Source organism: Schistocerca nitens, chromosome 4 (assembly GCF_023898315.1).
Source record: "Schistocerca nitens isolate TAMUIC-IGC-003100 chromosome 4, iqSchNite1.1, whole genome shotgun sequence".
Lineage (NCBI taxonomy): Eukaryota > Metazoa > Arthropoda > Insecta > Orthoptera > Acrididae > Schistocerca > Schistocerca nitens.
This window is the reverse complement of record NC_064617.1, coordinates 316,338,209-317,437,027: the sequence shown is the minus strand read 5'-3', so window position 1 is coordinate 317,437,027 and position 1,098,819 is coordinate 316,338,209. Positions and strand designations below refer to the sequence as shown.

General features: G+C 42.9%; 2 protein-coding genes, 1 long non-coding RNA gene and 3 pseudogenes across 6 annotated transcripts; 3 read left to right on the top strand and 3 right to left on the bottom strand.

The window, feature by feature from the left end:
* Positions 1-50,795: 50,795 nt before the first annotated feature.
* LOC126253698 (uncharacterized) lies at positions 50,796-51,504 on the bottom strand. The gene is made up of 3 exons (XR_007546015.1): positions 51,429-51,504; positions 51,160-51,270; positions 50,796-50,981 (listed from the first exon to the last, which is right to left on the bottom strand). It is a non-coding gene; the product is annotated as an uncharacterized LOC126253698 (long non-coding RNA).
* A 34,413-nt stretch (positions 51,505-85,917) lies between these two features.
* On the top strand, positions 85,918-118,799 carry LOC126251754 (tRNA methyltransferase 10 homolog A). 3 transcript variants are annotated; one of them, XM_049952369.1, is made up of 7 exons: positions 85,918-86,515; positions 86,863-87,028; positions 104,869-105,012; positions 113,400-113,546; positions 116,728-116,833; positions 116,917-117,093; positions 117,241-118,799. In XM_049952369.1, exons 1-7 carry the CDS (start codon positions 86,211-86,213, stop codon positions 117,606-117,608), a joined length of 1,413 nt encoding a protein of 470 aa, XP_049808326.1. In that variant the 5' UTR covers positions 85,918-86,210; the 3' UTR covers positions 117,609-118,799. The 3 variants fall into 3 exon arrangements, with proteins under 3 accessions (XP_049808326.1, XP_049808325.1, XP_049808324.1); XM_049952368.1 differs by having other exon boundaries at positions 116,917-117,159; positions 117,307-118,799; XM_049952367.1 differs by having other exon boundaries at positions 85,919-86,515; positions 116,917-118,799.
* Positions 118,800-244,046: 125,247 nt separating this feature from the next.
* LOC126251737 (integrin alpha-PS2-like) lies at positions 244,047-1,080,651 on the top strand. 2 transcript variants are annotated; one of them, XM_049952345.1, is made up of 21 exons: positions 244,047-244,440; positions 562,754-562,881; positions 700,653-700,747; positions 818,883-819,009; positions 905,170-905,231; positions 991,460-991,508; positions 1,003,421-1,003,495; positions 1,005,903-1,006,078; positions 1,012,133-1,012,345; positions 1,012,523-1,012,625; positions 1,024,666-1,024,900; positions 1,028,820-1,028,986; positions 1,029,531-1,029,679; positions 1,029,770-1,029,969; positions 1,035,974-1,036,220; positions 1,045,302-1,045,471; positions 1,058,318-1,058,493; positions 1,058,663-1,058,754; positions 1,072,392-1,073,870; positions 1,074,020-1,074,250; positions 1,078,240-1,080,651. In XM_049952345.1, exons 1-21 carry the CDS (start codon positions 244,265-244,267, stop codon positions 1,078,333-1,078,335), a joined length of 4,446 nt encoding a protein of 1,481 aa, XP_049808302.1. In that variant the 5' UTR covers positions 244,047-244,264; the 3' UTR covers positions 1,078,336-1,080,651. The 2 variants fall into 2 exon arrangements, with proteins under 2 accessions (XP_049808302.1, XP_049808303.1); XM_049952346.1 differs by lacking the exon at positions 1,003,421-1,003,495.
* LOC126253945 (5S ribosomal RNA) lies at positions 686,096-686,213 on the top strand (annotated as a pseudogene).
* On the bottom strand, positions 774,086-774,203 carry LOC126254359 (5S ribosomal RNA; annotated as a pseudogene).
* Positions 965,066-965,183, bottom strand: LOC126254079 (5S ribosomal RNA; annotated as a pseudogene).
* Positions 1,080,652-1,098,819: the final 18,168 nt, after the last annotated feature.

Genomic DNA, 1,098,819 nt, shown 5'->3' with positions numbered 1-1,098,819 from the left:
TGAAATAGCAACAGATACTGTTTTGTGTTTATATCACACAGGCAACTAGTAACAATGGGCGAACTGTCTTGATTTGTAACTAATCTTGTCTTATTTTGAGTGTGCTTACATTTAGCATCATAGGTCCTCTTGCTAGAAAGACAGTCAGGTCTCTCCTTCGTTACCAGATACATATAGTTGTTCTTTGCAGTCTCAGGTTTGCTGTCATGAGACAATGACTTATAGTTCTCACAAAACTCTGCTGGGTAATTTTTGGGGAATGTACATTTCACGTGGGTTGCACAATAATTATAGACCACACCATGGTATACCCCTCATGTATTAATTCTACTTGGTACGGATCGCAGGCTGACAGGTGATTACCATAACTTGGTGTATTTTTGGGTAATACACCACAAGAAACACACTTTATAAACCGAATCATTAGCCTTAAATGTGTTAAGCAAGTAATAAATAATTATAGATTAGATCGATCAAGAGAGATAATTTACAACAGCATACTGACATTAGCACAGCTTTGTGGAACTGTAACACATTTTCACTTCTACTGTTATTTGTTGTAGCATTAGAGAAGTAGGACAGGAGGACTTAACACACAACAAAAATATCACTAGCAACCAATCACATAACGCGCTATTTATCAGCAGTGTTAACATGTATTATAATATTAGCGCCAGTAACTAGAAGTGACTTCATAATCACGTGACCAATTTATAAGTCCTTATTTCTTCCCAGAAGACAAAATTGTAGACTGCGAGCTATGTTCAATACTGTATAACACTCAAACTATTTCATATGGAATGGCTTATGTCTGCTCGACACATTGGTCCCTTTAGGTACTACCCAACCTCATACAGAATTTTTCAATGTGTGGTATATCACTTTAACAGGTGCATTTTTCTCAACACCTATAGAATAACAAGACAAATATTTAGATTCAATGAAACTATCCTCTTTATGCAGATTGAAGTAAGTGCTTCCTAATATTGTCGAAAGAAATATCTATACCATGTAGACTTTGCCCTCTTTACCAACTGCCAAATTGTAAGGTAAAATTTATAGAAATAGAACTGCTGATGATAATATGCAAAGTAAGTAAGTTCAGTTAGTTAAGTCTACAAGTTTCTTCTGAAATGCTAATTCCTCATCACAAAACACCTGTTAACAAATAGTGCAGAAATGCATGCAGTATTAACATTCAAACACCATGACTGTCATTACACAAAAGATGTTGGGCAACTCTATGTTACATCTTCTTTGCAGTTATACAAACTGAATTGACACATGACTGTTAACTGATACCAGTCACGCCAGTACAAACAACTTTGATAGCTATGGACCAGAAGGTGTTGATTTCGATCCCTCATCTGTCAGTCTTCGTATTTGCATCTTTCACTTCTGTAAACTCTATTAATGTTTTCTTTTTGTGCAGGGTTAAATACTACCATTATAAATTAAAGCTTAATACTTTCCTCTCTCTACCATTTGTCCATCCATACTCCCAAACTTGGCAATATGATCAGAATTCCAGCAAATGCTATTTGTTCTATTGAAAATCTAGTCTTCTGTAGCAAATTGGACTCCCTCCTGATTTTGAAATATAATTTGCTTTTGAATAATATAGAGGACTGTATAATTCTGTGTGTTGTACTCCCTCCTGCCATTAACAAATATGCGTTAAAACTATAAGCTTCTACAGAATATACTCATACATGCTTATACATCCCATACTGAGTTTGAAATATAATTTGCTTCTGACATTCCCACCCCCCACCCCCCATTATCAAATATTCTGTTAAAAGTGCAGTCTTATATGGTATATACAGTCTCTCCAGAATTTGAAATGCGATTTACTTATGAAGGATACCCAGTATTCGAGCAGAGAAATGGAACTGTATGTATAACGTAGATTACTACATACTTTACATACAAATAACTAAAAACTGTACACAGACAGAATACAATTTATGTCCTAGGTCTTGATTGTCTGGAAGGTGTGTGCTTCTACACAGCTAACTTTTGTGTGTTCATATTATTGAATAGCAATAGCGCTACATATATGTTTCATACTAGGAAGGATAACTATATCCCCTTTGTTAACAATATCCTCCTCCTAGTTTATAGGTATAACATTAAAAAAAGCCCTAGCCAGACAGAGAGTTCCCCCAGGAGACAAAAACTACAGAATGACAGAAGTGTCACATATGCACCATATGGACTAAAGACGTGGCAGCATTTCTGGTCATGTGTGTTTTTTGTATGTGTAGTGTTACTCACCACATCAGAAATGAATACAAAAGAAGGGAATTTAATGGCATATATTTATTTAAGTATCAGCTCACATGTCTTATAAATGTGAGGTGTCACTCCCAAGTGAACATTACACACAAATCTAGCAAGTCTATGGAAGAATGTATGGATGCCTTTGATATCGTTTTAAGTGGAACTAATAACAGTATATTGACAAAATAATATTGACAATCTAGTCTTTGGTACAAACAAACACAAAATTGTGTATTAAGATCAGCTATATTCTGCAAGAAATGATACCACCACCACTGACACTGCAGCATCTCGATTTCCACATTAAATAATTAAAACAATACAGAGCAAGATAATAGTTTGCACTAGATCTCCACCTGTCAAACGCAACTTGGTCATAAGCAGTAATTGCTTTACAAACTGTGGTGCAGTATAGACAGAGCTAACATATGTTTCTCGTGCTCATTAACAATAATTTGGGGCTTATGAACAACATACATAACATCTGTTCTAAGCTGTTAAAATATTCCAATAGGACACTCATTTCAATGTCGATCCATTCCACTTTGTAGCAAGAGTGTATTCATTTATTTGAAAAATTAATAATTCATTATTATGAACCATAAAACACAGACAATCACTCACTGGCCGTCAGAAAGATATCACTGCTGAGTGAAGGTATCTCATGTCTAGCATACAATGATTCAATATGGGTGGTATCGGTGTGAAGGACAGGTTTAGATATCTCCAACCAAGTGCAAATGTGCGTGTCTACATAGAATATCAAAAGAAAAAAAAACTCATCTTCTATGGCCTCCACATCCAAAGCAACATGTAAATTATTGTACATGCAGTAAAACCGAAAAATGGCTAAAATTATATTAACAGGCCTAAAAATAGACTAAACACTGAACAACAAAGATAGCCACACATCTATATCAAGTCGCTACTAAGCACTAACCTCTGATTTGCTACACACACACACACACACACACACACACACACACACACACACATGAAGTACTTCTTATTAGAACCTGTTTTTAACCAATAGCACCGTGCAAGGAATAAAATGATGCCTTTATAACAATGCAGAGTAACATCCAAGTCAACAAACGTTGCCATAAATGGTTTCCAGTACTTCAACGCAAATTTCTTCCAATTTGCCTATTCCTGATGCAGTACGATTCACTTGTAGGAGAATATAGCAGTTTGTCTTGACAACATGTATCTCTATAATGTATCGTCTTTTCACTATTAAACCCCATACACAGAATGTCCCACAATGGAGTTTACACTTTTTTAACTTTCCACTATTGAAACGCATATACAATGGTTCCACAAAGGGATTTACACTGTTTTAACATTCACAAGTCGAACAAAAAAAAAGGCTATGAATGTTTGGGTCACATTGATGATCATAACGTTACTGATGATGTTTTACTGTTGAAGCTGTTCGAAATGTCCTCCATCAGCGATTACACAGTATCTGCTGTGCCTTGGAACAGATCAACACAAATGTGTTATAATTGCCACCGTAATGGACTCACAGGCACTTACAGCTGCCTTTCACATGTCATCCAGTATAAGTAGCTTTGTGACATACATGGTGTCCTGCAGAGTTCCCCACAGAAAGACGTCTAACGGTGCTAGATTGGAAGATGTGGCTGGAAACTCAACACTTCTTTGTCGGTATATCTGCCTCTCAACAAATGTTTCATCCAGAAATTACTACACGACACTATGGTAACGTGACAGTACACTGTCTTGTAGGAAAGAAACAATATTCATCTCTGTATTTGGTGAACAGCTGGTACAAATCGTCCCTACAACATGGTAAGATTCTTTACACCTGTTACTGCCCTTAAAAAAAGAATGGCCCTACAAGTCCTCTGACTGAGACACCACATAGCACCACACTAATTACCCACGAATATTAACAGCTCATTTCTCGAAAACATGGGAATTATTTCTCGCCCAGTACACACAGTTATGACGACTGGTGGTTCAACTCAATTTAAATATCACCTCATGAGAACAAACAATGACATCATAATGATGTTACTTGTAAAGCAAAATAGTTAGTAACAATGTAATCATAAAAATGACAATGAAGTGATATGCATTTGGAACAAAGCGCTGAACTAAATTATCCACAACTGTTGACATTAAGCTGACAGAAAAATTTAAAATCCATTTAGCAAAAAATAAGTTGTCTTTTAGTTGAGATATAAAATACCTGTGGAACAATGTCATGTAATGGGATGCGAAAATGTTTGACAACAGGCAAAGTCAAATGCAGCACACTTTGTTTTTATAAGAACACAGTATTTGCTTCACAAATTCACGGTCACAGAGGAGGATGAGTAGTTACAGATCAAAGGGCGGACTCAGGGAGTAAGTAAAGTGAATACTTTCTCTACCGACAACCCAAACATATGACAAAAATCAGTAGTGCAAATGAGAGCAGACTAAGAGAGTTGAATTGGTTCCTCCACTGACAAACCAGTAATTGTCAGAATAACAGTAATAGGGGCTCTTCCATCATTTTCTGTCAGCTGTGTCGCATGTAGTCCATATTTGATAAAAAGCCAGGCAGTAAGACAAAGCAGAGAATTTACATTGTTGTTGTATTTCCATAGCGGTAGACTTGTCTTGGTGCCTAGGCAAACATCTGTTCATCCAGTGAATCAAAAGGGAACTTCCAATCTTAATTCCACCCATGTAAGAGTGCCTTTCAATGTAATCTGTGCACACATTTCATACTTTTAGAACTAATTGCCTCCCATACTTGTTCATGATACATGTAACATAAGTAAACAATAGTTAGATTTTATGTTAAGTAAATTTACATTCCATACTGGAATATGTGATTAACTGGATATATATGCATATTTAGTTAAGTATACTGAGAATCAGCTGTCTCATAAAACAGAGTTTGCTTATAATACCTTGTGTTTTGTGCATAAGGCATAAGTATGGAAATAGTTTATATGTGTAATGAAATACAGAAAAATCTGCAACTTGTGTTAATGTTATTTCATAGCTATACAACGCAATATGAACCTTGTGTACCTACAAGTTGGTATCTATACATATATTATATAGAGACTTCAGTTGGTACACAATTATACAAGAGGAAAGGTACCCTTTAATGCATCTACTTACAAACTGATTCTAAACTATGCCTTCAAACTACAACAAGTATTAAGCACAGTTTTGGAAAAGAAAGGGTGATCACTATGACTTTGGTAACTACTATGTGCACAGTTGTGCACAGTTGCAAAAAAGTCAGTCAGTTGTCAGTCATTATTCTTATTTCTGAATTGATACTATCTTACTGCCCAAGCATAGTATCATTTTATCATGTCATAAGAAAACCTGTAAACTATAAGTGTTCTATTTGTGTGATAGTGGAATGGCCGTTTGCACTATGGCAATTTGTCTCTTACATTTGAAAATTTACTATGAAATTCAGACCTCTTTGATTTGTTTAGTTATACGCGCTGAATCTCTCTCTCTGACTTTCGACATACCTAGTGCTCTGTATTCTTTCTTGTCTCAAGCACTACTGCTACCTTATTCTTCTTAACATATACACTCTAAGACAAAAAATAACTCTCTGTGAGGGAATTGTCCAAATGACACTGTAATTGGTAGATCTGATGTACAAGTACAGACAAACGAAAGATTAAAATTGTAAATTAGATGATTTATTCAAAAGAAAAACTTCAAAACTGAGCAAGTCAATATGTGTCGGTCTACCTCTGGCCATTACGCAAGCAGTTATTCAGCTTGCATTGACAGAGTTGTTGGATGTCATCCTGAGGGATATCACGCCAAACTGGCGAGTTAGATAGACAAAATCCCAAGATGGTTGGAGGACCCTACCTATAATGCTCCCACTACGGTCACAGGTTAGAATCCTGCCTCGGGCATGGATGTGTGTGATGTCCTTAGATTAGTTAGGTTTAAGTAGTTCTAAGTTCTAGGGGACAGATGACCTCAGCAGTTAAGTCCCATAGTGCACAGAGCCATATAATGCTCCAAACGTTCTCGACTGAGGAGAGATCCAGCGACCTTGCAGGCCCAGATGGTGTGTGGGAGGATATTATCTTGTCAAAATGTAAGCCCAGGATACTTGCGATGAAGGGTAATAAAATGGGACACAGAATATCATCAATGTGCCATTGTGTTGTAAGGGTGCCATGGATGACAACCAAAGGCATCCTACAATGAAAAGCCATGACAACCCAGACCAAAACTCCCATTTGTCAGTTTGTACGGCAATCTAAAATCACACTGATATCCCACCACTGTCCATGGTATATCCAGACACGTATTTAGTGGTCATCGGGACTGTTCGAAACAGGGCTCATCAATGAAGTCAATTCTATTGCAGTCAATGTGATTCTTATTCTTTTTCACACCTATCACCAAGCTGTATTGTCTTTCTCTCCTCTTAATCAGTTTTAATTTCATAATCATCTGAATATAACAAAAACTTATGTTCTAGTATCCTTAACATTATGACAATAAATTCTCCTATCGAACAAATATGTAGCTAATTGCAATGCATGTACTGTGTAGACTCTTTCATTTTTCTAAAACAGTAAACATAATTAGCAAATATTCCAAACACAAATATCATCCATTAGAAATCAAGAAATTTTATGTCATGTACTATCACACAAGAAAAGTGCTGGAGGATAAACATATGAAACTAACATTAGCAGAAGAAAATTCAAACGTCATTAAGAGTTTCATATTACTCACTGATTCTAATCCCATTTTTTAATTTATTTACACTTATTTACAATTACTATTTAAGTTATTTGGTAAACAGCTTTATGTTAGACACATGGTGTAGAATCGCATTTTCTTTAGAATTTCCGCCTCTTCTGCATTCATATGTGCAATTCATCAAATGTATACTGGACCATTATACACTAAGAGAATTTTGTATCTAGCAGTTTCCCTATATGGGATAATTAGTCAGATTTACCTCATTCGTAAATCGTTCACATTTATTGTACTTTTTGACAATCTGTTTCTTTTCTCTTAATATGGTTAAGCTCATTGTCAATTACATCACAATGGAATAGTCATCACTGTGGTGGCAAAGGCAATGTTTCCTTTGTATGATCTGGTGGCTGCTCATTTTTCAGTACTAGAAGTGTGTGGTAAAGAATAGACTCATTGGGTAGTTCGTTTATTATGTTCTGGAATAAACTTAAATATATGTCCCAAGTTCTGTGTTGGCATTAGCAGTACACTCTGCTCAGCTTTCCTAGTTCTTTCTTAATAAATTCGGAGGTATCTGGACTGGGATGATAGTATGAGATACAAACTGGTTTAATCTTTCTCTGATGAAATGTATGTGATCAGTAACATGACACGAAAATTGAGATCCATTGTCTGAGATTACTTCGTCAACATGACGAACTTTCTTTAAAAAATGTTAACCGAATGCTTCCGACACCGAATTTGCAGTTGCTTTCTGCAAAGGAGTAAATGAAACGAATTTTAAGGTAAGTTCTACTGCTACAAACATGAAAGAAAAATCTTGGTTTGTTGTGGGCAGAGGCTCGAGAATAACAGTGGCGGCTAGTTCTTTTAATTTGCCTGGAATAATCGAAAATAATAGAGCACAGTGTGAAAAAATGGGTGGCTTCGCTTTGGGGCAAAGTTTGCACTTCGTTAGAACACTACGAATACTTTCCTCCATGTTACTGAAATATCATATATCACATGTGATTCTTGAGTTTCACCAGGCGTATTTGATAATCAAAATATCCACGGGTGTGCTGCCGGTCTATAGTGTCCAATGGGCACAATATTGTGCCCATTGGACACTATAGACCGGCAGCACACATATGGATATTTTGATTATCATATATCACATAATTTATTAAAGCCTTTTTTGGGTACATAATAAGAGCAGCTAAGGCGTACACACCAAATACGTTTGTTCTTTATCTCATAAGGTATGCACTCTGTCCAAATAGAACTGGCAGGATTTCTAAAACAGAAAAGAATGTTATTTCATGTTGTATTTGTCTTGTCATGCACTTCTCTTTCACTTCTTTCCAAATGAGCTCCTTATCTCGTTCTTTTTCAATGTCACAGTGTGATAATAACATGTAATTTTCAAATGATACTTTCTGAATGTACCTTAAGCTAAAGTTGTTCTAACGAAAGCAATAGGAGCATTTGACAGAGTGTCAGCAACATTGTTTTGAGACCCATGAATCTAAACTACAGTAAAATTGAATTCATGTAAATGCAAAGCACATTTTGCCAATCGTTATGAGTTAGCTTGATCGTAATTAAAAATACCATTCCTCAGTGGCCTGCGTATACTCAAATATGTTTTCTTCAGAATAGTAACCGAATTTAGTGAAAGCCTAGACAGTGGCCAGTGATTCTAGCTTCGTAACAGAATACTTTCTTTGAGGCTTGGGTAGTTTATGGCTAGCAAACGCTATGCTTATTTGGGTAATAGTGCCTTCTTCCTCCGTTTCTTGCAATCGGTCTGTGTGAGCAGTCAGTGATTGACCTAACTGATATAAAATGTCTACAGCAACTCAAACTCTGAAATTCAGCCTGAGTTGTATCATCCTGGCACCAAGCTGTGTTTTTTCCTGTACATTCACACAATGTAGGTGTGGCTAAGGCCTTCAGATTCATTGAACAACTATAAAAGTTTGGTTGGATACCTCCTCCTGAAACAATATGATCAAGGAGCCTAATTTTGAATCTACCAAATTTCGGTTTCTCAATTACAATGCCAAAATGTGAAAAAAACTCTAACAATAAATTTAATACACGACTGTGCTCTTCTGCAATTGGCATGTAATCAACATAAGGTGTAATTTGTTCATTCAAACTATTTGGTAGAAAAGTGTTTAGCCCTCGGATAAAAGCAGCAGACGAAATATTGAGTCCAAAAGTTAAAACTGGAAACACATTCCAGAACACAGAAAAGCAGTCACGATGAAAGTTAATTTGGCAATAACTAGATCGTAAATGTGTAATAACTGTTCTAATGCTTGTGGTCGACATGTTTCTCACACGATGATAGTACCGATTTGTCTCAAATAAAGTTCCAATCTTATAGCTCCATCTTTCCTGTTCACAATATGGAATGGATTATTGTATGAGCTTACTGCTGGTTCAATAATTCATTGATCTAGCATCAACTGCATTTTTCTTGTGTTATCTTTTTCCTATGCACAAGAGGAATAACATACCGTGGTATGAAAAGCTTTGTGTGTTCCTTCACTTTGAATTCGTACAGGAAATTTTTTATCATTCCTATTCTATTAGTGAAAACATCAGAGTAAGAATGTAGAAATTCAGTAAGATCTCGTTGGTCTGCCTCAGAAGAACGCTGAAATTTATTTACTTTATTTTGTATCATTTCCTGAGAGTCTAGTTATGGCTCACATAACATAAAATTGCAGCGCATGTTACTACAAACGGATTTAGCCGAACTTTTCGACTTAAGTGGAGAAAGAAACCATGAGCAATTCATATCCTCCTCTTCCCTTGTAATCCAATCTTCAAACTTCAGATCCAGTGTAGTCTGATCCACAAACGATGGCGGTTCGCGCATGTCGAGGGACAGACGGGGATTGCATTGTTCACTATCCCAAACGACAGTTGCAGTACGAGCATGTGCGTGCTTTCCGCTTGAAGAAAGCTTGCTTCTGCAGAATCACTTTACGACCACCGTCACTGATGACAACTTGCAACAAGTGGAATAGAAATTCATTAAACATCTTGTTACGATCACGTTTAATGTTCACATTAGCTACGGCATCAACAGCAAAGCTCTCACAATGCTACTGAACGTTCATTAGCTTTTGGAGAACGCGTGACATAGGTGTGCAGAACAAGCTTAAACTCGACTGCGATTATTTATGACTGCAACTATAATAGACTACTAACGTTTACTTATGCCTAAGCGCCTTTAAAATTTAAAATTGGTTTGTACTCATTCAGGAAATCAATACCCAAAATTATCTCTGTAATAAGTAGAGATATTGTTTAAAAAATTGGCCAAAAATTCATGGCCTTGACATACGAAATCTAAACGAGTTTGGTATCTCATGTCACGCTCTTGCCTGTGATAGCTCCTTTTCTCTTTGCCTGTTATGTCGGACAAACTGCTTCTTTCTCACTCTTACTAAATTCTGTGTCGCTAATAACCGTAATCGGACTCCCGGAATCAAAATGGCCGATAACGAGATGTTTGCAACAGATATCGTGAAGATTTAGTGAGCTAATGTATTTTGTGTATTGTCGTTCTATTCTAACCGAGTATCTCTAATGTCTTCCATGACCCTATACTTATTCTGAAGTTGAAATGTTGTATGTGTTGGCAAACGTATTTTTTGTGGGCTCCGGCGCCAGCCATTGTCCTGATGTCTCACAATGTTCATGTCATCTTGATTGTAATAATTATAATAAAATCTCTGTCTCGAATGCCATTGTAGAGGCTGGTCTCACTGTGGTCGGTAATTTGTTCTGCAATTATCATTATAGCGACTGTTACTCGGGGGCATTTCCTCATTATGCTGTAATTGTTGTAATGGTTACTATTCGACTGTCGTTCCTTGTTATCAAATTCAGTTTCAATTCTGGACAACGACTAATACTGTGTGTCTTAGTACGAATAAATAACTTTGTCAAAAAAATCATATTAGTTCTTAGGGACTGTAGGATTTGTCAACCGCGATTTCGAACAAGCGTGCAGGACTTCCAAAACCAGAATAGTCATTGTTTTCGACCATAGTAGCGCTGTGCTTAATATGGTCCTGTGTTGTCTCTGGTCAATATGAAGACAAGAATGTTTGATAGAATTCGTCGTTTGACATTACGTATTTCTAAAAGCATTCTTGTAGATAGTTTATTCTCTAGGAAACTGCAACAAATTGTTTAGAACTGGCAAAGTGGGTAGGCTGAGTGTCATCAGACTGTTTATCTACATTTGTCAACAAACATGCCATTCTTATATTGAGTTTCTCAAATTGCTTTGTGACGATACTCAAATGCAGGTTAATACACACATCAAAAACTTTTGCATCACCCCAGATCCCAGAACTCCTGAAGACAGACGTTGACTGTGGATACTGTATCACAGACACAGTCCCTTCACCTCTGAAGGTCTCACTGTGTGGTGGTACAATATGCAATGTGTGGTTATCATGAACAATAAAAAAGGGCAGAGATGATGTTTAGGTTGATCTCTACTCGGAACTAAGGTGATGCAAAACTCTATTTCTAATTGTTGTGTGCACATGCGATGCTGGATCTCTCGTTCTTACAGTTAAGCAGTTTTGACAGTATCTAACGATTCAAGTCTGGACTCTATTTCATTTATCACAGACATGACATCTTCAGTCACTTCTTTCCTAATCTGCTTTGATAATTCATTAAAGTGAACTACCAGTTTCTCTCTGAATTGTTTGTTATTCTCTTCTAGTCTATTACCAATGTTAATGTCTTGTTTTTTGATACACCCTTCTAACATCTAACCAATATTCTCTTCCTGTGCTTTGAAGTTCCCTTTGTGCTTTCTATGATTCTCTCCCTACACTGCCATTTTCTGCCACTAGTTTCCCAAGCTCTTTATTACTCTCCTCCTGTGCTTTACTACTTTTTGTGATCTGTCTCAGCATGTCACATATACTTTGCAAAATATTCCCATGACCAAGTGTAGAATTACTATTTACTGAGAAGAGATTAGATCCACTTGTGTAAATTGCAGGGGGTCATTCCTACCAAGTTCCATGTTATTACTGGAAGACAGTAAATCTGCATCAGTGTGCATTTGTGTTACAGTGTCAAAAGCTAGGTCTCCGATGGTGAGGTAACAAGGGATACTGTAATAGTATAACTAATTTGCTGGATGTGGTAATGTTTACTGTGGAAGAACAGTTGGGGTGTAGCAAGCACAAGTCAATACACTTATGGAGTCACCTTCTTGATAAAGAGAGGAGGCAGCATATAACAGTTTCACATTGAATTACTTAGTTACATAGTTGCCTATGTCTCAGTGCATAACTTGATACATATGTTAATAATGTAAGGTGTGCTTGTCTTGTTAATCATTGGATTTGCTGGGTATCTGATCACTGAAATAGGAGTACTCCATAAACATAAGAGCTCTTCAAAATAGGACAAAACTCAAATTTAAAGCATAGTAGCAGGGATAATATTTTGGACATTAAAGAACATGTTTTATATAAAAATTAAGTTGTAAGAATGTTTGAGAACCTCTGTATAATAAGTTATTGTCTTTTATTGTGAAGGTACTGTTCAGTTTTCGATCTATGTAGAGCAAAAAGTGTATTTCGTATGCCACACCTTTTAGGCAAAGACGTGATTAAACAAAAGAAGAGGGGTGAAACTGCCAAAAAATGGAGTGCCCTTAAATATGTAAATAATCTGATGATTGTCTATAAAATAATATAAGGTACTTAGTTTTACATAGTTTAATGTTGTAACATTGTAAATGGATGATAACCATGTTTAGAAATAATATATTTGACTAACATAGTGTCACGTGACCGGACACAGGACAGAGGATAGGGGACAAAGGTCGCGGGCTTTTGATCGTGGTCCGTCGGTGCGGTAAGGTCGGTGTGGCTAAGAGCCGCCGACATAGTATCACGCGGCCATCAGTTTGTTTTGTGGATGTGATTTAGTAAAATAAAAACGTTTTCATTCTAAACTGTTGTCGGTGTAAATCATTCACTGCTGTACTTAGGCTGGCTATTTACTCAATATAGGGCGCGAATGCAACTGTGCACAACCGAACCCCTTTTGCAGACGAGTCATGATAAAAGGTTGTGTGCAATCCTGAGTGAAGTTGCAATTGGGGGCTCGTCCGGGATAGGACTGTTCTGTTCCATATTATTTTGTGATCGAGTGTTCCAGCGAGATTTAAGGCCTATTTATTGTCAGTGTGGGGGCTCAGACCCACAGGCAGTGCAATAGTAGTACACCGCTGCTCGCCTTTGTTTAATATTTTTATCGCAGTGCCACGGAATTGACATGCTACACCGCTGTTTGTTTGCTGTGTCACTGTTTCCACGTGCCACGTCCCGACAGCAGTAGCGAGTCGCTGTTAACTACACCGCTGCCCGCCTGTGTGGCTGTTTTCATTGCGGTGCCACGGCATTCACGTGCTACACCGCTGTCCGAGTGTCGCTCTTTGTTTCCTGTGTCGCTGGCTTCACGTGTTGCGGCCCAACCGTCTCTGTCGCGTCACAAACAACCGCATCGTCGTCACCTTCGCGTGTCGCGTAAAAACCACGCTGCCGCGTCCCAGCCGCCTCCGTCTCGACGCAGCCGTCGCATCATCGTTGTAGCGTCGCCACGGCATCTCCTCACCGCAGCCGGCGATTACTGACGTCGGATCTGGAGTGCATCGTGCAGCAGCATCAAGCGAGATAAGTAAAGTAACAGCAGCAGTTGCGTAATTTTATTAGTGTTTCAAATCATCAGCCATGGCTAAGGAAACTGAAAAGGCGCAGAGCGAATGTGAGTGAGAAGTAGGGAGTGATATTAGTAATCGTGGAATACAGGAAGGAATCGGTTGGGTGCCAGGAAGTCAACTTTCTGAATTTTTTGATAAATTGAATAAAAAATTAGAAAATATGGATTCCAAGATAGTGAGCATCGATTCAGAAATCGACAGTATGAAGTCTGCATTAGTTGAGGAGTTGGAATCCAAGCTTACCAATAAATCTGAAAGTAGTATGAACACAGAATTTCAGGAATTAAAAACCGTGCTTGGGAATGAAATAAAAACTGTATCTGACAAAGTTGATCAATTGCAGGCCAAATTTCTAGATATTGAGAGTAGACTTGACAGTAATGCTAAATTAGTAGTGGGAGTTAGTGACAAGGTTAAGGAAGTAAAAAAGGGGCTAACTGACAAAATTGAAGCTGTACAGAGTGATCTGGTAAGGCGGGTTCAGGTATAGGAACAAGGGTCTCGTTTATATGAAAAGCAAACAGATACAGAATTCAAGTTAATTAAAACTGATATATATGAGTGCAATAAATGGATTAGAGATAACAATAAAAAATTCGAAGGGGAGGTGAATAATTTAAAAGAAACCATAAACATTGTAGCTGCTGGACAAGGAAGTGTATAATTAGGGTCACCTATGGGCCAAGGATTCCCTACTAAACCCTTTAGTGGAGAGGGCAGATATCATGCAGTGGATTTCATGGCTGCCTGCAAAGACTGTTTTATACCTGGTATGACTGAGTGTGTTAAAATAACATACATAAAAAGGCAGTTAGAAGGAGCAGCTCAAACCTGGGCTAATCAACATACTGAACAATTTGAAGATTTTAAGACATTTGAGACAATGTTTTTGAATAAGTTTTGGGGACAAACGAAGCAGTTGAGGCTACAAAATGATTTTTTGAATGGGCCAGTGTACAAATTTGGGAAGGAAAGCATGAGGGAGTTTTGTGTGAAAGAATTAAACAAATTCATTCATTTGGACTGGCCATTAGGTGTGTTGACTGAGATTTCAACTATGATGAGAAGGTTGCCTCAGTCTTTACAGTGGGAGCTGATTCATAGCCCAAACGATTCTATGGAAGAATTTCTCAATTTCATTGAAAATATGGATAGAGCTCTCTGTTACAGGCCCTTGTATGTTGCACAGAATGATAGAAATCAGGATAAGGGAAACTCTAATAGTTTTAAAGGAAGCAGTGGTAATCGATTGAGGAATGACAGAAATCGTCACAGTAATCATGACAGAAATTGGAGGAATAGACAGCCTGGAGGGAATATGAATTTTGTAGGAAGGAGGGATAGCCTTGAGCAGAGAAGGAGTAATGATGAACAGGGGGAAAGGCATGAGGGACCACCAAACGCTAATTTCGAGAAAAAAACAGTTGGAAAACTAACTGAAGCCTCACTCAAGGTCTGCAGGGGGGCTGGCTACAGTGCAGGGAAAAAGACCAGGCAGGGATGCAATAAAGCAAAGAATCAGTATCATAGGGAAAGTGTAGAATTGGGTATATGTCACATGGATACTATTATAGGAAGTGAAAGGTTTTGGGGGGGGGATACAATAAACACAGAAATTTGCATAGAAGAGAACAAGATAGGCAATGGAATAAAAGCAGATTTTATGATCAATCCAATTTACACATCAAGGAAATGTTTGATAGATATGAAGGGGATCAGCCAATAAATGTTGAAGATAATGTAGGTTTATGCTCACAAAATCTGTTAAAACGATGGAAGAAAATACAGTAATGGTTGTGGGTGCAAATAACAAATATATAAACAGCAATGAAGACAGTTGCAAGGAGGTAGTAGACATGGGTCTAAGTGCATTATTTAATGATGAGAAAATTCATGCAACAAATGAGAAAAGGGGGACTAGAAAGAAAGAGAAGGCATAATGGAAGATATAAAGTAACAAAGTTCAAACCTGGAGACAAAGCATTGGTCAAAACCAAAGAAAAATCAAGTACTCCAGATGGAGAAATTAATATATCACTGATCATTTGTGGTGTCTGAATGTTCTCACCCAAATGCATATAGACTCGTATATCCTGCATCAAGGAAACCATTTGGCTTAAGAAATGTAACCGAATTAAAATTGTATGTTGAAAAATAAAAAAAAATTTCAGATGTATAAAGTACATAATGATTCGCCATGTTTTGTGTGATTGTTATTATTGTGGGGCTATTATGTCAAATTTATATTTATAATTGAGGGACTGTTTGATTAATATGCCTAAGAGAGTTGCACTCTGAGCTTGAGACGGGTGCTGGGGGTGGTGCAGGTTATGAGATGCCCAAATTTAAAGTACTGTTACAATTAGTCTTACAGTTTTCTTAAAATTTATGGCTGCACCAGTGGCACCTGGAGTTGAAACTGGTGCGTGGGGGTAGGATTGTTGCTGCTACAGTCATGTGGTACATTTATTGTAAGAAGACTAGTAGGTCTAAACAGATGTTTGTATTCATATATAATGTATTTTGTGACTGTTATCTGGAGGCTCCACTCGACCAATGCACAGCAGACATATGCTGACCATGGGAAGGTTTACTTTGACTGATCGCTAGGGAAGTTGTGGATCTTTTGTTTGAGCGATGACTCTTTGTGGTAACTGTTTGAATTTTGATAGAATGGCTTGGCTGACGAGAGGAGACACAGCACTGCTGGCTGACATGCTTGAGAGCTGCATTCCAATTAATACGGTTATGGACACAAGGAACTAGCTGAATCACACTGGTAAACTACAGAAACCACTGTGCAGAAGTGGACATGTTACTGTGTGAAACGTGTGCACCCTACAAAGACTAACATGGGCATTTATTTGATATAAATTTGTGTGAATTTTCCGGCCCACTAAGACTCGATATGAAACTATCAAATTGCATGTTAATTTTAAACTGTATGTTTATGCTAGAAACAGTGTTCGGTAATATGTTCGTGTGTTTCTGATAACAGTACCCACACTGATTATAGTAAAATGGGATGGGAGTGTTTGGTGCTACTTCATGTAGCCATTACTAAGGAAATGTCTCCGTGAATTGGGGGTATGTGAGGTTACAAGGGATACTGTAATAGTATAACTAATTTGCTGGATGTGGTAATGTTTACTGTGGAAGAACAGTTGGGGTGTAGCAAGCACAAGTCAATACATTTATGGAGTCACCTTCTTGATAAAGAGAGGAGGCAGCATATAACAGTTTCACATTGAATTACTAAGTTACATAATTGCCTATATCTCAGTGCATAACTTGGTACATATGTTAATAATGTAAGGTGTGCTTGTCTGGCTAATCATTGGATTTGCTGGGTATCTGATCACTGAAATAGGAGTACTCCATAAACATAAGAGCTCTTCAAAATAGTTCAAAACTCAAATTTAAAGCATAGTAGCAGGGATAATATTTTGGACGTTAAACAACATGTTTTATATAAAAATTAAGTTTTAAGGATGTTTGAGAACCTCTGCATAATAAGTTATTGTCTTTTAGGTCGTGGTCTTTGATCATGGTCCATTGGTGCGGTAATGTCGTTGTGGCTAAGGGCCGCCGACATAGTATCACGTGGCCATCAGTTTTTTTGTGGATGTGATTTGGTAAAATAAAAACGTTTTCATTCTGAACTGTTGTCGGTGTAAATCATTTGTGAACGATCGTGATTTAGACAAATACTTGAATTCATTCACTGCTGTACTTAGGCTGGCTGTGCAGAGTTACTATTTACCGAGAAGAGATTAGATCCACCTTTGTAAATTGCAGGGGTTCATTCCTGCCAAGCTCCATGTTATTAGTGGAAGACAGTAAATCTGCGTCAGTGTGTATTTGTGTTACAGTGGCACAAGCTATACTGTCACAAAAAAGCTATACTGTCACAAATCACGCTCTAGAAACATACTTTTGAGTATGAAATCTCTGATCATATTCTCATGATCATCTATAATTACTGATGTGTTACTACTCCAATCCTGTATGCCTGTCATTATCACACCTACCTCATTTGCACTGATAATCTGAGCAGGCCTCTGTCTCATCAGAAGCAGCTTCTTCCAGACCTTTAGCATTTCATTTGGATCTGGTAGTCATCAATAGAGTAACACAATTGTAGAAGACAACACATAAAAATCTCAAAATATTCCAACACAACCAATGGGTAATTACAAGGCACAGATAATTATTTGACTGCAGAAATGCTTTGTAGTGCACAGGCATGTTATTAGTGGTGCATGAAATAGATCCAAACTGGTCAGTTAATTTAAATTGTGAATACAGTTGCAGAGTAGAGTGCCTTCATCTAACCACAAAGCCAAAAAAGTGCGAAGGAATGTATCCTGAGCAGAAAGGCTAAAGGTGAAAGTTGTCTGTAGTTTGTGAGTTGTATACTGAAACTGTGTGTACTGAATTTCTCGTTAACGATCTGAAAACTATTTGACTTCTAAAATTCTGATTACAGATTCACATCTAGAACTGGCAAAGCGTCCACACATTTGAACATGAACTGATTTAAGCAAATTACTTTTTTAGGAATGTGATTTTAATTAATCTGAAATGTACATAACTCTCTGTAAATTAAACTGCATAAAGGAATGATTTACAAGAATACTCACAATGACTAACTGTTATGTAATTTAAATGTGCCCTACTACAAAAACGTATATGACGAATTTACTAAAATTTCATTAATAGGAAACTGTTACTAATATTCTGTCAAAGATGTTCGCTAAGGCCATACAACAAATTCTTATCTTCCAACAGATATTTTGACTCTCCTCTGGCTGCACTGCAATTGATGATCTCAAATCAATCATTGCACAGGAGTTTACCTCCTTATTCTTATTTTATTTAAATTGCTGTTTTAGCAAATAAGTTTCTATTTTTTTCCAGAATTATCAATTATTGTCACTCAAAAGTGCTAGGCATGGCAACACAAATTTTACCAAGCATGTTTCTTTGAACAATGGGGATACACTTTGTGTGAGATTTGTAAATGACAAAGAAAGTGATTTGAAATTCAATCCTTTGCATGACATAAAAGTGAATTCCAACTAATACGAATGACCAGCATGCTCTGCCTCTATATTGTCATGCCAGATAATGTTGTGTCTACAAAATATTTCTGTTACAAACATTTCCTTTCTTGGCTTTGTAATACAACATTATTTATCTAATGTTAACTGGGGAGGGCTAATTAGAATACTGAAACATGATTGGCAGTTCTTCCAGGTTGTCACCAAGTGCTGTTATTGGACGCAATGAAATCCTTGCAGAGCAATAATTATTGAACTTGCACTTGCAGCTAACTGTGCTGTCTCTTAATACAATGATCTTAAAAATTGTTCCTCTTCCTCAGATTACATATCATGGAGTATCTTAAATAGAAATCTCTGTGTGCCACCTCCACTGTTCAAACTGCTTATTCCCCCCTGATTCAGCACCCTCTCTCCAAGACTCCACAACTGCTACTGTGAAGGGCTGCAACTCGATTTGCCTATTACCCACTAGCTTGCTCATACTTTTCTCAATAATGCAACCTCCGTAAACCATAGGCTGTGTACTGCTCATGTATTCAGCATCCAACAGTATTTAAAGTATCAATATTATGAATAAACAGATTATTTTTATTATATTTGCATTAAAAGATGCACCAAGTGGTAATACACCATACGAACTGTTATTTACTTCTATTTCATTTAGTGAATAAGCCTTACAACATGGAGGAAGATGTACCTCCATATTTCGATGTGTGATGCACCTTAACACAAGAGCGTGCAGCAAACTAATGCCTCAGAATGTTTTATGTGAACTCTCTTAAAGTTTTTAAAGAAAACAAACGCTATTAACATTACATATGCGCAGCACTCTGCCACTAGACTGCTCTGAACTTTAGTATATAAGAATAAAAGTAGAGGTGAGATTGTGCCTCCATCAACAGTCAATCATTCTACAGTAATTATATCAACAAAGTGGTCTCTCATTGGGAGAAATATGTTCATTACCATTTGACTGTTTTGAAAAATAAATATGTAGATATGAAGAATAAAGATGTGGAATGTTAATAGTGTTTGTTTTTTAAAAGCTTTAGAGTTTTCACATTACAAATTTGGAGGCATTACTTTTCGGTAGACCCTCATTTGCATCAGTTTATAAGATTCAGGCATAGAACTGCTATTTTATTTGAATGTGTATATATACCCAGCTACCTGTAGAAATAAATGAAGCATGTCTATGATACCAGTGTTCTTTTTTTCCTTACAAATCCTCCTGTATGCTAGTGTAGTCTTATAGTATTCATGATGATTGGATTAACAAAATAACCTCTTCACTAGGACTTGGTAGTAATTGAATAGTGGTGGTGGTGGTTAGTGTTTAACGTCCCGTCGACAACGAGGTCATTAGAGACGGAGCGCAAGCTCAGGTTAGGGAAGGATTGGGAAGGAAATCGGCCGTGCCCTTTCAAAGGAACCATCTCGGCATTTGCCTGAAACGATTTAGGGAAATCACGGAAAACCTAAATCAGGATGGCCAGAGACGGGATTGAACCGTCGTCCTCCCGAATGCGAGTCCAGTGTGCTAACCACTGCGCCACCTCGCTCGGTAATTGAATAGTCTGAGGATACTTTGGAAAAGCAGAATAACAGGAATGGGTCACTACTGCGAAGCAGTTACAGTTTGATTGTCGTTGGTTCACGACTACAGGAAGAATAACATTCTCACGTCCCTGCTAGTGCTTCCAGATCGTCTTCAATTAGAGAATGTATACATATATTTTCAAAAACAACGTTCCAGCCCAAGTACCACTTACTCAATGAAATACTTTCAAGTGTTGATGGTATTACTTATAAGACTTTCATCCAAAGTCATGGTGTCCCAGTTCAAAAAATGGCTCTGAGCACTATGGGACTCAACTTCTGAGGTCATCAGTCCCCTAGAACTTAGAACTACTTAAACTTAATTAACCTAAGGACATCACACACATCCATGCACGACACAGGATTCGAACCTGTGACCGTAATGGTCGCGCGGTTCCAGACTGAAGCGCCTAGAACTGCTCGGCCACTCTGGCGGCATGGTGTCCCAGTACCTCAAAGATTAAAACCTAATCCAGTGTTCATATTCGACGATGTCATAGTGAAAAACGACCACCATATACATAAATATTTCTGCTCCAGCCATGAAAGAGATCTTTTTTTTTTTAATCTATGCCAGAATATTCAAGGATCCCAAAGTAACCGGTAGAAGGTTATCTGAACCTCAATATTGTCTTAAACAATTTAATACCAATTTAAAACATATTTACCATTCACATATAAGATCTGACATTACATCTGATGAATTTACAACTTTATGTAGAGATCTGTAGGATCGCTCATACTATAGTTTTTTAGTTATTGATAAAATGATGCAGATTAATGTAGGTCCACAGCGTTGGAGCCTTCAGGATGTTTTTAAAAGATAATTGTGTGTTTGTGTGTGCATAGATACACTGAAACGCCAAAGAAATTGTATAGTCATACATATTCAAGTACAGAGATACGTAAACAGACAGAATGCGGCGCTGCGGTCGGCAACGCCTATATAAGACAACACGTGCCTGGCGCAATTGTTAGATCAGTTACTGCTGCTACAGTGGCAGGTTATCAAGATTTAAGTGAGTTTGGGCGTGGTGTTATAGCCGGTGCATGAGCGATGGGACACAGCATCTCTGAGGTAGCGATGTAGTGGGGATTTTCCTGTATGACCATTTCATGAGTGAACCGTGAATATCAGGAATCTGGTAAAACATCAAATCTCTGACATCGCTGTGGCCAGAAAAAGGTCCTGCAAGAAAGGGACCAGCAACGACTAAAGAGAATCGTTCAACGTGACAAAAGTGCAATCCCTCCGCAAATTGCTGCAGATTTCAATGCTGTGTGATCAACAAGTGTCAGCGTGTGAACCATTCAGCAAAACATCATCTATATGGGCTTTCGGGGCTGAAGGCCCACTCATGTACCCTTCATGACTACATGACTCAAAGCTTTACACCTCGTCTGGGCATGTCAACACGGACTATGAACTCTTGATGACTGGATACATGTTGTGTGGTCAGATGAGTCTCATTTCAAATTGTATAGAGTAGATAGACATGTATGGGTATGGAGACAACATCATAAATCCATGGGCCCTGCATGTCACCAGGGGACTGTTCAAGCTGGTGGAAGCTTTGTAATGGTGTGGGGTGTGTGCAATAGGAGTGCTATGAGAACCCTGATATGTCTACATACGACTCTGACAGGTGAAACATACGTAAGCATCCTGTCTGATTTCCTACATCCATCATGTCCATTGTGCACTTCGACAATTCCAGCAGGACAATGCGACACCCCAAACGTCCAGAATTGCTACAGAGTGGCTCCAAAAACACACTTCTGAGCTTTTAAACACTTCCGCTGACCACCAGACTCCCTAGACATGAACATTATTGAGTATATCTAGAATGCCTTGCAACATGCTGTTCAAAAGAGATCTCTGCCCACTCGTACTCTTATGGATTTATGGACAGCCCTCAGTATTTATTGTGTCAGTTCCCTCCAGCACTACTTCAGACATTAGTTGAGTCCATGTCACATCGTGTTGTGGCACTTCTGCATGCTCGTCCTGGACAGTATTAGGCAGGTGTACCAGTTTCATTGTGTTTTCAGTGTATGTATACAGAAATGACAGACTAATTATGTCATTATACTTTATGTTATGAAGAATTTTGTAAGATCGTCCTCCTACAGTGCATCTAAGAGGGAAACTCAGAATATTCGTCTATACCATCACGTGAAAATAAGAACACTCAGTGACAGTATTAAACGTCATACTCTTAGATCTGAAGCACTAAAAAAAGTATCATGCAGCTAAATACCTATTCACAGGCCATTGTGAAACTAATCAACGAATTAACTGCAAGGTTTGATGCAACTGAAAAGAAGACAAGGAAGTTAACTACACAGATTAAAGTAATTGAAAAGAAGGCAAACAGGAATGTGTATGAGTTGTATACTGTTCCAAAGTCTTCTTAGTCTCAAACAACTTGTCAATAAAACATAAAGTCGATGAACCACATATGGCTACCCGAGAGAAACTGTGAATGTTGAAATTGGGTATTTCAGAAAGAGACGAATCGCTCAGAGACATATTTAGTTTTGAAACTTCCTGGCAGATTAAAACTGTGTGCCAGACCGAGAATTGAACTCGGTCCCGAGTTTTAATCTACCAGGAAGTTTCATATCAGTGCACACTCCGCTGCAAAGTGTAAATCTCATTCTGGAAACATTTAGTTTTGTCACAAAACCTGTTGAATGACTATTGGCGGTTAAAAAAGAGGTGGAAGAATATGCCAATGGTGATTTCATTAACCATTACAGTGATAGTCAGAAAGATAGAACTTACAAAATAAGGAAAAACCATATATGCTGGACACTCATCGTTGAACCGAGAGTGCAATACAGATTGGTGACTGAGAATTTATAAGAATGCCTGGGCTACTGAATCTAATATTCTTAAAAACTAGAAACTAGACAGCTATTCTCCAAAATTTATTCAAAATTATGGTCAGAAATTATATAGGATGGAGGGATTTAAGGGGGCCAATGGAGTACCAGCAAAATTCATTAAGAGTTGAAAATAGAAAAAACGTTATTAAAAGTATGTAAGCAGACGTACTTGGCAGTGATATTAACGACTTTCAGAATAAGAAAATTAACCACAGATCCCAACAAATACACTTATTACGACGAGCCCAACAAAATAGTTGAAAGATTGCAGCTGCTCAAGCATCATCTGCAACTGAGAATATAGCACATCTGAATGAAAACATTTCTGTAATTTCTGCACTTCAGAGCACAGAGAAAGACATATCATCGAATAATTATGGAGACAATTGTTCAAGAACTCTATAAACCAGCATGCAAGGAGTTCTCACTTAGGCAGGATACAATTTGAGTTTAGGATGACTTATGGCAAGGGGATCTTGTAGATCATGGGGAATAAAGATTTAAAATACATTTTGGTGGTCATTGATGTGTACTCGAATTTTGCCTAGGCTCTACACGTCAAAACAAAGACAGATAAGCCATTTGCACAGGTGTCTGAGAAATTGCTGCAGACAGGAAGCAGCCACATCCCTTATAATCTACGTGCAGATAATGGTGGCGAGGTCTATAATAGATATTTCAAGACAGAAATGGAACAGTATGGAATATGTCACTACTCAACATTCTCTTAGTTGGAAGTATGTATAATGGAGAATTTGAACCAAATGATAAAAGGGCAAAAATGTGGATGTGTTTTAAGTAGTAGGGCAATTGGGTTTCTGAGACAGTTTGTTATTGCAGGTTGCATACATTCAGGGGCAAGAATGCATTCAGGACTAAGCACACATTCAGGGGCAAATTTTATTGTTTTATTAAGTTGAGCAATTACTCAGCTACGTCGTTTATGGTCCCCTGGTGGTTGATTTATGGCCTCCTAGGGATAACCTGTCCTTCTGAGAACCCATTCCCCACACCTTTCTGCCTCCCACTTCTTCTCTCCTACTCCTCTCCCCCCTCGTCAATACAAACACACCTTTGATATAAAATTAACTGACTAATTAATTAATTTGTCAATTAAATAATTAGTCACTTAATTCGATACCAAAAGTGTAGTTGTAAAGGTCAGAGGGTGGGGAGAGGGGTGGTAGAGGGGGAGGGGTGTGGGTTCTCAGAAAGACAGCTTATCCCCGGGGGCCATGAATCAATCCCCAGGGGGTCATAAACTACTTAGCTGAACAATAGCTTAAGGTCATAAATCTATAAAGTTTGCTTCTGCATGTGTGCTTCTCCCTGAATTTATGGAACCTACACTAACCAGTTGTCTCAGAAACTCTGTTGCCCTACTACTATGATGACCTGGTGGTGGCAGCAGTGCAACTTGCTACATGGAATTGGGTGGTCTCCACCACATTCCAGCCAACAGTTTACAATTAGTTTATTCGATAAGTTCAATTCATGTTGGCAGTGAAATAACTATATGGTGCAGTGTAAAACGATAGTGTGAAGTGTTATGTGTGCTTAATAAACAGTTGTGGGTATTTTATATTACATTATAAAGAATTTGAACTACAACTACCTATTGTTTCTGACGAAATTTTTGAAAGGAGGCTGCATCTTTATGTGAATGTTTTTGATATAAAAATAGACGGTTTGAACTCATAGTTAAATAGTTCATAAGTTGCGAATACAAAAGCGGAATTGAATCTACAGATTGATAATCTCCATGCAATAGTATAAAGTGTTCATGCTAGAACTGAGAATGCGCATTCGCAATTAGAAATTCATATTCGCTTAACATCAGTACACACACACACACACACACACACACACACACACATATATATATATATATATATATATATATATATATATATATATATATATATATATATGTACTGATGTTAAGCGAACACTTAGAGTTTTAAAATACAAATGAAAGACGAAACTGACAAAAAACAATAAAATAATAAGAATAGAGTTTTTTGACCAAACTGACATAGTTCATGAAGGGTTTTTGGAGCCTATCAACGAAGTATTATCAGATGCTGAAGAGGAATAGGAAAAACAGAAAATGGGTTTAAAACTATATTTAATGATACTGAAGAATGACACAAAGAATTTAAAATCCAAGTTACAAGAAAATTCTAGAATTACTAGATCTAGGGCCTTTCGCTGAAATATGGGGAGCGTTTAGGAAATATATAGAGTGACACTTCAACTGAAGAAAGTATGTTGACGAACATATTAGCGAAAGTCACCTCATCATGGTACTTATTAGTAGAATACCCTTGTATGGTAGGTAAAAAATGATGGAAAGAGAATGATCAAGGGCTAGTGCTATACCTGGAGCAATTAAATATATTTGATAACACTAGGGAAGATGACAGGTTAGGAGTAACAGAGAAGGGTACCATTAGGAAAGTAACTCAGAGCAAAGAAGGAGAAATAATTGTCAGATCAATAGACAAAACCCTGATGCCTGGGCAAGAGGATATAATGCACATGGTTCAGAAATGCTTAGGGCACAGGAGAATCAGTTTGTAAGGGAAAACCCACATCCCACAGGGGAAGTGATTATTCAAAAATTCGGGAAACTAATGTTGACCCGAGGTAAGGGCCGATATGTGGGACATGAAACAATGAATAATAGTTAGCCTGTAGTTATAAACTTAATTTAATATGATGAAATAAGGAGTTCACAGCATAATTTGGTTTTGGAAAACATTAAGGTTGGAAATACCATCCATAGGGAATCCATAACCAAGGGCATGATTTAGGAGCCGTCAGTGAACGTTATTCTAGATTCTGGGAGTGATGTTAGATAATTGCCAAAGAACTTTACAGGTCTAAACGTAAATAATGGGACTGTCCCATCAAAATGGTTAAAGGACTCAAAGTTGTAGGTATCACAGTGTGTAAAGCATTTTACTATTATTATATATCGACCAGCTTCGAACATATAATGCACAAAAGATTTAAAAAGCTCTCTTTAGCCTACAAAGCTATGATAAAGGCATGGTTGTTCCATTTGTGAATTCAGAAAAAAAAGAACTGGTTATGCTAAATGCCCATGTTTAGGTAGTTGTTTCAGAAAACTTACTGTTGAAAACGGAACATAGTGATCACTTCACACAGAGGAGGGAATAGTAAACAAATAGAACAAGTGTAATTCACGAAACAGGGATGAAAGATACGAATTAAAAGAACTGTTCTTAGAATTTAGCACAATGTTCTTGGTGAACCTGAGGTTATCAGGGAATACAAGTGTAAATTAAAAATCATGAACCCAGATTTGTTCTTTAAATGTGTATCCCCTATACCATTAACTTGAAGAAAGCAGCTGTGAGTGAAATCACGAAAATGATAGCTCATGAAATTGTTGGAAGGTCATAAAATATTTTTCATATTCCATTATTAGCAGTAAAGAAACCAGGAGGGGGGTGTACATTTGGTTGATGCTATGGCATTAAACAAAATTATCGAAATGCAAGAGTTCGCTATATCTGGAAGATATTTCAGTTGAACTTGAATCGTCAAAGTATATTAGTGCACGGATCCTAACGCCAGATATGGATAAGTGCGTTTGCAACAGGATTAAAGAGAGTATGCAGCATTCCTTTTTGAAGACAGGTCCCTCCAATTCACGGTGCTGCCCTTGGGTTTAAGTATTCTGGCTGCTGTTTTTATTTGAGCATTAGACTTAGCTCATAGGGAACCTATTACAAAAATTGGTTGCTGATGATTAATAATAAATCAGACTTCAAATGAATATATGGTAGTATTAAAGGAAGTATTTGTGAAGATGAAAGAGAAAGAATCAAAATTAAGCAGTCCAAATCATTTTTGAAAACGCATCAAGTGAGATTTCTAGGTTATATTATACACAGTAGAGGGCCAAAGGCTGACCCATCTGGGTGTGGTTGCAATTTTCCAATGCACTAGTACAAGAAACAGAAACAGAAACAGGTAAAGTGATTTTTGGGAATCGTAGAACTTTTTAAGTGATTTTTACAGGGAACTTACTTGACCAGTCCTATCACTAGACTTGCAATGTGGCACTGAGGGGGGGGGGGGGACACAAGAAGAAAACATTTATAATAGTATAAAGTGAGAACTAATAAATGCACTAATTTTGATCCATCCCAGTTCTGAGTAAGTGTTAAAGTTGACAACAGATAGTGCAGATTGTGGAACACCATGTGAAATTTTCCATTGGGAATTATGTGATGAGCAATATTTACACCATACAATTGTTTTTGCAACCTGTGTTTTTAATAAACATTAGAGGATCCATTACCCAACAGCAAAGTACTTCAAAGATTATGGTGTGTACTAACAGATAGGAAACAATAGTTTACACAGATCATGAAGCATTAACATTTCTGATGGGCTGTCACTTTCTGCACCATACATTGATGTGATGGAAGCTGTCTTCAAGAATTTGAATATGAAGTGCATTACATGAAAGCTTCACAGAATGTTGGTCTTCATACCACATCTCAGGTTCCTATGGGCATAAGCGATACAAAAACCACCAAAGGACTGGGAACCATATAGGAACTATATTTATAAATACTGGAAATCACTTCCAGTGGGTCACATAGCTTCCTGCTGCCATAAAATCTGAGCAAATGAATGATTCACAGTTAGAAAAAATAATTCAGGCAATAATGGAAGGGAAAGACAAGAACAATCCACTTAGGCAATAATGGAAGGGAAAGACAAGAACAATCCACTTAAACTATGGATGATATATAAAGATGTGCTTTACTGAAAAGTTTCCCATCTAGAATTGTCTTATAAAATCTGTATATCTTATTCAGCAGTTCAAGAATTAATTATATAAAAAATACATGAATGCAGGCTATGACCATTTTGGAGTGAGGAAATATGTTAAACATTTGATGAAATATTATTATTTTAACAACATAACAAGAATCGTGAGATCAGTATTAAACATGTCAAAAGGTGCAGTGTTAGCTATAATCTATCATTCCAAAATTATTGTGAGATTTAGTAGCAGTGGATTATTTTGGACCACTTCCCAGAAGTCTGAGAGGTGTTACATACACACTTTTTACTAGAGAATCATGGTCGAAGCATGTGGAGTTGTGTAAATTAAAAAAGACCATTGTGCAGGGAGCTGTTTGAAGTTTAACTCATGACTACTTTATACATTGGCAAGTTCCTAAAAGATTACTATGTGGTAACATCAGTGTATTTTTAAGCAAACCAGTTCAAAGAGATGTTATGTCATATGATATTAAACATGTACTAATATCCAAAATCCACAAGCAAATCCTGTAGTACATACAACAAAAGAATTGGGTCATCTCTGTAGAATATACCATTGCTCAAAATATTCTAGGTGGATCAGCTGATTGTCAAATTTGGGAAAACTTTGAATGAGCTGCCTCACTTGAATGTAGGATTGGCCCTCTTTAAGATAGTAGGTGAAAAGGTAATAAGGGAATCATTACTTTTATTAATAGCCTGGTTGCCTAATGAAGGTAATCAGATGATCATACAAAGTAATCTAGTGCATGTCTTTGGTTCAAAAAGCTGTACAAAGACTGTCTAAACACAACCAGCATGCTACAGAACCAACATTTCAGACAGGCGATTTAGTAATGGTCAAAATTCACTCTGAAAGTTCAACATAGAGTAAAAAACAAAGCCTAGTATTACAAGCTATTTATTCTGTGTTAGAAATAACACTCACTTACGATTGTGGAAATCTGTTAAGAATTTAATTAATATAATGTGTTTGAGTTCTATACTATGGCTAAACGAATTTATGTATTAATACTACGAAAGGTGGTTACTTAAATTTTACTCAAAATGCTGTCATTTCAAAAGAAAGTATATAGTGACAGTTTTGTGACCTGTAACGCTAGGATTGCCAGTCGGAAATGTGATGTAAACAGACTATCCAAAGCTGCCACACTGCTGTTCTTACTGCCTCAGAAAATATAGGTAAGAAGACGGCAAAATTAAATTGAAAGCATATAAGGTAATTCAAACCAAGTAAAGGAATTCAATGCCATGAGCAAGTATCTGTCATACATTACATTCAAGCAGAAGAGCTATGACAACACCATCATCAATGTCCATCTCCTACTGAAGACACCACAGATGACAAAAAAGATGAGTTTTAGGAAGTGCTAAATAGCATTATGAAGAAGTCCAAATAAGAAACATACAGGAACTTCTAACTGATTTTTGTCATCGAAGCAGGAAAAGAAAATATTTATTCTCTGACCACAGTACAGCTTGTACAAACTAACCAATAATAACAGCTTCAGGATGATTAAATTTTCCGCTACAACGAATATGGTTATCAGCTCAACATCATTCCCACACAAGAAAATTCATCTAAGAAATGGTGCTCACTGTATGGTAAAATAGTATGTCAGATATATCATGTAATGGTAGACATGTAGAGCAACCAAATAGTGAGAGATATTAGAGTGCCAAGAGGCTGGAGTGTAGAACTGACGATTTCTCGATGCAAGCAATACTAGGCTAGAAATAAGATGCTGCTCTGCCTGTGTTGTTCAGAAGTATGATACACTGTGTCTTTGGACATGCATGGATGTCTGAAGAAGCATTGTATCATTCTCCTTACCAACACAGGGATTGCAATATCGTATTTATCCGCCAATGTAATGTGTCATGCATGCATGTCCAAAGGATCATTTGCAACATGCTTCTTAACAAAACAGGCACTGCAATATCGTATTTATCTGCCGATATCAGCAGCGACTCTCAACTAAAATGTCCTCCCCTGTACTAAGTCGTGCACAGATAGCCAAAGTTGTTAAGAGGACTGCTCACGTAAAGCAGGAAATCTGGGCTCGAGTCCTTGTCTGGCTCAAATTTAATTGTCGTCATTCCCTTATACAGCCGATGGTTTTCATATTAGTAACTATGAGTGCATTTCACATAGACTTAGAAAAGTTCTGTTTTGCTAAAAGGAAACCCAGAGTCTCATGTAGCAAAACTAAAAAGTGAGAAAAATGTAAAGAATTTTAATTAGAAGTAAACAACCGTTTAGATGTGCTACATAATGAAGAAGATGTGGAGAAAGTGTGGCACAGTGTGAAGACAGGAATGGCAGAAAATGTTAATTAAATGCTGGTTAGGAAGAAAACAATAAAGGGGAAAAGATGATGGTTTAATGAGCAAAGTGGAGACACAGTTAAGAGGAGCAAGAAAGCGTGTGAGCTATGGCTACAGGATGCAGGTAATAGGACACTGATTGTAACGTATCTAGGTGTGAGCAGAGTGCTGTGAAGAGTACTGAGAAGTGAAAAGAGAAAATACCTAAAACATGTTCTTGAAAATGTGGAACTGCATAACGGAAAAACAAATTGTAGAACATTTTTTCTACATGTGAAAACAGCAAGAAAAAGGTTCGACATAAGAAATCAGTACATCAGTCACAAAAATGGAAATGTGATCATGGATACTGAAAATGTGGAACTGCATAACCGAAAAACAAATTGTAGAACATTTTTTCTACATGTGAAAACAGCAAGAAGAAGGTTCGACGTAAGACATCAGTACATCAGTCACAAAAATGGAAATGTGATCATGGATACTGAATTGGTCTTATAGCGATGGAAAGAATATTTTTACGAACTATTCAACTACACTAACTGAGAGTTACAGTTTAGTGAAGATAAAAAGAATCTAATTAGACAGAGATTGACATTAGATGTATGACATAGTGAAAGCTATAAAGAAGATGAAAAGCAAAATAAAGCGCCTGATGAGGATAAGGTATATGCAGAAACGTTGAAGTACAATATGAAGGAAGAAGACTAGAGGCTGAGCTGTGCCAACTCATCCACTTCATTTGGAAGATTGAAACGCTGCCCAACAGATGATAGATAGCTGTCATTTGTCCAATACACAAGAAAGGAAGCAAGATGAATTACTCTAACTACCAAGGAATGAGGTTACTTAACGTCGTGTTAAAGATCGTTTCTGCAATTATTTTAAAATACTATAACAATTCGCAGAAAACGTCATGGCAGAATAACAGACTAGATTCCGCCCAAACCGTGTTTTTGTTCTCAGGTAAGTTCTTGTGACATACTGGGAAAAGAAAAACCCAGGTACTGTTCATAGATTCTGAAAGACCTTACAGCAGTTTTCATTGAGATTGCCTCTATAAAAATTTGAAGGGGTTCCGAATACCAAATAAACAATTGAAATGATTAGAGCAGAGTGAATCAAGAGAAACATTAAGAACTGGAAGACCAGGCTCAGAACATTTTCACATTTGAACGGGATTAAGACAGGGACATTTACTGTCATACATAATGTTTAATCTCATCCTGGAGAAAGTCGTAGTGGGAGCAAAGTTGAAGGGTATAATGGGTTGTGAATGGAAGGCGGCACGTTTCAGTAGCTTACGTGGGCGATATTGCGTTAATCAGCGGGAGTGAACACGATCTTCAGGAGATGTAAAAAATGTCGCCATATCAGCAAGTAAAGCAGGACTACTCAAAAAAAGAACACATGCTAGTAGGCAGAACTAAATATGAACAAGAGCACCTCACAGTTGATGGAGACAAGCTCAGGTCTGTTGATCAGTTCAAGTAGCTAGGAAGTTGGTAAATTGTTATAATCAAATACTGACAGATGTAAATAAAAGAATTTCTGCTAGCTCCAGATGTCTGTATGCTCTCAGAGATATGTTCAAGTCTAAAGCCATATCACATGCCGTGAAAATGAACTACAGTGCCGTTATTCACCCCATTGTGTTCTACATATCAGAAAGCTGAAGATGCAAAAGCTTCTAACATTTGATAGAACGTGGAAGAGAAGTATCTGGTGCCCAGTGAGAGACGGAGATACTTGGAGAGCAAGAAAGAATCATGAAATTTATGAGATCATGTACCAGGCCAAAGTTTTGCAATATCAAATAGAGTAAATGATTCCAACTCCGTATTACAGTGACCTACTTCTTCAACAAGCTTTCATTGCCCACATTACAACAAAAATACTTAGGCCAAGAAACAGATCGGAATGCGATGTAAAGAAAAATGTGGAGACTCTGAATGTAGGTAATTGGTGGGAAACAGCAACAGACAGAATGCAGTGGACACTGATTGTTGACGCAGAGCATGAACAACAGGGTGGGTGTTTATTGGATATGTAATTGAGTAAAGGCAACTAGTTTAAATTTATGTATTATTAATGCTGAAATATATGACAGTGGTGTAATATTCTACAATATTTATTATCTTACAAACCATTTCTCGGTTGTTATGCCTTCTTTAGGTACAACTCTCCTAGAAAATGGACTCGAAGGAAAAATGAAAAATGTCTCTGTTTCTTGACCTCATATCTGCCTTTCAGTCCATTTCAGAAAAGGGTCTCCTACAAAACTCAGCAAACTACATCATGTTACAAACACACTCTGACAAAAACGTCTGCTTAACAATAGTCCTTCTAAATACAGCATTAAAATTCCATAAACTTCACACTCACTTGTCACAGGGTATTGCCCTATATCAAAGTCTTTTCAACTAGTACATTTTGGACCTTCCAAAAATCATAGCTCATGAACTGATATACACTAACGAAATAGTCATTCTGATCCTGGGGCGTCCGCAGCTTGTGGTCTAGTGACGAGCTTCGCTGCCTCTGGATCATGGGATCCTGGGTTCGATTCTCGGCCTGTTTGGGGATTTTCTCTGCCTGGGGACTGGGTGTTTGTGTTGTCCTCATCATTTCATAATCGTCATCATCATTCGTGATAGTGGCTAGATTGGACTGTGTAAGAACTAGGACTTCATACATGTGCTGAAGACTGCGCAGTTGAGCATCACTCAAACCAAACATCATCATCATCATCATCATCTGATCCTGGGGTAATGCCTTAGTCTTCGATCAAACATAGCCACTGGTTAAATTTTGTATAAAAGCGTCAGATTGGTGTCCAAAAACTTCCAGTCAAAGAAGTCACACCCCATCTGCCAATAGCCTTGTCAAAGAGGGAGCAGGAGTGAATAGTGGCTCAGGACATTCTCTTACCCTTGGCATGGGCCAATCCTCCTAAAAGAAAGAAAAATCAGCAGTGATCAATGGCATCAATATCCAGAAGACAATGGAAACCACAGCATTACAGACATGTAACTTGTATCATCAGGATATATGACTTGTATTTGAAAAAGTGTCATGATGCCCTCTTCATTACCAATACATTCTGGATTTGTCCCCCATTCATGTGTCCAAGGAGAATGTGACAAAAAAAAAGATTAAATAATCAACGAAACCATAACACTGTACGAGTTGTAGTGTGGTATGTCAGGAGTCTGAATGTGCTAAGGAAGCTAGAAAACTGAAAAGGAAAATCCAGGCGTCAGTGAAGTGAAATGGAAAAAAGATAATGATTTCTGGTCAGAAAAATATGGGGTAATATCAACAGTAGCAGAAAATGGTGTGATGGAAGTAGGACTTGTGATGAATATAAAGGTAGGGCAAAAAGTGAGGATAGGATTATTGTCATCATAATCGATAGCAAAGCGACACCAACAACAGTAGTTCAGGCATACAAGTTGTTGTCACCAGCAAAAAACTGACAGAAAAACTAACTGAGTGCTTTAACAAATTTCAGCAAGTAATAACAAACACATTGTTCAAAAACCACAAACGGAGGAGATACACTTGAAGACGGTCAGGAGATACAGGAAGATTTTAGCTAAATTGAATGATGGTCAGACAGAGATTCCAAATCAGGTATTGGATTGAAAGGCATACCCAGGAGAGATATACACTATGATCACAATTTAGTCATGGTTAAGAGTAATCTGAAGATTAAGAAACTCGTCTGTAGGAATCAGTGTGTAAAGAACTGGGATAGAGAAGTATGGAGCAATGAAGAGATGCAGCTGAAGTTCTCCAAGTCTGTAGATACTGTGATACTGAATACCATAGCAAGTAATTCAGTTGAAGACAAATGAACACCTCTATATGGGGCAGTTGCATAAGTTGGACAGACAGAGATAGGTACAAGGAAGATAACTGCAAAGAAACTTTGGGTAGCCGGAGAAACATTTCAATTCATAGACAAAAGAAGGAAATATAAAAATGTTCTGGAAAACACATAATTATAGCAATATGTTACTTAGGAATGAAATCAATAAGAAGTGACAATAAGAAGACAAGAGAAATGGCTACAGGAAAAGTGCAAAGAAATCGGAAAAGAAATGGTCAACACAAGGACTGATTCAGTATATAGAAAATTCAAAACAACCATAGGTAAAATTAAAAGCAAACGTCTCTAATTTAAGTGTGCAAGAGGGATTTCACTGTTAAGTACGCAGAAGAGAGCAGATAGGTGGACGGAGAATGCAGAAAGCTTCTATAAGAGGGAAGAACTGTGTGATGTCGTGATTGATGGAGAAATAGAAGTCGATACATAAGACATAAGGGATCCAATGTTTGAAGAGCTTTGGAACACTTACAACCAAATAAGGCGAAATTAACAGGTAACATAACTTCAGAATTTCTGTAATGATTTGGAGAAGTGGTAACCAAATGATTATTCAAACTGATTTGTAAAATTTGTGTTTCTGCAAAAACACCATATATACATCAGATTTTCAGAAAAATATCATCCACACAATTTCGATAAGGGGAAAGAATTGCGAGAATTATCGCACCTAACAGCTCATCCATCCAAGCTGCCGACGAGACCAGTATACAGAAGAATGTAAAAGAAAATTGAGGATATGTGATGGTCAGTTTGGCCTTAAGAAAGGTAAGGGCACAAGAGAGGCAGTTCTGATGTTACACTTGGTAATGGAAGCAAGAATTAAGAAACAATAAAGCATATTCATAAGATCTGTCACTCTAGAAAAAACGTTCGTGATTATAAGATGATACAAGGTGTTCGAAATTCTCTGGAATATAGGTGTAAGCTGAAGGGAAAGACAGGTAAAACGCAATATGTACAGCACCTTATCCGGCTAAATATGAATGGAAGACCAGAAGAAAACAAGTATGTTTTGTCCACAACTGAGAAGAACTGATTTGGTAGAAATTCAGCTGTGTGTGACTTAGACAGCATGAACATTTTCATGGGTGGAGGTACATCAGTATTAGAAATGTGACTCATTTGAAGAGTTTCGAATGACATAGACAAATTAAATCATCCAACCCCTTCTGAAGTAATATGGGTCAAATCAACCAAAAATTGAGTGTTTTAGGAAACTGCTCAAAGATATGAACTGGAAAGATGTTTTTAGTGCTCTTGACATCAATGAAAAACATAACACATTCATGAACAATGTCAGTACCATGTTTGAAATCTGTTTTCCTCTAAAAGTTACTCAAATTAAACAGAAGTCTATAATAAAACCATGGATCACACAAGGAATAAAGATTTCCTGTAAGACAAAAAGGAAAATGTATCTGTCGACGAAGAATTCAAGGAATACTGTAAAATATTAAAAAAATTAATTCAGACATCTAAACAAATGCACTACGAGAAGAAGATAGCAATGTCAGGGAACAAAATAAAAACAATATGGGATATAGTGAAAGAGGAGACTGGTAGAACCAGAAAGGAACAGGAGCAAATAGCACTAAGGGTAGATGTCACATTAGTAACAGATGGGCATAGTGTGGCAAATCTATTTAACAAGTACTTTATATCCGTTACTGATAGAATCAGTAAATAATGCCCTTGAATATCTGAAACTAGCCTTTACAAATAGCTTCAGGTACATGAATATGTCACTCACTTCACCAAAAGAAATAACTTCCATAATAAAATCTTTAAAAACAAAGCATTCTAGTGGTTACGATGAAATATCAACAAAGTTAATTAAGGCATGTTCTTGTGAGTTTAGTACAATTCTAAGTTACTTGTGTAACCAGTCAATTATAACTGGGACATTTCCTGACTGGCTGAAATATGCAGATGTTAAGCCACTATTGAAGAAAGGGGATAAAGAGATGCCATCAAACTACAGACCGATTTCACTTTTGCCTGCATTCTCAAAAATTTTAGAAAAAGTAAGGTACAGGCAGCTTCTCAACCATCTGACCACAAATAACATACACTCCTGGAAATGGAAAAAAGAACACATTGACACCGGTGTGTCAGACCCACCATACTTGCTCCGGACACTGCGAGAGGGCTGTACAAGCAATGATCACACGCACGGCACAGCGGACACACCAGGAACCGCGGTGTTGGCCGTCGAATGGCGCTAGCTGCGCAGCATTTGTGCACCGCCGCCGTCAGTGTCAGCCAGTTTGCCGTGGCATACGGAGCTCCACCGCAGTCTTTAACACTGGTAGCATGCCGCGACAGCGTGGACGTGAACCGTATGTGCAGTTGACGGACTTTGAGCGAGGGCGTATAGTGGGCATGCGGGAGGACGGGTGGACGTACCGCCGAATTGCTCAACACGTGGGGCGTGAGGTCTCCACAGTACATCGATGTTGTCGCCAGTGGTCGGCGGAAGGTGCACGTGCCCGTCGACCTGGGACCGGACCACAGCGACGCACGGATGCACGCCAAGACCGTAGGATCCTATGCAGTGCCGTAGGGGACCGCACCGCCACTTCCCAGCAAATTAGGGACACTGTTGCTCCTGGGGTATCGGCGAGGACCATTCGCAACCGTCTCCATGAAGCTGGGCTACGGTCCCGCACACCGTTAGGCCGTCTTCCGCTCACGCCCCAACATCGTGCAGCCCGCCTCCAGTGGTGTCGCGACAGGCGTGAATGGAGGGACGAATGGAGACGTGTCGTCTTCAGCGGTGAGAGTCGCTTCTGCCTTGGCGCCGTGCAGGTGAGCGCCACAATCAGGACTGCATACGACCGAGGCACACAGGGCCAACACCCGGCATCATGGTGTGGGGAGCGATCTCCTACACTGGCCGTACACCACTGGTGATCGTCGAGGGGACACTGAATAGTGCACGGTACATCCAAACCGTCATCGAACCCATCGTTCTACCATTCCTAGACCGGCAAGGGAACTTGCTGTTCCAACAGGACAATGCACGTCCGCATGTATCCCGTGCCACCCAACGTGCTCTAGAAGGTGTAAGTCAACTACCCTGGCCAGCAAGATCTCCGGATCTGTCCCCCATTGAGCATGTTTGGGACTGGATGAAGCGTCGTCTCACGCGGTCTGCACGTCCAGCACGAACGCTGGTCCAACTGAGGCGCCAGGTGGAAATGGCATGGCAAGCCGTTCCACAGGACTACATCCAGCATCTCTACGATCGTCTCCATGGGAGAATAGCAGCCTGCATTGCTGTGAAAGGTGGATATACACTGTACTAGTGCCGACATTGTGCATGCTCTGTTGCCTGTGTCTATGTGCCTGTGGTTCTGTTAGTGTGATCACGTGATGTATCTGACCCCAGGAATGTGTCAATAAAGTTTCCCCTTCCTGGGACAATGAATTCACGGTGTTCTTATTTCAATTTCCAGGAGTGTATTATCAAGAACACAGTTTGGTTTTCTGAAGGGTTCTGATATCGAAAAGACTATTTACACCTACAGTGAAAATGTACTTAATTCATTAAATAACAAGTTACAAGCAGCAGGTATTTTCTGTGATTTGTCAAAGGCATTCGATTGTGTAAACCACAAAATCCTTTTAAATAAATTAGAATTCTATGGTGTCACGGGCAGTGCTGCAAAATGGTTCAAGTCATACCTCGCTAACAGGAAACAAAGGGTGTCAGTGCAAGGGACTAGTGAATTAAGTCATCAGTCATCATCAGAATGGGACGAAATTACATGTGGTGTCTCACAAGGATCCATCTTAGGGCCATTGCTTTTTCTTGTGTACATTAATGATCTCTCATCAGTTACACTGCCAGAAGCAGAGTTCGTTTTATTTGCAGATGACACAAGTATTGCAAAAAATTGTATGTTGAGTGTAGTTCTAGAAAGATCTGCTAATGATATTTTCATGGATATAAATAAATGGTTTAAAGCCAACTCACTGACATTAAACTTCGAAAAGACTCACTATATGCAATTCAGAACCTGTAAGAGGTTTCCACCCAGCATATGCATAAAGTATGAAGAAGAGCAGATAGAAGAGGTTGACAGTCTTAAATTCCTGGGATTACAACTTGATAATAAATTCAGTTGGGAGGAGCACACCACAGAACTGCAGAAATGCCTTAACAAATCTGTATTTGCAATTCGAGTGTTAGCAGACATAGGCGACATAAAAGTGAAAAAGCTTGCATACTTTGCCTACTTTCATTCCATAATGTCATATGGTATAATATTTTGGGGTAACTCTTCAAGTCAAACAAAAGTTTTCAGAGTCCAAAAGCTTATAATACGTATTATTTGTGGAGTAAACTCACGGACGTCTTGTAGAAACCTCTTCAAAGAACTGGGTATACTAACTACTGCCTCTCAGTATATTTACTCCTTAATGAAATTTGTCCTAAATACCCTCCTGGAAATTGAAATAAGAACACCGTGAATTCATTGTCCCAGGAAGGGGAAACTTTATTGACACATTCCGGGGGTCAGATACATCACATGATCACACTGACAGAACCACAGGCACATAGACACAGGCAACAGAGCATGCACAATGTCGGCACTAGTACAGTGTATATCCACCTTTCGCAGCAATGCAGGCTGCTATTCTCCCATGGAGACGATCATAGAGATGCTGGATGTAGTCCTGTGGAACGGCTTGCCATACCATTTCCACCTGGCGCCTTAGTTGGACCAGCGTTCGTGCTGGACATGCAGACCGCGTGAGACGACGCTTCATCCAGTCCCAAACATGCTCAATGGGGGACAGATCCGGAGATCTTGCTGGCCAGGGTAGTTGACTTACACCTTCTAGAGCACGTTGGGTGGCACGGGATACATGCGGACGTGCATTGTCCTGTTGGAACAGCAAGTTCCCTTGCCGGTCTAGGAATGGTAGAACGATGGGTTCGATGACAGTTTGGATGTACCGTGCACTATTCAGTGTCCCCTCGACGATCACCAGTGGTGTACGGCCAGTGTAGGAGATCGCTCCCCACACCATGATGCCGGGTGTTGGCCCTGTGTGCCTCGGTCGTGTGCAGTCCTGATTGTGGCGCTCACCTGCACGGCGCCAAACACGCATACGACCATCATTGGCACCAAGGCAGAAGCGACTCTCATCGCTGAAGACGACACGTCTCCATTCGTCCCTCCATTCACGCCTGTCGGGACACCACTGGAGGCGGGCTGCACGATGTTGGGGCGTGAGCGGAAGACGGCCTAACGGTGTGCGGGACCGTAGCCCAGCTTCATGGAGACGGTTGCGAATGGTCCTCGCCGATACCCCAGGAGCAACAGTGTCCCTAATTTGCTGGGAAGTGGCGGTGCGGTCCCCTACGGCACTGCGTAGGATCCTACGGTCTTGGCGTGCATCCGTGCGTCGCTGCGGTCCAGTCCCAGGTCGACGGGCACGTGCACCTTCCGCCGACCACTGGCGACAACATCGATGTACTGTGGAGACCTCACGCCCCACGTGTTGAGCAATTCGGCGGTACGTCCACCCGTCCTCCCGCATGCCCACTATACGCCCTCGCTCAAAGTCCGTCAACTGCACATACGGTTCACGTCCACGCTGTCGCGGCATGCTACCAGTGTTAAAGACTGCGATGGAGCTCCGTATGCCACGGCAAACTGGCTGACACTGACGGCGGCGGTGCACAAATGCTGCGCAGCTAGCGCCATTCGACGGCCAACACCGCGGTTCCTGGTGTGTCCGCTGTGCCGTGCGTGTGATCATTGCTTGTACAGCCCTCTCGCAGTGTCCGGAGCAAGTATGGTGGGTCTGACACACCGGTGTCAATGTGTTCTTTTTTCCATTTCCAGGAGTGTAATATATCTCAGCTCAGTTCATACACACAATACCAGGAACAAAAATGATCTGCACAAGGACTTAAAAGCACTTACTTTAGTTCAAAAAGGGGTCCACTACTCAGAAACACTCATCTTCAATAATTTGCCAGCAAACATAAAAAATTTAGTTACAAATAAAGATCAGTTTAAAAGGAGCCTGAAAGACTTACTAGTGGCCAACTCCTTCTACTCCATCGACGAATTTTTTAATAGAAACAAATGATGTGTTGTATATATTCATACTATTAGTATTGTTATTTCAGCTTAAAAAAAAGTGACCAGTTCCACATCCACGAGGATCTCCTCAACACGGATCTATGGAACGAAAAACTAATCTAATCTAATCTAATCTCAAAGAAAGAATAACAGAAATAAAATGAAATATCGTTAGTGAGAAAAAATTCAGAGTGAAAGGATGTCAGTGGTAAGATTTGCTGATCACATTCTGTCCTTACAAGAAAATGAGGAAGAACTGCAAGATCTGTTTAGTGGGATACATGACCGCAGACTGTGGAATTAGAGTAAACTGAAAAAAAGGCGAAAGTAATGACAAGAAGCAGATATGAGGTTAAAGACAAATTTAATATCACATAGTATATGAAATGCAGAGATTCTGTTGCATTCTAAGAGAAATAACGCAAGATGAACAAAGCAAAGAAAACACAAAAGAAAAAAATAGCACAGGCAAAGAAAGACTTCCTGGTCATTAGAAGTCTACTAGTAGCAAACATCGGCATTGAATTGAAGAAGAAATTTCTGAGAGTGTCCATTTAGTGTACAGTTTGCATGGGAATGAATCATGGGTAGTGAGAAAACTAGAAAAGAAGAGAATCGAAGCCGTGGAGATGATGCTGTAGCAGGATGGCGAAAATCAGATGGACTGAAAAGATAAGAAGTGAAGAGGTTCTCCTCAGAGTCGACGACGAGATAATCATCTGAAAAAATTGACAAGAAGGGGGGAAGAATGATGGGCATTTGTTAGCCATTACGTGACCAATGGGACATATATTTTCTATATTGCGATTTCCTGTGTTCACAGGGATGTGAAAGTCTCACCTCTGTGTGGTGTTGGAAACTAGTGTTAAATATATCAACCATGTGGAGTTTACAGGCTCGTTGTTTGGCTCCTAATGTGCGAGGTATCGCTTGATGTGTTGTGCATTTTCAACTTTTCGCGGCATAATGATTGTCTCGTCTTGCGACTCACTCTGAGGGTGGCCAGACGATACTTGGCCGAAATATCAGTGGAAGAAATTTTATTTGCATGGCTACAAGCCCGAAAGTTAACGGAATATGGCTTAATTGTTTCAGTTGTATATTATGTGCCTTGGGTTTTGGCTGTTTGATGTAATATTTTTCCTGTCTGTAATGGATAAGCTCGGTAATGTATTTATTGTGTTTTTTACACTGTCAGGAATATTTAAATTTGTGTATATATTTAATGATGAAATACTTTTAAATTGCCTTCACCTTATGGCCAGTCTGTGTAGCGAACGTCTCCCTGTGGCTTTTGTACAAATTTGAGTTTAAATTTTTACATTTATGTAGTTTATTCGGTGCTGTAATCTTATTTTATTTTTCTTCGTTTGATGTGAAATGGAAAACTCCACGAACTTGTTGTTAGTTTTTTGAGTGATGAATGCTTATATTCCTATTTTCTTTACATTTCTATCTTACAAAATCAATGTGAAAAGAAAGTTCCGCACATTTTCCTCCATGATTACAGATCCACATAATGAATCTGTTTACTATTGCAACGTCCAAAAGAAGAAAAGAAAAACGATGCCACCATTTGAGTGACCTACTGTCAACAGCATATGTTTCTCTGCACTGGCCAAACCGGTCTACAGCTCTCATTACAGCTGTGTCCTCTACTATGGATGCAGAGCAGGATAAAGTCGATGGTGAACCATTTCTATTTATCTTGTGACGAATATTATATTTTTCAGGTAGTGAGCAGTTGACAAAACTAACTGGTTTATTATCTTGGAAATTGTTTGATGAAATCAAAATACTTACGTTCTTCCTTTTGTAGAGCTTAATCTCTAGTAAAAAAAAATATTTTAAATGGGGACATACATGGCTCACTGGACTTGATGAGGAATAAATTTAGGGAACCATTAATTCCTCCTCGAGTCAAACGAGACCTACACATCTCACTTAAATAATTGTAAAACTATATACAACAATCGAAATTTAGAAACATGACCTCACTTTCCATCTACTCCAAATGCAGGAAAACAATTTAGAGAGCAATTTTACACGAAATCTTAACTAATTTGCTCATGGAAGTATTAAACAACAAGCAATGCCTTCCATGGTACTTGAGGAAGCTGTGGAGGCTAGAACTGTAGGGAAAGACAGAAAACGGAGTATATCCAACAAATTATGACAAAGGGTGCAAGTGCTGCTCTAAAATAAATCGGATGACAAAGGAAATGAATACATGGTTGGCCCCATCAAATCAGTCAGAAGACTGATAGTACAAAAAAATCAATTTCACAATAATAAGAAGATGTTTCACTTAGTTGGAGGACACACTGAAGGACTTCAGATGATGGTTGACTACACCATGAAATACAGTCTTCAGTTTAGTTCGCTAATGAAAGAAACAACCACATTCCACATCAGAAACAGGAAGACAAAGAATCACACAATATAATGCAATCCTGCCCAAACACCTGGATGTACCTCTTATACAGATCCTTACTTATCAGTAGCATCTTCAGAAACCATCTGCTTAGTTTAAGAGCTGTAACAACTTCCTAACTGGAAATTTATGGAGTACAGATGCAAGGATGATACAAACAACTGCCTTACCATTGACATATTCACAAGCTCAATATCGTTCTGTTGTATGGCTGGATAGCTTCCACACTTGACTGTTTGATATCCATTTGAGCCACCTGATGAGAATCGTATCTCTAATCCATTGCTTACCCGTACTGATGAACATGTATGCTGTCAGATTACGATCTGGGATTCTGAAGAATTGCTCACTGCCATCCGTCGGGAAACAAGAGTGCTGCAATGAGACTAAAAGATCGTAATCCTGCATGGATGATGACTGAAGAATTAGCTGACATGTCATTTACACCTGATCAATTGTGTGGACGAGAATGGGCTTAATTAAATCTTCACACCATCAACATCTATAATCCTTGTGCAAAACTATCAGAATTCTACTTCATTCATTCTAGCTAGACCAAACTTAACAGGGTGTACTCTGTTGTTAGAAGAAGTACTTCTGCTGAAGACTGAAACAAAATATTCACCTATTTCAGTAGAATTTCACACATCCAGTCTTTGTTTGGAGACACTTTCCATACCCATCAGCTTCAAATAAAAAGCAGCTACATCATCTGGGAATTAACAATTGGATTAAAGTAATTTATTTTTGCACTATAAATAGTTATAGAAAAAATAGGATAATATTCCAAATTAAGGAGATTAAACGATTTTGAAGTGGCAGGTAGGTGTCATATAATGTATAATGCATTTCTCTTCTGGTTGAAAGCCTTCTATTAAATGAAATCTTGAGTGATAGTAAGGATTTTACTCATAATACATGATACAATAGTCCCTAAAAACAATAGCCCGATTATATGAATTATTTTCAAACGCTAGAAATCATGAAATTTTACTAGGATGTTGTCAGCCTATATTGTGGGTTCATGCTATTGTAGTGTTATGCAAAATTTTAACAATTAAATTTCACTGGCAATGATGTCTTTGTTTAATGGCTGTGCTCACTCTCTGCTATATTCATTCCAACTGTTTAACTTAAGTTGCGGACCATAAATTTATGAAGGCCCATTTCTAATTGTAGTTATAGCTATTCCTAAATATCTTTGTACGACTATAGTCAGTAATCTGCACTAAACGTTTATCAGTACTCCAATAATCAACAAGTTCATTTGTTCTGCTGTTGCAGAGGTCTTAGATTTGATCTCATGTTTTTGACAGGATTCTTCCAGTACTTGATGTCTCATGCTTGTCATAGGATTGTTCTGATACTTGATAGGAGTTCAAGTCCTACAGTACTTTGTATTCGCACAAAATGTGCTGTTACACAAGGGTTTAGACTGTACATTTAACTTAAGACCTGTCATCAATATCTAGGTGCTACTAAGTCAGAGGAAGGCAAGTGCAGACCACATCCATTGGTACTATTTAACTTCTCATATAAATGAGTCCATTCGTCTTCCTTTCATCGCTTTTTTGTACAGTTAATAATATTGTCCTGTACAGACAATACTGCAATACTAGTGGGCCATTCTTCTGTACAGTCCTGCTCTTGTCTGAATTCCTCTTCTCTCTCTGTCATGTTTTTAGGAGTAATTGGTACTGGTAATTATTAACTATGACGAACAGGCCTGAGAGAGGATGTCATATTGGTATACTGCATAACTTTTGTTTTGTCTATGAGTGATTCTAACCGTTTTTGACAGATGAATATAACAATACGTTTTGTTATCCACTGGTTCTGTCCAAGTAATGGAAACAACAAAATAATCAGGTGACATGATCTTCTTAATCAGCCTGTCAGTAGCGTGACACATGTGAAACAGCACACATTTGGTGTCCATTTTATAGAGAAGGTTACTTGTTTGGTGAAAAGAATATAAATCGTTTTATTACTATTGTTTATTGTTTATTCTTTCAATAGGCTTTTTAAAATTATTAGTCCAGTTTTAATTATTAGGTTGAGAGTGCTCCACCTTAGTTCAGCATCGTGATTTGCGACATACTGCAACTGTATTCTTCTACACATATTTTCACACTATCACATTCATACATATCATAAACTTACAATTATATTTACTTGCGGTGCGGTCCTTTCTTATATTTATATGGTATCTAACATTCGACAAGCACCTATCTTTTTTCACTTTAAGACATGTCAATGCATCATTCCCTGGAAGAAAAAACTGAATACTAACTTAAAACTAAATCTGCATAGATTAGTATACAGTGGTTCGATGGCCACAAATACCTCTTTCATACATTCGACCATGTATTTACTTACTTCAGTGTGCAGTCAAGCTATCACAAACTCATTTAATGTCATGTGTGCAACTCTACCTACCTTATAAATCTGAAAGATAAAGTGTATTATAGGCATGATGAGACCTCTTATTCAGTTTGCCACTCATATTGTACTCGCTTGTTTACCTGCATCAAGGGTTTTCTGATCCCTTAATTATATTTAGTATGTTACTTTCAACACTTAAATTTGTAAATACATAGATATAATGTACATAGTAACATAACTTTGCCTTCTGAAGAGATTATGTGTCCTAAAAATTTTACCTTTTCTTGTCCAAAATTAGATTTCTTGAGATTTGCTGTTATTCCATATTCGGAAAAACGGCTCCATACTTGTTCAATTAATCTTAAATGTTCTACCCATGTGAGTGTAGCGACTAAAAGGTCGTTCACGTATGCTGTTACCTTAGTCAAAAGTTCAGGCCCTAGCACTCTGTCAAGTGCAGAGATAAATACACCTGCACTTATGCTCAATAAAAACGGTAATACTTGAAACTCGAAGCTCCTGCCCCCACATATGAAGGCAGTGTACTTCCGACTTTCTTCATGTAGTTTTATTTGCCAATATGAAGCCCATGGTCGATTGTAGTAAGAAATTTAGCATTGTGGAATTTCATAAGCTGTTCCTCTAAATTTTCTGGACGTGTTCAGACTGGTACAATAATCTTATTAATGTTATGTACGTCGAGGACCAAGCACACTTTGCCATCTGGCTTACTCACAGCCAAGATAGGACTACAATAAGGGGAAAATGATAGCTGTATTACGTCCCATTCAAGCATCCTGTTAATCTCTTTTCTTACTGCTTCCCTCTTTGTCCATGGTATAGGGTATGAGGTAGAACAAAAAGTTTCGTGAGGATACACTTCCATTTTGTACACGAAATCCTTAATAATACCTGCTCTTTTTTCAATTACATGTACATAAGCAAGTATTAGTTCCCTAAGTTCTGCTTGCTGTTCTTTAGACAAGTACTTTGATTCACTTACCTTTGTGCTTATTGTGTAGAAAGTTTATTTCTTCTGCTGACGATTGTGCCGTTATTTTATGTGTTGACAAACGTAACTATGGGATTTACCACTTGAACTTCAAAGTCGTGGGAAACTTCAGTTTTACATCTATTAGTACTTCCCCAGATTAGGTCTATTACAAATAATTGGTTATTAACAGTGAAATGTCATTGGCCTTTTCCTATATCAATTTGTACTTGGTATGTCTTAAATGTATCCATACCAATTAAGCAATCAACTATTAATTTACCTACTGTCAAAAAACTGCATCGTACAGAAAACGATCCTATTGTATGGGAATTAATGCTTTAGATTTCTGACCAGAGGCAGTTTGTACTTTGCAATTTTGCGCTGGCAGTGTGACGTTTCTTCAGTTCTTGAAAGAATCCCTGTGACATCAAATTAGTCGTAGCACCTGTGTCAAACACAATGGGTACATCAAGGTCAAATATTTTGGCTTTAATAGTAGCTTGTACCTTGCTCTCTCCCAAGTTTTTCTGTGTACCCTCATTACCTTGGTACAGTTCATCTCTCACACCATTACCATGATCCTATCTGATAAAGCAAGTCTCGATCAAGCTCGTTCCCCCACTCACCTCCAAGGTCACAGAACGAGGGCCTACCGTGATAGGTTCAAGTTTCCCGGCGTCGCAGTGGCATCGATCTCTAGGTTAGGCGTAACTTCCACTATGTTGACCATTGGTGTTTGATTACGCCAATTAGTGCCCTGAGAGGCTCCCGACTGAAAAATTCTCTGGCTTCTGCGTGTTATTCGGCATATGTGTGTAACTTTGCTGGCCGAATTCCGCTGTCTGTGAGTTATTCGGTTGTCTGTTATTGTTTCGCGTTTGCCAAGCGATCGGCTGATTCTTGCCGGTAGCTTGTATCTGCACATGTTATACAAGCTGCCATACCGCTACTCGCCCATCGTAATTCTTTTTGCTAAAGTTTTGCCCATTTCTTTTATATCCACCTTTGTATTTACGGCTTTCTCCACTGCAGTTGTAATTCCGTTACCATTACCATAGGTCTGTATGGGGTAAGGTTTCCATCCGTGTTGTACTACGAATCGGTTGTTTACTTGTTGGTCCGTAAATCTCTGTGTAGCTATCGGCATATTAACAGGCTTCTGTCGTACTGGTCTCTCTTCGTATATTAAATCTTTTGAGTCCAGTACAGATAGAAAGTATTCGGTGTCGTGTTCCGAGATGTAATGAGTTTTTCTAATGTGGGCAGCACGGCTGCTTGAGATACCGGGCTCGTCCAGTATCTGGTTTTATTCAAATATTTTTCGAAGTAGCCCCTTAAGCTTCCATACTTGCTATTGAACGGAGCTGGGTTGAATACTTCACGTCTGAGCCTCTCTTGTACGGCCTCAGACCAATACCTATCCAGAAATGTTCTCTCAAACTGTTCATAATAGTGGCAACGCTCCGCCAAGTCCGTAGCCCATAGCAGGACGTCACCCTGTGGCAAGGTACAAGGTAAAACATTTCGAAATGCTCTGATGAAGACCACAGGATGTATTCTTTTCCCTTCAGAAGTAAATATCGGAAATTGTCGATACCTGAGTAATCCCTCATCTGCAAGTAATGTTGACAAACACGCCGCGCTGTCAGTGACAGGCGTGTCTATGAGCGCTTGTGGGGTAGCGCATGGCAATTGCACTTGCTCGACAGGTCCAACTACCGGCAAGTGTTGTTGCATTGTGCAACCTTCGCTATTTTCCTTCGACGGGCTAACCCCGTATTGTGGGAAACCAGTGAAGGCATCTAACTTCTCTAAAAGCATAGCTTTGCTTTCTGTCATATGTTGTTTTGGAATGTCAGTAGTTTTAGCAACACTGCCTCGTAATCTTTCCTCTGCTTTCTTTAAACCCGAGTTTATTTTATCTAGCAGTTGACTTTCTTTCTCTTTTAGAGCTTCTTCTTCTGTATCTACATAAATTTTGCATTATGACACTACCTTTGCTGCAAGGGTGCTGTCCTTATCCAGCATCCCGACTTCGGCTTTTTCAGTTACTTCCTTTACATCTGCACATAACTTATCTCTCTGGTTTTTGGCAAATTCTGACTCTAAACTTAACTGATCTACTCTTAGACTCAACTTGTGTACTTATGTAGGTAGGTTTCAGCATACGTCTTGTAGCTCGCTGACTGCGGTCTTCACATTTCTTACCGACGTATCCACGTGGGATTGCGTCTCCTGAATTTGAGAATATGCTGCGCTAAGGTTTTGCAACTCACCTGCAAGTTGTTCCTGTTTACAATATACGGATGTTACCTTTTGCGTTAACGTATTTATATTGCGGGACATGTCAGCAATTATTTCTTGTTTTAGTTGTTTACCGAGCTTTGTGGACTTCCCAGACACTTCGTCGGATAACTCAGTGCGTATAGGTTGGCTCACCTCACTGAACAGTTGACTAATACTATTCTTGAAATCGTTGAAAGCCTGATTTTGCTGTGTATGCGGTTGCCCTATATTTACCTTATTTTTGTGAACTGCTGTGTAAACTGTTATCCTATATTTTCCTGATGTCTTGTGAACTGCTGTGTTACACTCTTAAGCTGTTGTGTTACACTTTCTTGAAATTCCTGTTGTCTTGTAAGCTGTTGTGTTATTAGTTGAATGAGTTGTGTCAAATTGTGGGTGTCACTAGTATTTACATTGCTTTTTCGAACTGTTTCCTGCTCTTGCATTCGCGACATAGTGAGCAAATAGAGGAAGTTTCGCAGCCGCGCGCTTCAGTTTCACTATTTGGAAAAATGTTTCCCGGTGAGAACTGAGAAACTGCCTGATCGATCGTCATAAAAGTGACATCATGATTAGTTATATTTCCAGTGTCATCAGTTTTTAATAGCGCGACGCTAACCTGGTTGTTTTTGTAGCCACCGGGCAGTTACTTTCAACTGTTACCAAGCTCGGATTTCCAACATCTTGGCATATTGCATTTTGTAATGAGTAGTGGTGGGCAGGAAATCGCGTATCTGTTAGAAATCACAGTGACTGAGAAGTCACAGATATCACAGTAGCAACTTTACAGAATCTAACTGCGATTTCAGTCACAGTTAGCAGTCGCAAGTAGTACTTCACATTCAAAGACGTGAGCCATCTATTGATCGAATTTAGCACTGCTTTCTGCGATTTCAGTTCAAGTCGCAACTAAGAGTCGCAAGTAGCAACTAAAAAGCGCGGTTAACAGTGGCATCTGTTGGTCAAAGTTCGTACTACGTCCATCTCTGCGGTACGCTATGGAGTCCAACTGTTATTTCCGTGACAAGTCGCAACTAAGAGTCGCAAGTAGCAACTAGAAAGCGCGGTTAACAGTGCCATCTGTAGGTCAAAGTTCGTACTACGCCCATCTCTGCGATACACTATTGAGTCCAACTGCAATTTCCGTGACAAGTCGCAACTAAGAGTCGCAAGTAGCAACTAAAAAGCGCAGTTAACATACTTTTCCTAGTGTCATCTGTTGACCGACGTACGTACTTCGTTATGAGAGCCTTGTGCCTCACGAGATCGATGTGCTGTGTGTGCATATGAAGGGCTTATTTCAATAGTGGTACAAGTCCATTTTTGTTCATTTTGAGATACAGAGTCGTAAAGTTAAATGAGCGCTGAAAAGTCTGCAGTTGAGATACCAGAAATATTCAAGCATATGGCTTCTTGCTAGAGATGAACCTTTATTTATGTTTGTTTGGATCACTAATTTCAGAAGCATTATAGACAGAAAAGTGGAGGTAATGGACTTGTACCACTATTGAAATAAGCCCTTCATATTATATGACGACATGCACATTCAGCATCAGTTATGGTTGGTCAAATACTGCTGTGACTCAATGTATTATATTAATAAGAAGCAACATTGCCTTTTTCTCCTGAAAATATCAAGTAACGTAACAAATGTGTTTGATTCTGCTTCCAATATGACAGTTTTGGTCAATACTCCACATGCCTACAGGACTTTGCAATGTTAACACAGAGGAACTCAGACATCTGTATAAGTGTAGTGAAATGAAAACAGTATTATTGGGTCATATGAATGCCTCACTTTTGTTCAGACACAGTTCAATACTCGGGATAAAAGTTTTACACCTGTGTTCTACATGGCAACTTCACACACAAGAACTTTTTGCCGACACTACTACCTCCTACATAAGTAAGCTTTTCCTGTGTTACTTTCAAGTAATGCACTTAACCTATTCCTGATTTAAATGGAAGATCTGTACTTCCCACTTTCATATCAACAGCCTCAAAATGCATATTGTAGACTTTGGGATATGTTACAGGTCAGTGTCACACCCAAGATTGTGGACACGGGGAGGGGGGGGGGGGGCAGCATGTCACTTTCCAACTAGTGTTTACCAGTAAATAAGTGGCGGAAAATTACGGGTGGGACGGCTTAAACATGTGGAAAATGAGATTTTCATTATTCACTCACTGTATTTAACATTTATTATTCCTTTAAAATCGCACAACAACTTCAATAAAACACAGTTTAATCACTCATCTGCACACTTATTTCACAATTATGTCACTTTTAAACTGCAAAATCTTCTAAGAGCTGTCTTGAATCTTCACGAGTCTCTCTCAACAGCCTTGATGTGGATAGATACGTACAGCAACCAGTAATCAGAGTCAGAACTGTGTCTGCAAAATCACAAGGAATATTAAACAATTTTTGCTGTCACTAATTACAAGTAATATAATTGTCAGAGTAGATTGCTAAAATTTGCTCTAATGAAAGCCACTCAATGGGGTATATTTCACATTTGCCAGAACGATCTCACTGAAGTAATTAAGTCCATCGAAACACTTAGAAACTAACCTCTCATCTGACGAAAACGGTCTAAAGATGCAGTGGCAATTTCTCCAGATCTGTTGACAATGATATTTTGAGTTATCACTTTACTGAGTGACTAAAATGTAGTTCGCGTACCTGTGAACATAACAATTTGGTAGAATTCATTTTATAAACACGAACTATTACGCTACTGTATGGCTACTTACATATTAATTACACTATTAATATTTTCACAGTTGTTTCTTCAATACAAGATTAAAGCCAACGGAAGAACAAACGTAAAACATACTTACCAATGACAGGTTTGTTGAGATGCAATTTTCTGTGTGGACAGATGTAACTTTTTCATACGGTGGTAAGTCGCAGAAATCGCAGGAGTCACAGAAATCGCAGAAGTAGCAGAAGTCGCAGAAATCGCAGAAGTCGCAGAAATCACAGATGTCGCAGAAGTAGCAGAAGTCGCAGAAATCGCAGAAGTAGCAGAAATCACAGAAGTCACAGATGTAGCAGAAGTCGCAGAAATAGCAGTGGCGGAGGGACACACGACCTAGGTTCCTTAACTGCGACTCTGAACTGCGACAAATCACAGTTAAGAATAACAGATACTGAAAAGTAGCATTCACAGAAATCACTGATATCGGAAAATCGCAGTTTAGCCCATCACTAGTAATGAGTTTCAACGATGGACATTTCATTTGACTCCACTGTGAACAGTGTTTAATGAAATTATGAAAAGAAAAAAAAAATGAATTTGCTGGTATCGGTACTTTTCAATTAAGGAAATTTTAAACGCGTAGTCATTAGTGACTCTGATTATTCTCTGACACGGCTCTACAAAATCTGAATGTGTTATTTTCCGGCAAGCGCGGCCATATAAGTATACACCGTAGCAGCTTGCTACCTTAACCGCTGAAATCCGCATTCCTGGCGCGTCTCGTTAGTAGGCAGTATTTAACTTTTAGTTTCCTCCTTCAAGTTGTTAATAGTTCCAATCCCACGGACATGTAAAATAGGCCTCATTAGTTTCTTGTAACTATAAAATGGATCATTTATCCCCCCCCCCAGAAAAAAATTATCTCAACAATTGAAAAGTCTGTTCATATTCCGTTCGTCGCCATCCTTTGAACGGTCGCCATTGAATAGTGGCGGGGGCAATAAAATGTAATATACATTGGAATCTGATAAATAATTGCTGTTTAAATAATTAACAAAAAAAAAGGAATTTTGAAAGAATAACCGAAAAAAGAATTGGACGGTACACATATCCGGAGTGAATTTTAACTGACATTAATATCAACAGACCCTGAATATTCAATACATATATTCAGCATTTAACTTTACGTACTTCTTTTTCTTGTCACCGCCATTGTGCATAGAGCTTGGTATGATAATACTGGATCCGGATCGCCCATCTTCCGCTCACACAAGTTATTCTTGTCTGTTTCGATCCTCTTGATGCAGGATTCTCGCCGCGTCGCGGAATGATGAACAGTCGGGTATGGTCGTAGTGAGTGTACGAATAAAATTTTCTATCTCAATCCGTTTCTATTACACCTTTTAATGTACAATTGGAATACATATTTTTTTAACAATATTAACTCGGTGGGACTCGTCATACGTCCACCCGCTACCACTTGTAGAAACAGACAGATGAATATAAAGAAACTTATATATATATATATATAGGGTGTTACAAAAAGGTATGGCCAAACTTTCAGGAAACATTCCTCACACACAAAGAAAGAAAATATGTTATGTGGACATGTGTCCGGAATCGCTTACTTTCCATGTTAGAGCTCATTTTATTACTTCTCTTCAAATCACATTAATCATGGAATAGAAACGCACAGCAATAGAATGTACCAGCGTGACTTCAAACACTTTGTTACAGGAAATGTTCAAAATGTCCTCCGTTAGCGAGGTTACATGCATCCACCCTCCGTCGCATGGAATCCCTGATGCGCTGATGCAGCCCTGGAGAATGGCGTATTGTATCACAGCCGTCCACAATACGAGCACGAAGAGTCTCTACGTTTGGTACCGGGGTTGCGTAGACAAGAGCTTCCTATGTCCCCATAAATGAAAGTCAAGAGGGTTGAGGTCAGGAGAGCGCGGGGGACATGGAATTGGTCCGCCTCTACCAATCCATCAGTCACCGAATCTGTTGTTGAGAAGCGTACGAAAACTTCATGTGCAGGAGCTCCATCGTGCATGAACCACATGTTGTGTCGTACTTGTAAAGGCACATGCTCTAGCAGCACAGGTAGAGTATCCCATACGAAATCATGATAACGTGCTCCAATGAGCGTAGGTGGAAGAACATGGGGCCCAATCAAGACATCACCAACAATACCTGCCCAAACGTTCAAAGAAAATCTGTGTTGATGACGTGATTGCACAATTGCGTGCGGATTCTCATCAGCCCACACATGTTGATTGTGAAAATTTACAATTTGATCACGTTGGAATGAAGCCTCATCCGTAAAGAGAACATTTGCACTGAAATGAGGATTGACACATTGTTGGATGAACCATTCGCAGAAGTGTACCCGTGGAGGCCAATCAGCTGCTGATAGTGCCTGCACACGCTGTACATGGTACGGAAACAACTGGTTCTCCCGTAGCATTATCCATACAGTGACGAGGTCAACGTTACCTTGTACAGCAGCAACTTCTCTGACGCTGACATTAGGGTTATCGTCAACTGCACGAAGAATTGCCTCGTGCATTCCAGATGTCCTTGTCGTTCTAGGTCTTCCCCAGTCGCGAGTCGTAGGCTGGAATGTTCCGTGCTCCCTAAGACGTCGATCAATTGCTTCGAACGTCTTCCTGTCGGGACACCTTCGTTCTGGAAATCTGTCTCGATACGAACGTACCGCACCACGGCTGTTGCCCCGTGCTAATCCATACATCAAATGGCCATCTGCCAACTCCGCATTTGTAAACATTGCACTGACTGCAAAACCACGTTCATGATGATCACTAACCTGTTGATGCTACGTACTGATGTGCTTGATGCTAGTACTGTAGAGCAATGAGTCACATGTCAACAAAAGCACCGAAGTCAACATTACCTTCCTTCAACTGGGCCAACTGGCGGTGAATCGAGGCAGTACAGTACATACTGACGAAACTAAAATGAGCGCTAACATGGAAATTAAGCGTTTCCGGACACATGTCCACATAACATCTTTTCTTTATTTGTGTGTGAGGAATGTTTCCTGAAAGTTTGGCCATACCTTTTTGTAACACCCTGTATATATATATATATATATATATATATATATATATATATATATATATATATGTGTGTGTGTGTGTGTGTGTGTGTGTGTGTGTGTGTGTGTCTTATACGTATAAAAAGAAAAAAAAGGATAATAGTGTTACATTATAAGGATTATTAGCGCCAAAACTGGGACATCGTTGGTTCGCAGAAAATTGTTGAAACTCCCAAGAAAATGAAAATGGGCCGAAACGATCTAATGGTTAGACTGGACGCAGTGTCACTTTTTATGAGGATGCCAGAACAAGACACACTGGTCTTTAGGCATAAAAGTTCCCACCTGTAATTGTCAAGTTATTTCCTCGTGTTCTAGCAACAATGTACTTCTTGTACTACAACGAATATTATGAAACTGTGGGTGGTACAGCAATGGCCACACCACTGTCTCCTGCAGTCGCGAATTTCTTCATGGAGCACTTTGAGGAGCAGGCTCTGAACTATGACGTGTTACGTCCGTCTTGCTTCCTAAGGTATGTCGATGACACCTTCCCGATATGTCCTCACAGTGAAAATACACTACAGTGGTTCGTAGATCACAGGACCATTAAATTTACCATCGAGATGGAGAAGGATGGCAAGCTACCGTTCTTGGATTTTTTAGTTGAGCGGAAGGCAGGAGGCCGCCTTGGTCATTCAGTGTACAGGAAATCGTGTCCCACACTGGTCGATATTTGAACGCCTATAGTTATCACCACCCTGTACACAAGAAAACGGTCCTGAATACGTCAATACACAGAGCCAAAGTTATTTCTGATGACGACCACCTACGTTTTTAATTGCAGCACTTGAGACAAGTGTTCAGAGAGAATGGTTATAGCAAAAGAGACACTGCAGACGCTTTCAGGTGCCACGGAAGGAGGACGCCTCGTGAATCAACAGAAGAAGCCGAGCCGGCGGGTTTCCTACCATACTGTGGGACAACGAGCAGCATGTCAGGACGTGTACTGCAGAGACGTGGATTGACACCAGTGTTTCGGCCCGCCACCAAGATAAGAGAAATGTTGCACTCTATTAAAGACGACATAGCTCTCCGTGTCCCTGGTGTGTATGGTGTCCCTTGCGAGTGCGGCAGCACCTATATAGACCAGGCGATTCGCACAGTTGCATAGCGCCATAATGAGCACAAGATACATATAAAATAAAGGGAGCCCAACAAGTCGGCCATAGCTGAGCATTACTTGGAAAACGGACACAAAATACAGTTTGAGAACACGAAACTCTTGGCTCGTGTGTCAACATACTGGGATTCCGTTATAAAAGAGGCGGCTGAGATTAGAATGAACAGCAACAATTTTAACAGAGACCAGGGGTTCACTCTGAGTACGGCCTGGGGGCGGACTTTTGATGTCGAAAGGAAGCGACGACGGCGGGAGCGGCAGTTTGAAACGTGGCTCCGGCTCCTTGCGCCACCTGACGTCACTCGGTCCTGTGGCGGGCTGGAGCTGCTAACGATCTGCCCAGCTGACCTTATGCACACCCATGGTATGGCCCTCTCCGATTGGTGCCAGCGGCCGTAATCCTGGGTACGTAAGGGGAAAATCGTGCCAGCCCAGACAGTCAATAGTTTTACTACTGTGATGTTTAAAGCTTTCCGGCGTACTGATTGTTCCGTGAAAACACGGGAGAACTGCCGGATATCAGTAACGTCCTGCCACGATATTTCGGCGCAGAGTCTTCTGGCCATCTTCAGGCGAGAGCCACTGTAGTAGTACTGGCGAGTAAGCGCTGAGCTGAGCTCCGCTATTTAAAGCCATTCTGAGGTGACATTGCACATGCGCTGCTCAGCGTGCGTGTTCATAACAGGCCCGTGCGCTGCGCCTCGCGCCCTCCACGGTGAAAGTTTCGCGTATCGATATCAGGTCGATTTTCTTCTTTATGCAGAAAACTACGTTGACTACGAAGTTCCTCTATAACAGGATTCCAAAGAGGGTTTAGCTGATAACCGCTATCTCGATTGATGAGAGTCTCGTTGTCAGACAATCTTATTTCCACAGATTCATTGATAATCGAGATCCAAAAGTTTGATGTATGGGCCAAATTTTTTGTGTCGTTGTAATTCATGGAATGGTCTGTGGAAATACAATGTTCGGCGATTGCGGACTTGGTGGATTGGAGAGAGCGAGTGTGCTGTTGGTGTTCCACAATGCGTCCCTGCACAGTTCGTGTTGTTTGCTCTATATATGATTTGCCGCATTCACACGGAATTTTGTAAACACCTGATTTACGAGGCCCAGGTCGTCTTTAACGGATCCCACCAGTGATGAAATTTTGGAAGGAGGGCGAAAGATGACTCTCACTTGATACTTTCTCAATATTCTGCCTATCTGTGAAGAAATATTCCCAATAAATAGTAGATAAGCAGTCGATCTGAAGGCCTCTTCCTCTTCCTTGTTCCGTCGTTTGAAGGTCTTCATCACTCTGTTCACTTGCCTAGGTGAAAAGCCATTCTTCAGAAATACTTTTTGCAGGATTTCCAGTTCTGCTTGAAGACAGTCGGCGTCAGAGATAGTATGGGCATGGTGAATCAAGGTTTTGAGAACGCCCATTGTTTGTGCTGGATGGTGGCAACTAGTAGCTTGTAGATACAGGTCTGTGTGAGTGGGCTTTCTGTACACCAAGTGACCAAGTGTGCCATCACTCTTCCGTCACACAAAGACATCTAAAAATGGCAGACAACCAATGTTCTCTATCTCGATGGCATGTTAAAGAAATACTTTTGTTCTTTGGTGTATTAATAAGACAAATATATTACTTTTTCAGTGAAAATGTAATGTGCTATTGAACCTATGTAAATATTACAAACTTTAATGGAATTTAAATGCTAATGTATAAAGTGTGCAGTTTTCATATTGACTTCACATTTACCTAATTAGAATTTAACAGTTCAATTGCATTATTAAAAGCAAAACATCTCTCTTTGGTTTCAGTTAGTATAGAATAAGAGAATAGTTTATCAAACTTCCAGCTCGAAACTGACTACAATAATAAATGTCTTATTCAATTTAAGATTGACTGATTAATGGAAATACTTTTTTAATGTGGTTCAAATGTTATAGTTAAGTTTTTTTGGATCATCAGTCTTCTGAATTATTTCCTGCAACCTGCCACGGATTCATCTCTTGTGTCAATCTTTTCATCTCAGAGTAAGATTTGCAACCTAAGTCATCAATTATTTGCTGGATGTATTCATATCTCTGCATTCCCCTACAGCTTTCGCCCCCTAAAGCTCTCTCCACTACCATGGAAGTTATTCCCTGAGGTCTTAACAGAGGCCCTCTCATCCTGTGCCTTTTCTTGTCAGTGTTTCCCATAATATATTCCATTTCTTCCTGATTATTTGGAGGACCTCCTCACTCCTTACTTTATCCATCCACCTAAATTTCAACATTTTCTGTAACACCACGTTTTAAATGCTCCAATTTTGTTCTGTTCTGGTTTCCCAAAGTCCATATCTCACTACCACACAATGCTATGCCCCACACCATACATTCTCAGAAATTTCTTCCTCAAATTAAGGTCCATGTTTGATAATGAAAACTTTTCTTCACCAGGAATGCCCTTTTTGCTAGTGCCAGTCTGCTTTTTACGAGCTTCTTGCTCTGTTGCTCTGTCTGTCACAGTTTATTTTGCTATCTAGGTAGAAAAACTCCTTAACTTCAATTACTCTGTCACCGCCAATTACGATATTACGTTTCTCACTTCTCTCGTTTCTGCTACTACTCATTGCCTTCGTCTTTTTCCGATTTATTCTCAAATCCTTAGATATTAGTTAGACTGTCATTTCAGCCAGCAGATTCTTTAATTCTTCTTCACTTTCACTGAGGATAGCAATTTCATCAGCTAATATTATCACTAATATCCTTGCACGTTCAGTTTTAATTCCTCTATTGAACCTTTCTTTTATTTCCGTCATTGCTTCTTTGATGTATAGATTGAACTGTAGGGGTGACAGGCTATATCACTGTCATACACCCTTTGTAATCAGAGCATTTCGTTCTTGCTCTTCCATGCTTATTGTTACCCCTTGGTTCTTTTACATATTCTATATTACCTATCTTTCCCAATAACTTACCCCTATTTTTCTCAGAATTTCGAACAACTTGCACCATTTTACATTGTCGAATAGTTTTTCCAGGTTGACAACTCCTATGAATGTGTCTTTATTTTTCTTATGTCTTGCTTCCATTATCAAGTGCAATGTCAGAACTGCCTCTCTGGTGCCTTAACATCCTCTAAAAACAGATCCTCAGTTTTCTTTTTCATTCTTCTGTATATTATTCTTGTCAGCAATTTGGATCCTTGAGCTATTAAGCTGATTGTGCAATGATTCATACACTTTTCGGCTCTTACATTATTCAGAATTGTGTTAGTGATATTATCCTGAAAATCTAATGGTATATTACCAGTCTCATTCATTCTACACACCAACATGAATAGTCATTTAGTTGCCACTTCCCCCAATGATTTTAGAAATTCCAATGGAATTTTACCTATCCCTTCTACCTTATTTTGTAGTACACCATCAACAGCTCTTTCATGTCATGATTCTAATACTGGATCCCCTACCCCTTCTTGTCGGCCCCTGTTGCTTCTTTTTGTCACACCATCAGACAAGCCCATTCATACAGGCCCTCAATGTACTCCTTCCACCTATCAGCTCTCTTTTCTACATTTGAAATTGAATTTCCATTGATTCTTAAAGTTACCGTTCTTAATTTTAGTTTCACTGAAAGTTGTTTTGACTTTCCTATATGCTGAGTCACTCGTTTTGACATTCATTTCTTTTTCGATTTCCTCATATTTTTCATGCTGCCATTTCACCTTAGCTTCCTTGCCCTTCCTAATTATTTCATTCCTAAATGAACTGGATTTCTGCACTCCTGAATTTACCTGAGCATTTATTAACTTACTTCTTTCATCATCATGAAAGTATTCCTTCTGTTGTTGCCTATGTCTTCTTCACAGTTACCTTCCTTGTACCTAGGTTTTTCTTCCCAACTTTTATGAATGCCCTTTTTATAGACGTCCATTCCACTTTAACTGAACTGCCAACTAGCATGTTCAGTATAGCAGTATCTACAGCATCAGAAAACTTCAAGCATATCTCTTCATTCCTTAGTATTTTCGTATCCCACTGCTTTGGGTTTTGATTCTTTCTGACTAGTCTCTTAAGCTTGAGCCTACTCTTCATCATTACTAAATTGTGATCTGAGTCTGTATCTGCTTCTGGGTATGCCTTAGAATCCAATATCTAATTTCGTAATCTCTGCCTGACCATGATGTAATCTAACTGAAATATTCCCCAATCTCCTGGTCTTTTCCAAGTTAACTAGAACACATTGTTCTGTTCATTGAGGAGCTGGTAGTAGATTGTGTTCCAAAAATAAACAGCATAGAGACACTTTCTGCATGACCTGAGCATTATTTTGCAGGACAATGCTCAAGCACGTACACTGCAAGCTGTTACTGATTTGTTTCACTGATGGGGCTCCTAAGTGCTGTACTACCTACTGCACACCCCTGACTTAAGCCTTCGTGAGTTCAATTCGATTTCTAAACTGTGAGCTCTATCTGCAACAGCATTGAAGCACTATGCCTCGTCGACGTGTGTATCGTCATCGTCGCCACCGCATGCCAGTTTATAAACACATAATCAGCCTGGAAAATAAACTTGGAGCAAATGGCACTGCACAATCTGGTATTCTTAATGGACCTATATTTGTCCGTGGATGTCGAGTTAATTTTTCACTCTATGACACAACTGGAGCAATTGGCAGTGGGTGGTTTACACTCGCAATTGTCCGCTGTGAGAACGCCTCGCTACCTGGACTAGAATCTTTTGCCGACCAAGGTGTCATCGCCTACAAGACTTGGCACTGTGGAATCGACCTGAAGACGCAAAGTAGACCTAGTTTTGTTTATAGTAATATGCCTTTTACGTTGTATACCTGTTCATGTCGTAAAGTTTCCAAGCATTCACTTCAGATCTGCTACAAATTCGTCAGGCAAGTGGCACTGCTAAGAGTATCCTACGACTTCCACATCGCTGGCAACGGGTTATACACAATGCTGGTGACTACTTTGATGGTCAGTAAAACTTTGAAACATGTATCTATTTTGTACAAACTGTAAATAAATAGTGGCCGCTATTAAAGTTCCAACCTTCGTATCTACTTCCTTGGTAAATTGAAGTATGTAGTAATAATAAATACACATTTACAAAGTGTTAGTGTCATACAAAGATTCAAATCTAAAGTTGTATCTTTGAAAGGATTGATTTACTGAATGCTGAAATAAATATGTTCATAGGAAGATTGTTCCAACAATAAGGTGAAGACCCTGAAACCCCACTGAAAAACGATGTCATTCCATCAGCTGCACCAGCAATGGTGAACGCTTCTCAATAGTTATATGCCTGAAGTATAGTGAAAGATCGTCCTGGTAATACTTTGAAAAATAGACCTTGCAAAGCTTGTGTATTTTTAGATTCGATAATTATATGATGTGCTTCTCTTACAGTTGCTCTTGATGCAAGGATAGCTTTATTATATCATTATTGTGATTTTGAATTTCTGTTGGTGGTCATAGTATTTCTAATTCAGTAGTTGGTGCTAATATACTTCTGAAGAAATATCAAAAGTATGATACAAAGAATTAAATTTCAGATGCAATAAACAGAATTATTACTCATTATAATTCAGGTGAAGCAAATCTTGTACATAAATCCTTGATTTGTACCTTTATCAGATGCAGTTCTTCATGAAAGAACTGTTGTAAATAATGCAGTTCCAAATCCAGTTATAAAAATATTAATATTGAATGAATGAAATCATTTAGCTGGTCACAATACTAAAACTATTGCGACATTTGCTCCTGTCAATGGCCAGTGTCTATAATCTACTATGTTATAGGGGTGATGTGAGCGAGCTGTTAACATATGTTTAATATACTTCTTTTGAATACAGAGCACATAAAACAGAGAATATGTAAGCTTAAATTATTGCAACTGCTGATTCTAGGATTAACAATAATATTTGATCAATATTTAATAGTGAGATTAAATTTATTGCTGTAGATTGCTGAATGGATAACATTTCTAATTGTTTCAATTAGAACTGTAAATGATGTTAATGCAGGAGGTATACCTTGAATACTAAGTGTGCAAATATATGACTGGTGCGATTAATTCACGAAAATGATGTAAATCTTAGTCGTGTAGGTAAAGCAATTGCGAATGTTTGTGCTAGGTCAAAAGTTCTTGTAAAAATATAAGGGAATAATCCTATGAAACTGTCATATAATATTATAATAAAAACTGAAACGAAGGTAAATGGTGCACCATTAAAAGATTTTTATCCTAACAGGGTTTTTGATTAATTATGTGAAGTTAAATTTAATTTGTTTCAGATAATATTTATCTGTGATAGTGGTAATCAGAATAATGAAGGAATTGATAATAAATTTTTGGAGATTTGTGGTAGGTCTTATGGGACCAAACTGCTGACGTTATCGGTCCCTAAGTTTACACACTACTTAATTTAACTTAAACTAACTTACACTAAGGACGACACAAACGCCCATGCGAAAGGGGGGGCTCGAACCTCCGACGGGGGGAACCGTGTGGACCATGACAAGACGTCTCAGACCGAATGGCTACCCCATGTGACGAAATGATAATAGTCTTAAGAATGTTGTAGTTCAAATTATGTTAATTGATGGCTTCAATCACAGTCTAATACATACAGTCACAAAACTCTCTGGTGGGAAAGTTGTTACTGTTTGACAACTGGAGCGACACTAGCGCTCCAAGTGGTGTGAAAGTGAAATGCATCATAAGGATAATGTTCGTTTTTAATTATTTTTTACTTATTTTTGTGTTCTATGCGTTAGTAAGTAACCAAGATACATGAATTATCACGAGATATCGTAAAAACAGCCAAATCACACTGATTCCGTGATATGAGCTACAGCTTATACATAAATAAATTGTTTCGAATATGCATATATTTGCACCTTATCCCACTGAAAACAAAAGAATATAAACAAACATTTCATGCTAAGAAGCGTATAGTTCCGTTTTTGTCTGCTGTTACTGTCGCAGACACTTCTCTTACACTTCAGACTACTTTATAATACACACATATTTTTGTGAATGTAATTAATTTTGCTTCAAAAGTGAATATGTTGAAGATTCTTACCATTTATGGCTCAGATTTAGCAACAATTGTAGAATTGGCATCTTGCCTGTTAGGATATAGTTGTGTTTCTTTAGATGATTTATTATCACATCTGTGTAGCTTTCCCTTAAGATACAGTTGCGATGGCCTATTTGGTACGTTAAATAATGTATGTATTACATTCTGTATAAGTTTTCTACATTCCTCATTCATTAATTTGGCAGAAAGAGTACTGGCCAAAACTCTGCTTGTTGGGTAGATATATGACGTCTTCCTATCAAACGCCAGGTCTTCTGTTGTTAACTAACATTTTTTTGTTATTAAAGGAATACGACATTTTTCAGTAAACTTCCACATATCACAGAGAATCATAAAGTGACTGTCCTGCAAAGTAGCATATTGTACTTCCCATGGCACTTAGGAAACTAAATAGTAACAAATGTGATATCATTTTTTTAGTTATTGTCGATTTTAATGATATTAAATACAATCCCTACTGTAACAATTGTATTACAGATCAAAATAAGCGTTAGTATTCGCACTCATCTGGTATTGTATTCAGAAGTAGCGCTTGCTGGCCTCTTGGGGCGCTAACAAGATGGAGTGTCACAACTGTTATGCTAAGCCGCATTTCCATTTCTTACCCTCAACACCACTCGCACTAGTCGACTTACGTGTGGAAATGCCCAACTTGCACACAGTCATGCCATCTTACATATATGTCACAACAGCTGAAAGCTGTTCTACTTTCTTGCACAATGTTGTATTCCCTCAGCAGTGCGTACAAGGTACAGCAACTGCCGATAGGTGGATCTGCCCTCATTCTACTCCAGTTTGTTGGATGGCACAGATCTAGAATCATGTGAGTATTTACACGAAAAATTAGCATCATGCCAAAATAATAGGTATAGTCCTCAACTAAGTAAATAAATATTTTCTTAAGTGGAAAATTTTTATTAATCAATGTAACAGGAACAACTTTTTAGCTTGCAGCAACTCTTTATAATCACTTATTTGTAATACAGTAACACAAGATCGTTTGAAGTTACGAAATGGATTAAAAAGTATTGTAACTGAGAGTGTGACCGTGTTGAAGTTAATATTACTGAAGAGCAGTCAATATTGTGAAAGCATTTATTCTTTCAGTAGAACGATGACAATTTTTTACTTGTCCTTGAGTGTAGATGTCAAGGTGAAATGGAAATTTATTTCTGACTTCAGAGATTTAAAATTATTCTTGACCCTCATCAATCCTACAGTAGTCGCACATGGACTGACAGTCGGCATGGATTAATTTTTTTCTTTCCTTTTAATCTTGTTGGACCTTAGAATCACAGGACTCATGTACTTTCCTACAATCCTCAGTACTACATTACTCCATTGTTTCATTTGAACTGGAGCAGCAGTGGTGGAATAGTCAACAATTGCATACTCACAGTCCTGTGCAAGCAACAGTGTTCCGTGTAATTTACAGTGTTGGTTTTAGCAGTAATAGTAAAAGGTAAGCAATTATTGCCATATTATTGCTAATATTGAAGGGGGTTCTTCTTATTGTAGTGTTATCTTCTATTAGTTATATTGTTTTGTAAGGTTCAGGTTAGGTAATTATTTTACTTATATATTTTTTGCAGAGTGGATGCATATAAAAAAGAGTCTGAAAGAATTGGAATGCTCCTCGCTCAGGTTTTTGCAAAGAGTGATGATGAAGGTGACTGCGATGATGAATGTGGAAAAAGTGCAGATAACATAGAAGAGTAAACTGAAAATACTGACACAGCACAAGAGGTGTCTGATGGTGAAGAAACTGTTCACAATATCACAAACGATCCAATGTATATTGGAAAAGATCAGGTTACAAAATGGAATAAACATGTAACTCTGTTAGAACCAGGTCTGAAAATTTAATAACCCATCTTCCTGGTGTAAAAACTACTGTAAAACATCCGATAACGCCAAATGAAATTTGGAAGCACTTATCTACTGATGATATTATGAGTACAATAGTAGAAAACGCGAACCTGCTTATCGACTTCCAAAGAGGTAAATTTTCCAGAGGCAGGGACTGCAACACTACGATTACAAGTGAAATTCAAGTTCTAATAGGTTTACTATATTTGGCTAGAGTGATGAAGGCCAACTATCTAAATGCAGATGATCTATGGAAGACTAATGGCACAGGGGTACAAATTTCAGGCTCACCATGTCACTGAACAGATTATGTTTCCTTTTCAGATATCTGCATTTTGATAACAAGTCAACAAGAGAAGAAAGACTGAAATATGACACGTTATCTCCAGTAAGAAATATTTTTGACATGTTTGTCTAGAATTGTAAAACATTATATACTCCCTTCGAATACTCCACCACTGATAACAAGTTAGAAGCATTTCGAGGCAGTTGTCGATTTGTATAGTATATATCCAGCAAGCCAAACAAATATGGAATAAAAAAAGTTGCCGTCTGTGAAACTAGGATGCATTACACTGTGGATATGGAAGTGTATTTCATAATACAACCAAAGGAACCATATTAAGCAACTAATACTCCAGCTGCTGTAGTTCAGAGGCTGTGTACCTCCATCAAAGGAACTGGCATGAATATCACAGTTGATAACTGGTTTACCAGTCTTCAGTTGTTGAACCATTGAAAACTTATTTTTAGGTAACTTTATTACAAACCATGCGAAAAAACAAAAAAGGAATTACCAACTGAATTCATGAAGCCAAGTAAGTGTCAACTGGGTTCAAAAATGTTTGCCTTCAGAAAATCTTGCACTCTTGCATCATGTTCCAGAGAATGGAAAAAAATGTTGTACTGGTATCCAGTCTTCACTGTGATGACAGTGTTAACAAAGAGATGGGCAAAGCAGAAATGATAATCATCTATACCACGACAATAGGAGGCATGGACATGTGTGACAAGTCGTGTACCATCTACACACACTCGCCGATGGCCAATGATCACATTTTATTCCTTACTCTGTGCTGGAGGTATCAATTCTTTAGTGATTCATGCTGCTAACAACCCATACAGCTGCATTCCACGAAGAAATTTTCTGCACCATTTGTCTTATGAGCTTGTTACAGAAGATGTGAGAATCTGAGCTGCCTTGAGTAACATATATAACTAATATTCCTTCAAGGATTTGCGAAGTTTTCCAAATTTGAAGCGAAAGCAAGGCCCACCAAACATCCTAATAAACAAAGAGGATTTTGTGCATTCTGTGACAGGAGAAAGAACAGACCTATCAGGTACAGCTGTTGCAAATGTAGAAAATTTCTCTGTCCAAAACATGCAAGTGTTATTTGTTCAGAATGTTTAAAACTGGAAGACTGTGACTGAATTGTATAAACTGAAGAGCTTTCGTAACCAGTGTGTACCTTTTGTCCTATTTACGATATTATCATACATCTGCTTCATATCCACAAATAATATTGTGACATATTCAGAAACTTTCAATTTCAGTGGAACTGGACAAAATTTGTAGTTTTATAAAAGGTATGTACTTAGCACATTAAAATTAAACATAGTAAACTGCATATTCTCTATTAGTTTGTTGATTTTTATTTATCAATCTGTATTTATCGCCATGTGGACTGATAGTCTGTAGGGATTACTAATAATACGAAACTTGATGTTACTACTCCTGGGTTAAAACTCTATGCAAATATAACGGGTTTCATATTGGCGCTATTATTGAGTAATGACTGTTCTGCACAGTAATACAAAGTTTGGTTACAAAATTAAGTACTGCACCAGGAAAGAAAAGTACGTTTACAACACCAGTGACCTATCAGAACCTTTACTAACCCTGAAAATAAAAAGAAAGCTGAACTGTTGAGACAAAAACCTTACATTCCTATGTTCCTTCAGTGTATCATAGACAACATAAATATTTAAAAACAATGTCTTCAGAGTGCAATGCTTATATTGCAGTGACTACAGTAGCCAGACATTTTAATGTTACTTGTAATTTAATGCGAGCTGGAATGACGTCTTACATACCTGTATCAGACCTTTGTATGGAACCAGAAGTATGGCTAAAAAAGATTTCAAAATTGATTTTCGTCATTCGAAAATGATTTTCGAACGAAATGTTATTCCTGGCAGATAGCTCTCTTATTAGCATTTTGGATGTTCCCAAAAGATCCCTACGAGATGACGGTTTCCATACTCAACATTTGCATATACAATTTTTGTTCATTAACGTGACCATAAGTTCCTTGGCTAAAAGCTGCTAAACTCCTGTATGAATAGTTTCATTTACAGCCCTCTTTAAAATCGCATAAGGCCAGATGCATGCATTGTAGCCAATGTTAGCACCAACAATGTTGACTGAATCTGTGTATCTGTGAAACAGCATTGGAACCAGTTTTGGCTCCAGTGTGATACGAGCCCATTGCTTGTCGATATTTAGACCAAACATTAAAGAACATCAGGCCAATAGCGATACACCATCCACACATTGGCGCGAACTGTGTTTACTTCCTCCCATTGTAGCTTCGGAATAGAGGTTTTTTGATCGCTCGTTCGTTTCCGCATTATTTATTTCCACATGGTAATTTCGAAATGACACAGGAACAGTGGATAAATAATCAAGTGCGAGAGGTTTGGAGCTATAACAGCAAGCAAGTACTCTGTGGAATCCAGCAAGAAGTAGTCACAAAACCGCAATGCAAATGCAGGTGCTTAGCATAGGATAAAACGGAAATTTAGTCTGATTCTGAACTGTACTGAACGAACTTAAGAAGGAAAAAGAATCTTTAATCTTCACATATCGACTGTATGAAAAGAAAACTAAGGAATCGCTCACTTCACAGACATTAACTGATGAAATATACAGATTCACATGGTTTGCTTACAACTTACTGGATGGTTTTCTTGTCAGGTTTACAGAGATGAGTACTAATTCAATAAAAATAGATGTAAGTGAACTGAAACAAAGCTGTTTTTGTATGATACCGTTTTCATTATCATGTAAGCTATTGTATATATTTTCATATTTAAGATCTAGCTGAACAAAATTCATCTGAGAATTCTTCAAGTATTTCTCTCGCACTATGTGTTGTCTGCCTTGGTGCATTAATTAGTGGCAATGGTGAAGGTTGTTTTCCCTGTCAGATGCGTTGTTTTGCACCTTCAAGCATTTACATGCTATGTGAACTTCTACTTTTATTCAATAAGTTGTGCAATATTACACATGTGAGGGTTGCAAGTGTTTTTTTGGTGCCAAAAATTTTGGTTTCTGAAAAAGTCTGAAAACAGGTGTCATTATACCAAATGTACATTCAGTTACAAATTTGACAACTGAATATTCTCTGTTGACTCCAGGATAAGGCTTCATAATTCTGTCTCTTAATCCAAAGGCACAACCTGCTGCAAAAACGTAGGAACTGGCGGATTTCGACCAGGAAGAGAAGCTGGTTGGAGAAATATATCAGTGTCCTGAAGTTCACAGTAAAGCAAGCTTCTTCTTCTTCTTCTTCTTTGGTAATGCTACAGCCCATGATGAGCCTTGGCTTCTTCAATGATTTTCCTCCACATCCCGGTTGCTTGCTGCTCTTTTCCAACTCCTGATTCCCATTATGCTGAGATCCACTATTACTTCATCAATACATCTTCTTCTAGGTCTCCCTTTTCGCCTAGCTAAATGGATCAAACTTACATCATATTCTTTGGAATTCTATCCTCTGCCATTCTCTCCACATGTCCTAGCTATTGTATTCGCTGTTATTTCACAAATTTTATTATATATCTACCTTGTATTAGTCCTTGTAATTCAGCATTGTAGCATATTCTCCAGTCTTTTTTCTCCTTTATTGGACCATAGTTTTTGCATAGTATTTTCCACTCAAAGGTTCTTATCGTATTTTTGTCATGTTTTGTCAACGTCCATACCTCTGACCTGTATGTAATGACTGTGCAGACTTGGGAGTTATACATTAGTAATTTTGTTTTCTTGTAACAAGGTTCTTTCTGAGAAGTTGCATATTTGCAAAGTAAGCTCCGTATTCTTTCCCTCTTAGTCTTTTGAATACTGTTATCATTTGTTAAAAGAGGGCACTCCTTTGAAGTATTTCCCATTGATGTTTAGGTCTTTAGGGGTTATCTGGCCTCAGATTGTGGCTTTACAATACATTTTATTAAGTTTTCATTTATTATGAAGCCAATTTTTAATGTTTCTGTTCCCACTGCACGGTATGTTTCTCAGAGTGTAATGATAATTCTTCCTACTATAGCAATGTCATCAGTGTGTACACATATCTGGATAGTTTCCATGAATACGTTGATTTTATTTACTACACTATGCAGGGCTATTTTGAATAGGACAGTGGAAAGACTATCACCTCGCTTCACACCTTTATTAAAGTCAAAGCTTCAACTTGTTCTGCTAAAGACGTTTACTTTTACTCTTGTCTCTGTTATTGTCATTCCGATTAGTCTTATTAATTTAGCATGTATGCCAACTTCTTTCAGTACTCTGTATAGTTCTTGCTGGTTTACGCTGTCAAAGGCTTGCTTGAAGTCGATGTATAAGAATTGCAGATCTATATCATAGTCATAGAACTTTTTCCATCATTTATCTTACCACAAGTATTTGATCAGTTGTTCCTCTGTGTGTTGGAAAGCCACACTGATATTCCCCTTGTTTGTCTTCTGTGTTTTTCTGTATCCTTTCGTTTAATATACTTGGTAAGATCTATAAGCTGTGTTTAGGAGTATTATACCTCTATAGTTTTCACATGCTGTTCTATCCCCTTTCTTATAAATGGGAATTATTATTCCAGTTTTCCAACTATCTGGCACAGTTTCCGTTTTCGATGTATCTGATATTAATGCGTGTAGTCCCTTTATCACAGCCTTTCCACCAGTTTTCATTAATTCAGTGATTATGCCATCTTCCCCAGGGGCTCGACTGTTTTTCGTCTTGTGCACAGCTTGGGAGACCTCTTGTAGTGTTGGCTTTTTTGCCTCATTGGCACCATTGTCTAGTTTCAGCTCCACTCTTTCCTCCTATGCAGCTGTCGCTTCATCTTCTAGGCTGGTATTTAGACTATCTTTCAAATACTCTGCCCATCTTTCCACTATCTGTTCTTCCTCCCTTATTATTTTTCCATCTTTACTGGAGCATGCATTTATTTTCGGCTGGAATCTGCTCTTTATTTTCCCCACAGCATGACAGAACTTTCTTATTTCACTCTGTTCCTTTAACTCTTCTACTTCCTGAAATTTCTGTTTAGTCCACTCTCTTTTCTTTCTCTTGCACAGTCTATTAGCTCTTCTTCTTAATTTTCTGTATTGTTCGGCATTATTTCTGGTTTCTCTCTGTAGCACTTTTATTCTTGTCCTATTGTTTTCCTCTGTTGCTGACCAGCCATCTTCAGCAAACCATTCCTGGGTTCTTCTGCTCCTTCTTATGCCCATTATTTCTTCTGTAGCGTCTTTAATGGCTTTTTGAATCTTGCTCCACCTTTCGTCTACTACTGTTGCAGTCTCTTCATTGCTCAACTTCCTGCTTAGTGTTACTTGGTATTGTGCCAGCCGGTGTGGTTGAGCTGTTCTAGACTCTTCTACATCTACATCTACATCCATACTCCGCAAGCCACCTGACGGTGTGTGGCGGAGGGTACTTTGAGTACCTCTATCGGTTCTCCCTTCTATTCCAGTCTCGTATTGTTCGTGGAAAGAAAGATTGTCGGTATGCCTCTGTGTGGGCTCTAATCTCTCTGATTTTATCCTCATGGTCCCTTCGCGAGATATACGTAGGAGGGAGCAATATACTGCTTGACTCCTCGGTGAAGGTATGTTCTCGAAACTTTAACAAAAGCCCGTACCGAGCTACTGAGCATCTCTCCTGCAGAGTCTTCCACTGGAGTTTATCTATCATCTCCGTAACGCTTTTGCGATTACTAAATGATCCTGTAACGAAGCACGCTGCTCTCCATCGGATCTTCTCTATCTCTTCTATCAACACCATCTGGTACGAATCCCACACTGGTGAGCAATATTCAAGCAATGGGGGAAAAAGTGCACTGTAACCTACTTCCTTTGTTTTCAGATTGCATTTCCTTAAGATTCTTCCAAAGAATCTCTATCTGGCATCTGCTTTACTGACGATCAACTTTATATGATCATTCCATTTTAAATCACTCCTAATGCGTACTCCCAGATAATTTATGGAATTAACTTCTTCCAGTTGCTGACCTGCTATATTGTAGCTAAATGATAATGGATCTTTCTTTCTATGTATTCGCAGCACATTACACTTGTCTACATTGAGGTTCAATTGCCATTCCCTGCATCATGCTTCAATTCGTTGCAGATCCTCCTGCATTTCAGTACAATTTTCCATTGTTACAACCTCTCGATATACCACAGCATCATCCGCAAAAAGCCTCAGTGAACTTCCGATGTTATCCACAAGGTCATTTATGTATATTGTGAACAGCAACGGTCCCACGACACTCCCCTGCGGCACACCTGAAATCACTCTTACTTTGGCAGACTTCTCTCCATTGAGAATGATGTGCTGCATTCTGTTATCTAGGAACTCCTCAATGCAATGACACAATTGGTCTAATAGTCCGTATGCTCTTATTTTTTTCATTAAACGACTGTGGCGAACTGTATCGAACGCCTTGCAGAAGTCAAGAAACACGACATCTATCTTGTCTATGGCCCTCTGAGTCTCATGGACGAATAGCGCGAGCTGGGTTTCACACGATCGTCTTTTTCACTTCAGTCTGGAACTGCGCGACCGCTACGGTCGCAGGTTCGAATCCTACCTCGGGCAAGGATGTGTGTGATGTCCTTAGGTTAGTTAGGTTTAAGCATTCTAAGTTCTAGGGGACTGATAACCTCAAATGTTAAGTCCCATAGTGCTCAGAGCCAATTGAACCATTTTTGTTACTTGGTATTTTTTTACTTCATCACGGATTTTCAGTTTTTCAGTATCCCAGTTCATCTCCTTTTCTGTTCTGTTGCCATTCGTTAATGACAGTTCTGTCTCAATGATGATTTTATCACAAATAGTCTGGGGCTCTGCAGCTCTGTACATCTATAATTGATGTCGAATGGCGTGCAATCGCTAAAATATGGTCGATCGGATTGATTACTCCATTGACTGCAGACTTCCAAGTACTCAGATGGATACTTTTTTTTGGGAACCAGGTACTTTTAATAATCATATTATTGCTTACTTGGAATTGCCATGGTAAATATCCATTCTCATTGTTTTCTTGATCTAGTGAATATTTTCCAGAAACTCCATATTGATGTTCAATCTTCCCTATTTTTGCATTGAGATCCCTTATTACTAGCATCAGATTGTATATAGATACTGCGCAGCATACTTTTTCCAAGTCTTCAAATAACTTTTCTTTTATTGTATCCTCTTTTCATTTGTTGGTGCATGTACATTTACTATTGACATATTCGTAAATTTCGCTCTTAGTCTGACTCTGCAGAACCTTTCATTTGTGGGTTGAAATTCTAATAGGCGTTTCCTAAATTCCCTAGTTATTATAAACCCTGTTCCAAATTGGCCTGTTCTTTCTTCTGGTCCATTATATATCAATGAATACTCAGGTTTAGCTACCTCCTCATTTTCTTTCTATCTTATTTTTTGTAGCTCTGCTGCATCATACTTAAATTTTAAAATTTCATTAGTTATTTCTTTCATTTTTCCACGTTGAAGCATTGTCTTCACATTCTATGATGCTACTGTCAGATCCTTTATCCATTTCCTTTGCTGGTGTCATGATACATGTTTTCCGCCCACTTACTGAGGCTTCTGTTGAATTTCTGTAATATTCTTTTTTACAGTTTGGAGTTATTAGCCCCATGACCAGCCCCCAACCAGGAGGGTCAGGAGTTGTATTAGGTTCCTCAGCTGAGACCATTCTGGCTTTGGTGACCCTGCCAATAGCTATGCTACCACTGGCACAGCTTTCGAATTCGACGACAAATCACACAAATCCTCCTGCCTAGCACTGGAGGTGCCTATTGTAAGGTGGTGTCCCCTGAGAGGGCAGAATGGCAAGCCATCATAGAAAACTTCACCATCACTCATCTGGCCATAGGTACCAATATCCTCAAACAAAAAGTTGTCAGCTATACCTAATAATATTATACTGAAACTACTTTTGATATAAAAAACTCTGATCCACTATTGATAGGACCTTTTATTTTGACATGTTTGTCATCCAAAGGCCCCAGACAATGTGGGAATCGCCAAGTGCTTTCAAATCTTTGTACTACAAGAAGCCATTCTTCACAACTTGCAGGACAACTGAAACAGAAATAAACAAAAACAATTTAGTACTTTCTCTATAATAGTATAAAATGATTGTCGTTCACATTATTAATTATAGGAAACGTTCCCAATTACTAACATTGTGTGCTTCTTTCAGACTTTTTCCTGTAAAGCAGACTGGTTAACGAGTAATACGGATTCAGTGGCAAAAGAATAACAGAAACACTGGCTGATACCAAACGCCATAGACAGCCAGTAACAGAACGTGCCAAAAAACAAATGGACCAGTCTGCCTCAATTTCGAAATCATTATCAACAAATATAAAACAAGGGCATTGGAATGCAGTCGAATTAAATCGGCTATGCTAAGGGAATTAAATTAGGAACTGAGACACTTAAAGTAATAGATGAGTGTGGCTATAATGATGGGTGAAGTGGAGATATAAAATGAAGACTGGAAAAGGCAAGAAAGGCATTTCTGAAGAAGAGACATTTGTTAACACAGAATGTAGATTTAAATGTTAGGAAATCTTTTCTGAAGATATTTGTCTGGAGTGTAGCCATATATGGAAGTGAAACATGGATAATAAACACCTTAGACAAAAAGAGAATCGAAGCTTTCGAAATGTTGTGCTGCAGTAGAATGTTGAAGATTAAATTGCAGCAGTTACTCGGAGATAAAGGGGCTCACATAGGATAAAGGAGCAGGGAGAGCTGCATCAGACGAGTCTTCAGACTGAAGACCACAACAACAACATCAGAAAGAAAAGAACAAGAACCTGATGAGACAGACTTATACTGCCAACTTCTGGCAAAGAAAATTTAAAAAATTGATGAACGAGAAAGGGAGGAAACTATGCATGCAATAGACAACTTCTTGTACGGAAAAACAAGCAGTAAAAAATCAATACATAACAGTGCACCAACGTTCGAGCTACAACCAATATATGCAGTATGTGCAACAGCCATAGAGCTCTGGCCTGGGGAAGAAACAGTAGGTGAATGAGCCCAAAGATGTAACAGAAAGAGCTTTGTTAATGTGCAATGCTAGCGAATGATTTTTCTTTTTCTTTTTAATTATATTTCTAATAAAGTGTCCTTTTTCAATTAACAAACATTTTTCCACATACCTGCAGTCTGTACTTTACGTTCTCCTTAGATTGTGTGGTGGAATTTTATGGTGTTTGAAACACCGATTTTGCAAACTTAAGGCATTATCAATGAAATCATTGGCATGGGTATCTGAAAGAGATAGGTAGACCTTTCAAACTTAATAGTCACTTTGCCATACATTGATACTGAACACAATTTCAAAAGTATTCATTACCTTAACATTGTCTTTCAAGGCCTCACATATTGCTCTGTAAAAGCACCATCAGTGATATCACTTGAGTGGATATTTTAAGCAGGAAATGTAGGATTTTGGAACTGTCTCGTGTAGCAAGACATCGAAGAATCACTGCAAAACGAACTTTAGCAGATGTAACTTCCCTCCAAAACGTATCTTTCTAGTTTTTTTGAGTTCAATCGTTTGAAGACGCAGCTTTAAATCTGTCGTTGACATACGACAAATTTATCAAATTGCCCTGAAACTTCATGCAGCAAATGGTCTAACAATTGATGTCTGTCATACTGCAACAATAATTATAAATAAAACTAAGCGTTAGAATTTGTATTATGGTAACTGATAGCTTGTATCTCATTTAACAATTACTGATTTTTATATGTGTGGACTGATATAAGCCCATTATCTTCTTTCACATGGTCTCCTTTTTTTATTTTGAAGTGACAAAATGTAATTATTCGTGCTCAAAACTGCAAATGCTCTGGCTGTGATCTGTGTGTCAGCATAGGTGGTATGATTAAAATGGACAATACACTTTTACACTAGAAATTTCGGAGAACATTCTCAGGTTCGCATGAGTAAAGTGAGTCAGAGATTATGCGTCACCAAGGAGCTTTCTTAGCTTGAATAAGAGGATGGGGAAAATTGCTCAAAACAAAGAACATTCTCCGATTTTGTATGAATAAAACAAGAGAAGCTTCCCACAAGTGGAAAACATTCTTTTTTTTATTGAAGTGAGCTCTGTAGCATGCTCCAATCTGAGCATGTTGTGTTGAGACTACGTTTACCAACTTTTTGGTAGTAACTGCAGAATTTATGTTGCTTGGAAGGCAAAAAAAAAAAAAAAAATCCGTAGACCGAAGAAATTCTGAAGAGAGAAACTGAGGAAGTTTATAGGTGTATATTAATAAAAACATCATTTGTCTGAATAGCTTCCTAGATAAGACAAGAGGTTCTATTTTTCAAATGAAGTTAAAAGCAAAACATTTTTGTTGCTATTTAGAAGACCCAAATTTTCGTGTGATGTACGAGAAGACCAAACAAGTGAGTCACTGACTGTTCCAGATGTTCGTCATCATGTCTTGTTACAGCATAAATTATATATTTTGTTATGTTAGAAATAAGTAGGCGGATCAGAAAAATTAATAACTGGTACAAACATAGCGATCTGTTTATCTTAACGAATGGTACAGGCGACCGCTTACCTACTGCACACGCGAGAAGCCCTTTATGCATCGTATTTAACAAGTATAGTCTCATTTTAGAAAGTTCCGGGTTTGAATTGATGAGGATGTCATGTTGTGGCGAACGACAGTGATTTCGAGTGGTCGCGCTAAAAGCAGAGACTTTCCAACACAGCGAAGTGTTCTTAATTTTTGTTTTTGATTACTTCGTGTCGTTTTCTGAAATTATTTTGTGAGTTTTTGTGTGATTGCTAATTTGAATGTGTTTTGTGGATGCAGTCAAACAATAAAAGTCAAGTAACACTCTCAAGACGTTCTTCGTTATTTAGTCACTTCAGTGGTGACTCCGATATTACGAACTCGAAAATCAACTCACAAGAAAAAGTGACCACAAGAATGGAAGGGACTATCACGCACAGAAACTGGACGGCAGGAAGACGAAAGCAGGGAGTTCAAGCAACTACAATTGAAAATTCATCCGTGCCGTTTCGTAATAACGGCGAATCAGAAACTGGTTTAATCTCGCGGGTCGCTCTACGTTTACCGCCGTTTTGGCCACAGAAACCGAAAATTTGGTTTGCACAGGTAGAAGCAAATTTCCTGCATAGTGGAATAACAAACGAGAAAACATAGTTCGCCTATGTGGTAAGCCAGTTGGACCAAAACTACGCATCTATGGTGGAAGATATAATTGTCAGGCCACCATCTGAAAACTGTAACCAACACCTGAAGTCAGTGTTAATATAACGGGTTTCCAAGTCGGTTGAGCAACAAATACTACATTTATTGCATCATGAAGAGATGGGAGACGAGATGCTTTCGCAGTTTCTTCGACCCCTGAGAAGCCTCGCAGCAGACAGACTCAATGCTGCGAGTGCTGTGGACAAGTCGCCTACCTGTATCAGTGCAAACCATCGTACATTCACGCATGGAATCGAATTTAGATAAGCTTGCAGAGATGGCTGACCGAGAACAGGAAACAATTTCACTTCCGCTACCTCCAATCACAGAGCTTCCACGACATTATACAGCAACGTCAACAGATATGGCCGCAGCAACCATACAGTAAATATCTCTGGAGTGAGCATTCACATGCGCAGAACAGATTTTGTGTTGCAACACACATTGCTGGCCTGGTCACGTGTTCTCGGGACGTCGTGTGTTTGTCCGTATAGCGCCCTGTATATTTCGAATGTCACTACATCCCTAGTGCAGACGGATTCTTTTCGTACGTGTCGTGGATTATTTATATATGTTGTACAGACATTTTAATAGTATACATTTGATACCGGGAATAAACCAGCTACGTAACTTTTAAGGGCAAGTGATATTGCATTCTGCATCTTTGCGATAGGTGTCACAGTTCAGATGCACTCGATTTTCGGTAGTTTTCGGTATGATACGGCCCTTTATAGTATTACAGAGCCTGACGTACACTTCTGCAGTGATAGTCTTGCAAAACAACTTGACAGTACACTAGTACTTTTGCAAGTGTCCAAAAAACACCGAATTTACCAGACATTAGCGATTATACCCCTGCTAATTCGTCCTTTTTTCTGCTGTTTCTGCGTATTTATTTTCTCGTTTTTGCGACCTTAAGCACAATTTTTCTTACTGAAGTGTTTATTTAACGCATTTTACGTACTTACTCCCCGTTTATTAAATAAATAGTAGACTAAGAAGGGGGGAAAAAAAGCGATCGGAGAATAAATGTACTGTAAAGCAAATACAGTTGGTTATGTAACAGTCAACCCATATAACACCATTAAGGGAAGTGGAAAGCGACAAAATGAAAGAGTTTGGGGACATGATTACTAATATTTTACGCTTCTTAATCAAATGGTGAAGAAAATAAATTGAAGGCAAAATACACCAAAGAAGATGAATGTGTATTTTGATTAGCTACATTATTGTGTTTTTTATTTGATTTGTGCAGAAAATGTATTTAAGCTGAAGGCAGAAATTGGTAGGAGGTGCTGTGGAAAATTAAAAATAGTTGGTATAGCATCTACCTTCAGCCACACTCATCCAATTTTTTCTCTGTATAAACATTCCTCTTCAAAGTGTTTTGAACATACTTTGGAATATTTCGTGGGGACAAAATTACTTCTCCTTATTTTATTGAGCCACATCTTTACTCGTTGTTCATCCTCTGGGAGACTAAAATGTAAATCACACATAATCATTCTCTACAGAATCAAGCCTTAATTATAATGCGTCTCGAAATTTTTAAACATACCACCCATGAAAAGTTACTATCCCTCCTTTCACATATTTTTCTTTGCATCCGTAGCAACAACAGTAATTCACCATCGCTATTACACTATCAACAAAAGGTGAAAACACAACAAAAACTCTTGATATTATAAATTTCAAACTCTGCGGAAAGCACACACGCACAGCGAAGTCCCGAAAATACATGACAATCCTGGTTTAATGTTGACAACATGCGCAGAACGCAATGCTCACTCCAGAGATCTTTACTCTATGGCAGCAACACAGCGGACGTACCATACAGACACACAGGACGAGTTGCAACAGTTGTCAAAGGCAGTACAGCAACTGTCATGCCAAGTAGAGACGATAACAGTGCAGCATGAGCAAACGGAAGTTGACGATAAAGAGAAAAATAATCAGAGACGACGGAAAACATTTTCTCAATCTCCAGCTAGGAGCAACAGCCCGAGCCCACATTTTGTTTGTATCACGAGCGCTTTGGTGAACTTGCAACACGATGCTCACCAACGTGTAATCACCCAAACTTCTCGAGCAGCCGGCAATAGGCGAGACTGGCTGCAGGAGTTATGAGGGTGAGTCAAATGAAAACCTTAAATTTGTAATAACAAATCGAAATTTCGCGCTGTTATCCTGTAAGTTGGTAAGCGTGCTACAAACAACGTGCAGAATGGCCTGTAGGTGGCAGCATAGTGCAGATGCACACATACCGTCACAGTATCAGTATAAAGATGACCACCCCACTTGCGATTTGCACCAGGGAAGAACAGCGTTCTGTTATTCTGTTTTTGCGCTGTGAGGGTGTGAAACCTATTGAAATTCATCGACGAAGGAAGGTTCAGTATGGTGATGCATTTTTGTCGCAGCAGCAAGTCTACAAATGGAGTAGGAAGTTCGCAAATGGTGTGACTTCAGTGGAAGATGTTCCTCGTCCAGGTCAGGGATAACGAGTTGTGACTCCACAGAACATTGCAGCATTTAAAGCCATAGTGAAGGAAAATCGCCGAGTGACACTGCAGCATGTTTACAGATTAGTCATGGGTCAGCACACCACATTGAGCATGATGCGCTCCAGTTTCACAAAGTGTCTGCAACATGGGTGCCACGGCAGCTGACTCCTGAAATGAGAGAACGACGTGTTGATGCTTGTGAAGAACTTCTTTGGCGCTTTGAACGAGAAGGTGATGGCTTCCTTGCAAGAATCGTTACAGGGGACGCAACCTGGGTTCAGTTTCCCCAACCGGAAACGAACAGAGCGATCAAGGAATGGCGCCATTCCTCATCACCAAAACCAAAGAAGTTTCGAACAGAAGCATCAGCAGGGAAGGTTATGGTCGCTCTCTTTTGGGATGAAAAAGGCGTCATTTTGGAGCATTATATGCCTAGAGGGACCACTGTTGGGGTGCTTCATACACAGATCTCCTAAAAGATCATCTGCGGCCTGCAATCAAATCAAAGCGAGATGCAGGTGTCCTTTTGCAACATGACAATGCACAGCCCCACAGTGCCCGTACAACAGTTGCAACAATCACAGATATGCATTTTGAGTGTCTTCCTCATCCTCCGTACTCACCAGACCTTGCCCCAGGTGATTTCCATATGTTTGGACCACTCAAAGACGCAATGGGAGGAAAGAAGTTCCGTTCTGATGAAGAGGTACGCCATGCGGTGCAGGAATGGTTGTGCAGACTACCAAAAGAATTTTTTTCTAAAGAAATTTATGCTTTTTGTAAGCACTGGAGGACTTGCATTGAGTGTGGGGGAGATTATGTTGAAAAGTGATAGAGCTTTGTACCACTTCTACACAATAAATAATACGTTAAAAATATTTAAGGTTTTCATTTGACTCACCCTCGTATTTATAGTGCCAATGAAACAATTCATTCTCGTACAGACTCTCTGTGGCAGATAAACTTTCGTGGTGCAAGTTCCTCAAAGACACAGGGTCGAATGCTTCATTATACCCGCACAAGATGTTACGCGTTTGTGTGAAGCCCATGCCCTTACAGTTTTCTGCAGCAAACAACTCGGTAATTAAGACATTTGGTGAAATAACTCTGACGTTAGATTTCGGGCTGAGGAAGAGATATCAGTGGCAGTTTATTGTAGCTGATGGAGCAGCACCAATAATAAGAGCAAAGTTCCTCGCGAATTTCAGCTTTCTGCCTGATGTCAGAAATGGCTGTCTAATCGACAATTCTTCCGGTTGCAGTACAAGAGGCACCCAAGCACCTTATCCCATGAAACAGGTGCGAGTAGCATTCGTCACAAATGAGTTTACGCAACTGTTTCAACACTTTCTCGAGATCGCTACTCCACAATACGAGACGAAAGACGTGAAACATAATACGCAACATTCCATCAAAACCACACCAGGTCCACCAGTGTCTGCACGGCCACGGAAATTACCACCTGACCACCTAGTAATAGCAAGACAAGAATTTGAGAAATTGTTGAAGGAAAACATGATCTGTCCGTCTGACAACCCGTGGGCTTCGCCGTTGCATTTAGTTCCCTAGAAAGATAAAACATGGAGACATTGTAGCGATTTCCGGGTACTAAACGCAAGGACAATACCAGATAAGTATCCGGTTCCGAATTTACAGGAGTTTAACAATTTGCTAGCGGGATCATATGTGTTCAGTGTAGTGGATTGTGCGAGAGCTTGCTTATATGCAAATTCCAGTGGCGGCAAAGACGTCCAAAAGACAGCTATAACTACCCCGTTTGGCCTTTTTGAACACATTTATATGCCTTTTGTACTTAAAAATGCAGCCCAGATATGGCAAAGGTTTATCGACGAGGTTTTGCGTGGCTTGCATTTTTGTTTTACATTCTAGTATTTTCTGAAACTGCAACCGAGTATGAGGATCAACTGACACAGGTTTTTCATTGCCTCAATGATTATGGTGTGACCATTAATTGCAAGAAGTGTGTCCTAGGACAAAACCAAGTGACTTTTTTATGGTGTTTAGTTACCGCAGCAGGAATTACTCCAACGCCGGAGAGGTACAAGCGTTACAACAAGTATCACCCGCGACCACATACCAAGAATTACGAAGGTTTCTAGGAATGGTAAATTTCTACAGGCGGCACTTACCAGGGACGGCGGAGAAACAGGAGCCGTTGACAGCAGCACTCGCAGGTACGAACGTTAAAGGTAAGCGCAGAATTCAGTGGTCTATGGAAATGCAACGCTCATTCGAGACAATGAAACAAGTGTAGTTGACGCAACGCTTCTATCACACCCTGATCCGACTGCACCTTTGGCAATTGTTGTCGATGCAAGTCAGGCAGCCATAGGCGCAGTCCTGCAACAATAAGTTACTTTTTCTTGGCAGCCTTTGGCATTTTTGTCCAAAAAATTAAATGCACAACAAAGAAATTGGAGTGCATATGATCGTGAGTCGCTGGCGGTTTTTGAGGCAATCACATATTTCAGAACATCAGTAGATGCCAAAGACTTCACCATTTCCACGGACCATAAACCCTTAACGTTTATTTTCAAACAACGAAGCAAACACAGTTCTCTGAGACAACACAGGCAGATTGAATTTATAGCTCAATTCACAACCGACATAAGGCATATAGCAGGGGCAGACAATTTTGCAGCATATTATCTTTCCCAAATAAATGGCATATCCCGAACCATTGACTTTCACGAGTTGGCAGTGGCACAAGAGAAGGATGTAGAGTTGCAGCATTTCCTCTTGAACGAGAATACGGGTCTCCATGTAGTGTAAATTAGATTACCGAACTCGAGTCTCAAAGTTTGGTGCGATGTCTCTACAGGTAGAAAACATCCATTTGTGACAACAGACTACTGCAGACGAGCATATCATAGCGTTCACGATCTGGCCCATCCTGGCATCAGGAGCACTATCCGCCTGGTGACAGAACGTTTCGTATGGCCCCAGGTAAGGAAAGAATGCAAGCCTGGGCGCAAGAATGTTTGGCCTGCCAAAGAAGCAAAGTGGGTCATCACGCCTATCCCCCATTAGGGATTTTTCCTGACAGTTGCGAAAGATTCGCTCATGTCCATCTTGACTTGGTGGGACCATTACCTCCCTCAGATGGTTTCCGCTACCTTCTTACGGTAATTGATCGATATACCCGTTGGGCGGAAGCCGCTCCGATAGCGGACATTTCAGCAGAATCGACAGCAAAGACCTTCATGGGCGTGTGGATAGCGCGTTTTGGATGTCCTGTACATCTAACCACGGATAGAAGGGGACAGTTTGAGTCAACTTTATTTCAACAATTAGCCAAGCTGTGTGGAATGAACCACCACAAAACTACCAGTTGTCATCCCAAGAGTAATGATGATAAATGGACACAGGCTCTGCCTTTAGTATTACTTGGTTTGTGCACTGCTTACAAGCCTGAATTAGGCACGTCTACTGCATATATGGCGTATGGCCAGAATATCCACGTCCCAGCGGACTTCATTGAAGACAGGAGTCCTACAACAGGAGATTTGATACATCACCTACGTTCATAGCGCAGTTACGACCACAAGTGTGGCGACTGGGCACAATTCCAGGCACTATGCATGGACATCAAACAACTTTCATGCACAAAGACCTGAGTGGTTGTACCCACATTACGTTGAGATCAGACATCGTCAAACCACCATTTCAACAACCGTATTCGGGGCCTTACAATGTTTTGCGCCGAAACACGCATACGATGGAAATCTCCTACAGTGGGAAGTCAACAATGTTGCCAATATAAAGAGTGAAGCCAGGTTACATGCCTGTTGACGGTAACGAAGATCCTCACCAAGCAAACAAGCCAGCATCTACGTCTACAACTACGTCCATACTCCACAAGCCACCTGACGGTGTGTGGCGGAGGATACTTCGTGTACGTCTATCGGTTCTCCCTTCTATTCCAGTCTCGTATTGTTCGTGGAAAGAAAGATTGTCGGTATGCCCCTGTGTGGGCTCTAATCTCTCTGATTTTATCCTCATGGTCTCTTCGCGAGATATACGTAGGAGGGAGCAATATACTGCTTGACTCCTCGGTGAAGGTATGTTCTCGAAACTTCAACAAAAGCCCATACCGAGCTACTGAGCGTCTCTCCTGCAGAGTCTTCCACTGGAGTTTATCTATCATATCCGTAACGATTTCGCGATTACTAAATGATCCTGTAATGAAGCGCACTGCTCTCCATTGGATCTTCTCTATTTCTTCTATCAACCCTATCTGGTAAGGATCCCACACTGGTGAGAAATATTCAAGCAGTTGGCGAACAAGTGTACTGTAACCTACTTCCTTTGTTTTCGGATTGCATTTCCTTAAGATTCTTCCAATGAATCTCAGTCTGGCATCTGCTTTAATGACGATCAACTTTATATGATCATTCCATTTTAAATCACTCCTAATGCGTACTCCCAGATAATTTATGGAATTAACTTCTTCCAGTTGCTGACCTGCTATATTGTAGCTAAATGATAATGGATCTTTCTTTCTATGTATTCGCAGCACGTTACACTTGTCTACATTGAGATTCAATTGCCATTCCCTGCACCATGCATCAATTCGTTGCAGATCCTCCTGCATTTCAGTACAATTTTCCGTTGTTACAACCTCTCGATATACTACAGCATCATCCGCAAAAAGCCTCAGTGAACAAGGTCATTTGTGTATATTGTGAATAGCAACGGTCCTACGACACTTCCCTGCAGCACACCTGAAATCACTCTTACTTCGGAAGACTTCTCTCCAATGAGAATGACATGCTGCATTCTGTTATCTAGGAACTCCTCTATCCAAGCAAAGAATTGGTCTGATAGTCCACATGCTCTTACTTTGTTCATTAAACGACTGTGGGGAACTGTATCGAACGCCTTGCGGAAGTCAAGAAACACGGCATCTACCTGGGAAACCATGACTATGGCCCTCTGAGTCTCGTGGACGAATTGCGCGAGCTGGCTTTCACACGATAGTCTTTTTCGAAATCCATGCTGATTCCTACAGAGTAAATTTCTAGTCTCTAGAAAAGTCATTATACTCGAACATAATACATGTTCCAAAATTCTACAACTGATCGATGTTAGAGATATAGGTCTATAGTTCTGCACATCTGTTCGACGTCCCTTCTTGAAAACGGGGATGACCTGTGCCCTTTTCCAATCCTTTGGAACGCTACGCTCTTCGAGAGACCTACAGTATACCGCTGCAAGAAGGGAGGCAAGTTCCTTCGCGTACTCTGTGTAAAATCGAACTGGTATCCCATCAGGTCCAGCAGCCTTTCCTCTTTTGAGCGATTTTAATTGTTTTTCTATCCCTCTGTCATCTATTTCGATATCTACCATTTTGTCATCTGTGCGACAGTCTAGAGAAGGAACTACAGTGCAGTCTTCCTCTGTGAAACAGCTTTGGAAAAAGACATTTAGTATTTCAGCCTTTAGTTGTCATCCTCTGTTTCAGTACCATTTTGGTCACAGAGTGTCTGGACGTTTTGTTTTGATCCACCTACCGCTTTGACATAAGACCAAAATTTCTTAGGATTTTCTGCCAAGTCAGTACATAGAACTTTACTTTCGAATTCATTGAACGCCTCTCACATAGCCCTCCACACACTACATTTCGCTTCGCGTAATGTTTGCTTGTCTGCAAGGCTTTGGCTATGTTTATGTTTGCTGTGAAGTCCCCTTTGCTTCCGCAGCAGTTTTCTAACCCCGTTGTTGTACCACGGTTGCTCTTTTCCATCTCTTACGATCTTGCTTGGAACATACTCATCTAATGCATACTGTACGATGGTTTTGAACTTTGTCCACTGATCCTCAACGCTATCTGTACTTGAGACAAAACTTTTGTGTTGAGCCATCAAATACTCTGCAATCTGCTTTTTGTCACTTTTGCTAAACAGAAAAATCTTCCTACCTATTTTTAATATTTCTATTTACGGCTGAAATCATTGATGCAGTAACCGCTTTATGATCGCTGATTCCCTGTTCTGCGTTAACTGTTTCAAATACTTCAGGTCTGTTTGTCACCAGAAGGTCTAATATGTTATAGCCACGAGTCGATTCTCTGTTTAACTGCTCAAGGTAGTTTTCAGATAATGCACTTAAAAAAAATTCACTGGATTCTTTGTCCCTGCCACCCTTTACAAACGTCTGAGTCTCCTAGTCTATATCCGGCAAATTAAAATCTCCACCCAGAACTATAACATGTTGGGGAAATCTACTCTAAATATTTTCCAAACTTTCCTTCAGGTGCTCCGCCACAACAGCTGCAGAGCCAGGGGGCCTATAGAGACATCGAATAACCATGTTTGAGACTGCTTTAACCGTGACCTTCACCGAGGATATCGGAGGAAACAGTTTCTCTTGTGCCTCCACCGTCCAGTCAGCAGACATCACCAGAGCAAGTGCCGCATAGACACACACGAGCAGGTCGGCGGGTACGCTTCAAGTACCCATACGTCCCGGGAGCTCCGAACTTTCGGGAGGGTGGCTGTGTGGCGAACAACAGTGATTTCGAGTGGTTGCGCTAAAAGCAGAGACGTTCCAACGCAGCGGAGTATGACTGCGCACAGAACCCCTTTGGTTTCCTGATTATTCTTAGTTTTTTTATTTGACTACTTCGTGTTCTTTTCTGGAATTATTTTGTTAGTTTTTGTGTGATTGCTAATTTTATTGTGTTTTGTGGATGTAGTCAAACAATAAAAAATAAGTAACACTCCAAGAATTTCTGCGTTATTTCAGCAATGTATATTAGTAATTTCAATGTAATCTTAAAATTTAGTTCACATCATGTGTTTACCTAACTTCATTAACAAAAACGTTTCCTCACATGACGAAAACTCTGTAATATCGCAAGAAAATCCATCCGCAAACTGTCTGAAATCGTCTTAATATCTTGCTGCACATAAAAGTAAAATCGAAACATAGTGCAACTCTTGCAAAACATACTGATGCCAGTTCCATGTTTGTACACTGAATAGTTTGCCTGCTTGAGCGAGTTGAATGAAATGTAACATTGCGCGTGCGTTCTTGTGCCGGACACGGCAGATAACACACACTGAGAATTTTCTTAAAGAAGGAGAGGAGGTAGCGAGAAGAAACTCCCTTGTCAGAGAATACGCTTCAAATTTTTTATTCATACGAAACTGAGAACTTCTTCGGAGAATGTTCTTTCGCTCTGAGAATCTTCTCCGGAGGATGCTTCCTTTTTTATTCATACTACTCTATGTTGACAATGGATCTATACAAATTCACCTGATTGTTGGCTCCGATGTGTGTTTGCTGTCCTGTAAATATTGGCCAATGTTGGTGCTAGAGTTGGCACCAATGCATTGACGAAGAGTAAGCACTAAGCAGCATTTTGACATGTGGAAACGCTAACGCATGGGGGAGGTTGAGCACGTGTAAGAAATGCTTGTGGACACCTGCCTTTAGACTGTGGCTTAAATGTTGATCTCCTTCGATTTTAGCATGGATTTGAGTCTCTTTGCTATCTGTGGTCAATGGAATCGATCTTAACGTTTTCGATTAGCCTGAACAAATTCGCATCAATGAAAACATGATGTGATGTTAGTAAATAATTTGTGGTAGGTGGTGACAAAAAATAGTAATAACAAAATATGGAAGACAGTAAAAAATGCGCCGAAATTCAGGATTTCGAGTTCTCTGACCAAAAATTCTCCGAAGTGGAGAATAACCAAGGAAAACGTGAAGCCAATGAAATAGATAACCATGACATTAAGAGATTCAAAATCGAGCAAGACGTAAAAATAGGAGATTTAAAAGCCTATGCTCAATCTACAGCGTGTGGTAATGATTTTTCAGTGGATGAGAAAAAAAATATTTGGTCGGACGCCGTATCCAAAAAGAAAATGCGGAAACTTCTCAAGATACAGAAGTGGGAGGAAGTAAAAAAGGAGAGGAGGTAACGAAAATTAAAGAATAGAAACTTATTTATCTATAAATTTTTGTAGATTTGCTCCATTTTCTTAACATTACGTGCGGCACAATGAAAATCGCTGCGGATCTCAAGGACTTCATGAAAATTTGTTTTTGGTGTGTTTCCTGTCGAATGGTGTTAGAAACAAGCGATACATCAAGTATCTACTGTCGAAACTTGATTTACCGCACTGCAAGACGTGAAACAATCTAGTTTCGTGAATAATGATACAAATGCAGCAGGCCTAGAGATACTTCTCGTCGAACATTTTCTATTTTGTGTCAGTGATAGGCTATTTGATGTAGTGATGAATATTTACTTGTCATTCGCAGGGCACAAGAGAGAGAACGTGCGAAAAGGAAAAGAATGCTGGCAAGATTAAATAATATAAGTCTAGGACCATCACGGAGCTTTCTGAAGAAATGTACAATGGCAAATAGTAAATGCAAAGTTCGTGTTGTCATAGACCTGTCATTTGATGATCTGATGTCCGATTCGGTATGTACTGTGTCACATATTAGATTTAGTAACTAAGAAAAAATCTGTTACAAAATTTGTTGTTGCAGTTCAGAGGAAGTTCGGCAGTAATTACTGCTGTAGTCTCATGACATTGAATCGATTGGTGAATATTTTTTTGGTAATTGGGTTCAAGTGTGGCATCCCTCCCCTTTCCCCCCACCAAAATGTTAGTTGTAACAGACTGATCTGTAGCGCAGACCGAGGTCTAGGTTAAGTTGAAAGCTGGCAATTTGGTTGTGATTTAGCTAAGCCAGCAAATGTATAACTAAAAAAAATGTGTTGTAGCAAAGTAACCAGTAGTGAAGTCTAATGTTTATTCTGTGCCGTATTGAAAAGTTTGTAAAGTGGATCGAACATATGTATGTGGATCCGTGATGGGTAAGTGCTGTAGAGTTTAAAACAGATATTTCAATGCTCTGCAGTGTTATTCTAAGATAATTTACCTTCATGTATATTTTATGTTTTGTATTGCATCTGTTACAGGCTTAAATTTTTGTTATATCTGAAGTCTTCAGTGGGATACCAAACTATAAAATCCAATATTGTATATTTTATTGCAAATGGAACTGTTGGAGAACTTTCATATGTGCATAATAGTACTATTTAAAAAATGAAAAATCTCCACATATTCATGTGAGCAGAGTTGTATTGTGTTCTGTGATATGTTTGAAGGCATACTGTGTAGATTTTGTAAAGTATGACTGTCAAGTGAGGAATGCAAATGTGGAACAGAATATGAGAAAATAAGACTTTTCTGTCCAGTTTTGATCTGTTGATTGAGTAGTGGTCTACCTTCGAAAAGGCATTTGTGTGTCATTGACATACTTTGTTAGGATTACAAAGGGAATATTTGTGATGATAAATGTTATAGAGTGTATCTCTCTCTGTGAAGAAGGTATTTATCAGTACATAATGGGTTTATCTCAATTGCTATATACAACTTTACATTCAATGAATCACCTCCAATCTTCACATCCAGAAGCTGTGGGGATGTCCTGCTTTGTGCTGTTTTCATATTCACATGGTAGAAAGCAGAGCAGCATTCACAATGACTGGATTTGAAAATGATAATGATTTCTTAAAACTGGTAATCCGTTGTTATTTTCTTTAAAAAAAAAAAATTCTAAGCAACAAATGCAGGATACTTTTAATTCAAATTTCATCGTGCTAGATATTTTCTTCACAGGCAGTCTCATGCATTAGTGTTAAAACTTTTAGTCCTCACATTGTTGACGTGTACATGTACTTCATAAACTACTGTTTAGTGCATACCAGTCTTAGCGATTTTGTCTTATTCCATACACATATTGAGCAAGAGCAAATGATTGACTCTATGGCTCCGTATGTGCCCTATCCTTTGTTATGTTAGTTTCATGATCCCTATGTGAGATAAATGGTGGTGGCAGATGCAGAATGGTCCTTCACATGTTGTCAGGTTCATTAATAAGTGTGCTCACAGAGTATGTTGAAGAAATTAATAGTGCCATTTTCTGCTAGCAGGTGAAAATATGGTGCTGGAAGCCATCAGAATGTGAAATGTTTCCTGTTTTGATGTCAGTATACTGTTTTGTTGCTTGGCAACATGTGTTGATTTCCTTTGTGAGGTGACTTTTGGTGTACAGGGTTAATAATGTTGAAGTTTTCCATGAAAAAGTGGATTGCCTATTGAGAAGAAAGATTATGCACTGTTGCTAAAATTGTTCTATCTCAGTGGCAGCAACAGTAGCATTGCATTGCGGGAATATCGCTGACAGAAACAACTGTGAAGAGACCCATGTGTCAACAAATGGGCTAAAGAATATGATAAAGAAAGCTGAAAAACAGGTGAATTAGATGGTTCAGCAGGGAGAGGGAGGTGGCCCATTCCCGTGGCAGTTGCTGATGAAGTGGCTGTACCTATAATTGACTATATAACAGATGCCTCAAATTCTGCAGCCAGTGCTTGAGCTGTATCATGGGAATTGCCTCTCACCTGGTCAACAGTTCGAAAGATTTTGTGGTGCATTTTACTTTGGTATTTCTATACAGGACTCTGTATTTGCACCACTGAGCGAGGTGGTGCAGTGGTTAGCACGCTGGACTTGCATTCAGGAGGGCAATAGTTCAATCCCACGTCCGGCCATTCTGATTTAGGTTTTCTGTGATTTCCCTAAATCGCTCCAGGCAAATGCCATGATGGTTCCTTTGAAAGGGCACGGATGACTTCCCTCCCCATCTTTCCCTGATCTGATGAGACTAATGACCTCACTGTTTGGTCTCTTCCCCCAAACAACCCAACCATCGGAATGTGCACCAAATGAAGCCCCAAGATAGGCTACAACACTGTCACTTTACCCTTTGTTTTTTGACACCCATGGAAATGGGTGACATGGTTGGGGAATATTCTTCATATGGACGAGGCACATTTTACTCTGCATGGTGCCGTGACTGCACAGAACTGTCGCATATGGGATTCTATGCTGCCACATGATGTGCAAGAACACCCACTGCATGCAGCTTGTGTGTAATGAGGTTTCACAAGCTCCTCCATATTCAGTCTGTTTTTCTTCGAGGAGATGATACCTCTCGAGCCTGTTGGGTGTACAGTGACATCTGCCCATTATAAGGACCTCCTTGTATAACATGTGATTCCAGCTTTGCAAGAAATCAATTGTGACCACACCGCTATTTTCAAGTTAGGATGGGGTGACAGCACATGTCACTTGTGAGGTGAAAGATTTACTTCAAGAAAGTTTGGTAATGACAGCATCATCTCTATGCAGTTTCAAGATGTGTGGCCCTCAGGGGCTCAGCCTTCATTTGCTGCGTATAGGCTTGGCGACCCCTGGGTTCTGAACTGGGTACTGGTAAGTACTGTCCTTGATCTTAAAGTGTGCTGTGCGTCAATGGGATGCATGGCTGTTGATGTGGAACAGTTGTTAGCAAGCATTCTGTGGGGAAAATGCTGCACCTTAGTGTTATAAGGCTTACCTAGGCCTACGAGGCTCTTTCTAGGTATACCCTTATTTCGCTAGTTGCTCGTGGGACGGAGATGGATCCTGCAAAATCCAACAACCAATCATTCAAGAGCCCTCATTTGACAAGCACTCCAGATTCTGGAGTTGTTAAGAGTAGTTCAATAATTAACAACAGAATGCATGCTGCAGGTTATAATGCATTTTTGATAGTTAGAAGAGAGGGAACCTTTGAGCAAGTTTCCCTTTTTACATTAAAAAGGGTTTAGAGGGCACCATGGAGACATTAACATTAGTCAAGTGGTTGCACAATGGGACACAGTTGGTTGAAACTTCCAGTTCCCAACAGGCAACGAACCTGCAGAAAGCGAAAAGCCTTTTGGGAATACGCCATTGAAACTGAGCTCCACACAGCGATTAATTACAGCAAAGGCGTTGTGACATGCAGAAATCTGGTGGACATTGCCAAAGAAGATAGCACACTGGACTCACATTCGGGAGGACGACGGTTCAAACCTTATAGAACAACTCCCCTGCCCATTTCTCCTACTAGGGGACTTCATTCCCCATAATGTATTATGGGGCTCGAACTATACTGCCCTAGGGATTGAGTCTTTGAGAACATCTTGATGTCTCAGGAGCTGTGCATCCTCACCACAGGTGGTTCTGCTCATTTCTTGGCTGCTACTGGGTCATCCTTGCCATCAACGTCTCTTTCTGTTCTTCAGCCCTTGCAGACTCTGCTCAGTGGGAAGCAACTGATGACCTTCATTCCAGTGACCATTTCCCACTGTGGATCCACCTACTGGATGGAGCATTACTTGAACAGAAGCACTGAAATCGATGGTCAGCAGGGCTAACTGGATGCTGTTCTGCCAGGTAGCTGGCTGTGTTTGAACACCGTGACACCGTCCAAGAATGGGTGGACCACTTCACACAAACAATCCATCATGCTGCTGACTTATCCATCCCAAAATCATTCGGTCACCTTAGGAGGCAACTTGTACCGTGGTGGACTGATGAGTGCCACTCAGCAATTTGGGTCAGGCATTTGGCTCTTAGAATTTTTAAAAACCACACAGCAGCAGAGAACTTTAGAGTCATGAGAGCCAAGGCTCGACGCATAATTAAGGTGAGTAAGAAAAGGTCATGGCAGGTGTTCTTGGACTCCCTCAACCATTCCACTTGCTCTACAAAAGTATGGGAAACCACTAGGATGATTTCCAGTAAGTACAGTTGTTTACCAGCAGCAGCAGTGCTGAAGCAAAGGTTTCTTCAGGCAATGCCCAGAGACATCGCTCAGATGATGGCAGAGCATTTTGCAATGACTCCTGACGAAGCCAGCCAGGATCTGACATTCCACCGCTAACATATGACTTTTGAGAGGGGCAAGTTGGACTTCAGATTCAACTATTTTGAATCTTACAACCGCCCTCTCTGTATACGGGAGCTGGATTTGGCACTGTCTGAGACTCGTGATGCTGCACCTGGTCATGACCAAATCTGGTACTGCATGCTTCTACATTTGCTAACAGCATAATAGGAAATCCTCTTCAGCTGATTTAATTTGATAGGCAGACAGGCTAGTCCCCCAATTCAGGGAGAGAGGCAGTTCGATCTCTCTCTTCAAACCAGGAAAGGACCGCACATGTCGCCTTAACGAGCTGTGTATGAAAGACCCAGCAGTGAACAGTTAAATGTTGTCTGGTCTGGTCTGGTGTGGTTGTCAGAGATCGGGCAACTCCTTAGCCATTCTCAGTGTGGATTCCGGAGATTTTGGTCCACTGTTGACAACGTGACCCTGCTAGAGGCAGCTATTCAGCAGGCATTTCTACATAAACATCACTGTCTTGGTATATTATTTGAATCAGTACTGCATACGACACTACTTTTAGACGCAGTATACTTGTGCAACTCCATCAATGAGGCTTTTGCGACCACCTCCGCATGTTCATATGGTATTTGCTGTCTAAATGGTTGTTTTGGTCATTAGTTTCTGACACACTGTTGGATCGTTTTGAGCATGAGAATGGTGTCTCTCAGGGCAGTATTTTAGTGTTACCCTCTCTGCCATAGCCATAAACAGTATCATGTGTACGTTAAGGAGTCCTGTACAATGTTCCTTATTTGTGAACATTTTGTAATTTTCTGTTCCTCCTCTAGTGTTGCAACAGCGACTCGTTAGTTGCAGATTCAGATTCTTTATTAGTCATTGGCCACATGTAGTGGAATGGGCTTTACATTGATGTACAATAGCATTTGTTATATTAATTATTGTTCACTTTGGATGTACAAATAATTTATCCTATATTAATCTGTGTTACAGAATTGTAATTCTAAGCTCAATTTCAACAATGCAAGTATCCAAGAATCCTCTTAAACTGTAGAATGAATTGTTTACCATCTTACTTTTAAAATTATTGAAAGGTGAATTCATTGCAGAATGTGGCAATTTATTAAAAATTTCAAACAGCTCACTTTGTGAGAGTTACCAGTTTTGTCAGCCTACGTCTAGGAATGTCAATACTTGTTTTATTTTTGATGTGTTATGTTGTTTTTTTTTTTTTATCAGTGATGCATAGCTGTAAGGATTTACCAGTCTCATTATTTTGGTCTTAGTGAATAAATGGTGTTAGTGTTCCCTTGGACCAACCTTAGACATTATTCTTAGTACGTTTTTGTGAATCAGTAATGTATCACTAACATGAGTGACCCATACAACAGCCCGTAGGGTATGAAAGTTGGAAAAAATCCGAAGTGAGCTATCCTAAGATATTCATTTCTGACTATATCAGATAATTTCCACGTGAGATAGGATACCCTTGAAATCTTTCCGCAGACATGATTAATATGGAGTTGCCAGTTTAATTTGGAATCCGTATATATTCCAGCCAGTTTTATGGATTTTGCTTCCATGTCTTTAGCAGCAGGCTTTGAGTTGCCTCTGGATTGCACAGTCATTTCTTAGATGTGAACCAGTTTAGTGTTAAGAAGAGTGAGTCCTGTTATTTCTGGCGTAACCTTAGCTTAACTCAATCTGTGGTGATTAGTGTCGCCCTCATAGCAGAAAACTGACTGAAGCCCAACATAAAGTTGTAGATGTTAATTGCAGAGAGATCATATTCTTATTTTCAAATGCAATCAATATCTGATTAACAATTTCAGCGACTGCAGAAAACCATGGTGAAATCCATGCTGTCTACAACCAAGAAGGTTATGATTTTCAAAATAGATTCTAAGCTGTATGTGAAAAAGTGCTTCAAATATTTTGGAAAATATTGTAACAATAGACACTGGCCTGTAGTTCTGAGAGAGATGCTTTTCCTCCTTTTTGTATATAGGTATAGCATTTGAAATTTTGAGCTGTTCTGAGAAAACTCCAAATTCAAGGCACTTACAATAAAAGCAAGTGGTTTGCAAATAAGGTGTATTGTTCTTTTTATTGTGTTGTTAGATAGTAGCAGTCCATGCTTTTTGTGTCTAAATTTTATATTAGTAGTTACTATATCTATGGGTGTGACAACATCCCAATGGAATTCATATACTGTAGGAAGCTGATCAGCAAGTATATCAGTTGCCGTTGTCTTTGACTGTATAATTTTAGATCTTAATTCATTTTCTGCAGTAGTAAAGTATTTATTGAGCTCTTCTGGCTCAAGCAAAACACCTTTAGTTTGGGTTGAAGTGGATTCTTGTTTTGTAATATCCCAGGCATTTAGTTGGAGCTCATTTTATGTAATTTTCATGGGCAACTTGTTGGGCAGGTTTAAGTTTGGCTTTATAATGTTTTTCACATTTCAGGTAAGCTTTATAAAAAAATATCATACTGTTCTGTGCAACATTTGCAATTATCTTTATACATTTTGTACAGTGAAAGTATTTTTTCCCTGATACTAGCAAGATCATAAGTGTACTATTTAAGCTTTTTACCTTTTTTGTTTGGTTTGGAACTGTTTCTTTTCAGTGGTGATCAAGAGTTCCATAAATCAATATGTGTCTTCAAGAAATTATTAAAGTGAGTTACAACAGTTGATTTATCCACATCATAGTCATAAACAAAGTCCCAGTTTGTGTTTCCAAGGCAGTCTGGGAAGAATTAAATACATTCCTCTTTCTGACCTCTAACCCATGTCATGCTTGGCTTCTTATTTGTTGTCATGTATTCATTATCTGGCCGTGCATAGTGGTATGTGAGGAGTAGTGGATCGTGATCTACAAAGCATTCATCTGCTATGCTAACAGAGTATAGATCTTATGAGAAATTATCTGTAATATTGTCCAAACAGCCATTCTCAACTGCTGGGCTTTTGTTAGTACAATATAAATTTAAAGATCTGAGTAAGTTTAAAAATGTTTATGAGTTGGGCTCATCTAAGCCAGATAACTCTATGTTGAAGTAACCACATACTGCAACATTTGTTTTGAGTTTTAAGATTTTTCTTATTTGTTCAAATTTCTCAAAAAATAAATTAACGTCACCATTTAGAGATCTAAGCAAACTGACAATTATGATATTCTGTTTGATGAGTCTACTAAATTCTCCGCTTAATTCAGAGAAGTAGGAGCTTACATCTATTTTAGAAAATTGTATGTATTGCCTGATAAATATTGCACCTCACCCCCCCCCCCCCCCCCCAATTTTTCTCCCATTTGTGCACAGTATAGCTGCCAGAATGTACTCATTTGGTATGAAAAATCTGCTTTATTTTCTGTAAGCCAATGTTCTGAGATGCACAATATATCACATGTTTTTACCTTACAAAAATGTTCCAACTCTAATAATTTATTCCTAATACTGTGAATGTTGAGTTGCATGAGGGTAAGTAATTTGTATTTTCTTTGCTTTCTCTGTAAATGATTAGGAACATGATTTTTACATGAAGTAGTTTTACTCTGTGATGATTCTGGAACTAAACTTTTACAATGTTGTCCAAAAAAGAGACTGGATCTTCCTTGACTGTACACTTTGTTGAACCCATTCTTTTGTTTCGAGTCTTTTCTCAATTATTCTGTAAACTTGTTTGCACAAAAAAATGTTTCACTTTGTAATTTAAATGTGGCCCATGTTTGGAATGCAAAGGTCAATCAATATCATCTACATCACAATTATCATTCTGTGAACAAAGCTGTATGATCTGAGTGCTTGTTTTGTATACTTCTCTGTTGATACCTGAACTTTTGGTTAAATAGTGTCTGTGGGGTATTGTAGCAACAATTGAATTTTTTGATTGGTTATGTTCTAAGAACTTCTTTATATCTGTAATACAGGCATCCACTTAAACACTTAGCATTATTTGCTTTTGGCCGATATCTTCTGGGACAGTGCTCGTTTTTGCTCCTGGTTTCACGATTCCAGTAGCTGCACTTATCACTATTTATGTCCTTAAATACACTGGTTAATTTCATGCCGTGACTATCAGCCAAAAGCAGCATATTGTGTTTATTACCTCACGGATTTTTGTTTGAAGAGCCACTGTTATTAGCTGTCATTTTAGTTTTCCGTTGTTTTGAAAAGTGTTCATTACCATCATTATTAATACTGCAGTCAGTACCTGTGCTGCTTTTGTGACTATGCTTGCCCTGGCTTTTTGTCACTGGTGATACACACATTATTCTTGTAGGTCTTATTTGAAGCACTAGAATTCTTGTTCAGAATAACAAGCTTGTTATTATTGGCATTTTTGTCACATGTGAGTCACTTGAACACAGTACACCAGTTGTGTGTTGATCACTTTGTGTTGTTAGTTTTTTCTTTACTTCTTCGAATTTCTTTGTGTGGTCTTCATATTTGGAATGTGCTGTAGCCATTTCTCCTTTCAGTGCGTTAATTTCTCCTTCCCGTATGATGCCAAAAGAACTTTGAGATTGCTTACAACTAAGCACTATGTAGATAGTTTTTCTGTTACTGTTTTGTGTTTCTTTAAGAGTTCATGTTCAGAGTGTATTACTGCGAGATCTTCTTTTACTGTGTTTATTTCCTTTGAATTTGAGATTTATTTTCACCCAATAACATGATACCAACACTTGCATTTTGTGCATAAAATACCTCTTACTACCTTTTTGGAGCTCATATTACATATGGAATGACTACATAATAACAAAACTGAGAGATGATCTTTGTCACTATCTTTACTCGGAGCCATGTTTTTTTATGCAACTTGCAGTGCAGAGATTAGAGGAGTGGGCTGCAAAGACAGGTTTTCAGTTTCCTGCAGGTAAGTCAGGTAAGTGTGGTGTGGTGTCTCTCTCTCTCTCTCTGTGTCTGTGTGTGTGTGTGTGTTCATTTTAATCATTCTTGTTATATTTTTAATTTACTGACTTGTATATTAGGGACACAGTTCTACATTTTAAAGACTCAGTGAGTTTTCTGGGCCTCAGTTTTGATTCCAAGCAGTCGTTGTTGCCACACCTCAGAGACGTGAAAGCCAGAATCCAGAAGGCTATGACAGGGTGTGTCTACTCCAGTTGTGTAGGGGTTTCGTGCATTCACATCTAGACTATGAGTGCACTGTGTGTGGGTCAGCGAGGCTTTTTTACCTGCAGATCATTGACCACGAGGGGAATGGGCTGGCCATGGGTGCTTATAGACCCAGTCCCATCGCCAGCCTTTGTGCTGAGGCTGTGGGGAACCACCACTCACGATCAGGCGACAGCTGCTTATGTTGCGTCAGCCATGTAAGTTCCTCGTAGCTCTGGAACATCTTTCCTCCAGTCATCCATGAGCAACAATGCTCTTTTGGATCTGCATGTAGCATGCGCTGGAGTCACTTTGTGTGGAGCAAGTACAACCCAAAATCCAGGCTTTTAATTGCCTGCCACTCTGGTTACTGCAGATGCCCAGAGTAATTTTAGATTTGGGGCAGCACAGGAGAGGTTTCACTCCTGCATATGTTTTCAATACATTATTTTATGACATTTCAACTGAGCATCACAACTCTACAGCTGTCTTTATGGATGGATCCAAACAGGGGTACTTTATTGGTTTCTCTGTTGTTTCCCTTGCCATGTCCTTAAGGTCCGACTGCCTCGAGGCTTTTCTGTCTTTGACACAGAATTGTGTGATCCTGTGGGCACTGGAATAGCTGAGACGTGTTTAGAGTGCTAAATTCCTTGTGTTACGATTCTCTTGAGTGTTCCTCACTCTCTACAATGCTTGTACCCAGCAGATACAGTCCAGAATATCCAGGATGCCCTTGTCCAACTATAACAGGAGATGCCTTTCTGTTAGAAACCATGGCACATGAGTATTGTTGGGAATGAAAGGGCGGATGTAGCAGCTAAGGAGGCATGTCCTGATCCTCAGTTATTTCAGCGTGCCCTCCCCCTGCATCCTATCACCTTACTGTTGAGGTACAGAGTCATGTGTTGGTGGGAAGACGAGTGGCTGAAAGTCACAGATAACCAGCAACGTCTGGTAAAGCCCACAAAGTGGCTGTGAAGAAGGGATGAGATCCTCCTTATTCATCTTCGCATTGGCCACAGCCCTCTGACACATGGCTTCTTGTTTCAGTGATAGGACCTTACAGTGTGTGGTGCTTGTGGCGTGCAGACCACCATGCAACACATTTTACTGGCCTGTGTTTTATTTTCAGACTAGAGGGCAGCAGCAGATTTTTCTTGGTAAAGTAAGATCAGTCTAGCTCTTGCTCCATGTCATGGACAGAGTTGTTTGTGCAGTAATTATCAGTGTTATTTTTGATGTGTACAACTGACTGTAAATATACTCACATGGTGTAGTTAAAATCCTCATTGTTTGGATCAGCTGTTTACAGTCAGCTCAGCTACTATTTTTGGTTATTATTCTTATGACTCTTTTCTGTAGTTGTGTATTTGTTCCCCAGAAAGCAATTGAGTGTACATATGAATAGCATGCAACTAAAAGACACTGGCTGTTACACACTGATGACATTCTGTTTGCAAGTGTATTTGCATGTTCACAGCACCTCCCCTGAGAATCAGTCTTCTTTCCTAGAAATTTTCTGTTACATATTCTGTAGTGGTGCTATTTCCATTCAATTCGAGAGTGTTATTTTTCCTCTGCAAACTGAAATTCATGGCATTTGTTTGCTTTATGTTCAGTGTCACTTTACCACATATTAACCAATTGTAAATTTCCTTGAGGGTTTCATTTGCTTTCTCTGCAGGGTTTTCTCTTGTTTTCTCAGTGACTGCATAGTCTAGAAGTGAATCTTTCTTACTGACAGCTCACTAGCATTGTACCGTTGCCTATTGACAGCAGATAGCCAGCCAACGAGGGCCTGCACTTGAGCAGGAAGCTCAAGTCACGTTGCAACTCTGTCTATTGTTCTCATAGCATAGGCGATAGTGTACGAGACTGCTGAACCGTTAGCTTGGGTTCAACCTTTGACTTTAGGAATCCAAATGGAGAACACATTCGGTGACACTGTCTCTGGCAGGTTGCTTGAATTTGTGTGTGCAACAGCCTGATTGGCTAATTTCAGTGCTAATTAACTCGGTCATGGCGCAATGCATTGAATTATTTTCTTAACAATTATTCTAAGCACAGCCTACGCTGCAACACCCTACAAGCTTTTCACACTGTTTCTGACTACCATATATATAGCTATCTTAAGAGAGTGGAACATCCTACTCTTTCTAAATTACTTGTGTCACTTCAAAAGATGATCTTTCATTGCATACAGTGCTGAAAGACATAGGTTTCATCTGCTATTCATTGTTCAACGGTCGCAAAATATTAATGGTAAGATGTAGTTGCTGGGTGGTGCAGATTTCTGCATCATGAGTGTGAGATTTGACAATATTGTGTGGATAGATGAAACTTAGATTAATGCCAGCCATTCATTACATGGAGGCTGGAGTGATGGAACTCCTGAGGAGACCTTGGCAGTACGTGTTGGAAAAGGTGGGCGAATTATTATTATACATGCAGGTGCATCAGACAGTTTTATGCCAAACTGTTTGTTAATATTTCATTCAAAAAAGACAGGTGATTACCATGAAGCATACTTTTTTAAAAGTGGTTTGAGACATCGCTTGTGATGAATCTAATAAGTCCATCAGTAATTGTTATGGATAATGCCACAAATCATTGTTCACGATAAAGACACCGACTTTGGCAACAAAAGAGGATGTTATCACTCAGTAGCTGAAACAACACAACGAGGGTTGTAGAGAAGATATGAAGAAGGCTGAACCACAATTTACAACATACAACATTGACAAGATTGCTAAAAGGCACGGGTATGAAATCGGTCTGCTTCCTCCATGCCATTGTCATGTCAGTGCCATTGAAGGGATATGGATGCAAATAAAAAATTATGTTGCTGCAAACAATAAAATATTCCCTATCTCTGAAGTTGAAATATCTCTTTGTAGCAGTTGTCAATCAAGTGATGAGCTACATGTGTACGAAAATTGTGAACACCACTGCAGATATCATCAGAGAGGCAGTCAGAATGAACGTGTTGTTGAAGAAAGCTTTAAAAAATTAATTATACAGCTGGGAGTGAGCAGTGATAGTTTTGCAGTGTAGAAGAAGACTATAATCAGATTCTGACAGTAATGTGGGTTGTGTTTCCCATTGGTGTAACTACAAAACATTCAGGAATGTAAGTAGTGAGCATGCCATCGACCACCAGGATCATCACATTGTGATGACCTTCTTCAGAGTATAACTAATAATACACTGATAAATTATTCTGTCACTCATTGTAGAACTAATTAATAATGATAATATTTATCAATGGAAACAAAAACTGTGAATATTCAGTGACTTGCAAAAGTAGTTTTCATTTCTGTGGTGAAGTTTACAAATAACTTTATGATATTCCAGCATTTTGGGTACTAAATAGCTCCTTTCAATTATTTGGGTTTATATAATACAAGTAGCAACTGATAAATAAATTCATGCATGCAAATACAACCTGCATGATGTTGATGCTTATGTTTCTGCTGCTAGATAATGTGCATAATAGCGACCATGTGCAGAGTGCCGCAAGCCATGTTTGGCAGCATTGCCAGTACCTGCCTGAAATGCCAAAACCAATCACTTGTCTCATGGACTGTTATATTGCAGTTATCAATAAAGATAATTTTTTTTCTCCATGTCTAACACTATCGGGAATGTCATTGAAGTATACAAGGAACAGTATTGGCCCTAATATGCTACCCTGAGGAAGTCTTGGTTCTGGTAAGTGTTTTACTAAAAGTTTAGGCTCTACCCTATCTGCTAGGTATGATCAGCTACACTTCTTATTCCTAATGTTTCTAGCGTATTTAGAATAATCTTATGCTCAGCAGCATCAAAAGGTGTGGAAACATCTTAAAATATGCCTGTGACACAATCATCTTTGTCAAGAGCATGAAGTACTAATTTTTTGAATTTTTTTTTTTAGCTGATTCTGTACTACTGCCACTTCAGAAACCAAACTGTGATTAACTTGAAAGGTTGTATTTATTCAAGTAATTCATTAATCTGCCTTTCATAATTGATCCTGTTATTGTTGAGAATGAGGCAACAGGGAAATGCGCAGGTAGTTTCAGTGTCTTCTGCATTACCTTTCCTTAGTGGAGGTGCAACTCATGCCTGTTTTAAATACTCTGAAAATTTTCCTGATGTTCTTGTTACAGTTATTATGTCTGTTAAGGGAGTGTGTATACAATGTATGCATTGTTTCAGTGCTCACATTGGTACTACATTCAAAACTACTGACTTTTTATTTATTAGGTTTTGTGCAATTTTACTGACTTCATTCTCTGTGGTTGATAGTAATGTCATTGTACTTGGTGCATAAATACATAGAGGTGACACATTGGGTTTTGCGGACTTTTGTTGTAATTTCTTTGTCGTAATTTGCTAAGTGATGTGGATAATTTATCACTTTTTCTTGTCAGTATGATATTACGCCTCTCCTTGTTTCCTTTTTAATGACTTCCCACACTGCATTGCCATTCTACCCTGCATTGTATAATTGTGCCATTAGTTGACTTTTTTTGCAGCAGTCAGCACTATCTTTTTGTGACTGTGACATGAATTTAAGAGTGATGGCTCATCACGTCTCTTTTCATGGAACTAAAGTAGGCCCAGTCAAGGGTTTGGGTGGACTTCTTAATACCTGCTTCTTAATACCTGCTGGACTTCTTAATACCTGCTGCTTGTTTTTGTGAGACATTAATACTAATGTGGATGAATACTTTTGAAAATGTCTTTTTGAAGTTCAGTTTAAATAAAGTTCAGAACTTAGAGAACTTCACATTGACATTTGTCTCTCTATACAATTCACCTCAACTAATGATTGTTAGTTTTCCTGAAAAATTTTGTGTTTTGATTTATAATAAAGTCTATAGTAGACCTGCAGTTCAGGGAATTTTTCCATACCCGGTTTCACTGTTATTATTTGGCAGAAATGGTCTGATAATTCCAGATTTTATTACAGCTACTCCACCTTTCTTCCTGTTCATGTTTGTGGTCAGATGGTCAATTAATTATGTAAATGTAGCAGCAACCCATGTTGCACTGTGAGCCAACAGGGGCATGTCATAACTTAAAGGCTTTTTATAAGGGTGCTAGTAGTATCATTTATGATATTTGTGTTTAATGTTTGTGTTTCCATACAAAATTATGTTGACTTTTGTAACTAAGGGTTAATCTGGAACTTTGTTAATTTATTGATAAAAGTGTCCACATTATCACTGGGTGACCGAAACACACACAGAATGATTAATTTCTTGGCGAGGTCAAGCTCTGCTAATTCGATAGCTGATATTTCAAAGTATTTGTCTTCACGTTCTTTACCAGTGACATGTCATGATTTAAATTTTGTTCCTTTTCTGCTAGAATTGCATGATCCTCCATTCTTTGAACTAGTCATATAGGAGAAGAGTCTGCCATTGCATACAAAGGTAATACATGTTGGACAGCTGTGTCTCAATTTCAAATTGCTGCATTTTATCCTTTTTATTGATTGCTTGTTTTGATGAAGGATTATTGTCTGTGAAATGTCCCATTGTATTTATCGTATAGTTTAGTTTTCTTTATGATATATAGTATGTGTGTGACTTATTGTTTTAAAATCTACCGAGCGAGGTGGCGCAGTGGTTAGCACACTGGACTCGCATTCGGGAGGACGACGGTTCAATCCCACGTCCGGCCATCCTGATTTAGGTTTTCCGTGATTTCCCTAAATCGCTTCAGGCAAATGCCGGGATGGTTCCTTTGAAAGGGCACGGCCGATTTCCTTCCCCATCCTTCCCTCACCCGAGCTTGTGCTCCGTCTCTAATGACCTCGTTGTCGACGGGACGTTAAACACTAATCTACTCCTCCTCCTCCTTTAAAATCTATCTTGTGAGGGATTATTTCAGGATTTTTGAGACTGCTGGAGATACTCTTGGGCAGGGTAACATAATGTCTGGTTTTTTTCTAAAAAAGACCTACATCTCCTACCCATGACAACAGGTATTTGACCATGCGTGACCTTAGATCCACCCCTTTGCTTTCATGAATCAGTTATACCAATCTTTGTTTCGCAGTCCTGTTTAGGTGTAGACCGCACCTAGTGAAACTCCATCTATTGAGAGCCCCGACTGGTATCAGAGCAACATGCACAAAGTCATAAACCCACATTAATCCACCTCACAGCTCCATTAAGGCATGGCCAACCATGACGTTGGAACAGCTCAACAAAGTGTAAATTGGTGCTATGGTCGGGGAAGTTATTTTGGCCAGCTGCACATCTGTGTCACAAGCCTCATCCCTGTCCAAACCATTTGCCACACAACTCTCTATCACTACAGGGCCCTCTTTTGAAAAATCCATACGTAAAGCCCCTAAGTCCTCTATCACTTCACTTAGCCCTGCATTGAATTTGAAAATGTTGGTGGCCTGGGATGCTGCCTCTAAGCTTTCCTGCAACTGAGGGCCTACACTTCCAACAAACACTGCTGTAACCTCTGCATTCACAAGGGGTGTGCAGAGTTTTCTGTAAGGTTGAATGAACATAAACAAAACTTGTTTTGCTGTAAATCCTCTGCAGTTCAGCAGTGTAGCTCTACATACCTATTTTATGGTTTGTCACTTACATTTTTTTATTTTTTACCTACCGTCTCTCCCCCGAAGATTTATCAAAGGTACAGTAATTTGTTTCCTGTATGTTACCCTTGAGTGACTTATATTAGTTACGGTCTTTATGTTGGGTGGTTTTCACAATCCAGTGTTGCACCCCTTTCAAGTGTATTGTGGACAGGAAGGAAACCAGTGCTGCACACCTACACTCCCAGTTACAGACATTTTAATCAAACTGTACCTGTAATTGCATACTTTTGTGGCTGTTGTCACAGTCAATAAAATTCTTCTGACTGCACTATCAATATGTAAAATCCTCCAATATTTCGGCCATTGTTGCAAATGACATTCCTCAGAGAATTTTTGCTAACTACTGAATGAGAATCCACGAATATATAAGATCTAAAACTATTCTCACTCCGCAGTTAACAAACACATGTTGAGGAAGGCTATTTACAACAATGGTCAAAATGTTGGAGAATTTTACGTATTGACAGTGCACTCATATATCACGAAAAAATTTTTTGGCAGAAAATGTACCTGATTTGGCTCAGAGAAATGTAATATTTAATTATACAGGGTGTGATTCAAAAGTTTCAAGACTTAACTCAGAACTAGAAATTTGTTGGACGTTTAAGTACTGTGTACTAAAATTCTTCAAAATATGATCCTTCAGCATCAACATAGCGCTGCCAGTGCATCTTCCTTTGTTCGTAGCCCTTCTGGAAGGCCTCTTGCATCATGCTGTCAAGGGCTCTCATCGAAGCCTGTTGGATGGCATCGATGGAGACGAATCGCTTCCCTTTTAGGCCTGTCTTGATTCGGGGGAGAGGAAAAAGTCACTTGGAGCCAAGTTGGGGCTGTAGGGTGGCTGCGGCAGTGTTGTCACATTGGACTTGATCAAAACTTCGGCGCCAGCGCGCGACATGTGAGCGGGCGCATTGTCGTAGTGGAGAATCCAATCGCCCTTGATCGCCGGGCAGATGCAGTGAACTCGATCCCTCAAGCAGCAGAGCACTCCAGTGTAAAAGTCACCTGTGACAGTCCGTCCACGAGCAACAAACTCCTTGTGAATCACTCCTTTACCAAAAAAAGAAAACAATCCGCAGTCGTTGTCTTCAACATTCCCACAGCCATCTTTGAAACGTTTGTGCCACATGAAAACCATTGCACGGGACAGGGCTTCTTTCTTAAAGGCCTCTTGAATCATACCGAGAGCCTCCGTGCCGGTTTCGTTCAGTCGCATGCAAAACCTAATCGCATAACGCTGCTCCAAGTGCTGCTACATTTTCACCTCTCCCAATTTTTGACTGAGGTCAGTGACACGCACTCACGCTTCAACCAATGCGGACTCTCCAGGTCTGTGGAGGCAACTGCCACAGCATCAGTTCGTTCCCTGAGACCCCCCACTACTTCCCCCACCTGACGGAACCAGTCCGCATGCGCTCCCCTACTGAGAAATGAATGTCTTGAAACTTCTGAATCATACCTTGTATTGCCTGCTTTTGGATCTAGGTGATTTATGATGAAAAACCTTAGATAGTTCAGTTAAATATTTTGCAATTACTTTTTTAAGTCTCTGTTATAAGTCTGTCACAGTATTTTAAATGGATGGAAGAGAGAAGCAACACAGATTTAGTTGGTATTACTTGTTGCGCATGGAATGGTAAAGACTGTGTTATTTCAAATGAATCTGTCCTGTATTTGTGTAGGGTTTATACAGATCATTGTTGCTAAGGTTTAAATACAATTTTCATTCGTGTCAAACATAACTACCATTTCAGTGATTAAAAAAAATCTGTTGTTTATGTTTATTTTACAGGATATGAGCAAATGTGTTAAACAAATGCTGCATTGCTACAGTTTAAACAGGAGAGCAGAAAATCCTATGCAACTGTACTTCACAAATTTTAATGGAAAAGTGGCGCAGGAAATGGAAAAACACGATGGCTATAGAAACTGGGATGTATGTATTACCTTTTAACAACAAAGTTAAAGTAGAAAAGCAAAGTGTATATCATATGACTCCTTAAAATTAAATTTGTGGTTTTGAGCTCTCTTGGACCTGGAGGAAAAAGGAGAAAAAAGATGCATTATTGTAGTAAATGATAAAGTAAATTACCTGCTATTTGTGGCAAATTGAATTTGTTACTAACCCTAATCCTTGTAGCTGGTAGAGTCTGCTGGAGGAAATCACAGAGCCAAATATATTTTCAGTCCATTTCCTCATATGAAACGTGAGGTTCCTAGTGCTACAATGATGTTCGATAGGTAATTGTGCAGCGTACTGTCCCTATCTTTGGTTATGTAATTGCTAGAACACTGTATGTAATAATTGCCATCAGGCCATGGCGCACTACATTTTGAATAACCTGCCAATGACAACTGTGCGGGCCGGCCATCAGAGGCCGCCTGCAATGGGCCACATGACTTGTACACGTGGCGTGCCATCTGCCGCACTGTCAACTGGAGCCCTCCTCTTTATAAGTGCAATGCAGCAGGCAGTTGCTCTCACATTGTGTTCATACTTATTGTGAGCAACTGCTTGTATCAGTACCTGGATTGTTTCTGTGTGTGTGTGTGTGTGTGTGTGTGTTCTCAGCTGTTGTACGCTTGTGGAAGGAGAATAAATTTTGGTTCACTGTGGCAATGTTGTTGTTTGTGTCGTACAGTACAGTACAGTAATACTTCTACTGAAACATCCAGGTTGACGTTATTGGCATTTCAAGTTTTGTCATTGTATTTGCTATCACTTTCATTGTTAGGCATATAGTGCTTGAAGTGGGCTTGATTGTGACTGCATTGTTCCTTTAAATAAATAAAAATGTAACTCTGTTGTTAATGATGAATTATAGTCATAACCCAGATCTTGAGCACTTCTGAATGACACAGTTTGGGAGTTTATTTTTCTTTCAGTGCATTTGTTCATCATTGACTGTGTCAGGTGATGATATTCCATATATTTTTTGTGTTACTGGTGACTGTAGCCCATCAAATGCAAAAATCAACAGATTTCGTTAAACCATTTCATATTAAAAATTCATCAGTACTCATAATGTGCAGTCTTAACTGTCTGAAGAGCACTCAAATAACAACTGGCAGTGTATTCTGCTCTGTGAATATGAGATGTAGGTCACCTTTAGACCATATTAAATTCCAGTTGCTTTTGTCAAAATGTGAGGAAACATTTGTTCGCAAGTGGCTAAGTAATTAAAAGGTCTTCATGGAGCTGAAGAATGACTGTGGTTTAAAGTGATACAAAAGAGATTTTCCCCAATGAAGGGTTAAAGAATCAATGTTATCACAACTGAGGTGATACTGTCAGGATTTACAGAGGCACCAAACATTAATGGGGTACCAGAGATGCATAAATAAGGCTAACTCCATAGCTGGTGTGGTCAGATCAACTATGAGGGTTGGAACTTAAATAGTGGCAACTATTTATTCATGACCGGTACAAAAGAATTATTTGTTTGCACCTGTTACTGTCCTTCAAAGTAGTCACCAGCGTTGTGTAGAACCCGTTGCCAGTGATGTGGAAGGTGTAGTATACTGTCAGCAGAGCCTGTTCTGTTGATGGTGCGAATGGCGTGGTCTACCACCTGTAGAATCTCTGTAACAGTTCTGAAGCAAATGCCATGAAATGGTTCCTTCATCTTTGGAATCAAATCAAAGTCGCAAGGACTTAAGTCTGGGGTGTATGGTGGATGATACAGTACTTCCCATCGACCGAACAGAGCAGCTGCGGCTTGTGCTGTATGAACCCTTGCATTGTCGTGCAATATAATGGGTGGGTTGCGCAGAAAGTATAGCCGCTTCTTTCGCAAAGCAGGTGATGCTCCAAAAACAAACAGTAATATTGTGCATTGACAGTGTGCCGTAGAGGAACGTAATGCATTAGGATAACACCATCACAGTCATACACGAGAATCACCATAACTTTCATCATACTGGGGCTCTGACGCACTTTCGACTTTCGCGGCGACCCATAATGATGCTGTTTGTTGGATTGGAATTTCAGTTTTGGCTCGTACGATGTGGCACATGTCTCATCCAGTGTTACAATACGGTGTAAGAAAGCTTCTCCTTTGCGCTCATAGCCTTCCAACTGCATCTGAGCAGTGTCGTAACGCATCCATTTCTCCATTTCCGTCAAGTCATGTGGAACCCATCGTGATACAGTTTTTCGCATGTCCAGGGGTTCCTTCAGGATGTGAAGCACAGTTGTATGCGTTGATCCAGTTTCGTGGGCAAGCCCATGAATCGTGTGGTGTCAGTCACTGTCCACTATCATGGCAACAGCATGCTAGGACAAGCAGCCCGATGCATGTCTGCCACAATTTGCTGACCTTCGTTGAAGGCTTTTACCCAACGTGCCACTGTTCTATATGGCAATGCCGATTCTCCGCATGCCTCTTGAAGACCTTGATGACACTGTCGTGCTGTAAACCTCTGGCACGTTGAATCTTGATCCAACTCTGTTGTTTCTGTTTCAAAAACATAGTTACACCATTACGTCAGATCACTTGCTCACAAGTGACTGCTTTTCCCTCAATTGTGCGCACGTCGGTGATGTGGGGCAGGCGACTCCATTTGCTCGGTGGTAAGGTAGGTAAGTCAACAATGTGTGCTATCAGCGACAATAGTATATTCCATTGCATAGTGTCTCCACAGCAGTGTTGCCACTATTTAAGTTCCAACCTACGTACTTACAGTCTGAGGAGACAGGCATCAATCACACTGCGTATTTGGTTACACCTAAAGTCACATACTCAACATTTAGTGCACTTTGTTCATTGTATATGGGGACAACGTATTTTATGTTCAGGTCTGAGATTCAGCTTTATGTTACATTCTTACTAACCAGAGTACTAATAAGAGACTAAGAGTGTCTCAAGGACATTTCCCATTAAATAAATGTGATATAGCTTAGTTAAATCTGTTTTTGATGTATTTTAATATGTATTAGGATAATGGATTTTTTTGCATCAGTTGTAGCTGATACACTTGTGGAGAGCTTGGAGCAAACAGTATTAAGTTCTTTGCCACCATGTCTGTGCTATTGGAAGATTCATTGATGGTATGTTCACTAACTTGATGGAACACATCTACAGAGGCTTCACCAACCTATCATCAGCCTGCTTAAAATGTACAGTTCATGCTTGAAACAGAGAGGAAAAGTGTAATTATATTTTTTGGCCTTTAAAGATTTAACAACATTTTTGTTGGCTGGGTGAATATTCTTACCCATTTAATTGACACCACAATGAAAATATGAAGAGATCAGAATGATTCAAGCCTAAGCCTTACTGTATTACTTCCTCAGCATTTTCTGAAATTTGTTATTAAACAATGGTAGGTCTTTTCTGTCCTTAGTCCACTTACTCAACACATACTTCTCCAGAGCACCATTTTCAGTCAGTTTAAACTTTGCCCATTTTCCCCCCTTAGTTCCAGTATGATGGATGTAGAGGAATTGTGGGCAAAGTTTAAACTGACTGTAAATGACACTCTGGAGAGGTCTGTGTCGAGGAAGTAATGATGGAAACGAGTTATAATCTTGGACATCAGTAACATAGTTCAGTTGAGTTTCATAGCATTAGAATTTGTTATGTTGCATCCTATTTAGGAAAAAAGTAAAACAGGCAGAAAAGCTGTTGAATAACATGTTTTAATTAGTAGTTCAGGATGTCAACTGAAAGCTATAAAAGCTAAATATAGTGTTTAGAGGAGTACTTTAAGAACTTATTAATAATTGTGTTGATAAAATTAAAGTGAATCAATCAACAGCTTATTCTAGTGAAGTATTTCAGTTGAGTGGGGTTTTTACATACAACTGTGCTGTATTGGGAGTAAAACTGGTCAATACCAGTAAGCCAGGGAAATTACAGGAACAATAGCATTTACATGAAAAAGTTGTATGCCATCAGTGTATATATTATGTGTCAGAACTGAACTTATTGAAATAAAAAAGGAAGTTACAGAAATTACTTGATAAATTAGTGGTTGGAGAAGATTTATTTTGAATAGATGATGAAATGAATCATTAAAAAAACCCTCTGTATTTTTGGAAGCAGATTATAGCTTAAATTGAAAGATATACAGCACTCACTAATTTGGTTATAAAAATGTCTAGAGTATAATGTATGTAGTACATAGTTTATTAGAGGAAGCAAGTATGCTGAGGTGAATAAATAGTAACAAGACAGGATGTTTAAAATAGTGCTACCTCTCACCTATCGGTACACATGTGACAGCATGCACTATCTGATATGTTCCAAAATCATGCGCCTAAAAACGGGATTCTTCTGGGGTTCATACTTCAGGTTCAGTTGGTGATGGAAAGGTAAGATCAAGTGTTTTGTATAGCTCTAGGGTCTGGGAACATTTATATACCCAACAGAAGGTTTTCCTTAGTATCAGTATTACATTACAGGGTCAAAGTTTGAATATTATACACTTCCTCGTGCTTAGGCAAAGGGAGCAAAAAAAAACTTTTTTTCTTTTCATACAAAAAATGAGCCACAGAGCCCAAGATGGCTATGACAGTAAATACCTGAAAATTTTGTGATACATCCCAATCTCGAACAATCTTGAAAATTTTCTTGGTATTCTTATCCATTTTCGAGATACAGAAGTTCAAAGTTTCCCTACTTGTACATGTAAAATACGCATGTTAAATCCAGTGTGAGGCAAAAACATAGTTCATAAAGTGACCTAGCATGAAGAAATATGCTGTAAAGTGGCTCTGTTATCATAAGAAGGGTTCAGGAAATTCCATGTTGTAGTACTGAAGCACATGTAAAATTTTTGTGCGCGTAAAATCTGGTCCAAGGTGCAAAATTATACAGTTTTTTACTATTTCAGTTTCACATAAGTAAACTATCAAAATTTTATTGACTGATCATTGTTTTTTCATACGAGTGAGATGCCCTGCTTGTGGCACGGAAAGAATGGAATCGGCAGAAAAATACTCCTGTCGAATGCAAAACAGACGAATATGCTCCTGTTTAAAAGACTCTGACTGAAAAGTGGGGTACCAGCTGCCTCATTCTACCTTACTCTGTACTTTTTAAAACTGTCCCAAAAATTTTGGGATGTGGACATATTCATGCATTTTTATGCTGAGAAAGGAGGAGACAGTGGCAGTGGGAGAGAGACAGAAAAGTAATAAATATTGGAAGAGAGTAGACAGTGGTTGTGGTATAGAAAGAGCGAAGGAGACAATGGCAGTATGAGAGAAAGAGAAGAAGACAGTGGCAGTGGAAGATAGTTGACAGTGACAGAACAATGCTATGAAAAGAGTGAAGGAGACAGTATCAGTGAACATGAGTGATGTGGGAGTGAGTGAATGCTTGTCATTTTATAAGCTTACTCCTTACTGTGTGACAACAATTTTGGTTATTTTCTCCACATTCTTTTATTTTAATATGTGTAAGGATGCTGATAACCTCGATGCTGAGCACCTGTCAGCTAAAACACACACACACACACACACACACACACACACACACACACACACACACACACACAGTGCCAGAGGGAGAAGAATAAAGAGAAGAAAAAAATTGGAAGTGAATGAGAGCCAATGGTAATCAGAGACAGAGTCTACGACAGTGACAACAAGGAAGAGAGAGATAAGTGACAATGAGGAGAGACAGCAGCAGTGGGAAAAAATGAATGAGGAAGTTCAGTAAGACAAAGAGAAAGAGGGAAACAGCGACAATGAGAGGAAACTGTAGTAATGGAACGGAATGAAAGAGACTGTGGCTGTAAGACAGGAGACAGTGACAATTAGAGAGACGCAAAGAGATAGTGACAATGAGTTGGGCTGAATGAGTGAGTGAGAATGGGCAAGTGGGAGGCGGGTCTACTGTCAGTAGACAGTAGACAATAGATACTATTGAAAAATGAAAATCCTATTCTCAGCTTTTAAAACTGTTAGTTTTTCCCTCTTAGAGGAAAGAGAGATTTCTGGGAAAGGGGGGGGGGGGGGGGGGAGGTCAGGGCGGTTTACCGAGACCCTTGATTGAGAGAAGAATTCACAACAGATGAGTCCCTCTAAACCAATGACTGCCTAAGCATTGATTGTGAGCTACTAGCAGCTCCAAGGACATTTTCAGTAGCCTGTGGCAATGCCCAGGTTGGATAACATGAATTGCTTCACTGAGCTCAGACCATGCTCAGGACAACAGGTGCTTATTACTTCCCCACTACTGCCATTGTCAGTGAAGAGTACTACATTGTTGGCCTCATAGTTGATTGTATATGTGTGAGGTCATGCACCTTATGTTTTTCGTGTGTGTATCAGACATTCGCTAATGTGGATAGCTTGATTTGGCATAGATATTAAGGTACATTTGTTCTAATGATGGTATGTTCAAGGAAAAAACCATAAACCTTTTAACTCTCATTTGGAATGGGAAACTGTTTATTTTTTTTACCAAGTGATGGACAAATGTGTGTGTTTACTATGCTATGCAAGTGTATCAGTTGGGAAGAAAGGGAACATCAAATGTCACTTCAAAACCATTCACTCAAGGACTTAAAAGGGTTTTCTGCTGGCTTGTGCTCTAAGGAAAGAAAATGCAAGGCATCTAAAATGTAAATTTTATGCTAAACAATCAACTTCTGTAAAACCATTAGACAAGAATAAAGCAGCAACTGAGGCATCATTCTGAATTTCAAAAACTATTTCACTCTGTGTAATACACCAGCAGTCACTGTGTGGGAAGTGTTTAAGAATGAACAGTGTAATGAAAACAATCATAAAAGCTGTGAACAAAGTTAGAGCTCATGCAATTCAGAGATGTTTCATCATCGCACTGCCTGATGAACTAAATTGCCACTATTGTGATCAACTGCTTCATGTGAAAGTTTGTTGGCATAGTGGATGTAGAATTTTACAGCACTTAAAGAGTTGCTTTCTGCCTTAGGTAAATTTCTGAAAGACTGAGGCCAATTCTTCTGTGAACTAGAAAATCTGGTTTCAATTATTTATTACTCATTTCATAACAAAGCATTCCAGTTCTATCAGATTTGAAGCTTGTAATGTGTAATAATTGTGATTTATTATTTGATTGTTTTATACCATTTTTCACTGTAGGAAAAGCTAAGCTTGTAATTATTAGCGTATTTTATTCCCACACAGCACTAAAATTTATATCTATTAGCAACTATAAGTACTGCTCTTGTGTATAATTATGACTTGTTCCATGCCCATGCATTTCTCTTGCATACTGGATCAATGGAATATGAATAAATAAATAAAAATAAAAAAATAAAAAGATTTTGGTTTTCTCACAGACATCACGGAAAAGTTTAGTATCCTTAACTTGCAGCTTCGAGCTAAGGATAAAGATATTAGCAGAAAAGTTTCAGATGTCGCTTCATTCTCAAAAAAGCTGGAACTGTGGGAAAAAATCTCATCCAAAGTGAATACAAACACTTTACCTGTTTGAAACAAATGTTTGACAAGCAAGGTTCTTCAGTGCCTCCATCCTGCAGCAAACTATGAAAAGTCAATTCAACAAACACTTCTAAGATTTCAAAAGCATTTCGATTGTAGCACAGTCTGTCAAATTGCAGGAGAGTTCTTTACTTGGGTCGTAGAGCATTTTGATTTTCAAGGAGACATTGCTGCGGTTGAGTTGAGACCGATTGATTTTCAAAATGATTTATCTTTAAAATTACTTTATTCAAGCTCTGAAAATATTTGGCCTCTTGTTTTTAAAGAAAAATACCCAATTTTGATTCAGCTTGGTCTCAAAGTGAAGGAAATTTTCATTTTTACATATCTGTCTGAAGTTTCTTTTTCCATTATGAAAGTTATAAAAAACAGCTATGGAAACAGGCTGACTGATGAACACTTGGAGAACTGTATTCAAATGGCAGACACTATTTACTCTCCAAACATTAAAAAACTTCTCATTACAGTTAATAAGCTTCATGATAAAAAGACATTCTTTTTCTTGTAGTTTAGTTAAAATTAATTTCATGTTTTCTAGAAATGAAACATTATAGGCAATTGTCAGATTTTCCCAAACAAGTTATTATTTCTGTCCTAGTTTCTTTTGGTGGATCACAGTAAGACTTCAGACTGGTGCAGCAACTCACAAGCTACATAAGTCTGGCGACTACTGCCATATAAACTACAGGTCTAAGTAAACTGCCTTTCTGTCCCAGCAATCCTATCCCTCTTTCTTCCCTGAGGAAGCAGTTAACAGTGTGGAGTAGTTTTTTACTCATTACGTGTATTATTACGTATTAATAGATTTGTATGTGATAATTATTATCATAGGTTTGTTGTGTAGCTATTGATAATATCATGACTAAATTGATATCTCTGAACAGATCTATTTTCACAGTGACAGTTACACTGAAATCTTTAATAAGAGTGAACTAGTGTACCTTACAAGTGAATCTGATAACATAATTACTGAATTGGAGGATGATAAAGTGTACATAATTGGTGGATTGGTGGATCACAATGCTCACAAGGTATTTAAATTTCTATTTTACTAATAAAAAATACAATAACTTTTAGAATTTTATAAGAAATATGTAGATTGTCATTTTCTTCTAGAGATGCACTTTTTCTTTCTTTTTGACATAGGTTGTTGGCTACTGAAAATTAATAACTTTCGAAAATGTGTTTTTGGATTTATTTAATATTCTATTTGAACATTGTTTGAAATAATGTTTTGCTAATATTGTTTTCATTACAAACAGAATTCAGTACTTAAATCATTTTATTCATATCACACTTTTGCCAATATTCATGATTATTTTCTTATAATTTTTTTATAGATGTAGTTATTCATGTTTGTTTTACATTTCCTCCTAAACCACTGGATAGATTTCAACCTCTTTCATCTAGGTTACGTTGCATGACTGGCATATTGTGCAGGTAGTATTGGAATGGCATGGCTGAGTAGAGAGAGGGGAAAGAGGAATTGAAAGTCAGATAGGGGAGTAGGAGATGAACAGAGAAAGAGAGAGTAGGAGGATATGGATTAAGAGGGTGAGGAGGGTATGGACAGAAAGAGGGGAAGGAGAAGATGGACAGAGAGATGGGAGGGGAGGGGAGAGTTAGGCGGAGGGGAGAAAGTGATGGACAGAGGGGGAGAAAGTGATGGACAGAGAGAGGAAGGGGGAGGAGATGCTCAGGGGGAGGGAAAGAGGAAGTGGATAGAGGAAGGGAGGGGGGAGTGTAGGAGCCAGATGGGAGATGGAGAGGGGTAGTGGGCAGTTGGAAAAGGAAGAGGGGCATAGGAGATGGACAGAGATGCGGGGAGGAGACAGTATGTCCAATATGTGTGAGATACACATACTGGATTGATTTCAAGCATACTTGGTTCATGTATTATTTACTACCTGGAAAGAAATAGTGTGTTAGTAAGAACACTTACCTTCCATGGAGTAAGGGTGGGTATGAAAATGGGATAACATACAAGTATGAATCAGGAATGTGGAACAACGTCAGCCAAATTTTGTACATAGATGATTCATTATATGCATAAAAATACTTTGTAAGTAATAGACTGCTACTTACCGCACGTAGATGGATGAGGAGATATGACATGTAAAAATATTCGACAATGACCAACATTAGTGTGGAATCCATGGCCTTTGGGTTTGATGGAGGATCTTTGGTGACAGTGTTGACGACATTTCACTCCTTTGTGTGTGTGTGTGTGTGTGTGTGTGTGTGTGTGTGTGTGTGTGTGTGTGAGAGAGAGAGAGAGAGAGAGAGAGAGAGAGGAAGGGGGGGGGGGAGGTCGGGGAAGGGAGTACAAAGAGACATGTCAACCCACCTCTGTTATGCCTGAAGTAATTTCAACACAACTGGGCTTATGTATAGATATTTATTTATGAAAACAATGTAAATTTCCAGTTTTACACAATACTGTCTTTAAACATTCACTGTAGAGAAACTACTCTGCCAATTACTGAACTGCCGTCATTGTTTTAACACGCTGAAGTCACATCTCAATAGTGCCATCTAATTGCCATTTGTAAAAAACTTAAAAAGTTGATCCTTGTAACAGCTGAAATGTTATGTCTACTAACATCACTTTGTTTCCTTTATACCCTTGTTCAGTTATTCTCTTACGTAATGTTCATTGTATCTTTCACATCCTCTAGAAGACATTTCAAAACATTTTGTTTAACTTAACATTTTATATTTGGCTTGTTCCATGTGTGGTTTTCTTTTGATTTGTTATTGTCAAACAAGCAATGTCTTTTTTGTATGCATAAGTAATTTTGTTAAATATGTCTCCTTTTGCCTGTGTCTGTAAAATTTTAATTTTGTAAGATGCAGAACTTGTTGATTAGGATTTGTTTATTACTGTCTCTATCTTATGCTTATTCTGTTTTACAACTCATATCCTTTCATTTTTGGATCTGTTTCCCATGTCCATTTGTTTGTTTTCTGCTGGTGTTAGGAACATAAGGAACATAAGTTGTTTCTTTTGCCAAATTATATTTACATATGACCTTTTTGTAATTTTTGGTGTCTTGCTGAAGAACCGTTCTTTAATTTTGACTTACTTTTGCTACAGAATCTGACATTATCCTCTTGTAAAGTGTTTTGCTACTATTTAGTATTTTCTGTAACTCTACATGAATACCTTCTCATTAGAATGTGAGAACATTGCTGCCTAGATTGGAACATAGGCGTAAATTATTTCCACTGAGTATGGTTCCTTTGTTTTTGAATCAAGCCATACTATACTGTCTGAGGCTCCTTCCGTATCTGTAATATAGGTTTTGCTTTTCTTTTTTACAGTAAAGATTAAATCTAAATTTCCTCCTAAGTGTGTTGCAAAACATGTGCCCCAATTTTAATTCTATGTGGTCTTTGTTTTTCCAGTCCACTTCTGCTAGTGCTGCTGTACCTCATTTGATATTATTTCTCTCCTCTTCCAACTCCACTATGCTGTCTTCATATCCTAACATTCCACATTTTATTGATCCTAACCAAATAGTAGTAGAATCAGTTTAAAGCATAATCTCCCTGTTATTGTCTATTTAGTCAAACTTAATGCAGTAAGATGAAGTTTTTGATGTATTGGCTGTCCTCAGTAACTGAAGCCATTGTCATAGTTCTGTCTCTCCACTACACTCGATATTCATTCTCCTGGTATGAATTATTGCTGTCCCTGGAGCTCAGATTTGGCATTAGAGCCTCTAACAATTATCTTTCAGGGCCTGAAGAGTTCTGTGAGATATGTGAACAATTCTAAATCATAGCAAAGCTATACTCACAACATTCTCAGAGCAGGTCTCAGTGCATGGGATCAACTTGAGCAGTTTGTTTGCTGATCACATGCCCATGGTGATCTCAACTTAGTCTGATCTGCAATACATTTAATCAATATGATTGCCAAGTTTGGCTCACCATGCTACCTACAGTTTGGATTGGTGAGTAGCCATCCATGTTTGTTCACCATACGGCTTCCCAACAGGACTGCTATCTTATAGGTTCTAACTCCTACTGTATGAACATCTGGACTAGGTGGTTCCTTTTAGTCTTCACTAAGATATAAAGAAGGCATGTCCTCCCTGTTCTTAGTGGTTTCACCTTTTCTGCCATTTCTGATGATATATTTCTTTCTGTTTGATACATAACCATTCCCATTTTCCTTCTCAGCTATTCAGAAACTTCCTGTTTCAGGGTGTGTGTTACAGAGTGGCTGTGGACCAAAATATTAGCCATGGACAACTTCCTATTGAAGAGTTCTTGGAAATGAAGACAAGGAAAGTACTGACAGTCGATCACGGTGAGAATGTGTGAATTATCCTGTGAAATAAGAAGTATGTTACTGTGTGAATGAATGTAACAACAGCAATTCTTATTTTTCAGTTTTTGAGATCCTGCTAGGTGTTAGTAGTGGCATGAGTTGGAAAGAAGCATTTTTGAAAGTATTACCTCCAAGAAAAGGTGCTAAAGAGAAAGATATTAGTGAGATTAACGATATGCTCACAGAACCTGACAAAAATGTTAAAACTGAAGAAGAAAAACAAACTGATGTGAAAATACCTACGGCCACAGAACCTGACAAAAATATTAAAACTGAAGGAGAAAACCAAACTGATGTGAAAATACCTCATAAAACTGAAACTATGGTCACAGAAGCTGACAAAAATGTTAAAACTGAAGAAGAAAAACAAACTGATGTGAAAATACCTATGGCCACAGAACCTCACAAAAATATTAAAACTGAAGGAGAAAACCAAACTGATGTGAAAATACCTCATAAAACTGAAACTATGGTCACAGAAGCTGACAAGAATGTTAAAACTGAAGGAGAAAACCACACTGATGTGAAAATACCTCTTAAAATTGAAACTTATGGAGAAGACCAAGAAGATGTGAGAAAAACTGACACAAATTTTGAAATAGATGGAGAAAAACAAACAGATGTGAAAAGACCTTGTGAAAATGTTGAAATGTATGGAGAAGACAAACAGATGGGAAAAAAAACTGACAAAAATCTTGAAACAGATGGAGAAAAGCAAGCAAATGCAAAGTCTGACAGTGTTACTGTAGAATAAAATGTACGATCAGATAAAAATCAGTGCATCCATTTCCTTTATTGGAGAAGTAACTAAAATGTGAACTGCAGAAGAATTTATGTAAAATCATGACTACTTTGTTTACATTATGTTATTAGAAAATTTCACCTAGTTTGAGCATATTGGCTGTGGAATTTTGAAACAATCATAATCTCTTATAATTTAGTGTTGCAAACAAAAGTATTGGATCATAATGGATGAACTACTACAATGTATCAGAATGTAATGGATGAACCACTTGTTCACAGTGAGCAAAGAAACTAAGAAATGTGATGCTTTATAAGTGTGTGGAAAAATCTAGACTGTAATATGACTGTTGTAATAGAGATGGATCAATGCTAACCAATTAGGACAGACACTTACATGCAGTCATGCACACAGATGAAATCATAAACTGCTGTGTTTTTGGACAAAGTCCTTCCTCAAAGCTAAAAAAAAAAAAAAAAAAAACACACACACACACACACACACACACACACACACACACACACACACACACAGAGAGAGAGAGAGAGAGAGAGAGAGAGAGAGATATCTGTGGTGGGGATCTGAAAAGTGACATTTTCCAAATGTTTAGCATTTTAAAGTAATTTCTCTGCGCCTGACTGTTGCTTAGTCAGTTCCACTCTACTATGTAATGAGTATTGATCTATTCTCATACACGTACCCATCTGTTGCACATTGACCTCTTTTGTTTGCTAAGCAGTGATCTATTCTCATAAACAGAATGAGAAGGTGTTATTTTTTGAGTGCTTCAGAAGGTTTGGATGTGTAATATTACCCATTCATCTTGCTTTGTTCTGGGTTATACAATTTTTTTCTGTTACCAGTACTGTTGGAGTCCTTGCTACTCCTTACAATTTTCTAGGTTACAATCATGTACTGCAATGACTGTGACACTTACGGACAAGCAGTTTTAAAATGTCCAGCTGCAATCAATAATGTCAGCCTGTAACTATGTCTCAGTTTTATTATATATGACTGTGGATGGTATGATATATTACATCTGCACATTGTGTACATACATGAAATATTAAAAGCATTTCTTATGCATTGTATTGTGGCAGAATTTTTTTATGAGGTGAAAGATTACAAAGCTTGTGTATCCGAATTTTTAGTTGCAGCTAAGCATATTTAGCAATTAAATAAATGAAAGTATAATGACTGGTTTATGGACTATTTTTATCATTGCAAAATTCTGATAAACATTTCACATTTATCATATCCTTTCTGGATTACAGTTTTCAGTAAACTCAAAGAAGTTTCCGTACTAATTTGCTTATTGAAAATGACAAATTAAATTAGAGCTTAACTATTTGCAACTGCTTTTAAGTGATGAGATGTCTATGTGTGATCTTTTAGACAGGCTACATCTATACTTTGCAAACCATTGTGAAGTGCATGGTCTTTTCCCATTCGATTCACTTGGGGAGCATGGAATGAATGTCTGCATAAGCACCTCTGTGCATGCTTGTATTAGTTAAATCTTGTATTTCTCTAACATTTATTACACACAGGTATTTCTGCAACCTAACTGCTTGCAATTGACTCATTGATAAGTGAAGTCACGGATTATAAATTTTTGCGAAGATGCTGAGTCGCAGGTAGGCACAACAGAAAGATTGTCACAAAATGAGCCTTCGGCCAACAAGGCCTTTGTCAAAATAGGATAAAACACACACACACACACACACACACACACACACACACACACACACACACAACCATAGTCACTGGCAGCTGAAGCCAGACTACGAGCGAGCAACAGCACATGATGGGAGAGGCAAACAAGTGGGGGTAAGGAGGAGGCTGAGGCAGGGAGTGGGAGGGATAGCAGCGTAGGGGTGGGGTATGGTACAGAACTTCTAGTGGGAGCATGCAGGGAATAGGTAGAGAGGGCAGGGCAGCTAAATTTAGTTGAGCGGTTATACAGAGGGCAGGGGAGAGTGGCGAGTAGCGGAAAAGGAAAAAAGAAAAAAGACTGGGTGCATTGATGGAACAGAAGGCTGTGTAGTGCTGGAATAGGAAAAGGGAAGGGGCTAGATGGGTGAGGACAATGACTAACACAGGTTGAGGCCAGGAGGGTTACATGAATGTAGGATATATTGCAGGGAGAGTTCCCACCTGCACATTTCAGAAAAGCTCGTGTTGCATGGAAGGATTGAGATAGCACAGGCTGTGAAGTGGTCATTGAAATGAAGAACATCTTGGTGGGCAGCGTGCTCAGCAACAGGGTGGTTCAGTTGTTCTTAGCCACAGTTTGTCGGTGGCCATTCATGCGGACAGACAGCTTGTTGGTTGTCATGCCCACACAGAATGCTGCACAGTGGTTGCAGCTTAGCTTGTAAATCATGAATGATTTTACAGGTAGCCCTGCCTTTGATGGGAAAGGTGATGTTTATGACTGGACTGGAGTAGATGGTGGTAGAGGTTGTATGGGACAAGCCTTTCATCTACAGTATAAACCCGCTTTTATGTTCCTGGAATTAATTTTTTCCCATCGTTTGTGACATGTTTTAATTACTCCCATCAAATTTCCTATGTCCACAATGTTAATTCACACCCGATTTTGCATCAACATATTTATAATTTTCCCATGATTTATGCTTTATGAAAAAATGTTCCTGGAAAAAAAAACTGACGCAAAATGATGCTGGCATGATGTTGGCTGTCAAGTAGTGTTTACAAACATTATGTGGCTAAGTTTCTTGACACCAGGGAGCTCTACTTAGTGGATTTAAACTGGTAAACATGTAAATATTGGAACAGTTCATGCTGCTGCCAAGTTCTACTCTGCATGGTGGCTGATAGGAGTAACTAGATTTGTACCAATAAAGATTAAAGAAATCAGGACCAATCACTACCATTTCCAAACTGTCTATACAGTGCGTGCACGACATATTTAGTGTGTTTCGTCTTTTGGCTTCTTGTAGCACTAGTTGACACCTTCATTCAGTTTGCATTGCCCAAATGTTTTTCGTTTGAACACAGTGCGAATTACATATATTCTCATGCTGACCAAAACATGTTTTAAGGGTTTATTCTCATTGTTAGGTGCAATATTTACAAGTATTGTTTGTGATGTTACAAAAAAAAAAAAAAAAAAATGTGAGTAATAGTTTGTGTGTGTGTGTGTGTGTGTGTGTGTGCACAATAGGCATCAAAAACTTCTTAGGGACTTGTTTATTATCTAATAAAGGTTTATTATCTAATAAAAACTGCTGATATAATGGGAACTGATAATTGGGAACTGATAATTGGGAAGCAGAAATGTTTGACTGACTTTCATAAATCATTATTGATGTTTTTAAATGCCTGTAGTTGTCACTCATTATTTAAATAATGAAACACTGCGTCAGTTACATATTTTCTCATGTTTAGCACAGTGCGTTTCAAGAATTTGTTCTCGATATCAAGTGCAAATATTTACATAATTATTTTGTGTGGTGTTTGCATATGTGTCTCTTGAACTGTAGCCAACCATTACCATGAGAGAATGTATCATTAATGTCAATACTAAAATTAAGTCTACAACCACAGAAAACACAGAAAATGCAAGGGGGTATCCTGTACATAACTTTTACATCTTAAAATGTTACTTCCCACATTTTATATTTTCGCTCATTTTACACCATTTTTTTGAAGTCCCTTGAAAAGTATAAAAGTGGGGTTTCACTGTAGGGTTATTACAGGGATATGAACCATGAGGCAATGGGTTGCAAGTAGGGATTGTGTACATATATTGTTATCCCATCCTGGATTCTCCATTGTTTGATTATCACATTTTCGTGAATTGTAAAGTGCAGAGCTATATATCTTTGAACGTTTCAAGCAAGTGGCCAATATTTGCTCAACTTTCAAATATAACCAAGATGTAAATAGATATTTGTGCAGCTTTTTTCAGATAATACCTCATTATACATACTTGAATCATGTGCAAAACATCTGAGGTTACTGTTAATGTTGCCTGCCTGGTCATTTATATGCAACATGAACTACAAGTTTCCCAAGAAACACCTATCTAAGATAACATGCTTCATTCTCCACACTGAGAAAGCTTCATTTTAGCCACAGATTTTGTGTGGCATAAAATGTTATTGTTCTTGTATTAATAATTGTTTGCACATTACTGAGCCAATGGATCATATATTGTATCTACCTAATTGTCTTGCTCTACGGCATTCAGTATGTGATGTGAGAGAAAGGCAAATTGTGTTTTGCGTGACCAACATTTCCTTAATACATGCTGGTTGGCGTGGTGTGTGTGTGTGTGTGTGTGTGTGTGTGTGTGTGTGTGTGTGTGTGTGTGTGTCCTTTTCAAAACACCTCATTATGTTTGAGCTCACAATATGTTCTAAGACTTGCGACAGACGGATGTCAATGATATTGTCACATTCAAACCACAATCAAATCCAAATCCGAAGGCAGGGTCATCAGTGAGGTACAATACTTGGAACTGAAGGCATGTTTTTTTTACTTACATCAGTGTGCAGCTAGAACAGAACTGACTTCCAGTACAGAGTGCAGCTATTTATACAAAAATCAGATGTTCCAGAATGTTGGTATTTATGCAAACAGTGAATATTCCAGAATACACAAACATGACAAAACATAAGATATTTTAATAAACTCCCAGAAATGATAATACTGTATAGCAAATGATTACTGGTGATCGTGTTAGAGCTGGTGATGACAGCTAACCACTACACCAAACTACATGCGCAACAGCTCTTAGCATTGCTCCCTCTCCTGGAGTACCAGTGGCCTGATGTTTCAGAAGTCCTTATTGGAGCCAACTACAGCAACCTGGACCTAGATCTTGTCACTGGTCCTTTGTATGGTGTCACTGGAAGATCCATGCATTCATGTCATGTTGTTACATCCCCTTCACTATGATGAGCATTGAAGGCAGCCCCTCCCATTGAAGCTTCACAATCTTTGAGTGGGTCTTCAGTTTCCTTGAACATCCCATTGTCAGTCTTCATCTCAGGACTGTAGTATGGCTTCATATGGAGGGTGCTTTTTGTTTTCTTGATGAAGAGCCATAATCCTTGACTTCCTATATGACATCCCGCAAGCAATGAAGGACATAGTATGGTCCAAAGTAGTAACTTTTCCTAAAGTTCCATTTTCCACTCAGGTGTAAAAATAGATACCAAGTCTCCTGAGCTCTATTTCATTGGTCAGTGCTTGGCGTTATAGCACACTTGGTCTTTTTCTTGGGCATTCAGGGTCCACATGCAAGCCAGCTACCTAGCTTCTTCGCTCATGGTGATGAGGTGTTTAATTTTAGTTTCCCTTAGTATTGTCTGATTAATATGGGACAGTGCATCAATTATTATTTTTATCTTGTGACCGTGGAGCATAAAGAATGATAGTGTGAAGTATGTAGTCTCTTGCTTCACTGTGTTGTAAGCGAATTTCATGATGAGTAGTACTGTATCTACCAGAGTCTTATTAAAGCATTCTGTGAGACCATTCATCTGTAGACAGTAGACAGTTTTCACCCTGTAGGTGATCTCATAACATACAATTACTTCTTATACAAGTCTCATCTGGAAAACTTTATGATGATGAGAGATCATCACAAGGGGTGTACCATGCTTCAAAATGATTTCTTCTACAATGAGATTTGCAATTTCTGGAGCTTTTAGCAGTCAGCACAGATTTGGTGACAGCGTTGCATGTTCCAGATGAGGTAGTCAGTGCAGGTCGATAACCATTTGTCAACTTTGGGAACCTTCTGACACTGACGTTCTTTACAATAGCTCACATAGTGTCTATTGGATCAGAAGAGACCCCACCAGGGATACCTGTGTCTAATTCTATATAGAGTCTTCATGAAACCCAGGTGACCAGATGTAGGACTGTTGTCGAAATAAAGGTAGTTGGATGTAGATGTTGTATGACGAACTACCATTTCCATCCCACTGGTTCATAGTTCTTCGTATGAAATGTTCTATCTATTAATTAGTATTCTCCTTTACTCAATTCATCCTCCTTCAAGGTTTCTATGGTTTTCAGAACCTTCTCTTTGTTCAGCAGCAGTGTCATTTAGTGCAACAGGGACTGAGATCATCCAAGCAGCTGTGTTCCACCTGAAGATTTCTTGAAAGGCACTAAGTGTCCTTGTGTTAGATTCTGCATTTGTATACCACTGTGACATTGTACTCTTTAGGCCTCAGTTGTAGAATTCATCTCTGCCTTGGCGGTACTCTGAAAGCATAGGCTATTGCCTCTCAATTTTCTCTAGAACTGCATCTGTACAGTAACCCCTAGCATCAGCTTGAAGTTCTGACTCAACATTGTCATCATACAAAGCTAGGACTGAATATTTTAGTGCTTCCTTAAGCAGAACGAAAGATCTTTCGTGAACCTCATTCCAGGAATATTTGGTGTCTCCTTAAAGTACTTCTTGCGATGGATGTACCTTGGTACAGAAGTCCTTTACGAGTTGCCGATAGTACAAGTGCATTCCTAGAAACATCTGACATCACTATTCTGCAAGGAGTTGAGAAATCTGCGACATTTTATTTTCTCTGGATCGGGGTGGGCTCCATCACCATCCATTAGGTGCCTCAAGATTTTTATTTCTTAAGTGATGAAGAAACAGAATGTGATTTTCACTCTGCAGCAGAGTGTGCGCTGATATGAAACTTCCTGGCAGATTAAAACTGTGTGCCGGACCGAGACTCGAACTCGAGACCTTTTCCTTTTGCGGGCAAGCGCTCTACGCTGCCGACGAAGAAATACTTTTTTTGGATTCAGGCAGAGGTCTGCAGTCTGAGTACACTTAAAGACAGGTGTCAAGGGGCTTAGATGTTCTTCAAATGCCTTATAAAATAGTGACAGTATCATCCCAATAGCAAAGATCCATCATACATTTAAGGTGTCAAAGTAGGTTGTTCATTGTGTATTCGAAGATGGCTGGACCTTTTACGCAATCCAAACAGCATAACTTTGAACTTATACAGACCATCAGGTTTATGAATGCAGTATTTTCTACATCAGTCTCAGTAACCTAGATTTGCCAGTAGCTTGTCAGCATATCCATAGTTGATAAGTGATTTTCTCCTTTCAAGCAGTCGCTGGTAGTTGACACAAAAACACCATGTGTAACCCACTTCTTCTCAGGGACCACAGGGAAAGACCAAGGGCTCATTCAGCGAGCAATACCCTATACAAGGGCTGGCTAACTGGTGGACGATTCCCAGTGTCAATACAGTATTTTACCATGGGCCGCTTGGTCTGTTTTTTCTCTCCACTCTGGATTTGAAAGTATCTGAAAATAGGTGCAGGACAGCTAATGGTTGCCGACATTGTTCCTTAGTGAGGCCAGATCCTATAGACAGCTCAGTAGTATCTTCCTTCCCAGTGTTATTTGTAGGGGCAGTGAAGCATGATTCCTTTATTGATGGCAGTGTTTTGCCCATCCAGGACTGGTTCCTGGCCCCTCTGCACATACTGTTAAGGATGAGTTAATAGTTGCTTGTGACAGTTATCAGAAGTTCTCATTGATCACCTACAGTGCTTATGATTGTTGCTACCATGTAGATTTCTATTGTGATCCTGAGTAGGTTTTTGCAGTTGAGAGAAGCTTCACAGTTTAAGTGAGTGTCTCAATTGATGACTGGAACTCGTCTCATTGATGACAGTAGGATGATGTCGTCCCCAACAGCAAGCAACCACCCAGAGCAATCATTGTTATGTGTGCTTGTTGGAACAGCTTTTTCAGTCTGGAGTTCTGATCTTCTATGGTCTATGACTACTTTGATGCCTGCAAGAGGTCCCAACTGAGAATAACTTTATGACTAACAACTCTGTCAAAATGACAAATTCAAGGGATTGCTGAATTCTGTGATTGATAGATATTTTTCAGTACTTTTTCCTGTCAGCTGGAAGTGCTTCCTGTTTGCAACTTTCAGTGCAATTGCTTTTGTATTACGGAACATATTATTCTTTAGCTGATGACAATAAATATTTGTCATTACAGGAAATGAAGACCCTGAGTCAATTAGCGCCTGGACAGGTTGGCCATCAAAGATGATGTCAGTGAGATTTCCTGGCAACTTGGTGACTGTTGTCCATGGAGGACTTTCATCTGTGGCAGCCTCATTTACATCTACATACATTTTGTGCAAGCTGCCATATGCTGTATGGTGGAGGGTACTATGTACCACTGTATGTCATTCCCTTTCTTATTCCAGTTGCAAATGGAGTGGGGGGAAAAATGACTTTCTACAAGCCTTCAAACAAGTCTTATTTTCTCTTACTTTGTCTTCAGGGTCCTTAAGCAAAATATATGTTGGTGACTGTAAAATCATTCTGCAGTCAGCTGCAAATGCTTGTTCTCGAAATTTTCGCAATAGTGTTTCGTGAAAAGAACATCATCTTCCCTGCATGAATTCCCATTTTAGGTCACAAAGCATCTCCACAACACCTGCATATTGGTAGAATCTACTGGTAACAAATCTAGAAACATGCTTCTGAACTGCTTCGTTGTCATCCTTTCATCTGACATGGTGGGAATCCCAAACACTCAAGTAATACTTAAGAACGGGTCACCCAAGTGTTCCACACACAGTGTCCTTTGTGCATAAGCTACACTTTCCTAAAACTCTCCCAATAAACTGAAGACGGCCATTTGCCTTCCCTGCTACCATCCTAATTTACTTATTCCATTTCATATCACATTGCAGTGTTACACCTAGATATTTAGTTAGTGTGACTTCGTTAAGCTGCATGACACTAATACTGTATTTCAACATTACATGATTGTTTTTCCTACTCATCTACATTAACTTACATTTTTCTATGTTTAGAAAAGGGTACCATTCATCACACTGAATAGAAATTCTGTCCTGTATCCTTTTACAGTCAGTGAATGATGACACTGTTCTGTGTAGGATCTTACAGAATCACTGGCAAAGAGGTGCAGATTGGTGTTCACCCTATCCGTCAGATCATTTCTTTATATGGGATGAGTCACATAAGATGTGATGCCCCTGTTATTTTGTGAATGGTTCCAGGTATCAAAATGAGGTACTAAGGGGCATGTACTTAGATATGTGATAAAGCGCCTAAACTTTTATGGTGATTGAGATACCGAAGCAAATAAGATTTTTCTAAAAATAGAATGATATGCTTGTTTAATGGCATCTGAAAGTACTTGAAAAGATGAGTACAGTGATATAATGCTTGTTAACATTGAGGTTGAAATTCTTTGTAAAAGAACCCAAGAAATATTCTAAAACTGAAAGGCAAGTCGGCCAGACTCAACTGTTGCACTAACTTCTCTTCATTGGTGTACATGCCTGCATGCAATGAATGTTGAAGCAGAAATGACCTGGCAGTAGATGACATAGTTTCTGCTAGGCAGAAAAATAAATGATCAGAAAGCTTGATACAGTGAAGTAGCCTGGTGTTTTCAGTGCAATAGTTGAGTCTGGCCAACTTGCCTTTCAGTTTTAGAGTATTTCTTGGGTTCTTTCACAAAGAATTTCAACCTCAATGTTAACTAGCATTATATCATTGTACTCCTCTTTCCAACTGTTTTCAGATGCTGTTAAAACAAAGTATATCATTCTATTTGAAAAAATCACACTTGCTTTAATATGTAAATTAATACAAGAGTTAAGGCTATCACATTCCAAAGTATGTGCCCCATTGTGTGTTACCATGTGCCAAAAACATCATTTCGAAATCTGGAACCATTCATGAAATAAAAGGGGTGTTATGTCCTATGTGACTCACCCTGTATAGAGAATAAGAGTGGTTCTATCACACTTCTGGGGGTACTCCTGATGATACCTTTGTCTCAAACACTCATTGCTGGTGACAATGTTCTGGGTTCCATTACTCACGAAGTCTTTGAACCACTCACATATCTGGAAACTTATTCCATTTGCTTGGGCTTTTGTTAACAGTTTGTAGTGGCACACTGAGTCAAACACCTTCCTGAAATCTAGGAATTTGGAATCATCTCCATTGATGGTCATCTCATATGTGATCGGAGGCTTTCCTGGCATATGTGTTGTTCCCAGGGTTCTCTGGTGTCCAGTCGGATGCGATCATTGAAGTCCCATGGTCTGTCAGTTGGACTGTCGGCACAGGGAATTGAAGCTTGACTGACAGATATAAATAACAATGACAATGAGCACACAGACCATTCCATCTGAACCACCTGTGATGGCGGAAAGGTTATTTGCCGAAATATCATGGGTCTTCAACAATCGCGTCTGGCTGGACACCCGAGAGCCCTGGAAACAATGATGGGCATCTCGTTTGGTTTTCCTAAATTTGAGGGTTAGGTGAATGCCTGGTACCTTTGTTCAGTGACAGAGAATGGCTGCAATGTGTTGGAAAGCAATCTCGCCTGTGTTACAATGATTTACTTTGACCCACTACAATCATCTGCAAGTGACTGGCATGGACTGTTGTGATAGATGGCATCTTGCAGCATAATAATCACCAAACACTTTTCTTCTCTGTTTACGGTTTTGGGCAATATGTCCAGGACATCCAAAGTGAAGACATACCAACTTGTAGTCCATCCTCCAAATATTAGTTTTTTTTGTGGGATGATGTACTTAGTGGAGAAGTAGATTGTACCTTCATTGGTCAGATGATGGGCTGTCATTTGTTGGTTGTAGCATAAGTCCAAGCTTTGTGATATCTTTGAGTAGTGGTGGAATTTGGTGCTAAGATTTGATTTGACAGGAAAGCTAAAACAGCTTAGGTCTAAACCAGCACTGCCTGCACCGAAACAGAGTTCATTGTGCGGTATTGCTCCCTGTGTATCTAGTAAAGCCAACCAATACCCTTAAATAGTGCAAGGAGCCGCTTTACCAGTTTTTTGTTAGACGCAATTTCTTCAGGTCTAGTTGTCCCAAAGATTCTGTATCTTTTGCTCTCCAATGCCATGCATTCAAAGATTAGGTGTGATTCAGTTTCTTCACCCTCATCACAGATCCTACATTTAGGGTCTTTTTCTGTTATACCCATTGTGTGTAGGTGTCTTTTGAAATTCCCATGGCCGGTCATCAGTCCAGTCATGAGCATGATCTCTTTCCTGTTCAATCCCAGGATTACAGAGCTTCTTTTAAAAAATGGCTTGGGCATCATTACCTTACCATGTTTTTGTTTATGGACCTTGGTCCAACATTCTACATGCTGTTTCCTGAGCCAGTTCTGTAGTTCTAGTTTGATCATAGCCTTGGTGATTGTCAGGACAGGTTCCTTTCCAATAAATGGAGTGGTTGCCCCCGTCCTGGCCAATCTCTCGGCTTGTTCATTGCCACAGATCCCTGAGTGGCCAGGGACCGACTCTAGGTGTACCCTATTGCTTCCCACTATTCCACCAGAGCCCTGTGGCATTCTGCAACAATCTTAGATCTTGTTGCAGGAGCTGCCAGTGATTTGAGGGCTGCTTGGCTGTCTGAATAGATGTTGATGCTATGGTCATTGTAGCACCTACACATATTCTCCTCCACACATGCCCTGATTGCATTAATTTCAGCTTGGAATACAGAGGCCAGTTCTCCTAGAGAGGTGATGCCCTCCAGTCTTTGCTGAACCCCGCACACCCCTGCACCAACGCCTTGGCTGATTTCGACCCATTGGTGTCCCCCGTACAGTGTCGAACAGTTTTTTCCCACTGCTCCCTCCTCACAATTATTATATTGTAAGGCTTGTTGAAGCAGTTGGGAGTTGTTATATAGCCTACAGGCATTTCCCCAGCCATTCCTATGTTTACCTCACTCACTATATTAGTGTATGACTCTGGATATCCCGATGAGATCTAGTTCTTGCCAGTTTTAAGTCTGTATGCTCCAGCTGCTGCTTCCATCTTGACCCAAAGGTGTAGTGGAGGCATGTCTAGCATGGCTTCCATCCCAGAGGTTGGTGTGCTGCTAATTCTGCCTGTTATCACTAAGCAGGCCAATCTCTGCACCTTAGCAAGCTCCTTAGCTGCAACCCGCTGCTCTACCTTCTTCCACCACACTACGGCCCCGTAGGGAATCCTAGGTCTAACCACAGTGGTGTATATCCGGTGCATACCTCTGGGGCTTTGGCCCGAGTTTTTACCACAAGCCCTTCTGGTTCCCACTAGAGTACTTTTTTTTTTTTTGCCTTGGTGCAGATACTCTTAATGTGGGGGGGGGGGGGGGGTCTACGTTCGTTTCTCATCTAAGGTTACCCCTAGATATTTCACTAGCCCCTTCACAGGTAGAGTTTCATCGAAGAGCTTTAGATTCAAATTTGAGTGTTGGCTATGCCTCTTCATAAATGTCACCACAACAGTCTTCTTAGGATTAACCCTCAGATCCTGTTTAATGCACCAATTTTGCACAATGTCCAATCCTCCTTGTACCATATTTCTGACTGTGTCGGTAAATTTGCCAAGTATTACTGTGACAAGGTCATCTACGTATCCTTGGCAGAAGCATTGTATAGAATTTAGTTCCTCGATGAGTTCGTTCACCACCGGATTCCACAATAAAGGGGACAGAACTACTCCTTGTGGGCAGCCTCTAGTGGTGTTAATTACCATCTTTTCATTCATCATGGTAGCCTCTACCTTCCTTCCCTTAAGCATCGCCCTGATCTACCTACTTATAGCGGTCCCTGGATCATGCACACCTGCTGCCCTTACCATGGAATCAAAGGTCATGTTATTGAAGGCCCCGTCGATATCCAGGAAGTTGCAGAGGGCTATTTCTTTGAAGTGAAGTGCTTTCTCCACCCTCCCAATGAGTTGGTGGAGAGCTGTCTCATATAATTTACCTGGTTGATATGCATGTTTGTTTGAATGTAGGGGTGCCCTAATTAGCCTCCCCTCCCCAAAGTATACATTAACCAGTTTTTCCAATGTTTTGAAAATGAAGGGGAACAGACTGATTGGTCTCGTATCCTTGGCCTTGGTATGATCAATTCTCCCTGGCTTTGGAATGAAGACAGCCTTCACTGCCCTCCCAACATTGAGAATGATTCCTACTGCTAGGCTAACCCTGAATAACCTGCATAGGACTCTTATGAGTTTCTCTCCTGCCTGTTGCAGGAGAGCTGGAAAAATTCCATCTGGGCCAGGGGACTTGAATGGTTGGAATGTACCCACCACCCATTGGATTTTATTAAAGTCCACACACTCCTTGGCCGATTCCCTGTCATCTCTTAGAGTTCCTGGGAACCATTGTCTCTCCGGGATCACATTCTGGTCTGTGTTGTCCGGCAGAGAATATTGAGGAAAGTGAGATTTGAGGGGCAGTTCCAGCATCTCAAGTGCCGTCTTTGTATATTCCCCATCCTCCTTCCTCAACGTACTTCCTGGATTGATTTGTACTCTAGTGAGGATTCTGTGAAGTCTGGCTTGAGCAGCTGTGCACTCCACTTCCTCACAGAATGCCTTCCAGGATGTCTTCGTTGCTTGTCTGATTGCAAGGTTGTAGTTGACAGGGGTCTCACGATATTTAGCCTATTGTCCTTTACGTCTCACAATGTTAAACAGTCTTTGTACCTGTTTTCTTTGAATTTATAAGTTATTATTCCACCAAGGCACACTCCTATTTGTGCATTTCTTGGTGATTGTGCAATTGTCCTGATATGAGGTCACTATGGCAGAGGAAACAGCCTCTGCTACTTCCTCAAACCCTACTGTATTCCTTACTGAGGTTTTAATTTCCGATAATTCTAAGTCAAGGTCCCTCCTAAATGTCTCCCAGTCTGTTTTCCTGGGATTTCTATAGGTCATGGTCTGTCTGATTCCCATTCCAATCTTGAATTTAATGTACATGTGGTCAATGAGGATGGCTCTAACACTACATGCCATTGTTTGACATACCTACCCATCATCATGGAACCAAAAGTTATATCAATTACTTCTTCCCTTCTCCTACTCCTGAATATAGGTTCATTTCCCCTATTCAGGACCTCCACGTTGTTAGCTAAAAGAAATTCAAGAAGGTACTCACCTCTACTGTTGGTATCCTAGCTGCCCCACACCAGGTTGTGGCCACTGGCATCGCATCCCATCAGCAGTTGGTCACCTTGCCGATGGCAAGCCTCTACCAGTCTCCTCACCTGCAAAGGAGGAGGAGAGCTGTCTTTGTAAGGAAGGTTTGCTGAGGCCAAAATAATTTCCCTCGTGATACCCTCCGCACATTGCTGCATTTTAATGGTCACTAGGTCCCTGGAGTAGAAATCCATCATTGGCGTGAAAGAAATTCCATTTCTTACATAGATGCATGTCCTGGAGTTTCTTACATTTCTGGCATAAATCAGCTTATCTCCAGTGCCACTGAGGCCCAATATGCCCCCTTTATATAAGTAGGGTTCTTGTATCAGGGCCATGTTTACTTCCTGCCTCCCCAGGCAGCGTCTCAGGGCTGCAGAGGCCCCTTTACTGTGCTGCAGATTAATCTGCGGTACCTCCAGTCTCTGCCTTGCTGCCATTATTGCCTTTGAGGTCTTTGAGAACCCTGACGGTGACCTACGAGAAACCTAAAAACAATTTCAGGTTCTGCTCTTGCATCGCCTTCAGGGACTTCCGTCTGACCTCCACCACCGGGATCCGTCCTGGTACAACCTTCTGGTTGATCACTCTCCAGTCTTCTGTTGAGACTTTTGGGTTCTGAGCCCCTGTTTTCTCAAAGTCTTAGTAGAGACATTCTTAAGAATCTCTGCTACCCATAGTGACACCTTTGCGGTGTTAAGAAGTTCCGCTGCCGTCTTGACCAGCAGCTTCGTATCTTCTCTCGGGGATATCATGGGCACCTTGTCCTTAAGCCATTCCACCGTGTGCACCCCCTCACAAGAGACAAAAATGAGAGCACCACGATCTAGATAGATCCCCTTGAAGTTGGGTCCTGGACCTGCACCCCCCCCCCCCCCCCCCCCCCGCCCCCAAGCTTTTCAAAGAGGGCCATCTGTACAGATTCCTCCTGCTGTGAGGTGATGGCCACCAGTGGATAGCCTTTCTGGATAACTGCCATCTTAAAAACCGAGACTGCTGTACTATAGGTTTGTTTCACTATTTCTTGCCTCGGTTTCTTCTGGGCTCGCTTATCCAGGGAGGAGGGAGTCTTAGATTCCTCCCTTATCCTCTTGCTGCCTGTCCTCAATGTTGTGGGGGTCTGTGTATCCTCTTCAACCTGAGACAATTTTTTCTTGGGGTCTTAGATTCAAGTCCCTTTAACTCCCTCCATTTGTCTTTAGGAAGCCATTCTTTCCCTTCCTTTTTCCTTTGTCCCCTGAGTAGTTTCATCCTTTAGGCCCCAGACAAGGCTTTAATCTTGATTTGGTCCAACTTCTCGGTTACATTTCCCATTCCTGGCTCAGGTCTAGACCCTGATTCAGTAGTGGGAATGCCTTCCATCGGTCCTGACCCTGATGTTTGGGTGTCAGGTCTCAGTTTGCCACTCAGTTTGTTGTTCTTTATTTTCTTTAATCGTGTCCATTTTGGTCCCATGAGATTTGGGAATCTACACGGTCCACACCATGAATTCCCTGCATGGTGTAAGGCTACTTACTCAGGGAGGTCACCCAGTATCCCTGAGGCTCCGTTTGCGACACATCTTCCCATATGCCACGCACCCCTTGGCACAGATCGCATCACACTTTGGGTTGGGAAAGGGAATTGGGTAGGACTAGGAATGGATAGGGAAGGTATTGTGGGTCACACTTAATCTGATCCATCGGCTGAGGCCTTTCTGGCAGTAGGTCCTCTACCTTTGGTATAGCCCTCAGCTTGATGTGGATATGAAAGCCGCATGGACAGTGCTTCGTCAAAGTGGTGTCCCCAGAGGTCGTGCTAAGACTGATACACCCTTTCTTCAACGGTCTCTATCCATGCAGGATACGATAGCTGATGCACAGTGATCAGTTTTTGTCCAAAGCACTCAGTGAATTCCCTCATTTGTTCAGAAGGGGAGGCCAACAATATTTTCACCTTTCGGCCAGTTTACAGAATCGAGGTGCACGCCCTGCTATCTGTCTCAATGATTTGACAGAAACTATTGTGTTACTTATATCTATATGTTTGGCTCATGTTGATGAGCCCATCATTTCATTAATGGTTATAGTTATTGTGATACTTACAAGGAAGTAAGACACTGCGTGAAATTCAAAAGCACTTTGAAATAGAAATTGGTATTGCTATGATTTTGCCTTTGGTGTATGTTACATAATATGTTGCTGTGTATGAAATTTAACTAACATATCGAATTTTTCTTTGGTCTTTCTTGGAGGTCTCTGATTCTCACCAATCTCAAGAAAATTGATCTGGTGTAGCACACTCATTTGCAGTTGCACTGCTCAATTGTTATGCCAGAGTGAAACGTCCACAATATTCCTCATATGTCATAAATGGCTTCAGACACGGAAATGAGATTTTTGGTAAATGATAGCATGCAGAGAGGAGAGTATTTTGGCATATGGTTATTACGCAAAACTTCATTATCTGCTGTGTTGGCCCACTAAGTACAGACTTTTTTGATGAAGTAATGCAATTTTTAGGTGCCATTGATAGCTGGTCAAATGAGAAATACTATGGGTTTTGGTGCAACATAAGTAAAGACATGACATGTTTATTATATACCAAAGGTGCACTATTTCACAAGATATTGACCTTAGTTTTCCTCAGATCCTCACTTAATAATCTTTATAAACCAAAGTTTCAGAATTATCTTGCAACTGCATCGGCACAACATGTTAGTGAGGTGAGACGGTATAAACTCTGTTGAGTTTTGGCAAAATAAGGAAATTTTAAGATGTCGACAAGAGAAATATGTAAGTTTTACTCAAAATTCGCCTCTCATGATGCTTCTCTGAAAGTGAGAAATGGCTAATAAGCCAGGCGAACATAAATTGCTGCATTTTCAATGGAACTCCTTTTAGATAGTAACCAAAGCAGTGGTGGCAGCAGATAGTTTTCAATAGTCACCATCCAAGTGCGGGCATCTAGGGGTTGTGCTTAATATTAACAAAAATGGGAGTACAGGCTTCAGTTTAGAAAGGCACTTCCCTTCCAGCACTTGGCATTTCCCCTACAGTGCCTGCCCACAACCTCCACTGCTACCGCCCTCCCCAAGTGTGCCCTGCCTACTGCGCATCTACCAGCCATGGTATTCTGTGCGGACTGTACCTCCTGACTTATCAGATCAACATTTGTGGCTGGCATCTCTTTTGCACTTAGTCTGGCATTTCTGGCTGTTATTCACTGCTGCATCTTTACCCTTAGTAGCTGGTGCCTGAGAGTGAGCTGGTGGTGATCTGTCACAGTTGCCATAGGGACCACATTCAGGAATTGGTCATTCTTCATTCATCAGACTCTTTTCTGTTACATTTCGCTGGCACCACTGTATGAATTTCTCTATCATTAAGACATACTTTACCAGAAGAGCTCGGTACATGTCTTCTGCAACTCCTTTAATCTAGTGTGAGATTTCATTGGCTTCTGTCATATTCAGGTTCATTATATAGCACATGGCAAAACATTCTTTACATATGACTATGTTGTTTCCTGATGACATTGGATCCTGTTCTTCAATTGTTCTGTTGCAAAGCGGACACGATGCTGATCATCGCCAAACCTTTACTTCAGTTTGGCCAGAAAATTGTCCCACATATTGAGTTTCTCTTCATTGTTGAGTCATCCATGTAAAAGTACTATTTGCCAGACACATCATGTCATCTCATGTGTTGCACATGGCAACTTTGGTGAATCTTTTCAGCCATTTCGCTGGGTCCTAGTCAGTGCTCCAGAAAACAGTGATGGACTAGTCAGTGCTCCAGAAAACAGTGATGGATGCATGATGTGCAGCTGACTGATGCTGTTTTGGAATCCATCCATCCTTTGAATATATGGATCTTATGGACGGTATACTGCTCTTGTTCCATTTCCTGTCCATGTAGGTGCTGGCTTTTACATTTTGAAATGTAAACTTTTATAGCTGGCAGTGTCACAGTTAATAAAATGTACTGAGATATTATGCTATGGTCAAGTGGATGTCACATTTAAACCCACTGTTTTGTCCCCATCTGCAGAGGACTTTATTAAGGGGGATCATAGCTTCTTAGAGTGTCCTTTCATTAAGGATGTTACTGAGTGCATAGGGAAAAATCTTGGAGAAAAAAAAGCCCACATCGTGGTAATCCACAGACCCCCCAGCCCCGGAAGATGCGAGAGCCCCTAAACTTGGCTATGGATGCTTGCTAACTGCTGGAGAAAACAGAAATTTTCAGAATTCTGTGTAGTTGTATGGAGGGGCACATGGGTACTACAAAAAGAACAGTCAAAAGGTGACTAGAAAAGCACAAGGGCAATTGCATAAAGGGGGGGGGGAGGGGAAATTGACAGATCAGCTGTTGTGGAACATGCTTTGCAGGCAACGCAAGAGACCACCACATTCATTTTGATAGGATTCAAGTACTGGCAGCCGCAAGAGAATACCATGAAAGGCTATGTAGGGAGGCCATAGAGATTGTAAAACACCCAGGAATTTCAATAGAAAGGAGGGGGATGTGAAATTGAATGACATCTGGATTCCGGTGCTGAAGAAGTGTAACAGTCTTCCACCACAGGGTGATAGTAACAGCAGACAACGGTGGTTGACAACAGGTTTTCAAAACATGTTACTTCATATCACTTCACTGAAGCGTGTGTAAATGGAATTTTGCTGCAGTCAGTAGCAAGCCAGATGTGAATTGGACACTGAAGAAGCTACAATCCCCCTTGAAAATCTCCTCTGTAGGTGGGGACGAAACATTGGGTTTAAATGTGAAATCCATTCGACCACAGCATAACGGCCCAGAACATTTTATTAATTGTTGCTTTTACATTGCCTAATTGGAACCACAGTGATGTACAATCATGCTCATAAATTAAGGATAATGCTGATACGTGGTGAAACAATGCTCTGGTGGGTGATTTGCGGGTTTAAATCACCTTGGGGTATGACCATGCAGTGCATTTGACCTGCGGTTGTCGCACGGTGGTGCTGGCAGAAGTCCACATATGCAGAGTTGTGTTGGTGCATGTCAGAGTGTAAGTGTGCAGATGTTTTCAGACGAGGGGTACAATACTAGGGCGACTAGAGGCTGGTCAAACACAGCAGGTCGTAGCACGGGCCCTCCGTGTGCCACAGACTGTGATCTCACAATTATGGCAACGATTCCAGCAGACAGGAAACATGTCCAGGTGCTACATTACGGGAGGGCCACAGTGTACAACACCACAAGAAGACCGATATCTCACCATCAGTGCCCACAGACGGCCACGGAGTACTGCAGGTAGCCTTGCTCGGGACCTTACTGCAGCCTTGCTCGGGACCTTACCGCAGCCACTGGAACAGTTGTCTGCAGACACACAGTCTACAGACAACTGGACAGACATGGTTTATTTGCCCGGGGACCTGCAAGGTGCATTTCACTGATACCTGGTCACAGGAAAGCCCATAAATCCTGGTGTCAAGGACGCAGTACATGGTCATTGGAACAGTGGTCCCAGTTTACATTTACGGATGAGTCCAGGTATAGTCTGAACAGTGATTCTTGCCGGGTTTTCATCTGGAATGAACCAGGAACCAGATACCAACCCCTTAATGTCCTTGAAAGGGACCTGTATGGAGGTTGTAGTTTGATAGTGTGGGATGGGATTATGATTGGTGCGCGTACACCCCTGCATGTCTTTGACAGGGGAACTGTACCAGGTCAGGTGTGTCGGGACATCATTTTGCACCAGTATGTCCGCCTTTTCAGGTGTGCAATGGGTCCCACCTTCCTCCTGATGGATGGTAACGCACGGCCCCACCGAGCTGCAATCGTGGAGGAGTATCTTGAAACAGAAGATATCAGGTGAATGGAGTGGCCTGCCCGTTCTCCAAACCTAAACCCCATCGAGCATGTCTGGGATGCTCTCGGTCGACGTATCGCTGCATGTCTTCAAACCCCTACGACACTTCAGGAGCTCTGACAGGCACTGATGCAAGAATGGGAGGCCATATCCCAGCAGCTGCTCGACCACCTGATCCAGAGTATGCCAGCTCTTTGAGCGGCCTGTGTACGTGTGCGTGGTGATCATAACCCATATTGATGTCGGGATATGTGTGCAGGAAACAGTGGTGTTTTGTAGCATATGTGTTTAGGTACAGTTTTTTCAACTTATCACCAATACTGTGGGCTTACAGATCTGTGTCATGTGTGTTCCCTACGTGCGTATGCTATTAATGCCAGTTTTGTGTAGTGCCACATTGTGTGGCACCGCATTCTGCAATTATCCTTAATTTATGAGCATGAGCATGAGTGTAGATGTTTCGAAGTACTTGGCATCTCCAACCAACAGTGTCACTTTGTAACCATAATCAAGTCCAAATCTGAATGCAGGGTTCTCAGTGAAGTACAAGACTTAGAACTGAAAGTACTTTTATTACTGACACAATCGTACAGTCAGAATAGCATTCACCTCTGAATGGAGAGTGCAGCTGTTTATACAAGTATCAAATATTCCAGAATGTTGGTATTTATACTGAAATTGAATACTTCAGAATATAAAAGTGTAAGATATTAAGATACTTAAAGATTTTTCCAGAAATGATAAATGCTGAATAACAAATAATTGCTGGTAGTTGGGTCTGAGCTGGTGGTGTGCAGCACAACAACCAGTGACACTAATTGCTGTGTCACACTGCATGCATCACAGCTCGTGGCAATACTGGACAGCACTTTGCTGGCTCAGGTCAACAGCCTTCGTGTAGACCAGTGTGTTATGTGCATTCTTCCATCTACTATAGACAGTTTTTTGTTCAAAGGATCTGTGATATATTATGGTTGAAAGAGGGTCTAAGTCATCCACAAATTTTGTACAGATATTTCATTGGACCTTGGAGATTTGTTCAATGTTGGTAATTTCAGCTGTTTCCCAATACCACTGACACTAATGTCGCTCATCTTTGCAGTGTTGCTGGAATTAAATTAGTGCAGTAGTTCAAGATCCTGTTTGTAAATCAAGTTCAACATTGCTGATTTTGCTTTGCTGTCTTCAATCTATATCCCTGTGTCGTTCATGAGTGTGTGTGCACTAACCTGAAGTGCCACTGGTTGCCTTAACTTGGATTTTTTGAGATGTCTTTCGATAAGATTAGTGTGGTAGTTACTGAAGGTTTCACACATTGCTGTTTTGACAGCCAAATTAGATTCATTTAGCCTCTCTCTCAATGCTCCTGCACTTTGTTTTACGTCTATGGTGCAGTAGTTGCCGTTTGTTTAGGTATTTCTTTACCGTGGAGAAACTGTGTCATCAAGAACTACTTTAGCTGCTATATTTCTGTCCAGTGCTTGGGAAATTATACTTCTAAACTTGACCTACAGTTCATCTACATTCTCTTGCCAAGAATTAAATCTTTAAAGTTCTTCCTGAAGAAATGGCAGTAGCATCTCTTTAGCTACTTCAGGGAATTGCCAATCTTTCTATTTGCTTTATTTGACCTTTGTTCTTTGGTAGTCATCTAATATATTTTTGTCATGAGTTGGCTGCGGAATTATCTTTTATAAGTAGTTTTAAGAGAAGGCCATTTAATGTTGTTTGGATGTCTTGTCACCATTAACACTTACAAAAACTGTAACTATGACAATCAATTGTTTGATATTTGAAGTTTTTCCAGTTATGACAGTATGATTGGGGAACATACGTACTAGCACGCTGAATTTTTCTGTTGTATCTGAGGGTGAGTTTGAGTCTAATAGAAGGCCACAGTTGTGTTAATACTCACCATTGAGACTGATTCTTGCTGAAATGATTTTGTGCAGCTTCTGTTTCGGTCGTTGTGGACTTTATTTTTTTTATTTACTGTGACGAATATACCACCTCCATTTCTCATTAACTTGTCCTTTCTATATATACATAAATTAACCCTAATAATCTGACTGATGTAAGTTTCAGATTTTGGCTAGCTTTCTGTACTTAGTATTAGGTGAGTGGCACTGATTTTAAGGAGTGCTTCAAACTTTGGCACTCTATTTCAAATGATTCTGCAGGTGATCAATAGAATTTTAATAATTTCGTCTCTAAGGGGGGGCGGGGGCATTTCTTTGGATCTTACACAAGTACTTCAGTGTTTCCTGGTGCTGGGATGTAATTGGGCAGCCAGGGGTGTGTACGACATCTCTTTCTGTGATGCGTTGATCACCTTTGCCTGCGGCAGCAGACAGCTGTCATAGAGTGCACAGGAGATTATTAGGCACTGTTCCAATGTCCATTTTACTGTGGAGATGATGAGGTTTTGGGATGGTTTTCTGTTGTATGTGTCTTCCTGAGTAGCTCTTGTATGATGTGATCTCCCTGTAGTGCTGTGACTTTACGAATAAGCTCGGTCTCTAGTCTTTTGTAGGCATTCTCTGTGGGTGGAGCCATGGCTATATTCTGAGCTTCGGAAGCATAGTGTTGTTCGAGCTGATTCACTGTCAATGCAAATTTAATCGCATTTTGCTGTAATTCTGACATCGCAAAAGCTGGCCTTGACCTTGGTAAACCAAAGAACTGGATTATGCGGCCAAATTGGTGGGAGGTGAACGGCCAGTCATGATAATGCAGGCAGTTACGTTCTGTAATGAATGTTACTGCAGACCAGTCTTGTCAGTGATGATTATGTCGTGGTCACCACTAACAGGAATATTAGATTGTGTAATGCTACCCATCCTTAAGTGCTCAGACACATGCTGAAAATATGCTTGAATGATTTTATGAACTTGAAATAACAGAACAAAAAGAACCACTTGCTGTAGGCAATTTGTCAAAATATAACAAGAATAGCACAGAATAAAAATAAAATAAGAATTAAAACTCTGAGGAGTAAGTAATAAACATTAACACAGCGCTCCCAGTGGTGGACACAAACTTGGCGGTTGATTACATTCATTTGTCAGCGCACAGTTACTCAACTCGAGCCACAACTGCATCTCTGGATGGTGCAAAAAGAGCTAACACACATGACCACAGCAGTCAACATATGTAGAGGTCACTACAATATATTCAAATATAAAAAGGAACTCACTTATCAGGCAGGGAATAAAACATGCAATACAAGAATTTATTTATGAATAAGGAGACATGCTAGATTAAGTTAGGCAATCAGCCTAGTATTTAGGATAATGTAGGACATACAAACATTGATGGAAGTGGGAGTTATTATTTTAAAAGAAGTAATTAGGCAAATGGGAGAAGATGTTGCAGGTGTGAGGAAGAAATCAAAAGAAAATCTTAAATGGGTTCAGGCAGCTGTTAGATAGAAGGCAAACATTGTAAGCAAATGATGATAGTCTTATTTAAGAAGAGTCTAAATTAAACAAAATTGGTTGGAAGTGTCCTTGAGTGTATGTGAAGAAGGTGTAACAAAAATTTCATGTGAGAAACAAGTAAAGAGTATAAACAAGACAAAACGGGAACTACTGTGTAATAGACTTTATGCTACACTGGTTACAATAGCAAATGTGAGTTACTAACAATAGAGTGAAACTGTACCAGTATTCGACGATTTCTTCAAATGGTTGTATAATTAAATAAATTAATCAGAATGTTTGGATGGGAAAAGAGGCATCAGGATAGGTTGCAGAAAATAGAATGCAAAAGGTTTGCAGATGACTTGGTGATTCTTACAGAAAATAGAGAGACATTGATTAAAATGCTAAATGACTTGAATGAAGCCTATGTAGCATATTGTATGAAAATAAATAATAGAGTATATATGTCCTGGGGAATCCAGAAAAAATCATGGAATTTTTTCATTTGGGGAAAAAACCAAGAAGTACCCATGTATTTTTTAGGAGTCTGGGTATTTTCATTATTTTAGTTCTCAGTTAAATTTCTGAGATTTTGATTGATAAGATTCAATACTCTAACAAACAATTTCACTTTAGCCTGTTACTGCACAATAATACTGCAGTAAAAAAACTTAACTGAGAGAATAACACCGACATAAATCTTTGTTGCAAAGAAAACACACTATTTACAACAACAAAACACAGTGCACATACAAGGGTCTGCCAGCAGCAAAATGTATCAAATGCTTTAGGATGAAGATCATGCAATATTTCGTAACAACAAACTGCTTTTGACGAACGTGATGTCACAACTGTTTACATTTCTAACAGGTCATGGGAAAATATTGCAAATGGTGGTTTGAGAATTGTTATTTTCAATGTAAATTTCCTTTTATGCAAGACAAATTATGTTATGTGTGAGAATTTGTGATGAATTTCAGAAATCATGGAGTGTTTGTCAGACCGTAACACTTTGAGGACCAGTCACTTGGAAAAATTTCAGGCCCAGAAGACCAGCCATTTATGACACCATTTAAAATTTTACTGGCACATTCGTGTTCGAAATATGTTAAAGGATAACACACACTAAAAAAGAAAAAGTCTTCAAGGTTAATTTTTCATATTTATTTTAGTTCTTTCTGAGATTACAAATTATTACCCAGAAAAAAGTATATCTTTAAACTGGAAATTTGGGATTTTTCCCCCTAGGTCCTTTACACACCCTGAATGGAGAAAATGAAAAGCATTGTTATACCTGGAATGAAAGAATAGGAAGTTAGTGACAGAAACCATAGAACAGGTGAGAGCATTCAAGGATTTGGGAAGGTGGAGTAGGAAGGTATGCAGTGTGGATAGAAATCAAAGTGAAAGGGGCACTGGTAAAAGAGTCATTTCAAAAGTGGAAAATATCTTAGTTAGTGATCTGAAAATAGGATTATGAAATCGACTATTGAAATATGTGGTGTGAACTTTTATGGAGCAGAAACATTGACATTGAGAAAGTAGAATGAGAGGGGGATTGATGCTTGTGAAATGTGGATATGATGCAGAATGGAGATCAGCTGGACTGTTAAAGTCATGAAGAGTAAGAGAAGGTCGAAAGAAGTTGCTGACAATGAAGAATAGGAAGCTAAACTGAACAGGACATAATTTGAGGTGAGGTTGTCTTCTAGTAGATGCCTTTGAAGGTTTTGTTCTGGGGGAAGAGGGGGTAGGGCAGAAGGAGATATCAGATACAGGATGACATCAGTAGACTGCAAGAAAGATACCAAGGAATGAAGAGGGAAGCAGACGATAGAGAAACATGGAGGCCTATGAAGTCTAAACCGGCCACAAAGCAGAAATGATAATGAATCAGAATCATTGTTAATTAACAACATTCATTGTGTAATTCCAAATCATACGCATAAAATCAGAAATATTAATGAAAAAATGGCACCAGAAGATTGTAGTGTTCGAAAAGAAAAGATTAACTCTCAAGCAAAAGTAATACAAGAAGAGTGAGACATTTCCCAAAAGTAGGAACAGCGCCATAATTGTTCTCTTTCAGGAGACATGAGAGAAGCGAAATTGCAGACCTATCAGCCTTCTCTGCATGTTGTTCAAGATACACTTTAAAAATGTCACCAGCTGCACACAAATAAATATGTTAGATCAGGCAAATGGACAAGCCAGCTTTAGAAATTGGCTTAGCACAATGGAGCTTTTACAAATCATTTACAAAATTGTAGAACAGAGCAGTGAGTATGAAATAGCATTTTGTGTGATGATATACTGAAAAGTTCTAGGTGGTATACAAAACAAATAGGAAGGAATAGCCACTCACTTTATAGCTGAGGCATAAATGTGTTAACATACACGTAAACAAGATTGAAATCACCAGTATAATTTTGAACAGTATACTTCATTGGAACTAACAGATTAACAAAACCACACACTTGCAGGGCTTTGTTGTTTCAGTATTACAGCCTGACTGCAGTGAGGAGTTGTGTTGGGTGGAGTTAGTGACTGGAACAAGGAGTGTGGGAGATAAAATGTGACCAGGTTATATGGCTATGAATCTCTTCCTTAACTTCTTGATTGTAGTTGTTAAAATGAGTATCTCTTTGCTGCATTAATTTCCACATGTAATGAAAGCTTTGGGTCTTCATACACCAGGAGCTGCTTGTCAAGTTAATCAAATCAAATCAATTGAAGAAGCCAAAATGGTAAAATTCTTTAAAAATCCTGTCCGTTGTACCACAACTGACACAAGGTTAGTGTCTGGAAGATGGTGTAACACTGACCCTTCAACAATTGAGACAATACTAGCTCTTTATGGCTCTTGCTTCTGATATTTATGTACATTTTAACAATCTAGATGTTTTGCCATACGTAGTTTTAAAGAGACTTTTTAAATACATGAAATGTATTCGCAGTTGTGAATATGAATATGGACAACCATTACATTTATAATGAAATGATGACAATGATAATTTGTGCCAGACTAGAACATGAACCTAGATTTCCTGTTTATTTTGAGCAGTTGCCTTACCATTAAGCTATCCAAACATGTTTCACAGCCAGACCTAAACTTCCATATGTCGTCAACCAAGCGTTTACACCAAGTGAGGTGGCGCAGTGGTTAGCACACTGGACTCACATTCAGGAGGACGACGGTTCAATTGGTTCAATCCCACATCCGGACATCCTGATTTAAGTTTTCTGTGATTTCCCTAAATCGCTTCAGGATAATGCCGGGATGGTTTCTTTGAAAGCGGACAGCCGATTCCCTTCTCTAATCTTATGAGACCAATGACTTCGCTGTTTGGTCTCTTCCACCAAATCAACCAACCAACTATGTGTGTACAACCTGCACTCATATGTCCATTATGTATATTCCTGTGCAGGGGAGACATTTTAATTGAAAGTGACTTACACACTGTTAGCGGATAAGTATGATATTGCAGTGTCTGTGTTGTTCAGAAGTGCAATGCAATGTTCCTTCAGACATGAATGCATGCTGGTTATAGACCCGTGATTGACAATATATGGAAGTTTAGATCTGGCTGTAAGCATGCTTCTATAGCCTAATGGTAAGGCGACTGCTTGCGATAAGCGGGAAATTCGTTACACAACTGATGGTTGTCCATATTTGCAACCACGAATTCATTTCGTGTATCCCATAATGGCTGTAGTTGCTGCAGTGCCTGTTCGTTTGGACATCATTCATGTGCAAAGGATTTCATTGTTCTTCCGAACAACGCAGACACTGCAATATTGCAGACTTTTTAAAGTTTACAGTTAAAATTTAATTGATTTTACAAAATTCATTACACAATTTGTTTCTGTGTTTTGTTACAAAATTTATAAGTGAGTTAACATGTTGAACTATTTTGACCATTGTGGCCAAATTGCATGAAATGCCTATATACAGTAATGTTTGAACCACTTTTCTTAATAAATTTATAAGTACAGATTTGATTTTGATACTAACATGAATGCTGCATCTTTATGAATAGCTGCAGGGCAATTACTATCACTTTTTGTAGTACGAATTTTGTAAATCATAGTGTGGACTCTCGTTTCCAGTGGGTTTTACATATTTTCAGTTATTAATTAGATATTGTGACCTATTGATTATATTTCATCTTAGTTACATTTCAGGTACCTCAGTTTCATCAATACAGTGAATTAACAATATTACAATGCATGGTTATAGCTTTATGTAACTTCAAATAAGGTTCGTAATGTAGTATTGGGTATTTTGAGATGTTCTGAATTGCAGTTTTTGTTAAATGCCTTCCCATTCTGTCACTTTACACGCCCCCCCCCCCCTCTCTCTCTCTCTCTCTCTCAAGGTATCAAACATAAGAATTATGGGTGAGACTTTGTCCTAGCATGGATGTACCATAATAGGAGTATGCTCTATGATAATTTTAGTGTCAGTTTGGTTTATGTAGCAGAGTGATGATAAATACTATTAACTAATCATATTACAGACATATACTGAGTAAAGAACAGTTTTAACATAATACAGTAGCATTACACAGATTATTAAAGAATACTTGTTTCTTACAAATGGAAGTTCGTGTTTGAAGTATTACCACAAGGTGCCTCATTTGTTAATGATTCATGAAGGTGTTACCATGTGAGGCACCCATCACTATGTATTACTACAGCTCTTTACAGGAAGGAATGTTTGCAGTGCAAACACCAAGAGCTGCTCACATATGCTTCACTAATGAATGTTGATTTAGCTTTTGAAGTGACAGTAGATGTATTTTGATTTGACAAGAATTGGATCAGTAGTGTTGGGATACATGAAGGAATGACTAAAGACGAGGCATAGAGAGAGAGAGAGAGAGAGAGAGAGAGAGAGAGAGAGAGAGAAAAAGAGAGAGAGAGAGAGAGAGAGAGAGAGAGAGATATGTCTTCAACAAATTTTGACACACTGTCAGGTGTGGGTGCAGGAGGGAGGGGGGGGGCAGGCACTCACAGTTTTTTACTGCCCCTCCCCCCAAATGAAACGAGCCGTCAACCCAGATTCACATATGCCTCGGATTTTAATAACAATAAAATGTTAATATAACAAAATAATTTGTTAACAATAATAAAATATATGAATATAATAATTTATTTACACCATTATTTAGTATACGGCTACTGCATCCTGCCAAGAAACTGCAATTAAGAGAAATCCACAATTTGGAAGGCATTCATTCAAAAGTTCGAGAAGTAAATTTGTCATGGAATTGATTTAAGAACTGAAACAGTAAAAAATACTGTCAAACTTTGGTAGGGTAATAATTTACACAGTATAAAAGTACACAGTATGAAATTGGAGTGCCCAGTCACCAGTCTGTCATGATCTTATTATTGCTTGCTTAAAACTTCTACCTTCTACTTGATAGTTGTCTTAATTCCTCTGAGATCTTCATTTCTCATAGCCCTCCTCCCCTGCCATCTGTACGAATTCCTGCACATGACATGCAACTCTTTCAGTAGAATCAAAGTTTTGTTATTACAAAGTGACCAAACAGTTAGTGAAGAAACATTTTAAATTATTGGGGCTGAAGGCAGATGGAATTCTGTCTAGGAAGCATCACATTCAGGATCGTGTGCAGAAATTAATGTCGCTATTCTTCATATAAGATAAGTCTCCGTCTCCACTACCTTAGACACTACAACAGGGACGCTTATTCACTTAGCATACTCTCTTTCCATTATATTCTTTGTTCTATGGTATCAATATTTTCTGCAACTCTGTGCACCCACAGAATACACTGATAACCAAAACATTATGACCACCACCCACCATGAGACCGGACGCCGCCCGGTGGTGTTGTGGGTATGTGAGGCAGTAAGGAATGTATGCAAGTAGAATAGAGATTAACGGGGAAGCGTAAGGATGATATGGGCCGCAAATGAGAATATCCACTAACATAAGTGATTTTGATGAACTGTAGATTGTTGTGACACAGCACCTGGGAATGAGGAACTCACAAACATCGAAGCTGGTTGGCTGTTTCCATGCTGGCTTGAGCATTTATGGAAACTGGTTGATGGATGCGAGACCATGGTTATGTGACAGTGTGTTGGACATCCACATCTCATCACAAGACTTGGAGGTCGCAGGCTTGCCTGCTACCGAGCGAGGTGGCGCATTGGTTAGCAAACTGGACTTGTATTCAGGAGGATGACGGTTCAACCCCACATCTGGCCATCATGATTTAGGTTTTCTGTGATTTCCCTACATCACTTCGGGCAAATGCTGGGATGGTTCCCTAACATCAAACACCGGTGTGCATCCTGTGGGCATCACAGTGTTACTTGCCCTCTTGACTTGTCGTATTGACTCTGCATTTTTCAGCTATGTTCTAAGCAAGGATACATCGTTTCTAACATTCTTGCTTAATATATACCGTGACATCTATTCATATTTGGGTAAGCTGGATCATATTTGACATAACTTTTCGATTTATCATTACTTTGTGATTCCTCGCCCCCCCCCCCCCCCCCCCCCTTCTCTTCATAGAATGTAAGCTTTCATGGCCAGTACTACCACCACTTGAAACTTCCAGGGTATTCTCCTGTTAGCCCACTAGTCCGGAATTCTTAGGTGATGGTAACCATAGTGTTTCGGTTGCAGCCTTTCACAGCAGTGGAAGATAAAATGAATAGTCTAATAACGAACACGTTCAATTTATGTGAGAGAATCCTGAGAACTTGTAGCCCACTTCAAAATTTTCTTTATGTGTCAATCGTGCTATGAGTCCTCGAGCATTGCCTGCCTGGAATCTTTGCCGAGCACAAATGATTGGACAGATACATCAGCTCGAAAAATAACTGGAAGATTCACCGCGTAATTTATAGTTTCATTACCGATGTTGACCACCTCTGCGACGTGCTTAATCTGACATCGTCTGCTGCGGGAGACATTTTTCAAAAATATGAAAAAAAGATGCCGACACTTATTTCTTCAAATTGTGAATACTTTACTATTAGCAGACCAACTTACGTCAAATCCACGAAATCAGTGACGATCAGTGCAAAGCAGTCACATGAAATGATATCAATGAAAAACGTTGAGAAATATCGAACCTGCAGTATAATAAATATGTCGTGACAGACGAAAGTTTGTGTCAGATCAGGATTCTAAGCTGGAATTTCTGCTTATCGCGAATAGGTTGTCTTACCAACATCTGACAACAAGAAAAGGACCCAAAAGACTAAAAAAATAATACTGTTCTGCTCAATATAAAACAATTCGTACAAAATAGAACTTCAGAATTATGGGTGTAGACCTACTACCTCCAACAATGCAAAATTCTTTTTTTGACAGAGCTCACCAGAACCATGACTGTGTGGAGACAGAATCAAAATATCAAGTATGATGTTGCAAAGGTACCCGTCACGAAAATTGTCAACGGCTGGGAGAGCATTGTGCTAACCACATGACTTTCCGTATCCGCATCCGATGATGCCTTAGGACTGAGGATGACACGGCGGCCGGTCAGTATTGTTCAAGGCCTGTTCGGACGGTATTTTGTTCGTTTTTTGATGGAGAGCTAGATCCTGTGCATAACTGATCAAAATGTTTCTGTTCAAAGACATTGCTGCAGCGTATATGAAGTAGCGCTTCTCCCATGCGGGTATATAAGCACCGACATGTAAGCAAGTGACATTGTTACCAAACGTGTCCAAACAGGGGCAAGCTGCTGATATTCTTTTCTAGTCTGCCGAAGAACGAAAACCAGTAGACTTCCATCGGAGAATGAAGAATGCCTATGGGACAGCATTTGTATCGAAAACCACTGCTGTGGAATAGTGCATCAAAGGTTGCTGCTGATTCAGATAACGCACGACCCCATATAGCAAATGTCGTAACGCAGAAGTTACGCCAACTCAAGTGGCAGACATTCGAGCATCTCTCCAGAATGAGATGTTCACTCTGCAGTGGAGTGTGCGCTGATATGAAACTTCCTGGCAGATTAAAACAGTGTGCCGGACCGAGCTCAGATGGTAGAGCACTTGCCCGCGAAAGGCGAAGGTCCCGAGTTCGAGTCTCTGTCTGGCACACAGTTTGAATCTGCCAGGAAGTTTCAAAATCAGTGTACACTCCACTGCAGAGTGAAAAATCTCATTCTAGAAACATCCTCCAGGCTGTGGCTAGGCCATGTCTCCGCAATATCCTTTCTTCCAGGAGTGTTAGTTCTGCAAAGTTCACAGAAGAGCTTCTGTGAAGTTTGGAAGGTAGGAGACGAGGTACTGACAGAATTGAAGCTGCGAGGACGGGTCGTGAGTCGTGCTTGGGTAGCTCAGATGGTAGAGCACTTGCCCGCGAAAGGCATAGGTCCCAAGTTCGAGTCTCGGTCCTGCAAACAGTTTTAATCTGCCAGGAAGTTTCATTCGAGCATCTGCCCTATAGTCCTGGTCTCTCCCCATGTCATGGTAACGCCTTCGGTACCTCAAAAAAGGCCTTGGACAGTCGACGATTCGTGTTGGACGGGGATTCGCAGCAGGCAGCTACGAACTTCTTTACACAGCAGGGCACGGTGTTTTACCAATCGGATATCTTCAACCTAGTGCGTCTGTGGGATGATTGCCTCAATGCACACGGCGATTTTTCCTGATTGGCATGCCGATTCTGCACGCTCGGCCTTCGAACTGAAACTTTTTGATCACCCCTTATGATGTTTGAAGAAAGAGTTAAAGAAAGCGTTTCTGTGCTTTAAACATACGTATGATTCTGTAGACAGACGGTAGTCGCTAAACACTCTGCAAGAACTCGGAATAGCTAAGGAAATATAAGAACTGTTACAAGAGACTCTACCAAATTCAAAACTTCAAGTAGAATTCATGGAAGCAGTGTGAGCTAAGGACAACAAACGGGCAACAGTCTGGTTTAGCTTTGTACTACAGTAAATCCCCAGTGATTCGAGCTAATTGGGGCAGAGAGTTACCGCAAATTACAAAAAACTCTGGTAATATCGAAAATATCACTAAATCAATGGGTATATCATGAATAAATGTTTAATGAGCACAATAATGATTAAAAAATAAATAAAAAACAGAGAAACACATACCTGTGTTATATGTACATATATGGGCACACATTTCCAAGTTGCAAAAATATATATGTAAAGGTTTTTTTTTTTTTTTTTTTTAAATTACCGCTACCAGTCACAAACTTTGTCAACTATTGTATTACTTATTTATTTAGCGACATGTTTCGAGGGAATACCTCATCTTCAGGATAAATGGCATTACAAAAAACAACTTTACAATAAGGTCATACTGATGTTACATAGTCTTTTCGTAAATGCTGTGGAAGAAGAGAAAACTTAGTAAGAGACGATGTCACTTTGGAAGCTGGACTGATGTTTGCATGAAAATGTTTTGTAACGGTCACTCACTTCGTTCTTCTGGCGTGGCAGTCTCGTTGTGATGCGCTGAGGTATTTCCATTTCTGTGGCTCTCTTGGCTGTCTTGGTCACTGTTCACAAATTGTCACTAACATAGCAGTAACTTGAAAACACGATCACTAACAATTCTGTAGCGCAGTGGATCGCAATCTTGTCCACTTAGGCGTACTGTATTTTAACATATAATAGGGGTAACAATAAAGATAGTATGCACTTACATCCTTTTGTCAGGCGGACCCTATTAGTGAAGGGTCAACAAAGAAAGAGCAAGCGCACTCCTCGAAACCTAACGGTACCTGTCCATACGTAAAAGAAATGTATTAGCAGCCTGAGGCCAAGGTTATTTCTGTGGATTAAGAGCGAGAACCGTAAGTGGGACAGTTTTACCTGTACTGTAATTGGAAAATTGAAAGAAAGTTCAAAATATAACACATTCGAAATGCGTAAAGCGTACGTTTGGACAACGTAAGGAAACGGGTTTTTAAGTTGTTTGGGAAAAAACAGAGCTGCAACTCACAGTTAAACTACACTACCCAACTTAAGCACGAAACAAAGAAAATTCAGATGAACAAACGAATTTAACCACTTAGGTAAGGGGGAAAACTAGCAGAGAAAAATTACGGGAGGAGGACTTTACACTCCACTAAACAGAAGATGTTGACAGCAACTAAATAACTCCGTAGAAAAGCAAAAATTCAAGGTCAAAATATAATGGCCATAAAAAAGATATACGCCCCGGACCCTAGTTTAGAATCTGTAAGAAGAAACGGAAAAATCATTAAAAAACAATTCACACACGAGAATAAAAACATGGCGAAAACAATATTTAGAAATGCAAAACATAGTATTATTTTAGGAAAAGAAAGGGTCTTACAATGTCTATAGGACACTTTGTGGAGTCACTTCGAAAAACTGAAAGGTAAATCTAATCTGTAGGAAGGTGGTTTAAGCGAACAAGAGATGGGAAACAAAACAAAATAGAACTGAAGCGAGATCGTTTCGAAGATTAATACGAATCCAAGAACACAGAGAAGGAATCAATAGAGAGGAAAGCAAGAAGTGAATAAATGAAAGAGTATGGAGGAAATGTAAAGCAGGCTTATCTTTTTAAAAGCGTATCTTTCTCAATGACTAATAAAGTCATTTTACAGCCTGCCGGCGATCAAGTCGTCATTTTTTTAATACTTCGAGCACAACCTACACAATAAAATCGAAGAGCAGCATCCTTATTTACAGTTTCTTTGGTTTTTCTGGCTGTTGTTATCGCGGTTTTGCTGTTAAAAATTTGAACTTGGACAAAATACAGAGATCTGTTCGAGGTATTGCAACGATGCAACACTTCGCTCACTTTCGTTGCGCGGGTTGCAGGGCTTGCAGGCAACAGTAGCGGCGCAGTAGCCGTGGAACAGCTGAATCTTAGTCCGCCCCCTGTAGCTGAGTTGTCAGCGCAACAGAATGTGTATGCTAAAGGCTCGGGTTCGATTCCCGGCTGGGTCGGAGATTTTCTCCGCTCAGGGAGTGGGTGTCGTGTTGTCCTAATCATCATCATTTCAAACCCATCGACGCGCAAGTCGCCGAAGTGGTGTCACATCGAAAGACTTGCACCCGGCGAACGGTCTACCCGACGGAAGGCCCTAGTCACACGACATTACATTTAGCTGAATCGTAGAAATATCGGGATACGGAATTAGGGTTCTGGACATGCTAGCAGCTCAGATGACTGCTAGAGGAGCGTTACCAGGCTGGGGTAACCGGGGAAATGCCCTGGGAGCTCCTAGCGTAAGGGGTTTCACGGGAGTCTAAGAGATAAAAACGAGGAGTAATAATGAAAAATTTAAACCCTAAGGAAAAGTGAAAAAACTTAAAACACGATATGTATCAATGCATGTCCGAAAATGACCGTACTGTGCCGATGGTCAATAGCTGTATAGTGGAGCAAGAACCGTGAATGCGGGCTAAATGGATTTCGGCCCGTTTGGACTTTTCCAGTGCCTTGGCTCGCAGACAAATGACATTCAGACGACGGGCGCTGAAGTATGTCTCAGCACATCACCCAGGTGAGACCAAGCACTCCACTTGAGGAAAGAAACGCTAGACTATGGTTGTCTGCCCCAGAAGAAAGCTAGACCCAGTGCCACAAGGAATTTCTTTTGAAGTGGCTTATGCCGATGTTTTGACCACATCATGCTACGGTGGCAAGGTTTAAAAGCTTATTCCGTGAGTTCTTCCAGGTAACGTTGAAGTCCTAGAAGCATAAAGCGTTTTAATGGAACTTAACCACTTAGGACTCTTCTTTTTCTTCCATTTCATGAAGTGAGTGCTAGCCCGTTCTGAAACCAAAGGAGTTTAACAGATATTGTCTCCATCTTCTCAGTGACCGTCCTATATCCCATCCTCCCGTTTGATTAAATGTTATGCCATGGCAGGCGCACAGGTGACATCCTCTCGATGTCATACATTTTTTACAGTGCCTAATCCCTTCTGTTATGGTTGTTTTCTTGTCTAATCGCTATATCTTCACTTCGCAGTCTGTCTCTTAACGTTAATCCAAGAAGTGACCTCTGTTCAGCTGCTTCGATTCCTTTGTTGTCCTGCTTTTATTAGAATCCAGTCTTCAATACGAAATACACCGAAGCGCCAAAGAAACTGGTATAGGCGTGCGTATTCAAATACAGAGATACGTAAACAGGCAGAAAACGGCGCTGCGGTCGGCAACGCCTATGTAAGACAACAAGTGTCTCGCGCAGTTATTTGATCGGTTGCTTCTGCTACAATGGCAGGTTATCAAGATTTAATTGAGTCTGAACGTGGTGTTATAGTTGGTGCAGAAGAAATGGGACACAGCATCCCCGAGGTAGCGATGAAGTGGGGATTTTCCCGTACGACCATTTCACGAGTGTACCGTGAATATCAGGAATCTGGTAAAATATCAGATCTCCGACATGACTGCGGCCGGAAAAAGACCCTGCAAGAACGGGAACAACGATGACTGCAGAGAAGCGTTCAACGTGACAGAAGCCTTCCACAAATTGCTGCAGATTTCAATGCTGGGCCAACAACAAGTGTCATGGCACGAACCATTCAACGAAACATAATCGATATGGGCTTTCGGAGCCGAAGGCCCACTCGTGTATTCTTGATGACTACACGACGCAAAGCTTTACGCCTCGCCTGGGTCCGTTAAAACCGACATTGGACTGTTGATGAATGGAAACATCTTGCCTGGTCGGACGAGTATCGTTTCAAATTGTATCGAGCGGATGGACGTGTACAGGTATGGAGACAACCTCATAAATCCATGGACCCTGCATGTCAGCAGAGAAGTGTTCAAGCTGGTGGGGCTGTGTAATGGTGTGGGGCGTGTGCAATTGGAGGGATATGGGACTCCTGATACGTCTAGATACGACTCTGACAGATGACAAGTAAGCATCGTGTCTGGTCACTTGCATCCATTCATGTGCATTGTGCATTCCGACGGACTTGGGCAATTCCAACAGGATAATGCAACATCCCACAAGTCCAGAATTGCTACAGAGTGGCTCGAGGAACACACTTCGGAGTTTAAACACTTTCTGTAGCCATCAAACTCCCCAACATGAACATTATTGAGCGTGTTTGGGATGGCTTGCGACGTGCTGTTCAGAAGAGATCTCCAACTCCTGGTACTCTTACGGATTTATGGACAGCTCTGCAGGATTCATTGTGTCAGTTCCCTCCAGCGCTACTTCAGAGATTAGTCGAGTCTATGCCATGTCCTGTTGCGGCACTTCTGCGTGCTCGCGTGGACAAGAGCAGGCTAGCCACCACGCTGTGGACTCTTAGTGTTGTGTCTTTCCTCATAGTTCTGCCGAGCTATTTCCTTAAATCTCTGGCAAACATAATTCTTAAGAGTCAGAAGTGTAATGATCGAAATGTAGCAATTGATCTTAAAAGCAAAACTAAATGTTGTTGCTTAGTTACCCTAATAGGAATTCAGAGCAAAGAATTGGAATAGCTAAGGATTGGTAGTGTGACAGTATGGACGTTGCAGTTTCTTATGACCTGTTACGTATGGCACTATGAGAAATAGGATCATTCGACCTGCTGAAGATGTTTTCAAAATCTAGGAAGATCCCTAACAGAGAAATAAAAATATTGAAGTACTTTCATGAGCACTGCGATGACGAGAGGTTGACAGAGCCAGTAACTAGATTTAGAGTGACACTTTTTAATTAAATGGTTGTCTCTTTTTTATTCTCCAGTAAATACGAAGTTTCAAAGAAAGAAGGAATTTATAGACGTGTACAGAGCAACACAGCATTTGTTCATGTTTATCGCGTGTGACGAAGTTCTTAACGAAGCACTTAAGCTCACAGTATCACCTGATGACGTTTCTTCACTGCTTCCAGCCCAGCTGAAGTTGATGAGAACTTCAAGGAGGAATATCAAAACTGTCTGGTTCACAAGAATTAGCAGAGCCGTTATGAATCAAATATTTCACTGCTGTTAAGTTACCCACGTATTATATCTCTAACTGTACCTATGACTGTTTACCGAGCTGGAAATAAAGAGAAAAATTGCGTCCTGCAATAGGTTAAGATTGACGATACTGTCAACAGAAAACGAAACAGCACGAATAGTAATTTTTCAGACCGAGCGAGGTGGCGCAGTGGTTAGCACACTGATCTCGTATTCGGAGGACGACGCTTCAAAACCGCGTCCGGCTATCCTGATACAGGTTTTCCGTATTTTCCTTAAATCGCTTCAGGTAAATACCGGGATTGTTCTTTTGAAAGGACACGGCCGATTTCCTTCACTAATCCGAGCTTGTGCTCCCTCCCTAATGACCTCTTTGTCGGCGGGATGGCAAACACTAATCTCCTACTCCTCCTCCTCCAATAATTTTCAAAAACTTTACTGGTACAAAAAGAATGAGAATACATAAGTAAATCAAAAGTTTACGGCACTAAGCACATAGATTTATATTTTATCACGAATATTCATTTTTACGTAAGGCTTTCAGATTAACTCTCTGCTTCTATTACGATTTTAAGTAGGTTGCAGTACTAGTTAAATACAGAATTTGAATTTTTGTATTTTATTAAAATTTATATTGGGTAGTGTCCAGTATTTGTTATATCCAATGTGGTAGGGTCGAATAACTTAGGGGAGCCTGAACGATCCATCTCCTCCATGTTAATCGTAGCAAATAGAAGGAACATTTTTTCTAAAACCATTAAACATATTGCTCTGGAATTTGGCCTACATGTTGTGTGAGTATTTCCCTACAAAGTTGTAATGCTATGTTAATAAATATTGATTGGTTTTTGTTTTACAATTTTTTTAAACAGATGTTTATTTTTTTCTTTAAAATTTTACACTTCTATAACTCTTGCATAATATATTTTTTTTACAATTTATTATAAAAATGAAGGAAAAGAGGTAAACAATATTCTGTATAAATTTCATTGATATACTGTTAGCAGTTTTTGAGAAAATGTTCCTCAAAGATGAAAATTTTGAAGTTACGGGAGATGGCTTCCAAAGTTTTTTAATACATTCCTGCCCCATATGATGGATTATCAGCATCCTCTTCTCTTTCCAATGTTATTTTCCTTTTCACTGGTCTTTTCTTCCCTTTAGCTGCACGTTGTAGGCTTTTGTCTCTTCTTCCTGCACCTCTTAGTCTTTCTTCATCAATTAGGCACGTTGCGGAAATGGTGTTGTGTCCTGGTTGGAAACCTAAACGTTTCAGCACATCACATTTGATAATGTTTCATTCATTGTATGTTGCCACTGCTTCATACACACCAAAATGCAACGTTTTTATCTGTACAAACACTCTTTTGCGAATCCTAATCCAAATTAAATTATTTACAATTTCATTCGGATTTTGTGTTTCCCCATGTAAACACTTTTCCAACAAACTGGCTGTGATAAATCTCTGAATATGGGCTCAATTACATCAATTACAGCATTTGGCAAATTGTTTTTATGGGCATATTCCTTTCCTGATTGGTACTTACACCATGAGTCATCACCTATGGGGCACAATGCATGTTGTGGGTGCTCATTTGTTGATGCAGTATGAAAAAATAATGCCCATACTGCTCTCTTCATATGCTCAAAGCTTCTTGTATTTTGTCTAATTGCACACCTCTGCAATCTGTCAATTGCTTCATCTGTCAATCTTCCTCTTCCTCCAAGGATCGTACCATCACTAAGCTTCTGGGATCCTAATGTCTGCTTTAGTTTGCGCATGCAAGCCCCCATGGGCTTCTGCACATGTCCAATGCACACCTGTTTTTTAATGTGAATTTCATTGCCATAAGGTTTGAGTTCATCTACAGCTTTATATCCCTTAGAATCACTATCTCCTAGATAGTTAGTGTAACGTACATTATACCACTCCTGTGATCTGGAAAAAATTGCTTTCACTCCCTCTACTTCCATCACTCCACTCGTGCCGTGAAAATTTGCTTCACAACTTTCACTATGTTCGTCCTTGGTATTGCCCTTACTTCTACAATGTTTTGAGAGAATAGCAACATCAAATACTTTGCAACTGTCTCCACTGGTAGCTGTCATAACTCCATTTAGAGATTTATGACCTCTACATTGCCATGATCCGTCTAAAGCAACAGTTAAATCTCTACGATTCCCATTATCTGTCATAGCTTCTTCAACTGCTTTCTTCATTGTCACTTGAGCAATATCTTCAGCAGAAGATCCCACCAGTTCATTATAAAATCCAAACTTGGTTGGTGGTTTTGGCAAGTTCACAATTCTACATAACATTGTCCCTGCAGCACTGCCCTTGCCAATGCAACACAAGCCATACACTGGCATAACATTTATATCACACACCTTCTTTCCATTATTACCACTACGAGGAATACTGTTAGAATTAGAAAACGAAACTTCTGCAGCACATTTGTGACACTTCAGTAACATTTTACATGCCAAACCAATGTGTGAAGTTATTTCCAGTTCCAGCCCTCTTTCTTTGCAAACTTGGCGTAATATGTTATGTTTCAAAATATTAGAGAGAAAGGAAATGTTAATTATTTCATTCACATCATTACTGTTACTTTCATAGTTTTCAAATTTTTCTTTGCCGTCACAAAGTTTTATGCTCGAAGAAGTTCTATCATATTCATTCGGAGTAGTCGGTGAAGCGGTCTGAGCAGCATCTCCCTTCGAAACAACAAAAGATTTCTTCTTCCACTCATTGTGCCTTTTCTTAAACACTCGATTGCTGAAACGGGGCATATTGATATACACAAACCAAATACGTAAAACAGGCACGAGCAAAATTCGTAAAATACGCAAAATTGAACAGCTAAAGAACACAAAACAGACTCCACAAGTATAGCGTTTATGTTTACCGTAATAAACAGTCACTTGTCACAGAGATAAAGCCATACAACGTTAGAAAACAAAACACTGTCTAATTCCGCAAAGAAGGAGATACCTTAGGGGTTCCGAGGCAACTCAAATCGCTTGATACGGGCAAGTCTTCAGGTCCAGATTGTATACCGATAAGGTTCCTTTCAGATTACGCTGATACAATAGCTCCCTACTTAGCAATCAAATACAACCGCTCGCTCACCGATAGATCTGTACCTACAGATTGGAAAATTGCGCAGGTCGCACCAGTGTTTAAGAAGGGTAGTAGGAGTAATCCATCGAACTACAAACCTATATCATTGACGTCGGTTTGCAGTAGGGTTTTGGAGCATATACTGTATTCAAACATTATGAATCACCTCGAAGGGAACGATCTATTGATACGTAATCAGCATGGTTTCAGAAAACATCGTTCTTGTGCAACGCAGCTAGCTCTTTATTCGCACGAAGTAATGGCCGCTATTGACAGGGGAGCTCAAGTTGATTTCGTATTTCTAGATTTCCGGAAAGCTTTTGACACCGTTGCTCACAAGCGACTTCTAATCAAGCTGCGGGCCTATGGGGTATCGTCTCAGGTGTGCGACTGGATTCATGATTTCCTGTCACGAAGGTCGCAGTTCGTAGTAATAGACGGCAAATCATCGAGTAAAACTGAAGTGATATCAGGTGTTCCCCAGGGAAGCGTTCTGGAAGCTCTGCTGTTCCTGATCTATATAAATGACCTGGGTGGCAATCTGAGCAGTTCTTTCAAGTTGTTCGCAGATGATGCTGTAATTTACCGTCTAGTAAGGTCATCCGAAGACCAGTATCAGTTGCAAAGCGATATAGAAAAGATTGCTGTATAGTGTGGCAGGTGGCAGTTGACGCTAAATAACGAAAAGTGTGAGGTGATCCACATGAGTTCCAAAAGAAATCCGTTGGAATTCGATTACTCGATAAATAGTACAATTCTCAAGGCTGCCAATTCAACTAAGCACCTGGGTGTAGAAATTACGAGTTCAGTTGGAAAGACTACATACATAATATTGTGGGAAAGGCGAGCCAAAGGTTGCGTTTCATTGGCAGGACACTTAGAAGATGCAACAAGTCCACTAAAGAGACAGCTTACGCTACACTCGTTCGTCCTCTGTTAGAATATTGCTGCGCGGTGTGGGATCCTTACCAGGTGGGATTGACGGAGGACATCGAAAGGGTGCAAAAAAGGGCAGCTCGTTTTGTATTATCACGTAATAGGGGAGAGAGTGTGGCAGATATGATACCCGAGTTGGGATGGAAGTCATTAAAGCAAAGACGTTTTTCGTCGCGGCGAGATCTATTTACGAAATTTCAGTCACTAACTTTCTCTTTCGAATGCGAAAATATTTTGTTGAGCCCAACCTATATAGGTAGGAATGATCATCAAAATAAAATAAGAGAAATCAGAGCTCGAACAGAAAGGTTTAGGTGTTCGTTTTTCCCGCGCGCTGTTCGGGAGTGGAATGGTAGAGAGATAGTATGATTGTGGTTCGATGAACCCTCTGCCAAGCACTTAAATGTGAATTGCAGAGTAATCATGTAGATGTAGATACCCTGCTTGCAGCCAGCGAGCGGCGCTGTCAGAGGTGACACACCTCGTCGCTACAACCGTTTACGCGGCACGTCAACTTTGTAGTGATAAAAAACACACTTAGAATTCACTTATAAAGGTGAAACTTTGTTTTATTCAGAAAACTCCAAATAATTTTATAATGGAAAAAAACCAGAAAACGTTAATTTTGTCATTTTCATTGTTCCGGCTCCCTTTAATAAAAAATAAGATTATATTATGTTTTCACGAAGTATAAAAATAAAATATACATTTTAGTAAATTCTGTCCTTATTTATTCCAGCTTTTGATCAAAGTGCGAAATGTGTGGCCAGGGACAAGGTTGGATTGCCTGTGAGGATGAGACTCAGGCGACGCTTCAATGAGTGGGGAAATGGCTGAGAGAAGACGACGGAGCCACAACTCTGGTAGCTGGCTCGGGATACCTGTGACTATAGTTATGCCCTTGCTCTGCAGTTTCTGCTCTCTGTGTCTTCTGACTGATGAGAACTTATCATGTCCTGCCATACAGATCTGTGGGTTTCTTTTATTGTTATTGAGACATGCTGCAGAATTCTAGAACATATTTTGAATTCAAATATAATAAATGTCCTACAGACTGAAGAGCTTATACCCACGAATAACCACAGATTTAGGAAGCATCGCTCGTGTGAAACTCAACTTACCCTATTCTCACACGATATACTGCGTGCTATGGACGGCAGGCAGATTCTTGACACGGAGCCCCATTGCAGACTGTTAACGAAGGTACGAGCATCTACATCTACATGGTTACTCTGCAATTCACACTTAAGTGCCTGGCATAGGGTTCATCGAACCATTGTCATACTACTTCTCTACCATTCCACTCCCGAATGGCGCGTGGGAAAAAGGAACACCTAAATCTTTCCGTTCGAGCTCTGATTCCTCTTATTATATGATGATGATCATTTCTCCCTACGTAGGTGGCTGTCAACAAAATATTTTCTCATTCGGAAGAGAAAGTTGGTGATTTAAATTTCGTAAATAGATCTCGCCGCGAAGAAAACCGCCTTTGTTGCAGTGACTGCCACACCAACTCGCGTACCATATAAGTGATACACTCACCCCTATTGCGCAATAACACGAAACGAGCTGCCCTTCTTTGCGCTTTTTCGATGTCCTCCGTAAATCCTACCTGGTAAGTATCCCACACCGCGCAGCAATATTCCAGCAGAGGACGGACAAGTGTAATGTAGGCTGACTCTTTAATGGGTTTGTCGTATCTTCTAAGTGTTTTGCCAATTAAGCGCAGTCTTTGTTTCGCCTTCCCCACAATCTATGTGGTCTTTCCAGTTTAAGTTGCTCGTAATTGTAATTCCTAGGTATTTAGTCGAATTGACAGCCCTTAGATTTGTGCGATTTATCGTATACCCAAAATTTATCGGGTTTGTTTTAGTACAAATGTGGATGACCTCGCACTTTTCTTTGTTTAGTGCCAATTGCCACTTTTCGCACCATACAGAAATTCTCTCTAGATCGTTTTGTAATTGGAATTGATCGTCTGATGATTTTATTAGACGGCAAATTACAGCGTCATCTGCAAACAATCTAAGGGGGCTGCTCAGATTATCACCTAGATCATTTATGTAAATCAGGAACAGCAGAGGGCCTATGACACTACCTTGTGGAACGTCAGATATCACTTCTGTTCTACTCAATGATTTACCGTCTATCACTACGAACTGTGACTTCTCTGAGAAGAAATCACGAATCCAGTCACACGACTGAGATGATACTCCATATGCATTCAATCTGAATAATAGTCGCTTGTGAGGAATGGTATCAAAAGCCTTCTGGAAATCTAGGAATATGGAATCGATCTGAGATCCCTTGTCGACAGCACTCATTACTTCATGGGAATAAAGAGCTAGCTGTGTTGCACAAGGACGATATTTGCTGAATCCGTGTTGGTTACGTATCAATAAGTCATTTTCTTCAAGGTGATTCATTTAGAGAGTAGGTTCCCAGATATGTGAGTGGTTCGAAGACTTTTTAACAGAATCCAGTGTGTCGTCCTCGATGGTCAGTGTTCATCAGAGACAGGGGTCCCGACAGGAGTTCCCTGGGAAGTGTGACAGGACCGCTATTATTTTCTGTATACATAAATGGTCTGGTGGACAGGATGGGCAGCAGTTAGCGGTTGTTTGCTGATGATGCTATGGTGTACGGGAAGGTGTCAAAGTTGAGTGACTGTAGGAGGATACAAGATGATTATACAAAATTTGTAGTTAGTTGTGATGAATGTCTCTAAATGAGAAATGTAAGTTAATGCAGATAAGTATGAAAAACGAACTCGTAGTGTATGGATACAGCATTGGTAGTGTCCTGCTTGGCACGGTCATGTCGTTTAAACATCTGGGCATTTCGTTGCAAAACGATATGAAATGGAACGAGCATGTGAGGATTATGGTAGGGAAAGCGAATGTTGGATTTCGAAGGACTTTAGGACAGTGTAGACCATCTGTAAAGGGGATCGCATATAGGACGCTAGTGCTACCTATTCTTCAGTACTGCTCGAATGTTTGGGACCCACACCAGGTCGGATGAAACGAAGCCACCGAAGCAATTAAGAGGCGAGCTGCTAGATTCGTTTTCAGTAGGTACGAGTAATACGCAGATATTAGGGAGATGCTTCGGGAGCTCAAATGGAAATCTCTAAAGGGAAGGTGACGTTCTTTTCGAGGACCACTACTGAGAAAATTTAAAGAACCGGCATTTGAAACTGAGTGCAGAATGATGCTACTGCGCTGACACACATTTCGCTCCCAGTTAGAACTACAGCTGTGGTTATAATTAAACTGGAGCTAATCAGAGGTCCAGTGTAGGCTGTAACTGTGGAATGCCAGAGAAACTTGGTAGATATTCTAATGCGTTAGTGCGGAACCGATTTACGCTGCGAGAAAATTGAGTTCCAGTTCTGACCACCGGCTGCAAATCTGTCGCTGTACAGCATCTTGACGACGGTCTGTTGCTGATGAACAAACTGTGTAAGCGACGATTAATAGTATGAATATTATGCCTTTCTCACTTGTCTGATCTTTTCTGCCCACATCCCATTCCTAATCTATTACATATGGAAACATTTCAGTATGTTTATCTTGCATTGACGGTGAAAAATAGGCACCTGGTGGCCAAAATTGGAACTAATTTTTTCCCAGCGTAAATCGGTTCCGCATTTGAATATCTACGAAATTTCGCTGCAGTACATTAATTACAGCCCACACTGGAAGTCTGTGAACAGCTGCGCTTCAGTTACAACTACCAGATATTTGGAAAAATTCAGCCTTGCCGCCAGTAACTTACTAAGGCGACTGCAGTACTGAAATTGGATTAGGACGACTGGGCGGTGAGTTGTTAAAAAATTATGATTCCTCCTGATCCCCTGGTTGCTCCTCTCCTCTCCAACCGCCACGCTCTGCTGCGCCTTCACTGTTGTGTCCACCCTACCCTCCATCTCTAGACCCTTCATCTCCTTTCCCAAGGTGGCTTCCGTCAACTCCCCCTCCAAGATGATGCCCTCTCTCCCTCCATTTATTCCTCCTATCAACTCTGATCCTCACCTCCCCCTCCTTTCGTCCTTTTCCTGGGCTCCCTCTTCCCCCCCCCCCTTCCATCCTGTTTTTCCGTACCTACACTCTCTCTGCCTCCCTTCTCTCCCCCGAGTGTTTTTGCGTTTCCTTCCACCGCCTTTCCCCATTCCCTCTCGCGTCTGCCCTGCTTCCCCCTTCTGAGCCCTCTCCCTCCGTCGGTTCCCCCCCCCCCTTTCGTTTTTCCTCTACTCCGCCTTTTTTTTCCCTCTCATCTGTCCAGATCCCCCCCCCCCCCCCCCCCGCACACACATCTGGCCTTGCCTGTGGTGTGTCATCTTCATGCCGACCTTTTAGTGCAGTGCTTCCAGTGATTGTTAAGTGTTGTATGTCTTTTCTGAAGTGTTGCGAACGGACATCATACTGTCGCTGGGTGTGATTTTTATATATCTTCCGCACAGAAACCAGACCGACGCCGTGTTTTTTTTTGTTTTTTTAATTGTCTGTCTACTATTTTTCCCTGTCTGCTTCCTGTGTATTTTATTATCATCGCCCACAATTTGTTTTATGTTTTAACTTTCCACAATTTTCCGCCGTTTTACAATTTACGTCACCGCCTGCTTTTATTGTTTCTTATCTTATTAGGTTTAAAAATTCTGTAGGCTGAAGAGCAGCGTACTAAGCTGCTGCCAGCCCGCCCCCTTCGTGGGAAATCGAAATCCAATATAGGAAAAAAAAAGATCTGTTTTGAGCCTCAGATCGTCTGCTTTTATTACAAATTTGTTACAACAGGAAGCAGGAAGCACCTGCTTCCTTCCCCACTTCCCTTACTCGTTTCCGACAGTGACCATTTGCGACACGTTTATTAAAATTTATAGAAATGAAAAGAAAAAGAAATGAAATGAAAAAGAAGGTTGTACACATGGAAGAATCCTGTAAAAACCAGAAGGTATCAGATAGATTATATAATGGTAAGACAGAGATTTAGGAACCAGGTATTGAATTGTAAGACATTTCCAGGGGCAGATGTGGACTCTGACCACTATCTATTGGTTATGAACTGTAGATTAAAACTGAAGAAACTGCAAAAAGGTGGGAATTTAAGGATATGGGACCTGGACAAACTGATTAAACCAGAGGTTGTACAGAGTTTCAGGGAGAGCATAATGGAACAATTATCACAAATGGGGGAAAGAAATACAGTAGAAGAAGAATGGGTAGCTCTGAGGGATGAAGTAGTGAAGGCCGCAGAGGATCAAGTAGGTAAAAAGACGAGGGCTAGTAGAAATCCTTGGGTAACAGAAGAAATATTGAATTTAAGTGATGAAAAGAGAAAATATAAAAATGCAGTAAATGAAGCAGGCAAAAAGGAATACAAACGTCTCAAAAATGAAATCGACAGGAAGTGCAAAACGGCTGAGCAGGCATGGCTACAGGACAAATATAAGGATGTAGAGGCTTATCTCACTAGGGGTAAGATAGATACTGCCGACAGGAAAATTAAAGAGACCTTTGGAGAAAAGAGAACCACTTGTATGAATATCAAGAGCTCAGATGGAAACCCAGTTCTAAGCAAAGAAGGGAAAGCAGAAAGGTGGCAGGAGTATATAGTGGGTCTATACAAGGGCGACGTACTTGAGGACAATATTCTGGAAATAGAAGAGAATGTAGATGAAGACGAAATGGAAGATAGGATACTGCGTGAAGAGTTTGACAGAGCACTGAAAGACCTAAGTCGAAACAAGGCCCCGGGAGTAGACAACATTCCATTAGAACTACTGACAGCCTTGGGAGAGCCAGTCCTGACAAAACTCTACCATCTGGTGAGCAAGAAGTATGAGACAGGCGAAATACCCTCAGACTTCAAGAAGAATAGAATAATTCCAATCCCAAAGAAAGCAGGTGTTGACAGATGTGAAAATTACCGAACAATCAGTTTAATAAGTCACAGCTGCAAAATACTAACGCGGATTCTTTACAGACGAATGGAAAAACTAGTAGAAGTCGACCTTGGGGAAGATCTGTTTGGATTCCGCAGAAATATTGGAACACGTGAGGCAATACTGACCTTACGGCTTATCTTAGAAGAAAGATTAAGGAAAGGCAAACCTACGTTTCTAGCATTTGTAGATTTAGAGAAAGCTTTTGACAATGTTGACTGGAATACTCTCTTTCAAATTCTAAAGGTGGCAGGGGTAAAATACAGGGAGCGAAAGGCTATTTACAATTTGTATAGAAACCAGATGGCAGTTATAAGAGTTGAGGGATATGAAAGGGAAGCAGTGGTTGGGGAGGGAATGAGACAGGGTTGTAGCCTCTCCCCAATGTTATTCAGTCTGTATATTGAGCAAGCAGTGAAGGAAACAAAAGAAAAATTCGGAGTAGGTATTAAAATCCATGGAGAAGAAATAAAAACTTTGAGGTTCACCGATGACATTGTAATTCTGTCAGAGACAGCAAAGGACTTGGAAGAGCAGTTGAACGGAATGGACAGTGTCTTGAAAGGAGGATATAAGATGAACATCAACAAAAGCAAATCGAGGATAATGGAATGTAGCCGATTTAAGTCGGGTGATGCTGCGGGAATTAGATTAGGAAATGAGACACTTAAAGTAGTAAAGGAGTTTTGCTATTTGGGGAGCAAAATAACTGATGATGGTCGAAGTAGAGAGGATATAAAATGCCGACTGGCAATGGCAAGGAAATCGTTTCTGAAGAAGAGAAATTTGCTAACATCGAGTATAGATTTAAGTGTCAGCAAGTCGTTTCTGAAAGTATTTGTACGGAGTGTAGCCATGTATGGAAGTGAAACATGGACGGTAAATAGTTTGGACAAGAAGAGAATAGAAGCTTTCGAAATGTGGTGCTACAGAAGAATGCTGAAGATTATATGGGTAGATCACGTAACTAATGAGGAGGTATTGAATGGAATTGGGGAGAAGAGGAGTTTGTGGCACAACTTGACAAGAAGAAGGGACCGGTTGGTAGTACATGTTCTGAGGCATCAAGGGATCACAAATTTAGCATTGGAGGGCAGTGTGGAGGGTAAAAATCGTAGGGGGAGACCAAGAGATGAATACACTAAGCAGATTCAGAAGGATGTAGGTTGCAGTAAGTACTGGGAGATGTAGAAGCTTGCGCAGGATAGAGTATCATGGAGAGCTGCATCAAACCAGTCTCAGGACTGAAGACCACAACAACAACAGAAATGAAATGATCGTGTGACATTGTTGACCAGGAGGCCGCATCGGGGGAAATTCGGCCGCCGGGTTGCGAGTCACCTCGTTGGGCGACTTGCTTGTCCGTGATGATGATGAAGAAAGGATGATGACGACAACACAACACCCAGTCCACGAGCGGAGAAAATCTTCAACCTAGCTGGGAATCGACCATGGGCCCACTGCATGCTAGGCAAATACATTACCGCTCAGCTAAGCAGGCGGACAAAATTTATAGAAAACCATCGTAATATAGGATCACATTTATAGGAACCTTTTCTGTTGCTTCGTAGTAAGTGACTAGGCGAAATAAGTAACCAAACCAACTGTTAACTTCCTGTGAAGGGCAGATTTGCACAGATTGTGCCCTGTATGTCAGTAGTCATTCTGGTCTGACTCTTACTACTTACCTTCACCGAAATGCTCTATCATTTTCGTTCCTTTGCTGTTTCAGATGGCTTTACACCAGTGCCGGCCATGGGGTGCCAAACTATGTGCGAGGCAGATGTGTGGGTCATGTGCGAGCTCAGGCTCGGTCTGCCTCGAATTTGTTCGATCCTTCTCGGAAACACTCCGTACAGCGCGACATTTCATTTAGGATTGTGGTGTAGCATTTTTCGGTTGGCACAACTCTCTCGGCAGAACCGCGTATCAGCGCTGTTTACCCTTCGCTATTTGTTCGTAGTATGAAGTAAGTTCACAGTGGCTGTTTGCACAAAAAGAGGCACAAACCTTTAAAAATGAATGTGAATGACAGAAGTGAGGATGAGAACTCTAAATATCTATTACGCAATCAGATTATCATTGGGTACTGCAAATATGCTGCGAAACGACGTTACGATACTGCACAGAAATAATTTAAAGATTTAAATGATAATCAAAGAGGGAAAATTACAATAATCGTCAGATAGGATTCTTTGTTTTGTACATTAATAAGCGCTTTCTGCTAAATTTGCAGGTATGGAGCACGCAAAGAAATTGATGGTACGAGTAGTAAAATTTCAAGTCATACGCGCTATTCCACTGTCAGTTGCAACAGTTTCCGATCGAACTGAACGAAGAGTATGAAACGTCCCCTTTGAAAAATTAATGAATAAACATCTTACGTTATTTGCTTTTCAAACAGCTGAGCAAAACTGAACGTACTCAGACATTTCGCTCTTTGCCTATTCTGATCCTCACTAAACTGACACACAATACTTTTAGCGCAACGCAATCTGACTGAAAAATCCCTACAAAAGAATGGCCCTGACTAACGTTAACCTATACCTTTCATGAATCACTTACCTCACAAAAATCTTCGTTACTCAAACTACTGCAATACAGCGAGCGCCAATACTGCCAGCTAAATAAAATATTCTGGCTACTTAAGGCACTAACTACTGATAGGCATAGTTAGCAAATGAAAGATTTTGATAGAGAACAAACAATGTATTTACCTTAATAGTGTTCAAAAGTCATAATATATATATCATTTCATGACATCCAGTCTTACAAATTTACTCTCTCTGATGGACACACGTCCAGATCATCCGCTGTCAAAACTCCGCCATCTCTCTCCCCACATCCACCACTGCTGGCGGCTCACCTCCAACAGCGCAACACTACGCGCTGTTAACAGCCAAATGCCCAACACTACAATAGCCAAGAACAATGCAAACCAGCCACAGACTGCACACAGCACAGCCAGTGATTTTCATACAGGGCGCTACGTGGCGTTACCAATAAAAAACCCTGAACAGCCTACTTACAAGTATGGAGACTTTATATTTTACTGAAAATTGCGTTGAATGCGTCAACGGGCATGCCTGGAACGAGCTGTTGTTGAATTTATGAAGCAAAAAGGAGCGCAAGAACGAAAACTAGAACATCCGGAATGGACTGCAGACCTCGTATTTTAAATGGACTTTACTGCGCACTGCCCACAGTAAGAGGTTGCAAGGTGAGAAGTAATTTGTTTCTGATTTGATGGAGAAGCTTTTAAAAAGAATACCTTATTGTAGGATGGACACATCTGACAAATACAGTCCAATTCTCTAAGCTCACTGGCGTTAAAGCACGCGAGATTTGAAGAACTCATTGTGACCTTGAAAGACGTACAAATATTGTTACGTCTAGGTATTCTGCGTACTCCGTTCGGTAGACAAGCAATCAAACGACTAGTATTAATGAGTTTTATTACAAAAGACAATTGCAGTACTTAACTTTGGTAGACGTGTCGCGAGCAAATGGCGACATATAAAGTAGTCAGTCTTCTTCAGAACAGAGCAACAAGTCTGTGCTACGTAGAGCTAGCTAACGAAGTGGCCAACATTGAAACTGCTATCGAAGCGGCCTCCCACCAGTCGGGCGCGGCGCTTATGTCGTCTTCACATGGGGGTTGTTGCTGTCGCGTTGTCGTACTGGAAGGGAGGTCGGTCAGCGTGCGATTGGCTGACTTCTTCTCACAAACTTCTCTTCCCTATCGTTCCCGACTGGCGTGCCGACGCTGACTTTACGCTGTACCAAGTACAGTTATCTCAAAGTTTTGGGGACACTGCCGTTTTTACATCTGCTTTCGAGACTGGCTACCGTTTCAGTGGAAAGCGCTACTGCGCAGGTGCAGAGGTAGGTCATTCACCTGCTGTGTAATTCCTGTTTGAAAGACAAATCGTTTCACGTTAGAACTGTCCAGGACTTCTACATTGTTTTCCTCAGTTAGAGTTTCCATGTCTCCATAATGAGATACCAATAGCGCCACAATATTTCGATCAACATATGAACATATGAACCATGGACCTCGCCGTTGGTGCGGAGGCTTGCGAGCCTCAGCGATACAGATAGTAGTACCGTAGGTGTAACCACGACATAGGGGTTTCTGTTGAGAGGCCAGACAAACGTGTGGTTCCTGAAGAGGGGCAGCAGCCTTTTCAGTAGTTGCAAGGGCAACGGTCTGGATGATTGACTGATCTGGCCTTGTAACACTAACCAAAACGGCCTTGCTGTGCTGGTACTGCGAACGGCTGAAAGCAAGGGGAAACTACAGCCAAAATTTTTCCCGAGGGCATGCAGCTTTACTGTATGCTTAAATGATGATTGCGTCCTCTTAGGTAAAATATTCCGGAGGTAAAATAGTCCCCCATTCGGATCTCCGGGCGGGGACTACTCAGGAGGACATCGTTATCAGGAGAAAGAAAACTGGCGTTCTACGGATCGGAGCGTGGAATGTCAGATCCTTAATCGGACAGGTAGGTTAGAAAATTTGAAAAGGGTAATGGATAGGTTAAAGTTAGATATAGTGGGAATTAGTGAAGTTCTGTTGCAGGAGGAACGAGACTTCTGGCCAGGTGAATACGGAGTTATAAATAGAAAATCAAATAGGGGTAATGCAGGAGTAGGTTTAATAATGGATAAAAAATAAGAGCACAGGTAAGCTACTACGAACAGCATAGTGAACGCATTATTGTAGCCAAGATGGACATGAAGCCCACGCCTACCACAGTAGTACAATTTTATAAGCCAACTAGCTCTTCAGATGATGAAGAGATTGAAGAAATGTATGATGCGATAAAAGAAATTATTCAGATAGTGAAGGCAGACGAAAATTTAATAGTCATGGGTGACTGGAATTCGACAGTAGGAAAAGAAATAGACGGAAAAGTAGTAGTTGAATATGGAATGGGGGTAAGGAATGAAAGAGGAAGCCACCTGGTAGAATTTTGCACAGAGCATAACTTAATCATAGCTAACACTTGTTTTAAGAATCATGAAAGAAGGTTGTATACATGGAAGAGGCCTGGAGACGCTGGAAGGTTTCAGATAGATTATACAGGGTGTGCATAAAGTCTGGGGACATTTTCAATTATTTATTGCACAAGAACCAAACATTGAACAGATATCATACATATTCATTTTGAAGAGAAACCCTGAAAGTTTTTTTCATGCATACCGCCAAAGCGTAATTTGCTAATTTGCCAATACTCAGCGCTAGTCGCAAACATGGTGAGTTCAGGTGCAGAGCGAGCTTTCTGTGTGTTGGAGTTTGACAAAAACAAGTGTGACACAGATGTTTAACGGATGTTTAGAACCAAGTACGGTAAGAAGCCACCAACAAGCAAGGCCATTTACCACTGGCACAACAAGTTCGTTACGAGGTGTTGCTTGTGCCCGGCAAAGAGAAGCAGACATCCCAGTGTGAATGAAGTGAATGTGGACCGCTTATGAGAGATATTCATAAGGAGTCCAAAGAAATCGGTGCGTCGTGCATCCAATGACAGTGTGGAAAGTCCTGCGACACAAATTGTCTATGAAATCATTCAAATTGGAGCAGTGCAGAAGCTCACTGACGACGACAAAGACAAGCGTTTTGAGTTTTGTTCGCAGTTGCAACAATTGAATGAGGATGAGGATGGCATTGTTGATCATTTAATTTTTAGCGTTGACGCCACTTTTCATACTAATGGGAAAGTGAAGAGGCATAATTGTCGTGTCTGGTGTACAAAGCACCCACACGAATGCATTGAATTTGAGCGTGATTCCCCAAAGGCAAATGTTTTTTGTGCCTTGTCACATCGAAGACTGTACGGGCCATGTTGGACGAGGACGTGCTGACAGTGTTCGAAGAGGAGCCAGCCACGAGCACTCGTCTTGTGGCAGAGGCCCCGCACACAGGTAATAGCGCCGTGTAGCGTGTTGTCCATGAATATCCCCTCCATTCATACTATCTGCAGGAACTCCAGGCATTACGGGAGGACGAACACGACGGGTACAGTATGCGCAGTGGTATTTACAACAGTGCGTACTTCGGCCACAATTTCCGAGCTTGGTGCGATTTACGGATGAATGCACGTTTACTAGAGACGGCATATTAAAACTGCACAACCTGTACGTTTGGGCGGACGAAAACCCGCGTGCACATGTGATTCATAATCACAAACGCGGGGTTGATATCGACATCTGGGAACGTACCATTTACTGCCAAACAGACTAACAAGACCGATCTATCTCACATTTATTAGAGATGTTTTGTCTACCCTGTTGGACGCAGTGCCACTAAATGTTCAGATGGACATGTGGCAGCAACACAAAGGAGCTCCAGTACACTTTGATGTCGATGTGTCGAATCGCCTGAACATCGCATATCCCAATCGATGGATTGGTACAGGTGGACCAGTACCACGTCTAGCACGATCGCATCTGTCACCTCGCGACTATTTTCTGTGGGGTAGTATGAAGAGTAAAGTGTATAGCATACCAGTAACGTCAGAGAAGGACCCTATTGCTCGAATCCACGGAGCGATTGAAATAATTCAAAGATAACGGCACGAGTTAGCTCATTTGCGTGGGGCTGACCACCGCTGAGGTAGGCACTGCAATGATGTAGGAGGTGCGTGGTTCGAAATCCGTTGGTAATGTAGACAGCGCGATGTGCTGGTCACGTTGGCTTGCTGACGTAATATGGAACGCACAACCATCTCAGACTTCGAAGCGCTCCAGCGCCCAAGCCGCGCTAGTATTGGAACAACAGGGGTACTACCCCAGAGTACCGTTATCCAAGATGGCGGCCGTGACGTCACAGACACACCCCCAGCGACGTCATTCAAGATTGCGGCCGTGACGTTACAGACACATCCCCAGTGACACCAATCAAGATGGCGGATTTTGGTGGTAAGTTTGAATTTTGGTGGGAAGAAGGTCAATTGGGCTACCTCCACTAACCTAAAACCCCTCCCCCCCAGGTAATGGTGGGAAGATCAAATTCCAACATGATAATGCGTCACACCTAGGAAAATGGCGGGAAAATGGACTTGTCTTTATTATTTAACCAATTTCAAGCAGGTGTTCGCCACTGGGTCTGGACTCCAACTGGCTTAGTTCATATCGTCGCCACCAGAGAGCGCCACTATGACGTCAGATCATGATGCAAGTACCGTTATTCAAGATGGCTGCACCCAGTGTATCCACCACGTGGCTTAGTACACAGAGGACGCTGTCGTGACGTCAGCTTATCACGCGAGTACCGTTATTCAAGATTGCTCTGACATCCCGAACACGCCACGAAGTCCGACAATTCGAGAGCACGTTGGGGCTGTTGACAGCTGCCACGGCGTCTGACAGTTAGCGAGCACGTGGGACTGCCCGGTCGCGAACCCGGCGCATGGGCTCGCGCTAATAGCGCGCCGTTGGTCCTGCCTGCTGCGGCAGCGTAACTGTACATCACCGTTTGGCCCCACAGCCTCAAGCCCGCACCTTTATACTCTCGCCGTACATAGTCTTCAGTAAATATGCTAACTAAAGCAACACCCACATCGCGCATCTAACCTATCAATTACCTAAGTATTTAATTCCATGTCAATTTTAATTATATTCAATAATTCAATTTATAATTTCAATATTCAATGATCAAATGAGAAGTTCCACATTTTCCCACTATCAAGGCGGTGTTCATTCGTGACCTAGCACCCCCCCCCCCCCCCCCTTAGAATACTGCACTCCTATTTGCCACGTGATTTGACTTCTTACAGGTATGAAAAGATGTTCACTGTACTTTCAACTACCCAGTTTCAACTACTTTTCAAGGACCAGACCGCCACCTCTTCATAGGAACCGCCGCCGAGTTTGAATTCGTGCATTAAACAAAGGTCACTTGCGCTTTCGCACCGACTAAAACATTCTCAATGTTGAAGCCTCCTGGCAGATTAAAATTGTGTGCCGGCTGAGACTCGAACTCCAGACCTTTGCCTTTCGCGGGCAAGTGTTCTACCAACTGAGCTACCCAAGCACGACCCACGCCCCGTCCTCACAGCTTTACTTCTGCCAGTACCTCGTCTCCTACCTTCCAAACTTAACAGAAGCTCTTCTGCGAACCTTGCAGAACTAGCACTCCTGAAAGAAAGGATATTGCGGTGACATGGCTTAACCACAGCCTGGGGGATGTTTCCAGAATGAGATTTCCACTCTGTAGCGGAGTGCGCGCTGATATGAAACCTCCTAGCAGATTAAAACTGTGTTCCGGGCCGAGACTCGAACTCGGGACCTTTGCCTTTCACGGGCAAGTGCTCTACCAACTGAGCTACTCAAGCACGGCCCACGCTCCGTCCTCACAGCTTTACTTCTGCCAGTACCTCAATGTTATTTTTATGGCACATGGCTTTGTGAAAAAAAGTATCAGCCAAGTCCAGCCAGCTCTCCGTCATTTTATAGTGCCCCGAAAACAGTTAACGCTCGCTTTCTTGTTGTCTCAGCTTGTGTGCTTACCCCACAATGATTGAGTGATATTGTTTGTTCGAGTTGGGGAAGAAGTTTTGTGGATGGATGACAACTTCTGGGGGTTGCTAGCAGCTAAACAGTGATTGCGTACGTGAGTGCAAAATTAGGAATAACTCGAAATGGAACGCAGAGCCATAATCTATTCCGTCACCGTGACATATGAGTCATGAATCACTATCGGATGGTAGTTTGGAAACTCTCCGCAACGCTGCCAAACTCTTCTAGTTTCCTTATGTTGTAAGTGTGTTTCATTTAAAAATCTTCCAGTGTTGTGCTATCCGTCGTAAGAATATGATTTACACTGTGTGATGTCTAGTTTTCCGTGAGATGTTGTTGATCAGAGCGTCTTAATGTCAGTTTAGAATCTGACACAGACCTCGAAGTCGCGGCAGAAAACGAAATGTTTGACAATGTACAAAGGCGTGTTAGAAAACAGTGTCCGAAACAGGAGCAGAGGGAGCGTCTCATACAATAATTTGGTTAGAGTATAGGTGATTAAAGTTTAAAGTGGTCTATGCGGTGTTTGTAAATTTAATATTATCGTCTCCACATAGGCAGCTCCGGTTTGAGGTGTCGGACTTGGTGAACCATTAGGAATGCCTGGCTGGCTGCATGCTACGCTATTCTGGGGAAGTACTGTGAAACGTCTTTCTTCGCGCTGGAGGCCCACCATAGCTATACGTCATTGCGACTGCATCGATATCTAGGTGACTTGTGAAAAGGATGAGCTTTTATAGTTCGTAATTTTTTTATGTTGGGGTGAGTATAGAATAACGAAGATAGCATGTTGGGGATCTGCAGTACTTGTATCTAGGTATGCACCACAGTGCGCGCATTTCCACCGAATGCTAAAAATCGGTCCTGTTGCAGTAACTCAGCTCGATCTGTTTCTACACGGGTTGCAGAAGGTGTTGGATATGTCTTTGTCCGTCTTGACTTGGAACTACCACTTGTGGAAAACTGTAGAAATGGGTGCGACTGGAGGATGTGTAGGGTGTGATTAAAAGGAGGTTGTAATTTTACTGTAGCAGACAGATTCAAGGAAGGTGATTCGTTTAGAGATATGAGAGTGAATGAAATATGATTGACTTGTGGGTGGAGCCTATGCAAGTATGTGTTTGAATGGACGTAATTTCTAACATTTAGCATAAGGCTAGAGATCTGAGAAGTTAGTTTCTTCTCAGGACCTCAATCAGCACATGATCTACTACTACTGTCTGTCATCGCCTATAACTCAGCGGATATATCGTGGAATGTCTGATATGGTCTCGAGACAGAATGCGTTGCAGAAACTAATGAATTATGCAGTTGCATGCGGTGTGATGGAATTGCAAATAGTGCTTGCATACGACGTTCCTTAGCCAAATGACTTTCAAAGTTCACTGAGTTTATCGCTAGGTCGCATCGTTGGCTCTTAATACACACATTTCTACAATCACCGTCATGGTGTTTGTCCGGAAAACACCACCTCATTCAGAGGTAATGTCGTACCTCGATTCGTAAAGCGGTTGTAGGTTTTAACATGGATACTTGGATGCACCTGTAGAACGACGAGCGCTTGTGAGAGTAACATGCAGTAGTTGTTGGGATCGGGATTTTTTCATTAACATGTGCTCGATAACGTCTACGACACGTTGGTATGACTGGTAAGAAGAACGTAAGAGACATGCACACGCATCGTTGATTTTCGGTCAGTATTATTTGGTGTCGTATGCATCCAGTTATTGAGGAGGTAATATTATACTTAGTATTAGTGCTGGGTGTGTGATATGTTCGCATTTGAGTATCAGGTTTATAAAGAATATCTGTTTGTGTAAAGGAAATGTCTATGTGCTGTTGTAGGGAGGGTATGGATTTGACTTGGAGTACTGTGATAGCGAAGGGAAGAGTATGTCTAGTGGTAAGGAAGGCACAGGTATTTCCAGAGCCACAGCATTCAACAGAGTGTATTTCCGATACTTCGCTCATTGCCGAATACCGTTCAGTTGAGACCGCGATCGTAAGATTTAATTGTAAGTATGGTGATAGGAGATATATGTGAGGGGTTTTCTAGAATGTGTCCATATATGCAAAGTCTGTGGTGGTATTGATCAACGTTCCCATGTTAATGGTAGCAGTCTTCCAAATGCAGAGGCCCGTTGGAGTGTAGGAATGTATCAGAGTTAACTTTACCATCTTCTAGATGACCGAATAGCGAGCTAATACTTAGTATGAGAAGATGGTTCGTTGCGGTGGAGCGTTATTCCCTCCCATGTAAATTGTTTGGTCGACTGCTTCTGCACATTTGGTGCCTTTATTTAGTTGAGGGAAGATCGATTGTGGTGTGTTGGACACACGTTTGCCTGTCCTCTAGACGTGTTCGTTTGTAAAGAATATTGATCATCTGGAATCTGTTACATCACCGACTTCGGTATTCGAGGTTGCAAATGTAAGTTTACTCTATTTGTTTCTAGTTAGTCAGTGGTTTACAGCACGCTGCACCTCGCTAAAGTTTGGTGTTTGTGGAGAAATAATTTACAGTCTACATCTAGCGCATTCTGTCGTGTTGCGATCGGGAGGCTACTTCTGTGCGCTTGATGTCGAGGTGTATAGCGAAAAATGGCATAATATTATGGCGAAAATAGGTGTGTTCTTGTAATCGACGAGTATGGAGATGTGCATAGAAAAGCGATCAGGCAAGGAAACGAGCCTATCATTGCACATCAGTTCTGAGAGAGTGACTTCGGTATGCTGATGTAAAGGGGATGATTTGATATGGTGGTGAACATGAATTGCATGTTTACTAGATCGAGACAGTACTCGGTGATATATTCCCGGGATGGAGATCGGTTTGATGCTCCAATATCCTTGCAAGCATCATATGTATTTGATGACCTGTAGACAACTTTGCGCATGGAGAGCTGCATCAAACCAGTCTCAGGACTGAAGACCACAACAACAAACAGACAACTTTGCGATGTTTAGTTTTCGGTGCGAAATGGTGATCAGTGTAAAATAGTTTATTACCCCTGAGTGTAGCGTCTGCAGAAAGAAAGAACAGGTTGGGGGTGTATAGATTGAGTGCACTGTCAGTGCAATTTAGCAATCTTTGCAAAATAACGACAGAAAGCACCAGAAACAAAAATACTCGATTGATTGTGGTGGGATATAGGAGCAATGAGAACATATGCTTATGTTGAGAGCAGGAAGGCTGTCACGTTATGTCCAGGAGGAAGACTGGATTCGGCAATATTTTGGTAAACAGGTTCTGTTAGGGTAGGAATTATGGCACATACAACCTGTGACAACAAGAAAGCGAGCGTTAACTACTTCCTGGGCACTATAAAATTTCGGAGAAATAGACTTGGCTGACATTTTTTTTTCACGACACCCGCTCGGGGACTGTGACAGAGCATGCAGGACCCGAGCTGCGGCTGCCTCACTTCGCAGGTGTTGTGGCGCGCGGCCCTAAATGGAGGTCTGTGAGTGCTTTGACAGTTGACGGCCTCGTCGACCATAGGTGCGATTCCGTCATCATCGGTGTATAGCGGATAAGAATTTACGTATGAATGGGGGTGCCACCACTTCATGCATGCGGAAGCCGAGCAGGGGCTGTGTGCGGTTTGACATCTGACTGATGCGTCACTTGTCACTACCTCCCGTGTACTCTACTGGACAGGGGGCGGTGGACTGTGCTTGCACGCGTTGATTGCATTATTTCGCGAGCGGTTCTGTAGGCCCTGCTATGCGCTATTTGGACAGTTTACGAGTACTGAGCGTGTCTACACATCAATTTGAAGAATTATTTAGGAGCAGTTTGCTATTGTGTACTGAAATTACGAGCTGGTTGCGTGTCTGTGGGCTGTGCAACATGGCCCTAGGCACGTCAGTTTGGATTTTTTGTGTCAGTGTGATAGATACTCTATCGTTAAATAAGTTGTTTGAAAATAAATAGAGTGCACTCCATCCTTAATCCCACCAGTAGCCTAGAGCAGGCTGAGTCGTTTTCCCACCATTTTCGCTCACCATATTGGTTTACGTCACGAAAAGGACGACAGCGTCCTCCGCTGGTGGTACTGAGTATTAGACCTCATGGAGAACACACAGTTTGCCGCCATCATGGATAACTCTACTTGTGTCAACAGCTCGTGTCACGGAGGCGTCCTCTGGCGGCGACGAAATGTACTAAAGCAGTACGTGGTGAACACACTAGGTGGCGCCATTTTAGATTACAGTACTTGCGTCATCACGTGACGTCACTACAGCGTCCTCTAGTGGCATGGATTTGAACTAAGTCAGTTGGGCTATGGACTCAGTGGTGAATACGCTTGGTGGTGGTTGTTGTTGTTGTGGTCTTCAGTCCTGAGACTGGTTTGATGCAGCTCTCCATGCTACTCTATCCTGTGCAAGCTTCTTCATCTCCCAGTACCTACTGCAACCTACATCCTTCTGAATTTGCTTAGTGTATTCATCTCTTGGTCTCCCCCTACGATTTTTACGCTCCACGCTGCCCTCCAATACTAAATTGGTGATCCCTTGATGCCTCAGAACATGTCCTACCAACCGATCCCTTCTTCTGGTCAAGTTGTGCCACAAACTCCTCTTCTCCCCAATCCTATTCAGTACCTCCTCATTAGTTATGTGATCTACCCATCTAATCTTCAGCATTCTTCTGTAGCACCACATTTCGAAAGCTTCTATTCTCTTCTTGTCCAAACTATTTACCGTCCATGTTTCACTCCATACAAATACTTTCAGAAATGACTTCCTGACACTTAAATCTATACTCGATGTTAACCAATTTCTCTTCTTCAGAAACGCTTTCCTTGCCATTGCCAGTCTACATTTTGCATCCTCTCTACTTCGACCATCATCAGTTATTTTGCTCCCCAAATAGCAAAACTCCTTTACTACTTTAAGTGTCTCATTTCCTAATCTAATACCCTCAGCATCACCCGACTTAATTCGACTACATTCCATTATCCTCGTTTTGCTTTTGTTGATGTTCATCTTATATCCTCCCTTCAAGACACCATCCATTCCGTTCAACTGCTCTTCCAAGTCCTTTGCTGTCTCTGACAGAATTACAATGTCATCGGCGAACCTCAAGGTTTTTATTTCTTCTCCCTGGATTTTAATACCTATTCCGAATTTTTCTTTTGTTTCCTTTACTGCTTGCTCAATATACAGATTGAATAACATCGGGGAGAGGCTACAACCCTGTCTTACTCCCTTCCCAACCACTGCTTCCCTTTCATGTCCCTCGACTCTATAACTGCCATCTGGTTTCTGTACAAATTGTAAATAGCCTTTCGCTCCCTGTATTTTACCCCTGCCACCTTTAGAATTTGAAAGAGAGTATTCCAGTCAACATTGTCAAAAGCTTTCTCTAAATCTACAAATGCTAGAAACGTAGGTTTGCCTTTCCTTAATCTTTCTTCTAAGATAAGTCGTAAGGTCAGTTTTGCCTCACGTGTTCCAGTATTTCTACGGAATCCAAACTGATCTTCCCCGAGGTCGGCTTCTACTAGTTTTTCCATTCGTCTGTAAAGAATTCGTGTTAGTATTTTGCAGCTGTGGCTTATTAAACTGATTGTTCGGTACTTCTCACATCTGTCAACACCTGCTTTCTTTGGGATTGGAATTATTATATTCTTTTTGAAGTCTGAGGGTATTTCGCCTGTTTCATACATCTTGCTCACCAGATGGTAGAGTTTTGTCAGGACTGGCTCTCCCAAGGCCGTCAGTAGTTCGGATGGAATGTTGTCTACTCCGGGGGCCTTGTTTCGACTCAGGTCTTTCAGTGCTCTGTCAAACTCTTCACGCAGTATCGTATCTCCCATTTCATCTACATCCTCTTCCATTTCCATAATATTGTGCTAAAGTGCATCGCCCTTGTATAGACCCTCTGTATACTCCGTCCACCTTTCTGCTTTCTCTTCTTTGCTTAGAACTGGGTTTCCATCTGAGCTCTTGATGTTCATACAAGTGGTTCTCTTATCTCCAAAGGTCTCTTTAATTTTCCTGTAGGCAGTATCTATCTTACCCCTAGTGAGATAAGCCTGTACATTCTTACATTTGTCCTATAGCCATCCCTGCTTAGCCATTTTGCACTTCCTGTCGATCTCATTTTTGAGACGTTTGTATTCCTTTTTGCCTGCTTCATTTACTGCATTTTTATATTTTCTCCTTGCATCAATTAAATTCAATATTTCTTCTGTTACCCAAGGATTTCTACTAGCCCTCGTCTTTTTACCTACTTGATCCTCTGCTGCCTTCACTACTTCATCCCTCAAAGCTACCCATTCTTCTTGGTGGTGGTGCTGCATCTAATTCTTTAAATAAAGGCTGGTGTATGATTTCGACAGTTGACGAATAGCAAGCCGAGTCTTTTAGAGTTCTTTGGCTATCTGGACGTAAATGCTTTGCATTATTTACGAGTGGTTCGCATGTCTGTAGGTTGTGCAATATGTTATTTTTGACGGTTTACAATTAGCAAGCGTGTGTGTAGAGAGTTATAGATGAGTTATGTAGGAGTAGTTTGCAGGTCTGTATGATGTGGGGCATGTCTGAGCGTGTGTTCTGTGATACATATACTCCATCCTTAGATAAATTGCTCCCAAATAAATAAAGTACATTCCTTCCTGTCTCCATCAGCCTAGTGCGGGTGAGTCCTTTTACTAGGAACCCCTACGAAGAGGTTGCGCCCTGGAGGCTTAGGTTAGTGGTGGTGAGCTTCGTTTGCAGCAATTTTCTTAGGCTGGTGGCGAAAGCGCAAGTGACCTTTGTTTGCTGCCAGAATTCAAACTCGGCGGCGGTTCCTATGAAGAGGTGGCGGTCTGGTCCTTGAAAAGTAGTTGAAAATGGGTAGTTGAAAGTACAATGAACACCTTTTCATACCTATATGAAGTCAAATCACGTGGCAAATAGGAGTGCAGCATTCTAGGGGGGGGGGGGGGTGCTAGGTCACGAATGAACACCGCCTTGATTGTGGAAAAATGTGGAACTTCTCATTTGATCATTGAATATTGAAATTGTAAATTGAATTATTGAATATGATTGAAATTGAAATGGAATTAAATACTTAGGTAATTGATAGGTTAGATGCGCGATGTGGGTGTTGCTTTAGTTACCATATTTACAGAAGACAATGTACGGCGGGAGTATAAAGGTGCGGGCTTGAGGCTGTCGGGTCAAACGGTGATGTACAGTTACGGCTTCTACCAGTTTTTCCGTTCTTCTGTAAACGATTCGTGTTAGTAATTTGCAACCGTGATTCATGAAACTGATACTTCGTAGTTTTTACACCTGTTAGCACCTGCTTTCTTTGGAATTGGAATCACTATTTTTTTTTTTTAAGTCTGCTGTATTTCATGTGTCTAGTACATCTTGCTGACCTCGTGGAAGGTCAGTCTGTATTCCGGAGAAATGTAGGAACACATGAGGCAATACGGACCCTACGACTTCTCATAGAAGGTTGAGGAAAGATAAACTTACGTTTATAGCATTTGTAGAGTTGGATAAAGCTTGTGACAATGCTGACTGTAATACGCTCTTTCAACTTATAAAAGTGGCAGGGCTAAAATACAGGGAGCGAAAGGCTATTTACAATTTGTACAGAAACCAGATGGCTGTTATAAGAGTCGAGAGGCATGACTTGTAGCCGAACCCCGATATTATTAAATCTGTATATTGAGCAAGTGTAAAGGAAACAAAAGAAAAGTTCGGAGTGTGTATTAAAGTCCATGGAGAAGAAATAAAAACTTTGAGGTTTGCCGACGACATTGTAATTCTGTCAGAGACAGGAATGGACTTGCGAGAGCAGTTAACGGAATGGACAATGTCTTGAAAGGAGGATATAAGATGAACATCAACAACAGCAAAACTAGGATAATGGAATATTGGCGAATTAAATCAGGTGATGCTGAAGGAGTTAGGTTTGGAAAGAAATGAAAATCGGATGGGGCCCAGTCGGGGGACTGTATGAAGGCGTCGCATTGTTGCAGATGTTGCAGCGCTCATGTGTGGTCTGGCATTGTCATGTTAAAGAAGAGCGTTCTCCATGTGTGGACGAGTTCTTCGAATTCGAAACTCGATTACAGTGCGCTGTTTCTCGCGCACCGACATGCGTACGTTAGACACCGCCATATTAAACGCTGCAATTCGGACTCCTCTAGTGGCTGAGGGCTGCAAATATGTAGACATGAAGAATAAAGATGTCAAATGTTAATAAAGTTTGTTTTATTTAAAAAGCTTAATGAATTGTCACATAAAAAGTCGGAGGCATTACTTTTCTGGACGCCATCATATACTGGATGTAAACGATAACTGTTCACCATGTATCAAAGTGGTGTAGGAAGAGACTAACAGTCTGATATGAAACAATTACTGTCTACCACGTCAGGAAACAGCCTAAAACTGGTCTACAAAGGCCACCTAAGTTGCCGCGCATGCTCGCCTCATGAGACTGTATAATATTCTCTCGCTCTCTTATGCCAACAGTTTAGTTGTGCACTTACAAATTGTAAAACTGACATTCATGGATATGTTATCTTGCAACTTTGTGAATCTTAACAGCATAAAAATAACAATTAGATTGTTTTGTTTCTTTGCCCTTCTTAATTATGAGCCGACTGTGCTTTTAGGGTCAAAATTAGATCGAATTGGGAACGTAATTAGTTTTTGCGTAACATGTTCAAAAGTCTTTTCCTTTCACTATCCTCACAGGAAAGGTTAATAATGTTAATAAAAGCAGGTCTCAGAAAAGTGCGAGATGATATTAATGACATCTGGTGGCGTTCATGAGCTGTATCTTACGGGCTTTTATAGGCCAATCTGAAGCTGTTTCAAGGGTTGAGAGACCACACTTCGAGTTCTCCTACAACCCTGTTGTATTTTGTTATCAATTATCTCCATATAACGGTTATCTGTACATGCAGAATTATTTTTAAGTAACTCTTAGATTTCAGAAAACTATTGCAAAAAATACACGAAACACAGAAAACACACATTTCATTGGATAGAACTTCCCTCTAAGATAATAAGTGCGCAATACAAAGCGACAACATCAATAATTGTGTGCAGTACACTTAAGTAGCTGCCTACCGCTGCTGCTGCTGGGCAGGAGAGCGCAACAGCAGGCGTATTAAGCATCGAAAGCTGCATCGAGAGCTGCTCTATCCACTGATCTGTGCCATTTTTTTGTATGTCTTCTGAAACCCCAGAGGTGCTTGTGAGTAGGATGTTTTCAACATCTCAAGTGGGCTCCATTTATTTTCTGTCGAATAGTAAGTGAAAAGTTGCATGATAATGCAGACAGTTTAGGGATTGTGGTAACATAACATTGTAACAAAAAAATATATACCTTAATAACACACAGAGTTGTTCTTGCAGCGATCATCTGCAACTAATAAAAATTTCCTTATAGCACATTGCTTGTACTGAACGAAAACATTAGTCCTAAAATAAAACTATCGGTGTTTGGATTATACACACATCAAAAAAGTTTTGCATCACCCCAGTTCCCAGAACTCCTGAAGATAGACGTCGACTGTGGATATTGTATCACAGACGCAGTCCCTTCGATTGTTCAGAGATGTCACTAAACCCGCCAAAAGATGCCATGCATGAGCAGCGCTTATTAGACGGAGGGAGTCCCACAGCCGATCAGTTCCAGTGATTCCACCAGAATGGATGTATACGGCTCGTTTTGTCTGTAGTTTAACCATGACTAGGTGGTCAATACCGCGGTTAGATCGCGACCGCATTATTGCTTTGTGTCAGGAAGGGCTCTCAATAAGGGAACTGTAGATGCGTCTCGGAGTGAAGCAAAGCGATATGGAGGAGATACAGAGACACAGTAACTGTCGATGACACGCCTGGCTCAGGCCGCCCCAGAGCTAATACTGCACTGGATGACCGCTAGCTACGGATCGTGGCCTGGAGGAACCCTGACAGCAACGCCACCATGTTGAATAATGCTTTTCGTGCAGCCACAGGACGTCGTGTTACGACTCAAACTGTGCGCAATAGGCTGTATGCGCAACTTCACTCTCGACGTCCATGGCGATGTTCGTCGTTGCAACCACGACACCATGCAGCGCGCTACAGATTGGCCCACAAACATGCCGAAGGTTCGCTTACGATTGGCAACACGTTCTCTTCACCGATGAGTGTCGCATATGCCTTCAACCAGACAATCGTCGGAGACGTGTTTGGAGGCAACCCGGTCAAGCTGAACGCCTTGGACACACTGTCCAGCGAGTGCAGCAAGGTGCAGGTTCCATGCTGTTTTGGGTTTGCATGATGTTGGGCCGATGTACGCCGCTGGTGGTCATGGAAGGCGCCGTAGCGACTGTACCATACGTGAATGCTATCCTCCGACCGATAGAGCAACCATATCGGCAGCATATTGACGAGGCATTCGTCTTCATCGACGACAATTCGCGCCTCCATTATGCACATCTTGTGAATGACTTCCTTCAGGGTAACGACATCGCTCGATGAGAGTGGCCAGCATGTTCTCCAGACATTAACCCTTTCGAACATGTCTGGGATAGATTGAAAAAGGCTATTTATGGACGACGTGACTCACCAATCACTCTGAGGGAGCTACGCCGAATGGCCGTTGAGGAGTGGGACATTCTGGACCAACAGTGCCTTGATGAACTTGTGGACGAATACAGGCATGCATCAGTGCAAGAGAACGTGCTACTGGGTATTAGAGGTGCCAGTGTGTACAGAAATCTGGACCACCACCTCTGAAGGTCTCGCTGTATGGTGGTACAACACACAATGTGCGGTTTTCATGAGCAATGAAATGGGCGGAAATGATGTTTATGTTGATCTCTATTCCAATTTTCTGTACAAGTTGCGGAATTCTCTGAACCGAGGTGATGCAAAACTTTTTTTGATATGTGTATTATGTTTCTGCTATTATTGTTAGATTACTGTCTGCTGTATACCTTGCTACGTTAGTTACCAGCTTTTGTTTACTAGGTTCTATTTATTGTTTTCGAAAGCGTTTCTGCTTGTTGTTTGTGGGGACGTTTACTAGTAGTAGCGATGGGCTTTGTAATTGGTGAGTGCGTTTATAGGTGGTGGGGATCTCGTAATTTTTTTTTGTCATTTCCACATCGTCAGGACTCTACAAAACTATACTGGTAACGACAAACTTTCTCACTGTTTACGAAACATTGAACTGTCGTTCTATCTTGTCTCACATGACTTGCATGGGAGTTATGAACATCGTTTTCACAGCGGTCTTTGAACAATAGAACTTGGTATAAAAGAATATACGCTGAGGTGACATAAGTCATGGGATGCCTTCTAATATCGTGTAGGACCTCCTATTAACCGGCGTAGTGCAGAAACTCGTCGTCGCATGGACTCAACTAGTCGTTGGAAGTCCCCTGCAGAAACATTGAGCCATGCTGCCTATATATCCGTCCATAATTGCGAAAGTGTTGCCCCCGCAGGATTCCATGTACGAAGTGAACTCTTGATTATGTCCCATAAATGCTGGATAGGATTTATTTTGCGAGATCTGGGTGACCAAAATTTTCAGCATAAATCGCGAACAATTGTGGTCCGGTTACAACACGCACTGTCATCCGTAAAAATTCATCGCAAATGGCTGCAAATGATCTGCAAATAGCGGAACATAACCATTTCCAATCAATGAACGGTTCAGTCGGACCATAGGACCCAGTCACATCATGGAAACACTATTATGGAACCACCACCAGCTTGCACAGTGCCTTGTTGACAAGCTGGGTCCATGGGTCAGTGAGGTTTGCGCCACACTGGAACCCAACCATCAGCTCCTACCAACTGAGATCGGGACTCATCCGACCAGGCCACGGTTTACCAGTCAAATTGTGTGTGAATTCCTAAGGGACCAAACTGATGAGGTCATCGGTCCCTAGACTTACAGTTCCCGGGTTCGATTCCCGGGGGTGTCAGGGAATTTCTCTGCCTCGAGATGACTGGGTGTTGTGTGCTGTCCTTACGTTAGTTAGGTTTAAGTAGTTCTAAGTTCTGGGGGACTGATGACCATAGATGTTAAGTCCCATAGTGCTCAGAGCCAGAGCCTAGACTTACACAATACTTAAACTAACTGATATTAAGAACAACACACGCATCAATGTCAGAAGGAGGATTCGAATCTCCGGCGGGAGTTTACCAGTCGTCTAGGGTCCAGCCAACATCGTCACGAGTCGAGGAGAGGCACTGCAGGCGATGTACACTACTGGCCAATAAATTTGCTACACCAAGAAGAAATGCAGATGATAAACGGGTATTCATTAGACAAATATATTATATTAGAACTGACATGTGATTACATTTTCACGCAATTTGGGTGCATAGATCCTGAGAAATCAGTACCCAGAACAACCACCTCTGGCCGTAATAACGGCCTTGATACGCCTGGGCATTGAGTCAAACAGAGCTTGGATGGCGTGTACAGGTACAGCTGCCCATTCAGCTTCAACACGAGCCAGTTGCTCGGCCACCATTGATCAGACGTTTTCAGTTGACGAGAGATCTGGAGAATGTGCTGGCCAGGGCAGCAGTCAACATTTTCTGTATCCAGAAAGGCCCGTACAGGTCATGCAACATGCGGTCGTGCATTATGCTGCCGAAATGTAGGTTTTCGCAGGGACTGAATGAAGGGTAGAGCCACGGGTCGTAACACATCTGAAATCTAACGTCCACTCTTCAAAGTGCCGTCAATGCGAACAAGAGTTGACCAAGACTTGTAACCATTGGCACCCCATACCATCACGCCGGGTGATACGCCACTATGGCGATGACGAATACACGCTTCCAATGTGAGTTCACCGCGAAGACGCCAAACACGGATGCGACCATCATGATGCTGTAAACAGAACCTGGATTCATCCGAAAAAATTACGTTTTGCTATTCGTGCACCCAGGTTCGTCGTTGAGTACACCATCGCAGACGCTCCTGTCTGTAATGCAGCGTCAAGGATAACCGCAGACATGGTCTCCGAGCTGATAGTCCATGCTGCTGCAAACGTCGTCGAATTGTTCGTGCAGATGGTTGTTGTCTTGCAAACGTCCCCATCTGTTGTCTCAGGGATCGAGACGTGGCTGCACGATCCGTTACAGCCATGCGGATAGTATGCCTGTCATCTCGACAGTGATACGAGGCCGTTGGGATCCAGAACGGCGTTCAGTGTTACCCTCCTGAACCCACCGATTCCATATTCTGCTGTCATTGGATCTCGACCAACGCGAGCAGCAATGTCGCGATACGGTAAACCGCAATCGCGATAGGCTACAATCCGACCTTTGTCAAAGTCGGGAACGTGATGGTACGCATTTCTCCTCCTTACACGAGGCATCACAACAACGTTTCACCAGGCAACGCCGGTCAACTTCTGTTTGTGTATGAGAAATCGGTTGGGAACTTTCCTCATGTCAGCATATTGTAGGTGTCGCCACCGGTGCCAACCTTCTGTGAATCCTCTGAGAAGCTAATCATTTGCATATCACAGCATCTTTTTCCTGTCGGTTAAATTTCGCGTCTGTAGCACGTCGTCTTCGTGGTGTAGCAATTTTAATGGCCAGTGGTGTAGTACTGTTAGCAAAGCAGTCACGTCGGTAGCCTGCTGCCATAGCCCAATAACGCCAAATTTCGCCGAACTGTCCTAACAGATATGTTCGTCGTACTTCCCACGTTGACTTCTGCAGTTATTTCACGCAGTGAGACTTGTCTGTTAGCACTGACAACTCTACGCAAACGCCACTGCTCTCGATTGTTAAGTGCAGACAGTCGGCCACGTTGTCCGCGGTGTCTGAAATTTGGTTTCGTGTTCTCAACACACTCCTGACATTGTTGATCTCGGAATATTGAATTCCCTAACGGTTTACAAAATGGCATGTCCCACGCGTCTTGCTCCAACTACCATTCCGCGTTCAAAGTGTGTTAATTCTCGTCGTGCGGCCATGCCCACGTCGGAAACCTTTTCACATGAAGCAACTGAGTGTATCTGGCAACTCCTATAATGCACTGTCCTTTTGTGTGTTGTGTACCTCATACTACCGACATCTGTATAAGTGCACATCGCTATTCCATGACTTTCGTCACTTCAGTGAATTATGTTAAAATGTTACGAATGTTCTGAAACAAAAAAAGGCTGAATCAGGATGGAAGATAAATGCTTTGAGGGGTGACAGTATTAGTGATTCTGTACAAAAAGGCCTCATATGGACGTATGCCCTATTCCGAATGGCTTCCGCGATAGAACATATTTAATACCACTTTTGAACATTTTTCTTGAATAACTCGAGAACCGCACCCTCCAGCGAAAACGTGCGGCAGCACAAAATTAAACTATATTAAGTTTCCCATTAAAAAGGAGCTATTCATTTTTTTCTCTCGAACTAGTGGTTTGTGCGAAGAGAGTGCAAGAATGCTGAAAATCTCGCTCGACGCGCATGCGCTGTAGCCTACGTAGTTTTTGTCGGCCAATTTGAGGTAGCATATTGAGGTAGCACGTTGAGACGAGTAGTCTGATACGGGACACTTGTGGTCTATCAAATCGGGAAACTACATCAAATTGGCATAAAAATCTACGATATGGACGTCGAACGATTTTTTCAACGTTCTCGCGCTCTCTTCGCACAAAGCATTAGTTCTAGAGAGAGAAAAAATGAATAGGACCTTTTTTGTAGGAAATTTAATATAGTTTAATTTTGTGCTGCGACACATTTTCGTTGGAGGGTGCAGTTTTCGAGTTATTCAAGAAAAAGGTACAAAAGCGATATTAAATATGTTCTATCTTGGAAACCATTCGGAAGAGGGCATACGTCCATATGAAGTTTTTTGTTCAGAATCACTATCACCCCTCAAAGCATGTACCTTTCCTCCTGACTCACCCTGTATGTGTATCATACACCACTGGCCATTAAAATTGCTTTACCACGAAGATAACGTGCTACAGACGCGAAATTTACCCGATAGGAAGAAGATGCTGTGATATGCAAATGATTAGCTTTTCAGAGCATTCACACAAGGTTGGGCGCCAGTGGCGACACCTACAACGTGCTGACATGAGGAAAATTTCCAACCGGTTTCTCATACACAAACAGCAGTTGACCGGCGTTGCGTGGTGAAACGTTGTTGCGATGCCCCGTGTAAGGAGGAGAAATGCGTACCATCACGTTCCCGAAATTGCGGTTTATCGTATCGTGACATTGCTGCTCGCGTTGGTCGATATCCAATGGCTGTTAGCAGAATATTGTAACCTCCCCACAAAATAAAAATTAATAAATATAAATATGATTCTAATTTAGTGTAACTTCAAAACAGATAAATTCCTAAACCTCTCAACAGTAAAAATTATAATTATGTCGTTCACATTCAGTGTAACATCCCCATAAAAAAAAGTTCAGTAACATGGTAATAATACAATGTAACTAACCTCTCAATTAAATTATCGCTCACTTATGACTTTTCAATAATTCACTGCGAATTTAACCTGGTAAATTTTGGACGACAGCAGTGCTGCGTCATGGCCCTGAAAGATAATTCTGAATAAAAAAGGAAAAATTCTTACCTCAATTAAGTCGCCGGATATATCTGCTCTTACAATAAATTTTTCCGGCACAGCTCTGTGCAATGCTGGCCGACCTATCTGTCATTTATGAAAGGAAGCAACTGATTTTTCTTTTGCAATAATCGGGATGATCATGGATGGGAGAAATTAGTAAATTCTTTAAATTGAAATGAATGGTTGTTAAAAGTTAGTTTTTATGAGGAAGATTATTATTACGAGATTTTTAAAACATTTACATGGGACTTGAGATAACATTACTACATATGCGCGAGGCTGCAATAATACTCAGGCTCCAGCATCGCTGCACCGCGACCGGGCCAGCCAACACGATACACCATACCAGACCAGAGCAGACTCCAGACCAGCAATAACTTACTGCTACAGCTACACAGTTCCTACTGTAGTCAACACTGCTCTCTGGTCAGAGACCTTGCATATCGCAGGCAGCGCATGAGCAATACATCGAAATTACATCTGCTCGGACCTCTTACAATATGGAATCGGTGGGTTCAGGAGGGTAATACGGAACGCCGTGCTGGATCCCAACGGCCTCGTATCAGTAGCAATCGAGATGACAGGCATCTTATCCGCATGGCTGTAACGGATCGTTCAGCCACGTTTCGATCCCTGAGTCAACAGATGGGGACGTTTGCAAAACAACAGCCATCTGCACGAACAGTTCGACGACGTTTGCAGCAGCATGGACTATCAGCTGGGAGACCATGTCTGCGATTACCCTTGACGCTGCATTACAGACAGGAGCACCTGCGATGGTGTACTCAACGACGAACCTGGGTGCACGAATGGCTAAACGTAATTTTTTCGGATGAATCCAGGTTCTGTTTACAGCATCATGGTGGTCGCATCCGTGTTTGGCGACATCGCGGTGAACGCACATTGGAAGCGTGTATTCGTCATTGCCATACTGGCGTATCACCCAGCGTGATGGTATGGGGTGCCATTGGTTACACGTCTCGGTCATGTCTTGTTCGCATTGATGTCACTTTGAACAGTGGACGTTACATTTCAGATGTGTTACGACCAGTGGCTCCACCCTTCATTCGATCCCTACCAAACCCTACATTTCAGGAGGATAATGCACGACCGCATGTTGCAAGTGCTGTACGGGCCTTTCTGGATACAGAAAATGTTCGACTGCCGGCCTGGCCAGCACATTCTCCAGATATCTCACCAACTGAAAACGTCTGGTCAATGGTGGCCGAGCAACTGGCTCGTCACAATGCGCCAGGTACTACTCTTGATGAACCGTGGTATGGGCAGCTGTACCTGTACACGCCATCCAAGCTCTGTTTGAGTCAATGCCCAGGCATGAGGTGGTTGTTCTGGGAAATGATTTCTCAGGATCTATGCACCCAAATTGCGTGAAAATGTAATCACATGTCAGTTCTAGTATAATATATTTGTCCAATGAATACCCGTTTATCATCTGCATTTCTTCTTGGTGTAGCAATTTTAATGGCCAGTAGTGCATTAACTGATCCGAGAGAAAAGTTACGATGATGTAACTTCACTGAAACATTTTTGGGTGTAAAGAAAAAGAAAACCATCTCCTCAAGACAGACTCCTCTCGGAACGTTTTAGTTTGAAAGCAAAGGCGGACACAAAAAGTGACCTTTAACGTCACGACGAAGGGCCACCACAGTTTAACTATTCAAATTCGCTGCCTTGTTGCCTCACAGAGAGAAGATGTGCCGGTACTTACCGTGGTTTATTTTATACTATGGCTGCCACAGTTGCCGCGAGGTTAAGAAAGTGAGGTACAACTCACCGCCAGCAGATGGCAGATGGTCAGACGAGTGTAGCAAGAGCGGTGCTTTACATGTGGCCAGGGTTTATGAGCCAGCACAAACAAAGACACGCTGAACGTGTGAGCAAACAGCGCAGAACAAGGACGGCCTGCACGCGCCGCCCCAGTTGAGTCAGCGGGTGCACTGACTCCCACGCCGGATCACAGATGCACTTCACCGCTACCAGCATTTCACTGTCAAACCTGTTTACCGCGCACCAAAACACAGGGCCAGCCAAACCTTCAGGGGCTCAATTGTTGCCACGGCTGAGGTGGCTACATGCTTGAAGCTAAGGAACAAATGGTTGGAAATGAATATTGCTAGTCGCTATGACGTCTGACGTGTGAGGCACGTTTTCCTAAACTGTTCATGTTTCACATTAAACAATTACCAGCCACATCGACGTCGGTGGCGCAACCTAGAAAAGCAATACACAGTTGTCCGTCAGCGGTCTACGATGGAGTTTACCGTTGTTTACAGGCAACAGTTAGTTGTGTAGTGTCCGGAAAGCCGAACGAATGTACAGATAAACGTTTTGCAATTGTTAGGCATTTATCACCATGGATACAAGCTTATGAGTAAGTGGATCATTGAAGCCACAAAAGAGTTGGCCGAAGTTCTCGAAAACGAACTGTTCGAACAGTAGGAAGTGAGGATGTTATGTGATAGATTGAACAATAAGGACCGATGAATTTTGAGAAATGCACACTCCTAAGAGTACGGTGTATAGACTATTTGAGGAACAGCGGTTACACACCAGCCATAAAAAATATGTACAAACAATGGGGTCAAATGACTTTTTAATCCTGAATTTAGTTTTCTTAGCAGATTATGCAGCCCAGTATTTCGGTGCTGAACATCATAAGATTTGTTTTATAGACGGATGAAGTCTCTTACAATAGAGAATATCTGGAGTGATGAAAACCCGTACGCCATACACCCATTATATCACCAACAACGGTCCTCCAATAACTTTTGAGCTTGAAACGGGTAAGATAGATTAGTAGGCTCTTACTTATTGCCTTACTGTTTGAATATTACACGTTACCTTGTGTTCATTCGAGATGTGCTGCCCCAATTTTTGGAGGCTTTGGCTCTTCTTATCTGCTAGGGGATGTGGTTTCGAACCGACGATGCACCACCCCACTTCGATATTAATGATAGTAAGCATCTGAACAACAAACACCCTCATCCTCGGATTTGAAAAGAATGTGGTATCTTTTTTGTATGGTTGCAACGAGTCGACTCTTTTTAATTACTCTGTTCGCGAAGACTTGCGAAAATTAAGGAAATCACTGCACTAAGTTGTAATAAACTATTTCCGTGACGCTGTATGCAAATCGGCCTACTATGGACCAAACCACTGTTAGAATATCATCATTTGATAATTATTAATAAAAAAGTACGACGCTGGTCTAATATATTATTCTACTAAACGGTTTTCGTCTATGACGCCATCGTCGGGTACAAAGATAAATATGGATATACATTTCACAATCACGCATATTTATCTTGGTACCTAACGATGGTGTAACAGCCGAACACCCTTTTATAAAATAATAAATACTGTATAATATTACACAAGTGTCGTGCATTTTTTCAATTTTAACATATAAAATATTCCACCGAGAACCGACGGAAAAGTCAATTAATGCAATAATTTGCTAACTTCTGCAGTACAAGGATATTCACTTAATCAACCGCGCTCTGATGTACACCAAATACAACAGAGTAGGCTATCGAACTATGTAATGGGCTAGATGAACTGTCTAAATTTGGGAAAAGACAATTTCTCTTGATAATTTTGTAGTAACACTTCTAAATACAGACGAAATACATTGCTACACTTTGATTTTATCCATACTGGATGAGAGGTCGTGGTTGTGAATGTCAATGTTAAAAAATATATCGGCTCAACCACTTGTTTATAGTGTAAAACACTAAGATTGACGCGTTTCGGAAGTCAAGTTTCCATCATCAGAATAATAAAAAGTAAAAGAACCTGTTAAAACTCGCTAAAATGGAACATGCACCAGGCACAATAAAATTGATAATAAAATTAAAACATCGTGGCTACTTCCCTTGTTGCAGCCGTGTCTTCCAAGGTGCATCTCCACATAGTCGTCAAAATATAAAAAACTCTAAAATGGTGTCGCCTATGGTGTTCAACATCTAACCACATGGCTCTCTCCTCTATCGTCGTAAACCGCCCGTTCGTCTTCGTTGATACCACACACCACGCAGCCAAACACGACACTGAAACGCGAGTGAGCTCACGCGCCAGTAAACAAGGAAGTCACAGAGATGTCTATACAAACAGATAACGTATACATGTTCCAAGGGCCTCATGAAATGACGGTATCCTGCCAATTGCTAAAAATGTAGTTACTAACAGAAACCAATGAAATGTTTGAAAAAGTTCTTTGTATCACCAGTTAACTGTTCATTCAGTGCGTTCTGATTATCCACGCTATGTATCGTAATTTCCAGCTGTTCTAGTAGATCCAGCTTTTTGCCTTTGTCCTGTCTGTGTAAAATAACGAGATCCTGATCTATTCCCACCATGGGGTGTCCCGTTTCCCAAATATGCTACAGCTGACATTTCGAAATTATTAAGCCGGAAAGCATTGCTATGTTCTTTGTAACGTACTTTAAAGGACCTACCAGTTTGGCCTACATAGCTTGCCTTTCATGTGTTACACTGAATTTTATAGACCCCCAGCTCTCTCATTTTATCGCTTTCCTGCTGTAAATTATTTCTTAGTTTAAACCGCGGCGTATTATTGGTCTGAAAAGCGGTATCAACTTTAAAAGGTTTGAAAATGTTAGCCACTTTTTGCGAAATACCACCGAAGTATGGTATTGTGACTCTCGTAATATTATTTGCGGTATTCTTCCTTGCATTCGCGCTGTTTCTGTCGTATTAATTTATTGACAACGTTTTGGTGATATCCGTTAGCTCTGGCTAGTTGTTTCACGATGTTCAGCTCAGTCATTCTGTCTTCTTCATTCATAGGGACTCTAAAGGCTCTATCTATCAAAGATCTAAAAGCAGAAAGTTTCTGGCTATTAGGATGGCAGGAATTATTTTGTATCAACACATCAGTTGTGGTTGGTTTCCTTAATATGTTAAAAACATGCCTACCATTTTGTTTCTTAATACTTAGGTCGAGAAATTGCAGTTCACCATTTTTCTCTTCTTCCACAGTGAATTCAATTTTACCGTGTAACTCGTTAAAAAAATGGTTCAAATGGCTCTGAGCACTATGGGACTCAACTGCTGTGGTCATAAGTCCCCTAGAACTTAGAACTACTTAAACCTAACTAACCTAAGGACAGCACACAACACCCAGCCATCACGAGGCAGAGAAAATCCCTGACCCCGCCGGGAATCGAACCCGGGAACCCGGGCGTGGGAAGCGAGAACGCTACCGCACGACCACGAGATGCGGGCTAACTCGTTAAATTTATTTACTATTTCTGCAACTTCTTTTTCTTGTCCATCAATAAGAAGCAGCGTATCATCTACATAGCGTCTGTAATATACAACTTTATCCACGGGATGTTGCGGGTTAACGAGGAGTCTTTTTTCCAAATGATTTATAAAGATGTCTGCTATGGTTCCAGATATACTGGAACCCATAGCCAGTCCATCTTTTTGCATATAAAATTTATTGTTAAAAGAAAAATAATTATATTTCAGAACGAATTCTAACAGTTCGATGAATTCGACTATTTCTTGCTGAGACAGTGTTTTGAATTTAAGCAAATTTTCCTTGATGACCTTAACGGCCTAATTTACCTGCACATTCGCATAAAGGTTTTTAATCTCTAGAGATATCAGGCGGGCCGTGTCAGCGATAGGCTTATCCTTAATTTCATTTATCAAAGCTGAATTATTAGTGATTGAAAACTTCTTCTCGAACACGAAAGATTCTTTTAAAATTTTATCGTGCATTTTAGTAATTTTGCATAAAGGACTGTTTCTAGAATTCACAATTACTCTAGCAGGACAATTTTCCTTTTGTACCTTAAACTGGGATCTAAGTCGTGGAGCTTTCGGATTCATGACGGAGCAGCGTATTTTTTCTTTTTCTGTGAAGAGGAAGAAAGTCCTGCAACAAGGGAAGTAGCCACGATGTTTTAATTTTATTATCAATTTTATTGTGCCTGGTGCATGTTCCATTTTAGCGAGTTTTAACAGGTTCTTTTACTTTTTATTATTCTGATGATGGAAGCTTGACTTCCGAAACGCGTCAATCTTAGTGTTTTACACTATAAACAAGTGGTTGAGCCGATATATTTTTTAACATTTCTTTTGAGATAAAATGAGCATTCGAGGGCATTTCCGCAATCGTTTCCAGGAATTACTGTAAGACTTCTGACAACTGAGTAGGTGCGAGATAGGCGATTCAGGTAGGGTGATATTACTGCTTAACATTATAATCGGTTAAGAAGTTAAACAAGCACCTTTATTTCAGCATACAGCATAATCTCCGTAAGAATAATTTAGAATTGTGTTCTTCGGTTCACAAGCTTTAAGATGAATTAGTCTTATTGCCGCTTCTGTTAGCAACACACAACACAGAGGAAAAGGAATATAAATACGGGGCAACTTCGCAATGCAGGACATAGTTCTGCATTTAAAGTTGATTAAATCAATATTTTCTGTAACTTTATAGCAGCCATTTATGCCTCAGCTTGGCCTACAGAGAATGTTCATAACATTCCAGATTCGTAGCGTTCATGTAGCACCGGCTGATGTCTTGAAAATTCGTTTTTATACGTGCTTGAATGACGGCCTCGTCATACTGGATCTCTTGATAGACTGGCGAAGTAGTGAATTCGGCTAAACGGCTGGTAGCTAACGTCTCTTCTTAGCGCAGGAAGTCTCTCGTATGCCCATGCCGCTTATCTGCTGGCGAGAGAACCTCTTTACAAGCAATGCTCTCTGCACTCCACCTTAAACGACAACAAGCATTTCGTTTTGGCAATACTTGGTCACTCTATTCAAAATTTACAGCTTTTAAACTTACAGAACTTTTCAATACAATTACAAAAACTGCAAAAGCTGCCTTTGACTGCAATTTCGATACGCAAATTTATGTAGTTAAAGATAAAGTAGTATTAACCTTAAATACGCAAATATTGTGATTGCAAATGTTACTATTTTCGGATTAGGTACGGTCAAAGACTTTAGTGTGGATCTTGCTGGCCTACATCACGTGGACAGCTCACAGACACATGACCTCTGCGGACGAGCATTAGTGTACTGAAAAATGCCATTATCATAATGTCGTGTGAGAGGTAACCCATGAGGACTCAGGATGTCTGTGACACCTCGTTGTGCCGTCAGAGTTACCTCAGTCATTACCAGCCATGTCGTTAAATCATATGCGATGGCTCCTCACACCATGGTGCCAGCAGTGCAGCACTATGTCTACACGCAGCCGTTTATGTTGTGGTGTTAACAGGAGCCTAGCAGCCTAGCCCGACTGCTGTTAGTCTCTGACCAATGGTGAGTAATGACACAAAAAGTTTTAAGTAGTTCATTAATTGTTGTCGGATGGCAGCAAAAGGTGCGAAGGATTTACGATGTGTCTGATGCACAATGCGGCGATCCTCCCTCGTTGTGGCCAGACGTAGACTACTGAAACCTTGAAGAGAGTACGCTCGCGCTCACGTTCCCATGCAGTCCACAATCGGGCCACTGTCACATCCGAATACTCCACATATCTGGATGTGACCGATTCGACCAGTCGTCAAATGGAGACAAACAATGAGGCCCCTTTCAGACTCTACAACTCAGACCGAGAACGCTTTTGTAGTGATCACTCAATATCTGACGTTGTTCACAACCCTTACTTATCTTACCAAGCGCAGTAACAATACTAAATACACTACTGGCCATTAAAATTGCTACACCAAGAAGAAATGCAGATGATAAACGGGTATTCATTGGACAAATATTTTATACTAGAACTGACATGTGATTACATTTTCACGTAATTTGGGTGCATAGATCCTGAGGAATCAGTACCCAGAACAACCACCTCTGGCCGTAATAACGGCCTTGATATGCCTGGGCATGGAGTCAAACAGAGCCTGGATGGCGTGCACAGGTACAGCTGCCCATGCAGCTTCAACACGATACCACACTTCATCAAGAGTAGTGACTGGCGTATTGTGACGAGCCAGTTGCACAGCCACCATTGACCAGACATTTACAATTGGTGAGAGATCTGGAGAATGTGCTGGCCAGGGCAGCAGTCGAACATTTTCTGTATCCAGAAAGGCCCGAACAGGACCTGCAACATGCGGTCGTGCATTATCCTGCTGAAATGTAGGGTTTCGCAGGGATCGAGTGGAGGGTAGAGCCACGGGTCGTAACACATCTGAAATGTAACTTCCACTGCTCAAAGTGCCGTAATGCGAACAAGAGGTGACCGAGATGTGTAACCAATGGCACCCCATACCATGACGCCGGGTGATAAGCCTGTATGGCGATGACGAATACACGCTTCCAATGTGCATTCACCGCGAAGACGCCAAACACGGATGCGACCATCATGATGCTGTAAACAGAACCGGGATTCATCCAAAAAAATGACGTTTTGCCATTCGTGCACCCAGGTTCGTCGTTGAATACACCATCGCAGGCGCTCCTGTCTGTGATTCAGCGTCAAGGGTAACCGCAGCCATGGTCTCCGAGCTGATAGTCCATGCTGCTGCAAACGTCGTCGAACTGTTCGTACAGATGGTTGTTGTCTTGCAAACGTCCCCGTCTGTTGTCTCAGGGATCCGTTACAGCCATGCGGATAAGATGCCTGTCATCTCGACTGCTAGTGATACGAGGCCGTTGGGATCCAGAACGGCGTTCCGTATTACTCTGCTGAACCCACCTATTCCATATTCTGCTAACAGTCATTGGATCTCGACCAACGCGAGCAGCAATGTCGCGATACGATAAACCGCAATCGCGATAGGCTACAATCCGACCTTTATTAAAGTTGGAAACGTGATGGTACGCATATCTCCTCCTTACACGAGGCATCACAACAACGTTTCACCAGGCAACGCCGGTCAACTGCTGTTTGTGTATGAGAAATCGGTTGAAAACTTTCCTCATATCAGCACGTTGTAGGTGTCGCCACCAGCGCCAACATTGTGTAAATGCTCTGGAAAGCTAATCATTTGCATATCACAGCATCTTCTTCCTGTCGGTTAAATTTCGCGTCTGTAGGACGTCATCTTCGTAGTGTAGCAATTTTAATGGCCAATAGTGTTCAAAAAACACTAATGCACTGTCTATTTCTCACACAGTGTTATAACTCCAATCATTTACATACACATGGCTGGCGTGTACTTGTACGAGGTTACGTTGATATCCAAACATGTCTTCTGGGCGCTTCACTTTCTTTGTCCATACTTAAAGTTCCAGTTTCAATACTCAATACGAAGAGAACCACTGCTCAGAATGACATCAAATTTGAACAGCATATTACTGACGGAGGGGGAACGTCATGGAACAAAAAGAGGTCAAAGAAAATTTGGCCAATAAATGGCGCTGTAAGTGTCATAACATGCACACTGTAAGGGCACGAGTTTTTCCAGATTTTGTAGCCAAAGTGTGGAAATAAATAATTTCATTGAGTTGGAGTGAAATTTCGTACTAATTTTGAATATAAAACAAAAAGCTTTATTAGTAGAATTATGTGATTTTTGTTATCCAGGATAATCATTCAGAATATAAAGTCTTAATTATTATGTAAACAGATTTATTAGGTTCAAAAATGGTTCAAATGGCTCTGAGCACTATGGGACTTAACATCTGAGGTCATCAGTCCCCTAGAACTTAGAACTAATTAAACCAAACTAACCTAAGGATATCACACACATCCATGCCCGAGGCAGGATTCGAAACTGCGACCGTAGCAGTCCCGCGGTTCCGGACTGTAGCGCCTAGAACCGCTTGGCCACAACGGCTGGCATTTATTAGGTGACAAGTGCTATTTTGTGTATTTTACTATTTTTTGTATAAGGTGTTCTGCCTGGTCTCTGTGCCGTTACAAGAAAGGTGAAGACGTATTTGGAGTCTTGACGGGAAAAGTAGTCAAAGACGGCAAAGAGTCTTCTGCGCCAGCGACACTATCAAGGAATACCAATGACCATAAGTTTATACCAAGAATGTATACATTAATGTATTGAAAAATTTTTAATCGTTACACAGAAGGTCTCCTGTAACAAGATACTCACCATCTGACATGTGTTGTATTTAAAGGCGCGATAACAGCCTTAGAAGATCGGAATCGCCAAGTCCTGCTTTTTTGTAAAAAAAAAAAAAGTTATTCCACGGATAAGAAGAATATTTAACAAACTTCCTGGCAGATTAAAAGTGTGTGCCGGACCGAGATTCGAACTCGGGACCTTTGCCTTTCGCGGGCAATCTGCCAGGAAGTTTCATATCAGCGTACACTCCGCTGCAGAGTGAAAATATCATTCTTTAAACATCCCCCAGGCTGTGGCTACGCCATTCTCCGCAATATCCTTTCCTCCAGGAATGCTAGTTCTGCAAGGTTCGCAGGAGAGCTTCTGTGGAGTTTGGAAGGTATGAGACGAGGTACTGGCAGAATTGAAGCTGTGAGGGCGGGTCGTGAGTCGTGCTTGGGTAGCTCAGATGGTAGAGCACTTGCCCTCGAAAGGTAAAGGTCCCGAATTCGAGTCTCGGTCCGGCACACAGTTTAATCTGCCAGGAAGTTTCATATCAGCGCACACTCCGCTGCAGGGTGAAAATCTCATTCTGGAATACTTAACAAGTTGGAGGTTTGCAGACTACTCCGAGCTGAAGATCACAACTAGGTAACTTAAAATATAAACGAACTCTCGCATCACCAACAGACGTGCGGAGGGATCGTACACTGAACGGTGATTGAGCGCCAGTAGCCATGCATAATTTCCGCACACCCAAGGGTATGAAAAAGGCATTTGTCCGATGTCTGCTAAGGTATGGGGAAAATGATTACAAAATTCAAAAAGACAGGTTCTTTTGAAGTGCATTGTGGCTGAGGGAGGAAAGCAGTTGATCCGACGTCTGTCCAAGATGCGACGACAGCACGGCTGGAGGAGTCGAACGGTGGTATGTAAACACGCAGTGTGCGGAGAATTGCCCGAATTTTGGACGTGCTTGAGAGCAAGATGCATAAAATCTTCCAAAACATCCTGCACTACTATCCATACAAAATCACTCATGTTCAGGGGTTGCTTCCTGCTGACAAGCCAGAGAGGCAAACTTTCGCTCTGGAATTTCTTGTTCATATAGAGGTGGACAATGAATGCCCACGGAACATTCTCTGCACAGACGAAGCCCATTTTCATCTCCAAGAACACGTCCATACACACAAATGCAGAATATGGGCAACTGAAAATCAGCACGCACTTCAGAATGTACTACTTCATTCTGCAGTATGTATGGTGTAATGTGCAATTCATACCACAACCGTCGTATTGCGATTCATCTGTCATTTGTAGCCGACCCTGTTTACATTATATTTTTTCTAATTCCATGGCGTTTCCCCCTGCGTCAATGATATGCTGTTCAAATTTGACGGGATTCTAATTAGTGGTTCTCTTGCTACAGTGGTTTGAAACTGCAACTTTAAGTATGGACACCCTATGTATAGCACATTACATGTACTTATAAATAGGAGGAATGTCAGTCAAAGCTTGCAGTTTTTCTCCTCGTGAGTTTTTACACTTCTGGCCATTAAAATTGCTACACCACGAAGATGACGTGCTACAGACGCGAAATTTAACCGACAGGAAGAAGATGCTGTGATATGCAAAAGATTAGCTTTTCAGAGCATTCACACAAGGTTGGCGCCGGTGGTGACACCTACAACGTGCTGACATGAGGAAAGTTTTCAACCGATTTCTCATACACAAACAGCAGTTGATCGGCATTGCCTGGTGAAACGTTGTTGTGGTGCCTCGTGTAAGGAGGAGAAATGCGTACCATCACGTTTCAGACGGTCGGGTTGTGGCCTATCGCGATTGCGGTTTATCGTATCGCGACATTGCTGCTCGCGTTGGTCGAGATCCAATGACTGTTAGCAGAATATGTATTCGGTGGGTTCAGGAGGGTAATACGGAACGCCGTGCTGGATCCCAACGGCCTTGTATCACTAGCAGTCAAGATGACAGGCATCTTATCCGCATGGCTGTAACGGATCGTGCAGCCACGCCTCGATCCCTGTGTCAACAGATGGGGACGTTTGCAAGACAACAACCATCTGCACGAACAGTTCGACGACTTTTGCAGCAGCGTGGACTATCAGCTCGGAGATAATGGTTGCGGTTACCCTTGACGCTGCATCACAGACAGTAGCGCCTGCGATAGCGTACTCAACGATGAACCTGGGTGCACGAATGGCAAAACGTCAGTTTTTCGGATGAATCCAGGTTCTGTTTAATCATGATGGTCGCATCCGTGTTTGGTGACATCGCGGTGAACGCACATTGGAAGCGTGTATTCGTCATCGCCATACTGGCATATCACCCGGCGTGATGGTAGGGGGTGTCATTGGTTACACGTCTCGGTTACCTCTTGTTCGCATTGACGGCACTTTGAACAGTGGACGTTAGATTTCAGATGTGTTACGACCCGTGGTTCTACCCTTCATTCGATCCCTGCGAAACCCTACATTTCAGCAGGATAATGCCCGACCGCAAGTTGCAGGTCCTGTACGGGCCTTTCTGGATACAGAAAATGTTCGACTGCCGCCCTGGCCGGTATATTCTCCAGATCTCTCACGAACTGAAAACGTCTGGTCAATGGTGGCCGAGCAATGCCTCGTCACAATACGCCAGTCACTACTCTTGATGAACTGTGGTATCGTGTTGAAGCTGCATGGGCAGCTGTACCCGTACACGCCGTCCAAGCTCTGTTTGACTCAATGCCCAGGCGTATCAAGGCCGTTATTACGGCCAGAGATGGTTGTTCTGGGTACTGATTTCTCAGGATCTATGCACCCAAATTGCGTGAAAATGTGATCACATGTCAGTTCTAGTATAATAAGTTTGTCCAATGAATACCCGTTTATCATCTGCATTTCTTCTTGGTGTAGAAATTTTAATGCCCAATGGTGTATGTGTGCTCGATAATCATGCTTTAAGTGTGAAGGGTTAGTTATTCTTCACGACCCTGCCCTCGTAACTGACACTTGATTCTGCATTGTGCGTCACTAATTACGCGTGCTTGGCGCTTGTGGGGAGGCGGGAGGGTGGTTTCAAACGTGGCGCCGGCCTCTCGCGCCACCCGATGTCATTGGTTTTGTGACGGCTCCCTAACCCAAGGTCCTCGGCGGTACCTGTGGGGCAGCCACCACAAATTGTATAAAGCGTGGGTAGTGACCAGGATGTAGCTATGTCTGTTGGCCGAAAAATAATTAATGACAAGAATTGCGCCAGCTAGAATGAAGAGATAACTTATCTTTATTTCTGACGAAACGTGCACCAGCAAATCAAGTCCAAGTAATATCCAAGAGTAATCCGTGTACTGAGCCTAGTCGAATACAATAGCAAATGTCACATTGCAATGGCTCCGCTATAAACTCCACGAAAGGCTAGCAGTAGACAATCGACAAGAGACTATACGTCTCAGGGCCAGCGCTCCTCCTTATATGCAAAAGGCAGAGGGCGCTGCGGACCCGAGCTCAGCCATGGCGCGACCTCTTCCGTCGGCGGCAACGCCCTGAAACGCCGACGGCCGCCACTGGAACTGTGGCCAGCGATGGCACGGTCAGGGCGCGCGTGCGCGAGTTGGTTGGTTGGTTGGGTCCAAGGATACAACAACTGGAGCATAGGGTATGTATATCTACGGAGTGAGCATAGTCTACTGGGCATATTCTCAAGATCAAACCCGACCAGTCACGTGATTTTGTGAATGACGCTGCTTGACTACAGTTTGCGATAATAGAGGAACTTGAATAATACACGTGTTCACCTTGCTTGATATATGTTTCTGCACGTTTGAGTTTCAGTAACACATTGTGTACCGTGATTCGTCATTCCACGCAACGTTTTTTCACTGTTCAATCGTCCAATGTTTACGCTCCTTATACCAAGTGAGGCGTCGTTTGGCATTTACCAGCTTGATGTGTGGCTTATGCGCAGCCTTTCGACCATGAAATCCAAGTTATCTCAACTCTCGCCTAGCTGTCATAGTACTTGCAGTGGATCCTGATGCAGTTTGGAATTCCTGTGTCATTACGACCCTCTTCGACTGTCGGCGGTCTCTGCCAGTCAATAGTCGGCCTGTACGTTTTTGTGCTCTACGTGTCCCTTCACGTTTCTACTTCACTATCACATCGGAAACAGTGGACCCAGGGATGTTTAGGAGTCTGGAAATCACGCGTACAGACGTATGACACAAGTGACACCCAATCACCTGACCACATTGGAAGTCCGTGAGTTCCGTGGAGCGCCCCATTCTGCTCTCTAACGATGTCTAATGACTACTGATATGGAGTACCCGGCAGTAGGTGGCAGCACAATGCACCTAATATGAAAAACGTATGGTTTTGGGGGTGTCCGGATACTTTTGATCACATAGTGTACACCTGGAGCTACGGTCTGGGGTGCGATTTCGTATGACAGCAGTAGAACTCTCGTGGTTATCCCATCACCCTGACTGCAAATTTGTACGTCAGTCTGGTGATTCAGCCTGTTGTGTTGCCATTCATGAACAGTATTTTAGTGGGTGTTTTCAACAGGACAACCCTCGCCCGCATACCGCTGCTAAAACTCAACATGCCGTGCAGAGTGTCGACATGTTGCCTTGGCCTTCTCGCTCACCAGCTGTGTCTCCAATCGAGCACGTGTGGGACATCATCGGACGACAATTCCAGCGTGATCCACAACTAGCATTAACCGTTCCTGTACTGACCGACCAAATGCAACAGGCATGGAACGCAATCCCGAAAACTGATATCCGGAACTTGTGCGACACAACGCATGGACTTTTGTATGTTTTCAGTCAACATTCTGGCGGTTACACCAGCATTTCGCATTTGCGTTGGCTTTTCTCCTGCTTACATCAATCTGTGATCTTCAAAGTTAACCACTTAAATATACAGGGTGATTCAAAAAGAATACCACAACTTTAGGAATTTAAAACTCTGCAACGACAAAAGGCAGAGCTAAGCACTATCTGTCGGCGAATTAAGGGAGCTATAAAGTTTCATTTAGTTGTACATTTGTTCGCTTGAGGCGCTGTTGACTAGGCGTCAGCGTCAGTTGATGCTAAGATGGCGACTGCTCAACAGAAAGCTTTTTGTGTTATTGAGTGCGGCAGAAGTGAATCGACGACAGTTGTTCAGCGTGCATTTCGAACGAAGTATGGTGTTAAACCTCCTGATAGGTGGTGTATTAAACGTTGGTATAAACAGTTTACAGAGAATGGGTGTTTGTGCAAAGGGAAAAGTTCTGGACGGCCGAGAACGAGTGATGAAAATGTAGCACGCATCCAGCAAGCATTTGTTCGCAGCCCAGGAAAATCGACTCGCAGAGCTAGCAGAGAGCTGCAAATTCCACAATCAACTGTATGGAGAGTCCTACGAAAAAGGTTAGTTATGAAACCTGAACGTCAACTACCCGAGGCGATGGATCGGCCGCCAGGCAGCCCGTGACAGAGCACTTCATCACTGGCCTCCAAGAAGCCCTGATCTTACCCCCTGCGATTTTTTCTTATGGGGGTATGTTAAGGATATGGTGTTTCGGCCACCTCTCCCAGCCACCATTGATGATTTGAAACGAGAAATAACAGCAGCTATCCAAACTGTTACGCCTGATATGCTACAGAGAGTGTGGAACGAGTTGGAGTATCGGGTTGATATTGCTCGTGTGTCTGGAGGGGGCCATATTGAACATCTCTGAACTTGTTTTTGAGTGAAAAAAAAACCTTTTTAAATACTCTTTGTAATGATGTATAACAGAAGGTTATATTATGTTTCTTTCATTAAATACACATTTTTAAAGTTGTGGTATTCTTTTTGAATCACCCTGTATTACCTAGACGAATTTATTCCCAAAATGTCATTACACTACATTACTTATTTCTTGCTGCTGGGATTTTTTTTCAGTGTATGTCTTCCACATGAATGAAGATAGATATATAGGGTAGACTTTAACTTACTCATCCGGACTAAAAATTTTACCTTGTCGCCAGTTGTAAGTTGATGGTTCATATGGTTGCTGTCCGCCTCGATAGCTGAGTGGTCGGCGAGACGGAATGCCGTACTAAGGAGCCCCGGTTCGATTCTCGGCTGGGTCGCAGATTTTCTCTGCTCAGGGATTGGGTGTTGTGTCTTCATTATCATCATCATCATCTCATCCTCATCGACGCTCAAGTCGCCGAAGTGGCGTCAATTAAAAAGACTTGCACCAGACGACCGGTCTACCCGACAGGAGGCCCTAGCGACATGAGACTTCATTTCATTTCATATGGTTGCTTGTAGTCGTCGTCGTGGTGCAGTAGCGCACTCGCTCAATTGTTACAGAATCATGTATCCCGCTGTAGTGGGTATCTGAATTTTCCCACAACTGCGAGAACATGACGAAAATTGCATTTTGCTACAGTACTGAGCACTATCGCAGTGGCACCCGGATTTCTTAACAATGAACTGCCTCAGCGAATGTCAGTGGCCCACAGATTTCGCGTTGCGCCATCGGGCTCCTTTTTATGAGGCTTTGTGGAAGACTCGTCTGTGTGCGGCCAGTTCCAAAATCTTTGGGTGAGCAGTGGCGGTGCACAGCAACACCAGTGAATGCAGTAACTACAGACATGCTCGTGAAATTATTGGATGTTTGTCTTGCATCAGGTGAAGGGCATATTGAACATTTGTGGGTGGTAAATGAAATTACTGATCATATATGTAATTGTAAAAAATATCTGAACGTTGTATGTACACGCGTGTGAAATGTAACCTGTTGTAAAACCGGAAGTTTGTTTGAAAATAAAAAGACTGTAGTCCTATGCGTAACTTATGGTGTAACATATGTTTCTATCTGCATTCACGACACAGTCTCGTGAAATCAGATGAACATTTTTGAAACACACTGTATTTGGCTACATTTCTCGTACACCCTCTCTCCAGTCAACAATCCTGTGGTCATTCGCATCGCTCTTCTTTGTATATTATCCGCTGAATAGTATCCAGACACCTTTTAGTCAAAGTTTATATACGGTATGTCCACCCTTTCCCTTCGTGGCGGTTTCCATTCTGCTGAGGACAGGTCCGACGAGGTTTTAAATGTCTGTGGAGGAGTCGCAGCCTATTCTTCCTCAAGAGCCGAAACGAAAGAAGGTAATAATGATGGACGCTGGAGTCTGGGACGAAGTCGCCGTTCAAACTCATCCCAGAGGCGTTCCATTGGATTCAGCTCGCGACTCTGGCCGGATCAATACATTTCTAGAATGTTACTGTTAAAAAAAAACGTTAGCTCACAGATATTACTTTATTACAAAAACCATTCTCATACCGTAACACCTCCTACACGCTTCACTATTGGCACTATATATGATGGCAAGGAACATTTTCCAGGAATTCGCCAAACTCAAATCCATTTGTCGGATTGCCGATACAGCGTGATTCTTCTCTACAGATCCCTCGTTTCCAGTCATCCACTTTCCACTCTTTACACCACCTCAAACGTCGCTTAGCATTGACTGCAGAAATGTGTGGTTTGTGAGGAGCTGCTCGACCATTGTACCCCATTGTTTTTCATTCCTGACGCACGGTCACTCGACTGTTGGTAGCATTTTGGATATCATGAGTGATTCCTGCATGCGATATTTTTGCAGCCACCCTCGGCAATGCTCCAGGGTTCCTGTCCGTCAGGTGTTGGTTTGGCTGTGGCTTTTTCTTCGCGTTTCCACTACACAATCACATCGCCAACAGTCAACTTGGGCGGCTTTAGAAAGACTGAAATATCCCTGATGGATTTGTCACTCGGGTGACATGCAATGACTAGCCGACGTTCGATGTTACTGATCTCTCCTGGTCTACCAACTCTGATGTTACTGCTTCTCTACTGACAACACGACGCTCCCCGCCTTACGCAACATCCAGTGACCAATTCCGGATTACATAGGGGTGTCCTGATATTTTTGATCCGATAGTGTATTCGCTCGATGTCTCCTATTAGTCCGACCTGACATGTGTTCCATACACTTGGGCAGTACTGAAATGTGATCTGTACAACTGGTCTGTGTACACGCTATTTTGTACACGGACTGCAGTTTCCTAGTCCCTTACAAATAAATCATAGCCTGTCACTTGCTTTACTTGCAACTGAGACCAGGAGGTCGTTCATATCTACAAATCAAAAAAAGTTTTGCATCACCCCGGTTCCCAGAACTCCTGAAGATAGACGTTGACTGTGGATATTGTATCACAGACACAGTCCCTTTGACTGCTCAGAGATGTCACCAAACCCTCCCAAAGATGTAAACAACCATGCATGAGCTGCGCCTATTAGACGGACGGAGTCCGACAGCCTATCAGTTCCAGTCACTCCACCAGGAAGGAGGTACACGGCTCGTGTTGTCTGTAGTTCAACCATGCCTAGACGGTCGATACCGCGGTTCCATCTCGTACGCATTGTTACTTTGTGCCAGGAAGGACTGTCAACAAGGTAAGTGTCCAGGCGTCTTGGTGTGCACCAAACCGATGTTTTTCGGACATAGAGGAGATACAGAGAGACAGGAAGTGTCTATGAGATGCCTCGCTCAGGCCGCCCAAGGGCCACTACTGCAGTGGATAACAACTACCTACGGATTATGGCTCCGAGGAACCCTGACAGCAACGCCACCATGTTGAATAATGCTTTTCGTGCACCCACAGAACGTTGTGTTACGACTGAAACTGTGCGCAATAGGCTGCATGATGCGTAACTTCACTCTTGACGTCCATGGCGATCGTTTTTGCAACCGCGACACCACGCAGCGCGTTACAGATGGGTCCACCAACATGCCGAATGGACCTCTCAGGATTGGCATCACGTCTCTTCACCGATAAGTGTCGTATATGCCTTCAACCAGACAGCCATCGGAGACCTGTTTGGAGGCAACCCGGTTAGGTTGAACGCCTTAGACATACTGTCCAGCAAGAGCAGCAAGGTGGAGGTTCCCTGCTGTTTCGGGGTGGCATTATGTGGGGCCGACGTACACCGCTGGTGGTCATGGAAGGCGCCGTAACGGCTGTACGATACGTGAATGCCAATCTCCGACCGATATTGCAACCATATCTGCCCCATATTGGCGAGACATTCGTCTTCATGGACGACAATTTGCGCCCTCATCGTGCACATCTTGTGAATGACTTCCTTCAGGATAACGACATCGCTCGACTAGAGTGGCCAGCATGTTCTGCAGACATGAACCCTATCGAATATGCCTGGGATAGATTAAAAAGGGCTGTTTATGGACGACGTGACCCACCAACCACACTGAGAGATCTACGCCGAATCGCCGTTGAGGAGTGGGACAATCTGGACCAACAGTACCTTGATGAACTTGTGGATAGTATGCCACGACGAATACAGGTATGCATCAATGCAAGAGGACGTGTATAGCATCCGGGACCACCACCTCTGAAGGTCTCGCTGTATGGTGGTACAACACGCATTGTGTGGTTTTCATGAGCAATAGAAAGGGCGGAAATTATGTTTCTGTTGATCTCTATTCCAATTTTCTGTGCAGGTTCCGAAACTCTCGGAACCGAGGTGATGTAAAACTTTTTTTGATGTGTGTATTTCATGTTATTAATGTCCTACATTATCGCTTTTGATGAAAAGTTTTACTGCCCAATGACGCAACTGAGTGTCGAAAAAGAGCGTACAGTGTTATCCTATGACAAATCGTTACTTACTGAAATATTTGTTTTTAGTGTCCCACCGCTTGCACATATTTGTAAAAAATCAAGTTTCCTACCCTCAGCTGCTATAAAAATATTTATTATTGCTACCAGTTTCGATTTTTAGTAATCGTCATCAGGCACAAGACTTTTTTGAATACACATTACAGCATCTGAGTGAATATATAAATGACGTCCCCTCTCTCTCTGTATAACGCTAAAAACATCAGCTGTATCAATAGAACGCATTGTATTGACATCTGAGCATTATTCAGACGTTTTCATATGACGGTATGGTAGTACACTGCATCCAACATCCGGGAACTCGTAAATTGGTCGAATAACATCGCCCTTAGACGTTTGAACCACGAGAGAGCTACATGACTTTCGACAAGTTGCTTATTAATGCGCGCGGAATTTGTTTTTAAGAACTTGTAGACCACCGACACTGTGGCGCCTGAGAAGCCCGATGACTGCTTGACGGTTATAAAGTGCGCTACGCGATTGGCTTCCCGATGACGTGGTAGTGATGAAAAGCGCTGCGGTTCCTTTGCTTGCTCATCATGGTAACAATAGCACTGAGACGCCAATACCCTGTGAGAAGACACCACGATCGCGGAGCTCGCTGGAGTCAATTCGCTAAAGCTCGAAGAGAGTTGTCTTTAATTCATATGGTTTTCATTGTACTTGGTTTTGTGAGGGAAAGTCCTTTTGTTTATTGTTTTTCATTCCGCAGTCGGCGCGGGATAGCTAATCATTGCTGTTCAGGCATGTATATTTTACATATAAGAAACCTGGAAATGAAAAACTGATAGAATGGAAATATTATCAATTACATTCTCTCAAACTAATCCTGACGTGGCGATGAATGACTGCGACAGCGATGGAGTTGATGTTGTATAAGGCTGCAGACTCTTTCAACGAATTTCGCTGATGAAATCTCCGCCGGCCTAGGCGCTACAGTCCGGAAGCGCGTGACCGCTACGGTCGCAGGTTCGAATCCTGCTTCGGGCATGGATGTGTGTGATGTCCTTAGGTTAGTTAGGTTTAAGTAGTTCTAAGTTCTAGGGGACTGATGACATCAGAAGTTAAGTCCCACAGTGCTCAGAGCCATTTGAACCATTTTTGATGAAATCTTCTTGCTTTATTAACTGAATGACAGTGTAGTCCAGAAACATCGTTTCAACGAGCGTGTTGCTGGTCATCCTCAGATGAAGTATGGGCTCGCTGTGAGATTTTTTGGGAGGGTATCCTTGGCTCCAGTTCTTCTGAGCTGTTCTTTCAGACGTTCTCGTTGATTAAGTTGTAGTGGCTATTCGTCTGATGGACTTTTTGTTGTCGATCTGTAACACACGAGAAAAATTACGTTCGTAGGTCGGAAGAAACAACGTTATTGCACAAGGAGGTTGGGCACCTAGCGTCGCTGTACTTTCTTCGACACTGTGATGTAGCGTCTTTGACTTGTTACGAGCAACTAAAGCTGTTCATGTGTTTCCGCTCATGGTTCACACGTCCTATGCAGGAATGATATCGAATCTCAACATTTCGTGGAAACTCCCTTCTGGTTTATAGCCGCTTTCAAATGCTCTTGCGTGTTACAAATGGTTTCTTGCAGCCCAATTCGTTGCCATTGTTCCTTCATCTGCTTTTCTGCTTGTTTCGAGTTGATTGTAATCCTCCTGAAATTTCTATCGAGTTCGTCTCATAAATTCTCAATGGCATTAACGACTCATGACTGAGGATGGGTCTGAATAACTTACGAGAATTATAAAGAATCCATTATCTTAAAATTTATTACGTGTGTTGCGGTTCATTATGGCGAATAAATTTGAATATAGACCTGATTCCCAACTTTTCTGCACTCTTACGCCAACTTTGTTTCAGGATATTGTGAGACATTCCTTCTTGTTTAATGTGTTATCAATGAAAGTAATCTCTGCTACACCAGATGATGAAATTAGCCCCATAATCTGCCCACCCAATCCCACCCCCCGCCCTCCACCGCCACGTTTTATAGTAGCTTGCAAATGTTTTGCCTGAAGTTCATCATTTGGCTTTCTCCTCTTTCCTCTGTTGGAAACACGTAGAATTCGCTCTCATGAAGAAATATTACATTATTCCATCAATTTGAACATTTGTTGACGTGATCCCATGTGAAGAAAAGCTTCCTGCCTCGGCTCACTTCGCTCACGTACATTTTTCCTTAAAATCAAACAATGCAAACTGCATCTAGGAATATATTTTAACTGTGTCTGTCTGCAACTTAACTTGTCAAACTTTCCCTACAATTTCTCCTTGTTACTCTTCCATAGTACCCTCTCTCTCCGGTAATCTTCCAGACAGTTGATTCACTTACTTACTCACCACATTCTTCCGGCGGTTGGACTGCAGTTTTAGGTACACTTAATCGCTGTTTGTACTTTATCTGTTTTATACTGAGTGACTTTCGCTTTCATTTAGCGTCATCCTCTGCCGTTTTTGAAGGCCATTCTATGCAGCCGTGCCCCTCAGATCGTCTTATAATATCCCGAACTATACTTTATTCAGATTCACTGTCTCTGGGATTGCACATCGTCGCACAGGGAAAGAGTTTTTCAGTTGGCCTCCGGGAGCTAACGGGCAGTTTAGACAGGCAAAAAATACATAACTGACAAACACTGGAAATACACTCCTGGAAATTGAAATAAGAACACCGTGAATTCATTGTCCCAGGAAGGGGAAACTTTATTGACACATTCCTGGGGTCAGATACATCACATGATCACACTGACAGAACCACAGGCACATAGACACAGGCAACAGAGCATGCACAATGTCGGCACTAGTACAGTGTATATCCACCTTTCGCAGCAATGCAGGCTGCTATTCTCCCATGGAGACGATCGTAGAGATGCTGGATGTAGTCCTGTGGAACGGCTTGCCATGCCATTTCCACCTGGCGCCCCAGTTGGACCAGCGTTCGTGCTGGACGTGCAGACCGCGTGAGACGACGCTTCATCCAGTCCCAAACATGCTCAATGGGGGACAGATCCGGAGATCTTGCTGGCCAGGGTAGTTGACTTACACCTTCTAGAGCACGTTGGGTGGCACGGGATACATGCGGACGTGCATTGTCCTGTTGGAACAGCAAGTTCCCTTGCCGGTCTAGGAATGGTAGAACGATGGGTTCGATGACGGTTTGGATGTACCGTGCACTATTCAGTGTCCCCTCGACGATCACCAGTGGTGTACGGCCAGTGTAGGAGATCGCTCCCCACACCATGATGCCGGGTGTTGGCCCTGTGTGCCTCGGTCGTATGCAGTCCTGATTGTGGCGCTCACCTGCACGGCGCCAAACACGCATACGACCATCATTGGCACCAAGGCAGAAGCGACTCTCATCGCTGAAGACGACACGTCTCCATTCGTCCCTCCATTCACGCCTGTCGCGACACCACTGGAGGCGGGCTGCACGATGTTGGGGCGTGAGTGGAAGACGGCCTAACGGTGTGCGGGACCGTAGCCCAGCTTCATGGAGACGGTTGCGAATGGTCCTCGCCGATACCCCAGGAGCAACAGTGTCCCTAATTTGCTGGGAAGTGGCGGTGCGGTCCCCTAGGCACTGCGTAGGATCCTACGGTCTTGGCGTGCATCCGTGCGTCGCTGCGGTCCGGTCCCAGGTCGACGGGCACGTGCACCTTCCGCCGACCACTGGCGACAACATCGATGTACTGTGGAGACCTCACGCCCCACGTGTTGAGAAATTCGGCGGTACGTCCACCCGGCCTCACGCATGCCCACTATACGCCCTCGCTCAAAGTCCGTCAACTGCACATACGGTTCACGTCCACGCTGTCGCGGCATGCTACCAGTGTTAAAGACTGCGATGGAGCTCCGTATGCCACGGTAAACTGGCTGACACTGACGGCAGCGGTGCACAAATGCTGCGCAGCTAGCGCCATTCGACGGCCAACACCGCGGTTCCTGGTGTGTCCGCTGTGCCGTGCGTGTGATCATTGCTTGTACAGCCCTCTCGCAGTGTCCGGTGCAAGTATGGTGGGTCTGACACACCGGTGTCAATGTGTTCTTTTTTCCATTTCCAGGAGTGTAAATTGATGACACCATACGAGAGCATACAGGTACAAGTTTAGTAAAGGGTTTTGGAAGTCTGCTGTTGATTGACATGCACGTGAAATAGTGAACAGCAGGTTTTGGTAATTTAAAGGAAAAGATGGAAGAAATATTAAAGATAAACAAATGTAATTAAATATATTAGTACCGGTTTAATAAACTTGGTTGGCATGTCGTGTAAAATTTTAAGGACTAGTTTAACATAGCTAATTGTTCTGGTACAACAGTTTTAAGGAATGAAGCTAAATGAGTTACGTAAATAGAGCCATGCGTTAAGCGTTCATCAGATTCGAAAGTAAAATTCTACCTACTGACTTGACAGAGAATCCTAAGAACTTTTTGGTCTTACGTTAAATCAGTAAAAGGATCGAATCAGTCTTTCCAGAAATTCTTTTGACCATAATGGCAATGACAGGGAGGACGCTACAGAAAAGGCTGAAATACTAAACGTTTTTTTCCAAAATTGTTTCACAGAAGGCCTCACATAGTGTCTCTTTTAAATCGTTGCACGAACGAAAATGGCTGATATCGAAATTAGTGACCATGCGAAGGAAAATCAACTAAAATTGCTCAACGGAGCACTGGACCTGACAGAATACCAATACGATTTTACACGATGCGAAAGAACTTGCCCCTCCTGTAGCATCAGTGTACCGAAGGTCTCTGGAGGAGCGAAGTGTTTCTGATGATCGGAAAGAAGAACAGGACATTGCCGTCCTCAAGAAGGGTCGTCGAACAGTGACACAGATGTAGCAGAATTTTAGAAAATGTTTTCTGGAGACCGAAAATATGCCCTGTAGGAATCAACATGTGTTCCGAAAACAATGATCGTGTGAAACTCAAGTTCGCTCTGTTAGTCCACGAGACCCAGAAGATGGTAGGTACCGGCGTCTAGATAGATGCCATGTTCCTTGACTTCTGTTCAAGGCATTCGATATAGTTCCGCACTACCGCCTAATGAACAAAATACGGGCGTATGGTTGGTTTCACGTAAAGGGACCAAACTACAGGGTCATCAGTCCCTTTTTCCTAAGCAAACTAGGCTCAAGGTAAAGGAACACCCAAAGTACGTCTGGGAAAGTAAAAGGGGGAAAAAGAGGGAATGGGGTACCGCACCTAAAGAGAAAACGAAAGGAACGAACAAATAACGGGGAAAACTTACACCACGAGGAAAAGTAGACGGATATCAGCTCAACTTTATGATTGGACTGAAGGGTTTCTTGCAAACAAAACGCAGCATGTCATTCCCAGACGTAAAAGTGACTTCGGGCGGAGTTTTATAGGTCTATTACTTTTCACAATATATATAAATGAGATAGTAGGTAACATCGGAAATTCCATGGCCGTTCAGTCGCAAAGCTAGAAAAATGTGGTGGAATTCAGGAAGACCTTCAGAGGATCGACTCTTGGTGCAGGGATTGGTAATTGACCCTCAACATAAACAAATGTTCCGAGAGCGAAAGTTCCTAGAAGAGCCAACAAATATAATGCTTCCTCCTATGTATGAAGATAAAATTCGAGAGATTCGAGCCCACATGATGGCTTACTTCCAACAGTTCTTCCTGCGAATTATTCGCGACTGTAACAGGAAATGGGAAAAATTGACAGTGGTACACAAAGTACCCTCCGTCACACACCGCAAGGTGGCTCGCTGGGTATATACGAAAATGCAGATGTGAAAGAATAAGAATAATAGGCACAAATGTTCGGTATCTTAACTGAAATGACTACACAGATACACTGTGTTTCCGAACCAGCGTGCAAAAATGTAACCGGACATAGAGAGTGCTCCACTAAACAATTTAAGGTAGGGAACCTGGGGTCGGAGAAGCCAGTTTAAGAAGATATGGAAGTAAACTTGTCTACCGCTTTGTCTAGTATTACTGTTTTCCAGCTTATTTGCAACTAACATGCATACAAGTTTACACATAATGTGCTGTTTATTTACATGTACATTCTTCATTTCCTGCAACAAAACAAGAAAGACGAGCCTGATTACTAGGAAGTCATGATGCAGGTTTTGTTTACTTTATGTGTCATAAGGTAACTCTGTTGTATCGTATTTACATGGTCCCATGACAAAATGTGCTCTAAATCAACGACAGACCCATTCATTACTCAGTGCTATTCAGAGACGTACAGTGCAATACGATGGAACAGTACCGGTACAGTTTCGCAGCACTCACTGACATGCACCTTGTGTGTGGGGAAGTACTTGCAATGCTCTCGCAGCTGAAAGGCTGTATACGGAACGTTTTCGTAACAGGAATCGTCCGTCGCAACGAGTGTTCATTTCTCTCGATAGAGGAATGCGGGAGATGGGTTCACTAGAAAGAAGAAACGAGGTAACTGACAACATGGTGACCACTCGCTCACCCGATTTTGAAGACGAGATGCTGTAACGTGTTGAAGTACTCGTTGTATTGTAAGTGAAATGGGCGCTGCACATACTAGCGAGCGGCGAACACTTCACGAACAGCAATTACACCTACATCGCCCATTGCTCGTGACTGACTTTGCGCCAAGGGTTGCAATGTGTCAGTGGTTGCTCGAGCAATGGACTGATAGACCAGATACCCTCCAGATCGTGCTACTTACTGACGAGGCCTCGTTTGATCGTGATCGTATTTCGAATAGCAGGAACAGCCATGTATGGGAAGAGGAAAACCTCACGCTCTAGTAGAGTCACACCACAAAACACGTTTGGCACTGAATATCTGGTTCAAATGGTTCAAATGGCTCTGAGCACTATGGGACTCAACTGCTGTGGTCATAAGTCCCCTAGAACTTGGAACTATTTAAACCTAACTAGCCTAAGGACATCACACACATCCATGCCCGAGGCAGGATTCGAACCTGCGACCGTAGCGGTCGCGCGGTTCCAGACTGTAGCGCCTAGAACCGCTCGGCCACTTCGGCCGGCGTGAATATCTGGGCCTGCGTTGTAGGCGCTAACCTCATTGGGCCATATCTTCTACCTGGCCGTCTGAATGGCCACCTTTACTTGAGGTTCCAGCAAAGAGTTCTATTTGAGTTGTTGGAGAACGTACCCTTGGCTGTTCGTGAGAGAATGTGGATACAACATGACGGTGCACCGCCTCACTTCAGTGGGGATACCCGCAATCGCCTCAATGCCTTATTTCCTGGTCGCTGGATTGGAAGGGGGGGGGGGGGGTTTCTATTTCATGGCCTGCGAGGTTACATGTCCTGAATACCCTTGATTATTTCCTATGGGGATATCTAAAGTCACTTGTATACGAGACCTCGTTGGATATGGAGATGGAATTAGTTGCCAGAATTGTAGCTGCCTGTGATGTGATTCGAAACACACAAGGGATATTTGTAAGGCTGCGTCAGAATCTTATTCGCCTATGTCATGATTGCATTGATGTTGTTGGCCGTCAGTTTCAGCACATTTTGTAAGATACAGATCATTGCGTCACTGATAGTCTTTGTAGTTAACTGTAAGTAACGTAAATAAAAAACTACACAGTAAGGTGATTTTATTCCTATTACCTCCTCAAGCTGACTTCTCCGATCCCAAGTTCCCTACCTCAAATTGTTCAGTGGAGCACCCTCTAAGCCCTGTTAAATTTTTGCACCATCTTACGGAAACACCCTGTATATTAACATGAAACGAAAGTTGATATTGTTCCTAGTACTGCGTTATTACTGCTGAGATACCTTGGAGGCTATTAAAAATTTAAAAAGACTTTATTGTAGTTAGGATGACTCAGAGAAAGTAGAGCGGCAGTACTCTTGGGAAACTCTACTTTCAGACGACGTAATTGGCGCAAAAACGTTTGTCTGTGCCTCTCCCAGTTTGAAGGTGAAAGATGAGTAGTTGTTGCCGTTCGATGGTCGTTTTAGTTTTCCTGCAACCAACTGCGACGTTGTAGTCCACGTTGCAGGATGGAGCAATAACAGGCGAGAGGATACAAGAAACAGTCCGTATCAAACCACACACAATGCGCGTTTATAAAAGCTTGCTCAAGTCATGCGCTTATGTGACCGAGTACTTATAGGTTCATTCCTTCACGACCCTCCCAAATTAATTACATTCATAAATATGTTTATTACCATTTTGAAGTTATTCAGTGACGTTTTCTTATTTACCAGGTGTCTCTCTGGTGATTAGGAACAACTTCAATTGACATCGTAAATGATTATAATAATGTACATTAATGGTAAGCCTCTGTATATATCTACGTAAATACTGTGATTAATAAACTTCCTGTAAGTGCATTCCTCGATGTTATAAGACTGTACAACTTTTGTCGTTCAGGTCTTCAGCTTTATAACGGCTCCCCAGAAATTTTATTTGGGCGGTTTATCGTCTCTCTGTTTCCTCTTTATTTTTTTGAAAAAATACATTGAGACGTAAGGCTCTGAAACCATAAAATATGAAATTTTTTTTCAAGATTGTCTATTATTTGTTACATGACACGCTAAAATGATTGCCATATTGAGAGTACAAAAACAGATACAAGCTGACATGTTACGATAACATTATATAATGCCTTCGACATCTACCTCATACGCCGCAAGCCACCTAATGGTGAGTGACGGAGGGAGCTTCTTGTACCACTACCTGAGCCCTCCAACCCTGTTCCACTCGCGAATGGCGCGTGGGAAGAATGACTGTCGACAAGCCTCTGCATTGGCTCCAATTTTTCGAATTTTCTCCTCATGGTCATTATGTGAGTCGTATGTATGGGAAGTTATATGTTGTTCGACTCTTCCCGAAAAGTACTCTCTCGAAATTTCAATAGTAAATCTCTTCTTGATGCACAACGCCTCCCTTGTAACAACGGAGTTTGTTGAGCATCTCCGTAACACTCTCGTGCCGACTAAATAGTTTCAAAATAGTAAGCAGGACGTATCACAAGGAAATTGATTTTTTGATTCTTCGGGTAACGGAACATCCTTTCTTATGATATTCACATCAACAACAAACGACAAACATTTGATTTATTTCACCAAAAGAGTCATCGCCACAGTTGCTTTGGGGATTCGTTCATGAATAGGGTACTCACTTACCACCATTTTGAAAAACATCAAACCCCTCCTCGACTGTTAAAACAATTGATCCATAAAATCTACAGTTACAGTTTAGGCTGTTTAGCTATTTTCTGAAGTCCAGGCAAATTTCTTGCTTCGTAATTTCACCAAGGATCCACATCAAAATAGTTAACCGACGGAGAGTGTAATAACAGATTTTATGAATCAACAGCTTTAACAGTAGAAAGCGTCGATGATGTCTTTCAAGAATTTTTACGTAACTGTGAGCCCTAATCACAAAAAAATTAAATTATTATATTTATTTGTGATTCCATTTACCGTCTCGCTCTGACACATTAAATGACTGTACTTTTCTAGTGAAATGAAGTGTTAAATCAGTAAAAGTCCGCTTCCCCCCAAATGTTTTACGAGTTCTGCCAGTATGATGGTCACCATGTCACTGCTCACATTTCTTTTGTGAACACCTATATGCTTCTTGTGAGCAATGTCAAATTAATTAGCGTCCGAGTAACTTGCAAAACTCATTCCTAGGAAAATGTATGACGAGTTACACACCCTGCTTTCAGCTGTTGGCAGTGGAACCCGAGCAATGATGCAAATGCGTAGCGATTCCGAGAACTCTCTTGGATGAGAAACGGCGGGATCTTAAACTGCCTTCTGCATTGTAGCGTATGCTGCACGACCCCTCCCCCTAGTAAACCGTCGCCTGTTTATAAACAGCTACCTGCATAGAACGACGGCCTCAAAGGAAGGAATGTTAAAGTAAGCTTCTCGTCGACTTTCAGGTCAATGAACGCTACCTCAGTTGAAGATAGAAAATTCAAGGAATTCCTCTCGTCGACTTGTTGAAGATACTATTCTGGAATTCACTTCAAGTGATTAATATTGTATATATTGTATCTAATCATATTATATTTAACGATTTATATTATACAGGATGTGAAGAAACATGTCAGAAATCTCAGGGATTTATTCTTACATCAAAACATTACAAAAAGTTGACATGGACACGGGTTCGAAAATCGTTGAAAATGTATGAAAGCATTTATTATTCATGGCACAATAATGATGCACTTACCAAGCACATTTTCATTTAGAGAAGTTGCTAGAAGTGACCACCTCCTGGTTCAACACACCCTGAGCCTGCGTTCCATACTTTGTAGTACGTTGTGAAAAATTTCGGCGTTTGGTTAAATCCATTTAGGATGCTCTACCTCAGAACAATGACATTGGAAACGGGAGTTGAACAGAAGTAGTATCGTGCATAGACCACGTTCGCTGGATAACATCTAGACGTCATCATCAAGTAAGTGAAGTAACTCGTGTCTGACTAACTGCAGATACGTTCATTCAACAAGACGTGTGATAAGGAACATTCCGGCTGAAATGTGATGTCTGGTTTCTATACACGGAATTATTGCTTTCTGGTGTAGTATTACTGCTATGCTGTTGCGTGTTCACGAAAGTTTGCAGCGAACCATTGAAGTTGTTGCCAGGAAACTTTGTACATTTATGTAAAATAAGAGTTATATGAATCCCACCAACTGCAAAACTGATTTCTTTTGATGTCGAAAACATTTACAATTTAAACCAAGTTCGTGGCAAAATGAACATCATAAAAGAATATCTGGCAGGAAACCCAGAATTACGGAATGCCATCACAAAGGAACTGATACTACAAAAGAAGACATTCCAATGGCAAGCCCATTGTCATAAATACTAACGAGTATTTTAATGAATCACATTGAAAACAGATCGTTTTTAGAAATAATAGACACCAAAGCGAAGCCTTATACTAGTGTATGTGGACGATATCTTATGCCTGATAGATGAACCACAAGAAGTAGATGAAAGGGATACAAATGCTTAAAACGTGAGATGGACAGAAAGTACAAAATGGCTAAACCGGAATGATTGGAGGACAAATGTAAGTCTACAGAAGCTTGCATATAAAAGGGGAAGATAGGTACCGCACATAGAAAAATGAAAGAGGCCTTTGGGGAAAAGAGGAGCAGCTGTATGAATATCAGAATCTCACATGGAAAACCGATACTAAGCAAAGAAGAGAAAGCTGAAACGTGGGAGGAATATATGGCGAACAAACTGGCAACACCAAAAAGTAAATAATGTAGAGTAATGAAATTTCGGAAATACATCTGACTAGGTAAAATAATTAAGTGATTAACATTTCAAGATAACAGCTTAATGTAAATGCTGGTACATTAGTAAACTGTGTAACCGCCAGAATGTTGAATGCAAGCATGCAAATGTGCATGTATTGTGTTACACAAGTGCCGGCTGTCAGTTTATGGGATGCAGTTCCATACCTGTTGCACTTCGTCATTCAATACAGGGATGGTTAATGCTGGCTGTGGATAACATTGGACTTGTCACCCGATGATGTCCCACATGTGCTCCATTGGTGACAGATGTGATGATCGAGCAGGTCACGGCAACATATTAACACTGTTCAGAGCATGTTGGGTTAAAACAGCGGTATGTGTGCGAACGTTATCCTGTTGGAAAACACCCTCTGGAAAGCTGTTAATGAACGGCAGCACAACATATCGAAGCACCAGACTGATGTACAAATTTGCAGTCAGGGTTCGTGGGATGACCACGAGAGATCTCCTGCTGTGATACGAAATCGTACACAGACCAAATCTTCAGGTATAGGTCCAGTGTACCTAGCTCGCAGACAGGTTGGTTGCAGGTCCTCAACTACCCTCATTCTTAGTTGCACACGGCCATCACTGGTGCCGATGCAGAACCAGCTTTCATCAGATCTCCACTCTGCCCACCAATGAGCTTTCGCTTGAAATCACTGAAGTCGGAAACACCGGTGGTTTGGAATGCACGCTACTGGGTGTCTGGTTCGGAGCTGTCCTTGAAGTAACCAGTTTGTAACAGATCGTTGTGTCACTGCGGTGCTACCTGCTGCAGATGCAATGCGATGCGCCAGAGCCATACACAAAACATGATTGTCTTTCCTCCCTGTAGTACCACGTGGCGGTCTGGAGCCCATTCTTCTTGGGACCGTACATTCCCGTGACCACCGTTGCCACTAATCGTGTACGATGGCTACATTCCTGCCAAGCCTGTCTGCAGTATCACAGAGGGAACGTCCAGCTTCTCGTAGCCCTATTACAAGAACACTTTCAAACTGAGCGAGCTGATGGTAATGGCGTCTTCGTCGTCTGAAAGGTATTCTTGACTAATATCAACTCACTACGTCGAATCTCGAACGGAGCTGACGCTCAAGACCGTTACAGTGTGCATTTAAAGCAAACTTGATCTGCATGCTCATTTGCGCTACTAGCGCCGCTCATAGGCGACTGGCGCGAAATTTTAATAGACGTCATCTTTCAGATGTAGAAATACACCTACCGAGTTTATGTCGCACAGCTCCTTCCTAGTGTTGCGATTTTTTTTTCTGTCGGTGTAGATGGGCTGTACAAGGTACATGAATTTGAAGCAATATTATAGAAAGGGAAGAGGAAACATATGAAGATGAGATAGAAGATACGATACTGTGAGAAGAATTTGACAGAGCAATGAAAGACCTAAGTAGAAACAAGACCCCTGGAGTCGGCAACATTCCGTCAGAACTGCTGATAGCTTTGGGAGAGCCAGCCATTACAAATCTACTCCACCTGGCGCGCAAGATATACAAGACACGGCAATTTACTCCCATACTTCAAGAAGAATGTAATAACCAGAATTACAAAGAAAGCAGGTGCAGACATGTGTGAATATTGCCGCACTATCAGTTTAATAAATCACGGTTGCAAACCACTGACACGAATTATTTACAGAAGAATGGAGAAACTGGCAGAAGCCGACCTCATAGAAGATCAGTTTGGGTTCCGGAGAAATACTGGAACACGCAAGGCAATAACTACCCTATACCGTATCTTAGAAAAGAGATGAAACTAAGGAAAACGTAGTTTATAGCTTTTTTAGAATGAAAGAAAGCATCTGACAATGTTGACTGCCATACTCTCTTTGAAGTTCTGAAGACAGCAGGGGTAAAATACAGTGAGCGAAAAGCTATTTATAACTTGTACAGTAACCAGACGGCAGTTATAAAAGTTAGGTACATGAAAGGGAAGCAGTGGTAAAGAAGGGAGTGAGACAGGGTTCTGGCCTATCGCCAATGTTATTCAATCTGAACAATGAGCAAGCCGTAAAGAAAACAGAAGAAAAATTTGGAGTAGGAATTTAAGTCCAGGGAGAAGAAATAAAAACTTTGAGGTTTGCCGATGACATTGTAATACTGTCAGAAACAGCAAACAACTTGGAAGAGCACTTGAAAGGAATGGAGAGTTTCTTGAAAGAGCAAATAAGATGAACATTAGTACATCACGTAACTAATGAGGAGGTACTGAATAGAGTTTGGGAGAAAATAAATCTGTAGCATAACCTGAGTAGAAGAGGGGATCAGTTGATTAGACATATTCTGAGACATCAAGGGATCACCAGTTTACTGTTGGAGGGAAATATCGGGGTAAAAATCATTTAATGAGACCAAGAGGTGAATACAGTAAGCAGATGCAGAAGGGTTGCTTCGTTATTCGAATATGAAGAGGCTTGCACGGGATAGAGTATCATGGAGAGCTGCAGCAAACCGGCTTTCGAACTGAAGACCGCAACAATAACACGTAATACAGACTTTCAAATACAGCATTGCATTCAACAAACAAAATTAGGTTATTGATTTATATGTGGAAATGACTGTAACTTCAGATATTTCTTCTGGCAAAAGTTTGTAACGCCTACATTTATGTTGAGTAAATTACAGTATTTCAAAAGAAAAACGCCTTTCGCCTGCACTTTTGTTTATCTTGCCGGCCGGAGTGGCCGTGCAGTTCTAGGCGCTACAGTCTGGAACTGAGCAACCGCTACGCTCGCAGGTTCGAATCCTGCCTCGGGCATGGATGTGCGAGAAGTTAAGTCGCATAGTGCTCAGAACCATTTGAACCATTTGTTTATCTTGTACACACAGACACGCTTCGCCTTAGTTACGGGACCTCTCCATTGGTTGTCAGATCAGCGTTAAATAGATTATTTTTTAGCCAAACAGCTTTCTTCAGGTGGCAAATTGATTGAAAGTTTGCAGTTTGTTTTTGGTCCTAGTTTTCAACATACAACTCTTTAACTGACATTCACTATACATACAATGTCAGTTAAAGTGCTGTATGTTGAAAACAGTGACCAGAAAGAAACTGGAAACTTTCAACCAATTTGCCATCTGATAGAAAGCTGTTTGGCTGACTTATAATGAATTAGACGCTGCTCTAACACTGCCTTGTAACTAAAGTGAAACGCATCTGGGTCCAAAAGACAGGTTAAGAAACTTAATGTGCAGCATGCAAAAGACGTTTCTAAGTACTGTAATTTATGTGCAGCTACTACGAAAATGGCCAGTACAAGTAACTTGTTATTTATGTTGGGGCATATACCCTTCACTATAGTTACATTAAAAACAGCAAATCTAGAAAAATACACTCCTGGAAATGGAAAAAAGAACACATTGACACCGGTGTGTCAGACCCACCATACTTGCTCCGGACACTGCGAGAGGGCTGTACAAGCAATGATCACACGCACGGCACAGCGGACACACCAGGAACCGCGGTGTTGGCCGTCGAATGGCGCTAGCTGCGCAGCATTTGTGCACCGCCGCCGTCAGTGTCAGCCAGTTTGCCGTGGCATACGGAGCTCCATCGCAGTCTTTAACACTGGTAGCATGCCGCGACAGCGTGGACGTGAACCGTATGTGCAGTTGACGGACTTTGAGCGAGGGCGTATAGTGGGCATGCGGGAGGCCGGGTGGACGTACCGCCGAATTGCTCAACACGTGGGGCGTGAGGTCTCCACAGTACATCGATGTTGTCGCCAGTGGTCGGCGGAAGGTGCACGTGCCCGTCGACCTGGGACCGGACCGCAGCGACGCACGGATGCACGCCAAGACCGTAGGATCCTACGCAGTGCCGTAGGGGACCGCACCGCCACTTCCCAGCAAATTAGGGACACTGTTGCTCCTGGGGTATCGGCGAGGACCATTCGCAACCGTCTCCATGAAGCTGGGCTACGGTCCCGCACACCGTTAGGCCGTCTTCCGCTCACGCCCCAACATCGTGCAGCCCGCCTCCAGTGGTGTCGCGACAGGCGTGAATGGAGGGACGAATGGAGACGTGTCGTCTTCAGCGATGAGAGTCGCTTCTGCCTTGGTGCCAATGATGGTCGTATGCGTGTTTGGCGCCGTGCAGGTGAGCGCCACAATCAGGACTGCATACGACCGAGGACACAGGGCCAACACCCGGCATCATGGTGTGGGGAGCGATCTCCTACACTGGCCGTACACCACTGGTGATCGTCGAGGGGACACTGAATAGTGCACGGTACATCCAAACCGTCATCGAACCCATCGTTCTACCATTCCTAGACCGGCAAGGGAACTTGCTGTTCCAACAGGACAATGCACGTCCGCATGTATCCCGTGCCACCCAACGTGCTCTAGAAGGTGTAAGTCAACTACCCTGACCAGCAAGATCTCCGGATCTGTCCCCCATTGAGCATGTTTGGGACTGGATGAAGCGTCGTCTCACGCGGTCTGCACGTCCAGCACGAACGCTGGTCCAACTGAGGCGCCAGGTGGAAATGGCATGGCAAGCCGTTCCACAGGACTACATCCAGCATCTCTACGATCGTCTCCATGGGAGAATAGCAGCCTGCATTGCTGCGAAAGGTGGATATACACTGTACTAGTGCCGACATTGTGCATGCTCTGTTGCCTGTGTCTCTGTGCCTGTGGTTCTGTCAGTGTGATCATGTGATGTATCTGACCCCAGGAATGTGTCAATAAAGTTTCCCCTTCCTGGGACAATGAATTCACGGGGTTCTTATTTCAATTTCCAGGAGTGTAGAATAATAATATCATCCCAAACTGATCATGCTACAATCGAAACCAATAAAAGGGGAGGAACAACCCATATTTGCCAGAGAACAACAATAATTACAGTTTTCTGTTCAAAAGCGTATTGCATTATCATCTTCTCCCCTAAAATGGCGGTTGGCGAAGTGCAACATCACTGAAAAACTTCTAAAGTGTCGAGTAGTTACAGTTAGATTTTCGAACCATCAGTGGAACTAGGACTTAAACTGAAACTAATGAAAGTAGATTAAAAAGTTATGTTAGTCATACAACAATATTAGGAGTGTAGAACATGATGCATTGACATCTCATCTGAAACGGTGGTTGGTGAAGTGAACCACGACTGGAAAAATTCTAAAAACTTTCAATTTTCGTACCTACTATTCCTTGAACATTATTTTGAGCGCCCCACAAACCAAACATCATCATCATCATTATCATCAACTTGAACATTATTCGCAATAATAGATGCTGTTCCCACGCTGTAGACAGAACTATTATCAAAAAAGTTTTAAATTAATTTTCAAATGCGGCAACACTATCAACAAACAAGAAATAGGTAATTGAGGTAGCTGTGGAGATGACTATAACTTCAAATCTTTAATTTTCAGAAATGTCAAAATACGGAATAAAGTCAACTAGATCATTGCAATGAGGTGACAAAAGTCCTGGGATAGGGGTACGCACATATACAGATGGCGGTACTAATACGTACACAAGCTATAAAGGTCAGTGCTTTGGTGAAGCTGTCATTTGTACTGGGGTGCTCCATGTGGAAAGTTATGCGACGTGATTATAGCCGCAAGGCAAGATGGGAATTATCAGACTTTTAACGCGGAGCTAGACACTTGGGACATTCCATTTCACATATCGTTAGGGAATTCAGTATTCCGTGATCCAAAGTTCCTTGATTGTGCCTCGAATACAAAAATTCGGACATTACCTCTCGCCACGCACAGTGCAGTGGCCGAAAACCTTCTCTTAACGACCAAGAGCAGCGGCGTTTGTGTAGAGTTGTTAGTTCCAACAGCAAGAAACACTGCGTGAAATAACCGCAGAAATCAATGTGCGACGTACGATGAACGGATCCTTCACGACAGTAAGGCGAAATTTGACGTTAATGGGCTATGGCACCAGACGACGAAGCGAATGCCTTTGCTGACACCACGACGTCACCTCCAGCGCTTCTCCTGGGATCCTGAACGTGTCGGTTGGACCCTAGACGACTGGAAAACCGTGGCCTGGTCAGATGAGTCCGCTGTGTTTACATGAACTGGGGCTGGGTCCTGTGGTCCAGCTGGTCATTGACAGCAAATGGATATGTTCAGCTACCTGGAGACCATTTTCAGCGATTCCTGGACTTCATTTTCCCAAACGATGGACTTTTTGTGGATGACAATGCGCCATGTCACCAGGCCACAATTATTTGCGACTGGTTTGAAGTACATTGCTGACTTTCGAACAAATGATTTGGCCACCCAGACCGCCCAGTATGAATCCCATCGAACATTTATGGGATATAATCAAGAAGTCAGTTCGTGCACAAAATCCTGCACTGACAACACTTTGGCAATTATGGACGGCTACAGAGGCAGCACGGCTCACCACTTCTATATGGGTCTTCCAAAGACTTGTTGTGTCCAAGTCACGTCGAGTGGTTGCACTACGCCGGGCAAAAGGAGATCAGACATAATATTAGGACGTATGCCATGACTTTTGTCGCCTCTGTGTATGGTAGCATCTGTTTATGACCCCCACAAGGGCAACACACATGACAAACGTTTAGCCACGTACTGCTCACAATAGCTGTATCGAAAGCAGAAAATCTATTGAAATAGCCAATAATATCCTTTTAACTACTCATAGTATAATGTTTCACCGTTTTAGGCCCCTGGGTTACGGGAAAGAAACTAACATTGGCAACACCATGCATGTATTACGTAACGGCGAACACAACTGGATGAGAATGATGTTATGTCCCGCCCATTCTTGACGTGGGAAGCTCTCTGACTGACCTGTTTCTGAGACGTAAAGTAGAAAAGGGAGGAAGTGTCGTGGCTTAAGAATGGGTTAACGTGATTGATACGGCAGCAAAATGCTGAGATTTTTATTGAGAGAGCTAAATATTTGTAACACCCTCAGGTAAGGAGCTATCTGATTGGCTTATTTCCACGAAAGGTGTACGGTTTTGGAAACTAAGTGGTTTAGGGAGGGGGATGATGAGAAGAGGATGAAGGGGGAGGGGGACGAAGGGGGAGGGATGGGATGTAGTTAGAGGAGGATAGGCGTGGGAGACAGGGCAGGAGGAGGAGTATGAGGAGGAGGAGGAGGAGGAGGCGGAGGAGGGAGTGTAGTGGAAGGGGTATGGCTTAGGAATGGGGGTATGACTTAGGAGAGGGGTGGAGCATGGTGACATCGTGCATTTGGCCCTGCTTGTTGGCAACCCTATGGTCAAAGGTCAAATTTGATCCAAAGAGAACATTACATACCTCTTCTGCACCACCGATCAGCACATTCTCTGATGAAATGTGGATGTCCAAAACCTTGCCGCCTTCTCTTTGTTTCACCGTCTTGCAGCCACTTTCTACACACGCTCATAACAGCAGGGCGTGGACGGCAGATAAGCTTTGCCTTTTCTGAGTTGCCCATTGGCAGGTACTGGGCCATAACAATCTCCCCTTCGTCAAAGTTCGTTTTTTGTTAGTATTTCAGGTTGGTTAATGGTGCCTTCGTCTAACAAAATTTAAAAAAGTATGAAGTGCTGGGAAGAGAAAAGAAAAAGTGTATCTATTCTGTGCAGATTAGCTTGCAGTGGCAATGCAGTAATGAAAAATGATTACTGAATTGACGGGTAATGAAGCTACTGATAGTCGTCTACCATAATAATGGTGGACATCCACATACGTTGTGGTAGTAATAGCGGTATTGGTAATAATAACGGTAGTAATACTTGAAAAAGTAATATTCTGCTTTTGGTATAATCACGATATTGTCATTTAAACTAATGTGAGTGTAGAAATAGAATTGTTAGAGAAAAGACTGCCTGTTGGCAAACACTGTAACGTGCAACAAATAAATAAAATATAATGATAATAGCCCCTGATTTACCTGCAACTACATCTATATGATTGCAAATCATACTTAAGTAAATGGCAGAGGCTGCAAGACACAACTTTCAAAACATATTTTATGCGTTCCTCTCTGGAGCAGCGCACGTATTTCCGTGGGAGCTCTGATTTCTGTTATTTTATAGCGATGTTTCATTCTCCCTACGTAACTAGAAAGCGACGAAATATTTAAGCGTTTGGAGGAGAAAGATGTGTGAATATTTGCATCCCCGCAGTGAAAACGCCTTGTTTTAATAATTATTGCCATCCGCCCGCACTTAACATATTCCTGACACGCCCTCTGCTATATCGTGACAACATAAAATCGGCTGTCCTTATTTGGGCTATCTGGATCTCTTCTGTTAAGTCTGTCTGGTGAGGATTACAATGTTAAATGATGATAAGGTGCTACATTTCTCGGTGAACAAAGCGTTTCAATGTATAGTTATCAAGAAATGTTCAGAGATTGTCTGACTTTACACCGTTGATTATTTATGTTGTTTGAGGAGCGAAAGTTTCAAACGATGGAGTGTGCTAGATTGATCTTCATGTCACGTCGTGGTAATTGCATAGGTGACAGCTGCTAATGGAAACGAAACGGGAATGACTAAGAAGTAACACAGCTGCTGGTACGACGGAAACAGGATGTACGCGCAATAGTGCGGAAAGCCAGGAGGGAAGGCGTGTTGTGATCTTTAGCCCTTGCAGGAGTCAAGAAGACGTCTATCCTTTTTCAGGACAATGCATTCCAACCAGCATAGTGGTAATACATCCCGAACAGGTAACAAGAGAGACTAAAAATAATAATTACTATTACTGTCGAAGGCTGAAGTTCAAGACATTAGTCAGGAAGAATCAATACGCAAAGAAGTGGGATACGGAAGTACTAAGAAAGGACGAGATACGTTTGAAGTTCTCTAACGCTATAGATACAGCAATAAGGAATAGCGCAGTAGGCAGTACAGTTAAAGAGGAATGGACCTCTCTAAAAAGGGCCATCACAGAAGTTGGGAAGGAAAACATAGGTACAAAGAAGGTAGCTGCGAAGAAACAATGGGTAATAGAAGAAATACTTCAGTTGATTGATGAAAGGAGGAAGTACAAACATGTTCCGGGAAAATCAGGAATACAGAAATACAAGTCGCTGAGGAATGAAATAGATAGGAAGTGCAGGGAAGCTAAGACGAAATGGCTGCAGGAAAAATGTGAAGACATCGAAAAAGATATGATTGTCGGAAGGACAGACTCAGCATACAGGAAAGTCAAAACAACCTTTGGTGACATTAAAAGCAACGGTGGTAACATTAAGAGTGCAACGGGAATTCCACTGTTAAATGCAGAGGAGAGAGCAGATAGGTGGAAAGAATACATTGAAAGCCTTTATGAGAGTGAAGATTTGTCTGATGTGATAGAAGAAGAAACAGGAGTCGATTTAGAAGAGATAGGGGATCCAGTATTAGAATCGGAATTTAAAAGAGCTTTCGAAGACTTACGGTCAAATAAGGCAGAAGGGATAGATAACATTCCATCAGAATTTCTAAAATCATTGGGGGAAGTGGCAACAAAACGATTATTCACGTTGGTGTGTAGAATATATGAGTCTGGCGATATACCATCTGACTTTCGGAAAAGCATTATCCACACAATTCCGAAGACGGCAAGAGCTGACAAGTGCGAGAATTATCGCACAATCAGCTTAACAGCTCATGCATCGAAGCTGCTTACAAGAATAATATACAGAAGAATGGAAAAGAAAATTGAGAATGCGCTAGGTGACGATCAGTTTGGCTTTAGGAAAAGTAAAGGGACGAGAGAGGCAATTCTGACGTTACGGCTAATAATGGAAGCAAGGCTAAAGAAAAATCAAGAGACGTTCATTGGATTTGTCGACCTGGGAAAAGCCTTCGACAATGTAAAATAGTACAAGATGTTCGAAATTCTGAGAAAAATAGGGGTAAGCTATAGGGAGAGACGGGTAATATACAGGATGTACAAGAGCCAAGAGGGCATAATAAGAGTGGACGACCAAGAACGAAGTGCTCGGATTAAGAAGGGTGTAAGTCAAGGATGTAGCCTTTCACCCCTACTGTTCAATCTGTACATCGAAGTAACAATGATGGAAATAAAAGAAAGGTGCGGAGTGAAATTAAAGTTCAAGGTGAAAGGACATCAATGGTACGATTCGCTGATGACATTGCTACCCTGAGTGAAAGTGAAGAAGAATTAAATGATCTGCTGAACGGAGTGAACAATCTAATGAGTATAGAATATGGACTGAGAGTAAATCGGAGAAAGACGAAGGTAATGAGAAGTAGTAGAAATGAGAACAGCGAGAAACTTAACATCAGGATTGATGGTCAAGAAGTCAATGAAGTTAAGGAATTCTGCTACCTAGGCAGTAAAATAACCAATGACGGACGGAGCAAGGAGGACATCAAAAGCAGACTCGCTTTTCTCGCATTTCGCATTTCGCATTTCTGGCCAAGAGAAGTCTACTAATATGAAATACCGGGCTTAATTTGCGGAAGAAATTTCTGAGGATGTACGTCTGGAGTACAGCATTGTATGGTAGTGAAACATGGACTGTGGGAAAACCGGAACAGAAGAGAATCGAAGCATTTGAGATGTGGTGCTATAGACGAATGTTGAAAATTAGGTGGACTGATAGGGTAAGGAATGAGGAGGTTCTATGCAGAATCGGAGAGGAAAGGAGTATGTGGAAAACACTGATAAGGAGAAGGGACAGGATGATAGGACATCTGCTAAGACATGAGGGAATGACTTCCATGGTACTAGAAGGAGCTGTAGAGGGCAAAAACTGTAGAGGAAGACAGAGATTGGAATACGTCAAGCAAATAATTGAGGACGTAGGTTGCAAGTGCTACTCTGAGATGAAGAGGTTAGCACAGGAAAGGAATTCGTGGCGGGCCGCATCAAACCAGTCAGTAGACTGATGGGAAAAAAAAAAAGACTGTCGATTGTGCGTAAAAAAGCCGACGAAAATGGCGATACTGATGTTATCCCTTTGACTTTTAACAGCAAAGTGATTATGAGATTGTCTCGATGAATATTTGACTAATATAACCCAGCACGTTATACTAGACGACTAAGCTTCCAGAGAAACGAAAGTAACTTCGGCTGTGCTCCGTGGAATGTTTTCAGTATACAGACGCTTGACCAGTTCGCTTCCGTATCTGGTCAGCGAAGCAGACTGCCATGTGGGGTGGAGCCGGGTTAGATTCCCGGTACTGCCAAGGATTTTTCGTTTGTGGGAGGACTGGTACAGGGTACAGCCAGCCTCGTGAGGCCAACTGAGCAGCTACTCGACCGATTAGTAGCAGTTGCAAGGTCAAGAAACCCGATAGCGACCGGGAAGACGGAGTGCTGACCATTTGCCCCTCCATAATGCTTCCAAAGACGCCATTAGCAGAAGGTGACGCTGCGGTCGGTCGGGCGCGAGTGGTCCGTCTAGGACCAGAACGCGGCACAGGATCAGCAGCGCTATCACAATGTTCGCTGACGATGCTGTAGTGTTCAGGAAAGTATCGACACTGGACGAGACTGCAGACGATACAGTTATCTATAATGAAGTACTATCTGAGAGAAGCTGCATAAATATTCAGTCAGATCGTGATAAGATTTCAACATGGTGCAGAGATTGGCAACTTGCTCTAAATGTTCAGAAATGTAAAACTTCGCGCTTCACAAAACCAAAAAACGTAGTATCCTATGACTGTAATATCAGTGAGTTACCGTTGTAATCGGCCAACTCATACAAGTACCTGGGTGTAACTCTTGGCAGGGATATGAAATGGAATGATTACGTAGGTTCAGTCGTGGGTAAGGCAGGGGGCAGACTTCGGTTTATTGGTAGAGTACTGGGGAAGTGCAATCAGTCTACAAAGGAGATTGCTTAAAAATCACTCGTGCGACCCATCCTAGAATACTGCTCAAGTTTGTGGGACCCGTACCAGCTAGGACTAGTAGGGGATATTGAATGTATACAGAGAAGAGCAAGCACGAAGCCACAGGTTTGTTTAATCCGTGGTAGAGTGTCGCAGAGATACTGAAGGAACTGAACCGACTGACTCTTGAAAACAGACGTAAACTATACCGAGAAAGTCTATTAACAAAGTTCCAAGAACTGGCTTTAAATGGTTGCTCTAGAGATATACTACAACCCCTACGTATAGCACACATAGGAATAGTGAGGATAAGATTAGAATAATTACTGCACTCACAGAGGCATTCCGACAGTCGTTGTTCTCGCGCTCGATACATGAATGGAACGCGAAGAAATCCTAATAACTGCTACAATGGGACGTACCCTCTGCCATGCACCTCACGGAGGCTTACAGAGTATAGATGTAGATCGTGAGGAATTGCAGAAAGAGTTTGACATTATTTCCACTTGGTCTGATGAATAGAAATTGTCTTTAAATTTAGATAAATGTAACATAATACCTATAGCAAAGAGGAAAAATCCGAAAATAATGTGATTATAAGATTAGGGAGGAACCTATTGAGCACATTCTGTTGTATAAGTGTTTACTGGCAAAGCTAGAAAGCTATATGAACTGGATTGTTGGAAGGGTTCTGGGAAAGTCCGAAGCGTCGTTATAGGAAATCGCATACAAGAGGTCAGTGCGACCAATTCTAGGATACTGTTTCAGTGTTTGCAGTCCTTATTAAGTACCGGTACGCATGACAACGTACACTGAAGGAATTCAGAGATCTGCTGCTAGAATCGTAACAGGTCGGTGTAGGCCATAGTAACGTGTAACGGAAATGTACCGGGAACTTCCATGGGAATCTTCTATAGGGGGGGAAGGGAGAAGACTATGAGGTCATAAGAGACGGATCACGCTCTCGGAATGTTGCAAGGATGGGGAAGGAAATCGGTCGTGATCTTTCAAAGGAACCACACCGACAGCGATTTAGGGAAATTACGAAAAACCTAATTCTGGATGGCCGGATGCGGATGTGAACCGTCGTTCTCTCGAATGGAAATCCCATGTTCGATAAAATTAGAAAACTTATATTCGAGAAATGCTGTAGTACCATTATGATGCCACCGCGTCTCGCTTAGGGACAATGAGGATAAAATAGTACAGTGCAAGTCGAACTGAACACCAGACTGGATTTACATCAGAATGACAATCATTGAAAATATATTCATTTTGAAGATAGTAACAGATAAAAGATTAGCATTTAATAATGAGACACACATAGCTTTTATCGACTATGTCAAGGTGTTTGACATATTAAACGTGACAAAACTCTGGTCAGTATTACAAGAAAATAGAGCTCAGCAATACCCGATATGGCCCTAAAAAGCTTACGAAATGACACTAAATACTGTATATTAGGGGGTAACGTTGTCACAAAAAGTCTGAAAACTTGTTGATCTATTTGCTCCACATTTCTACACAAGGCTCTAATAAATATTTGGACGGACACAGGCTATATATCTTTAAACATGTAAAATATAACTTATCTATCTATCATCATCATCTTGGACAGTTTCCAGCCACTGGCTGGGTCTGTCGGGAACACAAGCCTCTCCATCGTGTTCTGTCTTTCCACCATTCCCCCTCTTCCACCTTCGTCCAGTTCTCTCCTCTTCTCGTCACACATTCCTTCACTCCCTTCACCCATCTATCTCTTGGTCTTCCTCTGAGCCTCTTCCCCTCCAGTTGCAGATCAAACATCCTCTTTGGAATTCTTCCCTCATCCATTCTCTTTATGTGTCCATACCACTGCAGTCTTGATTTTTCTATCCTGTCCTGTACTGGTTCCTCCTTCAGTCTGTCCCTCACATACGCATTTCGCAATCTGTCTCGTCTTGTTACACTCAACCTGCTCCTCTGGAACTTCATTTCACTAGCCTGTATTCTACTTTTGTCGCTTTTGTGCATTACCCATGTCTCACTTCCGTATGCCAATATGGGGACAAAGTAGGTTCGGTATATAATTCCCTTGGATTTCTGTGGCACCTCCTTGCTCCAAATAAGCCCCCTAATGCATTTGTAGAACTGCCCTGCTTTTCTGCACCTTTCATTTATTTCCATTGCGTTTCCCCCCTTACTTTCAATCATGCTTCCCAGGTACTTGAAGTTCTCTACCACTTGTAGTTTTCCCCTTCCACAAGTTATATCCACATTTGGCCTATTCTTCTTCCTTGTTGTGACAATTATTTCACTTTTCTTTGCAGAGAAATGCATTCCATATTGTGCTGCCGTTGCCTCCCATACATCTAACTGCTCTTGCACCTCCTTCTCGCAATTTCCCCATAACATCAGGTCATCGGCAAAAAGCACTGCTTTCATTTTATGATCTCCAATTGCATCTGATACTTGCTGTAGGATTTCATCCATAACAATAATAAACAATAAAGGCGAAAGTGCACTTCCCTGTCGCAGCCCATTTTCCAGCTTGAACCATGCAGTACGTTCCCTCCCCACTTTCACACAACTCTCACTTCCCTCATACATTTTTCTGACTTTTCGTGTTATCTCTTCATCTATCCCTTTTGCGTTCAGCACATCCCAGAGCTTGTCCCTACAGATACTGTCATATGCCTTCTCAATATCTAAAAAGGCCATGATTAAGTCCTTCCCGTACTCATAGTGCCTTTCCTGCAGTTGCCTTACCGCAAATATGAGGTCCGTTGTTGATCTTCCCGGTCTGAAACCATACTGCTCCTCTTGCAGTCTACTTTCAATACTGCTTCTTATTCTCTTCTCCAGGATCTTTTCATAGATTTTTCCACAGTGGCATAGCAGGGTGATTCCTCTGTAGTTCTCACATCTCCTTTTATCCCCTTTCTTGAAGATCGGGACTATAATTCCTTTCTTCCAATCCTCAGGAATTCTGTTCTCCTTCCACACCACGCTCAGCACTCTGTATAGCCACTGGGTTCCTACTTCTCCTGCTGCTCGTATCATATCCACTGTTACTTCGTCCCAACCTGGTGCCTTGCCCCCTTTCATCCTCTTTATGGCTTCTTCCACTTCATTCCAAGTTAGATCATCAATTTCCCCACTATTATAATCGTCTGCTGCCTTAGGCTCTCCATCGCTGTTAGTTACCCGCTTGGCGGCATTCAACAGATCTTCAAAGTACTCTTTCCAAATCTTTTTGAGCTCATGCATTTCCTCCACAACTCTTCCATTATTATCCATGATCCTCAGGCACTCGCTTCTGTCGTTCCTCTTATTTCTTACCATGGTGTAAAGTACTTTTTTGTTCCCTTCACTGTCCTCTTCTAACATTCTTGTCCATTTTTCCATCCACTTCTTCTTCTCCGCCCTTACTATGGCCTGTGCCGCTTTCTTGCTTTCCTTATAGTTTACCCTAGCTTCCTCTGTTCGGGTCTGGAACCATTCTCTGAAGGCTTTGTTCTTTCGAAGTACTGCCTCTTTACATATGTTGTTCCACCATGGGGTTTCCTTACTTCTCCTCTTTGCGCTAGTTCTTCCGCACACAGTCTCAGCTGCCTCAACTAGAGCCCTCTTAAAATCTCCCCATTCTTCTTCCACTGTTCTCTGATCTTCCTTTGGCAGCTTCTTCCTGATCAGTGTCTGGTACTGGGTCCTCCGTTCATCCTCTTTCAGCATCCATGTCTTCAACCTTTTCTCCTGTATATCAGTTGCCCTCCTATCTTTTTTCTCTCTCAGGGTGGCTACCAACAGCCGATGGTCACTGTCTAAGGCCTCAGATGGAATGACCTTAACATCTGTGAGGCTGCTCATCATCTGCCTATCCACTAGTACATAGTCTACTACTGAAGTTTGGGACCAGTCTCCACTGTACCAAGTTATTTTGTGGCTACTTCTCTTCTTGTACCAGGAATTTGCAATCGCCAGCCCATTCCTCTTGCAGAATTCCAGCAACAATTTTCCTTCTCTATTTCGGTTCCCCCAGCCCTCTGGTCCCATTATCTCCTCGAATCCTTTCCTGTCTGTGCCAACATGTGCATTGAGGTCCCCTATTATAATCTGGTTACCTCCATTTAGCTGCTTTTGCATGTCATCTTCAAATTCCTCCTTCTCCTTTTTTGTACACCCCACCTGTGGGGCATATGCTTGGATGATTTCAATGCTTTTTCCTTTCACTCGTACTCTGGCTTTTATCATTCGATCATTGATACCTTCCACCTCCTCCTGCAGACCCTCTCTGACCACTATTGCCACTCCATTTCTTCCCCTCTCATTCCCTATCCAGTACAGTTTACATCCTTTACTTAGCGGTTTTTCACCAACTCCTCTCCACCTAGTCTCAGCAAGTCCCAAGATGTCCAATTTCCTCCTTTCCATCATTTCTACAATTTCTTCTAACTTCCCATTTAGAGTCCTTACGTTTAAGGTGCCCAGTCGTAAACCATCTCGTAATCCTTTTCCATTGCTTGGCCGGTTTCCTTTAAATCCGTTCCGTGATCCGAGGCATGTTCCCTTTTTGAAAGCAGTTGATTTATCCACTACTGGCTTGCTAGGCCTATCGCAGCTTCACCAGAGCCCCGTTAGCCGTCACGTTTCAGGGTTCCCATAGGGCCTTCCCAGCTACCGTAGCGGTCCTGGGGCACACGAAGTCCCCGCTGTAGATCGCCCCTATAGGCAGTCCCCTACTTTGTAACGTTGCCCATCTCCCACGACTTGGACGAGGGGTTGGACTTATGGGAGACAACTTATCTATCTATACTTACTGTAAATAAAAACAAGTCGTTGGTTAATATTGTTACCAAAAATCTCGAAAAGTCTTTGACCGATTTACTTCAGACTATTAAACAACACGGTAATAAATGCTCTGCATATTTTTCAATATGTTTGGTATATAAATACATGTACATGAAACATAAAGAGGAAAGATTGTTAGGAAAAGTCTCGAAATGTTATTTACTGATTTAGTTCAGTTTTTTACATGATGCTCTAATATACGTTCGGATGAACATAGGCCACAAATTTGTAATGTAAGTGATATATAAATGCATATAGTACGTGAGGGGAAGCGTTGTTAGAAAAAAATCTCAAGAAGTTCTTGACCGATTTATTTCTTATTTTTACATGATATTCTCATAAAGTTTCAAACGCACATAAGATAAATATTTTAAAATATATGTATTTAATATGTGAAGGGGAAACGTTGTTAGCAAAAATTTCGTAAAAGTTCTTTGACCACTTTATTTCAAATTTTTACACGACGATCTAATAAACATTCGGACATATATTCGCTGATTACTCTTTAAGTATATTTAATATATGAATATGTATTTAACATATAAAGGGGAAACTTTGTTATAAAAATCTCGAAAAGTTCTTGACCTATTTCCTTCAAATTGTTACACGATAAAGGGGAACCTTTGTTAGAAAAATCTTGAAAAGTTCTTGACCTATTTGCTTCAAATTGTTACACAACACTCTACTGACATCAAGACGGACATGAGCTATGTATTTTTTGAGCAACGGTGTACAACTGCAAGAAAGAAAATACTGTTCTGTGAAAATGTATGATTTCATTTTCTTCGTTGCAGTCAGTTTTAATGTAGAAATCAGGGCATTTAAACAATCTGACAAATTGTTTCTTCCACAAATATTCTTTCTACTTGTACGTCATTTTAGACAGAAATTGTATACACAAGAGTGTGTTTTTTATTTTCTTCGTCGCAGTCAGTTGTAAGAGGACAGAAGAATGTTGGATTTGTGTCTTATAGGCTTATGATTAGAAGACTACTTTGGAATCTGAATTATTTGAAAGTTTGTGATCCTACCCGTTCATAAATTAAAACTGCGAGAAGTATTGCCATCAGAGCTTCTATCCTTACAGATCTAGCAGCTGGACAGGTCTCCCCTGTACCCGTTATATTAACTATCCTAGCCGCGTTACCCATTCATTACAAGTGACTTTATTTCTCAATCGAGGTATCGTTTGCAGCAGCAATAAAGAAGGCTTAATGTTAGAGAGAGAGCGGAGGAGGAGATGGACAGAGAGCTAAAGGGGGGAGAAATGGACAGATGGGGAAGGAGAAAATGGACAGAGAGAGGGGAAGGGAGAAGATGCACAGTGAGTGGTGTGAGGAGAAGAGCGAATAAGAGGGGAAGGAGAGTGAGAGGGGAGGCGGGAGATATGGACGAAGAGAGGGGGAAGAGGAGGAGAGGGACAGGGGAAGGGGGGGAGAAGGAGATTAAGACGGATGTACAATTCCAATACACATTAGGAATTGCAAAGCGTTGGCAGGTTCGCTAGTTTGTAATAAAAACAGGGCACAAAATATGAAAGAATGGCATTGTAACCAAGAATTAAAAAAGGGTTGCAGCTTTTCCCCAATTTATCCAGCATATATGTAAATAATATGATTAAAAACTAGGCTGAGAAAAAGAAAAACAACAAAGAATGAAACTAGTTTAGGACTATTGTATAAAAACATTAATGTGTGCTGACGACCAGATATAATACTCAGTTCAGAAGAATTACAAAGAAATTGGTCAAAATTATAATTTCAAAATATCCATAGAAAAGACAAAAGTAGTGCCATTCCGAGGAAACCAATAGGTGAGATCAAAAATAGGTAATAAGAAACAACGTAAACGAGCAAGTGACTAATTTTAAGCTGAACTAACTAGCTGCACTGCAACATTTCTTTTGATTACGATGAAGAAATAAAGAATAAGAGAGAAAAATTTCAGGATGTCCGTGGGACAATAAAAAGAACATAAAATGAGAAGACAACTACGGATCGGACGCTTGGATACCAAGAAAGACATAAATCGAATAGTGTCATCAGGAACGGAATACCTCAGATCAATTAAAGGATTTGAACTAGTAGACTGATTAAGGAAACAAGGTATTAGAAATGTACTCAAAATATTTGCAATAACTGAAAAATTCGACACACGTAAGCAGGAATATTACTGACACGTAGTCAGCACAGTCAAAAAACACAACTAGCTCTTCATTCACACGAAATAATGAGTGCTAACGACAGGGGATCTCAAACAGATTCTGTTTGTCTATATTTCCAGAAGGCTCTTCCTCACAAGCCATTACTAATCAGATTGTTTCTCTATGGAGTGTCGTCTAAGTTCTGCAACTGGATCCGTGATTCCCGTAGAAAGGTTACAGTTCATTGTAATCAATGTGTTATGGCGTAAAGTCAAGCGCCGGAACGCCAGTCGGGAACGATAGAGAAGAGATGGCTGTGAGGAGAGGTCAGGCAATCGCACTGACAGACCTCTCTCAGGACGACAACGCGACAGCACCCGCCCCTATGGGAAAAGGACATAAGCGCCGCGCCGGATTGGCCGCGGCCCAGTTGAAGAGTAGCTTTAAGGCTAGCGAGTCCTACAGCAGCATCGACACTAGTTCTTTACTTGTACAGTCTATGTAACTCGGACTAGGAATTGTTTATACTGAAGAATGATGCTTATTTTGCATGTCGCCCTTTGCTTCCGACACATCTGCGTAATTGACAAAGTTAAGTATTGTAATCCTTTCCTTTTCTAATAAAACTCATTAATGCGATTTGTTTGAATGTTGTCCAGCGATCCGAGAAAGCAGGTGTCCTAGACACTCCATATATGACGATTGGGCTGGATTTAACACAACGGAAAGGCATCTGTTAAAACAGACGTGATACCTAATGTTCCCCACGGCTGTGTTATAGGTCCTCTGCTGTTCCTAATTTGTGTAAACGATTTAGGAGACAATCTGAGCCGCTCTCTTAGATTGTTCGCTGATGATGCTGCCATTCATCGTCTCATAAAGTCATCAATGATCAAAAGCAATTGCAAAATGATTTACACGAGGTACCTGTACGGTGCGAAAAATGGCAATTGACTGTAAATAATGACAGGTGTGAACTCATCCATATGAATGCTAAAAGGAATTCATTAAATGTCGGTTACACGACAAATCACATAAATCTAAAGGCTGTCAGTTAGGTATTACAATTATGAACAACTTAAATTGGAACGATCACATAGAGAATCTTGTGCGGAAGGCGAACCAAAGACTGGATTTTATTGGCAGACTCCGTAGAAGATGCAACGGGCCTACTAAAGAGATTACCTACACTACGCTTGTGCGTCCTCTTTGGAATACTGCTGCGCAGTATGAGATCCGCATAAGATAGGATTGAAGGAGAACATTAAAGTTCAAAGAAGGGCAGCTCGTTTTGTGTCATCACGAAATAGGGGAGAGAATGTTATAGATATGGTATGCATGCTGGGATGATTATCATTAAAACAATGACTTTTTAGTTGCGGAGAGATCTTTGCACGAAATTTTAATCACCAACTTTCTCATCTGAAGGCGAAAATATTTTTCTAATGACAGCCTATATAGGGAGAAATGATCACAGTAATAAAATAAGAGAAATCAGAGCTCGCATGCAAAAGATTTAAGTGTTTGTTTTTCCCATGCGTTGTTAGAGAATGGAACGGTAGAGAAATAGTGTGAAAGTGGTTCGATGAACCCTTTGGCGGAGACTTAAGTGTCGATTGCTGAGTAGATGTAGAACGAAAGGAACATGTGAACAGAATGCAACAAGGCTGATATCGTAAAAAATGTTTTGTAATAATCATCTTGTGGTGCAGTTCTTCTTGTTGTCTCCGTGCTTGCTAAGAAAATGGGATGAGAAGTTCCGCCTTATGCAAGACACCTTTTTTTTTTCTTTTGTTTCACCCATACATGTTTCAGCACTTTTGTGCTATCATCAGTGGGTTCTATTTTTATTTTTTATTTTTAACTGTAAATTTGTTGTTAACATATTAACATTTTCGTCGTTTACAACATTATGTAAAAGTTGCATTTATAACTTAATTGCCGAAAAGGAACATACCTTACATTATATTATTGTCCTCTTGTTTTGGTAGCTCTTATGCTACACAATATACAACATGTCATCTGCAAACAGCAAAACGTAATTTATTTTCTATTTGTTATGTATAAGGCGGAACTTCTCATCCCATTTTCTTTCCGTTCGTAAATACATAACAAATAGAAAATAAATTACGTTTAGCTGTTTGCAGATGACATGTTGTATATTGTGTAGCACAACAGCTACCAAAACAAGAGGACAATAATATAATGTAAGGTATGTTCCTTTTCGGCAATTAAGTTATAAATGCAACTTTTACATAATGTTGTAAACGACGAAAATGTTAATATGTTAACAACAAATTTACAGTTAAAAATAAAAAATAAAAATAGAACCCACTGATGATAGCACAAAAGTGCTGAAACATGTATGGGTGAAACAAAAGAAAAAAAAGGTGTCTTGCATAAGGCGGAACTTCTCATCCCATGTTTTGTAATATATATCCAAATGGAAAAGGAACGTAGATCGGCCCAGGAAACGACGGGGCTAAGGAGCTGCAGCTCGAACTAGATTCCTCGAACCTAATCCAGGAATGTAAATGATGATGATGGTAACAGAGGCATTTAGACAGTCATATTCCGCATGCTCGGTACGCGAATGGAGGAGGACAGAAACTTGATAAAATTGATACGACGTACCCTCCGCCACATTGGCTTGTGGAGTAGATACGGAGTTACGTCAAAAATTATTTGCAATACAAATAGGAAATGTAGGTTAACATAATTTTAGAATATAGTCCCCTTGCTTTTCAACGCACTTCATCCAGCGTTGCACAAGCTTCCTGATGCCCTCAGAAAAGAAGGTTTTCGGCTGAGCAGCAAGGCACGCATGCACCGCGTCGTTCACCTCTCGGTCCGAGGTGAATCGACGGATGTTTAAAGCCACGTTAAATGTACCAAACAAGTGATAGTCGGAAGGGGAAAGATCAGGACTATACGGGGATCAGCAGTTACATTAAACTTGAGTTTCCGAAGCGTTTCAGCAGTGTGGGCAGCGGTATGTGGACGGACTCTGTCGTGCAACAATCAACATCATTCTACAGTGATCTTCAGCGTTTGCTTCGAACTGCAGCATTTAGCCTGTCAGTAAGCATCTAACTATAATGCGCACTGTTTATAGTTGTACCACTCTCCTGATAATGTTTCGGTTCTGGGACCTGTGCGTCCCACAAAGCGGCAACATTCAGTTTTTACGATTATAGCAGGGTCTTCAACTTTTTCCTGCTGGGCGATTGTGGCTGTTTCCATTCCATACTCCGCCATTTACTTTCCGGCTCTTAATGGTGGAGCCATGTTTCGTCACGGGAGATGATACTGTCTAAGAAGTCACGTTCCTTACCACAGCGATCCAAATGTTTTTAGCGAATGTCCAAGCACGTTTGTTTATTCAACACTGAACTGTTTCTGGACCTATCTTGCAGAAACTTTGTTGGTGATTTCGTAGGCAGAACGATGATTAATCTGCAGACGATTTGCTACTTTATGAATAGTCTCTCGGCCGTGCACCACAACCACGTCATGTGCACGCTCACTGTTGTCATAATTTGTAATGGTGCATAGTCGTCCAGCTCTGTCCTCATGGATAACACTCGAGTGACCATTAAAAATTTTTGCAATCCATTCGTAGACACTCCAATGCAGTAAGACGCTGTTCTCGTATTGAACCGAAAGTCTTTGATGGATTGCGGCCCTCGATACACCTCCTGACCACATAAACCGGATCACCGCTCGTTGTTCCTGTTTGGTGCTAACATCTAATGGAGATGCCATAGTCTACCTGCAATAAAAGGAAGAGAAATGTAGGACATAGGATCAAATTTTCATAGCAGAACCACAGCAGTATAACAAAAAATAAACGACAACAAAGGACAGTATGAACAATCTAAGGAGTGTTACATGAACATTGCGGACAATTTTTGACTTACCCTCGTACGTAAATGTAGACCTATACAGATATCCACATCGGCATCGGCGTTTACGCGAAACGTAATTACACTGAAGAACCAAAAACACTGGTACACCTGCGTAATATCGTGTAGGGCCCCCGTGCGTACGCATAAGTGCGCAACACGACGTGGCATGGACTCGACTAATGTCTCAGTAGTGCTGGAGGGAACTGATATCATGAATCCTGCAGGACTGTCCAGAAATCCGTAAGACTACGAAGGGAAGGAGATCCCTTCTGAACAGCACATTGCAAGGCAGCCCAGATGTGTTCAATAATGTTCATGTTTGGGGAGTTTGGTGGCCAGCGGAAGCGTTTAAACTCAGAAGAGTGTTCCTGGAGCCACTCTGTAGCAATTCTGGAGGTGTGGGATGTCGGATTGTACTGCTGGAATTGCCCAAGTCCGTCGGAATGCACAATGGACATGAATGGATGCAGGTGATCAGACCAAACGTGTCACCTGTCTGAGTCATATCTAGACGTACCAGGAGTCCAATATCACTCCAACCGCACACGGCCCACACCATTACAGAGCGTCCACCAGTTTCAACAGTCCCCTGCTGACACGCACGGTCCACGGATCATGAGGTTGTCTCCATACTGGTACATGTCCATCCGCTCGATAGAATTTGAAACGAGACTCTTCCAACCAACATGATTCCAGTCATCAACAGTCCAATGTCGGTGTTGACGGGCCAAGCGAGTCGTGAGGCTTTGTGTCGTGCTGTCATTAGAGTACACGAGTGAGTTTTCGGCTCCGAAAGCCCATATTGGTGATGTTTCGTTGAATGATTCGGTCGCTTACACTTGTTGACGACCCAGCATTGAAATCTGCAGCAATTTGCGGAATGGTTGCACTTCTGTCACGTTGAACGGTTCGCCTCAGTCGTCGTTGTTCCCGTTCTCGCAGGACCTCTTTCTGGCCGCATCGATGTCGGAAATTTGATGTTTTACCGGATTCCTGATATTCACGGCACATTCGTGAAATGGCCGTACGGGAAAATCCCCACTTCATCGCTACCTCGGAGATGCTGTGTCCCATCGCTCCTGCGCCGACTGTAACACCACGTTGAATCTTGATAACCTGCCACTGTAGCAGCAGTGACCGATCTAACAACTGCGGCAGACACTTGTCTGATAAGAGGCGTTGCCGAGCTCAGCGCTGTGTTGTACCTGTTTACATATCTCTGTATTTGAATACGCATGCGTATACCAGTGTCTTTGGCGCGTCAGTGTATTACTGTAGACATCCTCACGCGAGCAGACCTCTTACCACGGTAACGTAGCCTTCTACCGCGAAGCGACCGGAGACGTTATGGGCCTGTGGCCGCTGGCTGTGCTGGTTACGGAGTCGGCCGCAAGGCGGCGCGCGCGGCGGCGCTGGAACGACGCGGCGGCGGCGAAGGCGCTCAGTTTGACTGCGTCCTCAGCCGCTCCTGGAGGCGGCGGCGCGGCCTGCAGTGTACACCGCCTGTCACAGACACGCGTCTCTCGCTCGCTCGACTTGACGACCACCCGCATCCTAGACGGCGTCGCTCATCTCGTCACACAGATCCTCAGGCACCACCTTAGCCTGCTCGTCTTTTTAATCGAACGGACATAGCCGCGTTCTTTTTTTTCCTGACACCGTTACGTTTATTACGTACGACAATGACAGAGTGCGCTCGACACGGACGCTGGCTGACGGCCGTCGCGTGGCTGCTGACAGCGACGACCGGCGTCGCCGGCTTCAACGTGGACACGGAGCACATGGTGCGCTTCCGAGGTACCAGGGGCTCCATGTTCGGCTTCAGCGTCGCCGAGCACCGAGACCGCCAGGGAAACTGGTGAGTACTCCCTGCTTCAGGAACCCATCTCTAGCAAGCGAGTGCGTCATCTTCATATGACAACTCTGCACAGACTGTGAAATTGCGTGTTATTTTGTCGAACGTTTGGAATGAGGGGTTACCCATTCTGTGATGGGTGTACAGTGAAAAGGAGTAATGGAACTGAAACAGTACTATATTGAGCGTGGTACTTGGGGGAGTAGCATGCCGAATGGTCTCGTCGAAAGAGTTTTCGAAGCAGATGCGCTAAAAAAAGTGTTTACTTCTGTAAACCTCATTGTTTGATGCGAATTATGGTCGGGCAACAAATATCCTTGCCTGTCGGCATCAAGGAAGTTTCCAAAGTCGTGCAATTATTTGCGTTATAAAGCAGTGCGCTAACATATCCTGCAATGTATTGGTCAATTTTATTGTTTTTCTGATGTTAGTGACATATACTTCGGAATTTCGGTTGTGATCTGCAGTCACTTTTTATTCACTTGGCAGAAGATGAAAGACACTTTAAAACTGTCTTTACCGTGCCACTTTCAAATAACGCGCTGGAAATAAATACACTTAAGTGTTTCCATGAGCGTTTCTGTTTCTCCTGCTTTATAGCAATGCTCAATCATCTCTGTCATTGGAAGACAACAAAATATTTTGACAATGTGACAAGAATATTATTGACAATTTTTGGGAGAGGATTACGCCCTTGTTTTGACTATTGCCATCCCGGTTCGTTCGTGAAATCCATGACACATTCTCCATTATCGTATAATTTATTCGGAGCGATGCGTTTCTACAGCAGCCGAAATCTTCAGCAATACAAAATGGCGTTTATTGTATTTAGTCAGGGCAGGTATTTTATAATACTCATAGTACCTCTTCGGCTAATATACAGCGTAGTTTTATTGTCTTTCACTGGACGCATGTTTGTCCTAGTGTGTGAAGGCACTTGAGGATGCCGGCATGCTGCCGAAACGTAACTGTAAGCATTATTTCGCCAATAAATGTTAAATGAAACAATAAGTCTGTGTCATTTTGTTGAAAGTTACATGCGATTCTTGTGTTGGCTGTGTGATTTTCATGCAAGGCTTGAGGAACCTATGAGGTTATGAGTATGACTTGCAGATTTCCTGGAGAAGTTTGTTACATGATTTTTATGTTTGCTTCATATAATTAATGAGATGCGAAGATTACCTCTCGGCTCACTGACGATTTGTCTTTTATCCCGATTGTAGTGAGCCGAACAGAGCAGATGAAGTGTAGTGTTAGTCTAGTTTCCGCGTGGCTGCATCGTTACTAACAAGGGAACATCCCCATCGCACCCCCCTCAGATTTAGTTATAAGTTGGCACAGTGGATAGGCCTTGAAAAACTGAACACATATCAATTGAGAAAACAGGAAGAAGTTGTGTGGAACTATGAAAAAATAAACAAAATATACAAACTGAGTAGTCCATGCGTAAGATAAGCAATATTAAGGACATTCTGAGCTCTGGGGCGCCGTAGTCCCGTGGTTAGCGTGAGCAGGTGCGGAACGAGAGGCTTTGGTTCAAATCTTCCCTCGACTGAAAATTTTACTTTCTTTATTTTCGCAAAGTTATGATCTGTCCGTTCGTTCATTGACGTCTCTGTTCACTGTAATAAGTTTAGTGCCTGTGTTTTGCGACCACACCGCAAAACCGTGCGATTAGTTGACGAAAGGACGTGCCTCTCCAATGGGAACCGAAAACATTTGATCGCAAAGTCATAGGTCAACCGATTCCTCCACAGGAAAACACGTCTGATATATTCTATACGACACTGGTGACAGCATGTGCGGGACATGACAGGAATATGTTGTCGACCCACCTAACTTGTACACTTGGCGAATGGGTAAAAAGATTCTTCTACCTTGCCCGATTTAGGTTTTCTTGTGCATGTGATAATCAGTCCCAAAAAGGTGATGAAAACATAAGTTCGTCACATAAACTGAAAATAAAAAGTTAAACTTTTCACTCTAGGGAAGACTTGAACCGAGGACCTTTTGTTCTGCGGCTGGTCACGCTAACCACGGGACCACGACGCTCCTGAGCACACATTGTCCTTAATATTGCCTATCTTCGCATGGACTACTCAGTTTGTACATTCTGCTTATTTTTTCATAGTTCCACACAACTTCTTCCTGTTTTCTCGATCGATCTGTGTTCAGTTTTTCAAGGCCTATCCACTGTGCCAACTTATAACTACATCTGAGGGGGGTGCGATGGGGAGGTTCCCTTGTAAGATGTACTTAAAGAGCTAGGCAGCGTGTATCTTGTTAGTACGAGCATGACAAGCCACGCTTGCATCGTTAATGCGGCAGTCCGGCAAATAACAAACAGTGTACGGAGGCAACACTGACGAGTTGTACTTGCAGCGACCGTGGCTGTTGGCAACATGACTTGCACCGCTGCACGTGTAGTAAGCTCGTGTTTACACGCTGCTGCACGAGATAGCAGCGGGACGCGGGATCGCAAGCAGTCGACGAACGTCCTTGGTACAGCACCGTAGAAGCCGAGTACCGCTCGCCGCCGTCATCGTAATATTTAGCTGCGGCATCGGTCAGAGTTGTAGTAATACCTGGCATTGCCCTCTCCTCCGCGTAACCAGTTTCGCATAACCTCTGTGGTGTGTTTGCTTAGCTAAGTAGCATTGCATTGGGTTGTTGTACAGAGTGAACCCGAAAGCCACAGTAAAAATTCGGAGGTTGTTGAGGGATATTTCCTGATTATCTTTGTATAACAAACCCGTTCTCTCCGGTGGCTCGTTGGAGAATGAATGTAGTTGAGATTTATTTGGTTTGTTATTCCAGTTACCTTTGTTTCTCTGAAAATACTCTCAAAACAGAGAAATTGCCTGTAATATTTAGTCAATAAAACGTACACCGCAAACCTAGATAGAAATGTACCGTGACGTGGTTGCCGTCGGATAACGTCGTTGTACCGCTCGCCAATTGCGTTCAGCGAACCAGTAGACGAGGTGCATATCGGCCAACGCGTAATCAGTAGACCTATCGATACAGCTGTGTATCGCTGTGTACAACTAACACTGCAGGAAATACAACCCCAAGACAGATCAGACTTCAAGGCGAAGAGCTTTGACCAACGATGTATAAAAACAGTGTCATACAATTTTTCCTATAAAGTCGATTACAAGAGAAGTGTATTTTCTAAACTTTTGTGTTTACTAAAATGCTGTGTAGAAGATAGACTTGTATTATAGTTCTTGCACCTGTCAGTGGGTATTTAGTATTATACTGCTGAAGGCCAAATAAAATTTAAAAAAAAGGTGAAGAGTAAAATACGCATCGCTGTTTTCAACAGTAAGTACCGAGAGTGAATGGAAAAAGGTTGTTTCCGACCAAGGCACACACCGTACACCGTCGACTTTTGCACGCCGGCCGGATTGGCCGAGCGGTTCTAGACGCTTCAGTCTGGAACCGCGCGACCGCTATGGTCGCAGGTTCGAATCCTGCCTCGGGTATGGATGTGTGTGATGCCCTTAGGTTAGTTAGGTTTAAGTAGTTCTAAGTTCTAGGGGACTGATGACTTTAGATTTTAAGACCCATAGTGCTCAGAGCCATTTTTTTTTTACATTTGTGTTTCTGAAAAACCTCCTAAACTAGTTCGTGGGTCTGTATTGATTGTAAAAGAAAACCGAACCTCTGTCTTATAATACGTAAAGGATATCTTTTCAGGCAGACAAAAAAGGAAACCTTGCAAGAAGTCAGCGCTACCATCTGACTATGGGCTCAGGCCCGAGCCTAGTTCTGGTATAATAAAATAATTTCAAGAAAACTTGTGGCTGGTTGCAGTATTTCCTGCAGTGTAATCATAGACATAGTTTTGAAACATTTCTGTACACCTCAGTAATTCTGCTGGTTTGCACATAATGTAGAAAACATAGGTATGACGTTTGTCAAAGCCATCTTCACGAAAAAATTTGTGTGCGATATTTCATGTTTTTCGGTGAAGAGGAATTATTTTCAAAAATGTTCAAATGTGTGTGAAATTTTATGGGACTTAACTGATAAGGTCATCAGTACCCAAGCTTACACACTACTTAACCTAAATTGTCCTAAGGACAAACACACACACCCATGCCCGAGGGAGGACTCGAACCTCCGCCGGGATCAGCCGCACAGTCCATGACTGCAGCGCCATAGACCGCTCGGCTTATCCCGCGCGGCGGTGTCGGAACAATAAATATGTTTTGGTACTGATTTGTTGAACTTTTTTTCCGTACTGATTTTTATACTTCTTTCCGTAATTTCTATCCTGATAAAATCAGTCTAAGATTAAACATTTAACTTTCAAAAGCCTAGGTTCACTTGGAAACATAGATCTACTTAGGTACGTAGTGGGACACATGGGTCCCACTTCACCGACTTTCAAAATCGGGCCGCTTACTTTTTTTTGTATTGGAAGTGTATTATTTATCACAAAGGAAGACAGTATTTAGTCTTTTATTTTTCAAATATATGCTAAATAAATTTTAACCATGAAAGGATTAACGTAAGTAGATTCATGATCTCTTTTTAAATTACCATCACATTTCTTTATAGAAGCTGACCGCTTGCATTTTTAGGCTTTGAGTCATTAAAAGAAGGTGTAACTATTAGCTAAACATTTGTTAGCAAACATCGCAAAAGAGTTGTCAGTTTATGGGATATGTTGTTTCCGAAACAAAGGTCTTTATTCGCTCACCAGTCACCAGTGTTTCTAAATCTACAGGGTGCATCAAAAAAAATGTATACACACTTTGAAGCGTCATAGAAAATTTATTTCCCGTTCTACAATGTTAAATTTCTGGAAATGGAAAGCTTAAAGCCCAGTTGGAAAAATAAATGTACTTTGCAAATGTGATTAATGTTCAAACTGGAGTAATTCAGCATCAATACATTTCTGAGTACGAGTCACCACTGATTCCGTACATCGTACCAAAGTGTCCAATGAGATTCCTGCGCACACCGCCTGAATCTCATTCCAAAGTGTGTCCAGGTTACGTAGTTTACGTTTGTACAGCTCATCTTTTACTTTGCCCCATAAGAAGAAATCCAGCGGCGTGACGTCTGGAGAGCGTGCAGGAAACTCGATTGGTCTCCTGCGCCCTATCCACTGGCCTGGCACATTGTGATCCAGGTATGCTCGTACGATCCTATGATAGTGCGGCGGGGCGCCATCTTGTTGGAAATAAAACTCATCATTACCGTATAATGTACAAATGGCAGGGAATATGGAGTCAGCAAGCATTGTTAGGTACATTTCTCCAGCAACAGTACTTTCAAAGTGGAAAGGCCCAATGAGTCCCCTTGCAGACAAACCACGCCACACATTTACACCAGGCAAATTCACAGCCTTTTCAACTGTAATGTGAGGATTATCTTCAGCCCAGTACACACAATTGTGCCTATTGACAGTTCCATTGAGTTTGAATTGGGCTTCATCCGACCAAATTATGCTACCCATAAATCCCGGTTCACGTCTCACCATTTCCTGAACCCATTCACAAAATTCTAACCTTCGATCTGGATCGTCATCACTTAGCTGTTGCACCAGCATTGGAATGTACACACGAAACTTGCCTTTCTTCAGAATGCGTAGCACACTACTAGCACTTACATTACTCTCACGTGCCGCTTGCCTTGAAGATTTTGGAGGTGAACGCTGAAACAGTTCCAAGACCGCAGTTGTGGAATCATCACTTGTAGCTGTACGAGGTCGCCCTGATCGACCTTTATACACATCACACACTGTTCCATGAATTTCGAATTTGTCTCGTAGACGTGTAATTGTTAACCTTGAAGGTGGTTCTGTACCATACTCACTTCTCCACTGTCTTCGAACCGCAGCTACAATCTCAAACTTTCAGTACCACTTAATTATCTGCTTTCGCGCTTCAAAGTTCAAACGCACGTCCGCCATGTTGCAGTTACTTCCTTGCCACTGCTGCCACCTGTTGAAGAAACATAACATTACTTTCTCACAGATATTTAACCTTGTAGAACGGGAAACAAATTGTCTATGACAGTTCAAAGTGTGTATACATTTTTTGACGCACCCTGTATACTCCGCAAGCCATCTTATTGTATGTGACGGACGTTAATTCTTGTAGCAGTGTCACTTGCCCGCCCTGCTGTTTCAGTCGCGAATGGTCCGCAGGAAGAGCGATTGCTGTGAAAGCCTCCGTGTCAGCTCTCGATAATTTTATCTCGATGATCTTTTCTGGAGATATACGTAGGAGGACGCAATATACTGGTTGACTCTTCTAGGAATGTACACTTTCACAATTTTAACAGTAATACACACGGTGATACAAATCGCCTCTGTTGCAGCTTCTGCCACTGGAGACGGATGAGCACCTCCGTGATGCTTTCGCACTTTCTAAACGGACCCGTGACGAAATGCGCTGCTAGTCATTTGGATTTTCTCTATTTCATCTATCAATCTGGTACGGGTCCCTGATTGACGAGCAATATTCAAGTATCGGTCGAACAAGGTTTTTGTAAGCTGCCTCCTCCGTGAATGGACTACATTTCCTAAGGCTTCTTCCAATGACTTTCGGTGTGGCATGTTCCTTTCCTGCTATTACTCTGTCGTTCCACTTTAAAACGCTCCGTAAGCGCACTCCCAGCTATTTAACGGATGTGCCTGGTTCTACTGATTGTTCGGCAATCGTGTAATCACACAATAATGGGTATTTCCACCTGTATATTATATATTTTTTATTTTGAGGACCAAGTATCTATCCCTGTATCAAGCACCAACCCCTTGAAGATCTTTCTTCTTTTTGCTACAATTTTCTAGCATTGTCTCTTCGTCGTTTCCGGACAGCCTCTTGGAGCTTCCGATATAGAGTAGGTATAAATTTCTGGCAAATTAAAGCTGTGTGCCGGATTGGAACTCGAACCTGGGACCTTTACTTTAGTAGACAAGTACTGCTCAAACTGAGCTCTCCAAGAAAGGCATAGGATGCGCTCTCACATCTTTACGTCTGCCAATACTTCATCTCCTACCTTCCAAACTTACACAGAAGCTGTCCTGCATGCCTTGAGGGTCAGGATGACATGTTGTCGCTTGCAGAGCCAGGTGCTCAATCTTCAAGCAACCTACATGCAAGAAGTAATCAATGTAAATACGCAGTTCGTCTTCACTTCATCTCTACAGCGTGACAAAACTGTTTTTCATTTATAAATAAAAAAGCGAAGGCAACTATTACAACAACCTGTCTCTGTTCTTTTACCCAAAACCCCACCTCTGTTTCACCGACTGCCTAAGATGGCATAGAACGGTTCTACTGGAAAGGGTCTCTTATTATCAGAGCACCACTCTTCCGTCCGTTAATATCTGTAGCTAACACGAACTCCGCAACATTTATTTCCTTAAAACCTGAGCTCTGCAACGCGCCCAAAACTGATATCACGCAAGTATTTCAACACCGCAACGTGTGATTTTCTCTAGGTCACTCGCTGCAACATGTCAATGACACACATGGCAGGTGTGTCGCAATGTTAAATTAAAGAGTAATATTACATTTTAATAATGAAATTTGAAATAAGGTGAATTAGTAACCCAAGTACGCAGAAAGAAGGATGACGAAGAATTATTTAAAGAAAAGACAGTATATAATAGCAAGCATCAGTTGTCCGAACAAGACACAGCCAGGGCAAAGGCACCACAGGCGCAAAAATGCGATCTGGGGCCAGTGCCATAGAGACTCGCCAATTGCGGGAGTTCCCCCAGAGCCACGGGCGTCGCTGAGGATGAAGATATCGACTTCGCCTCGGCCAATTGCCGGCCGAGTACAATCCGCCAATGACCGGACAACAACGGACAAAAGCCTACTCGGAAGATAGAGCAGCTCTCGCCCACTTGGTTATAGATCATCTTCCAGGGCTGAATCAGACAGGGAACGTCGTTTAGTGAACTTTTAGAAGTGAACAGACAGTTGTTATACGTTACCTTTGCTATGTACTGTGAAGTTTATCTACGATTATTTGCACTTTGCCATTTCATTATATTACAAGCAGTGTTGCAGACTTCATTGTTCGACTAATCACAAAGATTAGTAAACGTTTTAAACTCATTTGAGTGACTTCGTTATTAAATTGTTGGAGTATGTAGACCCTTCGTTCTCCTACCCTGTTACCTGACCCTGGGGCAGACATTGTCTTAGCGGTGTACTGCACCAGAAGCCGTTTCACGAACTCACAAACTCGGCCTACCGTAACAACAGTGGCACCTCTGCCTCCACAGCAGTAGCGAGGAGGCGGTCACAAAACTGGCGACGAGAGTTTACAAAACAGAATATATTTTTAAGCTAACGGGAACATTTAAGGTTTGTGCCAAACACACTTCAAAATGAACAGTCCGTTCATTTCACCAATTTGCCATTGAACAATTTCGTTCTTGATTAATGTCTTTATTTCTTTGGGTTTTCTTGTCAGTTTTCGGCAAGAAACCAGAGCCGATTCTTTATCCGACTGTGAATTAGAATGAAAATGAAAACTGTCGCGCGCATTTGTTTTCTCCTAAGCGCAGGGGACTCGCCTGTCATGCACGCGCTCTTTTACCTGGAGGGCAAGTTGAGGAATTGAGGAGCTTGCCTTTGGCCAGTGCCTGTTCGTGAAACCAGAGCCTCTACTTCTGCTTCAAGTATATCCGCCGATGTTCGGTATTCGAGGGGAGACTTTCCAGTACTTCTACCAATTAAAGATCCTTGGCAGTGCGGGATATCGAACTCGATTCCTGCGTGAGGCAATCACATGCTGAATGGAACGTCGCCTACTTATTGTTAGCCATGACAGACATTGAGCAGGTCATCTAGCAACCAATCTACGTCACAATTCGTGGATCCTAGTCTTCATGTTACAAAATTTAAGCTTAACAGGAGGGAAGCAAGATGATGACCGTAGTTCTTGCGTTATTTCACTCATATGTGCTTACGTTAACCAATGTTTCATCTGATTTATATTATCGACAGTTTGACGTTACTGTAGAATGTTGTTCACTTCGCTCTGTCACTCGTTAAAATACGTAATGAAGTTTTGAATATCCTTTGGTTTTAGAGGTCCGAAAAAAAGATATAGCTGTGCCTGCAACGGGCATGTTCTGGTTCCTTCTGCAACATTTCTTAATTTTTATCCTAAACAGTCAAATTATATGTACCTTACACCTTTCTGCATTTTTTCCTTTTCCCGTACGTATTGGACGACTTTCGCTAATATTTCATATCGTACCATCCACACAGTTGTGGCATATCTTTTCGCGTATTTAAAGCCGGCAGGAGTGGCCGAGCGGTTCTAGGCGCTACAGTCTGGAGCCGCGCGACCACTACGGTCGCAGGTTCGAATCCTGCCTCGGGCATGGATGTGTGTGATCTCCTTAGGTTAGTTAGGTTTAACTAGTTCTAAGTTCTAGGGGACTGATGACCCCAGACGTTAAGTCCCATAGTACTCAGAGCCATTTGAACCATTTTGAACTGTATTCAAACCCTATTTTATAAAATCATTTACGAAGCTAGGGAAACGTAGCGGAAGCTGAAACAGTCCATATTAGCCAGGTAAATAAAAACATTAAAATTTGAATAAAGTAACTTACATTTAATGAATTTTCAGGCTGATTCAGGATTTGGACTAATTGACACCAGTTTTCCGTTTTATTTCGAATAATATATAAATCTATGTGAACGCCCAAGTTTTCTCTTATAATATGTGGAATAACGTCATCGTGTCGACCCAATGCTTAGGTGATTGTTCTGCTCGTCACTGCTCTGTTATTGTTAGACTTCGACAGAGTATGACTAATATGAAACTGTTCTATACGTTGCATCAGAATGATGCATATACAAGAAAGAAGAGATTTATACGTCCCGTCGACAGCGAGATTCTATAGAGACGGAGCACAAGCTCGGCTGGTGAAGGAAACTGTCCAAGTCCTTTTTCAAAGACACCATCTCGGCGTTTACCTTAAGCGATTCGAGGAAAATACTGAATGACTAAATCTACACAGACGAACGAGGAGTCAAACCTTGCTCCTCTGCAAAGCAAATCCAATGTCTTAATTATTGGAACACCGCGCTCTGTTTTGGCGGCAGGACTATATGTTACCAATAAATGAAGTGTGTAACAGAAATGTACGGCACAAATTGCAGGACACATTCCTCACACGCAGACGAAGAAATTATGTTATATGAACATGGGTCTGAAAACTCTTCGTTTTCGTGTTACTACACATTTTTCCAACTCATTAATCACGGGAAACACACACAAACAGAACGCATCAGCAAACCACATGCAACGCTCTCTCACAGAAAATGTTCAATAGGCCCTCCGCGAGGATTTGTACATGCATCAACCCGTCGTCGTAGTGAATCGGGGATGCACAAATGTATCCTTGGAATATTGGGTATGGTTTCGCAGCCTTCCATAATACGGGTATGGAAACTCTGAGCATCGTGTACTGGGTTCCATACACAAGAGCTTCCAAATGCCCCACACAAATAAAAGTCGAGTAGGTCCGTAGAGCGTGGAGGCCAGGCAGTTCGTCCATCTCTAAATCTATCCGTCACTGAATCTGTTATTTTGAAGTCGACGGACATTAACACTAAAATGAGGAGATGCTCCATCATGCATGAAGTACATGTTTTGTCGCATAGCAAAAGGCACATCTTCTAACAAATGGTTCAAATGGCTCTGAGCCCTATGGGACTTGTCCCCTAGAACTTAGAACGCGGTTCAGACTGAAGCGCCTAGAACCGCTCGGCCACACTGGCCGGCCATCTTCTAACAGCACAGATGGAAAATTATCTACGAAATTATGATAATTTTGTCTGTTGAGTCTGAGTGGAAGAATGTGAAGCCCTTCCTGACAGACACCAACAATGCCGGCACAAATCTTTGATGATGACTTGATTCAACAGTTGCGTGCTCATACATGCCGATAGTGAAAATTTACGATCTGATCTCGCTGAAACGATGCCTTATCTGTGAACAGCACCGTTGCACTGAATTACGGTTGACACTTTGTTGAATAAACCATTCGCAGAGGAGTACCCGTGCCGGAAAACCGGCTTCTGATAGTGCCTGTACACGCTGTAAATGGCATGTATACAGCTGGTCCTCCTGTTGCATCTACATGTCTTGTACTGACACTAGGGTCGTCGTCAGCTGCATGAAGAATCGCCGCCTCCCGTTGCAGTGGCCTCGTCATTCTAGGTCTTTCTAGGTCGCTAGTATCAGGCTTAAATGCCTCATGTTCCCCAAGTCGACGATCAGTGGCGTCAAACGTTTCCTGTCGGGGCACCTTCGTTCTGCAAATCTCTCCCCGTGCAACCGTTGCGCGCGAGCCCCGTTGCCGTCAGCTAATCCATACATCAAATGAGCATCTGTCTTCTCTGCATTTGTGTACACTACCATTGGACGAGCAAAGTCTGTGATTAGCTCTACGTAGTAATCCGTGTGCTTGCAGCCGTCATACTGATCACTGGGACAGTTGTTACCTGCAAACAAGCAATGACGTACGTTGCTTGACGAGAAGGCCAGGTAAAACAAAACATTGGCGGTGCACAACGTAATCAGACGTGACCAAGAGTGCGTGTTTTCCATAATTCTAACTTTCTATTCTTGTGTGTTTCCCACGATTAATGAGTTGCGTTTCCAGACTCATGTTCATACAACGTTCTTAGTCTACGTATGAGGAATGTGTTCTGCAGTTTGTGCCGCACATTTTTGCTACACCTTGTATACTCGTAATTCATCCATCAGATGTTCCGTGTAGATGGAAGACGTCAGAAATGATCTTAAATTCTCATACATCTTTTAGCTGGAAATCTTGGCTTCTGAAATAACGATTTTCCTTGACTGTGCTCCACCTAATGTCACGTTTCGACTAATCGTCCACGGATATGTATCGAGTGTTACCGTTCCACCTAAAACCCAGCGAGAGAGAACGTACTGAAGAAATGCTGCCAGCGAAAGGAAGAATGCGATGTTCAGGCGTCGTACGGACTATGTGTTTACTGCTTTGATGTGACAAAGCGAGCGACCATGGAGAGTCTTCATCCGCTGGCTCTGCTATCAGCTCTTCGCGAAACCGGTTACCTCCATAATAGCAGTCACTTCCCTTTGCCTGCAATTTACTTTAATCATCGCGTCGCCCAGCGGTAATCACCACGAATGCAAATGGACCATCTCGAACTGCTTCGCAGGGAGATATTAGCATTATAGCAAAAATTTCTAAGGGATTTTTTTTTCAGTCTAGTGCGAGGCAGGATGAAACGAAATTACCTCCGTCACTCTAAATACCCCCAACTGCACTGTCTTGGTTTTGCTTGAAATATAAAAAAATATGTTGTTGCTCTGCAGAGTGCTTATTAAGGACAAGAGTTTTTATTCCCTTCCTCTATGGAGTTGATGTTTGGTGATGAAGCTGTCAGTCAAAAGTGTACCTCCGTACGTTGCATTCCATCTGCGTACGTGGTTGACTGATGAGAATCTTAGAAACTCTGCCTGTAGGTCGGGCCTTGAAAACAACGGACATTTTGATAAGCCAGATTCGAGTTCTGAAACAGCCTAATCGTTCCAACTTTTCCGTTTCAATAGAACGAGATGGTGATATCCTTTATGGCGGAAAATTTGTCATTCGCTGTTGTTTTGTAGAACTAGTTTTCTATCGCTAATGACCACGACAAAGCCAGATAGCGCAGAGGTTTTTAGACAAAAAATGGTTCAAATGGCTCTGAGCACTATGGGACTCAACATCTTAGGTCATAAGTCCCCTAGAACTTAGAACCACTTAAACCTAACTAACCTAAGGACATCACACACACCCATGCCCGAGGCAGGATTCGAACCTGCGACCGTAGCAGTCCCGCGGTTCCGGACTGCAGCGTCAGAACCGCTAGACCACCGCGGCCGGCGAGGTTTAAGACACTGAATTCCTATTTAGGAAGAGCGTGGTTAAAATCCTACGTTTGCTGCCAATCTCATCAGATGAATTGTAGGAAACTTCCTCCAGCTATACTGCTGCCAATTTCTTACTAATTCAAACTTTCCTTCCTTATAATGGCGTCGTTATTTACTGAAAGTGGAAACCTTAAAAAATACAGAACGAAAGTAACTATGCGTATACCGTACACGTAATTAGTCTCATTCTTAGGGTATCGCTTAAAACTTAATTTGGAACAGTGACAGGCTTTTTTTTAAAAAAAAAAAGTTATTGTGAGTGTTTTAAAGGAAGTACGTACACTGTGCTTACACCCCACCTTATACTCTACCTTCTTTGGCTGAGGTCGCTAACACGCACTATGTAACATTCCAGGCTTATGGTTATCAACCCTGCATTATGTATTACTAGATCAATATTCTTATATCTCCAGCTATAATTAAATTCAATTACTTTTCGATAAGAGGGAAAAGGCTTTTAGAATAATAATAGCGATACCAAACAATACTAGTTACAATTCCCTTTGTACCATGAACAATCAAAATCAGCTTCAGGAAATTAATATATGGAAAATGTTTAGATAAAAGAATATATATTTCGTTCTCATCATCTGTAAATGGTAGGAATTAAATCTCGAGCATAGTTATCAAAATATAGATAATTGAGCTTTTAGCATTGTTAGAATGCTTATTTCTGCAATTTCAATATTAATGTGACTTATATATGTTTACAAAAATGTCTTTAACTCCCTCTAGCAAAGTAGGGAATATTATAGAGGGTTTGATAGTGTCGGTAAACTATTTCATATTATAAATTATGTTTTGCATTATAATAACCAGTAGTACATTGTAGGGAGAGTATAAATACTCGGCCTCGAGTATTGTTAGGGCAGATGAGTGTTGGACCCACTAGAGGACAGATCTGTGCGTACAGTTGAGGTAAGTTCTTGGTGCATGATTCAGGTTTGGATTTACAATAGAGCAACTCGTGTGTTGGACATTGTCTAAAATAGCGTATTAGAACAGTGCAGTAACGGATTATTTCGAAGTGTTAAACAGTTTGATTTAATATCGCAAAAGGCAAAATGATATGTGACTTTATATTCGTACTTTGTTGAGTATTAGTGTTGAACAATGCAATGGATCTCACACACGCATTTCTACCAAATTACTGCATCTGGACTATTTAATATCGCCATTGTAGTATGTGCTAGCATCGGTTAGCTGTAGTAGTAACAACGAGGCTTATTACACCGAAGATTGATCATCAGCTCAAAAGATACAGATTTTGAAAAGAATAAATCTACGTACTTACTTTACTTCAGTTGCGGCCTACATCATTGTAGTGAAATCCGTTATGGTATCCTGTATTTATTGAACAAGCATATTTTAGCTCATATATGCAGTCGTCGAGGGACACAGGTATTTAAACCATCTTTAACTAGTCACTAACCGGTGGGACGTTACAGCTAGTTCGGTGACATTCAATCGAAGGTAGGTGGTTCAAAAATCCCGGTAGATTAAGATTTTTCAGCGCCTGTATTTGGCTGGTAAACGGGGAAAGGTGCTGAGTCTGATGAACAGCCATTGCGATAACATTATGAGGTAACCGCGAAACCTCTCCGCGGTTTCACATGGGGTGTGACGGTTGTGGCGCTGTTGATGGTGATTCTTCAATCGGATGGCGGCTTTACGTTCGGTAGCCTCCATGGTGCTATTAGAATAGTAGGCTAGGTTTCACCCAATTCTTGCTATTTCATGGACATCAGCAAAACACTCACTCTACTCTTACACACAGTCATCACAGATACGTACACTAAACATAAAGCTCAAACTTCCCGAAGAGAAACTTACGCCCCGGAATCTACCCGTATGGATGCCACGACCGACTATGCGTCAGGTCTCTGCTTTACCTAGGCTTGGCAGATGCTTGGAAAAAACATTTGTAGTTGATTAATGTGAGAAATAATTAATATGGATACCAGAAGGCGCCATGTAGTGTATGCGCTCTGATTTCTTCTTCTGTTCATGTTTCAGTTTATGGACACTTCTCCAAGACCACAGTTTGCAAACCCTTTTCTTCATTTTCACCCGAATATTAGACTAAATGGCCTTATTATGACAAATATCGTATTCCACGGTTTTCACATCTTTCCTGCAGCTGATTTACATTTCCAGTGTTTTATGGGGACCTGGCTTAACGAATACTTGTTAGATCGTAGGTCCAGTGCTATTTATCATTTGATCCATTGCACTGTTTATATTTAATTCTTTTCTTATATTCTCGTACCTTACACTGTCCTCACTAGGACATTTCGTAACAATACCAAGGTATCTCTAACCAGGGGACGGCACTTACAAAGTAGCGCCTATTATGATAAAAATTGGTTGCGGAACAAGCAATGGATAGACTGTCGTAGCGCAAACTTGGGTACACTCACAGTTCCTTGAACATTGACAGCTGCATGTATTCAGAAAGAACAGTTCAGTTTTTAAACATGAGTTAATAAAAATCCTACGTCAAGATCGCAAATTTTCTTTATCGATAACCGGTTTCGGCTCATTACTGAGCCATCTTAGGATCAGTCGCCGGCCGCGGTGGTCTAGCGGTTCTGGCGCTGCAGTCCGGAACCGCGGGACTGCTACGGTCGCAGGTTCGAATCCTGCCTCGGGCATGGGTGTGTGTGATGTCCTTAGGTTAGTTAGGTTTAAGTAGTTCTAAGTTCTAGGGGACTTATGACCTAAGATGTTGAGTCCCATAGTGCTCAGACCCATTTGAACCATTTTTTTTTTAGGATCAGTCTAAAATGTTGCTCAGCGTGTGACATTCATTAGGCATCGTAGTATTCTTAGAGCTAAGTCCCCTAGTTAAATAAAAAATCCAAAAATGAAAATCATTGTTGGTTATGTAAATGGACAACGTTAATCACTAATCAAATTTTGTTACAGTGATGAGTGACTAACGTTGTCAATTTACATAACCAACTACGATTTTCGCTTTACAATCTTTTATTTGACTGGGACGACTTAGCTCTAAAAATACTTCGATGCGTAATGAATGTCACAAACTGAACAACATTTTAGACTGATACGAAGGTGGATCAGTGATGAGCCCAAACCGGTAATCAATAAAGAAAATTTTCGATCTTGAGGTAGGATTTTTATCCACACGCTTTAAATCAACAGATCGCGCATCTCCCCACTGACTATGTCAAAGAATAAGAATTCACGACCAACAGCTCGTCCGCATAGCGCAAATAATTTTAAGATCTTACATTTTTTGAACCATTTTTTTCGTTTTTTCGAGACGCGAAACGAAGGGAACACGTTGAAGTCAAACGCCCCGTACACATGTATCTTTCTGACAGAGTAAAACTGTGCGCCCCATTGGGACGCGAGCTCAGAACCTTGCCTTTGCTGGCAGTGCTCTTACCCACTGCGCTATTCAGACACGAGTCACGACCAGTCCTCACTGATACAAATCTGCAGGTACCTCTCTCCCACTTTCCAAACGTCACTGTAGCTCTTCTGTGTAGCCTGTTGGGCTTGCGCTCTTGGAGGGGTTAAGCCATTTACCAGCGATATCCTTTCCCTGAGAAGTTAGATGCAGCGGAGTACGCAGGAAAGCTTCTGTGAAGTTTGAAAAGTAGAGGTACCGTTTTAGTTCAATTGAAGCTATTAAGGCGTGTCGTAAGTCGTCTTTTGCTATCTCATCGGTACGACTGCCAGCGAGATGCAAGGGTCTGGTCCAGCAAACAGTTTTAATCTGTCAGTATGTTTCAGAACAGCGCACACGTCGCTGCAGAGTAAAAGCATCGTTCAATCCCGTAGACATCACCATCAGAGTCGGAGCAGTAGTGCAGATGGGCAAGGATATACACTATGTAATCAGAAGTATTGGGACACCTATTAATGTGGGGTGTATCCACCTTTCGCTTTCAAGACGAACTCTGCTGCATACACATTCAGTGAGGTGTCTGAATGTCTGTGGAGGAATGGCAGCCCACTCTTTGTCAAGAGCTGAAGCCAGAGAAAGTAGAAATGTTGGACGCAGGGTTTTGGAGCGAAGTCGACGTTTCAAGGCATCCGAAAGTTTCAGGCCGGGGCTCTCTTCAGGCCAGTACATTTCCGGAATGTCTCTGTTCTCAGAGTATTTCCTCACAGATGCTGCTTTATGGCAGTGTGCACTGAAAAGCTGATACGAGTAATCATCGCATCATGCCGCATTTAGCGTTTTCTTCAGCACAAAAAGGGAACCACAGCATAACTAAGAAGAACACTCACCTAACCCAATACCACCTCCTTCTTACTTCACTGTTGATGCTACACATCAAGAGAGGTAACGTTGTCCAGGTATGCCCCAAATCCAGACCCTTGTATCGGATTGTTTCCAAGTACAGCGTGATTACTTACTCCAAATCACTTTTCCAGTGTTCACCGGCTCTTAATTCACTGTTGGTACTTCACACGATGACAGGTAACTCTTCAGATATTCCCCAGATCCAAACGCTTGTATCGGAATGCCACCAAGGACAGCTTGATTGCTCACTCCAAATTATTCATCTCCAGCGTCCATTGGCGCCTCTTTTTACATCACCTGAGCGTCGCTTAGCACCGACTACAGAAACTTATGGATCATGAGGAACTTCTCGATCAACGTACCCATTCTTTTCTAACTTCCCACGCCCAGTCAGTGGCTAGTTGGACTGCTGATACCACTCTGGAACGCATGAGTGCATTCATCAGCTGATTTGATGAGATTTTTAACGACCGCCCTCCGTAATGCTCACGCTCCCTTTCCGCCAGCACACGATGTCGGCCTGGCCTTCGTTTAACTCTGGTTGTTCCTTCGCGTTTCAGCTTTACAGTCACATCACCAACAGCCGATTTGGACAGCTTTCTATGAATTGACATTTCCCTGATGGATTTATTAGGTGACGTCCAATGAATTAAAATGAAAAAGAAACAGTGCTGATTTCGACCTGAATAAAATTTTTTCTTTTGGTAAGTGAATATAAGTGAGGCGACTGATTATCGACGCGTTTCAATTGCAGTCATCATCAGAAAATAAGTGCAGCGAGAACAACCTCATATCTACGGTATGAGATCATGTGAATGTGACACATTCCAAACGTTACTCATCGTTTTGGAATGTCACATTCGCTTAATCTCATACTTCTCATACTGTAGGTATGAAGTTCTTCTCCATGCGTTGATTTTCTGGTGATGATTGTAATTGAAACACGTCAATGAACCAGTCGCCTCCATCCAGTCCCTTACAAAAACAAAAATTTTTATTCACCCTCGATATCAGCGCTGTTTCTCCATTTTAATTCATAAAATGGGAGTATACCTCTTACGATACTATGTGTCACACTTTGTATGGGCGTCTAATGACCAGTCCACGTTCGACGTAACGGAGCTCTCCTCACTGACCATTTCTGCTGGTGTGCTTCTTTACCAACAGCACAGCACTCCCCGTCTCCTTTTATACTAGCGGGCCCGCCACTCGTGACATTTATTTGTCCGTTCCGCGTGACTTTTGCTCGAACAAAGTCTAGGAGCAATACTGTAACGTTAGTTAAGAAACTCATACTCGGTGGTGTGAGCCGCGCGGGGTAGCTGCGCGGTCTGGGGAGCCTTGTCACGGTTAGTGCGGCTCCTCCCTCGGGCATGGGTGTGTGTTGTCGTTAGAGTAAGTTAGTTTAAGTTAGATTAAGTAGTGTGCAAGCTTATGGACCGATGACCTCAGCAGTTTGGTCCTTTAAGACATTACCACAAATTTACAAAATTTGCTCGGAGGTATGAGGGCGGATGCAGTAGCGGAAACAACCATCCACATTATTCTCGGCCATAATGGCTATGTTTGTGAACCGTGACTGTGTGGGATAATTATTTATTTCTAATTTCTGCTACCTGTCACTTTTTTATGTTTAATCTAACATAATACAACGCGTTTCGAACTCGTTCTGTTCATCTTCAGACGTTTATACATTCAGACATACTAAAAAATAAAAACCCGCCTCGATCGCGGGTTTTTAGTTTTTTAATATATTAACCAACGATTGCTGACGCGCTGCGATGTTGAAGGTTCTTAAATAAATACATACATAAATACATACAGAGAAATGCTACTTAAAAATAAAAAGTCTTAAACTAGATTAATCTAGACCTCTTTGTCCATTGTTTGTTACTGTAGCGGCTGGTGTGGCATTTGGAGAGGAGGAGGGGGGGGGGGGGCACTGGATGGCTGGAAATCGAAATCAGTGATGTCTTCTGCTGGTTTTCTTCCTTGTGGTTGATTATGATATCACAGCCTGTATAGGATGCAGATAAATTTGCATCAGTTATGTGTTACGAAAATAATGTGAGAGGCTTTTATATGAAGTTGATCACTTACGATTTCATCATCTTGCTGCTTCACTTGCCATTACAGCAGTGATGCAAGTGAAGCAGCAAGGTGGTGATATCTAAGTGATCAGCTGTCATATAAAAGCCTTTCACACTATTTTCGTAAACATAACTGATGCAAATCTATCTACATCCTATACAGGCTGTGATATCATACATAATCAACCACAAAGAAGAAAACCAGCAGAAGACATCACTGATTTCGATTTCTACCCATCCACTGCCCCACTACTCCCCCTCAAATGCCACACCAGCCGCTACAGTAACAAACAATGGACAAAGAGGTCTAGATTAATCTAGTTTAAGACTGTTTATTTTTAAGTAACTTTTCTCTGTATGTATGTATGTATGTATGTATGTATAAACGCCTGAAAATGAACAGAACATGTTCGAAACGCGTTGTATTATGTTTGATTAAACATAAAATAAAAAAGGGACTGGTAGGAGAAATTAGAAATAAATAGCCATCTACATTTAAATGCACCAAAATGAACGAACAAACAAATTCTGTAGTGTTTATAGTAGATTAGTTCCTGGGTAATTAGTTCTGGATTTTAATGCAGTTTTGTTGTAGTAGAAGTAGTTGTAGTTTTTCCTCTTTTTTCTTTTTTTAAGAAATTTAAGTGTCAGAAGTAAATAATTAGGACCTAACTTATATCTATCCAAAGAAATGTGATTTGTATGGGCTATTTTAACGTTTCGGATAATAACCTGTAATTATGAACAATAAATAAATAAACAAATAAATAAAAGAAACTAAATGGTGTGTCGGCACATGGCGGAATGGATTGTCACATTTGAAGATACGGTGATATATGAGACCCGAACGTTATGGCTACATGCGGCATATGGCGTGAGTCTAAACACTATGTCTGAGCTGTCTGTTACAGGCGGGTGTGTAGTCAATATGGCAGGGCGTCAGTAGTTGATGGACTTTGAACACCGCACGACAATCGGGGCAAGATGCATGCGTCATAGCACACCAGCGATCACACAATATTTTGGGATTTTCGAGGTCAACATTATCTAGGTTGAATCTTCAGTATCGCATAGACAATGCGTTCATACGTGTAAATCGCCGCGTTGGACGACCACAAGTATTTGACGAACGGCTCCAAAGAGCCATACAGGGCTTACTGTGGTTCAGCCCGCCGCCCATTTGACTACGGGACTTTAGGAACCCGTTGATACCAGGCCATGACCGACATAAATGCACCGTAGAGGCTTTAGCGACCGACGAACGACTTCACATCCCATGTCACCAGATGACGTTTGTCCATTCGTTAGAGTGATTTAGAGAAACCACGGTAAACCTTTCTCTAATTCTAAATTTTCCAAAGGGTATTTGGCGTACGTTCCGAGGACAGTTATCACAACTGCGTGCACCTCATACCTTGTTTCTTTCGGACGAGATTCTCTGATGAGAGATATTTGCTGATAATCTCAACGCACGCCTTTGGAACGGCCTGCATATAGGCTGCAGCTTTCAGCCGGAATGTCGGCAGTACGACCTTGGCACAGACGGGTCTTTGTTGGGCATTTCGCAACACCCATTTCTCCTGCGCCACTAAGTCAGTGCAGCGTGCGTCATGACTGGCGTGGCTTGCAAACTCCTACTTATCGACCACTTGGCAATTTCTGCCTATCCGTAAGGAACAATAACACCTACAGCCAGAATGATAAAAAAAATTGGCCTTGTGAAGTGGTCCCGGAGTCTTTGGCGGCGGTATGCCCAAATAAAATATTTTTAGTTTTCAAGTCGCGTATTTTCCAATAAAATCCTCGAGCTTTGTCAGCTGTATCCGCCATCTTCATCAGGACTGGCGACGTGTTTTGTGTAAATAGGTGAGGAAGCAGCTCAACGTCCAGAACCTTCCAGAGACGCGGGAATGATTGAGAGCACAGTGCCAACCTCGATAATCAGTATTTTTATTCTTGATGGCGATATTGGAGACAACTTTCGAAAGCTCGAGGATTTTATTCAAGACTAGCTGTAATCTGTGGCTGCGCTTGCATATCAGTAGTTGTGTTATGGTGAGTGATGTTGAGTGAGTGAGCGAGCTGCGATACCATCAATTGCTCTCATATGAGTGCCTGTTGGAGTAAGCATAGTTCGTTAAGTGCACCCTAACGTATGATTGCGCGGCACACACAGCGTCGCTTCCGAGCAGTGCGTGTAAAAGAACATAGTAGGAGCGCGCAACTGTACACTGTGCTCTTCAAGTAGCTATCGTTGTACAACCTGTAGCTTGTAATTTTTGTCGTGGTTTATGATCACTATTGTAAAGAAGCGATGTTCCATTCCCTAGTTTAACTTCTTCGGGGGTCGATGTTTTTTCTTTCCAAAGTAGCCTGACTTTTTCCTCAGCGTTCGAGCTATCTCCATACCAAATGTCATCAAAATCGGTTCAGCGCTTTAACTGTGAAAAGATGACAGACAGACATACTTTCCCATTTACGCTGAAGAGCCAAAGAAACTATTACACTTGTTTAATAACGTATACGGCCCCCCGAGCATGCAGAAGTGCTGCAACACGACGTGGTATGGACTCGACTAATGTCTCAAGTAGTGCTGGAGGTAACTGACGCCATGAATCCTGCAGGGCTGTCCATAAATCCGTAAGAGTACGAGGGGGTGGAGATCTCTTGTGAACAGCACGTTGCAAGGCATTCCAGATATGCTCTGTAATGTTCATGTTTGGGGAGTTTGGAGGCCAGCGGAAGTGTTTAAACTCAGAAGAGTATTTCTGGACGTATGGGTGTCGCATTGTCCTGCTGGAATTACCCAAGTCCGTCGGAATGCACAATAGTCATGAATGGCTGCAGTTCATCAGACAGGATGCTTGCGCACGTGTCACCTGTCAGAGTCATATCTAGACTTATCACTCGTCCCATATCACTCCCAATACACACGCCTCCACCAGCTTTAACAGTCACCTGTTGACATGTAGCGTCCACGGATTCATGAGGTTGTCTCCATATCTGTACACGTTCATCCGTTCGATAAAATCTGAAACGAGACTCGTCCGACCGGGCAACATGTTTCCAGTCATCAACAGTCCATTGTCTGTGTCGTACAGTCATCAAGGACACACGAGTAGGCCTTCGGCTCCGAAAGCTCATACCGATGGTGTTTCGCTGAATCATTTGCACGCTGACACTTGCTGTTGGCCCAGAATTGAAATATGCAGGAATTTGCGGAGGGTTGCACTTCTGTCACGTTGGACGATTCTCTTCAGTCGTCGTTGGTCCAGTTCTTGCAAGATATTTTTACGGCCGCAGCGATGTCGGAGATTTGATGTTTTACCGGATACCTGACATTCACGGTACACTCGTGAAATGGTCGTACGGGAAAATCCCCACTTCATTGCTACTTCGGAGATGCTGTGTCTCATCACTCGTGCGCCAACTATAACACCACGTTCAAACTTACTTAAATCTTGATAACTTGCCATTGTGGCAACAGTAACCGATTTAACAACTGCGCCAGACAACAAGTGTTATGTAGACGTTGCCGACCGCAGCGCCGTTTCCGCCTGTTCACATATCTCTGTATTTGAATATACAAGTCTATACCAGTTTCTTTGGCGCTTCAGCGTATAATATCATCATGGGTGACGTGGTTTGAGACCTATCAAGATTTCACTCGTTGGATGAGCTGTCACACCTTACCGCCTTTCTGTTCCGCTGAATACTGTGTGATTGAATTTTCCGTAATTTCCTTAATTCAAATTTTTCCCCTTATAAAATTTTTCTGTTAACAGTTCTGCCAACAGGTTCGTCCTCTTTTAGACGGTGTGGGATCCTTACCAGATAGGACTGACGGAGTACATCGAAAAAGTTCAAAAAAGGACAGCACGTTTTGTATCATCGCGAAATATGGGAGAGAGTGTCATTGAAATGATACAGGATTTGGGCTGCAAATTATTAAAAGAAAGGCGTTTTTCGTTGCGACGGGATCTTCTCACGAAATCCCAATCACCAACTTTCTCCTCCGAATGCGAAAATATTTTGTTGACACCGACCTACACAGGGAAAAACCTTAACCACTTTAAAGTAAGGGAAATAAGAGCTCGTACGGAAAGATATAGGTGTTCGTTCTTTCCGCGCGCTATATGACATTGGAATAATAGAGAATTGTGAAGGTGGTTCGATGAACCCTCTGTCAGGCACTTAAATGTGATTTGCAGAGTATCCATGTAGATGTAGATGTAGATGTCATCGTTACTCATGTGATGACGTGATGTGGGTTCCTTCCTGACTCTACTGTGTAATGATGATTCCCTGTAGCCCCAGCGACAGTATATCTAGTACGTTAGCTGCGATAAATGGCACATACGTCTCAAAACATATCCTTGGTAAGATTTACCGCATTTGGAAACTGACTTAACAAAGCACGACATGCTAAAATGTGCTCATTCCGGCCGATATAGTGTAACCCGTTTGCGAACGTCGTCGAAAAAGTTCTGACTTTAAGGTCTTTTTCCATGTTATCTTGCATTGTTGTCCTCTGTAAACCGAGTGCCGAAGCATGTTTACGTGTCGATTTTATAGGAGATTCCGACGCATGTTACTTCTCGTGTCTTCTTCCTCCCACTCCGCGGCCTACCTTTAAGACTGCCAAAAGCAAAAGCACTTCTTTCCCAATCCAGAAGTGTTGCCTTTCGCGGTGGAGCCTTATTAAATCTTTCGTGGAATGCTCCCATAATCTGTCTCATTTTCTGCCTTTTGTGTTGTCATTCGTGCATCCACACACTTGTCACTGAACGCTCCTCAGAAAAGTAATTATGACCGCTTCTACATCTACATCTACGTGATTACTCTGCTATTCACAATAAAGTGCCTGGCCACCTTCATGCTGTCTCTCTACCGTTCCACTCTCGAACGACACACGGCAAAAACGAGCAGTTAAATTTTTATTTGCGAGCCCTGATTTCTCTTATTTTATCGTGATGATCATTTCTTCCTAGGTGGGTGGGTGCCACAGAATGTTTTCGCAATCGAAGGAGAAAACTGGTGATTAAAATTTCGTGAGAAGATCCCGTAGCAACGAAAAGCGCCTTTGTTTTAACGATTGCCACTCCAATTCACGTATCATGTCTGTGACACTATCACCCCTATTTCGCGATAATACAAAACAAGCTGCTCTTCTTTGTACTTTTTCGATGTCATCCGTCAGTCCCACCTGATGCGGATCCCACATCGCACAGCAATACTCCAGAATAGGGCGGACAATCGTAGTGTAAGCAGTATCTTTGATAGACCTGTTGCACCTTCTAAGTGTTCTGCCAATGAATCGCAGTCTTTGGTTTGCTCTACCCACAATATTATCTATGTGATCGTTCCAATTTAGGTTATTTGTAATTGTAATCCCTAAGTATTACATCTATCATGACTAAAAATTAAAATTCGACCGCAACTGCGACTGCGAAAACACGTAAACGTGTATTCCAACCATTGATTTGAAGAAGTGATAAGAAGTAACATAGCCACCAACCTGTATGTTATTTGTTTTAAACGTGAGTTACTGGGTCACAGGGACTTCTCGTCCGTTACTGATCTTTTACCCAGCGGATGATCCAAAGTACAAGAATAGCCGTGCATGTTTATTCGCGGCGCCTCACCCGCTGTCGCTCAAAGCCGTTTGAGTCAGCCCGTGTGCGGGAGAGAATAAATAGCAGCTGATCTTTCCGGCGAGTGCCTTTTTGGCAAGTCAGTGGAGCGCGACGCTCAGGCTACAGGTGTCTGCCGCTGCGTTGTACGCATTGTTCGTGTGACACGCCTTCAGGCCGCTCGTCGCCTAGCAAGCGTGGCGCGCTGCCGCGAGGGAACACGTGCGGGGGCGTCGACGCGTGCTGGCATCCTGGCTTCCGCGCGCGGCGCCTGCCGTCACACAGCCCTCCCCCGCCTCCTCCGCCCCTCCCCTCCCCACCACCTTTCCAGTCACAAGCGCCTAAAACCACCGCAGCCTATGCTGCGGACAGTGGGAATGCCGTTCGGTATTCCCCGCGCCTTCCACACAAATCCTGCAGCGCACGTGCTGCCTCGACCCACGGGTCGTATACACATCCGCGCCGGCGTCCGGACACGCCGCCCTTTAGAGCGTTGTCACGCTCGTGTTTTGTTTGTGCGTGTGACCGCCGCTGGCGCCACGCAACTCTAAAAACACACTCCGTCCCGCCCGTCTCCGCCTCTAATTCTCTCTTCGCGGCGTTGAGGCGGGTCTGCGCAATTGAATAATAGCCGCCGGGATCCGTCCGTCGTTGTGACACCACCAAAGTGTACAGCCCGCCAACGGACCCTGGTCACGGCTACACACGCGCTGACAGACGGTAGAGGTTACCTATGACAGTTTGTCACACTGCTGTAGCTTCGGTCGCATGGCAGCTAACAAGAGCGAAGTTGTACTTGCTGAAGTACCTACCTCTTCTAAAGTGATGCTGTGTTCCTCGACAGTCGGAAAGGCATTCAGTACAGTCCCACACTCCCTTTTGTTAAAGAAAATATGAGCCTGCAGTATATCGGTCCACCTTTGTGACTGGATCCAGAATTCCTAGTACGTAGACGCCGCGCGGGATTAGCCGAGCGGTCTGTGGGCGCTGCAGTCATAGACTGTGCGGCTGGTCACGGTGGAGGTTCGAGTCCTCCCTCGGGCATGGGTGTGTGTGTTAGGATAATTTAGGTTAAGTAGTGTGTAAGCTTAGGGACTGACGACCTTAGCAGTTAAGTCCCATAAGATTTCACACACATTTGAACATTTGAGTAAGTAGACGTGGATCGAAATCCTTACCTGTAAAAGTCAGTAAGGGCAATGTAAAATGGTTCAAATGGCTCTGAGCACTATGGGACTTAACATCTGAGGCCATCAGTCCCCTAGAACTTGGAACTACTTAAACCAGACTGAAGCGCCTAGAACCGCTCGGCCACTCCGGCCAGCGGCAATGTAAAGCTTTTTATCTCTGTCACAAAGTATTTTTGAGCCGTGGCTGGCTCATGTTATGCGTTGGAGTTAACCCTGGTTGCTATTCTGTGGTTAATCTCCCGCGGTTACCGCGATTATGCTGTTATCCTCTCTCTCCGCGAGTCGCAGCAGCGGTGTGTACCGATATTCGCACCTGGTACTATTTTTGGCCTGGCGCTTATAGTTTCCGGCTGTGCTGTGCGCAGTGAGTTGGTCGGTTGGCGTGGAGCAGCGAGGAAATCTCCGCGGCGCGTAGTTTGGCAGGGGCCGCTGGGGCGTCTACGCGCGGTCGGAGTGTGTGGTGCTGTTCCCATTACTACGACGTCTGTGACTATCCAATCCTCGACATGAAAGTTGAGTTTTGACTTAATCTGCCAGCAAGTCACGACTGTTCACATCGTTGTCGGCCTTTGGGAGATCCCCGCGAGCGACAACGTGTGTTTTCAAGTAGGCAAATTTTAGCCACACTCCGGTGGAGTTTAACTGTGATTGGTTATTTTGAATTGAAGTGCACCAGCGGAATCTTCTGCCTTGTGGCCGTTATCGTTCCGGTTACCTGCCCTGGCGGTTGACGTAAATTCAGGCAGTGTATTTTCCTCAACGTGTTGTCGCTCTCCAGCACGGTGTGTAGTTTGACAGCTCAGTGTATGACTGGTTGTGGGCGCCAATACTTTCTACGTTGTTCCATTGAACTTCCTTTTGTGTACTGGTCGGGTGGAGCGAAGTATTTTGTCGGTGGGTCCGCTGACTGTCTGTCAGTTGGGTTTTCGTCGGATCGAGAATGGTTGGGACGACTACCTGTCTCACCTAAGCAAGCGTTGGTGTTTGAATTACAGGCCGACCCTCGGAAACTTCTGATCGCCGTTGGGTGTACTGCCTTTTCTTATTGGTTCTTGTTGTTTATATTTGTATGGTTCTAGCCGATTTTTAAATTAAGGTTGTTTTGCCCTTAAGGCGTAAGATTGATTTGGTCTTCAGCCTAATTAAAGAACTGCCTTAAGTAAGGCCTTTGGCCTTTTTAAAAATTTAATTTTGTTGAGTCTTAAGTGATGGACCTTCAGCCGAGTTTTAAATTAAAGTTGTTTTGCTCTTAAGGTGTCAGACTGTTTGGGCCTTCAGCCTAATTAAAGAACTGCTTTAAGATAACGCCTTTAGCCTTTTAGAAATTCTGATTTTGGTCTGAGTCTTAAGTTATTGTATTTTAAATTAAAGTGGTCTTCCCCTTAAGATATGAATTTTTATTAACATATGATCGGTTTCTATGCCATGTACACCGTCATCAGACAGAAACTGCACTATAAATGTCCTTTACTTCATGTCTATTGTCGCAAATTAGTCATCAGACTACTGGTTTCGGTCCATAAGAGAACCATCTTCAGATCTGTTTTATAAAAACATGTCCTAATATATCGGAGCCATAGTGTATTATAACATGTTTTTATAAAACAGATCTGAAGATGACCATTATAGACCGAAACTGGTAGTCGGATGACAAAAAAAATTGTGACAATAGACTTTAAGTAAAATAATTTTATTCGCTACCACGTCGCAGCCTGTGAAAATGCACTGTCATAAGCAGTCCTCCAACAGACCCTACACAAGGCTACGTATGTACATGCAGTAGAGGTTACCTATGACACTTTGTTATATTCCTGGAGTCTATTACATGGCAGTTAACAAGACATTTATTAATCAACTACGCTTTTCCCTGCAGCTTTGCTCACATACGAGTACATGCTAGACACATGTATTGCACACATCTTCTGCACCCTCCTCGCTGTGTCCATGTCCCTGTCTCCCTGTTCACCTCATCCTCCCACCTCTGTCTGTCCATCTTGTACTCCTCCCTCCCTCTGTCCACATCCTCCCCCCTCTCTCTATCTCCTCCTACTCCCTCTTTCTTTACATCTCCTCCTCCCCATCTCTCTTCCCATCTTCTTCACCTCTCTTCCTGTCCATCTGCTCCTCCCCCTCTCTCCCGTCCATCTCCTCCTTGACCTTTCTCCCTGTCCATATCCTCCTTCCCAAGACATCTCATCCTCCCCTCTTCTATCCACCTCAACCCTCCTCCAGGAATCAGGAATTCCCATCCACATGTATCGCTCCTGCAAAGAATATCTGGCTGATACTATTTCTACGCCATGTCTCCTGTACAGAATCCAGGGACTTGAAAGAGGTTTCTGTGCCCTGAAATGTATGCTGCCCTGCAATGCAGGTTGATTTTGCCGGCCACTACTGTTCAGACATGCTTCTGATGTGCATACCTGTCGTACAGGGAAGGCAAGTCCGCAGCTCGTGGTCGTGCGGTAGCGTTCTCGCTTCCCACGCCCGGGTTCCCGGGGTCGATTCCCGGCGGAGTCAGGCATTTTCTCTTCCTCGTGATGACTGGGTGTTGTGTGATGTCCTTAGGTTAGTTAGGTTTAAGTATTCTAAGTTCTAGGTGACTGATGACCGTAGATGTTAAGTCCCATAGCGCTCAGAGCCATTTGAACCATTTTTGAACAGGGAAGGCAATACGTCAGGGGCTGAAAAAAAAAACTTGTTTTTAACCACATATGCGCTCCCATTAGAGCTAGGGTGTTGAGACCCAACACTGCACAGTGCCTGCTGTTTCTGCACCAAATTTAGTTGGGATCTACCCAGGGGAATAGATAAGTCATTTTCAAATGGACCTGAAAATGAATTGAGTGCGACCCTGTTGCTGCATGATATCTGCCACAGGATCTGAAAATGGATGATACAAGGTTTTTGCGTCATACATCTAGAGCTGATAAATTATATCACGAGGAACAATTTTTGTTAGAGACACGATATTCATAGGCACTTCCTGGTGACGATAAGCGTCTTTTTATTGAATTTTACGGCCCTGGGATGATGGGAGTTCACGAATTTTACAGGATCTAATAATCAGCTGTGGTGAATCTGCGTATTACATACCCCACTAAATTGATGAACTGATTTTCAACAAGGAAATCTGAAGTGTAATAGTCTCTAAAGGGAGAAAGATATCTTAGAATGAATCATTTGCTCGGCGCTGTCTTTAACAGGGGGCAGATAATTAGGTTATAGGCAACACAATGGCGCAGACATGCTGCAGAGTGCCTACATCATTCCGCCTCTCAGGAGCATAATTAATAGTAAAAAGACATCTAACGTCGCCGAGAAGGTATGTCCTGACAACAGTTGTTCCCCGCGACACGATCTATCAGCCCTAGACCTTGGTGGGAGAGTCTAACCTCAAGACCCACAGAGTGATGCGGTACAAAAACTCTGGAATGGCATTTGGGAGGACAGTGGCTGTAATCCAGATGTAAGTTTTCTGTGTTTTCCCTCAATCGCATAATGCAAATATTGGGATGGTTCCACACAAAGGGCCCGGCCGATGTAGTTCTCGATCCTTTTCATCTTCTGTTGTTTCGGTGGTGAAATGTCGAGCCGCCATCTAGCTAGTCTTCAGCGCACAATCTCAAACTGAAACCTTACAAATTAACGGTAGTGCACAGACTTACCAATTCATAAACTAGAGTTAGAAGTCAATACTGTAAATGGCTACTGCAGTCTGTGTATGATGGTGGGGGTGATCCTGAAATGCTCTTCTTTCTCTGATGAAGCGTGGCTGCATTTATCAGGCCACTTGAATTCGTAGAACAATCAACTTTGAATTTGTGAAAATTCTCATCAGCTATATTAAGAGCCTATGCATGAAGTGAAAACAGGAGAACCAACACATCAACTAACAAAAGATCGATGGTTATTTCATGCAGAACAATGCAAAAGCACATTTGTGCCGCTAGGTGCCGTCGCTATTCAAACTGAATAACGAGCCATGGAGAGTAGCCTGGCATTGCACAGATAAATTATGGACATACGCATCAGAAGTGCAGATACTGCTTTTACAATAGTCGTTATATCAATAGGTGAAATAAATATTTAAATTAAACATTTTTGTAATGTTACGATAGTTGCAGACAAGCATTTGTAGATACTAAATTATAGGATCAATAAAGTAGAACGTATATTTTGTACGACGACACCTCATTAGCAGTTCACATTGTTACGACATATATCTTTTACTTCTCATGACGTGTCGTTGTAGAAGAACATGTATTTACCTTTACTGATACAGAATAAATCCATAACTCAACAAAAATCCTCAACTGAAAAACAAGGTATTATTACGTTTGATTAATAAGTTTTTGACTCAACATGCAGGAAGAGTAGGACTAATCATTGCACTTTTTGTTTTCTTTGATAAAAGTAATCATTAACATTTACCGATAGCCAAAACGCCTTCAAACACGGAAAACACTGGAGCGATATCTTCCACTACAAATTAGGCGAAATTATTCAATACGTTTAAATGTGAAAAATTGTAGATTATACTGGAGGGAAGGAGATTATTTTGTTAGCTACAAACAGATATACGATATACACTGAGGTGACAAAAATGATGGGATAGCGATATGCACATACATAAATGGCGGTAATATCGCATGTACAAGGTATGGGAGGACAGTACATTGGCGAAGCTGTCATTTGTACTCTGCTGACTCAGGCGAAAATATTATTTACGTGATTGTGGGGGAATTAACAGATTTTGAACGCGGAGTAGTACTTCGAGCTAGAAGCATGGGCATTCCATTTTGGAAACCGTTAGGGAATTCAATATTCACAGATCCACAGTGCCAAGAGAGTCCCGAGAATACCAGATTTCAGGCAATACCTCTCACCACGAACAACGCAATGGCCGACCTCCTTTCCTTAAAGACGAGAGCAGCAGCGTTTGCGTAGAGTTCTCAGTGCTAATAGATAAGCAGAAATGGAGGAAATAACCACAGAAATGAATTTGGGATGGACGGCGAACCTATCCATTAGGACCGTGCGGCGAAATTTGGCGTCAATGGGCTATGGCGGCAGACGACCGACGCGAATAGCACAACACTGCCTGCAGCGCCTCTTCTGGACGCTGACCACATCGTTTAGACGCTAGGCTATTGCGGAAACGTGGCCCGTTCATACGAGCCCAGATTTCTTTTGGTAGGGTACGACTTAGGCGCAGACCCCACGAAGCCATGGATCCAAGTTGTCAACAAGGGACTGTGCATGCTCGTGGTGGCTCCATAATGGTGTGGACAGTGTTTGCATGGTATGGATTGGGTCGTCTGGTCCAACTGAACCGAGCATTGACTGGAAATGGCTATGTTCGGCTACTTGGAGACCACTTACATGGACTTTACGTTGCCAAACAACGATGGAATTTGTTATGGACGACAATGCGCCATGCGATCGGGCCACAGTTTTTCGGATGAATCCAGGTTCTGTTTACAGCATCATGATGGTCGCATCCATGTTTGGCGACATCGCGCTGAACACACATTGGAAGCGTGCATTCGTCATCGCCATACTGGCATATCACCCGGCGTGATGGTATGGGGTGCCATTGGTTAGACGTCTCGGTCACCTCTTGTTCGCACTGACAGCACTTTGAACAGTGGACGTTACATTTCAGATGTGTTACGACCCGTGGCTCTACCCTTCATTCGATCCCTGCGAAACCCTACATTTCAACAGGATAATGCACGACTGCATGTTGCAAGTCCTGTACGGGCCTTTCTGGATACAGAAAATGTTCAACTGCTGCCCCGGCCAGCACATTCTCCAGATCTCTCACCAATTGAAAACGTCTGGTCAATGATGGCCGATTAACTGGCTCGTTACAATACGCCAGTCACTACACTTGATGAACTGTGGTATCGTGTTGAAGGTGCATGGGCAGCTGTACCTGCACACGCCATCCAAGCTCTGTTTGACTCAATGCCCAGGCGTATCAAGGCCGTTATTACGGCCAGAGGTGGTTGTTCTGGGTGCTGATTTCTCAGGATCTATGCACCCAAATTGCATGAAAATGTAATCACATGTCAGTTCTAGTATAATATATTTGTCCAATGAATACTCGTTTATCATCTGCATTTCTTCTTGGTGTAGCAATTTTAATGGCCAGTAGTGTATATTTGACGAAAAACCTGAGAAAATGAGCCTGATGGTTTTTGGGAGGTATGTACTGCGTATTTCAAAGTCTTTACGGCAGACCTACGGGCGACAGATAACGTCATGGGAAGAACTGTTGTTGCTGACGTTTCCCGACGAAGCTAGGTGAATTTTAAGACTGGTTATGCCCCTGAGAGGCGGCAGGATGTATTCACTCTTTGATGTTCGTAAGCATCGTGTGTCGCCTATCATCCTGTCATCTGCTCTGCGTGAAAGGCGACAGGCATAGCAAAATTGAAGTGTCTGATTCGCTTCTAAAATATACTTCTCTGCTTAGAGACACTCATTCTTGTGTTTTTTACTGGAAATCTGTCAACTTGCCGGGTCGGGTAGTTTGCTGCAGACCTGGTTAGTATATCCTGATAGTTCGGTAAAGACTCATCATCGCAGGCCCGGCTAATACTAAACGATGCCTAGCGTCACTGGGAAGCGTCTGCGAACATTGTCTGACACAAAAGTTGTTTTCCATGACGTGACGTATCACCCCAAAACGTTTATCGCCAATCCTTTGAGACTCCCTGTATATGAAAGTTGTTCAAAGCTACTGTCGTTTGTTGCTTCTCAACCTCCACAGTTTACAGTCTCTCTTGAAAATCTCTGGAGGCCATAGCTTCTTTGACTTCCGTCACCCATCTTCTAGGTGGCAGACCGCGTTTCCCTTTTCCGTCTGTCATCCACCTCCACTGCTTCCCTGCCCATCTGCTGTCATTCATTCGTTCTTAATGGCCATACCACAGTAGCTCCTCTCAGTAGCTTTCTTTATGTTCCTTACCCTTCCATAAGAATAATATTGATATTAATCTTTATTAATTATTAACTTTTAATTTGTATTGTATTGTATGTTAACCGGGGGCCTAGAAACGACGGAGAAACTCCGTCCCCACCGCAGCCGCAGCTGTCCACAACCCCACGACGACTACCGCAGTCCACTTCACCCCTCCGCCGCCCCACACCGTATCACTCTTGCAGGGTTATTGTGCGGTTCGGCCCCTGGTGGACCCCCAGGGAACGTCTCACACCAGACGAGTGTAACCCCTATGTTTGCGTAGTGGTGTACGCGAATGTGGAGAATTTGTTTGCGCAGTAATCGCCGACATAGTGTAGCTGAGGCAGAAGAAGGGGAACCAGCCCGCATTCGCCGAGGCAGATGGAAAACCGCCTAAAAACCATCCACAAACTGGCCGGCTCACCGGACGTCGACACAAGTCCGCTGGGCGGATTCGTGCCGGGGACCAGGTGCTCCTTCCCAATACGGAAAGCCGTGTGTTAGGCCGAACGGCTAACCGGGCGGACAACTTTTAAGTTACTGAAATTAACTTTTAAGTATGCGATGTGTTATTCTGATGGATAGAAATTTTTAAGAGCTATACACACACTTCTTTTGTAGATTAGATTTTTTCCAAAAAAATCTCACCTGTAACTGTTTCGATAACAATTACCGCAAAATTATTTATACAACTACAGTATTATATTTACAAGAGAAATAATTGTGACTATCATAATTTATACGCCTACATTTTCTGGGGCCACGACTACTACAAATACGATGATTTTTAAAATAACGTGCTCTCGCGGAACATTTGCTGATGATGTGGTTAAGGCCAGGTCCTCACTCAAAATGGTCGAAAATTCAATTTTTTGCATTTTTTGAAACGTATAGGTGTCTAGAATGTTGGGACGAAAAGGTATTTTAATCCGTGCGCTACAAAACTTTCCACAGCCCACTGTTCGAAGCTGTGACACGGGCGCCGTGAGACGATCTCAGCCGGAGACGCCCGGCTCAGGTAGAAAACTTGTCATGCCGTGACGCGCGTTCACAAAATGATTTCTATTGCAGTATGCATACAAACATATTCGCCGAAAATGCTGACGAACAACGTGTGCAGGCTGCCGAACGCAACAGATCCAGCTCAGCCACATCGGCTTTTCGCGCCAAGAAGAACAACGGAATTGCTCTCTAGGAACAATTCAAGTTAGGGGAAGGGTTCGTATAGGTCCTGGAATTGCAGACTAAAATACTTTTTTTTGGTCAAATTTTGGGCAAACATGGTCAAAATTTTATTTTTCGCCCAACATATTGCATTAGCCAATTTGAATTTTGAAAATGTAACTTCAGATTTGTGTTCAGCGACGCCAAAAATTTATAACAACATGTAGTTTTTATGCAAATTTTACTAATAATACTTATAAAAGTTTCCCCTAATCTTTAAGCAGTTTTTTCTCGAGAAACGATTTTTCAAAACTGCTTGCAGCATAAAATAAGAGCAGATCAACTTATTACCTTCTCTCTTTGATGACCGAAAAGTAAACTCTTTCCTTGGGAGCTTGTACCACAAATACATGAATTTTTTTAATATAAACTATTTTTCGTAAAGCCATAAAGAGTGAAACAAAAACAAAAATCTAACTCAAAGATCGAGTCATCACCATATAGTTAAATTTAAGGTTATTTCATTGCGATTAAGTATAAGCTCCCATAAATTTAATATTGTATCGACTGATGTTACCCATTTTTGATTTCAGATAACCTCTGAGGGGCCCCGCGTCCGGCCATCCTGAATTAGGTTTTCCATGATTTCCCTAAATCGCCTCAGGCAAATGCCGGGATGGTTCCTTTGAAAGGTCACGGCTGACTTCCTTCCCCATCCTTCCCTATCCGATGAGACTGATGACCTCGCAGTTTGGTCTCCTCCCCCCAAATCAATCCAACCAACCCTGAGGGGCTACACTACACGCAGTCTGCGTACTTCAAACTCGCGGGCCGTTGATCAAACCATAATTGCGGGCGCCATTTTGTTTTTTTGTATCGAAAATTATGATCAATCATAATTCCCAAACAGATGCTTTGTATGTCGTTTCATTGTCTTAAAAAAAATTCCAAACTTGGCCTATTTTTTGCTCATTTGAATGAGAACCTGTTCTTAATGCTAATGAGCTAAAGTGGTCTCATAAGCAAAGAGGGAAAGTGCGAATACATAGGCTAGCGACTTTGAACTACATCTCTTGTCCGTCACACACAGTAAACACCTGTTGCTTTCCTGCGCCCCGTCGGTCAAAGACACGTCACCGGCCTTTCGCCAAGCTACTGTACCTATAAAGGCAGCGCTTCTCCTCAAAAACTGAACCAGTTTTGCACTCGTTCCGTACGCCACTGCGGACAGAAGGGCATAATGTACAGTGGTTCCGAAAAGAAATTCAGTTGGTCCAGCGTGCCATTCGCCAAATTAATAGCCCGGCCGCGGCAGGAATGCGATCTGTTGGCAGGAGCGCGGCGGAGTACAAAGAGACGCGGCTATACGACTCCACGCTCGCACAATGGCCAATTATAGTCGCCACAAAACAGGCGGCCATGCGTCAGTATTGAAAGGTCGCCCTCGCAGACTCGAACGTCAGCGTCTGAGACTCTCAGGCCGAGTTGCAGATAGTGGATCAACAAGTGCAGTAACTGGCTCGCCACTTATCTTGCGGGATTTGAGGCATACTTTTCCTTCGTTTGTACCTTACTGCACTGTGAACCTATCATAGCCGGCCGGAGTGGCCGAGCGGTTCTAGGCGCTACAGCTTCGCCACGGCTTCGGTCGCAGGTTCGAATCCTGCCTCGGGCATGGATGTGTGTGATGTCCATAGGTTAGTTAGGTTTAAGTAGTTCTAAGTTCTAGGGGACTGATGACCTCAGGTGTTAAGTCTCATAGTGCTCAGAGCCATTTGAACCATTTGAACCTATCATAACACGTCTGTACCGTCAAATAGTTGTGGCATTTCGATCTATGCTGTTTTTGTTGTTGTGGTCTTCAGTCCAAAGACTGGTTTGATGCAGCTCTCCGTCCTACTCTATCCTGTGAAAGCCTCTTCATCTCCAAATAACTACTCCAACCTACATCCTTCTGGATCTGCTTACTGTGTTCCTCTCTTGGTCTTCCCCTACAACAGAGCGAGGTGCAAAGTGGTTAGCACACTGGGGTCACATTCGGGAGGACGACACCCCAAACCCGCGTCCGATCGTCCAGATTTAGGTTTTCCGTGATTTTCCTAAATCGCTTTAGGCAAATTCCAGGATGCTTTCTTCCCTAATCCGAGCTCGCGCTCCGATGACCTTGTTGTCAACCGGACGTTAAATGCGAATCTCCTCCTCCTCCTCCTCATTCCCTCTACAATTATTACCCCTAACACTTCCTGCCAATATTAAATTGATGATCCATTGATGTGTCAAAATGCATCCTATAAACAGATCGCTCCTTTTAGTGATGTTGTGCCACAAATTTGTTGTTTCCCCAATTCTATTCACTGCCTCCTCATTGTTGTTAGGAGACGGAATTTCGTACCAAGAACCAGACAATGTCCCGCATCACAGCGGGCACGCAGTTTCTTGCTCGCCACTACTTTTGTTCCACCCAGCTTAAGCCTGTTAAGCCTTTTTGTCCGAAATATATGCTCCTCATGTGAAAGCAACAGGAAGTGATTTTATATTCGTCGAAGTTGTGATCTGGGCTACCTAAAAACTGTACAAAGAAAAGATGCTAATCTGATGGTGAAATTTGCCAGATACTGGAGTTAAACATCTATACATATTCCAGAATGAGATTTTCACTCTGCAGCGGAGTGTGAGCTGATATGAAACTTCCTTGCAGATCAAAACTGTGTGCCGGACCGAGGCTCGAACTCGGGACCTTTGCCTTTCGCGGGCAAGCGCTCTACCAAGTGGTAGATTAAAACTGTGTGCCGGACCGAGGCTCGAACTCGGGACCTTTGCCTTTCGCGGGCAAGCGCTCTACACTTGGTAGAGCGCTTGCCCGCGAAAGGCAAAGGTCCCGAGTTCGAGCCTCGGTCCGGCACACAGTTTTAATCTACCACTTGGTAGAGCGCTTGCCCGCGAAAGGCAAAGGTCCCGAGTTCGAGCCTCGGTCCGGCACACAGTTTTAATCTACCACTTGGTAGAGCGCTTGCCCGCGAAAGGCAAAGGTCCCGAGTTCGAGCCTCGGTCCGGCACACAGTTTTAATCTGCACAGTTTTAATCGGCACAGACTCGAACTCGGGACCTTTGCCTTTCGCGGGCAAGTGCTCTACCACTTGGTAGAGCGCTTGCCCGCGAAAGGCAAAGGTCCCGAGTTCGAGCCTCGGTCCGGCACACAGTTTTAATCTGCCAGGAAGTTTCATCTATACATATTGTATTCTCCGTGAAGATATACGCCTAGGTACACAACCGTATCGGCTGTAAGAGAAATAAGACAGAGTTGTGCTGGAAAAGTGACGGTGAAGCTTAAGTCCAATAATCAAGGCGCATACATGAGACCATTGTGAATTCGTAAGTTAAGTAAAGGTTTGATTCTTTAAAGAGAATTAGATTTGGTAGTACTGAAAATATTCAAATGGTCACTCAACACTAAAATAACAAGAACAGGAAAGTTATGCGTGTGACATGTGAAAGCTACAAGAATAAGATGGAGTTTTGCGGGTGATGATGCAAGTGGTGCCGTTAGCTTTCCCAAGTAAGCCGCTGATAGGACGGCACCTGTAATGCCCAATGCTCGCACGATCTCTTACACAGATCAAATGGTTCAAATGGCTCTGAGCACTATGGGACTTAACTACTGAGATCATCAGTCTCCTAGAACTTAGAACTACTTAAACCTAACTAATCTAAGGACATCACACACATCCATGCCCGAGGCAGGATCCGAACCTGCGACCGTAGCGGTCGCTCGGTTCCAGAATGTACGCCTAGAACCGCTCGGACACCCCGGTCGGCATCGTACACAGAGAACCCTATTTTTTGTCTCATTAGTTTTCTGACTTTTTTGATGTGGTCCACCATGACTTCGTCTGCTATGATACCCTCTTCACCTCACAGTAATACTTAACGTTCTCAATTATATGTTGGTTGTATTCGAATCTCTTTATTGTCCCACAGTTTTTTGCCCTCTGCAGGTCTCTCATGCAGTATGGACATTATTCCTTGATTTCTTGACACATGTCCTATTATTCCACCCCTTCTTCTACTCTGTTTTACATACATCCCTTTTCTCGGAGATGCTACGGAGAACGCTCAGAACCGCATGAAAATGTGCTTAGGATCAAATCACTCATCCCAAAAACAGCGGTATGAACCATTCGCCGGCAAAACTGCCCGTCTTGGCACAAGAGACATTTCAATGATCACTTATTCAGGGTCTAAGATAGGAACTTTGCTTACCCGACGAAACAAAAATCGATATATTAGGCTCAAAAACACACACAATTGAATGTTGTGATATCAGTTTCCCTCTGCTTACAATAATTACGCTACCCGAACAACTTATTCTACTAATCTGTTAGCATTGAATAGCTATTCAGTCTTCAAAGTACATGGGTGGGATTTCAATGAAGGAAGCAAGCGCATCTGACTTCTAGCATTAAACATCTCTTCTGTGTCCAAGCAGTCCAGTATCAAACGCCACACTAACTACATCTTCAAACGATGATATTAGCATGTCAGGGTCATAACTTGCCAAACATACCGTTACATAGAGTTGTACTTCAGTGCAGCAAGTTGATTGTAGAGCACAGATGAAGTCTGATTTGTAATTTTACTTCTGGTTTTTCATACTGTAGTCCTAAAAAAACCATGTAAAGACTATATTGCCTGAAGAAGTACACGTCAAGAAGTTTGCAGTATTTAGTTGTCTTCGGCGTCTTTTTGGTCTTATTATATCGATATTTTGTTTATTCGCGTTACCAAAGTTCCTCTCTTAGACCTTGAGTCTTTCGTGGTAAGACACGGAGTTTGCCTGCGAATGGTTCATGTAACTGTTTCTGAGATGAGATATTTATATTCTGTGAGCATTTTCGTGACGTTCAGAGCTTTCGAAGTCACGAACTTCTCTTGTTAGTTCTCATCATTTGTCTATGAAGCCAAGTCTCTTTCCGATGCTCTTTTCTTGTGGTCTGATGAGTATTAGTGGCGTGTATATTAAGTTCCATATGGGTTTGTTTCCGGTCTCTTTTGCGTATGTGTGAATGTTTTCACTCTTGTGCGACAGAGCTCATGATGTAGATATTATGAAACGCATTATGGAGTTGAAGTACAATAAAGGTTGCTAACAGCACGGCAAGTGATTTACGAGGATTGGAACTTTAATAGTGGCAACTATTTATTTACAGCTCGTACAAAATAGATACGTGTTTCAAAGTTTTAATGACCTTCAAAGTAGTCACCAGCGTTGTGTATAACCCGTTGCCAGCGATGTGGAAGTCATAAGATACTCTTAGCACTGCCAGTTGTGTTGCCAGTTGGATCGGCGCGGTCTATTGCCCGACGAATTTGTAGCAGTTCTGAAGCGAAGGCCGCGAAGTGCTTGTTTCAGTTTAGAAATCGAGTTGAACTCACGAGGGCTTAAGTTAGGGGTGTGTAGTAGGTGGTATAGCACTGAAGAGCCCCATCAGTCAAACAAATCATTAACAGCTTGCACTTTACGTGCTTGAGCATTGTCCTACAAAATGATGGTCAGGTCCTGCAGAAATTGCCAGCACTCTTCTCTCTCTGTACTGTTCATTTTTGGAACACAACCTACGACCAGCTCGTATTTACCCCTCGTATTTAATGAATCTGATATCGGGTGGCCTTGCGGTTCTAGGCGCTACAGTCTGGAACCGCGTGACCGCTACCGTCGCAGGTTCGAATCCTGTCTCGGGCATGGATGTGTGTGATGTCCTTAGGTTAGTTAGGTTTAAGTAGTTTCTAAGTCTATGGGACTGATGACCTTAGTGCTCAGAGCCATTTGAATCTGATATCGTCACGCAACCCTGTGAGGCCAGTTGAGGAGCTACTTGACTGGGAAGTAGGGGCTCCGGCCACGAAAACTGACAGCGGCCAGGAGAGTGATGTGCTGACCGCATCCAGTGACACCTCTGCCCTGAGGATGACACGGCGGTCGGTCGGTTCCGTTGGGTCTTCTTGGCCTGTTTCGACAGAGTTTAGTTCTGATATTGTCACCAATGTGCGCTGAGGTAAAACTTCATGGCACACCGGGGCTCCAACTCGGAACCGTTGCCTTTGGCGAACAAGTGTTCTAGCAACTGAGCTACTCGAACACGACCCACAACCCGTTCTCACAGCTTTACTTCCGCCAATCCTTCATCTTTGCCTTCGACGCTTCACTGAAATTACCCTGCGTAACTTGTCACACCAGTACTCGTGGAAGAAAGGATTAGCCACAGCCTGGGGTACCATTTCCATAATGAATTAACGTTCTGCAAATTGGTGTGCGCTGATATGGAAGCTCTTATCTGCCAGGAAGTCTGATATCGTCACCTTCCATATGCTGCTTGCAAAAGTGTAGCGGGCACCACATCTCCACACACACAGCTCACCTAATTTCTGTAGATTCCGGGTAGAGGGGCGATGAGCTCTGACGCCAGGTTCAATCACATCTCAGATGCGTTCGCTGGAGTTCAGATCTGGCGACTTGGGAGGGGGGAGGGGGTCAGAACATCAACTGGAACTCACCACTGTGTGCCTCGAACCACTCCATCACATTCATGGTCTTGTGGCATGGCGCATTATCCTGTTGAAAAATACCACTCAGTCTGTAAACGTGATTATCATGAAGGGGTGTACGTGGTCTGCAAGTAGTGTACAATACACATTGGTCCTCATGGTGCTTTGCACAAGCTCCACTGGATACATGGATGCTCACGTGAATGTTCCCCAGAGCATAATGGAGCCGCTGCCAGCTTATCTCCGTCCCACAGTAAAGGTGTCAAGGAGCTGCTCCTCTTGAATATGACGGATTCGCGCACTCCCATCGGCATGATAAAGTAGGTATCGGGATTCATCAGATCACGTCCAGTGCCGATGGTCACGTGCTCATTTCAGTCGTAGATTCGTAGTTGCCGACGTCGTGGTGTTAACATTGGCACATGCAGGGGTCGTCGGCTGCAGAGGCCCATCGTTAGGAATGATCTGTGCACTGCGTGTTTAAGACATACTTGCACTCTGCCCAGCATTAAAGTCTCATGTTACTTCCGCCACAGTTTATCGCCTGTCCTGCTTTACCAGTCTGCCCCGCCTACGACGTCCGTCATCTGTAATGAGGAGTGGTCGTACAACCCCCTCGACGTCTGGACGTGGGTTCACCAATGTTTCGCCATGTGTTGAAGACTCTCATTACAGCACTCCTCGAATAACCGACTAGTCGTGCAGCTTCCGAAATGCTCGTGCCGAGCTTCCGGGTCATCACAATCTGTCCTTGGTCAAACTCAGACAGATCGCGCCTTCCCCATGCTACACACGTACAGCGCGCTCCTTGATACTTAATAAAAATGGTTCAAATGGCTCTGAGCACTATGGGACTCAACTGCCGAGGTCATCAGTCCCCTAGAACTTAGAACTAGTTAAACCTAACTAACCTGAGGACATCACACACATCCATGCCCGAGGCAGGATTCGAACCTGCGACCGTAGCGGTCTTGCGGTTCCAGACTGCAGCGCCTTTAACCGCACGGCCACTTCGGCCGACTGATACTTAATACACCGTGCGTGTAGCAGTCATTACTCGCCAGGAGACGCTACTACCGCCTGAACGGGTTTGTATTGATAGCAGGTCGGTGTTCATAATGTTCTGGCCAATGAGAGTGGAGAGTAATGTGTTGTCTGTCGAAATTCCTGGAAGCAAGTTCTCTCAGTAGTGCCACAGCTGTCATTCCTTTAGCCGTAAGTATTCTAGGTGCAGGTCAATGACATCCCATAGCTTTTGTCCCGTGAATATCGCGAGCATGGCGCTGACTGGAGGTCAGTTTCCATCATTTCTCTCCCCTTTGTATTCTCATCCTATGCAATTACGTTTGATTCAACAGGCATTCTGTTTGACTGTTCCACGTGTCTCTTACGTATTCCCACACACAATTTGATATGCCTGTGAAGCGCTAGGGGAGGAAGAGCGTGCGATCGGACAGCCAGATAGCCCTTTGCGTCGTTCTCGACCTTAGGACATTGTCATTCAGATATCGCGACGGCCATTGATCTCACATCTGGATTTCGTGCGTTTACGAATTCAGTATACAACATAACATAACGGATGTGTCAGCATCTCCGTGAATACAACAGAACTATTTATTTGATTTACAGAAAGATTCTGCCTACAGTAGCGGTTAATATTCGATGGTATATTATCAACAGACAGCGGATACTCGTTATAGACTTTCGCGAATTGTGGCAGTGTGCCAGGACTTTAGTAAAAAGTTTCTCAGTTCACATTTTCATGAGATTTATCTTCGCTATATTTTGTCAATTAGCATCTGTTCTGTCTGAATTGCGGGAGAAACAAGTATAGCATTCACCAGCTTCGACATTGTCGCGAATAAAACAGTGACCCGTAAATACAATAAGTTTCCTTTAATTTACGTCTATGGCCACAAACTTGTTGTTACCAGATTAACGGTTTCGGTCTATAATGACCATCATAAGATCTGCAGCAAAAAATGGGAAAAAATATAAATACACTCGCAGATTGTCTACAGCTTAAAAACAACACGGTACCTCCAGTGCGGTAACGGTGAACCTTTACCGCTGCGCTACGCCGACATGCTCAGAATATATGTAATGTTACGGGTATACAAAGCACGTAATAAACTACAAAATCGATTTTTTCAAAAACCAAGGCCCGTCGCTAAAAAACCGGATGGCCAGGCACTCAGGCTAAGTGCCTCTACAACATATTTGAAGCGCATCAAAATCCGTGATTTACAATATCGAGGGTCCCCTTGTCAGTGTAGTTCTGTGCTTGAGCGCGACCTTGATTGTGCGAGATGGTGCTGACGTATGCTACCAGACGTATGAGGAGGCAATGAAAGGTTGCCACCCTGTGACAGTAGGTTAGTGGCCCCCAGACTGCAGTTTCCGTGGATCCGGTTTATAGCCAGAGTCAGTGTGTATTGGGAGCGATGACGTCACGCTGGTGCAGAAGCTGCCCGCGAGAAGCGGTGCGCCGCGCCGGCCGCTCTGGCCCGGTATGTTTAGCCGCCGACACTTCCGCCCGTAAAGCACTCGCGTAGCCGCGCGGTCGCCGGTTCCGCATCTATTTCCAGCGCTCCCGCTCCGTCGTTTTGGCGTACTCTGGAGTTCACTGACTCACCCAGACCCGTCTCACGTTCTGGAACCGCCTCAGCTGCCACCTCACACCGCCGGTTTCCGAAAACGCGAGTCACCGCTGCAGTTTTAGCTCGCCGAAAATATTCTACTCCGGAATAAATAATAAAATTTCGCTTTCGCAAAAATTTCTGAACGGACTACCCCACAGCTCTTAAATGATTCACAGAAGGCGTCTCAAAATCACCAAAAGCTAACATTGTTTTCAAAGCTGTCATCAAATCGAAAGTTGGTTCGAACACCACAGTGCTTGTAAGTAGGCTGTTTAGGTTTTTATGTTGGTAACGCTCTGTATGAAAATCGCTGACTGTGCTGTGTGCAGTCTGTGGCTGGTTGGACTCATTGTTGGAATATTCGCTTGTGTAGTGTTGGGCAGTTCGATGTCAACAGCGCGTAGCGTTGGGCAGTTGGAGGTGAGCCGCTAGCAGTGGTGGATGTGGGGAGAGAGATGCCAGAGTTTTGAGCGGACGATCTGGACGTGTGTCTGTCAGAACAAGGAAATTTGTTTAGTTGGATGTCACTAAATTATATATTTATTATGACTTTTGAACGCTATTAAGGTAAATCCATTGTTTGTTCTGTATCAAAATCTTTCATTTGCTAACTATGCCTATCAGTAGTTAGTTTTTAGTGCCTTCAGTAGTTAGAATCTTTTATTTAGCTGGCAATATTAGCGCTCGCTGTGTTGCAGTAGTAACGAAGACTTTCGTGAAGTAAGTGATTCATGAAAGGTATAGGTTATTGTTAGCCAGGGCCATTCTTTTGTAGGGATTATTGAAAGTCAGACAGCGTTGCGCTAAAAATATTGTGTGTTAGTTTAGTGATGATTAGAATAAGTGAAGAGAAAACTGTTTGAGTACTGAGTTTTGCTCAGATGTTTGAAAATCAAATAACGTAGTTTACCAGCACAGTCATTTATAATTTTTAAAAGGGACAGTATACCGTTATCTTTCTCCGACCTCTTAATTGACTTACCCAGGAAGTTAAGCAAGTAATTAGTCTTGTTCAAATGTGTGTGAAATCTTATGGGACTTAACTGCTAAGGTCATCAGTCCCTAAGCTTACACACTACTTAACCTAAATGATCCTAAGGACAAACACACACACCCATGCCCGAGGGAGGACTCGAATCTCCGCCGGGACCAGCCGCACAGTCCACGACTGCAGCGCCTGAGACCGCTCGGCTAATCCCACGCGGCTAGTCTTGTTCTTCTGTACATCAAGCCTTTGGAAAAATGCCTGTTCCGAATTCGCACAATTAAGTCCATCTCTTTCTGCAGCCGTTCCATGTCTCTTCTTCCGAGGACTTGTAGTTGTTTACAAAGACTGGAATTTTGCCTTCATTCATCCGCTTGAGGAATTTGCACCATTTTTCCCTGTATTCTTCTGTCTTCTCATTTAAATTATAATTTTCAATTATGCCCGAAAGTCACCATTTTTTTAAGGGGACTTTCCTTGAACAACCTGTGACAATGTATTAAAAATCTCATTACTGCTGACACTGGGTTATTTTTCTCTCTTTTCCTCTTAATGCAGGGTTCTCTGCCTTAAAGTAGCACGGGCTGCCACTGTTTATATAGTTCTATTTTGTGGCTTTGTTAACTTTATTTTTAAAGTTTTAAAAATATAGTTCCACATATACACTCCTGGAAATGGAAAAAAGAACACATTGACACCGGTGTGTCAGACCCACCATACTTGCTCCGGACAGTGCGAGAGGGCTGTACAAGCAATGATCACACGCACGGCACAGCGGACACACCAGGAACCGCGGTGTTGGCCGTCGAATGGCGCTAGCTGCGCAGCATTTGTGCACCGCCGCCGTCAGTGTCAGCCAGTTTGCCGTGGCATACGGAGCTCCATCGCAGTCTTTAACACTGGTAGCATGCCGCGACAGCGTGGACGTGAACCGTATGTGCAGTTGACGGACTTTGAGCGAGGGCGTATAGTGGGCATGCGGGAGGCCGGGTGGACGTACCGCCGAATTGCTCAACACGTGGGGCGTGAGGTCTCCACAGTACATCGATGTTGTCGCCAGTGGTCGGCGGAAGGTGCACGTGCCCGTCGACCTGGGACCGGACCGCAGCGACGCACGGATGCACGCCAAGACCGTAGGATCCTACGCAGTGCCGTAGGGGACCGCACCGCCACTTCCCAGCAAATTAGGGACACTGTTGCTCCTGGGGTATCGGCGAGGACCATTCGCAACCGTCTCCATGAAGCTGGGCTACGGTCCCGCACACCGTTAGGCCGTCTTCCGCTCACGCCCCAACATCGTGCAGCCCGCCTCCAGTGGTGTCGCGACAGGCGTGAATGGAGGGACGAATGGAGACGTGTCGTCTTCAGCGATGAGAGTCGCTTCTGCCTTGATGCCAATGATGGTCGTATGCGTGTTTGGCACCGTGCAGGTGAGCGCCACAATCAGGACTGCATACGACCGAGGCACACAGGGCCAACACCCGGCATCATGGTGTGGGGAGCAATCTCCTACACTGGCCGTACACCACTGGTGATCGTCGAGGGGACACTGAATAGTGCACGGTACATCCAAACCGTCATCGAACCCATCGTTCTACTATTCCTAGATCGGCAAGGGAACTTGCTGTTCCAACAGGACAATGCACGTCCGCATGTATCCCGTGCCACCCAACGTGCTCTAGAAGGTGTAAGTCAACTACCCTGGCCAGCAAGATCTCCGGATCTGTCCCCCATTGAGCATGTTTGGGACTGGATGAAGCGTCGTCTCACGCGGTCTGCACGTCCAGCACGAACGCTGGTCCAACTGAGGCGCCAGGTGGAAATGGCATGGCAAGCCGTTCCACAGGACTACATCCAGCATCTCTACGATCGTCTCCATGGGAGAATAGCAGCCTGCATTGCTGCGAAAGGTGGATATACACTGTACTAGTGCCGACATTGTGCATGCTCTGTTGCCTGTGTCTATGTGCCTGTGGTTCTGTCAGTGTGATCATGTGATGTATCTGACCCCAGGAATGTGTCAATAAAGTTTCCCCTTCCTGGGACAATGAATTCACGGTGTTCTTATTTCAATTTCCAGGAGTGTATATTGAAATTAGTTAGTTTTATTTTTCATGTCTTTGTCTGTGTCCATGCTTACGTCAGTGCCTAAATAACTGAAACTGGGGACTTGGTCAAGTATCTTGTGTTTAATAACAATCTTTGATCGAACTGGAAATTTTGGTCGGCCGGTGTGGCCGAGGGGTTCTAGGCGCTTCAGTCTGGAACTGCGCGACCGCTACGGTCGCAGGTTCGAATCCTGCCTCGGGCATGGATGTGTGTGATGTCCTTAGGTTAGTTAGGTTTAAGTAGTTCTAAGTTCTAGGGGACTGATGTCCTCAGATGTTAAGTCCCATAGTACTCAGAGCAGTTTGAACCATTTTTTGGAAATTTTACATAGTGGGTTCAAAAAATGGTTCAAATGGCTCTGAGCACTGTGGGACTTAACTTCTTAGGTCATCAGTCCCCTAGAACTTAGAACTACTTAAACCTAACTAACCTAAGGACATCACACACATCCATGCCCGAGGCAGGATTCGAACTTGTGAGCGTAGCGATCGCGCGGTTGCAGACTGTAGTGCCTAGAACCGCTCGGCCACTTAGGCCGGCTTACATAGTGAGCCATTACTGTAGATCCAGTAACAGATATTTTTAGAGTGTAATGTTTTCTTGAGAACTCATAACTCATACACAGAGTGTTGTATGTTTACCTCAGTATTTTGTAAAACAATTACGTCATTTGCAAAAAGGCATAGCTTTTAGATCGTAGCTCCTTTTCAGCTTTACACCTTCATGAATTTCCTTCTTCCAGTTTCTTATGAGTTCTTCAGTACGGATGCCAAAGAGTCGGTGACATCCTATGTCCCTGTCTGACACCTTGATTATTACTATGTTCTTTATTTTAAAAATGCCTGTATTATGATTATTTTAATATCTTCATATATGCTTCTCATCACCTGCATTAGATGCAGGGGGTATCCTCCGCTTGTCGATTATTGCCCATAGTCTGTTTCTAATAACCGACTCAGAGGCTTCTTCGAAGTCAATGAAAGCAACGTGTGTTTCAAAACTAACTTCTCGTTGCTGTTCTAAAATTCTCTTGATGCTGAAAATATTATCGCTGCACGAGCGTCCTTTCCCAAACATGCATCTGTTACTATTTTCAAGCGATTATTTATTATTTTTAGTAAGCTTTATAAACTGTATTCGTGAGACTTATACGCCTGTAACTGTCACATACATTTCTTTGGGCTTTTTAAAAAACAGAAATTACATCGGCGGTTTTTCAAACATCAGTATCCATTAAGTAAATGTAACAGTCATAGTCCACACAGCGTCCCTCAATACTCTCATTTTATTACTCAACCACCGAAACGTCCTCAGCTGGACCTCATTGGTTCTCGCAAACTCTTTTGAGTTCCCACGCAGCTCATGTCTTTTTTAAAATTTTTTAGAAATTTCTTTTATTTCTATCTATGGCTACGAAGCTTCTTGGCCCTTACACAACCGATTTCGGTTAGCGACGTCCCAAAGGTGTTCCCATTGAGTCCAGGTCGGCACTCCTCAGGGATGTTATTCGCCATAAACCAATTCCGCAGACATGCTGCTTTGAGGCAGGATGCATTGACATGTTGATACAATCATCGCCTCTTAAGTGTTTGTCTACTATGTGTGCTACACAATGGTGTTCAGTGTGTTTATATCTTTCCAAATTCAGCGTTTACTCAAGCGCAGTAAGGGAGCCGCACCCTAAACACGAAAAATAACCTCACACGGTAATACCACTTCCTCCGTACTTCACTGTTTTCACTAAGGACGATGGCAGGTAATGTTCTCCATGTACTCGCCAAAGCCAACACTTCTCTCGGATTGCCGTAGGGTACAGCGTGAGTCATCGTTGCAAATTATTCCTTCCCAATCATCCACTGTCCAGTGGCGTCGTCCTTTACATCATCTTAAGCCTCGCTATTTGAATACAGAAATGTGTAGCTTATGAGGATCTGCTCCACCAATTTACCCCGTTCTTCTTAAGCCACTATACACATTGAGCTATCTGGACTGCTGGTAGCTCTTTGGAACTTGCAACTGATTCCTTTCACTGATTTCATGAAATTTTTTTACAACCACTCTCCGCAGTGCTGGACGGTCTTGTCCGTCAGTACATCAGGTCTTCATGGTCTTGGTTTCACAGTGGTCTTTCCTTTGCGTTTCTGCTTAACGATGAGATCACCAACAGTTGAAAAATGGTTCAAAGGGCTCTGAGCACTGTGGGACTTAACATATGAGGTCGTTATTTCCCTAGAACTTAGAAGTACTTAAACCTCACTAAACTAAGGACATCAAACACATCCATGCCTGAGGCAAGATTCGAACCTGTGACCGTACCGGTCGCGCGGTTTCAGACTGAAGCGCCTAGAACCGCTTGGTCACAGAGGCCGTCCCTAACAGTTGACTCGGACAGGCTTGGAGGGGTTTAAATGTCGTTGGCCGATTTATATAAGTAGCACATGTTGCTCGGCGCGATCTGATAGTTGGTGATAAACAAGAATTTTAGCAGCCAAGGTCACTTGTTCAGGTATTTTTATTTCCTCAGCCGGCCATTGCGAAAATAAAAATATTTCAACACGCGATCTAGCCTGGAAAAATTTTTTATTTATCGCTTTTATGGATTTGTTACACAGGTGACATCGAATGGTTAGTACTCGTTCGCAGACACTGAGATTTCCATCCGACACATTCTGCTGTTAATGACAACACAATACTCCCCATCTTCTTTCATCCTGGTGGATCCACCACTGGTGACATCTAGTTGTCGATTCCGCATTACATAGGGGATAATAAATGTAGGCCCTATGTAGATATTTTTTTTTTTTTTTTTTTTTTTTTTTTTTGAATCCGTGGTATAGTTTGCAGTCGTTCTATGCGTATTAAAATTTTGTGGCTGGGTAAGTCGTGTTGACAGGAGCCTGTGGATGACTGGATAAAACATTAACCTCCTTTTTCTAATATCTACCGCCAGATTCTTTAATTCTTCTGTCTTTTCCGAAATTTGACTTTGCAGCCGTGTTCCACTCTTGTTTTTGTCGTGAATCTTCCTCATATTTTAGCGTCGCTCTTTCAGAAGTTTTCCGTGTAGCCGTTTGTCTGCAGTATATTTTGTTGGCTTACTGTGCTTAATGTTGGTAGCCGACAACCTGGCAGTGGAAGGGAGGAAGGAGGGAATGTTTGACGTTCCGTCGACGACGGAGTCACTGGGGACGGAGCAGCCTGAGAGAAGATGGGGAAAGAACTCGGTCATTTCGAAAGATCCACCCCGACATTCGGCTTAAGTGATTTCGGAAAATCACAGAAAATCTTATTGTGGATGGTCAAATGAAGGTTTGACTCCGATTCTATCACATGTGATTTAGTGTCTTACAGTGGCGCCACTTCGTTCGGTCTTGACAGGACAAACAAACTTTCAGCACGGCCCGTCCGAGACAGCTCCGTGGTTAAGATACTGAACTCGCTTCCGGAAGGATAAGGGTACACAATCAAGATTTAGATCTGTCGCGGTGTCTCTACACGTCGCTAAAGGCAGGCGCCTTGACGGCACCGGCCGCCGCCTAGGCACCGTCCCGCGTCGCGCTGGGCCCTTCGTCCCTTCTGGAAGCCGCGCTCTGGCTTTGTTTTTGTTGGCTGCAGAGGCTCAGACACCGGATGCGGGAGCCCTGCCTTCGGCCTCCCCTACGCGTTCAGGTGCGTGCGCTCTACCGCCTCTAGGAGAAAACATGGCACTGCGAGCGACTTCTGGACCGTGAGGCTGGGATTACACGGGCGACTTTTTGGTCAAAACATATTGCTCGTGTTGAGTGTACTTAGCGAGCCAGTGCATGAATCAACCACGTCACGAGTGGATCGGTGACGGCAGTCATCAGTTGATTGTGCTGTAATTGGACTTCTAAAATCACGAGTGTGCTGAAGGCAGCGCATGTGTAGAAACAGGAAATGATGGTGGTGTCTGTTAACATACGAAGTTAACCTACTCTCGTCACACTCACTCATGTTATGGTAATGTACACTACTGGCCATTAAAACTGCTACACCAAGAAGAAATGCAGATGATAAACGGGTATTCATTGGACAAATATATTATACTAGAACTGGCATGTGATTACATGTTCACGCAATTTGGGTGCATAGATCCTACGAAATCAGTACCCAGAACAACCACCTCTGGCCGTAATAACGGCCTTGATACACCTGGGCATTGAGTTCAAAAATGGTTCAAATGGCTCTGAGCACTATGGGACTCAACATCTGTGGTCATAAGTCCCCTAGAACTTAGAACTACTTAAACCTAACTAACCTAAGGACATCACATACATCCATGCCCGAGGCAGGATTCGAACCTGCGACCTTAGCAGTCGCGCGGTTCCTGACTGAGCGTCTAGAACCGCTAGACCACCGCGGCCGGCGGGCATTGAGTCAAACAGAGTTTGGATGGCGTGTACAGGTACAGCTGCCCATGCAGCTTCAACACGATACCACTGAAACGTAGGGTTTCGCAGGGATCGAATGAAGGTAGAGTCACGGGTCGTACACGTCTGAAATGTAACGTCCACTGTTCAAAGTGCCGTCAATGCGAAGAAGATGTGACCGAGACATGTAACCAATGGCACCCCATACCATCACGCCGGGTGATACACCAGTATGGCGATGACGAATCCACGCTTCCAATGTGCGTTCACCGCGATGTCGCCAAACACGGATGCGACCATTATGATGCTGTAAACAGAACCTGAATTCATTAGAAAAAATGTCGTTTTGCCATTCGTGCACCCAGGTTCGTCGTTGAGTACACCATCGTAGGCGCTCCTGTCTGTGATGCAGCGTCAAGGGTAACCGCAGACATGGTCTCCGAGCTGATAGTCCATGCTGCTGCAAACGTCGTCGAACTGTTCGTGCAGATGGTTGTTGTCTTGCAGACGTCCCCATCTGTTGACTCAGGGATCGAGACGTGGCTGCACGATCCGTTACAGCCATACGGATAAGATGCCTGTCATCTTGACTGCTACGAGGCCGTTGGGAGCCAGCACGGCGTTCCGTATTACCCTCCTGAACGCACCTATTCCATATTCTGGTAACAGTCATTGGATCTCGACCAACGCGAGCAGCAATGTCGCGATCCGATAAACCGCAATCGCGATAGACTACAATCCGACCTTTATCAAAGTCGGAAACGTGATGGTACGCATTTCTCCTCCTTATACGAGGCATCACAGCAACATTTCACCAGGCAACGCCGGTCAACTGCTGTTTGTGTATGTGAAATCGGTTGGAAACTTTCCTCATGTCAGCACGTTGTAGGTGTCTCCACCGTCGCCAACCTTGTGTGAATGCTCTGAAAAAGCTAATCATTTGCATATCACATCATCTTCTTCCTGTCGGTTACATTTCGCACCTGTGGCGTGATCTTCGTGGTGTAGCAATTTTAATGGTCAGTAGTGTAGTTGGCAGCGCATGTGTAGAAATAGGAAACGGTGGTGGTGTCTGCCAACATACGAAGTTAACCTATTTTCCTCTCCCTCACTCGTGTTATTGTAATGTAGTTAGTGCTTTGGCGTCTTTGTAATACTTATTTTATTATCTGCCTTGTTATTCTGATGATGATGATGACGATGATGTTTGGTTTGTGGTGCTCGCAATTGGGCGGTCATCAGCGCCCGTACAAGGTCCCAATTTTTACACAGTCCAATATTTTCACAATCCAGCCATTGTCATAAATGATGATGATGAAAGGATGAGGACAACACAAACACCCAGTCGCCGGGCAGAGAAAATCTCCAACCTGGCCGGGAATCGAACCCGGGACCCCGTGATCCATAGGTAGCAACGCTAGCCACTAGACCACTTGTTATTGTGATACTTTACAATAGTTACTTGAGAAGTCATATTTTTGGTTCGAGTGTTTTCACAGAAATGATTCCAGATATCAGAAAACAAAAACTTATTTTAGTTTTACAACACCTGGACAGGGAAAAAGCCTACAATATACACAAATAAGAATGTAAATAGTTCAAAAATGCAAATTCAAATTACACTAATTTCGTCTGTTCTATTGAAGGAGACAAATAGTTTTGATTGTTATACGGCACTTATAAAAACCGCAAATGATACAGTAAAAAGGCGCTTTATTTTTTGAGTCATCAGTCTTCTGCCTGGTTTCACGCGGCCCACTACAAATTCCTCTCCTGCGCTAATCTCTTCATCTCAGAGTAGCACTTCAACCCTGCGTCCTCAATTGTTTGTTATGTTTGTTAGAAGTATTCAAATCCCCGGCTTCCCCTACAGCTTTTACCCTCTACAGTTCCCTCTAGTACCATGGAAGTTATTCAAATGGTTCAAATGGCTCTGACAAGGGAACCTCTCCATCGCAGCCCCCTCAGATTCAGTTACAAGTTGGCACAGTTGATAGGCCTTGAAAAACTGACCACAGATCAATCGAGAAAGCAGGAAGAAGTTGTGTGGAACTATGAAAAAAAAAAAAAGCAAAATATACAAACTGAGTAGTCCATGCGCAAGATAGGCAACAACAAGGATAATATAAGCTCAGGAGCGCCGTGGTCCCGTGGTTAGCGTGAGCAGCTGGGGAGTGAGAGATCCTTGGTTCAAATCTATCTCCAATGAAAAGCTTAATTTTTTATTTTCAGACAATTATTATTTGTCCGTCCGTTATGCTTTCATCACTTTTTTGGGAGTGATTATCACATGCACAAGAAAACCTAAATCGGGTAAGGTAGAAGAATCTTTTTACCTATTCGCCAAGTGTACAAGTTAGAGGAGGGAGGAGGAGATTAGTGTTCAACGTCCCGTCGACAACGAGGTCTTTAGAGACGGAGCGCAAGCTCGGGTTAGAGAAGGATGGGGAAGGAAATCGGCCGTGCCCTTTGAAAGGAACCATCCCGGCATTTGCCTGAAAGGATTTAGGGAAATCACGGAAAATCTAAATCAGGATGGCCGGAGACGGGATTGAACCGTCGTCCTCCCGAATGCGAGTCCAGTGTGCTAACCACTGCGCCACCTCGCTCGGTTGTACAAGTTAGGTGGGTCGACAACATATTCCTCTCATGCGACGCACATGCCGTCACCTGTGTCGTATAGAATATATCAGACGTGTTTTCCTGTGGAGGAATCGGTTGACCTATAACCTTGCGATCAAATGTTTTCGGTTCCCATTGGAGAGGCACGTCCTTTCGTCTACTAATTGCACGGTTTTGCGGTGCGGTCGCAAAACACAGACACTAAACTTATTACAGTGAACAGAGACGTCAGTGAACTAACGGACAGATCATAACTTTGCGAAAATAAAGAAAGTATACTTTTCACTCGACGGAAGACTTGAACCAAGGACCTCTCATTCCCCAGCTACTCGCGCTAACCACGGGACCACGGCGCTCCTGAGCTTATATTATCCTTGTTGTTGCCTATCTTGCGCATGGACTACTCAGTTTGTATATTTTGCTTCTTTTTTTCATAGTTCCACACAACTTCTTCCTGTTTTCTCGATTGATCTGTGTTCCGTTTTTCAAGGCCTATCCACTGTGCCAACTTATAAATAAAATTGAGGGCGGTGCGATGGGGAGGTTCCCTTGTGAGCACTATGGGACTCAACTTCCTTGGTCATCAGTCCCCTAGAACTTAGAACTACTTAAACCTAACTAACCTAAGGACATCACACACATCCATGCCCGAGGCAGGATTCGAACCAGCGACCGTAGCGGTCGCGCGGTTCCAGACTGTAGCGCCTAGAACCGCTCGGCCACTCCGGCCGGCGGAAGTTATTCCCAGATGTGTTAAGAGATGTCCTACCACCCTGATCCTTCTTCTTCTCAATGTTTTCCGTATAGTCCTTCCCTCACCGATTCTGCCGAGACCCCCCTCCCCCCTTTCATTCAGTCCAGCCAGCCGGGGTGACCCAGCTGTTCTAGGCGCTACAGTCTGGAACCGCGCGACCGCTACGGTCGCAGGTTTGAATCCTGCCTCGGGCATGGATGTTTGTGATGTCCTTAGGTTAGTTAGGTTTAAGTAGTTCTAAGTTCTAGGGGATTGATGACCTGAGAAGTTAAGTCCCATAGTGCTCAGAGCCATTTGAACCATTCAGTCCACCGGGTTTTCAACTTTCTTCTGTAGCTCCTCATATCTGTTCCGGTTCCCCGACTGTTCATGATTCTCTACCATACAGTGCTGTGTTGTAAGCAAACAGTCTCACAAATTTCTTAAATTAAGGCCCTTTTTTATGCCAGTAGACTTCTCGTGGCCAGGAATCGGCTCTTTGCATGGACTAGTCCGTTTTTTATGTTCTCCTTACTTCGTCCGTCATGGGTAATTTTCCATTCAAGTAAGCAGAACTCCTTAACTTCGTCTGCTCTGCTCTGTAATTTGATGTTCAGTTTCTCGCTATTCTCATTTCTGTCTTTTACCTGTTTACACTCAGTTGATATTCTGTACTCATCAGACTGTTCGTTCCATCCTGTAGTTCTTCACATTCGCTGAGGTCAGCAATGTCATCAGCAAACCATTGATATACTTTCATCCTGAATTTTAATCCCATCCTTGAAGATTCCTTTTATTTCCATAATTGCGCTATGTAGTGTCTTCTAAATATTGTTTCATGTATTTGTATGTATATATAGTTTCTCCAGATAATAAATAATAGCGTTTCCAAATTTTGGACGACACTTTTTCTATTATTTGCGTTCTCAGCAGGGTGGAATTTTGCTTGGACCATTATCAAATTCTGCAGGCTCCTAAATTCTGTTGTCGTGTTTCGACCTTTTGTATGGAGACTACCCCTCCCACAGCTTTACTTTCACTCTTCAGACAGCGCTGCTCGGCCCCATAAGTACGTAACTCGCTCGTAACTGCCCAATACCGCCAGTACCCGATCTCTGCAACTAGCTGCACGCCTGTGATATGCTCTTGGCCACTCCCCGCAACATGTCAGTCATGTTGCAGCAATGCGGCAATTTTCAGCTAAAGAGTATTTTTATTACAAAATATGAAAATGATGACCGAGCGCCGGCCGGAATGGGCGAGCGCTTCTAGGGGCTACAGTCTGGAACCGCGCGACCGCTACGGTCACAGGTTCGAATCCTGCCTCGGGGATGGATGTGTGTGATGTCCTTAGGTTAGTTAAGTTTAATTAGTTCTAAGTTCTAGGGGACTGATGACCTGAGATGTTAAGTCCCATAGTGCTCGGAGCCATTTGAACCATTTTTGATGACCGAGCGAGGTGGCGTAGTGGTTAGCACACTGGACTCGCATTCGGGAGAACGACATTTCACATCAGCGTCAGGCCATCCTGATTTAGGTTTTGTGTGATTTCCCTAAATCGCTTCAGGCAAATGCCGGGATGGTTCCTTTGAAAGGACACAGCCGATTTCCTTCCCCATTCTTCCCTCATCCGGTGGGACCGACTATGAAAAAGATAGTAATTACTATCTTCGACAGCCTAGCAGACTGCCTTCCATATACCCAGATTAGCCTTTACGGAAGGCTGAAGTGTACAAAATACCATACCTGTGTGGCAAAGTCTACATTGGCCAGGCCACACGCGTGAAAGATGCGTTGAACATGGTCGCCACTCTTGCCCAGTAAGCCATGCATCGCTGACCATTGTGTACCCCATGGATTATTCTGCGACATAAATGTTGGGCTGACGAAATCGTTTAGGAATTAAATGATTAAGAAAGCTGTGGGAATACATTTGCAGGAATATGTTATTAATCGTGATGACGGCTTTCAAATATATAAGGCGTTGCACCCGCTGATTTCGTTAATGTATTCGGAAAGAAACCATTTTACGCCTAATGGTATGGCTAGTAGAGATCAGAAATGACCTCCGTGTATTCACTTTAAGTTCACCAGCGAATCCTATGTCGTCCTCTTCGGACTAGTTGCCTCCGTGTACTGGCAGACTCGACTCGTGAGTTTCTGCCGCTGCCCACTCGTCAGTCGAGTCTACTGTCGGCTACAAGCGGACTCTACTCGCTCGGAAAGGAGAAGCGAGTACACTTCCGGCGTACCCCATGGAGGTGTGTTGGGTCCGTTTTTGTTCACATTGTTTATATTAATGATCTTGTAGCCATTATTGATGGCAACTTCATACTTTTCGCAAATGATATAGTCATCTGCAATGAAGTATAGTCTGATCATCGGGGCTCAGTTCGAAGCGGGACCCACCAATGAAGATAATTCTACTTCAGTCAATGAGGTTCCAGGTGGAGACGTACTAGACAGCGGTGAGATAGCCATGTGACTGTCGCGTTTCATATCGCCCGACAACCGGGAGTCATGGTCTGGGGTGCCTTTCTTTTCTTTCTTCGTAGGAGGACCCCTTTGGTTATCATCCGTGGCACCTTTAAAGCACAGCGGTACGTCAACGATACTCTACATCCCGTTTTGTCCGCAACTCGTCGTCTAATGGCTAGCTTTGCTGTTTGTGGATCACGTGGTCCCGGGTTCGATTCCCGGCCGGATTGGGGATTTTCTCTGCCCAGGGACTGAGTGTTTCTGTTGTCCTCATCATTTCATCCTCATCTCATCATTCGTGACATTGACTCGATTGGACTGTGTAAAAAATTGGACTGTGAAAAAACTGGGTCTTCTTACGGCCACTGATGAACGCGCCGTTGAGCGCCCCACAAATCAAACATCATTATCATTATCTCATCCAGTTTTGTTGCCATTCAATGCAAGCCATCCTGGGCTTACATTTTTAGGAAGATAATGCCACCCGCAAACGGTGAGAGTTTCTACTGCATGTTTTCATGCTTTCCAAATTCTCCCTTGGCCGGCAAAATCACCAGATCTCTCCCGAATCTAGAACATTTGTAGCATTAAGGATGGGCCCCTCCAAAAAGCTCGGGGTTATGACAATATAACGCGCCGACTGTATCAGTCATTACCAAGCTGAATAACTGCTTGCGCAGAAGCCACAAGCGGACCAACTCATTCAATTTGTGAAGCTCTTTCTCTTGAATGAATCATCCAATTCCTCTGAAATTGTCATCAATTGTTAGTCTGTACATGCACATCGCATCCACCGATTTCCATCCCATTCGGATAATTCCTTCGTGGAAAGTCTTCTTTTTTTATCTTAGAGTGAATGTCGTTGTGTGAGCTGTGTCTTTCATGGAAGTTCCTTCTTTATCTACCGGACTGTAACAGCATACACGCACTTCTTCAAGAGTCTTTTGCCTAAGTTAAACATTTAGTTATCCAGCATGACCACCTGCTACGCCTGGAACGCAGCAGTCTACAAAGAAATCGCAGCACCCTCTTACAAGACACTGAAGGCAGGGTAACCTTTCCATTACAGCATTACCGGCTTGTGGTATCGATGTCGACTCGGGTCACGTCCACGTAAATGGTCCGTCCGCCGAGGAGAGACAATGGCGGCCGACCAGGGCTCGGCTCGTTGCTGGCCACTTGTAGGCCACGTGCGCTTCCGCGGCGGTCTGTGCGCCTCAGCGGCAATACGAGGGGGAGGGGAGGGGACACACAGCGCCTATTTGTACCAGCTCGACCGCACATTCAAACGCGGCCTCATTTGAATCACAAGTAGTCGCCTCTGGCGGGGGAGATTTCCCAGATGTAAAGCCCTAATGGCGCAAGATAGTTCTGTTGTGTACTACTCTGCAACGGGGAATCTGATTCGGTGAATGTAACAGTTCATGAAAACGTCAATATAAATACCGTACTTGCCAGAGTATAAGCCACATCCTTTATTTCGTAAAGGGGAAGAAAGAAACGCACTGGAGAAAAATTTGTGTCATATTACTTATCTATGATAACTGTTCTAAGTACAGCCACTCTTAATAAATTTTTTTTAACATTGTAATGTAGATAAATTACACAGAAATACTATCCTCACAATCACTGCTAGCTTCACTACTCCACCACCTAGTATTTGCTTCATCACTGTCGGTATTTTTGTCGCTCTCCTCCCAAAAAATGGCTCTGAGCACTATGGGACTTAACTGCTGAGGTCATCAGTTCCCTACTTAAACCTAACTAACCTAAGGACATCACACACATCCATGCCCGAGGCAGGATTCGAACCTGCAACCGTAGCGGTCGCGTGGTTCCAGACTGAAGCGCCTAGAACCGCTCGGCCACACCGGCCGGCTCTCCTCCGAAAGCACGTTGTTTTTGCTGCCATCCAGGGCACTGGACCCACAGCACGTCTTGAGCCCTTTAATGTTAAAATCTGATGATTTTTGCGCCTTGAAGAGAGAATCCATTCACACACAACTCATCACTTTTTAATCTAGCCAGACTGAGTGACTACATAAGCCCTTCTAAAGGCCAACCGGAATAGTAATTGAATTTCTAATCACCAGACGAAACTACAATCGTCCGACCATAACTTTGGATTCTTTGCTTGCTCTGGGAGATGGCTCATTAGAACTATAACATAAGAAATATTAGGTCACTTCATTACATGAATGACAGAAAGATTTACTTACCTTGATACCATCCACTGTCATAGGAGTGCTTGAATATTTACAACTGTCATTGGCTTTTAATGCATCACTCTATGTACTAATTAATAATTTCTTCTCTTGAAGCACAATTGGTGGCCGATCGGTTCTAGGCGCTTCAGTCTGGAACCGCGCGACCGCTACGGTCGCAGGTTCGAATCCTGCCTCGGGCATGGATGTGTGTGATGTCCTTAGGTTAGTTAGGTTTAAGTAGTTCTAAGTTCTAGGGGACTGATGACCTCAGCTGTTAAGTCTCATAGTGCTCAGAGCCATCTGAACCATCTGAAGCACAATGCTCAACATTTACAAAAGTACGTTTTCATCTGAGACTTGAATAACTGTCCGCAGCTCGTGGTCGTGCAGTAGCGTTCTCGCTTCCCGTGGGTTCCCGGGTTCGATTCCCGGCGGGGTGTTGTGTGATGTCCTTAGGTTAGTTGGGTTTAAGTAGTTCTAAGTTCTAAGGGACTGATGACCATAGATGTTAAGTCCCATAGTGTTCAGAGCCATTTGAACCATTTGATTGTTAAGTCATGGGTGTATCTTGGGCGGGTCAGTTAATCACAAGGGCTCATTTAGTTCTGTGTCTGGCGGCGAGGCGGGTGCCATAAGCGCTGTAACGGCGCTCCCATGTGTCACATAGGCGTGAGTTTGATCCCCTGTGATTAATTAACCCTATCACCATATACCCATGACTTAACATTCATTGGGTGGCATCTGATGATGAAGCTATAAAGCCCCCGAAACTAGTCGTGCAATAAAAAGATTCATTAGCCATAAGTGAAGCGGATTTTTAGTTCAACTATCATGACCCTCCGTTACGGATATTCCCTCGCCGCGCTGGATTAGCCGAGCAGTCTAGGGCACTGCAGTCATGGACTGTGCGGCTGGTCCCGGCGGAGGTTCGAGTCCTCCCTCGAGCATGTGTGTGTGTTTGTCCTTAGGATAATTTAGGTTAAGTAGTGTGTAAGCTTAGGGACTGATGACCTTAGCAGTTAAGTCCCATAAGAATTCACACACATTTGAACATTTGATATTCCCCGAATCAGATTTTGCGTATCAGTCGGAGTATTTGAAAGTTGCTTCACAGCACCAAGAGTTACTAGTAAAAAAGTCTTAGTACACAACCAGTTTCTGTCCACAGACCAGCATCAAGCACCGTATCATGAAATATTTACAACAGCATACGAGGCGATGCAAAATCAATGGCGTAAAATAATTTAAAATCCATGATTCGTTACTGTTGTCAAATAGAAATCTAAATTACACCGTGAATAATAAAAATATATCATACACTGCTCTCCTGCATATTTTACTAACAGGCAGGTTACAACGCTACGAGAGGAGCCTCTGTACATACTGCTCCAATTTGCTATTCGACAACGACGAATCGTTGATTTTATGTTACAGGGCGGCGTAAAATAGATATTATATTCTTGTTATCATATTTACATAGGTTGTTCCAGGCAATTTTCAGCAGTCGACATATGTTTCAAAAAACGCATGACACTGAACTGCATTAACTGGATTTCATTAGTACTGCCGGTTTTGGCCGTAAGGCATCATCGGGTACTTAACGCAGTTCAGAGCTATGAGCTTTTTGAAACGTAACACATTTACGCTACAGTAGACGACCTGAAATTTACAATAAAACGTTTTCAAAGTGGTTTCCTTCTGCAGTGATGACTGCGTAGAGCCTTAAACTGAATTTCGTGATGACTTCTTGAAGAACATCATTATCGGCTGGACAAATCTCTCTGGAGATTGCAGTACGAAGGTCCTGGAGTGTTACGGGAACATAGTTGAAGACTCTGTCCTTTACATATCCGATTAAGAAATAATCATAAGGGTTGAGATCGTGAGTATAAGGCCGCCATTACACCCCGTGTCTAATGAATGCTAATGTGTCCAGGGCGACAATCTGACGTCTGAACGGCGCCTGCAGCAAATGGAAGACATCCGCGGTACTCTGTGAACGTGATCCATCCTCCATGAGACAGTAGTTTCAGAGCATCTGGCGTCGTGCACTTCGGTGCAAACTTGGCTTCCACTACTTGTCTGTGTTTGCCTTCTGTGACAGGTTGGTCAATAAAAATGGGCACAATAAGGCATTAAGCACCAATTGCTCACCAACCAGTGGCTTTTTCTGGATTACATGAAGCAGCAGCTTGAACATCTGGATTCACAGTACAGCTGTTCCAGTGTTATTGTATCCATTCCTAAATGTGAACTGAGACATCAGTGAGAGAGCTATAGAATTTTCAGAGCTACAACAATATCACAAGGAGAATCATTTACGATAAAGGATTAAACCATGCCGGCCGGTGTGGCTGAGCGGTTCTAGGCGCTTCAGTCTGGAACCGCGCGACCACTACGATCGCAGGTTCGAATCCTGCCTCGGGCATGTATGTGTGTGGTGTCCTTAGGTTAGTTAGGTTTAAGTAGTTCTAAGTTCAAGGGGACTGGTGACCTCAGAAGTTTAGTCCCATAGTGCTCAGAGCCATTTGAACCATTTGATTAAACCACAGTAGACAAACACTTTCCAATACGTATTTCGTGCCACCCCGTATTTGACACCACTGGCTTCACATTACCTTTTTTGCTGTTCTATATATTTTATGTCTGATGATGGTCTGTGTACTGGGACTCGTTACATAACGAATAAATTTTTATCAGCATCTCCTGGCGTTGTATTATGACGGTTTTCAAACATTTACGAGCTGTGTGGCACAACTTTCTTGAAACATAATCTGAATATCACAGCCGCGGCCAAATGTCAGTCGTGCTTACCGGAAAATTGAGCGACAGTAAAGGCCTTACTCTTCCCATGTATTGGAAATAAGAGAAAGGACACGTCCGAAGTTGGTATAAACTCTATGGTGGTAAGTCCCTATGGGACCAAACTGCTGAGGTCGTCGGTACCTAGGCTTACACGCTAGTTAATCTACCTTAAAGTAACTTACGCTGAGGACAACACACACACCCATGCCCGAGGGAGGACTCGAACCTCCGACGTGGGGAGCCGCGCGAACAGTGGAAAGACGCCTCAGACCACGCGGCTACCGGCTACTTTTTCTCAGTTTGATTGTTGAGAGAGTTATTATTCGCAAAAGGCAAGCTAGTGCTTAAATTAGTAATATAATATGTTGTTAGTAATTATCTACAGTTATCTGCAGTTAAAATTTGAGTATATACTACCGAGTAGAGACCTCAGTGCTGCGGGCCTTGTATATCCTTATACCGACCATCGCATAAAGTTGAATTTCTGTTTCTATGACTTAACGGTGAGGCATGTAATAAATAGGAAAGAATAAATACTGACGATGGCGAATTATATCAGAAGCAAGTATGGGGATAACAAAGTTATTGCAGCAAGGCCGATAACAAATCCAATACTGAAGAGTCGTACAGTATTTGCCAGAGGTAGAATCGATCCAAAATCGTTACTAACACATAGACCTTAATACCACTCGGTACGGGACACTATGCTCGTTTCCTGTGTCGTGTTCAGTGTGAAATAACAGTTCTGACAATTCGTAAGTCGTATCCTGTTTGCCTTTGAGATATTATCCAAGGTAAGAACTACTGTGCGCTGTCGATGATTTACGATGGTAACGCACGGCGCTTAACTACGTGGGTCATGATTTACCCGTGGGGATGTTAGGCAAACTGCATCTGGTCATGCATGAGACGGCGCCTGCTGTGCCCCTACTGAGGAAACGGACGGCGCGGACAACGTTCAGGTGTGCTGCAGCTGGTGGTCGCATTCCTTGCGACCCGCTGCGATGGTCAAGTACACTCCTGGAAATGGAAAAAAGAACACATTGACACCGGTGTGTCAGACCCACCACACTTGCTCCGGACACTGCGAGAGGGCTGTACAAGCAATGATCACACGCACGGCACAGCGGACACACCAGGAACCGCGGTGTTGGCCGTCGAATGGCGCTAGCTGCGCAGCATTTGTGCACCGCCGCCGTCAGTGTCAGCCAGTTTGCCGTGGCATACGGAGCTCCATCGCAGTCTTTAACACTGGTAGCATGCCGCGACAGCGTGGACGTGAACCGTATGTGCAGTTGACGGACTTTGAGCGAGGGCGTATAGTGGGCATGCGGGAGGCCGGGTGGACGTACCGCCGAATTGCTCAACACGTGGGGCGTGAGGTCTCCACAGTACATCGATGTTGTCGCCAGTGGTCGGCGGAAGGTACACGTGCCCGTCGACCTGGGACCGGACCGCAGCGACGCACGGATGCACGCCAAGACCGTAGGATCCTACGCAGTGCCGTAGGGGACCGCACCGCCACTTCCCAGCAAATTAGGGACACTGTTGCTCCTGGGGTATCGGCGACGACCATTCGCAACCGTCTCCATGAAGCTGGGCTACGGTCCCGCACACCGTTAGGCCGTCTTCCGCTCATGCCCCAACATCGTGCAGCCCGCCTCCAGTGGTGTCGCGACAGGCGTGAATGGAGGGACGAATGGAGACGTGTCGTCTTCAGCGATGAGAGTCGCTTCTGCCTTGGTGCCAATGATGGTCGTAAGCGTGTTTGGCGCCGTGCAGGTGAGCGCCACAATCAGGACTGCATACGACCGAGGCACACAGGGCCAACACCCGGCATCATGGTGTGGGGAGCAATCTCCTACACTGGCCGTACACCACTGGTGATCGTCGAGGGGACACTGAATAGTGCACGGTACATCCAAACCGTCATCGAACCCATCGTTCTACCATTCCTAGACCGGCAAGGGAACTTGGTGTTCCAACAGGACAATGCACGTCCGCATGTATCCCGTGCCACCCAACGTGCTCTAGAAGGTGTAAGTCAACTACCCTGGCCAGCAAGATCTCCGGATCTGTCCCCCATTGAGCATGTTTGGGACTGGATGAAGCGTCGTCTGACGCACGTCCAGCACGAACGCTGGTCCAACTGAGGCGCCAGGTGGAAATGGCATGGCAAGCCGTTCCACAGGACTACATCCAGCATCTCTACGATCGTCTCCATGGGAGAATAGCAGCCTGCATTGCTGCGAAAGGTGGATATACACTGTACTAGTGCCGACATTGTGCATGCTCTGTTGCCTGTGTCTATGTGCCTGTGGTTCTGTCAGTGTGATCATGTGATTTATCTGACCCCAGGAATGTGTCAATAAAGTTTCCCCTTCCTGGGACAATGAATTCACGGTGTTCTTATTTCAATTTCCAGGAGTGTATTTCCCCAGGGTGCGGCTGCCCCTTAAAAGATCAAGATCAGTCGCTTGTGGAGTTACCTGGGTGTCGTTTTATGAAGCCTCTCCAGTCCGTTGTACGCAGATGCTACTCTTACACCGACGCCTCCACGTAACGCACATTTGTGAAGCAATAAATACACAAAAGACTAACTGCGTAAGCACGGGACCACAGAAGATGACGAGTGGGAAACTCATGTAAGTGTCGCGTCAATACGAAGTTGTTACTTGACTTTTAAAGGCCGATTTATACTGAACGTTAACGGATCATCATCGGACGGAACAGAACGTCACTGCTACCCTCAGTGGTCAGAACTTCAACAAAGCCCTGTAGAGACCGGTGAAAGTAAAGAGTCACTGCCCTTCTTACAAAAAGTCGGACTGCAGTATCAGCTTTAAGGGACTAGTAATGAGAGCAGAGTTTATTAATGACTGAAGCAGAATTCACAACGAATGTTCTTGCCAAAATTGATAAGGTACGTTTTCCACACCATTGCGAACTGAAACAGTAGAGAATGTGACGCCCAGATTTCTACATCTACATATACATCTACGTGATTACTCTGCTATTCACAATAAAGTGCCTGGCAGAGGGTGCAATGAACCACCTTCAAGCTGTCTCTCTACCGTTCCACTCTCGAACGGCGCGCGGGAAAAACGAGCAATTAAATCTTTCTTTGCGAACCCCGATTTCTCTTATTTTATTGTGATGATCATTTCTCCCAACTTAGGTTTGTACCAACAGAATGTTTTCGCAATCTGAGGAGAAAACTGGTGATCGAAAATTTCGTGAGAAGATCCCGTCGGAACGAAAAACGCTTTGTTTTAATATGATTGCCTTTGTTTTAATGCAGCCTACACGGTCACAGAACCACATGAGCCTCTGACTCAGACCGTCAGCACGGCTCTGTACCAAAGGAAACTTCAACATTTATTCTATCGACAAAATCGGTACATACAAACACATGAAATAGTTGTGAAAGGTGTTTGAAATGCATCTTTGCAAAAACTAAAAAATTGTGTATTTATTTCACAATCACCGTTCCATTTTATTAATGTTATTATTTTAATTTTAAATATCTTCCGCAGTCCGGAATGAAACATATTTACAATTTTGGTTTGCTCGTTGGTCTAAAAATTGTTTATTACAAAAAAAAAAAACACATACCAGTGTGATTTTAACTTGCTGCAATTTTTCTGAATTCCGTTTACATCTGGTTAACTTCGTGTGCTTGCACATTTTTCAGTTTTGTCACTGACGTTTCTAGCCCAATGTTATGCTGGCTTGCAGCGCTACACATATTACAGACAAAAAAATGGTTCAAATGGTTCTGAGCACTATGGGACTCAACTGCTGAGGTCATTAGTCCCCTAGAACTTAGAACTAGTTAAACCTAACTAACCTAATGACATCACAAACATCCATGCCCGAGGCAGGATTCGAACCTGCGACCGTAGCGGTCTCGCGGTTCCAGGCTGCAGCGCCTTTAACCGCACGGCCACTTCGGCCGGCTATTACAGACAAGGACGAAGTTCTAAGAATCTAAATTAATGAAACCAGACACGTATCTATATCACTAAACGGCCATATCGGAATCCAGGACATGGCACCAAAACAATTTGCAAGTTGCCAACATTTTCAATGTTTCGCGTAATTACTGATAGAATTTAAAAAATTAAGATGTCATAATCTACTCATTAAGAAGTTTAATTTCACATTAAAAGTTTGACACAATAAGGCAAGTATTGGAGTTAGAAACTGTGTGTTTGTCTCGAGACAACGTAACTGATAGCTGGCTAATACCCGAATTTTTGTCATACAATATTTGAGAATGTGGGAACTTAGCGACTTCCAACGAACTTTCCACATAATTTCAAAGCTTTCTGACTGACAGCCCTGACATTCATACAGTGTTTCATAATGTGAGACCTTAGCCATTTCCAACAAACTTTAAGCATAATTTCAAATCTTTCCTAAATTTTTTCTCACTTACACGCAGAAAGGCAAACGTTTTATATATTAACTCTTTTGTAAAGTAATCGGACTTTTCAAACTAGTTTGAACACGGGAGTTTCATTCTTTAAAGTATCGGGTGTTTACTGGTAGTAAAAGACACATTTTTTAGTACAAAACAGATTTCATGTTCTTTTAATAATTGTGAATGATGTACAGACACACTGACCACACAAATGAAGAATCAGACAGTATTTGGAGGGTATTACATAGCGCATTTTTTACTTGTCTTGTATGTTCGTTTCTTTCTAATTGCCACATCTCTTCTTATTCCTTGCCTCTTCCCGTTTGTCTGCGGAGTCGGCGTTGTTGTATGAGTTTTGGCGATGTTAGTGACAGCTTGTGGCGGGGTGCCACCACTCCCCCGCAGAGAGGCGTTGCAGACGTTATCGTGCCGTTAGCAAGGGCACACGCCTTGGTCGCCTGCTGCCACAGCCTATTAACGCAACATTTCGGCGAACTCTCCTAACAGATACGTTCGTCGCACGTCCAACATTGATTTCTGTGTTATTTGACGCAGTTCAAATGGTTAAAATGGCTCTGAGCACTGTGGGACTTAACTGCTGAGGTCATCAGTCCCCTAGAACTACTTAAACCTAACTAACCTAAGGACATCACACACGTCCATGCCCGAGGCAGGATTCGAACCTGCGACCGTAGCGGTCGCGCGGTTCCAAACTGTTTCGCCTAGAAGCGCTCGGCCACACCGGCCGGCTTTGACGCAGTGTTGCTTGTCTGTTAGCACTGACAACTCTACGCAAACGCCGCTGCTCTCGGTCGTTAAGTGAAGGCCGTCGGCCACTGCGTTGTCCGTGGTGAGAGGTAAAGCCTGAAACTTGCTGTTCTCGGCACACTCTTGACGCTGTGAATCTCGGAATATTGAATTACCCAACGATTTACGAAATGGAATTTCCCATGCTTCTAGCTCCAACTGCCATTCCGCGTTGAGAGTCTGTCGATTCCCGTCGTGTGGCAATAATCGCTTCGAAAACCTTTGTCCTGATTCACCTGAGAACAAATGGCAGCTCAGCCAATGCACTGGCCTTGTATACCTTGTGTACACGATGCTATCGCTATATGTATACGTATGCAAATGGCTCTCCCATGTCTTTTTATGGCCTCAGTGTATATTAAGAGCCAACTTTTAATATATCAAATTCTTATCGGGTTTCCAGCCGGGTCTACTGTCATCAGAGCACAATATTTCAGCACAGGGGCGAGAGCAGCGTAGCTTTTGTCACCTGATGATGGCGGCCAGGTGGACCGCTGAAATACTGTGCTCAGATGACAGTTTGATCCGGCTGGAAACCCGACAAGAATTTGATATACTAATACGCCGGGAAAGTCTACATAGTCACAACTTATAACACATTTGTCGTAATGCATGTAATGCTACATTGTAGAATTTCTGGATAGTAGTAATACTATTAGATTAAATAAATCGAGAAATAAAAAAGCACTACTCCACCTCGATCGCTGATTGATCCCGAGTACGCTACATGTCAGGCGGACACGCTAACTAAAAATGGTTCAAATGGCTCTGAGCACTATGCGACTTCTGAGGTCATCAGTCGCCTAGAACTTAGAACTAATTAAACCTAACTAACCTAAGGACATCACACACATCCATGCCCGAGGGACACGCTAACTGCTGACCTCTCAGCTGTGGGGACGAACAAGCACGAGTCAGTATTTAAGAGAGTGTAACGAGACGTTAGCAGTACAGTAGTGGCAGGAGGAGAATCTCACCGGAGCGTGCAGCGGTACTCGGTGCCCTAGGCTCGGCGCCTTTCTGCGCTCCTGAAGTACGGCAGCTGCCGGCTCACTTATCTCGGAGTCGCTTTGTGCCGGTGTTAATAGCCGCTCCGCGAGCGAGGCCGCGCTGAGGAAGGTCGCCAGATAAAGCCCGACCCCGAGGAGGAAGCGGCAGACCTCCGCTGACCTGCGGGGGCCGCGGGTGATTGGCAGCCCTGTGGGCGATCGCCAAAATACTCCGACCCGACGCAACGACAAACCGCGCTGTCCCAGCCAACGACTCGCGTAATTCCCGGCACCGCTGTTTGCTCAGAAGACGTAATACTAGCAGCCAGCTCGTAATATAAACGGTTTTGCTGTTTTTGAAGTGCCCGGCGTTGGCACACAAAGCGAATGGCCCCTGTGCATTGGCGACACTGACAGCGAATTCAACCCGCAAGGGAAATTGCAGTCGCTTTAAATCGAGGGGCATACTTGAATCACTGGGGCCCGCATCTCGTGGTCGTGCGGTAGCGTTCTCGCTTCCTACGCCCGGGTTCCCGGGTTCGATTCCCGGCGGGGTCAGGGATTTTCTCTGCCTCGTGATGGCTGGGTGTTGTGTGCTGTCCTTAGGTTAGTTAGGTTTAAGTAGTTCTAAGTTCTATGGGACTGATGACCATAGATGTTAAGTCCTATAGTGCTCAGAGCCATTTTTTGAATCACTGGGTGTCGACGGAATGCGACAAAGGAATACGTCTTCACCTGAGGCAGTCATAAAAATCAGGTTCTGCCTTTTGGAAATACACACCAAATTCAAACCAAAAGTTTAGTAATAAGAATTACGTCAGAGATTATGCTTTCATTCTTGGTTAAATTACAAATTAATATATCTGTAATACATAACGTACTTTTCGAGATGTTTAACATTTCTTATATGCATTAAAATATATATCCTAATGGTTCATATGAGCAGTATGGGACTGAGGTCATCTGTTCCCTAGAACTTAGAACTACTTAAACCTAACTAACCTAAGGACATCGCACACATGCACACATTCATGCCCGAGGCAGGATTCGAACCTGCGACCGTAGCGGTCGCGCGGTTCCGGGCTGAAGCGCCTAGAACCGCTCGGCCGCATTTCCGGCAACAACCAAACAAATTAATTACTTAATTAAAATATTAATCAGTATTGATCGCAAGGCTTTTTAAAAATTAGTAATCCTGTTTCAAAATGGTAACCTGTTTCGATTTTTATCAAGAATCATTTTCAGACTGTGTCTCATAAGACAGTGAACGGAGACGACGGCTCGACGGCCTGGAGCATTGGTAAGTGTCGGAGGACACGCACAGTTACCAGTGGCTACGAGAACCGTTATTGACCTTCCTGTGATATCTTCTTTTCTGTTCTGGAAGTGTGCTTGAAAATGAAAGAGTTGTCGAAATTATTCAAGCATAGAAAAGTATATAAGAAATTAATACAGTAAACGTGGGATTATTATTTTTTTAAACAAAATATTTATTTGGTCACATTTGATATCTATTTATTTGGTCACATTTTGTCATCATCATCTTCAGATCTGATTGTTCACGAGTTGTGAAAAGTCAGGAACGAATAAGGCTACAGTACACTTGTGATACATCAGTGGCAGCCAGCATTAAAGGTGACCGAAACTAGTCATGAAATGTGAGTACTTGCAACTAAGGCTGTCACAATAAAGCTTAAAAAAAATCATGCAATTTCTCCACCTCTTACGGCAATATGTTATCCATTGTTGAAATTAATAACTTGTTTCGATGAACGACTACTCATCGTTAGAAGGAAGATTACGGTTTAACGCTCCATCGACAACGAGGTGAGTAGAGACGGAGCACAAGCTCCGATTGCGGAAATATGGGAAAGGAAAACGGTGTTGCCCGTTGTAAAGGAATGATCCCGGCATTTGCCGTGAACGATAAAGGAAAATCAAGGAAAACGTAAGTCTAGATAACTGAACAGGGAACTGAACACACTTCCTTAGGAATGCGAGTCCACTGTGCTAACTACTTCGCCACTTCCGGCGGTATTTCATCGCTGTTGGTTCCTCCCAGGAGCGGGACTGGCGTCGTAGAAAAAGACGTTCTTCGTTACACAGTGTGGCGTACTAGTTACATTCCACCGCTGTACGAAGAACACAAGGAAATATTGTTCTGACGTCAAGAGTATTCGTACATTTCGGCTGATAGCAACGGATACATTAATACGATGCCAATGCATAGTTAACTTGGTAAACCAGTAACAAGCTGTGTATTGTTGGCGAAAAAGGGCCTTCCGACAAAATCAGAAAATTACTCAACCAATATTCAGGGAGCAAGAAATTAAGACTGTCATAACATAGATGTCACAGAACTTACGAAAGTTTTTCTGTACAAGAGCGATTTAAGTTATAATTTATCGAATTAACATGTGGTGTTGTGTAATTCCTTACTGCCCATGACTTCTGTCCGCCATATTTACGTAGGACAAAGAAAGGGCCTACACGGTTTCTTGAAGAAACGACAGAGCACACAATATTTAAATGTCGTGTATGTTCGCAGGTGGCCTGCGTGGTACAAAGGAATTGATAAATAGGAACTTAAGTGAAACAGACATCTACAAAGACAAACTGAAATTACAGTATAGCAGACAGTGTCTAAGAAAGCTCAAGATTTTACAAGGCAATAATACTAAGTGCTGTATTACGAAAGGCAACTGCAGGAAGGTTTATGGTGGCTACCTGTCATCCAACAAAGGTATAAATTTAGTCTGGTGCTGCCAAATGTTGATTGATTCCCATCTGACTTCAGGCATCAAGCATGTCAATTTCGCTGATAGTGTAGTGATGACACCACTGGCTGATAAAGCAAGATATTGATTTAACAGTTTTTGTTTGCAGTATATTCAAATTGGTGATGGGTATTGTGCGAGGTACTATAGTAGAATTGGATGTAGGGTAGGACAGGTAACAGTGTAGGATCTCCATCGTAGGGCCCGAAATGTGCCTACGTTGGAGAAATGTAAACCTAGAAGTGAATTAATAGATGTAACAATGATAACCGTTCGAACGCATCAAAGACAGCATTATGAACAATTTAGCACTGTAGAACTGTAGCTTCGGCGCAGCCCTTTTCAGGAATTAGGTAACATGCTTCGTGTGAAAGGAAAATAAAAACGAAGAAAAGTTCTTGGTTATGGAATGGGACAGCAGATGCCGTTCCTTTCCAAGTGTTAACAAGGATTCAGGAAAAACCACTTGTGTGAAACGCAGGTTACTTTATTCACACACGACATCTTGCAAGTAACAGATGCAATAGAAGGGGTGGATTCCGGCTTTCTTGACTTCCGAAAGCAGCACGAAATCAAGTCGTTGGCTACTGACCAAGATACTGTAAGTAGGCTGTTTAGGTTTTTATATTGGTAACGCCATGTAGCGCTCTGTATGAAAATCACTGGCTGTGCTGTGTGCACTCCGTGGCTGGTTGGCATTGTTGGAATATTCGCCATTGTAGTGTTGGGCAGTTGGATGTGAACAGCGTGTAGCGTTGCGCAGTTGGAGGTGAGCCGCCAGCAGTGGTGGATGTGGGGAGTGAGATGGCGGAGTTCTGAGAGCGGATGATCTGGACGTGTGTCCATGAGAGAGAGTAAATTTGTAAGACTGGATGTCATGAACTGATGTATATATAATAACTTTTGAACACTATTAAGGTAAATGCATTGTTTGTTCTCTGTCAAAATCTTTCATTTGCTGACTATGCCTATCAGCAGTTAGTGCCTTCAGTAGTTGGAATCTTTTATTTAGCTGGCAGTATTGGCGCTCGCCGTATTGCAGTAGTTCGAGTAACGACGATTTTTGTGAGGTGAGTGATTCATGAAATGTATGGGTTATTGTCAGTCAGGGCCATTCTTTTGTAGGGATTATTGAAAGTCAGATTGCGTTGCGCTAAAAATATTATGTGTCAGTTTAGTGTTGATCAGAATAGGCAAAGAGCGAAATGTCCGAGTACGTTCAGTTCTGCTCAGCTGTTTGAAAATCAAATTACGTAAGTGTTTATCAGCACAATCATTCATAAATTTTTCTATGGGGAGGTTTCAATACGATCTTACGGAGTACCTTCGCAGATATGTGGCTGGCTCGATGAAAGAACCATATAATAAAGTTGCTTTGAATTTCGTGGACAAATGCTCTACAGAATATTACAGATCTTATGCGCGAATAGCAGAGGTCCCATTTTCGAGTCCCGGTCCGGTACACGGTTATAATCTGCCAGCAAGTTTCGTTGGTAACTCAAGTTTTTAAAGTTTCCTTGTGAATGTAGACGTAGATACTCCAGCTCGTAGCCCACGGAGACGTACATCGCCCCTTGCCCGGTGCGCTTCTTGTAACTGCTTCATACATATGGAGTACCCTGTCCGGACAGCGGGAATGCTGCTTGTTAGCGCACCGAGCTGCAACCACCAATAATATTAATCTTGGCCCGGTACCGTTACAAACTTTGCTCGGCCCGCTGTGAACGAGGTTTTGAGTCGGTGTCAAGTTTCCCGCCTGACCACGACTCCTGTTATGAGGCTTCGCTGGAAGCGTTGATGTCGCCGGACGCCTGGGACGCGGAGAGTCAGGAGGTAATGGCAGGGACCGCGCCGTCCGGAAGCGCTTCACGAGGCGGGGGAATGGAGCCCTGGTAGCCGCGGACAGCCCGGCTCAGCTCGTGATCGCACCGGCTGCCATAATTGGAGTCGGCCCGTAATGAGGGGTGCTGCTGGCAAACAAAGAGGCGGATAATGGGCGGCGGCTCCCACTGCACAGCACAACACTGCCTGCCGGCGGCTGCGGTTCGCCCCGGTAACGGCTTGCAGACACCGCCGGGTCAGTGACATGCGGGCCGCTCTGTAAACAGCACTCGCCGAGGCCCCTTGCCTCGCATCCCGCGCATACCGACCGCTGTAATCACGACGCGGCTCCCGTCTGATCCCCTCTAGCCTAGGAATCGCTTCAAAAACCAGCGCAGCGTTTGCTGTACTGGCGTAGGCTGTGTGGACTGACCACAGTCTTTCCGTTATCTTAGTTCCAACGGATTTAACGTACACTGTCGGAAAAAAATCGTGACACCAAAAAATAATTAACTTAGACTAATGAAATTTTGGGAACGCATTTGTCTACGTAATATACGCTACTGGCCATTAAAATACACCAAGAAGAAATGCAGATGATAAACGGGTATTCATTGGACAAATATATTATACTAGAACTGACATGTGATTACATTTTCACGCAATTTGGGTGCATAGATCCTGAGAAATCAGTACTCAGAACAACCACCTCTGGCGGTAATAACGGCCTTGATACGCCTGGGCATTGAGTCAAACAGAGCTTGGATGGCGTGTACAGGTACAGCTGCCCATGCAGCTTCAACACGACACCACAGTTCATCAAGAGCAGTGACTGGCGTATTGTGACGAGCCAGTTCCTCGGCCACCATTGGCCAGACGTTTTCAGTTGGTGAGAGATCTGGAGAATGGCCAGGGCAGCAATCGAACATTTTCTGTATCCAGAAAGGCCTGTACAGGACCTGCAAAATGCGGTCGTACATTATCCTCCTGAAATGTAGGGTTTCGTAGAGATCCAATGTAGGGTAGAGCTACTGGTCGTAACATATCTGAAATGTAACGTCCACTCTTCAAAGTAACGTCAATGCGAACAAGAGGTGACCGAGACCTGTAACCAATGGCACCCCATACCATCACGCTGTGTGATACGCCAGTAAGGCGATGACGAATACACGCTTCCAATGTGTGTTCACCGCGATGTCGCCAAACACGGATGCGACCATCATGATGCTGTAAACAGAACCTGGATTCATCCGAATAAATGACATTTTGCCATTCGTGCACCAGGTTCGTCGTTGAGTACACCATCGCAGGCGTTCCTGTCTGTGATGCAGCCAGCGTCAAGGGTAACCGCAGACATGGTCTCCGAGCTGATAATCCATGCTGCTGCAAACGTCGTCGAACTGTTCGTGCAGATGGTTGTTGTCTTGCAAACGTCCCCATCTGTTGACTCAGGGATCGAGACGTGGCTGCACGATCCGTTAGAGCCACGCGGATAAGATGCCTATCATCTAGACTCCTAGTGATACGAGGCCGTTGGGATCCAGCACGGCGTTCAGTATTACCCTCCTGAACCCACCGATTCCATATTCTGCTAACAGTCATTGGATCTCGACCAACGCGAGCAGCAATGTCGTGCTACGATAAACCGCAATCGCGATAGGCTACAATCCGACCTTTATCAAAGTCGGAAATGTGATGGTACGCATTTCTCTTCCTTACACGAGGCATCACAACAACGTTTCACCAGGCAACGCCTGTCAACTGCTGTTTGTGAATGAGAAATCGATTGGAACCTTTCCTCATGTCAGCACGTTGTAGGTGTCGCCACCGGCGCCAACATTGTGTGAATGCTCTGAAAAGCTAATCATTTGCATATCACAGCATCTTCTTGCTGTCGGTTAAATTTCGCTTCTGTAGAACGTCATCTTCGTGGTGTAGCAATTTAACGGCCAGTAGTGTATTTAAGTAACTGACATCCAAGATCACAGGCATTGCAAATGTGAAATTCTGGTACATTAATAGGTGAATGTTGAGTGCGAGCGTGCAAACGTACATGATTGTGTTGTGCGGGTGCCGGATGTCAGGTTGTGGGATGGTGTTCAGTGTCTGCTGCATCTGGGAGGTCAGTACAAGGACGGTTAATGTTGGTTGTGGATGACGCTGGAGTTGTCATTTGATGATATCCCAAATGTGGTCAATGGGAGACAGATTTCTGATCGAGTAGGCCAAGGCAACACGTTGACACTGTGTTACACCAGCGGTATGTGGGCGAGAGTTATCCGGTTGGAAAATATCCCTGAAGTTCTGTTCATGTATGGCAGCAGAAAAGGTCGAATCACCAGACTGACGTAGAAATTTGCAGTCAGGGTGCTTTCGATGGGCAAGAGAGTACTCCGGCTATTATACGAAATCCGGCCGAGGTGGCCGAGCGGTTCTAGGCGCTACAGTCTGGAACCGCGCGACCGCTACGGTCGCAGGTTCGAATCCAGCCTCGGGCATGGATGTGTGTGATGTCCTTCGGTTAGTTAGGTTTAAGTAGTTCTAAGTTCTGGGGGGCTGATGACATTAGAAGCTAAGTCCGATAGTGCTTATAACACTACAACAGCATTTACGTAGCTTTACCAAATTTGGTTTATTACTTATTATGCCACAACAGAACAAATAGTCCTGTCACGGAAAAGCCACCTATAACACTTCCGTCTGCCACTACTGTACCATAACCTTAAAGTAGGAGGCAGTTTGCAAAACAGAATTATTTTGTTATAGCAACTATGGTATAAAGTGACAGAGCAGTGTTACCCTCTGAGAGGAATTTTGTTATGTTGACCGTGTTGTACCTAACAGAGGTGGCTTATCGGAAATGAAAGTCAGAATTACGTAAATGTTTGAACAGTAACAAACAAAATTTTACCTATCTGCACTGTTTAACTGATAAATGAAAACGGTCGCCAGCCTAACTAGGCAAAAGAATGATTAACATTCTCGTTCAAGAAAATAGTTATTAGTAATTTTAACGGATAAACACAACCTATACTTGGCCACACGCGAGTGCAATGAACTCTGACACACTCATATGTTTACGGTAAGATTGAAACTAACAGTTGGAGCAGCACAAACTATTTGCAAAATTATAACAGCTACCGAAACACACTATTACTTTCAGGGCTTACACAAAGTGAATGATCTTTATAACATTACTATTAATATGCACTTCTGATATACAAGAGAGACAAACACTTAGCAAACAAGAGTAGGCCTATATAACGTTTCACAACTGCAGCTTTCTCACTTTTACTACCTCAAAACACAATGTTAACAAAATTGCAAGAAACTGACTCACCTTTTAGAATTTACTACAGACAACAATGTGGTCATTTGCGTTATAAGCCTCAGTCTTAAGGACTTTTAATTTTGAAGTTGGTAACAACACATTCATAAGCAGTTTTACTAGGAAAATTATTTCAGCAAGCATCATTAACTTTAACTCACTCTCTTGCCACATTAACTTTAACTTTCTCTTTACTATGTTCAAGAGGCATTAATTAGCAAACTGGGTTTTAATGTACTTTCAGTAAGGACACTCGGTAATCACTTTAGTTCAAACGGGGAGGAACCTGAGAGGTGTTATGATGAGAAAAAAAATCAAGGTAGGTACATAGATTCAGATAAAATTTACCTTATATTTGAGCACATTAGCACATCCATTAAGCTGATCCTTCACTGTACATCATTATAGTATTACGTTACAATGATTGCGCAATGTGTTGGCAACTGCATGTTGGTAGGTGGAATTGCAGGCAGAATTGCTGGACTCTGTCATTTCTTGGTGGCGATGATAGATACAAACTCCAGAATAGTTCCAGCTATTTATCCATCCATCCGAGGCCTTGGAAAGAAGCAGGAAAAGCCTCTCTCGGAATTAGCACAATATGCATCTTTTACATGGCAGTGCACGGACTCGTAGCTCGTCCCCGACTCGTAGCTCGTTTCCGACTCGTGGCTCGTCTCCGACTGACTATTGTTCCACCTTTTTCACCTAGGCCAACCACAATTTGCGCGCGCTACTCAGTTCCGTTCCCGAGGGGAACCACAACATCTTTTACATACTAATGAACTAAGAACCCTAAGTGAGGATCAGCAGTTTACATAACAGCAACCAAACACATTAAATAAAACAGAACATTTTCACATATTGACCTTTCTACCAAAAATTATTCACACAAAATTACAATCATATACAGTAAGTTTTGTTCCCTCCAAATGTGACAAAGGATTTAAATGACAGATACACTACTTTGCATTGAACCAAACCATGACATCAAAGTTTGTACAAAGAAAGGAGTATACAATTCTGTGTTATCTATTCAATCAAACACATTTACAGAAGCTCAATGATGTAACATTAAATGAAACAAAAGCAAAATAAATCCATACAGCATAAGAGCTATGGTGTTACATGCTCAGTGCCATTTTTATGAGCAGTCGACTGCGATTGTCTGCACACGTCATCACCAGAGTATGGTCCGAAGCTTATACACATCGGCTCGAATGCGGTCACCACTTATGCTTTTATGCGAACAAGACTGTTCTGCATAATATTTTAATACTAGTTCGTTATAGATCGCTGATATCCCAATATGCTTAAGAATACGTAAAAGTTTTTAAAATTGTTGGAATGGGAGGCTACACACTGAAGGGCTTAAGTAAAATATTGTTGTCTTTTTAAAATACAGTCTGTATAAAAACGAAGCCTTCTGTTTCACTGGAGTTACATGAAATGAGCTGGCGGTATTGTTGCTAGAAAAATTCCCCTGTCGTCGCTGCTCAGCTTATACGAAATGGGCTGAGGCGTGAATGAGAATCTGGATTAAGGAGGGAGGCGCACTAGGGTAGTCCGTGTGGTTGTGCAAAGTCGCTGTGCCATGGTGGGTAGTGTTTAGTTGCGCTGAACCGCCGATCCTGTCGCAGCGACTCAGCAACGATGTCTGCAGCAGGGGAAAGAAAGGCAATCCGCAAACAAACAGGCTTCACAACAGCCTAACCGTGTACCCAATATCGACGGTCTGCCGCAGATCAAATTATAAGTTCTTTTGCCAGTTACTTGAAAAATCCATAAAGAAAAATAAAAGCTGTAGCAGATTCAACCTAGAAGATAAGGATAGGCGCAGCAAAATTCACCAGTCCCTGTTGTAGAAAAGTTTTATCGTAAAAAAAAATTTTTGACAGTTCCACAAAGTCACCGAGTTTCTGTATGTTCGTTGTGCGGTCTGACACTCCTTGATATCTTTGCAGAATAAATTGAGATTCTCCTAATTTTTCCTTAAATAATTAATTAATGTCACTAAAGAATCAATCTTTTCTTATTTAACGAAATATTCAATTTTAAAACCGATATTCTTGACCACAATCGCCAATAAAGTTCTAAAACAGAATTTTAATATATTTCACAGTATCGATTATTTTCAAAATGTTAATACGTGTCTTCTCATTAATAAAACTTTAAACTAGTTAATTATTGAATATCGTTCACATTCCTGATAAAATTCTGCCAGAATCTCTTCAAGAAGTCTGAATTTTAATAAAATTTGCAAATTTCACACATAAGTAATATTTACGATGTATGTCGTAACAACAGAGTCAACTGACTGTTTTAACGTCCAACTCGAAGTTTATTTAACAGTTGATAACCAATTGACATGCAATTACAAACTTTATCATTGCACATTCAACATTGAACCCCTTTTCCTTTTATAAAAAAAACATAAAACATCCTTTAATAATGGTCAACATGATGTTTCAACGGTTCTTCCAGCCGTCGGCTACGATGCAATAGTCGTTAGCTCTCGGCGTCCGCCGCGTCTGGAGTCCCCACTGGATCATCTTGCTGCCACGCTCGACATGAAAGAAAAGAAACAAAAGCTTTTTAAATAACAAGTCTCCACTTAACATACTACAAATAAATAAATATATTAACATTTCTTACCTGGCGTCGCTCAAGCGGTAAAGAAACGCGATGTTTCCTGATTAGACTTTTGAAACACCACATCATCTGGCTATTGAGAGGAGACCTGGGTTCGAATCCTGGCCCTAGTGCTAATTTTCATTTCTCGCTTCAGTCTGCGTATTACGTCATAGATGTTTGAGACATGAACAGGTCTCAGGAACCATATTCTTTAATTTGATTATATGCCCCACCAGTTCCTGTTCTCAACTTTTCTTTCATTTTTTATATTGTCTCTACTAGATGCACAGCAGTGGTGATAAAGTTCAGTCCTATTTTACGCACTTCGTAGCGCGGTCTTGTCTTCTCGATTTCCCACTTTTCTTATGTTCTCACAGGAACGACACATTGGAACTTTCGAGGCGCAGTAAATTCTCTGCGGACGCGCTACATCGTATTCTGCCAAGCGCGCATAGGAGGACGAATAGTGACGGTAGCCAGCGGCATAAACAGGACGGGAGCGGCTCTCCTCTTACCATACAATAGAACGCAAACAGCCGTCGGCTCTAGCTCCTGGGCGATGCGGCCGCGCGCGACATGAGAATAGCAATTGCCTATCGTTAGGTCGTTGTGTAGAGCTGTGCACTGCAGATTGCTACATATAGATGTTGCCGTACCGTGCCGAGGGTGGGTGGGAGTAATGGTCGGTGGGAGGCGGGGGAAGGTGGAGAAAGGGAGAGAGAGAGAGAGAGAGAGAGAGACAGAGACAGAGAGAGAGAGAGAAATGGTTCAAATGGCTCTGAGCACTATGGGACTCAGCTTCTGAGGTCATTAGTCCCCTAGAACTTAGAACTAGTTAAACCTAACTAACCTAAGGACATCACATACATCCATGCCCGAGGCAGGATTCGAACCTGCGACCGTAGCAGTCGCGCGGAGAGAGGGAGAGAGAGAGCGGGAGCTAGGGAGTGAGTACACTGAATTACGGTTCACATTTTTTTGTGTTAGGGAAGTGTGCAACTTTTCGTTCGTAGCGAAATGGTGAACTTCTCTGAATGTGAACGAACTCGTTAACCAAGTGCGTCCGCGTAAATCCATCCCGGTGTTGGAGGGATGTAGGGGGGGAGGGGGCGAAGGACGCTACAATTGGCATGTGATGTCATATAGTACTGGTAAAGCTGTTGTACTGTCTCCCCACAGTCAGCCAAGTAATGCTACTGTTGACTAAATTATGTAATTCCCGTACAGGGGAGAACATTTCAATTGAAAGTCGCTGCCTGGTGTCGGCAAATAAATGCGGTATTAGTGCCTGTGTTGTTAATAAGATCGATACAATTTTGTTCCGAAGGAATAGGCACTGCTGCGGCTAAAACCGTCGTGGAATACATGAAACATATCGCAGTTGCGAATACGGAGAGCCATCAGTTGCTTAAAAGAATGACAGTAAAAATTTGTACCGGAGCGCGACTCGAAGCTGGATTTCCTGCGTTACGCGAGCGGTAGCTCAAATGGTTCAAATGGCGCTAAGCAGTATGGGACTTAATATCTGAGGTCATTAGTCCCCTAGACCCAAAACTACTTAAACCTAACTAACCTAAGGACATCACACACATCCATGCCCGAGGCAGGATGCGAACCTGCGACCGTAGCAGCAGCGCGGTTCCGGACTAATGCGCATAGAACCGCTCGGCCACAGCGGCCGGCCGAGAGGTAGCCTTAACCAATTGGCTATCCGTGTACGACTCACGGCCAGACCCAAAGCTCCATATGTCGTCGTTCCTACGTCACAACCTGTACTCGTACACACATTACGTAATTCCCGTACAGGGGGAGACATTTTAACTGAAAGTCGCTGCCTCCTTTCTACGGATAAATAAGATATTGCATTGCCTGTGTTGTTAAGAAGAACGTTGTAATGATCCTTTGCACACCCATGCATCACTCACTGTACGAATACAAGTTGTCACGGAAGAACGACAATTTGTGAAGTTTGTGTCTGGCCGTGTATCGCGCACGGATAGCCAAAATGGTTAAGGAGACCTCTCGCGTAAAGCGGCAAATCTGGATTCGAGTTCCTGTCCGCCACAAATTTTCATTCTCGTCATTCCCTTACGCGGCCGATGGTTGACGGTATTCGCAGCTGCGAATACATTTCATGTATTTCATAACGGCTGTAGTCGCCGCAGTGCCTGTTCCTTCGGACGTACATGCATTTCCGAAGAAATATTGCATCGTTCTTCTTAACAACACAGGGACTACACTGTCGCACTTCTGAGAGTGTACGAGACTTCTGTAATCAAAAGGAACTCCAGAACCGTGGATGGGGGGACGGGGGTAAGGAAATGCCCCCTCTTCACCTCCTTGCGGACGCCTGTATCTTTAACAAACATTTCTGTAGACGGGTTTTCGATTCTGACCTAGCCTACGATCATGACGACCCTTAGAGAGAAAAAAAAAATATAGGCTGGAAACAAGCCACAACGTAGAGTTCGGAACATTTTTCTGTGTGAGGAGAGAGAGAGAGAGAGAGAGAGAGAGAGAGAGAGAGAGAGAGGAGGCCTGATGTAGAATCCAAGGGCGGCGAAATTATCATAATCTGTTAAATGCATGGAATTTTGGAGGCTCTTGTGAAAGGTTGCTGCAGTATTTTGATAAGTGAGGGTGCAAATCGATTCCGAACGGTTCAAAATTGCTACACCACGAAGATGACTTGCTACAGACGCGAAATTTAACCGACAGCAAGAAGATGCTGTGATACGCAAATGATAAGCTTTTCTGAGCATTCACACAAGCTCGGCGCCGGTGGCGACACCTACAACGTGCTCACATGAGGAAAGTTTCCAACCGATTTCTCATACACAAACAGCAGTTGACCGGCGATGTCTGGTGAAACGTTGTTGTGATGCCTCGTGTATGGAGGAGAAATGCGTACCGTCACGTTTCCGACTTTGATAAAGTTCGGATTGTAGCCTATGGCGATTGCGGTTTATCATATCGCGACATTGCTGCTCGCGTTGGTCGCGATCCAATGACTGTTGGCAGAACATGGAATCGGTGGGTTAAGGAGGGTAATACGGAACGCAGTGCTGGATCTCAACGGACTCGTATCACTAGCAATCGAGATGACATGCATCTTATCCGCATGGCTGTAACGGATCGTGCAGCCACGTCTCGATCCCTGAATCAAGAGATGGGGACGTTTGCAAAGACAACAACCATCTGCTCGAACTGTTCGACGACGTTTGCAGCTCCATGGATTATCAGCTCGGAGACCATGGCTGCGGTTACCCTTGACGCTGCATCGCAGACACGAGCGCCTACGATGGTGTACTCAACGACGAACCTGGGTTTACGAATGGCAAAACGTCATTTTTTCGAATGAATCCAGGTTCTGTTTACAGCATCATGATGGTCACATCCGTCTTTACGACATCGCGGTGAACGCACACTGGGAGCGTGTATTCGTTATCGCCATACTGGCGTATCGTCCAGCGTGATGGTATGGGGTGCCATTGGTTTCACGTCTCGGTCGCCTCTTGTTCGCATGGACGGCACTTTGAACAGTGGACGTTAAATTTCAGATGTGTTATGACCCGAGGCTCTACCCTTCATTCGATCCCTGCGAAACCCTACATTTCAACAGGATAATGCACGACTGCACGTTGCAAGTCCTGTACGGGCCTTTCTGGATACAGAAAATGTTCGACTGCTGCCCTGGCCAGCACATTCTCCAGATCTCTCACCAACTGAAAACGTCTGGCCAATGGTGACCAGCAACTGGCTCGTCACAATACGCCAGTCACTACTCTTGATGAACTGTGGTATCGGGTTGAAGCTGCATGGGCAGCTGTACCTGTACACGCCATCCAAGCTCTATTTGACTCAATGCCTAGGCGTATCAAGGCCGTTATTACGGCCAGAGGTGGTTGTTATGGGTACTGATTTCTCTGGATCTATGCACCCAAATTGCGTGAAAATGTAATCACATGTCAGTTCTAGTATATTTGTCCAATGAATGCCTGTTTATCATCTGCATTTCTTCTTGGTGTAGCAATTTTAATGGCGAATAGTGTAGTTTCCAATATTTTCTCCCAGGTAACAACAGTAAGTGCATAAAGGATATACTGCCGCTTTTTTTACTCCTGCTCATGAAAATCATGTTTTTAAGATCGCAAGCGACTTCACTACGCAAATTGTCGAACTGTTCCGTGGACTAAGGACATGAGCATGTCTACCGCGTTCGCGACTATGTTGATTGAAACCTTTCAACACCTTGTTGTGTGACAGTTTGAATGCAGATATTTCGACTACTCTCATAATTAGCTTTGGTTTGTGCTAACTTTGGATGTTTCCAACTGAAACAGGATTACACTTGTCTTGCCTTGGTGAAAATTAGTGTATGTTTGATCGGCAATCAGTTTAAAAGGACTTCTGGAGATACACATTCCAATAAGGGGATTGAGATGCTGCTACCCAGCTATTACGAATATTGCGCACAATAATAAGTAAAGTAACTGTTTTCTACATCATGGATCATTAACTAATTATTATGAAGGGGAATTAATTATCATGACGATAGACTGTCATAGATTATACGCACCTATCCTGAAAATTAGATAGGTTGATTGAATAACTAGTGGGCAAGTGCTGAATTGAACTGGCGAGGAAATGTATGTGTAGCACAACTTGATGGAAATGAGTGATAGGTTGATAGTGCACTTAATAAGACATCAACGGATAGTCAGTTTGGTTATAAAGGAAAGCGTGGAAAAAAATGATAGAGGGAGATCAATGCTTAAATACAGCAGATTCAAATGGATGTAGCAGTAGAAATGCTCAGATGAATAAGCTTGTACAGGATGGAGTAGAGTAAAGAGTTGCATTCAAACCAGTCTTCGGATTGAAGACCACAACAATAACATCCATCTACAGGGTGTCTCAGGAGAAATGCTCAAGATTCAGGTATATGACAGGAATCATTATTCTAAGAAAAAATGTCTAGTAAACATTGGTTCTCAAATGCATAACTTATGAGTTATGAGCACTTGTTCAATAGAAGAAACGTTTTCAGCAGTAGAGAAAATGAAGAAGTGATATGGCTTTTACAGGATATCAGATCATTTGTTTGGCCAGTTTGACGCAAATCTTAGAGAGTCGAAGAATCTAGAAAATAGCGCAAGTCTATTACTCCTAACTCGCACTTTGCCTGAGATTCGCGGCAGCGTTCGCCAGACAACTACAACGAAAAATAAAAAAAAAATAAAAAACTTTTGCCGAAAGATTTTGACACTCAGATATTACTAGAACTTCAGTTTGTGAATATTGTTTTTTTTTTGTTTATCCACTTGAACAGGTATTTATTGTTATTTTATTTTGTAGGTCTGAATATCGCCATATATGATCGAGTCATCTATCTTTTATGTCATGCGACTGATACAGTGAAAATAAAATTTTCTCAAAATATGTGCAGTTATGGTATCTCTTTTGGCGAAATGTCGTCCATTTCCAAGAGAGTGGTAACATAGGAACCAATGACTGCGTGGGTCACATTCCACCTCTTCAAAATATGCACTATCAGTATATTTTTTGCTTACATCCGCCTTGCACAATAGCGTGGACTTGTTTTACTGCTACACTGAAAAATGTGTAGCAGCACTAGAAAACTACTGCATCCTGTAACAGAAAAGTACTGTGGATTTAGCCTCTGGAAACAGGACATGTTCAGTACAGATGTGCAGTTACCCCGAATTTTTCGATGTCGGACTAACGCTCTGCACGCTTCGTACACAGCCTGACAAAAAATGTGAAACACCCATGGGGTTGGAGGAAGTGAAATGAAACTTTGCGGGCTTGAGAGGGCATGCGATGTTACTGCAGTGATTACAATGCCGAGTCAAATTTACAAAGAAATTGGCAGTAAGAGCTTACAAATCAAAAGACATCGCATTTCCTCTGACCTGATGGGATCATGACGGGTGTCAGAAAACCGTTATAACCTCTCTGAAGACAAGACAACCACAACTGTTGATCTGGTCCTTGTTCTGAATACCGCCACTGTGACGGCGTTGTCATCCGAGTTGGTCTCACACATGTTCTATCGGGGATAGATCTGGGGATCTTGCTGCCTTCAGGAGTACTCAGCAGTTCACAGAGACATGTCATATGTCACCGAGCATTGTCCTGTTGAAAAATGACACTACGATAGTGTCACATGAGAGAATTGTTGACAGTAATCACTGAACGTCTAACGTTGTTCGTGCCCCTTAAATACGACGAGGCCTGGTAACAACAAAAACACTAGCCGACACTAATGTTCTCTGGTGTCCATTCTACCTGTCACAGAGAATTGCAGCTCGAAGCACTGACATACACGCCGATGGTGTATACGAATATGAAGTTCTTGGGCACCGAGTAAATTGGACTCGCATTCGAAGGACGACGCGTCAAGTCCCCGTTCGGCCGTCCTGAATTAGGTTTTCTGCGATTTCCCGAAATCGCTTCAGGCAAATGCCTGGATGGTTCCTTCGAGAAGGGCAGTGCCGATTTCCTTCCCCATCCTTTCGTAATCCAGGCTTGTGCTCCGTCTCTAATGACCTCACTGTCGACGCGACGTTAAACTCTAATCTTCCTTCCCTTCTCGAAGTTACTTTGACGTCGGAACACATCGTCTTAGTGTTAAGCTTTCTCGTCAGACAGTGTATCACGAAGATAGTATTCTAACGTTTCCCGCTCTGTCCGCTGTGACAGAGGAATTATCGGCTAATAGTGAGTGATCGCTGTAGATGCCGCATTAACAGCCATACAGGTTGCAGAAAAGAAATGGGAAATTGGGAAAGGTATCGTAATTACATTCATAGATATAGAAAACGGCTTATGACACTGCCAGAAGGGAAGAGATATTGTAAGTAGGCTGTTTAGGTTTTTTTATTTGTAACGCCACGTAGCGCTCTGTATGAAAATCACTGGCTGTGCTGTGTGCAGTCTGTGGCTGGTTTGCATTGTTGTTTGCTATTGTAGTGTTGGGCAGTTGGCTGTTAACAGCGCGTAGTGTTGCGCAGTTGGATGTGAGCCGCCAGCAGTGGTGGATGTGGGGAGAGAGATGGCGGAGTTTTGGGAGCGGATGATCTGGACGTGTGTCCATCAGAGACAGTAAATTTGTAAGACTGGATGTCATGAACTGATATATATGTATTATGACTTTTGAACACTGTTAAGGTAATTACATTGTTTGTTCTTTATCAAAATCTTTCATTTGCTAACTATGCCTAAGCCGGCCGTTGTGGCCGTGCGGTTCTAGGCGCTTCAGTATGGAACCGCGTGACCGCTCCGGTCGCAGGTTCGAATCCTGCCTCGGGCATGGATGTGTGTGATGTCCTTAGGTTAGTTAGGTTTAAGTAGTTCTAAGTTCTAGGAGACTAATGACCTCAGAAGTTGAGTCCCATAGTGCTCAGAGCCATTTGAACCATTTTTGAACTGTAGCGCCTAGAACCGCTCGGCCATCCCGGCCGGCGTCTGAAGTGGTGCCACAGCAAATGGCATGACCTCAGATGTTAAGTCGCATAGTGCTCAGAGCCATTTGAACCATTTGAACTATGCCTATCAGTAGTTAGTGACTTCAGTAGTTTGAATCTTTTATTTAGCTGGCAGTATTGGCGCTCGCTGTATTGCAGTAGTTTGAGTAACGAAGATTTTTGTGAGGTAAGTGATTCATGAAAGGTATAGGTTATTGTTAGTCAGGGCCATTCTTTTGTAGGGATTATTAAAAGTCAGATTGCGTTGCGCTAAAAATATTGTGTGTCAGTTTAGTGTTTATCAGAATAAGTAAAGGGAGTAATGTCTGAGTACGTTCAGTTTTGCTCAGCTGTTTGAAAAGCAAATAATGTAAGAGGTTTATCAGCACAGTCATTCATAAATTTTTCTAAGGGGACGTTTCAATATGACAAGGTCTGAATAGACTGGTACTGTCAAACGGAATGCAGCTGAGAAACAGAAACATTTGAATTGTGTTATAGAAGTCGGCAATAAATCAGAATGGTTTATAACAAGCCGAGGGGTTCAGCAAGGACGTGTGCTCTCACCACTGCTGTTTAACATATTCTTGGACAAAACCATAAGGAAAGTTCGCCAAGGGTCGACAGCAGATGATACGAAAATCGTAGCACATGCAGCTGATGTGATAATTCGGGAAGAAAGCGAACAGAAACTGGAAGAACGACTAAATACGTCGCAGAGAGTAATTGAAGAAACAGGCATGGAAATAAGCTTAACAAACAGCGAAGTGATGCAAATCAGCAAGAAATGCGATAAACTGAAGAGTGTATCTTGCAATGGAAAAATTATTAAAGATGTTGTTGCCTTCAAGTATCTAGGAAGTAAATTAACCAAGAAAGGAAACATTAAGGATGAAATTTCCGAGAGAGTAGAAAATTGTTCGAAATTTTATTATTGTGTATCGGACATAATTAGAAATTGGAAAATACCTGCCCAAGCAGAGATCATGATGTACGAGTCACAATATATGCCAATTTTGACCTATGGACGAGGATTTTGGACTTGGACGAAAAAGACAACGAAGACGCGCTTTGTTTGGGGGATCCCGTGTAAGACGAGAAAGGACAGGAGAAGGAATTAAACAATACGAAGCAAGCTGTAGACTAGGCCGCTAAAAGATACTGTGGAGAGTAATGGGCTTAAATGGTTTGGTCACGTTAAAAGAATGGGCCCGGAAAGACTTCCGAGAAGAGTCCTAGAATGAACAGAATCTGCTCGAAAACGGAGTGGAAGACCGCCAACAAGATTCAGAGACCAGGTGGAGGTTGATGTAAACCAATAGGACTGCAGTGGGAGAAGACGCTAAATTATAGACTGTCTGAGAAAAGAGAAGCTTGGGAGAGGCTCTGTGAACTACCTGTGTAAGTGGAAACGTTTCAGGAGGAAAAAGAAAAAGAAGAAGAAAAAGCAGCAGTGAGTGATCACACAGTGTCAGTTTAGCGCGGCGCCGCAGGCTGGCCTGCCCTGCTCACGGGCAACGGCTGTGCGCACGTCTGACGTTCACAGCTGATGGCGGCGATCGCTGGTGACCCTCGGGGCAGCACGACTGGCGGAAGGCCACATGAAAGGCGCGCGCTGTTTCGCTCACCAGGCTCGTGTTACCAATTTAGTTCTTACGCCACCGGATCTAATGACCCGCTTATCGTTCGGAAGCGCTCCGGCGGACGTGCTCTTCGGGATCGGTTCGTGCTCGCGTCTCATATAGCGATCTGTCGATGCGAGAGCTGATCGCCGTTGAAATCAGTTGGACGCTACTTCCCCACACCATTTCTGCTTCGTATTTAGACTGTTTCAACCCTAAACACTATCTCATCTTTAATCAATCCTCTCCGTTTTACTGTCCTTAACTCATACCCGTACGAGGTCGGCACTTCATTCTGCATTTGGCAATGTTAGTGATAGTGGTTGATCGGCTCGCCCCTCCACCCTTCGCCCCACCCCTTTCACTCCACCCACACCCGCCGCGGGGGCGAAATTTGTGTACCCCGTTTGTTTGCGTCTAGTGTTATCCCATGTGAAAGACTGACACTTTTCAAAATATTCGCGTATCGTGTAACTGAAGCGGGACCTGGGTGCCACCCGGTATTTACCTAGTCGGATGAGGAAAACCGTCTAAAAACCACATTCAGGCTTGCCGGCACACTAGCCCTCGTCGTTAATCTACCGGGCAGATTCGACTGGAATTTGGCGCGCCTCTCCGATTTCCGGTAGCGGCGTGCTTACGTGCGTGGCTGTCCTGGTGGATCTTGTCTTTAATTGATACCCATCTTGAAAAGAGACGAATTTGTCCAAGTAAAAGAGTATTAGTTAATATCAGTTTCGAGCAGCAATGTACTTTGTAACGGTAGACTGAAGCAAGTGATTAATTCTACCAGTCGATACCACCATGTACTTTACCTGAAAGAAAAATACACCTCGCCTCAATCTGATTGCAAAGCTGGTTTCAGTGCACAAATCTTTGAAAAATTTTCAGCCAGTGTAATTACTATTCCTACCATCCCTAACTGGATTAGCGTTTCACCAAATGATCTCTTATCTTTCTTATGCGATGCCCACGTGACTGTGCCCTCTTAAATAGAAATTATTCACAGTTCTCAGCAGCACTGCGATAAATGACAAATCCAGTCACTTCTCAGAACACTGTACATTAGATACAAATACTTGTAACACCCATTTTCCATATGTTGTTGTCATCGTCTTCAGTCCGACGACTGGTTTGATGCGCCTCCCCACGTTGGTCTATCCCGTGGAGGTCTCTGCATCTCTGAACAATTACTGCAACCTACATCCACTTCAGCGTGTTCACAGCCTATGCCGATACCTCCATCCACAATTTTAAACCCCCTCCCGTCCCCTCCCCTCCCGTACACACACTTCCTTCCATTGAAAAACTGACGATTCGTTGATGCCTCAGAATGTGCCCTATCAATCGATCCCTTCTTTTAGTAAAGTTGCGTCATAAACTTCTTTTTTCCCCATTTCGACTAGCCATTCCATCTACCCACCTAATCTACAGTATTGTTGTGTAGCACCACATTTCAAACCTTCTATCCTCTTCTTGTCTAAACTGCTTATCGTCGATATTTCACTTCGCACAAGGCTACACGCCAGACAAATACTTTCAGAAACGATCTCGTAACACTTGAATTTACATACAATGTTAACAGATTCCTCTTTTTCGAAATGCTTTTCTTGCTATAGCCAATTTGCATTTTATGTCGACTGTGCTTCGACCATCATCAGGTATTTTATTGCCCAAATACGAAAACTCATCTTTTAAGTTTGTTACTTTAATTTGCTATGTAAGCGTTACTGCTTGCCAATAAAAGCGGGTTAAAAGCTGTGAGCTGTCTGGGGAAGTTAATCTTGCATTACTAAGCAACTGTTTCATCAGGTATCTCGTCTAGGTTTACCAAATTCCCAAACAGACTAACATTAATTATAATCTTTTAATAGTCATACAACAACCGGTAATATATATATATATATATATATATATATATATATATATATATATATATATATATATATATATATATATATAAAAGAGAATTTAAATAAAAAGAAAGAAATCAGTTTATATTTGGAAATTTATTTTAAGATTGATCATTGAAATTTCAGCATATTACGCATGATTCCTAACTAAACTGGTGCCTTATTTAGGATTGTGAAAATGTGAGATTGCAATCTTACGGAACACATCAAATATGGAGCCAAGATTGGGAGACTGCATACAACACTGCATTCATAAAACAACACACAAAGAACGTTGAAACGCATGCAAGAGAAAGTTAACCGCTACAAACAGATTCAAATTTTCACCCAAAGAAATTACGTTCGTAGCACAATCCTGTCCGTCATGTAATTACCACACACTGGTATACTAAATTCATACTAACTCTCTGTGAAATCTTCCCAAAAAGAATAGCTGAGGGCTACTTTGATGATTACACCACATGCTTCACGTGGTCAACTTGGTTTACACAAAGCGTATAACTCCACAATAATTTTGATAATTAAAATAAATTAGATCAAAAGCAATTTCCAAAGAAAAACCTCGAACTGGTTATTAACGTCTTACTGTTAACCTGACGGGTCAAACAGTTATATAACCACGTGGTACTGGTCTCGCAAAGTACACCCCACGTGGGTTGAACATAAAGAAAAGTTGCTATATTGAAAATATTGTCAAGACGAGACGTTATAATCACACAAGCATCCGCATTTAAGATTGATCTTAGAGTTACTGATCAACACGTGGTTCCATCTTACTCATAAAGTAGTGACAAAGCAACTACCGGAAAATAATCTGAACTTCACACGAGAATTACACTGCGCTGCAATTTAAGATAACCTTAGATATTTTAGAGCTAAACCTGAAATAAAGGTGATTAAATTTTCAGTTAGGCTGAACTTAAGAAATCCATTGTCCTACGGACTTAGCAGACACGCGCTTAGCTGGAGATCTTACCACTTCAGACGCTCGCCACGGACCAACTGACCTGCGCTACTCCCGAGCGTGCTTCCTGAGGGTGGCTCACAAATACAAACGGAAGTGGCCAGAGGGGCAGCTTCCTATACTAACATGACAACGGACGGACAGGACCAAACTAAGGATAGAAACCTCTTTGCTTTTAGAAAGCGTAGCTACCTGTTCCGACGTTGGTCCTACTGTTCTCTAGCAGACAGCCTTGTCTGCTACCCTTAAGCATGCAACTAGAAATACATTTGCTCATTCATCCTCTCACACAGAAGGGAAGGGGGATGACAGTATCTTATCATATACAGTATATAAAAGAAAGCGGATGTAGGTTCCGTATGAGACTGTGTGACATGAATTACATATAAACTGTGTTTTAAAGTGTAGTAGTGTGACGGATCGTTCTTGTTCATGTGTAAAAGTAACACGTTCCAATACTCAGTCTCCTCCCAGATAGTCAGAAACGCCACAGTAAATTTAGAAGAGGAATTTATGCCGTAAATGACAACAGATTTAAGAAATTAAACATGAAAGGAATCCAACAGAGACCTTTCAATCCACTACTTTTAGTGTCTCATTTACCAGTTTAATTCCCTCAATGTCTCCTTGTTTAATTTGAGTACATTCCATTATCATCGTTTCACTTTTGTTGTTGTTCATCTTGCAACAGCTTTGAAAGACACTGTCCATTCCGTTCATCTGCTCTTCCAAATCATTTACGATCTCTGGCAGAATGACCATGTCACTAGCAAACTTTAAAGTTTTATTTCTTCTCCCTGAACTTCAGTACCCTTTCCCTTTAAAAGACATAATAAAATATTACAATGGAATCCTTGTGTTGGGTAAGTACACATTTAAATGTAAAATCACTTCTGTGTATTACGCTGGATGTATGGCAGGTAGCAATAAAAAATACGAAAATAAGTGGTTCAGTTTTTAGACAGTTCAATTAAATTAAGTATTTCAACAGTTCGATTTAACCAGTTTACAGTGTGGTTCAGCACATTTTTGTCTTAATCGAACCCACTCACTGAATTGACGTTAATATAAAACGCTACAGAAAAATCACCTTTATCAATTGTTCCCAAACTCTGCTGGTAGCCAAATTTTTTCAGTTTCATGACGAATACTGTTAACGTACTAGTACATTTTACTTACAGGACGTCTTCACTAACTCATGGCACACACACCGTCGCTGAAATACTCGAACTATGATGGAGCCTCTTAAATCGGAGTCAGGAAACGGCCTGAAATCTGGTTCCAGGTATTTCTATTCCCACTCAGAAAAAAATGATGGTGTGGTACTGTTGGGCGGGAGGCCCCGCCCGGAGAAGTTCGGCCACCGTGTGTAAGTCTTGTTTCAGGTGACGCCACATTGGGTGACTTGCGCGTCAGTGATGATGAGAATAACATAACACCCAGTCCACAGGAGGAGAAAATCTCCAATCCGGCCGGGAATCGAACCCGGGGCCACTTCACAGTAGGCAAGTACGTTACCACTCAGCTAAGCAGGCGGACCCCACTCACAAATAACAGAATAATCACCCTGAATCAGCCAAAGGAGAGTGTGCTACGTCTTTCGTCGGTGAATTATACTTCCTTACAATTCTCTTAATGAATCTCTGCAACTAGATCTTTTTTTAATCACTCCAGACGTATACCCTCAAAGACTTTGCAGATTTCACTGTTTCCAGTGATTACTGGCAGTCATATAATCGAACAATAATCAGCCGTTTCACTTTTATGTGCGCAGTGAGTTAATTTAATCACGTTCGTACACATACAGTATGTGCTCTGCCGATGTCACTGTTATATCCAAAAATTTCAAAGCGTTACGTCTACGTACACATATGCCTCGCAAAACATTACGGTGGGTGGTAGCAGATACCTTGTACTCTCTCATGAGAATATATTGTATTCTCTCTCACGTTACACTGACAAATGGAGCGATGGGAAGATGACTGTCTATATACCTCCGTAAGAGCCCTGGCTTCTCCTATCTTGTTTTCGCGGTCCTTCCTCGAAATGCGTGTTTGTGGCATTAGGATCGTTCTTCAGTCTTTAGCAAATGCCTGCCCTCCAGGTATTTCCATAACCTTCACGTGTTGATCGATCCTAACGGTAACAAATCTAGCAGCTCGCCTCCGGATTGCTTCGATGTTGCCGTTTAATCTGACCTGGTGAGGATCCCAAACAGTCGAGCAGTACTCAAGAATCGGTAGCAAAATTGTTCTGTACGCAGTCTCCGGTACCGGTGAGCTACACTTTTCAAGAAGTCTCCCAGTAAACCGTAGCCGATCATTCGCCTTCCCTACAAAAGCCCATACGTACGAGGTGTTGAATTCCATTTGCCAGCGGGTCTTGGATCCAAATACAAAGCTGGTTTGATAGTCTGTAAGCTCGTATTTCCTCATTAGTCGACAGTACGGAACTGTATCGAGCGCCTGCTGGAAGTGAAGGAACATAGCATCAAGCTGACTGCCGATGTCTGGATGTGATTGGTGAATGCAGGGAGCCGAGCTTCACAAGATAGCTTTCCATGGGGTCCAGGTTGACTCCCGTTTTAAATTACGTAATACGTTTATTTATAATGTGTTTAGTGATTCAATAACTTATTAAAGTCAGCGATGTAAGCCTGCAACTGTGTGCATCTGTCTGGTGACTTATTGATGACGAGAATGCTCTTTTGAGGGAGCCAAACAAGGCGCACACCTATTACGGCATGGCTACTGCAGCCTATGACGCAGGGCGCGACCGGCGGGTGACATTTGGCCGACATTTGGCTGCGGACGTCTGACCTAACCAGCTGTCTGGTGGCCGGTGGCCGCAGCTCTGAGCAGGGCGCCGACACTCTACAGTCTGCGACAAGCACGTCGGTTTCATAGCGTGGTGAGCTCTTTACTTAAAAATATGCTGCAACAAACATCTCGCATGTTAAAAGATGGGAAGTTCTCCATTCTTAGGCAATGTGGTATCAAAGTCATGGATAGAAACATTATATCTGGTGAGGTTGCAAATGAATCCAACTAGCCGGCCGCGGTGGTCTCGCGGTTCTAGGCGCGCAGTCCGGAACCACGAGACTGCTGCGGTCGCAGGTTCGAATCCTGCCTCGGGCATGGATGTGTGTGATGTCCTTAGGTTAGTTAGGTTTAAGTAGTTCTAAGTTCTAGGGGACTGATGACCACAGCTGTTAAGTCCGATAGTGCTCAGAGCCATTTTTGAATCCAACTGCGAACTGATACGGACAAGAATACCCGCGATCGGTGGAGGGATAAACAATATAACACTTCTGATAGCCGGCCGCTGGTGGCCGAGCGGTTCTGGCGCTACAGTCTGGAACCGCGCGACCGCTACGGTCGCAGGTTCGAATCCTGCCTCGGGCATGGATGTGTGTGTTGTCCTTAGGTTAGTTAGGTTTAAGTAGTTCTAAGTTCTAGGGGACTTATGACCTCAGCAGTTGAGTCCCATAGTGCTCAGAGCCATTTGAACATTTTTTGAACTTCTGATACTTGGAGTTTACGTGCAAACCGGTGACAAGTGATATAATAAGCACAGAGGACTTGCAAGATACAACTAATTTATTACTGATCAACAGTTTAACCCAAAGGGCACAGTATTTACCAAAAATTTTCTACAAAGGTCTCTTCTTCACAAGTCAGAAAAATACATTACACAATACCTTTCTACTTGAATTAGGTGCAAACAATAACTACTTCTAACTTCTATACTAACTGTAAGCACTTCAATAATAAAAGGTAAAATCAGTTTCATTAAACAAAGGGCACTTGAATATTAAAGGTGAAATAAGTTTCTTTTAAATAGGCTCTGAGCACTATGGGACTTAACATCTATGGTCATCAGTCCCCTAGAACTGAGAACTACTTAAACCTAACTAACCTAAGGACAGCACACAATACCCAGTCATCACGAGGCAGAGAAAATCCCTGACCCCGCCGGGAATCGAACCCGGGAACCCGGGCGCGGGAAGCGAGAACGCTACCGCACGACCTCTTTTAAATAGGTCACCTGAGCAAGCGCAATAGGACAATTCACATAATTTCCAATTTCCTCTACCCATCAACTATTCCTCTTTAACATGTACATAAGTTCAACTCCCTCTGCACATAAGATATAATTCATAACACTAGTCTCCTTCCTTTATGGTTTTGAAGGTAAATATAAGCAGTATAGCAAACGGAACAGCGCCTTGGCGTCACAATGCAGAGGAAACTTAACTTAATGCAAGATCCCCACTCACTGCAACCCGAAGAACTCTGTGTCCGCCGCATCGGTTGCCATTTTCCCCGCGGCCAAAAGAACCTCCCGTTCCCTCTGGTACTGGTTGGCTAAAGCGTCGTACTCCGGGCATTGATTTAGTCATGGACTAGGTGCCCGCTGCAGTGCTGCAACAGAAAAGCACAAACACAGAGCCACCGCCAAAAGAAACAATGTTAACAGACCCAGAATATAGTAAGATAAAATTCTGCAAAGATAGATCACATCAAGACAAAGGTAAATTAAAAATGGTTGAAAGAATTAACTGTAGACCTAAAATTTCAAAATATGTAAAATTGCCCCAGCTTTAAGAAACTAGTTTTAAAAGGGCAACGATAAGACAAAGCATAATATTATTACACCAGTACGTCGCAGTTCCAATACAATATTGGCTCTCATAAGAAAAGGTAGAAGCTAGTGATAACACGGGTAGGCCCGAGTGCAAAACTAGAAAGCTTGAATGTCTACTTCTTCAATAGACAGCTGCGTGGTACATAGTTCAACTCCACTAGCCAAAATGAATAACACATTGCTCAGCGTCCTGTGTAAAAGACCATGGCCCAGTCACGCCTCAAGAACTTGCAATAACAGGCCTGTTTCCGCACTCCGAGCCATATACACCAGTCAAATCCAGCTAACTCCACGCAAACACAAGTTTCACTCTGTGAGCAGCGACACGTACCGGCCGTTCCGAAGCCAAAACCCAGTCTGCCCGGCAGCCCACCAGCACCACCACCGGCCAACGAGGCAAAGATAAGCAACGCCAGAGCGAAACAATCGATCAGAGTGAATCGAAAGGAGAAAGCACTGGCGCTAGCGCCTCCCCACGTATCAACTTCTATCGACCACCATATTCATACACACTGGTTGTAGATTCATTCATAGGTGGTTGGTTGGTTGATATGGGGGAGTTCATCGGTCCCATCGGATTAGGGAAGGATGAGGAAGGAAGGAACCATCCCGGCATTTGCCTGAAGCTATTCGGGGAAATAACGGAAAACCTTAAGCAGTATTGCCAGACGCGGGTTTGAACCGTAGTCCTCCAGAATGTGAGTCCAGTGTCCTAACCTCATAGGTAGTCTAAACTCGATAACGCGGTATCACCGCAAGCATACGGTACCTGCCAAATATCGACTGGGAAAACTACATAACAAGAAAAAGTGTCGGGAAATAATATTCAATGCATTTGTCTCAGAACTGCCTAGAACTATTAGTCCGACGAAACATATGAAATAAAATTTGTCCTCTTCGCTACGAACAGACCTGATCGCTCCGAATATTCAATGAGAGAGGTATTAGTAAACCATGATGCTATTGCCTGAACGATGGTCACCAAAGATAGAGGCCGCCAGGAAAGCTAGTAGAGTAATGGTGTTTGCTCGAAGTGATAGGCAGTAACAAGCAACTTGTTTATAGGATGAACTGAGTATTCTTATTACAGATCAAGCAAACGCGGAACAATTGCGTTTAAAGCTGAAAGACTTTACAAACGGCTGACTCGAAGAATGCGTACCAGTTATTAAAAAGCGGCAAAAACCATTTAAAATACAGCAAAACCCACTTTAGTATAGCGGTACCATTCGGAGACTTGTGAAAATTCAAATAATTCGTTACAAAAGAGACTGCATGAAAACTTAGACAACTTAATAGTAACCTCCTTCATCTGTGTTATGGTGAAGCGTACAGTTTTCACGGACATATCCTGGTGAAATACCTGTCATACACTTACGATACCTGGTCATATGTGGTACATCCATCTGAAGGCAGCACACAGAATGCAGAAACATTAAATACTGCATTTAAAGCTTTATTTGCTCATCAGGATACTAACGTACTAATGTTTTACCGCCACACACACTCACAAATGAAATATATTTATGGAATCATTCCCAGTAATTAAAAAAAAGATTTAATATTACTTAAAACGAAGAAGGCAGCAGACCCTGACGAAACTCCAGTCACATTTTATACTGACTACACTGCGAAGTTTTTGAAGTCAAGGCCAATCAGTTGAATATTTCTGGAAGTAAATGCTGAGGCTTTCCGTGATCTCAAACATAGCAGCTGTAATGATTATCGAGATAACCCATCATGAGATAGGTTTCATACTTAAACTGTACGAAAATTCATATGTACGTGTGCCCCATTCCGAATGGTTTCCGAGACAGAATATATTTAATATCACCTTCGTGCGTTTCTCTAGAATAACTCGAAAACCGCACCCTCCAGCGAAAACATGCAATACAAAAGTAAACTACATTAAATTCCCCACAGAAAGGTCCTTATTGTCTTTATCTACAGGAGTAATATTTTACGCCAAGACAGCGCGAGAATATTGAAAACATTCTCGAATATAATACAGCTTAAGTAGTTTCTCGGCTTGAAACACTACTAGTGTCCTGTATCAAATTGTTCATCTTAGTTTTCTCTACACCACTGTGGTACGTTGTAAACAATGACTGTGTTTGAGTAACACAGGAAATAAATTACAATGTACATCAAATGCGTTTAATCTCGGAGACCATTCGGAATAGGGCCTATGTCCATATCAAGTTGTTGTTTGCCGTCACTAATACTATCACCCGTGAAACATGTACTTTTCCTTCTGACTCACCCAGTATACGCCACTACGACAATTATTATTATTATTATTATTGGCTTAACACCAACAGATCCGGGGGTCTACTTGAACAGAGAAAGCAGGGGCGGTTAAGAGCGCTGAGAGTGTGCTTGGTCATCTCTGTGGTTCTTTTAAACAATATGTTTGCAGGAAGCTTCCCGCTGTCGCTTCACATGTTTTATGGAGCATTCTAGCCATGCCATTCATAAATAACGAACAGAAACAGAACAATAAACGGTAGACAATACTGCAACAGCCAAGCAGGAGACAATGGCTCCGTTTGTAGTAACGCTATATTCGAGTCGACGAGCAGCTGCGCGCGCCGGACTTTGGGTGTCGCTTCACAAAAGTAAACACGAAGCAACCACTCCATATACGGACTGCCCACGGAGAGCAAGAGCCCGGTCAGTCGCACACATAATTTTGCCTTCTGGTTTACATTCTCTGTTACTGATTTATTTGTAGCTGTGTTACGTACTGTATCTATTTCTGTATTTCTCTGTGCTGACTCAATAGGTTTTTTCTGTGCTGACTCGGTAGGTTCGGATTCCCGTACTGTCACGCAGACGTAAATTTCCTGTTGTTTCCCTACGTCACTTCGGACGGAAAAAGGTTCCCTGGTACAGGTGCAGCAATCTCCAGGGTAAGTGGCGACCGACGGGTGAATTTTAAAATTTTATTTCATCTTATTTTACGCCACGACCGTCATCCAAACTGTGCCCATTATCAAGTAGCAGCCTATTATTACAAACACATACAGACAATGTAAGATTAACTACAAAAGCGAAGAATACTAAGCGTCCCAGAAAAATATCGATACCGAAGGTCATCAAGCGAGGGAAGTACTATGAGCTAATTTGGGAAAAAACTATGTCAGTATGTGTCTCACAGGAACTGACATATCGAGTATGTAGAATAAAGCAACGTACAAAACTGAACATGCAATACACGGTAACAATATCGCTTCCAAAATCAGGGAAAACGAGTAAAATAGAGTAAACTTAAAAAATCAGGCCACTGAGTGCACGAATTGAACAGGAAATAAAGAAACGTCAGTGGTTCCATTCGCCACACACAGTAAGATGAGTTGTAGATTATAGACGTACTGCCTTGTGCTAACCAAGTTGGCATTCGATGCGGCGGCTGAGAAGAGCGGCCGTAGAGGCATTTCCCATTTACAATCGCTCCCATCAACCGCTTACCGAGTGCCAATTTGTTTGCTCTCAGAACAGTTCCCAATGTTGGATCTGAACTGTAACAGCTGTTACACATTTTCGATATAACAATAATTATAATAAAGACAAAGAAAAAGAGAGTTTTAAGCAGAATTTTGTTAGACTAAGATACCTCATGCCAGTTTTGTGAGGATTTGGGTTGTTACTTCAGAAAGCAAATATGCGATCAGCGTTATTATTTAGGTTGCAAATAACCGAGAAAGCTAAGAATCCTGTTATGTTTTAATACATACCACAATTCGAAAATATTATTTTGTATTATGAAGAAATAGATGTTACAGTGACCTAGATTCCGGAAAGTTCAACTATGATTAAGAAAAGGAAACAAGCTTGGAGATTTACGAACATTCTGAAGTCTGAAATAAATATTTTGATCTAGCTTACAGGCTAGAGGTCGAATAGTTGCAATCAGGTCAAAGAACAAGCACTTAGGTGCATCATAAAACAGTGATAGCTTTTAATTCATCTTCTTGCAGCGTAGTTCTTACATTGGTTGCCATTAAAGTTGCAGCACCATGGAGGCGGCAAGCAACAAACGTCAAACTGGCATGAAATGTTTTACATGCTTGGATATGCAAATGATTAACAATTCAGTACAACCAGACAAAGTATGTGGAATTAATACAGTGTTCATTCTCTGTAGTAGGAAAAATTATGTAGCGGGTTTCTCATTCAGAAATATATCTTGAATGTTTGTTGTGAGGAGATCGCATAAGGCTTTGTGTAACAGGGAGAAACGCCTACTATCACGTGTCTGTCGGAAGCGGTAGGATCGTGGTCAGTCGAGACTGCGGTTTATTGTTCCACGCATTTGCTGCTCATGTTAGTCTGGATCTCACGACTGTGAGATTGTGGGTTGAGGAGGGCCGTACTGGACGCCATGCAGAATCTCACTGCTTCTACGCTACTAGCGCTCGAGAGGACAAACTCTCTTCACTTGGCCGCACAGGATCGTACAACCACGCCACTTACCTTGAGTCATGTGCAGCAAGATAAGGGCCCATAGGGACATTGCGAGACTGTACTGTGACCACGGCTACAATTGTTGCGGCTTTCCCTGACACAGTAGTGAGTCAGACAGCATTGGACACAGGAGCAATCCTAAATCTGGCTGCTTTTTAATGCCACTTAGCTGGTAAATGAGTGAGTGAAGTGGGGTCTGGAAGTATGGTTTTTTCAGAATCATTTGGCTTATTTTCTAGGTTTTTTTGTGACTCTACGAAAGCATTAAACATCATTTTGATTAAAGGAAAATTATTTGTACTGAGCAAAGATTTCAAAACACGTTTCAATATTCGATGAAAATGTAGTATTAGACTGAATGAAAGAACACTACAAAGCAAACCAAAGTTTTGTTGGTGTGTGTTCCAGGCAACTTAGCACACACATACACAAGACTAAAAAACTATGAAATACGAACAGTTGAGGGCTTTACTGGAAATGCTGTTGCAGCACAGCTGACATCAACAGAGTATCGCAACTTCACAATCATGAAGGAAGCTGTTATAAGGAAAGCAGACATTTACACAGGATGAATCAAACGTCTACGCTTCAGAGTTGCAATAAACAATGTGCCAGCGATTGAACTGAGGAGGGGAGCAGCGAACTTTTGTTCAATGTAGTAGTTTTTTAAGTGTAAGAAATAATGTATTACAGTGCAGATAGTTTGAAGTTTGTCCCGCAAGTACCTAGCACAAACATTTTTCCCACAATAAAAATCTAAACAAAGATATGCGAAAAAAACTGACGTAAAGATATTTATTGAAATACACGTTTGCATCGAAATATCGAGGATTTAAATATGGGCTGACATTTCGTGTGCGTGGCGTAGAAATATGATCTTAAACTGTTATATCTACAAGTCCAAGTGCATCCTGAAACCATTTCTCTAACGAGAAACGACTATACATTTTTAGTCTTTTTTTACTTTCTGGAAGCTTTACAGTTTTGAATGTCTACACATTTTCACTCCAGATGTGAAAGCCATTAAAATGAAACGTAATATCGCATTTAAGATATGATGCAGACTCTTGCTGAACCGTTACTTCCTGAAGTTCTTTCATACTAAATTATGTACTTGATATGAGCAAATCTGAGTAACTTATTTATCAAGAACTTGATAACAAAGTAAAACAATTCATTAAAAAAATCCATCAAAATAATATAAGGGTTGATTACATTATGGCTTGTTTGTTTATAAAATTTGATAAAATTGTTCTTGATACAATTGCAGTTATCTAACAATATTCACTTTTCTCCATTTTCATTGGACAATAATACACCTTGTTTTATTTTAGTTTTTTTCTGGCTTTCGTTTGTAGACAAATTTAGCTTATTTCTCTTTGGAGAGTTGCCACCTTTGCACAATATTATTGTCCAATATTATTGCAGTTATTTCTAGCCTGCTCAATAATATTGTGGTTCGGAATGCTGAAGATAAAGACGCTGCTTCTGTGGTAATTACTCTACTTCGTTGCAACCAGACAAAAAGGTGGATGAAAAATTGTGTCAAGGAGCTTCAAAGCTCGCTCACTAAAAGTTGCTGAGAGAATTGAAGCTGAACGAAAAAGAAAAGATTGTCATGACTTTTCTCTTTTTGTATGTTGATAATTCGAGAATTGATTCATTACTGGTAACGGTTGCCAATATACATAGGCGTCCACAAAGATACGGTATTTACCCCCCCCCCTCCCCCCCCCCCACTCTGCGTCTCCAACACCCTCATCCCACCCCCGCCCGCCCTTAGAATCTGAGTACGGTGCTTTTATTCATTACAGAATTCCTACACACATAAAGTGATTTACCGTGAGCCCGCTAAACCTGTCGTTTAGCCAAATGTACTCGTAGCACTACGTGACTGATTACAGGGAGACAATGCTATGGCTTCAGCAACTGCTCTATAACCGCTTCTTTGTTGGTTTAGGTATCGAAGTAACGTATTTGTAACAAATATTGAGTGGATAAGCATGGGCATAATTTTTATGTCATCTATAAAATTTCGTTTTCGTGGCATGATTCGTCTTAAAACTGACCAGTTCATTTACCTCAAAAACGACAATTTTAGAGTTTTAACACGCATCCTAAACAATATATTTCCCCCCTTTCCCATCACAAATGCTAAAATAATATCAGCAGTGGCATTAACTTACTAGTAATTGGTCAGTGTTAGTTATATGAGTGTCCAGTCATACTCCATTTGTAAAACAGATCGTTAATACGCTTCGTTATTACGTTATGGATATAAGGATTGCTTTATGGAATCACAAATTTCTCTATAAATTCAGTCGGATGAGAAAATATGGTCACTTCCTGTAATTTTTAACAAAACGAAGACAAAGCAAAAAGGTGCACGTTTAGCACCTTTCGTGGTGATTATATTGTTATCCTGCTATCTCATTTGCATCCCGCAGTTTAACGCTACGTTGGGTGCAGGTTGGCGAAGTTAATCTTCTCTCAGTTGATCGACTACCAATCTCAGCTTTCATGGCAGCGCCTACAGATATTAACTTATAGTTGATGAAAAAAGGTTTCGTAAACTACAACAGATGAATGTGTTTTACTACTTTCCTCTTCTTAGTTAATGTGAAACTGAATCTAAAACGTGATATAAATGCAACATTGCCACATGTCGAATGAGATCAAAATTTTCCACGAGAATCAGTTTAAACTCGATACGATCAATGAAGCTAAAGCCAAAAAGTATATAATATCTGTAAATATATATTGATGTAATGTGTCATTTATACGTGTGAGAACGCTCATGTTACTGTTTCAGTTTCGTGTATTTACCCGTTTTTCTCTAAAGCATAATGCAGAGGAGACACAGCTGCATGCATCTCATACAACTGTCGTAAGCTCTGTAGCAACGTATTGGCGTCTGCGAAACGAAAACGTGTGTAGAATATAATAGAAAATACATACTTTGGCCTGGCAAACTTGTATCGCAACTTCATTAAAGTTTGCAGAATATATCATGTTCGTTTCCTGTTAGCGCTGAGTTCCTCAGATCCGGTGATTACAGCTACTCATAACAACGTTGGCTATCTAACATAGCAACTTAGCCATAGACCGTAGATGCTCGTCGCTTTAAATCATTCGGTTCGATACTGCAATTATTCCTCTAATTTCTGTTCCGTTCGTGTGTGGAGCGCGGTATGAAAGTCTGTCGATCGGTCGCCGTAAGAACTCGAATCTCTTTGATTTTTCCACCATAGTCATTTCACGAATTTTATGTTAAAGTAACATGTTCTATGGGCTATCGGAAATTTAACAATAAACCTCGCCATTATGCACATCGCCTCTGTTGTTTCTGCCACTAGTGTCTCCTCATGGTGTTCTCCCGCTTATTAAACTTAGCGGTGACGAAATGTGCAGCACGTCATTGTATTTTCTGTATATGTTCTACTAATCTCACCTGATAACGCCCTGAGACTGACAAACGGTGCTAAATAATCGGTCGAATGGCTGTTTTGTGAGATACTTCTTTCGCGGATGAGTCACATTTCCTTAACATCCTGTCAGTGAATCTCTGTGTGGCAGCTACTTTCCCTACAACTGCTTTTGTGTGATCTTTCCACGTAATGTCTTCTTTGACATATTCTCAAAGATAATATTTTGCAGGCCTTAAATTGACATCGACGAATGTAGCTGATTTTCTCGTTTTGTAGTTCGGTAATCTCCACTGGTTCCAACAGTTACATTTCTTTCCGCAGAGACTGGTGTTTTTTCCACTGATAAATTACGCGAATCAAACTTTAATTAAATCTGAACACTATTTGCTAACATAACTCAACATTCCAAAGTACAAACGCTTCAAATAACATGTTTTTTTTCTTTTTTGCTAAGAATGTGTGCCGCAAATTAACTCTATAAAGGCGAAGCACTCCTTGCATCGTAACTGTTTCGTGACACTCACCAGAGGTTGCCAAAGGTAAGTTTAACATTCCGTTAACAAAACTGGAAATTTCCGTAAAAAATTCGTTAGAATATTTTTTCCGTCGACAAAATTCGCCAGAATAAAAATGCGGTAGGTTCTAATTTTTACAGTGATTTTATTTATTTTCAGTCACGTCTAATACTCAAATGTATTACAAAACTAAATCTAAATCAGCGCCATTTTCAATATTGAGCTTTTGGTTACGGTAGGAGCTGTAGAAGACGAACGCTTATCATTACTTTTTAATACTGCAACAATATTTATTACTGTATGAGGCAATTTGTATGAATAACAAGTTTTGCCGCTTCGTTCAAGCCCCAACATTACATTAAAAATGCATTTGTCATCTTTGCCTTCATTTTATTTCTTACCTTAGATTCCACTAGATTCATGGCAATAGCAATCGTTTAGACTTCAGCATGCGAGGCCAATACAATTTTTATGCTACAAACCAAATTCCTCTAGGGTTTCTTGAAATGCGCAGACGATACCATCTGCAGTATATTCAGTTAATGGTGCAAGCGTTGAAATGATGTGTTTATTTTCCTTAAACCTTGCTGCAATATATAGTCTCACTGCCTAGATATTTTGAAACACTAATGACGGTAGACTCGTCCAAAAGTAAGCTGAATTTTCCGTCTGCTACATCAAGCTTTAGATTGTCCTTAAAATGAGGACTGAGACTACTTTTAGGATTCCGTGCCTCAACCTGCAAAAACGGAACCCTTATAGAACAGCTTTGTTGTCCGCCCGTCTGCCTACCTGTCTTTCTGTACGTCAGACTGTTAAGAACCTTCTTTCTAAGAAATGGGTATACGTATCAGACTCAAATTATATCACATATTAATTTCCATGACCCCTTGGAGGTGTAAACATTTAAAGCTCCTAAGTCACTTCAGATAAAAGATACGGCCATTTATGTCACTTATTTCGACAGTCGATAACTCACTCGTCAGAACCTATAGCGTGCTTCCCGTTGACCTAAAATCATTAAATTCGGGAAGAAGGAAGTTTTCACAGTACAAGCTAAAAAAGGCAACCTTGCTAAATTTTAATACACTACTGGCCATTAAAATTGCTACACCAAGAAGAAATGCAGATGATAAACGGGTATTCATTGGACAAATGTACTATACTAGAACTGACATGTGATTACATTTCCTGAGAAATCAGTACCCAGAACAACCACCTTTGACCGTAATAACGGCCTTGATACGCCTGGGCACTGAGTGAAACAGAGCTTGGATGGCGTGTACAGGTACAGCTGTCCATACCACAGTTCATCAAGAGTAGTGACTGGCGTATTGTGACAAGCCAGTTCCTCGGCCACCAATGACTAGACGTTTTCGAATGAAGGGTAGAGCCAGGGGTCGTAACACTCCTGAAATGCAACGTCCACTGTTCAAAGTGCCGTTAATGCGAACAAGAGGTGACCGAGACGTGTAACCAATGGTACCCCATACCAACACGCCGGGTGATGACGAATACTTGCTTCCAATGTGCGTTCACCACGATGTCGCCAAACACGGATGCGACCATCATGATGCTGTAAAGAGAACCTGGATTCATCCGAAAAAACGACGTTTTGCGATTCGTGGACCCAGGTTCGTCGTTGAGTACACCATCGCGAGCGCCTCCTGTCTGTGGTGCAGCGTTACGGGTAACCGCAGCCATGGTCTCCGAGCTGATAGTCCAATCAGCTGCAAACGTCGTCGAACTGTTGGTGCAGATGGTTATTGTCTTGCAAACGTCCCCATCTGTTGACTCAGGGATCGAGACGTGACTGCACGATCCGTTACAACCATGTGGATAAGATGGCTGTCATCTCGATTGCTAGCGATATGAGGCCGTTGGCATAAAGCACTGCGTTCCGTATTACCCTCCTGAACTGCTGTTTGTGTATGAGAAGTCGGTTGGAGACTTTCCTGATGTGAATGCTCTGAAAAGCTAATCATTTGCATATGACAGAATCTTCTTCCTGTCCGTTAAATTTCGCATCTATAGCACGTCATCTTCGTGGTGTAGCAATTTTAATGGCCAGTAGTGTATCTGAGGAGTCTAGAAGGTAAGAAAGGTTGTGGTGCAGTTGCTTGTCTGAGAACGCGTCGTGAATCCCGCCTAGATAGTTCAGTCCCGTTTCGAAAGGCAGGTGTTTCCCGGGCAGCGACCGCACGGTTGTCGCTGCGAGCGCCGCTGCTGCGGGCGTCGTTGTCCGCACCTCGCGAGGCTGGAGAGCGGCTCAGGTGGAGGACGTCCGTGGGCAGCGGTGCGTCCTACGCGTCGTCAGCCGGCAGCGGGCGTCGGCGCGCCCACCTCGCCGTTCGCCCACCACGCACGACCTTGCCTCGTAGGCAAACACCGGCTCTTTCGGTACCGCTGTGTTGCCAGCCACGCCCCACCGTCCTTTTCACAAGTTTCTTCTTCCGCATTTGTGCTCAGCAGCATTCTTACAAAGCACAGCGAGGGATTTTTATTCGCACTTCAGTACCTCGTAGTAACTTAATATCACGATGACCAAACCAGCGAAGACCGACGTTTCCGCTCTTCACCTAGGCTACCAAGAAGCCAATAAATAGGGATAAGATGGTGTGGTAGTGAAGATGCTACATGGATATAATTGTCGGCGACGTCCTGTTTTTGTTCGCGTCCACATGACAGTCCTTCTATTTCATTAAGCGGCCGATTCATATGCTGCTCCCTTTGAACATGGACCAAAAGAAATCTAAGGTAATGGTGTGTGTTGCCCCTGGGTGCGCTGGATAGCAGAATGCTAAACTTGCACAATAAATCTTGAAGAAGTGAATGAATCTACACTACTGGCCATTAAAATTGCTACACCACGAAGATGACATGCTACAGACGCGCAATTTAACCGACAGGAAGAAGATGCTGTGTTATGCAAATGATTAGCTTTTCAGATCATTTACACAATGTTGGCGCCGGTGGCGACACCTACAACGTGCAGTTTCCAACTGATTTCTCATAGACAAACAGCAGTTGACGGGCGTTGCCTGGTGAAACGTTGTTGTGATGCCTCGTGTAAGGAGGAGAAAAGCGTACCAGCACGTTTCCGACTTTGATAAAGGTCGGATTGTAGCCTATCGCGATTGCGGTTTATCGTATCGCTACATTGCTGCTCGCGATGGTTGAGATCCAATGAGTGTTAGCAGAATATGGAATCGGTGCGTTCAGGAGGGTAATACGGAACGCCGTGCTGGATCCCAACGGCTTCGTATCACTAGCAGTCGAGATGACAGGCATCTTATCCGCATGGTTGTAACGGATCGTGCAGCCACGTCTCGATCCCTGTGTCAACAGATGGGGACGTTTGCAAGGCAACAACCATCTGCACGAACAGTTCGACGACGTTTGCAGCAGCATGGACTATCAGCTCGGAGACCATGGCTGTGGTTACCCTTGACGCTGCATCACAGACAGGAGCGCCTATGGTGTACTCACCGACGAACCTGAGTAACGAATGGCAAAACGTCATTTTTTCGGATGAATCCAGGTGTCGCATCCGTGTTTGGCGACATCGCGGTGAACGCACATTGGAAGCGTGTATTCGTCATCGCCATACTGGCGTATCACCCGGCGCGATGGTATGGGGTGCCATTGGTTACACGTCACGGTCACCTCTTGTTCGCATTGACGGCACTTTGAACAGTGCACGTTACATTTCAGGTGTGTTACGACCAGTGGCTCTACCCTTCATTCGATCCCTGTGAAGCCCTACAGTTCAGCAGGATAATGCACGACCGCATGTTGAAGGTCCTGTACGGGCCTTTCTGGATACAGAAAATGTTCGACTGCTGCCCTGGCCAGCACATTCTCCAGATTTCACACCAAATGAAAACGTCTGGTCAATGGTGGCTGAGGAACTGGCTCGTCACAATACGCCAGTCACTACTCTTGATGAACTGTGGTACCGTGTTGAAGCTGCATGGGCAGCTGTACCTGTACACGCAATCTAAGCTCTGTTTGACTCAATGCATGGCGTATCAAGGCCGTTATTATGGCCAGAGGTGGTTGTTCTGGGTACTGATTTCTCAGGATCTATGCACCCAAATTGCGTGAAAATGTAATCACATGTCAGTTCTAGTATAATATATTTGTCCAATGAATACCCGTTTATCATCTGTATTTCTTCTTGGTGTAGCAATTTTAATGGCCAGTAGTGTATATTACACTTGTAAGGTGGCTATAATTTCGCATCTTACAAGAACTCATCAACATACTTTGCTGTGATCTACAAACACAATTCGATATCATGTGATAGGTTGTACATAGTATATATGAATATATAAAGGATACTGACATTGTCACGTGTTGTTGTTGTTGTGGTCTTCAGTCCAGAGACTGCTTTGATGCATCTCTCCTTGCTACCCTATCCTGTGCAAGCTTCTTCATCTCCCAGTACTTACTGTAACCCACATCCTTGTGAATCTGCTTAGTGTATTCATCTCTTGGTCTCCCTCTACGATTTTTACCCTCCACGCTGCCCTCCAATGCTAAATTTGTGATCCCTTGATGCCTCAGAACATGTCCTACTAACCGGTCCCTTCTTTTTGTCAAGTTGTGCCACATACTTCTGTTCTCCCCAATTCTATTCAATACTTCATCATTAGTTATGTGATCTACCCATCTAATCTTCAGCATTCTTCTGTAGCACCACATTTCGAAAGCTTCTATTCTCTTCTTGTCCAAACTATTTATCGTCCATGTTTCACTTCCATACATGGCTACACTCCATACAAATACTTTCAGAAACGACTTCCTGACACTTAAATATATACTCGATGTTAACAAATTTCTCTTATTCAGAAACGCTTTCCGTGGCATTGCCAGTCTACATTTTATATCTTCTCTACTTCGACCATCATCAGTTATTTTGCTCCCCAACTAACAAGACTCCTTTACTACTTTAAATGTCTCATTTCCTAATCTAATTCTCTCAGCATCACCCGACTTAATTCGACTACATTCCATTATTCTCGTTTTGCTTTTGTTGGTGTTCATCTTATATCCTCCCTTCAAGACACTGTCCATTCCGTTCAACTGCTCTTCCAAGTCCTTTTCTGTCTCTGATAGAATTACAATGTCATCGGCGAACCTCAAAGTTTTTATTTCTTCTCCATGGATTTTAATACCTACTCCGAATTTTTCTTTTGTTTCCTTTACTGCTTGCTCAATATACAGATTGAATAACATCCGGGAGAGGCTACAACCCTGTCTCACTCCCTTCCCAACCACTGCTTTCCTTTCATGTCCCTCGACTCTTATAACTGCCATCTGGTTTCTGTACAAATTGTAAATAGCCTTTCGCTCCCTGTATTTTACCCCTGCCACCTTTAGAATTTGAAAGAGACCATTCCAGTCAACATTGTCAAAAGCTTTCTCTAAGTCTACAAATGCTAGAAACGTAGGTTTGCCTGTCTTTAATCTTTCTTCTAAGATAAGTCGTAAGGTCAGTGTTGCCTCACGTGTTCCAATATTTCTACGGAATCCAAACTGATCTTCCCCGAGGTCGGCTTCCACCAGTTTTTCCATTCGTCTGTAAAGAATTCGCGTCAGTATTTTGTAGCTGTGACTTATTAAACTGAGTTCGGTAATTTTCACATCTGTCAACACCTGCTTTCTTTGGGATTGGAATTATTCTATTCTTCTTGAAGTCTGTGGGTATTTCGCCTGTCTCATACATCTTGCTCACCAGATGGTAGAGTTTTTTCAGGACTGCCTCTCCCAAGGCCGTCAGTAGTTATAGTGGAATGTTGTCTACTCCCGGGGCCTTGTTTCGACTCAGGTCTGTCAGTGATGTGTCAAACTCTTCACGCAGTATCGTATCTCCCATTTCATCTTCATCTACATCCTCTTCCATTTCCATAATATTGTCCTCAAGTACATCGCGCCTGTATAGACCCTCTATATACTCCTTCCACCTTTCTGATTTCCCTTCTTTGCTTAGAACTGGATTTCTATGTGAGCTCTTGATATTCATACAAGTGGTTCTCTTTTCTCCAAAGGTCTCTTTAATTTTCCTGTAGGCAGTATCTATCTTACCGCTAGTGAGATAAGCCTCTACATCCTTACATTTGTCCTCTAGCCATCCCTGCTTAGCCATTTTGCACTTCCTGTCGATCTCATTTTTGAGACGTCTGTATTCCTTTTTGCCTGCTACATTTACTGCATTTTTATATTTTCTCCTTTCATCAATTAAGTTCAGTATTTCTTCTGTTACCCAATGAGTTCTACTAGCCCTCATCTTTTTACCTACTGGATCCTCTGCTGCCTTCACTACTTCATCCCTCAGAGCTACCCATTCTTCTTCTACTGTATTTCTTTCCCCCATTCCTGTCAATTGTTCCCTTATGCTCTCCCTGAAACTCTGGACAATTACCTACTTGATCCTCTGCTGCCTTCACTACTTCATCCCTCAGAGCTACCCATTCTTCTTCTACTGTATTTCTTTCTCCCATTCCTGTCAATTGTTCCCTTATGCTCTCCCTGAAACTCTAGACAACCTCTCGTACGCCTTGTAAATAATTGTCAACGCCTATTGCATGAAAGGTGACGGAGTGTCTTTATTATCAGAACGGCGTAAACAATGATTGCCTATTCTAGTAGGGGTTGGAACGCCAGTGGAAATGAAACAGAAGGCAGAACTCAAGCTCTGGTTGGAAGGCCCGCACTAGTATTGGTCCTGCTTAAACGCAGGAAGTAGCTAGACGGACGCCGTGGCACCTGAGCTCTGGAGCACAATAGGGTGACGGCCGACCGCTATTATAGTAGGGCCGAAAGGCTAACTTTGAAAATCTTGGACGCAGGTGAGAGGAACGAAGAAGCAGCACCTCGGAAACCACGCAGGCTGGCTTATTTCCAAGGATTTTTACTCAGAAGCGTACCATTGTATGAGTATAGGTATTTCCTCGCAAACTTTCCGCGCTGGGCGACAGAAGACTAAAATGTGGTTGGTCGGAGTTCGGAAGGATCTGTAGAGAGGGACAATATTCCGTGGTTTCGGGAATACGATTCATTTTCGGAATTACAATGATATGGAGCTGAGCCTTGCTGGGAGGCTGGCGGTGGAGAGACGTGGTCTTCCGTTGTGAGTGGCCGTGGGTGACGGTCGCTCGATATCAGCTTTTGTTGGTACAGACGGACTTGCTGTCTTTGCTCTCAGGAGAGTTTGTAGTTAGAACAGGAACTGTGCTGTTGCGAACCTATACGATTCTGGACTTCACCTCCGGGTTGGAAGTCGTCGTTGAGTACGCAGCGTTCAGTAATGGAGAGCACTTCCTATGCCTATACTTACATTGAGACGTTATCTGAACTCCGTCCTCGTGGTTGGGAGCCGCGCGGGATCAGCCGAGCGGTTTAAGGCGCTGCAGTCATGGGCTGTGCGGCTGATCCCGGCGGAGGTTCGAGTCCTCCCTCGGGCATGGGTGTGTGTGTTTGTCCTTAGGATAATTTAGGTTAAGTAGTGTGTAAGTTTAAAGACTGATGACCTTAGTATTTAAGTCCCATAAGATTTCACACACATTTGAACATTTTTTTGTTGTTGAGAGTTCGCGTTTCTCGTCTGTAGAACACAGAGATGAGAAGACAGTATTAGAGTATATTAGTCAAGAGGACCGCCTTCTGCCGTCCTAGTGTTTGAAAGGGTTTATTTGTGGCTGGAGTTCTCCCATCGTCGAAGACGAGTACGAGAACCATCACTTCGACGCACCGGACGCAGTAAATAAGGTATATCGCAAATTGCTTCAGCTTATTAGGGCTGTAAAAACATAAACAGCTGTGATCACGTTAGTTTATTTCCACTGAGGTTCATCATCACTGTAGATCATCTTTGAAAGTAGTGTCTTCTAGTGTTTGGTACGTAGATGGTATCAGTCATTCCGTGTTATTGGTATTAGACCGCGCAGTCATAATAAGGGGCAGACTTGGGCAACTGATCAGTAATTTTACTTAGGAAATGTAAACTTTGTAATATAAAGTTTTTTTTAAAATCTACAAGATATAAGCAAGAACAACGTTTATCATTTAATAGGATTAGTTGCCTTCATCATTCATTTATGTTTAGATTGTAATTTTGAAACGTCCCCTTAGCACAATTATACAGGACTGTGCTTAAACTGACACACAATATTTTTAGCGCAACGCAATCTGACTTTCAAAAATCCCTACAAAAGAATGGCCCTGACTAACATTAACCTATACCTTTCACAAATCACTTACCTCACCAAAAATCTTCGTTACTCGAACTACTGCAATACAGCGAGCGCCACTACTGCCAGCTAAATAAAAGATTCAAACTACTGAAGGCACTTACTACTGATAGGCATAGTTAGGAAATGAAAGATTTTGATAGAGAACAAACAATGTATTTACCTTAATAGTCATAATATATATAGCACTTCATGATATCCAGTATTACAAATTTCAAAACTCCGCCATCTCTCTCCCCAAATCCACCACTGCTGGCGGCTCACCTCCAACTGCGCAACGCTACGCGCTGTTAACGTCCAGCTGCCCAACACTACAATAGCCGACAACAATGCAAACCAGCCACAGACTGCACACAGCACAGCCAGTGATTTTCATACAGAGCGCTACGCAACGTTGCCAATAAGAAAACAAACAGCCTACTTACAATTTAAAGAATTAAGAGATCCTAAGATCTGCTTGAGGAGGTAGTCAGACAGGGCCAGATCTTCATTTTAGCGTTTATTGTTTTCCATTGCTCACATTCATTTTACACCCGCCTGGAGTAGCATCTCGGACACTGCCTGACAGTTGCTTAGGAACAATTGCCAACGTCTACGAAACAACTGACAATTGCTACGGAACATCCGACCACTGATAATAAAAGGAGGTGCAGGGGGATTGACTTGGTAACTGCAGCTCAGCCTTTGCACGAACATACTGTACGCATAGGACATTTCAGGCAGTACGATTTTTAAGGTTGTTGTGGATCCGATTAGTGAGACGCTCCGTGTTGTACGGAAACATGTCTGAGATATCATTTGAGTGCTTAAGATCGTGGACGAGCAGCTGCACAGGGAGAAGTCGGTCAAAGTGTCGTCACTGTGGACACAGGAAGTGTTGTGTCCAAAAGTGTCATAAAAAGATCGATGAAGGTGGAAATGCTGTCCGAATGGATAACGGTGGTCGTAGACGGACTACATCGCACGGCGATCGTTGCATAGCCGTAGCGGCGAAAAGGAACATCTTAGGCCTAGGCAGATTGCCTAGCGATACACGTGTCTCTGCCAGACCCACTTCGCCGCGGTTTAATCAGGCTGGTTTGTACGCTCGGAAGTCTGTCAAAGGCATCCCACTTCAACCAAGCTATAGTCGAGAAAAAGGTCGTTGATGTTGGTTGGGGTCAGCAGCAGTGAAGTCCTCCGACGAATCTCTCTTCTCTGTGGTAAGTGGACTGTCCTGCATACTCCCCGACCCCAAATCCTATATAATGTGCCTGGATTGCTCTTGTGGATGTATTTCTCAAAGAACACCCCATTCCCGAACCGCGCAAGAAATGAAACTCGCCTTCGGAGAGGAGTGAGACAATATCCCCCAAGGACTCAGCAGTTTAGTAGCTAGCATGTGCTAAAATGTGCGTTAGTGCCCATGGAAGCGACATTTATTATGAGAGTCAGATATCGACCGTTGTGTTGGGACTCTGGCCTGTGCCAAAGATAAACGTTATTTATCTCTGTTACCATGTTTTCCCATTTGGTGAAATCTGTACCATTTTTCGTTATAAATAGACCACTCAACCTCTATTACATGTGTACTCTGTTTTATGTCGTCCGTTATTGCCTGTTATTATTACTATCCACCAATATATCTGTTCTTTAGCAGTCGCCAGGCAGTGTACTAAACAGCTAAAATGGAGCACGGTGCACAGTCTCAGTTGTAGATTGCCTGTCTTCAGCTTCCAGGGACAATGAAAAGAATTGACTTCTAGTATTACATATAATTATTAACTGAATTTAAAAATTTAGAATGTAGACATAATCTACTCATACGTTGAAAGTTCAACATGGCAAAATAAGCGTTAAAGTCAGAAACTGTGTGCATATCTTGAGGCAGTGTAACTCGTGCCCTGAAAATTACCCAGTATTTGAGAAGGAGAGCAATTAACGGGTTTCAGAAAACGTTATCCATAATGTCAAACCTTCTCGAAACTTTATCTCGCTGACATTCCCACAAAATAATGAGAGCAAAAAAGTTTATCGCTTTCCACATTTTCGCTGTTCATGGAGTAAAACTACAGTATCTGGCACGACGTTTTAACTGATTACTTCTTTACTACCAACTCTATTCGCAACACATTTTGCGGGCAATAGTCATATATACCATCGAAAATACCTGCAAAATTATATTATTATATGACATATCATTCAAGAGATAAATCAATGGACACTGAGCTGCATGAAAAACGGAACACGAATTAACCAGAGTTGATTCATCCAGCGTTTGAAATATAATTTCTAACCTTTTACATTACTCTACGGGTGAATAATCCGAAACAAACAAAACTAACATAATTAGAATTTTGCTTCTTGAGCAATAGAGGTTTTATATCTTGAACATCAAATATTTGACACATTTAATCATTGATGTAGTATTCAGACTTTTGAGGCTATTTTATACATTTTGTACATGGTAGCTCGATTCTGTAAAGAATTTATGGTAGACAGGTTACTATTACCTAAAGAAGAAAGATGGAAGGGAGACATAGTACTAAGGACACAGAAGGAAAACTGGATTTCTATGAAATTACAGACCTTGAGAAAAGAAAAGGATTCAAGATGGTGGTGATGATGGCTCTGAGCACTATGGGACTTAACATCAATGGTCATCAGTCCCCTAGAACTTAGAACTACTTAAACCTAACTAACATAAGGACAGCACACAACACCCAGTCATCACGAGGCAGAGAAAATCCCTGACCCCGCCGGGAATCGAACTCGGGCGCGGGAAAGGATTCAAGAAAAGCTGTCTCCAGAGCACATTACTGTGTAGGCGCGAAATGTCGACAATAGGAGTGACAGAAGCGGAACTATTAGAAAACTTTGATGTGTGTGGTTAAAAGAACTCAAAATCAGATAAACTAGTCGAACAAGGAATAAAGACGACCTACAACGAGTCAACGATAAACACTGCTAAGAAAGAACGTAAGAAATAGAAGAGTGGAACTAACTGGGTAGATTTCTTACGATGGTCGTAGCTGAACACTATAGTTGGAGGGATTACGAAAGGCAATAGGCAGATCAAGCATTATGTTTATGCAGCTGAAATGAATAGTTTAGCCGACAATGCCGTCGCACGGATCCCAAACGTCACCACAGTGCGTACTGAAACGGAATGTGATACTCCTGATGGATCACCGTTTATCAGTGTACCGTCGTCAACATGGTACATCGAACTTTCGATCTTGATTGTTCCCAGAATATGGCTACATGGTAATCAAAGAAAAATGAAAGAATTCTCCTCTCTGTGAAGTAAGGTTACACAGACGGTCAAAGCAAGGAAGATATCACAATTAGATTGGCATAAGCAAAGAAAACTTTCTTCGATAAGACAGCGCCGCTGCCATCAAACATGTGCATGCAACGAAGTTGTTGAAAGTGTACATGCGGAACACAGTATTCTGTGGAATTAAAACGTGGGTCATTGGAAGTCTAGAGAAGATGGAACTGAAAACTAATCAAATATGGCGCCATTTAAGTAAGTTATAAGTTGGCAGATGAAGTATCAAATGAAAAAGTGCGTAAAGGGTTTATGAAGAAATAAGTGTATGAAATACCTTTACCAGGTGAACAGTTTAATGGGACATGCGCTACAGCTTCCATGAATAGTTACTTGGCCTTGAAAGGCGCAGTCGAGGGGGGGGGGGGGGGGGGGAAGAACGGCAGACAAAGATTAGAATGTACCGAACAGACCATACAGGAGGGTTGGATGCAGAAGTTCCTTAGAGATATAGAGCTTAGTTCAAGATAGGAGTAGATGGACAGCATCAAATCAGTCGAAAAATTAAAAAAACAACAAAGAATGATCTCGGGGGTTTCATTAGTCTCCTTGAAACAAACTCGTCATGATAAAAACCATAAATTACACAGTTTATAAGAAAAAGTGTATGTGGTCATGAAGCAAGAGAGGTTACTCGTTTTTAAACGGGATTAAATCCCTCGTTGACGCAAAATGTCAATGCACAGCCCGCAGCTGTACTGAACAACTGTGTCGCCTAACAACATGGGCGAGTGTGTACACCAGCAGCAAATTGCGACCCAGCGACCGTCACACATCTGGCAGCAGCTGCTGCAAGTCGCAAGACGAGGAGTGTCTGCCAGTAACGCACTCTGACCAGTTTTAAATGACAGCAGGAAGGGAGGAGGCGTCACGGTGGGTAGACACCCTCCGGCTGGCGCCACAGGGGTTCCTTCCTCAGGGAATCCTGGAGCGCAGCTCATCTGTCTCGCACTCGGTCGCAATTCCTCGCTTCGCTTGAATATATCTTCACTTAAACGAGTATACGGACATCTGTTTTGCTTTTAAGTACAACAAGGAAGCTCGTGATCACGATACTCACATTTTGAAAGATCATCACAAAGCGTAAAAACACGCCACAGATGAAAATAGATTAGTTGATGTTGGGCGTTCAAAGGCAATGCACCGTTATGAGAAAATAGCTAAATTACAAGAAACTACTGAAACTGACTTCCATTATGTGATTCGCATAACTGCAAACGATATTGCATGTTGTTAAAAACACGTTGTAGAGATTTTTGATGAATTGCACACCACATCGTAGAATTTTTTCTGTAATTCGATCCCCACAAGAAAGAGCTAAACAATAGTCCAACTACACGACTGTTGAAACCACCTACGACTATCGAAACCACCTACGACTGTCGAAACGACCTACGACTGTCGAAACCGCCTACGACTGTCGAAACGACCTACGACTGTCGAAACCGCCGACGACTGTCGAAACCGCCGACGACTATCGAAACCGCCTACGACTGTCGAAACCGCCTATGACTGTCGAAACCGCCTACGACTGTAAAAACCACCTACGACTGTAAAAACCGCCTACGACTGTCGAAACCACCTACGACCGTCGAAACCACCTACGACCGTCGAAACCACCTACGACCGTCGAAACCACCTACGACTGTCGAACCCACCGACGACTGTCGAACCCACCGACGACTGTCGAACCCACCGACGACTGTCGAACCCACCGACGACTGTCGAAACCACCGACGATTGTCGAAACCACCGACGATTGTCAAGACCAGTGACGATTACCACTGTCAAAGCCAGAGACGACTATCAAAGCCAGAGGTGACTGTCGACAGCACAGAAAGTTGTCAAAACCAGACGATGCTGATGCTGTTGTTCACTATGATGTTCATGATCAGGTATGACACTGAAAGTTCTTAAAAGATTACAACTGTGTGCCAGACCAGGATTCGAACCCAGTCCTCTTGCGTGCTTAAAAGCAAAGACGGCGTCGCGACGATGTGATCGAGAATGATATGCTACAAAACGACAGGTCTTGTTTTCGAATACGTTTCTCTAGTGTTCGAGGTCAGCAACCGAAAACGTGTTGGAATCAAGAACTTCTTAGTTGTCAGTACTCGTTCCGCCAGAATCAAAGGCTCCGTTGCAGGAATGAGTCACCTCCTTGGCGGAGAAGCTGGAGCGTTTCACAGAGCGCAGCCGCTCTCAGCATCCCGTCTTGGCGTCACCTCCTCCTGTTGGTAGCCCGCCACCACCTCTGCCTGGTAACCCGCTACCTCCTCTGGCCGGTAACTCTACCCGTCGTTCTCCAGCGTCGCACGCCGCCGCGCCCAGCACGCGCCGACCCGAACACGGGCTGTCAAAGCAGAGCAACTTTAAACGGCCGTCACCCAGCCCATCCGCCAAACACTGCTGCTTTTGTGTTTGCGCAACGTCGCTGTTTGAGGTCACGTCGATAGCGATGGCATCGACAGCGGTGTTCGGCGTTCTCTGATTTCACAAAGACTGGGAACGTTGCCGCATTTCAGCTTGTCGTTAGTGGCCGCACTTCCTAGGATGAAGGTGGTGACTCATTGAATCCGTGATGCGGAAGAGATGCATCACCTGGAATCTCGTTGACTGGATTAGGACTGTCCTTAATTATGAGTCCCGCTTCAAAATGACCCCCTATGACCAGCGTAGACACGTCTGCAGACGCTTCGGACGGCTGTGGGATATCAACTGGACTGTCGCCCTCCTTACGTCCCGACAACGAGGCATGATGGTCCGCGGCAGCATTTGTTTTCATAGCAGGATCCCTTTGGTTGTCATTCGCGACGCCTTTACAGCACAGCGGTACATCGACAATATTCTAGGCCCCGTTTTGTTGCCTTTCATGGCAAGCCATCCTCGGCTTACGTTTCAGCGAGACAAAGCCATCCCGCACCACACGAGACTTTCTACTGCTTATTTTAGTGCTCGCAAAACCCTACCTTGGCTAGCAAGGTCACCTTCCCCAAATGAGAAAGTTTGGAGCATAACGGACAGTGCCCACCAACCATCTGGGGATTTTGACAATCTAACGCGTCAGTTGGACAGAATTTGTCACTGGATCTCTCAGGAGGACAATCCAATAACTATATCAATCAACGCCAAGCCGAAAGGTAAGAGTTGGACTAACTCGTTATTGAGTTGATCAGTTGGGGAAGCTCTTTCTCTTGAGTAAATCATTCAATTTTTCTGAAATTGTAATCACTGTACAGACAGTACAGGTACATCGTATCTACCTTTGTCCAGTCGATTTGTATCATTCCTTCGTGGCGCGTAGTTTCTTTTTGTCTTAGAGTCTATTAACAGGGTCAAAAGAAAATGGTTCAAATGGCTCTGAGCACTGTGGGACTTAACTTCCGAGGTCATCAGTCCCGTAGGACTTAGAACTACTTAAACCTAACTAACCTAAGGACATCACACACATCCATGCCCGAGGCAGGATTCGAACCTGCGACCGTAGCGGTCGCGCGGTTCCAGACTGTAGCGCCTAGAACCTCTCGTCCACTAGTGCCGGCAGGGCCAAAAGAAACAATAACCATTGAGTGCAGCAGCGACTGGGTAGCACTGCTGCCTGATGGTAGCAGACAGACATCACGGCGCTGGCCGGCACTTGAAATGTACACAGATATGTTAAATGCTACAATACATATTATTAAACTGAATATTGCACTATAACCTGGGATTTCTCTATCGCATGAACACACGTAGACCTTCCATCGGCGATGGGCGTCGCACGAAACATTCGATGAACAATAGTTCATTGAACTGACTACCTAGACGCTGCAAAAACGAAATTTCTAATACCATACACGTACTTTATTCTGTTTCACATTTTGGACAATTTACCGATGCTCTGTTCGGTTTTCATTGATCTGTAGAAAGCCTATGATAGCTTTCCCCTTGTAAATTGTGGACTTCAATGTTACAGAAAGGTGTGAACTGTTTATACGCTTAAGCTGGTACAGCTTTATGTATTGCTACAATTTGCGGGTTAAAGTAGGTACAAAACCAATTGAACAGATTTCAGTGGCTAAAGGATTACGACAAGGATGCACAATAGCATCTACATTCACCAACTGCGACATAATCGCGTGTATTATTCCAGTCTCTGATCTATGTGACGATGCTGTACTGATTATATTTATATATTTTGACGATGCCATTATGGCCGTATCTTTTTAGGACATGGTGTAAAAAAGATTTGAAGATGGTCATTACAGACTGAAACCGGTCATCGTCTAAAGAATTCATTTGTGATCAGAGACTGGAATAAAAAAGCATTTTAGCATCTACATTATTTAAAATATAATTAAATGGTGCCGTAAGGTTATGGAAACGTTCCTGTCATAGTATGTGTGTGACTATAAATCACAAAAAGTTCTTCACTTTGCATTTTATGACGAAGTCGTTTCTACAGAGGATGAAGATGACATGAACTACATGGTTCTAAAGTTCTAAAGAGAATTTCAGAAATGGGGTTTAACCAGTAATTTTGGGAAAAAGAAGTATTTAGTCACAGGATAACTGAGTTAAGACCTGACATGAGATTCTGATGTAGTAAACTCTGAGGACTTTTATAAGTATTTGGGCGTCATTATTAACAAAGAGGGATCCAGTGAAAATTGTATTAAGAATCGCATTGGCCAACCAAACATTTAAGTGGAGTTTTGTTGAGTTCACATAGTAGGTCATAAACGAACACTAAGATGTTCCAAACTGTTATAGAAAGTACAGCAAATTATGGAGCAGAAACATGGAAAATAAATGAAAGAATTAAGAGGGAATTATTGTCAATGGAGATGGGATTTTGGAAGTGTTGGTGTAGGTTGACACTGCAGCATAAAGTAAAAATGACAACATAGGTAGGAGAATTAACCTGGTCCCCACTGTAATGGATACAATCAGAGCAAAACGACTGAGTCGGTATGAGAATGTATGCGTATTGGTGCGAACAGATGGGCTAAGAAGATGACGGAATGGATTCCAACTAATAATAGTAGTAGAAGAAGAAGAAGAAGAAGAAGAAGAAGAAGAAGCCCAAAAACAACATGAGGAGAGTGAGTCAGAAGAGCTAAGGAATTTGAAGATGGAAGATTAGCGAGATAGAACACTTTGGAAACTAAGATACGAGAAACAACTGTAATCTTGTATTAAATGCAGTAAAAAAGACCAAGACATATTTTACAAAAAAATTATGTAATTATTAGTCCATTTTAAATTTTCTACAGGAACCTGTGAAGCTGCTCTGCTTCCACAGGAAAGTCGGTCTTAGAGGTTACAAGAACACCATTGTACGTTAGACACAGTATCATTACGTAGCAGCTACTTGCGGACATAATACTTTTTACATCTACAATTATAATTCGGTCTGTTATCTAGAAACCAAGAACAGACCGACTACTTACTAGGCAATTCTACATTTTAATCTTTCTTTACAGTGAATTAGCCATATGTCAATGACTTTACATTTCTCAATTTGTGTGTTTACTATCAGCCAAACCATTGTTATATCTTTTTAATTATAATTGGTTTTCTCTTTAGACAACAAGTTAACTACAATTCTACTAACTACGCACTACTGGCAGCTACTTCTACTGCCAGGGGCCCTTTTACAACAAAATTTTCTACATAATGGAAGGTTTAGGAAGAGGCGAAACCTTGCAGCTAATGGTTCAAATGGCTCTGAGCACTATGGGACTTAACATCTATGGTCATCAGTCCCCCAGAACTTAGAACTACTTAAACCTAACTATCCTAAGGACATCACACAACACCCAGTCATCACGAGGCAGAGAAAATCCCTGACCCCGCCGGGAATCGAACCCGGGCGTGGGAAGCGAGAACGCTACCGCACGACCACGAGCTGCGGACGAAACCTTGCAGCTTTTTGCATACTCCACACACCTCGCCCAATCCTTGATTGCGCAAGTTTCTTGATACTTGTCATATTTAGTGTTTTGTCACGACAGAAATTGCTGCCAATGTATGCTATTCAGCACATGCGGCTTTTCTCTCCTAATTTTCGCGCTGCTGTATCTCATTCTTGTATATGTGCTGCGCGTTGCTTGATACCTTTTCGCATAATGCCGCAAAATCTGTGTATAAATCAGGATCACCCAGTGTGTTTCCAGAATGAGATTTTCACTCTGCAGCGGAGTGTGCGCTGATATGATGGCAGTTTGGAAGGTAGGAGACGAGATACTGGCAGAAGTAAAGCTGTGAGTACCGGGCGTGAGTCGTGCTTCGGTAGCTCAGATGGTAGAGCACTTGCCCGCGAAAGGCAAAGGTCCCGAGTTCGAGTCTCGGTCGGGCACACAGTTTTAAACAACCCAGTATGTTGTTTACATTCTGTCTCTAATGGCTTGCCTGTCAGCTGGAACAACCGGTGCAGATCTTGGACACTCCCAAACGACGTATTCAGAGGGGCCCACCTCCTCTCCACATTCGCAGGCCGGTGACAGCCTTTTCACTATCCTGTGCAGATTCGCAGGATATGGCCATGCCCCGTTAAGAAATGTATTATCTCTTTATTGGACTCCATGTACTTTATTTTAACTCTTTCTATAACTGATGGTATAAATTCAAACACCGTTCGGGCTGTATTAGATCTTCTGTCTTTGGCATATATTGATAACGTGGTCTTTATCTCTCTGATGTTTTGACATGCCCTGCCCATAATTCTTTCTACAGTCGTACATTCATTTCTTTTAATCCAATATATGGCAGCGCGCCGCCTTATCATTAAATCATTGAGGCATTATTATTCCTAGCCCAGCTGACAGTGTTACTCCAAAGGCACCCACCGATCTTGTTATAATATTGCGCTGTACTCTACGAAGGACAGCGGTCGGCCTCAAAGCACAGACACTTGTTTCGTAGCCAAGAATCGAAGCAAGCAAACTGTTGTTATCTGTCATTATTACGTTAGACGGTAAGCGAAACCGTTTTTGTCCAATTGTGATAATTTTATTGTACAATGCAAGAGTTTTATTGCATATCTGCTCGACATGTGGCTCGAAGTTTATCATCTGGTCGAGATGAAATCCCAAATACCTAGCCACGTTTTGACGTCTGATCGGTTCTCCGTTTATCTTGATGCTATGATCGTGCTATATCCTCCCTTTAAACATGATATAATTTGATTTTGCAGGTGCAACACCCACTTGCGGACAGTATGAATTCTTACGATCAGACAGATTTGTGGCACTTTTTCGTCGGTAATAAATATGAGAAAAGCCAGTTAGCACGAGATCACTGTTGTTCGAAGAGTACTACTATGTGATTAAGGTAGGATGCTCAGCGGAGAATGTTTCGCACTTGTCAAGTGAAGTTACACCTTGGACACAGTCACTTAAACTCTTTTGACATCGGACTAGCGATTATCCTGGTTTGTACAGGATATCGCGCACGCTTCTGGGTACGACGAACCAACATGTGGACCACACGCCCAACCTACTTCACCTGGTGTTGGGCTCCACACACACACGATCGAACAATGGGAGTTTTTCAGGACTGCTGTCTCTTCGGCATTCCTTCGCTGACACAGGACTGCGGCGCTCGAGTTTGTTTTGTTTTCCGATGTCGTTGCGGATTTCATGGCGCAACAGCGCACTACGTCCGTGTTACATAGGAGACCAGGCCGAGAACGTCTTTTACTTCGACACTAAGAATTTATTCGGTATGTATCCAGGTTTTCTCGCAGTCGAGAGAGGTTTGCTTAAATCCAACTGTCTACTCTTTATTGCTGACGCTTCTCCGGCTTGCTGAGTGTAGCAATTGTCTGCGCTCTGGCTAGACGTACATGCTGCAAATGGCCCCATGTGCATGCAGAGGTGAGATCGAGTGTTGTCTTCTCTCTCTCTCTTTCCTACACACACACACACACACTCATTTCTATGCTGGATCAGCTGGAGTGCCGCAACACTGTACTGCGGTGCCTTTGGCATGGAGGACGCATGGCACTGACATGCGCTTTGCTCCTAGGAAATTAATGCGGAAACGCCTTCGTGGAGCCTTATTTGGAAGGATTTCAGCGCTGCCGCGTCGTTAGATGCAGCGCCAGGATTTCAAAAGCCTGCAAGGCTATCGCTTGGACATTCCGCGCGCGCCCCGTAGGTAATACTCCACAAGGGACGCCCACACATTCCTTGTCCATAATAAACCTGCACATGTAGAGGAATGAAGACATATTTCACGACAATAAACAGTCTATCGTTAAGTTACTAGCTAAATTCCGAGAGCTTCCGACAAGAAACCTTCCTTATCTGATGTTGCGAAACAATTTCAAAACTTCAAAAGTGGATATTGGCTTGGGGGAACCATGAGACACGGCTGAAGAGCTCCGTTGATAAGAGCGCTTGCTGCTTTTGAAATGAGTTAGTGCGGGATTAAGTATCCCAGGCCGACACAAAGATCTAACTAACTTGCACGGTTTGCGATAGAGCACATTCAACAAATGATCCATATTGTTCTAATTATTGCCTGGAATCTGAAAATGTTGCAATAACTACGAATTGCACAGTGTGGCGTAAACATGAGCTGGTTGACACAGTGGTTAATGCACCGGACTAGCATTCGGAAGATGCGGGGGTTCAAATCCTCGTTCGGCTCTTCAGATCTGGTTGATGCCTTTGAAAATCCCTCTGACGATTTATTTTCCTGTATACATAACGTCTACGCCCTGCAGCGAACGTCGTGTGGTAAATCGCGAGCTCGCACCCCTTCCTTCTGCCACTCCCCCCTTGTAACATCCTGAGGAAGAACAATTGTCAGTAAGACTAAGCTGAGTTTTCTCCGATTTTACTGTCGTGATTATTTGTCAGGCAAACAGTGTATTTCAAATCTGTGACGTTAAAATTATAGACACAGAACAGGATCCTAAATTGCACTCTAAGACAAAAAAAGTGACGTATACGAAGGCATTATGCGAATAGAACGGCAATCGGTAGATGTGACGTACATGTACAGACAAACAGATGACTACAATTTCAGAAAAATTGAATGGTTTATTCAAGAGAAAGAACAAAATTGTGCATGTCAATAACACGTTGGTCCATCTCTGGCCCTTATGCAGGCAGTCATTCGGCTTGGCATTGATCGACAGAGTTGATGGATGTCTTGAGAGATGCTGTGCTAAATTTTATCCAACTCGCGGGTTAGGTCGTCAAAATCCCGAGTCAGTCACTTCACTCGTCACCAACCAGTTTCTACCATCTCCTCTGTAAGCAACACAGGATCACAGTCTAAAAACTAAAGAACACATAGGAACTCCACACTTAAAATTCCCTTTGGAACCAAACATAATTTATTAAACTCTAATAACCCTCGCCGAGGCCGTTTCGTTCGCTAGACAACACCTCCAGCTAGTTATTTGCACCACGCTCTGTTAGGCGGCCTCATCCCAAACAGTCCGTGAACGCTCCCTAAGAAGCATAACCCACTTTGAAAACGGGCAATTGATGAAAACAGGTCACACGCCCGCACACGGGAATGAACATCCGAATACTTTGTAAGGTTTCCATACGTAGCGAACTACTTTACTGATGGCTGACTGCCGGCCGGAGTGGCCGTGCGGTTCTAGGCGCTACAGTCTGGAACCGCGTGACCGCTACGGTCGCAGGTTCGAATCGTGGCTCGGGCGTGGATGTGTGTGGTGTCCTTAGGTTAGTTAGGTTTAAGTAGTTCTAAGTTCTAGGGGACTGATGACCACAGCAGTTAAGTCCCATAGTGCTCAGAACCATTTGAACCATTTGATGGCTGACTACCAATTTGCGAAATCGTCGCACCGCCTCCGCCCCTGAGGGCTGCCGGCTGACGTCTCGGATGCGTCACCACCTCACCGCTCCAGGACATTACCATGCAGCCTTTTGGGCCAAACAGACTCCAGGGCAGAATGTAGGAACTCGTTTGATCAGTTCCTGTTAAGGCTCATAGTACTGTTGTAAGGTGCTGCTGTTTACCATCACATTCTTCACAAACTTCAGAAAACTTCATTGGACGGTTCTTCCTCATCCATCCTACAGCCGGATCTCGGACCTTCCATCTATTTGGCCTGATGAAGGATGCATCTCTCGAGAAGCAGTACGTGGATGATGGAGGGTGTGGTGTCACCGCCAGACACCACACTTGCTAGGTGGTAGCCTTTAAATCGGCCGCGGTCCGTTAGTATACGTCGGACCCGCGTGTCGCCACTATCAGAGATCGCAGACCGAGCGCCGCCACACGGCAGGTCTAGAGAGACTCCCTAGCACTCGCCCCAGTTGTACAGCCGACTTTGCTAGCGATTGTTCACTGTCTACATACGCTCTCATTTGCAGAGACGACAGTTTAGCATAACCTTCAGCTACGTCATTTGCTACGACCTAGCAAGGCGCCATATTCAGTTACTATAATTATTTCAAAAATGTAATCTGAACAGATAATATTGTGAATCATGTACCGTCAAGAGCGACGTTCATCATTAATGGATTAAAGTTAAGTATCAAACTAATTACGTCCGCTTCCTGAATTCTCATTCCTTGTCATGTTCTGACCTCACGTCAGTATAGTTCTTCCCTCCTCACGCCAGCCTGCGTGGGCTAAAACGCGTGCATTTCGGCCTCCACTCGTAACACGGTGTTGGCTCTTCTGCTAACACAAAAAAGACGTTATTCAGGCAGCAAGAGGTTGGCTTCAACGTCGAACAGTAGAGCGTTACCATGCGGGCATACAGCCCCTCCCAGTAAGGTGGCGTAAATTTGGCATTGTAGCCAAGAGAGTGGGGAACAGTATGGTGTATTAGAATCCTGAATAGATCCAACCTGCTTTTTTTAAAAAAAAGTATTGCATTCTTATTGAACACCCCTCGTCGTAAGCGTCTCATCAATGCACACTACCTTTCTTATAGCGGCTGCTTGTGGTTCGTTGACTAAACGAACACAAGCCACGAGGAGCTTTTATATTGACGGGGTAAAAGTCGCCGACAGTCGAGCAATACAACCGGTGGTACAAGGGTTTTGCAAACAAACTCTTTCGTAATTGAATGAAATTTTATTAGGAGTCGTCCACTGAATCTGCCAGTATTTGCCTTGCATAGTTTCATGTGGTCGTTCCACTGTGAGTCGCTTCGGACTATAGCGACCCTGTGCCCAATCTCTACCGCCCCATCGTCGATGGGGCGTTACAGTCACGACTCTCTTTGACAGCACAGTAAGAGAATGTTTTGTTGTGTTGGTCACTTGTGTTCAGTGGCAAAGAAGCGAGCCCCCTAGAGTGAGAGGTCACTGTGTGTTCGTGCTGTCTAGGGGGGAGCTCGGCAGGAATGCAGCGAGTGTGGGCGTCGACCGCGGCTGTTCCCTGTTTTGGGCAGCCTGGATTCGCTTCTCACAGACTGTGGTGCACTTCTCCCGTTTCAGCAGCGAGCGGCTTCTCGGGTTGCAAGGCGAACTCGCCGCCTCGCTCGTCTCTAAGCGCTACGGCTCCACGTTTGACGGCTGGCCGCGTGGCCAAATGGAGCAGGAATTTCTCTGAGAGTCTCGCACTGTACAGTACAGTACAGTACAGGATGTTCCTAATATTTAGGACGGTAGAGGAGTACTTCGAGACTCATAGTTGAGAGCATCTACTCAAGATCATAGCAATTGTGACGTCCACACGCCTCGTAAGGGCGCATTATAGCGCGATTATCACCTCCACGTTATCACTGGGCTGCGGCTTTTTTCTTTTGGCTCCTCCAGCGGCGTGCTAAGATACTGAGGCGCGGGGACTATGTCTAGTATTGCAGACATGTAAGCGCAAACAAACAAAACATTGTGAGACCTGAGTATTCAATGCTCACATAGCTTACGGGACTGCAGCCGGGTGACGTCGTCGACAACCACCAGTATTTCGAAAGGAACACATCCTTCCATTTTCAAGGCAAAAGTTCAGTAAGTAAGCGCTGCGGAAGCGAATTTAAAACCTCTGTGTTCACAGAAACTTCGTAAAGATAACACACTATAAACATTAGCGCCATCACAAAATAAAGATGATCGACGTGAGAAATTATCGATAGTGATATTAATACTCACGTTTTTTGACAAATGAGACAGCAGGATTCCATGCAGAATTCGGACGAAACCCACCATCTCTGCTTGTAAGTTTACTTGCTAATTTAATTTCAACAGCTTCCTTAATAACACTATCCCAGCAGCTGGAAGTGCATGCCAGAATCTCTGTCTTGTTGTATTCCATAGGATGACCGCTGTCAAGACAATGTTCTACAATGGCAGATTTTGCTCGGGTGTGCCGCTTTTGCTCAGTACACAGTCCACAGTCCTGATATCTGACCATTATATGACTGCAAGGAATTCGGTAGACTCCCGCCCTACGCAAACCGAGATCATACGTTACACAACCGAAAAGGACCCTGATCTTACATGGTGGTCGAGAAACACTCTTCGTGTCAAATTTCAGCAAAATACGACCACTCATGTTCGAAGTGCTCACTGCGTAAGGCAACAAGGCCCTAGACTTTGGTGCCATCTGGGTATTATCGTCACTCACCCGGTGCACAGTTGGTCGACAGCGCAACGCACGTCTAATCTGTCTTTCACCATAACCATTCTCTCGAAAGGTGACCTCGAAATGGACTGGCAAACTCTCAGAGTCCGAGATGAAATAGTAAACCAAGGTACGCTGAGCCGAATGGTGACAATTATCAACCTGCAGAAACAAATCAATGAGAGTAAGATTTCTTATAGACAGAAGCCCCAACGTACCATCCACCTTTCTCCCTACCAACACATCAAGGAAGGGAAGACAGTCATCCTTTTCCACCTCCATCGTGAAACGAATATTCGAGTGGATTGAATTCAGCTGTTCTAAATAGTCGTTCAAATTCTCACTGCCATGAGACAAAACAGCAAAAGTATAGTCTACATATCTGAAAAAAACACGCGGGTTTCAAAGGCACGCGCCTCGAAATCTTCCATAAACAAATTTGCAATAATACGTGACAATAAGCTTCCCATCACAGCTCCATCTGTCTGCTTGTAGTACTGGTCATTGAATAAAAAATAAGTGGAAGTCAACACATGTCGGAATACGCTGGTTAACGCAGTACCAAACATATCCTCAGTCAAACGTAACGAATCAGACAAATGAACACAAGTGAAGAGAAAGACCACATCAATAATTAGTAGAATATCACTGTAATTCAAACGCATTCCCTCTAATCGACGTAAGAAATCTGCCAAGTTCTTAATGTGGTGCTCGTACTGACGTACGCTCAACAGGATAGCAAGGTGTTTTGCTACACCAACAGCTATGTAAGGAACCCCTTCCTTGAGGACCTTAGAGAGGCCTTATAACGAATGGGACCAGCACAATAAGAACTGAGACTCTGTGGTCTGCTGCTATTAGAAACTTTTCTTCGGGAGGCTGTTAGTCTTTCTCTCAACACTTTTTATGGGTTCAGCACTGATCCTGCGATGCGATGAATCAGACAGTAAAAAACTCCGTGTTTTGAACGTAATCCTGCCAGTCCCAAACAACAGTAGCATTGCCCTTGTCAGCAGATAAAGTAACAATATACGGAGCAGCTCCGAGTGAAAGTAAAGCAGCCCCCTCAGCCGCTGTGGTATTACTCTTGCGTGGACTTGTCCCAGTTAAAACACATTATTTAGTATTTATGCATAATTTTTTTCCTAGATCTCTGTCTGTACAGAAGACAAGGATATTCAGAGTGGATAAAATAAAACTGTCCCGAAAAATATTTCGTGCAGCTTAAGCTAGGCAGCCCAGCCTACACAAGTCTGCCCTAGTTGCAGTTTAAACAGTTTAAAGTGCATGAAATATTTTTCGGATCAGTTTTATTTTGACCACCCTGCACAGTGGTAGTTATGAAGTTTTACCTGACAGCTGTGAAGGAATCGTAACACGTCGTTCACCTCATGTCTCTCTGTTCCGTTGTGAACGATACATAAGTGTTGCCGACGGAAAGCAGTTAGTTCTCGTAAGAGAACTTTGCTGTTCTTGCCAGATCGTTAGTAAATCCATTGAAATCCAGATAGGAAATTCATTGAAGATGGGTTAATTTAAAGGGATAAACATTTCTGGAACATAAATAAATATAGAAAGCAGCAAGAAACTGGGTTTCAAGTAATAAAACAATATTTACACGCGGTGATTTAGCGACAACTATCTATCTGCAACTCACCCTACTTCTGTGTCAGGAACGGTATTCATACAGACGACAGCTAGAGCTTTGGGTAACTGTTAGCGAACGTAATCATACTGTAAAAAATTAAAGTGAGGATCGACCATGAGTTACACGGCATTTTTGGACGAAGATATACCTTACTTCTGCCATAATTCTCCAATTGCCTTCAACGTTGTGTAACTAGCGATATAGTCATATAGGTTTTGGATATCTCTGTAAGTTTATTCCATTTGTAGTACTTTATCTTTCGTTAACAGACCAGAAACGTTACCATATACAACGTGTTTCACCATCGGAAATAAAGAGATTTAAAATGGGGAGTGTGCAAGTAACTATTTTCTGGTATATAATCCAATGAAACGATTCATATATCCTCGTGGGGGTATGTACCGTCTATGCAGCTAATTGAAGGCAGGTTATTTATTGCCATACATGTTTCGCTTCTTTTATTTGGGAAGCATAATCAGTAGCGATTTCCAGCGCTGTTATCTCATCCTGGAGATGTATTCCTTCATTCCCATACTCCAGCTGTCCGATTTCTGACGTTCTTTCACCCACATTTGTCACATCGCATATATCTCTTGCACTTTCTATTTTGTGATCACAAAATGGAAAGAGCAAGTGACGATCCTTTCTTTTAGTCAAGTTGTCGCATAAATTTCTTCTCTGTACAATTTTATTCAGTACGGCATTCGGGGCCGCTGTAGCCTAACGGGCGCCGGCACGGTAGCTCAGCGTGTTCGGTCAGAGGGTTAGCTGCCCTCTGTAATAAAGACACTGAGTGAATGGATCATCGATGAACTCGAACAGTTGTCATGGGACGTCCGCCCCGAACAAATGCAACGAACAATTACGAACAAAATGAGACTAAAAGAAAAACGAGTAGACAACCTGACTCCGGCCCTACAAGTCCCGGTTTCAATCCTCGATAGGGGCGGAGATTTTACCTCGTTTCAGTCCCTCCAGGACGACCGCATGACCATTCACCTACTATCAAAAGCGTATCAGTGATATTTCCTCCAGGTGAAAGGCGGCCAAGGCGACGATCCGCCACCCTCCCCCATCTAGTGTCGCAGAAAAGAAAGGCTACACTCAACATTCAGTCAGCCACTAGTCCGGTCACGGGCTTGCGTCGCAGACTTCGCTTCAACACTAGTTGCACGATCTACCCATCTAATCTTTAGTACTCTACTCTAACATCACATTTCATACCTCCAATCCTCTTTTTGTCTAAACGGTGAATCGCCAATGTTTCACTTCCGTGCAAGGCCACACTCCACATACCTTCAGGAAAGCCAGCCGCGGTGGCCGTGCGGTTCTAGGCGTTCAGTCCGGAACCCCGCGACTGCTGCGGTCACAGGTTCGAATCCTGCCTCGGGCATGGATGTGTGTGATGTCCTTTGGTTAGTTAGGTTTAAGTAGTTCTAAGTTCTAGGGGACTGATGACCTCAGATGTTAAGTCCCACAGTGCTCAGAGCCATTTTGAACCTTCAGGAAAGATTAACAACTGAAGTTATATTCTATGTCAAGAAATTTCTGTTTTCGGACACACGTTTCTTGTTATTGCCATGCTGCCCAAATAGCAAAACTCGTCTACTACTTTTTGTATCTTACTTGTTAACCTAATCCCCTCGGCTTCACCTAATTATCGACTGCAGTCCATTAACCTTGATTCATTTTTGTCGATGTCCACTTATAATCTGTTTTCCGGAGATCATTCGTTCCATTCAACTGATCTTCCTAGTCCTTAGCTGTCACCGAGAGACTTACAAAGTCATCGGTAAACTGCAAAGTTTTAATTTATTCTCCGTGAACCTAAATTCTTTTTCCATATTTGTCCTTGCTTCACTTTACTGCTTGCTGCACGTACAGATTTTATAATATAGCCTATGTCAGTCACTCCTCAACTATTGCTTCACGTCCTTCGATTCTTGTAACTGCGTCATGTTTCTGTACGTTGTTAAAGAACTTTCACTTCTCTGTCTTTTATACCTGCTACCGTCAGAAGTTCAGAAAAAGTACTACTACCTTTGTTATAGCTCTGATGTGTTTCGTCTGACAAACCAGCAACACCTGAGATCGTTATCTCAGTACGCTGTTTCGGTTACTGCCGACAGCTGGACGATAGTAGAGAAATGCAGAACGAGTTCGACGGTATTTATATTTTACTGACAAGAGTAAGAACGCTAAAAAATTACATGTTAAATAGTGCTCGCACATAAAATCTAGCACAGGGCAGCAAAAGGCGAACCGGGCTTACCTGCATGTACAGGTTGAGTACGCTGAAAGGGGAACCAGTATTCTGGTGGGGTCACAGCTGTTGCAGTGACGTCGGGCTCTGTGCAGTGCAGCTGCGCCTACGACACGCGTCGCACTTTCAGTCTGTGTCCTTACAAGGCGCTGCAGTAAACCGCTCCCCGTATTGCTGCAACACACTTCTGAGTCTCCACAGAAGCGCGGCGCGGTCACTTGCACTGCGTCACACTCACCGCAGAGACTCGGCTACCGTGTTGTGATGCAAGCGCTGACATCTGCCCCGTTGTTCTCAAATATTGTCTTACCTAACATATTTAACTTTTGCTGTTTTGTCACCCTCAACTGCAGGGAATATTGATAATTTTCAGGATATGCCCGTCTACGTACAACTGAATGAAACCTGAAAATGCAGTGCCCAGCACGTAAACCCAATGTTTTTTATATCTGTGATGTTCGACTCTTTGATAACATTTCATCACCTTATGCACAGTTTTTCTGGCTGCATGCAGTCAAGCGCAGAGGTTTCCATACCCTTTGTCTTCTCTGCCGTCTTACCAGTCAACACTGTCCTTCACATCTCTCCTCGACCCTAGCGCTCTTGTCTGAACAACACGGCAGAAACACCCATCAGAGCAAATTCCTTTCTGTTCCACTCCACCACCCACCTTCCTGCAGTCCTTTTCACAAGGGAAACTCTCCATCACACCCCCTTCAGATTTAGTGGTAAGGCGGCCCAGCGGATAGCCCGTCAAAAACTGAACACAGATCAAGGGTGAAAACAAGAAGATGTACGGGACTTAAGATGTGCAACGTCGAGCAAACTTGAATAGTCACGGCATCGTGGTTATGTGGTCACGGTGTTGCTCTGCGAATTGGGAGATCCGTGTGAACCGTGAATTTACTTTCAAAACCTTTTCTTAAGAATTTACTTTATTTACTAGCGATTCATCAAGAACATTAACACACTTAATCACACTATGTTAACGTGGAAGTAGTTGCCAGTGGGTTGTTGTTGTTGTTGTTGTTGTTGTGGTCTTCAGTCCTGAGACTGGTTTGATGCAGCTCTCCATGCTACTCTATCCTGTGCAAGCTTCATCTCCCCGTACCTACTGCAACCTACATCCTTCTGAATCTGCTTAGTGTATTGATCTCTTGGTCTCCCTCTACGATTTTTACCCTCCACGCAGCCCTCCAATGCTAAATTTGTGATCCCTTGATGCCTCAAAACATGTCCTACCAACCGATCCCTTCTTCTAGTCAAGTTGTGCCACAAACTTCTCTTCTCCCCAATCCTATTCAATACCTCCTCGCCGGCCGCGGTGGTCTCGCGGTTCTAGGCGAGCAGTCCGGAACAGTGGGACTGCTACGGTCGCAGGTTCGAATCCTGCCTCGGGCATGGATGTGTGTGATGTCCTTAGGTTAGTTAGGTTTAAGTAGTTCTAAGTTCTAGGGGACTGATAACCACAGCAGTTGAGTCCCATAGTGCTCAGAGCCATTTGAGCCAATACCTCCTCATTAGTTACGTGATCTACCCACCTTATCTTCAGCATTCTTCTGTAGCACCACAATTCGAAAGCTTCTATTCTCTTCTTGTCCAAACTGGTTATCGTCCATGTTTCACTTCCATACATGGCTACACTCCATACAAATACTTTCAGAAACGACTTCCTGACACTTAAATCTATACTCGATGTTAACAAATTTCTCTTCTTCAGAAACGATTTCCTTACCATTGCCAGTCTACATTTTATATCCTCTCTACTTCGACCATCATCAGTTATTTTACTCCCTAAATAGCAAAACTCCTTTACTACTTTAAGTGTCTCATTTCCTAATCTAATCCCCTCAGCATCACCCGATTTAATTTGACTACATTCCATTATCCTCGTTTTGCTTTTGTTGATGTTCATCTTATATCCTCCTTTCAAGACTGTCCATTCCGTTCAACTGCTCTTCCAAGTCCTTTTCTGTCTCTGACAGAATTACAATGTCATCGGCGAACCAAAAAGTTTTTACTTCTTCTCCATGAATTTTAATACCTACTCCGAATTTTTCTTTTGTTTCCTTTACTGCTTGCTCAATATTCAGATTGAATAACATCGGGGAGAGGCTACAACCCTGTCTCACTCCTTTCCCAACCACTGCTTCCTTTTCATGCCCCTCGACTCTTATAACTGCCATCTGGTTTCTGTACAAATTGTAAATAGCCTTTCGCTCCCTGTATTTTACCCCTGCCACCTTCAGAATTTGAAAGAGAGTATTCCAGTTAACGTTGTCAAAAGCTTTCTTTAAGTCTACAAATGCTAGAAACGTAGGTTCGCCTTTTCTTAATCTTTCTTCTAAGATAAGTCGTAAGGTTAGTATTGCCTCACGTGTTCCAACATTTCTACGGAATCCAAACTGATCTTCCCCGAGGTCCGCTTCTACCAGTTTTTCCATTCGTCTGTAAAGAATTCGCGTTAGTATTTTGCAGCTGTGACTTACTAAACTGATAGTTCGGTAATTTTCACATCTGTCAACACGTGCTTTCTTTGGTATTGGAATTATTATATTCTTCTTGAAGTCTGTGGGTATTTCGCCTGTCTCATACATCTTGCTCACCAGATGGTAGAGTTTTGTCATGACTGGCTCTCCCAAGGCCATCAGTAGTTCTAATGGAATGTTGTCTACTCCCAGGGCCTTGTTTCGACTCAGGTCTTTCAGCGCTCTGTCAAACTCTTCACGCAGTATCTTATCTCCCATAACTGATGAAAACAAATTAAATTTCTTTCAACAAATGGAAATTTTATTCCTAAAAGCCCTTTTTTTAAATAGATTTAAAATTATAATCAGAAAGCACCCTCTAAATATCAAGTTACAATGTATTCAGACGCAGAAAGAACAAATTTTGACAGTATGAGCTTTCGGGCTGAGAACCTTGCCGCTCCCTTCTGACACGGCCGTAGTCACGACCGCTCGCAACAACCTCTGAAAAACTACACTGGCGCAAATCTGCAACACACCAGATTACTTTAAACTAAAAATATGAACAACTCACACAAGCTCATAAACAATGCACGCCGTAGGAGGGATGGAAATGTTACAAAACACTAACATTAGAAAAGTTAACTTGCCAGCGAAGGTGCAACTTGATTTAAAAAATAAAAAGTAAACTCTTACGACGGATGGATGGCAACTTTATATACTAAAATGACCGTTTAAATAAAAACCCATGAAATGCAGTCTTACATAAAATATGCAAACATGTTTTACATTACACATATACCGCCTCTCAAGATGATAGACAAGATAAAAACATATTTCAGGAATTCGGTCGTTACACTTCAAGCAATAAATTCGTTAACACCGAATCCGACAAAAATGACAGAGACAGCTATTAACGTACGGCAGACCGACAGAGAGACAGACAGACACTAACTGCCTAACAAATACGTACGGGAAACAGACGAGCAAGCTGGGGACGAGAGACTGACCAAGAAAACAAGTAGAATTTAACAAGTAAATGAAACAACATATCACGAATCACTTGACTTCTAAAAAACTGCGATGTCTGGCGAAGACCTGGCGCAGCACCCCCAAAACGCTCTCCCGAACCGTCCGCAGTCAGCCGCTTCAACGGACGCAGGAAGGCGCGCCGATCTCCCGTCTCACGGCGTCGCAGCTCGCGCCGGCTGGACCGATGTCGTGGGTTGACTCGTTGCTCTCGTGTCGGCCGCGAAGCCACTACCCCTAGATATACGGCGCGGCCCACTGGACTGACGTGGAGACCGTACATGCGCCGACGCTCAAGACGGACAAGTCATCTTGTGTCCCAGTGCGCGACCGACCAACCGATCAATCCAACCGCCAATGACCATTGCCTGAACAAACTCGAGCAGATTGGCGGCCTAACACATACTAGCACTCCGGACGACAGACAGACACTGACTGCCCCACGCTGACCCGGCTGACCAACTGACCTCCTGGCGAGCTCATAGCGCCCCTGAAATGCACGTGAACAGGCAACCTTTCCCCTTTCCAGCAGAGGGAGTCACCAGAGCTGCGATTGCCACAGCGGCGCCACCGCCAGAAACGGAGGGCGACTGCTTCACCCTACGCGCTGCGGCGCGCTCTTCAAAACAGCAAATTTACCACTGCTCACTGTGTTCAATTCTCTCTAGCAAATCTCTCACAAAATTATGAACTGGCCGTCCGGTTACTGATGAGTCGATTCGCAGTATTCAAATTTGTGTCTGTGGTTCTTGGTGTAGAGCCCGTTTGCAGCAGCGAGATGTAAGGAAGGGACCTCCAGACATAAATACCTGGTATTTGTTCTACACAAGTACTACATGTTATGAATCTTGCCTTACGTGCTGGAAGTTTTTACTCTCGAACTCCTCTGTTGTAACATAGTTCACACCCGTTTGTTTGTTGTTTTCATTTCTCTGAGAGGTCTATGCGGCAACTCCCCTGCTCCCACTATTCATCACATTTAACTGCGATGGCAATATATTCTTACCACATGACTCATATTCTATAACCAATGTACAGGGTTATTACAAATGATTGAAGCGATTTCACAGCTCTACAATAACTTTATTATTTGAGATATTTTCACAATGCTTTGCACACACATACAAAAACTCAAAAAGTTTTTTTAGACATTCACAAATGTTTGATATGTGCACCTTTAGTGATTCGGCAGACATCAAGCCGATAATCAAGTTCCTCCCACACTCGGCGCAGCATGTTCCCATCAATGAGTTCATAAGCATCGTTGATGCGAGATCGCAGTTCTGGCACGTTTCTTGGTAGAGGAGGTTTAAACACTGAATCTTTCACATAACCACACAGAAAGAAATCGCATGGGGTTAAGTCGGGAGAGCGTGGAGGCCATGACATGAATTGCTGATCATGATCTCCACCACGACCGATCCATCGGTTTTCCAATCTCCTGTTTAAGAAATGCCGAACATCATGATGGAAGTGCGGTGGAGCACCATCCTGTTGAAAGATGAAGTCGGCGCTGTCAGTCTCCAGTTGTGGCATGAGCCAATTTTCCAGCATGTCCAGATACACGTGTTCAACTGTTTCTTCGCTCACTGCAGGCCGACCCGTTGATTTCCCATTACAGAGGGATCCAGAAGCTTTAAACTACGCATACCATCGCCGAATGGAGTTAGCAGTTGGTGGATCTTTGTTGAACTTCGTCCTGAAGTGTCGTTGCACTGTTATGACTGACTGATGTGAGTGCATTTCAAGCACGACAACGCTTTCTCGGCTCCTGTCGCCATTTTGTCTCACTGCGCTCTCGAGCGCTCTGGCGGCAGAAACCTGAAGTGCGGCTTCAGCCGAACAAAACTTCATGAGTTTTTCTACGTATCTGTAGTGTGTCGTGACCATATGTCAATGAATGGAGCTACAGTGAATTTATGAAATCGCTTCAATCATTTGTAATAGCCCTGTATGGTATGACAACTGCTGAGACTGCAGAAGGGAAAGACACATCAGTCAACGGATGTAATTTTGTGAAAAAAAGTACGGGGCGCGGAAGATTTGAACATAGATCTCCCGGTTTCTAGTCCAACACCGTAAGCACACAACCACAGTGCAATGGCTCTTGCAATTTGCTCGATGTTGCACATCTTGAGCTTCGATTTTCACTGTTTCTAGTTTTTGATCTTTTTTCACAGTTCAGTATGTCTTCTTCCTGTTTTCATGCTTGATCTGTGTCCACTTTTTGACGGACAATCCACGGGACCATTACACCACTAAATCTGAGGTCGGTGCGATGGAGAGTTTCCCCTGTCCGTAGCAGGAACTCGACTCTGGGACAACCGCCCGTATTACATCAGAGAACTAAATAACGTATCCAGCTTCGGAAGACAAGTAATATCTATTGAAGCACTGGTTATCCTTGTACGTCCCTCTTTTCAACCTAATATTCCTCATTTCCCAGTATTCTTAATCGACGCAGTCCCCTTACATTTCCTTATCGCAGAACTCACTATATCAGAAAACATCTATTCTGTACACCTACAAATTCTTCTTGTATCTGCCATACTGTCATATTAAAATTGTTATTTATAAGGTAACTGTGATGTAGTTGATTATATGTGAAAACCTGGTCCAATGTCAGAAAGGGCTTAATGGCCTAATTAGATCAAGTTAAACAAGTAAATAAAATAAATCAAAATGTTATATGCCTCATGCCCTACGGGAGTGTTATTAGGTAATTGCTGTTTATAACATAAAGAAAGTGAAGCACCCTGAAGAGGGGCAGGAAATGAAATGAAACTAGACGCTCGAGAGGATATTTGGTGCTATTTTAGTGGTTACAGTATCGAGTTAAATTTACAAAGAACCTGGCAGAAGGAGTCCACTTAACAGTATGACGTTGCACGACGTCTAGCCTGGGTGCATGCACTGATTCGGTTGGGAAGGGTGTACTAAATCGTCGTATCCTCTTCTGATGCAAACAGCCGCACAGCTGTACTCGCACTGGAACCGACTTGACGTCCGAGGTGGTCGCTCACATGTGCTGTCGTAGAGAGGTCAAGGGAAAACGGAGACAGGGGTTTAATGTGCCGACGACAAGGAAGTCATTAGAGACAGAGGAAAAACTCGGAATGTTTCAAGAACGGGGAAGGAAATCATCCCTCCCACTTCGAAGGGACCATTCCGGCATTTTCCTGGAGCGATTTAGGGAAATCACGAAAAACTTAAATCCGTATGGCACGAATTTGAACCGTTATCTTCCCGAATACGGGTCTAATGTACTAACAACTGTGCCACATCGCCTGGAGACAGTTCTAGCTATCTTGACTGCCACGGGAGTACCTCAGCATCACGCAGGGCCGTGTTAAGACACCTTCCATGTGCCGATGAGCACTGTTAAAAAAAAAAAATGGCACCATGATACTGTCGCACGGGAGTTAACACAATAGCACGCAGGATGTCTGTGACGTACGGGTGTGCCACCAGAGTTCCCTCAGCCGTGACCCTGTCATAACCCTAGGCTCCCCACATCGTGGTGCTGTCCCTCTCCAAAAACATCGGAAGAATAGTTCCTCTCTCCAGGACGCCACCATACTCGCCGACGGTGGTCGTCCAGGACAGCGCAGAAGCGCAGATACATCGCTGAATACAATGCAACTCCATTCATCGGCAATCCATACTTCCCGGTCACGGCATCACTTCATTCTGAGCCATTTCTTTTGTGGTGTTATCGTACCGATAGCCTATGCATAGGACGGTAATTCCGTTGCCCGATTGCTATTAGTCTCCCACCTATGGGGCTCGATGACACAAAATCTTTATTTGTTCTCGGATGGCAGGCGCATATGCTTGGTGCACAGTACGGCGATCCTACCTTATGGCGGTCCATCGGAATCTTGGCGATGGGTATGCCTGTCCTGGCGCTAGCATGCAGTCCAACATAGGGGGCACTGTCATATCCGAATGCCCCACAGATCTGGATATTGCACGATTTGACCAGTAGCCCATATGATGACACACAATGAGACCCCTTTCAAATTCTGTCAGGCGAGACAGAGAGGTCATGTCTTCTTGAGCCTCTCCCATTCGTCGTTACGGATTGCAGCGAGACATTCTGTGGTGTCGATGGGCCTTGCCGACTTTGGTGTGTCACCGCGAGCTTTGGACGATACCACAGGTGCAGTAACTGGCAGCTGTCACCACTCACAAAAACAGAATCCCTTCTGTCATATACTACGGGGTGTTCAAAAAGTCTCTCCGCAGCGCCCTATGATTGTTAGCCGCGCGTGCCGTATGATTGTTCACCTGCCTGGGTTAATTTCCTTCAAGTGGACTCTCCCAACATTCCACTGTTTCGTTTATCTCAGCCAGCGTCAGTAGTATCGTTGGTGTGTGTCGTTACGTGCTGACGTGAACGTTTAAGTTTAGTTCCTTTGTTCGTTTGTTTCGTTTTTGTCACTGTTAAAATGCTAACCATTGAAGAACGTGTGTTTTTAGTCGAACAAGTGCTCAAAGCTGGCGGTAAATACACAGTTTCAGTTCGTTAAACATTTAATTCAGTTTTCCCGGAGACAACACTCCCACATCGCGATACTGTGCGAGATTTGATTAACAAACTTCGAAGTATGGGTTCAGTGACATATGCAAAGAGAAGTGGTCGTCCTAGCGTTTTGTCTGAGGATAAACTACTCGATATTTCCGAAAAAGTCCAAGAGTCCGAACAAGTCAGTAAGAAAACTCGGCCAGGAAATCGATGTTAATGTCGGAACGGCCCACGCAGCTGTAAGAAAATTAGAACTTTTCCCATACAAAGTGACAGACGTACAAGAATTGAAAAATACTGATCATGGCAAGTGACTGCATTATTGTCAGTGGTTCAAAAACTTCGTTCAACAAAATGGAAGAGATATTCTTCATGAATCGATTTTCACTGATGAGCCGTGGCTTCATTTATTCGGGTACATCAACTCGCAAAATTGTCGTATGTGGAGTACCGCAAATCCATTGTGTATTCATGAGGAACCACTTCTTCTGTGAAAATAGGAGTTTAGATTGCAATTTCTAGACGTCGGATTGTGGGTCCCATATTATTCAACGAAAGAATAAACGCACGACGATACTGCAGTTACATTCTGTACACATTCATAGGAGAACTTGTGTCAAGTGAAATACTGAACGGTTATTTTCAACAAGATGGTTCAACCGCCAGTACAGCTCGCGTTTCAGTGTCACTGCTTGCTGATGTTTTTGGTGATCGCATAATTTCACAGGGACTTTGGCCTCCACGATCGCCTGACCTAACACATCCTAACTTTTTCTTCTGGGGTGCAGCGAAAGCATCTGTCTATAAAAGCCGTCCAAAATCCATCGATGAATTGAAAACTGCAATATCCACTTTCATTGCTTCTGTTACAGAAAAAATGTTACAGCTTGTGTTTGGAAACATGATTAGACGAATTTAATTGTGTATTCAACAACAGGGGGGACACTTTCAACATTTAATGTGAAAATTTGTAATTAAAAATGAATATTCAATAAATTAATAACTAGTATTTCACTGAGTTTCATTTCGGTATATGCAGTGCGGCATACGGCACGCGCAGCTAAAAATCATGCGGCACTGCGGAGAGACTTTTAGAACATCCCGTACTTTCGAGTGGGTAACGAATTCCCTCTCTGTGAAAAGACCGTCTTGTAAAACGCAGTCCGTATTCACCAACTGAAGCGTTGTCTAAAGCAGGGGTCTCCAAACTACGGCCCGCGGGCCGAAACCGGCCCGCGTTAGCTGGCCGGACATCCCCGGCATCCGACCCGCCAAATATTTGAGGTGGTACCTATACTGCCAACAATTGAGTTTCGAGGCCTATCGCGACCAATACACCGCGACATTGTCGGAGCTCTATCTTTACAAAGCGGAAGGTCATGGTTAAACTTGTGGCTATCCAAATAATACACATTGGTTTGTTGCTTGACTCCACCACGAAATATTGACATCCCCATTGCTCTTCCAAAATTCTACATTCACTGTCAACCTTTCGTTTCTTTTCCATATTTGTACAGAACTCCACGAAAGATTGTAACCTGAAAATAAAATTGTGCTATTTAATACTAATAAAACTAGGGAGTAGTCTGCCTAAACAAACTGCAATGAATTTATTTTTAAGGTACTTTAATTGCTAAATTAAATACAATTACACTGTAGTTCCACTAAAAAATACAGCAAAAAATACTCAAGTCGTGTTATACGTATTTCGATTTTCAGATTTTCCTTGTATCTTCGAATTCAAACTTTGAATTGTCCCACACTTCGTCGTCTCACCTACTAGTACAGCGCATAAAACACTAAAAAATTCGTGAGACACTCGCAACATAGACACAATCACGCAACAGGACTATCAAATATATGCTCTGGCTCTGCTACTTGCTACAAGACTCCATAACTAAACTTATTGTTGCGCCGCTTGAAATAACAATGCGTTGACATACACTACCTCTGTTACGTCTTGCAGTAATAGTGTTGCTAACAATGATTTTGAGATTTCGTTAACTTCGCAGGACGCTTTCGTGAAGAACGTGCAGCGACATACTTTTTTGTCGGTGAAATTCGCCAGAATAAAATTTACGCCAGAATTTCGGTCAGGTACGTCCACCAATCAAAATTATGTAATTAAATAAAAATTGTAGTTCGTTTCAGTACTAGATACCTTAGATTTTTGCGATTTCGTCATTCCTTTAGCCTTACATTACGGTGATCATTTAGTGCTAGGGTGCTTTAATTCCACTTGGCTCTTATGACTTCGTGGAGGAGTCAACGTGGCCCGCGGACTAAAAAGTTTGATGACCCCCTGATCTAAAGAGCTACTTTAAAACAATGGAGGATATGCACCAAACAGCAACAGTTCGCTGTGGCTGTGGGCTTATTTGTATTTACGCAGTAAAGCGACAAATCTACGATATTGTCCGCCTATCGATTCTCGCATTTTGGATTTTTGTACTTTGTTTTTGGATTCGTTGTTATCAAGGTCAGGCACTTCGTTATAGCTATTCCGGTACACCCTGGCCGTGGTTTTGGCAATTCTGCCCCACTGCACAGTGCCAGGCCAGCGTGCTGCCCGCTGCCTGCAGCTGCGGACGCTCACGGACGGTGGCCGGCAGTCCGCTGTTGTGCCGGAAGCCGCGCGACCCCGCGGCCCTGGACAGGCAGGAATGCGAGGCGGGCCTTTGGTGGAGGAGGCGCCGTTCCCGCCTCGCTCCGCCCCTGCCGTTAATTATAATTGTGTGAGCGCCGGCGCTGATGGTGGTAGCGCCCTTTGTGACCGGCTGCGGCGCGCTATCCGCGGAAATTTATACTTCGCAATTTGGCGGCCTCCTGTCACTTCGGCTAGGCCACTAAACCCCTTTTACCTTAATGGAATTTTAGTAACAGCTGCCTGCAGCCGTAGGACTTACGACAGTAAGTGACACTTTGTGTCAGTCAGGTCTTTTGGTTTATGCAGTGTCTTAAAGTTTCTTACCAGAGTAAGAGTAATAGAAAAAGCTGGCAAGCCTTTGTACTGTCGGCATTTTCAGCAGCACGTACATAAAAACTCGCTTTACAAAATTGCAAGTTTTTTTTCTTCTTGAAACACACAAGCCGGTCGGAGTGGCCGAGCGGTTCTAGGCGCTACAGTCTGGAACCGTGCGACCGCTACGGTTGCAGGTTCGAATCCTGCCTCGGGCATGGATGTGTGTGATGTCCTTAGGTTAGTTAGGTTTAAGTAGTTCTAAGTTCTAGGGGACTGATGACCTCAGAAGATAAGTCCCTTAGTGCTCAGAGCCCTTTGAACCATTTTTTTTTTGAAACACTCAATGAAGGAAAAAGATCGCAAGACGAAATAATAATTACTGTAGAGTAATGATATTTCGGGAATACATTCGTCTAGATAATATATGTGAGTGAGTAACATTGCAAGATCACAGCTGAATGCAAGCGCGAGATAAGCCATTCCAAATATGAAATGCTGGGACATTAATAACCGATGTAACCACCAGAATGGTGAATGCAAGAATGCAAACGTGTTTTCATTGTGTTGTACAGCTCCCGGATGTCACTTCGTGGGATGGAGTTCCGTGCCTTTTGCATTTGGTCGATCAGTATTGCGACGGCTAATGCTGGTTACGATCCAGTGGACTATTGTGATCTATTCTTGCGTCAGGCCTTGCGTTATCAAGGAGAAGGAGAGGTTCGTTAGCATTTTTGTGGCGACGTTCATGGTGAAGTCATTTCTTCAGATACCTGACGATAGCTCAATACACTTCAGAGTTTATCGATGCAGCACGAGGGAGGACATCAAACAGAATGACCCCTTCAGAGTCCCAGAAGACAGTCGCCATGGCTTCACCAGTTGAGGGTGCGGCTTTGAACTACTTCTTCGAAGGTGAGGTGGTATGGTGCCACCCCATGGGTGCCGTTTCGTTTCCGGTTCCGTGTCATGAACCCGTGTTTGATCGTATGTGACGATGATTGACAAAATTTTTCGCGATCAGTCTCGAACGCGCAAGCTATTCCGTACAGATGGTCTTGCTCTCTATCGTTTTCTGTTCGGCGGCGAGGAAATCAACGGGCACACACCTCTGAGTATCCCAACTGGTCGACGAGTGTGTCAGCACTGCCATCAGAGACGTCCAGTTGTGCACCGAGGTGTTGAATTGTGATCCATCGATCACTTCGAATGAGAGTGTCCGCACGTCCTAACATTGCAGGTGTCATAGCTGTGTGCGGGCCGTCCAACATGCGGCAGATCGGACAGGTTTGCGTGACGTTGTTGCGATGATGAAAGACGCCTCGCCCAACGACTCACCGTGCTTTTGTTCACTGCCAAGTCTCCGTAGACATTCTGCGATGCTGCTCAGTGACAGCTCTCTGCGTGGAACTGATATCCGTTACAGAAACCACTTTGAAGGCGACGTATAGTTTCGCCACCTATCGGAACTTCAAGAAACTGTGGGGATTGAAGCGGGAACATTCCTCGATGTCCCACAAAAAAATTCCGCAATTTTTCAGCGGAAATTGGCCGACAAAGTGCATGTGTTGCATTAGTTAGTGAACGCCCTTTGTATGAACGTGCTGAAAGCGTCCGTTCAGAAGACTCGGTTACAGCGCACAGAGTCTTGTTCAGGCGAGCGTGTAAGCAGCGGGCGGGCGGGTGGGTGGTGCTGACAGGCTGGGATTGCCTCCAGAGGGCGGAAGTGGGCGCCAGCAGAGCAGGGCGCATCACCTGCACGCCGCCTGGCGACGGTCGCGCTCCACGGCGTAGCAGCCAGTGTGCCTACATTTCCCCACCCTGTTAACTCCTGTCTCAGCGCATCACGCTGCATCTGTTCGTGTGGAAGCGACGTACAACTCTCGGGCATACAGGCTGGCGGAAAGCCTTCCCCATATTACAAGCATCAATTACGGAAGCTGGACAGAAGGTCTTGTCGGAGACTTTTTTTCGTTATTTGTAATGCACTCATATTTTCTTTTGTTTTATTCTCGGATCATAATGCCTCCATCACTGCACATCTTTCCAGAGATTGTAAAACATACTTGATCAAAAGTATCCAGGCGCATTAGTGACATCCTGTGGCGAAAGCCTTTATGACTCCTTGAACTCTGCTGGGGCGCATTTGTGGAGATGAATATTTGGAGACTGAAGCAACGAATGAAAATATGTACCTTCTGTGATGAATGTATGCAGACTGAAGCGAAGCGACGAATAAAAATTTGCGCCCAGGCCCGGGTTCGAGCCGGGATCTCCTGCTCACTAGGCAAATGCGCTAACCACGGTGCCATCCTGGCACACTGGTTTTGCACAACTTTATGGACTCCCCTAGCACGCCTTTCTCCTGAACCCGAATTTCCATTCACGCCTCAGAGCACTTGGTGTATTTTAATATCTGTCGAGGAGTGGCAGTAAATTCTTCCCAGGGTATGAAGCGAAGCCGACGTTCTAACTCATCCCGGAGGTACTCGGTTGGGTTCAGGTCGGGATTCTAGGCAGCCATTTTATTGACCACGAACCTTTGCCTCACAGATGCTGCCGATCGTTCTCATACAAATAATCGATCGTCTGCCGCGCGGGATTAGCCGAGCGGTCTCAGGCGCTGCAGTCACGGACTGTGCGGCTGGTCCCGGCGGAGGTTCGAGTTCTCCCTTGGGCATGGGTGTGTGTATTTGTCCTTAGGATAATTTAGGTTAAGTAGTGTGTAAGCTTAGGGACTGATGACCTTAGCAGTTGTCCCATAAGATTTCACACACATTTGAACATTTAATCTATCCTCTTCTAGTAACTGTTCCTCTACTGTATGCGGTTGAGAGCCTTGTAAAATGTGCACGTATCCTTCAGCATTCTCATTTTCTTAAGTACAATGAGGGAACAACGCCCAAACCAATGAAAACAATGCCATACTATAACACCACCTCCTCTGTACATCATTGTTGGCACTATACATTCTGGAAGTTAATGTTCTCCAGACATTTGCGAAACCCACACCCTTCCATTGGACTGCAAACGGTATGGCGTGATTCGTCACTCCAAATCACTCGTTTCCCGCCCTCCACTGACCAGTGGTGTGGCTCTTAACTCCACCTCAAAAAAAAAAAAAAAAAAGTTCAAAAGGCTCTGAGCACTATGGGACTTAACATCTGTGGTCATCAGTCCCCTAGGCGGTTCCAGACTGAAGAGCGGAGAACCGCTCGGCCGCAACGGCCGGCTAGTCGTTTACTGTCTATGAAGAAGTGCTGTTAGAGCCATAGTTTTGTAAAATTTTTTTCTCGTTTCTTGTCCATTCCTATGTCTACATACACTTAAAATGTTGCCACAGTCTGGAATCCCAAATATGTGAAAGATGATACTTGTTCTAAAATCACATTAGCCGCAGTAATTTAGGGTCGGACCGGATCTTTGCTCCAGAAGTCTATCACTTTAATCTTTGTTTTAGAAATCTCAACATCACATTGTTTAGAGATGTTATTCAGATGGTTCAATTCCTTTACCAATATGATATTTGTCGATATATTCATGGTCCTGTCATATTGTCTGCATACTTCGAATAATGTACACTGTATTTGCATGGTTAGTAGAGCATCAACAGAAGGCAGCTGTGTCTCCTATTCCTGGGATGGGCGGTGGTCGAGTGCTTTCCTACCTGATGGGTTGCAGACCACTACTTTCGATACCAGAAGTGAGCGAACTGTTCGTCAGTGATCATACGCTCAGGACACTCATTCGTTACCACGAAGATGTGTTCACTGTGTAAGTCCTCTCCGTCTTGTAAGCGAAAGGAATAAATAGCATTTCACACCAGAGTTTCTTTGGGTTTCTACGACAAATGATTATCAGTGTCCACCTTCTACCCAAACTCAGTTCTATCGTTCTTTCCACCCATAAAAGTTTCACAACAGCCGTAGCATCCTTAGTTGACGTTGGATTATCGCCTCTCCAAATACAACAGTAGAAAATTCTGTGACTGTGAAATATTTAGTTTAGATTACTGCTGCTGTTTCCATTGTTTTTGTGTCTATTGCATCCTACCTTTACATTACATTTTATTGTATCTGTGACTAGAAATTTTAACCACAGTTCTCTAAAAATGTAGCATGCTATCTTGTAAGGTTACTCCTACGTTTGAAAATCGGATTACCAGTGATTATAAGTCCGTATACGCCCTGAGCTGGAAACATTGTCCTCTCATATACAAAAAAATGGTTCAAATGGTTCTGAGCACTATGGGACTTAACATCTGTGGTCATCAGTCCCCTAGAACTTAGAACTACTTAAACCTAACTAACCTAAGGACATCACACACATCCATGCCAGAGGCAGGATTCGAACCTGCGACCGTAGCATTCGCGCGGTTCCGGACTGCGCGCCTAGAACCGCTAGACCACCGCGGCCGGCCATATACAAAAGTTTAACGCAAGGATGCGACTGAAAGAGTTTATCGAAAATTACCTAAGCAGTAAACAGTTTACGAGCACAACGATTTATAATGGGCATAGTAAAAGAAAACTGATTCAACCAAGCATTAGCAGTCGTGCCATACATTTCCCAAGTATAAAAGTGTTAGAACAAGGTGGATTATAACCATCTGCAGTGAAATAGGAATGTCCATCCAATTATCTTTGCCAGATCAGTTCTCTATACTACGCGCTCTATGCTACGCGGATTGTATATACGCTGCGAGAGTAAAAGTGCTCATAATAAGTGACGGGAGTTCGAGGGATTTTTTTAATCGTCGTAATTGCCACGCCCGCTGCCCACTACCTACAGAGTTATAAAAAAAAAAAAGGATTACGGCCTGCAGTTCAAATTCTTGTTACGTTCGCTGCAACAGTTTACGCCGAGTAGACAAAGAGTTGCTCCTCGACTCTCTGCAGCGGAGAGAATGGAGAGTTAGCTTGCTGCGCCTCCGGATGACTGACAGGCCAATAAGGACTGCGTGCCCGGTGCGTCACGATTCCTGCGCGTTTCTCTTCTTACGGCGGCAGAGCCCACGTGGACAACGGACAGCAGCTCCACACTTTCAGTAGGATGCCCTGCGTGCTGGATTCAGAACTGAGTTTTGCTGTGTGCCGGCACTGGAGACTATCCGTTAAGTTTCCAGCATGCATTCGCTGATACAAAGGCCGCGTATCTTTCGATGATCCACGAAATGAGTCCAGTAACTGACGAACATCCTCTTTTATATGACAATTTCTCATGGCGAAGCTAAAAAAAAAAAAGAAAATAATATCACTTCGATGATCGATTTTACTCGAAATTTCTCTGTTCACAAATAATTATGATCTGATCTGCTTTGAACAAATAAATCATATACTAGCGAATCCTACAGTGCTGCACCGTTGCTAAATATAGTATATATATATATATATATATATATATATATATATATATATATATATATATATATATATATATATATGTTTTGGATATATGTCCTAATCTCCTTCTCTGCGTCCCTATCTCTGTCCACTTCGTCCTCCCCCCGCCCTCTTTGTCCATCTACTACTCCTCTACCCTTCTCTCTTCCTCCTCCTCCTCAAAAAAATGTTCAAATGTGTGTGAAATCTTATGGGACTTAACTGCTAAGGTCATCAGTCCCTAAGCTTACACACTACTTAACCTACATTATCCTAAGGAAACACACACCCATGCCCGAGGGAGGACTCGAACCTCTGCCGGGACCAGCCGCACAGTCCATGACTGCAGCGCCCTTAGACCGCTCGGCTAATCCCGCGCGGCCCTCCTCCTCCTCCTTCTCCTCCTCCTCCTCCCTTACCTCTCTGCCCATCTCGTCCCTCGGCCCTTCTTTGGCCATCTACTACTCCTTCCCTCCTCCCCCCCTCTCTTTTCCTTTCCCTCTTCCTCATCCTCATCCTCCTCCTTATCTACCTCTCTGTCCATCTCCTCCTTCCTGTCCATTTCCTGCCTCCCCCTCTCTCTCCATCTCCTCTCCCCCTCCCCTTCACTCTCTCTTTTTCTCTGACTTTGAGCCTTGCTTATCGTTATTTCAAACGAAACTCTAATTGGGACATAAATCGCTGAATTGGTAAACCAGTTGTGATCGTGGGTAGCCGGCCGCTGTGACCGAGCGGTTCTAGGCGTGGCTGTGTGTGATGTCCTTAATTAGGTTTAAGTAGTTCTAAGTTCTAGGGGACTGATGACCTCAGATGTTAAGTCCCATAGTGCTTGGAGCCATTTGAACAATTTTTGATCGTTGGTATACGGGGTATGAGGGAGAACTTTGGTTTCTGACTCTGTGAGGATAGTAGATTTATTGACAGTATTTCAAATAGTGTCAATCTGCGTACGGATAGGATTAGAGTTTCGGACGATTCAAATTGTGTAGTAGCACTCTTATCAAAAGACAAGACAAGACTAATGGCTATAAGTACAACATTCCTGTTTCCTTTGAGAACCGATACCGAGTGAGGAGAAAACATAACAGTTTATTGTTGTGTGTACAATTTTGTTTAAAATAATAGAGATATATAAGGAGAAAGAATGTATGAGAAACAGTTTTTCCGGTAGTTTAAATGCCCTATTATCGCAGTCAGAACTGCCGGCGAGGAAGAAAATGAAACCGCACATTTTCACAGCACACACGCCATTTTTTCTTGCAGTAGGCTTCAAGCGAAAACCTGTACATCGTTGTTTATTGGCACACATGTCGTTTTATGATCCTATGTTTCTGCTATTTTGTGTTCAAAATATTACGTTATAGGTATCAATACGTATACATTTGTTTTTCCTCCGCAGCAGATACCACTGACGGTGGGCTCTATGCCCGAATACACGTCCGGCAGTTAAATATTTTACATACAGCTCGTGTTATACAGGGAGATATCTTTCACGCACCTCGGTAGTCGCGCTGTCAGTGCCGCATACTGTTATAATCCAAGGGCCCGTGTTCGATTTCCATCCGGTTCGGAGATTTTCTCCGCTCTAGGGCTGGGTGTTGTGTTGTACTTACGTTCGAATTGACTTAATTGACATTCTAGTATTGAGATAACTGAATGGACACGTTACGAAAGCCAATAAAAAGGAAAAAAAGACTTGTTTCAAACACTTACGTTCGCTGCAGCAGTTTTAAGCCAAGTAGACAAGGAGGCTCTCCACGTCACAGCATAGTGCAGATCACACAAGGCTTGCGTTTCTGAGGACAACAGTGTGTAGACTGGATCTTCAGTATCGCAGAGACAACCCGCTGCACTGGGTGACGACAAGTGTTTGTCGTAGAGACGGCCAGCAAGGAAGCAACTGAAAACTGTCGTAAGTAAAGCATATCTTGCAATTTTTTGGAATTCCATAGCTTTTTCGAAGGTCTTAGTTAGAAAGGTTAAAAGCCGTTTGACTTGCCTCCTTCCATTTATATGCTAGATTCATCTTCCTCTTGTCACGACTGGCGATAGGCAGGACACTTTAATTTCATCATGCTATAAATCTAATGACGTTATTTAATTCTAGGGGACGTATTTTATAAAAGTGCAGTGGTTGTTGGTCGGGGCATGTAGCCGCATTCTAAGAAAGCGTGAGAGTGACAGGGAGACCACACGGCATTCAGAGGCTTTGTTCCGGCTTGCGCGTGTCAAGGAGCCATCTGACGGGAGTTCCTCCCCTGTCAATCAAGCTAAGACGGGGTTCGCTGTATCCGGCACGGTTGGCTCTGTAGGAGGTTGAGGGCGGTTGTCTGAAGTGACGGCTGCCACCTAATAATTTACGATGAGAAGTCACAAGTCTTCAAATGTCTGAGCATACGCGGTGGGAGAAGGCGGCTCGCGGAGCTCCCGTAACGATGGTTAGGTTTCTGGAAATTAAGAAGGGCAGAAACATCTCTCTGATTCGCCCAACATCTACTGCTGTCAAACAGGAATTACTAGAACAAACTGCCGAGAAAAGTGTGCTTTGATTGACCCGTGTCTGAAAACACTCTGTGGTGGGAATTTATTACAGGTGCACGCTATTGATGTAAACACTAACATTCTTCCTGGTTGGCGGCTGCGGCCGGAATTGCGCAAACAGCAGAGTCGGGAGCTGGAACACGTAAAAACACTCTCGGTTTGGATGCGGAAGGTGGACGGTCACTGGTTTTAGACATCGAGGACTCTGAGTACAGACAGTGGATGAGAGTTGACAGTGCCCGAATCCTGACGAGCGAGACCGTGGTTCTTCACATGCGACCAAGCACGACCGACTTACCGCCACAACAGATTGGTGAGAATTTGCGTTAGCACCAGCGATAGGTGGGCGTTGATGTTTGCAAAGGGAACGTACCGTTGCCACAGTACCGTTAATCCCGGCTCCATTGATAGTATCGTTTTCACTTATTATTCAGTCAACTACTGGAGTAACTAAAACATTTGGTGGGTTGCGTTCGTGTTATTGATTGAATGTGCAGACAGGATACGGTTTGCTCCTTCCAATTGCTTCATACCTCTATTACAATCACTTTTTTATAATAGCCGTGTTAGAGAGTCTTATGCTGTGTCATTGATTTTGATATAGGGTGGGACAAATAAAAATCGCCCAGAGAACAGAATTCCAGGGCACAAAGAAAGACAGCAGAGAAAAGGAAATACTGTACTAGCCTGACTATAGCAGATGCTGATAGTGACCACCATTTATCTCTTGGCACTTGTGGGCCCTGGTCAGCAAGTTGCTGAAGGCGGATCGAAGCTTGAGTGCTGGAATTGCTGCAGTCTCATACGAAGTGTTCTGCTGCAGTTCGTGGAATCTATGAGGATTGTTGCGATACACCTTAGACTTGAGGGCTCCCCACACAAAGTAATCACGTACTGACAGGTGGTCTGGATGGCCAGCTAGGACTGCGACCAGACTGACGTCTGCTAACAACTCTGTCAGGCATGAAGATTGTGTCAGTGTGTTCCAAGGTTCGAATGGCTGTATGGACAATTGCTCCATCCTGTTGCGGTTTGGTTATATGCATACATTCACGTCCTATTGTATACACTTGTCCGGGACACTTTTATTTGTATAACAAAACATCAGTTTAACTTTATTTGTATTTCATTTGAAGAAACTTGTTGTTGTTGTTGTGGTCTTCAGTCCAGAGACTGGTTTGATGCACCTCTCCCTGTTGCTCTATCCTGTGCAAGCTCCTTCATCTCTCAGTACCTACTGCAACCTACATCCTTCTGAATCTGCTTAGTGTATTCATCTCTTAGTCTCCCTATACGATTTTTACCCTGTCCTCCAACACTAAACTGGTGATCCCCTGATGCCACAGAATATGTCCTACCAAGCGATCCCTTCTTCTAGTCAAGTTGTGACACAAATTTCTCTTCTCTCCAATTCTGTTCAATACCTCCTCATTAGTTATGTGATCTACCCATCTAATTTTCAGCATTCTTCTGTAGTACCACATTTCGAAAGCTTCTATTCTCTTCTTGTCTAAACTATTTATCGTCCATGTTTCACTTCCATACATGGCTACACTCCATACAAATACTTTCAGAAACGACTTCCTGACACTTAAATCTATACTCGATGTTAACAAATTTCTCTTCTTCAGAAACGCTTTCCATGCCATTGCCAGTCTACATTTTATATCCTCTCAACTTCGACCATCATTAGCTATTTTGCTCCCCAAATAGCAAAACTCATTTACTACTTTAAGCCTCCCATTTCCTAATCTAATTCCCTTAACATCACCCGATTTAATTCGACTACATTCCATTATCCTCGTTTCGCTTTTGTTGATGTCCATCTTATATCCTCCTTTCAAGACACTGTCCATTCAGTTCAACTGTTCTTCCAAGTCCTTTGCTGTCTCTGACAGAATTACATTGTCATTTGCAAACCTCAAAGTTTTTATTTCTTCTCCATGGATTTTAATTCCTACTCCGAATTTTTCTTTTGTTTCCTTTACTGCTTGCTCAATATAAAGACTGAATAACATCGGGGATAGGCTACAACCCTGTCTCACTCCCTTCCCAACCACTACTTCTCTTTCATGCCCCTCGACTCTTACAACTGCAGTCTGGTTTCTGTACAAACTGTAAATAGGCTTTCGCTTCCTGTATTTTACTCCTGCCACTTTCAGAATTTGAAAGAGAGTATTCCAGTCAACATAGTCAAAAGCTTTCTCTAAGTCTACAAATGCTAGAAACGTAGGTTTGCATTTCCTTAATCTATTTTCTAAAATAAGTCGTAGGGTCAGTATTGCCTCACGTGTTCCAATATTTTTACGGAATCCAAACTGATCTTCCCCGAGGTCGGCTTCTACCAGTTTTTCCATTCGTCTGTAAATAATTCGCGTTAGTATTTTGCACCGTGGCTTATTAAACTGATAGTTGGTAATTTTCACATCTGTAAACACCTGCTTTCTTTGGGATTGGAAGTCTGAGGGTATTTCGCCTGTCTCATACATCTTGCACACCAAATGGTAGAGTTCTGTCAGGGCTGGCTCTCCCAAGGCTATCAGTAGAATGGAATGTTGTCTACTTCCGGCGGGGTCAGGGATTTTCTCTGCCTCGTGATGGCTGGGTGTTGTGTGCTGTCCTTAGGTTAGTTAGGTTTAAGTAGTTCTAAGTTCTAGGGGACTGATGACCATAGAAGTTAAGTCCCATAGTGCTCAGAGCTATTTTAGCCATTTGTCTACTTCCGGGGCCTTGAAGAAACTTGTAACTTCCTTCAATTCATTATTATCATTATTTGATGGGAGAATATAAATAGTCATTCAGAAGGATTTCATAGCAATTCCCCACTTTAGGATTCTATATTGGGGTCGTTTGTAAGATAGCGACTCCATTGGGGAACTATAATTAAACATCGGGAGTTAGGCATGTATGATCGAATCTCAGCAGTTCCACCATTCCGATACGATTTCTAAACCACACAACGCCAGATTTGGCAGATTTTCATGTTACCTCATTCCTTGGAAGTTAACTGAGAAATCTGGAAAGTGATACATGTAAAAATATAAACGCTTTAACCGCTAAGACCCATACACCGTGGAGACGACTCGCTGCTGTTATTGAAAACAAGACACAGGATAAACCGGTGCTCTTACTCCACGATGATTAACGTGAACATAAGGCCAGAATGACAAAAGACCGATTGCTGAACTTCGTTCGGAACCACTTTTTCACACTCCGTATTGACTAGTCTTAACACATTCTGATTATCCGGTTTCTTCCTAAAAACGTTCTGGAACAAGTGTTTCGTGATGACACTTTCCCCAGGAACTGGCTGAAAGATTTCTTCAACTTAAAACCACATTAGTTTTACAGGAAAGGCATCAGAACGCTGGCAGGTTGTTATTGGCAAAAATGATTGCATTTGAAGGTATTGTTATTGTATATTTTATAGTGACGTAATGTAATGTATTCTAATAAATCATAATAGCACTGTAAAAACGGCATGAATTAACGCTTGGCCGCGATATATTCCTAGACCCGGTGGTGGTGGATGGGTGTGGGGCACAGACAGTAACACACTGTGACCGATCCACAGAACCAAGCCCTAGGTCCTTGCCTGCATAAAGTAACTCTACAGTTAGAATAAACGTCCACGGTCGAAGCTTTACGAGACAGCGAGGACTATCTCAAGTCCAGTGTGACTGATGGTCAGTACCTTTATATAACCGTGCGAGATGACACGTAGGTTAAGACAATGTCCTCGTATTTAAATGCCCTTCCGGCCGCCACGATTTTGCTTTTTTGCTATTTTCCACTCTAGGTGACTGGGCCCTAGACGTTCTTGACCAACTGAAGTAGAGTTCAGTTTATAATGGCGTAGTCATCAATAAGACATTAAACTGTAGCTTACTTCGTTCTAGGCGCTTCAGTCTGGAACCGCGCGACCGCTACGGTCGCAGGTTCGAATCCTGCCTCGGGCATGGACGTGTGCGATGTCCTTAGGTAGGTTTAAGTAGTTCTAAGTTCTAGGGGACTGATGACCTCAGAAGTTAAGTCCCAAAGTGCTCAGAGCCATTTGAACCATTTTTTGTAGCTTACTTCCTTCTTGCTCAAAACAGATTCGAGGCCAGGCCACGACAGTGTCATTGTAACCACGTGCAGCTCAGCCACTGCGTCTCGCGTGACGCATTTCGTAACGGTAAGCTTCGTCAGTGGCGGCCGCAGCCTTCATACGGAACGATCCTGGGGCAATGTCAGTGCCTTGTGGAGCCCGCGGACCTGGCTGCCGAAAGGCGGCGGGCGGCCACGTAACAGCTGCAGGTTCCAGAGCAGAGGCAGAGGCAGGGCCGGCCTCCGCGCAGCCATTCACGGCCAGCGGGGAAAGTGGCGCCAAGTGGGTCGCAGGCGCGAGACGCCCACCGCGCTTCTGACGTCACACACACTTGCCGGCAGGCGCGCCAAATACGGCGCCGGGCGCTGGTCCAGCCCAACACGTGGCGACGCCTGTACGGTGCCGAACCAGCGTGCGTCAACACTTTCGATCAACAGCAGGGACACGGAAACTGCTTTTAAGCGAAGCGGGACGAGCGAAATATTGCTAGATATAGAATTTTTCTGATTTTTCAGTAGAAAGTCTTTACAGTGGGCGCGGTGGTAGACGAGTGTTGGTATAATACCATTGAAAACGAAACCCACCGACAAAAGTTTGAAGTGAGACCTGAGTTTGTCCTGGCGTATACAACTTTCAAATAACTTCCGGGAATTCAGCCAGGTAACACTTTCAGCGACCGCCGATATTTCGGCGGGAGAACACCCCGCCATTTTCAAGGCAAACTGCAACTGACAGGCGGCGTACACGCAAATTTAAAACCTCGTTTCTCGGACTGAAGCAGGAAAGATAACACACACACTGAACACTAGTGCCACCAAAGATGACCAAAGTCAGAGCTATCGACAGTGAGACTACGAATTCGCAGGTGAGGCAGCATTGACTCTGTCCCTCTGTCTTTTGACAAGGGAGAGAGCCGGATTCCAAACAGAGTTTAAACAGAAACCTCCATCCCTGTTAACGAGGTTGCTCGTTAATTTAATCTCAACTGCCTCCCTAATAACACTGTCCCAATAGCTGGACGTGCATGCCAATATCTCGGTGTTATTACATAACATGGAGTGACCAGTATCCAAGCAATATTCGGCAATAGCAGATCTATTTGGTTGCTGTAATCGTGTGTGCCGTTTATGCTCAGTACATCGGTCCTCCACGGTCCTGATAGTTTGACCAATATATGCCATGCCGCAGCTACAAGGAATACGATATACACCCGCCTTACGCAGTCCAAGATCATCCTTAACGGAACTCAAAACTGCTCTAATTTTAGGTGGAGGTCGGAAAACACATTTCACATCGTATTTCCGTAAAATACGACCGATCTTATTGGACGTGTTTCCTACGTAAGGCAAAAAGGCAGCAGACTTAGGTGTTGACTCAGAATTATCATCAATCACCCGATGTACAGTTGGTCGATAGCGCAACGCACGTTCAATCTGTCTATCACTATAACCATTTTGACGAAATGTAACTTCAAGATGGGACAGCTCAGCTGGCAAAGTCTCAGCGTCAGAAACGACATGTGCCCTGTGTACCAAGGTACGAAGTACCCCTTCACGCTGAGCCGGATGGTGACAACTATTAGCCTGTAAGTACAAGTCGGTGTGAGTACGTTTCCTGTAGACTGCATGTCCCAATGATCCATCATCCTTCCTCCTAACAAACACGTCAAGAAAGGGAAGGCAACCATCCTCTTCCATCTCCATCGTAAAACGAATGTTCGGGTGGATCCAGTTCAGATGTTCTAGAAAGACATTAAAATTCTCCCTACCATAAGGCCAAACAATGAAGGTATCGTCAACGTATCTAAAAAAACAGGCGGGTTTCAAAGGCGCCGACACCAATGCACGTTCCTCGAAGTCTTCCATAAACAAATTTGCGATCACAGGAGACAACGGACTACCCATCACAACTCCATCTGTCTGGTCATTAAATAAAAAGTAAGTGGATGTCAACACATGCCGAAAGAGATTAGTTAATTGAACGGGAATCTATGTCCGGAAACGTACCTTTGCCGCTCTACGAGCTTTCAGTTCAGATGTGTAACGCTTCCAAGGCAGCTGCACTAGAAATTGAAGAGACACCAGGTGAGATGAAGAGCGCGTACCAGAACATGCTTCGTAGGTACAATGTTTAGTAAACCCTCCTCGCCAGTTTTGCAAAGGCCTCGTCCTTACTGCTGTGGGGGCCGAGTTGCCACTATTGTTACGGTAGGTCGAGTTTGTGAGTTCGTGAAACGGATTCTGCTGCAGTACACCGCTAAGACAATTTCTCCCTGCCACTATTACACAGTTATGCCCCAGGGTCAAGTAACAGGATAGGAGAATGAAGGTACAACAACACTCCAACGAATTAGTAACAAAGTCACACAAATGAGTTAAAAGGTTGACTTATCTTTATGACTAGTTGAACGATTAAGTCTGCAACACTGCATGTGACGTAACACAAAAAAGGCCCTCAATGGCTAAGTGCAACTAATCGTAGGTCTACTTCACGGTTCATAGCAAATGCCATTTAGAACAATTGTCTGTTCGTTTTTAAGAGTTCACTAAACGACGTTCCCTGTCTACGTCAGTCCTGGACGATGATCTATAACCAAGTGGGCGAGAGCTGCTCTTCTATCTTCCGAGTAGGCTTTTGTCCGTTGTCGTCCGGTCATTGGCGCGCTGTATTCGGCCGGCAATTGGCCGAGGTGAAGTCGATATCTTCATCCTCAGCGACGCCCGTGGCTCTGGGGGAACTCGCGTAAGTGGCGAGTCTCTATGGCACTAGAACCAGCTCGCATCTTTGCGGCTGTGGTGCTTTTGCCCTGGCTGTGTGTTGATCGGACGACACAGCACAATGTATGTAACAACGTTGGTGGTCACCTCATCGAGCCGCTGTAGCTGCTGTTTTGTACGTACAGCATGCTGGATCCTTTATTGTTATGGAATAATGTAAACACTCAATTTTTAAGTGTCAATACAAAAAGATGTGCTTAAGTGATTAATGGGTATTTCGTTATTTTTTCTTTCGAATTGTTACCAAATAACTGTATTGCCTCATGCTTAATTCAGTTCCTCAAGCAGAAGTGGATGAATTACACACCTGAATTGAAACCGTCGTGTCCGCAGCTCGTGATCTAGTTACGAGCGTTTCTGCCTCTGGAACAAGGAGTCCTGGGTTCGATTCCCGGCCGGGTTGTGGATTTTTCTTTGCCTGGGGACTGGGTGTTTGTGATGTCCTCATCATTTCGTAATCATTATCATCATCGTCATACCTGACAGCGGCTAGATTGGATTGGGTAAACAAATTGGACTGTATAAAAACTGGGACTTTGTACGGGCGCTGATGACTGCGCAGTTGAGGGCCCGACAAACCAAACAACTCCACGAGTCCGTCGTAGAACGTAAACGGTTTGATTCCGGGCGTGAGTCCCTATTCAAAATATTATGCACTCACTTCCGTCTACAAGTCCTAGAACTTTCTAATGGGAATTTCCGAATATCATTTATAAAGATGATTGATATGTGCATCTACGTCTATACTCCGCAAGCCACTTCACAGTGGGCGACGGAGGGTACTGACGTACCACTGTCACGTGCCCCTCTTGCCTGTTCCAGTCGCGAAGCCGGCCGCTGTGACCGAGCGGTTCTAGGCGCTTCAGTCCGGAACCACGACGGTCGCAGGTTCGAATCCTGCCTCGGGCATGGATGTGTGTGATGTCCTTAGGTTAGTTAGGTTTAAGTAGTTCTCAGTTCTAGGGGACTGATGACCTCAGAAGTAAAGTCCCACAGTGCTTAGAGCCATTTGAACCAGTCGCAAATGGTTCGCGGAAAGGAGGGTTGTTGCTAAGCTTCCGTGCAAGAACGAATCTCTCTGATGTTCCCTTTATGACCTTTTCGTGATATATACGTGGGAGTAGCCAATATATTAGTTCGTTCTTCTAGTAACGTACGCTCTCCCCACTGTGAGGCTGAGTGGCTCTCTTGCAGCGTCTGCACTTGGAGTTGGCTGATCGTCTCTGTGACGCTTACGCGCTTACTGAATATACCTGTATCAAAGCCCTTGCTCTTCTTTGAATCTTCTCTGTTTCCTCTGTCAATCCTATCTGGTAAGCAGCCCAGCCTGACCAGCAATATTCAAGCATTGGTCGGTCGAAGTTTTAGCAAGCTACCTCCTTTGTGGGTGGTCTACACTTCTGAAGGTTCAAATGGTTCAAATAGCTCTGAGCACTATGGGACTTAACATCTGAGGTCATCAGTCACCTAGAACTTAGAACTACTTAAACCTAACTAACTGAAGGACATCACACACATCCATGCCCGAGGCAGGATTCGAACCTGCGTGTACGGCTGGTCCCGGTGGAGGTTCGAATCCTTCCTCGGGCATGGGCGTGTGTGTTTGTCCTTAGGATAATTTAAGTTAAGCTGTAAGTAGGCTGTTTAGGTTTTGGTAACGCCACGTAGCGCTCTATATGAAAATCACTGACTGTGCTGTGTGAAGTTTGTGGCTGGTTTGCAGTGTTGGAACATTTGCTACTGTAGTGTTGGGCGGTTGGATGTGAACAGCGCGTAGGGTTGCGCAGTTGGAGGTGAGCCGCCAGCAGTGGTGGATGTGGGGAGAGAGATGGCAGAATTTTAAGAGCGGACGATCTGGACGTGTGTCCGCCAGAAAGAGTAAATTTGTAATATTGGACATCATGAACTTATATATATATATATATATATATATATATATATATAATGTTCAAAAGGCATTATATATATATGAATATAACAGAGGGAAACATTCCACGTGGAAAAAATATATCTAAAAAGAAAGATGATGAGACTTACCAAACAAAAGCGCTGGCAGGTCGATAGACACACAAACAAACACAAATATACACACAAAATTCAAGCTTTCGCAACAAACTGTTGCCTCATCAGGAAAGAGGGAAGGAGAGGGAAAGACGAAAGGATGTGGGTTTTAAGGGAGAGGGTAAGGAGTCATTCCAATCCCGGGAGCGGAAAGACTTACCTTAGGGGGAAAAAAGGACAGGTATACACTCGCACACACACACATATCCATCCACACATACAGACTGTGGATGGATATGTGTGTGTGTGCGAGTGTATACCTGTCCTTTTTTCCCCCTAAGGTAAGTCTTTCCGCTCCCGGGATTGGAATGACTCCTTACCCTCTCCCTTAAAACCCACATCCTTTCGTCTTTCCCTCTCCTTCCCTCTTTCCTGATGAGGCAACAGTTTGTTGCGAAAGCTTGAATTTTGTGTGTATATTTGTGTTTGTTTGTGTGTCTATCGACCTGCCAGCGCTTTTGTTTGGTAAGTCTCATCATCTTTCTTTATATATATATATATATATATATATATATATATATATATATATATATATAATGCCTTTTGAACATTATTAAGGTAAATACATTGTTTGCTCTCTATCAAAATCTTTCATTTGCTAACTATGCCTATCAGTAGTTAGTGCCTTCAATAGTTCGAATCTTTTATTTAGCTGGCAGTAGTGGCGCTCGCTGTATTGCAGTAGTTCGAGTAACGAAGATTTTTGTGAGGTAAGTGATTCTTGAAAGGTATAGGTTATTGTTAGTCAGGGCCATTCTTTTCTAGGGATTTTTGAAAGTCAGATTGCGTTGCACTAAAAATATTGTGTGTCAGTTTATTGACGATCAGAATAAATAAAGAGAGAAATGTCTGAGTACGTTCAGTTTTGCTCAGCTGTTTGAAAATCAAATAACGTAGTGGTTTATTAGCACAGTAACTCATAATTTATTTCAATGGGGATGTTTCATAGTAGTGTGTAAGCTTAGGGACTGATGGCCTTAGCAGTTAAGTCCCATAAGATTTCACACACATTTGAACATTTTTTTCGAACCTGCGACCGTAGCGATCGCGCGCTTCAGACTGAAGCGCCTAGAACCGCTCGGCCACTCCGGCCGGCCATGACGGTTCTTCCAATGAATGTTTGGCATTTGCGTTACCTGCGATTAGTTTTATGTGGCCGTTTCAAATTAAGCTGCTCCGTACGCGTCACTTCCCCAACCACATGTGTTTTTCTGAAAATATCTTCAAATGATGAAAAGACCTGTAATATGCAATCACCACAACGTGCATCACAAAATATTAAGTAATGCAATGATAACCAGACGAAACACGCAACATTTGATGTGGGTTTGCCGCTCTGTGGGAACAGTTCAGCACAGTGTAATTGTGACGTTCTTCCATTGCATTCAGTGATCCCCAGGTACATATCGACCAACTCCTCATCGGTAACCTATCCACAACGCTGCGTTTCGCTATTATCATACAATCAATATTATTGGAAAAACATCCGCAACAGAAACGAACAAACATACTGAATGCAATCTTGAGGAAAAATGGTAGAATAGGCAGTACTGTTGTCAAATGCAAGTGTCGTTTGTTTCGAATATAAATTTACAGCGCGTACCATCGACATTTGCACCACTGAGCAGGTATTTTCAGTGTGATACAAATGAAGAGTTGTAATAGAAAACATTGTAAGTGCCATTTTTATTTTATTTGTATATTATTTGTTTCAGTGCAGATGTGTACTCGGTACTATGTTGCATGTCACTAATCAAATCACGAAAAAATGTTTCAAACATTAGTTAGTATTATAGATGGCGCATGATGTTTGTGCCAAGCTGTGTTTCCCTTAAGAGTTCGAAGTGCCATTCCAGTACATACAACCGACATCGGATTTTAAAGATGCTCTGCTTAAACAGTGTTGTCACTGCAGACGTGTCAGATATCGAAAATGATCAAAGCGACTTGTACTCATTCATCTTAAATATACGTTCTTACTCCGAAACGGAGGAACTGAAAATGTCTTTGTATCCACAAGAGGAAAGACCATGACATATATATGCTACGCCCTATTCATCTGAAATACCAATCAAATTTATCAATTCCAAAACAGAAAGATCTGTTGACTATGTTGCCACTTCTTGCTTGGTTGAGTGCTTACGAAGATCAAACAGCTAAGATCATCAGTCACCTATTCACGCACCGGACAGAAGTAGTGTACCTAATGTGTCTGCCTACAGAGTAATTCTGCGGTAAGTGGAGAAAGTGTTGTAAATGTTTGCGTAGCGTGTATCTTAAGCGGAAGATGGGGAGCAGCCCGGTATTCACCTAGTGGTATGTGGGATACCGCCTAAAAACCACATCTGGGCTAACCAGCAGACCGACCCTTCGTCATTAACCCGCAGGGCGGATTCGATCCGGAAGCGGACTGAGAGATTTATTTCATGAATGAAGTATCCTCTCGTAAAGAAAAAAGAGAAGTGGTTTCTGTCACCTTAGTTTTACTAGATAAATATTTATGCTGTATTTCTGTATCTGTATCATCACAAATAAACATAGTGCTTCTGTATTAATACCACTTGAAACAAAATCTTTCTTACTGGCCCTTAGAACCAGTCGCTTGGTATCACACAAATATAAATTATTTGTATTCTGATGTGTCTCATTTTCTGCAGCATAATTGTGTGTTATCAGAATACCTTCTCAAGTTTTTGCATATAAATACGTGATGTAATAAAAAGAGGTACATGGTTTTTTGTTTCTCCTGACAGTTGTGAGATTTGGCGCTTATAAAGTTTGACATTTCCGCTCCTCCTTATTGCTTTTCTATGACTACGTGAAAATAACTTTATGTAAATTTTCACTTGAAAGTCATTAATTAGCTTCACGACCGGAAGAAGTCAAAGAAGTTTTAACACATGATAAGTAAGTATTTTGCATTAGCTTATTTGTAATCTCTTATTGAGAACAGGTACAGGGTGGCGCACCAAATATGTTACCAATTGTTTCTTTCACAATTTACGGGCACATTAGATATCCCGCTGGGATCTCTACAGTAGTATCAGCAGAGCTTGGAAAAACAAATGAGTTACGAAATGATGTGTAATTCACGATACTGCCGCTACGAGACTAGTAAGCAGCAATGGCTGACAATGGAAGACTGACGACACAGCAACGATCGGTAACTGTGTTGCTTTTTCATGAAACGAAAAGCCTTGTTGTGACAGAGGCGTTTTCGACAACAGTTTAGCACACGATAGGTCCCTTGCAAGAAGACCATCCACAGGTTGTACGATAAATTTGTACAGGAAGGAACAGTATTGGAAGCGAAGCGACCTCGGCCTAAGCCTGTTTGTTCGCCGGAGAATATTGAAGCGGTACGAGTTGTTGTACAGAAAAGTCCCGGGAAATCGTGTAGAAAGACAGCAGTGCAACTGGGAATATCTAGATGCCCCGTTCAACGCATTCTTAAAAGTGACCTCCATATGTACCCATACAAGATGACCTGTGCACAGAAGCTCACTGAAGAACACAAGCAGCAGAGACTACTGTTTGCTCAGTGGGCGGAGGATTGGGAAGAAACTCTCAACAACATTTGGTTTTCAGACGAGTCGCATTTTCATTTAGACGGTGTGGTTAACAAACAAAATGTACGCTTTCGGGCCACTGAAAACCCACCAGTTCTTCATGAACGAGAACATTATGCTCCGAGGATTACAGCGTGGGCAGCAATTTCCAGTCACGGACTTATTGGACCCTTTTTCTTTGAAGAAACTGTGAACAGCGAGCGTTATTTGAGCATGCTTCGCAATAGATTCATTCCACAGCTTCTTGCTACTGCCTTGCCCTTCAACACGCAGTGGTTCATGCAAGATGGAGCAAGGCGACATACTGCAAACACTGTGAGTTTTTACACGAGCATTTCGACATGCGGATCATTTCACTCAGGGTTCCAGGTCGCCTCAATGACGGACAAAATTGGCACCCCAATAGTCCAGACGTCAATCCATGTGACTTTATTCTTTGGGGGTACCTAAAGGAAAAAAAATTCCCGAAACGTCCAGGTGGTTTAATGGAGCTCAGAAGACTTATTCTTCAGGCTTGCAGTGAAATTACGGAAGACATGTGGCGTAGGGTAATCACTAACTTCAGTTTTCGTTTGAAGGAAGCTAGGAAACGAAATGGTGGACATAATGAGCATGTGCTGAGTTAGAACAAATCTCCATGGACGGCCCTTCATTGTAGTATATGTTCTTTTCAGATTGTATTGAGAATAAAGTTTATATTCAAAAACAAAATGGTAACACATTTCGTGCGCCACCCTGTATACCTCGGGATGACGCCACTAGGCTCGAAAACGACCATGCTGAAAATAAAATTTAATTGCAGTCGGAGACGAATTCATTCTTAACCTAAATTTATCGTACAACCGATTTCCTGCGGTTTCGTCAACGATGGAAAGTTTAAAGATTTTAGAACATCGAGAGCGTAGTAGTAACCTAGAGATAAAAAGATTAGGACAAGATAGGAACCGATGGACAGCATAAAACAAACTCAGACTTCAAAATCAGTGTGACGATGTACGCCAGTTGAGATGTGTTAGCTAATGAGATCGAGGGCTGGCACATGGCCAATGGAATCTGTATGTAGCGGAATGTCATTGTCGCTTACTATCCCTTGCAGCTTAAATAGCAGTATTCACAACCACTGCCTAATGAACAGAGCGGCACCTAGCACTGTCGTCAGGGTCCATTGGTGGTCACATGACACTCTTGCTCAGTCTCGACTTGTTCTGAGTCACGTCAGCGGGCCGCAGTGGCCGAGCGGTTCTAGGCCCTTCAATCTGGAACCGCACGACCACTGCGGTCGCAGGTTTGAATCCTGCCTCGGGCATGGACGTGTGTGATGTCCTTAGGTTAGTTAGGTTTAAGTAGTTCTAAGTTCTAGGGGAATGATGACCTCAGATGTTAAGTCCCATAGTGCTCAGAGCCATTTGAACAATTTTCTGAGTCACGTCAACCTCTCTTCTGATTTGTTTTTGCGATTGGTATGCCGCAGTAAAGGAAACAAAAGAAAAATTCGGAGTAGGTATTAAAATTAATGGAGAAGAAGTAAAAACTTTGAGGTTCGCCGATGACATTGTAATTCTGTCAGAGACAGCAAAGGACTTGGAAGAGCAGTTGAACGGAATGGACAGTGTCTTGAAAGGAGGATATAAGATGAACATCAACAAAAGCAAAACGAGGATAATGGAATGTAGTCAAATTAAATCGGGTGATGCTGAGGGGATTAGATTAGGAAATGAGACACTTAAAGTAGTAAAGGAGTTTTGCTATTTAGGGAGTAAAATAACTGATGATGGTCGAAGTAGAGAGGATATAAAATGTAGACTGGCAATGGCAAGGAAAGCGTTTCTGAAGAAGAGAAATTTGTTAACATCGAGTATAGATTTAAGTGTCAGGAAGTCGTTTCTGAAAGTATTTGTATGGAGTGTAGCCATGTATGGAAGTGAAACATGGACGATAACCAGTTTGGACAAGAATAGAATAGACGCTTTCGAAATGTGGTGCTACAGAAGAATGCTGAAGATAAGGTGGGTAGATCACGTAACTAATGAGGAGGTATTGAATAGGATTGGGGAGAAGAGAAGTTTGTGGCACAACTTGACTAGAAGAAGGGATCGGTTGGTAGGACATGTTTTGAGGCATCAAGGGATCACAAATTTAGCATTGGAGGGCAGCGTGGAGGGTAAAAATCGTAGAGGGAGACCAAGAGATCAATACACTAAGCAGATTCAGAAGGATGTAGGTTGCAGTAGGTACTGGGAGATGAAGAAGCTTGCACAGGATAGAGTAGCATGGAGAGCTGCATCAAACCAGTCTCAGGACTGAAGACCACAACAACAACAACATGCCGCAGTGTGGTGTACGTATAATGTCACGACGATTACTTTTGTTAGAGAATTTTTTTAATATCTTTGCTTAATTACTCTATTTGCCATCTTCATGGTGTTCCAATTGAAATGGAAGACATGCAGTATAAAGACAATGGCTGTCGTCTGGCAATACACTGGAATCGCTCGCGCGGCGGCGCCGCTGCCAGCGGTCCTGAGAGCTTATAAGGTCGGCGACTGAGCCGGCGTCTCGCGGTCCGTGGGTTGGGCGACCGTGTGGGTGAACCAGATTACAGCCGCGGACGATGCTAAGCTACGCCCAGTATTCGAGCCGCCGCGTTGCAGCACGCTCGCGGACGGTTGCATCGGGGACTCGTGCGACGCTACGGACAAGGCCCTTCATTTCCGATTTCCATTCACCAGTACCATGCACAACGAGGTGTTTCTCGCCAACTCTCCCCTTTGGAAGCTCCGTTATCAGAGGAGCATTAGTAAATATACACTACTGGCCATTAAAATTGTTACACCACGCAGATGACGTGCTACAGACGCGAATTTAACCGACAGGAAGAAGATGCTGTGATATGCAAATGATTAGTTTTCAGAGCATTCACACAAGACTGACGCCGGTTACGACACCTACAACGTGTTGACATGAGGAACGTTTCCAACCGATTTCTCATACACAAACAGCAGTTGACCGGCGTTGCCTGGTAAAACGTTGTTGTGATGCCTCGTGTAAGGAGGAGAAATGCGTAACATCACGTTTCCGACTTTGATAAAGGTCGGATTGTAGCCATCGCGATTACGGTTTATCGTATCGCGACATTGCTGCTCGCGTTGGTCGAGATCCAGTGACTGTTAGCAGAATATGGAATCGGTGGGTTCAGGAGGGTATTACGGAACGCCGTGCTGGATCGCAACGGCCTCGTATCACTAGCAGTCGAGATGACCGGCATCTTATCCGCATGGCTGTAACGGATCGTGCAGCCACGTCTCGATCCCTGAGTCAACAGATGGGGACGTTTGCAAGACAACAACCATCTGCACGAACAGTTCGACGACGTTTGCAGCAGCATGGACTATCAGCTCGGAGACCGTGGCTGCGGTTACCCTTGACGCTGCATCACAGACAGGAGCGCTTACGATGGTGTACTCAACGACGAACCTGAGTGCACGAATGGCAAAACGTAATTTTTTCGGATGAATCCAGGTTCTGTTTACAGCATCATGATGGTCGCATCCGTGTTTGGTGACATCGCGGTGAACGCACATTGGAAGTTGTTCTGGGTACTGATTTCTTAGGATCCATGCACCCAAATTGCTTGAAAATGTAATCACATGTCAGTTGTAGTATAATATATTTGTCCAATGAATACCCGTTTATCATCTGCTTTTCTTCTTGGTTTAGCAATTTTAATGGCCAGTAGTGTATGATGAGCAAAATAACTCCTCTTCAGCGAAGCTCCCTACTACAACAGAGCCAAGGTAACATCCAATAAGATATTTTATGCCGTATCGTAACCCACGGGTGGGTACTATAGTGTTGTACACATGAATATTGTGCGGTACGTCATCGATAGCAATTCATTGTAGATTTTTGTCTTTTTCTGCAGCCTACTTGTAAGCCGCTGTCAAAATGTCCGGTGGGCCACGCAGCGCCCTGGGAGGTGTGTGTATGCTTTGAGGCGGCCGCCGGTTGTCACGACACAAAGTGGGCGTTCCACGCCAGCTGTTTGGCGGTGTGCCAGGACTGCCAGCCAGCCAGACAGGCGGGAGGGTCCCTGTGCTCACACTGACGGAACGCCGCTGCTCGTCTCCGGTGACAGAAGGAGAACAGTGTTAGCGTCACAGCTTTTACAGTTCGTACAGGACGCGATATATGCCGTAGTTTTTCTGTCTCTTCGTCATTAAAATGCTGTAGCTATAGCTTTACTTGTAAAACAAGCTATAGTAAAATTTCAGTTACATTTCTGAAACTTGAGTAAGTTTGAGAATTCCTTCCCAGTGTGAGAGTACCACAAGAACATGAAAACTTAAAACTTTTATAATGATGACAATATGTTGTACGGCATTAGCCCACTGATACTGGACGAGTACCAAACGAAAATAAAAAATGAAGTCCCTCCATTTCACCTAACAAACAAATTTTAGAGAATATTACGGTCCTATATCACTCCTTCGGGTGCTCAAAGACTAGTAAAATCCAGATTGAAACGTCGATACAAAATGAGAAAGAACTAATGAATTCGCAGTGGTAGCACCGGTTCCTGTGTGTTAGTTAACCGCTGTCGGACTTGGCTAGTACTAGGATGTGTGGCCGTCAGTGTCTGCCGAACGGTGTTCTCAAGCGGGATGCACTCAGCCGTTGTGAGGCTATAGGAGGAGCTACTTGACTGAAAAGTAGCGGCTCCTGTCACGAAAACTGACAACGCATCCATAGTGACACCTTCAGCTAGGGTTGACATGACGGTCGGTCGGACTGTTGGGCCTTCCGAGGCCTCTTCGTACGGAATTAGCTTCATTTAAAACAGGAAAATGAATCCTATAAAATTTAGCAACAAGGTTAGCTCCTTAGGAAATAAATATCGTACAGACATAAATAAAAATTATTTAACAAAAATATTTATGCAAACAAAACATAGAGCAGAAGGAAAAAATTATAGAAAACCCAAATGGAATAAGGCAATGATGGAACAGAAGGGGTCCGTTTCAAAAAAGTGGTTCAAATTGCTCTGAGCACTATGGGACTTAACTTCTGACGTCTTCAGTCCCCTAGAACTTAGGACTACTTAAACCTAACTAAGGACATCACACACACCCATGCCCGAGGCAGCATTCGAACCTGCGACCGTAGCGGTCGCGCGGTTCCAGACTGTAGCGCCTAGAACAGCTCAGCCACGCCGGCCGGCTGTCCGTTTCAAGAAAATTATAGTACATGAATTTAAACTGAAATATTCGGAAATATTTGCGAGAGGGTGTGAGGTGGTGCGAAAAGGTCGTAAGAGAAACAGCTGAGAACAAGTAGGAGTATGAAGAAGACAACTAAGAAATTTACGTTGGTTAGATGCCACATTTTTATCAGTTAAGATGGTAGACTGCACGCTGACTAAGAAAAGGATGTGAAAGCGTTTTTAAATGCTTGTCAATTTCTACGTATGAAACACAGATAATTAATAAAACAAACAAAAACGTCGTAGGAATAATGACAGGCGCCATGAATAAAGTCGTTCAAAGTATGAAAATGGGGGAGGTGCTTGGGGATAATAGACATACTTACATTGAGAGGTATAAAACGGACCTACAGAAACCTTCAAAACTGATAAAATGCTGAAATTATTTGAAGCAGATAGCCCATAAAGTAATTGTTGACCTACAAGCCACATCTCCGTAAATATAACCAAATTCTTTAAAACTGTAACCATCCGTACACAAAATACGTTGGATTTTAATGAAGAAAATGAACACTGGTTTTCTAAGTGAATATAGCACAAGTGTTCATTTGCAAGTCTTGAATGAAAATACTGCACCGATCTTTAAGTATAAGTTACCAATTAGTCTGGGATTGATAGTTTCTGAAAAGGGCAGGCCGCGCGACTGCTACGGTCGCAGGTTCGAAACCTGCCTCGGGCATGGATGTGTGTAATGTCGTTAGGTTTAAGTAGTTCTAGGTTCTAGGGGACTGATGACCTCAGAAGTTAAGTCCCATAGTGCTCAGAGCCATTTGAACCATTTTTTCTGAAAAGACTTTAGACAAAAACTGTGCTGCCATCCCTTCAGAAAAAAATCTAATTTAGTATGATGAACGGTTTATGTAATTACCATACTTCCCATTCGATCGCACTAAGAGAGCGAGGAATTCCGAATTAAAGAAGGAGTCGGGTAAAGAGATTCCAAACTGTCAACATTTTTCTCAGCAAGCCTAGAGGAAATATTCAAATCCATAAGCTAGGAAAAGGACAAGGCTATACTTACGTTAATGGAACATTTCTGAACCTTCTTTGTTTTACTGATGACCATGATGTCTTCCTCTAATGCAAATAAATTTCAGGGAATAAAAGAGTTTAATACAGCTTTGATGGTTGACCTGAAAATCATTTATTGTAAGATAATGCAGAACTAACAGATTGAAAATAAAATCAAATTAACGATTGTGTCGTAGAAGCTGTTGAGGATTTTGCTTTTATGTAGACAGTAGAATGAACGTTCTCGGTAACCTTTCTTCTACGTGTAATGCTGTGGAGTTTCCAGTCTTTGTCTTCCAAGATAACCACAGCAGTGTTCGCTCACAGGGCCACACGCATATGCTCGTAGTTCGACAAACACTCGGGCACACTATCGGTTGTGGGTAGACCCTGTAAGTCATCCGATGTTAGTCCCGTAGAAAATGTCAGGGGCATTTGGAATAGTTGAAACGAGACGAATAACACATCCGCAGTCTGGTGGCTCTACAGCATGTAATCAGGAATAAGAGGGCTGACTAATTAAACGACGTGCTAAGACACGCAGCTCGTGGTTCGGCCTTGGCACGCACTGTGTCCGCTCTGGAGAACGGGCGCTGTCCGCATGCTGCAGGCAGGCTTCCCAGAAGCGCCGCAGCCGCAGCTCGGCAAATGTTTAGCCAGTGACACACTTTTTCCCGCACACTCCTGCGTCCGTCCCAGATATACCACTGCCGGGAGAGGCGTGGCCTCTCGCCGTTTCTCAGGAACTGTGCACGCACAGGGGTAAGTCCGCTGCAGCGGTCTTTGTCACGGCATCTCTGAAACCGCACAAAGGTACCCACAGAAAGGGGAACAATGCTTACAAAGGAAGGCCTTTGAAGACATGCTGTTTGCCATAATTGTTTCTCATATACTGCAAACAGTAACATAGGACATGAAACAATCTAAGGAAACGGTTAGTCGCAACTTCTTTTGTTACTGTCGCCGCTTCATGGGTTTCATTTACTTCTTCTCCTCACAATTCTTCATCGTTTCTCTTCTTCTCTGCCGCTCTTCTTCTGATATCTTCAGTATCCCCTTACGTGTTACCACTGGCGACTATCCTTTTCCTGTCCTTTCTTGTCGTTTATCTCTGGTATACAGGTTGGTGTGTACTTGCTTCTCCAGTTTTCATTCCCTTCCATCTTATTCCTTAATTCCTGACGATTTTTTCCTGCGTTCAAAAACTCACTTGGCTCCCGTATGTCCTCTTGTCCTTTTAGCCGTTTCGTCTGGCCAGTCAGACCGTATACATCTTTATTACACGTCCCATAAACACTGACTGTTTCAGATTTCTCCTGATATTGTCCCTGTGCTCCTGTGCTGTTCTTGTTCGTATCCATCTCCCACCATGTCGTTAGGGCCCAGATTTTTCTTAGTACCTTTCTCTCTTCTTTCTCTACTTGTTTTGCAGCATGTCTCATCACTTGCGATATACAAGGGGTACCCTACATTCTCCCCCCCCCCCCCCCCGCAAAAAAAAGAAAGAAAGAAAGAAAGAAAAAATCCAGAATAACATATTGCCGTGGAAGGAGCTTTTGTATTACGTATTTCTACCACCATGTATTATAGCGCAAGTCATTGCCAGTTCAGAGCCGCCCGTGTTGACTTGGCTTGTTCCGTTCATCTGCAGTGATCGTTTTTGCTAGTGCTGTATTGTTCTCGTTTCGTTTTGTATGATGGCAAGCTTAAGTGAACAATGTGCAGCTGTGAAATTTTGTTTTCTACTCGATAAAAATGATACTGAATTTTTTTTACTGTTGAAAAAAGCTTACCAAGATGATGCTGTGGGGAAAAAAATCAAGTGTACGAGTGGTTTGCTAGATATAATATTGGCAACCTGTCGATTAATGACAAACCTCATTCTGGACGTCCATAAACTGCCCGAATCGACGAAAATATTGAAAAAATTCGAGAGCTTATGATCATCGACCGTTGACAGACAATTAATCAACTGTCAGAGGTTAGTGGGTTATCTTGGAGCTCGGTTTAGCGAATTTTAACGGAAGATTGGGGAATGAAAAGGGTTGGTACCAAGTTTGTTCCGTTGTTTGTGAAGCAGCAGCGGTTCTTGTGTACGCAGCTTGAGTCAAGTACGGCCCTGACCTCTGCTGCTGCCACGTCGCGTGTGAACTGTGTGTGCCACGTTATACGTGGAGGCTCGATCCTGCGGTCACGCCAGTGTAACGTGAGCCGCGGAACACATCCAGGACGACGAACCAAGATACCTTACCGGGCCCCGCCATACAGGCCTTCCTGTCATACGCCACGGTGCGTTTGCTTTGCTCAGCCGGGAGCAAGAAAATCGAAGAGAATGTAGTGCTCTACACATTTTACAGCTAGTGCTGCATGTCTACAGTCTGTCTTATTTGGTGCAGCTGTCGACAATAACCAATTGTGTGCAGATCTATTGACCTTTACATAACTACTGAAGCCTATATCCACTCGAAGCTGTTTAGTTAGTCAAGCCATAATCTCCGTCGACAATATTTACTCCATAACCATAAACATCATTACTTAATGCTTCAGAATGTGTCCTGTTGACCAGTTCCTTCTTTTAGTCAAATTATGTTATGAATTTCTTTTGTTCCCGATTCGAGTCGGTACTTCTTAGTTAGTTATCGGCTCTATCTGTCTAATGTTGATCATTATTCTGTAGCACCTGATTCTCTCCTTGTCTGTACTGTTTATGACCCAAGTTTCATTTACATTCAAGGCTACACTTCAGACAAATTTCTCCAGGATTTTTTTCTGTGGGGGGAGCTGTACAAAACCTGCATTGTGTAATACACAAATTTTTACTAAAGTCGACAGATATCGGTCATGAATTTGACCATCTTCGGGGCCCCCGCACCAAAGGAGATGAAAGTAAATAACGAATGTATACAATTATTTCAGGAAACGCTGGATGAAGCATTATTCTTCATGTGTACAAACGTTACATACGAAGCGTCACATATTATTGGAAGGTAATTCTTACAAAATTACGCAGTTGAAACACCCAATGAAACTCTTAAAATGTTACATTCTGCCTATGTGTAATAGTCATATCTTGTAAATAGCTAATACTTTTGTGCCTACACTATTCTCTCGCTTTGAAGTAAGTTGCCAAAAGAACTTACTATAGAGGCTCTACAGCATAGCACATTCCAAAGGTATTTGTCGATGTATTCAGCCCACCGACATGTCAAAGACGTCATAGCGCTCAGTAAGTCGATTAGTTCATTGCATCAATCAGGCTTTGCATTAATTTATTTGTTCATTATTTAGCATTAATTATGCAATTACATCATTGTAGTACCATCAATAAAACGTCTAGACTGTACAAGTGTTAATGAATACCACACTAAAAGTAGTACAAATTTAGTGAAAACAATTAAAAAACAGTGTATAGAAGTACACGGCTTCCTACCAAACGCACTTTGAGTTTATTCTCAAATAACGATGTTTTCAATTAAATTGAACAATAATCTGCAACAGAGAAAGCTGTTATAGCTCATGGTCTTTGTCAGTATAGTCAGTGCTTGATTTTTTAAAAGGTTCCGCTACTATGGTGTGACCTTCCGGGGGATGTTTTTGAAATGTAGGCATCTTAATGTTACTTTAACACTTTTCTTCGACAGAGGTACCGGTACGACGTACCGTCGCGTACAGTCACAAATCAGGCACTGATCATACTTTCACATCCCGAACATTATGATGGTGTACTGAAGTCAATGTCATGCAGTTACAGAAAAACAAAAGCATTAAAATATAAAAACACAACGTGTAAGTATCTACATTACTAGAGAATTGTAATAAAGTGAGTGCAACTGTAATGTACTGAAGCCAATATCACACAATTACTGGCTAACAAATGAGTCGAAATATTTAATAACACTGTAAGCCTATGTCCGAAGCGAAATAACGTCAAACCACTTGTCATCTCTTTTTTTAAACAGTTTAAAATAGAGATTATCTATGCACCCCTAGACAGTCACAAGATAAGAAATGTATCGAAGTATTTAATCATACTGTGTAACTCCAGTTCTAGAGAGTTAAAGTGACTGAACGTATATTTTACTGAATGAAACGCCATATCATTACAGGTTAACAAATGCATCAAAATAATTCAGCCCACTGTTGCCAAAAAACATTAATGTATTTATCAACTCACTTTATCAAAACTTTCTTTTTTAAGAACAGTTTAAAACAAAGAGACTGTAGATGGACTTCCGCGCTACTGCAATATAATACATGCACCGAAGTATTTTTATCACACTGGGTAGCTACATTCATATAGATTTAAAGTAAAATGAGTGCACATATACGACAATTACACTTACATCAGTGCATCAGAGAACTTAATAACACACGCATTGATATCTGAACTGCTCCTATCGAATAGTTTAAAATAAAAATATTGCTACACACACACACACACACACACACACACACACACACACACACACACACACACACACACACCTTCCTATGGATACACTTAACATTACATAATGTAAAATAGCTGAAATTAAAAAGAACCCTTAAAGTTTAGTTCTAATGTCGGAGCATACAGTTGCGCCACATCATGAATTAAACTATCAGACTGTACCACTTACCATTTTATTTATTTTTTTCCTTTTCAGTCATCAGTTTTCTGACTAATTTGATGTGGTCCGCCACTAATTCCCCTCCTGTGCCAACCTTTTCATGTCAGAGAGTAGCACTTTGCACCTACGTCCTCAAATACTTGCTGGATGTATTCCAATCTGTCTTCCTCTACGCCGGCCTGTGTGGCCGTGCGGTTCTAGGGCTCCAGTCTGAAACCGCGTGACCGCTACGGTCGCAGGTTCGAATACTGCCTCGGGCATGGATGTGTGATGTCCTTAGGTTAGTTACGTTTAAGTAGTTCTAAGTTCTAGGGGACTGATGACGACAGATGTTAAGTCCCATAGTGCTCAGAGCCATTTGAACCATTTTTTTTTTGCCTTCCTCTACAGTCTTATCCAAATCATAATCGCAATACCCAAGACTTCAATAAATTAGTAAGAACATTGAACCATAATAATAAAAAAAAATGGAAATGAGCGTATGGCATCGTTGGCCGGGAGGCCCCTATTCGGGGAAGTTCGGCCGCCAAGTGCAAGTCTTATTTCATTCGACGCCACATTGGACGACTTGTGGGCAGGTGATGAGGATGAAATGATGATGAGGACAACACAACACCCAGTCCATGAGCTGAGAAAATCTCCAACCCCGCCGGGAATCTAACCCGGGCCCGCTTGCATGGGAGGCGAACACCTTACCACCCAGCTAAGCAGGCGGACATTATCCAAAATTCATGTTATGAAACTTCCTGACAGGTTACAACTTTGTGCTGGACCAGGACTCGAATCCAACATCCCTATTTTCTCTAGTTTCTGCGTTTGAGGAAGAATGAGCTCTACAGACATCCAGATAAGTGAGTGAAAATATCCCCAGCAGAGTTCAAGCTGTCATAAAAGCGAAGGGCAGACACACCCAATATTAATGTCCTATTCGTATAGTTGTCCAGATACTAAGGACGAGATAATACAGATCGTATTTGTAGCAGTGCTGAGATTACACAATATTTTTGATTACAGTTCACGCGTTGATAATCTCCCGATAGTCGCTCATAATGTTAGACACAGGTTGAGCCCCGCCGCAGGGCGTACGGTTTTGCAGTGGGCGGCGCGGCTGCCGGCTCATTACCGGAGCTTCTCATTTTGGCCCGCTCTGGCAGCAGTCGCTACGTGCCGCCATTAGCCTCTATTGTTGGCGGAAGAATACGTTAACCCAGAGGGGCGATTTAATTAGCGATCCGAGACTTGCGCCCGGGTGGGCGGCGGGGTCTCCGCCCGCCGTGCGTGTCGGTATCCGCCGAGAGGAACGCGGCACGCGCTGCCCGCGGGCTACGCAGTACGCAGGTGGGGAGCACGCCGCGCAAGGCGTGCGGGTTCTGGTGGCGGAGTCACACTGCGACCACGAGGAAGCAGGAGTTGCACGTACCTTCGAACTGGCTAAGATTCTAGAACTTCCTTTTGTAATACTGATGGATTACCGGCATCCCGTAGAAACTGTGGCTTCGCCATCACAATGGTGGACGTGTGATAGTGCCTAATTTCCACAAATCCTTCCTACCCCTTCCCCCCCCCCCTCCCCCACCCAAGTGTTAGTTTAACAAGGTATGTACGAGGGTGAGTCAAATGAAAACCTTAAATATTTTTTTAAAATATTTATTGTGCACAAGTGGTGCAAAGCTGTATCACTTTTCAACATAATCTCCCTCACGCTCAATGCAAGTCCTCCAGCGCTTACGAAGCGCATAAATTCCTTTAGAAAAAAATTCTTTTGGTAATCCGCGCAACCACTCATGCACCGCGTGGCGTACCTCTTCATCAGAACGGAACTTCTTTCCTCCCATTGCGTCTTTGAGTGGTCCAAACATATGGAAATCAAGGTCTGGTGAGTATGGTGGATGAGGAAGACACTCAAAATGCAGGTCTGTGATTGTTGCAACTGTTGTACGGGCGGTGTGGGACCTTGCATTGTCATGTTGCAAAAGGATACCAGCTGACAGCAATCCACGTCGCTTTGATTTGATTGCAGGCCACAAATGATTTTTTAGGAGATCTGTGTGTGATGCACTGGTGGCAGTGGTCCCTCTAGGCATGTAATGCTCTGAAATGATGCCTTTTTCGTCCCAAAAGAGAGTCAGCATAACCTTCCCTGCTAATGGTTCTGTTCGAAACTTCTTTGGTTTTGGTGATGAGGAATGTTGCCATTCCTTGCTCGCTCTCTTCGTTTCCGGTTGGTGGAAGTGAACCCAGGTTTCATCCCCATCTTGCAAGGAAGCCATCACCTTCTCGTTCAAAGCGCCAAAGCAGTTCTTCACAAGCGTCAACATGTCGTTCTCTCATTTCAGGAGTCAGCTGCAGTGGCACCCATCTTGAGACACTTTGTGAAAGTGGAGCACATCATGCACAATGTGGTATGCTGACCCATGACTGAACTGTAAACATGCTGCAATTCATTCAGTCTCACTCAGCGGTTTTCCTTCACTGTGGCTTCAACTGCTGCAATGTTCTGTGGAGTCACAACTCGTTGTGCCTGACCTGGACGAGGAGCATCTTCCACTGAAGTCACACAATTTGCGAACTTCCTACTCCATTCGTAGACTTGCTGCTGTGACAAACATGCATCACCGTACTGAACCTTCATTCGTTGATGAATTTCAATAGGTTTCACACCTTCACTACCCAAAAACCGAATAACAGAACGCTGCTCTTCCCTGGTGCAAGTCGTTAAGTGGGGCGGCCATCTTTATACTGATACTGCGACGGTATGTGTGCATCTGCACTATGCTGCCACCGACAGGCCATTCTGCACGCTGTTTCTAGCACGCTTAGCAACTTACAGGATAACGGCGCGAAATTTCGATTTGTTATTACAAATTTAAGGTTTTCATTTGAGTCACCCTCATAGGTCACTGAGGTGTTTTGGAGGAGTTTATAAGGCCTCTGTCCTATGAAGTAGTTCTTATATCTGCATAAAAATTTGATGTGTCGATTGAGAGTCAGAAGTTTGATACGTAAATGCTTGTGTAATAAAAGAGGGCGCGGCCATCAAATATTGTAAAGAGTAGGTAGGAGAAGCCTGGCGGTTCTCATTTGCCTTTCCTGTTCCAGCTGTCAGAATGTAAGCATCGTGGGATGTAGTTATTGATTTTTAACATAAGGAACTGATTTTGAGTTACCAACGTGTCTTATCCTTGTTCATTCACCAGATGTCCGCCCCCGGTAGCGGAATGGTCAGCGCGACAGAATGTCAACCCTAAGGGCCCGGGTTCGACTCCCGGCTGCGTCGGAATTTTTCTCCGCTCAGGGACTGGGTGTTGTGTTGTCCTAATCATCATCATTTCATCCTCATAGACGCGCCAGTTGCCGAAGTGGCGTCAAATCGAAAGACTTGGACCCGGCGAACGGTCTACCCGACGAGAGGTTCTTGTCACACGACATTTACATTTATCCACCAGATCACATATTTATGGCAATGTCTATTGTGTTTTAAGTTCTATTTTTCAGCTTTCCTCGCGGAGAAATGTGGCACCGATCCGCCATTGGCGTGATGTTATTACTATTTTACAATGTCCATCTTTGCTTATCGTGATACCAGAGCCTGCAGTCAGTTGCAGGAGGAGTCCGAGAATTTTATAATCACTCATATAGCATAGAGCTGTTATCAAATTGCGATATGCAATTTGTATTTCCTAAAATTCTATCGCTCCACATCGTCTGTTACACCACTCCCAACACCTGTGTGAGAAACTTACAGACTTCATTCTGCTGAAGTGTTTTTTGAAATATTTTAGTGAACGGCGGTGGAAGCCAACTCACAAGTTGTCAGATGAAAACGATTACTCTGGTAGTGAGAGTTGGCAAGATAGCTGAATCAGAAAGAGCACCGGCAACGAATAGTGAAGCCCGGAATCGACTTCAAGTCAGACAGTTTTAATCTTAAGGAAATTATGTTCCACATTTTGATTTCTAACTATGAAATACAGTATAAATCAGTGGCAGGAAATATATGCCAGAATTGTTGCAGTTTACTACTGTTGGACACAATGTCATTTGTTTGCCATTCGCACACAAGCGATACTCCAACGTGGCGCCAACTTATATGCCACGAATGGTACAGCAATATCAAGCAATGATATATAAATTGAAGATGTAGGGGGGGGGGGGCGGCAGAAAAAAATTGAAAGGAAAGGGAAGGTATTACTGATGTCAGCTGCATCGGGACATTACGCGGAATCAGCGGCGACGAGTGAAAATATGTGCCGCACTGGGACTCGAGCCCAGGACCTTCCACGTACTTGGCTGGTGTGTTAACCACTGTGCCACCCAGGCCACAGTGTTCAGCGCAACTGCGCGGACTATCTCGGCACGCCCCACGGCCGAACCAAATACCCACCGAACGCTACCTACCTGCAGTCTCTGTCCATTTCCTCCATGCTCGCTGCTCTGAGATTCTCTCAGGAAGTCGGTATGTGTTCTTTCGGACAAGTCCAAAAGAACAGACACCATACATTCATATAGGTACCGAGCAGGTTTCCCAGAATGCTTGCTGAGGTTCACACGGGAAGGCCATTAATAACTAAAAATAGCCGGTGACATTCTCGTACTGTGAAGTCGTTTCTACCGGCACGAGCTCGGCGTATTCTTCCTCTTCTCAGGCTCGGCGGACAGTTTGCTATTTACGGCTAAAGGCGTGCTGCTATTTTAGGAAGGATTCCAAACAAGCCTCCTTTCACGGCGGCTGGTGTCCAGAACGAATGTTTCTCCACAAAGTCTGTAAAAGGCGAGCCTGACCCAGTCTCCGCGCTAACCAGCGCCTCTGGTGTTTCGCAACGCCGGTTTCCACGACTCCAGCAGCCGACCTAGTACCTTGCCAACGTAAAAATGTCTCGAGCAACATGAAATTATTTCTTACTAAAATAAGCAAACAAAATCCCACATTTTTTGTGTTAGGAGTCTTCTATCTACGAGGGTCACTCCAAAAGAAAAGCGCACTATTTTTTTAAAAAAATTCATCTGTTATTCTACATGTTTGAAAGTTTTACAGTGTGTAGATACATCCTTTAGGACCAATATTTTCATTTCTCCACATAATTTCCATCCCTCTCAACTGCCTTACGCCGTCTTGGAAACAGCGCCTGTATACCCGCACGGTAAAATTCTTGACCAACCTGTTTGAGCCACTGTTTGGCAGCGTGCACAAGGGAGCCATCATCTTCAAACCTTGTTCCACGAAGAGAGTCTTTCAGTTTTCCAAAGAGAGTCACATGGAGCCAGGTCATGACTGTAAGGCGGGTGTTTCAGTGTTGTCCATCCGAGTTTTGTAATCGCTTCCATGGTTTTTTGACTGACATGTGGCCGTGCATTGTCGTACAACAGCAAAACATCCTGCTTTTGCCGATGTGGTCGAACACGATTCATTCGACCTTGAAGTTTCTTCAGTGTCGTCACATATGCATCAGAATTTATGGTGGTTCCATTTGGCATGATGTCCACAAGCAAGAGTCCTTCGGAATCGAAAAACACCGTAGCCATAACTTTTCCCTCAGAAGGTGTGGTTTTGAATTTTTTTTCTTGGGTGAATTTGCATGATGCCACTCCATTGATTGCCTCTTCGTCTCTGGTGAAAAATGATGGACGCATGTTTCATCACCTGTCACAATTCTTCCAAGAAATTCGTCTACACCATTCTCGTACTGTTCCAAACGTTCGCTGAATACCGTTTTTCTTGTTTCTTTGTGAGCCACTGTCAACATCCTGGGAACCCACCTGGCACAAATCTTTTTTAACGCCAACAATTTCACTATTCTGCAAACACTTCCTTCCCCTATCCCAACGTAGCGTGACAGTTTGTTCACTGTGATGCCTCTGTCAGCAGTCACCAATTCGTTAACTCTCTGCACATTGTCTGGAGTGTGTGCAGTACGAGGCCTGCCGCTGCGAGGACAATCCTCAATATTGCCGTGCCCGCTTTCATCACCTAACCTGCTTGCCCACCGACTAACTGTACTGCGATAGACAGCAGCATCTCCGTACACCTTTTTCAACCTCTTGTGGATGCTTCCCACTGTCTCGTTTTCACAGCACAGGAATTGTATGACAGCACGTTGCTTCTGACGAACGTCAAGTGTAGCAGCCATCTTGAAGACTAGCTGTGATGGCGCCACTCACGAGAACAGGTTGAACTAAGTTTGAAAACAGCGGGAAGGATGTATCTACACACCGTAGACCTTTCACACATGCAGAATGAAAACTGTATTTTTACAAAAATAGTGTGCATTTCTTTTGGAGTGACCCTCGTAGTTTGATGCGGTCCACCACAAATTGCCCTCCTGTGCCGTCCTCCACATCTCTCCCATTTGCACCAAACGTCCTCATATATTCCAATCTCTATCTTTCCCTACAGTTTTTACCCTCTAACGTCTCTCAACTACCATGCTAGTTATTTCCTTATGTCTTGCAGGAGGGAGGAGATTTGTGTTTAACGTCGCGTTGACAACGATGTCGTTAGAGAAGGAGCACAAGCTCGGATTAGGGCAGGGTGGGGAAGAGGAGCAGCTGTGCCATTTCGAAGGAACCATCCTTGCATTTGCCTTAAGCGGTTTAGGTAGATCACAGATTGTCATCTTATGCTTTTTTCTTGTCAGTGTTTACCGAATGTTCCTCTTTTCGCCTATTCTGCAGAAAACCTCCTCAATGCTTTTATATGGCCTAATTTTCAAAATACTTCTACAGGGTGCACCACGAGGAATGGTCATTATTCAGAGATATAATAGGATCGATCAGTCGAAGCAACAAAGTCTGATACACATGGGCTCTAAACAGCATGCCTTTGGAGATGAGCAGTAAAAGAGATGTGTTCGACAGTAGCGAAGATGAACACGTACTTGTAGGTGTGCATTTCAGAGCCAACGTCTGCTGGACGTTATTTCCTCGTTTTGGTCCTTAATATCATCACTCAAAATATGGAAAGCAAAGAGCATGCACTAGAAGAGATTTGGTTCACAGTATCGAAAATAAATGAGTGCTCATACCTCTTACGGTACTCATTTTAGAGCCCATTTTGGTAAACCTTAAGAGCTAAGAGCACTTGTTCACATTTCTGCTTCAAATTATCGTTGCTGTCATGTCCATGAATACTGACCATTCCTTCAGGGACACGCTTATAACCTCACAGGTTCCTCGAGTTTCTTCTTGTCCCGTTTTCCCGCAGCCCACGTTTCAGTTCCGTAGAATGCTGTGCTCCAAACATTCGTTCTGAGAAAACCGTTCATCAAATTCTCAGTTCAGAGTGCACAGTGAGTGCATAAAGATGCGTAGAAAGCAGTGCCTCCCGAAAGGTGTCGGTCCCTGCCGATAGATATCGCCTGATTTCATGTAACCCCACATAAAGTACGTCATGCATTTCCTTCTTCATGAAGGCAGTAGCAATGAGGATTCTCCTGCAGAATTTTCGACGGGAAGTATTTTATCACCAACCGTACAGCCACAAACAACCGTCTTGGCTTCCTGTCTTTCACCTCTTCTTGGATGAACCACTTTCTTTGAAGACAACATTTTGGCACAGTCCAGCGTGGGAAATTCTCGGAAAGTAAAGGAGGCTGCCTTCTATGACGAAGGTATTGGTAAGTTACGCTACAGTCGTAGCGGCGACTATGTAGAGAAGTAGCTGCAAGTTTTCAGAAAAAACAGTACTGATTTTCACTGTGGCTTCCCTTTCGCAACCGATCGTTTCTTACTTTCGGATAGCCCTCTTATAGATCTGAGTGGTGTGTGTTCTCTCGGATATGTCAGACAGATCAGACACTACTCAAATATATAGATATCTGTAAGTGTCTTCGCGTTGTTTGAGTGTGGATGCACTAATATTGTCAGAACTCCTACGAGAACCAATAATTTGCGAGACGGGGGTTAATGGACCAGGGATGCTGCGGTAAGTTGGAAATTCGCGTCGGTAGGAACGGTGTCCGGATGGCCACAGCACAATAAAAATAAGTTTGGCATTCGCTTTCCCTGCTACCAACCCGAACTGCTCATTCTATTTGGTATCGCTTTGCGACATATGCCCAGAAATTTAATCGATGTGACTGGGTCAGCTGTACCCTACTAACGCTGTATTCGAAGATACAGGACTGTTTTTCCTACTCATCCGCATTAACTTGCATTTTTTCTGCATTTAGGGCACGCTGCCATTCATCGCACCAACTTCAAATTTCGTCAAAGTGATCTTATATTCCTACACCCACCGGCGATACTTTCCTGTACACCACAGCGTCATCAGCAAACAGCCGTAAATTGCTGCTCACCATCTCCGTCAGGACATTTACGTTTAGAAAGAATAAACGCGGTCCTAGTACACTTACTTGGGGCATTTCTGACGATACCCTCGTCTCTGATGAACACTCGCCGTCGAGGACCGTATACTGGATACTATTACTTAAAAACTCTTCGAGTCACTCACATCTCTGGGAACCTAAAACGTATGGTCGGATATTCGTGAACAATCTGCAGTGGTCACCGTCTTGTCTTTCAATAAAAGTGTCATTTCTGTTCGCCTCTTTCCGTATTTCTTTTTTACCTACTGCCGGCCGGTGTGGCTGAGCTGTTCTAGGCGCTTCAGTCTGGAACCGCGCTGTTCCTACGGTCGCAGATTCGAATCCTGCCTCGGGTATGGATGTGTATGATGTCTTTAGGTTAGTTAGGTTTAAGTAGTTCTAAGTCCAGGGGACTGATGACCTCAGATGTTGAGTCCCATAGTGCTCAGAGCCATTTGAACCATTTTTTTTACCTACTGTAGTATACTGTATCAATTTTTTCTATGTATGATTGAAAATCTTCGAGCTATGTTTCCTGACATTTCATACCATGTGAAAGTTACAGAATGAGGAAGTGTGAAAAAGAAATGCTGAGGTGAATAGTACATGTAAGATCTGCTCAACGCCACAAGGGACAGGTTAGTGGGACAGCTGCCAAGGCAATCAGGGACAATTAACGTACCCCTGGAAAGACCTGCAGTAGGAGAGCAAATGATAGGGGGCTGACAAAAACTAGGACACCCAGAACAGTTTTAGAGTATTTACTGTGTAGTAATTACTTGGAAATCAAAAGATTAGCACAAGGTGGGAAAAGATGGGCAGCAGCATAAAATAACTCGAAAGACTTACGGCTGAAACAAAAAGCAAAACAAAGATTGTTGATGTATGTATACACACTGAAGTGACGAATGATAATTTGTACCAAGGTCGGGATTTGAACCCAGGTCTCCTTCTCACGAGGCAGATGCGCTAACCACTACGCCACTCAGGCACAGTGACTTTGCACAAACGCAGTGACTACCACAGCACGCCTTCCTTCCCAATCCAAATTCCCATTCATGCCAGAGCCCATTTGATACTCTTCCTGGAATCTGGATTGGGGAGAGAGGCGTGCTAGGGTTGTTGTTGTTGTTGTTGTGGTCTTCAGTCCTGAGACTGGTTTGATGCAGCTCTCCATGCCACTCTATCCTGTGCAAGCTTCTTCATCTCCCAGTACCTACTGCAATCTACATCCTTCTGCATCTGCTTAGTGTATTCATGTATTGGTCTCTCTCTACGATTTTTACCCTCCACGCTGCCCTCCAATACTAAATTGGTGATCCCTTGATGCCTCAGAACATGTCCTACCAACCGATCCCTTCTTCTGGTCAAGCTGTGCCACAAACTCCTCTTCTCCCCAATCCTATTCAGTACCTCCTCATTAGTTATGTGATCTACCCATCTAATCTTCAGCATTCTTCTGTAGCATCACATTTCTAAAGCTTCTATTCTCTTCTTGTCCAAACTATTTATCTTCCATGTTTCACTTTCATACATGGCTACACTCCATACAAATACTGTCAGAAACGACTTCCTGACACTTAAATCTATACTCGATGTTAACAAATTTCTCTTCTTCAGAAACGCCTTCCTTGCCATTGCCAGTCTACTTTTTATATCCTCTCTACTTCGACCATCATCAATTATTTTGCTTCCCAAATAGCAAAACTCCTTTACTGCTTTAAGTGTTTCATTTCCTAATCTAATTCCCTCAGCATCACCCTACTTAATTCGACTACATTCCATTATCAAATGGCTCTGAGCACTATGGGACTCAACTGCTGAGGTCATTAGTCCCCTAGAACTTAGAACTAGTTAAACCTAACTAACCTAAGGACATGACAAACATCCATGCCCGAGGCAGGATTCGAACCTGCGACCGTAGCGGTCTTGCGGTTCCAGACTGCAGCGCCTTTAACCGCACGGCCACTTCGGCCGGCTCATTCCATTATCCTCGTTTTGCTTTTGTTGATGTTCATCTTATACCCTCCTTTCAAGACACCGTGCTAGGGTAGTCAGTGCATTGTAGCAAAGTCACTGTGCCAGGGTAGCTTAGTGGTTAGCGCATCTGCCTGGTGAGCAGAAGACCTGGGTTCAAAACTCAACCTTAGTACTGTGGTGTCACCGCTAGACACCACACTTGCTAGGTGGTAGCTTTAAATCGGCCGCGGTCCATTAGTACATGTCGGACCCGCGTGTCGCCAGTGTGTGATCGTAGACCGAGCACCACCACACGGCAGGTCTAGAGAGACGGACTAGCACTCGGCCCAGTTGTACGACGACGTGGCTAGCGACTACACTGACGAAGCCTTTCTCTCATTTGCCGAGAGACAGTTAGAATAGCCTTCAGCTAAGTTAATGGCTACGACCTAGCAAGGCGCCATTTGTAACATTGCATGTATCTCAAGATAGTCTCACTTGTATCATCAAGAATGCTGTATACCAAAGGACGATATAAAAGTTAAGTGTTCTAGTAGCTACGTTCTTTTCTTTATCACATTCATTACGAATCCTGTTCCAGACTTCGCGCCAGTCGGCGTGTGTGTACGTGTGCCCTTTCGGCTACCCGTCTCTGTGGACTGGCTGCGTTAACAGTCCACTACAAGTACAAATTTTCGTTCGTCGTTTCAGTGTCCTTACATACATGGCAGATGTATGAGACTTGAAAAGGTTCTGGAACAATATAGCTTCATTTCCCAGGTAGATACTGTGTTTCGTGACTTCCGCAAGGCGTTCGATACAGTTCCCCACAGTCGTTTAATGAACAAAGTAAGAGCATATGGACTATCAGACCAATTGTGTGATTGGATTGAAGAGTTCCTAGATAACAGAACGCAGCATGTCATTCTCAATGGAGAGAAGTCTTCCGAAGTAAGAGTGATTTCAGGTGTGCCCCAGGGGAGTGTCGTAGGACAGTTGCTATTCACAGTATACATAAATGACCTTGTGGATGACATCGGAAGTTCACTGAGGCTTTTTGCGGATGATGCTGTGGTATATCGAGAGGTTGTAACAATGGAAAATTGTACTGAAATGCAGGAGGATCTGCAGCGAATTGACGCATGGTGCAGGGAATGGCAATTGAATCTGAATGTAGACAAGTGTAATGTGCTGCGAATACATAGAAAGAAAGATCCCATATCATTTAGCTACAATATAGCAGGCCAGCAACTGGAAGCAGTTAATTCCATAAATTATCTGGGAGTACGCATTAGGAGTGATTTAAAATGGAATGATCATATAAAGTTGATCGTCGGTAAAGTAGATGCCATTGGAAGAATCCCAAGGAAATAAAATCCGAAAACAAGAGAAGTAGGTTACAGTACGCTTGTTCGCCCACTACTTGAATACTGCTCAACAGTGTGGGATCCGTACCAGATAGGGTTGATAGAAGAGATAGAGAAGATCCAATGGAGAGCAGCGCGCTTCGTTACAGGATCATTTACGCGAAAGCGTTACGGAAATGATGGATAAACTGCAGTGGAAGACTCTGCAGGAGAGACGCTCAGTAGCTCGGTACGGGCTTTTGTTGAAGTTTCGAGAACATACCTTCACCGAGGAGTCAAGCAGTATATTGCTCCCTCCTACGTATATCTCGCGAAGAGACCATGAGGATAAAATCAGAGAGATTAGAGCCCACACAGGGGCATACCGACAATCTTTCTTTCCACGAACAATACGAGACTGGAATAGAAGGGAGAACCGATAGAGGTACAGAAGGTACCCTCCACCACACACCGTCAGGTGGCTTGCGGAGTATGGATGTAGATGTAATTATCTTGTATATTGCCGAACACGAGAAGCCATTCCTGCGCAAGGGCAGTGAATACGCCACAAGAGCATGGAAGACAACCGATCAGTTCTAGTGTGGCTACGGCCCGTGAGAAGAGTCCACAGGCGAGGGCAGTGAACGGGAGTGGGTTGCACTGCTGCCCGCCGGTGACCAGACTGTGGATGCCTGGCCGGCGGAGTCTCGCTTCGCTTCTCGAGCACTGCGCTGCGCGGCCGCTACCAAACATAGCAGCGGCGGGACGTGCCGCGCATGCGCACACTGCCGCAGCCGCTGCCGGCCTCGGCCTTCCGCGGACTGCTGCCCGGCGAACTTCGCCGGAATGCCGCCGCCGGCAACGCGGAACTGGCGGACGCCCGCTCTGCGTGGTCCGCTCAGCTGTCGCGGGACGTCCCGTGTACCGGAGTTCACGTTCACCTGTTCGTCAGATGAGTTACGAAGCGAGTACGCAACTATTCCGTTCTACATAGGCTTCAGTTCAGCTACTTAACTCATCCACTTATGCTTGAGGACCTGAATTAGGCGTGACGCAGTCCAGTTGTCTAATAACATTTCGAAAGAAAACTTAACGAAACATTCGTTTATCACTTAATCATAAACACTTAAAAATTTCGAACAACTTAGGGGTTTGCTGCCGGGTGACGTCGTCGACAGAAGCACACCCTGCCTTCCTCAAGGCACAAATGCAACGAGGAAGAAATGTGCAGGGAAATTTAATACCTCGGTTCACAGAGGAGAAACGAGGAAGGTACCACACACGGAACAAGTGTCAACACAAACAAAGATGACCAACACCGGAAATATCGATAGTGACTAATCAACGTTGTCAGGTAGCACTAATTCTGTCCCTCTCTTTTTTGATGAGAGACGGAGCCGGATTCCAAGCAGCATTTAAACAAAATCCACCATCTCTGTTGATAAGGTTGCTTGATAGTTTGATTTCAACGGCTTCCTTAATAACACTATCCCAATAGCTGGACGTGCAAGCCATTATCTCCGTGTTGTATTCCATAGGATGACCGGTGTCAAGGCAGTGTTCTGCAATAGCGGATTTGCTCGGCTGTTGTAAGCGTGTGTGACGCTTATGTTCAACACACCGGTCTTCCACAGTCCTGATTGTCTGACCAATATATGACATGCCACAACTGCAAGGAATACGATAGACCCCAGCCTTACGCAAACCAAGATCATCTTTTACGGACGCCAACAGGGCCTTAATCGAAGAAGGTGGTAGAAAAACATATTTCACATCATATTTTCGCAAAATATGGCCAATCCTGTTGGAAATGCTTCCTGCGTAAGGCAAAAAGGCCGTAGACTTAGGTGCCACTTCGTTGCTATCGTCACTCACCCGTTGCACGGAAGGCTGATAGCGCAACGCACGTTTGATCTGCCTCTCACTATAACCATTCTGACGAAAGGTGACTTCAAGATGTGATAGCTCAGCTGCCAAACTTTCAAGGTCTGAGATAAAGTGGGCCATTTGAACCAAGGCACGAAGTACTGCTTCACGCTGAGCTGGATGTCGACGTCGTCACCCGGCAGCAAACCCGTAAGTGATTCGAACATTCAATTCGCCGGGAAAAGTTAAGGTCTCACTTAAAAATTTCATTACATTACATTATTCCAAAACAAAAAACAACACCGTATACTGTATGTAGAGAACAGTACTGATGAATTCCAACAGCATTCGAACAGCAGTAGATAATGTCGGAAGTTCCATGCGGCTTTTCGCGGATGATGCTGTAGTATACAGAGAAGTTGCAGCATTAGAAAATTGCAGTAAAATGATGAAGATCTGCAGCGGCTAGGCACTTGCTCCAGGGAGTGGCAATTGACCCTTAACATAGACAAATATATATTGCGAATACATAGAAAGAAGGATTCTTTATTGTATGATTACATGATAGCGGAACAAACACTGGTAGCAGTGACTTATGTAAAATATCTGGGAGTGTGCGTACAGAACGATTTGAAGTGGAATGATCATATAAAATTAATTGTTTGTAAGGCGGGTGCCAGGTTGAGATCTATTGGAAGAGTCCTTAGAAAATGTAGTCCACCAAGAAAGGAGGTGCTTACAAAACACTCGTTCGACCTATACTTGAGCATTGCTCATCAGTGTGGGATCCGTACCAGGTCAGGTTGACAGAGGAGATAGAGAAGATCCAAAGAAGAGGGGCGCGTTTCCTCACAGGTTTATTTGGCGAGCGGGATAGCGTTACAGAGATGTTTAGCAAACTCAAGTGGCAGACTCTGCAAGAGAGGCGCTCTGCATCGCGGTGTAGCTTGCTGTCCAGGTTTCGAGAAGGTGCGTTTCTGGATGAGGTATCGAATATATTGCTTCCCCCTACTTCCACCTCCAGAGGAGATCACGAATGTAAAATTAGAGAGATTCGAGCGCGCACGGAGGCTTTCCGGCAGTCGTCCTTCCCGCGAACCATACGCGACTGGAACAGGAAAGGGAGGTAATGACAGTGGCACGTTAAGTGCCCTCCGCCACACACCGTTGGGTGGCTTGGGGAGTATAAATGTAGATGTAGATAGCTCGATGTGGCGACCACCAACTTTGTTACAGATATTGTACCTACAAAGCGAGTTCTGGTACACACTCTCCAACCCAAATGGCGTCTCTTCAGTTTCTAGTGCAGCAGCCAGAACTCGTGCCAGCAGATCTTCCTCTGTCTCTGCGTGAATCTCTTAAACTTTGCTTGCGACCTCACAAGAATTGGTCCATAGGAGTTAAATCCGGCGATCGTGGCGGCTATGCAGATGGACCACCTCGCTCTATCCATCTTGACCAGACCGCCTGTTCAGATGTCTCTGAACTGCATGTGAGGAGTGAGGTGGTGCACCATCTCGCTGAAACCATATTTCTTGTCGGGTATTCAGTAGCACACTTTCCAAGAACGGGCCCAATACATTTTGTCCAGAGATCAAGTATGCAGGACCAGTTAGCTTAAGTGGAAGGGTATCTGGGCCCAACGACATGGCCGTCCAGAATACCGAAGATGATCACTATGTGATCAAAAATCGATTCTGCTATCAATAAAACATCAATATTACGACCAACCCTGACCTTCCTTTTAATTTAATTTTTCCAGTATCATTGGTCGTAGGCAAAATATGTAGGAGTTATGCACAACCCCTAATAACAAATCATGACTCCTTTCAGACGAATGACATTTATTTTTTTGGAAGAATAAAGCAAAAATAATATAAATGCTGGGGTACTTTAACAGGTTGCGCCACAAATGCACAGAAGATGTAACAACATATCTCAATTAATGTATGGTTTACTTAAAGTGCGAATAATGAAAAGATAAACACACGCGTAAAACCGCAACATTGGGACCACAAGTGTTTGACGAACGGATGGCTCTCAAGCAAGCAACTGATAACTATCCGTGTTAAACACAACTTCTAATTTTCCGGAATTCCTTGGCTCTTTAGAGTCTGTTCTCCGGAAGATAGCTGGGAAATGTGGGGGTAAAAAATCTTTCAGTCCGTTAAACTGCACTTCCTAGTCCTTTGCCGTGTCTGACAAAATGACAATGACATCGACAAACCATGCATAATAGCTTTTATTGTGATGTAGCCTGATATTAATTAAACGCTAAATATTAAAGTAAAGTGTATACAGGAACAGCCTAAAAAGGAAAATAGCTTAACCAAGATCACACACTTGTATTTGAGACCCTTTCCTACAGACTACGAATATTATGAATCCAAAGTCATAAACTCTGTGGCCTTATTTCACGATATATATACGGACGGACGTACGAATACAAACGCACGTATTGCTTTGCTGCGAAGAAGCAGATTACAGATGGTTCAGAGGGCGGTGAAATAAGCTACTCAAAAAAAAATATTCGGACAGACCTATTTCGATGTCACGAGAGGCGAACCCCCGCCCAGTGTAAAATGAATGGGAGGGGGGTTTATTGCGTTGCTATTACAGTAGCAGTAAAAGCAGAATAGACTGGATGTCACCAGAGTATAAAATCCACTAGGGGCATTTGCGCCCTTCTGCAGTAGGACAAGTGGACTGGTGCTGATGTGTCTGTGAAGTGGAAACACGAAAGAACTACAGCTATACCAGGTAGACCTCATGTACTAATGGACAGCAACCGTCTAACATTGCGGAGGGTGGTTGTAAACAACACATGAAATCAGCGGAAGGAATCACTCGCTAGTTCCGAAGAGTTTCCGGCAGCCCAGCTAGCACAATGATTGCGCATAAAGAGTCAAAGAGAATAGGGTATAATGGTCAAGCAGTCTCTCATAAACCACACAAATCGGTTGTCAGTGCTAAGCGAAGATCGGGATGGTGCGAAGAGCGACGACATTGCACAATGGATGACTGGAAAGAAGTGATTTGGAGTGATCAATCATGCTCGATCTTGTGGCAGTCCGATGGAAGGGTTTGGGTTTGGGGAATGCCTCGAAAAAGTTACCTGCCATCAAGTGTAGGGCCAGCAGAGAAGTTTGGAAAGGTGGTGTTATCTTGTGAGAGAGGTTTTTGTAATTAGTAAGTGGTTCCCTTATTGCACTTAAGAAAACGCTGAAGGCAGAAGCGTATGAAGACACTTTGCAGAATTTTGTTCGGCGTACATTTAAGGAACAATTCGGAGACAGTGCCTGCTTGTATTAGCATGACAATGCACCATGTTGTAAAGCAGCATCTACGAACCGGTGGACTGCGAGCAATAACATTTCTGAAGTGGACTGGCCTACCCAGTGTCACAACCTGAACCCAGCGAGCGAGGGGGGGGGGGGGATGACTTAAAACTCCCACTACGTTTCAGACACCAGTGTGTAACATCACTACCCTGTCTGGGTTCGGCTCTTGAGGAATAATGGGCTGCTACTCCTCCACAGACATTCAGATACGTCATTAAAAATATCTCCAACAGAGTTCAAACCGTCATAATGGCGAAGATTGGACACACCGTATTTTCGTGTCCACAGAGGTGTCCAGAGTAGAGTTGTAAAACTACTGTAGATTGTCACAAGTAAGCATAGGCTACAGTAATTTTGCTATTAGCATTGATCAGTTAAGATCACACCTGCATCACCTGTGTGTTAGGTGTGTTGCATATCTATCAGGCGTTACCTCATTTCGATCATTTTGTGTATACGTCTTACTAGATTGCCCTAGAAACTGGGGGTGGTAAAACATTTAGGACCTGAGCAAGGATATCTATAAAGGGCCACATAACCTATGGAAGACTTTTGTTCTACATTGTTATCCTTCTCTCTGTTACTTAAAAGCAAACAACATTTCTTGGAAAATTGAAATTATCAATCTTTAATTCAAGTTTTATTTGAAAATTATTGAGTTATAACGTGAAACGGAGGAATGGTGTGGTAAAAATAAAAAAGAACACAGATTTATCATGCATCACTAGGAAATCCAACTTCCTACTCACCCCCCCCCCACCCCCCCCGAAGAAAACCTCTTCACAAAATCAGAATCTACGCAAAATGAACAAACAGATTTTGCAAGCCAGAGTTATTCCGTGCATATGTCAATTGTTTAATAATAGATCTCTGGCACTGTGAATAAATTCATCTCATCTTTGATCGCATCCATAGAGTAAATATCTCTGGAGTGAGCATTGCGTTCTGCGCATGTTGTCAACATTAAACCAGGATTGTCACGTGATCTCTGGACTTCGCTGTGCCTGTGTGCTTTCTGCAGCGTTTGAAGTTTATAATACCAAGAGTTTTTGTTGTGTTTCACCGTTTGTTGATAGTGTAATAGCGATGGTGAATTACGTTGTTGCTACGGATGGAAAGAAAAATATGTGAAAGGAGGGATAGTAACTTTTCATGGGTACATTCCATATAGCTCTAATTATAGTTTTCATTTTAGTAAGACACACTGTATATGTTTAAAAATTTCGAGACGCATTATAATTAAGACTTGATTCTGTAGACCTATTTTTCTACGATTTTATGACTATATAATAGATATTACGGCTCGCACAAAAGCTTACAAACAATCGCTTCCTCTCGTAAATTTGCTAGTGGAACAGGAAAGGGAAAGGTTAATTGTTTCAGTAAATACTATCCTCCATGCATTTATCAGTGACTTGTCAATTATGTATATAGATTACTCCGTCTACTATTTATTTAATGAACTGGGAGCAAGTACTTAAAATGCGTTAAATAAATACCTCAAAGTGCCACCAGTAAGAAAAATTGTGCTTTAGGTCGCAAAAACGAGAAAATAAATACGCAGAAATACAAGAAAAAAGGACGAATTAGCAGGGATATAATCGCTAATGTGTGGTAAATTCGGTGTTTTTCGGACACTTGCGAAAGTACTAACGTACTGTCAAGTCGTTTTGCAGGACTATCTCTGCAAAAATGTACTTCAGGCTCTGTAATACTATAAAGTGCGGTATCATACCAAAAACTACCAAAAATCGAGTGCATCTGAACTATGACACCTATCGCAAAGAAGCTGAATGTAATATCACTTGCCCCTAAAAGTTACGTAGCTGGTTTCTTCCCGGTATCAAATGGATACTGTTAAAATGTCTTCGCAACATATATAAATAATCCACGACACGTAGGAAAAGAATCCGTCTGTACTAGGGATGTAGTGACATTCTAAATATACAGGGCGCTATACGAACAAACACACGACGTCCCGAGATCACGTGACCAGGCCGGCAATGTATGTTGACAACACAAAATCTGTTCTGCGCATGTGAGTGCTCACTCCAGAGATATTTACTCTATGATCACATCAAGTACAAAAACATCTGTGAAGTGTATACAAACACGTGTATGCAAATGTGCCTCTCGAGTGAAGTGATATGTACGAACAGGTTGGAGAAAAGAAAGTATGATGATACTAAAAAGTTAAAATTGCTTTGCTTGCATTATGTGGTAAGGTTACACTCTTCATTTTCTCCACTATTTCGAACATATTGTCCGCGATTGGCTTACGAAATTTATAACCTAACATAAAACGTTTTCATGACGTTCAAGAGAAAAAATAAAGCATGTATTAAGACAAATTAATATATGCTTAATTTTTTTCTCTTGAATGAAGTGAAATGCATATATTAAAACAAATTGTCCGCCGCTTGTGGTCTCGCGGTAGCGTTCTCGCTTCCCGAGCACGGGGTCCCGGGTTCGATTCCCGGCGGGGACAGGGATTTTCACCTACCTCGAGATGACTGGGTGTTGTTGTGTCGTCTTCGTCATCATTATTCATCACCATTACGATCGGAGGAAGGCAATGGCAAACCACCTCCACTAGGACATTACCTAGTACGGCGGTGCGGTTCTCCCGCATCGTTCCCCTACGCTCTGTGAAGGAGTATGGGACTTCATCATCATCAAGACAAATTACAGCTGATGATGCACCCACAGGATCCGAAATTCATCGCGAATTTAATCAAGCACGAAAAGTTATGACTGAAGGCGTTTTTTAATTCATACTTCCAGCGTATTGAATACAGTCACGTTTGATGCAGCAAAAAATGGAAAAAATTAAAATAAAAAAAAACTACGCAACAGAAACACATGAAACATCGCTTCAATACTTCATCGTGCTTATATAAAACACTTTTCTGTTATTCATAAACTTTTTTCGCACTTACCAATAATAACAGGATATTCTTGCCTTTGATCATGATGAAGAATGTTCTATTGAGAACAAAATAACAACAATAACTATTTTTTACATTTGTGCTTATAAACCGTACTTGTATCAAAGTACTTCGTTTGGTTACATAAAAACGCTGTAGTTGCGTGATTAGCTAATTTTTATTACTTATAAAAACTCAATGTATATTTTGTAACGCTACAAAATAAATAACGGAGCACACTGTAAGATTTGCGGCTCTAATTATGGGCAAATGAAACAAAGAGAAGTCGTCGGCTTCCAGTTCCTGTCACACATTCATTTATGTTTCTTTCCCTACCAATGCTACAGGTAAATTTACCATTTAGAACGTCGTTTAAGTACTGTGCCAAAAGCACCGGTCCTTACTGTTGGTACAGAGTGAAGACAGTGAAGACGCACATATTGCTTTTTTGACACCACGGGAAGGCTACATACGACGGCAGAGGACGGTAAAATATAACTCCCTTGTTGTGTGTGTGTGTGTGTGTGTGTGTGTGTGTGTGTGTGTGTGTGAGAGAGAGAGAGAGAGAGAGAGAGAGAGAGAGAGAGAAAGAAACGTGAAGTGTTTCGAGACTCGGCTGTATTTCCTGTTGCTCCTCGGTGATGGAATGGAGAACACTCGCACGCAATCTAGGGTCTTTTCCCCCCTCCCCTCCCCCCCTCTCGAGTACTAGATGTTAAGTGTTCCAAGAGTCGGAGATTGCGCCTTTGTGCGGAGAAGCACTGAAACGCAGGCATCATCGTTGTGGGGACGTCTTTCACGACGAGTGAACGCATCGGTGAGCCCCTGCGCGAAACAATTGTCGGCCTTAACTGCGGCGCCGTCTCGGCAGAGCGCGCCTCGCTTTAATTTTGAAGCGCCTCGTAACTCGCCGGTCGCACCGCCTCCTTGCTGCGCCGGCGACAGCAACGGCTATTGATGTCCATGGGAAGCGCAGACCGCGGCGGGGCACAGTCCAGTTTCCAGGCCCGTCGCCGACGTCTGCCGGGGGGAAGCTTTTGTGTGCGGCCGTTATTCGTGGGCGCTCGGTCCAGTCCGGACTCGACGCCGCGTCGCTAGGGGCACTGCTTAAATCGTCCACTTTCCCCACCGGTAACAGCCGGAAAAGACTCCCCGTGTCCGTCTGTGACTCCCAAGCAGCGGGCATTACAGTTCCCGTTAGCTGCACGCCGGGGCAGCGTTAAATATTTTGTTCTTTGTCCGAGGCTATACGTTTTGCCTCTTAAGAGGAGATTTGGTGGTGGAAGATTTAGTGAGCGTACGGCAGATGGTCGTTTCGGACGTCTCCATAAATTACTGCGGCCAACGGGGACTGCAGTGGTGGGCATTGGGCGGGAGGCTGACTCTTGCTTTACTGGGGCCGAGAAAATACGTGTACAAAATTTTATTTTGGGTAGTTGAAAGTGGGGAAAATGTGACATAACGAGCAGTAAATCGTGTCCGGAACGATTATGCGTTGAACTTAGCCGTCTTCGATCCAGAGAAGTGCAGTTTATGAGAGAGCGCCGCCATTATTCTGTGTTGGACACTTTCCAAGGACTTGATTCACGAGCCGATGCTGCTTGCTACTTTACTTGCTCCATATTTCCTCGCTTCTTATTTATTTACATTCGCGTATATTACCATTCAGCTCCTTTCTATCATCAGTGTTGAGCGTAAGCTGCACCTAGAAAGCTCGTCTGAAATTCACCACGTCACGTTCTTAGACGAAGGGCGTTCAATAAGTAATGCAACACAAGCTGAATTTCTTGTTGTAAATCGTGAAATATTTGCGCTTTAGCCGCAATAGTTTCATGAGGTTCCGATAGGTTGTGACGTTATACGTAGCCTTCAAAATGGTGTCCGTAACGAAGGTGCACTCCAAGCATGGAGCCTGTCATTGAGTTTCTTTCGGCGGAAAACCAAAGCACCTCAAATAATCGTAGGCGCGTTCAGAGATCTACGGAGACCAGGCAGTAAATAAAGGTACGGTGCGTCGTTGGCTGAGGCATCTGTCATCATCGCAACAAGGTCGCGCAAATGTGTTCCGATCTCCCGCGTGACGGCTGGCCGCACACAGCTGTGTGTTGAAACGTGCGGACACTCGCATTCTGCCGGCCCTTATGACCGAGCGGTTCTAGACGCTTCAGTCTGGAACTGCGCGACCGCTACGGTCGCAGGTTCGAATCCTGCCTCGGGCATGGATGTGTGTGATGTCCTTAGGTTAGTTAGGTTTAAGTAGTTCTAAGTTATAGGGGACTGATGACCTCAGATGTTAAGTCTCATAGTGCTCAGAGCCATTTGAACCATTTCTTCCTCATCGGCCCTACATTCTTTGTCCTTGCATCTTCCGACTTACATCTGTTTGGCCTAGTTAAGGATACACTCCGCGGTAAGCAGCACGTGGATGATGAAGTGGCTATCGATGCAGTGAGACGTTGGCTCCGACGTCCCCCAGTAGAGTGATACCATGCGTGCATCTAGAGCCTCAAAATAAGGTAGCGTAAGGCCGTCGCACTGAACGAAGGTTGTGTTGAAAAATATGGTTTTATAGTCAAAAGAGTGGGAAAAAATGAGGCGTATTTGTATCCAGAATAAAAGCAACCAGAGTTCATAAAAGAAATGAGTTCCATTACTTATTGAACGCCCCTCTTACTAAAAAAGATACCAACCAGCAAAAGGACCATACCAAGATGTGATAGATACTTCCATATGTGCCTACTTAATGTCTCTCTCTCTCTCTGTTGTTCAAGATATCGAAATGGGTTTTTTGGTAAATAGTAGTAAGATGAGGAGCATAAAGTTTTATTTGATGCTATTACTTCTTTTATCTCACAAGTACACGATTTTTAAACCGATCAACATAATTTTCAAATACCATTCCAAAGCTCTTAATAAGAGAATTATAGTGATATAACCCTTGTATGCTTCTATTGAAACTTTATCGAAAAGCATCTGAGAGACTACACAGCCTAGCACGAGATTCTCTCTTGGCCGTCTTTACACAGTAATAGCGGATCTTCCGCTTCACCTCACAGTTTAAGCATACTTCTCAGACGCTTCAACATCAACGTATCTGTATTGCTCTTTTCAAGACTTTTTGAGAGTAACGACAACAAAGAACAGTTATAATGGTGGAACATGTGGGAAGTAAACCGGTCGGATTGGCCGAGCGGTTCTAGGCGCTACAGTCTGGAACCGCGCGACCGCTACGGTCGCACGTTCGAATCCTGGCTCGGTCACGGATGTGTGTGATGTCCTTAGGTTAGTTAGGTTTAAGTAGTTCTAAGTTCTAGGGGACTGATGACCTCAGAAATTAAGTCTCATGGTACTCAGAGCCATTTGAACAATTTGGGAAGTAAACTCACCTCATTTTTTTTAGAAAGTTAACATACCAGTCTTCACCTTTAGACGGAGAAACTAATGAAAACATAAATACGTATCTGAACGTTCCTCCTAAATTCTGACCACATTGTCGTCTCTCAGGTCAGGAGACCCACTTCGATACGTAGTTTTAACTGTCATCAGTCTTCTGACTTGTTTCAGTATATTGGTTGTTGCAAGAGTTAATAGTACTATCTGAATAACAAAATTACGTGTCCGTTAGCGTGATATCATTTGCTGGAAGCCTCGTTTTGATATATCGAACTGTTTAGTAAGTAATATGGGTGTTCCGCAACTCACCCTGTAAAGATATATATTGTACATTAACGGACACATAACTGCATCCGAGTGAATAAATTGCATCTGTAACGCAATAAAATGTACATCAGTATTGCACTGTTGGTTGGGAGAACCTCGAGGGTTTATTCTACCGTATAACTGAGAAGGCTTTCCTTCCCAGCGCGCAATCTCAACTCTGCTTCCCGTAGGGTGAGTTGTATCTTAAATGGATCTGTCTGTGATGAGAAGAGTAGAATTTAGTGTTATGTTGGTCTTGTGACTGACATAACTATCCGACGGACCGGCCGCAATCAACAGCATTACATGCGCTCTCTATGGGACGTTCAGAATTTGAGACAAATCTCTGTTTTAAAAACTACGAGAACGTTTCTGACCTGGTCAGAAGCCATATTTTACGAAGTTTATTTTAGAAAGTTGAAGCCATCTCAGACACGTAATACAAGTTACTAAACGTCTATATGAGGAAACAGAAAGCTAATAAACACGGGTAGTGAGAAAACTGAAACCGCAACAATTCATCCTAGTGCGAGACATTGGGGTAGCTTATCGCCCACCATTTGTGATATCTGTATTGATAACACAGACAATGAATAAGCATCGTCAACGGGAGTATTAAAATGGGACCAGATAACTGAATGCACACCATGGCGTTCGCTGACAAGTAAATAATTTTACAGGAGAGAGATGGCATATATTTCGTGGCCCACATATGCAAGAACTAAAATTTTAACATTTTTAAAAAAAAAAGGCTAGGGCTATGGCTTTGAAGAGAAAAGGCCCTGTACGTTCCTACATAACGCTAAATGGTCATGTGCTAGACATTCTAAGTTCTTACGGTGCAACTGGAAGTTGCTTGTTGTTGGCTCTTTCATTTTCTCATCACCTATTTTTATCTTTTTCAAGATCTATAATATTTATTTTACAAACATCTCTGATATAAACCATCCACCTTCAGTACATATCCATTCTGGTATGTTCATGAACTCTTTGAATAACCACTAACGGAAAACTTGACTTTGGCGAGCCGTTGACGTTCAGCATACAACGTTCCCTGGCATTAGAGTGTGTGTGTAGCTTCCCTATTCGAAGGTGGTCAGCCATTATCCTCGGTCTACAGTGTTTGTAGTGTAAGACGGGTCTGTTTGGAAGCCATAGTAGAAGGAGTATACTATTCTGCTGAAATTATTTTTGTATGATGGAGAGCTATGGTGCTGAATAGTTTGCAACATGCGCAGGGTTTCCGGTAACATAATTCCAGGTCATTGTATTGTGCTGAATTCTGTCCTTCAGTCTGAAGTGAGTTAGGTCGTGACTTTGTATTCTTCCGCGAGTCTTTTCACTTACGCATATAAAATTCAATAGTGTACCCCTCTGAGAGAGGGTGCGAATTTATCAAGAACGGAGAAGCTGGTTATTGCGTCATTTATTTCATTTCATTCTGTTTCGTATTCAAATTCTCCATCTTCAGTTTTGCGATAAAGAGAAGATCGGATTGCTAAATGATATCGGATTTTGTTTCCGAGGATATAAACTTATTTTGTAAGGTGGAATATGCACACTATTCTCTCTGTAAACTTAAAATCTGTGTACATGTTTTTGAAAAGCAATAGATTTTGTTTTAACAGCACATATTGCACAGTCATCTGTAGCTAGATAATTTCCGCTATTCATGTATTCGTTAAATGCACTGAACATAATAAGGTGGCGCCATCTTGTTGACTTAAGTTTAGGCGAAAAGTGACCGAACAGAAAGTTTTCTGTTTCAGTTACGTTGTATGGAATCAGATTCTGCCACATGTATGGAAGTAAGTAATTTTGTGCAGTCAAAGAATAAGTGGGTTGCTGTTGCTAGACATCAAGCCTTTACGTGTCGTAACACGAAATCATATTCATTGTATGTAGGAGAAAGTGACAGTGCTATTCTTATTCAGACGTTTACCTATTACATTGACTGTGGACAGATGAATGCCCGCATCTCGTGGTCGTGCGGTAGCGTTCTCGCTTCCCACGCCCGGGTTCCCGGGTTCGATTCCCGGCGGGGTCAGGGATTTTCTCTGCCTCGTGATGGCTGGGTGTTGTGTGCTGTCCTTAGGTTAGTTAGGTTTAAGTAGTTCTAAGTTCTAGGGGACTGATGACCATAGCTGTTAAGTCCCATAGTGCTCAGAGCCATTTGAACCATTTTGACAGATGAATACATACTCGGGAAAGAGCCCCACAACATTGTGGATTGCCACAAGCGTGAAGCTAACACATTAGTAGCGCCTGTTATTTTCATGAATCTGTTTCGTTAGGTATTCTATCCTATAATGAGATATGCAGGTTATTTATTACTCGTTGCGCTCATTTATATGAAAATGTGTATTGTAAAAGTACTTTTAAGCCAGATAGTCCTTTCATAGCCACCCATATCACAATAATATCAGGGCTTGCACAACACTGTCATTGAGAGTGACTAATGCTTATTCGCAAACACAAGCCTCTTTCGCGACGAAAGATACCAGCTAGAAAATGATAACAAGCAGAAATTAAATAAATATCGGATTGTACAATGCAAAGAACATAAGTTATCGAAGGACGAAGAGCAACAAAAATATATTACGAAGTAATAGATACTCCTGTTTGGACGTACGAAAGCAAGACGAAAGGTTTATACAGGGCACTGAAATGAATTTAAGAGCTGCACGACAGATTGCAGTCTGAAGAACGAGATGAGAAATTATGGTATCAGAGTTCAGTTGAGAATTTTATCAGTTAACAAATTAATAAAACAAGAGAGAGAAAAATGGTTAGCAATTATCGATAGGATGTCACAAGGAAGACTAACGGAACAAGATTTGGACCTCAAACCAGAAGGAAAACGAGATCCCGGAAAAAGGCGAGGAGCCGAATCCTTAAAGTGACAAACAAGAAGAAATAGAAATGAAGGATATTAACGAAAAAACTGTTTATCAAGAGTTCTCTTGTCAGAAATTTCTTGACGGTAAATTATTCCACCAGCGGGATCCGAACGGGCTACAACAGAGTCAAGACCACTCCACAGGCGTAGTTAAGCGATCTCGCCTACATAGGCGGTTAGTAAAATAGTAATCAAGTGCTGAAGGAAATGTTATAATACACAGATCCAGAGCACTGTGGCACACATTCTTTATACATTTATTTTCAGTACCTCTTGTCTTGTTTTCGCTACATTTATCTTAAGCTGAATTAAGAGGCGCGCGATTACTGATAAGTTCTCCGTTTTTTGCTCTTTCTTCCAAATTTGTCTGAAATAATCTACTGAAACTATATTATTCTTTTCAAGTCTCAAACATCTATGATGTGTAGACCTATATGCAGACAAATTTGTACCAAGGCAGGGATTCGAACCAGCGTCTTCTGCTCTCACTAGACAGATGCACTAAACACTACGCCAGCCCGGCACAGTGTCTTTGCATAACTGTACGGACTACCCGAGCACGCCTCCCTTATAAATCCAAATTCCCTTTCGCGACTCACCACACTGGTTCAAAAATGGTTCAAATGGCTCTGAGCAGTATGGGACTTAACTTCTGACGTCATCAGTCCCCTAGAACTTAGACATACTTAAATCTAACTAACCTAAGGACATCACACACATCCATGCCCGAGGCAGGATTCGATCCTGCGACCGTAGCGGTCGCGCGGTTCCAGACTGTAGCGCCTAGAACCCCACTGGTGATAAAGAATTCCCTCGTAAGAAAATTCTTAGCGATGAAAATTTATTTCACCACCGAGATTCGGACTTCGAGTTTAGAGGGAATACCAAATGGGCTGAGGAGTGAATGGGAATTTGGACTGATGAGGCAGGAGTGCCGTTTTGCAAAGCCACTGTGCTAGAGTGGCGTAGTGATTAGTGCATCTGTCTAGCGAACATGAGACCCACGTTCGAATCGCGACCTTGTTACAAATTTTCATTCGTCGCGTCATCTGGAATAAATGTTCTTTAATGTAGATAAATTTTGTAGAAGCAGGTACAACATGACAAAGTAGAAGTTCCGATATTTCAGGAGCTGCAATTCGTACTTTACTCTTTATTTCTCCTGAAACATCTGGCAGAACATCTAGAACATCGTTAGTGGCATTCGATTAAGTGATGAGTAACACGAGAGAAGGAACAAGACGCACATACATGTTATAGATGCAAGAGAAAACATTTACGCTAAGATTTGCGCGGACTCCTTTCACGAGATATCTAGCCTCGAATTCCGTTGTGCGCAAAAGAAGGAAAATTCTTAGTAATGGCTCTCGTATTTCAACATATGTAGGATCTTCTAAAGCGGCGGGCGGTGGTCTGTGAGAGTGGATATGCCCAGTGAATCACGATGTAGAACTGAAACACGCACGGCACGCCTCAACGTTTTTTGCCCGTCTCGTTTGATGGAAGAGTGTGGCAGAGTGGACGCATCCATCTTGGCAAAATTCATGGCAGTGCATGCATGCCGCCACCAGCTCTACTATTCGGACGTTTTTTGTTTGTTGCTGTCAGAAGATAAAAGGACGGCGAGGGGGGGGGGGGGGGGGAAGGGCACTGCGCGAAGGGATTGGAAGAGTAGAGGGTGTCCACAGAAAACTAAAATGTCGTGGTGAGACCAGTTGGAACAGACTATGCTTATGCACGTTCTAAAAGAAACAAATGATTACAATTTCAGAAAATTCGGATAATTTATTTAAGAAAAAGAGCTTCACAATGTGGGCATGGCAATAACGCTTTGAGCCACATTTGGCACCTATGCAAGCAGTTATTCGGCATTGATTGCCCGACATACGGCTCGACAACCAGGAGTAGCGGTCTGGGCTGGCATTTCGTTTCATAGCAGGACCCCTTTGGTCGTCATCCGCGGCTACTTTACAACACAGCGGTTCGTCGACGATATTCTACGGCCCGTCCGTTGCCCTTCATGGCAAACCATTCTGGCCTTAAATTTCAGCAAGATAATTCCCGCCTGCATACGGCGAGAGTTTCGACTGTTTGCTTTTGTGCTTGCCAAACCGTACTTTGACCAGCGAGGTCACCAGATATATCCCCAGCTGTGAACGTTTGGAGCATTATGGGCATGGCCCTCCAACCAGCTGGGGATTTTGACGAGCTAACGCTCCAGGTGGACAGAACTTGGCAGAGTATGCCCCAGAAGGACATCCAACAACTCTGTCAATTCCAAGCAGAATAACTGTATGAGCGCCTGAGTTGGACGAACGCGTTATTGACTTCCTCAATTTGTGGAATTTTTTCTCTTGAATAAATAATTTCCTTGGCTGTTCACGTACATCACGTCTACCTGTGGCGGTACGTCGCATAACGTGAAAAAATAATATTGAAGAATTTCGCAAATTTAACAAAAATAACGTCGTAGCTAAATAAATATTATCGCAGAAAAATCAACTAACATGGTCTGCGAATGTTATTGTAATCTCTGTTCCTTTTGAAAAAGGGTCGCACGCACTTCCCTTTTGTTTCTTGGTAGTGTAAGAAGCCATTTTCTCACGAGGCACGAAAACGTGTAAGTTTTATGTAATATTTAGCCTCCATATAGTCAAATAATACTTAAAAGTGTCGCTAATGTTTTTCTGTAACAACTCCTATATTCATAAAGTGATATATGTCAATGATTTATGCAAATTTTATAGGGGATCATTGGTACAGAGGTCAACGCCATTGTTTTAAATGATAACGGCCCAGAAACGTAATAAATATTTTTAATATTTGCTAATTTTAACAAATAATAAAAGTAACTAAATGTAGGAGATTTCTCTTGATTAGCGGTTCTTCCTTGAAAGCAATAATAGTAGTTAGTTTTTGCAATACAGAATCATGTAGAGTTAACGTGATTTCAGTTACTTGCGAGATTCTCCTTAATGATGAAGCAACTGTATATCAGCAATAACAGTAATCAGTTTTTCCAATACAGATTCATGTAGAGGTATATGATTTCAGTTATTTGCGAGATTCTCCTTTTTGATAAAGCAACTGTATATCTGAAATATTAAGCGATAGCGGTGTATTTTAATATAAAAATAGGGTGTTGGGCAAAATAACTGCGAGAAGTACCATAACTGAGTGGATGACGTAAATAATTTTTCAGTTGTGAAGCAGGCTGTATAATACTAATTCCAACTTTACATAACAAACAAATACCAACAATACACATATGTAAAAAGAACCACCACATACCGGTTCTCGTATCATTAGACGATTCCATTATTCCTTCGCGGTCCATCGTTTTCGTGTCAGAATGTATCTTTGCCAACGCCAGAAATGTGCCAGCGTTTAGTGCTCGTACAGGGCACTTGTAAAAGTTGAGACTTACTCGCGAGGCTTCAAATGTGTAAAGTAGTATATAATCGAAGTGAAATTCTGTAAGTAATAAAGGGGCCTGCACACGTTCAATATTCACTGACAATTCTAGTTTGTCAAACCTTCAATACATTTAAGCGACCTCACTATCAATAACATTGTCAGTTGAAAAAAACGGTTCAAATGGCTCTGAGCACTATGGGACTTAACAGCTACGGTCATCAGTCCCCTAGAACTTAGAACTACTTAAACCTAACTAACCTAAGGACATCACACAACACCCAGTCATCACGAGGCAGAGAAAATCCCTGACCTTGCCGGGAATCATTGTCAGTTGACAGAACGATTTTACAAGGTTAACACGTGAACACCCAAAAGAAAGCGTGTGCTGCATTTATATTAGCTATAGCTTGCAATTATTTTCCGACGAGCCCTGCATGTATACGTCAATTTATTAGCATTGATACGATATAAAATAGAGAACCAAAATACGTTAGAGAGGCAGTCGCAGTCGACAAGGGATTAGGAATAACTTAGAGATTTCTGGCGACGGGCAGGTCTTTCTAATGCTCGGAGTTTAGTTCTGTAATATCGGCCAGCACAACAGTAAAATTCTGTGCAAACTTGTGAAGCAATTATATCTGCGTATCGTCTGGTAAGGACCTGTAAAACAGTTCTTTTACGCTTTCTGATAATTTGACGAAACTGACGCGTTTTCGCGGATATCTTACCAGTTATTAGGGATGTATGACGTATTTTTCGAAATGGTAGCGTTTTTCCAAACTGGTATGTAATGCTTCTATCTATACTATGTTTTCAAATTAATGAAGTGAGCTGTATCATAGGGAATCCTCCGTTAACCATAAAGCAATATATAATATGATTATCCTTGCAGAGTCCTATTAAATTTCTATTAGATTAGAAAACTCCTTAGAAATTGAATCTGAGGTGTGATATACATGACAGCGTATTGAAACATATACAGTGCACATTAACGCTGCGTGGCTGGCTCGTGAAGCTCGTGTCAACATCTGAATGGAGAATATTGTCAAACCGTCAATACTTCCGCTCACACGTTCGTTATGTATTGACAATACTGAGAATATTTTGAGGTCCATCAATACTGGTCGTCAGTATTTCTAGTGTTGACAATACGCCAATACGCGCCCTCAGACGGTCAATATTGATAGTTCGTCAATATTATTGAACGTGTGAGGGACCCTTAAAGGAGAAAATACAGGGGTGAGTTGTAAGAATAATGTAACAGTAGTCGAATAGGGAATGAAACAGGGTGTAGCCTAGCCTATGTGCTACTCAGTATGTACACCGAGAAAGTAGTATATGAAGCCAAGGAGAAGTTTGGAAAGGGAACTAAAGTTCAGTCAAAATCAAAACATTCAAGGTTTAAGGATGATGCTGTAATTCCTTCAGAGATGGCAAAGGACTTGGAAAGGCATTTAAGCGGAATGAATAGTGTTGTGAAGAGGCTATAATAGCCGCGCGGTATTGGCCGAGCGGTCTAGGGCGCTGCAGTCACGGACTGTGCGGCTGGTCCCGGCGGAGGTTCGATTCCTCCCTCGGACATGGGTGTGTGTATTTGTCCTTAGGATAATTTAGGTTATGTAGTGTGCAAGCTTAGGGACTGATGACCTTAGCAGTTAAGTCGCGTAAGATTTCACACACATTTGAACATTTTTGAGGCTATAATATCAACAAAAGTAAAACGATTTTCGAAATGTATCAGGAGACGCTGACGGAATTAGATTAAGAACTGAAACACTAAAAGAATTGGATGAGTTCCGCTATTTGAGCAGGAAAATATCTGACGATTGCTAAAGCACAGAGAAACCAAAGATGACGTGACGCGGTTCTGGCCGGATCCCTCTTGTTGCTGACATCTGAATTCTTTCGTTGACTTATCCTCTCCGCCCTTTCCATTCCATCCAATGATTATTAAATTCCCGGTTTCTGTGCTCAATGTTATTATAATAATGACGGTAGGAGACGAGGTACTGGCAGAATTGAAGCTGTGAGGACGGTTCGTGAGTCGTGCTTGGGTAGCTCAGTTGGTGGAGCACTTACCCGAAAAAGGCAAAGGTACAGAGTTCGCGTCTCGGTCCGGCACACAGTTTTAATCTGCCAGGAAGATTCATATCAGCGCAGACTCTGCCTCAGAGTGAAAATATCATTCTGGAAACATCCCCCAGGCTGTGGCTAAGCCGTGTCTCCGCAATATCCTTTCTTCCAGGAGTGCTAGTTCTGCAAGGTTCGCAGAACTTCTGTGAAGTTTGGAAGGTAGGAGACGATGTACTGGCAGAATTGAAGCTGTGAAGACAGGTCGTGAGTCGTGCTCGGGTAGCTCAGTTGGTAGAGCACTTGCCCGCGAAAGGCAAAGGTACCGAGTTCGAGTCTCGGTTCGGCACACAGTTTTAATCTGCCAGGAAGTTTCAGATCAGCGCACACTCCGCTGCAGAGTGAAAATCTCATTCTGTTCTCACCCAATGTACGTGGTCCAACTCTCCAGCCACCAACATATCTCCTCCTCTGTTCTATCTCTTCGCAGCGTCCAGCAGTTGTCAACCGTGCTAGTGGAGGAATGGAACTCCTTAGCAAACTTGTGACCAGCATGGTAACACGTTGCAGAATATACTTTGCCGTACGATGTGATCACACACCCTATTAACAACCATGTTCCGTCATTTGTAATGTCCAGTGGACCATAATAAATCGCTGTGGCTTCAATGTCATTATTGTCTTTCAGTGAAAGTGTCATTTCTGTTCGTCTCGCTGTGTATTTCTTTCAGTTACATTCTGTACTATGTTGTAGCGGTTCTTTCTACGTATGGTGCAAGTTTGACCGAGCTATGTTAGTTGGAAATGACCCATCATGCGATAGCTGCTTTCGTCTTTAAGTTTTGCACACCAGTGTAGCTTCCAATTCGGACAACACAGAAGCGACGCGACTGCTTCTAAATGTCGGACGCTAAAAGAATGAAACTCAACAGCGGTATATTTGAGCGATCTTTCTTGGAGCATCATGAAAAAGGAGTCTCCATAAGTCATTGTCCTTGAGGCGGACGACTTGCTAAGAAATCCATTGGCGTGTTGATATAACTCCCTCTGCCGCCCTTTGTTCTGCGGACGTGGCTTCGCGTGACGCCCTGATTGCTTCGTCTTTCTACTGTATTCCTGTCGACTGTGCTAGTCCATTAGTTAACGACCGGTCTGCCTCTGATGAAAGTTCAGGGATATACCGTTTTAGCACGATAAACCCTGTAAATCTCTGCAGCGGTGCAAGGACGGACTGCCAACCTAAAACTTGAGCACTACCAAAGAATCATTGAAAATGCTTCCACATTGTAGTAACAGAGAATAATTTATGTCTCAGACAGGTGCCGATAAAACTCTTATTACACAAATAATCGAAGTTGTCGTGTAATAATCGAAGTTGTCGTGTATGCAAGGGTTAGTAGTCTGCCTTCTCGGTCGTCACAAAAATCTATTATCACAAATTCTTTGAGCGACCCTTGATCGAAAATTAATAAATAACCATGTAAGTGAATAACATAGACTGAAGATGTGATTCTGCAGCTTCACCCGGTGCACTTCGTGTCGAAATAGCCCACGGGTGAACTGCCGTATATGTGTCCAACGGGCACAACATTTCGGCAAACGACCACGTTGCCATCATCAGGTGTCCGCTGGACACTGACATCAGGCACTTCGCTCGTGAATTATTTCAACATAAGCTGATGACATTTAAAATTGTTCAAAACGTACCTCATTAAGCAATCTGCCATTTACTTAAGTAGTTATTTATTAATGTTTTATCTTATATGTGACTAGTCACAACTGAGACCATTATATAAATATTTTTAAAAAATTGTACAGTTGCAGCACCTCTAACGATGGTTTATTACCTTAGTATTCTTAAAAATCAGCGTACTTAACTATATTTACCTAATTCCTGGGTAATTCTCTGATTTACAGTTTTACCGTCGATGTAAATGTTAAATGTCTCATTTCTTGTGGACTCTGATCTAATCCGTCCTTCCTCTTCCTCGTATTTCATACTATTTTTGTTTTACGATGTAATCATTTGATTACCCATAGGAGGGGTGATTGGTAACTTATACATCAACGTATACGGTGTAGTCAGTCTACTCTAAGCTGAAATGAAGACCGTCTCTTCGTTTCCAAACTGAATCAGAGAGCCTTGACTGACTTTCGTTACCGTCAGTTAACCTTCTTCGATATTGCCTTAAACACACATCCCATAGATGCCAAACTGTGGGAGAAATTATGTAGTGATCGCTGTTTATACGTGCCCATTTGGTGATGCGTCTGGTAAACAAGCAAAGTTAAGTAATGAGCACTTTCCGCGGGAAACAGTGCAGTCGTTGTCGTAGTGCGGAAACGGAGCAATTTATCTGACGTCCAAAAGGACATGATCGTTGGCTTTTGTGCGAGGGGAGGAAAGGATTTCCGAAATGGCTAAGTTTGTAAACTGTTCGCTCGCCGACCTTGCTAAACTACCCAATCCCTGGCAAAATGGTGCTATCCAAAACTGGCGCCGAGGACCAAAACGTTTGGTATGCGAACACATTCGCGTTTTTGCTTTTTTCCTCTTTTTTTTGCGCTGTGAGAAAAGAGGACAGTGGCAGTGGAAAAGAGGCGGAAAAACAGTAAATACTGGAAGACAGTGGTTATGGTACAGAATGAGCGAAAGAGACAATGGCAATGTGGGAGAAAGAGAGGTACACAGTGCTAGTGGTAGGTAGTTGACAGTGAGAGAACAGTGTTACGAAAAGAGTCAAGGAGATAGTGCTAGTGGAAGAGGAATAAAGAAAAGAAGAAAATTATTAGGTATACATGAAGGAGAAAGTTACTACCTAGTTATGAAGTGGATAGATGGAATTCAGTTAGGAATTAAAACAGGATCTAGTGTACCATGAAATACTCTCTTATATGCTGATGATCAGGTAATTACACAGGAAACAGAAGATAATTTATGAAGAGCAATATATAGATTGAGCAGAAATGCAATGAATTACAATTTAACTATATCTGCAAATAAGACAAAGATAATGGATTTCAAAGGAAAGAATCCGGTCAGATCGAAAATAATAATAAATGAGAAAATTTTAGAACAAGTATCCCACTTCAGTTATCTAATACGTGAAATTAGTTTTAACTATGACAAAGACATTGAGAATAAGGTTAAGAGTTATCAAGATACCTGCGGAACAGTTGGAAGAACTTTGTGAAGAAAAACAAGAAAAGAAACACAAATGAAATTCTACAAGTTATTGCTATACCTACACTTGTATATGGTTCCGAATCATGGAGAGTAACAACAAAAGAAAACTCACTTATACAGGCAGCAGAGATGAATTAAAAAAAAAAAAATGGTTCAAATGGCTCTGAGCACTATGGGACTTAACTGCTGTGGTCATCAGTCCCCTAGAACTTAGAACTACTTAAACCTAACTAACCTAAGGCCATCACACACATCCATGCCCGAGGCAGGATTCGAACCTGCGACCGTAGCGGTCGTGCGGTTCCAGACTGTAGCGCCTTTAACCGCTCGGCCACTCCGGCCGGCAGATGAATTTCATGAGATATGAAAGAGGCTGTAATGAAGTGGACAAAATAAGGAATGAAACAATAGGAATAGATTAAAAATTTTTTCAGTTAATGTCAAGATAGAAGAAAATAGAATGAGATTGATGGATCATGCTCGTAGAATGACATAAAACAGACTGCTAACCAAGGTAATGAGTTATCGGCGTCTGGGAAGAGAGAACTACACTACTGACCATTAAAATTCCTACACCAAGATGAAATGCGGATGATTAACGGGTATTCATTGGACAAATATATTATACTACAACTGATATGTGATTACATTTTCATGCAATTTGGGTTCATAGATCCTGAGAAATCAGTACCCAGAAAAACTACCTCTGGCCATAATAACGGCCTTAATACGCCTGGGCATTGAGTGAAACAGAGCTTGGATGGCGTGTACAGGTACAGCTGCCCATGCAGCTTCAACACGATACCACAGTTCATCAAGAGTAGTGACTGGTGTATTGTGACGAGCCAGTTGCTCGGCCACCATTGACCAGACGTTTTCAGTTGGTGAGAGATCTGGAGAATGTGCTGGCCAGGGCAGCAGTCGAACATTTTCTGTATCCAGAAAGGCCCGTACAGGACCTGCAACATGCGGTCGTGCATTATCCTGCTGAAATGAAGGGTTTCGCAGGGATCGAATGAAGGGTAGAGCCACGGGTCGTAACACATCTGCAATGTAACGTCCTTTGTTCAAAGTGCCGTCAATGTTAACAAGAGGTGACGGAGACGTGTAACCAATGACACCCCATACCATCACGCCGAGTGATACGCCAGTATGGCGATGATGAATACACGCTGCCAATGTGCGTTCACCGCGATGTCGCCAAAAACGGATGCGACCATCATGATGCTGTAAACAGAACCTAGATTCATCTGAAAAAATGACGTTGCCATTCGTGCACCCAGGTTCATATTTGAGCACACCATCGCAGGCGCTTCTGTCTGTGATGCAGCGTCAAGGGTAACCGCAGCGATTGTCTCCGAGCTGGTAGTCCGTGCTGCTGCAAACGTCGCCGAACAGTTCGTGCAGCTGGTTGTCGTCTTACAAACGTCCCCATCTGTTGAGTCAGGGATCGAGACGTGGCTGCACGATCCGTTACAGCCATGCGGATAAGATGCCTGTCATCTCGACTGCTAGTGATACGAGGCCGTTGGGATCCAGCACGGCGTTCTATTACCCTCCTGAAGCCACCGATTCCATATTCTGCTAACAGTCATTGGATCTCGACCAACGCGAGCATAAATGTCGCGATACAATAAACCGCAATCGCGATAGGCTACAATCCGACCTCTATCAAAGTCGGAAACTTGATGGTACGCATTTCTCCTCCTTACACGAGGCATCACAACAACGTTTCACCAGGCAACGCCGGTCAACAGCTGTTTGTGTACGAGAAATCGGTTGGAAACTTTCCTCATGTCAGCACGTTGTAAGTGTCGCCACTGGCGTCAACCTTGTGTGAATGCTCTGAAAAGCTAATCTTTTGCATATCACAGCATCTTCTTCCTGTCGGTTGAATTTCGTGTCTGTAGCACGTCATCTTCGTGGTGCAGCAATTTTAATGGCTAGTAGTGTAGATGGACCTCGTAAGAGATGGATAGATGGATGACAGAGACCGAAACATACCCAATTTTTGGAAGTATATGATGCTGCTGCTGATGATGATAAAAATAAAGTGGAGACACCAGAGATAAAAAGAGAGTCTGTGGCAATGACAGCTAGAAAAAGCAATAGCGATAATGAGAAGGGACAGCAGCAATGGGAAGGTAAGTTTGCGGTAAGTTCTTATGGGACCAAAATGCTGAGGTCATTGGTCCCTAAGCCACTACTTAACCTAACTTAAACTAACTTACGCTGAGGACAACGCAGATACCCATGGCCGAGGGAAGAGTCGAACCTCCGACTGGGGGAGCCGCGCGAATTGTGGCAAGGCGCCTGAGATTGCGCGGCTACCCCGCGCGACACGGCGGGAAGGAATGAAAAGTAGGTAGCAGTAAGAGAGAGCTAGAAGGAGACAGCGACAGCGAGAGGAGACGGTAGTAGTAGGACAGAAAGTGCCTGTGGCTGTGACGCAGGAGAGAATAACAGAAACACACATAATAATGAATCGGACTGAATGAATGAGTGAGATTTCCCGTCCGATGGCCACAACATGTTTTTCTCAATGGAGAGACGTCTACAGACGTTAAAGTAACTTCGGGCGTGCCACAGGGGAGTGTTATGGGACCATTGCTTTTCACAATATATATAAATGACCTACTAGATAGTGTCGGAAGTTCCATGCGGCTTTTCGCGGATGATGCTGTAGTATACAGAGAAGCTGCAGCGTTAGTAAATTGCAGCGAAATGCAGGAAGATCTGCAGCGGATAGGCACTTTGTGCATGGAGTGGCAACTGACCCTTAACATAGACAAATGTAATGTATTGCGAATATATAGAAAGAAGGATCCTTTATTCTATGATTGTATGATAGCGCAGCAAACACTGGTAGCAGTTACTTCTGTAAAATATCTGGGAGTATGCGTGCGGAACGATTTGAAGTGGAATGATCATATAAAATTAATTGTTGGTAAGGCGGGTGCCAGGTTGAGATTCATTGGGAGAGTCCTTAGAAAATGTAGTCCGTCAACAAAGGAGGTGGCTTACAAAACACTCGTTCGACCTATACTTGAGTATTGCTCATCAGTGTGGGATCCGTACCAGATCGGGTTGACGGAAGAGATAGAGAAGATCCAAAGAAGAGCGGCGCGTTTCGTCACAGGGTTATTTGGTAACCGTGATAGCGTTACGGAGATGTTTAGAAAACTCAAGTGGCAGACTCTGCAAGAGAGGCGCTCTGCATCGCGGTGTAGCTTGCTGTTCAGGTTTCGAGAGGGTGCGTTTCTGGATGAGGTATCGAACATATTGGTTCCCTCTACTTACACCTCCCGAGGAGATCACGAATGTAAAATTAGAGAGATTCCAGCGCGCACGGAGGCTTTCCGGCAGTCGTTCTTCCCGCGAACCAATACGCGACTGGAACAGGAAAGGGAGGTAATGACAGTGGCACGTAAAATGCCCTCCGCCACGCACCGTTGGGTGGCTTGCGGAGTATAAATGTAGATGTAGATAGAAGTGGGAGTGGATGGGTATGAGCTAGTTATACCGATGGACTAGTGGTTCAAAAATGGTTCAAATGGCTCTGAGCACTATGGGACTCAACTGCTGTGGTCATAAGTCCCCTAGAACTTAGAACTACTTAAACCTAACTAACCTAAGGACAGCACACAACACCCAGCCATCACGAGGCAGAGAAAATCCCTGACCCCGCCGGGAATCGAACCCGGGAACCCGGGCGTGGGAAGCGAGAACGCTACCGCACGACCACGAGATGCGGGCTGATGGACTAGTGGCTGTGAGCGAGTTACAGTTAGGGAAATTTTTGGGAGTGAGATGTGACTTCCACGTTAAAAAAGAGCGCGAATGTGTTCGCACTCCATAATTTTTCGGAAAAGTACTTAAATGTGCTGAGGAAATTAGAATGAAGCATATGGTACGTCATTTCTCAGTCAGAATCTTTTAAACAGGAGCATATACGTCTTCTTTGTGCTCCGACAGCAGCATTTTTCTTCTCTTGTTTGCTCATTCACCCACGCTTTATGGTGTGCCGTCTTGTGGTTCAGCAGGTGGATGAAACTTGCAATGACCAGACGAGACGCATTCCGCTAGTACGTTACCGTGGAGGCTGCAGCCCGCGGCCCGGTGAGTTACCAGTAAGCGGCGAGCAGCTGGCTCTGCTGCTGCTGCCACAGCGAGCCTGTTTTTCCCGTCGGGTGGTCGCAGCCACAGCCGCTGCCGGCCGCCGGTGCTGCCGCCTCGAATACAAATGGTATCTGGTCCCCTGCGCTGGCAAGCCGTCGGCCTGCCTCTGCCAAAACCGGGCACTTCCCTGCCCGCTGGGAACACTGTGCCGCCCGTCTCCAGATGCCTTCCGCCGTTTCGCCGAACTCGCGAGTACGCGATGCGGATCAAGCTAACCGGTACTTTGAAGGAATGCTGCGGGCTCGAAGCGTCCGAGATCATATCGACTCCCGAACCGGTGTTCCCGGAAATGTATTGCGGCTATACATGCATTGCGACAATGTGGATTTTTGCCGGTTTCTGTTGGTTTAAGGATTAATTCACTGTTACGCAGTCTGGAATGTTCCTTCCTCGTCCGCGGAGAGTCCACTTCTTAGCGAAGAGCGGCATGCGAAAGAAATTGCGCGACGTGCTACTGACATTGCCATTGTATTGTTTGTTAACCGGGGACCTAGAAACGACAGAGAGGCTCCGTCCCCGCCGCAGCCGCAGTGGTCCACAACCCCACGACGACTGCCGCAGTCCACTTCACCCCTCCGCCGCCCCACACCGAAGCCAGGGTTATTGTGCGGTTCGGCCCCCGGTGGACCCCCCAGGGAACGTCTCACACCAGATGAGTGTAACCCCTATGTTTGCGTGGGGTAGTAATGGTGGTGTACGCGTACGTGGAGAACTTGTTTGCGCAGCACTCGCCGACATATTGTAGCTGAGGCAGAATAAGGGGAACCAGCCCGCATTCGCCGAGGCAGATGGAAAACCGCCTAAGAACCATCCATAGACTGGCCGGTTCACCGAAGCTCGACACAAATCTGCCGGGCGGATTCATGCCGGGGACCAGGCGCTCCTTCCCGCCCGGAAAGTCGTGCGTTAGACCGCACGGCCAAACGGGCGAGCGACGTTGCTATTAGTAATGGAAACAAGGCTCAAGCAAAACTAACACACGTTCACACGATTTTTTCGACCTAGAGTCCGCAGCTCGTGGTCTTGCGGTAGCGTTCTCGCTTCCCGCGCACGGGGTCCCGGGTTCGATTCCCGGCGGGGTCGGGGATTTTCTCTGCCTCGTGATGACTGGGTGTTGTGTGTCTTTCATCATCATTTCATCTTCATTGACTCGCAAGTCGCCTAAGTGGCGTCAACTAAAAAGGACTTGCAATACGGCGGCCGAACTTCCCCGCATGGGGCCTCCCGGCCAACAATGCCATACGATCATTTCATTTCATTTCGACATAGAAAAAGCGTTAAACAGTAAAATGGTACAAGATGTTCGAAACTGTCAGGAAAATAGAAGTAAGCTATACGGAAGGACGGTTAATATGTAGATGGGTCGTCTAAAGTATGGAAACACCAAAAACACAGCACAACACTTTACCATGACTAGCATGGTGTGCGAAACTCGTTGGCATTCAAAACAGCTTCCAGTCGTCTCGGAATGGATAAATATATATCCTGTATGGTTTTTAAGGTAATCTTATACCATTCTTCCTGCATAATAGTGGCAAGTTCACGTGACAATGATAGAGGTGGATAGCGATCACACACCGTTCGCTCCAAATTAAATCACAAAAGGTTCAGTAATATTGATATTTGCGATTTCTGCGGCCGGCAGAGACGCGACTTTTCATCGTCGCTCTGCACCGATGCGAGCTGAGCGAACAGGGACCTTCTCGATTTGGAAGACACAACGCCATTGGTGAAAAACATTGTATCATGGGAGGGACCTGATCGGCCGGATCCTTGACGCCGGGAATGTCCACAGAAAGGAAACAGCAAGTCAGTTAGTCAAAAGACTTACGAAATTATCTCATTTCAAGTTTCCACGAAAACTACAGGAATATATTGGCTTCAATTACGTTTCCTCAAATCTTCCACTTTTATAAAACATCACCTCAAAACAGCTTCTGGCTCTAAGATCTGACATGAGGCCCTTGTCTGCCGAGGCCGTTCAGTGTCACCAAACCGCAGAATTCACCTAGATAACCAGAAAATGATTAATGAGAATTTTGTAGCTGGACGACGACATCCCCTATATTGCGAACTCCACACCGCTCCACGAAATTTAACTTTTAGCTCTTTCCGCCAGTTAATCTTCGGAGGAGAAATGTACATATTTTATCTCTCAGTTCTGCTTCTGTTTGTAGAATTCCTCGGGTAAGCATTAAAAAGCAATCAACACTCAATAAACATTTAAATTATCATAAAAATATACAAATCAAGAAAGAATGCTGAGTTTGATACCAAAAGCCACATAGCTGCACGAAATTGCTTTACTCGCAGCTACCGGTTTCACATCGGTATAGACGCATCTTCAGCTTTATAGTGGTTCCAGTACTCTGGAAGTTATTCACACTAAGAGTGAAACCACTTAGTACATGTGGACAGCTTCCCAAACGCTGGGACTTTGTAATTTTCCATCTACATTATGAAAATCGAACCATTATAAACCTAAAGATGAGTCTATACTGTCATGAAACCGATACCTGTGAATAAAGCACCTACATATAGATGTGCGGCTTTTGGAAACACTTCGTCGTTCTCGACTTTTTTATTTGTTATAATTTTTATGATGATGTAAATTATTACTGAGTGTTTGGTGTTTTGTTACTGTTATTCAACGTGTTTGGTTGATTTGTGGGAAGTGGACCAAACAGAGAGGTCATCGGTCCCATCGGATTAGGGAAGGATGGGGAAGGAAGTCGGCCGTGCCCTTTCAAAGGAACCATCCAGCTATTTGCCTCAAACGAGTTAGGGAAATAACGAAAAACCTAAATCAGAATGGCCGGACGAGGGTTTGAAACGTCGTCCTCCAGAATGCGGGTCTGTGTGATAACCACTCCGCCACCTCGCTCGGTCACTGTGTTTCTGAGCCGTGGTTGCCCTCCTCAGAAAGTTGTTTCTCGGGAATGGCCTGGTTCCTGGCGAAAGATTTGTAAAGTTAATTTCCAGGGTGGGTGCTGAAATACGCCTACTGTCTTGAGAAAATGACTGGCACAATAGGTCCCGACCACAACCAACTTAGAAAGACTGATCGACCTCGCTCATGCTGGACAAAACCCCTTCCAACAGAGATATAGGAACCGGATTCTAACGTTCTCATCAGTCCAGAGGACGAAACCACGGGCGTGACAAGCAGTGACATTGCTACAGATCGTGAGCATTCTTACCGTAATCCTCGACGATTTACTTTGACTGACGGAATTTTACTCCTTGGAAAGATAAAACAATTTCAGTTTGAGCACAGGTTTTATAATCAGATGAAACAGTATTCTTAGTAAAAAAATATCTGTACTTCAGAACCTCAGGAACCAGGTAAAACTCGACTTTTATAAAGCTTTTTCTACATGAATTCTCAGTCGCAAATACTCCATGCAAGGAATAAACCAGCAAACATTTACACTGCGCAACTCAATTAAAAGGATCACATTTCCGAATCCCTGTACTTGTCTCCAACTGCGACGCATAAGTTTGAAATTCGGCTGAAAGATCCTCTGCAGTAGTGCAAAAGCTGGCGCCCTGCGACGTCACCCTCGGGCGCGGAGACGCTTCATACAGGAAGGTGTCGATACATGTGAAAAAGAGCCAAGAGCACACAATTTGATGTGAAGTGTAAGGTGGGTTAATATCGCATTCCATTGGCACCAAATTTCACTGTAATTCTGCTCGACGCCACCGCGTGGGTGTCACACGATAGGAAGATCGTCACACCCCCTCTTACCCATATTTCACCCTTCCTTTTACGCCTCTTCAATGGTCAGAACCGCGATGCCCAGCGTTAAAATCACGTGCTTTTCTTACGGTGGCCGAGGAAAATAATTCAGACACGCCGCCGCTCGGAATCGACAGGAAAAATCCTCGGGGGCTGTTATAAATGGCCCCAGTAAAATCATGCCTTTCCGTGGGGCGTTGATTACCACATATATCGCGGTCGAAAACTACAGCTCGCACTGCGATAGAGTACAGTGCAACTGCAATTTTTGCTCTGGTGTACAGGGTGGAACCACTGGAGATCTTTGAAAACCATTCGACGAAATTTGAACGCGATACGAAGCAGCAAAGAGTGCTGATGCTATTTCACCCCTCCTGTTTTGTACTCCCCGTGGTGAGATCACAGGACGGTGTATCCGCAGGTTGTGGTCTAGTAACTAGTGTTGCTGCCTCTGGATCACGGGTCCCAGGTTCGATTCCCGGCCGGGTTGGGTATTTTCTCCCTTGGGGACTGGGTGTTTGTGTTGTCCTCATCATTTCATCACAATCATTTGTGACAGAGGCTAGATTGTATCGTGTAAAAATTGGACTGTGAAAAACTTGAGACTTTGTACAGGCGCTGATGACTATGCAGTTGAATGCCCCATAAACGAATCATCATCATCACAGGACGGTGCTACATTGATATTTGTGTGAATAAAACGCAATGGCCGGTCGTGGTGGACGAGCGGCTCTAGGCGCTACAGTCTGGAACCGCTCGACCGCTACGGTTGCAGGTTCGAATCCGGCCTCGGGCATGGATGTGTGTGATGTCCTTAGGTTAGTTAGGTTTAAGTAGTTCTAAGTTCTAGGGGATTGATGACCTAAGAAGTTTAGTCCCATAGTGCTCAGAGCCCTTTGAACCATTTTTTAAAACGCAATGTGTCCCTCTAAGACCATCCCAGTGGCAGTGGGCATGCCCTAGATGCCACCTCCACTCCTTTGTTGAACATGTTAAAAATCTACCTGTGCAGGGATTAGACGAGTCCTCAGCGCCTGCAGGCAGGCAACCTTGTGACGGTCTTCGATTCTGCCAGCCTGCTAGCAGGGGCTAGAGCAGCCGCATGCAGGTGCTCCAGTACTCCGTCGTGGCTAATCTCTGCACTGAGATTCTTTGCCATTTTATTCACGCATGTATCCATGTCGCTCCTCCCTCGCCCCCCTTTCCTCTCTCCAGAGGGCTCGAAACAGGAGCGTTGAAATAGCATAAGCATCCTTTTCCGCTTCGGATCGTCGAATGGTTTGGACGGTTCTTAGTGGTTCTACCCTGTACACCAGAGCAAAAGCTGCGGTTGCACCGTACTCGAGAGGGTTGCTATCACTTTTAATGGGGTTGCTAGCCCACGATGTCCTTACAAAAGAGCCAAGTGGGTTTCATCATTATCAAAGGTTGTCACGAACGTCCTCCTGTTACTCACTGCACTGCGAGCTGTCGTTTTCGACCGCGATATATGTGGGAATCAACGCCCCAAGAAAAGCAGGGGTTTCATTGACGCCCTTTATGACCCCCTGAGGCTTTTTCGTGTCGATTCTGAGCGGTGGTGTCTCTAAATTGTTTTCCTCGGCCACACATTAGAAAACCGCGTGATTTCAACGCTAGACGTTGCTCTTCAACCCATCGCAGAGGGGTCGAGAGAAGGGATGAAAGTGGGTAAGAGTGAGTGTGACGACCTACACATTGTATGGCACGTCCACGGTAGCATTGAGCCGAATTGTGGTGAAATTTGGTACCAATGTGACGTTAATCTCCTTCCACCTCTCATGAAATTGTGACTCTTTTCTACGCATGTGTCACCTTGTTGTTTGGAGCGTCGCAGAACCTGAGGGTGGTGTCATAGGGCGCCATGCTTTTGCACTATTACGGAGGACCTTTAATCCAAAATTCCAAACTTACACATCCCAACGGGTATCAGTTAGTGGGAAAAGTACTTTAAACTGAGTTCCTGAAACTGAAATCACATAGCCTACATAAATTGCTATTCTAAAGGCTAGTACCATATAACAGCGTTAAGTGGGATATTGAGTGGCGTTCTGAGGGATTCGGTGATGAGTTTCGTTTCTGTTTGTGGCTGTCAGTTCGACGCCGTAGACTAGAAAACTCTCAGGGAGGACCTGTTCTTGACACCAGTACCTCCCCATCTCGTAGAACCATGGTGTGAGGAGCTATTGAACGTTACAACAGCATTTCTTGAGCAATTGTAGAATGAAGGCTGAGTGCTCGGCATTATGTCACATGGGTGGTAAATCTTGTTACCATACCCTTCACGACAGTTGTACCAAATGGCACATTCCAACAGATTAATGCGAACACCTCCGCCCCTTCGCACTTTTCGAAAAATGCCTTAGCCTTGAGAGACGTACCGATTCTTGACTAGCCTACGTAGTTCACTGATTTGCCACCCATGCAGCATGTCTGGAATGCAGTGGGAAAATATTTTCTTACAAGAAGTAATGATGAACTGACGCAGCGTGCGTTTCAGGAATGGCATAAAATTAAGATGATTTACAGAGGCCTTTTCCATCCATGCCACAACAAATAAGACTGTATTCGTGCACGTGGTGGCTGCGACTCATACTGTTGATGTTGATAGATGTCAGTTACAAATGGAATGGAAATATAATCATGCAATATCCGTTATGTGATGAATATCTTAACAAAGTTGGATAACTATAGTATTGGCGCTGCATTGGCGTAACGCTTCCCATTTCCGTCAGTGTACTTTCTGTACATAGTGTCCTCGACTACACTACTGAATGTACCTCGAGCTGATATCCCAGACTTGGAGAGCGCGGAGAAAGAAGAACTCTCCGAGCAGAGTGCTGAACGGGTTAGAGGGAGAAAGGGTGGGGGCGGGGGTGGTCTAATTGGAGGCGCGCTTCGGCCGCCAGCTATCTCGCTCGTAAAGATGGTGCGGCAGGTCAACTCGGGGCGCGGCCAAGGAGTCTGGCGTGGGCAATCGATAGCCACAAAGGCACCCCTCAGTAATATCGGCAGGGGATTCTAGCCGTTTCTCCTGGCTGCTGCAAACATCGATATTGATTTAGATTCTCTTTATTCGATGTACAGTGGCTATTTCTCTAGGATTTTTATATCTTCTTCGTTTCCAGATTCTCTGCTTAGTCAAGCGGGTGCGGAGGATTCAGTGCGGAATAGTCTATTGCTGTATCACCCGCCCTCCTTCTTGCCCATCCCATCAAATACATACTACACTCCTGGAAATGGAAAAAAGAACACATTGACACCGGTGTGTCAGACCCACCATACTTGCTCCGGACACTGCGAGAGGGCTGTACAAGCAATGATCACACGCACGGTACAGCGGACACACCAGGAACCACGGTGTTGGCCGTCGAATGGCGCTAGCTGCGCATTATTTGTGCACCGCCGCCGTCAGTGTCAGCCAGTTTGCCGTGGCATACGGAGCTCCATCGCACCTTTAACACTGGTAGCATGCCGCGACAGCGTGGACGTGAACCGTATGTGCAGTTGACGGACTTTGAGCGAGGGCGTATAGTGGGCATGCGGGAGGCCGGGTGGACGTACCGCCGAATCGCTCAACACGTGGGGCGTGAGGTCTCCACAGTACATCGATGTTGTCGCCAGTGGTCGGCGGAAGGTGCACGTGCCCGTCGACCTGGGACCGGACCGCAGCGACGCACGGATGCACGCCAAGACCGTAGGATCCTACGCAGTGCCGTAGGGGACCGCACCGCCACTTCCCAGCAAATTAGGGACACTGTTGCTCCTGGGGTATCGGCGAGGACCATTCGCAACCGTCTCCATGAAGCTGGGCTACGGTCCCGCACACCGTTAGGCCGTCTTCCGCTCACGCCCCAACATCGTGCAGCCCGCCTCCAGTGGTGTCGCGACAGGCGTGAATGGAGGGACGAATGGAGACGTGTCGTCTTCAGCGATGAGAGTCGCTTCTGCCTTGGTGCCAATGATGGTCGTATGCGTGTTTGGCGCCGTGCAGGTGAGCGCCACAATCAGGACTGCATACGACCGAGGCACACAGGGCCAACACCCGGCATCATGGTGTGGGGAGCGATCTCCTACACTGGCCGTACACCACTGGTGATCGTCGAGGGGACACTGAATAGTGCACGGTACATCCAAACCGTCATCGAACCCATCGTTCTACCATTCCTAGACCGGCAAGGGAACTTGCTGTTCCAACAGGACAATGCACGTCCGCATGTATCCCGTGCCACCCAACGTGCTCTAGAAGGTGTAAGTCAACTACCCTGGCCAGCAAGATCTCCGGATCTGTCCCCCATTGAGCATGTTTGGGACTGGATGAAGCGTCGTCTCACGCGGTCTGCACGTCCAGCACGAACGCTGGTCCAACTGAGGCGCCAGGTGGAAATGGCATGGCAAGCCGTTCCACAGGACTACATCCAGCATCTCTACGATCGTCTCCATGGGAGAATAGCAGCCTGCATTGCTGCGAAAGGCGGATATACACTGTACTAGTGCCGACATTGTGCATGCTCTGTTGCCTGTGTCTATGTGCCTGTGGTTCTGTCGGTGTGATCATGTGATGTATCTGACCCCAGGAATGTGTCAATAAAGTTTCCCCTTCCTGGGACAATGAATTCATGGTGTTCTTATTTCAATTTCCAGGAGTGTATTTTAGTGGTAAAGTACGGGATGATTTTTTTCCTATCGCGTGCAAACTCTAGTGAGTGCTCGATGAGAGGATACGGAACAAGAAAGGTGTAATGAACTTATGTCCGGAAATGATGGTTTCCATGCTAGAGACCATTTATTCAATCATACTTTGTTACAGAGACTGCGGTCTAATACGCGCTGCACCATGGAGCCACAGTTGCAGTATGCATGGTTTCCTCCTAGAGGCTGGTACTGTTCCTCATACGTCATGCTCTAGCGCCCTCTCCTGCCACAGTAATCTGTAATTTTGTGTCCGATTCACTTCTCTTACTGACTCCGCTTGTAGTGGATTTAATACAGCGTTGTATACAATGGTTCCGTATTCGAATCGAGAGCATGCCGACGTGTGGTTTACTTACGGGCAGCAAGGGTATACCAGGACACCTCTCTCCGCCTACAACCATAGCATTCAATGTTTGCAACAATTCTTCGCCGTTTGTCTGAGACAGGGTCGTTTCAGGAAGCAGGACATCACAGATACCAGACATGGAGGAAAATGTGATTAACACTGTGGAAGGCGACCGCCGCTTCAGTACCAGTACAGGGCAAGCCAGACAACGTGTGAAACATTCTCCATGACAACTGTTGCTACTTTTGTTACTTACAGCGTGTGCAGGGCTTATTAGCGACAGACTTTCCGCATCGGAAGCAGTTTTGTCAGTGGTTTCTTCACCAGGTAACCACGAATCCGTCATTTGTGTAATACATCCTATTCAGAGATGACGCCACCTATACGCAGAGTGGTATTTTCAACTTCCGTAACAGTCATCTGTGGGATAGTATGCAGAATCCCCATGGTGACAACGAATCATCAGCGTCGGTGGAGCAGGAATGCGTTGGCCGGGATAATTGGCGACTGTGCTTTGGTACTAGTCTTACCTTCAACGTCACCTAACAGGCCGGAACTCCCGGCGTTTCGTGCGGGTGACTTTTCCTCCCCTGCTGGAAGAAGTGCCATTGATGATTCGAAGGGTTATGTGGCTGCTAAATGATGGTTCAAATGGTTCAAATGGCTCTGAGCACTATGGGACTCAACTGCTGTGGTCATTAGTCCCCTAGAACTTAGAACTACTTAAACCTAAGTAACCTAAGGACATCACACACATCCATGCCCGAGGCAGGATTCGAACCTGCGACCGTAGCAGTTGCACGGTTCCGGACTGCGCGCCTAAATGATGGTTCTCCCTCGTACTTCGCCGATAACGCCCGGACGCACCACAATCTTGTCTTCCCTGATCGATGGATCGGCCGAGGGGGTCGAGTTGCATGGGCCGCTCGTTCACCGCATCTCGACCCGTGCGATTTCTGGTTATGGGGCCATCTCAAAAGAATCGTGTATGCAGAGTCCACTCCAGATGTGGAGACAATGGAGCAGTGTATCCATGCTGCCTTTCACACTGTTTGGTTGCAGGCTGGCCATTGTGAACGTGTGAGACAGAACATGCTACGGCTTGCACACGCATGCGTTGAGGCACTTGGAAACCATTTTCAACACATACTGTAATGTGGCTGCATGGTACAACGTGTATTACAGCGCAGTTTCTGTAACAATGTATAATTGAATAAATGGTCTCTAGCATGGAAACCATGCCTTTCCGGACATGTTTATCAGTCCTTTCTTGTTCCGTATCCTCTCATCGATCAATTTCTAGAGTTTGTACATGGAGGAAAAAAATCACCCAGTATATAAGATGTTTTAATAAAATCAAAATAAGTATATTTATAAAATGTTTTAATAATAATAGTAATGATGATGATGATGATTTATACACGTCAATCTTTAGTGCACGACTTTAGCATAACTTCCGAAGCAGCAATTCAGGAAAGTACAACGTTTGAAAAGCGCTCATCCGACAATTTGAGAAGTACATGTGGAATGTGAACCACACAAGAAGAGTTTGCGACAGTAGGTACGACAAATATCGTGGACGTACGTCCACAGCAGGAACATCGCTGCGCGCGAGAATCACGACACCTGGAGTGGCAGCGCCACCAGGAAGATACACGCGCGATTAAGTAACCGTGCACCAGCATAAGTTGCAGTTGCAAATTGTAAGTCAGCTCAAGTCTTGCTAGGGAATTCCTGCAGAATATTCGTCGTGTCTTTGAGTCTTCGGATAGTCGAGTGACATATAAACAATGACCAATGGATAGACAGCAACAGAACAGTGAATAGAATGATCGAGTGCTGGCCACGGTGGCCGAGCGGTTCTAGGCGCTTCATTCCCGAATCACGCGGCTGCTACGGACGCAAGTTCGAATCCTGCCTCGGGCATGGATGTGTGTGATGTCCTTAGGTTAGTTAGGTTTAAGTAGTTCTAAGTTCTAGGGGACTGATGACCTCCGCTGTTAAGTCCCATAGTACTTAGAGCCATTTGAACCATTTTTGAACGAGTAATGACAGAGACCACTTGCCTATGGATTTAGCTGAGTACGGTTAGTTTCGAACTGTCCCTCGAATAGTACATTAAGTCATAGGATTAGTTTTCTCCCAATTTTAGTTTAGAGAACATTATTTAGTTCATGGAACCGTAGCCAACGCAGAACCGTTAGGCTAAACCTTCATTCTACAATTGCTGTAATCAGCGTTACCAAAATTGAGTAATATATTTTACTATACACTATTCTGTTTTACTTCCATTGTTTGTGTGCTGTCCGTGCTACCAGGACACCTTCACCAGTCCTTTTCAGCAGCAGAAACATGGCCCCGTCCCCGAGTCCACAACAGAGAGTAGTTCATTTAAGACGAATAAAATCGAAGTGTGTATTCGCCGATAGATATTTCATTTAGTACCTCGATTCTGAACTGCAGCTTATGGCTGTGCGAGACTATAAATGAGGGGAAGAATGTTTATTTTTGTTATTTCCACCTACGTTCGGGAAGTCAGTCTTCGTGATAATTTCCTCTTAATGGAGTGCCTGACACAGCTTCACGTAGTTTGCCGGATTCACCTGTGGACTAAGGAACCGTGTGGGATTTGTAGTGCAAAGCAGGTACGGTGAGAACGTGAAATGCGCCTTGAGATGGCTGGAACGTTATCCCCAGGTGGTAAGGCCGTGAACCCGTTCACTTGGGCTAGCAACTCATAAGCGTCCTATTTATAGCTTGTAACGACCAGAATTTCTTGTGACTTTCGAGTTTCTTAGTTCTTGTATTGTATTGTTTTGTATGTTAACCGGGGACCTAGAAACGACGGAGAGGCTCCGTCCCCGCCGCAGCCGCAGTGGTCCACAACCCCACGACGACTACCGCAGTCCACTTCACCCCTCCGCCGCCCCACACCGAATCCAGGGTTACTGTGCGGTTCGGCCTCCGGTGGACCCCCCCAGGGAACGTCTCACACCAGACGAGTGTAACCCCTATGTTTGCGTGGTAGAGTACTGGAGGTGTACGTGGAGAACTTGTTTGCGGAGCAATCGTCGACATAGTGTAACTGAGGCGGAATAAGGGGAACCAGTCCGCATTCGCCTAAAAACCATCCACAGACTGTCCGGTTCGCCGGGGCCAGGCGCTCCTTCCCGCCCGGAAAGCCGTGCGTTAGACTGCACGGCCAACCGGGCGGGCTTTCTTAGATCTTAGTTTTCATGATACTTTACTCTCCGAATAAAAGCTGTGAAAGTTTGAAAATTCACACACTCAAAGAGAGAGAGAGAGAGAGAGAGAGAGAGAGAGAGAGAGAGAGAGAAACAACACATTACGAAGGAATTATCCGAAAGGAACGGAAATCGGTATAGGTGATGTACAGAGGAGCAAATAATTACAGATTCAGAAAAATTGAACGATTTATTCAAGAGAAAAAGCTTCACAAACAGAGCGAGCCAGTAACGCGTTGATCCACCTCTGGCCCATATGCAAACAGCTATTCGCCTTGGTATTGATTGGTTGTCCTCCTGAGGGATATCGTACGAAATTCCATACAATTGGCGCGATAGATCGTCAAAATACTTACATGGTTAGAAGGCCCTGGCTATAATGCTCGAAACGTTCAATTGGGGAGAAATCGGGCGAGCTTGCTGGTCAAGGCAGGATATGGCAAGCACAAGCAAGTAGTAGAAACTCCCGCCGTGTGAAGGCGGGCATTATCTTGCTGAAATGTAAGCCCAGCACCGCTTGCCATGTAGGACAGCAAAACTGAGCATAGACTGTCGTCGACGAACCGCTGGGCTGTAAGGGTGCCGTGGATTACAAACAAAGGGATCCTGAATGAGATTTTCACTCTGCAGCGGAAAGTGCGCTGATATGAAACTTCCTGGCAGAGTAAAACTGTGTGCCGGACCGAGACTCGAACTCGGCACCTTTGCCTTTCGCGGGAAACTGCTCTACCAACTGAGCTACCCAAGCACGACTCACGCCCCGTCCTCAAAGCTTTACTTCTCCCAGTATCTCGTCTCCTACCTTCCAAACTTTAGAGAAGCTCTCCTGCGAACCTGCACTTACGCGCGAAAGGCAAAGGTCCCGAGTTCGAGTCTCGGTCCGACACACAGTTTTAATCTGCCAGGAAGTTTCAAAGGGATCCTGCTAGGAAAAGAAATGGCATCCCGGTCCATCACTCCTGGTTCTTGGGCGGTATGGCGGGGCGACGGTCAGGTTGGTACCCCACCATTGTCGGGGCGTCTCCAAAGACGTCTTAGGCCAGGAACCTCATTGACTGGAGTAGAATTGTCTTCTGTAATGAATGAGCTCTGATGATCAGCGAGGGCGTGTCTGGAGACGGACCGGACAGCAGTGGAATACCAACTTCACTGTTGCCCGCCATACGGCCCGACAACCTGGAGTGATAGTCTGCGGTGCCATTTCATTTCATAGCAGGCCACCTTTGGTTGTCATCCGCCGCACCCTTGCAGTACAGCTGTTCGTCCATGATAGTCTACGTCCCGTTTTGTTGCCCTCCACGGCAAGCCGTTTTGGGCGTTCATTTTAGCAAGATAATGCCCGCCTGCACAAGGCGACAGTTTCTACTGCTTGTCTTCCTGTTTGCCACAACCTTTCTCGCCCAACAAGGTCGCTAGATCTCTCCCCAGTTGAGAACGTTTGGAGAATTATGGGCAGGACCCTCCCACCTTTTTTGGACAGAATGTCCAATTGGACATCCAACAACTTCTAAATCAGTGCAAAGCCGAATAACTGCTTATGCCAGAGGTGGCCTAGCTTGTTACTGACTTGCTCAATTTGTCAAGTTCTTTCTCTTGAATGAATCATCCAATTTTTTTGAAATTGTATTCATGTGTTTGTCTGTAGATGTACATCACACCTATCCATTTCCGTTCCATTCGGAGAATTCCTTCGTGTGCGTCGTTTCATTTCTTTCTTTTTGGCTTAGTGTCTTTTGTTTCCTAAGTTAATTACGTTAGAGTTAAAATTTACCGTGTTTATATCTTCGACCTGAGTATGCTAGCTACGTGAATAAGTGTCAAGCGATAAACTCAGTGGTTTGGTCTTCGATGACTAATTGGTTCAAAATGGTTCAAATGGCTCTGAGCACTATGCGACTTAACTTCTGAGGTCATCAGTCGCCTAGAACTTAGAACTAATTAAACCTAACTAACCTAAGGACATCACACACATCCATGCCCGAGGCAGGATTCGAACCTGCGACCGTAGCGGTCACGCGGTTCCAGACTGAAGCGCCTTTAACCGCACGGCCACACCGGCCGGCGACTAATTGGTCCTAGGTTTTATTTCTGGTGGTTGGCACTCTCATATCCACAAAGCATTGCCAGAATAAAAACTGAAGGTCGCGCTTGTCATGTAGTTCGTATTTCAAGATAAGCTCGAAGACTCTTGCATCTGGTTGTGAGAGCCAGTTCTGAGGTCGCAGAAAGGCAAGGTTACGCCAACAGGGTTATGCTCAATGAAGCCCAGTGGTGTTAAGTAGTAACTGCTGAGTGCTAAACGCTTCCTTATCTTCAAACTGAAAAGGCTGTTCATTTTCACTTAGCTGTGAGTCGTCTTTAAAATATTTTCGTCTCGTATTGAAACCCTCCAATTTCTTTTTTAACTTAGCCTGAGTACCTAACTGGTATGACGTCAGTGTTAATGAACTGAAAACGTTCTCCCTGATATACAACATTTTGACCTAAGAATGAATATTAGCACTATCTCAGTTCTGTCTGTATGATATTCGGAAGTAGAAATGACTTTCATAGCGCAAAGATAAATATGGGAGATCTTGAATATATGTTAATGTAACGAATGTATGGGACCAATACACTCAAAACTGTTAAAACAACCCGAAAGTATACTGCATCCTCACAGAGTGCGTGCAATGGAGATGTGAACTCTACGTTGTAAAGCCTAACATCTACTTACAAGAAGCTTTAATTCCATTAGTCTCTTTCAACATATGCACGATCAGCACGTCTCCAAGACTCGGCAGCTTAGATCTTCCTTATTCCTGCCATAATAGGCTTGCAAAGAAATAAATATATCTGCCGACGTCAGCTTATCTAAATAAGACAGAACATTTACAGTTAAGTCGGTAACTTAAGGCAAAGGATTTGTGAGCACATGGGACCTGACAACGGAAACTTGTTAAATTATAAGTGGCTTCAGAGTGAAAATAATTGAAGAGAATTGGAAATAACCTGGTATTATTATTCAAACAAGAAGCACGAAAATTAAGTGATGAACTTACATATGTCCTCCATGGGACCATGTGGAATACAAGACCACAAATCATCACAAACATAATAAACAGTGACTCCATAGAATCTGTAATCCCAGAAGTAATATTAAACAAATAGGATAGTAATGCGAACCATACCTATATTCAGCAGACGAAAACAGTGCTTAGTGTGTTTGCATCTCACCAATGACTTAAATTCACATAAAGATAAATCATATGAAAGACGTCTTACAACAGAAGATTTTCAGTGTTCAGCCTTTTATTAGGATCTATCGTTGTGTGATTCCAGTGTTGTGCTATATCGACATTAAATTTCGTACTACATCCGGAAATGATCATTTACGTACTTCTACTATATTACGCCCACAATAGGTTTCACCTAGGATCTTACTCATAATTGTAATATACTTGAAAATAGGCCCCACAACTGCGACAGGAGGTTCTCCTTGCCGTCGTATGGTACAAAGATCACTTGTTGTCGAGCCATCAAAAAAAGAAATTATACAAGCGACTGTGGAGTATAGACACCATCCACGTAACGGAGCGTGCAGACATCGAAGTACCAACTCGTAAACAGTGGTAATCGTGCAGTTCAATAGCGCAGCTTTCTCATAGTTAATCGTCAAAAATATATCAACCGTTTCTTCTCATGCGGTTGTGATATCATCTGTTTTGTAACCGCTAATAGTTGACCGACCAATGCAGTATTGTCCACTTTCTTGCCTTTCGCTTTCATCTGTGTTTGGACGCTTTAAGATTTTCTTCATGTGGATCTTTCTCGAAAGAGAGCCCCATTTTAATTCGGGTTTCCATTTCGTAAACGTTTCAATTGAAGTAGTAAACATAAATTTTCTCTAACTGCTGATCAAACTGCCCAAAATCAAAGAATTTCATGACGGCACTGAATTCTGACAGCACAGTATTGCAGTTCATCAATATGAAGGTAATAATCTCGCAACATTAGTTTAAAAACGAAACAATTCGGTAATTAAAGTTGGCTTTTGCCTTAGCCTATTCTGCAACATGCACAAAAAAGAAAAAAAAAATTTCAAATGGCTCTAAGCACTATGGGACTTAACATCTCAGGTCATCAGTCCTCTAGACTTAGAACTACTTAAACCTAACTGACCTAAGGACATCACACACATCTATACTCGAGGCAGGATTCAAACCTGCGACCGTAGCAGTAGCGCGGTTCCGGACTGACATGCACCAACATAAAAAAGTTAAAATTTCTCTGGTCTCAATTTTTTATGTCAAGCTGAGGGTTTCTCATCTAGCTCCGAACATACTGCGGTTTGTGTTTGAGATAGTGATTATCAAATCAGGAAGACTTTTTTTAAGAATTGTACGTTGTTGGCATAATGTAAAAAAGCACAGTGTTGATTTCACTGCGTTTTCTTCATATAGTACACGCGTTCTCCGGTTCGGAAGTCTCTTTAAAGTGTGGTTTCAGTGTCTAAAAATGGACGCCACGATGCATTTTGTCGAGTCAGTCAGAGACAATCATAGGAGCTGCCAGAGCGCTAGAGTGCTCTAACATCTGGACAAGCTTCTCACTGACAACGGAAATCTGGGCGCTGACAGCTGACGCAAAGGAATGATAACCGCACTGTTTGGAGCAGTAACGTCCGGTGGGCGAGCGTCAAGAAATCCTATTCAAGGCTATAAATAAAGCATTCCTGTCAGGATCCCGTCTATTCGCGGAAAAACGGAGAAAGCCAGCTGCCACGGGTCAGCGATCTGGTGGATCAAGAATGAGGCTTTAGTTAAGTACGTAGCGCAAGTTGTAATGAAACTGGCGGGTCAAAATTTGATTCGCACAATTACCTTCGTTATCACGACTGAGCCTTCCGCGAACGGACTCAGCGTCTCAAACCAAATTAGGTTCGTATCCGCGAAAATCACGGCTCAGATACCAGCCTAGCCATTATGAACTAGAGTCTCGCTCCGACAGCACAACAGCGTACGAAAATAGAAGCAAATGCGGGGAGTTTTCTTAAAAGAAGTTCAGCCTCCATCCTTCATCAGTGCAATGTAGTGTTACGTTTCTAATAGTCATGACGTCAGACATTCCTTCACTCCAAACAGCGTAACATGTTCAAGAATAGCTCTGGTTTGCTTAGAGAAATGTCAACTGAAATTGGCAGTCTTTTTAGAATGTAGGAAAAAACCGAAGAAAACAGCACACTCTTAGCACTCCTGGATTTGATGTATCTCTCAATGCTGTTTTATGTACGAGCGCTATTCGGAAAGTGAGGAACGATCGGTCGCGAAATGGAAACCACTGTGAAAATTCGACGAGGCTTTTCACAGACGTTTGGAGCAGTGTAATATGCCCATCGATCGCATCAAGAAGCTCTTTTCAGTTATGAGCACACTGTAAAGGTGCCTAGAACAACAATGTCTCCCGCCAAGTAGGAGGGCCCGCTAAGAGGCTTCACCTTCATGAATGCAGCCCACCTAACACAGCTGCCACGCACTTTCTTCTTCATGGCAATTCTCAGCCGCACTCTGCAGGGCCAGTGAAGACGCTCAAGCAGCCTTTTCGAGGGGAAGTGTTCGATCACCCACAACACAGCCATAATTGGCTCGTCCTGAGTATCATCTCTGTTCACATGATACGCTGGATACGAAGACAACACTTGGGGGCAGGCTACGCGCTATAGACCGGCGTAGAGAATTATCGGAAAGCACAGGCGGCTACGTTCTATGACGATGGTGTTGGAAATTTGGTATAACACTTCGACAAATGTCTAAGTCGGAGCGGCGACTATGTAGAGAAGTACCTGGAAGGTGTAGCTACATGTGCAAAGAAAACAGTTTTGATTTTCCCTGTATCTTCCATTTTGCGACCGATCGTTCCTTACTTTCCGAACAACCCTTGTATATAGACTGAAGAGACGAGTGAAAACTTGTACTGATGCCAGGAATCGACCCCTGGTTTCCTGCTTACTAAGCTGGTGCGTTACTGGCTAACTTTCCTGCCTACTAAGAAAGAGACCAGGGTTCGATTCCTGGTCTAGGTACAAATTTTCACTCGCCACTTCGCTATATATAAGACCAATAAAGTCTCTGAAATTGTGTCATTTCTCTCCACGCTAGTGTACCCCTTGTCTGTGTTTCCATCTCTGCATAGCTGCTGCAACTTCCATCCATTTAAACATGCTTGCTATAGTCAAGCATTGTACAACAATTTTACCGCCTCAATTCCTCCATACAAAAACACACTTCCCATTACCAAACAGTCCTCGATGCCTCAGGAGTTATATTATAGATCGACTCCTTCTTTTAGCCAAATTTTGATGTAAGTCCGCATCCCGTGGTCGTGCGGTAGCGTTCTCGCTTCCCACGCCCGGGTTCCCGGGTTCGATTCCCGGCGGGGTCAGGGATTTTCTCTGCCTCGTGATGACTGGATGTTGTGTGACGTCCTTAGATTAGTTAGGTTTAAGTAGTTCTAAGTTCTAGGGGACTAATGACCATAGATGTTAAGTCCCATAGTGCTCAGAGCCATTTGAACCACTTTGATGTAAGACCTGAGTTTCTCCTGGCGTATACAACTTTCAAATAACTTCCGGGAATTCAGCCAGGTAACACTTTCAGCGACCGCCGATATTTCGGCGGGAGAACACCCCGCCATTTTCAAGGCAAACTGCAACGGACAGGCGGCGTGCATGCAAATTTAATACCTCGGTTCTGCGACAGAAGCAGGAAAGATAACACACACACTGAACACTAGTGCCACCAAAGATGACCAAAGTCAGAGCTATCGATAGTGAGACTATGAATTCACAGGTGAGGCAGCATTGACTCTGTTCCTCTGTTTTTTGACAAGGGAGAGAGCCGGATTCCAAACAGAGTTTAAACAGAAACCTCCATCCCTGTTAACGAGGTTGCTCGCTAGTTTAATCTCAACTGCCTCCTTAATGACACTGTCCCAATAGCTGGACGTGCATGCCAATATCTCGGTGTTATTATATAACATGGGGTGACCAGTATCCAAGCAATGTTCGGCAATAGCAGATCTATTTGGCTGCTGTAATCGTGTGTGCCGTTTATGCTCAGTACATCTGTCCTCCACGGTCCTGATAGTTTGACCAATATATGCCATACCGCAGCTACAGGGAATACGATACACACCTGCCTTACGCAATCCAAGATCATCCTTAACGGAACTCAAAAGTGCTGTAATTTTAGATGGAGGTCGGAAAACACATTTCACATCGTATTTCCGTAAAATACGACCGATCTTATTGGACGTGTTTCCTACGTAAGGCAAAAAGGCAGTAGACTTAGGTGTTGACTCAGAATTATCATCAATCACCCGATGTACAGTTGGTCGATAGCGCAACGCACGTTCAATCTGTCTATCACTGTAACCATTTTGACGAAATGTAACTTCAAGATGGGACAGCTCAGCTGGCAAAGTCTCAGCGTCAGAAACGACATGTGCCCTGTGTACCAAGGTACGAAGTACCCCTTCACGCTGAGCCGAATGGTGACAACTATTAGCTTGTAAGTACAAATCGGTGTGAGTACGTTTCCTGTAGACTGCATGTCCCAATGATCCATCATCCTTCCTCCTAACCAACACGTCGAGAAAGGGAAGGCAACCATCCTCTTCCACCTCCATCGTAAAACGAATGTTCGGGTGGATCGAGTTCAGATGTTCTAGAAAGACATTCAAATTCTCCCTACCGTGAGGCCAAGCAACGAAGGTATCGTCAACGTATCTAAAGAAACAGGCGGGTTTTAAAGGCGCCGACTCCAATGCACGTTCCTCGAAGTCTTCCATAAATAAATTTGCGATCACAGGAGACAACGGACTACCCATCGCAACTCCATCTGTCTGCTCGTAATACTGGTCATTAAATAAAAAGTAAGTGGATGTCAACACATGCCTAAAGAGATTAGTTAAATCAGTACCAAACCTGGCTTCAATTAACCGCAACGAATCAGACAGAGGAACACGAGTGAAGAGAGAGACCACATCGAAACTCACTAAAATATCAGAGTCATTCAGCCTCAGTCCCTCCAAACGACGTAAAAAATCAGCTGAGTTCCTGATATGATGTTCACACTGTCCTACTTGTGGACTCAACAGAGAAGCAAGATGCTTCGATACACGATATGTCGGAGCGCCGATGTTACTCACTATAGGACGGAAAGGAACCCCTTCCTTATGAACCTTTGGAAGGCCATATAACCTAGGGGGAACGGCACTATAGGTGTTAAGCCTCTTGATTGTGTCCTGCGAAAAACCACTTTTCTTCAGGAGGCTGTTGGTCTTTCTCTCAACACTTTTCGTGGGGTCAGCATCGATTCTGCGATACGCTGAATCAGATAGTAAACGTTGCATCTTTTGTACATAATCAGGTTTATTTAAAACAACGGTGGCATTGCCCTTGTCAGCAGGTAAAATAACAATACTGGGATCAACTTTGAGAGAGCGTAAAGCAGCCCTCTCTGCTGCTGTTACATTACTCTTGGGTGGACGAGCCCTAGTCAAAACACGGCATGCCTCCCTCCTAACTTCCTCTGCAGCGTCAGGAGGTAGTTTGCAAACTGCCTGTTCAATTGAACTAATAAAATCAACTACCGGCAAATTCTTCGGAGTGGGTGCAAAATTTAAACCCTTCCCTAGCACGGATAAGGTTGCGTCGTCAAAAGATTTCTCTGTGAGATTTATCACAGAACGTCGAGATATAACATCCGACTCCGCGCGATGAAAACGTTCAAACTTTGCCAAATGCCGGGCAGTAACGGAGTTGTACTCCCAGTCAGCTTGGGTCCATGAGGCACCGTCCAACCAATCCCAAGTGAAATCAGACACTTCAGATGCAACCATTAAATGAAAACGATACAATTCTTTGGAAACAGAATCCAAACGTCGACGAGTAAAACGAATCCTTTCGCGAACAAGAGCCAAGCCAGCACGTTGCTTGATACGATTGGCGGCAGGTGAATTAATATGGTGCACAACCTTAGCAAATGTTGGGACATGATTTTCATCACGACACCTCAATAAAAACGACAAAGCACATTGCAGTCTAACTCGACAGCTACGAAGTTTATCCAACTTACGTAAACACCGATACATTTCCTCCCCGTAGAGGTAAACAATGTGAGACCTGAGTTTCTCCTGGCGTATACAACTTTCAAATAACTTCCGGGAATTCAGCCAGGTAACACTTTCAGCGACCGCCGATATTTCGGCGGGAGAACACCCCGCCATTTTCAAGGCAAACTGCAACGGACAGGCGGCGTGCATGCAAATTTAATACCTCGGTTCTGCGACAGAAGCAGGAAAGATAACACACACACTGAACACTAGTGCCACCAAAGATGACCAAAGTCAGAGCTATCGATAGTGAGACTATGAATTCACAGGTGAGGCAGCATTGACTCTGTTCCTCTGTTTTTTGACAAGGGAGAGAGCCGGATTCCAAACAGAGTTTAAACAGAAACCTCCATCCCTGTTAACGAGGTTGCTCGCTAGTTTAATCTCAACTGCCTCCTTAATGACACTGTCCCAATAGCTGGACGTGCATGCCAATATCTCGGTGTTATTATATAACATGGGGTGACCAGTATCCAAGCAATGTTCGGCAATAGCAGATCTATTTGGCTGCTGTAATCGTGTGTGCCGTTTATGCTCAGTACATCTGTCCTCCACGGTCCTGATAGTTTGACCAATATATGCCATACCGCAGCTACAGGGAATACGATACACACCTGCCTTACGCAATCCAAGATCATCCTTAACGGAACTCAAAAGTGCTGTAATTTTAGATGGAGGTCGGAAAACACATTTCACATCGTATTTCCGTAAAATACGACCGATCTTATTGGACGTGTTTCCTACGTAAGGCAAAAAGGCAGTAGACTTAGGTGTTGACTCAGAATTATCATCAATCACCCGATGTACAGTTGGTCGATAGCGCAACGCACGTTCAATCTGTCTATCACTGTAACCATTTTGACGAAATGTAACTTCAAGATGGGACAGCTCAGCTGGCAAAGTCTCAGCGTCAGAAACGACATGTGCCCTGTGTACCAAGGTACGAAGTACCCCTTCACGCTGAGCCGAATGGTGACAACTATTAGCTTGTAAGTACAAATCGGTGTGAGTACGTTTCCTGTAGACTGCATGTCCCAATGATCCATCATCCTTCCTCCTAACCAACACGTCGAGAAAGGGAAGGCAACCATCCTCTTCCACCTCCATCGTAAAACGAATGTTCGGGTGGATCGAGTTCAGATGTTCTAGAAAGACATTCAAATTCTCCCTACCGTGAGGCCAAACAACGAAGGTATCGTCAACGTATCTAAAGAAACAGGCGGGTTTTAAAGGCGCCGACTCCAATGCACGTTCCTCGAAGTCTTCCATAAATAAATTTGCGATCACAGGAGACAACGGACTACCCATCGCAACTCCATCTGTCTGCTCGTAATACTGGTCATTAAATAAAAAGTAAGTGGATGTCAACACATGCCTAAAGAGGTTAGTTAAATCAGTACCAAACCTGGCTTCAATTAACCGCAACGAATCAGACAGAGGAACACGAGTGAAGAGAGAGACCACATCGAAACTCACTAAAATATCAGAGTCATTCAGCCTCAGTCCCTCCAAACGACGTAAAAAATCAGCTGAGTTCCTGATATGATGTTCACACTGTCCTACTTGTGGACTCAACAGAGAAGCAAGATGCTTCGATACACGATATGTCGGAGCGCCGATGTTACTCACTATAGGACGGAAAGGAACCCCTTCCTTATGAACCTTTGGAAGGCCATATAACCTAGGGGGAACGGCACTATAGGTGTTAAGCCTCTTGATTGTGTCCTGCGAAAAACCACTTTTCTTCAGGAGGCTGTTGGTCTTTCTCTCAACACTTTTCGTGGGGTCAGCATCGATTCTGCGATACGCTGAATCAGATAGTAAACGTTGCATCTTTTGTACATAATCAGGTTTATTTAAAACAACGGTGGCATTGCCCTTGTCAGCAGGTAAAATAACAATACTGGGATCAACTTTGAGAGAGCGTAAAGCAGCCCTCTCTGCTGCTGTTACATTACTCTTGGGTGGACGAGCCCTAGTCAAAACACGGCATGCCTCCCTCCTAACTTCCTCTGCAGCGTCAGGAGGTAGTTTGCAAACTGCCTGTTCAATTGAACTAATAAAATCAACTACCGGCAAATTCTTCGGAGTGGGTGCAAAATTTAAACCCTTCCCTAGCACGGATAAGGTTGCGTCGTCAAAAGATTTCTCTGTGAGATTTATCACAGAACGTCGAGATATAACATCCGACTCCGCGCGATGATAACGTTCAAACTTTGCCAAATGCCGGGCAGTAACGGAGTTGTACTCCCAGTCAGCTTGGGTCCATGAGGCACCGTCCAACCAATCCCAAGTGAAATCAGACACTTCAGATGCAACCATTAAATGAAAACGATACAATTCTTTGGAAATAGAATCCAAACGTCGACGAGTAAAACGAATCCTTTCGCGAACAAGAGCCAAGCCAGCACGTTGCTTGATACGATTGGCGGCAGGTGAATTAATATGGTGCACAACCTTAGCAAATGTTGGGACATGATTTTCATCACGACACCTCAATAAAAACGACAAAGCACATTGCAGTCTAACTCGACAGCTACGAAGTTTATCCAACTTACGTAAACACCGATACATTTCCTCCCCGTAGAGGTAAACAATGTGAGACCTGAGTTTCTCCTGGCGTATACAACTTTCAAATAACTTCCGGGAATTCAGCCAGGTAACACTTTCAGCGACCGCCGATATTTCGGCGGGAGAACACCCCGCCATTTTCAAGGCAAACTGCAACGGACAGGCGGCGTGCATGCAAATTTAATACCTCGGTTCTGCGACAGAAGCAGGAAAGATAACACACACACTGAACACTAGTGCCACCAAAGATGACCAAAGTCAGAGCTATCGATAGTGGGACTATGAATTCACAGGTGAGGCAGTATTGACTCTGTTCCTCTGTTTTTTGACAAGGGAGAGAGCCGGATTCCAAACAGAGTTTAAACAGAAACCTCCATCCCTGTTAACGAGGTTGCTCGCTAGTTTAATCTCAACTGCCTCCTTAATGACACTGTCCCAATAGCTGGACGTGCATGCCAATATCTCGGTGTTATTATATAACATGGGGTGACCAGTATCCAAGCAATGTTCGGCAATAGCAGATCTATTTGGCTGCTGTAATCGTGTGTGCCGTTTATGCTCAGTACATCTGTCCTCCACGGTCCTGATAGTTTGACCAATATATGCCATACCGCAGCTACAGGGAATACGATACACACCTGCCTTACGCAATCCAAGATCATCCTTAACGGAACTCAAAAGTGCTGTAATTTTAGATGGAGGTCGGAAAACACATTTCACATCGTATTTCCGTAAAATACGACCGATCTTATTGGACGTGTTTCCTACGTAAGGCAAAAAGGCAGTAGACTTAGGTGTTGACTCAGAATTATCATCAATCACCCGATGTACAGTTGGTCGATAGCGCAACGCACGTTCAATCTGTCTATCACTGTAACCATTTTGACGAAATGTAACTTCAAGATGGGACAGCTCAGCTGGCAAAGTCTCAGCGTCAGAAACGACATGTGCCCTGTGTACCAAGGTACGAAGTACCCCTTCACGCTGAGCCGAATGGTGACAACTATTAGCTTGTAAGTACAAATCGGTGTGAGTACGTTTCCTGTAGACTGCATGTCCCAATGATCCATCATCCTTCCTCCTAACCAACACGTCGAGAAAGGGAAGGCAACCATCCTCTTCCACCTCCATCGTAAAACGAATGTTCGGGTGGATCGAGTTCAGATGTTCTAGAAAGACATTCAAATTCTCCCTACCGTGAGGCCAAGCAACGAAGGTATCGTCAACGTATCTAAAGAAACAGGCGGGTTTTAAAGGCGCCGACTCCAATGCACGTTCCTCGAAGTCTTCCATAAATAAATTTGCGATCACAGGAGACAACGGACTACCCATCGCAACTCCATCTGTCTGCTCGTAATACTGGTCATTAAATAAAAAGTAAGTGGATGTCAACACATGCCTAAAGAGATTAGTTAAATCAGTACCAAACCTGGCTTCAATTAACCGCAACGAATCAGACAGAGGAACACGAGTGAAGAGAGAGACCACATCGAAACTCACTAAAATATCAGAGTCATTCAGCCTCAGTCCCTCCAAACGACGTAAAAAATCAGCTGAGTTCCTGATATGATGTTCACACTGTCCTACTTGTGGACTCAACAGAGAAGCAAGATGCTTCGATACACGATATGTCGGAGCGCCGATGTTACTCACTATAGGACGGAAAGGAACCCCTTCCTTATGAACCTTTGGAAGGCCATATAACCTAGGGGGAACGGCACTATAGGTGTTAAGCCTCTTGATTGTGTCCTGCGAAAAACCACTTTTCTTCAGGAGGCTGTTGGTCTTTCTCTCAACACTTTTCGTGGGGTCAGCATCGATTCTGCGATACGCTGAATCAGATAGTAAACGTTGCATCTTTTGTACATAATCAGGTTTATTTAAAACAACGGTGGCATTGCCCTTGTCAGCAGGTAAAATAACAATACTGGGATCAACTTTGAGAGAGCGTAAAGCAGCCCTCTCTGCTGCTGTTACATTACTCTTGGGTGGACGAGCCCTAGTCAAAACACGGCATGCCTCCCTCCTAACTTCCTCTGCAGCGTCAGGAGGTAGTTTGCAAACTGCCTGTTCAATTGAACTAATAAAATCAACTACCGGCAAATTCTTCGGAGTGGGTGCAAAATTTAAACCCTTCCCTAGCACGGATAAGGTTGCGTCGTCAAAAGATTTCTCTGTGAGATTTATCACAGAACGTCGAGATATAACATCCGACTCCGCGCGATGAAAACGTTCAAACTTTGCCAAATGCCGGGCAGTAACGGAGTTGTACTCCCAGTCAGCTTGGGTCCATGAGGCACCGTCCAACCAATCCCAAGTGAAATCAGACACTTCAGATGCAACCATTAAATGAAAACGATACAATTCTTTGGAAACAGAATCCAAACGTCGACGAGTAAAACGAATCCTTTCGCGAACAAGAGCCAAGCCAGCACGTTGCTTGATACGATTGGCGGCAGGTGAATTAATATGGTGCACAACCTTAGCAAATGTTGGGACATGATTTTCATCACGACACCTCAATAAAAACGACAAAGCACATTGCAGTCTAACTCGACAGCTACGAAGTTTATCCAACTTACGTAAACACCGATACATTTCCTCCCCGTAGAGGTAAACAATGTGAGACCTGAGTTTCTCCTGGCGTATACAACTTTCAAATAACTTCCGGGAATTCAGCCAGGTAACACTTTCAGCGACCGCCGATATTTCGGCGGGAGAACACCCCGCCATTTTCAAGGCAAACTGCAACGGACAGGCGGCGTGCATGCAAATTTAATACCTCGGTTCTGCGACAGAAGCAGGAAAGATAACACACACACTGAACACTAGTGCCACCAAAGATGACCAAAGTCAGAGCTATCGATAGTGAGACTATGAATTCACAGGTGAGGCAGCATTGACTCTGTTCCTCTGTTTTTTGACAAGGGAGAGAGCCGGATTCCAAACAGAGTTTAAACAGAAACCTCCATCCCTGTTAACGAGGTTGCTCGCTAGTTTAATCTCAACTGCCTCCTTAATGACACTGTCCCAATAGCTGGACGTGCATGCCAATATCTCGGTGTTATTATATAACATGGGGTGACCAGTATCCAAGCAATGTTCGGCAATAGCAGATCTATTTGGCTGCTGTAATCGTGTGTGCCGTTTATGCTCAGTACATCTGTCCTCCACGGTCCTGATAGTTTGACCAATATATGCCATACCGCAGCTACAGGGAATACGATACACACCTGCCTTACGCAATCCAAGATCATCCTTAACGGAACTCAAAAGTGCTGTAATTTTAGATGGAGGTCGGAAAACACATTTCACATCGTATTTCCGTAAAATACGACCGATCTTATTGGACGTGTTTCCTACGTAAGGCAAAAAGGCAGTAGACTTAGGTGTTGACTCAGAATTATCATCAATCACCCGATGTACAGTTGGTCGATAGCGCAACGCACGTTCAATCTGTCTATCACTGTAACCATTTTGACGAAATGTAACTTCAAGATGGGACAGCTCAGCTGGCAAAGTCTCAGCGTCAGAAACGACATGTGCCCTGTGTACCAAGGTACGAAGTACCCCTTCACGCTGAGCCGAATGGTGACAACTATTAGCTTGTAAGTACAAATCGGTGTGAGTACGTTTCCTGTAGACTGCATGTCCCAATGATCCATCATCCTTCCTCCTAACCAACACGTCGAGAAAGGGAAGGCAACCATCCTCTTCCACCTCCATCGTAAAACGAATGTTCGGGTGGATCGAGTTCAGATGTTCTAGAAAGACATTCAAATTCTCCCTACCGTGAGGCCAAGCAACGAAGGTATCGTCAACGTATCTAAAGAAACAGGCGGGTTTTAAAGGCGCCGACTCCAATGCACGTTCCTCGAAGTCTTCCATAAATAAATTTGCGATCACAGGAGACAACGGACTACCCATCGCAACTCCATCTGTCTGCTCGTAATACTGGTCATTAAATAAAAAGTAAGTGGATGTCAACACATGCCTAAAGAGATTAGTTAAATCAGTACCAAACCTGGCTTCAATTAACCGCAACGAATCAGACAGAGGAACACGAGTGAAGAGAGAGACTGTGGTGTCACCGCTAGACACCACACTTGCTAGGTGGTAACTTAAATCGGCCGCGGTCCTGTAGTACATGTCGGACCCGCGTGTCGCCACTGTGTACTCGCAATCCTAGCGCCACCACATGGCAGGTCACAAGACACGGACATGACCTCGCCCCAGTTGTACGGACGACATAGCTTGCGACTAGACCTACCAAGTATTCCTCTCATTTGCCGAGAGACAGATTAAATAGCCTTCAGCTAGTCCATCGCTACTACCTAGCAAGGCGCCATGTGTATCATTGCTAATTGCTTACTACTATGCAAGAGATGTATTTCAACAAGAACAAGACTACATTAAAGTTAAGTATATTAAAATCTCTCTTCTTTTCTTTATAGTTTTTCATCCAGTCTCCTGTTTCAGAATTTACGCCCGTCTGCGTTAGTTTCGCGTGCACCTAGCCACTCATTGTGTCGAGACCTTAGGGAATCGACACAACAGAGACCACATCGAAACTCACTAAAATATCAGAGTCATTCAGCCTCAGTCCCTCCAAACGACGTAAAAAATCAGCTGAGTTCCTGATATGATGTTCACACTGTCCTACTTGTGGACTCAACAGAGAAGCAAGATGCTTCGATACACGATATGTCGGAGCGCCGATGTTACTCACTATAGGACGGAAAGGAACCCCTTCCTTATGAACCTTTGGAAGGCCATATAACCTAGGGGGAACGGCACTATAGGTGTTAAGCCTCTTGATTGTGTCCTGCGAAAAACCACTTTTCTTCAGGAGGCTGTTGGTCTTTCTCTCAACACTTTTCGTGGGGTCAGCATCGATTCTGCGATACGCTGAATCAGATAGTAAACGTTGCATCTTTTGTACATAATCAGGTTTATTTAAAACAACGGTGGCATTGCCCTTGTCAGCAGGTAAAATAACAATACTGGGATCAACTTTGAGAGAGCGTAAAGCAGCCCTCTCTGCTGCTGTTACATTACTCTTGGGTGGACGAGCCCTAGTCAAAACACGGCATGCCTCCCTCCTAACTTCCTCTGCAGCGTCAGGAGGTAGTTTGCAAACTGCCTGTTCAATTGAACTAATAAAATCAACTACCGGCAAATTCTTCGGAGTGGGTGCAAAATTTAAACCCTTCCCTAGCACGGATAAGGTTGCGTCGTCAAAAGATTTCTCTGTGAGATTTATCACAGAACGTCGAGATATAACATCCGACTCCGCGCGATGAAAACGTTCAAACTTTGCCAAATGCCGGGCAGTAACGGAGTTGTACTCCCAGTCAGCTTGGGTCCATGAGGCACCGTCCAACCAATCCCAAGTGAAATCAGACACTTCAGATGCAACCATTAAATGAAAACGATACAATTCTTTGGAAACAGAATCCAAACGTCGACGAGTAAAACGAATCCTTTCGCGAACAAGAGCCAAGCCAGCACGTTGCTTGATACGATTGGCGGCAGGTGAATTAATATGGTGCACAACCTTAGCAAATGTTGGGACATGATTTTCATCACGACACCTCAATAAAAACGACAAAGCACATTGCAGTCTAACTCGACAGCTACGAAGTTTATCCAACTTACGTAAACACCGATACATTTCCTCCCCGTAGAGGTAAACAATGTGAGACCTGAGTTTCTCCTGGCGTATACAACTTTCAAATAACTTCCGGGAATTCAGCCAGGTAACACTTTCAGCGACCGCCGATATTTCGGCGGGAGAACACCCCGCCATTTTCAAGGCAAACTGCAACGGACAGGCGGCGTGCATGCAAATTTAATACCTCGGTTCTGCGACAGAAGCAGGAAAGATAACACACACACTGAACACTAGTGCCACCAAAGATGACCAAAGTCAGAGCTATCGATAGTGAGACTATGAATTCACAGGTGAGGCAGCATTGACTCTGTTCCTCTGTTTTTTGACAAGGGAGAGAGCCGGATTCCAAACAGAGTTTAAACAGAAACCTCCATCCCTGTTAACGAGGTTGCTCGCTAGTTTAATCTCAACTGCCTCCTTAATGACACTGTCCCAATAGCTGGACGTGCATGCCAATATCTCGGTGTTATTATATAACATGGGGTGACCAGTATCCAAGCAATGTTCGGCAATAGCAGATCTATTTGGCTGCTGTAATCGTGTGTGCCGTTTATGCTCAGTACATCTGTCCTCCACGGTCCTGATAGTTTGACCAATATATGCCATACCGCAGCTACAGGGAATACGATACACACCTGCCTTACGCAATCCAAGATCATCCTTAACGGAACTCAAAAGTGCTGTAATTTTAGATGGAGGTCGGAAAACACATTTCACATCGTATTTCCGTAAAATACGACCGATCTTATTGGACGTGTTTCCTACGTAAGGCAAAAAGGCAGTAGACTTAGGTGTTGACTCAGAATTATCATCAATCACCCGATGTACAGTTGGTCGATAGCGCAACGCACGTTCAATCTGTCTATCACTGTAACCATTTTGACGAAATGTAACTTCAAGATGGGACAGCTCAGCTGGCAAAGTCTCAGCGTCAGAAACGACATGTGCCCTGTGTACCAAGGTACGAAGTACCCCTTCACGCTGAGCCGAATGGTGACAACTATTAGCTTGTAAGTACAAATCGGTGTGAGTACGTTTCCTGTAGACTGCATGTCCCAATGATCCATCATCCTTCCTCCTAACCAACACGTCGAGAAAGGGAAGGCAACCATCCTCTTCCACCTCCATCGTAAAACGAATGTTCGGGTGGATCGAGTTCAGATGTTCTAGAAAGACATTCAAATTCTCCCTACCGTGAGGCCAAGCAACGAAGGTATCGTCAACGTATCTAAAGAAACAGGCGGGTTTTAAAGGCGCCGACTCCAATGCACGTTCCTCGAAGTCTTCCATAAATGCACGCCGCCTGTCCGTTGCAGTTTGCCTTGAAAATGGCGGGGTGTTCTCCCGCCGAAATATCGGCGGTCGCTGAAAGTGTTACCTGGCTGAATGCCCGGAAGTTATTTGAAAAAAAAAACATTTTGATGTAAATTTCTCTTATCGCCGATCCGGTTCAGTACGTCTTTGACAATTATCTCATTTATCCATCTAATCTTTAGCATCCTTCTATAGCGGCACATTTTAAAAGGCACTGTTTTCATTGTACTAAGCTGTACTCCAGACCAAAACTATAACGAGCTTTTCTAACGATCCATGAACTGACGGAGAAATCTTTTAAGTAGATAGACAGGCACTCCGAAAACACTGCTGTACATTAAATCTGCTGTGGCCGGAGACAGTTCTCATGTATGTGTGAGTTTGCCGGTGTGAATGTGTGTACGTTGTACACTGATAAGCCGAAACATCATGACCATTACCTACGGCGACGTTGGATGCCACTTGGTGGCTTGCGGGCACATGGTTCAAATGGCTCTGAGCACTATGGGACTTAACATCTTAGGTCATCAGTCCCCTAGAACTTAGAACTACTTAAACCTAACCAACCTAAGGACATCACACACATCCATGCCCGAGGCAGGATTCGAACCTGCGACCGTAGCGGTCGCGTGGGTCCAGACTGTAGCGCCTAGAACCGCTCGGCCACCCAGACCGGCGTGGGCACATGGCGCGGTAGCAAAAGTATGTATTGCAGAGCGGACAAGGATGGCGGATCACCCTAGCGAAGAGACTGGCTGCAAATGGAGAAATCCGTAGACGAAGGGCAGATTATTATACACAAAAGTCGAATTTTCACGTCCTGCTGTCGTGAGCATATACGGAAAGAGGTAGGAGGACATTGAAACTACACTATGCGATAAATGGTAGGACGTCCACGGCTCTTCACAGAATGTGGGGTTCGAAGGCTTGTCTGCTCTGTAAAGTATCTCTGTAAAGCATCTCTGCTAAAAGAGCACATTGCTGGTGTACGCACAAGCGTTTCGGAGCGCACCGTTCATCGTACATTGTTGAACATGAGGCTCCGCAGCAGAACACGCCCACGTGTTCACATGCTGACCCAACGACATAGTCATTTACGATTGCAGCGGGCACGGGACCATAGGGATTCGACCGTTGATCAATGGAAACGTGTCGGCTCTTCGAGTGAATCACATTTTTGCTACACTAGGTTCCTGGTCGTCTCCACAATCGCCGTCATCAAGATGAACGGTAGCTCGAAAAGTGTAGCGTGCCACGGATGCGAGCTGGTGGGGGCAGTATTATGCTAAGGGAGTCGTTCTCCCGCACTTGCATGGGCCCTGTGAGAGTAATCGAAGACACAGTGACAGCTGCGAACCACTTGGATCCCTTGTGGCTGATGTTCTCCCCGCCGGCGATGCCACCTTTCAGCAGTATAATTGTCCGCGTCTCGGAGCCAGAAACGTGCTATAGTGTTTTGAGGAGCATTATAGTGAACTCACGTTGGAGTCTCGCCGACCAGATTCGCCTGATGTAATTCTTATGGAACCCATCTGGGTTGCTATCGGGGTTCATCACCGCGTACGCAAGTCAGCGGCCCGTTATTTACGCAAATCACATATTTATGCAAATCACATATTTATGCTAATCACATATTTATGCTAATCACATGAGCTGTGCTTAGACGTCTAATGCAACGTACTTCCAAAAACCTACCAACAACCTGTTGGATCCCCGATATGCAGAATCAGTAATGTATTTCGTTTCAAAGAGCGACAAAGAAGTTGAAACTTCCTGGCAGATTAAAACTGTGTGCCCGACCGAGACTCGGACTCGGGACCTTTGCCTTTCGCGCGCAAGTGCTCTACCATCTGAGCTACCGAAGCACGACTCACGCCCGGTACTCACAGCTTTACTTCTGCCAGTACCTCGTCTCCTACCTTCCAAACTTATAGAAGCTCTCCTGCGAACCTTGCAGAACTAGCACTCGTGAAAGAAAGGATATAGCGGAGACATGGCTTAGCCACAGCCAGGAAGTTTCATATCAGCGCACACTCCGCTGCAGAGTGAAAATCTCATTCTGGACAAAAAAGTTGTTAAGCAGGTGATCATAATGTTTTAGCTCATTAGTGTATATTTCGGAAGAAGGTCTTTTGGCTGAAAGGTTAAATGGAAAGTCTTTTCAACTTCTCTTTTATATGGTGATTAACAATCTATCCTTTTCATAACATTGATGTTATTGTAGCCGGGAGTTTCTATTGTTTGAGGAAATGTTCTACCTGGATACACTGGTTTTTAAAGACATGCCAGTGGTTTGCACGACACCTTCCCGCTCTATCCTACAACTAAAGCATCCTGTTACCGTCATTAGTCTACTACCGACTATCGGAATACAGTAATGTGTTTAGGCATATATACCTTACGTACCCTGACTGACAGAAAAAGTGAACCATCCAGAAAACATGGTAGAATGTCAATGTAACTTTGTTCAACGTACATCCCATCGGCGAGTATTTAACTAGAGTTGAAAGTCTCTGTGTCTGGTAAAACGGCCACCAAAGTCATTCGTCTGCCGTATGTGAGATATTGTCGATCTCAGCTACTAAATGCTATTTTAGCAAGAGAAATATGCCAAAATTCGATATACTTACAAACGAAACAGTTCTCACCATTATTCGGGCGTCCACCGTATCAAAGCAAATCGTTCCGAAAGTAAGACCACGATTGACGACTTTCAATACAAAATAAAGAGAGGAGGATTATTCTTTAAGGTCTCGTCGACCACGAGATCATTATAGACAGTTCACAACCTCGTATCGGGTAAGGATGGCAAAAGAAATAGGCTGTCGCTTTCAAATGAGCTGTTTCAACATTTACCTTAAGCAAATTTCAAATTTCGGGAAATCTAAAATTGGGCGGCCGGACAGTGACTTGAACCAGTGTCGTTCCGAATACGCATCCAGTGTGCTAACCACTGAGCGACCACGCTTTTTCGATTCAGTAAATTTCTTTTTTTTTTTTTTTTGTACCTCGGCATGTTGAGACATAACATTCAAAATTCACGTACAGATTACGATGAAAGCAAAACGTGACAATTTTTATTGAAGGCTGTGACGGGCTCACATTTACAAAATAATTTTACAAAAAGTAAACATAATTCGCACCATAAGATCGTTACAATTCCTATCAGGTGTTACGCCAGTGTGCTTCACCACAAGTGGTCCTTTAGCTGCGCCTTGAATTGTGCATTCCATGTCCGCATGTACGGGACCTGACAGCTTTAGCCAGCCACTTTGATATGCGTCCGAAAGCAACCGCTAAGTACCGGTCAGTCCCGGCAAATTTCATTAAAGCGAAGAGCTGCGACCGCATCTAAACGGCTCAATTTATTCGCCGGCCAGACAGTGTGGCCATTAAACGGATTGGAAGTCTGGCCGAGATTGCCGCAGCGGCTGCGGGGGCGCTTGCGTGTCTCGTGTGCCACGGCCAGGTGTTACCGTGTGAAGGGCAGCGTCTCCTTCATAGCACTCATTTATTCATTTGCTCTAAATTATAACCTATTTTCTGATATTCTACATAAGGTCTTATTATGTTACTATTAATGAGGCCTATCACAGAATAGATAACAGGGTCTGCTGTGTCATTTTCCCATCTGTAACTGAGCGGTCAATCACCCATGTAGATGTGAAGTATTCGACAACGATCACTGGCAATTTTCATTTTTTTCGAATAAGTGACAAAAGAAGTTTATGGCAGTAGTTCGCTAAAAGGAAGAGGTAGGTTGAAAGGTCAAGTTAAGAGTTTGGCAATGGAGAGAAGTGTGTGGGGTGACCCCGTAGAGGGAAACCAAGATTTCATTACAAAGACCAAGACTTGAATACAGTGGAACTGAGCGTACGGCATTCTTGGCCGGGAGTCCCCCATTCTGGGAAGTTCGGCCGCCGACAGCAAGTACTTATTGCATTCGACGCCACATTGGGCGACTTGCGCTTCGGAGATGGGGATGAAATGATGACGAGGACAACACAACAACCAGTCCCTGAGCGGAGAAAATCTCCTGCCTCAGCCGGGAATCGTACCCGGGCCCCATGGCGTGGTATTCCGCCGCGCTGACCACTCAGATAACGGGGGCGGACTTGAATACAGTAAGCAGGTTCAAATGAATGAAGGTGAATGGAGAGTTATGAAAAAATTCGCACAAGATAAACTAGGATGGAGAGCTGCAGCGAAACGGTCTTCGACGACAACAACAACAAGGAGATTAAGTGAACAGACAAGAAAATAGATGGTTCTCGACAGAAATGGCGAGGTAAGGAATACGTGAAACAAGATAAATAGGAAGGACAGGAAGATAATGCACACGTTAAGTGATCAAGGAATAACTTCCTTGGGCGTAGAGAGAGTCATTAAGTGCAGAAATTGTAAGAGACTTCAGATATTGAAACAGACAAAGTGATTCAGCTGCCCCTAGCTATGGGTTTTATGCAACCTGCAATGCATTCATAAACCACACATTTTCATAATCTCTCGCTCACTACGCGCAAACTATTAGTCCTACAGGAAAAAATGAACAGGACGTTTTTGTAGAGAATTTAATGTAGTTAAATTTTGTATTGGGATACGTTTTCGCTAGAGGCCATAGTTTTTGAATTATTCGAGAAAAACGAACAAAAATGACCTTCAAATGCAGTTTTCTTGAGTAACTCGAAAACTGTAGCCAATATCGAAAACTTATTCCACTACAAAATTTAACTACATTAAATTCCCTATAAAGGTCCTGTTCATCATTTCTGTGGGACTAGTGGTTTGCACGTGGCGAAAGAGAGAATGTGAAAATCTTGCACATGGTTTTTGAAAGTGTTGAGGGTTGCGTAAAAATCGTAGGCAGGGCAGGTGAGACACACTGTATGCAACAACACTCACTGCGGACGTTAAGACTAAGAGCTACTCTGAGATTAAAACGTTCTCACAGGAAAACAGATATTAAATCTTTCTCGAGAGACCAGAAAACGTGTCAGCATCGTCTGACAATAGTTTTTGTTGCAGTAACTGTGACTGCTTCAATGTTTTTACCTCGGTTACTCTAACCATCTAAGTAGGTGCCTGAAGATAGAAATAATCACGGTATAATGTGGACATAGGAATGAGTAACACAGCAGAGAGGAAACTAAATTTGGCACAACGCATGAACTGCCAACTCCATTTCTTGTACTGTCACTGATGGAATGAATAGAAAATTCATTTACTTACCTGAGGAGATTTAGAACACAAGTTTGTTGCACAGGAGCCACAATAAATGTTCAGATGTGTGTGAAATCTTATGGGACTTAACTGCTAAGGTCATCAGTCCCTAAGCTTACACACTACTTAACCTAAATTATCCTAAGGACAAACACACACACCCATGCCCGAGAGAGGACTCGAACCTCCGCGGGGACCAGCCGAAGCCACAATAGTGGTTTCAGTTAGCCAATTTTTCGCTTTACGTGGCGGTTCTCCGGCCAGACAACTCAATACATAATCTGCTCTGGATATTTTAACGAAAAGTCAATCGAACTTTCTAGCTGGAAATGCCTTAGTGAGAGAGGAATGAAATATCGTATCTATAACAGAATCCGCGAAAGTACCTCTACACGCACTTTAACTGCCAGACTAATTTCCACAGTACCGTGGTGAAAGCTACCACAAACATCTCCTCGAGGAATTCAACAGAATATGGATACGGAAACAAAGTACGGCAAATAAAAGCAATTTGGAATTTCTCTCCAAGTTTAACGCGTTCAAAATCTATTGGAGTGTCTCATTGGGAAGAAATACGATAGAATACGTACAGCCAACGTATGCTAATACACATCAAAGACAAACGCAATATTCCTTCTTGTTCGCTTTTTTATACACTAATTTTACACCGTAACGCATTTTGGCTTAAGCCATCATTAGAATCTGTAAGAATAACAAATAAACAAATAAGTAATTTTACAGAGAGACAATTTTCGATCGATTTATGGGTGGTCAGAAACAGTCCGAAAAGCTTGTAAGGGTGTTGCAGGGGAGGTTGTGATGAGAAATAACTGTTAAGATAAAAATTCCATAGGCTGAGCCGTTTGGGAGATAATTTGCATTGAAGTTAGCCAATTAGGTCGTCGCGACACAAATTCAAGCAGCCTACCGAGAACAGTGCTGCCAAACGTGTTCTTTGTTTGGTTTCCTCTAAACCAACAAACCTGGCTTTTGCTTACCTAGTTTAATTTTATCGCTTCCGGAAAGGTATATTTTAACTGATAAAAAGCCCTTGAACAAGTAGTAACTTACGGACCCACAGATGTCTGTGCATTACTGCAATTTAACCCGTGCAACTGCTTGAATTTTCGCTCGCTACGACCTGGTTGGCTAACTTCAATGGTAAATAACTCTGAAACGGCGCAACGTGTCGAATACTTGTAACAGTAATTTCTCAACAGAATCTACCCAACAAAACCCTTCAAAGCTTCTCACATAGTTTCTGACCATCCTGTATAAAACAAAACTAAATGTGCTAAATTAAAAGAACGGCGATACATCGTATCTCGCCAAGTTAACACGTAAAACCTTACCACAGTCCAGTGCTGTTCATTGTACTGGGGTATCCTGCCTTAAATAAAACAACTGTACCCGCTAGGTGGGGTTAATGCTTCTCACACTTAAGCTCTAACATAACGTCTAAAATTTGTCTGGAGTAAGGCATACTCTACTTTAGTAAAAATTAACCTATAAAAAAATTAGAGAAATCTGCTGGTATCAAACATAGGAAGGAATCTATGAGAATGTGCTCGTGTGTTTGCAACAGAGAATTTATTACTTTTCCGTCTCTTTGCCACTGCCACTGTCTTCTTCTCTTTCAGCATAAAAAATTACAAACATCTTCGCATGCTAAAACTTTTGGGAGAATTTTTATAGGTGCTGAGGAAGGTAGAATGAGGCAGCTGGTACTGATCTTTTCAGTCACTCCTTTAAGTAAACAGGTACACATTTGCATTTTTTGTGTTCCGCTAGGAGCATTTTATTTCTCTGGGTGTAACAATGATTGCGGAATCGTTTCATGCCATAATACATAGACAAACATACTAAAAGAGTGGGACATAGCACTTCACTTGTTCTGCGTTATTGGCCTGGACCCCAGACGCACGACAAAAGAATGATAGGACTGTGGCATTAAAAACAACTTCGCGAGGACACAGTGTCTGTTCGGTCGTAAGGCTCACCGGTTCTCTAACGGCAGTCGAGTTGTACGGATGCGGCATCGACTTGTGGCTAGCGTTCGTATCCAGTGTCGCCACAACCACAGAGGTGTTTGCGGTATCACAGAGGGTGCTGGTCTCACGAAGATTGGCTTACGTCAGAGGAAGCGCCTCCGTGCTCGCCAGACACAGACCCCTTGTGCGCTGTAGTTGACTCGGGGCGTTATGCACGTACGGATGTAGGTCAGCGCGGAACTGCACGAGCAGCCCAACTGTGCAACAGCTGCAGCGCGCGCTCGCTCCAAGAATACACGGACACCGGCGCCGAGGCGACCTTGAGCTCTGTTTCGATGCCGCCACGCAATGGTCTTTGTTCCTTTTGCTTCAAAATCTGCTCTTTCGACTATAGCGTCGCATTGCTCATCTCGAGGTGCAAGTGATTCGACCAAGCGCCAGTCTACTGACAACGTGTGTCGATATCGCTGCGCCGGCCGCGGTGGCCAAGCGGTTCTAGGCGCTGCAGTCCGGAACCGCGCGGCTGCTACGGTCGCAGGTTCGAATCCTGCCTCGGGCATGGATGTGTGTGATGTCCTTAGGTTAGTTAGGTTTAAGTAGTTCTGAGTTCTAGGGGCCTGATGACTTCAGATGTTAAGTCCCATAGTGGTCAGAACCATTTCAACCATTTTTTTTTTATATCGCTGCCTCTTGGAGCATCTTTCCTGCAAATGTCAGAAAGATGAGTGGACCCCATTCAAAATCCTTGTCCGTTTCAACATTTTGAAGTGCTCACCGCGAGATGAGACCGGTAGTTCATGTCAGACCAGACGGCGAATGTGGCCGATACTCCTGTTGCATTCATCACGCATCCACCGCGAAGATAGAAAAAGAGCTTCACTTCTTCATTTTGTGATTTTTCCTCTGTTCCTTTATTCCTTTACCGCTGTTGTTCGTTCAGATTACTGCCTGATAATGAATAGTAGAGAGTGGCTTCATTCGCTTGTGCCGCTGGTACAAAAACCCTTTCGTCGCGGATGCATATTTTCGATGGTAATTTTTATTTATTTGCAGTCCTTTGTAAGGTTTACAGTCTACTGGCTATGGCAGACAACGTGAACTGCCAAAGAAAAGGACAGAATTGGTATTTTTCTGTTTTTTTTTTTTTTTTTTTTAAAAAGGTATTTTGGTTTCCACATCCTAGTTGGAAAGACAGGCCACTTTGTAGTCCGTCTGTCTGTTTATCTGTATGTCTGTCCGAATGTTAAAAACCCTTTTCCTCAGAAACGGGTAGAAGTATGAAGTTAAAATTTACGACACATACTAAGATGTATTGTCCCTTGGTGGTGTAAAAAATTGAAGCTTCTAAGTCAATGGAATGAAAAGATATGGCCATTTATGTGACGTATATTGATACAAACTTACTCATCAAAACCTATAGGATGCTTCTCGTTGACTTAGTCATGAAATTTGGCAAGCGAGAAGCTTTTACAGCAAAAGTAAAGGAAAAACTTTGAACATTGTTAATCTGTAACTCTCTCACATAAGACATACAACATTTTATTTCTGATACCGCTGTAAGTTTTTCTCCTACAGGTTCTACGTCTAGATTCCAGAATATGGATCCCGAAATAGAATCGTGCCGATATCCGTTGGTTTATTGGTTTTAGGTTCCCTTAAACTAGACAAGGAAGTATGATTTTCCAGCTCTTGAAATAGACCTTTAAGCTTTCGTATAAATTTGATGGACTTTATATGCAGCCATGAAAAGAAAACGATCCATCACAAGTTATCAAATGCTCCTGCATTTACCACCACCATTCCCAATGGGTACTCTTCTATTGTATCAGTTAGAATGCTCAGTGTATGACAGATAACATTTGTTCATTTTCGTCGTCGAAAAATATAATTATTTTCATATGGTCCTCCCGTTAAACATTTTGGAAAAAAATCTTTCTTGCACTTTTTTTTACCGACGGGTATTGAGAACATGGATCGGCAAGAGATCATAAGAGTTCGCCAAAGTCTGAATTCTTATCAACACGAGAGAAATGAACTGAGGTGCACATAGTCAGTATTTTATGAAAACCATTTCGTTATGCACGCCATCAGCGGTTTGGAGCTCCTAAGGTAATCTTCAGTACCATACATTCACGAATTATACACTACAGACTTATACAGCAAATTGCGGGACTTTAGAAATATGTTGTCAGTTACTGTGCTGTGTAAGTAATAATATATCGGTTTGGGTCAGTTTCAACAGAAGAAATTTCCATCGCTAATCATTTTATTTCTTTCTCATCTATTTACATACAAATGTTCAGAATGACGTATGTTATGTCCGCCTCCGTAGCTGATTGGTCAGCGCAGCTGAATCGCGTGCTGAGGACCCGGGCTCGATTCCCGTCAATGCCAGGGAGGTTTTCTCGATGGGAGGAGTGGAACGGGGTGCACTCAGCCTCGTGACGTCAGTTGAGGAGCTACGTCACAGCGGCTCCATATCACGAAAACTGACGACGGCCGGGAAGGTGGTGACCCACCCCGACGCCTCTCCATACCTCATCCAATGACGCCATTGGCAGAGGATGACATGACAACCGGTCGGTACCAATGGGCCATCCTGGGCCTATGGACAGAGCTTGACGTAATGTATATTCTGTTAAAACGAAGAAAAGTTATAGTCTCAGAACACGCATGGGGCTGCAAGTAAAACTTTCTGCTACATCCATTTTCCCAAATGTTTTTACTAACCGATATACAGAGGTTCAAAGTTACCTTTCATGTACACGTGAAATCCGGTGATACCCGAAAACAAAGTTTGTAAAGTGACGTAGCATGGAGAAATACGCTGTTAAGTGTCACAGTTACCATCAGAAGGCTTCTGGGAACCCTCTTTTGTGGTATCAAGGCGCATGCAAAATTTTTGTGCACTTAAAAGTCCGGTCTAAGGTGTAAAATTAGTTTCGCTTTATTTAAAATTTCATGCCAGCTACTTTGCCGCAGTGTTAACTCCGGTTCCCGTCAGATCACCGAAGTTAAGCGCTGTCGGGGTTGGCTAACACACTACTGTGCGCTGTTTGCAAGCGGCTAACACCGGATTACACATGTACACGTAGGGTAAATTTGAACCTCTGTATCTCGGAAACGCATAAATATATCAATAAAATTTTCAGAGTCGTTCGTGACAGGGATCTTAGGAATATACACTAATGGCCATTAAAATTGCTACACCAAGAAGAAATGCAAATGATAAACGGGTATACATTGGACAAATATATTATAGTAGAACTGACATGTGATTATATTTTCACGCAATTTGGGTGCATATATCCTGAGAAATCAGTACTCAGAACAAACACCTCTGGCCGTAATAACGGCCTTGATACGCCTGGGCATTGAGTCAGACTGAGCTTGGATGGCGTGTACAGGTACAAGTACCCATGCAGCTTCAACACGATACCACAGTTCTACAAGAGTAGTGACTGACGTATTGTGACGAGCCAGTTGCTCGGCCACCATTGACCAAACGTTTTCATTTGGTGAGAGATCTGGAGAAAGTGCGGGCCAGGACAGCAGTCGAACATTTTCTGTATCCAGAGAGGCCCGTACAGGACCTGCAACGTGCGGTCGTGCATTATCCTGCTGAAATGTAGGGTTTCGCAGGGATCGAATGAAGGGTAGAGCCACGGGTCGTAACACATCTGAGATATAACGTCCACTGTTGAAGGTGCCGAGACGTGTAACCAATGGCACCCCATACCATTACGCCGGGTGATACGCCAGTATGGCGATGACTAATACACGCTTCTAATGTGCGTTCACCGCGATGTCGCCAAACACGGATGCGAGCATCATGATGCTGTAAACAGAACCTGGATTCATCCGAAAAATGGCTTTTTGCCATTCGTGCACCCAGGTTCGTCGTTGAGTACACCATCGCAGGCGCTCCTGTCTGTGATGCAGCCTCAAGGGTAACCGCAGCCATGGTCTCCGAGCTGATAGTCCATGCTGCTGCAAACGTCGTCGAACTGCTCGTGCAGATGATTGTTGTCTTGCAAACATCCCCATCTGTTGACTCGGAGATCGAGACGTTGCTGCTCGATCCGTTACAGCCATGCGGATAAGATGCCTGTCATCTCGACTGCTAGCGATACGAGGCCGTTGGGATCCAGCACGGCGTTCCGTATTACCCTCCTGAACCCACCGATTCCATATTCTGCTAACAGTCATTGGATCTCGACCAACGCGAGCAGCAATGTCGCGATATGATAAAGCACAATCGCCATAGGCTACAATCCGACCTTTATCAAAGTCGGAAACGTGCTGGTACGCTTTTCTCCTCCTTACACGAGGCATCACAACAACGTTTCACCAGGCAACGCCGGTCAACTGCTGTCTGTGTATGAGAAATCGGTTGGAAATTTTAATGTCAGCACGTTGTAGGTGTCGCCACCGGCGCCAACCTTGTGTGAATGCTCTGAAAATCTAATCATTTGCATATCACAGCATCTTCTTCCTGTCGGTTAAATTTCGGGTCTGTAGCACGTCATCTTCGTGGTGTAGCAATTTTAATGGCCAGTAGTGTATATGGTAAACATTTCAGCCATTTGCTGTGCATAGCCGTCTTGGAATCCGCGGCTCTGTGTTGGTACCCAGAAACGTATTTTTCGGGTTTTTTCAGGAACCGTCCGTGAACTAAATGGTGACTCGATAAGCCCCTTAAGGTTCACCATAGACCACATATAATGAAAAAAGAACCAAGCGGTTGCTGCATTTTCGTAAGCCGGAGGAAGTGTGTAATGTTCAAACTTCGACTCTGTACTGTAGGACAGATGCCGATATTTAGTTCCCAAGGCATCGTTTCTTGCATACCAGTGTCTCCCATGGACGTTAGTTGGCTGTTACCTGATTATGAGCTAATGAGCTAAATATCCGTTGGTAAAAACATTTGGGAAAATGGGTGTAGCAGAAAGTTTTACTTGCAGCCCCATGCTTGTTCTGAGACCATAACTTTTCTTCGTTTTAACAGAATATATGTTACGGAAAGCTCCGTCCACAACCCAGTTCTTTTCATATAAGTGACATGCTCTGCCGTGACAGCGAAAAGAAAGGAACTAACGGAAAAAGCTCCTATGGGAGCACAAAAAATACAGATATGTTCCTGTTTATTTAAAAGAGTCTGACTCATAAGTGGACTACCAACTGCTTCATTCTACCTTCCGGAGGACCTTTAAAAATTTTCCCAATGGTTTTGGCATGCGAACGTATGCCCTCATGTATGTGCCGAGAGAGAAGGAGCCGCTGGCATTGCGAAAGAGAGGGAAAAGTAATCAGTACTGGAAGACGGCAGAAAGAGGTTGTGGTACAGAAAGAACGAAGGAGATAGTGGCAGTGTGACAGAAAGAGGAGGACACTGTGGCAGTGGAAGATAGTTGAGAGTGACAGGAAAGTGCTGTGAAATGGTGAAGGGGACAGCGTGGGAGAGGAATAAACAGGAGGAAGAAGTGGAAGTGGGTGAGAGCCAGTGATAATGAGAGACAGAGCCTATGACAATGACAGCAACGAAGAGGGAGATAGCGACATGATAAGAGGAAGCAGCTGTGGGACGGAATGAATGAGATATTAACAGTAAGAGAGAGCGAGAGGGAGACAGTAGTAATAGGACAGAACGAAGGAGAATGTAGCTGTGAGGCAGGAGACAGTGACAGTTGGAGAACCACAAAGAGGTAATGACAATGACTTGGGCAGAATGAGTGACGAGAGAAGTGAAAGTGGATGGATATGAGCTAGATACGGCGATGGACTAGTGGCTGTGAGCGAGTTACAGTTAGAGGAGCTTGTAGGAGTGAGATGCGGCTTGCATGTTGAAGAGAGCGCGAATACGTTCACATGCCAAATTTTTTGGGAATAATTTTAAAGGTTCTGAGGAAGGTAGCAATGAGACAGCTAGTACTCCACTTTTCAGCGTCTCCGATAGGAGCATTTTTCCGATTATATTACTATGACACAGAATCACTGGTCATACATTTGGTAGTAAATGTCAGATCGCGCATTCACTATTCGTGTAATGTATCAATCATGCTGTAATGCTTGTACTTAAAATAGTACAATGTGGGAGCGCTTTTAATTTCCTGTTTCTGTGCGATTATAATTTCTTCATTTTCAAACGTTTGGTTACTCGTACACTCGAGTCTTGTATGGACGTTAATCAGTCACCTGGTGCCACCCCCATAATACGAGAATGGGTTAGTAATAAGCAAATATTAGGCGAAAAAAACGCTGCTCCTTTCCTTTCATTCTCGAAGATGGAATATTCAGACAATATTGCTCTTGTGAAACTCTTTATTCCCATGAAGCAATCACTGCTGTCGACAAGGGATCTCTGATCGATTCCATATTCCTAAATTTCCAGAAGGCTTTTGATACTGTTCCTCACAAGCGACTATTAATCAAATTGCGTACATAGTTCTGAGTATCGTCTCAGTTGTGTGACTGGATTCGTGATTTCCTCTCTGAGAGGTCACAGTTCGTAATGATAGACGGTAAATCATCGAGTAGAACAGAAGTGATATCTGGCGTTCCGCAAGGTAGTGTCATAGGCCCTCTGCTGTTCCTGATTTACATAAATGATCTAGGTGATAATCTGAGCAGTCCCCTTAGGTTGTTTGCAGATGACGCTGTAATTTACCGTCTAATAAAATCATCAGACGATCAATTCCAATTACAAAATGCCGGCCGGAGTGGCCGTGCGGTTCTAGGCGCTGCAGTCTGGAGCCGAGCGACAGCTACGGTCGCAGGTTCGAATCCTGCCTCGGGCATGGATGTGTGTGCTGTCCTTAGGTTAGTTAGGTTTAATTAGTTCTAAGTTCTAGGCGACTGATGACCTCAGAAGTTAAGTCGCATAGTGCTCAGAGCCATTTGAACCGATTACAAAATGATCTAGAGAGAATTTCTGTGTGGTGCGAAAAGTGGCAATTGACACTAAACAAAGAAAAGTGCGAGGTCATCCGCATGGGTACTAAAGGAAATCCAATAAATTTTGGGTATACGATAAACCGCACAAATCTAAGGGCTGTCAATTGGACTAAATACCTAGGAATTACAATTACGAGCACTTAAATTGGAAAGACCACATAGATAATATTGTGGGGAAGGCGAAACAAAGACTGCGCTTTGTTGGCAGAACACTTAGAACATGCGACAAACACACTAAAGAGTCAACCTACATTACAATTGTCCGTCCTCTACTGGAATACTGCTGCGCAGTGTGGGATCCTTACGAGGTAGGATTGACGGAGGACATCGAAAAAAAGTGCAAAGAAGGGCAGCTCGTTTCGTGTTATCGCGCAATAGGGGTGAGAGTGTCACAGATATGATACGCGAGTTGGAGGTGGCAGTCACTAAAACATAGGCGGTTTTCTTTGCGGCGAGATCTATTTACGAAATTTCAATCACGAACTTTCTCGTCCGAATGCGAAAATATTTGGTTGACACCCACCTACGTAGGGAGAAACGATCATCATAATAAAATAAGAGAAATCAGAGCGCGAACGGAAAGATTTAAGTGTTCCTTTTTCCCACGCGCCATTCGGGAGTGGAATGGTAGAGAAGTAGTACGAAAATGATTCGATGAACCCTCTGCCAGGCATTTAAGTGTGAATTGCAGAGTAGCCATGTAGATGTAGATGTAGATTATTCCACCAAGAACTGAAGTAAGGATTAAATGAAAATGGAACCATATGATGCATCTAATACTGAAAATAATGACCTACAGATAAACTATACTCCCTACGAAAACCAATGGATCAACTGGCGAGTGGAAGGATGTATGCTACAGAACAGATCTGATACAAACTCGGCAATATCACGCCTCAGGCAGGGAGAATGAGAGACGGACAGACCGCTACGTGAGACTGGCGTTGCCCTGTGAAGCTTCCGTTATTTATTCCCAGCGCCTCGGTTTGATTGCTTACACGCGATGCCTGCCCCGCCCACCCCATTCTTTGTGGCCTGATGACGCGGACGACGTCCGGGACGCCGTAATAGCTCTGTTGTCTCCGGCCTCTTGTTTCGTTCGCCACGCCCCGCGATTCCTCACTGCGCCACTGCCCTCTGCGCGGTTCCCATTTTCTCTCGCCTGAGAATTTTTTCTGTTTCTATGGTGAGTGATCAGACCGAATCGTGACTGTGTTCATCTCTGATGTACACGAATAACGCCTTTATTTTGTGTGTACGGGAAGGTGTCGTTGAGTGACCGTAGGAGGATACAAGATGACTTGGACAGGATTTGTAATTGGTGTAAAGAATGGCAGCTAACTCGAAATATAGATAAATGTATATTAATGCAGATGAATAGGAAAAAGAATCCCGTAATGTTTGAATGCTCCATTAGTAGTGTAGCGCTTGACACAGTCATGTCGATTAAATATTTGGGCGTAACATTGCAGAGCGATATGAAGTGGGACAAGCATGTAACGGCAGTTGTGGGGAAGGCGGATAGTTGTCTTCGGTTCATTGGTAGTGTTGTGGATTGGCATGACAGCCATCCCACTATGAGAGGAAGCCGAAAGGCACGCGTTTTAGATCACGCAGGCTGGCGTGAGGTCTTGAACAGGTCAAGGAAATGAGACTAGCAAAAAAGGACGTAACTCTGGAATACTTAACTTTAATCCATAAATGGTGAACATCGCTCTTGACGGTACATGTTTTACAGCATCAATAGTAACTGGTAATGGCGCCTTGCTAGGTCGTAACAAATGACGTAGCTGAAGGCTATGCTAACTATCGTCTCGGCAAATGAGAGCGTATTTTGTCAGTGAACCATCGCTAGCAAAGTCGGCTGTACAACTGGGGCGAGTGCTAGGAAGTCTCTCTAGACCTGCCGTGTGGCGGCGCTCGGTCTGCAATCACTGATAGTGGCGACACGCGGGTCCGACGTATACTAACGGACCGCGGCCGATTTAAGGCTACAACCTAGCAAGTGTGGTGTCTGGCGGTGACACCACAGGTAGAATTTTGCGAAGATGTGGGTCATCTGTAAAGGAGACCACTTATAAAACACTAATACGACCTATTCTTGAGTACTGCTCGAGCGTTTGGGATCCCTACCAGGTCGGATTGAGGGAGGATATAGAAGCAATTCAGAGACGGGCTGCTAGATTTGGTTTGATCATCACGCGAGTGTTACGGAAATGCTTCAGAAACTCGGGTGGGAATCGCTGAAGGAAAGGAAGCGTTCTGTTCGTGAATCGTTACTGAGGAAATTTAGAGAACCAGCATTTGAGGCTGACTGCAGTAAAATTTTACTGCCTCCAACTTATATTTCGTGGAAAGACCACAAAGATAAGAGAGATTAGGACTCGTACAGAGGCATATAAGCAGTCATTTTTCCCTCGTTCTGTTTGGAAGCGGAACAGGGAGGGAAGATGCTAGTTGTGGTACGAGGTACCCTCCACCACGCGCCGTATGGTGTATTGCGGAGGATGTATTTAGATGTAGATGTATTAAATTTTGTACTTGTTAGCTGGCTAAAGTGGGTCAGTGCCACACTATCAACCGGTTCCTTGGCCGTTCCTAGAATTTTTTCTGTCGGTTATCGTTCACTCGTCTGATATCTGGACATTAGTGGACATCCGTTATTCACCTTCCTCGCGGTTTAAACTCTGCTGGGGACATTTTCAGTGAGGTGCCTGAATGTTTTTGGGGGATGACAGCTCATTCTTCTTCAAGAGCCGGAACAAGAGAATTTAGTGAGGTTGATCTCTGAAGTCTGGAGTGAAATGGACTTTCTATATCATCCCAAAGGTGTTTCATTCGGTTCAGGTCCGGCCTCTGAGCAGGTCAGTCCAATTCAGGAATGTTGTTGTCCACAAATCATTGGCTCATAGACGCTGCTTTGTGACAGCGTGTAGTGCACAATGCTGTAAAATGCATTCATTCTTTTTTTTAAGCGCGATAAGTGAACCACACTCTAACCACGGAAAGCACCACTGCTCCGTGACATCACGTTCTCCGTATGTTACTGTTGGCACCATACATAACAGCGGATAACGTTCTCCAAGCTGGCCGCTGTGGCTCAGAGGTTCTAGGCGCTTCAGTCCGGAACCGCTATTCTGTTACGGTCGCAGATTCGAATCCTGCCTCGGACATGGATGTGTGTGATGTTTAAGTAGTTCCAAGTCTAGGGGACTGATGACCTCAGATGTTAAGTCCCATAGTGCTTAGAGCCATTTGAACCATTTGAACGTCCTTCAGGCGTTCGTGGAAAACGAACCACACGCTTCCATCGGATTGCCACATGCTATAGGGTAATTCATCACTTTAAATAGCTCGTCTCCAGTTGTGTACTGTCATTATTTTTGCTCTTTACACCATCTCAAGTCTCGCGTAGCACTGACTACAGCATTTTGTGCCTCATGAGTAGCTGCTCGACCTTCGTACCCCATTCCATTTAACTCCCATCCTTCAGGGTCGTCTCGACAATTCCTAACTAAGAGACCTATTTTTTTAAGCTCCGATCGGTCGCAGAATGGAAACCACAGTGAAAATCAAAAATGTTTTGTTTGTGACATTTAGCTGTACCTTCCGGCTACTTCTCTATACAGGTGGTCCATTGATCGTGACCGGGCCAAATATCTCACGAAATAAGCATCATACGCAAAAACTACAAAGAACGAAACTCGTCTAGCTTGAAGGGGAAAACCAGATGGCGCTATGGTTGGCCCGCTAGATAGCGCTGCCATTGGTCAAACGGATATCAACTGCGTTTTTTTTAAATCGGAACCCCCATTTTTTATTACGTATTCGTGTAGTACGTATAGAAATATGAATGTTTTAGTTGGACGACTTTTTTTGCTTTGTGATAGATGGCGCTGTAATAGTCACAAACATTTGGCTCACAATTTTATACGAACAGTTGGTAACAGGTAGGTTTTTTTAAATTAAAATACTGAACGTTTGACCTATGGCAGCGCCATCTAGCGGGCCAACCATAGCGCCACCTGGTTTCCCCATTCAAGCTAGACAAGTTTCGTTCTTTGTAGTTTTTTCGTATGACGCTTATTTCGTGAGATATTTGGCCCGGTGACGATTAATGGACCACTCAGTATAGTCGCCTCTTCTACTTAGACATTTGTTGTAGCTTGGTAACAACTTTTCAATGTTCTCTGCTTTCTGCTAACTCTCTACACTGTTCTGCGGCTAGTTTTCTGTGCCAAAATGCTGCTCACACTGCCAGCTATTCATCTGAGCAAAGAGAGAAAAATAAGATGGAACCAAGACCGTACTATATTGTGACTGATCAAACTCTTCCATAGAAAACGCTGCAGGGGCGTCTTTGTTGGAGTTGCAGTGTGCGGCTGACCATTGCCATGAAAAAGGACAATGCCTGATGACAACATTCGTCTTCGCTTGTTCTGAACTGCCTTTCATAGGCGATTTTCTAGAATCGCCTGATCCACTTGCTGAACAAGATCATCAGCTGTCACTCGCTTCCTTCCCTCACCACAAACATCACTAAAGTCTGCACACCCTGGTTCAAGACTTGTAAAACTACTGTATGTTACCGTAGAATGCATAAGTAACTGTAGACTGCGGTAGCTTTCGTAGTAGCCTTGCTCAGTTAAATTAGTATCCGCATTACCTTTACGTTAGGCGTGTTGCATACCTTTTGGGCGTTACCTCACTTCCATAGCTTTGTTGCGTATGTGATCAGTGTCTTACAAAATTCCCTTTGAAACCGAAAGCGGTGAACAATCTGGAAACTGAGTGAAGATATATAAAGGGCTGTGTGACCAACGCCACATTTTTGTTCTACATAGTTATCCTTCTTTCTGTTACCTAGAAACAAACAGCATTTACAGAAAAACTGAAACTGTCAAATGTTTGATTCAGATCTTACTTGAAAATTGTTGATTTGTGACGTGAAATAGGGGGATGTTGTAGTAAAAATAAAAAAATACAGGTTTGTCATATAGCACTAGAAAACGCAGTTTTCTAAAAAAAAAAAAAAAGGAAAAATTAAGAAATCTCAAGACAAAAACGTATCAAACATCTAAATATCTCGTCAAGCTAACATCAAACATGTTTCTGTTGTTCATTAACAACTTTCGCACTGATCAGGAATAACAGGACACTACTGCGTTTGATCATGATGAACATTTTATTGAGTACAAACTAACTGCAATAATTACATAGATTTTTTAATGTTTGTGCATGTAAATTGTACTTAATCAAAAATAAGTTCTTTGGTTACATAAAAGCACAGAAATTGCACGATCGATTAGTTTTTATTAGTTATAAATGTAATATGCGTTTTGTAAGGATATAAAATAGAGAATGGACTAATACTGAATGCCGTGAGGTTCTAATTATGCCAGTGCTACCAATACTGCCGGTAATCCTGCGATTTGCTACGTGATTTATATACCGCATCAAAACTACCAGTTCTGGTAGCGCGCAACTCTACCTACTTCATAGTTCCTGCACCACTGTCGCAGCATTCTCAATAATTTTAGAAAAAGTAATGTACAGGCAGCTACTCAACCATCTGACCACAAATAACATGTTCTCAAGAACACAGTTTGGATTTCTGAAGGGTTCTGATATCGAGAAGGCTATTTACACCTACAGTGAAAATGCGCTTAATTCATTAAATAACAAATTACAAGCAGCAGGTATTTTCTGTGATTTGTCAAATGAATTTGATTGTGTGAACCACAACATCCTTTTAAATAAATTAGAATTCTATCGTGTCATGGGCAGCGCTGCAAAATGGTTCAAGTCGTACCTCGCTAACAGGAAACAAAGCGTGCCAGTGCAAGGGACTAGTGAATTAAGTCATATGTCATCATCAGAATGGGGAGAAATTACATGTGGAGTCCCACAAGGATCTATTTTAGGGCCATTGCTTTTTCTTGTGTACATTAATGATCTCTCATCAGTTACACTGCCAGAAGCAGAGTTCGTTTTGTTTGCAGATGACACAAGTATTGCAATAAATAGTATGTCGAGTGTCGTTCTAGAAAGATCTGCTGATGATATTTTCATGGATATTAATAAATCGTTTAAAGCCAACTCACTGACATTAAACTTCGAAAAGACTCACTATATCAGTTCAGAACCTGTAAGACGTTTCCACCCAGCATATGCATAAAGTATGAAGAAGAGCAGATAGAAGAGGTTGATAGTCTTAAATTCCTGGGATTACAACTTGATAATAAATTCAGTTGGGAGGAGCACACCACAGAACTGCAGAAACGCCGTAACAAATCTGTATTTGCAATTCGAGTGTTAGCAGACATAGGCGACATAAAAATGAAAAAGCTTGCATACTTTGCCTACTTTCATTCCATAATGTCATATGGTATAATATTTTGGGGTAACTCTTCAAGTCAAACAAAAGTTTTCAGAGTCCAAAAGCGTGTAATACGTATTATTTGTGGAGTAAATTCACGGACGTCCTGTAGAAACCTCTTCAAAAACTGGGTATACTAACTACTGCCTCTGGTATATTTACTCCTTAATGAAATTTGTTCTAAATAATATATCTCTTTTCCCAACAAACAGCTCAGTTCATACATATATACCAGGAACAAAAATGCTCTGCACAAGGACTTAAAAGCACTTACTTTAGTTCAAGAAGGGGTCCACTACTCAGGTACACTCATCTTCAATAATTTGCCAGCAAACATAAAAAATTTAGTTACAAATAAAGATCAGTTTAAAAGAAGCCTGAAAGACTTACTAGTGGCCAACTCCTTTTACTCCATTGACGAATTTTTTAATAGAAACAAATGATGTATATACTCATACTATTAGTATTGTTATTACAGCTTAAAAAATGATGTATTGTATATACTCATGCTATTAGTATTGTTATTTCAGCTTAAAAAAAGTGACATGTTCCACATCCACGAGGATCTCCTCAGTGCGTATCTATGGAACGAAAAACTTATCTAATCTAATCTAAACTTCGCTGTCACGCAAGACAGTTACGTTATGTGGGCAGCTTGGAAATGAGGCCCAACCGCTCAGCATCAATCTGATTGTGCTCGCACAACTGAAAAGAGTGACGTGATGCTATATACGGGTATAATAGAGATATGGAGCAACACGTCTACACAAAGTTAGTCGGATTTTCACTGTGGTTTTAATTTCGCCGCTGATCGTAGTTTGAGAAAAAAATAGCCCTCGTATTACCCGGGGTACCCCAGCAGTATTATAATCGATGCTGTGCAGTGTCTGAGCGCCGAAGTGGGAACAATGCACGAGGCGCAACGAACACTGCATAGGCCGACGCTGGATGCGTGCGTGGCCCTAGTACCCATCCCCATTCCCGCCACACGCTGCCGGTGCATTCTGCGGCTGCTGAGAGCTAACAAAAAGGAAGCAGACAGCCAGCGCGACACTTGGCGGCCAGTAGCGTGCCCCGCAGTAAAGTACAGTAAAGGGACGGACGGGCCGACGGCGTCCACCGTTATTGCGCTCGTAAACAGCGGCGAGCACCATGCAGCCGCGACCACGCCCGCGCACGAGCTGCACCGCAGCGCACAGTGCCGCAGCGAAACTGCCGGGATGGCCGTGCGGAGTATACTCTGCGGCGAGGGAGCGCCGCTGCCAGCTACACTACGCCCGGGTTCCCGGGTTCGATTCCCGGCGGGGTCAGGGATTTTCTCTGCCTCGTGATGGCTGGGTGTTGTGTGCTGTCCTTAGGTTAGTTAGGTTTAAGTAGTTCTAAGTTCTAGGGGACTGATGACCATAGATTTTAAGTCCCATAGTGCTCAGAGCCATTTGAACCAACCAGCTACACTGAACGGTCGTCAACAGTGGTGCTCATGTGAAGTTTCTTACTGACGATTAGCAACCCATCTTATTGACAAAGACGTTAACTGCATTAGGAAACGAGGCACGCTACTTAAGGGCATTACCAATTAGTGTTACCTGCATGCATGCGACAGCATGCGAACCGGATCGGGGTGACAATTGTAAACGCAGGCTTCCGCGGCCGTTGCCGCAGTCAATAAAATTCTTCTGGGTTTGAGGTCGCATTGTCATGGTGAGTGTTCATCGGAGGTGAGGGTATCATCTGGAGTGCCCCAGGGAAGTGTGGTAGGTCCGCTGTTGTTTTCTATCTACATAAATAATCTTTTGGATAGGGTGGATAGCAATGTGCGGCTGTTTGCTGAGGATGCTGTGGTGTACGGGAAGCTGTCGTCCTTGAATGACTGTAGGAGGATACGAGATGACTTGGACAGGATTTTTGATTGGTGTAAAGAATGGCAGCTAACTCTAAATATAGATAAATGTAAATTAACGCAGATGAATAGGAAAAAGACTCCCGTAATGTTTGAATACTGCATTAGCAGTGTAGCGCTTGACACAGTCACGTCGATTAAATATTTGGGCGTAACATTGCAGAGCGATATGAAGTGGGACAAGCATGTAATGGCAGTTGTGGGGAAGGCGGATAGTCGTCTTCGGTTCATTGGTAGAATTTTGGGCAGACGTGGTTCATCTGTAAAGGAGACCGCTTATAAAACACTAATACGACCTATTCTTGAGTACTGCTCGAGCGTTTGGGATGCCTATCAGCTCGGATTGAGGGAGGACATAGAAGCAATTCAGAGGCGGGCTGCTAGATTTGTTACTGGTAGGTTTGATCATCACGCAAGTGTTACGGAAATGCTTCAGGAACTCGGGTGGAAGTCTCTAGAGGAAAGGAGGCGTTCTGTTCGTGAATCGCTACTGAGGAAATTTAGAGAACCAGAATTTGAGGCTGACTGCAGTACAATTTTACTGCCGCCAACTTACATTTCGCGGAAAGACCACAAAGATAAGATAAGAGAGATTAGGGTACGTACAGAGGCATATAGGCAGTCATTTTTCCCTCGTTCTGTTTGGGAGTGGAACAGGGAGAGAAGATGCTAGTTGTGGTACAAGGTACCCTTCGCCACGCGTCGTATGTGGATTGCGGAGTATGTATGTGGATGTAGATGTAGTTCTGTAAAATTCCGACGTTTCGGCGACTGTTGCAAGGGGCCTTCCTCAGGGTGTACTGCTAACTCAGGAGCAGTTAACAGTACACCCTGAGGAAGACGCCTTGCAACAGTCGCCGAAACGTCGGAATTTTACAGATGACAATGCGGCCTCGAACCCAGAAGAATTTTATTGACAGAGTGACGATTATTGAAATATATGAAAAAAAGTAAAGTAGTCACAAACTACTTCGTGCACACATTTTATTCAACATGTAAACATAACTAAAGATATTCGGATTTAGGTTATGAAATGTTCGAAATGCCTGCCATCATTGGCAATGATGTGGCGCAGACTACTAGCGAAACTGTGTATGACCAGCTGAAGTGTGGAACATCGATGCTGTCCATGACCTCCTGAATGGCTGCATTCAGCTCAGCAATGGTTTTGGGTTTCTTGCTGTACATCTTGTCTTTAATATTTCCCTACAAAAAGGAGTCGCACGTGTTCAGATCCGGAAAATATGGCGGCCAATCGAGGCTCACGCCAGTGGCCTCTGGGTACCCCAGAGCCAGAATCCGGTCCCCAAAGTGCTCCTCCAGGACATCAAGCACTCTCCTGCTTCGAGGGGGTCGAGCTCGGTCTTGCATGAACCACATCGTCGAAATAAGCGTCACTTGGGATAATGGGGATGAAATCATCTTCCAAAAAAATAGTTCAAATGGCTCTAAGCACTATGGGACTTAACATCTGACGTCATCGGTCCCCTAGACTTAAAACTACTTAAACCTAACTAACCTAAGGACATCACACACATCCATGCCGAGGCAGGATTCGAACCTGTGACCATAGCAGCAGCGCGGTTCCGGACTGAAGCGCCTAGAACCGCTCGGCCACAACGGCCGGCCATCATCTTCCAAAACCTTCACGTACTGTTCGGTAGTCACCCTGCCATCAAGGAATATCGCAGCGGTTATTCCGTGACTGGACATTGCACATCGCACAGTCACCCGTTGAGGGTGGAGAGACTTTCGATCGCGAAATGTGGATTCTCAGTCCCCCAAATGCGCCAGTTTTGCATATTGACAAACTCATCTAAATGAAAGTGGACTTCATCGCTAAACCAAACCATACAGCGCATACTAATTCCTGTCATGCTCCATGGCCAACCGCTATTTTGAACTTCCTAACCCAAAGCGTTCAGAAGTTATGATGATTTTATTTCATATAGTTCGGTAAATATCATCCTGTATGTTCCAAAACGCCGCACACACAAACGGGATTTTTTTTTTGCTCACAACTCAGGTTCTATTGGTGATGTAGAGGTGGGTCAAACGTTCTGGATAGACCTTAGGCTAGGGATCATTTGCATACACAATGAAACATCGTCTTTGTGTCACTATCCTACAATACAGGGTCAAAGTATGAATATTACATACTTCCTTCTGCTATGCAAATGGAGCAAATCGGTTTGTTCTTCTTGCATTTGATGTGGTCTAGGATGGGCTTGATCGGACTTATGCAGGCACCGTTAGATCATGGGCGGTTTCTCGCAAAATCCCACAACAAGAGCTTTTTTTACTATATTTTTACTGTCGCCAGCAGACGAAAACCCAGATGAGGAAAATATATAAAAGACGGCTATGTACTGTAAATGGCTGTACTTTTTTTTAGTGTGTACCTACGATCTCGATCTCAAACAACCTTGAAAATTTCCTTCATAACTTTATCTGTTTCCGAGATGCAGAAGTTCAAAGTTACGCTTCTTGTACACGTAGAAATACGCAAGTATAATCCGGTGTGAGGCGAAAACGTAGTTTACGGAGTGACGTGGCACGGAGAAATGTGGCGAACACAGTCTCATCTGGGAGCCCCATGTTGCAGTTCTGAAGCACATACAAAATTTATGTCGTGCGGTAGCGTTCTCGCTTCCCACGCCCGGGTTCCTGGGTTCGATTCCCGGCGGGGTCAGGGATTTTCTCTGCCTCGTGATGGCTGGGTGTTGTGTGCTGTCCTTAGGTTAGTTAGGTTTAAGTAGTTCTAAGTTCTAGGGGACTGATGACCATAGATGTTAAGTCCCATAGTGCTCAGAGCCATTTGAACCATTTGAACAAAATTTATGTGCACTTAAAATCCGATATGATGCGTAAAATTAGTTTTGCGTTAATTGAATTTCACATAAGTAAACTATCTGAATTTTACTGACAAATTCATTTGTTTTCATATGAATTACGTAGCCTGCAGTAACAGGGAAATGAAGGGAACCAGCGGAAGAATGCTCCTAGAGGAGCACATGGTGTGCGAATATGTTACTGTTTATTTAAATATTCCGACTGAAAAGAGGGATGCCAGCTGCCTCTCTAACTTTATCAGCACCCTTAAAATGTTCACCGAAAATTTTGGCATGCGAACATATTCGTGCATTCTTATGCTGAGAGTGGTGAAGACAGTGGCAGAGGGAGAGACGGGAAAGTGATAGGTATAGAAAGAGCGAAGGAGACAATGGTAATCTGAGAGTAAGAGAGGGACAAGTGCAAGGAAAAGAGAGAAGGAGACAGTGCCACTGGGAGAGGAATAAAGAAAAGCAGAAAGCAAAGAGATACAGTGTCAAAGACAATGAGGAAGAAAGAGATAGTGACAGCGAGAAGATACAGAAGGTGTAGGAAGAAAATAATGAGATAAAAACTGTAAGAGAGAGCAAGAGGGAGGCAGTAACAATGAGGGGGGACTGTACTAGAATGGCAGAAGGAAGGGGACTGTGGCTGTGAGACAGGAGACAATGACAGAGAGACATAAAGAGATAATGACAGTGAGATGGCCAGAAGGAGTAAGTGAGAAAGGGGAAGTGGGAATTGATGGGTATGAGCGACCTACTGCGGTAGACTAATGGGTGTCAGCGAGTTACAGTTAAAAGAGGAGTTTGTTGAGAGTGAGAGGTGAGCTGAGCGTTAAGGAGAGCACGAATATGTCCGCATCCCAAAATTTTTAGAGCTGCTGGTGAAGGTAGAATCAGACAGCTGGTACCCTACTTTTGAGTTAGAGTCTTGTAAATAAACAGAACATACGCATTTTTTTGTGCTCCGATAGGAGCTGTTTTCCGCTGGTTGAGCATATCTCTGAAATAATTCAACACAGTTAACCAATTTTCGCAGCAGAAGCTCTCTAAGCACCTGTTTCGCATCTCGTAAACATACATTGCCACAAACTTACATCATACGCTGAAAAAGAACATTTATGTACCTGCGTGCAATGTACAAAACTCAGTCAGGAAAAGAGTGAATTATGACCATGGGAAAGATAAGCCGAGGATTGCGGAAGATTGTAGTTCAAATGGCTCTGAGCACTATGGGACTTAACGTCTGAGGTAATCAGTGCCCTAGAATTAAGTACTTAAACCTGACTAACCTAAGGCATCACACACATCCATGCCCGAGGCAGGATTCGAACCCGCGACCGTAGCAGTCGCGCGGTTCCGGACTGAAGCGCCTAGAACCGCTCGGCCACCGCGGCCGGTGGAAGATTGTGCAGAGGCTGTGTAAGGTCAGTAACGACAATATCGATTTAATCTGTATTGAGGGGAAAATAGCGAAAACAATGTCTTTCAGTCACAATGTCACATACATATTGTCAAATACTAAAGGCAATAATTTTTTATAATAAAAAGGCACTGAAAATCACGTTCAGAATGGGCATTAGAGAATAGAAACGAAAAATATGTGAAAGACGAAAGTACATGTGTGTCAGAACACGTTTCCAACTACCGATCGGTCGTTATTCACGTTATTATTCGCGAGAGCACCTAATCGAGATAAGGATGAATTAGAATTGTTGAAAAGAATGGACAGCATGCGCAGCGCATGATAAGACTGAATGATGAACACAGCAGTAACGAAAGTGATGAAGGGTAATAGAAAGGAGAATACCTACTTGCTTAACAGTCGAAACTGGCAACGACACAGTATTGGAACCAGTTGAAACAATCTCCTGACAGGAATAGTTCACTTAGTTGTGCATGGAGCAGTAGAGGGAAAAATTGACAGAAGTAGACAAAGACTATATGCAGATAAGATTACAGGTGATGATTGGTTTAGCAGGTAAGTAGGGATGAAAAAATTAAGATACTTAGGCAAAGAGCATCAAACCAAGCGGAGGTGGTTTGTAATAGATAGATAAAAAGGAATTCCTCGACACACTTATGAAATAGAATTAGGAGGACTACTTCAAGAGTCATTCAGTTTTAAGCATCTCACTCGCTCGCCCACATTCTGAACAGATATTTTTGATTCATCACGCAGGCTTTAACTTGTCACTGATTGACTGCAGAGCTTCCGATAAAAGTCCTCGACTGTGTTTATGTTTTTTTCTGCTTCAGTAACAACTTCTGCTCGGCCATTCCGAATGTTGTGGATAATAAGCTTGACTTTTGATTGATTATTCCGACCGGTGCCGACTTTTAACGATCAGTACTTGGGGGCTAGCTGACAAATTACCGCGCCCTTAGTACGGTTAAATAGTCTGTTCGTGGCTCATACCGTAATACACTCATGTACAGAAAAACAGAGCACCTTGAACAACTAGAGTTAGGACGTTCATATTCACATGACATGTTCATTAGTATGTTCTGCAGAAATGATTAGCATTTGAACCATGTCGGCCGGTGTGTACAAGGTCAACATGACCACCTACGGTAAACAGTGCCTCCGGCTCTCGCTATGAACAGAAGGTAATGGATCAGTGTGACTTGAGCAAACGTGTAGAATGCCTAGTAGACGTAAGTACGAACCGTACCGTTAAATCACTGAGTTTGAAAGATGGAGCATTACTGGCATGAGAGAATGTGATACATCCATCAGGGATATTGCTGCTCGTGTGGGACGAAGTGTTTCGCCATTGTAGCGGGTGTATGCAGAATGGTTCAGAGAAGGCCGTAGAAATCGACGAGAACGGTCAGGTCGCACCACCCAGGTGACCCCCCCCCCCCCTCCCCAACACCTCATCCTTATGCCACTGAAGGACAGATCTGCGTCCTCCTCGGCTCTGGCGCAACAGTGGAAGAGTATATCAGTCGTACACTATCAGGGGTGACGGTCCGTCGCCGTTTATTAAGGCATGGGCTACGTGCGCGTCGTCCACTTCTCCTCCTAAATTTGGCGAATATACAGAAACATGATAGACGCCAATGGTGTACGGTGTATGGAATGACGTCACTGGGGATGATATCGGATAGTATTTTTGGATGAATCCAGGTTATGTTTATTTGAAAATGATGGCCGCATTTTGGTTCTTCGCAGACAGGGGGAGCGGCATCACAGTGTCTTAATTCGCACTAGAGATACAGCGCCATCTCAAGGCCTTATGGTATGAGATGCTATTGGTTACAACCACAAATCACAGTTGGTACATGTCCATATCACTGACCCGTGTGATCTGCGTCAATGACATCCTGCGAGCCGTAGGCATAACGTTTCTGCACAACACCCCAGACGCCATTTTTCAGTAAAATAATGCACGGCCATTAGTTGCTGCACGAACACGTGCCTTCTTGGTGTCACAGGATGTGAGCCTACTGCCCTGTCCTGCCAGTTCACAAGACTTGTAACCAAGCGAAAATGTGTGGGATATGGTAAAACGAGGGGTGCAGTGCTGTGACGCAATGCCAACCACCAAAGATGAATCTAGCATGAATGACTATACCACACCATTCGCTCCATATACACGTAGATTCCGTCACGCATGGAACAAGTTATCAAGGCCCATGGCAGAACCTGTGCCTGCTAGGCAACAGGACACATGCTGAACCGATGTGACTCAAATGCTAATCATTTCTGTACAACATACTAATGTACACATCCTGCGACCGAGCGAGGTGGCGCAATGGTTAGCACACTGGACTCGCATTCGGGAGGACGGCGGTTCAATCCCGCGTCCGGCCATCTTGATTTAGGTTTTCCGTGATTTTCCTAAATCGCTCCAGGCAAATGCCGGGTTGGTTGCTTTGATAGGGCACGGCCGACTTCCTTCCCCATCCTTCCCTAATCCGATGAGACCGATGACCTCGCTGTTTGGTCTCTTTCCGCAAAACAACCAAACAACCCAACATCCTGCAAATATGAACGTCCTATCTCTCGTCGTTCAATTTGTTCTATTGTTTTTTTTTTCTGAAGACGAGTGTAATTTATGTAGGTTACCAACTAATAATCAGATCGGTACATATGAGGCCTTAGGTGCCGCGCCACAATGCCAGTATTGACTCTTCAGGAACAAGTTTGACTACCATTGTTATAGGAGGTTACTTACTTACTTGTTCTATTTAGCAGACAAACATTATTGCTCGCGGTCGAAAGAAAACGTGAGTCACTCCGCTGTGTCTGTGGTAAGCTGAGGAGGTGTGTGTGTGTGTGTGTGTGTGTGTGTGTAAGAGAGGGAGAGAGAGAGAGAGAGACGGAGGGAGGGTGGGAGGAAGGGAGGGAGAGATAGACAGATAGATAGATAGATAGATAGATAGATAGAGAGAGAGAGAGAGAAAGGGGGGGGGGACTAAGGATAAGCGATTTAACACATTCACCGAATGCTTTACTTGCTACTTTGTTGATGCAGCAGTACTGACCCAACGCAGAGTGGAGTGAGCACAGGCGGTAATCAACTCGCGGCCGTGAACAGCGCCGGCAGGCAGATCGATGAGGTTATCACGGCTAATGCGTCTTCGGCGGTGGCCTCCATTTGTTTCTGCAGTCGGGCGTGCCCGTGATATACGAGCAGGCGCCATTAACGCGGACGCGTTTAAAACCGCTTTCACGTAGATTGCCCCCGTCCCGGTATTCGCGAGCCTCGCGAAATCACCGCTAAATTTAGCGAGTCGCATGCTCGCCGTCGGAAGAACTAGTAGTCCGGATTCCGGCGGTGGCGGCGGCTGTGGCGGCACGGCCGCGTGTAAACTTAGGACTATTCCTGGCCGTCAGGGTTCCCCGTGACGCGTGGGCGCTTTAGGCAACTCGCGATATTAGCCAGTGCTAAATCCTGCCGCTCCATAATTACCAGGATGAACAGGATACAGGCCCATATACCGTGACCTTGTGACGGTCTGCTATATCGCCCACCCATGCGCCTTTCTTATTTTGCCTAACAAGGGAACCTCCCCATCGCACCCCCCTCAGATTTAGTTATAAGTTGGCACAGTGGATAGGCCTTGAAAAATTGAACACAGATCAATCGAGAAAACAGGAAGAAGTTGTGTGGAACTATGAAAAAACTTAGCAAAATATACGAACTGAGTAGTCCACGTGCAACATATGCAACTTTAAGGGTGATGAGCAGTCAGGAATGCCGTGGTCCTGTGGTTGGCGTGAGCAGCTGTGGAGTGAGAGGTCCTTGGTTCAAGTCTTCCTTCGACTGAAAATTTTAATTTTTTTGTTTTCAGACAATTATTATCTGTCCGTCTGTCCGTCCGATGCGATCACTTTTTTGGAAGTGATAATCACATCCACAAGAAAACCTAAATCGGGCAAGGTAGAAGAATCTTTTTACCCATTCGCCAAGTGTACAAGTTAGGTGGGTTGACAACATATTCCTGCCATGTGACGCATATGCCTTCCGTGGTCCTGTGGTTGGCGTGAGCAGCTGTGGAGTGAGAGGTCCTTGGTTCAAGTCTTTCCTCGACTGAAAATTTTAATTTTTTTGTTTTCAGACAATTATTATCTGTCCGTCTGTCCGTCCGATGCGATCACTTTTTTGGGAGTGATAATCACATCCACAAGAAAGCCTAAATCGGGCAAGGTAGAAGAATCTTTTTACCCATTCGCCAAGTGTACAAGTTAGGTGGGTCGACAACATATTCCTGTCATGTGACGCATATGCCGTCAACAGTGTCGTATAGAATATATCAGACGTGTTTTCCTGTGGAGGAATCGGTTGACCTATGACCTTGCGATGAAATGTTTTCAGTTCCTATTGGAGTGGCACGTCCTTTCGTCTACTAATCACACGGTTTTGCGGTGCGGTCGCAAAACACAGACACTAAACTTATTACAGTGAACAGAGACGTCAGTGAACGAACGGACAGATCATAACTTTGCGAAAATAAAGAAAGTAAATTTTTCACAAGGGGGAGGACTTGAACCATGGAACTCTCATTCCGCAGCTGCTCACACTAACCATAGGACCACGGTGCTCCTGACTGCATATCACCCTTGAAGTTGCATATGTTGCACGTGGACTACTCAGTTCGTATATTTTGCTAATTTTTTCATAGTTCCACACAACTTCTTCCTGTTTTCTCGATTGATCTGTGTTCAGTTTTTAAAGGCCTATCCACTGTCCCAACTTATAGCTAAATCTGAGGGGGGTGCGATGGGGAGGTTCCCTTGTAAGTAACAAGGTATGTATATGTGGTGTCTGTTCCCAAAAGAACAAACACCTTTTTATTCCTGCAGCCACTATGAATCAGGACGCAAATGAATTAATGACGTTAGCTGCCAGTGGGCACTGGTTTAAATCTGTGCGGAAACTTGAAAAATTTTGCTGGACCGGTATTCGAACCCAGGTCTCCTGCTTACTTTTTTTTTTCTAATCGCATTTTGTTCGCTTCTGAGCGTTGCATCTGCTCGGGGTGGACGTCATAAGACACCAGTTTAAGTTCGTTGTTAATCGATTAACTCAGTTTTTTTTATTACAGAGGGCAGTTAAACCCTCTGACCGAACACGCTGAGCTACCGTGCCGGCGCTTACTAGGCAGATGCGCTGACCACTGCGCCACCCGAACTCAGTGATAATCGTAGCTGCACCGACTACTCTAGCACGATTCTTGTCAGATCTAAAGTCTCAAGTTATCCTCACACTACAGATGTAGCGCTCCTTGCCCATTATCGTCATTACTCGCGACATTTCGCCGGTTCTCGTGAAATCGTAAACGGCGCGACTAATGAGGATAATGAGCAAGGGGCAGTACAGCAGCAGTTTGTGGATAAGTTGAGAATTTGGGTCTGATATGAGGCGTGCTAGGGTAATCCATGCAGTTGCGATGACCACTGTTTCCGTATGGTGCAGTGGTCAGCACTTCTCCCTAGTAAGCGGGAGACCCGGGTTGGAATCCTTGTCCAGCACAAATTTTCAGCTTTCCCAACTAATATAAATCAGTGCTCACTGGCAGCTAATGTCATTAATTTCATTGAGTTTTAAGCGGTAAGGGTAGGGGGACGTGGAAAAATGTTTTTGAGTGACAAAATCAATCTGCACGTGGGGGATGAACCATGTTTTACGCTTTTTGATAAATATTCGGGTAAATCGAAATGCTGGGGAATGGAGTACCTGACCGCAGCAGCAGCTGCTGTGGCACCAGCTTAATAACTGGTCTAAGGACGTGTAGTGTCCGGAGGCAATCATCGTCTATTGAAGGCTTGAGTAAACTATGTAAAACGCCAGTCGTTGGTTTATGTACATATGAGACTGACGTTAAAGTTTTTGTTGCCTGAGGCAGGTTATTTGACTGAACTGCTGTTAATGCTGACTGAGCCGGCCGGTGTGGACGAACGGTTCTAGGCACTTCAGTCTGGAACCGCGCGACCGCTACGGTCGCAGGTTCGGATTCTGCCTCGGGCATGGATGTGTGTGATGTCCTTAGGTTAGTTAGGTTTAAGTAGTTCTAAGTTCTAGGGGACTGATGACCTGAGAAGTTAAGTCCCATAGTGCTCAGAGCCATTTGAACCGTTTTGAACCTGACGGAAATACACTGACGGAAAGATCAATCGCAAAACCAGGAAGGCACTGTGCGACATAAACGAAAGGTGGCAGACATGTGAAAGGTGATGTCTACTGAAATTTCGCGCTAGTCGCGTGACACCTGTAACGTCACTAAGAGAATGAAAATCAGGTTTGATTTAAATACACGCTGTAACGGTCGTGAGGCTAGGTAGCTTTGAGACTGGACGTGGTGAGTTGATGTTAGTCACGAATGCCTTTAAGGCGACAAGACGCCATAATCAACACCTTACCGAGTTTGAACGAGGTCGTGTAATAGTGCTACGAAAGCTGGCTGCCCTTCTGCGATACTGCAGAAAGACCTGGTAGGAATGTAGGCACTGTACATGATTGCTGACAGCGGTGTGCACGAGAACGTACGGTCGCAAGAGGACGGGGCTCCGGCACCCTCGTGGCACTGTCGAGAGGGAAGATAGTGTTCGGCGTGTGACCCTGGCACATCGCACTGTATATGCAGCAGCAATATGAGCAGCAGCTGGCAGCAAGGTGACACAAAAATTGATTGCTTCAAGGACAGTTCCGACGCAGATGCCGTGTAGGGTGCATTCCACTGATCCCAGACAACCACCATTTGCGACTTCAGTGGTGTCAAGCGTGAGCTCATTGGAGGGCGGAGTGGAAGTCTGTTGTGTCTTCTGCTGAAAGCTGGTTCTGCCTCGGTGCCAGTGGCAGCCGTCTGTTAGTTAGAATGAGGCCTGTTGACGGCCTGCAACCAACCTGTCTGTGTATTAGACACATTGGACCTCTCCCTGGAGTTATGTGTCTGGGGTGCGATGTCGTATGACGGCAGGAGCACACTCGTGGCTATCCCACCCAACCTGACTGCAAATATGTACGCCAGTCTGGTCATTCGATCTGTTGTGGTACCATTCATGAACAGCATACCGCTGCTGTAACCCAAAATCCTGTACAGAGTGTCAATATGTTGCCTTGGCCTGCTAGATCAGCAGATCTGTCTCCAATCACGCACATATGGGGCATCGTCCTGCGACAACTCCAGCGTCATCCACAAAACAACTTCAACCATCCCTATACTGAGCGACCGAGTGCAATAGGCATGGAACTCCACCACTCGAACTGACATCCGACACCTGCACAACACAATGAATGCATGTTTGCATGCTTGCATTCACCGTTCTGGCGGTTACACCGACTACAAATGTACCAGCATTTCACATTTGCAATGGCCTATCTCGTGCTTACATTAAACTGTGATCGTGCAATATTAATCACTTACATATGTTACCTAGAAAAATGTTTCCCGAAATTTCGTTACCCTACGTCAATTAATTTTTGGTGTTGCCATTGTTTTTTCGTCAGTGTATTTGACAGTTAACTAGAGAATTGCCAGGCGTAATGCTTGTAATATTTACTTTCAAGAATGTATATTGAAATATTATTCCGACATTACGTCATTGTTCATTGATATCTGGAGAAAATAAGAGTGACAGAGTGGATTTTCGATTTATTGGATGCAGTGCAGAACTTTTATTGGCTTGATGAATATCACTTGAAAGTAATGCATTGTAATCATGTAACTACTAATTAGAAAGTACAGACGTTGTTTGACTTTAAAACGTAAACGCAGGGAAGAGCTTTCTGTTACTAGAAGATGTGTCTTTAGGGCAACAAACAGACACTTTAATAAAATATCCGTTTCATATTTCGGGATTTTTGAGTATTAGATACCTACTGGTGGTCGTTTTTCTTGAGTCCGAACTTTAATATTATTCTGCGGTCCCTTGGTGATGATTTAAGCTTCTGAATCAATGCAACCAAAAGATGCGGCTGTCTGTTAAGTGGAGACGTTCATGAAATTGACCGCAAATGTCAATTTTCAGTTTATTTTTTACTTGTTAGTGCAAGTCATGGACGGTAAGTCCCCAAAGTTTCAGCTATGAAATCACATCCGAAGCGCCTGAAAAATAATTAAATGTGTGACATGATCTTTCTATCACGCCTACTTATTAAAGCAATACTTCAATACTAAAGATCCCGTAGATTACTTTAAAGCAAACTTGGACGATGTACATCTAAAAGGTTGTGATACATACTCTTTTGTTTTATAGAACTTCTTTAACTCTTTCCTGTATCTTAGAAATAATAACAAACCAGCTACATGGAAACGATACCCTAAAATCACATTTTCTCCTGCTACAGTTGTCAGAATTACGACTTATGGTGCAGTTCTTGTATTTAATGGCGAGAACGTAGGGAGGAAGAAGATAGTAAAGAGAATGGGCTTTAAGACAGGAAATTTCACCCAAGACATCTTAAGAAAAGTAGATTTACAGCGCCTATCTGTAGCTGAGAAATCAATTAAAGACCTTGAAAAGCAAAGAGGTCAGAAAAAAAGAAACCAGAAGAGAAGCATTGAAGGGAAAGAGGACCCAAAGTACAAACGTGAGGCGCTCTGAGGAGCTGACACAAGAGAATACGTTAGGTTGAACTTTAAACTGCACTTCTGGAAAATTATGTTTTTTTAAGTTTCTGTAACATTTTCTCAGAATTTATGAAGGAGAGAATTATGAGATTTTGTACAATTATTTTTATAAGCCCAATAAATGTTGTCCCAAAGGTAAATTTTGAAATTCTGAGTGTAAGCTGAGATATGGGGCAAAGTGCTTGGATCTGCTTGAATTTTATACTTGGAGAATTATAATTAAAAAATTTGCTTAAGTTCTCCTAGTAGTTATATTCAAAGAGCCTCATCAGAGAAGCTTATAACATGCAGACAGATTAAACAGAGAAAATATTGTAGGAAACTCTTGAATGGCTTCTGAGAAAATGGTATAAATATTACTTTTTGAAAACAATATATTTAAATTCCATAAAAAAGATAAAGTGTAAATGTGTTAATTTCATGTAAAACATCGTACCAAATTTAATTGTTGTACCAAATCCATAATTTTGAAGATACATCTTTTAAATAATATGTGTTTTTCATGAACATCTCTCCTTAACACCTCTTTCCGTCAAGAACGGGTGGAGGTATCAAGTTCAAATTTATGTCAAGTACTAAGACCTACCGGCCTTTCGCTGTGTAAAAAAATTGAGTTTACAGCTCAAAGAAATCAAAAGATACGGCTACTTAAGTCACATATTTTGATACTCGAAAACTCACTCATGAAAACCTGTAGATGAACTACCTATACATACCGAAGTTTGCACGGAACCCTCCAAACGAGAATCCTACCCGCATTTATCCGTTCCTTTTAAAGTAATGATAGCTGTGGAACTACTTGTACGACGTAAGTTTTGCAAAGACATTGTGTAGATTCTAATCAATTTTAGACACCAAGGCAACTGGTTTAACCAATACGGCAATAAATAAATAAATGGCCAACACGTGGTGAAAAAGCAATCATTTTTGCAGGATTATTAGGGTATCTGGTACCTTTTAGCTTGGAAGTGTACAAGGAATATAAATAGTAAGAATAAAAAGAAGCTGTGTGAAGTTGTTAGTCCACCTCCCAAAACTAGCTAAGGGAAGAAATCCCCCGGCAGAATACCATAGGTCTAACACTCCTCCTCCTATCCGCAAGTACCCTATCAAATTACGTAAACAGCTTCCTCGCCCTCTACTATGTAAGAAGTCGCTCTCATTCAGCAGTGAGCTCAGAACAGCCCTGAGGAAGGCCACTTGCAATAGTGGCCGAAACGTCGGGCAATTTTATATTTTGACAATGCAGTCAACGGCCAGAAGAATTTTATTGACAGTGACAACGGCCGCGGAAGCCTACGCTTAGATTTAACCATAGGCACTTGTTGATCAGCACCTTCAGTGGCGGGGAAAGACTACGGGTCTCAATAGTGGAGAATGTGAACCAAATTCGATGGTCGAAGTTCGTTTGCTTCCCATATTTGGCGCCTCAAGGAGGAGTGTGTTTTTCACGTCAGTAACATCCTTTTTTTTTTTGGTCATCAGTCTACTGACTGGTTTGATGCGGCCCGCCACGAATTCCTTACCTGTGCTAACCTCTTCATCTCAGAGTAGCACTTGCAATCTACGTCCTCAATTATTTGCTTGACGTATTCCAATCTCTGTCTTCCTCTACAGTTTTTGCCCTCTACAGCTCCCTCTAGTACCATGGAAGTCATTCCCTCATGTCTTAGCAGATGTCCTATCATCCTGTCCCTTCTCCTTATCAGTGTTTTCCACATATTCCTTTCCTCTCCGATTCTGCGTAGAACCTCCTCATTCCTTACCTTATCAGTTCACCTAATTTTCAACATTCGTCTATAGCACCGCATCTCAAATGCTTCGATTCTGTTCCGATTTTCCCACAGTCCATGTTTCACTACCATACAATGCTGTACTCCAGACGTACATCCTCAGAAATTTCTTCCTCAAATTAAGGCCGGTATTTGATATTAGTAGACTTATCTTGGCCAGAAATGCCTTTTTTTGCCATAGCGAGTCTGCTTTTGATGTCCTCCTTGCTCCGTCCGTCATTGTTTATTTTACTGCCAAGGTAGCAGAATTCCTTAACTTCATTGACTTCGTGACCATCAAGCCTGATGTTAAGTTTCTCGCTGTTCTCATTTCTACTACTTCTCATTACCTTCGTCTTTCTCCGATTTACTCTCAAACCATACTGTGTACTCATTAGACTGTTCATTCCGTTCAGCAGATCATTTAATTCTTCTTCACTTTCACTCAGGATAGCAATGTCATCAGCGAATCGTATCATTGATATCCTTTCACCTTGTATTTTAATTCCACTCCTGAACCTTTCTTTTGTTTCCATCATTGCTTCCTCGATGTACAGATTGAAGAGTAGGGGCGAAAGGCTACAGCCTTGTCTTACACCCTTCTTAATACGAGCACTTCGTTCTTGATCGTCCACTCTTATTATTACCTCTTGGTTTTTGTACATATTGTATATGAGCCGTCTCTCCCTATAGCTTACCCCTACTTTTTTCAGAATCTCGAACAGCTTGCACCATTTTATATTGTCGAACGCTTTTTCCAGGTCGACAAATCATATGAAAGTGTGTTGATTTTTCTTTAGCCTTCCTTCCATTATTAGCCGTAACGTCAGAATTGCCTCTCTCGTCCCTTTACTTTTCCTAAAGCCAAACTGATCGTCACCTAGCGCCTTCTCAATTTTCTTTTCCATTCTTCTGTATATTATTCTTGTAAGCAGCTTCGATGCATGAGCTGTTAAGCTGATTGTGCGATAATTCTCGCACTTGTCAGCTCTTGCCGTCTTCGGAATTGTGAGGATGATGCTTTTCCGAAAGTCAGATGGTATGTCGCCAGACTCATATATTCTACACACCAACGTGAATAGTCGTTTTGTTACCACTTCCCCCAATGATTTTAGAAATTCTTATGGAATGTTATCTATCCTTTCTGCCTTATTTGACCGTAAGTCCTCCAAAGCTCTTTTAAATTCCGATTCTAATACTGGATCCCCTATCTCTTCTAAATCGACTCCTGTTTCTTCTTCTATCACATCAGACAAATCTTCACCCTCATAGGGGCTTTCAATGTATTCTTTCCGCCTATCTGCTCTCTCCTCTGCATTTAACAGTGGAATTCCCGTTGCACTCTTAATGTTACCACCGTTGCTTTTAATGTCACCAAAGGTTGTTTTGACTTTCCTGTATGCTGAGTCTGTCCTTCCGACAATCATATCTTTTTGGATGTCTTCACATTTTTCCTGCAGCCATTTCCTCTTAGCTTCCCTGCACCTCCTATTTATTTCATTTCTCAGCGACTTGTATTTCTGTATTCCTGATTTTCCCGGAACATGTTTGTACTTCCTCCTTACTATCTGAGATATCGCGACATTTCAGTCAGATCCTCCGACTGAACTGTTTTCTCTTTGACGGATAGTCACTATGGTTCAAATGGCTCTGAGCACTATGGGACTCAACATCTTAGGTCATAAGTCCCCTAGAACTTAGAACTACTTAAACCTAACTAACCTAAGGACATCACACACACCCATGCCCGAGGCAGGATTCGAACCTGCGACCGTAGCAGTCCCGCGGTTCCGGACTGCAGCGCCAGAACCGCTAGACCACCGCGGCCGGCTGATAGTCACTATGCCATTATGAAATAGTGAGCAGTGTGTTGTTGTAAGCTTAGTAACCGCCGACATGTAGAAAGCAAATAGGTTTTTGCAAATGAAAGAATGCGGTTTTTTGGTTCCAGAGTAGTCCTAGATTGTTTCTGGTCTTAAAGCAATATCAGTAAGTTACTAGTGCGTTGTTAGCCAGGTCTCCGCTAATAAAACCAATTGTGGACCTAAAAAGCATTTACATATTAACAACGCTACAACGAGCAGCATAAATTAAATGAACTGGGGCATATGTTCCATTCAGCCTGGTCTTCCGTAGATTCACATGCCATTGCATAGTCATTCCAATGTTGGGAAGGCCAATACACAATTAATCGAGTGCATCCCTTGTGGCAGGGTAACCCAGCATCCCATTGCCACATATCCTGCGGAAAAATCTCTGACAGTAGTGTTCGGAAATCATAGATGGAAACATCAGTGAAAATGAACATTTGGGCCAGGCCTGTGTGATTGCTCCTTCAGCCAATTAGTGAAGGGGACTGATGACAGTAAGTGGAATTCCAGATTCGAGTCCCAATCTGGCACAAATTTTCAATTGTCACTGCGTATTTGTAAAAGAGTTTTTAGAGGTTGATGGGTAGGTACCACTGTTCACATCAGGAGACAAAGCTGAAGGGATCGTTGGGATAAATAGAGGAAGTATAGGTGGCGTGGATGGATCCTAGTTTACTTCAGTTTATAGTTTAATGCTGCAGCTATGGGAGACGTGTATGTGATGCATAACATAGAGAACATGTCTCATTGTTAAAAAAAAATTGACTTTGTTGCCTAATACAAGAACGTATCTCTTTATTTTGTAAATATCATAGTTCCTCAAATTTAAGTGACCATCTTTCGTTTACGGACTTTTCCAGTTTCTAAGAATGCCCAGGCCCAACAGTGGACCACACGTCAAGCTGTCATGTGGATAAAAATCAAGACAGCTTGGCGGGAGGTCCAACGTAAAATAAACACGTTTCAGACCAAAACATTTACAAAGATGACAGCAAAGTCAGTCGAAATCGGTTGTTATGCTGTCGTACCTGTTGAATGTTCTTAGAAAGTAAAAGAGATCGCTCCTTCGGTCTTCCCAAAATGAGAAAATTCGATGCATATCGACATAATACTTCGAAACTCATAATTCATTACATTAGCAAATTATTCAAATAATTTTGATGCGGTGCGTCTAAACGGGACCGTTTCTCAAGTCTCCCATCGATACTATATTAAACCATAAATTGAAGTAAACGAGAATCCATCCATACCACCTATACTTCCTCTATTCAGCCCAACGATCCCTCCAGCTCTGTCTCCTATTGTGAACAGTGGTACCTATCCATCAACCCTCTAAAATCTCAAGCAACAAATGCGCAGTGACAACTGAAAATTTGTGCCAGATTGGGACTCGAATCTGGAATTCCACTTACTGTCATCAGTCCGCTTCATTAATTGGCTGAAGGAGCAATCACACAGGCCTGACGCAAACGCTCATTTTCAGTGATGTTTCCATCTATGATTTCCGAACACTACTGCCAGAGGTTTTTCCACAGGGTAGGTGGCAATGGGATGCTAGTTCACCCTGCCACAAGGGATGTTCTCGATTGATTGTGTATTGCCCTTCCCAACGTTTGACTGATGTAGGTTCGCAGAAGGACGAGTTTTTGAGAGGGACATTCTAAATGTAGGGGAGATAAAGGAACGCTGACTGAGATGCTCCAAGACCTCCAACATGACGCCCCACTGTTGAATGTGTCTTCGACGTAAGAAATAATGATGTCCCGCATTTACACCCAAAATGGGACAGAATAACTGCAGCTGTATTTAAGGAGTAGCTTCTAATAGGATCAGCACAACAGAGAATGGTGAAAGTTGCGTATTTTGCGTAAGGCGTTCCGGGGGAAACGTGCGGCCACTGATGCGGCCGGAAACCGGCGGCGGCCAGACGGATGGCGCTGGCTCGACGTGCGCAGAATCGCGATGGCTTCGTTTACATTCGGAGCTCACGCCGCAATCTACAACAGCGTTTGTCCCCAGGATACCATCCATCACTTCTCTCTCACGCTCGTTTCTGCCCAGTCTCCGCCGTTTCCTGCATCTGGACTCGCAGGCACGCCCTTCTCTCCTCTCGGCCTCAGTGCTGAACCACTTTGACTTACTTCCCCACTCCGCACACGGCGCACGCTTCTATAGGATACTACTGCAATTTATGAGGTCTCGTCAATGTGACTGATTACAAATTTCCAGATTTCCAGTTGAGCTGATGTTTCCATTTATTTCTTACTGCAAGTGATGTGTTCAGTGACTAGATTCCAGTTGAATTATGAAGTAATAGTGGTGGTGTATCTCTATTGGGTATTCTACGAGGTAAAACAAGCGCCTTTTCCCGAGCCCAGTGACTCTATCCTATTGATCACGGTGAAAATCACACCACTCCATATTTCGGCTAATGGTACAGCTGTTCAAAAAAGAATAAGCACTCTCAGTTGCAAAATACACTACTGGCTATTAAAATTGCTACACCACGAAGATGACGTGCTGCAGACGCGAAATTGAACCGACAGGAAGAAGATGCTGTGATATGCAAATGATTAGCTTTACAGAGCATTCACACAAGGTTGGCACCTGTGGCGACACCTACAACGTGCTGACACGAGGAAAGTTTCCAACCAATTTCTCATACACAAACAGCAGTTGACCGTCGTTGCCTGGTGAAACGTTGAGTGTTGCTTCGTGTAAGGAGGAGAAATGCTACCATCACGTTTCCGACTTCGATAAATGTCGGATTGTAGCCTAGCGCGATTGCGGTTTATCGCATCGCGACATTGCTGCTCGTGTTGGTCGAGATCCAGTGACTGTTAGCAGAATATGGAATCGGTGGGTTCAGGAGGGTAATACGGAACGCCGTGCTGGATCCCAACGGCCTCGTATCACTAGCAGTCGAGATGACAGGCATCTTATCCGCATGGCTGTAACGGATAGTGCAGCCAAGTGTCGATCCCTGAGTTAACAGAGGGGGACGTTTGCAAGATAACAACCATCTGCACGAACAGTTCGACGACGTTTGCAGCAGCATGGACTATCAGCTCGGAGACCATGGCTGCGGTTACCCTTGACGCTGCATCAGACAGGAGCGCCTCCGATGGTGTACTCAACGACAAACCTGGGTGTACGAATGGCAAAATGTCATTTTTTCGGATGAATCCAGGTTCTGTTTACCGCATCATCATGGTCGCATCCGTGTTTTGCGACATCGCAGTGAACGCACATTGGAAGCGTGTATTCGTCATTGCCATACTGGAGTATCACCCGGCGTGATAGTATGGGGTGCCATTGGTTTCACGTCTCGGTCACCTCTTGTTCGCATTGACGGCACTTTGAACAGTGGACGTTACATTTCAGATGTGTTACGACCCGTGGCTCCACCCTTCATTCGATCCCTGTGAAACCCTACATTTCAGCAGGATAATGCACGACCGTATGTGGCAGGTCCTGTGCGGGACTTTCTGAATACAGAAAATGTTCGACTACTGCCCTGGCCAGCACATTCTCCAAATCTCTCACCAATTGAAAACGTCTGGTCAATGGTGGCCGAGCAACTGGCTCGTCCCAATACGCCAGTCACTACTCTTGATGAACTGTGGTATCGTGTTGAAGCTGCATGGGCAGCTGTACCTGTACACGCCATCCAAACTCTGTCTGACTCAATGCCCAGGCGTATCAAGGCAGTTATTACGGCCAAAGGTTGTTGTTCTCGGTACTGATTTCTCAGGATCAATGCACCCAAATTGCGCGAAAATGTAATCACATGTCAGTGCTAGTATAATATATTTGTTCAGTGAATACATGTTTATCATCTGCATTTCTTCTTGGTGTAACAATTTTAATGGCCAGTAGTGTAGATTTTTTTATTTATTTAACTTGTGACTCGTTTGACTCGCTCAGGCGCATCATGAGTCAACTGGAGGAAAAAACAAATTTCCTGAGTACAAATTTAAGAGCCAGAAATCAGCTATGAGGCCAGATTGCCTGGTAAATGAAGCAACTGGGAAACCACTACACTAGGTGTGAAACGAGCGTAACCAAAGGCAAACGCAGCGGGTAAAAACACTCGAGAACCACTGGCAAGAGTATTCTTTCCAATAGTCCTCGAGTGTTTTTACCCGGTGGATGTGTCCTGTAAATTTTATTGGACGACGTATCATTTTTGGCGATTGGGAGACTTTCTGTACACTTTCCAGTGGTACTGGAGTGTTTTTACCCAGGGAATTTGTTTTTGGTTAGCTCTTTCCGCAACTCGAGTCGTGGTTTCCCAGCAGCTTTATTTAGCTACTCACTGGTTAATAAATTTGTACTGAGGAAACTTGTTTATTCCCCCAGATGTCTAATGATGCTCCTGTGCGAGTGAAATGCGTCACAAATTAAATTAAAAAAAAAGAATTCTGCAACCAATATTGCCTATTCTTTATTGATCAGTGTCACTGATGTTGTCTAAACGAAAATATCGTCATTGTACAATCGTAAGAGAATGCCGAAAGAGGGACAAAATTTCAACTTGGTGTAATAAATGGGAGCTCTTTAAATGTTGACAACGGACTGATAATGTCCGTAGGCTAGACAGAGAATCTGATGGATCTAATTAGAAGACTGTTAACACCTGACAAAAGCCAAGCCTTCTAGCGTCGGAACATCCCGGCCAGTCTACAATCCGTCCAGTGTGACGGAGCAGAACGTTGAACGCTCATTTCGTGTCACTGGTACACAATGAAACTGCGGAGGAGGATACCAGTCACCTCAAGCGCCTCACCTCACTACTGAACCGTAGATCAATGTAACCTGAAAATGTGTTCAAGAAATTCCTCCTATCAGTCCTGGGATACGCAGCCGAAGTGCAGGTGGATGCAGCGGACTTTCGTATCCAACTAATACACCATATCCACTACCGTTCATTGTAATTGATACACCACAAGCCAAGAGACTCACAATAGCATAGCTACAACAAGTCAAAAACGTTCGATGCACTATTGGATATTTTTACATGAAGGCATGCCAGTCCCAAACCCGTAATATCCGGACACTTGCACACTAATTCAGTCGTACGTATATAAAATGGGCGGGCCTGCTGATTAGATAATGAGCACCTAATGAATAGAAGAGATGAATGGATCATAAAAACGGAAAATCATATGTAAAGCACACACCACAAATTACTCAAACTGTATGGAGAAACTGGAAGGTTGTGAACTTAAACAGAATCGCAGCATGCAGAAAAATATCCCGCAAAGATGCTGTAATACTTCACTGCGTTGAGACCAGCCGCTGAGCATACCTAAGAGCTGTGCTCGGACCATGTACAGAATACGTCTCGATCTGCCATCGAAATATTATGCGCAAAATGGGGCTGTCAGCTCAAGCGAAAACTCGAAAACTTCTGGTGTAACTGTTATGTCTCCCCCGGGGAGTGGAGGGGAGCTTAACACTAGGTATTCCAAAATTATTTTAAACCAGCCTAAAGTGTTTTAGAAAAGTACACTGCAGCTTATTCTGATTGTAGATCAATTCAGATTTTACTCTTTGTGTGACATGAGACGAACGTCTCCCGGAGTGCTAGGGTACGTTTATGTAGCAGCTGCGATAAACGACGAGAGCGTAAATACTACAGCATTCACAAACCAGTGTTTATATTGCTTCGTCACTCTGAACCACTCTTAGCAGCAGCTATGCGAGAGTCCTTAATCCCTGTTTGAGGTTACTTCGCTAGTATCGTTTACGCACATCTTAAGTTTGAAATTCTTTTCAGGCCTGCAGTGTGGCACAGTAGACTGTTTCCGACAAATTGTGGAATTAAATGTTAATAAAATAAAAAATGCACGTAAGTATACGTAAATATTTATTTTGTTTATTTAATGTTAAATACTCTTAGACGACCACAAGCGCATCGTTATTTTTCTGCCCACTCCAGGGTTAATCCTAGGGCATGTTGTGGTCTCAGAATCTCTTCCTACTCTACTCTTGCCTCTTGGTTAATAACCCGCTGCAGGTTTAGGGAATCTTTGTGGCGGCATACGAAGTACATATTATCTCAATTTTTCTTTGTATTAGATCGCCTTTTGGGTTAATGGTTGCATCCGTAATTTTCTCTTATTGCCTCGTTTCTAATTTTGTCTTCCGTAGTAACTCTTTCAGATATTTTAGAAATTTCATATCTGATGCTTATAGTTGCCGTAACTCTGTATTTCTCAGCGTCCAACTTTCCTCCTCATATAATAAACTCAGAACTCCAGTGACTTTACAAAATTTCAATTCTGTTTGGCTAACTGCCTCATTGCGGTTCTCTGGGATACTTGACAAGATCTCAATCGGGTGGAAGAACATTACTGAAACGTCTGAGAAGAAACTGATTCTTCTGCATTTTTCTCCATAATAATTGCAACAAATAACATTAACTGAATTCCGACAAAGACTGGTTTTGAAAACATACTGAATATTTGCTGCCATATATGTACTACACTACGACGTATTATATACCTGATATCCATACTATGTATCTGGGAACAAAAAGTCCATCTATATACATCGCTACCCAGTTTTCTAGATAGGAGCAGCAGTTGAAAATCTTCCAATGTAATCTTATTTCATCCGTGCTGAATCTCGTGTAATCTGCTGTCGTGAAGGCCTTTTGGTGAATAGCGCAACCAGCCACAAGTGCTTTTAAAGATGCTTTATTTCGATGCCATAACCGGTTTCGGTCTATTATGCCCCTCGTCAGATAGCTAACGTTTCCGATTACATTGTCTTCATCAGCAACAATATGCTCCTGGAAAATGCTCCAGTGGATGCCACATTGTCTTGCCATGGTCCTTACGCTTCTTCAGGACAATATATAAACTGTTGCAGTGCAAACAGCACATACATTCCAAGTAAATCACTGTGCAACACAAACACTTCATAATATTCTTCATATATTTGGGCTCAGACATGCACTTTACATTCCATATTTTTGTAAATAATAGATTTCACCTATCAGTCGTCCTTTTTAAGTTTTATTGGCAGATCTAGATTTCAGCTAGAAACTAGCCATTCTCAATGCACTACCATTTTTGATCAATGCATGCAATGCCTGTTGGTCGGGCTTCATCCACGTTCATTGAATACCATGTTTTCGTTTACAATAACCGGAACTGCTTATGGGATTAAATAAAATAAAGCAGTTTTGAAAGTATACCTATCTGTATTTGATTGCGTTATTCACCATCTTACCATGCGTTTATGAGTTTCGCAACAATTATAACCCTAACAGAAAACAAAACAGTAGGCACCTGAATGACTGTCCAGTATAAATTTATGTAAAACGGAACCCAACTTTAGTAAAATTCATTAATTCCTTTTTTAATTTATTGTGTATTTATAGTTAAGCAGTGTGTTTTTCAAGATCGCACTTCGTTTTATTTTCCAGTAAATGCAGTACGAAACGAATGGAAAAGTTTATGTTACACATTTAGGACTACAGTGGCTTGCATTCCAAATAAAAAATTACTGAGTACTTTCTCCCACACCGCTGTCAAAACTCCGTTATGAACTCCTCATGAAAGCTAAGAGCACGCTTTACTTTCGTTGCTGCTCTCTTAGACGCTCTTAACGATTACCACAGCTCCGACGTAAACATACTCATAGGCAGCTTAGCATAAAACAAAAAGAGGTCATTGTGCTTTGAAGAGAACCATTGTCTTAGACTGGTGGGTGCTAAGGACTCTGTACCCCGTTAGCGCACGTGCATTGATGGACACGTGCGTCAAGGAGTAATGTCTACACTAACAGCCTTAACTTTGTCAACGGTAAGTGTTAAAAACGGGTAGACAAATGAATCAAATAGACAGGTTACGCTACGTTGATAAATGAATGAAATAACCGAAAATGAAAAACCCGCTACATGGGTGTCAGGCTACAAGTCCAGAAGTTCTGTGTTCGATACTCAGAAGGTAGTAGGATTTTGTCTTTCACTTATCGCTTACCTCAGCTCTAGCACTGAGCTAAGTATGTAGAAAAATGACAAGTTGTACCGTGGTGGGGGACCACGTCAGACTGTGTCCTTCCATAACAGGCAGAGTTATTCAGTTCAGAGATTAGAGAAAAGCAGGGGAATTTCGAAAAATTAGTGTTACAGCTCTGGGTTTCGTGAAGATCGGTGAAGTAACTGTGTGTAAATCATGCATAATCACAAGCTGTTGACAGACACTCATGACAAGTCTGAGAAGTGACAGCTAGTGCAGGTATATTTCTTTCTGTCACTGTATGTGCTACGTGGCAGACGAAAGCTCGTTCGCCAACGTATCGCGTCAGCGTTTAAAATGATGCCAAATTCATGCATCGCATGTAGTGCCTGCACAGACAGATGCAGAGAAATGTTTGGAGATTTACGAGGTGGAAAGATTATTAGGTAAAGAGTCAGAATATATTTTAATGTAGATACTGTCATGCTCATCGTAGCCAGATTACTATTCGAAACTCCAGGGAAAGAGATGTGTGCATATTCTCAGTTACTCTGCGTACTTTTACTCTGCAGAGTTTTTCTCTGTCTCATGCAGGGTCGGCACTTGTAGTTGTACACGTCCTACTCCATCAGTTGTTTCTCTTTCGAAAATAGTCGATCCCCCTCTTCTTTCGTCATCTTTATACGGAGCCATCTACTGTCAACACCGACAGTCAAATCTCACTACATGCCCGTTACAATGGAATTTCCTCTCCTGGACTTTCTTGGACGTCACAATGAATCTGAAACTTTGTCAGACCCTCATTTGGAATGCAGCCCATTCTGGTAACTTCACTGCAAAGAGATGTACACGTATCTCGCGTATACTGTACCCTATATGACTAACGAAGACTCCTGTGCATAATTATCGAAATTAAATTATTTTAAAATCAGTATTTGTAATAAAGCAAAAACAGCTGTAAGAGTGTGGAATAACATCAGTGCAGATATTTTGACATTTATCAATTAAATTTCGACTAATTGATGTTTGATTTTGTGATACTGCTTCTGAAGATACAAGGGAAGAAGGAAGTAATACAAGAAGGAAGAGTAAATTTCTGTTAACGAAGAGGAAGTTGGAGACAGGCCACAAGCTTGTATTCCGGAAGGAAATCAGCAGTGTCCTTTTCAAAGGAACCATCCCGGTATTTTTTTTAGAGAAGCCACAGAAAACATACATGAGGGTGACTGGACAAACATGTGAAACCATTTTCCACCAATGAGCGTCCATTGTCTCTCTGGGTATAATGTTCCGAGGGAAATGCGCAAGTCTGTAGGAGAGCTGATGAATAGAACCAACATTATGGCGTAGTGTCTCCGGTGAACTTTGGCAGTGGAGGAACCATGGAGCAGTTCTCTTCCGCTTTCAAACGTCCTGCGCTAGGCAACGCAATGGCAGAGGTAGAGATCAATATTCTATGGTTCACTTGTCTACCACAAAAGAACATTTCGGGAACGAGCTCTGTCAGTCATTCTTAAGGGGAGACATCATTAGAGGAGAAGATAGCCTCTGACATACGTAAAGGGAGTATAGTAGAGACTGTGCTGTTTATAACATACACTGAGTAGCAAAGGACACTGACAAACGCCGAGAAACTATAGAGTGTGTCTTGAGGAACTAACTGAGAATGCCACTAAAGAGTGCTGGAGACAGAGGAGTCCTGGACAAGTCAGCGTTCCCCAACAACGTGCGACGCTCCTCATCAACCACATGAAGAAAGTATAGCAGCCTATGCGTTCTTCGCAGTCTCCTAAGCAGCGTGAAAACGAGTCTGGAGCCAACAGTTCACCTGTCGGCGATTACACTTGAATTACAGCCTATTCGGAAACACGTTTTGGAATTTCGTATTGTGCGCAAAAGTACAACAAACACCTCATAGGTTTCAAATATGACGATATACAAAATTCTGGCAGAGTTATTTCTGCAACGCCGATTTCAGAAAGAGAGCAGTATGCGGACCGGTCAGTATTGAGGCGCAATATTCACCAGACGTTTCTGCCTTCGCAGATCCTGTCTCTGTGGTATCCGATTGTCAATGACCAATTCTCAACAAAATTCAGAGAATTCACCTCAGTGCCACAGACTCTTGTATAAATGCGAGATCGAGCATAGGTTTTGTTTGTGGAGCAACGCAGGACATAATTATTTCCTAGCCGCCAACTAACTATCATTGATAGAAATCTGAAAGATCGCGAACTAATGCGCCCTGACCGCACGTGATACTCACTTGTCAAACAAAGGGCAAGTCTTTGGAATATCAAGTATACGCCTCTTTCATTCTCAGAATACTTTTCCTACATTTAATGATAATACTGTCGGATACAAAGGAATGGCAATTGCACTAAAAGTGTTGGGAACAAGCTCACACATCAAGACCAATGATTTCCTGTTAGTGCGACCATAACGCGAATGAACAAGTGGTCGACGCAAGGAGAAAGAAAACGCCAGAGACGAGATTTTAAATGTACACTGATGAGCCAAAATATTATGACTATCTGATTAATTTGTTTGTCGCTCTTTGGAATGAAATACGTCACTGAATCTGCGTATCAGGTATCCGACAGTTTGTTGGTTGGTTTGTTGAGGTATGCCGCATAGGATGTCTACGCACAGGTCATGTGATCCGCATAAATAACGGGCCGCTGATTTGTGTACGCGGTGATGACCCCCGATAGCGACCCAGAAGAGTTTCATAGGAATTACATCAGCGAATTTGGTCGCCGAGACATGAACGTGAGTTTGCTATAAAACTCCTCCACGGTTCTGGTTCAGATACACGTGCAACTATACTGCTGGAAGATGACACCGCCGTCAGGGAAACATCGAGCACGAAGGGATGCAGGTGGTTCGCAGCTGTCAGTGTGTCTTCGATTACTGTAACAGCGCAGGAGAACGTCTCCCATAGCATAATCTGTTCCTACCAGCCTGCATCCGTGGCATAATGCACTATTCGAGCCACCATTCATCTCGATGACGGCCTTTGTGGAGACGACTATTAACCCAGTGTAGCAAAAAATGTGATTCAACAGAAGAGCCGACACGTTTCCATTGATCGAGGGTTGAATCCCGATGGTCCCGTGCCCACTGCAGTCGTAATTGGCGATGTCGTTGGACCAACATGGGAACACGTAGCGGTGGTTGCTGCGGAGGTCTATGTTCAACAATGTGCGATGATCGGTGTGCTCCGAAACACTTGTCCGTGCTTAAGCTTTGTGCTCTTTCGGCAGAGATTGTGGGGCGGCGGGTAGAAAATTTTGTTGTTGTTAAAATGTAGAATGTTATAAACACTTCACGGCCGATTAACCATATGTGGCGCGGCTGGTGGATTTTATTTGCTGTTATTTAATATAATGTTTTATAAAATGTAGAAAATATGCATTTCCCGGGCGATGCACCATTTGTGGGGCGGCTGGTGGAAATTATTTGTTATATAAAATGTTCCTATTATTTATGCTGTCTTTTGCCGTTCTCAACAATGGCTCTCTAACTACAATATTGGCAACCAGAAAGTGATTAGCAAAACGTGAAGCCTGTAATTAGAATTCCTAGTGCCCACTTCATCTGAGAAATACACTTATAGCTGCAGCTTATAGCTCTGAGAAATTAGGAGATTGTCTGGGATTTATAATCAAAAAAACGATTTTCTAAAAATTCTCTGTATTCTGAAAGTCACAGATAAAAAAAAAATCCACACAATCTAACAGAGCCGTTCAGAGTCTAATGCGCTGATGCAACTATAACTGTGCAAATTAAATGTTTAAATGAATGCTCGCCATAATTTGATGATTAGGTTCATCAAACGCCACACTAAATAATGGTAGAATGTCTGTCCCGCAGCGGCACGTGAAAATACGACATACGCAAACTGAAGCTAGATAATTAAAATCATCCCAGAATTAACACTTCACTCGAAAATGATTTCATGGTTACGCGTATCCTGAGTAACTTACTACGGCATCCGAGGCCGTTTGATACCGACGCGACGCGACTCCCGACACAGATGACGTGCTATTCAGCATCTGGAGAGAACTGGGGCCTTTCTTCCTCTTGCAGCGTTCTTATATATAAAGCCGCGGTGCGGACGGCTAAGGGAACGCCTGATCAAATCGGCTCTCCCGACTAGCCGCTGGGCTACTAATGCACCACTTTAAGTTACCGAATAAATCATAGCTTCTTTTGCTGATGGCCGATGAAACTCTCAATTTAAATGTGTATTCAACACACAGGTAAGTAATCATAATAAAAGTTTGACGTGGCTAAGTTAAATATTTTTCGCGAGAGAATTAATTTAATTACAGTGCATGCAGTAGACGAGCTCTGAACTTGCCCTTTGGAAATACGCTATCGCTATAGTTTTATAGTTATTCAAATGAAACTTTTCACATCTTTATGGTTATAGCGGATCTCCATTCTACTTAAATATAAACATCCTAGCCTTATTTATTAGCCTACTTAATCTATCTTGCTTCCCTAATTTTTAAGACAAAAACCAGAAAAATATGAATTTCAACTAAAATCTTATTTTGTGAGATCCAAAGTACTGTTTCTATTAAATTATTATGGAAAAGGAATATAAATATAAAATTTTAAGTCTCTAGCTCTTTTCTGTTGCGTCAATGATTTTTACAGAAAAATGTCCAAATTTCGAAAATGGTTAAAGTTATTGAACTGACAATCAACACATGTTGATTTAGTATTACTCCTGACATGCTAGAAACGTTTTAGGTTATTTGCTTGATTTTTAAAGTATTGCGCAACATTTATGACGTCAGAGATAGTTACAGCGGACTAGGCTGTCACACAGTGGAAAGACTGCTGTGAATTTACTACGGCGTGAGTAGGCTGCTTCCCTACAAGATGTCACAGATCCTACTTTACAGATCAGACAAGCCTCCCAACCCCACGTTCTGTGAAGAGTCGCGGACGTCCAACCATTTAGCGCCTAGTGGTAGGTTCACTGCCCTTCTACCTCTTTCCGTAGATGCTCACGAGAGTAGCACGTGAACATTCGACCAGCTTCGCCGTTTTCGAGGTACTCGATCACAGTCTCTGCATAATAAAAAAGCACCCTTTGTCAAAGTCGCTTATCTCTATCCGCGTCTAACGTCCCGGTGGACAGTGATCATAATGATTTGGCTTATCAGTGTACTGTATCAACCTAATATAAGCTGAGGGTCTAAGTGCGAAGAAGTATAACAGGAGTGTTGTTTCTACCGTCACACACGCCATACAGCCGTAACCACAGTGGGCTGGCCATGCAGTTTACGGCATGGTGCCATATAACTCTATTTCCATGTAGAGTGTGCACGTAACAGGCACCTATTGATGCTTCAGCCACACGATACACAAATAGTTCGCTCTGTCCACCAATAGTTATGTCAGTCGCCACACAGGGCACCCACATGAGGAACTACCTGCTGTATCCTCAAAATACACTCCTGGAAATTGAAATAAGAACACCGTGAATTCATTGTCCCAGGAAGGGGAAACTTTATTGACACATTCCTGGGGTCAGATACATCACATGATCACACTGACAGAACCACAGGCACATAGACACAGGCAACAGAGCATGCACAATGTCGGCACTAGTACAGTGTATATCTACCTTTCGCAGCAATGCAGGCTGCTATTCTCCCATGGAGACGATCGTAGAGATGCTGGATGTAGTCCTGTGGAACGGCTTGCCATGCCATTTCCACCTGGCGCCTCAGGTGGACCAGCGTTCGTGCTGGACGTGCAGACCGCGTGAGACGACGCTTCATCCAGTCCCAAACATGCTCAATGGGGGACAGATCCGGAGATCTTGCTGGCCAGGGTAGTTGACTTACACCTTTTAGAGCACGTTGGGTGGCACGGGATACATGCGGACGTGCATTGTCCTGTTGGAACAGCAAGTTACCTTGCCGGTCTAGGAATGGTAGAACGATGGGTTCGATGACGGTTTGGATGTACCGTGCACTATTCAGTGTCCCCTCGACGATCACCAGTGGTGTACGGCCAGTGTAGGAGATCGCTCCCCACACCATGACGCCGGATGTTGGCCCTGTGTGCCTCGGTCGTATGCAGTCCTGATTGTGGCGCTCACCTGCACGGCGCCAAACACGCATACGACCATCATTGGCACCAAGGCAGAAGCGACTCTCATCGCTGAAGACGACACGTCTCCATTCGTCCCTCCATTCACGCCTGTCGCGACACCACTGGAGGCGGGCTGCACGATGTTGGGGCGTGAGCGGAAGACGGCCTAACGGTGTGCGGGACCGTAGCCCAGCTTCATGGAGACGGTTGCGAATGGTCCTCGCCGATACCCCAGGAGCAACAGTGTCCCTAATTTGCTGGGAAGTGGCGGTGCGGTCCCCTACGGCACTGCGTAGGATCCTACGGTCTTGGCGTGCATCCGTGCGTCGCTGCGGTCCGGTCCCAGGTCGACGGGCACGTGCACCTTCCGCCGACCACTGGCGACAACATCGATGTACTGTGGAGACCTCACGCCCCACGTGTTGAGCAATTCGGCGGTACGTCCACCCGGCCTCCCGCATGCCCACTATACGCCCTCGCTCAAAGTCCGTCAACTGCACATACGTTTCACGTCCACGCTGTCGCGGCATGCTACCAGTGTTAAAGACTGCGATGGAGCTCCGTATGCCACGGCAAACTGGTTGACACTGACGGCGGCGGTGCACAAATGCTGCGCAGCTAGCGCCATTCGACGGCCAACACCGCGGTTCCTGGTGTGTCCGCTGTGCCGTGCGTGTGATCATTGCTTGTACAGCCCTCTCGCAGTGTCCGGAGCAAGTATGGTGGGTCTGACACACCGGTGTCAATGTGTTCTTTTTTCCATTTCCAGGAGTGTACATCGTAGATTGACATTCTTCCACCGTTTGCGGATAAGTGCGGCAGCACAGTTTCACTCGACCAGTTTCCGATCTGATGTCTACAGCTGCCACAAGTTACGCTGCTGCAGTTATAGAATATCAACAATCAACAAGTGATAGTAGGACAGTTAACACGGAGTTCAAATGGCTCTGAGCACTATGCGACTTAACTTCTGAGGTCATCAGTCACCTAGAACTTAGAACTAATTAAACCTACTAACCTAAGGACATTACACACATCCATGCCCGAGGCAGGATTCGAATCTGCGACCGTAGCGGTCGCTCGGCTCCAGACTGTAGCGCCTAGAACCGCACGGCCACTCCGTCCGGCTAACTTGGAGTGTCAGAGTGTTTAACTTTCACAGAACCTGAACTAAAAGACTGAATCGACAGCACATCATGTTCGAATTTCGGTAACATTAGACAGTCGCTGAGTTACCAGCGTCATTACTTCACCTGAGTGCCTCATATCTACGTAACACTATGTTGTGTATTTTCTGTGTGCCTTTTTTAATAAATGATTGTTAATTGTTTAATTTTTGCGTTGACCACATTCCGCCGGCCGCAGTGGCCGAGCGGTTCTAGGCGCTATAGTCTGGAACCGCGCGACCGCTACGGTCGCAGGTTCGAATACTGCCTCGGGCATGGATGTGTGTGATGTCCTTAGGTTAGTTAGGTTTAAGTAGTTCTAAGTTCTAGGGGACTGATGACCACAGATGTTAAGTCCCATAGTGCTCAGATCCATTTGAACCATTTTTGAACTTAAGTCCCATAGTGCTCAGAGCCATTTGAACCACATTCCTTAGGTTATAGTATTAATGCTCTGTGATACCTAACTGCAAGTGTGCAAGCACGCCACCTTCAGTGAAGTAAATACTTTACTGTAGTGGGAGATTCGCTTTCTGCTACCTTGATGCTGAGTGCCAAACTCATTTGGTGAACACAACAAAGGGCAACAGGGAGAAACAACAGCTGTTTTCAGCCACTTACCCATTTTATTGGTTCTGGAGCTACGTGGCTGTGGATTGTATTATTTTAATACAGCAATCAACAACTTTTTTGTGTATTTTTGTTTAGGACAAAGCGCGTTTCGGGCTTTAACCTATCTTCAGTTGGCGTAACAAATATTTCAATCGTTAGTTGTACATCGTTAAAATATCAACAGAAATTTGGATGGTTTAATTAGTCTATTCAAATGAACAATTTTATTTAGCTACTATACTTCGCGAGTTGTATATTTACGGAATATTACTGATTAGATGTACTTAGATTCTACAATAACAAGCATAGTAGAAAGTAAGTACAACAATCAATGTGCGTAAATATGTAACTTGCGAAGTATAGTAGCTAAATAAAACTGTCAATGTGCACGGGCCAGCTGCAGTATCTAAATTGATGTCGATGTATTAACGACGTACAACTGAAGAATGAAAAATGTATTACGCCAGTTGAAGATGAATGAAAATCCGAAACGCATATGGCATAAGTAAAAGTGCATAAAAAGTGACTGGTTGCTGTATTTCTTAAAATAAGTTGTTTTGAATATGTTGAGAATTTGCACTTTTAATCTTAAGCGATTTAGGGAAGCCACTAGAAAAATACGAGTAGACCTAGATGGGCAGGAGTAGATTTGGAGCTCCGTACTTTGTTAATAGCTGCGTCATCTCGCCATGTAATTCTATAGAAAGAACGTAAGATTTATCATACCTCAATGAGTCTCTTGTGTGTGTAATTCCTAAATTCATAGGCAATCATTATGCACACATTGTTTTGAGAATGTACGGTGGGCAGTGTTGCAAGACGGGCTTTGTCTACGATTCAAGGCCAAGCGTATCGTCTACTCGCGTCCCCTGCGGGCTCTTAGTGCTCTTCCGCTGCCCTCGCCAGACATGTGCCTCCCCCTCGCCTAGTGTGTATTTGACGCTACCTCAGTAGACGTAGTCAGCGTCTAAACAAGTGTCGGGAGTGACGTGTAAGCACCTCGGTGCGTCTGTGTTTGGTCTCGTCCCTCTTCTGTTTGTTTGTAAGTGCGGTTGTTCATCAGCTCCCGTACAGATATTTAGCCTACCTAGCCCTGCGGAGGGAGCCGCCCTCTTCTACACGGTCAGGAGTACCGATGTCAGGGCACGAACGTAGCTACACTGCGAGTTCTAGCTCACAGATGAGCCAGTGCCTCTGACGTACGAGAAAAGACGAGTTAATCTGAAGTACTTGTCTGGTTGATGGTAACGAAGTGGTATCGGGTCAATAGAAAGGATGAAAGAGGCCGAACACACACACTGGAGGCAGCTAACGTTTTCTTGGAATAAAAGCTGGCCTTGGTCTTCGATGAAAGAAGTGACCTGATAAATGAGTCCGTCCGATATGCGCAGCATATTTGTTCCAACTGCAGCAACGTCAGTTGTGAGTGCAATTTCGTTTCGCAACTGACTTAACGCTTCTAAAACGAGTTGCTTTTCTGCGAACTTTCTGGCCGCAATTGCTCGTCTGAAGAACCAAGACCTCAGCAATCAGAGTTTCTCGGTTCTCGTTTTGCAGCAGGCTTAGCAGTAGGTGTTGCTGTCGGCGTTCCCGACGTCTTTTGAATGTATATTATTAAGAAATAGGGTGAAGGCTATCACTGCCAGTGTTTACTTTTGTAGGCCATGGTCAATGCACAAAAAAATTGAGGTTTGTTTCCTGTTTATGGAAAATGAAACATGAGTAACTTTATAGTGAACTCCAAATGGATATTCGTATTTTGTAGTTATTTTAACAGTGAGCATGAGAGAGTTAAATTACAGTGTTTATAAATCTAAGTTGTCTGTTTTTATATTGCCTCTCTCTTATGATTAACAGTGAAAGACGCTAACCATAAGACAAGGATGCCACCTCTTCAGCAACTATTGACTGAATGGAACGGTGGTAGTTCATATACAGGGTGTTTCAAACTCCTTGCATCAAACAGCTAGGAGTGATAGATCACGTTATGGGGAACAAATTTTGTTATTTTGTTAGAGAAAAATGTTCACTGCCGCTGCTGGCAATGCTAGACGCCCATTAGTACTTGATAGCCCTGGGACGAACTACCTGCCGGTCTCTGCGGCCAAGCGGTTCTAGGCGCTACAGTCCGGAACCGCGCTGCTGCTACGGTGGCAGGTTTGAATCCTGCCTCGGGCATGGATGTGTGTGATGTCCTTAGTTAGTTAGGTTTAAGTAGTTCTAAGCCTAGGGGACTCATGACCTCAGATGTTAAGTCCCATATTGCTTAGAGCCATTTAAACCATTTGACAAACTAGCTGGCTGTGCTAAACAGGTGCGCTGCATATTAGTTAATCCAGTAAATTGATAAGAGTCCTTTTCAACAACAAAAACACAAGACTGTCTCTAAGAGTAGGAAGCTTTTGAGAAGCGACTCAGGAACTATACATGAGGCGACAAATACAGATGGCGATAGTATCTCGTACACAAGATATAAAAGGACAGTGCATTGGCGAGGCGGTCATTTGTAGTCAGGTGAGTCACGTGGAAGGAATTACGGCGTGATCATGGCCGCACGACGGGAATTACCAGACTATGAACGCGGAATGGTAGCTGAAGCTTGACATACACTATGTGATCAAAAGTATCCGGACCCCCCCCCCCCCCCAAACATACGTTTCTCATATTAGGTGCATTGTGCTGCCACCTACTACCAGGTACTCCATATCAGCGACCTCAGTGGTCGTTAGACATCGTGAGAGAGCAGAATAGGGAGTTCCGCGGAACTCACGGACTTCGAACGTGGTCAGGTGATTGGATGTCACTTGCGTCATACGTCTGTGCGCGTGATTTCTACACTCCTAAACATCAGTTGGTCCACTGAAGTGGAAACCTGAAGGGACACGTACAACACAAAAGCGTACAGGCCAACCTCGTCTGTTGACTGACAGAACCGCCGACAGTTGAACGGGGTCGTAACGTGTAATAGGCAGACATCTATGCAGACCATCACACAGGCATCCCAAACTGCATCAGGATCCACTGCAAGTACTGTGACAGTTAGGCGGGAGATGCGAAAACTTGGATTTCATGATCGAGCGGCTTCTCATAAGCTACACATCACGCCGATAAATGACAAACGACGCCTCGCCTGGTGTAAGGAGCGTAAACATTGGACGATTGAGCAGTAGAAAAACGTCGTGTGGAGTGAAGAATCACGGTACGCAATGTGGCGATCCGATGGAAGGGCTGTGGGTATTGCGAATGCCCGGTGAACGTCATCTGCCAGCGTGTGTAGTGCCAACAGTAAAACTTGGAGGCGGTGGTGTTAGGGTGTGGTCGTGTTTCTCATGGAGGGGGCTTGCAGCCGTTGTTATATTGCGTGGCACTATCACAGGACAGGCCTACATTGATGTCTTAAGCACCTTCTTGCTTCCCACTGTTGAAGAGCAATTCGGGGATGGCGATTGTATCTTTCAACACGATCTAGCACCTGTTCGTAGTGCACGGCCTGTGGCCGAGTGGTTACACGACAATAACATCCCTGTAATGGACTGGCCTCCACAGAGTCCTGACCTGAACCCTATAGAATACCTTTGGGCTGTTTTGGAACGCCCACTTCGATACCTCTCTTTAGTGCAGTACTCCGTGAAGAATGGGCTGCCATACACCAAGAAACCTTCCAGCACCTGATTGAACGTATGCCTGCGAGAGTGGAAGCTGTCATCAAGACTAAGGGAGGGCCAGCACCATACTGAATTCCAGCATTACCGCTGTAGGGCACCACGAACTTGTGAGTCATTTTCAGCTAGATGTCCGGATACTTTTGATCACATAGTGTAATTTTCCTCACATTTTGGCATAGATGGACTATGTGTTTAAGCCAATATCAAAGAAGGTTAACTGCCGGTATCCCAAAATTTGTCAAGCCTCTCTGATACAGTTAAACGAAGAGATGGTCTTCATTTCAGCTTAGAGTAGACTGATTATATCGTATACATTGATGTATAAGTTACCAGTCGCACATCCTATGGGTAATCAAATGATTTCATCGTAAAACAAACTGGAACTATCACAGCACAGGCCTACATTGATGTCTTAAGCACCTTCTTGCTTCCCACTGTTGAAGAGTAATTCGGGGATGGCGATTGTATCTTTCAACACGATCGAGCATCTGTTCATAATGCACGGCCTGTGGCGGAGTGGTTACTTTTGATCGCATAGTGTATGAGACATTCAATTTCAGAAATCGTTAGGGAATTCAGTGTCAAGAGTGTGCCGAGAATATCAAATTTCAGGCATTACCTCTCTCTACGGACAACCAAGTGGCCAACGGCCTTCACTTGACAACCGAGAGCAGCGGCTTTGGCTTATAGTTGTGAGTGCTAAGAGACAAGCAACATTGCGTGAAATAACCGCAGAAATCAATGTGGGACGTACGACAAACATATCCGCTAGAACAGCGCGACGAAATGTGGCGTTCATGGGCTATGGCAGCGACGCGATTGCCTTTGCCAACAGCACCACACATCATCTGCAGAGCCTCTCCTGGACTCGTGGTCATATCGATTGGACCCTAGACGACTGGAAACCGTGTTCTGGTCAGATGAGTCCCAATTCCATTTGGTAAGAGCTGATTGTAGGGTTCGAGTGTGGCGCAGACCGCACGATGCATCTACACCTACATCTACATGGATACTCTGCAAATCACATTTAAGTGCCTGATAGAGGGTTAATCGAACCACCTTCACAATTCTCTATTATTCCAGTGTCGTATAGCGCGCAGAAAGAACCAACACCTATATCTTTCCGTACGAGCTCTGATCTCCCTTATTTTATCGTGGTGATCGTTTCTCCCTATTTAGGTTGGTGTCAACAAAATATTTTCGCATTCGGAGGAGCAAGTTGGTGATTGGAATTTCGTGAGAAGATTCCGTCGCAACGAAAAACGCCTATCTTTTTAGGATACCCAGCCCGAATCCTGTATCATGTATGTGACACTCTCTCCCCTATTTCGTGATAATACAAAACGTGCTGTCCTTCTTTGAACTTTTTCGATATACTCAGTCAGTCTTATCTGGTAAGGATCGCACACTGCACAGCACTATTATAAAAGAGGACGCACAAGCTTACTGTAGACAGTCTCCTTAGTAGATGTGTTACATTTTGTAAGTGTCCTGCCAATAAAGCCTTTGGTTAGCCTATTTCACAATATTTTCTGTATGTTGCTTCCAATTTATGTTCGTAATTGTAAATCCTAGGTATTTTTGTTGAATTTAAGGCATTTAGATTTGACTGATTAATCGTGTAACCGAAGATTAACAGATTTCTTTTAGCACTCATGTGAATGACCTCACACTTTACGTTATTTAGGTCAATTGCCAATTATCGCACCATACAGATATCTTTTCTAAATCGTTTTGCAATTTGTTTTGATCTTCTGATGACTTTGTTAATCGATAAACGACAGCATCATCTGCAAACAACCTAAGATGGCTGCTCAGATTGTCTCCCAAATCGTTTATACAGATAAGGAACAGCAAAGGGCCTATAACACTACCTTGGGGAACGCCAGAAATCACTTCTGTTTTACTCGATGACTGTCCTTCAATTACTGCCACATGTGATCTCTCTGACAGGAAATCACAAATCCAGTCACATAACTGAGACGATATTCCAAAGCACGCAATTTCACTACAAGCCGGTTGTTTGGTACAGTGTCAAAAGCCTTACGGAAATCCAGAAATATGGAAGCGATTTGAAATCCCTTGTCAATAGCACTCAGCACTTCAAGTGAATAAAGAACTAGTTGTGTTTCACAGGAACGATGATTTCTAAATCCATGTTGACTGTGTGTCAATACAGTTTTCTTCGAGGCACTTTAATAAATCACTTTGCAAGCTGGTGGTGGGTCCATAATGGTGTGGGTTATGTTTACAGTGAATGGATTGGGTCCTGTGGTCCAACTGAACCGATCATTGGCTAGGAATGGTTATGTTCGGCTACTTGGAAAACATTTGTAACGTTTCACGGACTTCTTATTCCTAAACAACGATGGAATTTATAGATGTCAATGCGCTATGTCACCGGGCAATAGTCTTTCGCCATTGTTTTGAATATTCTGGGCACTTCGAGCTAATAACTTGACCACCCAGGTCGCCTGACACTAATCCCGTCGAACTTTAATGGTACGTAATCGAAAGGTCAGTTCGTGCACAAAACCCCGGGCGGCAACAGTTTCGCTGTTGTGGGCTGCTATTGTGGCATCATGACTCAATATTTCTGCCGGGGTTTTCCAGCGACTTGTAGAGTCCATGTCACATCGAGTTGATGCGTTACGCCGGACAAAAGGAGATCCGTCACAGTTTTGGGAGGTATCACATGACATTTGTCACCTCAGTGTAATTTTTCTCGGCCCAGCGTGTTTCACAGGGGACAGACGACTGAATTATAGGCACACACATTGCATACACACGCACCAGAGTGCCTAAGCCCTGCCGCCTCTCAGGGGCATAATTAATACTAATAACAATAATGATAATAAAAAGGATAGCGTCGCCAGGAGTGCTACAGAATGTTTTGTCTGTAACAAAAGTTGTTCCCCATGACGTGATCTATCAACCTTTGGTATTTGATGCAAAGAGTGAAACGCCCTGCATAGAGTTTACATAGAGCGGAGGGAATAGAAAACAGTCTGATAATGGCAGATCGGGGTAGGGGACGTCGAAGAGACCAAAATTTTCCAGATGATAACAGTACATCAACGAGTACATGGAAGTGTGTGCATTAAGTCAACTTGCCATAACTCAAATGGTTCAAATGGCTCTGAGCACTATGGGACCTAACAATCTGAGGTCATCAGTCCCCTAGAACTTAGAACTACTTAAACCTAACCTAAGGACATCACACACATCTATGTCCGAGACAGGATTCGAACCTGCGACCGTCGCGGTCGTGCGGTTCCCATAGAACCGCTCGGCCGCAGCGGCTGGCTTGCCACAGCTAATATCTATTATGCTGAATAGCGTAGTTACTAATTGCATTAGCTGAAAATAAAGGTGGTGTCTGAGCAGTGAAAGTTGGACACCCTATAAAATTATATCCTTGCCTGGTTTCTTTAGATGAGAATTTTCTGTGATGCTTACTGGGTAAAGCATGACTATTAAATGGACTATTCTAAACGAGTTGTACTGTCTTTAATTTGCTATGGTAATAAACTGTGCTGCAGAGACAACACTGCAGTAAGGTAGTCCACTTGTGATACTGTAAAATACATAACTATCAATAAACAATGGACATATGTCTTAATTTCTGTTAATGTACACATTTATACAGTATACCTTTGACATTTCGTCGTCGTTGGCGGCGATATGAGATTATATTGTTCTTGGAGAATCAATTTTCCCAGGATCGCCAGTATTCCGTTTTATTACTATTACCGGTTTCGACAGAATTACGCTGTCATCATCCCGTGATAGTGGCTCAAACATTTACGATTTTACATCACAAAAGTGTACACTACCGCAACGTTAGAACGAACCTATTATTAGATGAATATGCTTTTTACATCACTGAACGTTACATAGTGACGTTGCGTCAAATTGTGATAAAAAGTGGCAGCAAACATCAGCATGTCACAAATAAAATACGACACAATTAAAACGTACAACATGTTTTTCTGATGTCCCACATTCATTAATCACTTTACACCACATTAGCGACTTAGCTAGTGTAATATTTTGACAGATAAGTAACTATACAACTGTGTACTGCGTTAACCTCTTCATCTCAGAATAGCACTTACATCCTACCTATTTGTTGGATTTATTCAAATCTCTGTCTTCCTCTGCTTTTCACCCTCCACAACCCTCTCGAGTATCATATAGGTTATTTCCTGCTGTTGTAACACATGTCATATCATCCTGTCCCTTATTCATTTCTTCACTGATTTTGTAGAGAAGTTCCTCATCCGTTATTTTATCGGTCTACCTAATTCTCTGGAGTGTATGGAGGAAACAAAAAGGGCTGTTTCCTCATCCATCTAAGAGATTAACGTTTCCACGGTCTCGAAATAGCGTCACTGCTTCGTGAAAGTGAATACTCGGTTATATCCTTCAGAGTAAGAGTAAATAATCACGCAGGGGAAGGCCGTACAAGTATTTATGGAGAATGAAGAAATGATAGATTTTAATTCAAAAGTAGACAATTTATTGTCCATATCTCATCTGCAGTTTAGAGCTAATGATAAATAGCTCAGATCACTTTATGACTTATTTGTGACAGTTTGCAACTGTGATTGATACAATACATAATTTTAAAAGTTACTCAGTTTCGGCATCTCTCTCGACAATATGTAATCCATTATTAGATTTTAATGTATCTATGTTTAGGCAATAAAGTCTACATCTACATACATACTCTGCAAGCCACCATTCGGTACGGACCACTACTAGTCATTCATTTCTGCAGTCAGCAAACGGAGAGAGGACCTAATTTCTCTTGTCTTCATTGTCCTTGGGCGAAATGTGCGTTGGTGGCATTAGAATCGTTTTGCAATCAGCCGCAAAAACCAGTTCTCTAAATTTTCTCAGTTGTGTTTCCCGAATGAACGTCGTCTTCTCTGCAAGGATTCCCATTTATGTTCACGACACATCGCCGCAATACTTGCGTGTTGATCGAATCTACCAGCAACAAATCTAGCAACACGCCTTTGAATTTCTTCGATGTCTTCCTTTAATCTGATCTTGTGGGGAACCCAAACGCTCGAGTAGTACTCAAGAAAGGATCGTACCAGTGTTCTATTGCCATACGCGGCCTCCTTTTTAGATGAGCTACATTTTCCTAGAATTCTCCCAATAAAGGGAGGGCGGCCATTCGCCTTCCTACTTGCTCTTTTCGTTTCTTTTCATGTCGCCTATTTATTTAATCGATGTGTTTGTGCAAGCAGTACGCCAATAACACTGTAACCGAACATTACCGGATTGCTTTTCCTATTCATCCACATTAACTTACATTTTTCTACATTTAGAGCAAGCTGATATTTCTCACACCAAATAGATAATGTGTCTCCGTACAATCATTCAACGACAACACTTTCCCATCCACTGCAGCGTCATCAGCAAAGTTGCATGATTACTACTCACCCTCTCTGTGACATCGTTTATGTATACAAGGAACAATAGAGGTCCTATCACACTTCCCTGGGGCACTCCTGACGTCTCTTATGGACGCCGTCCAGCACAATATAGTGGGTTTATATCTTAAGAAGTCTTCGAGCCACTTACACATCTAGAAACCTATTCCGTATGCTCGGACCTTTGTTAACAGTCCGCAATGGGGTATTGTGTCAAACGCTTTCGGGAAGTCTAGAAATATGGAATCCGAATTTTGCCATTCATCCGTGGTTCGCATGATATCAAGTGAGAAAAGGGGATGTTTTGTAAGTCGGTGTTGATCTGTGGACTGTGTAAAACTGCACGTCTGTTCGTTTAATTGCGGAATGTGCAGGTGCACCATCATGCTGATACCACATACGTCGACGCGTTTCCAGTGGGACATTTTCGAGCAACGTTGGCAGATCATTCTGTAGAAACGCGATGTATGTTGCAGTGCTCTCCGATACACACGATCGAACAGCGGAGGAGTGGTACTCAAGCGTCAACTTTAGGTTACAATATCTCCGGATGTAATTAACATTTTACAATGCAACAAACGGCACTGATTACGTATTTGTTTATATGTTCAGATGTGCTAACAAAACTAACGGGGTTCCATTTAAAAAAACGTAGGTTTGTGTTAAAAAACATACTTCCGTGCATTTTTGTATGGTTAGTATTAAACAATTACACCAGCCCCTCTCCTCACGTTCGGTCTGTGGAATCCCATTAAAAATTTACTCTTTCTGATGGACACACGTCCAGGTCGTCCGCTCTCAAAATTCTGCCATTTCTCTCCCCACATCCACCTCTGCTGGCGGCTCATCTCCAACTGCGCAACGCTACGCGCTGTTCACATCCAAATACCCAACACTACAGTGGCGAATATTCCAACAATGCCAACCAGTCACAGACTGCACACAGCACAGCCAGTGACTTTCATACAGAGCGCTACGTGGCGTTACCAACATAAAAACCTAAACAGCCTACTTACACTGTGTATCAGTGTTCAGCAAAACTCTCCTTTGAGCAGAGTAGTTGAAACTGTGCCCGTTGAGATGTCGGTCCTTGTGGGTCTACTTCCGATACTCTGAGAGGCTAAGCCTACTAACTTCGGCTCAGCTAGAAAGTTTAAGAAGAACATCTTTTCTTACCTAATTTCCTTGATGATGGGACGTACGCTGCTCATGATCACATTAATCGTCGCCAATGAACTCGTCGCCGATGGGCTGTTGATGGGAGGAGGAAGGGATGGATGTGATGTGCGTGATAAGGGAATCGGCGGGTTGTCCCTCTACGGAGAGGCAGACGCGGGTAAAGCGGCCGAAAACGGGCGTCTCGGCGGCACTCCTATTCTATTCATAGTCTTGCAGCGGCGCCGCTATACTTAGGAAGGGGTGAGGGCTCCGTCGCCACCCACCGTGCCTGCTGATCGTCACCTGCGTGTCAACTTAATTCTCCTCGCTCACTGCTCGTGTAACGACCTTACGTCTAGTCTTTTGACCATTGCTGTCTGCCATAACGGGGGTCGATCGACGAGGGTCTGTAACTGGCAGTACTTCATGGGGATGTCCTGCTGGTCTGTTGCTGGAACCACCCTACAGTTGGTTTTCGAACTAGCCTCCGTATTTGAGGTCACCCACACGGACCTGTGCGACGGTGCATGACTCAGAGGTAGCCTGTTCGATTCCTGATGGTGGAAGAAGTTTTCGCCACCAGTACTTGGCCGCTAAGGTGAGGAAAGGTGGTGGCATAAAGTTCCTGACTACCAGACTTTGCGCCGCGCGGGATTAGCCGAGCGGTCTAAGGCGCTGCACTCATGGACTCTGCGGCTGGTCCCGGTGGAGGTTCGAGTCCTCCCTCGGGCATGGGTGTGTGTGTTTGTCCTTACGATAATTTAGGTTAAGTAATGTGTAAGCTTAGGGACTGATGACCTTAGCATTTAAGTCCCATAAGATTTCACACACATTTGACATTTTTGACCAGACTTCGCGCTAGTACCCAGGATTAGATGCGAAACCTCTCTGCAGCGTATCTTGGAGACAGGACACGTTACTGTTGATGATATTCCGTCTGTTGTTCCCCTTCGTGTCGTTTGAGAGGAGTAGGCTACGTGTCAGAACAGGGTTGCCGCACAATATACTTTTTTGCGTGTAGCTAGGGCATCACGTCGGATAGATCGGCAGCCCGGTGCAAGTGCTTTTAGTTGACGCCACTTCGGTGACTTGCGCGGCGATGAGGATGAAATGATAATGAAGACAACATGGCACCCAGTCCACGATAGGAGAAAACCTCCGATCCGGCCGGGAATCGAATCTGGGCCGTTCCGCACGGCATTCTCTCACGCTGACCACTCAGCTCTGGAGGCGGTCACTAAACACAATAATGTCACAGAAGTTGCGACATTGTCGCGAATAAAACAGTGACCCGTATATACAATAACTTTCCTTTAATTTACGTCTATGGTCACAAACTTTTTGTTTCTGACTATAGATGTAAATTAAAGGAAACAAAAATGTCATTTCCAACAGATAATCTAAGACACTAGTTTTATGCACCGCAAGGGAGGAAGGAAATCCTTCCGGATTAGCCGGAGAAAAAAGCCCTCGGGATCTTCCAGTCAACAACGCTATACTACTCCATCTGTTCTGTACTGTTTTCATTTGCATCTGACAACTGCAATTTCACTAATATATAGTAGTACAATGATCAATAAGGAGGTTAAGCTTTTAACAATATCACATAGTGCCATGGTGCATCCGATAATGAAAAAAGAAGTGTAAGGAGACATAAAGCATTTAATAGCTGATAACAAATCATTACAACATTTGTAGTAACTAGCAATAAATACAATTATTTTGTAAAATGGTTCAAATGGCTCTGAGCACTGCGGGACTTAACTTCTGAGGTCATCAGTCCCCTAGAACTTAGAACTACTTAAACCTAACTAACCTAAGCACACCACACACATTCATGCCCGAGGCAGGATTCGAACCTACGACCGTAGCGGTCGCGCGGTTCCAGACTGTAGCGCCTAGAACCGTTCGGCCACTCCGGCCGGCTATTTTACAAAACCGAGGGAAAATTGTAAAGAAGTTGTTGTGAAATGAAACTGCCACGTAACCTTCTGATTACACTGTTTCCCGTCAGGTAAAGTTTGAACCCATGCGTAGGTATGACACAGTCATCTGACAGGCCATGGTAAAGAATAATTTCATGGAAATAGTTATTTATACAAAATTACATGTTTATTTAGTAAGCTGCTGCGTTTTCTTGGTGAGAGGATAGAGGCGATTTTCGTACTAGTCTCCTGCACAAAGTGACTTGCTGACTTGCTCTTAAGTTGGTACCCAGTTTCGCTGCTGCAACCGTGTTTAATTATTTGGGCTGATGCGAGAAATGTTACAGTATGCATCGTCGCAGAACACGATCAGCTAGCTAGCTCGGTTCAAGTTGCAGACAGGGCACAGTCTTGCTTCGATAAACAGCACTGTGCAAAATGAGCTTAAGTGTCGGTGACACATCGTACGTAAATTGGCGTCTCGCTCCGTCAGAAATTCCACCCCTGTTCATCGACACAACAGCAATAATCAAGAGATTTTCGCGTTTCTCCAACAGAGTAATTAGTCGAAACTGACAAAGTTCTCAACCGACTGTCGTCTACATTTGCATCCAGGTACGAAACCTGCTTTTCGGTAGCGGTGTCTGGCCCTGGCGAACGCCCACTGCCTTGGTGGCACGCAGGGCCTCAGTTCGACACTCGTCCCACCAATGCTGCGGCTGGACAGCGCGACAGGCGGTCCTATTAGGATGACGATTGAGCGGAAGCCCACACTACAGCGGACACCATGTTTATAACTCGCCGATACGATGGCCAGCCTGTCCGGCCGACCAGTATTTAGACGCGCCAAAGTGCGTTTGTCTTGTGTGGACGCCGCAAATGCCACGTACGGTACGTGCCTGAGCGCCCCTAGTTTCGATAACTCACTGGGCTGGCCGTTGTGGCCTCGCGGTTCTAGGCGCTTCAGTCCGGAACCGCGCTGCTGCTACGGTCGCAGGTTCGAATCCGGCCTCGGGCATGGATGTGTGTGATGTCCTTACGTTAGTTAGCTTTCAGTAGTTCTAAGTCTAGGGGACTGATGGCCTCAGATGTTAAGTCCCATAGTTCTCAGAGCCATCGGCCATTGGATAACTCACTGGTCGCCGATCAACAGGTGCGCTGTGGCATCTGGACGGGCGCCGTGTCGCAATGCTACAGTAGCGTATTATGGAAAGTGGCTGTGTTACTGCTACGAACCCTTTCGCCTTTGGCTCGCACCTTTACAAATCGAAGAATGTTAACTACACATTTAAGTAACGCCCTTTTGAATGACAAAATTGAAAACCGGAACGACACACGCTACAAAGGCGCATTGCTTGCAACAATAACGCGATTGAATAAAGCGTTCTCGGATTTCCAGGCGCGTCAATTCGAATAAAATCCTCAAGCTTTCGTTGGCCATCTCCGCCATCGTCGTCAGGAGTTGACTGACTGCCGGGGCTGCTACGGTTTCTCGCTTATATAGACATGATGACATCATCAGCAGCCAATCAGAGCGGCCCAATGTGGCGCGCGCGCGTATGTCGACCCGGGCAGCTAGCGGAGCTGTTGCCGGTGGCAGCACCGGTGACGTCAGATGGCGGCAGGGGCAGACTCCACGTTTGAAACTGCCGCTCCCGCGTCGCGCATCTGTCTCTGCTTTCTTTCGATGTCCAGCGCCCGCCCGCTTGCGCTGCTTAGTGTGTATCCCTGGTCTCTGTTGAAATTGTTGTTGTTTAAGCGATTCTGGACCACTTCCTTTATAACGGAGTCCCAGTACGTAGATGCATGAGCCAACACTTTTGTATTTTCGAACTGTATTTTGTGTCCGTTTCCTAAGCAATGCTCCGCTTTGGTCGACTTGTCAAGCTCCGTTTGTTTTATATGGCGCTTGTGCTTAGTACAACGCTCCGCAACGGTGCTAATCGTTTGTCCAATATACATGCTGTCACATTCAGCATTCTACATAGCGGAGCATTGCCTAGAAAACGGACTTAAAATACAGTTCGAAAATACAAAAGTGTTGACTCATGCGTCTACATATTGGGACTCCGTTATAAAGGACGCGGCAGAGTTTCGCTTAAACAACAACAATTTCAACAGAGACCAGGGATACACACTCAGCAGGGCAAGCGGGCGGGCGCTGGACATCGAAAGAAAGCAAAGACAGATGCGCGACGCGGGAGCGGCAGTTTCAAACGTGGCGCCTGCCCCTGGCGTCACCTGACGTCACCGGTGCTGCCACGGGCAAGAGCTCCGCTAGCTGCCCGGGTCGACATACGCGCGCGCGCCACATTGGACCGCTCTGATTGGCTGCTGATGAAGTCATCATGTCTATATAAGCGAGAAACCGTATAAGCCCCGGCAGTCAGTCAACTCCTGACGACAATGGCGGAGATGGCCATCGAAAGCTCGAGGATTTTATTAGAATTGACGTGGCTGGAAAATCGAGAACGTTTCATTCATTAATGCCGTCGCGAAAAACTCCGAGGACACAATAATGCGATTCATTTTTAATTCTTTTTTTGGTGATTAATGCATATGTGTAGCACAGAAACGCAAGATACCCTCTTCACACTTCCGCTTGACATAACTAGAGCACCTTCATCTAGTAGCCGAAAATAAGAAACTAGTTCCAGGGAGATGCATGTCGTGTGTAAATATTGCCCAACACAGAGAAATATGGATTACCTCACGGTTCCCTTCCCTTTCATGTATCACTCTCCACTTCAAATTCAGTGGCCTCCAACCCCCCCTTTTTTTTTGTTTTCACCTGTCACAAAACTGCGCCCTCACAGAAACGTCACTCATGGGACATATTGCGGCTGGAATACCGTAGGCCAGTGGTGGGCAATAGGTTTGTCACGGGAGGACGCTTTGTGGAAGCAGAGGTTAGCAGATGGAAACATCTTTTAAAATAATTGCATGCATTAGTTGACTTTGGACTTTAGAAAAGTTATAAATTGTCACATAAAATTTCTGACTGTCTTTGAGGGGCGCACAAAACGATTATCGTGATGCATGCGTCCCGCTGACTGCTACTTGCCCACACCCGTGCAGAATACTGCGGCCTGTTCGTAGTGACCAATTTTCGTCGGTAGCGCTCTGCGAGTTTATTCGTTTGTTCAGAGGGGGAGTGCAACATTATTTGCCTGCTTTCGGGTCGGTTAGTGATACGCTGCGCTGGCAGAATCGAGGCGCACGCCCTGCAGTCTTCCTCAAATGGTTTTACAGAAATTGTACTGTAAAAAATAAATAAATAAATCACTTTTGCGTGACTTATAGCTTTATACTTGAACATGACATTCTCGTGCTCATCATTTTATTAACGGTCATGATATTTGCATTTAAGTAAGAATATTTGCATTTAAGTAAGACGCTGCAATGAGAAATAGGGGTCGTTATGACTTCGCGTTTGGTATATGTTGCATAATATGTTTTGGTATGAAATTTAGCTAACACATGGAATTTTTCTTTAGACTTAAGTGGTGGTCTCTATTTGTCACCAGTCTCGAGAAAGTTGATCATACTTAGCACATTTATTTGCGGCTGCGGGTGCCAGTGATAAACCCAGAATGAAATATCCATAACGTTCCTCATACCTCAGAAACGGTTTGAGATATCGAAACGAGATTTTGGTGAATGACTGCACACAAAGAGGAGAGTATTTTGCAATATTGTTGTTATGCGAAACTTCATGATCAACCACGTTATTCCACTAACTACAGATGTTTTCGATGAAAGAATGTGAAGGCCCATTGATAGGTGGTGAAACAAGAAATGTTGTGTGTTTTCGAACAACATTAGTGAAGACACTACACTTCTTTTTGGACCGAGGATGTGCTTTTTCATAACTTGTTGACCTTACTTGTTCTCAGTTCTTCACTTAATACACTGTCCGCACCCGGTAGCTGAATGGTCAGCGTGGCGGATTGTCAATCCTCTGCCCCCGGGTTCGATTCCCGGCTGGGTCGGGGGATTTTCGCCGCCCAGGGACTGGGTGTTGTGCTGGCTTCATCATCATCCTCATCGACTGCAGGTCGCCGAAGTGGCGTCAAATTGAAAGACCGGCACCCGGCGAACGGTCTGCCTGACGGGGGGCCCTAGCCATACGATTAAATAAATAAACGTGATACATGATGACTAACAGAAACCCTCAGCTGCCGACAGGTGTTGTTGATATACCTCGATATGGACAGCTGAAAATGTGTGCCCCGACCGGGACTCGAACCCGGGATCTCCTGCTTACACGGCAGACGCTCTATCCACATGAGCCACCGAGGACACACATGAATAGCGCGACTGCAGTGACTTATCCCTTGCACGCTTCCCGTGAGACTCTCATTCCCAACTGTCCACAATTCTACCTATGTAATGTACCTTATAGACATTTGCCCATTCACTCATTACTCGCGCACGATTTGGCGATTCCCGTAAGAGTTTGGGCAACCTGTGCGCATTCGCGCACACGTAGGTCAGTGGCTGGGTAGCCTTTAACTATATATATATATATGAAGACAGTAACTGTTCTCGAAGGAACAGATACTGTAGATGACTGTGCAGCTTTTCCCTGGAATAAATGATGACTAACAGAAACCCTCAGCTGCCGACAGATGTTGTTGATATACCTCGATGTGGACAGCTTACCAAATAAGCCTGTGAAGACACGCGCCGCTCTTCTTTGGATCTTCTCTACCTCGTCTGTCAACCCGACCTGGTACGGCTCCCACACTGATGAGCAATACTCAAGTATAGGTCGAACGAGTGTTTTGTAAGCCACCTCCTTTGTTGATGGACTACATTTTCTAAGGACTCTCCCAATGAATCTCAACCTGGCACCCGCCTTACCAACAATTAATTTTATATGATCATTCCACTTCAAATCGTTCCGTACGCTTACTCCCAGATATTTTACACAAGTAACTGCTACCAGTGTTTGTTCCGCTATCATATAATCATACAATAAAGGATCCTTCTATGTATTCGCAATGCATTACATTTGTCTATGTTAAGGGTCAGTTGCCACTCCCTGCACCAAGTGGCTATCGGCTGCAGATCTTCCTGCATTTCGCTGCAATTTTCTAATGCTGCAACTTCTCTGTATACTACAGCATCATCCGCGAAAAGCCGCATGGAACTTTCGGTACTATCTACTAGGTCATTTATATGTATTGTGAAAAGCAATGGTCCCATAACACTCCCCTGTGGTACGCCAGAGGTTACTTTAACGTCTGTAGACGTCTCTCCATTGTGAACAACATTTTGTGTTCTGTTTGCTAAAAACTCTTCAATCCAGCCACACAGCTGGTCTGATATTCCGTAGGCTCTTACTTTGTTTATCAGGCGACAGTGCGGAACTGCATCGAACGCGTTCCGGAAGTGAAGGAAAATGGTATCTACCTGGGAGCCTTCATCTAATATTTTCTGGGACTCATGAACAAATAAAGCGAGTTGGGTCTCACACGATCGCTGTTTCCGGAATCCATGTTGATTCCTACAGAGTAGATTCTGGGTTTGCAGAAATGGTATGATGCGCGAGAGACCCATGACGCTTCCCTGAAATTTATAAGTCAGGAGAAAATAAAGTGCTAGTTTTGTTGCACTTTCAGACAGTAACCAAAGCAGAATGATCACCATCCAAGTTTGGGGGGGTGGAGAGGCTCTACTTAACATTTGCGAAAAGTATGAGCGTATGCTTCAGTTTAGAACGGCGCTTCCCCTCCAACGCTCGCCAATTGCCTTACAGCGCGCTCACGGACTGTCCGCTACCGCTAACCCACTCGTGCTCTGCCGACCGCACATCTACCGGCCACGTTATTCCGTGCGCACACTACAACGCTGCTCTGCGCTTGCAAACCTCAGGAACCTCCGATCGGAGACGATATTGGAAGGTGGCCAAGGCGAAGTATCAGCGTGATGGTGCTGGCGTGTAATAACACGGCACAGGAGCGGCGAGCGTCCTCCTGGTGGCTCTCCAGCAGCTGTCAGTAGCGAGGGCAGGAAGCCGGCAGCGGGTGGGGTCTCTATCTGGCCGTAGGAGCTGCGGCTATCGCGCCACGTCGCCGGCAGTGTCCATTAGCGCGGCCCGGGCGCCCAGATAACCCGCTCCTCGCCTCTCGGGGCCCTAGCCTAGGCTCCACACGGCCTCTCAGCGGCACCACTTGTTCTGAGGGTCCGGGCAGCTGCCGTGATCAACAAAACAAGCCGACGTCCTCTACCGGAACGATGAAACGTATGCTTATAACATATCGGCCCTGGCCGCGCCTGTGTGCCTTTCCTACGGCAACAGTGTATGCCATGGCCTCACACTTATTAAAATATTCCACACTATTAAGCCGTGATCAGATAAAGTTCTTGGAAAAATTCAACATTTTGTCCCTAGCTACAGAAGACATCCAGGAAGGGGTGTTGTAGTTAGTTGGTTAAATGTTCCATAGATCATTGGAAATTATGTGAAATGACTGGGTTTGCAGGATGTGTATACATGATTAGTGTTGACAGTAGTGAATTTATTTTTTAGTTCTAATTATGCAATTGGTACTAGAGGGAGCTGTAGAGAAAAAAAAAACCATACGGGAACATAGAGATTGGAATACATTCAGCAAATAATTGAGGAATTCGTGGAGGGCCGCATAAAACCAATCAGAAGGCTGATGACTCAGAAAATAAATAAATAAATAAATAGAAACCACACGCTCACACTTACAATCAAAATTAAGGCTAATAGTTTTAAATAAAGCTCAGTACACTCTCCAGCACAGTTTGCATGTAATTTATATTACGATGTGGCAACAGCGATAGATTCGTGGTTTTATTATCTGATGTGAATTTTTTATATTCACTCAGTATGATGCTATGATTGCCTTTAAGAACGTGTTGAGTTGTTAAAGCATTTTATCAGTATCTGGAGGCGGTAGTCATGACGTTTTTCAAAAACGTACGAGCTGTGGGACCTCAAATGGTTCAAATGGGTCTGAGCACTATATGACTTAACTTCTGAGGTCATCAGTCCCCTAGAACGTAGAACTACTTAAACCTAACTAACCTAAGGACATCACACACATCCATGCCCGAGGCAGGATCCGAACATGCGACCGTAGTGGTCGCGCGGTTCCAGACTGTAGCGCCTAGAACCGCTCGGCCACCCGGGCCGGCGTGGGACCTCACCTCTTGGAAATATACTGGAACGTTTTTGCTTCTATTAGCCTATCGTTTCACCCGCGTCGGTTTTGGCTTTTATTTACGACACACCCTGTATATGTGCAGAATTGGCAGCAGCGTCTCGCAGCGTGCAGCAAACTGTAGCTTGTGGCCCGCCTTGTTGCAGGGTGCTGGTCGGCGCACCCAAGGCGGACACGTCGCAGTTCCAGCTCGGTGTGACGGAGGGCGGCGCCGTCTTCCGCTGCGACGTTCGCTCCGACGGCTACTGTCAGCCACTGCCCTTCGACAGGCACGGTACGTACTCCTCACCTACCAGCTCCTCTACTTCGCGTCAGCCTACATCGACCGGCATACATGTTCGTGATCGCCACCTAACGTTACAAAGTGTTCTGGGCGTATAGCCTGGTATCAGGCCGTCCACAGAATCGTCATTGCACCACAGATCGGATTCTGAAGGATAAAGACTAAAAGTTCAGATTAGTTGTGTCTTTTTCCGCAGGTCCACAATGAGGAGAACCTCAAGGATATAGGCCATGTCATAAAACGAGAATACATATTACATATTGTAAGTTACGTACTTTTTTAAAAAAAATTGAAGTACATGCTAATATGTATCCTGAAACATACCTTGAAAAAATGACCTACATATAGTTGAAACCAAAGAAACGATATTATAACAATATCTGTCTGCAATTTTACAGAGGATAAGTACGAGTTACTTTGCGCAACGAAATAATAGCTGACATAAATGAACATTTGAATACTAACTTGTAATAAGTTCATAATCTCGTTTGAATAATGTGTAAGTACCCAAACGTGAAGGCAAGTTAGGTGCAGTGAGCATACATGGCTCGATATATTAATGTAATCTTTTCAGTTTATGAATCTAAAATCTAAAGACGAGTAGCAATCACATTGTACATAAAGAGATGCACCACGCGTTTTCTCTCCATCTCCAGATGTTCACTTATCTTCTAGCCTGAAAAGCGTGAAAGAAATGGCCGAAGCGTACAACTGACTGCAGTTTTAGGATACGTGTGTGCTGACTATAGCAGTGCTTCACGAAGATGTGTGTCCCTGCAGAAGGCAGAAAGTCTGTAATGTTACTTATGATAACTCGATGAAGGTTACAAAGCGCACACACTATCGTGAAAATAAAAGATTCAATAAACTGTGGCACGAGATTACGAATAAATCACGTAGACTTTGTTCAGGTGATTACTATTTCATCTAAAGAACAGCTGTGGCTACAATAATCCGCGAAATCGGTTGTGCTTCGAACACACTTTGTAATATATCAACACAAAAAGAAAGAATAGAACAACAAGAATTCCATATGCGTTAGAAAGTGGTTGAAAACATCTTATTAGACGAAGCTCTGATGATTTCAGCGGCCCTAGTATTCATATGGATTAATTAAAACCCGATGCTGCACCACGCCTCAAAAACTGACCACCTCACCGAACCACGAACTTTGTTAGTACACATGCGAATGCATGCGTAAGATCGGGAAATGGTGCAAGTACTGTTACGCCAAGCTGCGTGAAGCGAGGCTGAATCTCGACAAACATCTGTAACACGAAATGTAGGAATTATCAACAGAAAGTGACTTCAATTCGACTCAGTACATTACTCAATCGTGATAGCGCCACTGCAACTAGAGCATTTCGATAGGAAAGTCAGACAAGAACGGACTAGACTCGCTTTGTACAGTTTAAACGGCCAGCTCCCAGCGAAAAACTCTGTTCGCTCGCTGTCTATTGGCTAGGGCTGCTGCTCGTCAAATTGTTTCATTTGAGATATCCCTTCGTCAAAGAGTGTGATACTTTCAGTGATCGATTGCTGGGTACAGAAACAACTTTGCGGAATGTCTGAGATCTAGAAAACGCAGAAGAAAAATATGTTTCTGAAAGCTGTGATTGCTACAGGCAGCGTCCAGCATTAAAAAAATATATATATAAGAGATGCTAGCATCGCTACCACAGATCCTAATTGAAATGAAACTGATGGGTGTGGAGTGAGTGAAACTATCTGAAACATATTCCGGTTTAACAGACAGTAACAAACTTTCAAAAAACCGTGAAAATATACAATGCACTGAGGAGCCTAAGACAGCTCTTAGTTTACTTTCGCTGCATATCATCAAATAGAAAGTTTACCATACCTATTTACAATGACCGCATTATTGAGCTGGAGATGTGCAGAAGTCAGATTACTCTAGCAGTACGTCAGTGAGTTTCATTAAGGAGTTCATCAGTGGAGTAAAAGGAGATGGCACCAATGACTTTTAAGCTCCTTTTAAACTGAACTATATTACCCTTTAAACATTTTGTGACAGCTAGTTATTTATTGAAAATGTGTGTTCCTGAACAATGGACATTACTTGAAACCTTTATCTACAGGTCGGTACATGAATGTCCCATTTATCCATTTTGACAGTATCATCTCTAAGCATTGTAGCGTTTGGTGGAAAGTTACAAAGAGTAACCCATACAATTACAGATAAGTAAACGTGTGAGTACTGTTTTCTTGATTACCTGCTTTGCAGCTCCACATATGCCACATCACACAAAATGGTGACTTCTGAGCGTTAAACTCTTTGTCATCTACTATTCGCTAAGAGTGAATCTTCAATTTCAGTTCACCGTACGTTTCCTTGAAAGCTTGTGTTGATAAAATCATCTGCCGATGGTATAGTCAATTCGAAATGACCGCGTGTGTGTGTGTGTGTGTGTGTGTGTGTGTGTGTGTGTGTGCGTTTGTGTGTGTAAGGGGAAAAGTACGAGACGACCAAACAAAAGTGTCTGAAGAGGAAGTTGACCTTGTCACAGCACTACCTTGAATTCTTAAGAAGTCTGTACCCAGTGAAAGTCTTGAACTTCAATTGCCAAATACGACAGCGTGGAAGGTTTACACAAGCGTCCATACTACTTACAGTTGCCTTCGAGTAAGATGACTATGATGTACGTTATAAATTTGCAAGTGAAGTGTTGCCGAGGGATAAGGGACTTTTCTTTATCGTATGGTGTTCAGTGCATAATGTTCGTATCTGGGGTTCAGAACATCCTCGTGAACCTGTACGATATCAAAGAGATTCCCATAATTAAACATTTTTTTACGCTATTTCCCGATGCCAAGTGTGCAGACCACTTTTTTTCGCTGAAAGTTTATTTGAATATGTTTCAAGAATGACTCTTTTCAGTTAGAAGGTGAATCTGAAAACTTTATTTCGCAACAAGATGGAGCCTGTCCTCATTGGCATCTCTGTATGTGAGTGGTTGAACGCCGAAGTCGGTGACCGTTGGATTGGTCGTAATGGTTAATAGGACAGAGCCCTTTTCCTCTGGCATGTACGCTTCCTTTGAGGCTTCATAAAATATCGTGTCCACGTCCCACCACTACCTAATGATTTGCCAGAGTCAAGTCAGAACTGAAGATGCTCTTTCTTTACATTAACACTCATCAGTGTCAAGTCGCTCTTAAAGACTACCGTCTTCACTCAACAGAGGTTCAGTCTCGAGTGCCGAGAGCCCGGTTGCCCTGTAACGAACATCCCCCAGGTAGCCGGAAGAGACCAGAGAGGTCCTTTCCGCCACCCACTTATCATTGGCGAATGACTACCGAAAAGGTACAAATCCCGTTGTCTTGACTGAGAAAGATACGTTTGCTACACTATTACTACCACGGCAGACAGCCGGATGCTCTAATGTTACCACATAAAAGATAAATTCAACATACACACTCATTCATTTATACAGAGGATAAACAGAGAAAATAAATTTGGAAGCTCAAAATGTAGGTCGTATACAAAGGACAGAGTGTATACTGGGAAACATCGATAACGTTGCTCTGTACCACTGAATGGTAACAAACACGAAGTACAAAACTAAATCACAATGATTTGGTGCGAACAGCACGACATAGAAGTTCAGTAATATGAAACAGATATCACAGAGATGTTAACAGTTAGACATTCTTTTGTGGACACCCTGTAGATTATTCTTATTTCTGGAACTGACTGAATGAAGTGAGCTGTTGCTTTCAAAAATCGATGCATTACACGATGGTAGGAATGTTAACAGTGGCAACTGTTTATTTACAGCTCGTACAAAATAGATACGTGTTTCAAAGTTTTACTGACCTCCAGAGTAGTCACCACCATTGCGTATAACCCGGTGCCAGCGATTTGGAAGTCGTAGGATACTCTTAGCCGTGCCAGTTGTGTTGACAGTTCGAGCGGCGCGGTATATTGCCCGACGAATTTGTAGCAGTTCTGAAGCTAATGCCGTGAAGTGTTTCCTTCAGTTTAGAAATCGAGTTGAACTCACGAGAGTTACGTCAGGGGAGTGCAGTAGGTGGTATAGCACTTAGCAGCCCCATCAGTCAAACAAATCAGTAACAGCTTGCACTGTACGTGCTTGAGCATTGTCCTGCAAAATGATGGTCAGGTCCTGCAGAAAGTGTCATCACTTCTGCCTCTAAGCTGGTAGTAGGCTGAGTTACGAAAATGAACAGCATAGAGACAGAAGTGATATCACTTTCTTCAGGACCTGATCATCAGTTTGCAGGGCAGTGCTCAAGTAGTCAAGCTGTTACTGATTTGTTTGACTGATAGGGCTGCTAAGTGCTATACCACCTACTGCACTCCCCTGACTTAAACCTTCGTAAGTTCAACTCCATTTCTAAACTGAAGGAAACACTTCACAGCATTAGCTTCAGAACTGCTACAAATTCGTCGGGCAATATACCGCGCCGCTCGAACTGTCAACACAACTGGCACTGCTAAGATTATCCTACAACTTCCACATCGCTGGCAACGGGTTATACACAATGCTGGTGATTACTTTGAAGGTTAGTAAAACTTTGAAACACGTATCTATTTTGTACGAGCTGTAAATAAATACACTCCTGGAAATTGAAATAAGAACACCGTGAATTCATTGTCCCAGGAAGGGGAAACTTTATTGACACATTCCTGGGGTCAGATACATCACATGATCACACTGACAGAGCCACAGGCACATAGACACAGGCAACAGAACATGCACAATGTCGGCACTAGTACAGTGTATATCCACCTTTCGCAGCAATGCAGGCTGCTATTCTCCCATGGAGACGATCGTAGAGATGCTGGATGTAGTCCTGTGGAACGGCTTGCCATGCCATTTCCACCTGGCGCCTCAGTTGGACCAGCGTTCGTGCTGGACGTGCAGACCACGTCAGACGACGCTTCATCCAGTCCCAAACATGCTCAATGGGGGACAGATCCGGAGATCTTGCTGGCCAGGGTAGTTGACTTACACCTTCTAGAGCACGTTGGGTGGCACGGGATACATGCGGACGTGCATTGTCCTGTTGGAACAGCAAGTTCCCTTGCCGGTCTAGGAATGGTAGAACGATGGGTTCGATGACGGTTTGGATGTACCGTGCACTATTCAGTGTCCCCTCGACGATCACCAGTGGTGTACGGCCAGTGTAGGAGATCGCTCCCCACACCATGATGCCGGGTGTTGGCCCTGTGTGCCTCGGTCGTATGCAGTCCTGATTGTGGCGCTCACCTGCACGGCGCCAAACACGCATACGACCATCATTGGCACCAAGGCAGAAGCGACTCTCATCGCTGAAGACGACACGTCTCCATTCGTCCCTCCATTCACGCCTGTCGCGACACCACTGGAGGCGGGCTGCACGATGTTGGGGCGTGAGCGGAAGACGGCCTAACGGTGTGCGGGACCGTAGCCCAGCTTCATGGAGACGGTTGCGAATGGTCCTCACCGATACCCCAGGAGCAACAGTGTCCCTAATTTGCTGGGAAGTGGCGGTGCGGTCCCCTACGGCACTGCGTAGGATCCTACGGTCTTGGCGTGCATCCGTGCGTCGCTGCGGTCCGGTCCCAGGTCGACGGGCACGTGCACCTTCCGCCGACCACTGGCGACAACATCGATGTACTGTGGAGACCTCACGCCCCACGTGTTGAGCAATTCGGCGGTACGTCCACCCGGCCTCCCGCATGCCCACTATACGCCCTCGCTCAAAGTCCGTCAACTGCACATACGCTTCACGTCCACGCTGTCGCGGCATGCTACCAGTGTTAAAGACTGCGATGGAGCTCCGTATGCCACGGCAAACTGGCTGACACTGACGGCGGCGGTGCACAAATGCTGCGCAGCTAGCGCCATTCGACGGCCAACACCGCGGTTCCTGGTGTGTCCGCTGTGCCGTGCGTGTGATCATTGCTTGTACAGCCCTCTCGCAGTGTCCGGAGCAAGTATGGTGGGTCTGACACACCGGTGTCAACGTGTTATTTTTTCCATTTCCAGGAGTGTAGTTACCACTATTAAAGTTCCAATTTTCGTCTACAACAAAGTAAGGTAATGATGTATTGGGAAGCAATAGTAATTATTTCCCATTTCCGTGAAAAGTCGTTTTCAGGACGTTGTCGAGTTTACATTGCAAATAATTCGTATTACACTCATTTATAACCGCAAAACCGTAGATTGGCTTGATGAAGTACCACAAAAAAAATCGCTTATAATGCTATAGAATGAAACTCAGCGAATATGCTAGCATATTTCATTTTATGTTCCCATGTCTGACAAGATACATATAGTTTAGCGCTTCAGCAGTACTGCGATATGCACCTTCGAATTGAAATTATCTTTACGTTGTAATTCTAACAATTTAATGCTATCAACCTCTTCTTCCTAGCTTAGAGATGACTTGGAAATAAAACAAAAATCAATCTAATTTCGAGCTAGGATGTCTCTATTTCGCTTTTTGAAGCAGCTCGTGTAATGTGTGATTGGGCCAAATGCATAGACGGGAGACTGGCTCGTCAAAAAATTCTTTGCAAAATGTTTAGATGTGTGTGAAGTTCTCAGAGACCAAACTACTGAGGTCATCGGTCCCTAGACTTACACACTACTTAAACTAACTGAAACTGACATGCTAAGAACAACACACACACCCATGCCCGAGGGAGGACTCGAACCTCCGGCGGGAGGGGCCGCGCAGTCCGTGACACGGCGCCGCAGACCTGACGGCCACTCCGCGCGGCAAAAATTCTTTGCTTCTGGACCGTTTATCATTAAGGAAATTGGCTTTACTAAACACTTTCAAGTTCAAGAGGATAGGTTTCGATAGACGTGAAGAGATGAAGACTGTCACAGGATACACTAGCGTGTCAAGCTGCACCGCACTGTCTTCAGAATGAAGACGTCGACAACTACCAAGTTAGCCGTAAAAGGGGATTTTGCGTATCACTCAGAATCTCAGTTTTGGGGCTGGATGTACTATTCGTATGAATGTCGGAAACGTTTTACTAAATGTCTTCAAAAAGTAACGTAAATTTTGTAATTTGGCGAGTTGTATTAGTCAGACTCTGGCGATTTTTTCGTTGGTGTGTTGGTAAACACGTGAAAATATTATCTATACAATGTTAGCCATGTCGAACATTTATTCTGTTGTCAGTTGCCAGAAAGGTCACGTATGTTTCGATACTATCGGCGATTATTTATTTTGTATAAAAATACTTTATAGAATTTTGCTATAAGAATTGGATAAAGTGTAGCAAAGTTTTAAAAATGCTGAATATTGCTTTTGGTGAGTCTTCTATGAGTAAAAGACAGTAATTAGGACTGGTATAAGCGTCTCTAAGAAGGGGCCGGCCGGAGTGGCCGAGCGCTTCTAGGCGCTACAGTCTGGAACCGCGCGACCGCTACGGTCGCAGGTTCGAATCCTGCCTTGGGCATGGATGTGTGTGCTGTCCTTAGGTTAGTTAGATTTAAGTAGTTCTAAGTTCTAGGGGACTTATGAGCTCAGCAGTTTTGAGTCCCATAGTGCTCAGAGCCATTTGTCTCTAAGAAGGACTGAAGACGTTGAAGTTGGCGGTCACCCTTGACAGCCCAGGACATCGTCGACGGAAATCGTGGAAAAGGGAATAAAGAAATTATTATAAACGACCGCCGAATCATAATCAGAGAAGTCGCTGATCATGTTGGCATATTAACTGGTTCATGTCATGAAATTTTTTGACGTGTCTTTGGTAAGAAACGTGTGCCAACAAAATTTATTCAAAAATTGTTGAGCTTCAGACGAAAACAGCGACGATTGCAGGGGGTTCAAGAGTCGCCAGGTGTGGAACTATAAAAGAACAAGATGAGAAAGAACACATAATTATTTAAATAACAATGGCTGAGCATGTATTATTCTTTGACAGTGAATCTTGGATTTTAAAAAAAGGAGGCAAAAACAGCGTACAATCGGCTGAAATGAGAATTTTAAGATCTGTCGAAGGTTGGTAGAAGAAGCATCTTACAAGAAATAAGAATATGCAAAAAAAAAAAAAAAATGGCTCTGAGCACTATGGGACTCAACTGCTGTGGTCATAAGTCCCCTAGAACTTAGAACTACTTAAACCTAACTAACCTAAGGACAGCACACAACACCCAGCCATCACGAGGCAGAGAAAATCCCTGACCCCGCCGGGAATCGAACCCGGGAACCCGAGCGTGGGAAGCGAGAACGCTACCGCACGACCACGAGATGCGGGCAAGAATATGCAAGAAGAATTAGAAATATTCAACTTAAACGACAAAGCGGGAGAATATAAAGAGAAATGGAGGCGACATCTTAAATAAAGTGAACTGCGTAAAGCAATCCGAAACAAATTGCGCAGGTGTATGCCTCAATAAAGATTAATGGCTTATTCCTCTGAAATATACTCAGACTTCGTTACTTGTTTGTGAATTCTTGACCAATATTGTAATGATGCCCCAGCCTCCATATTCGCCCATATGATTTTTTCGTATTCTCAGAAATAAGTAAAAGTCTTAAGGGCAGTTGCTGAGAGAGCTGAACCCTACCCCAGAAGAGTACCAGAAGTATTCCGGGGATTGGGAACAACGCTGGTGTGTGTGTGCGTAATACCCAATGGGAACTGGGAACTGTTTTGAAGGGGCCAACCTCGATTTACATTAATAAATAATATTCTTTCCAAGAACAGAAATAGTTCTGCTTCTTTATATCGCCTCGTATTAAAAGAGGAGTCGTTCGAAAAATACGTGCATTTCAACGTAAAACATAGAACATCTTACGGCCATGCTGAGAAATGTTTCACAACGGCCAATATTTATGGCCGAAGGTGATGGGTGTGCATTTCCGGACTGGGCTGCCGGCGCACGGTGGTTGCACTGACAGGCGGCCCGGACTCGCTACGGAGATGGACGCGGCGGTCGTGACCGGCGCCGCCCAGCTGCCGTATCGGCCCCTCTGCATCTGCCAGCCCGCCACACCACGGGTCACCGCGCCGCCTCGCAAGACCAGCTGTAGCCGCAGCCGCAGCCTCAGGCGCTGCCGTAGCCGTGCTCCGCTTCCGTGGAGTTATTCGTCGCGCCGCGCCACCTGCCGGTTCGTTATGGAGAATAGCTGCTACGCGGATCTCAGCTACTTGCATTACTTTGTTTATTTTCACCTAGTGTTGGGAGCGGTACGGTAACTACTGCCTTACAAGAGAAACCTCGCAGCGCCCTCCCTCCCGCCCCCCCCCCCCCCTGCCGCGCGGGATTAGCCGAGCGGTCTTGGGCGCTGCAGTCATGGACTGTGCGGCTGGTCCCGGCGGAGGTTCGAGTCCTCCCTCGGGCATGGGTGTGTGCGTTTGTCCTTAGGATGATTTAGGTTAAGTAGTGTGTACGTTTAGGGACTGATGACCTTAACAAGTCCCATAAGATTTCACACACATTTGAACATTTTTGCCCTCCCTCCCCCCTGCAGATTTGGTGGTAAAATGCCCAAGAGGACAGCCCGTCAAAAACTGAACACGTATCAAACATGAAAACAGGAAGATGATGTATTGAATTGTGAAAAAGAAGCAAATAGAAACCATGGAACATCTTACATCAACAGGTGCAACTTCTAGCGAACTGCAAGAACCAAATAGATGTTAAGTCCCATAGTGCTCAGAGCCATTTTTTTTTCAAGAACCAAGGCGTCGTGTTTGTGTGGCCACGGTGTTGGCTTGCAAAGCCTGAGACCCGAGTTCAAATCTCCCTTGTGCTCCATTTTTTTTCCACAAAATTATGAACTTTCCGTCCGGTCATTGACATGCCTGTTCTTCTTCTTTAGTCTTGGCAATTGTTATACTGTACATTGGTTATAGAAAATGTGTCATGAGGTAAGAATATACAGAGTGACTACAATTGAACTTTCCCTATTTAACATCTTATAACACGGAAACTAATTATCGTATAAGTACCAATCTTGGTAGCATTAATTCCAAGGACATGGAGAAAAATAATCCGGAATCACTTCAACTGAAATACCGGGTGATCAAAAAATCAGTATAAATTTGAATACTTAATAAACCACAGAATAATGTAGATAGAGAGGTAAAAATTGACACACATGCTTGGAATGACGTGGGGTTTTATTAGAACCAACAGATGGCGCTAGGCAGCAAAACTGCTACCGTGACAGGTGAGAGGTACGCCGATATGTTACAGAATCGCATCATCCCCAGCCTGGCTGATAAACACCTGCTGGAACGTACGATGTTTATGCAGGATGGCGCTCCACCCCATATTGCTAGACGCGTGAAAGATCTCTTGCGCGCGTCGTTTGGTGACGATCGTGTGCTCAGCCGCCACTTTCGTCATGCTTGGCCTCCCAGGTCCCCAGACCTCAGTCCGTGCGATTATTGGCTTTGGGGTTACCTGAAGTCGCAAGTGTATCGTCATCGACCGACATCTCTAGGGATGCTGAAAGACAGCATCAGACGCCAATGCCTCACCATAACTCCGGACATGCTTTACAGTGCTGTTCACAACATTATTCCTCGACTACAGCTACTGTTGAGGAATGATGGTGGACATATTGAGCATTTTCTGTAAAGAACATCATTTATGCTTTGTCTTACTTTGTAATGCTAACTATTGCTGTTCTGATCAGATGAAGCGCCATCTGTCGGACATTTTTTGAACGGTTGTATTTTTTTGGTTCTCATAAAACCCCACGTCATTCCAAGCATGGGTGTCAATTTGTACCTCTCTATCTACATTATTCCGTGATTTATTCAGTTTTCAAATTTATACTGACTTTTTGATCACCCGGTACTTGGAATATGCTGCTACGGTACATCATACCATTATATACCGGTACCATTACTGCCACAGAAGGGGCTCAGTATGGTGCCTACCAGTGTCCAAAAGAATCTGAAAGCTCAGGATTGCATTCTGCACAGCAGAACGAAGCATGTCCATAGGTGTGCTTGCTACCTCTCTTGATATGCTGCGCTTCGGATCAGCACAAGTGTGACTGTTCCCCTGGTAAACCCTGTCCTTCAGGTAGCCCCACAACCAGAAATCATGGGGAGTGAGATCACGTGATCGTCCCGGCCAAGCTTTTGGAAACGATCGGCTGATAGATCGTTTCCAAATGTGTTTCGGAGAAGGAGGTGACCTTCAAGAGCGACATGCGGTGGGGCCCAATCTTGCATGAATTCAATGCATTTTTCTCCTATAGGGCGGGAATGACATTCTGGCGAAGCATATCCCAGTAACGCTGGCCAGTCACACTCTATGGCTTTGGTCCTTGAGCGCCAACCTCTTCAAAAATAAATGGGCCAATGATGAACGTAGCCTGAAGCCACACTTTCCGGTGACACGTTCACCACTCAGAAGAACTTCGTGCACACTGATTGGAGGGGAAGATTCCCACACTCGTTAATTCTGTGTGTTCACCTCGTCCGTCCGAGAAAAATGAGCTTCGTCTGTCCGTAGGATGGTCCAGGAAAAGCCATCGTCAACTTCAACCATTGCGAGAAAGTGGAGAGCGAAGCCAACACGTCGTTATGCGTCCTGTGCTGGATCTTGTACGGATACCATTTGAGAATGGTTCGAAGCACCAACTGTCGTGACACAGTACGCGCACTGTCTGACGATCGGGAATTGCACGCAGCGTTGTCTGCCACAGCAACAGTGATTTCATCAACAATCTGTGGTGCATCCGGTTGTCGGTCTCTTGCCGGAGCGACGCCCAGTTTTCCAGTTGATTCGAACTTCTTCATCGTGCTCCGCACAGCAGGTAGAGAGAGAGAGCACCCTTCCGTAATTCTTTCAGCCCGCGATAATTTGGAAGTGCAGCAGCAGCATTACTGTTATTTTCATAACAGAGCTCCACCAATAATACCCTGCTCCTTTTTTCCAAGCTCCTATCGTCGCGTCAACAAGTGCACTGCAACTGTTCAGGTGTGTGAGACTATGAATCACGATGGCTGAAAATGGCACCTGGTGGTCATTGTTGGAACTGGACGGTGGCGCTGTGACGCATGGAAATCATGTGCCCCATACTCTGGGAATTAATGTTGCCAAGTTTGGTACTCGTACGCTAATTAGTTTCCGTGTTATAACGTGTTAAATAGGGAAAGTTTAATTATAACCATCAGGTATTACCATCGCAAGTGAATGTGATCAATGGTGAGAGGAGGCGAGATGGCGCATAGAAATCTCACAGAAATGAAAACAACAAATGAACCGTTATGAGCCATGTTACAACAAAGGAATTCAAGAGCCAAAACTTCCAAAACGGAACTCAAGGGTCATATCATGTGGTACCTGTGTAGAACAAATAGGAGGTCCCTTCCCTACACCTAGCTTTTGAAAATGGACCTTATGCCACGAAACAGACACGACAATGACCGGACGGACATTTCATAATTTTGTGAACAAAAAAATGGAACATGAAGGGATTTAGACACGGTCTCCCCCTTAGCAGCCTGACACCATGACCACGTAACCACGACGCCGCGTCTATTTAAAGTGACTCAATGTTGTACTTCTTAAGCACATACGGTTCACTGTTTCTATTTTGCTTCTTTTTTCAGTACATCCTCTTTTCATGCTTGATCCTTGTTCAGTTTTCGACAGGTTATCCACTGGCCCTTCTTACCACTAAATCTGACGGGGGTGCGATGGGGAGTTCCGCTTATTAGAAACTTTTCCCATGAAACGCAAAGGTCCTAGGTGCGAGTACCGGTCCGGCTGTCAGGAGGTTTCAAATAACTACACACTGAACTGCAGAGTAAAAATTCATTTTGGAAACGATCCCCCAGGCTGTGGTAAAGCCAAGTCTCCGCAGTGTCCTTTCTCTCGGAAGTGCTAGCTCGTATGGCCTGCAGGTCAACTTCTCCGAAGTTAGGAAGGTGGGATATGACCTAAATCTGTAAGGAATTGGTACGGGTCGAGCTTGGGTAGTTCACCCGGTAGAGCACTTGTGCGCGAAAGGCAAAGCTCCCAGCTTCGATCCCCGGCGGTCCGGTATATACACTCCTGGAAATGGAAAAAAGAACACATTGACACCGGTGTGTCAGACCCACCATACTTGCTCCGGACACTGCGAGAGGGCTGTACAAGCAATGATCACACGCACGGCACAGCGGACACACCAGGAACCGCGGTGTTGGCCGTCGAATGGCGCTAGCTGCGCAGCATTTGTGCACCGCCGCCGTCAGTGTCAGCCAGTTTGCCGTGGCATACGGAGCTCCATCGCACTCTTTAACACTGGTAGCATGCCGCGACAGCGTGGACGTGAACCGTATGTGCAGTTGACGGACTTTGAGCGAGGGCGTATAGTGCGCATGCGGGAGGCCGGGTGGACGTAGCGCCGAATTGCTCAACACGTGGGGCGTGAGGTCTCCACAGTACATCGATGTTGTCGCCAGTGGTCGGCGGAAGGTGCACGTGCCCGTCGACCTGGGACCGGACCGCAGCGACGCACGGATGCACGCCAAGACCGTAGGATCCTACGCAGTGCCGTAGGGGACCGCACCGCCACTTCCCAGCAAATTAGGGACACTGTTGCTCCTGGGGTATCGGCGAGGACCATTCGCAACCGTCTCCATGAAGCTGGGCTACGGTCCCGCACACCGTTAGGCCGTCTTCCGCTCACGCCCCAACATCGTGCAGCCCGCCTCCAGTGGTGTCGCGACAGGCGTGAATGGAGGGACGAATGGAGACGTGTCGTCTTCAGCGATGAGAGTCGCTTCTGCCTTGGTGCCAATGATGGTCGTATGCGTGTTTGGCGCCGTGCAGGTGAGCGCCACATTCAGGACTGCATACGACCGAGGCACACAGGGCCAACACCCGGCATCATGGTGTGGGGAGCGATCTCCTACACTGGCCGTACACCACTGGTGATCGTCGAGGGGACACTGAATAGTGCACGGTACATCCAAACCGTCATCGAACCCATCGTTCTACCATTCCTAGACCGGCAAGGGAACTTGCTGTTCCAACAGGACAATGCACGTCCGCATGTATCCCGTGCCACCCAACGTGCTCTAGAAGGTGTAAGTCAACTACCCTGGCCAGCAAGATCTCCGGATCTGTCCCCCATTGAGCATGTTTGGGACTGGATGAAGCGTCGTCTCACGCGGTCTGCACGTCCAGCACGAACGCTGGTCCAACTGAGGCACCAGGTGGAAATGGCATGGCAAGCCGTTCCACAGGACTACATCCAGCATCTCTACGATCGTCTCCATGGGAGAATAGCAGCCTGCATTGCTGCGAAAGGTGGATATACACTGTACTAGTGCCGACATTGTGCATGCTCTGTTGCCTGTGTCTATGTGCCTGTGGTTCTGTCAGTGTGATCACGTGATGTATCTGACCCCAGGAATGTGTCAATAAAGTTTCCCCTTCCTGGGACAATGAATTCACGGTGTTCTTATTTCAATTTCCAGGAGTGTAGTTCTAATCGCCAGGAAGTAACAATGGTCCGTATTTAGCGTTGGTTATCAGGCCTGGTAGGGTGTGCAAGAGGCGTGACCGGCGTCAGATGTTAAGTGATCAATGTGAAGAACACTGAGGATGATGTACACTATTGTGAGACGCTTTATCAGCACCTAACAGAGTTTGAATCGGGACTCGTTGTGGATCTCCACTTTGTCGGCGGTTCCCGTCATGCAATATCCGGATTTATGGGGCACTCAGATGTGACAGTGTCTCGATGCTGGACAGCGTGGAAACGTGAGAGCGCACATTCTCGTGTAGCTTCTGGTCGACCAGGGAGTAAAAATGGAGGATCGGCGTATAGCGCACAGAGCACATGGGGACATCATAACCCCTTCTCTTATGTGCCTGCCATGCGAGAACAGGCAGTGGACTCCCCTTTCCATGTTATTCAGCACCATTGGTCTGAGACTAGTAGCAGCCGGACTATGGAACTGCCGTCCCAGGGGTGTGCAGCACAAATTGACTGCACTACTCCTTATGCACGTCGACTTGTGGTGACATTCTGTTCTTACAAACTTCTGGAGAGTCACAATTGTGTTTCTCCTGGCGTCATAGTGTGTGTGTGTGTGTGTGTGTGTGTGTGTGTGTGTGTGTGTGTGTGTGTGTGGAGGGGGGGGCATTGGGTATGACTTCAAGTCACACAGACATTCTGCGTCCTCATGTGTAATTTTTCGTGCGACAGTATCGTCGTGCCAGTTCTTAACAAGACAAGACAAAGCTGTTTCCCATGTGACACTGGCCTGAATGAACTGTTTGCACAATATTGAGATACTCTCGTGCCCGGGAATTGTTACACCCTTCCCATTAGATTCAGTGCATGCATCCAGGACAGAGGCGGTGCACCCTCATATTGATATGTGGGCTCGTACTTCCAAGTTCTTTGAAAATTTAATTATTTTGTAATCACTGAAATAACATCACTCCACTTTCAACGTCTGAAGCTTAATTTCGTTTCCTCCTTCCTTTCTGTGTGTCTTAATTTTTTCCAGGCAATATATGTGTATTTACATTGCATGAAAGACTTAATGACCACTATTTGTTTGACCTGACACCAGCTACACATTGCAAAAACGTAATTGCAATTATATGCCGTAAAGCCAAACGGCTCTTAGGAGAGGCAACCGTTGTTTCCATTCTTCTTACGTCCAAATTTCTCCTCAGTGACTCCTTAAGGGGTAAACTTGGAATTAGCTTCACTCTTCGCTTTCTACTTGTCTTTCCAGCCTCACCAGCGCAGGTCGTCTGAGGACCTAGTTATGGCCATTTAAGTTCTTGGACATTTCCACACTACTGCCCATTAAAACTGCTACACCAAGAAGAAAAGCAGATGATAAATAGGTATTCATTGGACATATACATTATACTAGAACTGACATGTGATTACATTTTCACGCAATTTGAGTGCATAGATCCTGAGAAATCAGTACCCAGGACAACCACCTCTGGCCGTAATAACGGCCTTGGTACGCCTGGGTATTGTGTCAAACAGAGTTTGGATGGCGTGCACAGGTACAGCTGCCCATGCAGCTTCAACACGATACCACAGGTCATCAAGAGTAGTGACTGGCGTATTGGGACGAGCCAATTGCTCGGCCACCATTCTCCAGACGTTTTCATTTGGTGAGAGATCTGGAGAATGTGCTGGCCAGGGCAGCAGAAGAATATTTTCTGTACCCAGAAAGGCCCGTACAGGATCTGCAACATGCGGTCGTGCATTATCCTGCTGAAATGTAGGGTTTCGCGGGGATCGAATGAAGGGTAGAGCCACGGGTCGTAACACATCTGAAATGTAACGTCCACTGGATTCATCCGAAAAAATGACGTTTTGCCATTCGTGCACCCGGGTTCGTCGTTAAGTACACCATCGAAGGCGCTCCTGCCTGTGATGCAACGTCAAGGGTGACCACAGCCATGGTTTCCGTGCTGATAGTCCATGCTGCTGCAAACGTCGTCGAACTGTTCGTGCAGATGGTTGTTGTCTTGCAAACGTCCCCATCTGTTGACTCAGGGATCGAGACGTGGCTGCACGATCCGCTACAGCCATGCGGTTAAGATGCCTGTCATCTCGACTGCCAGTGATACAAGGCCGTTGGGGTTCAGCACGGCGTTCCGTATTACCCTCCTGAGCCCACCAATTCCATAATCTGCTAACAGTCGTTGGATCTCGACCAACGCGAGCAGCACTGTCGCGATACGATAAGCCGCAATCGCGATAGGCTACAATCCGACCTTTATCAAAGTCGGAAACGTGATGGTACACATTTCTCCTCCTTACACGAGGCATCACAACAACGTATCACCAGGCAACGCCGGTCAACTGCAGTTTATGTATGAGAAATCGGTTGGAAACTTTCTTCGTGTGAGCACGTTGTAGGTGTCGCCACCTAGTGTGAATGCTCTGAAAAGCTAATCATTTGCACATCACAGCATCTTCTTCCTGTCGGTAAAATTTCGCGTCTGTAGCACGTCATGTTCGTAGTGTAGCAATTTTAATGGCCAATAGTGTAGTATCTAGAAGCTGTCAGGGCATTATTGGCCCTCTGTTCAGCCGTTACCGGTACCTGTACTTGGCAGAGTGTTCAGCCACTCTGGCGCTTAAGTAATTTACACAGTGACGACTTGCATTAGTCATAATTTAGCACTCGTTCCACCATAGTCAGCTAAGTCTATGCTTTTATTGTCGCAATGCGACTCACGCCGCCTTTATTGTAAGCGACATCATTCAGAGATCCTTTCTAATGAACATCCCTGTTAAAAATGCTGCACAGGGTTGACTATGAGGAAATCCGTGTATCAGAATGTCACGCGTTGGTCGCTAAGACCATGAGAGGAAGTGAAGAGTCCGTGACTGCAGGAGATGCACGCTTCCCTTAATGGCGCACGAGCTTCCGCCGTCAACGCCAGTGGTGGTCCGTCCCGAACATTGGCCGCTGTGGTCGGGAGCCCTTTTACGCCGGAAGCGCGGCGCGTGTCCTTTGCACCTGCTGTTTCTGGCGCCGGCACTTTGATGGCTACGCAGAACACTTTAATCGCTGTCCGCCGTGTCCGCGTGACTGTAGTGCTAATCTTCTGCAGATAGTGTGCTGTTTATTGGCCAAATGCACCAGTGGGAGATGCAATGTGCTATCGGGTCAAAGGTACAAGTACTGTACCAAGAGACATGATGTAAGAGGGTCACTCAAAAAGAAATGCACACTATTTTTGTAAAAAGAGTTATCATTCTGCATGTGTGAAAGTTTTACACTGTGTAGATACATCCTTCCCGCTTGTTTTCAAACTTAGTTCAACGTGTTCCCGTGAGTGGCGCCGTCACAGCATGTCTTCAAGATGGGTGCTACACTTGACGTTCTTCAGAAGCAACGTGCTGTTATAGAATTCCTGTGCTGTAAAAACGAGACAGTGGTAAACATACACAAGAGGTTGTAAAAGGTGTGTGGAGATGCCGCTGTCGATCGCAGCACAGTTAGTCGGCGGGCAAGCAGGTTAGGTGATGAAAGCGGGCACGGCAATATTGAGGATTGTCCTCGCAGCGGCAGGGCTCGTACTGCACACACTCCAGACAATGTGCAGAGAGTTAACGAATTGGTGACTGCTGACAGACGCATCACAGTGAAAGAATTGTCACGCTACGTTGGGATAGGGGAAGGAAGTGTTTGCAGAATACTGAAAGTGTTTGCCGAATACTGAAAGTGTTAGCGCTAAAAAAGGTTTGTGCCAGCTGGGTTCCCAAGATGTTGACAGTGGCTCACAAAGAAACAAGAAAAACGGTATGCAGCGAACTTTTGGAACAGTACGAGAATGGTGTAGATGAATTTCTTGGAAGAATTGTGACAAGTGATGAAAAATGGTTCCGTCATTTTTCACCAGAGACGAAGAGGCTATCAATGGAGTGGCATCATGCAAATTCACCCAAGAAAAAAAAATTCAGAACCACACCTTCTGCTGGAAAAGTTATGGCTACGGTATTTTTCGATTCCGTAGGACTCTTGCTTGAGGAAATCATGCCAAGTGGAACCACCATAAATTCTGATGCATATGTGACGACAGTGAAGAAACTTCAAGCTCGACTGAGTGGTGTTCGACCACATCGGCAAAAACAGGATGTTTTGCTGTTGCACGACAATGCACGACCACATGTCAGTCAAAAAACCATGGAAGCGATCACAAAACTCGGATGGACAACACTGAAACACCCGCCTTACAGTCCTGACCTGGCTCCATGTGACTATCATCTCTTTGGGAAACTGAAAGACACTCTTCCTGGAACAAGGTTTGAAGATGATGACTCCCTTGTGCACGCTGCCAAACAGTGGCTCCAACAGGTTCGTCCAGAATTTTACCATGCGGGTATACAGGCGCTGGTTCCAAGATGGCGTAAGGCATTTCACAGGGATGGAAATTATATGGAGACATGAAAATATTGTTCCTAAAGGAACACACTGTAAAACTTTCAAACATGTAGAATAAAAGATGGATTAAAAAAATAGTATGCATTTCTTTTGGGGTGACCCTCGTAATTTCATCCTTGTTGGACTCCATCGCCATAGTCTACAGCAACTTTTTTTTCTGTCCAGCAGAGGTCGCCAAACTTTTTTGCCCAACAGCCAATATTGACAATGTGGCAAATGGGGTTGCGTATGTGCAGATCTTATGACTGATGACCTGCATAAATCAGTATGTTATGAGCCCCCATAAACAGCAATCCTCAGCCTGCGAGGAACCCCCCCCCCCCTTAGGGGGCGTGGTAACACTCAATGAGGGGCGCTAGCTTAGTGATCAGAACAAAGTATGAATACAAAAACCGATTAATTTGCTGGAAAGAAAGCAAAGTAAAATGCACTCTGACATAATAAAAAATTAAAACTCATATTTACACAGAAGCAATGCACCTATAAATAGGACTGTATCACTGCAGTACAATGCATTTCATGATTAACTTTTCAGTACTAAATTAAAAAGAAGTTTAGTAATCATTAGTGACTCCGTTGGGCCTGACCTACAGAGCAGATTTTTTTTCGAAGGCGGGTTTAATATTAAAAATAGACGCTGAGTTCTTTTTCTGTGTTTACCTAAGACCTATATTCTATCCTCAAAGCATCCAATACAGAAAAACCGGCATCGAGAAAGAAGGATGTTGAAAATGGCAATAGTATACGAAATGCTGTTGCTTTCAGTGAAGAAACTCATCATCCACCCGTGCCCAAAATTCAAAGAACGAATTATTACTAAACAGTGTTTTGATTTCGCCACTTACCGTGAAGGCTATGAAGATTTCTTTTTCAGGAGTTGTGAGGCTTTCGGGAGTATTTTGAAATGGATACCTAACCCACTCGTAACGTACTGCAAAGTTGTTGTCAGCAAGAAAATACTTACTGAAATTCTTTTCCAGCGTATTTAAATGATTTACGATAATTACAAAATAATTTTCTTCAGCTTTATAACTTTCAACTCGTTCATCCACATTGCGACATTTCTAGGTTTTTTTACTTTTAATTTGTAAACCACAGTTCCAATTTTCTACAAGAAGCATTAACTTTATCGCTTGATTCCAATATACACTACGGAGAGAAAAGTCATGGGACACGTCATCATATCGCGTAGGACCTCCTTCGCCGGGCGTAGTGTAGTAACTGGTCATGACATGGGCTCAACAAGTCGTTGAGGTCTCCCGCAGAAATAATGAGCCATGCTGCCTTTATAGCCGTCCATAATTGCGAAAGTGTTCCTGGAGCAGGATTTTCCGCACGAACTGACCTCTCGGTTGTGTCGCATAAATGATGCTCGCTCGAATTGCCCACAACATTGTTCAAACCAATTGCGAACAATTGTGGCTCAGTGACATGGCGCACTGAAGTCCACGAATGGCTGCAAATGGTGTCCAAGTAGCCGAACATAACCATTTCCAGTCAATGATCGGTTCAATTGGACCAGAGACCCAGTCCATACCATGTAAACACACCACACACCATGTAACTAACCTGTTTCTATGGTTTATTAAGATTAGGGTCGCCACCGACTCTAACCATACAACTAATCAAAGCTTTGGCTGAGTCGGAAAATAAATTAATTTGATCACAGACCAAAAACTCATAAAACTGCGTACGTTGTGATATCGCTCATAGAAGATGCGATGTAATTATTAGTATTCCCCGTGCATTGTTCACGAGAAACAAACATTTAAAATAAAATAGAAAATGCATGAACACTGTGCATAAGATCAGCTCCCAGCAACACACCTGAAAATAAGACTTAAGCTAAAGCATTTGTTTTAAAATAAAAGGGGAAACTAATCACTGGACCTGTGCGTAAGGAAACGCGTCGGATGTGCTAACGGGAAAACTACGAGGTGAGTGGCTTAGGTGCAAAAACGTAACCTCGGAACACAAGAGAAAATTGTAGATAAAATCATTTACTCCTAAGACATGAATGTGAGGCATGTACACAATTCCTGATAACATTAATTCCTAAAACATTAAAGAAAAGCATCGATACATTCACCATTATAGTCTACACTTAAAATCATTGGTGTGAATCATTCATACAACTGCTGTTGCCTGATAACTGATCGCAATAATTCGTGAAACGGTACACGTTTCGCAGTACACCCGCGTGACCACGTGGTTTGTGGAGATGCAATTTCTAAGTATCGTGGCCAAGTTGCAACAATATCACATCACACAATCATGAACAGTTAACATTATTTAAAACAAACATGAGACCGGACAGTTAGTGATGACGGTAGCCCAACAAACTCTAATGTTCAACCACGTGGTTGGTTCCCCAAGGACGAAAGATACATGAAGCAAGGAAAATTTACGAGAAGGCAAAGCTATTAATATTTAGAAAAATAAAAGCAATCAGACATTCATACAGAAGTGAGTGCTCACGTCTTATCGACACCTTTGTGTGGCGCTCTTCCGGCGGATCCAAGTCTGCTATAGAAATTTACTAAAAGAAAAATCTCCCAAAGTTTTGCATTCCTTGCTGCGACAAGGCAAAGCAATCTTTCAGAGTTGAAAAGCGAGACCAAAAGCTGACAGCTCTCCTCTCGCCAAGTAATAACGCACCACGCGGTCAGTCTAACTCACCTTTCTTCGACTGGAGCACAGCTGTGGACCCTTCCCGTACCGGCGGCAGACAGCCTCCCTTTTTCATCTCCAGCCTCTTCCACGCTCCGCGTGGCCCGGAAAACCCAAAGATGCCATTTCCGCCACCAACCTAACGCAGGTGGATTTCTCACAATTAGCGCAAACCTCTTTGCCTACTTGATCACTACGAGAGTTGGCTATTCTGTACAACAGCTGATGAATCTGTATGACTATCGCAGACTTTCTGCAACAGACTACGCCACCGTCTAGTAACGTGACACACAACCACATTCATTCAATCACACCACTATGAAAGTTATGATAAAAGAGAAACAAGGAAAACTGAAGTCACGAGCAGCTTGCGCAGTGGCTTGTTGACAACTTGGATCCATGGCTTCATGGGGTCTGCGTCCCACTCGAACCCTACCATCAGCTCTTACCAACTGAAATCGGGACTCATCTGACCAGAGCACATTTTTCCAGTAGTCTAGGATCCAACTGATAAGAACACGAGCCCAGGAGAGGCGCTGGAGGCGATGTCGCGCTGTCAGCAAAGGCACTCGCATTAGTCGTCTGCTGCTATAGCCCATTAACGTCAGCTTTCGTCCCATTGCCTTAACGGATACGTTCCTCGTTAAGTTCAAATGGTTCAAATGGCTCTGAGCACTATGCGACTTAACTTCTGAGGTCATCAGTCGCCTAGAACTTAGAACTAATTAAACCTAACTAACCTAAGGACGTCACACACATCCATGCCCGAGGCAGGATTCGAACCTGCGACCGTAGCGGTCGCTCGGCTCCGGACTGTAGCGCCCAGAACAGCACGGCCAGTACGGCCGGCTCCTCGTTAAGTCCCAAATTGATTTCTGTGGTTATTTCACGCAGTTTTGCTTGTCTGTTAGCACTGACAAGTCTACGCCAACGCCGCTGCTCTCGGTCGTTGAGTGAAGGCCGGCGACGCTGGTGACTGGAATAGATTTACGGAGCCTAGGTAGTGTCCAGTACATCGCTTCAATATAATTTCCCAGAAATTACAATTCAAGGAATTGCATCATTTGAGAAGTAAACGTATCATGCAGTTTTCTTCGTAACTAAAATATCAACAAACTCTGACTGACAGATTTACTGTTGGAATTCCGCCCGTGGGCATTGCAAGATGAGTTAAATACAATATCACTTTCTAATGGTTCTTTATTTACGTGACCATTACGGCACTACAACCCCAGTTCTCGATACCAGTAATACCGTACTACTTTTATGCGAAGTAACAGTCATATTTTTGTGATAATATTCACATTTGGTTTTATTAGTGTATAGGTACTCCGATGTATCGATATATTACAAAAAATGGCTCTGGGCACTATGGTACTTAACTTCTGAGGTCATCAGTCCCCTAGAACTTAGAACTACTTAAACCTAACTAACCTAAGGACATCACACACATCCATGTCCGAGGCAGGATTCGAACCTGCGACCGTAGCAGCAGCGCGGCTCCAGACTGTAGCGCCTAGAACCGCTCGTCCACTCCGGCCGGCGATATATTACAGTGATATGGTTCTTGTGTGTATTTATTTCTATAAGACTGTCATAATCTTTGACTTACTTTTAACCGTTTTGGCGCGAATGCACACAGTGCAGTCTCTGTTTCACTTTGCAGAAGTTGTTATTTCGCTTTGTAAAAGAACGGTCAAGTCTTGTGTTTGGTTAAAGTGGAAATTAAATATATGAAGATTGATGCAAAACAGTTTTCTTGATGATGTGACAATTAAGAAGAAGTATATGTGAATTTACAAAAAGTTTAATAAAAATGTGGATCGTGAACACCAAGTCAAAAATTATTTATACCATATCATTGTTCTGATCTGGGATTGTTTGATCATTAAGAATTTCCTGAAAAAAGCATTTGTTAGGTCTTCAAATATTGCTAAAATACGGATATGGACCTGCCCGCATCTCGTGGTCGTGCGGTAGCGTTCTCGCTTCCCACGCCCGGGTTCCCGGGTTCGATTCCCGGCGGGGTCAGGGATTTTCTCTGCCTCGTGATGGCTGGGTGTTGTGTGATGTCCTTAGGTTAGTTAGGTTTAAGTAGTTCTAAGTTCTAGGGGACTGATGACCATAGCTGTTAAGTCCCATAGTGCTCAGAGCCATTTTTTATCCAGATATGGACCTTCTAGCAGTCAAAGTGGAATAACCCTAGAATCAATAAGATGAGCCATAACAACTTCGACGAAATCTACGTGGGAATCCATTCAAGATAAGTGCCAAAATTAATGACTTTTTTACAGTGACTTCATTATTTCCATTCTGACGATAACAACCACAGTCAATAACATTGTTGTTGCCCGATAAAGCGAACATATGCTGCGTGAGCAACATTATTATTCTGATTTCTAACCTACTTTGCAAGTGGTGGTTTGTTAGAACTTCGAGCCACAAACATCTCGCGGGATGACCGTGACCAGGCGCGTATCCGTGGTTCGAATCTGGGAAGGAGGGGGTTCAGAGTTTGTTAGTCGTCCCCTTTACCATTCAGTAGAACTTGTCGTCACCCCCATATTTAACATGCCACTGATACCTAGGATTTAAGCAGATTAATAACAATAAGAATAAAATATATATACTGTTTACTATTATGGTAAGTTGTTAACATCAGTACTTAGTATATCGCTTCAGCATAATTTCCAGAAATTGTACTTTAAAGAAATAATCACTTGAGAAGAAAACGTGTCATGCAATTTACTTAAGAACTAAAATATCAACAAACTCCGACTGACCGCCTCTCAACTTACACGATCGCAAATCGACATGTAACCTGCCTCCGTAGCCGACGTCGGTAACGCAAGCTTGTGCGATGACTCTCGACCACGAGATACGCCGGTTCAAATCTCGGTGATGGAAAATTTGCACTGCTAATATTTGACCAGCAAGGGGACCAGAAGAGGCGACGTTAAATGACAGTCTTGGAGACTATGTCCTGGATTAAGTCTAAACTTCTCCTCAGTGTTGCTATCTCATGTCTTGGGACACTATTGACGGTGATCCGTGTATCAGATAGGGCCTTGTTTGTATTCAGGAGACGTAGGCTATTTGCCGGCGACGGTTTCAACCTCTCCCTTCCATTCATTCATAACAACACAAAGCCAACACTACACATTACACAATACACAGTAATTGACACTTTATTGCAGTTCGGAGGAAGGTAAAGGCAAACCACCTCCACTAGTACCTTACCTCGAACGGCGATGCAAGATTTCTGCGTCCGCCCCACCCCACTCCCCCATGCTTTTTCCATAGGTATGGCTTTGACTCTCATCATTTTAGTCTCCTTACCAGTACGATTATGAGCACAGGCCTATGCAGAGCGTAAACGGTGCGAATGCTGCATCCGTCCGCCTATGTTCATGAAAGTCAGCGTGTCTGAGTTTTTGGGAGGTACAGTAATTCTCTTTCAGTATTGTCTTAGTTGCCGTGGTTTGATGGTTCGACCTGTGGGTCACGATCAGATCTGACATGTTGTTGGCAACAGGTATGGCGAGACAATGAATGTCGTCTTTCGCTAGCTTGAATGTTGTCTGTTATCTGTTAGACAAGAAGCCCTTCTACTCGGGCAGGCCATCAGGCAAGCAGCTGAGAAGTATCTTGAGATAAACGTAACAAATTCCTAGAATCCCTTGCTATTATCTAGGCATTTATTTACCACATCACTTTAGTTTCGAAAAGTTTGGTGAGAAATCGCGATTGGTATTTATGTTTATATAAAACTGTAAGCTTTGGGGGGAATGGGGTGATAGTGGCTCCGTCCACTTCTTGGTTCTGCACCTGACTGTGACGAATAAATCAAATGGTTCAAATGGCTCTGAGCACTATGGGACTTAACATCTGAGGTCATGAGTCCCCTAGAACTTAAAACTACTTAACCTAACTAACCTAAGGACATCACACACATCCATGACCGAGGCAGGATTCGAACCTGCGACCGCAGCGGTCGCGCGGTTCCAAACTGAAGCGCCTAGAACCGCTCGGCACCCCGGCCGGCTAAATCAAAGATATTCGTGCAAATACGAGGACTTACCGAGAGTCTGTCTTCCACTGTGCCATTCCTCAATGGAACACGATAACTGTACCCGATATACCCTCTACCACACATCGTAAGGTGACTTACGGAGTGTAGATGTTGGTCTCGATGTTTGGAACATACTCCAATAAATGCAGTACTCCAGTTCCTAAAACACACAGATTATCAGCGTACTACTTACATTTAAAACATATCTGATTAATAATGAAATGTTGCTGATAGTCGTTAACAGGGCATTCACACTTGCGAGCCGAGCGACTTACAAGCGGCAAGCGAGCATGTTGCTCTAAAGTGAGTACGTTGCTCGTGAGCGCCTCGCCTGGCGCTCAGCGCGAGCCATCTAGTCTTTTTTCGGTGAGCAGGAAGGGGCGCTCATGCTCACCCCGAGGACGGCACTGTTGGTGCTCCAAGAGTAAACACGCTCGCGCGCAGAATGCTCACCCCATACTGTTCGCGTCAGTCTTTTCCCATAGCGGCTAATGAGTCTCACGCCAGGCTAGAGCTCCTACAGACTACTGTACGCCCAGCCCATTAGCAGCGCAGCATTACATCTCGAGACACGCTTTGATCGCGCAGGGTTTGTGTACGCCAGTAGCGTCTGCCCGCCTACTTGGCCGCCGAACAGTAGCGACCTTGAGTAGCTCGCGTGACTGCCGGTGCGTGGGCACGTGAGCAGCGGACAGCTGGCGATTCGCGAACGTGCCAATAATGCTGAGTGTCGAGTGACGGTCTGTATGACTCGGCGTTCAGTGACTCGGGACAACATCGCAAGCAGGCATTTCGCGTAACTGATTCCTTCACTTCGTAAATACGACAAACGCTTCATTGAAACTCTCTTTATCGCAGAAATCAATAACAGCCTTACAGCTACTAAGCTGCGATCATCAGAACTAAAGAACAAAATAGCTACTGTAAAATATGAAAAATAAAAAGTTTATTCATGTTGGAGGAAACGTACCCGGTGGGCTTGCTACAGATTAACGTGTGACAGTAAAAACTCCTATACACGCATCAATTTGTCGGCCGAACGACCGACCAATTTCGTGGCAGGGTACAAACGTACGGACCGATTGCACTCAGCGATTACAACGCCCCCCTGTTGTTGTGATTTGTTTAAGTTCACCGTGCCTATGTTCTACGAAGCGCGCTTGGGTTTACAGGTAACAAGGCAAAGAAAAAAGTATAGACAAAGCTATGAGCAAAGAAATTGCTAATACAACCCCACGTTCTGTAACTTACGCAGCTGGGATCAGTAATTATCTAAGACTGGATGAATTGACGTATTTCGGAGCTGCTGAACGCCCCGAACGGTTCTTAACGAAAACCCGAAGAATACTGTCGTCATATTTGGATATTTGTGGTAAGGTCTTATGGGACCAAACTGCTGAAGTTATCGGTCCCTAAGCCTACACACTACTTAATCTCGGGGGAGGACTCGAACCTCCGACGTGGGGAGTCGCACGGACCGTGACAAGACGCCTCAGACCGCGTGGCTATCCGGCCTCAAATTCGGTACTGTTGTATCCCTACAATTATCAAATAAAATGTTATAACAACAGATACATAAGGAATGAAGCATTTAGCAACTTTAAACACTTTTCTCTTCATAGCAGAAGGCTTGGATACATGCTGGACTTCTTTATCACTTAAAGCAATGAAACAAGTATATTTAATAAATTAACGTCCATTCTATGCCGATATTTCGGTTTTTAGACTTCATTTCCAACAAGTATCAGAAATAAAATCTAAAAACAGAAATACAGAAGGTCTCTCTACTTTCCACACGAAACTTTTGTGATTCGTTGAAGAAACTGAAAAAAATGTTTAATTTGTTGCGTCTACGATGCTATACTCACATGACGTGTCCCACAAACATCTGCAGTCTTTAAATTTCTCCACAAACTTTGTCCTTTAAGTTTCGTCCGGCTCGCACCCTGTCATGTATATTAGAACAACGTTTACTCCCGCGCGCAATGTTAAAAGATGAACCTCTGTCGGGAGATGGGTAGGACAGGTCTACACTTGCCACAGTTTGTTGGGTGGACTGTTGGGGAGTCCTAGCCGTCCGACATCTCGACAAGGAATGTTCGTTGATCGATTTTGCAAAACTACTATGAATTTCCAGTTTGTCGGTCGATTGGCTGGTGCGTGTGTAGGACCCGTAACACATTATGCAAACCACCTCACGTGCTTCTGCATCACCTTATAACAGCCAGACTATATGAGTACAGACGTAGAATGACGTATTTATTAACCACATTGCAGTCTAGGAACGGAAGGTGTTATTATGGGAAAAGACATGATTGGATACACAGGAAAGCAGATCTTGAAATGTAAAATATGTGGAAAAAAGCACAGGAGGTCACAAATTGACTTATTGGCCTACGAGGTCACAATTTTCCAACTGGGTTCTTGATTACTTGTTATCGAGTCCAGTCGGTATCTTGCCACGGTAGAGCACGAACAAACCTCGAGGAAGCCGCCCGCTGCATTCTCCAAATCGCAGCGATAGACCAGGAGGAGGCAGCCAACACGTCTCTTCCGCGTCCCGTGGACCAAACACATTACTCCCACCCTCTCCTACCGGTGGGACCCTAGACGACTGGAAAACTGTGGTCTGGTCAGATGAGTCCCGATTTCAATTGATAACAGATAATTGTAGGTATCGAGTGCGTCACAGACAGCACGAAACCATGGACCCAACTTGTCAACAAGTCACTGTGCAAGCTGCTGTTGGCTCCATGATGGTGTGGACTATGCTGAAATGGAATGGACTTGATCCTCTTGTCGAACTCAACTGATCCTTGACTGGAAATGGTTATGTTCGGCTACTTGGACACTATTTGCAGGCATTCGTGGACTTCATGTTCCCCAAAACATGAAGGAATTTTTATGGATGTCAGTGCGCCATGTCATCGGGCCACAATTACTCGCGATTGTTTTGAAGGACATTCTCGACAATTCGACCGGATGATTTGGCCACCCGCATTGCCTGACATGAATCCAATAGAACATTTATGGGACATAAGTGAGAATTCGGTTCGTGCACAAAATCCTCCACTGGCAACACTTTTGCAATTATCGACGGCTATAGACGCATAATGGCTCAGTATTTCTGCAGGCGACTTCGAATGACTATTTGGGTCAATGCCACATCGCGTTGCTGTACTACGCCCGCCAGAAGGAGATCCGACACGATATTAGGAGGCATCCCATGACTTTTATTACCTCAGTATACGATGTCGATTAGAAAAAAATAAAAAAAACAATTAGAAAAAAATAAAGGAAGACGTCTTGTGAAATGACTTGTATAAAATTAATAAATAAAATAGATTAGGGAAACATTTGATTCACCTCTGAATAACGCTTGAAATCATATAAGAGTACAGCAAATGAGGTGCTGAACGAGAATTTGAAGTCGATGTTAAACTTAAGAGTTTTAAGGAATACCACAGGATATTTGTCTGGTGTATGATGTAGACCGTGCAGTCTACTGATGTGTTGCCGTCAGATAGAATTGCTATGTGACGTCAAACGATTAAATATTTTACCATGAGAGACTGTTCCTGTAGTTTTTTTTCGAGCGCCCTTGAAAGGTGTGTCAAATGTTTCTCTAATCTATCTCTTAATATTGGATAAACCATGTCGCAAAACATTTGACAGAGAATAGTTTTTGTGTTCAGAAAGCATTAATTATCACATGAATGTAACATTTTTTGCCTCAAATTCCTCTCCTGTGCCAACCTCTTCTTCTCAGAGTAGCACTTGTACCGTAGGTTCTCAAATTCTTGTTGTATGTATTCCAGCCTTTGCTTTTCGGTACAGTTTTTATCTTCTACCACCTGGAATGATTATTAATACATAAAAAAATATAAAATGAATGATTGAATGTTGTAATTAGTTCTTGTTCTGACTAGCACCTAGTAACATGTATGTTATTACTTAATGTCTTACAACGTGGCGAGTCGGCCGGAGTGGCCGTGCGGTTCTAGGCGCTACAGTCTGGAGCCGAGCGACCGCTACGGTCGCAGGTTCGAATCCTGCCTCGGGCATGGATGTGTGTGATGTCCTTAGATTAGTTATGTTTAATTAGTTCTAAGTTCTAGGCGACTGATGACCTCAGAAGTGCTCAGAGGCATTTGAACCACTTTGAGAACGTGGCGTTGGGTTGTATTCTTTGGTGTTTAGTATACCAGGTGGAAGTGATTCTGAAGATAAAGTGTAATAATTAAATTTTACATGTTTCTAGAAATATTTACGAGGAAATTGTTCTCAGTTGTGTGTACTGGAACTACAAAGCAAGAACTCGCATTGAAATAGGTGTTTAAATTTAAATTAGTGAGAAGAGTGAGAAATACCTCTAGTTTTAAATTAGTTCGCAGAAATATTTCTGTAATAAGATATGACATAAAAAAACGAAATGAAAACGGAATGATGTGTCAACTGAACGTGCACGATAAGAATACTCAAACTGACTGAAGTTTACCATAAAGAGCATTAAAAACAATATATTTATTTTCATATTTGGTTGCTCGACTAAAAACCAGAGATTCAATTAATTGAGTGGAGCGCTGATTGTTTTTATCATTCAGATGCCAGTTGTGCGTAAACGCAAAAGAACAACTTTTCAGCAGCATCTCTAGTAGAATATTCATCACACTGCAGTTTGAGCGGCGTTTCTGGACATCACCTCTAGCGGGGAAGCAGCACACATTTTACATTTTTCCTACATAATAAAGCGTATCGTTCACCTCCTCTGAACCAACTAAATTTTGTATGCGTTTTTCTTACTCCCTCTAAATCTGTCTAAATCAGTTTGAGTAGAAAATCAAAGAAATTTAAACTCGTTCAGAAATTCACTCGCAGCCTGTCTTACAAGCACCGCTTGAGAATAGAACAGCAAAAGGGGAGACATTACAGCGGCACGCGAAGTACTTTCTGCTTGTGGATCATAGGTGTAGATGTATCGGAGTGCGCATGGTACGGAGCTATTCTAGACTACTTTGATCCTACTACGCGTGACCTGGGGCTGCACAGTTGTCATCGATAAACTCGGCAGAAAAGTGCCGGTTTGTGGGGGATACGTGGCTGCTCGCCGCACCCTAGGCCGCAGCACATGTGGTGGCTGGCGGGGGCTGCTTTTTATGGCGGCAGGGGTAGGGGTGTAGCCAGCAGAGCCGGGTGCTGGGGCCGCTCTGACGCTCCCTGAACGAGCGGAGAGCCAGACACTCTCCAGGCTGGCGGCGCGATCTCACAGTCAGGTCCCTCTGCCGGCGTCGACATGGGGCAGACAAGGAGGTTCTCGTGAACGCGAAACACAGCTCCTCATTTTAAAAATTTTAGATTTAGGTTATCTTTACGGATATTCTCGAACACGTGAATGGGTATTAACTGAATAGAATTAGAGAAAACAGCTAGCTGCCTGTCACTTTGGGAACACATTTTTTATTCCCGTAACCTAGTTTTGGAACTTTTTCAGGCTCACCCTCACATCTCTAACTTCGGAGAGTGATGCTGGGTGTTCACTCTGTAGTAAGAAAATATTAAATATTTTAATGTACCGCCATGACTGATAGTCATATACAGGGTGAGTCGCGTAAGACGTAACACGCCCTTTATTCCGGGGGCGATTGCACGTATCGGCATGCGGTTTTCGGCGAATCATAGCGGACTATGGGGCACATACGTTGCTACATTCACAATAATCACAACGTTTATATTTACCGAGATAATGAGGCAAGTACATGTTTTTTAAATGGGACGCTATACTTTTTTTACCATCATTCGAACGCTCTGGAAAAGACGCGTATAGTGATGTAACGCATGTTGCTATTGTGATTCAAACTTTGCTTAAAAGAGGGCGGATGAGGATTTACCTACGTAGCGTAGGCCGTCCATGCTGCATAGAGTACGGCATCTCGGCCTGCGGGTCGCGCGAGGCATGTTTACAGTCTGCAGCCGCTTCCGACCGCCTCGTCCTTCAGTCGCACAATATTTCCCAGCGTCTTTTAAGCCATCCTGAAGGCACTGGAGCAGATGAATCGTATTCGGGGCGATCGATTTCTTCTCTGCTCCGATTCTCTTAGTGCCTTACAATAACTACAGAATCTGTACCCAACTGAGGAGATGGTCCAGCTGATATATGACCAACTGTACTTGCTCCAACGGCGGGCTAAGGAGGTACCCTTCTGCTGGGTGCCTGGTCATGTAGGAATATGGGGCAATGAACAGGCAGATCGGGCTGCCAAGGAGGCCTGCAGAGAGCAGGATGTGGTCCAGTGTCCTATTCCCTTGCAGTATCACAATTCTGCACTCCACAGAAAGTGCATGGAGTTGTGGGAGGAAGAATGGTTGGCGGTGACGGCCAATAAATTGCTGTTGGTGAAGTCAACAACTCCACCGTGGCGTTCCTCCTGCCGGTCGCTCAGGCGGGAAGAAGTGGCCCTCACACGTCTTCCGATCAGGCACTGTCCTCTCACACATGGCTTTTTATTACGGCGGTAAGATCCTCCGTTTTGTGATGCTTGTGGTGTGCACAGAAATTTTAACAGACTGCATTTTATACCGTGATACAAGGGCAGAAGCACAAGTTGATGGGCATCTGCCTTGTGTTTTAGCTAACAATGAGACGTGTGTGTCTAGGGTTATAAAGTTTTGTGATGTGTCTGGACTCTGGTCTAAACTTTTAGGTTGGAGGTTTTAGTGTATTGCAGAGTGGCTGACTCCTCCCTTTTTCCCTTGCGGTCAGCCAGCCACTTCCAACTGTTACATTGTTTTAGCTCCCTTACGCATTTCTTCCTGTGTTGTCCATGTTTTACTGCTGACGCCCTGCTTCAGCCCACGCTTCGGTGTGGGTAGGCACGTATTTTTCAAAGCTTGTTACCTGTGTTTTATGTTCTGTTTTATATTACTATTCTGAGTGTTTTTCTTGACACCCGTCTCACTATGTTACTGAGCGGGCGCTGAAGACCTTGCTGACGTGCGCCCAAAAAACCCTCTACTACTACTACCTACTACTACTTTGCCGGCCGAAGTGGCCGTGCGGTTGAAGGCGCTTCAGTCTGGAACCGCGTGACCGCTACGGTCGCAGGTTCGAATCCTGCCTCGGGCATGGATGTGTGTGATGTCCTTAGATTGGTTAGGTTTAAGTAGTTCTAAGTTCTAGGGGACTGATGACCACAGATGTTAAGTCCCATAGTGCTCAGAGCCATTTGAACCATTTTTTGAACTACTACTTCATCGCTAACTCGGAGATGCTGTGCCCCATCACTCGTGTGCCGACTTTAAACCCACGTTCAAACGCACTTAAATCCTGATAATCTGCTACTGTAGCAGTAACCGATGTAAAAACTACGCCAGACACTTGTTGTCTTATATAGGCGTTGCCGACCGTAGCGCCGTAGTCTGCATGTTTACATATCTCTGTTTCTGAATACGCATGCCTGTACCAGCTTGTTTAGCGCTTCAGCGTATTTTTTGATAGTTGGTATTCCGTAGGTAAAGAAAAACTACAGAAGGTCTTACTGAAAATGCTAGCAATTCCTAAAATGACACAAAATATTTGATCAGATGATATCCGCATCGGAAGAACATATTAATAGAATAAAAATCCGTTTCAGTAGTCAGTGATGTTCTTAATTTATTCTACGACCGGTTTCGAAGCTTAAATTTTGATCTCCAGGTGCCACCAACTACGAACAGGTGGAGGGACTGCTTATGTTCAAGTATTACGCTGTCGACATACATAAAGCTATAGTTGTGAAGTGTTGTACTCACATAATTATGGGAACATAGATGTGTGGCGGCCGTGCCAGTAATTCATGGAGGACCACACCCACTGTCAAACAAAGGCATGAGACTTGAACTAAAACGTTAACTTGCGGGACGGTTCTGGAAGAAAATGAAATCAGTAATAATGTAGATTAATAAGTAACTGAAATCACGTGTAGGACCAGCAGCCAAAGCGACCGCTTGGACAGCACGACACGGCAGCGACTTGTCCAGACAACCCAGAAGCCAGTTGAGCGATGGAGGCGGGAGCGACCGGCATAGGGGCCAATGAAGTGGGGAACAGAAAAAGAACAGAAAACAGGGGCTGACTGGTCCGCCAGCTTACATAAGTGTGGTTCACAAGATGGAATACAAAATAGAACTACAAATATAAGAATGAATGGCTATAATAACACACAAACATGGAGAATAGGCAAAAATTCATAATGTGACAGACTACATCAGATTAAAGAGAAATATAACATAAAAATACAAGTAAAACAAATGATACATAAAAATATATCTAAAAAGTGAGCAATAAGAAAACGAGAGGTGAGATGTAGTAGGAAACTATTCCAGTCCCATGCCTTTGTCTGACGTGGATGTTATCTGCCATGACTGACTGGTCCAACGACAAACATTTATGTTCCCATAATTATGAGAATACTCCACTTTCCACAACTGTAGCTTTCATTTTCGTATTTCAGCCCCATGTACTTGTACATTTGTAGCCCCTTCTCTTGTTCGCAGTTGGTGGCGCCTTGAAGATGAAGCTTTAAGCTTCGAAACCGGTTGTGGAATAAATCAAGAACATCATTGGCAACTGAGGCGGATTTTTATTCTATAAATAAGATGATACAGTTTTCTAGCAGTTTCGATGATAAATGATAATCCTCAGGCACACAAAACATCATCTCAGCATCCCTACAGGCAAAAAATGGCGAAAAAAGTCATGAAATATCATTCAGTGTCGAAGTAGATACTACAAGGTCAAATATGTTTCAAACATTCTTATTCTCGATGATACAGTTTTCCATCTGACAGAAATTTAGATTATTTGACGTATAATTCGTGCTAAGTAAGCCCGCATCTCGTGGTCGTGCGGTAGCGTTCTCGCTTCCCACGCCCGGGTTCCCGGGTTCGATTCCCGGCGGGGTCAGGGATTTTCTCTGCCTCGTGATGGCTGGGTGTTGTGTGCTGTCCTTAGGTTAGTTAGGTTTAAGTAGTTCTAAGTTCTAGGGGACTGATGACCATAGATGTTGAGTCCCATAGTGCTCAGAGCCAGCCGTGCTAAGTAACTCGACACTGCTACGTCGTTTACGCCGTCTAAATTGTTAACGTATAAGAACGTTAGGATAACGTTTCCAGTGCTTGAAGATGACCGCTTATGATCGAAGCTGGGAGTAAAAGAAAGTGATGCGTCATACCAGCTGTTGTGTTATCAGTATGACTCTCTTTAAACCGGCTCGTAATTCTTAAATGGGACAATTATTATTTGCTGTCAAACGCGCGACTAGCACCTTGCTAATTCTTGTCTAGCCACTCTGAGTTTTTCCGTAGATTCATTCAATGGTGTTGGCCTTTTCTCTTCCAACTCAAATTACACAGCGGTGATAATGGTAAGAGACACAAACCCCAGCTTCCGGATGGAGCATATTTATTATGATTCAAATTCACGTGTTTATACAATTCCTTATTTACCAATTTCAGGTTACACAACCTTCGATATTCGCATCAATTTCTGGTGTCGTCGTTTGCTGGATCGTACTATACAAAGCTTCTGATTGTCATCTCTAATTTTTTAAGGTGCCGTCTTAGGTTTTCGAGAGTTAGCAGCTACATCAACACACATACTTCGCGAGCCACCATACAGTGTTTTCTGACGATGGAGGCACAATGATTACTATAAAAGTACAATGGACCTGTTTATGCATACAAAAGATCCGCATCACGACGTGCAGTTATTAAAGTGGTTCCTTACTGGTATCTTCCTGTGTTTCCAGATTAACACTCCATGCAAACACGGATTCGGTCCTACATAAGAAGTTCACATTCATACATTTTTCTGAACTAATTAAGGTACAGAGGCGAAGAATACCTTCGACATTTCGTGTTAAAAACTGCTTGACACGGTTATCCCATCTTACCTCAGTGAAATCGCTCATTGTGAGTATGTGGTTTTGACAGTTTCTTGCACTTACTGTTTTATTACTTTTTCAAAATATTAACTTTAGAGAAAATTAAGTGTCTTTTTCTTTAAATGCGAACATTTTAGGTTAGGCTTTACCGTGACTGTTATTGACATTAAATGAAAACAACACGTTTACTGTTACCAGTCCCCGTTTTATTTATTTCCACGACGCGTTTTAAAGGTTTAAACCTCCATGATCAGGTGGATTTACATTAGTTAGTATGACATTTCTGTGTGTGTTGTGTTACGATTTTTTGGAGGAACTTGTGACACTGTCTCCAGTGTTTATATTTGTTTACAAATATGACAGTATACATGTGATGTGTTAGGACAGCGAAAGGGACCTGTGACCACTGGAGACAGTGCCCCAAGTTCCTCCAAAAAATCTTAACACGACACACACAGAAATGTCATACTAACTAATGTAAATACACCCGATGATGGAGGTTTAAACATTTGAAACGCGTCGTGGAAATAAATAAAACGGTGACTGGTAACAGTAAAGGTGTTGTTTTCATGTAATGTCTTTTTCTTGTTAACAGTGTCACTTCATGTAGTACACGTTGGACTGTGATTTGGAAACTGCCATTACTTAAGAAAAGGTGGCCGTTGTGACCGAGCTGTTCTAGGCGTTTCAGTCAGGAACCGCGCTGCTGCTACTGTCGCAGGTTCGAATCCTGCCTCGGGCATGAATGTGTGTGATGTCCTTAGGTTAGTTAGGTTTAAGTAGTTCTAAGTCTAGGGGACTGATGATCTCAGATGTTAAGTCCCATAGTGCTTAGAGGCATTTGAACCATTTGAACTTATGAAAAACAATTACCTATGGGGTCGCTTTATTTCATTGCCCGACACTTGGATCAAAGATCTACATTTTTTTATCTGGATGTAGCTAATTGTCTGACTTCTTAGCTTTGTTTTATACTGTACGACTGCAGTGCTACCTTAAAAAGTAGTAAGGCATGGTCGGCTACACACCCCGAGGGACAACAGGATCAGACGCTCCATTTTTTTTCTTTCTTTTTTTTTTTTTTTTTTCACTGGGCAAAACTCCATCTGTGCTTCTCGAAGTGTGAGAGCTGTGTGTTAAGTGTATATGTTGAGTGGAGGTGACTGTAATTTTTGTTGTTTATTTTTTTTGTGTATGTGTGTGTGTGTGTGTGTGTGTGTGTGTATGTGTGTGTGACCCGAGTGATGAGGAGAGGGAGCGAGTGAAACCGTTGCTGACATGTTGCCTACTCCTCCCGAATAGCACCGACGGAGTCGTCAGGCGCAAGATCCTTTCCGACGGGCGAATTGCCATCTACAGGGTCACATGCTGGCCTCCGTGAGCCATTGCGTAGATGTTTGCAATTTAATCCAGGATACTGACGCTAATTCCGCTTATCATGAATGATGCGCCACCATCTCTCGTCCCATTGCCGGCCAAATATAGGTGGTCAAAATTTCTTTCACCAGCGGGAAACCGAGCGAGGTGGCGCAGTGGTTAGACACTGGACTCGCATTCGGGAGGACGACGGTTAAATCCCGCGTCCGGCCATTCTGATTTAGGTTTTCCGTGATTTCCCTAAATCGCTCCAGGCCAATGTCGGGATGGTTCCTTTGAAAGGGCACGGCCGACTTCCTTCCCCGTCCTTCCCTAATCCAATGAGACCGATGACCTCGCTGTCTGGTCTCCGTCCCCAAACAACCCAACCCAGCCCAACCAGCGGGAATGTACCTATGTACCTACGTTACCTCCGAGTCTAGCGCTAGCGCACAGGCGTGCGTTAGCGACCACAGCTATGGAGACTCATTTGTGTGACACACAATAACTAATCTGTCACGATATGAACTGGAAAGCAGACACCAGCTACATCCAGGAAAGAAAATACTCATGGGAACCACAGATTTACCTGAAGGAGTGCAAGCCCTCGAAACGTGTCATGGAAGAATATAAAAGTGGCTGACTAAATGTTTTAATTTGTCTTTTATAACAATGGCACGGTACGGGGAACAGATCCGTGAATTTCATAATAATCTAATTCATTTGACAAATGTGGAGTTCGTGAAGTGACTCCACATCTGAGGAAATTGTGCGGTTGCTGGTACTGATTATGGAGCGTGCATGTAACCTGCAGCCAAGTACCATATCTTTAGCGTGCACGGTTGTATGTAACATGTAAGCTTCCGAAGTGTCCCCTGAGTAACAGAACCAAAGCAGATGGTGTCTTACAAGAAACAGTGGCCGAGGTCTCTGGATGGGCTGCCCCTGCGGCCAGGAATAGTGTCGGGTGCCACCGTACACCGCTCACCGCACATCCGCCTCCAGTAACTCACGCGGGAACTGTATTGGCGTTGCTAACAACGTGAAGGCAAAAAAATGGAAATTATAGTACCAGTCACAATTTTTTCTTAAAACGAAACACGGAGGCGATTTCTCTAGAAACCTCAAATTTCAGGGAGAAGTCTTACTCTACATCTACACATATAAATTGTGTAAATGAAGTAATGACATAATGTAGTACTTAAATGCATTACTGAAAGAACACTATTGACGATCCACAGCTCTACGAAGTATTCCGAAACTAATTTGCTGATCGAGAATTTCTTGACTTCAGCCGTATTATGTACAGATTTATTACCCAATGATATATGAAAGTTTGTGCCGCACCGGGGCACGAACCCGGATTTCCCGATTATCTCAAGCGGTCGCCCTAAGCACATCGGCTCTCCGTACAAGCCTAGGCGGGCACACGAGGATAGTAACATTGGTCTTGATTCCTCGTTGTCTCATTCTCCCTGTCGCTAGAATCCAGCGAGTGTTAGATGACGAATGTAGTGGACTACGATATAAAGATGTAGACAATGTGACATAAGGAATTTTGGGGTCGTTCACGGAGAGTGCACGGATAGGTGAAGTGGTTAAAGCGACCGCTCGCGAAAAGTAGGTTATCCGTGGTCGAGTTCTGGTCGGGCAAAAATTTCATATGTCACTATCTGATAGTAAATCTATAACTAATACAGTTGATGTCCAGGAAAGTACAGCTAGCGAATTAATTTCGTAGGGATAGCCTAGTGTTCGATTTGGCAAAGCTGGTGACGCCAGACTTGAGGAAGGTGAACACGTCATACAACAGCACGGGATAGACCGCGCTAGTGACACGTTGATTGTCCCCAGCGCTCTTTTTAGTGAAGAATGTTTTGCTTGCACGTTATGGCAATGAGTGACAAGAATGTCAAGCAACAGTGCACAATCGGAATTTTTCTTTGGACTTGTATACAGTACAATGGAAACGTTTACAAAACTTCGGCAGGCCTACGGAGGCAGTATTTTGTCACAGCCACAGGTGTTTCCGTAGGTTAAGTCATTTACAGAAGGAAGACGGTCAACTGAAGATGAGCCTCGCAGTCGAACGCCTTCGGTTTCAAAAACTTATGCAAATGTCAACAAAGTCCGGGATCTTGTGCGTGCAGCTCGTCGGTTGCCAGAATGATTGGGTTCAAATGGTTCAAATGGCTCTGAGCACTATGGGACTCAACTGCTGAGGTCATTAGTCCCCTAGAACTTAGAACTAGTTAAACCTAACTAACCTAAGTACATCACAAACATCCATGCCCGAGGCAGGATTCGAACCTGCGACCGTAGCGGTCTTGCGGTTCCAGACTGCAGCGCCTTTAACCGCACGGCCACTTCGGCCGACAGAATGATTGGGGCAGGGATGAATTTGCGTCACATCACTGGTCATCAGATGCTAACCAACTAGTTGGGTATGAGAAAAATATGCTCGAAAATAATTCCTAGAAACCTGACGTAGGACCAACAGGACGTGAGGAAGGACATGTGCATTTACTTTTTTTTTTAATGCTCTCCTTTTTCTAGAACATGTCATTACTGACGAGTGGCCGAGCGGTTCTAGGCGCTACAGTCTGGAACCGCGCCACCGCTACTGTCGCAGGTTCGAATCCTGCCTCGGACATGGATGTGTGTGATGTGTTTAGGTTAGTTAGGTTTAACTAGTTCTAAGTTCTAGGGAACTGATGACCACAGCAGTTAAGTCCCATAGTGCCCAGAGCCATTTGTCATTACTGATGATGAGACTTGAGTAATTTAATACGCCCAGGAAACAAAGTGTCAGGGCATGGAATGGCACACTACAAACTCTCAAAGGCCAAGAAAAGTAACAAAGAGCAAGTCAAAGATCAAATACACGATGATATAGCCTATGTTTTTGATAGCCGGTGAACAGCTCATGAAGAGTTTGTGCCCCAAGGCCGAGGGATTAATCACCACTTTTACAGAGGAGCAACATGGTTATGCATGTGAAACCAAACATCGAAAACAATTTAGTGTTGCGTTACGACAATGTGCCTAGTCACATAGGAATTTCAGTAAACTATTTTTTAGCCAACAAGAATATTTCTTTGGTTCCTTACCCTCATTATTGGTCCGACTTGAGTCCTTGTAACATTTTTATCTTTTCTACATCGAAAATGCACTTTGGGGACCTGGACAACATTCAGATGGGTGTAACCGACCAGCTGAATGCTATTCCAGTATCCGAGTTCCAGGATGCCTTTTAGGAGTGGAAGAATCGTCTCCAGCGCTGTTTGGCTTCCCAAGGCAAGTACTTCGAAGGAGATAACGTTCAATTGCAAAGTAATTGGCAGTGTACCGTAGTTCTCTCGAGAAACGAAGCATTCATTAAGATAAAAAAAAGCGTAGGTCATTCCCGTTTCAGGAAAAATCTCCTCTTTACGAATAAACAAGGGTTCCGAAAAAAGTGTTCGATACAGTTCCTTACTGTCGCCTAGCGAACATATATGTCGTAGTAAACATCAGAAGCACCAGGATGCTTTTTGCGAATGGTACTGTTGTATACAGAGAAGTGGCAAAGCTAAAAAATTGTAGAGAAGTGATGACCGGCAGGGGACCAACGCTTGGTGCAGGGAGTGGCACTTGACCCTCATCATAAACGAATGTAGCGTATTGCGCATACATGGGCAGAAACGTTCATTGTGGAATGATTACACTGATGCAGAACAACCATTGGAAGCATTTACTTCTGTAACATATCTAGGATTATGCGTATGGAGCGATTTAAAATTGATCGACCACCTAAAACTAATCGCAGAAAAGGCAATTGCCAGACTGAGATCCACTGGAAGAATCCTCAGGAAAATATAGTCAGTCAACAAATACTTCATTATTGATCGTATGGGATCAATACCAGATAAAACTGATAGAGGAAATAGACAAGCTCCAAAGAAGAGCAGCACGTTTCGTTATAGGTTCATTTAGTAAGCACTAAAGGGAGGCAGATGCTGGAAGATAGGCGTTCTGCATCACGGTGTGATTTATTTTTTAAGTTCCGAGAACGTACGTTCCTAGAAGAGTCAAGGAATATATTGTTCCTCCTACGTACATCTCTCGAAAAGGCGATGAAGATAAAACCGGAGACATTCGAAGGCACACGGAGGAATTATCGGCACTCGTTCTTCGTACCGATTATTCACGCCTGGAACAGGAAAAGGGGAAAATGACAGTGGTACACAAAGTGCCCTCCACTACACACTGTGAGGTGGTTTGCGATGTACAGATGTAGATGTAGAATATAGTAGGTGTAAATAAGTCAGTCCAATTACTTTATTTACACACCTCGTATATATAGTCCACATGCTACTGTACAATGCGTAGCAGAGCGTTCACCACACTAATTCTATCGATTTTCTGTCTTATTCCATTTTATCGAGTAAGGTAACAGAGTAGGGAAATCACTAACATCCACATGAAACCATACAGACAAGAAAGACAAGAAGTAGTAAAATCGAGGAACAGAAAGGAAGCATTCTGTCGATGAAAAATAATAAGTCGCTCCCATCACGTTCATTGGTAACATATAGAAAAAATTGAAAACTTCCTAAGGAAATCTAACGCAAAAATCAGCTTCTACATAAACAATTGGTCAGAAACCATTCCACAAACAGGATGGCTATCGACGAACACGTGGGTGCACAAAAATTCTCAGTTGCAGATATGGTACTAAATATGGAAATATTACATTCTACATTTAAAGGAAAACTGCTTAACATGCTGGATGAACAGATAGTAAATGACAAGAGGAAACACTCTGGCCGTATTCTCAACGACAAGCTTAACCAAAACTTTTATTTAGACGTCTTTTAAGAGCAGGAGAGGCGCTGCAGGCGATATCCTGCTATTAAGCAGCAGTCAGTCGGTCGTCTTCTTCCATAGCCCATGAACGAGAAATTTCGCAGCACTGCCCTACTAAATACATCAGTCGTACGTCCCATATTGATTTCTGCGGGTAATTCACGCACTGGTGCTTGTGTGTTATCACTGACAACTCTACGCAAACACCGCTGCTCTCGGTCGTTAAATGAAGGCCGACCGCCACTCTTCTGTCCGTAGTGAGAGGTAGTACCTGAAATTTGGCATTCTCGCCACACTCTTGACACTGTTCATCTCGGAATATTGAATTGCTTAACAATTTTCGAAATGGAATGTCCCATGCGCCTAGCTCAACTACCATTCCGCGTCCAGAGTCTGTTAATTCACATCGTGCGGTCACAATCACGTCGGTAACCTTTTCACGTGACCCACCTGAGTACAAACGACAACACAACTAATGCACGGCCAGTTTATACCTTGTGTACGCGATACTACCGCCATCTGTATACGTGCATACCGTTGTCCCATAATCTTTGTCACCTCAGCGTAATTAAACTGCATGACTTTCTCTCGTGTGCAGGTGTAAGGCCATGGTACTGATATGGACTGGTGATCTCCGAAACGTGGTCGGTTTCTGGGGACTTGTTCGGCGCTGGGTGTTGATAATACATCGCCGCCGCTCCAGTACAGAGACCATCGAGTGGCCGGTGTTAGTGGCGTCGTAAGGACGGAGACGCGTGTAGCTGTCCGCCGGGGATTAGCCGGACGGGCCAGTGGGCGCCATCGCGATGTACGCCGGCGACGCCTGCTGCGCCGCGTCGCTGCTAAACTTCGGCCTGATTACGTCCGGAGTCGGGTTACCGGCGGCGCGGTATCTGGCACGAGCCATCGGCCGCTCCTCCGGCACTTCACACCGAGCGGGCTGACAGCGGGCGCCGCACAGGCGGGCGCGTTAACCCGCCGTGACGTCCGAGATCGTCACGGTACGCCTCCCCCAAATCAAACGGGAAGCTCCCATCAGACGTCAAACTGACACGTATGGCGATACCGTGAAAGCAAAACAGAGAGTGAGGCTGCTATCCCTAATTTAAGCCCAGTGTGGTGACACGGCAGTTAGCTCTAGTATTTGACCTCAGGGAGATCTCGCTTTCGGATTTCCTTGTACTCATTTTTACAAGTTACAGTAATTCAAGGCGAATGACAGCGCTAATTTTACCTGTTTGCAAAGATATACAGATCTGTTACATAAGACGGAAGACCTGTTTTGGCTCAAATGGCTCTGAGCGGTATGGGACTTAACTTCTGAGGTCATCAGTCCCCTAGAACTTAGGACTACTTAAAACTAACTAACCTAAGGACATCACACAGACATCCATGCCCGAGGCAGGATTCGAACCTGCGACCGTAACGGTCGCGCGGTTCCAGACTGAAGCGCCTAGAACCGCTCGGCCTCTCCGTCCGGCGAAGACCCGTTTTACTTACACTAAAGCGCGAAAGAAACAGGTGTAGGCATGCGTGTTGACATACAGAGATATGTAAACAGGCAGAATAAGACGCTGTGATCGGCAATTCCTATGTAAGACAACTGTCTGGGACACTTGTTAGATCGGTTACTGCTGCTACAGTGGCAGGTTGTCAAGATTTAAGTGAGTTTGGACGTTTTGTTATAGTCGGCGCACGAGCAATGAGACACAGCATCTCCGAGGTAGTGGTGAAGTGGAGATTTTCCAGCACGATCATTTCACGAGTGTACCGTGAATATCAGGAATCCGGTAAAACATCAAATCTCCGACATTGCTGCGGCCGGAAAACGATCCTGCAAGAACGGTACCAACGACGACTGAAGAGAATCGTTCAACGTGACGTATGTGCAACCCTTTCCGCAAACTGCTCCAGATATCAATGCTACGCCATCAACAAATGTCAGCGTGCGAACCAGAAACGTCATCGATATGGGCTTTCGGAGCCGAAGGCCCACTCATTTACACTTGGTGACTGCACGACACAAAGCTTTACACCTCACCTGGACCCTCAACACCGACATTGGACTGCCGACGATTGGAAACATTGCCAGATCCGACGAGTCTCGCTACAAATAGTATCGAGCGGATGGACGTGTACAGGTATGGAGAGAACCTCACGAATTAATGGACCCTGCATGTGAGCAGAGGACTGCTGAAGCTGCTGGAGGCTCTGTAAATGTGTGAGGCGTGTGCAGTTGGAGTGATATGGGACCTCTGATACGTCTAGATACGACTCTGACAGGTGACATGTATGTAACCATTCTATCTTATCACCTGTATCCATTCATGTCCATTGTGCATTCCGCTGGACTTGGGCAATTTCAGCAGGACAATGCCACATTCCACACGTCCAGAATTGCTGCAGAGTGGCTCCAGGAACAGTCTTCTGATTTTTAAACACTTCCGCTGACCACCAAACTCTCCATACCTGAACATTATTGGGTATATCTGAGATGCTTGCAACCTTCTGAAGAGATCTCCACCCCCTCGTGCTTTTACGGATTTATGGACAACCCTGAGCCCTGCAGGATTCATGGTGTCAGTTCCCTCCAGCACTACTGCAGTCATTAGTCCGAGTCCATGCCATGTCGTGTTGCGGCACTTCTGCGTGCTCGCGGGGGCCCTAGATGATTCTAGGCACGTGCACCAGTTTCTTTGGCTCTTTAATGTACTTTCGTGAGAAATATCTGGATACCTGTTAGCGGACATCAACATGAGGTGGTCCACCCTTCCCCTTCATGACGGCTTTAACTCTACTGGGGATATTTTCAGTGAGGTGTTTGAATGTCAAGCCGGCCGATGTGGCCGAGCGGATCTAGGCGCTTTAGTTTGGAACCGCGCGACCGCCTCGGGCATGGATGTGTGTATGGCCTTAGGTTCGTTAGATTTAAGTAGTTCTAAGTTCTAGGGGGCTTATGACCTCAGATGTTAAGTCCCTTAGTGCTCAGAGCCATTTGAACCATTTCTGAAAGTCTGTGGAGGAATGGGACCCCATTCTTCCTTAATATCCGAAACCAGAGAATGTAGTGACGTTGGAAGCTGCGGTCTGTAGCGAAGTCCACGCTCTAACACGTCCAAAAGGTGTTTCCTTGGTTTCAAGCTGGGACACTGAGCAGGCCAGTACATTTCAGGAATGTTAATGTCAACAAACTATTGCCTCACAAATGGTGGTTTATGAAAGCGTGCATTGTCAAAAATGGTTCAAATGGCTCTGAGCACTATGGGACTTAACATCTATGGTCATCAGTCCCCTAGAACTTAGAACTACTTAAACCTAACTAACCTAAGGATATCACACAACACCCAGTCATCACGAGGCAGAGAAAATCCCTGACCCCGCCGGGAATCTAACTCGGTAACCCGGGCGTGTATACACTGCACATTGATGTAAAATGCGTCCACACCTTCGACAACTAGCGTTTTCTTCAGCCCACACCCTAACGACCTAAAACACTCCCATTTCACAACGCCACGTCCTCCGCACTTCACTGTTGGCACTACACGTGGGGTAGGTTAGGTCTTCTGGGCATTGACCAAACCCAAAGCCTTCTATTGGATTGCCACAGGCTATAGCATGATTCATTTCTCCAAGTCATTCGTTTTCATGTATCCACTTTATACATCAAGCGTCGCTTATCGTTTACTACAGGAAAGTATGACGTTTGAGAAACTGCTAATGCCGTTAACACTCTCCGCACGGTGATTGTGCGAGCTGGACTGCTGCTAGTGGTTCTTCTGCTTCTTTCATGCGATTTATTACAACCACCCTCCGCGATGCTAGGCGGCCCCTGTCTGTCAGCTGGTGGGTCCGCCTCCATTTACCCTGCCCTCCAATGAATTCTCTCTTGGCACCACAAAAGTCGCAAATGTCGGTGGTTGGGGCCAATGGAATGCACTTTACAGGGTGTGTGGCTGGGAGCTGTCCTTGAAATAACCGATTTACAACAGTTCGTTGTGTCACTACGGTGCCAACTGTTGCTCAAATTTCTGTTGCAGACGAAGTACGATGCGTGAGAGCCAGACGATGAACACGATGCTCTTCCCTCTCGCTATTGCCTCGTGGTCGTCTGGGGCCCGGCCTTCTTCCGATCGTACGTTCTCATGAGCACCACTGCCAGTAATCATGTACAGAAAGTACACGCTGCTTCTAGGAACCCTATTAAACGACCTCATTCCATCTGAGTGAGGTGCTGATAATGGCGTCTTTGTCGCCTTAAAGACATTTTTGACTAACATCAACTCACTACATCCCATCTCAAAGATGACTAATGTTCACGAACGCTACAGCGCGTGTTTAAATCAAACCTGATTTGTATTCTCATAGTGACGCTACTAGAGGCGCTGTTATGAGACTGGCGCCAAATTTGAATAGACACGCCTACCAACTTTTATTCATGTCGCCTCTTGGTGTTGCGACTTTTTCCGTCAGTGTATATTTACACTTAAGAATAATAGAGCGCCGTTAGATAATTTAATATCAGGCTTTCTGAAAAAAACTTGAAAATAAATAAAAAAACAGTCATATGTTTTGTTAAGTGATTTGTCTAAAAGTAAGCAATAAAGTAGAGAAACATTTGCACATCTTGAACTCATGTATAGGAGGTGAGGTGCCGACAGAATTTAAAGTGTAATGTTTAACTCCAGGTCAGTTAGATGATATTTGTCTGGTGGATTACACAGATTGCGCAATCTCTTTTTCTGCACATGATTTCGAGCATTTAAAGCCGCGTCAAATGCTGTTCTTACTTTTAGGCATTATTTCACGAAATATTTGGCCGGTTTTTAAAATTCTTGTTATTTCTTTGAAGAGAACGGAATTAACAATAAATACTTCATTCACGCCGGGCATGCCTTAAATCGCTTCCATGAGTCTTAATTTTGCGCTTTGCTCATTACATAAGGGTCACTCCAGCCTATTTAAAAACACGTGCATCTTTAATTAGCGGATGTGGTACCCCTTCTCTTCCGTATCCATATCAAGATTTGATCGCAGGGTGTCTCCTATGCTATTTTATGATCGTGAACGTGGGCGTCGGCTGCATAGCATTTTAACAGCCAGAACGGAACGGTGTATATTTGATGGCTGGGACAACGGTGTCATCTGTTCCCGTCTGGTAGCAATTTTATGGTGGTATATGTGAGGGCTGGACTCTCGTGATCAAACACGCAGATAGCAGTAGCGGAGTACATGGCCGGCGCAGTCACTCCGTGGCTACACGGTACACAACGCTTTCTGTAGTGGGTGAAACACGCTAATTAACCACGAATGGTGTGACTTAAGGATAAGGGATTATTTTAGTCAGAAATTCACTACAACATCTAATTCTGATTTTCCGATTTCTAACGCTACGTATTGGTATTGGTCGATCAGCAACTGGCTTTTCTCCATTTTTGTAGTAGAGATGCTGTTATAGTTCTATTTTTCTCCAAATTATGTCTACAGAAAGAGCACTGCATTAGCGATGCCAAAGGAGATAACCAATAATTCTCATACACAGACTTCATTCCACTTGCAGTCACACACATCTCTGGCTCTGGTCTTGATTACTTTCCAACGTAATCGCCATGTTTCACCAATCACTTCTTTCATCGTTACAACAATACACCTTTTGCTTCAGCAATGAACTTTCGGTTCTGTCTCTTGACGGCACCTCTCATACTACTTACTATCGTACTACCTTGAAAGGATTTCCCGACATAATCGAAAACCCTCTGACAAACAAGACAGTCCGATAACTCCTGGAAAATCACACGCTGAGAAATGGGGACCTACACGTCGACAACTAAGCATCAGCTGAGTATGCCGACAAAGGGAGCATTGCAGCGAGACATGGACCAGCCGTGTCTTTCAGATCGCGTACTGTTCTCAATGACACCAAAACTGCAACGAGGTTCCCGTGGTGTGTCACATTGCCGTTAATGTACATCCCCAATTTGAAAGCCTGATCGAATATTTGACTGCTTATACAAGGTGATTCAGCTGCCCCTACCCAAGCATTTTATGCAACCCACAACGTCTTCAAAAACCTCACATGAGATTCTCATGTTGTCTCACTAACCATGTGCAAACTATTATTCCTACTGAAAAAATGAACTGGGATGCGTTTTCGCTGGAGACCATGGTTTTCGAGTTATTAAAAAAAACATGTGTAGGTCACTTTGGCTCGTTCTTCTGGAATAATTCTAGAACTACAGCCTCTAGCGAAACGTATCCTAGTACAAAATTTAACTGCAGTAAATTTCATATAAAAAGGTAACGTTAATTTTTTCTATAGGACTAACAGTTTGCGCACAGCGAGGAAGGGAATATGAAAAAGCTTGCTCGTGGTATTTGAAGTCATTGCGGGTTGCATAAAACCCATAGGTAGGGGTAGCCGAATCACCCTGTGTACTCGGAAGTTAAATGCAATTCACAGATCAGCGATAGCTGATAAAGACTGAACAGAAAAGGCGCAATCTTAGACTCAACAGGACGCTCTGTTGTTTAATTAAAAAGGTTAAGTATCACGAGAAACAGTGCACTGAAGCTGTTTAAATATATAAAAATGTAATTTCTACGGCGATGCTGCCTGGCTGCTATCAGTTTGCAAGAAATAAATGGACTGTTCGAAGAGTTGCGTGATCTGAGACTGATTACGGTATCACATCGCGCCTGGCATTCATTGTACGAGGGTGTGCTGAAAATTAATGCCTCCGAATTTTTTATTTAAAAACCCTAACAGCTTTTTAAATGAAACAAACGTTATTCTTCGTGTTTACATATTTATTTTTCTCAACATTGTCACCCCGGTAACGAACACTTTTCTCCCGAGACCAGTTTGTTGGCGCCGTCAATGTAGAATGTTTGACTTAGTTGACGGAGCCACAACCTCACCTCTGCTTGCACCGCTTCACCAGTCTCAAAGTGAAGTCGTCGAAGGTGTTCTTGAAGTTCTGGAAACAGATGAATATCGGACGGAGCCAAGTCCGGACTGTGTGGGGGATAACTGGTGACAGCTAACCCAAGACGTCGGACTGTTGCAGACGTCACTGCGCTCGTGTGCGGTCTGGCATTGTCGTGCTGAAGAAGAGAGTGCTCCATGCGTCGTCGAACTCTTGGAATTCGAAATTCTATTACTGTTTATGACGCACCGACATAGTTACGTCACACATCGCCACATTATACGCTACCATTCGGAGCCCTCTAGCGGCAGACGACTGCAAATGTGTAGACATGAATAATAACCATGTATAATGTTAATAACGTTTGTTTTATTTAAAATGCTTAAGAATTTTCGCATAAAAAATCGGAAGCATTACTTTTCAACAAGTCCTCGTAAGTACAGTAACAGGATGCTATTGAGCTGAGGAGGCCTTGGAGCCACTTATCATGCTGTTCTTTACTTCACAATTTGTTCAGCAATACAATATCCAAACTCATATGCCATAACTTGCAACTGTCTTCTTGGTTCCACGACCCGCACAATCAGCTGGTTTTTCGGGGAAAATTTATGTGGTGAAACTGGGCTCTACAGAGTCTAGTACGTAGTTCATACTTTCGTGATTACCTTTTGCAATGCTGGTTAGCTGTTTCTGGTACAGAAAATATATCAGTGTCTACTGAAGTCAGTAAACTTTTACTTAGTTTTAACAAAATCTGAAATAACAGCATTGATGCAACCTACGTTACTATATTGCAGTTTCCAAGACTCTTCGCCAGAAAAATTAAGAACTGAAACAGGAATTATGAAGGTGATTCAACAGGCCGAGAACTATTTCCACTAGTCTTAGGACAAGTTTTCAGATCTTAAACTGGGAAAATCAGGAATGACTTTGTATTAACAGAACATATCTGAAGAACATTTTCCTGATGACACTGCACTGCTTGTCTATAGTGCAGATGAACTTCAACAAACCGAGGAGCTTAACAGGTCAGATTTGAAGGTAGGCATGAAAATCAGCTACAATAAGACTAAAGCGATATGTAACAGAAATATCTCAAAGAAAACAGCGCTTATTAATCATGAGACTACCAGTTGTATTTAGGACCATAAAGACAGTTGCTATATGGTCAACAAAAGAAATACGCGGAAGAAGAGAAAGGTGCTGCAGTGCTTTCGATAGATTAAGGAGGGTGTCCGAAACTGACCTGCAGATTTGTTTGAATAGAACCGTTTTCAGCCAATTTACATTGTCAGTTGTGACGTATGGAAGTGAGATGTGTATTTTTAAAATGATAAAACCATTTGAAATCTTAGGGATGCTCAGTGAACAACGGAGAGATGCAGGTTGGAAATTAGTTGGGGTGAAAGGAAAATAAAGATAGTTCAGGGGACAGACTGGAGCGTGAGACTAGTTATATCTGTATTGAAAATGAAATGGAGATTTGCGAGGTCATGTAGACAGACGAAAAGAAAGACGCTTACACCTTTAAAAAGGATGGGTAGATGATATTCGAAGTCATACACTAATATCGTGTATGTATACAGCTGCACGGGAAACTCTAGTGGAGGCTTTCATCCAGCAGTAGTTGTCAAAGGCCTAATGATGATGATGATGATGATGATGGTGATGATGATGATGCACAAAACATTCTATATCAATGCCAGTTTCTCATCTGGAAGCGTCTGTTGTGTTGCCCAAGTGTACGAGACCACGCAGTCCTCGACAGCACCAAGACGCTACTGCTGACATATTCGCCATGAAAGATTCCGCACCTGACTTGAAATTTAAAACCTGTTCTTTATTTCACCGTCTCAGTTGAAGATTTATTGTTACGATCGCTAGTTTCAATCAATATTTATTCATCTTCAGACCATGTAGTAACCCGTCGTATCCACACCGAAGAACACATCAGAATACTACATTCTGGTGTGTAGTTTTGTATGGTTACTTCACTTTGCATCCGCTGCTGCATGTGTCTGGAAATTATTAAATATTGATAGAAACTAATCACAGAAATACATGTGCGATTTAGACCTCGCAATAAAAGATAAAATTTTAGCATGAAGGTACTCGATATGTCGCTACTGGTAGCTGCTGCCAGCGAGTGAAAATGGAGACTTCCATACCTACTGTGAATGTCATTCCGCGGGCCTGCTAAACTAATCAGCGTCCCAACCGCATCACGTCGTGCGTCATGCCTTTCCTGCTATGATGCTCGGCGTAGTTGGTGAGGGAAATGCAGTGCAACTTCGCAGCATCTGTACCAGACTTTCGCACGTATTTAACACGTACACAGTCAAAAGCACATATCAAAATCGTGTACATCGGTCTTGCGCAAACATCTATGGAAGTAAGAATCACTTTGTAGCAGTATACTTGTAGTTAACGTTATACCAAAGTAGTTAAAATAACAACTTCTTCAGTGTTTTGTAGCTTTAATTCGGAGATAGTTAGCTCAAAATATTTGTTAAATTTTCTGTAGTTTGATGACCCTGACATTAACAAGGTACACTACAGGCCATTAAAATTACTACACCAAGAAGAAATGCAGATGATTAACGGGTATTCATTGGACAAATATATTATACTAGAACTGACATGTGATTACATTTTCACGCAATTTGGGTGCATAGATCCTGATAAATCAGTACTCAGAATAACCACCTCTGGCCGTAATAACGGCCTTGATACGCATGGGCATTTAGTCAAACAGAGCTTGGATGGCGTGTACAGGTACAGCTGCCCATGCAGCTTCAACACGATACCACAGTTCATCAAGAGTAGTGACTGGCGTATTGTGACGAGCCAGTTGCTCGGCCACCATTGACCAGACGTTTTCAATTGGTGAGAGATCTGGAGAATGTGCTGGCCAGGGCAGCAGTCGAACATTTTCTGTATCTAGAAAGACCCGTACAGGACCTGCAACATGCGGTCGTACATTATCCTGCTGAAATGTAGAGTTTAGCAGGGATCGAATGGAGGGTAGAGCCACGGGTCGTAACACATCTGAAATGTAACGTCCACTGTTCAAAGTGTCGTCAATGCGAACAAGAGGTGACGGAGACGTGTAACCAATGGCACCCCATACCATTACACCGGGTGATACGCCAGTATGGCGATGACGAATACACGCTTCCTACGTGCGTTTACCGCGATGTCGCCAAACACGGATGCGACCATCATGATGCTGTAAATAGAAGCTGGATTCATCTGAAAAAAATGACGTTTTGCCATTCGTGCACCCAGGTTCGTTGTTGAGTACACCATCGCAGGTGCACCAGCCTGAGATGCAGCGTCAAGGGTAACCGCAACCACGGTCTCCTAGCTGATAGTCCATGCTGCTGCAAACGTCGTCGAACTGTTCGTGCATATGGTTGTTGTCTTGCAAACGTCCCGATTTGCTGACTCAGGGATCGAGACGTAGCTGCACGATCCGTTTCAGCCATACGGATAAGATGCCTGTCATCTCGACTGCTAGTGGTACGAGGCTGTTGGGATCCAGCACGGCGTTCCGTATTACCCTCCTGAACCCACCGATTCCATATTCTGCTAACAGTCATTGGATTTCGACCAACGCGAGCAGCAATGTCGCGATACGATAAACCGCAATCGCGATAGGCTACCATCCGATCTTTATCAAAGTCGGAAACGTGATGGTACGCATTGCTCCTTCTTACACGAGGCATCACAACAACGTTTCACCAGGCAACACCGATCAACTGCTGTTTGTGTATGAGAAATCAGTTGGAAACTTTGCTCATGTCAGCACGTTGTAGGTGTCGCCACCGGCGCCAACCTTGTGTGAATGCTCTGAAAAGCTAATCATTTGCATATCACAGCATCTTCTTCCTGTCGGTTAAATTTCGCGTCTGTAGCACGTCATCTTCGTGGTGTAGCAATTTTAATGGCCAGTAGTGTATGCAATTTTATAACACTTTCTTGCGGTGACTGATAACGTAACGCTTAGAATGCGTTCGTTAGAACAGGGAGGCTAAATTCCGTCATGGTTAGAGGAAAAAACAGAGCATTGGGTTGTTGAGAGTCAAGTCATTCAATTACAGTGTTGCAGGAGAACACCAGAGAATGTAAATCAGTTAATAGGATCTTGTGAAGGACCTACATATCCCGAAAAAATAACTGTATAAGAAAAGTCAATGTAATGTTATGTATTGTTATTTTATCACAGAATTCGCAACGTTCCTTTCATCTCTTCTTCGGTACTATCGTGGAGTCGCCCAAAACCCAACTCATGCCCTCTCAGGACTTTCCTCTTTTTGCGAACAGACAGACAAATTACACACGTATTCCTCGGCAGGTTTCCTAGCAAACGTTAATTCGCGAGCGTGGGTTAATCCTCTGCACTGTAGTATTAACTCGGTCTAAATAAGGGTCAAATTATGAGTCAGCAGCCTGTCTTTGATGCGCGAGACACGGCTACGTTTATCAGTGTTCCAAATTAATAATTAAAGTCCCGTATATATTCAACTTCTCTCAGGAAAGATTCCGATATCAAGCCACTGGACTGGAAAACTGTACACCATTAAAAAGTTCGTACACAACTTGGCCATTTCCGTCGATAATATCGCTACAACAAAATAGAAATACTCCATTTCATCCAAAGTATCTGGACACCTACTTGTGAGCACTAATATGGGAAGTTTCTACCATTCGGCTTTACGACGGCTTCACCTCTGCTGCAGACACATACAATGAGGTATCTGAATGTCTTTTGAGGAATGAAAGACCATTCTTCCTTCAAGAGCCGAAACCAGGGAACGCAGTCGTGTTGGACGCTGGGATCATCAGCGAAGTCGACGTACTAACTCATCCCAAAGATGTTCCATTGGGTTCAGGAAGGGATTCTAGGCAGGCCAGTCCATTTCAGGAATGTTACTGTCAACAATCCATAGCCTCACAGCTGCTGCTTTATGAGGGTGTGCATTGTCATGTTGATAAAAACAGTCACCGTCTCCGAACAGTTTTTCAACTGTATACAGTACACAATGCCGTAAAACCCTTCTCCATTTAGTGTTTTCTCAAGCACAGTAAGGGGACCACATCCTACCTGCGAAGGACAGCCCATACCTTAATTCACAGTTTGCCCTACACATGATGGCAAGTGACGTTCTCCAGGCGTTCGCCAAACGTAAACCCTTCTGTAGGTTTGTCACAGGTTACAGAGTGGATCATCACTCCAAATCATTCGTTACCAGTTATCTATTGTCCACCTCAGGCGTCGCTTAATACCGACTGCAGAAATGTGTGGCTTATGAGGAGCCTTTTAACTACCTCCGCACAGTCATTGTGCTAGTTGGACTGCTGATAGCACTTTGGAATTCAGGAGTAATTCCGCTGATTTTATGTGGTTCGTTACGACCGCCCTCCGCAACACTCGAACGTCCCTCTCCGTCAGTAAACGAGGTCTACCAGGTATTGGTTTAGCGTTTCCACGTCACAATCGCATCACCAACAGCCGGATTGGACAGCTCTATGATCGTGGAACATGTGATCAGCATGTCAGTAATCCTTTCAACAATTATTGCCAGTAGATGAGTCCTGATGATGCCGTTGTTTCTTAATTCAAGCAGATCCTCATTTGGAATCCTGAGGGATCGGTGAACCCCTTACCAGACCATCTGTCTCAGAAAATAAATCTCAGAAAGTACTAGTAAATGAAGTCTGGTGTAACGTCATCGAAGGCAGAGACGCTAACTATTTTGGTACAGAGGCGGTCTTAAATATAGTAAGACATAACAGGACGTTAGGGGTACAAGTGCAGATATTGTTATTGGTGATTCAGGACTGCGTACTGAACAACAATACATCATCTTATTTACGCCATTTGCAAAATAAAAAATTAGGAGTAGTATATTTTTAATTTAGTTTAGTACATCCAGGTACATGCCGCAGGGGCAAGCCTTTTGTTGATTCCCCCCTGGGTAGCAGGTCAAGTGTTCAAGTTTGGATGCGTGAACGCAAAACGGTAGTCAATACTGACTGGCGCAGTCCACTTAGTGATGAGGTTACAACCGTGCAGATAACTTCCGGTAACAAATTATGTGACGTGTTTGCGGGAAGACTGTTAGACTTAGAGAAAAACAAACAACTAACACATTGAACTGGGTATATATTATTGTGCCACTGATCACAATATCTGCACTTATACTACTAACCCACTATACGCCATAAATTTTATAAAACTGAAAAAATCTTTTGTAGAACTTTACACTTTTTTTAAAGTGACAAAAAGTATAAATATTATTATATATTTTTGGCGAATGTTTGAGATCTCATTTATTGGGACAGTGAAACTTTTGTCATATTAGCTCGTTGTTGGAAACACATACAACTGTTATTTCAAGAGGAACAACTTCAAGAAGATAACCGAATGCCACATCAAGAGAATAATAAAATGTATTGACTGAAACCACGTCTTGACGAGAAATGAAGGGGGCTGATAACCAACAAAACGAAATTTCATGCCTTTAAAAATATTACAATGGTCGATTTCCTTCCCTGACTGCTATAAACCGTGTTTCAGCTACGTTTGTAATGATCTCATCGTCGACAGTATGTTACGGCCTAATCAACCTTTTCCTTTTCTAGAATCCGTTAATCACATCCTTGTCAGACTCATTTCCCGAAACTCATCAGAGAAGCTGGGCGTTCCCGTAGCCGCGTCGGGGCGACCAGGATGCGCGCTCACGTCTTGACCAGAAGCTCCCGACGGAAGAGGATGGCCGCCCTCGAAGCGCCGTCTCCGGAGTGAGCCACAAGGCCACCGGTGATTGCTGCATTAGGCACCAAACAGTAGTAGACGTGTAATAAGACCGCGGGTAATTCATCTGTACAGCCGCGGCCGGTCGAAAAACTGAACGCGGGCGGTCTGAGAGCCGAGATAAGTGCTTGCGCCGGCAAAGTGGCTGCATTAGCGGAGGAGACCGCGTCCCGATAGCTAGGCCGGGATAGCCAGCTAGGATTTACTCTTATTGCTGCTCTGGGGGGACGCAGGCGAAGGAGATGGAGGAGCCGGCAGATAAAACGCCACGCGACTGCCTGTTGTTTGGGAATGAGTTGCGAGCCGTGTTGTTGCATCTGGATGGAAACAATACGCGCTGCAAGAAGTGAAACTGCTTCCGTATTCCGCATCCCGTCGAATATGTTGGAACGTTTCTCTTGTTTGTTGCTCTGTTTGTATTTGTCATTTCCTATGTTAGAGGACTAGGCAAACGTTGTGATCGCCACATTAAAAAATCAAAGGTGCAACCATGAGACTTGGTAAAGCTGTTAGCTCCTCTAGATATTCAGCCATCAATGTGACACAGTTTTTGCAGTTGTGGATGACTTACCGGAGATGTTGGTAGTACAAGTCGGCATTCCGAGCATCCATGAAATGTTCTCCGTGCAAAATCACTTCTTCGTCATTCTGGTACTGCCTGCCCGTCAATGCTTTCTTCATTCGTGTAAGAGAATGCAGCCACTGGATGTCCTGTGCAGAAGGAGTTGGGGTGTTTCCATGGAGAAAAAATCAGTCTCGTCGCCAACTTCATGGGATGCTTGATGATGACAAACTCACGTAATATCGCCAGGAGATTTCGATGCTGTGAACCCTGCGAGATAAATCTGTTAGCACCACACCGCGGCAGTCGCCAAACCACTCAGCATTGACGTGCGCCGTTTTCAGTGGTGGTGAATCCACGTGGTTTCACTGTTTGCTCCAGTGTCCACCATGATCGGGTGGCTAAAGGAGTCATGTGGACTGAACTGACGCAGAGGAAATACTTCTGGTCTTGCCTTGGTTAGATGGGCTTTTCAAGTGCGTGTTGTGTCACGTGCCGAAAGGTTAAACCGCGCGACGGCCGCGCCTGTTTAGCGGGTCGACCACGCTGCTGACCCGCCGGGGTGAAAGCAGCCTATGGAACGGGGGACCCCGTGAATTGATAGGCGGCGGTACGAGCGTCGCCAGGTACCGGAGGCGTGTCGGCTGGCTGCAGAAGTTGCGGTTGTTAACACGTGAGGGTGGGAGGCGGCCGGCCGCGTGGCTGCAGCCTATGGCGGCGGCACTTCAATGGGGCCGCTCTCCGCCGCGCCGCACGCTCAGATATGCGAAGGACGCTCGCCGAGGCTCGTCGCCGCTGCCGTCTGGCGCGCGTTTCTCATTGCCGTCGTACTGGGGGATGCCGGCGCTCCGCGGCCGTAGATAAGCGCTGGCCGCTGCCCGCCTCCCATTACCGTCCCACCCGCGAGGCGATACGACTCGAACCAGCTGCTCACAGAACTTGCTTTGGCTACCGACACATTTTGGGCAAACGTACATATCTTTACGTGATCACTCCTTAATCTTAGCGCTATTACTAACAGAAAAGTCGACTTTTACAAATCTAGTATATGAAAAAAAATATTCGATTGTTCAGTTGGTTGTTCATCTTCTATTCATTCCTACGTCTTTTTTTTCCTTTATTTTGATTTCATTCCCCTGCCCCATATGGGCAGGAGAGGGCTGTCAGTGGCACAATCCGCCGCTCTTCAGCCGAGTGACATGACTACTAAAACAAGAATTAAATGTTACATATATAAGGCGATAAAAAAGGGGAACATAAAGCAGAGTAAGGGGAGAAAATGGAGACATTCCCGGGGGACAGTTAAGAAAGTCACCAGAAAGTTAAAAAAACAGTTGGTGATTCTTAAAACACAAAGAAGACACTGAATGTACATGCACAGGTTAAAAGTCAGCCACAGTATTAAAAACGCTCCAGAACAACAAACTTAAAACCCACTTGGAGCTCACACGACAAAGAATAAAATTGCCAGGTGGGACCTGCCAAGGGAAAGGTCAGAGAGGATGGCAAAGGAGGGGAGTGCAAGGGGCAGCTGGGGAGGCGGCGGGATGAAGAGAGTAGGGGCGTCAGCGGGTACACTAAGACGAAGGAGACACATGGGGCAGGAGATGGAGAGGAAAGACAAGGCAGGATGGAGTGCAGAGACACTGAAAGGGGGCACAAGAGAGGGAGGGGGAGTAGGAGGGGGAAGCCGCTCAGGAGAAAGGGGGAGGAGAGGGAGCCCTGAGGAGGAGGCAGGAAGATGGGGTTAGAGTTGTTAGGAAGGGTAGATGTCAGGGCAAAGCTCATCATCCGGGAGGGATAGATGGTGGAAGTTGCGTTGGGAAAGGAGATGGAGGGTGTGGAGATGGAGAGAGGGTGGGACACAAAGGTAAAGGTGCGGCAACTGGTTTGGGGTGGAGAGGAAGGGAGACACCATGGGGTGAGGGGGATCAAGGCGGCGGACAATATATAGTGTGCGGATGTGTTCAAGGAAAAGGAGAAGGTGGGGGAAGGGGATGAGGTCGTAGAGGATGCGCGTGGGGGACGGAAGGCGAGGCTGAGTTCATGGCGTTCGAGGATTTGGAGGGCTTTATAGAACCGAGGAGGGGCGGAAATCCAAGCTATGCTGGCATAACAGAGGATGGGGTGGATCAAGGATTTGTAGGTGTGAAGGGTGGTGGAAGGATGCAGACCCCACGTCCAGCCGGACAACAGTTTCAGGAGGTGGAGTCGGTTGTGAGCTTTGTTTTGGATGGTAAAGAGATGGGGAGTCCAGGTGAGGTGGCGGTGGAGTGTGAGGCCAAGGTATTTGAGGGTAGGAGTGAGGTGGATAGGACGGCCATAAATGGTGAGGTAGAAATCATAGAGGCGGAAGGAGCGGGTGGTGCGGCCTATGATGACCGCCTGGGTCTTGGAGGGGTTGATACGGAGGAACCACTGGTTGCACCAAGGGGTGAATTGGTCAAGGTGGGTTTGGAGGGTACGCATTCCTAGGTCATCCATCCGTGACAAAACTTTTGTGAGTTGTTCTCCCAAAGCGCGCGAAGGTTTGTGAGGGGATGGTAACCAGCTACCCCTCACACGAGTGGGGGTGACGAAGCAGCATAACTCAGGAGCTGTTTCAACCAAATTTTATACTCTGCAGGAAAAAAGCTAGTACAAATGGAAAGACGACGTCGCTATTGACCCTGGGGATAGTAGATGAACTGTTCAGCGCCGTCCCGTCAACAGATAGCGTAGTGACATAGGTGCCAGAGCGTCATCTGTATCTACCATTTAAGAGAGAAAGCTTATAGACAGAAGGCTCAGTGTAGTAGGAGCTTGTGAAGCGAGGAGGGAACCATGTCACCAAGATGCACTCGTGCTTCCCACACCAAACTGCGAGAATATGATAGGGCTCAAACAGTGGTCTCGGAAGTGGCAAGATATTCCTTTCGGAAAATTACCAAACAAGTTGGACGTGCTGCGTCAGTTGTGCGACGATACTGCTATCAGTGGTCGAGTGAATATTCTTACAACTGTAGACGAGGTTCTGGACGTTCACACAGTACAGGCGCGTGCCAGGATCGTCGTATTGTATGGGCATCCCAGATCGTACAGCTAACAAAGCACAGATAAGAGGGCTTCTCATCCCAGACGTGTCGACACGAACTGTTGCGAACCCGATATTAGCAGTGGGATTAGTGGCATGCACACCTCTAGGCCGTGTTCCACTCACGCCACAGTATAGACGTGCACAGATGGACTGGTGCCGTCAGAGGATCACTTGAAGATGGAATGGCACGCCGTGGTCTTCAGTGATGAAAGCAGATTCTGCTTGCATGCAAGCGATGGTCGTTTGCGTGCACTCTTAGAGTGCATTTGTCCCATCCCTGTCCTTATGGTCTGGGGTTCGCTAAGCTACAATTCTGTTCCACCTTTGGCGTTTCTGGAGGGAACGATGGCCATTCGCTTGCCGTTCCTCTAACAGGAAGGTGATGTGTTGTTCCAACACGATAATGCTCGTACACACACACACACACACACACACACACACACACACACACACACACACACTGCCCGCGAAACTCAATACGCATTGCAAGACGTGTAGCGACTTCCTTGGTCAATACGGTCTCCGGAATTGTCTCCAATCGACCACTTGTGGGATATGATGAGAAGTGACTCGTCAACCAACAACTCTGATCGAACTACGTGAACAGGTCTTGCAGACGTGACAAAGTATCCCAGGACAGTATTCGCCCTCTGTACCATCGACTGGATGCCAGAGTCAGCACCTCCATTGCCACCTGTGGGCCCTTCACCACGTACTGATGTGGGTGTTTCAGGATGGGTCGATATCTGGTACGTCAGAGCCGCTTGTGCTCTTGATTTGTAAATGTAGTTGTTTCATGTACTCCATACACACTGTTGCAACACTAAATCTTGAGTAAATTGAAAACTTCTAAAAGGGTGTACTAATTTCTTTCCCGGCAGCGTATACAGGGTGAATCACCTAAATAGTGCGGAAATGGCGGAAATGGAGATTGCTAGTGATATGCGGTTTTCAAAGAATGGATTTATGGTCAGGGTCTCGTATTGTTAGGCCATAAACAGATCGAATAATACTTAGAAAGTGTATATTTTGTGTAAACATACACTTGTTTAAATGGAAAATGCTTATTACCATTAACAAATTAAAAGGGGAGTGAATTAGAATGCCTGCGATGGTAGTTCAGGATTCTAGTGCGAGCCATTTACAAGAAATCTTATTTTGAAATGTTGCCACACCGACACTTGTTTGTGCCATTAAACCTGCGTAATTTCTAGGTACGATGTTGTTACGTTCGCTTACACTGTTCATGTGTCGCATTGTCCTGCTGAAATTGTCCAAGTCCGTCGGAACGCACAATTGACATGAATGGACGCAGGTGATCAGACAGAATCCTTACGTATGTGTCAAACGCCAGTCGCGTATCTAGACGTATCAGGAGTCCCATATGACTCCAACTACAGACGCCCCACACCGCGACAGAGTCTCCGCCAGCTTCAACAATCCCCTGCTGACATGCAGGGTCCATGGATTCATGAGGTTGTCCCCATAACCTTTGATGCGCTCGATACAATTTCAAACGACACTCGTCCGACCGGCAACATGTTCCCAGTCATCAGCAATCCAATGTCGGTGTTGATGGGCCCAGGCGAGATGTAAAGCTTTGTGTCGTGCAGTCATCGAGGGTACAATAGTGGGCCTTCGGCTCCGAAAGTCCATATCGATGATATTTCGTTGAATGGTTCGCACAAAAAAAATGGTTCAAATGGCTCTGAGCACTATGGGACTCAACTGCTGTAGTTATCAGTCCCCTAGAACTTAGAACTACTTAAACCTAACTAACCTAAGGACATCACACACATCCATGCCCGAGGCAGGATTCGAACCTGCGACCGTAGCAGTCCCACGGTTCCGGACTGCGCGCCTAGAACCGCGAGACCACCGCGGCCGGCGAATGGTTCGCACGCTGACACTTGTTGATAGCTCAGCATTGAAATATGCAGTAATCTGTTGCACATCTGTCACGCTGAACGATTCTCTTCAGTCGTCGTTGGTTCCGTTCTTACAGTATCTTTTTCCGGCCGCAGCGATGTTTTACCGGATTCCAGATATTCGCGGTACACTCGTGAAATGGTCGTACGGGAAAATCCCTACTTCATCGCTACCTCGGAGATGCTGCGTCCCATCGCTCGTGTGCCGACTATAATACCACTTTCAAACTCACTTAATGTTGACAACCTGCCGTTGTAGCAGCAGTAACCGATTTAATAACTACGCCAGACCTTTGTTGCCTTATATAGGCGTTGCGACCGCAGCGGGGTATTCTGACTATTTACATATCTCTGTATTTGAATACGAGTGCACATATTAGTTTCTTGGGCGCTTCAGTGTAATATCACATACCCTCTCAATCCGCAAGTTTCATTTCGATTCCTTGTCCTCTTCTGGGTGCTTCACTGTTTTTGTCAGTGTACGTAAACTACCTACTGGGCAACGACGTAAGTTCTACGAGGCGTTTCGTGGTGGCGAAATTCCGGAAGACCTGCAGAAGTTCGCTTCTTGGTACAGGAATTGGCAAGTTGACCCTAAACATAAATACCACCTGTACGTCTGCTCCCTCAACATTTTAATTGTGCTAATTACCTGACCCAATACGCGTTCCCTCTCAGGTGCAGCACAGTACCACCTAGGTGTTTGTAATGCGGTCTCTCATTAGTGTTTCGTGTATCAAACATATCACCGGAATGTGTTGGCGGTTTAGGTTTGCTACTGGTACTCATGCTGCTAATTCTTCTACAGTGTTTTATTAGAGGTTTTGATGTCGCTGAAAGAAAAATCACAATGAAGAAGTTGTGAGAACGGGTGCATGCAGACCAACACGAAAAAAGGAAGCTTAGATTTCAACGTCCGTCGACAGCGCGATCAGTAGAGACGGGGCCGACACGAGTTAAGGTATTCCGGTTATGTTGGTTGTAATATTGCGGTTGTGGAGAAAATAGATTATAAGAGATAAATGTGTTAATCGGTGTATTCCTAGATTCGGACGAAGGTGTTCTGTAAAATAAACGGACTTTTCATCCAAACGAAGAAAGAGTCTTTACGCCATTGTATCAGTTAACCAAAGATGGGAGTTGGTGTCTAAGTTGCGCACAACCCGCAGTAGGTACAAATAAGTAACACTTAAGTTTTTGCCCCTCAATTTTCCAATTACTATTGGTGTTTAAATGCACGTAATCATCAACAGTTGTTTTTCTTTCCATTTCTTCTTACTTCTCTTCATCTTTCTTTTCTTTTTCTTTTACCGCAGCCATGTAACCGCGAGAGAGGTTTTGCCTAGTGTGAAAGTACGAACTTTGGTTAAAATGCGTTAATACAAAGTTACAGAACTCTGTGTTTATGAGGCAACCACGAAATCCCAGAGGGTCAGTAGAAAACTAATAATTATGTCGAACAGTGTTGAGAGTTTCCTATTGCTTCTTTACTTCACGACAAGTATATAATCATTTGATTTCACTGTTTTGCGTGTTGTTTTTTGCTATAACTAGCAGTGATGCTGATAAATGAGCAACGATAAAAATTTTATACAGCTCTAAATTAATGACTGTGTGGTTTTTAAGTATGGGATGGGACAAGTTTTTCCTGCTGTTGATTTTGTTCACTCAGGGTCCGAGCAGGAAGTTAACCGCCATCAGAGAAATTTGCAGCTTGAAGCTTTTATTGGAGAAGTCGTAAATCCGTCAAAGTAATTCTACGTCTCTGTCGCGAGGAGACCATTGAGTTCCGAGCACCAATTTACTATACCCCTACACATGCGGGTTGGCAGTTTGTAGCGCATATTGGACAGAATTTTTAGTTGTTATACTGAATGATAAATCTCCCGCAGCGTCCACTTAGCTTCCCAGACTATCAGGAAATTATCGCCGTCAACTGTCAAAGTTCAGCACAAAGAGTTGCGTACACTGGCCCCATCGCCATACGAGGTCCTAGTGGCAGCGCTGCGAGGAACACTGAAACTTGTCTTTCGATGCCGCTGTCAGGGATCAAGCTAATAACATCAGCTAGCAATTTACTGTGTACAACAAGAGCATCATAATTTTTTTTAGAGATGCTGGTTACTCGCAGAGAGAACATAAAACGCAAATTGACCTGATAGCAATACAAGCGATTCTAGGTAACATTTCAAGTAGTAGGAAATGATAGATTGAATAACTTTCCTCTAGCATAAATCCCATTCCATATAAATCGTCAGCTACAGCAGATGGAATATACGTAGAGGTACGAAGACCGCATTGCCCGTCCTTGGACAACTGGTTACACCAGGTGTGTTACGTACAGAGAACATTGTCCTGTCTTTCTGCCGTATGGTGTAAGATTTGTCTAGCAGAATCAGATATGCGAAGCTTCACTGTTTTCTTAGACACACATGAATGTAGATGGGGTATGAATACGTACGGCTATTTACTACGTTGCTAGACGGTAATGGGCACGACGAATGCCACGAAACTTGCTCGGAATAGTTGGAAACTTTTTCCCTTTGCGACCACCGTTTTTAGTTGATAAGTTCCTAAGCAATGCTACTGAGAGTGAATTCTTGAAATACTGAGTGCAATGAGGCGCGGGATTTACAGCCAACAAAGTGGTTTATATTCCAAGCTGGCATTTCACAGATACATATGAGACAATTAACCTGTATTATTTAATTTTCACCAAATAGAGCATTCCTCTGCAAATTCCTGTTCATTGTCAAAGACGCTTCTTCGTCAGCGACTTTAAACAATAAAGAACTGACGTTATGAGGAGCATGAAGCGCAGGTTACTATGATGCCTTCGTGTTCTTGCGGGTGAGTCTAGTTCCAAAACCGAAAGCCACGTCAGTTTCGTTATTCTTTCTAAGTAATCCAGGCGCTGGTTTTCAATAAAGATGATTCTATCAATCTTATATTTGGTTTGTATTTCATAGGTATGGTCTTGCTGGCGTGAAATATCACCTATCCTTAGGTTGTCTTACACAAGCACATCCAGCCAATAACGAAAGAATTACGCTCAGAGAGGAAACAGAACCATAGTGCAGTCTCACCTGGTTTCACACATACTAGCGAATGCAAAAACGCTTTAGAGGCCACAAGAAAATTGCCAAATCAAATAGAAGCGAGAAAACGCACTTCGAGCAATCGATCTATTACTCATCCAGCTATTCTATCCATTCATTGTAAAAATAAGTATGTGTGTTATTTTTAGCGGGTTTTCAGCCGGATCGGAAGATCAATTTTAGAACACTGCTGAAAACCAAATAAGATAGCATGGATTACTACTCCGAGAAAACCTACGCAGTCACAATACACATATATTTTTACCAGTTGTTTACTCAGTCATTCTATCACTTGCAATAACTGATAATGCACATCATTTTTTTAATTTAGAGCTTGTGGTACAACTATGACGCTATTAAAAGTGCTAGTGACGTAGCATATTTGATTTTGTAAATATAATTCTATCCTTAATCTGAAGGTTGGTTTGAACGCTATTGTGCTTTACCAGGTATGGTGTTATTGGAGTTTCCATGCTGCAACTTTGCTCCGACGTTTGAACTGTGTTATTACCCAGCCGTTTATAAAGGGATGTCAAGTTTTACATGGACTCCAAACCACAGCACATGTCGGTATGTGTCATATTAATCGACTGCTAAGTGGATGTCAGCGGCTGACTGGTGCTAAATGCCCAGTAGGCACTAGAGTTTGTATTAAAGGGTGCTGAATTTTTTATGTGAAAACGCCTAAAACTTTTTAAAATGAAACAAACTTTGTTAACGTTCTGCATTTTTATTCTTCATGTCTACATATTCATGGCTCAGCATTGTCGCCCTGACGACGAACACATTTCTCCCAAAGCGAGACCACTTTGTTGGTACCGTCACTGTAGCATGTTTGTTGACAGAGCCACAACCTCACCTCTGCTTGCATCGTTTCATCACTATGTAAGTGAAGTCTCGAAGATGTTCTTTAAGTTTTTGATACAGATGAAAATCGAATGGGGCAAGTCGGGGCTGTACGCAGGATGATCGCTGACTGTGAACACAAGCCGTCGGATTGTTGCAGGAGTCTCAGTGCTCGTGTGTGGTCCGGTATTGGGGAGAAGGTTCTTCCAACTCGTGCTTTCAGTTTCCTGAGGGCTTCACAGAACCGTGCAGAGTTTATGATGATGGCTCTGAGTACTATGGGACTTAACATCTGAGGTCATCGGTCCCCTAGACTTAGAACTACTTAAGCCTAACTAACCTAAGGACATCACACATATCCATGCCCGAGGCAGGATTCGAACCTGCGACCCTAGCAGCAGTGCGCTTCCAGACTGAAACATCTAGAACCTCTCGGTCACATCGGCCGGCTATGGTGATGCTTTAGGCGTGAACTCCATATGCACCGCACCTTGAAAATCCCAGAAAACTTAGAGCAATACCTTCCCTGCTAGTTGTTTTAACCTTTTTTGGCGTCAGTAATCCTTTGTGGCGGAACTCCATTGATAATCTCTTCTTTTTCGGGGTCAGAATTGTAAAGCGAGCTTTCATCACCTGTCGCAATGTTGTTAAGGTATCCATCACTCTCAGGCTCAAAACGGAAAAGAAATCGTTGACAGATGTTCAATCTTCTATTTTCATGTCAGGAATGAGCATTAGAGGCACCCATCGTGCAGGCAGTTTTCAGTACCGCAGTTATGCAATGATGGCCTGTACACGCTCTCGTGATGTGCCACGCTTTCTTGAGAGCTGTGTCTATGTTACGCGACGAGTTTCTCTGATCACTCATGAACCCGCTCATGAACTCCGCTCCGAACTCTGTCACAAAAAGAAAGGTTCAAATGGCTCTGAGCACTATGGGACCTAACATCTTAGGTCATCAGTCCCCTAGACTTAGAACTACTTAAACCTAACTAACCTAAGGACATCACACACATCCATGCCCGAGGCAGGATTCGAACCTGCGACCATAGCGGTCGCGCTGTTACAGACTGAAGCGCTTAGAACCGCTCGGCCACCACGGCCGGCGAACTCTGTCACACATGTTGAGGTTAGCACCATAGTTTTCTTCATTATGAACACGTACAACCCAAAGTCGCACATTAGTGATGTTGATATAATGACCACGGTACATAGCTTTCATTCTTCTACGGATTTCAATTAGAGGCACGTTTCCTGCGGTTAGAAACACTTACAGCACGTTGTTTCTCACGCATAGACATACTGCCGGAAAAAAATTAGTACATCCTTTTAGAGGTTTCCAGTTCACTCAGGATTTATTGTTGCGACAGTGCATACATTTACAGATCAATAACACAAGCGGTTCTGAGGTACCAGGTATCAACCCATGTGGAAACATCCATATTAGTACTTGGTTGTGGCCGAGCGGTTCTCGGCGCTTCAGTTCGGAACCGCGCTGTTGCTACGGTCGAAGGTTCGAATCCTGCCTCGGGCATGGATGTGTGTGATGTCCTTAGGTTAGTTAGGTTTAAGTAGTTCTAAGTCTAGGGGACTGATTATTTCTGATGTTAAGTCCCATAGCGCTTAGAGCCATTTGAACCAGTACATGGTGAAGTCAGCAAGGGCAGTAGTGCAGGTGCAGACTCCGGCATCCAGTCGATCGTACAGATGGCGAATACTGTCCTGGGATACTTTGTCACGTCTGCACGACCTGTTCACGTAGTTCCGTCAGACTTGTTGGTTGAAGAATCGCACGTGTCAGTTCTCGTCCGAAATCGTGCTGACCAGGGAAGTTGCTGCTCTTCTTGCAGAGTTTCCGGGGCAGTGTCTGGGCGAGCATTCTCTTGTTGGAGCATCACATCACCTTCTTGCAAGAACGGCAAAAGAACTAGTCTAACAACACTCTGCACGTATCGAGCGCTGCTAGCGTCCCTTCCAGAAACACGAGAGGTGACCCAGAGTTGTAGCTTATCGCATCCCAGACCAGAAGGACCAGGGTGGGGCCAATGCCCTCTAATAGACAGTGCTCGCCAGGTCTACGTCGTAGGCGCAAACAATCACCACTTGCGTACTGACAGAATCTGCTTTCATGGTTGAAGGCCACGGCGCTCCAGTCCATCTTCCATGTGATTCACTGACGGCTCCAGTCGAACCGTGCCGTAGATGCTGTGACATGAATGGAAGATGAGGTGGAGGTGTGCTTGCCAGTAGTGCCACTGCTAATAACCGCTTCGCAACAGTTCGCGTTGACACGTCTGGGCTCATACCTACGCTGTGGTAGCCGTATGCTCTGCCACTGCTGCCCTTTTAATACGACGGTCGTGACGGACGTCTGTGCTGCGTAGACTTCCAGAACCTCGTCTACAGGTGTGACAATGTTCACGAGACCACTGATGTGAGCATCGATGCACAACTGAAGCAGCACGTCCATCTTGTGTGGAAATTCCCCGAAATGACCATCCCACCACTCGGAAGGCCACAATTTGACCTCATTCTAACCGGCTCAGTTGACTGTAGGAAGCACGAGTGCATCTCCGTGGGATGTCTGCCTGCTTGCTTGCTTCACACGCTTGCACCATGCTGAGCCTTCTGGTTGTGAGCATTCCCCATTTAAAGGTACACAGATGGCGCTCAGGTAGGCGGACGATGTCGAACCCATCATCAATACATCAACTGTCCGCCAGGTGACATATGCCGTCATCGGATTAAAATCGACGTAGTCTTTCCAGGTGTACTAATTGTTTTTTTCGGAAGTGTAGTTACGTTGCACACCGTCATGTTACGAGCAGCAGTTCAGAGCCCAGTGGCTTGTTTCAGAGAAGTGACGGAGGGCATCATTCTGTTGCTGTATAATGCCTGTCCACAGGTTGCCAACATTGTTCTGAATATGCTGCAGAAGTTTCTCTGGGAAGCCCTTATAAATCGTATTTACAGTCCCGATCTCTCGCCATGCAGTTCCTATACATTTGGAGCTCTGAAAAAAAGACATTCGTGACCGTAGCCTTGCTTCCAATGCCACCGCGGACTTGTCATACGATCGGAGGGTCGTCACATCCCGTCTTAACCGCACTGCACCCGTTCTTTTGACGCCTCTGCGATACAGACTAGACTGCGGCTTACAACAGTGGATTCACACGATTTTTCTATGAGTGGCTGAGGAAAACATTCCACAACTTATAATCGGCACGAAAAGGCCGCAAGGGGTAGCATAAAGGACGTCAATGAAATCACCCCTTTCCCTTGGGCGTTGATTCCCACATATTTCGCCGTGCGATGAGCACAGTAAGACGTTCTTCACAACTTCTGACACCGCTGACGTCCTCGGGCGTTTCCACGCTTCCCTAACGACATCGAACGTGATAGCAGCCATTTGGATCGTAGCGTGATTGCCATTTTTGCTCTCGTGTTCATGTTGGAACCACTAGGGACCGTTCAACACCATTCGACGATATTTGAACGTGATATGAAGCAGCTAAGGATGCTTAGCCTTTTCCAGCGCTCTTATTTTGTGTCTTCCTATGGCATGATAATGGGGACAGGGGTTGGAGGGGGCGGGCATGAGACAGTGACACCTATGTGAATAAAACGGCGAAGGGTCCCTCTAAGACCACCAGTTCGGCAAAACCATTTGTTTGGATCCGAACAACTTTATTGTGAATTTTTAAAAAAACATCTGTACAGACAGAGTCAGCGACGAAGACCTAGATGCTTGCAGGCCAGTAACGTCTTCGACACTGTCCGATTCCGGACGGCCTGCTATCAGATCCAAGAGCAGCAGATTAGCGGCGGATGAGCAGCAGCGTAGCCTGCCTGCAGGCGCCACGTACTCTCGTGACGGGTTCTGTGTGTACAAGTAAGATTTTTAGTTGCTCAACAATGGCGGTTGCGGGGCACCGAGAGTTTTGCCGAAATGAGGGTGTTAGGACCCTTTGCCGTTTTATTCGCGCTTAGATCAAGCGCCAGATGGACACAAAACAGGAGCGCTGAAAAAGCATAAACACCCTTAGCTCCTTCGGATCGTGTACAAGTTACATCGAATGGTGTTCAAGGGTCCCTTATGGTACCAACCTGAACACGAACGCAAGTATTGCGGCCGTACAGCGCTCCAAACGGGTGCGATCATGTTCGATGGGGATGCAATCCCACAACGTCGTTAGGGAAGGCCTGAAACACTCGAGGTTGCGAGCTGTGTCAAAGGCTGTGAAGAACTTCTTCCAATTGCTCATCGCACTGCGAACTGTCATTTTCGACTGCGAAATGTGTGGGAATCAACATCCCAAGGAGGGGTGGTTTCATTGACGCTCTTTACGCCACCCTCTCAACGGCGGTGTGTATGGCATATTTTCCTCGGCCACTTATAAGAAAACCGTGTGCCTCCAACGCTGGACGTCGTGGTTCTCACTTCCATCACAGAGACACGAAAAGAAGAAGTGACGAACTGTGGTGCAATTTGGTGCCAATGTGACATCATGAACCCATCTTCCACATCACATGAACCGCTGAGCTGTGTTTCTTTTTTTTTTTCGCATATATCGACACTTGACTGTTTGAAGTGTCGTCGAGCCAAACGGTGATGTCGCAGAGCGTTACGTTTTTGCCCATTACAGAGGAAGATTGCACTCACCTTTGAACTGAATTTCAAATTTAAGCATCGCAATGGGTAGCAATTAAGGCGCTTCGGAAAAATGATCCTTTAATTCTGTTGCTCAGTGTAGTTTTCGGTCTGCGACCTACACTCCTATGAGATTCGGATCTTGATGTTGGTGGTGGTGCTGGTGGTGATGGTGGTGGTAGTAGTAGTAGTAGTAGTAGTAGTAGTAGTAGTAGTAGTTATTTCTCTTAAGCCGATACGTAGCTGATTTCTTTAGTGTTTGAAAGTGAAGTAGACATATTCTGAGTATTACTTGAAATGCCTCCTCAGATTCAGTGTCAAGAGCTCCTGACAGCTTCCGGAGTACTCCTCGCTGTAGTATGTTTATTGTCTTTACCATTAGCAGCCGGCAAGCCCAGCCCCTTACACAATGGCAATTTGCTTTGCCTCGTGACTCTTTGCATTGACAGCTTATAATCACACCTGACTGAACTGAATCTGTGCATCACCTTTCTGTCTCTGCTACACTCGCCACCGAGCGAGGCAGCGCAGTGTTTGGCACAATGGACACGTATTCTGAAGGACGGCTATTCAAATCCGCGTCCGGCATCCTGACGTAGGTGCTCTGCGATTTACCTAAATCGCTTCAGGCAAGTGCTGGAATGATACCTACAGGGTGTTTCAAAAATGACCGGTATATTTGAAACGGCAATAAAAACTAAACGAGCAGCGATAGAAATACACCGTTTGTTGCAATATGCTTGGGACAACAGTACATTTTCAGGCAGACAAACTTTCGAAATTACAGTAGTTACAATTTTCAACAACAGATGGCGCTGCGGTCTGGGAAACTCTATAGTACGATATTTTCCACATATCCACCATGCGTAGCAATAATATGGCGTAGTCTCTGAATGAAATTACCCGAAACCTTTGACAACGTGTCTGGCGGAATGGCTTCACATGCAGATGAGATGTACTGCTTCAGCTGTTCAATTGTTTCTGGATTCTGGCGGTACACCTGGTCTTTCAAGTGTCCCCACAGAAAGAAGTCACAGGGGTTCATGTCTGGCGAATAGGGAGGCCAATCCACGCCGCCTCCTGTATGTTTCGGATAGCCCAAAGCAATCACACGATCATCGAAATATTCATTCAGGAAATTAAAGACGTCGGCCATGCGATGTGGCCGGGCACCATCTTGCGTAAACCACGAGGTGTTCGCAGTGTCGTCTAAGGCAGTTTGTACCGCCACAAATTCACGAAGAATGTCCAGATAGCGTGATGCAGTAATCGTTTCGGATCTGAAAAATGGGCCAATGATTCCTTTGGAAGACATGGCGGCCCAGACCAGTACTTTTTGAGGATGCAGGGACGATGGGACTGCAACATGGGGCATTTCGGTTCCCCATATGCGCCAGTTCTGTTTATTGACGAAGCCGTCCAGGTAAAAATAAGCTTCGTCAGTAAACCAAATGCTGCCCACATGCATATCGCCGTCATCAATCCTGTGCACTATATCGTTAGCGAATGTCTCTCGTGCAGCAATGGTAGCGGCGCTGAGGGGTTGCCGCGTTTGAATTTTGTATGGATAGAGGTGTAAACTCTGGCGCATGAGACGATACGTGGACGTTGGCGTCATTTGGACCGCAGCTGCAACACGGCGAACGGACACCCGAGGCCGCTGTTGGATCACCTGCTGCACTAGCTGCGCGTTGCCCTCTGTGGTTGCCGTACGCGGTCGCCCTACCTTTCCAGCACGTTCATCCGTCACGTTCCCAGTCCGTTGAAATTTTTCAAACAGATCCTTTATTGTATCGCTTTTCGGTCCATTGGTTACATTAAACCTCCGTTGAAAACTTCGTCTTGTTGCAACAACACTGTGTTCTAGGCGGTGGAATTCCAACACCAGAAAAATTCTCTGTTCTAAGGAATAAACCATGTTGTCTACAGCACACTTGACGTTGTGAACAGCACACGCTTACAGCAGAAAGACGACGTACAGAATGGCGCACCCACAGACTGCGTTATCTTCTATATCTTTCACATCACTTGCAGCGCCATCTGTTGTTGAAAATTGTAACTACTGTAATTTCGAAAGTTTGTCCGCCTGAAAATGTACTGTTGTCCCAAGCATATTGCAACAAACGGTATATTTCTATCGCTGCTCGTTTAGTTTTTATTGCCGTTTCAAATATACCGGTCATTTTTGAAACACCCTGTACGAACAGGCACGGCCGATTTCTTACACCATCCGTCCTTTATCCCAGCTTGTGTTTCGTCCCTGGTGACTTTGTTGTCAACGGGATGTTAGACTCTAATCCCCCTTGCTTTCCTTTCCATTACTCACGTCTTCTATACGAGCGCTGAAACTGAACAGTGGCAGAGGACGACGCAACTGGTCCGCATCCAGTCGTATTTACCTGGCCTCACCGTATTTGTTGATCCAGTTTCAGTATTAGACCACAAGTTTCGGAGGGATTTTTCCAGGTGATTGTGAATTTGTATTAAGTGATTTAAATGGCACAGGGCACATCCTGGAGAGGTGCGGTCTATAGCTCCATGCTGACACACAAGTTTACAGTATCCTTGGTTTCCCTAAAATCATTTTAAACAACTAGTCGTCGAAAGAACCACAACTGCTACGCAACTCATACCTTTTTACTGTCGTAATATTTTGATTTTCTGTTTGATGTACGACAGAAAACCTGAGATGTGTTTGATTTTGTCTTTTACCATTTACAATCTATCGCATTTGCTATTAGCCAATTTATTGATTTATTTTTGGTGCCAGGATAAAAAGTTTTTGCGCTTTTAGCCTTTGTTGTATCGGTAATTTGAGTCTACAACGGGTTCAAATGGTTCTAAGCACTATGGTACTTAACATCTGAGGTCATCCGTCCCCTAGACTTAGAACTACTTAAACCTAACTAACCTAAGGATATCACACACACCCATGCCCGAGGCAGGATTCGAACCTGCGACAGTAGCAGCAGCACGGTTCCGAACTGAAGCGCCTAGGACCGATCGTCCGCAGCGGCCGGCTGAGTCTACAACAAGTTCTTAGTTTTCTCCACACACGCATTGGTGTGCGAGGCTACCTACCATATTGCAAGTCTGTGTCAAATGTATTTTATTTAGCTTCTTTGTCTTTGTTAACTCACTGACTACGTTGTGCGTCACTGGTGATTGATGTAAGGTGTACATCAATTCAAATGTCCTAGTTGAGATGTGGATACAGAGTGATAGCGTGTTGATGTTACAAACTTGCAGGGATGACGGAGAAGAGTACATGTATCAATTTGAGCTAAGGGACCCTGCTCAGAAAACGACTCAGTAGAAAGTTATAAGCGAAAATCGTTCTGGTACCTTCGACAGTGGAATACATGTACCGGTATTGTTGTTGCTAGGATTATAGGGTAGGTAACTTTCGGAGGTGGTAGAATGGGCCAAAACAACAACAAAACTCCGCTAAACATGCTCTCTAATATGTATACCGTAAGAGCAATGGGCACTTGTTCATCTTCGCTACTGTAAACACATCTCTCCTACTGAAGAAGTGCTCATAGCTCTTAAGGTATGCATTTTAGAGCCAATGTTTACTAAACTTTTTATTTCTTCTTTTGTTGCATACTACTATCTCTGAAAGTCGCCTACCCTACAGTCATAGCAACAACGGTACCGTCACAAGTATTCCATTGTCAGAAGTATCAGAATGATTTTCGCTTATAACCTGCGACTCGATCGTTTCAAGGTCATTTCTTTTCCAAAAGGGTGGAGTCCCTCCACGCCCACATCGTCATGATGTCTAGTTATTAGTTTTCAATAGGTGATGTCTTCGCAGGATGCCGGCCTGGCTGGCCGAGAGGTTCTAGGCACTATAGTCTGGATCCGCGCGACCGCTACGGTCGCAGGTTCGAATCCTGCCTCGGGCATGAATGTGTGGGATGTCCTTAGGTTAGTTAGGTTTAAGTAGTTCTAAGTTCTAGGGGACTGATGATCTCAGAAGTTAAGTCCCATAGTGCTCAGAGCCATTTGAACCATTTTTCGCAGGATGTGGGTACTGCGATGTTAGCATACGTCTGGTTATGATTAACAATTAATACGCACTCATTTGTAAATAGATTGGGTCGAAAGTTGAATGAAAGGTAGCTGTTTGAAGGACAGAAGGAAAAATGCCAAGACAAGAGCGAAGGGAAAGAAACCTCTGCGATAGTCGTGTCGGGTAGTAAGAGCAATAGGGGATTGCTTGCTATCTGCGACAGACCATGCAAGAGATGGGTAAGTTAGTGGTGGGTATAATGCAGGCGGATACCTTTGACGTTGTGAGGCCTCGTTACTCGGTGGCTGCAGCTGGGTACCGGCATTGACTTCTCGACCAGCATCAGCACACCTGTAACAGGTGGGTTCATCGTCGGTTAGTGTCCGATTCACAGTGTAGGGTAGTGCTGGCGGTTTGCTTGTGCGTTAGTGTACGAATTTATCCGATTCCTTGCTGTTGCCTGTTGGTCGGCTGGGACAGCAGCTGGCATTTCGAGTCAGTATTGCTGATGTGCTTGGGCTCGCCGATGTTGTCGCTTGTGAGTGTATGTTAGCTTGCCATAGGTGGTTATGCCCTAGCTAGCAGTGACTTTGGTCGCTTATGCTTCCACCTGTGGTTGTGATCATAGTTGCCCAGAGAAAGGATTGAAAGGATTGTTCGAGTGTCTCGAGTTCCTGTATAGTCGTATGGCGAGTGTTTTGAATTCATTGTTGAGGTTTTCAAGGCGGTATTCATTGTGAAGATCCGCGGTGAGAGTGTAGCGTGGAGCGTTGCTGACAGTGCGTAGCACTTTGTTCTGTATGATCTGCAGGCGGCGCAGGCGTATAGGAGCTGCATATCTCCAGACGGGAGCTGCATACCTCATCAGATGTCTGATCAGTATCATTTATGTGGACCTCGATACCCTCCTGTTTAGTGTGCTTTCCCCGTTGAGCATTGGGTAGAGTTGTTTGAGCTTTGCGTGCGCTCTGTTGGCAACGTATTCTATGTGCTCCCCCCATGTAAGTTTCCGGTCCAGTCAGACACCGAGATACCTAACTTTCCCTCGGAAACATATTGGGCTACTTGTCTACAATGTCGACGTTCGCGCAGTAGTTTCGGTCTGCGTGTGAAAAGAATTACTTCGCACTTGTCGACGTTTTCTTTAATGCGTAATCTTTCCAACCAAGGGTCAGCAGTTCTGAGTGATGTCTGTAATCGTGAATTTATGTTAGACCGTTTCCAATTTTGCACAAGGATGGCCGCGCCATCCGCGTAGATGGTCAGTGTCGTGTTTTGTATTGCTAGGATACAGTAATGTAGAGGCTGAACAAGATGGGCCCCAGTATGCTTCCCTGGGGTACTACAGCTTGAATAACGTGTTGAGTCGATTGTTTGCCCTGCACCTATGTATTGAAACATCTGTTCGTGAGATATGACTGTATGAGACGCACGAGCCCGTCGGTAAAACCAGCATCGCTTAGTTTGCGTGAGGCCGTTGTGTCAGAGACGGTCGAAAGCTTACTCGATGTCCAGGAATTTCCAGACCAGGGTCCCTTTACATCAAACTGATGCATTTACCCTTCTCCATAGTCCCTGTAAGTTTTTAACATAGCCATAAAATCGCCCTGTATTTCCTGAATTTCGTTTCATTTTCGTCCTTCTATTAACTGTCTGTTAGGAGGACTTACGAACCTTAATTAGCATAGGTGCAATGGGATTATGGAGGGCGAAAGACAGTTAGTGAAACTGTGAGCCTTCTTCATCTCGTACGACCTCAATGTGAAACTTTATTGGACTCATGACTTACGCATAAGGCACTCGTCAATGCAGGCAAATATAAATTATAAAAAAAGGCAACTATAATGCTGACGGACATGTCTGTACGCGTTATCGTTCAGAATTAGCTGGGACTCGGAATTACAACCGGCACAGCGTACCGCCATTATACTGGTCTATGAGTCGAAATAACAGGATCTTTTGCCGCCCGGATACCGACAAACAGCGTGAATCGCCGCTATTAGTTCGGCCTTCCAGGAATTCCCTCGCTGGACTGCTTGGCTGGATTTATAGCTGTTATCCAGAAAAACGGCGACCTCGCGACGCAGCTAACGCAAAGTGTGCCCGCGGCTATGGGGAAAAAGAAACAAATGGACGGTCAGGATTGTCCACTAAAAACGGAGGCTCACCTCGCGATGGCAGTCGACAACCGGAGCAAAACGACCGCGAGGTAGCGTGGGTAAATCTTCGGTGCTTACAGACTGTCCTCTGCCGGCATCTCCAGAGACGCGGTCGATGTGCTGGGATGAAAGAGTGATGGCAGATCAGATCTGGAAAGCGCGATAAATAAAACAAAAGAATGGGATCTACCTAGCAAGTACTTAGGGGCCCCCAACAATGAAATTCTTGTAGCCTATCGAGAAAACCATGACTTCCATAAACACACGTATTTTAAATCTTTCTGCCGCAATGACTCTTCTAGGTACGACTGTATAAACCAGCTGATACGTTAGCACAGAAAATGGATCAAGCAGTACTCGGAAATCCATGTTGTACAAACGTTAATCGCAGATTATGCCACCATGACTTGATTAACTTTGACTAGCAAAATTTCTCAAATCAATTTCAGCTCAGCTGCAGTCATCCGTTTACGACACAGTGACACCACAAAAGAACGGATTTAGTTTTGCGTAAAAAGAAGATGAAAAGAAGTAAGTAATGAAGAAGTTGTTGCTGACACCAGAAAATGTCAAGCAAATATATGTGAATGCGATGCTCCCAGGCTGAATTTTTTTTTTCCTTATGGAAATTATCTGCGATGAAAATAATGAGCACAGATAAAAAGTGCTCCGATAACAAGATAACAGTACTTACAGACGAGTCGTGATTAATGTGAAAGAGCTTAAGGGCATTTCATAGACAGTGACAAAATATGAGACTGAAATTGAAACTGTTTGCAAAGAACCCTAAGCGTATGGAGATCAGCAGTAGCTAATAATGAGACTGAACATTTATTAAAATACCGTCTAGGCTTGAGTAGCAGTAACTACAAACTTAGGTGTAAATTCTTCGCAAGGTAGTGTTCACAGAAGAGCTAGAATTTAACTGCCCACATCATTCGTAAATTGCTGCGACAACATCGCGCATATTGATGAACCGATTTAGGTAGTACGATAAGGTGAGGTAACCAGAATGAAATTTTACTCTGCAGTGGATGTGCACTGATATGAAACTTCCTGGCAGATCAAAACTGTGTACCGGACCGAAACTCGAACTCGGGACCTTTTCCTTTAGAGTGTAAGTGCTCTACCGGAGTGAAAATTTCATTCTAGAAATATCCCCCCCCCCCCCCCCCCCAGGCTGTGGGTAAGCCATGTCTCCACAATATCCTTTCTTGCAGGAGTAGTAGTTCTGTAGTGTTCGCAGAAGAGCTTCTGTAATATCTGGAAGGTAGGAGACGAGGTTTAGGCACAATTGAAGCCCTGAGGACGCTTCGTGAGTCGTACTTGGTTTACCGGTACACTACAGCATAATTACATACTGTTTTATTGGATTCGGATCATATGTTTAGGATATATGAAATTAAACCACCAGTGGTCCGTGAAACAGTCCTAGAACGTGTAAAATTTTAGAAAGCTTTCTTTCAATGGAGAGTGAACAGCGACCGGTGTGAAATATTAAAATTCAGTGAAACATTTTTTATCGCAACAGATGTTCATTTTGATTGGCAACCGGTTTCTAACTGTAATTTAGACAATCTTCAGGCCGTAAGCACCAAGAAGGGGGCCGGCGGCAGTGGACAGAGTAAGATCCGTTAGAACACGAACTGCTTAAACATCCATTCGTCGTTATTCGGAACTGTAGAAACTTTAACCGACCCACCCTAATCTTTTCCAGCATTCACTGAGTTTTTGCTTTTCTCTAAAAGTCATTGTCTCTCGTCCTCTGCCTCACATTCACAGCGTACATTTACATCTGCACAAGCCACCTTACGATGTATGAAGGGATGTACTTTTGGTAGTACTGTCTTCCCTCCCCCTCCCGCCACCCCTCATTCCTACCTCTCCGACCCGTACGTGAATGATGCGTGGAAAGGTGTGATTGTTGGTACGCCTTCGTATGAGCCTTCCTTCCTCTGATTTTCTCAACAAAGTCATTTCACGAGACGTATTTGGATGGAAGTAGTATGTTCCCTGACTTTTCTTGGAACGTAAGTTCTCGGAAAGTCGAAAATAAACCTGAATGCGAGGCAGGGAATAAGTGATCGAATAAGTGATCCCGCGACGAAACGCGCCGCTCTTCGTTGGTTCGTATCTGTCTCTTCTTTATCCTCCCCTAAGAATCCTCGCCTAGAATCCTTTCCCATACCATTTCAAATTTCTAGAATACCTCCATAAATCCTACACGTACTGCAGACTTCACCAAAATTTTTCATGGTATCCGCTCCTAACCTGGGCCACTATACAATTTTCTCTAGAACTCCACACACTCCACTTCCTGTCCAACGACAATTTAAATCAATCTCGTTTTCTCATCCAGAAACCTTTAGCTCCTACTAGCCACCCCCCCCCCCCCCCATGTATCATTTCAAACTCGTAATTTTCAGGATGAGCTAAATTAAATATTTCATGCCACTCGAAGACAAGGGGTACAATATTTCTGGTCACTATTGAATTTGCCGTGGTTGTTTGCCATAGACTGCCACGATTTTCCCTACAGTGTGACCTTTCCATCTGAACCCTGACTTTTCAAATGAATTAAGTAAATACTGAGCTCGTGTTCACGAAGAACATGCAGCATGGAAACACCAGAACGGCAACTCATAAGCATTGGTATTTTGATGTTTAGACGGTGTACCACGCGGACGCTCTACTTCTATGACTCAATGGGTGAATGATTTTTTTATGCCTTCGCAGTAAAATGTCTTCGTAACGAATGAGAATGAGATGTAAACTACTGAAACATTGTCTAGCAAGAAAAAAAGTGAGGCACCCAGCAGACCTGATGTGAAGTCAGTGTTTTTTGTACATGTGGTCACCATCGGAGAGTATATAAATGACTAAAACTGTGGAGATGTGGCTGTAGGTTGTAAATGTCAGGCAGAGCATGACCGACAAGGACTTTCAGGCAAGAGCAGAAATTCAGTGAATGCTAGCAAACGTTCTCTGTTAAATGTAGAAAGGCAAAAAGACCTCAGTAGTGTTTTTTTGCGTTTAGTATTGGTGATAGGCTCTTAGAGTATACAAGTGGCAGGAACAGTATCGGATGCTGAGTGATCATTGTGCAGGACACGGAAATTCCGTATACCCGTGTGAGACAGCGTTATCAGGACCTGACAAAATTTGAAAGGAGTCTCATCATGGGTCTCCATTTGGTCGGCTGGTCGAATCGTGCATTATCCAGGTATGAAGGCTATTCGAATCTGATACTGGTCCGATGTTGAACGGCATGGAAACGTTAGCGCAGGCGCACTCGCTGTCAACGTTCCCGTCGACTACATCTGACCATCACGAGGACATATTCTAGACCAAGCACATTGTAACCCCTTCACAACTTCACATGCTATCCGAGAACAAGTAACTGACTTTCTGCAACGTTCCGTGCCGTCCAGCACCGCTGGTCGCAGACTAACGGCATCCAGACTAAGGAATAACCGTGCCGTGCGTAGGCTGCACGACACGACACAAACAGCTGCCTTTGGTGCTTTGCCGTGACTGGAAAATATCGACTATGATGAACAGTGTCGCACTGTGTTGAGTATTGAGTTGTGGTTCTGAACTACCCAGGCGACATTTGCCGGCGATAATAGCAGAGATGTTGGGAGAAGTCCCATTGTTTCGGTGTTAGGAGAGCCACAACGGTGTTACTCCTGTGGAGCAAGCAGTTATCACTTCAAGTCACGGCTGGCAGTGACTGAGGGAACTCTAATGGCGAACGATTCGTCACGGACAACGTGCTTTCTCACGTGTCGCCTTACATACGACAGTGTAGTGATGAAATTTTTCAAGCGCACAGTGCTGTCCACGCATGGCATGTGTATCTATGAATTGTTTGCTTGATGTTGAGATCTGTAACTAGCAAGATCTTCAGACCTGTCGCCGATCGAACATCTGTGGGACCAGCTCGAATGCTAACTCCTTCTCAGTGCCACCACCCAAAATATCAAAGCCCAGGTACTGTAACTGTGGGCCAGCTTACCCTAGGAGGGGATGCAATTGCTTTACGACACTCTCTCCACCGGATCAGTGACCACGTCCAAGCCAGAAGGGGTGCAACGTCTGTCACAGGGATAATATAGCTCATACTAAGTTCTGTGTAAATTCGTCTTGAGTTTGGAATCACTGAAATAAAATCACATATTTAATTTCGTTTCCTTCTCCACTTCTGAATGCTGAGATCTTTTGGGCTGATTCTTTCTTCAAAAGTAAATCGTCTAACGGTGAAGATTCTTTACTGACGTTATACACTGAGGTGAAAAAGTCGTGGGATATTTCCTAATATCGTGCCGGGCCTGCTTTTGACCGGCGTAATGCCGCAGATCAACGTGGCGTGAACTCAATAAGTCATTGGAAGTGACCTGTGGAAATACTGAACCGTGCTGACTCTACAGCCGTCCTTAACTGCGAAATGTAGGTGATGCAAGATTTTGTGCACGAACTGGCCTTTCCATTATGTCCCATAAATGTTCAACGGGATTCACGTCTGGCGATCTGGATGGCCAGTTCGTTAGCTCGAATTGTCCAAAAAGTTCTTCAAACGAATCACGAACAATTCTGGTACGGTGACATGGCGCATTGTCATGCATAAAAATACCATCGTTGTTTGGTAAAAAGAAGTCCATGAATGGCTGCAAATGGTATCCAAGCAGCCGAACGCAGCCGTTTCCAGGCTATGGTCGCCTCCGTTGAACCAGAGGACCCAATCCATTTCATGCAAATACAGTCCACACCATCAGGAGCCACAACCAGCTTGCATAGTGCCTTGTTGACAACATGGCTCCATGGCTTCATGGCGTACATTCAAACACTAATATCACCTCTTACCAACCTAAATCGGGACTCATCTAGCTAGGCCACGGTTTTCCAGTCGTTTAGTGTCCAACCGATGTGTTCATGAGCCCAGAAGGGGCGCTGTGGGCGATTTCGTCCTGCTGACAAAGGCACTTGTGTCAGTCGCCTGCTGCCGTAGTCCATTAACGCCACATTTCACCACACCGTTCTAACGGTCGTATATCCCGCATTGATTTCTAAGGTAATCTCACGCAGCGTTGCTTGTCTGTTAGTAGCGACAACTCCACGCAAACGCCGCTGCTCTCGGTCGTTAAGTGAAAGCGGTCGGCCACTGTGTTGTCCGTGAGGTAATGCCTGAAATTTGGTATTCGCAGTACACCCTTGACACTGAATACTGAATACTGAAATCCTTAACGATTTCCGAAATCAACTGTCCCATGCGTCTAGCTCCAACTTACATTTCGCGTTCAAAGTCTATTAATTCTTGTCGTGCGACCTCAGTCACGTCATTTTATAGGATGACGGTTCAAACCCGAGTCCGACCATCATGACTGAGATTTTCCGTTATTTCCCAAAATTGCTTAATGCAAACGCCAGGACCGTTTCTTCGAAAGGACACGGCCGATTTCCTTGTCCATCCTTCGCTAAATCGAGCTTAGGCTCTGTCTCTAACGACCTAGTTGTCGGTGGGACGTTAAACACTATTTCCTCCTCCTCCTCCTCCTCCCATAACAACGTCCGAATCATTTTCATACGAATCGCCTGATTACAAATTACAGCTCCGTCAAGGCAATGACCTTTCATACCTTCTTTATCCGATACTACCGCCATCTGTATATGTGAATATCGCTATTCCACGACTTTTATGACCTCCGTGTATAAGAATCCGTCAGCTTTAGTCAGCCGCATGACTCGACCCCAAGCTGATCATTACGCTGAGTACGAGCGTACAGTAATAAATTTAGGAAGACACTACAGGCGGCGTTTAACACTAAACAAGAGTAACGGCATATCGGTGTGCTTCTGGGGCTACTGGCGAGACCACAAATCGTTAACGCCACTTTAGGCGCGCCGTCGCTGCAAATGATTTAGGTCCGCGCCGCTTTCGCTGCGCCGGCGCCCGGCTGCTAGCGACCGTGTCCTGAGGACGGGCGCTCCCGTTCCGGATGGAACAGCCACACTAATGTATGTGCGCCGGCCAACGAAGGCCCGCCGCCAGACAAGGTGCGCGGCGCAAACAAATCGTGATATTGTTCGGTAGGCCCTGAAGGATGGCCCGCGCTGTAGCCGCGTAAATCACGCAGGGCCCAGGTCAGGGGAGGCACATACCGCACCGCGCCGGCTACCAGGCCCGCGTGCCTCGGCGGGAATTACACGCCGCCTCCTCGAAATATGTCGCCAGGGAACGGCTTTCACGTCCACCCGCCGCGTCTCCGGGAGCCTACGGTGGGACGCAAGCCCTTAGTCACCGTGCGGCGTGCAGTAACGGCCTATTATCCTTTTTGGTCAAATGTTTGAGCGGAGCGAAAACAAGACTCCCTAAAAATTACGTAACGAATTATTCTCAACGGAAAAATATATCCAACCGCTTGCAAATGATTGTTTAGTACACTGACCTAAGTTTCGACACATCTAAGGATGTCTTGATCAGAATGAAATTCTAAAATTCGTTAAGTTACATTTTTAGAATTTCATTCTGATGAAGACATCCTTAGAAGTGTCGAAACCTAGGTCAGTGTACTAAACAGTTCTTTGCAACCGGTTGGCTGTGTTATTTCTCCGTTGAGACTTACATATGGTTTCTGAAAGACAGCCTTGTCCATAGCTCCAACGGATTTTTGTCCGAATTTGCGTAGCCAAACGAGGATTAGGAAATGGACAACTGAGGTATCAAATTGGCCAGGGTGAGATCTAGTTTACTAAAAAAAGGTTTTATGTACTTCAAAGAAATCAAGGTAATATAGAAAAAATTATTTAGTGATTTGAGGGAAAATCTTCGAATTTAAACAGCCAGATAAAGAGAGGGAAATTAACAAAGCCGCGCGGGGTAGCCGTGCGGTCAAGGCGCCTTGCCACGGTTCGCGCGGGTTTCCCCCTTCGGAGGTTCGAGGCCTCCCTCGGGCATGGGTGTGTGTGTTTCGGCCTTAGTGTAAGTTAGTTCAAGTTAGATTAAGTAGTATGGAAGCCTAGGGACCGATGACCTCAGCCGCTTATGTGGTCGAGCGGTTCTAGGTGCTTCAGTCTGGAACCGCGCGGCCGCTACGGTCGCAGCTTCGAATCCTGCCACGCGCATTGATGTGTGTGATGTCCTTAGGTTAGTTAGGTTTAAGTAGTTCTAAGTTCTAGGGGACTGATGACCTCAGATGTTAAGTCCCATAGTGCTCAGCAGTTTGGTCCCATAGGAACTTACCACAAATTTCCAAATTTTCCAAATTAAAAAAACTAGTATCAAATGTTTTCGAAAAACTGGACCTCAAGCTGGTCAATTTAATACCCCATTTGTTCATATGTTAACTCTTGATTTGGCTATGAAAATGCGTGGAAAATGCATTGTGCAATCGCTTATTAATTTTTTCTTAATTATGTTGATCGCTTGCAAGCAATTAAACCTTCTTTTTCGCAAAATAGACTCCAATTGGACAGTTTGTTAATTAAGAACAACTTCGAGGCAAAATTGTTCATCTCTTCAAGCCATTGCTATTTTGCACATAAGAAGTTACATTCATGGGACACAGAACTGTCGAAAAAACTTCGAAATAAAATACGATGTGTTAAATGATTTTTTAAAGGTAAGAAATGAAACAAACATTTGCCGCTTCTTTGATGATACTCCAAATGACACACAACAAACGAATTGCCGATTGACAATATAGCGTTCAATAAACACTGAATCTCAGAATTTTAATGTGTATTAGATGACATTTGTCTGTTGGATTATATAGACAGTGCAGTCTCCTTTACTGTACGTGTCAAATGTTTCTCTAATGTATTTTATTTCTTCCTTCTATAAGAATCATTTCACATAAAATTTCACCGGTCTTTTTCTTCAGTTTTTTATGGCAGCTGTAATGGTCTTTTCGTAGCTGAGTGTCATCGTAGGGGGCTGCCGTGCGGAGGACCCGGGTTCGATTTCCGGCACTGCCAAGGGTTTTTTACCTGGTGGGAGGATTGGTACGGGTCGCACTCAGCCTCGATGTCAATTGACGAGCTACTTGGCTGAGCAGTAGCAGCTCCGCGGTATGAAACTCTTCGAAACGGCAGGGAGAGCGGTGTGCTGAACACATGCACCTACATGCGCATGACGCCGCAAGGCAGAGGATGGGCTTTTACCGCCTGGCAAGGAACTCGTTTTACAGCGAGTCTCAGACTGGTTCGATGACTGAAAGGGTGTCATATTGCAAACAGACATGTTCTGAGTTCGGTCTTCAGTCGGACGTATGATTTTTTGTGTTAGCCGTCACACCTTCGCCGTCCATTAATTCCCTGTATACGCGAACAAATTCCGATAGTAGGACGTTTTCGATGTTGTGTCTGATGCAGACGGAGCTGGAACACCTACGATCAGTGTTCAAAAATAATGGTTGTTCTCCACATCAAATCAGGATAGCTTTGAGGAAGAAGAAACGTGACCACCCACAAGAGCAAGAGGAGAAGGAGCGGCCTATCCAGGGCGTTCCTCCTGTACGTCGGCAATACTTCGTCAAAGTTGAGCCGAATCTTAAGCAAACATCAGGTCAAAGTAATCTTCCGCCCACCTACAAAGACGGTTCGGCAAAGGACGATCTAGGATCGCGGAAGGGTGGAATCTACAGAATACCTTGTCAGTGTGGTATAGCCTACAATGATCAGACGACACGCACAGTGCGTGAATGATGCGTTGAACATGATCGCCGCACTCGCCTTTCGCAGCCCACTAAATCAGCCGTAGCCAAGCATTGTATCTGCACAGGACATTCCATGGATTATTCTACCACGGAAATCCTGGCCTCGACGAAGTCCTTTTGGGATTCAGTTATTAACGAATCAGTGGAAATACATTTCGTAGAAGATCTTATTAACCGTGATGGCGGCTTTCAACTGGTAAGCCGTGGGATCCGGTGATTTCTTTAATGCCTTCAGAAAGGGAACATTTTATGACTAGTGACAAGTCTAGCGACAGCTAATGTTATTAATTTCACATCTGAATTTTAACTCCTCAAGCCCCAATTCCGACAGAGGCGTGCCTGTATATCACATTACGCAGGCGCCTGCGAGCCATAGATGAAACAATATTTGAAGAGGGTGCGAAACTCAATAGACGTCGCTCATGTACGGCTGCTTTTGCGCATGCGTCTCCGTGTCAGTGTTTTGGTACAAAGTTAGCGATGTGACCTTGTAGTCTCTAGTGCTAAACACTCACATGAAGATGTTTGAATAGTGTTAGCCGAAATATCGTGACAAGAAGTAGACGTCATGTCGCTGCAATCACAGAACTTCATGGAATATTCTTTACGCCGGGAAAATCTGAAGAATGACAAGGAATTATTTTCTTTAAAGTAATCAAAGTAATTAAAAAATTAATTAGTTATTTGTGAGAAAACGTTTGTCCAAATTTACATAGCCAAATAAAGAGTGAGAAATGGACAAATGGAGTATCAAATTTATTTTCCAACTATTGAACCTTTCTTTGCAAAACTCAGACTGGTCAATTTGATACCCCATTTGCCCACATGCAGCTCTTCATTTGCCTATGAAAAGTCGAACACAAATCTTAATTATACTGAACACTTTCAAGCAATTAAACTTTTTTTCTTTTTTTGCAAAACTAGACTCCACACTGATCAATTTGATAGCTAGGAAAAAATTTTGGATTTCAGGCGAAGCTGCATAACTGCTACCTATGTAAATTAAGCGTCACAATGTTCATGTCTGCAGGGCTATTTTGCGCACAAGAAGTTACGTTGGTGTAATGTTGACCTGTCAATAAAATATCCTGAAACTTTAAAAAAAGTTCGAAAGAAATAAGGTCGTATGCTTAGTTGCATGATTTGTTTAAACATTAGAAATAGTATAGATCAGAGAAACATTTGAAGAAACATTTAAAGAAATGATACTCGAAATCATATATAGCAAGTGAGGTGCCGATTGAGAGTTTAAAGTTCATTGTTTAACTCAGAATTTGAAAGAGTACTTTAGAGAATATTTGTGTGGTGGATTATGTAGACCGTGCTGTCACTTTCGCTGTACATTGTTAGTTACAGACAAATCATTTCACAATACATTTTATCGTTTTTCTTTAAAGTTTTTTAAAGGTAGCTACAGTGGCTCTAGGGGTGGTTCGATGACTGGACGAGTAAGTTCCAAATTAGAAATAGACATACTTTGGGTTCGATCTTCGATCGGATCTAGGAGTTTTTCTGTTGTTTATCGCACATTCTTCCCTCATTAGTGTCCTGTATACATGAGCAAATTACAATAGCACTGCGGTTTCGATTCCAGATTTAGCTATAATATAATAGGCTAAGCAAATCAGTTCTTACGACGAACGAGGGTAAAGGTCAAGAGATCCACGTGTAGAAAACCACTGTGCGGCTCAAAACATTCCTCGGACTGAAAATACTGGAATCAGTCGATATCTACAAGTATTATGCTGTTGCTCATTAAAACAGCAACACCTAAGAGACGGCATACCACAAATGTCACATTGGCATGATTTGTGCTAGATATTTGATTATGCGAATGATTACAGTTTCGAAGCAACCACGCAAAGTACATACGACTAACGACAAGCGTTCTGTAAATAAAGAAGGTGGTGTTCAGCTTGTGTAAGACAGGGAGACGTCCACCAGCAAGTGTCACAATTCAACAGCAGCAATTTCGAGGCTAATCGAGATTGCGGTTTATCGCTCCACGATACTGTTGCTTGCGTTGGTCGAGATCCCATGAGTGTCATGCGAAAATGGAATCTATGAGCTCTGGAGGGTCATACTCAACTCCATGCAAGATCTCATTGACGCCACGCGACTAGCGCACGAGAGAACACGGAATGGACCTGTTTGCAGGTAGACAAATATCCACAAGGACAGTGCTCTGACGCCAGGAGCACCACGGACTGTCAGTAGACAGTAACCATTGTTGCGGCCTCGCTCGACACGGCAACAAGGAGGGAGGCGTGCCGACAACGGTGCGCTCAATGACAGCATTGGACACAGGAGTGACTCCATATCGTCTTCGCTGACGGGTCGTAACTATGACGGACGTAATCGTGTGGTAAGCACAGAAGATAATGTTGACGGATTGCAGACACCATCTACAGATGGGCCCAGCACATAATCATATCTGTTTCTCATAGCAAGTTATTACATCAGTAGGCGTTACATTCCTGAGCTATTGACACTGGTGTCTGTTCGAGGCCTCTATGACGATATCTTTCAGTAATCCAAGACCGCGTGTTGCCCATGTGTCCTGATCTATCTCGATATGTGAAGTGTTCGCCAGATGTTCTCACTACAGTTAGAAAATTTAGAAATAATTTGTCAGTATGATCCCATTTATCACTATGACATAGTATCCCACTGGCCCGAATGCAGGCACGGATTCGATTGGGAAGGGTATCATAAAGTCTATGTACCTGCTCCCGAGGCTCCCGGCCCACAGTGTTGCAACTGGTCATTGGTATCCTAGATACTGGCACTACGACGGACCGAACTGATCCCACAAGTATTCTATCGGGAATGTCTGGGGGTCTTACTGGCCATGGGAGTAACTCACATCGCTCACAGTTCAGTTCATAGAGATACGTGCCACGTGTGGATGAGAATTGTCCAGATGAGAAATGGCACCGCCATACTGGCACTTGAGAGGTAACACATGAGGTCGCAGGATATCCGCTATTTTCCATTGTACCGTCAGTTCGTCAACCAGTACCAGCCGAGAACTTAAGTCTCCCCCCTCCTCTCACACACACGTATACATCAATATGGCTATTTGTCTCCAAACCAATGGTACCTCTGCCTAGGTCGACCACGTTCGCCGACAGTGGTCATCAGTGGAAGTGCAGAGCCACTATTCATCGTTGAAGACAATTCGACGCCACTGACCATCATGCTCTCTGGCCATTGCACGACTCCAGACGCAGTCGTCTGTGTTGTGCTTTTAACGGCACTCTATTCATGGGACACTAATTCCATAACCCGGCTGCTGATAAGCCTCCGACCAATAGTGACAGAGAATTCTGTAGGGAGTCTATTACTTGCCTCTGATGGCAGGCGCAGTTATGAAGGTATTACAATGAGCTTTTTGCACAATACGGTGGTCAGAGCTGGTTGACCGGAACCATGGAGACGAGTATGCCTGCCCTCAAGCTTCCAAGCAGACCAACATCGGGCTGCTGTCACATGCGAATGTCCCACATATCTGGATATTGAAAGATTTAACCAAGCAACCAAATGGAGAAGCACAATGAGGCCCTTTCAAACTTTGTCAAGTGCTGATAACAGTGCCTCATGCCAGTACACGGCATCTCCGTGTGTTTCACTGTGTTCACGCCGCTCATAGACCCTAACAGGCCTGGTAACAACAATAAACACCAATGTACTCTGGTGGCCATTCTACCGTCTGAGAGAATTCCAACTCTTACATTATAATACCTGCCGATGGTGTCTACGTGTAAGAAGTTACATTGACATCCATCCATGCCTTAAATGGACCTTTCTCTCTCTCTCTCTCTCTCTCTCTCTCTCTCTCTCTCTCTCTCTTTCCTTTTTTTTTAACTGATGATCATATAATAACACATAAACATGACTCTATACTTCGTTATCATTCTGATATCATTGTTGGTGAACTACGCAACCAGACACAAATGCTCTTAAATTGCTTCATTTCACTGCCATAAGCGGTTTCTGGCTTCCATGCCTATCTTCATATGGCTAACATTTCAATTACATTGATGTTTTGGTCAGGAGCATGTCATCTGCTTATGTACTGAACAAGAATATTGAATATTTACAGCAACTTTGTGTGTTGTTTCATTAATAAAAACGTGCTAATGTTCCTGAATTTGATTAGATATATAGTGAAATAGTTTTATACACTTGCATGTGTTCCAGTGAAAAGAGATAAATTTTGTTGTTGTCCTGGAGGTTATCAAAGGCGATGTATGAACTGTTGCATTACAAACAGCACACATGTTGTAAAGAAATCACTGTGGTACACTTCATAATATTCTTAAAGACAGTTAGAGCGTAACACGCGTGCTTCACGCTCGATCAATGTTTTTGTCCTCAGTGCAAAGCTTATCCATTAAGTAAAGACATAAAGATATCGTTCAGTGTCTATTGAGCAGAGATGTAAACTACGCTGAGACGATGAGTGGCATGGGATAACAGAAACATAATTGTACATTGACAGTGAACAGCCGGCCGCGGTAGTCTAGCGGTTCTAGGCGCTCAGTCCGGAACCGCGAGACTGCTACGGTCGCAGGTTCGAATCCTGCCTCGGGCATGGATGTGTGTGATGTCCTTAGGTTAGTTAGGTTTAAGTAGTTCTAAGTTCTAGGGGACTGATGACCACAGATGTTAAGTCCCATAGTGCTCAGAGCCATTTGAACCATTTGAACAGTGAACAGATACTAGTTTCAAAATTTTGGCAACATACAAACTTATTCGCGCGGAGGTCAGAAAGCTGACTGGTGTGTTTGGTGAGGCGGCCTTGCCGATGTTTTGGTCACGTTGTTGTTACTGCTATGGTTCTCTCGTGTGTGTGGGAAGCCGCCACCGCTATTTATAGGCCGACATTGAAACCGCTTTTTGCTGGAGGCGAGTCGGGGGCGGCGGCGGCGACAGAACGAGGGGTCACGCCCGCACCACAATCGCATTCTCCGCCGTTCGCCTGCCACACGTCACTCGACTCGAGAAAACTCGAAATCTTATCCAACCCGGGTCTGGGAACCGGAGCCTTTGTTTCATATATTTTCCTCTGCAGTGCATCCCGCCAGACGGTGATGTCGGCAACTTTCATCTCCATGCAGAGCATGCTTGTAAAACCTGAAGGTCCGTTCACACATTTGACGAGGTTAGCGTCCGATCTGTGTGACTGCTTGCACCAGAGTCTTACTTCCCACGCTAGAACTGACTTTAGCCTGCTAACTGAAATAACCATGCTGCTTCCCCTACAGTTAGTTAATCTCGGATTGGATTGTATGATCATCGTTAAATCAACTGGGACAGTATAATACATTCACATGTTACTCATGAATTAACCGGTACAGTTTACAGATATACAATAATTTCCTTAGAACAGTCATAAACCAAATCAGTCTCCTTCATTTGTAATAATAACACAAAAAAATTTCCACATTAGTGCAAAACTTTTGGGCTCTTTCGTGTGTGATTATTCTTGCATTTTAACCATAAACTAATTGAAACGAGACTGTGTGTTTTCTCTTGCGAAATGTTGCAAGAAAACCGTTCTGTTCCCCATTTTCTGAATGTAAAAAAATGGTTCAAATGGCTCTGAGCACTATGGGACTTAACTTCTAAGGTCATCAGTCCCCTAGAACTTAGAACTACTTAAACCTAACTAACCTAAGGACATCACACACATCCATGCCCGAGGCAGGATTCGAACCTGCGACCGTAGCGGTCGCGCGGTTCCAAACTGTAGCGCCTAGAACCGCTTGGCCACCGCGGCCGGCTCTCAATGCACATTCCAAGAAAAAAAAACAACGCATGTTTTGCTCATCAGCGTGTCGTCTGCTGCTGCACTGCACACTAACGTTATCCGAATGGGACGATAATCGGTAGATCTAATGTACACAAACAGACAAACAAACGATTACAATTTCAGAAAAATTGACTGATTTATTCAAGAGAAAGAGCTTCACAAATTGATCCAATTAATAACGCTTTGGTCCACCTCTGGTCCTTACGGAGCAGTTATTCGGCTTGGAACTGACCGATAAACTTCTTGGAATATCCTGAGGAATATCGTACCAGATTCTGTCCAGTTGGTGGGTTATATTGTCAAAATACGGAGCTGATTAGCGGGCCCATCCCATAATGCTTCAATCGTTCTCAATTGGGAAGAGATTCGACGACCTAGCTGGCCAAGGTAGGGTTTGACAAGCATGAAGACAAGCAATAAGAACTATTGTGTGTGCAGGCGGGCAGTATTTTGCTGAAATGTAAGCCTAGGACGCCTTACCATGAAAGGCGACAAAACGGGGCGTAGAATATCGTCGATGCACTGCTGGGCAACAGAAGAGTTCCTATTGCTTGTCTTCATGCTTGTGAAACCCTACCTTGGCCAGCTGGGTTTTCAGATCTCTTCCCAATTGAAAACGTTTGTAGCATTATGGGCAAGACCCTCGAACCATCTCTGGATCTTGACATGTAACGAGCCAGTTAGACAGAATTTTGCACGATAGCCCTCAGGGAACATCCAACAACTCTAGCAGTCACTGCCAAGCCGAATAAAAGCTTGCACAAGGACCAGAGGCGGACCAACGCTTGGTTGGCTTGCTCAATTTGTGAAGCTCGCTCTCTTGAATAAATCAACCAGTTTTTCTGAAATTGTAATAATTTTTTTGTTTGTACAAGCACATCACATCTACCGATTTTCGTCTCATTCGCAAAATTCCTTCGTGCCGCGTCTTTTTTTTTTTTTTTTTTTTTCTTAGAGTGTATATTATTTCCAATGAGGAAAAACATTGGCTCACCATACGACTTGTGACGTGGCGCAGTGTTTAAACACCTTGATCTCTCATTTGGGAGAAGCAGGTTTCATTTCCATGAGTTGCGATACTGATTCAGGCTTTCTACCACCCTGATTCACATCGTACGACAACTGTTTTAGGTTTCTTCCTCCAAGCTTGTGTTTGTTCCGTATCGAGGCTCAGCGGACAAAATATTAGCCAACACCACAAAACAGCACTCTGGTCGCTTTGGAGAGCTTTATGTGGTGCAGAACTGTTACTAAGCCGTCATATGACGCTCCGCAGCTGACGCAAACATGGTAGCGAAATGATGTGCTCGGGCCACTCTGTTGTACGGAATCAGCGTAGCAAAGTGGCTCGGCTTGAAGACATGACAAAATGACAGACTAGAGCTACCCTGCCTGAACGTTCCCAAGACCTCACCGTAAATGAGTGGCCCAGTTTGTTTGGTGGTGTACAAACGCAAGCTGTGGAACGTGACATTTGGAGTCGAGTAACTCACAAAAGGCCATTACTCGCAGCGGCCCTTTTACCTCCACCTCCTCACTAAGCTAAACACACGATCGAGCCATTCATGTCAGGAACGTAGGCAGGTAATCAACTTTACTCTGTACACTCATAAACAAATACACTTATACCAGGCTTTCATATTTTTGATCTGGGACGTCTGACGTTTAAATTAAAAACAGTTCTCATGCAGGAATTCTGACCAAGACTCTTGGCGGCGTTTCTCTTGGTTGTAAGGCAAATTCAGAAACTGGCAAAGCCCTCAAAAATTTCTCAGTTCGGGCACCCTGTCTTACTATTAGCTGGTCCGCAATTTTGTTGAGAAGTCCCTGAGTCTCCAAAGGATCATTACTGTAACAGTCCGCTCTGCCTCCAGAGGTAGGAAATGAAATGTACCTTTTAAATAATAAAATTGACTGAACAAGACAAAAACTGGAAGGTGACTGGAGACGTGTAGTGTGGTACGTAGAGTCGTGATTTTATCTCTTTTCAAGTGATGCAAGGCGACGAGTGCTGGGCGTAACACACAGTGTGTGTGTGTGTTTGTGTGTGTATGTATGTGTGTGTGCGTAAGCTGTATTTCGCACAGGGGTGGTTTTGTGATGTTTTCGTACAATGATCTGGACCACTCACTGAAGTTTCTGTGGCCATGAAGCAGGATGTTTATACCAATACTTTCGGTGACCAGAAGTTGCCCTTTCTTCTGTACCTTCGTGAGCACGCTGTGTACTCCCGTTTTCCGAGGTAATAATGACCGTGTTCATAGGACTGAGCGCCTGCGGTCGTGGTTTGCTGAATACTCAGGCTCCCTGTAGTACCTCGACCGGCACGCCCACTCGCCTGATCTCAGTACCACTCAAAATCCCAGATATTTGGCACTTGTGCAGGATCTAACCACCAGTTAGTGGCTTCAGCTAAATACGGCTTACCCAACGAAAATTGTATCTTCTCGTATACATCTACATCTTCATTCATACTCCACAAGCCACCTGACGGTGTGTGGCGGAGGGCACCTTGAGTACCTCTATCGGTTCTCCCTTCTATTCCAGTCTCGTATTGTTCGTGGAAAGAAGGATTGTCGGTATGGTTCTGTGTGGGCTCTAATCTCTCTGATTTTATCCTCATGGTCTCTTCGCGAGATATACGTAGGAGGGAGCAATATACTGCTTGATTCTTCGGTGAAGGTATGTTCTCGAAACTTCAACAAAAGCCCGTACCGAGCTACTGAGCGTCTCTCCTGCAGAGTCTTCCTCGTCGAGTTGAGACAATCATAAAGGCTTGGGGCGGTATCACACGGTATTAGCGTCATGTGGATCGAGCGGATTTTTTTTTTTCGGTTATGCTCGGAAGACATTAAAAATTTACTGATATCTGAAATACAGGCCCTTTTTTTGATTCATGAGGATGAATATTTTGTCAGATGTGATTGACTTTATTTGTTACGATGCGGACTCAACCCGAGACACTCAAATTAAAGGCAAACAAAATTAATAAATGTACGAGGGTCTTCATGACGAGTACTCTTATTGAACGCTGCACTACACTTCAAAGTCACACAGATACATGACAGTATTTTTCAACAGTCTGTAAACAACGGTCGGGACGTTCTATCAATTGTTCAGTTCCTCGACAGTAGAAATTCGCTCCTTGGTCACGGAAGCATTTGAGAACTGCTGTGTAAACGACCTAATCCTTGGAAAATATGTTTCCCACCGTAAGTTCTTTCAAGTTGCCCAAAATATGGAAATCGCGTGATATACTCCGTGTGGTGGATGAGCATCATCCACATCTGTGCGATCATGGCCAAATATTGTTGGCACCATTTCACTGCGGCTGGGAGTAACATTACATTTGGTTCATACGTCGCCGGAATTTTGCGGTGAATATGGGTGCAATTTTGACGTTTTGGCCACAAGAATCGCACTATCTCGCGTAGTTCAGTTTCGGAGTTCGTTTCCAGCACCATTCCGCTCCCACACTTTGAAGCACTTGTTGTTCGTACCGCAACAGAACTGTTCACAGGGCATCGGAACATGTAATTTCTTATGACAGTGCGCCATCCTAATTGTATAATGGTCTTAGGGAGGGACAACGTGTGTAACTTATTGTCTGAAGTTCACACGTAATTCTGGTTTTGCCTTCCCTTCAATATTGGTCGACATAAAAATAGAAAATGAACCGTCTGGCGTGACTCGCATCATACTCAAGTTTGCATCACTCGTACACATCCTTAACCTGAAGAGTTGTTAAAATCCAGTGCATACGTTTAAAGATTAATATTATGAATGTCAATCAACGAGACTGGCACACTTGTACTACACCGTTATCATGATACTTATGGAACAATCTCCGTGTCGCCGCGAATGAACTTCGACTCATTTATCACAAAATTTTTCTCCGAATCTGGGAAATAAATGAGCCCAGCGTGCGGTCCCACTGAAGAATGTCTGGCGTGCCCTTACCACGGCAGGCTTTTGTCACGGCGCAGGACAGCGATTGTGTCTGTGAGGAGAGAACAAAGGGCACATTATGTTTATCAGAGTGTCACCGAGCCTATTCAGAAACGCCGAGGAAAATATTCATTACGGACAGAGGCTGGCTGCAAACTGACTCTCGCATTAGTTGTTAATGTATGTTCATCCTTCAGTACACGGAGCGTTCATTTATTTTTTTATGAATATTAGATGGAGAGACCATTATGAAGAAGTATTGCTTCTTAGATTCGAGTTTAGTCATGGATTTTAATGTTGCTCTGTCCATAACATTAGGTTAAGAGTAGGAAATGCAACTCCTGGTCGATACTAGCTCTTACAAGTTGATTTTCTGTCAAACAACTGCGTCACTTTATTTAGCAAGATTTTTCTATGCTTTTGCACCCTTTTTCAAGTATTATAGATACGGAAATTGTGCCGTTTTGGAATGTGGAGGACTAATTGCTGACTGTTGTGACGTGAATTTTGTTGAACAGAAAGATTGGACGTGATTCCAGTCTTGTATAGCTCTTTAACCTCTAAACTCTACGGAAATTTAATTTTCATCATGTAGAAATTTGCCAAATCATATGTTTGGTAATTTTTTCCGGTCATGTTACTGACGCTTGAAGTTACCAAGCTTTTGCAAAGCGACAGTGTCACGCTCAGGAAAATTAAACGGATGAAGCATGTGATGTCAACGGGAAGAAAGTTTCAGCATCTATAGCTCACTTCTTAACAGGAAATAATTTTCGTTTTTAAAAGTAGAATTACATGAATGGCGATCAATCACTCAAAATCGTAAAACCGGATAGTAGCCAGCAGTATACATCCGCAACGATCTAAAGTGGAACGACCAAACAAAGCTGGCTGTTGGAAAAGAATGTGGCTTTAGAGGAACACCAACGAAATGATATTCAACCATGAAAAAGGTGCGAGTGCTCATTCGACCTATTCCTAGTTCTCGTTAGTTTGGGATCGTTTCAAAGTACAATAAATAGAGGAGACACAGAAGATACAAGGAACAGTTTCTGTTATGAAAACGAAACTCACGTTCCGCCGATTCCTCAATATTTCAAATTAGTCCTTACCAAGTAAGATTAATACAAGAGACAGAAGAACTGAAACAGAGCTGCGAGATTCGTTACGGGTTCGTTTAAGAAGCGTGAAAGCGTCACGGAAATGCCAACAAACTCCAGTGGGATCAAGGAGAAGCATACTGTTAAAATTTAAAGCGAATACTTTCCAAGAGGAACATAATGTAAGCTGATTCTTCCTAGCGAAACCAGGTCTCTTTTATTATTGGTTGTGTCCCTTAATGACAACTGCAGCATTCTTTACCAGTTTGTATTGCCCATGAGGTAGTCATCTGCTTTATGTGAAAGGGAGTAGGCCGCGTTCCTAATTCACTTCTAAAATATATTCCTAGCTTAGACAAGCTCGTTCTTAAGGTTTTCGATCGATTTACTGAAGTAGGTAATATGCAGATGCATCATACCTGGTTCGTAGACGCTGCTTCGAGGGTTGGTCAGAAAGTAATGCACCGCATTTTTATTCTTCAACAATTCTTTACTGGACCTAATGAGAAATAAACACGCGGAAGAATGGCGTTTAATCTACATATCCTATTTTTCCACGCAATCTCCATCCCATTCTATGGCTTTCCTCCAGCGCGAAACAAGGGCGTGTATGCATTGTTGGCACCGGTCCTTGTCCTGGTGGCGCAGCCAGTGCTTCAAAGTGTGAATCACCTCTTCATCGTCCTCAAAATGTGTTCCACGAATGGCATCCTTTAATAGCCCAAACAAGTTAAAGTCCGAGGGGGCTAGGTCAGGGCTGTAAGGTGAACGGGCTCCCCGACGGCTGCAAGTCGTGGAGCTTCGCCAAACCGCCTCCTCATGACCTCACCCTCCGTGCCCAGCGACTAACTGTACTTCCGTTAACAGCAGATGCTTCATAGACTTCGCACAAGCGTTTGTGAATATTCCCCACAGTTTCTTTCTCTGCCGTGAGAAATTCAATGACGACACGTTGCACGTAACGTATGTCACTTACAGACGCCGTTTTGCAGCTACGCTATCTGTTGGAAGTGACGGAAATTTGGCGCTCTCATTCAGGAGACTTAAAATAATACAATCGTAACGTTTCGCATTCTTAGTACTGTTTTCGGCTGAGAAAAAAACGGTGCATTACTTTCTGAGTAATCCCCGTAGTTCGGTGAAATCCTATCGCCGAATTCCATAAGAAAAATGCTTAGCGTCGCTGGGAGGCGTCAACCAACATTTTATCTTTAACAAGAGTTGTTCCCCATGACGTGATCTACACTCCTGCTCATAAATTACGGATAATTGCAGAATCTGGTGCCACACAACGTGGCACTACACAAAACTTAGGTTAATAGCATAGGCATATAGGGAACACACACGACACAGATCTGTAAGCCCACGGTATTGGTGATAGGTTGAGAAAACCGTCCCGAAACACATGTGCTACACAAAGCCACTGTTTTCTGCGTATGTACCCCGACATCAGTATGGGATATGATCACCATGTACACGTACACAGGGCGCACAACGGGTTGGCATACTCTGGATCAGATGGTCGAGGAGCTGCTGGGGCATACCCTCCCACTCTTGCGCTAGTGCCCATCGGAGCTCCTGAAGTGTCCTAGGGGTTTGAAGGGCAGAGATACGTCGACCGAGAGCATCCCAGACGTGCTCGATGGGGTTTAGGTTTGGAGAACAGGCAGGCCACTCCATTCACCTGATATCTTCTGTTTCAAGGTATTCCTCCACGATGGCAGCTCAGTGGAGCCGTGCGCTATCATCCATCAGGAGGAAGGTGGGACCCTCTGCACCCCTCAAAAGGTGGACATACTGGTGCAAAATGACGTCCCGATACACCTGACCTGTTACAGTTTCTCTGTCAAAGACATCCAGGGTTGCACGTGCACCAATCATAATCCCACCCTACACCATCAAACCACGACCTCCATACAGGTCCCTTTCAAGGACATTAAGGGGTTGGTATCTGGTTCCTGGCTCACGCCAGATGAAAACCCGGCGAGAATCACTGTTCGGACTATACCTGGACTCGTCCGTGAACATAACCTCGGACCTCTGTTCCAATGACCATGTACTGTGTTCTTGACACCAGGCTTTACAGGCTCTCCTGTGACCAGGGGTCAGTGGAATGCACCTTGCATATCTTCAGGCGAATAAACCATGTCTGTTAAGTCGTCTGTAGACAGTGTGTCTGGAGGCAACTGTTCCAGTGGCTGCGATAAGGTTCCGAGCAAGGCTACCTGCCGTATTCCGTGGCCGTCTGCGGTCACTGATGGTGAGATATCGGTCATCTTGTGGTGTTGTACACTGTGGACCTCCCGTACTGTAGCGCCTGGACACGTTTCCTGTCTGCTGGAATCGTTTCCACAATCTTGAGATCACACTTTGTGGCACACGGAGGACCCGTGATACGATCTGCTGTGTTTGACCAGCCTCCAGTCGTCCTAGTATTTTACCTCTGATAACGTCATCAATATGTGTTCTCTGAGCCACTTTCAACACACAGTCACCATTAGCACATCTGAAAACGTCTGCACACTTACTCGCTGCATCGTACTCTGACAAGCACCAACACACCTCTGCGTATGTGGACTGCTGCCAGCGCCACCGTACGACGACCGCAGGTCAAATGCACCGCATGGTCATACCCCGAGGTGATTTAAACCCGCAAACCGCCCACCAGAGCGTTATTTCACGATGTATCAGCATTACCCTTAATTTATGAGCATGGTTGTATCATTCCTAGACGTTTGACGCAGAGGCTTTGAAACACCATGCAGATACGCCAGATATTTTTTTAAGTACTGACATCTACAGAATCACAAAATGTAAGCAATGTGTTTTTTATTACACACAGTGCCCATACAATGCGACCACCGTCTATGTTCGTCGTCAGCGCGTAGTAACCACTCACAGACGGCTGATCGCAGCAGTAGCAGCGGAGTGTATATAAAGTGTGTCGAGTGGGTACGGAAAACAGTGCAGGGCGTAATGCGGAGACGGGGCGATATTCCTGACGTGCAAAAGGGCATGATCATTAGCTTGCAGGCCAAGGGTGCAAGTGTTTTCGAAAGGCTAAGTTTCTAAATTGATCGCGTGCCGCCGTGGTTAAAGCATATCACGCACGGCAAAATGGTGCTATCCAAAACCTGCGCAGAGGCAAGTGTGGTGGGCGGCGGGTCGTAGATGACAGTGGTGAACGACCTGTGGAGGTGGATACGGCGGACTAGAAGTGCAACCGCACAGCAGCTATGCGCCCAGATGAAGCAAGGGGGTACCAACAGGGTCTCCTCCACGACCGTTCAGCAGGCGTTGCTGCAGATGGGTCTTCCAGCAGGCGCCTGGTTCTCGCACTCACGCAGACTGCTGTTTACCGACGGTGAAGTCTGGAGTTTGCACGCCAGTACCGTGACTGGACGCCAACTGAGTGGTAACAGGTGACCTTTTCGTGTATCAGATGGCCTTTGGCGTGTGCGGCGTGATGTGTCTGAAAGCAAACACCCTGCAACAATCGTCAGAATTGTGCAGGCCGGAGGAGGGAGGGTTGAGGTTTGTGGAATGTTTTCGTGACATTCATTGGGTGATCTCGTCTTTCTGGAAGGGACAGTGGATCAACACAAGTGGAGTGTGGATCTTAAGGACACACCGAAATCAAAATAGTAATCCGTTGTAGTTGCCACACAATTCTTTATTCAGTCATAAAGCATTATCAAATCACAATCATAATAATTAAGGCGATTGCCTTATAAAGCCAGATCACTTGGATAAATGACGAACAAATTTCTTTAACTAGAACAAGACCCATAAAAACTTGAAAACTGAATTTAACTAGTTAAACTAACTCAGATATACTTCATTACTTAGCCGGTACTAATATCCCCACGATTCCTATCAGAGCTCTAATTACTTCCAATCAGCTAAAGAATACATTAAGTGCCAGTATACAGATCTTGTAAGATTTGGCTAGCCAACTTTCCTAAATAAAACACTATTCCTAAATGCTTTATTACAATAAAAATCACTTCCATGACTAAGGAGGTGTTTTAATTTGACCAAACAGAGTTTCAAGTTTACTTAACTCAGTTGATTAATCAACAATGTTGTTAAAATCATTACTACTAGAACATGAACATATGACAATAGCCCCTAAAATGAGACCGCGTCACTATTGCGTGTGAATTAGTGATAGGCGTGAGCACACCACAGGATTTTAATCAATACAGGAGATCCACGAGACAGCTAATGAAATAGAAATGTACTCAACTTTGCATTACAATTGAACTTCAGACACTACAACTCTTCACGGGAAGGATGGAATCACAAGACAGTAACAACATAACCCGAGACGGAAAAAAGGGGGAGGGCCTTAAATGTCACTCTGCCACCATGGTACTCTGCTCCCAGTTTGCTCGCGTCGACCACTGCCAGTTACCTGCAACACAAAACACATCAGCGGCGGACAATATTCTAAGGCATGAGATACACAATCTTGTCTAGAGAACAGGTGATCAATACTTTCAGTGAAATCAGCCTTCGAGAGTTACTTGGCCAGTCACGGCCCTTAAAATTTGATTCACCAATTCGCAAAAGGACCACTAAAATAATGTCCTAAAGTTAAAATGACAAGAATTATCTCGACACACATTTAAACGCCGAACTACAATAATGAACTACAAGGTAGAATGGAAGAAATATCTCGGCATGGCTTGGAACGCCAGACACCGACTTACGCAAAACTCGTTGCACTTCTAGCTACGTATTTAGCTATGCTTCATGTCGGTTTGTTGGACTTAGCCACACTTCCTTAACTGCCGTCAAGTACCAAGTCACGACACCGAGTTGCGTGATAGACAACTAGAACAATTCCAAATAGTTTTTAGTACACTGGCATGTTCAGTTAAGATGCACGCAACCCACCGAAGCAACTCGACGACTCCAATTCATTCGGCCTGCGTAGCTTGTAACAGACTCGAAGGAACTTGTCCTTCAAACCTCTAGGAAAACCAAATCGCCATGGGCAATGGATCGGCGCTGCACGGTACAACACGTCGTAGCCGCTGGCCACGCTGCTTCGTCGTGCCGACCCGGCTCTCCGACTGCTGCCTACGTACGCAGTCCCACGCCACTGCACCTCACACCGCGGATCCCCACACAACAGTCCCAGCAGAACGCACGCGCTGCCCGCTGAAGAAGCGCAATCAACATCGAAGTCGACTCAAAGATGAAAATGAGAATCGATGGCAACTGGCGCCAGAAACGCACCAGCTCAACAAGTATGGATCCATCCTTGGGGACCACGTCCATTCCTAGACGCAGTTCGTCTTTCCTCGGCACGAAAGCATCTATCGGCAGGACAATGCAACGTGTCACACAGCTTGCTGTATCCGTGCACGGTGTGGGTGCACAGTTAGAAGAGCAGCAGGATGGGTTTACTGTACTCCCCGGATTTAAGCCCACTAGAGAATCTGTGAGACCACCTCCATCGAACTGTCCGCCCCATGGATCGTCAACCGGGAAACCTAGAACAGCTCGCTACGGCACTGGAGTTAACATGGCTCCACATCCCTGTTGGTATCTTCCAGAACATCATTGACCCTCTTCCTCCACGTCTCACAGCAGCCGAAAGGTCATTATTCAGTCTTTTGACAGTTGATCACATTATTGTGATTGGACAGTGTATAACTGATATATACAGGGTGTTTCCAAAATGACCGGTATATTTGAAACGGCAATAAAAACTAAACGAGCAGCGATAGAAATACACCGTTTGTTGCAATATGCTTGGGACAACAGTACATTTTCAGGAAGACAAACTTTCGAAATTACAGTAGTTACAATTTTCAACAACAGATGGCGCTGCGGTCTGGGAAACTCTATAGTACGATATTTTCCACATATCCACCATGCGTAGCAATAATATGGCGTAGTCTCTGAATGAAATTACCCGAAACCTTTGACAACGTGTCTGGCGGAATGGCTTCACATGCAGATGAGATGTACTGCTTCAGCTGTTCAATTGTTTCTGGATTCTGGCGGTACACCTGGTCTTTCAAGTGTCCCCACAGAAAGAAGTCACAGGGGTTCATGTCTGGCGAATAGGGAGGCCAATCCACGCCGCCTCCTGTATGTTTCGGATAGCCCAAAGCAATCACACGATCATCGAAATATTCATTCAGAAAATTAAAGACGTCGGCCGTGCGATGTGGCCGGGCACCATCTTGCATAAACCACGAGGTGTTCGCAGTGTCGTCTAACGCAGTTTGTACCGCCACAAATTCACGAAGAATGTCCAGATAGCGTGATGCAGTAATCGTTTCGGATCTGAAAAATGGGCCAATGATTCCTTTGGAAGACATGGCGGCCCAGACCAGGACTTTTTGAGGATGCAGGGACGATGTGACTGCAACATGGGGCTTTGGGGCTTTTAGGTTCCCCATATGCGCCAGTTCTGTTTATTGACGAAGCCGTCCAGGTAAAAATAAGCTTCGTCAGTAAACCAAATGCTGCCCACATGCATATCGCCGTCATCAATCCTGTGCACTATATCGTTAGCGAATGTCTCTCGTGCAGCAATGGTAGCGGCGCTGAGGGGTTGCCGCGATTGAATTTTGTATGGATAGAGGTGTAAACTCTGGCGCATGAGACGATACGTGGACGTTGGCGTCATTTGGACCGCAGCTGCAACACGGCGAACGGAAACCCGAGGCCGCTGTTGGATCACCTGCTGCACTAGCTGCGCGTTGCCCTCTGTGGTTGCCGTACGCGGTCGCCCTACCTTTCCAGCACGTTCATCCGTCACGTTCCCAGTCCGTTGAAATTTGTCAAACAGATCCTTTATTGTATCGCTTTTCGGTCCTTTGGTTACATTAAACCTCCGTTGAAAACTTCGTCTTGTTGCAACAACACTGTGTTCTAGGCGGTGGAATTCCAACACCAGAAAAATCCTCTGTTCTAAGGAATAAACCATGTTGTCTACAGCACACTTGCACGTTGTGAACAGCACACGCTTACAGCAGAAAGACGACGTACAGAATGGCGCACCCACAGACTGCGTTGTCTTCTATATCTTTCACATCACTTACAGCGCCATCTATTGTTGAAAATTGTAACTACTGTAATTTCGAAAGTTTGTCCGCCTGAAAATGTACTGTTGTCCCAAGCATATTGCAACAAACGGTGTATTTCTATCGCTGCTCGTTTAGTTTTTATTGCCGTTTCAAATATACCGGTCATTTTGGAAACACCCTGTATATAGCAATGAGCAAGTAAAATGATCTGATTCTGTATGCACACTCTGTTTCTGTAGTTTTTCTGTACTCCACTTGAAAGTGCTAAACGTCCTAAACTGAAATCGTAGATTTAACGAGTAAGCAGTGTAAATTGTCAAAGGCAATAGTGGTATCTTTCAAAAAGTTTTATATGACACTGAATCACAGCCATGAAACAGTACACTGCTGCCTTCTCTCGAAATGACCATGACGGGAAAATCGCAGAAATTCGAGGTCATGCGGAGGCTTATCGACAGTCGGCTGTTTCACGCATCCTTCTGGTTGCAAACACCGTAAGGTGCCCTGAGGAGTATAGATGCTAGTTTATCTAGTATCGCAACACAGCCTCTATGCAGATGAAATGCGAGAGTGGTGATACTTGAGTTCTATGAGTTGATCTATGAAGACTGAGAGTTTCCTCCTACTTTTTTTTTCTCCTGATCAGTCTTCTGACTGGTTTCATGCGGCCCGCCATGCCTCTTCTATCTCAACCTCTTCATCTCAGGTTAGGTCTTACATCTTACATCCTCAGTTGTTTACTGGATGTATTTCAATATTCCACTGTTTTGACCCTGCACGACTCCCACAGTAGTTATTCATTGGTGTCTTAACACACTCCCTGTCATTCTGTGTCATCTCCTTGACAGTCTTTTCCATAAGCTCCTTTCTTCGCCAGTTTTGCGGAAAACCTACGAAACACAAAGATACAGGCTCTATGCTCACTACCGTATACAGTTTTCATCTGTGCATAAGAGTGATATGTATGGGTATTTTGACAAACTGAGCCTCTTCTGCCTCTGGGACTTTGTTACGGGGAAGATTATTTTTCTTCTACCCAGCTGTGTTCCCATCTACAGGCATTTTCGCATTCTGATCGATGTGGTATACCACCGCACAACTATATTTTGTTGTTGTACTCAGCTTCCTTTCGTGTGGTAGCTATAAAATCACATAGAGTTACGACGAGATATATTGACCTTTGGGTCAGCGGACATCTCCAAGTCAGCGGACATCTTCAAGTCACATATTAACAGTACTTAAATTACACAGAAGCGCCAAAGAAAATGTTATAAGTATGTGGCATGCATATTCAAATACAGATATATGTAAATAGGCAGATTACGGCGTTGCGATCGGCTGGCCTGTGTAAGATAAGTGCAGCTGTTAGATCGGTTACTGCTTCTACAATGGCAGGATATCAAGATTTAAGTGTGTTTGAACGTGGTGTTATAGTCGGCGCACGAGTGATGGGACACACAATCTCCGAGGTAGCGATAAAGTGGAGATTTCCCCGTACTATCTATCATTTCACGAGTGTATCGTGAATATCAGGAATCCGGTAAAACATCAAATCTCCGACATCGCGCCCAGAAAAAGATATTGCAAGTTCGGAGCCAACAACGACTGAAGAGAGTCGTTCAACGTGACAGAAGTGCAACCCTTCCACAAATTGCTGCAGATTTCAATGCTGGGCCATCAACAAATGTCAGCGTGCGAACCATTCAAAGACACATAATTGATATGGGTTCAAATGGTTCAAATGGCTCTGAGCACTATGGGACTTAACAGCTCAGGTCATCAGTCCCCTAGAACTTAGAACTACTTAAACATAACTAACCTAAGGACAGCACACACATCCATGCCCGAGGCAGGATTCGAACCTGCGACCGTAGTGGTCGCGCGGTTCCAGACTGTAGCGCCTAGAACCAATTGATATGGGCTTTCGGAGCCGAAGACCCAGTCGTGTACCCTTGATGACAGCACGACATAAAGCTTTACGCCTCGCGAGGGCCGGTAAACACCGGCATTGGACTGTTGATGACTGGAAACATGTTGCCTCGTCGGGCGAGTCTAGTTTCAAACTCTATCAAGCGGAGGTTCGTGTATGGGTACGGAGACAACCCAATGAATCCATGGACGCTGCATGTCAGCAGTGGAATGTTGAAGGTGGCGGAGGCTCTGTTATGGTGTGGGGCGTGTGCAGTTGGAGTGATATGGGACCCTGATACGTCTACATAGGTCTCTGGCAGGTGACACGTACGTAACCATCCTGTCTGATCACCGGCATCCATTGATGTCCGGTGTGCATTCCGACGGACTTTGGCAATTCCAGCAGGACAATGTGACATCTCACATGTCCAGAATTGCTGCAGAGCAGCTCCAGAAACACTCTCCTGAATTTAAACACTTCCGCTGGCCACGATATTATTGAGCATATCTGGAATGCGTTCCAACGTGTTGTTCAGAAGAGATCTCCACCCCCTTGTACTCTTACGGACTTATGGACAGCCCTGCAGGATTCACGGTGTCAGTTGTCTCCAGCACTTCTTCAGACATTAGTCGAGCCGGCTGGTGTGGCCGAGCGCTTCTAGGCGCTTCAGTCTGGAACCGCGCGACCGCTACGGTCGCAGGTTCGAATCCTGTCTCGGGCATGGATATGTGTGATGTCCTTAGGTTAGTTAGGTTTAAGTAGTTCTAAGTTCTAGGTGACTGATGACCTCAAATGTTAAGTCCGATAGTGCTCAGAGCCATTCTGAACATTAGTCAAGTCCAAGCCACGTAGTGTTGCGGCACTTCTGTGTGCTTTCAGGGCCCTACACGACATTAGGCAGGTGTAGCAGTTTCTGTGCCTCTTTAGTGTATAAATCAGCTGGCTTTCGTTGCCGTTATCATAGAAGTCGTAATGCGGTGTCTCACTCCTGTTCAGACTTCTTCACCAGTCGACGTTTCGATACCTCTGCTGGGGATTTGTTCAGGATTCCACTAGTGTTCCTGGATGCCTGAACACGCAGCAGTGAAAAAATTTGAAGACGATCATGAGGCGGCAATGAACTGATGCGACAACAAATAACTGAAGACGTACGGCAAAACTTGCAAGTGTAATAAGTTCAAATGGCTCTGAACGCTATGCGACTTAACTTCTGAGGTCATCAGTCGCCTGCGACCGTAGCGGTTGCTCGGTTCCGGACTGTAGCGCCTGGAACCGCACGGCCACTCCGGCCGGCTGCAAGTGTAATTCTAGATGAAAAGATTGTCATAAGAGAGGAATTAGTGGGAGGTTTGGAGCGAACCAGCCGGGAAGATAAAAAAAAAATAAGTCGTGACGCGGCCTAACGACATCACAAATTAGAGAACGTTGTTAATAATAAAACATTTCACAGCTTGTGTTCCCGATTTCCATAGCTATGGAAGCCTCTGCGAATAGTGTCACCGCCTGAACGAGGACTAGCGGCTCGACGGGACGTGCCACTGCAATTAGTCGTGCCGCGACCCTCACGTCATCGCAGGCGGGAGCCGTTCGCAGCTGCTGCCGGCAGAGTTTGCTGAGGGATGAGCTCAGAGTGGCGTGGGGCCGCGAGTGGAGGGTTCCCGCTGCGACTCGCTGCCCGCTCCCAGCGGGGACGCGTCGTCAATCAACGTAGCGACGAGTCGGCGGCGGCCGCGCTGTCCAGATCTCTCTATCAGGCGCGCGCTGATAGGGGCCGCGCCCATCTCACATGCTGGATGCTGCCGCTCTGCATCTCTGACGTAGTGCTGCGCCTGCTTTTTGTTCGCCCCGCCCTGCCGACTGCGTAACGAAACGACGGCAAAGGATCCGTTTTTACCGCCCTTATTTCCCTGTCGCGCCCTTTTTGTATGCAAAGCGGCCTGCAGGCCTGACGTCGTCTGCGAAAGCGTGTATGTGTGTGTGTGTGTGTGTGTGTGTGTGTGTGTTTTCTCTCGAGGTCGCCTCGGCGACTGAATCGCCTCCGTATTGGCGCTGCGGCGGTCGGCAACGGCAAAAAGAAACAGGTCCGCGCTGTCTGCAGCGGCGACGTCACCGCGCCGGACGATGGAATCCTGCTCTCCTGGAATGGCCACTACTGCAGCGACAATAGCTCCCCTGCGGCTTCAGTGTTGACCTTCCACCAAGCCCGAGGCTACTACATCACGGGCATTCTGCGACGTTAGGTAGACAGGTTCTCGGGCATATCACCTCTCTCTGCCCTCCCCCTTTGCCTCAGTAGAAGACCCTTAATCTGTCTACAGGTATAGATCAGTTACTGGACCTTCCTGTTCAGGTATTTCGCAACAGGGAAGAGTTTTTCGGCACCGAAGTAGCATACATGCAGATTGAACTGCTTTTAACAGATAGAAATTATAATGATAAATGTACATACTCACGTACCATGTTGCGCATACCAAATCATTTAAACAAGGTACACATAGCGCAGCTCAATGCCACGCGCATTGTGATAAACCTTTTGCATTTCTTTTATGTTTTCGTCTTCTTTAAAGGCAAAGAGAAAAGATGAACCGGTAGCCCATCATAGAACCTATGCCTACCGTCAGGTATTTTTGATTTTCAGTTGTTAAAAAAGAGAGGAGATTTTCCTGTACCAGTAGGAGGAAGGAAGGATTCGCGCTCAGCTAGTGAACGAGTGAGAAGCACACCATTTTAAGCGAGTAATTGTAGACCGCCATCTTGGGGTCGCTATGAATAAGTGAGGAGTATGTATTTCACATGTGCACCGTTTAGAAAATACAGTATTGTTTTATTAACAGAAAGGTCGTGTGAGTTGTTATTTCAAATAGTACGATAATTACAAGAACTGAAGCCCGCCTATGTACTTTGGAATATTACGAAGCTCCGATAAGCTCAATGGGAACACGGTCAAGACTTCGAAGGCGACCAAACGTAGCACTATAAAGAAGGGTAAGCACAAATCTACAGCGGAAAAAGAAACTACTTCCCCCTGCAAAATAATATGAACTAATACCAACTTATTTACAGGCATAGCTCAGCTTATTGTGCTTGTCATTCATGCCAAAAAATTAATCTCATTAATTCAATACATTTGAAAAAGCCACGCATTTCAACATTTTATTACCATCTATTCCATTATTTTATTATATTGTGGCGACCGTGACAGTCGCAAATAAGTCTCTTTATTTAGGGAGACAGTATAGCATGGGGCTGAAAAGTTACAGGCCTTGCACCGAAAGAATAAGAGTCTTTTGGGTACAAATTTATTCAAAGCGCCCTCCCTCCCTCCGTCCAGACTGATGCCCTTGCAATTACTTCAGTCCACTCAAAAAGAAATATAATAGGTGATCCAAATAGTCACTCGGCTGCATTTTTTACGCCATCTATGTCATTAAAATACGAATCTTCAGGTGTTTCATCAGGTTACGAAAGGGACAGTAGTCTGTAGGGGATCCAATCAAGTGATTTCGGCAGAAGGGAGATTGTCGACCAACTGAAAATAAAGGTCTTCAATTTTGCAGGCACAATTTCAGGCGCATTTGGAGGTGTATTGCCCAGCAACAAAATAACTCCTTGGGTCAACTTTAGACGACCGTACGTCTTAATTGCCTTCGAGGAAGCTGGCGTAATAATCTCCAATTTGAGAGTAGCCTATCCTATGGTCTGTATTTGACACCATCTGACTTTGACCCCACTTCGTTGGAAAACGTGAAGCTGTAGTGGGAGCCTTAGACGGGTGTTTTTCAGAAGTTCAAAAAATACACTCCTGGAAATTGAAATAAGAACACCGTGAATACATTGTCCCAGGAAGGGGAAACTTTATTGACACATTCCTGGGGTCAGATACATCACATGATCACACTGACAGAACCACAGGCACATAGACATAGGCAACAGAGCATGCACAATGTCGGCACTAGTACAGTGTATAGCCACCTTTCGCAGCAATGCAGGCTGCTATTCTCCCATGGAGACGATCGTAGAGATGCTGGATGTAGTCCTGTGGAACGGCTTGCCATGCCATTTCCACCTGGCGCCTCAGTTGGACCAGCGTTCGTGCTGGACGTGCAGACCGCGTGAGACGACGCTTCATCCAGTCCCAAACATGCTCAATGGGGGACAGATCCGGAGATCTTGCTGGCCAGGGTAGTTGACTTACACCTTCTAGAGCACGTTGGGTGGCACGGGATACATGCGGACGTGCATTGTCCTGTTGGAACAGCAAGTTCCCTTGCCGGTCTAGGAATGGTAGAACGATGGGTTCGATGACGGTTTGGATGGACCGTGCACTATTCAGTGTCCCCTCGACGATCACCAGTGGTGTACGGCCAGTGTAGGAGATCGCTCCCCACACCATGATGCCGGGTGTTGGCCCTGTGTGCCTCGGTCGTATGCAGTCCTGATTGTGGCGCTCACCTGCACGGCGCCAAACACGCATACGACCATCATTGGCACCAAGGCAGAAGCGACTCTCATCGCTGAAGACGACACGTCTCCATTCGTCCCTCCATTCACGCCTGTCGCGACACCACTGGAGGCGGGCTGCACGATGTTGGGGCGTGAGCGGAAGACGGCCTAACGGTGAGCGGGACCGTAGCCCAGCTTCATGGAGACGGTTGCGAATGGTCCTCGCCGATACCCCAGGAGCAACAGTGTCCCTAATTTGCTGGGAAGTGGCGGTGCGGTCCCCTACGGCACTGCGTAGGATCCTACGGTCTTGGCGTGCATCCGTGCGTCGCTGCGGTCCGGTCCCAGGTCGACGGGCACGTGCACCTTCCGCCGACCACTGGCGACAACATCGATGTACTGTGGAGACCTCACGCCCCACGTGTTGAGCAATTCGGCGGTACGTCCACCCGGCCTCCCGCATGCCCACTATACGCCCTCGCTCAAAGTGCGTCAACTGCACATACGGTTCACGTCCACGCTGTCGCGGCATGCTACCAGTGTTAAAGACTGCGATGGAGATCCGTATGCCACGGCAAACTGGCTGACACTGACGGCGGCGGTGCACAAATGCTGCGCAGCTAGCGCCATTCGACGGCCAACACCGCGGTTCCTGGTGTGTCCGCTGTGCCGTGCGTGTGATCATTGCTTGTACAGCCCTCTCGCAGTGTCCGGAGCAAGTATGGTGGGTCTGACACACCGGTGTCAATGTGTTCTTTTTTCCATTTCCAGGAGTGTAGTTCAAATGGCTCTGAGCACTATGGGACTCAACTGCTGTGGTTATCAGTCCCCTAGAACTTAGAACTACTTAAACCTAACTAACCTAAGGACATTACACACATCCATGCCCGAGGCAGGATTCGAACCTGCGACCGTAGCAGTCGCACGGTTCCGGACTGCGCGCCTAGAACCGCGAGACCACCGCGGCCGGCGCAGAAGTTCAAAAATTGCTCTACTGGAGTTGTATTTACTTGTACGTTAGGAATGTTTTCGTCTTTAAAAAGCCATCCTAAGTCACTGTATAACATTTTTCCATTCTATTCAAACAGGTTTAGAAACGACGATTCCATTCTGAAGGAGTAAATTGATGTTTTTTGGCGTCGTGCTGCTCCGGATTATTCAATATTTCGCCAAGAAATATCATTTTCCCGCATAGGTACAGAAGTTGCAATTTTACGCTAACACTGCAAATGCTGTAATATACAGAGTGTTACAAAAAGGTACGGCCAAACTTTCAGGAAACATACCTCACACACAAAGATAGAAAATATGTCATGTGGACATGTGACCGGAAACGCTTACTTTCCATGTTAGAGCTCATTTTATTACTTCTCTTCAAATCAGATTAATCATGGAATGGAAACACACAGCAACAGAACGTACCAGTGTGACTTCAAATACTTTGTTACAGGAAATGTTCAAAATGTCCTCCGTTAGCGAGGATACATACATCCACCCTCCGTCGCATGGAATCCCTGATGCAGCCGGGAGGGCGGTGTACTGACCACACGCCCCTCCTATCCGCATGCTCATCTGAGGATGACACGGCGGTCGGATGGTCTCGATGGGCCACTTGTGGCCTGAAGACGGGATGCTTTAAACACTGTACAGCTCCTCGCTATTTTTCTTCACGTACACTGGTATGTGTTGGCAGTAGAGTTACGTCTACGGAATGCTGTATGTATGCATCACTAAATACACTCCTGGAAATGGAAAAAAGAACGCATTGACACCGGTGTGTCAGACCCACCATACTTGCTCCGGACACTGCGAGAGGGCTGTACAAGCAATGATCACACGCACGGCACAGCGGACACACCAGGAACCGCGGTGTTGGCCGTCGAATGGCGCTAGCTGCGCAGCATTTGTGCACCGCCGCCGTCAGTGTCAGCCAGTTTGCCGTGGCATACGGAGCTCCATCGCAGTCTTTAACACTGGTAGCATGCCGCGACAGCGTGGACGTGAACCGTATGTGCAGTTGACGGACTTTGAGCGAGGGCGTATAGTGGGCATGCGGGAGGCCGGATGGACGTACCGCCGAATTGCTCAACACGTGGGGTGTGAGGTCTCCACAGTACATCGATGTTGTCGCCAGTGGTCGGCGGAAGGTGCACGTGCCCGTCGACCTGGAACCGGACCGCAGCGATGCACGGATGCACGCCAAGACCGTAGGATCCTACGCAGTGCCGTAGGGGACCGCACCGCCACTTCCCAGCAAATTAGGGACACTGTTGCTCCTGGGGTATCGGCGAGGACCATTCGCAACCGTCTCCATGAAGCTGGGCTACGGTCCCGCACACCGTTAGGCCGTCTTCCGCTCACGCCCCAACATCGTGCAGCCCGCCTCCAGTGGTGTCGCGACAGGCGTGAATGGAGGGACGAATGGAGACGTGTCGTCTTCAGCAATGAGAGTCGCTTCTGCCTTGGTGCCAATGATGGTCGTATGCGTGTTTGGTGCCGTGCAGGTGAGCGCCACAATCAGGACTGCATACGACCGAGGCACACAGGGCCAACACCCGGCATCATGGTGTGGGGAGCGATCTCCTACACTGGCCGTACACCACTGGTGATCGTCGAGGGGACACTGAATAGTGCACGGTACATCCAAACCGTCATCGAACCCATCGGTCTACCATTCCTAGACCGGCAAGGGAACTTGCTGTTCCAACAGGACAATGCACGTCCGCATGAATCCCGTGCCACCCAACGTGCTCTAGAAGGTGTAAGTCAACTACCCTGGCCAGCAAGATCTCCGGATCTGTCCCCCATTGAGCATGTTTGGGACTGGATGAAGCGTCGTCTCACGTGGTCTGCACGTCCAGCACGAACGCTGGTCCAACTGAGGCGCCAGGTGGAAATGGCATGGCAAGCCGTTCCACAGGACTACATCCAGCATCTCTACGATCGTCTCCATGGGAGAATAGCAGCCTGCATTGCTGCGAAAGGTGGATATACACTGTACTAGTGCCGACATTGTGCATGCTCTGTTGCCTGTGTCTATGTGCCTGTGGTTCTGTCAGTGTGATCATGTGATGTATCTGACCCCAGGAATGTGTCAATAAAGTTTCCCCTTCCTGGGACAATGAATTCACGGTGTTCTTATTTCAATTTCCAGGAGTGTATATAGTTTACAAGACTCTTACCACCACAATGGCGTCCTGCCGAGGGTTCAAAATACCCCACGCCTACAGCGCCCTTGGGAAGCCTGGCTATTTCACAAGGTCTTTGAGCCACAGAGATAACAAAGATATATTTATGTATGCAGCAGACCGGCAAACAATTGTCTGCTGCACGATTACGAGATAAATGATTTCTGGTTCAGTACAGACATACATTTCAACCTAAACAGTGCCGTTACTGTCTAAAAAACAGGCTTGTGCAAGTGCCTCCCACCGAACCACAGCTCGCAACGGCAGGATGTCGCAGCTGTCGGTGGGCAGAGATGGTACCTCCAGTGAGGGGGCGACGGAGGTGGGCGGCTGCTGCTGCGGCTGCGGTGTCTGTCGCCACATAAGGAGCGCCAGGGACCGCTGGGCGGCTGCTCGCTCTCCGTCTAACGTCCTGCCCCCGTACCTGCCCAAACAGCTCCTCTTCCTACCGTTGTAACAGTGCAATTTTCATGAAATAGTACACTACTGACCATTAAAATTGCTACACCACGAAGATGACGTGCTACAGACGCGAAATTTAACCGACAGGAAGAAGATGCTGTGATATGCAAATGATTAGCTTTTGAGAGCATTCACACAAGGCTGGCGCCGGTGGCGACACCTACAACGTGCTGACATGAGGAAAGTTTCCAACCGATTTCTCATACACAAGCAGCAGTTGACCGACGTTGCCTGGTGAAACGTTGCTGTGATGCCTCGTGTAAGGAGGAGAAATGCGTACCATCACGTTTCCGACTTTGATAAAGATCGGATTGTAGCCTAACGCGATTGCAGTTTATCGTATCGCGACATTGCTGCTCGCGTTGGTCGAGATCCAATGCCTGTTAGCAGAATATGGAATCGGTGGGTTCAGCAGTCGAGATGACAGGAATGTTATCAGCATGGCTGTAACGGATCGTGCAGCCACGTCTCGATCCTCGAGTCAACAGAAAGGTCCGTTTGCAAGACAACAACCATCCGCACGAACAGTTCGACGACGTTTGCAGCAGCATGGACTATCAGCTCGGAGACCATGGCTGCAGTTACCCTTGACGCTGCACCACAGACAGGAGCGCCTGCGATGGTGTACTCAACGACGAACCTGGGTGCACGAATGGCAAAACGTTCTATTTTCGGATGAATCCAAGTTTTGTTTACAGCATCATGATGGTCGCATCCGTGTTTGGCGATATCGCGGTGAACGCACATTGGAAGCGTGTATTCGTCATCGCCATACTGGCGTATCACCCGGCGTGATGGTATGGGGTGCCATTGGTTACACGTCTCGGTCACCTCTTGCTCGCATTCACAGCACTCTGAATAGTGGACGTTACATTTCAGATGTGTTACGACCCGTGGCTCTTACCCTTCATTCGATCCCTGCGAAACCCTTCATTTCAGCAGGATAATGCACGACCGCATGTTGCAGGTCCTGTACGGGCCTTTCTGGATACAGAAAATGTTCGGCTGCTGCCCTGGCCAGCACATTCTCCAGATCTCTCACCAATTGAAAACGTCTGGTCAATGGTGGCGGAGCAACTGGCTCGAAACAATACGCCAGTCACTACTCTTGATGAACTGTGGTATTGTGTTGAAGCTGCATGTGCAGCTGTACCTGTACACGCCATCCAAGCTCTGTTTGACTCTATCCCCAGGCGTATCAAAGCCGTTATTACGGCCAGAGGTGGTTGTGTTGGGTACTGATTTCTCAGGATCTATGCAACCGAATTGCGTGAAAATGTAATTACATGTCAGTTCTAATATAATATATTTGTCCAATGAATACCCGTTTATCATCTGCATTTCTTGTTGGTGTAGCAATTTCAATGGCCAGTAGTGTATATACTGTAACAGTCACTTGTTACTAATATTTTATTAGCAAGACGCGTTCCGGAAGCATGCTGTTATCATCAGGTGCATTTACAGTTGCTTTTACGTTGTAATTAATATAAAGTGAACTTTTGTTTAGTGTGCCAGTGAGGTTATGTCTCGAAAAAGCCGTCACAATAATTGCAATGTAAAAGTAATTGTAAATGCATTGTAACGTTTATGTTCAAAAATGTGTGTGAATTCCTATGGGACCAAACTGCTAAGGTCATCGGTCCCTAGTCTTACACATTACTTAAACTAGCTGATACTAAGATCAACACACGCACCCATGTCAGAAGGAGGACTCGAACCTCCGGCGGGAGCGGCCACCCGATTCGTGACATGGTAACATTTATGTCTTAAGTAATGTGTGATGTTTATGTCTAACAAAGAACAGTTATATCAAGTGGTGTGCTGACTGCGTATCTGATTACGTGTATCTGTATATTTACCTTACCCTGTTTTAAACAGTCTACTAGCAAGAAAGCAATACCAATAAATCCAAACTAATGAAAACCTGAGCGTGATAATGACAAATTAGAGGGAAGTACATTCAAATACGCTAACCACACCTTTAACATCGAATAATCAGAACTAACCGGATGAAAAGTACTAAGGGTGGTCTAACGAGAAGCTCTAGACATCATATCAGCTAGAGAATATTGGTCGAACGATGCTACCTACGTCCTGTAGGAATCCTCGAATGAATCTGCTATATGCCTTGCCCGTGATTGGTTTTATGTAGTCATTCCCTCTAAACAGCCCCGTACGCATGCTCCTAGATATTTAATGTATCTGACTGCTTCCAGTATTCTACATTCGTATAGTCATACAATATCGGGTCACTCGTTTATGTTGAGAATCAAATGCCACTCCTTGCGCCGAGCGTCGATTCTTCGAAGGTGTTCCTGCACTTCTCTACAATTTTCTAGCTTTGCGACTTCCCTGTATACATAAGCATCACCTACGGAAAGTTTCAGGGAACTTCAGACGTTACCCACTAGGTCATTTACATATGTATTGTGCAAAGTAATGGTCCTGTAACACTCCATTTTATATACCTGAAATTACTTTTACGTCTGAAGATTTCCCTCCGTTAAAAATGAGATGCTGTGTTCTGTTTGCTACAATAAACGTTTAGAGAATGTTACGTAACTCTTCTCTGTCATAACGGAGAATATACACTAAAACGCTTACTGCAATGTTGGCAGTATTCATAGCTTGTGTCCTGTGTATCACGTGCAGTTAAACTAAAGCTTGTGTAAGATATCACATAAGTCCTGCATTTGCGCGCTACCTATTGATCAGACCGAATTTTTCACAGTGTCCTTCTCCATTTCAGCCATATTAACCTCTATCCTGCGTCTCATTCAAACGACTCTACATTAGAGAGGAAATCAGACGTTTACCCTATCATCGGTGTAGTTTCCCGCTCGGCATATCCCACCTAGTTTCCCGCTCGGCATATCCCACCTGTTTTCCTTCTGTCCAAAAGTACACCAGTATCTCAGTCACATTGTAAACTATCCACGCTTTTCTTAGTCCACAGCTCGTGGTCCAGTGGCTAGCGTTGATGCCTCTGGATCACTGGGTCCCGGGTTCTATTCCCGGCCGGCTTGGGGATTTTCTCTGCCCGGAGACTGTCCTCATCATTTCATCATCATCATCATTCGTGACAGTGGCTAGATTGGATTGTGTAAAACTTGGACTGCGTAAAACTTGGGACTTCGTACGGGCGCTGATGACCTCACACTTGAGCGCCCACAAACCAAACATCATCAACGGTTTTCTCATCTCTTTCTTTCTTCCGTCTTATCTGTTAATCTTACCCTTCATTATTTCTAGCTCTTCTTCTGACTAGTGAACTACTTCTCCACAATGGTTCCCACTGTACTGTTGTCGTACGTTTGTTACAATCGACAAGGAAGTAACGAGGAAATTGCGTAATACAATGCTAATGAAGCCTGTATTTCTTAAATTTCATGTATTCTTCACTATATATTATCATTATTAACGTCATATATTGCTCATTTGAATCTTAACACACTAAGATCTTCTACTTACATGTAACAGAAGGCCTGAAGACCCTACTCTTGCCAGAAGAAATAAATGGACAAGTAAATAAACCAGCTAGGATCGTGATGAACAGGGGATAACAAAATCACACGACTGTCAATGAGCTTGACGGCAGCTTCAATTTGTCTTATTACTCGAAATAAACCCGTAAAATTAGGGAACAGCGTAACATTATTTTGTTATTTTGTATTTAAAATACAAGTATATATTAACTTTTGTCATCCATGGCTAGCAAATTTACAATCAGTGTAATGCGTTATGTACAGAGTGGTCGGAAACAGTCTGAAAAACTTGTAATGGTCTTGTGGTTATACTGGAAACGGCGAAACTTACCGAAATTTTTTCTTAACAGATATTCTGTTAAGAAAAAAAATTCGGTAAGTTTCACCGAACAAGAGAATGATACAAAAGTTGGACATGGGACGGTAGTAAGGATCCAACCAGAGTCAAAGACTGAACATCTCGTGCGCTGTCATCTACTCCGAGAGAACAAATGACACTAACTGCACGGTTATCTGGCGGGCCCCTTGTATTTGCGCGTGATACTCTGATTGGCCAACTTCAATGCCAATTAAGTCGGAAGCGGAGCATCGTATCGAATTTTTGCCTTAAAATTATTTCTCAGATTAGCCTACCCTAACACCATTCAAAGCTTTTCATACTGTTTGTGATTACCCTGTATGTATAAGTAAGTAGAACCATTCAAAATCAAAACAGGAGATCGAAAAGGAGATGGAATGTCCCCAATTCTCTTTAACTTGGTTTTAGATAAAATAGTAAAAATATGGGAAAGCACATTAAAAAACAGAGGCACAAAGGGTATAAGCATGGCCCAAGGAAAGAACAAATTTGAAGTGAATTGTTTAGCCTTTGCGGATGATACGGTATTGATAACGGAAAACCGAACAGACGCAACAGTTTTGCTTGATCTGTTACACGAGATTGCTGAAAAGACTGGACTAAAAATATCTTATGAAAAAAACGAGTATACAGAACACAAACAGAATACAGAAAAGTTTATGAAAACAAAGGACAGAAAAAAATGGTTCAAATGGCTCTGAGCTCTATGGGACGTAACTTCTGAGGTCGTCAGTCCCCTAGAACTTAGAACTACTTAAACCTAACTAACCTAAGGACATCACACACATCCATGCCCGAGGCAGGATTCGAACCTGCGACACAGTACAGAAAAATTAAAAGAGTTGATAGATTCAAATACCTGGGGGAGTAGATCAAAGTCAATGGATTGGATAACACAACAAGTAAAGAAAGAATAAAAAAGTTAGAATTTGCATATAAATAAACATAAAACTACTACAATAAGAAATCAATATCTATGCAAGCGAAGATTAGACATTATAATTCAGTTATTAGGACACAAGCAACATATGGATCAGAGTGTTTAACATTGAATAAGAAAGGCGAATTAAGAGAACTAGAAAAAAAAGCCGGAAAATAGTAAGAAAACTCTAGGTCCTGAGAAAAACAAGGAAAACAGGTGGATTAAAAAGAGAAGACATACAAAAGTACAGAAAATATCACAGATACGATGAGGAAGAGACGGATAAAATTTTATGGACATTTAAAAAGAATGGAAGAAACACTGATTACAAAGAAAATTTTTAATTATGTTAGTAAGCTGAAAAAAACTGTAGGATGGATAGAAGCAGTGAAGGAAGATGCCAACAACATAGGTGTTACAGAAGAAATGATAAGTGACAGGAATCACTTCAGGCTACTGATAGAAAACGCAAACTATGAAGAAGATGAGCCAAAACCTCGACCCAAGAGAGTGTGGGCAGATGAGCAGAGACGAGCAGTTGCCGAGAAAATGAAGTACTGGGAAGAACGGAAGAAAAAGAAACACCATAAGTCTTAAGTTGTATGCGGTCCATAGCTGGCCAAATTCATAAATAAAAAAAGTACGTAGAAATAAGAAATGGTGCCATGTATTTTAAAAACAACCATATAGTAAAATTTCGTATGAAAATAAAAAGATTTGTCAATAAAACCATTATATATATTTCGTGTCATTGATAAAGAAAAGGGGGGGGGGGAGGGGAGAGGATCGCAGGTGGGATTATCACAGAGGCCAGTGCTGTTTGCGTAGCGATTCAACGGGGATGTTCCTGACGGTTCTTTCTCAAACTCAGCTTCCCCCTGTGCCTCTATGTCATCCGACGGCGGTGGTACGGTGTGGTTGGTGATTTAAGTAGCAGGAACCTTCCAATGGTACTGGCCATCCTTGAGCCACAGCATAAAATACGGTGTGTGTAGAGATCTGACCCCACGGATCATGGTGGTGTTGGCACCTCTAGCGATTACCCGACCGCAGCTGGTCGGCTTGTAAGTTAGACTGTATGGACAGCCGCGGGCATCTCTGCACAGCAGCTCCACAGACGCTCCCGACTTCTCCGCATGGGACGCACGCCGACTGGCATCCTGCTCCCTCCCCTCCACTCCTCTCCTCCCTCCCCCCCCCCCACGCCCGCCATTATATGTTAATTGGCGACTCTGCGAGCTGGCCGCCCCTACCGGCAAATCTGGTAGAGCGGGTGTGTCCACAGTTTATAGCTCTCTGCTATTCTAATGTCGTTATCGCTAGCAGGGAAATCTTCCAGAAATTACCAGTTATCTCCACCTACGCTATACGAGATCGCTGCAGCACCGCACGATCATCGGTGCCTGTGCATCAAAGCTTTGCGATGCACGCGATTCTGCTATGCGACGTGTTTTCACCACTGTGAATGAAATAAAGAATACCAGTACCTAAAGAAGAGACGGATGGTGACACATCTTTTACGCTTCCAGCAACAGTTGACGTAGCGCTGAGAGAAGTAAAAGACAAATAACAGTAGGGTCGAGCAAAGATTAGAATGTGTTAAAACATATTATTCTGAATGTTAGATGTAATAATACGTAGAGATGAAAAGATCAGCTTAAGGAAGGAAAAAATAGTGCATGACAGTATCAAAAAAGTCGAGACGGGTGATGTAAACAACTAATTCTCAATTATTATGTTGATGAAATACTGGATGACTGAATGCACTCGTGTGTTTGACACTCATATTCTAGTCATGGTCTACATACATTTGTCACAGAATTTTTGCATGTAAGTCACCACCAGTCTTACACCGACTTGGCAGAGATAATGCACTTTGCCGAGGATTCAAGCATCATAATAAAGTTCAACAAAGGACACGCTTCTCGGCCGAACCAAACTCGCACCCAGTCATACGCCAATGAGGCCGCCGTCGGAAAAATTTCCCTGGATGTTGTTGATACTTACGGCAGCTAAATCATGTGCGACAGAACAGACACCACACAAATATACGGGGTGGACCATTTTAAACCATGATGGGGAATAATTTGTGATAGGGATGAGATACAACAAAATGTTTTGCATAAAAGTTGTAGGTTGCAAAGAGCGTTACGCTTTGCTACTAATAGCCAAGACCTTGAACATGATTTTCAAGGTGATTTGGAGGTTAAACCTATTTTCTAATATCTGATTTAAGATTCGAAAAGAGTGGCACATTTTACGCATAAAGTGATACATTATTCAACGTCGTGGCTAGGTTCAGTGACGGTCTAATAAGCAAATATGTTTCTAGTTCTAGTAGGGATTAACTTAAAACAGAGGGATGATACACAAAAATACAGTGTTAGTTACAAATTGGAAACGACATCCCGAGGACGGAGGTGACGGGACGCACTCAACGACTTGTACATCAATGATCTACTTTTTATTTATGTTTGTTCTGTCTTACAAATGTCACAATATCATTTATACGTTGTGATGTATTTTCTTTTGCAATAATCACGTTAATCAAAACTGAACGGTGAAATCTCTGCTCCCTTTTTCGGAATCCGACGTCGCAAATAGTGGTTCTCACGAAACAAGAGCTCAGCCTTCGAATGACCTTAGATAATTACATTTAAGATCATTGTTATTGGTAATTAAACGTGATCCATTATGCACCTTCCAGTTTGTATCTAACTTTGTATTTTCCTGTGTCCCCCCCTCTATTCCGAGTTAATCCTTATTAGAACTAAAAATATATTCGCTTATTTGATCTCACTGAACCTTGTCGTGACCTTCAATAATGTATCATTTATACGTAAAATTTCCGCTCTTTTCAAATTTTAAATAATATGCGTCATATTAAGAAAATCAATTTAACCTCCAATCACCTAGAAAAATCACGTTAAAGGTCACGGCCATTAGTAGCAATACGTGACCGTCTCTGCCACTTACAACTTCATCTAAAACATTTTGCTGCATCTCATAACTATCCCGATTTATTCCCCGTTATGGATTGAAACGGTCCACCCCGTATATGCAACATTTCTATAGGCTTGAAGGCAAAACAGGATTCCTTTAATGCGGATGCACACCAGGTTTGGATTCCTCCCACGTGAATACAAGTCGCGTTGCGAGTGAGGGGTACATCGACAGGGACGCCACATTGGTGTATGACTGTTTGAGAATTTGGGTCGGGCGAGAATCGTGTCCGGATGGGCGAGGTGGTTAAAGCAACCGTTCTAGAGAAGCGGAAGCATCTGGGTTCGAGTTCCGGTGCGACACAAATTTTCATCTCGCATCGCTGATTAATGCGTCCGCCGTCGGAAAAATTTCGATGAACAGTTACAGTTCGTTTAGTTCCGTACAATCAGGATATATCAATAATAATTGAGCACAGAGGAAAATACATATTTAACACAGAATCTTCAAATTTCCCGTAAGTGTTGTTGATGAGAACTTGAATTGGATATCAAATAGTATAGATCCTCTCGAACGCTTGACTTCAGCAACGTTTACCATACGCATGAAGTGCTGTTTTTGGCGACGAAAGCTAGCCCACTTTTGCGTAATGTCATTCATTAATGTCATGACTTTTCTGGGGCAATTATACATACAAACACAAAGTATTAATTGCACAGAAACATGTTCCAAGTGTAATATCTAAGGATCGTCTTTGTAAATCGTATTAGTCGCACAGATTATTATTTTATAGGAAGCGAAAAACATGTTTCTCTTCCTAACCAAATCAAATAAGGCAAAATTGTCGACGACAGATTATTAAGATTATGGGCTCCCTCCCGTCGGAGGTTCGAGTCCTCCCTCGGGCATGGGTGTGTGTGTGTGTGTGTGTCGTCCTTGCCGTAAGTTAGTTTAAGCTAGATTAAGTAGTGTGTAAACAAGGGAGCGATGACCTCAGCAGTTTTGTCCCACAGGAATTATCACAAATTTTTAGACTATGTTCCAGAATCAGTCATGATTGCAATCATTTCCCACTGCTTGAAGGGGCCATTATAACTTTAGATTACTCTTAATACATTTTGAACTAATTACTTAACAAAATACGTTTTTATACAGTCATATTTTTACGTAGTATGATCTGAAAGGTTCATTTCATGATTTTTTATTGATTTTGTTATTGTACAAGACCATCATATAAGAAAATGAAGTTTTATGTTAACCGGGGACCTAGAAACGACGGAGAGGCTCCGTCCCCGCCGCAGCCGCAGTGGTCCACAAGCCCACGACGACAGCTGCAGTCCATTTCACCCCTCCGCCGCCCCACACCGAAACCAGGGTTACTGTGCGCTTCGGCCCCCGGTGGACCTACCCATGGAACGTCTCACACGAGACGAGTGTAACCCCTATGTTTGCGTGGTAAAGTAGTGATGGTGTACGCGTACGTGGAGAACTTGTTTGCGCAGCAATCGCCGACATAGTGTAGTTGAGGCGGAATAAGGGGAACCAGCCTGCATTCACCGGTTCAGATGGAAAACCGCCTAAAAACCATCAGGCTCACCGGAGCTCGACACAAGTCTGCCTGGCGGATTCGGGCCGGTGACCAGGCGCTCCTTCCCGCTCCGGAAAACCGTGCGTTATACCGTTCGGCTAACCGGGCGCGCTAGAAAATGAAGTTACTAACATGTTGCTGACGTTAGATCGATGTGTTAAAGTCTTGCTCTTAGCCCTTGTTCGTCGTGCAAACAGTGACAGTCATCGTTCTCAGGAGTCTGCCTACCAGTTCCAGCTGATGTCGCATCGATGTTTAGGGTCGAAACATAAAACTACAAACTATCAAACTCTTTTCAGTTGTCTCCAAATATTTTTTCAACAGATTATCAATATCCAGTTTCCTAGTGCCAGTTAATTCTCTCGGTTTGTCAATGGAATTTCGAATACGCTTTCGTGCCTAATGCTTTCCAGTTCTTCGTGTTTTTGGAGATACAGCTTCTTTCATATAACTGAGTCTGCGTTCTTGCTCCACTTTGTTCGGTAGGCTGTAATTTTTTTTTTTCACCAGTTGCAATACTGGGGTGCTTCCACACTTGAATCTGCCTTCTTTGTGATAACAAGGCTGCTCAAAATTACATAAGGATCTAGATTGAAGTACGTAAAACGAAGTAAGTCTCGCCACGTCATAACTGCCTACAATAAAGCTCAATCAAAGTATAAAAGCATCATATCATCCCTACACAAACAACACGTCAATGCAGGAACATCAGAAACTTCACTGAAAGCAATCATTCGTTAATTACGGAGCTACCTTTTCACGCTGCCTTTTAGTTTTCGCAGCTCTGTTTCGAAACAGCAAGCAAAAGAGCGGGCTAATAACGCGGACGAGGAAACTTGCCCTGTACATAATACGTTTTTAATCGTCGGCTGCGGTGTACATAACACTATCTGATCCGATTCATGTTTTCCGACACTAAACTACTATGGGAAAGAACATGAAATGACTCGATATGACTCAACAGCAATGAAGAGCATAACACAACCGGGGTGAAAACGCATGAGACTGTATGTTGACCACGGTTGCATTTAATCCGTTTTGGAACGAAGCTCCTCATTGTTCCGGGTTCCATCCCTAAATCCCATACCGATAACATTTATAGATAGATTAATTTCTGTATATTGTGAGGTATCACTTATTAACCTCTATCGTATAAAAAAACTGAGGTCGGCAAATGGCCAGCATGTAGAAATGCATACATAGAAAAAATATATCTTACTAACGAGCAACACGTTCCACGTCTAGAAAGTTGTTGCAAGTTTGATTCATGGAGAAAAAAATAATTATCAAGAGAAAAGGCGAATGAGAGTTACTGGATATTAGCAGAGCTTTTTTAAAAACAAACATCTGAGGAGCGGTATAAAACACCGAACATAACATTCCAACGGGTAATAAAGTTAGGAAAAATTTCACTATCTGCAGATAGGCAGGAAGCCAACGGCCTTGCCGCAGTGGTAACACCGGTTCCTGTCAGATCACCGAAGTTAAGCGCTGTCGGGCTGGGCTAGCACTTGGATGGGTGACCATCCGGTCTGCCGAGCGCTGTTGGCAAGCGGAGTGCACTCAGCCTTTGTGAAGCAAACTGAGGAGCTACTTGATTGAGGAGTAGCGGCTCCGGACTCGGAAACTGACATACGGCGGGGAAAGCGATGTGCTGACCACATGCCCCTCCATATCCGCATCCAGTGACGCGTATGGGCTGAGGATGACTTGGCGGGCGGTCGGTACCGTTGGACCTTCATGGCTTGTTCGGAAGGACTTTTTTTAAGTTTTAGATAGGCGGGAAGCTCTATGACGAAGAAGTGCACAGCATTTTTACTGCCAGGTATAAGCAGGCGCAGATTGATTCAGCAATTTTCTGCGTCAGAAGACGTGTAAGGTCTCTATGTTGCAACTTGTAGCGAGTGGCATGTCCATTTTCTTTACAACGAGGCGACTTCTGCGAGCCGCTTGCCGTGTCACGACTCCGTCGCTAATCGCCTCGTCGTCGACGGGACGTCAGACTCAAAGCTCCCTTTTTTGTGTCACGTCTGGCTTTCGCTGAGTCAGGCCCCTCCTGCTGGTGTTTGTAGATGCACATGGACTTAGCGACGAGAGCAAGATCAACATCCGCCGCGGCTAAGGTCTCGGTCTTGTAACACCCCATAAACACAAAGCTTAAAGTTACGAGTCCAGGTTAGGAAATATCAAAGAAAGTCATATTTATGTACCAGCAGGAGCTGCTAACAAAACAAATCTTTACTCGCTAGAAGTTTAGGTCGAAACGATCAGCACCGGCCAACATAACTACTTATATCAGCTTATTTAATGTCACTTTTAACGTGGCTTCAACATCAACAAAATTGTAGAATCTCGTCCTGCGTCACTGTCGTCAAGAACATTTATATTCAGAGTGCAGTACACACAGCAGCGATGAACATATAAATGGACAGTATATAATTGAGTAGTTGTATAATTGTATACATCTGGCCACTAAAATTGCAACACCGTGAAGGTGGCGTGCGAAAAACGTCAAACTGGTGTGAAGTGTAGGGGAGAATGTTGTGGCTGCTGGAGACTCTACCTAGAAACATACGTTGTTTTCTGCTCGATGTTTCAGACTAGTGACCGATTTTAGAATCGCACGGAGGAACGTGCACTGGAGACCACTGTAAGCACATTTTCATGTTACGAACTTTACGGTAATGTAAAAATGTGTTACGTTTCATAAGTGAAGTTATAGTGCGACCTCCAGCACGTGTTCAGATGAGAGGAAACACAGATACCAGCCAGACTCCAATAACTGTAAATTATCTCTTATTTACGCAAGGAACAAGACACGAACTGTTTTATAATCTACAAGTAGCGTATATCAAAACAAAACTGTTCCTTTCTAGATTCCACTGAACAAACCTTAAAGTAAAAGGCGAAACGCGTCTGTAACAAATAAAATGCAATGCACTCCCGACAGACGCAAATTCTCAAATTATCGACACACTACGAATGCAGTGCCTCTGTCCACTGTCCTCGTTACTCGCGGCGTTTCGCCGATTCCTGTAAGAGCTCGAGCCCAGAGCAGCGGATCTGCAATGAAGAGATCATTGGCCCTCCTCGCTTTAATTATATTTATACGTGATATCTTTTATTTCGGACATGTCCGAAAGGTCACACACCGCATAGATTTAACAGGTCGGTTGTCAATAAGTTCGTGGTTCCAAGTGTCCCTGGCTTGCCACTTACGTTTCCACTATGTCGCCATTGAGCCCAGTGGTGAGAATTTGGACTCATCCTCCATACGCTGGAGATGAGGTGTTTTCTAGGCAGCGAGGATAAGTCTTTGTATGAAGGAACTGGCTCATTTTTAGAGTTTTACTGTCAAAAGTAATAGAGATCCGCCTTTCGACGAAGACGAGTTGGACAGATGTTCGATAGTATTGGCAGCCATCATGTAGGCGTAGATGGCTCGATGTGAAAGTCTGAGAAATGTTTGAAGGTGTAATGCTGTATTGAGTAGCTTTTCATGCCAACGGCGCGAAATAGGTAGGACTAACGCCACCTTAATTCTTTATGCAAGGAAAAAAATCAGCAACGGTCTTTATATCCAGAAATCGCATTTGAATGTTGATTGTTTGTGAGAAGATCATGTTACTCCGCTATAAGAAGGAAAAACGCTTACCAGCACGTAATGGAATTTGGTAGCGGCTGTTTTGTGTCCTCTCGAAAACTGCGGTTTATCGTTCCGCAATACTGGTGTTCGAGTTGGTCGGATCCCACGACAGTCATGCGAATATGGAATTGATAGATCACCAGTCGACTAGCGCCCGAGTGGGCGCAGAATTGCACATCCACCTCACATACCTCAGTAAATGGGTTTCTTTGCTATAAGACAAGTAGCCCACACGCCGACTTCTGGAGTACTATAGACTGTTAGTACGGAGAGCATTGTTCCGGCTTCCTTTGAAGCGGCAGCGGGGAGAGTCCTAGCAACAATACTGGACACAGGAGTGGCACCACGTCGTAACTTCATACGTCGTCTTTTCTGCGTACAGCAACATAATGGACGTTCCCGCGTATGGGGGCTCCGAGAGGAATGAGCGTTCTCAGAATGCATTCGTCGTCATAATTACCCAGCAAGTGGCGTGTTGGTATTGCGTGCTTCTGGGTACACAACACAATCGCCTCAACTCCTCATAGCCTCTGATTTGGGTATCAGGCACTATATTTCTCAAGCATAAAGACTGTTGGCTGTAAAGTAGCTTCGATGTCTCCGTCTCATTTTCAGCAAGATAACGCAAGATGTTGCTCGTGCTGTCCTGAGATACCTCGATACAAAGGTTCCACCGTAGCCCTGGCCAGCAAGTTCTCCACAGCTCTCACCCACTGAACACGTAATATGTTCATTTGTTGCCGGGAGACCTACGCCACCATACGCCAGGTATTACAACTGACTGCGGGAGAGCTGAATCGGCGTAGAATGAAGTACTTGTACCTGTCATACAAGCTCATGTCGATTCAATGTCCAAGCCGTGTGGAGCCGTGTTGCCGTCTTTGTACTAAATTTCGCATCGGGTATACCCAAAATAACCAACAAATTTAATCGTTTATTATTCCTATTATACTGTCTACTCGCAATAAGATAAATATCATGACCTGCCGTACTGCCCCTTGTTGCAGTCTTAATGGACGCAGTGTTAACTACAAAAATGGGTACTTACTTTCCGAGAAGCAAGCAGACAGCGGAAGCTCGTAACGAGCCGTAATTCACTGGAGGGCGACCGAGTTAGGGTAGGGGAAGCAGGGTGGAGTTTCTCCAGGTGCTGCCGCCCGCCACCAGAGGACAAGACGGCAGTCGCTGAAAGCCGTGTTTGTTTGGCCGACAAGTCGGAAATATTTAGACCAGCCGCCGCGTTAAGGGAGTCTGGCCACCCCAGCCAGACGCGTCCAGGAAAACAGGCGGGGTGCCTGCCTCCCTAGGAGCTCCTACTGAGATGCGTCCAGGTGATGCATTTTACTGTCTCCCAGGCGTCGGTGCTAGAGACAATTAGGGAAAGTCAGCAACGCAGTAGTGCCCGTTCACAGCAGACAATTATTATTCGACACAGTGAACTGGTAAGAGCCGATCCTAGTGGCAAATAACTTGATCATGTGCTTAAGTAAATTCATCTTCCAATTTAAAATAGTGCATTGTGTTACCTCGCAATGGGAGCATGTAAAGCGATTGCCGAAACAGCAGCTCCGAGCAGGATCGACGGTTTGCCGTTAACATCATTAGACATTTTTGACTGAGAAAGAGAGAGGACTGACAATGCCGACCCGACGACAGAACGCGAGTGCTAAATTTTGATTTTGAGAAAGTCAGTGATATAAAATGCTAAGCAGACTGCGGTTGAGGTAAGTACCATAAAGAAAAAGCTGTAAAATGCATAGAATAAATCTCCTTAAAGATGTGGTTTAGTGTGTTATTAGGGAACAAATTCCGCGATCACAAGGAAATACGAATTTTGCAAAAAAATGTTTAACTTTTGTCGTACAGAGCTAGACATAAAAGCAGTGTAATGTTCCAAGCGACTGCAAAAAAGCGCAGTTGAATCCTGGATATAGAAGGGTAAAAGAAAGGACTGGGAAAATTTTTGACCAATATCCGTAATATCGTTTCGCTACAGAATTCTGGAGCATATTCTTTAAGTCCGAATATAATAAATATCCTTGAGACAGAAAAACTTCTATCCAAAAATTCAGCACAGATTTACAAGGCATCGCTCATGGGAAACTCAGTTTGCCCTGGATGGAGGGCAACAGGCAGATTCCATATTCTTAGATTTTCGGAAAGCGTTTGACATAGTGCCCCACTGCGTACTGTTTTAACGAATGTCCGAGCATACAGAATAGTTTCTCAGAAGTATGTATCGAAGACTTCTTAAGTAACAGAACTTACCTTACTGTCCTGAACAGTAAGTGTTCATCAGAGACAAGGGTCTCGTCAGGATTGCCCCAGGGAAGTCCGATAGGATAGGACCGCTGTTATTCTGTATGTACCTAAATTGTCTGTCGGGTAGGGTGAGCAACAATCTGCGACTACTTGCTGATGACGCTGTAGTGTACAGAGAGGTACAGGATGAATCAGACAGAAACCCTGGTGTTATGAATGGCAGCTTGCTCTAAATGTAGAAACATGTGAGTTATCGAAGAAGAGTAGGAAAAACAATCTGTTTGACATAGTCATGTCCATTAAATATGTCGACGTATCGTTGCAAAGCGATATGAAATCTAAAGAGCCAGATAAGATTGGTATTAGGAAAGACGGATAGTCGGCTTTGGTTTCTTGCAAGAAGTTTAGGAAAGTGTAGCTCATCCATAAGGGAGACCGCTTATAGAACACTAGTGGCACCCATTCATGACTGTTGTTCTTGTGTTTGGTACCCACACCAAATTGAATTAAAGTAAGGGGTCGAAACAACTCAAAGGCGTGCTGCCAAATTTGTTATTGGTAGGTTCGATCAACTCGTGTATGTTACGGACTCAAATGACAGTCCTTGAATGGAACAAGTCTGGACTGTGCGACTGGTCCCGGGGAGGTTCGAGTCTTCCCTCGGGCATAGGTGTGTGTGTTTGTCCTTACGATAATTTAGGTTAAGTAGTGTGTAAGCTTAGAGACTGATGACCTTCGCAGTTAAGTCCCATAAGATTTCACACACATTTGAGCATTTTTATGATGGAACATGACGCTTCTTGATCGAAACACTATTGAGAAAAATTAAAGAAACGACATTTGCGACAGTCAGCAGAACGATTCTGCTGCTGGCAACATAGATTTCGCGAAAGGACCGCAAAGACAGGAGAAGAGAAATTAGGACTCGTACAGAGGCATACCTGTATATACTGCCCTTTTTCTCTAGCTCCATTTGCGAGTAGCACAGGAAAGACAATGACTAGTAGTGACGCGGTTGCTAGGGCCGCAGATCCGAATCCTGCCTCGGGCATGGATGTGTGTGATGTCCTTAGGTTAGTTGGGTTTAAATAGTTCTAAGTCTAGGGGACTGATGACCTCAGATGTTAAATCCCATAGTGTTTAGCGCCATCTGAACCATCTGACTAGTAGTGGTACAGGTTTCTCCCTTCTATCCACCATGTGATGGTTTGGTCTCCTTGCGGTAAGGCGTTCCATTCCTCGACCAGCGTGCCTGACAATTGCCAGACGGGTGCTAGTGCTTGTGGACGTGCTGAAAGACATTTTTCAAACGCGTCCTACTCTGCTCTATGGGACTTAAGTCGAGGAAACGAGCAGACCAGTCCATTCGCAGAATATCCTCTCATTCCAAGAGCTTCTCCTTGTGTTCTTTTCGATGCGGTCGCACACTGTCGTCCTAGAAGAAGTTTGGGCCGAATGCACCCATGAAAAGACGCATATGGGAAGCGGGTGCAGTGTCACAATAAAGTTTCAAGGGTGTTCAAGGATTTAGAGGTCAATACGCCCATGCAGCGTTATGCCTCCCAATACATAACACCTGGACCACCAAAATGATCATATTCGACAATGTCACTGGATGCAATAAGTCTTCCCCCTTATCGTATAGGGGTACGTCCAGAATCATTGTTGTTGTTGTGGCCTTCAGTCCTGAGACTGGTTTGATGCAGCTTTCCATGCTATTCTATCCTGTGCAAGCTTCTTCATCTCCCCGTACCTACTGCAGCCTACATCCTTCTGAATCTGCTTAGTGTATTCATCTCTTGGTCTCCTTCTACGAGTTTACCCTCCACGCTGCCCTCCAGTACTAAATTGGTGAGCCCTTGACGCCTCAGAACATGTCCTACCAACCGATCCCTTCTTGTAGTCAAGTTGTGCCACAAACTCCTCTTCTCCCCAATTCTATTCAATACCTCCTCATTAGTTATGTGATCTACCCATCTAATCTTCAGCATTCTTCTGTAGCACCCCATTTCGAAAGCTTCTATTCTCTTCTTGTTTAAACTATTTATCGTCCATGTTTCACTTACTTACATGGCTACACTCCATACAAATACTTTCAGAAACCACTTCCTGACACTTAAGTCAATACTCGATGTTAACAAATTTCTCTTCTTCAGAAACGCTTTCCTTGCCATTGCCAGTCTACATTTTATATCCTCTCTACTTCGACCATCATCAGTTATTTTGCCCCCCAAATAGCAAAACTCCTTTACTACTTTAAGTGTCTCATTTCCTAATCTAATTCCCTCAGAATCACCCGACTTAATTCGACTACATTCCATTATCCTCGTTTTGCTTTTGTTGATGTTCATCTTATACCCTCCTTTCAAGACACTGTCCATTCCGTTCAACTGCTCTTCCAAGTCGTTTGCTATCTCTGACAGAATTACAATGTCATCGACGAACCTCTAAGTTTTTATTTCTTCTCCATGGATTTTAATACCTATTCCGAACTTTTCTTTTGCTTCCTTTGCTGCTTGCTCAATATACAGATTGAATAACAACGGAGAGAGGCTACAACCCTGTCTCACTCCCTTCCCAACCACTGCTTCCCTTTCATGCCCCTCGACTCTTATAACTGCCATCTGGTTTCTGTACAAATTGTAAATAGTCTTTCGCTCCCTGTATTTTACCCCTACCACCTTCAGAATTTGAAAGGGTATTCCAGTCAACATTGTCAAAAGCTTTCTCTAAGTCTACAAATGCTAGAAACGTAGGTTTGCCTTTCCTTAATCTTTCTTCTAAGATAAGTCGTAGGGTCAGTATTGCCTCACGTGTTCCAGTATTTCTACGGAATCCAAACTGATCTTCCCCGAGGTCGGCTTCTACCAGTTTTACCATTCGTCTGTAAAGAATTCACCTTAGTATTTTGCAGCTGTGACTTCTAAACTGATAGTTCGGTAATTTTCACATCTTTCAACACCTGCTCTCTTTGGGAATCATTGCGCAGATTAAATCTGCCCTCATCCGTTGGTCCAGTCACAAAGCTTTTGGCAGGGTCGCCAATCTTTGAACATGGTACGTTCACCGGTCAACGCTATTTTGACACTCCTCCTTCCCCATGTGCATCTTTTCAGGGGTACATTCCGCCCTGAGGTAACTTTTATGGATGAATGTTCGCGACAACGCAGGTGGAGGAGCTTTTCGGACGACCTGCCCTGCCCGATGCGGCGACTTAAAACTCAACGAACACCTGTGGGATGCGTTGGGGAGATGTACTGCAGCACGTCCACATCGACCAACGAACGTCCAGCAGTTGCCAGCCGCTCTGGTGGAGAAATGGAACGACCTACAACAAGAGCTCGTTACCAACCGTTGGCCAGCATGGCCGCACGTTGCAGAGCGTGCTTTGCGGTCCGCCACCGATTCCTCTCCTGTCCCAGCCTCTTCATCTCATAGCAGCACGTGCAACCTACGTCCTCAATTATTTGCTGGATGTCTTCCAGACTCTCTTACCCTCTACAGCTTCCTCTACTAGCATGAAAGTCATTCCGTGATGGCTTAATAGGTGTCTTACCATCCTGTGCCTTCTTCTTGTCATTGTTTTCCATATATTGCTTTCCTCGCCGATTCTCCGGAAGACCACCTCATTCCTTGCCTTATCAGTTCAGCCAGTTTTCAACATTCTTCTGTAGCACCACAACTCAAATGCTTCGATTCTCTTCTGTTTGGGTTTTCCCACAGTTCATGTTTCATTACCGTACAATGCTCCAAATGTAAGTTTTCAGAAATTTCAGGCTTATTTTAGGTACTAGTAAGCTTCTCTTGGACAGGAGTGACCTTTTTGCCAGTGCTAGACTGCTTTTTGTGTCCTTTTTGCTCCGTCGGTCATAGGTTCTTTTGGTGCCTACGTAGCTAAATTCCTTTACTTCATCTACTTCCTGATCACCAATCCTGATGTTAAGTTTCTCGCTTTTCTCATTTCTGCCACATCTCTCACCTTTTGTAATATCCAGAGTACCATCAAAATGGCGATGACTACAGTGTAATTCTGTATTTGAGTAAGAATATAATTTCTTTCGTCTGACTGCGTATGTCTTTCAGTTACCTTCTGTATTGTACTGTACTGTAACAGCATAGTTTCATCGAGCTATGTTGCTCGTCAATGTGGATATAGATAAATATTAGCAACCGATGATGATCCAAATGGGAGCACTATGGGACTCAACTACTGAGGTCATTAGTCCCCTAGAACTTAGAACTAGTTAAACCTAACTAACCTAAGGACATCACACACATCCATGCCCGAGGCACGATTCGAACCTGCGGCCGTAGCGGTCTCGCGGTTCCAAACTGCAGCAACCGATGACCTCAGCAGTTTGGTCCCATAGGACCTTACCACGAAAAAAGGTTAGCAAGGAAAATCTGAGAAATTACTTTGTCAATGAGTTGGGTTTGTAACTGGGCTGCTTCTGTGTTGGCAGCGCTGTGTAGCGCTTTGCATTGGATCTCTGACTGCACTTTCTTTGTAAGAGACTCTGTGGCTGGTCGGACTCGTTGGAAGTTAATCGGCAGTAGTGTTGAGCAGTTGGAATTTAGTCGGCAACAGTGATTGAAGTACTGTTGGGCAGTTGGAGGTGAACAGCCAGCAGTGATGGATATTAAATGTGAGAAGTTAGCATTGATGGAGGGTAGAGGTCTGAAGTGTTAGCGTAGGCTACCGATCTGTACATGTTCGACCTGGAGATTGAATTATATTCATGGTTATATACCTTTGTACTAGATGACAATGACGAGTTATGTTTTTGTCTGAACAGGATGTCACATTATTAAGGTAAAAAATACATTATTTGGTTTGCAACAAAATCTTTCCTTTGCTAACGACATGACTATAGTTAGTGGATTCAGTATTTAGAATCTTTTATTTAGCTGGCAGTATTGACGCTCGCTGTATTGCAGTAGTTCGCGTAATGAAGATTTTTGTGAGGTAAGCGCTTAGTGAAATCCATAGGTTATTGTTAAGATTTCTTTTTAGTCAGGGCCATTCTTTTGAGTTAATTATTTGAAGTCAGGTTATCCCCTTTTTGAGCACTCAGATTGCGTTGCGCTAGAATATTGTGGGTCAGTGTTGACAAGATAAGAATAAGTAAAGTAGGTTCACATGCATTCAATTTCACTCTGCAGTTTAAGTAAGAATTTAAATAAAGAAGTTTCACGTTTTAACAGCTTCCCGTACAAAGGAATCAAAATGTGCGGGCAAGACGAAAATAAATCATCAGAAGTAAAGCGGCCAGTGGTTTTTTAGACGAAATGTGGTTTCACGCATGTTACGCTGTGAATAAATGGTGTCGCTGTGGCAGTGAGAGAGTGGTACCGACAAGCGAAAGTGCCGCTCAATGAAGCGCTGTTCCGCTGTGCCGAGGGCTGGCGTACACACATGCAGCACGTGGCAGTGTTCCTCTTATTAGACTGCTCGAGAGTACACTGTTAATGTCTCAATGTTTCTCTGTTTAAACACGACAGTGCTACCACTCTGGCCAGTTTTCCAGTTCACTTCGCGGGGCAATACACAAACTCAGTCCTTAATACACACCAGTCGTCATTCACTAAAGTGAAGTGTTGTTCTCTTCGTCACGGTCCTGGCGTGATGGCTCAGTTGTAAAATCACTGACCCTTAGTTAGAAGATCTGCGGTTCAAATCCCCAATTGACCATTCTGATTCTCATTTTCAGTTGATTCCTTGCATCGCTTTTGGCGAATGCTAGAGTGGTCCATTAAAAGAGACCGTAGCCAGTTGCTGTATCATTCTTTTCCCAAATACAATAGGGCGATTTTTTGCCATATCTGATTACACTAAATCGGACGGAGAGAAGAGACGTTTACGTCATTCACAATATTACAACTTCGACTTCAGAAACCCTGGTAGAATGTATTCCAGTGATTTCAAATACAGCGTTGCTGTACTCAACGAGAAACGCACTTCTTTGTCGCAATGAGTGAGACATTAAACTTCGGCAGGAACGAAGTTTACATTCGTATCCTGCCAACCAAACTTTAAGTTTTCCTTGGTTTCCCTAAACCGTTTAACGCAAGTGTGGGGATGGTTTCTTGGAAAAATCACACGACTGACTTCATTCTCCCTCTCGACCATCCTAAAGTTGAGCTCCGTCTCCACTTACTTCGCCATCGACACCACGTTAATCAATATTCTTAATTTCTTAGCGATTTCTTCTCAGTAGCTTTATTATAATAACAGCGCTAACCGGTTTTCCGGAAATCGACACTGAATATGATGACCTAATGATGTAAAAGACGAATATGCTGTTACAAAAATAACTGGAATAGCAAGCTTTTAGGCAGTAAACACCTATATGGAGCTGATCTATCACAGTTTCATTTGTTCCTATAGTACCAGAGGGCGGTAACATGGAAGGCTTTCGAAACTGAAGTGGCAAATTCTCCTAGTAGCTCCTCAGTTATTGCACTGGGCGTGAATTCACCCTACTCAACACTCTAACAAAGGAAAAATTGATTATATTTCTTCAGTATGATACACTATTTGACCCTTCTCCTAAATACGCTGAACCTTAGACACGCAGGTGGTATTAACACCAGTTTTCATATGTGTTTTAAGTGATAACTTGTGATTGAGAAGGCCGGCCGGCGTGGCCGAGTGGTTCTAGGCACTACAGTCTGGAACCGCGCGACCGTTACGGTCGCAGGTTCGAATCCTGCCTCGGGCATGGATGTGTGTGATGTCCTTAGGTTAGTTAGGTTTAAGTAGTTCTAAGTTGTAGGGGACTGATGACCTCAGAAGTTAAGCCCCCTAGGGCTCAGAGCCGTTTGAACCATTTTTGTGATTGAGAAGACATAAAATAAAGACCAATTTCAAAGAGTTGTACTGCGGAATTATAACAGTGACATACAGCACAGGGGGAGATATGATTAATTCCCACTAATAGCGTGAGCACAATACTCAGCGTTTCCCGTCGTGAGGCAAGCTGGAGAACATAATTTTTGTGTTTGGGTAACAACATTCATTATAACTGGGCAGACTTGAGGAAGCTTCTCACTCAAACAGAAATACAAGGCCATGACCGACCGTAATAAATAATTTCTGGCGCAACTGATCATTCTATTCGGAACCTGGAAAGTCAACTGGGAACTCCTAACGCCCAATTGTTTGAAGAACTGATGGTAACGGTGTCTTGTTTCACCAGTTGCGCATACAAGCGGACACAGCTTGACTGCAAGCATATCGTGTTCGACTTTGAAGCCTTTCAACTGACGTATCCTGTTACTGCCCAACGAATTATTAGCATTACCAATGACAGAACTATTATATTTCCAATGTGAAAGACCGTAAGTGATTGTAAGACAGAAAATATTCAACGCGAAAACGGCGGCTGACACATCTGGATCCTGTCTGCAGCTCGTGGTCGTGCGGTAGCGTTCCCGCTTCCCGCGCCCGGGCTCCCGGTTCGATTCCCGGCGGGGTCAGGGATTTTCTCTGCCTCCTGATGACTGGGTGTTGTGTGACGTCCTTAGGTTAGTTAGGTTTAAGTAGTTCTAGGGGACTGATGACCACAGATGTTAAGTCCCATAGTGCTCAAGCCACATCTGGATCCACGCAAACAACATGAAAGTTATTATTTTTATTTTTTGTTTTGTTACGTTGTGGTTTATTAAACTCAACTCTTAGTACTTCATGACTCCGTGTTAATTAAGCACTAATCTCCCACAAGATAAGGCAGTGGACAGCACATGTTGAGCTGCTTTCTGTTCTACTAACAACACAATTGGCAACAATATCGTGTTTCGAATGAAAGAAAACACTGCTTTAAATATCGTTACGTCTTCTTAAACATTATTACTGTAGTAACTTTTAAAAATTCCGCAGTTCTCAGCAATATATGTTGGGATCAATCGAAAGCAGTAACTACACTTCAGTACTATCGCCTAACAAAGTGTAATTTTTCAACAGGAAAAGAAAACAGTAGCATCGCTGTCAATGATTGATCGACATTGCTTCTATAAAAACACAACTTGCATTCGGGAGGGCGCTGGTGGATCATCTGTCGTCATAATATAAAGATTCTAAAAAAAGTTAGGGTAAATGTGTATATGCATTACACGAATAACATTTTTCTTTTTCACCTGTAGTTTTCAAGAAGACGCATTCTGTTCCCCAGGGTGGGCTACATGGTGGCCTTGTACCTACCACAATTGTCCCCCCCCCCCCTCCCTCTCCCCCACTTTGTGCCATGTCTGCGTGTAACACGGCAATAACCATTGTCGTTATACACTGAAATGACAAGCCGGCCGGAGTGGCCGTCCGGTTCTAGGCGCTACAGTCTGGAACCGCGAAACCGCTACGGTCGCAGGTACAAATCCTGCCTCGGGCATGGATGTGTGTGACGTCCTTAGGTTAGTTAGGTTTAAGTAGTTCTAAGTTCTAGGGGACTGATAACCACAGCAGTTGTGTCCCATAGTGCTCAGAGCCATTTGAACCATTTGATCGACCGAGAGCAGCAGCGTTTGCGTAGAGTTGTCAGTGCTAACAAGCAACACTGGCGTTGAATAACTGCAGAAATCAACGTGCGACATTCGACGAACGTATCCATTGTGACAGTGCGGCGAAGTTTGGCGTTGATGGGCTATGGCAGCGGAAAACAACGTGTCTTTGCTAATACCACGATATCGTCTGCACCACCTCTACTGAGCTTGTGACCATATCGGCAGGATCCTAGATAACTGGAAAACCGTGGCGTCAGATAAGCCCCCATTTCAGTTGATAAGAGCTGATGTTAGGCGAGTTTGGCGTAGGCCGCGCGGAGCCATGGACCCATGTTGTCAGCAAGGCACCATGCCATGGAACCATGTGGTTCCGTAATGGGGTGGTCTATGTTCACATGGAATAGACTGAGTCCTCTGGTTTAGCTGAACCGATCACTGACTGGAAATGTTTATGTTCGGCAACTTGGAGACCATTTGCAGCCATTCATGGACTTAAAGTTCCCAGACAATTACGTCATGTCACTGAGCCACAGTTGTTCGTGGCTGGTTTGAAGACCATTCTAGATAATTCGAGCAAATGATTTGGCCACCCAAATCGCGCAACATGTACTCCATCGAACATTTATGGGACACAATGGAGGGATCAGTTCCTGCACAAAGTCCTGCCCCGGTAACACTTTCCCAATTACAGACCGCTTTATAGGCAACTTGGCATAGTAAGTCTGCAGGGGACTTCCAAAAACTTGATGAATCAATGCCACATCGAGTTGCAGCACTACGCCATGTGAAAGGAGGTCCGACACGATATCAGGAGATGTCCTCTGACTTTTGTCACCTCAGTGTACCTCTATAAAACCTTTTGAATATCTCTAATTTTACCGTCGTGAGCAAGGAAAGTGTGTTTTGGAGGAAGTTCAAATGGTTCAAATGGCTCTGAGCACTATGGGACTTAACATCTGTGGTCATCAGTCCCCTAGAACTTAGAACTACTTAAACCTAACTAACCTAAGGACATCACACACATCCATGCCCGAGGCAGGATTCGAACCTGCGACCGTAGCGGTCGCTCGGTTCCAGACCGTAGCGTCTAGAACCGCACGGCCACTCCGGCCGGCTTGGAGGAAGTAACACGTTTCTTGACTTGTATTGGAACATGCATGACCAAAGTTTTGAAAGGAAGTTCTCCATAATGCACACTGCGTTTCTTGTAGTATATCCCACCCGTTCTTGAAAACTTCTGGATTTCCCTCACGCTGACCAAACAAATCTGAAGAATAATGTGGTAAGAATATCTGACGGACAGTAATCGAGAACTGATTGTACGATTTTTCTGCAAGGGCTACCTTCACAGGCGAATCACATAATGTATACACAATTTCAAACTCGGAGCTTGAAAGCCTGGAAATTTATCTTAATTAACTTGAAGAGTAGCTTATGTCGGTGGTGCTATTCCTAGGACATTTACAAAATTGTAACTATAATCGATGCGCACACACATTACGGTGATTCTATTTTCAACATAGTACAGTACTTGCAGATTTACTATAGTACGTGAAGTGTAATTACCGGTGTGTGTATGCTTGCAGGTAACAACAAGAACTCATCGGGAATGGACATCGACAGGAAGTCACACCAGTGGTTCGGCGCCACGGTGCACAGCTCTGGCGACGGTGCCATCGTGGTAAGTGTGCAACCGCTGCTGCTGATGCTGCTGCTGCTACTGGTTTAGCCCACAACTTCGCGACAATCTTGCAAGCGCATTCTGTGGTGATTCGGACACGGATTCTGCAGTCAAGTGTAGTACTACGTGACGCATATACAGAAAATAACGGGGACATTGCTATCGTCTCCGTTGGACTATTGGAAAAGTAATCGAAGGCGGTAACGCAAGCGGTAGCTTGGTGGACTTTGGCCTTTGGTCCCCGACGTCGCAAAATCATACAGGTACGTTACCAAGGGTAGATCACTACCTAAGAAGACAAAAACAAAACCTTTTAGTTCTACGGCTAGCACAGAGCTGTGCTTGGGTAACTATGCTATTCTCTTAGGTCACTGTTCAGTCCATCTACATTGCTCAAAAGCAGTTGTGCACCTTCCTTACGACTTGAAAAGTTTGTGATTCTTGTAGGAAAACTTGTAAGGTGCTTCCTGGCCACATGTGGACTGCGTCTTTGGGTATGGTGCGCCCCCCCCCCCCCCCCCCCGCCCCCCATCTTGGGGAATGAGACTTTTTCCGTAATCCATCTAAATGGAGTTGTGGTCAAATGCCTACTACACTGACATTAAGGGCGAGTTTATCCCCGATAGTGTTTCAACCTCTTTTGGGAATAAACTTTGAGAACCTATGACTTGAAGCAGCTCATTCGACAAGAGTGCCTTAGTGCGAACAGGAAATGGCTGATGGAAATTACTGAATCATGTTCCGGAAGCTGACTGGTTGAAAAAGCTTAAAATGATTTCGTGGGGCTACTTGGAGCCCACGAAATCGGAAGAGATGAGCCTGAGCCGATAGCTCTCAGGGTTGTTGGAAGCGTGCCGTGAGCCCTGGTTTGGCTTGGAGGGGGGGAGGGAGGAGCGGATGTGGTATTTTACGTGTCCCGTGTATGATGTCAGGCGTGAGTGAGCTTAAATGGTCGATAAGGTGATCTGCCAGCAGGGAAAGCTTTGAAAGAGGAAGTGTACTTCGTGAGCAGGCTTAGAATTCCAATTATTTGTTTTTAGATCATCTGGGCAGCTTTGTGAGCGTGCACGTGATGGGCATCCTTACTGGATCGAGGAGCCACCTGGAGGTGTTGTACACGGGGTGGACTTGTACTGTGGAGCTGACATTCTGGCCAGTGTGTGCGCTGGCAACATGTAGCGCCTGGATTGTTGAAGCATCATGGATTCACTTAGAAACCACGAAACGTTCGAGTATGGAGTACAGACCCTATAATGGGAACTGCTGCATGAGAGCTTCTATCGGCAGTGGTTTATGGCAGCTGAAGGCAGTGGCAGCTCGAGCAGACTGGCGACCGTGACAGGAATCCGGCACAAGCAATTAGATTTCCGTATTGCGTCTACTGTTAGTTCCCACCCTGGACTGATGGTCAACATTACTCATTGTCCAATATGGTAATTGGGCAGCTTAGCCCTCCCTTTTTCCGCCCCTTCTTGTCACTCCATAGCTTTCGAAATTGCTTTTTTAATCTAGCGCCATATGACCCACAAGCTCTTTGCAAAATTATTCACCACTGATGCATACTCCCCAAGTGGTGATTTACATAACTCAATAATCTTCTGCCCATAATTGACTGGTGCACCTTCGAGTTACAGCGTGGTACTACATATGGTAATAGAAGTTCCCCATCACTTTGGTGACTATCCATGCAATAAAAACTTTTTCCCTATGGTTGTATGCATCCATTCCATACTCCCATTCCTTAAAGATGTGATGCTCTTTTTGTAGCTTATGAATTTGCAAAAGTCTGCATAATTGCTTCATTAACTTATAAATGAAATTAGTACCATGATCAATTATCGCGGTCTCTGTTGTCCTGAACTTTAAAAACCAGTTGTTTCCCATTGCCTGAGCTACTGTTTCTGCCTGTTTGTTTTGCACCAACAATCATAGGCATATAACGTGAAATGTGTTTGGACTTGGAATTCCAATGAGTTATTTTGTGCGATCTGTGTGAGTATTGCAGTTTTGTGTGTGTGTGTGTGTGTGTGTGTGTGTGTGTGTGTGTGTGTGTGTGTGTGTGTGTGTGTGTGTACCTGCTCGGGTGGCAGAGGCCTCATATCAAATCACGGATCCAGGAGATAGCTGGTGGTGGTGTATAATGTATGGAATGGACGAACTGAGGAGCTGACATTCTTGTCAGTGTGTGAACTGGCAACTGGACTGCTGAAGCATCTTGGATTCGCACATAAACCAGTGAACATCTTACAATAGGAAATGGTACATGAGAGGTGCCTTCTGCCAACAGTGGTTTGTGACGTCTGAAGGCAGCGGCTTCTGGAACAGACTGGCAGCTGTGACAGGAATCCGCGTCTACCTCCTAGAGCCCGCTCTGGCCTGGTGGCTTAACTTTGCCCAACACAGTGAATGGGCAGCTTATCCTTCCCCATTAGCATACCTTCTGGTTGCTCATAGCTTTTTAAATCGTCTTCTAACTTGTCGTCATGAGCCCCACAATGTCTTTGCAAAATTATGCACCTCTGATATGAACTCCCAGTTAGTGGCTTACATAATTCAAAAGGAGAAAGCATCTTCTGATCATAAATAACCTCATACAGTGATAATCCAGTACTTGGGCGCATATTCGAATTACATGCTGGTACCACATATGGTAGCAGATCCCCGTCATAGTGATGACTTTTCAAGTAATAACGACACATTGAGTGTGGTTCTGTGCATCCATTAAGTCCTTCCATTCGCTTAAGGATGTAATGCACCTTTTTTTAACTTATGAATTTGTAGAAGTCTACATGACTGTTTCATTAACTCCAGCTAGAAATTTGTAATCAGTCATCGCGGTCTCTGCTGTCCCAAACTTTAAAATCCAGTAGTTTCCTAATGCGTGAGCTACTGCCTCTGCCCACTGGTTTGGCACAGTAACCATAGCCAAACTGAAATGTCTGTGGGCTTCTAGTATGTGATCTCGTGGCCATCTGGTTGAGCGTTGCTGTTTTGTGAGTGTGCACCTCCTTGGGTGGAACAGAGGCTCCACATCAAATCACAGATGCAGGAGCTAGCTGGAGATGGAGTACAATTGATGGAGTGGATGTATTGAGTAGCTGACATTTTCATCAGTGTGTGTGAACTGGCGACTTGTAGCGCTTAGTTCATTGAAGCAACTTGGGTTGACATAGAAACTGTGGAACATGAGAATGTGCTGTACAGACACTATAATTGGAACTATTGGAGGAGAACTGACCGCTGTCAGCAGCAATTTATGACGGCTAAAGGTAGTGGAAGGCATAGCAGACTGGCGACCGTGACAGGAATCCGGCGTGGGCTATTAGGCTTCCGTATCGCGTCCGCCTATTAGCTTCCACTCCTACCTGGTGAGAACTGCCCGCGGAAACGAGCACGTAAAATGCATAGGGCGTCGTGACAGGTGCTCCGCGGCTGCGATTAGCGGGCTGCCGCCGTCGGACTGTCGGCCAGCAGTTAATCTCGGCCGGCTGATGGTCGGGGCGTCGAACCTGTCGCGGCGGCGCGCGTGGGCCGGAAGTTTACGGCGCTCCGGCGTGTTCAGAGGCGCCGCCGGACACGCGGCACGCGGCTAATGGCCGCTAAATCAGCCAGTGGGTTTTGGGCGCCCGCCTGATGGACGTGGGAGCCCGCCGGCCAGTTTACATGCAAATGCACCGCCTAATGGCGCCACCTGCGCTGCACGTGCTCCTCGGTGCACGCCGCCCGGCCGGCGCGGCCACGGTCTGTGGCGTCGGCCTCACTGTACGGGCCCCTAATGGCCCTGTATCTGTCTGGCACTACACACCTCGTCCCCTGCAGACTCACTCTTCTCATCGCCTTCTCGCTTCTCTCACTTGTTTCAAAACTGGCAAGCTCCACAAAGAAGTAAGTGTACATCACAACAACTCAAGCCCTGTCAGCCTAGAGAGGCTTAGATTTTAGAAATCGAAAAGAAAACAGTTGTTAAATGTAAGCGTAGGCTTCCGCGGCCGTTGTCTTCTTCAATAAAATTCTTCAGGGTATCAGACCGCATCGTCATAATTTAAAATGCGCCAACGTTTCGGCCAGCGTTGCAGCTAGCCTTCATCAGGGCCTTACGTTAACTCAAAGCGTAAGGCCCTGATGAAGGCTAGCTGCAACGCTGGCCGAAACGTTGGCGCATTTTAAATTATGACGATGCGGTCTGATACCCTGAAGAATTTTATTGAAGAAGAAAACAGTTGTATTTACACTTACCATCGTGATGGAATGCGGGAACCCTGTCGTATAATAATGTGCCTCTGTTTGCAAACTGTGTAATGAAGGCCTCTATGAGGGGAAGTCTGTCTGATGTAATAGAACAAGAAACAGGAGTTGATATAGAAGAGATAAGGCATCGAGTATTAGAATCAGGGTTTAAAAGAGCTTTGGAGGACTTAAGACCAAATAATGCAGAAGGGACAGATAACATTCCATCAGAATTTCTAAAATCATTGGGGGAAGTGGCAACTAAACGATTATTCACGTTGGTGTGTAGAATGTATTAGACTGGCGATATACCATCTGACTTTCGGAAAAACATCATCGACGCAATTCCGAAGACAGAATTATCGCACAATCGGCTTAACAGCTCATGCATCTAAGTTACTAACAAACATAACATACAGAAGAATGGAAAAGAAAACTGGGGATGTGTTAGATGACGATTAGTTTCGCTTTGGGAAAGGTAGACACCTGAGAAGCAATTCTGACACTGCAGTTGATAATGGAAGCAATATTAAAGAAAAATCAAGACACGTTCATAGGATTTATCGACCTGAAAAAAGCGTTCGACAATGTCAAATTATGCAAGATGTTCAAAATTCTGAGGAAAACAGGGGTAGAGACGGGTAATATACAACATGTACAAAAGACAAGAGGGAATAATAAGAAGGGCGAAGTGCTCAGGTTAAAAAGGGTGTAAGACAGGGATGTAGTCTTTCGCCCCTAATGTTCAATCTATACATCGAAGAAACAATGATGGAAATAAAAGAAAGGTTCAAGAATGGACTCCCACCATTTGACATTGTCGACAGCTGTTTCCAGATCGGCAAATCCTGTGACCGTGTTCGACTTTTTTTCAGTATTACTTCCATTATCAACTGCCATGTCAAAACTGCCTCTTCGGTGCCAGTGTGAAAGGATATCAACGATAAGATTCGCTGATGACATTGCCATCCTCAATGAAAGTGAAGAATAATTTCGGATCTGCTGAATGGAATAACCAGTCTAATGAGTATGGATTGAATGTAAATAGAGGAAAGACGAAAGTAATGAGAAGTAGTATAAATAAGTACAGCGAGAAGCTTCACATCAGGACTGAGGTCACGAAGTAGATGCAGTTAAGGAAATCTGTTAGCTAGGCTCCAAAATAACCAATGAAGAACGGAGCGAGGTGTAGCACTGGCAAAAAGAGCAGTCCTGGCCAAGAGAAGTCTATTAGTATGAAACATAAGCCATAGGAAGGAATTTCTGGGAATGTACGTTTGGAGCACAGCATTTTATGGTAGAGACATATGGACTGTGGGGAAAACCAGAACAGAAGAGAATCGAAGCATTTGAGATTTTGTGCTACAAAGAATGTTGAAAATTAGGTAGACTGATAAAGTAAGGAATGAGAAGGTTCTGCACAGAATGGGAGAGGAAAGGAATGTATGGAAAACAATGACTAGAAGAAGGGTCAAATGGTTCAAATGGCTCTGAGCACTATGGGACAATATCTGAGGTCATCAGTCCCCTAGAACTTAGAACGACTTAAACATAACTAACCTAAGAACATCACACACATCCATGCCCGAGGCAGGATTCGAACCTGCGACCGTAGCGGTCGCGCGATTCCAGACTGAAGCGCCTAGAACCGCTCGGCCACCATCAGCCGGCGACTAGAAGAAGGGACAGGATGATAGGACATCTGTTGAAACATCACAGAATAACTTATGTGCTACTAGAGAGCTGTGCAAGGTAAGAACTGTAGAGGAAGACAGAGATTGGAATATATTCAGTAAATAATTGAGGACTTAGGTTACGAGGACTACTCTGAGATAAAAAGGTTGACAAAGTAGAGGAATTCGTGACGAGCCGCGTCAAACCAGCCAGTCAGAAGAATAATGAGTCAAAAAAGAAAGATGTCAGGACAGGATACTTGTGAAACTTCCTGGCAGATTAAAACTGTGTGCCGGGTCGAGACTCGAACTCGGGACCTTTTGCCTTTCGCGGGCAAGTGCTCTACCAACTGAGCTACCCAAGCAAGACTCACGCCCCGTCCTCACAGCTTTACTTCTGCCAGTACCTCATCTCCTACCTTGCAAACTTTCGCAGGAGAGCTTCTGTAAAGTTTGGAAGGTAGGAGACGAGGTACTGGCAGAAGGAAAGCTGTGAGGACGGGGCGTGAGTCGTGCTTGGGTAGCTCAGTTGGTAGAGCACTTGCCCGCGAAAGGCAAAAGGTCCCGAGTTCGAGTCTCAGCCCGGCACACAGTTTTAATCTGCCAGGAAGTTTCATATCAGCGCACACTCCGCTGCAGAGTGAAAATCTCATTCAGGATACTTGTGGTCAGAAAGTAAAAGGGAATGACGAAATAACATTGGTGGTATGCGTAAGGATGTGAAAAGAAGTGAAATAACTTTTTCAGTGACATTGTTTGCTTAGAAATCTTTTACATAAAAATATCATAGCGCACAGAAACATTATTCGATACTATATGTTCCGCAATTGTGTCACTCCGAAGAGGTCTTCGAATATTTTTTCGTAAAAAACGCTTTGGCTTGAGAGAGTGTGTAGAACCTGAGAGAGCCACTGAGGTGCTGGCTGTGGGAATGCGCTGAGCTGTGGAGACGAGTGTGACTCCACGTGTCTGGGCGGTAACTGCGATGTGATGCGACGTGCACGGTACGTGTCTGCCACGCTGTTGGCGCGAATGACTCGGCGGTCATGCGTTTGAGCAGTCGCGCGCTCGCAGCAGCTGCAACGTGGTGCTCTCCGCGCTTCCTCGCCGTCATTATAAACATTAACAAGTTTCCAGGAACACGGCGGAGGAGCCCACTCGCCCGGTAACTGCTTAGTAATGACGGCCGTCTGTGGGATGCAGCCCGTTCTACGCAGAACTCTCGCTACTCTGCACATGAGTAGGCAGATTCATTCCGTAATTAGGCAGATTCATTAATCGACCGTGACTTTTTCAAAAATATGAAAAGGTTTTCAAATACAGCTCTCAGTCAAAAAATTTATTGACTACTAAATTATTTATTTAACGACATTTTTCGAGGTGGTATCTCATCATCAGGCTATAAAATAGTAATATATATTTGTAATATATTACGTCAACCAACATCAGTGGTACGACAACAAGGCATGGAGAAGACATTGCAACAGACAACACCCGGATCGACATATCGATAGTCAACTCGAAACTAGTTGTTTTGACCGCGATCTTGTTTTCTGCACTGCTGATGTGTTTTGTGTTAGCGTATTTTAAAGTGACCCTTGTGAAGTTTGTGAACAAAGGTCTGTAAGTCCAAGACAGCTGTGCAAGTACCGATACCTCAGAACATCACAATAAGACTGCCACACCACATTAATAGAATAAGAGATTGTTTTGTAAAAAAATATGTGAATAGCAGACCAATATACAAAGTGACATCGCCTCGTACTAGGTTATCCTTGTCCCTCTCCATAGAATGACAACAACAGTCACATAAAGAAACTTGAATATCTGTACACACTTATGTGATATGTTTTTGAAATGCCACCATAGCCTGATGATGAGATATCACCTCGAAACAAGTAGCTAAATAAATAATTTCTCAGTCAACAAATTGACTGACTGGTAGTGGTATTTGAAAACCATTTAAGATTCATTCCGATCTGCACTTGTGAAAAGTTGAGGCTCCACCTCGTCAACTCGATAATGTGGGTATCCACTCAGAGCCGGCCGAAGTGGCCGTGCGGTTAAAGGCGCTGCAGTCTGGAACCGCAGGACCGCTACGGTCGCAGGTTCGAATCCTGCCTCGGGCATGGATGTTTGTGATGTCCTTAGGTTAGTTAGGTTTAACTAGTTCTAAGTTCTAGGGGACTAATGACCACAGAAGTTGAGTCCCATAGTGCTCAGAGCCATTTTTTTATCCACTCAGAGAGTTGCAGTACGCTTCCTTTCAAACAGTTCCTGGATCCATACTTCATCTACTGAGAATACCTAGGAGTAATCCACCAATTGCTTAACGTTTTATTTTGAATTCTTAGCGATTGTTTCCATTACAGTATTTTGGTTGATAGTGAGTGGAAAGCGCAAAACAAAATGAGTATTTCATTTGCAGCTATTCTGCTTATGAAGGGTGTCCAGGAGGAATGGTTAATATTCAGGGATACGGCGTGAACGATCGTTCGAAACAAAAAACTCTAGTAAACTCGGACTCTATAATCCATACCTTAAGAGACATGAGAATTATAGTTCAGTTGAAGAGATTATGTGTCACATTAGTGAATATGAAAAATGCTCATAGCCCTTAAGGAATGCAGTTTATAGGCCATCTTTACTACACATTTTTGCTTTGAGTAACCATTCCTGTCATGTCAATGAGTACTGATCATTCGCACTGGGACACGCCATACAGAGAGGATGTTAGTTACTACGTGAATGAATAATGATCTATAAAACGTGGCTTAGAAAAATTGAATTTTGATGAGATACACGTACAGGGCAGTAAGTAAAAAAAGTCTAAGCACCATGCTGTTGGTGAATGTCCACAAAAGTTGTATTTATTTTATTCAGTAAATAGCCTGTTTATTCGTCCTGGGACACGCCGCGGAGAGGACATTAGATATCACGCGAATTAAAAATGAACTCCTACAAAACGTGGTAAAAGCACGGCATTTTCATGGGATACAGGTATAGGGCAGCAAGGAAAAGAAGTCTAAGCACTATGCTGTCGGTGGGTGTCCACAAAAGTTGTATTTATTTTGTTCAGTAAATAGCCTGTAGTTTTAAGGAGCGTGCCGAGTTATTAAACATTATAGATTCTGAAAGTGGCGATTGTTGTGAGGGCGGAGGTAGATAGTTCTGTGTCATAAGACACTTTGCCGGCCGCTGTGGCCGAGCGATTCTAGGCGCTTCAATCCGAAACCGCGCTGCTGCTACGGTCGCAGGTTCGAATCCTGCCTCGGGCGTGGATGTGTATGATGTCCTTAGGTTAGTTAGGTTTAAGTAGTTGTAAGTCTAGGGGACTTGATGACCTCAGATATTAAGTGCTTACAGCCATTTGAACCATTTGAAGGCACTTTCCCGGAAGATTTGCCTGTTTTACTCGGAAGGAGTACCCTTTGTCGCCGATAGGCGCACTGAAAGTCGCGACATAAGCAGCCCTCATTCCGCTCAAGGCAGCTCTTGCCGTATGCACGTTCCCCGCCGGCTGCTGCTATGGCGATCGTTGTCTGTGGCAGCTGTGACATTCACCGTATCGCGACGCCGCGGCGGTGAGTGAAGGCGAAGTGTGCATTAGACTTACAACGCACTGCTCTGGTAGGTGCTGTGTGCCCTCTTGCTCAGAGCCGTTATTGATCTGTTGAACCGCGGTGACGAAAAAATGTGTGTGAAATCTTATGGGACTTAACAGCTAAGGTCACCAGTCCCTAAGTTTACACACTACTTAACCTAAGTTATCCAAAGAACAAACACACACACCCATGCCCGAGAGAGGACTCGAACCTCCGCCGGGACCAGCCGCACCGTCCATGACTGCCGCGCTCAGACCGCTCGGCTAAACCCGCGCTGCCCGCGATGACGGTTGCCGTGTAATGCGACGACGCTTTCCTGCCGTTCATGTAGGCCTGTTCATGTATCAGGAACGCTGGTGTCCTGACCCGTTATGGCAGGTTGATCAGGAAGACTCCCGTATCCATGTATCTGCAAATGGCCAAAATGGCTCTAAACACTATGGGACTTAACATCCGAGGTCATCAGTCCCCTAGACTTAGAACTACTTAAAGCTAACTAACCTAAGGACATCACATTCATCCATGCCCGAGGCAGGATTCGAACCTGCGACCGTAGCAACAGCGCGGTTTCGGGCTGAAGCTCCTAGAACCGCTCGGCCACAGCGGTCGACTCCACCTACCTGCGACAGCGGCTGACTGATGTTGAACTCTGAGACTGGTCATTATGGGGAGGTAACCATCTCTTTCCATAGTGGCTGTCGTTGCTGAGTAGAGTGCAAGAAATCTACAACAGACTTGTTCCAGACGTCACTTTGCTGTAATCATGGAAGCGAGTGTGAACGTCTTGTACCTAATCATCCAATCTGACCGACTACCTTACGAGCTAACATGCTAGGGTATTTAAGGAGCGAAGTAGTGGCTAATGGTTACCCGATGTCACTCGACATGACCGCATATGTCTGGTTATGACGAAGGTGTCAGCGGTTCCTACTCTGTCGTGTTTGCTTAACTTTGCATTATCAGTCTCGTTTCCTTAATCAAATGAAATGAAATGAAATGTCGTGTGACGAGGGCCTCCCGTCGGGTAGACCGTTCGCCTGGTGCAGGTCTTCCGATTTGACGCCACTTCGGCGACCTGCGCGTCGATGAGGATGAAATGATGATGAATAGGACAACACAACACCCAGTCCCTGAGCGGAGAAAATCCCCGACCCAGCCGGGAATCGAACCCGGGCCCTTAGGGTTGACATTCCGTCACGCTGAGCACTCAGCTACCGGGACCGGACTCCTTAATCAAATAACCAGGTTAACGTGACCCCTGCCTATTGCATTTTTGCTGTCTGCTGTCTGGCTCGTCGTAAGCGCCGATATCGTGTTTTTCGTGACCCACTCATCTTTTCGATGCCCGCCGTCCTGCAATTGGCCTCCGTAAGCTGGAGAAGTGCTCTACGATTGGTTGCATTATAGTTTCGTGTGCCACTTTCTGCACAATTCTTCCTCAGAGGCCTCCCAACAAATCTCCCTGTTCAATACGTCTTCCCAATCACTGATTCTAGGCGTTCGTCCCATTTAACCTATGGAAGGAGCCTCCGCGAATGATTGCTGTAGAGAGAACACAATCGGGGGTACCCTGGAAACGTTGAACTAATGTCAACGACCACCGAAAAACATTGGAGAAAACCGGCAGAAACACAAAATTGGACCTCTTCAACACCAAAAATTTTGAAGACTTCATTAACTACTGAATAACTGTTAAGAAAGGAAGATGTCTTACTATAAGACAAGTGTAAACAAAAGTCATGAGACATTTAGCATTGCAAGAAACGCGCAGAGGGGTAAATGACTGAACACCAAAAATTGAAGGCTTGAAGACGACGCAAGAAAGCCCTCATGAACAATTTGTTAGGGATATCCAGAATGAGATTTTGACTCTGCAGCGGAGCATGCGTGATATGAAACTTCCTGGCAGATTAAAACTGTGTGCCGTACCGAGACTCGAATCGAGACCTTTGCCTTTCGCGGGCAAGTGCTCTACCAACTGAACTGCCCAAGCACGACTCACGACCCGTCCTCACAGATTTACTTCTGCCAGTACCTTTTCCTTTGCTGCAGGCATTACACTTATTCATATTTAAACGATGTATTATACATTACGATAAATGGAAATTCTGTCAGTCGTTCTGCATCTACAGTCGTGCCTGCTAATTCAGACAGTTACCTATGCATCATGAAGCTCGTACAATTGTGCAGAAATTTTTGTTTCTGTTATTTAACCAACAACTGACCACCAGATAACGGCGTTCTACGTGAACCACGCAAACTGGCGGCCTTGTAGCTCACCTGTTGGTTACTTCGTATCCTCTTAGTCGGTAATGATGTTTCTTGTCAACAGGTCATTAATGACTAGCTGACCGAAACGCTTATATTGAAGTAATAAAACTGTGGTCTATACATAATAATTCATGTGCGCTTAATAGAATCCTCCATCTCACTTACCAAGAGAGGTGACGTATTGGCTAACACACTGGACTCGCATTCGAGAAGACGACGGTTCAAATCACCGTCCGCCCATCAAGTATTAGGTTTCCCGCTATTCCCCCAAATCAATTAAAGAAAATTCCCGAATGGCTTCTCTAGAGGGACACTGCCATTTCCTATGCCATCCTTCCCTAATACGAGCTTGTGCTCTGTCTCTGATGATCTGCTGCCGACGGAACGTTAAACTCTAATGTTCCTTCTTTCGGCCCCGCTTCTAGTCTAATTTGCCATCTGTACACTTACTCTCACGCAGAAAGCGTCCTTCATAATTGCCAATACGCTCCATCCGTCTTCCACGATTTGGCTACTTTGCGTAAACTCTTATATTACTCAGTCATGACTATCATCGTCTTCTTCTTCGTTAACATCAGGAAGAAGAACATAATTTGAAATAGGAACAGAAGATATGTATTAATGAACTTAATGAAGCTACCAGAGTGGAGAAACAAATAAAATAGGAAGTATTAATCCTACCCTAATTGAAACAAATAAATGGAGTCACAAACAGAATAAAAGTACCTATGGCTGAAAAGAGCTAAGCTCTAGCTGCAGCCCACCCTCAGCAGAGGGGATGAAAGATAAAAAAAAAAAAGAGTGATGCACTCGCTGTTATTCCTCTTGTCTTGCTTCTTCTTAAACCAATATCCGTAGTAAATAGGCCGTGCATTCTACTGAAAATTCGTCCACATCTTCTTCAGTTACAACTCGTGGAGCGACGACATATTGAACATATTTCGGATGTACAGGGTCGTCAGAAGCATTTTCTCTGGTGTTTTGGCAGATACTTGCGATTTCTTTTTTCCAGTGTGTAACTCGAGTCAGACCAAACTAATAGAGTTCATCAAGTCTTTCATGCGATCCCCAGCCCCGACTGAAAGTGTCAGTTTGTTTCTCGTTACGAGCAAAATGTACTTTAAAGCGGGCTTTTGCGTGCCCGTTCGATAGAGTGGTCCGAAATTAGTCTAGTGCCACATTTGTTTTAACAATGTGTATGAACAGGGAGTACTAACGGGGACTTTAAAACACGAAAAAAAGCCAGTTCTCCAGCTGCAGTTAGTGAATAACGCTGCCACGTGGCGGTATCTGTCAGAGTGGGCCAGGGGAGTGCAGTCGCTGCCGGAATATTGGTTATTCTTCGTGTTTTACTGTCGCTGTTAATGTGGGATCTATAAAACGAATATCGCACTACACCCATTTTGGACCACTCAGCCGGATGGGCACGTAAAATAACGCTTTAAAAATCATTTTGTTCGTAAGGGGAAACAAACCGGCGTTTTCTGTCGGCACTGGGAGTCGTGGAAAAGACGTTCATGAGCAGTATTTGTATGGGGTGATTGCAGCTGTAGACTGCAAAAACTAAATTGCGAGTATCTGCTGCAACACCAGAGAAAATGCGCATAGGAGACACACCCCCATATATTCCTTGCTAGCTCTCCTTTCACCTACATCATTGCTTCTTTGACAGCAAAGGTGCTGAACTGAACTGCTGCTAACCACATCCGTGGTAGAATGGTTCGACACTTATTCCCATGATCCCTAAGTAATACGTACGATGGTGCCAGTATAAGAAAAGAGACTAGGACGAGTCGTGCGACACATAGGCAGCCATTACTCCCTAGCTCAGGAGATGACTGAAACAGGACACAAAATTGATAACATTGACCAGGAAAGCACTCCACCATGCACTGCACAGTGGCTTAGAGAGTGCCGATATAACTGTAGTCGGTTTCGTGTGACTCTTGTAAGTTACAAACCATGGAGAGTGAAAGCGCGAGCTTTCATTCACACCGTTGGTAAGCAGCAGGTGGCTCTGCCCTTTTGGGAGACTGCCCCTCACATTCCCTCCCGTTCTTCTCGCCTTCCCGGTCCCCGTTCCTCTCGTAACGTCCATCAGCCGCCGGAGGTAGCAGACGACGCAGGTGATGGACGAGCGTGGGGTCGTTACCGCGGCCCTATGATTAACACCTGGTAACTACTGTGGGTCCGAGGATTGTGGCACTAAGTGGCAGGCGTACGTACCGTCGTAATTGCCATTGACCAACGCATTCAGTTGTCAGTACCTCCCATCAGTATCTTTGATACAAGATGGTTTTTCTGTTTCCTGCTGTGTACTCCAACTCCCCACTGTGTACAAATTCATTTCGTTAATTTTCTTTATTGCCACAGGTAATAGAGTTCTCAGGAGGAAAAAGTTTCTTTCTCACCAGTCCCCGCACCTCGTCTGCATTCTGCTTCAATCGCTCATTCGTTCTTTACAAGATGAGAAAGCGAAAGCGTGAACCAGTGACGCTTTTGAACTGACGGTCGCCCCGGCTGCATTGCGACAGCAGTCTATGCTGCTGAACATTTTATGGTACAGAATCGCCTACCGTGTTGCTGACTTCCGTAGTAGAAACATACAGCCATGCTGTTTCTAGTTTTACACAAGCAACTGACGCAGTTCCTCATGATGCAACAACACCACCACCACCACCACCACCACCACCACCACCATCATCATCATCATCATCATTACCGTCGTGAATTCGACATCCACTGCCGACCGCCGTGGCCGAGCGGTTCTAGGCGCCTCAGTATGGAACCGCGCGAGCGCTACGGTCGCAGGTTCGAATCCTGCATCGGGTATGGATGTGTGTGATGTCCTTAAGTTAGTTAGGTGTAAGTGGTTCTAAGTTCTAGGGGACTAATGACCTCAGATGTTAAGTCCTATAGTGCTCAGAGCCATTTGAACCATTCGACATCCACTGCTGCATAAAAGTGGCCTCTAATCTTTTTCAAACAATACGGTCATCAGCTATACGTGCCTATTTTTTTAATGTCATCTTTACAATTTCAATTAGCTTGTCGTCTCGATCTTTTATTCTCTCCTGCATTTCAGCAAACAGTTACCTTAGTCCGTTTTTCATCTTCTGACTACATGCACCGTCTCTCTTTCTTTTAATTTTCATCGCGGCTGTAATTAAGCCGCCAGGTCCAGTTGTTTGTATTCCTGTTTCTTTTAACCGTAATCTTGCTTCTTCTTAAACCAGTATCCGCAGTAAATAACCTGTGCGTTCTACCGAAATGCTTGCGTCACAGACTTTACCTTTACTTTGTCTTTTGCTAACACATAATCTATTTTAATGCCCTATGCGTCATCTGCGTCTGTTGCTTATGAAACCGGAGTTCACACTGATGAGCTATCTCCAGCCAAGCAGTTTAAATCTGATGGTGTTGCGTAATGTATTGAACCTGGCCATACGTTAGTAAAAAACTTTGCATTCGAGACAGAAACCTTTTGTAGTGCTGACAGTACTGCAATCGCTAAATCTTATTGATGACGTCACCCTTTCAAGAAGTTCTTGAGTCACTACCATGAGCCATAAGACGCGTGTTGATTGTTCACCAAAAGCACACGGTTTTTCTTTTTTTTCTTTTTTTTCTGTTTTTCTTTCTTGTCCTGTCGATCCAGTGACGAGCACAGCTTGCCAAAACTCAGTAACCAGTTATGTTGTGAATCTGCACCATACTACTTTACTTTAGTCTTATTACAATTAATTTTTAGGCAAACTATCAAATTTGCTCTATTAAATTCCTCTATTAGTTTACTTGAAGACATGCGGCAACCAACCACATTTTATCTGCGTCATTTATGCCAAGACGTGTTTCGGGTTTTCGTCCATCTTAGACTGGCGTAATACGTTCGCTTCTTCATCGATACTAAGTTTCTGTCGATATTTTGAAGGCTTCAGCCACCCTTCGTAACGTAACAACTCTTTTACCCACCTCGTTCCCCAAGTTATATATTTTAGTTTAATTAGTAGTTAGCTGCACTTATTTTTCTTCTGCAACTTGTAGCTCGTTCTTTTCGCGTTTCTTTTACCTTCACAGATGCAGCACAGATGACTTTGTTTATATCGGGAAGTACATATAAAGTCCAGTTATAATTTATACACATTCCGAAATTAATTGCGAAAGTCGTGTATATGTCTAATGCCTCTAAAGGATTAGAGAATGAAAAAGTCGCATGATTTCTTAATATATGCAGGGATGGCAAATCGTTCAAATGGCTCTGAGCACTATGGGACTTAACATCTGTGGTCATCAGTCCACTAGAACTTAGAACTACTTAAACCTAACTAACCTAAAGACATCACAGACATCCATGCCGGAGGCAGGATTCGAACCTGCGACCGTAGCAGTCGCGCGGCTCCGGACTGAAGTGCCTAGAACCGCTCGGCCACCATGGCCGGCGAAATTTCTGAGAATGTACGTTTGGAGCACAACATTCTATGGTAATGAAACATGGACTGTGGGTAAACCGGAACAGAAGAGAATCGAAGCATTTGAGATGGGGTGCTGTAGATGAACGTTGAAAATTAGGTGGACTCGTAAGGTGAGAAATGTGGAGGTTCTGCGCAGAGTCGGAGAGGAAAGGAACATGTGGAAAACCTCCCAAACTTTGCTAGTTCTGCAGGTTCGCTGGAGAGCTTCTGTAAAGTTCGGGAGGTAGAAGACGAGGTACTGGCAGAAGTAAAGCTGTGAGGACGGGGCATGAGTCGTGCTTGGGTAGCTCAGTTAGTAGAGCACTTGCCGCGAAAGGCAAAGGTCCCGAATTCGAGTCTCGGCCCGGTACACAGTTTTAATCTGCCAGGAAGTTTCATATCAGCGCGCACTCCGCTGCAGAGTGAAAATCTTATTCTGGATTAACAGCATGTTATCTTGAGCGGAGAGTCGTTGACAGATCGAGAAGTAATTCAAGCATACATCATGGAAGTATGCTGGGATCCTTATTTTTCATGTTTACGTTAATCACCATTCATGTAATACGAAGAGTAACCTCATACTTTTCGCTGATGATGCACTTACCCGTAGTGAAGTAGTGTCTGAAAAAGCTGCAGAAATGTTCATTCAGATGTTGATAAGATTTCAAAGTGGTGCAAAGAATGGCAACTATCTTTCCATGTTCCAAATTCAAAAATTGTGTACTCCGCAAAACTCATAAACGTAGCATCTAACAATATCGTGAAGGTACGGTTTCAGTTGGTCGCTTCATGTAAATACCTGGGTGTTACAATTTGTAGGGGTATGAAATGGAACAATCACATGGGCTCATTCGTAGGTAAAACAGGTGACACACTTCGGTTCATTGGTATAATACTAGGAAAATGCAATCAGTCTAAAAAGGAGACAGCTTATAAAACACACGCGCGAAACATCCTAGAACGTTGCTCAAGAGTGTAGAACCTGTACCAAACACAGCAATAGGAATACTGATCGTATACAGATAATGGTCACAAGATTGTCTAATTCACTGGAAGTCGTCACGGAAATGTTGAAATACCTGAATTGGCAGACTCTTGAAGATAGACACAAATTGTTTCTCAAAACCTGTTTTCAAATTTTCGGGATCCAGTTGTAAGTGAACAATCGACGGATATTCTACAGTCACCTGCTTATCGCCTACATAAGCATCGCGAAGGCAAAACTGGACTAAGTACATTACTGTGAGAGCCATTTAAGTGGACTTCCTTCTTCCGCTTCGTACGCGACTGGAATCTGAAGAAACCCTAACGTGGTGCCATGCTAAATATCCTCTGGAGAAACCTTCACAGAGATTTGCACCATACATATACTATGTGATCTATAGTAACCGTATACCTGTGTGTGTTGCGAAACTGATCACTGCATGTCAGGAGAGGCAGACCGGGCAGCACAAAAGGAGGTGGGAAGTATTGTAAGGAGAGAATCAGCAACGACAGAATGTGTCGATCAGGAGAGTTCTGTGACTTATGAACGTTCGATGTCACCTGAGCAACAAATCGATCGATCTGGTACAGTTCAACCTTTGTAAACCTGCACAGGCCTACTACTGGCGTTGTGACAGTAAAGTGTAGACGAGAAGGAACAGCCACAACTAAACCAAGACCAATCAGACCTCATGTATTGACGCGCATGAAATTAGTGGAAGGAATCAGTCCTGGGTCACAAACTGCCACCAGCAGACCAGTTAGCACAATGACTGAGCGTACAGAGATAAAAAGGATGGGGTACATTTGTCGAGCAACTCCATGGGTCACACATTTCTGTAGTCAACGGTAAGCGACGTTTGACGTGGTGTAATGGGAGATACCACTGGACAGCATAGAAACACGTGGTTTGGAGTGATGAATGGCGTCTTACGCAATGACAGTCCGATGGAAGGGCTTGAGTTTGGTGAATGCCTGGTGAACGTCACCTACCATCATCGTCTCTTGTGCAACCGCAAAGTACGGAAGAGGTGGTCTTAAGGTATGAGAGTGTTTTTTCTGCTTTAGGTGTGGTTCCATTATTGCCCATAATAAAACGCTGAATGTGGAAGGATTTCAACACTTACAGCATAGTGTACGGCATGCAATAGAGGAACAGTACGAGACGATGATTGTATCAGCATGACAATGCACCCTTTCAGAAAGCGACATCTGTGAGGCATTGCTTTGTGGACTGTAACATGCCTGAAATAGACTGGCCTGCCAATCGTCTCAAACTGAACGCGATGGTACGTCTTTAGTATGAGTTAGAATGTCGAATTTGGTCCAAATCCCAAAGCTCACCACCAGTACCTTCTCTGGTTTCGGCTCTTGACGATGAATAGGCTGCTACTCCTCCATAGACATTCAAACACCTCATTGAAAGCATCTCCAGTAGAAATTAATCTGTAGTAAAGGCGAAGGGTGGACACACCCCTCGTTAATGGGTACTAAAAGGTGTCCACATACTTTTTATCAGATAGTTATGAGCCGTGACAGGCTCGCGTTGATGCCGTTTGTTCTTTGGCAGTTTGTCACAATCGAGTGGCGTCTTATTTCTCCCTGAGTTACTACCATAACGAGTTGCTGACCTGCCTCCGTCAGTGGCAGCAGCAGGGCTTATCGATACTAATACTGCTGTACCATCTTTGGTGTGACCGCTGTATTTCCATGTGGTGGTGTGTGTGGCAGTCGGTCAGTTGGGAAAGAGCAGCGAGGAAGTCACCGCAGCGCAAGCTCAGGCCGGGACTGCTGGCGGCGTGTACGCGCGGTCGCATTGTGAGGCGCTAGCTGCGAGAGCTACAAAGTTCGTCATCCACCGAACCTGGACACTGAAGTTGAGTGACCAGTTAACCTGTTATGAAAGCTCAACTTCTGTGACATCTCTACGTTCATTGTCGGTTGTTGCTTCCTGCGCCGATCGACTAGCAGCAACGTATGGTGTGTTGGAGTCAGCGAAATTTTGCAGCCGTCTTCCTGTATGGTCTTTAACTATTAAATTGGTTGTTGCTTATCATTGAAGTGCACCAGCGGGATTTTCTGCCTTGTGGCCGTTAACTCCCCAATTACCTGCCCTGGTCGTTAGCTTAGTTTTCCGGCAGTGTGTTTTTCCTCGCCGTGTTGATGCTGTCTGGCATGGTGTGTAGTTCGACAGCCTTTAGTTGTTTGTTCATATTTTTTTCTTAGAGTGGTTATTGTGCCTTGACTGTCTTTTAGACATCAGTTTTGAAGACGTAGTGCTGCTGGTATCTTCGTCCTCGGCTGATACTTTGCGTTGACGTGCCGTTGGTCGGGCGGAAGGGAATTGATTAGGTTGTTGGTCGGTCCTTCAGCCGTCCCTGGGTCGGGTTGCCATCCGATTATTTAACCTTACTCTTGGATGCCTGTCTCAACTCACCTCACCTCACCTTACGTTAGAGCTACTTCCTCAGGTCGACCCTTGGAACACTTCTGAGGACCACTGTTCTGTTGGTTTTAGATTGCGATTTTCATTTTAGTCTGAAGTACTCTACGAGGCCTTCAGCCGTCTATTAATTTAGTTTGTTTTAATTTTATAATAAGGCCTTCAGCCGACTTAAATTAAAATTTGAAGATTGAGTTGTTTAAAAACTAAATTTTGAAATTTTTCTTAACTAGGCCTTGAGCCGTATTGTTATAATTTAATCCTTTTAAGGCAATGTGTAATTAAGTGGTTCTTAGGAAAAAAGTTTGTGTGTTTTGTGCAACTTATTACGGCCCCCTCTACAACCACAACCTGATCCGCTCTGTCCTGCGAAACTAGATTTCAAGTTAGTGAATATGAATGAAATGCTTATCCATCTACTCGAGTAGTGACTGGTGGTGCAGCAAAAACGGAGTTACGCAAGACCTCTTACAAAATTATTGAGATGGAATCTGTTTGCACACCACTATTTGGAAGAGGTTTTAATTCGTTGAGCTGCTATAGAGCTAGCACAGCTGTCAAGGTGATGGCAGCAAGAGGAAGTTTAGTGTGCAGAGAGCGCGGCGGGTGATGTCCAGTGCACAGCAGTGGGTTCCGGCGCGCGGTCTGAGGGTGGCCACAATTGCCGAGTGTAATCAACAGAGCCGCTGTTTCCTGTCGCCGAGACGTTAACAGTTTTCCAGCCGCGGGCTCTGACTGGGACGGCACATAAAATGCGGGAGAGCCGTGTCCCCCGTGTTGAGCACTCGGGGAGGAAATGGGAACACGCGGAGTGGAAGGACCGCCCACGACGTCGCCTGCGGCCACCTGTTAACCTCTCTCCTCTCCTCTACTCTCCTCTCCTCTGGTCCTTCTCCTGATTACCGAGAAAGACAGACCGCGGCTCCGGTGTGCGACAGTAATTAATGTCCAATGCCGCTAAGAAACTCCTAATGAAAACTGGAGTTTTAATTCCGTGCTTTCTACCAAAGCAACACTACGGGAGCATACACTCTCAAAAAATTAATACAGAAGAGAGACCAGCAGCCTTATTAAAATTAACCGAGTTCAATTACTTCCTGAACGTAGGCACTACTTAATTAGTGTTTGGTCTTAAATATATACAGGCGGCTGAGGAAGTTACCCAAACATACACAGAACAATTTTCTTGTTGTGACCATTTTTCGCAGCAGATACACAGAATGATTTTCTAAATGGGCAAGAACTGGAGGAAACGGTCCCTGAGGGAATGAGCAAAGGAGGTCATATGGACTTACAGCCGAAAATGCTTTCTCTGGGTAGTACATCACTTGAAGGTGACGATAAGAGATCTTTGACAGGTGGCCCGACAGTATGGGGTAACCCAGATGATCGTGTGGAACTCTCTCTAGCCCTGCCACTATCTGTATAACTTACAAGGCGTGCCTTGCTTATTACCTATGGACTTACCTCTGCGGGGACAGTTTTGTCGCAAGTTTGTTGAACAACCCAGCACGATGCTGGGATTTGTATACGAAGACAGTAACTTGTTCTCGAAAGAACAGTTACTGTAATGACCGTGCAGCTTTTCCCTGGAATAAATGATGACTAACTGACAACCTAAGCTGCCGACAGGTGTTGTTGATATACCTCGATGTGCACAGCTGAAAATGTGTGCCCCGACCGGGACTCGAACCCGGGATCTCCTGCTTACATGGCAGACGCTCTATCCATCTGAGCCACCGAGGACACAGATGAATAGCGCGACTGCAGGGACTTATCCCTTGCACGCTTCCCGTGAGACTCACATTCCCAACTGTCCACAATTCTACATATGTATTGTACCTTATAGACATTTGTCCACCCACTCATTACTCGCGCACGCTTTGGCGATTCCCGTAAGAGTGCAGTTTTTCCCTGGAATAAATGATGACTAACTGACAACCTAAGCTGCCGACAGGTGTTGTTGATATACCTCGATGTGGACAGCTGAAAATGTGTGTTATTCACGTCAGATTTATCTCCTTTCTTGTGAAGTGGGTGGATAAGTCCGCATTTCCAGTCGTCTGGGAGTTCTTCACTTCGCCATATGTCCTGAATGATCTGTGTGATTTCTTGTAATGTGTTCCGAGATTTTTCAGTAATTCTGCGGTGATCTGTCTTCTCCTGAATGATGATGTGGTGTCGGATTTCTACTTGTCGGTGGATCAGCGTCGGGTTTCGTGTGACTTGGAGATGTATTTGGGAATCGTTCGGATGTTTCAGCGCAAATAAGAAACGTAGTGTGCCAGTTCTTTGCAGTTTTCTTGGTTGGTGAGTGCGAGTCTCCCATTTTTTTTTCTTGAAGGTCAAATTTTCTGATAACTTTTGATTCTGTTAGCAAAAGCTCAATAGAAATTTCTGCTGTTGTAATTTCTGAAGTTGTCCTCAAATAATTTAAGCTGTTTGGTAATGTAGTTGCGTTTGGTTTTCCTGATGGTTCGGTTTGTCTCTTTGCTGATATCGAGGAAGTGTTGTAGGGTTTCCGGCGATTTGTTGCTGCGGTATTTTTGAAAGGCGATTCTGCGATTGATGATGGCTTAGTCGCAGTTCGAATCCCACTTTGGGTGTTTTGCCTTTTTTAAAAGTGGGATTAATTCTTTGGCTTTTCTGATTATTTTGCTACAGAAGTCAGTCCAGTTGTTCGTCGGTTCTTTTTCCCCTTCTTCTGTGATCTTTGTTTCTTAAATTCTAGATGTGTTGAACTTTTGGATATGCGGCTTTTTATGTTGTATTCTCTTCGGAGATAATTTTACTTTAACTCGGGTGAGGTAGTGGTCCGAGTCGATGTTCGCAACTCTTCAGACTTGAATGTCATGGATGATTCTGTAATGGGCGTAGGAGATGGCAACGTGGTTGATCTGATATTCACCAAGATGTTGGATTGGGGATCATCGTGTTTTCTGTTTTTTGGAGGGTTTTCTGAAGTGGGTGGACGTAACTTCGAGGTTGAATTGTTGACATATGTCAATCAGACGTGTGCCATTAGTGTTAGTGTTTTGGTGTGTTGTATTTCTGCCGATTATTTTTCTTTTCCGAGTTGAGCGTTGAAGTCTCCAATTAGGATTTTCACATCGCGTTGTTGAATTTTGTTCAAAGTTTTTTCGAGCTTGTTCCAAAATTTTTCGACTGTTTCGCGATTTTTCTTGTTTTCGATGATCGTATATATTTCATTGACACTCTGAATGCGCATTGTCATGAGTCGATTGTTGATGGGTGTGATATATATATAAAGGCGAAAAACAATTAAAAACAAAAAATCGGGAAGTTTATGTCAAACGAATGATGCGCTAGACATTGCAAATAACAGTTGTATTAATGCTATGTTAGAAATCGTCCGACCCCGGTAGCTGAGTGGTCAGCGTGACGGACTGTCAATCCTAAGGTCCCGGGTTCGATTCCCGGCTGGGTCGGAGATTTTCTCCGCTCAGGGACTGGGTGTTGTGTTGTCTTAATCATCATCATTTCATCCCCATCGACGCGCAGGTCGCCAAAGTGGCGTCAAATCGAAAGACCTGCACCAGGCGGACGGTCTACCCGACGGGAGGCCCTAGCCACACGACATTTCATTTCATTTCATTTATGTTAGAAATCACAGACTCTACACGAAAAATTTCGAACTTCGACCTGTTTTCCACACGAGGGAAAACTTTAGGATCTTCAGATGATGAATTAGAGTTCACTGTAAGTATCTTTTCATTTTGTTATAAAATACTTACTTGAACTGTTTTAAACGTAAAAACGAATTTATGAAAACGATAAATCATGTAATACTCTAAGAGACCCGTACAGGACAACTGGTTAAAATAGGTGAATCACATCTGGATGTGCAGCACACAAAAAGTCGTTTTCTTTCTAACTGCTAATATTTATATCCAGAACGAGTTTACCATAAACGTAAATAAATGTAAAGCGTTGGCCATAAGCAAGCGAAGAGTTTCACTACTGTTTGTGTACACTAATAACAACATATAACTGTCAGTAACATCTTTATCTGCATAAAATGTCAAATCAAGAATCCTTCACTCGTATATATATATATCAAATTTTATTTACTTACACAACCAGTTTCGACGTTCCACTACGCCATCTTCAGCTGTTGTCTAGCAGTCTGCAATTGATGAACGAATCGATCGCGTTGTTAAAAAGAAGTCTACGGATACCAGTTACTGAATGTTGGCCCCTGTTTCGATCGTACATGCGGTTGGGTTCTTCCTACACGTCGGGCAGGCGGCGTAAAGATGGCGTGGTGAAACGCCGAAACTGCCCGTATAAATAAAATAAAATTTGAAATACAGACGACGGAATGTGTTTTTGATTTTACATTTTGAATTAAACAGCCGAAGTCCCTCAACCATCCTGTACAAAAATGGACTTAACGGAGTCTTTATCTGCATGCCCGATCCACTATCGCTTGTCCGCTTCGGGAGGTTCGACGCCGTCGGCTTAATTTATTTACTATACACCTTACTCAATTTTCAAATTGAGTAACATAGTGCACAGGCTACAACTCTGCCTCACTCTCTTCAGAACAACTGCTTCCCTTTTATCTCCTTTGGCTCTTGTAACTTCAGTCTGGTGTTTGTACAAGCTACACACAAATTTTCGCTCCCTGTATTTTATTCATGATGTCTTCAGAATTTCAAATAGAGTATGCCACTCAAAATGCTACAGTACAATAGCTAAAATCCCAAGAAGGTCATTATACGATAACTTAATACGTGTGTCACAATTCCATAACAGACTGATGTGAGCGTGATGTGGACCTATAGTTGTGAACGTGGGGTCAATGACCCTGCTTGGGAACGAGAATAAACTGTGCCTTTTTCCAATCGCTTGGATTAAACTGCGTTGTCTCTCTCTCTCTCTCTCTCTCTCTCTCTCTCTCTTCTTTGGTATTAAAGTGTTGTGATTTTAATGTAAGATGTGGTCAGGATTGTTTGGATAATGGTAAAGGACTCGTAAATCTAGCTTAAATACAAGCCGACGATCAATCAAAATTGCCACGTAGGCAAAAATATTAGTAAAAATGGGTGCAGTTTTGCTTGTGATGGTTTAATAACGTTATTCAAACTCGAGACTACCTCAAAGGCAATCAGAAGTAGCTTGAAACTATTATTGTTATTACCCGATAAATTATTTGTTGCGAAGTGAGAGACGATGTAATCACGTACGTATCGTAATGGTTTGTACTCGCGATAAATAATTTCATTTATATCACACTGGCTTCGTTTTGGTCAAGTATTTACTTGAGAGAAATAACTTTAGTTGCAAACTCAAAGATATCGTGAAGCAAACCTAAGACTTGTTACCTACAGCAGTTAAATTTATCTATGCAATTCCGTAAAAATTTGATAAAATGAAATTCGCAAATATTAATGCTTGGAAATTATCAGTATTCAAATTATTTTTTATGAGAACTTGAGGGTGAAGACCAATATTTGATATATTAATTAAATTCCACGTAATGGTCGCCTGTCCGCCATTACGACAAAAGAAAGCCAGCGGGGAAATCTTCTACAAAACTCAGTCTAAATAACTATTTTCACTTAAATATTTCCACAGGAAGGGAGAGGTTTTGAATAAAAATAGGAGAAATTCATTCTTTACCATACATTGTAACAGAAAATAGGAACAACAAACAATTAGTGCGTCAGAACAGCTAAGCGACTTAATCCTCCAACAGCAGAGACAAAAGTACTTTCAAAAAGGACTTTACAACTTAAAAATTCATATGAATTTATTGAAAGAAGATGTAGAGCTGGGTTTAGTGTTATTTCGTAGGAAAAGATATCGATTTTTTTTTTTTTACCTTAAACTAAAGATGTTGTATGTGGCCGCCGTTGGTTGTGCTGCACACATCCCATCGGAAGTCAGTTTCTTCCCAAACTCGCTGTAGCATTACAGGTGTAACTTTCTCAGTGGCGGTGTAAAGTCTTGCTCTAAGTTAAAGTAAAGAAGCCGGCATAGGAGGTACAAACACAATGTCCTTGATAAATCTCCACAAAAAAAATCGAGTGGTGTCAGGTCTGGGGAACATGGGGGGCAGGACATGCAATTGCCGCATTACGGCCAATCCATTGACCTGGAAAGCGGTCACTGAGAAAATCCCAGACGTCAGCGAAGTAGTGGGGGTGGTGCACCATCTTGCACGCAGTAAATAGTTCGTTGTTGGTCATCCTCATCGATCTGTGGTATCAAAAATTGTTGTAACATAAATATCCAGGTACGCTACCCCTTTGATGGCAGCCATCTTTAACTCAACTGCCGCTAGCACTCCTTACGGTGCGATTCAGCACTAGCGAACTGCACGAAAGAAAACTTGATGTATTTCCATACATAATGACACTACAGTCACTTCAGTAGGTACTATGAATTAATTTATTTGAATTTTCAAAGTCGTAAAGTCCTTTTTGAAACACCCTGCTGCGCGGGGTACCCGCGCGGTCAGGGGCGTCTTGTGACGGCTCGCGCGGCTCCCATCGTCGGAGGTTCGGGTCCTCCCTCGGGCATGGGTGTGTGTGTTGTCCTTAGTGTAAGTTAGATTAAGTAGTGCGTAAGCCTGGGGACCGATGACCTCAGCAATTTGGTCCTATAGCCTTTACGACAAATTTCAATGAAACACTTTGTAGTATTAGAATTGAGAACCAAGTCTTTAATATTAATGAGGTAGGAATTCCATGGTTACAAGGAATGTCTTTACAATGTATAGTTATTCTTTGATATAAAAATACGTATTTTATCAACATTTTTAACACAAAAAATATTAACGAGTCGTAGGTTTTTATAATTGGGTTGTTTTGGGGAGGATACCAGAAAAAATGGTTCAAATGGCTCTGAGCACTATGTGACTTAACATCTGTGGTCATCAGTCCCCTAGAACTTAGAACTACTTAAACCTAACTAACCTAAGGACATCACACACATACATGCCCGAGGCAGGATTCGAACCTGCGACCGTAGCAGTCGCGCGGTTCCGGACTGAGCGCCTAGAACCTCATGACCACCGCGGCCGGCGAGGATACCAGACAGCGAGGTCATCGGTCTCATCGGATTAGGGAAGGACGGGGAAGGAAGTCGGCCGTGCCATTTCAAAGGAACCATACCAGCATTTGCCTGGAGCGATTTAGTGAAATCACGTTGAACCTAAATCAGGATGGCCGGACGCAGGATTTTTATAATTATCTGGCGTATTAGTTACAGTTTCATCGACCGAAACACACTGTTGTGCTTTCTTTTCACTTCACATTTACACGTCTGTTACAGGTTTAGTTTCATTTTTATAGGGCTTTCCAGGAGACATAACAGCTATCAAAGTATCCGGCACGGAACGAGAGGCATTGTAGTTTTTGGTTACTGCTGCCTGACAGACACTCGCGAGCAGACGGTGTGAGTCAGCCAGCAGGGACGCCGTGTAGGCACGTCACGTGCCGCTACCGCGCTCTGCAGACCTTTCCCGGAGGTCGTCGTGGAACCAGACTGTGGTCCAGCCGCGTGCTTGCCGCGCCTACAGTCAGCCGCCGCCGTGTCTCGCACATCTGGCGTGGTCGCCACGTAAGCGTGGGCCGTGTTCGCCGTTGTCATAAGCAACAGTGCTGCAAGCGCTCCAGTGCACAGCCGCAGGACACGCAAGCAATACTATGAGCGGCGTTCAATAAGTAACGCAGCACTTTTTCTTCTGAAAGCAAGTTGGTTTTATACAGGATTCCGATACACTTTATTATTCCCCGCTCTTTTGGCTACAAAACGCTATTCCTCAACATCATTTCCGTTCAATGTGACGGCCTCACACCAGATTACTGGGAGGGCCTTACGTCCACATGGTACCACTCTACTGGTCGACTTTGAAGCCAACGACTTGCCTCAAAAATAACTTTCGTGGTCAACCTCGTAGCGAACAAGCAATTTCACTCGGACAGTTCTTCGTTGCTCTTTATGGTCTAGTACAGCGGTTATGGTCTAGTACAGCGGCAACGAGCTGTTTGACTGTGAACCGTCGGTCACTTCGAGTGAGAGTGTCCGCACGTTCCAACATTGCAGAAGTCACAGCCGTGGGCGGCCGGCCAGCTCTCTGGAGGTCGAGTTTTGCGCGACGTTGTTACGATGATGACAGACACCTACCCCAACAACTCACCGTTCATTGCCAGATGTCTGTAGAGAATCTACAAGCGCCTTCCAATATCTAAAATGCTCTGGTTTTCCTCCGAAGGAAGCTCAATAGCAAATCTCTGCTAGAAATGCACCACCTCTACAGACGTCATTTTGAAAGTTACGTATGGCGCCGCGGCCTATTGGAACTTCATGAATATTCCACGATGTCTCGCAAAAAACTATGCATGTTTTCAACAGATGTCGGCCGAGAATAAATGTATTCAGTGCATATTGAACGCCCCTTGTAAAATCGCGGATTTCAGAGCTATGTGAAGCATCAGTAGCGGGAACTGGGATTCCTCTTGTTTAATCAAACAACAAGGTTTCCAGTACGTATTTTTTTTTTATTTGCACACAAACCTGTTAAGGCAGAAATGGTTCAAATGGCTCTGAGCACTATGGGACTTAACTTCTAAGGTCATCAGTCCCCTAGAACTTAGAACTACTTAAACCTAACTAACCTAAGGACATCACACACATCCATGCCCGAGGCAGGATTCGAACCTGCGACCGTAGCGGTCTTGCGGTTCCAGACTGTAGCGCCTAGAGCCGCTTGACCACCCCGGCCGGCGTTACGGCACATTTGTACCGTCATTGAGATTTGAAGATACCGAATATCTCCAAATCCAAGACGTTTCCGAATGCAAGACGATATCTAATTTTTCACTAAGGCATTACAGAAATATATATATATAGGGTTGACGCGTTAACGTTTTTCCATAACTAGTCATCAATAACATATTCTCCTTTACTATTTACCAACGCTGGTGTACCTTTCCAATTCCACGATTGTAGAAATAACGTGTTTTTGAGGCGAAGAACTCATCGAGCCACGTTCGGAACGCATTTTCATTCGGAAAGTAAGTTCCTTGATGACTGATCGATAGAGCGTGGAAAAGATGAAAATCTGAGGGCGCAATATCAGGTGAATAAGCTGGGTGCGGAGTGACTTCTCAGCCCAGCTTTTGTATAGTGTTTTCTGTCAATCTAGCGGAATGCGACCGGGCGTTATCGTGGAGTAACATAACTTCGAGCGGTGCAGATCGTTCTTCTTGGATTGCGTCTGCAAGACGTCTCTGTTGTTGACAATAAATGTCAGCAGTGACGGTTACATATCGCGGAAGCAATTAGTAGTAAATCACACCGTCGCTCTTCCACCACATGCATAACATTATCTTTTGTGGATGCACACAGGTCTTTGTACGGGAAGTTGCTGCTCTGTTTGGGCTCAGCCATTATTTTCTTTTCCTGTTTAGCATAAAGACCCCATTTCTCGTCACCAGTAGCGATACGGGATACGAATGGTCGGTGCTATTCACGAGTCAATTGATGACGAGCAAACAAGGATTGACATATGGCAACCCGCTGACTTTTGATTTTAGCTTAGAGCGTGCGGTACGCATACACACGATTTTTGAACCTTGCCCATTGCATGCAAACGTCGTACGATGATGGAATCATCACAGTTCATCACATTTGCCAGTTCTCAAGTACACTGACGTGGGTCATTGTGGATTAATGTATTTAAATGGGCTTCATCAAAGCCCATAAATCTTCCTGAACGTGAGTGTCACAAATGTCAAATGATCTCCCTTAAAACGAAAAAAAAAAAAAAAAAACATTTTCTTCTCGTGCTGTGTCCAATGGCACTATCCCTCCATACGGTGTAAATGTTTCTGGCTGCCTCTGCTTGTGTCATCCCTCTACTGAACTCAAACAAAAGAATCTGTAAAGAACCTGTCGGCAATGTTCAGATTTCTCCTCTTGGAACTCCATTTTCTTGCGTCCACAGCTCCACTCACTGTCTCCAAATGACAAAATGGCAATACGTAAACTCAAATAAAAAATGACAATCTATAAATAAAACCATAGCAACCAGAATACCGACATTCAAAACAAAATCGCTGCGAACTTATGCACAAACCTAATTCTAGGTTTATTTTGAAAACTTACGAATGGTTACCTTTATACAGGTAACTGCTCAAGGAAACAATAGAAGTACACAGAAAATAAAATCGGATAAAAATCTTCCTAATACAAATGTTGCTTAGTCCTCCTGATTGGAGTGGTCCACAAAATCTGCAGTGTCACTGAAACTATCTTGGTTATCTTGCATTTCTTCAAATAGTAGGTAGTCTTCACTCCATTTGTTACGCAGCACTTCTTAGAATCGTTCACAACTGATGCACTTGATATGCGTGTCCAAGCAGTTTGAATATATTCCGCAATTAGAGATACTGAAGGTTTCACCAACCTCCCAGTGGGGCTCAGGGCTTGACAGCTTTAGAGTACGCAACTGTTGTACAGCGGTTTCAGATGGTCTTTAAATAGTTTATTACCACTATATCTAACACTTGTAGTTCAGAGGTCATGCCTTCTGGAATAACGATAAGATCTGTGTTCAATTTCAGGATTTTTGCGATCACTGCTGAAAACATCAAGGATCGAAATCCCACGATTCTTTAAAAGAGCATCTGGCCTCCTACTTCAGATTGTATTGATGGAGCCAGTGAGTAACCAGTTCACTGGTAATCTTCTATTTCAACGAAATATGACATCAGGTTGCAGCTTTTCCATTGGCATAGTCTTACGACTGAAGATGACGTAGTATCGCATCTTTGTCTCATCGATAAGCACACACAATTTCACGGTGCTTCGCGACTTATCATTGTTTGTAGTGTGGACCAATACACTTTGGCGCCCTTCTCATCACACTGGATGGCATATCGAAGCAAAGAGGAGTCTTGTCAGCGTGATGTTGGTGGGTAAATGAAAATGAAATTACGGTATGGCATTGTTGGCTGGGAGGCCCCATCGGGGGAGTTCGGCCGCCGTATTGGAAGTCCTCTTTAGTTGACGCCACTTCGGCGACTTGCAAGTCAATGACGATGAAGGACACACAACACCCAGTCCCCTGCCGGGAATGGAACCCGGGCCCCCTGCGTGGTAGGCGGTAATGCTACCGCTACGCCACGGAGGCGGACGGTGGCTATATACGAGGTGTGGCTAGAAAAAAACCGGACTAGTACTGGTGAAACAATAAAACGAATGCAATAAGGCTGAAAGTCGCGTGGCCTGTCACGTGACTCTCGCTCCGCCTACTGCTCGAGTTTCATCTGCCTCCTGCACTCAGTCTGCCCGTGGCGTCTATTTTAAGTAGTTGACGTTTTGTCTGTGCGTCGGAAAATGTTGAGTGTACAGAAAGAACAGCGTGTTAACATCAAATTTTGTTTCAAACTAGGAAAATCTGCAAGTGAAACGTTTGTAATGTTACAACAAGTGTACGGCGATGATTGTTTATCGCGAACACAAGTGTTTGAGTGGTTTAAACGATTTAAAGATGGCCGCGAAGACACCAGTGATGACACTCGCACTGGCAGACCATTGTCAGCAAAAACTGATGCAAACATTGAAAAAATCGGTAAACTTGTTCGACAAGATCGCCGTTTAACAATCAGAGCAGTGTCTGAGTTAACAGGAGTTGACAAGGAAAGTGTTAGGCAGATTCTTCATGAAAGTTTCAACATGAACAAAGTGTGTTCAAAAATGGTTCCAAAGTGTCTCACAATTGAACAGAAGGAACGCCGAAGAATGATTTGTTCTGATATCCTGGAAAACATTGAAAGTGATCCCACCTTCTTACAAAATGTTATTACTTGCGATGAATCGTGGTTTTTTACTTACGATCCCGAAACTAAACGCCAATCGATGCATTGGAAAACTCCTGGTTCTCCACGACAAAAAAAAGCACGAATGTCAAAATCGAAATTCAAGGCAATGATGAGTGTTTTTTTTTTACATCAAAGGGATTGTGCACATTGATTGGGTACCAGAGGGACAAACAGTGAATCAGCATTACTACATTAGCGTCCTGGCTACCCTACGTGAGCGAGTACGGAGAAAACGGAACGATTTGTGGAGAAAAGTCATGGATCCTTCACCAAGACAATGCCCCAGCTCACAGTGCGTTGTCAGTGAAGACGTTTTTGGCAAAACACAACATTCCCATCTTAGATCATCCACCCTACTCACCTGATTTGGCCCCCTGTGACTTTTTTCTTTTCCCTAAAGCCAAGTCAGCTTTGAAAGGAACTAGATTTGAGACTGTTGAAGCAGAAAAAGAAAAAGCGACGGAAGTAATGTATGGACTTACCGAAAATGATCTGCAGCATTGCTATGAACAGTGGAAAATTCGTATGGAGCGGTGTAGAGACCGAGGAGGAGAGTACATTGAAGGAGATAACATGAAATTGTAAATAATTGTAAATAAATGTTTTTTCCAGCATCAGTCCGGTTTTTTTCTAGCCGCACCTCGTAAAAGCACAGTATGACACTATGTCGGTGACGGCCAATGATTGTGAAAAAGGTTAGTGATTTGAAGAAAGATTCCCACAAAAGTAAGAAGGAGCACATGATTGTTGTAATTAGACGGCTGCAAATATTAAATTTGCACCCAGAAACCCTGGTACAAATTAACTAACTTTGCCTCCTGTTCATCTCGGTGGCTGCAGCAACAGCGCTAGCTCACCACTGAGCACGGAAGACGGGTGTAGGAGAAGCTGAAAATTCTAAGCTCAGTAAGGCACTGCAGTCTGTTCAAGCTCAGAGGCATCCCTGTCTGTGGCTCTCTGCAACGACCTGCAACAAAGCCCTTCTCAGTCTCTCTGCTGCAAGTATGTTCCTACTTTAATGAATGAAATCTAGTTGGTTTTGTCAGTGCCTGAATATCGGTGGTCATTGGCAGCAAACCTCGTGAGTTCTGACCAATAAAAATGTTATAAACAAATTCAAAATTTCCTACTCTTGCTAATTTTGTCATGGTTAACCAATAAGGTACGGTGTGAGAAGGCAGAAAATCTCTCCCACTACATGACAGGTTTCCATCTATGCCAGCCAGAAGCTTTGCACGTGCACATGTGCGAGAAATCACCTCTTCTACCAAACTAATTACTGTGCGCCCAGCCTCATCGCTACTCCTACTGTGTGGGTGAGGCAGATCGCCATTCCCTGTTCTGTACCTGCCCTGAGATTTATTTCAGCGCCAAACAACTTTACGACATTCCTTTTCTCATAAGTTAACTTCCCTGTCGCCAGTGAGCTAAAAATCCCCCAAGGCTACAGAAATTAAAGGTTTCACTCTCTGCATTAGGAGGAAATGAGATAAGAATAATTACAAGTGTAATCACTCGTAATAGTGTATGTTGTTGCAGTTTGCATGCAGTGTTAAAGATTTGACCTTACTGCCTACAGTGATTTACATATTAAGTTAGTAATACGTTGGTCCAACACTGGCGCTTAGGCAATCAGTTATTCACCTTACCCGCGCGGGATTAGCCGAGCGGTCTTGAGCGCTGCAGTCATGGACTGTGCGGCTGGTCCCGGCGCAGGTTCGAGTCCTCCCTCGGGCATGGGTGTGTGTGTTTGTCCTTAGGGTAATTTAGGTTAAGCAGTGTGTAAGCTTAGGGACTGATGACCTTAGCAGTTAAGTCCCATACGATTTCACACACATTAAATATTATTCACCTTGGCATTGATTGATAGAGTTGTTGGGTGTCCTTCTGAGGTATATCGAGCCAAATTCTGTCCAATTGGCGAGTCAGATCGTCAAAATCTCGAGGTTGTTGTAGGTTCCTGCCATAATGCTCCAAACGTTCTCAACTGGGGAGAGATCCAGCGACCTTGCTGGCCAATGTAGGGTTTGGCGAGCACGAAGGCAAACAGTATAAACTACCGCCTTTTGAGAAAGGGCATTATGACGCAAGCCCAAGATGACTTACCATGAATGACAACAAAACCGGCCGTAGAATATTGTCCATGTATAGCTGTGCTGTAAGGGTGATGCTATGAAATGAAATGACAACCCAGACCATCACTTCTGATTGTACGACTGTATGGTAGGTGACAGTCGGGTTGGTATTCCACCATTGTCCGTAACGTCTACAGACACGTCTTTGGCCTGGAATCTCTTTCACTGGAGTAGAATTGTCTTCAGGTACGAGTCCCACTTCGAACTGAGCGAAGATGTGTGGGCTTACATTTGAGCAAGGTAATGCGCGTCCGCACACGGCCAGAGTTTCTGTTACTCGTCTTCGTTCCTGCCAAACACTACCTCGCCAGCAAGGTCGCCGAATCTCTCCCCAGTAACTTTTTGAGCACTATGTGAAGGGCCCTCTAACCAGCTCGGGCTTCTGATGATCTAACACGCCAATTGGACATGATATACCTCAGAAGGACATCCGACAGCTCTGTCAATCAACGCCAAGCCGAGTATCTGTTTGCGCAAGGGCCAGAGGTGGACCAATGCGTTATTAAGTTGCTCAATTTGTGAAGCTCTTTCTCTTGAATAGATCAGTCAATTTTTCTGAAATTGCAATCATTTGTTTGTCTGTAAATGTACATCACATCTGCCGATTTCCGTCCCCTTCGAATAATTCCTCCGTGCATCTTAGTTTTATTTATTTATTTTATTTTTTGGTCTTAGAGTGGGCATTGGCTGTGGAAACCTACGCGCTTACACATTTTAGAAGACAACATGAGCAAATACAAGATGGGTCCTACAGGAACAGAACTGAGCAGCATCGGGCTTTTGAGGCCTACTGAAAAAGCAGTAGTAAACACTAATTACATTTGCAAAATCCACAAGCCCGAAAGGCTTTAAAGTTTAGCTGCAGTCGATACAGCAATTTTACTGGATGAGTCACGCCTTAATATTTCTCTGGTAGGAAGGCCGTAAGCGTTTCCGCCGGGCTCCTCAGGCGCAGCTGGGCAGCCCGTCTTTCGCAGGGGCGCGTCATCAGTTTGCCGAGCGCGGCAGGAAGTGATTAGCCCAGATTTGTCGGCTTGGCAGATGGCGGGTTGGTGTGGAGACGGAGAGGGGCGTGTCCGGCGCGGCGCGGCGCGGCGCGGTCAGGAATAGCCGCCGACGACACCTGTCCTCCGCTCCCGAAGCGTCTCTCCGCGCCGTCACGTCGTACACCCGCGGCGACAGCTCGCACCAACAGATCACCTACGCGAGCCCATTTTTCACACTGGGAACTACTTTTAGTTTTCACCGCGCAGGTGGAAGTCGTTTATCACGTTTTGAATGATATTGTTATAACTTTTGGCGAAAAAAGGGATCCAGAAAAGAACATCATTTGTGTCTCTACACTTATTTTTGTAAAACATTTTCCCATTTCTTTTTTACTTTCAAGTCGTAAGCCATGGGTGTTCTTCGTTGGAGATCTCTACCCTCTTAGAGTCAAGAACCTTATTTCCAATGTCCTTGCACCTATTGGAAATTACATTTTAGACGAAAAAATCGCCTTCGAAATAAATACTCCTTACTCGACACCTTCATAAAAGTTTGCGACTTGTCACTGAGATTCTGCGTACATGGCCAAAATAATGAACTCACTGGAATAGAATACTAGGGCCATTCAGTAAGTAGTGCAAAAAAATGTTTCTTCGGCCAAACGTCGAAAAAATGCGGAATTTGTTATGGGACATCGTGTAATACTTCCGCTTCAGCCCCTATAGGTTCATGAAGCTCCGATAGGCGGCGACGATATACGTAACCTTCTAAATGGCATCTGTAACGGACGTGCGTTCCAAGCAGACAGCTGTCATTGAGTTTCTTTTGGCACGAAATCAGAGCATCGCATATAGTCATGTCTACGGAGACCTGACAGTGAACAAAGACGCAGCGAGTCGTTGGGCGAGGCGATTGTCATCATCGCAGCAAGGTCGCGCAGACCTGTCCGATCTCCCGCGTGCCGGCCGGCTGCACACAGCTGTGGCTCCTGCAATGTTGGAACGTGCGGACACTCTCATGAGAGATCACAATCAAACACTTGGGTGCTCTACTGGACGTCTCTGTTGCCAGTGCTGACACACTCGTCCACGAGGTGAAGTGTGTCCATTGGGGTCGTCGCTACCCAATAGACGACCACGAAGAGTAACGAAGAACGATCGGTTTGGCCAAATGAAGGACGCTCTCCGCGGAAGCAGTGCTTGGATGATGGTGAGGTTATTGATGCAGCAAGACGTTGGCTCCGACGCCGATCAGTCGAGTGTTACCATGCGAGTCAGGAGTCCTTCCAGTAAGGTGGCGTAAGGCCGTTGCATTGAACAGAGTTTTTGTTGAGAAACGGGGTTTTGTAGCCAAAAGAGTGGGGAATAATTTGGTGTACTGGAATCCCGAATAAAACCAACCTGTTTTCTGAAAAAAAAGAAAAAAAATGTGTTTCATTACTTATTGAATGCCCCTCGTTTTATTCGCTGCAAGGTACATCGCGCAAATAACGTGTACCAACATTAAACTTGCTAATTACTTCATTCCGGAGAGGAAGTGAGTCCAGAAATTTCTACAGGCATGCCGAATCCATCCGAAGGCAATCATTGGCGATTAGATCCCGAATAGCCACCAAATTGTTGTAATGTTGATTGCAAGGTTTCATCCGTTATTCCAAATAGTTCCATTTGCTACGGGGTTAATATCAGATGAGATAGTGGGCAAGTCGATGTGTGACAGGTGCCTCGGAGTTCGTCAAAACAGGATCGTATGCGTGCAGTTCTGTAATCATGGCTGTTGTCGTCTTGGGAGCTGGGAGTGCACGCAACAAACTCTCCACAGAGATTTAGAAGAAATGACAATACTTGCTCCCCGACGACGTTGAAATAAACGTTCTGGCTCAGTTTCACCATAATCTTAATGAGCGGATCAAAGCCATTATAAGAAAAACACTACTGAACATCACAGAGCCGCCCTCCAAACACTGCGGGTTAAGCGCCTGATTCGGCCGTCGTAGCATTCTTCCCCTAGGATCATTTGAAACAACACAAAATAACCACTGAAACTTCCTGGGAGATTAAGACTATGTGCCAGACCGAGACTCGAACTCGGAGCTTTTGCTCTACCGAATGAGTTACCAAGCACGACTCACGACCCCTCCTCACAGCTTTGCTTCCGGCATAAACTGCAGAGTGAAAATTTCGTTCTGAAAACAGCTATTCATCGGGTCGCGCTACATCCTCCTGTCAGATACTGCCCGGTTTCTGTCTTGTTTGGCCTACTGAGGACGCTGTGAACAGTGGCCTTTTGCGAAGTACCCGAATCCAAATGTCCATTGCCTGCAGGTACTTTTGCAGAGCAACTGCATGATTAAGATGAACGTGCCTTCAGTGACAACACCAGTTCCTGTCGTTGACAGGGCGAGACACACTTATCCAGTCCGTTACGCCAGTCAATTGCTGTGAGTTGTGCACCATTCCTTGTAGACATCCCGGACAGACCTGGTATGAAGCAACACTTTCTGCAAGAGTGTTGTTAACACTAGCAAAATATGGCGGTTGGAACTTCCTATATTCTGCTTCTCGTCTAACTAGCTGGGACTTCAAGGTGTAGTCATGGACATGTCCAAGCACGATAGTTTCTTTCCTTTACCATACCGTGTTTCCACGTCGACTCATGTTACTACACTGTTTCCAGATAACCAGCTGGCCCATACACACCACTCGACTGCCGCGATGTCAGCAGTGATGGCCCTCATGATTGCCTGATGCCACTTCTACACTTTGCTGTTTTTTTTTTTTTTTTTTGGGGGGGGGAAATACGTCATATTCTACAGTATCGCGATTCATACTCCGAACAGCTCGCTACTTAATTGTTCCGGCACGCAGCCTGAGTTGCCTCTTTTATTATAATTTGTGATTTTGTCCCATAATTTGGTACCTCCCCACACTTAATGTCATTTTGTGACATTACAATCAGGATTTTAGACAACTTTACTGTCAGTCAGTTTCTTATGAATTGTGTCCAACATTTAGAGTAAATAGAAATCTATTATACTCTGACTCTATTAAAATTTCAAAATCCTTGTTCTACAACTAATAACGACTATAGCCTGTTGTATACCTGAGTTTGCTGTTCTCATTGTGGCGGTGTTATTGTGTGCAGTGGCCAAACTGAACGACCAGTTACTATTTAGAGAGCGTAACAAACGTTGCACTCTTTTGGCTTGTGCTATTATAGATTTATTTATTGCCTATGGAGAGCTGAGTCAGTTTTCCCTGAAATTATAAGTTTGCTGTATTTTGTTTCTTGTTAATTTGGCTAACGACCTTGCAATATAGCGATATGAACACAGTGTATAACATTATGTACTGCGGACACTTAATAAGCAACAATATTTTTATAGGAACGTCGTATCGTAACGCAGGTCCAGAGCACACTGCCTAAGCAACAAATAGACACACGATTTTAACTCAGTAGGAAAGTGTAAACACCTTCATGTGACTATGCAACTTAATTGCGTGTTATCTTGTATATTTAAGGACGTATATTTCTAATACTGCTACTTTTATGCCCCTTCATCACCCATCGGATTTTGCCGCATCCTGACGGAAAACTTTCGTATGCTATTCACAAAGTACACTTTCGGGATACAAACTTAACAAGCGGCAGCTGCTAAGCTTAAAATTACTACCCGTGGCATCAAAGCCGGCCATTGGCAGCCATCACAGTATTTTCCGGTACTGCAGCTAAAGGCGCCAATTCACTAGCGGGACCCCGCCCTAACAAGCTGTTTGTACTCGCTCGCTGTTAGGGAGTCGGTTAGGAAGTCACTACAAACGACTACAGATTACATAAAAATACATTCCATTCTGTACCGTTATCTCAATTTTCGACAACAATAAATGCGCAAATCAGCAGTCGTCTCTTGCTGAACCGTTAGTGCCATGATTGAGTCTTTTTTTTTCTTTTTTTTTTACTGATGGTTCGCCATCCACACAACGGGGAATACCCGGATCACGATGCCTCGTAAGCGAGGTTTCCACGTGCGTCTGAAGTGGTTCAAAAATCCAAGTGGCTCTGAGCACCTTGGGACTTAACTTCTAAGGTCATCAGTCCCCTACAACTTAGAACTACTTAAACCTAACTAACCTAAGGACATCACACACACCATGCCCGAGGCAGGATTCGAACCTGCGACCGTAGCGGTGGCGTGGTTCCAGACTGAAGCGCCTAGAACCGCTCGGCCACACCGGCCGGCCAATATTTACACTGCACCCTCAAGATTGCAATGTGTTGTGGGCATTTACAGTACCCTGAAGACTCATTTAAAAAATATTATTTTGACTCTTGCACCGCACATCAGTTAGATGCCACAAAATATTAAGATTACTGCCAGTATTGCATTAATTTTCACCATTTCTAGAATCAAGTGAGCTGCAGTGTGGCTACAAATCGCTTGTCAATTATTACTAAAAATCATTCAATAGCCTAGACCGCATAAAATATTACTTTATTTCAAGAAACAGGTTTCGACAGACTTTGCTGTCATCTTCAGATCTTATGAATCTTTTTGTTGTAAAACGTTTTCATTTTATGTTGAATCTGACGCAAGTTTTCAAGTGGATAAAAATCAGCACATTATCCATATGACAGTTTGGCCTTAGGCTCAACTTAAAATGAACACGTTTACAACAACAAAAATTTTAAGACCTGAAGATGACAGCAAAGTCTGTCGAAACTGGATGTCTTAAATATTTTATGCGATCTAGGCTGCTGAATGTGTTTTAGCAAGTAAAACAGATCGCGCCTACAGTAGTCTCAAAATGAGAAAATTCTGTCAATTTTTGTTCAATAGTAGTTGCTAAAAATATGGTTCAAATGGCTCTGAGCACTATGGGACTTAACTCCTGAGGTCTTCAGTCCCCTAGAACTTAGAACTACTTAAACCTATTTAACCTAAGGACATCACACACATCTATGCCCGAGGCAGGATTCGAACCTGCGACCGTAGCGGTCACGCGGTTCCAAACTGAAGCGCCTAGAACCGTACGGCCACACCGGTCGGCAGTAGTTGCTAACTCAAATGCAAATATTATCGATGTATCATATAAAAGAAACATTACATTTTTTCTCCATGTATACTAACCATTATGTGCGCACAAAGGTTTTATATATCAAAGTCGCACTGCCTGCCATTGTAATACAACACACCAGTCTAAATACGAAAACCAGCAAAAAGGCATATTAGCTTCGGAAGCGCGTTAATCAAGATGGCAGCAACTCTATTGGCTTCTGACACTAATCGGTGGCGGAAAAAGTACAATGGCGTCACAAAGTTAAAGCGGGTTCTTTCACACGTGACTCTGGCGACGCCAGTCGAGTGGCAGCAAAGTGGCGAAACTTCCGTTGCATGCGGAAACCCGGCCTTACGCCGAGAAGTGAGACAGCAAGCGAGGAACCCCGAGCTCCTGAGTAGGAGAGCAATAGCCAAGAAATGACGGCGCACCGCACAAAAAAAGCAGAGCAGACAATGAGTTGTGCCCATCTCTAGAGGTCGCGAAATGCGCGGCCTCTTGAGAAAGGGAAACGCTTTGGGCAGCACATGTCGCCGCAGAAAAACAGGCGGCGCTCTGCTGCGTTCCCGCAGGCTTTTTTTGCGGCGCGTGAGTCACTCCGCGCTGTGCGAACGAACGGGCCAGCGCTCTGTATCCTCTGCGGGCTACCGCCAAGGATATTGTTAGGACCGCGAGCCGCTCGCATCGATTGTTTACGTCTCAGCGAGCGGCGCCCGTAAATTACCGACTGACGGCTGCAGCGGCCACCGCTACGCCTTTCGTTTCGCACGGTCACCAGTGGAAGAGCTGTACGTTTGGCAGACTGGCTTACATATATGAAGATGGTCCGAGAGAACAGATACCATCTTCATATATACAGTTAAGGCTCACCTGCCATTTGCCCATCTTCTGTGCGGATGCACACACATTGCCCGAACTCTTACGGGAATCGGTAAAGCCGCGAGTAATGAGGATAATGGGCACGGGCACTACGAATGTAGTGTAGGACAATAAGTTGGAAATGTGGGTCTCACAGGAGGCGTGCCATAGATAACTCCCTGCAGTCGCACTATCTTCTGTGTCGTCGGTGGCTCATATGGAGAGAGCGTCTGCCATGTAAGCAGGAGATCCCGGGTTCGAGTCCCGGCGGGGTACACATTTTCAACTGTCCTCGTTGACGTATATCAACGCCTGGATGCATCTAAAGGTATTCATTTCATTGTATTGATTTAATTGTAATTTCAGACTGGATTACCTTGTTATCTACAGTCAGAGGAACGACCTAGGTGGCACAGTGTTAAGACACCAGATTCGCATCAGCGTCAGGAAGGCCGGTTCAAATCCCATCTATCCAACATGGGGTAGGAACAGCGGTTATCGCTGAACAACCGGTTTTCGGTTATATCGTTTCTTTTTTTTCAACGCCAATTTAACCTGTGTTAAAACAACTCAAAATAACTGATTCCTGAAATAACTGATTTTCGGTTTTTTCTTCCTATTATTTCCTGTAATAAACTCAAAAATCGAACAAAGATTGAAAAAATTTTGACTTCAGCTTCAACACAGAGAATCAAACTACTAAAACAGAAAAATAAAAAGAAAACTTAGTCCCTCCAACATTGCTGCTTTTCTCAGAAAGCTGATAGCGGCTGAATATTACAAAAAATCATCAGTATTTTACTTTTGACTCCAATTCTTTGAAACTCTGCTCAAAAATCATGTTGTAATCGAAGGTCATGCCATTTGTGCATTAGGAATAGTCGGTGCTAAAGTGTGAAAACTGAAGTCAAAGGACTCTTATTTTTCATGTTACTTTGTTGTCAAGGGCTATAAGCAGATAAAGGCATATTACGTAGACGCAGGCAACGAATGAGCTACTTTCGGTTTTCATTGTAAACTATGATTGAACTGTTAAGTTATAAATTTTCTCCTTAGATGATGTCGCAGGTTTGTTGTGGTTCCTCGCACTCGTGACCTTTTAAAGGAACCACTGTACTCTACTGGTACCGCACTTTGTAAAATACTTCCAGGCTAGGAATGTACCATTTTGCAATACAACTAATGTTCGACTACATTACAGACACACATTGCTTGTACACGTGTACTATCCAGTAGGACACGCCATATGCTAACAGTTACATTATTGTCTCAGCAATGCTGTGTTTCTTGCTCGTTACTGTCAACATTATTATTAAAATATCACTGATCGCTTTTCCTGTTTTCTGCAATAACGCAACATTTCAAAGTAAAGGAAATTTTAAGAACAAAACTTATTCCTTTTTAAAATATTTAATTAAAAAAATTTTGCACTGCTGCTTTTGGCTCACTGATATTTCAGTATTTTACACTGATATTAGTACCGAGACCAAATAAAAACCGAAAAATATCACTGAAATACTGGTATCGATTTTAACAGGCCGACTTTTCCCATGCCTACCATGAGGGTCAACAGCAAATTGTCCAAGAGTGCACGAAGTCCCAAATTTTCCGTTTCATAAAGTCAAATGCGTATTTCTTCCTCGATTATAGTATTTATTTGTGATCCAACTCGATTTCGCTTATTTCTTGTTATTATTAAAGGCATCTTAAGTGGTTATTTTAGTTTCCTATCAGTCCTGCTAAAATCTATGTTTTCTCTCGTCCACTTAGGGGTTGGAGCGAACATATCCACTTCACTTAAAATAGCCACATATTCACATACTGAACAGGTGAGATGAAAGGAGACCCTGGCAGGCGAAGTCAAATGTAACAGGGGGAGGCGTGAGGTGGAGCGCTCACATAGGAAAATAGGGAAATCAGCAATAACTTCTTGAAAGTCTCCTGCGGTTTGCTGCCGAATCCTAAAATTAATTTGATTCAATATTTTGATAATCCAACTGTCCACTACCTTCAGGAGAACTCTACTGCTACTGCTGCTGAATCCTGCTGAAAACTGATGCCAAGCCTGCAAATGGTCGTCCTATGTTCTCACCTTTCACTTCCTCGCTGCTGTATAGTTGCCATGTCCTAATTCTCCTTTTTACTGTAGTGTACGACTTTTTTCACGTCATACACAATGGCAAGGAGAGATGGGCTGAAAGATGGTGTGGCAGCTGTCATCGTAGGAAAGCTGGACAGGAGCAGAAATGATTAGTGAAGAAGTTATCACATAAAACAGAAGAATAACTTAACCTGTATTTCTCCAGCCGAAGGAAGACTCGTTATAAATAATTCAGCAAGAAATAGAGCACAGCTTGTAAGGTCAATAGGGAAGTGTCTCACTGCACTAAACACGAACTAGCATCTGCGTAGCGTCACGTGGCGAAGTGGCTCGGAGCGTAAGTGGGCGGCGTCGCTGCCGCCGGCCGTCCTACAGGGGGCGCTCGTAGTCCAGAGTAGGACTGTTCACAGTTTAACAAATATCGGAATCCGATATATCGATATTTTAAAGCGTTTCGTTATCGGATTACGTAAGTCGATAAAAGATCGATATATTGATAAATTGACTGAGAAACACCGACGTACCGGCCTATAAAAATATTGGCTACATATTGTAAATATATTGCCTGTTTTAGAGATGTATATTAAACTATTGATTTATTATTAGACATTCTGTACATCATCAAGCTTGCAATTTCCCCCCCCCCCCCCTTAAAGCAAGAACTGAAAGAAGAATGATGCACGGTCACTGATAGCGATAACCAACTTGTTAATAATGGTAACTGTATGTAAGTGGGACAATAAAAGGTATCCAATGGGTCCGTCTTTCGGTTTCGTCACTTATCGGATTTTTCCGGAACACTTCATTTCGATTTCCCTGTTTTTTTTTTTTTATTTCATTCATTTTTATTTATTTATTTATTTATTTATTTTTCCTGCCAGCGACGTATCAGTTGTAGCGTCGAAAGTGCGTGGTGAAGCTAAACGTTACATTTTCTGTCAGTACCATCGAGAGCCAATTACGTCAGCATTTCTCCTAACACGTCTCCACCCACTGCAAAGACCAATCTTGTCATTAAGATTTTTGTTCATCATTTTCAGCAACTGTTTCTGAAGAATGCCGATGTGAAGAAATAGCAAACGAGTTGGGTTAAAAATCGTTTTTTAACTCAGCTGCTGTACTGTCTGTTCACATTGGAAATCTTGTTATTCCACTCACATCGCCTCCCCCCCCCCCCCCTCTCCCTCTACCCCCACCCCTGTGCAACCGCACTTCTTATTTGTGCCACATATACTTGCTTCACACAGTCAAAGAGAAATACTGGACGTGATGAAAGATCAAAAAGTAGTAAGTCTCCCTCACATAGTGAAAAAATAAAGTATAAAATAAAAGTATCGGCACTCGCCTATGCCTTTCTGATATATCTGGGAAAAACATCGCCGATAGATATCGATATTTTTCGTAGAAAATATCGATATATTAGCATATTGAAATTTAGTCAACAGCCCCGTCCAGAGTCGCTGGATGCATGGCTGAGCGGCCGTGCTCCATTCGGCCCTCCGTGTCCTGCACAACCACTGTCGGCGTTGGACGGAAACTTGCAATTCCACTGACAACAGTGGTACGCCAGTAGGAGTGGTATCGAAATGCGATACCACGTTTGCCACTCTTCGTCTTACTTTTGTTCATCTGTAAGCTACATTATTCGCTACGTATGCTGTTCATTTTTTTAAAAAATCTTCTAAGTCTTCCTTAGACTCAAAAAGAAAAAATATGTATGTCATCAGCTAACCTTACTTTTCGTAACTTCTTACTGACATTTTGTGTCTCTTGCGAAATTATGTTCCATTGCTTTCGTTTAGTCTTTACATACCTGTTTATCAATAACCTGCAATACAGAGTCAAACTCTTCTTAACACTAACTTCGCATCCTTTCCCTTCGAGTTTTATTAGTCCCAAATGCTTTTCAGACATAGCAGATTTTTCACCTCTCTCTGCACTTTAGACACATTGCTGAAGGCTTTTTGTAAGTTCACAAATGGTAGCAAATCTTGTATGTAGTAAGAGTAACACGATCAGCTGTATTCATTGGGTTATTTATAATACATGTAAGACTTCCTGCCGCTTTCAACAACATAAGGTCTAATGTTCAGGGACTGGAGGTGCTCTGTACCAAATCTAGAGGTTGGTAGTTTTCAAACAATACATGAATGACCTAGTAAGTGATAGGATTACCGGTAGTATTGGTAGCATTGATAGGGAAGGAAAGATAAATTAATGTGTAAGAGAGAAAATGGTATCTGATGAAATCTCTTTGATTTTTTGTTTCGTTGTTTGTTTTGTACGTAATTAGAAAAGCACATCATTTAATGTTTGTCCTTGGAGTATTTTGTATCCTTGCAGAATATAAATTGCAAATTATAAGTAACTGAAATTAGTTGATCACGCAACTTCTGTTCTTTTGTGTAACCAAAGCAATTTCTTGGATGAAAAAACACTTCATATGCACAAAAACAAAAAATATGTAATTATTGTTGTTCTTTTGTACTCAACAGAATGTTCTTCATCATGATCGAAGGCAAAAGTTACCAGTTACTATTGATAAATGCGGAAGCTTTTTATGAATGACAGAAGTATTTTTATGCACTGAGGTGACAAAAGTCATGGGCTATCTCCTAACATCATGCAGGACCTGCTTTTGCCGAGCATAGTGCAGCAACTCGACAAGGCGTGGACTCAACAAGTCGTTGGAAGCCCCTGCAGAAATATTGAGCCATGCTGTCTCTATAACCTCCATAACTGTAAAAGTGCTGCCGGTGCAGGATTTCGTGCACCAACTGACTTCTCGATTGTGCCCCATAAAAGTTCGATTGCAATCTATAAAAATTCCATTTTTGTTTGACAACATAAAGTTCATGAATGGCTCCAAATGGTCTTGTTGGACCAGAAGACCCAGTCCCATCCATGTAAACACAACTCACACTATTAGGGAGCAACCACCATTTTCCACAGGGCCTTGTTGACAACTTAGGTCCCGACTTAGTGGGTTCCCCGCCACGTTAGAACCCTACCATCAACTTGTACCACCTGAAATCGAGACTCATCTGACCACGCCAGTTGTCCAGGGGCCAACCATATGGTCACGAGCCCATGAGAAGCGCTGGAGGCGATGTCGGTTCTGCTAGCAAAGGCACTCGCGACTGTCGTCTGCTGCCATAGTCCATTAGCGCCAGATTTTGCCACATTGTCTTAACGGATGCGTTCGACGTAGGTCCCACGTTGTTTTTTTGGGATTATTTCACGCAGTGTTGCTCGTCTGTTAGCACTGACAGCTCTACGCAAACGCCACTGCTCTCGGTCATTACGTGAAGCCCGTCGGCCACTGCGTTGTCTGTGGTGGTATTCTCGGCACACTCCTGTCATGTGGATCTCGAGATATTGAATTCCATAACGATTTCCGAAATGGAAGGCCCCATTGCTCCAACTACCATTCCGCGTTCAGAGTCTGTTAATTCCCGTCGCGCGCCCATAATCACGTCGGAAACCTTTCCATATGAATCACCTGACTACAAATGACAGCTCCGCCAATGCACTGCACTTTTATACCTTGTGTACGCAATGACACCGCTATCTGTATACATGAATATCGTTATGCCATGGCTTTTGTCACCTCATTGTGTAAGTTCAACGAAGTATTAAAATGATGTTTGATACATTTTTCTTTCGCAGGTTTTTTCTTTATTATGTTACCTTCTTGTGGTGTAACTTGCGCTTCCTAGGAGTATATGATAAACCTGATTTTGTTTTCTGTATTTCCTCTAAACAGCCGGCCTCTGTAACCGAGCGGTTCTAGGCGCTTCAGTCTGGAACCGCGCTGCTGCTACGGTCGCAGGTTCGATTCCTGCCACGGGCATGGATGTGTGTGATGTCCTTCCGTTAGTTACGTTTAAGTAGTTCTAAGTTCTAGGGGACTGATGACCTCAGATGTTAAGTCCCATGGTGCTTAGAGCCATTCGAACCATCTTCTAAACACCCCTATGATCACGTAAAAAATCAACAATTTTCGAATAAAACCTGCATTATATACTGACACAGTACTGCTATAAATATTGTCTATTCTTAAGAACTGAGAGGTGGATAACTACGCAGAAAAAAAATGTTCCGTAAGTTACCCGGTTCTTCATATTTCCACATTCAGTTTCTAGGTTACGGTTTTTAGGGGAATCTAATAAGATACTGATACCATACGTGAACAATGCGATGAAAATAAAATAACGCCCGATACGTATGCAATACACCCAATGTTCATTGTAGTGTGGGTACGACCTTAACTGACCAAAGCTACAAGGAAAGCTACCGTAGTCTGCGCTTGCTTGCGGTAATCTACAGTAGCCTATGGTAGTTTTACAGCTCTAAAAGAGACAGATCTAAAAAATATGTGGGAGGAAAAAGAAGCCAAATTCGTATTAGGAAGAGTATGACTCGTGTGTATGAGTAGCATTAGTAAATACAGCTCATGATGTTATCCTTACCACACATAAAAAACAATAACTGCTGTTGACCTAGTATCCATCGTAAATTTGATGTATGGAGGATGGTAGCAAATTACGACGGGTAAGTCATAAGGTTTTAAATGTCACCGTTGGTACTGTGGAGTATCGTACGATAATTCCTTTTCTGCACTGGAAGGGGGAAACGTACAAACAATAGACGGTGATTCGGTGGAAGTGTACGGCAACAATGCACCATCACACAACGCAGTGAGTATGTGAAGCAGACGCCTCCAGTGTGGTCGAACAAGCGTAAATCACGAAGAACAGAATGGCAGACCATTCCACTGTGACGAATCGAGAATCACAAGAATAATAGAGACCCTGATGTAGGGTGAAGACCGGCGGATCACCATCGGGGCGACAGAGGAAAAATGAAAATCACTCGTGTATCAACTAGTAACTTCTAGAACAAAATTTTCAAGATGATAATGATCGCCACATCCTACGTTCTGCGACAGCTGCACACCCATTACAAAAGCCCGCCGAAATTCTCAAGTTAAGTTGACGAAAGACAGTGATTCCTTAAGTGCAGATGGACGCAACTGCTACAGGAATCGTCTGGAGCCGCGCGACCGCTACGGTCGCAGGTTCGAATCCTGCCTCGGGCATGGATGTATGTGCTGTCCTTAGGTTAGTTAGGTTTAATTCGTTCTAAGTTCTAGGGGACTGATGACATTAGGAGTTAAGTCCCATAGTGCTCAGAGCCATTTGAACCATTTTCTGCCACAGGATCGACTACATCCCGCGAGCAATGAGGCTAATAAGCAGGGGCATTTCGTCAATAGTGTGTAGTGTAAGTTGAGAATTTGGGTCTGACAGGAGGCGTGCTGGGACAGTCCGTGCAGTTGTCATGACCACTGTCTGCAGATGGTGTAGTGGTCAGCGCATCTGCCGAGATAAGCAGGAGACCCGAGTTCAAATACCGGCCGGCAAAAATTTTCAGCTTGCGCCATTGATATAAATCAGTACCCAGAGGCAGCTAATGTCTGTAATTCATCTGCATCACATTTTACCCCACCACATATATTCTCCTGACATGGCATCTAATGACTTCTTTCACTTTCCTTGGTTCGAAGAAACCGTTTCCAGAACGGCAATGAGGTGATTCTCAAGTTGTAATGTTTCCTGAACAGCCGAAATGTATACTTGTGCAAAGAAAGGTCACTGCCGTTTATCGTTTGGCGAAATGTGTCTCACTGAAAGCTTGGATATGTAGAGAGTTACAGCCTAGTTTCGCCGGCCGCGGTGGTCTCGCGGTTCTAGGCGCGCAGTCCGGAACCGTGCGACTGCTACGGTCGCAGGTTCGAATCCTGCCTCGGGCATGGATGTGTGTGATGTCCTTAGGTTAGTTAGGTTTAAGTAGTTCTAAGTTCTAGGGGACAGATAACCACAGCAGTTGAGTCCCATAGTGCTCAGAGCCACAGCCTAGTTTCGTGCTCAGAAATTGATTTTATCGAGGTAATAATCATAACTTTATGACTAGCCCTCGTTTCCTGATTTTTTTACTGGCTTTTATTACTAATAATTCATAACCTTGTTAAAATAATAAACCTGCGTCACATATGAAGCACTTTACGGAAAACACGAGGAATTTTAACTTACATGATCGGATGAGTAGTGAACCAGGATCCATTGAAATACGGACGCCCAGTGTACACACAGCCCCAACGCACGCACATGAACCGGCCGCCGACTTAATGAGCGAACGAGCAGTGGCGCCACTGGGTGGAGCCCAGTATGAGGCGCCCATTCATGCGGCAAGACAGCCAATTATCTGATCGCTGCGTTCAGAATGTGTTTCATTAAGCGGGCCACTGGGACAGTATCGTCCCTGCGAGATTAATAGAGTCCGGATAAAGACGGGCGTGCAGCCGTCACGACCTCCAGAACTACCATTCTCGATGGGAAGCGCTTCCAAACCGCCTTGATGCCTCGTGAGAAACAGTTACTTCAAAATGTTATCACTGACTAGCAGGGGGTATTCTTTTTCTTACGTTGCTTTGCTGCTAATTTCTATTTCACAAGCAGATCTGTACGTCGCTCAAGGTTGTGAGCTACTATACACAGGATATGGACAAAAATATGGGAACAACAGAAAGACAACACATTATCACTCCTGATACGGGTGCAGGAAAACTGTTGATATTCAAGACAGTTTCCAGTCGTCTCAAAATGGATAAATGCAGCTCCTGTATAGTTTTCAAGGGAATCTTGCAGCGTTCTTCCTGCAAAATTGTGGCAAGTGCAGGTAACGGTGACCGATGTGGTTAGCAAAGGCTCAATAATATCGATATATGGTGTCTGTAGTGGCCAGGTGAGGTGCAACAATTCATCCTCGTGCTCACAAGACCAGTCCTGGAGGTTACGAGTTGTATGAACAGGCGCCTTGTCATCTGGAACACAGCATCACCATTCGGGGACAAACATTGTACCATGGGATGGACCTGATCAGCCAAAATGGTCGCATGAAACTTGGTAGTAATGCAATCTTGCAGAGTAACCATGGGACCCATGAAATACTGCTATACCGGCACCCAGATCATCACCAAAGCCCTGCCATGTTTCACTCTAGGGACGTAAGCGCGGACAAAAGGTGGAAGCAGTGTGAAACAAAACTCATGGACTACATGACTTTCTTCCATTGCTCCATAGTCAAGGTTTTATGTCTTCGGCACCGCGTTTTCCTGTTACTGCCGTTTGTAATTTTGCATCACTGATGAGTGATTTTGGAACTCTAGCTCGCCCAGCAGTTTCCTGCTTATTCTTGTGCTGACAGGGTTCTCGAGTGCAACCTTCAGTTTTGCAATGACTTCTGCAACTGTCGTCCTCTTATTTTTCGTCGCAATCCTCTTCTGTGACTCTGTCACAATTACACAACACACACTTTCGTCCACTTTGGGACTTAGTGGATGATCTTTTTCCGCCTTCCCTGTATGCGATACGGTGCCTCTTCAAACATAAAGTACTTCAGCCATATCGGCTACGGAAGCACGCACCATATGAGTACCAACAACATGCCCACGTTTGAAGTCACTTATCTGCGACATAACGCACTCACAACTATAAACAACACTGGCCTGCCACGACTGACACTCGCAGCGTATGAAAGACATTGGACAGTTACCGTTCTTCATCACATGCAACAGCGCAACCTGCAGGTTTGACTAGCATCAGCATTTATGTTCAAGCAAGCATTTCTAGCGGTTTCTCGGTATTTTTGTCCACCCTCTTTATATACTCCGCAAGCCACTGCACAATGCATGGTGGAAGGTACCTCTTATCTTTACATTCATTTCTCTTTCCTATGCCATACGCGTTCAGAGCGAAGGAAAAATGTCTGTGCATACACGTCTGTACTTGCCTTAACCTCTTATTTTATTCTCATGAACCTTGTGCGAGATAGTGGCAGTATAATGATGTCACATTCTTTTTCGAAGACCGGTTCTTTAAATTTTTAACCCAATAGCGTTTTGCAGGAACTGTTTTGTCTATTTTCCAGTGACTCCCATTTAATTTCTCCGAGCATTTCTGTTTAAATTTCGTATGGCCTATGCCAGTCGGTTATGATGTTAGGAGCGCGGTCCGTAGCTCGTGGTCGTGCGGTAGCGTTCTCGCTTCCCGCGCCCGGGTTCTCGGGTTCGATTCCCGGCGGGGTCAGGGATTTTCTCTGCCTCGTGATGACAGGGTGTTGTGTGATGTCCTTAAGTTAGTTAGGTTTAAGTAGTTTTAAGTTCAAGGGGACTGATGACAATACATGTTAAGTCCCATAGTGCTCAGAGCCATTTGAACCATGTTTTTTGTAGGAGCGCGTCTGTCAGTCATTCGATGTCTGTTTTCAGCCCTACTTGAAAATGACTGTAGACACGGAAAAAAAACTCTAGAACTGTCCTGTATGCGGTTTCTGAACAGAAGATTTCCATTTCTCCAGAATCCCTGGCAGATCAAAACCGGTCTGGTGCTTGAATCTAAGATCTTTGCTTTTCGCAGGCAAGTACTCTAGCGATTGAGTTACCCAAGCAAGACTCACGACCATTGTTGCTCACAGGTTTACTTCCACCACTACCAGGTACTAAGGCAAAGATCCCAGGTTCGAGACCCGGTCCGGTACACAGGTTCAACCTACCAGGAAGTTTCAAATCAGTGCACACTCCGAGGCAGATTGAAAATTCATTCCGGAAACAATCTCGCTGGCTGTTGCCTTGCCATTTCTCCGCAGCATCCTCTCTTCCAGTACTAGTCCCGCAATGTAGGCGGAATAACTTTTGTGCTGGCGGTCGTGATCGGATGGCTAAGTTGGTACAACACATTCCCGGTTGGGGTCCTGATCCGACTCGCAGTTTTAATGCACCACGAAGTTTTACATCAATACACACTCCGCTGCTGAGTGAATATTCATTCTGGATATCAAAGTCTTTCATTCGCCTTCCCAAATATATATTTTATATCATCGGCTCATTTCATATCGCCTCCTAGTATTACCCGTAGACGCAAATACACAATCATAATAATACTGTACTGCTTTCTTAATACAGTCATCCTGAGAGTGATTCACAGTTGCATTCCTCTCAGCTATGAATTTTTAATAATGATTTCACTTTAAGAACATGTTTAACCTTTCCATTCGATGACTACGTTCCAACAGAAGAGAAGGCTGTTCTTCAGAGGACAAGGAAATATTTTTAAATCACTAGACGGCGAGTGAACTTTTCCGTAATTTATTTGTTCGTATGGCCAGGGCCCCCCGTCGGGCAGACCGTTCGCCGGGTGCCGGTCTTTCAATTTGACGCCACTTTGGTGACCTGCAGTACATGAGGATGATAGGATGATAATGAGGACAGCACAGCACCGCACCCAGTCCCTGGGCGAAGAAAATTCGACGACCCAGCCGGGAATCGAACCAGGGCCCAGAGGGTTGACAAGCCGTCACGCTGACCATTCAGCTACCGGGGGCGGACTTTTCCGTCATGATTTGTTGTCTTTGGTATTCAAACAAAAATGCAATGCAGTTTTTCTAACATAAAAATGTAATTTTTTGCACAGCAGGAAAAATACACTATTGTAGTGTTTAACTACTAAGGATGCTTAGAAAACAAAATCATCATGGGAGCTCTGTTAATATATTAAGGACATTGGGCGTTGCTACTAAAAACGAAAGTTTAAGCAAGGCAAGGTTATTCGGTTTCTTACGGTGTACCGATTACGAAATGTTGCACTGATGTACTGATGTTAGTTAGCGTCCTCAGGCCAGAATTTTTTGGCGGTGCAAACTGCGCCATCATCAGGTGCGCAACTAAACGTTTTATAGACACCAACAGCAGGCGATACTCTCATGGATTACTCTGTCACATTTCAAAGTTTTACAATACAAAGTACGCAACATATGCTTTCCTCTTACATGTTACAGCCGGCCGTTGTGGCCGAGCGGTTCTAGGTGCTTCAGTCCGCAACCGCGCTGCTGCTGTGGTCGCAGGTTCGAATCTTGTCTCGGGCATGGATGTTTGTGATGTCCTTAGGTTAGTTAGGTTCAAGTAGTTCTAAGTCTATGGGACTGATGACCTCAGATGTTAAGTCCCATAGTGCTTAGAGCCATTTGAACCATTTTACACAGTCCGATACGATTTTATGAGATCAAGTTTAATAAAGGTGTCATTTCTTATACAGATGGATTTTATAAAAGCAAACATAATCACGGTTAGCAATATTATTTCCAGAACGGCTAAGACTGTAAACTATTCGCATGCCGCCGGCGCTAAACAATACCGTGCAAGGCAAAATGACGCCATCCAAAACCGGCCAACAGTAGTGCACCACGAGTCTTACATGACAGGGGTGAACGATGGCCTGCCGAAATGTGTACAAGCAAATAGACGTGCAAATGTTGAGCAGCTGACCGCCCAGATGTGCGGAGGGCCTGGCAACAGTGTCTCCTCAACGACTGTTCAGCGAACGTTGCTGAGTATGGGCCTCTGTAGCAGTCGGCTGGTTCATGCACCCTTGATGACTGCTGTTCATCGGCGACGTTGCCTGGAATTTGCACCCCAGTATCGCAACTGGACGTCCACTGACGTTTTCAGATGAATCACTTTTTATGCTCCATCGGACTGAATGAAAGCGAACACCGTGTAACAATCGTGGGAAGGATCCAGGCCAGAGGAGGGAGCGTTATGATCTGGGTAACGTTTTCGTGGCTTTCTGTGAGCGATCTCGACATTCTGGAAGGCTCAATAGGTCGACGGAAGAAGGCATCTCTCCTTGGGAACCATATCCATCCCTACATGCAGGCTATTTTTTCTCTGCAGGATGGCGTCTACCAGCAGTAAAATGGAACGTGTCACTCAGTTCGCAGCGTACGTGCTTGGTTCGAAGAGCACCAGGATCACTTTACCATACTCCCCCGACCACCAAACTCCTCGGGTTTGAACCCAATCGAAAATATGTGGGAGCTCATCGATCGGGCTGTTCAGGGCATGGGTTGTCGATGGAGAAACCTAGCGAAGATGGCCACAGCACTGTACTCAACATATATATATATATATAAAGTCGCGAGCTCTTTATCTTCTTATCTCGTGTTTTCGACTGAAAGTCTCGTGTTTGTACTCTGTTAACTTTACTATTACAGAGATCGCCAGAACTTTATTTTTTTTATTGGTCCTGTGCGCAACAAATAACTTACTTGGTATTTCTGCTGCCACTGCTTGATCTGTTGCATTCCATTATTTAACAAAAACATAAAAAAAACCTATTATTCATGCTGAGTGCAATGCATTTCTGTATGGCGCCTGCTGCTGCTGTTGCTGCGGCTGCTGCTGCTTACTACAAGTACATATAATTCAAGAGAAAGGGTTTGGTCAAATCTAAACTCGATAAATGATAACCCAAACAAAAAACTATATTCTGAAAGCGATTCTGTCTCATTCAATTAACAAAACGCTAGAAGCTCTTTGAACAATCACTTCGTTTGTAAATCTGCCTCCAGTGGCATTAAAGCAATATTACAAATTAATCAAACTCTTGAGACATACTGAAATACTTCTCAATTGAATACATAGTGAAACAATTCCCTGACAATTACAAAAGAAATCAATGACAAAAATCAATACTTAATCTAACAATGGTTTCCCCTTAAGAATTCAACTCCTATCATTATCAAAATTACCGTCTGCTGCTACGCACATACACAAACCCTTTTCTTTAAATTAATAAGCGCGCTGCACATTATAAAAAATATCAGCTAAATACCAAATCCTGTGCCGCTGCTGGCGGACACGGCAGTACGGCAGCTCGGCGAAGACCTCTCGCCCAACACACGTGCGCACCACAGCAGGCGGGCTCCTACACTGGCTTCAAAACTGCCACTAGTTAATCCGTGCGCTGCGAGGCGCGACAACAATATCTTAGATTCCAGAGCTTGTGTATGAGCGTTGTAGTCAACCTTTACATCCTAAGAGAGTATTGCCAACTCTCAATATATATATATATATATATATATATATATATATATATATATATTCAATTCTCTCTGTGTGTCTTATAAAGAGATTCAGTAATTGTCTGACTTAATTCATTGTTTGGATACAAACATGTACAGATATCACTGTTGTGTATTTTCACCATTACCACATATTACTACGCTGTCGGTTTTCACTGTACTCGTTTCCCCTCTCCTTGCTTGCAGCGAAATGGGGCGGGGCAGGGAGTGGGGAAGAGGGTGGTAAGTGCATGATATAGCTTCCTAAACACATTGGGGGATACCAACGTGCCACACATCAACATCCGGCCATCCTGATTTATGTATTCCGAGTTGCCGTGAAGATTCCTACTATAAGGCCAAGGTCGGTTACCTGTACCTTACTTGTCAATCTAGGGCTGTGATTAGATGGGGGACTGTCTAATGGTTCAAATGGCTCTGAGCACTATGGGACTTAACATCGGAGGTCATCAGCCCCCTAGAACTTAGAACTACTTAAACCTAACTAACCTAAGGACATCACACACATCCATGCCCGAGGCAGGATTCGAAGCTGCGACCGTAGCAGCAGCGCGGTTCCAGACTGAAGCGCTTAGAACCGCTCGGGCACTCTGGCCGGCGGTGACTGTGTATATGAATTACTTTCTCCTGTTCTTAATTTGCAATACCACGACATGCGCAAGAGACTCGTAAAAGTGGTCCACAGATGAACACTGGTTTCCACCACAGAACAGTAATAACTGCCTCGTAGCTCTTCCGCTGTTACAAATGTAGCGACATTGACGCTAGGGGAGCAGACTCAATAATATATGTGTCCTACGGTCGACTTCTTGTATAACTTTGAACGACGTCAGTCTAGAAGTCAGACACTAGACGGGAACGCGCGGAGACAGACGAACAGTGAGTGGAGCGCGGAAGATGGGATAACCGCTGCCGTATAAATAAACACTGATTGGAGCCGCGGCTCAAGAGCCACTTTAGAGAGGTTATTAAAGCAAGTAGCGGGCGGGTAGCGGGCCCCACGGCAGGCACTCTCCCACGTGTTGAAACGACTGCTACTTGTTGCCGGGGGCTTCCCGGAACGTAGGCCGGAGGTGAGGCTGCGGGGCAGTTGCACAGAGGTACAGTTACTTCGAGGGACAGACACGCGCGTTGTGATATCGTATTATTTTCTGCTGGACATCTCAAGAACAGTTTATTAAAACAGCTAGCTGCCTTTGTTGAGGAAGTCGTTTTCCTGCGTACGCTGTTTTTACTTCATGTCTTTGACAGCTAATGAAGAGGCACTAAATGGAATTAAGGAGAAAATAGCTATACGACTTAATGTGAGTAAGAGAAGGGAAAGCCGGCCCAGCTAGCCACGCGGTCTAACGCGCTGCTTCCCGAGCGGGAAGGCGTTCCGGTGATCGGCACGAATCCGCCCGGAAGATTAGTGTCGAAGTCTGGTGTGCCGGCAGCCATGCGGTCTGTTTCCCGTTATTCGGGCTCAGTGACACTATGTCGGCGATTGCTGCGCAAACACTGTCTCCATGTACGCGTACACCATAATTACCACGCAAATATTTGGGGTTACATTCGTCTGGTATGAGACGTTCCTGGGGGAGGGGGATGGGGAAGAATCCACTGGGGGCCGAACCGCACAATAACCCTGGGGTCGGTGTGAGGCGGCGGTGGGATGGGTGGACTGCTGTGGCCTGTAGTGAACCACTGAGTGCTACTGCAGGGCGAATCCTCTCCGTCGTTTCTTGGTCCCCGGTAGAATACACAATATACACACACAGAGAAGGGACAAGTTCATAGGACACAGTTTGAGCGCCATCAAGGAATACTCATTTTGGTAATCTAGGAAGTATGGCGGGAAGGAGGGAGTGTAAAAATAAGACAGAGATCAAAGCTTGGCTACAGCAGCGAATTAAAATGGACACCGTATCTGGTATTTATGCTGACATCAAAAGAAGAGAATGTAGTATTGAGTCACACATAGCTTTTAATGACATATTAAACAGGATAACACTCCGGTCAGTATCACACGAAAATGGAATTCCGCGACATGTGATATGGGACATGAAAAGCTTATACAACGAAACTAAATGTTTAAGGAAAACAGAGAACAAACTATGTAAGAACGGCATTATAACTAACCAAGGAGTTAAGCAATTCTATTCAACTTCTATGCAAATGAAATGATTGAAAAGTGGAATAAGGAAACAGTAAACAGCAAAGGAATAAAATTATGTAAGGACCATTATATAAAAACATTAATGTATACTGACGACCAGACTATAATAGACACTTCAGAAGAAGAACTCAAAGAAAAATTAAATTAAATGTAACTGGTGAAAGTTATAATTTAAAAATATCTATATAAGAGACGAAAGTGACAGAATTCCGATGAAACAAAAAGATGCGATCAAAAATAGTGAAAGAAAAGAAGTGAGCCTTCCCTTTATCTGGGCGCCGATATTTCTTTTGATCACGATAAACACATGAAGAATAAAGCAGCAAAGTTTCTGGCTGACGGTGAAGACAAACAGCATCAAACAAAAAGACAACTGAAAAAACGCAAATGCAATTCTGTAAGACATTCGGTGTACCACTGCTACTTTAGGAATATGAGAATTGGATAGCAAAGAAAGAAGACATAAATCGATTAATTACGTTAGAAAACGAAATTCCTCAGATCAGTTAATGGATGTAAACTACAAGATAAATCAAGACACCAAGACATTACAAACGACCTTAAAAAATTTGCAATAACAGAAAAAAATCAACCCATGTCAGCAGAAATGGAATAAAAATGTAAACAGAATGCAATAACACAGATTTAAAAAAAGTTTTGCGATATATACCCAGGGGGAAAGCACGTAAGTGAGCCCAGGAAACGATGGAGCTAAAACCGTGGTGGTGAGGATGATGATGACGATGGTGATGAAAAGATTTGTAGTGGACAGACTGCAAGAAACCTTTCTTTGGATTGACGACTGAAACAGCAGAATAGCGGAATTATAAGTTAATAAATTTTATTGTTATTCTCTTTGTAATTGTTCTTTTGTCCTCACTCGAGCCTTATCCAGTCACGGTGTTGACGGAAATACGGCCTTTCTCGCAAGGCTAAGCACAGCCGTAACCCACAACACAGCGTATCAGATGAGGACGTGCAGAGTAACTGGTTTCCACGGAAGGGTGCCGGTGTGTGGGTGTGTTGGCACACTGCCTCCGATATCGCAGCTCTTGGCAAACCAGTACTGAGAGGCGGCTCGTATGTCACACGCATGCAACTTTATCGCTTCTAGTCACGTTTTTCAGCGGAACTGCTAGGAGAGAGAAGACTCGCTGATTTATACTCTGGAGCCATACGGAGGTAAGCGTAAATATTCCGCTCGTTTACTCTTCATCAATTCAGCGTCATTATTCTCAATACCTTCATCAGTATTCTGCCTAATGTGCTCAAAGGAAGGCACGGTCTCTTTAATACTCGTAAAGTAAGCTGTCTCGATGCATTCTAAACTGTGGAGAGATGTAAAATAATAGAACTCCAAAACGTTTTGAGAAACTGTTCACTTTTGTGTGAAGTTGCTCTACCGAAGGTTACAATTGTAACGCCATGAACAAGGCAAGCAACAAACGTCAAACTGGCACGAATTGTGCTACGTCATGGATATGCAAATGATTAGAATTTCATCGCAACAGAACAAAGCAGGTAGGAGTTACGCCATCTTCATTCTTTAAATATGGCTTCTCAATCAATAATCGCATTTGAATCTTGGTTGCTTGTGAGAAGATCGTGTTATGCTTCGTGTAAGAGGAAGAAACAAGTAGGATGTACGGTCTATGGCTGGGTTTATGACTCCAAATAATGGTTCAAATGGCTCTGAGCACTATGGGACTTAACATCTGAGGTCATCAGTCCCCTAGAACTTAGAACTACTTAAACCTAACTAACCTAAGCTCATCACACACATCCATGCCCGAGGCAGGATTCTAACCTGCGACCGTAGCGGTCGCGCGGTTCCAGACTGTAGCGCCTAGAACCGCTCGGCCACTCCAGCCGGCCTTATGACTCCAGTCGTAGCGAGTGTGATTTAGTGATTTTGACATTATGAAGTGCTTCCATACTAAGGTTTATACATTCGACATCTGTGCTGTGAAGTACGAGGCTATAGGCATGGTTTGTAAAACGCACGTGCAAGGACCAGCATGGTAAAATTGCCACGGCGAACTGATGATGATGTGATCAACTGATATGCCTAGGTATTTGAAAATAGGCTTAGTCCGAAATTGTACAACGTGCAGAAAGTAAATAATGCCAAGAGGAATTTTTGATAATAACCATCAGCCTTGAGGAGAAGTCATAGTAATAACTTCTGCCACGTCACTTCTTGCTGCGCATTTTGAATTGCATTACTCTAAGCGCTATTTTTTGTCATATTTTCATTGGATTTGCTCTATCTATCTGGCCGAAAAAATCGCAGTATTAATGCCCGTACAATGTTGTGTGAACCATAAGTACACGTCCTATGCAATGTTATCGGACTCTAAAAGTTTACTTCAAACAACATCAAGTATGAAAGTCTCAAAACCCACTAATGAATACCTAAGTTCATTCCAGAATGAGATTTTCACTCTGCAGCGGAGTGTGCGCTGATATGAAACTTCCTGGCAGATTAAAACTGTGTGCCGGACCGAGACTCGAACTCGGGACCTTTGCCTTTCGCGGGCAAGTGCTCTACCAACACAGTTTTAATCTGCCAGGAAGTTTCACCTAAGTTCATCGTGGAATCTCAGGCAATGAAAAAGCCGATCAGTTGGCAAAGAAGGCTATGAACAACGCGACACCAATATACATAAAGCCTCACTATACGCAATATGGACGACTTATTCGAAAAAGGGCATTTGAATCCTGGCGGGAAGAATGGTCGCAAAGTTCACGACACAAAGGACGCGACTGTGCACAAATACACTGCTGGCCACCCAGAATGCAACATCATGAAAGAAGCATCCAAATCAGATACAATTTGCAGCATGCGCAGGCGCACATCACGGGCGCCGGAAGCGCCACCTATTAGCGCTATATAAAGGGGGAATTAGACAGCAGTGTGGACGTACTGGAACCGTTCTTTCGTGCAGGTTTTGTGCAAGCAGCTTCAGTACGTCGTAGAAGACAGTGAGAGTATTTCGAGCACTTTCCGGAGTTCGACCGAGGAAGAATAGTTGCTTATATGGATTGCAGATTATTCTTGAGAGAAATCTGTGATCGTGTCGGATTGAACCTGGCAATTTTGGTGCGGATGCGTAATCGCTGGATGCAGGAGGGAACGACGGACCGGCGGGCGAGCTTGCACCCACTTCGTTGTCCCGCTACACGTGATGAGAGGCACATTGTGCGCATGGCAGTGATGGATCCCTCTGTCACATCACGAACCATATCACAAAAAAATCGGTCCGTTGAGCAACAAGCAGTGTCCGCGCGTGCCATTCGACGTCGTATGCAGCAGAGTGGACTGTCCGCAAGGCGCCTGTTGCCAACACCGACTCAAAGGAAGGCCTCAGCGCTTGTTGGTGACGCGTCAGCTAGGCACGGCGAACGCCAGGTCTGTTGCAGGCAGAAACGCCTGGGCGTGCTTATCACTATAAATCTCTTATTTTTGGTCAAAATGTTTGGTATTGTTTTGAATTCTGCAGTTTTATTTAGATGAAAGATTTTCTTACTATTGTAAAGCTACAAATGAAGATCATAGTTTGTATTACTGAATCCTGTCGAAACAAACGTAGATCAATATGAGAAGATGCTTTGCCCCATTGCAAGCTTCGGAAATTTTACATTCAAGTAACTATATTTACTTGATCCATTTTGTTATCGAAACTTACCCCAACCCCCTTACAATGAACTCGTTTCTTTTACCTATTTACTTATTTTCGTTTGACATCGTCACTGGAAATGTGAACTAATTTACATGTGTAAATGTCCAACTGTTGCCAGTCATTAGATGACGGTCGTTTTCAACGAAAGGAATTCTAAACAAGAAACAAAATAGCTTCATAAATCGAAAATACTGCTGAGCCCTAACTTTTTTAAACATGCACATTAGAAAAGATAAATATTCCCCTCTTGCAACTGAAAGGAGAAACTTTATAAGATTAAAAAAATTTATTTGATAAAATAAGTATGTCTCTTCTGCCTCTTCTTCTGTCCCCCACCGCCTACCCCAAACGTGCACAATCGCAAGATATTTCATTAACATTCAGTGCTCCTCAACTCATAGTCAACCAAGATACCTAAAGAAGAGCACCAATATGTTCACAGTTTCTTGTAAAAGCAACACTGTACAAACGTAACTTCCTCAGATTTACAAATAAGGTAAAGAAGCACGAATTCGGTTGCTGCTAGGCCATGAAGTTGGTTTTGTATGTCAGTCCTTAAAACAGGTGGAAATTTAAGTTCAGGAGTACACTATTTGTTAAGAAGTGTAATGAATTGCACAATTAATTGATTACAGAAATCTCTCAGAACAATGTGTGTTGGTCAACTACCGCCATAGTTACACATATTCCTGTGTCAGAGATGGAGACACCACCATTATGAGTATGCCTGCAACAGACCCGGCGTTCGCCCTGCCTACCTGACGTGACGTCACCAACAAGCGCCGAGGCCTTCCTTTGAGTAAAAAAAAATGGTTCAAATGGCTCTGCGCACTATGGGACTTAACATCTGTGGTCAGCAGTCCCCTAGAACTTAGAACTACTCAAACCTAACCAACCTAAGGACATCACACACATCCATGCCCGAGGCAGGATTCGAACCTGCGATCGTACCGGTCACGCGGTTCCAGACTGAAGCGCCTAGAACCGCACGGCCACACCGGCCGGCTCCTTTGAGTCGGTGTTGCTGTTGCTGCCTTTACCTTGTTGGTCAACGCCATAGCCGTTTGCGCCGGCAGTGATGCGACGAACGATGGACATGGACAACCGAATGGAAAGACATTATTTTTACCGACTGATCCCGATTCTGTCTGCACCACCACGACGGCCAAAATAGGGTCTGGAGACACGGTGGTGAAAGAGTGTTGAATTGTTGCCTTAGGCAGCGCCACACTGGTTCTGCACCTGATGTTAATGTTTGGGGTGGTACGACGTTCTAGTCCCGCATCCCCCTACTAAGCACTGCCAGTACACTAACCAGCCAGAGCTACATCTCTGAAGTATTGGAGTCTTTTGTCCTATCATACGTTCAGAGCTTGCTGACAGCCACATTGCAACAGGCTAATGCGCAACCATACGTGGCCCGCAGTGTTCAAGACTTCTTCGCCGCACATCGGATTGCATTGCTCACGGTTCTAGGCGCTTCGGTCTGGAACCGTGCTGCTGCTATGGTCGCAGGTTCGAATCATACCTCGGGCATGGATGTGTTTGATGTCCTTAGGTTGGTTAGGTTTAAGTAGTTCTTAGTCTAGGGGACTGATGACCTCAGATGTTAAGTCCCATAGTGCTTAGAGCCATTTGAACCATTTTCGATGATCGCGGACTGACTGGCTCAGGATACTACTTGCTGCTACATCAGATCAACTTTGGCAATGTGTGGAAGCAGCGTGGACTGTTACACCTCAACAAAACATCCAGTGCCTTTTTGATTCTGTGCCAAGGTGTGTAGCAGCGGAAACACTTAATACTGATTTCATCATCTTCCTCACTTCTCTAGGGGCTGTAGTTTCAGTCATGAGATCTTTGTCCAACGTGTTATCTCCCAAATCAATTTGGCTGTGATACCTCCAGTCCTTGCAATTTGGATAGACAGCAAGGTACAATTCTGAAACGACCTTGGTTCGAGAACGTTTATGGTCCCCAACAAGCGACATCCACATTAAGTAGAATAACGGTCAATCATCGGACGTTTTATGAGCATTTATACCGACTGCATATAAACCAACAGCCGCCTGTGATTCTGATGACAGTAGAGCAGGGCAATACCAACCGTATATTATTTCAGTACAGAATATATAGTGCGGCGAGGAAGAAGTCTTTAGCACATGTTATCAAGAATAAAATTCCGCAACCATTGTCAGTCAAGTCCTTGCTGTATGAACCGAACTTTAGGATCTACAAGGAGATAATCGAATTCATATGTAATGGACAGATAAAGATTTAAAGGTTGATAGTAAACTACAAGGGACTGTAAAAGCGGAGATACACCAAAAGAAGTGGACACAGAATGAACAAAGTCATTATTATATGCCAATGACTAAAAGGTGTCTAAGCGAAGTAAAAAAAATTGATCTCTGCTATATGCGAGAAACAAAATCCCGATTACTCTCTTTCCGGAGGGAGAGGGGGGGGGGGGGGAGGAGGCAACTATAATATTGTAATCAAAACTGTGTGTATTGTTCATGTTACGAAATATCGACAAGGTATGACGTAGTAGTCGCCGTGTTATTTACGCCGTTAGCCGCATAGTCACTACGCCACTGCTCAAAGCCGACGACTAATATTGCAGTTTGCCCGCATCTCGTGGTCGTGCGTTAGCGTTCTCGCTTCCCGCGCCCGGGTTCCCGGGTTCGATTCCCGGCGGGGTCAGGGATTTTCTCTGCCTCGTGATGGCTGGGTGTTGTGTGATGTCCTTAGGTTAGTTAGGTTTAAGTAGTTCTAAGTTCTAGGGGACTGATGACCATGGAAGTTAAGTCCCATAGTGCTCAGAGCCATTTTTTGAGCCATTTATTGCAGTTTCCTTTTTAACCCAATCTCTCAAAAAAATCAAACTTGATCTATAATATTGCTGCTGAACTGAAGAAAACTTTCACCTGATAACAAAGACAAGTCTCCGAAACATAGTTTAGTGAGTGGTTACGTAGTGTTTCTTTATTTGCCATTTAATCATACAGTCACGGAAGAGGCCGACAGACTTGTTTTCGCAACTAACTATAACCTCTAAATTTTCCAACTAACAGGTGTGGTCAGCCTCTTAAAATTCCACACACCTTGCTAAGACAAATGAAAAAAAAAAATGTTTATGAGTGTGCGTACATGTGTGTACCATTTTCTCCTGGGCGAACTCACTACCTTTAACATTGGCTTACACGGAGAACTGGACACTCGCTTGCGCGTGACGCACTGGGAAGAATCACCTCGCGTGGGCAGCCCGCATCCGGAGCTCGGAGCTGCTCAATCGCTTTCGCGTTTCGTAGAAGGGGCACCTGTTGGCCCACGCCAGCTGGATTCCAGCGTTCCACGCCGTCGCTGACCGATTTAGACTGCGTCTCATCATCGACTTCAAACCAGTCTTCCTCAGCTACCGCATGTCCATCTGCAGTGAGGATTTCCTGACGAGGCTGCAATCTCATCACTATTTCTGCCCCCTCTCTACTTGAAGTCGTCACGAATGGCGAAATATTCTCTCCTCCCGGTTGAAACAGCTTATTTTACCACTCATCTTGCTGGAGGCAGACGAAGGAAAGGACGAACTGTCGATGAAGGGAGGTATCAGAAATGACATCAGCTTTTTAATGTATATGGTACTACTTTAACTTTCGATAGCATAAAGGTTAATGTGAGCTGTAACGGGGGAGGGGATCATTTTAGATTAGCTGTCAATGACGAAATAGTTTTGAGCTGCCACGACAAACAGATTTTAGTACACTTGCTACTAGTCGTGTTCATTAACATCCTAGCTTTCTTAAAACTTTTATTGTAGTATGAAACTAGCCATTCTATCTTTCCTAATAACCGCCTGTCGCGGTGGCCGAGCGGTTATAGGCGCTCAGTCAGGAACCGCGCTGCTGCTACGGTCGCAGGTTCGAATCCTGCCTGGGGCATGGATGCATGTGATGTCCTTAGGTTAGTTAGGTTTAAGTAGTTCTAAGTCCTAGGGGACTGATGACCTCAGATGTTAAATCCCATTGTGCTTAAGAGCCATTTGAACCCATACTTAATGAGGTTATCAGAGCCGGCCGAAGTGGCCGTGCGGTTAAAGGCGCTGCAGTCTGGAACCGCAAGACCGCTGCGGTCGCAGGTTCGAATCCTGCCTCGGGCATGGATGTTTGTGATGTCCTTAGGTTAGTTAGGTTTAACTAGTTCTAAGTTCTAGGGGACTAATGACCTCAGCAGTTGAGTCCCATAGTTCTCAGAGCCATTTGAACCATTTTTGAGGTTATCAGAAAAAAATGGCTCTGAGCACTATGGAATTTAACATCTGAGGTCATCAGTCACCTAGACTTACAACTACTTAAACCTAACTAACCTAAGGACATCACACACATCCATACCCGAGGCAGGATTCGAACCTGCGACCGTAGCAACAGCGAGGATCCGGACTGAAGCGCCTAGAACCACTCGGCCACAACGGCCGGCTAAGTATGGGTATAAACCATCTAACATGGAAGAGAACATGAAAATTATTAGAATGAACGATCAGAACAGAAAACTCCAACATTACAAGAAAATTTTCACGTGCAAAGAAAGAAATGAATGATCAAATTAATATAAGTAACAACTCACTAATCATGTTAGTCACTAAAACAATAATAGAGATGAAAACATAACCAAACTAAATCTTAACTTAATCTCCCTTCACAGACAAAAGAAGTCAGCCCGCGCACACACACACACACACACACACACACACACACACGGAGAGAAAAAGGGAGAGAGAGAAACACAGGCAGACACATAACAAACGAACGAATGTCAACAACGTAAACAAAATATGAACGAAACACATGGCAATACCATATATAGTAAACACAAACACCCATACACAGTTAACAATGAACGTGAAGTGTTAAAAAATGCAGAAAACCGGGTACCGTGTTGTATGGAGACCGACTAAGTAAAACTCCAAGACGATAGATATGGATTAATAAGATCACAAAACGTAAGGAGGACAAAATAGTGACTTAACCTTTCGAAACTTGGGCCACAAAAGTTGTTTCTCATCTAACAGGAGAATAACAAAAACTGTAATGTAGTAACATATTTGTAATCACTTTTTATTCCAATAACCCTTCCGGAGGGTAAGATAAATCAAGTTTGGTTTTGCTTCTTTATGTTTAATTTTGTTGCTCCCGGAACGCCTTCATCCTTTGAGAGTGTCGTTCCTTTCTTCATGGGTCCACCTCCTTCCTTTTGCTAGCCTCTTTCTTTCCAGAAATCCAGTTTTTTTGTTGCTTTGTAAAAAATTTTCGCTATCTAATATGCCCAACCGAACTCGTGTTCTTCGATTCATTGTCAATTTCAGTTAACCATGTGTGTTTAGATTTGTAGCTCTTAGTAAGTTAAAGAACTGCTTGGTTAGTCTATGGTTATCCATATTTTCACAAAACTTAGCTTTTCATATTCTGTTTGATCTTAAATTGCATTAAACATTACCATTTCTTCTAGGTTGCAGTATTTTCCTTAGAAGTCTTCTTTCAACTTCTTCCAGTTTTCGGGATACCCAAACCTTGTTACTTTAAATGTTTCCGGTGCGTACAGTTTTCAGACCTTAGCACTATTTGGTAGTGTCTTATTTGTGTGTTTCAGGACAAAAATATGTTGTTATATATCAAAAGATTAAAAAATAGCCGACCAGTTGCAAAGGATAAAGTAATCTTTACCTAGGTTTCAATAGATATAAATCTATCTTCTTCAGAAGACGGCCTGGGGACAATGAACATCATAATTTATATTCAAAGTAAGATACATGAGTCAAGAATAAAGTATAACATATATTAGGAGAATCTTGTATTACAACATGTGAGAAGGATTGCTGATACTTACAATATTACAGTAACATGGAGTGAAGTATCCTAGTCATTTTTGCAAACATTTACATAACTCAGTTGATCCAAATAAAACATAGCCCTGAGAACAGGGTTTGTCAGACATATAAAAATTAAGAACATAGTAGCTGAAGAGCGCATGGGCGACTGAGTAAAATCGGCCAGCGTAGTAGCACTGCGGCCAGGGCAGGTGGCGCTCAGGTCGCAAACTATTTGCCGATTGGCGTACTGAAGTAACATGTGAAGTATCAATATTAAATGCATCCTTAGATAGAGTTACAAAAATAAATAAAATCATTAACCACTCCCGTTGTGACATACTGGGAGTTATAGGAGCAATCACGTAGAACATTCATCAAAAACAGGGCAGGTGGCGCTTTCGCCGTGAGTAATATGTAGTGGCATATACAGCCAGAATATAAAGGTTATATTACCATAATAGTGAAACACATAGGATGTATATAAGTAACAAATTTTAGAAAATCGTAATGGCTCTTAAGTCATAATTATGAAACCTGGGCTATAATCCAGTTAATACATATGTTAGAATGAAAAAATTATTACATGAAGGCCCGTATATTGGCAGCCATACATCGTGAGAAAAATATATTACATAACAGGCAGTGAGCTAAACGATAAGAAAGTGCATTATAGCTTCCTGAGGAAATGGAGTACTGAGGTTACTAGCATTTATGTTATATATTAAACAGTACGGGTTTAAAGCCTTCGAAAAATTGTCTACAGGCAAGATTCAGCTGATCATTAAGTATATTGCCGTCTTTGAGCTCAAGATGTTTGAAAATAAATAACTCTTCCCACAGATCTAGTCTCCGTCCTTTGACTTGTCTGTGTAGGATAACCGTGTCTTCTAACTGTTTAGTCGTATGGCCGGCTATCAAGAGGTGTTCAGCAAAAGTATAGTTGCGAAAATTAATTCCTTTTTTACCTAATAGATGCTCTTTATATCGTGTTTTCACAGCTCTGCCTGTTTGACCAATGTAATATGAGGGGCAGTTATTACAGGTTAGTTTGTGAATACCTGAATTAGAAAACCAATCCCTGGCAATCTCTACTGACTGTACAAGATTTCTTTTTAAACTGTTGTTTGTAGAGAAAGAGACGTTACAGTTATATTTTTTATTTAGAAGACGTTTGATCCTATACGATATGTTACCCAAGAAGGGGATGGAAATAAATTTTTTAGTTTCTATGGTATCTGTGGGGAGGTTATTTCTCAGAGTCGAGCAATTTTGGGAAATTTTCTTATTAAGCAGGTAATCGATCATATTCTGGTTGTACCCATTATTGACCGCAATAGCTTTGATGACATTCAATTCCTTTTTTTGGGCCGCTGGTGATAAAGGAGTGGTTACCATTCGATGAATGGCGGAATGAAAAAATGCCAGTTTATGAGCTTTTGGATGAGTTGAGTCAGCAGGAATAATATTATCTGAATATGTTTCTTTGCGAAAGATATTGAAATGGAAGGTATTATCTTGTATAGAAATTGTTATATATGTTGCTTGTCATGTGGAATGACCTTTCCATTTTATGTACTCTGTTTTCTATCGCTATTTCTTCTTTTGTATTGCTTGTCATCCATTATCCTACGTATTTAAAAGATCGTTTTAGATACCGTGTTGTTGTGGATTTTAAGATTTTTTTTTATTTTTTTGTTTTTGGGGGGGGGGGGGTGACGGGTCATTGATATTTATCATAAAGTGTGTTTATTCAAATGATATTTTTAGTCCTGTTCTGTCTGCTTTTTTTTCTATAGTTCTGTGATTTGTTCTTTGGCACTATGCATTGTCTGTAGTTAATGCCATGTCATCTGGAAAAGCTAGATTTTCAGCTGCCGAGAATTCTTCCAGGTTGTATGGCCGTGGTCCATGGAACTCTTCTATCCCTGACGTGTCGTCCAAAGCTACGTTGGACATCTTCGAAGGTCTTACCGACTCAGCACAACCAGGAGCACCTCCGAAGATGTCCAACGTAGCTTTTGACGAAACGTCAGGGATAGAAGAGTTCCATGCACCATGGCCATACAACCCGGAAGAATTCACGGCAGCTGAAACATCCGGTCGTGAAAGCCTTCATTTTATGAAAGCTAGATTTTGTTTGGGTTTCCTCCTAGATGAGCACCCTATATTCTCTAACGCGCAGTTGAAAAGCAGGGATGATAAACAATCATCCTTCCGTACGCCTCATGTTATTTCAAAAGGTTTTGTCAGTTTCCCTATAAATTTTACCTTCGATGTTGTGTTTGTTAAAGTTCCTTTCATTGTTTCTGTTGTTTTATTATCGAGTCCGAGTTCCTTTATAATATTGATTGGTGCATTTTATCAACTGAGTCATACGCCTTTTTAAAATCTAAAAAAATATTAAATATTTCATGTTTCTGATTTTCCTTACTTCTACTATTTTCTTTTGATTTAGTACTTGGTCTCCACAGAAACTTCTCTTCCTAAGTCCCGCTTGATGTTCTCCTACTTGTGGGTCAAATATTTCTTCATTTCTCTTTAAAAGTATCGCGGACAAGATCTTATATGTCACTGTTAAGAGGTAGATTCCTCTAAAACTGTTAGTGTCAGTTTACTTTCCTTATTTATGTAGGAGACGTATTAATGCCGATGTCCATTCTGATGGTAAGCTGTTGGTGCTCCAAACTACCTTAATAATTTCTGTTAGACGTAGAATAATGTTGTCATTATAGTACCTCCATAATTCAGCAACTATACTGTCTTTTCCTGATGTTTTATTATTTTTAAGTTGTCTTAGGACTTCTCTGATTTCCTCTATTGTTGGTGGCTTTGAGTTTGGTTGTATTTGAATTAAGATATTAAAATGAAATTTTTGTTGTGGTAGATCGCAGTTGTGCTGTTCTTTAAAGTAGTCTGGAGGTATCCTGCAGTTCTCAGTACTGTTATATGCAGTCTCACTATTACGCACAATAAACTAACATGTATTACAGGCCAACGAAAATGCTTCACAAATTAAAAAAAGGGAAAAGCTTATGGCACAAAACAGCCTTACATTTAGTTGTTAGAAGCTTCACATCTCCAAGATTACACTGAACTCTCTGTTTGGTAGGACAAGATTTGAGTTTCATTTGCGTTTTTTTTATTTATTTATTTTTTCTAAAAGTTGGGAGGGGAGGATGGGGGGAAGCAGTTGACCTGTATTACTTCACAGCAGACCCAAAGTTTCCGGCAATGAGTTGAGAAAGTATTTTGAACAACCTCAATCAATCAACACGCCACCTCACACAGGACAAAGAGTAAGTCAGGAATGGGTAGCTTTATAGGCCTGCATTATTAATAGAAACTGAAGAGGTATTAAGAAAAGTATTCAAGCAACCGATCATCATCATCTGCACCAATAAGATATCTTTCTTCATAAGATTTTTTAAACATTGTCTTAGTTTTGGGATTGTGGAAGCTCACCGGCAACAAGATTAATTTCTCTGTCAGAAATGAAAGGCCAACATCACACGTGCGCTATCTTTTAAAAATTACGTCTACGTACTACATACTCCGCAAGCCATTGTATTGTGCATGGCACAGATCTTTACCGATTTTCAGCGACTTGGGTAATATCTGTATTAATTAAATGGTGGCTGCCAAAGTAACCCCATCACCTCCAACCGATGCTCCTCCATGCAAGCCATCGATGGTACCCACTGTCCGGGGAAAATTAATCTAATTAGATAAAATAAACTATTTGATTTAATGACTTTTTAATTTATAAACAGTCCGGTGTGAGATTACTATCAATTAACTAGGAATTCTGCAAGTACTATTCTAAGTGATAGAGACTGGCCTGGACAGCCGACGTGGCCCCACCATACGCTTTGTATGCTTTCATATAGGGTCCATATTACAGGCCGAAGTGATGTGCTATGCCGCTCTATCCAAATCGTATCCACGCAAGCAGATGACCAAGAACGTGAGCATGCCGCTGTAGAAAGAAGAGCGCCTGCAACGGTCGACATAACATTCTACGATATTCTCTTACATACGTTTATTGTAGTGGTTCTAGTTGACTCAAAGGTTAAATCCAGCCTTTTCTTCTTTTATGATGCATGCGCTGACCGATTAAGAACATAGTATGCATTGTCACCTTAAAAAAATTCTACTCTGTCCTTTTAACGAATATATTAATATATTACAGTTTTATAATGTTCCTGTATCTTCCAGTCGGTAATTATGGCAATGATAACCAAGTTATAATCATGAAGAAAAAAACTGTTGTCATATTTTGAAGTACCGTACAGAAGACGGGCTATGGTTCAAATGGCTCTAAGCACTTAACTTCGGTGATCTGATGGGAACCGGTGTTAAAACTGCGGAAACGCCGTTGGCAACTACGACGCTCTGCTACATATAAACTCAAAAATGGTTCAAATGGCTCTGAGAGCTATGCGACTTAACATCTGAGGTCATCAGTCCCCTAGACTTAGAAATACTAAAACCTAACTAATCTAAGGACATCACACACATCCATGCCCGAGGCAGGATTCGAACCTGCGACAGTAGCAGCAGCGCAGTTCCGGACTGAAGCGCCTAGAACCACTCGGCCACAGCCGCCGGTGAAGCGCTCTGTAGCGCTAAGAGGAGGAGGAGAAGTTACGGGCAGCTTTTGTCACCGAGATACTTACATACTCGTAGCCTTTCGGTACATTACACACGTTGATTCACGCTTTTGGACCATATTTCACTTTATACTAGCTGACAAACCCGGCATTGTGCAGGTAATCATTTTGCCAATTTCCTATTAGGAACGAAAACAAAAAAAAAACGAAATGCTTTTGTAGAGTAATATCGAAAAAATTTCATTTCCATGTACTCGTGACAATATCTTTGAAATCATGAAACAGTCGCAAAAAAATATGCTTATTGTACAAATGTAGCCCGCATCTCGTGGTCGTGCGGTAGCGTTCTCGCTTCTCACGCCCGGGTTCCCGGGTTCGATTCCCGGCGGGGTCAGGGATTTTCTCTGCCTCGTGATGGCTGGGTGTTGTGTGCTGTCCTTAGGTTAGTTAGGTTTAAGTAGTTCTAAGTTCTAGGGGACTTATGACCACAGCAGTTGAGTCCCATAGTGCTCAGAGCCATGTACAAATGTATAAGTACAGTATCCAAATTAAGAAACACTGTATAAAAAACACTAATTTTATTTAATAATTGGTTTACAAACAATATTTCTAGTTACATGTACAAATAAACAGCCGTTTTCAATCTATCCCAAGCATGTTCGATAGGGTTCATGTCTAGAGAATATGCTGGCCACTCTAGTCGAGCGATGTCGTTATCCTGAAGGAAGTCATTCCCAAGATGTGCACGAAGGGGGCGCGAATTGTCCATGAAAACGAATGCCTCCCCAATATGCTGCCGATATGGTTGTACTATCGGTCGGAGGATGGCATTCACGTATCGTACAACCTCTACGGCGCCTTCCATGGCCAGCAGCGGTGTATGTCGGCCCCACATAACGCCACCCCAAAACAGCAGGGAACCTCCACCTTGATACACTCGCTGGACAGTGTGTCTAAGGCGTTCAGACTGACAGAGTTGCCTCTAAACACGACGATTGTCTGGTTGAAGGCATATGCGACACTCATCAGTAAAGAGAACGTGATGCCAACCCTGAGCGGTCCATTCGGTGTAGTGTTGGGACCATCTGTACCGCGCTGCATGGTGTCGTGGTTGCAAAGTTGGATCTCGCCATGGACGTCGGGAGTGAAGTTGCGCTTCATGTAGCCTATTGCGCAGAGTTTGAGTCGTAACACGACGTCCTGTGGCTGCATGAACATGATGGCGTTTCTGTAAGGGTTCCTCCGAGCCTATAATCCGTAGGTAGCGGTCATCCACTGTAGTAGTAGCCCTTGGGCGGCCTGAGCGAGGCATGTCATCGACAGTTCCTATCTCCTCCATGTCCGAACAATATCACTTCGGCTCACTCCGAGACGCCTGGACACTTACCTTGTTGAGAGCCCTTCCTGACACAAAGTAACAAGGCGGACGCGATCGAACCGTGGTATTGACCGACTAAGCATGGTTGAACTACAGACAACACGAACCGTGTAGCTTCTTAGCTCCTCCCAACGGAGGTCCGAGTCTTCCCTCGGGCATGCGTGTGTGTGTTGTCCTTAGATTAAGTTAGATTAAGTAGTACGTAAGCCTAGGGACCGATGACCTCAGCAGTTTGGTCCCATAGTCCTTACCGCAAATTTCCAATTTAGTACCTCCTTCCTGGTGGAATGAGTGGAACTGATCGGCTGTCGGACCCCCTCCGTCTAATAGGCGCTGCTCATGCAAGGTTGTTTACATCTTTGGGCGGGTTTAGTGACATCTCTAAACAGTCAGAGGGACTGTATCTGTGATACAATATCCACAGTCAACGTCTGTCTTCAGGAGTTCTGGGAACCGGGGTGATGCAAAACTTTTTTAGATGTGTGTATATTAGAACTTTGTCTGATACGGCATTTTTTCATGCACCTCAGTGTTTATGAAGTTACATCTCTTGAACTTTGTGTCGTACAATGATATTTTTGAGTAGGTATATTCAGCGGCATATGTGGATACTGTCTGCGAATAGTGTTAGTAGCAAAGACGTAATGAATTTAAACGCCATGCATGATGCGGCAGTTTCTCATGCATCTCAGTGTTCATGACGTCATATCTCTTGATTTATGTGTCATTCCACAATTTTGTAAGTACATTCAATGGTATATGTGGATACCATCTGACAAATTTGTTGCGAATAGATTAGTAACAAAAAAAGCACTCCGTCTTCAGGCCACGAATGCCATACCGGGACCATCCGACCGCCGTGTCATCCTCAGTGGAGGATGCGGATAGGAGGGGAGTGGGGTCAGCACACCGCTCTCCCGGTCGTTAGGATGGTATTCTTGACCGATGCCGCTACTATTCGGTCGAGTGGCTCCTCAATTGGCATCACGAGGGTGAGTGCACCCCGAAAAACGGCAACAACGCATGGCGGCCTGGATGGTCACCCATCCAAGTGCCGACCACGCCCGACAGCGCTTAACTTCGGTGATCTCACGGGAACCGGTGTATCCACTACGGCAAGGCCGTTGCCAGATTAGTAACAAAGAATTAATAAATTTAAACGTCATGCACAATGCGGCAGTTTTTCACGCGTCTCAGTGTTTATGACATCATATCTCCTGAACTGTTATAGATCGGTGGTTCTTACCCCCACAGCGATTGTTGACCGACAATAAGGGATATGTATACCAAGCTTCGTCGGAATCAGTCCAGTGATTTAGCACGAAATGTAGAACATACACACATACACGTACATCCATTTTCAAGAGTTTAATACATATGGATTTATCTCATGTACACTTTGTAGAGAAGAAGAGGGCGATTTTTTAATTCCAAGTTATTGATTTGGTTTATGTTTTCATTGTAGTCTGTGAAGGTAGGGTCATCAGTAAAACTTTTTGATTGCGTTCTATAGAAAATTAAATTATGACCTCAAGCTGTAAAAATTTTTAGCATTACAATTCTTCTTCGAGAATCTTCAGCCCTCTTCATCAGGACTTGACGTTACGAGTCTTTGGCTCTTCTATCAACCGGCAAGTCGCGAAGATCGGACAGCCCCCTCCGGGCACATATTTCGCTTGTGCAATTTACATCCCCTGTCTCGCTAGCTATGGCGTTACGCTGTATAAAAACAGGTAGATAAATTGAAGGAACTTCATCGTGTCAAATACTACACTTCCCAACCACCAGTTAATAACGCGGCTGCGCGCGGTTAGAGGCGCCGTCACGCAATACGCGGCCGCTCCCGCCCGAGGTTCGAATCCTCCCTGGGGCATGGGCGCGCGTGAGTTGTTCTTACCATAAGCTAGTTTAAGCAGTGTGTAAGTCTAGGGACCGATGGCCTCAGCAGAGTTTCGTCCCTTATGAATTCACACACATTCGAGTAACACCGTCTAAACGTGTACGGGAGATCCGACTGAAAATTGCCTATGTGTTTCGCTCAGTTTTAACTCTGGGAGGGAGGAGATTATTGTGTTGAAGGAGGGCCTACGTAACACAATGTGGACACGCAGTCTTTCCAGCTGCAACAGTATTAAAGCTGTCGTGGTGCGTGTAATTCAATTGGCCATCCCCGGTCTTTGTGCCAGATGACACGCCGGGGAAGATTTAGGACGGAGTTGTACAAAGGCCCAGCAGCCGTGAAACATCCCCCTGCGCTGAGAACGCTAACGGTCGGCAGCGCTGCACTCACTGGGGTCCGCTCTGTTTATCCAAGAGCGAAGCCCGTGGGTTACCACCACTGCAGCTGCTAGGGACTCATAGGCGTCCCCGCTGTCACCTCTCAGCCAAAGTGCGTCTTGTAATTAAATCAGGCGATACTGAGAGAATTAGATTAGAGAAGTAGTAAAAGCAGTAGGTCACTAGATGAGTTTTTTGTTTGGACAGCAAAAGAAGTGACGATGGAAGAAGTAGAGAGGGTATAAAATGGAGTGTCAATAGCAAGGAAAACATTTCTGGAAATGTTAACATCAGCTACAAGACAGAAAAAAAAATATTTTTAATAATAATTCTAGCATTTCTATGGTTATCTATCTAAACGAATGTGCCTCCCACTTATTACATTCTAAGTTACTGAGAGAAATACCTCTTCTGAAACACCGGGTTTAAAGAAACAATGAAACAAAAGAGATGTACAGTCGGCGACTGAACTGCACAGCTTTACTGTCTGTTATGCAGCTTTGCTTTGTACGTCTGAGCTTGCACACTCGTACACTGTCTGGTACAGATTAACACTTTCCCTCCGGCCGATGTGACCGAGCGGTTCTAGGCGCTGTCTGGAACCGAGCTGTTGCTACGGTCGCAGGTTCGAATTCTGCCTCGGGCATGGATGTGTGTGATGTCCTTAGGTTAGTTAGGATTAAGTAGTTCTTAGTCTAGGTGACTGATTACCTCAGATGTTAAGTTCCATAGTGCTTAGAGCCATTTGAACCATTAACTCTTTCCCGAAAAATGTTGACAACAGTTTTTGGGGGTCTGCAAGAATTTAGTGGCAAAATTAGTCCTACAATCACGTAAATCAATTATTAGAATGACATCAAAATGTGTGCGCGACAGACAAAAAATCTGGAAAGCTCACAGAAAATATTTATCATATGTTTCTTGATAAAGTTTTGCGACCTTCCGTAAAAATTGAGTCATTTCTGTACATTACTGACCCGTGAGGTGGGGAAAGCTGCCCCTCCTTATAAGATCAGTCGTGAGGTGGACACAGCTATCCCTCCTTATACGATCGACTAGTTTGGACGAAATCAGAAGGTCGACGTGTCCATTAAAGTAATTCCACCAATATGTGTGCCTTTCTGTCAAACCTGCGACGTGTACTTTTGCTGACAGGTGAAAAATTACATTCGCCCATTACACAAGTGCCCTATTCTCATCGAACAGCAAACACATAAGTAAGCAAATCACAGTAAAATCGACGCATTTAATAAAATACACGCCTGGAACAATAATCAACTGCAAGCTCAAGCTTCCAAGAAAATGCTTTGATATGCTTGGTTTGCAGAGAAGTTTTCGCCAGACTGTGAGGTACTTACCAACGTTAACGAAGTTGCTTTCCCAAATAATATTCACACTAAAAATCTGACTGTGGCATATGTGGCTTCGCGCATTACTGGTGATGCTTCGAATTTCTATGCTTTGCTCGTTCTTATGATAGATATCACACTTTTGTTGGTACTATTGAAGTATGAAAGTGCAAAATCAAAGCTACAATTGAAATACGAGTATTTATATTTTTCGTTTTCTATTAGTGTTAATTATAGAACATTATATAAGATCTGCAGTGATTCTCTTTTTAATAAGATTTGAAATGCTTATTTCTACTGTAAGTAATTCCATTGTATTTCTCGATACCATATGATGATGAGGTCCAATATTCCGAGGAGCGTAGGGGACGATCTGGGAAACCCGCACCGCCGTACAAGGCAAGGTCCTAGAGGAGGTAGGTTTGCCGTTGCCTTCCTCCGACCACAATAGGGCTGAATGATGATGAAGACGACACAACAACAGCCAGTCATCTCGAGGCAGGGAAAAATCCCTGACCCCGCCGGGAATCGAACCCGCGACCCCGTACGCGAGAAGCGAGAATGCTACCGCAAGACTGCGGACTCGGTACCATAAGAAGTACTGCTTTCATTGAAGACATACTTACGTGACAACAACAAAAAGAAAACTATATAAGATTGGATTTGAACACGGAGCACGAAAATCCGAAACTTCTCTTAAGCACAACACTACCAACTCATTTGGTGTAAAATCACGCGTACGAGCTGATGTAGTATCGTCCAAACTTTGAAGCATTTTCTCGGAAACTATTGAGTGTTGACACCTAAGGCAAAAACGTGCCCATTTACTTTCACCCTTTTTTCATCAAACAGTTTCTATTGTGTCAGCGAGCGAGCTATGGCAAGTTCTCCTTGTGAGGTATAGTTTCAGTAAATTACTGATGTAACTCCACGTCCGTACATGGAAATGAAGTACTTACACTATTTTCGCACCAGACGCATTGCTCGGTCAATTCCAGTGGACCCCAAATGTCTGTCTTCGAAACCTACATTATACTATCAAAATAAATCACAACGTCCTGTGTTCCTCAGGACTGCCATGACGATATTAGGTCGTTGAAATAAGATTAAACTGTATTTTTTTTCTGTGGAAACTGGCCTTTCATTTTCTGCTATTTGTGGACTTCTTTATTCTTTCTTTTTGACTCTCATCCTGAAACCATATCATTGCTAAGCTTTTCGATGAAATTGTAAGATGCTAGTTGTGGGTTGCATCACACCGGGACTGGGATGACGACTGTATCGGGTGGTGGACACTCCTCATTTTAACCTTGTGTTACTAAATTGTTTAAAACGACTTGATGAGATATTCAATGACAGTTATTTGGAGCTTGTTAGCTGTGTAGAGGCTATTTCTAAACGGAAATACTTACGGAAGAAAGGATTTAGATTTTATCTCGAAACTTTTAATGTATTTCATCAACCTCATTTCATCTAAACTCATTGCCTTATTGATTTGTGCTATTTACGTGAGCCTCAACATATTAACTAAGCAAGCACTTATGAGCACTTCTATCTGGAGACAAGTTTATGTGCGCAGGATCGTGAAAGCGTTATTAAGCCTTTCCAGTATCTCCAAGGTGAAGGGAAATTGCTATCAGCTTTGTCCACAGAGTGAGATTCAACCGCAAGTACCATAATATTTAACGTAGCAGTCTATTTCCAAATTACTGTTCGATAACTCTAATAAGAATGTTGTGACAGCCTAGACGCATCGTTAGTGTGAAACAACCAGGAAATAAACTAAAGCAAAATGCGCCAACTCCACATTACTGCATAGAATTGCCATCCCACACTCACCTAGGGTAACACCTTCTCACTAACTTGGGTCCCCTCTCTCTTACTTGGAAATTTAGAAGCGCATACATTAGTCGATTTTCGCTTTTATCGACAATGGATCACCAGCAGTTACGTCGTAATGGTTTCGAGTAGACGATACTTTTCGTCCCTTTAGTTCTTACAGAATGAATTACAGTTTTTCTTAAGAATGACATTTGCAGGAGATTACTGCTGGAACTTTTTCAAATGGCTCTAAGCACTATGAGACTTAACATCTGAGGTCATCAGTCCCCTAGACTTAGAACTACTTAAACCTAACTAACCTAAGGACATCAAATACATCCATGCCCGAGGCAGGATTCGAACTAGCGACCGTGGCGGTCGCGCGGTTCCAGACTGTAGCGCCTAGAACCGCTCGGCCACTCCGGCCGGCTTTCGGGTAGTCCTTGTATAGCTATTTCAGTATGACTGTCGACTGAAAGTAGACGCAAACCGTTTCGAAGCCGAAAGTTCGTATTATCCTGCAAATTGGTGACAATTTGGGCTACCTTGTTTTATTGAAACAGACTTTTTTCGTAACGTTATCATGAGACGTTGTAATTAATTTGTATTAGTACAGCGCTTACTAAATAGCGTTTTTTCATTAGCTTATTGAACACAGGAGATGGATATAAGAGAAATTAATCAGTAGTGATATAGTCCCCTGCGCTATGTAAAAGTCTGGTAATGTTCGGATAGTTTTTAGACTTCATGCCTGTAAGCAATATGTTAGTGGCACTTAGTCTCCTTGTATATTATGGTGCATAACACAGTAGTAAAATTGTGCTGTTCAACATAGCGACAAGGTGGCGGTCTTGCGAATTCTGCCACCGACTGCACATGTGGTGCACATCATAATATACTACATATTAACAGAAGTTAAATTAACAATCACAATAGAATAAAATAAATTTATAAGCAAGAATAACTTGAAACTGATTCTGCATGAACTTCCATTTATAACACCCTTTCAGTTAGTATATTTTGATTACTTTTGCAATCATACTCACACTTTCAGGAGTTAAGTTCGTCGTCGTAGTCACCAATCAGCCACGCGACACTGAAAACTACGAATTCGACACTGATATAGCACATTTACAGATACAGGTCACCTCCTTTCTATCCTTACCACCACTTCTAGCAGGGGAGTAGGGATAGGGGTAGGGGCATCGTAGCCCACAGCATCTGTCCCTAGGTAGTTCTCTTCTCGCGACAGTGGTACACAAAGTATCCTACTCCAGCCACCACCATAAGGTGGCTTACAAGTACAGTTGAAGATGTCCGCTATGTGCTCCCCAAATCTGATGTTAAATGCGACAGTAATAATGTAAAATCCGATCCGGTAGACCCTCTATAACTGTACTACTCTCCAATTGCTACTGATAAAAATGTTCCCCCACTGTCAATTTTTACTTGGATGGAAAAATTGCAATCGCAACACACATATTAAATTTCGTGCGTCTACACAACATTTGACACTTGTAAACTTTATAAAATACGGTAGCTTCTGATAAGTAAAATGATGATAATGCGACCCATTGACGTTTTTCCACCTGTTCGTACTGCAATCAACACAGTGTCGTGCAAGTTATGAATTGTGCTTGTTTTCTTTATAGCACTTACGCTCCAGTAAAACCAAATATATTTAGTTAAAATCGTGTTGAAGTTTGCACTTAATCTCTTTTTTTGGTTTTTGTTATCTACGAGTGACATGTGGACACGTAACGTACACAAAGATATATGCATGTAAGTTTTGCCTATCTCGTGACATATCAAGACGGCGAGTGACGCTAAAATCCCTGAATACTTGGATACTACGTAATTCGTCATTAAAATTATTGATGAAGATAAATGGTTAATGGATCGCTATAATATAGCAGTTTCTTTAAGTCAAATTAATGTACAATAGTTTATGGTGGGATGTTCCGAAGTACGGAGATTAAATGCTAACAGACACCATTTTCATTCATATAAGATCGCACACTCAGTATATATTTAAGGAAGCCAGCGGTCGTTTATCACAAACAATAAGGAATTAACCATACTATGCCCGCACTATTTATATAGAGGACCTTCTGTCTCTGAATACATGTAGCACACCATAATACACGGTCGACCTCCAGCAGTTTGCTCTCGCTTTACACCATATACTACGTCCATAAGTAATTCACAGCGTCCTGCAGCTTAAGTTTTTGTGTTTCCCGCCCATCGTACTGCCAACTAGCCCAGCGAACGCCCTCATCTGTCTCTCTCCTCTCAACTGTCCTACATCCGTCTCCATCCTCATGCACGCCGTTCACACTTTACTCATTGGCAGAGAGTTCATGCAAGAGCTTTCACACTACTTCTCTACCATTCCACTCTCGAATAGCACTTGAAACAAACGAGCACTAAATCTCTTCGTATGATATCTGATTTTTCTTGGTTTTACGATTGCATTTAGGTTGGGGTCAACAAAATATTTTGGTATTCTTAAGAGAAAGTTGGTGATTGAAACTTCATGAAAATATCTCGCCACAACGAAAAACGACGTTGTTTTAATGACTGCTACTCCAACTCGCATGTCATATCCCTGACACTCTCCTCTTATTGCATGATAATACAAAATGAGCTACTCTTTTATTAACTTTTTCGATGTCCTCCTTCAGCCCTACATCGTAAGGATTCCACACTGCACAGCTACACTTCATAAGATGGATAAGTGCACTTTCTTTAGTACATGAGTTACATCTAAGTGTTTCGCCAATAAAACGCAGTCTCTGGTTCGGCTTCCCTACAACATTTTCTACGCGATGATTCCCGTTCAAGTAAATTGTAATTACTGTAATCTCTAGGTGTTTAATTGTCTGACTTATCGTAAAGCTGAAATTGAACAGGATCATTTCATCACCCAACAGATATCCTTTCTAAATCAGTTCGCAGTTGGTTTTGATCTTCTGATGACATTACTACACGGTAAAGGACAGCATCACTCAGAAACAATCTGACAGAGTTCCTCAGATTTCCTCCTAAATCTTTTACACCGTTTAGGAACAGGAGGGCTATTACACTTCCTTAGGGAACGCCAGATATCACTTCTGTTTCACCTGATGATTTTCCGCCAATCACTGACTTTTCTGACAAGAAGTCGTGAATCTAGTCGCACAACGATATTCCATAGGCATACAATCTGTTTTGAAGACGCTTGAGAGGAATGGTGTCATAAGCCTTCTGGAAGTCTAGAAATATAATTTTTACATTAATTTCAATTTATGTGGACACAGTACGTATAAAATAGGAAATGTACGTGAACAGTATTTTGTATATAAGTTTAGACATATTATATTGGGTGTTCCGAAACTATTCGTTAAAATTAATTCAAGAGTTACAGACCATGCAAACAAATACATTCAGTTGTGGTACACATGGTCCTTGATGGCAACTTCTGTTGGTTTGTGGTTAACTGAAACATTTAGGTTGCATTCAAAAAGTATTGATATAATCAATCAACCTAACGTAGAATAAGAAGCGAAATTTTGCAGTCAGTTTCGAACTGAAAGGTTGGTAAATTATGTGCCCTCTAAGGTCGATTTACACAGAAAGTTGCTTATCATGCTAATGACAGCAACGAGATTCACTGGAACTGGTCGAATGCGCGACCATTGGCCTGTATGCATGCAGTACATCGACGGACCATTGACTGTAGTGCCCGTTCGAAGATTCATAACTTGTCTGCAATGGTACCAGCGGCGACGGAAAGTCTACCGACGAGGTCTTCTTCTGTTTCACGACGACTTCGTACGTCAGCTGTTTCGTATGCAGCCAGACTAATAAATCCAGACTTTGGTGGCCAGGCCACAGGGCCACCTCGGCTGATCCTTTGATCCATCGCCCCCACCCCCCTCGTGCAGGAAGTATATCCTTTGTCTAACATTCAGAGGCACATCCTCCAGCAGTTCTGGCATCGCATGTTCCACTAAGGTCTGGTATCCCCGTCCATTGAAGCGGAATGGACGAATGTAAAGTCGAATCAGCTTATCACTGAAGATGCTGACCCACACATTAACTCCAAATAGCTGTTGATGAGTACGAAGTCGAGTCAGTCGTGGATTCACACGTGCCCAAACATGCGAACTGTGGATATCTGAATGTCAGTACCCATTCCCAGTGAGCGACACAGCAGCTTACATCAGCACCACTAACAAAATGTTCCCTAACATTACAAGCTGACTTCAGAGACCATATGTTCCTTAGCGATACACTTTTTTTTTATGTTCACTACCTCGTATATTAATTTGAACGAATGGTTTCGGAACACCCTGGATAACACAGACGGCATCAATAAAAAACAATAAATAATTAATCAAAGGGAATTACGTCACATCTTGAACAAAGAAATTTAATTAAGGAAACCGTTTGTGTGGTCTATACTCAGTACAACAACAGCATTCCGCCAGTGCCGAAGCATTTGGGCCGGAGGTGACGGGGGATTTGGGAGCCGCAGCCGCGAGCGTTTCCCAGTCGGCGATTCTCCTCCTCAGGGAGCTGGTGGGTGGTTGGGTGTGCCGCTGATTGAATTAGCAGACGCTACTCTGGCGGACCCGAGTATGGGCCAGCGCGCTGCTCCGCCAATTAAAACCTCTTCCTCCTCGTTGACCTCGCAATTGGCGCCGCCAGCGCTTCAGTGGCGACCATTAAGAGTTCGCGCTCCAGCTGGGGAAGTGCCGGAGTCTGTCGCCTGACGTATCGTGCGAACGGCAGTTGTCACCGTCCGCCGACGTAGGAAGGTTAGGTCACCCGAGGTGGAGTGCGCGCCCCAATTGGACGTGGATACTTCTTCTGTGGCCTTGTCAACAAAACTGTCGGTATTTTCATGTTAATTCAGTGTTTTTCAAACCCTTTAGGTCCAATGCTCCCCCACCTGGACATTATTATTTCTTTATTAACTGCTGAAATGACACACTTTAATCAACTTTTAATGTTCTACATGCTATTCTTGGGACGAAATCAATAGGAAGGATGAGATTATGTCTTGTTCATCATCATCGGTTCTTCAAATCTCGGTACAAGATTGGAAACTGCGACGATCATCCCTTTCTCCATAGTCGTTCGCAGAAAAACCTACCTCACACAAGTACGATATTTCAAAATGTATCAGAATTTGTAAGACACTCCTGCTCCATCCAGTAGTGGTGAGGAAACAAACTTCGATTTCAATGTGAGATCTGAAGATATATTAATAAATTAAATGTTTTTTATTCCAGTCTTTGATCACAATATCAATTCTTTTGACGATGACCGGGTTCAGTCAGTAATGAGCATCCTCAGATCTTTTCTACACTATGTCTGCAACTTAAATAAATTGCTCTTCCTCTTTTTCTTCTTAAGTAGTAAGTGTTAATGGAAGGTGAGCTCAGTTTAATGGTCCACAGACGTAGACTTCAGTTCTTCACTCAGCTGGAAACCATTGTCTTCTAAAACAGTGTGAAGAGCAGGGACAAAATAATGTGTATCTTTATAATCCAGCTTTTTCCTCCAGAATAGTAGTTTCCTTCTGAAGACTGAAACTTCGACAGTTGTAGAATAGCCGGCCGCTGTGGTCAAGCGGTTCTATGCGCTTCAGTCCGGAACCACGCGGCTGCTACGGTCGCAGGTTCGAATCCTGCCTCGAGCATGGATGTGTGTGATGTCCTTAGGTTAGCTGGATTTAAGTAGTTCTAAGTCTAGGGGACTGATGATCTCAGATGTTAAGTCCCATAGTGCTTAGAGTCATTTGAATCAATTTAGTTGTAGAATGTTGGACTCATTACCTTGAAGGAATATATCCAATGAATTGAGCTTTTCAAATATGTCACAAAGATACGCCTGCTTCACAAAAAAGTCACATCCTACGTGTTTCTCGGAAGTCAAATATTTATCTTGAACTATGTAAGCGCACAGTTCCTTCCCGAGTTCGTACATCCTTTTCAAGACAAAATGGTTCAAATGGCTCTGAGCACTATGGGACTTAACATCTTTGGTCATCAGTCCCCTAGAACTTAGAACTACTTAAACCTAACTAACGTAAGGACATCACACAACACCCAGTCATCACGAGGCAGAGAAAATCCCTAACTCCGCCGGGAATCGAACCCGGGAACCCGGGCGTGGGAAGCGAGAACGCTACCGCACGACCACGAGCTGCGGACTCCTTTTCAAGACATCCCCACGTCAAATATAGCTAAAGCTGCTGTAAATTAAGGGTATGTGCTCACAAGAGGACCGTTCGAACTCCCTCTCGCCGATTTGATTCATACTGAGGGCTTCTGTAGGGCACGACGAGGACTTCAACATATTTAAATAGTAAGACGCAGCTATCAATTGTTTAAGAGTAACATACTTCGTATGGTCTCTAGAAACGAAGGATTCCTCAACCAAGCGAGTATGAGCTCAGTTTCGTAAGCGCGAGGTCTGTGGATCGAATCTCGCTTCCAGTACTCTTTTTTTTTTTTTTTTAATTTAATTCCCATACAGTTCTAATAACAGATATGCGTGGTATGCCTTGAAATTATGTGGTGACTGAGAGCCACTTACGAATGTAGCCCTAGTACGTTTTGCAATAAACACACTGAAAAAACTATGCACATGCAAAAATTCGGCGTTCATCACAAGTACTGATGTCGCAATAATGATTGTTTCCTGCGTTTCTATTACCCGTATCATCCTGATTCGTACAGTGCTCCGTGGATTACACATTATACTTGCCACACATGTAGACAAAATAATATAAATAAAATATGTTGATTTCACTGAAAGTTCTTGAGTATCAATTTTTTGCCAGTCTCATTACGAAAACTTTTTGTCCTTTTTTCATGATAAAGATTGTGAAAATAATAAGTGAATCATTCGATAATGACAGTTTGCACAGACATAATAATTATGTTGGTACAAAAAAGAAAGCAAAAAAGAAGCAGGCAGTGATATACGATCCATGGATCTAGCGCTCCTGAAACCAAGCGCTCAACATGCTGGGCTGTTATCGGGGCTCAGTTCGAAGCAAGACTCATCACTAAACAGAAATGCACTCCAGTCAATTAGATTCCAGGCCGAAGACGTGTCTGGATACCAGCCTGACTGTCGCTCGCCATACGGCCCCGAAAAAACCTGGAGTGACGTTAGCGGTGCCGTTTCATTGCGTAGCAGCGCCTCTTCGGTTCTATTCGCGACACCCCTGCAGTCCAGTTGTACGTCAACGATATTCTACGGCAAGCTTTGTTACCCTTCATGGTAATCCATCCTGGCCTTTTACATTTCTGCAAGATAATGTCCGGCCGGACAGGGTGAGAGTTTCTACTGCTTGTCTCGGTGCTTGCAAACCCTACGTTGGCCAATAAGGTCGTTGGATCTCTCCCCAGTTGAGAACGATTGGAGCTTTATGGACAGGACCTACTAACCATTTCGGTATTTGGACGATCTAACGCGACAGTTGCACAGAATTCGGCATGATATGTCTCAAGGGGAGATCCAACTACTCTATCAGTCAATTCAAAAGCGAATAACTGCTTTCATAAAGGCCAGATGTGGACCAGCGTCCGGCCGGGGTGGCCGAGCGGTTCTAGGCGCTACAATCTGGAACCGCGCGACCGCTACTGTCACAGGTTCGAATCCTGCCTCGGGTATGGATGTTTTTGACGTCCTTAGGTTAGTTAGGTTTAAGGAGTCTAAGTTCTAGGGGACTGATGACATCAAATGTTAAGTCCCATAGTGCTCAGAGCCATTTGACTTTTTTTTTTACCAGCGCGTTAGTGACGTGTTCGGTTTGTGAAGATCTGTTGAATAAATAGTCCATTTTTTCCGAATTGTAATCATTTGTTTGTCCGTAGATCAACTGATTTCCAACCCTTTCGGATAATTCCATAGTGGTGCCCCCTTTCTTTCTTTTTCTCTCGTTAAAATACAAAAAGTCAAATGGGGTAAGAAATCGAACGAAATGCAACTGCTCAGTAACGAGCCATAGGAGACGCTGGACGCCTTGTAGCAAAATACTCCCAAAACGTCAATGAAGGACGTACGAAATTCTGTAGTTGGATTTCGGATTCGCGCTGCGTAAAATAAATAATTCAGTACACTGGCATAAAGAGTTTGGAATAGGAGAGGAGAATGCGACGGACCGCGCCGAACTTCTCAGAAGATTTATGACATCACAAAACAAAAATGTTGATGTGGGCGCAACAACATCATCTTGTCGCAAATCTGAGTGTATGTCAAACTCTCTTTCTGTATAGCATTGCTTTAAACCGTGTCAAGCACTACATACTCAGAGACTCGTGCGTCTGCTGGCCTGGCCTTCCTTCCACATGGCACAGTCCCCCTCCCGACAAGAGTCCTTGCAGAGGTAGGTCAGGTATTCGCCGCGCATGACGACGCTTCCGGCGATCCACAAATGGTGCGGAGGCTACGTTCCGAGAAAGTTGCTGTTCGCGGACGGCGTGCGCCTGCCTGCATCCGCCGACTGTAGGTAGGCCGACTGCGAAATTGCGTCACATATGAATCCAATGTAGGATTACCGTATTTTTAAATGAAATGAAGGTTACGAAGCTGCAAAGTGTGCATTGTAGGTGATAGCTTTATTATAGTTCATTCTACGAGGGCTATTCGGAAAGTAAGGGCGATCTGAAATGGAAATCGCAGTGTAAATCCGGTGAAGCTTTGTACAGAGGTATTGGACGATATCTCTACTACGCCCGTCGTTCGAATCACGTCTCTCTTTTCAGTTCTGAGCCTACAGTGAGCGCGTAAAGATATCAAGTATGGCGTCTCTGAAAGCTATACATTATGAGGAGCTCGAGTACTGTATTCTTTTTAAGTAAGGGCCAGATGTGGACCAGCGCGTTATTGACGTGCTCAGTTTGTGAAGCTCTGTTGAATAAATAATCCATTTTTTCCGAAATTGTAATTGTCCGTAGATCTACTGATTTCCATCCCTTTCGGATAATTCCATCGCGGTGCGTCGTTTCTTTCTTTTTTCCCCGTTAAAATACAAAAAGACAAATGGGGTAAGAAACGAAATACAACTGCTCAGTGACGAGCCATAGGGGACGCTGGACACCCCATAGCAAAATACTCCCAAAATGTCACTAAAGGACGTGCGAAATTTTGTAGTTGGATTTCGGGTTCGTGCTGCGTAAAATAAATAATTCAGAGCACTGGGATGAAGAGTTTGGAATAGGAGATGACAATGGACTACTGGTAGCACCTTGGAATTCATGATGAGTGATTCATGATGAGTGATTCATGATGAGTGATTCATGATGAGTGATTCATGATGAGCGATTCCTGATGAGCGATTCCTGATGATCGATTCCTGATGAGCGATTCCTGATGAGCGATTCCTGATGAGCGATTCCTGATGAGTGATTCATGATGAGTGATCCCTTCTGCTGATTTGATGCGACTTTCTACAGTCAGCCTCCGCAATGCTCGAAGGTCTTTGTCGTCAGTACGTTTCCACTTCACAATCATATCACTAACTGTCGACTTGGGGCAACCTTAGAAGCGTTGAAGTGTCTCTGATGATCTGTGAGTCATATAAATTCTAGTAACTAGTCTACATTCAAAGTCAACGAGATTCCTGACCGACGCATTTTGCTGCTGCTGCTACTCTACACAATACTCCCCGCCTGCCTTTCTCATGACATCCAGTTGTCAATTTCGCATTACGTAGACGTGCCCAGAAACATTTGATATGATAGTGTATATACAAATTTATGAATGTCGTGTAGCGTAGATAGCATCAATGAAAGAAGAAGATTACAGCAAATACCAAGCTAAAGAAACGTCTGGCACAGTAGGGATTAAATATCCGAAACATTTGATGAGACTTGTACAGGTGCGAGGCCATTTAGCCTCCTGGATCGTTAGTGTGTGGCGGCCTTAATAATACTGAAGTGTATGCCGAAACTAACTTCCCTCCCAACATCTCTGCAACCCTGGCCAGACTTCAGTTCTCTTTGCCAGGTTAATATACATTTAGATTTATTTATTATCGTGCCAGGAGTACAAAGCATATAATAAACAAAAGGAAGCAGATCATCGACGTCAGTTTATACATTGGTTGACCAGAAAATTTGCCACGTCGAGTGCATTACGTGTCGGCCTCATCAGGTCTCTCATGCTGCGTGTCGCCAGAGATGCAGAACACTGTAGTAGATGGTTGTTAGTCAGCACAGCAACACACTTGCAAAAAATAATATCTCTACGGGAAGACCCCACTTCTGCAGGTTGGTCTTGCATCTCGTTGTACTGGGACGTAGTCTGCTGAGATCCTTCGATGTTGTCCTCTACTCTAAATGGCCAGTAGGGACCTCTTAGTTCGGAACCATCTGTTCCTCCAAATGTTCACGTTTCCCCCGCCACTCTGTGATCTTTGCTTGTTATGGTCTTCATGTAGTAGCTACGTAATTGCCACGAAGCTCTTTCTTGATTTCAGCCGAGGATGTCGTGGATGCTAACCATATCAGGTATGGGCTTCCGTACTCATAGACCTGCTTTTCTCTCATCTAGCAGCAATCTCGCGTTTAATTCAGGAGGACTATACCAGTAAGACAGTGGAGTTTATTCAGGGGTGTCGATCTTAAACAACCCGTGATAATGCGATAGGTCTCATTAAACGCACACCTATGTTTCTGGCATTGCTGGACTTGTATCACGCCGAGCATGCATATCCAGCACTGGAGTAACACGGCGTTAGCGAACTTGTTTTCAAGGTGCATGGGTGAGCTCCCCCTCGCAGTTTCCGCACTATGTTGTTTCCAACAGAGACTTTCTGTTTCAAGTTTAGGCATTGCTTCTTATAAGTAAGCGCACAGTGTTTCGGAGTCGGACAGTGTCCAAGAGCAACTCCTTCCCAAATTATCCGAAGGGTTTTAGATGCTTGGTTATTCCTGAGGTGGAATACACATTTAGCTGTAGAGTGCCCACAGCCCTGTTGACTGCGAATGGAACAGCAGCCTGCTGTTTTTCCACGGGAAGGAGAGAGTCAGTCTCTCAAAGCTCTCTTATTCGAGAGAAAGGCACGCCCCACCACCTTAAGGAAAACCTGCTTGGTTATCAAACAATAAATTATGGGCTGATCTGTAAGTACCTTTCCACAATCATTTTATTATAAAAAACTTCCATGAAATGTTTTAAATCTATAACCAGTACGTGACAACGAAAAAAGTCGTGCAATATTCCAACGCCTTGACGCCTTGTTAAAAAGTCGAAACGCGTCTGGGTGCATAAATAAAATAAGAAGATTAATGTGCAGCATGCAAAAGGCGTTTTCCTTGTAAACTAATGCGATTTATATACAGCTGCTGCGAAAACGGCCACTGCAAGAAATTTTTACTTCTGATGTGTAAGTTAAAATTAACGTTAACTTTCTACTTTGATTGGAGTAGAAGGTATAGTCGTGTGAAATAGCATAAATCACTCTATGTATTGAAACACCCTATATACACTGAGGAGCCAGAAGTCATGGGATAGCGATAGCACTACAATATGGCCGTAGTATCACGTACACACGGTAAAAAAGGGCAGTGCATTGGTAGAGCCACGATTTGTACTCGAGTGATTCTTGTGAAAAGGTTTCCGACGTGATTATGGCCGCACTATTGGAGCTAATAGACTTTGGACGCGTAATGGTAGTTGGACATAGCCGCATAGGACACTCTATTCCAGAAATTGTTAGGGAATTCAATATTCCGAGATCCACAGTGACAACAGTGTGCCGAGAATACCAAATTTCAGGCATTATCCCTCACCACGAACAACACAGTGGCCGACGGCTTTCACTTAACGACCGAGAGTAGCGATGTTTGAGTTGAGTTGTCGGTGCTAACAGACAAGCAATACTGCGTGAAATATCCGCAGAAATTAATGTGGGCCGCACGACGAATGTATCCATTAGGACAGTGCGTGAAATTTGACGTTAATGGGCTATGGCAGCAGACGACTGACGCAAGTGGCTTTCCTAACAAAACGACATCGCCTGCGGCGCCTCTTTTGAGCTCGTGACCATATCGGTTGGACCCTAGACGACTGTAAAACCGTGGCCTGGGCGGATGAATCCCGATTAAAGTTGGTAAGAACTGATGGTAGCGTTCGACTGTGGCGCAGGGACTCAAATTATCAACTGTGCAAGGTGGTGGTAGCTCCATAATGGTGTGGACTGTGTTTGCGTGGAATGGACTGGGTCCTCTGATCCAAGTGAACCGATCATTGACCGTAAATGTTTACGTTCGGCTACTTGGACACCATTTGCAGTAAATCATGGACTTCGTGTTCACAAACAACGATGTCCTGTAACTGGGCCACAATTGTTCGCGACTTGTTTGAGGAACAATCTGGACAATTCCATCGAATTACTTGGCCACCCAGATCGCCCGACATGAATCCCATTGAATATTTATGGGACATAATCGAGAGGTCAGTTCGTACACAAAATCCTGCACCAGCAACACTTGCGCAGCTATGGCCGGCTATAGAGGCAGCCTGGCTCAATATTTCTGCAGGGGACTTCCATGACTTGAGACCTGCCAGTTCGAGTTGCTACACTGCCTATCTGCAAATGACGTACAGGCATCATCACGATCGTCATCATTCATTGCATTAAAACTCTTCACTGCAGCCGGCCGGAGAGGCCGAGCGATTCTAGGCGCCTCAGTCTGGAACCGCGCGACCGCTACGGTTGCAGGTTCGAATCCTGCCTCGGGCATGGATGTGTGTGATGTCCTTAGGTTAGTTAGGTTTAAGTAGTTCTAAGTTCTAGGGGACTGATGACTTCAGGTGTTAAGTCCCATAGTGCTCAGAGCCATTTGAACCATTTTTTTCTTCACTGCATGGCCGGCCATTGTGGCCGAGCGGTTCTAGGTGCTTGAGTCTGGAACCGTGCTGCTGCTACGGTCGCAGGTTCGAATCCTGCCTCGGGCATGGATGTGTGTGATGTCCTTAGGTTAGTTAGATTTAAGTAGTTCTAAGTCTAGGGGACTGATGACTTCAGATGTTAAATCCCATAGTGCTCAGAGCCAATTGAGCCATTCCTTCATTGCATGGGTCAATAGCAATACACGTTCGTATTGCTCTTGTATGTTCTCTAAAGTCATCCACCAATATTTTATTAAGTAGTCGCTTCGGTCTTCTATAATCTCTTGGAACAGAGTGAAGTACTTCCGAGAGCCATCTGCCTTATATTCGCGTGGCTACATGTACTGCAAAGCTCCATTTCGTTTAATTACGGTCACAACTACATCCTGCACTCCAGTCTGCATGCACGCATGAAATGAAAGGTTCAAAAATGGCTCTGAGCACTATGGGACTTAACATCTATGGTCATCAGTCCCCTAGAACTTAGAACTACTTAAACCTAACTAACCTAAGGACATCACACAACACCCAGCCATCACGAGGCAGAGAGAAATGAAAGGTGCAAGAAGAAGAAACGCTAGGTATACCGTTGATTCTTTCGTGTTGCTTGTGAGTGGCAACATCAAGCAAGGCGCTAGGATGACAGTCGGGACTCAACCAGACGAGGGCGGCGCGCCGCTTGTTTCGGCCCCACGAGTGACGGTGGCAAGTGCGGCGACCGGAACCGGAAGCGCGCTGTTAGCTGCATCAGAGCTGCTCCCCCTCGCCTTCTGATAACGCCCCGCCCGCTGCTCGTGTGAAGTAATTTCGGGAGCTCTTACATAATTTGGACACGGAGATGACTGCCTGCAGTCAGTCACTATTTGTCGTTGTGGTGGTCTTCAGTACGAAGACTGCTTTAATGCAGCTCTCCATGTGCAAGCCTCTTCATCTCTGCATAGCTGTTGTAGGCTACATCCATTTGAACCTGCTAACAGTAACCATCTTTGGTCTCCCTCTGCAATTCTTTCCATTCTCCCTTCCATTACGAAGTTAACTATTCCTTGATGCCTCAGAATGTGTCACAATATCCGACTCCTTCTTTTAGTCAGTTTTGCCACAAATTTCTTTTTTCCCCAGTTAGATTCAGTACTTCCTCATTATTCTATCTAACCATGTAATTTATTGCATTCTTCATGAGAATCACATTTCAAAAGCTTCTATTCTCTTCTTGTCTGAACTGTTTATCGTCCACGTTTCACTTCTGCTCAAGCTTACACTCCCAGAATCTCTAGAAAAGGCTTTTAACATTTAAATTTATATTGTTATTGCCACTCTAAATTTTATATCCTCTCTATTTCGACCACTGTCAGTTGTGTTGTTGCCCAAACAGCCAAACTCATCTACGTCCTTCCCTCATTTCCTGATCTAATTCCCTCAGCGCTGCCTGATTTAATTCGACTACATTATTTTACTTCTGTAAACGTTCATCCTCTCTTACGATCCTTACTCCTTCCTCAACTGCTGTTCCCTTTGGTGCCCTTCGACTCTGCTAACTGCAGACGAGTTTTTTACAAATTTGTAATCTTTCAAAACCTATATCTCTACCTTCTCCAGAATTTCAAAGAGTGCTATTCAGAAAGCAAATCAATATATTTATTACAGTAACTGTTACCAAGCGTCACGCTCCTTCACAGAGCGAAAGGAGCGTTTAGGGAGTGATTCCTGGAACTGAATCAGGGCGGGCATGTCAAACTGTTCACAGACAGAAATACTCAAGACGAGTCCAAAAACTTTTTTCTGACTGTGCTGCAGATCCCACAGAAAGATGAAAAGTGATTTGACTTCGTTTTAGCCAGTCCGCATGCCATGTAGCTTAATTCTTTGAGGAATTATTAACTCCCATGCAATAAAATTCAGGAGTCTTAAACTCCATCCTCAGGCCAAGGTTTGTTGGGGGTTGGTTGTCGCGGTCGCACAGGTCACCCAAGCTTGTGTCTTGATTAACACTGTGCTTACGAGTTCGAGTGTTGGCGGCCTGTAGAAGGTGCCTGAGGAAGAGATTGCCAGCCGCTGTGGCCGAACGGTTCTAGGCACTTCAGTCTGGAACCGCGCGAGCGCTACGGTCGCAGGTTCGAATCCTGCTTCGGGCATGGATGTGTGTGTGATGTCCTTAGGTTAGTCAGGTTTAAGTAGTTCTAAGTTCTAGGGGACTGATGACCTCAGATCTTAAGTCCCACAGTGCTCAGAGCCATTTGAACCACTTTTTTGAGGAAGGGATTTAATTATCCCGTTGTTGTTGTTGTGGTCTTCAGTCCTGAGACTGGTTTGATGCAGCTCTCCATGCTACTCTATCCTGTGCAAGCTTCTTCATCTCCCAGTACCTACTGCAACCTACATCCTTCTGAATCTGCTTAGTGTATTGATCTCTTGGTCTCCCTCTACGATTTTTGCCCTCCACGCTGCCCTCCAATGCTAAATTTGTGATCCCTCGATGCCTCAAAACATGTCCTACCAACCGATCCCTTCTTCTAGTCAAGTTGTGCCACAAACTTCTCTTCTCCCCAATCCTATTCAATACCTCCTCATTAGTTACGTGATCTACCCACCTTCTCTTCAGCAATCTTCTGTAGCACCACATTTCGAAAGCTTCTATTCTCTTCTTGTCCAAACTAGTTATCGTCCATGTTTCACTTCCATACATGGCTACACTCCATACAAATACTTTCAGAAACGACTTCCTGACACTTAAATCTATACTCGATGTTAACAAATTTCTCTTCTTGAGAAACGCTTTCCTTGCCATTGCCAGTCTACATTTTATATCCTCTCTACTTCGACCATCATCAGTTATTTTACTCCCTAAATAGCAAAACTCCTTTACTACTTTAAGTGTCTCATTTCCTAATCTAATTCCCTCAGCATCACCCGACTTAATGTGACTACATTCCATTATCCTCGTTTTGCTTTTGTTGATGTTCATCTTATATCCTCCTTTCAAGACACTGTCCATTCCGTTCAACAGCTCTTCCAAGTCCTTTGCTGTCTCTGACAGAATTACAATGTCATCAGTGAACCTCAAAGTTTTTACTTCTTCTCCATGAATTTTAATACCTACTCCGAATTTTTCTTTTGTTTCCTTTACTGCTTGCTCAATATACAGATTGAATAACATCGGGGAGAGGCTACAACCCTGTCTCACTCCTTTACCAACCACTGCTTCCCTTTCATGTCCCTCGACTCTTATAACTGCCATCTGGTTTCTGTACAAATTGTAAATAGCCTTTCGCTCCCTGTATTTTACACCTGCCACCTTCAGAATTTGAAAGAGAGTATTCCAGTTAACGTTGTCAAAAGCTTTCTCTAAGTCTACAAATGCTAGAAACGTAGGTTTGCCTTTTCTTAATCTTTCTTCTAAGATAAGTCGTAAGGTTAGTATTGCCTCACGTGTTCCAACATTTCTACGGAATCCAAACTGATCTTCCCCGAGGTCGGCTTCTACCAGTTTTTCCATTCGTCTGTAAAGAATTCGCGTTAGTATTTTGCAGCTGTGACGTATTAAACTGATAGTTCGGTAATTTTCACATCTGTCAACACCTGCTTTGTTTGGGATTGGAATTATTATATTCTTCTTGAAGTCTGTGGGTATTTCACCTGTCTCATACATCTTGCTCATCAGGTGGTAGAGTTTTGTCATGACTGGCTCTCCCAAGGCCATCAGTAGTTCTAATGGAATGCTGTCTACTCCCGGGGCCTTGTTTCGACTCAGGTCTTTCAGTGCTCTGTCAAACTCTTCACGCAGTACCTTGTCTCCCATTTCATCTACATCCTCTTCCATTTCCATAATATTGTCCTCAAGTACATCGCCCTTGTATAAACCCTCTATATACTCCTTCCACCTTTCTGCCTTTCCATCTTTGCTTAGAACTGGGTTGCCATCTGAGCTCTTGATATTCATACAAGTGGTTCTCTTCTCTCCAAAGGTCTCTTTAATTTTCCTGTAGGCCGTATCTATCTTACCCCTAGTGAGACAAGCCTCTACATCCTTGCATTTGTCCTCTATCCATCCATGCTTAGCCATTTTGCACTTCCTGTCGATCTCATTTTTGAGACGTTTGTATTCCTTTTTGCCTGCTTCATTTACTGCATTTTTATATTTTCTCCTTTCATCAATTAAATTCAATATTTCTTCCGTTACCCAAGGATTTCTATTAGCCCTCGTCTTTTTACCTACTTGATCGTCTGCTGCCTTCACTACTTCATCCCTCAGAGCTACCCATTCTTCTTCTACTGTATTTCTTTCCCCCATTCCTGTCAATTGTTCCCTTATGCTCTCCCTGAAACTCTCCACAACCTCTGGTTCTTTCAGTTTATCCAGGTCCCATCTCGTTAAATTCCCACCTTTTTGCAGTTTCTTCAGTTTCTATCTGCAGTTCATAACCAATAGATTGTGATCAGAATCCACATCTGCCCCTGGAAATGTGTTACAATTTAAAACCTGGTTCCTAAATCTCTGTCTTACCATTATATAATCTATCTGATACCTTTTAGTATCTCCAGGATTCTTCGAGGTATACAACCTTCTTTTATGATTCTTGAACCAAGTGTTAGCTATGATTAAGTTATGCTCTGTGCAAAATTCTACAAGGCGGCTTCCTCTCTCATTCCTTCCCCCCAATCCCGTAATGAAAACGAACCAGACTATTGTGACGGGAAACTTTCGAGTAAAGTAAAACGCATTTATAAAGAAATGTGGTATTTATTACAAGGATTTTTGTATTCTTTTTCTGATTTTACCACATTATTAGCAACATTGATCATTTTGCGGAACGCTGAAGCCATCAGAAATTTTGAACATTTTGCTTATCTGTCTTGTGTACCATGGAAGTGAGGTTGACATGATGTTTGCTGTCAAGTCAGAAGTTTAGTATGCTGTTCTTGACGTGTTACAGAGCGCAGTGTGGGTAATTACCCTACGATGAAAATGAATGACTTAAAATTGCCTATAGAAACGCAATTGCGATATTGTCTAGGAAGAAATAACAGGTAAACGCTGAGAGTATTATCATTTAGACAGTTTCACAGAGACTTGCCTCCTAAATGTGTAGACACAACAAATTATTCGGAGATCGGTTTGAGTTTCCTGTCCAAGACGAGGGACGTTCGGTGTACACTGTGGGTCTCTCCGAGACTGAGCACACCACGTGAACACAGTGTTACGTTTCAAACACACACCGTACACATGGCTTACAGTCGACGAAAAATTTTCGCTTGTCGCCAAACCTTCTTTGCACAAGAACTGAAAAACTTGCTTGGGCATATCCATCACACTCCTCTGCCTTGCCGAACAGTTTTTGCACCAAGTGCTGTTGTATATGAAAATTCACACGTTATGCGGAGTCACGCCGCACGGCCTGCTCGGCTACGCTGCACTCTCGTTGTCGAATGGTAAATATTGACGGCGCTACACGCTTTGCCTATGATGAACTGAACGACCTTTAAGCCTCGCTTACATCGGAGCCAACTGTGACGCTAATAATCGGCACACAGTTTTCACTCGATAGCTACCTTGTATATAAGCGACGAGACTGATTAGACCTTTCACCGCTTTGAAATCTTGTGCCTCTTCACTCTGTTCTCGCCTGGCAGCAGCAAGCAATGAATTTATCGTCTTTGTTACATCTCCAGTTGGACCACTGAGCGATCCAAAAGTGTGATATTCTCATGGTATTATTCTGCATGGCGAAAGCGCTATTTCTGACGAAGCCAGCAAAATTATGTAGGAAGAGAAAATATGTAGATGTCTGCAATTTTACGCAAGGAGGCTGCAACTAGACCCAGTACACTTAACCTGCTGCTCCAGCCGTCCTTACCATTTTCTTTCAACATCTGTCGAGTGCCGTTTTCCGCTGACTTCTCATTGTAACAGAGAGAGAAGTTTAATAGCAGAGCACTAATTACTGGCTAGTAACATAAACTGTGACGATTATCGATACTGTGGTTCTTAGTAGCTGAAGACAGTTACGATACGTATAGTCTTCAGTCAACAGCATTACATTCTCATTTGACTACTCCATCGCTCACGTAACTCATGTTCAGTGACAGCAGTAGTTCGTGCACAACAGGTCACACGAATTCTCTCTGCATACTGGTCGCCGAAACGAAGAGCGCGTGAACTTCTCTTGATGTGTTGCTTAAAGGTAGACAACCATAAAACACGAGTGAACACATGTGAACGAAAAGCAAACACCACTGAATGCTCCCTCGCATTTGCCTACAATTTACAACAGAGATAAAATACCGCTTCACTTGAATTGTTGCAAACCAGGCTTTAAGCATTAAGCACTTTCAGAAAAACTGAAGCATCATAATTCAATCGGCTAGTGGTTTACTTAGACAAGACACAAAATCACACACAATTTGCAATGCAAATAAATCTGGCTGGGCGAACTTTGATTTGAAGCGCACTCAGATGTGGATGCAGAGTTCAGTTCTGTGGGGAGGGAGTACAGGTTTTCACTATGTGCCACCTAAAGAAAGAAACAATTTGTTGTCCACTCTCAGATTTAATATACCACAGAGTTATAGGATTGTAATAACCTAGTAGTGTCAGAATGTGTGTCTGTATGTCCGGCACCTCCTCCCAAACCCGTGGAATGATTTCAACAAGAATGGCAAACAAACAATACGCTTCACATGTATAGCAGTGTGGACGTTAAGACCTTGTAGCACCCATAGGAGCAGAGATATTGGCAAAAAAATAAACTGTTTTCCAGCCTTTGACCCATAGGCTGCCTTGCACAACGAATGTGTTGTGTGGGAGTAGTAGTAACCTGTTTTATCGACCTGTTTCGTAGGTGCTACTCATGTCGATCGCCACAGCTAGGGGTAGTTTGAGATGGATAGAGGACAAAGAGAGGGGAGAGGAGGAGATGGATAAGGACAGTGGGGACCAGAAGGAGATGGGCAAAGAGAGGCAGGAGGAATGAAGATGGGAAGGAGGAGATGGCCAGACAAAGGGGAGAAGACACGGTGTGCAGGCAGTACCGGCATGCCTTGCGGGGGCTACACGTGCAGATGGGTACAGCTGTGCAGAGAGAGGGAGCGGAGGAGTTGAAAAGTAAGAGAGGGAGAGGACAAGGTGGACAGAGAAGAGGGAGGACGATATGTGCACAATATTTATGTCGAATGCATACATAAGTTAAGCCATGGGGAAGAGACTAATGTTGTTGTTGTTGTGGTCTTCAGTCCTGAGACTGGTTTGATGCAGCTCTCCATGCTACTCTACCCTGTGCAAGCTTCTTCATCTCCCAGTACCTACTGCAACCTACATCCTTCTGAATCTGCTTAGTGTATTGATCTCTTGGTCTCCCTCTACGATTTTTACCCTCCACGCTGCCCTCCAATGCTAAATTTGTGATCCCTCGATGCCTCAAAACATGTCCTACCAACCGATCCCTTCTTCTAGTCAAGTTGTGCCACAAACTTCTCTTCTCCCCAATCCTATTCAATACCTCCTCATTAGTTACGTGATCTACCCACCTTCTCTTCAGCATTCTTCTGTAGCACCACATTTCGAAAGCTTCTATTCTCTTCTTGTCCAAACTGGTTATCGTCCATGTTTCACTTCCATACATGGCTACACTCCATACAACTACTTTCAGAAACGACTTCCTGACACTTAAATCTATACTCGATGTTAACAAATTTCTCTTCTTCAGAAACGATTTCCTTGCCATTGCCAGTCTACATTTTATATCCTCTCTACGTCGACCATCATCAGTTATTTTGCTCCCCAAATAGCAAAACTCCTTTACTACTTTAAGTGTCTCATTTCCTAATCTAATTCCCTCAGCATCACCCGACTTAATGTGACTACATTCCATTATCCTCGTTTTGCTTTTGTTGATGTTCATCTTATATCCTCCTTTCAAGACACTGTCCATTCCGTTCAACAGCTCTTCCAAGTCCTTTGCTGTCTCTGACAGAATTACAATGTCATCAGTGAACCTCAAAGTTTTTACTTCTTCTCCATGAATTTTAATACCTACTCCGAATTTTTCTTTTGTTTCCTTTACTGCTTGCTCAATATACAGATTGAATAACATCGGGGAGAGGCTACAACCCTGTCTCACTCCTTTACCAACCACTGCTTCCCTTTCATGTCCCTCGACTCTTATAACTGCCATCTGGTTTCTGTACAAATTGTAAATAGCCTTTCGCTCCCTGTATTTTACACCTGCCACCTTCAGAATTTGAAAGAGAGTATTCCAGTTAACGTTGTCAAAAGCTTTCTCTAAGTCTACAAATGCTAGAAACGTAGGTTTGCCTTTTCTTAATCTTTCTTCTAAGATAAGTCGTAAGGTTAGTATTGCCTCACGTGTTCCAACATTTCTACGGAATCCAAACTGATCTTCCCCGAGGTCGGCTTCTACCAGTTTTTCCATTCGTCTGTAAAGAATTCGTGTTAGTATTTTGCAGCTGTGACGTATTAAACTGATAGTTCGGTAATTTTCACATCTGTCAACACCTGCTTTGTTTGGGATTGGAATTATTATATTCTTCTTGAAGTCTGTGGGTATTTCGCCTGACTCATACATCTTGCTCATCAGGTGGTAGAGTTTTGTCATGACTGGCTCTCCCAAGGCCATCAGTAGTTCTAATGGAATGTTGTCTACTCCCGGGGCCTTGTTTCGACTCAGGTCTTTCAGTGCTCTGTCAAACTCTTCACGCAGTATCTTGTCTCCCATTTCATCTACATCCTCTTCCATTTCCATAATATTGTCCTCAAGTACATCGCCCTTGTATAAACCCTCTATATACTCCTTCCACCTTTCTGCCTTTCCTTCTTTGCTTAGAACTGGGTTGCCATCTGAGCTCTCGATATTCATACAAGTGGTTCTCTTCTCTCCAAAGGTCTCTTTAATTTTCCTGTAGGCCGTATCTATCTTACCCCTAGTGAGACAAGCCTCTACATCCTTGCATTTGTCCTCTATCCATCCATGCTTAGCCATTTTGCACTTCCTGTCGATCTCATTTTTGAGACGTTTGTATTCCTTTTTGCCTGCTTCATTTACTGCATTTTTATATTTTCTCCTTTCATCAATTAAATTCAATATTTCTTCCGTTACCCAAGGATTTCTATTAGCCCTCGTCTTTTTACCTACTTGATCGTCTGCTGCCTTCACTACTTCATCCCTCAGAGCTACCCATTCTTCTTCTACTGTATTTCTTTCCCCCATTCCTGTCAATTGTTCCCTTATGCTCTCCCTGAAACTCTCCACAACCTCTGGTTCTTTCAGTTTATCCAGGTCCCATCTCGTTAAATTCCCACCTTTTTGCAGTTTCTTCAGTTTCTATCTGCAGTTCATAACCAATAGATTGTGATCAGAATCCACATCTGCCCCTGGAAATGTGTTACAATTTAAAACCTGGTTCCTAAATCTCTGTCTTACCATTATATAATCTATCTGATACCTTTTAGTATCTCCAGGATTCTTCGAGGTATACAACCTTCTTTTATGATTCTTGAACCAAGTGTTAGCTATGATTAAGTTATGCTCTGTGCAAAATTCTACAAGGCGGCTTCCTCTCTCATTCCTTCCCCCCAATCCCGTAATGAAAACGAACCAGACTATTGTGACGGGAAACTTTCGAGTAAAGTAAAACGCATTTATAAAGAAATGTGGTATTTATTACAAGGATTTTTGTATTCTTTTTCTGATTTTACCACATTATTAGCAACATTGATCATTTTGCGGAACGCTGAAGCCATCAGAAATTTTGAACATTTTGCTTATCTGTCTTGTGTACCATGGAAGTGAGGTTGACATGATGTTTGCTGTCAAGTCAGAAGTTTAGTATGCTGTTCTTGACGTGTTACAGAGCGCAGTGTGGGTAATTACCCTACGATGAAAATGAATGACTTAAAATTGCCTATAGAAACGCAATTGCGATATTGTCTAGGAAGAAATAACAGGTAAACGCTGAGAGTATTATCATTTAGACAGTTTCACAGAGACTTGCCTCCTAAATGTGTAGACACAACAAATTATTCGGAGATCGGTTTGAGTTTCCTGTCCAAGACGAGGGACGTTCGGTGTACACTGTGGGTCTCTCCGAGACTGAGCACACCACGTGAACACAGTGTTACGTTTCAAACACACACCGTACACATGGCTTACAGTCGACGAAAAATTTTCGCTTGTCGCCAAACCTTCTTTGCACAAGAACTGAAAAACTTGCTTGGGCATATCCATCACACTCCTCTGCCTTGCCGAACAGTTTTTGCACCAAGTGCTGTTGTATATGAAAATTCACACGTTATGCGGAGTCACGCCGCACGGCCTGCTCGGCTACGCTGCACTCTCGTTGTCGAATGGTAAATATTGACGGCGCTACACGCTTTGCCTATGATGAACTGAACGACCTTTAAGCCTCGCTTACATCGGAGCCAACTGTGACGCTAATAATCGGCACACAGTTTTCACTCGATAGCTACCTTGTATATAAGCGACGAGACTGATTAGACCTTTCACCGCTTTGAAATCTTGTGCCTCTTCACTCTGTTCTCGCCTGGCAGCAGCAAGCAATGAATTTATCGTCTTTGTTACATCTCCAGTTGGACCACTGAGCGATCCAAAAGTGTGATATTCTCATGGTATTATTCTGCATGGCGAAAGCGCTATTTCTGACGAAGCCAGCAAAATTATGTAGGAAGAGAAAATATGTAGATGTCTGCAATTTTACGCAAGGAGGCTGCAACTAGACCCAGTACACTTAACCTGCTGCTCCAGCCGTCCTTACCATTTTCTTTCAACATCTGTCGAGTGCCGTTTTCCGCTGACTTCTCATTGTAACAGAGAGAGAAGTTTAATAGCAGAGCACTAATTACTGGCTAGTAACATAAACTGTGACGATTATCGATACTGTGGTTCTTAGTAGCTGAAGACAGTTACGATACGTATAGTCTTCAGTCAACAGCATTACATTCTCATTTGACTACTCCATCGCTCACGTAACTCATGTTCAGTGACAGCAGTAGTTCGTGCACAACAGGTCACACGAATTCTCTCTGCATACTGGTCGCCGAAACGAAGAGCGCGTGAACTTCTCTTGATGTGTTGCTTAAAGGTAGACAACCATAAAACACGAGTGAACACATGTGAACGAAAAGCAAACACCACTGAATGCTCCCTCGCATTTGCCTACAATTTACAACAGAGATAAAATACCGCTTCACTTGAATTGTTGCAAACCAGGCTTTAAGCATTAAGCACTTTCAGAAAAACTGAAGCATCATAATTCAATCGGCTAGTGGTTTACTTAGACAAGACACAAAATCACACACAATTTGCAATGCAAATAAATCTGGCTGGGCGAACTTTGATTTGAAGCGCACTCAGATGTGGATGCAGAGTTCAGTTCTGTGGGGAGGGAGTACAGGTTTTCACTATGTGCCACCTAAAGAAAGAAACAATTTGTTGTCCACTCTCAGATTTAATATACCACAGAGTTATAGGATTGTAATAACCTAGTAGTGTCAGAATGTGTGTCTGTATGTCCGGCACCTCCTCCCAAACCCGTGGAATGATTTCAACAAGAATGGCAAACAAACAATACGCTTCACATGTATAGCAGTGTGGACGTTAAGACCTTGTAGCACCCATAGGAGCAGAGATATTGGCAAAAAAATAAACTGTTTTCCAGCCTTTGACCCATAGGCTGCCTTGCACAACGAATGTGTTGTGTGGGAGTAGTAGTAACCTGTTTTATCGACCTGTTTCGTAGGTGCTACTCATGTCGATCGCCACAGCTAGGGGTAGTTTGAGATGGATAGAGGACAAAGAGAGGGGAGAGGAGGAGATGGATAAGGACAGTGGGGACCAGAAGGAGATGGGCAAAGAGAGGCAGGAGGAATGAAGATGGGAAGGAGGAGATGGCCAGACAAAGGGGAGAAGACACGGTGTGCAGGCAGTACCGGCATGCCTTGCGGGGGCTACACGTGCAGATGGGTACAGCTGTGCAGAGAGAGGGAGCGGAGGAGTTGAAAAGTAAGAGAGGGAGAGGACAAGGTGGACAGAGAAGAGGGAGGACGATATGTGCACAATATTTATGTCGAATGCATACATAAGTTAAGCCATGGGGAAGAGACTAATGTTGTTGTTGTTGTGGTCTTCAGTCCTGAGACTGGTTTGATGCAGCTCTCCATGCTACTCTACCCTGTGCAAGCTTCTTCATCTCCCAGTACCTACTGCAACCTACATCCTTCTGAATCTGCTTAGTGTATTGATCTCTTGGTCTCCCTCTACGATTTTTACCCTCCACGCTGCCCTCCAATGCTAAATTTGTGATCCCTCGATGCCTCAAAACATGTCCTACCAACCGATCCCTTCTTCTAGTCAAGTTGTGCCACAAACTTCTCTTCTCCCCAATCCTATTCAATACCTCCTCATTAGTTACGTGATCTACCCACCTTCTCTTCAGCATTCTTCTGTAGCACCACATTTCGAAAGCTTCTATTCTCTTCTTGTCCAAACTGGTTATCGTCCATGTTTCACTTCCATACATGGCTACACTCCATACAACTACTTTCAGAAACGACTTCCTGACACTTAAATCTATACTCGATGTTAACAAATTTCTCTTCTTCAGAAACGATTTCCTTGCCATTGCCAGTCTACATTTTATATCCTCTCTACGTCGACCATCATCAGTTATTTTGCTCCCCAAATAGCAAAACTCCTTTACTACTTTAAGTGTCTCATTTCCTAATCTAATTCCCTCAGCATCACCCGACTTAATGTGACTACATTCCATTATCCTCGTTTTGCTTTTGTTGATGTTCATCTTATATCCTCCTTTCAAGACACTGTCCATTCCGTTCAACAGCTCTTCCAAGTCCTTTGCTGTCTCTGACAGAATTACAATGTCATCAGTGAACCTCAAAGTTTTTACTTCTTCTCCATGAATTTTAATACCTACTCCGAATTTTTCTTTTGTTTCCTTTACTGCTTGCTCAATATACAGATTGAATAACATCGGGGAGAGGCTACAACCCTGTCTCACTCCTTTACCAACCACTGCTTCCCTTTCATGTCCCTCGACTCTTATAACTGCCATCTGGTTTCTGTACAAATTGTAAATAGCCTTTCGCTCCCTGTATTTTACACCTGCCACCTTCAGAATTTGAAAGAGAGTATTCCAGTTAACGTTGTCAAAAGCTTTCTCTAAGTCTACAAATGCTAGAAACGTAGGTTTGCCTTTTCTTAATCTTTCTTCTAAGATAAGTCGTAAGGTTAGTATTGCCTCACGTGTTCCAACATTTCTACGGAATCCAAACTGATCTTCCCCGAGGTCGGCTTCTACCAGTTTTTCCATTCGTCTGTAAAGAATTCGTGTTAGTATTTTGCAGCTGTGACGTATTAAACTGATAGTTCGGTAATTTTCACATCTGTCAACACCTGCTTTGTTTGGGATTGGAATTATTATATTCTTCTTGAAGTCTGTGGGTATTTCGCCTGACTCATACATCTTGCTCATCAGGTGGTAGAGTTTTGTCATGACTGGCTCTCCCAAGGCCATCAGTAGTTCTAATGGAATGTTGTCTACTCCCGGGGCCTTGTTTCGACTCAGGTCTTTCAGTGCTCTGTCAAACTCTTCACGCAGTATCTTGTCTCCCATTTCATCTACATCCTCTTCCATTTCCATAATATTGTCCTCAAGTACATCGCCCTTGTATAAACCCTCTATATACTCCTTCCACCTTTCTGCCTTTCCTTCTTTGCTTAGAACTGGGTTGCCATCTGAGCTCTCGATATTCATACAAGTGGTTCTCTTCTCTCCAAAGGTCTCTTTAATTTTCCTGTAGGCAGTATCTATCTTACCCCTAGTGAGACAAGCCTCTACATCCTTACATTTGTCCTCTATCCATCCATGCTTAGCCATTTTGCACTTCCTGTCGATCTCATTTTTGAGACGTTTGTATTCCTTTTTGCCTGCTTCATTTACTGCATTTTTAAATTTTCTCCTTTCATCAATTAAATTCAATATTTCTTCTGTTACCCAAGGATTTCTATTAGCCCTCGTCTTTTTACCTACTTGATCCTCTGCTGCCTTCACTACTTCATCCCTCAGAGCTACCCATTCTTCTTCTACTGTATTTCTTTCCCCCATTCCTGTCAATTGTTCCCTTATGCTCTCCCTGAAACTCTCTACGACCTCTGGTTCTTTCAGTTTATCCAGGTCTCATCTCGTTAAATTCCCACCTTTTTGCAGTTTCTTCAGTTTCTATCTGCAGTTCATAACCAATAGATTGTGGTCAGAATCCACATCTGCCCCTGGAAATGTGTTACAATTTAAAACCTGGTTCCTAAATCTATGTCTTACCATTATATAATCTATCTGATATCTTTTGGTATCTCCAGGATTCTTCCAGGTATACAACCTTCATTTATGATTCTTGAACCAAGTGTTAGCTATGATTAAGTTATGCTCTGTGCAAAATTCTACAAGGCGGCTTCCTCTTCCATTTCTTCCCCCCAATCCATATTCACCTACTATGTTTCCTTCTCTCCCTTTTCCTACTAACGAATTCCAGTCACCCATGGCTATTAAATTTTCGTCTCCCTTCACTACCTGAATAATTTCTTTTATCTCGTCATACATTTCATCAATTTCTTCATCATCTGCAGAGCTAGTTGGCATATAAACTTGTACCACTGTAGTAGGCATGGGCTTTGTGTCTATCTTGGCCACAATAATGCGTTCACTATGTTGTTTGTAGTAGCTAACCCGCACTCCTATTTTTTATTCATTATTAAACCTACTCCTGCATTACCCCTATTTGATTTTGTATTTATAACCCTGTAATCACCTGAACAAAAGTCTTGTTCCTCCTGCCACCGAACTTCACTAATTCCCACTATATCTAACTTTAACCTATCCATTTCCGTTTTTAAATTTTCTAACCTACCTGCCCGATTAAGGGATCTGACATTCCACGCTCCGATCCGTAGAACGCCAGTTTTCTTTCTCCTGATAACGACGTCCTCTTGAGTAGTCCCCGCCCGGAGATCCGAATGGGGGACTATTTTACCTCCGGAATATTTTACCCAAGAGGACGCCATCATCATATAACCATACAGTAAAGCTGCATGTCCTCGGGAAAAATTACGGCTGTAGTTTCCCCTTGCTTTCAGCCGTTCGCAGTACCAGCACAGCAAGGCCGTTTTGGTTAATGTTACAAGGCCAGATCAGTCAATCATCCAGACTGTTGCCCCTGCAACTACTGAAAAGGCTGCTGCCCCTCTTCAGGAACCACATGTTTGTCTGGCCTCTCAACAGATACCCCTCCGTTGTGGTTGCACCTACGGTACGGCCATCTGTATCGCTGAGGCACGCAAGCCTCCCCACCAACGGCAAGGTCCATGGTTCATGGGGAAGAAGAGACTAATAATGACAGTAAAATATGCGAATCATTTTAATAATACCGGTATATGTGGGACATAATAGACAAAGTTGTGATAAGGAACTCTAGTTGGTAAATGTACGGTTTGGATGTAAACTAGCATTGAAAGTTGGATCCCTTTCAAATCCCTTGTATCACAGTACGCCCACAGCGAAAACATTGAGGTCCGACCTACACTATTTTATCAAAAGTTTCCGGACACCTGGCTGAAAATTATTTACAAGTTCGTGGCAGCCCTCCATCGGTAATGCTGGAATTAAATATGGTGTGCCCCTCCCCCTTAGCCTTGATGACAAATTCCACTCTCGCAGGCATAAGTTCAGTCAGGTGCTGGAAGGTTTCTTGGGGAATGGCAGCCCAGTCTTCACGGATTGCTGCACTGAGGAGAGGTATCGATGTCGGTCGGTGAGGCCTGGCACGAAGTCGGCGTTCCAAAACGTGTTCTGTGGGATTCAGGTCAGGACACTGTGCAGGCCAGTTCATTATAGGGATGTTATTGCCGTGTAGCCTCTCCACCACAGGCCGTGCATTATTAGCAAGCGCTCCATCGTGTTGAAAGATGCAATCACCATCCCCAAATTGCTCTCCAACAGTGGGAAGCAAGAAGGTGTTTAAAAAATCAATGTAGGCCTGTGCTGTGATAGTGCTGCGCAAAACAACAAGGGGTGCAAGCCCCCTCCATGAAAAACACGACCACACAATAACACCATCGCCTCCAAATTTTACTGTTGGTACTACACGCGCTGGCAGATGACATTCACCGGGCATTTGCCATACCCACACCCTGCCATCGGATCGCCACATTGTGTACCGCGATTCGTCACTCCACACAACGTTTTTCCACTGAACAATCGTCCAATGTTTACCCTCTTTACACCAAGCGAGGCGTCGTTTGGCATTTACCGGCTTGATGCGTGGCTTATGAAATCCAAGTTTTCTCACGTCCCGCCTAACTGCCATAGTACTTCCAGTGGATCCTTATTCAGTTTGGAATTCCTGTGTGATGGTCTGGATAGATGTCTGCCTACTACACATAACGACCCTCTTCAACTGTCGGCGGTCACTGTCAGTCAACAACGAGGTTGGCCTGTACGTTTTTGTGCTGCACGCTTCCCTTCATGTGTTCACTTCACTATCACATCGGAAACAGTGGACCTAGGGATGTTTAGGAGTGTGGAAATTCCGCGTACAGGTGTATGACGCAAGTGACACCCAGTCACCTGATCACGTTCCAAGTCCGTGAGTTCCTCGGAACGCCCCATTCTGCTCTCTCACAATGTCTAACGACTACTGAGGTGTCTGATATGGAGCACCTGGAAGTAGGTGGCAGCACAATGCACCTAATATGGAAAACGTATGTTTTTGGGGGTGTGCGGATACTTTTGATCACACAGTGTACGTGCTCTAAAGGAGCCCATCGTGTAGGTAGTGTTTCAAGTAGTCGTCGTAAGGTTCTGCTCTGTGTGACGAAGGACGTCCTTTTCGAAGCTGGAAATGCAATGTGTCTGTGGGGCACCGCAGTCAATCGTCCTAGATGCAAATGTAACAGTTTCTACCAGTCATCGTCGTAATCTGTCGGATTTGATATCATAATTGCACTCTCCACAGTTCGTGCACGTACCATGAAGCGAAAGATTTGGAAATGATCAAACCTATTTTATATTCAAATATCCATTTTTGGTCATGGATGCTTATCAAAACTTTCTCATCTACAACACCTTGAAGCATGTAATAGTAGCATTCCGCACGTACTGACGGTGCCACTTTGGGTGGGTTATATTAGGTAATACCAGTAAACCACCGGTCGTTTAAAAAGCGGACCTTGTATGCGTAAAACATTTTCAAACTTCTAATTGCTTTACAAAGTTAATGAGTTAAATATTTGACATTACACATGTATGCGAGAAAAAATGGCTCTGAGCACTGTGGGACTTGACATCTGAGTTCATCAGTCCCCTAGACTTTGAACTACTTAAACCTAACTAACCTAAGGACATCTCACACATCCATTCCCGAGGCAGAATTCAAACCTGCGACCGTAGCAGCAGCGCGGTTCCGAACTGAAGCGCCTAGAACCGCTCGGCCGCAGCGGCCGGCATGTATGTGAGAAGAGCATTATCAAATGTTTGAAATTATGTTCAAAATTTGTTGGAAGAAACTAAGTGCCCTCTTTATCAAACTCTGGGTGAATATAGTCTGGGTAATTTGCGCTCCGTTTTTTTTCTGCGTTTTATTTTTTTACGCATCTGTCTTCGTGAAGTCACATCTTATTAACCGATTGTCGCAGAATAACATAATTTAGCAAGCGTATTCGTTGATGTATGTAGACACTATCTGCAAAGTGTCTTGCTTATCGAATTAGTAGTGAAAGAGTAATAAATTAAAATGTCATGCGTGATTTAGAAATTTTACTGCTAGCCATTTTAAGCAACAACTAGTGTTACGCGCATCTAAATGTTTATGATGTCATACCTCGTGAACTACGTGTCGTACAATGATATACCGTCAGTTTTGCAGGACGTGGGTACAGCCTACAAAATGTGTTGCTAAGACAGGAGTAGTAAATTAAAGCGTCACGCGTGATGCGGCAGCGTGAACAGCGAAAATGTAGTAGACGATAAATCTTTTTCCTTATCGTTTTGTGGAGAGTGTCAGCTAGGAAAAGTTTCATAAAGTTTTGAAATTATGTGTAAAGTTTGTTGCAAGTCGCTATGTGCTCTCAAATACTGAATGTGTGTAGCCTGTATATTTGCTCCCGATGAGTTTCGCTACCTCAAGACATCAATATAGTCTCTATTTGTAAAACGTCTCTTATTGTATTATATCTCTTAAAGGGTGGCTTAAGACAGACTTCTAAATTTGGTCAACGCGTACATGGAATTTTGAACATCATCTTTTTGTTACCCCTGAAAGCCATTAGACAGACATACTGCAACTGGGACATGAACTATGAACTATGAATTATGAACCGGGTTAGCCATTTAGTAATATAGATAAGATCTGTTACGTTTTAATCAGATCTCAAGATGGTCACTATCGACCGAAATGGATATTCTAACGACGATTTTTGTAATCATCTACTGGTATGAAACAAACAAATTCTATACTTCCTGCCGCGCGGGATTAGCCGAGCGATCTAGGGCGCTGCAGTCATGGACTGTGCGGTTGGTCCCGGCGGAGGTTCGAGTCCCCCCTTGGGCATGGGTGTGTGTGTTTGTCCCTAGGATAATTTAGGTTAAGTAGTGTGTAAGCTTAGGGACTGATGACCTTAGCAGTTACGTCCCATAAGATTTCACACACATTTGACCTTTTTTACTATACTTCCTGGATCAATGTCTTTATCCGCGGTTATGTCGGAGCTTGTAGAAATAATTTTTGAAGTTCCAACATAATGGAGGATACGACCAGCAACTTGGATACTATGTCACAGTCGTGACAATAGTCATTTCTTTGTAGCGACTAGTTTCGGACCATCACCTGCATTTTCAAACAGTAGCCTGAAACGTAAGTCTAATGATAAAGTTCACCAATGTACATATGAGTAACCAAATGTTGTAACGACGAATGTGAACATTTACTCGTGCGTACTTTGGTGTACTGTACGACTACACTTACCCTTTAGGCAATGGTTTTAAACTGGACTCGATGCCCGAAACCAGTCGTCACAAAGAAATGACTATTAATCATGTTGTGAATATTGCAGTTCTTCTCATTTCCGTCCTTGCTAAGAAAATTCGAGAGAAATTCGGCCTCATGTAAGACACCTTTATAGTTTTGTTCTTACCCAGACATGTTTCAGCACTTTCTATGCTATGTTGAGTGGGTTTATTTTCCTTCTCACACGAAGCTATTAGATATTTATGCTAGTAGCTTTGGGCCTACGACTGAAATGTTTCAGGTTGGCTTGGGCTGCGTGGTTATTTGTTATACTTCACCTCGTGCACCAAACACTTAAAACAGTTGCCACCTGAACACTCCTTTTGTATACGAAGAATATTTTTTATCGAATGTTCTGTCGCCGTTAAGTATTACTAATCAGGGTCCAGCAAGTCTGTGCCCTGAATCCGTGTGCCTTGTTTCTCCAACTTGGCTCAGACTTCGCCTCCTTACAGGATGCAGATAAAGCTGCTAAAAATCGTCTGGTTCTCATTCATTCCACCACATAAATAAGAAGTGTTATTCAATTCACCTTCTCATATTATCATCAAAATTGCAACTCAGTTCATGATAAATGAGGACAGCTACCAACTCGTATACTGCCTCTCTGTACTTCGTACATGACAAATCCGATATTCAACTTGATAATTAAAAATTACAATACGTTTATTGTCTTTGACATTTTGCCTTCTTAGATTTCATGGAGCTCTTTCCTCCGCACGGCCGCTCCATGGAACTCAGCAGGTAGATCATCTAATTGCTATCCACTTCCGTACAGTCACTGGATCCTTGGCTCTGGTATCCGCACTTACGATTTAAAACACCTCCCAACGATGTGGCGCTCACCATTTATCGACCACTCTCAGTCCTGAACATATCTTTCCTCTGACATACGTATTTAAGTATGTGATACTACTCATTCAAGGAATGGGATGTATCACTACACTACACAATTTTCACCATGTCTTAGTTTTTGATGTTGAGGTGTTTTTACTTAGTTTTTGTCATGGTAACACTTACTTCTTGACTTCAGCATGTGTCGTTATATGTTCATTTTCTAATATTTGTTCACCATGCACAGAGTTTTCGCCACCATTACAATGACACCTAATGGAGGTGAAAACTCTGTGCATGGTGAGCACATAATAGAAAATGAACATATAACAACAAATATTCAAGTAATTCCTCTCCAATATAAAATGACTATTTTCGCAACTGTGACGGATATTGAAAGAAAATAAAAATAATTTGTGTTTATGTGGTTGAAACAGTGGCTTTGTTTCCTTGGAGGATTGGAGGCATCATGGGCCCAACCACATCCTCCTCCTCCCTCCCCCCCACTCCGCCCATCCTTGGTTCTGCGCTCCTCCAGAACAAGAGTGTCGTGCAATTCGAAAGGTACCCGCCGCGCGTCAACCGCAGGCAACAGAGCGCGCACCCTGCGTCACGTCTCGAGAATCCGTGAATCACTGCAGAGGGCGGACACTCCGCACTGCCCACGCGCGGACAACTCCGGTCCACACTGGCTGCTGAGCCACCGCTGCAATCTCAAAGGCTGCGCCCGCGGATACTCGGTTCCGGCCTTCCTCCAGGGGAAGTCGGCAGCAGCAGCTGCATCTGCGTGCACATCGCGCGAGCCACTCTACAGTGCGTGGCGGAGGGTACGCTGTTTCGATACTTGCCCCGCCCTCTACCATTCAATCCACAAAGGACAATACGGAGGGGTGGCAAGGTAGGCCCACGCCAAGGGCGAAACCGCGGAGGGGGAGAAAAAACTAAATGGAAAAAAGCAAACAGAAATAGAGACGGCTCAAGAATTAAGTAGAAGAAGTATTCTTCTGAAATTTGTGTTCCTGCATTCTGCCTATGAGGAGCAGCATTTTCACTTGGCCCGCGACTGTAAATGCGGGGTGGCGCAGTGGTTAGCACAACGGAATCGCATTCGGGAGGACTACGGTTGAAACCCGAGGTCGGCCATCCTGATTTAGGTTTTCTGTCCTTTTCCAAAACGCTTCAGGCAAATGCCAGAATGGTTCCTCCGAAGGGGCACGGACGCTTTCCTTCTTCATCCTTTCCTAATTCGAGATTGTGCTCCGCCTCTAATCACATGATTGTCGACGGGACGTTAAACACTAATCTCTTCCTCATCTTTCTCCTGTTCCTTTTCTTCCTCCTCGTGTTGCCACAATATTCTTTTTTGTGGTATTGTTTCGTCCATGCACCAACATGAAGAAACGATTACAACCGAACAAACGTTTATCGCTAATATGGACTATGTGGCAACAGAGCGCTTGGTTAACAAAGCTGTCGCCTACACAGCTCCCGCAGTGTTCGACAATTCTGTTCTTGCTGTTGCTTCGCTAAGAGACCTTAGGATCTCAAAGGTCGGCTAGTGTGTGGAATCAAATATAGTCTTTGACCGGAGACTTCCAATTTCTGCCGACTGAGGAATCTGTTTGAGCTATAGCTCAAAACATTTTATAAAATAATTAGTGAAATGGAAAATAAATCTCACGTGTATTATACTATCCCATTTCAATAAAAACTACCCATCAGAAAACACCTTAAATGAAAACACAACAAAAAACATGTACAGCTGATTTTGGTGCTAAATATAGCAGAGGTACAATGACGGAAAAAAATTGCAACACCAAGGAGGAGTTATGCGGCATAAACGAAAGTTGATAGGCATGTTTCTACACCTGAAAACAGTCGTGAGTGTAGTTGAGGTTGGACGTGGTGAATTGATGTTACTCAATAATACGTTCAAGGTGAGAAAGACGCCATTATCAGCACCTCATTGAGTTTGAACGAGGTCATGTAATAGGAATACGACAAGCTGGATGTCTCTTCTGCGATACTGCAGAAATACTTGGTAGGAATGTAGCGACTATAGATGATTGCTGGCAGCGGCGTTCAGGAGAATGTACGGTCGCAAGAAACCCGGGCTCTGGACGGCCGCGTGGTTCTACCAAGACGGAAGACCATCGCATTGGGCGTGTGGCTCTGTCACATCGTAGTGCATCTGCAGCAGCAATTTGAGCGGCAATTAGTACTACAGTGACAAAACGAACTGTTACAATCCCGTTACTTCAAGGACTACTCCAAGCCAGAAACTCTGTTTCGTGCAGTCCACTTACCACAAACCATTACAGTTACCATCACCATTTGTGAGAGCTCATTGGACGGCAGTGCGGATGAAACCTGTTTCTGCCTCGATGTCAGAGATGGCCCTGTTTTGTTTAGGACGAGGCCAGGTGAGGGCCTGCAACCATCCTGTCTGTGTGTAGACACACTGGATCCTCACCTGCAGTTATGGTCTGGCGTTTTCGTATGGCGGCACGAGCGCTCTCGTTGTTATCCACGCACCCTGGCTGCAAACTTGTACGTAAAACTGGTGATTCGGCGTTTTGTGCTGCTATTCATGAACATCATTCCAGGGAGCGTTTTTCCAACAGGATAACTCTCGCCCACATACCGCTGTTGAAACAGAGTATCCCTACAGAACGTCGACATGTGGCCTTGGGCTGCTCGATCCGCAGATCTGTCTCCAATCGAGCATATATGGGACATCATCGGACGACAACTCCAAAAACGGCATTACCGTTCCTGTATTGACCGCCTAAGTGCAACAGGCGTGGAACTCCATCCCAAAAATTGACATCCGGCACCTGTACAACACAATGTATGCACGTTTGCGTGCTTGCTTGCAACATTCTGCCGGTTACACGGGTTATTAATGTGCTAGCATTTGACATTTGCAGTAACTTATCTCGCGCTTACATTAACCTGTGATCTTGTCATGTTAATCACTTAAGTTGCCTGTGCGAATGTATTCCCGAAATTTCTTCACTCTAAATTTTGTGCTGTGATTTTCTTTCGGTCAGCGTATTTATACGATGGAGCTAGTCAACGAAATAACTGCTCCTAAGTTAAAGGGAAAGAGGTGATGAAGAGTACTGACACGGCTTCGTAATTCGTATTTTGAAGCTTTTTTCAAATAATGGGTTAAGAGGTCCTCACCTAAATATCGAAATTGTTTTGAGGATATGCCAGTGACTGCAGCATACTGTGAACGCACTTTCAACAAATTAAAGCTGATAAAAATACTACTTCAGGACGAGTATCGGAGAAAGCAGAATGTCAAATTTTGCTATCTTGTCGATAGAATACGACCCAGTTGCTAAACTAAACTTCAGTGACAACATGAGTTCACTTCGCTCAAAGCAAGGAATGACAGTGTAAAATTATAATAAAAACACAATTCCTGGGATGGGATATTTTCTCAATTCTTAATTACAAGCAAACCTCCGATTCCTTAAATAATTTAGCTCACCTAGAACAGATTCAAATCTCTGATTGCCTTAGTTAACGAGTAAAAGTGTTAAATATTTGATGTTAAGGACGTAAGCGAGAAAAAGTGTAGAAAAGTTTGAAATTATTCTTTAAGTTAGTTGAGAGTCGCTAAGTTCTCTTATTACTAAACACTGGATGAGAATAGTCAGAGCCATATGCAATACGTTCTCAGAAAATACTGGCTTTTCAGGCATATCAACGTTTAAGACATCATATTTCCTGAACTATGCGTCGTACAATGACATAATTTTGTGAGATAGACAACCTGCAGTCGCTACGGGCTTCTGGGATAGTCGTTTAATAAGATACGAATAGATAGCCCTTTTTCTTTCTTTCTAATTAATATTTGTGCATTATGAATAGTTTGTGAGTCACTAGAAATATCTGTTATTTATTAGCACTAAAATCAGATCACAGTAGCTGCCAAAAACAATAAGATATAGACTTTGTTTTATTTTCAACTTGTTCTGGAAGTGTATGTAATTTGTAATTTATTCACTCCAATGATATATTTAATTTGTCGTATCCAATATTTTATACCAATAAAGTTCGTTTAAGTAATACTTTTCAATAAATTTTATTGAAACTCTTTATAAGATTATGAAATGTGTTCAATCCCCTTAGAAAAAACTGCAAGAAGGTAGTCTGAAGGGAGGGGGAGGAGGGCCGGGGCTTTTCCACTTCTCCCAGGGGCACAGAATTACTTCGCTACCGTTCTGCGTTCACGTCTTGACTGAGGGAAAATGACACTCTGTAAGACTCCGTAATTTCACATCCCCTTCATCAGTTTCCACATCTGCGGGCCGAGTCTTTTTTATGAGGACGAAATGTGGAATATTTCGTCCTCGTCGGTCAGTCGTAACAATGTAGGTTTGACTTTATGAACTGAAAAAATCGACACACATAATTAATAGCGTTATTTTGTTGCTTACTTTTTTAAGTATTAACTTTTTGTTCTTATCGATGGCTACCGTCACCACAGAAGTGTTAATCTTGTGTCAGATGTTTTAAATTCTTCCGAATTCATTGTCTCGAAAGTGATACGGCGGCACAGAAATCAAACTAGTTGATATCATCCTGAAAAACCAGGAGAGCAAAAAGTTAGGATATTACTAACGGGACTCTAGATGAATTACTTTGTGTCGAAACCGTACAGCAGGAGTGAAATAGTACACGCCTTTCTCTCTCTCTCTTTTGTGAGTTTTGCGGTCTGTATAAAGCCAAGAGGACATGTGGTTCATATTGCGGAGCAGCTAGAAGTCGGTCTGAGGGTAAATAAAGCTTAACAGTAATTCATCCTCTCCCCTTCTCCAACCCAACGTCCTGGTCCTACAAATGACTCAGAGGACAAGTGGTATGTCTATCAAGCTTGATTGAGCTCCAGTGTTGTGCTTTACATGTCATCCATTCCCACCACTGCCTGCCCCCCCCCCCCCCCCAAACCCAAGAGCCTAACTGTCATCACACATCACAACTGATCATTACCAGCCTAGTTGCCGCGAAAACAATGGATTCGGCAGTAATATTGTTCGTTACTAAGGTTGCTAAAATTGTTATGAGCGTTTTACGAACATTATTTCCAGATAGTAAACTATAACGTAGCGAGTTACACTACTGGCCATTAAAATTGCTACACCAAGAAGAAATGCAGATGATAAACGGGTATTCATTGGACAAATATATTATACTAGAACTGACATGTGGTTACATTTTCACGCAATTTGGATGCGTAGATCCTGAGAAATCAGTACCCAGAACAACCACCTCTGGCCGTAATAACGGCCTTGATACGCCTGGGCATTGAGTCAAACAGAGCTTGGATGGCGTGTACAGGTACAGCTGCCCATGCAGCTTCAACACAATACCACAGTTCATCAAGAGTAGTGACTGGCGTATTGTGACGAGCAAGTTGTTCGGCCACCGTTGACCAGACGTTTTCAATTGGTGAGACATCTGGAGGATGTGCTGGCCAGGGCAGCAGTCGAACATTTTCTGTATCGAGAAAGGCCCACACAGGACCTGCAACATGCGGTCGTGCATTAGCCTGCCGAAATGTAGGGTTTCGCAGGGATCGAATGAAGGCTAGAGCCACGGGTCGTAACACATCTGAAACGTAACGTCCACTGTTTAAAGTGCTGTCAATGCGAACAAGAGGTGACTGAAAAGTGTAATCGATGGCACCCCATACCATCACGCCGGGTGATAAGCCAGTATGGCGATGACGAATACACGCTTCCAATGTGCGTTCACCGCGATGTCGCCAAACATGGATGCGACCATCATGATGCTGCAAACAGAACCTGGATTCATCCGAAAAAATGACGTTTTGCCATTCGTGCACCCAGGTTCGTCGTCGAGTACTCCATCGCAGGCGCTCCTGTCTGTGATGCAGCGTCAAGGGTAACCGCAACCATGGTCTCCGAGCTGATAGTCCATGCTGCTGCAAACGTCGTCGAACTGTTCGTGCAGATGGTTGTTGTCTTGCAAACGTCCCCATCTATTGACTCAGGAATCGAGACGTGTCTGCACGATCCGTTGCAGCCATGCGGGTAAGATGCCTGTCATCTCGACTGCTTGTGATACGAGGCCTTTGGGATCCAGCACGGCGTTCCGTATTACACTCCTGAACCCACCGATTCCATATTCCCCTAACAGTCATCGGATCTCGACCAACGCGAGCAGCAATGTCACGACACGATAAACCGCAATCGCGATAGGCTACAATCCGACCTTTATCAAAGTCGCAAACGTGATGGTACGCATTTCTCCTCCATAGTCGAGGTATCACAACAACCTTTCACCAGGCAACGTCGGTCAACTGCTGTTTGTGCTTGAGAAATCGGTTGGAAACTTTCCTCATGTTAGCACGTTGTAGGTGTCGCCACCGGCGCCAACCTTGTGTGAATGCTCTGAAAAGCTAATCATTTGCATATCACACCATCTTCTTCCTGTCGGTTAAATTTCGCGTCTGTAGCACGTCATCTTCGTGGTGTAGCAATTTTAATGGCCAGTAGTGTAGTTACAAATGGCTCATGGCGTTCCAGAGCTATGCTTACATTTACTCATACAAAATGCTGAAGCGACCAATTCTAGAGTTTTGTTCCATTGCTTGGAGTTCTTAACATGTAGGCTGGCAGAAGACATTCGTAGCTCATACGAAACTCTAACAGTGTTGCTCGGGGAACGTAAATGTTATTGGAGGACTTAGTCCTGAAGAAACCCTGTTGGTTAAATTTAGAGAAGCTGTGTTCGAAGGGAACTGTGTGCCCATTATCCTGCCACTATCACACATTTCGCGTTTAGATCATGGGAATAAGAGGATTAGGGCAGGTACAGAGGCATGTAGACGATCATATTTCCCTCGCTCAATACGAGAATGGAACAGGAAAGAAAATCGACAATGTTGGTATGATGTGCTTTCCAACATGCACTGTACAGTGGCTTGTGGAGTATACCGGGTGCTTCAAAGTCTTTGCATCAAATATCTAGGAGTGAGGTATAGGTTATGCACCTGAAAGGCAGTAGGCGTAGGCATTCTGCACTGTTCATATGCAATGTGTGTTGCCTATCATCCAGTGGTCTGTTCCGCGTGGAAGGAGGTTGGCCGAGCTTCTAAAATATCTTTTTCCGCTGAGAGACACTCATTCTTAAGGTTTTCTTGTTGAAAAATCACCGTATCAGTTTAATGGTTTAGCTAGTATGCAGATGCTGCACACCCGGTTAGTAGGTCCTACAAGTTCGTTCAAATCTTGTCGTCCCAGGACCGGTGGATTCGATAGAACGACGCCTGGAGTTGCCGGGAAGCGTCAGCGAACATTTTGCCTCTAACAGAAGTTGTTCCCCATGTTGTGATCTGTCGCCCCTAGAAGTTACATGCAAAGACTTCGAAACAGCCTGAATATGTAGACGTAGAACTGATCGATCTTCCGACTACGTGTGCGAGCGGCTGACGTATCAACCTGTGAAGTAAACTGTCACGGTATGCCTCGTGGTGTTGCAGGCGTGCGCGCCGCGGTACGTGTTCTTCCCGCCGACGGCGCCGGAGCCCTTCGAGGACCCTGTGGGCACGTGCTACGTGGCCAGGGACGAGTTCCGCCGCATCACCGAGTACGCGCCCTGCCGCACCAGTGAGTACCACCTGCAAGCTATTACACGCCAATCAGTGTATCTATTGCTTTTTTACTGTCGTTCTGTTCTTACTAATTTGTGCTTCCTTTTCATCTTGACGCACTCTCTGCCGATGGGAAGAATGCGCGATACAGAAATGCTGCCACCAGTGGATTCTGCATTGTCTAACTTCCCTCACTCTCTTTATTTGTTGCTGATCAGTAAACAAAATTGCGTTGTCTCGCAATCTTACTGTGAACGTATACAGGTGAAATATGTCTTTAATACGACGCGCAGTTAGAACAGTTAAAAGATATTTGGTTCAAGACAAGTAAAAACTACTTCTTCAGTGGTTGTTTTTGTTACTTCAGTTGTCTAGGTCCGCAGCTTGTGGTCTAGTGACTAGCGTTGCTGTCTCTGGATCACGGGGTCCCGAGTTCAATTCCCAGCCGGGTTTGGGAGTTTGTGTTGTCCTCTTCATTTCATCATCATCATCATCATTCGTGACAGTGGCTAGATTGGACTGTGCACATTGTCATCATCAGTTGTCTAGAGAATAACTTATTGATGCAAGGGTTTATTGGATTTTAAGAGATAGTTTGCTGTCACAAATGAAACGCTTCAAGTTTTCTGATTAAGTTACCCTTAAATTTTCTTCTCCACAAAATAGTTTCTACAAGATTCAACCATTGCTAAAATTATTTATTGCACTAAATTTCATCCTATACACAACATACACGGATAAACGTCTTCCTTGTACAAAGTCTGGAACTAAACTACGTAAAAAATTACAGTTTTTCCACATACATTTGTTACTATGAAATTTAGTCTTTCATGTCCTTGTTTTTAAGAAACTATTGATACATATTTAGCTTTCCGCACCTCAGTTTGTAAAAACGGAACCCTTATGGGATCATATTGTTATCCATCTTTCTGTCTGTCCTACTGTTCAAAATCATTTTCCTCACGAAGGAATAGACGTATCAAGTTGAAATTTATGTCACTAAGGTCTAAGGTGCCTTGGCGATGTAAGAATGTGAAGCTTCTAAGTTAATGCAATCAAAGACAAGGCATTTACGTCACATATTTTGATGCATTTCACTCATTAAAACCTATAGAGCACTTCCTCTTGACGCTGAATCCTGAAATTTGGCGAGAAGAAAGGTTTCACAGTACAAGTAAAGGTAAAGAAACAGGAAGTTGTTGATTTGTAATTAAATCACAGGAAAAATATTTATTTTGTCATTTATTATCCAACTTCCAACTTGAAATTGGAACATTAGCAAAAGTATTGAAATCCCTGGGACCGATATCTTGTCAGTATCGATGTCGAGAAAATCCAAAAATCGTCGACATTCTCGATTTCCAGACTGGATGAACTTTCTACATATACAATTAAGTTTTTACGGAACCCTTCATGCTCGAGTCCTACTCGTACCTGGCCAGTTTTTACTCAAATGATTTGCATATGAACTACATTAATTACAATGTGAGACCTGAGTTTCTCCTGGCGTATACAACTTTCAAATAACTTCCGGGAATTCAGCCAGGTAACACTTTCAGCAACCGCCGATATTTCAATGTATCGGTGTTTAAATTTGCATGTACGCCGCCTGTCCGTTGCAGTTTGCCTTGAAAATGGTGGGGTGTTCTCCCGCCGAAATATCGGCGGTTGCTGAAAGTGTTACCTGGCTGAATTCCCGGAAGTTATTTGAAAGTTGTATACGCCAGGAGAAACTCAGGTCTCACATTGTTTACCTCTACGGGGAGGAAATGTATCTGTGTTTAAATTTGCATCTACGCCGCCTGTCCGTTGCAGTTTGCCTTGAAAATGGCGGGGTGTTCTCCCGCCGAAATATCGGCGGTTGCTGAAAGTGTTACCTGGCTGAATTCCCGGAAGTTATTTGAAAATACATTAATTACAGTTGTGACACTTGCGCGCCAGAGCCTATATTCTTGCGAGTTATTTATGAAATTACTTAATTTTTACTTACTTTGTATTACTTATAGTGACAATTTGTAAGTACTTCTGTTACCAATCAAACTGTTAGCCATAAGGTTATTCTTTACAATTATTCCGAATTATTCAACCCTGAAGAGCCAAAGAAACTGGTACGCCTGTCTAATATTTTGTAGGGCTCCCGCGACCACGCAGAAATGCCGCAACACGACGTAGTATGGACCCCACTAATGTTCGAAGTAATGCTGGAGGGAACTGACACCATAAATCCTGCAGGGCTGTCCATACATCCGTAACAGTACAAGGGGGGTAGAGATCTCTTCTGAACAGCACGTTGCAAGGCATCCCAGATATGCTCAATAATGTTCATGTCTGGGGAGTATTCCTGGAGCCACTCTAGCAATTCTGTGCGTGTTGTGTGTTGCATTGTCCTGCTGGAATTGCCCAAGTCCGTCGGAATGCACAAAGGGCATGAATGGATGCAGGTGATCAGACAGGATGTTTACGTACGTGTCACTTGTCAGAGTCGTATTTAGACGTATCAGAGGTTCACTATCACTCAAACTGCACACGCCTCACACCATTACAGAGCCTCCACTAGCTTGAACAGTCCCCTGATGACAGGCATGGTCCATGGATTCATGACATCGTCTCCATACCCGTCCACGTCCATCCGCTCGATACAATTTGAAACTAGACTCGTCCGACCAGGCAACTTGTTTCCAGTCATCACAGTCCAGTGTCGGTGTTGAGAGGCCCGGGCGAGGCGTAAAGCTTTCTGTCGTACAGTCACCAAGTGTACATGAGTGGGCCTTCAGCTCCGAAAGCCCGTATGGATGATGTTTCGTTCTATGGTTCGCACGCTGACATTTGTTGATGGCCCTGCAATTCCATCACGTTGAACGATTCTCTTCAGTCGTCGTTGGTCCCATTCTTGCAGGATCTTTTTCTGACCTCAGCGATGTCGGAGATTCGATGTTTTACCGGTTTCCTGATATTCACGGTACACTCGTGGAATGGCCGTACTGGAAAATCCCCACTTCATCACTACTTCGAAGATGCTGTGTCCCATCTCTCGTGCACCGACTGTAACACCACGTCCAAACTCACTTAAATCTTGATAACCTGCCATTGTAGCAGCTGTAACCGATCTAACAACTGCACCAGACAATTGTGTAATACAGGCGTTACCGACCGCAGCGCCGTATTCTGCCTGTTTACATATCTCTGTATTTGAATACGTATGCCTATACCAGTTTCTTTGGCACTTCATTGTATTTTAAACTTCTTGTAAAATGTACAAACGAGAGACAATGTTGGAATAGTACTGTACGGGTTACAGGTGAGTATAATTATTAACATACTAATCTTGAAATTTTGTCCATCTTTGCAGCAAACGTTAGTTTTTCGATTTAATACAAATTTAAAAGTTCAAGAAAAATTCACAATATACGTTGGGAAGAAATTATTAATAGTTCGTGGGTCAAAAATAACAATAATAATAATAGTAATGACAATGATAATGATAAAATTAATAATAACAATAATACGAAATGTAAGTAAAAAGTGTTAGCGCCAAGTAAATAGTGTCTACTTTCATTACAATTCTGACAATCTGGAGTAAAACAGCTTGCGCTGTTTTAAGAACATTATCAACTTCGTCGCAGTGTCTGTAACCAGGAAACCAAGAGCCAGTTAGTTGAAGCCCAACTCGCCTCAGGAGAGGATCCAGCAGCTATATGACACTCTTTCCAATAGAATCAGAGCGCCCGTCCGACGAAATGTGTTGTATTGTCACACTGATAAGAGGATTCGTACTGCCAAGTTCTTTGTCAATTTGATTCAATTTTGTAATCACCGCAATAACATCGCACATCTTCTCAGCCCGTGAATTTTCATTTCCTTTCCTCCTTCTCTTCTTGGTGCTTTACTTTTTATGTTAGGCAGCGTTTTTAAAGAAATAAGGAAAATAAGTCCAATGAAAATTTGGGTCCGGAAACGTTGCTTTCTAAGATCTGAACACTTGTTCTTAAGAACAGCTCAACGTGAAGTTGATCCATGGCAATACATCCGTCTGCCTTCAGCGTAAGGAGTAGTACATTCTTTCAAGCAGAGCGACTGCTCCTGAAGTGCGCCTCAGACATAAGATTGATTCATGGATTCCACTGCTGCAAATCGCGTACTTGGTCCTGTACTTTCGTTCAGTAATTGCAGCGTACGTTCCTCCATTTCAGACATTTGGAATCAGTGAGGCCACTAATTTTTGGATGCTAGGGAACACCAGTTCATAAGGTTCTGGAGAGAGCTAAACAACTTATCAGATAGTACTATGTCACGTAGGTATTTTTTAGGACAGAAGACGTCGCCTCGCAGTTCACTTCCATTTCCTGAACCACAGCAGATAATCATATCCGCTATATCACTTAGTTAGTTGGCCTCCATTGCTAATAACTGTTGGAAAATATAAAAGAATATGTATTTAACCTTTCGTAAGTAAAAACAGCAAAATGACAGTAAACACAAAAGTGAAGTCATTTGTTTATGTGGGTAAGACAACGGTACATATACACAGTTGCGAATAATTTGTTCTACAATAACACGCACTTATATGACTGAATTTACAGTACAATTTAAATATAACCAAGCAAATGGCTGCAGATTATCTCATACACGGACTAACATTTACCTACAGTACTCTGACAGAGAGAGACATCGAAGAACGTTGTTGACCTTGTTGACGTAGCGCCAATGCAACAACTATGCTCTTATTCGCAATCAAAATTCTTTCAGCCTTTGTCATTCCAGATCCATGTTTATTCAATTTGTTTCTCTTGTTTCGATTTATTCTACCATCTCTCAATACATTCAAACCATTTTTAACACTCTGTACGAAATGTGGCTATAAAATAACGGAACTGATTCTGTCAGAGAGTCATTACGCATGTGCCAAAGGTGGACGATCAGTAGCTGTGAAGCGAGAAGGCTTCTCAGTCGAATACGGCATCTCTGGTGTCTGTAGACAAATCAGTGTGCCCGTAGCCTTCGTTTGTGTAAGAGCTATTATTTTGTTTTGCCGGAAAAATGATAACTGTAATAATGCAGTAACGAATTGTCGTGAAGTTTCATATTAAGCTTGAAACTACTGCCACTGACATTTATCTTTTACTAAAAGAAGTGTATGGAGAAGACTTCTTATCACATATGCTTGTTTTTGAGTGGTTCAAGCGTTTCCAAGAAGGCCGAGAAGACGTTGAAAGTGGCTCATGCGCGAGACTCCCTTTAACATCAAAATCGATAAAATATCGAAAAAATAGATATGATTTGATCTCCCCCTACTGAGTATTCGATCGATTGGTTAAAATGTAAGTATTGACAAAGAATGCGTAAGACAAATTTTACGTAACGAGTTTAACATGAGAAAAGTGTGTGCGATAGTGGTGCGGAACATTTTCACGAGCAAACAAAAAGAAGCTGACACTTTGAACACCAATGAAAATGGTTCTGATTTCTTGGAAATAGTGATAACATATGACGAGTCTTGGTTTTTCATTTACGATCCCGAAACCAAGCGTCTATCCATGCACTGTAAGAGCTCAACTTCATCGACAGCAAAAAAAGCTCGAATGAGCCTATCAAGATTCAAAGCGCTGTTGATTCTTTTTTTCGATATTCAAGGAATTGTCTATCTTCACTGGTTTCCTGAAGGTCAAACTGTTTAAGAACTTTATTACCTTGACGTTATTGCTCAAATCTATTAGAAAATAAGAAAAAGACGAGCCGAATTGTGGAAGAACGAGTCATGGGTTCTGCGTCAAGACAATACACCAGTTCGTACCGCATTGTTTGTTACGAGGTTTATACCGAAGTACAGCAGCCCAGTGTTAAACCAACCACCTTATTCGTCTGGCCTAGCACTATGTGACTTATCCATCCCCAAGGTCAAATCTGCGTTAAAAGAAACAAGATTTGAATCCGTAGAAGGAGTGAAAGAAAAGCGACACGCGTCATCAAGGAGCTCGCAGAGGAAGACTTCCAGCGCTGTTTCCATCAATGCAAAATTCTCATGGAGTGTTGTAGGGATTGAGGGGGACAATAACTAAATGTGTATGTTCTTGAAACAATATGTTTTACAGCAGTAGCCCCCTTATTTTATAGCCACACCTCGTATAGTGTCGTGAACAACGTATCGTGAGGTACGTCAGAAAAACTTTCTCACCGATGAAGTTCTTCCATTCATTTCCATGTGGCTAACTCATTTTTCTTAATTTTTAGCGAGATCATTGGTATCGCACCATAGAAACACGGATCTTCTGCTGCCTCAGTTCTGCTGCGAAACAATAGCAAAACTCTAACGGGAGGATACAGGCATGTCTATAACGAACCAGTAACCATTAAACGTAACGTGGGCTGAACCTTTACGGTTAAAATTATTTGTTAAACGGAATGACATCCTCGAACACCGCCGCCGTCTTCAATGTGCGCGCCTGATACGTATACTCGTCCTCAACGCGGCTGCAGAACGGGTTGCATACGTAAGAGGCAACATGCCGACATCCAAACGCAGGACAATAAATCCTAAGAGCGGCGCGCAAGCCCATTCATTAGAGTTATTACAAATGTGGCGTCTTTTATTCGGCGATACTCAAACGGGTAGCAGGTACACGACGCCCCGGCCACATACATCTTCTGTTTTGCAGCTATGTATAAAGATCCGGGACAGAAATAACGCGTTAATTTACGGCTTCTTCGGAGCAGTAAGCAGCTTCGCCTCTCCTGCAAAGGTGGCGTTGTTCTAAGCCGCGACACGCGCCGGCTTCCTTTGAAAAGAACTTCTGTTGTGTGTTCAGCATTCTTCGGTAATCGGACTGCACCGTTTTTTTCTCTTTTTGTGATCTTATTAACAAGCCACGCAGCAATGTTTGCACAACGCGGTGCTTTTTCGTATGTAGCAGATAAAAATTATTACACCGTCCAAAATAATGCTCTGTAACTACACGATACAGACGTTTATCTTTAGTAACTGATTTTGGAAGTGTAAGAAATTCTGGTCTTGATGTTGTGGAAGTAACGACTCGTCGGGCCTTGTTTAAGGTCGATTCAAGTACGACGCCACGCAACACCACAGAAGACTAAAACATTAAGCAGTTCATTTCAAATCGCGGAACTGAGACAGACTGTCATTGGAAAGAGACGGGACGGAACGGGAACAGAACGTCAGCGTCAAGGTGGGCCGGGGGGGGGGGGGGGGAATTAACCTATTTTCGCCGCGCTCAAAAATGTTAAAGTACAGATGTTCAGGATTTTGCATCTTCCGACTCTTTATTTTATTGTCTGGTTTGTTTTCATGACACATTGCGAAAGTTGCAAGAGGACTTGGGCAGTTTTCCTATGAGTGTTCTTCCGCAAAAGAGGACAAACATGAGTAAGCCAAAAATGATTTAGGTTATACAGGGTGGTGCAGAGGAGGCTGTGCTGAGAAATAACTCTGAAGATAAAAATTCAATATGTTTTACAGTTTACGAGTTATTTAGGATGTAACTTAGCCAGTCAGGTCTTCGCGCGCGTAAATTCAAGCAGCCTGACACGGACAGTGTCGCCAAACTGTTCTTCGATTGGTTTCCTTAGATTGAAAGACGTAGCTTTTGCTCACCTAGCTGAAATTTATCACTTCCTAAAAAGGCACATTTTAACTGGTAATGACAATTTCAACAAATAGTAACTCACGGTCCCACATATGTCTGTGCGTTACCGCATTTTAGCACGTGCAAGTGACTGAACTTGCGCGCGCAATGACCTGATTGGATAAGTTCTATGCTAAATAATGCCGAAAGGGCGCGACTATCGAATTTTTTTCTTAACAGTTATTTCCCTGCAACGCCATTACAAGCTTTTCGGACTGTTTCTGACCACCCTGTATAATACCTAGACAAATACAAAACCTTCACTGACATAAATAAGAAAATACATGTCTTTAAAAAGTCATTGAGAGTACTTCTTCTACAGTTAAAAAAGTCAGCTCTGTTGAAGGAGAGAAACTGTATATTTGCTGGAAAAATCTTTTTCACAGTTAAAATAATTGGCTCTGTTGAAGGATGGAAAATGCAGTTTTTTTGTCGTTACTTAGTACTTAGAAAGCAAATAAGCGGATAAGTTAAATTACGTTTTGTTTGCAAAATATTCTTCAGTGTGTGTGTGTGTGTGTGTGAGTGTTTTCTCGAATAAATAACAGGTCGATGTTGTAAACTGTTTGGACCACACTTAAAGTATTCTTTGACTCCGTAGCAATGTGGAGAATTTACCATACAGCCTCTGTCAATTACAATGGTTAAGAATAAATAATTAAGCAGTAAAAATAACTAATAGTTCAATAAATGCTACTGTCTTTGCTAGTTCCTTAATTCTGGTAGCATATTATTTTTGTATTACGAATGTCTATGAATTGTGTGAACTTTGTTCTTTGTGTTATGGTATTTAAACTGTTAGTGTATAGTTTTGAGGCGGCGATGGAAGACCAGGACACAACTGACCCAAATGAGCATGAGAACCGCCTCAAAACCACATACTGGCTGGCCGTCGACTCGGCGGGCGGATTCGATCCGAATCGGACTCACCAAGCGGTCTCGCAATTAACGGGCTCTTCATTAAGTTACAAGAGCGGGTTTACGTAGATATCTACTCTCGGAGCACTCAAAGCAACGTACGCTTTACACATCGGGAAAGTCATCTACTTTACTTGGTCAACAAATACACATTCACAGATAATAGGCTCCATACTTTTTGTCTGGGACGATCATCTCAGAACTAAATAAAATGTAGTTGCCATTCCACCTTTCTGACCAAGGTCTTTCAGGGTGTTTCTCTTGGTTGGAAGGCAAATACCGGAACTAGAAGTTCCACCTTCCCCCCCCCCCCCCCCCCCCCCCACCAAACATTCCCAGTTGTTGTGACTCCCTCTGACCCGCTACCAGTTCGCCTGCTATTTGGTTAAAAAGTCCCTGACTCGTCAATGGGCAATTTCTCAACGGCTTGCTCTACCTTTATAATATTTACTCTTACTAGACTAAAGAATTCTACAATTAAAACGGTAAACTTAAAACACACTAAATACTTCGACATCTTTGATTTCCCACTAGCAATGCACCTGAACTAAACAGCTGATTTGCCACCAGATGGTGGAGCGTCGTAAATTAAAAGTTCAATGTTTAGTGACTGATGACGCCGTGCATTTATATTTTACGCAAACAGATACAGAAATAACCAACCAAATATCAGTATGTCTGTTGTGTCTCTCGAGCATATTATGCTTTCACATGGTTGAAAACAATTTTCCTATTATTCCGTACCATCAACACCACCATCTCATGAGCTATGAATTTTGCTTCGACCATTAATAAACTCCCCTATCATTGCTGCTTCGTCAACATTGTTACTGCAATCCGAAGTTTGTAAGACGGACGTCTCTGATAACCTCATTACTGGACGGAGGGACGAGAGGTTATGATGACGTTACGTACACCACCCGTCCAAACATTACGAGACTAACTTTACTCCTGGCGTACAGGCGACGTCAGCGCAGGAACTGCGGTGGCAGTTTCAACTATCAGATAAGCATTCTGCGAGCAAGTGAGCAAGCAGCGTTAAATAGGGAAAGTGCGGCCGTAGTATGTCAGCGTTGTTGTGTCACAAATCACAACAGACCAGCACCTCCAAACCAACTGTTCACAACATTCACCAGAATGTTTGGAAGAAGAGAAAAGTGAGTGCAAAGTTTGTCCTGCACACCTTGACTCCAGAACAAAAACGATGACGCGTGGACGCTGGCCGCGACTTGATTCAGATGCCAAATGGAGGATAATTCTTTTCTGGAAAGTCATCACAGGTGACGAGACTTGTTATCAGTAAGAACATGTCACAAAACGAGAAAGTGCAGAAATTAACAAGGAGGGCAAAAGCTTTGGCGATACAATCCACACACACGTCAGTGACGCGCTTGTTGAATAACATCCCATAGAAGGAGGTTTTATATATGGTTGCATGAACGTTCTGTGCGTTGTACTAAAGTGGGGGGACTACTTACAACACACGAAGCATTAAAATCTCCATTTTCACTTTTGTCTAGTTTTTATTAATCCAGTCTCGAAAGTTGTTGGTCTGAAGAGGTATACTATGAAATCCACTCCATTTCCCACAAACGCCCCGTTACAGTCCGTTGACGTACAGTGTGGATTGTTCTTAATGTCACCCCTGTAGAGCATTTTTTTAAAATACATTCTAAGAGCATAAAAGACCACGGATTAAGACAAACAAATGATTACAGTTTTAGAAATGTTGGATGATTTATTCAAGAGAAATAGATTCATCAATTATTTCGTCTCTGGTCCTTACGTGAGGAGTTATTCGTCTTGCCATTGATTGACAGAGTTGTTGGATGTCCTCCTGGAGGATATAGTTCCAAATTCTGTCCCTAACGATGTCCAGGGTGTCTCCAGCACTTCATCGGCCTGCATTCTCATTGGCTGTAATAGAATTAGTTAGGAAGCCTAGCAGACAAGAAGACCAGGTTTGGCATAAATTTTAATTCACTTGTTCAGCTCCATCATTATCGTAGATAAAAATGAGACTCAAATGTCTCGAGGAAAAATTTAATTATAAGATCTATAGATCATCTATACCTGAGGTACAGGTTTTCCCATTACGTCCAACGCTGAGGTGCTGTTCCAATTCCGGAGAGCCTCGGCAATATTGACAATGTAAGAAGGGGAAAAGAACTTGAAGACGTAATAGAATTGTCTTCGGTGATGAGTCCCGCTTCGAACTGAGTCCCTACTACATCACTTAACACTTCCGCGCTAAGATGCCGTGGTCCATACATAAGACTATCCCCTGACGTTTCGCCTTCGACTGCGGAAGGCATCCTCCGAGGACAATCGGCGAACTGCAACGAGAGCACGAGTGAGCGCCGTATATGTCGGTCATCCAGAGGGCGCCGCTGTCAATCACGTGACGTCGGCTGTGCTATGATCTCTGATACTGCCAACTTTCTGAATTGAAATTAATAGATTGTCACGCTGTTGCTGCAATGTTGGCATCCATATCTTATCCAGCTTAATGCCTTCATCTTTTCTATTAAAATCATTGCAGTATTCGGCAGTCACAATGGCCTTTCGTACACTCGCGCATAATAATGCGATGTCTTTGCTATGACGGTCGTCTCACTAAACTTTATTTCATGATCACCTTCCTGTAACACATGTTCCGCTACAGCCGATTTATCAGTATGTCCGAGGCGGCAGTTCCTTTTATGTTCACCCAGACGGGTGTTGACGCTTCTTTTTGTTCTGCCTATATAGACCTTTCCACAACTGCACGGAATTTTATAGATACCTGGTGTAGCTAGAGGATGTCGTTTATCTTTTTCGGATCTTAAACATTCTTTTATTTTCGTGGTGGGTCTGAATACAGTTTCCACATCGTACTTCCTTAAAAATTTTCCAATGCAATCAGTGACCTTACTGGTGAATGACTGGTTCAAATGGCTTTGCGCACTATGGGACTCACCATCTGAGGTCATCAGTCCCCTAGAACTTAGAACTACTTAAACCTAACTAACCTAAGGACATCACACACATCCATGCCCGAGGCAGGATTCTAACCTGCGACCGTAGCGGTCACGCGGTTCCAAACTGAAACGCTTAGAACCGCACGGCCACACCGGCCGGCACTGATTAATGGTAAGAATACTTTCCCTTTGGGTTGGTGTCGATCCTCGTCCGTCCTGATTGTATGTCTAGTGCGTAGTGCACGATCTATCTCTCTGTTGGAATACCCATTCTTCCTGAAGGTCACTCTAAGGTGTTCAATCTCATCATCTAAGTGAGCTGGCTCACACATTTTGTGCTCCCTGTCTATTAATGTTTTAATCACCCCTCTTTTATGTCTTGGGTGGTGGTCGCTGGTCGCGATGACCAGCGAATACGTGTCTAGAGACATCACGGACAGCGGTGGGATACCAACCGGAGTGTCAACCGCCATACGGTCCGACAACCAGGAGTGCTGGTCTGGGGTGACCTCTTTCCATAGCGGGACCCTTTGGGTGTCATCCGCACAGGCGTATGTCGACTGTATTCTACGCTACGTCTTGATGCCCTTCGTGGCAATCCATCCTGGACTTACACTTCAGTAGGAAAATGCGCACCCCACACGGCGCGAGTTTCTACTGATTGTCTTCGTGCTTGTCGAACCCTGCCTCGGCCAGCAGGGTCACCTGATCTCTCCCAATTGAGAACGTTTAGAGCACTGTGGGCAGGGTCCTCAAACCATTTGGGGATTTTGACGATCTAACGCACCAGTTGGACAGAATTTACCATGATATCCCTCAGAAGGACATCCAACAACTCTGTCAATCAATGCCAAGACAAATAACCGCTCGCATAAGGCCGAGATGTGGACCAACGCATTATTACCTTGATCAATTCGTGAAGCTCTTTTCGTGAATAAATCATCTAATTTCTCTGAAATTTTCATCAGTTGTCTGTGCATGTGCATCACATCTGCCGATTTCCGTCCCAATCGCATAATTCTTTTATGGCGCGTCTTTTTTTCGTCTTATGGTGTATTTTCAGCGTTTACTTCGTGCCCAGTTACACCATATTCCTTTACGTGCGGGCGTGTTGGGCCTGCCATATTTTTTGCCCGTGCAGTAATGAGGAATGAGGCTCCTTGGCAGCCAGCACTCCGCTACGCTGTGGTCTGTGGTTTTGCCGCGCCATCTGTCGGACAGCCGGCACGATGTGGGTGTCGCAGGCGTCCCCGGTGCGGCGCGGCGCGGCACTTCCTGTTTGCCTGCTACTGCTGGCAGCCGCCGCCGGCCGGAAGGAAGCCGCCGCCGCCTCAGAAGCCGCCACCAGCCACCAGCCTACGACTCGCAACCTGCGCCGCACGTGTCGCCTCCGATTTACTCCGTCCGCCGTAAACCGAACCGAAATAGAGCGGCCAGTGCACGCCGCCCGAGCCCGGCCCGGCGACACCGTAGGCCTGCGAGGTAAATGCGGAACTCCACCTGAGTTAGCTAGTGGAACAATACGCTGATTTAGACGTGTGAGAAGGAATCTGACACAGCGCAACTGTGTCTTTCGTGACGCATTCGTCATCTGCTGTCTCTAAATGTCACCAACATGGGCATCTGCAGAGATACACAGTGATTTAGGTGCCTCTACTGATGCCGTTTTACGCAGTCGTACTATATCTGTATCAAGCACGGTATCCAGACAAGAGACACATATGTAATCTTAGAGCTTCGGGTGACAATTAGCAAACGGAATCATAGTGCAAAAAATACAATTGAGGATTGGCCGTGAGTTACATGGTATTTTTGGACCAAGATATACTTTACTTCTGCCACCCGCCAGGTTAGCCGAGAGCAGCCGGCACGGTAGCTCAGCGTGTTCGGTCAGAGGGTTTAACTACCCTCAGTAATAACAAACTGAGTAAACGGATCAACGAACAACCTGAACGAGTCATCGGACGTCCGCTACGAACAAATTCAACGGACAATATAGAACAAAATGAGATAAAAAAATATAAAAAAAAGATGGATAGTGTTTAAAAAAAAAAAAAAGAGCGCTAATGCGCTGCTTCCTGGACTCGGGTAGACGCGCCGGCCCCGGATCGAAACCGCCCGGCGGATTAACGACGTGGGCTGGGGTGTCAGCCAGCCTGGATGTGGTTTTTAGGCGGTTTTCCACATCCTGCTAGGTGAATACCGGGCTGGTCCCCACATCCCGCCTCAGTTACACGACACGCAGACATTTGCAACACTTCCGCACTATTTCATGGTTTCCACTAGACGCAGACAATTGGGGTACACTGATTCCGTCCTGGGAGGTATGGGGTGGCGGCAGGAAGGGGATCCGGCCACCCCTTTAAATTAACCTTGCCAAATCCGTTGTAACCACGCCGACCCTGCACCCATTGCGGGACGAAGGCGCAAGTGAAAGAAAGAAAGAAAGATATATACTTTACTTCTGCCATACTTGTCCAAGTGTCCCCAATCTTTCTTTATGTAATTATCGGCGTAATCACACAGGTTTTGGAGTCACTGTAAGTTTATTCCGTTTATAGTACTTAATCTTTCCTAGGGCGCCTCCATAACTAAGTCGTCAGTACAGCTGAGTGCCATGCATGGGGCCGGGATCGATTCCCAGCCAGGTCGGAGATTTAATCGGTTCGGGGCCTGTTATCATCCTCATCATCATTTCGTAATCATCGACGCACAAGTCGCTTAAGCGGCGTCAAATAAAATGAATATCCCAGAACGGTTATCCCAGCCAAAAATGCCATACGATCATGTCTTTTTTTTTCATCTTCCGTAAATTTTTCAGGACCGTTGCCTTATACAGTGTGTTTCAGCGTCAGAAACAGCAAAATTAACAGGAGATATGAAAAAGGGAATTGTGGAAGTAATAACTTTCCGGCATACAACAAATGAAAAGGTTAATACACAGGATGATTCAGCTGCCGCTACAGCTGTCGTATTATGCAACCACACACGACAGAACAACGGCCAGTTCGCTCTACAGAGGTGAAGCACATTGTCAAAATGTCATAGAATAACTGGTAAAGTATACGAAGTCCTCTTAGACCTATGGTACAAATTTTGTTCATGAAACTACTTTAGCACATTAATGCGGCGAGTCTTTTCATTGGGTTATATATTGAAAAGTTGTTACTTACATGCTTCCCATTTCGATATATCCGGTTAGTTTCGTTGTTCTGATGGTGAAATATACTTGATAAGGCAATGTTTCTGAAACATTTAAGAAAGATTAAGTGATATAAAAGGAATAAACTTACAGAGACATCCAAAACCTGTATTACTACACCACTAATTACACAGGGAAAGACTGGAGGCACTTGGATAAGTACGGCAGAAGTCAGGCATGTTTTGTTGCAAAAACTCCGTGTAGCTCGTGGTCAGTCTTCAGATGTATTTTTTACAATATGATTCCGTTTGCTAAAAGTCGCCCAAAGCTCTGAGGGGGAACTTAATCGTTTATAGGAGCTGTCGCCTGCTGGATACTCTGGTATCCCAGCTGACGGTCTTGAAAATCCGCCACAACGCATGGCGGCGCTGCTAAAATCTGCGAGCGCTACTGTCGCCGCCTCAGCCATGTGCACGGGCTATGCTCCACCGTGCCAGCTTATCGCTGCTCACGCCCGCGCTGTGAAGCTACCATCAAAAGGGTCCGGACCTCTGGCGTATTCGAACTGTGTTCTCCTAATGTTCGTTGTATTCATCGCTGTTTAGTTCCTGATATTGCTACGTCTAGGCTGTCGATATGGTTCACTCTCCGGGCTTGTCGTTCTGCCGTGTTGTCTTCGTTGCCCTTCCACTGCTGTTGTTGTCTTTCCGTCGATCGGCCGGTGTGTCCGATTCCGATTACTATAGATACCATAGTACGGGTTGCATAAAACGACATCGCTAGGGGCAACTGAAGTACCCTGTGTATACAAAAGGCGACAAGATTCTAAAACTGCCATTTTCTATGCTCCTTATTTGGTGAGTCTGAGAACGTACTGTACTCCACGAAATTTGACAGGAAGTTCATAAAACTTATTGAAACTCAAACGAATGATATGAACTAGATTGTAAAATTCAGTGTCATGCTGACACGTTACTTTATTACAATTCCTAGCAGATTTCGACTTTGCAGGCATAAGCAGATCTAAAAATTACAAAAGCGACACGTAGGCACACAATTTGTATATGACTGAATCAAAGACTGCGTTTCATTGGCAGAACACTAACAAGATGCAATAAACCTACTAAACAAACTGCCTACGTTACGTTTTACATATTTCCCGACACACTGTCTGTCGGAAAAGCGACCAACGCAGAAAAAATTATTTGTTTTAGTCTATAGGCACATTTTTAAACAGTAGGTAAAATAAAAAAAATATGGTTGTAGACTAAAGCAAATCTTTTTTAAAATTACATTCGCCCGCCCTCTTCTGCAACATTGCTGATCGGCATGGGGCCCCTTATCGGATAGGATTGACGGAGGAGTTCAAAGAAAGGCAGCTCGTACTCGTAACGTAACGCGACAACGGGAGGAGACTATTACGTGTGCGAGAGTTAGGGTGGCAACCGTTAAAACAAAGGCGTTTTTCTTGCAGCCAGATTTTCTCCAGAAATTGACGCCAACCAACATAGGGAGAAATGATCATAGTAATAAAATACGAGCAATCAACAGCTCGCACGGAGATGTTAAAGTGTTCCTTTTTTCCATGCGCCATTTGAGAGTGGAATGCTAGACAAATAGTCTAAACGTCAGTCGATGAAGCCTCTGCGAAGCACTTAAGTGTGAATTGCAGAGTAGTCTTGTAGATCTAGACTACACTCTTACCTATTGCTGCTCCAATTTTTAGATGTAATTATGGCTGCAAAGCTGAAACCTGTTATCAATTTTAATAAAGTAGCATGTGACCAAGACATTTCAGTGCTCATTTCTCCGGCGCGCCGTTCGATAGTGGAACGGTAGAGAGACAGCTTGAAGGTGGTTCATTGAACCCTTTGCCAGGCACTTTATTGTGAATAGCAGAGTAATCACGTAGATTTACATGTAGGCATTGACTTTTATAATCTAATCCCATATAAAACTCTTCTTATCAATACCAAACGGCCTCATTTCACGAATGATATGAATTGCATTAAAGCAAAGCCGGAACCTATTATCAAATTTAATAAAGTAGCATACTTATTTGACTCAAGGTTACTTCAGTGAGTAACTGAAGACTTCAATAAAGCAAACAGATTTATCGTCATATAATCTAATCCCAAACAAAGATTTCCTTATAAATACCAAATGGCCTCATTCTGTGAATGATATGAATTCAATTAATATTTTCCTTGAAGTTGCTAAATTGGAAGCGTATTTCATTATTATATGTCAATTTCACCTTTTTCTATTATTGATACGAAAATTATTCAGTGATCACTGAATTTCATTCTTCTTAAGGTTCAATCCAAGTTTTTCATAAAAAGTATTTCATTCGTACACCAATAATGTTGGTGATTCTTCAGTTTCTCCCGGCGTATTTGTTGCTCGAACAGTCCACGGGTGTACTGCCGGTTCATAGTGTCCAACGGGCACAATATTTCGGCGATCAGACATGTCGCCATCGTCAGGTGCGCTGACGAACTGAGCTCCTGAGGGCGGGCCGCCGATTAAAATTCCCCCCCCCTCCCCCCGCGGGCCGCACTCTTCGCCGTCCGCGCCCGCGCGCCGATGGTCGCGGAGAGCTCAGTTCGTCAGCGCACCTGACGATGGCAACATGTCTTATCGCCGAAATATTGTGCCCGTTGGACACTATGAACCGGCAGTATACCCGTGGACTTGTCGAGCAATAATGTTGGTGTTTACGCTGACAATTAAATATTCGAAAGAGAAAACTATCTGTGGGATAGCAAAAAATCGAAAAAATGTCACATTACTTACTTAATTCAAATGGTTTAAATGGCGCTGAGCACTATGGGACTCAACAGCTATGGTCATCAGTCCCCTAGAACTTAGAACTACTTAAACCTAACTAACCTAAGGACATCACACAACACCTAGTCATCACGAGGCAGAGAAAATCCCTGACCCCGCCGGGAATCGAACCCGGGAACCCGGGCGCGGGAAGCGAGAACGCTACCGCTCGACCACGAGCTGCGGACACTTACTTAATTAATTAATTAATCAAACGAGCTTAAAAAAACAACTGTCCAACTGTTATGCCCTCTGTAACACATTGTTTTCTTGCAAAAGTTCACATTAGACCGTGGCAATGGATTTATTCCGTTATTTTCATGACTTCTGTCATTTAAATTTTATCAGCGTTGTTAAATTTGAAAAAAAAAGTTTTCTTAAATGAACAAAGCAGTATTTAACACATTTTATTAAATGTTACGAACTGTTGAGGTCGAATTAGCCCATCTTAACAGTTGACACTAAAATACATGACTGTTGCTCGGCTAGTCCGCGTCGATAGAGCGAGAAATAGCGGACACAACACTTCCCTGAGGTACGCAACATGCTGCCTCTGTTTCTCAAGAAGTCTGACCCTTTAAGAACGACGTACTGTCTTCTGTTTTCTAGGAAATCTTCAATCTAATGGCATAGTCGTTTCGGAATTATTCACGCAGATATTTTGGTTACTAGGGGATGCTGAGGAATTCAACATGACTTCTATCTGCTTGCAGCTATCTGTAGCCTTCTAGACTTGATGAACATACAGAATAAGCTGATTGTCACATTGTCAATGCTTAGAAAATCCGCGGTGACCACTACAGAGGAGTGAGTGATTGTGCCGTGTAACGTATTTCTGGTTTTATATTTGGGAATGGAATAATAACCGGAGTTTGTACCATGTGCTTGCCCATAGTGTACACGTTGTAAAAGAAGTCGTTGAGCTTATTATTGACAATCATTGTCAGAGTTTTATTCAGTCACACCATTGAGTCCTACATGGAAGTTTGTATTTAAACCCAAAGAAATTTCGCCTTGAGTTTTTGATTTTTTATAATTGGCATGCTACTTACTGGCGGAGGACTGACAGCGTTGTTCAGCCTTTGGTATGAAAATAAGAGATTAAAAAACACATAACCCATAAAGCAGTGATGACTATGGCGATGGTAGGAGCCCCTAGTAATTGAATGATGGGTTTTGTTTGAAAAAGAATGTGAGATTTATGGGGCAAGAAATTTATGAATTAGGGAATGTATGAATTATGGAATGGTAGGTGTTCAGTAAGGCAGGAAGTATGTTGGTAGGAGTCTGTTCAGATTAGCTAGTTTTGGTAACTTACGTTTGGTAGAATGGGTAGATCTCAGGAATTATGGTGTGGGACAGGGTGCGGTTAAAATTCCCTTGAGGAAAAAGGTCATTACAGATTAAATGAAGATGGGAACAGATTCTCAAGGGCTGAGCATACAACAGGGTGTTTGGCTATGGTGTAGTGGAGAACGACAGACAAGGGTGTTATAGGTGTTCGTTGAGGGGAGGAAACTTCATTAGCTGCTACAAGATACGGGCGGGAGGTCTATCAAAATCAATACGAAATACCGTACCGCTTCCTACTCTGTTCCATAGCAGCAAACTGGGCACTGGTGGTGCTTCGGAGCTGAGTAGGAGGCGACATGGTACTTTGTATTTATCTTTCATATGAGGTTATCCCGATACGCTTAATGAGATGATAACTAAAAAACTGTATAGGTGACAGAGATAAGCTAATTTATGTTTGAACCTGGACTTCGATAACTCTCATGCATGCATTTATGGAGGAACAGACATTGGTGTCGATCTAAAGCTGTAGTAAAATTACCAAATTTTGTCGCAATTGCGAATATTTTTGACATAAGTTGTGTTAGGTGTGGAAATAATACCTGCTGGTGGCACACGAAAATTTGTGCCGGACCGGGACTCAAATCCTGATTTATTGTATATTGTGTCACCAATGTAATGAAACGCAGTCACTTTTTTGTATGTTTATTTCGTGAATGAAAGCGGCACAGTTGAGACACAAGCCAATGTAGTTGACACGCTTGCAAGCTAGAAATATTGATAACAAGCATCTGTTTACTATGATGAGGTTCTAGGACGAATGAATGTAATGCCCTTATTTATCCAGTGACGTCTTTTTTTGGATCATTAGTAGATGGGCATTCTAAGTTTTTGACTGAATGTTAAGTCGAGATATTTTAGTATTTTACTTAGGCGAATTGGAAAATTGTGGATTGTTAGATAATGGTCTCAGGGACGGAATTTTTCCAGTAATTACTGCCCAAGATTTTGCGCAGTTGATGGATAGGTATCATTGGTTAAATCAATGTAGGCCGCTGTGGCCGAGCTGTTCTAGGCGCTTCAGTCCGGAACCGCGCTGTTACTACGGTCGCAGGTTCGAATTCTGCCTCTGGCATGGATGTGTGTCATGTCCTTATGTTAGGTTTAAGTAATTCTATGTATAGGGGACTGATGACCTCAGATGTTAAGTCCCTTAGTGCTTAGAGCCATTTGAACTTTTTTTTAATCAATAAGTGGAACTGTGAAGCTGGACTCGCAGGGGGTTGATGGGAACTGGTTACACCTGTACATAAAATTGTACGATACGCCCTTGCGCAGTTGTTAGTACTTTCATATCCACAACAGTGCAATACAGTTATTTACAAAATTTCACTGGACCCACAACATGTTTATGAGATGTACATAAATATACATAATATGGCTTTTGAAGTCCAGAACTCGACAGGCTTGATTCCTCGGGCATTTGCTGAAACTAGGCCATCCAGCGTGCAGGCTACTGAAAGCTTCAGGCACATGAGGAGGTGCTGAGCATCCCTTAATTCTCGTAATTCGATTAACGTATTCGCACCGCTTTAAATTCTATTTCCACCGCTTCACACTAGTTCGCTGTGTACTCAGGGATTGTCACGGCTTGTAAGATAACTGGAAACCAGCAGCAGATTCTTACTTTAGGTTTTGGGTACGTCCTCCCAGTGTCTTGCTCCGCCACAGTTCTATTTCGTGAATGGAAGGTGATGATGCAATTGCTTCAGCTGTTAAGAAAAAAAAAATTTCTTTGACAAAGGACATGTTGAAGTCTGACATATTGAATCCTTTCTGGTTAGTTGTGCTTCGCTTCGTGACATGAGATGTCTGAAGTCATTTCCCCTTTATCCCCTCAATTTCTGCCTCTTAGTTGGAGAGTTACCATTGCATAGAGAGTGAATGAAACCTGATGTAGGCTACAAAGTGTCGGAGGGATAAATGGTGGGTATTGATGGTGAGGGTGACCTTGTCAGCATACTTTTGCAGGTACACGGCGGGGGAGAATTTTGAGAAGTCGGTTGCGTGCTTGAGATAAGAGGAGGTAAAAGGTCAGCGATAGGATTGGTGATCGGTCACTATAAGCCCCCAGAACACTCTGTTCCGACGAAGAAATTTTTTTGTAAATTACTCGTGTTGTGCTGTATGGTAATTCGCGCGTCGCGGTCGCAGTATAGAAATTTTTATTCTTCCAACATGACCAGTCCCAACAGTTTTATGTTGCCATCAGGGTATCTAAGGGGAGAACATAAAAATGCTGAGAGGGGGGGGGGCAATATTGCAATTAATTTCACCTTTTATATAAAATATAAAATTTCACGTACCTTGTTGTAAAGGCGCCCTTTTATATTAGATAAAGTCAAAGGACAAGAGGCACTCCACATAAATTTGATAAAAAGCTGACAGTTGATAAAATGTACACAGCTGATGACATCCTCGTACCACCCAAGCATATCGACGTCGGACATAACTGTCGCAAGTTTATCGCACAGCACTACGCTACAGGCGGCGTGTTAACGTAGACACGGCGGATCCGCTACGAGGATACCTATCTCGCCGTTGGATGGCGTAAGTGCTACAAGCTAAATGATCACATGCTGTGGTTACAAGCAATGAACATCAGTGCGCCAAAAATAAAGGTGGATTTTTCAAAACGACCGATATAACAATAAGGAATGCCAACTGACCGCACATTTAAAACTACTGTGGAGTTACGCTCCTTATAAAATCCTATAAAATACTGTTTGCTTATTGTACAGTGAGGAAATTACAGCAATAACCAAAGACTTTAAAAATAATTTAGAACTTTAATTAACGAAGCAACAAGACATAAAGAGAAAATCGCAATAGTGCGAGAGCAAATGCTAAGCCGTCCAGACCTAGAGGAGTCCCGCAAAGTATCACTCACGTAAAGTGTTAGAGTAAGCAAAAACCACGCAGAGCTGAACTGACTTCAAAAATCATCTATTCACATGCAGATCCACTGGGTACGAGGTGTCTGTTACACAGTCAAATCGAAATGATGTATACTATAAAAAGTAATGTAGGCAACTACAATGAAATTAAAGATAAGAATACGTCGTAACAGTGCGTATGCGAATAGGTCATTTTTTGCCGTTTGCTGGATGTGATCTGCCTCTGAACTGAACGCAGCAGCACTAGCACGTGAGGCGACCCACAGAGGCGGTCAGTGTCGGCAGTAGAGGCTGGGCTTTATGAATGGAGCGAGCTGTGAAGGCGGGTAACAAGTGTTTGCCTGGCCAGCTGTGGGGGCAGCCGTAGCGCTGCGGGGAGCTGCGGCCCGCCCTCGCCAGCTGTGCTAATGGCCAGCAGGTGCCTGGGCTGGGCTCGGCTGGGTGCGGAAGTGCGGCCCATCGCGGCCCAGGCCGACCCTCCGCCGCAGCTGCCAATCTCGCCACCCCGACCTACCATACTCCCGGACGCTGTTCCTTCACTGATTCTGCGCGCACCGCGCTCCCTACACGATCCAAGAAACGGCACATGCGTGGCATGTAACACTGCAACCGATATTGAGAGGAAAATAAAATATTCGGAGTTATAATGGCAAAATTGCGCAGTTGTGCAAATATGTTCCGCGAAAGTGCAAGCTCAAGAATGGCACAATGTTACTGAGTAATATTTATGCCCACGACGAGTCAGTTAAAACCCTCCTTTCATAGGGAACATGTTGTCGCTATGATGTAGAACTCGGGTGTGCTGTGACTGCAATAGCTACGTGCTGTAAAAACAAACGCAAGGGAGAGCGGCGGTGAACGAAAAAGTGGCTTGGCTGACGTACTACATACCACCATACTGACGTGCTAAAAGAAACTGCAGTAGAGCCAGGTGATCATCATCATCATCATCATTTAAGACTGATTATGCCTTTCAGCGTTCGGCTGGAGCATAGCCCCCTTATAAAATTCCTCCATGATCCCCTATTCAGTGCTAACATTGGTGCCTCTTCTGATGTTAAACCTATTACTTCAAAATCATTCTTAACCGAATCCAGGTACCTTCTCCTTGGTCTGCCCCGACTCCTCCTACCCTCTACTGCGGAACCCATGAGTCTCTTGGGTAACCTTGCTTCTCCCATACGTGTAACGTGACCCCACCATCTAAGCCTGTTCGCCCTGACTGCTACATCTATAGAGTTCATTCCCAGTTTTTCTTTGATTTCCTCATTGTGGACACCCTCCTGCCATTGTCCCATCTACTAGTACCTGCAATCATCCTAGCTACTTTCATATCCGTAACCTCAACCTTGTTGATAAGATAACCTGATTAGGTAACCAGGTGATCATTGAAATTTTTTAAGGAAGAACGAGGAATCTTTCAATGACTTGATGAACTTCGTGACACCTTATATGCCCATTGGATTTCACTTTCACAATGCTGGAAGCGATCTATACACTTGAAAAGATTAAGATGTCCTTTTGCAGAGGATCAGTAAGTAGTATTGTTACGTATTTCTGCAATAAATAGTTCTTTCTGCAATAAATAATTGCCCGCATCTCGTGGTCGTGCGGTAGCGTTCTCGCTTCCCACGCCCGGGTTCCCGGGTTCGATTCCCGGCGGGGTCAGGGATTTTCTCTGCCTCGTGATGGCTGGGTGTTGTGTGCTGTCCATAGGTTAGTTAGGTTTAAGTAGTTCTAAGTTCTAGGGGACTTATGACCACAGCAGTTGAGTCCCATAGTGCTCAGAGCCATTTGAACCATTTTTTGAATAAATAATTCCAGCTTCTGAAACCAACAAATAAGCAGTTTCAGTGTTATTTCCCTACACTTAAACACTTTTGTCGAGTAAATAAGATTTAAGTACGTAATAAAACTACTCCCCTGAATGCACATCAACAGGTGATTCTCCTCATCTGTATTTTCTGATGTATTCATATCCATATGGCGTCGCTGCACCAACTGTTTGCATATCCGCAAATTACGAAGTCTCTGGAGGAACTGTCGTGTATTCCACAATACCACCATTACATTGCGCAAGGTCATTAATATACAACATGAACAGCAAGGGTCCCACACACTACCCTGTGGCACAACCGAAGTAACGGCCACATCTGTCGATGACTCTCCATCCAAGGTAACTTGTTGCGACATCTCTACCAAAAAGTCGACAATCCAGTCACTTTCTTTTTACTTTTTATAATAAGCGTAGATGTGGGATTCAGTCAAATGCTTTTCGGAAATCGAGAGATATTGCATCTACGTGACTGCCTTGGTTCATGGCTTCCATTGTGACACGCGAGATAAATGCAAGTTGAGAATCACGTGAGCGATGTTTTCGGAATCGACGTTAGTTGGCATGAAGGAAGTCACTCTGTTAGAGATACTTCTTTACATTTGAGCTCAGAATATGGTCTGAGATTCTACAACAGATCGATGTCAAGGAAGCAGAACGGCAGTTTTGAGAGATCACCTTTGCTACGCTTCTTGTGGACGGTTGTGATCTTGTGGTGTGTGATTTTCCTCCAACTACTGGGCACGGGTTTTGTCCGAGGGGATCTACGGTAAACTGTAGCTAAAAGAGGGTCTAACTCACCAGAAAATTCAGTATACACTCCTGGAAATGGAAAAAAGAACACATTGACACCGGTGTGTCAGACCCACCATACTTGCTCCGGACGCTGCGAGAGGGCTGTACAAGCAATGATCACACGCACGGCACAGCGGACACACCAGGAACCGCGGTGTTGGCCTTCGAATGGCGCTAGCTGCGCAGCATTTGTGCACCGCCGCCGTCAGTGTCAGCCAGTTTGCCGTGGCATACGGAGCTCCATCGCAGTCTTTAACACTGGTAGCATGCCGCGACAGCGTGGACGTGAACCGTATGTGCAGTTGACGGACTTTGAGCGAGGGCGTATAGTGGGCATGCGGGAGGCCGGGTGGACGTACCGCCGAATTGCTCAACACGTGGGGCGTGAGGTCTCCACAGTACATCGATGTTGTCGCCAGTGGTCGGCGGAAGGTGCACGTGCCCGTCGACCTGGGACCGGACCGCAGCGACGCACGGATGCACGCCAAGACCGTAGGATCCTACGCAGTGCCGTAGGGGACCGCACCGCCACTTCCCAGCAGATTAGGGACACTGTTGCTCCTGGGGTATGGGCGAGGACCATTCGCAACCGTCTCCATGAAGCTGGGCTACGGTCCCGCACACCGTTAGGCCGTCTTCCGCTCACGCCCCAACATCGTGCAGCCCGCCTCCAGTGGTGTCGCGACAGGCGTGAATGGAGGGACGAATGGAGACGTGTCGTCTTCAGCGATGAGAGTCGCTTCTGCCTTGGTGCCAATGATGGTCGTATGCGTGTTTGGCGCCGTGCAGGTGAGCGCCACAATCAGGACTGCATACGACCGAGGCACACAGGGCCAACACCCGGCATCATGGTGTGGGGAGCGATCTCCTACACTGGCCGTACACCACTGGTGATCGTCGAGGGGACACTGAATAGTGCACGGTACATCCAAACCGTCATCGAACCCATCGTTCTACCATTCCTAGACCGGCAAGGGAACTTGCTGTTCCAACAGGACAATGCACGTCCGCATGTATCCCGTGCCACCCAACGTGCTCTAGAAGGTGTAAGTCAACTACCCTGGCCAGCAAGATCTCCGGATCTGTCCCCCATTGAGCATGTTTGGGACTGGATGAAGCGTCGTCTCACGCGGTCTGCACGTCCAGCACGAACGCTGGTCCAACTGAGGCGCCAGGTGGAAATGGCATGGCAAGCCGTTCCACAGGACTACATCCAGCATCTCTACGATCGTCTCCATGGGAGAATAGCAGCCTGCATTGCTGCGAAAGGTGGATATACACTGTACTAGTGCCGACATTGTGCATGCTCTGTTGCCTGTGTCTATGTGCCTGTGGTTCTGTCAGTGTGATCATGTGATGTATCTGACCCCAGGAATGTGTCAATAAAGTTTCCCCTTCCTGGGACAATGAATTCACGGTGTTCTTATGTCAATTTCCAGGAGTGTATAATCCGATAAGGATTCCATCAGGCCGTGCACCTTCCTTCAGTTATAACGATCTCAGCCGTTTCTCAACGCAACTGATAGTAATATTTATTTCACCCATCTTCTCATTGGTGCGAGGATTAAATTTGGTTTGCTTTGTAGAGGAATATTTGAAAAAGTAGTTAAGCATTCCTGCTTATTCTTTGCCAACCCACGGTTTCAGCTCCTATATCATCCATGAGGGCTGGCCACTAAATTTGGTCCCACTAGCAGTCTTTACATATGACAAGAATTTCTTTGGCAGTCTCCGAAAGCAAGGAGCGTTGTACTCTTGACAGTCAATTACGCATCATGCTCTCTATCTCTAGCCCTATGCCTTGTTTTACATCTACCATGCAGTGGGAGTACGTGTGGCGTAAAAACCTGGAGGAGGAGGACCACGACACGAATGAGGTTTCACAGCATTGCGAGGAGACGTGGACTGTTACGTGTTACGGGGCGAAAGCATTAAGGAGTAGCAGAAATGAAATTGTAGACTAAATTGCAATCAAAATTCAGCGAACGTAGCAGACAAATTAAAATGGCTTAATGCAGAAATACAGCCACGCTTCCTTACTGTTCAACCCGTATATCGAAGAACCAGCACAGAAATTTTAAAAAAACCTTGGGGAGTGAGATTATTCAGGATGAAAGGATATAAATGATCAGATTCGCTGATGACATTGCTATCCTCAGTGAAAGTGATAAAAGAATTGCAAAATATACTGAATGGAATGAATAGTCAAATGATCACACGCAGAGTGACAGTAACCCGAAGAAAGACGAAAATAATGAGAAGTAGCAGAAATGAGATTAGCGGTAAACGTAACATCAAAATGGAGGACCAAAAAGTAGACAAAGTGAAGGAATTCTGCGAACATGGAAGCAAAATATGATGGACGAAGCAATTAAGAGGTAAAAAGCAGATTAGCATAGGCAAAGAAGGCATTCGTGGCCAAAATAAATCCACTAGTGTCATAGGATTTAATTTCCGGAAAAAATTTCTGAGATGTGCGTTTGTAGTACAGTACTGTATGGAAGTGACTCGTGGACTGTGAGAAAACCGGAAATGAAGAAAATCGGGGCGTTTTTATATGTGGTGCTATGGAGTGGAAGTTCACAGCAGAATCGGCGTGGAAATGAATGTGTGGAATGCACTGACATACAGAAGGGAAAATGGAAATCATGATAAAAGATATGTTATGACACCAGGGGGTAGCCTCGATGACAATGGCGGGAGCTGTCGAGGGGTAACGTTGTAGGAAGAGACAGATATTAGAATATACACGACAAATAACTGCAGACGTTAGGTGAAGATCCTGCTCACTAATGAACAGTTTGGCATCGGAGAGAAAATAACAACGGTCGCATCAAACCCAAAAAAAGTCGCATCTTTTTGTTGCATAGCTTGCATTTACTTATTTCGTAATATATATTTTCTTGTACAGTTTTTTACTGTCACAAATCGTCCTACGAGGACAATTCTCAGGACAAAGAAAATAACTGCAACAGCTGGCGGTCTATAGTGCACAAGTGTTTCTACCCCCCGCTAGGCGACGTTTTGTGATGGCAGCGGCAAGCAGTTTGCTGGCAGATGCGCCTGCGCGTGCCTTTCTTTTGTTTCCGCCTCTCGAACCCTGCTATGTTTGTGCATTCAGTCGCTAGCAGATGTTCCCGACGCGGGTTCGGAAGCGCGCGGCCCTGCCGTGTCACTACAACAGGAAGAGTCGCTTACGTTACTCGGCGTGCGTAACATTCCTGCCAGATACAGTAATTCTGTTCAATCAGCTCACAGCGCAGAGTCCCTCCGCCTCACGAGTAACCTTTCGGTTAACGACAGATTTATCTTAAAAAGCTGTACTTAACCGAACGTTGATTTGAACGTCACAGTCTCTTACTATAGCCACTGTTCTTTTGGGAGGTGATTTGCCTAACCCTAATTTTGAGTTACCCAATTAGTTAAAAAGTCTGCCTCGGTAGCTGCGCGGTCAGCGCGAAGGCCTGCTAAGCGAAAGGGTTCGATTCACGCCCGGGAACTTAGTGTTGTGTTGTCCTTACATTCGTATCGTCATAACTGATATTAGTGTTGGGATGGCTGAATGAGCATGACCCGAAAACCAATAAATCAGAAAAAAACTAATTGAAAAGCGAACCTACAGTTTCAAGTGGACTCCAAATCACAGCGCAACTCTTTGCCTGGGGTGAGAGAAGCGATATGTATTAGGCTAGAGGGCAGCGGCATATTTCCCGACAGATCTGCTGCCTATTTTAGGTGATATTCAAACGAGTGTGGTGATATGTCCAACTTGTTTCCTAAAATTTTTAGGGAGTTTTTCTTAGTGTGTTAGCAGGATGACTGGCTCATCCATGTTCTTTTTAAGTGCTCAGCCAGTCCCAGTTTCCCGGTGTCGTTATTTTAGCTCCAGTTCAAGCATTACATGGACAGACGTACATATATGTAAATGTAACGTCACAAATCGACGAAAAACACAAAAATGCCCACTAATCTATTTTTACTGTAAATTACTTCATATGTAAATAACTAATGTACATTTTGTGAAATGTAATTATAATTTCATAAATATCATTTTGTGAAATGTAATTATAATTTCATAAATATCATTTCAATGCGATTAATTGTAATACTTGTTTTATTTTAGAAAGTAAGTGAAGAGCGTTCCTGCTCGGATCTCTGTCTCTTGTCAGTTAGCCTTTGTACTGATAGGACGCACTATAGTTAAGTTCCACGCCGGCCGCGGTGGTCTCGCGGTTCTAGGCGCGCAGTCAGGAACCGTGCGACTGCTACGGTCGCAGATTCGAATCCTGCCTCGGGCATGGATGTGTGTGATGTCCTTAGGTTAGTTAGGTTTAAGTAGTTCTAAGTTCTAGGGGACTGATGACCACAGCAGTTGAGTCCCATAGTGCTCAGAGCCATTTGAACCATTTTTTAGTTAAGTTCCTTGCGTATCAGTAACTAATCTTTCTTTTGTGTCGACAAATCTGATGTGAGCGTCATGTATTATTTGTAGTACCATTTGTAATTAAATTAATGTAAATTAGTTAAGTCTCATCAGTTTTCATTTTAACAATTCTCCTAATAGATATAAGATACAGGAAACGTTTTATTGTTTTGTTGTTACAGCCAACAATCAATACAAGCTTAACGGATCGTGGTGTGGAGACGCAATGCCTGAATACATTTAGTATTCTGCCATTTATTCATTTGCAACTTGCTACAGCGTCCCTCAGATTAATTGCCGATCATCAAGAAGCGTTTTGCAAATTTGAACGCAAGCCCAGAATCGTATATGATGTGGCCACAGTCTCAAATCTATGATTCCATTTCTCACTTAAATAACCTCTATACCCCGTCAGCAAAACGCGAATGACACACTCTGTCCTTTTACTTATGTTTTAGCCCCAGGAAGGGTCACACATCAGTTTTTCTCCGTTGCCTTAAGCCGTATGAAAGAGGGTGAGAGTAATTGAGTGAGTGAGAGAGCGAGTGTCATTTTATACGTTTACTCCTCATTTTGTGATAACATTTTTAGCCATGTTATCCACATTTGTTTCTTTTGATATTTGTAAGAATACTGACAACCCCGCCGTTGTGCGCAACATTGTTGCGATGATGATAGATGCGCCGCCCAATGACTCTCGTACTTTTGTTCACTGCCAGGTCTCCGTAGGCGTTGTGCAAGCGCCTATCAATATATGCGATGCTCTGGTATTCAGCCAAAAGGAACTCATTGACAGCTCTCTGCTTGGAACGCATCTCAGTTACAGACGCCATTTTTAAGGCTACGTAGCCGGCCGCGGTGGCCGAGCAGTTCTAGGCGCTTCAGTCCGGAACCTCGCGACTGCTACGGTCGCAGGTTGGAATCCTGCCTCGGGCATGAACGTGTGTGATGTCCTTAGGTTAGTTAGGTTTAAGTAGTTCTAAGTCTAGGGGACTGATGACCTCAGATGTTAAGTACCATAGTGCTCAGAGCTATTTGAACCATTAAGGCTACGTATAGCGTCGCTACCTATCGGAGCTTCACGGACCTATAGGGGCTGATGCGGAAATATTCCACTACGCCTCACAGTCAGTTCCGCATTTTTTCAACCGAAATTAGACGATAAAAAAATGTTTTGCATTACTTATTGAACATCCTTTATATATTGGTCTACCTTTGGAACGCAGTTGCATAGCTGCAGAAGATACATACGTTACTCAACAGCAGGGAAGAAAGCGTCCAGTGATGACAGCGGTTAGTCAAAAATCTTATTAATAAAGCAATTTGAGCACAACGGTTGCATCATAACTGTAGATCGGTACAGCTGGTGTAAGCCTTTCTTTCAAGTCTGCCACCCATTTTTCAGCGGGAGTACTGAATGGAGAGAGCGTGAAGGAAAACAAGTGTGAATGGGAGTTGTCAGGGAAGGTCAGGGGTAGGGGTGTGGGGTAACGCACCCCTACGGGCGCGCAAGCACCGATGAAAAAACAACGCCGAGAGGCACAGCGCAGTGGCCGGCGTCTTTGGTTGGCCGCAGCCGCCAGCCGGCCGAACGTAAGGGACGGAGAACAAGGGCGGCCGCTTGTCTTCCCTCAGGCAGCGCGGCGGCAATATTCGTACCAACAACGACCCGACTGCTGTCAGGCAAACGCGAGAGCCCTCGACTGGAAAATGTAACGGGGCAGGGCGGCGCGCGTAAAAAATGCCCTCCCCTGGCGGATGAGTCTCCCGTGAGGGCTGCAGCCGCGGGGCCGGCTCCAACACAGGGCGGCTTTCTTCCCGCTATCACACAGAGCGGCTTCACTGTATACGAGTCTTGTACTACTAATCCCGAGCAAATACTGAAACTTCCCTCTCACTCTTATCGGTATAAATGCGACGGCATGCGTACGTATGTTTCAAAACGTCGGGCATAGAAAAGGGATTTTCCGGTCCTCATATCTCGGGTACTGTTGGCGATAAAAAGGTAGGGTCAAATGTTTTGGATAGCCCTTAGGCTATAGACCATTTTTATACCCAACAGAAGAACCGTCGTAATATCATTATCTATTATCACTATCCTACCCTATTAAGTCGCAGTACAAATATCACATATGCAATTTTGTCATATGATGACATGATGGAGACCGTGGCTGTTGATTACAGACAAATGTTGATGGTGTTGGGACAGCAACCAGCCACAAATTTATTTTCAGTTCCTTTATTCAGACGGTTTACACGCTTTCTTTATGACATTTGGTGTGTTTTTTAGAGATTAATTGTCCTAAAATATAAATAATACATAATTATAAATACGCCACACACAGATGGTTGTGTTACAGATTTTCGTTGCACGTGACTTACGTGAAGTGTCCGTTTGGAGTGTTTGTTTTCATAACATTAATCCAACAGATGTATATACATTCCCACTGCATTCTTATTGTGTTGTTGTTGTTGTGGTCTTCAGTCCTGAGACTGGTTTGATGCAGCTCTCCATGCTACTCTATCCTGTGCAAGCTTCTTCATCTCCCAGTACTTACTGCAACCTACATCCTTCTGAATCTGCTTAGTGTATTCATCTCTGGGTCTCCCTCTACGATTTTTATCCTCCACGCTGCCCTCCAATGCTAAATTTGTGATTCCTTGATGCCTCAAAACATGTCCTACCAACCGATCCCTTCTTGTAGTCAAGTTGTGCCACAAACTTCTCTTCTCCCCAATCCTATTCAATACCTCCTCATTAGTTACGTGATCTACCCACCTTATCTTCAGCATTCTTCTGTAGCACCACATTTCGAAAGCTTCTATTCTCTTCTTGTCCAAACTGGTTATCGTCCATGTTTCACTTCCATACATGGCTACACTCCATACAAATACTTTCAGAAACGACTTCCTGACACTTAAATCTATACTCGATGTTAACAAATTTTTCTTCTTCAGAAACGATTTCCTTGCCATTGCTAGTCTACATTTTATATCCTCTCTACTTCGACCATCATCAGTTATTTTACTCCCTAAATAGCAAAACTCCTTTACTACTTTAAGTGTCTCATTTCCTGATCTAATTCCCTCAGCATCACCCGATTTAATTTGACTACATTCCATTATCCTCGTTTTGCTTTTGTTGATGTTCATCTTATATCCTCCTTTCAAGACACTGTCCATTCCGTTCAACAGCTCTTCCAAGTCCTTTGCTGTCTCTGACAGAATTACAATGTCATCGGCGAACCTCAAAGTTTTTACTTCTTCTCCATGAATTTTAATACCTACTCCGAATTTTTCTTTTGTTTCCTTTACTGCTTGCTCAATATACAGATTGAATAACATCGGGGAGAGGCTACAACCCTGTCTCACTCCCTTCCCAACCACTGCTTCCCTTTCATGCCCCTCGACTCTTATAACTGCCATCTGGTTTCTGTACAAGTTGTAAATAGCCTTTCGCTCCCTGTATTTTACCCCTGCCACCTTCAGAATTTGAAAGAGAGTATTCCAGTTAACATTGTCAAAAGCTTTCTCTAAGTCTACAAATGCTAGAAACGTAGGTTTGCCTTTTCTTAATCTTTCTTCTAACATAAGTCGTAAAGTCAGTATTGCCTCACGTGTTCCAACATTTCTACGGAATCCAAACTGATCTTCCCCGAGGTCCGCTTCTACCAGTTTTTCCATTCGTCTGTAAAGAATTCGCGTTAGTATTTTGCAGCTGTGACTTATTAAACTGATAGTTCGGTAATTTTCACATCTGTCAACACCTGCTTTCTTTGGGATTGGAATTATTATATTCTTCTTGAAGTCTGAGGGTATTTCGCCTGTCTCATACATCGTGCTCACCAGATGGTAGAGTGTCAGGACTGGCTCTCCCAAGGCCATCAGTAGTTCTAATGGAATGTTGTCTACTCCCGGGGCCTTGTTTCGACTCAGGTCTTTCAGTGCTCTGTCAAACTCTTCACGCAGTATCGTACCTCCCATTTCGTCTTCATCTACATCCTCTTCCATTTCCATAATATTGTCCTCAAGTACATTGCCCTTGTATAAACCCTCTATATACTCCTTCCACCTTTCTGCCTTCCCTTCTTTGCTTAGAACTGGGTTGCCATCTGAGTTCTTGATATTCATACAAGTGTCAGTCCCCTCCAGCACTACTTCAGACATTAGTCGAGTCCATGACACGTCGTGTTGCGACACTTCTACGTGCTCGCGAGGGCTCGACACGATATTAGGCAGGCGTATCAGTTTCTTTGGCTCTTCAGTGTATAATGGAATGCTTGACTGTGAATGAGATTACTGCGTCCTCACTGTGACGTTGACTGGCCCTAACAGAGTTTTGTGAGTTACTTTGCATTAACGGGAATTTGGTACTGTTCGAAAGTGATGAATATTAACAAGCAGCGCAGCAGCAAACCATCCAAAGAAAATAGACTTTGCCCAAGCGCAATGCAAGGAAACACTGCTACGCTAAGCCCCCCCCCCCCCCCCCCCCCGTCTTTACGAGTGGCTTTGAGCGACTGTTTCGCTAAGCGCAATGCGGACATATACAAAACTCTGATTGCTTAACATTACAACAATCTTTACAAAATTCATTTCTTGTGAAAAGTATATAACTCTGCCACGAAATTCGTTAAAAAATGGTAAACGAGTGGTGAATCTGTAACTATAAAAGCAGGCACATAATTTTGCTTAATCTCGTCTCGACAGTCAAACTGACTAACCCGAATCAATAAAGAAAATTATTGCTAAAAAAGTGTCGTTATCAAACTCATAAATTACGCGAGAGGAAACAAAACAGTGACAACGTTGTATGAATACTTCTAACATTTCGTAAATCAATCTTCACCAAATCATATTTCCAAAAAGGAACATCCTCTGCATCTGTATCTCTGTGTTCTGCTAGTCCTTTCCATACCGCTCAGTAGTGTGGCCAGCACCTGACACTATTTCACACAAAATGCTCTACTGGCAAACAACAGTGCTACTGACAAAATATCACATTGCTTCTACTCAGAACCTCAGTGACGTTATACAGGGTGTTACGAAAAGCTACGGCCAAAATTTCAGGAAACATACCTCACACACAAAGAAAGAAAATATGTCATGTGGACATGTGACCGGAAACGCTTACTTTCCATCTTAGAGCTCATTTTATTACTTCTCTTCAAATCACATTAATCATGGAATGGAAACACACAGCAACAGAACGTACCAGCGTGACTTCAAACACTTTGTTACAGGAAATGTTCAAAATGTCCTCCGTTAGCGAGGATACATGCATCCACCCTTCGTCGCATGGAATCCCTGATGCACTGATGCAGTCCTGGAGAATGGCGTATTGTATCACAGCCGTACACAATACGAGCACGAAGAGTCTCTACATTTGGTACCGGGGTTGGGTAGACAAGAGCTTTCAAATGCCCTCATAAACGAAAGTCAAGAGGGTTCAGATCAGGAGAGCGTGGAGGCCATGGAATTGGTCCGCCTCTACCAATCCATCGGTCATCTGTTGTTGAGAAGCGTACGAACACTTCGACTGAAATGTGCAGGAGCTCGATCGTGCATGAACCATATGTTGTGTCGTACTTGTAAAGGCACATGTTCTAGCAGCACAAGTAGACTATCCCATATGAAATCATGATAACGTGCTCCATTGAGCGTAGGTGGAAGAACATGGGTCCCCAGTCAAGACATCACCAACAATGCCTGCCCAAACGTTCACAGAAAATCAGTGTTGATGACGTGATTGCACAATTGCGTGCGGATTCTCGTCAGCCCACACATGTTGATTGTGAAAATTTACAATTTGATCACGTTGGAATGAAGCCTCATCCGTAAAGAGAACATTTGCACTGAAATGAAGATTGACACATTGTTGGATGAACCATTCGCAGAAGTATACCCGTGGAGGCCAATCAGCTGCTGATAGTGCCTGCACACGCTGTACATGGTACGGAAACAACTGGTTCTCCCGTAGCACTCTCCATACAGTGACGTGGTCAACGTTACCTTGTACAGCAGCAACTTCTCTGACGCTGACATTAGGGTTATCGTTAACTGCACGAAGAATTGCCTCGTCCATTGCAGGTGTCCTCGTCGTACTAGGTCTTCCCCAGTTGCAAGTCATAGGCTGGAATGTCCCGTGCTCCCTAAGACGCGTTTCCGGACACATGTCCACATAACATCTTTTCTTTATTTGTGTGTGAGGAATGTTTCCTGAAAGTTTGGCCGTACCTTTTTGTAACACCCTGTATATCAACTATTGATGACTCCTGTTTGAAATATATCGAGTGTGCAAATGCGAAGTATGACACATCAAATAAACAGAGAGCTCACATCCCTTTTATTGAATACCACAAATAAACTAGCAACCTTACAACGTGGACTTGACTGCTACACTTATAAAAAAGAGACGGTCACCATCCTCGCTTTGACCTGTGAGGAATGATTGAAGTAGTGACTATTCCGACGCCGACAAAAATTATAAGTTTGATGGAACGAGTAGTTACACTGACGGAAATTAAAAGTGATACACGATGAAACAACAGTCTGATATTTATCAAACACTGAGTGGATTTTTATCCCACAATGGGTATTAAATAAATAAACTTTAATTCCATTCGAAATTGATGCCCATTATCAACATAGCATGAGGTGTGACCTCCACTCATTGTGACACTGTAGCACGTCATGAAGAATTTCTTGCCATGACTGAAACACAAGCTGTGGCAGATCGTTAGGACTGCTGGTTGAAGTCTGGTATGAAAAGATGTTCCCTGATCAGGAAACCGGACAGGTCATTTAACGATCCTTACATTCCTCAACGCGATTGTGTTGTGAAATACAGTGCAGATTCTCGTGTTATCTTATTGGAACATGCCACGCCTAGTCGTGAAGGGTGTGACAACAGTGTTTTCGATGTTTGGCATATATTGCCCAGCATTTTGCGCCCCCCCCCCCTCCCCCTCGTAACCAATAGCTCTCTACATCATGATTCCAGGAGCTCGAGAGAGGTTAGTCGCCAGAATGGCGGGATCCTGTGACCTCACATTTGGTCTTCTAGGGATACGTTCGCGTCGATCTGACCACTAAAAACGAAAACTTCGCTAAACACAGAATGTCACTTAATTTTTAAGTTGGCTCTAACTCTGCACCATTAAAGTCTGTTCTCTGTGGTACGGTTTTAATGGTAAATCGCCAATGGCAGCTCCACATTAAACCAATTTTCCGGAAATCTATTCCCGACGGTTTGTGGTGACACATTGCTTGTACCCTCTGTCCGGATGTCAGCTGTTGTCATCTGTTTATTCGTCAGAGCCAGTAGAACAATCCCACGATCTCCTCATGACACAGTCCTTTTTTTCCGTCATGTTGTAAGTTCATTTCTTCACCATACGTTCTGTTGTCATCTAGGATCCATCAGTGAGATGCTCCTATGACAGTCATGTCAATGATTCGACCGTTCTCAAAAGTCGATAACTTACAATAAGCTGCAGGTGCACCCCCCGTGGGCATGCAACGTTGCGACCACCTTAAAAGTTCCAGTAACGTTAGAGACACCCAATAGTCATCACGTGAACACACTATTCGTCATAGGTTCAAATGGCTCTGAGCACTATGGGACTCAACATCTTAGGTCATAAGTCCCCTAGAACTTAGAACTACTTAAACCTAACTAACCTAAGGACATCACACACACCCATGCCCGAGGCAGGATTCGAACCTGCGACCGTAGCAGTCCCGCGGTTCCGGACTGCAGCGCCAGAACCGAAGGCCATCGCGGCCGGCATTCGTCATAGGTAGAAATGGCTTTTTTCCTATCCTGAAAATAAGCTTGAATAAAAATGATATTTTAATCAATATAACCGACAGGCATGGAAATGCTGAAGTATCAACTTGGCGCCGCTCTCCACCTACATCTACATTATCCTCCACAAGCCTCCTAATAGGGTGAGGTGGAGGTTACTTCTGGTACGGCTAACTGATCTCCCCCTGCCTTGTTCCATTCACGGACAGCGTGTGGGATGAATTGTTGTCATTAAGCCTCTGTATTGGTTCTAAATTCTCGAATTTTCTTTTCGTGGCCATTACGTGAGATGTATATGGGAGGAAGTAATAAGTCGTCCCACTTTTCCCGGAAAGTGCTGTCTCCAAATTTCAACAGTAAACCTCTCCGTAATGCACAACGTCTCTCTTGTAACGACTGCGAGTTTGTTGATCGTATCGGCAACATTCTCGTGTCGATAAAACGTAACACGTTGCTATTCACTGGATTTCCTCTATCACTCCTACCTGGTAAGGATCCCGTACTGATGAAAAATACTCAAGAATCGGTCGAACAAGCGCCTTATGAGCCACTTCCTCCGTGAATAAGTTACATTTCCTGAAGATTCTCGCTATGAATCTCAGTCTGGAATTTGCTTTTCCTACTATTTGTTTTATGTGGTCATTCCAGATAGTTGCGCCTAGGAATTTTACGGTAGAAACTGTTTCCAGTTGTTTGTAATCAATACTATAGTTCTACAGTAATTACTTTCTTTTCCTATGAATGCGTTCGTTAAATGCGCTCATGGTTCGTAACATCCCGTTTCCATGAGTGCAGTACAGCCATAGTCTGAGGCATCACAGAATATTTAATTTTATAACGAAGGGACAACTGGAGTTAAAACGGTGGCTGGAGACAAAGGGTTACCGGCCAGTGTGGCCGAGCGGTTCTAGGCGCTTCAGTCTGGAACCGCGCGACCGCTACGGTCGCAGGTTCGAATCCTGCCTCCATGGATATGTGTGATGTCCTTAGGTTTGTTCGGTTTAAGTAGTTCTAATTTCTAGGGGACTGATGACCTCAGATGTTAAGTCCCATATTACTCACAGCCATTTTTTGAGACGAAGGATTGAATGCAGCAGTCAGGTTCAAATGGATGTAGTTTCCACCTGCTAAGTAGATACGCCGAGATTTTACCAAGATAGACTTAGCATCAACTCGCACTGATGAATACAGTAATTACTATGTTTCTTGCATAGTTACTGAGGTATAAAGGACAAAATTCGTAGCTCGGAAAATACTCAAGAAATTTTAGAACCACATGAGCAGGAGAATATTCGATTCAGAGTATCGTAAATGAGTCTTACAAGCCACCGTCCACGCAAAAATTATACGTGTGAGATATCATTAGGACTGTCATAAAGGAAGTTACGTTTCCACCGCTGGGACAGCAGTGACACGTTTCCCTTTGAGTATAAGAAGTCGCAGCATGATACGACTAATTAAGTGCTAGGAAACACACATATACCTTTCCCTAAGGACCGTTCGTCACGCGAGAAGCATACGAGGCCGCGCCCGCTGTGAATCTGACGTGACGGAATTAGTTCCAGAGGGCCATTAGAGAGGTAGTGGCGCACGTGCGCTGTCCTGTAGCGGCCCGCGCTCGTGTTTCAAAACACTTCTTCACAGACTTCTTACGCCCTCTGCAGCCAGCGAAATGCATGTGGTCTGCGTTCAGTAGACACATGAGCTTAGGACCTGCGCGGCTCCGAATACCCGGATGTGATGTCAAAATGACGTACACGTGTCCAGCCAGCAGCGCATTACGAGAAAGTTAAGCGCGGCACTGACACCACCATGTCCCGTGGATGAATGGTCCCTCGGAAATCGCAGAAACTACAGCTAACTATTTCACTCGCAGCAATTTGGTACAATTGGGGATGTAAGGAAGACGATAATTTTCATTATAGATTATGGCACCTGGCAGAAATGGAGTAAATGAGAACAAGCTTTTGTTAAAAAGGAAACGCACAATAAATTTCGGTGAAAGTAAACACGTGCGAATTATATGTATTAAGCTGGCTCACATTAAATGTATATGAAAGACCAAATAAATCTCGTTGCATACGTTCATACTAACTGTAATGACATGGCTGATGTGTCTCTGTTATGATAAAGATTTTTGAAGACAAATAAAAATAAAATTTGCTGGCAGATTGAAACTATGTGCCGGACCGAGACTCGAACTCGGGACCTTTGCCTTTCACGTGCAAGTGCTCTACCAACTGAGCTGCCCAAGCACGACTCACGACCCCTCCTCACAGCTTCAATTCTACCAGTACCTCGTCTCCTTCTTTCCAAACTTCACAGAAGCTCTTCTACGGACCTTGCAGATGTAGCACTCCTGGAATAACGGATATTGCCTGGGGGATGTTTCCAGAATGAGATTTTCACTCTGCAGCGGAGTGTGCGCTGATATGAAACTTCCTGATAGATTAAAACTGTGTGCCGGACCGAGACTTGAACTCGGGACCTTTGCCTTTCGCGGAAAAGTTTGGAAAGTAGGAGCCGAGGTACTGGCAGAATTGAAACTGTGAGGACGGGTTGTGAGTCGTGCTTGGGTAGCTCAGTTGGTAGAGCACTTGACCGCGAAAGGCAAAAGGTCCCGAGTTCGAGTCTCGGTCCGGCACACAGTTTTAATCTGCCAGGAAGTTTCATATCAGCGCACACTCCGGTGCAGAGTGAAAATCTTATTCTACAAATAAAAATAGTTTGCCCAAGACCACCGTATTCGGACTGCACATCTGCATGGACATGGCCACTCTGCAAATCACACTTCAGTGCCTGGCAGTGTGTTCATACAACACCTTCACACTAATTCTCTATTGTTCCACTCTCGAGCAGCGCGCGGAGAAAATAACACCTATATCGTTCCATGCGAGTCCTGGTTTCCCTTATTTTACTATGATGACCGTTTCTACCTGTGTCAGTCGGCGGCAACAAAGTTGTTTCACATTCGGAGGAGTAAGTTGGTGATTAAAATTTCTTGAGAAGATCGCTCCGCAACGAAAAACACCTTTATTTTAATATTTTCCACCCCAAATCCTGTATCATGTCGGTGACACTCTCCCCCCTATTCCTCAACACTACAAAGCCTGTTGCCTTTCTTCGACCTGTCACGATGTACTCCGTTAATCCTATCTCTTAGGCATCCCACACCGCGCAGCAGTACTCAAAAAGAGAACGGACAAGCGTAGTGTAGGCAGTCTCTTTTAGTATATCTGGTGCATCTTGTAAATTTTCTGCCTATAACACGCAGTCTTTGGTTCGCCTTCCCTATAAGATGTTCTGTGCGTTCTTTCCAGCTTCAGTTGTTCGTAACGGTAATTCCTAGGTATTTAGCTGAACTTACGGTCATTAGATTTGCTTGAGTTGTCGTGTAGCACTCATGTGGATGACCTCACACTTTTCATTATATAGCGCCAATTTTCGCAGCGTCTATCCTATGTAAATCATTTTGCAGCCGGCCGTTGTAGCCGAGCGGTTCCAGGCGGTTCAGTCTGGAACCGCGCGACCGCTATGGTCGCAGGTTCAAATCCTGCCTCGGGCTTCGATGTGTGTGATGTCCTTAGGTTAGTTAGGTTTAAGTAGTTCTAAGTTCTAGGGGACTGATGACCTAAGATTAAGTCCCATAGCGCTCAGAGCCATTTGCACCATCATTTTGCAACCGGTCTTCTGATGACTTTACTAGACGATAAACGACAGCATCATTTGCAAACAACCTAAGACGGCTACTCAGATTGTCTCCTAAATCGTTTATAGAGATAAGGAACAGCACAGGGCCTATAACACTACCTTGGAGAACGCCAGAAATCACTTATGTTTTACTCGATGACTTTCCGTCAATTACTGCGAAATGTGACTCCTCTGACCGGAAGTCACGAATCCATCGCATAACTAAGACGATATTCCATAAGCACGCAGTTTGATTACAATCCGTTTATGAGGTACGGTGTCAAAACCCTTCTGGAAAATTGAGGTTGAATAACTCCTTCTGTTTGGGAATTAGGGAACAGTCAGTGCTAAAGGATGAAAATTAAGGTGGTTAAGTTTCAAGTTTTCTCCTCAGTTGATGTCCCAACTATTTTGCGGCTCTTCGTGTTTTTAATCTTTTGAAGCAAATGGAGCACTTACTCACACGGATATTTTAGAACCAGTCACCGTTAAATAAATGTAAATACATAAAATTGCAACCAGTCTCTCTTTTGAGAAATTATTTATTATTCCATGAACCGGTTTTCGAATTTTTTCAGGTTCATCTTCAGATGGTTTCTGGAAGTTAAATTATTATTTCGAGCAGAAATGCCGGTGCTGGCTGTGTGACAAGAAGATGGAACACTATTTGATGTATCGCCATGACTATTGTTTGTCTGTCGATATGGATGCAAATTTAGTTTTTTACTTACTGCGACAGTATGGGAGGCTTTTTCCGTTAGTGTCCATCTGTCTGCTTCCATTTTGATGGCCAGTTGGTATACCACTTCACACATTTTTACATAATCTGTATTCATTTACACGGTGACAGGGAAGCTTTGCCAGCATCCAGCATGTGTTATGTAACTGTTGCTTGTAACAAAGATCTTGACGAAAAGATATGGCATAGGCCTACTTTGCCCAGAGATGTAATTTGTTCTTGTTTACATATTTTAAAATCGATACAAGGGCAAATATTTTAATCACACTGGCGATAAAATGAAAGCACAAAATAAAATAAATAAATAATTAAATGAATTACTACAAGAACAAACTTCAAGTGATCTGATGTATTATTTCTATTCGTATATTAGCGTATAATATAGTCAGTTTATGAGCAAATTATTGTGTCTCACTGTGAAGACACACAAAACGCTTGGGTGTTTTCAGCTTGTTAGTAAATGCAAATAAGTAGGAGGCCGAATTGGTAGGAGCTGAAGGAGTCCAGGTTGCAATAATATGCGGTACGGCACACTGTTAGAGAGAAGGATTATTATTCAAGAAACACATAGTGCAATGAAATTACTTATCTTCAGTAGTTTGTAGGACTGCACTACGGCTGTGAACTGACAATCTCGTAACACGGAATACCATGAACTAATACAACATATTCTCAGGGATTAAGCCTGATGGGCCCTCCTCAGAGAATCAATGAGAACATTATAGAACTGGCTGAGGGCCGATTATGAAAGTGCGTCTGCCTAGGTTGAAATCTAGCTGAGAAGTGAACGAGGCACACTCCAGTTCCGTCGAGCTGCACAGCCCGCTAGAGTGCGCTGTGCTCGGCAGACGACGGGCTGCCAACCTTGTGTTGGCGCGGCGTTGTAGTAGTATCTGTGGCAATGATATTACACAAATATTTTAATCAAGATAGGTATTATCAAGAATTCCGAGGAATAAAATAATACAGAGGTATAGTATTTGCAATGAGATACAGCTGTTTGTATGACCTGACATTATATATAATTTGAAATTTAAAACAATAACAAATCTTTAAATGAACTGTTGACTTATTTCTCTTCTTACGTTAACATGATCTAAAATATTAGTAAGGGAAGATTCTGTTTATTTTAGCTAAAGACAATATGTCTGAAAGTTTAAAACCAAGAACAAAAGTTCAAGTGGAGCAAGCATTGTGCTGCGTTGATGCCGCACTTCGTAAAATACTTCCAGACTATGGATGGTGCTATTCTGTAACACGGTGCAAATGTTGTCCGACGACAACAGCGAGAAACTACCGTATAGGCCGGATTGAGCAAGCGATGCAAATTGCATGTACACGCGTACCATCTAATAGGCCACGCCACTTGTTGACAGGTACATTATTGTCTGAGCAACGCTGTACCAATTCTTGTAGCATGTGTTTGTTGCTCGTTTCTGTCGGGATTGTTATTAAAATGGCACTCATCGCTTTTTCCATTTTCTATTGTTATATGCTGACAAGGATAATATACAGAAGAATGGAAATGTGTTAAATGACTATCTGTTCGGCCATAGGAAACGTAACGGCACCAGAGAGGCAATTCTGACGTTGCGGTTGATAATGGAAGGAAGACTAAAGAAAAATGATACACCTTCATAGCATTAGTCGACCTGGAAAAAGCGTTAGGCAATATCAAATGGTGCAAGATGCTTTAAATTCTGAGAAAAATAGGGGTAAGCTGTAGGGAGAGACGGGTAAGATACAATATGTATAAGATCTAAGAGGGAATAACGAGAGTGGACGACCAAGAACGAAGTTCTCGGATTAAGAAGGATTTAAGACAGAGACGTAGCCTTTCACCCCTACTGTTCAATCTGTACATCGAAAAAGCAATGATGGAAATAAAGATTCAGGAGTGGGATTACAATTCAAGGCGAAAAGATACCAATGATACGATTCGCTGGTGACATTGCTAACCTGAGTGAAAGCGAAGAAGAATTACATTATTTCCTGAATGGAATGAAAAGGCTAATGAGTACAGAATATGAAATGAGAGTAAATCGAAGAAAGACGAAAGTAATGAGAAGTAGCAGAAATGATAATAGCGAGAAACTTAACGTCACCAGGATTGATGGTCACAAAGTAGACGAAGTTACGCAATTCTAATACCTAGGCAGCAGAATAACCAATGATGGACGGAGAGAGGAGGACATCAAAAGTAGACTAGCACTGCCATAAGGGCGTTCCCGGCCAAGAGAAGTCTACTGGTATCAAACATAGGCCTTAATGTGAGGAAGAAATTTATGTGAATGTACACAACATAGAATTGTATGGCAGTGAAACATGGACTGTGGGAAAACCAGAACAGAAGCAAATCGAAGCAATTGACATGTGGTGCTACAGACGAATGTTGGAAATTAGGTGGACTGTTAAGGTAAGGAATGAGGAGGTTCTGCACAGAATCGGAGAGAAACGGAATATATGGAAAACACAGATACAGAGAAGGGAAAGGATGATAGGACACTGTTAAAACATAAGGGGGTCACTTCCATGGTACTAGATTAAGTTGTAGAGTGCAAAACAGTAGAGGAAGACAGAGATTGGAATACATCCAGCAGATAACTGAGAAGGTAGGTTTCAAGGTCTACTCTGAGATGAAGAAGTTGGCACACGAGAGGAATTCGTAGTGGGCCGCATCAAACCTGTCGGAAGACTGATGACTCAAAAAAAATTATAACGCAATATTTTAAAGCAATGGAAATTTTACGAAAAAATTACTCGTTTTTTTTTTAAAAAAAAGGTTTATTTAAAAATCAAATCTTAGCACTGCTTCTATAGTTAACTGATATTTCGGTTTTCTTTTTTTTTTTTTTTACCCAGTTGTTAGTAGAAAATGGAAAACACCTTTTATAACCACGGACAAACAAATACCGAAAAGTACTTGTCATTCAGAACTAAAATACTGGTATCAGTTTTATCCGGTCGGCTTTTCCCATCTCGTCCTCAACCCGCTAACAATGTGAGCCGTGCATCAAAGGCGCCGCGCCTCCGCTGCCGTACATTTGTCGGCTGGAGTATCAGAATCCGTACAGTACTTCCTGAGAGAGCAGCCTTCAGATACACACAGAAAAAACGCGGCGGGGGATTGCAATTCATCATATTTCAGCCAATATGCACAATATGTTTATAAATTATGTACATGGTCCTTCCTCGTGAAACAATGTATATATTAGTGGAAGTCTTATCAAAATCCCAACAATAGGTTCTAAAATTAGCCGCAACAAACTTAGGATATCATCTGAGGAGAAAACTTAAAACTTAACTATTCATTCATATTTTACGATAAAAATACAGACTGGCTTATCTCCTGCCTGTGTCTAATTAAGGCGCCTTTAGCTGGCTGTAGACCTTGAAAACGACAGATTAACACGAAAAATGTTCCTCAACCTTAATTTTCACCCCCTAGCACCGACTATTCGTAATGCCCAAATAATGATCCTCGATTACAACATGACTTTTGAGCACAGTTTCAAAAAATTAGAATTTATAGGTGAATACTGGTGATTTTTTGTAGTATTCAGCCAGTTAGCAGTTATCGAGAAAAGAGTCGAATGGTACATGAACTAAGATTTATTTTATTTGCCTAATTAATTTAATATTTTGATTCTGTGTACCTAAAAACTGAGGGAGTTAAAAAAACTGTTCAAGCTTTGTTACATTTTTGCGTTTATTATAGGAAATACGGAAACTAGTTATGTTGAGCGGTTTTAATAGTCAGCGTTGTAAAAAACCGATATACTCGAAAACCGATTGTTTCAGCGACAACCGCCATCCCTAGAAATCAGTAATGTTAATCTCACTTGTAATTCAGAGCGCCCAATCCCACAGATCTCACTCGGTAACAAGCGACTGATTGACACGAGCAGTTCTTAATGTTTCGAACAGTTTTTCTTCAACAATTTTGTGAGTTTCATTCTGCCATGTATTTCGTACCTTGTCTAAATCTTTCTTCCATTTATTCAATTCGTGTTCAGATTTTACAGAAAGAAATTGCTTTCGCACATTGGTTAGGTTTAAACGTTTTCTCCCTCCTTAGTTTAACCAAAAAATGTACAACGTTTTCTATGTCACTGAAAGCTATTATTGCACTTGCTTTCATTGGGTTTGCAAGGTAGTCTACTTTTGTTCAGAACAATCATCGTTCGAACTACAGTTCTTAGAATTGTCCAAGTTTTTTCATGTTTGCTCTAGTGTTTCCACAATTTCTAATGAAATGTAGACGTCATTCGAATGAATACTCAGGAAATTAGCTAATAAGTAAAACATACGTAGGTCTTCAGGAGAAGTAGGTGATTTCTAAAGGACACCAAATTCTTCATATTTCATCCTTGCAAGGTTGAAAACATTAAATGGATTCCACATTTCTGTGAAACTCTGGAACCTGCACATAGACAGATGCTATTGGCAAACATTGCATTATGGATATTAAATGATTTGCAAATTCGAGCAAATAGTACCTGCGAACAATTGTGTCAGAGAAACTATCAATGGAAATTGAAATTCGCCTTACAAATTACGATCGCCTTATGCCGTGTCATCTCCTTACCGATATGCAGTCAACCAAGAACATATGCCCGCCGTGTTGCGCATGCGCTGTTTGCTGCAGCTTCGGCAGGGGTATAAGATTACCCAGCCGCCAACGAATAAAGCACATCTCAACATTTTTTTTAAAAAATACTTGCAGTGTCTCTTAGCAGCTAAAATTTGACGTGTTTCTTCGGTGCATTCTTGCTGTATAAAAAATTACAGGGTAGGTTTCGACATGGGCTATTGTGTCCCTGCAGGACTGTTCACAATGAACCATTTAATACACTACTGGCCATTAAAATTGCTACACCACGAAGATGACGTGCTACAGACGCGAAATTTAACCGACAGGAAGAAGATGCTCTGATATACAAATGATTAGCTTTTCAGAGCATTCACACAAGGATGGCGACGGTGGCGACACGTACAACGTGCTGACATGAGGAAAGTTGCCAACCGATTTCTCATACACAAAACAGCAGTTGACCGGCGTTGCCTGGTGAAACGTTGTTATGATGCCTCGTGTAAGGAGGAGAAATGCGTACCATCACGTTTCCGACTTTGATAAAGGTCGGATTGTAGCCTATCGCGATTGCGGTTCATCGTATCGCGAAACTGTTGCTCACTTTGGTCGAGATCCAATGACTGTTAGCAGAATATGGAATCGGTGGGTTCAGGAGGGTAATACGGAACGCCGTGCTGGATCCCAACAGCCTAGTATCACTAGCAGTCGAGATGACAGGCATCTTATCCGCATGGCTGTAACGGATCGTGCAGCCATGTCTCGATCCCTGAGTCAACAGATGGGGACGTTTGCAAGACAACAACCATCTGCACGAACAGTTCGACGACGTTTGCAGCAGCATGTACTATCAGCTCGGAGACCATGGCTGCGGTTACCCTTGACGCTGCATCACAGACAGGAGCGCCTGCCATGGTGTACTCAACGACGAACCTGGGTGCACGAATGGCAAAACGTCATTTTTTCGGATGAATCCAGGTTCTGTTTACAGCATCATGATGGTCCCATCCGTGTTTGGCGACATCGCGGTGAACGCACATTGGAAGCGTGTATTCGTCATCGCCGTACTGGCGTATTACCCGGCGTGATGGTATGGGGTGCCATTGGTTACACGTCTCGGTCACCTCTTATTCGCATTGACCCCACTGTGAACAGTGGACGTTACATTTCAGATGTGTTACGACCCGTGGCTCTACCCTTCATTCGATCCCTGCGAAACCCTCATTTCAGCAGGATAATGCACGACCGCATGTTGCAGGTCCTGTACGGGCCTTTCTGGATACAGAAAATGTTCGACTGCTGCTCTGGCCAGCACATTCTGCATATCTCTCACCAATTGAAAACGTCTGGTCAGTGGTGGCCGAGCAACTGGCTCGTCACAATATGCCAGTCACTACTCTTGATGAACTGAGGTATCGTGTTGAAGCTGCATGGACACCTGTACCTGTACACGCCATCCAAGCTCTGTCTGACTCAATGCCCAGGCGTATCAAGGCTGTTATTACAGCCAGAGATGGTTGTTCTGGATACTGATTTCTCAGTATCTATGCACCCAAACTGCGTGAAAATTTAATCACATGTCAGTTCTAGTATAATATATTTGTCCAATGAATACCCGTTTATGATCTGCATTTCTTCTTGGTGTAGCAATTTTAATGGCCAGTAGTGTACATACTTTTTGGGAGTTGCAGTAGAGGAACCTACGATACATTATCAAGAATAATACCAGCTGGGATGCTAGGAATCAGTTTCTATTCTAACCATTTGTGGTAGTTATACTCATTCACATCATCGACATAGGCCGGTATTTTGATCCCGAATCATAAATTAACTCTGCCCGTCCATCAAACCCATTGCTCCTCCAGTGTGAACAATATCTCTTTGGCCTATGATATTAGCCAGTACACCCAGAACTTCTTCAGGCTCCCAGCACTTTTTCATCGTTTAATGTATATGCAACCAGATTTCCTCAGTGAATTCCACTGGTGTATTTCGTCCTATTTCTGACTTCTCTCAAGTGTTCCTCACGCTTTGCAATAAAGTCGAAACGTTCTCTTACTATGGTTCTCTTATTTTTACGAATTCTCATCTTTCTCAAAATTTTCCAAAATGTTTCCCCTCCACGCTGAAAATTTAACTCATTTTTTGAAAATATTAGCAGCTTACTCTGCGTCGAAATTTCCTTCTTCTGCTCGTAATACTTAAACTATAATGCTTTATCAATGTCATCTAGATAAATTACCTTCGTAGAATGCCTTTGCTTTCCAGAAGTTTTAACTTTTCGCACAGTTTCTTCCGCTTTCATAAAGTTTTTCAAGATGTATTTGGCTGTTATTTCTGACTTCCCTATCACTTCTGCTGCCTGAAAAATTGCTTTCTGTAGAGGTCTCATTTCAAGATTTTAAACATGGCTGAAACAGCAACTGTTGAAATTCTTCACGATAAAGAATGACAGGGTTACAAACTGGACTTGCTCGAAGTATTAGAGATTTTCAAGCATCTGTCTCTAAAAGATAGTTTTGTTCTTAGAAACAAAAATTTTTTAGACAGTTTCAAACCCCTTCTTGATTTAATGTAATGTAGTCTGGCTGACTAGAAGTCAGTTTTCTTGCTTGTTGATGCCGGTGAAATGCGCTTTTCCTGTCTTGTTGGGATTTTACGTTTTTTTGATGTTTGCTGTTTGTGATTTTCGATGTGTATGTGTGGTTAATTGACTAGTATGTTTTTATTCACAACGACAGATGGTTTAGTTTTACTGTAACATTTTGGTTGTTTTCGCTAGAATGTATTTCACCGCCTACGTTACGCGAGATTCTCGCGCATTACACTAGTGCCCTCTCTCGTTAGATGTGTTCCATAGCGCAAGCTTCATCTGTTTGACACTAGGACACAGGTAAATTGGTTCCATATTTTCTGTTGTACATAAATGTTTTTAAATGGTCGGGTATGTTTTATTTATTAAGACAGAAGGTTTGAATTAGCACAACTTTTAATAATTTTGATGCGCTTATGTAGGTATCCATGGATTTTAATATGCGCGAGTGTCTGGCACATACAAGTGGCCTCTCTCGGCGAAACCATCTGCCCTAGTGCTTTCACACTCTTGTCTCGATAGTTCATAGGCGAAGTACTGGAGATAAACTGTTCGCATTGACCCTGTGCCCATAGTCATGTTGTACAAATGGAGAAGATGTCTTACTTATTGACGACGCCTTTGGCACAATTGTTTTATTAATCTCCATTGCATGATGTAATTTTAGTAAGTAACTAAAAGATTTTGTGCCTGTATTACTCTGGTAATTTCACTGTTACTTAGCTTTAGTGTTTCTCATTTCCGAGCAGCGTAGTAAGGTGCTGCCAGCCCGCCCCCTTCGGGGGGAATTGAATATCAATAAAAAAAAAAAGTCATTTCCGAGCGCCGGAGATCATCGCCATCAGTATCTCGTGTGTGTGACGTCGTTGTGTGTTTTTAGTGTCTGCCGTCACGCTTCTACGCTCACTTGTGCCGTAGGATTCATCAGTGTTATGTGCGCCGTGTCAACGTGTTTTCAGTGTCGTTATCGTCGAGTGTGAACGGCTCCGTGTTTTTTGTGTCTCTGTGACCACTATTTTTTGCCCGTCACTTTGTCTTTTCTAATTCTCCATTCTGTGTACTGCTATTGTTACCACTATGGCTGAAGAGCGGCGTAGCATGCCGCTGACAGCCTACCTGATTGTTCAGGTATTAAAATGACAATAAAGGAAAACAAAAATCATTTCCGATGGTAAGGATTTGCTAATGAAAGTGTCTTCCTGTTCAGGATTTTTTACTTCTGATGAAGGTATATTTATATATACCGAAACATTGGTCAAGAATTTTAATAAATCTTTATCCTGCAACTGTTTTGGCTGTCATCCTTTATCGTGAAGAGGTATCATTACTTGATACTGCTATTTTTTCCTTCCTGGCAAAATTGTATCGCCTGAATGTGTCCATTTTCGCTACGTTTTTCTCTGTTTTCCACTCTCGTGGGTATATGTGATGACGGATATCTGCACTGCGGACGATATTTCACGAGTGAGGACACGTTCAACCATTTCACAACTGACCCGAAGGCATTACCAGTGCGATGCGTTTTCCTTGGTCACCACTGTATTTCTTTGTGGTAAGATCACCGCGTGTTTCCGATAACGGCCACATGAGGCCAAGTGCAATAATATCGTGGTTGGGTAGCACAAGCCTTAACCGATTAGATGCGCACTGAGTCGTTTTGACAGCCAAGCGTGTCGACATAAATGGACCCTGTGCGCCGCCGGCCGCGGCCCGCTCCAGAAGACGCTGGTAGACAGATGCCACGGGCCGTCGCGATGCGTCTGCCGGACCCGCGACTCCACTGGGGCGCGTGCCTCTCCGTTTCCACTCGTAGGCGCGCGTCACTCGGTTCGGTAACAGCCGCACGTACACACACCCGCTCACTGGCAAAGGCTCTGCCGGCTTCGGTCTTCGCTCGGTTCGTCGACGCTGAATGACGAGAACTTCCAGACCGATAACAGAGGCGACAACGACACCTACAGGTACTTTCACAACACCGAAACCTGAGACGAACCCTCGGGACTTAAAAGTGGCATGGCTGGTAGTAACAGTTCGCTTGTCTACGCCGACGACGAACGATAGGTGACACGCCGGCAAGAGTGTGTACCATAAAAAAAAGGAAACAAAAAGCACGCCGCCTCTTGCCTCCTTTAGCACGCGTGACCAGCACTTGTCACAATCCTAAAGTCCCCTGCTTCATCCTTACCGTCGATTTACCGTGTATCAGACAAGGCAGGAGATTCTCATAAAGGAGAGCTTCCTACGCCCAGGTCGCGATCGATGGCGAACAGTTAAAATCGTACAATTTGCTGTGTTTTCAGGTAATCTAATTTTGAAATAATAAAATTTTAAACTACGAGGGTCCATAGACCTGTTTATTTCTACAATGGTTTACATCAGTTCACAGCTTGAACATTTAGCTATTTTTCGACGTAATCACCATTTCTGTCGATGCATTTTTGTAGACACTGTGGCAGTTTTCGTATGCCCATGTCATACCAGTTCGCTGCCATGCTCTTCAGAAAGCTATGAACCTATTCTTTCACCTCGTCGTCGGAGCTGAATCGCTTTCCGGACAAATGTTCTTTTAACTTATGGAACAGGTGCTTGTCACTGGGCGCCATGTCAGGACTATAGGGTGGGTGGGTGATTATGTCCCACTGAAACTGTTGCAGGAGAGAATCGGTTTGCCGAGCGATGTGTGGGCGAGCGTTGTCAAGGAGAATGGGTACGCCCTTGCTCAACATTCCTCTTCTCCGGTTCTGAATTGCCTGTTTGAGTTTTTTCAGAGTCTCACAGTACCTGTCAGCGTAAATTGTGGTCCCAGTGGACATAAAGTCGACCAACAATACCCCTTTACGATCCCAAAAAGAGGTTTACCGGCAGACTGTGTTTGAATTTCCGCGGCTTTGGCGAAGGAGGATGTCGCTACTGGCGTGATTGTTGCTTGGTCTCAGGTGTAAAGTGGTATGCTCAGGTTTCGTCACCCGTGGCAATTGAGTCCAGAAAGTTGTCCTGTTCGGCTGCAAGGCGGCGACGAAATGCGCGGGAAACATCAACTCGTTGCCGCATGTGGTCCTCAGTCAGCATGCGTGGCACTTATCTTGCGCACACCTTCCGATAGTTCAATGTTTCCGTTAAAATTCTGTAAGCGGTGCTTCGGGAAACCTCAGGAAACAACGTGCAGAGATCATCCAGGGTGATCCGCCGATCTTCACGCATGCTTTGCTCAACCTTCAGCACTGTCTCTTCAGAAATTGACGGTCTCCCGCTTCTTTGTTCGTCGTGAATTTCGGTCCGACCAGCTGCAAACTCTCGACATCACTTACGAACATTTTTGACTACCATACAGACTCACCATACACTTCCGTCAATTGGCGATGGATTTCAATCGGCGCAGTGCCCTTTTCATTCAAAAGCCGAATAACTGTGCGCAATTCGTACTTGGCGGTAACATCCTACAGGAGCTCCATTCTCACCGGCTGCCAAGCCAAGACTGAGCGCCTCAGCGCGGTGTGCGCATGTTTACACACAGCGCGTGAAGCACTCTTCATAACAGTGTGACCAACTGCCACACAAACAGAGTTCTGTACTTATAAAAAAATAGGAGACCTTACTTTTGGGATTCCCCTCGTACTTTTAATTCTAGTATGTGTTCCAAATCGTGCATCAGGCTATTCTTTGTTAGAAATGATCACGACATTTTCGATCCCTTGGGCATTCTTATGGACGAACAAGAAAACAAAACCCTTGTCTCAGGTACTTAGTATACACAAAAATATACTATCGGCTACAGTTCGTCATGATCCATCCAGCAGTGTTGAACAGATCAGGCATTTAGCTGGGTCCCTGATAACAAGCGTAGCAGATATGTGCACAATCCATGTGTAATACTTGACGTAATTCGCACTCATCAGAAATGCCATCACGATCTTCTTCATCATCATCATCATCATCTTCTTCTTCTTCTTCTTCTTCTTCGTTATCTTCGAAAGACCAAGCCTTTATACCACTACAGTCCTAGTGCGGCACACAGTTTTAGTCTGTCAGAAAGCTTCTTTCTGCTACTGCCACTCTTTCCGATATTCTGGCCAAATGTTCGAGCGGAGAGAAAATAAAACTGTCTCGAAATTTCACAATGGATTTTTGTCTGAGTTCTCATAGCCAAACGAAGAGTGGGAAATGGACAGATGAGATAGCAAAATGACCAGAGTAGTTCTGCAAATAAAGATTAAATAGCTTGAAAGTAATCATGATAGCTAAAAAAAACTTTGTGATCTGGGGAAAAGTTACACAACAAACTAATGTCAGAATTTTCATAGTCAACCGAAGAGTGGGAAATAGACAAATAGGGTATTAAATTGATCAAAGTGAGCCTAGGTTTGAAAAAAAAGAAAGAAAAAAGAAAGTTTCAGTGGTTGAAACAAGGAGAGTAGTTAATGAAAACATAGTCAGTGAAGTGAAGGATAACGGAAATATTTTACAAATAGCTACTGCTAGCTATGTAAATGTAGTGTCATGAAGTTCATCTCTTCAATGCCTAGCAATTTTGGACATAGAACATTACATTGGTGTGATATTTAAACGTCAAATATAAAATTTTTTAGAATAAAGATTTGAAAAAAGAAACGGTCAATTTGCCAAACAGAAATAAACAAAATAGATTAGAGATACATTTGACACGCCTCTGAATAATGATCTAAATCATGTACAGCAAATTAGGTGCCGATTGAGTATTTAAAGTTCTACGTTTAACTTAGAATGTTGGAATTTGGAAGACTGCTAGAGGGTATTTGTCTGGGAGATCATGAAGACCGTGCAGTCTTATTTACTGTTCATAATTACGAGCATTATTCGAAAGTGTGTCGAACATTTCGTCATTCTACTTTATTTCTTACTTTTAGACAAATTATTTCACAAAACATTTTACCGTTTTCTTCAAAAAAATTTTACGCCTTTCTCTTCACTTCTTTGTTAATTCCAATTGATATTCGACAACTTTTTTCATAGTCTCTATTTGGTTCTCTTCCCCAAAATTTTTAGTTCCATTACGCCTGTTAAAAAATAATTGTGTCAAAATAAACGTCCAAAAAGTTTTGTTTTCTTTTTTGTGTAGTTTCTGTTTCCTCTCCTCATTACTCACAAGAAATCTGCATCTGATGTTCTTTCTGTCCAACCAGTCCTCCTTAGCCTTCTCCAAAGTCTAGTCGCTTTTTATCTGTCTTCAAAAGTGTTCAGCACTCACAGCCATATAGGAGCACACTCTTGAAAATTATTAACTCGCACTAAATAACAGAAAATACAAATAGCATACCATTCATTCCAATAGAATGGCGTATTATCGTACATTTATGTGTTGTCAACCAGGTTCTCTGTCTAGAAGGAAAGCGTGCAAATCATATGTAGGCCTAGGCACTGCACCAGTAAACATTGTATGTTACGTTAAAATATAATTGGTTTTTGAGGTAGAAATACAAATGGCGTTTACCACGACTTAAAATCGTAGTGTCAAATATATAAAAAGGCAGTATGTCGAAGACAGACACAGCCAAAAACGAAGAAAGTCGTTGTTGTACGAACATAACTAATCGTTAGAAAAAGGACAGCAGATAACTGTTAGGTCGTTTTATAACGTGATTTATTTCAAGGAGTAATTTTCATTGTCAGATATTCAATGGCCTCCAAAAATGTTTTATTATAAGTATATTTTTATAATAAACTTTACAAACGAAGTAAGTTCACACCACATGTTTTTATTAACCAAAGTCGTTCGGCTGCCTGCCGGTATATTATTGTTCTAAAAGTATTTAAGAGCAAAAGATTCATCTCTAGGGGTAACAGATTTAATCAAAGGGTCTGATGAAGCATTCGTCTCTTAAAGAGGTGGGGGATTATGGTGATAAAATTAATGAGGAAGACATAGAATATGAATGTAAAACTACTTCATTATTTAATTCTTTTATTTTTAAATCTTCTTAATATTTTTCTGTAATGAATTTTCTCTGCTCAGTTTCAGTTTTTTTAGGACACACATATTGTCACAATAAACTGATGTACAAATACTATTCACACGGGCTCCCCACATCTGAAGTAGTCCTGCTCTACAGATACAACAGATTATGGAAATAACATTTCTGTTAAAAGTATTCAAAATTTTGTTAAAAATACGAGAAATAAAGTGCATAGTTAATTACCTGAAGCAAAGAAGTGATTTATATTTCGAGTAAATGGTAGTACATGCTCGAACCCTGGAATTTTTTTTAGAGTGCTCAAATCATTTATCACTAATAATGAAGCAATAACTATTTTAGTCCTTTCTCGCGGGTCAAGCCGATGCTAGTGATCCTTATTCACAAGTGCACCAGCTTCAAGAATTGTTTGGAGTACGTTGTTTTTGTATTGTTTTGAAAGTCATTGTGTTCCAGATTGAGTCCAAATTAAGTTATCAAAATAGAAATCGTATTTATTTCACTTAAAAGCGTTTACAGTTGTGTAACTAATACATTCACACTTTTGATTTGTGTCCCAAACTTCAGTTTCTGAATTAGCTAGTTTCTACTTTTGCGTTCTGTATTCCTGCATCACTCCTTCAAAGTATCGGTGATGATGGCGATAAGTGGATGCCATAAGCTTCTCAGTCTTCTTTACCTTAGGGGCTTTTATTGGTATGTCATCCTCAGAAGCACAATTAAGCAACCGATAACAATCCATTTCTGTTGGCGCTCAAATGCACCAGTTAGACCAACCACTAGCTGTACTACTAACAGATACATGGCTTTTATGGTCCTCATTGATTTCATATGTAGTCACTTTCTACTTCCCTCGATTATATGATAGCGAAACAGGTTCTTTCGAACTGGAGAAGACAATTTTGTAATCTCTGAACATGGAGTGCTCAACATCAACAACATATTACTAGAACCTTCCCGGAGTTTCTTGACCCAGACATTTTGTGTGTAGACAATACCTTGCCTTCTTTTTTTCGGCTTTATAAGGGTAAAATCATAGCAACTAGGTCGGTATGAGCAGAACTACTCCATGGACCTATACTGTATAAATATCATTGCTTCTATAAAATACCCCTGAGTTGTGAATTTGGTGCCGTTCTGACTGTCGGCGATTTACCTAGGGTGTAATGAATACACTGATACTAACAATTCATATAGTGCCAAAAGGTGGACTTGTTCTGTTTTAGGATTAATAGCTCCTTTATGAGCTGCTCCGCATACCGTTAGAAGCGTGTGTATTCCAGGCGCCTTACACTTCGATCCAAGTCGCTGGCTCACAGAGAAAGAGTCGAAGGAACAATTCACTACTAGCAGCAGTCTTTAAGTACCTTACGGATAACGACTGCCATAAAGGAGCTATCGGAGAGATATATTTGTTAGCTAAATGCTGTATAGCTCCGAATGAGAAAACGTGATTGATGCAGACCAGAGTGTGGCGATCGTGGTTCTCCATTTATCGTTTGGGTCCTGTTAGGCAAGAGATTTCCATAAGAGGCGACAAAAACTGATTCGCCATATTTCATGGTCCGAGGCTGGTCTCGGTGCACTTAGTGCGATAAGATAGGCAGCTATCTTGCGCTCCAGGCCCGGCACCCAGACATAAAGAACTTGTCGAGGGAGAAGGATCTCGAGACTGGCCCTTGAGATAAGTGAAAAAATGTCGCGTCTCGGAGGCGAGACAGGCAACACTCCGCCAGCCAAGAGCCTGCAGCCACCACCCTCTGCTTCCCCGTGGCTCACTCGGCACCGACGGAATCAGAGAGAGAGAGAGAGAGAGAGAGAGAGAGAGAGAGGAAGAGTCTGGAGAAGAAAAGGGGAGGGAGTAGGGAGAAGGAAAGGGACGGACGGTGGGAGAGTGGCGGCTATTTTCACTGCCTTTCGTTATCAGATTTATTGAGCAGGCAAGCGACAGCACAAAAACACACCAAAAACTCAGCTCCTAATCCGAAACAAGTTGAAATCGCCGTAATATGTTCGTGTTACAACCCCAGGAGGCGTGGTAAGTCATAAACGTTTTGAGCGCAACGGTTTATTTTCTAAAGAAGGAAAATCTTTAAATAGGGAGCCCTTGGTCATCTGGATGGGGAAACGGAAAGAAAGAATTCACCGATAGTGATTTATCCCTATTTCGGAATGGCTGGACAGGATTTCGAATCCCGGTCCTCAGCAATAACGTGAATTCAATTCCAAAACAACTCCTCCACTACAGTTTGCTTCTGATTCTGCATATAGCTGCTATCCGCTCCCTCAAAACAAAGAGACCGTAATTTTGTTTACTGTCAGTCGTCTAGAACCTTCCCCTTTGAATGTAAAGAATGACTGTGCTGGTAAACTTCTACGTTATTTGATACTGAAACAGCTGGGTAAAACTGAACGTACTCAGACAGTTTTCTCTTTACTTATTCTCATCATTTCTAAACTGACACACAATATTTTAGCGCAACGCAGTCTGACTTTTAATAATCCCTACAAAAGAATAGCTCTGACTAAAAATAACCTATCCTTCATGAATCACTTACCTCACCAAAATCTTCGTTACTTGCACTATTGCAATACAACGAGCGCCAATACTGCCAGCTAAAGAAAAGATTCTAACTACTAAAAGCATTAACTACTGATAGGCATGTAGTTAGCAAATGAAAGATTTTGCAAGAGAACAAGAAAAATGAAATTTTTCAAACTGGATGTAGCGAATATATATGATAGAGAACAAACAATGTATTTACCTTGAGTTCAAAAGTCATTATATATATAGACTTTTGAACAAAATGACTTTTGAACTCTATTAAGGTAAATACATTGCTTGTTCTCTATCATATATATTCGCTACATCCAGTTTGAAAAATTTCCTTTTTCTGACGGACACAGGTCCAGATCGTCCGCTCATATTAACAACTCATAACTCTGGAATCTCCCCACATCCACCACTGCTGGCGGCTCACCTCCAACTGCCCAACGCTACGGGCTGTTCACATCAAACAGCCCAACACTACACTAACGAATATTCCAACAATGAGTCCAATCAGCTACAGACTGCACACAACGCAGTCAGCGATTTTCATACAGAGCGCTACGTAGCGTCACCAACATAAAAACCTAGTAAACAGCCTACTTACAGTCTTAATAATCAATGTCTCGTCAGTACTTCTGTTTCCTTTTGCTCCGAAATATTACCGAGCTCTAACAATCACTTGCTAATATTATACGCTTCAGTTAAAATACAACATAGAAATTAGATTGTAGTTCTTGTTATACGCTTATGTGCACGATACAGATAAACGCTGCTTTTGACTTGTGGTACCGAATCATAAAATTCTATCATTTACAAACCGATATTCGCTCAACGAATAAACCAGATACGATGCTGGAAGCTGTGAGGTCACCGTCACTGCATCTCGATCATTGCGGTCTCGATCGACACGACGAGAAATACAAACCTCTGTGAGGTGTGAGAACCATAGAGTATAAATATCTATGGAGTGAGCATACCCTACTGCGCATGTTCTCAACATCGAACCGGGCTAGTCACGTGGTAATGAGACATCGCTGCTTGTCTGCAATTTGTGGTAACAGCGCAACTTGAATATTACACTTATTCACTTGTTTTCACATACGTTTCTACACGTTTTAGTAGTAGTAACAGCCATGGTGCAGTATTGTTGTTGCGTCGGATGTAAAGAGAAGTACGTGAAAGAAGGACCAGTTGCTTTTCATAGGTAGTGTAAATTGCTTATTTACAGTAACAATATCGCTGCTACAAATACGTCCCCCCCTTCCTGTGATGCATCGGCACCAAATACAGTGACATTGTGACGTAACTAAATAGAAAGGAGATTCGACATCATGAATAAGTGCAATAGAAAACCTAAACAGTTATTGTTGGCTGTTACTCTTTTTTCCCGCACCCGAAAAAACGTAAGTAAAGTGGAACTGAGCTACACTCCTGGAAATTGAAATAAGAACACCGTGAATTCATTGTCCCAGGAAGGGGAAACTTTATTGACACATTCCTGGGGTCAGCTACATCACATGATCACACTGACAGAACCACAGGCACATAGACACAGGCAACAGAGCATGCACAATGTCGGCACTAGTACAGTGTATATCCACCTTTCGCAGCAATGCAGGCTGCTATTCTCCCATGGAGACGATCGTAGAGATGCTGGATGTAGTCCTGTGGAACGGCTTGCCATGCCATTTCCACCTGGCGCCTCAGTTGGACCAGCGTTCGTGCTGGACGTGCAGACCGCGTGAGACGACGCTTCATCCAGTCCCAAACATGCTCAATGGGGGACAGATCCGGAGATCTTGCTGGCCAGGGTAGTTGACTTACACCTTCTAGAGCACGTTGGGTGGCACGGCATACATGCGGACGTGCATTGTCCTGTTGGAACAGCAAGTTCCCTTGCCGGTCTAGGAATGGTAGAACGATGGGTTCGATGACGGTTTGGATGTACCGTGCACTATTCAGTGTCCCCTCGACGATCACCAGTGGTGTACGGCCAGTGTAGGAGATCGCTCCCCACACCATGATGCCGGGTGTTGGCCCTGTGTGCCTCGGTCGTATGCAGTCCTGATTGTGGCGCTCACCTGCACGGCGCCAAACACGCATACGACCATCATTGGCACCAAGGCAGAAGCGACTCTCATCGCTGAAGACGACACGTCTCCATTCGTCCCTCCATTCACGCCAGTCGCGACACCACTGGAGGCGGGCTGCACGATGTTGGGGCGTGAGCGGAAGACGGCCTAACGGTGTGCGGGACCGTAGCCCAGCTTCATGGAGACGGTTGCGAATGGTCCTCGCCGATACCCCAGGAGCAACAGTGTCCCTAATTTGCTGGGAAGTGGCGGTGCGGTCCCCTACGGCACTGCGTAGGATCCTACGGTCTTGGCGTGCATCCGTGCGTCGCTGCGGTCCGGTCCCAGGTCGACGGGCACGTGCACCTTCCGCCGACCACTGGCGACAACATCGATGTACTGTGGAGACCTCACGCCCCACGTGTTGAGCAATTCGGCGGTACGTCCACCCGGCCTCCCGCATGCCCACTATACGCCCTCGCTCAAAGTCCGTCAACTGCACATACGGTTCACGTCCACGCTGTCGCGGCATGCTACCAGTGTTAAAGACTGCGATGGAGCTCCGTATGCCACGGCAAACTGGCTGACACTGACGGCGGCGGTGCACAAATGCTGCGCAGCTAGCGCCATTCGACGGCCAACACCGCGGTTCCTGGTGTGTCCGCTGTGCCGTGCGTGTGATCATTGCTTGTACAGCCCTCTCGCAGTGTCCGGAGCAAGTATGGTGGGTCTGACACACCGGTGTCAATGTGTTCTTTTTTCCATTTCCAGGAGTGTATGATACTGTGGCGAAAAACACAATACCCTTGCTGTTCACTGCTTTACAACTATTTCAGTTCCAGGTATAAAATTAAGATGTATGTAAAACGCATATACAAAGTTTCAAGATACTTCTGAAGGTGATCTATCTGTTCTAGCGAAGTAATATCACTCAAAATACGCTAAGAGCTATGCGGACCAACATGCGCCGTCCCAATACCACGTGACTTAACAGCAGGAGGTGTTGCGGACAGATTTTTCGTTCTGCGCATCCGAATGCTTACTTCATAGATATTTATACTCTATGGTGACAACACACGGTTATACACTGAAGCGCCAAAGAAACTGGTATAAGCACGCGTATTTAAATACAGAGACATGTAAACAGGCAGATTACGGCGCTGCGCTCGGCAACGCCAACATAAGACAAGTAGCTGGGGCAGTTGTTAGATCGATTGCTGCTGCTGTAATGGCAGGCTATCAAGATTTAAGTGAGTTTGAACGTGGTGTTATAGTCAGCGCACGAGCGGTGGCACACACCATCTCCGAGGTAGTGATGAAGTGGGGATCTTCCCGTACGACCATTTCACTGAGAGAAGTAGCACGTCCTCTTGCTTTGATGAATGCATGTATTCGTCTTGTCATACTATCCTCAAGTTCATCAAGGCACTGTTGGTCCACATTTTCCCACTCCTAAACGGCGATTCGGCGTAGATCCCTCAGAGTGGTTAGTGGGTCACATGTCCATAAATAGCCCTTTTCAATCTCTCCCAAGCATTTTTGATAGGGTTCATGTCTAGAGAACATGCTGGCCACTCTAGTCGAGCGATGTCGTCATCATGAAGAAAGTCATTCACAAGATGTTCACGATGGGGATGCGAATTGTTGTCCGTGAATGCCTCGCCAATATGCTGCGGATATGGTTGCACTGTCGGTCGGAGGATGGCATTCACATATCGTACAGCCGTTACGGCGCCTTCCATGACCACCAGCGACGTACGTCGGCCCCACATAATGCCAACCCCAAACAGCAGGGAACCTCCACCTTGCTGCACTCGCTGGACAGTGTGTCTAAGGCGTTCAGCCTGACCGGGTTGCCTCCAAACATGTCTCCGACGACTGTCTGGTTGAAGGCACATTTGACACTCATCGGTGAAGAGAACGTGATGCCAATCCTGAGCGGTCCATTCGGCATGTTGTTGGGCCCATTTGTACCGCGCTGCATGGTGTCGTGGTAGCAAAGATGGATCTTGCCATGGACGTCGGGATTGAAGTTGAGCATCATGCAGCCTATTGCGCACAGTTTGAGTCGTAACACGATGTCCTGTGGCTGCACGAAAAGCATTATTCAACATGGTGGCGTTGCTGTCAGAGTTCCTCCGAACCATAATCTAGGTAGCCTTCATCCACTGCAGTAGCAGCCCATGGGCGGCCTGTGCGAGGCATGTCATCGACAGTTCCTGTCTCTCTGTATCTCCTCCATGTCCGAACAACATTGCTTTGGTTCACTCCGAGATGCCTGGACACTACCTTGTTGCCGGCCGCTGTGGCCGAGCAGTTCTAGGCGCTTCAGTCTGGAACCGCGCGACCGCTACGGTCGCAGGTTCGAATCCTGCCTCGGGCATGGATGTGTGTGATTTCCTTAGGTTAGTTAGGTTTAAGTCGTTCTAAGTTCTAGGGGACTGATGACCTCAGATGTTGAGTCCCATAGTGCTCAGAGCCATTTGAACCATTTTGAACTACCTTGTTGAGGGCCTTTCCTGGCACAAAGTAACAATGCGGACGCGATCGAACCGCGGTATTGACCGACTAGGCATGGTTGAACTACAGACAACACGAGCCGTACCTCCATCCGGATGGAATGACTGTAACTGATCGGCTGTCGAAAGCTCTCCGTCTAATAGGTGCTGCTCATGCATGGTTGTTTACGTCGTTGGGCTGGCTTAGTGGCATCTCTGAACAGTCAAAGGGACTGTGTCTGTGATACAATATCCACAGTCAACATTTATATTCAGGAGTTCTGGGAACGGGGATGATGTAAAACTTTTTTTGATGTGTGTACAACAGCGCAACCTGCTGGCTGTCTAGCACCTGCATTTATTTCCAAGCATGCATTTCACACGGCGTTTTCTTATTTTTGTTCAACACCATGCGGAAATACACCGAGGTGATAAAAGTCATGGGATACCTTCTAATAACGTGTCGGACCTCCTTTTGCCCGGCGCAGTGCAGCAACAAGTCATTGCAAGCTCCTGCTGAAATATTGAGCCATGCTGCCTCCGTAGCCGACCATAGTTGCGAAAGCTTTGCGGATGCAGGAGTTAGTGCACGAACTGACCTCTCGATTATTTTCTATAAATTCATGTACGGCGATCTGGGTGGCCAAGTCATTCACTCGAATTGTCCTCAATGTTGTTCAAACCAATGGCCAACGATCGTGGCCCGTTGTCATGGCGTACTGCCATCCATAAAAAATGCATTGTTATTTGGGTACGAGAAGTCCATGAATGGCTGCGGTTGGTCGCCATGCAGCCGAACATAACTATTTCGAGTCAAAGTTCAGTTCAGATGGACCAGAGGCCTCAGTGCATTCCCTGTAAGCACAGCCCACACGGTTGTGGAGCTTGACCGAGCGAGGTGGCGCAGTGATTAGCACACTGGACTCGCATCGGAGAGGTCCACGGTTCAAACTCGCGTCTGGCCGTCCTGATTTAGGTTTTCCGTGATTTCCTTAAATTGCTTCAGGCAATTGCTGGGATGGTTCCATGGAAAGAGCACGGCCGACTTCCTTCCCCTCCTCGCTTATCCGATGGGACCGATGACCGCGCAGTTTGGTCCCCTCCTCCCAAAGCAACCAGCCAACCAATCAACCAACCAGCTTGCACAGTCCCTTGTTGAGAACTTGAGCCGGCCGGAGTGGCCGTGCGGTTCTAGGCGCTACAGTCTGGAACCGAGCGACCGCTACGGTCGCAGGTTCGAATCCTGCCTCGGGCATCGAGGTGTGTGATGTCCTTAGGTTAGTTAGGTTTAAGTAGTACTAAGTTCTAGGGGTCTGATGACCTCAGAAGTTAAGTCGCATAGTGCTCAGAGCCATTGAACCATTTTTTTTTTTTTTTTTTTTTGAGAACTTGAGTCAGTGGTTTCGTGGGGTCTGCGCCACACACGAACCCTACCATCAGCTCTTAGCAACTGAAATCTGGACTCATCTGACCAGACCACGGTTTTTCAGTCGTCTATGGTCCAATTGGTATGGTCACGAGCCCAGGAGAAACGCAGAGATACACGCGTTGGTCATCTGCTGCCATAGCCCATTAACATCACATTTTCCCGCGCTGTACTAACGGATACGATCGTCGTACATCCGACGTTGATTTCTGCGATTATTTCACGCAGTGTTGCTTGCCTTTTAACACTGATAACTGTACGCGAACGCCGCTGCTCTCTGTCGTTAAGTGAAGGCCGTCGGCCACTGCGATGTCCTTGGTGAGAAGTAATGCCTGAAACTTTGAGGTAGAGAATATGGGATCAAGAACCCAGTTTAAGGAAACATGGAAGTAAAAGGGTGTGACACTTTGTCTAGCATTACTGTTTTCCAGCTTGTTTAGAACTAACAAATGGTTCAAATGTCTCTGAGCACTTTGGAACTTAACATCTGGGGTCATCAGTCCCCTTGAACTTAGAACTACTTAAATCTAACTAACCTAAGGACATCACACACATCCATGCCCGAGGCAGGATTCGAACCTGCGACCGTAGCAGAACGCGGTTCCATACTGAAGCGCCTAGAACCGCTCGGCTACACCGGCCGGCTTATAACTAACACGGTAGAAGTTTACACGTAGTGCGCTGCTTATTTACATGTACATTCTTCATTACTTGCAAGGAAACAAGTAGGACAAGCCTGATTACTAGGAAGTCTGAATGGCCACCTATACTTAAGGTTCGTGTAAAGAGCTCTTCCTGAGCTGTTCGAGAACGTACCCTTGGCTGTTGCCGGCCGAAGTGGCCGTGCGGTTAAAGGCGCTGCAGTCTGGAACCGCAAAACCGCAACGGTCGCAGGTTCGAATCCTGCCTCGGGCATGGATGTTTGTGATGTCCTTAGGTTAGTTAGGTTTAACTAGTTCTAAGTTCTAGGGGACTAATGACCTCAGCAGTTGAGTCCCATAGTGCTCAGAGCCATTTGAACCTTGGCTGTTCGTGAGCACCGACTCACTTCAGTGTGGATGTCCAAAACCATCTCAATGCTGTATTTCCTAGCGTTGGATTCGAAGGGGAGGTCCTATTCCATGGCCCGGAAGGTCACCTGACCTGAAACCCCTTTATTATTTCCTGTGGGGATATCTAAAGTCAGTTGTGTATGAGACCCCAGCGGCTAAGGAGATGAATTTAATTACCAGTATTGTAACTGCCTGTGATGTGACTCGAAACACACCCGGCATATTTGTCAGTGTGCAACAGAAACTTGTTCGCCGATGTCATACTTGCATTGAGTTTGATGGCCGTCAGTTTCAGCACATTTTGTTAGACACAGTGAAAATGGCACGTTCATTATGTCGATGTGGATATTCGCAGTTAACTGTAACTAAGGTAAATAAAACGGTACACAGTAATGTGATTTTGTTGCTGTTATATCCTTGAGCGAACTTCTCCGACCCCAGGTGCCCTGCCTGAAATTGTTCAGTGTAGCTTCCTCTATGTCCTGTTAAATTTTTTCACGCTCTTATGGAAACACCCCGTATGTGCATATCGTTGTCCCATGACTTTTATCATCTCGGTACATTTTTAGAGCTATTGGTGTTACTAGTACACTAATGGCCATTAAAATTGCTACACCAAGAAGAAGTGCAGATGGTAAACGGGTATTCATTGGACAAATATATTATACTAGAACTGACATGTCGTTACGTTTTCGGGCAATTTGGGTGCATAGACCCTGGAGAAATCAGTATCCAGAACAACCACCTCTGGTCATAATAACGGCCTTGATACGCCTGGGCATTGAGTCAAACAGAGCTTGGATGGTGTGTACGGATACAACTGCCAATGCATCTTAAACACGATACCACAGTTCATCAACAGTAGTGACTGGCGTATTGTGACGAGCCAGTTGCTCGGCCACCATTTACCAGACGTTTTCAATATCTGGAGAATGTGCTGGCCAGGGCAGCAGTCGAACATTTTGTGTATCCTGCAACATGCGGTCGTGTATTATCCTGCCGAAATGTAGAATTTCGCAGGGATCGAATGAAGCGTAAAGCCAGGGGTAGTAACACATCTGAAATGTAACGTCCACTGTTCAAAGTGCCGTCAATGCGAACAAGAGGTGACCGAGACGTGTAATCAATGGCACCCCATACTATCACGCCGGGTTATACGCCACTACGACGATGACGAATACACGCTTCCAATGTGCGTTCACCGCGATGTTGCCAAACACGGATGCAATCATCATGATGCTGTTAACAGAACCTGGATTCATCCGAAAAAATGACGTTTTGCCATTCGTGCACCCAGGTTCGTCGTTGAGTACACCATCGCAGGCGCTCCTGTCTGTGATACAGCGTCAAGGGTAATCGCAGCCACGGTCTCCGAGCTGATAGTCCACGCTGCTGCAAACGTCGTCGAACTGTTCGTGCAGATGGTTGTTGTCATGCAAACATCCACATCTGTTGACTCAGGGATCGAGACGTGGCTGCATGATCCGTTACAGCCATGCGGATAAGATGCCTGTCATCTCGACTGCTAGCGATACGAGGCCGTTGGAATCCAGCATGGCGTTCCGTATTACCCTCCTGAACCCAACGATTCCATATTCTGCTAACAGTCATTGGATCTCAACCAATGCGAGCAGCAATGTCACTATACGATAAACCGCAATCGCGATAGGCTACAATCCGACCTATATCAAAGTCGGAAACGTGATGGTATGCATTTCTCCTCCTTACACGAGGCACCACAACAACGTTTCACCAGGCAACGCCGGTCAACTGCTGTTTGTGTATGATAAATCGGTTGGAAACTTTGTAGGTGTCGCCACCGGCGCCAACCTTGTGTGAATGCTCTGAAAAGCCAATCATTTGCATATCACAGCATCCTCTTCCTGTCGGTTAAATTTCGCGTCTGTAGCACGTCATCTTCGTGGTGTAGCAATTTTAATGGCCAGTAGTGTGTGTTCTCCACCTTTGAAGAGAACCGCTGATGGAAAGCAGTGCAGTGAGTGCTGCTGCGTGTACTGCGATCGGTTCCCTCGCGGCGGCACAAACGCACGAGATGACGCGATTGGCTGCGACGGGCAGTCGGCGCGCGGCAGATCGCCCTGCCGGCCGGCGGGCTCGGACCGGGAGCCCCGGCTGACGGTCGGCGATAGGATCTGCGGCAGTACGGCTTCATCCGCCGCCTCCCGCGGGACGCCGCCCGCTATCGCGATGATCCACTGGCCACAAATCTGGAATCGACGGCGCCGGATCGTATCAACGCGCTCGAATAAGGAAACGTGCACGCGGACGACTCTTTTGTTTCGCTGGCTGGCATACTGGTCCGGCCACCGACCGTGACCACTCGAAGATTCCTCCCGGATACCCTGCCGAGACAATACCGACGTGTCCCTCCTCCTCTACATCTTGCTTTGCTCTCCCGCAACAGACAAGGCCTTCGGTAGTGCCTCCACATTGTCCTCACATCAGACGGAAACACGCAGTAAAATATATCACTGTACAGGTATGAGTTATGTTGCTGATTTTGATCTGCTAGGCGACTCTGTTTTACCATTATTTACATTAAATTTACCAGTGAAAATATGTAAGGTCCAGATCCACCTTCTGTCGATTTCTCTTTTTTTATCCGTTTGCCCTTTAAAGAACGTGATATATCAGAGCCTCCAAGAGCTACTGATAAATTCATCTTTCCAGAATAAATATTTCTATCTGCAACGGAGTGTGCGTTGTTTTATTTGGAAGGTAAGAGGGAGTTACTGGCGGGAGGAAAGCAGTGAATGTACCTGGGTAGCTCAAACGATGCCACCTGTACTCACGGACGCTAAGGTTCTGTGTTCAACTCCAGGTCTCGCGCACAACTTCAATCTGCACGAATTTTCAGATAGATCTTTATTGCTAAAACAGTCTTTCGAATACATTCCCTTGTTGTACAACATATTTTGGTTGCTGTCTAGACTGCTTCGACTTTTTTAAATGGTTCAAATGGCTCTGAGCACTATGCGACTTAACTTTTGAGGTCATCAGACGCCTAGAACTTAGAACTACTTAAACCTAACTAACCTAAGGACATCACACACATCCATGCCTGAGGCAGGATTCGAACCTGCGATCGTAGCGGTCGCTCGGCACCAGACTGTAGCGCCTAGAACCGCACGGCCACACCGGCCGGCTGACTTTTTTAAAACGAGCGGTTTCGGCACATATGGGCTACTGTAAATAAGTTTATAATATTTTTATTCAGTCGCAGGACCAGGTGCAGGAAACTTTCTCCAAGATCGGTTGCGATCCTTAGCTCATTTTCAGTGTTCACAACGGAACAATAGCTGCAGTGCAATAGGTTCCATCTAACACAGGGGGTCGTGTTTCCCAGTTGTGAACGCTTGAAAATGGCCTAAGGACCGATAACGGTCGTGACGTAATGTTGGCGCAGCTGGTGCTACATTCAATGTAAATATTAGTGACAGTCGCGGATGCTCTGAGTGCAACGAAAACTGGACAAAATATCAAACTTGAAGATGCTCAGGCGACTGAAACCGATATTTAATTAATTTTTATTCTATCGGCAACTCTCGTCAGTTCCCAAACATAACTTTTTAGAGTTCTGTTCCTCAATCGGTAAAAACAGACCGCTTATAGGATCACTGTGTTGTCTGTTTGTCTATCTATCCGTCCGTTAAAAAAGCTTTTTCTCAGGAATAAGTAGGCGTATCTAGTTTCAATTTATGTCACATACTAAGGTCTTCCGTCCCTTGGCGGTGTCAAATACTGAACCTTCTTCGTTGGATGGTATATAACTGATTCTATACACCATACCATCCAACGAACGTGAGTACACGAATAGCTAAGTAACAGCTCAGTACACGCCAAATAACTGGATTCCGCAACACTACCGCAACCCCAAGTGTACATTGCTGTCATACGAAGTTCACCTTTCAGTATTTTGTTTACTAACAGGCACTCACACGGTTGCAGAGGGTTCAAATGGGTCTGAGCACTATGGGACTTAACTTCTGAGGTCATCAGTCCCCTAGAACTTAGAGCGACTTAAACCTAACTAACCTAAGGACATCACACCCATCCATGCCCGAGGCAGGATTCGAACCTGCAACTGTAGCGGTCGCGCGGCTCCAGACTGTAGCGCCTAGAACCGCTCGAGTTGCACATGGCATGATGTTCGCTGAGTAAAAACGGCAAAAAAAAGCGCACAGAAAATATGTCGCAAACAGGGATAGTAATTCTCAAAAACACGCTGTAACATACAATAAATAAGGTAGTATAAAAGTATCCATAGAAAACTATATTTCAAAAAAACTAATAGTAAAAATGTAATAATGGGCCACTGTGTTTGTATAACCATGCTATTTTCTGCATGTTTTAGATTATAAACCCACTGATGATGGTGATATTTGTCGCCGAAACTAGTTTGGGAAAATAAAGAAATAAACGAATAACAAGGTGTTTTGCATCAAGGCGAACTCAATTTCTGATATTGTTGTTTTGACCGCTACGGTCGCAGGTTCGAATCCTGCCTCGGGCATGGATGTGTGTGATGTCCTTAGGTTAGATAGGTTTAAGTAGTTCTTTCTATGTTCTAGGGGACTGATGACCTCAGCTGTTAAGTCCCATAGTGCTCAGAGACATTTTTTCATTTGATATTGTTGTTTTTATATGCAAACACGGACCAAATGGAAGAGTTCCAAGATAAAATTATTATTCAAGAAATTATTAAGGAAAGTGGGTAAAAGTGCTGCTCGGATATGAAGAGATTAGCACAGAAGAGGAATTAGTGGCGGGCAGCATCAAACTAGTCAGAATACTTGTAACCAAGAAAGAAAAAGAAAACGAAGCTTTAATGATTAGCTGTATTGCTGTACGAGCGAGTGACACCAGGGAAAGTTGATTTTTTTAGTCACGCCGTTTGACAGAGGTTAAGGAGTGCTTGTTATGACCATGGAGATAGAATTAGGGGAGATGGCGCTACAGACTTACGCTGTACGTTGTTTTGAAGCCAGCGGGCGGGGCCTACCGCCATCTTGGATCCCCCAAAACATTAGCAGACGAGTGTTTACAATTGCTTCTTGTTCGCTATTTCTGTCGTGTGCACGCGATATTCGTGTTATATAGAAAATGTTACACTGTTTGAGTGAACAACAAAGCATAAGGAACGCAACTTCAAACGTTTTTCTGGTCTCAAATGCGCATTCGATACAGTAATACGACACGAAAGTATGACGCTTCTGGCCTCAGGACTGTAATTCCTTTTTGTTTATACACTTCGAATAACCGAGAAGAGAAGTATGTGCTATGAAAAGCGTGCTTTCGTAATCCATTTCTACTCACTTTGATCGTGTTTGTGTCGATAATTGATAAAGCCAGAACTCCAAACGCAATGATTGATAGTTTAGAGGCACCGATTTGTATTTTCAAGTCAAATGCAAATTTTAAATGTTCCAGTTTGCAAGAAACTTACCTCGTTTCCTTTGGTGTCCCATAGATGTATGCAGGGATGATATAAACAACCCAGCTGTCATGTCAACAAAGTGAAAGATTCGTTAAATTACGAAGGAAAAGAAGTGAATTTAAGATTGTCAGGCCCATTGTAGTTTAGACAACTGCTTTGTTTTTAAATTGTACCTACCAAGTGACATTCAGTGTGGCAAATAACAGCAATTTCCAGGGTAACACGACAACACAGTGAATAATGTAATGGTCTAAATAGCCTGGACATAGATCGGGAACTTTGCTTTAACAAATATGTAACCCTTTAAGTGGTTATAATTCCACCACTGTTACAGGTGTTCTACACATTTTACTGAAAATTTAATTAACTAAATGTAGTTACATTACTTTTATATTAAATTCTTGCATTTTAAAACATTAGTCCCCATTTCCAGGGTATTTCTTGCCAGGACTTTTCGGTTACTTGGGAATAACCAAACAATGAAAACCAAGTGTATTGCTCACCTCCAGAGAGCTCTTCGCGTTGGATTGATACGAAATCTAAAGTCAAATCACAGAAATAAGACCATACTGTAAAACTTTACAGTGCATCAGAATTTCAAGTATATATAAGAAAATAGCGCTTAAATAAGCCCACTTACGAATGAAATGTGATTTGTTTAAAGTTTAGACTACAATCAGAACGATTAGTACACACGTAAGCGACGCAAGCCAGCATTTTTTATCAAGACACTTCACGACTACACGGAATCAAACCACCAGAAGCGAATGTTTTGGGGTAGCTAACATGGCGGATCTTCACTTGGGTCGGCTTCAAGTTTGTCACGTCATGACAACTCCTCTTATTTTTACCTCCATGGTTATGACGCTGTGGCAGAGGTCTTCCAGCAGAGCACGAGGCAGGGGGCGTGCAGCAGGAGTGGTCTCTTGAGGAACCAGCCGTCCGCTGTTGCACTCGAGATAACGGTAGCTGCCGTCTGTGTGGAGCTCTGAAGAGTGGACAGTCCCGGTCACTAAGGACGCTGTAATCTGCAAGAGCACGCACGTGGAAGAACCCTCACCTCACCTCGCACTCACGCACTGCGCCGCGCCACTCAGAACATGCAGGACGCAGATGTTCGTGCTACGGACAGCAATCAACAGCTCATGTGTCTGCTCGTCAACTGGAAGATGTCACCTACACTGACGCAGATGTTAGTTAGTTATTTGCACGTTCTGTTCTACAAATGGCTATTATATGAAATGTGTCAGAACATTTAGAAATAAGACACCTACTCCACTGTGAGGTGATGACTTTTTACTTAACTCGATTTCCACTTTTTTTGTGAAGCTGCTACGCATGATCGTATCTTCATTTTCATTAATAAAACCAAATCTTCTGGTCCAGAGTATATTCCAATTAGGTTCCTTTCGGAGTATGCTGATGCATTAGCTCTATACTTAACAATCATATACAACCGTTCGCTCGACGAAAGATCCGTACCCAAAGACTGTAAAGTTGCACAAGTCACACCAATAGTCAAGAAAGGTAGTAGGAGCAATCCACTAAATTACAGGCCCATATCGTTAACGTCGATATGCAGCAGGATTTTAGAACATATATTGTGTTCGAACGTAATGAATTACCTCGAAGAAAACGGTCTATTGAGACACAGTCAATATGGGTTTAGAAAACATCGTTCCTGTCAAGCACAACTAGCTCTTTATTCACATGAAGTGCTGAGTGCTATTGACAAGGGATTTCAGATCGATTCCGTATTTCTGGATTTCCAGAAGGCTTTTGACACTGTACCACAAAAGCGGCTCGTAGTGAAATTGTGTGCTTATTGAATATCGTCTCAGTTATGTGACTGGATCTGTGATTTCCTGTCAGAGAGGTCACAGTTCGTTGTAATTGACGGGAAGTCATCGAGTAAAACAGAAGTGATTTCTGTCGTTCCCCAAGGTAGTGTTATAGGCCCTTTGCTGTTCCTTATCTATATAAACGATTTGGGAGACAATTTGAGCACCCGTATTCGGTTGTTTGCAGATGACGCTGTCGTTTATCGACTAATAAAGTCATCAGAAGATCAAAACAAACTGCAAAACGATTTAGAAGAAATATCGGAATGGTGCGAAAAGAGGCAGTTGACCTTAAATAACGAAAAGTGTGAGGTCATCCACATGAATGTTAAAACGAACACGTAAAACTTCGGTTACACGATAAATCAGTCTAATCTAAAAGCCGTAAATTCAACTAAATACCTAGGTATTACAATTACGAACAATTTAAATTGGAAGGAACACATAGAAAATGTTGTGGGGAAGGCTAACCAAAGACTGCGTTTCATTGGCAGGACACTTAGAAAATGTAACAAAGCTACTAAGGAGACTGCCTACTCTAAGCTTTTCCGTTCTCTTTTAGAATACTGTTGCGCGGTGTGGGATCCTTACCATATAGGACTGACTGAGTACATCGAAAAGGTTCAAAGAAAGGCAGCACGTTTTGTATTATCGCGAAATATGGGAGTGTCACAGAAATGATACAGGATTTGGGATGGACATCATTAAAAGAAAGGCGTTTTTCGTTGCGACGGTACCTTCTCACGAAATTCCAATCACCAACTTTCTCCTCCGAATGCGAAAATATTTTGTTGACACCGACTTACATAGGGAGGAACGATCACCAAGATAAAATAAGGGAAATCAGAGCTCGTACGGAAAGATATAGGTGTTCTTTCCGCGCGCTATACGACATTGGAATAATATAGAATTGTGAAGGTGATTCGATGAACCCTCTGCCAGGCACTTAAATGTGATTTGCAGAGTATCCATGTTGATGTAGATGTAGATGTCGTACAGTTTATAGGATCCAAGATGTTTTGAAAATCTTGTAACACAGAGTCTAAATGTCCACCAGCATCTATCGGTTGTAAAATACGAGATGGTATCAAAAAATTATCGAAGTACATTTATTTAAATTATTGTGTAATACTTATATCTTATTGTACACCGTCACCCTTGGCAGCGAATACACAGATTCCTACGTCTACGTTTTGAGATACATCTTGTCTTTCTGTGGTAGGGAATGTAGAACTCATTGATTTTTCTCGAATCCCCTCCACAGTATCTTCGCCCATTCAATTTGATTTCCATCTTGGGAAGGAGGAAGAAAGCTACTCAGAGCTAAGTTTGGTGAGTCTTCGTCCTTTTAGTGTAAAACTGCAAAATAATGTAGGCTATATGCGGTCGTACGTTGTCGTGGTGTAGTACCCACTCGTTCGTGAGCCACTTCTGTGGCCGTTTTCTCTTTACGTCACGCCCTCAAAGCAGGAGGGTCGAACTCTTCCTGAACAGTATATATCATCAAATACTTAATATTATTTTTGACCTTTTTTGGCCAAGGTGAAGCATTCTTAGGCTGTGACGATCGCTGGTTAGTTTTCAGTGTCAAAACCAAAACACAAGTTTCCTCACTTGTGAAATTGAAAGAAAATTTTAACTGTTTTGAAACAGACGTTTAAGTTTCTTGTAGACTCCCCCCCTATACCGATTTTGGTTGTCTCGAAGCAGTGGCCACAATCGCTCTCGCGATCAATATTTTTGACAGGATGTGTTCATACGTTGATCCCAAGAAGTTGAAGAGGTATTGGGTGGTCTTTCTACGATCTTGCAGAATCATATCCCTTACCTTGTGAACATTAATTGTTATGAACTCAGTTGACGACCGGCTGGAACAGTCGTCATCATAGGCCAATGTTCGACCGTTTTTGAAACGCTTATACCAGTTTTAAGCCTGAGTCTATCCTAAAGCGCTGCCTCCTGACGTAAGTCTGGGTCAGATCTAAAATAAGCGTTGTTTGTTCAAAAAATGGTTCAAATGGCTCTGAGCACTATGGGACTTAACATCTATGGTCATCAGTCCCCTAGAACGTAGAACTACTTAAACCTAACTAACCTAAGGACAGCACACAACACCCAGTCATCACGAGACAGAGAAAATCCCTGACCTCGCCGGGAATCGAACCCGGGAACCCGGGTGCGGGAAGCGAGAACGCTACCGCACGATCACGAGCTGCGGACGTTGTTTGTTATGTTTCTGCAACGGTTTTCCCTACCTTAAAGCAAAACTTTATACTGGCACGCTGCTGTGTCAAGTTAGACACCGTAAAACTGCAAACTCATGTGAACAAGACAGTGGAAATATGTTCACAAATAAGCAAACCGCTATGAAGGTCATCTTGTGTAATGAATATTGACGATAAAATTAAAACTGGAGAGATTCAGACTTATCTCGACGGCATGCCGGCCTTTTTTCCGCTTCCCCATCCACGAATGTAATATGAAAAGAAGGGAAGATGCTGGTACACTACAAACCTTAGACAATACAAAATGCGCTGGCCTGCGGAGTACACATGTAGAGATTGAGGGGAAAATTGGTGTTAAGGGATAACATCAGCGTAACAGCCTAAAAGAAGAGTTTCTTGACAGTGTTATCGGGCAAAAGGAGAAATAATAGAGAAATAATATTTGGGTTAGTTACTGAGCATATATTTAAGTGTATTATAAAAAAATTTTCTCGAAAAGTAATACATAATGGCGACACAACAGCAATTCTCCCGAAGCGACCTGCGGCGTAAACTATAACTGGTGTTAATTTGAATCTGGAAAAAAGAAAAAAATCTATGTAATCCACATGAATGTAGCTAGTGAACCACGTAGGGGATTTCAGAAATACTGATTTTTGTGTAATGGGCAAGTGTTTGAATAACGTCGTTCAATTTTCACCAAGAAAGGACAGTCATTTGTTAATAAATATTGTTGAAATAGCTAACCGAAAATTCCCTACGTGGTTCAATTTGAAATGTTATTTCAAATTTGGAGGTAAATTTTCAAATAAACACATTGGAAATTGTTGTAGTTGCGCTGCGTGTCGATCTGAAAAATCAAGTTTGGAGAAAAACGCGTTTGAAGTTTTGAAATGTATTATAAACATGAACAAACGAAAAAATTCTACTTCTAGAAAACTCTTACCATTAATCTTCTATCCTAAGACTGGTCTGTCATATTGTTGCCGTAGCGATCGAAATCATGTCCAATAGTTTATCATAGATTAATTGAAATATCGCTCGTAGTAATTCCATTAACTCACAAAACAATCTCATCCAGTCTCTCTTCAAACAGGCGCATTGCTAGGACGATTCGACGGCTCATTTCATATGTTAGTACTCGTTATAACAACTTCGGGCATTTTGGACAAATAATAATTATTGTAAAGTCTAAGCCTCGAGGTCTTCGTTCTTGCAACGTGATGTCTGCATTGCACGTTTTACATTTCACGTGCTGAGAAATAACAGAAAAAACGGCAGGAAAATTTATAAAGCTATAGCCCAGTCCGAAATTCACATCGAAATTCTAGTCATTGTCTTTCAATTTCTTAGCAGAGGCACAGACTCGCTCCGCACTGTTCTCAGCCTCAAATCTACTCTTTGAACTCTTTGATGGCATACTGCCTCGACACCGTGTTGTATACGATGTTTTCCTACCTCTAATACCAGAGTACACTTTCTTAGCACTCATCCTTACTTGAAAGACAAACATGAATACTATAAGATCACAAACTATCAAAAGTCAACACTTCACACAAAAATTAAGATTCGAAGCGAAAGAATTGTCTTTTTCGTACACGCACTGACGCTTGACGAAGCCAAACTATCGTATTATTGTTCTGAAATGGTTCTGAATACCCTGAACTACTGGGGGTATCGAGTTGGCCGTTTCGAGTCAGACGATGCGCTAGAGGACGATCTCGGAATTCCATAGGACATTTATTTATTTATTTATTCCAGGGATTAGACTTCTTGCTCCAAATTTTAGAATGTTCAGAGCATCTTTCAAGCCAAGTCTTATTCATCGATGTGGGAGCATCGTGTTTCACTCTCTCGCTTCCTTCATCAAGACGCTGCAAAATAAATAAAAAAATAAATAAAAAATAAAATAGAATAAAAAACTCAGTGCGAACAGGCGTTGAAGGCCCAACGGTACCGACCGGCCGTCGTGTCATGCTCACCTTTAGGCGTCACCGGATACGGAGGGGCATGTGGTCAACACATCGGTCTCCCGGCCTTTATCAGTTTTCGTGACCGAAGCCGCTACTTCTCAGTCAAGTAGCTCCTCAACTGGCCTCACAAGGGCTGAGTGCACCCCGCTTGCCAACAGCCCTCGCCAGACGCGGACGATGACCTATCCAAGTGCTAGTCTACCCCGACAGCACTTAACTTCGGTGATCTGACGGGAACCGGTGTTAAAACTGCGGAAACGCCGTTGGCAACTACGACGCTCTGCTACATATAAACTCAAAAATGGTTCAAATGGCTCTGAGAGCTATGGGACTTAACATCTGAGGTCATCAGTCCCCTACACTTAGAACTACTTAAACCTAACTAACCTAAGGACATCACACACATCCATACCCGAGGCAGCAGTGCGGTTCCGGACTGAAGCGCCTAGAACCGCTCGGCCACACTGGCCGGCCAGCACGTTTTAACTGCATTGACTTAGAAGCTTGACATTTTCATAATACCAAAGAACTAAAGACCTCAGTATGTGACATATATTTCAACTGATACGACTGCCAGTTCCTGAGAAAAAGGGTTCTGACAAGTCGCACAGGTAGACAGATGGACAAAAAAGTCATCCTATTGGTTCTCGTTTCTACCGGTTGAGGCACAGAACACTAAAAACTCTGGTAGCCATCGTTAAAAGGGATGCGTTGTGCGTCGCGGAGGGGTTTACAGTTGTAATTTAGAGATCGTATGTTCCAAGAGGAGACGGGCAACATATTCATCCTGAGCCAGTGCGATGTCTGGTTTGTCGCCTTCTCTGCCGCGAGAGCGAGAGAACTTGGTTCATCCTTGGATCGATTTTTGTTGCCACAGAAAGGGAGATTGTGAGATAAATCCTATCACTCAACGCGGAAGTTGGTACAGTGGAAAACACAGACTTCGAATCAGCAGATTACCTTAATTACTTCCGCAAAACTTACGTTACCTATGCCTACAGTAGACAAAAGGGGCAAACAGTATCTTAGCATTTGTTACTTTGAATGTATTTGTTTTATTTCCTCTTATTTTACAAAATGTTGGAAGAATACAGGTCAGTTACTACCTCTCACTTCGACACCTTAGGTTATTTAGGAATTAAAATAAATATTTAAAAAGTTATATACATTACAATAGACACTAATAGTGAATAGTAATTGAGAATGGAACAGTAAAAAAGTACGCTGAGCAGTTGAATCAAGTGTCGAAAACACAGGGTAAGGACTTATCTTTGCCTAGAGCCTGTGCAGTTACAGTTACAAGGGAAAACGAACTGGTAATCCGTAATCATGTTACCTCATGAAGATTCGGACATGGTGGCAAAAGCCTGGCGTGCACTCTGTTCTGGATACTCCTACCATTTTGAATCACCAAAGGCTGTTGTCCAATACCACGCTTACGTGAAATCACGTCCGTAAAACGTACGTGATTGTCACCGTGAGACACTTTTGAGAAGTCTGAGCTAAGTGAGCAAGAATCCGACCATACTCGGCCTTTAGTTGCCTGGGACCACGAGGAGTAACTTAAACAGTCCTCCCCTCCACTGAGATACGGTGCCAAAAGAACCGCCAAATAGCCAGAGATGGCACCCTTCTTTCATTATACAGGACCACTGTGGATGGGTCTTCCTCAAGCCACTTCTTTCGAAACGGAAATCTTCCAGGAAATTCCTCCACGAAACGGTCCTTTCGCCGTGTTCTGGCGACCTTTCGAAATGAACTATTCGCCATTTTAGTTGACAGCATAAATACATCAAAGGGAGATGATAATTACAAAAGTCTGGAAAATATTTCCCCGTTTCTTCAGGTGTACGGTTATAAGGCTAGCTGAATTGTAATCCTTTTCAGCTGTCGCGAAATTACCTTATCAGTGTACTTTAATTAATAATTAAATACTTAACCAAAGATTTAAAACAAGCGATCTGTTCCGCATCCACTGTCCAACCAGTCCTCGGAATTTTTCATTTCCATTCGTATTTGATTCTATACGTTTCTCACAGAAATGAGACTTCACAAAGTTTCTTCCTTCTGTGTAAGTTCCTTGAAATGAACACGACGACAAAATGAAAGAAATTAGAGATCATACGTAGGTTTGTTGATAGGCGTTCTCACCACGAACCATTTGTGAATGGAATATGGAAATAGGGAGGGAGGGGAGCGGGGGGAGAGATAGTGGCACAAGAAGTACCTTCAGTCACATGCTTTAAGTTAGCTTGAGGGGTACAGACGTGGATGCACAGCATCTGATCAAAAATTATCCGAAAACCCCTGCGTAACGCGGAATCGACCAGTATAAAAAAATGTTCAAATGTGTGTGAAATCTTATGGGACTTAACTGCTAAGGTCATCAGTCCCTAAGCTTACACACTACTTAACCTAAATTGTCCTAAGGACAAACACACACACCCATGCCCGAAGGAGGACTCGAACCTCCACCGGGACCAGCCGCACAGTCCATGACTGCAGCACCTCAGACCGCTCGGATAATCCCGCTCGAATCGACCAGTATAAAAGGAGGTGGAGGTGGGGAGTATTGTCTTATCAGTAGTGCTGTCCGGAAGGTGACTACCGACACTAATGAGACCCAGACTATTATGTTCACTACTAAGCTCAAGCATCCTAACGACCAGTTAACGCTCGGTGGCGTGGACTTGATTGGTGATCAGTCAAGCCTCGAGATTACTCTAGCTAAGTGGAACACTTGGAGGTCGCAAATTACTAGTGCAGCCGATAAAGCTACTGCACTCACTTCTAAGCGCTTTCTACTGGCGCAAAACTATCTCGCGGTGTCATACTTCCAGCTGTTTTATGTAGTTGGGAAGTGTGGCCAGTGGCTGTCGACAACACACTTGACGCTCGCAGGTGTTGCGAAAGGAGGCCTTCGGGGCTATCACGAATGCTCCTCGATTCTCTCCTAACACTGATATTAGAGGACACTTCGGACGAAAACCTGTCACTCATCTCATTCAACAGAAATCTATCTCATTTTATAGGAAATCTCCCTCCTCGTCACCTTATCCAATTATTGTCTGGCGTTACCAGACAATCTGTCCTGTCACGGTCGCCAGTTTAAATTAATTTTTTGGAGGGCATAATAGCCCATAAAAAATCATCAGAACAACAAAACAAATTCCCTTCGCAAAAGGGTCAAAATGATGCTCACACGACACTCTGGCGAATAGCTCATATTGACAAATGACACCGGCAGTTACACTCCAGCATGTCGGGTGTCGGACGGCTGGAAGGCCCTGTGCCGCTTACTGATGCAGGACCAGTCAGTTCGTGTTTTCAGTGGAGAAGCGGTAACAGCAGAATTTGTCGGCCAGAAGAGCTCAGTGACTTTGAACTTGGACTAGTCACTGGATGTCATCACTTTAATACGAAATGCATCAGGGACATTTCGACAACTCTAAACCGATCTGAGTTGATTGTTGGTGTGGCGACTGTAAAGTAGAAACTCGAAGGAACAGCTAAGCAAAGTACAGGAATCGTAGAGCATTGCGGAGGGAGGTTGTAAACAGTCGCGCCGGCCGCTGTGGCCGTTCGGTTCTAGGCGCTACAGTCTGGAACCGCGCTGTTGCTACGGTCGTAGGTTCGAATCCTGCCTCGGGCATGGATGTGTGTGTCGTCCTGAGGTTAGTTAGTTTTAAGTAGTTCTAAGTTCCAGGGGACTGATGACCTCAGATGTTAAGTCCCATAGTGCTCAGAGCCATTTGAACCATTTTTTTAAACAGTCGCAAGAAACCAGCTCCTCATAAGCCACACATTTTCTGTAGTCAGTGTTAATCGACGCTTGAGTTGGTGGAAAGAGCGACACCATTGGGCCGTGAATGACTGGAAATGAGTGTCTTGGAGAGATGAATCGCGTTATATTCTGTGGCAGCCCGATGGAAGGGTTTGGATATGGCGAATGCCTGCAGAATGTTACCTATCATCATCTGTAGTGCCAATTGTGAACTGCAGAGGAACTGGTGTTACGTTGTGGGGTTGGCTTGCTGCATAAATAACTTCTCCATCATACACGTACTACAGGGCGCCCATCATTGGACCAGACAGGTGGAAGTGGGAAGGCGTGAGATTCATGCTGTAGGGTGGATGACGAAGTTTTGTGAGCTCCTGTCGAATGTACAGACTTGTGTGAGGCCTTGCGTTCTTATGAAGAAGGAGAAGTTGGTTCGCATATTTGTAGCGACTAACACGCAGAATTCGTTTCTTCAATTTCCTGAGGGTAGCGCAATAGACTTCAGAGTTGATCGTTGCACCGTGAGGGAGATCATCAGTCAGAGCAACCCCTTCAGAGTCCCAGAAGACTGGCTGTGTGTGCGGTTTTGAATCTGTTCTTGGGGTGTGGTGTGGTGTGGTAGCACTCCATGGATTGCCGTTTTGTGAAGTGATGAAACCACGTTTCAGTGCCTGTGGCGATGTTCGACAAAAAACTGTCACGATCAGCCTCGTAAAGCGCAGGCAGTTCCACATAGACGGTCCTTCGTTGGTCTTTATGGTCTTCTGCTAGGCGGCGAGGAAACAAGCCAGCTAAGTCTAGGGGTCTGATGACCTCAGATGTTAAGTCCCATAATGCTTGGAGCCATTTGGACCATTTTTTGAAACCAGCCGGCACACACCTTTAAGTATCCCAACGGGTGAACGGGTGTGTCAGCACTGTCAACAGAGATTTCCTGTTGTGCAGTGAGGTGTTTGCAGCCGGTCGGCATGCGGGAAATCGGGCGAGTTTGTTGCGATGATGCCAGACACCTCGTCCAGCTGCTCACAGTGCTTTTGTTAACTTCCAGGCCTCGGCAGACATTCTGCAAGCATCTAAGAATGTCTGAGATGTTCTGGTTTTCCGTCAAAATAAAATTCAGCGAGAGGTCTCTGCTTGCAATGCACCTCTGTTACAGACATTATTTCGAAGAATACGTACAGTACGGCCACGTGTCAGAACTTCATGAAACTAGAGACAGTAAGACTCAGTTTTTACAGTTTCTAACTCACAATTCAACAAGAACCGATATTTTGATCAGACAGAATGGACATATTATAAGCGAGACGGAACAGTTCAAGTTCCTAGGCGTTCGGATAAATAGTAAGCTGTTGTGGAAATCCCATGTCCAGGATCTTGTTCAGAAACTAAATGCTGCTTTATTTACCATTAGAACAGTATCTGAAATAAGTGACAGTTCAACACGAAAAGTAGTCTACTTCGCATATTTTCATATGCTTATGTCGTATGGTATTATTTTTTGCGGTAATTCTTCTGATTCAAAAAGGGTATTTTTGGCTCAAAAACGGGCTGTTCGAGCTATATGTGGTGTAAGTTCGAGAACCTCTTGTCGACTCCTATTCAATAGTCTGGGAATTCTGACATTGCCCTCACAGTATATATTTTCTTTAATGTCGTTTGTTGTTAGCAATATTAGCCTATTCCCAAGAGTTAGCAGCTTTCACTCAGTTAATACTAGGCAGAAATCAAATCTGCACGTGGAATGCACTTCCTTGACTCTTGTGCAGAAAGGAGTGCAGTATTCTGCTGCATCCATTTTCAATAAGCTACCACAAGAACTCAAAAATCTTAGCAGTAGCCCAAACTCTTTTAAGTCTAAACTGAAGAGTTTCCTCATAGCTCACTCCTACTATTCTGTCGAGGAGCTCCTGGAAGAGCTAAAAAATTAAGCAAATTCCAGTGTTACATTGTTGATTTTCTTTATTTTAACTTACGGCTTGTCACCTGAATGATTTTTTTTAATTTCATTTTATCTGTTTCTAATATCGTGTTATAATTTCATGTATTGGATCGTTCCATGACCATGGAGACTTCTCCTAAATTTGGTCCCACGGAACAATAAATAAATAAATAAATAAAATAGAGACGCTGGAGCGGGAATATTCCGCGATGTCCCACAGCAAATTCCGCAGTTTTTCAACCGAAATTGGCCAAGAAAAGAACGTGCTGCATTACTTACTGGGCGCCCCTCGCATTTTCCTGTGTGTGCTGTCCTAACCTACGACTTCATCGTAACAACGGCGGGGACGTACAGTACATAGAGCGACGCACGGTTCGGTTGTCCTCCCGCCGTTCCGTATTGACACAAAGGCGCCTCGAGGGCGCCGGGCCACCGTGATAAGTGTGGGCGCCGAGTGGGATATGTCGGGCCGCGGACTGCAGATGGTAATGAGACGCCGTCCCGCCCCGTGCTGTAACGAGGCGTTCTCTGATTTATGCCACTCCGCCCCTCGCCTCTTGCTGCGTAGTGCAGAGGCAGAGAGCGGGAAACACGGAGCGGGGTCTCGCTACTCCACCCCCGCCGTTGAGGAAGAGCAGTGACTAGATGTGTCTTCCCGCTCTCTCGCTCTCTCTCTCTCTCTCTGTCTCTCTGTGTGTGTGTGTGTGTGTGTGTGTGTGTGTGCTGACATCGTCAAATTCTTGTTAGAGAGCACTGTAATGCGCATTTTAAAATTTATCCCGGCGAGTTTTAATGAGAGGACGCTGAAATCAGAGGTATATGCATGAATCTTAACTCATAAAGAAGATAAACTAACGGAGTTCTTAGATTACCTTAACTCGATTCACAAGAACTTAATTCACTCAGGAAACAAAGAAAGATGTGTGGCTGCTATTTCTTGTGATGACGGGAATGACGGGATTAATTGAAAGTATGATAGCAGTGATTAAATTGGCTTTCTGTTTGCCTTCTTCCACTAATGAGCTGGTGACGTTAAATCTCAACTGCGGTTCTGCTGTTGTCCCGATCGCATCTGACAAAATGGCTCAAATGGCTCTGAGCACTATGGGACTCAATATCTGAGGTCACCAGTCCCCTAGAACTTAGAACTACTTAAATCTAACTAACCTAAGGATATCACACACATCCATGCCCGAGGCAGGATTCGAACCTGCGACCGTAGCAGTCGCGCGGTTCCAGACTAAAGCGCCTAGAACCGCTCGGCCACCGCTGCCGGCTCGCATCCGACATAAGGCTCCATCCCATCTAGGTGAGGTTCCAGTATTCGAATTGATAATAAAGAGGGACAACAGGGGGAAGCTACAGCCCAAGGAAAGACAGACAGATCTGGTAAAGTGTTGCATTTATTGTTCCAGAAGAACATATCAAATGAGAAATAGCCTGTTACAAGTGAATAACAGTTACTGTACACAAATTAAGCTCAGAATCTGGCGAGTACTAGTCCTGCTGCAGGATGGTGCACAAGAACAAGTAAACAGGCAACAAATTACTGTAATTCTGATGAATGTTTTAACTCTAAAGTAAGAGAGAGTGGGCCAAGAGATACTTGAAATAGTACGGCCGTTATGTAGACAGGAGTGACACCATCAGCAGTGGACCAATGGTGTAAATGCCCAGAAGATGACCCCAACGTCAGGTTGAAACCGGTTGGCGGTATAATAATAATAAATGCGGTTAAGACTGTTTTTGAATAATTGATTTTCTATTCCAGTATTTCGTCCAAGATAGAGAGTATCATCCGCCCACCATCAAAGATTACAGAGCTACTGGCATCAGTGAAGTACGGTTTGTTGTTAAGAACGGTGGAATTTACAAAACGTCTTGCCATTGTGGTACGGCTAACATACACTCCTGGAAATGGAAAAAAGAACACATTGACACCGGTGTGTCAGACCCACCATACTTGCTCCGGACACTGCGAGAGGGCTGTACAAGCAATGATCACACGCACGGCACAGCGGACACACCAGGAACCGCGATGTTGGCCGTCGAATGGCGCTAGCTGCGCAGCATTTGTGCACCGCCGCCGTCAGTGTCAGCCAGTTTGCCGTGGCATACGGAGCTCCATCGCAGTCTTTAACACTGGTAGCATGCCGCGACAGCGTGGACGTGAACCGTATGTGCAGTTGACGGACTTTGAGCGAGGGCATATAGTGGGCATGCGGGAGGCCGGGTGGACGTACCGCCGAATTGCTCAACACGTGGGGCCTGAGGTCTCCACAGTACATCGATGTTGTCGCCAGTGGTCGGCGGAAGGTGCACGTGCCCGTCGACCTGGGACCGGACCGCAGCGACGCACGGATGCACGCCAACACCGTAGGATCCTACGCAGTGCCGTAGGGGACCGCACGGCCACTTCCCAGCAAATTAGGGACACTGTTGCTCCTGGGGTATCGGCGAGGACCATTCGCAACCGTCTCCATGAAGCGTGAATGGAGGGACGAATGGAGACGTGTCGTCTTCAGCGATGAGAGTCGCTTCTGCCTTGGTGCCAATGATGGTCGTATGCGTGTTTGGCGCCGCGCAGGTGAGCGCCACAATCAGGACTGCATACGACCGAGGCACACAGGGCCAACACCCGGCATCATGGTGTGGGGAGCGATCTCCTACACTGGCCGTACACCACTGGTGATCGTCGAGGGGACACTGAATAGTGCACGGTACATCCAAACCGTCATCGAACCCATCGTTCTACCATTCCTAGACCGGCAAGGGAACTTGATGTTCCAACAGGACAATGCACGTCCGCATGTATCCCGTGCCACCCAACGTGCTCTAGAAGGTGTAAGTCAACTACCCTGGCCAGCAAGATCTCCGGATCTGTCCCCCATTGAGCATGTTTGGGACTGGATGAAGCGTCGTCTCACGCGGTCTGCACGTCCAGCACGAACGCTGGTCCAACTGAGGCGCCAGGTGGAAATGGCATGGCAAGCCGTTCCACAGGACTACATCCAGCATCTCTACGATCGTCTCCATGGGAGAATAGCAGCCTGCATTGCTGCGAAAGGTGGATATACACTGTACTAGTGCCGACATTGTGCATGCTCTGTTGCCTGTGTCTATGTGCCTGTGGTTCTGTCAGTGTGATCATGTGATGTATCTGACCCCAGGAATGTGTCAATAAAGTTTCCCCTTCCTGGGACAATGAATTCACGGTGTTCTTATTTCAATTTCCAGGAGTGTAGACCAGACCACGCGCACAGTGGAAGAACGCTGCACCGAGCATCAATGCTGCACTTTCCTTTTGCAGCCAATCAAGTCTGCTATTGCTGAAAATTCATCTCCACGGACTTGCAATGGGGTGTAATAAAAGAATAATTTTAGTCAAAGTAACATTTTTTGGGGACACTATAACTAAAAAAAAATCGGCCGAGATTAGCGTAGAAGAGAATCTAATGAACCGTAATGGCGGGTACCATTCGGGTAATGCGTAGACCCCGTCATTTCCAGATTACGACGGTCGCGGCGAGCGCCAGCCTGAGGATAATTGAGCGACGACGCTACCCACCGGGTGATGTGATCAGTCTACCACCACGCTCTTGTTGCATGCGTGGGATTCTCACAAATCGCTAATAAATTACAGAGCGGGGGAAGTTCTCGTCTGCCTTCAGTGGCTCACCCGAAGATGATTGGCAGATTCCCAGTCGAAATATCGTGGATTGTAGTAAACGACGACTGGTTGAAGGCCCGAAATTTCTTTGGGCATCGTAACGTTAGCAGCTACGTTACTGCCCATCCATTATTCCATAACTTAGAATAGAGGACTGTAGCACATATCGAACCGTAACGAAATCTGCTCAGGTACGAAGCGCTTTTCACCAATTTTTGATAAATTGAGGTTCAAAGTTCTGTGAGCCTGTTGCATACCATACGAGAGCGACGGCGATGATAACGTAACCAGCTAAGGCGGCAGACAACTGTTGCTTATAAACCAGGAGAAACAGTAATAGCTGTAAAATACCCAGGGTATCCGTCCAACGCGTCCTAAAGTGGAACTACCACGTAAGTCTAGTCGTAAGGAAAGCAGTTACTGGCATTCTTAGGAATAGAAAATATGAAATGGACGTATTTCCGGCGGTTGTAAGTGTTTCTATTCGATGCCGCTTCGGCGACTTGGGAGTCGATGAAGATGAGATGAAATGATTAGAACGACACAAATACCCAGTCCCCGAGCAAAGAAAATCGCCGATCCGGCTGGAAATCGACCCCACGATGCAGAGTCATCGACAGTAATCACTCTTTTTTAAATCACGACCGAAGCGAGATCCGAACCATCGATCCAGCGTTTATCAATATTGAGAGCTACCGATTTTTTTCCGTTTTTCCTTTTTTCTTTCTATCTGTTTCGTCGTTGTTATTCTTCAGCAGTTCTGAGCGGATATCGCATGACATCTATCAAATTCCAGCTACTGAACTTTCACTTAGTTTTTTATTACATCGGATGGCTTGATTTTTATAAGATGGTGTGACAGAGATCCCAATCTAAATCTTGCCTGTTAAAGTGTCGCATTGTTACCAAGGCTCCGAAATATGGGAGGAAAACTTCATCTAAAGGAAACAAAATTATCGGCTTATTTCGATTAATTTCGTTTGAGAGGCTTTCAGCGAGCGAGGTGGTGCAGTGCTTAGCCACAGGACTCGCATTTGAGAGAACGACGGTTCAAATCGCGTCCGGCCATCCAGATTTAGGTTCTCCGTGATTTCCCTAAATCACTCCAGGCAAATGCCGGGATGGTTCCTTCGATGGTTCCATTTCTAGATAGATTCCAAAATATTCATTATTTTTGAGGCAGTTAATTTCTTAATGAAAAGGTCGACGACGTTCAAGTTACCGAGAACTGACAAAACTAGACACACTCCGGAACAAGATTATCAGTGTTGAGTCTGTATCATTTCTATTACACTTATTGTTCGTATTAATAGCGCTTGGAGCACTTCTTACTAAAAATTCTGGAGCAAATCCACGGCACTTCAGCTAACTTCAGTTGGATAGCAACGCTTTATAGTTTAGAGTATGAATGTTCTTGGAAGCTCCTGTAATTTAATCTCAGTGACTGAGCTTTAGCATCAGGTCACTAATAATTTGCTATACATAATGTAAAGTGTCTGTCGTCTGTTTAATCAGTACGTGTTTGTTGCAGGTGAATGGGGTTACCATCGACAAGGGTACTGTCAAGCTGGCTTCAGTGCATGTTTGTCAAAGGTAAGATCGTAAGTCTCACATACCGCACGCAGTTATGAAGTGCTGACTTCCATTTTTGAGTATTCATAATGGAACTGTTCCAAAGACCAAATTATTAGTGTAATTAATAAGTTGTACTGGAAATCGACGAACTGTTCTGCAGGTGCAAAGCACACTTCCTTTCTACTGTTGCCAGCAGTGTGAAGATGCAGTTTCATGTCCTGTAGGCTCTTCACAATGTGTTCGCATAATGCCTGTGTCCAACGTGCGCAGACTTCTGTTCGCACCTGGCTTTCACTTCATCTACCAGATCACTGAATTTGACCAACTTCTCGTAGCAGGTGGCTTACGAAATACAGGTGCTGGGTACAGCGATGTCTGTAAGAATGGTGACTTGCTCTGTTATGTTGCTCTCTGTTACTAAACGTGATAGTGGGCGCAAATTAAAACTAATTGACAGACATCATCGTACGCTAACACGAATTGTGTCAAAACAACACAAAAGCACCGCGGTTAAAGTGACTGCAGAGCTCAGTAGCCATCTTCGAGAGCCTGTATCTATCGGCACTGTCCGCCGAGCACTCCATAAAGTAAATATTCATAGACTAGCTGCTATACCGAAACCATTAGTGACGACAAATAAAACAAAGAAGCATAAAACATGGTGTCAGGAGCATAAATCCTGGAGGGCTGATCAGAGGAAACATGTCATATGCTCCGACGAGTCAACCTTTTCGTTTTTACCGACATCTGTCCGGGCTTACGTCTGGAGAACGCCAAACGAAGCGTACAATCCTCATTACTTGATTCCAACGGGCCAGCCGCTGTGGCCGAGCGGTTCTAGGCGCTTCAGTCCGGAACCGCGATGCTGCTATGGTCGCAGGTTCGAATCCTGCCTCAGGCATGGATGTGTGTGAAGTCATTAGGTTAGTTAGGTTTAAGTAGTTGTAAGTCTAGGGGACTGATGACCTCAGATGTTAAGTCCCATAGTGCTTAGAGCCATTTGAACCATTTGATTCCAACGGTTAAGTGTGGCGGTGGAAGTGTGATAGTGTGGGTAGCCATACACGGTATTCTGCTGGTCCCATCATTACTCTCAAAGGACGTGTTACAGCCAACGATTATGGCTGGCTCTGAGCACTATGGGACTCAACTTCTGAGGTCATCAGTCCCCTAGAACTTGTTGTTGTTGTTGTTGTGGTATTCAGTCCAGAGACTGGTTTGATGCAGCTCTCCATGCTACAGTAAAGCTGCATGTCCTCGGGAAAAATTACGGCTGTAGTTTCCCCTTGCTTTCAGCCGTTCGCAGTACCAGCACAGCAAGGCCGTTTTGGTTCATGTTACAAGGCCAGATCAGTCAATCATCCAGACTGTTGCCCCTGCAACTACTGAAAAGGCTGCTGCCCCTCTTCAGGAACCACATGTTTGTCTGGCCTCTCAACAGATACCCCTCCGTTGTGGTTGCACCTACGGTACCGCCATCTGTATCGCTGAGGCACGCAAGCCTCCCCACCAACGGCAACGACTTAAACCTGACTAACCTAAGGACATCATACACATCCATGCCCGAGGCAGGATTCGAACCTGCGACCGTAGTGGTCGCGCGGTTCCAGACTGTAGCGCCTAGAACCGCTCGGCCACCAGCGGCCGGCGCCAACGATTACGTGTACATTTTAGGTGATCAGCTGCAGCTTATGCTTCAAATGTTGTCCCCCAACAATGATGCCGTATTTCAGGACCATAATGCACACATTCACATATCCAGGACAGTACAATCGTGGTACGAGGAGCACGCAACTGAACTGGAGCGTCTTCCCTGACCAGCACTTGAACATTATCGAACCCTCGTGGCCGGTATTGGAGACTCCGGAGCAGATTTCTGCCTCCCTCGTCACTACAGGAGTTAAAAGAGGTCCTGATCGAAGAGTAACATAACATTCCTCCGGAGACTATAGAGTGGCTGGATTGAAGAGTTTTTAGCAAACAGAACACAGCATGTTGTTCTCAATGGAGAGACGTCTACAGACGTTAAAGTAACCTCTGGCGTACCACAGGGGAGTGTTATGGGACCATTGCTTTTCACAATATATATAAATGACGTAGTAGATAGTGTCGGCAGTTCCATCCGGCTTTTCGCGAATGATGCTGTAGTATACAGAGAAGTTGCAGCATTAGAAAATTGCAGCGAAATGCAGGAAGATCTGCAGCGGATAGGCACTTAACATAGACAGATATAATGTATTGCGAATACATAGAAAGAAGGCTCCTTTATTGTATGATTATATGATAGCGGAACAAACACTGGTAGCAGTTACTTCTGTAAAATATCTGGGAGTATGCGTACGGAACGATCTGAAGTGGAATGATCATATAAAATTAATTGTTGGTAAGACGGGTGCCAGGTTGAGAGTCATTGGGAGAGTCCTTAGAAAATGTAGTCCATCGACAAAGGAGGTGGCTTACAAAACACTCGTTCGGCCTATATTTGAGTATTGCTCATCAGTGTGGCATCCGTACCTGGTCGGGTTGACAGAGGAGACAGAGAAGATCCAAAGAAGGGCGGCGCGTTTCGTCACAGGGTTATTTGGTAAGCATGATAGCGTTACGGAGATGTTTAGCAAACTCTAGTGGCAGACTCTGCAAGAGAGGCGCTCTGCATCGCGGTGTAGCTTGCTGTCCAGGTTTCGAGAGGGTGCCTTTCTGGAAGAGGTATCGAATAAAGTGCTTCCCCCTACTTATACCTCCCGAGGAGATCACGAATGTAAAGTTAGAGAGATTCGAGCGCGCGCGGAGGCTTTCCGACAGTCGTTCTTCCCGCGAACCATACGCGAGTGGAACAGGAAAGGGAGGTAATGACAGTGGCACGTAAAGTGCCCTCCGCCACACACCGTTGGGTGGCTTGCGGAGTATAAATGTAGATGTAGATGTAGATTATATGCCAGTATTCCAAGAAGAGTCGCAGCTGTATTACTGGTAACTGGGCGTCCAAACCCTTATTGATAAACCATTCCCAGGTAACTACAGGTATTAACATTATTTTGCCTATCTCCTGTATGTCTTACGATATGAATATGACGAAAAATTAGAACTCGCACGGAAGTTTGGCGATAGTCGTTCTTCCCGCTCGATATTTGTGAATGGAACAGGAGAGGCGGGAAAAGATGGTATCACAAGCAACCTGCACCACACACCGTAAGATAGCTTGTGGAGTCCAGATGTAGATGCAGATCGAGCATCGCCTCGCTTGCGAGCGTTACGCCGTCGGCACACGGACCGTGCTGTCGAACGTTAAACGTTGAGCGTGCCAAGTTCGACGTGCTGCTCAACGCTCAGAAACGATGCGACTCGTGCATACGGTACGTGGACCCCAACGTGGTACACGCGATCGCAACGCACTCCAATGGCAGTTGAGGGATGTTTTTAGTTTGTAAATCACACTGTTTACTCAACGGAAGCGCGTAAAATTCCAACGTTTGCTCTATTAAAACGCACATTTCCTCCATCTTCCACGAAAAGGAAAGTACCATGTGCAATCAATAAGGACACAGGCTTATAAAAGTTCCAATACAAACAGTGCGGTACAAATTTGGAATACTTCTCCGCATAAGATAATCATTATTTCATCATTCCCACATTTTAGTAAAACCCTAAGGTTTGATCACTGTTCCTACCTAGTAGCAGAATCTTTGCAACATGTGAATTATGAAGCGTTAAAGAAAAAGGAGCAAAATATCTTTATACAAAGCTGTCCTGTAAATTAAGCCATTCGAACAAAATCACCCCCCAAAAAAGGTGAACTTATATTTACATAACATCAAATATTATAGCATGCACTTATATTAAATTAATAAGAAAGTATCAGAACCTAATAAAAACGCGAATGTTAGGAAAAAAATTTGGTAGTGTGTGGACGCGAATCTCCGCCCAAGGACGAAGTGATTGGTGAACAGTGACGCTACCCATTACGCTAATCCAACTATACGCGCTATATATGTAGACATATTAATTAACCATTGCTGAAAAGGTTAATCGTAGATAATTATGTTATTAATTGAAATTTAATTGTCACAAATTGTACCAAGAACAATGCGTTTTGGGTGGATCTTCAGTGTGTCGCTGCCTTCAAATAGCCTACTCTCATAATACGCAAGTTACAATAGTTCTTTTACCACGAATATGATGTTTCTCATTATTTTTTTGGAACGAATTACACAGTTAACAACGGGTTTTCCAGTGATTCTCAATTTGATGGTGCTCATAAACGGAATATATACATATAGGCTTCAAATGAATGCCAATATGGCGCCTCATAACTCTGTACTGCAGGGACACGGCGTGCGTGTGACGTAGATGGCGTTGTCACATCTCATTGGTCCACGCTCAGACGCACGCTCAGAATATTTGACATGCCAGGTATTGCTCTACACCTTCGGAAAGACTCCCGAACGTGCTATTCCACGCTTTGGCGTCAGAAAGTCGGCACGCTCAACGCTCAACGTTCGGATGCACGGTTCGTGTGCCGACGGCTTGAGGTAGTTTGGATACGGAGCCGTGGTGATGGACCACTGTACAAATTTTAGAACGGGAGGACTGAAGTTTTTAGAGGGAGGCCGCGTCGCGCCACTTAAACGTCAGAAGAAACGCGAGAAGCTAATGACAATGGGGAGCGCCCTAGACCGAGAGGCGTGAGTGCCTCGCCGCGGCCGCGGCCACAGTAGGAAATGAACGGGGCGCCACGCGGGAGTTGTTGCCGATGGGAGGTTAATGTCTCGCGCCCGGCGGAGCAAAAAAGGCCAGCGTGTCCCGCCGGAATGCTTTGGCCGCGGTGCGCCGCCTAAAACAGAACAGAGGAGCCGGGGGCGGCTGACGATGGATGGCGGAGGACGAACCGGTGACCCGCGGGTACACGGCCGCCGCCGCCACCGGACAAGACAGCGCGATTTGTGGCGGGGCGCCCGATGACAATGCTCGCCAGATAAAGTCCCCCGCTCATAAATATTTACCGCCATTTCCATACGTGACGGCCGCGCCGGCGACGTCGTATACATTAGGCCGAAACCATTGTCATTTGCAAACGGCGGCGCGTTACACGCCACAATGGACGACCCGCCGTGGCGCCGGGCCGAACGCGGCGCAGATATTTGGCGGCTTTTAGCGGCGCCACGCGGCAGCCTTACCCGTCTTGCGGCGCCAATGTATTAATAGCCGTGCTCTGTCTGAGGTCGCGGTCGTACGGCCGACCGACGGAGCTGTACAGCCGTAAGAACAATTTTGGTTCCGCGAAGGACATTCCACTCCACTCCAACTATTCACGTTGCTTGGTCACCCTGGCATTTAATTTTTTTTTCTTTATTTATATCCACTTCTAGCGACGCAGGAGCAAATTGAAGAGCCAATCTCCTTGGGCATGGAACGAGTCAGTATGTGTAATTACGCCAGAGAATAATGTAATAAATCAAATAAAATTTACGCGAATCCTATGTACACGAAAAGCTGCTGAGTATACAGGGTGGTCCATTGATCGTGACCGAGCCAAATACCTCACGAAATAAGCGTCAAACGAATAAACTACAAAGAACGAAATTTGTCTAGCTTGAAGGGGGGCCGCTAGATGGCGTCGCCATAGGTCAAACGGATATCAACTGCGTTTTTTAAAATAGGAACCCCCATTTTTTATTACATATTCGTGTAGTACGTAAAGAAATATGAATGTTTTAGTTGGACCACTTTTTTCGCTTTGTGATAGATGGCGCTGTAATAGTCACAAACATACGGCTCACAATTTTAGACGAACAGTTGGTAACAGGTAGGTTTTTTAAATTAAAATACAGAACGTAGGTACGTTTGAATATTTTATTTCGGTTGTCCCAATGTGATACATGCACATTTGTGAACTTATCATTTCTGAGAACGCATGGTGTTACAGCGTGATTATCTGTAAATACCACATTAATGCAATAAATGCTTCGACGACCAATCCACCTGTCATTAAATATGCTATTCAATCCCGCTTCAACCGCAAGCGAGCTATGTGCCGGACATCCATCATGTTGGAAGTACATCGCCATTCTGTCATGCAGTGAAACATCTTGTTGTAACATCGGTAGAACATTACGTATGAAATCAGGATAAATTGCACCATTTAGATCGCCATCGATAAAATGGGGGCCAATTATCCTTCCTCCCATAATGCCGCACCATTCATTAATCCACCAAGGTCGCTGATGTTCCACTTGTCGCAGCCATCGTGGATTTTCCGTTGCCCAATAGTGCATATTATGTCGGTTTACGTTACCGCTGTTGGTGAATGACGCTTCGTCGCTAAATAGAACGCGTGCAAAAAATCTGTCATCGTCCCGTAATTTCTCTTACGCCCAGTCGCAGAACTGTACACGACGTTCAAAATCGTCGCCATGCAATTTCTGGTGCATAGAAATTTGATACGGGTGCAATCGATGTTGATGTAGCATTCTCAACACCGACGTTTTTTAGATTCCCGATTCTCGCGCAATTTGTCTGCTACTGATGTGCGGATTAGCCGCGACAGCAGGTAAAACACCTACTCCCTGGGCATCATCATTTGTTGCAGGTCGTCGTTGACGTTTCACATGTGTCTGAACACTTTCTGTTTCGTTAAATAACGTAATTATCCGGCGAACGGTCCGGACACTTGGATGATGTCGTCCAGGATACCAAGCAGCATACATAGCACACGCCCGTTGGGCATTTTGATCACAATAGCCACACATCAACACGATATCGACCTTTTCCGCAGTTGGTAAACGGTCCATTTTAACACGAGTAATGTATCACGAAGCAAATACCGTCCGCACTGGCGGAATGTTACGTGATACCACGGACTTATAGGTTTGTGACTATTACAGCGCCATCTATTACAAAGCGAAAAAAGTGGTCCAACTAAAACATCCATATTTATTTACTTACAACACGAATATGTAATAAAAAATGGGGGTTCCTTTTTTTAAAAACGCAGTTGATATCCGTTTGACCTATGGCAGCGCCATCTAGCGGTCCAACCATAGCGCCATCTGGTTTTTCCCCTTCAAGCTAGACAAGTTTCGTTCTTTGTAGTTTTTTCGTTTGACGCTTATTTCATGAGATATTTGATTCGGTCACGATCAATGGACCACCCTGTATACATTCTAAAACGCAAATATGACACACCACGAAAGAATTGACCGAATGGATCGGAAATCGGCAGGTGCGATATACGGGTACAGGCAAACAAATGATTACAGTTTCAGAAAAGTTGGATGATTTAATCAAGAGAAAGAGTTTCACAAATCAAGCAAATTAATAACACATTTCATCCACATCTGGTCCTTATGCAAGCAACTGGTAGAGTTATTAGATGTTCCCCTGAGGGAACATACGTGCTAGCATTTCATCCGAGACCTCCGAGCAGGCTGCAGTATTACGTCGTTGCATATTATCGAGTGTACTTAGTACGTCCTTACAAACAGCGACTTTCTGCTTTCCCCACAGAAAAAAAGTCTACAAGTTTTCAGAATGAAATTTTCACTCTGCAGCGGAGTGTGCGCTGATATGAAACTTCCTGGCAGATTAAAACTGTGCCGGACCGAGACTCGAACTCGGGACCTTTGGCTTTCGCGGGTAAGTGCTTTACCAACTGAGCTACCCAAGCACGACTCAAGACCCGTCCTCACAGCTTTAGGTAGGAGACGAGGTACTGGCGGAGTTAAAGGTGTGAGGACGGGTCGTGCGTCGTGCTTGGGTAGCTCAGTTGGTAAAGCACTTGCCCTCGAAAGGTAAAGGTCCCGAGTTCGAGTTTCGGTTCGGCAAACAGTTTTAATCTGTCAGGAAGTTTCAAGTCTACAAGTACCAAATCCAGGGAACGGGCCGGCCAAGGTACAGGCCTCCTGCGATAATTCAACGACTTGGAAATAATTCGCGAAGACACACTGTAGCACTTCTTCCACTATGAGCTGGACAGCCACCATGTTCGTACTTCAGGTTCCTCCTAGCCTACATAGGAGCGTCTTCTACCATCCGTGAAATATCGTCTGTTGGCAGGCTGCGATATTTGAGCACGTTCAGTGTTCGTCACGAAAAACGGGAAAATGAGCCAATGGTTCACTGTCTCATACCACACGCTTACACTCCACACACGCTAGTATTTCACCTGACAAAGCCAACGGGGATTGTCAGCAGACCAATAGTGCACGTTTCGGTGGTTTAACTGGCCGTGATTAGTAAATGTGGATTCAGACTACACAAGATACATATCGGCTATGGAGCATGCTGTCTTAATACCCATGTACAGAAGTTGACACGACTCTCACAATCGTTTCCAAGGAGCTGCTGATGGAGAAAGATGTGATAGGGATGGAACCTACGCTACTGGCCATTAAAATTGCTACACCAAGAAGAAATGCAGATGATAAACGGATATTCATTTGACAAATATATTATACTAGAACTGATATGTGATTACATTTTGACGCAGTTTGGGTACCCAGAACAACCACCTCTGGCCGTAATAACGGTCTTGATACGCCTGGGCATTGAGTCAAACAGAGCCTGGATGGCGTGTACAGGTACAGCTGCCCATGCCGCTTGAACACGATACCACAGTTCATAACAGCTGCCCATGCAGCTTCAACACGATACCACAGTTCATCAAGAGTACTGACTGGCATATTGTGACGAACCAGTTGCTCGGCCACCATTGACCAGACGTTTTCAATTGGTGAGAGATCTGGAGAATGTGCTGGCCAGGGCAGCAGTCGAACATTTTCTGTATCCAGAAAGGCCCGTACAGGACCAGCAACATGCGGTCGTGCATTATCCTGCTGAAATGTAGGGTTTCGCAGGGATCTAATGAAGGGGAGAGCCACGGGTCGTAACACATCTGAAATGTAACGTCCACTGTTCAAAGTGCCATCAATGCGAACAAGAGATGACCGAGACGTGTAACCAATGGCACCCCATACCATCACGCCGGGTGATACGCCAGTTTGGCGATGACGAATACACGCTTCCAATGTGCGTACACGGCGATGTCGCCAAACACGGATACGACCATCATGATGCTGTAAACAGAACCTGGATTCATCCGAAAAAATGACGTTTTCCCATTCGTGTAACCAGGTTTGTCGTTAAGCACACCATCGCAGGCGCTCCTGTCTGTGATGCTGCGTCAAGGGTAACCGCAGCCATGATCTCCGAGCTGATAGTCCACGCTGCTGCAAACGTCGTCGAACTGTTCGTGCAGATGGTTGTTGTCTTGCAAACGTCCCCTTCTGTTGACTCAGGGATCGAGACGTGGATGCACGATCCGTTTCAGCCATGCGGATAAGATGCCTGTCATCTCGACTGCTAGTCATACGAGGCCGTTGGGATCCAGCACGGCGTTCCGTATTACCCTCCTGAACCCACCGATTCCATATTCTGCTAACAGTCATTGGATCTCGACCAGAGCGAGCAACAGTTTCGCGATACGATACACCGCAATCGCGATAGGCTACAATCCGACCTTTATCAAAGTCGGAAACGTGATGGTACGCATTTCTCCTCCTTACACGAGGCATCATAACAACGTTTCACCAGGCAACGCCGGTCAACTGCTGTTTTGCGTATGAGAAATCGGTTGGCAACTTTCCTCATGTCAGCACGTTGTACGTGTCGCCACCGTCGCCAACCTTGTGTGAATGCTCTGAAAAGCTAATCATTTGCATATCACAGCATCTTCTTCCAGTCGGTTAAATTTCGCGTCTGTAGCACGTCATCTTCGTGGTGTAGCAATTTTAATGGCCAGTAGTGTATGTCATTGGAGAGTGCATAGGGCCTCTGCCTGGCTGATGTCACTTTCTCGTGCTATTATGCGGGAGCTAACTCGCGGATCAACTGCAACAGCAGCAAGAACATCTTCTGTCGTCACTCGTTTCCTTCTGTTACGTTGTGTAGGAGTTTCACTACCACTTTCATTTTACTGATTGAAGAGGTTGATATATAATTGCCGAGATGGTTGACGCCTATTGGAATATCTTTCCGCATACACCGTGCAAGAATGAACTGCATTCTTACAGCACTCTGCATACGCCGTGACCTCGTCGGCTTTTTCTGCTTTAATAAGTACCATCGTCCACTCACGGCCTAACTGGCTGATGATGATGACGTCCCATACTCCTTGACGGAGCGTAGGGGACTATGCGGGAGACCCGCACTGCTGTACCAGGCAAGGTCCTAGCGGAGGTGGTTTGCCATAGCCTTCCTCCGACCATAATGAGGATGAATGATGATGTTGAAGGCGACACAACAACACTAAGTCGAACCAGGGACCTTGCGCTCGGAAAGCGAGAACGCGACCGCAAGACCACGAACTGCGGGCACCTAACTGACTAGCAAATCTCAATGCACTCAACGAACACACAAGCACACTGTAACCCAACGTAGTATCGTACCCAGCAACTACGCAGGCTGAAATGCCTAAACAAGTGTCGGTGCGGAAACTTTGCACAATACAATAGCATGTAAACGACTCAGAATAGAATCTTTCAACAAACATCATTGACATTCTAAATTTACCCTACCTTTAGTCTGTTAATATCAATAGGTATTGTTCCATTTAAAAAAAGCGTAAGTCTGCACAAAAATACACTTTCTAAGTATTATTACGATCTGTGTACTGATTAACAATATGAGCCCATGACTACAAAGCCGTTCTATGAAAACCGCACATCAATAGCACTTTCCATTTCTGCAATATTTGCAATGCATTTTAGGTGATTCATATAAACAGAAGAAAAAATACGGGTCCCAGAGAACACTATGCCGTGATCTTACTAGATGTCTTACGCGCATTTCAAGGCGCTTTGTATCAGGGACTGATCCACAAATCTGACACACAGCGAGTGCCTAGCTCTCCAGTGCCTTTACTCGGTACGTATATGGACGGTCGCCCGTTGTGCCTCATTACCGGAGACGCTAGGGCGTTGTCGTAGGAGTGCCTCGAGGCTCGGTGGTAGGTTCTGTGTTGTACAGTGTCTACGCCGCATACCTACCGTCGTCACTTCGCTTCGGCAGATACACACACGCTGATGACACCGCACCCGTCTGCAGGCACATCCACGACACCTGCAGAGATATTGAAACATGGACAACAGACTGGTGCAGTAAGTTTACTACCACAGAAAGTCAGGCGGTCGTCCTAGCGGTACGAAGACCAAATTCGCCCATTCGACTCGCCAGTACCATGGAGTCCGACGGCAAAGTACACTACCTGACAAAAGACAGTCAAATGCTCTGAAAACGTGGTCAGGTGTCAATGTGACTTCACTCACATACACACCAGTGGCAGGTATATAAATGATTAGATTTCCATTTCTCTATGACACAACCAAATTGCATTAGTGTTGTTCGTGTGTAGTGTCCTTCCAGGCCTGTTATACATACACTCATGTTCAGAAGAAGAAAAAACGGAACAACTTGAACGACTAGAGGCAGGACGTTCAGATTCACAGGCCATGTACAGTCGTGGACAAAACGAGCGAGATCCCTCGCGTTTTCGTTATGCTGATCCGCACAGCTTTAAAGTCTGCTACACAGCATAACAGGCAAGGCGATGAAATGCACAGACGTGAAATTGAAAAACTGTCCGAACTTTGTCAGGCTGTTAGCAGTCATGTGTAAGACCATATTCATGCTGATTGGTGTGTTAAACACAACACGTAAATGTAAGATATGAATGAAAGATGAAACGCTAATTAGTATGAACTGTACTAATAAAAATGAATTTCAGCTTATCGAGATAACATAACTGTTTTAGTAAGACAAGTACCCCAGATGGTTACGAATTAGCAAAATATTATGTGCATTCGACCGCAAAACGGTCTGTGTCAACGTTCACACCAGTCATACTGGATTACCGTTGCTGACATACCATGAAAGTGTGCTAATTTAGTAATGCTTGAAGATTCATAACGAAATTCAGTTAAAAATAGTTCAGTGCCACACTTAAGTCAATTCATTTATTGACAGAAGTGGAAAAAGTAGGCACTAACAAGTATGCAATTCTACAAGATTTTCATATTTATATCCACAGGGCGCCGGTACACAATAAAGGTAGCAGTAAAACGTATTGGGGGCGCGAGAATTTCTTATAATTGCTTTACTGATAGTATATCTGCCTCCATCAAGATTAGAACCGAAAACTAACCAGACCTCCCTTGCAGTAGCAAACACCTTTCACTACGCTAGCAGACAACCCAGGCAAACAGCCCTCTATTATTATCCCACACACGAATAAGCCGGCAATTTCGCAATAAAAATGGCAAAATGATAGGCAGTTTCTGTTGCACAGAGCTTTCTGGACTCAAAAACATGAATTTTCTACCTTCATGTCGCAGCTTATGTGACAATCATTCGGGATGTTTATCGAAATAACAAAATACTGTTATTAGCGAGTAAATTTAGTAGGATAATTCTACACCACCCCAAGAAATAAACGGCGACATACCTGCCAAACGTATTCTACAATGTTTCGAATTCTACATTAGACTCGCCACAGCCAGAAAACGTTCATTAGCCGAAGTGTTTCTTAACCTGGCTAGCAATGGGAATGTTTGCACTTCTAAAACGCGGTGGCATTAATACTGGGATCCGAATTACCACGTGTATAGGCAAATGGATTTTATTTGCATTCCTGTAAACGTGATTTGGATCGAAAGAGTAGCTACGATTAATACACTGATGTATCGACTGTAACTAGAACATTACGAATAAAGAGTAGGGGGAATTATTCATGCGGCCCTCATCTTCAGTAACTGTTGTAGCTATTTTCGTTGTTAAGATTTCGTCACCTAAATCGGTAAAAATGGAATCCTACTTGTCTCACTTTTGACTGTCTGTCTACCCAACCCTTAAAACCCGTTTACCTCGAGTACAGGTAGTCCTAATAAGCGGAAATGTATCGCACTTCCTGCGGTATACGGTCCCTTGGTGGTGTAAAAAATACATTTTTATTAGTACAGTTCATACTAATTAGCGTCTCTTCTTTCATTTACATCTTATATTTACGTGTTGTTTAACAGACTAATCAGCAATAATATAATCTTACACGTGATTTAAATCAGTCTGACAAAGTTCGGATAGTTTTTCAATTTTACGCCTGTGCATAGTATGTTGGTAGCACTTCGTCGCCTTGCCTTCTATGCTGTGTAGCAGACTTCAAAGCTGTGCGGATCAACATAACGAAAAGGCGAGAGGTCTCGCTCGTTTTGTCCACGACTGTACATTAGTATGTTCTCCAGAAATGATTAGCATTTCAGCCACCTCGGTTCAGCATCTGCCCTGTTGCCTAATAGGCACAGAGACTGCCATGGGTCCCGATAATTTGGTCCACGCGTGGTGGCGTCGACGCGTATAAGGCACGAATGGCGTCCTGTGATATAGCCATTCAAGCTGCATTCACCAGGTTCCAAAGTTCGTCTGTGGTGGTTGGCATTGGATCACAGCGCTGTACTCGTCGTGCTACCATTTTTTTTTCTTCTGACTGGTTTGACGCGGCGCACCACGAATTCCTCTCCTGTGGCAAACTCTTCATCTCAGAGTAGCACTTGCAATATACGCCCTCAATTTTTGCTGGATGTATTCCAATCTCTGTCTTCTTCTACAGTTTTTGCCCTCTACAGTTCCCTCTAGAACCGTGGATGTCATTCCCTCATGTCTTAACAGATGTTCTCTCTGATTCTGCGCAGGAACTCCTCACTCCCTACTTTATCAGTCCACCTAATTTTCAACATTCGTCTGTAGCACCACATCTCAAATGCTTCGATTCTCTTATGTTCCGGTTTTCCCACAGCCCATGTTTCACTACCATACAATGCTGTACTCCAGACGTACGTTCTCAGTAATTTCTCCCTCAAATTAACGCTTATGCTCGATACTAGCAGACCTTCTTGGCCAGGAATGCCCTTTTTGCCATTGCTAGTCTGCTTTTGATGTCCTCCTTGCTCCGTCCGTCATTGGTTATTTTACTGCCTAGGTAGCAAAATTCCTTACCTTCATCTACTTCGTGACCATCAATCCTGATGTTACGTTTCTCGCTGTTCTCATTTCTACTACTTCTCCTTACTTTCGACTCTCTTCGATTTACTCTCAGTCCATATTCTATACTCATTAGATTGTTCACTCCGTTCAGCAGATCATTTAATTCTTCTTCACTTTCACTCAGGGTAGCAATGTCATCAGCGAATCGTACCATTGATGTCCTTTCACCTTGAACTTTAATTTCACTCCGAACCTTATTTTATTTCCATCATTGCTTCTGCGATGTACAGATTGAACAGTAGGGGTGAAAGGCTACATCCTTGTCTTACACCCTTCTTAATCCGAGCACTTCGTTCTTGGTCGTCCACTCTTATAATGACCTCTTGGCTATTGTACATCCTGTATATTACCCGTCTCTCCCTATAGCTGACCCCTATTTTTCTCAGAATTTCGAACATCTTGCACTATTTTACATTGTGGAAGGCTTTTCCCAGGTCGACAAATCCAATGAACGTCTCTTGATTTTTCTTTAGTTTTGCTTCCATTATCAACCGCAGCGACAGAATTGCTTCTCTCGTGCCTTTACATTTTCTAAAACCAAACTGATCGTCATCTAGCGCATCCTCAGTTTTCTTTGCCATTCTTCTGTATATTATTCTTGTCAACAACTTCGATGCATAAGCTGTTTATCTGACTGTGCGATAATTCTCGCACTTGTCGGCTCTTGCTGTCTTCGAAATTGTGTGGAAAGTCAGATGATATGTCGCCAGACTCATACGTTCTACACACCAACGTGAATAATCGATTTGTTGTCTCTTCCTCCAATGATTTTAGAATTTCTAAGGGAATGTTATCCATCCCTTCTGCCTTATTTGATCTTAAGTCCTCCAAAGCTCTTTTAAATTCCGATTCTAATACTGGATCTCCTATCTCTTCTAAATCGACTTCTGTTTCTTCTTCTACCACATCATAAAAACCTTCCCCCACATAGAGGCTTTCAATGTATTCTTTCCACCTATCCGCTCTCTCGTCTGCATTTACCAGTGGAATTCCCGTTGCACTCTTAATGTTACCAACCTTGGTTTTAATGTCATCGAAGGTTGTTTTGACTTCCTGTCCTTCCGACAGTCATATCTTTTTCGATGTCTTCACACTTTTCATGTAGTCATTTCGTCTTAGTTTCCCTGCACTTCCTATTCATTTCATTCCTCAGCGACTTCTATTTCTCTGTTCCTGAGTTTCCCGGAACATTTTTTCAATTCCTCCTTTCATCGATCAAATGAAGTATTTCTTCTGTTATCCATGGTTTCTTCACAGTTACCTTTTTTGTACCTATGTTTTTCTTTTCAGTTTCTGTGACAGCCCTTTTGGAGATGTCCATTCCTCTTCAACTGTATTGCCTACTGAGCTATTCCTTATTGCTGTATCTATGACCTTAGAGAACTTCAAGCGCATATCGTCATTCCTTAGTACTTCTGTATCCCACTTATTTGCATATTGGTTCATGATGACTAATGTCTTAAACTTTAGCCTACTCTTCATCACTACTATATTGTGATCTGAGTCTATACCTGCTCCTGGGTACGCCTTACAATCCAAAATCTGATTTCGGAATCTCTGTGTTACCCTGATGTAATCCAACTGAAATCTTCTCTTATCACCAGGCCTTTTCCAGGTATACCTCCTCCTCTTGTGATTCTTGAACAGAGTATTCGCTATTTCTAGCTGAAACTTGTTACAGAACTCAATTAGTTTTCTCCTCTCCCATTCCTTGTCCCGAGCCCATATTCTCCTGTAAGCTTTTCTTCTGCTCCTTCCCCTAAAACTGCATTCCAGTCTCCCATGACTATTAGATTTTCTTCTCCCTTTACGTACTGTATCACCCTTTTAATATCCTCATATGCTTTCTTTATCTCTTCATCTTCAGCTTGCGTCTTCGGCATATATACCTGAACTATCGTTGTCGGTGTCGGCTTGCTGTCGGTGCTGATAAGAACAACCCTATCACTAATCTGTTCACAGTAACACACTCTCTGCCCCATCTTCCTATTCATAACAAATCCTACTGCTGTTATACCGCTTTATGTTGCTGCTGATATTACCCTATACTCATCTGACCAGAAATCCTTGTCTTCTTTCCCTTTCGCTTCACTGACCCCTACTATATCTAGATTGATTCTTTGCATTTCCCTTTTCAGATTTTCTAGTTTCCCTACCACGATCAAGCTTCTGACCTTCCACGCCCCGATTCGTAGAACGCTATCGTTTCGTTGATTATTCAGTATTTTTCTGATGGTCACCTCCCCCTTGGCAGTCCCCTCCCAGAGATCCGAATATGGGAGTATTCCGAAATCTTTTGCCAATGAAGAGATCATCATGACACTTTTCAGTTACAGGCCACATGTCCTGTGGATACACGTTATGTGTCTTTAATGCAGTGGTTTCCATTGCCTTCTGCATCTTCATGCGTTTGATCACTGCTGATTCATCCGCCTTTAGGGGCAGTTTCCCACCCGTAGGGCAAGACCGTGCCCAGAACCTCTGTCCGCTTCTCTGCCCTCTTTGACAAGGCAGCTGGAAGAATGAGAGGTGAGTTCTTATGCCGGAAGACTTCGGCCGCCAATGCTGATTATTAATCAAAATTTAAGCAGTGGCGGGATTCGAAACCGTGATCGAGGAAGTTTTAATTACTAGTCAAAGACGCTACCCTTTGACCACGGGTGCATCCCGTTCTACCACATCCGACACATATTCGATTGGCGACAAGTCTGGTGATATGGCGAGCCACATAAGAGGTTGACATCGTGTGACACCTAGAAGGCACGTGTTCATGCAGCAACATGTGGTCGCGCATTATCTTGCTGAAAAATGCCGTCTGGGGTGTTGTCCAGAAAGGGCATATCTACATTTCGCAGGATGTATTCACGAAGGTCAAACTGGTTACAGAGACCTGGACATGCACCGTCTGTTACTTGTGGTTGTAACCAATACCACCCAACACCATAAGTGCTTCAGTTGACGCTGTATGTCTTGTGCGAATGCAGTCACAGTGATGCTGCTCCCCCTACCTGCGGCGAACGAAAATGAGTCCATCAGAACGTGCATTAATCAGAAAACACTATCCGATGCCATTCATGAACCCATTGACGTCGTTCCATACATCTTTGCCGTCTGGAATGGTTCTGCATATTCGTCAAACAGTAGGCGGAGAAGCTGACGACGCGCACGTAACCCATCCGTAATAAACGGCGACGAACTGTCACACTTGATTTTTTTACTATGTGTTCCACTGTTGCGTCAGAAGCGAGGAGGACGCAGATCTGTCCTGCGATGCCATTCGGATGAGGTGTCGACCTTCTCGTGGGGTGGTCTGGGTGTTGTGACTTGACTATCTGGTCGTGTTCGGCGGCAGCCTTCCGTGAACCATTCTGCACACACCCGTTGCACTGCCGAAACACTTCCTCCCACATGAGCAACAGTTTCCCGGATGGATTCATCACATTCTCTCAGGCCAAAATCCGCCCCCTTTAAACTCACTCATTTGACGGTACGGTTCACGCATACATCCGCGAGGCATCCTGCACGTCTGCTCAAGTCACACGGACCCATGTTTATAGAGACCACGAGAGCCGCAGGCACATTTTACCGGTAGGTGGTGTTGCGCCGTGATATCGATTTTGACCTTGAGCCAGCGGGCCGACGTGGTTCAAATGCTACTCATTTCTGCATAACATACTACTGTACATGTCCTGTGAATGTGAACGTCCCATTTCTAGTCGCTCAAGGTGTTCTGTTTTTCTGAACATGACCAGCATCAGATGTTCAGTGATCGCTGTGAAGGTCACTGAGATGCCTCGTATACGTGTGAGGCAGCGTTATCGGCACTTCGGAGTCTGAAAGGGGCCTTATTGTACGTTTAGAGTGGTGCATGACCGAGAAGCATGGCCTGTTGATGAATGGCGTTTCTCTGTGGTCGGCGATGAATCGTGGTTCTACATTATCCCAGATGAACATCAACGGCATGTATGGTGGCGAACTGGGAGTAGGTCCCATTTTCCCAATGTTTTGGGGAGGCGCTTAAAAAATTCAAATGGTTCAAATCGCTCTAAGCACGATGGGACTTAACATCTGAGGTCATCAGTCCCAGAACTACTTAAACCGAACTAACCTAAGGACAGCACACACATCCATGCCCGAGGCAGGATTCGAATCTGCGACCGTAGCAGCCACGTGGTTCCGGACTGAAGCTCCTAGAACCGCTCGGCCACAGTGGCCGGCTCTGGGGAGGTGCAGCGGTGTTAGTCCTGACATCATGGTGTCGCACTTATATTCAGGATTTCAAGGACCAGCTAGAACAGTAGTGGGCCAGCTTGACTCAGGAAAGGGTAACACCCTTCTCAATCGAACCAGGTGATGCATACAGGCCAGAGGGGTGCAACGTCATACTGATTAGTGGCCTCTTAGGGCCAAATTCTTTGTAAATTTGACTCGATTTTGTAATCATTGAAATGATGAATGAAATTATCGTATGGCACTTATGGCTGGGAGTCCCCACGTGGGGAAGTTCGGCCGCCGAGTTCAAGTCATTTCACTTCACGACTCGCGTGTCAATGATGATGAAATGATGATGAGTACAACCCCGAGAGGAGAAAGTCTTCAATCCAACCGGGAATCGAACCCAGGTTCACTGCATGGCACTCAGGCGCGCTGACCACTTAGGTAAGGAGGCGGCGGGCAATAATTGAAACATCACAAAGCCTCTCTTTGCGTTTCCTCCTGCCCTTCTATGTACTTCCCTTTTTTTCAGTATGTGTGTGTGTGTGTGTGTGTGTGTGTGTGTGTGTGTGTGTGTGTGTGTGCGTGTACTGCCTGATGTTTCGTTTTCGACTGCAAGAAAAATAGGAAGTAGCTTTATATGTCTTTACGGCCTAACAACCCAAAAGTTTTAACAGAAGGAAGAAAGGATATTGTATATTAGGGCTTCATCGTGGCACGATAGATGGTGGGTTGGTTAATATGGGGGAGGGTCCGATCGGATTAGGGAAGGATGGGAATGGGAGTCGGGCGTGCCCTTTCAAAGGAACGATCCCGGGAGTTTCCTGAAGCGATTTAGGGAAATCACGGAAAACTTAAATCGGGATGGCAGAACGCGGGTGTTAACCGTCGTTCTCTCGAATGTGCCCACTGCGCCGCATCACTCGGTGGTACAATAGAACAGAAGCACTTGCTTAAAGGGGCACCATCAGTTTCATTAAGTTTTGTAGCAAGCAGTTTTGCTGAACTTCGAAGAAACTGCAGGATAACGACACGCGGTTTACAAACCCTACTTCTTTCTTCTGACCGTAAACAGATCGAAGGAAGCCGTTGTTTCAAAGAGGCTCCATTTCTGCACTATATTTTAGTTTCCGTTAATGGCCAATTCGAGCCACACGGCCATCCTTTTTGTCAAGCTTTCATGTTCATGTGATCGGACACTATACACTGTGTACAAGCGATTTCGCAAAACGTGTTGGTGCATGTGGAGAGCGCCGATTTCTGGTGCTGGGACGTTAGTGCCTACTCACGACTCGCTGCGACTGAAGAACATGGGATATAGAGGTGGGTTGTTTTGACTCCATGTGAACCTCTTACTACAGAAAGGCATCATGTTCACATTTCGCCGGCCGGTGTGACCGTGCGGTGATGTGATAGAAGAAGAAACAGGAGTCGATGTGATGTGATAGAAGAAGAAACAGGAGTCGATTTAGAAGAGATAGGGAATCCAGTATTAGAATCGGAATTTAAAAGAGCTTTGGAGGACTTACGGTCAAATAAGGCAGAAGGGATAGATAACATTCCATCAGAATTTCTAAAATCATTGGGGGAAGTGGCAACAAAACGACTATTCACGTTGGTGTGTAGAATATATGAGTCTGGCGACATACCATCTGACTTTCGGAAAAGCATCATCCACACAATTCTGAAGACGACAAGAGCTGACAAGTGCGAGAATTATCGCACAATCAGCTTAACAGCTCATGCATCGAAGCTGCTTACAAGAATAATATACAGAAGAATGGAAAAGAAAATTGAGAATGCGCTAGGTGACGATCAGTTTGGCTTTAGGAAAAGTAAAGGGACGAGAGAGGCAATTCTGACGCTACGGCTAATAATGGAAGCAAGGCTAAAGAAAAATCAAGACACTTTCATATGATTTGTCGACCTGGAAAAAGCGTTCGACAATAAAAAATGGTGCAAGCTGTTCGAGATTCTGGAAAAAGTAGGGGTAAGCTATAGGGAGAGACGGGTCATATACAATATGTACAACAACCAAGAGGGAATAACAAGAGTGGACGATCAAGAACGAAGTGCTCGTATTAAGAAGGGTGTAAGACAAGGCTGTAGCCTTTCGCCCCTACTCTTCAACCTGTACATCGAGGAAGCAAATATGGAAATAAAAGAAAGGTTCAGGAGTGGAATTAAAATACAAGGTGAAAGTGAAGTGAAAGTGAGTGAAAGTGAAGAAGAATTAAATGATCCGCTGAACGGAATGAACAGTCTAATGAGTACACAGTATGGTTTGAGAGTAAATCGGAGAAAGACGAAGATAATGAAAAGTAGTAGAAATGAGAACAGCGAGAAACTTAACATCAGGATTGATGGTCACGAAGTCAATGAAGTTAAGGAATTCTGCTACCTAGGCAGTAAAATAACCAATGACGGACGGAGCAAGGAGGACATCAAAAGCAGACTCGCTATGGCAAAAAAGGCATTTCTGGCCAAGAGAAGTCTACTAATATCAAATACCGGCCTTAATTTGAGGAAGAAATTTCTGAGGATGTACGTCTGGAGTACAGCATTGTATGGTAGTGAAACATGGACTGTGGGAAAACCGGAACAGAAGAGAATCGAAGCATTTGAGATGTGGTGCTATAGACGAATGTTGAAAATTAGATGGACTGATAAGGTAAGGAATGAGGAGGTTGGCTCAAAAAATGGCTCTGAGCACTATGGGACTCAACTGCTGAGGTCATTAGTCCCCTAGAACTTAGAACTAGTTAAACCTAACTAACCTAAGGACATCACACACATCCATGCCCGAGGCAGGATTCGAACCTGCGACCGTAGCGGTCTCGCGGTTCCAGACTGCAGCGCCAGAACCGCGCGGCCACTTCGGCCGGCGTGAGGAGGTTCTATGCAGAATCGGAGAGGAAAGGAATATGTGGAAAACACTGGTAAGGAGAAGGGTCAGGATGATAGGACATCTGCTAAGACATGAGGGAATGACTTCCATGGTACTAGAGGGAACTGTAGAGGGCAAAAACTGTAGAGGAAAACAGAGATTGGAATACGTCAAGCAAATAATTGAGGACGTAGGTTGCAAGTGCTACTATGAGATCTGACTTAAATCTCATCCAGAACCTCTGGAATACGTTGGAGAGACGTATCTGCGTGGACCATCGACCATCCAGCAGTTTTCAATCCCGATGCTGGAGGAATGGAAGTCCTTACCGCAAGAACTCCTAACCAACCTTGCCAGTACGGTAGCACGTTGCAAAGCATGCAATGACGTCTGTGGTCGTAACACACGTTATTAGGAACCGTGTCCCGCCTTTTGTCATGTCCAGGGGACCACCATGAATCGCAGTGACTTCGTGTAATTATTGTTTAGGAATAAAAGTGTCGGTTCTGTTTTGTGTCACTGCGTATTTCTTTTAGTTACCATCTGTACTATACTGTAGTATTTCTTTTTACGAATGGTAGAAGTTTTATTGAATTACGTTACTTGGCAGTGACATATCATGCAAAAGTCCTTAAGTTTTGCACACCAGAATAATTCGATGGGTGACCCCTGGGAACACTGGGTGCTGTTAGTATAGGGGGATGTAGGTCACTGAAATGGCGTCCAGTTGACAAGATATGCATCACACTATTGTGCCATACGACATTATTACTTAAGTTAAAATCTTCTGGGTTATTAGGCCGCGTCATGTTTCTTCTAAAATGATCGACGTTTCGACCCCTCTGCTGGGATCTTCCTCAGGATCTTCTGGTTTCCTCTACTGCTAGAATGTTCTAGTAGTAGAGGACACCAGAAGATCCTGAGGAAGATCCCAGCAGAGGGGTCGAAACGTCGATCATTTTAGAAGAAACATGACGCGGCCTAATAACCCAGAAGATTTTAACGTCAGCGACAACGGCCACGAAAGCCCTCAGACTGACATTATTATTGCTATTGTTATGTGAAGCACTGAACCCACCATCTGAAAACATTTTCGACTGAAGGGATATACAGTGTCATTCAGCTGCTCATGGGTTTTATGCAACCCGCAGTGCCTCCAAGTACCTTGTGGAAGATTTTCATTTTCTCGCACTCACTACACTCAAACTGTTAGACCTACAGAAGAAATTAACAGATTTTCTGTAGGAAGTTTAATGTAGTTAAATTTTATACACAGGCATGATTTTTCTGAAGGCTGTAGTTTTCGATTTATTCATGAAAAAATTAAAAAAAGTGACCTTAGAAAGCTTTTCTTTCTAATAACTCAAAAACTGATGGGTCGAATAGGACCACCCAGTTCTACAGTGTATCTGCGTGCATTACGTGTTCGCACCTCTTCGCGATATGAGGGCAGTCCAGTTTTGTCGACCATGGTCGTTTTTATGGTCCAGCTGTTATGGTGGGGGAGTTACGATGTTGCCTGGGCATACCGACTTACAGATCTTAGAACGTGGCACACTCGCCGGCCAGTGAAACTGTACTACTTCCACAAGTGCAAATTTTCAGAGGTGCATTCGGCCCTGACTTCACTATTGTGGATGACAAAGCGCGACCACATCAAACAGCGCAGGTGGAGTAGCTCTTGAAACGAGAGGATATTCGGCGATTGGACGGGCCTGCCGATTCCCCGTTGAGCCGTGTTAAAATTGCTCTTTAGAAGAGCGCGTCGCAGGGCGTAATGTGAAGCAGTCGCCCTCCGTTTCTGGCGGTGGCGCCGCTGTGGCAATCCCAGCTTTGCTGTCTCCCTCTGCTGGGAAGGGGGAAAGGTTGCCTGTTCACGTGCATTTAAGGGGAGCTATGAGCTCGCCATTCAGTCAGTCCGGGTCTGTCTCTCGTCCGCATTTGTTAGGCAGTTAGTGTCTGTCTGTCGTTCGGAGTGCTATAATGTCTCCCTATCAATCTACCGTACGTTAGTAGCTGCCTCTGTCATGTTTGTCGGATTTGGTGCGTTAACGAATTTATTGCTTGGAGTGTAATGGCCTAATACCTGAAATATGTTTTGATCTTTGGAAACTTTGATATCATTGCCTATGATCTTGAGATGCGGTATCTGTGTACTGTAGAGCATCTTAACTATTGTTTAGCCAACCTTGTAGAATTTTATATAAGATTGCATTTCATGGGCTTTTATTTAAATGATCATTTTGGTATATAAACTTGCCACCCTTTCACCGTAAGACTTTTCTTAGAAGTTAAAATCAAGTTGCACCTTCGGTGGCAAGGTTAATATTTTAATTGTTAGTGTTTTGTACCATTTCCATCCCTCCTACAGGGGGGAAGTGCATAGTTTGTGTGCTTGTGTAAATTGTTAAAACTCGTGGTTTAAAGTTATCTGGTGTGTTGCAGAGTTGCACCAGTGTAGTCTTTCAGAGGCTGTTGTGAGCGGTCGTAACTTCGGCCATGTCAAAAGGGAGTGGCAAGGTTCTCTGCCCGAAAGCTCATAAGTCAAAACTTGTTTCTTTTTGCCTCTGTATAAATTGTAACTTTGATATTTAGAGGGTGCTTTGTGATTATAGTTTTAAATCTGTTTCTTTAAAAAAATGCTTTTAGGCACTATTAAAGTGAATAAAATTCCCATTTGTTAAAAGGAATTTGGTTACGATTTCATCAGTTACTCTCTGGCAACTACTTCCATGTTTACATAGTGTGATTAAATGTGTTAATGTTCTTGATGAATCGCTAGTAAATAAAATAAATTCTTAAGGATATTCTTTGAAAATAAATCAGGGTTCACTCCTAGTTAAACCCCATCGGGCACCTGTCGGATGCGTTGCGGAGACTTATTGCAGCACATCCATATGCGCCAACATCCATCCAGCACCGACTATCCAGCATTTGTCAACAGCACTTGTGGAGGAATGGAACGCCTTGCCATAAGAACTGTGGCTTCCAGCGAAAACGTATCCCAGTACAAAATTTAACTACATTAAATTTTCTACAAAAAGAACCTCTTTATCTTCTCTGTAGCACTAACTGTTTGTGCATAGCGAGCAACAGAATATGAAAATCTCGAGTAAGGTTTTTGAAGGCATTGCGGGTTGCATAAAACCCATCGGTAGGGGCAGCTGAATCACCCCGTATAATCTGATGTTGGAAGGCAGTTAAATAGGCGGGTGGCGGCGGAGCGTCTGGCGCTGAGTGGACGGAGGACAGCGAGCAGTGGCTTGGCGGGCAGCCGCTCGGATATAGCCGGCGTCCTTCGACATAAAACGCGCCGTCACCGGCCCGCAGCCGGCCTTTGTGCCGGGCCGACCGGCACGCCGCTTATCTGAGCTATTTTCGCGTGCCGTATGGACGACTCTTTGTTTTTAGAGGCGGTCGAAGCTTACTTTATTGGGGATGCGTGTGGCAGACACACAGCCCCGGCTCGCGGTCTTTTGTAGTGGAAAAGCGGCGGCGCAGCGCTTGCAAATTGAGCATTGTCGGCGGCGTCATTTGCAAAGTGCAGCGCGCCCACGCCCGGGTCAGCCATTGTTTTCAAATGTTGCACCGGCGCAGCGCGCGTTGCGCGATGCAAGCGCCGATCTGGAGCTGTCGGTCGCTGACATCTCGGCTACCGAATGCGGGCAGCTCTACGTGCGCCACCAATGGCAGCCTCCAGTGGGCGATTTCCAAAGATATCGTACACGCTAACTGCAGTGGTAGACACGGTGCGCCCTCCTGTTACGGTTTTGCGCCAAGTGGGTGGCGCAGTGGCTATTTGCAGTCACATAGCATTGCTCGATCTTTCGTGCAGGAACCCGACCCGTTGGAGTGCGAAAGAAGAATTGCCTTTTTGATGCGGGTGTGGCTAACACTACCTTTTCACGCCGACAGTCTGAATAGAATATGGCGACGCGTCCTCTGACCTGGGGTACATCCTTTGCAACCCGAGAGTTAACAAGAAGGGACAATTCCATGCCCATTGTCAGTGTGCTGCCGCTGTTCTTTAAGGTACGCTATCTTAAGTAATAGAACCCCGTACGTTGTCCTCGATGGTGAGTGTTCTTCGGAGGTGAGGATATCATCTGGAGTGCCCCAGGGAAGTATGGTAGGTCCGCTGTTGTTTTCTATCTATATAAATGATCTTTTGGATAGCGTGGATAGCAATGTGCGTCTGTTTGCTGATGATGCTGTGGTGTACGAGAAGGTGTCGTCGTTGAGTGACTGTAGAAGGATACAAGATGACTTGGACAGGATTTGTGATTGGTGTAAAGAATGGCAGCTAACTCTAAATATAGATAAATGTAAATTAATGCAGATGAATAGGAAAAAGAATTACGTAATGTTTGAATACTCCATTAGTACTGTAGCGCTTGACACATTCACGTCGATTAAAGTTTTGGGCGTAACATTGCAGAGCGATATGAAGTGGGACAAGCATGTAATGGCAGTTGTGCGGAAGGTGGATGGTCATCTTCGGTTCATTGGTAGAATTTTGGGTAGATGTGGTTCATCTGTAAAGGAGACCGCTTATAAAACACTAATATGACCTATTTTTGAGTACTGCTCGAGCGTTTGGGATCCCTATCAGGTCAGATTGAGGGAGGACATAGAAGCAATTCAGTGGCGGGTTGCTAGATTTGCTACTGATAGGTTTGATCAACACGCGAGTGTTACGGAAATGCTCCAGGAACTCGTGTTGTAGTCTCTGGAGGAAAGGAGGCGTTCTTTTCGTGAATCGCTACTGAGGAAATTTAGAGAACCAGCATTTGAGGGTGACTGCAGTACATTTTGAAACTTCCCCTGTGAACAATTTTACACGACTGTGCTTAAACTGACACACAATATTTTGTTAGCGCAACGCAATCTGACTTTCAGAATTCCCTACACAAGAATGGCCCTGACTAACATTAAACTATACCTTTCACAAATCACTTACCTCACAAAAATCTTCGCTACTCAAGCTTCTGCAATACAGCAAGCGCCACTACTGCCAGATAAATAAAAGATTCAAACTACTGAAGGCACTAACTACTGATAGGCATAGTTAGCAAATGAAAGATTTTGATAGAGAACAAACAATGTATTTACCTCAATAGTCATAATATATATAGCAGTTCATGACAACTTTTAAAACTCCACCATCTCTCTCCCCACATCCACCACTGCTGGCGGCTCACCTCCAACTGCGCAACGCTACGCGCTGTTCACAGCCAGCTGCCTGACACTACAATGGCGAGTATTACAACAATGCAAAGCAGCCACAGGCTGCACACAGCACAGCCAGTGATTTTCATACAGAGGTGGCGTTACCAATAAAAAAACCTAAACAGCCTACTTACATAGCCCCCATGCTCCCCACAAAAAAATTTTACAAATTGTGTTGGACAGTGGCCAATACAGATTTGAAGAAATTTTTCATAATTACAATAACAAAGATATTAAATGCACACACTTATTGATACAATGTTGGTCAAAAGCAAAAATTTTCTCGCAGTCCATAAAGACAGTCCTGATCGTTGAATTGCAGTGTTTTTCTCAAAGACTGAGCAGTAAAAGAAAATGTACACAGAAGTAGTGGATTTCCATACAGTCTTGAAGAAGTAGTGTTGTCCTTCCAACGGAAAGACAGTGCTGACTCTTGACATGCTGACAGGTAATGGGCCACAACAGAGTAAACCCACAGCGGAGTCAGTCGAAGTTTTGAAGAGTATTGGTGGGTAGGTCATCACAGAGCAGACCCACTGTAGTCCTGGTAGAAATTACGGTATTGGTGGGCCACCAGAGGCGCAGACCCACTGTAGTCCTTGTAGAGATAATGGTACTGGTGAGTCAGCAAAGACGCAGACCCACTGTAGTCCTTGTAGAGATAATGGTACTGGTGGGCCACCAGAGGTGCAGACCCACTGCAGTCCTTGTAGAGATGGCCAGCAGCCATCTGTTGTGACTGTGCAGGTGCACAATCACCATTGAAGAGTCTTGCGGATAATATAGCAAGTCCATAACCACCACTTGTGCACTCACAAAGTTTTTGGAATTGTCCTTAGAACCAGCAATGCTGTTAACCAGTCCCTTGCTGAATTATTAACACACGTGCAAACACTAACAGTCCCTACTTCTCACATATTGTCCATATACTATGACCAACAGAAACGTGTGCAGTGAAATGTAACTTACAAGTTACTTAATTTGATGAACTGGTGTCAATTGCAATTTTATAACATGAGAATACAATAACAAAGATACAGAAAACATCATTAAAGAACATAACAATACAGATAACATTTGTAGTACAGGTTTTACAATAGAATAGAAATAAACATATACATCAGTGTTACAAAAATAATGACATAAGTACATACATAAAGATCAGAATAAATTTTGAAACATCAACTTCACACATGAGCATTAAAACAAAACAGAATAAATAATGTCTAAACATCTTTACAAAGAAAATAACATATTATTAATGCAAATTATATTTGAGGATAACAGTATTCCTCATCATAGTGAATGTAGCTTAGTATTAGAAGAGAAAAAAAATTCTATGAAACAGTACACAGAGACAGGAAGAAAACAAATACACATGGGTACACAAACACATAGTGGGATAACACAAGGAAAGGACAGGGTTTCTTTTACTGCAGTATTTTGCAAACAAAACTTTCTTTACTTCTCGGAGATCTCCCTTCGTTCCTCATTATTTTCAAAACGTCCTATCAATACCTGCTTTCTCAACTCTGTTCATATTTCTTTCAAAATAATTACGGATCATTGTACAATACTCATTTTGGCCCAAAACGTTTTCATATACCTTCAATGCATTTCTTTCCATTCATCACAACTAGTTTCTTATATAGTCTACCCCCTCTTAAGCTAACTTAAATCTACTGAGCTCAGATGCTAAACTAAGGGACGAGGCAATGCAGCAGCACATAAAACAATTAACGCAAACAGCAATGACAAAAAAGTGCAGATTTGCAAAGGAAGCAGCATTTTAGAAATTAGCGAAGCAATTGCAATATTACGACTAATATAAGGCAATGTGCAGCAAACAAGAAAAATAAATCTGGCTTAGCAGAGTAACACAAATTAAAATTCAGTAGCACTATGCCTGGCAAACAGCAGCAGCAAAAAAAAAAAACTTATCTCTAAACATGACATAGCTCAAGCAGAAAAAATATTACACTAAAAATGGCCATGTCTAATACCTATGTCACATCTTAACACTAGAGTGATGCATCACGATAACTTACTCTACCAAAAAAATTACCAAGTAGTTGAAAAGAAAATTATGTATGCAGTTCCTGTTACTAGTCCCTTCTTATTGTTCTTTCCATTCCAAGAGCTCCTTTTTTGGAGAATGTGGATCATAAAGTAATTATTTAATAGATCTGTTGACAGAAAGTGTTCACATTAGCAAATGCATTTAATTTTATTTTATGAAACCAATGCTGCAAGACAGCTGGAAACCAGATATCAAATGAAATAAGCAATTACGCAAACCAAAGCATAAAAATATCATTCAATAGTCATGTGACATTTCATAAGTTAGTAGAAATTCTCTCAACTCTCGTAGAAAGACACTTGTCCTAATCAGGTGTGCAGTTGTAAGAATGTTTCCAAGTTATTATTAGCGTGTCGTATTTATGATGCTTTCTACAAAGGAATGTCAATAGCGAGGATAATGGCCTCCCTTTTTTTTTCTACCACCTAATGGCTTTTTCTCAAGGCGGCTGGCACACCTGGCCGCTCACAACGAATTACGTCACGGTCACTTACCTTTCATACCGAAATATTTACGACAGCAGTTTTCGCTACAGTGACAGTCTCATATAAAAAATTCACAGGTCGAAAATTTGCGTTACAAATGTGTAGAAACAAAATCCTATAAATATAACAGTGTCCAAAAATTTTTCGCCGGCATTGTGATACATTCACGCATTTACACACATTTCCTACCTCTTAAAGTATGATTCTTGGTTTCCAACATCCTTTTTCACAAGTCAGTGTCCCTAACCGCTACTCATTACGCCTTACCTTATTACACATATATATATTCGTCGACGCTTCTTTAATATTTAATTATATGAAATATGTAGCATAATCAAATTCCTCATATAGCATCAGCTTCTTGACCATAAACATACCTCAGCAGCATAATACACATCGTCGTCGTAAAAATAACATCATAACACCTCAGTCAACTCTCAAAATCGTCGTAGCTTCCTCCAATAGTTTCAAAACCTAAAAAAATCCTCTGCTCATTTCAATAGTGTCATCAACCTCAAACGTACTTTAAAAATCATGATCCCATACCAAATACATCATTCAAAGCTCTCATAGTACCACAATGGCTCCGAAAAAATATGAACAGTTCACAAAGTTCTGACAAAATACAATTTCATAAGTGTGAAATTATTCAACTGTGTAATTACATAACATCTGTCACTAATATAGTAAAAAAATGTTTGTTTCTCTCAGGTAAATAATCAGATAGCTGTGTAATTTGTGTGTTAGAGAAATATGGTACCGATGTGTAAAGTTGTATAAGCAAATACCACATTAGCTAGGGTTCCTTGTGCTTGCCAAACACATGGTACACAAAGTAAGCGTGTACCCCCCTGAGGATTAATGTAATTATACCTTCAGGTGTTACAGATTACAGCAATGGGGTACTGTAGCGCTAAACTGTGCGTCATGTTGTACGATAATCTCTGTGGAACTGTCATAGTTATCGTCCTCTGTAAGCAAAGTTCTGCAGAAGTCAATGTACTTACCTCATGATAAACAAAAGTGAAATGCTTTGCGTATAGATATCTTAGTTATTACGCTTATTGTTGTGATGAAGAAAGTACTGTGCTGTGACGTATTGTTGTGCCACGGACAAGGCTGTCTCATTGTAGCTATACCACAAAAGTTAAATACTAAAACGTGTTTTACTTTCCAGAACAATTCAGAAAAATTGTGCAGATATAAAACAGATACACCGCAAAAGCAACAATGTAAATTGTGTCACACATTAGTAGCGTCGTGATATAGTCGTGTAGCTATCACACAAACTCCAGAATGTATATTCAAGTAAACCAAAATGTTGCATTAAAATCTCATTAGCAGTACCAGTATGTGTCCTAAGTATGTAAGCCTGATAGTCGTTATGTAATCGTGCAACTAACAAGCAAGAATGTACACACACAATAACACTGTGACATCTGTTCACTATAACAATGCATTCGTAATTTCTGTTTAAAAATGTTCCTTAGGTTCTAGACTGGATATTTGACTTCAAACATTGTTGCATGTTAACAGTTTCTTAAGTCTGACAAAGCATACTAGAAATGTGAAGTGAAAAGTTTTATGGTAAAGACTAAGTTAAAAAGCAGATTATCTTTCAATAAACGGTTTTACATGTGATATGTGGTGTAATCCTTTACTCTTCATAGTACTCAGACTTTCAACTGAAAGGCAATTGTCATGTTTTATACATCGGTAAAGAATGCTAAAATTTTTCTCAAGGCTAGCGTCTTATGTTATTTTTCTCGGAGCCAGCGGGCGCACGCAGCTGCCTGCTGTGCGAGTCATTGTCTGTCTCTTTGTCGGCGCGCGCCGTTATTGGGATTAGGAGACCTAACTTCTACAAATTCACTCTGACGAGAAGGCCCTGCTCTGTTTGAATCCCGCCAGTTCTGATGCAATTCAGGTCTGACGTTACGATCATATCGTCTGTCGTCATGTCGGTAGATTTCGTAGTTTCTTCCTTGTCCGTCATGTGGTGGAGAATTTCTCCCTGAATCGTAACTGTGCGCCGAACTGTTGCGTATGAAGTTATTCTGCCTCTCTTGATAATAATTGTTTTGGTTCCCATATTGTCTGTTTCTCTGATTGTCTCTGTGATAGTCATTACTACGGAAATGCGATCTTTCTCTGTAACTATTATTACTCTGCCAGTGGTTGTCATACGGGTGGTGTCTGTTTCGGTCACGATTTGTGTTGTGAGAATAGCCTTGTCGCGTCCAGTTATTATTTCTTTCATCGCGGAATTGCGACGGATGTGATCTGTAATTGTTGTGCTCCTGCGTTCCGCGATTGTCAGTGTCAATTTCCAGTTCTTGTAACAGTCCCTGAAAAGCTTCAATGTCGTCATTGCAACGTCCTGCCAAAATAATATGTCGTAAATGTTCAGGTAATTTGATTAAGCAAATGCAGATGAGTTCTGAGGGGCTGTATGGGTTTGAAAGATACTGATTCTTATGCAACATGTCTTCAAAATATTTCATAAGACTGGAAAATTCAGATTGTTCGAAACGTTTCATCATTATGATGCTATGTTTTACTCGGTCTTGTGTAGCTTGAGACCAATACGCTGAGAGGAAGGCATGATAAAATTCTCCTTCACTGTGACAATCGTGAATGACCGATCGCATTCTTACAGCTGGTTCATTCTCTAAATAGCCACACATAAATTCTAATCTGTGTTCTAACGACCAGTTGGGAGGAAAACAATGAGAGAATTGATGGAGCCACGCTTGTGGATGAATGTCGTTGGCAGAATTCTTAAATGTTTTGAATTTACGTGTAGTAATGAACAGCTTATAGTCAAAATCATCATGTCGGCGAGTCGCATATCGGTCATTGTTAGGTCGTGTCGGCCGTTCCATCTCAAAATTCGGTGCACATTGCCAATTTCTTTCATAACTTCCGAAATGCCCTGTGTTATTATTTTGCGGCTTTTCCGTATTTCTAAGTCCCTCTTCCCGTGTTGGAGCGCGAGTGTCCTCTGAAATACGTAATTCTTGTATTACCTGTGTCAGCTGATCTTGTACTTCCCGGATTTCTCTTTGGTGTTGCGTATTAATTTGATTCAGATTTTGTTTCAGTTTCCTAATTTGTTCGCTCTCTTCTGTGTCATTAAAGACTACCGGTTTTGTGTCATTCAGATTATCATCTACCTTCGTAGATAAATTGGTGAACTGATCTGAAAGTTCGGCTACTTTATCCGATAGTGTACTTATTTCCTCAGTGTGTTTTTCTGAACCAAGTTTCAGAGTATCTACTGTGTCCTTTAAGTTTTCCTGAGTTTTTGCAAGTTGCGTAACCGAATCGGTAGATGCAACTGAGTCAAATTTAGCTTGCAAGGTCTCATGATTTTCGTGAACAGTAGTTTGCAGTTCTTTTATGGCTGCTTCGTGATTCTGTAGTGCATTTTCATGCCGCGAAAAAATAGTTTGGAAATGCTCACAAATTTGTGTTTTTACGTCATTACAGACTTTTTGACATTTCGATTCAATGTGATGTAACTCATTAGTTAAATCCTCACGTGTTTGTTCAAGAATTTGCTCCAATGAGTCTAACTTTTGAAGATTTTGTTCCATTGCGTCTAACTTTTGAAGCTTTTGCTGTGTTTGTCTCTGATTTTGTTCCACTGTGTCTAACTTTCGAAGATTTTGTCCCATTGTGTCTAGCTGTTGCTGTGTTTGTCTCTGATTTTGTTTCATTTGTTGCATTAATTGCAATAATAATGTATTAGTGTCTGGAATCTGTTCCTCTATGCTTTTCGGCAGTGCATTTGCACCGGCAACATTCACATTTTGACAAGCAGAAATTGTGTCTTGACTTATTTGAGAAAACGGTGGGGACCCAAAACCTGAATCTACAGTATTTGCAAAATTGTGTCCTATTCCCGATTCCTGAGGCGAGCTGTTGCCGACCGATCGATCGATAATGCTTCCCTCTTCACTAATTGTTTCACTGTCCACGCCATTGTTTGCCACCCGCTCCATTTCCCTATGCACAGTTACCAAATTACTACTTTTAATATTAGTTAATTCATTACACGGTGGCGCTAACACACTGCTTTCGTCTTCGCTGTCATTTCTCAATTTACTTTGGAGCCTAGTGTTACGTTTTTCACACGCCATTATTGTCTCAATATTTCACACGACAACACAGAAAAACACAATTTGAAGAGCAAAAATAGGGGAACACATTAACATAGCACTGAAAATAATATCTAGTTAATTGCAGCTGCGAAATACTTGGTGCAAATTTACATGCGTGCCACACCTGTTTTACTGTACAACAATGAAAGACTGCAACTACAAAGGAGATTCTCTCTACAATTACGCGCTAGCAATAAACAAAATCTACACTAATTACACAAACTACAAGAAAAAAATCAGAAGATTCCAGTGAGGTATCCTAGGCTAAGGGTCGACATATGAAACGTCCCCTTAGAACATTTATACAGGACTGTGCTTAAACTGACACACAATATTTTGTTAGCGCAACGCAATCTGACTTTCAGAATTCCCTACACAAGAATGGCCCTGACTAACATTAAACTATACCTTTCACAAATCACTTACCTCACAAAAATCTTCGCTACTCAAGCTTCTGCAATACAGCAAGCGCCACTACTGCCAGATAAATAAAAGATTCAAACTACTGAAGGCACTAACTACTGATAGGCATAGTTAGCAAATGAAAGATTTTGATAGAGAACAAACAATGTATTTACCTCAATAGTCATAATATATATAGCAGTTCATGACAACTTTTAAAACTCCGCCATCTCTCTCCCCACATCCACCACTGCTGGCGGCTCACCTCCAACTGCGCAACGCTACGCGCTGTTCACAGCCAGCTGCCTGACACTACAATGGCGAGTATTACAACAATGCAAAGCAGCCACAGGCTGCACACAGCACAGCCAGTGATTTTCATACAGAGGTGGCGTTACCAATAAAAAAACCTAAACAGCCTACTTACAAGTTTTACTGCCGCCAACTTATATTTCGCAGAACGACCACAAAGATAAGATAAAAGAGATAGGGCTCGTACAGAGGCATATAGGCAGTCATTTTTCCCTCGTTCTGTTTAGGAGTGGAACAGGGAGAGAAGATGCTAGTTGTGGTACGAGGTACCCTCCGCCACGCACCGTATGGTGGATTGCGGAGTATGTATGTAGATGTAGAAGATGAAAAGTACCCAGACATCCCTTTGTAACGCGGAATCGACCACTTGATGTCATGAGTAGTGGGCCCGCCAGTATAAAAAGAGGCGGGTAGCATTGTTAGTAGAGAAGCAGTAATGGCGGAATGGTTCGGTCAGGCGAGCTTAGAGACTTCGAACGTGGACTAGTCATCGGACGTCACCAGATTAACAAATCCATTAAGGACATTTCAAACCTTCTAAAGCTTGTTGCCGATGTGATTATGTAGTGGAAACGTGAAGGAACATCGACAGCTAAATCAAGATCAGACAGATCTCGTCTACTGACAGACAGGAACCGTCAAGTACTGTAGAAGGTGGTTGTAAAAAATCACATGAAGTCAGCAGCATGAATCGCTTGTGAGTTCCAAAATGCTATCAGTAGACCAGCTAGCAACGTTACCGTGCATATGGTGTCAAAAAGAATCGGGTACAACTGTCGAGCAGCTCCTCATAAGCCACACATTTCTGTGTCAACACTAAGCGACACATGAGGTGGTTGCTAATCCTTTTTTCATCTCATTCCTACGATCATCAATCTAATCTTTGGCTCTACTGGTCCTTTGAGCGCGATCTCAACTATTCGCGGATAGCGTAGCAGATCAAGAATTAACCTGACCCTTCTTGTGGCAAGGTTCATCCAAAGACTTGTTCTGTCACCCACTCTTTTCAGTATCTCTTTATTTGACCACTAAAATTTTAATATTCTTCGACAACATCACAATTCAAATGCTTTCAGTTTTTTCTTCTCTGCAGTTCCGATGGCAAGATATAGTGACCGATGGCCAGTGACCAATTTCCTCCAAAGCGCTGGGCGGGTTCATTCTTTTGTTCGGAATGTGAGGGCAACAGTGTATGCCCCCCTTCTGATTATCGACGACGATAGGAGCGCGGCGCACACCCTGAAATCTTTCTCAAACGATTTTACACAAACTACTCGGGGAAAAAAAGTCATTTTTGCATTACTTATAGCTTAGTATGTCAACTTCACGATAATGTGCCCATCATCTCGTTAATAGTCACAGTTATTGTGATACTTGAATGAAAGTAAGACACTACGGAATTCGCAAAAGTTTGCAATGAAAAATAAAGGTCGTTTTGATTTTGCGTTTCATGCATATTACATAATACGTTGCTGTTTATGAAATTTAGCTAAGATACTGAATTTTACTTTAGACTTGCATGGAGGTTCATACACTACTGGCCATTTAAATTGCTACACCAAGAAGAAATGCAGATCATAAACGGGTATTCATTGGACAAATATACTATACTACAACTGACGTGTGATTACATTTTCACGCAATTAGGATGTATAGATCCTGAGAATTCAGTACCCAGAACAACCACCTCTGGCCGTAGTAACGGCCTTGATACGCCTGGGCATTGAGTCAAACAGACCTTGGATGGCGTGTACAGGTACAGCTGCCCAAGCAGCTTCAGCACGATACCACAGTTCATCAAGAGTAGTGACTGGCATATTGTGACGAGCCAGTTGCTCGGCCACCATTGACCAGACTTTTCAATTGGTGAGAGATCTGGAGAATGTGTCGGCCGGGGCAGCAGTCGAACTTTTCTGTATCCAGAAAGGCCCGTACAGGACCTGCAACATGCGGTCGTGCATTATCCTGCTGAAATTTAGGGTTTCTCAGGGGTCGAATGAAGGGTAGAGCCACGGGTCGTAACACATCTGAAATGTAACGTCCACTGTTCAAAGTGCCGTCAAAGCGAACAAGAGGTGACCGAAACAAGTAACCAATGGCACCCCATACCATCACGCCGGGTGATTCGCCAGTATGGTGATGACGGATACATGCTTCCAATGTGCGTTCACCGCGATATCGCCAAACACGGATGCGACCATCACGATGCTGTAAACAGAACCTGGACTCATACGAAAAAAATAACGTTTTGCCATTCGTGGACCCAGGTTCGTCGTTGAGTACACCATGGCAGGCGCTCCTGTCTGTGATGCAGCGTCAAGGGTAACCACAGCCATGGTCTCCGAGGAGATAGTTTATGCTGCTGCAAACGTCGTCGAACTGTTCGTGCAGATGGTTGTAGTCTTGCAAACGTCCCCATCTGTTGAATCAGGGATCGAAACGTGGCTGCACGATCCGGTACAGCCATGCGGATAAGATGCCTGTCATCTCGACTGCTAGTGATACGAGGCCGTTGGAATCCAGCATGGCGTTCCGTATACCCTCCTGAACCCACTGATTCCATATTCTGCTAACAGTCATTGAATCTCAACCAACGCGAGTAGCAATCTCGCGATACGATAAACGGCAATCGCTATAGGCTACAATCCAACCTTTATCAAAGTCGGAAACGTGATGGTACGCATTTCTCCTCCTTATACGAGGCATCACAACAACGTTTCACCAGGCGACGCCGGTCAACTGTTGTTTTTGTGTATGAGAAATCGGTTGGAAACTTTCCCCATGTCAGCACGTTGTAGGTGTCGCTACCGGCGCCAACCTTGTGTGAACGCTCTGAAAAGCTAATCATTTGATATCACAGCATCTTCTCCCTGTCGGTTAAATTTCGTGTCTGTAGCACGTCATCTTCGTGGTGTAGCAATTTTAATGGCCAGTAGTGTATCTGTCACAGATTCCGAGAAAATTAAATTGATGTAGCACACTCATTTGCGATCGTGAGCGCTAGCGCTAAAGCCAGAGTAAAATATCCACAACGTTCCTCGTATTTCTTAAATGGTTTGAGATACCGAAATGAGATTTTGCCAGACGATAGCATCCAGAGAGGAGAGTATTTTGCCATATGGTTATTATGTAAAACTCCATTATCTACCGTGTTATTCGACTAACTACAGACTCTTTCGATGAAAGAATGTAATTTATGAGGGCCAGCGATAGCTGCTGATACGAGAAATGCTATAGGTTTTGGAACAAGATGAGTGAAGACATTACACGTTTATTTTTGTACCGATGACGTACGTTTTCATAAGCTGCTAACGTTACTTTTCCACACATCCTCACTTAATAAACCACTGTTTGAGAATGCTCTTGCAACTGCGTCTGCACAACATGTTAGTGAGGTGACACGATGTAGACTCTGCTCTGTTTTGGCAAAAGAAGCAAATTTGAACATGGTAGCAAGAGAAGTGTATAAGTTTTACTGAAAATTCACCACTCATGACACTTCTCTTAAAGTTGCAAATAGTTAACAAGCCAGGTGAAAATAAATCGCAGCTTTTGTTTCATTTTCGGCGGAATTATTTTTAGATAATAACCAAAGGAGTGGTGACAGTAGATCTTTTTGAACGGTCACAATTCAAGCGTGGGCATGGAGGAGCTCGATTTAATATTTACAAAAAATGTGAGTTTAGGCTTCAGTTTAGAATGGCAATTGCTCTCCAACGTTTGGCATTTCCCGTACAGCGCGTACCTGTAACCCCCACCACTACCGCTCTCCCAACGTGTGCCATGCCGATTGCGCATCTACCATTCACGTTATTCTGTGCAGACTGCATCTGCGTTTTGTTACTGTTCAATATTCTTTTTTTTGGTCATCAGTCTACTGACTGGTTTGATGCGGCCCGCCACGAATTCCTTTCCTGTGCTAACCCCTTCATCTCAGAGTAGCACTTGCAACCTACGTCCTCAATTATTTGCTTGACGTATTCCAATCTCTGTCTTCCTCTACAGTTTTTGCCTTCTCCAGCCCCCTCTAGTACCATGGATGTCATTCCCTCATGTCTTAGCAGATGTCCTATCATCCTGCCCTTCTCCTTATCATTGTTTTCCACATATTCCTTTCCTCTCCGATTCTGCATAGAACCTCCTCATTCCTTACCTTATCAGTCCACCTAATTTTCAACATTCGTCTATAGCACCACATCTCAAATGCTTCGATTCTCTTCTGTTCCGGTTTTCCCACAGTCCATGTTTCACTACCATACAATGCTGTACTCCAGACGTACATCCTCAGAAATTTCTTCCTCAAATTAAGGCCGGTATTTGACATTATTAGACTTCTCTTGGCCAGAAATGCCTTTTTTGCCATAGCGAGTCTGCTTTTGATGTCCTCCTTGCTCCGTCCGTCATTGGTTATTTAACTGCCTAGGTAGCAGAATTCCTTAACTTCATTGACTTCGTGACCATCAATCGTGATGTTAAGTTTCTCGCTGTTCTCATTTCTACTACTTTTCATTATCTTCGTCTTTCTCCGATTTACTCTCAAACCATACTGTGTACTCATTAGACTGTTCATTCCGTTCAGCAGATCATTTAATTCTTCTTCACTTTCACTCAGGATAGCAATGTCATCAGCGAATCGTATCATTGATATCCTTTCACCTTGTATTTTAATTCCACTCCTGAAGCTTTCTTTTATTTCCATCATTGCTTCCTCGATGTACAGATTGAAGAGTAGGGGCGAAAGGCTACAGCCTTGTCTTACACCCTTCTTAATACGAGCACTTCGTTCTTGAACGTCCACTCTTATTATTCCCTCTTGGTTTTTGTACATATTGTATATGACCCGTCTCTCCCTATAGCTTATCCCTACTTTTTTCAGAATCTCGAACAGCTTGCACCATTTTATATTGTCGAACGCTTTTTCCAGGTCGACAAATCATATGAAAGTGTCTTGATTTTTCTTTAGCCTTGCTTCCATTATTAGCCGTAACGTCAGAATTGCCTCTCTCGTCCCTTTACTTTTCCTAAAGCCAAACTGATCGTCACCTAGCGCATTCTCAATTTTCTTTTCCATTCGTCTGTATATTATTCTTGTAAGCAGCTTCGATGCATGAGCTGTTAAGCTGACTGTGCGATAATTCTCGCACTTGTCAGCTCTTGTCGTCTTCGGAATTGTGTGGAAGATGCTTTTCCGAAAGTCAGATGGTATGTCGCCAGACTCATATATTCTACACACCAACGTGAATAGTCGTTTTGTTGCCACTTCCCCCAATGATTTTAGAAATTCTGATGGAATGTTATCTATCCCTTCTGCCTTATTTGACCGTAAGTCCTCCAAAGCTCTTTTAAATTCCGATTCTAATACTGGATCCCCTATCTCTTCTAAATCGACTCCTGTTTCTTCTTCTATCACATCAGACAAATCTTCACCCTCATTGGGGCTTTCAATGTATTCTTTCCACCTATCTGCTCTCTCCTCTGCATTTAACAGTGGAATTCCCGTTGCACTCTTAATGTTGCCACCGTTGCTTTTAATGTCACCAAAGGTTGTTTTGACTTTCCTGTATGCTGAGTCTGTCTTTCCGACAATCATATCTTTTTGGATGTCTTCACATTTTTCCTGCAGCCATTTCGTCTTAGCTTCCCTGCACTTCCTATGTATTTCATTCCTCAGCGACTTGTATTTCTGTATTCCTAATTTTCCCGGAACATGTTTGTACTTCCTCCTTTCATCAATCAACTGAAGTATTTCTTCTGTTACCCATGGTTTCTTCGCAGCTACCTTCTTTGTACCTATGTTTTCCTTCCCAACTTCTGTGATGGCCCTATTTAGAGATGTCCATTTCTCTTCAACTGTACTGCCTACTGCGCTATTCCTTATTGCTGTATCTATAGCGTTAGAGAACTTCAAACGCATCTCGTCATTCCTTAGTACTTCCGTATCCCACTTCTTTGCGTATGGATTCTTCCTGACTAATGTCTTGAACTTCAGCCTACTCTTCATCACTACTATATTGTGATCTGAGTCTATATCTGCTCCTGAGTACGCCTTACAGTCCAGTATCTGATTTTGGAATCTCTGTCTGACCATGATGTAATCTAATTGAAATCTTCCCGTATCTCCCGGCCTTTTCCAGTATACCTCCTCCTCTTGTGATTCTTGAACAGGGTATTCGCTATTACTAGCTGAAACTTGTTACAGAACTCAATTAGTCTTTCTCCTCTTTCATTCCTCGTCCCAAGCCCATATTCTCCTGTAACCTTTTCTTCTACTCCTTCCCCTACAACTGCATTCCAGTCGCCCATGACTATTAGATTTTCGTCCCCCTTTACATACTGCATTACCCTTTCAATATCCTCATACACTTTCTCTATCTGTTCATCTTCAACTTGCGACGTCGGCATGTATACCTGAACTATCGTTGCCGGTGTTGGTCTGCTGTCGATTCTGATTAGAACAACCCGGTCACTGAACTGTTCACAGTAACACACCCTCTGTCCTACCTTCCTATTCATAACGAATCCTACACCTGTTATACCATTTTCTGCTGCTGTTGATATTACCCGATACTCATCTGACCAGAAATCCTGGTCTTTCTTCCACTTCACTTCACTGACCCCTACTATATCTAGATCGAGCCTTTGCATTTCCCTTTTCAGATTTTCTAGTTTCCCTACCACGTTCAAGCTTCTGACATTCCACGCCCCGACTCGCAGAACGTTATCCTTTCGTTGATTATTCAATCTTTTTCTCATGGTAACCTCCCCCTTTGCAGTCCCCTCCCGGAGATCCGAATGGGGGACTATTCCGGAATCTTTTGCCAATGGAAAGATCATAATGACCCTTCTTTAGTTACAGGCCACATGTCCTGTGGATACACGTTACGTGTCTTTAATGCAGTAGTTTCCATTGCCTTCTGCATCCTCATGTCGTTGATCATTGCTGATTCTTCCGCCTTTAGGGGCAATTTCCCACCCCTAGGACAAGAGAGTGCCCTGAACCTCTATCCGCTCCTTCGCCCTCTTTGACAAGGCCGTTGGCAGAATGAGGCTGACTTCTTATGCCGGAAGTCTTCGGCCGCCAATGCTGATTATTTATCAAAATTTAGGCAGTGGCGGGGATCGAACCCGGGACCGAAGACGTTTTGATTATGAATCAAAGACGCTACCCCTAGACCATGGGTACGACTTCTCAATGTTCTATTCCACATATATACATTCTTCCTTATTGCAATACCAATATCTCTTAATGAATAAATCTGTCTTATTCTGCTGTCCTGTATCCATCTACTTTTGATCTCTTCCTGGCTTCTACTGTATGGAGTAACCTTCATTCCTAGATGTGAGAATTCTTTCACTTCTTACTTTAAAGTCTCGGCCCCTGCTTAAATGTTGGTAGTATTAATAGTGATAGTATTGGTGGTAGCTATAGCAGTAGTAAAAATAATAATTTCTTTACTCCTAATCATAGTGTCAGAATTATTTAATTATACTTTAATAAATAATAAAATCATGGGGGGAAAATATGGCTTTTGTCGAAAACACAAATAAATAAAAATACTGAAGCACATCGTTGCTAGGCATAGTAGACCTGATGTCCATTTACATTTTAACCATAGCCTTAATCTGAAGGAGAGTACAATCTCAGAACACTCCCTAGATAGGTCTAAAACATGCTAATCATTGTTTAGAACTCTTTATTTGAAGGAAGTGCGACGAACAATACGCAACCTCATTTCGTTCCAGTACTTAATTAATTTCTCACAGAACTGCTACTTTATTTCTGGAATCGTTGAGAATTAAATACGGAATTAGTTTAAGACTAGACATCAGACTGTACCTCACGTACTCTGTACAGCTATCACTTTCAGTGGTACATAATTTTCATCTACAAACTCGGGTTGGAGATATCCAAGAGCTGTGAGAATACAGCAATCAGTGTCGCAGTAGGGTCATGACATGTCTGTCGTAGGTAATCTAAAGTTTAGCTGCGAGATTGCCTAGCTAATCTAACTCAGTAATTTGTGTAGGGGAGAAACTGTGTAACGTCAGAATGGCTAAGGGCATACTTCAAGGTACATGATACGACGAAAATTCCAAGAGTCTATTCGCGAATGATATTTTTGCATGTAGGACAGTCGCTGTGTCAGAAAATTACAGGAAGGCTGAAGGAAACAAGTGTAATCATCGAGCATAAATGAGTGGAAAGAACGCTTTACGTTGGATTGATTATCAATCGCTGGAGACAGTAATGACCGTTAAAAATCTAAGAGTGTGAGTGGCAAGCCATTTAAAGCGGAACTAGCACATAAAATTAGAATTTAGTAAATCAAATGCCAAGATGAAATTCATTGAAAAATCCTAATGAAATGTAATTCATTCACTAAAGTGGTTGCTTAGAAAAACCTCAGGAATGATTAATAAGGGAGATAGAGAGGTTCTGAAGAAGCTCGGCACGTTTCGTCACAGGTTCGTTTTGTAGGTGTAAGAGACAGATATTTATTGAAAGACATTCACAGAAGAGATTGCAATAGCAGTTGAAAGAAGTTGCATCCGTACCAAGTGAAAATTCCGCTCGGAGTGCCTCGCCCCTGTGAGATATGCGTACGTGCGATGCGCAACTGTCGCGTGGTGCTGCGTTTAAACTCGGAAGGCGTAAAATTAAATTTTTTCTCAGAAGGCCGAGCTTCAGCGCAGATTAAGAGCTTTCAAGCTGTCACTGGTTTAATTTTGCACGCTGCAGTCCCTTGAGATGATTTTTGTCCATCGTCACTTAATTCACCTAAAATATGTCTGTTACTCGGATAAAACGGGAGAGTAGGTGATACTGTCAACATCTGCGTTACTGTTAGTATTCCCAAAGGAACGTCTGAACACATACAACACTAAGAAGGAGGGAAGGTAAAGAAATTTTAAAAACGATGTACTGGCAGAAGTAAAGTTGTGAGGACGGGGCGTGAGTCGTGCTTAGCTCAGTTGGTAGCCGGCACGGTAGCTCATCGTGCTTGTTCAGAGGGTTAGCTACCCTCTGTAATAAAAAACTGAGTGAACGGATCAATAAAGAACCCGAACGGCTGTCATCGGACGTCCGCCACGAACAAATTCATCGACCAATATAGAGCAAAATGGGATTTTAAAAAAATGTTGGTAGAGCACTTACCCGTGAAAGGCAAAGGTCTCGAGTTCGAGTCTCGGTCCGGCACACAGTTTTAATCTGCCAGGAAGTTTCAATTATAAAAATGAAAATATTTTGTAACAAAAAAATACTGTAAAATTTACTTGTTCTTGTGAGTTAATTTTACCACTTTTCGTAGTAAATCATCATACTTTGTGACAAATATTACAAAGCCCTGCCAGAAATTTGTATTGGAAATAGTCTCTGACTGAAACCGGTTGTACAATTAAAAATAAATTATAAAACAGCTTTACATGTTACAAAACCTCATTTTTAAAAATCATGATAATGAGACATAGTGTGCCAGAGTACTTAAATTTTTAACATAAGTTCAAAAGATTTTACAGTAGCATGCTGATTGCTACAAAAGATTTTAACGTCATAACATATAACGCAGAGAATAAAAGCAAAGCAGCCTGGAACGTCATACAACAAGAAGCGGGAAGAGACAAACAAAAGTATAGTAACATACAAATAAGGAATGAGGTCTAAGGAAATTTTGTGAACGAGCACTATAGAGAAATTATAACAAAATACCCTAAAAACAGGTGTAACATGTGCAAATAATGGTGCACTAAATTCACTGATGTTACTAACAACCACAGAGCAAAAAGTCAATAAAAGTATACAAAAAGTATAAATAATGTTTAAGCCAGCTTGTATGCCCAATATGTATTGTTTCAGCACACCGAATAGTAATTAATCTAAGCCTGCTGACTTTTTATTTTCAGTTTTTGTCATAATTCTCCAAATGTAATAGAGTCAATTACGAAAGACAGATTAATGAATTACTTGAGTAAATTTAACTTTAAAAGTGCGTCACAGCTTGGGTTTCGAAGTGGTAGACGTACTGTGTCAGCCCTAACAGCCGGCCGGAGTGGCCGAGCGGTTAAAGGCGCTACAGTCTGGATCCGCACGACCGCTACGGTCGCAGGTTCGAATCCTGCCTCGGGCATGGATGTGTGTGATGTCATTAGGTTAGTTAGGTTTAAGTAGTTCTAAGTTCTAGGGGACTTATGACCACAGCAGTTGAGTCCCATAGTGCTCAGAGCCATTTTCAGCCCTAACAGTATTTATAAAAGTGGTACATATTGACCTTGATAGGCACATTCATAGTTATATCTGTCCAACGCATTTTTATTGTTGAGCAGAAGATTCCGCTAAATAAGCTACAATCATAAGGTATAAGAGATGTACTTAATGTCCGTTTCCGATTCTACATAGCAGACGTGGTACAAAGAGCAGGGATAACAAAAACAAAAGTCAAGCTAAACTTTTAGCGAAACACTTAGCAAACCCAAAACATAATAATACAGGAATTCCTCAGGGTAGTGTATTAGGCCAAATACTGTTTCTGATACACATCAATGACATTCCGAATTACTGAATGTTGAAAAGTCTCAGAGTCACTGAAAAAAAACTCAGAATAAGAAAATGAAATCCGCGAAAAAATTTGCACTTGGTGAATATCAACAGATTTTCATTGAATACAGAGAACAAATGTGCAGTTAATTTCAGTCTGAAGAGAGACTATGAGACTCTCAACTTAAATGTTATCTCTGTAGATTGCGCTACAAATGCTAGGAATGAATATTCGATGTTTACTGGAGTGCTGTGATGATCATTTCTCCATATGTAGGGGTGTCAACAGAAAATTTTCGCAGTTGGAGGAGAAAGTTGGTGACTGAAATTTCAAAAGAAGATCCTGCCGCAACAAAAAGCGCCTTTGTTTTAATGATTGCCACCCCAATACATGTATCACTTCCGTAACATTTTCTCCCCTATTTCTAGATGAATACAAACGAGCTGCTCTTCTCTGAACTTTTTCACTGTTCCTCCGTCAGTCCCGTCTGATCCATCTGAGGCGGATCTCACACCGCATAGAAGAGGCTGCACAAGTTATTCGTAATTGTAATCCCTAAGCATTTAGCTGAATTTACAGCCTTTAGATTCGTCTGATTTATCATTTAACCGAAATTTAGCGGATTTCTTTTAGTACTCAAGTGGATGACTTCACACTTTTTATTATTCAGCGTCAATTGCAACCATACAGACGTCTTGTCTACATCATTTTGTAGTTGGTTTTGATCATCTGATGACTTTAGGAGACAGTAAAAGACTGCATCATCCGCAAATGATCTACGAGAGCTGCTCAGATTGATTCCTGTGCTGTTTATGTAGATCAGCAACAGCAAGGGGCCTGTAACACTTCCTTTGGAAACCTCTGTTGTACTCGGTGACTTTCCGTCAATTATTACAGACTGTGATCTTCCTGAGAGGAAATCACGAATCCGGTCGCGCAACTGAGACTATACTTCAAAGGCATGTAATTTGATTAGAACTCTTTTGTAAGGAACGGTGTCGAAAGCTTTCTGGAAGTCTAAAAATATGAAATCAATTTGCATCCCCTATCTATAACACTATATTTTCTGATTCCGTGCGTAATATTTGTCAAGAAATCGTTTTCGTCGAAGTAATTCATAGTTTTAGAACACAATACATGTTAAAAAATCCTACTGCAAATTTACTTTAGTGATATGGCTCTGTAATTTGGCGGATTACTCCTGTTTCCGTTCTTGGGTATTGGTGTGATTTGTGTAACTTACCAGTCTTTAGGTACGGATCTTCCGAAGAGCGAGTGGTTGTACATGATTGTGTCAGCATACTCTGAAAGGAATCTGACTAGTATTCTATCTGGATCGGAGGCCTTGCATTTACAATGTAAAGTGATTTCACCTGTTTCGCTGCACAGACGATATGTACTTCTAATTTACTCATTTTGGCAGTTGTTCTAGATTCGAATTCTGGAATATTTACTTGTCTTCTTTGGTGAAGGAGTTTTGGAAAACCATATTTAGTAATCCGCCTTTAATGACACTGTCATCAGTGACATCATCATTGCTATCGCGCAGTGAAGGTATTGATGGCGTCTTACCGCTGGTGTACTTTACACGTGACCAGAATCTCTTTGAGTTTTACGCCAGATTTCGAAGCAGAGGTTCGTTGTGGAGACTACTAAAAGCATCTCGCACTGAAGTTCGCGCTAAATTTCGAGCTTCTGTAAAACTTCGCCAATCTTGAGGATTTTGCGTTCTTTGGCAGGCTCTTTTCGTTGATTCTGCAACAGTGTTCTGACCCGTTTTGTGTACCGTGGGGGATCAGTAACATCTCTTATTAATTCATGTGGTATATATACCTCTCAATTGCCGTCGATACTATTTCATTGAATTTAAACCCCAGCTGGTCTACACTTATACAGTTTGATCGGAAAGCTGCCTCTTAGAAAGGCATCAAGCGAATTTTTATCCGCTTTTTTAAATAAATGTACTTCGCGTTAGTTTTTGGTGCGTTTGAATGTTACGGTAGTCTCGCTACAACTGCCTTGTGATCACTAATCCCTGTATTCGTCATGATGCTATTTGCTCAGGATTATTTGTTGCTATGAGGTCAGGTATGTTATCGCAATTATTTACATGTTGAATGTTCTCCTGAACTAATTATTCGAAATAATTTACTGCGGAAACATTCAATTCAATTTCGGACGATGTTTTATACCTAGCCGCGCGGGATTAGCCGAGCGGTCTAAGGCGCTGCAGTCATGGACTGTGCGGCTGGTCCCGGCGGAGTTTCGAGTCCTCCCTCGGGCATGGGTGTGTGTGTTTGTCCTTAGGATAATTTAGGTTAGGTAGTGTGTAAGCTTAGGGACTGATGACCTTAGCAGTTAAGTCCCATAAGATTTCACACACATTTGAACTTTTTTTTTATACCTACCGCCGGCTTTAAACATTTATTTTTGCCAACATATAGAGGGTATATTGAAGTCACCACCAACTACGCTATAATTGTATGAGTGGGGCACAAAAGTTTTCTTTGATCTGTTCAGCAGCTGTATCATCTGAGTCAGGCGGTCGGAAAACCAAACAAACATTAATTTATTCTGGTTGTCAAGCATAACCTCTACTAACTCACAGGAACTACCGTATATTCTTCAATTTTACTACCAGGTAAACTACTTCTGACCGCAATAATGACTCCATCACCAACTGTGTGTAATCTATCCTTTCTGAACACGGTTAGGTCCTTTGAAAAAATTTCGGTTGACTGTATTTTCGGCTGTAGTCAGCTTTCCGTACCTGTAACGATTTGAGCTTCAGTGCTTTCTGATAGCGCTTGGAGCTCTGGTTCTTTCCCAAGAGATCTACGACAATTTACAACTACAATACCAACCGTTGCTTGGTATACCTTCCTATGTTTGCCCTGCAGACTTTTAGGCTGACACCCTTTCCGTAGTTTCCCGAGACGCTATAACCTAGAAAATCACCCAGTCCACGCCACAGCTTCCGCTACGTGTGTAGTGGATCACTGACCTATTACGCAGAACCCGGAAACGCACCATACAATGGCGCAAGTCGAAGAATCTGCAACCTACAAGGCCATAGAACCGCCCGAGCCTCTGATCAGACCGTCCACTCGGCTCAGTGCCAAAGGACCACAGTCGGTTCTGTCGATGGTGTTGCAAATGGTGAGCTCCACAAGCAAGTTTGGCAGTCTATCACTTCAGCTAGCTGACCAAAACCAGAGAGAATTTCTTCCGATCCAAAGCTCGGCCACCGCGGCCGGCGATCCAAAGCAACGCACATCGTTGTTATCTACATAAGCCACAACCTGCAGTTGGCTGCACCCTGTCGTGTAAAAGCAAGTTCTCATTTGCTTCCTTGAAAACTGGAGACAGCAACCACCAATAATTACCATAATGAGTGACACGTTGAGCTCAAAAAGATAGTAAGACGTTAATATTTATTTCAGAGCTTTGAGATACCAGTGAGGTCTCAAAAAAGAAAAAAAAACAGCCATTACAGCGTAAAAGCGCGTTCTGAAATGGCAGAGATGTTTATATATATATATATATATATATATATATATATATATATATATATATATATATATATATATATATATATATACTCCTGGAAATGGAAAAAAGAACACATTGACACCGGTGTGTCAGACCCACCATACTTGCTCCGGACACTGCGAGAGGGCTGTACAAGCAATGATCACACGCACGGCACAGCGGACACACCAGGAACCGCGGTGTTGGCCGTCGAATGGCGCTAGCTGCGCAGCATTTGTTCACCGCCGCCGTCAGTGTCAGCCAGTTTGCCGTGGCATACGGAGCTCCATCGCAGTCTTTAACACTGGTAGCATGCCGCGACAGCGTGGACGTGAACCGTATGTGCAGTTGACGGACTTTGAGCGAGGGCTTATAGTGGGCGTGCGGGAGGCCGGGTGGACGTACCGCCGAATTGCTCAACACGTGGGGCGTGAGGTCTCCACAGTACATCGATGTTGTCGCCAGTGGTCGGCGGAAGGTGCACGTGCCCGTCGACCTGGGACCGGACCGCAGCGACGCACGGATGCACGCCAAGATCGTAGGATCCTACGCAGTGCCGTAGGGGACCGCACCGCCACTTCCCAGCAAATTAGGGACACTGTTGCTCCTGGGGTATCGGCGAGGACCATTCGCAACCGTCTCCATGAAGCTGGGCTACGGTCCCGCACACCGTTAGGCCGTCTTCCGCTCACGCCCCAACATCGTGCAGCCCGCCTCCAGTGGTGTCGCGACAGGCGTGAATGGAGGGACGAATGGAGACGTGTCGTCTTCAGCGATGAGAGTCGCTTCTGCCTTGGTGCCAATGATGGTCGTATGCGTGTTTGGCGCCGTGCAGGTGAGCGCCACAATCAGGACTGCATACGAGCGAGGCACACAGGGCCAACACCCGGCATCATGGTGTGGGGAGCGATCTCCTACACTGGCCGTACACCACTGGTGATCGTCGAGGGGACACTGAATAGTGCACGGTGCATCCAAACCGTCATCGAACCCATCGTTCTACCATTCCTAGACCGGCAAGGGAACTTGCTGTTCCAACAGGACAATGCACGTCCGCATGTATCCCGTGCCACCCAACGTGCTCTAGAAGGTGTAAGTCAACTACCCTGGCCAGCAAGATCTCCGGATCTGTCCCCCATTGAGCATGTTTGGGACTGGATGAAGCGTCGTCTCACGCGGTCTGCACGTCCAGCACGAACGCTGGTCCAACTGAGGCGCCAGGTGGAAATGGCATGGCAAGCTGTTCCATAGGACTACATCCAGCATCTCTACGATCGTCTCCATGGGAGAATAGCAGCCGGCATTGCTGCGAAAGGTGGATATACACTGTACTAGTGCCGACATTGTGCATGCTCTGTTGCCTGTGTCTATGTGCCTGTGGTTCTGTCAGTGTGATCATGTGATGTATCTGACCCCAGGAATGTGTCAATAAAGTTTCCCCTTCCTGGGACAATGAATTCACGGTGTTCTTATTTCAATTTCCAGGAGTGTATTTATAAAAGCCGCACGAAACACAACCTCATTTCTCACAACAACAGAAACAGTAGAAAATGCCGGAAACTGCATTTAGCGGTTACTAGTGCTCGTTCTTCTACGTTCGTCTAAAATCAGTAACTAGGTAGGATACGGAAGTACTAAGGAATGAAGAGATACAATTGACGATTTCTGAGGCTGTATACACTGTGATGAGGAATAGCTCAGTAGGAAGTTCAGTGGAAGAGGAATGGTGATCTTCAAAAAGGGCAACCACAGAAGTTGGAGAGGAAAATGTAGGTACAAGGTAGGTAACTGAGAAGAAATCATGGATAACAGAAGAAATACTTCAATTGATCAACGAAAGAAGGAAGTACAAAATGTTCAGGGAAATTCAGGAATATAGAGATACAAATAGAAGTAGCGAGGAAGCAAAGGCGAGATGGCAACACGAAAAATGTGAAGAAAGCGATAGAGAAATGACTGTCGGAAGGAATGATTCAGGATATAGAAAAGTCAAAAGAATCTTCGATGAAGTTAAATAATAAGGGCGGTAACATTAAGGATGCAATGGGAATTTCACTGTTATGTGCAGATAAGAGAGCGGATACGTGTAAAGAGTACGATGAGGGCCTCTGAGAGGGGAAGGACTTATCTGATGACGTGATAGAAGAAAAAGCAGAAGTCATAGGGAAGAGATAGGGGATCCGGTATTAGAATCAGAATTTAGAAGACTTAAATTCAAACAAGGCAGAAGCGACAGATAACATTGCATCGAATTTCTAAACCACTGGGGGACGTGCCAACGAAACGATTACTCGCGTTAGTCTGTTCTTCATGTCTGAAAGAATATACACCACATATGTAATTAAGGCGATAGCGGCCAATGATCCCTTCAGCGCAGGTACACACCAATCTCGAACTCTTACGGGATATGGCGTGATGCCGCGTATAATCAGGCTACCGATCAGGCGCACTGCATCAGTAGTGTATGGTACAAATTGAGAATTTGTATCTGATGGGAGGCGTACTAAGGTAGTCCATGCAGATGCGGAGGCCACTGTGCCCGGATGGCGTAGTGGTCAGTGCATCCGCCTAGTAAGCAGGAGACCTGGGTTCGAATCTTGGTCCGGCACAAATTTTCAACTTGCCCCATTGCTGTAAATCAGTCCCACTGGCAGCTAATGTCTATAATTCCTTTGTCTCTTGATTCATAGTGGCTGCAAAATGTCTCACTTATCAGTGCTTTGTTATCCTCACGCAGAGGCAGTGAGCAAGCGGCTGAGCACTTTACTCGATCATTGCACCATCTCTAAAAGCTTAACGATTCATCTGCGAGTGCACACTGGGGTGATCAATTTTTTGTTCCGTGACCTCATCCAGTATCACAGCGTTGCCTATCCATGAAACAAACACTTTCGCTGACTCCTCCGCCGGTAGTGCTGTCCGCCTCTTGAACAAGCTACCCTGCACCCAGTGCACAACAGGCCCTGTTGCTTTTAAGAAGAAGCTGAAACATTTCCTACTATCATATCTCTAACACGCCCCCCCCCCCCCCCAAAAAAAAAAATTAACGTTTGTGATAAGTTTTCCTTCTTTCAAAGAGTAAAACAAATGCCGCGACTTCTCTCATTTATGCTTCCTGCTCTTTTTATTTCTCAGCGTGTCGTGTCGCTTTCTTTTCTGTTGTCTTCATTAATTGTTTTATCATGTTCCTCTTTCTCTCCGTCTTCCAAACTTCCTCTCGTGTCCATTGCTGTTAGACCTCATAGTTTAAAACTGTTTTCTTGTAACTTGTCTTTATTATTGTACTCATGAACGTATGATGGTTCAAATGGCTCTGAGCACTATGGGACTTAACATCTGAGGTCATCAGTCCCCTAGACTTAGAACTACTTAAACCTAACTAACCTAAGGACATTACACACATCCATGCCCGAGGCAGGGTTCGAACCTGCCACCGTAGGAGCAGCGCGGTTCCGGACTGAAGCGCCTAGAACCGCTCGGCCACAACGGCCGGCTCATGAACGAATATAAACAGTGTTTTTTTTCTCTCTTTCAGCACTACAGTAATTACCCAATGTTGTATAATATTGTACATTAGGAGCAAGCTGTAACACGCTTAGCGTGATGAATGTAATGTAAAATATGTTTCTAGTATGCCTTGTTATTTGTAAGAGAAGTAAGTATAAGTAAATAAATAAATAAATAAATAAATGTGTTAGTAGTTGAGTCAGCCCAGATCGATGGCAATATTCCACGCTCGACTGAAACTCTTCTCAGCCGCATTATAAAGCAGTTCGTATGGAGGAGCTATTGTGTTATTAATTCTGTACACAGTTCTGACTCGGACGAATGTAAATGAAAGAGCGAGGCTTTAAGATTCATGTATGCGACATGAGATTACGCGCGGTAGCCACCCAGGGAGACGGCGCGGAACAATACGGCGGCAGTATACGGAATACAAGGCAATGAGTCCGCCAGGCCGGACCGCTGCGTGACAAATGGAGCCGGCGAGAGAGCGAGCGCGCTGCGCTGAGCTTTATGGCTTCCCACGGCGCGGCGCCACCGTCCCCCGCACCCACAATGCACCGCTCCGCTGCACTCAGGGATGCTGCACGATTCCTAATGTAGCGCGATGTAAAGCTGGGCACTTTACGAGACCACAGACAAGTAGTACACTTTGACTACATCATGTCAGATGACAATCAGGCGCGACTAGACGTGCGCTTGATTTGAGAGGCAGTGCGGCAGAAGTCCCGAGACAAGTGAACGTAGCTGGCGAGGACGTAGCAAGTGCCGGCCGCGGTGGTCTAGCGGTTCTAGGCGCGCAGTCCGGAGCCGCGCGACTGCTACGGTCGCAAGTTCGAATCCTGCCTCGGGCATGGATGTGTGTGATGTCCTTAGGTTAGTTAGGTTTAAGTAGTTCTAAGTTCTAGGGGACTGATGACCTCAGAAGTTAAGTCCCATAGTGCTCAGAGCCATTTGAACCATTTTGAGGTAGCAAGTAGAACTCTGTTTGTCCAGCAGACGACACCTAAGCCTCTGCTACTGGCTAAGTATACATACCACGAAATAAACCGATTGCCAGATAGGCAGCGAGTGGTCTAAAAGGTTGCTGCAACCGGTTTTCCCCAGACAAGTGGCCCTTGCAGTTACGCTAATGGCATGGGGTTGCCGCCATGATGAAGACTCGAGAGGCTCAAATTCTTTCACGGCTGCACGTACGTAAAATCGATTCTAATAAAGGTACAGAACAGGCAATGGCACCACTCGAAAAAGAGTAACGAGGCGAGCAAGTCCATCTAAACATACGTTCTATCGATGTAACTTAATACTGTATATTGACAACGGATCAAATGGCTCTGAGCACTATGCGACTTAACTTCTGAGGTCATCAGTCGCCTAGAACTTAGAACTAATTAAACCTAACTAACCTAAGGACTTCACACGAATCCATGCCCGAGACAGGATTTGAACCTGCGACCATATCGGTCGCTCGGCTCCAGACTGTAGCGCCTAGAACCGCACGGCCACTCCGGCCGGCGACAACAGATCACACAAACTTACCTTTCACCTTTAAAATCAATGATTTCTAAACGCCTTGACCGATGTTAACGAATTAAGCGTCCAGTGATAGTGTTTGTGCAGCATTGCTCACCTACAGTTCTGGAATTCCTACACTTATCAAAAAAAGTTAAGCATAATCCCTGTTGAATCGTGCCTTGACGTCAAATATGTGGGGTCTAGGAAACCGACCTTCTCGGATCGCTAGACAACAGTCAAACAAATCATAGAAAAAGGCCGGCCGCGGTGGTCTAGCGGTTCTAGGCGCTCAGTCCGGAGCCGCGCGACTGCTACGGTCGCAGGTTCGAATCCTGCCTTGGGCGTGGATGTGTGTGATGTCCTTAGGTTAGTTAGGTTTAAGTAGTTCTAAGTTCTAGGGGACTGATGACCATAGATGCTAAGTCCCATAGTGGTCAGAGCCATTTGAACCATTTTGAACCATAGAAAAAGGTCGTGTGGCTAGGGCGTCCCGTCGGGTAGACAGTTCGCTGGGTGCAAATCCATCGATTTGACGCCACTTCGGTGACATGCGCGTCCATGGGGATGAAATGATGATGATGACAACACAGAACCCAGTCTCTGAGCGGAAAATATCTCCTACCCAGCCGGGCATCGAACCTGGGCCCTTAGGATTGACACTCTGTCGCGCTGACCGCTCAGCTACTGGGGGCGGACAACAAATCATATTAACGAGTTTTATTACGAAATGAAGAATGAACATACTTAACTTTGACAATAACACAGAAGTGTCGCAAGCAAAGGACGTCATGCAAATAAGAAATCTCTTCAGTATAGACAATTCCTAATACAAGTGAAGTAATACAGTTGGCTCTTCTATTGAGGTCGCTAACAGTGAAGCTTCTGTAGAACTGAGCCGCGGCCAGTCGCGCGCGCCGCTTATGTTCTCTTCGCTTAGAGGCCGCTGCTGTCGCGCGGTTGTCCTGGAGAGGAGTCTGTCAGCGTGCAAATGGCTGACGTCTTCCTCACAGCCCCCTTCGCTCTATCGGTCCCGACTGGCGTTCCGGCGCTTGACTTTACGCCGTAAAAATTCCAAATTATCCAACAATAGTCACCATGGGCGTTCCTAATTAGGTTTAAGGAATTTTAACATTAAGAGTGTGTTCCGTCCACCTTCTAAGATTAGGGCACTACTCCGCTCTGTGAAAGATGATTTGGGGCTTAGAAAACCCGGTGTGTACAAAATTCCGTGTCAATGTGGGAAGGCTTACATTGGCCGTTCGATTCTCACAGTGCATGACAAGTGTGTGGAACATCGCCGTCATAAGAGGCTACAACAGCCGGAAAAATCGGCAGTAGCAGAACAGTGCTTAAATGAGGGACACAGTATGAAATTTGATGAAACTGTGGTTGTTGACAACATTTCCGGTTTTTGGAACAGTGTCTATATAGAGGCGACTGAAATTATGTTGGCGGATAATTTAATCAACAGAGACAATGGGTTTCCTCTTAGCAAGACGTGGAATCCTGTATTGTCTCGCATCAAAACTGAACGTTCTTCGGTGCGGTCCTGAGTGCGATATATCGTTGCCAGCAGTGTTCCACTACCCGAAGAGACTTTCAGGACTTATTACACCGGGAAAGCCTACGTAATCACAACAAGGACCAATTATATGCTTAACTTTTTATGCGTTTATTCAAGCAGTCAAATTTCAGTTAAGTGCAGCCAAAGCCTCACAGACAAACAAAAACTAATGTAAGCCAAAATTAGCATAAGGAGGCCCATGCGTTAAGCGCTCAACCAATTCCAAAGTAAACGTCTATCTATTAACTTGACAGAAAATCTGAGGAAGTTTTGGTCTTCTATCAGTAAATAGATCAAACCTATGTGTCCAGACAGCCTGCGACCAAAATCGCGCTGAAACGGAGGATGACACAGAAAAGGCCGAAATATTGAACGTCTTTTTCAAAAACTGTTTCACAGACGAACATCGCGCAGTAGTTCCTACTGTAAATCGTCGCACGTACGACAAAATTACAGATATCGAAACAATTTACCATGGACAGAATAATAACAGAGGAAAGATCACTGGACCTGATGGGATACAACTCGAAGCTACACAGTGTAACAGTATCTCACGGCCAGTCGTCACTAGTATTTTTTTACAGTATGATTACATTTGCTGACAGTCGCCCACAGCTCTGAGAGGGAACTTTTGTCTATTACGTGGCTGTCACGGACACCGTTCCTGATACAGACGTAGTGCGGGTTGCATAAAACGACATCGTTAGGGGCAGCAGAATCACCGTTTATCGTTGATATCGATCTGTTGTAGAATTCTGGAACATGTTTAATGCTGGAAGCCGATAATCTCGTCTGTAGGAACCAACATAGACTCCGAAAACAATGATCGTATGAAACCCAATTCGTCCACTAGACCCAGAAAGCAGTAGATACAGGCGCACAGGTAGATACCGTGTTCCTTAATTTCCGGAAACCGTTCTACAGTTCCTCACTGTCGCCTAATGAACAAAAATCGAGAGTACAGAATATCTGACCAGCTGTGTGGCGGGACTGAAGAATTTCTAGAAAACAGAAGAGAGCACATCATTCTCAACAGCCGTAAAAGTAACTTCGGGCGCGCCCCAAGGAAATGTTAAAAAACCATTACTTTTCATTAATGACCTAGTAGATAACGTCGGCAGTTTAATGTCGCAAGTTCCATGAGATTTTTCGCGGATGACGCTGTAGCATAGAGAGAAGTCGCAGTGCTAGGAAATTTTAGCGAAATGCAGGAAGACGTGCTGAGGACCGACACTTGATGGAGGGAGCGGCAACTGACCTTCAAAACAAGCAAATGTAACGTATTGCTAATACATAGAAAGATCCTTTATTGCAGGATACACAATTGAAGAAAGCTCACTGGAAGCGGTTACTTCCATAAAATATCTAGGGGTATATGTATGGAATGATTTGACGTGGAACGACCATATAAAATTAACCGCGGGTAAGGCAGATGTAAGACTGAGATTCACTGGAAGCATCCTTAAGAAATGTAGTCCATCAAAAAAGAAGGTAATTTACAAAACATTCGTTCGGCCAATACTTGAGTACTGCTCGTCAGTCAGGGATCCGTACCAGATAAGACTGGTAGAGGAAATAGAGAAAATCCAAAGAACTGCAGCACGTTTCGTGACATGTTCATTTAGTAATCGCGAAAGCGTCACGGAGATGCTCAGCCAGACGCTGCAAGAGAGGCATTCTGCAGCACTGTGTGGTTTAGTGTTAAGGTTCCGAGAGCGTACGTTCCTGGAAGAGTCAGCGAATATATTGGTTCCTCCAACGTATATCTCGTGAAAAGACTATGAAGATACGATCAGAGAGATTCGGGCTCACACAGCAATTGTTCTTTCCGCGAATCATTGGCGACTGGAACAGGAAAAAGGGTGAATTGGCAGTGGTACACAAAGTACTGTCAGCGACACACCGTGGGGTGGTTGTGGAATTTAGATGCAGATGAGCGGAATACTGATTCCGAGGGATAAAAATCGGACTTCATTGTAAAATAAATTACAAATTAATACTTGTAGTGGCAGTATTAGATAATACGCTGTATTAACTATCTGTAGAGGTTTGATTCTTCATAGGTTTAACAAGTGTAATGGTAAGTAATACTACTTTTATCATTTCAGTGAATAAGATGGAAATAACCTAAAAACCAGGGACGCCAGTTCGCAAATCAATCTGTCATTGCACTCACAATATCTAGCATGCGTTCAATAAACGTTTTAATTACTGGACAGTATTCTTATCGTGTTTAGGAAATTCACTCATTTCGCCAATCAAGAATCTTGCCTGCAATTTAATCATGTTCTAGGAAGTTAATAGAAAAATAACAGGGTGATGCGACAGGAAAATAAAAGGAAGATTGGGTTAAGGTCCCGTCGACATCGAGGTCGTTATACACGGAGCACAATCTCGGACTGTGTCAAGGATGGGGAGGAAATAGGCCGTGCCCTTTCGAAGGAACCATTCCGCTATTTGCTGGAGCGATTTAGGGAAATCACGAAAAAATCTAAATCTGAATGACCGAACGCATGTTCCTCCCGAATGCGAGTTAATTGCGCTAACTACTGCGCCACTTCGCTCGGTGGTAATACGACAGGTGTGTGGCTGTTCCCTACAGTCATAAAGGGCCAACAAAATTTAAAAATCGGTCACGCACTCGGTTAAGTCCTTTTACACAAAGACGGTATGTAAAGAAAGAGTTAAAGAGTTATCTCGTCGTAATCGTTAGGATGGCATTACAGGACTGGTGAGGGTCTGAGGAGTGGGTCGTGGGATTCATGAGTCCAACCGAAAAAAGAAGCACTTCAGTAGAAGCGTCTATATTTTTTGCGTATACAAATTTCCAAATTTCACAACTAACATTCGGCGCATATGCAAACAAAGAGCCGCGAGAATGGCAAGTAGTGCATTTAACAGACGATGCTTGTCAGAAGCTAACGTGAAACTCTGCCCAGGTGGACGTTCCAACCAAGAAAATGCCCCCATTCACCGACTAGCCGTATCTGCTTTGAAGAGCAGTCCCAAGTCTACAAGTAGAACTGACAAGACACAGGAAGTTAAGAATGCGAAAGACACTTCACTGTGAAAAAAAGATTAACAAAAACACTGTCTTCTCGAATGGAGGTGGAAACGACTGGAATAAATCCTATTCCCTTCATTTACACACTTGAACAGCCATATTCTGCAAACCTGTGTTCTTAGCCGTACTGTTTGTGTAAAAAAATAATGACGGTGGGTATACACTTTGATTTTATATCGCGCAAAATATGAAGTCAGAGTCGTGATAATTTGTTGCCATTATACAGGGTCGCGTACAAACAGATGCCACATTTATTATTGTCGCAACACTTTTATTTCTGAAATGCGAATTTTCAAATTTTACGCATAGTTAGTATGGTCAATCACATCATCAAGTGTCCAATAGGCAACTCTGCGAAAGCGAGCACATATATTTTTTACAACTCTGCGGCACAAGTCTTCATTTATCTCATTGCACAACTACACTACCCTGGCACGCATTTCACACTGTTCTCTTGTCTCAAAGGGAACAGTTTCTCTTTCAAATATCCGTACACAAAAAAAATCACATGGGTTTAAATCTGAACTTGAAGGAGGCCAAAAGAATCCCTCCTGATGGCGCTGCGGGTAACGATGGGACATCACACGACTGTTGAATATTTCTTGCAGAAAATCCAGTACAGCATTAGCCATCGAGGCGTTGCGCCATCTTGCATAAATCGCTGCATTGTGTTGGAACATTGATGGTAAGAAAATGTGGCACAAAGTCGCTTTCCAGCATTGACTTGTATCGGTCTACATCGACAGTCTCATTAAAAAACACGGTCCAATTAGGTCGTTACTGGATCGTTACCCCACTGTCACTTTCTCCCCATGCATGTTTTTTCTTGAACATGATCACTAAGCGGTTTTTCTCTACCCCAAAATCGAACGTTTTGTGTCTTTCTGTTCCATTGAGGTGGAAATAAGAATCGTCTGAGAACCATGTTTTGAACATTATTTCATCTTTTCCTTCTGCCCATAATTAAAATTCAAGTCTTCCCTGTCTGTTCTGCTCGTTCACTTTGTAAGGGAAGAGCTTGAGATCACTCTGTAAAATTCTTTGCACAGAAAGACGAGATATCCCCATTTCCCTTACCGGCCGCCGGGATGACTTGACTGGACTTTGTTACATGGCGACCCGTAACGTTGCGTTGTTTCCCAGAGAACGAACAATTGGTGCCTGAGGACGTTTACCCTTCCAACAAACTGGCTTCTTCTTCAAATTTTATCGTGAACCGAGGAACTGTGTTCCTTGGCGGAGCCCAAAACTTCTTTACGTTGCTGTGACACGTTTCAATTCGGCATAAAAGAAAACTGTCTAACATGCTGCGGAACAGATAAACGTCCATGCTCGGCCGTGGAGAAACGCTAAATGCGAAACAAGGGACTGGTGATATTGCAGCAACACGACCTCTACCGACATTTCCATGAAACAAAACACCATGGAAGGAAATTTTAATGAAATATAACTAGAGGTGCAATTTTTATTCGATGTGAAAATGCGTCAACTATTCGTTCGCTACCCTGTAGTTCTTAAATTAATTGCATGACGTGAGTTATTCTGAAATTTTCGGACTTACGTTTTTCAGATGCTGAATTTCTCTGAATTGCAATTTATTGGATGTTATGCTAATCCGTTGTAGTAAGTGGTGATGTTAACAAATGTTTGTGTTAAAATATATTATATGTTTTATTGTAATTAAATAGTTTATTATTATTATTTTATTAAAACAAGACTGCCTCTGTAGCCATATGATTCGCGGTGGAGGAAGACCCCGGTTCGATTCCCGTACCTCCTCGGATTTTTTCTGAGACAGAGAAGTCTGGTACGGGGTCCACTCAAGCCTTGTGGAGTTAAATGAGGAGCTCATTGAATAAAGAGGCAGCGGTGTCACCAGGATTCATCTGCTAGCAATTACGGCAGGAGCGACTGGTGACATGTCAGTCATTTGTCCCCGGATCATAGATCGCTCCTCGTACAGCGTTATAGACAGCAGTCGGCTAGTCGGAACAGGCCTAAGACCTAACTCGTGAGTGATGTTGACTTTACTGCATCAAAAAAATGTTATATACACTATCTGAGCAAAAGTAAGCACTCCGTCTTCAGGCCACAAGTGGCCCATCGGGACCATCCGATCGCCGTGTCATCCTCAGCTGAGGATGCGGATAGGAGAGGCGTGTGGTCAGCACACCGCTCTCCCGGTCGTTATGATGGTTTTCTTTGACCGGAGCCGCTACTATTTGGTCGCGAAGCTCCTCAGTTGGCATCACGAGGCTGAGTGCACCCCGAAAAATGGCAACAGCTCATGGCGGCCCAGATGGTCACCCACCCAAGTGCCGGCCACGCCCGACAGCGCTTAACTTCGGAGATCTGACGGGAACCGGTGTACCCACTGCGGCAAGGCCGTTGCCTGAGCAAAAGTAAAGCGCCCGAAAGACAAGGCTGGATGCGAAAGTAACTTCGTACACGTACACGCAATCGGCGGGCATGAAATGATTGGAGTTGCAATTATCTGGAGCAGTTATAACGCCCAGCAGGTGCATTATTGTTGTTCGTGTTTAGCGTGTTTACCAGGCAGGGGCGTGAATAGCATCAGGTGTTGAGTGATCACTGTGAAAGACACCTGGATTCCGTGTACACCTGTAAGACGGAGTTATCAGTACCTGAAAGAGTTTGAAAAGGACCTCACTACGCGTCTCCATTTGACCATTTGGTCAAATCGTGAAGTATCCAGCTTTTCAGTGCTTTCATGATGTGGCAGTGGCCGAATGTTGGACTGTACGAGAAAGTGAGGGCAGCCATACTAGTCGTCACGGTTCCGGTCGACCATGACTGGTCACCAACAGGGAGGATTGCCTTACTGTGCACGAAGCACATCGTAACGCCGTTACATCTGCACCTGCCATTCGACAGCAAGTAGCCTCATCCCGCTCCACTGATCGGAGACTATCAGCTGCCAGATAAGAGAATTACTGTCCCATAAGTAGGCTGCCGTTAACACCACAGCAAAAACGGCTGCGTCTCGACTGCAGTCATGACTGGAAAATGCAGATGGTTCAGATGGCTCTAAGCACTATGGGACTTAACATCTAAGGTCATCAGTCCCCTAGACTGAGAACTACTTAAACCTAACTAACCTAAGGACATCACACACATCCAAGCCCGAGGCAGGATTCGAACCAGCGATCGTAGCAGCAGCGTGGTTCCGGACTGAAGCGCCTAGAACCGCTCGGCCACAGCGGCCGGCTGGGAAACGCAGACTGCTGATGAATGCGTCGCATGGTGTTCAGCGATGAATCGGGGTTGTGTACTACTCCAGACGACCATCTTCAGCAAGGATGGCGGCGACCTGGTCAGAGGTACCACTCTTCCAGTGTTTTGGTGACATAAGGGGTCTGTTCAAAAAATTCCAGAACTTTGACCACAAAATTTTTCTACGCTTGCCTTTTCCTTATTGTGCATGATCTCCTTCGAAACACTCGCCTCCACAATTGATGCACGTCTCCGAACGCCGTTTCCACTTTCGGAAGCAGTCTTGGTACGCCTCTTGCTGGGTCGCGCGAATCTCCGTCTGACATTTTTCTTTTATCTCGTCTCTAGTTGCAATTCTTCGTTCTTTCAACGGGTTTTTCGACTCTGGAAATAAAAAACTCCGCAGCGACCAGGTCTGGAGATTACGGAGGATGAGGACGCGCACTGATTTCGTTTTTTTTGTGCAACAGTCACGCACCAATAGGGATGAATGTGCGGGTGCGTTATCGTGATGCAAGAGCCACGAACTGTCTCGCCTCATTTCAGGCCGTTTCCTTCGCACATTTTCTCGCAGGCGTAGCAACACGTCCCGATAATACCATCGGTTAACAGTTTGTTCCTGTGACACTAATTCATGATGAACTAATCCTTCAAAGGTGAAGAAAACTATCAGTATAGCTTTGTCATTTGACCAATCTGACAATCTTTTATTAATAATGGAGAACTTTTCCAGATCCATTGTGAAGATTTGAATCCTGATCTCAACATCATAACCAGACCCACAGTTTCGTTGACGTTCCTGACATGAACGTCATCGCTAGACGTCGAAGGGCGTCCTCAACAAGGTTCATCTTTATCTTAAACATAGGCCCATGTCTCATCACCAGTTATGATTCTCTTAAGGAACATCTCATTCTCATTTGCGTGATTCAAAAGCTCTTCACAGAGTGCGAGGTGAAGGTCTTTGTGATCTTGACTCATGAGCCGTGGGATGAACTTGGCGACAACAGGGTACATTCCAAGATGCTGTGTCACGCTTTCATGATATGATCCAACTGAAATGTTACATTATTGTACAATCTCCCATGCAGTCAGTCTTCGATTGGCATACACAATTTCATTGATGTTCCTGACTTGAGCGTCGTCGGTGGGTATCGAAGGGCATCCTGAATGAGGGCCATCTTCAACTTCCGTCCAGCTGCGTGAAACATTCGTAACACCAAGTACGGCTTAAGCACTCATCACCGTAGGCTTCCTAAACCATTCTTCGTGTCTCTGTAAGGTTTTCTTGAGTTTCCCGCAAAACTTAACGCAGACGCGTTGCTCCTCTAACTCTGCCATCTCGAAATTCGCAAACTGTGCGACACAAAGTCCTACGCAATACAGCACTGAACAATAACGAACAGACATACAACAATGAAACGTCCGGCAGTTACACAAGCGTGTGCAGGGATGCCAACCGCATTTCGCTCCAAAAAACCATCGGCGCGAAATTACGAATTCGCACATCCGTGTTACTCCTAGTTTTATGGTGTGGGGAGCACACAGGTATGATTTCAGCTGTCGGGAGGAACTTGATTGCACAACGTATGTCATGGACATCCTGCTTTGTAATGTGTTACCTCTCACGTGACAGTATCATGGCGCCATTTTTCAACAGGACAATGTTCGTCTGCATACGGCACGCCTCTCTATGAATAACACCAGATCTGTCCACGATAGAACATAGCTAGCTCGGACGCCATTCCATCCGAGTGCTAGTTAACAGGATATCAAGGGCCAGTTACATCGATTGTTGGGCAACTTGTCTCAGGAGAGGGAACAACGCCCTTATGACAGCCTACACAATCGAATCGCATACAAGCCGTGCAGGGGGGTACAACGTCGTGATGAATGGACGCTTACTGACAAGTTCTTTGCAAATTTGGGTTTTGTAATCACTGGTATAACATCACATACCCTCTCAACCCGTGAAGTTTCATTTCGTTGTCAGGCAGTCTATTTTATTATTATTAAATTCGTATGCCTCTGTGGCGCGTTAAAAGTGGGGTTAGCGGCCAAGAGGCACAGTTAATCGTATAGAAACCGTTACGTACCGGTTGTGTCAATTCTCGATCCCCCCCCTTCCTCTCCGAGTAGCCTCCAAAATAGCAGCGCAAACGTTTTTGCGTTCTCCTTGGGTAGCGAACTGAGTTATAATTTATGGGTAACGGTCATCACCTTGTGTTAACCGTGCACGACCACTACAAGGAAACTCGTCAATGTTTTGTAGTTCACGATAGCGATTGATTGTTGGAAAGACATGTATTGTGTACAATTCGGCAGGAAACTTCTCGTGCTGACAACCTTTACTGTCACAAAGAAAGCCGCGAACCGTCTAGCTTTAAATGAATCTTCGGACATGCTGTCAGACTGAACTGTGTTCGCAAATCGCGTCGTCCCGTTCACGATTTGAGACTGTTAAGCGCCTCTTCAGTGGTGCACATCCAGTGACTTGTCCTCAGAAGAGACGTTAGTTATGTTAAAGGGAATTACATCGAAGGGCATATCCACATGGTTAAATATAAAGTTTTACTAACTGATTATCTTGATGTTAGCATCGTTGTCTTCTTTGGAGGCACGATATCCGCAAATTTTCTTCTAGTACGTAAGAAAGTTACCTAAGCAAAGGATTGTAAAAATCGGGTAATTATCGAAATACTAAAAAAGTAAAATATCTGTACTTTCAAGAGTTGTTATCTGCAACATTTCACGTGTTATGACGCCACAATTTGAATTGAAAAACATCTGCTTCCTGCAGACTCACGAAAGGTCTCGACTTCGATTTACTAGCGGTTCCCGTCAAATTTCAATACAACGAAGAAGAACTCAAGTGATTGATGTGAAAATTTTTCCGACATGCTTATGGCCGCAGACAGGAGTTAACAGACTTTGAACGCAGAATGGTAGTTGGAGCTAGACGCATGGGACATTCCTTTTCAGAAGTCGTTATAACATTCAATGCTCGGAGATCCACTGTGTCAAGAGACGTCATATTTCAGGCATTGCCTCTCACCACGGACAACACAGTGGCCGACGGTTTTCACTTAACGATCGAGAGTAGCAGCGTTTGCGTAGAGTTGTCCGTGCTAACAGACAAGCAGCACTGCGTGAAATAACCGAAGAAATGAATGTGCGACGTACGGAGAACGTATCCGTTAGGACAATGCTGTGAAATCTGGCGTCAAGGGCTAATGGCTCTAAGCACTATGGGACTTAACATCTGAGGTCATCAGTCCCCTAGACTTAGAACTACTTAAACCTAACTAACCTAAGGACAGCACACACATCCATGCCCGAGGCAGGATTCGAACCTGCGACCGTAGCAGCAGGGCGGTTCCGGACTGAAGCGCCTAGAACCGCTCTTCCACAACGGCCGGCCAATATTCCACTATGTACAATTGTTTGTACACTATCTGATCAAAAGTATACAGGAACATATCAGCGGACACTAATATGAGGTGTGTCCACCCTTCGACTCTGTGGCTGTTTGAACTTAGCTGGGGACACCTTCAGTGAGATGCCTCAGTGTCTGCGGAGGAATGGCAGTCCATTATTCCACAAGAAGCAAAACAAGAGAAGATACTGATGTTGGGCGCTGGAGACTAAGGCCAAGTAGACGTTATAAATCAACCCAGAGTTGTTCCATTGTGTTCAGGTCAGCACTCTTGTCGGGCCAATCGATTTCAGGACTGTTATTGTCCACAAACGACTGCCTCACAGATACTGCTTTATGACAAGATGTATTGCCATATTGACACAAACAGTCATCATCTCCTGTCTGTTGCTCTACTTTATGCAGTCACAATGCTGTAAAATGTGTTTCTGTCCTTCCGCATTTAGCGTTTCCTTAATCGCAATAAAGGGTCCCCACCCTAACCACGAACCCCCTCCCCCCCTACACCACTTCCTCCGTACATTATTGTTGGCACATGGCAGGTAATGTTCTCCAGCCATTCGCCAAACCCAAATCCTTCCACAGGACTGCTACAAGGTATAGCGTGATTGATCACTCCAAATCGCTCGTTTCCAGTCATCCACTGTCCAGTGGCGTCTCTGTTTACACCACATCAAGCGTCGCTTAGCACTGACGGCAGAAATGCATGGTTTATGAGGAGCTGCTCGACCACTGTACCCCACTTTTTTTAGGTCCCTGTGCACAGTCACTGAACTGCTGGCAGCATTTTGGAACTCACGGGTGATTCCTCCTACTTATTTCACGCGATATTTACAACTATCCTCCACAATGCTGGACTCTCCTTGTTCGTCAAGACATGAAGTCTGTATGTTCTTCCTTCCGCTGTGGTTGTTCCTTCGCGTTCGCACTTCACAATCATATCTCCAACAGTCAACTTGGGCAGCTTTAGAAGGGTTTCAAATGGTTCAAATGGATCTGAACACTATGGGACATGACATCTGAGGTCATTAGTCCCCTAGAACATTGAACTACTTAAACCTAACTAACCTAAGGACATCACACACATCCATGCCCGAGGCAGGATTCGAACCTGCGACCGTAGCAGTCGCGCGGTTCCAGACTGAAGCGCCTAGAACAGCTCGGCCATCGCGGCCGGCTAGAAGGGTTTAAATGTCCCTCAAGGATTTGTTACTCAGGTGACAACCAATGACTTGCCCATGTTCGAAGTCACTGAGCTCTCCTGAGTGACCCATTCCGTTGTTACTACGACTCCACTCACAACCCAATACACCCCACCTATTCAGGGTGGTCCATTGATCGTGACCGGGCCAAATATCTCACGAAATAAGCGTCAAACGAAAAAAATACAAAGAACGAAACTCGTCTAGCTTGAAGGGGGAAACCAGATGGCACTATGGTTAGCCCGCTAGATGGCGCTGCCATAGGTCAAACGGATATCAACTGCGTTTTTTAAATAGGAACCCCCATTTTTTATTACATATTCTGTAATACGTAAAGAAATATGAAAAATTTAGTTGGACCACTTTTTTCGCTTTTTGACAGATGGCGCTCTAATAGTCACAAACATATGGCTCACAATTTTAGACGAACAGTTGGTAGCAGGTAGGTTTTTTAAATTCAAATACAGAACGTAGGTACGTTTGAACATTTTATTTTGGTTGTTCCAATGTGATACATGTACCTTTGTGAACTTATCATTTCTGAGAACGCGTGCTATTACAGCGTGATAACCTGTAAATATCACATTAACGCAATAAATGCTCAAAATGATGTCCGTCAACCTCAGTGGATTTGGCAATACGTGTAACGACATTCCTCTCAACAGCTAGTAGTTCGCCTTCCCTAATGTTCGCACATGCATTGACAATGCGCTGACCCATGTTGTCACGTGTTGTCGGTGGATCACGATAGCAAATATCCTTCAACTTTCCCCACAGAAAGAAATCCGGGGACGTCAGATCCGGTGACGTGCGGCCATGGTATGGTGCTTCGACGACTAACTCACCTGTCATGAAATATGTTATTCAATACCGCTTCAACCGCACGCGAGCTGTGTACTGGACATCCATCATGTTGGAAGTACACATCCATTCTGTCATGCAGTGAAACATCTTGTAGTAACATCGGTAGAACATTACATAGGAAATCAGCATATATTGCACCATTTAGATTGCCATCGATAAAATGGGGGCCAATTATCCTTCCTCCCATAATGCCGCACCATACATTAACCCCCCAAGGTCGCTGATGTTCCACTTGTCGCAGCCATCGTGGATTTTCCGTTGCCCATTAGTGCATATTATGCCAGTTTACATTACCGCTGTTGGTGAATGACGCTTCGTCGCTAAATAGAACGCGTGCAAGAAGTCTGTCATCGTCCCGTAATTTCTCTTGTGCCCAGTGGCAGAATTGTACACGACATTCAAAGTCGTCGCCATGCAATTCCTGGTGCATAGAAATATGGTACGGGTGCAATCGATGTTGATGTAGCATTCTCAACACCGACGTGTCGTCCAGGATACCGAGCAGCATACGTAGCACACGCCAGTTAGGTATTTTGATCACAATAGCCATACATCAACACGATATCGACCTTCTCCGCAATTGGTAAACGGTCCATTTTAACACGGGTAATGTATCACGAAGCAAATATTGTCCGCACTGAAGGAATGTTACGTGATACCACGTACTTATACGTTTGTGACTATTACAGCGCCATCTATCACAAAGCGAAAAAAGTGGTACAACTGAAACATTCATATTTCTTTACGTACTACACGAATATGTGATAAAAAATGGGGGTTCCTATTTAAAGAAAACGCAGTTGATATCCGTTTGACCTATGGCACCGCCATCTAGCGGGCCAACCATAGCGCCATCTGGCTTCCCCCTTCAAGCTAGACGAGTTTCGTTCTGTGTAGTTTTTTCGTTTGATGCTTATTTCGTGAGATATTTGGCCCGATCACTACCAATGGACCACCGTGTATACTGGTGCGTCCCGCTCTCGAAGCATGTAACAGTCAATTCCACAATTTTACCGCCCCAATATCGAAATCTAAACTGCCACAAGTGGAGAGTTGATGTTTTTGTGAGGTCCGCAAGCGAATTAAACAGGACATTGACTGTGGACACTAGCTAGCATACAGGCATCCTTAGTGTCTGAACTTACTGTCATTAAGGTTTACTGTCGATAAAATGGAACAGCTGAGGCTGAATACCTTAATGTGTAGGTTTTAGCGCTACTTATTCGCTAATGGGTACTGCTGAAATACGCTGAAGAGCCAAAGAAACTGGTACATCTGCTCAGTTTATAAAGGGCCCCCGCGAGCAGGCAGAAGTGCCGCAACACGACGTGGCATGGACTCGACTAATGCCTGAAGTAGTGCTGGAGGGAACTGACACCATGAATCCTGCACCACTGCCCATAAACCCGTAAGAGAACGAAGGTGTGGAGATCTCTTCTGAACAGCACGTTGCTAGGCATCCCAGATATGCTCAATAACGTTCATTTCTGGAGAGTGTGGTGGCCATCGTAAGTGTTTAAACTCAGAAAAGTGTTCTGGAGCGACGTTGTGAGGTGCCGCTGGAATTGCCCAAACCCGTCGGAATGCACAATGGACACGAATGGATGCAGGTGATTAGACAGAATGCTTGCGTACGTGTCACGTGTCAGAGTCGTATCTAGATGAATCAGGGGTCCATTATCACTCCAACTGTACACGCCCCACACCATTACAGAGCCTCCACCAGCCTGAACAGTCCGTTCTGATATGCAGGGTCCATGAATTCATGAGGTTATCTCCATATCCCCACACGTCCATCCGCTCGATACAATTTGAAACGAGACTCGTCTGACCAGGCAACATATTTCCAGTCATCAACAGTGTTGAGGAGCCCAGGCGAGGCGTAAAGCTTTGTATCGTGCAGTCATCAAGGGTACACGAGTGGGCCTTCGGCTCCGAAAGCCCATATCGATGATGTTTCGTTGAATGGTTCGCGCGCTGACGCTTGTTAATGGCCCAGCATTGAAATCTGCTGCAATTTGCAGAAGGCTTGACCTTCTGTCACATTGAACGATTCTCTTCAGTCGTCCTTGGTCCCGTTCTTGAAGGATCTTTTCCCAGTCGCAGCGATGTTTTACCCTATTCTTGATATTCACGGTACACTCGTGAAATGGTCGAGCGGGAAAATACCCACTTCATCGCTACCTCAGAGATGCTGTGTCCCATTGCTCGTGCGCCGAATATAACACCACGTTCAAACTCACTTAAATTTTGATAAGTTGTCATTGTAGCAGCAGTAAACGATCTAACAACTCCGCCAGACACGTGTTGTCCTATATATTTGCGTTCCCGACCGCAGCGCCGTATTCTGCCTGTTTGCGTATCTCTGTATTGGAGTACGCATGCCTATACCAGTTTCTTTGGCGCTTCAGGGTATATGCTCCAGCGTTCGGTGTTCTTACGGAAGGAGGAAAGAGGGCCTGGCTGCGCCCCCACTTCTCGTCCGGGCCTAACCTTTAATGCTTACCCGCTCCACGGTCGAGAGAGAGAGGGAGATAAACCCAAAAGCCGACGCACGGATGGCGATATGTAAACTACCGCCCCCGCATTTGCCTTATCGAAGCTTTCCCCGACTTGGCGGGTGACTGCTTAAAGTCCTCCTTCCATTAGTTGTCTTTCAGGACGGGACCCGAGTAAATAAAAGCGGCAAACGGGCTGATAGCCGGCGTGTCATAAAGCAGACACAGTCATTAATTGTGGCGGGTCAACAAAGGGAGCGAGGGTACCATTAGCTTCACCGCCAGGTCGAACTCCGAGGACGATGGCAAGGCCAGTGTTTCGTATACAAAATTCCATCATCATTGATGAAAACGTAACGGAGTTTTACAGGGGCTCATTTTAAAAAAAATAAACGATATGACCGAAGATAAAAGGGAAGTAAATACGAACAATGACATGACACGGATTTAGGGGAGTGGAAGGCACTAGAGATTTACTGAATGCCAGGTTAAACTTTTAAAAATAATTATTTCACATCAGTAAAGCAATCAAGAATCGGACATTGCTGCACGGCTGTACTGTGATCTATCGTATCACTTAATTCTGAGGAAAAAGATTAACTCTCGAAAAATTGTCTACAAAAATAAATTCTGTTTTAAATTTTATATAGAACAGCAATTAACAAAAACTTCCCTTCATAAAAAAATTTCATACGCTGTTAACTGTCTTATTAGGCTTTTACACATCACACTGAGCTTCGACCTGCTGTGGTCTAAACACACTAATTTCACAATAAGGCAGGAAATTTATAAAGCTTTTCTTGCGATTACTCATTTAAAAGCCATATAAAATATACACACAACAATTACCTTAAACCTAATCATTAAAAGCAATTTACTTCTTAAGCACCATCCATGCCTTTGATCGGCCTGTTTCTCAAAACTTCAGACAACGTTACTCTTTTTCTGTGACTTTACACGAACAAGGCAGCAAAACTGGACAGGAGGAGGAAGAGATTAGTGTTTAACGTCCCGTCGACAACGAGGCCATTAGAGACGGAGCACTAGTTCGGATTAGGAAAGAACCACCCCGGCATTTGCCTGAAGTGCTCTAGGGAAATCACGGAAAACGTAAATCGGGATGGCCGGACGCGGGATTGAACCGTCGTCCTCCGGAATTCGAGTCCAGTGTGCTAATCATTGGGCCACCTCGCTCGGTTAAAAAAAAAAATAATAATAAATCGTAAACTGGACATTGTATCTATTGTATTGTATGTTAACCGGGGACCTAGAAACGACGGAGAGACTCCGTCCCCGCCGTAGCCGCAGTGGTCCGCAATCCCACGACGACTACCGCAGTCCACTTCAGCCCTCCGCCGCCCCACACCGAACCCAGGGTTATTCTGCGGTGCGGCCCCCGGTGGACCCCCCAGGGAACGTCTCACACCAGACGAGTGTAACCCCTATGTTTGCGTGGTAGAGTAATGGTGGTGTACGTGCAGAACTTGTTTGCGCAGCAAACGCCGACATAGTGTAACTGAGGCGGAATAGGGGGAACCAGCCGGCATTCGCCGAGGCGGATGGAAAACCACCTAAAAACCATCCACAGACTGGCCGGTTCACCGGACCTCGACACAAATCCGCCGGGCTGATTCGTGCCGGGGACCAGGCGCTCCTTCCCGCCCGGAAAGCCGTGCGTTAGACCGCACGGCCAACCGGGCGGGCAAAAGCAATTTACTTCTTAAGTACTATCCATGCCTTTGACCGGCCTGATTCTCAAAACTTCAGACAACGTTACTCTTTTTCTGTGACTTTACAAGAACAAGTCAGAAAAACTGGACAGGAGGAAGTGGAGGTTAGTGTTTAACGTCCCGTCGACAACGAGGTCATCAGAGACCGAGCACAAGCTCGGATTAGCGAAGGATGGGGAAAGAAATCGGCCGTGCCCTTTCAAAGGAATTTGCCTGAAGTGATCTAGGTAAGGCGATGACATCTCGGTCGGCGAGTCCAGGAAGTGAAGCGTTTTCACAATGAACGATAGCTAGCGTAAACCAACCACTACCAGAATTTCCAGTAGCGACGTCCACAGTAAAATTAACTCTGCAGCCACGGAAGAATATCGGTCCATTTAATATAACTGCTTGGGCTGTTCCATTTCCTTCCAAGTTTATTCTCGAGGCTAAAAATATGTTTGTAGACAGGCGTGCGGTGGCGGCGTTGACGATACACACGTCGACGGGGCTTAGTGCTTCAATGCTGTTGCAGATAGAGCTCACAGAGGTTCCGCTGGCGTGCACTGCCCGCTTATATAGAGAGGGCTCAAGGATGCAACAAATGGATAAAAATTTACTATACTGAGTGCCAAGACACTGATTTAGCAACTGCATGATGTATTGTATACTGGCACGGTGGGGGGGTTTATGGGGTGCGGCGGTACTACAGCGCGCGTACGGGATAACCACTATTTTAGTTGAAAATCAAATTCCACAAATTGAATAACTAATATTGCTAACTTCATTTGCTTTTTGTGCTGATTAACATCATACTATTACTTTTGTTGTAAGTTCATAATTACTACCCTAAATCTTTCGCCGACCGAGATGTCATCGCCTACAAGACGTGGCATTGTGGAATAGATATCAAGAAGCAAAGTAGTCCTAGTTATGTCTATAGTAATATGCCATTTACTTTGTATACACGTTCATGTAGAAAAGTTAGTAATAATGAAAAAATTCATGTATGGATGAAAGGACTTGGTGTACTTGCTGAGAATGTAACTGTTGCTGGAGATATTACTTTGTACTACAATTATTAATAAAGTGTGACCCTTGACCTAGAATCGTCGTCCTTCGGAATGCGAGTCCAGTCCATCATCCAGTGTGCTAACCCAACGCCACCTCGCTCGGAAAAAAATAAAAATTAAAAAATTAAAAAAATTAAAAAACTGGACATAGTTTAACAAATTACTAATCGTCAGCTACCTTACAACAAGAGACTTATTTCCTTGACAGTCAGATTCTACATGTATTGAATAGAACTGTAGTACACTTCAGTTATGTTAGCGAGCACCGCCGATCCGCCAGATTCACGTACCGTCTGTCTTAGCACGTTGCCGAACATCAGCTACACGTTCCCGTGTCCTCGCTGATTCCTTGTAAAAACACGCACTATGATACAGGGTAGTCGCGCAGCATCTGACGGATACAGCTTTATTCCCCGCGCGGTCCGCCTAGCCACCAGCTGCAGAGTCCACCGCACCCATTGCTGCGTGTTGTCAGCGAGTAGCGCTAGCGTACTGCTCGGCCCGGTGCGACCTCGCTTAGTCACCACAGCTACTCGCAGACAGCCTCGCTACGCTCGTGCTCGCCGCTCTGTTCACAGCTCTGCTCTCCAACTCAGCTCCCTCTCTACAACACTCCAGTTGCTCGGCGTATGCCTCTTAAAAATAGCCGAAATACTATGACTCAACCCTGATCTGACAGGATCGATACTTTCACACGGCTCAAAACAGTCTTTCGTGCTTCATCATTTCTCGCAGCACATAGCGACATCTACATCGGTACTCTGCGAACCACTGTCAAGTGCATGATAGGGGGGCGCTTCTCATTGCACCAGTTATTGCGGCTTCCCCATGTTCCAGTCCTGCCTGGAGCGCGAGATGAAAGATTGCTTTAACCGCCTCTATGTGTGCTATAATTAGTCTAACTTCGTTTTCGTGATCCCTACCAGGGCGATACGGAGAGAACTTAAGTGCGAGTGGTGTCCAATAAGTAATGCGGCACATTTTTTATGAAAGCAGTCTAGGAAAGGCCGGCGTTCCCTGGAAACGATGCCCATGAGGGCATCCGTCAGTCCTTCCACCATCGGACAAAGTAAAGTCTGAGAACACATTGATTTTATTGAAGACTCCAGTATACCATATTATTTTTCACGGTAAATGATGATAGCCAAAACAGTTGCAGGATAAAGATTTATTAAAATTCTTGACCAAGGTTTCGGTATATATAAATATACCTTCACCAGAAGTAAAATATCTAAAATTACATCCTGCAATGGAGAATAATAAAACAATTGAGCCAAAGGCGTGTCCATAATCATGTTGTATAAATGGAGATGATGTCTTAACTGCTGACGACGCCTTTGCCACAATTGTTTTATTATTCTCGATTGCAGGATGTAACTTTAGATATTTTACTTCTGATGAAGGTATATATATATATATATATATATATATATATATATATATATATATATATATATATATATATATATATATATATATATATATATATACCGAAACCTTGGTCAAGAATTTTAATAAATCTTTATCCTGCAACTGCTTTGGCTGTCGTCCTTTACTGTGAAGAATTTCAACAGTTGCTGTTTCAGGCATGTTTAAAACCCTGACATATTATTCCCCTCTCTTTTGGCTACAAAACCCTATTTTTCAACATAATCTCCATTCAATAAGACAGCCTTACCCCACGTAACTGTGAGGTCCTATACGTCCGGACGGTACCATTCTACTTGTCGACGTCGGAGCCAACGTCTTGCTACATCAATAACCTCCAGATCATCCACGTAACGCACAGGCAATTCCGCACAGATGGTCCTTCGCTACTCATTCTGATCTGCTGGTAGGCCGGTATTACACTATCAGATTTCTTTGTTCAATATCTTTGTCAAAGAAATTTGATGTTGTAATAGGGAACTTTGTCAAATGTAGTCAAATATTTGATCAAATCTAGGGCCTCGCTGTAGATTTGATCAAAGAAGTTGCTTGTCTTCTATTCACTGCAATGTGACATGTTACCACTTGGAGCGGTAGCATCGCTGCAGCGTTCTGTCATCTGTAGTGTTTTTATAAACATTGCCGGTAAATACAATTGTTGTGTACCGACAATTACAGAATTAAGAGAGATGTATGAAGCTGATGAGGCGCTATTCAACGTGATGCACCCTGAATACAAAAATAGATTAAGAAGATTGGAGACCTGACCTAACCTAACCTTACACTTCACTGAGCACTTACAGAAATATATGCTCATCCATTCTTAAGTAGGCCAAACTGATGTACGACTTGATGTCCTCCACTATAGCTGTCAACTGCCGGCCGAGGTGGCCGAGCGATTCTAGGCGCTACAGTCTGGAACCGCAAGACCGCTACGGTCGCAGGTTCGAATCCTGCCTTGGGCATGGATGTGTGTGATGTCCTTAGGTTAGTTAGGTTTAAGTAGTTCTAAGTTCTAGGGGACTGATGACCTCAGCAGTTAAGTCCCATAGTGCTCAGAGCCATTTGAACCATTTGACCCACTATAAGCTCACGTAACAAGTTTTGTTGAATGTTTTTGTCTGTCATCGTAAAACCCATGGCTTCACCTTTTCCTTCCCTCCCCCCCCCCCCCCCGCGCATCTCTTCAGCATGTGCACACAGTGCAATTGTGGTACATGCAACTGCTGCAGTTAATAACAAGTTTTTGTTGTCAGCCATCTTGAACTTTGACGAAAAATATGATCTGTAATACCCCTTTTTAGCGCCACGTCAAAGATCTTTGTCAAATATATATATGACGAATATTTGATCACATCTTTGATCAAATCTTTGACAGAGAAATTTGATAGTGTAATATCGGCCTTAGGCAGTGATAAAACCCAGCAGGCACGAGTGTGTCAGCCCTACCAACAGAGACATCCAGTTACGCAGCGAAATGTTTGATTGTGATCCGTCCGTCACCTCGATTGAGAATGTCTGCATGTTCCAGTATTGCAAAAGTCACAACTGTATGCGGCCGGCCGGCATGCGGGAGATTGGACAGGTTTACGCGACCTTATGGTGATGAACACGGACGCCTCTCTCAACGACTCATCGTGCTTTTATTCAGTACCAGGTCCCCATAGACATTCTGCAAGCGCCTGTGAATATCTGCGATCTTCTGTGCTTCCGCCAAAAGAAACTCAGTGATAGATTTTGGCTTGGAACGCATCACTGTAACAGACGCCATTTTGAAAGCTACGTATAACGTCGCCTCCTGTCGGAACCTTATGAAACTACATGATCTGAAGCGGGAATACACCACGATGTTCTACAATAAATTCTGCAGATTTTCAACGGAGACTGGCCGGGAAAATAATGTGCTGCGTTGCTTATTGAAAGCTCCTTGGTATATCCTGGATTCTTCACTTAAAGCCACATCTTGAAACTCTGTAAGGAAGCTTCCGCGTTATAGTTTGCGTCAATCTTGAACCTGCCAGTTCACGTGTTTCATCGTCTCCGTGATGCCCTCCCGTGGGCCAAATAAACTTGTGACCATTCGTGCTGCCCTTCTTTTTGTTTGTTAAATATCCTCCGCTAGTCCTTTTTGGTACGGGTGCCATTTGAATAGGGTGACCAGACGTCCAGATTAATCTGGACATGTCCTTCTTTAAAGCTCCTTGTCCGGGTTCCGGGCGGATTTTTACAGTGTCCGGCTTTTTCGCAAAGTTGAGCGTAATACAGCTAAATTCACAATTCGTCCGTTCTATTGCTATTTTCTTAAATATTTTACTTTTGGCGCAGCCTTCGTGATAAACACGCACAAAGGCGGTGTTAGTAGGTGGCACCAGGATCGTCGATGTTATCGTTGATCAACCTATAAGCGAATGCAAATATCAATTATTTAAAATTTTCCTAAAAAATATTGTTCTGGGAATCAACTCCTGACCACCACTAACAATTAACTACTAGTTTTACCGGTAATTCCCGGCAGTCATGTGACTTGTCCAAAGCTGACGGGTGGTATCCTCATCTGTAGTTGACCCGTTTGATGTGTCCTCTTTTTTTCTTCCTTTGTCCTCCTTTTTGAAGCTGTTTGTCTTCCTTTTTAAACAATTGCATCTGGTCACCCTACATTTGAACAATATTCTAGGATGGGTCACAGCAGAGTTTTGTAACGGATATTTTTTGTGGACTGAGTGCTTCATCCTAGTATGCACCTACTAATGAACCTATTTGATTTTTCCACTTTACATCTCTACAAAATGTTACATTTGCATGAGTTGACTGATTGCAATTGTGACTCATTGATACTGTAATCAATATGTTATCTGTATATTTAAAGCAAGTTGCCAGTCTTTGCATCACGTTGACGATCATCATTGTCTGCTTTCCACACATGTCCTTGACAATGATTTGTTCGGGGTTTTGTCCCCTACACTGGAAAACTTTCAAAAATTGTTCAAGTGACTCTGGGACTTAACATCTGAGGACATCAGTCCCCTAGACTTAGAACTACTTAAACCTAACTAACCTAAGGCCAGCACACACGTCCATGTCCGAGGCAGGATTCGAAACTGCGACCGTAGCAGCAGCGCGGTTCCGGACTGAAGCGCCTAGAACCGCACAGCCACAATGGGCCAGCTGGGAAACTTTAACGCGTGGTTTTAGGGGATGGGAGAAATTGGGCAAATTTTTTCGCGTTTACGTTCGCCGGTCTGGAAGCTCCAGACCCACCAAGCCTATGTATTGTCTCCACTGATCTCTCTTTTTCACTTCCACTGTCCCCTCTCACTTTCCTCCTACTGCTACTGTTTCAGTCCATCTCTCTTTCTCTTTTACTGTGACTGTTTCTCATTGACTTTCACTGTCTCTTCTCTCTTTTGGCTCTCACTGCTGTTGTCTTCGTCCGTCTCTCTTTCTCTTTCACTGCCACTTTCTCTCTCCCACCATCACTATCTCCTCCCTTTTTTTTTTCTCCCACTGGCAGTCTCTTGTCTTCCACCGTCGCTGTCTCCCTGTTATTCTCTTTTAGCACAAAAAAGCGCGAATATGTACGCAGGTCAAAATTTTTGGAGAGGAAGGTGGAATCAGGATTGAGGCAGCTGGTTCCTCACTTTTCTGTCACTCTCTCTTAACCTTCCACCGGTCGCGCCAATATCTGTTAAATGAGCGATCATGCGTTGCAGAGAAAACAACGCGTCGTTTTGCTTCAATTATTGGTCTTATTGGGTACTAAATGTGTTAAATTACCTATTTTAACCGTTTTATGTTCAAAATAGAATGTGTTTTGGGTATATAATTGTATTACATTTTTATGATATAAAATGCAAAAAGAAGAGAAAAATGTTTACTTGTGCCAGCAAGTTTATCAAACTTCCTTCTTCCCTGCTAGGTTGTGCTATAATCAAACTGAAGGCTCCTCAAAATTAGTGGAAACCTCCGAGACTACACGCCGCTGTCAGATGTGTTATTCCCGTCCCATCCTTTGCCCCTAACTCCTGCACATTTTCCATTCATTCCTTTATCAATCCGATTTAAATAAGGATAGCAATAGTGGTCAATAGATCAGTACAATCTCAGAGTCGCACATACATTAGGCAAAAGTTTTCGATTTTTAAATTAGTATGTCGTAGAACTTCATCAGTCATGTTTACATTAAAAAGTTTTGAATGTACAGCAAGGGGAGATGCAGAATCCCTTACCATTGTTCTAGCGCCAGACAAAGCTTTTACTACTTTTTGCCTTAATTTTTGAAGATTTCGATAGACTTGATATGCACCATTTCGCAACTTCATCCTTCCCCATATAAAAATCTTCAGTCCCTGTTTTATCATCGTCCTCTTCATCAATATACTCAGTTTCAGTTTCAGAATCGTGGTCAGCATTTATTGTTTACTCCTCACTCAAATCGGAATCGTTTTCCTCAAAATTTCGAGTTGATTGATGTTGAGCTCTTTTTTCATTCTCTTCTTGAAAAGTCAAGGAATATCTTCAAATTTTACTGGGCTCCACCTAATAAAAACATTCCAAATGTGTATATTCTACTCACTGACTTCAGAAAAATTAAAAATAATTGTACTTATTTGTTTATGTAATGTTCCCATAAGGTTATTAACCATCATTCAAGCTGTTGAGTACAACAGATCCTGGATGATGGTTAATAACTGAAACCGGTAGATGACTAATGGGACAAAAAACAGCATATGGTTACAATGCATTTTATAAAATACTTGTTTACGGGCTGAAAAGTAGCCGCAACGAAGGGGCGGGGAGGGGCTTACGGCAAGAAGAGTCTTGTCATGAGTAATAGCTGGCGCCAGTATCCCAAGAAGCTAGCTGACCGAAAGCGACGGGCAGTTAAAATAAGTTAAGTGTCGTACAAAATACAACGGTGCGATCAGAGGAGGGTTGAAGACGAGCATATAGGCCTACGCCTTTTTTTCCACTGCGAGAGGAGCATTTTTCACCTGGTTCTCTTCTTTTCCCTGTACAGCAGGATATGCTGATTATAAAATATTAATTCTGTATGTCAGTAAAGTTTTGACAGTTTATTTATGTACTTCGAAACATTTACATACTTTGAAACACATATACAATAAATAAGTACGCATAATATAAGGTTAAAACAAAATCATCTCCCACCCAATACAAATTCGCTTTAAACTACTTTACATTACTTTACACAAAAATATTTTTTAGACTACACCTAAAAGAACAAAGAATTTCGTGTGGCAAAATACTTTTTAATGAGGGGCTTATACCGCCTGTGACACCATCGAAAAATTTCAGCTCGTTCAGCCGTGAAGTGCCCATTATACAGAAAAAGGGCGTCACTAAAGTTTTATTGGTGAAAAAACGGCGATCAAAAACATAGCCCGGTAATTCCAGAATCCTTCGATGACCCAGAGCCCTTGCCATGTTTCACTACGTAATTTAAAACTACATTTATGCCTCAGACTGGTTATTAAGTGCGTAAGTACGGCACCTTGGCACCTCTCGATCTCGGTAATGATATCGAACAAAATTTCAAAGTTCCCCAAGAAAATCATCTTGACAACATATGGTAAAAGTTTTGACGATTTGCCGTGAGTAGAAATATTAGAAGTGACCATCCCCACAATAGGTACTTTTGGTACCCATGAACTCTTTTTTTTTTTGCGTATATTGATAACGGATAACGATTTTCGAAAACGGGAAAATGGGTTTTCTCGATAAATGTTTAACGCGTGTTGAGCCATTTTCTACGATTTATTATTTAGATAACTGCAGCCCATGATGAAAAAGCGGCTAAAACCAGTTTTTGCTGATTTTGCGTAGCTTTGAACCTCTGTATCTCGGTAACGGATAATGTACAAAAAAGAATTTCCATGAGAACGTCATGTTAAGAACATATGATAAAAATTTCGACGATTTGCCAAGGTCTATCCAAAACACTTGACCGTTTATCTTTGCGATCAATATCACCCGAGATATGACCCGTTCAAACATCCCATTTTTGCGCGCATGGCTTCTTGGAATATATTGGTATATGCAGCTATGTTCGATGTTGCCACCTATTGACCTAACTTTTATTCAGTACTGCTTGATATCTGCAATTGAGGTGAGAGCTAAAGCACTAAACCTGCATTGTTGTGTCGTTATGCAGGCGGCTTCCTGAACATTGTTGATTCTATTGTCAGAAAGGAAAAGGTAAGCTGCTAAACATAAAATGCTGTTAATAACTCAGTACTGGTATTTTAGGTGCCAGCAGTGTATTAGGTATCAGTATAGGCTACTTGAAGCGCTACGAAAACTAAACTGACATTGTATCAAGTTTCAACATTCCTCTTCATGTACAGAAATGTAGATACAATTTAGCAAAAATTACGTGCATAGGTCTCCGCAGTAGGGGACAAGACAGTCCAATCTGCCCTCTCCTGATATCTGGGCACAGGGTTTTATTCATTACGAAGCCTCAAAACTTCATAACAATGATTGTCTGCGGCAGTAACCACAATTATAGAGATAAATGTAACGAAATTGTCCCGAAAAACAACGACAGGAGATATTTATAGATATTTGGGCACTTGATTCCTGAAATTTGCTATTTTACTGGATGTGTTGAACTCAAACATCCAAAGCACAGAAAAAGAAATACAGCAGAGGAAACACAGCACAATAATAAAAATGTGCGGCATTAGAATTTGCGAACTCTTGTTACAGGTGCTAGATGTTTCTTTATGTCAGTTTCTCTATATTAATAACCAATAAATCTTGCCCTGTGGAGAAACGTACCATCAAGCAAAATACAAGGGTACTTAATAAAGTGAGTTACACATTATTATTGCAGGCCAAGTAACTTTTATTGAATGCTACACTACACTTCAAAGTGAATAGATACAAGACACTATGTTTCAACATTTGCATAAAGTCTCTGACTTACCATCGTAATGTTTTACTAATCTCTCAATTCGTCGACAATAGAAATCCGAGCCTTGGACCTGGAGCTGTTTAAGAACCAGTGGGTGAACGTCCTCATTGTTGTAAAATCTCCTCGCCCTCCCCCCCCCCTCCCCCCCTCTCTCTCTCTAGATGTTCTTCCTGCTTACAAAATCCTATGGTGCAACGTCTGGACATCCTACTCAGCCTCGCCCTCGTCTGTCCAGCCTTGATCAAATTGTTGGCACCATTTCACTATGGCTGGATGTGATATTGCGTTTGTCCCATGTTCCTCCAGAATTTCATTGTGAATTTGTGTGCAATTTAGATGTTATGTCCACATGAATTGCACTGCCGCTTGTACTTCTACTTTGGAGTACGTTTCCAGTTACTGCACCATTCCAAACAAAAACTGTGATGCAACAGTTATCCATACCACAGCAGAACTGTGTCTGCAGCAAACCCAGAACATGTACTCTCTTCTGACAATATGCCACTCTTGTTGTGAAATGGTCCTAGCGTGGGAAGACATGCTTAACTTACTGTCTGAAGACACCATGTTCGTACGTAGAAGTAAACTGCAAACTATTGAAAAGCACATGAGGCCATTTCCCACATCTGTCTTGCATTACAACCAGCTTCGAACTCTGAGCAAGGAGGAGGTCGACCTGCCCAGTTGTCGAAATCAGTATGTACCAACTTTACTCATAGCTATGGGAAGGAAAAGAAAATAAAAGAATTGGTCTATAGATATGCCTTAAATGAGCAGTTTTATCTAAGGTTTCATTGTCCTCGTTCAGACACTATAACATAATGTGACAAGTGTAACAAACAACTTGTTAGTAATAGTGACCCTGCCAGTAATGCTGCTAAAAGGTTTACCACCACTGAGCCAACGTGTGTGATGAGAGGAAAAGACTAACACACCGTGGATATTACATGACTGTATGGCAATGTTGTGATGACGTGTTTCATTCTGCAGAAGATTCTGCCAACATCTAGAAATTTTTTACACACACACTTAACAAATGCAATTGTATCTGGTACTATAGTTTTTTTTTTTTTTTTGTAGAGACTCCTTCACTATATAGAAGTAGTGCTTTACCAAGTAATTCTTCACTGTTGGTTTGGAACTGTTTCAGTTCATTACTTTTTTTATAGTGGTCTAGTGAGTAGAGCACTAGGCTCTGGCCATAGAGATCATGGGTTCAATCCTGGATAGGAGCAGGGATTTTTCTTCATTCCAGTCCCTGTAAGATAGTCTCAGGTCCACTCAGCCTGCTATCAAATTTGTACTGGGCCTACCACACTCCCCCACCTTGTGCTGCGGCAAAAAAAGGCCGTACTCTGCGAGCAGGCAGGGCGGTTGCTTGATTACGAGCTTGCACCGCAGACTTTACCTTTTATTATTTTTACAGATCTGGATAAAATGTTATACAATTTGATGCTGAGATGGAGTATACCCTTCTGTAATAGTGTACATATACATCATTTATTTGTTTGTGTAGTTGCTGTATACCGGACTGTTTATTTTTTTTATAATAATTACTTTTCTAGTATGTAAATACATGGATGTTGTAGTATTTTATTTTTCCTTAAATAGTTGCCTGCATGATGATTTTTGGTCTACCCCTCCCATTAGTCTAATAATCTTTTTCTGTACTGTAAATCATTTCAAACTTTCACCACAGTTTCCCCAAAGCTCACCATATTCCAATACTGAGAAAGCATAAGCAAAATGCATTGTCTACAGATTGTCATACAATATACAGTTTCTTTGTGTTCGTATTATGAAACATGTTTGTTCTGCTGAGTTTTCTGTTTGCATAGTCTACATGTGAATCTCATTTCATGTTATGTTGTTCCATGTACTGAGAGATTTTGTTCTCTGTTTTTCCAATTGTTTCAGTATGAACAATAGTTGGTGTTCTATTCTGGGTGGTGAATATGTTCATTGCAGCAGTTTTTCCCAGATTTGTAATAAAAATATTTGCATTAAAGCATTCTACTATATTCTTTGTGATGAGACTAATGTTGCTTTCAAAGATTTCTTTGGTACTTGCTGTAATTAAGATACTTGTGTCATCTGCAAATTCTAGTTTTCTCTTTCTTCTGTTTACATCTAAAACTTGGAGCCTAGATATAGTAAAAGAAGGATTTGACGCAGTATGGAAACTTGGGGAGCTTCCTATCTGACCATTAATGAAACCGAGTGATGCTACTGACTGTGGTGCCATTTACTTCGTGTGTTAGCTCTATGCGGTGTTTTCGTTCATGGGGGTATGATTTCATTCAGTTAAATGCTGCTCCACAAATATCCCAATTCTGAATATTACTAAGTTATTTATTGTGATTAATGGTATCAAAGGCCTTTGATAAGTCTAGGAATATGCACAAAATGTGTTCCTACCTGTCTAGGGGTTGTAGCATGTCATATTATAAACAATCTCTGTTTTGTTGAGAGATTTTTTTTGTTCAACAATGTTGTGAGTCTAATAACATTTTACACTTATTTAAGAAATTAAAAATTCATTTATAAAACTAGGTTTTCTAGAATTTTTGGAAATACAGTCAGTAAAAAACGGTTGTGAAGTTTGTCTCTCATGTTAGTTTCCTTTTTTGTGAAGTGGTTTCACTTTACCCAGTTTTTAATAAAGTCAGAAAGTTGCCAGTTGAGAAGGATACGTTTATAAGAGAAGTCAGTGCTTCAGAGATGATGTAAGCATTTTTTTTTTGTATTTTATTTTATTTTTTGCAATAAAATCTGGTTTTATCCATTCCTGACAAATGTTTTGATTTTAGAAGCTTAATTTCTTAATGTAATCCTGCATATTTTTAGCATGAGAAATATTTTGTTTCATACCTATTCTGTTTTTGATGTTAGATGCGTGTGATATTTATGGGTGACATTTTGCTCAATAAATTTTGTACTACATTTATTAAATAACTTAAACACATTAACTACAGTCTTTGGTTTGCTGATAGTCTTTTCATTCAATTATAAGTTATTAATTTTAGTTTTATTACTTTTTGTTTCTTCCTTTATAATATTCCAAACAACTTTCATTTTACTTCATGTTTTTCTGATGTATTTGTCATTTTCCAGCATTTTGGTGCTTGTTATTACCTTCTTGAGTATTGTTTTGTAGCTTAATTCAGGTTATACCTGACACATTTTAGTAGTTCTGTACAGCAATCTTTTCTGCGCATATGGTTTTCTTACACCTGGAGTGATGCATTTGTTTTTGTGACTGAGTTTTTACCTCCTAGTTTTAACTGGTAATGCTACATAAAATGTTAGTTACTTGTATCAGTGAAGATATTAAATTTCTCAAACATATTTTACTACCGTGCTCTCATTACTCTTTCTTAAAATATGTGCTTGTCAGTTTGTTAGTCTTGTCACTTTTAGCTCTGAAACTTGTAGCATGCCCATAGTGGTCTCCAGTCCAGACTTTACTGTTTCTGTTTTTTAATGTTGTTGATTAGAGTTAATTATTATTTGATTTATTGTGGATTTTGTACAACAAGTTTGTCATGTGTGGGAATGTATTGTGATTTCCATGTTATAACAGTCTAAGAGATTCAGTAATCCTGTTCTTAATTTACGGGTTTTGCTAAAGTCTATACTAAAATTGCCAGAGTTTCAATTAATGTGTGTTTCATGATGGTGATGAGAGTTTTTTTTATGCCCCCACCTGGAGATTTGTAGAAACAAACAACAATTTTTTTTGAATGATCATAATTCTATGGCTGATATTTCCAAATCCTTTTCATTATTTAGTGGCTTTAGTTCTAGATGTTCAGAAACTATTCCTTTTTTGAAAAGATGCAGTTTTCCACCACACTGGATTTGCTTTCTACATGTGTAGGCTGTCAGTTCATATTTTGTTTTGTTCACTCTGTAACCCATCCTCCCTTAACCAATGCTCATTTAGACACAGTATAGAAGCATCAATTAACTCATTTGAAAGTATTATTTACAATTTTATTAACTTATTGCATAGGTACTGAACTTTCCAGTGGAACAGCGCAAACTGATGAATCAAGAAGTTCAGTTAAACATGGTTCCCCCTGTGTAGTATCTCCCATTGTGTTGACCTAAACAAAAGAATGTTGCTTTATTTTGAAGATTTTCACTCTCTGTAGTGTTTGTGCACCAGAAGTGAACAGTAAGAATGTTGCTTGAAGTAGATAAATGGATATCTCTGTCTGCCCCAAAAGCTGAACGGTCAGCACGTTTGAATGCCACGCATGGGGGCCCGTGTTTGATTCGTGACTGGGATGGGAGATTTTCTCCACTCAGGGGCTGGGTGTTGTGTGGTCCTCATCATCATTTCATCCCCTTTGTCGACACGCAAGTCACCCAATGTGGAGTCACGCTCAATAAGACGCACTTGGTGGCTGAATTTCCCACCTGGGAACTCCCGGCTACTGACGCCATACAATCATTTTTTTTTTTTTCCATGGACATCTTGGAGAAGCCTTTTAAGAGTCTTTGTAATCTTGCACTCACTTCCTCCCACCTCTCCTTGACGGTTTTTGTTGCCAATAGTTAAAAATCAGTTACAGATGAGATATTGATTCGCTCAATTACAAAACAAACACAAAAATAAATTTCACATACACTTTGCCTTCTTGTCTAGGACTCATAGTGGAATTATGTACTCTGTTGAAAATATATTCAAAAGCTTCCACCTAACATAAAGCAAGAAACTTACGCAGCTGTGGGATCAGATCATAAGTTGTGCTTGGACAGCTCAGTCAGTAGAGCACTTTAGCATGAAAGGCAAAAGTCCCAGGTTCGAGTTCTGGTCCAGTACACTGTTTTAATCTGCCAAGAAGTGTAAAATCAGGACACACTCTGCTGCAGAGTGTAAATTCGTTGAGGATAAAGCAATAAATAGGGAATTCCTATCAATTCAAAAGAAAACTGAAATATGCCTCATTAGCCACTATTTCTACAAATGATCTAGATTCAGTTATTGAAATGTTCTGTTAGCTATATTATCAATAGCAGTGTTCATTGTAAAGCTGCATAACAAGTAGTAATGAACTGCAAGTAGGACTCGTTTATACAGGTGTTGATAAATATTTTCTTTGAAAACTGTAACTGAGTAAATATTAAGCCATCAATAGCATAAAAAAGCACCTATTTAGTATAACTGAAGGGTCAGTAGCTGTTTTGCAAAGTTGCAGTTTTCTTCCTAATTTACCTGATTGAATTTAGCTGTCATAAGCAAGAGTCACATTAAGCAGTTTAGTGATAGCTTATTCTTGATACAGAATATATTCCTGTGATTTCCTTGTCTTTTGTTAATGTACAACTTACCTTATTCCACATCCCTGTGGTTCTTGTTCATGGTAGGGTCCACAGAACACAGTGAAGGACTCAGGAGAGGCTAGTGATATAATGGACAGTGACCAAGGCCAAACTGTGCATAATATATTTCTTAGTTTGATTAACAAGTGATCTACATAACATGGTAATACATGACATAACATGTTAGTCTGTACACTCAGATCATTACAATAAAATAGATTCTATGATTTAATTACTTTTTTTATTGGAACAATCAACATTACATTTATGTAAGATTTTGTCACTAAAACTTCTACACTGCAAAGAAATATAAGTGATTTTAGGCCCATGTGCAGCTTGAAAGACAGTTTAACTTCACTTCCTTTTTCTCATCTGGTAAGCACTGAGATACCATGAACCACTACTATGAAATTTGATTGTCACTAAAGTAGAAATGATTTTCTAACGTCTTCCTTAATTTCATATGTATCTATCTAAAAATTAAGAATATGTTATTTATATCGCATTGCTTCCGATACCCTCATATGTCCTCAGTTATTTCAAAGTGCGATATGAAAAAAAAGTTGCTGTATTCCTATATGTGTCACTGGAAGATTCCACCTCAAGAAAGTTAATCAGAGATCGCTTTCGTAAATACTGACAAGTGTCAGTCCCCACAGTGCAATCTTTATTTGGCAACAAATATGGAAATTTCATAATTCTTTTCTGCCAGTGTAGAAATTTCTCCATACTTTTTTGAGCCCTTTTACTCTAGGCAGCTTATGAACTGCAGAGAAGGGGTCTTAGTATTGACAATGGTGCCAATATTCCATAACAAAAATGATCCATGCAGTATGGGATATTTTCTCCAGCAAACTTTTTAAATGTTCAATTCAGAAGTTATTTGTCACACATCATAATTCCTGTGGCCATTTCTTTGTCTTTATTGCATTCATTATCTTTTATTACTATTATTTTCAGGATGGAGATCGTGTGTTCATAGGAGCACCAGGCAGTTGGTATTGGCAAGGTGAGTTTTTGTTCACATTGATCTAGAGATATATATTGTACCCTCTCCAGCTCCAGACATTTCATATTTCATAATGCTGTTTCATGTCATTCAATGATACTGGTCACAGGATCCATATTCACCCAGTTGTTACTCATTTGTATGGTCGTTATACAGATGATAGTGCCTGAACTAACTTGTTATTTGAAAAATGAGTGAGACAAGTGCAACATGCTGTACCTGAATACTGCATTTAGTTGGCCATGGCCAGACTCAGACTCCACCAGTACACCACTGAGCTAGAGATTGTTCGAAGATTACTACCTGTAAAAAAAACTGTTTTAAGCGTTGCCACAGTGACACACCCAAAAGAATTGTTGACAAAAAATTGAAATATTTGAATTTCAGTGTGCCTTGTAAGCAAAACTACATGGCATGTTGTAATCTTATTACAGAAGGATTGCATCATGTTATGCTTGATTCCAAATTAAGATGGCATACATAATCAGTTAGTGGAAGTGAGTTATTATTTTTGCTAATTATTGTCTGATCATTGGAGCTTACAGTGTTTTGACTAGTTACTAAATGACAGGTACATTTCTTATTTTGGCATAAGAATGAAATGGTCAGCTTCTCATCTTGTTGCGTGAGCCCCCATAGTTCTGTAATGACATGGTATTTGGGTGGCTGATGGGTGTTGCAAGAGGCAATTTACCCTATAGAAAACAATTAGTCATACTTCTGCTATATATATAACCTTTCCTGTTCATCCCACGTGACACCACACGCAGCTGGTAGAACAAACCTGCCCAGCCTCCATAATGTGAAATGAAATCTCATTCTGATGTAAACTGCTGATGATCTGATGATACAGGGATTAAATCCTTTTAATTTCAGCACCACAAATTCTATTTTTATTTTTATTTACATTTGTTTTGCCATGTAGTCATCAAATAATGACTTTTGCAAATGTCTTAGTGTTTATAAAGTTATAGTACACATCATATTTGTGTATAAAGGTTTAATACACAATAGATTTATCTACAAAGATTAATACATAATACATACAGCTTAGAGTTCTTTCAGTGAGTACAGACATTTATTTACAAAAAAAGATTTTAATTTTGTTTTAAATGGGTCCACAGTGTGTGCCCTTATGGATTCTGGCAAATTTTCCTATAACTAGCACCCTGACACTTTTCTAAACACATAAAACAAACAATCACTCAGCTGTAACTGTTTGCCATTTGCATTATTTGTGCTTGTTTTTTTTAGTCAAACCAGAACCACAAAATCATGTTATGTCACTCCTTTAAACAAAACATCAGTACTTATTTGGTAAAAGAAAGCTCAAATTGGACTTAGTTTAGATTTTAATATTTTGATTATTCATTGCACTGTTAATGCATTAATTGCAATACCACTCAAAAGTTACTGATTTCATTTTAAAATAAACTGACCAGTTGAAAGATGACAATTGTGGTAACCAGATAACACATGAAACCAATCCAAGTAACACAAATATGGCTTTATTCATAAATCTCTGAACAATAATGGAAACATGCCTCTCGTAACTCGACATATAACAAGATACAGAACGACTAATGTGAGCAGGGTAACTGGATGAACATAGGGAGAGTGAGTCAGCACTGCTCCACGCATATATAAATGTGACTCGACGGCGTGGCGGAGACTGCACCAAGCAGAGACAAGCGGTCACACCACACTTGGTGCACTCGCACTCACACACACTAGTATCAGGATACAGCACTCCTCTCCCTTGAGCTAAGTTGGTGCCCATGCAATGGATGAGACACCGTCAGCCCGATGAGGGACATGTCCATCAGATCCGGAGCTGTGGCAGCTGATGGAGACAGAGGGGATGGGACAATGTGCCAGGCACAGGGCCAGAACACATGAGGACGCGGGCATGCTTCAGGACAGTGGGCCCATGCAGCCAGCACCCAACGACATCACTGCAGAGGAGATTGCAATTACCATTTCTGCAACATCATCAGCAGGCAGGTCCCATTGCATAGATGGGGCTGGACACACTGGTGATGGTAGCAAAGGTAATGATGGAAAGGGGGCCGGTGGAGGTAGCTCAACCAGAACAGCAAGCTGTGGCAATGGAACTGAGGCCAGAGATGGACTAGCACCCAGTGCCAGCAATCTGGAACCCCAGGACACTGTACGTAGAGGAGGCAGCCAATTGAATGGGGACACCTCCACAGCAGGCAATGGCAGACTCGAGGTGGAGGGCAGTGGGGCAGGCTATGGTGACAGGGGTCACACCCACAAACAAGTAGCTTCTGGCAGGGAGGAGGAGATTCAACTGATCAAAGTGGAAAGTCACCAGCCCATCAGCTGTACAGGCATCACAAAGATGGCGTCCCTGCACACAGACAACAGTGGCCAGTATCCACTTGAGCCTGCAATCAAACACTTGTGCCCACACCGGCAATCCCAGCACAAAGTGGCCGGATGAATCTGACGGTGGCAAGTGTGGCACAGGCTGCAGAATGTGGAGGAGCATGCCTGACTCCTGGCCAAGAAGCAACACAGCCGGGCTCCACTCCTCCACACGTGTGAAGTGATAGGTGCTCAGAAAATGGAGAAGGGAGTTGTCGGGTGAAGAATCCGGGACTTGAACATATGCATAAATCATTAGGCCTCATTGAGGGTGGAGCACATGACAAATTCTGTGACAGGAACAAAGCAGTTGAAAGGTGTGAGAAACGAACTGGAGGTCTCTGTTGGAAACTAAGATACAAGGCAAAAGCCTCAACAGCATGTGAATTGTGACCTCAGCCAATGTCAACCCTTACCAGGAAATGTAAGGAAACCGGGTTAATGTATTCACAACCAAGAGCCAATGACAATTTAAGAAGGGACCTGCAAAGTCTACATGAATGCATTCCCATGGCCAGTGGGGAGCGTGCTATGGGGACAGGGATGCTCTGGGAGCTGCCTGTCATTTGGCACTCAGCTCACAAGCTGAAACAAAATGGAGAATTTCGCCATCAAACCCTAGCTAACAGTTTAGTGCATGAAACTCTCAATGGCTCATGTGGAGAGGGCATAGAACCTCACACTGTAACACAGAAGGAATGACTACTCTGGGAGAGGGATTTTCTGTGGACAACAGCAAAACACCATCAAAAACAGGGGCGATACTGTAAGGAAAAATAGTTGTACAGTTGTAAGGAAAAATAGTTGTACAAAATAGTTGTATAGTGATTCATCTGGCTAGCCCTGTTGCAAAAACAACCATCTAACAGAGAATCATGTCAGCAACAATGGCAGCTGCTACACGCGAGCTCGTAAATGGGAAACCATTGACTGCAGCCTGTATTTCGATATAAAGATGGAAGCAAAGCAATTCTTCACAATCAAAATCGGTATCAGGACCCACAGGAAGGTGGGACAAGGCATCCACATTGGCATGCTTAGACGTAGGTCAAAAATGGATTTCATAATTGTACAGAGACAAGAACTGTGCCCAGCATTGTAGGTGGTATGCTGCCTTGTCAGGCAAAGAAGTGTGAGTGTTAAACAAGCAAACCAAGGGTTTATGGTCAGTATAAGGTGGAACTTGGAGCCATACAAAAAAAAACATGAAATTTCCAGATAGCATAGACTATGGCAAAAGCCTCTTTTTCTACCTAAGAGTAACACTGTGGTGCCAGAGTGAGAGATTTTGAGGCAAAAGTAACAGGCTGCTCAGAACAATCAGCCTATTGGTTGGATAGGACCACAGTGAGGCTGTAGTGTGGGGCATCAGTTGCCAAAACTGCGATCTGGTCCGGAGAAAACATAGTTAAACAAGGGGCCAAGAGTAGTATGGATTTCATCATTTGAAAAGCACATTTGCAGTCTGGGCTCTAGCAAAAAGATACATTCTTGCATAACAAGGCATGCAATGGGTGGGTCAATGTGGTTGCCCTCAACAGGAATTTATGGTCGTAGGCTATTTTACCTGGGAAAGCCTGAGGCTCCTCCGTGGGTGAGGGGTCAGGCATAGACAGAACAGCAGAGATGTGGTCTGGCAGATGCTGAAGCCCATCCTGCGATACCTTGAATCCCAAATAAACAATAGGAGGCTGAAAAACCTGAGATTTGACGAGGTTACACCATAAGCCTGTGGACTGTAAGACAGAAAACAAAGTGCTCAAATTTTTCAAGTGATCAGCCATGGAAGAGCCCATACAACAATATCATCCAGATAATTCATGCAAATGAGAACAGCAATAATCAATAGCTCTAAAAATCATTGGAAAATAGCAGGGGTGCTAGCCACACCAAAAAGAAGGTGCAAATATTGATAGAGACCAAAACAACCATTCAAAACCAGCACTCACCGAGACTCTTTGTCCACAGGAACTTGTAGATATGCTTCAAAAAAGTCAATTTTAGAATAGTATTGGCCACCCGATATATTCGCCAACAGTTCCTTCTGGCAAGGGAGAGGATACATATCCACGATCAACTGCGCATTGACAGTAGTACTGATATTGCCACGGAGGTGAAGTTTCCCCTGTGGCTTCCGAACTAGATTCAGTGGAGATGACATTCACTAGTTATAACAGGTTGCACTAACCCTAGAGACTGAAGTCTCTCTGATTTTGCTTTCACTTGATCTTTCAGAGTGACAGGAATGGGACATGCAAGACTTAAATGAGGCCGAGCTGTGGGTTTCAAAGAAATTCACACAGTGTTTCCAATGCCTGATAGGACACAAAATGAACTGCTTCAGTGACAGAAAATCCAAACACCTGGAGTGCATCCATCCCGAACAAGTTCTCAACACCAATATCAGCAACCACCAAGAATGTAATGGAACAAACCACTGGCTTGTAAGGGGTAGATGCCGTAAATTGTCCTAACAGTGCAATGTTGTGTTTGTTGTAACTGACCAGCTTCCAGGTGACTGGTGTCAATGACGGTGAGCCCAAACTCCATAGGTTTGAATGCAGTAACATCACTGCAGCACTTGTGTTGACCTGTAGCCAGAGCACTTGGCGAAGAACACTTCACTCGATAAACAGCTTGGGAGTAGTCACAAGCATTGGAGTCCCACAGTTTATGTCCATGTCCATGTCCATATCCTGATCAAACTTCGGCGAACGACACATAGAGGCGATGTGGCCTCTCTCCTGGAAAGCATTACAAGTAGCCCAGTGCCTATAGCATGCTGAAGATTCATGCTGGACAAAACAGAAAGGACAAGATGGAAACAGGAATGCTAACGATAGTGCTGTGGCAGTCGCGGCTGCTTGGGCCGACCTTGGTCTGCTCGGCGATGGGCTGACATAATTACTGCAGCTACTCCCGCTTCCTCATAGTCATCATAGTGGACCAAGCTTATGACACTGCTGCCACATTGCCCCACACTTCAATCTGGTCACCCACTGCCCAAGAAACTTCAAAAGATTGTGCTATTTGCAAAACTTCTGCCAATGGGGTTCTCACAGAGCGAGGTCTCCTGGCACATTTCCTTGCCCGGAGATAAACAGATAACTGTGTCACACACCATAGAGACTGTGTAAGAGTCATTATGGACATCAGTAATGAATTAACACTTACACCTAAAGCTGTGAAGTTCAGGTGCCCGGGCAGTGTATGGCAGGTTTGGTTTCTGGCAGCATCAGTAGAATTCAACTTGCACAGCTATTACATGCATTCATTTGCAATGGTAGGTGGACAAAAATATGAATATGTCATCAAAAGCAAGAGCTACCAGTTCTTATGAAGAGGCAAGTTGATGCACTATTTGATACATTTTAGGTGGAATCCACAAGAGGAAGAAGGCTTTGCACAAATTCAAGTCTGCTGCACCGAAAGTCAAAAAAGACGGTCTGAGTTTTTTTTTGTAGGGTTCCCAATCCTCGGTGAGCCATCATATGGAGGAAAAACGAGTGGATGGACCGGTGGAACAATATTCTGTCTGTTAACAGAAAGCTGTTAATGGAAGCTGACAAAGTGGTTACTGCCAAAGTAAGCACGGCGTCAGTTACTGCCAAAGTAAACATGGCATCCATAGTGACTAACTTGATGAAACCACACTAATGACTGCACACATGGATATCGTTCCAAACTCATTGCCAGTCATGTAGTAACACAAATATGGCTTTATTCATAAACCTCTGAACAGTAACGAATATGGCTCTCATGAATTCACTTGTAACAAGACACAGAACAACTGATTTGAGTGGTACAACTGGATGAACATACAGAGAGTCAGTCAGCGCTACTCCACGCATATATATGTGCAAGTGATTGGCAGATGGTGCGGCAGAGACAGTGTTGAGTGCTTGTCTCCCACAGGCAACCTCCAGTGGTTGGCCTGTGCTGATATAATTGGCAGCTGATTCAAGCATGCAAGCATTCACACACACACACACACACTCACACACACACACACACACACACTCCCTCTCTCTCTCTCTCTCTCTCTCTCTCTCTCTCTCTCCCTCTCTCTCTCTCTCGGTGCACCCAAACTTGCATGCACTCGTAGCAGGACACAGCAACAATATTTGCAAAGATTGTACTGTCAAAGAACAATAAGACTGCCACCCTTGTCCCTAGAGCATTTTGTTCATTTACATACCATACAATGCAGCAATGACATCTTTTGAATGATTTTACTTCAACTGTTTCGTGTAGTAAGTTGTAATGTATAACAAGCTATTTGCATGTTACTCTAAACCGTGGTACCTCTTGGCACTAAAGCTATAGATGACACAAGAGGAAGTTTACTCTTTAGTAAAAAACAGATTTAACAAAATGAAGGTACTTGAGGTTCGACAAAACATGTTGTTAAGTTCATAATAATAACTATCTGTAATTCATTGTACATTGATGTTACATATGAAGGATTATACCAAACACTTTGATCAGTTTATTCGATTAACCATCTTCCACCACACTGCACAGTGATCATCTGACACAACCGATTCACAGAGACCTTCGTAATGGGACTCAGATCGATCTGGCAAAACTGCCTTTGTCCATCAACAGTAGCTCTGTTTGACTTGTAAACCTCTTCTAAGACAACTGCCCTCTTTCCATGTCTATAGTTTTTAGTTGCCATATCACCATGCCCACCCTGCACTACCACTTCTCTCAGCTGACTCATGCACTGACACTCTTTCAGTTGACTGACTTGTTTACATTGTGAGCCTTTCATTACTATGGCCGTCACCCAGCCATTAATTATTTAACTCTTACAAATTGGCACTATGCTGGTTCATGACTTAATGCTTAACAAACTGGTATGATATACAGACAAAAATAAAATTCCAACTATGAACTGTTTGCACTTTAATAGTCCTTCAAACACTTAAATTTTAACACAAGCAACTAGTGGTTGGTACACCTTTTTTTCACTTGCTCAATAATGAATAGCCTCAAGGTTATGCAAGAAAGGCAGTATTTCTCTCTTATTTATGCACCAAAATGCATTTTATACACACACCTAAATTAGTGCAAAGAAGCTTTTACACATTGGTGGCACAACACAAGTTTAGCCAAACACTAAAAGCAATGATTTTCTGATATTGTTATGTAAAATCATTTGTGTAGCAATCAATCTGGCACCAACAATAACTGGTAACGAGTTATCAAATTACACCATAGGCTTACAAACTGACTTTTTTTTTTCTTGGGGCGGGGGGGGGGGGGGGGGGGACTTACGAATTTTCTTTAAGCAGTTCTTTTTGTAGCATGTTCAGCATAGTACACTTTGAGAAGTGCTGCATTAAAAACAATGGCTCAGTAATTTCGTTGTTATGGCTTATTCAATTTAGCTGCTATGTAAAACATGTTGGTAATATCCTAATCTTTTCACTTGCTATAGATAAATTTTATATTATTGCAGTTTACTACTGCTATTATTACTGTTATTATTATTATTATTATTATTACTATCACAATCATCACCATCATCATCTTCCTTTCAAAGAATAGGCTGTTGCCTGTTCTGAAATCATAAACAAAATTATTTTCATTTTTTTCAAAGTCTTCCAACATCTCTTTTCTCATTTGGCTTGTAGTTCAGAACCTTCTGGGGAATTCTGTGGCCTGGCTTGCTCGTGAGGTGGTGTCTCCAATCTTCATGATATTTTTAATTTTTTTCAATCATGTTGAAAATATTTAGTACTGCTCTAATATCTTCATTTCTAATCATGTCTCTACTTGTGCAGCCCTTCATCTGCAATGCACCTTAAGTGCCATGTGGGAGGGTTTGCATACTTCGATGAAGCTAAGTGCTGTGCTGGCAGTAACATTGCTACTGGCAGTCACCCAAGCTAGAGCAGTCTCGAATAGGGAGCCAGACAAAGTGTACCCCAAAATTTAGGATAGAGAGGACTCTACAGGCACAGAGAAACAAGCTTCTCTAAGAGACACAACCTCGACAGAAAATTAGGCATATTGCAATACCTAAAGATGGCAGCCCCATCATGCAACTTAATGTGCACGGCACTGATAATGCAGCCAGGGGATTGTAAAATTACTGATAAAGTCAAATTACTGATGAACTCACAAATAGCCTCAGATAGTTTATTATTATTATTATTATTATTATTATTGTTATTATTATTATTATTATGTTTCCTTTCTCAGATATTATTATTATTATTATTATTATCAACATTATCATTACAGTTTTGCTAGCATGTTTACAGATGGAACAGTAGCTCAGTTGGATGGATTGAGTTAAGAATTGGTCTCAGCATTCACATTAAATTATTTGACCAAATAACACAAAATGAATAGTCATACTGATATTTCTTGTGCACTGTTGTGCTGCTCCTAAATATAATTCAACCACCTTAAACACTGTGTACCATTATTTGATTCAGATACATGTTGAGGAGTTACCACCGTGGTTTTTCTTACTTCACTCTTATTGAACATCTGGTTGGTTTCTTCAGCAAATTCGCAACTAAAGAGAAGCCTGAGGGAACTGCAGTGTTGCAATATATCATTTATGTGTGTTAGAAAAAAATGTTTTGTAGAGTAGTTATCTAAGTGTGATTGGGATGCAGTTTGGAGACATTAGTTGTACCTCAAAGATTATTGTAACCAGGTGATAATGATTGTCATACTGGTTAATGGTATGAAAAATTCTGAGTGTTTTGGGCATTCTAATGTTTCAGATAAAGGACAACCGTCCTTGTCAGTAATGATTATAAAATTTTTGATGTTCCTTGAGTAAAAACTTCTATTTCTGGGAAGGTCCACAAAAGGAGATAATAGATACAGCTCAAGTCACTGCTTAACCTAACACTAAATTGCTTTTTCCATGACATTAAAGGAAATTTTTTGTGCTGTAGGATGGAGGTGACTGACAGCCAAAGTTCTTGCCAAATGACATCATTAAGCAAAGAGATGCCACTGAAAAGAGTAAATGGGTGAAGGGAGGGTAACCAGTGAACATATGGTTCACTGATACAGAAGTGAATGTGTTATTATGTGGGTGATAAGTTAGATAGACTTCGATAGAGGGTAATCTGTGAGAGGCATTTGGAGCTCAGTGAAGAATAGCCAGAATTTAGACAGAAGAGTATGGTTAAGATGTACTTGTAGATTCTTGATCTGAACTCCAAAGTGACTGGATAGGTAATTTGATTCTTCTCAAAAGCATTTAATGAGAAATGCAGATATTGAATTGAGTACTTTGTCTTACGTTTCTGTAGAAATGGGAAGCCTCATGAATACGGCAATGAAAAAATATGTGTAATGCATACAGCTGAATGAAAAAGTTTACATTTCGAAACATAAATTGTGAGACAGCATTCACAGAGTTTTCATGAACAAAGTGCACTGCTTATGTGATGATTGTGTTTTAAGTTGTCCTTTATTAGATGAAGTTTCAGTAATGTTTAGGACTGTGGAATTTCAAGTTGAAAAATATTGTCCCTCTGAAATTACTTGGTTGGGCTTTCTAATGGAGCTCTAATTGGTTTTTATCACCAGGAATTGAAGCATTTTCGGAAAGGGGTTGTAACTCTTTTCTGTGTATCTTTTTTCTAGAGATTTCAGAGATCAGAGGACCTTGTTTCTAAATATGAAGTAGTTGCAAGGTGATTTATAGAACTGAATCCTTTATTCGAACACACAATTAACTGCATTTGTGGTATTCATGTATGAAGTATCAGACATTTGACCTCGCCTCAAGATGACACACTTACATTACAGTCAATAATCATTATAGTTCATGTATTTTATCAGTGCATATGAACATGTTCAATCATTGCCCAATCTAGCAGTTAGCATATACAAAAATGAAATAAAGAATGAGTAGAGAGTAAAATTTCCACTGGTGTGCTTTGAAGAAAGAGTATTGCTGTGATAGTGGGAACACGAATGTTAGGGAAATCAGCAGCCACCGTTTACACATAAAATGAAATACATAATCTGTCAAGTAAAGAAAATCTACAGCTTGACTCAAGTTATGGTTAGTTGAGATCTCTCTATGTTAATGGGGACATGAACAGTGTAAATCTGCTGATAATAGTACACACTGCAGCTGTCCAGCAAATTTTGCAAAGCTGATTTTATTTTTAACAACCTTTTATTGTACTTGTGGTACAAAGTTACAGCGAAAGTTTTTAGTCAAAAAGATAATTTTCTTCATAAGTTTTGTTTACCATGCTGCTCTGTCAGTGAATGCATCATTCAACAGCCAGATCATTTGATGGAGTTGATCCAATGCTTACTGTCTTCTCAGTCCCTATAAATATTATAGGCTAGTCATCTACAGCACAGAAGGGCAGGCAGTGATACTCACTGTAGAAATGAGGGATGTTAGATAGAATACCCAGCTTGTGGTTTCCAAAATGAAGAAGGGCAAAACTTTGTCTATTCTCTGCAGTAGGTCCACTTAGCAGATAAATTCCTTAGGTGGATCATCATATGAATCTCTAGAATTTGAATATATCATTATTACAGCTTCTGATTATCTCATTAATGATTTTTTTCAAAGAAAACTTAAGGAGGTGGATTGAAAGTGATGGACACATTGATATACTCCAGCACTTTAACTATGCTCCACTTAGATTATAAAGTCACTGTGAAGAGAAGAATGGAAAGAAGAATATTTGAAAGAACTGTGATGGACACTCATTGCATGGTGTATTACAGAACATCCCTGATGAATGATCGGGGAAAGTTTTATAAAACAGGAAAACAAGCTTATGGAGAATACATAGTAAACCATAGAACTACAGAGGTTGGTCTGTAAACATTCTTATACGAAAAAGTTTTAAAAGACATTAGTTATTTTGTGTCTGTTCTCTTCCCAGTTACAAATAACATACATTCAATAAAACTGACAAGATTTTTAGTCTTGCCGATAGCTATCGTAGCTCCTTGTCCTTCTGAAATAAAACATTATCTCTGGATAATATTGTATATGACCTTTTCTGGTGTCGCCATTTATTGAAGCATCTTAATTTTATCAGTCCATATCTGTGAAACGTCGTGTTTATATGTAACCACTGCAGTAGGCCCAACAGATTTTTTCCCCTCCTGTGCTGTTATCGTGAATTACAGCTACTGTCATAATGCTTGCAACTAGTATCAAAGTGAGATAAATGTTATTCTGGCACAGTATATGACTGCCATTTAAATGCATTAAAATAACATAACCGAGGTTCATCATAGATAAGGCTCCAAAAGCACACATTGAATGCATCAGCTTATGTTAATATTGTCTTGAAACCATAAATGAAGTCTTCTCAAATTTCAGAAACAAACTGCCATTTCTTGTCATATTCTGTCGTTTGACTTTTGCCTATTTTCTTATAGTTCATAGAATTCATGTGGAAGTGAGTTATTGAGATTGAAATAGCAGTGGCATGTATTGCAGAGTTTGCCTCTTCATTAATGTTTATTAATTAATTTATTTTTCACATTTCACCTTATAGGAAGGCTGTACTCCGTTAATGCATATGCATCTTTAAAATGGTCTCATACAGTCTACAACTTCTCATATCCCCCAGGTAATTTAAATTTATAAACTTACTTTCTGGAGGTGTTGGCGATGGCTTACACCAGTGCTCAGTCTTCAACCCTGCAACTGCTACAAACAAAGCAACCATTGTAAATACTGGATTCTAATGGTGCAAGTACCACAATCCCATTCTTTGTAAAAATCAGCATAATTTGGTGACAGCAAAATCAGTAACAAATCCGTTCTATATGGAACAGTTGGTGAAACCCCAGCCAAATGTATAAGCATAATACTTGTAACAAGCTTTCTTCTGAAGGTCTGAAAGGTATAATCATCTACCAGCCAATCTGTAAGATCTGCATTACATCTGTTGTGGTTCATGGGAACATAACTATTGTATTTTTGTTTCCTCGCAACTCTAAATTTTGTATTTATTTTCAAGTAAATTTCAAATTAACAGCAGCTGTAACTGTAAGCTTAATATTGCTTAAAATAAAGTAAAAAGTAACATTTAAAAATAAATAGGCAAGTAATAAATCTGATACAATAAATAATATCGTATATTCAAATAAAACATGCTAATACACATATAAGCTTCAGTGGTTCTTCTCACTATGTGAGGGAACTTTGCTGAAGCCTTGATTACCTGAGCTAACATTTACTTTCAGAAATTTTGATATATACTGAAGAAATCTAACTATAATTGACAGTGTCACTTAAAATTACAGTAATATGCTTAACATTAAATAAAATATTGTACGTAGTTTTTCAGGGTTACAGGTGTTGATAAGAAAGTGTACCACAAAGGCCTAGCTGCTTCTTATCTTCATTTACTTGATGATAGCCTACTATATGCTTTTAATGATACAAACAAGGTATTTTTGCAATCGAGTTTTGCATTGTTGTCTTCTTAAGTATGTGGACATCGGAAACAAGCCAACTCATAGCCAATGAAAGTCATATTCATTCATTAACTTCTCATGAATGTGGTTCTAATTTTGACAAGATAGTTCGATGCTTTAGAGTACAGTAATTTAATAAGCAGATGGTCAACTTTTGCATGACCATCTACAGATTCTCGTATGTTGTAACTACGTTCTTTCCGTTACATCTTTATGTCCACTGAGACTATATCTTGGCTATGTCAACAGCTGACTTTCCTTTGTTTCAAAGACAACAGTGTAGAGTCATTATAATGCTTCATAGGTGATGGCTAATGTTTAGTAACATAAATAACTAGTAACATGGAATTATATGTAAAATGTATTAAAAATTATGACTACATCAAGTGTCCTTAATTCTATACAAACTTCAATAACATAGAATGTCAGATAAATAATGGTACAAATTTCTGGAATATGTTTCTGGGACCGACACAAGAAAAATCTATGTAAACATATGGCTTAAAAAATTCCTATTTCTGAATAATAGCCCATGATAGGTTATAAAGGAAGTTGGATCAGGGTTTAACATCCTGTCATTAGAGATGATGCAGAAGCACAGGATGGGGAAGGAAATTAGCCATGCTCTTTATAATGAACCATATCAACATTCACCTTACGTAATGAGGGAAATCATCAAATCTTAAATATGGATGCGCGAATAGTGAATTGAAGTGTCGCCCAGTGTCTTGCCAGTGTGCCACCTCGATAGTTTTTATACATTTTATACATAGTATTTCCATACTTCTTTAATGCTAATATTTCCAAAGTATCTGTTTGAAACATTTTCCGTCAATTTCAAAATAAGCTTCCCAAAAATGCTGTGTAACTGCCTTACTCTTATTAGCCATCTAGCCTTACGGTGAATCGCTTTGTCAACAAATTCATTGTATGAATAGAATATGTATCAGAATTTCAAAATTCAGAAGAAATAATTGTAAAAACTGGTATGTGTTATTGCTGTTGGTATTTAAAATTTATTATTTTGTCATATGTTTTTCACAAACAATAACTATGCATCTGAAATGGAAAAATAAATGATATATTTCGAATATCTTAAATCTTCTCAGAGATGAGTCTCTTTCTCAGATCATATACACTGATCGCAGCAGTAACATAAATTGATAAACAAGACTTGGTTACTTTTGCAAGAAAAAGGGCAGTGGGCAAAGGGAGCAAGGTGGCCATATTAAGACCCAGTTGCTCCTAGGATGACTCTGCCAAAGTTTGCATTATTATTTATCTGACGCCTTTTATAAATAAATACATTTCAGTACATTCCAAGTGAAAGGTTTTATTTCTCTAGTTCAAACATTACAGCAGTCATAATAGGATATGTATCAGAATTTCAAAATTCAGAAGGAATAATTGTAAATACTGGTATGTGCTATTGCTGTAAGTAGTTGTTACATCTTGTAATTATTGTTGTGGAAGGAAATCTTTGTATATGTTTTGTGAGCACTCACTCACTCAGCTTGAAAGAAATAAGTATGCAGAAGGTGTGACTTCTTTCAGGGCAGGTTTACTCACAGAGTCTATATAATCGACCTGATGTTATTAGTACCCCTGAAGGTCCAAAACAGTCAGATGATTCCTACCTTGGATATTCGGTGGCTACTGGTGATTTCACCGGGGATGGAACCAGTGGTGCTGCTGTTGGCATGCCACGAGGGAACAGACTAGTTGGAAAGGTAATGAAAAGGACTAATTTAGCTTTTTTTTTAAATTTTGAAACAAATATCTTTATTCATGTACTTCCTTTTTAAAAACAAAGTTTTCAAGGCTATGAGAGATTAAGTAGATAGTCATTTATTCACAGACACACATAATTTCTAAAGACTCCATTGTGAAAAAAAAGTCTGAAATGTAGAAGCATCTAATATTTACATAATGGTGATCCAGATGCAGTTAACCCACCCATATAACCTAGTGTGTTAAAGTATACGGGGCACAGGGAGGTGCATGGCTCAGGATCAAATCTGCTTCTCAGACTAACGACACGGACCAGTGTGCCAGCCAGCCTGGGTGTGGTTTTTAGGCAGTTTTCTGCATCAACATAGGAAAATACTGAGCTCCTGCCCATGTCCCATCTTGGGTACAAGACTCGAAAATACTTTGAAAAACAATTTTGGATCGACTGTTTAATTGTGCTAGACAGAGTCAGAATGGGTACATGGATTCCTCCCCAGGTGGATCTAGCAGTAGTTTTAAAGTGCCTTTGGGAGCCATGAATCCATCTTAATAAAAGCCCATAAGTTATAGGGTATGGTCAGTTCTCTGCCAAATTGAAGAAGAATTTTACTAATCTTGAACCAGCATAAGTGGAATAATGGCCACTGGAAAGGAAGGAGGATCATGCAGTTACATAAACATACGCTGTAAACTATGTTAGTTGTCATTACTGATAATTCTGTTGAGCACTTTTCATGCTCCGCATTTAAATAGTCCATATATTGTCATCTTACGAGAGATAATTATGCAAAACACAGGTACTTTGGGAGGGGCAAGACTGCAGTTGCAGGAGTGAAACAATATCATTTACTATGTGAATGGAGCCATATTTACTATGATAATTATTTCCTTTAGTATTTTTATTAATGATGGCCTGTAAAACCAGAACACAGTACTGAGATACTTTTTAGCAAGAGCATCTTGTAGTTTTGAATGTCAGGAAATTTCCAACATGGTTATTGATGTTGCTGTCTTATTCAGCTGTGTCTGTCAACTGGCCAACTGTGAATTCAATCACAGACAATAATGATTACTTTTTGTTCAAATCTATGTCAACTTTTATGATTATCTTCATTTTACTTGTTCATCAAAGCATCTCATAGTCATCACACAGTTAGTAACATAACATATGACTTGTCAAGTCTTCTAATGTAAAAGCATTAGCTGTTATCATTTCAGCTTTGAATGGTCCATGTTGAATATATGATTACAGATCTCATTCTTTGCAAGATCAGTCCTGTGAGATTTAGGTGTGGATGATTTGGCAGAAGTCAGGGAGGGAACAAATCCATTTTCTTGCAAAATTTTGTCAATGGTGTGAACAGAAGTTTGGTGCTTCACAATTAATTATTTCCTTAGATCTGGATCATAATCCGTATGATTAATCACCAGCCAAGACTTTGTTTCATCTTTTAGTGAATTAGAGGTGACCTTTTTCTCCTGCTTGTTGTGATATGAAATGTTATCAAAAATGACTATACTTCTAGGACATACTCCTGGCCGGCCACAGTGGCCGTGCGGTTCTAGGCACTTCAGTCCAGAACCGCTTGACTGCTACGGTCGCAGGTTCGAATCCTGCCTCGACCATGGATGTGTGTGATGTCCTTAGGTTAGTTAGGTTTAAGTAGTTCTAAGTTCTAGGGGACTGATGACCTCTGATGCTGAGTCCCTTAGTGCTCAGAGCCATTTGAACCATTTGAACATACTCCTGGCTCAAGCTGGCTCTCTGTGTATTTGTCAAAATGTTTGCTGCCCATATCTGTTTGATAGCCTGAATTTTTGGTGTTAGACTCACACACAAGAAGTAAATCAGGAACGAAAGTCATGTGATCTCCTGTATGCACAACCATTAAACTTTGATTGGTACTTGTGTTAAAATCTAATGTTGTATGCCCTACTTGCAACCATGTTCTCCTATTCTCACATGGTGTTCATTCTGCAATCTTTAAAACCATAGACAGAGCCATTTTTGTTGGATTTTCCTTGATAATTATGCAGTTCAATTCTGTGAGATATGGTACGAAGTTTTTACAACACTGGTATTTCCTTGCATTGGTTATAATGTCACAAAAATTGCTGTCTAATATATTTAACTGTACCTTCAATGAGGTATTTATTGTGTGCACTTTGCTTCTTTTTCTTTGGAATAGATCTTGAATCCCACTCTGCTCGGCACAGTGTCTCTCCTTCTGTAATTTTCACACCATCATCTTACTGAAATTTTGCTTTTGCTTCCCAACCTTTGCCTGTCAGTTTTCCATCAGCTTCCCCATTGGCACCTTAACTTCTTATGCTTTCCCACTGTTAATAAATTAAATGACATTAGCAGCAAACCCTCATGTCTGCACATAATGACATTTTCTGTGACAACTTTCCAGGCTTGAACTGAAAGGTAACAACATGCACTGTGCACCACTTTAAACTAGGGCATGGTTTTTCTTAGTCATGTGATCAAGTTAGCTTCTGCTGTGGATGGGCCAAAGTTTAATTTGTCAAGTAACAAATCACTTTTACATCTTGCACGGTTCATTTGAAATTAAAGCAAAGGAGCAACCTGGGTTTAGAAGTGGGTAGAACACAATGGACCCCTCACAAGCCAGGAGGAAAGTTGTAGAATGAAACACTGAATACAAATAACAGCTTTACCTGGGATTCATGAATTCTGTGAAAACTTTTCTTTCACTTCTAACAATACCTGTATTAACTGTCCACTGATTCAACCAATATTTGGACACTAAGGAAAACACACAGCTTGTGTTAAATATGATCAAGGCAATGGGAATTTCAGAACTGAAAAAAGTTAGGCAAAAAGATTTCATATCATCAGAACTAATCTCAGGAGCCATGGACTAAGTTTGTAGATCCTTAAAAGTGGAAAACAAAGACAGGATATTGGTTAGTGGCACACACCTGAACAATCTTCATAACATTGCACTGATTGTCTCTAGTACAGATATACTTCAAAAACAATGTAAGACTTAACAGAGCAATGATAATAAGATTCAAATAATGTGTAATAAAATACTCCAAAGGAGAATAATATAAACTGCCAATGAAGTCACAGAACCAGTTCATAAATTTTGTACTAAAGCATTTGAATGTAGTTATTGGACAGAAAAGGAGAAAAATAAATAGAAGAGCAATAACAACCTGGAGTACTTTGGGTAAACTAAAGAGGGTTTTTAAAACAAAGATTTCAATGTGTCTGAAGTGGAATTAGTGTGTATTAACAGTTTTGTTGTTCAGCAGTGAGACATTAAGGGCATCCATATCCGTGGGGCAAGAGAGGTACCCCCCTCCCTACCCCCACCTCTCAGGAAAAGGAAAAAAGTATAGTATATTCAGGTGTTTTTCTTTCAATAAAATGATTTCAAAGTTGGTATGAAGCAGATTTTTAACTTGATTGGAACTGGAACTTTGTAATCGCTTTTTGAAAGTCAACTTTCATCATCCAAAACATAAAAACGCTCCAAATCCTCCAGGTCTAGGCCCCCACCCCCTACTAACTGTCGTACAGGCATCCTTGTGAGACAGGGACTTTTTTTGCAAATACCATAAAAAACTGGGGCAAAGGAAATATTCATGTTGAAAAATACTGGGAGAGACAGGAATACAAGCAAATGATTCTGGGAAGAGACTTGGGTAGTTGGCATAATTAGGACTCCATTGAAAATGAAGTGGAGCTGGCTGTAAAATGTAGCCGGACAAATAGGTGTCAGGTGGGTCAAGAATTCACAAGACAGAGATAAGTAAACAATATCTGTAATTTTTAGAAATTGCAATTTTTTGCAAAATTAAGTGTCAAAGATTTTTCCGTGTGGCAGCTGTAACCATGTTCAGCTATGGTTTTGCTTGCATCTGACATGATTGAATTGGCAGGTCATGTTTTAGTATTCTTGCACATTAGACATAATTGATTCCATAATATCTTAGTGTCTCAAGTAGCATACTCAGATAAATACACAAAACAGAAACACAATCCATGCTATTGTTTACAGTGTGCAAAGGTACATGTTAAGGATTTTGACCTTACCTACAATTATTTGTTTTCATCACATAAAAAAACATTAGAAACACACCCATGTGCACTTGGATTAGAGACACTTACCTAGTACTATGTACCATTCTCTTTCACCATCTTGAAGGCTGTGACAGTTTGTGGCAAAAGACTGAAAACATTCAGGGCAGCTCATGACATGTGTCTGCTGAACCACAGCCCATAACAGATAGAGATTGGTCAGAGAGAGATGTGCACATTCCATTCTGTGGCATCCCACAAGTACTCAGTAGAACCTGGAGGAAAGGGAGCAGGAGGGCAACCAATGTTCCTCATATTCAAAGAAAGTTCCTCAAATCATTTGACACTATTTGGGAGCAATGGCATGGTGCGTTGCCTTACTGAAAGGACAGAATGTCCGCAGGGTGACATAAGTGAACAAATGGATATACATGATCAGACAGTGGACTTCTGTATCATTTGTCAGTGACAGATGATGACAGACACATCAGTAGCATCATTTTATCCTATGTTGTCGTTATTCACATGTGAATACCTTCACCCTCCACCTGAACTGAGATCTGTTGGCAAGCATGATTTATCATCTCAAGGTGAGTTTCAGTGTATTCATATTTTTGATGACCACAGACTTTTGTATCCATTGTCATCTGCAATAAAACTTGCTCATAACTTTCCATCAATTCAAACTCAGGTATATGCAAATTCATCACTTATCAGTCCAGGAAATATTTTCATACTTTGAGTGCCCAGTGACTGTGTTCCTGTGCCCAAGCTAATTTTTCTGCCATGAAACATGTCAAACACAAGTTCAAGTGTGGGGCTGTGGCTTCTGCACCCCTATCAAGGAGGTGGTTCTGGATGATGTAACTTTCATTGGCTGTTGCAGTCTGGCATAGAATTGATGAGTGATTTACTGCATTGTGGCTTATCTATCCCCTGATATAATCTTTGTTAGTAAGTTGTGACCAGAAATGGTGTAGTGAAGATAACTGGTGACCAGACCATGATAATTTATTGTCACCCCCATCCCCTTCGACGCCCGGGGCACAACACTTTATTGTCACCCCCATCCCCTTCGACGCCCGGGGCACAACACTTTATTGGCACTCTCCCTTCCCCCCTCCCCCTCTGGCACCCACCCTCAGCACAAACACTTATAGTAATATAATATGTAGAATTTATTCTAATAATAATACATTACATTTTCCAGAAAATTGTGTTTGTCGTCTAGGAGACTATTGGTGCCCTACTGCAAGTGGTGCCCAAGGCATGATAGAACCCCCCCCCCCCCCTCCTACTACACCACTGATGACCAGTAACATCCCCATTTTGTTGGCTCTGGTGTCAGTTTTCTCCAGATAGGGCACCAAGATGCACTCTTGACAGGGGGCACATGAGAAGCCCATTGCCTACACAATCTTGGTAATGGATTTGCCCATGCATCAGACACCCATGATGACTTGCATTGATGTTGCACAGCTTGCTCATAGTGCACTTGAGACTCACAATGATGGCCACCACTAGGCCTGATAAAATCCTACTGACATGACACATTGAACTATACATTTGTTGTGGTGACAGCAGCTATGTCCAATTCAGTTGCTTAAGAGTTTATGTCAAATTAATTGTAGTTATTCTGTAAACCTTAAAACAAAGAATGATGAGGATGAAAGCTGAACTATTCAACAGTGTGCTAACAAAATATTTAAGATTTTATCTCTAGGAACAACTTTCTTATTTCACAACACTTAAAAATGTATCTTATTTCTCATATTGCCTCTCAGGCGAGTAAATAATTCTTATTGAATATATAATAGCTTTAAATTTAATCGAATAAGTGTATTTTAATTTCAAAGGTTCATGTATTAAAACAGTAAAGAATCTATATCATATTAAAATGAAGCAAATATTGCAAATATTGTTTTTATAATTATTTATGAAGTTTTGTATTCAAGGAATGGCATTGACAAATACTGAATATTTGTCTTGTACATAGGTCATCTTGTATTCATCATTCCTGCAAAAAGTTGGGGAGTTCACTGGTGAACAGATGGGTGCATACTTTGGGTATGCACTTTGTGTATCAGATATGGATGGTGACAAAACTGATGATCTCGTTGTTGGTGCACCCCTCTACACTCACCTTCAAAATAATGAAGGAAAATATGAAACTGGCCGTATCTACGTAATCTACCAAAAAAAGGGAACGGTAAAGTGATAAAAAAAATTGTGCAAAATTAATATAACTACCAGTGCATACCAAAATGTATTAAAAACTTTATCAATAGAACATTTGTACTAATTAAGAAACAAAAATGTTCTGTAATTTTTTTCTGCCCAACTGTTTACTCTAACTTCATTCTTGCATTTCTTTTTTATATTTCAGAACAGGTTTGCCACTCATCATTGGCGTGATGGTGTAAATTCTAAATCACGATTTGGCCTTTCTTTAGCATCAGTTGGAGATCTCAATAAAGATGGATATGGAGGTCAGTGTAATATATCATAATACTGTAAACCAAAATACTTTAGTTAGTCTGAGTGATTGGAGATGTTGTTCTGGTACATAAAATAAATAAGAAAATTAAAAATTGAAGGGAGACTCTTTAGTTAGAGAAAAATGAAAAGAACTGAGCCTACAAGTAAAGGAACTCGTGACTTCATTGACAGTAATTAGCAATCCTAGATCCCTTTCTTGAACTGCTCCTTTGTGTTTTTGCTTGTGATAGTGATACAAGGATACAATGATTATGTATTTGGACACTGAATACCACAGTAAGATTCTAGAATTAAGATCACTTTGACTCAGTAAGTGGTCAACTGTTTAATTGTAGTTTGTGATAAATGGCTCAACTTCAAATATGACACCCTGCAGATTTACATTTTTATTGAGTACACTATTAAGTATTACTTTTTTCATAAAATATATATAAAAAACAAAAATGCTGTAACTTAACAAATGAAAGCGTTGGTGTGTTGTTGTTGTTGTTGTTGTTGTTGTTGTGGTCTCCAGTCCTGAGACTGGTTTGATGCAGCTCGCCATGCTACTTTATCCTGTGCAAGCTTCTTCATCTCCCAGTACCTACTGCAGCCTACATCCTTCTGAATCTGCTTAGTGTATTCATCTCTTGGTCTCCCTCTACGATTTTTACCCTCCATGCTGCCCTCCAATACTAAATTGGTGATCCCTTGATGTCTCAGAACATGTCCTACCAACCGATCCCTTCTTCTAGTCAAGTTGTGCCACAAGCTCCTCTTCTCCCCAATTCTATTCAATACCTCCTCATTACTTATGTGATCTACCCATCTAATCTTCAGCATTCTTCTGTAGCTTCTATTCTCTTCTTGTCCAAACTATTTATCGCCCACGTTTCACTTCCATACATGGCTGCACTCCATACAAATACTTTCAGAAACGACTTCCTGACACTTAAATCTATACTCGATGTTAACAAATTTCTCTTCTTCAGAAACGCTTTCCTTGCCATTGCCAGTCTACATTTTATATCCTCTCTACTTCGACCATCATCAGTTATTTTGCTCCCCAAATAGCAAAACTCCTTTACTACTTTAAGTGTCTCATTTCCTAACCTAATTCCCTCAGCATCATTCAAGTTAACTTGACTACATTCCATTATCCTCGTTTTGCTTTTGTTGATGTTTATCTTATACCCTCCTTTCAAGACACTGTCCATTCTGTTCAACTGCTCTTCCAAGTCCTTTGCTGTCTCTGACAGAATTACAATGTCATCGGCGAACCTCAAAGTTTTTATTTCTTCTCCATGGATTTTAATACCTACGCCAAACTTTTCTTTTGTTTCCTTTATTGCTTCAAAATATGTCTGCTTGTGTCTGTATATGTGTGGATGGATATGTGTGTGTGTGCGAGTGTATACCTGTCCTTTTCCCCCCCTAAGGTAAGTCTTTCCGCTCCCGGGATTGGAATGACTCCTTACCTTCTCCCTTAAAACCCACATCCTTTCGTCTTTCCCTCTCCTTCCCTCTTTCCTGATGAGGCAACAGTTTGTTGCGAAAGCTTGAATTTTGTGTGTGTGTTTGTGTTTGTTTGTGTGTCTATCGACCTGCCAGCGCTTTCGTTCGGTGAGTCACATCATCTTTGTTTTTAGATGTATTGCTCAATATGCAGATTGAATAGCATCGGGGATAGGCTACAACCCTGTCTCACTCCCTTTCCAACCACTGCTTCCCTTTCATGCCCCTCGACTCTTATAACTGCCATCTGCTTTCTGTACAAATTGTAAATACCTTTTCGCTCACTGTATTTTACCCCTGCCACCTTCAGAATTTGAAAGAGAGTATTCCAGTCAACATTATCAAAAGCTTTATCTAAGTCTACAAATGCTAGAAACATAGGTTTGCCTTTCCTTAATCTTTCTTCTAAGATAAGTCGTAAGGTCAGTATTGCCTCACGTGTTCCAACATTTCTACGGAATCCAAACTGATCTTCCCCGAGGTCGGCTTCTACCAGTTTTTCCATTCGTCTGTAAAGAATTCGCGTTAGTATTTTGCAGCTGTGACTTATTAAACTGTTAGTTCAGTAATTTTCACATCTGTCAACACCTGCTTTCTTTGGGATTGGGATTATTATATTCTTCTTGAAGTCTGAGGGTATTTCACCTGTCTCATACATCTTGCTCACCAGATGGTAGAGTTTTGTCAGGACTGGCTCTCCCATGGCTGTCAGTAGTTCTAATGGAATGTTGTCTACTCCAGGGGCCTTGTTTCGACTCGGGTCTTTCAGTGCTCTGTCAAACTCTTCACGCAATATCATATCTCCCATTTCATCTTCATCTACATCCTCTTCCATTTCCATAATATTGTCCTCAAGTACATCGCCCTTGTATAGACCCTCTATATACTCCTTCCACCTTTCTGCTTTCCCTTCTTTGCTTAGAACTGGGTTTCCATCAAAGCTCTTGATATTCAGGCAAGTGGTTCTCCTTTCTCCAAAGGTCTCTTTAATTTTCCTGTAGGCAGTATCTGTCTTACCCCTAGTGAGATAAGCCACTACATCCTTACATTTGTCCTCTAGCCATCCCTTCTTAGCCATTTTACCACATTGTAAAATACAGAATACACTTGTTCTGTTATTAAAACAGTGTGTAGGGTTTCTGTTACATTAAACATTGTTGAAACATTTCCTACTGGAAAACATAATTCATAACAACAAAAAACTGGTGCAGCTTTTAACCAAAATAGGGAACTGTGGGTCAGAGGGCAGAGCTGTCTAAGAGTGCTGTGAGTAGACACAACAGGGACAAATTTTTTATCTGTGACGACAATGAATTGTTCTCTACTCCCAGTTGTACTGCCTCCCTTTGTCATTTGATTCCTTGAACCAGCTGTGTTTGGGTGATGATTCCATAGAACACTGAAGAGCTGCCTCAAGTTCCTTTTCAGCTCACTTGGTTTCAGGTATTCCAAAGTGTCCTGTCATACTGTTAACTTCTCCTTGTGTTGATAGATGGAAAGGGAATAACAGATACTTGGATAATTTTCCATGCAGGATAAGCAGACCAAACAAAAAAATTAGTAACCCCCAGGAGACATCATGCCAATACTGCATAGCACCACCTCTAGTCATGTTAAGAGCCTCAATTCAGTGACGAAGAGAGTCCGCAATTTTCCAGATGAAGCCATTTGTTGGTGGTTACATCCTGTAGAGCTCTATCAAATTGTGGGGATGTTGATGGCTATATTTCATGTGTTTTTGGGGGTCCATACCTCAGTCACTAAAAATGGAACTCTTATAGGATAACTGTGCTGCCTGCCTGTCTGTCTGCCTCCCTGTCCGACTGCTATAAATGCTTTTCCTCAGGAACAGGTAAATGTATCAAGTTGCAATTTATGTCTATGGTCCCTTGGCAGTGTAAAAAATTGAACCTTCCAAGTCAGTGCAGCCAAAAGATACATCCATTTATGTCACATATTTTGATATCTGAAAACTCACTCATAAAACCTATAGGGTGCTTACCTTAACCTAAAATCATAAAATTTGGCAAGAAGCAAGGAGGTTTCACAGTACAACCAAAGAAAACTATCTGGAATATGCGTATTTGTAATTATATCATATGGAAAAATATTTCTTTTGTAAACTATTGTCCATCTGTCTCTCTGTGTTTGTTGAGACCCCCTTTTTCTCAAGAACAGGTAGACCTATCTGTGTGAAATGTATGTCATGTACTAAGGTCTATCATTCCTAGGCATTGTAGCAAATGTAAGCTTCTAAGTTGAAGCAGTTAAAAGATGGAGCCATTTAAGTCACATATTTTGTTACTCATGAACGACGTATGGGGTACTTACCATTGACTTATAACAACAAAAACAATCAATTATTGACAAAATTATTTAACTGGATAGATAAAACATCTACTCACCAAGTGGCGGCAGAACACACACATAAAAGACGGTTGTAATTGGCAGGCTTTCAGGACCTTCGTCAGGCAGAAGGGTTGAAGACGAAGGAAGCTCTACTTACAGCATCCCTGTGATTCAAACTGACTTGCATTCCCTCCTTAAAACCTCAAGCCCCTCACAAGGACTAACACCTCAATCCATAGAACTTCTCACCCCCCCTCCAAAAACCATGCACCGCCTTCTTTTATCTTCTTCCTAAGATCCACAAACCCAATCATCCTGGCTGCCCTATAGTTGCTGGCTTCAAAGCACCCACTGAACGTTTATCTGCCTTAGTTGGTCAACACCTACAACCCATAGTACAAAGACTCCCCTCCTACATCAAAGACACCAGCAATTACCTAGATCATCTGAAATCCGTGCCTGTCCCACTCGCACCTCACACCTTGCTTGTCACCATTGATGCCACCTCCCTCTATACCAACATCCCCCATGTACATGGTCTGTCTGCTGTTGAACATTTCCTCAGTCAGCATCCACCTGATTCCAAACCTGTGACATCCTTCCTACTCACCTTAATCAACTTTATACTTGCCAACAACTACTTCACGTTTGAGGGGCAGACATACAAACGGATCAGGGGTACAGCCACAGGAACCAAGATGGCACTATCCTATGCCAACCTTTTCATGGACCACTTGGAGGGGGCTTTCCCGGGATCCATAAGTCTCCAGCCCCTGGTTTGGTGTAGTTACATTGATGATATCTTTACCATATGGAATGGTGAGGCTGACCTGCTGAAGTTCCTGGAATCTCTGAATACCTTCTTCCAATTATATTTCACATGGTCCTACTCTGAATCCCATGACACTTTCCTTGATGTTGATCTCGTCCTCACTGAAGGCCAGCTACACTCTTCTGTCCACATTAAACCCTCCAACAAACAAGAGTACTTACATTTTGACAGTTGCCATTCTTTCCATGTCAAATGTTCCCTCCCACACAGCCTTGGCATCTGAGATAAACATATATGTTTGGCTGCAGACTCTTTACACCAATACACCACCATTCTCAAATCAGCCTTCACTGCATGTAATTACGCCAACAGCCTAGTTAGAAAGCAGATTTACTGGGGCATCACATCTTATCCTGGCACTGTTAATCCCTCCACAAAACAGCTTCAGAGCACACCATTGGTGACTCAGTATTATCCTGGTCTGGAATGTGTTAATCAGCTACTTTGACAGAGCCATGACTTCCTATAACCTTTCCATTGCCCTCCCAATCTCAACATTATTCTTGTCAGATATGCTCCTTCTGAACCCATCTCCCTACCCTATGGCTCCTAACCCTGTGACCGTTCCTACTGCAAGACTTGCCCTATGTACCCTTCTACCACCACCTATAATAGCCCTGCAACTGGCAAAACATATACTATCAAAGGAAGAGCCACCTGCGAAACGACACGTCATATACCAGCTATTACATAAATACTGTTCGGCCTTTTACATCGGCATGAGTACCACCAAATTATCAATTAGGATGAATGGGCAGAGGGGGTGTACTGGCAACTCACAATATCCTGTTTCAGAGCATGCTCTACAATGTGACATTCATGACCTCGGTGCCTGTTTCACCACATGTGCCATCTGGATTCTTCCCCCAGAACTCAGCATGTGAGAACTAGCACTACAATGTCCTTGGTTCTCACCTCCCACCTACCCTTAATATATTTTACGTTCTTCCGTCTCAGCATTTGTTCATTGTAACTACTCTTTGCTTCACCCCTTTTTAGTTTTCTGCTTATTTCATTGTCTTTCCCATTTATTTTTCACTGTCCCCCTCCCACCTCTGTTACATACAATGCACTTAGCTTTTTACTCTTATTGACTCATGCATGATGTTTAAGCAGCAATCTCTGTCTGCATATTAACCTGTCTTCCACATTTAAGCTCTCAGATTTTCAAATCTTGTCCAATGCAGTCCCCAACAATCAGTCTTTCCTTCTCATCCTGTATGGTAAGTCTCCCCTGATCCATGGTTCTGGGAACCAAAATCTACCCCATTTCCAGACCTCTCAAGTCATTTTCTTTCACCCTTCTTCATTCCCCTTCAACCCTTCTGCCTGAAGAAGGAGCCATTGGCCCCAAAAGTTTGCCAGTTACAGCCACCTTTTATGTGCGTGTTCTGAGGCTGTTTGGTGAGTAGATTTTTTATCTATCCTATTAAGTAATTTTACCATTGACTTAGAATCATGAAATTTGAAAAAAAAAACAGGGTTTAACAGTACAAGCAAAGGAAAAAAAATCAGGAAGTATCAGTTTGTTATTAATGTGATTTTTTTTCATTTGTTGTCTGTCTTTAAACTTAAATTAAAACATTCCTGAAAGTGTTGTATTTCTTGGGATCAATACCATCACAGTATCACTGTTGATGACAGGCAAAAATTGTTGAGATTCTTGATTCCAGGATGAAATGTCTGCATACATAATTAAGTTTGTACAGAACCCCCGAGTGCAAGTCCTATTCACACCTGGCCAATATTTATTTACAAGTGGACCCAGATACTTTCTATAGAATTTAATAAGCAGTTCCAGGTGTGATAGGGTGCCTGCTGTTTGTGGAACCAGCAGCATGTGCATTTACCTCTGTAAACATAACTGTTGTCATCTTGGAAGATGGGATATCCAGAGCATAATGGAGATGCAGAAGGAGGGCAACACTTTGTCTGTGAGGATGTTGAACTAAACATCGTGGTTTTTGCTGGAAGTAACATGCATGAGTGAGCCTAAGTCAAGGTGTGAAAAACACCCCAAAAGGTCAAGAACCACCTCCGACCTGACTGACATGCTCTGCACACTGTGTATTAAATACGTCATTCAATATTTGACACCTTGTAACATTTGAAAAGAGGCAAATTGCAGCTTGTTGGACCACACTACATGCTTCCAGTTAGTTACTATCCAGTTTTGATGTTGTTTGGCCCATGGAAGACATGCAGCATTGTGTACTGCTGAAAGTCATGATGTTTTGAGAGGTACCTGACTCCATATGTTCAATACATACAGTACTTTTCACAATGTTCACTCATAATCTGGCAGAGATGGACCACCATGCACTGATATCAGCAATTTATGTAAGATTCAAAAACAACTGTCATTGATGAGGCACATCACTCAGCTCTAGTCCCTAATGGTTAGAAATATGTTAGGAAAGCTGTTCTTACACTGTGTTACAGGGTTTTGAGTAGTACACCATTCTGTGTAAACATGTTGGATAGTCTGCATTGATGCCCTAACAAATTGTGTAATTTCATTCACAGTGTGGTCATGTACATGTTCAAACATGATAGCTCCTTTCTGCCACTCTCTCATTTTCCTCATCTTACTGCACTATTTCCATACAGTCCACTGTCATGTATGGGTGTTTTAAAGAGTATCTGGTATTTTGTAATTTTGTGGGTTTTATTAGTCACAGCCAAGTGATTTTTCATTGTTGTGTTGGTAACTGCATCTGAAATGTATCTGTACATGTGTAGCCATATCATATGTTACTCTGTCGTCAGTTTTCAGAAAGATTACGCATGTTTGCTTAAGAGTGGCCATTATTGATTTGTTTTAAAAATGGCTCAATCAGAGAGTTTCCATTAAATTTTGCTACAAAAATGGAAGAAAATGCAACACAGTTTTAGAAATGTTGAATTGCTTCTGGTGAGTCTGCTATGAGTGAAACAGGGGCTTACTAGTGGCATAAGCATTTGCAAGGTTGTCGTGAAGATTTTGAAGATGAATGACATTCAGGACACCCCAGCACATGAACAACCAATGAAAATGTGGAAAAAGTGAAAAAAAAAAAAGATTGCCAAAGCACGATCATAGAAGTTGCTGATGATGTTAGCATATAAACTGCCTCATGTCGTGAAATATTTTCAGATATTTTTGGGAATGAAATGTGTACTGCAGAATTTATGCCAAAGATGAGAAAGTTTGAGGAAAAGCAGTGGTGAAGAGAAGTTGCTCAAGAGTCACTAAATGAAGTCAACAACAATGCAGAACTATTGAAACATTTCATGCAGCTACCATGTTGAAGCTAGGGCTCAGTCGTGCTAGTGGAGGCATTGTGGATCACCTATACTGAAAACACTTGATGAGTTCAGTTGAATGTGAAGGTTCTGCTCAATGTTTTCATCAATTTTAATGGTGTATTGTGTCATGAGTTCTTGTTATAAAGCCAGACGATCATAAGGAGTACTACTTACAAGTTCAATGCTGGTTGCAGGAAGGAATCCTGAAAAAAACACCCGGATTTGTGACAAAACAGTTAATGGCTTGTGCACCACAATAATGCACCTATTCACACTTTATTGCTTGTTTGTGCATTTTTGGCAAAAAAAACACACTGTAATGATGCCTCAGCCCTCATATTCAGCAGATATGGCCCTGTGTGACTTTTTTCTGTTTCCGAAAATAAAGAGAACCTTAAAGGGCCATCATTTTATGAGCATACATGAGATTAAAGGTGTATTGCTGGTGTATAAGTGTTTCGGGGATTGGAAGAAGCACTGGCATAAGTGTAGGGGGACTACTTTGAAGGAGATAACATTAATTTAGGCAAAAAATAAAACAAAATTATTTCCAAAAAATGAAAATTCCCAATACTTTTTTAACACATCTCGTACACACCACTTCACTGCCATGACTGTTTCAAGCAATGGAGGGCAATGTGACTGCCTGATCTGCACCATCTACAGCACTCCCAAGTGACCAATGTGCTCTTCTAAGAGGGCAACTGATATTGTATCCTAGATTCTATGTAGATTGTTAAGGGAATTGGGACAGTGAAGAAAGTTCTTTCTTTGATTGTGCCTCATCTTCTCATGTCTCACAAAGGTCACATGCAACTGTGCACTGTACACATTGAATTCATTTTGGAAACATATTTTTAAAGAATGGCTAGGAAAAATGACTGAGTAGCCAAAGAAACCTCTGTATTTGGACATGCAGTTAATTACTATGTATTATATTGCTTACATAAAATGTTATAAATTAAGAACTGCATTGGGACAGGAATTCCTTTTCCTGGTCTTATTCATCACTGGCTAGCTATTCCTAACAGGATTTCACCAGTGCCCCACTTATCATTTTTTCAGCATTCTTGTAGGGCTTTACAATTTCAGTAAGCATCCTGTGGCACACAGTCCCCTCTGTACATTATACCTACAGCAACTCTACTGCTTTATACCTTTGCTTGTATGTCATCAATTGGAAAATGCATTCATTTTCAAAATGGCTCATATCTAATTCAGGCCCATGCAAAGTGGAAAATTTAGTCTGATATTCATCACAAACATTTCTAAAAGACAGCTTACTGCATGAACTGCATAGAGAAAAATCTCTATTAAAATACCATTTCATGGGTAAGTGAACAACAGTACTATGTATAGACTAGCTGTTAACTGTGGCTGCACTTGCATATCAGTAGTTTTGTTATGGGGAGAGATGGTGGGTATGTAAGCTACTGTACACGCAGTAACATCAGGTGCCTCACATTCCTGCCTGTTTGGGTAAGAGTAGCTCATGATGTGCACCCTGCTCTCCCCCTCCAAAGCTGTTTCAATGCATGTTGCATTGGCATACACAGTATCACTGCTGGGCAGTGCATACAGAGGGGCATGGGTAGGAGTGTGCATCTGTGCATCATGCCATTGAAGTAGCTACACATTATACAACATGCACAGTCAACTGGGGTGATTTAGTACCACTTTTTTAACATTTTTTAAAATATTGGGCACAAAATAAATTACACATCACAACAGCCATTGTAACATTTTACATCTACAGTTATTGAGTGCTTGGGAAAGTGAAAATGTATACTACTTATGCCTTACTAGAGTAAAAATCCAGTTTTAATACTGGTACAAAGTTACACTGTCATTCAGGTTAACTTTAGACCAGTCTTAAAAAAAAACAAATTCAGATAATGCCAAAAGGAGATCAGTTGTCAATAAGAAGTAAAAGTAACCATCATTAATACAGTATTGCAGGTTTACTTTGAAATATCGTATTAATATTAGCATGGCACTGCTGAACTTTAATCACTGTTATCAGAAACTGTCTTTATAGCCAATGCAGTTAAAGAGCTATCACAAGCCTAAGGGTCTGTAGGAAAGTGGAGAGGTAACTGAAATACTAAGCAGAAATCATAGAGGTAATAAAACTGTTACTTTTAGTATATAGTAATGCCAGTATGTGGAATAACCAAATTTTTGGAACAGAAATACCAAGTGGTACAAAGATAACCTGACTGGTAGAAAGTTTTCCTCATTGACAGTACATTATGCAACAAATAGCGTGGAAGTTGGATTACACACATTGAAGATTGTATAAGCATTGTATTCATTACTTCGAATCATATCAGACAGCACTTAGCAACCAATAAAAACATTTACACAAATGTGATAAAGACCAATGTCAAAGAGTAAATAGCATTTTCAAAGAGTAAACATTTTTCTCTAAACCATACAACATTCTTCAAATCAATAAGTAACTTGTACTACACACTTTCTAAAACAGACCATGTTCTTTCTCGGGATTCAAGCTATCTCCAAACCAAATTTCATTGAAATCAGTTCAGCAGGTTCATTGTGAAAACATAACAGATAGTGACTTTCACATTTATGATATTAGTATGGATAAAAATTTCAATTACAATATCTTTTTCTGTGAACCAATTTTGATGAAATGGCTCTGAGCACTATGGGACTTAACTGCTGAGTTCATCAGTCCCCTAGAACTTAAGAACTACTTTAACCTAACTAACCTAAGGACATCACACACATCCAAGCCCGAGGCAGGATTCGAACCTGCGACTGTAGCAGTCGCGCGGTTCCAGACTGTAGCACCTAGAACCACACGACCACCCCGGCCGGCAAGCTATGCTCATGTTACCTGCAAAAACCACATGAAAATTTGTCTGGTAGTTTGGGAGAAGTGTGTTCAAACCCACAAATACACACTACAGTTTTGCAGATTTATTATTAATGTAGATTTGTGGAATATAAAAAACATTGGTACTGAGTTGGGTGCTGTGGTGGTTAGCACAGTGGACTTAGATTCAGGAGGACAATGGTTCAAACCCACATTCTGCCATCCTGATTTAGGTTTCCCGTGATTTCCGTAAATTGCTTCAGGCAAATGCCAGGATGGTTCCTCATATTGGTAAGACTGTTACATACTCTCAAATATAAGGCCATTAGATATGAAGCATATCACAAGAAACTTAAATGAAGATGCCAAATGGGATTTGTGAGCTTCTCCTCTCCAATGTGACTTCATTTACCTTATAACCACTACATCTCATTGCTCATTTGCTGCAGCATAAGGAAGTACTGCCTTATGTTATGTGTCCAGCATCCAGTCCCATTGCAGAGACTGGGTGTAGGTCTTGTGCTAAATGCACCTGTTGCCAGCAGATATTTCTAATGATGCAATACACTTAAAATTTTGTGCTAAGACTGCTGGGTAAAGTCATGCATACAAAAATAATAAATCTGGGACACTACAGATATGTGTTAAAATGAAACAGACAAGTTCACTGTACACCGTATGACTTATTTGTAATGTAGTTGAACGTATTAAGTACCTCGAAAGCCAAGTCTTTCAAGTTGACAGGTATGTATACTTATTAGTAGACCTGAAACAATCTCACCACTTTTAATTTTCAAAATTATTCGTAAATCAATATAAAGCTCTCAGGTTGCCAATTGAGTGAGTTCATAAAATATTGTGCTACTTCAGTGGACTCGTGTGGCTGGAAACCTGAGAATTCTATATTAGTTCAACTCACTGAGGAAGACAATGAGAGCATAATAATATGTTGTTTTAATCAACAGTTTTCTACAATTGTTATGTGTTTTGAAGCTTACTGTAGTATTACTATACAACTATATTGTTTCTACCTCATAAGTGTATGCAAACTAATGTAAGATTAAAATTTTTGTCCAATCTGTAGTGTAATTAACTCATCACCTGGGTTGATCATAGGTGGCTTCTTAAAAGACAATAAGATGGTGTGAGTGCAGGAAAAAAGTTTATACTGAATCCTTGATTGAGACCTGTATGTATAATCATCTTTTTTCATTTTTAATTCTAGACATTGCTGTTGGAGCTCCTTACGATGGCCTGAAAGGTGGTGGTGCTGTGTACATATACCATGGATCAGCTACTGGAATTATGAAAGAAGCGTCACAAGTTATATTTGGAGAAAGTATCTATAGTCAGATAACAACATTTGGATTTTCACTTTCTGGCGGAATTGACCTGGATGGCAATCAGTATCCTGACATAGTGGTTGGTGCATATGATGCTGATACAGCTATTTTCTTCAAGTAAGGTATTTTCCAATTTAACTAATCACCGTATGCTGAAGAGCTGTCTGTGTAACCTCATTACAAGCAAATGCAAGAAATGAAATCTCAAAGCAGTTCTTCGTGATTTCTTGCAACATAATGTGAAAATTAAGATCCTACTTTGTTATTTTCAATATCTAAACCAGTTACCATCAAAAAAGTCCACCAATTGTGTATACAGAATTATCAAAATAAAATACAAAACAGTTGGCATTCTTTTAGCTGGTGGCTGTTTTCAGACATTCCAGCAACACAAACAGATGGCATAATGGAAAATTCATATACTTTGTACTGGAATAAAACCCACAGGCAGCAGTTATAAGCACCCACACCAGTATTACCTATAAACATTTCTCTGGCTATTACTAACATCTTTTCTGACTTGCTACATATGGTCGAAGTTTACTGCAAGGAAGAAATCCAGCCTATAGTTATTTTTAGAGTTTTTCATTCTTTCTTCAGAATAAACAGAATCTTTGTTACCTCCATACAGCAATGTTGTCCTACAGAGAACCACCTAGAAACCACATCACCAACAGCCAGCAAAATACTCTTAGAGAGTGTTACTGTTGGTACTAACCTCCAGCTATGGCTTCAATTCCATCCCATCCATAACAGTAAGTGAATCTTTGATAATAACAACATACCGTTCATGTTAACAAATGCCAGAAAAACAATTTATTGGTCTCCATCTAAGGGTAACTAGCACATCAAGAAACTACAAAAACATTCAACAGTTTTACAAAGTAGGAAAACACGAATGAAAATTACACACAGAATTCTTTCTCAGTGAGCAAATAGAATCAATATTATGATTTTCAAGTGCAGTAATAGAAAGTTAAAATGGAGTCATTATTGAAAATACCGAAACTTAGATTCAGTTTCTTACACGTACCATATTTTCACTTGATGTTTGAAATACAGAAAGTGTCATATAAGACTTTCTAGGCAAAGTGTGTGACAGACTTCAGTTCATTGGAAAGATACTGAGAAAAGGTAGCCATCCTACAAAGGAATTTGCTTACAGAACACTCATGTGTCCCATTTACAATATTTCTGAAGTGCATGGGAGTGGGAGCTATACCAGATAGGACTAATAGGGGATATTGAACACATACAAAAAATGGCACTGGTTCATTTGACCTATGGGAGAATCTCATAGAAATACTGAAAAACCTGAACTGTTAGACACCTGAAGACAGACATCAGCTGTTCCACATGAGCCTACTTATGAAGTTTAAAAAACCAGTGTTAAGTGTGAAATCAAGGAATATACTACAGTCTCAACATATCACTGTCATAGGGCTGTGTAGATAGGACTAAGTTAATTACAGTGAGCACAGAATCACTTAAGCAGTCATTCTTCTCATGTGTGATATGTGAATGGAATGTTAAGAAACACTACAGTGTGGTACAATGGGAAGTACCTGCTGCCATGCACTTCACAGTTTTTTTTAATAGATTTTGGATGTAGACATAGATAAACTAATCAAGAAATCCAATATGGCATGTTCAGCACTTAAAGATATCTATTATTTTACACACTCTGACTTCCTGTTGCCTTAATGAATTATCTTCTCAAGGAATTTAGGTAAAGCAAATGAAGTACTCCATTATATTGACATCCCAATATGGAAAAAAATAAACTGAAAAGAGGAAAAAAAACTTACCTCTGGCTGATAGTTGCATGACATATAGATGCATGTGAAAGCACATACTAGTTTTTAATTTTCTGCTCCTTTTCTATTTAAGTACATATTCTTGATATGAATATAATAGAGGGAAACATTCCACGTGGGAAAAATATATCTAAAAACACAGGTGATGTGACTTACCAAACGAAAGTGCTGGCAGGTCGATAGACACACAAACAAACACAAACATACACACGAAATTCAAGCTTTCGCAACAAACTGTTGCCTCATCAGGAAAGAGGGAAGGAGAGGGAAAGTCGAAAGGATGTGGGTTTTAAGGGAGAGGGTAAGGGGTCATTCCAATCCCGGGAGCGTAAAGACTTACCTTAGGGGGAAAAAAGGACAGGTATACACTCGCGCACACACACACATATCCATCTGCACATACACAGACACAAGCAGACATTTGTCAAATGTCTGCTTGTGTCATGACAAATGTCTGCTTGTGTCTGTGTATGTGCAGATGGATATGTGTGTGTGCACACAAGTGTATACCTGTCCTTTTTTCCCCCTAAGGTAAGTCTTTCCGCTCCCGGGATTGGAATGACCCCTTACCCTCTCCCTTAAAACCCACATCCTTTCGTCTTTCCCTCTCCTTCCCTCTTTCCTGATGAGGCAACAGTTTGTTGCGAAAGCTTGAATTTCGTGTGTATGTTTGTGTTTGTTTGTGTGTCTATCGACCTGCCAGCACTTTCGTTCGGTAAGTCACATCACCTGTGTTTTTAGATATAAGTACATATTCTCACAGATATAACCAAACAGACACCCAAAGCTGTAACAACACTAGCTGTTTTTTGAGTGTACCTTTGATTTTATAGGAAAAGCTTGTGACAAGACTATATATGAGGTGGTAGGTGTCTGTACAGAGTTCTTACATGTAAATCATCAACAGTGGAATGAGATGCAGAATAGGGAGGAGGAGTGGTAGAGGGAAGAACTAGGATATTTTGTAGGTTGGGGTGGGGGACAATAGAACACTCCTTTTTTTGATAGGGATAGGATTTTGGGTAGATATGCCTCATCTCCGGAAATGTTGAGAAGTAGTCAAAGCCTCCACAAAGGATGTCTTCCTTCTGACATCCTAAACATTAACCATTTTCTCCACCATCCTTCCACAGTTCCTCTCTGATTGCCACAGGCCTCCTTGCTTGTAATGTGGCTTCTACATAACAGCTCATCAAAGTCTCTCGCATCTATGGCCTTGTTACTATAGGACATTAATTTAAACAGTGTTCTCCTGACATCAAACCTTTCACTTGTTTCCTATTTATGTAGGTGACTACTCCAGATTTGTAGTTAATTTTTCTTTGAAGGCTGAATCTAGAAGCAAATACATATGCAGTCTCATTGTAGAGGTGCTCAGCTTATTTTACTGGTAATGGCATTAAATACTTGCAGCATAGATAACATTTTAATAAAATTAATCTCTAATCACTACTGTTTATTCCTTTGTATGCACTGTGTGGTATGAATGCTGCATACAACTTAGTAGTATGTATTGATTGATAAATAAAATATACATTTTTGTCTCAGCAAACAGTTAAAAACTAAAAATTATTTACATAAATTGCAAAAATCATATAGATAGTAATATTATTAAAAAGCTTCACAAGCTATGAAAACTCCTGGCTGCTGGTTTAGTGATGCTTTGCCAGGTAATTCTGTCTCAGCATATAAATTTCCTGTTCCTCACAAATAGGAGGAAGGAAGATTAGAGTTTAATGTCCCATCAACAGTGAGGTCATTAGAGACAGAGCACACACTTGGATTACAAAAGTATTGGGAAGCAAATTGACTGTGCTCTTTTTTAAAAGAAACCATCCTAGCATTGGCCTAGAGCAATTTAGGGAAATCACAGAAAATCTAAAGCTGGATGGCCAGACAAGGATTTGAACTTGAATGCAGGTCCAATGTGCTAATCACTGCACCACCTCTCTTGGTCCCACATATTTTCTCTGATGTTGAAGAAACGCTGTCTACGTCATCCAAAAGGTCTTCATTCTTGAGCGTATTCTGGGCAAAAATTGTGGATTTTCCTTTCTTCAGGAGCTTGAAGTGCATGCCCAAGCTGTTAGTTGGAGGTAGCTATTAGCCTATTTTTATGTTGTCAGTACTGAAAACTACAGTAACGTTGTTCTCTAATTACAAAACATATTTGGAAGGTTTCCCTTCTCAACAATAAATCATGTGAAATTTAATTTCAGATCAAGGCCAGTAATACTCATGGATGCTGAAGTTACAATTGGTCCAGAATCAAAACTCATAAGCCTTGATGAGAAAAACTGCACTCTTCGAGATGGTACACTAACCACGTGTACCACAGTCACAGCCTGTTTCGAGTACAGTGGAATTGGTGTCAATCCAGAACATGGTGAGAACACTGTGCTTGATAATGATTACTAATTATGGAACATGTAATTAATTATGAGTGGTTGACTTTTCAGTCACTAAAATGCAACTCAGTGTTAATGTACTGTGACCTTATTATGTTGTCTAGTAAAGAGGTCTTCTGGTTATGATGATAGTCTTAAGCACAAGTTAAGAAAAAGAGGGGAAAAAGGAACAGGAACTTTGCATTCTCTTTTTTGTGCAGAACAGAATCTTCTTTCATGAGAACAAAGCTTGTTGTACATTCCTACTTTATTTTTAATAAAGATTTATTTTTTTAATAAAGATTTTTTTTTATTTTTATTTTTTTATTTTTTACTTTTTTATTTTTAATAAAGATTTTTTTGCAATAAAAATTTATTTTTATGCCCTATTCTTGAACCTGGTAAATTTAAAAGCAGCACATGATGTGTCATTTCTTTTCTTTCTAATAAACTCAGAACTTCAGTTTTCATAACAACTTTTTTTTACTAGTTTTTCTGCCAAATGATAATCTGCTATTTTATTTCTTAACTACTTATCAACAGAATTTGAAATTCAGCTTATACTGGATGCAAAGAAAATGAAAAGTCCTCGATTATTTTTTCATCGGAATGAAGGAAAACATATGAAGAACTTCACTGCAACTCTGAACAATAATTCCAAATACTGTAAAAGTCATGTAGTTTATATCAAGGTGAGATAATTTCTATTTTAAAACTTTTATACTTATTAACAGTGGTAACTTAGGTGTTTCTCTCAATGAAAATTATGTTTCATGTTGTAGCCTGGTATAAGAGACAAACTTTCACCATTGGAAGTGGAAGTAAAATATAATACAAAGTATAGTAAACAAAGAGTCCAGCGTTCTTTGACACCAGTTCTTGACCAGCATAAACCACTCTCAGAGCATGATTTTGTCAGTATCCAAAAGAATTGTGGCCCTGATAATATTTGCATACCAAATCTCATTCTTGATGGTTTTCCGTAAGTAACTGCATATTTCACAATTTATCGTACTAAAACTAATATATTGTGATAAATTTATTCTTGCTTTCCACAGAAGATGAAATACTTACCTATCTATTTTCAGGTAACTTCTTGGCCTGTCATTACATTTGCTTTAAATGTGACCTTTCCCATTCAGATATCTCATCCAACTCCTTCCTTTTCTCTGAGCCTGTAGAAGAAGCCTGAAGTGCCAATTATATTTCTTAAATATGATTTTGTGTATTTCTGTTCAGTGTAATCAGATCTACATGTCCTGGGAGTAATCTCCAACGGATTTTTCTATATGCACATTCAAAACTATTCTGTCATAGAAAACTTGTTTCAACCAGTTATGGACCTCATATAAACAACAGACTAACAAAATTCATGCCCAGAAGTATTCAGCAAAAAATGAATTAATAAATTTAGGCATACATCTTCCTTCTACTTAAACAATAGTCTTACATTTTATGGTGTAACTCTGTGGAGTACTCACTAGGCTGTTGGGAATGGCATCAGTAGTGGGGGTTGCAGGCATCATCATCCTGGTGTTGTGCTGGATGATTGCTCATGTGTCGGGACTGCTGCAGACATAGTCTAGAGATCCATTTTGCAGTTGATGTATGCTCAGCAGATGCTCTGCATGGTGTGTGTCTTAGCAGCTGCTGTTGGTTTAGTTTTGGAGGAGCCAGTTGCTTTACACAGTAGCCAGGCTTGTCATCTGTGGTAGCAACTGTATAACAATGATGCCTAATGAAGGTAGTCTAGTAATAAGCAGCTGCAGCAGCTGCACTTTTACCACACATCACTTTAGGAACCACCCCGCTGAGTTCCTTCTTGAGTGCCACCCATAGACCGTGTAGAACTACTGGAAGGTTGTGAGTCCAATGCTCAACAATAACGATATGCCATCTGACTGAAGTCTTGAGCCATGATACAGACTGTCTACAATGCTGTTTGTAACCGATTGATATGCAATTGCCCAAATGTTTCACATCCAGCATAATTGGTTTGAATGAACAGTAGTCTAATTACATACCAGGTCATTTATAACATGATAGGGCAATCCAGAATGTGCAGATCATTCTCACTTAAAGGTCTTTTTATGGCAGTCATAGCATAACAATGTCAATATGAATGTAACTGAAAAGCATTTATGGTGAGGTGAAGGTATTCAGTAGACCTGCAGTGTGACAAGTAGTTATGTCATTTTATCGAGCAGTGCCAAATAAATACAATGTAGTCTCTCTCAGTACTGGACCAGATAAATGTTGACTAAATGTGTAGTAGCTCTGACTACAGGATGCAAAACACTGAAGTGAAGAGATGGCAGACATGGAAATGTCACAATACAGTTACATTTTTGTTTGGTAGTGTTAGATGTCAAAGCTGGTAACTTGATGGGGTTGTGAGAAGCCCACCTACTGATGCAAATATCTCAAAATCCAATCCTTTCATGATGTTGCCAATCTGGGACAAAGAATCTGCAGGAATATTCTGTTTCACATTAACATGTTCCTTTTTATTCCATTTATGTATGTAGCACAGGAAGAATAACTCCTCAGTTGCCTGTATGTGCATTTTAATTAGTTTAATTGGTGATTCATGGTCCCTACAGGAATGATACATATGTAAGAATCTGTTGTATATTCATAAATTTATCACTTAATTGTGAGGAAGTCAAAGCTTACAAACTCTGAACTTTTTAAATAAAGTATAAATTATTTACATGGAGTGAAGCATACACACCTGTTTCCAAAAAGACATGTCTAGATCAGCCAAGAAGAGAGAGGCAAATGGGATGACCAAGGAAAAGTTAACATCGCACATAGGAAGAGGAAACTGTAACATGTAGAGGAACAACTTATGTCAATTGCTTCTTCAACTCATGATTTCTTCGGTTCATAATTCCATCTTATTGTTAGTCCATCTAATTGTTGGGCCTTGGATTAATGTACTCCACTGTCTCTTATCCGTCTGCTAACTCACTCATAATACAATAAATTTGTTTAAGCTCAGGGATCACAATATCATTTTCTGCTTAGACCATTTTGATACAGCTTAGTATAACCTAATTTGAGCCTTTATGTTTATCTAAAAATAATAATGATTATATCACAGTTGTTTTTATTTATACTTATTATTATTATATTATTACATTTATTGACACTTAGGTAATGTTGTATAATATAGGAACAAGTCACATCTAAAGAGGCTTACAGCACAGCATGCATAATGTAGAAAATATAGTATGGAAACAAATTTTTGGCTTAGTTATCTCTCTCTCTCTCTCTCTCTCTCTCTCTCTCTCTCTCTCTCTCTCTCAATCACTCACTCACTCATTCACACACACACACACACACACACACACTAACAACACTAAACTAAATACTGAAGATTATTTTATGTTTATGATATAAGACCTGTCTATGTAGTACTCTGTGAAAATCATTTTCCTATTTTTAGTTTCATAACTGTAGATTAGATTAGATTAGATTAATACTAGTTCCATGGATCATGAATACGATATTTCGTAATGATGTGGAACGAGTCGAATTTTCCAATACATGACATAATTAGGTTAATTTAACAACATACTTAAGTTAATATAACATCTTTATTTTATTGTGTTTTTTTGTTTTTCTTTATTTTTTATTTTTATTTATTTTTATTTTTTATTTTTTTTTAAATTTTTTTTTTGTTTTTTTTTTTTCTTAATTTATATCTAAAAATTCCTCTATGGAGTAGAAGGAGTTGTCATTCAGAAATTCTTTTAATTTCTTCTTAAATACTTGTTGGTTATCTGTCAGACTTTTGATACTATTTGGTAAGTGACCAAAGACTTTAGTGCCAGTATAATTCACCCCTTTCTGTGCCAAAGTTAGATTTAATCTTGAATAGTGAAGATCATCCTTTCTCCTAGTATTGTAGTTATGCACACTGCTATTACTTTTGAATTGGGTTTGGTTGTTAATAACAAATTTCATAAGAGAGTATATATACTGAGAAGCTACTGTGAATATCCCTAGATCCTTAAATAAATGTCTGCAGGATGATCTTGGGTGGACTCCAGCTATTATTCTGATTACACGCTTTTGTGCAATAAATACTTTATTCCTCAGTGATGAATTACCCCAAAATATGATGCCATATGAAAGCAATGAGTGAAAATAGGCGTAGTAAGCTAATTTACTAAGATGTTTATCACCAAAATTTGCAATGACCCTTATTGCATAAGTAGCTGAACTCAAACGTTTCAGCAGATCATCAATGTGTTTCTTCCAATTTAATCTCTCATCAATGGACACACCTAAAAATTTGCAATATTCTACCTTAGCTATATGCTTCTGATTAAGGTCTATATTTATTAATGGCGTCATACCATTCACGGTACAGAACTGTATGTACTGTGTCTTATCAAAATTCAGTGAGAGTCCGTTTACAAGGAACCACTTAGTAATTTTCTGAAAGACAGTATTGACAATTTCATCAGTTAATTCTTGTTTGTCAGGTGTGATTACTATACTTGTATCATCAGCAAAGAGAACTAACTTTGCCTCTTCATGAATATAGAATGGCAAGTCATTAATATATAATAAGAACAACAAAGGACCCAAGACTGACCCTTGTGGAACCCCATTCTTGATAGTTCCCCAGTTTGAGGAATGTGCTGATCTTTGCATGTTATGAGAACTACTTATTTCAACTTTCTGCACTCTTCCAGTTAGGTACGAATTAAACCATTTGTGCACTGTCCCACTCATGCCACAATACTTGAGCTTGTCTAGCAGAATTTCATGATTTACACAATCAAAAGCCTTTGAGAGATCACAAAAAAATCCCAATGGGTGGTGTTCGGTTATTCAGATCATTCAAAATTTGACTGGTGAAAGCATATATGGCATTTTCTGTTGAAAAACCTTTCTGGAAACCAAACTGACATTTTGTTAGTACTTCATTTTTACAGATATGTGAAGCTACTCTTGAATACATTACTTTCTCAAAAATTTTGGATAAAGCTGTTAGAAGGGAAATTGGACGGTAATTGTTGACATCAGATCTATCCCCCTTTTTATGCAAAGGTATAACAATAGCATATTTCAGTCTATCAGGGAAAATGCCCTGTTCCAGAGAGCTATTACACAGGTGGCTGAGAATCTTACTTATCTGTTGAGAACAAGCTTTTAGTATTTTGCTGGAAATGCCATCAATTCCATGTGAGTTTTTGCTTTTAAGCAAGTTTATTATTTTCCTAATTTCAGAGGGAGAAGTGGGTGAGATTTCAATTGTATCAAATTGCATAGGTATGGCCTCTTCCATTAACAGCCTAGCATCTTCTAATGAACACCTGGATCCTACTATATCCACAACATTTAGAAAATGATTATTAAAAATATTTTCAACTTCTGACTTTTTGTTCGTAAAGTTTTCATTCAATTTGATGGTAATACTGTCTTCCTCTGCTCTTGGTTGACCTGTTTCTCTTTTAATAATATTCCAAATTGCTTTAATTTTATTATCAGAGTTGCTGATTTCAGACATGATACACATACTCCTGGATTTTTTAATAACTTTTCTTAATATAACACAGTAGTTTTTATAATTTTTGATAGTTTCTGGGTCACTACTCTTTCTTGCTGTCAGATACATTTCCCTTTTCCGGTTACAAGATATTTTTATACCCTTAGTAAGCCATGGTTTGTTACAAGGTTTCTTACGAGTATATTTAACTATTTTCTTGGGGAAGCAGTTTTCAAATGCATTTACAAAAATGTCATGAAATAAATTATATTTTAAATTGGCATCAGGTTCACGGTACACCTCATCCCAGTCTAACTGCTGTAGGCTTTCCCTGAAATTTGCAATTGTTAAATCGTTGACTGGACGTACTACTTTGGAGGACTGTTTAGTATTGCTGAATGGAGCTATGTCATATATTGTAACTAGCTGTGCACCATGATCAGAAAGACCATTCTCAACAGGCTGAGCATTTATCTGGTTAAACTTATCTTGGTCTATAAAGAAGTTATCTATCAGTGAGCTGCTATCCTTTACCACCCGAGTAGGAAAATCAATAACGGGTGTCAAATTGAAAGAACCGAGTAATACTTCAAGGTCATTTTTCCTATTACCCTCTTTCAGAGAATCTACATTGAAGTCCCCACAAATAATAATTTGCTTCCCCCTGTCTGACAGATAGCACAACAAGGAGTGAACTTAGTGGTTTAATGCTGCATTACTTTTGATTTAATTTACGTGAGAAAATAATGGCAAATGAAGTCAAATGCGCAATGAATATATCAAAATGTTAAGTTTTTAAAAAATATTCCTGCTTGGTTCCCTATTAGTAGTCCATTTTCTTTGTTGCTGTGTTTTTTAATTTTTAATGTTTGTATTATGAAACTTGCATCTCCCAAGAACTTAATACCAAACCATAACAGGCTATGCACATTTGCATATCACACTGTTTAAATGTTATGCTAGCCTCTAGACATTTTTCAGAATAATAGTATTTTATTAATCTCTTGTTCATAAGGTTTTAGATTTTAATATTACAGTATTAAAGACATTTTCATTTTGCACATACAAGAGAATAAATATATCCCAAAAATAATGAAAAGGCTCTAATAGAGTACAAGAGGAGAATCTACACAGTTAGTATGATAATGATGATTGAAGGCAAATTTGACATCTTCCTATGAAGATGTTGCTTTTTTGTAAAAGTCATGGAAACAGTATAAAGAAAAGAAAAAAATATCTGATCCTGTTGTGTTTCTAAGCTATTGTGATGTTTCATTTTCAAATAGACTTTCACGTATTATGTTATCTCTTTTCTTATATGATTTAAGTGACAAGGATTTGTACAGTTCTTTCATTAAAAGAAAGCTGTGCACAAAGTCAAAATATTAATGTACTATAAACATGAACTAAAATGTAAGTCTATTTTTTGTAATATGGAATGGCTGAGTGAGGAAAGATAATTGAAATACTTTTGTTACAGAACTGTTACCAAATACCTTCTTGGATCTAATGAAAGGTTAGAGTTGGAAGTCAAGATTCTCAATACTGGAGAAGATGCATTTGAAGCCACTTATAACTTGAAGATTCCACCTGGTCTTAATTACAGTAAAATAGAGCGCATTGATAAAAATGAGCGTGAAATTCCAGTCCTGTGTTCTGCTCCATCTTTACAAAACAATTACACTCTAAAATGTGATATTGGCAACCCTTTACCCAGCAACAAGCCGGTATGTAAATTCTCTATTGTGAACAAAAATGTGCACAAATAAAAAAAAAATCTGCCATTAAGTCTATTTTGTAGATTATCTTACAGATCATGAGACAGCTTTGATAAAAGGATATTCCCAAAATATTTAAAGAATATGCAACTGTTTGCAGTAAGCAGAAGCCATAATATTCAACTGTTTTCAGTAAGCAGACGCCTGTCAACCAATCAGTCCCATCCAGGTGTCAATGTGTGACCTTGATGAAACATTGTGGGTATGTAGAAGGGGACAAAAAATGCAATATATATTTTGTTATTTTTTTTTTGTCACTTTAATGGGTAAAACACACCTCAAAAGATAATTTGATGTATTAGGTTTAGAGGGAATAGTTTCAAAACCATGAAATATAAAACACGTGTTTTCATATAAAAGTGGAAGTGTAACTAAGGTTCTTGAAAAGTGTATAATCAATTTTAAAAAAAATTTGAAATATGCAAATTACCCCACCACCATTAATGAATTTTGCAAAATGGATACTTTTGTTACAACATAAATTAAAGAAGCTTTCACACCACATACATCCATGTGTAATAAAGCTGGTTTTGTCATCCGGAGCACCCCACCAAGGACAGAGGAGCAGTGGACTGACCACCAACCGAAGAGCAACAGATGTTAACTGCCACAGATGTTCATTCCTTGGTGGCTGCTGCAACTGAGGTGGCAACTGCAGTCTTCATGGCTGCCATAGAGGCAGAGAAAGATGCTTTTACAGCAGCCCTGGCAGCAGAGACCGAGGAAGCATGCCACCAACTGTGGCAACTGCATTCGGCTCTCATGAGTAGACCACCAGCAGAAGAAGAGGAGCTTTCGCCTGCCACCACCCCAACCACTGAGCAGATAGTGGAGGTAGGAGCCTCTGAGCTGAGAGCCACTCTCTCAGTACCCACATAAATGTGAGAGACTGCTAGGAGAACCCCCAAAATGAAGACACCTGCATCCGCCACTGTCTCCAGTGAAGAGACTCTGGTGACACTACAGACAAGCAGAGGGAAATCGCAAGTCAACTGGGATGACTTGAAGAGTGTGACAATCGACTAGAAAGTGCTCCAGAGGAACAGCTGCTCTAAATGGCGCAGGGAATGCCATGGAGCCAAGCTGAGCAAAGTGAGAAAACTGTCAATGCTCTCATTGCACTGGTAGCAGAGACCCAACAGATGCACCAAGCAGCGGCTGCCTGCCAACCACCCCTGCACCCAAAGAACAGTAATAACACCAACCTGGGCTGACTGACCTTCTCCGCAGCAGCACATGGTGCTGCCGCACAGATTTGGACTGAGCTCTTATGACAGACAGATGGCTGTGACAATGGTATTGAGCTGCGTGATACCCACTACTAATGTAACCTACCCTTGTATTCTCTGTCATAGATAGTAAGCAAGTCTGATACTGCCCTTACTACCCATCCAGACTGTCCTGTGGTGTTTCTTTCCCTCTGCCCTAAATCCATTATTTCTTCATGCATATCCGTCAACTACTATCTCCTGAGCGGCCCATAGTAGTGAGAGTAGTCCTACCTAGATGTACAGACAACATCACAAACTCACATCCTGTGAACTTGCAGAGGCACTTCACTTCCTTGTTTCCTCTTTTTTTTTAAAAAAAAAAAAGAAAAGAAAAAGGAATAAATGCCTCTGCAGCAGCATGTCTGCTGCTCACTGCTACTACTACAGAACTGTACATTGTCGCATGACTTCTGGGCCTCATTACACTCTTCAGGACCTCTCTCTCATGGAATGCTCTTTGGAGTACTATGCATTGCATGGATTTATGGACATGGCCATCAACACGGATGTTTCTTCTGTTTCTTCTTCGCACTGCTTGTACTTGTACCGAACCTGTGGTGCTGAACAAACTTGTTGCTGACCTGACATGAGACTTTGTCTTGTGTATAAAGTACATCTATTTACAAATAGTGAAGATGCCAACCATTAACCCAGTAAATATTTGCTGAATTCTAAATGATCATTTAGCAGTATGGAATTCCCTGAGGGCTCTATCAGTTTGCAGGAAATGGAACTGAAAGACAGCATTGCATCATTGATTTGTGACAACACTGATGGACATTTGAATATTATGGAACAAGATAATGGGCTATGGTTTGATGCATCAGAGCTCCATGACATAGCTATGATTGACGACAGTGTTGTATCTGATTGTGGAGCATAGGAGGAGTCCTTCATTGCAGGCAATGTCCTTTCTTGAGAAAGGGAATTAAATTTCGAATATAAGAAATCTGTGGTTGAATTTTGAAAAAAATGCAAAGCAGGGAAAAAGATCACTTACATCCAGGCAGCATATATTTTGCAAAATTACAGCAGTGAAACAACTCTATTGCTGGGTAGAGTAAGGTCAATCCATATGAAGTAGTCCAGTGATGGTTGCTTGACCATTTTTAAATATTTTAATTTATATGTGATTGCCATATATTTGAGAAGTTCAAAACAGTTTTTTAAAATAATTTGCCTTGCACCTTTACTGGATGACGGCCATTTTTATTTGCAGGTGCATGAAAATTTTTCAGTCTGGAGACATTAGCAAAAATTTGAATCTCTCTGCACTGGGTTAAGTTACAACATTGCAATTGACAGGATTGTTTTTAGGAAAGTGTCCTCTACAACACTGTCTATTACACAAATACCTTAAATTCAAAAATAACCAGTCAAAATGACCTCCAGATTTATGAGAGTCTATTTTTTCCTGTAGTTAGATATCATACACTACTAGCCTCATATAGAGCAAGAACACTTACAAATGTTTCCTTAATTTTCTATGAATTTTTGAAATTTGAAAATTTTCATTTTTTGTAAAGTTTGAGGCTAGTTATCTCAGGTGGGACTGATTAAAAAATATGATTTTTGCACAGTTTGTACACCTATATGATAGCAATCTACTGTAAAAATTTCAACATTGATATCTGACTGAGAACAAAGAAATGAATTTTTGAAAATGAGGAAATAATTCACATTACTCTACAACCGATCTTATGGCTGTTGCCTATTTAAATGGTTTATTGTTTCATTGTAATAAAATTTAATTGTGACATATATTTAGTCAACACTATCACCCAATATTCATTTAGTTTATTTATTTTTAGTAATGCAATATTTTTTTTCGCTTTTGTTCTATGGTAATAAAAATGCTCATTTATGTTTAGGTTTATTGTCAATAAAAAAGTACATTATTGCTGGGTGTGGCATTGTAGAAGTACATTATTGCTGGGTGTGCCATTGCTGTAGTCAGTCTGTTCTGAAACCTCTGTTGGAGTCGATGTAAACTTACATACTTCATAGAGAGTGTAGAATATGTTATGTGCTTTCTTCTGTGTGTAATATGTAATTAATTTGAGAGATTAACTGGAATGCAATAACATGGATGAACAGTGTTCTGTTGGACAGATAGCAAGTGAAGTGTGTCACAAAACAGTTTCAAAAAACTTGAAAAATGTCAATGACTTTGATGAAGTTACACACACTTTATTTAAATTTCGAGTAAGTTCTTCTGTAACATCAGTGTGTGAGTATCATGAAAAGAAATATATTCTGAAGTACAACCACATTTTTGGAAGAAAGTGCTGTGATCCACTTAAAGTTCATAAAAGGCCTGTTACTACAGGTCTGAGGTAAATAAAAGTTGAACATTTGTCCTTGTTATGTGAGAGTGAAACAGCTCCCCAAGTGAAACATAATGTGATTCCTGGAAATTCCCTGTGCCCAAATTGTTACTCAAAAATATTTGTTGTGAATCCAGAACCAGAATCATGTAACCTTGTTAATGCCATTTATATTCCTGATGAGGAAGCTGCTAGCATATTGGATTTTGCTTGTTCTAAATTAGATGTATCTAATGCTTCGAAAATAATAAAATTAAGTAGCAGAAAAATAAAAGGAGCTATTGAAAATAAAGTACGACAAATTTCAGACAAAATTAGAAAAGACTTGGAATCGTGCTTTAATAATACAGATACCAACATTATTTCTAACATTATTTCTAAAGAAGAAGAAAACCTACCACCAGTATCATCTGACACTGAATATTTGAGCTTAATAGAGAAATTAAAAATTAAATGTTCAGTGACATCTAATGAGTAAAAAGTTAAAATTTTAAGTTTGCTCCCTGAATCATGGTCAAGAGAAAAAATAGTTCAAGAATTCAACATTTCTCATCGTTTGGTTAAACTAACCTGAAAATTAGTGAAAGAGCAAGGCATTCTTCCAGTTTTAGGAAAGAAGAAAGGAGTAAGTATAAGCGAAGAAAAAATTAAAAAGATCCAGCAGTTTTTTTGAAGATGATGAAAACAGTAGAAAGTGCCCAGGTTGCAAAGATAGTAAAAGAGTTGTTATAAATGGAGTTAGAGTAACAAAGCAGAAATAACTAGTGCTGTCAAATTTAAATGAACTTTATGTAGCTTTCAAAAATTCTCATCCCAAATGCAAAATTGGATGGTCAAAATTTTGTGACCTCCACCCTAAGTGGTGTATTTTGGCTGGATCCTCAGGGACACACTCCACATGTGTTTGTTTATATCATCAAAATGAGGCTGCAAAACTCAGTGATCTTAACTACAAAGAGTTACTAGATTTAATGGTCTGTGACACTAACAGCTATGACTGCATGATGAGTTAGTATAATAAATGCCCTGGTAAGGAAACAATTACTGAATTCCAGAATAAGATTTTCACTCTGCAGCGGAGTGTGCACTGATATGAAACTTCCTGGCAGATTAAAACTGTGTGCCCGACCGAGACTCGAACTCGGGACCTTTGCCTTTCGTGGGCAAGTGCTCTACCATCTGAGCTACCGAAGCACGACTCACGCCCGGTACTCACAGAACTGGCAGAAGTAAAGCTGTGAGTACCGGGCATGAGTCGTGCTTCGGTAGCTCAGATGGTAGAGCACGTGCCCGCGAAAGGCAAAGGTCCCGAGTTCGAGTCTCGGTCGGGCACACAGTTTTAATCTGCCAAGAAGTTTCATTACTGAATTGTTTCACGAATATGATGAGGAATTGCTAGACAGTATTACCTTCAAACAGTGGGTCACAACTGACAGGGCAGAAATGATAACAGTGGTTAAATATCAGGAAGAGTACTTGGAATCTTTAATTGATAACTTACAAAAAGTCACCACTATGTTTCTAAAATCCAAAGTAAGTTTTTGAAGGACAAAAAAGTACAACTTCATGAACCTGAACGCATAGTGCTAGCTGATTTTGCAGAAATTTTTACATTTGTGATTCAGGATGCAATACAAGGGTACCACTGGGTCAATGATCAGGCAACAGTGCATCAATTTATTCTCTACTTTAAAAATGAGAAAGATGAAGTTAGCAGTTCTTCAATATGCATTCTAAGTGACTACTTGGAGCACAACACTTTGGCTGTACATGTATTTCAAAAGTATGTAATAAATTACATAAAAGAAAATTTTCCCAAGGTTGAGAAGCTGATATACTTTTCAGATGGAAGTGGTAGTCAGTATAAGAACAAAAAGAATTTTTCAAATCTGTGCAACCACAAAGTAGGCTTTGGGTTGGAGGCTGAACGGCACTTTTTTCATATTGCCATGGTAAAAATGCATATGATGGAGTAGGAGGTAGAACAAAATGTGAAGTAAGTAAAGCCAGCCTACAAAGACCAACCACAGACCAAATTCTCACAGTATAGGACATGTATGTCTTTTGCAAGGATAATATTAAAGGCATTACCTATTTTCTGATCGAGAAAGAAAACTGTACAGCAATAAAAGGAACAAGGCATTTCCACAAATTCCTTGGAATTGCAGAAAACTTAGTTCGATGCTATGTAGCATCAGAAACTGAAATTTATGAGGATCATTGTGTCAGTAAAATTACATCTCTGTCTTTAATGTTGAATGACATAGTGGCATGTGTGTATGGTGGACAGTGGTGGCGTGCAGGGGTTGAAAGAATAAGTTTGGAAAACAATGATGTTTTTGTGCATTTTTACCACCTTAATGGCCCAAGAACATCATTCAAGAAATCTACTAGTGACAATGTTTGGATACCAATGAAAAATGGTTTAAGGAAACTTTCAGTGCTTGAACTTACCACAGCAACTGGGAAGTCTTATTCTATATTACAGAAGCTGTCTGAAGTTCTCAACATTCACCATCAGGTTTAGGAACAGTTGCATCTCGAAATGAAAATTTTCAAATTTCAAAAATTCATAGAAAATTAAGGGAACATTTGTAAGTGTTCTTGCTCTATATGACGCTAGTAGTGTATGATATCTAACTATAGGAAAAAAATAGACACTCATAAATCACTCCCTGTTTGTTATTTTTGGGCCTAAAACGTGGATTTTTGAAAATTTGGATACCAAATTTTGGGGTCATTTTTGACTGGTTATTTTTTAATTTAGGGTATTTTGTGTAATAGAAAATGTTGGAGAGGACACTTTTCTAAAAACAGTCATGTCAATTGCAATGTTGTAACTTAACCGACTGCAGAGATATTCATATTTTTTCTAACGTCTCTAAACTGAAACATCGTTGCGCGCTTACAAATGAAAATGGCCGCCATTCAGTAAAAGTGAAAGGTAAAATTTTTTAAAAACTGTTTTGAACTTCTCAATTATACGGTAATCACATATAAAAAAATTAAAATATGTAAAAATGGTCAAGCAACCAACTTAATTTTTATTGGTCCACTTCATTTGGATTGACCCAGTACGTTCTTCTTGATGACTCAAAATGTGATAAGATGAAAGCAATACACTGCTGGACTCAACAAAAAGTACTAGAGGCTATGGATCATTGAATGGTTATCCCTGATGCTGACCTTCAAAAGTGGGCCTTGCAAATGAGCTGGGAAATATAGTTATATAATTTCAAGGCAAGCCGCAAATGGCTATTGAATTTTGAAAAGGCACATGGAATTGTATCTCAGAAAATAACTAACTTTATAGCTAGACAATATATAAACAATAAAAATGATCTCGACAAGGTCATTTTACGATTTGTCATGCAATTTAAGCAGCACATCAGAATTTTGGCGCCTGAAAATGTGTACATCTCTGATCAGAGTGAATTCAACCTGGAGTTGCACTCTGGACATACTTTGTTACAAAAGGGTGCAAAGAAAGTTTAATCCATGATGCATTCATTGCCATCAGTTATGTGATTCAGCCTAAAGTCTCTGCAACTAGCAAACTGCTTACCCATGCCTCCATCCCCTCCCCCTGCTGCCCCATTTCATTTAAAAGAAATGAATGGAGAGTTTGGACTGAGACCTAGAGAATCTCTTTTTGAAGCCTCAAATGTTCTTGTGACAGCATCAAAATCTGGTAAGCTAACATCTGAACAAGTCAAATGATATTTGACAGATGTCTTTCCCAGTGCAGGAGAAAATTCATTTGTTGTGTGTGCATAGTGTAAAAAACATTACGTTGTAATCATTTCTATATTGATTTTCATTACGTTGACAATTTAGTATCATAATAATGGGTTACTTTTTATTTACAGCTAACAAAATATGTATGTGAAACAGTAAACTAAAAAAAAGGAAGCAAAATAAAATAATTTACAACGGAATATAACAAATTAAAACATAAACCAAAATAAGTAAAACAAATAATTAGAATAATAATGAGTGTTTAGATATTTTAATCAGGAGTGTTGTACATACTCTGACAGCACATTGTGTACAACTTTTTTTCCAAAAATGGTATTACAGAAACCAGCTTTACTACACATGGATGTTTGTGGCGTGGAAGCATCTTTAATTTATGTTGTAACAGAAGTTTCCATTTTGCAAAATTCATTAATTGTGGTGGGGTAGTCAGCAAATTTTCAGATTTTTTTCAAAAATATATTATTCAGTTTTTACAAATATTAGTTACATTGCAACTTTTATAGAAAACACATTTTTTTATATCTCATGATTTTGAAGCTATTGGCTCCAACCCTAATATGCCAAATTACCCCACTGGCCATTAAAATTGCTACACCAAGAAGAAAAGCAGATGATAAACAGGTATTCATTTGACAAATATATTATACTAGAACTAACATGTGATTACATTTTCACGCAATTTGGGTGCATAGATCCTGAGAAATCAGTATCCAGAATAACCACCTCTGGCCATAATAACGGCCTTGATACGCCTGGGAATTCAGTCAAACAGAGCTTGGATGGCGTGTACAGGTACAACTGCCCATGCAGCTTCAACACAATACCATAGTTCATCAAGAGTAGTGACTGGCGTATTGTGACGAGCCAGTTGCTCGGCCACCATTGACCAGACATTTTCAATTGGTGAGAGATCTGGAGAATGTGCTGGCCAGGGCAGCAGTTGAACATTTTCTGTATCCAGAAAGTCCCGTACAGGACCTGCAACTTGTGGTTGTGCATTATCCTGCTGAAATGTAGGGTTTCACAGGGATAGAATGAAGGGTAGAGCCACAGGTCGTAACACATCTGAAACGTAATGTCCACTGTTCAAAGTGCTGTCAATGCGAACAAGAGGTGACCGAGACGTGTAACCAGTGGCACCCCATACCATCACGCTGGGTGATATGCCAGTATGACGATGACGAATACACGCTTCCAATGTGCTTTCGTGTACCTAACTGAAGTTGGGTGCAAATAAAAAATATATATACTGCATTATTTTGCCTCCTATAAACACCCACCAAGTTTCATCAAGATCATTCTGACTGATGCTTGGGAATGTTTCCTTGTCAGTAAAATTGTTTATATTTCTCAAAGTCACAACTCAGCTTTCTTCAAACTCTACCCTATTATAGTAACTACATTACAAAGTAATTCTTGTTAAAATTGAAATAAATCACATAGATTAATATCCTCTTTTTCATGCACTTTTTTATAATATTTTTAATATACTTCAAGTTCCTTGAAAATGGTAGAATATAGTTCGTTGTGCTTAAGCTAATTATAGAGAATATATTGTTTAAGAGAATGGGCATATTTTATTATTATGACAAATCTCTTGATTGTTTGCAAGCACAAACTAAATGTAAATATTATGAGAAAGTGTTGAGGTAGAGTATTTGTGGATTTTGCAGCTACATTTCAAAGTCCATCTACAACCATTCTATAAGGAGGACCTGAAGTCACAATATGAATTTGTAATGGAGGTGAACAGTACAAATCCAGAAGAGTCGAGTTCTACACTTGATAATGTGATACGTTTTGAAGTTCCCATATCTATAAGGACTGGGGTCTCTATTATAGGGTAAGCAGACATGAATCTTAGATATGTTTTGCAGAAATATTTTGCATAAAAAATCTGAGTATTTGGAGAAAATCTTAATGAAATAGGTAGAGTATTACTCCTTTGGCAGTGAAAATAATTAGTTACATTAGACAAAAGCATATGGATCCCTAATGGTCTACTATGAGAGTACTTTGTAACTAAATATACTACTGCACAAATGAATTACATGTAGCCACTTGTTGAAAACATAGTATTGCTGTGAGCTCAGCAAATGGAATAGCTCAGCAAGGCTCACAACATTGGGGGTGTTAAATTTGTTTAAGATTCCTGAGTGACAATTATCTACTAGATTCACAAGATCTGAACTCTCATCACAGTTATGCTGATGATGATCATACTGTGATTTAATTTCATTTTTCTGTTTGTTCTTATACAATTTTTAAAATATTATTGGACTCTGTAAGATATATTACACAGTAATTTACATATGAACATAAGAAGACCAAGAAAATGTTTATACTGCAATTAAAATGGGGCAGAAACATTGAACAATTCAAGAGAACTATCTGGAATTTTCCTTACATGATTAGGGAAACTACAAAATAAATAATCAGGATGGCCAGCAGAAATAAGAACCTCTCATTTCACAAATGCAAGTCTAGCAAGAATATTGCTGCATTGCCCTCACTTGGTACACTGTAACATTGTTCTTTTGTTGTTTCCATTCATACAGGTATCACTATAATGAAGCACTCCTACAGCCACTAATCTTTATCAGTTTCCTTAATCAGGCTTCTTCATCATAAGTTGCAGCATACAGTACTGGATATTACATTTGAGCTATAATTTTGGAAATTAATTTCACATAAGGGTTAAATACTGTTACTGGTGCAAGGAAAGGTGTGGGGGGAGGGGCTGCAAACTAATAATACTGTGCCCACAGGTTACATTGATTACAAGCCAGAGACCACATAGTAACACAGGTGGAGCAATATTGCCAGACAGAAGTGGAAACCACTGCAATAGTTAGTTAGTTTGCTTGGCTGTGTAAGTACAGCAGTTTTTAGCTCCTGAAGCTAGCAATCTTGCACATGGACACAATCAATTTGCACAACAGTGAGAGGAGTCAGCTTTGCTATCCAGCAGAGTCCATAAATATAGTGTAATCATCTGAGAAACATCAGTTTGATCAGACCTCGGCATCAGCTAACTACCAGAGAGTGAGAGGGAGCTCATGGCTGCTCATGCTTAAATTGGCTACTAAGCTGGTCTCGTGTGATTGGTCAGCCAGAGTTGCTGACAGCAATCTTAGCGGATCTAGTCATAATGGCAATTTTCAGTAGTTTCACATCTTCCATTGATATGTCTGGTGGGGTTACAAGAAATTGGAATTCAGGTATTCTGTTGAACTTTATGGGCAATTTGAATTGTATGAGCAAGTCAAACTCAGATAGTTTTTTATTTTTTTATTTGTAAAAACTGATAATGCTTTGATATTCTTTTTGTTGTGTGCTTGTAGAAAATATTACCTGTACCTACTTGATCTTTATCCATGAGCTTAAGGTGATTATTTTTTAATTGGTAGTAATTCCTATTACGTTGTTATAATCATGTATATGTTAGTTGAAAATGGCTGATTAACCCTTGAGCGGACACACAGATTTTTATAAGGTAAGAGGGGCTCCACTTCTTTTTTTCTTTTTTTAAAAAAAAGGAAAAGAAAAAGTGCCTCTGCAGCAGCATGTCTACTGCTCACTGCTACTACTACAGAACTGTATGTTGTTGCATGACTTCTGGTACTCATTACACTCTTCACGACTTAGCTATGTGAGAAAAAATTTACGATCCATGCAAAAAAATGCCCCAGATTCTGAGCTAGCAATGCAGTTCCATAAAGAGGTGGTTGTCTATGAGGTAGTTAGTAACTGAATAAATATTTTAAACATAGCTGCACTACAGCAACGGTTCCACGTGATAAGATTAAAAACAGCCGACCAGTTGCAAAGGATAAAGTGATCTTTACCTAGGTTTCGATAGATTTAAATTTATCTTCTTCAGAAGACGGCAGTATTACATTAACATGGAGTGATATGTCCTAGTCGTAACTCCATTAACTGCATAACTCTATTAGTCCAAATAAAATATAGCCCTGAGAACAGGGTTTGTCAGACAAATAAAATTAAGTACATGGAAGTTGAAATTCAGTCTGCAACCACAAAACACCGATGGTCCATCTAGCAGTGCGTGTGCAGCTACAGATTTGATTGTGTTCTTCTTCTTGTCGGCAGCAGATGTTGACATTTCAACGTCTTCTATTGTTTTATATACCGTCTGTCTTGCACGGCGTCGCAGCCTTCTATACCGCATCTTGGCAGCATTCAATGCAGTTGCCTGTGCGACAGCAGCAGCGCGAATAAGGCGGTGGCCGCTTATCGCTCGCTTATAGCGAGCGATAAGCGGCCACCGCCTTATTCGCGCTGCTGCTGTCGCACAGGCAACTGCATTGAACGCTGCCAAGATGCGGTATAGAAGGCTGCGACGCCGTGCAAGACAGACGGTATATAAAACAATAGAAGACGTTGAAATGTCAACATCTGCTGCCGACAAGAAGAAGAACACAATCAAATCTGTAGCTGCACACGCACTGCTAGATGGACCATCGGTGTTTTGTGGTTGCAGACTGAATTTCAGCATAGATTTGAATGACACATTTTCACATGGAAATGGCTGGTTAACTGTGGCCATTGTACGAGGTGGTACAGGTGTGTCAAACGTGTCTGGACTGGAAAGCTTCGTGGACAGAGACATCATAGCCTACAAAACATATCATGTCACCGAAACCGCAAATAAAGCTCTCCGACTTCCATGTACTTAATTTTATTTGTCTGACAAACCCTGTTCTCAGGGCTATATTTTATTTGGACTAATGGAGTTATGCAGATGTTTGTAAAAACGACTAGGACATATCACTCCATGTTAATGTAATACTGCCGTCTTCTGAAGAAGATAGATTTAAATCTATCGAAACCTAGGTAAAGATCACTTTATCCTTTGCAACTGGTCGGCTGTTTTTAATCTTATCAACTGAATAAATGTTTTACTGGAATCTGCTGCAACTGCGCTGTTTAATGGTTCAGGTGGGTCATTACTGTGTGGTAACACTTGTATGTGGCAACATAGTGACATAATGAAAGTTTATTTTATTATTGTTTAATTAAACAGTCATTTAGCTCATGTAAGTTTATTTTATCATTTTTAACTAAACTAAGATTAAATTGTTATCTTGTTCATACATATTTACCTTAGCACGTAACAAGAGCAGGTGCATGGCGTACTTTGTACACACATGAAGAATAGCTGTACTAATGTAAATATGTATGAGCAAGATAACAGTTTAATCTTAGTTTAATTAAAAAATGATAAAATAAACTTACATGAGCTAAATTACTGTTTAATTAAACAATAATAAAATAAACTTTCATTATGTTGCCACATACAAGTGTTACCACACAGTAATGACCCACCTAAACCATTAAACAGCACAGTTGCAGCAGATTCCAGCCAAACACTTATTCAGTTACTAACTATCTCATAGTCAACTACCTCATTGTGGGACTGTGCTGCTAGCTCAGAATCTGGGGCATTTTTTTGCACAGATTGTAAATTTTTTGTCACCTAACTTACTGTTTGTTGTATATTACAACTGCTCACTTGGAGTACAACATAACAACTTATCACTGTGTTAGATGAAACAATAATGAAGGAACAGGTATAGTCACATAGTTGTGAAACAACAGTGGAACAGTTCAAGACAATGTTATTTGCGGTTGGCACACTTTATACATACGAACACCGACTTGAGCGTTAATGAAGTTGTTAGAAAAGAATGGCTTCAACAGGACAGTTAAATCTTCAGATCTTTAAATTTATCCATGCAACATTTGATGGAGATATTTGGACAGTGCATCTAGTAGTTTAATTTTGAAACTTCTGCAGCCTCAGTATTTGTACATATGCAGTGCAATGCAGATCAATATACAGTAACTACATGAGGAACATACACAAGAGTAAATTTTTAATAAAGCATCTTCATTCACTATACTTGACATTTTCCTCATTAGAAATATGTTACAGCTTATTTTTGAGCAGATCTTACCTATGTAGTGTTTTGAAGTCAAATAACTGTCAATGTCCATACTTAGGAAGTTGTAGTGGTTTGTTTCCAGCTGGGCTAAGTTTCTTAGATCAAGTCTAACACTGTCAGCATGGACTGGTTCTACTGGCATGTACCTGCATGTGTGTGTTTTACTTCCATTTACACCCAAACATATTGTTGCTGCTGAAATATTACTTTGAATTTTTGATACTCAATAGTGGTTCTTGAAGTTCTTCAAAATGACCTTGACATCTTCTTCAACTTCTAAGTCATTTATGTAGAGAATGAAAAGTAATTGATCTAGCACTGAACCTTATTGCATTTTCTACTTCACTTTTAGGCATCCAGAACAGACATTAACAATACTACTGTTAATTTCGTATTTTATCTCAATGCACTTTTCTCTCTGTTTCGTGAAGGAGCCTATAACAGGAGCTGACTTTTCCCTTATACTATAATGATGTAGTTTCTTTACTAAAATATTGTGACAGACATAGTCAAAACCTTTAGAGAGATCAAGAAACAATCCACAAGCATTTTTTATATAACATCTTTTAAGTAAAGGATAGAAAGATTTCAGTGATGTCTTAGCTTACCTATTTTTCCTGAAACCATGCTGTACATTACATACTGTGTTGTACCTATATATGATCTTTGTTAAATCAAACAATGAAAAATCCAGGATGGAATGTAACAATATTAGAGAAGGAAAGTTGATACTCACCATGTAGCTGAGCTTTTTGTTGTGTCTATCGTGACTCAGCTGCTCTGCTACATGGTGAGTAGCAACTTTCCTTCTCTAATATTGTTGATCTTCATTAAACTATCTTTTATAGCAGTTTACAGTATTGTTGTCAAAACAGAAGTAATTATAATGCATGTGTTCTGTTTAGTCCTTCGTACAAGATGAATCACCCAAAACTTGCACCCCAAATATTGCAGAAATGGAAAGTGCTATTGATGTGCAACTTTCACAGAATGAATGGCTAGTCTGGGGCACATATTGTTAGCCAATACACAGATTGTAATAATACTTAGAAAGTGTACTTTTTGTGCAAACACACTTTTTAAATGAAACAATGCATATTGACATTAATAAACTGAAAGTAGGGCAAATTAGAATGTCAGTAGTGTTTGTAGCAGGATTCTAGCATGAGTCATTTATGAGAGATCATATTTTGATAAGTTTCCAGACTAACACTTGCTTGTGCCGTTCATCCTGCTTAGTTGCTAGGTACCATGTTATTATGTTTGCTTACAGTGTGCTTGTGTGTTCTTTGAGTGCAATGTGACTTGCTAGTGTGGCAGTCCAAGCAGCCGAGCAGTAGGTCATGAGTGGTCATTGGGATTTACGAGTGCAGAAAAAACCAACATGCTCTAGGTATATGGAGAGTAGAAAGAATGCAGTTCTTTCTTGTATGGTGTATGCAGCAATATGTCCCAATACATATCAGCCATCTCAGCAATTATTTATCAACCAGTTATGTGTAACACCTAGACAACATAACAGAAGGCAACAAGTGTCCACAGAAGAGAAGGAAATTACCGTTCTTGCTGCTGTTGCAGTTGATCTGCACATTCACTCACATGCAATCACATGAGGAAGTTGCATGAGTCAGGCAAGTCTCCTATGCATTCTCCATTGACATATGTTCCATCCCTATCACATCTCTCTCCATCAGGAGCTCCTTGGAAATGTTTATGAGAGTCATGTTAACTTCTGTTTATGGGCATTAAAACAGGTTGATACACAGAAGTATCATGCATCTTGTTTAGTGATGAAGTCATATTTACCAATCATAGCCAGGTAAGCAACCAAAACATGCACTATTGGTCTTTTTCATAGACAGAACACTGAACACATACCGCCTAACAGACCATCTTCCATGGATGCTAGAAGATGTTCCTCTGCAGCATAGGAGGAATCTGTGGCACCAACATGATAGCTGTACAGCCCATAGGACACGAAATAGTACATCATGCCTTCACGAATTGTTTCCATTAGGCGCAGAAGATGTGTAGCTTGGCTAGCTCAATCCCGTGAACTGACTATCTGTAGACTCTTTCCTCTGAGGATAGCTGAAAAATGCTGTCTACAAGGACATACCAATTACACCCAATGATATGCAATGACATATTACCACAGCCTGCTTGGATATATCCACCGGAATGCTAGCACATGTGCAGCCATCATTCCATACCAGACTGGAACCATGTATTGTTGCTGCCACTGATCATTTTGAACACAACTTGTGAGGGTCAATTGTCTCATTACTGTTCAGAATCCTCATAACTAGTGTATGCACTTCTGTTGCTCTTTAGTGTGTGCTTACAGGTATTGTATAAGTGTTAGTGTGGGAGCTTCTCATAAACAACTTGCACTAGAATCCCACAATAAACAATGCTGTCATTCTAATTTACCCTCCTGTCAGTGTGTTAATGTCAGTAGACATTGTTCCATTTAAAGAAATATATGTTTGCATAAAAAATATACTTTCTGTACATTATTACAGTCTGTTCATTGGCTAACAGTACGAGTCACTAACTGACAATCTATTCTATGAAGACCATACTCAATAATACTTTCCATTTCCACAAAATTTGCTGTGCATGTTTTGGGTGATTCATCCTGTATAATGGCATTACTGTACTCTTTTTTAAGCAGTAGGGGGATTTACCTTCTTTCAATGTTAGATTTGTCAAAAAAGTAAATGGTCTTACTATAGCTTGCACACAACATTTAATAAGCCTTGAAGGTATCCCATCTAGCCTTCCTGTATTACAATTTAAAGAAATTATGGAATATTTTCCCTTGTCTCATGTATAACAAATTTGTGACCACAATCCCTTTGTGAATTATTCTATTAAAAGTAGGGCCAGTTTTAAGCACAAGCCATTACTTGGAGTGCCAAGCTGGGAAGGGTGCCAGAGGTGCCACAACTGTAAGATTTCACACAGGATGTATCACAGTTACAAGCGGCTGCTTGGAACACCAAGTTTAGAGGAGTGCCCAAGTGCAAGATCTGCATACAGTGAATATCACAGTTAGTAGCAACTGATACAGGTATGGGGGAAGATGGGCGAGAGTGGTGTGTGGGGCAGGGGAAGGGAGGGGCGGCAGATAAGTCACTTGTATGAAAGATGTTCTTGAAGTGGCCCTGACTAAATTGATAGGATTTTTGGAAACCCTTTTTGTTGTGCGCAGTTATTTCACTTTCTGTTACTCAAGTTCTTTGAGAATGAATATGTTAGACAGCTCTGCAATTGTAGGTACTTCTGTATTCTGTTTACCTTGTACCATACTCTACACTTTGATGCAAGAGTGTAATGTCAGTACCCACATTTATTCAACTGAAACAACAAGTTTACTATTACCAGTCACAATGTATTTTATTTCCACTATGTGTGCAAAGATTTAAATCTCCATCATGAGGTGTGTTTACGTGAATTGATATGGCATGTATGTGTCTCCAGTGGTCACAGATACCTTTTTCTGTTGTGTTACATCATATACAAAGTGCACGTGAAACATTTTGTAACAATATTATGAAATGGATAGTTGCTACTCGCCTTATAGCAGGGATGGGGGATAATGAAGTGCTGTTTGTGGGAGCATACAGGGACAAGGTGGAGAGAGATTAGGGCAGCTAGGTGCAGTCAGATGGAAAGCAGGGGGGAAGGATGGGGGTAGCAGAAAAGGAGAGAAATAAAAGACTGGGGGTGCATTGGTGGAATACAGGGATGTGAAGTGCTAATGAAGATTGAGCCAGGTGAGTCGTGGGAATGTAGGATATATTGCAGGGAGAGTTCCTACCTCCACAATTTCCCTTCCTGTTCCCATCCCAGCACATAGGCTTCATGTGAACTCAATACTTAATACTTGCAGCACATGAGCAGCAATTCCTCTCAGGACCAGCATTGAGAGTGTGACTGAAGAATGTACCATTCCATTTGACACTTAAATATTTTTTATGCCTCAGCTAGACATATATAAGTAAGCACAGAAATTAAATGGTTTCTAAGAGCTTTGAAAAAAATGTCACCTGAACTGATATCAAGCAGGGTGACACTATGGTTTAGACATTTGGTCCATATTTAAGAGAAGCTGTATTCAAACCTGAACCAGAACATCCTGATTTAGGTTTCTAAGGCTTCCCCTCAGCCTTTTCAGGCAAATGTCAGGACAGGATTTCAGCAAGGCAGTGGGCAATTGTTTCACTTATTCTTGTATTGAACTCTACCTGCCCTCAGTTTCTGAAAAAATTAATTGTGGCGTATGTTGGTCTAAGTGTTTTGGTCAGCCACAAGTAGCAAAAGAACTCTCTTGTTAGCTTGGCAGGCAACAATATAAACCAATGGGTAATGTTAAGTGTAATGAAATGGAGCCTCCAAACACTTACATCCACTTTCATGCTTCATATTTCACATGTGACTTACACAAAAGGTAAATGAGAAAGATGTTTTCAACGTCCAGTTGACTTAAAGGTCAGATATATGTGAGTGGGAGGTGGAAACAATTGTGGCCCTCTTGAAGGACCCATTGCTGCATTTGCCTCAACTAATTTAGGGAAACTGTAGAACACAAAATCAGGATGCTAAAATAGTGTTTAACCCCTATTCCTCCAAAATGTGTGTCCAGTATATTAGCAATAATCCTCTACATCCATTTACACTTGTGAAACAGGATTGACAATTAAATCATACATCCATTCATTCATCTGCTATGACCTACAGATAATCAATAAAACCATTAAGACAATGCACCATTTCATCCCTCCAGAACTATTTTTATCAATGGTGAATAGAAATGAAGTTACTTAACTAAACCATGCAGTCATATGACCCAAATTGTACTGAGCACATCAGGTAAGTTCTTGACAGGAATTGCTACATTGAGGCAAATGGAAAAACTTAGTTTGAGGTGTAATATTGTGAATCTACAAACAAAATTTGTATATTTTGCGTACTTTCAGATCCGGTTTCCTTATGGAAACACACACTATGTAATCAAAAGTATCCAGACACCCCAAAAAACATACATTTTTCATATTAGGTGCACTGCGCTGCCAGCTACTGCCAGGTACTCCATGTCAGCAACCTCAGTAGTCATTAGACATCACGAGAGAGCAGAATGGGGCGCTCTGCGGGACTCACAGACTTCGAAAGTGGTCAGGTGGTTGGTTGTCACTTGTGTCATACATCTGTAACTGAGATTTCCACACTTCTAAACATCCCTAGGTCCACTGTTTCCGATATGATAGTGAAGTGGATATGTGAAGGGATAAGTACAGTACAAAAGCGTACAGACCGACATCATCTGTTGACTGCCAGAGACTGCCGACAGTTGAAGATGGTTGTAATATGTGATAGGCAGACATCTATCTAGACCATCACACAGGAATTCCAAACTGGATTGGGATCGACTGCAAGTACTATGACAGTTAGGTGGGAGATGAGAAAACTTGCATTTCATGGTCAAGCAGCTGCTCATAAGCCACACATCACGCCAGTAAATGCCAAACAGCGCCTTGCCTGATGTAAGGAGTGTAAATATTGGATAACTGAACAGTGGGAAAATGTTGTGTGGAGTGACGAATCACTATACACAATGTGGTGATCCAGTGGCAGGGTGTGGGTATGGAAAATGCTGGTGAACGTCACCTGCTAGTGTGTATAGTGCCAACAGTAAAATTCGGAGGTGGTGGTGTTATGGTGTGGTCGTGTTTTTCATGGAAGGGGCTTGCACCTTTATTTATTGTATTTGTATATGTTATTATGTTCCTGATAACTGTGGAAACTGTGTTGCAACATAGTAAAGAAATTCCTAGTTCATTAAATAATCAAATCAAACCCAACAAACAAATGTTAAAAAGTGAAAAGAATCTATTTACAATGCACGGCCTGTGGCAGAGTGGATACATGACAATAACGTCCTTGTAATGGACTGGCCTGCACAGAATCCTGACCTGAATCCTATAGAATGCCTGAGGGATGTTTTGAAATGCCGACTTCATGCCAGGCCTCACTGATTGACATCGATACCTCTCGTCAGTGCAGCACTCCATGAAGAATGGGCTGCCATTCCCCAAGAAACCTTCCAGCACCTGATTGAACATATGCCTGGGAGAGTGGAAGCTGTCATCAAGGCTAAGGATGGGCTGACACCATGTTGAATTCCAGCATTACCTATGGAGGGCACCACGAACTTGCAAATCATTTTCAGCCAGGTGTCCGGATGCTTTTGATCACATAGTGTACACAGCCAGTTAAGTATTTGCTCATGATAATAAACAATAGGAGCAGTGTTTAAACTACACAACACACATCTTGTGGACAATTTCAAAGATCATGGAATTGTTACAGTTCCTAGGACATTCATGTCCTAAAAGTATTATGTATACACTGTCGGAAAAAAATTAGTACGCCCTTTTAAAGGTTTTTGATTCACTAAAAATTTATTGTTGCAAAAGTTGATGTGGAGTACATGAAATGACAATATTTACAGATCAATAGCTTAAGCGGTCAGAGGTACCAGGTATCACCCATGCTGAAACACCCATATTAGTACATGGTGTAATCCTCACAGGTGGTAATGCCATCTCTGACTTTGGCATCCAGTTGATCATACAGATGGTGAATACTGTCGTGGGATACATTATGCCATGCTTGCTAAACCTGTTCATGTAATTCTGCTTGATTGGAGACAAGTCTGGAGATCATGTTGGCCAGAGAAATTGTTGCATGTCTTGAGGGCATGTTGAATTTCACAGGCAGTGTGTTAAGTGATCTTTATCCTGTTGGAACAATACATCACCTTCCTGTTGCAAGAATGGCAAAAGAATGGGCTAACATCTTTCTGCACATACCGACTACTGGTTAGTGTCCCCTCCAGAAACACCAAAGATGAACGAGAGTTGTACCTTCTTGGAACCTGAGACTATAAAGCCTGTGGTGGAGCCAGTGTATTTTGGACAAATACACTTAACGAGACAGCAGTCACCAGGTCTACATCACACACATGAACAACCATCAGTTGCATGCAGGCAGAATCTGCTTTCTTCGCTGTAGACCATGGCATGCTATTTGGACCAATCATGCCATGCATGTCAATGCTGTGATGTGAGTGGAAGACAGATTAGAGCTGTGCATGCCTGTAGCTCCACTGCTAATAACCAGTTCACAACAGTTCATGTTGACACGTCTGGGCTCGCAAGCCCTCTTCTCTGTGCTGTGGTAGCCGTACGATTTGCCACTGCTGCCCTTACAATATGACAGTCCTGTTGGGCATCTGCACTGCATGGACGTTCTGCACCTAATCTTTGGGTGTGAGAATTTTCACGTGACCATTGACACCAGTATTGTTGCAAAACTGCTGCAACAGCTCCAGCTTGTGTAGTTCTTCAAAATGACTACACCACCACCACTCGGAATGCCACAGTTTGACCCCTTTCAGGCTAGCTCTGTTGGCTGTAAGAAGCACGAGTACATCTCCATAACATGCTTGCCTGCTTACTTCATACGTTTGCATCAGGCTGAGCCCTCTGGTTGTGATCTTTCCCTATTAATCGGTAGACACACAGATGGTGCTCTAGTAGCTATTCCACTATCCTATCTGTTGGCGGACGTTGTTGATAGCATTATCAGTACATCTACTGTCCCCCAGATGGTATATGCTTCATCAGATCAAAATCGACATTATCTTTCCAGATGTAGCAACCTTTTTTTCTGACAATACAGAAATCAATTTCTGAATTATTTTCTTGAAGACTCTATGTCTTCTCTGGGATTCAGAGTGAAGATTATGATTCTAAAGTCTCTAGCAAGATTCTTGCAGATACACGGATAACATATTGGCTATCTGTGCACAATTAGAAGAATATTAATCACAGATCTTAGTAACCATTCCTCATATAAATAGGACCCTTTCAGGGCAACACAAAAACCCACATCCTCCCCCACCCCTCCCTCAAGGTACCAGAATTTCTGCTGGCTTTATTGTGTTCATTTATAGACTTTCCAAATGCAATGGAGTATGGTTGATGAATTACAATTAATTCAAAATGCAAAATATACTGCAAATTCCTGACATGAAGCTACAACATGTTTCTGAAGAAGAATTCTTGGTATCTGTGGAATACAAAATATTTGTGAATTAAAAAGTGGGTGGAATGAAATCACATATGTCATATGTGACATGATATTCATGTAAATCTCCCATCTCAATTTAATTCCTTAAAGTATAGTCAGACATATTCACTTGAGCTCCTAATTCTGAAAGAAGGAAAGAAAAGAAAAAATAAATCCACATTGAATGTCATCAACTTCTTATGGCTGTTATGAATGAGAATACATTTTTTATGACTGATAGGAAAGCATTGGCAAGCTGATAAATCAGTTAGGTCTTAATATTTTGCTACTATTTGACATTTATTATCGAAATCATCACCTACTTAATGGTTTTCACAAACAGTTAACTGGTTCAAGAGATAAAAAGTTAAGAAGCTACTGTAAGTAATAGTTTGCTTTATCATTGTTATCATTTACAGTTTGGTAGTAATATATAGTCTTTGTTTGTGAATAAAATTTCAGGATATTTCTTTTTTTAACATTCACCTAAACACTTGTATCAAACCTCTTTATTCTTGTGGCTGAACTCAAACCAAACATTTTTATTGTAGTCTTTATTGCCAATTTGTTTTTGTTTTTAGGGTGTCTAGTCCACAAGAGTTGTATTACAATACTACAGGATACAATGTTGTTAATGTAACACGAGAATCAGAAATTGGACCTCAGCTAACACACACTTATACTGTAATCAACAATGGACCAGCTGACATTGTAGAGGCTGACCTGTACATTCTGTGGCCCATGTACACACTGGCAGGTTAGCTGCATGTTGAGTTAAACAGAAAATCTATTGATATACTTCTCCTACATCTGTTTGTTGCTCTTTATTTTCATTTTTCATTTATTTTTCAGATACAATTACCTTAGTATTACCTAAATATAATTCCAATCACTATATTAACATGTAATATCATGATTGTCCTCAGGTGACCCTTTTTTCTACATCCTGGAACAGCCTGAAGTTACAGGCCCTGTCGTCTGTGAGAAGTTGGAGGAGGTAAATTCGCTGCAGCTAAAGGTCAGTAACTTTCTTTTGAAGAGGCCTATCTCTTTACTGTTGATGAGACAGAATCCTCTCAAGTAATTCTTGAAAATAGCCTTATGTTTTCTGAACACAACCCAGCTTTTTGTCATTTATATGTTGTGCCTGCTGTACTGTTGACATCAGGGTCTGCCACAGGAGTTTCCCCTGTGAAGCTGAAGTGCAGCGGACTTGTCAGCCATGTCTGTGATGTGGGTAGACATGGTCTCAGGTGAGGGATACATCATCTCTTCTCCACCCCACTCCCCCATCAGGGAAAAAGATGGTGGAGCCATCTTGATGTCATACAGAGATTATCCGTGGGTGTGGGTGTCCCAGTTCCTAGGACCCTGACCTGAGGGCATGAAGAAGTATCTAGATACTGGTGTGGATGGCCCAGTTTGGCTGCAGAATCTGGAGTTAGCATGGGAACTGCCCTGGGCGAATCTGGAAAGAGAAGGAATGTAGTGACTACACTGTGGAGAACCACGCACTGGTGATGCTAAGGCAGTTCTACAGTAAGGACTTTTTCTGTGTAGACTTCCAAGAGAGAGCAATCATGGAACCGGGGAGTCTGACTGATTGCCCAAGTATTTTGTGCCATGGCCGACCTGAGGGAGGAGAGACAACCATGAAGATGACCAAGTTGTAATCCAGCGGAGGACCCTTGTTGTTTGGAGCAAATTCATGTGGACCACAGGCCGACAGGCTGCAGCTTGCTGAATCTTCTTTCTGAATGAAGTGGAATTGCAAGAGACTAGTAAAAGTCAGAGAAAGGCGTTTGTGTCCAACATAAGTGACTGTGACATGGGAAGGAAAAGGTATGGCAAGAAAACGCAATGATGTTCTACACCAAAGGTCACACAACACCCTGGTGGAGAGGCCAAGCCACAGCAAAACCTGGTAATAATGCCAGTGATGCCACACAGTGGTGGTCAGCAGCTGGCTTTTGCAATCAGAGGTTACAGTGGTGCCCTCATGAGTCTGTGAGTGATGAGATACAACAGCATTCAGTAACTGGCCCAGAGAGCTCACTCATGCAGAGAGTCATCAGCAGAAGCCAGACCTGGAGCCTGCAGAGGGATGTCTGTAGAAAGGAGGACCACGCCTAATGTTAATTTGGAGACCAAATGTCCATGGCCCCTCTGTTGGTTGGTAAGTGGAAAAAGCAAGAGAAAGTATGCAGTCTTGTGCTGTTGCTGTGGTCGGAGGACTGGTGTGACACTCAAAGGATCTGCCACCGCAACAGCAGACAGACGGGGTGCAGCAAAAAGGACCAGAACTGGAGTATCACTATGTGAATGAGGATAGTGACAACACTTAACACAGAAACTGCAGGCTGCCAGGGTTATCAGTTGACAATGCAGAAATGTCGCTTCAACCGGAGTGGGGGCAGACATGAAAACTTGGGAGTATGGCACTGAAAAGAGTGCAGCCTATGGATGAAAGGATCTGTCTGGAAAAGTACAGAGAGTTGAAACAGTGCCAGAGGAGAGTCCCAGACCTTAAAAGATATAACATAAAAACACCTTGTAGGGGAGAGTTTCTAACTCTTTATTTACTTATTTAAGATGACAGTTCGCAATAATTTCATGGGGACAGTGTTGCCAACGTTATAGAGATGGCTAGAGAAGGGCTTATCCAGCAATGGGTATCAAATGGTTGCTCATGATAATAATTGTGAAGAATTTTCTGGTCCCTATTCTTGTGTACATCACTTGTTATCCAGAAGCTGCCTATTTAGTTATTGGGTTGGTCCATAAGTTTGTAGTGTTTTTCTGTAAGTTTACTTTACACAACAGATACAAATATCAGAGACTTATGTGATCAATAATATATTCTCTTCCCCTATTTACAATCGTCTGCTAAAGCTGGGGTAACTTTTTCATCACAGGATTGTAGAAATCTCGTGGCTTTTAGGTGACCAGCTCATTGATCCATGTTCGGAGTGCATTTTCATCCAGAAAGGAAGTTCCTTCAAGTTTGTTTGATAGAGAGCAGAAAAGTCTGAAATTCTGAGGGTACGAGATGAGATGGATAAGGTGGGTGTGAAATGACTTCCCTACCCAACTCCTGTTTAGTGGTTTTTTATCACTCTAGCAGAATACAGGGCAGGTGTTATTGTGGAGTAGCATCACTCCATATAGTCTTCCTGGTTGTTGTTCTTGGATTGTGTCTGCAAGATGGCTCAGTTGTTGACAATAACTGTCAGCAGTGATGGTTACACCTCGGGGAAGCAAGTTGTAGTAACCACTGTTCCACCAGGTGCATAACATTATCTTTTGTGGATGCAAGCATGTCTTTGTACAGGAAGTCGCTGCTTTGTTTGGGTTCAACCATTCTTTTCTTTTCCTTGTGTTAGCATAAAGACACCATTTCTTGTCTCCAGTAATGATACAGGATAGGAATGGCTGGTGTTGTTCCTTAGTCAATTGATGATGAGCAAATAGAATTCGCACATATGACCACCTCATAAGTTTTGTGATTTTGGCTTAGAGCATGCAGTACCCATACACCCGATGTTTTAACCTTCCCTTTACATGCAAATGTCACATGATAGTGGAATAGTCAAAGTTCCATCACATTTGACAGTTCTCAAGAACAATGATGTGAACCATTGGGGAGTAATGAATTTAAATTATCTTCTTCAAACCCTGAAGGGCTTCCTGAATGCAGAGACTCACTAATGTCAAAACATTCCTCCTTAAAACAAGAAAACCATTTTTTTTGCAGTGGTCTGTCCAATGGCATTATCCTCATACATAGTGAAAAGTTTTCTGGCTGCCTCCACTGTTGTCACCCCTCTACTGAACTCAAACTGAAGAATATGTCAGAAATGTTCTGATTTCTCCACTTGACACTTCATTTTCTAGTGCCCAGAGCTCCAATCACTATCTATTAATGACAAAATGACAATATGTAAACTCAAAAACTACAAATAAAAAATGACAGCCAATAAATAAATCCATATCAACAAGGATACCAACATGGAAAACAAAAACTCTATGAACTTATGCACCAACCTAATGTTTTTATGTCACTTAATTCTCACCCTTACCCCACCAATAGGTGGTGAAATATCTTCCTGATTGCAACCCATTAGTCAGCAACCCCAAAAGTCTTTCGATATGACAATAATATCAGACATTTTTTTAATTGTTTCTCATGTCATCAGCTTCCCATCTCAGATTTGGGGTTGCTAGGCATATCTCAACCCCATTGTTTTTCCAGGTAGTAAACGTTATTTTTGTTGGTTTTACTCCATTCTTTCAACACTTACACTTTGTGTCACATCCTTCCAAAGCCCACACTCACCCTTATGGATCAGTTGTCATCAGGATTCACCATTCAGCCTAGCCACTCTGAATGCTGTTGATTTGACACTAATTTCTTGCATATCCGATTATTTTTATGTTACCCCTTTCATCATTTCTCCAATCCTGCCCCCCCCCCCCCCAAACACATAAGGAACAAAAACAAAAATGTCTAAAACTGTCATCAATCATTCAACCTAACAATGCTAAAACCAGTGAATCTGATGGTAATAATGGCCATTTTTTATTGTTTTTACATGTCACCCATTTCAAACTCTCGACCTGCTCCCAGGGGCAAAATGTCTTTGAAAGTCTGAAAGTTGTGCTTTTAATCACTCCACCATTGTTGATGACATCTGGGAGGCAAGCAGCTGCAACATATTTTATTATGTTAAGGGTTGCAGACTTTATCAGACTGCACTTTATTGATAGTAATTATTCTCATACAATATACGAGGTCTGATAAAAAAATTCCAGAAAATTCATAATTTTGCGCCAATGATGTGTTGGAGCAAAATGTGGTTGGCATCCCTGCACATGACTGTGTTTAATGTGTAACTGCCAGAAGTTTCATTGCTGTATGTCTGTTAGGTATTGTTCAGTGCTGTATTGAGTAGAACATTGTGTCACACAGCTTGCGAATTTCAAGATGGCAGAATTACATTAAATTTTGTGTGAAACTCAAGAACAGGGACAAACCAAATGATGCAGGAAGCCTATGGTGATAAGTGCTTAAGCCAAACTTGGTGTTACAAGTGGTTCATGCAGTTTAAAAAGTGCTAGATGGGAGTTAAAGGTGGCCCTCATTCAGGACACCATTTGACGCCTACTGACGATGCTCAAGTCAGGAACATCAACGAAATTGTGCATGCCAATCGAAGACTGACTGCATGAGAGATGCAGAATAATGTAACATTTCAGTTGGATCATGTCATGAAATCATGACACAGCATCTTGGAATGCATCACGTTGCTGTCAAGTTCATCCCATGGCTCATGAGTCAAGATCAGAAAGACCCTCACTTCACAATCTGTGAAGAGCTTTTGAATCACACAAATGAGAGTGAGAGAGAATCATAACTGGTGATGAGACATGGGTCTATGGTTATGATGTTGAGACAAAGGTTCAATCTTCACAATGGATCAGGAAAGCTTTCCATGACCACAAAAGGCTCATTAGGTCAGGTCAAATATCAGAGGCATGCTGATAGTTTTATTTGACTTTGAATGATTAGTTTATCATGAATTTATGCTACAGGCACAAACTGTTAATTGATGATACTATCGCAATGTGTTCCAATGCCTGCAAGAAAATGTGAGAAGGAAACAGCCTGAAATGTGGTGAGACAGTACACGCCCCTTTCATCACAATAACACACCCACACATTCATCCCTGTTGGTGGATGACTATTGCACAAAAAACGAAATGAATGTGCTGCCTCATCCTCCATACTCTCCAGACCTGGTCCCTGTGGACATTTTTTCTATTTCCAAAGTTGAAACCCTGTTGAAAGGATGAAGATTTGCAATGATAAATGAGATAAAAGAAAATTTGCAGAAGTGCTTTACTACCAAGACTGCTTCTGGAAGTGTAAACTGTTTTGGGAGCAGTGTATCAATTGTGGAGAAGAGTATTTCAAAGGAGACCATGCACAATAAGCAAAAGGTAGAAAAATTTTGTGGACAAAGTTCCGGAATTTTTTGAACAGACCTCTTATATGATCTATTTGGCTGCCATTTACTTTACATTTCTTTAATCCTGGATTACACCTTTATTAACCAGGGTTTTTCCCCTACACGTGGCCTTGACTGTGGTTTTATGGACACATAGACCATGCTTGCTTTTCATTGGACACACACATTTCAAGTTTTGGTACGTTTTTTGTGTCCTTTTTCCCTCACAGGGATTTATACCATGTGATCAAAAGTGTCCAGACACCTGGCTGAAAATGACTTACAAGTTCGTGGCACCCTCCATCAGTAATACTGGAATCCAATAAGGTGTTGTTGACCCACCCTTAGCCCTGATGACATCTTTCACTCTAGCGGGCATACATTCAATCAGGTGCTGGAAGGTTTCTTGGGGAATGGCAGCCCATTCTTCATGGAGTGCTGCACTCAGGAGAGGTATCGATGTCAGTCGGTGAGGCCTGGCACGAAGTTGGCACTCCAGAACATCCCAAAGGTGTTCTATAGGATTCAGGTCAGGACTCTGTGCAGGCCAGTCCATTATACAAATGTTATTGTCTTGTGACCACTCTGTCACAGGCCATGCATTATGAACAGGTGCTCGATCTTGTTGAAAGATGCAATCACCATCCCCGAATTGCTCTTCAACAGTAGGAAGCAAGAAGGTGCTTAACCCTAGCACCACGAAGCTTGGATCTGTCTCATGGATGTCTAGGGGGTGGGGGCAAAAATTTGCCTCACATTCTTTTCACTTTTTAACATTTTGTTTGTTTGGTTGGTTGGTTTGATTTTATTATTTAATTTACTAGGTTGCAACACACTTTCCATGGTTATCAGGAACATTATAACATATACAAACAGAATAAACAAAGTAATGAATATGAGAAATATTATTATATTTTTATCATGAGAGTAACACTTTCATATACATCAGACTTCTATTAAGAAATCATAGAAGAACGTACAATAGCAAACCACAAATAAGAAAACAGAAAATCAAAGTCAGAAGTTAATTGAATTTTTCCTTCCTACTCACTTTCACTTTCAATTTCACAACCTTTGCATATGATACTTTTTGCAAAATGAATGGAATACAGATACTTGGAATGCCTGTACTCTTGAAACAGATGTATCATCTTCCTCTTGAAGAAAATTCAACAGACTGAGCAGTTGCAGTAATGCTTGGTGGCGTTTTCCCTAGAACACTTTCCTTTGCAGAGATGACAGGCTTTTCTAAACCCATGGTATTCTTTCCTCTCTCTTCCACAGCTGGCCTAACAAGATGTTGACCTGATTATGGCAGATACAGCTTTCTTACATTATGCTTCTTCTTATTCCAATTTGGGTTGTTTATCATGAAAATTGTTTCAGCATTGAGACAGGCAACATCTGTCAAAGATGATATATATACAAAGATGATGTGACTTACCAAACGAAAGTGCTGGCAGGTCGATAGACACACAAACAAACACAAATGTACACACAAAATTTAAGCTTTCGCAACAAACGGTTGCTTCATCAGGAAAGAGGGAAGTAGAGGGAAAGACGAAAGGATGTGGGTTTTAAGGGAGAGGGTAAGGAGTCATTCCAATCCCGGGAGCGGAAAGACTTACCTTAGGGGGATAAAAGGACAGGTATACACTCACGCACACACACACACACACATATATCCATCCGCACATACACAGACACAAGCAGACATTTGTAAAGGCCTTTACATCATCTTTGTTTTTAGATATGTTTTTCCCACGTGGAATGTTTCCCTTTATTTTAGTTTAATATTCACTTAAAGAGTATAAACACTTGTCAATCAAGAAACATTTCCGTTTCACTTTGAATAAGTTCCCTTTGTGGCACCTTATAGAGCTCGGTAATCTGTTGTACCATATTTGACCACTAATCTGTCGTTTTTAATTTTGTTCTTTGTCTGTAATAGCAGTCTTTATTTCTTGTATTATAGGCATGCATATCAGAGCACATTGTTGCTTTGTTTTGATGTGTCACAAAAAATATAATTAATTTGTAAAGATACAGTGAGTAGACTGTGAGGTATTTATGATGGACAAAGATTTCCCTGCATGAATCTCTATAACCTAATCCATGGATAATTCTGATTGCTCTTTTCCGTAGGGTTAATATTCTGTTCATACGTATGTCGGCAGCACAACCCCATACTCTATCCCGTAATTAATCTGTGCAAAAATGGTTCCATAATAAATTGTTTTTAATGTCTGATGTGGAACTACTTTTGATAACTGGCTGATTAGATGTAATGAACTGCTGATTTTATTGCATAAAAATTTGATATGGTTTACCCATCTCAGATTTTCATGTAGGTGAATACCTAGAAATCTGCAGCCTTCTGTGTCCACTACTTCAATTCCACCTACCGGTATGTTACTGATAGAGGTTTGGTGTGAGTTTGTAACTTTAAATGGCAATAACTGAGATTTACTGATATTAACTTTCAAACCTTGATCTTGGAAATAAGTAGTTATTTGACGTAGTCCCTCAGTTGCTACCAACATTAACTCATCATTTTGTTTACCAAGAAATAACAAAGGGTATCGTCTGCATAGGTTACCAATTGGGAGTTGAAAGGTTGCTCTATATCATTTATGTACACTAGGAAAAGGAAATGGCCCAAAATTGAGCCCTGGGGTACACCTTGTGTGACTGTCTCATATTTGGACTGGAAATTAATGATCTGATTATTGATTTTGTAAGTCAGCTTTGTACAGTGCTCGCGGTTAAATAAATATGTAGCCAGCAATTGCATGGATGCAGCACTTAGATTGTATGACTCAAGTTTACTTAAAAGTAACTCATGGTTTACCGAGTCAAAGGCTTTAGTAAGGTCTAGAAATATGCCAGCTGTTTGCATTCCTTGATCAAGGGCACCATACGTTTTATGAAGAAATTCCATAATTGCTGTGATAGTACTATGATCTTTTCGGAATCCGTGTTGTGTCTCTGTTAGGAACTTATTTTTCAAGAAATAGTCACTAAGTTGTGTCAGCAGCACAACTTCAAATACTTTGCTGAAGACAGGTATTAATGATATGGGCCTGAAATTTGAAACCTCTTCCTTGGATCCTTTTTTATGCACTGGTTTAACTGTGCTCCATTTCAATACATTTGGAAATGTATGATCTCTGATACTGCAGTTTACCAGGCGGGTGATTATTTTAACTGATTCCTTATTACATTTTTTAATCACAATACTACTCAAACCATCCCATCCAGATGAGAACTTATTCTTTAGTTTATTTATTATCCTGCTTATTTCTTTTTCACTTACTTGTTTGAATTCAAAAGGTGGCTCTTCAAAGGGGCAGAGCTTTACCTCACTACTCACAATTGTGTTATTAACTGGACTAACAGCTGCAGATATAAAGTAGTTATTGAAAACATTGCAGACTTTATTAGGATCTTTAATTGTGTTTCCTTCATGTCTTATATTTACAATTTCAGTTTCTGGCTTTGCGAAATTGATTTACAATTCTCCTTGAGGTATTGGCTATATTGTCTGATTGAGCTATTTCACTTTTGTATATCTGTTTTCTTAGATTTTAAAGCTCTTTCTTAAAGATTTTCTTGGCTTCATTGTACTTGGCCTTAAAAACCTGCAGGTTTGTTGACTTGTGTAACACATCCAGGTCCTGGATGTTTTGCCTGAGTTTTATCATATTTGCTGAAAGTATCAGTCTGTTGGTTTTTGCACTTTGGTTAAGGGTGAACACTCTGTATTTTCTTAACAGGGCAGCATCTGTCAAAGTGTCTTAGCATAGTATCATAGAATTTGGCCCATTTGTTTTCAGATCCTTCAGTCTGGTAAACCAGATCCCAGTCCTCTATAGCTAATTTATTTCTTAGGGCCAGGATGTTACCCTCTTTTAGGATTCTTTTATTTTCAAAAACTTTTGTCATTTTTGGGATGTTTGTGTTTACATACTCTACAAGCTGGCATTTGTGGTCAGAGTAGTGAAAATCCATATTCCATCACCTAACACTGTCTTTAATATGTTTACATAGTATAATGTAATCAATTCTGCTAGATGTGGACTTTGTTACCCTGGTATCACTATTTACTACATTTATGAGATTATATGAGTTAAGAGTATCTATTAACCTCATATTACACAAACTGGAAGATTTTGCCTCAATATTCAGATCACCAAGTATAGTTAGGTCACTGGGACCACAACGTCCCACTACTCTACTAAATATGTCTATGAAGCTAACTACATCAGCCTTTGGTGGATGGTAAATCCCAATAACTTTGTTTTCTCATAACCTCTCTACTCTCTTTGGTGTGGACTTCAATGCCTGTCACTTCAATCAAGCCTTCTTTGTTGTACTGGTCTAGATAGTTTATTTTCTTGTACTCGAGATTCTCACTAATGTAAACTGCCACACCACCACCCTTATGTTGCTGTCTACAATAACTATTTGCTAAGGAGTAGCCCTCTAGTTTACAGTAAATAATTTCATCAGATTTTAATCCATGCTCAGTTAACACTACTATATGAGGTGACTGTTCATTTACAAAAACCTGTAATATATTAAGCTTATTTCTAAGGTACTGTATGTTTAGGTGCATGAGCCTTAGTGGTATTTTTAACTGGTCACTCTTATTATCTTCCTTTAAAATGCACTGAGTTGGTTCACTTACATAAGTTCTGGATCCAGGCATTAAAAGTGTTCCTGTTCTTTGGCGATCTTGCATTTCTCGATCTACTACCCAACCTGGCTTCTGTCTGTCTAGTTGTCAAGGTAGCTGTTGAGGTGCCTTCTTGCTCCGTACAGTCCGAGGAATCGCCTAACTGCCTGGTGTTGCAGTAACTGGAGTTGTATACTCCACCACATTTGATTGAGTAAGTGATGCTGAAGAATCTGCAGTTGATGCCACAGCTTCTGTTGTTTTAACTAGCTGGCTTGGCCAGTTGTTTTTACCCAGTCCTGGGAATTTGTTAGTTGCTTTACTTTCCCACAAAAACATGTCACTTTGAACTCTGGGTTTTATTGGTCTTGAGGATCTTCTGGGAGCACAATGTGTTTCTGGACTTTTGAATATCCTTTTGCTGCAAACTGATCTTCCCTACTCCATTGTTCATTACTGTCCTCTTGACAACATTGTGGTTGATTTCTGGTACTGTAATTTTTTCTTGCTGTGGTATTATTTGCTCAGTTCCATATGGATCCTTCCACTCAAGTGATATTGCAGACTTTAGTTGATTTTTTGGAGAGATGACTGCAAGTAAATGTGGAAAGAAGTAGGAGATTCTTAGTAGGCTTCAGTTTGGAGATGTATGAAACCAGCTTCAGTTTGGAGATGTATGAAACCAAGGTAACTGGTGCATTGCCTGTTTTCAGATCTGTGAATAACAACTTAGAGGAAAATAGCTCTCGTCCCTGCGTCTTCTTTAGCTGCTCTGGTATGTGTTTTCTGTTACCCTTCAATGTTTCCACCAAAGTTAACTTGTCATCATTGTAAAGCTCCTCAGCTAGGTCTGTGGATGTATAACAATAATCTGTTGTTATATTTCTTCCACTTTCTGCCAGCAGGTTCACTACGCATCTAACAACTGCCTTTGCACTCCATTCCTCGGCAGGTCGTTCATCCTTTCCTGCATATACCTCCATTTTTAGAACGTACTGGGTGTGTGCATCTGATAACATCCTAATCAATATGCCATACTTCCCAGGCTTGTCTTTCATAAAGACCTTAAAGGGACATCTTCCTCGAAATAGGGAGAGCATTTCATCGATCGTTAGATCTGCACTTGGTATAGTATTTCACAAACATTTCATCAATTTTGTCGAAAACTTCACAAAAGGGGCAAAACGTATCCTGCTTTTGTCTTTCAGTTCTTGTTTCTTTATCATCAAATCGAGTCAGGGACAGAAGTTCTCCTCATCGAATACAACTCATTGTAGCTATGTAGATATTCTTTCCCAGTACTTTCCCTCATAAGTCCTCAAGAGGCAGTCTAGTGTCATTATTTGTGCCCATCAGTATCAGAATATCAAGGAAGGTGTAGATTTCTTCTACAGTTTTATGTTCTTATTATGAGCTTCTTGGTTTGTATAGCCCATGATAATCTTCATTATTTTGGGAGTTGTAGACTTTTTAAAAGATTCTGAAACACTAGAGATCAAGCCGTCATGAGTCAAACCTTCACAAAAATTCACTATATTCTGTACTGACCTGCATAATTGCCGTGGAGGTGCAGTAATATATTCCCTACTGCCTTTTGCTGTAACAGTGATGCTGGAAGTAGCTACATGGTGTTCATCAGGGGATGAACTACACGAACTTGACTCATTTGCAACTGCTCTGTCACTACCATATGTCACAACTGTATCCGCTTCTTCTAGATCACTTTCATCACCTTCACTTGCTTAATTTATTATAGCTGACACCTCTTCATCTGTGAGAAACCTCTGATAGTGACGAGACATTTTATTGGAACTACGAGTAACATACAACTGCTCAAACAACAAAGGATATTTATTTCAAAACAAAAATGTCAACACAATACAGCAGTACCAACAGTCAGAAACTGCACTTCTTTCTGCCATATTGAGAAATATTTTAATGAGAAAAGTCGTCTCACCGATGTCTAAGGGGGTGGGGGTGGGGGTGGGGGAGGAGGGGAAAAACTGCCCGAACTTAAATATAATAGGCAGATTTAAATAATTCATAAAATTTATAAAACCATGATAGTATATTCTCTAGATATTTTTCTAGAACTATCTAAATTCTTGCTTTTTCACTCCAACAAACAGATATATTACACTAATAAAACAAATACTGTGGGAAATTTTTGGCCTCCCCCCCCCCCCCCCCAGTGGTGCTGGGGTTAAAATAAGAATGTAGGCCTGTGCTGTGATATTGCCAGGCAAAACAACAAGGAGTGCAAGCCCCCTCCATGAAAAACATGACCACACCATAACACCACCCCCTCCAAATTTTACTGTTGGCACTACACACACTGGCAGATGACGTTCACCGGGCATTTGCTATACCCATGTCCTGCCATCGGATCACCGCATTGTGTACCATGATTCGTCACTCCACACAACATTTTTCCACTGTTCATTCGTCCAATGTTGACACTCCTTACATCAAGCGAGGCATTGTTTGGCATTTACCAGCGTGATGTGTGGCTTTTGAGCAGCCGCTCGACCATGAAATCCAAGTTTTCTCACCTCCCACCTAACTGTCATAGTACTTGCAGTGGATCTTAAGTTTGGAATTCCTGTGTTGGTCTGGATAGATGTCCGCCTATTGCACATTACGACCGTTTTCAACTGTCGGCATTCTCTGTCAGTGAACAGACAAGGTCAGTCTGTACGCTTTTGTGCTGTACATGTCCCTTCATGTTTCCACTTCACTATCACATTGGATACAGTGGACATAGGGATGTTTAGGAGTGTGGACATACAGATTTATGACACAAGTGACAACCAATCATCTGACCATGTTTGAGTTCCGTGGCGTGCCCCATTCTGCTCTCTCACAATGTCTAATGACTACGGAGGTCGCTGATCTGGAGTATCTGGCACTAGGTGGCACATTGCACGTAATATGAAAAACATATTTTTTGGAGGTGTCCAGATACTTTTTATCACATAGTGTATATATTTTTCCTGTTGGGGGAGGATTTTTTGAACATTATTTATCAACACAATTCCGGATCTGTCCTGATACCAAGGACATATGTTTTTTATTTTCTGAAGTTTTGCTCATTGTACACTAGGAATATGAATATTAAAAATACAAAAATTAACTTTCTGACTACGCCAGTAGCTTATTTATCTAATTGTCTGTTTGTCACATTATTGATCTGCTTCTGTTAGATTGATTTTGTACCATAACTTTGGTTTTACATTCACACTTTTACTTTTTGAAAACTATAACATACATGGTAGTTATGTGTTCTCATTTCAAAAGAAGATCCCTGACAGTTGATGTGAGCTTAGCATGGCTGCGCCAAATGCTACATCAAGAAATCACGTTACGCAATTTTGTGTGCATCTCTATGGCAACACCTCAGTGTTGTAGACAGTTATTGTTTTCACCTGCTGCCACTTGCATTTCGCAGTTTAAAACTGGCAAGAGTGCTGCCAGTTATTAGCAGTCTTCTTTTGCCAAGTATACTATACCAGGACATCTTACATCCACAGTACTTCTCTCCCAGTTTATCTATATTTGTACTCTGCAAGCCACCTCATGGTGTGTGGCAGAGTGTGTTTTGAGTACCAGTGTCTGTTCCCCTTTTCCCTGTTACAGGTGCGACTGGTTTGTGGGAAGAACAATATCTGGTAAGCCTCTGTGTAGGCTCTGATCTCTCTAATTTTATCTTTGTGATATTTTTGTGACTGACACTAAGTTGTGTGTACCAAGTTTGGCTGAATTTATTCTAGGAATTCCAGAGTTATGCTAGAACATGCACACATATACATGTATACACTTACATATTGGTTTTTATCATCCAGTATAATTCCTGCTACACTGTGGCTTTTACTCACTGTTGCAGAAGATTTCACTTTGGGAATAAGTTCAAATTAATTTTAAGTACTGAAATTCTAAATGCATGCTTTATGTTTCCATTTCTGATTGCAGATTGAGCAGAAGAAAAAAGGTATAGCAGCAGCTTCTCATCATTCACAATATGGAATGGTGGAAGTGGAAGGCAGCTCAGCTTCAGGAAAAAAGAGCACAGAGAAATATCACAAAACATCGAGCACCAGTACTCATTATGAGACTTTCAGTAATGGTTCACATCAAAGCAGAACTCAGATACAAGGAAGTAGTGGAAGCCTAGAAGAGAAGCATATACAGAAGACTGGTGATATTTTAGAACCCAGAAAAAGTGATTTCATGGGCAGTGAGAAACATAATCAACACACAAGTGATAGTAAAAATGTTAGTACTGGTGAATCTGGAGCTGTTTATTCGAAGAGTTGGGGTGGTCTTGTACCACACAGTGAAACACTGCAGGAAGGTAGTGCTGGTCGCCATGAAAGTTACAATAAAACATCTCATTATGGACTGGGTGACAAAATAGGGAAACATAAAAAGAAGATACATACTTCTCACAACTACTCAGTCACTTGGAGAGAGAATGACAAACCAGTACATCACTATAAAAATTATAGTTTCACTACTTCTGATGATACTGGGTCCTCCTCTGCACAGTGGTCAAGTGATGATCAGGATGATGGCGATGATACTTACGATTTTTCGGATGGAGCAAATAACTCTTCTAGCACCTTTCACAAATTCACGTCATCCTCTTCATATCATTCCCTTAACAATGGATCTGCTATTGCGAGTGACAGTCATATTGATGAAGGAGCACATGAATCTGAGAGTGGAATCCGGTTTATCCCTGCATGGCAACTTGCAGGAGGAAAGCCCACTCCATCACCTGATAATTTTGAGGGAACTTTGCTTCATGGTTCCACAGCCTCTGATGGTCAGCTGAGGCACTATTGGGTTAACAGCGGCTCAAACACAGTTCTTCAGCAGGGAAAACGTACCAATTTGAATGATTTAAGTGGCTCACAACGTGAGGTACAAGGAAGCAGCTCATATTATTATCCATCTCCAGAAGTGAGAGGAGGTATGACTCAAAGCAGCATAGAATACAGTGCAACTAGCAATGAAGATAATGGAAGTGGTGTGAAACAGTATATTTCTCGCCAGTGGAGTAGTAAGCATCCAGGAGCTACCAATCACTGGGAAGAACAACACAAGAGTACAGCTGATGGAGAGCAAGATTATGATGAAGAGAAAGCTGGAGAAGAAGAAGATGATGATGATGAGGATGATTATTATGACGACGGATCTGAATATACAGAAACATACAGCTCTCAGAAGAAAACCATCACTGCACATCAAACTCCTGATCAGCAAGATAGAGCAGTGCCTTATGGTAGGCATAAAAGGGACCTGCAAGCAGATACTGACTTCGATCAGCTGCTTCAGTGTAATTCCACAAACTGTGTACGACTAAAGTGTGTAATCAAGAAATTTACCAAAGATCAGGAAGTGAACATACAGATACGCTCTCGAGCATGGGTACAAACACTTAAGAAGGTAAATGATCCTCTTTTGTAACTATTTTTTTAATAATGTCTATTGAGAATTAAATGTAAGCAAAACCCCAATTAATTAAACCTTTAATAGAAGTTACACCTATCAAACTGTAATCTGTATTCTCATTTTTACATTTTCCTCTTCTATAGGTGGCTTCAAACAAACGACTTCGTGTATCTTCACTGTTAGCAATGCAAGTTACTCAACTGCCCTACATTGGCAAGCCATATCGTCCTATCATTCGAAGTGAAGAAGTATTTACTGATGCTATATCAACAGATGTACCCACAAAGCCAGAGATTGTGCCTTTGTGGGTTGTAGTTTTGTCTGCATGTGCCGGTGTTCTTATATTGCTGCTGTTAATACTGTTGCTTTGGAAGGTATGCATTACAAACACACTCAAAATACATTTCTTTCCTTAGTAACAACATATACAGAGTTTAATTTAATCTAGATCTCAATACAATTATACTGAAAATTTACCTTTTTTTTCTTTTTTACATTATACTCTATTTGCCTTACATCTTGTCTGTGTGTGGATCATATTCTCAATTTTAATTTTTTGCATTTATCCAGCTGTTACAAGAATCAAGAGTCCTGCACAAGTGTTACAAAAATTATTATGTAGTAGTAGCTTCCCATTTTTTCATATTTTGATCTTTATTACAAAAATCTGCACTGGAACAAAGAATAATGCACATAGAATTCGGGTCTCATCACTGCTGTAGTCTCTCACAAGAAACTAACACAAATCATTTGTTACATTAACTGAGAGATCCACACAGCAATGCTCGAGTCAAGATTCCACGAAAATTGAATGATATGTTGTGAAGATTGAACAGTGATGCAGTGATAACATTCAAAGTCTGTAAAAACCCACAGATATTTCATGTGGGAAATTATCTGTACACACAAGAGCCACGTAATTGTGAGTGAAGTACTAAGAGTTCAAAACTATCTAGTGTCAGACAAGGCAAAGTTTTAATGTAATATTTTACTAACCTGGCACATTAATTGTAGGTTTTATTGAGACTCATCCACCTGGAGTTTGCTCAGTACACCTGTTTATTTTGGTGATATCTGTTGGAACTAGTTTTTTTGATATTAGTGTCTGTGAGAAACAACTGAAATCACTAAAATTGAATAATGAATCCCTGTCAGGTCCTACATAGAAATTGGGTTGTATTAGCCCTTATTGGAACCATAATATGCTGTAGGCCTCTGGAACGGAAAACTGTTCCCAGTAGTTGAAAGGAAGCACAGAAAACAATCATTTACAAGAAAGGTAGCAGAAGCTATTCACAAAAGTACTCTCCATTACATCAACATCCATGTGCTGTAGGATTTTAGAAAATATTTTGAGCTCAGACATAATGAGGTATTTCAAACAAAATTACCCTCTCCACGCCAGTCAGTATGGATTACAAAAATGTAAGGCAATTGGTTAGCTGTAGTATTCCTTAACTTCTGAAAAGTGTTTCACTCATTATCACACCAATGCTTGGAAATGAAAGTACAATGACATACAATGGTCACAGTCATAGACTATTATGAATTTAGGTTCAGAACTTTTCCTGTGCCAGTTATTATACTTCAAGAGGTAAAATATTAAATACGAGGTGCATTCAAGTTCTAAGGCCTCCGATTTTTTTTCTAATTAACTACTCACCCGAAATCGATGAAACTGGCGTTACTTCTCGACGTAATCGCCCTGCAGACGTACACATTTTTCACAACACTGTCGCCATGATTCCATGGCAGCGGCGAAGGCTTCTTTAGGAGTCTGTTTTGACCACTGGAAAATCGCTGAGGCAATAGCAGCACGGCTGGTGAATGTGCGGCCACGGAGAGTGTCTTTCATTGTTGGAAAAAGCCAAAAGTCACTAGGAGCCAGGTCAGGTGAGCAGGGAGCATGAGGAATCACTTCAAAGTTGTTATCACGAAGAAACTGTTGCAAAACATTAGCTCATTGTGCGGGTGCGTTGTCTTGGTGAAACAGCACACGCGCAGCCCTTCCTGGACGTTTTTGTTGCAGTGCAGGAAGGAATTCGTTCTTCAAAACATTTTCGTAGGATGCACCTGTTACCGTAGTGCCCTTTGGAACGCAATGGGTAAGGATTATGCCCTCGCTGTCCCAGAACATGGACACCATCATTTTTTCAGCACTGGCGGTTACCCGAAATTTTTTTGGTGGCGGTGAATCTGTGTGCTTCCATTGAGCTGACTGGCGCTTTGTTTCTGGATTGAAAAATGGCATCCACGTCTCATCCATTGTCACAACCGACAAAAAGAAAGTCCCATTCATGCTGTCGTTGCGCGTCAACATTGCTTGGAAACATGCCACACGGGCAGCCATGTGGTCGTCCGTCAGCATTCGTGGCACCCACCTGGATGACACTTTTCGCATTTTCAGGTCGTCATGCAGGATTGTGTGCACAGAACCCACAGAAATGCCAAATCTGGAGGCGATCTGTTCAACAGTCATTCAGCGATCCGCCAAAACAATTCTCTCCACTTTCTCGAACATGTCGTCAGACCGGCTTGTGCGAGCCCGAGGTTGTTTCGGTTTGTTGTCACACGATGTTCTGCCTTCATTAAACTGTCGCACCCACGAACGCCCTTTCGACACATCCATAACTCCATCACCACATGTCTCCTTCAACTGTCGATGAATTTCAATTGGTTTCACACCACGCAAATTCAGAAAACGAATGATTGCACGCTGTTTAAGTAAGGAAAACGTCACCATTTTAAGTATTTAAAACAGTTCTCATTCTCGCTGCTGGCAGTAAAATTCCATCTGCCGTATGGTGCTGCCATCTCTGGGACGTATTGACAATGAACGCGGTCTCATTTTAAAACAATGCGCATGTTTCTAACTCATTCCAGTCCGGAGAAAAAAAATCGGAGGCCTTAGAACTTGAATGCACCTCGTATTTTCAGTGGTGATACTGATAAGCTGTCACACATTTTGGATAATTGACAATTTGGGATGGTTTCCTGGCTTTCTTTTACATAATTCAGGCTGTTGAAAGCAAATAGATTGAGTACTGTCATTACTCATAGCTTTATGAACATAGGTCTCCAGTGGTCCATTGATGTTCCAACTTTGCTTTCTTCTGGAGTAGTAAGACTTTTTATCATCTGTTAAGTGGCCCCACAACTGTAATCCATAACTGATATTGTGAAGGAGTGCATGGTGCACTGTTAAAAGATACTGTGTTGTTATTATACGTCTTCAGTTTCTCCAGAGGTATACAACACATGGAAGTTTTTCATGCACATGTGCAGCATTTTCTTGTCAGTTATGACACCAAGGTGTTTCGCAGCATCTGCGTTATCCAAGAACATTGTGCCACCAAGACTATATAATAGCTACTCATGTTTTTATCATCATTCTTTTCATTCTGTTTAGCAGGAGTTGCTCTTTGTCCATAGTGAATAATACCTCAGCTTCATGAATTTCTTTATTAGGATTTTTGCATTAGGTATAAGCTCGTACCATCTGCAAATTAGAAAATCTGTTCATCAGAGTTCAAGTTATTTATAAATATTAAAATAGAAGAGACAAAAGTATGGATATCTAAGGCATTGTATGTTCTAGCTTTGTTCCATGATGTTGTTCATCAGATGTATACTGTCAACTGTTTTCTATATAGGACTGAGGTTTTCAGAACAACACCACTAACACCATAGTTCATCTTGCCCAGCAAGGTGTTGTGTGATATGCAGTCAAATGATTCATTAACACCACAAAATGTTAATTCTATAGGTTCTAACTCTCCATACATTTTCATTATCTTTCTTACCAGAATACACACAGTCATACTAGTGGACCTAATCTTTTAAAATCTGTGTTGTGCATCATGGAATATGCTGTTGTCTGTAAATTAATTGTGAAGATGATTTTACATAAGAGATTCCAGCCCTCTAGCCAGCACAGTTTTGTCCCATATGTACACTGAAGGCACCACACATTATTTTTATTTTTATTTTTTCTTTGTTTGTAATAGGTAACAGGCAATAGCCTATTCCATCCATGATATGAAGTTTTCAGAGTCACCATTTGAGAACAGTATGCTGAAATATCATATCCCATACTAAAACATTTTCATCTTGTTTTGTCAATGCAGTATTGAATTAAGAGTTTTTTAAAATATATCTTGCTGAATAATGTATCATTTTTATGCACATTTTTCTTCATTCAGCTCTCCACATTGTTTTGATTTTCAGTTGTAGTCAACTTACAATCATTTAATTTCACAATACATAACAGTTATACAAATATTAACAGTTTTCTTGATGTAAAGTGAGTGAAACGTCTTATTACTTCAAAAGAAGTGTAAAATAACAATTTAAACCATTTCAGTGTGGCTTCTTCAAGAGGAACAGACCAACTGACACACCAGAGAAAGAACCATTGAATCGTAATGGTCATTACTCTAATGGTGATGAAGCGCTGTGAAGGATAGAAACAGAAGACAAGTAACCTGTTTTCTGTACCAGTTGTGGCTCTGGAAATGTAGAACATTTCTTGAGAAGACTGATAAATGTTCTGAATTGGAACTGAAGCTCCACACCAATTCCAGTATTTAAGTTATTGAGGCAACTAAACTAATCAGTTTTGATTATGTTTAATGTAAATACTAAGTCAAAAGGAAGGATAATTATTTTCATATTCTTCTATGCCAGGTTGTAATGCATGCACTCCCTAATGCATGTACAGAATTTGGAGTTCAGTCCCTAGTGGAACTATTATTCTGTTGATCGTCAAGTAGATACTCGAATAATTAACAGTAACTTCCAACCTAAAAAGGCATAAAAGAATATGGATGTTGACACACATATGACAGTATAGATGAAAGAATTACCTATGGTTGTGTCATATACTTGAAAGTCTAATATGGCAGCTTTAGTATAGCAGTGAGACTGGTATAAGTTGTTTCTGTGTGTTTCTGTTTAACTGTAGCTAAAGAAGGGGTGACTGCAAAAATCCTTCATAAAGGATACAAAACGCCAATAGTTATTCTTGTGCATTACTATACCATACAGATGGTTGGTTGACTGATTTATTTGTTTGTTTGTTTAGTTTGCTTAACAGTCCAGTTTTAATGCCCAAGTTTTTTATTGGTTTCACTTCTATCACACATTCTCTGTCCAAGCAACACAGAACAAATAAATCATTCAACTGGTCAATACACTGTTGCATGAATAGCAAAGATTAAAAAACATTTTTTTGTTATAAAAATGTTCCTGTACACCTATAAAATGATCTGTATAACAAAGGTCTGTTATTTCATATTATTTGTGTAAAAGCATAATGCAGTAACTACAAAATATCCTGTTTATATTATATGATTCACACTTAATAATCAAGTTGGAATCATTATTCAAAACACAAACTGACATTTACTGTTCATGGCAAATTATGAATAATGCAACACTGTCAATAAATCTTTTGTAAATTAAATATTACCATTTGAGTAAGCATCATAGATAGATAGTCAAGATGCAGTATTTAAATTGGCAGACTTAATGGAATGGGGAACCATGTACCATGTACAAAAGAGAGACTGCAAATTGTGAAATTACTATCATACACGAAAGAGCTGAATCCTGAAATTATTTAAGTGTTATGCATTTTACAAAAAAGCACTTTATATAGAGTTACAGATCTGGATGAACTATTTCCCTTATTTTTCACAAACTTTTTATGAATGGCTTTATTCTGCCTCACACAAACTGTTTCCTCTGTTTGCATAAGTTTTAGAAAGGTTCATTACAATGCAGTTAACTTATTTTACAAGGTTTTCAGCACACAGAAAATGCATTATTGTTTTCATATTTCAGTTTTTTGGAAACTACCTCTTTTAAACACAAAAATTTAAGAGACAAGCTGTGTATCAAAGATTCAACTATTATTCAGTGTAGTAAATCTCTAAGGCCATTATTAGTTCACTACATTTCAATGAAAATGTATGTAAATTGTAGGAACCCAAGCTTTGTGATAGTTAACTGTTTTGTTTACTTAATATTTGTACAAAATTATAATGCTTTTTAATAGCTGAATGCGCATAACTTCTTCCCTTAATATCATTATGCCACATGTATGAATGATTACATTTGTATATGATGTGTGACTGTTGTATGTCTGTTTGTGAGTATCATGATTTTTGTAAGAAATTTGTAACATAGTTGCAGCGGAGCTAGTTAAAATTTAATTACTGTACAGTACATGTCTGTTGGTGTGTAATCTGCATATTTATTACTTGTATTTTAATGAAATTACTTCATTTTTATATTCCTAGGTTTTAGTATATCATCCATTCCTAACATATGTGCTGAAAAAATCCATAAGACCTGCATTTTGCCACAGACTTTCATCATAAGAGCTTCATTTGCAATCCTTCATTGCTATTAACTATTAAACTACTACTTCTTAATGTAACAAATCTACAGAAATTAAGCACATCTCATTAGGATAATATTACAAAAAGTTATATCCATTTGATGCAAATGTGTGCAAATATTCTAAAACAAAAGGTCAATATGAGGTAAAAAATAAAGTTTTTCTACATGACCATAGAGTATTCATTGATGGAATTCCAATCACATCATCTGTGGCTGTAAAAAAATGTAAAGAGTTCCTAACAAGTTATCATAAAAGTGCCTTATAATATTCTTGATGTGAAAATAAACATCACTTTTCCAGCATTTTCTATGCACATTCAGGAAGTTTTTTAATGTATTGCTGTCATTGTTAGTAAAATGTAAATGGTTGCTGCATATTTTGCTATGTACATACTATAAAAATAATGTAAATAAATCCATTTAATATCAAAAGTAATGATAGTATGTTGTCTTTCTTTCACCATGTAGTTTCCTTGTGACTCTCATTTGTGAATAAATGTACTGCTTTTTTGTTGCAGAAATAGTGAGTATAATGCATTAGTTGCTCCTGTCGTCATCAGTTTGTGTGTGAATGAGAGAGAGTGTGCATGAGTGTGAGAGAGAGACAGATGTGATGATGCATGCAACACGTATTAAGTCTCAGCATATTCTTTACCTGTACTCTGTCATCTTTGTTTATTTAACTGAATATCTTATTGTTCTCCAATACAGTGCATGCATGTCCAGATGTTCGTATTGTTTCTGTAAAAAGCTAAAACTTCATTAATGTTCTCCATAGGATATTGTGGAAGTAAAAAACTTCTCAAAAGCTTCAAAAATGTGCAACTATATAGTATAAACTGACTCTTTCTGAAACTATTTTAGTTATATAACATGTTTTATGAAAAAAGTATTAAAAACTTTAAAACTTTATTTTTAATCACAATATTATTATTATTGTTTATGTTACGGATTTCAAATCCATGACGTCAAGAACGCACATGAAATCTTTTTTATTTGGATTTAGTAATAGTTTTGGCTAACAATCTAGTCATCGTCAGACCTAAGATATAAAGAAGATCTCGTGTTAACAAGATACAACAACTTACAGAACTGCAGATAATATTGTAGCAGGGTTCAAGAGTATATACATGAATTAATCATAGAACACATACCATAAAACATTCTTGATTAAACAACCTTTCGTTATTTGTGGCCAATGTAATTGAAGCACAGTCATAAAACTGAAAGTATGCATTAATATAGAGAAGAAGCAGTAAAAATAGAACAGTATTTGTGCAGGGAACTATCTATTATAATGACTAAATGTAAACATATCATAAAAATCTAGTGGACAGCAGTTCCCAGTCCACCATAGTGTGCATTTCTTGCATGCTGTAGGGACAGAAACTGCCATTCTATTCACATACACTACATCAGATCACCACATATATGATGACTTCTGTTACGAAGTGATTTAAATACTGATTGTGTCAGTTACTAAGTTGTAACAACTTAATGCCTTTGGTATCTTTTACACTTAGTTACTTTAGTGGAGAATTATACAAATAATCTTTTGTTTTCAGTGTCTCTTCATTATATTACTACCAACACTAATCAAGAATGATTTATGGTATGTATTCTGTAATTAATTTTTGTGTATACTCTTGAACAAGCTACGATATTTTCTGCAGTTCTGTAAGCTGTTGTATGTTGCTAACATGAGGAAAAACTGTTTTATATCTTACATCTGAAGACTGCTAGATTGTTAGCAACTAGTAATCAGCCCAAGGTGACAAAGACACCATTATTAGTACCTCTCTAAGTCTGAATGAGTTTGTGTAATAGAGCTATGAGAAGCTGGATGTTCCTTCTACAATACTGGAAAGACTTGGCAGGAATGTGGCCACTGTACATGATTGCAGGCAGGAATGGTTACAAGAATGTTTGATTGCAAGAAGACTTTGCACGTGCCACTACTGAGAATGACTCTGGTGCATTGTATTGCATCTGCAGCAGCAATCTGAGCAGCAGCAGGCACCACAGTGACACAGCAAACTAGTACAAATTGATTACTTCAATGATTCAAGGACAGCTCCGAACTAGATGCCTTGTAGCATGCAGTCCACTGGCCGCAAACCATTGCCCTCTGCAACTTCAATGGTGTCGAGCAAAAGGTCATTGGAGGGTAGGTTGGACGTCTGTTGTGTTTCCTGATGAAAGTCAGTTCTGCCTTCATGCCAGTAATGGCCATGTCTTGGTTAGAGGAAAGCCAGTTGACGGCCTGCAGTCAAGCTTTCTATGTGCTAGACACACTGGACCTATACCTTCAGTTATGGTCAGGGATGTGATTTCAAATGACAGCAGGAGCACACTCACGGTTATCCCACACACCTTGACTGCAGATTTGTATGTTGATCTGGTGATTTGATCCGTTGTGCTGCCATTCATGAACAACATTCCATGGGGTGTTTTCCAATAGGATAACACTTGCCCACATACCATATACCACTGTTGTAACCCAACATGCTCTACAGTGTGTTGGTATATTGCCTTGGCCTGCTGGATCACCAGATCTATCTCCAGTTTAGCACAAATGGCACATCATCAAGCAACAACTCCTGCATCATCCAGTACTGACATAAACCATCCCTTATTGACCGAGGAAGTGCAATAGACATGGAACTCCAACCCTCAAACTGACATCCAGCATCTGTACAACACAATGTGAGCACATCTGCGTGCTTGCTTTCAACATTCTGGCAGTTACACCAGATATTTATGTACCAGCATTTCACATTTACAATGGATTATCTCGTGCTTACATTAACCTGTGATCTTGCGATGCCAGTCACTTAAATATGTCCCTAGACAAATGCATCACAAAATGTCATTACTCTATATTAATTTTTTTTTTCCATCACATCAGTGTATAAACATTTGAGTTATGGGAAATTTGTATCCCTTAGACCAAATATTCTGATACAGTATAGGAGTAGCTTAAAGAAAGGAATAGCTTCAAGACTTTTACTGAATTTTTCAGTATCTGGGGTTTTCAACTTCCCTCCTGATGTCTACCAGCAATCTCTTATAAACTTTTGTATCAGAATATAAAACTCTATTCTGAAACCTTTAAAAGGGATGCTTAATCTACGTGAAAATTATTTTTGCTTCCAGTATTGTGGTCGAATTTCGCTCTTCATTCTAAATTCAAATTTATAACAAGCACAAATATCATTAAAATGCTTAGATCCCTGAAGAGGTTTTTGCAAGATTTTCCATTATGAAATTTGAACAATGTTCTTAAAGTAAATATTTTTATCTTAGCTGCTTTGGCCCAGAAAATTATGCCATGGATAGTGTTGAATGAAAGTAGCTAAGAATCCAGATTGTGGGCCAATACAAGTGTAAAGTAGGCAGAACTCAGCCTTACACATATGCTGGTGCCTGCTCAGTTTATTATTATCCATCTGGATCCCTATGACTTTCAGTCATGAAGCCTTATCTACAGTGTGTATCCACTGATCTTCATCTCTGGTACCTGTTTGTAACTGCCTATTACATTTCTTTATGATATTAAAGATTAAGCTGTTTGCTTTGAGCCAGTTGTAAACCTGTTCCATTATTCTTGTGGTTGTATCTGGTATGGATATGTTTCGGTCCTTTATCAGTATATTTGTCTCATTAGTAGACATCACAGTTTTGAAGAATCTTCCAATGTCCTGGACACATATTTCACATCTACATATAAATGCATACTTCACAAGTCACCATAAGGTGCGTGGCACACAGTACCCTGTAACATGGCTAGTTGTCTATTTTCCTGTTCCACTCACAGACAGAGCAAGGGAAAAACAACAATCTACATGCTTCCATATAAGCTCTTTTTATCGTATCTTATCTTCATTGTCCTTATGCAAAATGTATGTTGGTGGTAGTAGGATCATTCTGCAGTGAGCTTTAAATGCTGATTCTCTAAATTTACTTAGAAGTGTTCCTTGAAAAGAACATCGTCTTCCCTCCATGGATTCCAATTTGAGTTCCCGAAGCATCTCTGTAACACTTGCACATTGTTCGAACCTTCAGATAACAAATCTACCAGCTTGCCTCTGAATTTCTTCGATGTCTTCCTTCAATATAACATAGTGCCATTCCCAAATGCTTGATCAGTACTCAAGAACAGGTCACACTAGTGTCTTGCAAACAATCTCCTTTACAGAAGAACCACACATTCCTAAAATTCTCCCAATAAACTGAAATCGACCAATAGCCTTCCCTATCACAATCCTAACATGCCTGTCCCATTTCATATCACTTTGCGACATTATACATAGGTATCTAAAGAATTTGATGGTGTCAAACAGGACACTATTAATGCTGTATCCGAACATTATGGGTTTGTTTTTCCTACTCGCCTGCATTAACTTAAATTTTTCAAAATTTAGAGTTAGCTACCATTCATCACACCAACTAGAAATTTTGTCAGTCATCTTCTATCCTCCTGAATTCAATCAATTTTGACACCTTACCGTACACCACAGAATTGTGAGAAAAAAACAGATTGCTGCCCACCCAGTCCATAAATTATTTATGTATATAGAGAATAATAGCAGTTGTTGGTTGGTTGATGTGGGGGAGGGGACCAAACAGCAAGGTCATTGGTCCCAATGGGTTAGGGAAGGATGAGGAAGGCAGTCGGCCATGCCGTTTCAAAGGTACCATCCTGGCAGAATAATAGCAGTCCTATGACACATCCCTTCGGCACTCCTAACAATATCCCGGTCTCTGATGAACACTTACTGCTGAGGAAAACACACTCGGTTCTATTAGTTAGGAAGTCTTTGGGCTACTCAAATATCTGGGAACCTATTAAGTATGCTTGTACCTTTATTAACAGTCTGCAGTGGGGTACCAAGCCAAATGCTTTTCAGAAATCTTGAAATATGGAATCTGCTTGCTGCCCTTCATCCATACTTTGCAGTAAATCTTGTAAGAAAAGGGCAAGCTGAGTTTCACACAACCGATGCTTTCTAAAACTGTGCTGATTGATGGACATAAGATTTCAGTATCTAGAAAATTTATTATATTCAAACTCACAATACATTCTAGAATTCTGCAGCAAACTGATGTTAAGGATATTGGTTTTAGCTTTCTTCTTTACTGGAACCACTTGCACTATTTTCTAGTCACCTGGGACTTTGTGCTGGGCGAGAGATTCATCATAAATGCAAGCTAAGTAAGGAGACAATACCATAAAGTATTCATTGTAAAACCGAACTAGGATTCTATCTGTACCTGGGACTTGTTTGTTTTTAACTCTTTCAGTTGTTTCTCTAGGCCGGGGATGCTTATTACTATGGAACTCTGTGTAATGGTAAAACTATGGTATGTTTGTATGACTCTCCTACATGAATTATCTATTAAACACAGAATTTAAAAGTTCGGCTTTCATTTTGCTATTTCCAAATGCCACACTGAACTGGTCAATGAGTTACTGGATGGAGGCCTTAGGCCTGCTTCGTGATTTCACATAGGACCATATCTCAGCTAAATGTTTTGCTGAGATGTGAATGGTGGTAGTTGTTGAAAGTTTAATGCTTAGATCTTTTCACAGATGCACAAATCTCTACTAACTTTTGCCTGTTTCATTTGCACATTCTATTTTGAACTGATAGTGTAACAGCCTATGCTTCCTCACCATGTTCCGAATATTATTGCTAAACCACAGCGTGTCTTTTCCATCCTTAATATACTTACTAGGCACATACTTGTCCAGAGTATGATTTACAATCAGTTTAAACTTTGTCCATAATCCTTCTATGCCCATCATACTGGAACTAAATGATGTCAATTGTTTTTCTGCCCTTTACAGCAGGAACATTCTCTTGCCCTATTGACTAATTTATTAACTTCTGTAACAGTAGTCATTATGATGACATCTTAATTATTAATCCCCATCTATATATTGATGTCATCTATAAGGTCTGGCCTGTTTGTAGCTACAAAGTCCAAGATATTTTCATTGCACGTGGGCTGCCAAACTAGCTCCTCAAGACAGTTTTTGGAAAATGTGTTCAAAAATACTTCGCAAAATTGTCTTTCTGCACCCCCTGCAAATGAATCCATAGATGTCCCAATCAACAATCAGTAGGTTAAAGTTGCCTCCAGCTAGTACTGTATGATCTGGGTATTTAGTCACTACTGACTGTAGACTCTAGAACTAACACAGCAGAATTTGATGGAATCTGAAATGAACATTCCCCCTCCTCTGTCTTTCCAATAAATGTTCCAGGACTAGTTAAGTACCTTAGGGCGTTCTGCTTTGGATTTTAGCCATCTCTTGAGCCCAAGAATAATTTGAGCACAAGAACTTTCCTGAAAGGCAGAAAATTTAGGAACTTCATTACAAATACTTTGATAATTTTCCGATGAAATTTTGACAATAGAAGTGTCTTTACTCTGAGCATGGTCTGATGTCCCTATCTGCATATTGACTGGTGTTTGTTCATCAGAGTACTGTGGCATCTGCCCTGAGTGGCAATTTCATGGGTGCCAAATTGGTATACTTGAATGAAAAAAAACTTGTTTCACAAAACACCTAGCATCAGGTGCACATCGGCCCATCGAGTATTTATATGATTTTGAAAGGCGTCGCTGTTGGTTTTTGAATATTTTTGAACCATTCTAAGATGATTTCTGAATGTATCATAGATTAATTTTTGCTGGTGCATAGTGTACTTGGTGTCTTTGCCAGAGGAATCCCCATTGCATCTAGAAATAAAAAAAAACTTTCCTGTGGACAAAAGTGGATGCGGCTGTATGAGCTGAACCGAATAAACCGGAACAGGAAAATCCCAACTGCTCTTTGTTTATGTGGATGACTGGCTGTGCGAATGATCAGCATTGTTATAATTTTTAACAAAATCCATAGATTCAGACTACCAGAGTGGAAATAAATGATTAACAAGAATAACAGGTAAGAAAGATTACATATTATCTCCTCGGCATACCCAAGAAAATGAAATTTTTACAGAAAATTTTTGCCAAATCACTACACACTATGGACAAATTGTATAGTCCTCAGTTAGCAGCCACCTTAAGTTCTATTCTTGGAATAGTGTAGAAAATGCGTTGTGCAAACACATAATAATGCCTAACTGGAGAATAAAGGTGGGATACCTGAACTGGTGATTCTGGCAGGGTTAGTGAAGTTAAGCAGAGAATAAGTTTTGACAATGGCAGGAATAGTTACAGAATTAATGATGACAAGATTGTTTGTTAGAACGAGGAAGGAGAAGAAATGGGGACATCACACAAATTATATGGAAGAATGTGGTGATTCCAAATTTACATAAAAATTTCTTGTTATTACTTTTCGATCTCGTACTTGAGAAACTAGCTTGAATGAATGAAATGTGAAGATGTTTCCTAACATAAGACTTTTTGCTTGTAGAAGGCCTAATAGGCATTTGATATTGGTAGTTCATGAATTATATTCTGTCCTGTTATTTATGTATATGAGATAGATAAAAAACAGTCTCGTTTATTTGGCATATGTTACAACTGCTGCAATATTAGACAGGCTTATTTCACTATATCTAGCAGACAGTAACAAAATAGACGTAATCAAATCAAGAAACCACACCAGTCTTGGGTACTACTCATAATAACAGCTTTTTCACTGTTAGACAATGACATTTTGGTTTTTCGTGTAACAAAACATTTGACAGACTTTGATGAGGTAATAGATTCTTTTGTGAAAAGGAAAGCATGCCATGTAAAGCTGTGGCAAAATTAGATGGAAAAAAATTCTGGGACCTGAGGACTGAAGAAATGTTTACTGCCTTGCCTGTCTCTTGTCTTTACTATTTAATTTTATGTCAGACAAAAGAGAAAGTTATTAGATAATAGACAAGAAAGAGTGCAAATTTTCTGAAGAATTCTTACTCTCCTTGTCATAAATAATCTCACCCAATATTAATTTCGAGTTTTTTTTTTTTTTTTAAGGGGGATAGGATGTCAAACTAGTCGATCGGAGCAGGAGAGGTACCACAGCACATTTTAATTTCCACTGTCCTGAATATTGGTTTAATGGCTGCCATTACAAAATATACATGTTTGAATTCCACAGAGCAAAAAGTACAGTGACACACAATAGAATAATGCTGTGGGAAGAGGCATGGCACTGCACTTTGGCACACTTACAACAAAATAATATGTCTTGCATTTCCTCAATCATATATGTTTTGTACATCAAATTCTTCAGAAAGATGTGCACTACAAAATGAACATATTTTTAAAAATTGATTTTTTTTAAATTTTTGACATCCTATCCCAAATGCTCATGAGGTGGGGGGGCGCAACTATCAAGTTTTTGCCCTGGTTTGAAAATATTGTAGATCTGTGGCTGAGGTATCTGTCAGCTTTTATAGTTTACTTCTTCTTTTAGTCTTCTTAGCATGGGCAGGATGTGTGCATGCTGCGTGCCGACACGGGAGGAGCTGACCACTGTGAACTGTTGAATGTGGTTTAGGCTATGACAACTACCTACAGTCTAACGCCTCAGGGCATAGCTGGGGTGGAGAATTTGGTGCATTGTATGGTTGGACACCTCAGGCATCAGGCCCGGATCTGCGAAATTTTCAAACTGAGGCTAAAACTTGATAGTGGAGGATGCAAGGCGCTTTGTGAAACAAGGTCTTTTTCTTCAAGTATATAAATTTGGCACCCCCTGAAATTGCCGTCTGGAGAAGATACCCTGATCTGCCTCCCCCCCCCTCCCTCACCCTTCCCCTGGTAGATCCGGGCATGCTAGATATGCAACTTATCCTCCTGACGGGTAACCAATGGACACTGATACCTTAATGAACTGTTTAGCTGGCTGTTCAGAAGAAATGCCAACTGAGCTGCATATTGTCTGAATTTATGCTTGCATAACACAACATTAAACCTTTTACATACAAAAAAATGCATGAAATTTAAGCAATATATACTACAGGGCTATTGCAAATGATTGAAGCGATTTCATAAATTCACTGTAGCTCCATTCATTGACATATGGTCACGACACACTACAGATACGTAGAAAAACTCAAAGTTTTGTTCGGCTGAAGCCGCACTTCAGGTTTCTGCCGTCAGAGCGCTCGAGAGCGCAGTGAGACAAAATGGCGACAGGAGCCGAGAAAGTGTACGTCGTGCTTGAAATGCACTCACATCAGTCAGGAAGCACATTTTGACAGAGACACTCAAGAGGAGGGTTACACTACTGGCCATTAAAATTGCTACACCACAAAGATGACATGCTACAGACGTGAAATTTAACTGACAGGAAGAAGATGCTGTGATATGCAAATGATTAACTTTTCAGAGCATTCACACAAGGTTGGCGCCGGTGGCGACACCTACAACGTGCTGACATGAGGAAAGTTTCCAACCGATTTCTCATACACAAACAGCAGTTGACCAGTGAAATGTTGTGATGCCTTGTGTAAGGAGGAGAAATGCGTTCCATCACGTTCCCGACTTTGATAAAGGTCGGATTGTAGCCTATCGCGATTGCGGTTTATCGTATTGCGACATTGCTGCTCACGTTGGTCGAGATCCAATGACTGTTAGCATAATATGGAATCAATGGGTTCAGGAGGGTAATACAGAACACTTTGCTGGATCCCAACAGCCTAGTATCACTAGCAGTCGAGATGACAGGCATCTTATCCGCATGGCTGTAACGGATCGTGCAGCCATGTCTCGATCCCTGAGTCAACAGATGGGGACGTTTGCAAGACAACAACCATCTGCACGAACAGTTCGACAACATTTGCAGCAGCCTGGACTATTAGCTCAGAGACCATGGCTGCGGTTACCCTTGACGCTGCATCACAGACAGGAGTGCCTGCGATGGTGTACTCAACAACAAACCTGGGTGCACGAATGGCAAAACATCATTTTCTCGGATGAATCCAGGTTCTGTTTAAAGCATCATTATGGTCACATCCGTGTTTGGCGACATCGTGGTGAACGCACATTGGAAGTGTGTATTCGTCATCAGCACACTGGCGTATCACCCTGCATGATGGTATGGGGTGCCATTGGTTACACGTCTCGGTCATCTCTTGTTCGCATTGATGGCACTTTGAACAGTGGACGTTACATTTCAGATGTGTTACAACCTGTGGCTCTACCCTTCATTCGATCCCTGGAAAACCCTACATTTCAGCAGGATAATGCACGACCACATGTTGCAGGTCCTGTACGGGCTTTCTGGATACAGAAAATGTTCGACTGCTGCCCTGGTCAGCACATTCTCCAGATCTCTCACCAATTGAAAATGTCTGGTCAATGGTGGCCGAGCAACTGGCTTGTCACAATATGCCAGTCCCTACTCTTGATGAACTGTGGTATCGTGTTGAAGCTGCATGGGCAGCTGTACCTATACACGCCATCCAAGCTCTGTTTGACTCAATGCCCAGTCGTATCAAGGCCGTTATTAAGGTCAGAGGTGGTTGTTCTGGGTACTGATTTCTCAGGATCTTTGCACCCAAATTGCGTGAAAATGTAATCACATGTCAGTTCTAGTATAATATATTTGTCCAATGAATACCCGTTAATCATCTTCATTTCTTCTCGGTGTAGCAATTTTAATGGCCAGTAGTGTACTAAGTCTGCACTAAATTTTAATAATTTGACTGAAATGCTATGATAGCCATAAGATTTACTGCTTTTCATTGATCTAATGGTTTTTGTAGTTACCTGACATGATCAGTTGGTGCAGGAGGTGTTCTGTAAATTTGACTGTAGTCCTATTATGAAAACTTTTATTTATTTGCCATCATTATTGTTTTAATACAGCAGTGGATTACTAGTTTTGGCAATATAAAATGCCATTTTCAGATTTATGAAAGAAAATATGCTGAGGTTGCAGACTTGCCTTAAAAAAAAAGAAACTCACACACACAGTAGGGCATTCACAAAAACTCAATGACAAAAAATTACATACCCATTAAACTGGGCAATGGTAGTTATGTTATACAATAATTAAACCATTCTATCAAAAGAAGAACATACAGCCTGCTGTAAGATAATAAAACTGTGTTCATATGGACAAATGCAATCCAAAGCCAAAATACAATAAGCCAATACAATAACATGCCAGATGTGCAACCATAATGTATGTACTACATAGAATTTCTATGGCATGAACAAAACACGCACCATTTAATGTCATTTCATGATTTAATTCCTTGTTGGTTATGACAGACTAACCGATGACTAGACTCAGAGTACAACAGAAATGCTAAGTGCTGAGAGGTACCACCAGATGGCAGTCTGCAATATGTGATATCAATTACAAATAATGTTCTGGGGTCCCTCATTTGTATAACATTAGAATTAAAGGTAATTTTATGTTATACATATATTTTGAGGCTGGCGCACAATTTCTTTTAAAAAACTTTTGTACATTAACTGTATTTTATATTGTTATCCTATATTGTGTAGTGGCTTGTTTTATGGTTTCCTAACATTATTGATTTTTATAATCCTTCATTTGCAGCAAAACTGACCAATAAGGTCAAGTCCTATTTGGTTTATCTGTAGATATTGATGGTGTAGTTTTCCTCTGAAGGCAGTTCTGTTATATATTTTATTTGATATAATCTGTTAATATTGCATATACTATATTATGTCATTTTTACATCAAAAGTTTTTTCATTGAATTCTTCCTATGTTCTGGGCCACCATGTACAACACTTTACAGCACATTGTTTCTCTTTAGATACAATTCATGTAATTTTGTCATTATGATTACTTGATGTATATTATTTTTGATTTAAATTGACTTCTTTAATTCTAATGTTATACAAACATGGAACTGTATTACATTTTTTGTAATTGATGTCACACAGTGCGGGCTGCCACTGGTGGTACCTCTCAGCATTTAGCACTTCTGTTGTACTCTGTGTCTAGTTGTCAGTTAGTCTGTCAAAGTCAACATGGAATTCAATCATGAAACAACATTATATGCCACATGTTTTGCTCATGTCATACAAATTCTAAGTAGTACATACATTATGGTTGTACATCTGGCATGTTATTGTAATGCCTCTACTTTCTTATTATGTTTTTATTTACTTTTACTTAACAGATTTATCTATTACTGTATACTGACTTTGGATTGTATCCATCCATATGAACAGAGTTTTATGAGATTTATTATCTTACAGGACACTGTATGTTCTTCTTCTGACAGAATGGTTTAATTCATTGTATAACATAACTGCCAATGCCCAGTTTTATGAGTAAATAATTTTTTAACCCTGTAATCAAGCATTTTCTTTTTTTTTCATAAATCTGAAGACAGCAGTTTATATTGCTGAAACTAGTAATCCACTAATGTATTAAGACAGCAATGTTGGGAAAGAAACGAAAGTTTTCATAAGAATACTACAGTATTAATGATTTTTGTGGTTTGGCAAAACTAATATCTGATGTTATATTTCATGAGGCAATAAATATACTTCATTCATCAGGCATGTTTTGTATATTCCATCAAGAGCCTTCTGGGTTGTGATACAAGTCACGGTATACATTAAGAAAAAAAAAAAAAACAAGCAGAAGCTATACATTGTAGCTTAAGCTATACATTATAGTGTAAGTAGTATAAGTAATATAGTAAGAATAGGAGGAGATTTAATGTCATTCATACAGTTTAATCTCACCTTGGAGAAAGTTGTTGGAGAAAGCAAATTTGAAAAGTGTAATGGGCTATGAATGGAAAGTGGCACATTTAAGATATTGCTTGGCAGATGATATAGTGTTCGTGAGTGGGAGCGAACAAGATCTTAGGCATATGAGTAATTGGATAGATAAAAAGTCTGCTCACCAGGCTGCAGCAGAAGAGCACACATAAAAAGGTATTAAAGTTTGCAAGCTCGCTCAGCCAGTGGGTCCTTCTTCTTGCAGAAGGGGAAGGAAGAGGGGTGACGAAAAAGGGCTGGTGAGATTTTGGAAAAGGGTTAGAGTTTGGGAGAGGCCAGGAGAGACTTACTACAAAATATGAGAACAAAGCAATCGGATTAAAACACATCAAAGAAGCAATGATGAAAATAAAAGAAGGTTCAGGAGTGGAATTAAAATTCAGGGTGGAAAGATATCAATGATATGATTCCCTGATGACATTTCTATCCCAAGTGATAGTGAAGAAGAATTACATGATATGCTGAATGCAGTAAGAGTCTAAAGAGTACAGAATATGGATTGAGAGTGAATCAAAGAAAGACAAACAGTGAGAAGCTTAACACCAGGATTGATGGACATGAAGTAGATGAAGTTAAGGAATTCTGCTACCTAGGCAGGAAAATAACCAATGACAGATGGAGCAAGGAGGACATCAAAAGCAGACTAGCACTGGCAAAAAGGGTATTCCTGGTCAGGAGAAGCCTTCTAGTATCAAACATATGCCTAAATTTGAGGAAGAAATTTTTGAGAATGTATGTCTGGAGCTCAGCATTGTATGCTAGTGAAACATGGACTGTGGGAAAACCAGAACAGAAAAGAATCGAAGCATTTGAGATGTGGTGCTACAGGCAAATGTTGAAAATTAGATGGACTGACAATGTAAGGACTGAGGAGGTTCTGTGCAGAATCGTAGAGGAAAGGAGTATGTGGAAAACACTGATCAGGATGACAGGACATCTGTTAAGGACTGATGATCTGCTCCCCCCCCCCCTCCTCCTGCCCCCCTCCCAAAAAAAAAGGAAAGACTGACTGTTGGGGACTGCACCGGATGAGATTTGAAAACCTGAGTGCTTAAAGGTGGAAGATAGCGTAATATGCAAGACAGAGATACTGCTAAAACATCACACATGAGTTAATAAGAGCAGAAAGCTATGTGCATTGTATGTGATAGAGGTAGGAGGGGGACAACGAAAAATGGGCAGGTCAGGAAACGACAGATGTAGAAAACTGAAAGGTAGTGAAGAAAGCAATAATTACTGTGAAGAAATACTGTGACTGAAGAAATTAACATAATTTAAGGCCAGGTGGATGGCAAGAGCCAAGGACATGTTGTATTGCCAATTCCAACCTGCGGGGTTCTGAGAAACTGTTGTCTGGGGGAATAATCCAGATGGCACATGTGACAAAACAGGCACCAAGGTAATGACTGTTATGCTGTAGTGCATGCTCTGCAACTGGACATTGTGTGTTGCCAGTATACATCCCCTACCTATGCCATTCACCCTAACTGATAACTTGGTGGTAGTCATGCCAGTGTTAACGTAACAGCTGGTTCATGATGTGTCATTCACAGGTGGCTCGCCCTTTGATAGTATATGTTTTGCCAGTTGCAGGGCTGATACAAGGGTGCATAGGGCAATTCTTGCAGCACAGATGGTCACAGGGATAGGAGCCATAGAGTAGAAAGATGGATGTAGAAGGAGTACAGGGTCTGACAAGGATATTGCAGAGACTGGGAGGGCAATGAAAAGCTATTCTTGCTGTGGTGTTCAAAATCTTGCACAGATTTCAGGGCATGATTTTGGGAAGACATAGTCTTGTCTAGGTAGCTGATTAATACATTCGAGAGCAGGATAATATGGTGTGGCAAGTGGTGTACTCCAAAGTTGTTTTTTTTAGAGGGATCAGCAGTAACAGGATTGGATGTGATGGCCCAGAAAACCAGCTTTTGAACTAGGCTGGTGGGGTAATTATGTCCAGAGGAGGCTGAGTTGAGAATGGTGGTGTACTGCTGTAAAGAGTTTGCATTTGAACAAATAGATTTGTCTTGACTGCCTCTTCAGCTACTGGATCAGTGTAGATAGTAGCTCCAATGACAGTATTTCTCATAGCTTTAATCTGTGAACAATTTGGACAGCAAAGTTTCAGATGATTCAGCTTCCATAGTAGTATTCTAACCTTAAGTGGGTAAGCTTTAAATATAACAGTCCTCTTACCTCTTAAAACTGATTGTGATGAAGAAAACAAGACAGCACACTGTTTTTGTTCAAAATTATATATAAGGTGTAAGAATATATGTGAAAGAAACCATTTGTGTAATGGTTTAAATGCCCTGACATCCAAGTTAAAACTGACTGCAAGAAAGAAAATTGAACCACACATTTTAAGAGCATGGTACTTTCTTTCTTGTAGTTGTTTTTAACAGAAAATCTGTACATTGTTGTTTAAAAAATATATAGGTTATGTCCATGTGAATATTAGCAGAGTGTCATGTAACAATTTGAAGTAAAATGCTCAAGAACTTTTTAAGATTTTTGTTAACAATGTTACCCCTCAGCAAACCACAAACAAATTTATTTGTCCTATACATTTAAAAATATGTAAGCTATATAAATCCAGCAGTTTATTAAAGTATCATGAAGAAATAAATAAATGGATCAAGAACTTTTTGAGATTTCCCCTTTACACATAACATGAAGGAGTCTGGCCTTGGCAGGCAGAGACTGTTGTCATGTGTATAAGAGTTGTGTGTGTGTGTGTGTGTGTGTGTGTGTGTGTGTGTGTGTGTGTTGTCTGTCTAATTCTGGTGAAGGCCTGTTTGGCCGAAAGATTTGTTTGACAGTCTTCTTTTTGTTGTGCCTATCTGTGGCTCAGCATCTTCACTATATGGTGAATACCAAGTATCATTTTCATAATATTGTCATTATGTGCTACATACATATTTATGTACCATACGAAGGGATACCCAAAAAAACTGGAATACTTTTCTAAAAGATATATATTTTCAAATTGCTTACAAAACAACCTTATCCCCTTCAAAATACTCTCCATTACAACTAATACATTTGTCCCATCAGTGCTTCAACTACTCAAACATTTTTGTAGTTATCTTTAGAAATGGCTGATAGCTCCCCCCTCATTTTTTTTCTTAACTATTTCAATGTTGTCAAATCAGTGTCCTTCCACGCCCCTTTTCATGTGTAGAAATAAAAAATGTCACACAGAGCCAGGTCAGGTGAGTAAAGTGCGTGGGGCAGCAGAACCACATCATTTTTAGCCAAAAACTGTTGAACAGAGACGGCTGTGAGTGGAGGTGTGTTGTCATGTTGGATGAACCAGTCTCTTGTCTGCCATGAACCAAGTCTTTTTAGATGAACACTACTGCACACTTGTCTTAAAACTTTCAAGTAAAAGGTTTGATTGGCAGTCCAACCTGGGAGAATAAACTATGAACAAACTACGGCCTTGGTATCAAAAAAGAAAATAGTCTTATTTTCATGTTTGATTTGATTTGATGACATTTTTTTGGATGGGGTGATGATGACGTCTTCCATTGGCTTGACTGTTGCTTTGCTTCTGGGTTGTAACTGTAAAACCATGTGTCATCAGCAATAATGGCTGTTGAGAGGAAATCTGGATCAGTTTCAAGCTGTTGTTTCAAAGCATGACATGTTTCAACCCAATGTTCCTTTTGATTGTTAGTCAGAACCCAAAGAACAAATTTGGCAGCAACCCTTTTCAATCCCAAATCTTGTGTTAAAATTCACTGAACCTAGCTCCAAGATAACAAACTAAACTCTTGACAGTTGATCTATTGCCTGCCGATGGATTTGTGAGCACAAGTTCTCAAATTTTTTCAATATTTTTGTTGATTTGGGCAGTTGATGGACATGCAGAATGAGGTTTGTCATCAATTGACATGTTGCCATTTTTAAGTCATGCAAACCACTCGTACACTTTAGTTTTTCCCATAGCGTCATCTTGGTAAGTTATTTGCAACATTAAAACAGTTTCAGCAACATTTTTATTGAGTAAAAGACAAAATTTCACAGCTGCACGTTGTTCAGTTAAACCTTCCATCATAAAAAAACGGAACAAGAACAAAACAGCACTAGCAAAAACAATCACTGCAGATAAACAGAACAAGCCAGGTCAACAACACAGTAAATTGGTCAATAATTTTTGCCTAATGATGTTAACTACATACACATTTTTACGTCATACATTTTTCACCCCCCCCCCCTTCACACACACACACACACACACACACACACACACACACACACAGAGAGAGAGAGAGAGAGAGAGAGAGAGTGTGTTTGCTTACACAAGTCAACTAGTTCTTATAAATTCCAGGGAGTGGGGCAATGAGCTCTGATGCCATGTTCAACCATATCCCAGATGTGTAAGGTCAGGTTCAAATCTGGTGAGTTGGGGGGCCAGCATATCAATTGGAGCTCACAACTGTGTTCAAAACCACTCCATCAAATGCCTTGCCTCGTGACATGGTGCATTATCTTGTTGGAAAATGTGACTGGTGTCAGGAAACAGGATTGTCATGAAGGAGTGTACATAGTTTGCAACCAGTGTATGATACCCCTTGGCCATCATGGTGCTTTGCACAAGCTCTACTGGACCAATGGATCCCCACGAGAATGTTGCCCATAACATAATGGAGCCATTGCCAGCTTGTCTCCATCCTGCAGTGCAGATGTCAAGGAGTTGTTCCCCTGAAAGATGATGGATCATGTCTCCCCATCAGCATGACAAAGAAGGTATCAGGATTCGTCAGATCATGCAACACTCTAACACTCTGCCAATGTCCAGTACTGATGGTCACATGCCAATCTCAGTTGCAGTTGCCAAGTTCTGGGAATCACTTTGGCACATGCATGGGTCTTCAGCTGCAGAGGCCTATTGTTAAGAGTGTCTGTTGCACTGCATGTTCAGACACATTTGTATTCCACCCAGCATTAAGGTCTGATGTTAGATCTAACACAGTTCACTGCCTAGCTTACAACATTGACAATTGTAATGAGGGGTGGCTGTCCAGCCCCACAACAGCTGGATGTGGTTTCACCTTGGTTTTGCCACGTGTTGAAGACACTCACCATAGGACTCCTTGAGCACCCAAAAAATTATGCAATTTCTGAAATGCTACAATCTGCCCTCGGCCAAACTCAGATAGATCACATGCATTCCCCATTCTACACATGGAAACCATGGTCACTGATACTACATGCATCATGCATGTGTCTGACTAGCAGTCATTCCTCGCCAGGTGACGCTGCTACTCCCTGGATGGGTTTATATCGATTGTAGGTTGGTGGTCATAATGCTCTGGCTGATCAGTGTATTATATGTATTTAAAAATATACAGCCTACATCTGTCTAATTTTTATAAGTGTATCACATAAAAATTTCAGATAAATTGGTCATGAACTCAGATTTTTGCTAACAACATTTTCCCTTTACATATTACATATATATTTATATACCACATATATTTAAAAGGTATGTAGCCTACGTCCATCTGAAAGTTTATTGAAGCAATTTTTATGTAGTAGCATAGATATAAGTTTTTATATACCATACATTTTTGAAAAATATGTAGTCTACGTATTTCTGATATTCGTAACATGTAAAAATTTGAAGTAAATTGGTCAGAAACATTTTAAGTTTTTTGCTAACTTCATTTCTATATAAATATATATCTAAAAACAAAGATGATGTGACTTACTAAACGAAAGCGCTGGCAGGTCGATAGACACACAAACAAACACCAACATACATACAAAATTCTAGCTTTCGCAACCAACGGTTG

What these genes read in the sequence shown, in the direction of transcription:
- LOC126251754 (XM_049952367.1), top strand. Translation starts at nt 86,211, where the DNA reads ATGGAAGACAGTAAAAAATGCGCCGAAATTCAGGATTTCGAGTTCTCT. An exon ending in ATGGCTATAGAAACTGGGAT is followed by an intron (nt 105,013 to 113,399) that starts GTATGTATTACC and finishes ATCTCTGAACAG; the next exon opens with ATCTATTTTCACAGTGACAG. An exon ending in AGTACTGACAGTCGATCACG is followed by an intron (nt 116,834 to 116,916) that starts GTGAGAATGTGT and finishes CTTATTTTTCAG; the next exon opens with TTTTTGAGATCCTGCTAGGT.
- LOC126251737 (XM_049952345.1), top strand. Translation starts at nt 244,265, where the DNA reads ATGACAGAGTGCGCTCGACACGGACGCTGGCTGACGGCCGTCGCGTGG. An exon ending in GTACGCGCCCTGCCGCACCA is followed by an intron (nt 819,010 to 905,169) that starts GTGAGTACCACC and finishes TGTTTGTTGCAG; the next exon opens with GTGAATGGGGTTACCATCGA. An exon ending in TCAGTGCATGTTTGTCAAAG is followed by an intron (nt 905,232 to 991,459) that starts GTAAGATCGTAA and finishes TATTATTTTCAG; the next exon opens with GATGGAGATCGTGTGTTCAT.